This window comes from Ahaetulla prasina, chromosome 1 (assembly GCF_028640845.1).
Source record: "Ahaetulla prasina isolate Xishuangbanna chromosome 1, ASM2864084v1, whole genome shotgun sequence".
Classification (NCBI taxonomy): domain Eukaryota; kingdom Metazoa; phylum Chordata; class Lepidosauria; order Squamata; family Colubridae; genus Ahaetulla; species Ahaetulla prasina.
In genome coordinates, this window is record NC_080539.1 from 49,820,369 (window position 1) to 50,973,801 (window position 1,153,433).

General features: G+C 39.4%; 5 protein-coding genes and 1 long non-coding RNA gene across 11 annotated transcripts; 4 read left to right on the forward strand and 2 right to left on the reverse strand.

Annotated features, from left to right (window-relative positions):
• The first annotated feature begins 955 nt into the window (after nt 1–955).
• On the forward strand, nt 956–9,582 carry TMEM247 (transmembrane protein 247). Its single transcript, XM_058169361.1, has 4 exons — nt 956–1,051; nt 4,621–4,851; nt 7,503–7,838; nt 9,355–9,582. Exons 1-4 carry the CDS (start codon nt 956–958, stop codon nt 9,580–9,582), a joined length of 891 nt encoding a protein of 296 aa, XP_058025344.1.
• Nucleotides 9,583–12,735: 3,153 nt separating this feature from the next.
• LOC131189213 (uncharacterized) lies at nt 12,736–115,670 on the forward strand. The gene is made up of 3 exons (XR_009152947.1): nt 12,736–12,878; nt 72,474–72,566; nt 113,828–115,670. It is a non-coding gene; the product is annotated as an uncharacterized LOC131189213 (long non-coding RNA).
• Nucleotides 52,041–181,557, reverse strand: EPAS1 (endothelial PAS domain protein 1). Of its 5 annotated transcripts, none has more exons than XM_058165208.1 (17): nt 180,946–181,557; nt 124,599–124,664; nt 115,698–115,888; nt 86,370–86,521; nt 85,028–85,112; nt 82,740–82,858; nt 82,439–82,641; nt 71,154–71,260; nt 61,797–61,944; nt 61,048–61,256; nt 60,334–60,521; nt 59,480–59,590; nt 58,020–58,507; nt 55,904–56,027; nt 55,673–55,796; nt 54,011–54,193; nt 52,041–52,512 (listed from the first exon to the last, which is right to left on the reverse strand). In XM_058165208.1, exons 1-17 carry the CDS (start codon nt 180,969–180,971, stop codon nt 52,361–52,363), a joined length of 2,676 nt encoding a protein of 891 aa, XP_058021191.1. In that variant the 5' UTR covers nt 180,972–181,557; the 3' UTR covers nt 52,041–52,360. The 5 variants fall into 5 exon arrangements, with proteins under 5 accessions (XP_058021191.1, XP_058021190.1, XP_058021193.1 ...); XM_058165207.1 differs by lacking the exon at nt 180,946–181,557 and adding an exon at nt 152,479–152,669; XM_058165210.1 differs by lacking the exon at nt 124,599–124,664 and having other exon boundaries at nt 180,946–181,554.
• Nucleotides 181,558–271,198: 89,641 nt separating this feature from the next.
• PRKCE (protein kinase C epsilon) lies at nt 271,199–627,106 on the reverse strand. The gene is made up of 15 exons (XM_058165212.1): nt 625,840–627,106; nt 457,397–457,460; nt 373,422–373,581; nt 372,211–372,245; nt 367,285–367,370; nt 365,633–365,762; nt 361,180–361,322; nt 355,476–355,572; nt 349,138–349,349; nt 342,470–342,643; nt 307,811–307,965; nt 294,820–294,958; nt 293,386–293,574; nt 288,045–288,191; nt 271,199–273,519 (listed from the first exon to the last, which is right to left on the reverse strand). Exons 1-15 carry the CDS (start codon nt 626,185–626,187, stop codon nt 273,373–273,375), a joined length of 2,226 nt encoding a protein of 741 aa, XP_058021195.1. The 5' UTR covers nt 626,188–627,106; the 3' UTR covers nt 271,199–273,372.
• Nucleotides 627,107–642,111: 15,005 nt separating this feature from the next.
• SRBD1 (S1 RNA binding domain 1) lies at nt 642,112–830,485 on the forward strand. Of its 2 annotated transcripts, XM_058165213.1 has the most exons (21): nt 642,112–642,511; nt 644,874–644,953; nt 646,063–646,240; nt 647,594–647,914; nt 651,535–651,701; nt 652,874–652,991; nt 655,302–655,440; nt 657,931–658,027; nt 659,682–659,817; nt 667,732–667,835; nt 675,448–675,555; nt 677,085–677,242; nt 679,415–679,505; nt 680,358–680,465; nt 711,197–711,288; nt 748,247–748,329; nt 803,696–803,802; nt 805,994–806,170; nt 808,336–808,488; nt 824,976–825,160; nt 828,894–830,485. In XM_058165213.1, exons 2-21 carry the CDS (start codon nt 644,874–644,876, stop codon nt 829,181–829,183), a joined length of 2,892 nt encoding a protein of 963 aa, XP_058021196.1. In that variant the 5' UTR covers nt 642,112–642,511; the 3' UTR covers nt 829,184–830,485. The 2 variants fall into 2 exon arrangements, with proteins under 2 accessions (XP_058021196.1, XP_058021197.1); XM_058165214.1 differs by lacking the exons at nt 803,696–803,802; nt 805,994–806,170; nt 808,336–808,488; nt 824,976–825,160; nt 828,894–830,485 and adding an exon at nt 793,736–794,500.
• A 273,495-nt stretch (nt 830,486–1,103,980) lies between these two features.
• SIX2 (SIX homeobox 2) lies at nt 1,103,981–1,115,670 on the forward strand. The gene is made up of 3 exons (XM_058163797.1): nt 1,103,981–1,104,000; nt 1,104,118–1,104,681; nt 1,115,145–1,115,670. Exons 2-3 carry the CDS (start codon nt 1,104,122–1,104,124, stop codon nt 1,115,449–1,115,451), a joined length of 867 nt encoding a protein of 288 aa, XP_058019780.1. The 5' UTR covers nt 1,103,981–1,104,000; nt 1,104,118–1,104,121; the 3' UTR covers nt 1,115,452–1,115,670.
• Nucleotides 1,115,671–1,153,433: the final 37,763 nt, after the last annotated feature.

The following is a 1,153,433-nucleotide window of genomic DNA, read 5'->3' on the forward strand; positions in this document are numbered from 1 at the left end:
TACTCTTCCAGGACACTGTTCATCTTTATTTATTATTGAGCTCAAGAAAACAAAATTATCTACATTTTTACTTCTGTAGTAATCCATGCATTTGCATAAGGAAGTCTGAGCCTATTACTGAGCAAATTATAGCTGAGCACAAAGTGATGTCCTTTTTGAGTATTATTGCCACTCCATTTTCTTTATATATTATCATGACCTGAATGATATATTATGTAATTAAAATTCCACTCCAGCTAAGTTAAATCACCCCTAATTCATTCAATTTAATATGGTCCTTATGAAAATGTCAAATTCAACACGTTTGTATATTCCATGTTCCAATTCAACATGTCTTTGTATGACCAAAAAAAAAAAAAGTATTTTTTAAAAAAATACTGCCACCACAATGATAGGACTCCCTTGCAGTTTTGATCTGACCTTGTCATCACCTCCATATTCATTTATGAAAATTGGATATTCTTGTCCAGTAATTACAGGAGTACATTCTGACCTGGGAATCTGGCACTCAAAGTTGTCTAAATATTCCAACTATGTCCATACTGTTTTCTTGACAACAATGCAAAAGGAGCTTGCCATTGTCATCTTCCTACTTTGATTTTGGAGTTCCTTCTTTAGATCTGCAAAGTCCCACCTGCCCTCATTCCTATTATGGATTACCTTTAGCTTTAACCTTCCCTTTTGACCTTATAGTCAAAGGTGTCCATTACAGAAGATTATGTACCACTGGAATTAATCCCAGAATCACTGAGACATTTGTGCCCTCCCACCACATGAAGATGATAGTCCTCTGAGAGGCAGATAAAAAAAACTTAACTAAAAAAAAGATAAAAGAGAGCAAAGATTTACTATACTGCCCAAGAAGGCAGGACAAGATTCAATAGATTTAAATTGCAAGACAGGAGCTATGAGAGAATTTTAAAAATAGCCTATAGTCTATCAAACAGTTAAAGGAATGGAGGAAAAGGATACTGGAAGATTAATCTTTTGGTACAAGCTTTCTCGGGCAACATCCACTTTGCTTGAAACTGATGATGTGGAAACAGAGAAAGCAAGATCAAATAAAACATGAAATACCTAAACTTGGTTTTCAAAGGAACAGAAATAATAAAACCAGCCAGAATCTTTGTGGAATGTAAGGAAACTGTAATCCCTATTATATCCTCAATGAATCTCAGAGAAACTTTTGGGAAGCCCATCCCAGTTTATCTTCCAATCCATCATGCAAGACTCTTGTGAGGAGAAAGTGAGTGAATTGTGCCTTGAACATTTTTGGAGAGGGTTTAGATCTTACCATGGAGAACTTGGATACCAGAGTTAGAGATATAAGTAGCTCGATAACACTATATTTACAGATTAAATCTGTCCTTTTGCCTTCAGTCAGATCCCAACTGTCCTGGTTTCCAAAACCAGATTATTCAAATCTACATTCCAGGCTAACTGTCTTAATGATGTCACAAGTTCCAGACTTAGCTTCCTTCAGGCTCTCACAGCAGCGCTGGCAATTTACAGGAGCATAACTGTATCTATTAAGGGGAGGGAGAGTCTTTTAACAACAGACAGATGTTATTTGAAAATAAGCATGGTTGTAAGGAAAGTCAAATGTTTTTGAATTATAACCTTGCTTTTTGAAGAAAGGCAAAGGGAATCTGTGACTGAGTATATCCGGCTGATTAATTCCTGCTTGCCTTTATACAATTTGGAGAAAAAGAGAAACAAGAAGCTAGCACCAAGTATTCCTCTTTCAGTCTGGAACATGATGCCATGGCACAGCAGAAAAAGTAGTTTAGGAAGGCTCTGATCCAAGGGGTGATATTTGTTGATGCCACTCTCCAGAAAAAATGCAGCAGGCCTAATGTCAGATCTAGCTTTGGAAAACTGAAATGTGTACAAAATCATCGGTGTGCCCTTTCCCTGCTTCTGTAGTCTGACACCAGCAATAATAATAAAAAAAATGTCATTGATAGTTTTTAAGTCTCCTTCCTGCCTTTGTGATGTCCGTGGTTCAGGCACAGTAATGTGATTTCTCCAAGGCACTCTGTCTTTTAGGATGTGTGGTAATTTTTCTGGTAACAGCATACCTCATGTATCCTGCACATGGGGTGTTCCAAAAAAGTTTCAAAGTTAAAAAGTTTTTTCCCCCTTTACAACACTATACAAGCTATCACATAGACATTTGAAAGCAGGCACATAATTTGAGGTAGGGATGGGATCCTACCGGTTTAACAACTGGGTCACTAAGCAAGCACTTTGCGCACGCACTCTAGCTGCACTCACATGTGCGCCAGATACGCGCTGCGCATGTGTGCAGAGTTTGGAGAAAACTCACCTTCTGCATTGCTGCCGGCAAGGAAAACAGCTGAGGCATGGCAATCCACTCTGCCACGCCAATCAGCTGGGCTTCGGAAATGAAAATATAGGTGAGTATAATGCAGGGGCGGGCAGGTGGGCCCACTTCAAAATTGGAGCAAATGGGTTTGCTCACAGCTGATAGTCAGAGCTAACAGTTCGTTCGAACCGGTCCAAACCGGTAGAATCCCATCACTGATTTGAGGCAAATATAAGGGCAGAAGTAGCCAACAATAAAGGAGGTTGTTGTCGGTAGCTGGACATTGTTGGTGTTCATGTGCTGTATGGATTGGATATACTAAATCCATGTGCAGCTGGAGCAGGTCATTGCAGCTGAGGACCCAATGGGAGTATTCAAGATTATTTATTTAGTTGACTGCAAAGAAAATTGATTGATGGAACAATCGGAAAGGATAGTTCAGAAAAAAGCAAGGATAAGCTGGTCAGGAGTCCTGGGATTCCAAGCTCAGGAAAAAGTTATTTTTTATCTGTTTTTTTCCCCCCTCTGAGCTCACAAGGAAGCCCAAGAAATGAAAATACTGAAACTGTCTAAGAGACTGAAGATAAAAATCTGGCATAAGTATACTTGTGGGAAGAGGAAACAAGAGAGTTAAGGAACTATCCATAAAATCCTATATAGAAAAGCCTGCATGTAATGTTTCTATAGTTTGTTATGCCTAGGCCACTATTCAATATATCAGAAAAAAAGGACAGTGTTAATCTAAAAACTCTAAAACATCATCGTAATTTAGAGGACAGTATGTATATATCTGGAAAATTCCCTTTTCCTACACCTCAACTGGATTGTAGAAGAAAGTGTCTGACTAACATGTCAGTGAATTAAAATACAAAACTGACTGGGCCACATCACAGACTGCTCAGCATAATATAAAAAAACTATTTTGGTGAGATGCGAGCAGCTTGACTGGAATCCATACTTATTCCTTAGCAACACTTTATCTTAACTGTTATGGCAACCAGAAAATTCTGTCATCACAGTGTAGAACTTTTTTGACATCACTGCTATGGCAGTTTAGGAAGGAATCAGGGGCCTGAGTTTGAGTGTGTGTGTTCACTTGTGTGTATTAAAGTAGGGCAGCCGCTTTTAGGTCTTCTAGATGAGGCAAATAGGAGAATAGAGGCTGTTGCCTTAAAATCAGAGACCGACGTACATTTCTTGCTGGGAATACATCTACGATGGTAAGAAATTCTAATATATTACTGAGTTAAAGCCTGTGGAAAGGGAATACTTCAAATCATTAAACAAAACATAAGAAACACTGTATTATACAAACAATACCCATTTGCAAAATTGACATAAACTCAAGGGAGGCAGGGTTGAAAACTTGTATGCCCCATTCAGATTGGTGGGAAGATTAAACCAATAGCTTAGTGAAATCATGGGTCTACAATGTGAATTGGCTGCAAAGTTTTGATGTAGAGAATTCCATGTATCTAAGGGCCCTGCTAAAAACAGGCCAAAAGAAGGGATGCTTTTTCCTCTTAGAACTTCCTTTTTCTGTAGTTATAGGTGGGGAATGAGAAGAAGGTAAGGTAAAAGTAAAGGGGTCACTGCAGGTTTTACTCTGCTAGTCATTGCCGACTCTAGGGGACAGTGCTCATCTCCGTTTCAGGACCATTGAGACAGTGCTGTCCAAAGATGTTTCCGTGGTCATATGGCCATCATGACATTACAGGGCACTGCTACCTTCTCAATGAAGTGGTAGCTATTTATCTACTTGCATCTGTATGCTTTCGAACTGCTAGGATGGCAGGAGCTGTGGTGAAGATGGGTGCTCACCCCATCACATGGCACTCAGGTCTCGAACCTGGGCTGCTGGCTTTCCAGCCAACAAGCCTCCTTTTTAAAAAAAAAAATAGTCAAATCTTTTAAAACAGGAATTAAAGCAGCATTTCTAAATGCTCAATAGCTGTAACTGGAGAATAACTCCTGTTAAGAGTCTCTTGGCCATGCTTGTTGGCATCAAGTCTTATCATCAGGGCCTGGGGGACAAACAGTTGGGGAAAGTTTTCTTAATGACTTTTGTTGCACCCCCTTTGGCAATTACAACATATTCAGGGATAATCCCTATAAAAGAAGAGTACAGAATCTGTGGTTTTCCAGAATTCAGTCTCTCAGAAGCTTCAGCCAGCAGGACAATGAAGAAGTAGATAGGAATATCCCAAGTTTTCCATGCCTGGAGAAGATTTACATCTGGTATTTTATTAGTTATATACAAGTCCTCCCTCACCATATCTGATCTGTTTCAGGAAATAGCCAGAGAACGCCATTCATCTTCTGATTTCTCCAACTTTGAGACAGAGTCCGTGCACCACACAGACAAGGAGATTCAAGCAGATCTGGATCATACTAGCAATCTGGAAGGGTCTGAATATTTTTATCAAGGAGGCAATGTAGAATTCAAGGACATGCAGGCAGGAATTGAGTTTGCTGTGCAGATAACCCCAATTAAAGACCCCAAAAAGCATACAGAAAACATGGTAAGTGAGAAGGAATGTGGCAGGTGGATGAGGGAAGTCTTCATTTTGCCTTTTTTCTGCCCTACCATTAGGCAATGAGCCATCTCTTCTGGTAAAAACAATCCTAAAAGAGTAACACATTTGTAACAATGATCAGCTCCATGGATGATGGATGGCAGAGAGTTTCAGACTTTCTGTTCCTGAAATCCTTTTGGTCTTCATACCGTTCTATCTTCTCTTGAAGTAGTGGTTTGGTAGCTTTTGCTTCTACCAATTATCCTCCTAACCTGGCATCCATCTCCTAACTTTGGCACGAGAAAGAAAGGAAGGTCAAAATGCAAAAATGACAAGAAAGAAATCCTGAGCTACTCTTAGTTGGGCAACCTTTGCATGGATAATGAAATTCCAAAGATGAATTTAATTCAAACAAGTGCCAAACCAGAAATCAGCCAGGCCAGCTCAAGAATAGAGGCTGTTGTACAGAAGAGTAGACAGTGTACAAGTAATAGCTTTAAAGTAGTCTGGTCCCCCAAACATAGCAACAGGGGCTCTATTTTTCCTATTTTGGAAAAATATCAGATTCAGTTAATTAATTTTGAACAACATAAGAATTCCTAGATATATAACAAAAATAAAAAAGAGGCATGGTAGCCTGGAGGTAGAGCTCTCACCTCACAATCAGGAAGCTGTGAGTTTGATCCTAGGTAGCGGCAGATATTTCTTTCCTAGGTGCAAAGAAAAATATCTGCTGTGAACTCTGCATTAGGCATCAGGAGGGGCATCTGGCCAGTAAATGCTCAGCTCCATTCAGTTGCCCCGGCTCCACTCTGATGCAAGGGATTATAGGCTTGTTAAAAAGAAATAATATATAACAAAAATAAAAACATGAATAGTATAATCATGTGTAGACAATAATTAAATTCGAAACAATTAAACACAATTCCAGTTATTCCCTAAATGCTCTCTGGAAAGTCTGCTTCAAACAGTGTCTGAAATGCTAACAGGCTAGATAAGCAGCTCAAATTCCAGTAAGAGCATATTCAACAAAATGGCTGGAAACAGGGCTCCTGGGCACCATCTATCTTCACTTTAATCTAGTATGGATTCAGTAGCAGCTTCTCCTGGATGGAGCCTTTGGTCAAGGAGATGTAATTCCTATAGACTACAGCCTCACTGCCTTCCTACTCTCCAGCCTGACTTCTGCTTCACTGAGAGAAGTCAGCTGCCTTCTCCTTTCTCAGACAGGCCTCTGTAACCATTCGGTTACCTTTCATAATGAACCTACTGCCCCAGGTTAGCATTAAATTTACCCAAGAGAACAAAATAATGACATCTCTAAGGCTTCATTTAGGAAGTGCTTTAGGGACTTGGTCTGCTTTCCTTATACATCTTATATATACATAGGGACACGGTGGCTCAGTGGCTAAGATGCTGAGCTTATCAATCAAAAGGTCGGCAGTTCAGCAGTTCAAATCCCTAGTGCCACATAATGGAGTGAGTTCCCGTTACTTGTCCCAGCTTCTGCCACCTAGCAGTTTGAAAGCATGTAAAAAATGCAAGTAAAAAAATAGGGACCATCTTTGGTGGGAAGATAACAGCGTTCCGTGTGCCTTGGGCGTTTAATCATGCCGGCCACATGACCACAGAGATGTCTTCTGACAGCACTGCTGACTCTTCAGCTTTGAAATGGAGATGAGCACTGCCCCCTAGAGTTGGGAATGACTAGCACATATGTGCGAGGGGAACCTTTACCTTTACCTTTTTACCTTAGGGACTTGGTCTGCTTTCCTTATATATCTAGAGAGGGGAACAAGGCATATCTGCTGGCAGTTCTTCCCTTGCACTTTCCTATATTCTTTTTCCTACATTCTTCACTAGCTTACATTCAACACGTGTGAGATGGGTTCTTATGCTTCATGCTATTCCTTAACATAAAATAGGACTGGAAACAGCCAAGATGCTCCATACATATTTCTAAATAAGTATAATGTCAGGTCTACTGATGACAGGATGTAGGGTTAAGCTTTCTGGCCATGAAGTATGTACCTTCCTTTATAGAAGCCCTCACTGAACAGACTGAGTCATGCTACCAAACAAAGATGCATGATGGTGTTATAGATTGATAAAAATAATAAACATCCGCTAAAGAGATAAAGTATTACTATTTCCTATATTATTTTTCCATTTATGAAGGAATTCTTCTCAGATTCCAGGAGGTGGGATTTACTCCCACAGTAATTAATAATAGATGCATCTTTAAAAATAGATTAGGCAATGCATCAATTATTTCCTATTGATAGCTGGGTTTTTTTTTTTAAGACCAGTAAAAGACAGCAAAAAATCCTAATATTCATTCAATACAAGATGATCTCACCTGCTTCTCGCAGCAATGGAATAAAAAAGTATTTTGAAGTAAACTTCCTTTTTGCTTCCAGTTGCCTGAAAATGACTGACTGTTCCTGGAAAGCTACATTATCCCAGCCACTGGAAGTATCTGATCATGCCAATGAGCTCTGCTTGCACTTTTGACAGAGCCATTTGGTCAGCTTTTGAGAAAAAGAAAAGAGGGATGAAACTGACCTTAATGTAATTCTGCAGATCCTTTCTTTAGTTCTTGTGGATGAATGCTATGGGTAAAACATAAAGACTAAAGTCATACTTTTTAATTTCAGGATGCTGCAAGGGAGACTCCGGGTTCTTCCTACTTTCCTGATGATATGACAGAAATCTTAGACAACAAGAGTCAAGCAGAACAGATGGTAATCACCACACAAAGAGCGGGCAATGCTATGCCACCAGAAATATACCCCAGGATAGGTGAGGCCAACAGTTTGGAAAGAATGGGTCATCTGAACAGAAGGCAGATCACAACCACTGATCTTGACTTAGAGAAGATGAGGTTGGATGGTGCCATGATTAGGCTAAAATACAGGCATGAAGATAATGAAAAGCAACGTCTCCATGAAGAAAAAATGGAACAGCTACACCAAAAGGCTTCCTCTCAATCAGTAAGTAGGAAGGCATAGCAGGCAAATAAGAAACCTTTTAATAAAAACAAAAAGCAGATTGTGTACTGGCTCATCTAATAGACATTTAGCCATTGTTACGTTGCTGGTATTGAGCTATAAAAATCTTCAACAGCTTAGTTCCATACTAAAATCTATGTTTACAAATCTGTGTTGTCACTGTTTATTATTTTAATAATGATAGAGTTTTCTTTAATGCACCTACCTCTTTCAAAACTCTTTCAAAACCATCACCAGCTTGGGGAAAGCTGCAGTTAAGAGTTCTGCAATTTCTCAGGAAAAGGGATTAATAATCAAAGCAGTTCCAGTTCCTATGTTACAGGTAGCCTCAACAAATTTCCAGCACGAACTTTCAGAAGCCTTGAAAACCAAGAAAAGGGGAACTAGGCTGGTATTTCTGATTTTTGATGGGGTCCCATAGAGATATTTCTCTTTGGTAGATGCTGTCTTGCTATTGCTTTATCCCACTTTGGAAAGAACAGAAGAATTCTGCTGAAGAGGGCTGTCACTAATTCTTCTGTGCTTCCTCTTGGACATGACCTTGGACTGTTTGAACTGCAAAGACAATGTAAGGGGAAATGGCTGAGATGCCAAAATCCCAAGGCTAGCTAATACAATTTTTATGGTTATTAAAGTTACTGCTTGAAATTTGAGAAGGCAAACAGTGACAGATGTGCATCCTTCTAAAGGGCCAGGATTCAAAGACAGTTTTAAAAAGGAGGAAGTAAGTAAAGGAGCAAATATTGCAAATGAAAGTGAGGAAATAGTATTACAGTGTCTGATCGCATGAGATGCTGTTATGATGCAGTACATTCTTTTTACTTAGTTTAGTCAAAGTATTTCTATGTGGCTTCTTTCTGCAAAGCTTATAGGGGAAAACTTGAGAAGATTACCTTTGGGTCTATTATTTTGGCTTCTTTGAGATCTTAAATATTTCAGCCAGTGGAAGAGACAATTTGGAGAAAGAACCTAGCAGTGGCCAGACTAAACATGCTCATTTATACACATGGCAAGTATCAGGCATAGTTTAATCAGAGGTGGGTTTCAGCAGGTTCTGACCAGTTCTGGAGAACTGGCAGTGGAAATTTTGAGTATTTTGGAGAACCGGTAGTAAAAATTTTGGCTGCCCCCCACCCATCTATTCTGTGCCTCCCAAGTCCCAGCTGATCAGGAGGAAATGGGGATTTGCAGTAACCTTCCCCTGGATTGGGGTGGGAATGGAGATTTTACAGTATCCTTCCCCTGCCACGCCCACCAAGCCATGCTCACCAGGCCATGCCATGCCCACCAAGCCACACCCACAGAACCGGTAGTAAAATTTTTTAAAACCCACCACTGAGTTTAACCCCCATGACAGGTACAGTGTATTACATATTAGGGAAATATAAATATTTACAAATAGTGTTGCTCACTTTTTTGTATTTTGCTTCAAACGCATGGGCCTGTTAACAACTTCATCATGTTCCTTTGTTTCTTTGTTTGTTCCTTTCACTTACAGATTGGACAACAGCTCCATGAATTATTCCAGCCCCAGAACCAGTATGCACTGTTTTTTTTCTGCTTCATCTTTATCCATGTTATTTACACAGTAAGGGAGCTGATTTTCTATTTTATTACAAAACATCACATATTCTGCTATGCCATTTTGCTGTATCTTGGTTTCTTGAAGATTCTCATGGATTACAAACAGAGAAAAAAACAACCTTGGAACAGCAGCAGACTCTAAGCAACAGAAGCAAGAGGAATATGGCTCTCTGAAGTTTATGTATCTCATCTCTTTGCCCTTACTCTTTAAAGTTTCCCCGTGTGCACAATGAATGCAGGTTTTGGTTTTGCTGTTGAAGGATTTGATGGTATCCTCTTTCTTGAATGTTATATCCCGCTCCCCGCTCCCCACTTTTATGGCTTTTTAAGAGCTGCCCTCCATCTGAGCATTCAATCTTCAATATTAATAAATTGACCTGGAATTAAAAAAAAATGTGTATACACATTGATGCTTTGAGAAAGAAGTATTGGAAATAGAACTATTTTTAAAGTGGACCACTCAAGGTGATCTGATATTAAACATTACATTTCAAATGAAATTCAACCATACAAAATGCACTTGCATTAGTAGAATGGAATTGAAGAAAAATTAAATTAGAAAAGGCATCTAAAGTCCTCTAGATGTTTGGAATTCTGCTCCAACCAATCCAGAGCACTGTAGTCCAAAATATTTGAATGGAATCAAATGGGCTAGGGATGTACTCTTTAGTACCGTGTTTCCCCAAAAATAAGACCCTGTCTTATATTTTTTTGAACCCCAAAATAAGCGCTTGGCCTTATTTTCAGGGACGTTTTATTATTTTGGGGTGCACGAAGCAAGATGGGGCTCCTCTTGCTGTCTTACCTGATTTCCAGCTCTGCATTTAAATATTTTTCAGGAGGGCTTATTTTCAGGAGGGGAGCTTATTTTAGCATGCTCAAAAGCCCGATTGGGCTTATTATCAGAGGATGTCTTATTTTCGGGGAAACAGGGTATAAATATCCTAAAATATTTTGCTACCTGTTGCACCATAGCAATTGTTGCCCCTGCACCATACTACAGGTGCATAATACCCTAAGCCAATCAATAAAAATATAATTGTGACATGGTACCCAATAACTTGCAAGTGTATCGTGCTCCTCAAATTTGTGGCTGAGAGTTTCTTCTTCTTCTTTTGTCTAATAGAAAACGAAAACATTGAGCTGCTCTTCCTCCTTTCACCCTCATCTCAATTTTCCTCTTCACATATTAGCTTTCACGTTGCTTCTGACTCAGAACAAAACTCTGCCCTCTGGACAAGACTCAACATGTAAACACACCTGCACTTAATTGACTATGGAGGAATCTTGTGGGAGAGATGAGAGAGGTCAACCCTGAGCTCAACCCATCTTGTAGGGGGTTCAGAACTCCAAGGGAAAATACCACTTTTGTGTCAATGGAGGTCATATCATGAGGATAGATCCCCTACCAATAGTGAAGCATCTTCGTGTTTCACCCGAGAATATATCCTGATAGAGTACGGGTGTCAAACTCAAGGCATCACATTGTTGTCACATGATGTATCGCGATGTTTTTCCTCTTTGTGGAGCTGGGGTGGGCATGGCCGGTGTGTGATGCATCCAGCCCGTGGGCCGTCAGTTTAACACCCCTGTTACAGGCTTAAAGATGAGCCACAAATCCCCACCTCCTTTACCCACCTTAACAATCATTTTACCATCTTGCCTTTGTTTTCATGATATGCCCCTCTATGATTACGTTAAAAATTATTTTAATTCTTCCCATTTTTTTGCTTATATAGACCAGTGTTTCTCAAATTTGGCAACTTTAAGGTGGGCAGACCTAACCTTAACTCCTAGAATTCCCCAGCCAGCCATGCTAATATATGAATCTTAAAAATGCTTCTTGCACCAGGGACCACTTCCAGACCTCTTCCAGACCACCAATTGGTTTATGCAATGAAGCCAATTGTATGCATTCATACAACACACAAGATGCAAACTGCAAATGCCAAGAGTGCATAATACATGAGACTAAAATATGGTTAGCCAGATTCTCTTGATTGTGTTTTGCAAATTAGCAGAACTCTTGAAAGTCTTAAAAGTTGCATCAGGGGTGAAATGTAAAATTTGTTACTACGGGTTCTATGGGCGTAACTTGGGGGTGGGGTAATGTGACTAGGTGGGCGTGGCCAACTTTTTTTAAAATTTATTTTTAAAAGCATTTTTTCTACAACCTCTTTGGCCGAAGAGGCTGTAGAAAAAATGCTTTGAAAGGGTTTTGACGATCCCAGCTGAGCTGGGTGATCATCAGAGGCTTTTTAAAAAAATTTTAAAAGCATTTTTTTGGCCGAAGAAAAAATGCTTTTAAAAGTAAAAAAAAAAAGCCTCTGGTGATCATGCAGCTCAGCTGGGCATGGGTGGAGAGGGGGAGGGGTTGGGGGCAGCGATTTTTGCTACCGGTTCTCCGAACCACTTGGTGCATCGCCCCTGGGTTGCATGTATTTTTCACCCCTGGGTTGCATGTATTTTTCATAACTGCAGCTGATCTTTTAAAGATATTGTTCTAACGGGTATCTCATATTTAGATCTAATATATAACAGAAAATAACTTTGTATCTATGCAAAAGGTTTTCCAGACTTGGAATACTCATCACTCTTGCAAAAGGGATTTATAATACTGGAGCCTCCCCCACAAAAAACAACTGATGAAATACACATTAAAAAGGGAAAATGTTCTATAATCAGACTTGGGTATTGTAATGGCATTTTTCTTTTCCCATTAGGCTTCTATGGCCATGATAATCAACCTGGTTATTCTTCAATGTTTTCTTGGAAGATTGTTGTTTCTGACTTAGGCCGATGACAGTTCATTTTTCTCTAGAGAAAAATACTTTTGCAGGATCAAAAATAATAGGCACAAGGTGTTTGGATTATCAGTTCCTTTGGCAATTTAATCTAATTGTATAGAACAAACTTCAGCTGGTTTTGCTTAACATGCTAGACTAAAATGTAGTTTGTTCATTCGTGGCTCAGTGGATTGAGTGAAGCCAGCCTGTATGGTTGGGTGATACAGTGCATTACATCAACAAAGGCAATTGGAGTAATAAAGTAACAATAAATTTAGCCTCTTTGCAAATGTCTCACTGACCTTGATAACTTTGGTAAAACAAAATCAGGTATGCTTGTATACATAAATGTCTTCGAATATGCACATGCACGTACAGAAACAGATTTAAAGATGATCATCACAGGAAGTCTGCCTGCTGAAGTATCATTGGATAGAAGCTCCACATATTTTTAAAGGAACCCCACCCCTTTCAAGTCAAAGGCTGCAGAGCAGCAGCAAGTTGAAAGAATAAGAAGAGGAAAAAGAAAGGCTGTTTGCCTGAGTTGCATTGCTCAATGACATGAATAGAAGCTGTTATTCAAAGAAATAAAAGCTATTGCTGGAAGTTTATTGCAGCCTCCAGAGAGATCTTCAGGTTGAAAAATGCAAAGGTAAGAGGGAAAAACTTTTTTCTTGGAAAAACTACTTTGGTCATCCCTTTTTTAAAGATAGAATGAGGGCGGTGTCTTTGCTAAGAGATGAGTTGAATTCAAATCTTGCTTTTCTCATGAATTATTCAGCTGCCTTGGATGAGGCACTATTTTCTCAGCATAGCCACATGTAATATGGCACTTAAAGTGGCTTACCTTATAGGACAGTTGTGATTAGAAAAATTATAATAGTAAAGACAGCTGTAATAATTGTTCTAATAAATATAATGGTTATGATACATTAGATATGAAGCCACTTTGAAAGCGGTTGTTAAAGAAGTCTTTTTTCGTGAACTATTTTTTGTCACTATTATTACTAAGGAAATATAATCTGGATTTCTCTCTGTTATTTGATTAAGGGAAGCAGTGTTTCTCCTTGTTTTGTAGTCAGAACAATAGGCCATCATAACAGAACAGGAGACAAACTGTGAGCAAATGAAGGATTTTTCTTAAGAGGGAGGTAGAATAATAGGAAAACTTCACCTGTTGGTCTTCCATATAGTAAAAGTAGAGCAGGTTTGTCCTCAAAAATCTGGTTATTTGACACATAGTGCTTTTTGTTGCAGAATTGTCTTTGTGTGACCTCTTCTGGTACTGAGGGTTTATTACAATAGCAGTACGTAGACATCAAGGAAGTCTTTCAATGTGCAAATGAACATGTGAATAACGTGTAAAAAGCTGCTACAAGTGATGTTTGTTTGTCCTATACCTGTCTTCCATGCTTCCAAGGCAATATATATATGGACACTCCATTAGGCCTGAGGCAATTAGCTATGTCAGCCTCTCAAACTGTCATTGTTTGGGTGTGAAGAGATTGAACTTCTCACAATGCAGCCATATCAGCATGCTCGTTTTAATCCTAAAAATATCTGGAGGATACCAGTATTATTTCCATTTTGACATATATTGTAGACAGTGTGTTTAGATCAGGGCTGGGCAGTTGGCTCAGGAATTCTGGGAGTTGAAGTCCAGAGGTCGTAAAGGTGCCATAGTTGCCTACGGCCTGGTTTGGATTGTACCTTCAAAAACCCCATGAACAAATGACATAGTGTTGAGCCAGAAAAGTGTGAAAAGAGCTCATCTTTTTTGCCCCTTCCTTTAATAACTATCTGTGTTAGAAAATATTAGCCTCAGTTGTAGTAAATCATTTTTTTTAAAAAAAGGTGTTTGGCATTTAAATAGAAAAGAAAAAGTTGCCTTGATTATTTTTCTGGAAATTGGAATAATTGGAGGTACATAAGCACCTCCAATTGGATTGTACTTAAGTACAATAACACTTTGTTGTGATTGACTATTGTTGTTAGTTCAATTACTGAAAAACACATCTTGCTAACTGTATAATGATTTTACTTGGGTGGTTATATACTGCCAAGATTAGCTTTGAATCAAGCTTTGTTAACAAATGGCTAGTGTACTATTAATTAAGCCAATCAGGCAGTATTAGGGAGAGAGTAGCACTGGATACAATGGACAGTCTTGAGTGAATATGTGGCAATTGTACCATACTATTGTGTCTGTGGAGCTGCCGAAGGAGCCTTGAGCGTGCTCACGCAATGTGATCTGATTGGTTTATTTCTGCATCCCTTCAGGCTGGAAAATTAGAGCTTCGCTATTGGTTGTTGTTTTTGACAGCTCAGTATTTTAAGAGCTGTCAATTTTTTTCTAATGTTGATTCTGTTCTGGAGTTGCCGTGTTGTCAATAAATGGTTCAGGTTACAAACCGTCTCCTTATTCATGCCGACCCTCACTGAGATTGTAATACATACGTTTAAATAGCATGGAAATCTGAGCAGACTAAGAGGAACTACCTTGTTTCCCAAAAAATAAGACCCTGTCTTATATTTTTTTGAACCCTGAAATAAGCACTTAGCCTTATTACCATGTGCTCAAAAGCCCGACTGGGCTTATTATCAAGGGATATCTTATATGGGGGGAACAGAGTATCAGGAGCTACCTTACTCAGAATCAGAGCATTAATAAATTTACTTCAGAATTGTCAGCAGTCTTAGGATCAAAGTTCACCAGCTCTGCCTAGGGATCCAAGACTGAACTTGGGATCCTGAGCCCACAAACCATGTTCTTTATCACTGAGTATGACCATCCTTTCTTTTGGTAATGGTTCCCTACTCTCCTTAAACAAAATATTGGAAATGTAGTGCCCTTTAGGTATGTTAAATCTAAAAGTCCTTAAATTCCCAGTCAACATAGCCAACAACCATATGAAGTGGGGATTTTGGGAACTAAGGTTCCAGAAGACTGGAGTGCACCAGATTGATGGGTGCTGGGGGGGAGACTATGTATTTGAGGAAATGATAAGACAAGAGATCTGGCAATTGATTAGCTGATCAATTGATCAGTCAGTGACAGATCAGCTGTTTCAAGGTCTTATTGGATATTAGTGAAATATGTTAAATGAAATGCTGGATATATGTCAAGGGTACAATTTCATAGGCTCTCAAATAGTATCACTGCTTCAATTAATCATCTGAGTACATTGTCAATGAAACTTAATGATGAATGGAATTGCTCCTTTAATTTTTAAAAGTTTGATGGGAAGAAATTTATGAAAAATTTCAAGGTCAGAAACTACATATAATTAGTTACTAATTAATTGGTGTGGGTCATATTGTTATTAAAAGAATGCCAAAGTACATCCACAAATTTCAAGAGGGATCACCTGTACTTTGGCACTACAATTCATCCTGTTTAAGATTTAACATTCCTTATTTTCTCTACCACTTGTTTTTGGACTTATCTCTTAATGTCTAGCATTAAAAAAATATGCTTTAATAAGAACTTTCTCTGGGTATTCAGGAATTAAATCTTGGAAGAAAACTAAGAAATACTTAGATATTAATTTCTATTCTGATGTAAATTGACAAAATCAAATATTTCATGTTATGGATTTGAATCACATTAAATTGTTCTCAAAAACAGCTTTCTTTACTGTGTGTTAAATATATATATAAATAGGTTTGTTCACTGATATCTTGATTAGGGATGATGGAACCTGTAGTCTAAAACACCTGGAGAAGTTGAAGAGAGTTGCTATAATATTTGATCTATGAAAATAATTATATGGTTTGCATATAATTAAAAACGCACATTTTAAACATCGACAAGAAAGAATAAGCATCTTTCTATAAAGATATTTTTTCTTATGGAAGACAGAATCTTCACACGGGATCCAGAAGCCCCTTGCCTTTTCACACAAAGTAGTTTTGAGCAAATGCAGCATTTTACTTGGAAGTCATTTTGTTCTTTTCCATGTACCACCTTATTCCATTACTTCCAACTTTGTGTAAAAGGAACATGATGCAGTGACCAAATGCATATGTTTCCTACAATGTGACTGTGCTGCACAGTCATCCTTAATCAGGCAAGATGCTTCCATCCCAGTACCAATTATCCAAAGATAAATAAGAATTTAGTATCATTCCAGGATTCTTTACTGACATTTCTTATAATGTGAAAGCCAGCAGGAACTGTGTGTGATAACAGCTTTCAAAAAATGTTTTTTAGGGGTGGGTGAGAATACTTTTATGAAAAACCTGTTTTCCAAAATCAGCATTTTACCACCACTTCTTAGTTATCGAATAATTAATACAAAGAAAAAGAAGTTGATGAGCATGCTTCAATGAGCCTCCAAATCAAATCCAAGACTAACGGAACCACTACGCTTAGGGTCTGTCTAAGAGGTTGTCTTGCATGCAAGCAGTTAAGTGGCATGTGTCAACCAACCATCCAAAGAGACAGCTTCCAAACTAACTCTATATGGGACTTCTACTCAAGTAATGGAAATCAACAGTTTCCAATAAGCTTCTTCAGAATGCAGGACTGTTGAGGAAAACTAGTAAATAACCAGTTCACCACAAGGGGACGGTCTTTTCCACAAATCAAACACATTCACAATAGATTTAGTTGTAATAGCTTTCATTACTCTCACAGAAGGTTTCCCAATGCATGCTTGCTGATCCACAAAACATATATAGGAAGCACACATGCATCTGTTCCAATTAGTCCCTCTTATTCACATATACACACAATACACAGTATGTATTTTACAAGAAGGGTTCTCCACTTCTCTGAATACAACAAAATACCTTATGCACCAGACTTGAAATCCTGGGTTTAGAAAATTTAGAACTACGCTGTTTTCGATATGGCTTGAATTTAACTCATAGAATCATCTATTACAATGTCCTTCCTGTCAAAGACTACTTCAGATTCAATTGCAACAATACACGAGCACACAATAATAATAATAATAATAATAATAATAATAACAACAGAGTTGGAAGGGACCATGGAGGCCTTCTAGTCCAACTCCCTGCCCAGGCAGGAAACCCTACACCATCTCAGACAGATTGCTTCTTGCTCTACCCTCAGGTACTTTGGAGAACAGCCCGACTCCCTCTTCTCTGTGGCAACCCCTGAGATATTGGAACACTACTATCATGTCTCCCCTAGTCCTTCTTTTCATTAAACAAGGCATACCAAGTTCCTGCAACCGTTCTTCATATGTTTTAGCCTCCAGTCCCTTAATCATCTTTGTTGCTCTTCTCTGCACTCTTTCTAGAGTCTCAGCATCTTTTTTACATCGCGGCGACCAAAACTGAATGAAGTATTCCAAGTGTGGCCTTACAAGGTGGCACTAACACTTTTTTAAATTTATTTTTGTCATAACAGTGTATATAAGCATTAAGATGAAATAACTATATCATATATAAGCATATATATGAGCATAAGTATGTAATAACTGTATTAATTGGATATAATGAAGAGGAACAATAGGACAGGGAATGGTAGGCATGTTTGTGCTCTTATGCACACCCCTTATAGACCTCTTAAGAATGGGGTGAGGTCACTTTACGTGATCTTGGGTCTATCCCTCTGTTTATGCAGCCCAGAACTGTAAATACTTTATGTCATATGGTAATAGGGAGGACTGACCAAGTATCTTTAATTTAACTTATTGTTAGTGACATTTTTTGAGACAAGATGGGTGTAAATTCAATCTGACCATCCAGTTTAATCACTATAAAGAACTTGTTTAATGGTAAAACCGTAATTTGCAGGTAAGATCCTAGGTGCTGGTTACCACCTTTAAAGCGCTCCATGGCTTAGGACCGGGTTATTTACGGGACCGCCTTCTGCCACCGTTTGCCTCCCACCGACCCGTGCGCTCCCATAGAGAGGGCCTCCTCAGGGTGCCGTCAGCCAAACAATGTCTGCTGGTGATCCCCAGGGGGAGGGCCTTCTCTGTGGGGGCCCCTACCCTCTGGAACGAACTTCCCCCAGGACTTCATCAACTTCCTGATCTCTGGCCCTTCCGCCGTGAGCTGAAGATGTATTTATTATTCCGCGCAGGACTGGCATAGAATTAGTTTTAATATTTGTAATTTTAAATGGGTTTTATGGTTTATGTATTTTAATTCAGGGGCCAAATTTAATAAGTTTTTTAGTACTGTTTTTATTTATATTATCTATTGATTTTTGATTTTATCTGGCTGTGCACCGCCCTGAGTCCTTCGGGAGAAGAGCGGTATAAAAATTAAATAATAATAATAATAATAATAATAATAATAATAATAATAATAATAATAATAATAATAATAATAATAATAATAATAATAATATCCTCAGCATTGCCAGTGACCCCTGGGAAAGATTCTTATCTGAAACCCCTGAGACAGTGGTCGCTATGTGTATAATACTGAACTAGAATTTATTCGGGCATAAAAGAGCCAGAATGGCTAATCTGAAGTTTAATTTATTTGGCTACTGTTGTTGGCTATTCCTACCACAATGTCACATAGAAGAAGACAGATCATAAACATTAGTCTTCACTCAGGAAAAGACATAACTATTAAAATGAATTTAAAATAGACACACGCTTTGGTACGGCTGGAAACTACAGCTTAATATTTCTATTTTAATTATAACACTGAATATTCAAAATGTTTTGAAACATTTTACACTGGGCCAAAAAAAAAAAAAAAGAACATTTAACTAGCCCCTGAGGTATTCCAAAACCATTCTATCCCCAAGTTATATACTATATTTCAACGTTTAAATCAGTGCTTTTCAAACTTGGCAACATTAAGCTATGTGGACTTAACCTCCCAGAATTCCCCATCCAGCAATACTACAATTCTAGGACTTGTACACAATTTAAAATTGTGAAGTTTGAAAAACATTGATCTAGATCAAGAGGGAACCATGGCCCTTTTATGACTTCTGGACTTCAACTCCCAGAATTCCTGCTAGTTCAGGAATCCCTGCTGACTCAGGAATTCTGGGAGTTGAAATGTGCAAGTCATAAAAGGGCCATTGTTCCCCACCCCTGGTCTAGATAAATTAAATTTTGCATTAAGAATTTATCTTTTCACACCATGGGTAATATGAAATTTCACTTGCTGACAGAATGGCAACATACTTTAGGTCATACTTTCTCTGAGTTTGGATTCCAATGCTTAGATTCCCAATCAAAACCAAGGGCTGCCTAACACAATGTCAGACCAGGAATCTATTTGAAGATACTGACTTCCACCTGCTCCTTTTCAGTGTTAGAAAAAAAAAGTCTCCCTATTTTAGTTTTGGGAAGATCCTGCTGATGGGCTTCCAAAAGTCCTCTGGTTATTTGCTCTGACCTCCAGTTCGCCATTCATTCATTCATTCATTCATTCATTCATTCATTCATTCATTCATTCATTCATTCATTCTTTCATTCATTCATTTTGCTGCCTATCTTATGGTTCAGGGACTCTGGGTTCCCAATGCACATTTTAATAAAACTCCTCTGCCTTCAATTTTCCTAACAAATATACGCTCACTTGCAAATAAGATGGATGAAATACTCCTCTTAAACAAATACTATTCTGATTTTCGCAATTCAGCAGTCCTATGCTTCTCTGAAACCTGGTTAAATGAATCAATTGAAAATAGCAGCCTGAACATCCCAGGATTTCAAATTGAACGATCAGACAGGATTCCAGAAACATCTGGTAAAAAGAAAGGAGGAGGCTTATGCCTATATATTAATTCATCCTGGTGTCAAGATTTTAACATAATTTACAAATTCTGTGACAACAATTTAGAGACTCTAATTATCAACTGCAAACCTTACTATTCGCCTCGTGAATTTTCCTCATTTCTTCTAATTGCTGTTTATGTCCCACCACAAGCCTGTGTAAACGAGGCATTACGAACTCTAGCTGACCAAATCATGGAGGCTGAAGCCAAACACCCTGATTCACTGGCCATTGTTTTGGGAGATCTAAACAAGGCAAACTTAAGGAAAGAACTACCAAAATACTTTCAGCATGTCAATTGTCCCACCAGAGGCAAGAATACTCTAGACCACTGCTACACAACACTAAAAGATGCCTATCGGTCTTTACCACGTGCAGCTGTAGGACACTCTGATCATTGCATGATTCACCTTGTACCTGCTTACAGGCAAAGACTTAAAGCCATAAAACCAATAATTAAATCAGTGAAAACCTGGACGGAGGAATCAGAATTAAAGCTACAGGCATGTTTTGACTGCACTGATTGGAATATTTTTTTTTTTTATTCAAAAAGTTTTTATTAGTCAAAAAAAAGGTTTATACAAATACATATCAGGTATGGTAAATTTTCATTTTTCTTATCTAAAATAAGAATTTTACTCAAATTTTTTAACACATACAACAGCCATATGGCAAGCAGGTAACACGAAGTAGCTAAGTTTACAAATTTTAAATACGTAATAAAGAAGGGTCAAGAATAAACAGAATATCGTACTAAAGAGAATAAGGAAAACCAACACAATCCCAAATATCTTTATCACTTCCTAGTTTTGGATCTCAGAACTCTGGGTTCAGCCTGACCCAACTCCAGGGCCGCAACAGCGGCAGCCGCTCAGCCCCATGATCTATAACCTCCCTTCTTCAATTCCTGGGTCATCTGATTCCAGGAGGGCTTTGTGTTCCTCCACATAGGCCGTAGCCTCCGCAATTGTACTGATTTTTTCGTAATGCCCTCCCGGAAAATCATCAATCCTCTGGCATCAGCCATCTGAAGCCCACTCCTTCTGGTACAATTTGCTTGACAAAAATAATATTTCTTTCTTTTTCACGTACCTGTCTGGGAATCTGCCTCAGAATGGCTATCTCCTGCCCCTGTAAATCAGTGCCCCACTCCTATGTTTTCTAAGAATTTCATCTCGTCTCTCTTCTCACAAATTTGACATGAACCTCTCTGGGAACTGCATGCGTGCGTGCATATTGCGAATTAACTCTATAAACTCGATCCACATCCCAAGACAAATTCCTTGTGTGTCCAATCACACTTGGCCAATAAAATTCTATTCTATTCTATTCTATTCTAATAGCACATAGGAGACAGATTCTGAATCTGAACAGAAACAAGTTCAGAATAACAAATAAAAAAAAAGCTGGAAGGGACCTTGGAGATCTTCTAATATATCTCACTGTTCAGGCAGCAAATCCTATACCATTTCAGATAAATGGTTGCCCAATTTCTTCTTAAAAACCTCCAGAGTTGAAGCACCCACAATTTCCAGAGGAAAGTCTTTCCATTGATTAATTGTTTAACTGTCAGGAAATTTCTTCTTAGTTTCAGGTTGGATCTTTCCTTGATTAGTTTCCATTGACTGCTTCTTGTTGTGCTTTGGAGAATAGGTTGACCCCTCTTCTTTGTGGCAGCTTCTCAAATATTGAGGGCATTGTATTTTATTTTATTTATTTATTTATTTTATTTTTATACCGCCCTTCTCCCGAAGGACTCAGGGCGGTGTACAGGCAGAATAAAACAAGCAATACAAAATACAATTTAAATGCAATTTAAAAAACTTATTAAATTAGCCTGAGAATTAAAAAAATTACCTTACACTAAAAACCCCATTTAAAATTAATAAAAATTTACCATTTAAAATTCAATTCAAGCCAGCCCCGCGCGAATAAAAAGGTGTGTCTTCAGTTCAGGAAAGTCCGAAGGTCAGGTATTTGGCGTAAGCCTGGGGAAGCTTCGTTCCAGAGTGTGAGAGCCCCCACAGAGAAGGCCCTTCCCCTGGGGGCCGCCAGCCGACATTGTTTGGCGGACGGCACCCTGAGAAGTCCCTCTCTGTGAGGCGTATGGGTCGGTGGGAGGCATGTGGTAACAGCAGGCGGTCCCGTAAGTACCCGGCCCTAAGCCATGGAGCGCTTTAAAGATCGTAACCAACACCTTAAAGTGCACCGGAAGGCCACAGGTAGCCAGTGCAGTCTGCGCAGGAGCGGTTACATGGGAGCTACGCAGAGTTCCCTCTATCACCCGCAGCTGCATTCTGACTAACTGAAGCCTCGAGTGCACTTCAGGAGCCCCATGTAGAGAGCATTACAATAATCAGCGAGAGGTAACGAGCGCATGAGTGACTGTGCACAAGGCATCCCGATCAAGGAAGGCGCAACTGCCGAACCAGGCGAACCTGGTGGAAGGCCCTCCTGGAGACGGCCAAATGATCTTCAAACGACAGCCGATCATCCAGGAGGACACCCAAGTTGCGCACCCTGTCCTTTGGGGCCAATAACTCGCCTCAACAGTCAACTGCGGCTGCAGTTGACTGAATCGAGATGCCGGCATCCACAGCCACTCCGTCTTGGAGGATTAAGCTTGAGCCTGTTTCTCCCCATCCAGACCCGTCGGCTTCCAAACACCGGGACAGCACTTCAACAACTTCATTGGGGTGGCCGGGTGGAAAAGTACAGCTGGGTGTCATCAGCGTACTGTTGATATCTCACCCAAGCCACTGATGATCTCACCCAACTTTATGTAGATGTTGAACAGCAGGGGCGAGAGACCCCACAAGTGAGGCACCTCGCGGCCGACCTCTGCCCCCTGTCTAGTCTGGACGGTCGGAGATAGGAGGAGAACCACCGATACGGTGCCTCCCACTCCAACCGGCGCAGCAAGATACCATGGTCGATGGTATCAAAAGCCGCTGAGAGGTCTAATAGGACCAGGGCAGAGGAGTACCCCTGTCCCTGGCCTCCAGAGATCATCCACCAATGCTGACTCAGCTGTCTTGTTGTCCGGAAAGTGACTGAATGCCCAGATAAAAGCCATCCAGGTATTGCTACACTGCTACAATGTCCCCCCTTATTCCTCCTTTTCATTAAAGTAGAAATATCCAATTCCTGCAACCGTTCTTCATACATTTTGACTTCCAGTCCCCTAATCATCTTTGTTGCTCTTCTCTGCACTCTTTCAAGAGCAGCCTTCCCCAATCTTTCTAGCTTAGAGGCCTGGCCTGGGTGGGTGGGCATGTGAGTGGCACAGTGCACGTGTGGTGTGCACAGCTCCATTTTAGTGAGCAGCATGTGCACGTGCCCTCCGCTTCCATGAATGGAGCTTCATGTGTGAACAGAAGTTGCTTGCACTTGTATGCAAAGTTCCACTCGTGTAAGAAGAGTGTGCTCGCATGCAAAGCTCCATTTGCATGAATGGAGCTTTGTGCATGAGCACAACTGCTCTCCACTTGCATGAATGGAGCTCGCACACTTGCCCATTTCTCCCATGGTCTGGTTTCAAACAGACTATAGCTTGGGCCATGCCCCAGAGTTTGGGGACCTGTGTTCTAGAGATTCAATATCTTTTTTATATTGTGATGATCAAAATGATGCAGTATTCCAAGTGTGATCTTACCAAGGCATTACAGAGTAGTATTAACACTTCATGTGACCTTGGTTCTATCCTACTGTTAATGCAGCCAAGGACTGTATTGTCTTTTTTCGTAGCTGCAGCACACTGCTGGCTCATATTTAAGTGTTATTTAAGCTTTCATATTGGAGGTTTCTGTATATGTTATTGCTCTAATAAGTAGTGTCCCAATTCAATCCAAAGTAAATAGTTTGTTATGTGGAACATATACAATGTTAAATAAATATTCAGGGACAAACCAGGGAGATGGATCAATTGTGCTATAAAAGGGATGGAAGACTTTGCATGTATCATTTTGTATATCTAGATTCAAATTTCTGCAGTACTGCATTCTAACCACTGAGTCAACACAGTTCTTAGGCTAGTAAGGATAATTTAGGATAATAATTAATGGACACTTTTTAATGTGCACCTCAAAAGAGCTAGCCCATCCTTCCCCATTTGGGTTATCCTATTTTTTGGACTATAGTTCCTCCTATCCCCATTCACATTAGCTGGATATAATAGTGGAAAGTAGCCAAGGAAAGCCAAGCTAGACTAGCATATTTCTGATAAACATTTTTCCTTCCCCTCTTCTCTGGCTTTCACTGTTTGTTTTCTTCTGGCATTACACAGTAGAACATTTTCTTAGCATCATCAAAAATAAAAAGCAAAGGCATTGCTGATTTCTTTTTTCCCATGAGAACCTCTCACTTTGCGGTTGTTTGAGGAAGTTGACTAAATTAAGATGAAGTAGTGGTTTTTCTTTTTGGGGGGGAGATCTTAGAACATCTTGTGATGCCCAATGGGAAACCCTTGCAAACTATTTTATTCAGATTATAGATAGGTGATACAGACCTAAAGTATTTATTGTATTTTAGATATTTAATTACATCTTATAATCAAAAAGGTGGTGGAGGAGGGTTAGAAAAATCTTTGAACAGAACTCCTTCCACTTTCAGAGGCAAGCTTAATTATGTCAATATTGCTTTTTATTGGTTGCATTCACATGATAGCCATACTCTTGATTAATTGAACTATGGTTTTCTAACCCAATTTTTGGGATTCATATGACATAATGAACCATGAATCATACTGTTAAACTGTTCCAAAGTTTTCAAATAAGCACTCATATGCAAATTGAACTAAGTTCGTAACCTCCTAGTAAGAACTCACTTCTGTCTATTGTTTTTCTAAGTTTCTATCTATAGTGATCTATGAAGGGGATTTCACATGCAATCTTGTTAACTGATGTCTCAATCTGAGTTTGCCTTTTCCTTTCTGTCATTTTCTTTTCTTTTCTAACATTTCTTTCCAGCTATTAAATGCAAAAGCAGGGATCCTCTTACTACTCATAATGGAACATGTAATTTATATGTTGCCTTTCAAAGTTCCATTATATCTTTAATGCTTTTCAATATCTACATGAAGATACTGAGCAGACCGTTAATTTTGGAACTGTGTGCTCTCAGTATACCAGTGATGCCCAAATCTATATCTTGGCATCATTATCAAATAGTAATATGAGTCCTCTGAATGTAATTAGTTGGATGAACCCAATAAATATCAATAATCAGTGTGAGAAATCACCCATCCAGGGCGATGGTAGATGTATCTGTTTAAACAGAGTCATTGAATCAATATATACACAACCTGGAAAACAATGATCATCAAGTTTGACAAACATCAATGATTATTATTTGGGGTTAATATACCAGGTGTGTCTCTTGCTTAAGATCTCAGCGGCCAGGTTTAACTCTAGAAGAGTTGAAGAAGACCACAATATCCTTGTGCTAAAAGCATGGAAAGGCTGTCAGTTTACTTCTGACTGAAACACAACATGGAAGTGTTTATCTTTAAACTCCTGTGTGGGTCAAGCCCAAGTTATTTGAATGAATGATTTTTTCTGCAAGATTCCCCCACCAACCTCAGTAACACCATTCAAAAAGTTTCATTCACAATTCTGCTGCTGGTTTAGTTTGACTTGGGGGGAATTCCAGGTTGAGTGGTTTCTACAGTTGCCCCAAATTTTTAGAATGCTCTCCCCATAGAGACAGAAAAGTTCTAAAATAATTTTAAAACAGTGGAATAACTACTGATTGTAATTCTGATTTCATAATTTATTGTAAACTGCAGGCAATCTTGGTAGTCAGTGGTAGAATAAGCTAAATATTTTTTTTTAAAAAAAGAAAGAAAGTTATAGTTACAAGCCCTATAACGTGATATTTCCATCTACAGGGAAATTTTGATGAAGTCAAAATTTAAAGTTTAAATAAGCAATCTACACCTCTGCTTTGTGGGTTGAAAAAAAATTAGATTTATATTGATTTTTAGGATGTTCATGAGGTCTAATGGTATGACAGGTGATAATATTTTGTTCTTTAAATTTAAAGCATTAATTTTATTTGCCCTGTAGTAAGCATTTACTTATCATTAAGCAAAGAGAAGAAAGACAGATATAGATCTGAATAAAATCTATATTTGCCAATCTACCTGTATGTGTATAGATTTAAATTTAGAAATAATGTCTTTAAATTAAACACAAAGAATTATTCTAACCGAATGGAGGGAAACTCTCAACAAAAGACCTATGTATTTGTCACATTTGCTGTCTCAGATAATGCTTAGTAGCAAGTTGCTATTCATTGATTTTCTTCTTTTTCACTCTTGTCTTTAAGCCAGACATGGAACAGGCTTGAAACAGATGATTTTAAATAAAGAATGCTTTCCAGTAAAAAGGAAAATAGGGTAATCACTACTTCATACTTTTGCTCTAGATATAAAGGGCAAAGCTGCTTTACTAGTTATTATTATTTTCGTGTGTCTGGGGACAAAGTGGCAAAATTATCAAGAAGAAACAATTCATTTACAAGATTGTTGGTCCTTGAGAAAATGGAGGGGAATAATTTGAGCAAGAAGCTTCTCCTGAGCTTGAAGAGGGCGTCCTATTGTAAGAAAAGCTATTGAAACCAAAATAAACTCATTTAGGCTGGATGTTGTGGTCCACCAGCAGCCTGAGTCAGACAATGATGAGGCTGAGGAAGAACATGGGCCAGTCCTGGAGGCTGGGGAAGGCCAGATGAGGGCTCTGCGTCGGAGGCAGAGGTGGGGCCAGGGCCATCGGGGAGTGATGTGCGGACTCCAGAGCCTCCAGAGGCTGAGAGTAGTGAGGCAGAGGAACTGGAGGAGCCTGTTCCTAATGCATGCATGAGAAGAGCTGCCAGAAGTCAAGAGCTGCTAAAGCAAAGAGGACAAGTCGGGAGTAGGGCCAAGAGATGATTGGCCCCTCCCATAAGGCTTAAATAATCAGCAACGGCGTTTGGGCTCTTTGACAGAAAACAACATTGATAGTTTTGTCTTGTTGCATTTGTTTTGTATCGGTGTCCTCTGAACTTTTTCCAAGACAGGCCTTTGGCAGTTTGCCTAATTGGACCAAAGTTGGTGATAGGACTGGGGAATTGCGTTGGGAGGAATTTGCTTTAATTTAGTTGGACTAAGCTGAGAATGAGTTAATTCTCAGTTGTTATAATAAAGTTTGTTTGTTTTTACACTGACTGAATTTCCTACTACCTACTTGGGCCTGGGTCACAACCCTGAATATCTTTGTGTTACAAAGAACAGAAAATATAATTCATCTAAACACTAGTTGCAACTCAACCCATGGCCCAGTAAACAGCTTCAGTAACCCATCAATCCTGGACTTGGTTGTTGTAAGGAATTATCATGAAAGAACATCTATAGATTTTAGAAGCTGCAAAATAAGGTATCTTGCTTGTCAATGTAAGATGCCAAGGGGTGGTGAACAGAGGTGGTATTCAACAGGTTCTGACCAGTTCTGGAGAACTGGTAGCAGAAATTTTGAGTAGTTCAGAAAACTGGTAAATACCACCTCTGACTGGCCCGCCCCCATCTATTCTCTGCTTCCTGATTCCCAGCTGATCGGGAGGAAATGGGGATTTTGCAGTATCCTTCCCCTGGAATAGGGTGGGAATGGAGATTTTACAGTATCCTTCCCCTGCCACGCCCACCAAGCAACTAAGCCCACTAAGCCGTCATGTCCACCAAACCACGCCCACAGAACCGGTGGTAAAAAAATTTGAATCCCACCACTGGTGATGAAGATGTTTCAGATCAAGAGTTAGTCTTCATTCTGGTTCCATAGCAACCTAGGCAGATATGACCATGCAGTAGTGTCATTCCCTCTGGTTCATTGTTCAAGTCTGCCTTAAAACAGCCAGCTAATTAGTATCAAAAAAGAGGCTATCAAAGAAGAGCAAAAAAGGGATGAACTTTTATAAAATATGCAGGTATTCATTTGGGCAAAACTGAAAGTTATTACGGCTCTGTCAATTCAGAGGCAAGGAAATGCTTGCAAGCAAATGAGCGACAAAATCTGTTATAATTTTGATTGTTATGCATGATTTTTCACGGGCTGAGGTCTGCATGTGGTTTTTGAGTGGCAGTCCAAAGGTTGCACTTCAAAAACCAAACCAAACCAAACATATGCAATCCTAAATTATATGGAATGTAATTTAATACTTTAAATCAATTAAGTTAATATTCAATCATATATTTTAAAAACTTCCCCTTTCTGCTCTATTAAAACGGATGACTTGGTAGCAACTTTTGGATGCTATGTGTAACTTCAGATTGTGCATTTTTTCCCCCTCTTCTAAGAATGTGTTGGAGTGAAAAAGTGACCTGTATGTTTTCTTAGTCTAGGGAGAGATGCTAATTGTTGTCAGCTAACTTCATGGTACCCTGGAATTTTCTTGTTTAAGTGTCTTCGTTTTTAAACCAACTAGATCAGGGGTCTCCAACCTTGGCAACTTTAAGACTTGTGGACTTCAAAGCTGACTGAGCAACTCTGGGAGTTGAAGTTATTATTATTATTATTATTTATTTGATTTTTATACCGCCCTTCTCCCAAAGGACTCAGGGCGGTGTACAGGCAAGATAAAACATACAATGTACAAATTAAAATGCAATTTAAAAAACTTATTTTAAAATTAGCCTGAAAAAATTAAAATATACCAAAAACTAAAAACCCCATTTAAAATTAATCAAATTTACAAAATTTAAAATTAAAATTCAATTCAAGCTAGCCCCGCGCGAATAAAAAGGTGTGTCTTCAGTTCGCGACGGAATGTCCGAAGGTCAGGTATTTGGCGTAAGCTCGGGGGAAGCTCATTCCAGAGTGTGGGAGCCCCCACAGAGAAGGCCCTTCCCCTGGGGGCCGCCAGCCGACATTGTTTGGTGGACGGCACCCTGAGAAGTCCCTCTCTGTGAGAGCGTACGGGTCGGTGGGAGGCATGTGGTAACAGCAGGCGGTCCCGTAAGTACCCAGGCCCTAAGCCATGGAGCGCTTTAAAGGTCGTAACCAACACCTTAAAGTGCACTCGAAAGGCCACAGGCAGCCAGTGCAGTCTGCACAGGAGCGGTGTTACGTGGGAGCTACACGTAGCTCCCTCTATCACCCGCGCAGCTGCATTCTGGACTAACTGAAGCCTCCGAGTGCACTTCAAGGGGAGCCCCATGTAGAGAGCATTACAATAATCCAAGCGAGAGGTAACAAGCGCATGAGTGACCGTGCACAGGGCATCCCGATCAAGGAAGGGACGCAACTGCCGAACCAGGCAAACCTGGTGGAAGGCCCTCCTGGAGACGGCCGTCAAATGATCTTCAAGCGACAGCCGATCATCCAGGAGGACACCTAAGTTGTGCACCCTATCCTTTGGGGCCAGTAACTCGCCTCCAACAGTCAGCCGCGGCTGCAGCTGGCTGAATCAGGATGCCGGCATCCACAGCCACTCCGTCTTGGAGGGATTAAGTCCACAAGTCTTAAAGTTGCCAAGGTTGGAGACCCCTGGACTAGATCATCCCTTCAAATACAAGATGCCTTTCAACAGGCCTGCATACTTTAACATAGATTAATTCCAACCTGAACACAGTTGGAGAGCCTGAATGGTCAGATGGTCTGAAAGGCCAACAGAGATATAAAAAGTCCCTGTATCTAACTTAGGTCTTCATTTTTGCACAAACATTTAAATTTAGAAGAAGAAACAGGAAGCTGTGTGTGTGGGGGGTATGTGTGTGTGCATTCTTCCAGATCTTGGCAACTTGCTTTTGAATATTTTAGCTTTGAGTCATATTCTGCCCCTGACCTTTATGAACTTTCTACTTTGCTAAGTACATGCTAGGACCGATCTCAGAGTCTGGCTGATATCTGATCACAGATTAGTCCCTAAGATGAGTAATAGCAGAGAAACTTTGCTGAAAGGCAGCTTGTCCATTCTAGCTGATCTTCCCTGGCAGTGTGCAGATAAAGGATGCATTCTGTATTAGATGAAGGATGATCTCTCTTTTGGGCTTGAACCCCTTATATAGAGGGCAGAGGCAGAGGTGGGTTTCAGCAGGTTCTGATCAGTTCTGAAGAACTGGTAGTGGAAATTTTGAGTAGTTCCAAGAACCGGTAGTTAAAATTCTGACTGGCCCCACCCCCATCTATTCTCTGCCTCCCAAGTCCCAGCTGTTTGGGAGGAAATGGGGATTTTGCAGTAACCTTCCCCTGGAATGAGATGAGAATGGAGATTTAACAGTATCCTTCCCCTGCCACGCCCACCAAGCCATGCCCACCAAGCCATGCCATGCCACGCCCACCAAGCCACACCCACAGAACTGGTAGTAAAAAAGTTTGAAACCCACCACTGGGCAGAGGGAACACCCTTATTTATTTATTTATTTATTATTCATATTTATATACCGCCCTATCTCCCGAAGGACTCAGGGCGGTTCACAGGCACATAAAACATTTATATACAAAATTAAGATAATCATTAAAAAACTTATTCTAATGCCTAATTATTAAAAATATAAATATAAATATTAAAACCAATTTAAAACCCCTATAAATTTAAAATCTAAGCCAGTCCTGCACAGATGAATAAATGTGTCTTGAGCTCATGACGGAAGGTTGGAGGTCCGGAAGTTGACGGAGTCCTGGGGAGTTCGTTCCAGAGTGTGGGAGCCCCCACAGAGAAGGACCTTCCCCTGGGGGCCGCCAGCCGACACTGCCTAGCTGACGGCACCCTGAGGAGTCCCTCTCTGTGAGAGCGCACGGGTCGGTGGGAGGCATGTGGTAACAGCAGGCGGTCCCGTAAGTACCCAGGCCCTAAGCCATGGAGCGCTTTAAAGGTCGTAACCAAAACCTTAAAGTGCACTCGAAGGCCACAGGTAGCCAGTGCAGTCTGCAGGATTGGTGTCATCACGGGAGCCACGAGGGCTCCTCTATCACCAGCGCAGCTGCATTCTGGACTAACTGAAGCCTCGAGTGCACTTCAAGGGAGCCCCATGTAGAGAGCATTGCAGTAATCCAGGCGAGACGTCACGAGGGCATGAGTGACCGTGCACAGGGCATCCCGATCAAGGAAGGGGCGCAACTGCCGAACCAGGCAAACCTGGTGGAAGGCCCTCCTGGAGACGGCCGTCAAATGATCTTCAAGCGACAGCTGATCATCCAGGAGGACACCTAAGTTGTGCACCCTATCCTTTGGGGCCAGTAACTCGCCTCCAACAGTCAGCCGCGGCTGCAGCTGGCTGAATCGGGATGCCGGCATCCACAGCCACTCCGTCTTGGAGGGATTAAGTCCACAAGTCTTAAAGTTGCCAAGGTTGGAGACCCCTGGACTAGATCATCCCTTCAAATACAAGATGCCTTTCAACAGGCCTGCCTACTTTAACATAGATTAATTCCAACCTGAACACAGTTGGAGAGCCTGAATGGTCAGATGGTCTGAAAGGCCAACAGAGATATAAAAAGTCCCTGTATCTAACTTAGGTCTTCATTTTTGCACAAACATTTAAATTTAGAAGAAGAGAAGAAACAGGAAGCTGTGTGTGGGGGGGGGGTATGTGTGTGTGCATTCTTCCAGATCTTGGCAACTTGCTTTTTTGAATATTTTAGCTTTGGAGTCATATTCTGCCCCTGACCTTTATGAACTTTCTACTTTGCTAAGTACATGCTAGGACCGATCTCAGAGTCTGGCTGATATCTGATCACGAGATTAGTCCCTAAGATGAGTAATAGCAGAGAAACTTTGCTGAAAGGCAGCTTGTCCATTCTAGCTGATCTTCCCTGGCAGTGTGCAGATAAAGGATGCATTCTGTATTAGATGAAGGATGATCTCTCTTTTGGGCTTGAACCCTTTATATAGAGGGCAGAGGCAGAGGTGGGTTTCAGCAGGTTCTGATCAGTTCTGAAGAACTGGTAGTGGAAATTTTGAGTAGTTCCAAGAACCGGTAGTTAAAATTCTGACTGGCCCCACCCCCATCTATTCTCTGCCTCCCAAGTCCCAGCTGTTTGGGAGGAAATGGGGATTTTGCAGTAACCTTCCCCTGGAATGAGATGAGAATGGAGATTTAACAGTATCCTTCCCCTGCCACGCCCACCAAGCCACGCCCACCAAGCCATGCCATGCCACGCCCACCAAGCCACACCCACAGAACTGGTAGTAAAAAAGTTTGAAACCCACCACTGGGCAGAGGGAACACCCTTATTTATTTATTTATTTATTATTCATATTTATATATTGCCCTATCTCCCGAAGGACTCAGGGCGGTTCACAGGCACATAAAACATTTATATACAAAATTAAGATAATCATTAAAAAACTTATTCTAATGCCTAATTATTAAAAATATAAATATAAATATTAAAACCAATTTAAAACCCCTATAAATTTAAAATCTAAGCCAGTCCTGCACAGATGAATAAATGTGTCTTGAGCTCGCGACGGAAGGTTCGGAGGTCCGGAAGTTGACGGAGTCCTGGGGGGAGTTCGTTCCAGAGGGTGGGAGCCCCCACAGAGAAGGCCCTTCCCCGGGGCGTCGCCAGACGACACTGCCTAGCTGACGGCACCCTGAGGAGTCCCTCTCTGTGAGAGCGCACGGGTCGGTGAGAGGTATTCGGTAGCAGTAGGCGGTCCCGTAAATAACCCGGCCCTATGCCATGGAGCGCTTTGAAGGTGGTTACCAAAACCTTGAAGCGCACCCGGAAGGCCACAGGTAGCCAGTGCAGTCTGCGCAGGATTGGTGTCATACGGGAGCCACGAGGGGCTCCCTCTATAACCCGCGCAGCCGCATTCTGAACTAACTGCAGCCTCCGGATGCCCTTCAAGGGGAGCCCCATGTAGAGAGCATTGCAGTAATCCAGGCGAGACGTCACGAGGGCATGAGTGACCGTGCATAGGGCATCCCAGTCTAGAAAGGGGCGCAACTGGCGCACCAGGCGGACCTGATAAAAAGCTCTCCTGGAGGCGGGCGTCAAATGATCTTCAAGCGACAGCTGATCATCCAGGAGGACACCTAAGTTGTGCACCCTATCCTTTGGGGCCAGTAACTCGCCTCCAACAGTCAGCCGCGGCTGCAGCTGGCTGAATCGGGATGCCGGCATCCACAGCCACTCCGTCTTGGGGGGGTTAAGTCCACAAGTCTTAAAGTTGCCAAGGTTGGAGACCCCTGGACTAGATCATCCCTTCAAATACAAGATGCCTTTCAACAGGCCTGCCTACTTTAACATAGATTAATTCCAACCTGAACACAGTTGGAGAGCCTGAATGGTCAGATGGTCTGAAAGGCCAACAGAGATATAAAAAGTCCCTGTATCTAACTTAGGTCTTCATTTTTGCACAAACATTTAAATTTAGAAGAAGAGAAGAAACAGGAAGCTGTGTGTGTGGGGGGGTATGTGTGTGTGCATTCTTCCAGATCTTGGCAACTTGCTTTTTTGAATATTTTAGCTTTGGAGTCATATTCTGCCCCTGACCTTTATGAACTTTCTACTTTGCTAAGTACATGCTAGGACCGATCTCAGAGTCTGGCTGATATCTGATCACGAGATTAGTCCCTAAGATGAGTAATAGCAGAGAAACTTTGCTGAAAGGCAGCTTGTCCATTCTAGCTGATCTTCCCTGGCAGTGTGCAGATAAAGGATGCATTCTGTATTAGATGAAGGATGATCTCTCTTTTGGGCTTGAACCCTTTATATAGAGGGCAGAGGCAGAGGTGGGTTTCAGCAGGTTCTGATCAGTTCTGAAGAACTGGTAGTGGAAATTTTGAGTAGTTCCAAGAACCGGTAGTTAAAATTCTGACTGGCCCCACCCCCATCTATTCTCTGCCTCCCAAGTCCCAGCTGTTTGGGAGGAAATGGGGATTTTGCAGTAACCTTCCCCTGGAATGAGATGAGAATGGAGATTTAACAGTATCCTTCCCCTGCCACGCCCACCAAGCCACGCCCACCAAGCCATGCCATGCCACGCCCACCAAGCCACACCCACAGAACTGGTAGTAAAAAAGTTTGAAACCCACCACTGGGCAGAGGGAACACCCTTATTTATTTATTTATTTATTATTCATATTTATATACCGCCCTATCTCCCGAAGGACTCAGGGCGGTTCACAGGCACATAAAACATTTATATACAAAATTAAGATAATCATTAAAAAACTTATTCTAATGCCTAATTATTAAAAATATAAATATAAATATTAAAACCAATTTAAAACCCCTATAAATTTAAAATCTAAGCCAGTCCTGCACAGATGAATAAATGTGTCTTGAGCTCGCGACGGAAGGTTCGGAGGTCCGGAAGTTGACGGAGTCCTGGGGGGAGTTCGTTCCAGAGGGTGGGAGCCCCCACAGAGAAGGCCCTTCCCCTGGGCGCCGCCAGACGACACTGCCTAGCTGACGGCACCCTGAGGAGTCCCTCTCTGTGAGAGCGCACGGGTCGGTGAGAGGTATTCGGTAGCAGTAGGCGGTCCCGTAAATAACCCGGCCCTATGCCATGGAGCGCTTTGAAGGTGGTTACCAAAACCTTGAAGCGCACCCGGAAGGCCACAGGTAGCCAGTGCAGTCTGCGCAGGATTGGTGTCATACGGGAGCCACGAGGGGCTCCCTCTATAACCCGCGCAGCCGCATTCTGAACTAACTGCAGCCTCCGGATGCCCTTCAAGGGGAGCCCCATGTAGAGAGCATTGCAGTAATCCAGGCGAGACGTCACGAGGGCATGAGTGACCGTGCATAGGGCATCCCGGTCTAGAAAGGGGCGCAACTGGCGCACCAGGCGGACCTGGTAGAAAGCTCTCCTGGAGACGGCCGTCAAATGATCTTCAAAAGACAGCCGTTCATCCAGGAGGACGCCCAAGTTGCGCACCCCTTCCATCGGGGCCAATGACTCGCCCCCAACAGTCAGCCGAGGACTCAGCTGACTGTACCGGGATGCCGGCATCCACAGCCACTCTGTCTTGGAGGGATTGAGCTTGAGCCTGTTTCTCCCCATCCAGACCCGTACGGCCTCCAAGCACCGGGACAACACTTCGATAGCTTCGTTGGGGTGGCCCGGTGTGGAAAAGTACAGCTGGGTGTCATCAGCGTACAGCTGGTACCTCACACCGAAGCCACTGATGATCTCACCCAGCGGCTTCATATAGATGTTGAACAAAAGGGGCGAGAGGATCGACCCCTGCGGCACCCCACAAGTGAGGCACCTCGGAGCCGACCTCTGCCCCCCTGTCAACACCGTCTGCAACTGATCGGAGAGATAGGAGGAGAACCACCGATAAACGGTGCCTCCCACTCCCAATCCCCCCAACCGGTGCAGCAGGATACCATGGTCGATGGTATCGAAAGCCGCTGAGAGGTCTAATAGGACCAGGGCAGAGGAACATCCCCTATCCCTGGCCCTCCAGAGATCATCCACCAACGCGACCAAAGCCGTCTTAGTGCTGTAACCGGGCCGGAAGCCGGACTGGAACAGGTCTAGATAGACAGTTTCATCCAGGTGTAAGGGAAACTGATATGCCACCATATCCAAAGCGAAGGTTGGAGACCGGACGATAATTACCTAAAACAGCCAGGTCCAGGGAAGGCTTCTTGAGGAGGGGTCTCACCACCTTGAAGGACAGAAGGAAGAGCTGGTAACAGGGCAGTAGCCAGATAAAAGGGGCCTGGGCCAGCATGAGGAAAATAATTTGAGAAGATGTCTTGGGTAAGTGCCTCCCTAATTCACATGAAAATACAGGGAGTGAGGGACAAACACATTCAGACTTCAAAGATTGAGGCCAGCCTTACAAAGTAAACCAGAAAAGCAAATCATGTAGCTCAGTGCAGCTTTGATTGTAAGAGCGATAGTAACAGAATCTTGTAACTGAACTCGAAAACTTCCTGCTCATTGTCTATTGTCCTGCCCGTTATGAGGTGTATTAGGTGTTTTCCCTGCAGTCACTAGTTTGCAGTCAAACAGCTTGGCCAGATCAGCTGAAACTGACAGGTCTGGGAAGAAATGCAGTTTGAAGGGACTCTCTCATTACCCAGAACAAAACAACCTATAAAACAGAAAATTTGTAGCTCAGGGTTGAGCATGTTCCTCCCCATTTTCCCACCCTCTGGCCTCGCCTCCTCACCTCGTGTTCTCTGCATGGCAAGCAACCAGAGGAAATGGCAGGGACCAGCTGTGCATGCGTTCAAAAGCATGTTAGAGCTTAATTTTGGGAGAGGTCTTATTTTCAGGGAAACACAGTAGATGTTTCATTACCCTGTACTCTGATGATGTTACCTAGCTGAGTTATGAAAATGTCTGCAAGAAAAGGACCAGATTCAGAGAGCATCCAGGACAGCACAGAATAGACCTGGAGGAGACCTTTCAGGGAACATGCTGGAATGCCTACACCAGTCTTAACCATACATAAGAACCGGGCCAATCCCACTTGTAGAAGTAATGTGATATTGCCCCTGAAAAAGTAGATGGTAAAGCCAATCCTATTATACTCATGACAAACAATGTGTTGGGGTCATTCCATGTCAAGTGGTCTGATTTCAGGAAAGTGCCCAGGTTGACCATCACGGATTTTGATGAAATTTGGTGTGAACCTATATACATGTCCCAAATGAACATTAATAAAGTGCTATGTTTACCAATGTTCATTGGGGACGTGTGTGCATATTCACACCAAATTTCATCAAAATCCCTGATGGTCGACCTGGGGGCCCCAGGCCACTTGACATGGAATAACCCTTAGTTTAAAAAAGCACTACTTTAATACCAGGACTTGAAGATTATCAAGAATCAAGAATTAATACCAGAAATTGAAGATTATCTCAGGATGGGATAAGGATCAAAAAAAGGCAATGTTGTGTGAGGAAAAAGGGTCTGTCAGGGCATGTTTGTGTCATGGTGACATGTGCTCTTCTGTTATCAGCTGGTCAAAGCTGGTAAACATGGTTTGTGGAACAGAAGCAAGGAGGCACTTGAGACTTAGCCAGGAGATCATGTAAAGGAAACCTCTAGGGCTGGTAATAAAGGGGTGGGGCTTTGATTGCACAGTAGATTGCATGATTGTGGCTGCCATCTTGACTCTACCCCTTCATGTGGACTTGGGCAGGAAGAAAAAACTAGCTTGAAAATGAGATTGAAGTATTTGCCGAGTCCATTTGGTTCCCACACTTTGTGATACCATAATCCCCTAAAATAATAAATGAATTTGTATTCATTTATAACAATTGCATTCTCCCTATGAATAAAAGTAGCCATTTTTGTGTTGAGACTTGGCAAGAAATAAACATGCCACTTTGAATAGTTGAATTTGAAGTTACATACCAAAGAAGTTTTCCAACACTGTGGTAGAGCAATGGTGTGCTGGGGCTTCACCAAAGCAAAATGAGGAATAAAGCACAGGATGCCTCTATGGAGATTCATAGTCATCCAGGTCATGGTTGTCCCAAAGCATCTTTGGGAAAAGTCCAGGATGAATTTTGACTCCTGGATCCTATTTTGCCTGTGCAATTCTGAAAAATTTCTTTTTAAAAAAATATATAGCCCCCCTGCCCCTTCAAAACAAGTTGTTTGCAGCCATTTGGTAGATGTTCCCTTTCTGAATAATTGAAACTATAAAGCAAGCAATGCCTAGCAGTTTAAAGGGCTTTTCACAAAAGAAAAGCAAATACTCCAGGATTCAAATCAATGTGCTCTCTATATTCTCTCAGTTGGAAAAATCAGTAAGAGAATGTGTTGCAATTCAGAGTGTTAAGATTTATAGAAGAGAAAAGGAGCTAAAGGAGAAGAAGAGTTGCAGGCCTAGTGTTATCTTGTTAATAAAACAATTAGGTCTGAAAGATTCCCAAGAATGTTAGAATTACCTGAGTGTAAGAGCACTGATCTTTTCTTTACAAACAACTCAGAGAATGCTGGGGTGGTATAAGAAATGACTGATTAACAGAATTGTGCATGATAAGTATGGGGGAAAAATATTTGAGTCTCTTGATTTAAAGAAGATAAGTACAATTTAACCTGTCTCTGAGCAATAAGTCTGGTGCATTTTGCTTCATTAAGAAACTGTCAACAAAAGTTATCATATATCTAAGTATTTATTGTATAGCAAGATTCTTTAAGAACAGGCTCTGCAACCCTTTTGATCCTCTTCCAAGCTAGTTGCTCCAGAATTGTTCATGAACCATTCCTTTCCCTCATCTTGTGGTCTGCCATGTGTCAAAGCTTCTTGAAACAGAAATCTATCCAAGACTCTGGAAACCACCACAAACACCAATGGGGCTGTGTAAATAAATACCCTAGTTTTATCAGGCTTATGGATAGAATTCAAAGCTCTGGTTTTCTTAAACAAATTGACCATCCTCCTCCATATGGTGGAATTTTTTGAACACTGTCAGAATTTCTGTTGACGTGTATGTTTTAAATTGTACATTAACTATCATATTTAATATCCCACTGTAGTTCTTGAAAGCTTCTGGAATGAATCTTTAGAATAATGTTTTGGCGAAGACCAGCATTGGTGTTTTCTCAACATGGGTTCTGGATTATGCAGGCAGAGATGGTAGGATCTCCCAGATGTTTCAGTGGAGTTTAGGAGAAAGATTAAAATGACCTGCCAACACATATATTTTCAGTGAGGGTCTGTAGAGGTGTGCTCAAATATTTCTGAGAAATATCTCAGAATTATCTGGACCAAGATCAGGAGCAGCTTGCTTTGCTGGTTTTTGAGCAGAATATCTGGTGCATGGTGCTGGCTGAAACTAGAGATAGGCAAACATGAAGCAATATGACCCTCTTCCCATTTATGCCCAGAGAGAAGTGCCTGTTCACACAACCATTCTCCAGAGTATTTTTTTCCTACCTTCTGAAAATTAGAAATATACTGCATACAAATGTAAATCTAAATACATATATGCCTATACCAATTTATGTACATATGTGTGTGCATCTAGATCTAGATCGCACACTTATCTATACACACATGCAACCCACTTACAGATTCACTAAACAGGACTGATCAAAAATATATAAATAAATAAATAAATAAATAAATAAATAAATATTGCAATAAAACAAGAAAAGGAAATGTATACTGTATTTTTCAAGATCACAATCAGAAGCAAATATCCAATTTAATCAAAATTGCATACCTAGGACGATGTTTGCTAGAATCATCATAAAGATATGTAAAGAAAAAGAAAGTTAGCTTTTTTTAAAAAAATGGAGTGGAAACAATCAGTCTAACAATCTACCTGCCCATTTTTTTTTAAAAAAACAATTTTTTAAAGAAGATTTATGCCCCCTTTAGAAAGAAATGGCCATATAAGTTACTGGCAATGGAAAGGGACATATAGATGAAGAACATAGTTGAACAAAGGCAATAGATTGATAATTGGAAGTATATGGATTCATACATCTGGTAGTGATCTTATAATTCTCTACAGTAATCCTAATTGAGGGTATCACTCAGGGCAAACATTAAGCACTAGGACTAGCAGGGTAGAGCTTTCCAACTCACTCCCCCTCTCACACACGCTGGCTTTTACATGTAAGATGCATTTTACATGTAAGACATAAAATCTCACTTCTCACAGAACTGGGAGTTCTGTTTGTCCTTTCCACTTTTCAGGCACTTGGAAATCAGCCATGCTCTGCTTGATTGGGAGGTTGGGGAAGGAAGGGGCTTCCCACTCAGCTCAGAAGAGTCCATTCTCCAGGCAGGGACCAACCTTCTCAGGAGAAAAAAACAGGAGGCTACCCCTGTTCTGTATCAACCATTTTTTGCTTTATTTACTTGAAGCTTATCTCCATACATTTTATTGCTCTATCTGGGATTTGTCTTGGAAGAGAGATTGATTTTTGCAATTTGTAGAAGGTCCTTAATGCCTGTTGATTTTAATCTTTCCTTTTATTAATGTCCACCCCTTTACTGTATGTAAACTGGCCTGAGATAGTTTTCGCCTTAAAAGCAGGCAAAAAAGATGTAAAATTAACAATGAATGAAGAAGCAAAATAGGATTTCTGGCTTCTTTCAGAGTGTATATGTCAAGTTATCTCATGCAGTATAGAACTGAGATGGGCAAAATGTAGCTTTTCAGATATTACTGAACCAGGGGTGAAATCCAGCAGGTTCTGACAGGTTCTAAAGAACCAGTAGCAGAAATTTTGAGCAGTTCGGAGAACCGGTAATGGAAATTTTGAGTAGTTTGGAGAACCGGCAAATACCACCTCTGGCTGGCCCCAGAGTGAGATGGGAATGGAAATTTTGCAGTATCCTTCCACCAGGAGTGGGGAGGGAATGGGGATTTTGTAGTATCCTTCCCCTTGAGTGGGGTGGGAATGGAGATTTTACAGTATCCTTCCCCTGCCACGCCCATCAAGCCACACCCACAGAACCAGTAGTAAAAAAATTTGGATTTCACCACTGTACTGAACTCCAACTTTGTAGCCAGTGTTAAAAGATGATGGGAGGTGTAGTCCAGCAGCATCCACCTTCTGAAGGAATACTCTGGACTAGACTGGCAGAAAAAGAGAAGCAAAAGTGTAAATATCTACAGACTCTGACTATTAGTCCAGGTTTTTCCCCTTTGGTCCTTGTACTCAATTGGCTGGAAGTAAGGCTTGATGGGTAAGCCACAACTGACTGCTTTGAAACTGAGGCCAGCATTTTAAACCCCATTGGCAGTGAGCGCCTGAGGAAGAAGAGGGTCTGCCAATAAAAATTTAAATTTATTCTCCTCCGAATTTGTAACAAACACTAATTATTTAACCACTAAAACTCTGACCTATTGGGGAAAGCTGCAGTACATGCAAAAAGAGCTGGGTTTTTAAATAGCCACCACATCATTAGCAACTGTGAAAGAGACGCTCCCCACCATGTTAAAAAAAAATGCAACAAATCAAGATCTTTTAAATCCCCACTCAATTTTAGTTGATCTAACTTAAACTAGGCCAGAGCAATCTTTCAAATGTAATTCCTAGTTCTCGTATTATTCAACAGCACATGCTTGACGCTCTTCTATGGAAATTGGGGAAGGTTAGAAAGGCCGGCTGGCACATATCCAAATCTCATTTCATTGACTGGAAATCTCTTTGTTTAAAATAGGCTGCCTTATAATAATTCAGTTTACTTGTTTGCCTTTTTTCATTTGTGCTTGGTGCTTCCATTTGTTGTCAAATACTGCTTTTTGGAATGTTAATCACAACAATGGACTGTTGCGTCAACTTGTTGCTCTGGTACATACAGCTTATTTGCAAATGCACTCCAGTACAGAAAGAAAATATAGAACAGGGTGTTTTGTTTTTGTTTTTGGACATCTGTAATTCTCTAATGGCTTGAATGAATATGGTTAGAAATCAAGAATGTGGGACTATTTTATCAGAAAACAAAGGGATTGTTTCACTTCAGATCTCATTAGTCTAGGAAATTGTTAGTAAAGTGAAGCATGAAAGATGCAACATGACGTTGAAGTGGCTGAGCTATCACCTAACTCCAAACTTTCCTATCCAGTAACAGTGTTCTTATTAGTTCTCCAGGAATCAACTGCGAAGTATAATTTCTGCTACATTTTGCAAGCTGAAAATAGTCAAAGCAACATACTGAGGCCCTAATTTCTAGACAATTGAATGTATTAATAAGAGGTACAATTTACTATTGTTAGTTCACATACAGCAAATAGGCCAAAATTGTGGAAACCTTTTGGGAAAAATATATTTTCTAAAACTAGCTAATAGCTTCACTTTGTTGGGAGTAGTACCATAAAATTATGTATCAATGGAAATATAATTTAATGAAGAATGTAATGCAATAACTTTTGTGAAGGATTTGCTATTAGAATAGTAGTTATGGTATAAAGAAGAAAAGTGAAACGTAGAAAAAACAAGATATACAAAAATTATATCAGTTAATACTTGGTGGGTAATCTTTAGCATGAATTATGGCCTTACAACGGTTTCCCATGGAGTGAACAAGTCTTTTAGTTCTGCAGCTGTTATAATGTGAAACTAAGATTGAATTATTGCTTCTATTAATTGGGTTTTATTGCTGGGTCGCTTCTGACTAACAAGCTTCTTTAGCCGGCTCTATAGATTTTCAATTGGGTTAAAGTCTGGGCTATTCCCAGGCCATTCTAGCAGTGGAATATGATTATCTTGAAACTCAAAAAAAAAGTGTTATTAGCCATCAAACCTCAAAAATATACTTTTCCCAAAAAAATTCCGTAATTTTGGCCACTACTGTATGCCTAAACTGGTGCTCTCCTGTCTAGAAAATGGGTCTTCTAATGCAACACATCTGGGACATCAAACTGAGAGAAATCAGTTTTTTTTAAAATTTTGAATTTATATCCCGCCCTTCTCCGAAGACTCAGGGCGGCTTACACAGTGTTAAGCAATAGTCTTCATCCATTTGTATATTATATACAAAGTCAACTTATTGCCCCCAACACAATCTGGGTCCTCATTTTACCTACCTTATAAAGGATGGAAGGCTGAGTCAACCTTGGGCCTGGTGGGACTTGAACTTGCAGTAATTGCAAGCAGCTGTGTTAATAACAGACAGACTTAGTCTGCTGAGCCACCAGAGGCCTCCTAAGTCTAAGTTGCCCTTTCCTATTGCCCCACTATATGACTGATAAGGAATTTTATTTGGTTTGATGGATTGCCATACAATTCATCCCTGATATGATATGCAAACAATTTGATAGAATTCTATGTAAGTGGAAGGCTTCTGTTTGTTCATTTGAATGAGAAAAATCTTAATTTTTCTCAAAAAAGTTACTTGTAAAGACATTTCTATTGGTTCATAACCAGGCATCTGCCATTTGGAAAGATGTACCATTGTGTCTTACAGTGAAGTTTTTCAGGCAGTAAACCATAGAGATCAAGTCGAGAAAGAACAATGAGGGTTTAGGATTATGGTGAATAAAAAATTCCTCCTGGCAACAAATGATAGAACAACACTTGAATGCAAAAACAAAAGGAAGGCAGACGGCAGATGCTGGGAAGGGGTGGTGAGGGCAATGGATAGAAGAAAGAAGTGAGTACCATCGGTTTTATTTTTCTGTCAGAAAGGACAAAGATGGTTGTTTTCCTACTCTAGAGATAGTTTGTTTTTCTGTGGAAGGAGATTTATAATGCAACACATAGAAAAGGGAGCAGGTGTGCAGTTGAAAGAATAAAACGAATGACTTCAATCAACAAATAGAAAAACACAGAGTCAGTTGGGGAGGGGTGGATGGTCAGCTAGCTGGATCCTCTTTTAAGTTCTCAGGCCCAGAAATGTCTTCTTTTTTCTTCTTCAGCAGTCTTCTTTCCTGAAGAAATCAGCCAAGAAAATTCTGTGACTCCTATGATGCAGCCCTCTGGGACACATGGGATATGGGAGTGCAATCCTGCTCAGTGTTCAAAGTGATACTCTGCAGTTGCTTAACAATTTCATAAAATCCCAATAAAATAGCTTTTCCCAGCACAGTTATATTGCAGTGTAACTCTCAAAATTTCCAGTCAGAATGGTCCCTTGGGGAGTTGAACTAATTTAATGCAACCTCTTGGCCTTGCCGTAGAGAGATATGTGAGCAGAGGATTCATGCCCCAATATCATAAGAGAGACAACATGAAACTTTTTGTTTTAAAGATAAAGTGTAGAACTACTTTTATGAGTAATTGTAATGGTATGTGAGAATGACCTTGGGAGATAGGGGGAAGAGCCACAGCTAGGGAACAGTCAGATAAGAGGCAGCTTGGGCCAAGAAAGAAATATGGGCATGAGAAACATTTCGGAAGGGACCTTCCCTAATTTCTTTAGGGAAAGATTTACTTTTGGAATTGCAAGAGTCTGTTAATGTTGCCCTACAATGAAGTAATTAGTTCGTCTGGATGTGCGTCCTGCCTGGACTACCTTGCCAAGCTGACAGTAATTTTAAAGATGAAAATATAAATTTTCAGTGCTGTAGAAAAATATAGAGCTCTCCAGATCATTCTAAAAGAGTCCCCCCCACCTCAAATGAATTCCAAAAGATAATATAAAGCTATGGATTGACCAGAAGATGGTACTAGTCAGCCGCAAATGTTTTTTTTTAAAGAGATTGGAATAGAATTTATAAAGGATTTGGAATAGGATTCAACTTATACAAGAAAACTATAGGAGAATTGATACTGTTATGCTCAACCTGAAGAAAGGTAAGGGCTGAAATCATCCATAATTTACTTGCTGTACAAAGAAATAGAAATATGAGCCAATGAGAATTGACTTTGTACCATGCAGAAAACAAATTAAACCTAGCCCAGATTCCTAGCTAAACATTTTATCTATTTGGATTTATTTGCATGATATCTTGGGTGTAGTAAAGTAAAACAACAAGAATTAAACAACCTTCTGGTTTCCCACTGGAAAACCTGTCCCCCTCTTGCTTTTTGCTTCTAAAGATGCTCATAGGATAAAGCATAAGGTCCCAAGGTTTATAGCAGATAATCCTCCATTAAAAGACTTAGTGAGTCACAATCCTTTGTTTTAAGAGCCATCAGAAGATACTCCTCAGCTGAAGAGAAGCGTCAAGTTCAGTTTGGTGTAAAGACATGGGGTATAAAGATAACTCAGGCTTTATCACATGTTGCTGATGGGCACCTCTTAGACCACGAATGATCCAAAAGGTACCCATCAGCAGTATGTGATAAGGCCTGAGATAAAGCCTTCTGTGCTATGCTGAGATGTGCAGTAAATTTAATGATTAGTGGCTTGGCTAATTTTGGCTGTAGTGGACCCATGCTTTGCTTGGATTACCCTCCCATTTAATGGACTCCCATTTAATAGACTTAAATAGAGGTTTTACTGCAAATACTGCAAATAACACCAAAATCAAATATGTAATTATTCAAACTATGTAAAGTAAAGTAATCATGTAGATTTCTCCCAAGTGAACTATTGAGGTTTTCCTGTAATTTTTTAAAATTATAATCAATAGGCCCTAAATTATATCTAAATATAATAACCATTACATCTCCTTTTTCTTTTTTCTGTTTACAACCCGTAATCCCTTAATTCAAGGTAGAGTCAACTTAATGGAGTTGAATGTTTACTGGCCAGATGCCCATCCTGATGCCTGCATGGAGTTCACAGCAGAGCCTCTTTACCACAAGACCATCATGTGGCTCTGCATCTTTTTTTCCCCAATTATTGAAACTATTTAGCTTTTGAAGATGAAGATATCCAAGGGGCCACCATAGAAAATATACATAAGCTTTAGAGAAGCAGAACATTCTATTTATCATTTAAGAAATATTTTAATAGAATTCCATTCTTTACATTCATAGCTTTTATTCAGAAAAATGGAGACAGATTTATTGTTTATCTCTTTTGCCCTGTTACAGCCTCTTTAAAATCTATTCAATTTTGAGGAAACCTGCCTTTGTATCAGGAGGGAAGGTAACTTGGAGAAGAGTCAACAGAAATGAACAATCCCCCCCAATAAATTTTCTAGTTTATGTTTATAGAATCAAGAGTTAATATGTTCTTCAAAACCATGTGGTCCAGGAGCGTGTATCTGGACTGGAGAATGAGTGCCTCTTCCGACTCCCATTAGCATTCATGACTAGCCATGGTGGTTGATCTATGCTTTTATGAAGTACCTATTAGAAAAAAGTCAAACCCTCTCTTTCTATAATTAAAAACAAAAATGAAAAACAGTGGAAATGAAATATGATTCAGAACATCAGTAGCTGTCAAAGAAAGGTGCTAAATCTTCCATTATGATTGATGCTATACAAGTCCAAAGGTGAAATCAGGTAACTTACCTCAGTATTATGAAAAACTTCAGCCTTACAAAACACTTGTCTTTACATGCCTGTATATGCAGCACCTTGGGCTTTTTTGAGGAACAGCAGGATAGAAACATGGTAGAGAAATAACTAACTGCACTTAATGCTGGTACAAATGGCTGACCAGTTGAAAATATAATAAAAGTAGACAATATATGTGGTTGTTGGTGCCATAGCCAATTCTTAATAGTTTTAGAAAATATTAGAATGTCTCATTAAATAAAAAGAAAATTGAAATGGATTTGAGATTAAATTAATTTGTAATATTGTGAAATTTTAATAATTTCATACAGCTATCTGTAAAATATATACTTGAAAATGTGAATATTATACTACATTGATTAACAAATTATGGTCCTTATCAGTGAAGGGGGAGGGAGGAGGAAGAGATTAGGAGGAACAGCAGGAGGAATTTCCTGAGGAATATATTTTTAACTTGGAAGAGCAGATCAAGGAATGTAAACAGTTATATGTTGTTTGTATGGGTGTTGTTTAATGGAAAATTTCAAGCCACTTAAAAAAGCATAATTCTATCCTAACATAAAATTTATAAATTTTATAGAGAATAAATAAATATGACATGAAACAAGATTCATTTTAGACTTCTCTGAGTGTACTTTTTTGATTAGCTGTCAAAATGGCATTTTTTGGTCTATGTATTTAAAGATAATTGCAAACCTTAATTCTTATATACAATTTAATAAATACTTGCACTTCAAAAAGATACTTTCACTGATGTTTTGTTTTGCCAGAATCAAGAGTCGTAAAACATGGAAGAATCAGTAATCTTTAATAAAGTATCAGTGTCAAAATACATTTCTTTATTGAATTAAAAGTTGCCATACAGTGACAAGATTATCAGTAAGAATTTCAACAATAGAGAGAACATGAAATAATTATGACAATAGTTATGGTTAATATTATAAGCATGGTATCCCTCTCCCTCAGTGTATTTTTAGTAAAAGGTTAGGGTAAACACTTGAATGCTGAAACTACAAATAAAAATAAAATAGCAATATATGAGTGCCATTCAGGCACACAGCTTTTTATCACAAACAGATCTGTTTTGCTTCAACCACTTTAGCTCCATAGATGTCACTATAAATCAATGGATCATTTAAAGCGAACTATTTGAGATTAGCAGCTTAATGTGAATATTTTTAATGTTTCCTCCAAAATTAAAACTTTATTATGATAACTAAAAATCTGATCCAATCAAAACTCATATATGAGTCACATTAAGCAAATCAAATTTGCCGCTAAATATATTTTAGTTGAAGCTGCAATACAGTGCATTTCTTTGAACATACGCATTATGACAAACTATATATATATATAAACAATACTTTAATGCTTCATAAGTCCTAATTTTTAAATAAAATATTCTGATAAAACACTCTTCCTGCAGATCTGAACTTATGCCATATACTTAATCAGTTGTGAAAGTATTATCACAGTCTTCTTCCACATGATATCCTCCTGATATATATTGTGGGTTCTGTATTTTTTTAAAATTGCAATCAACATTGGAGAGCACCAAGTTGAAAAAGGGTATATTATGATGGCTACCCTTTGAGAAATTCTTCCTGAAATTTGCATGGCTTTAGGCAAACACTTGGAAATGCAAATTTATACATGTCTTCCCAAAATTGTGTCCTTTCTCTTTCAGCAGGACTTACTATTGTATAGGTATAGAATTATATTTGATGGCTGAGTGTGAACCTAGAATATGCATTTTTCAGAGGTATGGGCCACATTTTGTCTCTGGACTGCTTGCTTAATAATTTCTAATTTAGGCCACTGCTTTTAGATGAGACAGAGGAAATTCCTATAATCAATTCTGAAGAAGATTCAATTCTCAGTCTGAACAATTGCTGGAATTGTGGGAGTTCTATACCTCTTTATCTTTTGCTGTAAAGATTGCTTTGACTGGCCCCAATTTTCCCTCTGCCTTATATAATCCCACCTGTAGATGCTAATCATCAAGTGGCAGAATGTTAAGGCTAACATCTTGAGTGGAAGACATGCTCCAGACTTTTCTTTTGCAAGCGCTTGCCCTTGGTACAATGTAGTGAGCTGTTGAGAAATGACGACAATCCTAATTTGGGACCAGAATAACCTCCCGAGTATGAGTATTTCAACATGGAGAGATTATGTCCTGGAACAAAAAGAACCAGGGCATCTTTACAACATTTCTGAGTCTTTTTTTCCATTCATTATGGAATCAATAAACAAAAGTGTAATGGTGTTTTTTTTTTAAAAAAGATCCCTGAGCAGACCATATTCCTGAACACTTTTCACTTTAAAATCTTTCTGCAAAATTCTTTCAAGAGTTTACCTAGCTTGAAGAACTCTTTTCCAAAAATGCAAGCAAAATCTTATTTACATCACATTTAATCTGTTTTTCCCTTTTCTATTAACTTAGCTTTGGCTAGATGAAGCATTGATGCTTGTCAAAACTTCAATTTCTATGTAAGGCAGACAGGCAACTCCTTGGGGTTTACAAAGACTCCATTAATACCTTCAATGAAGAACATGCAAAGTTCTAGCAGAGTTTTATATTTCTCATGTAGAGACGAATGGGAGCCATATTTGTAGCAAATATGGACTAAGTGGTTTAAGGCACTTCAGCAGTAAACCACAAATAAATATAGGCCTGAAACTCTCCTTTCCCCCTTCAAAAGGTAGTAATGATAATCAAGATAATCAATAGGACTTTGAGGAAAACTTGGCTACATCTTGAACCCTACTATCAATGAGCTTAAATACTAACACATTTGTCTTTATGAGGGTAATGAGCACAAGGAGAAATATGGTAAATCTGTTTTAATTTCTAAGAGTGGAATTGAATGCCATGTTAGTACACTTCCACTTATACAACAGGACTTTCTCTGATTTTTCCCAGGGGCAAAGAGTCATCACTCTTTCCCAAAACCTGCTCTGGAGTGTTTTCCCATAACCCCATTCTCCAATGAAACCAGTTTTAAGAGAAGTCTCTGTTTTTTAAAATTTCAATTGGTGCTAATTTGCACCAGATAATCATCTAAGGAGGTGAGACTTCAGCATCAGGTAACAGTATCACATTTCCTGATTCCCTGAGTCTACCTTGGCCTTCTAAAGCTTGTTCTAAAATTCAAAGGGTATGCAATTGTTTCTGTGTCAAGCATCAACCTTGAATCTTGGCCAAGCTCTCCAACATTTATGTCTAAACTGAATTCAAATTAAAATAATAAACACAACTGGTCTCTACTTGCACATTTAAGAATGTTACTTTGTTTGTCTTATTACATATTGCTGTTTGGTAACAACTTTGGGAGGTCTCTAAGGATTGGGTCCAAAGCTTTTGGGGGCCAGATAAGACCTTAGGGCCTCAGGTTGTACACATCTGTTCTATGGTTTTCATAAATAAATTTAAATCTGCTAAGTTCCTGGAGCTTATATTATTACTGAATTGAATATACAGATGTTCCTGTTTACTCATTAAAGGCAAACAGGACTACATGGAATGAAACGGACTCCTTCTATTTAAATAAATTCCTGAGCACCAACATGTTTTCTTATAGTGTTTCTGAAAGTTCAGAATGGTCTTTTGAAAACCTACTAAAAGATGAATTGCATGAAAAAATTAGCAACATTAAGGTATACTAAAAAAAAGTGACAAAAATCTCAATTGCACCAGAGTTTAGAATACTTTCTATAGCATAGTAAGCAAACAAGCAAATGTATTTATTTCTGAACACAAATTGGTAGTGTGAAGGATGTGGCTGGCTAGCTGAGAGGAAAAAACAAAAGCCTAAACTACAATTAATAGTGTTCATGATAACCTTCAGACAATTCCTGTCATGGCAAAACAAAATGATGGAACTGGAGAAAAGAATCCCAAAGAAGCATTCCTAATTCAGCCTCTATCTTAAAAGATATTATAAAGTACCAGTATGTGATAAATATTTAACCCAGACAAAATTATCAAATCAGCATGGTGGTTGGGTCAAAACATTAGGGAGTTAAAATATATACAATAATACAGGTGATTAGTATTTTTTATGACTATGTCCAATTCTCTTTTAAATTCTTGACTTAATTAGACAGATTCCGCAGAATTCTGATCTAAATGAGTTCCATTGTTTTGGATTCTTTTCCAAAATACATGGTTAAAACCTAAAAAGTCAGCAACTTTCCCACCTATTTCAATTTAGGAAAACATTGAATTGTGGGAGTTCTCTTAAGATCAGGTGAGGAAGGCACTTTCATAGTGTTTAAATCCATGGCAGGGATTGGCCAGATAGCTTTGGCTCTTCAATACACAACAGCAAAAAGCATCCCTCTTTAAAGCTAAATCGGGATAAACTCTGAAGCAGAGTCTCTAGATTGTATGATCTGTGAGAGCACTTTAAGATAATTTGCAATGTTACAGAGGAAGCTGGAACTAAATGATCCATTCTCACATTTGCTTCATTTTCTGTTCTTGATATGCATAGCTTTTGAATACTATTGCACACCATTGTTTGCGTTACCAGAACATTCAGTTTTAAATGAGGACACTGACCGAAATGTTAAATTAGATTACAATTTGTTATTTTCACAGGGATTAGGCAACACAGCAGTTAACTCTTAGAATTAACACAGATTTTTTTCTTATTTTTGGATTCTTGAAAAGATTGAAGCTTGAATTCTTTTGCACACTAGAAAATTTAAGAAACAATTTGGGAATGGCCATATAGGTCCGCTGTTTGAATAAGGCAGTGCTGATTACCATCAGGGAAAAGATTTATTTCACTCAATCTTTGGCAAAAAAAATAAAATAAACAAAAATGACACAGTTACAATAAATTGGGCCAAAGTATTACATACAGGCATTAGCACACGCAAAGCCTTTTTTTTTAATTAGCATGAATATTGAGGAAATTTCAGAACATATAAATTACACACAGCAAAGGGGAATAATATAATATAAATTTTCTAAGGAACACTATTGGAATAAAAGGAAAAATACAGTAGATGCATACTTCTTTTAAAGCAAATAAGAAAGTGAGTTAACTTTTCAGAAAGGCCACTATTTGGTAAAGTGGACAAGTTCAACAAGTAAGTAAAATCTTGTAAAAATGTAAATTGGTATTAGAAATTGTCTACTTGCAAAAATATATTTTAAAACTGCAGCTGCTTGGAACAGTATCAGCCCCGGGGGGAGCACCCAGATTTGCTCAAGTGGCTTGGTCAAGAGCTTGAAGCAAGTCACCTCCCTGCAGAAGTGTCGAACTGCCCATCACCGGGATGTTAACCTCACAGTCATATCGGGTTAATTCTGGCAACAAATAAGGTTCAAAAGAAGGCCCGAGCAGACGACTTGCAACTCCTGAGGGGGGGAAAAAACAACAACAAAAATAATAATACAAAAGCTGAGCAATATATTTCATACCCAAGGGGACTTAGCAGTAGGATTGAACTTAAAAAAATGTCACATTAGTACAATAGAAGTAAAAAAAAAAGCTATCAAAACTATAAAAACAAAAAACAAAAACACATTTCTACTTCTAAATGTGAAGTTATATCCTTATAGTTAAATTAAATAGGGATTAAAGGACATAATAAATGAGCAAAAAAGTCAGAGGCACAAAGTTAAAACTATCGTAAAAGTTACAACTATTAAAGGTCTGGAAACTGTTTTTAGACTCAAACGCTAGGTGAATGGTTTACTACCTATTCTAACATTTCTCCAGTTAATATTAGGCTCACTGACTACAGAGATTCTCATTCATCCAGGTCATGTTTTCCCAAAATCGCTTTTTTCAAAAGGCAGCTGAACTTTTTTCCCCTTGAAGATGTTTCGCTTCTCATCCAAGAAGCTTCTTCAGTTCTGACTGAATGGTGGGAATGGAAGGATTTAACTGAATGGTGGGAATTCAGGTATATAAATGATCTATGCAAGGAATATAAATCCTTCCATTCCTCTCATTCAATCAGAACTGAACAAGTTTCTTGGATGAGAAGCAAAACATCTTCAAGGAAAAAAAAACCCAAAGTAAGTCCAATTGTTTTTTTTTAAAAAGCACCTTTGGGACATTAGGTCCACTGATCAGTAATTATCCCTGTTCCCATTTCTGAAATATTTCTTTATTCTTTAGTTTTCTAGCACCTCTAGTTATTTACAAAATAATGCTACTTTTGATTTATATCAACCATCATATAGATTTCTATAGCCAGTTTATTAACTAAGAGAGATTAATAAAATAAACAAAATGACACAGTTACAATAAATTGGGCCAAAGTATTACATACAGGCATTGAACTTAAAAGCCTTTTTTTTAATTAGCATGAATATTGAGGAAATTTCAGAACATATAAATTACACACAGCAAAGGGGAATAATATAATATAAATTTTCTAAGGAACACTATTGGAATAAAAGGAAAAATACAGTAGATGCATACTTCTTTTAAAGCAAATAAGAAAGTGAGTTAACTTTTCAGAAAGGCCACTATTTGGTAAAGTGGACAAGTTCAACAAGTAAGTAAAATCTTGTAAAAATGTAAATTGGTATTAGAAATTGTCTACTTGCAAAAATATATTTTAAAACTGCAGCTGCTTGGAACAGTATCAGCCCCGGGGGGGAGCACCCAGATTTGCTCAAGTGGCTTGGTCAAGAGCTTGAAGCAAGTCACCTCCCTGCAGAAGTGTCGAACTGCCCATCACCGGGATGTTAACCTCACAGTCATATCGGGTTAATTCTGGCAACAAATAAGGTTCAAAAGAAGGCCCGAGCAGACGACTTGCAACTCCTGAGGGGGGGAAAAAACAACAACAAAAATAATAATATAAAAGCTGAGCAATATATTTCATACCCAGGGGACTTAGCAGTAGGATTGAACTTAAAAAAATGTCACATTAGTACAATAGAAGTAAAAAAAAAAAGCTATCAAAACTATAAAAACAAAAAACAAAAACACATTTCTACTTCTAAATGTGAAGTTATATCCTTATAGTTAAATTAAATAGGGATTAAAGGACATAATAAATGAGCAAAAAAGTCAGAGGCACAAAGTTAAAACTATCGTAAAAGTTACAACTATTAAAGGTCTGGAAACTGTTTTTAGACTCAAACGCTAGGTGAATGGTTTACTACCTATTCTAACATTTCTCCAGTTAATATTAGGCTCACTGACTACAGAGATTCTCATTCATCCAGGTCATGTTTTCCCAAAATCGCTTTTTTCAAAAGGCAGCTGAACTTTTTTCCCCTTGAAGATGTTTCGCTTCTCATCCAAGAAGCTTCTTCAGTTCTGACTGAATGGTGGGAATGGAAGGATTTAACTGAATGGTGGGAATTCAGGTATATAAATGATCTATGCAAGGAATATAAATCCTTCCATTCCTCTCATTCAATCAGAACTGAACAAGTTTCTTGGATGAGAAGCAAAACATCTTCAAGGAAAAAAAAACCCAAAGTAAGTCCAATTGTTTTTTTTTAAAAAGCACCTTTGGGACATTAGGTCCACTGATCAGTAATTATCCCTGTTCCCATTTCTGAAATATTTCTTTATTCTTTAGTTTTCTAGCACCTCTAGTTATTTACAAAATAATGCTACTTTTGATTTATATCAACCATCATATAGATTTCTATAGCCAGTTTATTAACTAAGAGAGATTAATAAAATTAAAAGAGACAGTCTGGTCTAAGGCACCAGGCTAGAAAGCCAAAGGCTGTGAGCTCAAGTCTCACCTTAGCCTTGAAAGCCAGCTGGGTGATCTTGAGCCAATCATTCTCTCTCAGCTCAACTCACCTCACCTCACTGGATTGTTGTGAGGAATAATAGGAGGAGGGGGGAGAATTAGATGAGCTTGTCGTCTTAAGTTATTTGTAAAAATAATAAAGGTGGGATAGGAATAGGAATAGGAATAGGAAGAGAGGAGAGGAGAGGAGAGGAGAGAAGAGAAGAATAGTTATCTCAATTAATGGGAACTAGGAAGGAAAAAAAATATTCCAGAAGGTAGTAATGGAAAACCACTTCCATATTTCAGTCAAAAACTGTACAAAATCCAAGGGGACCCTAGCAACTGAGCCTTATTTATATGAGACTTTATGGAAAAAACTTCAATTTATTTGTTGAGCAGATTGACCATGGCACCTCCTCAGTTAGAGGTTAGATTACTTTCAACATCTCAGAGTAGGAGCCCACCCCACCTACTAAAGGAAATGATTTAAAGCAAGCGTATCTTTCTTAAAAGCGAAATTTTCATTACTGTATGTAATCTTTCTAAATTTGACATGACACTTACCTGACATCCTATGAGCTTGCGATACACTGAAGTCCTGATATGGGGTTTTGTAAAAAGGTGGCGAGTACACAGCTTTGGAATTATTTGCAGAGTTGCCAGAGGACAGGGGTAGATCTTGCTGTTGTTGCTGCATCACATGTGCTGGCTGGCCTGAGCCTCTTTGTAGGTTATAAAGAAATTTATCTACAATTGCAAAATTAAAAATTGGCTTTAAAAATACTATTAGAAACAGAATGCTAAATTTATATTTTGCCTGGGAAAGTATTTGTGTGTGGTGATGGTGGTAGGGCAGATAGAAGTCCCATGTTTTTCTAAAGCAATTTCAGGAATGATGAATTATTCTCTATGGATACTTTCCAGATTGCAAACATCTGCAGAAGGAAATTAAGCAGCCACTAGAGTCAATTTAATGGTGAGCATCAGTTCATAATATCTTAAATTTCAAAGATTTTTCAGGGTTAGAACTAGTTTATGCATACATATAATAGGTAGTAATGGAAGATGGAGCTATGTATAAGCATGAATATATTAGATATTAACAATGAATTCATGCACCTAGTTTTCATTCATATATAATAGAGAGATATTCTTACTCTTGCCAAAAGTCATTGAAAGATAGCTGAAAAACCTAAAGGTATTTTGACAGTTGGGTATTGACCTTGTGAATATATGATAATGAAAAGTAGGTAGGACAGTTTTGGATTATTGTTGTGGTTGATGTTGTTGTTATATACTTTTATTCATTAAACGTGAAACTCAGTCAATTGAACATTTAAAAATGTATCACAGATATTATTGACTGGCACTGATGGTTGATACGAGTTGCTGCCAGCATTTACGGGTTGCTGCCAGCAATTATTATTATTATTGTTATTATTATTATGTTGCTATTTATGATGACATATCTCTTCTAATCCTAGAGGAGGTACATAGCCAACATATGGCTAGTGGCCATTATGCATTTGTCTAAGCTTCTTTTTAAGACATTTAATTTATGAATCAACATTGTATCTCATGGTAGTTGACAATGCATTTTAGTCATGTGTTTTGTGAAAAATATTTTTCCCCCTATCCATTCAGAATTTCATGCCATTTAGATTTGCTGGATGACTCCTTGTTCTGAATTACAGAAACCACTGTCAGATATTATCATTTGACTGTAGAGTTCTCAGAAGTATCTGAATTTTCACTATGTGAAATAACACTAGATAAGATGGTCCACTGCTCTAATTCGGCAGAACTTTTACTTTTAAGAACGATGAAACAGAGAGTAGATAAGGTAGCATAGAATTTGGTAAATATGAAAGACAAAGCATGTACATACCTCTGTTACATAATTTTTGGTATTCTGCTCACAGCCACCAAACAGTGACCTATCCCACTATGTCTGTTTTCTTTTGGTCATATATGAACCCTGGTGGCCCAGTGGTTAGAATGCAGTATTTCAGGCTGACTCTGCATTCTACTGCCAGGAGTTCGATTCTGACCAGTCCACAGTTAACTCAGCTTCCATCTTTCTGAGATCAGTAAAATGAAGACCCAGATTGTTTACAGGCAATATGCTGACATTTGTAAACTGATCAGAGAGTGCTGTAAAGTACTGTGGGGCGGTATATACGTTTAAATGCTATTGCTATATTACCAATTTATAAAAATTCTTACCATTAAGGACACTTGTGCTGAGTGACTTCTTTTCTGAAAGCAATGCACAGTTTTCACTTCTGAGAATTTTCATTCTTTTCAACATTAAGTGGGTTGGATTAAGGCCGGATATGTCATCTTGTATCTATGGTAGGTAAGGTAAAACACGAAGACTCAAAGAATGAAACTTGTACAGCTTTATATTTAAAACCATGAAAGGCAAAATATAGTGATCAGTCATAATAAATTTACCCCATTCAGATGTTGAAACGTTTGGTCCTCATAATCTAACTGCCGCTTCAACTTCAGACTGTTGGCAAGAGCTATTCGGGCTGGATTTATATCTATGCCACGCTGCCCAAAACTTTCCAGTGATCTACCAAAACAAACCATTTTTTAAAATTAAATAGAAACAAGCTTTATTTTAATTTAGAGAAATGTGATGTGTTGGTCTGAGAAATCTTTTCTTTTTCTTGATATGTTCCTATATCAATGGTTGCAAAAATATTTTTACTAAGACAAAAGTGGCTAGTAGTTAAGAACAGTAATATGAGATTCATAATTGGCACAATGATAAACATTAACAAATGATAAACATTAATAAGGTGTGTCAATGTTAATAAAAATTGACACATTATTTCTGTAAAATGTCCTATCAGAAAGCTGAAATGGAAAGAACAGAGTGAGCTGTGCAAATTGATAATAGCATTTTATTTAACCATTGCTCAACAACTGTTTTCTGCAGTTAGTTTCTATTGCCTAAGTACTGTTGACTCTCTGGTGTGGGCAAATCACTAGCTTGCGCCACAGACATTCCCTCATTGATACCTGAAGTCAACATTAGCAGTTTGTTTATCTCTAAAGTTAATAAATTGTGCAAAGATAAATGGTGGTCTGGGAGTTGCTTGAAAACCCCCCCTCATGGATAAAGCCAATCATATGGATCCCTTCCCTATTGGCTATACCAACCATTTATTATTTTAATTATAATTTTATTTGTCAGATTTATATATTGTTCTTGGTCAGAAACTCAAGACAATATACATAAAATTTCTTTCCATTTTTTTTCTATAACAATATTGTGGAGGCTGGTTAAACTAAGAAAAAATGACCAGCCCAAAGTAACCCAGTACTATTGGTAATAAGTCTCCTCAGTCTTTCTCCAACTCCTTAACCACTATCGAGGATACTCAGTTTCCTTGTGTCTTGACTGCCTCATTCCAAAAGATGATAAGACACAGGTGGATTTGGAATTCTTGCCCTTTAATTTTCTCAGGTGCAACTGGAGCAGATTCCCGATACAGTTTATAGTCTGCAAGGTTCCTAGGAGGCACAGAGGGATGCTGGGAACAAGAATTACATTTTTTGTACTCCTCCCCTTCATTGTGGTATGCTGAGGGGAAAGGACTAAACATTTCAGATGGTTTGAAGATAGGAATGTATGCTAAGCTCCTCTCAACCCAAAAGAAGGCTTCAGATGGATGGGTGGATAAACACTTTGGGATAAAGCCTCATTTTCCCCCTCCCTACAATGACCTTGATACTCACACTAGATCAGGTGTCTCCAACCTTGGCAACTTTAAGCCTGGAGGACTTCAAAGCTGGCTGGGGAATTCTGGGAGTTGAAGTCCTCCAGGCTTAAAGTTGCCAAGGATGGAGATCCCTGCACTAGATTATCACCTAGCATAATTTCCAGGGAATGTACAGCCCTCATCCTTCTTTGAAAGTACGTGGGTTTGTTAAAAGATAGTTAAATGCTTGGTGCAGCTTGTGACTTTCAGGGAAATTTCAAAATAGAAATAAAATTGATTAAAAACTGTGGATCACTCAGATCTCCACCCAGAGAGTCAAACAAGTTTTTCCCTTTTCTATTTTGGATGAAAGGATGACTCTAATGAAAGAAGTGGAATCCTAGCTCAGCTGCAGTGATTAGAAAAAGAGTTGTACACATACACTGTGCAAAGACTCTCACAGTATGTGAGCATTTTTTTAAGGTGTTTTTTTTTAATGAAGAGATATGATTATGTGCCAGGAAGTCATTTCAACTCCTAGCACATATAATCTCTTTAATTGTAGCTCTGATAACTTCTTTAAAAATAGGCATACAAAACCTTTCTCTGACCCTTTGACAAATGGTTTTGCTGGGAACTTTCTATTTTTATATGATAACAAGCTTTGCTCTGATGTTTCTGTTTTATCGTTAACACATATTGTGTTTTTCATTTCTTCTTTTTGATTCAACCACTCGCCTCCACAAGCATGAATGCACAGTGTGTGGAAAATGAAAAATCTAGCTATCATTTTGTGTATTTAAAATTTATTATTATCTTATTTATTATCTTCAAAATCCTTTTCGGTGTTGAATTACCTTTTCCTATCTGTGCTTATGCTGGGCAAATGCAGTGATGGAGAGTCTGATGCAGAACTTGTTAGAGACTCATGGCTGATTCCTCTCCATTTTGTTGGCACATACTGTAATGGTGGGTCAGGTGGCCACTGTGTATTTGGTCTCCCACCCATTGAAGACAGTGGAGTGTTGGCCTGTGCATAGTAGGGCAGCAAGAATGAAGATGATTGACTCCCATGGTTGAAGAATGCCAGTGGCAGAGTCCCTTGGCCTGGTGGCATGCTTTTGTCAGATCCTGGCTGGCAATATTTCTCTGTCAGGAAGTCGCTTTGGGAAGAGGGAGCAAGTGGTTGGAAGAGACTGTTCATATTACTTAAGCTGTGCTGGGGAAGCTGGACACTTTCACACAGAGGACGCTCCTCTTGACAGATAGGGCTCAGCTGGAAATCTTCTCCATCCATGGGAATATAAGGAGCCAAAGTTTCAAGATCCAATTCATTGAAGTCACTCTGTCCAATGAAAATTAAAAGGGATGGGGTGGTAAAGAAAAACAAATTTACAATTTAAAAGTAGAAAACTAGAATCCCTCTCTTCTCTCATGTCCCAGAACAATGTCTAAGGCACAACATGCCTTACTACATATAGGATATGGCTTTGCAATTTCCTAATTTCCCAAATTTAAACCAAATTCTCCAGGCATCTAGATGTTTTAGACTACAATACAATGACCGAGTATGATGGATGTTGTGTATGTCGGATATGTTATATAAAGTTATATATGTTATATAAAGAGCCCTAGCCTCACATTGCCAGGTTGAAAAGCCCAGTCTAGGGAAATGGAGATTATTTTTCCATTATATCTCTCCCATTAATGCAGAACCCTGCACTATTTATTTATTTATTTATTTAATTTTGTCATAACAATATACACAAGCATCACACAAAAAGATTATATAATATATAAATGGGGAGAAACAAGGAAGTATATATATACAGGAAAAGAACAATAGGACAGGAACGGTAGGCACGTTTGTGCTCTTATGCACGCCCCTTAAAGTCCTCTTAGGAATGGGGTGAGGTCAACAGTGGATAGATTTTGGTTAAAGCTTTTGGGGTTATGAGAAGAGACCACAGAGTCAGGTAATGCATTCCAAGCACAGATAATTCTGTTACAGAAGTCATATTTTCGGCAATCCAAATTGGAGCGGTTGACATTAAGTTTAAATCTATTGGTAGCTCTTGTATTATTGCAGTTGAACCTGAAGTAGTCTTTAACAGGAAGGACATTACAATAGATGATTCTATGAGCTAAACCCAGGTCCTGTCGGAGGCGACGGAGTTCCAAGTTTTCACTATAACTGCTTCCCATTTTAATGAATAAGAGCAGTAGCCACTGACTCTTAACTCTGCATAGAAGGAACTGAAACAATATGCTCTTCTGAGTTTTGGTTTGATGCTAATTTAGTCATGGTTTCTCTTACCTGTGAGCTGCATTGATTCTTGGCATCTGTGTCCATGGCAAAAAGCTTCTCAATCATCTCTATCTTCAGGTCTTCATCTAAAGAAGTGTAATAATCTCCTGGGCTACTTGGCTGTAGGATGAAAGGAGAAAACAGACTATCAGCAAGTACACAAATGGCTGTAATGCAGTTAGCTGCATAGAACGAAACGTCAGAAAGAAAAGACGTGGCCAACTGTCCTGATATTCCCATTTTTTAGTGCTTGAGATGCAAAGCTGTGTCACATTCAAAATATGATGAAAAAATGATGATAGAAACAGAGAACACTGAATTGTGCTTCTTTTTCTCCTGCTGATTCAGGGATCAGGGCTGATTTAGCCAAAACTCCACTGAGTGAGAGAATTTTAAACTGGGTCCCACTGCTTTTTGGCCCTAAAGGTTGATATATAATCAGATGAGATAATAGGAAATTTGCATTTCTGTATGGGAGCACTTCTTTCCCGATCTTGCCTTTGCATTTACTGGTGACTTTCCATATTAACCTCTTAAGGTCTGGAAATGACTGCTCCCCTTCTAAGCTACCGGTGTGTGTGTGTGTGTGTGTGTGTGTGTGTTAGTTACTAATACATTCTCTGAAAATGTTATTTCTTTTCTCTGATTTTTATGTTCTGAATGAAGTAGGATTATACCAAACTAATCTCACCCACCATTAGCTTTTGATATTGGTTTTGGGTTCAGTGGATAAAGGCAACTGGAAGTAATTCCATTTTATAAAACTATTTCTACTATAATTCCAGTTAGTGCTGGTGAAAAAAAACACCCCACACTTCAAAGCTGGCAATGTTGCCAGATTTCAATGCAAAGTTCTTTCTTACGGTGGAACAGCTGCTGTTGCTGCTTGCACTGGGGGTACTGCTGCCAGGTGCCGCTTGAGGCAAGGTAAATGATGGCACGGTCAGCTTTTCACTCTGGGATGCCTGGTTCTTCCCTTCTGGAACCCACTGAGTGTTTGGAGTCATCACAGCTTTGTTGTAGATAGGAATTTCCTCAAACTTTTGCGTTCCTGAAATTGAGGCAAGCAAGGTCAGCTCATCCTTGGTACTAGCAATCCTGCTACTTTTTTAAGAAAAGGAAAACAAATTGGGAAATATATTCAGATGGGAAAGCTTACCTTATTCCCCAAATAGCGGATAGCTAAATTTTAATTTAGTGGAAGATATTACGCCTCATTCAATGGTCACTAATGCTTCTTTTATAAGTTTGAAGTCACTGATATGCCAATTAATGATTTTCTTTAATCAATCAATCAATTAATACCAGTCAGTCAATTAATCATACTTCCACTTTGCCACAATCGAAATAACTCTTGGCTGTTTGTACTCTAATCAAGAATTAAAATATCCACAGTTAGAGTAATAATCAGTATGAAACAACAATAATTATCCATCCATCCATCCATCCATCCATCCTCTATCATCTATCATTGTGTTTATCTGATACTTTGTACAATCTACTAGCTCTCTTGTGGTTAACTACTATACAAACATATGATGATTTTCACAACTTTTTCTTCCCAAAATATTACTAACCAAAGTCAAGAGAAATAATTGCATCGCCTGGTGTTGGTGCCAACTGAGCAAGTTCTTCTGGTTCTTCCTTCAGCTTGGTGAATAAGAAGTCACTCTTATCAGCCACTGGAATTCCATGGTCATATATAGAATTCATGGCCATCATATGAGGCTTAAAAAGTGATTCTGTCTGATCCATGGAAAATACAATGTCGTTGTTCTCTATTTCACTAACAAGATAAAGTGTTAGATATGTTGTATTATGGAAGACAGTATTCATGTAAATACAAAGGATAACAATAAGAGAGTTAACCAAAGAACTGTGGACAACTAGATATTGTTGACTTACAACTATCTCTGGTCCTGGGATTCTCCAACAGAATCTGCAGGGCCACAGTTTCCCCACTCCATACTTGCCCTGTTATTTGAGGGATTTGCATCTAGCTTCATAAAAAGTGTCTAGGGAGATTTCCAGTTGTCCAGGTAATGGCTATCTCTAATATGCTTTCTCAAAAGGCAACAGGGCTTTGTTGTTTTTTTTTCTTGAAGAAGACATTACACTTCTCATCCAAGAAACTTCTTTCAGGTCAGGTCAGTTCCCACCATTCAGTAAGAACTGAAGAAGCTTCTTGGATGAGAAGTGAAACATCTTCCTCAAGGAAAAAGCATCTTTGAGACCTCCTACAGAAACATGCAAAACTGCTCAGATTATATTACTTCTTCAACAGTTCTCATTTAGCTAGCATTCTTTGGGATTTTAGCTGCCTTACCTTAGAACATAGTTAACACAAATTATGCACTGAGGCTGCAAGTTCCGAGTATTGTAGATGACTGTTCCTTGGGTCTCAAGCCACACATAGCCACCATGCTTGGCAAGCATGCGATACTGTGCTGTAATCACTTGACCTTTTCCACATACTGGAGAAAGAGAAGAAAGGGAAACGTGTAAAGAAGAGAAATTGCATTTCAATATCATTTTCTAGAATTATGGCACCTTGCTAAAATCATCAGAAATTTGTGGCACCACAGATCTGTTAAAGTATTAATTCACTTGTAACAAAGTAAGGAGCAGCAAGACAGTGTAAGGCCCACTTCAGTTCTCAACTCTTGCAAGCTTCCAATTGATCTTCCTTTTTTAATGGTCCATCTTCTAAGAGAGGAGAAAACTCTGATGAGAGAAATCTGCCATCTCCATTATTCCCATTGGCATTTCTATTTCTATCTGGCAGAAGTCAAGTCTTTGATGGATTTTGGTACTTTAGTATGACCTCTGTGGCAGTTTCCCAGGGATCACAGATTTCATCTGATTCCCTCCTTGAGATTAGAGGCAGTTTCCAGCATTGGATTCCCTGGGTTGTCATTTTCCCCAGCTTTGAAGCTGGCTTAATTCTGATTTAGATGAGAATTTAGGCACTTATTGGACCAGTAGAAATATAATGTGTTTACCATAGTTACAACCAATGATAGGCTATGCAAACCTCAAAAGAACAACAACAAAGGCAAGAAGAACAATGATTATTGCTTGATGGGTTTGTAAATAATATTGATTTATTATTTTTATTATAATAAGCCACGGTGGCGCAATGGTTACAGTGCAGTACTGCAGGCTACTTCTGCTGATCCCCAGCTGTTAGCAGTTTGGCAGATCGAATCTCACCAGGCTCAAGGTTGACTCAGCCTTCCATCCTTCCGAGGCCAGATTGTTGGGAGCAATATGCTGACTCTGTAAACCGCTTAGAGAGGGCTGTAAAGCACTAAGAAGTGGTATATAAGTCTAAGTGCTATTGCTATTACTATTATGAATAGTTTTGTGTTCATTCTAAATCATATTGGGAACTATTATAACAAGCAAATCTTGTTGAAATCTGATATATAAAATAACCAAGCAAACAAATTTTGCTTCGAGGAAGGACAAAAGTCCTGCCCCACAGAAATACCTCCCTCCCATCTTGACATTATAAAGACTCCAAAATTCTTGCATGATTTAAATCCCAGCTTTCAAAATACTTCACACAATTTTGCAAATGGAAAGTCTGAGAGGCTCTAATTCTGGGACTTGCTTCTGAGTAGATATTCATCAAATTTTATTATTATAATTCATACCAATGTGGCGTTATGATGGAGATTCTAGGACTAGAACCAGCAAAACCCAGGTTCAGGTCTGCCCTTAGCTGGATATTTATGGGCCAATCTCTCAGCTCAGCCTACTTACAGTGTTTTTGTTGTGGTAAAAATGCAAGTATAGAGTAGTATGTAACCCATCTTTAACTCCCTTTTAGTGTAAATAGATGTTACTAGGGAACTGCTTAATAAACAGGACTATTATAGAAACAATAGCCTGGGACTTTTCTGAGATAGCTATAGAACCCTTTTAAGGTGAACAAATAGCCATGCTAAATCCTTTGTTTATGTATAATCTACAAAGTGCTCCTCTAATGTTTTTATTGCATCCTTTTATTGGTGAAGTTCTGCATTCAGAATTATCTTGCTCTTAAAGAGATTATATTTTGATTATTAGATTAGTGAGGTGCATAAACCAAAAAGAAATATCAAAGATTTTGTCTGAAAACCATTTAAGCAAATGGCTTCTGTATGTCTGTGAAACATTATTACATGGGATTCTTAATAGAGAACTCATTAAGGCATCATCAGGTGATGTGCCTGTTACATTACTCAGAGGAGTTTTAGTGCTTTCATCTTTAAAAGAAAACAAGTCACACCATGTTCTGATACAACAAGTTGCTGTTACAGATGTGTCAGTGGAGAATGATATCTAATGGTAGATAAATAATTCTTTCATTTTGGGCCAACTGAAGGATCATTGCTAGCTGATCACTATCAAAAAGGAAACAAATCACTGAACAGTTTTCTATACGATCTGCACATGCTACTAGCCACCTTTAATAAATTGGGTGTTAGCAACAAATTGGCCTTCCATTGCTCTCTTGCAATTTCTATAATCTATAAACAAGCTAAAAATATACTGCTACTGTGTTTTCCCGAAAATAAGACCCTGTCTTATATTTTTTTTCAGCCCTGAAATAAGCGCTTGGCCTTATTGCCATGCACTCAAAAGCCCGATTGGGCTTATTATCAGGGGATGTCTTATTTTGGAGAAAACAGGGTATTAATTTGCAGTTAGTAGTGATCTCTGAAATGGGGTGAGGAGACTCTTGTAAAACAGGACTGAGAACACCTTTAACTGATGTTAAAAAGGCTGAAAAGTTTGCAATTCTCTTCAATAATTCATTTTAGATTACAGTTAAATGCAGACTTCATGTTTTTAATACAAGCTCTTTCCCCCTCCCCTATGCCTTTTGATTAGTTTACAGTCTTGTTTGGAGTTTTGATAACTGGAAATCTTGCACATTGTGAGTTGGCTTATTAAAAATACTGCCCTAACATACTGAATTTAGAATGCTATTTCCCGCCCCTCCTCTGATTCAAGTTTTCACAATGAACTGTAGTCAAAAATAGACGAATTTCTGGAAGGAATCTAGTCTGTGATGCTATTGTTAAATTCAAAAGTGGTTACCATAAACCAGGAAGCAGGAACATGCATTAGATTAAACCGTATCCTAAATCAAGCTGATTGGAAAGATACAATGCTAAATCAAAGCTGGGTTCCTTCACAACAATTCAGAGCACACTGCATTATCACTTTGTCCTGTGTCTATGATTTGGACTATTTGCACGGCACACGATGTACTACCAAACCAATACTCCTGATGCTCTTTCTCTTTCAATATTCCAATTTTTCCAAGACTACTCTCATGATAGTTTTCTATTCTGTAACAATTGTTTTGGAACATCCCCCCCCTCACCTTCTTCTTTTTCAGATTAAGGAATGTAATTTTATAGTTTTTTAAAAAGCAGATATTTTTCATCTGCATAAATTTGAATGTTTACATTTTTATACAGCTATGCAGGTGAACATGCAGTTAAGGGACATTAAACTGCAAGTTCACGGCTCCAATTACAGCATGATCTCCTACTTCCTTACTCGCTAAACTATAGAGCAGTTTGTGGCTTACTTCCACCCAGATGTTATTTCTAGACCATATCCCTTCACAGTTGCACATTCATGCACACAGTAGTCCTCAACTTACAACTACAATTGGGATTGGAATTTTGATTGCTAAGAAATGTGCTAGTACAGGGGTCCCCAACCTTGGCAACTTTAAGACTTGTAGACTTCAGCTCCCAGAATTCCAGGAATTCTGGGAATTGAAGTCCACAAGTCTTAAAGTTGCTAAGGTTGGAGACCCCTGCACTAGTAAGCAAGTCATCACAAAAACCGATTTTGTGACCAATTTTATTGCAGTCATTAAGTGAATCATGTAACTGTTAAGTAAATCATGTGATCGTTAAACGACTCTTGGATTGCAGTGAATGTGATTGCAAAATGCTGCAACTGTCAAAAATGGGAGCCAGTTGCCAAGTGCCCAATTAAGATCACGTGATTGTAGGTGGTGGTGTGACAGACATAAATTTGAGGACAGATCATAAGTGACTTTTTCTCAGGCCATTGTAACCTTGTTAAATAAATAGTGAAGTGAAGGGCTGGCTGTACCTTATTGAATATAATTTCCTAACTTAAAAGACTACAGTTGTTTTAAATGGCAAAAATACATATAAGCCTAGATTTTTTTTAAAAAAACAAAAGGCTGGCAACCAAAATGAATCATAAAGTTCATTAGGAACAGGACAAACTGAAGATTGAAATTAAAATTAGTAATAATATTAATACCGTCTGGATGATTCTATAGCATACTATGAGTACATATAAGAGAAAAGATTGTCTCTCACATATCACATATTCAACAAAATGTAAATTTATTTATTATTAATTTATTTTCTCTCTGCCATGATTATGTTTATAAAGAACTCAAGGCGGCAAACACATATACCATTCCATCCTCCTCCTATTTTTCCCACAACAACACTCCTGTGAGGTGGGGCTGGACTGAGAGAAAGGGACTAGTCAAAGTTACATGCCTAAAGTGGGACTAGAACTCATTGTTTCCTAGTGTCTAGCCTGGTGCCAAATTAAATCAATTAATTAATTTTTATCCCATCTTTATTATTTTTATTAATAACTCCAGTGAACATATCCAATACTATCTTAGACTTGCATTTGATAACTCCAAATAAAATTTTGAAAGTTTGAAATGGGGTCTTGACTCACTTTTTTAAAATTATTATTCTTGGTCATTAAAAAAGTTGTATTTTTTTATATACAAAACAAACAAAATGTGTTGTATTCTCCAGTAAAAATAGCAATGCTAGGACATTGTACAAACACTTTTGAAACAAGAATTGGCACTTAATTGTTTATGCTTGCCTATAACAGGAGTTATATTTGAAATGTATGAAATATCATGGGCATTCCCCTAAAAAGGCTGCCATGAAGTTTATTTATTTATTTATTTATTTTATTAAATTTTTATACCGCCCTTCTCCCGAAGGACTCAGGGCGGTGTACAGCCAAAATAAAATACAGGATATATACAATTAAAAAGAATTTAAAATAAAACTATTACTAAACGGCTGATGATTAAAATAGATTTAAAAATTTAAAACATTAATAAAACCCCAATTTAAAATCAACTATTTATGCCAGTCCTGCTTGAATAAATAAATATGTTTTTAGCTCACGACGAAAGGTCCGAAGATCAGGCACTTGACGTAGGCCAGGGGGGAGTTCATTCCAGAGCGTCGATGCTCCCACAGAGAAGGCCCTACTCCTGGGGGCCGCCAGCCGACATTGTTTGGCGGACGGCACCTTGAGAAGGCCCTCTCTGTGAGAGCGTACGGGTCGGTGGGAGGCATATGGTAACAGCAGGCAGTCTCGTAAGTACCCGGGTCCTAAGCTATGGAGCGCTTTAAAGGTGGTAACCAAAATCTTGAAGCGCACCCGAAAGACTACAGGAAGCCAGTGCAGACTACGGAGCAGTGGTGTTACGTGGGAGCCACGAGCGGCTCCCATTACTACTCGCGCAGCTGCATTCTGGACTAACTGCAGCCTCCGGGTGCACCTCAAGGGCAGCCCCATGTAGAGAGCATTGCAATAATCCAGCCGAGACGTAACCAGAGCGTGAGTGACTGTGCATAAGGCATCCCGGTCAAGGAAGGGACGCAACTGGCGGACCAAGCGAACTTGGTAAAAGGCCCTCCTGGAGACGGCCGCCAGATGTTCATCAAAGGACAGCCGACCATCCATGCCCAAGTTGCGAACCACCTCCTTTGGGGCCACTAACTCGCCCCCAACAGTCAGCTGCAGATGCAGCTGACTGTACTGGGGTGCCGGCATCCACAGCCACTCCGTCTTGGAGGGATTGAGCTTGAGTCTGTTTCTCCCCATCCAGACCCGTACAGCCTCCAGGCACCGGGACAGCACTTCGACCGCTTCATTGGGGTGGTCCGGGGTGGAAAAGTACAGCTGAGTATCATCAGCGTACAGATGATAACTCACCCCGAAACCACTGATGACCTCACCCAGCGGCTTCATATAGATGTTGAACAGGGTAGGCGAGAGAATCGACCCCTGAGGTACTCCACAAGTGAGGCACCTCGAGGACGACCTCTGCCCCCCTGTCAACACGGTCTGTGACCGGTCGGAGAGATAGGAGGAGAACCACCGATAAACGGTGCCTCCCACTCCCAATCCCTCCAACCGGCGCAGCAGGATACCATGGTCGATGGTATCAAAAGCCGCTGAGAGATCTAATAGGACCAAGGCAGAGGAACAACCCCTGTCCCTGGCCCTCCAGAGGTCATCCACCAACGCGACCAAAGCCGTCTCCGTGCTGTAACCGGGTCGGAAGCCGGACTGGAACGGGTCTAGATAGACAGCTTCCTCCAGGTGCCGGGGAAGCTGCCATGCAACCACACTCTCTACAACCTTCGCTAAAAAGCGAAGGTTGGAGACTGGACGGTAGTTTCCCAAAATAGCTGGGTCCAGGGAAGTTTCTGACCAGTCACAAAGCACCCGATTTAAGCAAACCAGTAAGACCACAAAACCCCTTCCCCCATGAATGTATGTTAAAACCTAGTTTTCAGTACATAATCTTTTCCTCTACTTAATTTAATGCTTGTTCTTAGGGGGAAAAAGCCATTGGAAAATTGAGACACCATTCTGCAACGACAATGTATAGGCAACTACAATTAGCATCTATTTTTAGATATTATGTTACAAGCTACAGTAAGAAACAATATGAAAGGAACTAAGAGAGAAGACGACGGACAGAAATAAAAATAGAACAAACTGCAATCCTGCTTTCATTTATCTGTGGGTTAATAAATCTTGATGAGAATGACTTCTGAGTCATACTGACTTCTGAGACATACATAGGATTGTGCAGTTAATGTTTTGTTGTTCTAAATATACAAGCATTAAGAAAGGAAAGCTGTAAGAGTTTATACAGTGTGGCTGCATGAGTCACTACAGACTTCTAAAACATGGCCATCCATAGGTTGGCCTTCTGTGCCTTGTGCAGCTCTCTGAACCTTGGAAAATAGACATCTTTTAAAGGGTCTCTAATATTTCTGCATCAAAGCACTATTTTTATTAGTAGTAGTAGCATATGATGTTATTGCATTAGCCAGAAAACCACAATGCTATTACAAAGTAGTAGTTTGGTTGACCATTTACCAGCTCCATTGTAGGACATGCTCACGCGGTTCCCAAGGTGCGCCACAGGAGGGCAAGCTGGCTTTGCATCAGAGAGAAAGATGAGCAGCTCTCCTGCAGCATTATCGAAGGTCCCCTCCCTTCTCCAGGCCTGTCTTGCAAATGGGTGCTGCAAGCAGAAAGGTTCAGAGCCGGCAGAAATCTGCCTGCCTGCACAGAGCACCAACTCCTCTCCCCACTGAAGTGGTACCTATTTATCTACTTACACAGAACATAATTTCGAACTATTAGTTGGATAGAAGCTGAGGGGAGTGATGGGAGCTCACCCTGCCACACAGTGCTAAGACTCAAACCTCTGGAGCAGACACCATTTCTATTAAGCCACTGAGCCCCCTCTATCAAAACGCTGAGCAGGGGATTGGATTCAGTGACCTAAATAGCCCCTTTATTTCTTTTTCTGACAACTGTATTACTCAGAAGACTGGTACCCATATATGAATTTTTCAGGTTGCTTTTCCTGTAGCATGTTTCACACAGTTATTTGTTTATTTATAGTTTCATAAAACCTTCCACTTTTTCCTTTGCCCTTCATTATTAATTCTCCCCTCCCACCCCAACTCCCCAAACTGCCAAATCCCTAACATGGGTAAATCCTTTTATCCATTTCCTGTTAGTATTTATAACATTTATCAAATACCATTCTTATTTTAATGACATCAAGGTAGTTTTTTGTTTATTTATTTTCTGCTTGAGAAAAAGTGACTTTCCACTTTCCAACAATAACTTTTATGGTGCTTTAAACACTCACATATGTATTGCAATGTTAGCCTCAGTTAGCAAGAGTATTTATTTATCTATTTATTTATGAGATTTGGAGGAAACTTGAATAACCCTTAGGGGCTTAAAGGACAAAATCCTTTATATCAGAGCATATGCACCAAGACAAATTCCTTGTGTGTCCAATCACACTTGGCCACTAAAAATTCTATTCTATTCTATTCTATTCTATTCTATTCTATTCTATTCTATTCTATTCTATTCTATTCTATTCTATTCTATTCTATTCTATTCTGACAAACATATTCCCTGTAACTTAAAACATAACCAACAGGGTCTACACAAGCATCCTACCGGAGGGCCTGGAACAACAGTCAAACTTTTAAAGACTCCCTGAACAATATAGAGTGGTAGCCAATAGATGTCTGGGGATACAGTATCTCATTCCAAAGGGCAGCCCAATTACTGAGAAGGAATGTTTCTTGGCCCTGATAGATGATATTGTTTGAACCAGGAGACCTGAAATGCACCACTGCCCAATTTAATTGGCTGGACAGAAATAACCTGGCCCTGTGCCATGAATGGTGGCATATCTGCATATGTATAGGTAAGTCTGTCAGTGATGAATGATGAAACAGGATCCAGTCAGGGTCGGTCACCAGGACCAAAGATTTATTCTTCCAAGCTTTTAATTCATCATCAGGGAATGTCTTTCTTTCAGGAATATGTGCACTGGAGTGTTCTACATATTATATTTATATGGTTCCTGTTCTGTGCAGCTTTTAGTTAGAGTATTGATGGCTGGCTGTTAAGTCATTAATTGTTGCTGTCTTCTGCCACTGCATCCTCGACTCCCAAGTACTTGTTAGGCAGGAGGTAAGTCAGCACTCCTATTGACTGACAAGGGGCCTGTTTCCCAGGCTTCAATCATTTTTCTGACTGTTTTTGTCCCTGCTCAGCCAACAATCACAGCAGTTGCAAAATTGAATGCAATTGTGCACTGCAATGTGAGGCTATCACTGAGTTTGATTCATTGGTAAGAAAGTTTGGAAGACCGGAAGACCTGCTGACCGCTCAGACTAGATCTTGCAACATTATCCTGGGACACATGTATTCACCTTTATCCTCAATGAGGAAACAGTTGAATTCAGCAATGGATAATGTGGTCTCAGAGTCACATGAAACTCCCCTATCAATTTAAGCATATCCCACACCAGAGGTTCCTTCTGATTGCACTGCCAATTTTTGTTTATAGATATAGGTGTTTAACACCTAAAACTCCTCCCCCTCAAATAAGAAGGAAAGAGACATTTGTTTAATCCCGCCCATGTGCAGAAGTCTATCTGCATTCTCCCCTGATCATAGCGACAACAGTAATGCACAAGTTATTATAAAAAAAATTGGCCCTTCCAGCCCTTTGTTTTCTTAAATAATATGGTCATTTTTTGAAAGGATTGGTTCTCAACACTAATTATTTTCCAAATCACACTGTTTACAGGAAATTGGAGACATACATGTAGCCTTCTATACCACGGGTCTCCAACCTTGGCAACTTTAAGACTTGTGGACTTCAACTCCCAGATTACTGGGAGTTGAAGTACACAAGTCTTAAAGTTGTCAAGGTTGGAGACCCTTGGTATTATTATTATCCTGGATGACTAAAGTCATGTTCAACTCATGCTTCACCTAATAATTATAGTTTTTGAGTGTGACTTACAGTTCTGATGACTTTTGGTCATGCTCTCAGAATCCAGTGCATGATAGAATTCATACGCAGAACGGCCCAGCAGCTCATCAGGATGATATCCAACTAATTCCGTTATCCTTTACAAAATACACATATATTAATTACATACTGAATTTAAAGGAAAAACCCCACAAGAAGAAATGATTGAATACACTTATACCCGTAGTCTATTCTTGCCAAATCTACAGAAGTGGTAATCAAGTCCTGAATAATCCAGGTAACTGCATGTAATACACATTTCATTTAAAACAAGAGCTGTTTAATTACATGTCGGTCAGATCTGTAGTCTTAGCCTAGCATTAGTGAGCAGAATAATTCCTGTGACTGGGTTAGATAATGTTTTATAGATTTGTACTGCATCTCCTATCTTCTATTCTAAGGACTTCTAGGTGACAAAAGGTGTAAGTCTCCAGAGTATTTATGATTAGAAATTCAAATCCAGACTCCAAGCTATCATCAGACACATTGCTCATGACTTTTGGCCATGGTTATACTTCTCTTTCCCTCTCACATAGTATCATTTTTTACTTGGAACATGGTGCAAACATTGCATCTACATAACAGTTACCTATGTAAAACTGCAGAAAAAACAATTACTACCAACCTGCCTTCCATTGAGGACCTGTATACTGCATGAGTCAAGAAGAGGGCGGTGAAAATATTTACAGATCCCTCACATCCTGGACATAAACTGTTTCAACTCCTACCCTCAAAACGACAGTATAGAGCACTGCACACCAGAACAACTAGACACAAGAACAGTTTTTTCCCAAATGCCATCACTCTGCTAAACAAATAATTCCCTCAACACTGTCAAACTAGTTACTAAGTCTGCATTACTATTAATCCATCTCCTCCCACTTACGACTGTATGACTGTAACCTTGTTGCTGTTATCCTTAAGATTTATATTGACTGTTTCTCTATAACTATCATTAAGTGTTGTACCTTATCATTCTTGATGAATGTATCTTTTCTTTTATGTACACCGAGAGCGTATGCACATAAATTCCTTGTGTGTCCACTTGGCCAATAAAGAATTCTATTCTATTCTATTCTATTCTATTCTATTCTATTCTATTCTATTCTATTCTATTCTATTCTATTCTATTCTATTCTATTCTATTCTAAGCTTTAACCAAAGTTTCCAAACTACTGCAAGTCAATTATATTACATTATCAATAAAACCTACATAATGGGACTCTACGGAGAACTTCAAAAAAATATAGAATAAAGAAATTTGCAAACTAAGGAGGATCATATTTGATTCATATTTTGATTATCTCTTAGTCCTAGGTAAGAAATGAAGCAACATTCATGTCTCGGGATAATAACTACAGCTCTGATTACTCTTGAAACAACTGACTGGAAGAAACCCATCAGGTGAGGTGGAATTTAATAAAATACTGAATTAAAAATTGAACTTTTGACATTTGTTCCTCTTTGAGGTTCCATAATTTACACAGTGTTGACTTTTTCAGTTGGAATTTATAGCTAGGAATTAGCTCATTGTTTTTGGTATTTCCTTTACTAAATCAAAAATTAAACAAACAAATACTAGGCAAGCTACTAACACTGAGGTTGTCCCAGACCTCCATGAGAATCATCTGCTGTACTTTATGCAATAATGCTTCCTAACATAAATTCCACAAAGATTTTTCACACAGTGACTATGATCCTTGCATCATCCATGTAGAAATCAGTACTAGACTACAGATCAGTGGTGCTGTGAAGATTGGTTCAAAAATCACATACATAGAATTATCTTTTATTAAATATAACACATATCCTATATTAAAATAATTGCTGTCATTAAAAGCAAAGCCTTTTTTCCCTCCTCCTCAACATATCAGGATAACCTTGTTAACATTGTATATAGTTTTGATCATATCTAAGTCAGGCACATGAATCCTATTATCTGTATAATTGGATAAACTCTTTAAAAAACTGTGAAATGAAAAGACTACAATAAGGTTACTCCCTCCACTTTGAACTGCATCACTCCTAGTTGACGTTAAACTTACAAAGCCAGGAAATAAAACCTTAGAACAAATACGGTGTCTCCTCTGCCTGTAAGCACGTAGTTGCCATTATCCCTAATGACGGTAACACTGTCATTATTATCAAAAGGATTGTGATTTTTTTGCTGCCCTGAAGGAGTCTGGCTTTTCTTTTTCTTCCTCTTTTCATGCAATTAAAGGGCACTTTCATTCAGCCACTAGTTTTGCCCTCCTATTTGCCCACAGCAGTTTTCAACCTGTAGGAGTATTTTAGTGCTGATCTTGTGAATTGTGGTTGGTAACTGAAGAAGGAAGAAAATAGAAAGTCCACCCAGCTGACCCACCGAAGAGTCATCATATCGTCCAACTATTTGCTCACTACATTTGCTTTTTGGAACGAGAAAAATATGTCGGGGACTGTGCAAAGAAGACAACTGTCTTCCCTACTGTAATTAAAGCATGGGACATGGTGGTAGATGCTATAATGCTTGCTTCAGACAGAGAGCAGGGAAGATTCAGAGCTGGGGTTCAGAAGCCAGGAACCAATAGGCAACTATGAACCCTGCAACTCCACAGGAAACTGCAACGTCAGCATTAAGAAGTTACTATAAGCATATCATTTAGTTGTCTTGCTTCCTAAGGTATGGGTTGCTGGTTGCAATGCAATGCTCTCACGGCAATTATCTCCAACAAACAGTCAATGAAACAGAGATACTGGTTTTTGATCAATGACAAACACAAGATTGCAATAACATGTTAAAGAACAAAGATGGGTTACAATTTATTGTTATGTGTTCATTTGGTGGTTACAATAGAGTAGCCTGATTTTGCCGTGTAATAATGCATGCCATGGTATAATGTGTGAAATGACTTGAACTGCAATAATACTAATATATATATAATAAACAGTGGATGTGGCAATATCTGGAGACAGCAGAATAGAATAGAAAGAACTGGGAAAGTAACAAAATAAAAAGACCTGCAAATAGAAATAGAACAACTGTGGCAGAAGAAAGCAGAGGTAATACCAAGAGTAATAGGTGTCCTGTGTGCAATCCCAAAATAAATGGAGCTCCATTTGAACACCACTGGCCTTGGCAAAGTCACCATCAGGCAATTGCAAAAGACAGCTTTATTTGGAACAGCTTACACCCTGTGATGATACCTTTAATATCATCAAAGATCAACATCTCCCAATTTCAGGACCTCGGGAAGGACTTGATAGATAGTTAAAAATGCCAAATCCAGCCTGAACATCTTGATGACCAAGTAACAAATCATAATAATAATAAAATGGTTATGAAACATGTAAGTTTCTCATTTCAACTCAGTTAATGCAGGAGTAAGATCCAGTAATTAGAACTTCTAAGTAATATTGCTTAAGATTGCAGTTTTACTTCTATAAGCCAATTTCATTTTTATATGGTGCTGTTAGTATCTTTGCCCAACTCTGACATTGGTCATCCTAACTTCCTTTTTGGGAAATGCCAAGTCACATCAATGCAGAATTAAGGCAATTACTGATTTCCCAAATATGTGCACTTTTATAAGAGCAACTCTCAGGGCTATGACATACATTCAACAGGGTGTGTATTTTCCAAATCAGCTATTATGCTGGGATATTAGCATTTAATGTGACTGCCTTTTAAAATGTTAGCATAAGTACCATTCAGGAACATTTGAACTTTTCTCTAGTGCTGAAAGACAGCATTAAACGTTTTAGTCATTTCATATCCCATTTTATTTTAATCTTATTTTTTCAACCTGCATCAAACCTCCTTCACGTTGCATTAGCCTCTGAAATACATACACCTTTAAAGCACTTCTTATAGTACATATATCCTGTGGAAATGTCACGTCAATGGGATCATATGTATTATTGGATTAGAAGATCTTTTGGACAAAGGAGGTGTTATTTCATTGCCTTTTCACCCATTCTCACTAAGATCATGTCTGCAAGATGGCAAATAGCTGTTTAGATCCTAAATGTCAGAGGACAACGGGTATGTTCTCAAAGAACAGGCAAAGCAGAAAATAGAAAAATTCTACCCTGGCCTGACTTATATTATACTGAAATATTATCCAAGGATTATGACTTCTGATAATTGGATAAACTATCCATATGCTCTTGTTAATATTCAGCTCATCTTTAAGCAGCATTAACCTTGGGGCACTGCTCCTTTAATTACAAACCTGGCCTTGGCTAATTTTTAGAAGTAAATATTGTAATTGGTTAATTTTATTCTACTCCTCATAAAACATGTACTAAAAGTGTTTCTTCTTCAGCCCTTTGACCCACCCGGAACACTCTGCTGAAATAGCCTAACAAAGAGGTACTAGTAGAGCTTTGCCTATTTCTGAAACCTACGGAACATTCAGAATCAATGCTTTTTAAAGCCTTAATACATACAGACTGCAGGCATGGAAATCACATTAGCTTGGTCCATGTGGCACAAAGCACCAGATGTGATGATAAATGGCCTGTCAATCTCGTATCATTTACTTCATCCCTTTCAAGTGGCACATGGTTCATGAACAGATAAGAGAGGCAGCAACAGACCTGAAAGAAAGTATTCAGACTCCGATGCTACTGCGTGTGTGGCTCCAAGTCTAGGAGTCTATCTGTACTGCGCAAAATGACAGTTCTGCCCCAAATTTATCTCCTCTATCTCCAGAAGATGTAGTCAAATTGACACTGACCTCTCATCTACATTTTGTATATTTCTTAAACACCTCCCCTCCCCACACACAACATCATTCACTGCCATTAAGAGTTTGCAGTTGCAACAGTGTGATGTCAGTAGAAACAGAAAGGAAAATATTGCAAAAGAATTGTTGGTTTCTATGACAGGCCTGATTAATAAAAAGAAATGAAACCCCTACTTTTCTTTTATCCTGGCTTCGGTTTATGTGGAAGTCTTTATCTTTGCATTTTATGGTAATGGGTAAGAGGTTGTCTATACTGACTATACTGCTAGCAGAAACTATAAAAAATGGCAAGGTATTAGGTAGTCCTCAATTTACAACCATGTGTTCAATGACTGTTCAAAGTGATGATGTTGCTGAATGAAAAGATTTCAAAAACCATCCCCAAAATTAAAGTACAATTAGAATCAGTTTTTTTGCTTAAACTAATGGACAGACAACTAGGGAAAAAAAATCATGGAACTTTGTTTTTATACATGATAACTTCAGCCAGAATATTACACACTCAAAAATGGAAAGGCTACAATGGAGAAATGGCTGGTGAAGATGATGGAGCTTGCAGAGATAGCTAAACTAACTTTCTTGATTAGAGGAAAATCAGTATCTATATTCATGGTTGACTGGACTGTAAACTTTTGCATGAAACAGAAAAAAATGCACTCATGGTTTCTGTTTTAATGTCAAAAAGGAATTAAACCATTATTTATAGATAGTAATGTCAGATTTGAAAGGAAACCAGCACTTCTTTCAAAAACCAACAGATGATGATGATGATTTAATATAGCCATCTACTTTAGTGGACTCTGGGCGGCTTAGAAAATATAATACTAATTAAAACAATTAAAAAAACCCAAAATGAAACAATACAGCCTCGACTAAAACAACTACAGGCAGTCCTTAACTTACAATGGTAATTGAGCCCGGAATTGCGGTTGTAAGTCATGGAGGTCCTTAAACGGATCATCACATGACTGTATCCAATTTTACGAGCTTTTTTGTGACTGACATTAAGTGAATGTGCCAATCGTCAAGTAAACCCATTATACCCAATGGACATTTTTCTTCAGAAACTAGAAATAAATGCCAGTTTCCAGCAAAAAAATGCCAAAAATTGCACTCATATTGCTATGTGATTCTGCAAACAGCTGTAAATGCAGCCTGGTTGCCAAGCATCCAAAATGTGATCACTTGACTGTGGGAGGGTGGTGGCCAGTGGAACTTCTAAACCTGATTGTAAGTAGCTCTGGGTGGTCTGTCATACCTCAAACGGTCATTGAATGACTAGTCATAAGTCAAGGACTATCTCTATTAAAACCTAGCATGATGGTTGCAACTCTCCAATACATTAATCCCAGGCCTGGGACCAAAGAGAGGATGATGTCCTACCTCTGTAAGGGAAAACAAAATACAGATCAGTAGGATGGCATTTGACTTGCTCAGACTTTTTAAGATGTGTGGACTTCAACTCAGAATTTCCCAGTCAGCGTGAATATTACTGAGGTTGAGAAAGATTGTACTAGAAGGACTCCAGCCCATGTGTTGTTAAAGTCAGTAACTAAAAACCAAGGGTTCTGGTGAGATTACCTTCTTCTAAGACATTTTCCTTCCATTATGGCAAACAAGACCTGGGATTCTTAATAGGAGAGAACCAACAGGAAGAAGGAATGACAGCATGGAAGCAACCAGATATATTATTAAAAATCAACAGCTGCTTATTCTGGGTCCTTGGGAAAGATTCACTTAGTGGACAAAAATACCCAATCCAGTCTAAACATCTGGCTGACAAGGCAACCAACCAACCATAATAATAATAATAAATTTAAATTTATGTGCTGCCTGACCTCAAGTGATTGGGTGTAAAAAGCATTAGGACTGAAAATATCCTGTCTGAAGCCCTAGATTGACAAATCTTGTTGACACTGTATAGTAAAATATATTTTAGATCACTGCCTTCTTTTTTGTAGGTTTGCTGTTATTTAATATTTGCTAGTTGCTACCAATACAGATTTAGTAGAGCTGGCGGCAGAGTAAATGAGTTAGAGACGTGATGGCATGCAGTTACCCAATTTAGTTTCATGGATGAAAAAAACATTTTCTTAGCCATTACTAATCTTACCACGCTGACATGATATTCTTTCTCCATTTGGCTTTAATTACACAAAATGTACACATTTTATGAAAATATTTCCTGTCATATTGGAAGTTACAGTCTTGAGAGAAAGATCAACAACTAAGTAATCATGTTTATGTGAGATGCTTAATTGGGTCAAAGGAGAAGGAATTAATGTGTCATTCAAAACCTGTCATTGCTGTGGGGTTGTAGACAGTAGATATTTTAAGTAGAGTCTTAAAACTTTAACTTTAATCCCAAATAACCCCAAAACTGTTTCAGGCTAAATTAACTTCCCACCCATATATCTCAGTTAGCATGAAAAACAAGAAGGTGGAGGGAATTCTCCAATCCAGGTGCTGAAACAGTCCTTAGAAGAAGTGTGGAAAAATAGGATTCTCTAAATTATTATGTTAATTATTAAATGTATTTAATTAAAATTTAATTAAATTATTAAAAATAGGCTTCCTAAATTATTAGGAAGGCAGGTCTATGCTGGTTGACAGTCATACTGTACAGTCATGGGGGAAACTCCTCAGCATCTATCATCTGATTCTTTTAAAACCAAGGGCTGAATTTGGGACCTTCTTCAGGCAGAGCAGATGCTTTGGCACTGAGACGTGGATTCTCCTCTGTTTTATTTTGTTGGGGCATAAGCAATGTCAACTCAACCTAACTGCTTTTGTAAGCTAAATGTTTCCTTATTAAAAGATCTTCTAACATTGCTTATTTTTATGTTCTTGATTCAGACAGACTTCGGGTCTATCACGCTGACTGTAACATAATGGCTATGTAATCTGCAAGACCCAAACAGGATTATTGAAAATTGTGATATTGTGTTTCAAATCTTTTTTTCTATCATTGGGCCACAATTTTCATCACTTTACTTGAATTTCAGTATTATAATTCTCACATATCGTAAAATCTGGAAAAAGTCATATAATCTGCTTTTTCAAGTCCTATTTAGGCCACTCACCTATGAAGGAATTAATGGCCTATTCATTTCTCTCTCAGCCTATCTCCTCTCCAGGGTTGTTGTAGGGAAATAGGAGGAGGAAGGTGTATTGGATACATTCACTGCCTTATTTGTAAAAATAAGAAAGGTGCAAAATAAATGAATGAATATCAACCAACTTGAAATGTCCTAAAAAGTGATCTATGTAGAAAGACTGAAATCTCAAAGAGGGGATATGGTACCGTATTTGTGCTATAGAATCCATGGCTGGGAAAGTATGCCTAATTCCCAACAGCTAATTTACTATACTACAATTATCATAATTTTATACACAGGATATACTCGTGTTTCCCTGAAAATAAGACTTGGTCTTATTTTTTTTTTGAGCCCCAAAATAAGCACTAGGGCACTAGTGAAAATAAGCACTATTTTTGAGGAATGTCTTATTTTCCCCCCATATACTTTAAGAGTACATGGGAGGCTCACTTTTAACATAACATAACATAACATAACATAACATAACATAACATAACATAACATAACATAACATAACATAACATAACATAACATAACATAACATAACATAACATAACATAACATAACATAACATAACATAACATAACATAACATAACATAACATAACATAACATCAGAGTTGGAAGGGACCTTGGAGGCCTTCTAGTCCAACCCCCTGCCCAGGCAGGAAACCCTACACCATCTCAGTCAGATGGTTATCCAACATTTTCTTAAAAATTTCCAGTGTTGGAGCATTCACAACTTCTGAAGGCAAGTCGTTCCACTTATTAATTGTTCTAACTGTCAGGAAATTTCTCCTTAGTTCTAAGTTGCTTCTTTCTTTGATCAGTTTCCACCCATTGCTTCTTGTTCTACCCTCAGGTGCTTTGGAGAACAGCCCGACTCCCTCTTCTTTGTGGCAGCCCTCGAGGTAATGGAACACAGCTATCATGTCTCCCTAGTCCTTCTTTTGTTAAACTAGACATACCCAGTTCCTGCAACCGTTCTTCATATGTTTTATCCTCCAGTCCCCTAATCATCTTTGTTGCTCTTCTCTGCACTCTTTCTAGAGTCTCAACATCTTTTTTACATCGTGGCGACCAAAACTGGATGCAATATTCCAAGTGTGGCCTTACCAAGGCATTATAAAGTGGCACTAACACTTCACGTGATCTTGATTCTATCCCTCTGTTTATGCAGCCCAGAACTGTGTTGGCTTTTTTAACAGCTGCTGCACACTGCTGGCTCATATCTAAATGGTTATCCACTAGGACTCCAAGATCCCTCTCACAGGTACTACTATTGAGCAAGGTACCACATATACGGTACTGGTGCATTTTGTTTTTTTGGCCTAAATGTAGAACCTTACTTTTTTCACTGTTGAATTTTCTGCTTGCTTACAGCGGGGCAGGAGGCTGTGTGGTGCACCAGTGCCGCTGCTGTGAGGCAGGGGGGTGGAGTTGCACCACATGGCTCACACCAGCTTATCCTAGGACTCCCACAGCCAGGCCAATCATGCCCCAACATCAGCTTCGCCTTGCGGCTGCAGCACCAACACATTACTCGGCCTCCTCTTCCGTTGCGGCCATGAGCAAGGACAAGAAGTGAGTCAGTCCAGCAGCCATGTTGGTGCTGCCATCGTGAGGCAGGTGTTGGGTGGATGGTCTGGCTGCGGGGGTCCTGAGGTAAACCAGTGTGGGGTGCATGGGGCAGCTCCATCACCACCCCCCTCAGCTCGTGGCCACGGCACTGTGAGCAACCAGACGGAATGGGTAGCCAGCCAGCTGCGCAGGCTCTTAAGTAGAGCTTATTTTGGGTGTAGGGTTTATATTAGGCACACATGTACAAAACTAAGACTTATTTTCAGGATAGGTCTTATTTTCAGGGAAACAGGATATTTAACTTGTTATATATGAGCACCATTTTCTGAACAGCCTCAGTTGGTTCTTTATTTCCAGTTTTGGTGGTAAATGTTTTTCTTTTCTGAGCATTTTGTTCTCTTTGTCATGCCCTTCAATTTCTTATGTAGCCCACATGTGAGAATTGTCTGTGGGAACAGGGTGTTGATGGTATTAAAAAGAACAATATTTAATGTTTTGAAAACAGAAAATATATTTATTATCGTCAAATGCCCTCTAATACTAATGAAGCTGGGATATACAATGAATTCTCTTTCCTGAATGAGTAATATCCTGGTAGTTGTTTCCAAAGTACAATTTCTGTTCAATAGGAATATTAAAAAACCCCTATATAACACAAATGTACTAGATAACTAAAGGACATCAGGTTTAGGCAATTAATAATTGCCGCAGGCACAGAACCTACAGTTTTCCATTATATTTTGGATGCAGTGAGAGGTTAGTCCAGCTATCTGGCTTTCAATATGTATAAGATTGGTTCATCTTTTTGGTTTGTTTGTAACTTAGAATTTGATCAGAGGTAATCAATCCTTTCCTTTCAATCCCCTAGAGAAAGTGGACAAGTTTCCCCATCACCAATCTACTTTACAATGGATATTATAGGCAAGCAGGCAGTTTCAAGATGCCTATAAAACTGCCTGGCTTAATTTTACCTGCATGTATCAGTAGTATTTATATTCTCCAGAATGATTCACACACTGCAAAAGGAGACCCTGCAAAATTTTGTACTAAGGCTTTGTGACATTTGGCATTATAGCTATGTGGAAGCTATAATTACTTGCTCATAAAGCCATTGCTCAGATTTTTGACAAAAAGTACTGAGGATAGCCAGCCTGCCACTGATGTTCTGAGACAGTCAAAATACTGATGGGATACAACTCCTATATATCGTTGGATAACAGGTGGTCATGCAACGGGCAGCAAATAAATTTATAAATAAATAAAATGAATAAATAAAAAATCTATATGATCCTAATCTGAACATTAGGCCAAATGAGGTATAATAAAATGCAATTTTCTATTTATGATTCTATATGAGAAGATACTGTTGAGATCTTTCAATTAAAAAACCAATAATCTTTATTAGAGGACAACTTTTTGTTTTTGATTTTAGCATTCTAGATATTTAGTGAACAACATCCTTCTCTGTAAAATGAAGAGGTGTGATCCATTGCCCCTATATGAATAAACCAAACTTCAGGCCTTCAGAAATAGAATGAAAATATAGTTGGCTGTACCAGTTCAGATTACAGGAGAGAGATAACAATTTTGAATATTTTCCCTTTGAATATATTCAAAGTAAAAAAAAAAACATAACAAGAAGAAAAGTTTTAGTACAGATCAACCTCCACAGTACTATTTTCAATTTGCAAGAATATAATTCTCCCACCAAAAGGCTCTGGATGAGCTAGTATAATGTACTAGAACTCTGCCATGTTCTCTTTGTGCTGCGTCTATGCCTATTTTAAGAATTTTAACAATTCTACAGTCATATCAGAAATAGACTAGGCTGCTTATGTTTCCCAACAAAAAAGAGATTATCATTTTACCTGTCATCACAGTAAGTAAATTTCATGTCCATGCTATGACGGCTCAGGAAAGTCTTGCTGTCCAGTGGAATATCAGTATTGGAAGGATGCTGAATGGGCTCACACATCAGAACAAGGCAGGATAATAGCGGCTCTTTAAAACCACACAGAGCATGAGGAGGACACGTATTATAGACCTTAATTTGTCCTGTGCAGTGCAAAACCTGAAATGTAAAAGTTGTTTGTATAATTATATTACTATAATATAGAACAATGGGGAAAAAATTGGACTGAATTTCTCAACCATTGTCACTTAAGTTACCTTCCATGTGGCAGATTTGAGATTTACAGTTCTGCCCCTGTTGGTAACAGTGCATTTCATTCTCATGAAGAAGTCACGTTCCAGGGACATCTCTTTATTTTTTTTCCCACAACCTGGACCTAAGAAAAAGAAAAAAAAACTAATTATATTAGCTCTGGAAATATATATCAACTCACTTTCTGTCAGAATTTCCAAGTTTTAAATCTTTACTTTGGATGTCATCTTACAAGAGGATTGAAATGTTGCAAGGTAAGTCATTGCTTTACTAATAATCAGATTTTAATGAGCAAACAGCTCAGGTTTGAGGAAATGATCACTTTTGTTATATAAAAAAACGTTAGCTTCACTATTTTGTTACTGTAAACCTCAGTGGTGGGATTCAGCCAGTTCGCACCACTTTGGGAGAACCGGTTGTTAACTTTCTGAACAGTTTGGCAAACTGGTGGTTGGAAGAAATCATTATGGTAGAGAACTGGTTGTTAAATTATTTGAATCCCACCACTGGTAAACCTGCTACATTTCTGAGTGATTATTAACTAAATAAGGTTACCATTTTCTCAGAACAGTTTTCTGTTCTGTTATTTACATTCTAAAGCCTTTATTACTCACAAGGATCAATAGTTTCCTGACTCTCTAGATCAGTTTCTCAACCTGGATAACTTTAAGATTGTGAACATTGACTCCCAGAATTCCCCAACCACTATAGCTAGCTGGGGAATTCTAGTCTAGGTTGAGAAACACTGCTTTAGATTCCCTCTGGGTAGTGGATGTTATAATAAGGTCCCTTACCCAATACTATTTTCTGCAGAAGGAACTAACTACTTTAATCAGAAAAAAAACAAAAAACAGAAAAACCACGTGATGTCTTAAAAACTAACACATTTAATATTGTGTATAATTGTACATGCAATGTTTCAATAGATATGGTTAAAACAAATAAAAATAAATAATATTCCACAAATGTATTATTGCCTATAAACTATTTCAATTATTTAACTGGATGTCAGCTTTGCAAGCCTGTTTCTGGAACACTAACACTGGGTTTGTTCTGACAGATTTTAGCTCCCTTTCCATTCAATTTCCAATTTCCTAGTTTCCATAACATAGATGCTGCTACTGTCCTCATATGCTAAGGAGAAGTGGGGAATGAAAAGGTCAATCTAGCTTCCCCCCTCCCTCAATTTCTCCTAAAGATACAGTCAAGTAGCATTTGAATAGGCACTAGGTAACATACGGAGAAGTTTCCTTCAGATCAAGAGTATCAGTCCTTTCTGACCAATCTGTGTACAAACAGAATTAAAGAAAGGGATGGGTAGATTGCACTGACTTTGGCTCCCTACCCTTCCATTGAACATCACAACTGGCATGAAAACATCTTTCAGCTATTATCCTTAATATGGGATAAAAGATAAGTTTGATAGATGGCTAGTCTGGTGGGTTTAATCTAGCATGTCTATGAGTATGTCCATCAAGATATACTCAAGACTTTGCACACGTGTTTTCCATGGGTGAATCTAAAAGAAATGACTAACAGCTAAGGAGGTATGGGAATTAGGGAGGAAAGGAGTATTCTGATGGTGCTAAATCTATGTTTACTGGGAGCATGAATAACAGGTGATGGTTGGTAGCAATCAAAGTGAGCAGTGGTGGTGGGGAGGACTGCACAGACCTTCTCTACCACTGTCCATATATATTGGGTCTGAGCAACAATTGTTAGGAAGGGGCACTTGATAACCCATATCTCCTTTTCAGTATAGCTGTTACTGAATATCCTATTCATTTTCACTAGGAACATGGCTTTCAAAATGCTTTCAGAAGAATCCTGAATAACACCTGACTGGTAATGGGGTTGGTATACCATCATCAAGACATCTCTGTTGCTTCACAACACAGACAGACACACCTCTACACAATTTAGATGCTATAATTCAGGGTTCTTCTCAATACAGTCAGCTGCTATTTGAGTTGGTCCATCTTTCCAAGCCAGGTCCCCCAAGCCAGAGATCAGCCCAGAAACCTGATAGGTAAATGGGAGACATCCCAGTTTAAAAAGACTGGATTCTCCTGATACTCCTGTATCGACCTAGAGGAAAGAACTAGGGGGATACAAGGATGAGGATATGCCCAGACTAATACAAAGTAACAATTAGGAATCCCTGACTGAACCATCCATCAGGGATTTTTTGCCCATAAATAATATGTACATGTAATGCAACTTTGAAAACTCATTCTCAAGGTTATAATAAATCTTCCAGGGAATCAAGTACATTTTTTAAAAAAATATTTACCATTTTTCAAGCTTAGATTTTCCCGAATTTCTTCATGATCACATGGGTGAGTGAAATCAAAAATGCTGTGCCCAGTCAATTCCACCTAGAAAAATGGGGTGGGGGGTGGGGAGCAAACCAAGAATGGCATTTCTATCTTATTGGCAGAAAAGACACGATAAAATCAATTGAGAAAAAGTGAAGAAATAAAAAAATTACAAAATGAATTTACCTGTACAATGAGTGAAATAGACAGACAGACAGACAGATGGATGGATGAAAATTTCATCTATCCTCAAACACATAAAAACCACATGAGAGAATGTGATAAAAGCAACATGATAAAGATGGACAGCTCCATGTAGAACATATTGCAGTAATCCACATGTGCAATGATAAAAGTATAGATGACCAAGAGAAGGGATTCCTAGGATAGGAAACATTTACCACTGCCTCATATCATTTCTTGGCAGGCTAGGAGGGAAATGGTTCTAATAAGCAGGTAAACAGACTGACATTATGAGGATACTATCAATTTCCTTAGGAGTCACAGGATCAACAACTTTGCAGGCAATTGCTACTGTTTCATCTGACTTGGAGAAATCAGTGCTAAGAATTTCCCAGTTTGAGGATGCATTAGCCTGGCTTTTAATCTGTAGACCAGGGTTGATCATCCTGTGAACTGTGTTATATAGACTTGTCCTTATTAATAATATTTTTAAATTCATCCATATCTTTAGTTGAACCAGTGATGGGTTGCTACCAGTTCACCCCAGATTGGGCGAACCAGTAGTGGCAGCGGCAGGAGGCTCTGCCCAACCACCTGGACACTTCTGCGCAGGCACAGAAGCGTTGCACACGTGCAAAGGCACATCCACACCCACGAGCAAACCGGTAGCGACGGGTTTTGAAACCTGCCCCTGAACTGTACTCTAGACAATAAAAGAAATCAAAACAAACCTTCAATGTGAAATAAAAAAGATAGGAAGCCAGAAGGAGGGTGCATGGCTGAATCCTAACTGTACAAAATATCTCACATCCTCTGTCCAAACTGATGGTATGATTTATTGGGCAGATATATGCATATAAAACTCTATTTTTCTACACTACACAGCTATGTACATAGAAATGTTATGGCTTCAGAGCATCTTCTTGTGTCTCTAATCCTACATAAAGGCACTGGTCTCTTCATGGAACAAGGCTGCAGAGACAACAGAACAGGTATCTTTTGTCTCTCTGAGATATATAGAAAATATTTTGTTCAATCTTATTTTTTAAAAAATCCTTTACCAAGAGCAGAATGTGAGAAGGAGCAGAGAGTCATATCCAGCTTGTATGAGAAATGAATAGATAATACTCTTACCTGTGTCAACCCCATGTATTTGCTGATGTTTTCAGACAAAAAGATCATGTCTCCATCTTGTGTGATGACAGTGATAAAACCCTCTAAAGCTTTCAGGTACAAGTTATCCAGCTGTTGATCTGTCTCAATTTCTCTCTCATTGTGGGTGCAGACTGCAGGCATGGGTTGTGGGAAGCAGAGCCGAAAGGAAGTAAAACAGGAAAGATAGTAAGCAATTAACAACCAAATCCTACTGAAAATCCCTATATGTATATAGGAATTATAATTACAGTTATATATAATTTAACTAGAAAGTAATAATACAGTCATTTTAAAGTAATGGTAAATTAGACAGTGGGATGTTGGATCTTATGCCCAGTTAGCATTAAGTCCTACAGAGGACGGTGGAATGTAGTGTATATTTGATTAAATATACATATAAAATAGCACTAAAATAGGATATTGTCTACCTATTGCATAGGAAGGAACATCACCAAAATAGCATTCAAAGGTATTTCTATAGAAATTACATGTGATAATTAATATATTGTAGTAGGATATAAATTTGGAAGTAATTCCTATAAATTCATTGATAAACCTGAATATATTGTAAATCTCAGATTTTTAACAGATGGACTGTTAAGATGCTAACTGTTAATGTCAGGGAACAGTAACTCTGGGATAAATCTAGAGTTTCCCCATGTAATCCTCCCCAATTTTGTTGCGGTTACTTACTATTTTACCAGGACTAAATAGAATAGAATAGAATAGAATAGAATTTTATTGGCCAAGTGTGATTGGACACACAAGGAATTTGTCTTGGTGCATATGCTCTCAGTGTACATAAAAGAAAAGATACGTTCATCAAGGTACAACATTTACAACACAATTGATGATCAATATATCAATATAAATCATAAGGATTGCCAGCAACAAGTTATAGTCATACAGTCATAAGTGGAAGGAGATTGGTGATGGGAGCTATGAAACGATTAATAGTAGTGCAGATTCAGTAAATAGTCTGACAGTGTTGAGGGAATTATTTGTTTAGCAGAGTGATGGCCTTCGGGAAAAAACTGTTCTTGTGTCTAGTTGTTCTGGTGTGCAGTGCTCTATAGCTGCTTTGAGGGTAGGAGTTGAAACAGTTTATGTCCAGGATGCGAGGGATCTGCAAATATTTTCACGGCCCTCTTCTTGATTCGTGCAGTATACAGGTCCTCAATGGAAGGCAAGTTGGTAGCAATTATTTTTCCGCAGTTCTAATTATCCTCTGAAGTCTGTGTTTTTCTTGTTGGGTTGCAGAACCGAACCAGACAGTTATAGAGGTGCAAATGACAGACTCAATAATTCCTCTGTAGAATTGGATCAGCAGCTCCTTGGGCAGTTTGAGCTTACTGAGTTGGCGCAGAAAGAACATTCTTTGTTGTCCTTTTTTAATGATGTTTTTGATGTTAGCTGTCCATTTGAGATCTTGCGAAATGATAGAACCCAGAAATTTGAAGGTTTCTACTGTTGATACTGTGTTGTCAAGTATTGTGAGAGGTGGAAGTATGGAAGGGTTTTTCCTAAAGTCTACCACCATTTCTACGGTTTTGAGTGTGTTCAGTTCCAGATTGTTTTGGTTGCACCACAAGGCTAGTCGCTCGACCTCTCGCCTATATGCGGATTCGTCATTGTCTCGAATGAGACCAATCACTGTTGTGTCATCTGCGAACTTCAGTAGCTTAACAAATGGATCATTGGAGATGCAGTCATTGGTATACAGAGAGAAGAGAAGTGGGAGAGCACACAGCCTTGGGGCCCTGTGCTAATTGTACAGGTATTTGATGTGATCTTGCTTAGCTTCACCTGCTGCTTCCTGTTTGTTAGGAAGCTTGTGATCCACTTACAAGTCTGTTCCGTACCTGTAGCTGGTTTAGCTTAGTTAGAAGAATGTCTGGAATGATGGTATTGAATGCTGAACTAAAGTCTACAAAAGGACCCTTGCATAGGTCTTTGGAGACTCAAGATGTTGTAGGATGTAGTGCAGAGCCATATTAACAGCATCATCTGTTGATCTATTTGCTCGGTATGCAAATTGCAAGGGGTCTAAGAGCGGATTCGTGATGGTTTTCAGGTAGGAAAGCACTAGCCTTTCAAAGGTTTTCATGACTACAGATGTTAGAGCAACTGGTCTGTAGTCATTCAGTTCCTTGATGGTGGGCTTCTTCGGCACTGGGATGATGGTAGAGCGTTTGAAGCAAGAAGGAACATAGCACATCTCTAGTGATTTATTGAAAATATGGGTGAAGGTGGGGCCAATTGGTCAGCACAGACTTTTAAGCAAGAAGGAGTTATCTTGTCTGGGCCTGGAGCTTTTCCTGGCTTTTGTCTGTGAAATAGGTCCTGCACTTCCTTTTCTGTGATCACTAGGGGTTGTGAACCCAATGAAATGGGGTCAGTTGTAGGAGGCTTGGCTGTTGTTGGTGTGTCTGAGATGGGGGTTGTGGAGATAGGTGGCTGTAGTTTCCTTTCAAACCTGCAGTAAAACTCATTCAGGTCATCTGCCAGTTGTTGATTACCTTCAGCCTGGGAAGGAGGTTTGCCATAGCCGGTGATATTTTTAAGAGTTTTCCACATGTTTGCTGGTTCATTTGCTGAAAATTGATTCTTTAGCTTTTCAGAGTAGCCTCTTTTGCTGCTCTTATCTCCTTGTTAGTGCATTTCTGGCCTGATTGTACAGCATTTTATCACCTTTTCTGTAGGCTTCCTCTTTGGAATGTCGTAGCTGCTTAAGTTTAGGTGTAAACCAAGGTTTGTTATTACTGTGTATTCGCGAGTTCCTTGTAGGTACATATAGGTCTTCACAGAAGCTGACATATGATGTTACAGTATCTGTGAGTTCATCCAGGTCTGCAGAGGTATCTTTAAAAATATTCCAATCAGTGCAGTCAAAACATGCCTGTAGCTTTAATTCTGATTCCTCCGTCCAGGTTTTCACTGATTTAATTATTGGTTTTATGGCTTTAAGTCTTTGCCTGTAAGCAGGTACAAGGTGAATCATGCAATGATCAGAGTGTCCTACAGCTGCACGTGGTAAAGACCGATAGGCATCTTTTAGTGTTGTGTAGCAGTGGTCTAGAGTATTCTTGCCTCTGGTGGGACAATTGACATGCTGAAAGTATTTTGGTAGTTCTTTCCTTAAGTTTGCCTTGTTTAGATCTCCCAAAACAATGGCCAGTGAATCAGGGTGTTTGGCTTCAGCCTCCATGAATTGGTCAGCTAGAGTTCGTAATGCCCTGTTTACACAGGCTTGTGGTGGGACATAAACAGCAATTAGAAGAAATGAGGAAAATTCACGAGGCGAATAGTAAGGTTTGCAGTTGATAATTAGAGTCTCTAAATTGTTGTCACAGAATTTGTAAATTATGTTAAAATCTTGACACCAGGTTGAATTAATATATAGGCATAAGCCTCCTCCTTTCTTTTTACCAGATGTTTCTGGAATTCTGTCTGATCGTTCAATTTGAAATCCTGGAATGTTCAGGCTGCTATTTTCAATTGATTCATTTAACCAGGTTTCAGAGAAGCATAGGACTGCTGAATTGCGAAAATCAGAATAGTATTTGTTTAAGAGGAGTATTTCATCCATCTTATTTGCAAGTGAGCGTATATTTGTTAGGAAAATTGAAGGCAGAGGAGTTTTAGTGCGAGTTCTTAGCTTGATTAAAATAAACATAATTGTAGCATGTTTCAGTACTATATATGTAAACCAAATGTTAAGCCATAGTAATCCCAACACAGAATCATTACAGAAAAGAAAAATTGGAGGTTCTGGACCTAGCCCTCCATGACTTCCCATTTTTAGCTTGCCATCTTTACCTTTTTATTAGTTTATAATATAAAATACAAAAATACAAAAGCAAATAATAGGAAAAGTAGGGGAGGAAAATGGGAAGAGTAAAGTGTAGAGAAGAAGTGAAAAAGAAAGAAAAGACACTGACTTCTGACTCTCTTTGGTACAGTAGAATAAGAAATAACAATGAACATCATCTTTCTATTTTACATAATAGTATAAACTAGCCATTTCTGTAACAGCAAATCTATGTAATCAGTAAAACCCAAAATCAAAGTTTCATTTTTTTCTACCTCAGGCACAAAGTTCGGAAGCAGTTTCCAAGTAGAAACGAAAGTACTTGTGTTTTTTTCTTTTATCAAAGCAGTGAATTTAGCCTTCTCTGCTAACTCCATCAGCTTTTGCAACCATTCAACTACTGTAGGGATTAAAGTGTCCTTCCATTTTTGTGCATAAAGTAATCTTGCTGCCATCAACAAATATAACATCCATTTCCATTTCCCCCCAAATCTTTTTCCATTAAACCCAAGAGAAAAGTTTTAATTATTATTTTCATTCCTTTTTCATTTTGTCAGCTATTATTTCTTTCTTTTCTTTTATATTTGTCTTTTATTCTTCTTAACTTTGCCTTTTCTTGTTGACACAACCTACTAGCTATAGCAGCAATCAAATTGATTCTGTTTTAGTATTCTCTAGAAATGCAGAGGAACAAGTATTATGAGCTAGGAAGACTGTGTTACAAATAATCACTAGTGACAAATTTAATAGGGGGCTTAAAGGTCACCACTGCTTTTTGATCCTTAGCCCTACCCTCTTATTTTGCAACATGGAGATACCAACATGGGCATAACAGCAGGGTAGGTGTAAGAGTTATTGAGGATTGTATTTTCACACAATTACTAACTTATATCATGTTTTACAAACAAACATTTCCTACATTTTGGTAAAATCAGAAAAGCTTGCAAGCATCACTGGCCACAGAAAACTACTTTAATGGCTTCAAAATTAAGCAATCCAAGAATCATCATCTCCTCCTCCTCCTCTCCATCCCAAATCACATTTGAAACATAACTGAATTTTAGGATCAAACATGCATCATGTAGAGGGTCTATTCAGAGAAAGTAAAGCTAAAGTTTGTTGGATACCATCCCTCATCCTGGTTCCACCAAAGCCAATGTTCATGTTTGTTGGGGACGTTTGGGAAGGGTCAATCAAATTGGGAAAAAGTGCTAGACACTTATATAGGTTTATGTATTCTCTTGACTACAGTTTCGGTTCATTAATGACATTATCTAGTATAGGAAATAAATTTCCATCTATAGCAAATTACTTTCATTAGATGTTGGTGAAAGATAGATGAATATTTAACGGAAAGGACTGTTAACAGATATTGATATACATACTTTTTAAAAAAAATGCAGAGTTAAAAAACTATAAATTGTTAAGATTTCAGCAATTATCTCAGAATGGGCAGGAAATAGGGCTCAGTTTATGCATAATATATATTCTAACCGATTCATGACCTTTAAAATGCCCTTTATGGAAGCAACAGCTTTTGGTAGTACAGAAATATCACCCAACAAAACACTGGGATACATTTTTTCAATTTAGTTTAAAAATAACATGTGCAAATTTTCTCCTTTCAAAGGGATACAAAAAATATAAGAAAAATAAAATTTGAGATTTTTAAAAATAATATTGCAGATGAATTCAAATAGTCAAATATGTATCTTGGACTTTTAAAAAGATATTTTAATGCATGGAGGCAGTGGCTTATAAGATAATATGGCAAGAGACATTCATGGGAAAATTAGCTCATGGAAGGTGGGCTTACAGTAAAGCAATGCTAAAAGTGCAACTGCAAACAGTTTCAATGAGGAAAAAATGGAATACCATTTTTGTAATTCAGTGTGGTTATGCTAGTAAAAATCTGAAATCTGAAAACAAAATCTGAAAACAACAACAAAAAAATGAACATTTTTAGGAAATACAAACAAGGATAGGTCACCAATGAAGTTCTAAAGTATGGTTCTGAAGGTACCTTATAGTTGTAGTAATGGTGTCAAGAAAAAAAAAGCTCAAAATGGGCTGAAGTTAAGGAGGTAGGGTCTTCAAAACAGCAAATGCTTTGGTATTTTTAAAATAAAAGAAAAAGAAAAGAAACAATATACCAGTTGCTTAGTGAAGATGCCAAAATTCAACTAGTTAACAGAGAGTAAGATTCTTGCCTCTACAGTGGTTGGTCATCTTTTGCCATTTAATTCAAAAGGTTGCCACAAAGATAAAATCAAATAAAGTTGTTCTTTATATGTATTAGACCAGGGGTGTCAAACTCAAGGTCTGTGGGCTGAATCCGGCCCATGGGGTGCTTAAATCTGGCCTGTGGGGTCAGCCTGAAAATAGCAAAGGACTGGCCCACAGTGCCTCTGGCAGTCAAAATGGGGTGTGGGGGGGGCAGGTGCACCCCCAGCACCCTGGTTTCGGCCTGGGTGGCCTCCTGCAGTACTTTGCCAGCCAAAACTACAGGACTGTAGGAGACCAGCTAGTTTTGGCAGCCAAAACTGCAGTGCTGCAGGAGGCATCTATTTTATTTATTTATTTATTTATTTATTAATCACATTTATATACCGCCCTATCTCCCGAGGACTCAGGGCGGTTCACAGGCAAGTAAAAGCATATAAATGCAAATTAAAATAACAATTAAAAAACTTATTCTAAAAGGCCGAATTATTAAAAATCAGTATAAATAATAAAACCCATTAAAAACCAATATAAATTTAAAATCTAATCCAGTCCTGCGCGGATGAATAAATGTGTTTTAAGCTCGTGACGGAAGGTTCGGAGGTCCGGAAGTTGACGGAGTCCTGGGGGGAGTTCGTTCCAGAGGGTGGGAGCCCCCACAGAGAAGGCCCTTCCCCTGGGTGTCGCCAGACGACACTGCCTAGCTGACAGCACCCTGAGGAGTCCCTCTCTGTGAGAGCGCACGGGTCGGTGAGAGGTATTCGGTAGCAGTAGGCGGTCCCGTAAGTAACCCGGCCCTATGCCATGGAGCGCTTTAAAGGTGGTTACCAAAACCTTGAAGCGCACCCGGAAGGCCACAGGTAGCCAGTGCAGTCTGCGCAGGAAAGGTGTCACACGGGAGCCATTCTGGACTAACTGCAGCCTCCGGATGCCCTTCAAGGGGAGCCCCATGTAGAGAGCATTGCAGTAATCCAGACGAGACGTCACGAGGGCGTGAGTGACCGTGCATAGGGCATCCCGGTCTAGAAAGGGGCGCAACTGGCGCACCAGGCGAACCTGGTAGAAAGCTCTCCTGGAGACGGCCATCAAATGATCTTCAAAAGACAGCCGTTCATCCAGGAGGACGCCCAAGTTGCGCACCCTCTCCATCGGGGCCAATGACTCGCCCCCAACAGTCAGCCGTGGACTCAGCTGACTGTACCAGGATGCCGGCATCCACAGTCACTCAGTCTTGGAGGGATTGAGCTTGAGCCTGTTTCTCCCCATCCAGACCCGTACGGCTTCCAAACACCGGGACAGCACTTTGATAGCTTCGTTGGGGTGGCCCGGTGTGGAAAAGTACAGCTGGGTGTCATCCGCGTACAGCTGGTACCTCACACCGAAGCCATTGATGATCTCACCCAGCGGCTTCATATAGATGTTGAACAGAAGGGGCGAGAGAATCGACCCCTGCGGCACCCCACAAGTGAGGCGCCTCGGGGCCGACCTCTGCCCCCCTGTCAACACTGTCTGCGACCGATCGGAGAGATAGGAGGAGAACCACCGATAAACGGTGCCTCCCACTCCCAATCCCTCCAACCGGCGCAGCAGGATACCATGGTCGATGGTATCGAAAGCCGCTGAGAGGTCTAATAGGACCAGGGCAGAGGAACAATCCCTATCCCTGGCCCTCCAGAGATCATCCTGCTTGACCAAAGCCGTCTCAGTGCTGTAACCGGCCGAAACCGGACTGGAACGGGTCTAGATAGCCAGTTCCATCCAGGTGTCAGGGAAACTGATATCCCACCATACTCTCTCCACCCTTCGCCGCGAAGCGAAGGTTGGAGACCGGACGATAATTACCTAAAACAGCTGGGTCCAGGGAAGGCTTCTTGAGGAGGGGTCTCACCACCGCCTCTTTCAAGGCGGCCGGGAAGACTCCCTCCACCAAAGAAGCGCCAGAATTGCCTGGAGCCAGCCTCGTGTCACCTCCTGAGTGGCCAGCACCAACCAGGAGGGCACGGGTCCAGTAAACACGTGGTGGCATTCAACCTACCCAACAACCTGTCCATGTCCTCGGAGCCACAGGGTCAAACTCATCCCAAACAATGTCACCAAGACCACCTCAGACGTCTCACCTGAGTCACCGCAATTTTGGTCCAAACCGTCCCGCTGAACGATTTTATCGATAGATAACCGTTAAACTCCTCAGCACGCCCCTGTAACGGGTCATCCCGCCCCCTGGTGAAGGAGGGAACGAGTCACCCAAACAGGGCGGCTGGGCGGTTATCTGCCGACGCAATGAGGGAGGAGGCGAGCAACGCCTCGCTTCCTCAATGCCACTAGGTAAGTCCTATTATAGGACTTCACTAGTGTCCGATCAGCCTCTGAACGGCTAGACCTCCAGGAACTCTCTAGGCGTCTTCTCCGCGCTTCATCCCCTCAGCTCCTCGGAGAACCAAGGAGCCGGTTGGGACCCGCGCCGGGTCAGAGGCCGCAGGCACGACATGGTCTAAGGCCCCGGCTGCCCGTTCCCAGGCCGCAACAAGTTTCTCAGCCGTGCCGTGAGCCAGACCCTCAGGAAGTGGCCCAAGCTCCGTCCGAACCTCTCCGGGTCCATCAGGCGCCTGGGACGGAACCAACGATTGGCTCCGTCTCCCTGCGGTGTTGAATGGCGGTCAGAAAGTCCAGGCGAAGGAGAGAGTGATCTGACCATGACAAAGGTTCAATGACTATTTTTCAAGTCCAGATCTCTCAACCACTGACCAGAGATAAAAATCAAGTCCAGTGTGCCACCCCAGTGTGAGTAGGGCCATCAACTACTTGAGTCAGGTCCAAGGCCGTCATGGAAGCCGTGAACTCCCGAGCTGCTGTCGATGACGAGCCGGAAGATGGCAGTTAAAGTCCCCATGACTAAAAGTCTGGGGTCTCAACTGCCACCCCAGCAAGCACCTCCAGGAGCTCGGGCAGGGCAGCTGTCACGCAGCAAGGAGCCAGGTACGACCAGCAAGCCCATCTGACACCTATGACCCCATCTCACAAAGAGGGATTCACACCGCAATCTGAGGTACAGTGGTCTCCCTCGGCTCCAGGCTCTCTAATCACAACCGCCACCCCCACCCCTACCCTGAGCCCTCGGCTGATGGAATGCACGGAAACCCGGCGGGCACATTTCAACAAGGGGCACGCCCCCTTCAGTGCCCAACCAGGTTTCCGTAACGCCTATAAGATCCGCGGCCTCCCCCCTGAATAAGATCGTGTATTAGGGGGGCCTTATTGACCACGGACCGTGCGTTGCATAACATGAGCCGAAGGCCCAGGCTCTGAGGGTCTTGGCCATCCGGGGAACGGGACAAGTCAGAGGGATCGGGGTGCGCAGTCGCCTGTAAACATCAAGCACGCGCCCCTCTATCCTGTCTCTCTCCTCCCCCGGCCGGCCCATAGACAACTACAGTGCTGATCTGGCCCTCGAAGAAATCTAATTTGACACCCCTGTGTTAGACTGTCATGCAGGGAATGAAGGGAAGAGCAATTAATTTCCTCAGTGCAATCACACTGGTCACTGAACCAAAGACCAGGAAGTTAACTGGTTCACTGACATGGAATGGATGTTGCAGAGATTGGCTCAGCCAATCTCTTAGTACACATGTTGTACTCTGACAGTAAAGTTTTGAATTGAATTGAGTGTATGGGGCTTCTTTCCCATTTAGTTAGTTACTTAGTTCAGACTGAAACGCACAACATCCAATGTCCCAGATGGTTTAAAGAAGAATTTAATACCTAGAATTTATGGAGGAGGGAGCCATCAGTCCACGTTACCGCTAACATTGCTGTGCAAACTTCCATAGCAAAGCTTAATTATATGATATGGGGAACAAAGTATCACATGGCATGTGTGTATGTGAATGTAGAGAGGATTTGGATGTTGGAGGGCCAAAACCAGATATTATAGTCATTCATTGATCCATCCATCCTATTCGTAGATAAGTAAATGAAGAAATCTAGGGCCGTAATAGCTCAGGCTGTTAGAGCCTGTTATTAGAACACAGTAGCCTGCAATTACTGCAGGTTCAAGCCCGGCCCAAGGTTGACTCAGCCTTCCATCCTTTATAAGGTAGGTAAAATGAAGCCGTTGGGTGAGATCATCAGTGGCTTTGGGGTGAAGTACCATCAGTACGCTGATGACACTCAGCTGTACTTCTCCACCCCAGGTCACCCCAATGAAGTTGTCGAAGTGCTGTCCCGGTGCTTGGAAGCCGTACGGGTCTGGATGGGGAGAAACAGGCTCAAGCTCAATCCCACCAAGACGGAGTGGCTGTGGATGCCGGCATCTCGATTCAGTCAGCTGCAGCTGCAGCTGACTGTTGGAGGCGCAGTTATTGGCCCCAAAGGATAGGTGCACAACTTAGGTGTCCTCCTGGATGAGCGGCTGTCGTTTGAAGACCATTTGACGGCCGTCTCCAGGGGGGCCTTCCACCAGGTCCGCCTGGTTCGGCAGTTGCGCCCCTTCCTTGATCGGGATGCCTTGTGCACAGTCACTCATGCACTGCTACCTCTCGCTTGGATTATTGTAATGCTCTCTACATGGGGCTCCCCTTAGGGTGCACCCGAAGGCTTCAGCTAGTCCAGAATGCAGCTGCGTGGGTGATAGAGGGAGGATCTCGTACCTCCCACGTAACACCCCTCCTGCGCAGACTGCACTGGCTACCTGTCGCTGGGTGCACTTTAAGGTTTCGTTATGACCTTTAAAGCGCTCCATGGCTTAGGGCCTGGGTACTTACGGGACCGCCTACTGTTACCATATGCCTCCCACCGACCCGTGCGCTCTCACAGAGAGGACTTCTCAGGTGCCGTCTGCCAAGTAATGTCGGCTGGCGGCCCCTAGGAAGGTCCTTCTCTGTGGGGCTCACACTCTGGAACGAACTTCCCGGGTTTACGCCAAATACCTGACCTTGGACCTTTCGCGAACTGAAGACGATCTTTTTATTCGCTGGGCTGGCTTAAATTTTATGGATTGTATAGTTTTATTATTAATTTTAAACGGGTTTTAATTTCTATATATTTTAAAATTTTAGGCAAATTATAATAAGTTTTTAATTTTGCATTTTATAGATTATTGTCTTGTCTGTTTTATTTTTGCCTGTACACCGCCCTGAGTCCTTCGGGAGAAGGGCGGTATAGAAATCAAATAAATAAATAAATAAATAAATAAAATCTGCTATGAAAAGTGATATGGGTACAGAGTAAATGTCACCCCTATTCAGGGGTGGGTTCTACTTACCTTTACTACCGGTTTGCAAAGGGCAGTGGGCACTTTTGTGCATGCGCAGATCGTCATTTATGACATCTGGGCAGGTGGTTGGAGCCTCCTGATTTTACTACCGGTTCTATAGAACCGGACAGAACCAGAAGCAACCCACCACTGCCCCTATTCCATACATTATCCCTCAACCTCAGCTAGTTGCCATGTTCCTCTATTCTTTGTTCCATTTCTTACTTTTGTCTTACTTTTTCTTTTTCCTAAAAAAATTCTCTCACTGCATATGATCACCTCCAACTGTTTTAATTTCCAGTTACCTCATTCTGTTGCTAGTTATTTATTTATCAAATTTATATAACCACCCATGTCACAAAACTGACATAAATATGAAGTTATAGGGATGTGGAATTTGACTCTATAGTATTTTTTACCTTACTTATGTGGCAATACTGCCTTAGGGAAAGAGTTGTGGTACATGTCTATACCCTTCATACTCCTCACATGAGAATGTGAGATACATATTCAATCACAAACATACCAATATCAGCACTTTGGGTCCTGAAAATCATCGGGGCATTTTCTAGTTTTCTGCATGGACTGGCAAACTATCTGCATGTACATTGGTGGTGCCCTTTGTAAATAAGTGCAGATGCTCTCTGGAGGGTCACTGATAAAATAAATACATTATTTCAGAGATATTAAGGGCTGGCCCAGGTTTGTATGTTAATAGAGGCACATAGTGGTACTGTCACAAACACAGGATGATAATATTTTCTGAATTCAACACTAGTCCAGGGCAGCAAATTCAGCTAGGGTTAATGGCAGCAGTTTGCTGCCAGTCACACAGTGTGCCACTGGCTTGTTCTTACTTTCTGTTTCAATAAATGAAACCATAGATCAGGGGTCTCCAACCTTGGCAAGGCAACTTTAAGCCTGGCGGACTTCAACTCCCAGAAGTCCCCAGCCAGCAAAGCTGGAGTTAAAATCCGCCAGGCTTAAAGTTGCCAAGGTTGGAGACCACTGCCATAGATAATGGCTGCATGATCATGTCTCACATAAACACAAGTGCTTGTACAATGTTGGACAGCTGCCTTTCTCTCTTTTGTATGGCCTTCACTCTTTTCTTTTTGCAGAAAGACCTTTCCCAACAACACTAAATATGATGCATTGTAAAAAGGTAATTGGGGATGCAAAACAAGCTGCTCAAGGCTTGTCATTTGACTTCCAGAAAGCAGAAGTCAAAAACATGATTCTGAGTCTCCTCTGTACCTGCCATATGTGGCAGCTACTTCCCTCTGCCTACTATTACAGCCAGCCCTATGAGAACAAAAAGGAAAGAAATGTGAAGACTTTGGGAAGCAGGAAAAATGACGAAATAGACTGAGAATTTGAAGCAGCTACTGGAACTATTGTCTTGAACCTCAATACACTTGAGCAGAGAAGGAAACAGCTTAGCTCACCCACCCATCTTGCTTGGCTGTGGCTGTAAAATGAATATTGTCTTATGCTGTATTTAAATAATTTCCTAATGACATTTTGTAACAAGTGCCAAATATAGGCTCCTTTTCTGAGAAAGGTATTTTCTAAATTAAGGTTTTTTGTTTGCTGTTTGCAGTCAGGTATTAGAGATGTAAGGATATATATGTGTTCCAAACAATGGAAAATGGAAGTTGCAGGAAAACTCCAAGCTATGCATATAGAAGTTCTTATAAAACAGAGCTGTGAATGGGAACCAAAGGAATTTACTTTAAAGTAAGTGAGGCCATTGATTCAGGTAGATGTCCTTTTCAAAATTGCCAGTCAATCCACTTTTAAAACTTCCCATTCATTAGTGAAGGGATGAGGTGGCTGAGTGGCTAAGATGCTGAGTGCTGTGTAATGGGGTGAGCTCCCGTTACTTGTCTCAGCTTCTGCCAACTTAGCAGTTTGAAAGCACGTAAAAATGCATGTAGAAAAATAGGGACTGCCTTTGGTGGGAAGGTAACAGCGTACCTTTGGCATTTAGTCATGCCAGCCACATGACCACAGAGATGTCTTTGGATAGCACTGGCTCTTCAGCTTTGAAACAGAGATGAGCACCGCCCCCTAGAATCAGAAACAACTAGCACATACAGTATATGCGAGGGGAACCTTGATTCATTAGTGACTGAAACAATAAAAAGTAAAACAAACATGTTGGGAAGAACAAATCAGATTTTTTATAGCACACTTGTTACTCTGTGGGACCATTCAGAAAGCTAACTCAGAGTCTGCTAGAACAGCCTCATCTTAAACTCTTCCCTGAAGGACAATAGGTTCAGGCCATAAGAGTCTTTGTGGCGCTGTGTGTTGTCCATAGAGAGATCCAGTTTGGTGTAGTGATTAAGGCAGGGGTGTTAAACTTGATTTCTTCAAGGGCTGGATTGGCATTGTAGTTCTCCGTGGGCCAGCCCCAGGAGGGCAGCACCCTGCCAGCCAAAACGGGGTTTTTGGCCTGGATAGTCTCCTGCAGTATCCTGCCAGCCAAAACCTGGACTGAGTGACATTCATATTCCAAATTAAATATAATAAGCTTTTATTGCACTGTGTTAACTGTTCATTTTATTTTTTTACAGTACATTAAAGCATACAATAAAGTAGGAATAAATAAATCCATGGATCTATTGGAATGGACAGAATTTTTTATTTCCATCACACAGAGAACAAAAAATATGCAGTGTATGTCTGTGTGGCATAGCATTGCTACAGTGTTGAAGATAATATTTGGGTAGGAATACACTAATCACTTGAATGAATTAATACTGGAAGGCTGTACTGTATTTGAAAATGAAAGCCTTGTTGACAAGGAAAAATGTGTATTAGATCAAAGGTATTTCCACAAACGATTTTTGCATGGTGCCAAAAGTAGTTCCATTCCTATGGGCGGGATCCCATGTCTCAAGGAATTCTGGCTGGCAGGGTCAGGAGCAAAGCCTTTTCTTCCATGGCTCCTGCCTCTTGGAATGTCGTACCTTCTTCCCCCACTCCCGTGATTTCTGCTCCCACCCTTCTGATCTCCATAAGAACTTGAAGGCCTCACTTTGCCAGTTGGCTTGGAGCCCCAACAGGGAAATATCACACTGGAGGTGGTTGATGGATTAAGAATCAGAATCAGAATCAGAATCAGAATCAGAATCAGAATCAGAATCAGAATCAGAATCAGAATCAGAATCAGAATCAGAATCAGAATCAGAATCAGAATCAGAATCAGAATCAGAATCAGAATCAGAATCAGAATCAGAATCAGAATCAGAATCAGAATAGAGATGGAAGGAACCTTGAAGGTCTTCTAGTCCAGCCCTCTGCTCAAGCAGGAGATCCTATACCACTTCAGACAAGAGAAAAACACACCTCACCCTTGCGCATCCTGCTCCCTCCCCCCCATCTTTTAACTGTAATTTTACTTTTGATTGTAATTCTATTTTATTCCTTTACAAGTATTTACGTTTTACAGTTTTATAGCTTTTAATGGTGTAAACTGCCCCAGAGTTGCCTCGAGGCAAGATGGATGGCAAATAAATCTAATAAATAAATAAATAAATAAATAAATGAATTAATACTGGAAGGCTGTACTATATTTGAAAATGAAAGCCTTGTTGACAAGGAAAATTATCAGTTATCAGTAAAATGTTAATAATCAATATATAACAATGTCTTATCTTCTTAGTCTACTGTAATATTCAAAGAAGATATTCTTTCATGCTAAAAATAACCTTTGTAAACAAGTTTTGATTGATTCTTACTGTCAGGATGTACACGGTTCTAAAGGAGAAGAACACGTTTCCACAGATGCTTGTTCATTTCCTGTACTCCAACTTTTTAGAATGTACTAAGAGTTAATAATCAGATTCTCTGTCCAAAAGTAAATGATTCAAGTGAGATCCAAATCTGAAATTCAGATTTAAAAAAGTTGTCTACATTTATTTGTGCGCAATTTATTTTATTTAAATGGCACCATGCTAAATATAAAGCTGTATTATGGATGGTATCAATTTATCCTTCTTGACTGAAAAGTTCATAAAAATGCTGGAAATATGGGGAAGTAATGTAAAAATCAACAGAATGTTACAAGGAAAAATGTGTATTAGATCAAAGGTATTTCCACAAACGATTTTTGCATGGTGCCAAAAGTAGTTCCATTCCTATGGGCGGGATCCCATGTCTCAAGGAATTCTGGCTGGCAGGGTCAGGAGAAAAGCCTTTTCTTCCTGCCTCTTGGAATGTCGTACCTTCTTCCCCCACTCTGGTGATTTCCGCTCCCACCCTTCTGATCTCCATAAGAACTTGAAGGCCTCACTTTGCCAGTTGGCTTGGAGCCCCAACAGGGAAATATCACACTGGAGGTGGTTGATGGATTAAGAATCAGAATCAGAATAGAGATGGAAGGAACCTTGAAGGTCTTCTAGTCCAGCCCTCTGCTCAAGCAGGAGATCCTATACCACTTCAGACAAGAGAAAAACACACCTCACCCTTGCGCATCCTGCTCCCCCCCCATCTTTTAACTGTAACTTTACTTTTGATTGTAATTCTATTTTATTCCTTTACAAGTATTTACGTTTTACAGTTTTATAGCTTTTAATGGTGTAAACTGCCCCAGAGTTGCCTCAAGGCAAGATGGATGGCAAATAAATCTAATAAATAAATAAAAATAAAATCTGTATGATGAAAATGACAGATTTTCCAAGGAGTTTTTCCTTTTAATGATTTGCTGGGAAATTAGACAATATAGACTAGTACTTACCTTATACAGCATCTGATATTAAGTTTGCAAGTAATAGTTTGTGGAGTTTTTATAACCTGGTATTAGATGCATGAAATACTGAGAAGAAAAAGAATGAGAAAAGTGGAAAGAGGACAAGAGAATATACGAACCTAGCCTCTCATTCTTTTGATCCACATTCTCATTCATTGACATACAACCTCAATTGTCATATAACCTCAATTACATTTATTCAGAATTAACCTACGGTTCATTTGTGGATTTACTGCCAAATATGTGTTCTTGAGCTTGCAGTGGTCAAGTAAATTTGTTCATTTATATAATTTAGAATATCCTGTGCATTATCTTAGAAATATTGTACACCAGTTGATCCAATATCTGACAAGAATTTGTATTAATTATAAACAGGATCAGCTGTAGCCCATGCTAACTCTTTGGCTCTGCTAACTACAATTCAGACATCTTCCCTCCTAATTCGCTTTTCTGGAACGCCTGTCTATCTGTTTCCTATTCCCCCCATTACTTTTACCACAAATAGCCACAGGGCAGAGGGAGTTTCCTCCAGCTGCTGAGAGGGAGGGAGGGAGGGAGGGAGAGAGAGAGAGAGAGAGAGAGAGAGAGAGAGAGAGAGAGAGAGAGAGAGAGAGAGAGAACAAACCAAAAGAAATAAATTTGGCAAATAAAAAATGATCCTTCAGAAAAATGATCAATATAACCTTTGCTTACTTAGCCTAAACTGAAAAGAGAAACATTATTTGGGACTGTCTCTATTAGGAAGAGGCAATGTGGTGCCCACTGCCCCTAATGAGCCACTGCATACCTCTCTTGAGGCCTAGGAAGTTCCCCACGCAACATGACTTCACTTATTTCCTTTGATGCTTTTAAGTTAAAAATATAAAAGGAAGGAAATATGCTGCAAAACAAAATACCATATTTATTTAAGAATGTCTCAAAGCTTCACATGGGACAATATACATTCTTAGAAAATAAAAATGGGAGAGTCAGCCACAAGAGTTATGCACACCTGCCCAGAAAAAAATGTGGACATCATCCTGGGGAGTTACTATGGAATATAGCAGGCAGCAATCTCACTAGTTTGCTTTCTAATTAAAAGATGTTTCGTGACCCACCGGGGCAGCTGTTTTATCAGCAGCAAAGTTTCCTTGCTTTTATATAGTTGTTCTATAACATATTCTCAAAACTCTACTTAGTAACTAAAAAGACCATTTTCTTCAGTCCTAGATTATCTCAAGTTAATCATCTGGTTTATTTGGAGCAATCTAAAATGCAGAGTAGGGTTGATTATTTTTTTAAATAGAAGAACATTTCAGAAAATCCATGCTATAGTTTCAGATAGGCAAACTGGAAAATCATCCTGAAAGACAGCACTTGTAAACCACTTCTATATAATACCAATAAAGCTTCATGAATGTTTCCATCAAGTCAACAGGGATTCAGCTCAACTTGAAAAAAAGTCTCCATATGACTTTTCAGGTTTACTATTGTCTCTTACAGACCAGGGTTTGTAAACTCTAAACCATATGAACATGGGCCTTATCTATGTTGATATGTATTCTCCAAGGCTAAAATGGCAGAAGTCACTTGAATTTCATTTTGTCTTATATATTTGCTTGGTTGAACAAATTCTAGAAGTTTATCCCTTCATTAGATTTGCAGGGAAATTGGGTACTAAGGAGAAGGTCTTCAGGGACACATGCTACCTGCATTGGTTCATGTCCTTCACAAGTAAAGGTAAAAGTTCCCCACGCACATACATGCTAGTCGTTGCCGACTCTAGAGAGCGGTGCTCATCTCCGTTTCAAAGCCGAAGAGCCAGCGCTGTCCAAAGATGTCTCCATGGTCATGTGGCCGGCATGACTCAACGGCAAAGGCGCATGGAACGCTGTTACCTTCCCACCAAAGGTGGTCCCTATTTTTTCTACTTGCATTTTTACGTGCTTTCGAAACTGCTAGGTTGGCAGAAGCTGGGACAAGTAACGGGAGCTCACCCCGTTACACGGCAGCACTAGGGATTCGAACCGCTGAGCTGCTGACCTTTCGATCGACAAGCTCAACGTCCTAGCCCCTAAGCCACCGCGTCTTCCCTTCTTTTCTTTTCTTTTCTTTTTCTTTTCAAAAGAACATCTGAACAAAACTATTCAGATGTCAACACTTCAAAGTTGCTAATTAGTCTTTCTACAACTGGGATTTTCTGTCTTCATACATCAAAGAACAAACCCTTGCCCATAACTCCAGATGTTCATGCTACATTAAATGGCTACTAACCAACCATCCATAATAGAGAAAATTGATAACTAAAGCAACAGACTAAAAGGCATGGCTGTTTAAAAGAAGACATAAAAGAAGACAAAAAGAAGCTACTCTGAAAAGCTAAAGAATCAGTTTTCAGCAAATGAACCAGCAAACATGTGGAAAACTCTTAAAAATATCACCGGCTATGGCAAACCTCCTTCCCAGGCTGAAGGTAATCAACAACTGGCAGATGACCTGAATGAGTTTTACTGCAGGTTTGAAAGGAAACTACAGCCACCTATCTCCACAACCCCCATCTCAGACACACCAACAACAGCCAAGCCTCCTACAACTGACCCCATTTCATTGGGTTCACAACCCCTAGTGATCACAGAAAAGGAAGTGCAGGACCTATTTCACAGACAAAAGCCAGGAAAAGCTCCAGGCCCAGACAAGATAACTCCTTCTTGCTTAAAAGTCTGTGCTGACCAATTGGCCACCATCTTCACCCATATTTTCAATAAATCACTAGAGATGTGTTATGTTCCTTCTTGCTTCAAATGCTCTACCATCATCCCAGTGCCGAAGAAGCCCACCATCAAGGAACTGAATGACTACAGACCAGTTGCTTTAACATCTGTAGTCATGAAAACCTTTGAAAGGCTAGTGCTTTCCTACTTGAAAACCATCACGGATCTGCTGTTAGACCCCTTGCAATTTGCATACCGAGCAAATAGATCAACAGATGATGCTGTTAATATGGCTCTGCACTACATCCTACAACATCTTGAGTCTCCAAAGACCTATGCAAGGGTCCTTTTTGTAGACTTTAGTTCAGCATTCAATACCATCATTCCAGACATTCTTCTAACTAAGCTAAACCAGCTACAGGTACCGGAACAGACTTGTAAGTGGATCACAAGCTTCCTAACAAACAGGAAGCAGCAGGTGAAGCTAAGCAAGATCACATCAAATACCTGTACAATTAGCACAGGGGCCCCCCAAGGCTGTGTGCTCTCCCCACTTCTCTTCTCTCTGTATACCAATGACTGCATCTCCAATGATCCATCTGTTAAGCTACTGAAGTTCGCAGATGACACAACAGTGATTGGTCTCATTCGAGACAATGACAAATCCGCATATAGACGAGAGATCGAACGACTAGCCTTGTGGTGCAACCAAAACAATCTGGAACTGAACACACTCAAAACCGTAGAAATGGTGGTAGACTTTAGGAGAAACCCTTCCATACTTCCACCTCTCACAATACTTGACAACACAGTATCAACAGTAGAAACCTTCAAATTTCTAGGTTCTATCATATCGCAAGATCTAAAATGGACAGCTAACATCAAAAACATCATTAAAAAAGGACAACAAAGAATGTTCTTTCTGCGCCAACTCAGTAAGCTCAAACTGCCCAAGGAGCTGCTGATTCAGTTCTACAGAGGAATTATTGAGTCTGTCATTTGCACCTCTATAACTGTCTGGTTCGGTTCTGCAACCCAACAAGAAAAACACAGACTTCAGAGGATAATTAGAACTGCAGAAAAAATAATTGCTACCAACCTGCCTTCCATTGAGGACCTGTATACTGCACGAATCAAGAAGAGGGCCGTGAAAATATTTACAGACCCCTCGCATCCTGGACATAAACTGTTTCAACTCCTACCCTCAAAACGACGCTATAGAGCACTGCACACCAGAACAACTAGACACAAGAACAGTTTTTTCCCGAAGGCCATCACTCTGCTAAACAAATAATTCCATCAACACTGTCAAACTATTTACTGAATCTGCACTACTATTAATCTTCTCATAGTTCCCATCACCAATCTCTTTCCACTTATGACTGTATGACTATAACTTGTTGCTGGCAATCCTTATGATTTATATTGATATATTGACCATCAATTGTGTTGTAAATGTTGTACCTTGATGAACGTATCTTTTCTTTTATGTACACTGAGAGCATATGCACCAAGACAAATTCCTTGTGTGTCCAATCACACTTGGCCAATAAAAAAATTCTATTCTAATTACAATATAAACAAAAACATGGTACATCACACTATAATATTCCTTCTTTGCATAAGTTTCCCATTGAGATGCTAAGTGTTGATGGTGAAATTCAATTTCTTACAATTTCTTCATGCATGAATTACATTTGATTATTTATGTTTAAACTAGACTTAAATCGGGCAGCTGGATGAACAGAAGATACCTTCAAAAAAAGAGATATCTTATAAAGTAGATCATGTAGCCTAATTTAATGCCTTCATCTATTGGATTTCTGGCAGTTACTCCATTATTAAATGAACTATACCTCTGTAATATATTTCAGGGAGGAATGCCAGTCAAGCCAAGAACACCAAGAAGAAAATAGGAACAATATTCTACAGCTATTGTTCAGTTAGCTTCCTGCAATAGTAATCTCAGCTAGGGCACCAGACCCCCACGCTGAAGGTTTCCTTCCCAGCATTCTTGTTCAGCCGCCTACTGTGAAAAATCAAAGGGAAACGGGTTACTAAGTAAAGAAGGAACCAGAATAAAGCAAGGTTTGGTATACTGCACTCTTTTGAACTCCAAGACATGGGAATAACATTTCCTATTATGAAATGATATAAAAGATCATATCCAGACCTTTGGGTGGCTTTAGTGAAGCTTACATTTTAGTCTGTATAGTATTCTAAAAAACAGGAGGATTGGTGAATTGTAATTGTTATCATCATCATCATCATCATCATCAATATATATGAAATGACTTCCCGCTGTTCATTTTGATCAGATAAGAAGAAAACTGTCTTCTGTAATGTAATTTTTTTGTAAGAATTAATATCTGATAGAGCAAATTTTCTGAAATATTTTCTATAATCTTACATTTTTTCTTTTCCTGAAATAAAGTTCTATGTATAATATAGTTATACTTCTAAACCTACACATCTTTATTACCAGCTAAGGTTTAAGCTTGGAAACTTTCTTGTTTCAATAGAATAGAATAGAATAGAATAGAATAGAATAGAATAGAATAGAATAGAATAGAATAGAATTTTTTATTGGCCAAGTGTGATTGAACACACAAGGAATTTGTCTTGTCCATATGCTCTCAGTGTACATAAAAGAAAAGATAGTAAAAGATTTAACTTTTATAAGGAAATGCTACAAAAATGTGACAAAGCAGCAAAAAATCCATTATCAGCATAAAATATAGACCAAATACTGGAAATATTTTGATTATTTTATTTTGATAACTCCTATTATTCTCCAGGCAAGAGAATGAAGGCACCAGGTTAAGAAGCCTGACTTAATGTTTCCTCAATTGTTTTAAATTTCACCTAAGCAGATATTCCTGATTTTTAAAAACTTTTTATAGAGGATTGTATTTACAACAGATGCTTTGCTTTACTCCATTTGTTTTTTGTCTTCCTCCTCTCTCTTGTTTTGCATCTACCCATTAGCAGCTCAAAGTCTGTAGAGATTCTCAGTCATCCAGGTCCTGGTTGTCCCAAAGGTGCTTTTTCAGGAGGCAACTGGACTTTCTTGTTTTTCTTTTGAAGACGTTTCACTTCTCATCCAAGAAGCGTCTTCAGCTCTGACAGGACAGCGGGGAATGGAAGGATTTATATTCCTTGCAGACAGCTGGTAATCTGCATCTTTTTAGTGGGTCTACAGAAACTAGGAGCACTACTCAGGTGACCCTGAAGACACAGATAAACCTCCAAGTGCTTCAATGACCCTCTAAAAGGATGCAGATTACCAGCTGTCTGCAAGGAATATAAATCCTTCCACTCCTCGCTGTCCTGTCAGAGCCGAAGACGCTTCTTGGATGAGAAGTGAAATATCTTCAAAAGAAAGGGAAACAAAACAAAACAAGAAAGTTAGCTCATTTGAAAAAGAGGAACCTATTACAAAATGTCCCATTATGAAGGGACATTATGTCCCACATTCCAGTGAGCAAGTATCTTTTACAGGATGATGCATTTAATTTTCCTCTTCTCTCCTGTCTGCTACTGAACAGGGATTATGCCATTTTAATTACTTAGTAAATGAGGTTTTTTTTAATACTACCACTAGGATAAAGGCCTTTGTGCAAAAGGCCAATATGTATATGAATCACTGTTTCCATAATTTTGAAGGTTAGGATTTACAGCTTTGCAATCAGCCTCTTTTCAAAATTTGACATCCAAGTTTTTGTTACGTTTACCTCAGTGGTGAAATCCACATTTGTTTACTACAGGTTCTATGGGCGTGGCTTGGTGAGTGGGGCATGGCTTGGTGGGCATGGCAGGGGAAGGATTCTGCAAAACCTCCATTCCCTCCCCACTCCTGGGGGAAGGATAATATAAAATCTCCATTCTCACCCCACTCTGGGGCCAGCCAAAGGTGGCATTTGCTGATTCTCCAAACTACTCAAAATTTCCACTACTGATTCTCCGAACTACTCAAAATTTCCACTACCAGTTCTCCAGAACCTATCAGAACCTGTTGGATTTCACCCCTGGTTTACCCACAGTAAAGTGGAGTAAGAGATTGCTACCATCATATTCACATTTCACATGCTGGGATTCACATTCAAAAAGTGTGAGAAACAAATTTTCCTTGATTTGATCCATTATGGAAATGAATTTGATCTATTTCTAATTTTCTCCAATTTCTGCAAATTCTGTGGTTTTGTATTTTTTGTCTTGAGGGAGGGAGGGAGGAAAGAAAGGAAGGAAGGAAGGAAGGAAGGAAGGAAGGAAGGAAGGAAGGAAGGAAGGAAGGAAGGAAGGAAAGAAACCTTAACCATTCATTTTGGATTATACATGCTTCATATTCTTCAAATGACAAACTCATGGTGTTCATGGTGTTATTAAATAAATAGTGTTGAAAGTTATCAGAAGAAAAAAAATGAAGCAGAAAGAGCATTTCAACAGGAAATCAAAATCAACAAGATTTCTGGCATAAAAAATGCTAGATAATGGGATGAGCAGAATAATAGCAATCTCGCTCCATACCAACTACAACACCTCTGGATTTCACAGTATTTTTAATTATAATCTCAAAGAATCATCCTGATCAATTTAAGAGCATTTAGGAGGAGTAGAAGTATGCTATTGTATACTAATCTTGTTGAGGAGAAGGGAAACCAGAGTTTACAATTTTGCAATTCTTTCATTTCAATTCTTTCATTTTGAAAATAAGCATAATTTTTTAAAATTAATTTGTAGCAAATTGCTAGCATGCGGGCTCATAACTCCTTAAACAATTATAAATGCCAAATCACCTTCATTGCTCTATGTTGCTAACTCTACACTCATACCCAAACACAAATATTCTAACCATATCTTTGATAAACACTAAAAGAATGTCCTGGTATTATTCAATCATTTAAGATTAATTTATTCACTTCTTTAGCCCAAAGACCTTTTTTTTTAAAAAAAAAAAGTATATTTCTTAAAATTTGGGATTTTTTTAAAACGAAAGATTTACTTATTAATGAAAACAAATCTAAGACAAGACTGACACATCTCATTTATTTTAATAGGTTCAGTAAGTTTCAGTACCTTCAATTAACGTTTAACGATATTCTTTGACAATAGTATATAGGCAGCTGTTTTTCCCATTAACAGTTGATATTCTTCATTAGTTACCGAATACATCTTTATGTCCATAAAACATCACATCAAGTGATATGTGTTTAGGTCTATTTATTTCTTTGAATGTTAAGTATATAGAATAGAATAGATTTTTTTTTATTGGCCAAGTGTGATTGGACACACAAGGAATTTTTCTTGGTGCATAAGCTCTCTGCGTACATAAAAGAAAAGATACCTTCATCAAGGTACAACACTATAGAGGATCCTGTGTTACCAATCTCTGATTTAGATAAGTGGTCATAATATGTGACACTTAAGGAGAAATTATGTTCTAGACATAGTAATGGCCTTCACCTCTTTAATGAATAAAATATTATGTTCCACTGATAGGAACATTATGTTCGATTGATATCTATCTTTTGTACCTAATTTTTCTTAAAAATAAGATTACAAATTCTGGAATGATATTATCCAAGTTGTAAACCTAGTTTGTGCTAGAAAAAAATAACTGAGATACTTAACTGAGTATGAGCAAAGGATAAACTTTGAAAAAGAACATGCCCCAGAAGAAAAGGAAAGCATGCAGCACTCATTTTGTTACAGTTGTAATCCAAATTGTTTAACTCCTCCTCCCCACTTGATATATGAGAGCACTTAGCCTAAAGAATGATCAAATCCTTTGATTCAAAATGTTATCCCATTTAAATTCAAGGCAACGAACACTACTTCCGACAATTGGGAGTTTTCCGTTTAAGTACCTGGCATAATTGATTCTTTCAAGAAAGAAGGAAATGGAAAATATAGAATTCAACCATGTTTGCTATTTGCTGGCATTCAATAGAAATCACAGATTTCAACTCCAGATATACAACATAGGTATCTCTGCAGAGCACATCAGCAGCAAAGATGAATTCAAGAAGATTTAATTACGAGCCTATTTTTTGCTCTCTGTTCCACAGTGTCTTATGGATAATGGATAGCTCATGGATTTTGATTTTTGAATTATATCTGGGGCAACTCCAACATGGGGCAACTCCATGGTCTAAAGCTACATTCTCCAAGCCTTCAGCCCCTAGAATTCTCAGCCAATATGGGCAATAGCTAGGAATTTTGGGAGCTGAAACCCAACAGAGTTAGAGCGATCCAGGCTGAGGAAGAGTAGCCTAGTTCCAGTGTGCTTTCCTCCTCCGACCAGCATTATCAAAGCAACAGTTCAAAAACAAAATAATGATCCTGGGCTCTATTTCCTTCCTAGATAGCCAGAAGAAAAAGTAATTTGTTTTATATTAGCCCTTGGCTCATATAAGGTAAAGGTTCCCCTCGCACATATGTGCTAGTCTTTCCCAACTCTAGGGGGCGGTGCTCATTTCTGTTTCAAAGCCAAAGAGCCAGCACTGTCTGAAGACATCTCCGTGGTCATGGCCGGCATGACTAAATGCCAAAGGCACATAGAGCACTGTTACCTTATTTATTTATTTATTTATTTATTTATTTATTTATTTATTTATTTATTTATTTATTTATTAATCGTATTTGTATACCGCCCTATCTCCCGGAGGACTCAGGGCGGTTCACAGGCAAGTAAAAAACATATATGTACAAATTAAGATAACCATTAAAAAACTTATTCTAAAAGCCAAATTATTAAAAAATAGTATAAATATTAAAACCAATTAAAACCACTATAAATTTAAAATCTAGTCCAGTCCTGCGCAGATGAATAAATGTGTTTTAAGCTCACGACGGAAGGTTCGGAGGTCCGGAAGTTGATGGAGTCCTGGGGGGAGTTCGTTCCAGAGGGTGGGAGCCCCCACAGAGAAGGCCCTTCCCCTGGGCGTCGCCAGACGACACTGCCTAGCTGACGGCACCCTGAGGAGTCCCTCTCTGTGAGAGCGCACGGGTCAGTGAGAGGTATTCGGTAGCAGTAGGCGGTCCCGTAAGTAACCCGGCCCTATGCCATGGAGCGCTTTAAAGGTGGTTACCAAAACCTTGAAGCGCACCCGGAAGGCCACAGGTAGCCAGTGCAGTCTGCGCAGGATAGGTGTCATACGGGAGCCACGAGGGGCTCCCTCTATAACCCGCGCAGCCGCATTCTGAACTAACTGCAGTCTCCGGATGCCCTTCAAGGGGAGCCCCATGTAGAGAGCATTGCAGTAATCCAGGCGAGACGTCACGAGGGCGTGAGTGACCGTGCATAGGGCATCCCGGTCTAGAAAGGGGCGCAACTGGCGCACCAGGCGAACCTGGTAAAAAGCTCTCCTTTTTAAGTGGTCCTATTTTTCTACATACATTTTTACGTGCTTTCGAACTCTAGGTTTGGCAGAAGCTAGGGCAAGTAATGGGCACTCATTCCATTACGCGGCACTAGGGATTCAAACCACTGAACTGCCAACCTTTCAATCGACAAGCTCAGCATCTTAGCCACTGAGCCACCATGTCCCTTTGGCTCATATACTGTAGCTTAAAATGTTATCTTCACTAACTTGGAGTAGCTCACCAAGTCTTTGCTCACCAAGCCTTTTCCTATTAAAGATTTCAGTGCCTGATGAATTCCCTAGGATTGTCTACACAAAAGTAAGGACTCTTACCTTTAAGGAATGATTCCTGGGAAAAGTACACAAGCACACAACTAGATTTCTATTACACATGGATAGTTGTGAGATACAGAAAAATGCTACTTATAACAATATTGTTATTTACAAACAATCTGACTTATTAAATTCTACTTTGCTGTTTCAAGCATTTTCATATAATCATAGCATTGGGAGGAGTTATCCATATTGTCAAGTCCAATGTCTATTCAGAGCAAGAATTCAAATTAAATTATCCTGAACAGATTGCAACTAGCTTTGCTAAATATACCGTATATACTCGAGTATAAGCCGAGTTTTTCAGCACATTTTTTGTGCTGAAAAACGTCCCCTCGGCTTATACTCGGGTCTATACGGCTTATACTCGAGTTTTTTTTTTTTAAGCCCCTCGGCTTATACTCGGGTCTATCTGACTTATACTCGAGTTTTTTTTCTTTTTCACATTTTACGGACGGTGGGAAGCCCTGCCGGTGCAGTGAGCGGGCGGGGGCCGCCAGCCTTCTCAGCTGAGGGAGGGAGGGTTTCCCCAACCGGTAGGTGCCTCATTTCCCTCCCTCGGCTTATACTCGAGTCCCCAGTTTACCCCAGTTTTTGGGGTAAAATTGGGGACCTCGGCTTATACTCGGATCGGCTTATATTCAAGTATATACGGTATTAAGTGAATAGAAGCTACTATCTCTCCCTGTAACTGGTCTCCCTGTTTAATTATTTTTTCATCTTAAATCCTTTATATATAAGGCAGTTAGGCTAGATGTTATGGCACAGGGTACTGAGGCAATATTGAATGATATAGTTTGAGACAAGCAAATAAATAAATGATAAATATATAACTATGACAAACACACATAAAACCATCATTCAAACAGAATGTGGGCATTAAATTTCAAAACTCAATTGTTAATTGGCATATTACTGTACTCTTTCTATGAATATATATATATATTTCAGTTCACAGAACTTTGCTGAACTGAAAGCTGTTTCCCCCCCCTATTTTACATTCCAGATAGTGAAGAAGGGAAGGATGAAAAAACCTCTCACACAGGCAAGTCATAACTTTTGACCAGACCAGAGCTATAACGACCAATAGGTATTAAAATAGTGCATGACAGATAGAATGGCCATTGTTGTGCTATTGTATTGTTGCATAGTAATTTGAATTAATATAGCTGCTCATAAATATAATTATGCAGAATATTTCATCAAATTGAAGTATCCTTATTCCTCTACTGAACTATTGTGACATATAATCGCTAGTGTTTTAATTAGGATTAGAAATTCTGCAGGCTCAAAATCATTTTAATTCAAAATGTTCATGTTTAGTTTTACATATTTACTCCTTATCTGTGTGATAAAATCATGAATTTATTTTCTTACCCTACTTAGAATATATGCTTATTTTATTTAGCACATTTATGACCCTCCCTTTCCTCCAAAGAGTTTGGGACGATGTAGACAGCAATTCCCTTGTAGTAATTCAGTTTTACATTTCACAAGTTCCTCAGGGAAAGAAAAAGAGCTGTTGTTTTAAATAAATCTTAAACCCTAGTGTTAAGATTTCCCAATTTGAACATCAGAAAATAATGAAAGTATCAAATTAATCCTTTCCCTCTACTGTTTTCTGTTGACAAGCCATTCACATTATGGTGGATCCATAGCTATCCACACTATCCCCATCAGGTTTTGCTATAACTAGCATAGAGAAGATGGTGTTTCAACCAGAAAATATCAAGAAGCAAATTATTAGACACCTCCATTCTTAATTCCCAAGCTTGTTTGATGAAAGGAAGAAAAGTATGGATTCAAAGTTATACTTAAAATGAGATCTAAATTGATCTTCTAGGAATATTTGTCAAAATCTATCCAACCAAATTAATGACTAAATGAAGATTTGAATTCAAAGCAAAATTCACATGCTACATATACATCAAATTTATCTTATATCACTCCTGCTTGTCTTTTCTTTAAAGACATAAAATACTTGCACCCTCCTCAGGTGCTATTGAACATGTCCAACCAAGGGATGATGGGTGTTGCAACATAAAGCATGTCTCCACAATTTGTTGTATGAGCCCCATGAATCACCATAACATAAAGTTCTGAACTTGACTATAATTTGTATTTTTCCACAATATATGTCTTATTGTCTGGGGGGAAAACAGTATTTTTGAATACTGGTATTAATATACTCAGCAGCTGATTTGCAATAGGGGCAATTCCTATAAGCACTGGCACTAAATTGATGAGCAACTGGTTTTATTTATTTTACAGCTTAGTTGATTTTAGATGCATTGGGTTACAACACCCAAATTCCAAGCCAATGTGACTCAATGAAAATTTTTGTGTAAAACATCTGGAAAACTGGATCAAGGAAATCTAATTTCACTTGTGCATGACAAAATCAGCACCTTTTTAAACTATTTTTTTTATTAAGCCTTTTAATAAAATACATTAGTCTGAAAAGATGCCCTTATTTTTAGCTACTATAAACAAAAACATATTTCTTCCTACAATGTTCTACAAACTAGAGGCACAGACAAAGGGCTTTTAGGAGGAAAACTAGGTTGGGCAAAATGTTTCCACCACAAAATGTACCACAGCAATCATGTTATCGGACATCTCCTGTTATTCACAATAGAGGGAACATTTTATATTTCTTAGCAGACTAAAAAGTAAAACCACCTATCAGAAGCTTCTGTCAAAAGGATCACAGGTCTCTGATGACCTTCAACTCATGTAGAAGAAAATGAATTATGTTTAATAAATTGGAATTTCCTAGGATTAGGCTACCCTCTTTAAATGGGAAACAAGATGAGCTGCTGGGTCATCAGATAATACAATGGAATTGACCACGGTTGGAACATTTTTTTTCTTACCTGAAGACAACAGCTTGTGTGTCCGTAAGAAACTGATTGCAAGCCTCATAATAGATGCTTTGTCCAGATGTGAGCTAATGTTGTGAGGCAATGGTAGCTCATGGGCCAACTCATAGAATACTTCAGTTTCTTTGCTTCTTCTACATCTTGCTGCATCCCTTGATTTCTCTTTCCTTCTTTCAGAACTGCTCCTGTGACAATAAAGGAAAAAAGAAATTTCAACCCAAGAAGCACATTATATTCACATTTACATAGTAGTCCTTGAATTACAACCACAATCGAATCCAGAATTTTGGTCATTAAATCGTTGCAGTTGAAAGTCAAGTCAACCTGTGACTGGATTCAATTTTATACTCATTTTTACACGTTATTATGTAAATTATTAAGTGAGATACATGGTGATCCACATATGATGTGACAATAGCATAAGTCACTGTGAGAAGGGCCTTCCTTTCAAGGACTGGATGTAATTGGTGAATCTGTGGAAATGCCTTTCTCGTCACAGCTCCCACCCAATCTTGAAACACAGGTTGACAGTCCAGATCTTGTACACCAGTTCTAGCTGGGGAACTGCCATCCTGTGTAGAACTAGAAATGAACGTTCCTTAATTGGAAAAGTCCACGTACTCATAACCACTTGGTCTTGCTAGGGCTGAGCTTAAGTTTGTTCTTAACCATCTAAACCCAAATGGCTTCCAAGTGCAGGAACAAAATTTTAGCAGCATCAGTCAGTTGGATGTAGGCTGAAATAAACAACTGAATATCTATCCTTCAGAACTGATAAGACTGAGAACCTTATGGGGAGCCTTCTGAACAAAACATTCTATGTTCTAGGTCATTAAGTTATACAACTCTCAATGCAACCAAGTAAGTGAGGCATTGATACATTAACATTCTGTCTTTACTCACAAATTTTTTTTAAAAAAAATCTTCTTTTCAATGATTCAAAGAAGGCTTAAGCTATGAATGTGCACTTGAACTTATAAATGTGATAGATAACAACACAAAGAAAACATTGGCTGCTAAGGAGATAACTTAAGCAATAATGTTGTGCAATTAAACCAGTTCTTATCTCAACTTTTTTTTTTTTTGCTTAAATAGAAAGGTCACATATCATCACTGCAAATCACTCTATTATTATTATTATTATTAGTGTTTAAATCTTTCAGTAGACCACAAATCCAGGCCAGCTTACAGCAAAGTCATTCACATCTTTCTTTGCTCAAAAAGGACCTCATAACTATATTACAGTTAAGGTGCTTCTAGGGAATTAAAACTTTGCAAACAGTGAAAAGATTTAATTGGCCATAGGAACCAGAAATAGCAGTATTGTGCACTAGTATTCACAAATTTTGCTGCAATAATTACTGAACATTTGCCTGTAGTTCCACGCACTCCTGCAACAGAAATTGATAAGACCTCCAAAATATTTATCAAAAAACAGTTTTTTAAAAATTTCAAATAGCAATAGCTCTAGCAATAGCACTTAGACTTATATACTGCTTCACAGAGCATTACAGCCATTTCTAAGTGGCTTACAGAGTCAGCATATTGTCCCCAACACTCTGGGTTCTCATTTTATCACCTTGGAAGGATGGAAGGACTCAACCCTGAGTATTGAACTGCTGGCAGTCAGAAGAATTAGCCTGCAATACTGTATTCTAACCATTGTGCCACCATGGACATATGGCTAATGGTCCATGAGATGCACTCACCTCGTGAGTACAGCAGTAGTGGGTTCCACTTACCTTCACTACTGATTCAAAATTGGGAGCACTCACATGTGCATGCGCAACATGCTTCTACACATGCACAGAACCTTCTGCACATGGGCAGAACATACGTGATGTCGTCTGTGCAGGTGGGCAGAGCCCCCCGCCGCCGCTACTACAGGTTCACCCGAACTGGGGAGAACCGGTAGCAATCCATTACTGGAGTAGAGTAATAGGCTGGAACCTGCCATGCTGACCCAGGAAGGAAAGCATATGCCTCTGTGAAGACACACCTAAAACTGTCTTTAAATTTGAGCATTCCAAAAAAAGCTGAAGAACCAGAAATGCAACTTTCATCATCTCAGACAATACAAATGTTTCCCAGTGCAAAGGTATATTTTGAAAGCCCCAGTTTTCCAAGTTAAATTAGTTATGCTTGAGATGAATACAATTTTTATATATAAAACATACCCATACTGGTATATAATTGGTAGCCAGCAATTTTCTTGAGAATTTTAATTAAACAAACACACATAGCATATATATTTGCTTACAACTGCTAACTGACACAGAAGCTCAAATGTATTCTTATGTGTTGCATAAAGCACAGGAAATATAAGAAATTACTAGGATGGATAAACACTTTCTATATCTAAATAATAGAAATAATGACCTTCATATAAACTGATTGTATTTAAACTATTGTACCTTAGCTTCATATGAATAATCCATTTGCATAAAGTATTTTTCCTTCCTCTTTCAAGATGGAAAATTTTATTAAAAACCTTCTTAACTATAATTTGCCATTCAAATTACATTGTATAATCATGATTTGAAACTGTTTAATATTCTGTCTTATTGGAAACTTGTAAATAAAGCTTTCCCATTAGGATGAAATAGGAAAATATTTTCAACTTTATATTTACCTGATCCCTTCACAAAGGGAAAGTGATATGGCTCCTTGAACTGACAGAAGGCTCATTCATATTATAGCTTATGTTGGATAACACAAAAATCAGAGTACAGGTAGTCCTTTAGTTATGACCACAATTGAGCCCAAAATTTATATTACTAAGGGAAATATTTATTGAGTTTGCGTCATTTACAATTTTTCTTGCCACAGTTGTTAAGCAAATCATTGCATTTGTTAAGTTAGTAACACGGTTGTTAAGTGAATCTGGATTTCCCATTGATTTTGCTTGTTAGAAGGTAGCAAAAACTGATCACATGATCCTAGGGCATTGCAGCCATCATAATCATGAACCAGTTGCTAAGCATCTGAATTTTGATCATGTGACCATGGGGATGCTGCAATGGTCATAAGTGTGAAAAATGGTCATAAGTCACTTTTTTCAGGGCTGTTGTAACTTTGAACGGTCACTAAATGAACTGTTGTAAATTGAGGACTACCTGTATTCCTTACGTTTGATCTACTAATCCTTGTTGTGATACAGAAATCTCTAATGTACAAAAATGCATGATCTAAAATGGAGATGAGCAACCTTTGAAAATCTCCCAAAATTTTACGCAGATGTGGGGATTTTATTCCATGATATTTTGACATTGGCAGAAGGGACAGGGCCAACATTTGGACTTTTCCAGGTTTTTATAGATGGCAATCAAAAAACTATGAAAAATTGTATCACCACAATGTGAGCAGTTTGTCAATCAGTTTTAGTGCTACTTTTTGAGATGATGGAACTATAAATTGTGTACAGTAAAAGTTGGATGTAATTTGCGAGACCTAAGTTTTCCATTTCTACCTACATGCACCTTTCCTATGTATCAGTTTTTCAGTTATTTTAATCAAAGGAAGCATCTTCAATGGGGCAACAATAATCTGCTTTATTGATATTATAAGCTTGCAAAAAAATGCTATTAAAATCAATGAAAAACAATGGCTTATTTTTATTTAGTTCCAGAACCATGCACACCACAAAAGTTTAACCTTAATTCAGCCATACATCACATTTACAAGATGTGTAAACTCTAACTCTATGTAAAACACCTCAATTACTAAGTTATTTAATGAAATGGAATTGCTTGTTCAGAAACTTGTTCTGAAATCAGACAGATGCTGATGAAGATAAACACTATTTATAGGAACACCACTCTGATGACCATGAGGGAGGGGTCTGAATCATATAGCAAAAAGGGTTACTATAAAAGCAATTGTCTGGATGTTCAATATGTCTTAGCCATTTTGAAACAAGAATAAAAGCAAGAAAAGTATCTTGAACTAAGAAAATGAAATGTAAAGGACATGATTTATACTATCCTCTTAGTTTAGAACTTCCAAATATTTCTGGAATAATTAACTCTCAAAATCTGTGAGCACACATTGTGTTAACTATAAGTAAGGGGAATTTTAGGCACAGACATCTAGAAGCCTCAGGTTCTATAGTTTGGCTTTAGTTAGCTATTAATCAGTAAATAAATGAGATAGTGGGGAAGAATCTGCAGCCTTTGAGATATTGTTAAAGTACAATTTCCATCCTGTGGCATGAATATTGTAAACGTTGCAGCAGCAATCACCTTGGAGCCCTACAAGCAGATGATTGGTTGGGCCTTCAGAAACCAGGTTGTAATCTTCTGCAGGGCTGGCAAGTACCCACAAAAACTAGGCCTTTGTTTAGGGCAGCATGATGGATGGATATGGAGTGGCAATCGGATGTGACAAGCAGCCTCAATGTGTAGTAGCTTGGTTAATCATTACATAGTAGCAATGAGATTCACAAAATAATAATAATAATACAATAATAATAATAATGCTTTACTGTTATTTAGTGGTCATCTATATTTTTAAAGCCAATATTTGGTAGCTGTACTACTGATACAATGTGCTGGAACTACTTCAATCTCTGAGAAAGCACCTTTGATCATCATTGTTGCTGTTGCTCCCTGAGATTTTACTCCTGGGGGTTGTTTGTATATGCAAATCCCTGGTGAATAATGGTACATATTTAGCCTGGAGAAGAAAAGATTGAGCAGAGACATGAAAGCACTCCTCAAATACCTAAAGGGCCAGTTAAAAACCTCTTCCCTGGAGAGCAAGATTAGATCAGGTGGGTTAAAGTTACCTTCAGTGGAATATGGTAAACATGTGGATCTATTGAGCACCATTTTAAAGCGTAATGATGACCATTGCCATATTTTGTGGTATTTGATTACAGTACAGTATTTAACAGTGTTCTGCGAGAAGAAACATCCCTATACAGAGTCTTCCACCATTTAATGTAGAGACCCCTTTGTATTATTTCAAGGCAATGTTCCTCAGCTTTTATAGCTTCCTATATATTAATGTATATCTTCACCCTTTATGTATAAATTCACTATTGGATTCCCACATCTCAAAGGTCAAGAATCCACAGTTAATTAAGCTGTCAAAAATAAGTGCTGCTGTCAAAAGGCTTGCTGGTACAGCTTCAAATGTTAACTTGCAGAACAAGAATAGCATGTTTTAATGCTACCAAAAGATAAAGTAAGTATGTTTGGCTTTCTGTACACACGGAAACTGCTGACCGAACTGAGTGGACAAGTTGAGAAAGTGAACACTTAAATATATTTTCAACATTATGATGAAATCCTTTTTCTTTTGTCGATTGCAAAATTTACTCATATTTAAGAAAGCTAGAGAGAACTCTGAATTTCTGAAAACCTCTAATGACTCATCAATATTTAACACTGAGGTAGCACTTAAGTTATCTGGTCAAAATTTCATCTATTAAGGAAGAGTGTTGCTTATTTTTTAGTTTAAATGTAGTCAATATTGCTAAATGACAACCAACATTGTTACATTGACATATGCAAATTTTATGGAAACCAGACTCCAAATCTATTCTCTTCTTGTGTAACACATTTCTTCTTCTAGGATACCCTTCATTTTGTAATTAGTTTTTGTACCAGGCTATTTCAAAAATTTAACTCTGGTTATTTCAAATTTGACACCAAGTGCACATTCAAGAAAATATATGCTAATTTGTTCATCAGACAGGATATAGCTCAACAATAGATTGAATCTATAGCACATCTCCTGTGATTGCTATGAGTTGACACCAACTTGATGCCACGTAAACAATCAATCATGAGCGCACAGACACACGCACACAAGCTTAAAAGAAAAAGAAGATACTGAATGGCAATCTACAAATAAATAAACAAACATCATTTCTTTCTTATAACTATCTATTCTGAAGTAGGTTGTAATGTCTATTAATGACTTTTGTCATGTTACCCTTGAAGGAATGAATCCTTCCTCAGCCATAGTGTCAATTCAATTGTCAGAATGCACACTTGCACACTTCCTTCCATATAATGACTGTTTCCTTGCATTTTTTCTATATTAATGTATGTATAGAATTTGAGTCACAATGATGCCAGAGAAGTACAAATAATATGGTGTACAGAGGGTCTTTATCATTCATTTGTGAATGGAAAGCCTCAAGATTCTAATCTTAGACCAGTCTTTCACTGTATCCATCAGTCATTTATTTTTGACAGGTTATCTGCAGGTTTGCAAAAACATGATTACCCAGAAGCTAAACCTGCATTGCTAAGATCTGCCTGTAGATAGGTCAACTATTTACATAATCTAAAAACTGCATACCAAAAGCTAAGTTTTATCTTTTCTGCAAAAAATAATGTAATGGTAGCCAAAGTATAGTACAAAGGTCTCTCAGCTGAAGTTTTAATGTGCATCTCCCTAAATCACTATCAGAAGGTTATCAATATGAACCTCTGTACATTTACTCAAAAAAAAGTACTCCTTACTCACAGCTGGAGCTTTCCCATTTGTAACTGATTATGCTCTGAAATGAGAAAATATAAATATAGATCAGGCTCATTTTCCATTAATGTACCTCTTGAAAATGACCATTTTAATGAGCTCTTATGATTGCTGTACACATTCTGAATCAGGAATCTATTTATCATAAATTGGTATCATCTTAAACCAGTGGTCACCAACTGGTGGTCCGCAGACCACTGGTGGTCTGCCAGACAATTTTGGTGGTCTGTGGAGAAATCTTCATATTTTTGCTGGTGCACCCTGGTGGAGGAGCTACTCCAGGATGACCAATGGTCATCGAGGAACTCTCAAGCAGCGCTCACTGAAGCAGCATGGGAAACTTCGGCCAGGCTCCTCTAGAGATGGAGAGCTTGCAGGGGGCTGATCTGGCATCTGCAATGGAGAGCAAAATCTGGCTGCTCCCTGGACTAGTTGCCGTTACCACTCTGAGTGCAAAGCGGCAGGAGATGAGGGCTGCTTTGTGCCACCGGTTGGCGCAAATATACCAAGGTGGAATGCGGATGCCACGCAAGTTCAAGTAGTGCTTTGCTTCCACATTTCTTCCGGCCCTTGTCGGTGCTCCATGCACATCGGTCTCTCAGGGAGATGCTTGACTTCCGCTCAGCCCCAAGAGTGGCCCATAATATGAGAAAGAGAATGAGAGAGAATGAGAGAGAGAATGAAAGAGAGAGAATGAGAGAGAGAGAGAGAGAGAGAGAATGAGTGAGTGTGAGAGAGAGAGAGAGAGAGAGAGAATCAGAATGAGACACACAGAGAGAAAGAGACAGAGAATGAAAGAGAGAGAAAGAGTGAATGAAAGAGAGAGAATGAGAGAGAGACAGAGAGAAAGAGACAGAGAGAGAATAAAAATCAGAATGAGAGACAGAGAAAGAGAGAATGAAAGAAAATCAGAGAGAGAATGAGAGAGTGACAGAATGAAAGAGAGAATCAGAAAGAGAATCAGAGGGGGGGAGAGAGAAAGAGAGATATGAGAAAGAATGAGTGGGAGAGATAGAGAAAGAAAGAGGAGGAGAAAGAGAGAATGAGAGAGAAAGAGAGAGGGGACGAGAGAGAGAGAAAGAGAGAGGAGGGAGGGTGCCTGAAGGACCTCATCCCGTCACTGGGAGTCCAGGCTCTTCAGCAAGCAGCACGCTGGATTTCTATTAGTGGTCTGCAGGATTTAAAATTATGAACTTGGTGGACCCTGAGGTCCAAAAGGTTGGGGACCCCGTCTTAAACATCATTGCAAGAAATCTGATATGAAAAGAAACTTCACATGCTAAGAGTGAAAGACTCCCTATACAAGCTAGTCCTCACACAACTGAAATTAGAATTTTGTTAGTAAGTTAAGGTGGTGTTTAAGTGAGTTGCCACATGCCCAGACCTGATTTTATAACTATTTTTATAATGGTCACAAAGCAAGTCACTACAGCAAACCATTAAGCAAATCTAGCTTTCCGATGGGAAAACTAGCAAAAAATAAAATTGACTGCAAACTGGTCATAACTGTGAGCTTCTTGCCAAACACTTGAATTGCAATCACACGACCATGGGATTGTGCAATTTGCAACGGTCATAAATCAGTGGTGGGTTTTAATTTTTTTTATTACCGGTTCTGTGGGAGTGGCATGGCTTGGTAGGCATGGCTTGGTGGGCATGGTAGGGGGGAAGGATACTGTAAAATCTCCATTCCCATCCCACTCCAGGGGAAGGTTACTGCAAAAATCTCCATTTTTGGAATTGGGAGGCAGAGAATAGATGGGGGTGGAACCAGTCAGAATTTTTACTACCGGTTCTCTGAACTACTCAAAACTTCCGCTGCCGGTTCTCCAGAACTGGTCAGAACCTGCTGAAACCCAGCTCTGTCATAAGTGTAAACACAGGTTGTAATTAATTTTTTCTGAGGCTGAGTTAGGCTTAGAATGTTATTAGACTATAATATGCAAGTGTATGGTACAGATGGTTTCTAGAAACTAAAATAGCTGTTTGAGTATGAAGTACTTATAAGAAACAGGAAATATCAAATAGGTCATCTACTCTGGGACTCATAAAAAGATCAAAGTATTAAAGTCTTAATCAGAGCCTACTTCCCCAATGAACTTCCCCTTATTCTCATTGCTAGGTTTACCCTTCCTCTTATCACAACAACATTCTCCCCCCCCCATCTATTCCATCTAAGGTTATAAGACCCTCAGTAAAATGTCATCTTTTTTGTCCTCAACTCCTACTGCTGCCAGGCATAGCCTTAAAATTAAAATATTGTTGGCCTTGTTGAATGTCCCTTCCTGAACAGTTTTTCTGGGCAGTGTAGCACTTCCCTAGTAAGTTCTATTGACAAGTTAAAAGCTCAGGTCTGTGATCTCAATTTATTTATTTATAAAATGTATAGGCCACCTCTCTTACCTCAATGTAACTCTGGGGGCGGGCTTACAAGTACCCTCCCCCTCCCAGCAGGGTTTTTGCTGCTGCCTGAAATTGAAAAGACCGTAATCAGTTACGCACAAAAGGCTTTTGCCTCCTAACTCTATCGCATCCATTTGAAAAATCTAATTTCATATACATGTTTGCCTAAGCTATTTTTCACTTTTTCACTGCAATTTTTATTGTGGATAATAAGAAAGTTAAACAATATAGCCACCCCACCCCTAATTTATCCTTTCCCCCCCCAATTGTCTGTATCTTCCTTTGCCTATGCAGATAACCTTAACTGCACCCTATTATGGAATCTATTATAGCAGTGTCAGAGTTACTGAATCTTGCAATGTTGAGATAAATAAAATGGTGGAAGATATTTGTACAGGTATTATGAACCTAACAATGTCGGCCTTCAGGAAGCTAAGATTCCATTTAGGACCTGTTCACAATTTCATTCATTTTCTGGTAAATACCTTCAAAGACACTAAGACAACTTATTTTCTCATACATGCTTGACAAAATAAATAAATAAATTAGAATAAAATAAAATAAACATATTCCTTCTTAAGTTAGAATGGAATGGAATGGAATGGAATGGAATAGAATAGAATAGAATAGAATAGAATAGAATAGAATAGAATATTTTTTTGGCCAAGTGTGATTGGACACACAAGGAATTTGTCTTGGTGCATATGCTCTCAGTGTACATAAAAGAAAAGACACGTTCATCAAGAATCATAAGGTACAACACTTGATAAATTGTTGCAGATGAATCCCTTTACTTTCCAATTAAGTAATGCCAAGGAAAACTGTTCATTCATTTTCTGATAAATAATTTCAAAGTCTTTTCAAGATCTTCAAAATACTATCACATTTATTTTTTATAGTGCAACATTTTTCTTCACAAGTCTTTGGCAAATCTCTTTACTTTTCAAGCAGAAGTAGCTAGGTAATGTCCAAAATTGGCAAACTTTGGCTGGAATAATATACCTTATATCTCATCAGTGTAAATTAGCACACATACTATGACAGCCTTTCCCAAGCTAACAATCTCTCAGAATTCCCAGAAAGTGTGGTTGGGAAGATTGTACTATGGTTTCAACACAGCTGACTCAAAAATGAATGAAGGTTATCCTTTGTTTGGTTTTAATTTTTGGGAAGCTCAACTAAGGATGAGGAAACTCTAGTCTATGAACCAGATGACAGATGAGGATGTCCAGGGCCTATCAATCTAGAATTCTGAACTTTCTTAAGAATACGTCTTGTAAATCCAGCTCTGGTTTTTGCAGATCAATACATTAGCCCCTTCTTTTTTCACTCATACTTTCTTTTATGCCTTTGAGCCAATCTTTGCCATTGCCTTCTTTGCAAGGCTGAGAGACAGTACCTAGCCTAAAGTAACCCAGCTGGCTTTATGCCTAAAGCAAGACTAGAACTCATGGTGTCTTTTAGCCTGATGCTTTTCACTACTACACCTAACAGGCTGTCCAGACATGTCTATCTATGACCTCATTCACATTAAAATTAATTATTTTGTTAAGTCCTCACTTTCCAGAGTAAGCATTAAATATTCAGCAGGTCCAACGTGAACAAAAGTGTTCTAGTAATGTAAGAGTTCTATACTATATCCAAATCTGCTTCAATTTGCTACAAACAAGCAATTTATAGCAAAAGTAATGTATCTGTAGAATGTGAACAGATCCTGCAAAAATGCTTTTTTTTTACACAGTAGATGAAAAAACATCAGGATTGGTTCCAAAATGAAAATCAGCCATGAGATAATTAGCTGAACTGTATTGAGCTTTGAGCAGCAATCTGTTTAACCCTATTAGACCCTTGTTACAGAACTCATTTCAAATTAGCACAAACTGAAAACTTAATTTTGGCAGAATGGTCACAGTGGTAATAATTGATTAATTTCTCTGAGACACTCAGATATTTTACATTTGTTTCTAGACTGAAAGACAGAATATGAACATCTTGTTATATCATGGAAATTCTCACTCCTTTTTGTTCAATTCTATCAATCAAATAGCAGTTTTTCCTGGCTCTATAAGCTGTAATGTCAAAAGCTAGGATTATTAATATAGAAACTACAATTGTCTTCAGAACTATCCCGAGTTTTTGAAATATATTACCTTGAGTCAGTGGTGGGAGTCAAGTAATTTAACAACCGGTTCTCTGCCCTAATGATTTCTTCTAACAATCAGTTTGCAAAACTGCTCAGAAAGTTAACCACCGGTTCTCCCGAAGTGGTGCGAACTGGCTGAATCCCACCATTGCCTTGAGTTCAGGGGAGGCAGGGTGAACTGAAACATCTCCATGAAAGCAGAGCCAATGACAGTGGATAAGACCAAAGAACTAGTGAGCAGACCAGTTATTTGGAACTACTCCAGATAAGGACAGGATAGGAGATTGCCCACATGTGCTTTGGATAGCTATACCTCACAAAAAGGCTCCAGGATAGCAATCATCCATGGTTTTGAGCATCAGGAGACAAAGGAATTATCCATTTTCAGCTTGCAATCCCAGCTGAAATTTTTAAAGTACATTAAATTTATAAGACTCACTTTCTTACCACTTTTAGAAATTGCCTATAAATTGCCTATAAAAGAACAGCAGATTTGAAAACTCTGCGGTGAGTTTAGCTTCACACTGAACAAAATAAAAATTAATTTTTATTAATTAATAAAAATAAGTGCACCAGTGTGCCTACCATCCCTGTCCTACTGTTCCCATTTATATGTAATCATTCTACATGCTTATGGCTATGTTTTGCCTATTTACCGTATATACTCGAGTATAAGCCGAGTTTTTCAGCACGTTTTTTGTGCTGAAAAGCGCCCCCTCGGCTTATACTCGAGCCAAGCCGTTCAGCCCTTCCTCTTGCAGCGAGTCCTTTCTACCGCAGGCAGCTAGCTCTCGTTAGTGCGCGCGCATGCGTACTTATTCCTATGTGGACACACGCGCACACCCCCTCACGCACAATTACCCGCGCGTTAGTTATAATTGTTGACAGCGTTGACAGAGAGGGCACGAGGGAGAGGCGAGGCAAGGCAAGGGACCCCGACCGAAGAGTTATAATTGTTGACAAATACACACGCAGGGAGCGAAGAGTGAAAACCCTCCCGGGTTTCAAGCGAAGGAAGGAGGCGCCTGGCTACACACCCGCCCCTTCAAAGAAATAGCTGGCATTCCTCGCGGGGCGGACGGGCGCAGACACACACACACACACACACACACACACACACGCCGCCTCCTAAATTCATTTCCCCACCCCACCCCACCCCTTTTTCTTGGCTGCTTCTTCTTTTCTCCTCCCCGGCGCCGCAGGCCGCCTAGGGCTCTCCTTACCCAGCCCGTGCAAGTGCGGTCAGCTGCCAAATCGACGCTTCCTCTCCTCCCACTGAGGAGGTTTCAAGCTCTGGATTTAAATACAACCGAAAGGGGACGCTGGGGCTACAAACAAGACAGGGAGGGAGGGAGGGGAAGGGAAAGGACGGAGGGAGGAGGGAGGTCGAGGAAGCGCAAGAAACTTGTCAGGTAAAACTCAACAGGCAAGGCGGAAAAAACAGGGAACTGGGAAAACGCCCCCAACTAGGGAGAAAAGGGAAGGTGGTGTTTTTAAAAACAAAAGTCCCAAACCCAGCGACGGAACCTTTTTCAAAACCGGCTGCCGAGCCGAGAAGTGACGGACGGACGGACGGCCGACTCGCGAGGCCAGAAGGTAGCCCAGCCGCCTCGTCAGGCTTTTCTCAGTTACTGCGGCCCGCTCTCCCTCCCTTCCGTAGCGGTTTAGCAGGGCTGCTTTGGAAGAGCCTTAACGAGCCCGTCCTCAGCCACCCTCCCTTCCCTTCCTTGAGCCTCCAGCTCCAGCAGCAGTCTATCCCGGTGGACGACGCCTCCCGTTTTGCCTTCCTGGAGCCTAGCCGGCCCGCTCTCCCTCCCTCCGTGGCGGTTCAGCAGGGCTGCTTTGGAAGAGCCTTAACGAGCCCGTCCTCAGCCACCCTCCCTTCCCTTCCTTGAGCCTCCAGCTCCAGCAGCAGTCTATCCCGGTGGACGACGCCTCCCGTTTTGCCTTCCGGAGCCTAGCCGGCCCGCTCTCCCTCCCCTCCCTAGCGGCTCAGGGCTGCTTTGTAAGAGCCTTAAGCGAGCCCGTCCTCAGCCACCCTCCCTTCCCTTCCTTGAGCCTCCAGCTCCAGCAGCAGTCTATCCCGGTGGACGAACGCCTCCCGTTTTGCCTTCCTGGAGCCTAGCCGGCCCGCTCTCCCTCCCTCCGTGGCGGTTCAGCAGGGCTGCTTTGTAAGAGCCTTAAGCGAGCCCGTCCTCGGCCGCCCCTTCGCAGCGGCCCTTCCTTCGAGCCTCCAGCTCCAGCAGCAGTCTATCCCGGTGGACGAACGCCTCCCGTTTTGCTTTCCCGGAGCCTAGCCGGCCCGCTCTCCCTCCCCTCCCTAGCGGTTCAGCAGGGCTGCTTTGGAAGAGCCTTAAACGAGCCGTTCTCAGCCGCCTCCCTTCCCTTCCTTGAGCCTCCAGCTCCAGCAGCAGTCTATCCCGGTGACGACGCCTCCCGTTTTGCCTTCCTGGAGCCTAGCTGCCCCGCCTCCCTCCCTCCGTAGCGGTTCAGCAGGGCTGCTGGAAGAGCCTTAAACGAGCCCGCTCAGCCGCCTCCCTTCCCTTCCTTCGAGCCTCCAGCTGCAACAGCAGTCTATCCCGGTAAGAACGGCCCGTCTACCTTCCCGGAGACTGGCCGACCCGATCTCTCTCCCTTCTAGCGGGCAGGTGTCTAGGGCTAAAGAACCTTGAGCTCCACCACCCCTCTCCTTCCCTTCCTTCGAGCCTCCAGCTCGAACAGCAGTCTATCCCGTGGACGAACGCCTCCGCTTTGCCTTCCTGAGCCTAGCTGCCCCGCCTCCCTCCCTCCGTAGCGGTTCAGCAGGGCTGCTTTGGAAGAGCCTTAAACGAGCCCGCTCTCAGCCGCCCTCCCTTCCCTTCCTTCGAGCCTCCAGCTCCAGCAGCAGTCTATCCCGGTAAGAACTGCCCGCCTACCTTCCCGGAGACTGGCCGCCCGATCTCCTCCCTTCTCTAGCGGGCAGGTGTCTAGGGCTAAAGAACCTTGAGCTCCACCACCCCTCTCCTTCCCTTCCTTGAGCCTCCAGCTCCAGCAGCAGTCTATCCCGTGGATCCCAGCAGTCTATCCCGTGGACGAACGCCTGCTTTGCCTTCCCGAGCCTAGCCGGCCCCGCCTCCTCCCCTCCGTAGCGGCTCAGCTGGGCTGCGAGCCCGCCTCGGTCGCCTTCGCCTGCCCTTTGCTGGCCTCGCCTGGGCAGGGCTGGGCAGAGCCGTGACATCACCTCCACCGCCCACCCGTTGCCGTCCGCCGTCCGCCGCCGCCGCCGCCGCTGCTCGCCTCCCGTCCCTCCCTCCGCCCTCCTCCAGCAGCCAGCAGCGTGGCCGGGGCGCTCGGCGCGGCAGGGCCGGGCTGGCGACGGCCTCTCCTGGCGGCAGCAACGGCGGCGGCAGCAGCATCAACAGCACCAGCAGCACCCGCGGCTCCCCCCGCCGCCCCCCCCGCCCCCCCCCTCCCCCGGCGCCACCTGCATGAGCCACCGCAAAGGCGACAAGCCGCCCATCAGCATCCAGGAGCACATGGCCATCGACGTCTGCCCAGGTCCCATCCGCCCCATCAAGCAGATCTCCGACTACTTCCCGCGTTTCCCCCGCGGCCTCCCCGCCGCCGCTTTGCTCAGCCGGAGCCTCCCTCTCTCTCTCTCTCTCTCTCTCTCTCACACACACACACACACACAGAGAGACTTCTAAAGTGGGTTTAATGATATTAGAGACCCTTATTGCCCTGCCAAAAAAAAAAAAAAAGAGCCACCCCAACGTCTATGAAAATTAACCTTCTCTTCCAAGAGACACTGTGCAGGGTATTTTCACTGTTGGTGTGCATACAGGCTTAGATTTGTGCTGGGTTCTTAGTACTTAGAGCACTGACCTTCAGAGGCACCCTGGTCCCTTGGAAGCTAAAGGAGGACTCATTTTCATGCTTGCAGTGTTCAATTTGGGAAGGGCATCCAAAGAAGTGGTAGATCCTTGTGTGTCCAATCACACTTAGCCAATAAAAATTCTATTCTATTCTATTCTATTCTATTCTATTCTATTCTATTCTATTCTATTCTATTCATTTTATTTTGTCAAATACATATTAAATAATTATATAAATATAAGCATGAATTGAATACATAAAAGGAATACAACTAAAGGGAACATTAGGACAGGGACGGTAGGCACGCTGGTGCTCTTATGCACGCCTTACAGACCTCTTAGGAATGGGGTGAGGTCAATACTAGATAGTCTTTGGTTAAGGCTTTGGGGATTTTGGGAAGAGACCACAGAGTCAGGTAGCACATTCCAGGCATTAACAACTCTGTTACTGAAGTCACATTTTCTGCAATCTAGATTGGAGAGGTTCACTTTAAGTTTGAATCTATTGTGTTCTCGTATTGTTGTGGTTGAAGCTGAAGTAGTCATTGATAGGAAGTACATTGTAGCAGATAATTTTATGAGCTATGCTCAGGTCATACCAAAGGCGGCGTAGTTCTAAATTTTCTAAAGCTGGGAATCCTCCTTCCCCCTTTTGCACTTTTATTGTTTTTCGTTCAAATAAATATTCATGTTATTTTACTTGGCTCTATCTTTATTTTTTACATTGACCAGTAGCTGCCTCATTTCCCACCCTCGGCTTATACTCGAGTCAATAGTTTTTCCCAGTTTTTGTGGTAAAATTAGGTACCTCGGCTTATATTCGGGTCGGCTTATACTCGAGTATATACGGTATATCTTTTTGTGCCAATTTTTTCCATGTGTCCATGTCTATGTTTATACTGTTACTTGTTTCCTTATACTTGTTGACAAATAAATAAATAAATTATTAACAATTTGAAATAAACAGAAAAAAGCTAAACAAGGTTTGATCTAAGAAAGTTATAAATGGTTTACTGGTCAAATTTGGAATATTGGTTTTTACTCTAATAAAAAAAGGTAAAAAGATAAAGGAATTCCTGTGGATTTTACTCTGCTAGTCATTGTCGACTATAGGGACAGGTGCTCATCTCTATTTTAATGCCATTGAACCAGTACTGTCCAAAGACAAATCCATGATCATGTGGCCAGCATGATGTCACAGAGCACTGTTACCTTCCCATTGAAGTGGTACCTATCTATCTACTTGCATTTGTATGCTTTTGAACTGCTAAATTGGCAGGAGCTGGGACGAGGACAGGAGCTTACCCTGCTGCATGGAGCTTGGGTCTCAAACCTGGGCTGCTGGCTTTCTAGCCAACAAATCCAGTGTCTTAACTGCTGAGCCACTGCACCACCTTTTGCTGTAATATTTTGAAATTAACTATAAAAATAGCTCCTCTGGGAACTAGATTTATTTTAAGCTATCTTAATTTCATAAAAATAAGCGACTTCATGATTTTAGAAACTGGACCCATGAGGGGACTAAAGATTCTAAGCAGAAGGGAAAGAAAATGCCAGTGTGTTCTTGTTGTCAGTTAATACTGGGACACAAAATAACAAAACATCGTAACATTGCTCTATGAAGATTTTCAGCCATCCATGTCATGGTTATCCCAAAGGTGCTTTTTCAAGAGGCAACTGGACTTTCTGGTTTTTCTTTGAAGACATTTTGCTTCTTCAGCTCTGACTGGATGGTGGGGAATGGAAGGATTTATACTCCTTCCAGAAAGCTGGTCATCAGGGTCACCTAAGAGTTCAATTTTGAACAGCCCTCTCGCAAAAGAGGGGGAGGAGGAACATGACAGCATCTATCTCCAGTCTACAACACAGCATCTATCTCCAGTCTACAACACAGTCAACAATTCCAAAAAGGCTCCACACCCATTGCACCACTCAGGTGATCTTTCACACCTCCTGAAAGCATCTCATTCTCTCGTTTTTGGTTTTTTTAAAATCTTGCTTCATAACCTTACAGATATAGTAATTTTGAGTCTTATTTGAGTCTTATTTATTGAGTCAGTGCTGAGTCTTGGCTGTTTTTCTGCTTTAATAGAATTTTTTTATTGGCCAAGTGTGATTGGACACACAAGGAATTTGTCTTGGTGAATATGCTCTCAGTGTACATAAAAGAAAAGATACGTTCATCAAGGTACAACATTTACAACACAATTGATGATCAATATATCAATATAAATCATAAGGATTGCCAGCAACAAGTTATAGTCATACAGTCATAAGTGGAAAAAGATTGGTGATGGGAACTATGAAACGATTAATAGTAGTGCAGATTCAGTAAATAGTCTGACAGTGTTGAGGGAATTATTTGTTTAGCAGAGTGATGGCCTTCGGGAAAAAACTGTTCTTGTGTCTAGTTGTTCTGGTGTGCAGTGCTCTATAGCGTCGTTTTGAGGGTAGGAGTTGAAACAGTTTATGTCCAGGATGCGAGGGATCTGCAAATATTTATATGCAAATATCTATTCAGATTTTCTGTTTAATGTATTGCTCCCTATCCTATTCCAATATTTAAGACATATACAATATTTAGACATATAAATAGGTATGCATATTTTTTCATATTTTTAAAAGTTTACTGTTACAATTTCCCCTCCTCCTGACACACATTTTTTTTTACATTATGACAAAAAATTTAATTTAAAAAGAAAAGTCCTTAGCTCAGTTCTTCAAGTTGGGAACCAAAAGATTTGCTGTTGTGTTTAAGGGCAGGCTTGTATTTGTCCTTTAATAATCAGCTTACAAACAACTTCAGTCTGTTTATTATTAGAAGCTGGAGTACTGTATGTTGACAACTAGATTTCTCACACCCTCTTTGTAGGCTGTTTGACAGGCTTTCTTTATCTCTAGGGGTACAGTACATTGTGACAGCCTTCTCCACTTTGGTGTCCTCCAGCTATGCTGAACTTCAGATATTCAAAGATATGTGGGGAAAACTAGAGGACAATTGAATGGAGAACACTATAATAGAAGATTTTCCCCCCAAAAGCCAATTATAACTAATTACTGTTTTAACTTTAGTAGAGAAACTAGAGGTGGCAGGGACATATTGGGGGGGGGGGATAAAAACATATGTTACTTTCTAAACTTCCTAATAATTTATACCTCTATTATGACACAAGTTCCTAAATCAGTCCAGCTGAATAGATGGTTCAGGCTAGACTTGTATAACTTGTGTCTTCTTATGTCAAAAGATGCCACACAGATTTTTTTTATCTCTAATAAAAGATTTACAGATTTTTTTATTTTGGTTTGTCCACCTTTGGCTAGTTATCACACATTTACACTGGTAAAATTATTTATTATTTGTTGGATTTAAATCTTGCAGAATAAACTGCACCTCCTCCTTTCCATACTTTTTTTTTTATTTGCATTTATATCCCGCCCTTCTCCGAAGACTCAAGGCGGCTTACACTATGTTAGCAATAGTCTTCATTCTATTTGTATATTTATATACAAAGTCAACTTATTGCCCCCAACAATCTGGGTCCTCATAGAATAGAATAGAATAGAATAGAATAGAATTCTATTAGATAGAATAGAATAGAATAGAATAGAATAGAATAGAATAGAATAGAATAGAATAGAATAGAATAGAATAGAATTAGCAGTCTGAGCCACAGACAGTGATACTTTGGGGGATGTTGGGCTGAGATGTAGTTACTGCTTCAAGTCACCTGAGTTTTCATGGCTGAGATGGTGGTCCAGGTTTAAAACTTAATCTTATTGCACTCTAGTTATTTACTGGATTCATTCCCAGCCAGCACCTGAGAATACTTCCCTATTTTTTTTCTAGGAAAATAGTTAAACTTCCAGACAAAGCAGTGCAGAGATGTGATAAAATAAGTAGAAATATAGATTATTTCTACTACAGCATTTTATCTTCCAACATTTATTAAAGGGTCTTTTAAAAAAATTAATACATTCAGGCATCAGAGATAGAACTTTGTACCTCAATCCCCCAGGAAGGTAGTGTGATCTTTAAATGTTGGCAATTTGCAACAGAGTAGTGGTACCTTATCCATTCATGTTACCTGGCTGCCAAAGTGAATGGCAGCCATTTACTCCAATAAAAGAAAGTAACTGGATTTACCGAGGCACTACCAGGAAAGGTGCTAAGTATTAACACCATTAGTTTGGTCAGCAGTGGTTGTGATTGGATATCCTGATATCTGCATACAAGTATATTATGGAATTGTACTGGGGGTGGGGGAGGCAAACAGGAGCTGGGAAAGTAGCAAAGCACAATGATTCTTCCTCCGCAGACCTCAATAAAATGCAACACAAACTGCCCTTGACATTTGGAAACTGGCAAGCACAGGATGTTAGTTGGCAGGCTGTCCCAGCTCAAAGCAAACCAGAGAGTACAAAAGAAATCTTCATGCTTAACTTTTATAACTGCGAATTAAAATACACAATGTTTATATTTCAGCGAAGCTGTTAATTTTTTTAAACTTTTGTTAATGAAAGCATTATCTGTTACTAAAAATGAGAGAAGGCGCATCGAAACACTGGAAGAAATAAATAATTCTTTTACTCGTAAACCCTCCCCTCCCCAATAAGTAATATTTGCATCATTAATACATACATATTATGTATTAGGCATAATGATTAGTCTTAAGCCTAATTATGAACATATTTCATTACCTTAAATTGATCACACCGCTTGATAAGGCAAACTTAATACAAACTTATGGAAAAGATAAGATAACAAAAGGCTAAGAATAGACCAGAAACACAGGAAGTTTGTTCAGGGCTTAAAAAAAGAGAGAAGACAACAATGCTTTACTGCATCAAACTTGTGTTGGAAAAAAAGGTCTTGATAAAAAAAGAAAAAGCAAGACAAAGAAAAAAGAGGCCGTGGATAAGAGTTAACTACAGACACAGAAGGGATGATCAATTTTAGTTGCTAATGGTAGGCTCTGTTTGTATTTTACCATTGCTCATCTGCCAATTATATTTAATTGGAAATAATTTAGTTTTTTTATTTCATTATCTAGCACAGCAGACAAAAGGGACAACAAATTTGTTTTACATGGGCTCCAGCACTTGTGCTGTCCATTAACACAGACAAATCAAAGCCAATTAAAGCTTTTGTCACATTTTCAAAATGTATTGTTTCAAAGTGTTTTCTGAGCAGTACACAGTACGTTCAAAGTTGCTGGAGTAGTCTTGTGCATCTTCTCAAATTTGGGGAAGTTTATGTATTTTTGCAGCACTGCCCAGCTTGAGTGGGGAGTTTTCTTGTGGCTGTAGGTTTCTCTTTTTTACTATTTTGGAAGAGCTTAGTGACCGTAGTAGGAAGGTCACTAAGTAGGTGAGTTAAAGGGAGCTTTTTCCTTCTTCTGCTTGTTGGTTTTCAGAAGGCCTTTTTTTAAATTTTACATTATGTTAAGGTACCAGACAAATTATGGCTCTTATGTGTTTTTGCAATTTTTTAATTAATGCAATTATGTTTTATGTGCCTTTTATGTTCGTACTCTGAAAAATTGTACTATCAATTTTCAGAAGTGAGGAGGAGAATCTGCAGGCTGGCAGAACTTAAGTACCACACTTGTCCCCAGAGCAATAAGTTGCCCTTGTGTTTGCTCAGTCCGGTATGAACACGATGTTTAGGCAGTAACACTAAAATTACATAATTTTATATGTGGAAAATATTTAGATTGACTACATAAAGCATGTCACTTTAAAGTAACTGCAAGCATAAATAATCTTCTGGACAGAATGATGTTCGTTGTGAACCATACCCTGGAAGCTTTGAGGCCGATTATTATAACATAGATATATGGAAGAATGGCTTTGAAGACTTCTCAACAACACCATTGAGCCCTGAATGGTGCATTAAGGTTGCTATAAAAACTATAGCAACAAAATCTTAGCTTAGGTGTTAGAGATCCATTCTCTCTCTTTCCCCCCACCCCCGTGTGTGTGTGTGTGTGTGTATGTATGTATGTATGTGTGTGTGTTTGTGTGAGACAGAGAGGGAGAAGGAGAGAGTGTTTGAATTTTCCTGATTGATATTCTCCAGTTATATGTTCATCTTTCATAATGCTTATTAACTTTTTCTGTACAATAAACTGGCCACAAAAAAGGAAAAATGTAAGTATTCTAGAGAAACATTTTATTATAACTTTTAAAACACATTCATGTTTTTTCTAAATTCTTCCCCATTGTCTGTAATAGCTGTACTTATTTTTTATGGAGACAAATTAAGATTTGCTACCACTGCTTACAGGGCCCATGTCCTCTGTTTTCATCCAATATACCTTAAGCATGAATCATCACCTTAGGCAACGGAGTTTTAAGCCACACAACTGATTTATAAGAACTTCTTGTAGGCAGGCAAGGAGGTTGGGCTAGATACATCACAGCCTAACAAATTCTCTGGGAAAAGCCCTTGGAATGAATGTTATGCCATAGCTTTAAGAGCCCACTAGAAGACAAACCTTTTATGGCTACTCATAAGAAAGTGGAATTTATATATCTGCTGTGGTCCTGCAGATGCAAATTCAAAGGTATTTAGGTTTCCATGGAACTTATGAGAAAACAAAACTCTCTGTGAGATAGGCTTTATTTTTGATGAGTAATAAAATACAAACCCCATGATGTCAGTATCAAGACAACAAAAATTGCCTTTTCATTAGTGGCTAAAATAAATACTGGGAGTAATTCTGGATTGTAAATTATAGGTTCCAGTTAGAAGACTACAAATTCTAATCAATTTTGCTCAAGGGAAGATGGATAATTAGTTCATGAATTGATTTAATCTTGTATTTAAAAATGATTATTGAACAAAACAGAACTTGTTCGTACAAATAATGAATCCACAAATCATAAAATTTTGGAATGGCATATAAGAAGAAGCATGCAAAATGTCAGAGTTAATACACCCGAATTAAAAAATAGTCAATCAGCAGAACATAACTTCTCAGTTTATGAGAAGTTCACAACAGCTCTTTGTGGAAAATATTCTAAAGTCTAGATCTCTTCTCTGCAAAGGACCTCGAATGGAATTAGGATGCCTTGTTATACAAATGGGGAAGACTACCTTTGGATTTTTAATAATTTCCTCAACTTCATTGGAAATTGTCCAAGGCGAATAACTTAGATATAGCAACTTTGAAGAAGCTAACAAATTTAGTGGATTTATCCCAAACAACAAAGCACATTTAGATGAGATTCATCTTGCAGTGTTAAATGAACACAGCCAGTTTGTCATGCACACTATGGATTACGGTTGAGTTAGCTAATTCAACTGTTTGTCTAATTCAACAAACTATCATTAAAATTCTCATGTCTGACCAGAAATCTTTCAGTGGCTGAATAAAATATTATCTAACAACCCCATACATGCAACTTGCTGGTATCGAAAAAACCTAGAAGATACTGTAAATAACACCCCATCCCCTATGCACACAGACAGGTGTACCATTTGTTTTATTTGCAATTATGTTTAATATTTGTGGTATACTTCCAACTAAAATGTTTTGAGTAGTATCACCGGCTGTATTATATTGGTCCTAATTAAAACAGGTTTGAAAGCAGTGGGATTTAATGTATGAGATGTATGCATATTCCCATTTCTATATTATAAAAATGCATCTTAGTAAATATTCAAGTGTCATTCAAATCTAGGTAGTTTACTAGAACTTATTAGTATATTATCTATTATAAAGCATCTTACAATGCAAAGTTAAAGAAGAAAAAAAGGTGACTTTAATTCAGAATGCTGCATCTGTCTAAGATTTTCCTAGAAAAGTCACCATTTATTTATTTATTTATTTATTTATTTATTTATTTATTTATTTATTTATTTATTTATTTATTCATTCATTCATTCATTCATTCATTCATTCATTCTTACGATAAATATTCATCAATAAATGCTCCTTAAGAATGGATCTATAGATTTAGTTTTTAAAATCCAAACTTAAAGGAAATTGAGTTTTGCTTATAAGTTTCCCTGAGATATATATAACTGACTACTAGGTGAGTGGGGATGCTAGGCAGAATAAACTTTCTGTGGTTTTTCAAACCTGGCAGTACATAAAATCACAGAATAATTATATTACTGACTGCTGGTGTGCAAATGTATTGCCAAAACATCAACTCTGTACACCTACGCACAACTTGCCAACTAGGAAGAGCTTCACTCTATTTTTTTTACGAACTAAAATGCTTTTTCAACCTGTTGTAAAAAGTCCTTCAGCCTTAATGTTTTGCATAAACTATTATTATTATTATTATTATTATTATTATTATTATTATTATTATTATTATTATTATTATTATTATTATTATTATTATTATTAAATTTTTATACCGCCCTTCTCCCGAAGGACTCAGGGCGGTTTACAGCCATAATAAAAAACAACAGCAATATACACATAAAACCATAATTTAAAAAACTTATTATACAAATGGCCGAATTAAAACATTTAGAATAAAACCACAAATTTTAAAATGTTAAAACATTAAAACTAATTAAAATCCTATTAAAATCCTATGACAGTCCTGCGCGAACAAACAAATAGGTCTTCAGCTCTCGGCGGATAGGTGTATAGGTGTTGTGTCCCTAGGTTGTACAAAAAATTTGCAACTATAATACACCCCATACATTAAAGGAATAAGAAAGAGTTGCATATGAGAATGAAGGCAGAAAATCTGGCTCTTGAGCAGAAAGGTTACAATAAAGATAAAACCAGTGAGATATATGCAGTTGAAGTCTAATGCAGCAGTTATTTATTTCTCTTAGAAGAAGAAAATCTCAGAAATTATCTAGAAAAAGCTTTTACTTTAGAGCAGGGTTGTCAAACTCAAGGCCTGGGGGCCGAATCCGGCCCGTGGGTTGCTTAGATCTGGCCTGCCGGGCCACCCTGGAAACAGCAAAGGACTGGCCCATGGTGCCTCTGCCAGCAAAGATGGAGCTTGTGAGGGCTCCCTTATCACTGGCAGAAGGTTGTAGGAGGCCGTTGCAGCCGAAAGCGGAGCTCGGGAGCCAATTTTCCCTGGCAGAGAGCTCGCGCCCCCGACACAAATGATGTCATGCTGGCCACACCTATCCTGGCCCAGCCCCCCCCAGGTCAAACACAACCCTGACGCGGTCCTCAATGAAATCGAGTTTGACACCCCTGCTTTATGTTTTTTTGTTTTGTTTTGTTTACATTTATACCCCGCCCTTCTCCGAAGACTCAGGGCGGCTTACAATGTATAAGGCAATAGTCTCATTCTATTTGTATATTTTTTACAAAGTCAACTTATTGCCCCCCCAACAATCTGGGTCCTCATTTTACCTACTTTATGGTGGAAGTAGGGTGGAAGGCTGAGTCAACCTTGGACCGGGCTCGAACCTGCAGTAATTGCAGGCTCTGTGTTCTAATAACAGGCTTCTCTACTGCCTGAGCTATCCCGGCTTTAGAGTCTTAAAAAGGCCCTGATGAGGTCTGATGTTAGCAGGCTGCTTTGGGTTGAGATATATTGTAGTTATGACATGTATGCAATCACAGAGAACTTCCATCTGCTAGACTTCATAGCACGAAGCAGGCAATATGTGTAGGCTGATTGTGAAAGGAAAATGTGCAGAATCTGTCTTTGATACTGGTAGAAATAATAAGATGTGTCAAAAAACTTTGCCTACAGTCCTACATATCTTGATAGCATCAACATTTCTACTTCTACATTCCCTCAAAAGCAACCTGAAGATGATTCACAATCATCTCAACTTCTGCTGACATTACATTATCAGGAACAAGGAGCAAAGCATATCAGTTTAAAATTTCCTTGCCTCATTGTGCACAAAAGTTTTTACTTTAAAAAAAGTATGTACCTCTTAGTCTCTATTTTATGTTCAGTGAATCTGTTTAGATAAACAGCAACAACAATAATAACAAGCAACAAGCTGGAGTGAAACAAGTGTCCTCGAAAATGAGGAAATATCCCATTAATTTAATATGGCTAGCTTTACTATAGTTTCAAATGCACCAATGCTAAGACAGGAATCAATGCGCCCAGGTCTTGAACATGGTGATGTTATCGTGAACCTGAGGACTGTAGCTGCTTTAAAAATGGGCAGAAGCCTAATGTGGAAATGTTTTTAATAAATAGAAATTATATTGATTAATGTGGTTTTTACTTCTGAACACAAATAAGCATGCCATTATATTCTAAATAGATTTATTTTATAGTAGCCTAGGGTGATGCAAGATGCACATATTTTTAACAATATAGATTTCAAGGAGGCATGCAAACATGCTCTATGACAGGGGTCTCCAACCTTGGCAACTTTAAGACTTGTGGACTTCAACTCCCAGAGTTCCTCAGCCAGGAAAGCTGGCTGATGAACTCTGGGAGTTGAAGTCCATAAGTTTTAAAGTTGCCAAGGTTGGAAACCCCTGCTCTATGACATTGTGATGTAAACCCTACTTGTTACTGGTACATTCTTTCATGAGACATTGGGATGAAAACAAGTATAGACCTTACATTGTGACGCACATTGCACAACTTTCCTATCATTACATTTAATGATACAAATGACAATGTATATTACTCACTTCTGGGGAAAGGGACCTGAATTTCATACAGCCCTACTTTACTTTAACCCCATTCCTCAGTAACCCCTTTGCTCACTTCAATTCCAAACCAATTCTTTCAAAGAACCCATATCCAATATTAAGCAGTTTTAAAAGAGATATATTAATCCTCATTGTTAATCTAGTTCTATTCTGCTCCCAGTCTGATACATGAAGAGCTATTAAGATGAACACACACACATACACATACACACACACACACACACACAGAGTTGAAAGAGGACAGACAATTATATTGGTTTTTCCTTCCTTCCCCATTGTCAGTACAATATGAAGTCACTATAAGGTATTCCTGACCAGCATTCCATATGCATCCATACTCTCTGAATCATATTTTGCACTTTGTATCCAGACTTACTCCTTGTTCTTTTAAGAAAGCTAGTTTGGTCTAGTACTTAAGATTCCAGTCCAGAAAGCAAGAGACTGAGTTATAGTAGGCTAGGTGACCTTAGGCCAGTTGCTCTTCTCTCAGACCAATCCACTATATAGTGTTGTTGTTGTTGGGAAAAATAGGAGATGGAAGGAGTATTATGCATGTTTGTCACCTTGAATTATTTATAAACAATAATAAAGGTGGAAAATAAATAAAATATTAAAAAGCTCTGTTTAAGAAAGAGTAGTTTCAGTGGCTATCTCTCCATTTTACCAATGGGGTATGAATAGAATAGAATAGAATAGAATAGAATAGAATAGAATAGAATAGAATAGAATAGAATAGAATAGAATACTTTATTGGCCAAGTGTGATTGGACACACAAGGAATTTGTCTTGGTGCATATGCTCTCGGTGTACATAAAAGAAAAGATACATTCGTCAAGAATCATAAGGTACAACACTTAATGATAGTCATAGGGAACAAATAAGATGGTAGCTAAAATAAATAAATAAATTATAAACAATAAAAACCCAGCAAAAGTAACTAAAAATATGATTACTGCAACTCAAAAAGCTTGGCTGAAGAAGAAAGAGAAACTGCACTGCTTATAGCTGGCATTGCATGCTGTAGTTGGATCTAAATTAAGTTCCTCTCCTCCCCATCCTTTTCATTATCCATTGAGATCAAAAGTCAAAGCTTTCCCAAAGAGTCAGGATGCCTGGCGTACATGCTGTCCCTTCGGAGATCCCATCATGTAGCCGTATAGAACAGAACAAACTCTCTTCCTTTCTGACAATCCCATGAGATCGAGCCCTTGTGAGTTCACTGTCATTGTAGAGGGCCTAGAAAACCAATCTGTTATATGACCTCCACTATCACAAAAGTCTCACTGGTTTTAAAGAATGCAGAGTGTTCTTATTTCAGATTAACACACAATATAAGAACTGATGTAAAATCCAGAAAAGGGGAAAGACTGTTATGTTCTCCCATTACATCAAATAACACAACCTCACTGAAATAAAATAAATAAATAAAATAAATAAATAAATAAAAATATAAGAACTGATGTAAAATCCAGAAAAGGGGAAAGACTGTTATGTTCTCCCATTACATCAAATAACACAACCTCACTGAAAGCATTTTTTTCCAATTTTCCATTCTGCCAAGGAACGAAATACTACTTTGGTGATCATGAAAACAAGTGGGCCAACATGACACACATACCCCTGTGCATGTCACAATGTAAAGGGAAAGTAAACAGTAACTACTTAACATAGTACTATTAATTATAGTATTATAGTTATGAATCTATGAAGTTGTTCCCTAAATTTCCTACGATTAAACTGTGATTCAATACAAAACCACAAAAAGCCAATAAAACATTGAAATGTTGAAATATTTTGCCCTTGTGATTTAATTATTTTATACCCAAAGCTCCTATTTAAGGAATATATTTTTAAGATTTGTCCCACTTAAAAAAAATCATAGAATACCATATAAAGTTTCATGTTCTCAACACTTCATCAAGAAAGGAAGTAAATAAAGAAGAAATGGAGAAGAAAAACTGAAATAATGGGCTCTACTTCTAGTTGCAATCTGATGAAATGTGAAAGGAGACTATAGATTTTCAAAGGAGGCTATAGATTTTCAAACAAAGTCCTACACCATTTTATGATCTGCTTTCAGGTGACAGTTTCAGGGTAACAATTCAAGAATTGTTGGGATGAAACAAAGAATAGCTCATTCTTTGCATTTAAATGCATAAAATCTAGATCAGGGGTGTTAAACTCAAGGCCTACAGGGTGCTTAGATCTGGTCCAAAGGGCTGCCCTGGAAACAGCAAAGGACCTGCCCACAGTGCCTCTACCAGCAAAAATGGAGCTCGGTAGGGCCACACAGGACCTTCCCAAGCTCTGCTTTTGACTGTGATGGCCTCCTGCAACCCTCTGTCAGCAAAAACAGAGCTCAAGAGGGCCACACTCAGCCCTCCCCAACTCCGTTTTTGCTGGCAGGCACCCCCAACATGAGAGATGTCAAGCGGCTCTCCTGAGTTTTGTCAGATGGTTGCAGGAGGCCGTTGCAGACGAAAACGGAGCTCGGGAGCCCATTTTCTCTGGCAGAGAACTTGGGCCACCACAGACACCCCCCAATATGAGTGATGTCATGCTGGCCACACCCACCCTGGCCATGCCCACCAGGCCCCGAGGTCAAACAGAACCCTGATGCAGCACTCAATGAAATTGAGTTTGACACCCCTGATCTAGATGTTACTCAGAAGCTCCATCTTTAGGTAAGAGGCACAAGATTCTTGATAGAAATAGAGACAAATGGATCATTTTGTTAGATGCACAAATATATTTTTATAAATACGAGTCAAAACTGAGTTCGTCATAAAGTCTTTAGAAAGAATATTACAAATCTTAGCTATTAGGGGGAAAAAACCATTCAGAAAATTTAATCCCAACCATATTGGGATTTAGGTACATAAAATCATCTTCTAAATTCTCTCTTTTACCAGCTGTTTTTCTGTTCAACATTAATAAATGTTACATTCCTACAAGAATTGTAGGCATTGTCTCTGGGTATGGTAACAGCAGTCAGGATACGTATGCCTTTTATCGCAAATCACATAATTTCTTCTTTAAAAGAATAGCAAACTGAACAGTAGAAATATGCATCTATGTCACTAATTTCAATTGTATTTAAAAAGTACTGCAAGTCTGATACAGAATTCTATTTCAATTTGGAAGCCATCCATCAACTATACATATCAATTCAAACCACATTCAAAATTAGAATTTCTCTTAACAAAGACTTTAATATATTAATTTTTGCCTGGCTTGTTAAATAGAAATAAAACTTTTCAGAAAACAAGTTGTTTTCTACTGAACTAGTCATATTAGGCTAATTTAATAGTTGTAAAGCAACATATAAGCACTACGCTCTTCAGAATTCTTCAGATTAGATAATAAAGACAAAAAATTCCTGTTCAGATATGATGTTTTCATGATCTCTGGGGATTTCCCAAAGGGGAGATTTAAGCACAACTGTACTTGAAAAGTATTAGTGTATTATATACCAGAACAATGAATTTGGGAGTTTTCATCAAATTTCTCAGTGAAAGAAATTTTTTCAACAGTTTTTTTTGGTGTAGAAAATTGTCAGAATTGTCCAACTGTTTTAGGTTCATCATTCAAGTATGCCTCAGAATGGCAGTAACTCACTTTTCTTTATTAGATTGCTTGTCAACCCAGAACTATTTTTTAACAGAAGCAATATCTTAGTACTTTTGCATCCTCCACAGCAAAGTTTCTCAACCTTGGCAACTGAGGAATATTCTGGAAGTTGAAATCCCAGATATTAAAGTTGCCACAATAGAAACTTTGTTTTACAGCAGGATGTCAAACTCAATTTCATTGAGGACCGGATCAGCATTGTGATTGTCCTCCGGGGGGATGGGGGGGAGGAGGAGCGTGGCCAGAGTGGTTGTGGCTGACTGGGCTTGGCCCGGAGGCGTGGCCAGTTTTACATTGCTCCCATGGGTGGTGCCTGGGGGGACGGGGGCAGGGTTGGGGAGGGAATCCAAGGGTCTGTAATGGGTGGGGCGGTGGGCAGGAGGCTCATCCTACAGGATGGTGTGGGCCAGGTCGAAGCGATGCAGGCTGGCCCCTTACAGTTTCCAGGACAGCCACGCAGGCCGAATCTGACGATGGGCTGTGGCCCATAAGGCTTGAGTTTGACACCCGTGCTCTACAGTATCTTGGGAGGTGACATACATCTCCCACAAAAAATGGTAGATAATATTTTATAAAATTCAGCAATATGGTCCTCTTTTCCTGCTGTAGGATATGAGAACTAAACAAATCTCAAATCATCTAAAAAACATTACTTCAATTTAGCTGTGGATATGTACAGCATAATCCATCTGAAGCATTGGCATTACCAATGTCTGTAAGAGGAAGATAAGCACACAGTTCATACCAGATAGACATTCCAGGCAAGCCTGTTCTCGGCTTTTCCCCCATTTTGGTGCATGGAATTGTCAAATTAATAATCCATATACTGATGACTGTATGATGGGTAGAAAAATTAGTTAATCAGAGTTTCTTTAGCATTCAGTTGGTAGAAAACAAGATCCAATGGTGCTGTGTTATTAGCAGCATGAAAACCACTGCCTAGCCTATTTTCTGGTTTGTCAAGATACAATGCTAATAGTAGTGTCTATTGTCTAATAGAAATAGACAATTAAACCATGTCGACAGCTATAAAAATATGTAAGGCTCATAAATATAACTGGGGGAGAGAGTGAGGAAAATAAAACCTCTAGTTTTACTTTAATCCCCTAGTTCTAGGTCTTTGATTCTTAAAAGCGGGGGGGGGGGGATCAGCAAATTCTTTTCTAAAACTGGTTTTCTCAATTGCATAAGTTGTCAGGTTTTGAAAAAGTGATGATCAACTATGCAATTTCAAACAATGATATTATTATTTAAGCCATGAAAGGATCATTTAGACCCTCCAAAGTGTTGGGATTCTAACTATTAGTTTTCAGTGAGGAATAGGGATTATGGGAACTATAGTCACTGCACTGCCTAGGTAGTGTCAATCCAATTATTGAGAATAATAAAATTACAAATAAAATTACAAAAACTGAAAGTATTTTTCTGTAAACATATGGGGCTTTACTATTTTACTATTTTGGTGTCAATAGAAAAGCATATATGAGGAAGTTGTGCTATTGTGATAAAATACACAAGATAAAGTGTATAGGGTTTCCTGCCTGGGCAGGGGGTTGGACTAGAAGGCCTCCAAGGTCCCTTCCAACTCTGATGTTATGTTATGTTATGTTAAAGTCTAAGTGTGACATTCTACCAATAGAAGGTTCTACCAGGAAAAAAAATCTTCCATCCTTCTGCAACCTTCGGAGCACCCCACATAAATTGATCCAGAGAGGAGAGGCCCTGTAGAAGTCATTTTTAAACTAAAGGGACCAGTCTGAAATAATGTCATCACCCCAACAAAATAACCAACTCTATTGTTTTACACAAGCATCTAATAATAATAATAACAACAACAGAGTTGGAAGGGACCTTGGAGGCCTTCTAGTCCAACCCCCATGCCCAGGCAGGAAACCCTACACCATCTCAGACAGATGGTTATCCAACATTTTCTTAAAAATTTCCAGTGTTGGAGCATTCACAACTTCTGCAGGCAAGTTGTTCCACTTATTAATTGTTCTAACTGTCAGGAAATTTCTCCTTACTTCTAGGTTGCTTCTCTCCTTGATTAGTTTCCACCCATTGCTTCTTGTTCTACCCTCAGGTGCACTGGAGAATAGTTTGACTCCCTCTTCTTTGTGGCAACCTCTGAGATATTGGAATACTGCTATCATGTCTCCCCTAGTCCTTCTTTTCATTAAACTAGGCATACCGAGTTCCTGCAACCGTTCTTCATGTGTTTTAGCCTCCAGTCCCCTAATCATCTTTGTTGCTCTTCTCTGCACTCTTTCTAGAGTCTCAGCATCTTTTTTACATCGTGGCGACCAAAACTGAATGCAATATTCCAAGTGTGGCCTTACCAAAGCATTATAAAGTGGCACTAACACTTCACGTGATCTTGATTCTATCCCTCTGTTTATGCAGCCCAGAACTGTGTTGGCTTTTTTAGCAGCTGCTGCACACTGCTGGCTCATTTCAGCAACAACACTCCCAGACTTGATCCTTGACTCACAAACAAGCAATATTACAAATTGTTCCATTATACTCAGGCTACGCCCAAATTACTCCCGGTTTAAAGAACAAGTGCTGTAGAACAAATCTAGAGGAGAGACAAAAACTTCAAGAAAAAGAAGGGAAAAGTGGTAGACCAAAGCCCTCTTAATAAAATATTGGATGTAATCCATATGCAATAACTGAGACTCAAACTACTAGGCGGAAGTATTTCAATATTATCCTATGTATGACCCTAAATTGCACTATTGAATATCACGTGTATTATTCATTTAGCATTTAAACACATACTAGGTAAAACAGTGTTCTTTGAATCAGACAGAAGAACTTGGGTAAAGTGACTGCAACATTTGTCTTTAACATTTCTTTTTAATGAATCCTGTTGAACCCCAAGACCACTAAAAAGACCATAACTTTGGAAGACTTCTGCTTCTCCTTCCCTGTGCTATAAGGCAAAGGGAAATGTTACTGTTATGATCCATATACAGATTAGAAAAAGGAGTGGCAGGTAATAAAAAACTATAGTATAACAAAAAATAAAACACCAGAAAGAGAAGACAAGGACAGTTCTGTTAAAGGTGAGTTATATATGATGGGGAAAGTAATAATATTGAGAGTGGAAACTATATTATTGTTGGTAATTAAGGAAATAGAATTAACAAAATATGAAAAAGAATTGATTAGAATTATGATTATAATAGGTAGAATTATAATAGCTAGATATTGGAAATTAGATGTGATTTTTAGAATAGAAGAGTGGAATTCTGAAATGTGGAAATTAGCCATAAATGATAAAATGACATGTGATATTAAAATTAGAAGTGGTGTGTATAAAGAAGATATTTTCTGGAAGACTTGGAAACCATTCGTGGACTATGCGCTTGGAAAATTGGACGCTTCGGTACCTGTACCTCGAGAACGTGGATTTTGGCAATTATGAGGACATATCCGAAGACCCAAATCTTCCTTTTTTTTATGTATAGCACAAGGGTGTAATAATGTATTTTTTTTTTGTTGTTGGAAAAAAGTAATAAAAATAAAAAATAAAAAATAAAGGTGAGTTATATAATATATTTAGGGGGCATGGTGGCCTAGCAGTTAAGCTGGGCTTATCAACTGGAAGGTTGGCAATTTGAGATCCAAGCACCATGTGATGTAAGCTGTAAGAAAAAATAATATGGGTCCTTTTAAATAGAGACACAAAAACCATGCACAAGGGCTCCTGCCTAATACTGAGAAACAGAACTGGTATGAAACACTTTCGCAAACAGTTAAAATAAAAGGTATGTAACCAGTTGTAAATATTTTATTTTGTATTATAAATTAATGCTGATCTGCTAGTTTCAGGGGTGGGCTTCAAAAATTTTAGGAAGTGGTTCTCTGCCCGGTTGCTGGGTTGGCGTGGCTATGGCAGGCATGGCTTAGTCAGCCTCCTGCACCACAGTGTGTGGGGGTTGCCCTTTCCGGGCTCCGGAGGCTTTCCTTGAACCTCCAGGAGGGCAAAAACGGTCTCCTTGGGCTCTGGAGGCCCTCTGGAGGCCAGAACCGGGCCTACCGGAAGTTCCCAAACTTCCGGTAGGCCCGTTTTTCTCCCTCCCTGAGTCTCTGTGCGTGCCCTGCTCTTACCTGCATCCAAAATGGGCCACGTGGGGACTCCTGGGAGGGGTGGGCAGGCCAGCCAGGAGTGGGATTTGGGAGTTCTCTGAACTGCACAGAATCTTAGCTAGAGGTTCTCCCGAACCCCTGAGATCCCCCAGCAGCCCACCCCTAGCTAGTTTTTGTTATTTCTGATTCTGGATGTTGTTCTTTCCAGAACTGTTGCATTCTTTTCAGATATCTTCTTCGACTTGATTTGTAATAACAAATCATTATTCCTTTTGTTTTCAATCTTCGTACATTTGTGATGAGTAATTAACTTTTCTTCCAGTACTTTAATTCCAGAGCAATTGGCCCTGGCTGTTCAGCCAGAGTCTTGTAGCCCACTTGCCACTAGATATCCAAAAATTCCAACCTCTGATGCAGCCCTTTTAACCCAGGTGACAAGTGCTCTGGTATAGATTTCTGTAAGTTAAGTTTCACCATATTGTTTATGGGAGAGACACTCTGTCCGGTTCCTCTGATGGGACCTGTCCAGTTTTGTTGACTCTCTGGTATAACTCTCATCTTTGTCAGAGCGTGTGTCAGGGTTCCAAGTAACACGCCCAATGAAATCAAACTCTGAGGCTTGCAGTTCCCCAAAGCTAACTTTTATTGGAGATGTCATATTGGCACATCTGTGGAAAACCCGAACCTGAGATCTTCTGGGTTTTCCTCACCCAAAAGAAAGTTCAAGACCTTGTCCACTTCTCCCTCATGTCCACCACTGCTCCAATCAGTTCCTTCACGTATTTATGACAACCTCCACGTTCTTCTCTGCACAGCTGTCGGATACCATGGCCTTGAACTTCTCTGTGAAGTTTTGTTATGGCTAATTCTACTTCACTCATGCAATCCCCCCTCCCAACTTCCCACGGTAGGATTGTGGCAGGCCTGGATCCTGAAGGCACGAAGGTAATATGGCTTCCAGGCCTGACAGCTTGAATACCCCACAATCACATCAAGGTAGTGCTCCATTGGAAGGAAATTATTATTATTATGGTTGGCAGCATAGTCAGCCAGATGTTTAGTTTGAATTTGGCATTTTTATCTATTGAGTCCTCATTATTATTTTAAAAATACAGTACAAATGGTACTACTTAAGAGATCCTACTGAAAAAGAAAGTGACAAGACAACTAAAAGCTACTATGAAACCCAGATTTTTATCAAGAATCGAATAAATGCAGTGAAAACATCTGGCACATTTGTCTGATAGGAGTATTTCATAGAATAAGTGCCACTGCTAGAAGCTCTTTATGAAAACTCCTGATGTATTTTTAATCTCATGTCTTTAATTTATTTAATGACATGGCTTTCTTCAACAGAGAATAGCATGATGGGCTAAATGCCTGTATACGTGAAGCCCCATCCTTCAATCCATAAAGCATTCATTATTTATCATAGAGTGATCTTTTTTCTAAGTGATATCTTACCTCTCTAACCCTTTATATGAAAGAGAACTGCTATAAAAATTATGGTGGCAATTGTCTTACTGTAGTTGGAAAAATCTTTTAGCCTATCAACAGAAAACATGTTTACTTTTTCTTTTGCATTGTTTTGCATTGAACAATGCAAAAACAACTTCCCAACAAAAATAGCTTTGTGTACCATTGATAAAAGGAGCATCATATCTTAGTGACCCAAGCAACAACTCTTAAGAATTATATAGAAAGTAAAGACAATTCTAATAAATACATAAACTAAGACCTGTTCTGCCTGTCATACTATATCCTTTTGCCTGAAAACCCTTCTTGTGACCTTTATATGTAGTCAAAGTTAGCCAGCATTAATCTCAACTTCAGAAGTCTACTTGCCATTAATATAATGTCAGTTGTTCAATGCCTAGAATCCAAATAGAGGAGAATGTGGCTAAACCTCAGGTTGATTTCAATCAAAGTCAGGTCTGTTATACCAACAAGAACCTATTAATTGCTTTAAGCTTTGTTTCTGAAAGCCACACTGGAGATATAAAGAATTTAAACACTAAGAAGACAGCAGCCCACAAAGTAGAAAACATCCAGCATTTAGCAACCCAACCCCTTTTATCTTTAAGCTCAGACATGTTCTGACAGACTTATCTGCTACAGTCCGCCTTTGGTAGAAGGCAGTATCTTTGTGACCTGGCTGCAGCAAGAGGGATGGAGACATGAAGCTCCAATCAAGATATCCCTCCCAATGCCTCTTGCTTCTGAGACCTGACACTTGCACTAACTGGAACTGGCATAAAGTACAGTACTACTGTTACATAAGGAGAATAGGTGTTTCCCCGCCCCTGAGAGCTGATTACTTTGAATAGCTATGCAGATCGCATGTAACTATAGCTATTTATTTATTTATTTATTTATTTATTTATTCGTTCGTCGTAAAAAATATATACAAGTATAACATAGAGGATTATATAATATATAAACATATATATGAGGAGAAACAAGGTACTATAAACACACACATATATATAGGGGAAGAAACAATAGGACAGGAATGGAAGGCACATTTGTGCTCTTATGCACGCCCCTTAGAGTCCTCTTAGGAAACTGGTGAGGTCAACCGTGGATAGATTAGAGTAAAACTTTTGGGGTTATGAGAAGAAACCACAGAGTCAGGTAATGCATTCCAAGCATATATAATTCTGTTACAGAAATCGTGTTTTCTGCAAATATATATATAACTATATATAACTATAGCTATAAAAACAGATCGCATGTAATTATTAAAAAAAGACAGAAAAAAACCCCAGCCTTTCTCATAGTATAAATTTGAGTATTTTGTCAGAAGTTTAAAAATAGTCACCCGTTCTTCCTATTAAACAGTTAACCATTGGTTCAAATACAATACACAGTAATAATTGCATAGTATTTAAAATGCCTCCTGTATTCATGGCAGAATTCCTCCCCAAACGTTAAGGCAATATATTCAATTATCTATTTGATATATAATTGACTCAACTACTGCCTTAAAGCAATAGATTCAATTATGACTTTAGAATTTGGGGAAGTAAAGAAAAAAAGCTGAATTTGCCATCACATATACCTAACAGAATATAAAATTTCACATAAGCTTTAGAATGTTGCTTGACATTTAACTGACAGACATATAGATTGTGTAGTTTGCTTTTAACCATTCAGTGCTTTAAAGACAATATGTATCCCTGTGCACTTTAGTAAAAAAAACAAACCTAGATATATTTTATTGGGATTCCTGTTTTATACACCTGTCTTTTCTTAAAATTTGTCTCTCTTTTTTCTTTTCTTAAAAAAAGGACCACTATCACCACTATTAGTGTTTATTCAGCATTGTGAACTTTGCTACTTTGCAAACTGAGAACTGCAGTATGAATTTTTCAAGCGGGGAAAACCATGGTGTAAAGGGAGGAAGGGAGGAAACATGGGAAAAACATGCGTAACTCTAGCTATATAAACATTTACTTTACATGAGAATTACAAGGGGAGATTAAAGGCCTTGTGGAAGAGGTGGATTTTGAAAAGAATAGGCTTGAGGATCTCACCTGTGCCCCAGTCTTAATTGTTTTTCTTTCTTCTTCCTACGCAGTTGCTCAGCCATCTTCTCCCTCTGGCCAGACTTGATGAGGAAACTTCAACAACGTTAAGGAAGACTGGCAGAAGCCATGGCTGCTTGCTAACTCACTCCCCTCTCCTTCTTGACTTTATCTGGGATCAGACTAAAACTTGGCTCCAGTCCACAGGTACTCAGAGGGCGATATGGGCCAGCAGCAGCCTCTCATCTCTGCCGTTGGCTCCAAAAAGCAGCTGAGTGGCAAAAGTGATGAGAAGTAAAAGCAGCCCCAGCCCTCAACCTAAATAAATAGATGGATATAACCCCCCCACCCCTCCATGGCATGTTTAGACTATGTATCATCCACAGAAACATGAAACTAATTAAACACATGGAAACAACCCTAGTGATTTCTGTAATATCAATGTGACACCACCTTCTCTTCTACCTTGCCAGCACAATCCTGCAGAACAGCAGCTGCTCTTTTCAGAAGGCCGTTCAAGATCATGGAAGCTCTTAGTCTAGAAAAGCTGGCACCTCAAAGTTAGAATAGAATAGAATTTTTTATTGGCCAAGTGTGATTGGACACACAAGGAATTTGTCTTGGTGCATATGCTCTCAGTGTACATAAAAGAAAAGATACCTGCATCAAGAATTCTAAGGTACAACACTTAATGATAGTCATAGGTACAAATAAGCAATCAGGAAACAATATCAATATAAATCTTAAGGATACAAGCAACAAAGTTACAGTCATACAGTCATAAGTGGGAGGAGATGGGTGATGGGAACAATGAGAAGATAAATAATAGTGCAGATTTAGTAAATAGTTCGACAGCGTTGAGGGAATTATTTGTTTAGCAAAGTGATGGCATTTGGGAAGAAACTGTTCTTGTGTCTAGTTGTTCTGGTGCACAGTGCTCTATAGCGTCATTTTGAGGGTAGGAGTTGAAACAGTTTATGTCCAGGATGTGAGGGGTCTGTAAATATTTTCACAGTCCTCTTTTTGACTCATGCAATATACAGGTCCTCAATGGAAGGCAGGTTGGTAGCAACTGTTTTTTCTGCAGTTCTAATTATCCTCTGAAGTCTTTGTCTGTCTTGTTGGGTTGCAGAACCGAACCAGACAGTTATAGAGGTACAGATGACAGACTCAATAATTCCTCTGTAGAACTGTATCAACAGCATTACAAAGATATTGAAAATGAAATAGCATACCAAATTCTGGAACTGGGAACTGCCTGCCAATAACTGTTAAAATCTGGGGATGGGGTTTGGAGGTAGGGGGCTGTGAATATTGGAATCCCTGTTCAGAGTATTGCATGAATGTCAGTTCCTGGTCATCTATTAACGTTTGATTGAAATTTAACTGAATTGTTTTATCCTCTGCTTTGTACATCTCCTAAATCCTCTGCATTGTACATCTCCTAAAATCAATTTTTGAGTTGGGTGCCCATGCAAAAATATATAAATAAATAAATGCCACCAGAATTGAGATTTCAAAAATTCAGATGATAACTGGATGGCAACAAAGAAGGCATACTTGCTGCCATCCAGTGGTCATTTTGCCATGCAAATATGGTAGCTGTAGAAGTAACTATCCAAGAACACTCAATATATAAATATATAAAATATAACTGTTTGAGGGAGATGGGTGGTTCAAAAATGCAATGAAACAATCAATAAGAGAAGGACTTGATGGACAAGATGCTTCATGGAACCTTCAAAGGAATATAACTAACATATTATTGTAACATGTAGCAATTTCTAAAAGATGGGACTGCCTTCCTATCACCTAACAGAAAACCAAAGTTGCTTGGTATCTGTCATGGCCATACTGCTGAGCTCAACAGAATTTGTACATAGAATATATCTATTTTTTCCTGTTTCCTTTTTATTATGATAGTACAAATCTCTAAACATGTTTAGAGATTTGTACAAAATGTTATTTTGCTACCATGATATTTATATAACACACTTAATTCTTAATTTTCTGTGTATTGTTGCTTGGTATATTTTCCTCTGTGTGTTTGTGTGTAAATATACGTCTGTGTCTATGTGTATGTACATATTAGTAGAAGAAAATGTAAACGAACAAAACAAGGTCAACAAATTAAAACAATAAAAAAGCAAGGAATAAAAATAGCTTTTAAGAAAGCTATTAAGTTCCTGACTTCCCTTTTTTATACATCTGCTAATTTGCAATATTTATAAGCATTTAGGTCCCCTTAAAAATCAAACTGTATATGATTAAATTTACTAATCATATACTTTTTTTTAAAGGGGGCCTAAATGCTTTACTGAGTTGCATGATATATTGTATATATGGAAATCATTCTTGCTTAAAATTAGACTTCTAGTGTGTGCGTGTGTGTGTGTACACATGCACATGCGCAGACATACACACATACTGTTAGTTTTGCCATTGCTGCATGGTTTCCAAGTTTAAGTTCACAAATTATCATGTTATTTATCATGTTATTTCCCCTTCTCCTTATTATATTTATAATACTCTGCAATTGTCCCAGATTAGACTGAAATAGAAATAGTTCAAGAAGTGCCATAACTTTTGGCAAAGTCTTCTCTCCAGACTATATGTCATACAAAGGCAACTATTTGTCACCAAAAAAAAAAAAAAACATCCACCCCCATTAAAATAAAATGCATTGGGATTTTTTGGGGGTTTTTTTGGGGGTTTTTTTTTTGCATTTATATCCCGCCCTTCTCCGAAGACTCAGGGCGGCTTACACTGTGTTAAGCAATAGTCTTCATCCATTTGTATATTATATACAAAGTCAACTTTTTATTGCCCCCAACAATCTGGGTCCTCATTTTACCTACCTTATAAAGGATGGAAGGCTGAGTCAATCTTGGGCCTGGTGGGACTAGAACCTGCAGTAATTGCAAGCAGCTCTGTTAATAACAGACTGTCTTACCAGTCTGAGCCACAGCGGTTTGATTCATTCTGTATTTATTTTTCAACGGGACGTTTATTGATTCATTTTGGTAGACCATTTGTTATGTAGCTTTGGCTTCTTGTATTATGTGAGCTGAACCTTTAATATTTGTAAATCATGATTCTTTTCTTCTTCTTCTTTTTTGCTGTGAACCCAATTTCCTCTAGTTTATTTAATAAAAAATGATTCAATTAGCTATGAATCCCATCACAGTACCTACAGTTATGGTCCTTGATTTACAATTACAACAGCGTGTTTAACAATGGTTCAAAATTGCAACATCCTCAGACTTACAACCCGTCCTCAAGATTACCACCCCTGTAGTCACAGTATTGCAATTCAGACACAAGGTAACCGGCTGGTATTTATGATGGTTGCAGCATGTTGCAGTCACAGGATGTAATCTGTGACCTTCACAGCTGGCTTCGTTTAAGCTGGATTTGCTTAATGACCATAGGATTCATTTAACAACCATGCAACTTGAGTAATGACCACGGTGATCAATTTAATGACCACAGTAAAAATAGTCCTAAAATCGTGTCCAGTCACATGGTAATTTCACGTTATAGCCGTACAAAATTACGATGGAAATTCTGGTCCCAATTGTGGTTGTAAGTAGGGAACTACCTGTAGACCAGTGATTCTCAACCTTTTTTTGGCTAGCCCCACCTAAGCATCTCTAAAATCCTGATGCCCCCCCCTCCTGGTGACATATAATTCTTACTATTCAGAAAGTGAACTCCTACTCATGTGGAAGAAGCCTAAAAGGCCATTAACTTGATTTAAATAAGGTTCCAAATTGCCCCCATTAAAAATCAAATTGCCCCCCTGTGGAGCATAGGCCCCACAGTGGGAACCACTGACGTAGACTCTTTCATGCTTTGCAGGGCACGTTATGGCTATCCTCCCTAGTTGAACTCATTTTAAGGGATTGTCAGGAGCATTAAGTGGTAAAATCAGTGTTTTAAATATTTGCAACCCATTTGGAGTTCTTATGGCACCCATTTTGCTCCTTCAATCCATCCCACATATTCCCAATAGAAAAAAGCCAAAGCAATTGGCCCCATACTAAGAGATACAAAAAGGGTGATGGTATCTTCTCCAGACTCACTTTTTTTTTTTTACTACCCCAGCTGGTGTGATATGTGGATCGATTCTGGTTTGATAGTGCTGTAGTATTTCCTAGAAATAGCTGTCAGTATTTCATCTTAGATACTGAGAGTGACTACGTGAGAGGTTAGCTCTAGCATAGATTATGTACATCTGACATCTTTTCTGGTTGGCATCTTAAAGCTGATGAATTCAACTCTGCATGACAAGTGTTGTTCTACAGCTACCTCTATGACCCAGATCTACTTTCTTTAAACTGGTACCTTTAGGTTATGGTCTCCATCAGGGGTGAAATCTACTTACCTTCCCAACCGGTTCAGAAGTGCATGTGCCGCGCATCACATGTGCGCTTGGACCCTCTGCGCATGTGCAAACCCTTCTGCGCATGCACAGAGGGTAAAAAACAGATTTCTTCCTGGTTAAAACCAGGAAGTAATGACGACTGGGCAGGTGGGCAGAGCCTCGCACCGCCATCACTACTGGTTCCCTGAACCACTGGCCGCTATAGCTACTGGTTCTCTGAACCACTGGCCGCTATTGCTACCGGTTCGGCCGAACTGGGCCAAACCAGGAGCATTTCACCCCTGGTCTCCATCTAACAATTCAAAAGGTAACAGACTCACTGTTATTTATGGGACCAAAGTCAGATATATCAGAAGGGTACCAAGGTGGGGAAGACTTCATCATCATTGATTGGTTCCTGATTGCTTATTTGTACCCTATGTCTAGCATTAAGTCATGTACCTTAGAATTCTTGTTGAACATATCTTTTCTTTTATGTACACTGAGAGCATATGTACCAAGACAAATTCCTTGTGTGTCCAATCACACTTGGCCAATAAAAAATTCTATTCTATATAATTCAATTCAATTCAATTCAATTCAATTCTATTCTATTCTATTCTATTCTCAGAACTTCGAACAGCAGTCACCTATGTGAGCAGTGCAACTTAATTATGTCACCTGAAGTGACCCATGGCAGCTTCACAAGGGATCAGACCTTTTGGTTGAGCCTGAGCCTTTAATGTGCTCTGTTAGCATCACAGGCAGCTCCAGCAAATGCACAAAGTTATAACAAACAGCAAGGAAATATTATGCAAGACCACAGGAAGTCACAGGAGACAGTATTCTGGGCAGACCTGGCAAGACGTCTGTGTGAACTCCAGCTAACAACAGACTTCGATCATTGGCGCCAAACTGAGCAGAGAACATTTCTAATGCTGCTGTGGATAAAACACCACATGTTTTTGCCAGTGGGCTCTGCTCCAGAACGCTGTGTACCTGACAAAAATCAGATATGCTCAGGTCTCTCTTTTCAATCTCTCTCACTCCCAGCTGGGAAGAAAGGAGAGGAAGAAAGTGCAAGTAATTCATTTAGTTTTTGTAAGAATGGACAAATTCGTTTGTCATCCCACTAGGTAGCAGCACTTAGCTAGATTAGGTCAACCTCAACAAGTTAAGATTCATTAGGCCTCATTAGAGGTTGGATGGGAGACCAACAGGAAACCTCAGATATACAAGCTAGAAAAAGGAAATAGCAAAGCACTTCTTCCTGTTGCCAAAAACCCCCTGCAGGGATGTATCTATGCAGTTATGAGAAGTAAAGACTAGCCCATGGGTCTTTACAAATTCATTGCACTAATACTGTATTTGCTAATTAAGACTTCCCTCTTTAATGGTGGTTAATAATTTTACAAAACAGAAAATAAATAAGCCATTTTTGGCAGTTTATGCTTATCTTCAATGAACCTTTGTTCCACTGTTCTACCAAATTCTCTGCTAAAGCAAACCAACTCTATAAACATGTTGCTTTTTTAATTTCTTGGCAATTGCAGCAATATTTGGGATATTTCTAGACCAGGCTTGCTTGCACACATGTATTGTACTCTAGAGACCCACAAGTCAATACCTGGTTTCTTTAGAGAACCACACTGAGAAGTCTGCTGCCAAACCTAGTTGCACAGAGCCACATTCTCCTTTGTAGTAATTAGTTAGATTTACAGCATTGTGCTGTACCATCATTTATAATAACATGACTTGTTGAGTAAGTCACAGTTACAGCATTTATATACAACACTTTATTATCGATTAGTGTTTATAACCCACAATGGCTGATGTCAGCCATCAGGCTAAGCCAAAGCCAAACTAAACACATTTTTGGATTCTATAAATGAGGAGAACCAGCCTCTGAAATCAGCATTTGCTCTTCAAAGGAAACCTGAATTTGACCCAGCTGCTGCTCTTGATCATGTGAGCAAAATTCCTATATAACCTTACATTAAAAACATTTATGGAGTTCTATTGGTTCTACTTTATCTTTCATTGTTAGGGAAAGATACATAGGCTACATCAAATATACTTTAAGAGGAAAAAGAGAAAAAAACAATGTAATCTTGACACAGCAGCTTTGGTTCTGGATCCATGCAAAAGATAATACCGTGTTTTCCCAAAAATAAGACTGGGTCTTATATTAATTTTTGCTCCAAGAGATGCATTAGGGGTTATTTTATGGTAAGGTCTTATTTTTGAGGAAATACGGTACTAAATGCATCCATCTGGCTGACAATCTTAACTGGGGCTTATTTTGGAGGTAGGGCTTATATTATGAGCATCCTGAAAAATCATGCTAGGACTTATTTTCTGGTTGGGTCCTTTTTTGGGGGAAATAGGGTACTCTATATAATTTTTTGCCAGCTTAATAGGAGATTCATCACATATTGTTGCAGGCTTTGGTACCTGCAAGTTTCAAATGTCTGTATTTCTTAGCATCATTGCTTGTGGGGAAAAGAACCTATGATATTCATTTCTAGTGCATTTCCACCTATGCTTTCTAATGGTACCCCATCTTGTGGGGGGAAACAAGTAAAGCAGTAGATAAGAAGAACTATGATGATTGCAGAAAGTAGAGCAATGCCTCTGATGCCTGACAGTGAGAAGTTGCAGTGTGGACCTGAATCCTCCCTTCAGAATCAAGATTCCTCTAACTAAGAGTATGAATAAATTTGCTTTGATTTCGTTCTCACATCATTATTTGGATTTCATTATGGTTTATGCCTTTTCATGTGGATTGAACAGAGGTAGTTTTTCCTCCAGGATAGTGTATCCTAGTCCTTCAGGTCTTTTAACAGTAGGCATGTATAGAATTATGCATTGTTCTGTATTTATTGTGTTTAATATGGGTACAATTCTCATGTTACTGAGCAGAAGCATTGCTAATAGGTATTTATTAAACTAATGTAAACATTAGATATAGATTAAAATAAACTCTTAAGAATCATGAATCTGGAAAACAACTTGATTTACTAGATGTTGATTTATTACGTGTTTAAGCCCATATATCACACTTCAAAACTATGTAATGATCCAGGCTCCTGTAGCTTATTTAAACATGCACAGAAAAAAAAGATTCCCAGTTTGGCATTATGTGAGAACTGGATTATACTGTACATTGCATTGTAAGATGCATTGTAAGGGCTGCGTCTTTTTGGCATACAGTGTGAAGAATGAAGCAAGATAATAAAGTTTCTATTCTAAACAAACTACAGTTAAAACAAAATATGGCTTAACATGATATATATGTGAATGCAGCCTAAATCTTGGCCAAACATTTTTTATAGGATTCTAGTGAGAATAAAATGTTTGCTAGAGAGGAAAAATCTAGAAGAATTTGGCAGGTTGCACATAAACTATAAGCTGGCTTCCAGGTGCTGCTTATAAAAACAAGCATACTTCACAGAACATGTTATGTTTTACTTTAAGTTGAAGAAAGTATATAAATCAGTGGTGAAATCCTCTGCAGATTGCTACCAGTTCGCTGCCCACGCATGTGCAGTGTGTGCCAAACATATGCTCCGTGCACACATGCGCAGTGCATGCCAAACACGTGCTTCATGTGGAAAAAGGAGGCTTAACAAGGTAGTAGAACAGCGAGGGGGGGGAAACACCTGTGCCGCATGATTTAGATTCGCTAGAAAGCATGGATTCCTGTTTTCTAGCGAATATAACTCACGCGGCACAGCTGATCATCGGAAATACCGGTTTGGATGAACCTGTTGCTTTTTTAAACTACCGGTTCACCTGAAGCTGTAGCTTTTATCACTACTAGTTTGCCCGAACCGGTGCAAATTGGTAGCATTTCACCTCTAACATAAATTCATAAAAACATTTAACTTGTGACTGATTAAAGGAGACAATAATTTTTCCCCAATTTCCCCAATTTCCTAAAGACCTTTAAAGAACAGGATGTAGTACCTGAGGTTCAAACAACTGTTTGGATATTATTATGATACTGGCTTTCACTCGTTCCTTTTTCAAAACAAGAAATGGAATAAGTACTTTGTCATCTCTAAGATTCAACAAAATCTATCTAAACAACATTCGTTAATTGATTTCATCAACAGAAAGTAGGCAAATTGCACAAAAATAAAGATATACAATTCTGTAACACTGCTGCACTTAAGCAGGGTGTATCTCTGGGCATGGCTAGTCTAGTGAAGAGAAGGACCAGGGTAGACATGATAGCAGTATTCCAATATTTGAGGGCTGTCACAGAGAGGAGGAGGTCAAGCTATTTTACAAAGCCCTTGAAGGCCAGACAAGGAATAATGGGTGGAAACTGATCAAGGAGAAATTCAATCTGGAAATAAGGAGAATAGAAAAGGAAATAAAGAGACAGTGAGAGCAATCAGCCAATGGAACAGCTTGCCTTTATTAGTTGTGGGAGCTTCATCACTGGAAGCTTTCAAGAAGAGAGTGGGCTGCCATTTGTCAGAAATGGTGTAGGCAGGGTCTCCTGCTTGGGTGGGTGGGGGGTGGATTAGATGACCTACAAGGTCCCTTCCAACTCTATTAATCTGTTAAATCTTAGATTAATATATTTTTTAGAAAATTATGGAGCTTTATTTTTTGCACTATTTTCCTAGGTGACTTTCAAGAGTCCAATAGAAATAGAATAGAATAGAATTTTTATTGGCCAAGTGTGATTGGACACACAAGGAATTTGTCTTGGTGCATATGCTCTCAGTGTACATAAAAGAAAAGATACGTTCATCAAGGTACATTATTATATTATATTTATCTTTGAATGCACTGTACAAGTGCATTCAGTATCTGTTAAACCAAATCAGAAAAAATTTACTGTCCTGTAAGTGCAAAATGCTCTGGTGAAGTAAGATACAATATAATTTTATCTATTCTGTACATCATAATTGATAGATTTTATACATTCAACATGATATCAGTCTACAAATGTCTACAACTACTAAAATACATCTTTTCTGTCCAAGGTCATACTCATTATTTACCAAGCCAAATAGCAAAAGCAATAACACTTAGATTTATATGCCACTTCATAGTGCTTTACAGCCCTCTCTAAGCGGTTGAGAGAGTCAGTATATTGGCCCCAAAAATCTGGGTCCTCGTTTTACCACCTCAGAAGGTTGGAAGGCTTGAACCAAATCCTCCCAATGGCATTTAATCTACAAGGAGGTATTATGCAATTATAAAGGTCATATTGCAAGCAGACCTAAATGTGCCCAACACTCACCCCTGTATGCCTCTGGATTTCTCTATTATTGTACCATCCCCACATTTTTCTTTATGACTTCCCCAATCCTTCCAAAACAGCTTCCCTACTACTTTTATTTCTCTGCTTTTCTTACTCTGTCTGATCACTTCTTGGATCAACTAATAAAACTACAATAAATGAATTAGTACAGGTGGTCCTTGACTTATGACCATCTTATAACTATTTGAAGTCACAATGGTGCTGAAAAAAGTAACTTATGACCATGCCTTGAACTTATGATCATCCAAGGATCCAACTTTGGACACTTGGCAACTGATACGTATTTATGACAGTTGCAGCATTCTGGGGTAATGGGATAACCATTTATAAACTTCCCAGGGGGCTTCCTGGGAAAGCCAGGTTTGCATAAAATAAAATCATGACTCACTTAAAGTCTGTATTGCTTGGAGATGGAACTTCCAGTCCCAATTGTGGTCGTAAATTGAAGGCTACCTGTATATGAATATTGCAAAAAGGACCAAATCGTTTACACTTCTGGAATTTAGATCTTGGTTTTCTACTTAGGGGACAGGATCAACTTACAGCAGTGTACCAAGCTCAGTCTTTGACTCTTGATATCTAGGCACTTATACAGTATTGCTAATATTTAGATTTTATTTCCTAAACATCATGCTTTTAACTAGATACATTTGCGCATATCTTTAAACATGCATTTGCATTTAACTAATTAGTTACATGGATTTAATAGTTTTTTATTTGAGTTTTCTATTATTTTATCATTGATCAATCTGATGATACAAATAATAGTCTTAACTTTTATGGCATGGATTACTATTTCCATAATGTATTTCTTAGTTTTCCATTCCTCTTTGTGAGTATATACTATAACAGGAAAACTCCCTTCTTTTTTGTTCCCATTCAGGTCTTATGTACCATACCTATATTCTGGCATTTTTCATGGCAGCAAAGAGAAATATGGGATTTTTCTCACTAACAATAACAATAACAATAATAATAATAATAACAATAATAATAATAATAATAATAATAATAATAATAATATTATTATTATTATTATTATTGTGTGTGTGTGTGTGTGTGTGTGTTATTATTATTAATTATTATTATTATTATTTAATTTTTATACCACCCTTCTCCCGAAGGACTCAGGGTGGCTAACAGCCAGATAAAATACAATACAGTACAATACAATAAAACCCAATTAAAAAACTTATTCGATGTGGCTAATAATTTAAAATTATAAAATACATAGTATAAAACCCCATTTAAAATCCAATTTAAAACCCATTTTATGCCAGTCCTGCTCGAAAGAATAAATAGGTCTTCAGCTCACGGCGAAAGGTCCGGAGGTCAGGAAGTTGACGGAGTCCAGGGGGAAGCTCATTCCAGAGGGTAGGTGCCCCCACAGAGAAGACTCTCCCCCTGGGGGTCGCCAGCCGACATTGTTTGGCCGACAGCACCCTGAGGAGACCCTCTCTATGGGAGCGCACTGGTCGGTGGGAGGCATATGGTAACAGAAGGCGGTCCCGAAGATATCCGGGTCCTATGCCATGGAGCACTTTAAAGGTGATAACCAGCACCTTGAAGTGCACCCGGAAGACCACAGGCAGCCAGTGCAGCTTGCGCAGGAGAGGTGTTATATGAGAGCCATGAGTGGCTCCCTCTATCACCTGTGCAGCTGCATTCTGGACCAACTGGAGCCTCCGGGTGCTCCTTAAGGGAAGCCCCATGTAGAGAGCATTGCAGTAGTCCAGGCGAGAAGTGACGAGGGCATGAGTGACCGTGCATAGGGAATCCCGGTCTAGAAAGGGGCGCAACTGGCGAACTAGGCGTACCTGGTAAAAAGCTCTCCTGGAGATGGTTGCCAAATGATCTTCGAAAGACAACCGTCCATCCAGGAGAACACCTAGATTGCGCATCCTCTCCATTGGGGCCAATGATTCGCCCCCAACAGTCAGCAGCGGTTGCAGCTGACTGTACCGGGATGCCGGCATCCAGTCACTCAGTCTTGGAGGGGTTGAGCTTGAGCCTGTTTCTCCCCATCCAGACCCACACGGCCTCCAGACACCGAGACAACACTTCGACAGCTTCATTGGGGTGGTCAGGGGTGGAAATGTACAGCTAGGTGTCATCAGCGTACAGTTGATAACTCACCCCAAAACCACTGATGATCTCACCCAGCGGCTTCATATAGATGTTGAACAGGAGAGGCAACAGAACCGACCCCTGTGGCACCCCACACAGGAGGCGCCTTGCGGTCGATCTCTGCCCCCCCCTGCCAACACCGTCTGAGATCGGTTGGAGAGATAGGACGAGAACCACCGAAAAATGATGCCTCCCACTCCTAAACTCCCCAACCGTCGCAGCAGGATACCATGGTCGATGGTATCAAAAGCCGCTGAGAGATCTAGGAGGACCAGGGCAGAGGAATAACCCTTGTCCCGAGCCCTCCAGAGGTCATCCACCAACGCGACCAAAGCCATCTCCGTGCTGTACCCGGGTTGGAAACCGGACTGGAATGGGTCTAGATAGACAGATTCATCCAGGTACTGGGGTAACTGATGTGCCACCACACTCTCAACAACCTTCGCCACAAAGCGAAGGTTGGAGACTGGACGGTAATTTCCCAAAACAGCTGGGTCCAGGGAGGGCTTCTTGAGGAGGGGCCTCACCACCATCTCTTTCAAGGCGGTGGAAACAACACCCTCCCTCAAGGAAGCATTAACAATTCCCTGGAGCCAGCCTCGTGTAACCTCCTGAGTGGCCAGCACCAACCAGGAGGGACACGGGTCCAATAAACATGTGGTGGCATTCAGCCACCCCAGCAGCCTGTCCATGTCCTCAGAAGCCACAGGATCAAACTCCTCCCAGATGGTTTCAACAAGACTAGCCTCCGTCACCTCGCCTGAAACTACCCAATTTTGGTCCAAACCGTCCCGGAGCTGAGCGATTTTATCGTACAGATACTTACTAAAATCCTCAGCACAACCCTGTAAGGGATCATCGCACCCCTCCTGATGAAGGAGAGAGCGAGTCACCCTAAACAGGGAGGCCGGGCGGTTATTTGCCGACACAATGAGGGTAGAAACATAGGCCCGCTTGGCCTCTCTCAATGCCACTAGGTAGGCCTGAATATAAGACCTAACTAGTGTTCGGTCAGCTTCAGAACGGCTGGCCCTCCAAACACTCTCTAGGCGTCTTTTCTGTTGTTTCATCTCCCTCAGCTCCTCGGAAAACCAGGGAGCCGGTTGAGACCTATGCCGGGTCAGAGGCCGCAAAGGCACGACACGGTCCAAAGCACCCGCCGCAGCCCGTTCCCAGGTCGCGACAAGCTCCTCGGCCGAGCCGTGGGCCAGATCACCAGGGACCGGCCCAAGCGCCATCAGGAACCTCTCCGGGTCCATCAATCACCTGGGACGGAACCAACGCATTGGCCCCGTCTCCCTGTGGTGTTGAGTGGCGGTTCGAAAGTCCAGACGAAGGAGAGAATGATCTGACCATGACAAAGGTTTGATGACTAATTCTCCTACTTCCAGATCATTCAGCCACTGTCCAGAGACAAAAATCAGATCCAGTGTGCTTCCCCCAATGTGGGTGGGGCCGTCAACTAGTTGGGTCAGGTCCATGGCCGTCATGGAGGCCATGAACTCCCGGGCTGCCGTTGATGACACGCCGGCTGATGGTGTCGTGTCCCACTCCTCCGCTGACGGCCGGGTCAGGGAAATCCGAATCAGGCTTGCCTCTGCAGCTCTGCCCAAAGTCCTAGCAAAGTCCTCAGAGCAGGCAGGAGACCAGTAAGTGACTTCAGCAAGATAAGTTCGACTTTGCCTGACTCAGAGACTGCCAGAAAGCAGATCCTTTATATAGGCCATGGGGTGTGGCTCCATGACTCAGCACTCATTAAGGCCTGCCCCTCCCTTCCTTCTGTTGCCTCCGCCTATCCAATCTTCTGATGCGAGGGTCACTCCAATCAGCTGTTGGTAATAAACCCTCCTCAGGCTCACATGCTGTGGAGGAGGGGGAGGGGTCTAGCTGCTCCGTTTGCCTGGGCATGGAGTCAGGGCTGGGGCCGGGAGGTGCTCCTTCTTCTGCAGTTTGTCTGGGCATGGAGCCAGGACTGGGGCCGGGAGGCATACATTCCTCCGTGTTCGGGAGCAGATAAGAAGGCCCCGGCTGCTCTGAGGGCGGGCAAGACACAACAGATGGCAAGTTGAAATCCTATGACCATAAGCCTAGGGGTATCAACTGCCATCCCGGCTATCACCTCAAGCAGCTTGGGCAGGGCTGTTGTCACGCAGCAAGGAGCCAGGTACATGATCAACAAGCCCACCTTCATCCTACGCCCCCACTTCATGTAAAGGGATTCACAACTGGCTATCTGAGTTACAGTGGCCTCCCTTGGCTCTACTCTCCTTAATAACAACAGCCACCCCTCCACCCCTACCTTGGGCCCTCGGCTGATGAAATGCTCGGAAACCCGGTGGGCACATATCTAAAAGGGGAACCCCCCCTTCAGTGCCCAACCAAGTCTCCGAAATGCCCATAAGGTCCGCAGCCCCCCCTGTATAAGATCATAAATCAGGGAGGCTTTGTTCACTACGGACCTTGCATTGCATAACATCAGCCGAAGGTCCAAGCCCTGGGGATACGGGAACACAGGAAAAGTCTAAGGGGCTGGAGTGCGCAATCGCTCTTAAACAGCGAGTACACACCCCCTGAACATGATACGGCCCCCCGCTTCTGCCATATCTGCCCCTCCCACTTACTGTGCTGATGGAACAACCCTCTAGAATTGGAAAATGAGGCTCCCCCTTCACCTCCGAACCTAATAAAGTATCGCCGTGAGCGATCGCAAGGACTGGCTCCCTCCCCGACGGGTTTCCCCTCCCACCATCAACCCAAACCCGTCAGTTCCCACCCTCCCCTTAAAATTCCCCTTAAAACTCCCCTTAAAACTCCCCTTAAAAAATCGTTTAAAACAATTAATTAAAAATCCCCTAAGCCTCCTATTTTTGGCATGCCAAAGAGCTTTTTACCATTTTTAAAGAGAGTATAAACAAATAACAGTTTTTTAATGTATGCCCTATCCCCAATATCTTCAAAACACTGCAAAAACTAATTAGTGGCATCAGGTGTTTATTTATATGGAGGGTAATTTAATTGTGAATGTCTGGGATTTTTCAAGCATCAGGCTGTAACTTTCCATGAAAAGACCAAAATGAAAATAACCAGTTTGTTATTCTAAAATTAAAAGTATAGTGATTGCACACCACTTGTTGTTGTCATTATATATGGCTAACATAATCAGTAGCAAAATCAAATACAATCCATTTCTTGTTCAACTGGTCATAAAATTACACTTTTAGAAGCTGCTTCAAAATATAGCCTTCAGACTTCCTATTGACCCCAGTAACAAGTATTTGCTGAATCTTCCAAGTGCCCAAACTAAACATTCTGGAACATTTAAAATGGATGAAATGTTGTTAAATCTAAAAAAAATATTCAGCTGGCTGGTCTTTTATGTCTACATTCACAAAAAGTGATGAGAAGCTTGTGTATCAAAATTACACACAAACCATGATTTCTGTAGATCGGGGTTCACACTTCAGAGACTGAAACCATAGCTTTAAAGTTGGTTTTCAAGCAACAATCTTTATAACTGTAATTCGTCATCTGGTTTGGATCCAACTTCAGGTAGACCTTGATTTATAACCACAATTAAAATTTCTATTGCTAAGTGAATTTTGCCCTATTTACAACCTTGCTTGCCACAGTTGTTAAGTGATTCACTGCAGTTGTTAAGTTAGTATGGGGATACTGCAATGGTCATAAGTATAAAAAAATTGTTGTAAGTCACTTGTTTCAGTACCATTATAACTTTGAAGTCACTAACTGAACTGTTGAAAGCCGAGGACTATCTGAAGCTAAGGTCCTATCTGAGAAACTTTATACCTTATAGAGAAAAGAATGCACTAACAATGACAAGGAGAAGAAAAAAGAGAAAGTAACAGCAATGTGGGACTCACCCACTGTATCCTTGATTATTTAAGTAATCCACAATTTGACTGAGTTCACACAAACAATGTCAAGCTCTACTGTACAACACAATACACAAAGAGAATATATGGTTTAATATGATGTCTGAATAAGGTTTCATGTAGTTTCTTAAAATATAGTTTGGACAAAGTATAGTTTGTATGGTTTTGAATGACCATTACTTAATTTGTAACAAACTGCCTCCTTTTAATTATGCCTAAATAAAGCAGGGAAGTAATTGTCCGATTTGGACATTATGAAAATCAGCTACAAACAACTCAGAATTTTAAATCATGTTTTACAGATGAAGCCTGTATTCTTGCCTTGGATGTCTTACCTATGAAAGTTGTACTTTATTTTGTTTTGAAAAGTTAAAAGTCTAATAAAAATTATTTTTTAAAAAAGTTTCTAAGGCACTGTTTTAAGCCACTCCGTTTTAAGGCACTTGGTCTTGCCCTCCATTTGCCCAGTGGCCAGCAATAGCTATCTACGTTGCCTTGCAGGAAATCAGAAAATGGAACAGAGTAGCAATGAAAGACATTCAAACACGATCTAAGCCAAATGCTTTCCCCCCCAACCCTCAGCAAACTAAAATTGTGTCTCCTTTCCTTTCTATTTTAAAAATCTGTGTCCTTGCCAACCAACTCTGGCCATCATATTCAGAATTTTCTTTTTTTATCCACTCCAAAAATGCTGTGAATTAGGTCAAGCTAAGAGATGGAATGAGCAGAGCAAAGATCTTTTGAATTAATAGTGACCAAGTGGTTCAGTCAAGACAAACATTCTGTCCACTCCTATTACAGTCTTTTCCCACAAAGTGGCTGGGAATAGCTTTTAGCAACGTTTTGTACTTCACTGACTGCAGCTTTCAAAGCTATTAGCATCAGTTTTCTCCCCTTTACTAGTAAGTTATGGCCACCTTGAACATGGTTTCTTTCCCTATTTCTCTATTGTTATCCTATTGCACAATGTGGACGAAAACCATTGTGTTAAAATTTCAGGGTTACCTGTCCTGCAAATGGTTTTGGAGCAGACCATATCACATGGTTGTCCTTTTCTCAGCTTAGAAATAGCTTGTTAGGGTTATGCTGTGTTCCAGTTAATGCTCAGAGTTTACTGGCTACAGGAATTTCCAAAAGACTTTTGTTTAGCAGTATTACCACACATTTCAGCATGCCAGGTCTGGAATACCTTAAGCCACACCCAGGTGAGTCATGCACTGGCTAAGTTTCATGATACACAACAAATAAAAACCTTCTGGAATCCAAACTTCTTGTTCAAACAATACACATTAATTCCTTAAAATCCAAGAAGAGATTAGTAATATAAATCCAATTACTGTACAATGGAGAGCCATAGTAAATATTATAAGCAGGTAAAAAGAATCATTGTCTGACTTAATTAACTTAAAAGAATGCAGTTCATATGTCTGCATAATCTACTATGGCCCTCAGATAAACAATAACATGTTAAAACAATCCCAGTCAAAATAGGGAGAGCGAGAATATTGGCATAGCCCTGAGAATTTATTTGGCCTAAATCAGTGATGGCAAAACTTTTCGGAACCGAGTGCCAAAAAGGCCGAAAAGGCCACATGAGCACTCTTCAGGGCTGCACTCCAGAAAAGATGAACTTCCGGGTTCTAGCGCACATGCACGCCCGACGATCAGATGGCTGGCATGCATGTGCACACCAGTTTTCAGCACTACCGTGCATGCGAAGGACAACTGATCGTTGCACGCGCATGCGTGCCAGAAACCCAGAAGACAAACAGGCAAGGCCACGTGTGCCAGGCAACATGGCTTCACATGCCACTTTGGATACACATGCCATAGGTTTGCCATCACGGGCCTAAGTCATGGTTTGCTGAACAAGCCAAAAGTAACTGAGTTCACATAAATCACCAGGTTTAATTCAGAAAACTCATTAAACCAAGGGTTGTCAAATCATGAACATTGATCCCTCAAGGAATTGTGGGCAAGTTAGAAAATGTCAACTTAAAAAAAAAAGTCCATGCTTTGCAAGTGAGAAAACTCTTGGAACTTTGTTTCCCATTGTGCCTTTGCAAGACCACTATGACCACTTGTGGTACCAGTTTCAGGGCCTCTGTGATAAATACCGTATTTTTCAGAGTATAAAATGCACCTTTTTCCCACCTAAAAGGGGGTAAAAATTTAATCTAGCCATTCCCACCCACTGGCCCCCACCCTTTGGCCTCTGCCTCCCAGCAATTTACCTCCTTGCAGCAAGCAGCAAGAAGAAACAGCCCATTTCAGCTTCAGCACAGCCTAATTAGCACAAGTTAATTGTCCCCGACTCTCAGCTGTTTCAGGCTGCAGGGATTGCCATTGCCTATTGCTGCGAGGCCTCTGCTGCTTGCTACAAGGAGGTAAATTGCTGGGAGCAGATTTTTTTTTCTTGTGCTAATAAAGCTATGCTGAAAATGAAAATGAAAGTAAAGCAGGCTGTTTGCTGCAATGAGAAAAAATTGCTGGGAGAGGCAGATTTCTTTTTCTTGTTTTCTCACCAAAAAAGGTAGGTGCGTTTTATAGTCCGGTGCGTCTTATACTCCAAAAAATATGGTTGATTAAAATTCAACAGTTCAAAGTGGTTTATTGTTTTATTTGTTATGCTAAATGTAGTGGAGGGATTTCACACTAATTCATCTGTTTAGGGGGTTATAGTATTGCATATTTAAAAATTATGACATGCAACCAACCAAATGAACCATATTGCAGCTTATAGTGACATGAGAACACTTGTAAGTGATGCAGATGGATTAACATAAACATGTTTTGTGCTGTAGACTTCCCCAACGTAATGCCCTCTGGAGAAGTAAATAAGCCTTCCTTGGTTCCAAGTGACCTGGATCTTGGAGAAGGCTCACAGCAATGTCACAGAGTGAAACTCTGAAAGGTGTGGCTCAGGCTGTAAGATAGCCTGTTATTAAACACAGCTGCCTGCAATTACTGCAGGTTCTAGTCCCACCAGGCCCAAGGTTGACTCAGCCTTCCATCCTTTATAACAGGGGTGTCCAAACTTGGTCCCTTTAAGACTTTTGGACTTCAACTCCCAGAGTCCCTCAGCCAGCAAAGCTGGCTGAGGAACTCTGGGAGTTGAAGTCCAAAAGTCTTAAAGGGACCAAGTTTGGACACCCCTGCTTTATAAAGTAGGTAAAATGAGGACCCAGATTGTTGGGGGGGCAATAAGTTGACTTTGTATATAAATATACAAATAGAATGAGACTATTGCCTTACACAATGTAAGCCGCCCTGAGTCTTTGGAGAAGGACGGGATATAAATGTAAAAAAAAAAAAACCTGAAGTAAGGATAACCTCTAATGTAGGGGCCCCCAACCTTTTGGGCAGAGGTTTTTGGAGAGAGGTTTTTCCATGGACCAGAGAGGGGAGCGTGGTTTCACATGCTGCCTGCGTCCCGCAAATGGGGTCTTCACTTGTTTGCCTGGCCCAGTTTCAGGCATGCCACGGCCCAGTGCCAGGCCATGGACTGGGGATTGAGGACCCCTGCTCTAATGAAATCCTTTACCAGAAGGTTCTTAATATACTGTAGCCTCTAACAAGATATAGGAAGCTGATTTCACTAATGTAATCTGGTAATATAGGGTTACCCATTTGGTTGGTAACCATCAAGAAACAACAGTTGAGAAATATATTGATGTGTATGCAGCCATGTTGGGCCTACTCAGAAAAAGATATAACATGAGCTGACCCTAAACATTATTAGGTGCCAAATTATTAGATGTCAATCAAAGAAATGCATGGTCAGAAAAAGTAGTAAAATAATTAACATAATCTGTTCTCTTTAAGAAATATCCATTTAAAAAACCAGATTATTAAAACTGGAAGAATTTGAGAAAGTACATATACATATAGATGCCTACAATGTGCTACTTCTTCAGACCGTGCATTTCTTTGATTAGCATCTAATAATCTGGTACCTAATAATGTTTAGGGTCAGTTCACGTTTATATCTTTTTCTGAGTAAGCCCAGCATGGCTGCATACACATCAATTTATTTCTCAACGTGATTCTTGATGTCTAGCAACCAAGTAAGTAAACTAGCATATTTTCCTAGTCAAAGAAAGTGACCGGTTCCAATACATTCATGATCAGAGAAAGGAATAAAAGACTGGTCTTTCAGAAAACAGTGTTTGACACTTTGCTTTGTGTCAAAAAATATAAAAATCATGTCCTAAACGGAGTACAATAATGAATTTGTTGCTTCAGCGAAGGAAATGCAATAGAGAACAGAAACTATTTTTATACTACCCTAATTTCTGCAAACTTTAAACAAACTGAACTGCGTAGTGCAAGTATAATAATAAAGCTTTGGTAAACTGATTTGCCAAGGTATAAGGATTTATTTTCCTAGGATAATGATTTGCATACTTTTACTCTCATAAAACGATTATGTTACATTGATTTCCAAGTATATTGGGACTACAGTATAACTCCTGGAATCCCCATCCAGATCACATATTAGTTGGGGATTATGGGAATTAAGTTCAGCGGTTCAGTGTTAAAGAAGTTTATTTTATACCATTTCAGACTATTAATTGATCTAATCTAAAATGTCTACTCTACTAGTGATAATCGTTCAAGATCTTATGATGATGTTTTTCACACATTCTTCCAAATATCTTTTTGACTGGAAATATCAGCAACTAAATCCAGATCATCTACATGAAAAAGGTATGTTCTATCACCAAGGTATCTCATTTTCAAGCCTCCGGTCCACAGTAGTATCTTTGGAGTTGCATACACATAATTTTCTTCCCAAATTTTGGAAATGTGTCATAACTTCACCCTGATATTTCCCTTACTTTTCCAGTACTGAGACAACGTCTTGAGACAAAGATCCAAGGCTTTTATTGAAGTCATTCCACCAAATAGTAAATATTGTAGTGCTTGTATTCATCAGGTTATTTTGCAGTATTTGCTATTTATGGAAGTTGATTATTCTCTTTTGCTATTATAATAAAGAAATTGGAGGGAAGAGCAATGTATTTGATTAGTGATCTACAAATGTGGGTTGTTTTTAGTTTTTTCCCATTCCCATATCACTTACAAAAGTTCAAAACGTTCATCTAAACTCTTTTATCCAAACTGTATATAGTCAGGTTAATTCATAGTTCCTATTCAAATTATCTGATAGTGTTACAATTTTGTTTTTACATCTGAGTATTTATTGGATCTTACAGATAGATTTAGGATCTCGAAGGGAAGTAATATCGGTGTGACTTGGTGCTACAATTAGGCTCTGATATTTGTCTTTCTGATGAAGCATTGTCAACCTCCATGAATATAGGAAAAAAACCCAGCAAAATATAAAAATGAGTAGCAGTGATAACATGGAAGGTCACTGAACTTTTCACTCCAGCCACCATTTGCTACATTTTGCATTTGGTAATCCAAATTAACACTTGCTTCTTGTAGACAAAACAACGAGATCTACTTGGCCTTGTAAATGCTTTCGGCAACAGCAACAATAAATGTTTAATTACATTTTCAAGAGAATGCAGGAGCTCTGATTAAATGAAAAAACAACAACAACAACCACCACCACGACCTTTCAAGAATTCATCTTGAAATGTTCTCAGAACACTGGAACATTGCGTTTAAAAAAGAAAACAGGAAATCTACCCCAACAAGAAGTGGACATCTGGTCATTCTAATCTGAGGCACAGCAACAGAGACAGCACTAAATATTACAAATCTCATACGTAAGTGGAATTAACTCCCATTGTGCTGGATGGGACTTACTCCTGAGTAAGCCTGTCTACAGGGTTTGAAGCTTTAATGGTTTTAATTTGCTTTCCGTTTCTAGATGGTTGTAGAATAGCAAACTCTTTATTCTACCCTGATACAATTTAATCAGAAACAAAAGCCATTCTTTCCGAACCCCCTGAAGATTGCGAAGGAACAGTTTCCCCAGAGCGACACAACTACAACCCCTTCACTTTTTAATTTTTTTTAATCAGGCACCCCAACCTGCAAGAGACAAGGTTTCATATGTAGATTAAGGAGTGCAGCCACTGATGCTTATGTTTGATTTATCTTTTTAACTTATTCATATAAGTACCCTACCAATCATTAATTACTGTAACCCTAATGTAGATTTAGAAATCTGTTTGATACCTGATTAATATATGAGAAGTGCGTTTGTGTGTGTAACCCCCCTCTCATTCTCTACCTCTATATGTAAATATACCTTTTTATTTTATCATTCATATATATATATATATATATATATATATATATATATATATATATATATATATATATGATCCTATATACTTCATTAGACATATACTGATGTATAATATAGGAAGGAAGGAAGGAAGGAAGGAAGGAAGGAAGGAAGGAAGGAAGGAAGGAAGGAAGGAAGGAAGGTAGGTAGGTTTATATAATGAGGAATGTGATTTAGCTTTAGGTATATGACTACATAGAGAAGTTTTATGACAATTATAAGGATCTTTATAGTCTTTGTATTACAAATAACTGAAACTCAATGGAAGAAACCCTTGAGGTTTCTTGATTTTTTAAAAAGTAATACTACAAAATTAACAAATCCATATGTTTATTATTGTTAAACTAGTGAGGTTAAATAAGTTAAGGTGACATGATACCTATAGTGTTGGGCATTCAATTATTAATATTCCTACTGTTCCCTTTTTTCAATATGTATTAAATTATGTAATAAAGTAATGGGCCTCTTTCTATCTCACACACACAGTGGAGGACAGTAGTCCACCAGAAACAATCACTTTGATACATGGGATATATGTGGCATACACCATTTGAAGGCATTTTACATGTTTGTAATTTTTTAGTTATCATCACAAAGATATACAATTAACTGTTCAGTAACTGTTCAGAAGGAAAAATATCTCGAACTCAATCAAATACAGACATGCCCTATACAATGATCATTTTTATCCACTTGAGACAATCAGCTTTTTAAAAAAAGATAGTACTGCAGCAATAAATGTTAAAATCAGTCAGGCATGTGATTGTAAGAGGGCCTTGATTTCAGGTTTGCTGATTTCCTAGAAGTATCTCTGAAAATATCTGTATTTCTGGGCATGGAATTGGCTCTATCATTAGCCACTGCATTAGGTAACTGACTTTAGGTGTATGAAAGGGTAGGAAATGTTACTTCAATTAATTATAATTTATGATTTTTTTATGGACAGATAACAAAATAATAAGGCCATGTACATAATAACTGGGACATTTGTTGCTCCATATTAGCATAAAGTATTTTAGATTAGCAACGGTCCCTTTCTTCATTTTGCAAGTGTATCTCCATGAAACCTCACGTGTGATGCACCACCAAAATACTTTTTTCAAACTATATGTACGTAAAGAAATACATACTGCTCAATTATAATAGTCATATGGCAAGCAAATTTAATACTTCCTGTCTATACAAAACCCAAAAAGAAATATATTAATTTTTAAAAATAATATAAAATATAAAAAAATAATAGTTTAATAATAGCTAAAACTGTTATTATTACATAGTTATATTAATAGTTATAATTAGTTATAACTAAATATTACTTATAACAAACTATATAAAAAGACAAGAGATCATTTGCAATTTCAATTTTGCATATAATGTGATATTATTGTTAAAACAATTGTTCCTAGTCCAGCACAAGCACATCTATTTTAATTTCAAAAAGAAAGAATATGTATCCATTTTAAGCCTCTTTTTGGAGTTAGTGTAACTCAAAAGTGCTTTGTCTTGCCTTATCGTATCCATTAGCAATTATCTGGGGGAAATTTCCCTCTTCTCAAAAGTATTAATCATATATTTATTAGACAATGATGATATATTCATTTAGCTGACTTCCTTTCTAAAGAAAGAGCCACATGGTTTTTTTTACTTTATTTGATGTAAAGGGCTGATAAATACATTGAAGCTGGTTCATTCCATCCCCACCCACCCCACAAGATCTTGTAAGAATAACAATCAAAATGACTAGAATTTAATGTGAGCCAGAGAATCTCGGGGTCCATTCTCTCAGGATATCAACAATTACAGGCAAACGATTGACATAAATTAATTACAACACTTTTTACTTTATACATTGTATTGCTTTTACTTTCAATGTTTTCTTTTACATGTTATTGTCTTAAAATTGTTGCATTATAAGATACTTTGTTTCACAGGATATTTAAAATAAATAAGAGTTCTATTCAAAATAATATATTAAAATTAAGTAAATTTTGTTTCAGGGAAATGTTTAAAAATAAGCAAATAATGATGGAGTAGAGGCACACTGAAATATATGGCTACTTTCAATCAGTTTACATCAACTGTAATGTAATTCAAATCCAAGCCATATCAGCTGGGTGACCTTGGGCCAGTCATTTTCTCTCAGCCCTAGGTAGGAGGCAATGGCAAACCACTTCAAAAAAACCTTGCCAAGAAAACAGCAGGGACTAGTCCATGCAGTCTCTGAGAATTGGGACATGAATGAATGAAAAAATATATCTTGCTATATTTATGTAAGATAATAAAATAGCATCACACTGAGTAAAATTCAAAAAGAGCAAGCTTTTACTAAAGCTAAAGGGGCGGAAATCTGTTTTTCAGGACTCGGGAGATATTGTTATTACCCTCTTCACATTTAGATGGGAATAAGTACCACTAAAAGCAGCAATATTTATTTCCAGTTAAATGATAATTATGACTGCTCTGCACAAACTTAACTTTGCCATTAGAGTACAATCTGCCAGCAGATTTACAAAGTGCATATCTTTCAAGAGATCATACCCTGAAATAAAATGAAAAAAAATGAAAATACACTATGATAAAATAAAAATCCATGACACAGTGGTTGATGTAGAGTTAAGTATATATTCAGTTCAACTATATCAAATCCAGCTCCATTCAGTGTGGATGATCTAGGTTAAACAGTGAACCATGGCTCATATTTACCTCTGCCACTAATGTGTTCTCATCTGTAAAATCTGGACAACAATATCCCAAACAAGTCAGATGTATAGAAAGGGCCACCAAGAATAAATACCTGTATAAAAAACAAAAACCTGAAATCTGAAAATTTAATATAAAGATATCTCAATGCAGACTTTGGAAATGAAGTGGGAAGAAAAATATACTCCTCTTTAATTCAATATTTCAAAGTGGCAGAAAATAGAATATGTTTAAAAGAAACCAATACTCAGACTGTGTTTGGACAATTCACCCCCCATACATGGTACCTTACTATGCTCCAGGACTGGCTCTATTACACAGATGATTTACTGGTGTTTTTTTTATAGTTTTCAGCTTAGCTAACTTACTTCTAAATCAACTATAATTTCATACGAAACAAACTGAGTCCAGTTTTCCAGAAATACTGGAGTGAGTTAATTTTTCTAGCTGGTTAAGAATCACCTCTCAGGGCTCCCCTCCCTTATACCTTACCCAAGCAGGAAACTGCCAAACAACATCATTTGTTGTTGTTCTTCTGTAAGATTCTGTGCTAGTCCGTTCACCTCTTTCCCAGTTCACAAAATAGGCAGATTTAAATCTTACTTAGGTGAGCCAATGTTAAAACAGTGTTTTGCTTCATAAACCAGCAACATTCAGTCAACGCTCCAACGTGTGCAGAATCTGCTCCACTTCAACATCCCTTATGTCATACATGAAGTCACAGAGATCAGAAGGGCTGGCTGATACAGAAACATGCAGGCCAGCCCCTCACCTTTTGGTTCCTGATTAGGGTTATCTGTTGGACCTCTATTGCTCCATCTCTAAAAAGAGTCAGATATAGTGGCCATGAAGTATAAACAAAATACTTGTTGGGTTTTGAAACAGAGCAGCAGTGAAATATCAAAATGGTGTAACAGTGCACAGAAATAACATAACAGGCTAACACAGCATAACACTGAAATGATAGGATAGTCCTCCATTAGTTTTTGAGCAAAGCGTAAAAAAACCACAAAGATTTTACTTAAATCTTTATTCATCATACTGCTTGTAATTCAGTTCCTTTTCTAACTTCAATCAATTACACTTTATTCAGCTCAGACCCTGCCCGGTTTTTCCTGGAGTGACTTTTTCCCACCACCTAGGTTGTATGCAGAAGCCAATCCTATCTGCTGCATGCAAAAAATCAGGACAGCCTTATTCCATAGTTAGTCAGAACAGAGGCAGGATAAAGATCAGCAATGGGGTAGCAGATTTCACAGTGCCAGAACAGTCTGGTAACTGTCTGAGTTTTCAGCCAACTCAACAAGTATGGATGGCACAAAAGAGCTATGAGGAAAGGTCCTTACTCTGCCACCTGGTTCCTCAGCTATTCTTCCTCCTCACACAAATTAAGCCATGGTGGCTTTATGCTGTCATTTTTCTGCATTGCTACTAAAACAGTCAGAAGAATGGTCGCTTGTACCTTGGTGGTTTTACAGCTTCTGATTTTGAATGTTTACATGTTATGGCTGAAGGGTGATACTTCCTATTAATCAATTAATGGCTTACTTCATGCCTTCTCTGTGTTTTGAGATTAGCAAGGGAAAGGCAACTTTAAACCAACTCAAAACTGCTTTGGAGAGTTTGGAAATAAAATCCATGGTAGTGTGGAAGAGTATCTTCACCGACAATGCTCTTTAAAGAAGACAAGCTGTTGAAATCCCTCCTTTGCACAGTCAATATCTTGCAATGAAGATGGACATAAATGGAATCTGGGAGAGTGGGAGATAATCTGATGTACATGGACTTTGGGAAGGAGGAATGTTGCATAATCCTAATTGGAAACCCTTTAATTGTAACCCTTTCTGGAGGCTATGTGCCTTTACCCCAAATCCAAAATCCATCTGATTTTCAGAACTGGCTTAATTTGTTGCACCAAGAAACAAACTGTAGCATTTTGAGGCTGCCTTATGCAAGCCAGAACCTCTAGATTGTGTTGATCATACTAGCTCAGGGTTCTGAGAATTGTAGAGTGAAAGACACCAAGTTGGAGAAAGTTGCCTTCAATGTGGGCCGTCAGACTTGGATGGGCATGAAACATCCTGTTGCCTGCCATGCAGACCCTAAGTGGCTGTCAGCTGATCCAAACACCAATCCACATAAAACACAAAGCAAGGAGTGACAAGTTGGACCTTTACCCAACCCAACTTTCCTTGAACTCTCCTTGTCCTGCTGAACTATCTCAGTGCAATTTGGAGATACTAACAAAGATTTTTGCTCTGAGAAGTTTGAAAGCCCAATACTCTTCTTCTGAACCTAGTCCAGAAACCATTTTTGGCCAAGAAATCTATACAATATCAACCCTGAAAATTTTGAAACTACCTTTTTACTCTAGTCTAGGGTAAGTCATAACCATTGATGTCAGGCCACATATGGATGAATAGACAAGCAAGGAAATATAAAGACATCACGTTTTTTCTCCTGTCAGGTACTGTAGCACGAAACTAGGAAATTGGGGGTGATGCGCTGAGTAATGAATTTATGAAGGAATAGATCCTAACTTCAGTACCTTTTGATGTCTATCAGCTTCTCTCAGATTGATGACAATTTCTGGAGCAGCAATGGCTCCTTGTAAGGAGAATAAAATAATTTTGCATTCTCCTGCCATCACCAGGAATGAACCTTTCTTCCCCCAGCAGGAAAGAATACCATGAAATCATCTCTGCTTTTTCAAGCACTGAACGAATTAAATCACTCACGACTCAAGGGAAGGGGTGGACGAGATGGTCTTTTAGAAACCTCTCCTAGACCCTGAAAGACTAGAATTAACATCTCAGAATAAAGCACTGATTGAGAACACTGGGGGCTTGCTGTTCTCTCCCTCTCATCTCCGGAGGGACTGTTAGATAACCGGGGCTCTCTCCTTAAAAGCGGTTTTGTTTCCAAAGGCGCGCGTCCTGGCAATCTCCTTCCGCCCCGAAAATGCAAATACTCTCCGCGCGCGGGCCGCAACTGTGGTTCGGAGCCGTCCCTGAATTTTCGCGGCGGGCAGGCAAGGCTGGAAGCATCTTCTACGCCTCTGTCAATCTTAACTGGAGGACGGGATCCCGCACCTCGCAGGGGGCAAAACCCCTTCTTCCCCACTCCCTTCTCATTGTACATATGTTGTACACTGACAATAAAGATTTGAATTGAATTCGACGCCATGTATGCTTCGGACTCGGCGATGAAAAGAAATTTGAAGCGGCGTTCAGGCACAACCGGCGCGGAGCTCCTAGAAACCCCATCGAGCTCAATGGAAGACTGAACCAAGCAGGCCCCTCGCTTCCATTCTTTGACATCGATGGGATTTCCGAAGCCGCCCTCCCCCTAAATCAAACCACGAAGCGAGCATGTTAAGAACCAGCTTTCGGTCCGTTCAGTTCTGTACATTCAACAGCCGCTTAACCCTCCTCGCCTTCAAGAAAAACTTCCTAAAACTTCCGAAATTTCTCGACTTGCTTAGAGACCTACCGAAAGGTTTAAAAGTTAACTAGCGAAGTGCTTATCTTTCCAATCGGGATGGTATTTTCAATTTCGAAACCTCCGGCGCGCAAGGCAACTCCTAGTCAAAGGCATTTTAAAGGGGCCGCCTTCTCGAAGACAGATGCCCGTTACTGCGTTAAGGTGATCGGCCCTGGGACTTTCCCCTCCAACCGACTGCACTCCAGAGAGCGGCTTTATTATTATTGTTGTTGTTAGCTGCTGTTGTTACCGTGCTGTTGTTAATCTATTAGGGTACTTTACTGGGCGGGCGAGAGAAGCTACCCTTGTGTTCAGTTGTCCCGGCGCCTCCATCCTTGCCGTCCCCTCCTCTTACCTCTTTTTTTCCTTCTCAGCTGTCATTCTGGGCGTCTCTGCCGCTCCCTTCACTCTTTTCCCGGCTCGTTGCTTTAACCCAAACCGCCAGGAGACGAAGGCGACGAAGACTCCCTTGGGCGTCCGGCTGAGCTAAGGGCAGCCCGGGCTCACCGAGATCCAGGCGGCGGGGCGTGGTGGTGGTGGTGGTGGTGGGGGACAGGCTGGCTTCAGTGGGTGGGAAGGTCCCTGAAGGCCTTTGATAGGCGCTGGCCTTGGGGTGGCTTCGCTCGCCCTTTACGCCGCTTCTGCCTTCCCCGCGCTTAAGATTCCTCGCCGCCAAAGGGCCCCCGGGGCTAGGCGCTCTCTCGGCGCAATTCAGACGCGGAGCAGAAGGACCAAGATCGCCAAAGCAGGTTGCTCTCCGAACCGAGCCGTCCCTGAGCTGACCATACAGTCTCAGGACACTGCCGAGGATTGTACAGTCCGCTCAGGGAAGAAAAAAGGGGGCAGTGAGAGCCCGCCGCGACTCTTGGCCGCTTCTCCCTTTCTCGGACTCCGTAAATTCTGAGGAAGCAGCGACGCGCTCAGGGCTCCCTTTAAAACGTCAAGCCTTGGCTGGGTGCTCCGGGCGGAGGGTGGGGGGGAGAGGCCGTCTCAGACTCCTGAGCCCCGGACTCCGGCTCCAGCTGGAGCGGCCGATCTGAGTGTCCTCCAATGGGCAAGCGAGGCGCTCGGCTCTAGGCCCGCCTCCTTTCCCCTCCTCCCTTGCCTGTCCTGCAACTTTCCAGGACTTGTTGCGAGGAGGTCAACGGAGTGACTCTGAGGCGGTAGCGGCGGCGGCCCGCGCGAGCGGCCGCGGATAAGTGAATCCACGCTCGGGGATGAGACGAAAAGCCACAGGTGGCCCCGTTTATGAAAGCCCCCTAAGGCACCGATTGATTCTCATGTATTCCGGATACAAGAATTACTCTTCTTAACCCCTTTTCTCTGGAGGGGTTTTTGCTTTTGTGTGGCAATATCCGCCCCCCCCAACCCCAACCCCGACTTTTAACGCTGGAAGGATCTTTTCCCAGGGAAGGCGAATATACGTGTCCCAGGATAATGTTGCAAGATCCAATGTGGGTCGGTCACTGGGAGCAGAAATTTTGTCTCCCGAACTTTCGGGCTCATGCTGGAGCCCATCTTCTGAACGTGAAAGGGGCGTACATAAGTGCACCCGCGTGCCTACCGTCCCTATCCTAATATTCCTTTTTTACTTACTCTTTTCATGCATCCAAATTATGTTTATACTTTTACCTGCTATCTTATATATGATTGACAAGCAATAAATAAATAAATAAATAAACTTCTCTGAAGCCAGGCTAGCCAAAGAAGTTCCTTGAAGCTGGGATATTTTCCTTTGATTGTTACTCATTAATGTGTCTTCCTGAAAATCCAAAGCCATGGCGAGAGCTTGGCTAGAAAGAAGTTCCCTCAAGATGGGCATCAGCGGGAGTTCTAAAGGCTCGAATATTTCCGGTTGTTACACACTAATGCAGGGGTCCTCAAACGGCCAATTGACGGTTTGTTTGTTTGTTTGTTTGTTTATTTATTTATTTATTTTGTCACATAGTATATATAAGCATAAGCATGAAATAATTATACAATATATAAGCATATATATGACTGAGTATGTAATAACTATATTAATAACTATTATATATAATAATAAATATATATAATAAATAATAAATATATATATTATAATAACTATATTAACGGTCCCTCAGATTGTTGGGGGGGGCAGACTGGGTGGGCGGACATGGCTAGGTTATCATGTGACTGGGTAGGCTGGCCAATTTAGCAGTCCATTAAACAATACACACCAACCCCCTTTTCTATTCTTTTTAATACTGCATGAAGTTTTTGCTTTAGGTTTTTTGGGGTGGAGGTGGGGGGAGAGGTTGGCAATGCCTGGAGAAGGAAAGGCATGCTTTCCACAGGTCTCATGGCTATATTTAAAGGGCCAGCTAATGTTATTGGTGTTGGGCGATTCATTGGTGAGGTGATAGTGATTGGATATGCGACGTTCACTGGTGCAGTAACGAGTTGGTAAATTGACAGGTGTGGTGAGTGTTAACGGAGAACTCATTGGCCTGAAGAGGTTAACCGTGCTCAAAACATAGGCTGGGCTTCTCATATTCATTGCAGCAGCCAAAATGCGAGGAGCTGCTCCTTTGGTACTTGCCCCTTCACAGGTCCCCCCTTGTTCTGCCGTCCAGGCCGATGCCCCCTCCCCTGCCTCACTTGTTCCAGTGCTTGTGCCAGGGTGGCCAGGCCCATCATGCCAGTGGCGCCGAAGATGGTGATTTTCTTGCAGGCTGCGGCAGCCAGGCCTCCAGTCACACGGCTTCCCTTCCTGTAGTTGCCGTTACCTCTTTGTCGTTCCAGCCTAGGGCCAAAGCAAGCCCTTTCCGCCTGGATCTCTGCCTGGAGATGCCTTACTCCAATTGGTGTGGAGGGCTCAGTTACTGGCGAGAACAGCCACTGCCTCGCTCGTGCCTTCTCATTCAAGCTGATGGGTGTTGCTCTGGTTCTTTTCACCAAAGCCGCACATCCTTTTCTTCCAATTCTTGCTATGCCTTGGCACAGCCATGGGAGTCCATCACTGTGTTTCCCCTCGCTCCAATCAACAGCCTCTGGTTGCATCAAGAAGCCGGTGGCCAGACAGGAGGAGGCCAAGGAAGAGAAAAAGGTGACCTGCTGTTTTCACTCCAGTCTGGCCAGCAGGTGGGCGAGCAGGCAGCCCTTAGGGAACAGTACCACACTGGGCGATGCAACCCCCAGTTGCGGGCTGGATGCGGGACCTGAGGCAGAGGGGAAGGCAAGAGTGTGGCAGGCACCCGGAGGCCTCACAGAAGCTGAGAGGCAGGCCCGAAAGCAGGCCTGAGAGGCTTGCTGTCCACAACCCCCGCCCCAAGGTGGCCCTTCAATCCTAGTGCGGTGGGTCCTAGCATGGGGAGCTGATTTCCCTCCCCTGCTGCTGGCCTTACCTTCCAGTTCCAACCTGTGGGGCTCACCGCAACTGCCCATGAAAGTAAGGCCTGTGGTTGGCAATAAGAAATAATCTTCATAACTCTTCCAGAAAAACTGCATGGATGCAGCCACCTGGAGTCAAATTTGACTTGGAGGTGTCTTCTTGGGGAAAAAAATGACTGGTAGGTCTAGAACTTTCTGAGGACAGAGGTGTGGGGAGTAATGGTGAAATACTTCCTTACACTGGCTTTTCAGAAGGACTGTCCTCAGAGTATAAAAGGTAAGTAAGTGCCAACCGTGTTTATGGTCACCATATTTTCAGACTAACAAGAAAAAAGGAGAAATTGGAAATAAGTTCATAAGGATAAAAAATAGGCAATTGTTTATGTTTCTAACTTTGTTATGCAAAGGAAAATTCAAGAGCAAAACCAAGAAAAACTTAACAAAAATGCGCATTTGAATAAAAATATCTAAGTTCTGAAGTACATTCAATTTACTTTTTAAAAAGTCAATTTTTGTATTTTTTGTGTGAATGTAAAAGACTGTATTAAGTGATATCATCTGGGTGGTAAAAGTTAAATGACCAAAATAAAGGACAAAAGTTAGGTTTTGGAAAATAAATAAATTTAAAGGAGAGCTTTCTGAAATAACGGACTGTTGTTGTTTTTTAATAAAAAGTGTCTAGTCACCAAATAACTGTGCAACCTGTGCTACTTATAAGGGCCAAAGTATTGAATGGCACCTCAGCTAAACTCATCAGAGGCTCCTTTACAATTACACTATTAATAATATTCTCATAATAACATATATTATTTTTGTAGCATGTATTTTATGGTTTGGGTCATGGTTAACATGTTGGAACTGGAAACCCTTCTGGAGCTAATTGCATAACTTTCAGTTATTCTCTTTCAGCCCAACCTCTCACAAAGGGTTTTTGTTATGGAGAAACATGGAGAAGAAAGTACTGCATATGAAGACAGGATAAAAATCTGATAAATCAATAAATATAAGTAATAATACTATTTCTTACGTATTCCATCCAGTTGCTAAGAAAATAATGTTCAGAGGCAGCATGGCAGAACCCATTAAAAGCATCTGATTATGAATCACACATTATGATTCCCATGCATTTCAAATAATATTTTACCCAGGGGAAGATGGGCTTCTGATTGAGATAATGTAGGCAGATCAGAAGATTGTCAGATTATCCCTTAAAACAGCTATTACCGGGGTGGGCTTCAAATGTTTTAACAAGGGGTTCTCTGCCCAGTTGCTGGATGGGCATGGCCATGGTGGGTGTGGCCTAGTCGGCCTCCTGCACCATGTGGGGGGGGGGTTGCCCTCCCCAGGCTTCGGAGTCTTTTCTCGAGCCTCCAGGAGGGTGAAAAACGGCCTGCCCAGGCTACAGAGCAGAGGTAGGTTTCAGCAGGTTCTGACCAATTCTGCAGAACCGGTAGTGTAAATTTTGAGTAGTTCGGAGAACTGGTAGTAAAAATTCTGACTAGTTCCTCCCCCATCTATTCTCTGCCTCCCAAGTCCCAGCTGATTGGGAGGAAATGGGGATTTTGCAATAACCTTGCCCTGGATTGGAGTATCCTTCCCCTGCCACACCTACCAAGCCACACCCACCAAGCCACACCATGCCCACCAAGCCATGCCCACAGAACCGAACCGGTAGTATAAATTTTTGAAATCCACCACTGCTCCGGAGGCTCTTCCTGAATTCCGGTAGGCCCGTTTTTTGCCCTCCCCGAGCCTCTGTGCCTGCCCTGCACTTACCTGCATCCAAAACGGGCTGTGTGGGGACTCCGGGGAGGGCCAGAGTGGGGTGGGCAAGGCTAGTCAAGAGTGGGATCTCCGAACTGTGCAGAATCTTAGCTAGAAGTTCTCCTGAACCATTGCGAACCCCCAGCAGCCCACCCCTGGCTATTGCTCATTAAATTAAAGTTTACATTTTAGGATAGGTGAAGCTTAGAGGACATTTTAGATTGTTTGGATAGCAGGAAAGTTGCCCATCAATTATTATCAATAAACATAAATATTTTCACTTGCTAGAATGTTTTCTCAATATATTCAGGGAATGAAACTATTTCATCCATGCATCTATTGCTCTTTCCTTGTTTGTCCCTCTATTAACAGTTTACATATTCATAAAGAAATAGCTATTATGAATCATTAAGTCTTTCTTCAGATATAACTTGGTATGTAAATTGGTTTAGGTGTTGTTTTAACAATGTCTTTTTGAGTTTGTGTTTAGTTTTATTGTTAGTTGCTTTGGACACCAATCTTTTACAGAAAGGTAGGTACAGATTCAAGAATCAAATGCATCTCCCATGTATTTACTTAGCAATCTTGATTTTTATTTAAAATCTTGTCAACTCTTATTGTACGTAACTGCATATATTGGTTTTTGACCAATTTTCCTATGCCAATTTCATCCTTTGCATCCTCTTACATTTAGTCTGGGAACTTTCCCCTTGTCAGAATATACCAGCCCATAGGCAAGCCTGCATTAATACAGGAGACAGTGATTTATTGATGAGAGGGTGAGATGAGAGGGGAATTTCCCTCACTCAGCCACTAAATAATGGCTCCCTGTTCCCACTATCCTTTACTGACTTGACAGTTTCCTGGCTGGTTGAATTTATTAATCAGCCATGCTTTGCTAATGAGATTGTGTCTCCTTGTTTAATAATGTCTTCCCATTATTCTTCCATATCTTAGAATTTCCACATTTTAGCTAGAGCTCCAGCTATGTCAAGGCATTGCATCCCTTACAGTTGAAAGGGGCACCAAGCATCTGTTGATGCTGTTTGGTTGGAAATAAATAATATTACAGTTACCCTAAACATCGGCTTATATCTTCCTTTTCTATCAGTACTGTTTGTGTGCATAACTACTTCCCCTCTTCTCCCCCACTGGAACACTTGAGGTTTGTCCTGATTTATTTTCATGCAAAGCTGGCTCAATCCCTTCACCCCATTCCCATCTTCCTTCTGGTTAAGAGAATGTTTGATCCTAAATATGGGGATCCAGGACGCCTAAACATAACGTCCCTTTTTATAAACAATATTCCTCTTAGCAACATAACATCATTATGAGTTCAACTCATATGCTGAAATTTTTCTACCTTAAGGTAGTATTAAAAAAAACCCTAAAAACAACACTTAAAAATATACTTTAAATATCCAAAGGCCAAATACCACAGCTAAAGAACAGATATAATATTGTCAGTAAAACAAAATAACACTATTCAAAATAAACAGCTTTTCCAAAGTCCTAAAATAAAAAGGCCCCAATCATCTTCCCATCTAAGGAAAGCGGGCAGACTTGGTGAGGCCAAATCTCCAAATCTCCAAAAGACTGTCACAAAGAAGAAAGCATAGGCTTCCCCCACCCACACCCCTGTTCTTCTACAGCAGGGGTGTCCAAACTTGGTCCCTTTAAGACTTTTGGACTTCAACTCCCAGAGTCCCTCAGCCAGCAAAGCTGGCTGAGGAACTCTGGGAGTTGAAGTCCAAAAGTCTTAAAGGGACCAAGTTTGGACACCCCTGTTCTACAGCAATGTTTCATAAACATTTTCCTTTCGGGATCCTTCCCATCTTTAAAAATTATGGAGGACCCTGAAAGAGCTTTTGTTTGTTTGAATTACATTTATCAATATTTAGCATATTAAACATTAAAACTGATGCATTCACTGGCCTTCCAGTTCTCACAATTGTTTGATGAGATTTTAATGTTATATTTATTTATTTATTTATTTATTTCGATTTTTATACCGCCCTTCTCCCGGAGGACTCAGGGCGGTGTACAGCCAAGTAAAAATTCAATATATAAACATTAAAAGAAGTTAAAAAGAAATATTATAATGTGGCCGAAATTTTAAAACCATTTAAAATCTTAAAACATAAATACCCCAATAAAATTTCAATCCAGTCCCGCTTGAATAAATAGGTGCGTTTTCAGCTCACGCCAAAAGGTCCGAAGATCAGGCAATTGACGTAAACCGGGGGGAATTTCATTCCAGAGCGTAGGAGCTCCAACAGAGAAGGCCCTTCCCCTGGGGGCCACCAGCCGACATTGCTTGGCGGACGGCACCCTGAGAAGGCCCTCTCTGTGTGAGCGTATGGGTCGGTGGGAGGCACAAGGTAACAGCAGGCGGTCCCGTAAGTACCCGGGTCCTAAGCCATGGAGCGCTTTAAAGGTGGTAACCAAAATCTTGAAGCGCACCCGAAAGACCACAGGAAGCCAGTGCAAGCTGCGCAGGATTGGTGTTACATGGGAGCAACGAGTTGCCCCCACTATTACCCGCGCAGCTGCATTCTGGACTAGCTGCAGCCTCTGGGTGCACATATCATTTCCCCACATATGTTGACAAATAATTTTGATTTTTGGGAACACCAGAGACACTTTTTCTCAACCGTGACACTTTAAGATGTTTGGACTTCAACTCCCAGAATTTGCCAACTATCATGCTGAGGGCTGGTGGGAGGGGGAATCCTAGGATTTGAAGTTCATATATCACTGCTCAGATAGCAGAAAATGTAGAAAAATACCTGAAATACATTTAAAAGGATATTGGAAAAAGCTTCCTAATGGTAAAAGCTGCTTACCTCTGGACAGATGGAGGACTCCCTTCCACTGGAAATATTAAAACAGAAGCCAAGTGACCTTCTCTTGGGATATTTCTAACATCTTACTCCTAGCACTGCAGAACTTTTTTTTATTATTTTGTCACAACAGTATACACAAGCATTAACATAAATCAACAAAATATCATATAAGCATATATATGAGCAAAAGAATGTAATGATTGTATTAATTTGATATAATGAAAGGAAACATTAGAACAGGAACGATAGGCACTTTTGTGCTCTTATGCACGCCCCTTAAGAATGGGGTGAGGTCAATGGTAGACAGTTTTTGGTTAAAGCTTTTGGGAGTTTGAGAAGAGACCACAGAGTCAGGCAGTGTGTTCCAAGCGTTAACAACTCTGTTACAAAAATCATATTTTCTGCAATCAAGATTGAAGCGGTTAACATTAAGTTTGACTCTATTGTTTGCTCTTGTATTATTGCGATTGAAGCTGAAGTAATCTTTAACAGGAAGGACATTGCAATAGATGATTCTGTCTTGCAAGGAATTGGAGTAGATTGCCTCCAAAATATCTTATAACTCAGTGATTCTGTAGTAAAATTTCCTCTAAGTTGGTGCTGATCAAAAAAGCCCCTTTTTTCAATTACAAGACTTTAACTTAAGGCTAAAGTAACTGGATCTAGAATGTATATAATTATAGACACAATCATAATTTTAAACCCATCTTTGCTTCCATTGTTTGACCTTTTTCCCCTACTATTTTGTTGGAAAAAATAAATATGCTTTTAGAAATATTTTTTATTTATTTTATACTACTTTATAATGCCTTGATAAAACCACACTTGGAATATTGCATCCAATTTTGGTCGCCACGATATAAAAAATATGGGGAGACTCTGGAAAGAGTGCAGAGAAAAGCAACAAAGATGATTAGGGGACTGGAGGCTAAAACATATGAAGAATGGTTGCAGGAATTGGGTATGTCTAGATTAATGAAAAGAAGGACTATGGATGACGTGATAGTAGTGGTCCAATATTTCAGGGGTTGCTACAAAGAAGAGTGAGTCAAGGTATTCTCCAAAGCACCTGAAGGCAATGGATGGAAACTAATGAAGGAGAGAAGCAACTTAGAACTAAGGAGAAATTTCATCACAGTTAGAACAATTAATCAGTGGAACAACTTGCCTCCAGAAGCTGTAGATGCTTCAACACCGGAAGTTTTTAAGAAGAGATTGGACAACAATTTGTCTGAAATTCCCTGCTTGAGCCCAGGGTTGGACTAGAATATCCCAAGAGCCTTTCCAACTTTATTCTATTAGTTTATATTTTAGATTTTTCCCCACCTTTATTATTTTTATAAATAATTCAAGATGGTGAACAAACCTAATATGCCTTCCTCCTCCTATTTTCCCTATAAAATAACTCCTAGAAGTGAGTTAGGCTGAGGGAAAGTGAATGAAATCCTATCAAATTTATTTCTCCATAGTCCATAATGGTTTCTTGTTTTTGAAAGATGAATAACAATATAATACTGTGAATGTTTTCTTTTAATTCTTTTAATTCTTTTTGTTTTTAAAATCTGTATTCTGTCCTTCAAAACCAGATTTTCCCAGGTGTTGCTTCGTAAACTTATTAACTCATTTAAGCAAGGTGTTTTCAATATGATGCACTCAACATCTATTTGTGAACTAATCAATTTCAGCATTTGCATGATTCATACTTGCTATATCAAAAATAAGCAAGATAACAAAAATGCTATTAATTAATATACATGTATCACCTGCTAATCATATTTCTATGAGTTTATATGAATGAAAAAAATTCCAAACTAAACATATAAGCTGAAAGTTAAAATTGCTGCCACAATTCTAGTTCAATGCAGTAGCAAAATTTATAACAAAAAATCCGTTTCTGACCATTTAACATGGATGTTTTAACCACTAACAAAGATTAGCCTAAATTTTATGTGATGTGTGAGTTTCACAGCTGAACCTCCCATGTCAAAGAGCATCCAACATTTGCAAACATTTGCAACATTGCATTCTTCTTGAGAGTAAGATGGGTAGTATCTAAGTATGACAAATAAATTAAATAATTTATTATTTATAGTACATATCTGTTCCCCCTTCAAATCATTCTTACCTTGCACTTGGACTGATGTTGAAAGTGATGAGGAACCTATAATAAATTTAGCTGATATAAAGTTCCTTATCAAGAGCTGTGGTGGCACAGTGGTTAGATAACAGTATTGCAGGCTAATTCTGTTCACCGCCAGCAGTTCAATTCTCACTGGCTGAAGGTTGACTCAGCCTTCCATCCTTCTGAGGTCAGTAAAATGAGGAACCTGATTTTTGGGAGCAATATGCTGACTCTGTAAACCCCTTAGAGAAGGGCTGTTAAAGCACTGTGAAGCAATAAATAAGTCTAAGTGCTATTGCTATCATTGGTCCATCTAAATTCTCAGATTCCTCATATGGGTTTTGTTATAATCTGCAGAAAATCCAGATCAAAAGTGTATCTAATCCAGCCTTCTGCTTCCCATGTTGGCCAAACAAATGCATCTGGAAAGCCCACAAGGAGAGCAAGAAGGTAATGTCTCCTTTCTTTTCTGGATCAGCAGCTCCTAAAACTCAGAAGCATGTTGTGTCTGCACCAGAGTAGGCATATAGCCATCAAGGCTGGTACCCACTGACAGTCTTAGCCTATCTGTGATTAATGGTTGATGCATCTTGTTTTGAGCCACTCTTTAGAACAGAAATACAGATATTTTTAAGAAATGAAAAGGAGCTATTCTACATGAATAGGCAAATTTTAGGCTTTGATTTAAAACTGGCTTACAGTCCTGACTTGAATGCATGCAATAAACCATAATCCTGGCTTTAGATGTTATAGTAAGTTATCTCTGACTGGATTGTTTACCAATTTACAAAGCAGGAGCCAATGTTCTTCGCCAGCAGGAATTTGTGGCTTGATGCAGCCTGGATTCCTGTCTTTTTCTTATGTGCCAGTATGGCCATTGTCTTGTGGCATTTCTATTTAAATAATATAGCAGTAAATGTGTACTTTAAATAAAAGAATAAGTTATTTACTTTCCATTCTCAGAACCTAGTTTTTTACTAAAGGATGCAAATTATCTTCCTAATCTATATTCATTATTATTATTATCAATTTGGGTCTAGATTCCAGCAATTACGTACTCTTTAAAACATCCAGCAGAATATTGGTTCCACTAATCAATAGATGCTATAAATTCATATTTGCTTATAAAATTGCAAAAAGCCTCAAAAAAATGGCCAAGAGTGTATATGAAAAGAGCTGTTTCTATATATCTATATCTATATCTATCTTTATCTATCTCTATCTATCTATCTATCTATCTATCTATCTATCTATCTATCTATCTATCTATCTATCAAGAGGCAAGCAACCCTTCTGGAACACTTCTTAAAGATTTGGCTTTCAAGAACCTCAGAAGCATAATGGTGATGCAGTGGTAAGAATGGATGGGGGGGGGGACATTTTTATTATTTATTATTATTATTTAAATTTGTATACCTCCTCCCTTTTTGTTCGCCTCCTCCCTTTATCACTGTGTTTTGTATAATTTGGATACTGCCTTTCTATATAATACAAATATAGAGGTTTAAATGTCAATAATAAAACTTTGAATGGATGGAATCAGGGATGAAAATCAGCAGGTTCTGACAAGTTCTGGAGAAATAGTAGCGGAAATTTTGAGTGGTTCGGAGAACTGGCAAATACCACCTCTGGCTGGCCCCAGAGTGGGGTGGGAATGGAAATTTTGCAATATCCTTCCCCCAGGAGTGGGGAGGGAATGCGGATTTTGCAGTATCTTTCCACTGGAGTGGGATGGGAATGGAGATTTGGCAATATCCTTCCCTCAGGAGTGGGGAGGGAATGGGGATTTTGCAGTATCTTTCCCTTGGAGTGGGGTGGGAATGGAGATTTGCAATATCCTTCCCCTGCCACGCCCATCAAGCCATGCCCACCAAGCCACACCATACCTACCAAGCCACGCCCACAGAACCGGTAGTAATTTTTTTTAAAATTTCACCACTGAATGGAATGGAATCTTCTATAAATGTGAAAGCATAAATAGTACATGATCATATTAGCCAATAATTCCAATAAACTCTGTTTTGGACAAAAAAGAAAGAGTTAAAGATAATGGGGAAAAAAACTTTTCTGTCGAAGATTTATTGAAATCTGTTTGCAGTCAGCAGACAATGGTGCCCTATACTGAAAAACAATTTGATCTGAAAATAGATAGAATCTGTTCTGATCTGTGCAGGTGCTACATAATGTAAAAAATGGCATATACAAGTAGCATTAAACATTTTTCAACACTCCATAGTGTTCTACAGGTGGAAAGAGATACTATGCTTAAACACTCCTCTCCTCTCCCTGTGGATTAACCTATCCTTTACTTTTCCATATTGAGTGGAAACTCTTCACCTAACATGTTATCTTAATATTCTGAGGCACATCAGGCTGGCTACAGTTTTTTCAATCTTCCATTTCTAAACATCTTTCTTTTGTAGGATTTCCCACTCCAAATCCAATTTAAAGAAAAAAAAGGAGATAGTGGGAGGTTGACCTGTCTGTCAGGATTTAACAATCAAAGAACAGATTGAGCACACATATTTACCTGGTCCCAATCTTCTGTACTTTGAAAAGCTATACTGTGTTTCTATTTAAATATAAATAAGGATGAGCGTGTGTGTGAGAAATAAATTGTATTGTACATCTCCTGGAGTCATTGTGTGAGTTGGGTGACTGTATAAATTTATTTAACAAATATATACGGTAAATAAAAAGTTTATTTCTAATCTTCTAATGTTTCTAATGTTCATATGTTCTGCAAAATTCCCTTCTCCTGTCCATCATTTTAAAATAATATCTAAGCAGCTAAAATAATGGTTTAGCCTATGTATTAGGTAATCCTCTTTTCCCAAGATTTCACTTCTAAATATCTAACTAAATGAAGCAGTAATATGTAGTATGTACTCATAGCAGTTAATATTAACAATACTTTAAAAACAGAGATAGTAAAAAGCAGGACACTTCTTATAGCTCAAAACAGAGAATTTGATTATAGTTCCTCTTTTTACTGATCTGATTACAGTTAAATATGCTTCCTCTGCAACAATTTGGTTGTATGGTAATAGAATGGAAAGAAATGTCATCTGTGAATATTGGAATATTCAGGTAATCAAAATACATGTATGTGCCAGGATTCTAAATGTAGCTACCAGACGATAGAAGAACAGAACAAGATCAAAGAACCAGGTCATTTATTTCCTAGATTAGCTAACCTTTAGTTTTTCCACTGATCTGAGTTGGATTCAAAGCTTCTTTTCTAAAACAAACACTCAACTTCACAGTCAAGAGACAAGAAAAATATTTCAGCTGGTTGAATGGAAGATGTACATTCAGAATTCAGATTGGCCTGATATATCAGCCACTACTGAGCTCAAGAAGATAAACTTTTACAGAAATGAGAGTTCCTAGTCTCCTAACTCCTTTGGCCACACTTCAGAAGGAATAAAAATTGCTTGGTAAATTTGTAACTATTCCTAAGTACCTGCAACTGAATCTTTTCCTGTCAGCTGGTCTCTATTCTCTGATCATTTTTCCTTCCTTAGGATACACACAAGACCAAGATAAAGGCCTGGTCTCTTGAACTCTGCAAATTGTACGCATACTACTGAGAGCCATGCATATATGTAAATAAACAACACAGCAAAAGGGCCATGGTGGTAAATCCAATGATAGCGCACATGTTTTGCATGCAGAAGTTTCCTGGTTCAATACTTTGCTTTTTTAAATAGGTCTGAGAATAAAATCTATCTTCATACAGGCTCACTGGGTACAAGATTATCTATCTGTCCAGATATTTAATTTAAAAATGCCTATTCCAAAAACAACAAACAAATACCTTTCAAAAACTCATTCTATACTTTGATCAGAGAAACATTAACCACAAAATATTTGTTTTCTGATCATCTGAGGCTAGATTTGCCATGCAAATTATGTTACTGTGACACTGCATGAAAATTATTCAGAACATATAACAGGAAGAAGATGCAGCAGAGGCTTTTAAGTACTACTAATAGCTGAGGACAAATGATGTCACTGCTGACATTGGTCTTGGACGTTAAAGCTCTTGATGGCCTAGGTCAGGGGTCTGCAAACTTGGCTCTTTTCAGACTTGTGGACTTCAACTCCCAGAGTTCTCCTGGAGTTGAATTCCACAAGTCTTAAAAGAGCCAAGTTTGCAGAGCCATGGCCTAGGTCAAGGGTGTCAAACTTGTGTTGTCACGGCATCATCACATGACATATCACAACTTTTTCCCTGTTCGCTAAACTGGGCATGGATGTGGCCAGCGTGTGATGCATCCGGCCTGTGGGCTGGCAGTTTGACAGTCCTGGCCTAGGTTATAGGAAGGACTCCATTTCTGCTTCTGTTACACTTGCTGCTTTCTGTAATTACAGTTCCAAGAAACCTCTCTATAGTAGCATCTCCATTATGGAGCTTCTTCCCCAGATAGTTGTTGTGTCTCGTCCGATCTCACCACCACAGCCGGGGTCTGCTTATCTGCTTCTGAACGCTGAAGAATGTCCTAGCATGCCTCCTGGCCCCAGCCCTGGCTCCATGCCCAGACAGGCTGAGGAGGGGGCATCTCCCGGCCCCAGCCCTGGCTCCATGCCCAGACAGGCTGAAGAAGAGCAAGTATCTTCAGCCCCCAGCTCTGGCTCCATGCCCAGGCAAACGGAGCAACTAGACCCCTCCCCCTCCTCCACAGCATGTGAGCCTGAGGAAGGTCTATTACCAACAGCTGCCGATTGGAGTGACCCTCGCTTCAGAAGAATTGATAGGCGGCGGCGTCAGAAGGAAGGGAGGGGCAGGCCTGGATAAGTGCTGAGTCATGGAGCCACACCCCATGGCCTATATAAAGGATCTGCTTTCTGGCAGTCTCTGAGTCAGGCAAAGTCTAAACATATCTTGCTGAAGTCACTTTCTGGTCTCCTGCCTGCCCTGAGGACTTTGCTAGGACTTTGGCAGAGCAGCAGAGGCACACCTGATTCAGATTTCCCTGACCCGGCCGTCAGCGGAGGAGTGGGACACGACAATAGTGCTATTTATTTATTTACACGCTAACTTTTATATCCCTTCCAGCTCTAGGAATGAAGAGTGGCTAACATCCAAATGAAACATATAAAATAACAATAATCATCTTAACATAAACATAAGAGAAAAGAGCAGACACACATATGAAGATAAAAAATGTTTCTCAGCTCTCAATCTTTAAGTGTTTTTTTTATAAAGAGCCAAATCTTTGTTGCCCTGCGACTATGGAGTCACAGGGGACACTTTAATTTTAGGAGGTAGCATAATGTACCAGGAATGGTCAGCTAGTAAAAAAAAGTTTGCTTCCAGGTCCACTCATCCTGATCTGTGGAAGACAGGGAATCCAAGAGCATCCTCTCCTGGATTGGTTGAATGGGATAGCTAGAATCCCTCTGGAGAAGACAGTCCCAGAGGGACTTTGGTTCTAAGCCTTTTAGGCCATTTTATATTCATTATTATTTTTTAATTTGTTTTGTCAAGCATGTATTAGATAACACATATACGGTTATCCATAATTATTAATACATGAAATGGATATGAATAAATGGGGACAATAGGATAGGGATGGTAGGCACATTGGTGCACTTATGCACGCCCCTTAAAGACCTCTTAGGAATGGGGTGAGGTTAACAGTAGACAGTCTAAGGTTAAAGTTTTGGGGGTTTGGGGAAGAAACCACAGAGTCAGGTAGTGTATTCCAGACATTGACCACTCTGTTGCTGAAGTCGTATTTCCTGCAATTGAGTTTGGTGCAGTTTACCTTAAGTTTGTATCTATTGTGTGCTTGTGTATTGTTGTTGTTAAATATTCAGTAGGAGTGGGCATAGGTTACATTCAGGTTTGCCAAACTGGCAGGAAAATACTGAAACATCATCGGCCGAGCTGTCTGACAGCTCCCTATAAAAGGGCAAGCTATCAGACAAGCTGGCTGCTGGGTTTTCACTGTGTATGAATAAAGAGCTGTTGTTACTGAAGATTGTCCTGCCTCTTCCATCGACCTATCTAACAGTTGTGGTTGAAGCTGAAATTGTCATTGACAGGTAGGACATTGCAATAGATAATTTTATGTACTATGCTTAGGTCAGACCAAAGACCATGTCCGAATGCAGTGTGGGTTCTAGACACATGAGCTGTATTCGAGAATTGGTCTAGCAAATGTTTTGTATGCTCTAGTTAGTAGTACAATATTACTGGAGAAAAAAGTAGAGTACACATCTAACTTTTTTCTACCAGATACCTAAGCAGGTTTTTATATGCTGGTGAGTTTTGAATGAACATGATAACTTTTAATTACAAATACGTCCCCTCCCCATATATTTTTAATGGAATAACAGTGGAATATTTTTACATTGCTGACTCCTTAGTGCTCTTTAATTTGCAATAGTGACCATATTATCTTGCATTTTTGCTATTCAGTGTGTGTCTTGTTTTTTGTTTCCAGAAAAATGTATAAAAAGGACATGCATGCAATTCAGATTAAAAAAAGAAAAACAGAGGAAGATATAGCTCCCTAAAACAGCCTAATAAAAACTGAGCATGTTTACCACTCTGGGAATACTGTACTTACTGGTTACTGGTAGATATGAAAAAGTGAGAGGTGGGATGACATAAGGCCAGGAAAAGGAATAACTGAATTTGCAGTGCATTTTTGGTGCAAGTTTCAGTTCCAATCTATCAATTGCTGAATTTAACTTTTCCAATTTTGTGGATAATAACTTAAAAGACTAACCAAGAATAAGGCCATCCTAAACTCTTAGCACCACTAAAGTGAACAATAATCAAGGGCTGTCTTTTTTAAAAAAATATACATATAAAAGCTAATATGAATGGCAGTTGAATCTTTTCTTTAATGAAGGAATTTTGCATCATGGAACAGAATGTCAATTTTGTGGTACATTCATAGAGCATAATAAAGATTACACTTTTATACTATGGAATAAGACCAAGACCATCTGAACAGGCAGCCAGGCATTCTATCAATAGTTGGACACACTCATTAGACACACGCTGACACTTGCATCCTCTGTTTTTTTGCCCAACTCATATTTGAGCAACATAAGACATTTGAGAGTAGCTGCCATTTTAATTCCCACAATGCATCTGATGTAACGATACTATGAAGAATTTATTGTAAGGTAAAACGGAAGTCCAAAGCTTCTCATACTGTCATCCTGCTTGCTATTTTTGCTAGATGTTGATTCTGGACCTGGATAGCTCAGAGAAGGAGTCCCACAGAACATTGGGGCATTCTACAAACCAGGATTTGGCTCTGATAGTAACACTATAGATAGAGAGGAATACAGAGATTATATGGATTATTTCAACTATTGAGGCAAGCAATGTCCAAAGTAAGCTCTTTCTCAGTTGGTTCTGTTTGTTTTTGGCATCATGTTCCATCAGTGGGATAATCTTATTTTTCTACTGAATTGTTAGGTTATGAGTCACAGCTATACACTCACCTTTTTGTGTACTGTTGACAAACAAAACAAAGAGGCAAGGAGAACTGACCACACTTCAGGAATATTTACAGAGTTTCAACATGGATTCTATCAGTTTTGGTTGATTTACTAGTGAAAAATAAGCAAAAGTAGATAATTTCAAATGTCTTCCCTAACTCTAAAGAACTAATTATATAGAATACCATTTTTAAAGTGACCACAATTATTTAAAATTAAGTAATTCATAGCTTTTGAAATCTCATTTAAAGTTTTCCTCAAGCTGCCTGGTGGTTACTATGTCAGATTCTTACATAATCACATTACTGACATAACTCCAAATTTAACAACAAATATGAAAGGTCATGGAACTTACGACCTTGTGGTATAAGATAACAAGGTAAAGAAGAATGTGACTTTTAAGACATGCAGAATTTCTGAAGTGGTGGTTTAGTTGTAATTTTTCAAGAAAAATATTTTTAAAATTAGATGGTGCTACTGGTCACAGTGCAAAACAGTGATAGGGTCATATTTCCCAGAGAATGCTATTGCAACATTCAATTGAATTGATTTATCATTGAATTAAAATTTGGTGACATATTTGGTAACATAAAAACTGAAGTTGTCTAGAATATCTGAGGGTATTAGATTGGGGAAAGCTGATCTCAGGCTATCTTGGCCTAAAATCAGCAAAAAACATAATAAATCATAGTCAAGTGACTGCAGGATTCTGCAAACAGCTAAAAATGCAGCCCTTTTGCCAAGCAGCCAAAATGAGATCACATGACAGGGTGACAGTTGGATTTTGAATCCGGGTCATATGTAATAATAATAATAACAACAGAGTTGGAAGGGACCTTGGAGGCCTTCTAGTCCAACCCCCTGCTCAGGCAGGAAACCCTACACCATCTCAGACAGATGGTTATCCAACATTTTCTTAAAAATTTCCAGTGTTGGAGCATTCACAACTTCTGCAGGCAAGTCGTTCCACTTATTAATTGTTCTAACTGTCAGGAAATTTCTCCTTAGTTCTAAGTTGCATCTCTCCTTGATTAGTTTCCACCCATTGCTTCTTGTTCTACCCTCAGGTGCTTTGGAGAATAGTTTGACTCCCTCTTCTTTGTGGCAACCCCTGAGATACTGGAACACTGCTATCATGTCTTCCCTAGTCCTTCTTTTCATTAGATATACCCAGTTCCTGCAACCGTTCTTCATATGTTTTAGCCTCCAGTCCCCTAATCATCTTTGTTGCTCTTCTCTGCACTCTTTCTAGAGTCTCAGCATCTATTTTACATCGCGGCGACCAAAACTGAATGCAGTATTCCAAGTGTGGCCTTACCAAGGCATTATAAAGTGGCACTAACACTTCATGTGATCTTGATTCTATCCATCTGTTTATGCAGCCCAGAACTGTGTTGGCTTTTTTAGCAGCTGCTGCACACTGCTGGCTCATATCTAAATGGTTGTCCACTAGGACTCCAAGATCCCTCTCACAGGTACTACTATTGAGCAAGGTACCACATATACGGTACCTGTGCATTTTTTTTTTTGCCTAAATGTATTCCTGGGGAGGTCTGTCATAACTTAAAATGGTTGCTAAGTGATCAGTTGTAAGTCAAAGGCTACCTATATTATTCTAATATAATCCCAATACCAAATTCTAGTTAGCTGTCTAATGGTTTCATTCTGAATTCAGTGCATGTTTCACACTGTTTCTAGAAATTCACTTGCCTACAGAGCAAGGTGATGTCTGAAACCTCCATATCCAGAGACACTTGATCATTAAACAAAGCTAGTGAGACACTGCAACAGCAAAGGAAAGCAACATGCTGAAATTCAGAAGACTTGAATTTGAACCATTTTAGCAGATCTTCAGTTTGAACCATTTTGGCATTCACATGATCTTTATCTAAGAGGCAAATTTACCTTTTCAAGGTGGAGAAAGTCAACACATTACCTCAGAGTAACAAAGTAACATCTTTCACATAAGTAGATTGAGCCCATTCTGAAAAATCAAAGGTTTTATATAGTATATTTTACATACTCTGTATGCTATATTTTTGCTGCATTCTAAAGTTTTCTTTTCCCTGTTTCCTGTCTTAGTTCATGGTAAACAAGCCTCATCTTCCATCTTCCATCTCAGCTATTGGATAGATATTCAGTTTTTGGTGTTTGGCATGGTTCTAAACCAAGCAACTTAGTGATCATTCGAAGTTATAATGAACCACCCTGGTGCTACTTATCATCTGTATTTGAAATTTTGACAACCATCCTTCCCCCCATGGGCACATGATCACATTTTGGGCACTCAGCAACCAGCTTGTATTTACTGCTTTTTGTAGCATCCTTTGATCACATGATGGCAATTTATGATATTTTCTTTGCCATAAAACATTATTTACTTCCAGTTGCCAGCAAACATTGAAGACAATGAATTTGCTTAATGAACGCTATGTTCACTTAATGACTGACACAAAAGAGGTCATAAACTCAGGCATGGTCCCATGACATGCTTAATAACTGGTATGATTTATGATTGTAATTCCGGGCTCAATTGTGCTCATAAGTCAATTGAAATTATGAACCGCAACTGATCAGTAAAATGCTCTTATTAAAGATGAAGAAAATACCCAAAATTTTCTTGGCTTATTGTGCCTTATATTTTTACCTGGTTAAACTCAGGTTAACTATGTTCTCCTTAAGCAAAGAAATGGGATGGAGAGGGATAGTTTTCACCCAGTAAATGAGCATAAAATATGACCAAGTAATCTGTTTAAATAACTAAGTTTGTGCTAAACCCAGTTCTTAAACATACTGCAAAGTAATCACGGTATCCAGGGAATTCTGGACTTATAGTCCAATATACTTGGAGGCAGCAGTTTGAGGAAGTCTTCTGTATCTTAAATAAAATGTTTTTCCTGCCCAACACTAATCCTCTGAGTTTGGAAGACCTTTTATTTACCTTTATGGGAAGATAGAGTTTAATATAGCTGTTTGCATGTCTCACAGAGAGAAATGCTGGAAGCAACCTCACCTCTTATTTCAAGAAACAAGAATATGCATTTTAGCAATCCATTTGTTGATTCACTTCTGAGAGCAAAACATGTTGGGTTGGCCTTGGGCTATCCTTGTCAGGAGTAGCTGAGGAAGTATGAACAATGCTTTTTGTTAAGCTGAGTTATATTACTGAGAAGGCTTTATATGCTGAACTTCTCAGCAAGCAAGTTGGAACGGGAGCAAATATTATTTTTGAGTGATATGCTCAACAAAAACAATACAAATTAGATGTCACTAATTACAATGAGCATTTTTATCACATCAAGATGAAAAGTCACATGACGAAACAGGCCTAGGCTTCAGTTTGTTACTATTTTTCCAGAAAGTGAAAAATCCGCTCACTATTTTGTTTGCATTCATGCTGATCCATTAGATTCTTGGCTGCAAAACACTTTAATTAACATAAAGTAATCTTTAAAGCCTCTGGGTCTTGCAAGGACTTTACTAAAAATGATGAAATAAAACATGCTAGAACCTGCATTAAACTCCAAAACAATGTTAACTCATAAATGCCCCTCAAACAATGTCAACCTAGATAGAGTGTTACTGACTTTTATTGATGAACAGATTAGGCAACAGGACTAACTAGGGTAGAATTGTGTGTGTATGTGTTTGTTTGTCTGTCTGCATACATGCATGCACATGAATGTAAGGATTTAGGTTAGCATGGACACATTCATTTGGAATTCTGGCAGTTAAAATATCTAACATAACTAAATGCCCTTTGATAGGAGAAGACAAGTATAAAGGATCAAAATACGTTTGTTCTTTCTGTTCTTAAATCACTTGATATGAACAAGGACTATCATACTTAAAACTGGATAATAGTGACTAGTATATTAAAAAGGCTGGGGAGGCACAAAACTTCAGCACATTAAACTATCCCTAGCAATAGGCAGCTTCTGACATTTTCTTGAAACTCACCATGATGAAGACTTTATTAAAAATAATTTTTAGTCTTTAAAAGTCCAAAAGCTCATAGCCAGATGTCTATAATTCCGACTGAGCTTTAGGTCACCAAAATTAAACTCTTAGGCTCATTTTCCCAGAGCAAAATAAACATCCAGGCAGATCTTCATCCCAATTAGAACTTTCTGAAATTGATACTCCCTACAAATAGGAAGTTACTTCCTATCCATTCTTTTTCTGTTTGCCTAAAGAACCACAAAGTTTCTTTTCTGAAATAATATAACAATTTTGTGTAGTCTCAGCCAATGGGTATATTGAATGACAGAAGGTAAGGAAGAACTTCCAGACACCTTTCCAGTCAACATAGCTAGAGAAAATGGCACTGGGTGCCTTTTCATTCACTGCTGGCAGAACAATGAAACAATTGTGCAATTTGGATTACAGTCTAAAGCTTAGCACACCTATCTATTCAACTAAATACGGTTTTGTCATGAACTTCAGTAAGCAAATGGTAATGGTGGTACACTGGAAAATGTACTGTATTTTAGCCCACAAATTATGAGAAAAATAATTCTTACCATGTGTGATACAAAACATATTGTGAGAGAGAATGTCTATATGCTTTAAGCAAAGGGTTTTGCCTCATTTTGTAGCCCTGCAATAACTACGTTTTTGTGTAATTACAACTTACATATACTATATATTCCCCAATACTGGCCCTATCATATAGCCAGGTGTTTTAATGCATCACCACTAATGTTTTTGTATATGATACATGAACCAGACTTCCTCTGCTCACTCACATTGCTCTGCTCACCCACATCATATTGTATGTGAGTTGCCACATTACTATTTGTAGTTTAATAATTCATTGAGCCAGTGTATTATTAAGGTTTGAATAAGTTTTTACAGTGAGAAAATTGCAAAACACCTAGAAGATAACCACACCAATCAGTTTTACATTTGTGTATTGCATTGCATTATATTGCACTGCATTGCATTGCAGAGTTCCTTAACCTTTCCAGCTTTGTGGGCCAGTGGGGAGGGAGAGGGGATAGTTCCATGTGAGTGACAGGCAGGTTCACACACGCATGTGCAGCTCCCTTTGTGCAAGCAGTGGGCACACATACTGCCATTTGAGCAAATGCAGCCTGCATACACACTTTTGGCTGCTCTTCGCATTATTGGGGATGCACGTGTGTGCTGACCCGCCACGTGTGTGCTCATCCGCTGTTGAGAAACAACCAAACAGCCAGAAAAAGAACAGACCCATACCATCAAAACAGCTATCCCTCAAGGAGTTCACCAACCCTTAGAGCTCATGGCCCATAAAACTCATAGCAAGTTTTAAGGGCTGGTTTACATAGGGTCAAGGGGAGGCCAATATGAATCTTGGAGGGGGGATATTGTTCCAGGGGCAAGTGCTGCAATAGAAAAGCCTATACAACTCTGCCCATATGAATGGGAGCTGCAGAAGTAGGCAGTTCCTCAAGTAACCAGGCCCAACAATGCAGGTGGTTCTGAGTACTACCAGTTGAAAATCTGTCTTTCCCTTTGAATAGTTTTGTTTTTTTGTGTTGGAGAGAAAAGAGGCACAACTAGTCCTGGAGATTATAAATAGACGATAATGTTCAATCCCCATAACATTCTTTGACTAAGGCAAGGTAAAGGAATAATAGATAACTTATCTGAAAACACCTTAAGTCTGTTTATTTATTGGATTCATGCACCACTTTTTATTCAAATGCTCAAAGTAGGAGAAGCAGCACCTCCGTCTCCCATTTTTTTTCTACCTATGAGATTGCTTGAGTTGAAAGAAAATGACTGGCAGAAAATCCCAGACTGGCAGAAAACCAAGTGCTTACCTGAAAATCCAGGCCCAATACTTTTAATTGCTGTGCTATGCTTATTGATAGGGACATGGTGGCTCTGTGGCTAAGACGCTGATCTTGTCAATCGAAAGGTCGGCAGTTCAGCGGTTTGAATCCCAAGTGCTGTGTAACAGGTTAAGCTCCTGTTACTTGTCCCAGCTTCTGCCAACCTAGCAGTTCAAAAGCACGTAAAAATGCAAGTAGAAAAAATAGGGACCACCTTTGGTGGGAAGGTGACAGCGTTCCGTGTGCCTTTGGCATTTAGTCATGCCAGCCACATGACCACGGAGACGTCTTCGGACAGTGCTGGCTCTTCAGCTTTGAAACGGAGATGAGCACCGCCCCCTAGAGTCGGGAACAACTAGCACATATGTGTGAGGGGAACCTTTACCTTTTTATGCTTATTGATCTTTTTACAGATTTTATTTCTTCTTGCCCTAAGCTAACATCTAAAAATGTGGAACAAAAACATGGAACTGAAATTGTAATTCCTTTACTGACATAAATAGTAATATTTGGAATGGAATGCTTTAGGAAAGAGGATGACTTTTAACAGGTTCAAAGAATCAAGTTTAACTTACTTTGTATAAATGCCAGCAATTCCTCTTTTCCTCTATGTCTCTTACTTAAAGTGGGGGTGGGGAGACGACGACATGATTAACAATCACATATTTATCATTCTATAATTCCATTTTCCAATGTCGTGAAACCATCATGAGTTAGTGAATATAAAAATAACTTGCTTTCTGATGGAGGACACATACAGAAAGATTTGCATTTCTGGAAAACTAAAGAGTTTATTATGCCATATGATTTCTCAGATGACTCTATTGGAGTGTTTCTTAACCTTGGCCACTTTCAGCTATGTGAACTTCAACTTCCAAGCTGGCTAAGGCATTCTGAGGAATTCTGGGAATTGAAGTCCGCACATCTGAAAGTGGCCAAGGTTGAGATTTTAGTAGGTAGGACAGTAGCATGTCCCATAATGAGAACATTGCAGGTAGCAGGGGCAAATTTAAACATGTTTTCTCTTAGCTTTGTTTTTGATGTGTGTGTGTGTTTAAAATAGTTAATGGCATATTTATTTATTCTGAAATATTGTTAATGACATATTTATTTATTCTGAAATATTGTGCACCAGTTTTATTTCTAAATGAAATATAATAAGGTATTTCCCCATCTCTGTTTGGTGCTTTGCCATTGAATTTTGGTTGTAGAGATTTATTTAAATTTAGATTTCTAAGACCACCCAACTCAATCAACAGTGGCTTTCATCTAACCAAGATTCAAGGTACGTTACAGCAATTAGAAATGCAAATTACAATTTTAGAATTTAAGAATTTAAGAATCAGCACAATACAGTAAAAATCAAGACAAATTTAAAATCAGCGAAATCACAAAAATCAAAACTGAATTTGATTAACAATTAGAAGTTTGATGAAAAGTGGGATTTTCCCAGTTTCCTAACTATCTGGAAAATAGGGGCCGATGTGCCTCCTTGGGCCGTGCCTTTCGGTATAATGTTCCCCCTGTTGGTCCCGATCCTGTCTATCTTTAGAAAGGAATTAAAAATCAGTTTTTTTTCCTCAGGCTTTGGATCTGAGAGTGGTATGACTTGTTGGATGACTTTTTCCCCCCCAGCACTTATGTGTTTGCATGTTGTTCTGGATTATTGTTCTATTATGCAGTTTTTATTAGCTTGTAATTGTTATTGGTTATGTATGCCTCCCTGAGTCATGTCTTGATGAGGAGGCTAAATGAATAATAAACAAATAAATAAATTCCATAGTTTGAAGAAGTTCCTCCCCCATCTTCAAAGTAGATGAGCTTGATCTTGTGAAAGGAGGCTGGACTGTTAAAAGCAGATACAAAAATGGCTTATAGACACTGGTGGGATTCAAATTTTTTTAGTACCGGTTCTGTGGGCGTGGCTTGATGGGTATGCATGGCATGGTGGGCATAGCAGGGGAAGGATACTCTAAAATCTCCATTTCCACCCCATACCAGGGGAAGGATATGTAAAATCCCCATTTCCTGCTTATCAGCTGGGATTTGGGAGGCAGAGAATAGATGGGGGCAGGGCCAGTAAGAGGTGGTATTTACCGGTTCTCCGAACTTCTCAAAATTTCTGCTACCGGTTCTCCAGAACTGGTCAGAACCTGCTGAATACCACCTCTGTTTATAGGTCATAGATTATTCATGGTTGGTCTAATGGAGGAATAAGCTTTCTGCAACAACCTACAGTGTCTGAGTGGAAGAAGGATGGGAAAAATGGGTAATGGGAAAAATGGTTGCAGGACTCCATACACAGAGCAAGATGTATTGATCTAGCTATTTACTCTCCTCCTTTACCAGTAGGAATAAGAACATTATTTCATTCTCTGATTAATGACATGTACTCCTATTTTCCAAAGTAATTTTTAAATTTTTTATCATTCACATTTCATTTTGTCGTTCCTTTTGCATCCTTTCTTTAATTATTCTATTCCACTATTTCTTTGATATTAGTATAACTCTTATTTATTTATTTATTTATTTATTTATTTATTTATTTATTTATTTATTTATTTATTTATAGTTTTATACCGCCCTTCTCCGAAGACTCAGGGCGGTGTACAGCCAATAAAACAACAGAAATCCTAAACAAATTAAAATACTATAACAAGTTTAAAAATCTGATTCAATCACTGTATACTTAAAATATTAGCTAAAATTTTTCAGAAGCTAAAACCCTATTAAAAACCTGCTAAAAGCCCCCATATTAAAATCAATCAGGCCAGCCCCGCTTGGTGAAAAAAGAAAGTCTTGAGCTCGCGTTTAAAGGTCCGGAGATCAGGGAGGAGACGGAGTCCCACCGGCAGCTCATTCCATAGAGCTGGGGCCCCCACAGAGAACGCTTTTCCCCTGGGGGCCGCCAGCCGACATTGGCTAGCCAACGGCACTCTAAGAAGGCCCTCCCTGTGAGCACGCACTGGATGTACCGGACAATGGGAGATAACTGGCAGCAGCAGGCAATCCCGTAAATATCCTGGTCCAATGCCGTGGAGCGCTTTAAAGGTGATAAACAACACCTTGAAGCACACCCGGAAGACCACCAGCAACCAGTGCAGCCTGCGCAGGAGAGGTGTTACATAGGAACTACGAGGGGCTCCCTCAATCCCCCGCGCGGCCGCATTCTGTACCAGTTGGAGCCTCCGGGTGCTCCTCAAGGGGAGCCCCATGTAGAGAGCATTGCAGTAATCCAGACAGGAAGTGACGAGGGCATGAGTGACCGTGCATAACGAGTCCCGGTCCAGGAAAGGGTGCAATTGGCGAATCAGGCGGACCTGATAAAAAGCTCCCCTGGCGACGGCCGTCAAATGGTCTTCTAAAGACAGCCGTGCATCCAGGAGAACACCTAAATTGCGCACCGATTCCATGGGGGCTAACGATTCACCCCCCCACAGTCAGCAATGGGGTAAGCTGACTGTGCCGGGATGCCGGCATCCACAGCCACTCCGTCTTGGATCCAGACCCGAACGGCCTCAAGACACCGAGTCATCACATCGACGGCTTCGTTAGGGTGGTTCGGGGTGGAGATGTACAGTTATTCTGCAGCAAGTTGTCCCATGGCATGTTGGCCATGGCGAATGATGTCATTTACTTATGGAATGGCTGTGCAACTTCCTTAACATGTATGTGAAGATAATTGGAAAAATGTTGCTGCTATTACCCTACATAAAATTCTAGGTAACAGGAATGAGGCTAGGAGCTGTGGTGGTGCAGTGGTTAGAATGCAGTATTTCAGGCTATTTCTGCTGACTACCAGGAGTTCGATCCTGATCTGCTCAAGGTTTACTCAGCCTTCTATCCTTCTGAAATCGGTAAAATGAGGACCCAGATTGTTGGGACCAATATGCTGAAATTATAAACTGCTTAGAGGGGGCTGTAAAACACTGTGAAGCGGTATATATGTCTGCTATTTCTATGAACAAAAAGGGTGTATAGCAGAATTCTGATTCAAAGGGTATGAGAGAAGAAAATGAGCAAATTTCAGAACCATAGAATTACTTTATGCTGATTGGGAATAGGCAGAGATTTATGCTGCTCAGTAGGACACTGAAGAATATATGAATGTGAGAAATGAAAACTGTTACATATTTTTTCATTGTTCACACACTTTGTCTTTTTTGACTCTTATAATAAAGTCAATAGGTTTGAACTATGAAATGTTTTGTATAAATATAGAGTTGAAGCTTAGTTGCTGAATACAATAAGAACAGTATTTGATGAATTAAATCATGCATGCTAAGGGAATGGATCAGTACTGAGTTGGTAATTAACAAGAATGTGTAACGACCCCTTTATTGTTTAATGTAGTCACAGGCTGTTAGAAGCCTGTTATTAGAACACAGCAGCCTGCAATTACTGCAGGTTCAAGCCTGGCCCAAGGTTGACTCAGCCTTCCATCCTTTATAAGGTAGGTAAAATGAGGACCCAGATTGTTGGGGGGGCAATAAGTTGATTTTGTAAAAATATACAAATAGAATGAGACTATTGCCTTATACACTGTAAGCCGCCCTGAGTCTTTGGAGAAGGGTGGGATATAAATGTAAAAACAAACAAACAAACAAAAAAAACTATATAAGGAATGATTATGATGACACTCGAGATGTTATTCATAGGGAGGTGCTCTTGTATGCGGATAATGTTATAGGCTGGAAACAAAATAATTTGCAACAAAAGTTAGATAGATTAAATAATTCAAAAAGGCTTATGGATTTTAACATTAATGTATCAAAGGCTAAACTATGTTTAATTGGAGAAATAGTGTGAAGAATAGTAAAAATTATACAAATGGTAAAACATTAGAGCAAGTAGAGAAATTTGTATTATTTGATAAAATGTTTATGAAAGATCGGGAAGTCGATACAGAAAGTTTAAGATGTACAAGTGGCTGTGTATAAGAATGTACTCATTTTTAAATGGAAATGGCAGTTGGTTGTAACAGAAAGACATCAATTAAATTATGGGAATATTATGGGAGTATTTAAGAAGTGATCAAGAAAGAACTGGTATTGAATGAATGTGGATTGAAAACAAAAATGAGCAACCAAAGGAAAGGAGTGTATTGAAGTAATTTGGTCATGGAGGGTGGATGAATGAAGAATGAATTTCAGCACAAATATGTAAAGAAAGATCAAAAGGGTTAAAATGAAGGAGGAGACTGAGGAAGTTGTGGTGGGCAGAGTTGATGATATCTTCAAAAAGAGAACTATAAAATGATGCAGGAGCAAGCAGAAGAATGGAAAAATAAAAAACAACAACAAAGAGGACTCAAAATTGACAAATTCATGCATTATTTTTGCAAGATACATCTACTTTCAGAGGAAACTAACCTTTGTGTTATTGTGAGTAGTTTTGACTTCCCCCTCCCGCTGAAGGGATCTCTTTTGTGACCTTCATGGAAAATGCTGACCAAATGGCGCAAAGACCAAAGAGATATAGAATGATCAACTTATGTTACCAAACCAAGGAAAAGAGGTGTTAAAAATGGGTAAGGCTGAGAGTTTATCAACTGGCCACAAATAAATAGCTTTCAAGAGGTGTCCTATCAGCCAGCTATATCAGCAAACAATTACAGATAGTAAACATCTACATGAGTTGGCAGCAAACATTGCAAATATCTATTTTCTGATGTTAGGCTTATTACCTTTTGCTAAGTTGGCTTTTGTTGGTCTGCATAGTCATGTGCAGATCACACTTTAGGGTACTATGTGACATAAGATGATACAATGACTCTACTTAGGCCTATTAAGGAAATACCTAAAATGCAAACCTAATGGCCAAAGGAAATGTAATCTAAAGACACCAGGATTTGAACATGTGGCTATTGATGAAAAGATGTAGAATAGATAATATTGTGGATTTGGGATTTTTTCCCCCTCATGTTCAAAATATAAGTTCATAAAGCAAATATTAGAAAAATGGAAAAGTACGCATCAGATATATAGTACATCAAAAGCCTAGTGCAGTGATGACTAACCTTTTCCTGACCGAGTGCCCAAAGCATGCCTGAACCCCCAAAATGCAATGCGTGTGTGGCCCTTGTACATGTGCCCCTGCTCATGCATGCCCACCCCCCCCGTGCAAGTGCACATGCCCCCCGCAAGTGCCCTACCTGAATCCCTAAAATGCGATGCACACGAGGTCCCCACACATGTTCCCTGCCCTGTGCATGCACGCACCCCACACATGTACCCCACCCCCATGCATGCACTGCGGCTACCCCTGCACATGTATGGCAGAGACCCGAAGAGCAGCTGGCCGGTGGGAGACACGCATGCATGCGCAGCAGAGCTGAACTGGGGCGACAGCTCATGTGCCCACAGAGAGGGCGCTGCGGGCCATCTCTGGTATGTGTGCCATAGGTTCACCATCACGGGCTAGTGTATGTATTAATTATTACATTTAATACATTAAGGTAAAAGGTAAAGGTTCCCTTCGCACATACGTGCTAGTCGTTGCCGACTCTAGGGGGCGGTGCTCATCTCCGTTTCAAAGCCGAAGAGCCAGCGCTGTCCGAAGACGTCTCCGTGGTCATGTGGCCGGCATGACTCAACGCCAAAGGCACACGGAACGCTGTTACCTTCCCACCAAAGGTGGTCCCTATTTTTTCTACTGCATTTTTACATGCTTTCGAAACTGCTAGGTTGGCAGAAGCTGGGGCAAGTAACGGGAGCTCACCCCATTACACAGCAGCACTAGGGATTCGAACCACTGAGCTGCCGACCTTTCGATCAACAAACTCAACATCCTAGCCCCTGAGCCACCGTGTTGTATTAATTCTAATAATACAATGTATTAATTATTACATTTCTTCCTCCTTCTTTAGAATTTAAAGAATGCATACCTTTCTGTTTTGGGATGACCTCTTGACTCAGGAGAGGTACTGCCAATGGAAGAGGAGGGAAGGCCATTTTTGTTAATGTCAGCCTCACATGTAGTTTCCTAGAGTATAAAAATCTACTGCAAAGGATTGAATAGCACTCCAATAACTAAATAGAAGGGCTCCAAAGGGAAATGAGAATTACTTTTTCTGCTCTACTATTAAAATCTGTTCCACTATTAACATTACTTTTTTATTGACAGAAGATAAAATTCTAAATTCAACGTTTAATCGTCGTCATCTTCATCATTTTATGTTATATATTTAAGGCAGCAGAAAAATGATTTGACGGAACACAAGAATCACAAAGTTTCATGTAACTATAATTCGGAAAGAGCAGATGGAAAGGCCAGACAGGAGCAGTTTGCCAGGTAAGAAATGACAGTAGCTAGGGTTCCAATTTGGAATTAAGGATTCCAAATATCCGTATCTATATATTTGAATCTGTATCTTGATGTCCCATTCAACTTTGAAGCCTCTATATAGAGTTTGAGATTCAGAAACGTGTTTTACAAGGAAGTCAGCATGGCGTAATATTCCCTGTTTTTGCTTATTTGTTTGTTATATAGCTCCCAGATAATTTTTCAAGGACTTTGGCAATGGCCTAATTCTTTGCATTCACTGATGCATGAATTTAAAATATTTCAACTCTATTTATTTTTTCCTTGAATTGTGAATTTTGTTTCATATCATTGCTTATTGGTTCAGTTGCTGCTAACATGAAGATCAGAGCAAATATAATTATATAAATTTAATAGCTATTCAGATAATCCTTTTTAAGAATTGTTCCCTGAATTCATAGACAGTTTCTGTATCTTTACGAAATTTTTCTAACTATGTGAGTGCTGTGTTATGTAAAACAACCGAAATCTCCTTTAGCTAGTTTTCCAGGCCAAGGCCTTCAATTGATTTTCATTTATTTTGCTAAGCAAATATTTGTGACTGTGATTCATCAGGATACATTCATAAACTCCCAACTTGCTATCTAGAGGGACTAGCAATGATGAAAATTCCCATGTGGCTGATAGAGAAAAGCTTAGGATATCTGTTGCATTGTTCCCTTTCCGCTCCACCTGTGGGCAGGTTTTGATTGGCTAGCTCCTGATGGTAGCTATCATAAGGTTATAAAATAAGGGCAAAGGGAAAGAGTAGGACACATAGACATAACCACTGGTACTGCCCTTGTTTTGCAACAATTTTAGATGCATGAGGCCAGTGTTTCCACTGCTGAGTTCCCTCCAGGTATTATTGAGACAAAAACCCAGAAATGCAGAGTACTTCACCTTTGCTTTCATTCTTTCCTCAGAACACTTTTTTTTAATGGCAAGCTGGGGGGGGGAGACAAATCAGTTTCTGTTTATGTGTGCAGGGGGCTAGGTATACTGTAAACAGTAAAATCACTCCTGGTTGCAACTATGGAGGACAGAGAGGTGATGGTAAAGTCTTGATGCCAAGCGTGGTATAGGGGAACCCTTGAAGCTGGACCAAGGCTAGGAAATCTCCCAAACGGCAGATTCACAGGACACAGGACAGATCTTAACTTGAAGTTTCTTCTAAATAGAATCTGAATTGAATTTACAAGCTCAACAGAAGCCCCATGATAAGGGGAAAAGGGGTAACACTCAATGGTGGGTTTCAAAATTTTTTACTACCGGTTCTGTGGGTGTGGCTTGGTGGGTGTGGCATGGCTTGGTGGGTGTAGCAGGGGAAGGATACTGTAAAATCTCCATTCCCTCCCCACTCCAGGAGAAGGATACTGCAAAATCCCCATTTCCTCCCAATCAGCTGAGATTTGGGAGGCAGAGAATAGATGGGGGTAGAGCCAGCCAGAATTTTTACTACCGATTCTCTGAACTACTCAAAATTTCCACTACTGGTTCTCCAGAACTGGTCAGAACCTGCGGAAACCCACCTCTGGTAACACTGATCTTTCTAGTCACTGTCAGGGTTCCAAGTAACACCCCCAATGAAAGAAGATTCCGAGGCTAGAAGTTCCTCAAAGTTCCATTTTATTAGAGATGTCATATTGGCACATCTGGGAAAACTCGACTCTGAAAGCTTCCAGGTTTTTCCCACCCAAAGGAAAGTCCAAGTCCCTTTCCCCTGTACTCACAGATCCATCACATAGTCCAATCAATGCACCGTCCCAACTGGAGATGCTTCCCAGTCACACCATTTCAGGTGAAAAGAACGTTATTATGGCTAGATATCTCTACAACTCCATACAATCCGCCCTCCCTGTTTCCTACAGCACTAAGTGTGGCAGCCCTGAAGATCCAAAGAAAAAGATGGCCTCTATGGCTGGCAGTCATGTTCTATGTGAATGGCTTAATGAGACACAATCGCTTTTCTCAGTGCTTCAGCTCCATCCAACATCCATTCTGTCAACCAGTTATACATAAGACAATGTGGTGCTTCAAAGGAAAAAAAAAGTAGCCATTCCCACAAAATTGCACACTGAGTTCCATAGAATGTTAGAACAAGAGATCTGCAACAGGATAACAGTTATGCTTATGGAGCAAGTTCACTTAGAGCTCAGGGATCAATTTGGAGGATACCTTTCACTAATCTTATCCATAATGATAAGACAGTGCAATTGCCCTCTGCTCTGCATAAGTCAACATCTTGAATCTGGTGACTGCTTTAGATTTTAGTATTCAGTGCCATACACTAAATAAATTAAGTACATTTAGTATTCAGTTTTATTGAATGCTATGGAAGCTGCCGGACCTGCAGGTGAAAAAAACACTGTATAGATACCTGCTGGTTTGACGAGAAGTATTGACTAATCTTCCAGTGGTAGCGCCTGGTTGTGAAAGTTGGAGATCGAGAAAGTGCAAGAGAAAGAAGCTTGATGCCTTTGAATTACAGATCTGGAGACTGTTATTAAGAGTAAAATAGACTGCAAGAGGAACAAATCTATCAGTCTTGGAAGAAGTAAAGGCTGTCTTCCCTCTCGATCAGCAAGACGTAATTCTCATATTTTTTAGCCATATGTGTCGTGTCCCACTCCTCCGCTGACGGCCGGGTCAGGGAAATCCGAATCAGGCGTGCCTCTGCAGCTCTGCCAAAGTCCTAGCAAAGTCCTCAGGGCAGGCAGGAGATCAGAAAGTGACTTCAGCAAGATATGTTTAGACTTTGCCTGACTCAGAGAATGCCAGAAAGCAGATCCTTTATATAGGCCATGGGGTGTGGCTCCATGACTCAGCACTTATCCAGGCCTGCCCCTCCCTTCCTTCTGTTGCCTCCACCTATCAAGTTTTCTGACGCGAGGGTCACTCCAGTCGGCAGCTGTTGGTAATTGACCTCCCTCAGGCTCACATGCTGTGGAGGAGGGGGAGGGGTCTAGTTGCTCCGTTTGCCTGGGCATGGAGCCAGAGCTGGGGGCTGGAGGTATTTCTTCCTCTTCAGCCTGTCTGGGCATGGAGCCAGGGCTGGGGCCGGGAGGCATACTAGAACATTCCTCCATGTTTGGAAGCAGATAAGCAGGCCCCGGCTGTGGTGAGATTGGGCGAGACACAACACTATGATGCAAAAGGATGGTGCGCTGTTATAAGGAGAATGCAAGTAGTCTTCAACTTAGAACCATTCATTTAGCAATCGAAGTTACGGTGGTACTGAAAATAGTGACATATGACTGGTCCTTATACTTACAACCGTTGCAAACTCCTTGTGGTCATGTGATCAAAATTTGGGTGCTTGGCAACCAGCATGTATTTATGACAGTTGCAGCATCCCAGGATCATACAATAATCATTTGTGACCTTCCCAGCTGGCTTCTGACCAGAAAAGTCAATGGGGGAAATTGCTTAACCATCACGTGATACACTTAACCGTGGCACAAAACAAAGGGCACCATTTAACAATCACCTTAGAACTTCCAGTCTCACCTGTGGTCATCCGTTGAAGACTGCTTATACTTGACACGATTGAGGAAAGAAAAAGAGAAGAAAAATAGTGGGTAAGTTCAATGGATAGGATCAGGACATCACTGGAATGTCCGTTAAAAAAACCCCCACTGTCTCTAGGGATAGGTTGAAATGCCAGATGTTTGTCCATATAATTGCCAAAGGAAGGGCCTCACTCAATGGCACCTGAAATCTATATTATTAATCTAACCTATCTTTTAAGTCAGTGGTTTCCAACCTTGGCAACTTTAAGCCTGGAGGACTTCAACTCCCAGAATTGAAGTTGAAGTCTGCCAGGCTTAAAGTTGCCAAGGCTGAAGACCTCTGTTTTAAATGATGAAACCACATGCCAGAAAGCACCAAATGAAATAACAATATTAAATGTGCATTTCAGTTCTGAATTTCATTACTCAATAAGATTCTTCCTAAAATATGTAAGACATTTTACTGTATGTGAAGGATACCAGAACCAGAATAATCTGAAGGGCTTTTAAAACAAATCAAAGTCCCTTTCTTAGCACTCTTCAAGATGTCAGCTGAAAGACACTACCGTCTTGACCTGACTTGAAACAATCCAGACACCAAGATGCAGCACTGATTCATGATAGGTGTGACATATAAGAATGAGAAACACCAGGCATATCATAAGCTTATTCCCCTCACATGTGGAGTTTGTCTCTTATATTTGATGCACAATCTGGAAGTGCTTTAAACTCTGCTAAATCCAACTCATTTCAGTATGTGAATTAAGCACAAAGCTCACTATATGCCACCAGCAGAATTCAAAATAAGGAGTCTAATACTTAATTTTGTCATGATATCTGCATTGCAATTTCTGCAAACCTGTTTTTTTTTAATATCCTCCTGTTTCTGATTCATTTGAATTTTTTGATAAAGGTATTAGAAAGTGATACTGTTGGATTCACATAATAATCTTTGACTAGTGATGCTGTCCATGGAGGATTTGGGGAAATAAGTCCCCTTTGGCAGCAGGCTGATACATAAAGCAGTAAAGGAGTTAATGCACATTGTTATCTAACCATCATCTCCTATTCCAAAAAGTCCATTAGAAGTCATCTATTCCCAAATTGCCCACTATCTTTTAATAAAAGAAATAGGTTTAAAACAGGGGTGAAATCCAGCTGGTTCTGACAGGTTCTGGAGAATTGATAGTGGAAATTTTGAGCAGTTCGGAGAACTGGTAGAGGAAATTTTGAGTAGTTCGGAGAACTGGCAAACAGTGGTCCCAGAGTGGGATGGGAATGGAGATTTGCAATTTCCTTCCCCCAAGAGTGAGGAGGGAATGGCGATTTTGCAGTATGCTTCCCCTGCCACACCCACCAAGCCACACCACGCCCACCACTCCATACCCACAGAACTGGTAGTAAAAAAAATTGGATTTCACCACTGGTTTAAGACATGATTAACCAATCAGCCAGGGTTTTTTTGTGCATGGGCTCTATCTCAACTAGAAGTATTAATTGTGCAGATTTTATTTAGGAAAGCTTTATTCCTTGCTGATCCCAAGACTTAATTCTAGACATTTTACCTGTGCATATGTAAATATACATAGCTTCTTCAGGAGGAGCTATTTATTTGTATGGGATTTATTTGTTCCAACATCTCAGGGGTTGCCACAAAGAAGAGGGAGTCAAACTATTCTCCAAAGCACCTGAGGGTAGAACAAGAAGCAATGGATAGAAACTAATCAAGGAGAGATGCAACTTAGAACTAAGGAGAAATTTCCTGACAGTTAGAACAATTAATCAGTGGAACGACTTGCCTGCAGAAGTTGTAAATGCTCCAACACTGGAAATTTTTAAGAAAATGTTGGATAACCATTTGTCTGAAATGGTGTAGGGTTTCCTGCCTGGGCAGGGGGTTGGACTAGAAGACCTCCAAGGTCCCTTCCAACTCTGTTATTATTATTATTATTTTACTTATTTTTAATGTTATCTTATTTTTTCCTGTCTTTATTATTTTTACAAATAAATCAAGGCAGTGAATATACCTAATACTCCTTCCTTCTAATTTTGCCCATAACTCTTGTGAGGTGAATTAGGCTGAGAGAAAATGATTGGCTCAAATTTACCCAGCTGTCTTTCACGTCTAGTCTAAGACTAGAATTCAGTCTCCTGTTCCTACACTGGTGCCTTAACCACTAGTCCGAACTCTCAAAGTAAGGTACCTCACAGGTGAGCGGTTTGGTATTTCCAGTCTATAGCACTTATTAAAGCTGAGATTCACTTATCTCTTTGCAAATGTTGTCTGGATCTCCAACCTAAAATGGTATTCATGATTTTAAACTCCCCTGAACATCAAGGACTCCTAGATATTGCCTTGTTTTTGTCTTCATTCTTGCATTTTGCAAGTCCAAAGTTTAGGCTACTGATGTCACTCCTGGCAAATACAGCTTCAGAATGCACTAGCTGGTTTAAAGGGATTAGGAAAAAGACATTCAAAGTTAATGCATCCCTATCTTTGGTTGCATTCTTCCTAAGAGTAACACAAAGCCCTTGAGCAAAGTCCAGTATGCTGAAATGGTATATAAAACCTGGGATCTGCAGGAATTTGACTGATGCAGATTCCACTGAAGTTGTCTTTGAATCTATGATATTTCGTCTATAAAGGTAAACACTGATGGAGGAAGAAAATACATTAAATGTATTATCTTCAAGCAGCTACTTTGGACCACCACCTTGTAGGATAGAAGCTTCCTATATTCAAAGTCCCCCCCCCCAAGTAAGGGATAATTTACAGAAGATCCCACATATCATCTTTCCCCACACATACATCTGAAAATTACAGTAGTCTGAAATTTTATTCTGCAGCCTCAGGGATTCCGCCATTTCACTACAATCTCTTTATCCTACGTGTACAAACCCAGGCTTTAGAGATAAATATAATAGTTTAAGACTTCTGGAGACAGACTCTTAAGTGTCATTCTATCCAGTGTGTTTATTTAGCATGTTGTTAGTATATAAAAAAACACAATTAAAACTTCCCCTTAATTCCCCTCTAGGGAACTCATTCTGATTGCCATTCTCTTTCTCCAAGATGGAGTAATTCTTTTAAAAGGGTCATATTTCATAGGGCATAATCCAACATATTCTGCATGTGGACAAGATGTGAAGCATCTTTTCCTCACTTCCAGACCACCCTGTATCCTATAGTTGACAGTGAAATTTAGTAGGATTTAAAAAAGCACCAAGTTGTGGACAGTCAGTTGATGCACAATTTGGGTATGAAGCTTACAGAATTTCTGGAGCAGTGGTGGGTTGCTACTAATTCAGGAGAACCGGTAGCAGTGGTGGTGGGAAGCTCCGCCCACCCACCCGGATGTCATCAAATATGATCTACACATGCGCAGAAGCTTCCATGCATGTGCAGAAGTGGTGCGCAAGCAAGTGAACCGGTAGCAAGTGAAATCCAGTCCTGTTCTGGAGTATCATTGCAAATCTATTTTAAGCTATTTGGTGGGTAAATCTTTGCTTCTAATTCAAGACACATTAATAACAATGCCTCATTTCTGTTTTCATACCAAAGATTCACATCAATGTACTGTTTTTAGCCATACCATTCATATAAGTATTGGCCAATGTCAGACTGAAACTTTTCCCATAGTTCAAATTTCTCCAAGTGGGTACCTCCAGCTATGCTGGGACAACAACTTCCAGAACAGTAATGCTGGCTGAGAATTCTGGAAATTGACAACTTGTTAGGCCTCTTGTAAATTCCCCATATTTGGAGGCCACTATCTTGGAAAGATAATTCAATCTGCACTAAAGGGGAATGGTTGTTGGCCTTTTGGTGTAAAATTTGCACAAAGTACGAACGCTGTTAGGTTGGCCACAGGCTCATTGAAATAGTGAAGAAGAAAGCAGAGGATAGGAACCTGCTGATCCTGTCAAACTTGTCAATGTTGTTGTAGGATATACAGGTCGGACCACCTGACAAGCATTTGGAAAATGTAATTGAAGGCTTTGCTTAGATGCCTGAAGCCTGTCTTTCTTTCTTTCTTTCTTTCTTTCTTTCTTTCTTTCTTTCTTTCTTTCTTTCTTCCTTCCTTCCTTCCTTCCTTCCTTCCTCCCTCCCTCCCTCCCTCCCTCCCTTCCTCCCTCTTTCTTTTCTTTTCTTTTCTTTTCTTTCTTAACACACACACACACACACACACACACACACACACACACACACACACTCAAATGTGGTATGGTTAATGTGTATACAAAAATCTTCATGAAACTTCTACAAAATAAAAGAGGAAGAAGAGAAAGAGAAAGAGGAGAAAACAATCAGTCTGAATGCCTGATAAAAAGAAATACAGTTTCAAATAAAATTGGAAGATGCTAATTTAAATTCAGAAGTGCCCATTTGAAATAACTATACTTTAAACAAAACTGCCCATGACAAAATATTTATTGTGGCCTGAGAATTTCTGTCAGAATACTAAACATTGATGGAGAATTTCAGTGCACAGTTTGTACTCTCTTCTTGTTTTCTTAAAACCCAACTGGAGAATTCTTGGAAATAAGGTGCCTTAAAATAGAAAACTATATTTTGTAAAGTGAAATGGCCAAGCTGTGCTTGCATGTCATAGCCAATCACAAATTAGCTAACCGTATTTTAGTCTAGTATGTGGTTAATTTATATTTTGGAGTATCATGCAAACCCAGAAACTTGGGTGGAGCAGACCATTGTTTAGTTAATCATGGGCAAGCATGTCATGCAAATACAGCCACACTCACTTTCACACTGCTTGTGAGAAAGTTCTAAACCAGTATGTTCTCTGTTGCAGTATTTTTCTATTTGCAAGTAATTAAAAGGTGTATTGCTAAGGATTCAAAATGATAAAGTCTGCTTTTTCCTTCAGACGTCTATACCCTCACTTTTTATTTATTTTATTATTTATTTAGTTAGTTTGTCAAACAAATATGGGATAACAGGTATAAGAATAAGCATGAATATGAACACAGGAAGTAGGCACATTGGTGCGCTTTAGATAAACAAATCCTATTTTTCTGCATTAAGAAAAATACTGAAATGTAACCTTTCCCCTTTGCATGCAAATTGGCATGACTATGGTGCCTCTCTTCACAAGAACTTAAGAAAGAACTTAGGGCTTCTTTCTGTGGCTCAGGCACCCTGTCTCTAGAATAGGCAGGCAACCGTTTTTAGAAGGCAGATATGGATAGCATTGCCATTTATTATTTCCCGTGTCAGACTTCAGGATGTGATTTTTCGGTTCTGCTTCTGAAGTTCACTTCTCTGTGTCATGTCACCTCACAGACTCTTGTTTCTTTTGAATATTGTGCTTCTGTTTGTTTCAAGGTAATCACAAAGGTTCTTCGGCTCTTCAGAAGCACCCGTTGAACTGAGCTAAAACTTCCATCTTCTCTGTAGAAATGTACCATTTTACCAGCCACCTGAGACAGAAGGGGTTCATCTTTAGTTCTGGAATTCAGTAGTCATGGGAATTATATCAATATATTGATCTTGAAATTGCTAGATTGGTTGCCAACAGGCTTCTGGGTCAAATGCAAAGTATCAGCTATTAAAATCTTTTATAGGGCAAAACTCTGATATGTTAGCCTGATGTTTCTCGACCTTGGCAACTTTAAGAGGTATGGACTCTAATTCCCAGAATTTCCCAGCCAGCGTGCATTAGGGAATCCCTTGCCAGAATTTAATCAGTCTATCCAGTTCGGTCATCAAGAGGGGTCCTGTGCTGGGTTACCCCTAAGAGTTAGCAGGGACGTGAAGCAGGTGACAGTTTTTGGTGATATACGCCATTCTATGGCACATTCTTGCCATAGAAGTACAAACCACCTTTTGCTTATTAGCATTTTGTAAACTAGCCAATGTCATTTGGTTTTGGAAGAGTAGTTCAACTCTTAAGCTAATTAAGGTATCGAACACTATGAGATTTTTATAAACTTAGTAGGGTTTTTAATAGGAGAAATGATTTTGCTGTACTCTGACCCTGATCAACTGGGGTAAGCTATAGATATTACAAATAAATAAATGCACCCTTTTTCCAATTTGCAACCTTATTGCACTGTCCCTGTTCAGTTACCTGCTTCATTGTACCTAGCTTGCAGTAGAAGCTTTTTAAGATATCTGTTTGCTGCAGAGAGAGGAATGAAGAGGGCGAAAGAGGTAGTGGATAGAAGGCCTGCTGCCCTGTTGCAAGCAGTCTGGGGGCTGATAACTCCACACTCACAGATAAGTGTGTCTGAATCTTCAAGGTTTGTAGTATCTCGTTATGTACTGAGATAGCACATCACAACCAGAATCATTATTTCCAGGCATTCTCTGTTGTCCAGAGATTGAAGTCCACCCCTTGGGAAATTAATATTTATGTGGGATTAGGCAGATGTGAAGAACTATATTTGTGTTTCAGAATAACAGTGCCAATTACAGAATTTAAAAGACAACTCAAAAACTTAGGTAGAAGGAGCTAAACTTCTTCTTTTGATGGGTTACCAAAATAACCCCAGAAATGGTGTCATTATTTTATTGATCTGTGGCATGAAATTCTGTTTGAATTAGATATGTATAAAGAATTAGAAAATGGAAAGTGAATCACTGGACATTCAAAAAAGGTTAAGGAAGGACATTAGCTTTCATTTGTTGTACCACTCAGTGTAGTAGAGAGGACATACCAGAGGTGATATTCAGCAGGTTCTGACCAGTTTTGGAGAACTGGTAAAATAACACCTCTGACTGGCCCCGCCCCCAATCTATTTTCTGCCTCTCGAGTCCCAGCTGATTGGGAGGAAATGGGGATTTTGCAGTAACCTTCCCCTGGAGTGGGGAGGGAATGGAGATTTTACAGTATCCTTCCCCTGCCACCCCCCAAGCCAAGCCACGCCTGCCAAGCCACACCCACCAAGTCATGCCATGCCATGCCACGCCCACCAAACCATGCCCATGGTACCAGTAGTAAAAAAATTTGAATCCCACCACTGGACATTACCTTCTATAAGGTGGTTCAGAAATCAAATGCACAGATTGCATGAAGATGTCTTGCCTTCCTTCCTTCCCCCATACTTATTCCTGCTCCCACAAATTATTCAAGACTGCAAACAAACATCTTAAAAAGGCTGCTTCCTGGAACAGTGAGAAGAGGCTAGAAGTGGTTGTTGACTAGATGCACAAACAGTTTGGTTCTGTATGAAGCAGTCGGTTATATTGTACTGATCAAGTAATGAGGGGCATTTCCATATGAATATTATTTCTAGTCCCAAACCCTCCCCACCATTTTAGACCTATATGCAATTTTTTCTACATGACACATTTCAAAATGCAGAGGATTAGATGATCAGCCCATGAGCAGTTACCAAGGATGCAAAAATAGCTATTTTTTTAAAACAGTGCCCTGTTTCTTGCTGCTGCAGATTCTGCAGCAACAAAAACATCCCCTCATCCCACTAAATGTGGAAATAAATTATTAACCACCCCACTTCACATTTCCAAAACATACTGTGTGCATTGCGTTTGGCTGCTTGTAAAAACAAAACAGACTCTATCAAACTATGAAGACACCAAGTCACTATTTCTCCATTGCATTTGCAAGCCTATTGCTAGGCATGATGGTGAAAGAATAGCATGCAGGCAATTTTTGTAACTAAGTGCTTTTCCCAGCAGTTGTAACCATTGTTGGATGTTACTGCAATGTCTGGAATGAAAGATGGGGGAAGAACATATTAAATGGTGAAGATCCGTGGTTCTTATGATTGCAAAGGTGAAAGGTTACCTGTAGAAAGGGGAGGGGAAAAGTTAGGGAGAGGGAGAAACAACTGTCTTGAATAAAAAAAGGACCCTCATCCCCCACAACGCACAATAGGAAAAAACCCCCTCCATCTACAAGACAATTACTAAAATAAAAATCTGTAATATCTGTAATCTACAACCAGGAAAGGAGGAGAAGGCAGAAACAGAAAGCTTTTGCCAAACCAAATCTTCTAGTGAACATTAGAATGATTTGAATTGCAGCAGGTAACAGTATACAGCAGACTTTATCTTATAAGGGTTGGGTTTTGGTAGTCTTTGAATAGAAGACTGGTTACTGAATGGTAGGAAATACCAGGGCCAAAGGTTAGACTAGGAAGTCAAAAATACACCAGAAGAGGGTACAGGGACAAAGTACTTTGTATTATTGCCAGAAAAACTGTAGGATACATTCATGAATTCAATACAAATTAAATTTACTGAGGCTGTACTTTAGGCAAATAAAAAAGCAGTTGTTATGACCGGATGTCTATAAAGCCAACAAGCTATTTTGCCACTTAAAAACCTTGAATGGGATGTTGCTGTTTCAGTTGAAGCCCGGGAAATAGGAAGCAGAGTGAAACAGGGAAACAATGGGAAAATGGGCTTTGCAGAATGCCAATACTAAAGACTGAATATTTTCTTTCTTTCTCTTTTTGATATACTGCCGCTGAGCTAGAAATGAAGCAGCTCAGCTTCTGAACATAGATTGCAATGTGGGAGGCAGTGCAAAGATTTGTCACGTGTAAATTTCTAGAATTTTTTTTGTCAAGATTCAATCTATCATGAAGAAACAGTAACAGCTGCTGAAGGTTGTTCTCTTCTTGGAGGCGAACTGGGCAGAGGCTAGAAGTCATTGTTTTTCTATGGTGGTGGCGTTAATTCGGAGATCAGACTGGCCTGCTAATTTTCAAATTATTGAAAACGGAACTATTTTGGAGGCCATTCTCTTGTTTTGATGCATAGTGCCACTCATATTTTTATTTTACATTGTGTTTCTTGCTTTTGTTGGGGTTTCAGGAGTGTGCTTACTAAGGATGTTTTCACTGTTGTCACATTGTCTGCTTGCTTGATTGTGGTAGGCTACAAAGCAAATAATCATTGCGGTGGTGCAGTGGTTATAATGCAGTACTACAAGCTACTTCTGCTGACTGTTAGCTGCCTGCAGTTCAGCAGTTCCATTCTCACCGGTTGATTCAGCTTTCCATCCTTCCGAGGTGGGTAAAATGAGGACCCAGATTGTTGGAGGCAATATGCTGTAAAACCAATTAGAAAGGGCTGTAAAGCACTGTGAAGCGGCATATAAGTCTAAGTGCTATTGCTATTTTTATTTGCCACATCACTTGGCACCAGTTTTCACCAACATGAAAATGGAAGGATAAAGTGAAAAAGCAGCTAGAATCCTGACCATCCTTGTTAAGGGTAATCTGAGTTCACAACCAAGATTGTGGACAGTTGAGCAGAGTACCCTATGCATGAAAATGGCTGAGACTGGTTGTATACAATAACAGTCACTTGCAGACAAACTGGGGTTTGATATTCCTTTACTTTTAGGGAAAAGACAAAGTCATAGTCCAAAAACAATTCCAGGTCATACACATATAAAGTCAGTCAGTCAGTCTTCTTACCAATGTAGACTTGCAACAACAAACAAGGTCTTCTTCCAGTTCAGCAAAACACAGTTCAATTCACAATAGTCAGTATCTTGAGGAATCAGTAACTAGCCATGATCAAGCAACGATCATAAAGCTCAAATATACAGTTGCAGCATGTCATTAGGTTACAATGCTGGAGCATCCCTGTAGATTCCCCAACAAGCCATAATTTAATAGTCCTTTTATACATTGGCTACAGAGCTCAACCAATCAGGATGCTTGCAATGATGCAGCACAGCCTTAAAGCAATATCATGCTTTTCTATAAACATACATAGTTAGTTTATATATTGGCTGGCAAATAACAAATAACAAATAGTTAGGCAAATAACAATTTCCTGACAATCCTGATCATTTACCTTCATTAACCCCTAATCTCCTATCTCCTCTGGTGTGCTATGGATCATTTTGTAATATCTGGGGGGAGGGGGGGGGCTTCCTTTTCACACTGAATGGGAACTACGGCCAGATAAATGGATTGCAGCACAAATATGAACCATTTCATGAATGAGAATAAATAGCAAAAAGAGCCCTTACCAAGTATGAGAAAGTCAATTTGATCCAGGTTAGAGTCATGGTTGCTTCTGCTCTGCAGGTCTTGACAGACTGTTATCAGTGAAGAACATGCTATTACCCAAACATTATCAATTCCTTCATCTCAGGAGCTCATTTTGTGGAGACTGCAGAAGAGTCAGACAATTGCATAAACCACCCTAACTGTTAGGACCTATCAAGAGTTTAACTTAACCCAGCTGAAACATGGGGAGAGATTTCCAAGGCTGATTGACAGGGCAGAATGTTGCCCTTTATCAACAGGGCACACAAAGGCCTTTGGACCTCACCCCACCCAGAGTCTGGTTGGAAAAATCTGAAAAATTAAATAGAATCTATCCTCAGGGTGACAGGTGAGGAGTTCCAAAAACTGCCTGATAGTGAATGATTGGCCTAATTGTAATAGTACATCAGCAGTAGCAGACAAGACAGGATACAGATAGGTAGACACAGAATACAGGAGATCAGAAAATATGCATGTTTTCCAGTCCAAGTCTGACATTCAACATTAATAATGTTGTTTTCTTGTTTTCTTCATATGCTATTATGGGGAAAATCTTCCCAAGAAATATTTGTGGTAGCCAAAATCACAAGTCTAGATTCTTTGAGAATTAGAATACTTCCACTAGACCATTCTCTACAACTATAATTGCATATGCTTCATTGCCACATTTTAATGCTTCTTTCTTTGTCAGTCTCACAATATTTTATGTGTGTAAAAAGCATTAGGAAAACATTGAGCTATAGGCCCTATACCTCTATATGTATACTATGTGCCCCACTATTTCAGGATAATCTTGTGGAGAAGTTTAGAAGCTTTGACTGCCATCTTGCAAATACCTTTCTTCAGTGTACTGTTTGGCTTACAAATATACCTTTAAAAATAGATTGCTTTTCTTAATATGTTGTTTACATTGCTTACACAATTCTAATTAGAAATGACTGGGATTTCATTGCATGAAGCAGTCATATACTTGCTCAGTGGGACTTTAACAAGTTAGCCCATTTATGGTGTATTATGTCAACCTTACCAGGGCGACCAGACAGGAAAGAACAGCCAGATAAGCTAATTCTGCTTTATTGTAAAGCTGTATTAACAGAATCAAGTCTGAAAATATAATTTTGCCATGTCACCTTTACAGTCCCATAACTTAGGGAGGGGAAGGTCCCTCCCAACCCTCTTGGTATGCAGCTGTGGGCTATGTTTCCTCTTATCTGACCATTCCCTAGGCAGCAACTCTTCCCAGGTCTCCCAAGGTCATTCTCACACACCGTTACAGTTATAAGATCCAGTGACCTCAAGGCAATTAAAAGTGGCATAATTGATTTGTGAGATAGGAGATATGCAGTGGAAATATGCCAGATCAGCTGCATATTTCAAGTCCATACTAGATTAAATAAGGGCTATCTTTTCCATGCAGCCAAATCTTTTTGGCTTCTAGAACAAGTAAGATAATTTACTTGTGCATTTGAATGAGTTTTTAATTGGAATAATGTAGATCATTAAAAAAAACAAATGACTATAGCTCAGTGGAAGAATATATGTTTTTAGGCAGGAGTCCCAGTCTCGAACATCTCCTAAAATCCTGGACAGCTGCTGTCTCTTTGAATCTCCATGTTGTTGGTGTAAACTAGATCAATGTTTCCCAACTTGGACAGTTTTAAGATGTGTGGACTTCAACTTCCAGAATTCATAGCCATGGCCATGCTGGCTGGGGTATTTTGAGAATTAAAATCCATGCATCTTAAAGTTACCCAGATTGGGAAATCATGAGCTAGATGAATAAGTTATCTAAACATAAGGCAACTTCCTGCTTTCCTTAGTGTTGTGAATGAAACAGCTCCTCAAAATTCATAATTATTATTCCCTACAGATTTAAAGACATAGTGGAGAAGAAAGGAAAATAATAGGGCACTCTCTTTGTTAGAGCAAGGGATCAAAGCTTGGTGAGGGTGAACATGCTTTGCATGTTAAAAGAATGGGGTTCGGTCCTTGGCATGTTCAATGAAAAGGAAAAAGCCAGGAACAGAAGTAAATGGTGGAGAAGCAAGAATAGTATCGAGAACCTGGAGAATTGCAGCTAGGAAGAGTAACCTATTGAACTAAATAATCAGGTAATCTGATACAAGGGCATTTTCTTTGTTGATGCAAAGATTCTTTTTGTTGATATCTCTGTAGTTAGAATGGGAATGGGGAATTTTCGTAGCTCTGGAAAGAACCCGCCAGTGCTGGGAAACTGGTATCTTTCTGCATATTTCTGCATAAGAATAAAGACAAAAATGGGATAAAGGTTTGGCAGAAGAACTAGTTAATCCTGAAATAATGATATGTGGGAATATTCCTCCAGGGAAGCTAAGTTGCATCTGCAGAGATATACTCCAGAAGTTAGTAAAACTTGGACCATCCAAAGCTTCCCAGGAACATTTAGTACAAAGGACATTAGTGTCAAAGAGGGCAGCCAATATACAGCTTAGACCAACACATGGAAAATGAAGAAAGACTTTTAAAAGAGAGGAGGTAATAAAAGATTCTCTCCCCTGCCCCCAAATTAACTGAACCTAACTTAAAATGCCTTAACATTTTTTAAATAATATAAGTGAATGACTCAATAACTTAGGCATCAATTCCCTTTTCCTTTCATTTTAAGAACAACCTTCACTAAGCACAAACTAGTTGGAAGTCGTATCTCAAATTTTTCAAATTCTCCAGTGCATGATGGAAAATATGGTAGTGCAGTTTTGGTGCAGTTTGATTCAAGTGGTTCTATAGCCAACCACAGACAAAAGTCCAATTTAGGGCTAATATCATTCTCTTGGGCCAAGAGAGAATTCAGATCTTATCAATGCCTTGCAACATGAGTTTGCTGTCTGGAGAAGTGAGATTGTTATGCGATAAGCAGCAGCAATATGCCTTGAAGGATGGCTGCAGCTTTCTTCAAATAGGACTTGGCAAATTATTTTGGCCAATACTATGTGCAATTGCTTTATTCTAGACCTTCATGTTTATTTTGGAAAATCCTGAATCTGGAGGTTCATCATATGTTCCCCAAGATTATTGAACATCAACTTTGGTCATATTTCATTATCACGTAGAGCCACAGAACATCACTGAATGTATTTATGGAGCACTTTCAGGCTGTCAGGGGCAATGTTCAAATCCAGTTTTACATGTGAACGAAAATGGGCTATGCTAAAATATATCCCATATTTTCTTTTATGTAGAAACCCCACTGTATGGAAGAGATTCCTCGAATTTTTTAAAAATCACATCTCAAGGATAGTATACCTGGTTGGGAAATCAGCTGAGCAAAAATCTCCTTATTATTTGTTTAGCTAATACTGCACTGCATTTATCAGGTGTGATGCAAAATAGCAGGCTAATCCAGTTGAACAGGAAAAGCTCTAAATTGCATAATAGGATACCACAGCTGGTAGATACCAGCCATCTTTAGCTTTCCTAGAGATTTACTGCAGTCTCCTAATTTTACAGTTCTGCAAACAAGGTACAACAACAACAAAGATATTAAAGGAAACGAAGTAGGGAATACAGACTTATGCCCAGCATATAGACAGATGAAAGACAATCTGCATAGTGAAGTGAGCTATAGTGGAGTATTTCCTATATTACAGAGTCCTGAAAACTTGCCTATCCATAATACAGGAATAATGTTCCAGACACCAAAGACAGACAATTGCCATCTAAATTTCCATATGCATCGGAGGCATGATTAGAAATTATAGTGACAGCTTCAAGAACATGGAGATTCAGAGAGACATCAGCTGTCCAGGATTTTAAGATGTTAGAGATTGGACCTGGGACTGTCTGATGCTCATCAGAGATTTTTACAGGTCGAATAGTAGATGGCAGGCTTGTCAAAATGATATCTCAACATTTTGAATAGAACCAAGCAGGTATCAACGGTGGATTTGCAAAGATAAACCAGCTCTCCAAAAATTATAAGCTGATAGTTTTTTTAAAAAATCTTTCACAGCACAGTACAAGTAGTTATGGGATTGATTCTCTGGAACCATGTTCCGACTGAAAAGATGTACTTTTTATTATTTAGTTAAAATGCATGATATGTTTTTTGCAAATAAAATTGAGCTGATGTAATGATTTGACAAACTTTACATTGAATATTATTTCTATAATTATAATTCTTCGTATGTTCAGAAAAAGTTCTGTGCTAACCATTCCGAAGGATTACACAGCCAAATGATAGTTCTTGCAAAGTCTCTGCACTTCTCCTCTTTTTCTGATCTGAGCAAACGGATCATTGCTGTGAACTTATATTTAGATTTTCAAACCAAACAAGAGCTATTTAGGACACAAACTGATTTTCCTTCCTGATTAAACAAACATCTGCTGCTGGCCCCTGAAATTTACTATTCACAAATATTTGAACAAAACAGAACAGCCAACTGATGAGAGAAACAGAAACTGGTACGCAAATATTTTAGCATAACAAGCCCATGTTCCTGTGCTATTTTTTAAAAGAATCTCATAGTCAGACATGAGTTTTCCAGTTATACTGTGACAATATTCAAGAAAAAGGAGCCAAAAATCCTATCTTGTGGGTTCCTAATCTAGTTATGTTAACATTTTGTAGCATATAACTGATTACTACCACATATTTTTAATTTTTCAATTGTTGTAGCACAGGGCTGTCAAACTCCGGTGAATAGCGCAGGCTGGTAAAGCCTGTTATTAAGAACACAAAGCCTGCAATTACTGCAGGTTCAAGCCCGGCCCAAGGTTGACTCAGCCTTCCATCCTTTATAAGGTAGGTAAAATGAGGACCCAGATTGTTGGGGGGGCAATAAGTTGACTTTGTAAAAATATACAAATAGAATGAGACTATTGCCTTATACACTGTAAGCCGCCCTGAGTCTTCGGAGAAGGGCGGGGTATAAATGTAAACAAAAAAAAAACAAAAACTCAAGGCCCATGGGCCAGATGCGTCACTTGCTGGCCACGCGCACACCCAGTTTAGCAAAGGGGGAAAAATAATGTTACGTCACGTGATGCCACCATGACGACATGAGTTTGATACCCCTTTTGTAGCACATTATCTGGGTTCAGGATACCCCAGTGACTGTTTGGGAGCTGAAAACTTCTTCAGAGTACCTGCCTTCAGAGTTTAAGCAAGTGTGCTTTTCTGTATTAACTGTGGGAATACCCTTTCACCCAAAAGAAACATCATGTTCTTCTTCCTTTTGTGACTCAAGCAAAGGCTGATCTATTTCAATAGTCTTTTACTGTTTAATGTCTCCATGTATGTGTTTAATGGAATGACATATTTGCATAGATGAAAGTCTTTTTGGCTATCTTAATAAGGCTTGATGCAGCAAATCCAGGTTTAGAGATTCTGAAACAAATGGCTTTGCAAAAAAAACAACATTTTTTTTGTTGAATGTCCTCCAATGAAAATTGACCTCTAAATACTTTGTTTTACTACTAAACTGCTGCAACATCAAAAAAGATCTTCCACTAATGTTCAAAATCAATGTTCCTATAACAAATCTTAAACAAACCTTGAGCAAGGTTTTCTTCGTTCTTCTCTTGAATCCACCTCCTTTTTGACATTTCCATATTGTACATTTGTTTCCCTCCTTTTTCTTGGTCCAAGAACTCAGCTGAGAAGGGCAGTAAGAAAAAAACCCTATTATATCTTGCAGATGTATTCAACTAAATGAACTGTGCATGGAAATCCAAAAGGAAGTCCAGCAGAACTTTGGGTTTCCAAAGATAAATGGGACTTAGAAGGTGCCTAATGAAGCTTAACATTAACACACTTCTACCAGGGATTGTCATTAATCAAGATGACGGTATTTTACTCAGATTCTAGCTATATTTATCAAGTGCCATGTTGGTTGAAAGGTGGGATCCTTGAGGCTCACTGAGCTTGGTTATTGGTGCTCGCTGACCTCGGTTGTTTTCTTGCAGATGTTTTGTTACCCAACTAAGTAATATCATCAGTGCTTAGAAGGAAGTGGGGTTTGCTCTCTGTTTACATACAAAGGTTTGCCCTATCGGTGTGTGATAGCGTTCTTGGTGGGTCCTTGATTAGAAATATTGTTTATGTTAGAGAATTCCTGAAAGACTGGCGTTTAGACAAATCAACCATCAACAGACACATAGAGGTAAACATCTACCCATTATTCAAAAGAGCCAATAAAAAAGCTGCATCTCCCTGCCAGCAATCAACATCCAGATAAGCAAAGATTAAAACCAAGATTAATACTAGACCAACAGACAAACTGTAAATAATACCTCAGTCAAGGAACTACCAACTCAGACCAACAAGCTAACAGTAAATAACAGCCTAATCAACCATCAACTACCAACACTGGGTAAGCCAATTACCGTGTTTCCCCGAAAATAAGACCCTGTCTTATATTTTTTTTGAACCATGAAATAAGCGCTTGGCCTTATTGCCATGCGCTCAAAAGCCCGATTGGGCTTATTATTGGGGATGTCTTATTTTTGGGGAAACAAGGGTATATATAAATAGAGAGCAAACCCCACTACCTTCTAGCACTGATGATGTTATCTAGTTTGGTAATGCAGTGTTTGAAAGAAAAAAAACCAAGTTCAGTGAGCACCAAGAATCCTACAGAACATTAATAATTAGGCCACGACATCTTGAAACCAGCACTTTCTATTTGTTTGTTTATTTATTTAGTATTCCAATTTTATTATTATTACAAATAACTCAAGGTGGACAACATATCTCCATGGAGACATTTTGCTTTAGTTCTATCACAGAGAAAAATTGAAATGTTACAGATGAAAAACTACAATATCTGAGCTGAAACAATTGGTGACTACTAGATGGCAGCAAAATTTAGACTTTTTTCCTCTCTCTTTGCTACCATCTAGTGGACATCTGGAGTTTTGTACTTCAGATCTATAGTGCTATAAAGTGTAGTTTCTACACGCAGCATGAAAGGCTATGTTTGGTCTTGTTGCATCTAGAAGCCCAACTTGCCTTTTTAAGGCATCATTTATTTCAATTTATATAGCTGTTGTCTCATTAAAACAACTTTGTTAAAACACAGATACATAGCCTGTCTTTCGAAAAGTAGAAACAGAACCAGTTCCCTGCATCTAAAGCTAAACAAAGGGGTCTACAAAGGGGCCTTCTGTAGGCAAATTGTACTCGAAATTAAAGCTACCTCGTATTTTGGGCAGTGGGGGAAGGTTAACATGTTTGCTTCCAAGGAGGTGCTTCAATAGTTTCAAATCCTTTAGGGTTTCAAATCCTGGCACTACTGGTTCGCTATTGATAGTGCACGGGCGTGCACGCTTGCTTCACGAGTGTGCGGTGCTTCTGCGCATGCGCAAAGTGTTTTTGATGATATCTGGGTGAGTGGGCGGAGCCTCCTGCCACCACTGCTACCGGTTCGCCCGAACCAGGGCGAACCGGGAGCAACCCACCACTGATATGCTTGACTATGTGTGCACTCGCTTTGATTTGTGGGCACCAGCGGAGTAACTGGAGACGAGTCTTTGAAGCAATCATGCAAGGTCTGCAAAAGACATGGCTGCTTTAAAGCTTTCAGAAGAGGTTCTTTGCTCATGTTACACACTTCATGTCCTCTCCTTTTGAATGCTTCATGCTGCATAATGGCAAGTGCAGAAAACCAATCCAAACAAAGTAAGCCAGTGATCCATATCCCAAATAATCTGAAATGTACTTTAGGCCAGGGATGTCCAAACTTGGCAACTTTAAGACTTGTGGACTTCAGAATTCTGGGAGTTGAAGTCCACAAGTCTTAAAGTTGCCAAGTTTGGACACCCCTGCTTTAGGCTTATTTTGGCTTTCTATCATACACAGACACTCCTAGGATTTATCAACTTGGTTTGGTGTACTGATATCCAGGAAAAGTATCAGCAGAGCAAGTTATGAACTTAACTCAGTTAATCAAAACTACAGTATAGAGATCTTACTTTTCCCATTCTTTGTCTCAATTTAGGCTTGCAGGAGATAGATTTCCATCTTCATTGTAAGCTTTCCAGGTGATCCTTTTAGACCCCTTTAACCTTTCTATGTGTATTTTTTCCCCTCACGCCATTGGGATGTTGATGTCAAATAGAGCCACATTTTACAGTGAAGAATGGAATATTTTCATACCAATGAGGAACAAGCACAACGTAGCAACAAACACCTCTTTTGCCCTGGTTACTATCTCTTAAGCAATAGCATCAACCTTCCTGTCAAAGGATGCTAATCTTTTAAAATACTAACATTTTTTCCCTCCTGTCTTACTTCAAATGTGTCCTCTTCTTTAAAGAGTTCGTTATAGATAACTCTCACCCAATCACTGAATCTGTCTTTTTTTTTTTTCTTGAACAAACGGCAGATAGTCTCAGGAATGGAAAAAGAGAAGATATAGGCACTTTCTTTTTCTAGAGACACGCTCAGTTACTGATGTTGCATCTCCTAACCTATCTTCCTTTCAGGCCCATTTAGGCAGCCTCCGAGACGCCTTCTCCTCACAACATTCCAGCCTGCATTCCTTGGGGAACGAGGAAACGATCTCTGAGGTTCAAAAGCCTTGAGGGAAATGTCATGCAGGCTTGGGTTGGCTTTTTAGGCTGTTTTAACTAGGGATGTTTAGATTGGTCTAATGCCAATTTACATAAATGTCCCAGGTTTTAGATATTGTTCCTCTTGGTTGATAATTAGGATAACTTGTCTTTGTCCTCATATAAATTGTCGCTCTAAAATACAGAATTTTGCAACTTTCTCCCATATGCGCTTTAAAAACTCCACCTTTTTGTGAGGAATAATAATCAAATTTCGCTTCTGTTCAAGGAAATTAAGGAGCAAAAGGAATATATTACCATAGATGTGATCGTAGAAGTTTCCAAGAGCCATCCAGGTTACTTACACTGAAAGAAACTGGACTCAGATCTAAAACGGTCAGATTCCCTTGTTTCATGATTCTGAATTAGGTTCGTTTGCTGAGATTAAAGGTATTAGCAGCCTCTTTAAACAGACACTAACTGTGTAAGAAACTTAGCAGTTGTTAAGGCTAATGAAAACAGATGCTCTGAAGATGCACTGTATATTATTTTGTATCCAGAGGATTTTATTTTCTTTGAACATTACTACATAATCCATTAAAATTTTCAGTTGAGAGAAATAAAACAAATACCCTAAGTCAAGTCTCTGTCTTTTAGAAGTTAGTTTCTGGAAGGTGGAACACACAGGGAGTTGTTGTTTGAAGTTTTTTTTTAAAAAAGTAACACTTTTTATTTGATTATAGAATAACATACAAAGATAAAATACAAAAGTATGAACGCAAATAATAGGACACATTGGGGAGAAAAAGGGGGGGGGGAAGTGAGGGGGTAGGGAGATAAAAGAAAAGAAAAAAAAGAAAAAAAGAGAAAAAAAAGCATTGACTTCTGACTTTCTCTGTTGTAGTACAATAAAGCATCAGCATCGAACCTCAGCTTTTTACTTTTCCAAAACAATATAAACTAACCATTTCTATAACAACAAATCAATCTTTGTAGTTGTTTGAAGTTTTGAAGCTCTTGCTACTAAGTCAGTTTTAGATTAATTATTTATTTATTGGATTTCTTAGGGTTGCCCAATTCCCGGAAGATTTTGGGTTGCTTACAGTATGTCCAGGGATGCAGTGGCTCAGTGGCTAAGATACTGAGCTTATCGATCGAAAGGTCGGCAGTTCAGCAGTTTGAATCCCTAGTGCCGTGTAATGGGGTGAGCTCCCGTTACTTGTCCCAGCTTCTGCCAACCTAGCAGTTCGAAAGCACGTAAAAAATGCAAGTAGAAAAATAGGGACCACCTTTGGTGGGAAGGTAATGGTGTTCTGTGCGCCTTTGGCATTGAGTCATGCCGGCCACATGACCACAGAGACTTTGGACAGTGCTGGCTCTTCGGCTTTGAAACGGAGATGTGCACCGCCCCCTAGAGTCGGGAACGACTAACACATATGTGCAAGGGGAACCTTTACCTGTCGTGTCCCATTCCTCCGCTGACGGCTGGGTCCGGGAAATCCGAATCAGGCGTGCCTCTGCAGCTCTGCCCAAAGTCCTAGCAAAGTCCTCAGAGCAGGCAGGAGACCAGTAAGTGACTTCAGCAAGATAAGTTTGACTTTTGCCTGACTCAGAGACTGCCAGAAAGTAGATCCTTTATATAGGCCATGGGGTGTGGCTCCATGACTCAGCACTCATTAAGGCCTGCCCCTCCCTTCCCTCTGTAGCCTCCGCCTCTCCAATCTTCTGATGCGAGGGTCACACCAATCAGCTGTTGGTAATAAACCCTCCTCAGGCTCACCTGCTGTGGAGGAGGGGGAGGGGTCTAGCTGCTCCGTTTGCCTGGGCATGGAGTCAGGGCTGGGGCAGGGAGATTCTCCTTCTGCAGTTTGTGTGGGCATGGAGCCAGGACTGGGACCGGGAGGCATACATTCCTCAGTGTGCGGGAGCAGGTAAGAAGGCCCCGGCTGCTCTGAGGGCGGGCAAGACACAACACTATCCCTCACCGCAGGGCCCTTCCCCCGGGGCTGACGATCGGGATGCGGTCGGGCCGGGTTCTGCTCGTGGAAGGCCCGCACCAGGTCCGGGGCTTTGAAACATCGGACGTCGGAGGCATTGACCCAGGTGAACTCGGTCCCGTACCCTTGCCACGCCACCAGGTATTGGAAGCGCCCCTTCAGCCAGCGGGAGTCGCGTATGCTGTGCACCTCGTACTCCTCCGCCCCGTCCTCGTCGACAGCGACGGGTGGCGCCGGGCGCCGGAGGGGAGACGGCGGGGCCTCAGGGACCAGCAAGGACCGATGGAAGACGGGATGGATCCGCATGGAACGCGGCAGGGTCAATCGGTAGGCCACCGGATTGATGACCGCCTCGACGGGGAACGGACCGATGAACCGGTGGTCCAGTTTCTTCGCCGGCCGGTCGGACGGGAGATGCTTTGTGGAGAGCCACACGCGGTCTCCGACCACCAGCGGGGGTGTTGCCCGTCGGGAACGATCGGCGACCCGCTTGTAGTCCTCCTTCGCCCGATTCAGCTGCCGACGCACCATCTGCTGGACCGCGTGCAACTCGGAGAGAAAGGACTGTGTCTCGGGAACCGGGGAGTCCGGGGGCGCCAGAGGGAAGAGCCGCGGATGGTACCCCAAGTTGGCCAGGAACGGGGTGGTCTGGGTGGAGGTGTGTTGGGAGTTGTTGAATGCGAACTCCGCCAGGGACAGGTAATCGGCCCAGTTGTCCTGCTGTTGGTTCACGAAGCACCGGAGGTACTGCTCCAGGACGCCAATGATCTTCTCCGTCCGCCGTCGGTCTCCGGATGGTGCGCCGACGACAGGCACACCTGCACTTCCAATGCGGCCATCAGGCTCTTCCAAAAGCGGGCCGTGAACTGCACCCCACGGTCCGACACCACCCTGTCCGGCAGGCCGTGGAGGCGGAAGACGTGCTGCAAGAAGAGACGGGCCGTCTTGGTGGCGGTGGGCAGCCCGCGGCACGGGATGAAGTGTGCCATCTTGGTGAGCATGTCCACCACCACCAGCACCGTGGTGAACCCCGAGGACGGCGGCAGGTCCGTCAGGAAGTCCATGGAAATCGCCCCCCAGGGTCTGTCAGGAGTCGGCAAGGGCTGGAGGAGACCGGGAGGGGCCCCCGTGGCGGCCTTGGCTTGCCGGCACGGCACGCAGGACGTCACATAGGCATGGACATCATGCTGCACCCGGGGCCACCAGAAGGTCCGCGTTACCAGGTTGAGAGTCTTGAAAAACCCGAAATGGCCCGCGGCAGGGTTGTCGTGGCACTGGGTCAGGACGAGGGACCGGAGCGGCCCCGTGGGCACATACAACCGCCCCCGGAACTTGAGTACGTCGTCTTCCAATGTCCACGGAGACGTGGGGCCCGCCTCCGCTCGCCGCTGCTGAGACCAGGCGTCTTGGCGCTGCGCCTCTCCCACCCGGGCCCGTAAGTCCACCGGTTCCCGGGCGGCGGCCAAGGCTTCCGCCGGCAGTACAGTCCGTGGAGGAAGAGGGTCTTGGGCGCTCAGGTACTCCGGCTTACGGGACAGGGCGTCCGCCCTCCGGTTGTGGCCACTGGGGATATAGGTGACGCGGAAGTTGAACCGGGCAAAGAACAGCGACCACCGGATCTGCCGCTGGTTCAACTTCCGAGCCGTGGTGAGATGTTCGAGGTTCCGATGGTCCGTTCGGACCTCCACCTGATGCCGGGCCCCCTCCAGGTGGTGCCGCCACGCCTCGAACGCGGCCTTGATAGCCAGCAACTCCTTTTCCCAGATGGTATAGTTGCGCTCGGAAGGGTTGAGCTTCCGCGAGTAGTACGCGCAGGGAAAAAGAGTGCCGCCATCCGCCGGGGCCTGTAGCAGCACCGCTCCGAGGGCGACGTTGGAGGCGTCCGTCTCCACCACGAAAGGCCGGTGCGGGTCGGGATGTCGCAGGATGGGCTCCGTGACGAAAGCCTTCCTGAGAGCCGTGAAGGCTTCCTCCTGCGGGGGACCCCACCGGAACGGGACCTTCTTCTGAAGGAGCTGGGTGAGCGGAGCCGTCAGCGTGGCGAAGCCTGGGATGAAGGTCCGATAGTAATTGGCGAAGCCCAGCAGCCGCTGGACATCCTTCACCCGACGCGGGGCTTCCCAGCTGCTCAGGGCCTCCACCTTGCGCGGGTCCATGGCGATCCCCTCGGGTGAGAGGATGTGCCCGAGGAACTCAATGGACGACCGGAGGAAAAAACACTTCTCCAGCTTGGCGTAGAGCTGGTGCTCCCGCAGGCGCTGCAGGACCAGGCGGAGGTGCTGGAGGTGACTTTCCTGGACCGAGTAGACCAGGATGTCGTCAGGTAGATCACCACGAACCGATCCAACATGTCCCGGAACACATCGCTCATAAAATGTTGGAAGACGGCGGGGGCGTTGGTCAGCCCGAACGGCATGACCGTGTACTCGTAGTGTCCGTACCGGGTGCCGAACGCCGTCTTCCACTCGTCACGCATCCGCACCAGGTTGTAGGCCCCCCGGAGGTCGAGCTTGGTAAAGATGGAGGCCTCCCGCAGCCGGTCCATCAGCTCCGGGATGAGCGGCAGGGGGTAGCGATTCCGCACCGTGATGGCGTTCAGCCGGCGGTAGTCGCAACACAGGCGCAAATCCCCCGTCTTCTTTTTTACGAAGAGGACCGGGGCCGACAGAGGGGACTTGGAAGGCCGGATGAACCCTCGGGCCAGATTTTTGTCCAGAAAGTCCCTGAGGGCGGCCAACTCGGGCTCGGACATGGAATACAGGCGCCCCGTGGGCAGCGGGGCGCCGGGTTGCAGGTCCACGGGGCAGTCGTAGGGCCGGTGCGGGGGTAAGCGGTCCGCCTCCTTTTCGCTGAAGACGTCAGCGAAGTCCTGCAGCTCCGGGGGCACGGCGACGGCCGGGGTGAAGACGTCCTGGCCGGCGCAGGTGTGGCGGATGTGGTCGACACACTGCAGGCTGGGAAACGAGATGGCGTTCCGCGACCAGGCCACCTGAGGGTCGTGCGTCCGCAGCCAGGCCAGTCCGAGGATCACTGGGAAGTGGAGGTCCGCCGTCACGTAGAAGCGAATCGCCTCCTCGTGGTCCCCGATGGCGAGGCGCAAGGGCTGCGTGGCGAAGTTAATGGGTCCGGCCACCAGCTCCCTCCCGTCGATGGTCTCGACGCTCATCGGAGGTCTACGGAACCAAGGGGACACCAAAATGGTCCACGAAGGCCCGGTCCATAAAGTTCGTGGTGGCCCTGAATCCACCAGCGCGTGTGCCGGGATCCTTCCGCCGGTCACCCACCACACCGGGTGTCCAAAATCAGGTGCCGAGGGGCCCAGGGTCCACGTCGGCCATGTCTGGCGGGGCTTGGTCCGTGCCCGGCCTAGGGTTTCCCTGGGCGGGCCTGCCCATTCCGACTGGCCAGGCCGGGATTCGGGGACGGGCGTACGTGTTCCGCCGCGCTTCCTGGGGCATGCGGCGGCGAAATGGCCGGGCTCCCCACAGTACAAGCACAGCCCCCCTTGGCGCCTCCGGCTCCGCTCCTGGGCCGTCAGGCGAGGCCTGGCCGCTCCTAACTCCATGGGCTCCTCGGCGGCAGCCACGGAGCGCGGGGTGGCCCGGGGCGGGGGCGGCACGGGGCGGGGGAGGGGGGCGGGCTTTGACGGTTGCGGGCGGCGACAGGACGGGCGTTGCTGGAGACGGGTGTCGAGGCGCAGGCAGAGGGGCACCAGGTCAACGAGGGTCCGCGGCACCTCCACCCGAGCCAGCTCGTCCTGCAGCTCTTCCGAAAGGCCCCTCTTGAACGCGTCCGCTAGTGCCGTGTCGTTCCAGTCCGAATCATGGCACAGCAACCGGAATTCCGCGATGTACTCCCGGAGGGGGCGGGGCCCTTGTTGGATCTCTCCGAGGCGCCAGGCAGCCGTCTGGGCCCGCACAGGGTCTTCATACATCAGGCGTAGTTGCCCCCAGAACCCCTGGTAGTCCGCCAGCAAGGGGCTGTCCCTGAGCACCAAGGGCGTGGCCCACTGCGCAGCCTGGCCAGACAACAGGTTCATCACGAAGGCCACCCTGGCCCGGTCATCTGGAAAGTCCCCCGGCCGCATTGCCATGTAGGTCTGGCACTGGGCCATGAAGGCCGGGAACATCTCCATCCGTCCTGAGAACTTCTCCGGCACCGGTACCGGGCTGTGGCGCTGAGGAGGAGGAGGAGGAGGAGGTTGGACTGCTGGGGCATTCCCAGCAGCCAGTTGAGCAGTCAGCTGGGCGACTTGCTGTTGCAGTTGCTGGTTGTCTGTTTGTAGCTGCTGCACAATCAGCGCCAGCTGTTGCTGATCCATCTTGTAGATGTGTGAGGAGTCAGGCAAGATGTCGTGTCCCACTCCTCCGCTGACGGCTGGGTCCGGGAAATCCGAATCAGGCGTGCCTCTGCAGCTCTGCCCAAAGTCCTAGCAAAGTCCTCAGAGCAGGCAGGAGACCAGTAAGTGACTTCAGCAAGATAAGTTTGACTTTGCCTGACTCAGAGACTGCCAGAAAGTAGATCCTTTATATAGGCCATGGGGTGTGGCTCCATGACTCAGCACTCATTAAGGCCTGCCCCTCCCTTCCCTCTGTAGCCTCCGCCTCTCCAATCTTCTGATGCGAGGGTCACACCAATCAGCTGTTGGTAATAAACCCTCCTCAGGCTCACCTGCTGTGGAGGAGGGGGAGGGGTCTAGCTGCTCCGTTTGCCTGGGCATGGAGTCAGGGCTGGGGCAGGGAGATTCTCCTTCTGCAGTTTGTGTGGGCATGGAGCCAGGACTGGGACCGGGAGGCATACATTCCTCATTGTGCGGGAGCAGGTAAGAAGGCCCCGGCTGCTCTAAGGGCGGGCAAGACACAACATTACCTTTACAATATGTCCAATACATATATTAAAAACACAATTTAAAATGTATGTCTGCCTGAACTAAAACAGCATGCAAGAAAACCTCAGTATCCGATTTCTCCACATAGATTCTAACCCCATAACAAGAAGCCACATTTCTGCTCGTGTCATTGGAAGGAACCCATTTGACAACTGAAGCATCTGAGCTGGACTCTACAGTATAGCCATGGCAGGCACACAAGTCAGCCTATTACCTGCTTACGGCTGGGTAAGCAGACGGTGAAATTCCGGCGGCCATGTTTTTTTGGGCCTGGGAGTGGGGCAATGATTTGGCGTTTTTTCGGCCGTTTTTTTTGGCCGATTCTTCAGCCGGCCCTTGCAGTTGGCGTCGGGATTTGATATCTCCTGGCTGGTTTGCCTCCTGACTTTTACATCCTAGTGTCCTGGTTGTGCTGTGCCATTCGGGCCTGGGTTTTTTACCCTGACCTGGATGATAGCGACAGCGAAAGAGACGTTCCATCTGTCTCCTGTCAAGTCGCTTATGGCTTTTCCCTGCTGCCAGATCGTGATCATGGCGTCCTTCATATCCTCCAGCCTCTCAGAGAGGTTCAACCTGCTGGACAGGCTTGACCTCTCGGAAGGAGAGGTTTGGAAAGACCTGGCCTCCGAACTGGGTGAGGATGTACTAGGGGTGTTGGAGTTGAAGGGTCCCCTGGATTGTGCTTTCTGACTTGGTTTGGAGGTGGTGGTTGGAGGACAGCGGGAAGGCGATGGAGGTACTATGGATTCATCTGCTTTTAGTCCCCCTTTGACGGTTTAACATCAGCTATGCCTCTTCTGGCCTTTTTGGGATTCTTGGCCGTTGTTGGTCCTTTGGGCCTTTTGAAAGATGCAGTAGATTCGACGGGGGGACGGAGGCCGACATTGCTTATGACCGGAGCATCCCCCCCACTTCTTATTCCAGGATGCTTGTTTCAGATTTCCGACAGACTACCATCTGGACTGTTCTGTGTCTTCTACTCTTTGTCTGCCCTTATTTGGGATTACCAGCATTCTGGACTACTATCATGTGTCATCATTCTAGGCCTGCCCTTATTCAGGATTATCAGCATTTTGAACTATCATTAATTTTCATCATTCCTGCCACTCGGAGACGGACCCCCTTTTCGCCGATCTTATCTTCTACTGCTATGCGCTACTCCTCTTATGAACTCTTGCAACTGCGAGGTGCCCCCGCCTCACAGGAATGGCCCTCCACACTACCGAGGGCCGGCCTCTATGATGGGTTTTGGGACCCACAGAGGTGGCATGCGAAAAAAAAGAACCTGTGGGGTTTTTTAATTAGGGAATTTTTAAGGGGTGGGAGGGTAAGGTCGAGTAATAGGGGTAACCCATCAGGGGGGTTAAAAGGGGGGAGGGGATTGACGGGTAGGGGAGGAAGCCCGTCAGGGAAGGTATGTCCAGTCCCAGTGCATGCTCACGGCACGATTTCATCGGGTCCGAAGACAGGGGGGGAGGGGGATGTTCAGAGCGTAATGTGTTATTCCATCTGTACGGTAAGTGGGAGAGGCAGACATGGCGGAGGCAAGGGGTCGTATCGTTCTCTGGGATCACGTGCTCGATGTCTCAAAGCGATCACGTGCTCTGGCCCCTCAGTCCTTACTCGTTCCCCGGATGGTCAGGATCCTCAGAGCTTGGGTCTTTGGCTGATGCTGTGCAATGCCCATTCCATGGTTAATAAGGCTCCCTTGATTTGTGATCTTATCCAGAGGGAGTCCGCGGACTTTACGGGCATTACGGAGACCTAGTTGGGCACAGAGGGGGGTGTTCCCCTGGTTGAACTGTGCCCGCTGGGTTTCCGTGCATTTCATCAGCCGAGGGCGCAAGGTAGGGGTGGGGGGGGTGGCGGTTGTGATTAAAGAAAGCCTAGAGCCGAGGGAGTCCACTGTGCCTCAGATAGCTGGTTGTGAATCCCTCCTTGTGAAGTGGGGCCATAGGAATCAGATGGGTCTGTTGATCGTGTACCTGGCTCCTTGCTGCGTGACTACAGCCCGACCTGAGCTGCTAGAGGTGCTTGCCGGGGTGGCAGTTGAGATTCCCAGACTTTTGGTCATGGGGGATTTCAACTTGCCATCGGCCGGCTTGTCGTCAACGGTAGCTCAGGAGTTCCAGGCTTCCATGACAGCCATGGACCTGATTCAAGTAACTGATGGCCCTACACACACGGGGGGAGGCACACTAGATCTGATTTTTATCTCTGGACAGTGGATTAATGATCTGAAATTAGAAGATTTAGTGATAGAACCGGTGTCATGGTCAGATCATTTCCTCCTTCGCCTGGACTTTCGGACCGCCACTCACCACCGCAGGGAGACGGACTTTGGTTGGTTCTGTCCCAGGCGCCTGATGGACCCTGAGAGGTTCCGGACGGAGCTTGGGCCGTTCCCTGAGGATCTTGCCCATGGCACGACTGAAGAACTAGTTGCGGCCTGGGAACGCTGGGTGAGATCATCAGTGGTTTTGGGGTGAGATACCAGCTGTACGCTGATGACACTCAGCTGTACTTTTCCACCCCAGGCCACCCCAACGAAGCTATCGAAGTACTGTCCCGGTGTCTGGAAGCCATATGGGTCTGGATGGGGAGGAACAGGCTCAAGCTTAATCCCTCCAAGACGGAGTGGCTGTGGATGCCGGCACCCCAGTACAGTCAGCTGCAGTTGAGGCTGTCTGTGGGGGGTGAGTTATTGGCCCCAACGGAGAGGGTGCGCAACTTGGGTGTCCTCTTGGATGGGCAGCTGTCGTTTGACGATCATTTGGTGGCCGTCTCCAAGATGGCCTTCCACCAAGTACGCTTGGTGCGCCAGTTGTGCCCCTTCCTTGACCGGGATGTGTTCTGTTTCCCTTCCCCCAATACTCCCAGCAAAGAGTCCGTCAGAGGCCTTCCTTTTTTTTCCTTTTATTTACATAGATACATGTCCTGGCCACGTCTACCCACGGGCCTGCCAAGTTTCTGGAGATAACGAGGAAATTATAGATAAGGCCAGAATTACTCACGAATATATTCTTTCCTCCATTGAAATAGTTAGCTCGCGCCAATTCATTAGCTCGCGCCAACTCATTACTTTGTCCAAGACAAAAAACCAGGAAGTCCCGCCTCCTATTTATAGTCTCTGCAGATGTCACTGCATGACAATTATGACTTGGCTTTGTCCCAACTCTTCCGCTGCTGCGCACGGCGATTACGTCTACGTGACCTTGCATCGCTCCAAAACTGTTCTTGGGGCGTTGCCAAATCAGAAGGAGGCTCCATGGAATCAGGCTGTGCGGCCCTCCCCTCCCTTTGAGTGGGTGCCAGGAGGAAAGGGCTCAAGAGAAGCAGGGCTGGCCAGGTCTTCTCCTCACTTTCTGAATCATCCGAGTCCAGGAGTCCGGGTCCAGGAACCTGGGTCACAACACTATCCCTCACCGCAGGGCCCTTCCCCCGGGGCTGACGATCGGGATGCGGTCGAGCTGGGTTCTGCTCATGGAAGGCCTGCACCAGGTCAGGGGCATGAACGTCGGAGGCATCTACCCAGGAGAAATCAGTCCCGTATCCCTTCCACGCGATCAAATATTGGAAACGACCCTTCAGCCAGCGGGAGTCTCGTACGCTGTGGACTTCGTATTCCTCCGATCCGTCCTCGGCGACAGTGACGGGTGCTGTTGGGCACCGAAGGGGACTCGGTGTGGCCTCAGGAACCAGAAGGGACCGGTGAAAAACGGGGTGGATCCGCATGGATCGTGGCAGGGTCAGTCGGTAGGCTACCGGGTTGATGACTGCCTCGACAGGAACGGGCCGATGAATCGGTGGTCCAACTTCTTTACCGGGCGGTCGGACGGGAGGTGTTTGGTGAGAGCCACACCGGTCTCCAACTGCCAGCGGGGCGTTGCCCGTCGGGAGCGGTCGGCGGACCGTTTGTAATCCTCCTTTGCCCGATTCAGCTGCTGACGTACCAACTGTTGGACCGCATGCAATTCCGTCAGGAAGGTCTGCGTTTCGGGAACAGGAGAGTCCGGTGGTGCCAGAGGGAAGAGCCGCGGATGGTACCCCACATTGGCAAAGAACGGTGTGCTGAGAGTTGTTAAAAGCAAACTCCGCCAGGGACAGGTAGTCGGCCCAGTTGTCCTGTTGCTGGTTGATGAAGCAACGGAGATACTGTTCCAGTATACCGGTGACCTTCTCTGTACCCCCGTCGGTCTCCGGATGGTGCGATGACGACAGACACACCTGCACCTCCAACGCGGCCATCAGGCTCTTCCAGAAGCGGGCTGTGAACTGAACTCCGCGGTCTGAAACCACCCTGTCCGGTAGACCATGGAGGCGGAAGATGTGCTGCAGAAAGAGGCGGGCGTTTTGCGGCTGTGGGCAGTCCGCGGCATGGGATGAAGTGTGCCATCTTGGTGAGCATGTCCACCACCACCAGCACCGTGGTGAACCCAGAGGACGGCGGCAGGTCTGTCAGGAAGTCCATAGAGATCGTCCCCCAGGGTCTGTCGGGTGTCGGCAAGGGTTGGAGGAGCCAGGCGGGGCCCCGTGGCGGCCTTGGCTTGCCGGCACGGTACGCAGGATGTCACATAGGCATGTATATCATGCCGCACTCGGGGCCACCAAAAGGTCCGTGTCACCAGGTGGAGGGTCTTGAAGAACCCAAAATGTCCTGCTGCAGGGTTGTCGTGGCACTGGGTCATGATGAGGGCTCGGAGTGGTCCTGTGGGCACATATAATCGCCCTGAAACTTGAGTAAGTCCTCCTCCAAGGTCCAAGGAGACGCGGGGCCCACCTCCGCTCTCCTTTGCTGCGACCAGGCGTCCTGGCGCTGCACCTCTCGCACCTGGGCCCGCAAGTCCACTGGCTCCCGTGCTGCGGCCAAGGCTTCTGCCGGCAGCACTGTCCGTGGAGGAAGGGGGTCCTTGGCGCAGAGGTACTCTGGCTTGCGGGACAGGGCATCCGCCCTCCGGTTGTGACCGCTGGGAATGTACGTCACGCGGAAGTTGAACCGGGCAAAAAACAACGACCACCGGATCTGCCGCTGGTTCAACTTCCGAGCTGTGGTGAGGTGCTCGAGATTCCGATGGTCCGTTCGGACCTCCACCTGATGTCGGGCCCCCTCCAGATGATGTCGCCAAGCCTCGAATGCAGCCTTGATAGCCAGCAACTCTTTTTCCCAGATAGTGTAGTTGCGCTCGGAAGGATTGAGTTTCCGGGAGTAGTAAGCGCAGGGAAAAAGTGTGCCACCATTCGTCGGAGCCTGTAGCAGCACCGCTCCCAGAGCCACATTGGACGCGTCTGTTTCCACCACAAAAGGCCGGAGCGGGTCGGGATGCCTCAGGACGGGTTCTGTGACGAAGGCTTTCTTGAGGGCTGTGAATGCTTCTTGCTGCGGGGGACCCCACCGGAACGCAACCTTCTTCCTGAGGAGCTGGGTAAGTGGAGCCGTCAGTGTGGCAAAGCCCGGGATGAAGGTCCGGTAGTAGTTGGCGAAGCCCAGCAAGCGCTGAACATCCTTCACCCGACGAGGGGCTTCCCAGCTACACAAAGCTTCTACTTTACATGGGTCCATGGCTATGCCCTTGGGCGAGATGATATGCCCGAGGAATTCTATGGAAGTCCGGAAGAAGACACATTTCTCCAGCTTCGCATTGAGTTGTTGCTCCCGCAAGCATTGCAGAACCAGACCGACGTGTCGAAGGTGGCTTTCCCTGGACCGGGAGTAAATCAGGATGTCGTCGAGGTAGATAACCACGAACCGATCCAACATGTCTCGGAACACGTCGTTCATGAAGTGCTGGAAAACGGCGGGAGCGTTGGTCAACCCAAATGGCATGACAGTGTATTCGTAGTGTCCGTATCGGGTGCCGAATGCCGTCTTCCATTCGTCTCCTTCCCGCACCCGCACCAGGTTGTAGGCCCCCCGAAGATCAAGCTTGGTGAAGATCGTGGCCTCCCGCAACCTCTCCAGTAGCTCCGGGATGAGCGGCAGGGGGTAGCGATTCCGCACCGTAATGGCGTTTAGCCGGCGGTAATCGCAGCATAGGCGCAAGTCCCCTGTCTTCTTCTTCACGAAGAGGACCGGGGCCGAGAGAGGGGACTTTGAAGGCCGGATGAACCCTCGGGCCAGGTTTTTGTCCAGGAAGTCCCTGAGGGCGGCCAACTCGGGCTCCGACATGGAATACAGGCGTCCCACAGGCAGTGGTGCGTTGGGCAGAAGGTCCACGGGGCAATCGTAGGGCCGATGCGGGGGTAGTCGGTCCGCCTCCTTCTCGCTGAACACGTCGGCGAAGTCCGTCAGCTCAGGAGGCAAGGTGATGGCAGCGGTGGGGACGTTCTGGCCGGCACAGGTGTGGCGGATGTGATCGACGCACTGCAGACTCGGGAAAGAGATGGTGTTCGCGACCAGGCCACCTGAGGATCGTGGGTCCGAAGCCAGGCCATCCCAAGGACCAAGGAAAATGAAGGTCCGCCGTGACATAAAACTGGATCGCCTCCTCATGGTCCCCAATAGCCAGGCGCAAAGGCTGGGTGGCAAATTTAATGGGGCCGGACACCAGTTCTCGTCCATCAATTGTCTCTACCGCATCGGAGGGTCCACGGAACCACGGGACCGCAAACTGGGTCACAAAGGCCTGGTCCATAAAGTTTGTTGTGGCCCTGAGTCCACCAGCGCATGCGCCTGGAGCCCGTCCGACTGGTTCCCCAACCATATCCGTGTGTCCAGAATCAGATGCCGAGGGGCCCAGAGTCTACTTCCATAGCGTCAGTGGGGGCTTAGTACGTGCCCGACCTAGGGTTTCCCAGTCGGGCCTGCTCCGCTTCCGATTGGTCACGCTGTGATTCGGGGACCGGCGTCGTGCCCCACCGCTTTCTGGGGCAAGAAGCAGCGAAGTGGCGGGCTCCCCACAGTACAGGCACAATCCCCTTGGCGCCTCCGGTTCCGCTCCTGGGCTGTCAGGCGAGATCTGGCCGCTCCCAACTCCATGGGCTCTTCCGCAGCGGTTACAAAACGTGGGGCGACCCTGGGTGCTGGTGGTGCAGGAAGTGGGGGCACAGATGTCGACGGCGGGTCCCGGGGGGTGCGACGGGACGGTCGCCGTTGCAGACGGGCATCGAGGCGGAGACAAAGGGGCACCAAGTTGTCAAGGGTCCGTGGCGCCTCCACGCGGGCCAGCTCGTCTTGCAATTCCTCTGAGAGTCCCTCCTGGAACGCGTCCACCAGCGCTGCATCATTCCAGTCAGAGTCCTGGCACAAAAGACGAAATTCGGCGATGTACTCCTGCAGGGGGCGTTTCCCTTGACTGAGTTCCTTAAGGCGCCTGGTTGCCGTCAGCATTCGAACGGGGTCCTCATACATGGTGCGTAGGTGCTGCCAAAAACGCTGTTGGTCCGCCAGCAGGGGGCTGTCCTGGAGCAAGAGGGGCGTGGCCCATCGAGCAGCCGAGCCGGAAAGAAGGTTAATCACGAAGGCCACCTTAGCCCGGTCGTCTGGGAAATCCTCTGGCCTCATAGCCATGTAGAGCTGGCACTGTCCCAAGAAGGTCGGGAACATCTCAGGCTGCCCAGAAAACTTATCGGGTACGGTTATCGGGCACTTGCGGCGAGGAGGAGGAGGAGGATGGGGGGCTGCAGGCACATTCCTGGCAGCAAGTTGGCCTGCCAAGTGAGCCACTTGCTGCTGGAGCTGTTGATTAGCTGCTTGTAGCTGCTCTAACTGCTGCTGTACCTGCTGCTGATCCATCTTTGGTGGAAGATGTTTTAGTCAGGTCTTGGACAAAATGTTCTGTTTCCCTTCCCCCAATACTCCCAGCAAAGAGTCCGTCAGGGGCCTTCCTTTTTTCCTTTTATTTACATAGATACATGTCCTGGCCACGTCTACCCACGGGCCTGCCAAGTTTCTGGAGATAACGAGGAAATTATAGATAAGGCCAGAATTACTCACGAATATATTCTTTCCTCCATTGAAATAGTTAGCTCGCGCCAATTCATTAGCTCGCGCCAACTCATTACTTTGTCCAAGACAAAAAACCAGGAAGTCCCGCCTCCTATTTATAGTCTCTGCAGATGTCACTGCATGACAATTATGACTTGGCTTTGTCCCAACTCTTCCGCTGCTGCGCACGGCGATTACGTCTACGTGACCTTGCATCGCTCCAAAACTGTTCTTGGGGCGTTGCCAAATCAGAAGGAGGCTCCATGGAATCAGGCTGTGCCGGCCCCTCCCCCTCCCTTTGAGTGGCACCCAGGGAGGGTGCCAGGGAGGGAGGGTGCCAGGGAGGGAAAGGGCTCAAGAGAAGCAGGGCTGGCCAGGTCTTCTTCCTCACTTTCTGAATCATCCGAGTCCAGGAGTCCGGGTCCAGGAACCTGGGTCACAACAGGATGCCTTATGCATGGTCACTCATGCCCTTGTCACTTCCCGCTTGGATTATTACAATGCTCTCTACATGGGGCTGCCCTTGAAGTGCACCCGGAGGCTGCAGCTAGTCCAGAATGCAGCTGCGCGGGTAATAGTGGGAGCAACTCGTTGCTCCCATGTAACACCACTCCTGCGCAGTTTGCACTGGCTCCCTGTGGTCTTACGGGTGTGCTTTAAGATTTTGGTTACCACCTTTAAAGCGCTCCATGGCTTAGGACCCGGGTACTTACGGGACCGCCTGCTGTTACCTTTTGCCTCCCACCGACCCGTACGCTCACACAGGGAGGGCCTTCTCAGGGTGCCGTCCACCAAACAATGTCAGCTGGCGGCCCCCAGGGGCAGGGCCTTCTCTGTTGGGGCTCCTACGCTTTGGAACGAACTTCCCCCTGGTTTACGCCAAGTGTCTGATCTTCGGACTTTTCGCCATGAGCTGAAAACGCACCTATTTATTCAAGCGGGACTGGCTTAAAATTAAAATTTTTATTGGGGTTATTTATATTTTAAGGTTTTTAAATTGTTTCAATTTTCGGCCACCTTATAATATGTTTTGTTTTAATCTCTCTTAATGTGTATATAGTGAATTTTTACTTGGCTGTACATCACCCTGAGTCCTTTGGGAGAAGGGCGGTATAAAAATAGAATAAAATAAAATAAATAAAATAAAATAATTGTATGTAACCTACTGAAAGTTTCATGACAGGAACGTCAGAATTTATCTACTTCAGATGCAGTTGTAAGCAGCCTGTCTAGAGGTTGAAGCTGGGTTGAAGTAGGTTTCATTCTTTGCTTCTGCATTTGCAGCCTGATTCAAAGGAATTGCAAATTCAGAATGTAAATGTATATTTTTAGATTAGCAGTTAAAAGGGGTTTGCGTGAGAGAGTGTGTATGTGTGAGTTTCTTACTGGTCAGTGGTTGGTTTCAAATTTTTTTACTACCAGTTCTGTGGGTGTGGCTTGGTGGGCATGGCATGGCTTGGTGGGCGTGGCTTGATGGGTGTGGCAGGGGAAGGATACTGTAAAATCTCCATTCCCTCCCCACTCCAGGGGAAGGTTACTGCAAAATCCCCATTTCCTCCCGATCAGATGGGACTTGGAAGGCAGAGAATAGATGGGGGCTGGGCCAGTCAGAGGTGATATTTACCGGTTCTCCAAACTACTCAAAATTTCCATTACCGGTTCTCCAGAACTGGTCAAAACCTGCTGAAACCCATCTCTGCTACTGGTGCTGTTTCTCCACAAAAGACATCATCATCATCATCATCATCATCATCATCATCATCATCATCATCATCATCATATTTTAATTTATAGACCGCCCTTCTCCCAAAGGACTCAGGGCGGTGAACAGCCAGTTAAAATACAGAAAACAAACCCATACAATATTAAGAACTTCCCATAAAAAACTTATTCAATTGGCCAAGCTAAAATACAATTACACCCTATAAAATCACTAAAATTTAAAAACCCCAATAAATCAATTTAAAAGTTTAAAAAATCAAGCCAGTCCAGCAAGACGAAACAAATAGATTTTAAGTTCGCGGTGAAAGGTCCTAAGGTCGGGCAGTTGTCAGAGTCCAGGGGGAAGCTCATTCCACAGGGTAGGAGCCCCCACAGAGAAGGCCCTCTCCCTGGGGGGTGCCAGTCGACATTGTTTGGCTGACGGCACCCTAAGGGGTCCCTCTCTGTGAGAACGCACCGGTCGCTGGGAGATTGAAGCCGGCAGAAGACGGTCCCGTAAATATCCCGGTCCTAAGCCATGGAGCGCTTTAAAGGTCGTCACCAATACCTTGAAACGTACCCGGAAGACCACAGGTAGCCAGTGCAGTCTGCGCAGGATAGGTGTTACGTGGGAGCTCCGTGCTGCTCCCTCAATAACCTGCGCAGCCGCATTCTGGACTAACTGGAGTCTCTGAGTGCTCTTCAAGGGGAGCCCCATGTAGAGAGCATTGCAATAGTCCAGGCAAGAAGTAACGAGAACATGAGTGACCGTACATAGGGCATCCCGGTCCAGGAAGGGACGCAACTGGCGAATCAGGCGAACCTGATAAAAAGCTCTCCTGGAGATGGTTGTCAAATGATTTTCAAAAGACAACCGCCAATCCAGGAGCACGCCCAAGTTGCGCACCTTCTCCATCGGGGCCAATGACTCGCCCCCGACAGACAGCCTCAACTGCAGCTGACTGTACCGGGGTGCCGGCATCCACAGCCACTCCATCTTGGAGGGATTAAGCTTGAGCCTGTTCCTCCCCATCCAGACCCGTATGGCTTCCAGACACCGGGACAGTACTTTGATAGCTTCGTTGGGGTGGCCTGGGGTAGAAAAGTACAGCTGAGTGTCATCAGCGATTGAGATTCCCCGACTTCTGGTCATGGGAGACTTCAATCTGCCATCGGCCGGCTTGTCATCGATGGTGGTTCAGGAGTTCCAGGCTTCCATGACGGCCTTGGACCTGATCCAAGTAACTGATGGCCCTACACACACGGGGAAGGTCCACACTGGACTTGATTTATATCTCTGGACAGTGGTTTAATGATCTGGTATTAGGGGATTTAGTGACAACACCGGTGTCATGGACAGATCATTTTCTCCTCCGCCTAGACTTTCAGACCGCCACTCACCACCGCAGGGAGACGGAACCAATGCGTTGGTTCCGTCCCAGGCGCCTGATGGACCCCACGAGGTTCCTGACGGAGCTTGGGCCGTTTCCTGATGATCTTGCCCACGGCACGACTGAAGAACTAGTTGCGGCCTGGGAACAGGCCGCGGCTGGGGCTTTGGACCGTGTCGTGCCTTTGCGGCCTCTGACCCGGCGTAGATCTCAATTGGCTCCTTGGTTCTCTGAGGAGCTGAGAGAGATGAAACGCCGGAGAAGACGCCTAGAGAGTACCTGGAGGTCCAGCTGTTCCGAGGCTGATCGGACACTAGTTAGGTCTTTTTCAAAAGCCTACCTTGTGGCAATGAGGGTTGCGAAGTGTTCCTATGTTTCCACCCTCATTGCGTCGGCAGATAACCGCCCGGCTGTCCTGTTTCGGGTGACCCGTTCCCTTTTACATCAGGGGGGACGGGATGACCCCTTGCAGGGACGTGCTGAGGAGTTTAGTGGTTATCTATACGATAAAATCGTTCAGCTTCGGGACAGCTTAGACCAAGATTGTGATGATCCAGATGGGATGACTGAGACACGTCTTGTTGATGTTGTTTGGGATGGGTTTGATTCTGTGGCTCCCGAGGACGTGGACAGGATGCTGGGGAGGTTACATGCCACTACATGTTTACTGGACCCGTGTCCCTCCTGGCTGGTGCTGGCCACTCAGGAGGTGACACGAGGCTGGCTCCAGGGAATTATAAATGCTTCTTTGTTGGAAGGGGTTTTCCCCGCTGCCTTGAAAGAGGCGGTGGTGAGACCCCTCCTCAAGAAGCCTTCCCTGGACCCAGCTATTTTGGGTAATTACCGTCCAGTCTCCAACCTTCGCTTTGTGGCGAAGGTTGTAGAGAGTGTGGTGGCATGGCAGCTTCCCCAGTACCTGGATGAAGCCGTCTATCTAGACCGGTTCCAGTCCGGCTTTCGGTCCGGGTACAGCACGGAGACAGCTTTGGTCGCGTTGGTGGATGACCTCTGGAGGGCCAGGGATAGGGGTTGTTCCTCTGCCCTGGTCCTGTTGGATCTTTCATCGGCTTTTGATACCATCGACCATGGTATCCTGCTGCGCCGGTTGGAGGGGTTGGGAGTGGGAGGCACCATTTATCGGTGGTTCTCCTCCTATCTCTCTGACCGGTCGCAGACGGTGTTGACAGGGGGGCAGAGATCGACCGCGAGGCGCCTTACTTGTGGGGTGCCGCAGGGGTCGATTCTCTCGCCTCTCCTGTTCAACATCTACATGAAGCCGTTGTGCGAGGTCATCAGTGGCTTCGGGGTGAGTTATCAGCTGTACGCTGATGACACTCAGCTGTACTTTTCCACCCCGGGCCACCCCAATGAAGCTGTCGAACTGCTGTCTCGTTGCCTGGAGGCCGTACGGGTCTGGATGGGGAGAAACAGACTCAGACTCAATCCATCCAAGACGGAGTGGCTGTGGATGCCGGCACCCCGGTACAGTCAGCTGCAACCACGGCTGTCTGTTGGGGGCGAGTCACTGGCCCCAACAGAGAGGGTACGCAACTTGGGCATTCTCCTGGATGGACGGCTGTCGTTTACAGATCATTTGGCGGCCGTCTCCAGGAGAGCCTTTTACCAGGTTCGCCTGGTCCGTCAGTTGCGTCCCTTTCTGGACCGGGATGCCTTATGCACGGTCACTCATGCTCTCGTCACTTTCCGTCTGGATTATTGCAATGCTCTCTACATGGGGCTACCCCTGAAGTGCGCCCGGGAACTCCAGTTAGTCCAGAATGCAGCTGCGCGGGTGATTGAGGGAGCTCCTCGTTGCTCCCGGGTAACACCGCTCCTGCGCAGTCTGCACTGGCTACCTGTGGTCTTTCGGGTGCGCTTCAAGGTTTTGGTTACCACCTTTAAAGCGCTCCATGGCTTAGGGCCCGGGTACTTACGGGACCGCCTGCTGTTACCGTATGCCTCCCATCGACCCGTACGCTCTCACAGAGAGGGTCTCCTCAGGGTGCCGTCCGCCAAGCAATGCCGGCTGGCGGCCCCCCCGGTTTGCGTTTAATATCTGACCTTCGGACCTTCCGCCGGGAATTAAAAACTCATTTATTTGTTCAAGCGGGACTGGACTGATTTTTAAATTTTTAAATTTTAAATTTTAAATTTTTTAATCTTCTGTAATTTTATATGGGGTATTTTAAGTTGGTCAATCTGACGGTTTTAATTCGGCCACTATTGAATAGGTATTTTAAATTGATATTTTAACTTTGTATATTTATTGTTCTTATCTTGGCTGTACACCGCCCTGAGTCCTTCGGGAGAAGGGCGGTATAAAAATTTAAATAAATAAATAAAATAAATAAATAAATAAATAAAATCAGCGTACAGCTGGTATCTCACCCCAAAACCACTGATGATCTCACCCAGTGGCTTCATGTTGAACAGGAGGGGTGAGAGAATCGACCCCTGCGGCACCCCACACAGGAGGCACTTCGGAGTCAATCTCTGCCCCCCCCGTCAACACCGTCTGCGTCCGGTCAGAGAGGTAGGAGGAAAACCACCGATAAACGGTGCCTCCCACTCCCAACCCCTCTAACCGGCACAGCAGGATACCATGGTCGATGGTATCAAAAGCCGCTGAGAGGTCTAATAGGACCAGGGCAGATGAGTAACCCTTATCCCTGGCCCTCCAGAGATCATCCACCAAAGCGACCAAAGCCATCTCAGTACTGTATCCAGGTCGAAAGCCGGACTGGAACGGGTCTAGATAGACAGTTTCATCCAGGTACTGGGATAGCTGACATGCCACCGCACTCTCTACAACCTTCGCCCTAAAGCGAAGATTGGAGACTGGGCGGTAATTACCTAAAACAGCTGGGTCCAGGGAAGGCTTCTTGAGGAGAGGTCTCACCACCACCTCTTTTAAGGCAGCGGGAAAGACCCCCTCCCGCAAAGAAGCATTTGTAATCCCCTGGAGCCAGCCTCGTGTATAAATATCTGGTGAAATTGTCCTGTAAGTGTTTGTAGATTTAGGTATTTAATGTACTTGAAGTTATACTTTACTTTTGAGGGATGAATTCTGGCTTTATAATTTTTTATAAACTGCTATGGTGAATTTGATAGGTAGCATGTAAGATATAAAAAATAGGGAAAATAAGAACAATTTGATTGTTTCTTTTATGCAGGACTAAAACTCTATAATTTACCCTCATTTTTGTATGTTGTTTCTTGTTCTCTTAATAAGATCTGTGCATCTTGCCTTCTCATGAAAAATAAACTCAGTCTTCTTGGAAAATCATTTGCTTGCTTCTTGTATTTCCTTCCTTCCCTATGAAGTCTTAAGCTTGGCTTTACCTACTAGATGAGGAAGGCCTGGTCAAAGAACCATGGGATAATCTGTGACATATTGAGCAGTATTGGTTGGGACTCCAAATTCTGGTTTTATTGGGGGTTTACTGGTTTTTATTATTGTGAGCCACCCAGGGTGATAGTGCATGATATGAACAGAAATATAATTCAACAATTACATAAATCAAATTGCTTAGGAATAATAGAGTGCCTTTCAAGAGGCAGAGAGAGGTAGAAACTTACATTACCATAACATTTTAATTATTTTTAAGGCAAATAACCTGCCTGGTTATGTTGCAGAGACTTTAAAAAGACCAGAACTATTCCCAAAACTGAACACTTTAACAACAGAATAATCAGAGAAGCCATCGAGATAGAAAAACGCCCACACAGCATGAACAAACGAGATGATACCTCCCGCCTACCAGCCATTTGGAAACCCGCCCTTATTGACAAACGAGTCCTTAACACGAGGAATGACACCAGACCCACACTCACGAGGTCCACACAGGATGTCACCACCACACATCCACCCAGAAAGCAGACCCAAACCCACACTGATCAGGAAGCATGACCAAGGACCAGAAGCCAGACCGCAGCTGCAACATTAGCCATTTCAAACCCCTCCAATCCATACATGCAGCAAACTGACACCCACTACGAAGATGTAGCACGACCACGAACACGAAGCCAAACAGCAGCAATTCAGTTCACCAGCTCAAATCCCCCTGCAACTCAGACTAATCTGAGGACAACCAAGCCCCCACCCAAACAGGACACACACCCATCCAATCAGAGCACAAAAAAGCGCCCATCCAATCAGAGCACAGCCAAGCTCCCACCCAATCAGTTCAAACCCCCACTAGCAGTTAAAAAGGAAGAAACAGCTGCAATCACACATTGCTCCCAGAAGCACGAAGCTGAAGCCTGAAGATGACGAATGAGACTTCGTCGAAACGTCGCCAAGACACTTCCAATTTTACGCGGGAGAAAACCCGAATAACCAAAGACCTACATACAAATACCCGCGAAAACCTCAGAAAACATATACACACATCACACACACACACACACACACACACACATATAGGATTGTGTGTCTGTTAGTATGATCCATTGGGTTAGGGTTTTTTCTTCTTCTTTTAATGAGTCATTGAGATGTATTTTGTGTTGGGGGGGGGTAGGCTATACTAAGAGAGGCTTATCCAACGTCGTTGTACACAGGTTGTGCATTGACAATAAAGGTTTGAATTGAATTGAATTGCAGGATGATGGTCTGTCATGTAAACTCTGAAGGTATCTTCAGTGTAAACCTGGATTTTATTTATAGTGCTCTGGGATGCTCAGAGCGGGGTGTCATAATTAGTATACTGTAGCTTGTCATTTTTGTTAGCATGCCGGTTGTTGTTGCTGCTACTGCAAATTCTTCGAAGATTTCGCTTTAGAAACCATGATCTCAAGCAATTTGCAATCCTTTGGAGGGCAGGTGCATCTTTTCCAGCATCCACACATATACTCAAATGTAAAATATGGGCTTGGAGGATTTTTTTAATGCAGAATTTGATTTTCAATCTAGCTCCAAAGAGCGCTACTTTTATTCCAGCCAGGACAGCAGGATATTCAGCATCCTGGGAAGAAGACTGATCAGCAGTCACGGCAGCTACAGGCAGCTTCCCAACTATTTATATCAAGTCTCTCCCCCTCCTCCATAGAAAGATCTCTTTTGAAAGCAGTTCAAAGACTCATTTGGTGTTTCGTCACTGGGCATCTGTGACAGAACATGATGGCTGAATCAGGAGCTTGTTTCCAGGGTCTTCCAGAGCTGTGGCACAAAAGCCGATGGCTTCCTATATTGTGCTGGAAGCTGTCTTTCAAAGCCAAAGAAGAGGCATAGGATGGTCTTTAGTCTCTCAATCAATGACTCCCTTTTCAATATCCAACATGGTACATTCCAAAAAGGACAAACTATGTAATTGCTTGGATAGTCAGATGCTTTAGAAAATCTGCTTCCCTTAATTTCATCATTCCTTTTGCTATGTATGAAATAAATTATGAAAGAATGACAACTTTCTCTTGGGTTTTTTTTTTCTCTTCAGTGGGTCCTGCCACCTTTAAAAAAATAATAATAGTACAGGCAGTGTATAGTATGTATGCACAAATGCAAGAATGCAGGGTTTTTTGGTAGATAGATGATGATAGAGATAGATAGATAGATAGATAGATAGATAGATAGATAGATAGATAGATAGATAGATAGATAGACAGACAGACAGACAGACAGACAGACAGACAGACAGACAGACAGACAGACAGACAGATAGATAGATAGATGATAGAATAGATGATGGAGGGAGGGAGGGAGGGAAGGAGAGAATTTTGTTTGGATTTGGAAGCTGGGCATAATCAGGTCTGACCACGAATATCAGAGCAGCAGGCTAAATTAGGAGTTTGGAAAAAAAATCTCAGAAGGCAGCAATAGCAAACTAAATCTGCATTGCTGTGTCAATGATTTGAAGGAGACTTTACTTCCCTCAAAAAGCTTGAATCATGGATCTGTAGATGTTCCTTCTCAATAGCAGAAACTTGTACATCTTACATCTGGAATCTGCTTTGTGAGATGGTAATAAGCTTTCATCACCTCCCTCAATTTGGCACATTATCTGAGCATCAGCCTTCTTGCTTTTCCTTATTCGTTTACAATAGGGACTCTCTTTGGCTATGCTGAATTAACTGGAAAAAGTCAACTGTATGTATGTATGTATGTATGTATGTATGTATGTATGTATGTATGTATGTATACAAACATTGCAGATTAATTTTTCAACTGTAATTCCAGCTTTTAGGTTTGTTAATGGTTTATTGGACAGGAAGACCCAGAAAAACATGGTTTACATTTAAATGTATATATAGATTGCTTAAATAAACTTCACTAGGAATGGAGCCATGTTGTGCTCTGAAAAATGAAGAGGTTCCACCTTTTGAGATATGGACAGAACATAATCACACACTTTATGTACCTTGCTGGCTGGCAGTTAGAACATGCTTGTGTGGCAAAATGGAAGAAATATTTTGGTACTTTGACTTTAATAGTAAACAATCAACAATTTTGAATTTGTCTATCTACCTATCAGGAACCAGTGAATATTCACCGGAATGGGTGAATATTGTAGATAATACAAATTCTTACTTCTGGAAACTTACTTGCTGGTTTTTCTCCATTTATATGTATAACTTGCAGTCCTTCATTCAATTCATTCTTTCAAGCATACCTTATTTTTTGATACAATAATTTCAGAGCTACGCAGCTTAGCATATCATTCAGTCTATCTAATACTCATCGCTAAGAGTTTATATTGTCAGCCAACAAATCAGCTTTAAGTACATACGCATTCATATCCCTAACCAATACATTCTACCATTGTCATAAGTATTCTCTTATTATTTATCCATAAATAAATTTAATAGTGAGGGGGGACATCCTCTTCTCTTACTTCTTGTTCAGTGTTGAAATATTTATTAAATATTCCATTTACTCCAACGCATGCTTTATTTCCATCATACACTACTCACATTCAGTAACTTCAGTTCCACATTCAAGTGAAAAAGTCTGTAAATCAAGCTTGTTCATGTTTTCAAATGCTTTGTCTAAACAGACAAGTGTATAATACTCCTGCAGTCTTTAGTGACCAGCAGAAGAGCAACATTCTGTTTTGCACACCACCTGCCTGACATAAAGCTGTATTGCAACCCCCAAAGTTTGCTCTTTTATCTCTCTCGAAATGGAATTTTGCCAAACATCTTCCCAGGTGAATTTTACTAACTAGCCCCCCTGGAATTTTTAAATTCACTCTTGCTACTTTTCAGTTTGCATACAGAAACAATTTTAGCACTTTTCCAATGATCAGGCACAGCTGCAATCTTTACATTAAATAAATTGTACAGACGCTCCATAAATAAACTGCATTCATATTTAAATGTTTCTCCAGTTATGCCATCTGCATTTTCTGATAACAGCTCCATACATAAACACTGTTATTTATTGATTCCTTTCACACCATATTAAAGATAATAACCTGGTTTTTGTTATCTGTCTCCTTCACTTCGAGGTTCATCAGGCAGTTTCAGTTAGTCTGCCTTGTCTAATATCTACTTCAGCAGCATATGTGTAAGGATATCAAATTATTTGTCCCCTACAAAATGCACAAACCTCTATCACTACTGCTGAAGGCTAAAAATGAACAGTTCAAGTAAACATTACTTAAGATCAAAACTCAAGCTAGCACTATAACCCCTTCTGGTGTGTTCAGGAATTAGATTATTACAGGTAGTCCTTGATTTCTATTCTTTTATTGAGCGTTCAAGTTACAACAGCACTGAAAAAATGATTATGATTGTTCCTCCCACTTACGACCATTGCCACATTCCCATAGTAACATGATCAAAAGTTAGATGCTTGGCAACCAGCATGTAGTCACAACAGTTTCAACATTCCAGGGCTCATGAGACCATCATTTGTGACCTTCTCAACTGGCTTCTGACAAGCATAGTCAATGGGAAAGTTGGATTCCCCTAACAATGATGCAATTCGTTTAACAACCATGGCAAAAATTTTGTAAAATCGGGTGTGCCTCACTTAACAATTACCTTGTTTAGTAATGGAAATTCTGATCTCAGTTGTGACTGTAAGTCAAGGGCTACCTGAAAAAGTCCTGAAAGAAAAAGCTCAGGGAGTGTAGTAAGTGAAACACTCTGTATTTTGACCACACCAATGCCAGGCCTATGTGGATGGTTTTCATTTGGTTCACAAATCTCTCGAAGTCTCTAGATTGCCTCAGGCAATTTTAGTGTGTTTAAGTGGAAGCTAGATAGTTATCTATTTTAATAGCTATTTCTTCATTCAGCAGAATAGAATGGACTCAGTAGCCTAAATTTAATCCAATCCAATCCAGTCCAGTCCAGTCCAGTCCAATCCCAATCCCAATCCCAATCCCAATCCAATCCAATCCAATCCAATCCAATCCAATCCAATCCAATCCAATCCAATCCAATCCAATACAGTCCCACTCTGTGATTTCTCCAATTCATTTTCATCATTCTGTCCTTTTTAAAAGCTCTCATGACAGAAGGCTTTCCCAGATGTTGAGGACAAGAAGGTCAAACTTTGTGACACATCTCAAGGTCTCCCCATTCTTTTACTTCCAGCTTCTGATTATTTAAGGAGAGAATTTATGGCAAGGCTTAGTTTTTGCCTTGAAATGGTAGAGTTCTAAGGAAAATGCATGGAATCTTTTTTACAAGCAAGGATCAGGGAGTCAGGTAGGCACAAGAGGAATTATACTACTGTAATTGTTCTCTGTCTATTTTTGAATCACCATTTAGCTATAATCTCAACCGCTTTCAGGATCACTTTATTGGGTTGAGCACACAGTTAGAATAGGATAGAATAGAATAGAATAGAATAGAATAGAATAGAATAGAATAGAATAGAATAGAATAGAATAGAATTTTTATTGGCCAAGTGTGATTGGACACACAAGGAATTTGTCTTGGTGCATATGCTCTCAGTGTACATAAAAGAAAAGATACGTTCATCAAGGTACAACATTTACAACACAATTGATGGTCAGTATATCAATATAAATCATAAGGATTGCCAGCAACAACTTACAGTCATACAGTCATAAGTGGAAAGAGATTGGTGATGGGAACTATGAGAAGATTAATAGTAGTGCAGATTCAGTAAATAGTTTGACAGTGTTGATGGAATTATTTGTTTAGCAGAGTGATGGCTTTCAGGAAAAAACTGTTCTTGTGTCTAGTTGTTCTAGTGTGCAGTGCTCTATAGCGTCGTTTTGAGGGTAGGAGTTGAAACAGTTTATATCCAGGATGCGAGGGGTCTGTTAATATTTTCACGGCCCTCTTCTTGATTTGTGCAGTATACAGGTCCTCAATGGAAGGCAGGTTGGTAGCAATTATTTTTTCTGCAGTTCTAATTATCCTCTGAAGTCTGTGTTTTTCTTGTTGGGTTGCAGAACCGAACCAGACAGTTATAGAGGTGCAAATGACAGACTCAATAATTCCTCTGTAGAACTGAATCAGCAGCTCCTTGGGCAGTTTGAGCTTACTGAGTTGGCGCAGAAAGAACATTCTTTGTTGTCCTTTTTTAATGATGTTTTTGATGTTAGCTGTCCATTTTAGATCTTGCGATATGATAGAACCTAGAAATTTGAAGGTTTCTACTGTTGATACTGTGTTGTCAAGTATTGTGAGAGGTGGAAGTATGGAAGGGTTTCTCCTAAAGTCTACCACCATTTCTACGGTTTTGAGTGTGTTCAGTTCCAGATTGTTTTGGTTGCACCACAAGGCTAGTCATTCGACCTCTCGTCTATATGCGGATTCGTCATTGTCTCGAATGAGACCAATCACTGTTGTGTCATCTGCGAACTTCAGTAGCTTAACAGATGGATCGTTGGAGATACAGTCATTGGTATACAGAGAGAAGAGAAGTGGGGAGAGCACACAGCCTTGGGGGCCCCCTGTGCTAATTGTACAGGTATTTGATGTGATCTTGCTTAGCTTCACCTGCTGCTTCCTGTTTGTTAGGAAGCTTGTTATGTGTGTGAAATAAATTATCCCAGATATGGCTCAAATTTTACATAAAATAAATACAGCACAATTCCAGAATGTGACAAAATTCAAACCCTCTAAAAATATTAAGATTCTTTAATTATCAATTAAAAGCTGGTTGATGAGCATTAAGCTTCTGGAAAGTAGGGCTGAGAAGAGGCTGATGCTCACTTTCAATCAATGATGTCAGAATCTTTTCAGTACAGGTTCAGCTTCATTAGCACTTGAGTGTGACATCACCAGGGAATTCTAGGCTACAGTCTAGAATAGAATAGAATAGAATAGAATAGAATAGAATAGAATAGAATAGAATAGAATAGAATAGAATAGAATAGAATTCTTTATTGGCCACGTGTGATTGGACACACAAGGAATTTTTCTTGGTACATATGCTCTCAGTGTACATAAAATAAAAGATACATTCGTCAAGAATCATAAGGAACAACACTTAATGATAGTTACAGTCTATCATTCCAAATAATGGAAACTTGGAGGAAAAAAATCTGGAACAAATTCTATATAGCACTGTAGGTGCCCTTATAGAGACCAAGATTCAGGTTCATCTCAGAAGAAACTTTACCTTTAATGTCTGAATCAGTAACTTCCATTTTAATGGGTTATTTGTTTAGTGTATGGCATATCATGGACTTGCAATATATATTAACTTTTCATATAGATTAATAAAACACAATAAAATACAAATGTTAAAAAGATCTATATTCAAGTAGCAATGTCTAGGGCCTAGGCCATCTAACCATTAAAATGTAGCATTGTTTATATGAAAAAAAATCAGAAATGAAAAAAATCAGAAACTGGACTGGTATATACCTAAGCTTACAGCTGGTCACTATGTGAGCTTTAATGGGTATTGACTATGCACTTGAAAATATATTTTAAATACATGCAGATGAGATCTATACATTTCTAAACTGTGAATTAGCCAATTCAGAAATTTGCAGATTTATACCACACATGTTAAGGATGCTGGCAGCTACAAGATGATCCTCACATCCTCCATATTCATAAAACTCAACTTCATGTTTTGTTCAGCATTGTCACCATTTCCACAATGCAGCTGAAAGATACTCATGGCTCACATAAATACCAAGCAGAGCTTCAATTGCACCAGGGGTGGGCTGCAACCGGTTTAACAACCGGTTCTGTGAGCATGTGCTTGCGCTCAACATTCAAAATACAGTGATGTCGTGTCCCACTCCTCCGCTGACGGCCAGGTCGGGGAAGTCCGTATCAAACGTGCCCCTGCAGCTCTGCCAAAGTCCTATCAGAGTTCTCAAGGCAGGCAGGAGACCAGGAAGTGACTTCAGCAATCCAAGTTAGACTTTGCCTGACTCAGAGAATGCCAGAAAGCAGATCCTTTATATAGGCCATGGGGTGTGGCTCCATGACTCAGCACTTATCCAGGCCTGCCCCTCCCTTCCTTTTGCTGACGTCGCCTCTCAACTCTCCGGAAGCGAGGATCTCTCCAGCCTCCAGCTGTTGGCAATTCTAGCTCATGACTGGCCTCACATTCTTCAGGCTCACATGCTGTGGGGGAGGGGTTTAGTTGCTCCATTTGCCTGGGCATGGTACCAGGACTGGGGGCTGAAGGCACGTCAGGCCCTTCGTCTTGCTCAGCCTGTCCGGGCATGGTGCCAGGGCTGGGGCCTGGAGGCATGCCAGGACATTCTTCCGAACTATCAGTGTCCGGCAGGAGATAAGAGGGGCCCGGCTGCGGCAGGGGGAGCGGGCGAGACACAACAAGCAATTTGAAGCTCAGCTGCTTACCCTCTAAGGCAGTCCCATAAATAGAACAGCGGAAGCATGGAAATCAGCTGTGCTGTGCGAATCAGCTGTGCCAGAAAGAAGGAAATATAGGACAGGATAGGGCGGGGGTGGGTGGGCAGGGCCAGCTGATCATCGGAACTACCAGTTCATCCGAACCGGTCTGAACCAGCAGCAGCTCATCACTGAATTGCACTCTTGCAGCTACTGCCTTGATTTCTTTTTATCAAACCCTGCAAATGTTCCTGGCTCTCAGGGGTGTCACAGAAACCCTGAGAAATGAGTCCTGTTTCCTAATTTCTTTCATATATCCCTCAAGCAGTCACATCAGAATTCCATTTCTGCAATTGACATGGCAACTTCCTTTCCATCGTTAACCAATGTCTGTGGAAGAAAGCTAAAAGAACATTCTCCCTTCTCTCTATCTGCATAACACCCTGATCCACTTAGTCTCTCTCATCACTGTTCTTCCAAATATCTATAGCATCCATTGCTGCACAAGTTTAAAACCAAATGCTGTTTCTACTCAGCAACTCATGACTTAAAAGATAGGACTTGAAAGGCAAAAAGGGAGTCAAAGAGATCCTGCCCACAAAGCTAAGATAGCTCATTGCTCTTTGTAAAAACAGCAATATACTTCAAGGCTTTTAAAGAGGGCAATGGCTGGAATTAGGTAAGATTAAGATGCTGGCAGTCTCTCCAGTTTTAAAACAGATAAGCTGAGGAGTGAGTTGGCAGGATTTAATGTCAAATGATTGGTTGGCTTCTTGAAGTTAACTTCATTTCTGTAAGGAGAGTTAACAAGGCAGCCTTTACCCCACCCCAAATCCACTCCTGGAGAGCTTTATAGCTGAATGAGCTCACTTGCTTGACTTGCTTATAGTCTTGCTTTGTGAACATCCATATGTCAGAAAGAAATTTAGTAGACTTGGAAACTCTGGGTCTAGAAATCATGAGGACTTCTCACCAAATCTATATAAATATGCCAGTAAAGTTATTCCTCTTTTCCCACACTTTCTTCAATAATATGTTTTTCTTTATTTTATAAGGTACCAGTTGCCACCTTATTTAGGGATAAAAGTAACTGATCATTAAGGAGATTATGGCTGGAGGCAACATGCCGTAGAGAAATTTCTTAATTTTGGCATCTTTTAAGCTGTGTGGACTTCAATTCCAGAATTCTGCTATCCATACATTTTAAAGGTGCCAAGGTTTAGAAACATTGCCCTAGAGGCGTATTTCAGTTATTTTCTTACATATTAAATAAATGCATGAAGTTATCAGTACTTCCACTCTTGCGTCCTTACAAAAAAAATTAGCTATAGGGAAGCATTTTTTATCAAATGAAGCAGAATATACAGTAGATGTTCCAAGATAATGTTGCAGGATCCATTCTGGGTCGGTCCACCAGGACCAGAGGTTTTGTCTTCTGAGCTTTCAGACTCATGCTGGAGCCCATTCTAGAAGAGTGTGTGCTTGTTCTGTGTGTAGTATTTATGTGGTGCTCATTGTATGTGGCTTTTTAGATGGTGATTGGGGTATTGATGGCTGACTATTAAGTTGTTGGCTGTCCAACAATACAGTTACCCTGAGTTTAAACCAGGTTAGAAGGAAATAGTATTTGAATGGAACACAAATAAAACATTCCAGAGGCGGGTTTTTTCGGATCCAGAAGTTTAAAAATATGGAGGAAGAAGGCAATGACAAATCACTTTTCTCCGGTTGCCAAATCAATGGAATGGAGATCTGTCCATGTGATGACCAGGAGTTAAGCTTTAGTTGAAGTTCTTTTTACCTTTTAGAAGACTAGGATTTCTGTGTCATGGAGTTCTATGCGGGGCTCTTAAAGAGTTATGTTCTTCATGAATATTCCCTATTATATCATTTACTGCTTGAGAAAGTCTTCATTCTCAATTGAAACCACTTACGAAACTGCAAAACATTTTTAACATCATAGTATTTATTAGCTTCTGAAACAATACACATTCACATACTTGAGAATACAGTACATTTGGCACAGTAATAATGGCTACAGTGAAATAACCCTAATGAATGGCAAGAGATTTAAATTACAACTGTAGGAAAAAGTCTGTACAAAGAAAATCTCACAATTGAAGATAAAACAAAAACAAACCCAAAACAAAACAAAAATACTACCTGGTCCTGTAACACTCAATAAATTTCTTATTTTCCCCCAGAACTATTCTCCACAAAATTTCAGATAAGATTTTTTAAAAAAGCCTTTCTGGAGAGATAGCAATAGTTTTATTATAGAGGGAGAGGCAATATTAGCCCCATGGACAGTGACTTCAAAAAAAAAAAAAAAAACAAAGCAAGAAAAAGTGGTCTGTTGTGATTGCTTTCCATTTGGCATTTCTCACACTTTTTACGCATCCTTCAACTATCACTCCAGAAAGATAGGGGGAAAACTTTACAAAAGGAAAAAAAACTTTTAATTACCTGCTAATTTTTTGAAAGTTTGAGAAAAGTGAGGAAACTGCTAAATGGAATTGTTCAGGAACAGAATTCACCTATACGCTGATGGCAGCAAGTGGTTCTGCACACAACCCAACTGCTACCATTGGCTTTTAGTCCAGCTGGTGCCATGTATCCTCTTTGGTGGCCTTGCATGCTGATAGATTCACCCATTTCCATAAAAATAATTAATCTGGACATTAAACCAGACAATTCAATATACATTCAGGTTCAGGTATCATGATGCAGCCAGAGATATATCTGTTAGCCACATACCTTCCATGGGCAAAGGCTATCAAAATTTAATTGCATGGGTTTCTGTTGCAGGATCAAGATGGACTTCAGGATTACAGCTGAAATATCTTTGCATGCAAAAACATTAATTTTTTTCCTATTCGGCATCCTAAAGAAAGAAATACAGGAACTGCATAAATGTTTGTCAGAAATTGATCATGCCAGGAAAGGGAAGTCTTATACTCCACAATTTTGCTTACAGAAGCTTTGTGGAATGCACGTTTTATTCTCTTATAAAGAACCTAATCTCCATTTTGTATAAAGACCTTGCATGCCATGCAAACAAGACTGTGCTGGACAATCATTCTGCAGTTTAGCCAACATATAAACACTTTTGGGAGGCCTTTTGCAATTTCCAAAGTTTTCATTCACCTATGGAAAACACCGCTTGGCTTTGTTTATTCTTGCATTGGATGCTCAAAGTTAACTTCATAAGAAAAATATACAGAACAGGTATGAAACTCCAAAAACTAAAGGCCATTTTTATACTCTTTCCCTCTAAAATGAAAATACAATGAGATGATACATCCTTTTTGATATTTCTGTGCTTTCGCTCTAGAAGCCAGAGGGTGAGGAGATGGGATTTCTTCCCCCTGCCCCCAGCCCCTTAGTTTTTATTAAAAATAAAATAAATTATTTAACAATGTTTGATACTTTATTACTTTGGTAAGCCAGACAACACATGACTTGGTGTAGCATATTTAATATTCTGAAATCCTCATATGAATACATACATATATGTATATATATTTATATATAATAATAATAATTACACCTGAGTTTTAAAAAAACACAACATAAGGGAATTAAATGTCTTTTTGGTGACATATGAACAGCCATACATAAAACTGATGTAACCTGTCTCTTTAAAAAGATGACTTGCACCACCTTTTCAAGCTACTTTGAGGCCTGGAAATCACTCCATGTGGCTTCTTGCAACATTATGGAAAGTTACAGGCCACATGGGAGAAGCCCACGACAGGTGCCTTTTCTGGAAATCAGGGCATAGTGTCTATATGTTATGGATCGTATGCCTTGAGGCAATCCTGCTTTGGTTGGCGGGTTTCTTGGGACTCATCTGAAGGCACCAGTCTGCAACAATTTGAGCAATTTTATCCATGTACCAATTAGTTCAGTCTAGCTCTTTGTAATTTATCACATGACATTTTATATGACAGATTATCCTTGCTCAAATTGCTAACAAAGCATTTTTAAGAGGAACTCCAGAGCAGGCTCCTGTAGCTGTCCAGGCATACCCAAATGCTGTTTGCATCTACTAGTGTGGAAGGTCACTTTTGATAGCCAGGAGGTTCTACATTCTCTGACAAAGAAACCTTTCTGCAACCATTTTCTTCTCCTAGAGATCACATGAGATGGGGCATGTGTCTGAAAGATGTGCTTTGGTCAATAGTGATCCCTTCTTCCCCTCTCCCCGCTCTCTCTACCATTCTGTATACAGTTTAAGAGAACTATAAAGGAGAATCAGTACAGCTTAATATAGATTTACATCTGTCCTATAAGGAAAAAAAGAGAGGGAAATTCATCTGTGACAGTAACTTGAACCAATACACAAACAGAGTATTGCACATGGACATAATCATAATTATTCTTTCATAGGCTAATTTTAATAATATGCCTGAACATGCAACAGTTGATACCTCTATATTCATTGAGTCCCACAGGCCTTGCAATAAACATCTATATACAAATCTCACTTGGAGAAAGAGAGAGGGAGGGAAGGAGGGAGGGAGGGAGGGAGGGAGGGAGAGAAAAGAAGAAAGGAAAAGTTGGGAAAACGCTTTATGACTGCCACTCTGTCTCCCCATATCCAAAAGTCAGGCTCCATAGCCAATATACTTTATGCATAGACAATATGCTTTATTAATATTTTTTTCAGAGAAAAAGGTCATATACCATAATTAGGAATGGTCACATGACAAGTGTTAAATGACTAAGGAAGTGTTTAGAAAAAAATTACAACCAATTCAAACATTTTATGTAAATTTTATAATAAAGTGTCTATGGGGCTTCACTTTTGGTACACCTTGAATGTAAGTGTGCGTGTATGTTTGTGTGTGTGTGTATATGAAAAATCCAAGTGCAACAAATAAAAAGGATTCCCTTAACTGCTCATTCAGTCTATATATACATATATATATATAGACTAATCTATACACACACATACATGTATATATATGTATATATACATACATATATATATATATATATATATAAATGTGAATGATACATATACAAGCACGCATGTCCACGCTCACATATACAAAAATGCAGTATTCCCAGAAATATGAGTAAATAACACTATCAGCATATCTACAAGCGGTAACTTCACATTTCTTTCTTAATGTATTTTCCACATGAGTTACCAGTTTGTCATGATTACACAAGAAATCCATTTACAACCTTCAACAATGTCAGTTTTTGGATCGTGATCTTAGTCTTTCCCTCCTTTTTCATTTCATGAATGGCTTTGCTTTGCTTTGTGGTTTTCCTATTGACCACAGTTATCACATTAGTTCTTTCAAAGCTTTTCACAACCAAACAGTAGTACTACTGGGCTGACCCACAGTACAGTAGTATGGCATTCCAGGATTTCCATCTCCAGCCCTCTCCTGTTGGCCAGGGCCCTTTTACACAGGTCCCTGGAAGAGCACAGAGGTAACTGGAGGTGAGCATTCAGCAAAGAGAAAGGGAGGACAAAGGCTATGTACAATGAAGGATGGGTCATCCCATTTTTGTGGGTAAAAGCCTGCAAAAGTAACACACTGCTATTGAAATTAAAATTAAATAAGCAAAGCAGGTCATCATTCAGGTTCAATACATAAAAAAGAGGCTCCCCCCTCCCCCTTAAGTCCCCTTCACACCTGTCAATGCACCAATGACACAAACAATTTAGGCACATGTTTTTAAACAATTTTACTATGGAAGAATTATCATGAATATGGCAAAGCAGCTGTAAGAACTGTAGAAAACCTATGCTGCTTTATTAAAGCTAGTATAGGCTTTTGAGAATTTGTCCATTCTTAGCCCTTTAAACACCTGTCTTTGTAGCATTTGTGTTAGTGGTTTTTCTAAAAAAAAATTAGTTATAATTTCTAAATAAAAACTTTTAAAAAGTCATGTATTCTTTAAAAATATAGCTTTTTCCTGAAATGTTTTCCATAGCATTTATTATTTTAATAATACAATGCTTTCAGTCAGAGTATTTGCTTTTTCAAGACCCAGCCTTGCAACAAAATGCTCTTTAAAATATACATGTTGGAGGGGGGGAGTGGAAAATAATTTTGCTCCATTCACTGCTGTATCACAGCATGGCTTGTTAATGTTTTAGCAAGCTGCTCTACTATAGGAATGGGTGAGACCCATAGAAAAGAGAAGGGTAGGAGTCCTTCCTGTCAGTTACTTGCATTTCTAGAAAAAAAAAAGTTTCAAGAAACAGATTTTTAAGAAGAACATCATAGAGTTTCTAACAATGTTTTTGATGAGTGTTTGCTGAATAATAAGTTTCCATCGTGTATGAGGTTTAATTGTGGGTTAAAAGTGGCACAGTTTAGCCTCAGAATCATAATATGGAAGTCCTGCATAGCATACAATGGCTTTTTCATCCTGATGACATTCTCCTTCTAGGCTCCCATCAGAATTAAGAGGAAACGATCCCCAGCAATTGACTGTCTTATTCCTGGGCAGCCGTCAGCTCACAAGCTTAGAGCAGCCCTAAGCCCTGGTTCTGACTAGGACAGAGCAACACCAAGAAGCAGTTAGAGAAAGAGTTGGCATCGGTGTAGCTCTCACTAGCATTTACTCTGCAACTTTCCCATTTTCTCTGCGTCTGATGCATCTTTACTCTGAAAGAAGTCCGTATATCATGGCAACTTCTCATTGTATGTGTAAAGATGCCTTTTTCTTTGATCTGATTGTGAAACAGATTAGGGCAGATTATGTAGGTTTGTTCACATCTTTGAATTCTGAGAATTATCGACATGCTGCCTTCTGTCACTTCCAATCACAATGAGAGCAGGGGTTTTAACCAACCACGGCAGTGTATTTTTTTAAAAAAAAAATCTGAGTTCTGAAAAATTGTAGTGTATCAACAGATTTCAGTTACCTTTTCATTTAACCCTCTGAGGTTAAATGGATGAAAGCCAGTCTGAGTTCAACTGAGATCTCAGACCCATGATAAGCTGTTTTCAGCTGCTTTTGTGGATTTCAGCTTCTACACAGTTTACTAAACTACTTATTTGTACTAGAACTAAGTGGGTTTCTAGCATCTCTTTCCTCACCAGGTAAAGAGCATTGTGGCGACAATGCCTTGGGACAGCAATTAATGAAGGCATACATGGTATTATACCTGGAGCATCAATTAGTAGCTATATTGACCAAGACAGATCTCTCAGCTCTCATATATTTAAAATGCTTGCCTTTCAAAGGTAAATGCTTCATTCAGTTTATTTTGAATATTGGAAATCTGGCCTCTCCATTCTATGCACATGAATTGGAAATAAATGGTTACATTGGGTTCTATAAATTACGTGCATGATTAACCCAAAAGTGTAAAAACTTTTAACCTAGTGTTGGAGCCAGACATACTTAAAACAGGTCTAATAAAGGAACTGAATTTAAATTAGCTGAAGCAAGATGACATCTCAATTATTTCAGTGAATCTAAGGGGAAGAATATGGGGGCTTGTTCCCCGTTAGACTAAATACAGTTGCTTGCATCTACAGTAGAAACTACAATCCAAATTAGGATAGTAGCAGGAGACAAAAAGTTAAAGACCCCCAATCCCCAATCTATTTTGGTGTGTTTTTAAAGCAACTTTGAGGCTGAAATTTAAAATGTGTAGTCCTAAGAGTGGAGAGGTGCCTAACACTTACTCATAGCAGCGGCTTTTCCTTCTCCAAATGGTTCCCAAAGGTTTTGCCTCCCCAGATAAGATTTAAAATCAGTGTTTATCTTCTAAGACATAGTTTTTCAATTGCAGCAACATTAAGACATGTGGACTTCAACTTCCAGAATTCCAGCATGGGGAATTCTGGGAGTTGAAGTCCACACATTTTAAAGCCGCTGAGGTTGAAAAACACCATTCTAAGATACGTAACAGAACTTTGAGAAGATCAAATTTGACATATTAGGGCATATTTCGCTTGCCTGATACTAAATGCAAAACTTCAGTTTCCTAAGGTTGCATGCCATGCAAAAACCTGCCCATTGAGGAATTGAAGTTCAATCCAAACCTACCCATTTGGATGTTAAGGATGTAAGCTCAACTATTCCTGTTGACAATTTTATTGAAATCAATGGCAAAATTTAGGCTTATCTCTCATGCTTCATAAGACCCCTAGCAATCATCGCAGAATGCAATGAGCTGATTCCAAGCTCAGTAAATCTTATGGCTGATTTATAGATTCATGTCTGAGTTGAAAATAAGTCATAATGATTTATGACTTATCATATTTTCTCTGCGTCTGATGCATCTTTACTCTGAAAGAAGTCCGTATATCATGGCAACTTCTCATTGTATGTGTAAAGATGCCTTTTTCTTTGATCTGATTGTGAAACAGATTAGGGCAGATTATGTAGGTTTGTTCACATCTTTGAATTCTGAGAATTATCGACATGCTGCCTTCTGTCACTTCCAATCACAATGAGAGCAGGGATTTTAACCAACCACGGCAGTGTATTTTTTTTTAAAAAAAATCTGAGTTCTGAAAAATTGTAGTGTATCAACAGATTTCAGTTACCTTTTCATTTAACCCTCTGAGGTTAAATGGATGAAAGCCAGTCTGAGTTCAACTGAGATCTCAGACCCATGATAAGCTGTTTTCAGCTGCTTTTGTGGATTTCAGCTTCTACACAGTTTACTAAACTACTTATTTGTACTAGAACTAAGTGGGTTTCTAGCATCTCTTTCCTCACCAGGTAAAGAGCAAGCAGTGTGGCGACAATGCCTTGGGACAGCAATTAATGAAGGCATACATGGTATTATACCTGGAGCATCAATTAGTAGCTATATTGACCAAGACAGATCTCTCAGCTCTCATATATTTAAAATGCTTGCCTTTCAAAGGTAAATGCTTCATTCAGTTTATTTTGAATATTGGAAATCTGGCCTCTCCATTCTATGCACATGAATTGGAAATAAATGGTTACATTGGGTTCTATAAATTACGTGCATGATTAACCCAAAAGTGTAAAAACTTTTAACCTAGTGTTGGAGCCAGACATACTTAAAACAGGTCTAATAAAGGAACTGAATTTAAATTAGCTGAAGCAAGATGACATCTCAATTATTTCAGTGAATCTAAGGGGAAGAATATGGGGGCTTGTTCCCCGTTAGACTAAATACAGTTGCTTGCATCTACAGTAGAAACTACAATCCAAATTAGGATAGTAGCAGGAGACAAAAAGTTAAAGACCCCCAATCCCCAATCTATTTTGGTGTGTTTTTAAAGCAACTTTGAGGCTGAAATTTAAAATGTGTAGTCCTAAGAGTGGAGAGGTGCCTAACACTTACTCATAGCAGCGGCTTTTCCCTCTCCAAATGGTTCCCAAAGGTTTTGCCTCCCCAGATAAGATTTAAAATCAGTGTTTATCTTCTAAGACATAGTTTTTCAATTGCAGCAACATTAAGACATGTGGACTTCAACTGCCAGAATTCCAGCATGGGGAATTCTGGGAGTTGAAGTCCACACATTTTAAAGCCGCTGAGGTTGAAAAACACCATTCTAAGATACGTAACAGAACTTTGAGAAGATCAAATTTGACATATTAGGGCATATTTCGCTTGCCTGATACTAAATGCAAAACTTCAGTTTCCTAAGGTTGCATGCCATGCAAAAACCTGCCCATTGAGGAATTGAAATTCAATCCAAACCTACCCATTTGGATGTTAAGGATGTAAGCTCAACTATTCCTGTTGACAATTTTATTGAAATCAATGGCAAAATTTAGGCTTATCTCTCATGCTTCATAAGACCCCTAGCAATCATCGCAGAATGCAATGAGCTGATTCCAAGCTCAGTAAATCTTATGGCTGATTTATAGATTCATGTCTGAGTTGAAAATAAGTCATAATGATTTATGACTTATCATATTTTCTCTCTCTCCATAATCATATAACAAATATACTTATCCATCTAGCACAATGTGATGAGATACCTATTTATGGCATCTTTGAAAAAAAATTATCTAACCTTCGGTACATACTCTAGTCTAGACCATAATTTTAAGCATCAAAAGATGAAGCTAAAATTCCTAGTGATTTTTAAATATTAAAAATGGTTGAACAAATTATTTTTAACAGTGCTAGGTGATTTTAAAAAAGGCAAAGCCTTCCTGAAAATAAAAGAAAGTCTGAATAGAAAGAGAGAATGAGAGACACAGCAGCAAAAAACAACAGCAATGTGTTACCTTTACAATTTCTAATACAAAATATTTTGCATTGCTCTGTAAAACAGCTAATATGAGTGCCTCCAGATCAAAGAAATATAACAATAAATAGACAGTAGAAAGTAATGGGTTTAGGCTCATGATCAGAGAAGCAGTTCTTGATGGTGTAGCTGGAGGATTTTTCAGAACACAACTTTCAGCATCTGTGATCTGGCGGTTCCAATTTAGGGGTGGGGGAATATCTTATGGCAGCAGCTCTTCTCCAAAATATGAGAAGCCTTTAAATTCTTCTTGGTTGATTTGCTTTATAATTGTCTCATCCACTGGTGTTAATATTGGGTCTTCTCGTGTAAAGTCTTGATCAAAGTTATTTACATCCCTTTTGGTTTTCTGAGAAACAAAAGGAAAAAGATGAAAGAATGAGTGGCGTTCTTGCACCAACAACCAACTTTTTTTAAAACTGGGATTCTAAAACAGTGATAGTTTGGCTTCTAAAACAGGGGTTGGGAACCATGGCCCTTTTAGGACTTGTGAACTTCCAACTCCCAGAATTCCTGAGCCAGTCATGCAAGTCATAAAAGAGCCATGATTTCCCACCCCTGTTCTAAAGGAACGTGGTTCTTTTTTACAAGAGACACAAGTTTCTCTTTTTCTCTCTCTCACACACAAATAAACGCACACACACACACACACACACACACACACACACACACACACCCCATACAGGAGAAGATGAGAAAAGAAAGTGATCAAGTGAGGATGCAGAAGCAAAGAATGGTCCTGGATAATTAGCCATTAGTCTTTAATTGAGAAATTGGAAGCAAAATGATGGTATTTATAACTTAAATTATACCACACTGCAATAATTTGGATAAACAAATGATGAATTCAAACAGAATTTGTCTGGGAATGGCCTAATTGGTTGACAAGTATAGGAGTGAAGCATATGACATAAAGTAAGCAAAATCTCACAAATTCGCAGCTTTTGCATCTTTAGGATCTAGCAGTGATTGTTTTTCACAGACAGAACTTTTACAACTGAGCTGTGGAAGATCCACCACCTACAGTCCTGATATGCCTAGTGCCAATTCTGATCATGATGGCAGCTATTCTGAACGTATCAGTAAAATTGGCATACAATCAGAGATTGTATCTATTTAGTATGCTTACTACAATACAGTTTCTTTAAATTTTATGCTAATAAACAGACCATCAACGAAGTGCTTCCTGTTCCAGATTTGTATTTCCACGGGAGAAACTTACCTCTTGAAACATGTTTAGTTCAGTGGTTTCCAAAACATAAGTTTTCAGAGAATGACACAAGCTCCCAATGCACTCTTCACAATGTTTATCTTAACTTGGCAAAGACTCAAAATATCTACATACAAGAGCCATGATGGCTCAGTGGTTAAAATGCAGCATTGCAAGCTACAGCCAGGAGTTTGGGAGTTTGAATCTCGGCTCAAGGTTGACTCAGCCTTCCATCTTTCCGAGGTCAGTAAAATGAGGACCCAGATTGTAGGGGGCAATATGCCAACATTTGTAAACCACTTCGAGAGTGCCTTAAAGCATTATGAAGTGATATAGAAACATATGATTATGCTATTGCTATATCCCAGCCAACAGCAAAATCTTAATTGCAACATAAAAGGAAAAGAGATGGATATCCAGTTTTCCAAATATCCCCTTCTCATTAGTCCCTTTGCTATACCTTAAAAAGCTTATTATGAAACCATGTGTCAATCATTAATTTATTGAGTCTAGAAAATATGACAGCTAGCAGATAAATGTTTTACTCTGCTTTTACTCATATTCAGGCAAATGCACCTCCTTCTCTTTGCTTATGAAGGAAAGCTATGGATTGTTTTATGAAGTAGGCATGAGTTTTTGAAAGGACCTAAGAAGTTATGGCTGGATCATTACAGATGGTCCTTGACTTATGACCACAAACTGAGTCCAAAATCTCTGTGGCTATGCAAGACAGTTATTAAGTGAGTTTTGCCCCATTTTATGACCTTGCCACAGTTGACTTTGCTTGTCAGATGATCGCAAAAAGTGATAACATGACCCTGGGACATTGCAACATCATAAATACATGCAAATTGCCAAGTGTCCACATTTTGATCATGTGATCATGGGGATGCTGCAATGGTTGTAAATGCAACAACCAGTCGTAAGTCACTTTTTTCAGTGCCCTTATAATTTTGATTGGTTACTAAATGAATAGTTCTAAGTCAAGGACTACTTGTATATAATGTTCACCTTTTGTACACCACTAATCTCAAATGGATTTCTACAATTACTGAAATAAAAAAGACATCATTTGATTAAAGTCTCCCAAGCAAGAAGAAATCACAGAGTGTCTTCATTATAATTCAATAGAGAATTAAGCATAGAAATGTAATTACTAAAATTGGAGTGTGTGTAATGTTTCCAAGCAAATTCTTCCACAGAAATTTTCTTGCAACTATTAGCATTGTATATCCCACAATTTGTAGAGAAATGAATGAATCTGCATGGACTTTGGAAGCATGTACAAAACATGCATTGCCTCAGAGATCTTTATACAATCTTGATGATAGTCTTCTTCAAAATGATGCTTTCCAAATGTTTTAAAATACAATTTCTTCTCTAACAACTACCCTGTTTTCCACAAAATAAGATATCCCCTGATAATAAGCCCAATCGGGCTTTTGAGTGCATGGCAATGCGCTTGTTTCAGGGTTCAAAATATATAAGACAGGGTCTTATTTTCGGGGGGAAATAAGTTATGGGTAGGTGAAAAATAGGGATGGTACCATTACAGTATTTATGTATACAATGTCCCATATTTTTTTATTGTTGAAAACTATCACATGTTAAGAGACACTACTTTAGAACAATATATAAAGCAGACTGCCAGCTTTTTAACTGGTTTTCTGCAATTTTCAGCAGTTGATTGTCTTGCTGATATGATCATGCATCTTGGTTGGGTTGCTTTCTGTCAGCCAAACTACTATTAAAAAGCATCTGACCAAGTCAAGTCAATTGGCTGCTCTACTGCAAAGTCAGTGAGTCCTCAAATATAGACATATTCCCTTAGGTTAGCTACTTCCCATTGCTGTTGAAGGACCTGTCAAAGAAGGATTGTTGCCTCTTAGCATCTGAAAGCATGTTGATAAGGAAAGAAGTCTGGAAAAAAAATTCAGTGTTCTTCTGCTTTCGGCATGAATTAGATGATTTTATTACCCCACTGCAAATTTCCATTTTTTCCATATGTTCTTCCAGTCTTCTTAAAAACCAGATGAACGCACCATTTTCATAATTTTGAGGAAAACTGTAGTGTCAGAAGGTTAAATAAGATCGTGCTGTTCAAGTTCACAATTACAAGAGGAATTTGTGATGCATTCAGTGCAATCTTGCCTTTTCATATTCCTTGCCCTGTCCCATATTTGTAGTTAATTTTCCTTTGGAACAATCAATCAACTGCAGCAAAGTTCTTTTTCCTATCGTGTTTCAGATATTTTACATCTATTGTATTTTTTAAGAGCTATAGTGCAACTGCATAAACTAGAAAAAGAAAAATGCAATATAAAAAAGAGCTGTACAAATAACCAGCATGAAAATCTCACTTAATTGGATTTGGAATATTTCTAGTAAATAAAATCACATAAAGTAAAAAAAAAATCATTTTGCTGAAACTAACCCATTTATTCACTGCTCATAATGGTTATTTTAAAACATTCTCAGTGACATTATTCATAAAATTTTGCAAGATCAGACAAAATAGCACTATTCTGAACTACAAGGCTGAGATACATAATAATATACAAGCATTTACAGAATAGATTTTGTTCTTTCTTTGACAAAAGGATGGAAATAACTCAAAACACTATGAAGTGAGAAACTGAACATGGAGACAATGTGGAGTGGATAAATGGGAAAGGTTAAGTATTTCTGCTGAACTGGCATACACAACCATCCTTCATAAAGTGATGTTCTAAGGAAAGAAATTGGGACAGCCAAAAGCAAATGGGCTAACAATTCTTTCTCTGTATGAAATGTGCAAGAAATTAATTCTGGAGCTCACTTGCTTTCCTTGCCATTTATAATATTGTATTTTATAGAAGTATATTTAGTATAGCAATATCCAATTTTTTTCTCCAAGGGGTTCAACATAGGGAGTATAATAGCACTCATGCTTCTCAAGTTCTTTTGCTTGATTCAGGCAGAGAATTGCTCTGTTTTTCTTCTTTGAGTTGAACTTAACTCTTGGTAACTTCAGGGATGTATCCTTATAAGATTTCCCCGCAACAAAATTTAGATTATTGCTGTTCTTGGATAGCATGATTTTTTTTAAAAAAACAAACAAACTTCCCAGTCTAAATTACAGCCAAGGAATCTTCTAGTGGTCTTCCTGTGGGTACTAACCACATTGACCCTTCTTAATATTTCAATAATAGCCAAGATTGGCTAGATGCTGCCACCTACTTCGCCATGATTATTGTAAAATATGCGTAACCCAAATGTTACCCAAACCCATATCACTTTGAAGAAATTAGTTCTTCATATAAGCTGTTTTGAGGAAATGTATGATATATATATCTAACATATACATAAATACAGAGAGTGCGTCCGCCATTTGGGATTCGTTGTTGGTTTTCTTCTCCTTCAGGGAAAGCATAAGGCCTTCCAATACCCCTTCCCCTCAGTCTCTTATAAGCAGTGAGGAGACATCTATAGCAAGAAGAGTTGATAAGAAGAAGAGGTGATGGAAGCCAATCTCTCAAGCAGATCTCTGAAGAAGCAGAGGAAGGGATGGGTAATGCTCAATTTTGCTATATTAACCTGAATATCTCTTGCTGCCTCCCCCTTATGAGAATGTGAGTGTTTTATAGAAGGAGGAGAGAAGGAGAACAATTTTCTCTGAGATGAGGACAAAAATAAAACTGAATTGGTACCTAGAATATTTTGAGTCTGTAATTGATCAGCGTGCTGTGGTTTTCTCTTGGCAAAGAAGAATTTAAGCAGATAATACTCATCACCTTTCCATTCATAATATGTAAAAATGAGTGGAGGATACATTTCTTTATTCTCAGTTATTAATAATTAACTTCTCAGTTAGTAACAATTCCCCTCTGTTCTGCCATCCCTGCTGGACTCTATGAGGAAGAAGTGTCTGATTTGAGCTTATAGTACATGGACTAGGACAGTGATGGCAAACCTTTTCGGGACTGAGTGCCGGAAAAGGCATGCAGAAACATTGCGCGCAGACATGCATGTTCATCAGGGCCGCACTCTGGAAAAAGCTGAATTTCCGGGTTCTAGCGCGCATGAGCACCCAGCGATCAACTGGCTGGCATGTGTGTGCAGGCCAGTTTTTGCACTGCCGCGCACACAAAGGACAGCTGATCATCATGCATGCATGTGTGCCAGAAACCCGGAAGACAAATAGGCAAGGGCGAGCGTGCTGGGTGACATAGTTTCATGTACCACTTGGGCACGCGTGTCATAGGTTCGCCATCACGGGGCAGTTCCTGCCCATGAACAGCATCCTCTCTGAGAACTGGATGGCCCTGACTCTTTTGGCCTTCCTCAGGCATCTGGACCAGGAAATTAGATGAGCTCTGTATTGGATGGGGTTTTTTTTAATTGGGATGTCTGGTTTGTCTCTAGTGTCATGAGATGTTTGTAACTGTTAGTTTTATTCTTTGCACACTGCCCACTGGAGTGAGATAGGTTGTCATATATATTACATACATAGCCGAGGTGAGTTTCAGCAGGTTCTGACCAGTTCTGGAGAACCGGTAGTGGAAATTTTGAGTAGTTCAGAACCAATAGTAAAATTCTGACTGGCCCTGTCCCCATCTATTTTCTGCCTCTCAAGTCCCAGCTGATCGGGAGGAAATGGGGATTTTGCAGTAATCTTCCCCTGGTTTGGGGAGAGAATGGAGATTTTACAGAATCCTTCCCCTGGAGTGGGGTGGGAATGGAGATTTTACAGGATCCTTCCCCTGCCATGCTCACCAAGCCACACCCACCAAGCCATACCACACTCACCAAGCCACACCCACAGAACTGGTAGTAACAAAATTTGAAACCCACCACTGATACATACATACATACAATACATACATACATATTTAAAACACTTGCTTTGGATCTATATGATCAAAATTTTGATCTCACTATCACCAAAAACTTCTGATCAAAGGAGCAATAAAACCTAGTACTACAAGCAAGGCAACTAGAAGCTCTGGGTGGCTTCAGCCTGCACTTTTATAGAAGATATTAATGTACTTATGCTTCAGACATGAACAACATAACATTCTGAAAAGACCCTGCAACCCCCTGTATTAAATAACAATCACCACAAAGGCAGTTTTTTACGCTGCCCAAACCCCTTAGATTGTTTAATTTTCCAGTGCCTGAATTTGTGAAGTTTTGGAACAATGATAGCTGAGACCAGTAAAGGTTACTGACCCTTGTTGACGTGGAAATAACTACTCATGAAATCCAGTGGAAAAGCTTCTGAGAAAGTTCTTTAGGAGCAGGTTTCCTCTTCCATATTACTGATCCATCTGACCTATTTTCTTACATTTAATGTAATTGTTTTATCCTTATAACACAATTATTCAGTAAATGTATTTGAACATTTTTTTCCTCTTAGGGAATTGCTGATTTCCACAAAGTGATTTCTGGACAAATATTTGTAGTAAAAAAGAAATAAATAAAAAGTAGATACTGTAAATAAATACTACAGAAATAAAAACAAATGGCATGGCATCATGACAAAGAATAGAATGCTGGTTCCAGAATCTTTCCTAGCAAATATTGCTAGGCAGTTACGTAAATTTCTGGTAAAGACATAGGTTAAAATGGAAGAAACCTGTAGCCAGTATTCAACCTAGCCAGTTGAAGGATAGGTGTTGTTTTTTAAAAAAACTTTTAAGTATGTTTAAGTATGTTTCATTCTAACAGCTTCTAGTGATCCTCTCTCCTTGCCCTCATGAAACTAAAAAGAACAAGTATTATTCTGTTTCCCTCCTACCAATTATCTTTCAATCTGATGATAAAAATATGGTTTATAAATTCTTTTGAAGGACATATAAAACTCGTACGGGGAGAGGGCCATTCTGGATGTTCTGTCTTTCATGGGACAATAATTTATCTATAGCTATTTGGTTTCTTATGTTTTCTACACCTCAAACAAATGTTAGTGAAAGTATTATAAAGAAACACTTCCTCCTGGCTTTTTTCTGGAGGGATGTCACTATCATTGCTTAAGGAAGTATCTGGTCCTAATAAAAATCTGGAAATATTATCCACTGAATAACTATTCCAACAAACTTGGCAGATGGTTTGAAATGTCATTTGTAATTAAAGTTGCCTGGAAAGAGCTTATTGCTTTTTTGTCTTCTTCATTTGAGCAGCAACCTCCAGTGTGGAACACAAATTCATTCATATGGTCTCCTGGGGTGATTTAAATCAGGGGTCTCCAACCTTGGTCCCTTTAAGACTTGTGGACTTCAACTCCCAGAGTCCCAGAGAAAAGCTGGCTGAGGAACTCTGGGAGTTGAAGTCCACAAGTCTTAAAGAGACCGAGGTTGGAGACCCCTGATTTAAATCTCTGACAGATCAGGGGTTGCTAAGCACATAGGGAATGGAGAAGGCTTCTATTAGATATATTCTTGAGGCCAACATAGGACTCATGGTGGAGACAGAGGGAACAATGGGTTTATTCCTTCTTTTAGGCATCATATAATGACAATGAAAAGGAGTGAACAGAGCAATTATATTTATTCAAATGTAAGACAGGAGCTATTTATCCACATAAAGCATTTTTGTTCTATTTATGGATCATAAATTGGCAGGGAAATGAGATGGTTCTTCTTTTAGGGGTATGAGAGGTTACCGTGAGAAGTTTAGGGAAAGATCTGAAGTGCAAAGTACTACTGTATCACTATAATATAACTTAAGACATACTAAATGTATATCTAATGGAAATATTATTAAAGGTAGATACAGTGACTTATTCTGGATATTGATCATAATTTTGTTTCAAACATGTTCAACAAAAAATATTTTCAGAAGAGAATCAGTCTTCCTATAGTCTAGGTTTTGGCTTGAGTTTCTCATCTGGTCACACCAGCCATGCCCATCAATGACTTGTAAGAAACATGGAAGGAAGGCTTCTTCGTAGGATAAGCACATTTTGTGGCTTCTCTGTCTTGGATGGATTTAGCAAACTAATAGCAGTCAATGCAGCATAATTAACTGCAGAAGAACTTACATCTGTCTGTCTGTCTGTCTGTCTGTCTGTCTGTCTGTCTGTCTGTCTGTCTGTCTGTCTGTCTGTCTCTCTCTCTCTCTCTCTCTCTCTCTCTCTCATTTATTTTCCAGAATCTTGACCTGTCACAGAGTTTGAAATTTATTGTTTGTATTAGCTACTAAAACATTAAAAGTTACAAACTACATATTAAAAATTCCAGTACTTCTTTTAATACACTGGTTGAAATTTTTGGTCTAATCATGAGAAGAAATTTCAGTGCATAGAGAAAGGGAGGGAAGTGGGGAAATCAATGAAATAGTGTTTTACAATGAAACATGGATCAACTCTACCACCCCATCCCCAACTGATTAAGCAAACTACATTTCATGCAGATGCATGCAAGACAGCTCCCCACTTTGCATCTCCCTTCATCTAAATGCCAATTGCCATGCATCAGATGACTTAATGGAAATATATCATGAGACTGAAAGAACACCTTGGGTTTGTATATTAGGCCTAAAAAGAGACCTACCTGGATATTTTCCCCACACTGTAGGCCTTACCTTAAAGAGGGACATTCAGACTGAAGCAAACTTGAAAAGAGAGAATATTCATACAAAAATAAATTTATTTGGCCAGTAATTTTGGTGTTCCCATGACTATTGCTAATGTATTATTAAAAGTGACTGTCTTCAAGAAAGTATTTTTCTTGCTTCAAATAAATTAAAAAGTCATAATCTCATGCTTACAACAGGGACCAATAAGAAGCTGTATATACAATGTTATGACTTCAAAGTAACTGAACAGAAAAAACCCTCTATTTAAAATGCACACATATTTTGGCACAACAGTTATTAAAGCTCTAAAAAAATGAAAACAAATTCTTCAAATTTCCATAGGCACATTTAATTATAAAATGTTGCCCAGAAAGAAAGTCCCTCTTTAAGAATTCCAGCCACTGCCATCGTCAGTGTACAACTTGGCATTTGCCACAACATTGTGGGGAAAAAAACCCCACTGATATTTCTGCAACTGACATATCTCAAGCTAAAGCACTTCCAATTCCTGACACATCTTTCCAATTAGGTTGCAAAAGCAAAATGTTTCACTGTGGCAAACTCCCAATCTAGTTTCTGACCATCCATTTCCCTTCCATCCAGGGTTTCTAACCCTCAATGGTCAGCAAGCACTTTGTAGCCACTGAGCATGTTCACAATTATTTGGCCTGAGATTTTGCATATTTATAGACACAGGGTGGTTTATTTTCCTTCACCAGAAGAAAGTATTTGTTTGCAGGCTGACAGCACTTAGTGTGAACATGGGCTGGCTCTTCCATTTTTCTTTTAAAGGAATAAATGCATTTAAATAGCAATAGCACTTAGATTTATATACAGTGCTTTACAGTGCTCTCTAAACTGTTTACAGAGTCAGCCTATTGCCCCCAACAATCTGGGTCCACATTTTACCCACCTTGGAAGGATGGAAGGCTGAGTCAACCTTGAGCTTGGTGAGATTTGAACTGCCAAATTGCAGGTAGCCAGCAGTCAGCAGAAGAAGCCTGCAGTACTGCATTCTAACCACTGCGCCACCACAGTTTAATTTAAATAGAAATAAATGCTACAGGGAATATATATATATGCATAGATTTCAATTATTACAGGCTAGGTTTATGTAAATGCTTCAAAAGAGGAGCATTTTGGGACTGCATATGGCAAAGAACAACTTTTCCCATCTTTCAAGGATAAAAATAAAATATTTGAGAAGTACACTTAGTAACCCCCAAAGTATCAATAACTGATAGTAGTATTTATATTATCTTAGATATGATTTATTTTTTTAAAGTTGATAAACTGCTCCAATTGAAGCTGACTCTTGAATGTCTTGAATAGGCTGCATGACTCTCAAGAAGAAATTAAGCATTGGTTTACCAAGGAAATTAATATTCTTACAATTTATTGCCTCACTAGGACTGCAAAAATAGATTGCTGGAGGAAAAAGGCTGTCAAGCATTTAGCATAGCCTTTTTCCCCAGGTACTTCATGATCACAACCTTCAAGATTCTTATGAATCATGTAAAAATAATTGCATCAAGGCATAAATTAGTACAAATCCTGGGCTGGATTATTTATGATGAGGATTCAACCAGTAGACCACAAATAACATAACATAACATAACATAACATAACATAACATAACATAACATAACATAACATAACATAACATAACATAACATAACATAACATAACATAACATCAGAGTTGGAAGGGACCTTGGAGGCCTTCTAGTCCAATCCCCTGCCCAGGCAGGAAACCCTACACCATCTCAGTCAGATGGTTATCCAACATTTTCTTAAAAATTTCCAGTGTTGGAGCATTCACAACTTCTGAAGGCAAGTCGTTCTACTTATTAATTGTTCTGTCAGGAAATTTCTCCTTAGTTCTAAGTTGCTTCTTTCTTTGATCAGTTTCCACCCATTGCTTCTTGTTCTACCCTCAGGTGCTTTGGAGAAATGCTTGGTCAAACCAGGAAACCAAGTCAGTTGTTTACAGAAGCACATTAGGAACCCCTGAAATACAAAGTCTCCTACTTGGAAGGGGAAAAAATCCCTGACCACCTTTCCTCAATAATCTGAAAAAAGGGGAGAAATCTTAGAGAATACCATGAAAAAATGTCTCTAAAATATTTCTCTTTTGAAATAAGTAAGAAAAAAGATATTCTGATATAGCAAGAAGGAGGTATATTTTTATACAAGATCACTTGCAGAATGAGGAAATAATAATTCATACACACAATGCAGGTTAATCTCCCTGTCTGTAGTTTTCCTGATAAAATGGATTACCTGTCCACCATTTCAAGCCAGCATGAGGGAAGGGATGGCAATTGTAATGGAGTAGGGTGAAGAAGCAATTTAGGAAGGACTACTATAGACATATTCAGCACTTAAACCCTAAGAGGATTTCCCTACTGGGGGTTAGAGATGCTGGCTGGAAAATCTGAGAGTTGTAGTCTAAAACCAGTGGAAGGCTGCAAGTTGTGTTCTCTTCTGGCAGCAACTGAGGTAATTTGGGGAAGCTTTACATTGAACTTCTGCATCTCCAAAACTGAACGCGCCATCCCCTATAAACACTGCACTATGTTAGTCGGTCACAACATTTTGCTGAAAAAGGCTTCCTTCTGATCAGAAATTTATAGGATTGTGCTCAAATCAAGCCATGGTTTTGTTGGCAGCAAGTTTATGCAAGATTATTTGGAAGTAAATTCTAGTAAAACTTGCTTTTTCCTTTCAAACGGCAAAGATAGGATTGCTCTGAATATTCATTAGAGATATTCATTAAATATTCATTAAAGAAGTGTTCTCCTCAGGTCTTATTTCAAATTTCAAATGATCTGTATATCAAAGAGTTCAGTGGAATTCTCTCAGTTTCTGACTGAGTTTTCTCAGAAACTCAAATTCTCTGAGTTTTCTGACAAACTCAAACAGCCCTCTCGTGCATGTCTTGTCCTTCTTTCTTGCATTTAAGCAAACGATCTTAAGAGCTCTTCTCCCTGTTCCCTGAAGAGGTTGTTCCAGGATTGTAACTTCAGGGACCAGTTGTAGGTCCCTTCATTCAATGCTGCTGTAACTTCAAACTGTCACTGAATGAATATGAATGAATGAACACACACACATCTACAGGTAGTCCTTAACTTTTGACTATTCGTTTATTGAAAGTTATGATGACCTTGGAAAATGTGATTTACAACCTGTACTTGCACTTATGAGGTTGCAATGGCGACGAACACCCATTGGCAAAGCTGGATTTGTTTAATGGCCACGTGATTTGCTTAACACCTATGGTGATTTCCTTAATGACCTTCATAAAAATCATCCTAAATTTGTGTCTGATTTGATTTGCAATGACTTACGATGGAAATTCTGGTCTCAGTTGCAGTCATGAGTTGAGGACTCACCTGTATATTCTTCCTAGCATTTTCCCCACAATTGCAGGGGAATCAACCGAGTTATCCAAAAAGACACATAAAATTTTTGAGTTTGATGAGGTTTGATGAAAAAGCAGTAATGGAATGGGGATAGGAATAAACATACATACAACTAATGTACACAAAATTAAAGTGAATTGGCCATCTTTAATCAAATTGTGTAGAGTTGTCTCTATTTACAGTATAAAACATAATTTTCTGGCTATATTTCCAGGCAGGAGATTAATTTGGAATGTTGAATCTGGTAGTAGAAAGGAAAATTTCTTTGTGCACTGGGCAATATTTTGTGATTTTATACCATAACAAAGTGAACTTGATAATCTAACCTAACCCAATTAATACCTCATCTAATCTAGCAGTAGTGGATTAGAAGGCAGTAATTAGTGCAATAAACCTCCAAACAGCCTCTATGAATAAGTACTTTGATTTCATAAAAGCTGATCGGTATTTTTACAAGGAAATCTACTACAGGTTTTAAAAAATTCATTTTGCAGTCCAATATCCCAATAATGAATTCAGATTCATCTGTATTCACCCTCCTGTATTTCAGCTTTATCAATGAGTACATACATTGGCCTATGAATTACCTCCCTTCCCCTTCATTATTCTCCTTGACATCACAAATATCTAGATTTCAGCCTAGACAAGTATCTCTAAGTTATGGAGATGTTCAGTGGAAGTTCCAGCTAACTACACACTCCAGTATATGCTGAGATTAAAAACTTAATGGAAGCATTTATTGCCTACAAAAACATCTACACTTTATTTCAGCTATTAGCAGCTGGAGAAGTAACCAAAGTATAAACAGAAGCACAACACATATCTGTGTTTATCCACTTCTTCCCTCTTTTCTTGAAAATCTGAAATCAGTATTGTATTTGACTATTATTTATTTGGCTAAGAATGAGAAAATGTGAAGGAGAAATAATAAAATAATACACACATAAATGCCAGCAGGTAGTATATTTCATCCTCAGAGGAAAAGAGGGTAACAATACAAGGAAATGCAAGGTTTTTTTTTACTCTATGTTCAATTTTTGTCTGTATTTTAGACAACACTGGAGAAAAAAGAAAGCTTAAAAAACTCCCACATTTAAAAGGTATGAATAGATTGGCTTAAAATTAAATAGCCTTAATTTATTTATTTATTTATTAAGAAATTTTATATGACCACTCAGCTCATTCTTGGTGATTCTGAGTGGCTTCAATACAAAATCCAATAACTCGCTACCCCTATTCAATGTTCAAAACACATACAAATAACATACAATAGAGAGCTAGAACTGAGTGAGAATAATTTAAATTGTGACAAGGGAACAGAAATGAGGCCCCACTTGAATATGCACGTTCTAATCTCTCATCATTCAAGATTTCATGGCTGTTTATCTGTCTGTGAGAACTCTTTCAGATGTGCATAGATTGACTTTAAGTACTATGAAAAAGAGCTTTTTGTGAGAAATATTCTGAATGGTTCACTCAGCCATGAAAGTAACTTCTTATCTGATGATCTTACATACAGTATAAATGGGGATCTTTTTTAGGAAAATGATATTGGACATTTGTTGATGAACTTTATCACTGGAAAATATATTCTTTTGAATAAATAAAATACATTTTGTCAGTACTATATTTTAACAGTATTAGGAACTTGAATAAGAAAAGAGACCATAAACTGGATTTTATTACAGCACCTGCCAAGTTTCCAGTGAATCAGGTTTAAGGAAAAAACAGCAAGGGGATTTAAAAAAAATGAATCCACGTGTATTGCTTTATAAATAACTCAAGGTGTTGAACATACTAATACTTCCTCCACCTCCTGTTTTCTCCAAAACAACGAATTCTATGCAGTGAGTTGATGGAGAGAGAGTGACTGGCCTAAAGTCACCCAGTCTGCTTTCATGCCTAAAGTAGGATTGGAACTCACAGCCTCTAGGTTTCTAAGCCAGTGCCTTACACCGAAATGGATTTCTTTAGTTTCCACAGATTTAGAATTATTTACTTAGAAAATGTATATGTCTGCCTGCTCACTAACAGTGACTCTGGGTGGCTTACAAAAAATAAAAACCCAATATACAACAGTAAAAATAAACAACATACAACAATAAGAATTCAGAGTTACTAGCAATGTTACTTAACAGTCTCAGTCAATCTGAAACAAGAGTGTAGCATCTAGCATCTAAGCAAAACAATGCATGACAGTCATAAATATGATTCCCAATTGATGCAGGTATTGATATATTACATGAAAGAATACATATACAATATGAGTTTTGGATGCTGAGGGTACCTTCACATATTTAGATTAATATGTGAAGCATGATTATCTTAGCTGTGTTTTCAGTGACAATAAGTGGCAGCAAGAAAACATGGTAACTTATCATTCCATAACACAAAATTAATGGTTTTAGATATAAAGGTTATCACATGATAATGGCAATGTTTTCTGTGATTTATTTTCAAAAACAGGATAGCATAAGCTCTTGATCATTTTCACATTCAGTGTTTCATTAACAAGTATGACACATAGTTCTAAGGAAAACAATTAATTCACTTTCTTTGGTATGGCAAAAAATTGACCATGTTAATCAGTTCTATTGCACTTCTGCAACCTTACTATCGTAAAGGTAATCAACCGGTTTTTAGGTTATCCAAGTTCTCTTGCACAACTCCGATCAATACTTACAATCCGAGGTTTGAAGGGTGGCTTAATTTTCCTTTGTTCTAGAAGAACCCAGTCAATTTCTTTGAAGAATGGATGCTGTTTAATGGCATCTTCACCGTTTTGAGATGCCACACAGCCCAGACGTTTGTTTGGGTTTTTGGTCATGAACTGCATGGAAAACAAATAACCAACTTCAGTTACACAATGGAAAAATTGTATAAGGTGGCAAGATACAGCAAGACAAACTCTGGGAAAAGCAGAAACACCTTGCAAAATATTCTATTTGCATTAGTCTTTCTGATGCTTTTCCTAACTCAGTAGAGTTTTGAACTGCCTGTTATTATTCTATGGTAACTGCAGTAGTCTTTACTGATCTGAGGTAAGCCATTTCAAAACATTATATAGTAATAAACTACAGCAACTCTTAAATTGGATTAATATGCACTTAAATCAATGTTATGTTTCACTGTGCTTTTTATTGCAGTCATATTTACATACAAGGAGTAAAATTTTAATATACAAATGAGTCATAAAAAAGTGCACTTGGCTAATATAATAGTCTAGACTATGATCCAAATTCTGTACAAGTTTCAAAGACAAGAATTGGCAGATTCACTAAATATTTCAAAGCTGAATGTCACCATTTTATTACTCTTTATTTATGGCTATATAGAGAGTGTATTGTTTTATAACTGAGAATGCAAAAAATTGACAGATGTATAGCAAAGGAATAGACAAAGGTAGAACAGGACCATCCAAATAAAACAAGCAACCTCTTGTATTTTCTTTTAATTGAGATGGTGAAATCCAAGCTGAGCTACTCACAAAAGAGCATACTATGCCATCTAAAACTGAGGCAGAGATATAGTATATCTAGGTGTAACAAATGGTATAGATAAAATTGATGATTCAAGAAGAAGAGTATGAAGACTCAAAACTAGAAACCACAATAGAACCAAAAAACATTAACAGGTGTTGTAGAGGGAAAAAACCAGGCCATTTTTCAATTAACACAAATACATTTTAATTAGTACAAAATGTGCTTGACCTAAACAGAATTGAAATGAAAAAGCCGCATTAATAACATCAACAGAAGAGAAGCAGGACTGAAGAGCAGAATCCTTAGAGGAATGAACCCTAACTACAAGCTTGGTTAGCATTCATCATCCCCTTGAAATAAAGAAATAGAAAATCATGGAACAGCCAGGACACTGAAATGATTATTTTTTTAATGTGTGATACGGCTGACAGAACATACTATGCTTACATCTAGCACTTCTTATAGGGACAGAGATAAAGCAAAATTCACAAGTGACAGGGGAATATAAAGTGCTGGAGCAGGGAAGAAATACCTATTATGTCAAACTGATGGTCTGTGGGCCGGAGATGTCATGCACAGGCTATGCCCACCCCAACTCCGCAAAGGCAAAAAAGTCACGATACATCATGATCCACGATACATCCATGATCCAAATCAAGTTTGACACTCGTGATATAGAGCATATTGTTGAAGAATCTAGAACAGGATGCTTTAAAGAGTTTCATAAGGCTTAGGAAAAAGGGACGCGGTGGCTCAGGGGCTAGGACGTTGAGCATGTTGATCGAAAAGTCGGCAGCTCAGCAGTTGGAATCCCTAGTGCTGCTGTGTAACGGGGTGAGCTCCCGTTACTTGTCCCAGCTTCTGCCAACCTAGCAGTTTCGAAAGCACGTAAAAATGCAAGTAGAAAAAATAGGGACCACCTTTCATGGGACGGTAATAGCGTTCCATGAGCCTTTGGCATTGAGTCATGCTGGCCACATGGCCACAGAGATGTCTTCGGACAGCACTGGCTTTTCGGCTTTGAAACGGAGATGAACACCGCCCCCTAGAGCGGCAATGACTAGCACGTATGTGCGAGGGGAACCTTTACCTTTACGGCTTAGGAAGGTCAATTTCTTATTCTTATTCAGTGATAAGAGCAAAAATCTCAAAACATTTTTCATTATTACAATGATTACCAACTCATTATATACACCACAGGTATATGAACTGGTGTGGACACTTTTTGGGAGGAGAAGACTCAACTTTTTTTAAAAAAAAGATGAAAGGAGCTAAGATTATTGGTGCAATAACATTGCTGGATAAAAATCTGAGTCTTTCTTCTCACCTCTGAAAGGCATTTTGTTCCCCTCCTACTCTAGATAAATTAAACCAATCCAGGCTTTTATACTCTTAATTTTTTTTTAAAAAAAAACCTTCCTCCCAGTACTTGATGGGAAATTACACTAATGTTTGGTTGTTTGCCAGCAAATTTTAGCGGTACAATTTTAGTGGTCTCTGAATGCCACAAGAAAGGTGATAGGGCAGCTTATGCATCTCACTTGCCAAGACCTCTCATCAAACCTGTAATACAGATTTCCTTTAATCAGAAAAGAAGACAACTGAACCTACGTTTTTTGGAATGCAAAGTATATTTTCCACTGCCAAACTAAGGCTCCTTTATTTCTTGTTTTGTCTTATTTTCAGGAGAACTAATATTAAGCTTTAAAAAAGTAAAAGGGCTTTTGAATTCCACAAAGCCGTAAGATGTGTAAACATTCTAAAAATTCAAAGCGATGTCTTTCATAAAACCTCAGAAATTAATAGGATCTCCATTGTCCCATCACTGAAGATCAGTTCAGAGAAATTAAACCCCAGATTTCCCACTGTTGTTCCTGCCAACCTCCCCAAGTTTCAAAATATCTTCAGTTTTGGAGTCTGGATAGTTTTTGTTTGGAAGCTGTAAATAAACTGCATCATAATAGTGCAATAAAATAAATAAAATTGTGTAGAAACTGAAAATCATTCTGCCAAAGCTACTCAAAATACTTTTAAAAAATCTTAACAGGATTCCAATTTAAAGTGCCTGAAGAACAAAGCCCTCATCTAACAGTACAATGTAAGGAAACAAAGCGTTCCAAAGCTAATCCCTTGTTAATATTCGGCAGTCAAGTACATAGACGCCCCTCCATTTCCTCTGTTTTTCTTGCTCTTCGGTTAATTCATATTGCTAAAAGAACAAGAACAACCCAAACTTCAAATATTAATCTATGCCTAAAACTCACCCCAGAGAAGTTCTCTTTCTGTTGTTGTAAGATGCTGTTTGCATGGTGGGTGGGAAAAGCCCTCACATTATTTCTTTTCAGAGTAAGAAACCCAGTAACAATCTATATGTTTTAAAATAACTGTATGGATAAGCCTTCTTATCGCTTCCATAAATGTCCACAGAGGAGACCTTCCTCTATCAATAGATCTCTATGCCATTGAGGATCCCAATTCTCCAGAGTCTTCCCTCTTCCAGAAACCTTCTATAGCTAGCAGAGGGTTCAATCTTCTAGGATAGGGGTCTCCAACCTTGGCAACTTTAAGACTCGTGAACTTCAACTCCCAGAGTTCCTCAGCCAGCTTTGCTTTGCTGGCTGAGGAATTCTGGGAGTTGAAGTCCACAAGTCTTAAAGTTGCCAAGGTTGGAGACCTCTGTTCTAGGAATTCACTATCTGCATATGGAGGTGGTGAATGAGGATGGTGAAACAAGCTCATCCCTTACTCCTCGATGTGTCAGTGAAATCCACTGAGAAGGGCTCATTTTAAAATGTAAGCAACTATGAGGGCTAATCTTACCTATCATGCAATTAAGGAAACTAAAGCTATTTCAAATTCTACTCCACATATTCTTCACCTCTCAATAAATTTGTCCAAGATTGTCTAGACTGATTATATTCTATACCAGGGGTCTCCAACCTTGGTCCCTTTAAGACTTGTGGACTCTGGGAGTTGAAGTCCACAAGTCTTAAAGGGACCAAGGTTGGAGACCCTAGCTCTATACCATGGGCACAGTTTTACTAGAATTTACTAGGAAGACCAGCTAGCTTGCATGAAATATCTCTATGACATTGCTTGGATTGTCTGACTTTTGCTGGGTTCTAAATAGGGGACGCGGTGGCTCAGGGGCTAGGATGTTGAGCTTGTCGATCGAAAGGTTGGCAGCTCAGCGGTTCGAATCCCTAGTGCTGCCGTGTAACGGGGTGAGCTCCCGTTACTTGTCCCAGCTTCTGCCAACCTAGCAGTTTTGAAAGCACGTAAAAATGCAAGTAGAAAAAATAGGGACCACCTTTGGTGGGAAGGTAACAGCATTCCGTATGCCTTTGGCATTGAGTCATGCCGGCCACATGACCATGGAGATGTCTTCGGACAGTGCTGGCTCTTCGGCTTTGAAACGGAGATGAGCACCGCCCCCTAGAGTCGGCAATGACTAGCACGTATGTGCGAGGGGAACCTTTACCTTTACCTAAATAGGAACTTTCCTGGCTTTATGTTCAAGTAGAAACATCAGGTTTGCAGCAAGGTTTTAGATTTTTCAGACTACACTATTTAAAATTGGTTTTTATTATTTTTTATATACAGTATCAGGTATAAACATTCAAAGTCTAAACTCTCAGGAAACTGATATGATTACATTCCCATCCTCAATCTGAGTTCCCATTCCACATAAAGCATTTTTTAGCTGCTTTGGGGAGAATTGCCCCTAATAATTTATTTTTCCTAAACAGTTCTCACTAGCTTGCTAATCTTTCTTCCTTGTACACACCCAGAGTTGTTTTGGCAGTGTAAGGAGCAGCATGGGGACAGTTAAATGTGTATAGATGACTGTTACGATATTTTGTTTTGAGCAAAGTACAGTGTTACCCATTGCAGGGAATTAACTGGGAATTAGCTTTTGGTTAAGAACTAATCCACTGAACATAATTCCATTGTAGAACCGGCTCATCTTAAAATAAAGATAAGAAATGTATTGAAGCTAACTTCACCCTTATTTTGCCACCATTTTTAATTTTTCAAGATGAAGAATGGTCTTTGAATACTAACCAATAAATTCTAATTGACATTTGCCCAGAAGTTGTGGGGGTCAGAAATACAGGATCATCTCCCAGAGAAATCAGTTGACTTTTGAGTCAGCATGGTGATGGATCAGGATGTCATTTTGGTAAGTATCTTTTGGATTGAGGCCCATCTGTGTGGGACTTGCATCCTCAGTTGCATAATTCTGTCTTCATTTTAGCCAACTATACAATCTGAGTATTGACAATCAGCTTGACAAGGCACTTCAGTTTGCTTGTGTTTTTGGTTCTTCCTGAAACATGATTCTCAAGTGCAGGCATGTATACAGATATACAGATGCAAAGAACACAAACATTTTGTCTCTTTCCCACAAGAAGTTTAATTCATCCCAGACCTCTGTATACTGACAATGGCACTCTGAACTGAAGTTGAACTCCCAGTGGTGACTATTCCTCAAGTGTTCTAGGAAAGCTCAAATTTAAAAAGAAAAATAGATAATCTTACCGATTTCAAAATGCTGACAGCTTCTTTGCTAAGCCATACTGGATATAGCACATCATCATGTAGGATAGACTCAAAGAGGTCATCTTCATTGTCAGCTTCAAAGGGAGGTTGTCCAGCCATCATTTCATACATGAGAACCCCCAATGCCCACCAGTCTACAGAAGGACCATATTCTAATTCCTGGAGAATCTGTTAGGAGAAATCAAGAAAAAGAAAGAGAGAAATCAATGGATAAAAATGCATAATATGAACAATTTATACTGCCTGCTTTTGAAGAAGAAAGAATGCATAGAAGAGCAACAAAGATGATTAGGGGCCTGGAGGCTAAACTATATGAAGAATGGTTGTGGGAACTAGGTATGCCTAGTCTAGTAAAGAGAAGGATTGGGGGTGACATAATAGTAGTCTTCCAATACTAGAGACTACTACCATAGAGAAGAGTTAATTTATTCTCCAAAGCACCTGAGGGCAGGTTAAAAAGTAACAGGTGGAAGATATTAAAGGGAGATCTAACCTAGAATTAAGAAATTTCCTGACAATCAGAACAACTAATCAATTGAACGCTTGCTTCCAGAAGTTGTGAGTGTTCTATCACAGGAGGTTTTCAAGAAAAGATTGAACAACCATTTTCCTAGAATGGTATAGGGTCCTGCTCAACCAGGGGTTGGGCTAAAAGACCTCCAAGGTCCCTTCCAACTCTTGTTTTTCCATGCTTATATGAAATTATTTTTAAAAGCCAGTTTCAATGAAATACACTTGGACCTTAAATTAAAACCTATAAATTCTTTGAAAAAGTTTCAGTGTGACACCATTTCTGCCCATTATCAGTGAGAACACTATTCTACCCATCCAGTATATTCATAATACACTAAACTTAGTGTCTATCAATGAAGCTGAATGAAAGTAGACTTACACGAGAAAAGGCAGTTCTTCACTTAGGAAACTGTTAACTTACAGAAGTTCCTATCAGGTGATATGATTAAATCTGATGATGGACATCACTTAATTCTATTCCAAAGAAAGTTAGCAAATTCATGTGAAAAAAGGGTTGAAAAATCACTGATTCTTATGGGTTACTCCTGTCTTCAGAGGCAGCCGTCTGTTATTAAACGCCTATCACGGTTGTAAACTTTACTGTTGTTGGCTGTAATATGAAAAAAAATGCTAGAAGAGATAGACCTTCATTCTGCTCCAACAGTGTTTTTCCTGTGTTTTATGTGTTGTTTTCTGAATGGTACTGGAAAATTTGTATGGCAAGCACACATTAATCCTATTTTTTTACCAAGTTCCTATTGTGATGTACTACTGTCATCAGCATACTCAATCCTAAATAGGATTACATAGAAAGAATTTGGTTTCAGTTTTTCATCGAGGGATAAGTAAGCTAGCACCATAAAAATAGAGTTCTAGACACTTCAATGCATACTATTATACCTCTGGAGCTATGTAGTCTGGTGTTCCACAAAAGGTAGTAGTTGTTACTCCATTCAAGATTCCTTCCTTGCACATTCCAAAGTCAGCCAGTTTGCAATGACCTTCTGCATCCAAAAGAATATTGTCCAGTTTCAGATCCCTTGAATAAGAAACAATCAGGAAGTTCTTAGCAATAAATAAAGGGGATGGGGCGGAATGAATGTATTCACTGTGAAGAGAAACAGGTATCTGTTCCATATTCTAACAGAGAGAGACAAGTGTTAAATAGAGGATGTGGAATTCTCTCAAACTATATCCTACTTGATAATATTTTAAGATATCTTCCCAAGGAAAAGGTGAAAATTTTTCCACCTCTTCTACAAGCAAAGTATATTTATCACTAATGCAGAAGTCATATAAATTTTTGATATGTTCACCTATACCATGTCTATGGCTTTATGCAATGAGCAATTGCAGATCCTATAAAAGCAACTGCTAAGGGAAATATAGTTTCATTATTATTTAAAGCTTTTCTTCTTGGGTTAGAAAATCAACAGTTGATGTCCTGGGAAAGTTGGAATCAAATAACAGAACTGCCTATGGAAAAAAAGGAACCTACTTATTTATTTATTTATTTATTTAGATTTTTATACCGCCCTTCTCCCGAAGGACTCAGGGCGGTGTACAGCCAGATTATAAAACAATACAATATACAAATTAAAACAGAGACTTAAAATAACATATTCCATAAATGGCCGAAAATTTAAAACCATCAAATTTAAAACCCATAAAATTCATAAATAATACCCCAATTAAAATTATTTAGAATTTTAAAAAGTTTAAAAAATTTAGGCCAGTCCCGCTTGAATAAATAAATGTGTTTTCAATTCACGGCGAAAGGTCCAAAGGTCAGGTAATTGACGCAAAACAGGGGGAAGTTCGTTCCAGAGGGTAGATGCTCCAACAGAGAAGGCCCTTCCCCTGGGGGCCGCCAGCCGACATTGCTTGGCGGACGGCACCCTGAGAAGACCCTCTCTGTGTGAGCGTACGGGTCGGTGGGAGGCATAAGGTAACAGCAGGCAGTCCCGTAAGTACCCGGGCCCTAAGCCATGGAGCGCTTTAAAGGTGGTAACCAAAACCTTAAAGTGCACCCGAAAGACCACAGGTAGCCAGTGCAGACTGCGCAGGAGCGGTGTTACACGGGAGGAGCGTGTGGCTCCCTCGATCACCCGCGCAGCTGCATTCTGAACTAACTGAAGCCTCCGAGTGCACTTCAAGGGTAGCCCCATGTAGAGAGCATTGCAATAATCCAAACGAGAAGTGACAAGAGCAGGAGTGACCGTGCATAAGGCATCCCGGTCAAGGACCAAGCGCACCTGGTAAAAAGCTCTCCTGGAGACGGCCGCCAGATGATCTTCAAACGACAGCCGTCCATCCAGGAGAATGCCCAAGTTGTGCACCCTTTCCGTTGGAGCCAATGACTCGCCCCCAAAAGTCAGCTGCGGTTGCAGCTGACTGTACCGGGGTGCCGGCATCCACAGCCACTCCGTCTTGGAGGGATTGAGCTTGAGTCTGTTTCTCCCCATCCAGACCCGTACAGCTTCCAGGCACCGGGACAGTACTTCGACAGCTTCATTGGGGTGGCCCGGGGTGGAAAAGTACAGCTGTGTATCGTCAGCATACAGCTGGTAACTCACCCCAAAGCCACTGATGACCTTGCCCAACGGCTTCATATAGATGTTGAACAGGAGAGGCGAGAGGATCGACCCCTGAGGCACCCCACAAGTAAGGCACCTCGCGGTCGATCTCTGCCCTCCTGTCAACACTGTCTGCAACCGGTCAAAGAGATAGGAGGAGAACCACCAATAAACGGTGCCTCCCACTCCCAAGCTCTCCAACCGGTGCAGCAAGATACCATGGTCGATGGTATCAAAAGCCGCTGAGAGATCTAATAGGACCAGGGCAGAGGAACAACCCCTGGCCCTCCAGAGGTCATCCACCAACGCTGTCTCCGTACTATATCCGGATTGGAAGCCGGACTGGAACCGGTCTAGATAGACAGCTTCATCCAGGTACCGGAGAAGCTGCCATGCCACCACACTCTCTACAACCTTCACCACAAAGCGAAGGTTGGAGACTGGACGATAATTTCCCAAAATAGCTGGGTCCAGGGAAGGCTTACTTCTTAAGCTATCACTATATCACTTATCACTATTGTAATCCCATAATGTGCACACACAAACACATAACAGAGATGAATCAAACTAATTTCAGCAGAAAATTGAAGGTTTTTAAAACACTTTGGAGTCAGGGTTTTATGAGCTAAAAGCTTCATGAAATCTGCTCATAGGAACACCCATATATTCTGTTAACTATAAAAATACAGCACTTTTATCAAATTGTGTGTTTCAAGGAGACCCTAAGAAAACAGATGCTAACACAGTTGCTACATGGTATAAAGTTAAACAGATTTCTGTAAATTTCTATTTATGTACAGTTCTTTACATAATTTAAATAAAATAATGAATACGGCAAATACCAAATTATGAATGACCTTTCAGTACTTCGTAAAACCTCCAAGCATTTCCTGTAGCACAATAAGAATTTTTCTATTCTTGCTTATCATTGTTTCTCCCCCTTTTCCTTGAAAAATTCTTCCAGCTCAGAAATATTCTTAGGTGTCCTTGCATCCATTGCATATTTGAGGTCTTGGTGACATTGAAACTGGGGCTGTGAAGGCCATTCCAAAACATTTTTTTCTCTTTTCTGCAACTATTTTAAGGTTGAAATAGTTTTCAATTTAATTTCTTCACTGGATTAGGACATTAACTTTAAGGATAAACTGACATTCTTTCCTTTCCTTTCCCTCACACAATATTTTCTCTGCCACTGGCTGCCATGCAACCCCAAAATATAATAAAAGCATCTTCATGCTTAACAATTAGCAAGGTACTCTTTTTTAAAACTTCACCTTTTTTCCCTCTCAATGTATCTTGTGTAGTTGTGATCAAACAGTTCAAATTTTGTTTCACCTATCTGAAACACCTTGTCTAAAATGTTTCAATTTGATCAGTTTTCATTTGCATATCATTTCCCTTAATTTGGTTGCTGTATACCAGGGGTGTCACTTGATTTCATTGAGGGCCGCATCAGGGTTGTGTTTGACCTCAGGGGGCCGCAGTGGCCAGGATGGGTGGGCCAGCTCAACATCACTTGTGTCAGGGGCATCTGTAGTGGTCCAAGCACTTTCCCAGAGAAAACTGGCTCCCAAGCTCCGTTTTCGGCTGCAACAGCCTTCTGCAACCCGTGCCAGCAAAACCGGAGCTCGGGAAGGTCACCCGCAACCCTCCCGAACTCTATCTTCACTGGCAGAGGCACCATGGGCCAGTCCTTTACTGTTTCCAGGATGGCCCAGTGGACCAGATCTAAGCACTCTGCAGGCCGGATCTAGCCCCCAGGCCTTGAGTTTGACATACTTGATGTATACTGATGACAAATATTAGCCTTTAAATCTGTTAGAAATTATCCACAAAAGCGCATAATGCTGGTAGTTAAGAAGAGAGAAATGTTTTTTAAACATTTCTAACTTGGGAATCAAAAGAGACAGGCTTAAATAAGCAAAAGCAAATTCTGTTCAGTGAATAATTTCAAATGATAACAAGCAATAGTGAATATACCAAATATTTATCAATCGCTTGAAGTGGTTGAGGCAACTTCTATGTAGGTGCTACAATGTTTCTATTTTCCTTCTTTCTGTCTTTTATAGAATATATTCTCTAATATTTTTAGCAGTCTACTTCTCCTTTGAAACTTTACTGGGTTTAAATAAGGATAAGATGAATTTATCAAATGATAACTTTATCTTGGAAAGGCATCTTGCCATTTTATTAGTTAAAAAGGTATCTGACCATAAGCTGTCTTGCTGTAATTACAAAGCAAATAAAATAAAAGAAATGAATAGAGGCAGTGAGGTGTAAGTTAATTTACTGCTGTGCAAGAAAAACAAAAAAAACCTTAATCCTTTGCAGTAAAACAGCTTATTCTTTTATTTGAAAAATGGCACATGCTATGGAACAACGAGATAGAATGCTTAAAAAGTAAGATTAAACAGCCTTCAGAGACCATATTTATTTATAAACATTACTGCTGAGTTTACATTCAACCCAGGTGTAAAGTTTAATTAAACTTATCAGACATACCACTGCTGGTTCAGTGCTTATTCAGGTATTTTCAGATAAATGCCAATTGAATGTATCTTGTAAAAAAAAGACTAGTGTTGAAAAAGAACATACCTACTAATTGGGTTTCATGAGCAAGATTACCTCAGGTCACACTTTCTAGCTTGCCACTCTCTAGGAGGATATCAAAGGTCACTGTGGTTGGGGATGACAGGAATTGAAACCCAACACATGTCTAAAACATCAAGTAAGTGGAGGTGGCCTTACATAAACTAGAGTGTCAGGAATTTTGAACTAGGCTGATTTTACTCTAATTTTTAATGAAAAAATACTGAAAACAAATCATACAAACTTTCCCAAGTTTCATGCTGATATTCTGTTACATGGAAGCATACTAGCACTTTGTGGGGCACTATATAGTAGTGGTCAATGTGTCATATAGAATCTATTCAAACTGCCTTTGGGGAAATGCAGCAAAATTTTATTCAGTTTCTTTTCAGAAGGATGAACCAGTAGAATACTGATTAAGGACTAAGAAATCCAGCCAAACTTAACAGAATTACATTCTCCTTATCTAGTTCCCAGCACAGATCCATCAAGGTGACAAAAGCTGTCTCTTTCATAAAACTGGATGCAAACCACGACTAAAATGATAGGGGATTCATCTTGATTAATGATCAGTTATCAAGATAAACTCCTAAACTCTTAACAGGCTCCTTGATAAAGATCTCATCATGGTAAAGAAATTAGACAGAAATAGATAGATAATAGATAGATGATAGACAGACAAATAAATATATAACAAAGTGAATCACCTTGAAGTTAAGGGAGAACCTTGACTCATTACTAAAACACAAGCTGGATCTTGACTTTGAAAGTACTCTTTACTTCATATGGAGATGTGAAAGCTTTCCAGACCTCCTTTTGTCAAATGAATTTAACTGAGTTTGTATTGTAAAATTTTAAAACATTTCTAATAAAGAATTCTTAAATAAGATTACATATGGATGTCAATCTGAAAATTCATGAAAGAGAAGGTATTCAGGATATTTTTTTTAATGCAATAGATACTTTTTGCCCAAGTGCCCCATTCTCCTAAGAAAACTTAGTAAGAAACCAAAAATCTTGTTATAGTGATACAGGTAGTGTTTCATTTAGTGACCGTTCAAAGTTCATTTAGTTCATTTAGTGAACTAAGTGACTTTTAGTTCATTTAGTTCATTTAGTTCATTTAGTGACATTTAGATTTAGTAAACGGTTCATTTAGTGACCGTTCAAAGTTAGAAAAAAGTTTTTCACAGTTACAAACTTTGCAACATTCCATGATCATATGATCAAAATTCAGATGCTTGGCAAGTGGTTCATACATATGTTGCAGTGTTCCAGGGTCATGTGATCCACATTTTTACAACCTTCTGACAAACCAAGGCAACGGGGAAGCCAGATTCACTTAACTGGGTTACTAACTGATCAACTGCAGTGATTCACTTAACAACTGTCTCACCACGACAAATGTTGGACTCAGTTCTGGTCGTAAATCAAGGACTACCCTTGTTGTGTTATTATTCTTTTCTTTGCTTTGGTCCAGTTTGCATGTTGGTAAAAACCCAAACTCGCAAAGTAGTGATGGATTAAGTTACCAAAAGTATATTGTTCCCACCATACTATCCCAGGCTAAAAAAGGGAAAAATAATCTCTCAGCTGTGATCTCCAGTGTATCCTCTGAAGGAAGAAACAGTTAGTTCAATAGTATTTCCTCCCCCAACAAATTTCTGCTACTGAAGGAGGGATTTAAAGAGTTTTTTGAAATGAAAAGTCTTTCCATGGGTAAATAGAAGTGACCGTTATGTAAGAACTGTTATTTGTATTATTTATAGAACAACGTATCAAGTATGTTGTACCATAATGAACTGTTGATATAAGTACTACTGGGATGAAGCTTTTAATTTCCAGTAGTAAAGTTCAGGCTCCTTTGCTTTGTCTATGTCCATACTTTTGAAAAAATGAAATCTGTGTTTTCAGAGGCACGTTATACTATACGAGTTTTTAGCATTGTCAATAAAGCTGCTTGTTTTTCTATCTAATAGATCTCTACTTTATAAAAATGTTTTTCATACAGAAGTATCGGGGGGGAGGGGCAAATGATTGAATGAGTGTGTCACTCAGACCGAACTGCATCAATTCCTTCTGATAAATTCTTTGCTTGATTTTTACATGGGAAGGAAATGCTTGCTTTGGGTCTTTGAGAAATATTAGAATGTTTGGGTAATTTAATTTTGAGAGAAATTAAAGTTGCATCGCTTATGGAGCATCTAGAAAGATAATACTTTAGTGTTGAAAGATATTTAGAACTAATATAGTACTTAGAGCTAGTAGGGGACATCTACATCTAGTCCTCGACTTACAACAGTTCATTTAGTGACAGTTCAAAATTACAACAGCACTTTAAGCTAGAAGTCTTTCTGTTGGGAATTATTCCCGAGATATACACTAGAGATGTAAAATATTTGATTGTGAATATTATTACAGCAGCCAGGATTGTGTTTGCTAAAAATTGGAAAAATGAGAAATTACCTTTGCAAGACGAAATAATTAGGAAGGTGATGAAGATATGTTAGAAAAGATAATATAAGATATATGTATGAAAGAGATGTTTATTTTGAGATTGCACAAGAAGATATGTAAACATCCCTTCAGCACATTGTAATTGTTCAATGTGAATGTGGTTTTTTTTTTGTTGTGAAAAATAAAAACTTTTATAAAAAAAAAGTTACAACAGCACTGAAAAATGTGACTTATGACCTTTTTCAGTTATGACCTTTCAGCATCCCCATGATCATGTGATCAAAATTCAGATGCTTGGCAACTGGTTCATATTTATGACCTTTGCTATGTCCCAAGGTCATGTGATCTCCTTTAACGACCTTCGGACAAGCAAAGTCAATGGGGAAGCCAGATTCACTTAATTTACTAACTTATCACCTGTAGTGATTCACTTAACAATTGTGGCAAGAAAGGTCATAAAATAGCGCAAAACTCACTTAACAAATGTCTCACTTAACAACAGAAATGCTGGGCTCAGTGGTGGTCGTAAGTCAAGGACTACTTATATTGTCGAATTTCACAAAAATCTGACACAGAAAAATAAGATGTAAATAAGATAAAAAGTACTGCTTAAGCACTTAAAATAATTTGAATTATTGGCTTCTGAGCTTTGCACAATAAAACATCATACAATTTTAGTGAAGGTGATTATTATTCCCATGTGAAGAATGCTTAGAAAAATCCTAATGATGTGATCTGGAGAAAAGAAGAGATCTAAAAATGTTCATTGCTTCTCCGGTATCTTTGGGTGAAATAAGCATTCCTAACTGAAGGAAGGCCACTTCAGATATATCTCTAGCACCAGGAATAAAGAGTGGTTGTTGCAGGCACCAATTATAAACGATAGAAACAGATTTTCTGAGAATCCAAAACCTAAACCTAATTAGCTGGATTCAAAATTTGTGGCAATCTAAGGGTACTTCTCCTTAATACCATATATGATTCATGGGTTTGTGACTGAATGAAATCCCAAATTCTAGTCTTTATATAAAGCCAGTAAAGGCTTAAAACGTCCTTTGGTGACATCTTGGTCAGTCTGATGTGAAGATAAAATGAAAGACAATTTGTGCACTAATCCACAAGCATCCTAGCATTTAGGAGGGAAATTATATTATCTATTAATATACCTAACCCAGTGGAGGGTTGCTACCGGTTTGCGCCAGATCAGGTGAACCGGTAGCAGCAGCGGGAGGCTCCGCCCACCTACCTGGAGGTCTCTGCGCATGCGCAGGAGCGTCACGCATGCACACGCACAATCGTGCCCATGAGCAAACTGGTAGCGAACAAAATTGAAACCCACTACTGATCTAACCCACCTTGTAATGTTAACAGTATGGCTTATTCTAACAGAATAGTTCATTCTACAGTGAAATGGTTAACATTACATAGATGCTGCTCAGGGTGACTCAGTCTCCTAATGGTCAGGGACGGCCAGCAGGATCATCTATAATGCTACTATTCTGGCTTTCTGATAGATAAAGTTACTTAGATTAGCTCTGGCTTGGATTCTAACTGGGCAGTCCAGCTAAGGTGCTTAGGGCCTGGTCTTGTTATATGATCTAAGTTTGATCTGATGACTACTAATAAAATGGCCGAGATTCTCTGTGCTCTCAGTTTGGCCACCTGTTCATTGGACCTGGCCACCTCCTGATTACGAAAGCAGTTAGGGAGTTGCTATGGTTGGATCAATACTATGATGTTGCCTCTTTGAGAGACAGGATGGTACTTTCTCCCTTGAAGGAGACAGTATTGTAGTCTCTCTTGGACCCAACATTCTTAGTTAACTATAATCACCTCTCCAACCTTCCCATTTTAGGGAAGGTTCTCAAGCAGGCAGTCTATCTGTAGTTGGTGAGAATTCTGGAAGAAGTGGATTATATAGAGCTCTTAAGAATACTTAGGTTCTTAGGTTGCCTTCATTCTTGTCAGGAAAAGGCACTTCAAATTTTTCCAGAAAAAACCTAATCCCTATTATCATTTCTGTTGGGTCCTTGTGAGGAAAAAAAGAAGAGTTCTAGGTTGTTCTGACCTCATTTGTGCTGCTGCCTGAACTATTAGTGGAGTTTTGTTTTGGTTTCTTAAGAAAGAGAAAAAATTTAAAACCCTCTTTTCTATCACAGCGATGATGAGTATGTTTATTCCAAAGGGAAGAACTCACAACTAGTCCTCTATTCACCTAATCACTACTAGTGGGTTACCAATAATGTGTCTGGATTTCAAGCCACATAACTGTACAAGATTAAAATTGTTCCAAAGCATCTGGATGAAATGGGCATAGCAGAGTAAATATTTAAATTCCTGATGATAAACAATATCAGCACAGAAATACTACTTTAGTTCAAAATTTTAAAGGGCAACTATTAGGTATGGTGGAGAAATGCAAGTGCTTCTTCTGTTCTCTTGATACCAAACTACTCCACATGCTGTCTTCATTATTCTCCAGAGAAGCCTTAAAGGGAAGTTCTGTGTATATAGAAAAAAAATAAGACATATGTGCTTCTGTCCCTTTCTGTATATAAAAGCATATATTTTTGAGCTCAGCCAGGGAATACAGGCTCATTTTTAGTTTCTTGTTAAGTAAATATAAGAACCAAATAAACTAAAATAATTGACGTTTAAACAGAAGATAAATACTGCTTCCCAACTTCCTCTTTGTAGAATTAGTGTTATCAGGCAGAAAGCACTGGTCCCCTTCCTAGAAACTCTACAGGAAAAAGACTGCCCTCTCAGGAATGTAAACTTGGCATGCTTCTTGGTTGCCTTCTTTGGTTTCTCATTTTCCCTCTTAACAAAAGGCCCACCCTATTCTTCCCATGTTAATGTCCAGGCTCTGTTTACATGATGATCTGTTTACATGATGCAGATGAATATTAAGGAAGGGAGAGCTCTTGCAATGGTACAAATGCCATCTCCAGTAGCTTTTCCCGTTGGAGGTACAAGGGGAAGATAATTTGGAATGGGCCAAATTTTAGGAACTTAGAAGAATCTTCTTCAAATGTCACCCCAACCAAAAACTCACTGAGCTAATTCAGATGGAGTTGCATAGCCTTCTTTTGTTGACCCGGACCTCTAGGCATGTATGCTTCAATTTATTTTCTTTCTTCTGTTGAAGAAGTACAGTTGGCATCAATATATGACAGGCTCTACATTCCTGAAAAATCCTCAAGGTTTATGTTTTCTTGTTTACCTATCCTCAAGAACTGGGCTATGGTGACTGCAACTTGAAAAATAGTTGCCATTTGTATATCCTACAATATGCCAAGTGTCACTTCATCCACATTAAACATTTTTGTGTGTGTCAGCTATATTTCAGGGATAACAGTAACACAATTTTTTGGGGGGAGAAAGGGCCAGATTTGCTGTAGTTATGTTTTTTCAAAATAATAATAATATCTTCTAATGTGCTTGGAATTCAAGGAAATGAAAAAACGGCTTCCTTCTTTGCTATTTGTTATGGGCCCTTCTCACAGTCATCCACCTCCTGTTTGAACTATTGTAATGCATTCTACATTGGGCTGCCCTTGAAGAGTATCCGAAGGCTTCAGTTGGCTCAAAATGCACATGGTTTTGTGCAAGTCCAAAGAGAGTGTCATCTCTTTTGCAAGAGTTGCACTTGTTGCTGATTTGCTTCCAGATGTTGACTATCACCTTTAAAGTGCTACATGACTTGAGGGCAGGTTCTTTGACCGGCCATCTCTCCCCAATTATATCTACTGGTAAATCCTCACTTTAATGGACATCATTCAGCTTAAACATATATTCTTCCTTCTGTAAAATTCATTAAAATCAGAGGCTTACTTTATTGTTATAAAGGGTAATACAATACTGAAGTTCTCAACTAGTCTTTTTTTTTTTTTTTTGGCCAATCCCCTGGTTTTTCATCATATAAAAGAAAAGGCATGAAGACATAAACTGCTCTTGGTTTCTTTTCATTGGAGAAGAAAATGTTCATGGAAATTTCCATATTGCATGACACTGATTCTTTCTCTCAGCAGGAGAATGCAATCTTTGGCACTCCAGATGTCAATGAACTACAACTACTAGTAACAGTAGAGACCGGCAATCTCTGCATTTACACAGGCAATGCAGAGAAGAGGAACTTTTTTTGGCAGCTGTCTATCTGCTTCTTAAAATCACTTTTAATTATGGAGATGGGAATTTTGAAAAATAGCAGCAGATGCTATTTCGCAGCAACTTTGTTAAAAACAGCCATCTTCTTTCTGTACAATAGCACTTAAATCAAAAATAGGTCACCACATTGTGACACATTCAAGGCTATACGTTTTTTTAAAAAAAGATTTGTAATTTGTAAATAATTTATTTGTGTTGAGTACACAACACAAAAGATATAGGCAGTAGCAGCACTCCCACTTGCTCTTTATTGATTGGTTCCATGTCTCTGAGATTCCATGACTTCATCAAGGTTCTATTTATTTTCAGCTCAGTTATGTTGTATGTCACACTGCTAAGAAACTCATTTGCGCCTTGAAATACTGTGGTTCTGCAGGCATAGCAGTTGTTTCCATTTGAGGAAATCTTAGCTTTATATCACTTCCTAGTTCTTTGGCTACAACCATGGTAGCAAATCTTTCAAAGGGAATGGTGGTTTGGCAGCTTTTCAGCCCTGCCTCCTCATATGATCTATTGAGACTTTTTCTGAGGTCATAGATACGAACACACAAGAAGTGGATGTGTTTGTGCTTCGTGTGCAGGTAATTCATTGTAGTCCCATTTTATATGATGTGGAGTTAAGGGGGATTGTTGCTGTAAGATTTTTGGCAATTTGAGAGAAAGTATTTTTACTTTTTGTTCTCAGCATATCGGTGTATGTGGTGTAAACATAAATACATATTGTCTTCAAGTTGGTTCAGAGGGATTGGGAAATGGAAGGACCAACAGCATAGAAATCAAAATGTCCAAATTAAGTACAGAATCAGAACATTTCTAGAAATTTTCATGTACCAGGGTAAGATTTTTTCCCCCTGAAAAGAATGGAGGGATGAAGAGGGGGAATGAAATGCTGTTTTAACACCCTTATTAAAATCTCTCTCTTCCTATCATTCTGTTTCCCTGGAATATAGTGTGCATTATGTGTGACTTGTTTTGCTCTTAAAATATTGTAGTAAATTTTAAGTTGCTCATCTCTCTTTCAAAGGAATAAATGGACTGATATCTATGCCACTGAATTCCCAGTACACTGAGATTCAGACTGGCAAGACCTGGATAGGAAAAACAACCAATTCTTAATCCTCTCTCCTCTCCAATACATATTCCTATGTGCTTCCAAACATGTATTATTTTTCAGCTTCATTTTTACTGGTAGTTGGCAATGATATATCTGCAGCAACCTCCCTGTGAATAGTGCTTTGTGACTGCCCTCTTCAAGTGCTTCATGAAAGAGAAGTAATCCCACAGCCAACTTCCCTTACTGCAGTTTCTTCTGTATATGCCTGCCAAATTTTATCTGAAGTCGTGAAAAACTGCCAGTTTCTTTTCTTTGTTTTTGTTTTAAAGGGAAAAGAAGGAGAGGAAGAGTGAAACGACAAGATAAAGGCCTTAATAACATAGAGAGATAGTAGGTGAAAATGTATTAAGAAGTTCCTTGTTTCTAATAATAAATATTTATCTCTAAGTGTATTCTTCATGGCATAACGAAAAGTTAGCAATTCAGATTTTGTTATTGTTCAGCCAGATGCCAATCAGGGGCTGCAGGGAACAAATTCAAGTTGTCTCCAAAGAGGTTCTTCCTGTTAGCAGCTGAGCCTTCACCCTCACCATCAAGACTTCATGTACAAAGCCTCATCAAATGATTATCCCATCTCAGACTGGAGACAATTAAGACAAACAAACCCAGGAAGTGGCAGGGAGTTCCGAAATGAAAGGAAATCCATGGCAGAAGAAGAAAACTGAAGAGATCGCCCTGATCCGCAACCAAAGTCAACGGTGGGTCACAGCGTGCCAAGTTTTTAAAATAAGTGTTGCTTGTTTTATAATACAAAACTGGCACCCACAGCTGGCAAAGCCTGCAGAGACGATTCAAATGCTAACATTCAGAATGATAAACAGTCTTCTTCCCCACCTCAAAAAGAGTAAGAAAAAAAAACCTTCTGTGTTAGCAAGCAGAAACTAACAGCCAATGCGGTTGCTAAGAGACCTTGGACTTTAGCCAACACTAATGAAACGAACAGCTTTAATAATTCTTTTTTTCCCAACCTCTGAAAGAAAAGTACCTGTAGATGACGCCATGTTGATGTAGAAACATGAGTGCTGATGTGACTTCTGCTGCATAGAAGCGGGAGCGAGGCTCGTCAAATTTGCGTGAACGTTGAATCTGAAACATTAGGTCTCCTCCATTGACATATTCCATGACGAAAAATAGGCGGTCCTAAAATTCACAAAAAATAGAGCCATTTCAATGTTTTTTGCCCGGGTTTCACAAAGATGCTACTGTACATTCATGGCACATCAGGCAATTAGATCTCTATCCAAAAATGGAAGAAACAGCCAACTACAGCTATCTGAACAAGAGAATCAAAAATGCTTCCAAATTAAGCCATGGATGCTTCAGCTAATGCAGACTGGCTTTAAAAAATTATAGATTTGGTTTTCAAATAAAGACTTTTATTTTTATTTTTATTTTTTAAAGGAAAATATTGCATGAGATGCATGAGGATCTTTTGCTTGAGTGCAGCATTTCCTTCCATCACTACAAACCAATTTATGTGATATTCTACTTCACCTCATTTTATTTTATTTTATTTTTCTAGTTTTTACCATTATGGAATAACTCAAAGTCTCGTTTTGGCTGTGCCAATAAAATTTTGAGTAGGAAGAAAATACAAAAGAAAAGAAAAAGATTGCTCTTAGACAATTCTGGGTCAATGGATGGCACTGAATATTATAAAGTCACAGTCTCATTTGACAAAGATATTTCCTTGGTTCTCTAAAGCAGGGATGGGCAAGCGGTGACTTTTGTGGCTTGTGGACCACAAGTTATCAGCTTAAACTAGAACCGCCAAACTTAATTATGGTTGAGTTTGAGGTGTATATCCTGTGATAAATTAATCACTGCTAGTTTCGTATCATTCAGTAATTATTCGTATTATTATACACTGTAATTATTCGTATTATTATACACTGTAAGCCGCCCTGAGTTTTCGGAGAAGGGCGGGATATAAATGTAAATTAAAAAAAAAAATTAAAAAAAAAGAGGTCAATAGGAAATAATAGAAGAATTGGAAAAGGACAGAAAGTGAAAGCTGTTGACAAAAAGAATAAAGAAAGTTTAGGTCAAATTCCTATATTTTACAAAGACAAATGGGGTGTATTTGATTCAGAAAACTGTTTGAGACAATGCAGTCACACATTTACAATTTTATGTATATAAACACAACAAGAATTCTTTGGAATTGGGGGGTATAATAAATTTGAATAAGGTAAATCTTAGGAATGGGGAATTTGGGCCCCCACAGATGTTGCTAAATCACAGCTGCCAGCAACCCCAATCAAGCTGTCCAATGGCTAGAGATACTAGTTCAGAAACATCTAAAGGAGGGGTCTCCAACCTTGGCAACTTTAAGCCTGGTAGACTTCAACTCCCAAAAGTTGAACTCCGCCAGGCTTAAAGTTGCCAAAGTTGGAGACCCCTGATCTAAAGCAGGGGTCACCAACCTTTTGGACCTCAGGGACCACTAAATTCATAATTTTAAATCCCGTGGACCACTAATATGATCTAATTAATGACCAGCTGGGTGGGTGTGGCTAGGTAGTCATGTGACTGGGTGGGCATGACCAACTTGATGTCACTCACGTCGAGGGGTGACTCATGGGCTTCTACTCACCCCTCCACTCCTACCCATTCCTCACCTGTCCTCCTAGGCTCCTTAGGGCCCCAACAGGAAGCAGTTGTTGGAACTAAGCAGCCACCATGAGAAAGAGTTGGCAAAACAGCTGGCTCAGTTCAAATTGGATCTGACCGAGAAGGAGGCTCAGCAGAAGCACCTCACTGAGGACTAGGAGCATAGACTTTCTAAACAGAGGGAAGACCTGCAGGAGGGCAAGGCCAGGTACCGGCACCTGGAGGTTCAGTGGGCTGAGATGGTCAGCCAGTTCCAGGCCATGATGCAGTCCCACTGGAACAAGGCCCTCCGGCTCTTCACCACCAGTGGCACTTCCCTCCAGCCTTCGCCCAAAGCCCTGCACCAGGAGGCTGAAGCAGACCCTAACCCACACAAAAAGACCCTGAAGGGGGAGGCTCTCTCCAGCAACACAAGTGTTCATTGCTCGTATCCAGCCCAGGGGCCGTAGTTTGAGGACCCCTGATTTAGTGCAATATAAAAAATGCAAACAATTTTTCTGTGGACCACCAAAATTTTCTTACGGACCACCAGTGGTCCATGGACCACTGGTTGGTGACTGCTGATCTAAAGGACCTTGATTCCTTATTCTATATTAGATCTAATGCTTAAAAAACAGTTCTCTGCTATACTTCTGCTATGCAGAAATGTTCACCTACTGATATTTCTACAGCTACAGTTTTTCACTTGATTTTAGTTCAGTTAGCTAGTTTTCACAGACATTTTCAGTGCTTTTATTTTACTGAATAATAAGACTAGGATGTTCAAAGTATACAATTATTTTAAAAGCTTGTTTTGCTTTGATTTTTTTGTAGCACCTGTCAGAGTCCTATCAAGAAGCATTCAGTGTTCTCTATGATTTCTCTCTGGTTGGTGACACGCAAATTGCTTAATATGCCCTGTTTATGCAACACAATGATAACACAAGTCAGCACTGAGCTAAAACAGAACCAATAGAGACCGGATTGTGGTAAGGATAGTGAACTTTATGCTGGTCAACTCAAGACCAATAAATTTGGCAAGAGGAAAGGCCTAGCTTAGAGTCAGTTATGAAGGCGCTCAAGATCTCTTCAAAGTCAAAACACCGAAGAGCCAGAGGGATAATTCTATGAAGAAATAGCCTCAGGGTTTTAGAGTCTCAATCTTGCAGGGGTTTTTACTTCAGTATGTAAGACAGAATTGTTCTGTTTTTCACATGTCCCCCTCCCCCCAGTTTCTACTTTTTTTTTTTTAATTTACATTTATATCCCGCCCTTCTCCGAAGACTCAGGGCGGCTTACAGTGTATAAGGCAATAGTCTCATTCTATTTGTATATTTACAAAGTCAACTTATTGCCCTCCCAACAATCTGGGTCCTCATTTTACCTACCTTATAAAGGATGGAAGGCTGAGTCAACCTTGGGCCGGGCTTGAACCTGCAGTAATTGCAGGCTGCTGTGTTTTAATAACAGGCTCTTACAGCCTGAGCTACCACGGCCCACGGAAGATCAATGCTTCCAGATGATTGGCTAAAGTTTAAACAAATGAGCTGGATATCCTTTGAGAGTAAAATAATTCTTGATTGGGAATATATAAGGGCTTTTGCATCCACTGAATTGGATGTGTGGCAATATCAGGGGGGATTACTGAGAAGGGTGGATGGACTAGGGAAACAAAGAACTGTCTCTGTACAGTTCATTCTTAATCATCAAGCCATTTTTGTAATAAGATTTCTTCTGTAAAATTTGGCTGACTAAGCTCTTCCTCAGAACCCATACTTCTGCCCAATTTTAAATTTTTCTTCTCAAAGGGTCCCTCTCTTTTTGCCTGTTTTACTTTCTTGATGCCATATGCTACACATCACATTGAATAATTTATGACCCTCATGCTGAATGCAATCAACTTCACATTCAGTAAGATTTTGACAGCCTCAGGTAGGTTTTTCTAGCAATTTATGCATTTTTTTAATTGCAGTTTATATTCTACTTTACCATCCCTAAAGTTGATTTCTTATAAAAAGCTAAATCCTTTTCTTATTTATGTTTGGAGTAAAAATTAACTTTTGCAATTAAAAAAAGGAGAGATTTACGCCTTTAAAAACATTTTAGACACATTTGCTTTCTTTACATAGAACATATCCTCAAGAAACAAAAAAAAGTGTAAACTTCCCAGGACTGTTTTGGGTGTATGGTTCTGGGCAAAATATGCCATTTAGTACATATCTCATGAAGAGTTCATAAGGAAACACACACATCAATGTAAATAAGACGATAATATATAAATGACCGTGAAACAGACATTGTTAATTGTGCAAGCAAACAGGAACAGAAAGGACTGAATAGAAGAAGGAAATTTAATCACAACTATGTCAGCCTTCAACCAGCATGAAACAAGGTACTTGAAACACCACACTACTCCCTTCTCCCAATGCACAAGTCTGAACACAATCTTTTAGAACAGAACAGAATTTTTTATTGGCCAAGTGTGATTGGACAAGGAATTTGTCTTGGTGCATATGCTCTCGGTGTACATAAAATAAAAGATACATTTTTGGGGATTATAGTAAGCTATAATTTTTTAAATAAATGAATAAACATGGAACAAATAAGTTGACTTTGTAAAAATATACAAATAGAATGAGACTATTGCCTTATACACTGTAAGCGGCCCTGAGTCTTCGGAGAAGGGCGGGATATAAATGTAAACAAAAAACAAAACAAAACCTGACATTTCCTATTTTTGCAAGCCTGGACTTTTGGAGCTTACAGTTATTGGAATTTATGCACATGTATTTTAGTGTACAAACTCAAAATTGAAGAATGGTTGAAGTGGGTGCTTCCTCTCTCCTACCCCATTTCAAAAATTATTAATGTTGTACAATTATTGGCACATGGCTGCTGTAAAATCTGTTTGTGATCCTTGATTGTGCTTTGCCTTAAAAAGGATTTACTAACCTCTCAACTCATTATGTAGTCCATTACTTCTTAAGTGCACCAAACTGTCCAGTAGAAGAAAGAAATGATGGCTTTAGTGCTTAGCTCCACCCCTTTATCAGCCCTTTGACAGACTTAACCAAAGGGAGATTTGTGAGTATTCCTACTGTGAGATAAAACAAACCTATTTATGGCAGGATAAATCACTGTATGGATATCTTGGGGAGCAGCTGAGCTACTAAATCTTACCCTGGGAGAATTAACATTTCTCCCACTGTTTCTTTGAATTGTGCCAGAACTAAACATGCACCGCTCCAATGGTTATTGTGGTAGGGCATTCAAGTATTCTACGAAGAGTAGTTTTTATGAGTGCATTACCCTCCTCTGTACATCTCAATCATTGGATCTCCTTTGAACTCCAACTTCATCTTCACATCCACGAAAAAGTGTTGAGTACATTATCTTTGTTACCAGAACTACCCAAATGTAAACCATGAAGAACAAGTTTGGGAACTCCTCATGAGAACTTGTGAGTGATGACCACAGCTTCCTGTGAGGAGAAATAAATCCTCAAACCACTTGTTGTGTGTATCTAAAAATGACCACTGAGCATTTAATGTTTACATACAGAGATAGTACCAGTGGGGAAATGAAACTTCATGTAAATTCCAGACAAAAGGTAATGTCTTTGATGTATTGTGTTCGGCCTGAGAAAATCTGCATAAAGAACTTTCCCTCTCACTGGGTTCTAGCAGAAATCAATTCATCTTTTCTTCGGCTTGTTGTTTTTTCACTTTCAATGTAATGATTACAACTGGACAAAGATACTAAGTAGCAGGCCAAAACATGAATTGAGAAAAGTCAAGAGGGACAATCTTCCCTTGGTTTCAGTTCAACATTCAACTTTAGGCAGCCTGTCAGGTAGCCAAAGATAGCTTAATTGGCTGAAATATCACAAAGCAGAAACAAACCACGCAATGCTTTTTCCATTTTCAAATCTCAGACATGCATCCGTGCTATGTGTCAGGCAAGCAAGGGGTGTAAACGCAGGTCCCAAATTTTAGGAGCTACACTTGTGCACGATTCAAACACCCAAATCAGGAAAAGCTTCACATACACACCCCTCAATCACTAGAATCCACAACTGATAAGACTTATCAGTATTTTCCAAGTGGTATTTTTCTTTTTATATATTTCTCATATAAATGGGTGTGAAGATTTTTTCCCCTCCGATTCCAAGAAGTCTTTAACCTTGGGTTTGCTTTGTCAATAGATCCTTTTTTTCTTCCTTCTTGGAAACCTAATAAGTTATCTTTCTCTTCCAAATGCTAAAATTGTTCAAGAAATGTTCTAAATTGTTCATGAAATAGAAGTATGTCTCAAGTCTGAATAATGGGAGCTCCTGGCAAAGAGAGTCCACACACTGCCTATTTAACAGGAGTCCAAACTAAGGCTGTGCTGAATTATCAACCTTCTTTGTGGAAATGGAGAAAATATTCAGTGACTTTTAAGAGTGGATCAATTCTAAGAATTTCAGGTGTTACTTCATATGATTTGTTAAATACTGAGGCAAACCATCATTTCTTCAAAACATATCCTGGGAGCAATACTATTGTATAACCTACTCTATTGACCTGCTCTATCCTTGGAATGCTAGCAGGCTATCTTCAGGATAGCCAAACAGGAGAGGAGAGGAGAGGGGAGGGGAGGGGAGGAGAAAATCACAAGTCCTTAATATCCTTTGGAATTTGAAATTGCTTAGGTTGAGACAACAGGCATCTCTTAGAAGCTTTCCTGTACTGTTCTAGGTAAAATCCTATTGGTTCCTTGAATCACCTGATCCACAAGTAGATGATTGCAATACTGTCCTCTCACCAGTTGTGCTGAAATTGCTGCCATATAGCAGACGGCACCACAGATGCCCAATTCCTTCCTCTGGCATATGATGATTTGTCTTATAGGGCACAACCTAGACTCTTCTCTAACTGTAGAAAGTCCAGTTTGATCAAGGAATCCAAAAACCACAACTGAAATGGACCAAATTCCTGTGTACATGTTTGATTTTATAAGATAACTCAATTCAAAATTAGAAGGTTAAGGCATTCTTTATCAACTGACATAAAAATTATGTGTATGTAATTCCAATTTAAGTGAGAGGTCTAACAGCTCTAATGTTTAATGTTGTTGAAAATTATGGAAATTGTTTTGCAGTCTATTAATAAATCAACTGCTTATTTAGGCTCTGCATAGTTTCATGATAAAGCACAACTTTCTGAATAGTTAAAATGTTTGACAGGTACGGCTGTTCTGGAATGATTCACTTTTTCTTTGGCAACTGAATGCTTAAATGTATATATTTAATCCAGATTACTAGCATGCTGCTTGACTGATTTCTATATAATTCTGGAAGAACAAAATGAAGACAAATCACTGTAAATGACACCTGGAATCAATATGTGCAAGATGTACACTATGTTCACAGAGGAGGCAGCAACTCTGTATGTGCGTTTGATTCCTATGAAATCAGGTTTTGGTTGCCATTGAGTCTGACCCATTATATAACCTTGGCTTGGCATGGCAAGGATTTAGGGAAAGTGAAGCTTCTCCTCCCAAGTTGCTCTTATGTGACTAGTCCCATAGGTGTGCAAATTTGAAGGGAAAGGCTAAGGGTTTCTCTTGGCCTTCGGACAGTGTGTTGCACACCCAAAAAGAAGTAGGATTAGGAAAAACTGCCTGGCACCAAACTAACATTATGTTTTGATGTTATTTTAATTCAAGTTGAATTAAAATTGAAATGACGTTAAATTAAGTACAGTCAATATGATAATACCTATCTTCTGACACATCAATAATTGTAAATGATGGGCAAATTTTAGAGGTTCCCACCCAAGGCTGGGTGGGAACCTCTAAAGGATGGGTGGGGAGGAAAGCGATGGCAAATCTAGACAGCGTACTAAAAAGCAGAGACATCACCCTGCCAACAAAAGTGCATATAGTCAAGGCTACGGTTTTCCCAGTTGCAATGTATGGCTGTGAAGGCTGGACTATAAGAAAGGCTGAGCGCCAAAGAATCGAGGCCTTTGAACTCTGGTGCTGGAGACGACTCCTGCGAGTCCCTTGGACTGCAAGGCAAACAAACAAGTCAGTCCTAGAGGAGATCAACCCTGATTGCTCTTTAGAAGATCAGATCCTGAAGATGAAACTGAAATACTTTAGCCACCTAATGAGAAAGAAGGACTCACTGGAGAAGAGCCTAATGCTGGGAAAGATTGAGGGCAAAAGAAGAACGGGACGACAGAGAACGAGGTGGCTGGATGGAGTCACTGAAGCAGTAGGCATGAGATTAAATGGACTCCAGAGGATGGTAGAGGACAGGAAGGCCTGGAGGAACATTGTCCATGGGGTTGTGATGGGTCGGACATGACTTTGCAATTAACAAAAACAACCCAAGGCTTTAGGGGCCTGCAAGTAGGATTTCACCTTTTTGAACTATCCTGAAAACCCAGAGTTCTTAATAGCCTTTTCTGAGCCAGATGTTCATCTATTAAGATAATCTCTTGTTTTGCAAAACATATTGGCTCAAAAACCTATGCATAAGATACTGAATGCATGAGATCATATATTCCTAGTGGCTTCTGCCAAGTAGTTAGATAACATCAGCAAAGGTATTGCTAGGTTTATGACAGGTTAAATCCAGGATAATACCATCCTATGTTGCATTTGTTGTTTCTTTTATTTTTCACTAAACATAAAGATGGAAAGTGGCTCTCTTCAAATGTTTATTGCATGTGGTGGCCAAGCCCCAAAACTGGTAACTTCTACAGATGAAGCAAATCCTTATTCCCTTTTGGAGTTAGGCACAGCAATTTAAAGGAAAGAACTATTAATTACGTGGATTGAGTCAATATGTACAAACCACTGCTTTATTGCTGTATATTAGAATCTCAGTGTTATAATCTGACAAACACTGATATTTACTTCAGGTTAATATATCTCAAGCATACTATGGATCAGCATTATTTGAAATCCCAAGAAATTTTTTTTGCTATCTTGTGATAGTGCTTCTGTTGCCTTCGGATAAACTGTATAACAACACAAGGGCTTCAAGTATGCCTCTGATTTGAGAAATTCCTCTGGGATGTATACTTAGCATTTAAAAAGATCAACGGCTTAGTATGGTATTATATATCCTATCAACTGTCATTAATCTGAGCAAATTACACACAGCAATGGGAAAGTTGCTTCCTAAAGTTTCATCCACAACATTAGCATTGATCTTAACAGACTAACGTAGTTGGAAGGGACCTTGGAAGTCTTCTAGTCCAACCTCTGCTCAGGCAGAGGTCGTCCAACCTCTTCTTGAAAGCTTCCAGTGTTGGAACATCTACAACTTCTGGAGGCAAGTTGTTCTACTGATTAATTGTTCTAACTGTCAGGAAATTTTTCCTTAGTTCTAGGTTGATTCTCTCCTTTATTAGTTTCCATCCATTGCTTCTTATCCTCTTTTCAGGTGCTTTGGAGAATAGGTTCACCCACTCTTCTTTGTGGCAATCTCTGAGATATTAGAACATGGCTATCATGTCTCCCCTACTCCTTCTTTCCATTGAACTAGACACATCCAATTCCAGCATCCGTTCTTTATATCTTTTAGTCTTCAGTCCACTAATTATCTTCGTTGTTCTTCTCTGTACTGTTTCTAGAGTCTCAACATCTTTTTACATTGAGGTGACCAAAAGTGGAAGCAATATTCAAAATGTGGTCTTACCAAGGAATTATAGAGTGGTATGTCGATACTGATTATTAAGAATCCTGATTAACTGATTAACTGCTTTGCATGGAAATTCTTTATATTATGTTTGTTTACCTTAAGAAACTCAAATGCTTCACACTCAGAAGCAGGGGTGAAATTCAGCAGGTTCTGAAAGGTTTTGGAGAACCGGTAGCGGAAATTTTGAGTAGTTTGGAGAACTGGCAAATACCACCTCTGGCTGGCCCCAGAGTGGGATGGGAATGGAGATTTTGCAGTATCCTTGCCTGGAGTGTGGAGGGAATGGGGATTTTGCAGTATCCTTCCCCTGCCGCGCCCACCAAGCCACACCCACAGAACTGGTAGTATAAAAATTTGAATTCCACCACTGCTCAGCAAGCCCTCACAAGGGAGAGAACAGAATCTTACGTGTACATGCAAGTAACAGAACCTTAGCAGCTTATAAGGAGAAAAAAAAATAACTCTGGAAGGAAAAGACTGAATGAAGAGATTCTGGGTAGAGTGGTGGGTTATGCGACTCCTTCTCCTTATTGTTTCTCTAATCCAAATTTCCATTTAGTGCCTGTTTCTCGTTAGTGATATGGGAGGCCACCCCATTTCTATAACACACTTATGTAATATGTAGCTCAGCTTTGTAAACAAGCTTCCAGAGCATTGCTACTAAAAGCAGAACTCATCTCCATCCCCCTTCTATGACTAAGTGAAGTGGTTCAGCAGTTCCCATGTACTTATGTGCAAAGGTCAGCCAGTGACAACAGTAGGCTCCAGCTTCACAGCACAGCAAGAGACATCTAAAAGGACTGTGATCATCTTGAATGGAAAGTTTCAAAAAGAATCCTGCCGGGTTACAAACTTTGGCCTAACTCTAAACAGTGGATTATTTTCATGATTTATATGAACACTGTGTTCTGAGTAACTTAAAATTCATTAAATTTCCATAAAGGCAGATTTTTCTTAATGACCATATACATTCTGCTGGGACAAAAAGTTAGCCTAAAAGAAATGGCTGGAATGTACAAGGGCTGAAACCATGCATGATTTACTGCAGAATATTAATAGCATAATGGGCCTTGCTCAAGAGGTCTGCAGCCAAGATCGCATTGATTTCCTATTCACGAACTACAGAATAGTGTTAAGGCTTCAATATCACTATACTTCCATGCTGGATCTGTTGTATTTTTTAGACAGCTATTGGTTAGAGTTTCTTTTGGAAAAATAATAAAACTCCAAACTACAATTGAAACTTCATTGCGTTTTTCTTCCCCAGAGTTTTTATGGCTTTTGTTGTTTATGTTTATCTTTTAAAGCATTCGTTGTTTCAGTATGGATCTATCAGTTAGAATGCAAAGGTACACTTATCCAAGCTTTGTAAAATAAAACCATTTAGTAGATTTCAAGACAGAATCATTTACCAAGCGACCTGTAAGATGGAAGCAAGGAAAGATAGGAAAATACACCCTTCAAAATTCATGCTCTTCAGGATTTTAAGGTTGTTTGCAACTAAAATAATAATAATAATAATAATAATAATAATAATAATAATAATAATAATAATAATAATAATAATAATAATAATAATAATAATAATAATATTTTAATTTTTATACCGCCCTTCTCCCGAAGGACTCAGGGCGGTGAACAATAATGTGCCATTCAATAAAATATATATATATATAGTTCCCAGTGATATATTTTACAGGAAACTGCGCACAAAAGTAACTGTTGATGGAAAGAAAGCATACAAAATGTGTGACTTGATATACAAAATGCATATGTTAAGAACAATGTAAGAAATACAATTTTAATGCAAAGGTAAAAAAATTCAGACTGATGCAAACTGAGCCTAAATTCTAAATGTTGGTCATGTAAATGTTTAAAATTTTTATTTTGCATCATGCCATTCTGTGCTTGGAACTGAAAAACCTAAAACTGAAAAGTGAATTTACACTCTTAAGCAAGCAGCATAAGGGCAGCCAATAACAAAATATTGCTGTATAGAAAGTCTGCAGCCCATATAACATTTTCCATGATATTGCATTTAGTGCCATCTTTCCTTGTTCCATCTGTTCCATTCTCTTATCTAGATACATAGTGTAAGCCGCCCTGAGTCTTCGGAGAAGGGCGGGATATAAATGCAAAAAAAAAAAAAAAGATACTGAGCTGTCTATAACCAATTTAATATGCTCAATATACTAAGTGACTTTTGCAGGGAAAGATGATTCCAAAAGAGCATAGTTGTAATTTCTGAAGCTTGTTGAGGTTCCCGTCCTCTCTTGTTTGTGGATGGTGTGTTTCGGACTCCATAAAGGCTACCACTTGGAAAACTGAACTGCAATTCCTACACCTAACGAAAGACTACTTGCCAACTTTTGATTAAGAGACAAAATTAGATTCATGGGGAAAATAATCTTCTACCTTTCCCTACCCCCAACAACAGTGTGTGTGTGTGTGTGTGTTTTAAAACTTGGCTTTAGTATAACCTTCTGGACACAGAAGGAGCTAACTGCTTTCATTCCAAAAAGTTTATAAGTGCTGATTAGGATCAAATAATATAAAAACCATTATGCTTTAGTTCCCTAAATAACTGAAGTAAGAGGGCACTTTAAGATGGACTTAATAAAGCAAGATTTACAATCTACATAACTTCATAATACTCAGACTCATTCTCCAAACCGGAAGTCTACTTCAAGCTCAATATAGTTCATATTTTATGTCATGGAAGTTATTTTTTTCTCTTCATCGTCTACAGTAGATAGGAAAAAAATAAACTTGAAATCAATTCACACAACCTCAAATGCCTCTTAGACAACCAGTTCTGCTCTCTCATCAGGTAGGCTTTTAAAAAGTCTAGCCAAAGAAAACATGTCCCTATGTCTATGCTGAGCGAGAATAAAACAATAAAAAATTATTTCAGCTGTTGCAGCTCAGGAAGGAAAACAAAAACATTACACAGGAGCAAAAAGAAAAAAACATATTCCTGGCTTTCAGACTCCTTGTTTTCTTTTGTAAATGATTGTCCAGCTCTTAATATAGGAACCAGGCCAAAGTTAAAAGTATGTCTTTAGAAAGAACAAAACAAATAAAACCAACAAAATAAACAAAACAGACCAAGTTTGGTTTTGAATCTAAATCCAGTCTGCAATGCTCTGGATCTTTAGATCAGACAAATATGCTACATGTAGCATGCATTAATTGACAACTTTACCTTCAAAATGAAACTGCTCCTCTACAGGAGTCCAATGAGATATTCCTGCTTTCTTCCCATATATTTATTTCTCCCCTCCCCATTCCTAGTATTCATTTCTTTTCCAACTGATACACAATAAAAAAGAATGACACCTAAACTATCAGCTTTTGTATTTGCAAGAACATGTGCGAATCTGACTTCAGCTATAATTTTCCCCCCCAAAGAAATGTTGAAATGTTACTCAAACATGGATGGGTTTGACTGAATATTTATTTATTTTCAAGCAGAAAAATGTGCTTCTTCCAAATAGTTCATCCGCATAGACTAAAGATAGGATGATTCTAAGGAATAATTTTATCCCCAATGAAAAAAACAATTGAATGGCATCTTTTTAATTAAAACTCTAAAGTCTACCAGTCAACTGCAATGACTGCATACTGAAGTGAAAATCAACCCAAAGAACTTGCAAGCCAATCTCTCTGCAAAAGACACAAGGACCAGATTCCAGAAGGGAAAAGGGCATTGCCATTATAGTCTAACGCTGGCCATAGCACTTTAAAGTGATTCTGTATGCAAATTGCATGTTTCTAGTAGATTAGATTAACCATTGTGGAAAACAGAGTTTTACTCTCAGGATTCTTTCTAAATCAGCTGACTCTCTGGATTTATTCAGAAAAGAAACACAATTCCTGCTCCTCTTCTTTCAAATTAATGGATCACCATAAAACATTTAGAAAATCAGTTCGCATGAGTTTGAGAAGATGTATGAGATAAAACATTAGAGGTGTTACAAAAATGATGAATCATAATGCCTGGGATTTTGGGAGGTGGGAGGAGAAGAAGAGGAGGATGTAGCACTTCAATGTTAAAGAAAAAAAAAGAATGAAAGCCAATATGCAGGCACAATCTTCATTTTCAAGTTTAAAAGGCATTGCTGTAAATATCTAGGGAAACATTACAAAGGCGGCGCCAATGTAGGAAAGCACGGTTAACCTTGACCAGAAGGAAAGGGCGAATTTCAACAATAAGCATTTTCCTTTTTCTAAACAGCTGGTTTCTTGAACTTCACTTAAGCAGAGGAAATACTGTAAGGTTATAATATGCTGTTACAAAGACTTTTGTTAATTCCCCCTCCCCACTTTAAAATGTGGCTATAACAGAGGATGATGGTAAGAAGATGTATATATTCTCACAAAACATCTTTTGTAAATATGCATGCTTTATGAATTTTTAAAGACCGGTAAGGCAGTCTTTTTAAAAATCTGTACTGCAATGATCAGGGATTTTACCAATCTCCAAAACAAATACTTCAAAATACGCCATCCTCAGATTTTTCAGGAAGAGTTAGAAGTCACATGAACAAACATATGGTCCAAACTAAAGAAACGTGTGTGCATGTCCATGTATGTCTGTACTATTCTATTTTGCTTCATCAGTATGTTTCATCACACAATAATATCTTTCATTTTTTTAATATATATTTGCATTTATATCCCGCAATTCTCCGAAGACTCAGGGCGGCTTACACTATGTTAAGCAATAGTCTTCATCCATTTGTATATTATATATAAAGTCAACTTATTGCCCCCAACAATCTGGGTCCTCATTTTACCTACCTTATAAAGGATGGAAGGCTGAGTCAACCTTGGGCCTGGTGGGACCTGAACTTGCAGTAATTGCAAGCAGCTGTGTTAATAACAGACTGTCTTAGCAGTCTGAGCCATCAGAGGCCCTTATCTTCCTCAGTAAACTCTACTCAAGATGAGGGATGTCTTCAATGTCAAAAATATCACAATACCCTTAAAAACCAGACAGAGATTTGATTACACCGTCATGACTACCATCTTTAACCACCACACTGGTTCTCAACATAAATGAGAATCTACTGCATTTGGATGATTGGAAATTAGCAGCCACCATTGATATTCATATAAGGAAATAAGTGAGCTTTCTTGGAAAAAGTAGCAGAGAGTGAGAAAGTGCCACTCTTAACAAAAACAACAAAGCTACACATTTCTTGGGAGAAAAGGAGAACTTTGGCCAAATACTGTGATATTTACTTTGAATGACTGCCCACATGCCATTTGCTAAACAAGTGGCAAGGGAAAACAGGGTGTGTTGGATGGTTTCATACCAGTCACTATGCCTTTTGTTCAAAAGTGCAATCTGATGTGAGGCATTAAAAGGAATTTTTTAAAAAGACCACAAGAGTTTTTTGATAATGTAGATCCTGTAACTCTGCTGGCAACTAAATAGGACCTTAGTTCCCACACAGAAGCTTGTTGGTGAGGGAAATGTCTAAAGGACATCTAAGTGCAGTTCAAACATCCATACGTGACTGTGAATTATGTTGACTGACAGTTTCACGCGGCATAAGTGCAAACTTCAGATGTTTTAGAAAAAGCCAGCCTATTTACTCATCTACTGTAGACCTCCAGCAGATTGTCTGTCATAAACATGTGACACAAGCATGGCAGAATCCCTTCATAAGAACTCTACTCTCCCACCCCCTCTATTTCATTTCTTGTATATTTGGGTACTAATTGTCTCCCAGGTGAAAAAGAAGTTAAGCTGGCGCAGACTTCTGGAATCTGAACGGCCAGAACAGGAGAATTTCCCATTCTTCAGCAGGAACTCAACTTCGGGGGGAAAATAATAATGGGGAAAAAACACAACAGAGTAAGCACTTAGAAAATAAGATGAACAAGTTACAGGATTCTTAGATCTATGTGCCGAAACTAGTAACCACTCAGCAGTTAAAATACATGCACACACAAAACAATAGTAGTAGGAGAGAAAATGTAGGCAAAAGCTGAACTACACAACTGACTAAAGCAGCACTGAAAAGAGACAAAACATCCCTGCTGGTTCTGCCTTTCCCTTATCCCTGAAAATGTTACCACGCTGGCTTCAAGTTGTCTTAGAGTTTTTGGAGTTAGCACCTACATCACCAGACCCAACTGGAAATCTGTTTCTATGTGCCATTCTGAGGAGCTGCAGCCAAGAAGCATTAGAGAAAAAGGAAACTTCAAGTAGCCATTCTCAGTTTGAACCCCACCTCTCTCTCTCTCACTGAAAAAATGTCAATAATTTTATAGAGTAATACCCATCCTGAAGAGTTACTGATTGCAATTAAAAATATAGTGTTTAACAATAACCTTAAACTATTTAATAAATGTCAAATCCATCCTTTCTATGAAAGTAAATATAAATTTTAGGTTTAAAAATATGAGCCTGGTGAAATATACACTTCTAAGAATTCTGAACTATAGTTTACAAAAGTACAAATGAAATGTAGATATTGGGAGATATAAACATGAAAATACATGCACAAAAGTATATATATATATATATATATATGTATGTATGTATGTATGTATGTATGTATGTATGTATGTATGTATTGTATGCTCAGGTATGTGTAGGACCTATTTCTAAAAGAAATCCATCTAGTTCATTTATCCCATATAAGGATAATGAGAATAGCCCTTCTGAGATGGGACTAGACAAGATGCTTTGTGGGTATGCCCCGGGACTATGGAACAGTTTATTTTCAGATATTCATTTTTTTAAATTATTTTCTGATGGGCAGCTTATCTCTGGAAGGCAGCTTACTTCCAGAGATTTACCATATTTTTGAAAAGCAGTTAAGACAGCTTTTCACTGACCAAAAGCTTGGGACACTGCTTTCTGTATATTGATTGGGGAGATGAAAGTTTTGGAATTTTCAAGCACTTTTTTAGCTTTTTGTAAATCACTAAGAATTCTTCTGAGGTGAGCAGTATTACATTGGCATCCTTCAGTCTCAAAAGACTATGGTATCGTGGTCTGGAAAGAGGTCCTAAAACAGCATCTAGTGTGACTAAAAAGGCCAATTCAAGAGTTGCAATCCCTTCCACACATTGAGGGCACATACATTCTGTCCCCTGCCTAGACCCCAGATTTCGCTGGTTTCGGGACTGCCTCTTTGCCTCAGCCTGCCAAAATAGTGTCTTTTTGAATTAGAGAAGGCCATGCTGCGTCTTTAGACTCCAAGCTGAATGATCAGAGATCAAGGTTTCCCAGTTGTTAATGTCCATTCCCAAGCCCTTTAGATCCCTCTTGCAGATATCCTTATATCACAGCTGTGGTCTCCCTCTGAGGCGTTTTCCCTGCACTAATTCTCCATACAGGAGATCTTTCGGAATCTGACCATCAGCCATTCTCATGACATGACCAAGCCAGCGTAGATGTCACTGTTTCAATAGTGTATACTATTGTATTGTATATTGTATTGTATTGTAGTATATACCTCACCCCATTCCTAAGAGGACCATAAGGGGCGTGCATAAGAGCCCAAACGTGCCTACCATTCCTGTCCTATTGTATATATATAGGTCTTTGGTTGTTCGGGTTTTCTCCCGTGTAAAATTGGAAGTGTCTTGGCGACGTTTCGACGAAGTCTCATTCGTCATCTTCAGGCTTCAGCTTCGTGCTTCTGGGAGCAATGTGTGATCGCAGCTGTTTCTTCCTTTTAACTGCTAGTGGGGGTTTGAACTGATTGGCTGGGAGCTTGGTTGTGCTCTGATTGGATGGGGGTTTTTCTGTGCTCTGATTGGCTGGGGGTGTGTCCTGTGTTGGTGGGGGCTTGGTTGTGCTCAGTCTAGTCTGTGCTGCAGGGGGATTTGAGCTGGTGAGCTGCATAGCTGTTGTTTGGCTTTGTGGTCGTGCTACATCTTCATAGTGGGTGTCAGTCTGCTGCATGAATGGATTGGAGGGGTTTGAAATGGCTAATGTTGCAGCTGCGGTCTGGCTTCTGGTCCTTGGTCGTGCTTCATGATCAGTGTGGGTTTGGGTCTGCTTTCTGGGTGGATGTGCGGTGGTGACATCCTGTGTGGACCTTGTGAGTGTGGGTCTGGTGTCATTCCTCGTGTTAGGGACTCGTTTGTCAATAAGGGCGGGTTTCCAAATGGCTGGTAGGCGGGAGGTGTCATCTCGTTTGTTCATGCTGTGTGGGCGTTTTTCTATCTCAATGGCTTCTCTGATTATTCTGTTGTTAAAGTGTTCAGTTTTGGCGATAGTTCTGGTCTTTTTAAAGTCAATATCATGTCCTGTGACTTTAAAGTGTTGGACCTTCGTCGAAACGTCGCCAAGACACTTCCAATTTTACACGGGAGAAAACCCGAACAACCAAAGACCTATATACAAACACCCGTGAAAACCTCATAAAACATATATATATATATATATGCTTATACCTTCTTATATTTCCTCATATATATGTTTATATATTATATAATCTTTTGTGTGATGCTTATGTATATTGTTGTGACAAAATATATAAATAAATAAATAAAATAAATGGGCAGTATACAAATACCACAAATAAACAAACAAACAAATCTCCAAACTCTGGAAAGCAATACTTTTTAACAATAACATTCAGGGATTTCTGTTCATATTTAAAGAAAGAACCAAGTTAATTTCTACCTGCTGCCAAATTCTACCAAACAATTACACAAAGGTAAAAACAAACACTGGTTGTGCAAACTTATTCATCATGCTGTCTGACTCCAGGTCAATGGTGGAAATTTCTGTTTATTTTACTGAAGTATATTGACGTTTCTGGAAATGGGATATCTATGACTTCCCTCTGGACACATTATTATGTTACCAGTTTGAAGGTCATTGGTTTTCAGCACTTTTTATATAGACAAAAGAATCAAAATGGATAAAACATGGCCTCAAAGGAGTTATTTTGACTATCATTTAGAAAGGAAGCTTCAAAGAACTGATGTTAAACTTTCTGAAAACTATTGTCATCTTCATAATAATAGACAGTTCCTCATCTGCCATATGTAAGTAATACTGTACAATCTATTTCATATGGTTACTGGAATATTACATTTATAATGTATTTTGAATCAGGTATGGTTTTAACTGAAATGATCTTCCTTGTTAAAGAAAAAGGTCATATTTAGATAAATTTGGAGAAGACAGGAATATTAGTGGCTATCACTCTTATTAATCATACACCACTTTTTTTTTTTTGTTTACATTTATATCCCGCCCTTCTCCGAAGACTCAGGGCGGCTTACAGTGTGTAAGGCAATAGTCTCATTCTATTTGTATATTTACAAAGTCAACTTATTGCCCCCCCAACAATCTGGGTCCTCATTTTACCTACCTTATAAAGGATGGAAGGCTGAGTCAACCTTGGACCTGGTGGGGCTTGAACCTGCAGTAATTGCAGGCAGCTGGTTTTAATAACAGGCTTCTTATAGCCTTGAGCCACCACGGCTTGGAAGCAATTACTTGCCCTTATACGCTGCTTGTGAGTTTCCTAATTGTGTCAGTTTGACTATTGTGCAACATGGGGTGCTAGATTAGATGGATATTTGATCTGATCAACAGGGCCGTTTCTTACAGTCTTTATAAGGCACAAAGAATCCTACAAAAAAGGGGTTATTTCTTGCAGGGAACTCTCCTACCTACCTCTCTTTAAAATAAAAAGAAGACTGACACCTTTAAACAGTCGCACAACTTACTTGTATTAACATAGTTATAAAATTGCAGCTAACTTTGCCTGATAATTATTAAACGGTTGGAGGAAAAATGTTTCACAGAACTTGAAAAATGATTGACTAGAAAGAAAGCTGAATATTATGTAGATTGACAAGCACTAGGTATCTATTTTTTGTAAGGCCCTAAGAGGGAGTCATGATTATTTTGTCCATAGAAATTAAAGTCCTACTGTTATGTGAGACTTATAAAATTACTGAAATCAGTATATATTCTCTCCACAAGGAAAATATGTATAAAAAAATATGCCCATTCTGCTGCGAATGTAGGATTCCTCATCTTCTTAGAGTCCATTTATAGATTTCCGAAGCCTTGTCAGACATAAGCAACAAATGTAAAATTATTTATTTATTTTAAAAAAATTAAACCTGAACTGCACAATCCAAATTCTCCATTTACCTTGCTCAAGGGAAGAAGAAGAAAGCAGGAGTGAGACAGGCTATCCTTGCAAATGGTAGAATATGCATGCACAACATGGTAGATGTTGGTAGAACATTTTTTCATGGAAGAACATTGTGGCTGAGCATTTTACTAGATAAAAAGCATGGTTATAATTTTTTCCCTGTTGCTACCTGTTGCTCTAGGATATAGAGTAATCCATCAACATGAACAGGAATATCAGATGTAAAAATCTGTTCTTTATACTCTACCTTTAAAAAATTGCTATGAGTGCAGCTGGTTGCTTTCAATTTAAACTTTTTTTTGCTATTAGTCTCTTACACAAGTTCATCAAGTACTCAGAAGAAGATTTGAAAACCCCTATAACAGAGGACCAATCATATGAAAGGGATGCTGCCCTCAGATCTTTCCACCAGAATTTGGTTGGACTGTTTGGTTGGAATGTGGGATAAAACAGTACGGATGTGACACAATTTTGTTCATTTTGCAAACCAAATAATTTCCCCCTTCCTAGAGTGTGGTCAATTTCTGGAAGGCAAAAGTCTTGCATGTTGAGAGTTTCATGCTACTTCATTGCAAAGCAAGACTTGCTGGCCAATGAAAAGGAACATATAGTAATTTGGAGTTCCTTCTGAGTCTTTTTAAAATCTACATTGTCATTCTAAATAGAAGTTATGCAGGTAAGGGAAAACGAAGTATAGCTATTAGATAACACACATGGTTGAGTTCACAAATCGGTCTTAAGAATATATGAACTACACCATGTTTTCTATATATATCAATGCAGCTTTAATCTAAACTACAGGGATGGCAATTAATCTTGGGCACAATACCAAGAACAATTCTTTTTCAGTTTTTCTCGCAGATTGATTGTTTCAAATATTTATAAAAATTAGAAGTTTCACCTAATGAAAATTTTCCAAGGATTAGTTCCTCAACAAAAGCTCAAGAGCTATTGTCTAGTTTAGACATTTCATGCTAACATTAGTTGTCTATAATTTGCAAAATTTAGGGATGGGAACTGAGTACATATGACTAAAACTAAAAATTAATAGTGTTATTTATATTCCCATGTCTATTACAGGAATAGATTATCTGCCTACAACTACAAAATTAGCATTTACAATTAGATAACAAGACAGGGCTAATTATTTTGGCAGGAAGACCAATTTCAAGCCTACACTTTCCTCTTAAAGTTCATCCAGCCCATTCATGATTGGTGCCATATCTCCTTGAGGCTTCTTCATTGATGTAGCAGCTCTTTTTACATTCAATATTCTCTCCAAGTAATGTCTCAATAGACTGACAGTACATCTATAGAATCAGCTGTTGAATTGCTACAGAACAACATTTAGGTTTTTTATTCTTTGAACTGAAAGATATGAGCAAAGTACCAGTTCTATTACCTTCTCCCCTCAACACCAACTTCCCTGCAGATAACTGATACTTGCATTAAATGGAGAATCACAACTAGAGTATCAGCTGAGGCTGTGGATCACAATTAATCTTTATAATTAATATTAATATTAATTATAAAGATTAATTAATATTAACCATTAACCTTCCATATAACTCCTTTATTCTTTTTAAAATTAAATCCTATTAGCTCTTCAATGGTTGGTTAAAAAAATCTTATGAAATTAATTTTTAGATAGGAAAAAATGTGTTGTATTTGCTTTTGCCTTTTTAATCGGAGCTAATATTGTACATACAGTACATAATAATTTATGTTCTGTAATTTAAACTCTGGATTTTTTTCCCTGCATGTTCCTTCGGGAAAAGTAGTTTGAAAGACAGGATGGAAATGTCTCAGACATTTAGAAACATACAGACATGCATATCTCTTGACTATCAAAGGCAGAGGAGAATTTTTATAATAAAAATATTCTTGTAGTGTGAAACTATTAGTTTCTGTAGCTCACTTCTGCCTCCTTCTTGCAATGGCTCTCTTTTCCAGTCCCTACCAGCAGCTACCAGGGATAGGATTGAGACTATTTCCATACAAAACATGCAAGTAACTCATGTTCTACAGAGGTTCTGCTATCTCCATCTATGAAGGAGAAAGGTAGTCTCTAAATAGCAATAGCAATAACACTTATATACTGCTCCATAGTGCTTTACAGCACTCTTTGAGTGGTTCATAGTCATTTTACTGAACTTGGAAGGATGGAAGGCTGAGTCAACCTTTTTATTTATTTTATTTTATTTATTTTGTCAGGCATGTATTAGATAACAGATATAAGTATAAACATGATTATGAATACATGAAATGAATACGAATAAATGGGGACATTAGGACAGGGATGGTAGGCATGCTGGTGCACTTAGGAATGGGGTAAGGTCGATAGTAGACAGTCTCAGGTTAAAGTTTTGGAGATTTGGGGAAGAAACCACAGAGTCAGGTAGTGCATTCCAGGCATTGACCACTCTGTTACTGAAGTCATATTTTCTGCAATCGAGTTTGGAGCAGTTTACCTTAAGTTTATATCTATTGTTTGCTTGTGTATTATTGTGGTTGAAACTGAAGCAGTCATTAACAGGTACGACATTGTGGTAGATAATTTTATGTACTATGCTTAGGTCAGTTCGAAGGCGGCGTAGTTCTAAGTTGTCTAAGCCCAATATTTCAAGTCTGGTGGCATACGGTATTATATTGCGGGTAGAGGAATGGGAGGACTCGTCTTGTGAAATATCTCTGGACTCTCTTGATTGTATTAATGTCCTATATACAGTGTGGGTTCCAGGCAGATAAGCTGTATTCAAGAATTGGTCTAGCATATTTTAGATTATGTTTGTTAGTTACAATACCCTGTATTCTGTTCTGGGAAGTCTCGGGGGGGGGAATGAGGGGGGGAAGGGGAAGACTATAAATTGATTGGTTGCCATTGTACAGGAATAATGGTAGAATTAAACAAGTTGGAATGGTGTAATGTCGGGACTGCTCGGCAAACACTCCCGAAGGGAAAGGGTAAGGAAAGAGGAGTAAAGAAGGAAGAAAGTAGGTAGGCAGGTGGGTAGGGAGGAAAGAAGGGAGGGAGAAGAAAGGATAGGGGAGGAGAAGAAGGAGAAGATAGAGGGTTAGAAAGGATGGTAGTGAGAAGTGGGAAAGAGGAGGGGAAGTAGGAAAGCGAGGAGAAGGTGGTGGGGAAAGTTTAAGAAGGGTGAGAAGGGAAGAAAGGATTAAAGGGGGGAGTGGCAGTCGAGCAGCCCTGATTGAGTATAATTTGAGTATAGGACTGATCGTTGGATAAGTGATTGTATTGTACACTGGTCAAATTGTGGGAATTATTATGGAAAATAAAAAAATTTTACTCTAAAAAAAAAAAAGAATTGGTCTAGCAAAGGTTTTGTATGCCCTAGTACAATATTACTGAAGAAGAAGTTTCGGAAGATTAGGTTAACTCTTAATGCCTTTTTGGCAATGCTATTACAGTGGGCTCTGGCACTTAGATCGTTTGAGATGAGTACTCCAAGGTTCTTGATAGAGTGAGGGCTGCCCAGCTTGTATTTTGTGTTTTTTTTGCCAATGTGTAAGACAGACCATTTGTTGGTTGAGATTTGGAGTTGCCAATTGTTTGACCATTCTGACACCATTTGATCAACCTTGAGTTGATCAGGATTGAATTTCTGTCTATGGCAGAGTTAGCCTGTACTGCTACATTCTAACCACTGTGCTGCCATGGCTCTGTAAAATATAGATAGATAGATAGATAGATAGATAGATAGATAGATAGATAGATAGATAGATAGATAGATAGATAGATAGATAGAGTCAAAGCAGATGCAATCGCAATAGCTAACCACTCACACATGCATTGTAACTAAAAAAAAAACTTGAATTCCCAAGTTAACAAGATCAATCTCTCCGAGTTTTGAAAATACTTAATAGCTGAGGACTTAGAGCAGCCTTCTCCAACTTGTTTTAAGTCCTCAGCTATTGAGTATTTTCAATTAATAGACACACAGTCAATGAATGCACAGACAGAAGGCAAAGGGGAAGTAATTAACCTGAAACTTGGCAAAATGAAAATATTTGACAAACTGCCTAAAACTATACAATGCATTAATCTTAAATTCCATATTCAGAGGAAGAAGCTCCAGAGTTTAGCCATAACAAAAAATACAACATTTCTGAAAATTTTGAAACACTGGAAAAAAAGCTGTCTCCAGCAAACAGAAATTCATACATATACTCCTTTTTTTTAATGACCACTACAGATTTAAATACGATACATGAATGTGGTTGCCACTATCTTCTTTTTGCTTTAAAATCTGACGGAGAACTGATGTCCATATTAAAAGCTGACAAAAGAACACAAGTCCATGAATATTCAGTCCTCCCTTTAGAAAATATAAGTCGATGCTGCCTAGAGAAAGAAAGGGATTTTTCCTTGCATTTGACAATCACACTGTATTTCCCAATCCTTTTTGAAGAACAATTTTAATAAGCTGACACTCTAAATACAATATAATACAATACATAAAACCTATTACACTGTTTTTAGAACTCATTTAGGGAAGTAATAGTGGGTGGCAGTACTGTATATGGATCTTCTCAATATTCCTTTTTATGTAAAATTTTAAAATAAAATACTAGTATTTTCTAATTGTTTTAAATGCTTTTTAATGCAGCAACAACAGAAGAAGATCTCTCCTGTTTTCTATCTGTACTTTTGCTATCCTTGGTGAAATAAAATGTTCATCTGTAAAGATACTTTTGCATGGCTGTATGGTCCAAAGCCCCTAATATTTCCCATAACATGTTGGTATATAGTTGTCTAAACAGGGTATTCAAGCTGTATCCTTGAAGTGATTCTGTGTAAGCAATTAATATGAAATCATACAAAAATGCAAATGTACTTGCCAGTATTTGTAGCAGCAGTCAGAAAACTAACATTTCATATGCATACAGCTAAAGGAATCAAGATTTCTAGAATTATTAAAACAGAGATTTTTACACTAGACGCTCCATTTAAATCAGAACGAGATATTTACAGAAAACCATCCAGACTGATTTGTTATTAGGATTCATATATTAAAGTGTGACCAATCAACCACTGGTTAGTTATTTGGAATTTTCATTGTCCTCTAGGACTATTTAGAAAATATTTTCTAATTTTTGATTAGTTGACAAAGACTCAGGATTTTGCCACGCTCGGTCTCAGGGCCTCTGTACAAGCTGCATTACAGTGTTATTCTTACAAGTTCATTTTTAATATTTTTAACACCTAGACATGTGTTTCATTTGACTTTAAAATTAACTGATAGCTCTAATTTATCTACTAGGTCGGTACCGAATACATCTAACTGACAACTGAAATTCATGTAATTATTTACCCTCTTTGAGACTGGTATTAATCATACTAGATGTCAGGGGTATCCAGCCTTGGCAACTTTAAGACTTGCAGACTTCAACTCCCAAAATTCCCTATCCAGCTATGCTAGCTGGAGCATTCTGAGAATTGAAGTCTGCAAGTCTTAAATTTGCCAAGGTTGCACATCCTTGTACTAAGTCATGGGTGTCAAACTCGCTGTGTCACATTGCTGTCACGTGACTTTTGTGACATTTTTCCCATTCACGGAGCTGGGATGGGCATGGCCTGTGCATGATTCATCCGGCCCACAGGCCACCACTTTGACACCTCTGTGCTAGGTCATCATATTGCTTTGTTTGTTAAGAGGCATAATTGAAGTTCGGGAAATACATTTGGGTTTCTTAAATAGAGCTACATATTGTTAGCTATGAATAATCATGTGAATCGTACCAACAACTTCCTCAGAAAGCATTGAAGCCTATCTCACCAGTAGCATAGATGCCAGCACTATTATTTATGCCATGCATATTTGAGACATCCTTGAATGGACTTCACCTTACAAGAAAGAACACAAGCTGTATTTCATATTAACATTATAGAAACTCTGGTGGCAGTAGTATTCTATTATGAACACAATTAAAATTTCCCCAGCCTTCATTGTCATGCATCAGCCATTATTTAGTCACATCCTAAAATTATTTCCCTAAAACTTTTTAGGTATTTTCTTTAAAAAAAACCAAACAAACCAAGGGGTATTTGTGAGCTTAAATAGAAATATCCCAAAGAAATTCATTATACTATAGTGATATGGGGCAATCCTAAATGATCCTCACTGTGGTACAGAACATGAAATAGAGCCTTGACAAGGGTCTTACATGACGCATGGCAGGACTATCAGACAATGTAAATGCACTTTAAGTGGATTACATCCATATAACAAAATCTTCACAACAGGTTTAGCTGCCTAGCAACCTACACAATAGATGGTTGGATAAAACGGATTACAAGCCATTGATTAGCCCCAGACAAATATACGACCAGCTAGCCAGTCAAGTTAATTTTCACTCTAAATCACAAATGACACATCTTGGCCCTCTGGCCAATAATTACACGAGAAACTTAAACTGCTGTCTGTACAGATTGGTGACTGGAAAATTGTTATAGCATAGTTTGTCAATAGGGTCTAAATATAACTGCAACTCCAGAGAAGATTTTCTTAGGAGAAAATAATCCGTTTGGCATAATGAGATGAACACACTCATTTGAGATTAAAGTAATTTGTAGTGCTATAAGGTGTCTACATAGTATCCATTTTATCCTATATTTATTAACATTGTCACTTTTGAAAAACTATTTTGGCCCTACCATCCTGTCCATCTGTCTCTCTTCAACACCTATTTTTTTGTCAGAACTTTTTCTATGTACAGATTTTGTATATATTTTATATATTTATAAACTACCCAAGCTTCTCTTCTCAGCTTGGTTGTTTTTTTGCAGACATTTCATTATCCAATGCTGTTTATATACAAACAATAAAACAGTTAGCAACATTCTAATCAAGGAACCAGCGACAAGAAAACAGCACTCCCATCAACACTGACAAGGCAAGCCACTGAATATAAACAGTGAGAAAATTCCACTCCTTCTAGAACTAAAAATGTTACTTAGTTGGTTGGTTGTTGTTTTTTTAATTTATATCCCGTCCTTCTCCGAAGACTCAGGGCGGCTTACACTGTGTTAAGCAATAGTCTTCATCCATTTGTATATTATATACAAAGTCAACTTTATTGCCCCCAACAATCTGGGTCCTCATTTTACCTACCTTATAAAGCAAGGGTGTCCAAACTTGGTCCCTTTAAGACTTGTGGACTTCAACTCCCAGAGTCCCTCAGCCAGCAAAGCTGGCTGAGGAACTCTGGGAGTTGAAGTCCACAAGTCTTAAAGGGACCAGGTTTGGACACCCCTGTTATAAAGGATGGAAGGCTGAGTCGACCTTGGGCCTGGTGGGGCTTGAACCTGCAGTAATTGCAAGCAGCTGTGTTAATAATAACAGACAGACTTAGTCTGCTGAGCCACCAGAGTTCGGTAATGAAATGTCTGCAGGAAAACAAGCAATCTCAGAGAACATCAGAAACCCTACAGTTCACACCTGAACTACAAATATTCTCTTCTCTGAGAATAGAGAGAATGGATTTTGTGGCAGAATTCATTTCGGTGGATTTTTTACTTTCTTAGTTACAACCCATGATTTTAATTTTTTCCAAAATGCCCAATAAAATATTTATTTGAATGTTTCACAATTTTAGGAGAGAGACTAATCACTGCCTTCCACCAAGACATTGTTGTTAGAAAGTCTGTGATACTCACTGAACTTTATGGGGGAGGAGCTATTTTGAACAAAGTTCTCTAAATTTTCTATTTGAGGTCTTAGATCAGGGGTGTCCAAACTTGGTCCCTTTAAGACTTGTGGACTTCAATTCCCAGAGTTCCTCAGCCAGCTTTGCAAAGCTGGCTGAGAACTCTGGGAATTGAAGTCCACAAGTCTTAAAGGACCAAGTTTGACACCCTGTCTTAGATGATACTGAATTGGTTTATTTCCTTCTCTCCAAAATGCTCCAAGATGACCATATCTCTGCAGCATTCTAGAGCAGGGTCTCAACCTTGGTCCCTTTAAGACTTGTGGACTTCAACTCCCAGAGTCCCTCAGCCAGCAAAGCTGGCTGAGGAACTCTGGGAGTTGTAGTCCACAAGTCTTAAAGGGACCAGGTTTGGACACCCCTGTTATAAAGGATGGAAGGCTGAGTCGACCTTGGGCCTGGTGGGACTTGGACTTGCAGTAATTGCAAGCAGCTGTGTTAATAATAACAGACAGACTTAGTCTGCTGAGCCACCAGAGTTGGGTAATGAAATGTCTGCAAGAAAACAAGCAATCTCAGAGAACATCAGAAACCCTACAGTTCACACCTGAACTACAAATATTCTCTTCTCTGAGAATAGAGAGAATGGATTTTGTGGCAGAATTCATTTGGGTGGATTTTTTACTCTCTTAGTTACAACCCATGATTTTAATTTTTTCCAAAATGCCCAATAAAATATTTATTTGAATGTTTCACAATTTTAGGAGAGAGACTAATCACTGCCTTCCACCAAGACATTGTTGTTAGAAAGTCTGTGATACTCACTGAACTTTATGGGGGAGGAGCTATTTTGAACAAAGTTCTCTAAATTTTCTATTTGAGGTCTTAGATCAGGGTGTCAAACTTGGTCCCTTTAAGACTTGTGGACTTCAATTCCCAGAGTTCCTCAGCCAGCTTTGCTGGCTGAGGGACTCTGGGAGTTGAAGTCCACAAGTCTTAAAGGGACCAAGTTTGGACACCCCTGTCTTAGATGATACTGAATTGGTTTATTTCCCTTCTCTCCAAAATGCTCCAAGATGACCATATCTCTGCAGCATTCTAGAGCAGGGGTCTCCAACCTTGGTCCCTTTAAGACTTGGGGACTTCAACTCCCAGAATCCCTCAGTCAGCAAAGCAAAGCTGGCTGCGGAACTCTGGGAGTTGAAGTCCACAAGTCTTAAAGGGACCAAGGTTGGAGACCCCTGTTCTAGAGGTGGTGAAATGGTAGCCAAAGTTGACAAAAGTATATTTGCTGTTGATACCACTTACAATAAAAAATAAACCACAAAGACAAAATAAAATATACTTTTTGATACAATTGCTGTGGTGAACTCACTGTCCCTTCTTTCTGTTCCTCATGCGCAAGATCGAGAATTTTGAAAAGCTCTGGAAAACACATTGCCCTGACATAGAGAATTTTGACCTGACAAATTGGCTTGTTGGACTGAGAATGAGAGCTGTGCTCATTAAGAAATTATTTGTAAAATAAGCAAATGTTCACATTCCTGTTGAAAGATACAATAAATATTAGAGGTGGGGCAGTAATGGAGCTTGTCACTCTTCCAGAATGAATGCTGTAACTGAAGTGCTGATGGTCACACAGCCTTTTGGGAAGGAGAGAGAAATGCTAATGTAAATATGATATCCCTAATAGAGGTTCAAATGTGCTTATGAGTAGTTCCCTTGTCATTCACTAAACACCAGGCCTATTTCATTTTTTTTTCTTAGATTACTTTGACTTGAACCAAGTGTCATATGCTGGAACAATCTTTATCTTCAGGAATGTCTTCTCAGTTTAATATAGGCCTTATGAGGTGTCGTGGGTAGCAGAGTGAGATGTGAGGGCTGTGTGAATGCTGCGGCAGTTCCACCAACAGCATCCCCACAAACCCGGGGGAGGGGGGAATTCATGTCATAGTGCCATGTCCAACATATCTACTTAACATAACATAACATAACATGTCTAACATAGACAGATAACCTCTGTCTCCTGTCTCCAGGCGGACCCCTGGTAGGGGGAGCTGCCTATCGAGCCCCGACCCAGGGCTCGCCATACCTGGGAGAGGATGCAGTGGGAGAAACAGGAGCAACCAGCGAGGAGGAAGTGTGGTGGTGGCAGCGGCCCAACTTCCAGCAGCACCAAACAGCTGAGGTGTTCTCCGCTGGACCTGTGCCATCCATCTGATCGGTCCCAGCAGCCTTCCACAGCAGCTACGTGTCACGTGGCAGATCGTTCCAGGCAGTGAGGATGACTGTTGCAACTGGATGGGCCAGGCAGCTATCGTGATGGTCGAACAAGCACCAGCTGCCAGATGGTGGTTCCCGGTGGGTGTAGTCGGCTGGATGGTCAAGAGGTGGGGTCCAGGGACATTAAAGCGTGCTGGGAGGCAGATGCTCCCAGCACTGACTTTGCAAGGGACAGGCTCCGGCCTTTTTGTGGGGAATAAAGCTAAGTTTTGCCGTATTTTGCCGCGTATCTTGGCTCCCTTTTTTCCTAGCCAGGTTCGACCTAGATCTGCTAAGACTATTATTTTTGTTTGTTTGTTTTAAGGGGGATGGATCCTTGGTGCTCTCCGAGCTTGGTTGTTTTCTTGTAGACATTTCATTAACCAAACCAAGTAACATCATCAGTTTGTTTTAATGAAAGAGTGTTTAAAGCAAACTTCAGCACTAATCCTTGAAATTTCAGTCTATGGCTTTTGCCTAGAATGCCAGACACCAATGTTGGTATTGACCCCTATTTTTATTTTTTTAGGAGTTGGAAGGGATCTTGGAGGCCTTCTAGTCCAACCCCCTGCCCAGGCAGGAAACCCTACACCATCTCAGTCATTAATTATTAATTGTTTTAACTGTCAGGAAATTTCTCCTTAGTTCTAAGTTGCTTCTTTCTTTGATCAGTTTCCACCCATTGATTCTTGTTCTGCCCTCAGGTGCTTTGGAGAACAGCCCGACTCCCTCTTCTTTGTGGCAACCCCTGAGATATTGGAACACAGCTATCATGTCTCCCCTAGTCCTTCTTTTTATTAAACTAGACATACCCAGTTCCTGCAACCGTTCTTCATATGTTTTAGCCTCCAGTCCCCTAATCATCGTTGTTGCTCTTCTCTGCACTCTTTCTAGAGTCTCAACATCTTTTTTACATCGTGGCGACCAAAACTGGATGCAATATTCCAAGTGTGGCCTTACCAAGGCATTATAAAGTGGCACTAACACTTCACGTGATCTTGATTCTATCCCTCTGTTTATGCAGCCCAGAACTGTGTTGGCTTTTTTAGCAGCTGCTGCACACTACTGGCTCATATCTAAATGGTTATCCACTAGGACTCCAAGATCCCTCTCACAGGTACTACTTTTGAGCAAGGTGCCACATATACGGTACCGGTGCATTTTGGTTTTTTTGCCTAAATGTAGAACCTTACTTTTTTCACTGTTGAATTTCATTTTGTTAGATAGCGCCCAATGTTCAAGTCTGTCAAGATCTTTCTGTAACTTGAGCCTATCTTCTGGAGTGTTGGCTATTCCTGCTAGCTTGGTGTCATCTGCAAATTTGATGAGTTCCCCATCTATCCCCTCATCCAAGTAATTGATGAAGATGTTGAAGGGTACTGGGCCTAAAACATTGGGGTACCCCACTGCATATTTCCCTCCATGTGGATGTAGTTCCGTTGAGGACTACACGTTGAGTGCGGTTGGTCAGCCAGTTACGAATCCATCTGGTAGTGGTGCTGTCTAACCCACATTTTTCTACTTTATCTAGTAGTAGGTTATGGTCTACTTTATCAAATGCTTTACTTTTAGTAGTAGGTTATGGTCTACTTTATCAAATGCTTTACTTGGGGAAATGATTTTCCCCTTCATCACAACATATAAACAATTTTAGTAACATCTCTTAAAATACAGCGAATGATCTCTTTTTCCCATATCCCATCTCTTAATGTATAAACAAATCCTTAAAGCCTCGTCATTTCAGTCCCAGTGTCAGCAAAAGTCCTTTAAAGGTCACCAGAGATGACAACAGCTTTTCGTGGAGCTGTCTTCAACCTGCCATTTTTGCTCTGCAAGAGCAGTATTTTTATTAGCTACTGTTAGTGCATGGTGGGCATCTTAAGGCCCCTAATCCATCTCACACTTCTGGGACTTCCTAATCACATGGCTGAAATTAGCATCACTGTTGTCTATCATTTCGAAAAGAAAAAAGAACATCCTACAGTCTGGGACCTGCAGCTAGATTAATATTGTTAAAGCAAATGTACTGTGAACTGTTATTAAAAATATAAGGGAATAAAGACAATTCCACCCTTGAGAAAAAAAAAAGTGGCATGTCTCCACTTCCTTAGCATTATTTATTTATTTATTTATTTATTCGTATTTCTATACCGCCCTATCTCCCTAAGGACTCAGGGCGGTGTACAGCTATATAAAAACACACAAATGTACAGAATAAAAACATTCAACTAAAAAACTTATTATAAAGGCCAAATATTTAAAATAAGATATAAATAATAAAACCCAATTTAAAACCCAAGCTAAAATTTAATCATTTAAAAATTTAAAACCCTAGTCCAGTCCTGCGCAAATGAATAGATGTGTCATAAGCTCGCGGCGGAAGGTCCGAAGGTCAGGAAGTTGACGAAGTCCTGGGGGAAGATCGTTCCAGAGGTTAGCCTGAGACCTTCTAAGCCTACTCTACTCCTGGTTTTAATTGTGTACTATAATAGTTAGGACTGGGATTTGGAACGCTTCCAATTCAAACAGGACACCAATCATTCTTTCATTAGACCAGGGGTCTCCAAACTTGGCAGCTTTAAGACTTGTGGACTTCAACTTCCAGAATTCATCAGCCAGCTTTGCTGGCTGAGGGATTCTGGGAGTTGAAGTCCACAAGTCTTAAAGTTGCCAAGGTTGGAGACCCCTGCACTAGACAACCAAACCACAATATCCCAAAACTGTAGGTATTGCAGAATATTGATCTGTAGTTCACATATGTGAAACATCAGAAAGACTCATGCAGCTATATAAACTAATAAGTATTATGCTTTTCTGAGGAATATTATTGCATCTTCTACAAATGAGATATGTAGATTTCAAAATCTGAAAGGCAAATTTCAAACATTCTGATTAAGCAATTCTTTCCACAATAAGCTTAGTAATAGAAATTTCACTATGCTTGGCACAGCACTCAATTCCATACATGTTCCTGTGACATTATTTTGCCTGAAGTTAAAAATAAAGCATTTCACACCAAAAATTTAGAAGGGAATCTAAAATGAAAGACAACAGAAATCCAGAAATTGCAGCTATTCTCATTTTTCCAGGCGTTGAGACTTGACAATCAGGAAAAAAAAATCAATATAACTGTTTATATTACTAATATTATTTTAATCTGGAAGCTTTTAAAACCTATTCTAATGAATCTTTATAAAAATAAAATGTGTACGTTCACATTTTTATTCCCACATCCTCATCAAACCTCTTAGTATTCTTTCCCCAAATTTGCCCAGTCTTAAAATGATAGCAGGGAATTCATGGTCCCCCTCTAATCTGCTCAAGCATATCCAAAATATAGCAAAATGTTATGGCAACAAGTCTGATTTTTTTTAAAGCCATTTTCACCAAACACATATCCAGTCATAAAAACCTGAAACACATTATAAGACCAGGGGGGCGGAGAACTGAATAATTTAGATCCCACCCATTTGGTGGACACTAACCTATTGTGGATCTCTGTGACAATATATATATATATATATATTAAAAAAAAACATTACCCTAGCCAGGTTTAATTTTTTTTCAAATACAAGAGTTTTCAGATGTTTAATATTAGACCCATGTCACCTGAAATTTCCTAGAAGTAGAACACTCAAATTTACATCCAAGATAAAGCAGGTTGGAATGCTTGCTTGCACCAGGGCATTAAAGTAATATTTTGCCAGCCCATATCATAAAAATCACACATTTTGTTTATTCTGAAAGTTCAGAAGTTTAATTTGCTTAGAATGCCATACTTATCAATATTCCGATGAAGTTATATAACAAATTCAAAAAGAGAAACAATAGAACTGGCAAAGAATTCTCCTTTTTATATCTTTAGTGCCACCTTCTGGCATTTCAGGTGCAATACAACATATTTATTTTTATATTAAAATCTGTTTGAAGTAAATTCATTTTTAAAGGCATTTACAGTACAGAATTAGGTGGTAGATTGTGAAAAAACTGAAATAGTTTTATAAATATGGTTTAGAAAATGAGTTTTCAATATCTATGTGCAGGAAAACCCAACAAAGAAAGTTGTACTTAAAATTTCACAAAACAAAGCAACCTTCAGCAAAACACAACTTTGGGAGAACCTTAGGAATCAATCCCACTCTGCGAATGGATGAATTGGTCTTCCACCAATCCATATTGCCATCAAATGTGAGACAGACACTCAAGATTCAGGCAACATACACAAAACCTCTGGTGCCTCTGGTGGCTCAGACTGCTAAGACAGTCTGTTATTAACACAGCTGCTTGCAATTACTGCAGGTTAAAGTCCCACCAGGCCCAAGGTTGACTCAGCCTTCCATCCTTTATAAGGTAGGTAAAATGAGGACCCAGATTGTTGGGGGCAATAAGTTGACTTTGTATATAATATACAAATGGATGAAGACTATTGCTTAACATAGTGTAAGCCGCCCTGAGTCTTTGGAGAAGGGCGGGATATAAATGCAAATAATAATTTAAAAAAAACCTACCATTCCATTGAATACTGTATACTGCACGAGTCAAAAAGAGGGCTGTGAAAATATTTACAGACCCTCACATCCTGGACATAAACTGTTTCAACTCCTACCCTCAAAATGATGCTATAGAGCACTGCACATCAGAATAACTAGACACAAGAAAAGTTTCTTCCCAAACACCATCACTCTGCTAAACAAATAATTCCCTCAACACCATCAAACTAGTTACTAAGTCTGCACTACTATTAATCTTCTCATCATTCCATCACCCATCTCCTTCCACTTATGACTGTAACTTTGTTGCTTGTATCCTTATGATTTATATTGATATTGATTGTTTCCTGATTGCTTATTTGTACCCTATGACTATCATTAAGTGTTGTAAGTGTTGTACTTTGATGAAGGTATCTTTTCTTTTATGTACACTGAGAGCATATGCACCAAGACAAATTCCTTGTGTGTTCAATCACACTTGGCCAATAAAAAATTCTATTCTATTCTGTTCCATTGCATTTCTCTGCTTAAAATGAGAATGCAACTTTGCATTTAATTATATATTTCAAAGATATCATTTAAAATATTTTCATTTCAAATATTTTCACCTTTCCAGACATTTAACCCACCTCCTCCAAAATAATTTGAAAACTGCAAATGTTAAGGCATTATTAAATTATTAATTGTATGACCATCCAGGCGGTGAGTATCATCCAGCTCGCAGGAGACTTCAAATTCCTTTACCATAGTTAGGCACAGGATAGATCTAGATAGTTTACCTTGGTCTGGAAGCAGCAGTAGAGCTGTGTTAAATAAGGATGCTTTCGTGCTAATGCTAGAATCCGTTTTTCTGTCATTGTACAGTCCACATCATCATCTTGAAGAATGACATCTTTCTTTAAGACTTTCACAGCATATACTTCATCTTTACCTTTGAGTTCTGCCAGCATGACCTAGGATCAAGGACAACATCTCATTTATAAAATAAATTGCACACTTGTTACACTAATAACAACTGGGGGGAAATAAACCATCACAAGCACCTTGAAGCAAAATATTTTACAAAGGTCCTATCTTCAAAATCTGTCTGTCCAAGACAAATCTGTACATATCACTTAACAATTCAAGATATAGTTTGATTTAGATCCATGAACTCAGTATAAAAAGGTAAGCAATGTCATATCCAATTGAAAAATCAGCTTTTCATGAAAGATATAGAGCCAAATTCAGTACTTGTTGTGAAGTTTAGTATCTGTGTGAGCAAGTAAACCCATTTATTGTCAGGGTACTTTTATAACTGAAGATATGCAGAAATTCTTGTGTTTGATGAACCATGAATAAATTTTTCACATGTTTCCAACAACTTCTGGACAGCTGTTATCGATGAGAGTACATTTGTAATCAAGATCAATATGCCCTTTCACACACTCAGAGTAGAAAATTTCTATTGCTATTAATGCATTATTCTTAAATATAAATAGAGTACTCCAAAAGCCTAATTTTGAGCAACTGTAAGGGAAGGTGACACTCTCTATCTATCTACTGTGTTTCCCTGAAAATAAGATCCTGTCTTATATTTTTTTGAACCCTGAAATAAGCGCTTGGCCATGCGCTCAAAAGCCTGATTATTATCAGGGGATGTCTTATTTTGGGGAAATCTATCTATTTATCTATCTATCTATCTATCTATCTATCTATCTATCTATCTATCTATCTATCTATCTATCATCTATCTATCTCTTTAGTGGCTACTTCTTATAAGCCAGCAGGGAAAGGAGACAGGGGTACACATATAAATATTTGTTATTCAGGATCTCTGGCAAGGATAGACACAACAATACTACTTTGAACCTGACTAATAAATTTCTGGTTTCAGTTCCATTAGATGTACCTACCCAAGTAAATAAAGGCACATAATGCATGATCCTTATCCACTTGTTCATGAACTAACCCTAGAATGGATAGGGCGTGATGTGAATTTCCTCAGTAAGTTTCAGTCAAAGAGTTTGCATATTCCTTGCACCACAAAACTCAGTCTCTGAATGCAATTTTAACTGGAATAATCAAACTAGGTATTAGCTAGATAAACCGAATAGACCACTGTAGAGTTCTGCAAAGTCATTGTGTGATGACTTCACAGATAGTCTAGTAGTTGATCTAAATCCCACGGTCACATCAACACAAAGCAATTCCAAATAAATGTATTGGACATGCATAAATAATGTTCTTTAATTAATTATGTAGTTAAAATATATCAGTATTTAGTAACAAATGAGATCACTAAAGACATTGAAAGGCAGAACCAATCTACATTCAATATAGATTCAATATAGATAGGTATTGTACCTTAGATTCAATATAGATAGGTGTTATACCTTAGAATTCTTGATGAACACTGAATTCTTTTATGTACACTGAGAGCATATGCACCGAGATAAATTCCTTGTGTGTCCAAGCACACTTGGCCAATAAAAATTATATTCTATTCTTCTATTCTATAGACATAGTTTTTTGCTGCAGATGAGAGCCAGGTTCAAGATTTAGCAAAATTATACACCTAATAGTGGATTGGAGAAAGCTGCTTGTTCTAGTACTGCAATATGCTATATCCATGTTCTTACATATATACATTATATATACATCCATATATATTCTTACCCTAAAGAACATTGCAGTATTGTCCAGATACACCTATGGTTGCAATACAGTACTAGATCAGGAAGCAGCTTTCCCCAATCCACTGTTTTCTAGTTTGACTAGAAATACCATACTTCCTAACCAGCAGTTGCAGGGAAGCCTCCAAGCTGCAGATAGAAACATATAAAGGAAGTGAACCTGGGGAATGTTCAAAGAATGTACCCTCACACACGTGAGGGAATCATGGGAAAGTTGGATCTCTTTTTTTAATAACACAGGTCTTCTTTAGTGAATATATTGGCCCCAGTGAAGATGTTTAGCACATGTCCACGACCTTTAGAATTGTAGGTATCCCTGATTACCTTGCATAAAGCTGAAGAAACCAGCTCTACTTTCTATAATTATAGAAAGTGAGATTTGTCATTACTTTTGTCACTATTTTGTAACCCTTTTATAGGGTGTAGTGATTGGAGCCAGAATAAATACAGTCTAATATGTAAATGTCATGTTAAGTTCGCATAGCTGGCAAGCAGAAAAAATAAGCAAAAAATTTCCAGGATCAGAAAAAGCAAAACAGGAAACATCTACGCAGTGAAGAAATGACAATCACCTGACAGAACACTTTTTACAGTTAGGCTCCTTGACAAACATAATTGAGCACTTCAATAAGTAGATATGTATACAACTCACAATATAATACTGACATTTTTTTTTTTAAAAAAATCAGACTTTGAAATGACAAACATTTCTGCCACAGGACTTGTAAAAATTTACTGTTATCCATTCTTGCTATAGTTCTTTTCTGTACATAGATGGCAACATATTCTTTTATAAGAATAATAAAACAACAGATTGTCATGTGTACAAAGTCATGTGAACAGAACGTAGAGCTTGGTTTTCTGTAACTACATCTCCAACATCAACTTTTGTCAAATTACTCTCCTGAAGATATATTGGCTTATGGTTTTATGCAAGGTCAGAAATTCTGGAAGTTGCAAATCTTCATGCCTAGAAGGCATCAGTTGAGAAACAATTACCTACATTATCCATTGATTCAAACTAGTTCACAAGTCAGCATTATCTGCCTTGAAGGAAATGAAGGAGATGATTTGACAAGATCCATTGTACCTACCAGCTTAGATCTGACACTACTTAATGGGTCAGCAAGTTTAGGTGGGATGGGAAAATTTAACAAGCAGTGTCATAAGTGACTGGAGAAACCAAAGTCAAATTGCAATTTATTTGTAAGATTCATACAATGGCAGAGATAAGTCTCCTGGTGAGGACTTTGCAAATGACTCCTCAAGGTACCTCCAGATCCCAAAATCATGGAAACAAATACTATCAATGCAGGGTAAGATATAGAGTGCTATGAATTTTCTATAATCTTTCAGGCATGCATTTAGCCTTTCTTGTCATCCTATTGGAGTCTTCTTTCCAGTCATTTTTTCTTTTCTATTCTACGGTATTTTAAAAAGTATTTATATTTAAATCACTAGAGTTATGGGCAATATACTTTAAGAGCAAAAAGCAAAAGCAAACAAGGAAAAAATAATGTAGGAATAAAAACCAGAACATAAATTAAGGCCAATGACGTATAGCAATGAATGAGATTTATAGAATAAAATTGATTTAACTGATTGTAGAATATCAGCAAAGTTGAGGCCTCATCTACCTCTGGGAGGAGAAGGTTCTGAACGATGGGGGCCACCACAAAGTTTGTCTTATCCTCATTTAATGCAGAGTGTGGGGACTTTTAACAGCCTTTCTCTAAGTGAACAAATTGGACAAGCCAATTCAATAGTGATAACATGATCCATGATATATGTTTCTGCTGAGCTTTGAAGGAAATAAAAGCACTTTGAACTGGCCCCAGAAGTCTAATACCAACTAACACACTGATGTTAACATTATTCCACATAGAGAAGTATTAACTATTATACTATTTGTAGCTTCTGGATCATGTCCAACGATCATCCCAATAGAGTGCACTGTAGTAGACTAATCACATTGTGATCTGGACATGCATTATTAATGCCAGAGCATCCTGGCCCTTCTACTGGGAAAGTACAACACTGTCCAGAGTAACTAGCAGGACCACATTTATATTATGAAGTACCAGATATTTACTAGCAAGACCATCTTGGTAAGATTTAATCTGAATGTTGTTTCACCTCATCCACATCACTGTTTCAGATGCTTCCTCAAGACTTCCACATCAGCTGTTGCTCAGCCTGGGATGCCAGGATATTATTGAATCTAATTGGCCTATTGGTAGGATCTCATCCTGAACTTACAATTGACATCTCCCAGAGGTTTCATGTAGAAACTGAAGAATATAAAGGAGAGTTGAGCCCTATGTAACCTCACCCTGCTGCTCACATGAATTCAAGAGCTTCCCTATCTAGAACATAGACTAGAATCCCTCATTTATTCAGGCAGGGACTTAACTACTGTAAAATGAATTCTCTTACTTCCAACTATTTTTTTTGTAATCTATTGTATATTACTTAGACATCTAATAAATAATATCTAATTCTGGGAGAATCTGTGGGTTTTTACTCACATGGTAATTTTAAACCTGGAAATCAACTGGAATACAATGGGAAGGGATTGCTTGTGAATGTGAATGTATGTATTAAAGTACAATAATAAAATAACCAAACTAATTAAAATGAGTAATAATTTATATAATTTAGTTTGGTCTTCTGCTCACTGCTTTTTTATAAAACCTTTTTAAAGTGGCTCTTTCTTAATATACTATTCTAAGCAGTGGTGAAATTCAAATTCTTTTACTACCGGTTCTGTGGGCGTGGCTTGGTGGGCATTGCAGGGGAAGGATACTGCAAAATCTCCATTCCCACCTCACTCCAGGGGAAGGATACTGCAAAATCTCCATTTCCACCCCACTCCAGGGGGAAGGATATTGTAAAATTTCCATTTCCACCCCACTCTGGGGCCAGCCAGGGATATTTGCCAGTTCTCTGAACTACTCAAAATTTCCGCTACTGGTTCTCCAGAACCTGATGGATTTCACCCCTAATTCTAAGGCTGTTTTTGGCAGAATCGAAGTTGCACAGCTTGGCCATAATTTCATGTGACAAAGAATGTATTTCTATAGGCACCGTAATTGTAATGGTATATGAGAAAGACTTTAAGAGAGAGGATGAAGAGATGCTGCCTAAGAAACAGTCAGATAAGAGACTCCATAGCCTGCAGCAGCATAATAAGTGAAGAAAGAGGCTCAGAAGGGACCCTCCCAAACTTCTCAAGCTGTAAAGGAGATGGTAGGATATCTCTAGTTTCAGACTTGCAATGTTCTGTTAATGTATTCTTACAATAAAGTAACATTAGATCATCCGTTCATGTTTCCTACCTGAAAAGCTTGCAATATTTTCAGCTTAGGAATCATGATATTTATTTTTATTTATTTATTTTTCGTATTTTTATACCGCCCTATCTCCCTAGGGACTCAGGGCGGTTCACAGCCAGATAAAAATATACATATAAATACAAAATAAAACATCCATTAAAAAACTTATTACAGATGGCCGAATAATTAAAAATGACAATACAAATAATAAAATCCCCATTAAAACCAATTCGAATTTAAAATCTAGTCCAGTCCTGCGCAAATAAATAGATGTGTCTTAAGCTCGCGGCGAAAGGTTCGAAGGTCAGGAAGTTGGCGGAGTCCTGGGGGAAGTTCGTTCCAGAGGGTGGGGGCCCCCACAGAGAAGGCCCTTCCCCTGGGTGTCGCCAGCCGGCACTGCCTGGCCGACAGCACCCTGAGGAGTCCCTCTCTGTGAGAGCGCACGGGTCGGTGAGAGGTATTCGGTAGCAGCAGACGGTCCCGTAAGTAACCCGGCCCTATGCCATGGAGCGCTTTGAAGATAGTTACCAAAACCTTGAAGCGCACCCGGAAGGCCACAGGTAGCCAGTGCAGTCTGCGCAGGAGAGGTGTCACATGGGAGCCACGAGGGGCTCCCTCTATCACCCGCGCAGCCGCATTCTGAACTAACTGGAGCCTCCACGTGCTCCTCAAGGGGAGCCCCATGTAGAGAGCATTGCAGTAATCCAGACGAGACGTCACGAGAGCATGAGTGACCGTGCATAGGGCATCCCGGTCTAGAAAGGGGCGCAACTGGCGAACCAGGCGGACCTGGTAAAAAGCTCTCCTGGAGACGGCCGCCAAATGATCTTCAAAGGACAGCCGTTCATCCAGGAGGACGCCCAAGTTGCGCACCTTCTCCATGATAGAATCCTTTATGCCACCAGACTTGAAATTCTGGGCTTGGACAGTCTGGAACTGTGCCGGTGGTCTGATCTAAGCATAGTACACAAAATTGTCTGCTACAATGTCTTACTTGTCTTACCTATCAATGACTTCTTTAGCTTCAACCACAACAATACATGGGCAAAAAATCAATACAAACTCAAGATAAACTGCTCCAAATTCGACTGCAGAAAATATGACTTCAGCAACAGAGTGGTCAATGCCTGGAATGATCTACCCGACTCTGTTGTTACAGCCACAAACCTTCACAGCTTCAACCTCAAACTGTCTACTATGGACCTCACCCCATTCCTAAGAGGTCCGTAAAGGGGGCGTGCATAAGCGCACCAGCGCGCCTACCGTTCCTGTCTTACTGTCTCCATTTAGCTGTACTTACTTCCTTTGTTTATGTTTATGTTTATGTTTATACCTATACCTGCTTTCTTGTACACGTTTGACAAACAAAATAAATAAATAAATAAATGATAAGGCAAGTGACCAAAAAGAACCAAGTAGCATTTTTAGGCTGCTCACCTTTCCAAAGCTGCCTTTTCCTAATACTTTAATGAAGTTGAATTCCTCCAAGCCCATTCGCTTTGTCTGAGCTTTGACGTCACCATTTTCTCCATTCTCCCCGGGTGTGTTAAGTTGGCTATCGGTTGAGCTTGTTGCTGCTCCCCTATGTTCTTCTCCCCGATTGTCAAATGATAATGCTTTCCTGATGTTATTTTCAAGCTCTTTGATTTCTGTGTGAAGACAAAAAAAAAAATATGTACTGACCGGCAAGATATTTTAAAAAAAACCTCTGCAGGATTTTATATTAATTTTGGAGACAGATGAATTATTTCAGATGCTTTTTGAGTCACAAAGAATGAGAGGTTATGGCTTCCAATTTTACGCATACTTTCTCGACTGAATTTAAATTGGTCTGGGGGCAGAAAACAAAAGAATCTTGTGGAAAAATGTACGTCTCAAGCAGAGAACAGCGTATCAGATTTTGGCTCTGCTCCAGGATTCCTTTGAGAGGTTCAGAGCCCTTAAAGGTTCCCTGGCATTGCACACTGGAGACTTAACATGTGACATAGAATTGGATTGTTTTGCCAGTTTTTGTGATAAACTGAGGCTCCAGGGCTACCTGTACCTCTAAAACAGGGGTCTCCAACCTTGGCAACTTTAAGATTTAAGAATTCTGGGAGTTGAAGTCCACAAGTCTTAAAGTTAGCAAGGTTGGGGACCCCTGCTCTAAAATGTCTTCTGACTATTATTATTGACAACTGGTGGGGTAATTTTCTGCCATTTTGAAATTTAATTGCAAATAAACTCTAAACTCGTCATAAAAAAGAAGAAATAGTTGTGTGACAAATATTTGTCTCTTGACCCCATTCATTGTGGACACACAAAAGACACTGCCATACATTGATTTTTCTTGTTTGAGTTTATTAATTATTAGATCCCAATAATTGATGCTTTAATTATTGGGATGTTTTAAAAAACAGTTATAGCGTTGGATCCAGACAAGATTTTAAGACTTTTTGGAATCTCATCAGCATGGGAGCTATACAGTGCTTAAGGGGACATCATTCCAGGCACTGCTACAAAGAAGTATGCTTTCTGGATCCCCAAAAATGACACTGCTTAATTGAGAGGATCTGAAATATGCCTACTTTGCCAGATCATATTAGGCAGGCAGAAATCAGAAGACAGATAGTCCTGAAAATAGCTAGATGCTATGCAAGTGATAACTAGGACCTTGAATTACACCCAGCAGCACAATGGCAATCAGTATAGCTCAGTGGTGGTGAACCTTTTACTCACCGAGTGCTGAACAGATACGTGCTTCGCACACATGTGGGCTATCTGTGCTAACGTGTGGCTCCTTCCCCGTGCACTGCATGTGCAACTGTATCATCTGAGAATGCGCATGGCTTTTGCATGCACCCCTGTGCACTGCGCATGCAACCATACCATCTGCACGTGCATGCAGATTTTGTGGAGCTCCCCCTTTGCGCTGCACACACTATCAAACCATCTGCCCATGCGTGTGCTCTATGCAAATACTCTCACGTGCATGCACAAATGTGCCCACATGCACAGGAGAGCCCCGAAAACCAGTTGGGTCCCCTGAATTGTGCGCATGTGCACCGGAGGCCCAAACACCAGCTGGGGCGTGCCCTCATGTGCAGCTGCAGGTGAGTTCGACTAAAGCTCGCATGCCCGGAAAGATGGCTCTGCATGCCACCTCAGGCATGCGTGCCATAGGTTCACCATCACGGGTATAGCTCAAGAAGCAGAGATCAGTGTGCTGAGATAAGGCATAGTGGCTTGCACCACTACGTTCTGGACCATTGAAGCTTTCAGGGGAGGGTGGGGTCTTCAAGAACGCCCCATATAGTCTGCACCGCAACAGTCACACTGTGAAGTGACAAGGACATGAATGACTATCTGAAGTCTGACTGATTCAAATCATGATGCTGTTTAAAAGTTGAATGTTCTGTTAAATTAGAACTGGTGGAACTGCATTTTTAAATGACATAGGTTAGTCAAAATGTTAAGATAAATGCGGAGACGACTTCCGGTGTCCAGCGGCAACGGACGTCTGGAAGGCTTCTCCTGCCTCCAGCGCCCGAATCCGGCCGCCGCCGAGGCCCTCAGGGGCCAGGTGTTCCGAAAAGGACACCTGCCGCGCGGACGGCTCGCCAGGGGTCTCCCAGCCGACATACAGGACTGTGGGGACCGATGCTGGCGCGTCCTAGGCTTGGCGGGGTTTGGAGGCCACAGGCCGCGGCCATTATTTTGGTCGTCGCTTGCCGCTGTGCCCGTGACACCGGGCATTGGATTTATAACTGCAGCAGCCTGGTGGTGAACAGGAACGGAGAAGAATTGAGGAGGAGAAGGAAGGAATATCGGTAAACGTGAGTGGAGTGCCCGGAGTGCGGGGGTTTTCTCCCCTGCGGTTGGAAGGAGCACGAGTTATTCTGGAGAGAGGAGAACTTAAAATAAGAAGATTACCGGTTTTGTGGAGCTCTGGAGAGAAGAGGTGATGGAGAAATTTAGGAGGGAAGGTTTGAGGCCCCTCCTTCTGGGGAACAGTGGTGGCGCCCAGCTTCCGCCTTCACTATGAGAATTTTGATGACATCACTTCCCTTCGGCTTCCTGGTTGACTAACTGTACTCTGGACTCGTTGCTCCTGTGAGTGCCCCCTGGTGGATCCGGAGGAAATTACAAGGATAATGTGCCTGCCTGAGGATTTTGTATTTTTTTTTCCTTAATGGCAAAAGGTCAGAGACCAACTGCTGGAGAGATGGAGAGAATTTTGGAAAAGTTATCTAATATGGACAAGAAATTGATGAAATAAGAGCAGAAATTGTGACTATCCAAAAGGATTTAAAGGATACTCAACAAGTTTCAGCAGAAAACAAGCAGAAAGTGGAAGGTTTGAGGGTGAGATGCGGCAGTGCAGAAAAGAGAGGAGACGACAGGCAATGCTGTGCTTGACCACAGATGGATAAAATGTCTTATTTCCTTAGGTTTCAAAATTTGGAAGAAGTGGACCAAGAAGACTTGAGAGATGTTGTGACTAAATTGTTGGGAGAATTTCTTGGGAGAGGTGTTGATTTCATGAATTGGGATGTGGATCGAGTTTATAGAGTTAATTAATATGCACGCATGCAGTTCCCAGAGAGGTTCATGTCAAATTTGTGAGAAGAGAGACGAGAGATGAAATTTTAGAAAACATAGGAGTGGGGCACTGATTTACAGGGGCAGGGAGATAGCCATTCTGAGGCAGATTCCCAGACAGGTACGTGAAAAAAGAAAGAAATATTATTTTTTGTCAAGCAAATTGTACCAGAAGGGAGTGGGCTACAGATGGCTGATGCCAGAGGGATTGATGATTTTCCGGGAGGGCATTACGAAAAAAATCAGTACAATTATGGAGGCTACGGCCTATGTGGAGGAACACAAAGCCCTCCTGGAATCAGATGACCCAGGAATTGAAGAAGGGAGGTTATAGATCATGGGCGGAGCGGCTGCCGCTGTTGCGGCCCTGGAGTTGGGTCAGGCTGAACCCAGAGTTCTGAGATCCAAAACTAGGAAGTGATAAAGATATTTGGGATTGTGTTGGTTTTCCTTATTCTCTTTCGTACGATATTCTGTTTATTCTTGACTCTTCTTTATTACGTATTTAAAATTTGTAAACTTAGCTACTTCGTGTCACCTGCTTGCCATATGGCTGTTGTATGTGTTAAAAATTTGAGTAAAATTTTATTTTAGATAAGAAAATGAAAATTTACCATACCTGATATGTATTTGTATAAACCTTTTTGACTAATAAAACTTTTGAATAAAAAAAAAATGTTAAGATAAATGCAATTTATTTATTAGGAGAAAATATATGTTGATGAACCTTGATCACATGGGGAAGTTGGTGCTGACTTTGATCTGTCATCTTCTCCTGGTGAGGATCCAGGAACTGGCGGTTGAGATTCTGCACCGGGAACAAGCTAAGAATAATCCAACAAAAGAGATACTTAATCACAGTTATGTGCTCTTCTGACATGGCATTTAGGAGACACCAAAGATGTAACTTTACATAACAATGCTTTTCTGAAAAAGGGGAAAGGCAACTGAAAATACATTTTATCTTTAATCAAAGTTTAAATGTGGAGTTTCTTTAAAAGGTATTCAACCTTTAAACCCCTTTAAAAGTCTTTTTAAAATGCTCCAACACTGCAAATTTTTAAGAACAGACTGGATAACTATTTGTCTGAAATGGTATAGGCAACCTCTCTAAGCAGGGGGTTGGACTAGAAGACCTCCAAGGTCCCTTCCAACTCTGTTATTCTATTCTATTCTGTTCTGTTCTGTTCTGTTCTGTTCTGTTCTGTTCTGTTCTGTTCTATTCTATTCTATTCTATTCTATTCTTTATTTTTATTTTATTTTATTTATTTATTTTGTCACAACAATATATATAAGCATCACATAAAAAGATTATATAGTATATAGACATATATATGAGGTAATATAAGGAAGTATAAGCATATATATATAAGAAGAAAAAAAACCAAGCAAACAATAGGACAGGAACGGTAGGCACATTTGTGCTCTTATGCACGCCCCTCATAGTCCTCTTAGGAATGGGGTGAGGTTAATAGTAGAAAGTTTTTGGTTAAAGCTTTTGGGATTATGGGAAGAGACTACAGAGTCAGGTAATGTGTTCCAAGCACTGATAACTCTGTTACAGAAGTCATGTTTTCTGCAATCTAGATTAAAACGGTTAACATTAAGTTTGAATCTATTGGTTGCTCTTGTATTATTGCAATTGAAGCTGAAGTAGTCTTTAACAGGAAGGAATATCGGTAAACGTGAGTGGAGTGCCCGGAGTGCGGGGGTTTTCTCCCCTGCGGTTGGAAGGAGCACGAGTTATTCTGGAGAGAGGAGAACTTAAAATAAGAAGATTACCGGTTTTGTGGAGCTCTGGAGAGAAGAGGTGATGGAGAAATTTAGGAGGGAAGGTTTGAGGCCCCTCCTTCTGGGGAACAGTGGTGGCGCCCAGCTTCCGCCTTCACTATGAGAATTTTGATGACATCACTTCCCTTCGGCTTCCTGGTTGACTAACTGTACTCTGGACTCGTTGCTCCTGTGAGTGCCCCCTGGTGGATCCGGAGGAAATTACAAGGATACTGTGCCTGCCTGAGGATTTTGTATTTTTTTTTCCTTAATGGCAAAAGGTCAGAGACCAACTGCTGGAGAGATGGAGAGAATTTTGGAAAAGTTATCTAATATGGACAAGAAATTGATGAAATAAGAGCAGAAATTGTGACTATCCAAAAGGATTTAAAGGATACTCAACAAGTTTCAGCAGAAAACAAGCAGAAAGTGGAAGGTTTGAGGGTGAGATGCGGCAGTGCAGAAAAGAGAGGAGAGGACAGGCATTGCTGTGCTTGGACTACAGATGGATAAAATGTCTTATTTCCTTAGGTTTCAAAATTTGGAAGAAGTGGACCAAGAAGACTTGAGAGATGTTGTGACTAAATTGTTGGGAGAATTTCTTGGGAGAGGTGTTGATTTCATGAATTGGGATGTGGATCGAGTTTATAGAGTTAATTAGCAATATGCACGCACGCATGCAGTTCCCAGAGAGGTTCATGTCAAATTTGTGAGAAGAGAGACGAGAGATGAAATTTTAGAAAACATAGGAGTGGGGCACTGATTTACAGGGGCAGGGAGATAGCCATTCTGAGGCAGATTCCCAGACAGGTACGTGAAAAAGAAAGAAATATTATTTTTGTCAAGCAAATTGTACCAGAAGGAGTGGGCTTCAGATGGCTGATGCCAGAGGGATTGATGATTTTCCGGGAGGGCATTACGAAAAAATCAGTACAATTATGGAGGCTACGGCCTATGTGGAGGAACACAAAGCCCTCCTGGAATCAGATGACCCAGGAATTGAAGAAGGGGAGGTTATAGATCATGGGGCGGAAGCGGCTGCCGCTGTTGCGGCCCTGGAGTTGGGTCAGGCTGAACCCAGAGTTCTGAGATCCAAAACTAGGAAGTGATAAAGATATTTGGGATTGTGTTGGTTTTCCTTATTCTCTTTCGTACGATATTCTGTTTATTCTTGACTCTTCTTTATTACGTATTTAAAATTTGTAAACTTAGCTACTTCGTGTCACCTGCTTGCCATATGGCTGTTGTATGTGTTAAAAAATTTGAGTAAAATTCTTATTTTAGATAAGAAAAATGAAAATTTACCATACCTGATATGTATTTGTATAAACCTTTTTTTGACTAATAAAAACTTTTTGAATAAAAAAAAAAATGTTAAGATAAATGCAATTTATTTATTAGGAGAAAATATATGTTGATGAACCTTGATCACATGGGGAAGTTGGTGCTGACTTTGATCTGTCATCTTCTCCTGGTGAGGATCCAGGAACTGGCGGTTGAGATTCTGCACCGGGAACAAGCTAAGAATAATCCAACAAAAGAGATACTTAATCACAGTTATGTGCTCTTCTGACATGGCATTTAGGAGACACCAAAGATGTAACTTTACATAACAATGCTTTTCTGAAAAAGGGGAAAGGCAACTGAAAATACATTTTATCTTTAATCAAAGTTTAAATGTGGAGTTTCTTTAAAAGGTATTCAACCTTTAAACCCCTTTAAAAGTCTTTTTAAAATGCTCCAACACTGCAAATTTTTAAGAACAGACTGGATAACTATTTGTCTGAAATGGTATAGGCAACCTCTCTAAGCAGGGGGTTGGACTAGAAGACCTCCAAGGTCCCTTCCAACTCTGTTATTCTATTCTATTCTATTCTGTTCTGTTCTGTTCTGTTCTGTTCTGTTCTGTTCTGTTCTGTTCTATTCTATTCTATTCTTTATTTTTATTTTATTTTATTTATTTATTTTGTCACAACAATATATATAAGCATCACATAAAAAGATTATATAGTATATAGACATATATATGAGGTAATATAAGGAAGTATAAGCATATATATATAAGAAGAAAAAAAACCAAGCAAACAATAGGACAGGAACGGTAGGCACATTTGTGCTCTTATGCACGCCCCTCATAGTCCTCTTAGGAATGGGGTGAGGTCAATAGTAGAAAGTTTTTGGTTAAAGCTTTTGGGATTATGGGAAGAGACTACAGAGTCAGGTAATGTGTTCCAAGCACTGATAACTCTGTTACAGAAGTCATGTTTTCTGCAATCTAGATTAAAACGGTTAACATTAAGTTTGAATCTATTGGTTGCTCTTGTATTATTGCAATTGAAGCTGAAGTAGTCTTTAACAGGAAGGACATTACAATAGATGATTCTATGAGTTAAACTTAGGTCTTGTCGAAGGCGACGGAGTTCCAAGTTTTCTAAGCCTAGGATTCAAGTCTGGTGGGATAAGGTATTTTGTTGTTTTCAGAGGAGTGGAGAACTCTTCGTGTAAAATATTTCTGGACACATTCAATTGTACTGATGTCTGAAATGCGGTGTGGGTTCCAGACAGGCGAGCTATATTCAAGAATTGGCCTAGCAAATGTTTTATATGCTCTGGTTAGTAGTGTAGTGTTTTTGGAAAAGAAGCTACATAAGATTAGGTTTACAACTCCTAGAGCCTTTTTTGCTATGTAGTTGCAGTGGGCTTTGGCACTTAGGTCATTTGATATGAAAACTCCAAGGTCTTTGACAGGGTGGGGGTCATCTGTAAGGTAATGTCCATCAAGTATGTACTTAGTGTTTGGGTTCTTTTTTCCAATATGTAAAACTGAGCATTTGCTGGTTGAGATTTGGAGTTGCCAAGTTTTAGACCAAGCGGTTAGATGATCAAGGTCTTTTTGAATGGTAGATGTATTGTCGGTGATGTTAAATAGTTTGACATCATCAGCAAAGAGAACACAATTACTTGAGATATGGTCACAAAGATCATTTATGTATAGTATGAAGAGTGTTGGTCCAAGAACGCTATCTTGAGGAACGCCACTCTTGACAGGAACAGAATTTGATAGAGCATTGCCAATTTTAACCACTTGTTGTCTGTTAGACAGAAAAGCAGCTATCCAATTGTGAAGGGGTCCTGAAATGCCATAGGATTTTAGTTTTAGGAGAAGTTTATCATGTACTACTGAGTCAAAAGCTTTGCAGAAGTCTATGTAGATTGCATCTATTGTTTTGCCTTGATCAAGATTTGTAGTCCATATGTTTTTACAGTGGAGAAGTTGTAAGTTACATGATAACTTTTTTCTGAAACCAAATTGTTTATTAGAGAGTAGGTTGTTTATTTCTAAGTGGAAGGTAATTGATTGGTTGATGATTGATTCCATTACTTGGCACTATTTACGGTTATCATTTTCCTGTTTTTATTGTTCTATGCTGTTCTTTGATCCATCGTTTTATTTCTATAACTGTTTTCTTTTTGTTGGAAGCTACTGTGAGTTGCTCCATGCTTGCTAGCATTAAGTTCATTAAATAAAAGTACCTATAGGACAGTTCAACAATATTAAGTTAAAAAGCAGCACATGCTATTTCTACTTCACTATTAAAGTCAGTAAAGCAACTGCAGAAAGCAATGTTTAGACACTTAACTGGGAGAAAGCCATACTGTCCATAATAGGATTTACATATTGAATTGATCATGTATGTATCGCTGGGTATAACTATTGTATTCTCCATATCTACAGTATACTTTCTAACTGATGTGTGTTATTGTGGAAGGGTCAGTTTTGCAAATATCTGCTGAATTGTTTCAGAATAATGTTATTTCACTGTGTTTCCATTTGACATCATTGTAATAGCATAGAGGGTAGAGAGTTTTTCAACTAGATAAGAGTATTTACATTTAAGAGTATTTACATTCATGTGTGTTCCCAGAAAGGGACTTCAAAGCAGTGGCTGTGATGTTTATGTGGCTTCCTGACAAGAAATGTTCTTTCTAACAATTGAAAAAAGAATGCAACCATCTGTGACTTCACTGCTACTAAGGTCACATCAGTCTAAGGGACAAATAGCTAATAAATGTCCCTTAATATGTTTCATATGCATGATGCAGCTTCAGGTTTTGATTATAATTTAATTAATTACAGAAGGCAGGAGAAATTGGGAATTAGAACTGAAACTGGGACTGGAAATTTATCTCTTTTCTTCCAGAATGCAGAGCCCTTCTCACCCAAAAGTCAGATCCTTAATGATCTGATTTATGATAGCCATAATTTCATTTCTATTGGATTACTACTTTGTGGTCTGGAATCTTGTAAGGAAAATTGTTCTCAGCTAGAAAGAGAAGAGAACCATAACCTCCCATTCCCGTTATGCTGCAAACACCCACTGTTAATATTTTTCATCAGAAATAAAGGGCTTTTTGTATGATGTCACATATATTTTCAGTGTAGCATCTAATTTATCCTTTAGCCCCATTAGTCTTCAGTCTCATCAAAAGATAACAAAGAGTTAATCTGGTATTGTAATTCTAAAGCAGGGTATTTACCTGGGTCATGTAATTTAAGAGAAAGGAAAAATACATGTGTGGACAGTAATTCATCTTCTTGAATTAAAATAACTAAAAGTATTTGTTCTAATCTACAATATGCCATTCAAAGGGCTAAAGTGGCCCTCAGACTGAAACAAGTTATATATCCTGGTTGATGGTGTTTGAATGACTACAGACCAGTTGCTTTAACATCTGTAGTCATGAAAACCTTTGAAAGGCTAGTGCTTTCCTACCTGAAAACCATCACGGATCCACTGTTAGACCCCTTGCAATTTGCATACCGAGCAAATAGATCAACAGATGATGCTGTTAATATGGCTCTGCACTACATCCTACAACATCTTGAGTCTCCAAAGACCTATGCAAGGGTCCTTTTTGTAGACTTTAGTTCAGCATTCAATACCATCATTCCAGACATTCTTCTAACTAAGCTAAACCAGCTACAGGTACCGGAACAGACTTGTAAGTGGATCACAAGCTTCCTAACAAACAGGAAGCAGCAGGTGAAGCTAAGCAAGATCACATCAAATACCTGTACAATTAGCACAGGGGCCCCCCAAGGCTGTGTGCTCTCCCCACTTCTCTTCTCTCTGTATACCAATGACTGCATCTCCAATGATCCATCAGTTAAGCTACTGAAGTTCGCAGATGACACAACAGTGATTGGTCTCATTCGAGACAATGACGAATCCGATATAGACGAGAGGTCGAACAACTAGCCTTGTGGTGCAACCAAAACAATCTGGAACTGAACACACTCAAAACCGTAGAAATGGTGGTAGACTTTAGGAAAACCCTTCCATACTTCCACCTCTCACAATACTTGACAACACAGTATCAACAGTAGAAACCTTCAAATTTCTGGGTTCTATCATATCGCAAGATCTCAAATGGACAGCTAACATCAAAACATCATTAAAAAGGACAACAAAGAATGTTCTTTCTGCGCCAACTCAGTAAGCTCAAACTGCCCAAGGAGCTGCTGATCCAGTTCTACAGAGGAATTATTGAGTCTGTCATTTGCACCTCTATAACTGTCTGGTTCGGTTCTGCAACCCAACAAGAAAAACACAGACTTCAGAGGATAATTAGAACTGCAGAAAAAATAATTGCTACCAACTTGCCTTCCATTGAGGACCTGTATACTGCACGAATCAAGAAGAGGGCCGTGAAAATATTTGCAGATCCCTCGCATCCTGGACATAAACTGTTTCAACTCCTACCCTCAAAACGACGCTATAGAGCACTGCACACCAGAACAACTAGACACAAGAACAGTTTTTTCACAAGAACAAATAATTCCCTCAACACTGTCAGACTATTTACTGAATCTGCACTACTATTAATCGTTTCATAGTTCCCATCGCCAATCTCTTTCCACTTATGACTGTATGACTATAACTTGTTGCTGGCAATCCTTATGATTTATATTGATATATTGATCATCAATTGTGTTGTAAATGTTGTACCTTGATGAACGTATCTTTTCTTTTATGTACACTGAGAGCATATGCACCAAGACAAATTCCTTGTGTGTCCAATCTCACTTGGCCAATAAAAAATTCTATTCTATAAAAAAAAATTCTATTGTGTGAGGAAGCTGTAGGAGAAGTGCAAAATCATGGATTTCAAGCATAATGTCAAGCTTTCTTATTCATAGGTAACATGTTTTAGTTACTATGTCAAGAAAAAAGTTAGATTTCCCTCCCCAAAATGCAACCGTCTAAATCTAATTTCTTTCTGTCATAATTATTTAAAGCAAGAAAAATTTACAGTACATGTTATAAGTGATGCAGCAAAAGTCATCTGTAAATCAGGAACTCAGCAATGATTCAAAACACCGTTGTCCTAAATACATTATAGACAGATTATAGCCCTATAATTTAGATACCATCAAGTTAAGGAAGGTTATTTTAAATACTTATCTTGACTTATGACAACGTGATCTACCACTCCACATTACTGGCTGCTATTTTGTATAGGAAGGGAGTAGGCCAACATTTTCAGTGGCACCAGAAATAAATATTTGGGATGGGTGAAATATTTCCGGGTCATTGCTACATGTGCACGTTTTATCCAGACAATACAGAATCATTGTACTGTCATGCTTTTACATTAATTTGCAAATTCCTCTCCATAAATGTATTCCAAATGCATATTTTAATGTATTTAAATTGCTAAAGAGGGAATTTGGAAAGAGGAGGAAGTCTTTTCAGTAATTTGTTGTTGTGAAATCTGATAAATCAGGGGTCTCCAACCTTGGTCCCTTTAAGACCTGTGTACTTCAACTCACAGAGCAAAGCTGGTTTAGGAGCTCTGGGAGTTGAAGTCCACAAGTCTTAAAGGGACCAAGGTTGGAGACCCCTGTGATAGATAGCTGAAGTTCAATCTGCCCATTGGTTTGTGAGGGCAATCATCAGGTCGTCTGGTTTAGGAAGTGACAGATACATTCCTTGAGGATCCTTAAAGGAAACAGAACATATAGTTATGTTCTAAAATCTAAACTAAAAGTACACAAGATGTCTCCCATGCTTCACAGTGCAGAACCATTGTTAGTTCATATTTTAAATTGTTTCCTTGGTTACCTTCTTCCTCCTTTGTCCGCTATTAGTGATCTTATCTGGAGTAACGCCAAGATCCGCAAGTACTTTAGCGATCCCTCTAGCATCTACTCCACAGTTGGGTGCTACGTTTGTTTCACAGCGTCTATGTACATTCATCTTGCAAACTGTAATTTAAACCAAACAGAAGGGAGGGGGCAAGAAAGATCCGGGTTAAATGAGATTAAGATTAAGTAAAATATATTACTATCCATTATTTATCTGTATTATTCATAAAATGCCTATTACTGATAGTAAAAGGTCCTGGTCCAGGTAGTGAGAATCTGATTTAATAGACTAAACAGATTGTTGACAGTTCAGATAAGTTTTATTCTATAAAGAACTGGCTTGCAGGATCAAACTAAAGAGTAACTCAGGAATGAACAATACTCTCCTCCAGTAGTGGGTTTCAAATTCCGGCACTACCAGTTTGCTATCGGTAGCATGGAGTGTGCTCACTCGCATCATGAGCGTGTGGCACTTCTGCGCATGCACAGAGCTTTTTTTATGATGGCTGGGTGGAGCCTCCTGCTGCCACCACTACCAATTCACCCGAACCAGGGCGAACTGGGAGCAACCCACCTGAATTTGGGTGGGCCAGTCCAATTCATCAGTACAATTTTGGAGCCATTTGCAAACCCCCAAATAAAGAAAATAAGCTGAATAATTTACTTCCTTACAATAACTTTTCCCAACTTACCAAAAATGAGAAAGAAACTTGAGAAATTTTTGATCTTACATGACATTATGGTTGCTTAGAAAACCAGAAAATCGGGGTGGGGGTGGGGAGGAACAGAAATTAAGCATGGATGCTGATAAAAAATGTTTTTAATCTGCCCCTATTCTAACTGCAATCTTCTGTACAACAGCAATCAAATAAATACACTGTAGGGACTTGTTCCTGTCGCTCCTTCAAATGTTTGGCTACAAAGATTCAGTAGCAGTTTTTCTGGAAAATAAAATCAACACACCCATTGTGGTACAAAAATAAGAAAGACCATGAAGACCCAGGTCACACTGTCAGTCATGAAATTCATAAACAGACTCTGGACCGATCATTACTCTTCAGTACAATTTAGCCCATAGCACTTTAGGAGTGAAGTACTTGACCTGCTTGAGTTCCTGAAGGAAATGTGGGAGACAAAGGCAATGAACAAGGAAAAGAGGAAAGCAAAAACAAGCAAGCTTCCTTGTAAGATTTTAGAGTGAATTATATATAGCTAAAATCAATACGAGCACTTCGACATTTTGACAACTCAAAGAGCTCACAATGTTGTGTTAAACAGGAACAATATTTTTGTTGCCATTTTAGTTCAGGGTTTTTACTTTTTTAAAAAATCCAATTCTGATAACTTTGCATATTCATGATTCTTTACCTTCATTCTCAGAAGCCTTCACTTATCTATATATATATATCGTCATCCCTTTCTCTGGGCTTTCATTTTATCCTCTTTTGGGCACAGCATGTTTTCATTTAATGTTACCCACTTTGATCATCATATCTCAATCACACCTCCAAAATTCACTGAAGTCCCTTCTTTCAAGTTCTTCCTACTTTATTTTCCCTCCATCTCTATACCACAGGTACTTCTGAACCCTCATTTCCTGCTTCCCAGAGGTCTCCTTTTGTGCATCCCTTATTACCCTCTCACCCCCTAATCACTCCACAGTATTCTTTTTGTTATTGCTGCAGCACAACAGCTTTCTGAATCTATGTTTCTTCTTTCATTTCTTTATTTGCCTCAGTTTAATTTCCCTTACATCATCTCTGTGTTTCCTCTGTAGAGATTCACTTGTTCTCTATACCTGCTAACCACAAAGCTTTTATCCCTTAGTGGAATATAACTGACAGGTGGGCCGTGCATGTAACTAGCTTCAATAAATAGGGATAACTGGCAGCAATTTTTCCAGTTATAGCCAGTTATATCAGTTACCATGGTCATAGTAACACAAGAATTTCCGTCATCATCCTGCCTGTTTGCAGAAGAAACTGCAATCAGCCCTTGAGCCTTGTAAATGCAGACCACAAATTAAAACCAAAAAAAAAAAAGGAATAATATATATGCTTCACATAAATATATTGATTTCAAATGTACAAGTAGAAGCATCAAATAACTGGGAAGAGATTGTTTAATGGCCAACCTCTTTTTTGGGGGGGGGGTTTACTGTCATCATAGCAGTGCTGGATTACCCTTGTGCTTTTTTGTGGAGGAAATTAAAGTAACATGCAGATTTTGCAGAAATGAAACAAAAAGGTAAGGAAATTTGTGGGAGAAAATTCCTCTGTACCAAATTGATGCAGATTGCTAAAAATCTGGTGGAGAAAAAATAATTTGGGTCTATCTTTAGGTCCATTTTACAATCCTATCCTTTCCTGTTTTGTTGTCATTGTGTCTGGAGTGATGCCACACAATGAAAGAATATTTATTACAAAGCTGAGATTTCAATTTGCCCTTTTACCCAAAGAAAAAGATCACTGTGCTTTCAAAACAGCATCCTTCTAGAATGCTCCTCAAATTATTCAGAAATCAAAATCCTCACATGATTGATCTATGTTTTATCTGGGTCTTTACTGAGAAAAAGAGTCCAAATCTTATCCTGAATATGGCCCAATATTGCATTTTTTAAAACACGAAAGTTACTGAGGAAAAATAGAAATGTCTCCAACTCAGATTTGAAAAGGCCAGTATGAAAAATGACAGCAGTGGCTGGACATCCTTATTTCCCCTGGTCTTTCTTTTTGAAATATTTTAGATACTTTCTGTTCTGTTTGCAGTTAGAAATAAATAAGTAAAGGGATTATTTGAAGTACTAAGCTTTTTCCCTTATGTGTGCTATGGCAAAGTATAAACTGCAAGATATATAACACCCATTATGAATATGAGATGGCAAAATAGAGAATGCTGACCACTAAAATGTGATTTTACATTGGAAAGTTGAAGTTTACAGCATTTCTCTCTACTCTAGCATAAATCTAATGCTGGCAAAGATGTTGGGTACAGATTTTTAAAGGAAAGTTATTTGTTGCTTTCATTTTCTAATTTTCCAATGAAAACAAAAATCCTTACAAAAATGTGTATTTTAGAAGAATGCATATAATTCACATTTTCATGCCTGATTCTGTGGTGGAATGTATGCATACATACTAATGCCATAATAAAACAAAACAAGTTCATGAATCTATAGAAGTATTAAATTTGTGCAAAGGTCTGTGGTAAAACTCTGCTGTTGAATATCTTATGTTGGCTCTCTTGTCATCGCCCCCCAAGAAATCCCATTAATGTCAGCATTTAATAAGCAGAGATTTTTTTTAGCTTTGGAATATAACCTTTGGTGCTCTTACCTATGGATTTATATTCCAATGGAAAGACCCACAAATGAAAAGAAACAAATTTGGGATATTTAGGTTTAAGTTCTGTGTTTGTTATTCCTAATAAAATTTGAGATAGATCTTGAGGATAGAATGAGTTTATTTAGCAAGTGTGCTAGTTCACATCAGATGATCTCTCACCCCCAAAGTGAGAGTGGGAATTATGCTCATTTTACATCAGTTATAACTAGTGAAAAGAACAGACAGGAGAGTACTTAAATGTGCACAGAAAATAAATGGTTGTGTATTCAGACTCAAGAATTATGTTAGAGACTATAGTAAATTCTCAAATGTACCCTCTGCTTCACTATGTGATCCTAATTGTCCCACATTGCAATTTCCCCCCCATATTTATCACTATCAAATAATGCCATTAATTTAGGGAGTTTATATTTTTGCATGTCACTTTCTGAATCTGGCCAGATTGTCCACCACATGCTTGCAATTTATATTGCTCATACAGACAAAAATTCCCAATGAAAATGAAGTATTTTATTCTTGGTACTTAATCAACCACACAGACTGAGAGTTAAATCTGAAAAACATTTCAGTCTGGGCAAAACTTTCTCTGAACGCAAGGCCAGAACTATAGATCAAATTATTCCATTAACTGGGTATTATATAATTTTCTGAGAACCCTGTTTTAGCTGTCACATGCAAATTAGTGCATTACTGTGCAATTACACATGGAAACATAACTTATCTATTACAACTAGGTCTATAAGAGCTTGATCTTATATAAGATCTTATAAGAGCATGAAAACATGCTCAAGGCTACTGACTTGAGCAGTGCAAGGATATTTAACTCTTACTTTTTAGGTTGCAGTTTACATAATTTACTTGTAAGAGCTTTATTACTTTAATTATATAATAGTGTTGTACCAACCAAAGGGGAATTATCTAAGACCTATTTTGTTTCAGTTTAATGTCCCACAGGTGCTTTTTCAAAAGGCAACTAGACTTTCGGACAACCATGACTAGTTTAATGTACATCAAGATAGGCATGAATGGGATTAAGCTATAACATTAATAGCAAAATCCTGCCTTTAAAGAGAAAATATATCTTACCTTTGCATTGTAAACCTTGTCTCAGAAGACCCCAAAGTAATGAACCACAGTGGTCACAGAAGGTGGGCACTTTGTAATTGTGAATGCTAAACTTGTGAGGCATGTTGACACTGAAACGCTGAGAACCCACCTGGAAGATCAAAAGTGCAAAAGGACCAGTTAGCATGCTACTGTTTAATCCAGTGTGGCTGGTTGGTGAATTTTGGGAGATGAAGTCCACCCATCTTAGAGTTGCCAAAAATTAGAAAACATTGAATTAATCTCAACTACTTGAAAAATAAAGTTGCTACCCTCTTTTTAAGTTTCCTATTGCACTTAAAGATATACAGTATTACTGTATCAGTTCAGTAATTCCAGAAAACTGGAATCCAAGAATGAAATCAATACAGGAAATCACAAGATCCTGCTGGCATAATATGTAGCATTAGTTGCTACTGTAGGTCACTAACTGGCATAATATATCTCTTGTTGTCTTGCAAGGCAAGGGGGACATTGAAAATGAGGTAAGAACAATGCCCCTTGGAAAATGGAAATGCAATAGAAGAGGGATCTGAACAGGTGAACTTTTTAGCAAGAAGTCCATGAGTGCACAGTATCTTATTACTTATTACTTATTACTCTGAGAGTTGAAATTAGCCTTCTCCAAATTAGTTGCCCTCAAGAAATGCTGAACTAAAACTTACATTATAACTTTCCCAAAGCAAATGGCAGTCAGTCACCTTCATAGCCTGGGAGGATAGTTCAGAACCATCAATTTTTTGAAAAGCAATAATCACTGCTTCCACTGAAATGTTTCATTCTCCCCATGCAGATATAATTAGAATGATGCAAACAAATCAGAAACCAGACAAACCCCACCAATCCTGTAACACTTTATCTCTCTCTTTTTTTATATATATAAATGGGAGAGGTGGTAGCAATTTGAGGTTAAGAGGTTTTCCAAGTGAAAATGCAGTCCCTAGGGTGGGTAAGGCGAACTCCCATTGCTAATCACATTGATACAGAAGCTATTTTGATCTATCCCTGGGCAGATCAGGGATAGATCAAAATCAGATATTGTAGATATGGACAAGAAACCATTATGTTGAGGCAGTGGCTCAAGTATATGACTGCCCTGTGCTTAAAGGGATAGACTGTATGATCACTGGAGGAGTCATATGGCTCACCAAACCTACCATCATATGGGAACCTTTATAGCAGGATGCTGACATGATTATGAAATCCAGTAGGATGGCATGCAGCATTAGGAATTAGGAAAATACGGTGATGGACATTTGCCAGATGGGAAAGCACTGGTAATTTATTTTCTTTTATTTTCGTGAAGAGGGCAGAAGAAGTAGTGTTTAGACATGGACTTGAGGGACAAGGCCAGCAAGGCAACACTATTGACTAGCAATTCACTGTAGTCAGCCATTGGCCAGAAAAGGCCATAGCTAAGTAATTTTGGCTCTCTAAGAGCTCTAGACCCATCATGTTTGTGCTCACAGCGTCTTGATGTCTAGATCTGAAGACAGTCAAAACAACCTAGATCAGTTTTGTGTGTATTTTAAATCAAGAGATGGAAAGACTGGTTATTTGGAAGAACCTTGCCTTAAACACATTAACTCTGCACAGTTTCCTTTTATTTAGGCATTCCTTCTGTAAATATTTACCTCATCATGGGCTTCCTGCTTCTTCAAGCCAGCACACTTTGTTATTATAAGCTCATGGCATCGCTTGTGGACTACGCAAGTGCAAACTGTAAACAAGAGATTATTTTATCCATTATGAAAGAGTAAAATTAAATTAAATGAGAAATTCTGGGGGATTCATCCCTATCCTCATTCCTCACCAGGGGTCTTCTAAAAGGCCTAAATTAGATTCTGGTCTGTGTGAAAAAGGGAGGCGGGACAAAAGGATAGTCTAGGAATCCTATTGGAATTGAGGCTTCCAAGTGGGCAAGAAAACTCCAATTAATAAGAGTAAAGGTAGTTCATATTCTTATGACTCTATCACATTTTAAATAGTGTAAAAATATCTGTTTGCACTTTCACAGAAGGGCAATGAAGTTCTGAGGCTCCATAAACATTCTAAATCAATGAAATCATATTGAACAATCTGGAAAAGGCAACAGACTATTCCAAACTACCATATAAGGAAATATTTCTAGAACATAACTGCCTCTTGTTCAAAATGAGCTGTCACAGTGTTATTGTCAATTGGTTTTGAAAATATTTTATTGCTTTAGAATTGTAAGCTACTTGGAACAGACTGAGTAGATGGTATAAAAATAATGCAAAGAAGATATAAAATAAATTCATATTTATAAAAAAATTGAATTGTTTTGGACATGTTCAACCTTAATGCAGTGATACTTGGACTCACATCCTTCTATTTCACTGCCTCTCTTGGCAAGAGAACAAAACATCTGAAGTGTTTATTTCTGTTTAAGGTTACTCATAATTTGCTGTGTCATCCAAAGCCAAGCATATTGTAGTTAACCTTAATTACACCTATCTGAAACAAATCAACTTCTAATAATGGATTTTGACTAATCACAGTGATAATCAATCACTGAGGTGAAGCTAGGTAGCAGCCAAAATTTTAGTTAACCTGTTAATATAAAGACTGATCAGTTTATTTGAAGAAGAAAACTGGGTAAGTTATAGAAGCTTTTATATATAAATGACCTGATTTTACCACTTGTTTTGCAGCAGTTGTTAAATAAACATCACAGTTGTAAAGTGAACACAACGGCCGTTAAGAGAATCAATGAGGTCCCATGGGCAGTTTTTGCCAGAAAATAGTCCAAAGACCAGAAACTGACAAAATGCATTATAAATCATGGCAATATGACTGCAGAGTGCTGCAACCAGCTGTAAAAAAGAGCTGGTTGCCATGTGCCCCAAATATAGTCATATGACTGGGGTCTAAACTTCAGAATTGGGTCATAAGTATTGTTTGGGAAGATTGTCAGAATTTTGAATGGTCACTAACCAACCATTTGTTAAGCGAGGACTACTTTTATTTGCTGGCTGTCAAGCCATCATGGACCACCGTATCATAAGTATCATAAACTTATAATTACAACTATAGTTTGGAGCTTATTGTGGTTAGCTTCTGAGTCTTAATCATTTAAGATTTTTTGGATTCTAAACTATTTTCTGTATAATGTTTTTAGTATACCGTATCTTTCTTTCATTTTCTTTGAATTGGCTAGTACTTTGAATTGGCTAATACATTGTCATCCTTTAGCATACCAATTTGCAGTGGGAACCTTTTTCTGAATTTAAAGATCTTTTGGAACACTATCCTTATGTCTATTCCCATCTTCAATCCCATGTTGTTGTACTACTGCTTCTTTGTCTTTTCTAACGGCACTCTGAAACTTGTTAAATTCCTTCCTGAGATTTTTGTCTTTCTTGGCTTTGGTTTCTCTTGTCTTCTTGAGAATTTCCATGATTTGTGTTGATGTCTAGTTTTCTTCTGTTTGTTCATCTTATGCAGTCTCATTATCATATCATCCTTAATGATTTCTTTAAATTCATTCCAGAGTAACTCTGGTTCTCTATCAATAGGTACTTCAAAGTGATTCCCGATATTCTTCTTGAAAACGATATTTATATACTGAAGATCATATTGTGCAAACTAATTGCTTTTCTTCTTCTTCTTTAGCTTAATTTGAAGCTTGTTCCACAGTCAGCACCTAGTCATGTCCTTGATGCTATAACTGAATCATTGTTGACAATGATATAATCAATTTGATTTTTAGCTATCTGATGCTGTCCATCTAGAGGTATTGTTTCAGTTGTTTGATGGCTATGTTTGCTTTGAAGAAATCCTGCCAGTGACACTCTGTGAAAATGAAAGTTGGACTTTGAAGAAAATGAGCAGAAAAAAATACTGACAGTTTTGAAATCTGGTGTTGGAAAAGATATCTGAGAATATCATAGCCAACCATGAAGACAAAGAAATGGATTGTTGAACAAATTAAGCCAGGGCTCTCATCCAAGACACAAGTGACCAGGCTCAAATTATAGTATTTTAGAAATATTATGAATTAACAATCAATACTCATCATAAAAATCTGAGTCTTAGTGGAAACGAGCAAGCTTTTTGTCAAAGAGCCTATTCAAGGAAATATTTCAATATCTTAAAATCTAAAATAGATAACTAATCTTAATCCTAAAGGACATATTAATATCAAATAATGTGTCCAAGAGCAGCTAGCAGCTCTAGGTATGCACTGATGAAGTTACCTAGTTTGGGTAATTAAACGTCTATAAGAGAACAATCAAGCTCAGGAGCACCTCAGGCCTGGGTATCTTAATAACATAAGCGATACAACTAGAATTTTCCTATTGGTTTACTGATAACTTTTAAATTAAGAATGTTCAATGACAACTATTTTTATGTTATCCGTTTATCCTGTCTGTACTAACATCTTCTATGACTATCATCAAGTGCTGTACCTTATGATTCGTGATGAACATATCTTTTCTTTTATGTACACTGAGACCATATGCACCAAGACAAATTCCTTGTGTGTCCAATCACACTTGGCCAATAAAGAATTCTATTCTATTCTATTCTATTCTATTCTATTCTATTCTATTCTATTCTATTCTATTCTATTCTATTCTATTCTATTCTATTCTACACCTTCTATATGTTTTCTACTTGCATAGTAAATTGGGAATGGGTGGGGGAAATGTAATAGCAATGCCAGTTTTATTCAATTGCAGACTGTAAGCTTCTGAAAGGCATCCGATGAGCCATTGTGGGCAGCTGTTAAATCAACACTACTGCACCGTACCTTAACCAGGACTCAGTGTTTATGGGGGCCATCTGGGGATTTTTATTAATTGTATGTCTTTTTGTGTTTATTTTCTATTTTTATTCTGTAGTGTGCTGTCCAGATGAGGTCTGCATTACAAAAACCATGAAGGAAACAGACAAATAATCTTGCGGGATTAAGAGGAATGGATTCAACAAGGCTTATCTTCTATCCAAAGTCCATGGAGGCTCTCCCGGGGGAAACACCAGAATACCCTTCATTATTCTCTGTAGAGGGACATCTCAGGTGCTGCATATTCAGAACAACTCCCCCACCCGTTCCCAACTTACTATGCACTGAAAAGGACTGAAAAATCAAGTTGACTATATGTACATTTTTATTATTCATGTAGGGACTTCCAAAATTACTGGGAATTTATAAAAAACAGTAAGGAAGTCATTTCCTCTAAGCCTCTAATGTGATAGAATGTGGAACTGATCTTAACAGAATACAGAGTTGGAAGGGACCTTGGAGGTCTTCTAGTCCAACCCCCTGTACAAGCAGGAGACCCTATTCCAAGGGTGTCAAACTGGTGGCCCGTGGGCCAGATGTGTCACATGCAGGCTACACCCATCCCAGTTTCACAAAGGGAAAAAGCATTGCGATACATCACTTGATGGCAACGAGATGCTGTGAGTTTGACACCCGTCCCCTATACCATTCCAGAGAGTGGCTGTACCGTCTCTTTTTAAAAATTTCCAAAGATGGAGCATCCACAACTTCTGAAGGCAAGCTGTTCCATTGTTCTCATTGTTAGGAAACTTCTTTTTAGTTCTAGTTTGCTTCTCTCCTTGTTTAATTTCCATCTATTGTTTTTGCCATCTGGTGCTTTGGATAATAGGGTGACCGCCCCCTCTCTTCTTTGTGGCAGCCCCTCAAATATTGGAACACTGCTATCATGTCACCTCTAGTCCTTCTTTTCACTAGACGAGACAAACCCAATTCCTGCAACCATTCTTTATATATTTTAGCCTCCAACTCCCTAATTTTGGGAGACTGGGGGAAGAGATGCTGCCTAGGAAATGATCAGATAAGAGAGGGCATACACCCAGCTATTTAATGGGCATAGAAAGAAATTCAGAAAGGAACTTCCCTAACTTTTGGATGTAAAAGAGAGGGCAGGAGCTTTGTACTATCAGATTTTCTAGATTCTGTTAAGGTTGTTGTTGTTGTTGTTAGTTGCGAAGTCATGTCCGACCCATCATGACCCCATGGACAACGTTCCTCCAGGCCTTTCTATCCTCTACTATCCACTGGAGTCCATTTAAACTCATGCCAACTGCTCCATCCATCCAGTCATTCTCTGTCGTCCCCTTCTTCTTTTGCCCTCAATCTTTCCCAGCATTAGGCTCTTCTCCAGTGAGTCCTTCTTTCTCATTAGGTGGCCAAAGTATTTCAGTTTCATCTTCAGTATCTGGCCTTCTAAAGAGCAATCAGGGTTGATCTCCTCTAGGACTGACTTGTTTGTTTGCCTTGCAGTCCAAGGGACTCGCAGGAGTCTTCTCCAGCATCAGAGTTCAAAGGCCTCAATTCTTTGGCGCTTAACCTTCCTTATGGTCCAACCTTCACAGCCATACATTGCAACTGGGAAAACCATAGTTTTGACTATACGCACTTTTGTTGGCACTTCTGTTAAGGTAGCCTTACAATAAAGTAGAATTAGTTCATCTGGTCAGGATTCTGGTCAGAGAATCGTGACACCTAATAATCAGAGTTCCTTATACATTCCATACATATTCATAAAATGTACAATTTTTCTTACCTTGACATTGGTACCCTTGCTTTCCTATTACTCCCCTGTTGTTTTTAAAAAAAAGAATAGTAAAGAACATATTAGGAATAGACCAAAAATATAATTTCACATTGTCATTTATCATATAGCAAATGGCTAAAAATGACTATACAGTATGGAAGACCATGCTGGATACATTCCTATTTATGCACGAACATTCTCCTTAAAATTCCACAGATGCAAATAAATGAATGTATGTGATAAAACTCACTTTGCCTTCTTTCCATCTTACATTTTATGAAATACCACCAAGCTATTTTCTTTTCATTTTCTCTACTAATTCAATTTTTCCCCAGTTCCTTTGCCAATCTTATCCCTAACATCTTCATTAGCTGTGAAACTTCCAAACATTTGGCAAGGGCTACCTTCTTTGTTTCATCACTGCAGAAACCAGAAAAGCTATCGCTGCACTCTCTTCGCCACATACCTATTAGAAGTACAGATGTAACACAAAGAGGTCCTATAGTCCAAATTAATCTTACATTGATCTTAACATGACCTTCTGCTGTGCTTCAATTCCAGTTCTAACAACAAATTAGATCCCACTGATGTTCGCTTCTATGTAAAGATGTATGGATCAAGTTCAGACAAAGCATTTCTACCTTATACTGAGGGACAAGTTTCTTAGCAATAGAATCAGATGGGATGAGATAATCTGAAGGAGTTCAGTGAGCTATAGTTTGTGTAACCATGCCATAATAGTGGCTAGGAAGTTAACTGTGGCTGAATATTTTTGAGATATTCAATTCTTTTTCATTATTTGGAAATGAGAAAATCCAAATCAAGAAAAATCTATACTAATTGCCTTACAATGCAACCCTGTACATTTCTACTCGGAAGCAAATCCCACTTTATTCAGTGAATCTTATCCCAGTAATGTGTTCACCTGATTACAGTCTTAATCTTTTTTTTAACTACAGTACAAAGAATTTGATATCCACTATAGATGCTTGCATAATGAATAATTAGGTAAAAAGGTACATAACCACAAAGTTACAGAAAGCCTTTGCATTTCTCAATGTGTAAAATAATGACACCATTATTTCATTAATTATTATTTTCCTGAAAGGATTAATACGAAGGGTTTCCAATAGCCAAAACAACAATAGTAATCATGTTACCATGGGGAAAAAAAACTAAGCCAGATGAGATGAGAAAAGTCTCCATGTAATAAAATTTACCATATAAAGTCTCGGCAGTGTGAACAATAGGTTGGTTGTCTAAGATAGGTGGCCATAAACTTGTGCCCATTAACCTGATGGACCCTGCGTCGCACTGCCCCCTGGCGCTTCCTGGGGCGCATCCGTTCCCTAAATACTCTTTCTTCATTGTCTTTGGGTGCTGAAGGGAATAAAGAGAGAGAGAAAGAGAAAGAGAAAAATGGAAGAGATTAACAAATATTAATATTCCAGGCACAAAATTGAAGAACAGAAATAAAAAAGCACAACTTCAAATCAATTCTCATATATCCAAGTTTCTATATATGTTCCACCACATCACCATACTGTTTTCTGATATAAGTATTGTGAATCCCTTTGTTTTAAAGTAAATGTTTAATACTATGTATGATTGTATGAATCGGCTTAAATGTATGCAGAAACTTCATTAATCTAGTGCCTTTGAATGTGTTGGACTTCAACTCATTCCCAATGGGCATACTGATTGGAGATCAATGCATTCAGAGATCACCAGATTGGAAAAGATGTGTGAAATATTTGAAATCATAAAGGATTCAGCAATGGATATATAATTTTGAATTCTTAGGGGACTAATGAACTGATAGTTGGGAGGGAGAATGTCTGAGATATTAAATTAGATCTATTATATCCCACCTTTCCTCCTGGAGCTTAAGATGATTTACATAGAGGTCTTTTATCCTTACAATAATAACCCTTATGAGTATTTTGGGCTGAGGGAAAGAGAGAAACCCAAAGCCAGGAGGATGGATTTAATCCAGGGTGTCCCAATGTCCACTCACTGATTGCTACACAACAATAGCATATTTTCAAAAGCTTGGGGCTCAGTGAATTTCACCAAGACACCTCTCCACAATATCTTGGAGAGGTCTTGATAATAGGTCTTGCTGGAGTGAGCCCTTTGGAGGATACAGTGTGCTGATGAAAGCAGTCTGCAATTATGGAAGAGCTGAATCATAACACTGTCACCTACACCGATTTCTATGGTCCAGCACCCAATCCTTTCATGACCATTAATTCTCAGAAATCTATATATTGTTTGATTGTAACAAAATAAATCACATTATATCTCTTCCCTTAATGAAACTGCAGGATAATAACACAAATTAGAACAGCATGAATGGGAAGCATCAGCACTCTATCTGCATTAGGTATATTGAAAATTAATTATTGAGCTGAGGTAACAGCTAATTCTATCAACATACCTCCTTTCAAAACTATAATTATCAGCAGATTTTTCTACAGATGCTTTAGACAAATCGGATATAAGAGCCAACCAATTTTGTTGTTATTGTTGCTGTGAAATTCCCTTTTGTACATCAAAACACTGGGATTTCGTATTTTGCCTTTTTTATTTTTGTTTAATGGAAATGCAGCACTTTTTTCCCCTTACTTCAGCTATTGCATTAATCACAGTTGCTGCGGAAGCCATGATGTGCAAAGATATCTCTCTTATGCACATATGCACATTTTGGCTACCAGCTGTGTTTAAAGCTGTGTCAAAGCAAAGCCACACTGATGCTATGCTGCTGCTTCCCGCTGTGTTACATTTATCTGAATAAGCGTCTCACAGCAGCTCCAACCCCAGCTTTTGGGTTTACAAGGAGGGGGGAATCATAGGAAGGACCTGCATCATCCAGCCTAGTTGAAGAGAGACATCTTTGGAAATAAACCCAAAGGATTCAACCTGCAGGTAATGATCTCAGAGCTGCCTTGTGTCATAATGAAATATATAGGATGAAGAGGGATCAGGAAATATTTCCAGACTTGATGCTTTGGGTTTCAAAATGGCCAATATTCAGCTAATCCCGAGGTACTAATGTACTACAGAACCCTTGATGCTCTTAGGAAATTGTGAACTAGCACAATGTGAAGGGTAACACACCTAAAAGTTTTTCCCAGTTACTGAGATCTGCCTCTGGGATCCTGTTTTAGTCTAAATGTGTAGTGTGTAACATCCTTTGATCTCAATCTGTTTTTACTGAGGCAGCCCAAGTATCTCAGAGCACCATAGCAAGACTTCTGGTAAAAGAAATCCTCTAGAATTTCTATTATTTTTTTATATATTTTATATTTGCATTTATATCCCGCCCTTCTCCGAAGACTCAGGGCGGCTTACACTATGTCAAGCAATAGTCTTCATCCATTTGTATATTATATACAAAGTCAACTTATTGCCCCCAACAATATGGGTCCTCATTTTGTATTTTGTATTTGGATTAATTTTGTTCAGATACACAATGGTTGTAGATCAGAGATAAAATGCAATTTTGCATGAGTTTGATCCATGGACTTTCCAGACAAAAGAACTGGTAGCAGCTGACTTTCAGAAGCATATCTAGAATAAATTATGTGGATTATGGTGGCTTGCAATTTATAACCTAACAGATCTGGAAGTTACTTGGTAAATAATCTGATTCAGCTCAAAATTTGACTCAACTGAATAGTGAGATGTTAGAGGTAACAACTCACAGATGATTGAAGTTCCTCTTCTTTGAGTGGGACTCCAATGTACAGAATCTGATCTGCTATCTTCTGAAGTTCCTGCCCCTGATGTTGTAAGACAAGATAAGCAACAGTTCAATGTGCAAGACAGTTTGCAAAGAAAAAAAAAGGACAGTCTTTGTATTTATTTATTTTCCTGCTGTGTTTCTTTAAATTACTACTGAATATTACTACTGCTATTCCCTTCAAATTTAAGGTAGCCTTCTCCAATGGTTGAAATGTTAGTTTAATAACCCCCCTTTTTAGTAACTAGTTAAAAAGAGCCAGAGTCTCCCAAATTATTATCTAATGAGAAACAAATGAGTCCTTGTTCTCCTCTTACATACAGGAGGAGAAGATAATCAATCCAAAGATTCAGCAGTCCAACTATAATGTTCTAAATGAAGGTTCAAATGATTACTTGATCTACATTTAGAAGTGTATACAATACTCTTATAAAATTACCCTGTGCCTATTCAATTGGAATACAAGTGGCAGAAGGTTAGTAGGAAGAGCAACTAAATGAATTGTTAAGAACAACTCTTGTACTCTTCATCACCGACTAGAACAGGACTGCCAAACTCACGGCCCGTGGACTGGATGCATTACGTGCTGGCCACGCCCACGCCCAGTTTAGCAAAGGGGAAAGAACTCCCAATACATCACGTGATGCTGCCGTGATGATGCGAGTTTGACACCCCTGGACTAGAATATGTGCAATCTCATCCCACTATATCAAAGAGTTTTTCTAAATCTATCATGCCCCATGAGACTAGAAGTAGGCAACTTGGTACCCTCCACACATTTTGGACTTCAGCTTCCATTAGCTCTAGTCAGCATGGACAAATACAAGTACCACATAAGCTGTAGTTCAAAATATCAAGGTAAAAACCTAATCACATCCTTGTTTGTTTGTTTTTAAGTAAAAAACATTGATAAGCAGTGGACCGATTCTACTTTCAGCATATGAAAATGCTTTATTGCAGCCCATATTGGAGAATGGCATGGCTCATAGTGGATAGAGATTATAGAAATGCAGAAATGCAGGGAAGCTCGAACAGGATAGTCAATAATGGGATACAAATTAATGATCCAACTCAGCAGAAGAAAATTATAGTGCCCATATCTCCCTAAAATATATTCTCTCAAAATGTGGTAGGTTGCTGTATATAAGTGCCAGGTTTCGAATATGTATGCTTACACTTTACTTGAAACTGAAGAAAACTAAAACTAAAGAAATATATAGCACTGTATTTCCAACCTATTTTATGGGACTCTAAAATAGTCACTTGTACCATAGCAAAATCAATGATGTAATGAAAAATCATTACTTAATTTAATTTTTGGTACACATTCAATGGAATTTAGGAAGGAATTTAGTAGCAAGGTTTGATCCCGCTAAGGAGTGCCAAAATGCATTAGCTCAAATCCAGATAAAGCAGTTGAGCTGAAATGAAGTAATTTAGAATTAGAAGTCAATTATTCAATGGACAAAGGACTAAAAAAAGGAGTGTTGCTTGTACAATATAGACCAAACATGACTATAACTGATGCAAAGATGAGCTAGTCCATGTCTCATCTCATGTTAGAATGCAGCATAGCAGCAGGCCTTGTGATAGCATTATTTTAAGTTGCAAATCAGAAATAGGATTATTTTGGAAAAGTCATGCAAGTCATTCTGATCTTGAAAATACTGTAATTTCTAACTTTCTAGGCTTCATATAATCTCATTTTTAATTTATTTATTTTTTGTTACCAATTGACCGTGGGAAGAACTTAAAATATCTATACTATAACCCAGGGGTCTGCAAACTTGGCTCTTTTAAGACTTGTGGGCTTCAACTCTGGGAGTTGAAGACCACAAGTCTTAAAAGAGCCAAGTTTGCAGACCCCTGCTATACATTAAGAGATGTAATTTAAAAAATGTTTTAGTAATCAGAAAGATCCTACCCTTCTGTTGGCTGGTAAGTTTGAAGCTGTAATTCTATACATCTAAAAAGGCATGTCAAGGATGGCTGTTTATGTCACCTGACTTTGGAGATCCAGTGATTCTCCAAGGATACTTGCAAAAGGAAAAGTGATGCATTTCCTTTTACCTAATAAAATGCCTTCTGTTTGTTCTTGCTGCAACTATTGTTTTGTACATCTGAACTTTTTTTTTTAAACTTTCTCAAATATAACCATAAGACTAAAAATCTAGACAGAATTAATACCATTACTATGGTTGAAAAAAAAACATCTTTCGGAGTGAGATAAAAGAGGCCCATTTTACTGGAATTTAGGATTTAAAAAGTCAAGCTTCTCCATTTAAATAGAAACTAACTCTTATTGACCTATACTCTGTCTGGGTGTAGACAACCCAAGAGTTGAGGCACTATGCAATATTTAGAGCTCACAAAATGGCTGCCACTGTCAATATGTTAAGTCACAAAATGTCCATCTACTAGAGCAGGGGTCCCCAACCTTTTGGACCTCAAGGACCACTAAATTCATAATTTTAAATCCCATGGACCACTAATATGATCTGCCTAATGAATGGCTGGGTGGGCGTGGCTAGGTGGTCATGTGATTGGGTTGGCATGGCCAGCCACTCCTTGCCTCCCTGCCCAGGCTCCTTAGGCCCCCAACAGGAAGCAGTTGTTGGAGCTAAACAGCCACTATGAGAAAGAGTCGTCAAAACAGTTGGCTCAGTTCAAATTGGATCTGAATGAGGAGGCTCAGCAGAAGCATCTCACTCAGGACTACGAGCATAGGCTTTCCAAGCAGAGGGAAGACTTGCAGGAGTGCAAGTCCAGGTACCGCCATCTGGAGGTTCAGCGGGTTGAGATGGTCAGCCAGTTCTAGGCCATGATGCAGTCCCACTGAAACAAGACCCTCCGGCTCCTTGCCACCAGCGGCCCTTCCCTCCAGCCTTCATCCAAAGCCCTGCTCCAGGAGGCCGAACCAGACCCCAAGTCAGAATTTCTGCCCCCCCTCCAACCCGCACAAAAATGGGGAGACTCTCTGCAGCAACACAAATGTTCATTCCACATATCCGGCTCAGGGGGCATAGCTTGAGGACCCCTGATTTAGTGCAATATTTTAAAAATGCAAATAATTTTTCTGTGGACCACCAAAATTTTCTCACTGACCACCAGTGGTCCACGGACCACCAGTTGGTGACCGCTGTACTAGAGAGTGAGATACTCCCTCCACCGATGTTTTCTAAATTGCCTGGTCTGGTGGATTTTTTTTGTTGGGCTCAAACATATTCTTACACACAACTAAATATGATGCTAGAAACTAGTGCTCTGCTTTGCAGCATGGAAGTTTATTTAATTTGTTGTTTGTTATTACTATATCAGTAAAATCAGGTAGGATAGAAAGTCTGAGCTAGCTGGAGCACAACTGGGTGTCCATGGGTGCCATGTTGCTTATCCGTAGATTTACTGGGTTAGCATGATGTCCAAGCAAAGCCCACCCACCTGAGTAGTATTGTATATTATGTATATATATTCCCTTTGAAGATTCCAAACATATATGTTGATATCATATGGGCACAGAAAACTATTCATTCATTTTCATTTATTTCTCAAGATTTTTCTTCTGCCCAAATTATAAGACATGTGCCTGAAATAAATTCTGACCTTTCCCTTTTCTCAGCTGCTACAGAAGGGCTGAGAGAAAGGGAAAGGATGAAAAGCCATCTGGGCTACAGAAAGTTAGGCTACTGCTGCTGCTGCTGCTACTGACTTAAAATGTTGTGTGTGTGTGTTTTTTAAACCAGCTTGTTTATATAGCTTGTATACATAGCTTAATTAATTACTTCCTAATTTTATCAAGTCATAATTTGTCTACAAACTAGACTAGGATCATCCCTCTGCAGGCAAAGGACTAATTGATTAAACCAGACAGTAATTTATAGAGACTTGCATTCAAAGACAGGAAAGAAAAGTTGCAGAGAAAAAGAAAAGTATAAGAATAAGGCTCAAGCATTGCTTTGGAGATCTGTGTTAAAGCTGGGAACTAGACTCTCCCAAAACTATTGGGGCTCCCAAATCTGTTGGTCAATATAGCAAAAATCTGGAAGAACCAGAATCACTCACTCACACACACATACACATCTCATTGTACATGGAACAAGCATGCATGTAAATCAAGCATTCACAACTTTTTCTGGGTTGGCACGAAGTCTGTATTCTAAGCAAATCGATGGTACCAGGATAAAAGCAAAAATAGGTTTTAATTCATATTTAAATAAACTTGAACAAGTTAAACACCATCAATGCAACCATTTACAGTTAATAATTCTCCCTTCTATTACAATCTGACGGCAACTTTTGGAAAGGTCCTTAAAGCCGGTTTAGCTCTGCCTGGTAAGGCCTGTTATTAAGAACACAAAGCCTGCAATTACTGCAGGTTCGAGCCCGGCCCAAGGTTGACTCAGCCTTCCATCCTTTATAAGGTAGGTAAAATGAGGACCCAGATTGTTGGGGGGGCAATAAGTTGACTTTGTAAATATATACAAATAGAATGAGACTATTGCCCTATACATTGTAAGCCGCCCTGAGTCTTCGGAGAAGGGCGGGGTATAAATGTAAACAAAAAAAAAAAAACACACAAAAAAAAAAAGCAGCAGCAAAGCTTTTGAGGGCCATTGGCAGCCCAGGGCTTCCAGCTGGGGTTTTTTTCTTCCTCTTCCTCTTCTTCCTCGTCCTCCCCTTCCTCCCCTTCCTCCTCCTCCTCCTCCTCCTCCTCCTCCTCCTCCTCCTCCTCCTCCTCCTCCTCCTCCTCCTCCTCCTCCTCCTCCTCCTCCTCCTCCTTCTTCTTAAATATACACAAAGAACACTAATTGGCCACAGTTAAGCACTCTGAAGTTTCGTTTATTCCAGCAAAATCTGTCCTTTTCAAAGTAAGGTAGCTATTATGTTTTGCCCAGGTGTTTAACATTAGCTAGATTATGCCACAAATCACATTATTATATTGTTACTAATACCCCCCACCCCCCAAAAAAAGTTTGACAATTTGTGCATCAGTTTATGCTCCTGTGAATAAAGTGGCTGGATTTAAGGCACTTTTGTGTGATTGATGTTTCAAACAAAAGGGAATCCAATTTGAGAGACACAAGGCATTTAGTCTCTTTAATGTTTTTAACTATACTTCAACCCCCATAAAAGTTTGAAAAATACTTATAATAAAACTATAAATTCTATGGACAAATGCAGCTATTAACTGGAAGACAGCAAAGGTGTGTGTGTGTGTGTGTGTGTGTGTGTATTTGTACAGTATATATGTTTTAAAGTAAAGTAGGATTACCTGATGAATAATCATGGAAAAATGTAATTGAGATGGGAATAGCAGAAATCTCAGAAGGAACGGAAAATGGCATCATGTGCAGACTTGACTAAAGTATAATGAACATTATCCAGAAAATTGCCTTTTAATTTGGCTTTAAAATGCAAAGCCGAGAGTTGGAAGGTGTGACGGAGGCATAAAATGATGAAAACCAACAAAAGCCCAAACTCTCTACCTTATTCCTAACTCCATACCAGAAAAAATGTTGCTAAAAGGATGCTCCTTTTCTATAATTATACAACTATACAAACCCTACAGCTATATGATTATTTATAGCAAATATTCATGCTGGAGTGGGACTACACAATTGTTACTTCAAACCCACACAAGTGAATCATTTCTCTCCAGGCCAACAATTTAAATAATTCCTTCACACCACTGGGGGTCACTGTAGTCTGGAATTTAAAACAGTATCATGTGTTTTTCTTTTCCATTATTAGGTTTTGAAGCCTTAAAAGCCAATTTCCCAGTAGCATGCACTAAGAATGGACTTTCACACAGAATTTGTTAAAAAAAATCTGTGGAAGACTCAATCATGTATAGGAGAAAGTCTAATTCTACGATTTGGTCCAAAATATATATCTATTCTATTACACACCAACACACCCACATATCATGCATAGTTTTTACCCAAATAGGTAAACCAGCACACTCAGTCCTTGTTGTACTCTTCTCTTGGTTCCCTCTAATTAACTTCTTAGTGTTTTTGTTGTTTTGAAAACCTTAGTGCCTCTATGGTCAATATACCTTGGTGAAGCTACAGATATCCTCTGTGCACCAGTAGTGTAGTTTTGGCCACAAGTAGGAATGTTTGTAGCTTGAATTCTGGAAAGAGAGAACAACTCAACAATTACAGAACAGAACAATATAGAATTGGAAGGGACCTTGGAGGTCTTCTAGTCCAATCCCCTGCTCAAGCAGGAAATCCTATACCATTTCAGACAAATGGTTATCTAATCTCCTCTTAATAATTATCAGTGTTAGGGCACATACAAATTCTGGAGGCAAGTCACTGATTTAATTGTTCTAACTGCCAGGAAATTTCTTCTTAGTTCTAGGTTGCTTCTCTCCTTGACTAGTTTCCATGCATTGTTCCCACTGTGCTGTCCTTAAAAAATTGTTTAATTAGACAGATTTAAAACAAATCTAAAAATTAAAATATCTGCTGAAATAAACTACTGTGAGATTAAAAAAAATAATTGTACAATTAGATTTCTTTCCATCATGTCACTGACTACTCCAACTACTACATTGTAGAAAAAGAATTAAATGTCTTTACTTGTCAGCATGAGTGTCTATATGAGTGTAACTCTTACATTTCACAACTCCCACCTGAAAGCTTTAAAAATATTTCTTAAATCCTTTTATGGCATGTCAACTACCAATTCTGGTTTAGTTTGTACGTTGCTTGGCTCTCCAAAGTACTGCAGCTGTTACTGGGGGCGTCATAGCTGTCTCTGTTTGGTAACTGCATCATTGGCAGATTTCATTCAACTACCGTCATTCTTTCCCACGTATCCTGATGTCAGAATAGTATCTGCTGTGAGAAGGCAATCCCAGCCACAGAATTGGGGGGGGGGGTCTGGTCAGTTTGACCATAATCCCTCCATTTGTTCCAGAGCTATTAAACCAAACAGTTGCAGGTAAAATGGCTCAGGAATGATAAGATAGCAATTAGCCTCTCCCTTGAGTTTGCTCTTCTCCTTGCTCCTTGTTGGAAAAGCCCACTTGTAAGCATGTGCAACAACTGAAGCAGAAGGGTCACTTTGTAACTGAATAGTAACAGATACCAGCTGAAAGCAAACAAGGTAAAAAGCTGGCTGAGTTCTCTTGTAGTGTATGCTTCCTGAAAAGCTGCTAATATTGACTGGGCAGTAAAAATATTTATAAGACTTATATCTGACCTTGTTTTATATTTATATTTATTTATTTGTCACAACATCATACAAAAAGATTATATAGTATATACACATATAAACATATATAGGAAGAAGAAAAGAAAAACAATAGGACAGGAACGGTAGGCACGTTTGTGCGCTTATGCACGCCCCTTATGGTCCTCTTAGGAATGGGGTGAGGTCAATAGTAGAAAGTTTTTGGTTAAAGCTTTTAGGATTATGGGAAGAGACCACAGAGTCAGGTAAAGTATTCCAAGCACTGATGATTCTGTTGCAGAAGTCATATTTTCTGCAATCTAGATTAAAGCGGTTTACATTAAGTTTAAATCTATTGGTTGCCCTTGTATTATTGCAATTAAAGCTGAAGTAGTATTTGACAGGAAGGACATTACAATAGATGATTCTGTGAGTTAAACTTAGGTCTTGTCGAAGGCGACGGAGTTCCAAGTTTTCTAAGCCTAGGATTTCAAGTCTGGTGGGATAAGGTATTTTGTTGTTTTCAGAGGAATGGAGAACTCTTCTTGTAAAATATTTCTGGACACGTTCAATTGTATTGATGTCAGAGATGTGGTGAGGGTTCCAAACAGGTGAGCTGTATTCTAGAATTGGTCTAGCAAATGTTTTATATGCTCTGGTTAGTAGTGTGGTGTTTTTGGAAAAGAAGCTACGCAAAATTAGGTTTACAACTCTTAGAGCTTTTTTTGCTATGTAGTTGCAGTGGGCTTTGGCACTTAGATCATTTGACATGAAAACTCCAAGGTCTTTAACGGGATGGGGGTCGTCTGTAAGGTAATGTCCATCTAGTATGTACTTAGTTTTAGGGTTCTTTTTTCCTATATGTAAGACTGAGCATTTGCTGGTTGAAATTTGGAGCTGCCAATTTTTAGACCAAGCGGTTAGATGGTCAAGGTCGTTTTGAATGATAGAAGTGTTGTCTGTGGTGTTAAATAGTTTGACATCGTCAGCAAAGAGAAATTTTTTAATGTTTTTTTTTTTTTTATTTATTTTTTTTTTTATTTTTTTTTTATTTTTTAATTTTTTTATTATTATTTTTTTTGCAACAAACAAACAAAAAGAAAATACATTATTACACCCTTGTGCTATACATAAAAGGAAGATTTGGGTCTTCGGATATATCCTCATGATTGCCAAAATCCACGTTCTCGAGGTACAGGTACTGAAGCGTCCAATGTTCCAAGCGCAAAGTCCACAAATGGTTTCCAAGTCTTCCAGAAAATATCTTCTTTATACACACCACTTCTAATTTTAATATCACATGTCATTTTATCATTTAAAGCTAATTTCCACATTTCAGAATTCCACTCTTCTATTCTAAAAATCACATCTAGTTTCCAATATCTAGCTATTATAATTCTACCTATTATAATCATAATTCTAATCAATTCTTTTTCATATTTTGTTAATTCTATTTCCTTAATTACCAACAATAATATAGTTTCCACTCTCAATGTTATTACTTTCCCCATCAATTTAAATATCATTTTCTCAATTGTTGCCAAAACTTTTAACCTTATCACAATTATACCACATATGTTCATAAGTCCCCAATTCCATCTCACATCTCCAACATTTTTACTAGTTTTTTATCCATTTGTGACAATCTTACTGGAGTCAAATACCATTTCCAAACAACTTTATAATTGTGCTCTTTAATCCTTATAGATAAAGTTCTCATAATTCTACTCTTCCAATTCACATTCCAATCTGATTCTGGTATTTCAATATTAAGATCTTTTTCCCAATTTGTCCTCATCACTCTTTGTAATTTTTCATCAGAATTTATAATCTTATAAACCCTACTAACGAGTCCCTTCAGCCCAATTTCATCTTTCATAATCCGAGATACTAAATATTCAAATTCAGTTTCACATCTATTTATCGAATAATTTTCCTTTAGTTTTTTGTCCATTTTCTATCTGTATTTTTCAAACCAACTTAACCCTAATTTTTCAATAATTTCTTTATTCCTCCTTTCATTTCCATAACTTTTATCCAATCTCTAATAATTTCTATATTTTCCTCTTTAATCACTTCATTACGTTTTATATTATTTTTAATCGCCAAATTCCAGTTGTCTCCCCCAAAAAGATTATATCCGGAATTAAAATTTTAACAAATTTGTTCCACATTTTACTTAATCCCTTTAACCAATAACTTCTACTTACACATTTTAAATTTGCTTTATCTAAAAACCACCTTGATCCAAATTTCTCTATAACCCTTAACTCTAAATCTCTCCAATAATTATCTTCACCTTTAAGTATTTTTACCACTATCCGGATACCATACGCACAGTAATAATTAAATAATTTGGGGATTCCTAATCCGCCTTCCTTTTGATTTTGATACCACATTTTCTTCACTAATCTGGGTCTTTTGCTACCATTGCAAAATTTATCCAGTTTTTTCTGATATCCTTCAATATCTTTCTCTGTCAAATTTAGTGGTAGCATCTCGAATAAAAAGTTCATTTGACATGAAAACTCCAAGGTCTTTAACGGGATGGGGGTCGTCTGTAAGGTAATGTCCATCTAGTATGTACTTAGTTTTAGGGTTCTTTTTTCCTATATGTAAGACTGAGCATTTGCTGGTTGAAATTTGGAGCTGCCAATTTTTAGACCAAGCGGTTAGATGGTCAAGGTCGTTTTGAATGATAGAAGTGTTGTCTGTGGTGTTAAATAGTTTGACATCGTCAGCAAAGAGAAATTTTTTAATGTTTTAAGAAACAGATAGTACTGATTGTATTTTTGTTATGGCTTAGCCTCAGATGTGTAAGAGGAAAGCTTTACCATACCTGGATCAGACAGACAATAATAGTAATTTATTAAATTTATAAGTCACCCGACTCCCAGTAGCTCTCCTGGTACATATTTAATTCCCAAGTGACAAGGAAAAGATTAACCAACTCTTCTACTTTTCTTCCATTCATTGATCTACAAGTGGATGTTCACAGCTTTCCTTTGGATTCAGATCTAGATGATCGTAAGACATTAAGTTATATTGAACAATTTGAAGTTATAGAATAATCCTCTGCTTCAACATTTCCTCCTTTCAATTGTGTCTGGTTCTCAAAGGCTGCCTGGACAAGTAATTTTCTCTTTCAGAAGTGGTTGGCCATTCCTCTTTTCCAAAGCTGAGAGAAAATGGCCAGCACAAGCATACCAAGCTGGCTTTGTGCCCAAGGCAGAACTAGAAATCATGGTCTCCTGATTCTTCCAATATTTGAACCTATTCTTCAAAACATCTGAAGGCAGGGCAAGAAGTAAGGGAAGAATATTGAAAAAGAGATCCAACCTAGAATTAAGGAGAAGGTTTTTTTGACAGTGGAAGCAACTAATTATGGAATGGCTTGCCTCCAGAAGTTGTATGTGCTCCAACACTGTAGATGTTTAAAATGAGATTGGACAGCCATTTGCCAGAATCATACAGAATCTCCTGCTTGGACAGGGGTTGAACTAGAAGACCTCTAAGGTCCCTTCCACTACTTCTAGTAGTGGAAGTGATGCAAAAAGGGAAAATACCTGAGGCCTGGACAGAGGCCTATATCACTCTTATTCCTAAAGAAGACTCTGATCTTAAACAGATAAAAAACTATAGACCTATATACCTGTTAAACTCGGGTTATAAAATTTATACTTCAATAGTCACAGAATGTTTGAAATGATATTTGAATGGGTTTATACATTCCGATCAAAACAGATTTCTGCCTATAAGACATATTAGAAATAATATGAGAATAGTTTTGGACACTTTAGAATACTATGAGGCACATCCCGAAAAGCAGATGGCTCTAATTTTTTTGGACGCACAAAAAGCCTTTGATAATGTTAATTGGCGTTTTATCTCCCTTCAGTTGAAACAAATGGATTTTGGTGAGACGTTCATTAAAGCAATAGAAACTATATATAGTAAACAATCAGCTAAGATTATGATAAATGGTGAACTGACTGAAGCGTTTCAAATAGAAAAAGGTACAAGACAAGGTTGCACACTGTCACCGTTGCTGTTTGTGTTAACTTTAGAAGTATTAAATAGAAATATTAGAGAGGTTAGGGAGATAAAAGTTATGAGAAAGAGGGAAGAATATAAATGCCAAGCTTTTGCCAATGACCTGGTTTTTATTATAGAAGACCCATTAGAATCTATAAATTGCTTGATAGAAAGAATAAACAAATTTGGAAAAGTAGCAGGACTGAAAATTAACAAAGATAAAACAAATTTTTTAACTAAGAATATGCTAATGAAGCAAAAAATTGGGCTGGAAGAATATTCAAAGATGCAGGTTGTAAATAAAGTTAAATACCTGGGGATATATTTGACTGCAAGGTGTAGAACATTGAAAGAGAACTATTATGGTAAACTCAAACAGCAGATTGTGACAGATCTGGCTAAATGGGAACACTTACAATTGTCATTACTTGGAAGAATATCAACAATTAAGATGAACATATTACCTAGAATATTGTACCTTTTTCAAACTATTCCAATTAAATTGGATAGAGGATACTCCCTGGAACTGAATAAAATAATGTTGAAGTATATTTGGCAAGGGAGGAAAGCAAGGATAAAATTAAAATTATTACAAGATAAGAGAGTGAAAGATAGTTTCGGGCTACCTAATTGGGAATTGTATTATCAGGCAGCAAATCTGATGTGGATTAAGGAATGGATAACTTTGAGAAATAATAGAATATTGACTTTGGAAGGATACAATTTGTTGATGGGATGACATGCTTTCTTATGGTATAGACCAGCTAAAACACAGGGATATTTTAGAAGACATTTAATTAGACAAGCTTTGTTATCAAATTGGGAGAAGATAAAGAAAAAACATTTCTTGAAAATTCCAACTTGGGTATCATCTATTGAGGCATTCTCATATTCAATAACATTTAGAAAGGAACATATTGTTAGATATAATGAATTCTTAAATGGACAGGGTGAGTTAAAAGCTAGATCAGAATTAGAGGCAGAAGGTATAATAATGAATTGGTTTTCTTATTTGCAAATACAATCCAGATATGATAAAGATGTTAAAATAGAAGGCTTTTATAATAATATAACTACTTTTGATAAGTTTTTAACAGGTTCTGATGACAATCTGATTAAGAAACTGTATGGATATCTATTAGAAGAAAAAATGGAAGAAGAAAAAGTAAAAGAGACTATAATTGCTTGGGGGAAGAATATTGGTCATGGGACAGATTTAGATGCCTGACAAAAACTATGGATGTATAATTATAAAATGACAATGTCTACAGCATATAAAGAGAATTTGTATAAGATGTTTTACAGGTGGCATTTATCTCCGACAAGAATTGCAAGAATGTTTAAGGACAAATCTGAAAAATGTTGGTAGTGTTATCAGGCATATGGATCATACTACCATATGTGGTGGACATGCATTGAAGCGAAAAGATATTGGGCTAAGATACACACGTGGTTGGAGAAAATGATTAAAAAACACATAGACTTTAAGCCAGAAGAATTTCTGTTGGGAATTATTTCTGAGATATATACCAGAGATGTAAAATATTTGATTGTGAATATTATTACAGCAGCCAGGATTGTGTTTGCTAAAAATTGGAAATATGAGAAATTACCTTTGCAAGATGAAATAATTAGGAAGATGATGGAATGTGCAGAGATGAGTAAATTGATGTTTGAAATTAGAGATCAAGAAGATAAGCAATATTATAAAATATGGGATTTATTCTATAACTGGCTAGATGGGAAAATATGTTAGAAAAACAAAGATATATTTATGAAAGAGATGTTTATCTTGAGATTGCACAAGAAGATATGTAAACACCCCTTCAGCATATTAAAATTGTTTGATGTGAACGGGGTTTTTTTTGTTTTGTTTTTTCCTTTTTGTTGTGGAAAAATAAAATTTCTTTTTAAAAAGAAGACCTCTAAGGTCCCTTCCAATTCTGTTGTGTTTAAAGTATATGGATGGGCACCTCTCAACCCCCAGGGAAGACAAGAATGGAACACAGGTGCTTGCTGGCTTCTTCCTCCAAATCTTTCATCTTTGTGTTTTTATGGAGCCACCTTTCGTTGCATGTTTATTTTGTAAAAGAGAGAAAAAGAAAGAAAATTCCCTTTCAAACAAACATATGTGCCTCACAAAATACCACATTTCTCCTTACCAAGTCTCCTATGTAAAGTTATGGCAACAGAAATAACTGAAAGAAGGATAATGGAAAGTGGAATAATTTAAGATGTGATACTTACGTTCATATAGTTTATAACTTTCCCAGTAAACTCCCTGAAACATTAGGAAATGATGCAAACACACTCTGGGTCTAAGATTATATTTTCCCCTCCTTTTCTCGCTGAAACACACACATCGCACATGCATGCACAAACTTTGCATAATGGCTGCTATTCGTTTTGGAAACTGAATGATCAAAAATCCACTACAGGCAAGTTACCCCAGATATCCACATTCAAAGTGGCTTTTAAAATAATGCAATTTATTTACTTTATTGATTGGGTTTACACCCCATCCTTATCTAATCTTGGGAGAGAAGCAACTGCTCGCTATAAATCAACAACAGTGCCCTTCGGATCCATGTGATCAGAAACACACATAAGATACATTGTTAATAACTTCTGATTCTTACATTCAACACTGAGCTAGATTATGTTAGAATGTAAGAAGACTCCCAAAGCCTGTCTACCCCAACAAACAGATGATTCTGGGACGCCCACAGGCAAAACATAAAAGCAAATAAATTTTTCCATTATTGCATACTAATGTACGCTTGCTCTGATACTGAAGGTAAGATCTATCCCTAATGACTAATAGACTGCCTTGCCTGAATGTCCTTGAATTTAAAAAGGATTTTCCTGCTCTCTTATCTAAAAAGGGTACCAGTTACCACTTCACTGCTCTATTCCCAAAGATGTGGGAGCTGCAATGATCCATAAACATTAGCGTAGTCAATTGGAATATTTTCACTCCCTTTGCACCATCAAAGAGGATGAGATCAAAATCTAAAGAGCAGAATTCAGGAACCAGAAATCTTTGCAACAGGGCTTTGATTTAAATGCTTCTTGTGTGTAAATGAAAAAAACAACAACAACAACATAAACTTTTATTGAACTGCAAACATGTGCCATTCACCAGTGTTGGGTTTTTTTTTGTTTTTGCAGGGTTCGAACCCTGCAGAGAAAAAAAATGATAGAAATACATTTTCTGTCTTTTTAATGGATCATCTTTTACAGAAAACCTGAACCACATGAGAGAAACAAAGGCCAAATATTATTCTTTAATTCTAACCAGTAGTTTGAAGACATGGCAGAGCTTATTAAATATGGGCCTCTGGAGGCAAAAGAATGTTCTGTGGCTGACTTGGACTAGGACAGCACCACGGTTTATAACAAGACTGCATTTCTGATGTTTACATAGCCACTGAAACAAAAAAGCACCCCACAACTTGCAGACTTGCACAACTTGCAAACTTGCACAACCAACTCTGAACATACAATGGCCTCTAAAAAAACAGAAGTAAAACATACATGCACAGAGAGGACAGTCATGCATCTCAAAGCTTAATCACTCAGCTTCTAGCTAAGTTCATGACCTTGCAAACAAACAATCACCAATATTTGATTTTAAAAAAAATGTTTCTTGGCTTCAGAGCTAGTGTTATATCAAAACTAAGATTGACCATTTATATAAAGATATACAGTGAGTGAGTGGGCAAATATACAGTCTATCTTTTGGAGAAAAGTTATCTTCCTTAAATGCACCATCAATAAGAAAATATAATAGTTTTATCTTTCCAGAATCCATGTGAATTGGGTAAACTATGAAGTTAACATGAAATTCCTAGACTTATTTTTTTTTCCTCGCAGTGAACTGACAGTGGTAAAGAGCCACAAGTAAAGTTAGCAAATAACACAAAGGCTAACCCCAGTATGTGGTTTCAAATCATATGCTTTATGTTGAAATAGATTTACATCCTAGCTGAGGATTCTAGGAATTGCATTTTCAACGTATAAGGAAAGCACCAGATTAGGGAAGGTTGCTTTTAGCTTTTGCAAAAAACATCTTGCAGAGAAAAGATAGCGAAGACAGAGTGAACACGCATGGCCCCAGTGGACCAAATATAGTATCCATTATGGACACTAAAAAAACAGCAACTCTTGCAAGTGCAAATAACCCTTACTGCACTCAGGCAGGCTTACAAATACACTTTAAATGAAATCCAAATAATATTATTCATTAAAAAAAGATGTCTAGTAAACTAAAATGCTTTAAAATGGGAATTCGAAAGGAACAAGCGTTGGAACTATCTAAATCTAGAGGTAACTACTAAGTTATATAAGTTATAACTGTTACAAGTTATGTATAACACTTATTAGGCATTTGACAAAGAACAGTTTGTTTGTTTGTTTATTTATTTATTTATTTATTTGTCACAACAGTATATATAAGCATAAACATGAAAAACTTATATAAAGCATATATATAATCATAAGTATATAATAACTATATGAAATTGGATACAAGCAAAGGGAACATTAGGACAGGAACGGTAGGCACGTTGGTGTTCTTATGCACGCCCCTTACAGACCTCTTAGGAATGGGGTGAGGTCAATAGTAGATAGTTTTTGGTTAAAGCTTTGGGGATTTTGGGAAGAGACCACAGAGTCAGGTATCACTCTCCTATTTTGTTTTCCTACTTTGACTTACTTTGGGGCCTCTTTCATGTTATGGTTGCTTATTTTTCATTTGTAAACAATTGTTGAAATAAAACAATATATTACATACAGGCATTTAAATGTTTCTCCTTCAGATGCAATCATATCACCTTAAAAAAAGGAAAACAAAATCACCAATGCACATACATTCACTATATCCACAAAAATGCTGTAACTGCTACTGTTTTCTTAAAGAAATGCTCTACATGTTACTGGCACATGATGGCTTGTGTGGGCTAAATCTGGTTTCTGAGCATTTCCCATCTGGCCTAGGAATTTAGTAACCTTTGGTTGTTCCAAGCTCTCTCTTCTTCAAAACTAATTAGTAATAAAAGGTTACAGTTGAAAATAGTCTGAAAAATGAGAGAGGAAGCTACAAGCATGAGGTGCAAAATGTACAGCTCAGTAGCATCCCATTAGTCTGCAGTCTGAGCCTGAGTACTCACTGAACCAGTATCAAATTTTAGCCATCCACTTGTGGAGTTACTTGGAACCTGACATGTCCGCTTTGGGAATATGTTTCTTGACATGCTGTGTAAAGAATAGAACTAATACAAGTTTGGCACTCCTGTTATATGGCAAAGTGTGACCTATCCTACAAGGCTTTAGGGATCATCCAAAATAGGGGTGTCAAACTCACGGCGTCATGGCAGCGTCACATGATGTATCACGACTTTCCCCCCCTTTGCTAAACCAGGCATGGGCTTGGCCAGCGCGTGACGCATCTAGCCCGCACCCCACGAGTTTGACAGCCCTGATCCAGACTGATCTCCTGGATGTAAGAGCTGGGCATGTGTCAAAACCAAGAAACATCTTGGTTAAGTTTAGGTGATAAATCCTAAACTCAGGATAACAAAGCACAAATGCTATATTCATATATGCCCCTAAGAATAAACTATAATTGTAGTGTGAATGCTGCCTCACTTAACATAACAGGCTGAAATATAAACTTCCTAATCCCATTTCAATGGCTTCTAATATCTTACACAAACTCAACCATTACAAATCCACATTAGCCTGCACTCTATGCCAGCTGCCTCCAAGCTAGTATCCTCCAGATCAGGGGTGAAATCTACTTACCTTCCTTACTGGTCTAGAAGTGCATGTGCCATGTGGGTGAGTGCGCAGGCCTTCTGCGCATGCGCAAACCTTCTGTGCATGCACAGGTTAAAACCAGAAAGTAATGACACCCGGGTGGGTGGGCGGAGCTTTGCTCCACCATCGCTACCGGATCACCGAACTACCAGCCACAATCACTACTGTATCGCGCAATCCGGTCTGATCCGGGAACATTTCACTCCTGCTCCAGATGTTTTCAAACTATAATTTCCACCATCCACAGCTAGTTGAGCCATCGGGTCTTATATTTTACGATTAACTTTTACTTTTTTTAAAAAAAAGAATATTTTTTGTTATTTTTTTAAAAAATTAAATTTTTACATAAATTCTTATGTTATTTCCAATACAGAAAGACCTAATGGCTGATCTGGTTGGGGAAAGCCATCCTACACTTGAAAATAACTGTCTTCAGCACCAACAGATATTTGGCAGCATTTGAATGCTGGGAATGAGAAGCTACAGACTGTATGAAAACAAGATTATAAGCTATTTTGAGATTCTCATCATGTTCCAACTTTGGGATGGTGGGGAAGGGAACTTCTTATAGTGGTACTTCCTCCCGTCCCCTCAATAAAGCTCCTGGTGGTGCCATTAACTTGAACACTGCTGGTAGCTGGGAGTTCTACCAGGTCTTTTTGCAGCTTGAAGCAAATGACATTCCAGGTAGCAAAGTAATTGGACAGCAGCTAAAACTTACTTCAACACTGGTGATGGAACAGTGTCCTTCATAAAAGTCCAGGTAACAGTTTAGTTTGGGAAGCCAAGGACAAATCATGTAGTATACAAAGCTGGCCAAAGCTCTATAGCAGAGGTCTCCAATCTTGGTCCCTTTAAGACTTGTGGAGTTCAAATCCCAGAGTCCCTCAGCCAGCAAAGCTGGCTGAGGAACTCTGGGAGTTGAAGTCCACAAGTCTTAAAGGGACCAAGGTTGGAGACCTCTGCTCTATAGTATTGCCATATCTCAGGGTTGTCAAACTCACGGCCCATGGGGCGGATGTGTCACGTGATGGCCACACCCACGTCCGACTTGGTGAAAACGGGAAAAGTTCCGATACATTATGTGCTGCTTCCATGATGAGACGAGTTTGACATCCTTGCCATATCTCATACTTTATGTGAATTACGTTTGCTCTAGCTAAAAGTAGCTATAGGTCTTAGTCCTTTGACCTACATTAGCTACTTATGAGATATTAAGTATCCTATAATGATTCAGCCACTGGAACGCACTTCCGGAGCAGTAAGGAAGGTAAGTAGATTTCACCCCTGATCTGGAGGATACTAGATTGGAGGCAGCTGGCATAGAGTGAAGGCTAATATGGATTTGTAGTGGCTGAGTTTGTGTAAGATATTAGAAGCCAGGAAGTTCATATTTCAGCCTGTTATGTTAAGTGAGGCAGCATTCACAGTACATTATAGTTTGTTCTTTGGGGCACATATGAATATAGCATTTGTGCTTTGTTATCCTGAGTTTAGAATTTATCACCTAAGATAAATGCATGCATACAAATTGCATTCAGGTAGTCCTCGACTTATGACAACAACTGAGCCCAACATTTCTATTGCTAAGTGAGACCTTTGTTAAGTGAATTTGGCCCCCTTTCTTGCCACAATTGTTAAGTGAATAATTACAGTTGTTAAGTTAGTAAGACAATTGTTAAGTGAATCTGAGTTTCCCATTGACATTGCTTGTCAGAAGGTTACAAAAGGTGATCACATGATCCCAGGACAGCATTCAGTGCCGTTGTAACTCTGAATGGTCAGGAGGATCAAAACTGTTATGAACAGGGCAGGCTGCCAGAATCCTGCCATAGGATGGCAGTCCTGACACCAGAGAAAAAATAATTTAATACAACAATAAATTCATCACAAATGTACAATCGAAGAGTGTTTTTTCAGAGGTTAGGAGAGATGGAGTTTGTTTTTATATACCTATTATTCAGAACAGATGGAAGATGAGTCCACGACAGCCTCTAATTTCTAGCAAGAAAGACGGAGGCAAAGACATAATGCAACATATTTTTAAAAAATTGACAAAGGCCATGGGGAACTGGAATGAAAGTGTTCTCATACATCCCACTTTTCAATTAATTTTGGAAAAAATCCTAGATTAAAAAAAATACTACAAAATAATTCAGCCACGACATATGCTGCTAAGCAGCAAAAGTTCAAATAGTATAAAACTATTTCTGCTGGAAATTATGAAGAAAGAGAGCAATAATCATTTCCTTTCCTCTGTGCCACCCAGACAAAAGAAATCTACTGTCAAATATGTCCAATTCAGGAACAGCTGCTGTCTCAAAGCCGTACATAGCTTTATAAAACAGAACAAAGGAAAAGGAAATGATAGAATTATGATGTTTTAGACACTACAGCCATAGAACAATATCTTTATTAGTCATTAGGGATGTCCCTGACCAGGTTTACTTTTCCTTAAAACAAAACCCCCAAACAAAACAAACTGGTCAGGAACATCCCTCATGACTAATTTGGTTATTTCAGACTAAATTATTGCAAAATGATCAGGCATGAACTAATAAACATTCTTGGATGATTCCATTATTAACACAATGGCTCGGTCTAGATACAATTGTGAGTACAGCAGCAATGCAAAGGGCTGCTCAAAATGTCCTTGGAGAGCTATGCTTCCCAACCTGTATTGTAATGCACCCTTCTTCTTAAAGAGAGGTGGATGCTGTGCATATCAAGAAAGGCTGTAATGCAGCTGTGAATCCAAACACAAATCTCTCTCCTGCTAGTGCAGATGGTTTATGATTTACAGTGGAATGTTTTCTTGGATAGGGCAAGACTTCTAGGAACTGCCACAACTTCAGAATCCAGTCAGGACTTTAATTATATATATTTTAAAGTGGAATAGTCTTGACAGATTAAAAAGAAGTGTTTATGGAGATAAATTTTTTAATAAAGAACTCTTGGTGTGAAAAGTAGAATAACATAGATGGAACTGAATCCAAGTTTTCTTTTGTTCACTGTATAATTGAGCAGTAATTAATCTGACAGTCAAATTCAAGAGTAGATGAAGCAGTGCATGTACTCAAAGCTTATTCATAATGGCCATCTGAATGGATGAATGTGGACAATTGCATCTTGATGTGCATTTGTTTTGTGTCTCTCTTCAGTGAAGACTCATGCCAATCAAAGTATAGAATAAAAGGATTAGATATTAGACAGTAAAGGTTTTAATTTAAGTTCCAGCTTGTTGAGATCCTTCTACTTTAAATTACTCATGCCATTTATATTTGATTTACCTGCCAACAAGCATCTGTAGAAGTTCTAGAACTTCTTCATACATTCTGCAGCATTTAAGGCAAATTTTCTACTTCATGCACATATAGTTGAGAAAAATAACACCCACGTCTCCAAGGAATATAATTGTGTAACACATTCATTTTCCACTTCCATACAGTTATGTAAAAGATTTTAGATATTGTGATAAAAAATCACACACACAATGAAATGGATAGCAGCACCAATAAGAGACATCAGTCTTCCCAACTTTGCCATCTCCAGTTAGCATAGGCCATTCTGGGGTTTGTAATCCCAGCACAAAAAGGAGCACCAAATTGGGCAAGACTGTTGCATAGATAACACAACATTCATTCTCGTCCTCCCCCATAAGCACAGAAATCTGCCTGGAAGAGGCCATAAGTTTTGATCTACTGTATATAACTTGGCATGAGGTCCGCTAACCAGCAATGGTTCTCCAGGGATTCAGTGAGAAACAGAGCCCTCCTAGAACAGGGCTCTCCAACCTTGGCAACTTTAAGACTTGTGGACTTCAACTTTGTTGGCTGAGGACTTCTGGGAGTTTAAGTCCACAAGTCTTAAAGTTGCCAAGGTTGGAGACCCCTGTCCTAGACCTTTCTAGATATACTAAAAATTTATCCTTAGACATTTGGTATCATCCATCTGCTTTTTTCTTTTCATATAGTAAGTACTTTTTCTCCTTGATAGTCTTCCTCATTATGGTTAAACCAAAATTCTGCCCATGCAAATACTTGATTTTCTCCAGTGTTTTGATTACAATGCAGTCAACACTGCTCTTTCTGTTTAACACCCCCCAGCAGCACCTTCCATTTATATAACCCTTTATCATAGGAGAGCATCTCAGCTGTTGCACCAGCATCATGGTTAACGTCAACACAGTTCTCAGAATAGCATTTATTAGCTAAATGAATGCCAGAGGGCCAGCAATGGAAATGCACATTAATGTGTTGATATAATCCATACTAACAAAGTGACTATTGTTTCTGCTGGTGGCTGGCTAAGGAAGCTGGGATGCTCCAGGTAAACTCAGGACTTCTTTGCATAAAACCAAAGGGCTGGAAACCATTAACTGCAGGGTGAAGGCAAAAATCCCCCAAATAAACCACAAATCCTCCTAGAAAAGGACTAGGAACAAACCAGAAAAGCACTAAACGGGGTGATGTAAGATCATAATTAAGAAGGAGATATGAAAATAAATACAAATATTACAGATTCTGTGAGGATAGGGCTTTTAAACTAAAAGGCATATTTAAATGGGTATTTGCTCTCAAATATGTTATCTAAATGCATATTTCAATACATTTAAATTGCTAAGAATTGCATCTTAATGTGCTATTTCATGAATTCAGATCTACGCATGGGATGGCCCAAGAAGGCCAGCCTGAAGTGAGAAGAGCATCTATTGCTGCACTGGTGCTTCCACATTGCATTCTTTCTCCAATGGGAGCCGCACTATGTTGTGTCTGCGCCCCCCGAGTCGGGCCCCCTGCCAGAAAGTGACTCGGAAAGTGAGGGGGAAGGGCCATCAGGACTTCCCTCTGAAGCACTGGCTTCCCTGGCTCAGCTCCAGGAGCCAGAGGCAGGCCAGGTGGAGGAGATAATGAGGCCTCTGTCGCCTGACTTTCCCACCCAGGCCACGCCTCCAGACCCGGCTGATGGCAATCAGGCCTGGCTGGACCCTAGATTTCGTAGGCAGGAGAGGCGGGAACAACAGAAGCAGGGGTGGGGCAGACCTAGGAAGTGCTGTGTCATGGAGCCACACCCCACAGGATATAAAAGCAGCAAGGGCTGCTATACCACTTCGTGGTGAGCAAATCAACTGCTTAGAGGGAGAGAACTAGAGCTGAAGTCCTGTTTGTTCCTGGTTTCCTGGCTGACTCATTGGCATCAAGAGAGATAACAGACACACTTGGCATACGCTCGCTAGTTTGCTGCCAGAGCTGATAGTTGCCGGCTAATTAAGTCATCGCTCGTGTCTCCCGGACTGAGGCAAGGGGGACAGAACACACTACCACTCACCCTTTGGCTGCTGTTCCACAAATCTCACACTAATAGCCGATTATGGAACGCAGCATGCCTTAAGTGCAATGAAGCAGCTGTTCTAAGTAGTAATTGGGAACAGTTGTCTACAGTAATAGTAGTGGGGCTCTGCAGTCCTACAGATTCCCAAAAGTCTTGCTTGGGTAGAAAAAGTCAACTTAGTGCAGCAAATAGTTTACTGAGAGGTTTGCTGTCTTCAGTTCAGTAATTCACCAGATGAGACAACTGCTGTAAACCCTGCTCTGTGTTCTTTCAACTGCAAGAGAGATCAAATAAGGGAGTAGAATTCTAACTCTGTTTGTTGGGCAGCAGGAGATCTCTCCATCACTTGAGAATCAGAAATCTCTTGCAGATGACTGTGACATAGTTGTAGAACTCAAGAGATAGGACTATTGTACACAATAGGAAGCAAAAATGAAATAGGACATATGTGTCCTTGGTTTTATCCTTCACACATTCAGGATAATAAAATAACAAAGCTTTAAGTATTTACTGTCATTTGCCAAAAAATTCTGAGGGCCAAATGTGACATGACTTATTAAAGATGGTTGTACTGGAGCAACAGATTGGTTTAGGACTATGACATCAGGCAAGAGATTTAACATTTTATCTCAAGTAAAATCACATGCAAATCTCTCAAAGTATTGAAAGTAATTTTAATTAGGAAAACATGGAGCCAATATATACACCTTCCTATAATCTCTGCATTTTGCTGGCCTGAATTATATGATATATTAGTATCTCATCTATTTTCATTTATTCTATTTTGCAGGATAACTGTTTGGCCTACATGTGTGAACCCCTGAAAAGGATTATTTATTTTTATTTTATTTATTTATTTAGTCAAGCATATATAAGATTACAGATATAAGTATAAACATGATTATGAATACATGAAATGGATAAGAATAAATGGGGACATTAGGACAGGGATGGTAGGCATGTTGGTGAGCTTATGCATGCCCTTTACATGCATATGGGGTGAGGTCAACAGTAGACAGTTTAAGATTAAAGTTATGGGGGCTTGGGGAAGAAACTACAGAGTCAGGTAGTGCATTCCAGACATTGACCACTCTGTTGGTGAAGTCGTATATCCTGCAATCGAGTTTGGAGCAGTTTACTTTAAGTTTGTATCTATTGTGTGCTCATGTATTGTTGTGATTGAAGCTGAAGTATTCATTGACAGGTAGAAAGTTGTAGCAGATAATTTTATGTACTATGCTTAGGTTAGACCGAAGGCGGCGTAGTTCTAAATTGTCTAAGCCCAAAATTTCAGGCCTGGTGGCATAAGGTATTCTGTTGCGAGCAGAGGAATGGAGGACTTTTTTCATGAAATATCTCTGGACTCGCTCAATTGTATTAATTACTAGCAGAACAGAATATACTATTGAGTTCCAGGTGGTATAACAAGCAAGTAAGCACCAAAAGTTGGTGAAGAAGGCTCCTGAATATGTGTCTCTATTTGGTGGTGGAGTAACTGTTTCAGTTTGGGTAATGGTCTATGAACTAGGACAATTCTCCTTTAAGGTCCTTCCCCCTCAAAAGCCCATTTCCAAAGTGGGGATCAAGTCTCTGTCCAAAAAACGGGCTACTGAAATATATGACTGACATGTATTGTTTGTTATCTTCTCTCTGGATCTGCCCTAAGAAGCCAACTGATTCATTGTGCTTGATCAAGTCTACCATTTAAAGGTATGGTAATTCCCTTAAAAATCACCTATTATAATTATTGATTTTGCACAGCCTTTCCAAACAATGTGCTTTCCAAATGTATCAAATGTCAGTTTCTGCAATCCCCAACCACCATGGGGACTGAAGCCCAATGAATTCTAGAGACTAACTGGCTGGGAATGGCTGATCTTGCAAACCAGCACAATGAGAATGAAAGGCCTACATTAAAAAATAGACCATAGCAGATTTCTAATTTTATAGATTATGAATGGACAAAACTATGGCAAGCTTTTTGACATGTGCTACCACTGAAATGAAAGAGGCTGATATAAAACTGCCAGCCCTGCCTCTGCGGAGCTGAGTTTCATACTAACAGAGAGGGTTTGTTTTTCCCCTGTGCTAAAATACTTAAATAAATTTAAATTTAAAATACTTTTAAATACTTAAAAATACTTAAAAGGGATGTGGTAGTTCAGTGGCTAAGATCCTGAGCTTGTTGATCGAAATATCAGCAGTTCAGCAGTTTGAATCCCTAGTGCCGTATAACGCGGTGAGCTCCCATTACTTGTCCCAGTTTCTACCAACGTAGCAGTTTGAAAGCACATAAAAATGCAAGTAGAAAAATAGGGACCATTTTTGGTGGGAAGGTAACAGCGTTCTATGCGCCTTTGGCGTTTAGTCATGCCAGCCACATGACCACATAGACGTCTTCGGACAATGCTGGCTCTTCAGCTTTGAAATGGAGATGAGCACCGCCCCCTAGATTCGGGAATGACTAGCACATATGTGTAACGGGAACCTTTACCTTTACCTAAAATACTTAGCCAAGCGGTTGTGAAGAAATGATATAGTTCATTTGAGGTACAGGTTGTTCCATTTCCCATAATGTAGGCATTGAACCCATGTCTGCAATCCTCTTCTCACTAATGTAAAATGAACTTGCTTAATCTAAAAAAAGTACTGACTCTTTCATTTTTTAAACCTTTTTATACATTAATAATAAAGGGCTTTCAGTTCAGATGCAGGCAATTAAAAAAAAAGCTTGAGTTGATTTATAAAATACACCATAAATTTGCTTAAAGAATAATCCATTTTCTAGGAATACTGATGGATTTTTCCCTCTGTATTGATGAATGTCTAGTTGACCTAGACATGAATCTGAGAGAGTCAGCTGTAACAACTTTTGAAAAGTCAGTGCTTCATCAGAATGGATTCTATGCTTTGCTATTATTTCTGCAGCATCTGATATTTGAAATTGCCTATTTTAAGAATGTACAAAACATGCTTGCAAAACATGTAAGCATGAATGAAGATTTTAACAATTCAAAATGTGAATGCTACTTCCACAGCTGAATCAGTCTGTTTCTATCTCTGTGTACAAGCACAATCACTTCACTTTGCACGTAGTCTCACAGTGGCAACCAAGATTTTTTTAAAAATTTATATGAAGATATTTATGGATATCAGAAAGATATCAGAAAACTTTTAGTGGATATTTTTGAACAAAATTGTATAGAATTCTATAGTATTGTCTCCAGGAAGTGATACAGAGATAATTGGTTCTTGTCACCAATTATGCAGCTGTAATGCAGTTTTTAGTGCAGGTGCCTCAACAACAAAAATGCCTTCAAAAATGGACTCAATTGACAAATCTTGCAAGATGGAGTTTCTTCTTAAAATCTGGTTATATTTTAACATTCTTGCTAAAAATCTTGTAAGAATTTGTGTGGATAGCAATAGCACTTAGACTTATATACAGCTTTACCATGCTTTACAGCCCTCTCTAAGGAGTTTACAGAGTCAGCATATTGCCCCCAACAAACAACACTCTTCATACTATACATAAATGATTTCTGTGATCATATCTCAAGTTATTGTGTTCTCTTTGCTGATGATGTCAAACTATTTAACACCACCAACAATACAATTACCCTTCAAAAAGACCTTGATTTTGTATCCGAATGGTCTAAAACTTGGCAACTCCAAATCTCAACCAGCAAATGCTCAGTCTTACATATTGGAAAAAAGAACCCAAACACTAAGTACAAGCTTGATAGACATTACCTTACAGATGACCCCCATCCTGTGGGGTCTTTGGAGTTTTAATATCAAATATCAGACTTTGGAGTTTTAATATCAAATGATCTAAGTGCCAAAGCCCACTGCAACTACATAGCAAAAAAGGCTCTAAGAGTTGTAAACCTAATTTTGCATAGCTTCTTTTCCAAAAACTCTACACTACTAACCAGAGCATACAAAACATTTGCAAGACCCATTCTTGAATACAGCTCACCTGTCTAGAACCCATACCACATCTCTGACATTAATACAATTGAACTAGTCCAGAAATATTTTACAAGAAGAGTTCTCCGCTCCTCTGTTAGCAACAAAATACCTTATCCCACCAGACTTGAAATCCTGGGATTAGAAAACTTAGAACTCCGCCGACTCCGACATGACCTGTGTTTAACACACAGAATCATCTATTGCAATGTCCTTCCTGTTAAATACTACTTCAGCTTCAATCGCAATAATACAAGAGCAAGCAATAGATTCAAACTTAATGTTAACCACTTCAATCTTGATGGCAGAAAATATGACTTTTGTAACAGAGTTGTTAACGCTTGGAACACACTACCTGACTCTGTGGTCTCTTCTCAAACTCCCAAAAGCTTTAACCAAAAACTGTCTACCATTGACCTCACCCCATTCCTAAGAGGACTATAAGGGGCGTGCATAGGTGCACAAAAGTGCCTACTGTTCCTGTCCTATTGTTTTCTTTCATTATATGTGTTGGTATATAATGTTGTGACAAAAATAAATTTTTTAAAAAAACAATCTGGCTCCTCATTTTACCCACCTCATTTTACCCACAAGGATGGAAGGCTGAGTCAACCTTGAGCTTGAAGGGATTCGAACTGCCAAACTGCTGGCAGCCAGCAGTCAGCAGAAGTAGCCTGCAGTACTGCATTCTAACCACTGTGCCACCAGGATAATGTCAAAAGCCTTTGATGGCATTAATACCCAATCACTGCTTGAATATATTTATAAAATATAATGTTATCGCTGTATATATACTTTTTTCATGTAGTTGTTGGCTATAAATAACAAGAATATTAATAGAAAACAAATGGAAAAAGTAATAAAATATCAAGATTTGTAAAAGTTGAAAAAATTTGGATGAAAAAAGTCAGCTATAATACTAAGAGTAACTGCAGGCTTTGAAATGATACCAAAGTGTTATACCAAATATTGAAAGTGCATGGACTATAAATGGACTTGACTTTCTTATTGAAACTTCCTATATATATGCTATGGCAATATCTCCAGTTTAGAACATCAATAATTGGAAAATGCATATCTAAATATCACAATATTTGATGGATAAACAGGTAATAATAACAACAAATGACAAACTAATGATTTACATGAAGGAAACCTTTGGGAGTCACTGAGATCAATGAACATAAGTAAGTAGAGCAATATAAAACTCTATTATATTCTATAAATAGAATATAATAAAACAAGATATTATTGGAAGCCACTTCCGGCAATAACACTTCACTGCTTGTGACCTACCAAGTTTAATGTACCTTGCAAGCAATGTATCACACGACACTGTGGTTTTATTTCAAATAAGGTGAAAGTCAAGAGGTTTTCCAAGTTCCTGTTGGAGTGCCATGCTTGGATTGTAGGTGGCAAACTGTGAAAGCTACTTCCAGAAGTACTGTTAAATAAAATTCACAGATATATGTGAACTGTATGTAATAATAACTTCCATTATGTGGATGCTCATGGAAACTATTTTGAATATAGATGTACTTTGACATTATTTTGAATATTTAAAAATCAGAGGAGAAAACCCTTCACAACCCCAGCCTAATTCACTGTAGCTTTTTGAGAACAAGACCATCTACTCTTAAATACCATTAATTTAAAACAACAATACCAATGTGGAGGTGGGCCATTTTCCTAAGAACATTGCCTGTGTGTGATATTCCAACCATTGTGGATTAGCGTTTCCATGGCAACAGAAGCTGGATGAGAAATCAATTTTCAAAGCAATTCTTAAATAAAACAAGTTGCAAACTGCAGACTGTATGCCTACAAAGGGAAGAGAAATTAAACCTATGGCAATGAAGGGGAAACTGATAAAAGAGCATGTTTTTATATAGATTCAATGCAATGTCCTCTGAATGCACTGATTGTAATGCAGCTGGTCTTAGTCAGAAGTAAAGCTGGTGAAAGCCTTAGTAGGGAACATACCCCATTGAATTCAACAGGAACCACTTCTGTATAATATGCTTAGGAGTGTTCTTTAAGCCTCTGAAACCAACTGAATAAATTAGGGCGAAACTAGCATAGCAAATGGCTGACCCTGAGCTTGTCAATCAAAAGGTCAACAGTTCTGCAGTTTGAATCCCTAGTGCCACATAATATGTGAGCTCAGTGGTGAAACCTGAACCGGTTTACTACCAGTTCACTGGCTGAGCATGCATGCACAGTGCACAACAAAAGGAGGCACGGGGTAGGTAGAACAGTGCGGGGGCATGATCAGCTGTGGTGCACAATCTTTTTTTTTACTTTTAAAAGCATTTTATTTACAACCTCTTCGGCTGAAGAGATAATAAAAAATGCTTTTAAGAGTAAAAAAAAGGCTCTGGCGATCAGGCAGCTCAGCTGGGATCGTCAGAGCCTTTTTTTACCTTTTAAAAGCATTTTTACAACCTATTTGGCTGAAGAAGTTGTAAAAAATGCTTTTAAAAGTAAAAAAAAGGCTTTGGCGATTGCGTGGTTCAGCTGGGCATGGGCGGGGCGGGGGGAGGGATTTTTGCTACTGGTTCTCCAAATCATCCGCCACCATTGTTACCAGATCGGCTGATCCGGTCTGAACTGGGAACATTTCACCCCTGGGTGAGCTCCTGTTACTTGTCCTAGCTTCTGCCAACCTAGCAGTTCGAAAGCACATAAAAATGCAAGTAGAAAAATAGGTAATAGTGTTCCATGCGCCTTTGGCATTTAATAATGCTGGCCACATGACCATGGAGACGTCTTCGGATAGCGCTGGCTATTCAGCTTTGAAATGGAGATAAGCACTGCCCCCCAGAGTCGGGAACAACTAGCACATATGTGCGAGGGGAACCTTTACCTTTTCATGTAGCAATACTCCTTAGACATATATAACTGCCCCAAAATACTTTATAGCACTCTCTGGGCAATTTACAACATCCGCATATTTCCCCAATCTGTATCTTCATTTTACCAACCTTGGAAGGATGGAAGGCTGAGTCAACTTTGAGCTGGTTAGGATCGAACTCCTGGTAGTAGAATGCAGAGTCTGCCTGCAAGACTGGCATTCTAACCCACTGCACCATCACAGCTGAATGTATCCTCAGAAAAGATGATTAGCTTTCAATCTAATGTCAATCAGCACACATAATGGAAATAGGGATGGAATGTATGGAAGGGGATTCCTGAAGCTTGAAGACCATTGGTGCATATCTACAGTACCAGCAGAGTAACGCAAGCACATCGTGCTGACTTAAGTCTTCCTTGCTTTCTTTCTGAAGAAAGTCTGAAAGAACAAACTCTAGTAGGCATATTTCCACTGTTCTTCAAGCCACACATGAACAATACAAAATAAAACAATACTCCAGCTAAGTTAGGGGACATGATCAAAGCCTAGATGTGTAACATTAAGCCACTTACTGGTTTGCACTGCACTGCCCTCTCAACCATTCCCTTGTTGATACAAAGAACATGTCAAAATATAGCCTAATGCATTGCCCAGTAGTTGGGAAAAATACACAACTAAGGATTGGCTGACACAATAGAATAAACAGAAAGTGCTCACTATTTAAAGACTTCTTATCTAGTCTAATACAGATGCATTTCACAACATGCTAGAATAATTAGAAGGCATAAAATAACCAGACCAGTTGTTTCAATTCTCAGTAACATGAAGAAAACTTCCCACCAAATACACAAATATAGCAGGATAGAAAACACCTTTCTTGGTTAATATAATTAAGTTTAATATTTTTAAGTTTATTTCTCTGTGTATATATGTGTGTGTGTGTGAGTGTGTGTGTGTGTGTGTGTGTGTGTGTGTGTGTGTGTGTGTGTATATATATATATATAGGTCTTTGGTTGTTCGGGTTTTCTCCCGTGTAAAATTGGAAGTGTCTTGGCGACGTTTCGACGAAGTCTCATTTGTCATCTTCAGGCTTCAGCTTCGTGCTTCTGGGAGCAATGTGTGATCGCAGCTGTTTCTTCCTTTTAACTGCTAACCCCCACTAGCAGTTAAAAGGAAGAAACAGCTGCGATCACACATTGCTCCCAGAAGCACGAAGTTGAAGCCTGAAGATGACAAATGAGACTGTCGCCGCCAAGACACTTATTTTACACGGAGAAAACCCGAATAACCAAAGACCTACATACAAACACCCGCGAAAACCTCAGAAAACAAATATATATATATATATATATATATATATATGTATGTATGTAGGTCTTTGGTTATTCGGGTTTTCTCCCGCGTAAAATTGGAAGTGTCTTGGCGACGTTTTGACGAAGTCTCATTCGTCATCTTCAGGCTTCAGCTTCGTGCTTCTCCCAGAAGCATGAACGCGGGAGAAAACCCGAATAACCAAAGGCCTACATACAAACACCCGCAAAAACCTCAGAAAACAAATATATATATATATATATATATATATGCATACACATCAGGCAAATCAAACTATTCAGCAGGATTCAACAAATAGCAAGGATTTTCTTCCATTGGTAATCTATGCATGGGAAAAGAATTAATTGTGCTTCATATTCAATTGAACTTTCACAAAGATTTCTTACAGAATACAGAATAACAGAGTTGGAAGGGGCCTTGGAAATTTTCTAATCCAACCCTACACCATTTTGAACAAATGGCTGTCCAATGCCTTCTTAAAAATCTCCGGTATTGGAGCACCCATAACCTCTGAAGGCAAGCTGTTCCACTGATTGTTCTTACTGGCAGGAAATTTCTCCTTAGTTCTAGCTTGGATCTTTGTTTGATACATTTCCATCCTTTAGTTGCCTCAGTTGCTTTAGAGATAGCTTATCGCTCTTTTCTTCATGATAGCCTCTCAAATATCTAGATGCTACCATGCTATCATGTCATGCTATCATGTCACCCCAGTCCTTTTTTAGACTAGACCTATCCAATTCCTTTAACCATTCATCATACGTTTTAGTCTCTAGCTCTGTAATCATCTTTGTTGCTCTTGTCTGCACTCTTTCTAGATCTCAACATTTTTTTTTATTTGGATGCAGAATTCCAAGTGTGTAGTGTAGTATAAATATCTATATATTCAAGGCAATATATAGATCTTTATACTATTCCTTTGTTGATGCAGCCTAAGATTGCATTGACCTTTTTGACAGTTGAGGTGAACAAACCCTTGGTGGAGCAACGTGGAGTAATTTGGAAATAAGCTAAGTTAAAAACATCAGAACATGATTCATAAATGTAATACATTAGAGAGGGTCCAGAGATATTTTACTAGAAGAGTACTCAAATCCTCTGCTCGAAATAAAAATTCCCTATACCACCAGGCTTGAAATTTTAGGCCTTGATAGCCTTGAACTACACTGTCTACGTTCCGACCTAAGCTTACTTCATAAGATTATTTACCAAAATGTCCTACATCTAAATGAATACTTCAATTTCAACCGCAGTAACACAAGGGCTATCAATAGATTCAAACTCAATGTAATTTGCTCAAATCTTGATTGTAGGAAATATGACTTCTGTAATAGAGTAGTAAATGTCTGGAACAGTCTACCTGATCTTGTTGTTAGTCTCTCTAATCCCCATACCTTTTACCTTAAACTGTCTACCGTGGACCTTTCCTGTTTCTTAAGAGGTCCCTAAGGGGCGTGCATAAGCGCACCAGCGTGCCTACCATCCCTGTCCTACTGTTCCCATTTATATGTACTCATTTTATGTGCTTGTGGCTGTTTTGCTTATTTGTGCCAAATTTTTTTCATGTGTCCATGTCTATGTCTATACTGTTACTTGTTTCCTTGTATTTGTTGATAAATAAATAAATAAATAAATAAATAAATAAATAAATAAATAAATAAATAAATAAATATTTTTAAAAGAGCATTCCTCCTGACTGGGCTTCAGAATCTTCTTTGATCCTCAAGAGATGTTTCATATACTCAGATAAGAAAAGACAGAAGAAACACAGTGATTTTTTCCAGCTATAATGTTAACAATGACCATGTAACCAAGAATGGGTGGACAACTTTGAAACGCCAAACTGATCCAACAAATACATCAAACAACAAACAATAGGCCATAAAAAAGAGAAGCTACAGAAAATGTGATCAGTCCTATCAAAATCATTTAAAGAATTTTAAATCTCCCCCCACACACACACACAAACAGGAGCAATAAAGTAAACAGTACAAAAGCCAGAATGCTCTTTACCAGAAAGGAGGCATTACAACCTGATACAATCCTGTCTCTAGTACCAGTTCTTCCAATTTCAAATGCTTGGAGCAAACCCTTTTGGGAATGGAGAAGTATATACAGTAGATAGAAAGAAGCAATTTTTCACACTATTGCTGTATTTACCACTTAAATATAAAAGAAATTAATTTTTTGTCAAGTGTCAGTTAGTCATATACTTCTTTCTCACTTAATACTGCCTTTCAAAATCATTTGCTTAAAATTTTGATGTCTGATAATGTGCATCACGGGACAAAACCTTTTCAGTCAAGGTACCTCAAATGGGTTAACTTAAAGAATGCATCAAAAATCCATGATAAATAATTCCTGTGGGAATTGAAAATTGGCAATTTTATGACATTTTATCACAGAACAGTTCCTGATATTTGACTGTGGTGTACAGTTCAATATGGGTTACTTTCAAGTTAAATACATCGCCAAATATCTCCCTCAATTTTATGAACTCTTCAAGTACATTAGAAGCTCTTCCACTGTTGAAGGACTTGAGGAATCTGATAAAGAATATCTGCAGGTGAAGGAATGGCAGAGCAGGAAGGGGGAATCTGCCTAGAATCATTACATAGCCACAAGTGAACTAAGTCCAACCAGAGGTTGGTTTCAGCAGGTTCTGACCAGTTCTGGAGAACCGGTAGCAGAAATTTTGAATAGTTTGGAGAACCGGTAATAAAATTCTGACTGGCCCAGCCCCCATCTATTCTCTGCCTCCCAAGTCACAGCTGATCAGGAGGAAATGGGGATTTTACAGTATCCTTCCCCTGGAGTGGGGTGGGAATGGAAATTTTACAGTATCCTTCCCGTGCCACGCCCACCAAGCCACGCCCACCAAGCCACACCCACAGAACCAGTAGTAAAAAAATTTGAAACCCACCACTGAGTCCAACCCACTTTGAGTGCTACTGGCCCTTATCTAACTCTATGCAGGGGTCCACCTTTAGTTGAGAAGATTCTTGTGTATAGACTTTAATAATACTTCAGTTTTATTCCTTTGCATGTAGAGCTGGTCCTTTGCCACCTGACAAGATCCCTGACATGATGACCCAATGGGACATGGGTTGTCTAGTAGTTCCTGTATATAAAACCAATGCGTTTTGATAATTTTTATTTCCCCATTTCCATTAAAAACTCTTTTTGCCAATCCCACTGATTATTCATAGCATAGTAACAGTTCAACAAGGAGGTGGGGAGAAAGACATTGTCTTTGCCCTTGAAGCAGAGCAATTAACAAAAGTAGATTCCTGCTCAAATTTTATGCTATATTATTCCCCATCTTCCCCTCCCCACCCTTTAAGAATAAGCTTTTCAACAACAATCTCCTGTGTTGATCCTGAGGAAGAGACAAATACATTAATAGGAACTTCTTTCCAAGAGAGAAACAGAAATTAAGAGAGAGAGAAAGAGAAATTAAGAGAGAGAGAGAAGGCAGCAGCTAGCAGAGATTTCAAACGCTTGTGGGGGTTGGGGGTGGAGAGGCTGTCATGTGGCAGAGTGCAAAAGGAAGGAAGGAAGGCTGCTTGAAGAGAAACAGCTTTTTAATATTTTTTTGTGCTGAATTCATTAACAAAGGATATGCACACACACACACACACATACACCAGCAATGTTAATAACGTAGCTTCAAACACAGTAATACAATCAAAATTAAAAAAAGGAGTAAAAAAGGAAAAAGAATGCCAAATTATGTTGCAGCCAGAGAAACTCCTACAACTTTAAAAAGATTGCTTGAAAACTTCTCTGTCAGAAAAAAAATCTAATTCAAATATTGAGAAACAACGTGTTATCAATATTCAGCTGCTGAAAATTAGATGCAGATTTCTCCTTCCAGTGTTATATAATAATGATTTAAGACAGTATGTTTCAAATTTGACAATATTAAGCTGTGTCCCTTCAACTCCATGTATTACCCAGCCATGATGCTTTAAACCAAAACACATGCCTGAAAAAAACCCACAGTTCTTGATACGTTGAAAATACCAAGTAATGGGATATACGTATGAAGAACATTTTCATTTTTAATGCTCAGCAATTATTCATGTTCATTTTAATAGTTCTGTTGGCCTCAACTCTCACAACAATACGACAATACCACCATGCTTATGAATTATTGCTTTGAGCTACAGTATATCTCCAACAGATCATAACCAAAGTTTATTAAACATTCTTCATTTCCAATGGGTATAAAACAATTTTATGTTATTGTGTTACCTTTATTTTAAGTAATAGACATTAAATTTATGGTATTTAAACTAGCTTTTCATTGTAAAAGGGATGTCGTGGCTCAGTGGCTAAGATGCTGAGCTTGTCAATCGGAAGGTTGGCAGTTCAGTGGTTCAACTCCCTAGTGCTGTGTAACGGGGTGAGCTTCCATTACTTGTCCCAGCTTCTGCCAACCTAGCAGTTTGAAAGCACGTAAAAAATGCAAGTAAAAAAATAGGGACCACCTTTGGTGGGAAGGTAATAGTGTTCCGTGCCACATGACTACGGAGACATCTCAGACTTCGGCTTTGAAACGGAGATGAGCACCACCCCTTAGAGTTGGGAATGACTAGCACATATGTGAGAGGGGAATCTTTACCTTCACCTTCATTGTTTAAAATTAAAAAGATCTAAGTGCACCTAAATTCATTAACTTTTTATAGAAACAGTTGCTAGTTTAAGAGCCACAGTCAAATTCTCCAAAAGCTAAAAGCAATGTAGCATCTGGATGATATAAACCTATTAATAAACATTTAAGCTAATTTTACTTTCAAGAAGCAGTCCAATATAAACCAAGTTAAGTTTTTAAATTGTTGTAAATAATTTAAAATAGTTTGTCAAACTAAGCTGATCTGAAATAATGTCAAGAGAAGTTTACAAAAAAACAAACAGATCTAGATGCGATTTTTACACTACAGTGATACCATAACATAATTCTGAATAAATGATATTCAGACAGTGATAAGCCTGACATTTTTGGTAGTTAAACCCACCTATCTCAATTGGTATAATGAAAATAAATATATTTTTCAATTATGAAAAATAACTAAATGCCTTGGGAAGTAAGGAATCTCTCAAAAAAGCATGAATTTGCTTTAATGGAAAATGGCTTAATTTTCAGTAGCAGAAAATGCACTTAAAAGAATAAAGGATATTGAGAGCAACAATGGCTAGAGATGCAAGGACATAAGAAAATATTTTTGCCCCTTTCCCTTCTTCATTCAAGAGGTTGCATTTGATTGTGACCATTTACTTTTGTTTGTCTTCCAAAAATCAACGCAAAATCACATTATTTCTTATGCAAGAGTGGGCTGCCATATTTTCCTGAAAACTTTGGAAACTCAGGCAAGGCCTATGGAATGCTGGTTTAAACCAAGCGAAAGGCCAATTTTTCTTATCTTCTCCAGAAAACTCCTTTGTATTTTTTTTTCCTATTCACTGTTTACCTTTTTTCTAAATCTTTATGGGGATTGTAAACAATTTCTGCTACTTTGTGAATAGGGATAAGCAACAATTAAGTTGGAATTTAGAATTTTATGTCTAAGGTGGAATAGAAATTGGCCACTGGGGTATTAGTAACAGTCTTCAATATTCCTGGTCCTGGACCATAGCAGAAAGTTCCAACCAACCGGTATTTCAAAAAAGATGTTATTTGTATAGAAAAGATGCCACACCCACCTGACATTTTGAAAGAGCCTTAATAGCTGGCTCTGTCAGACAGCTTGGGGACTCAATGGGGGAACTTCATATTTGAGGTAATTAATTAAAGCCTAATCCCACCTCCCCACCCCTTGTGTCCAGCTCTCGCCTTTCCCATCTAGCTTTTAATCATCAGTTATTTTATCTGCTGTTTGTGATTTTAAAATCGTTTCCACTTTTAATTTTTTTATGCTGCAAGAGGCCCAGAGTCTTTGGATGCAAGATGAGCAGCAAATAAATTTTCCAAATAAATAAAAAATAAAATAAAAACATCTGCTTTTCTAGCTATCCTTATTATCATTATTATTGTGAGAGAGTATAATACCTCTTACTATTCTTTAAAATATAAAGATTAATAATTTATTACCTTCTATAGCTTGCCTATAGAAGTTGTGGGTGCTCCATCAATGGAGGTTTTTATGAAGAGATTGGACAACCATTTGTCTGAAATAGTACACCATCTCCTGCGTAAGCAAGGGGTTGGACTAGAAGACCTCCAAGATCCCTTCCAATTTTTATTCTGTTAAATATTCTTTCACACAGGATAGTCATAGCTACGAATAGATTATGCAAGTAGGATGAAATCAGATTACATTTCTGAGTATAAAGAATCAAGCAAACGAAGTTTCCATGCAATTCTGCAGATTAACAATACAATGAATTAAAAAGTCCTGACTCTTTTTTATTTATGATAGGCAGGAACATATAAACTAAATAAATCTAAAATTAAATCCATTGGTGATTTCCATAAAAGCAGATCTACAAGCCCTGTCCAAGTGGACTTTGCTATGGCACAAATGGCAATCCTGAATAAAGTTTCCTAGTATCTTTCTTTTTTTGCTTTTTGTGTAATTGCAACACACACACACCCTGTTTTTTCACACAGAGATGTCTGACAAAGGACATGCAATTATGAAGTGTAGGGCTTTTTTTAAAGCTTCCACTGGGGAAATTTAAATAACCAACATGATTATATATACTCCCCTTTTTTTTAAAAGTAAAGTTCTTTAAAGTTCTGAATCCGGCAAAAGAGGAATTGAAAAACTCAAAAACAGGTAAGGGATTAATTATATTTCTTTTTTAAAGAAACAATACTAACAAGGGCAATAAAAAACTAGATGTTTGCCAATCAGCTGTGATTTTAAATAAGTCTAAATCATTCAGGTTTATAAAGAAAGGGTAGTACTTGATATTTTCTAAGCAAATCTGAAGTACCCCACTACTTTCCCATTTTGTTACCAAGAGCCCCACCTCACAATCTGCCCCACTTGATTTATTCCTGGTTGCATTGAATATACATCTTTTCTGCTATTATATTTTTAGATTTCTCATTCAATACAACACTGTTGATTTCTATTGCTTGGGTTTCAATGTGAAGTTTCCCTCAGAATATGTGTATTTGCCCTTAAAGGGAAGAGTATGGTTGAATTTATTGGCACAGATGATTCCATGATGATATAATTTTGTGTTATTTCCCTTCTGTAGTAACTATTTAGTAGTTTATGAACTAGGTAGTCTAAATTTCCAAGGAAGTTCATTTAACTTTAATTTAACTGAATTGTACTATTAGATGCAGCACTTGGTTGCTGTTGGTTACACTTGGTTACAGTTCATGATGTATAAAACTTCAAAAGACAGAAAACTGTTCTTATATTTTGATGCAGCATTTCAAATATATTTATATCTCAAAAAAAAATCTGCTGTTAAATTTAGTTCATGCTGAGGCACTGATAGTCTGAGTACTTCCAAGGACTAGACCAAGTTATTTCTGATACGCCAATCAGAGTTTGGAGACATTTTATTTTCACATCTATCAAACACATTTTCCTTTTCTGGACTCAACCAATTCAAAGTTGCTTTAAGTCATTCTTCTTCCAAGTTTTTTTTTACCCTTTAACATAGTTGACAGAGATTTGGTTCAAAGTGGAGAAGGCTGTACAAGCTGTATCTATTCTGAAAATACACTCAAATCGTCTTGCAATGAAATAAATTTGAACTAAACACAAATCACAATTAAAAATTTAATTATGGGACTTTCTGTACTTTTATAAACAAGGAGCCATTACGGTTAGCATGTATCCTGAATTCAGGAAATTATTTCTTTCTGTTTTATCCTTAAAAAGTAGTGGGAAGATCTTCCCCAAGAGATCCCTAAACTATTACAGTTTTCACAAAAATAATAAAATAATAAATAATAAATTAAAAGCTCTAAGAAACAGTTAATTTATAATGGAGCTGCATTTTAGTCATTAGTAAGGATTGTGCATTTTGTGGTGTGGTTTTAATTGAAGATTTTTATGTGTGTGTGGTTCACTAGCTTTCTACTTGCAAGGACTAGACAATAAAGTAAGCATCCAGATGTCATGGTTTTACAGAGACATAGTCTCATGTAGTAGCATTCTTTCTGGCAGTTACCATTTGATCCCAGAATCACTTCTGTCTGGTTCAGTTCTGCAATCCAAGACGACAGACACAGACTTCAGAGGATAATTAGAACTGCAGAAAAAACAATTGCTACCAACCTGCCTTCCATTGAGGACCTGTATACTGCACAAATCAAAAAGAGGGCTGTGAAAATATTTACAGACCCCTCACATCTTGGACATAAACTGTTTCAACTCCTACCCTCAAAACGATGCTACAGAGCACTGCACACCAGAACAACTAGACACAAGAACAGTTTTTTCCCGAACGCCATCACACTACTAAACAAATAATTCCCTCAACACTGTCAAACTAGTTACTAAGTCTGCACTACTATTAATCTTCTCATCGTTCCTATCACCCATCTCCTCCCACTTATGACTGTATGACTGTAACCTTGTTACTGGTATCCTTAAGATTTATATTGACTGTTTCCCTATGACTATCATTAAGTGTTGTACCTTATGATTCTTGATGAATGTATCTTTTCTTTTATGTACTCCGAGAGCATATGCACCAAGACAAATTCCTTGTGTGTCCAATCACACTTGGCCAATAAAGAATTCTATTCTATTCTATTCTATTCTATTCTATTCTATTCTATTCTATTCTATTCTATTCTATTCTATTCTATTCTTCCTAAAATCATATAATGTTGTTTAATGGGGCTTCTGATCTTACCAGGAGATAACTATAAGGAAGAAAATTTGCTGCCAACCAAACTCCTTGCATTTTCTTCCACTAAACAGAAAATGAGAAATGTCTTCTCAGATTGAATAATGACTTCCCTTTCTTTACCGCTCACAATAGCAATAGCGCTTATATACCGCTTTACAGTGTTTTACAGTCCTCTCTAAGCGGTTTACAGAGTCAGCATAATGATGGCCCCAACAATTTGGGTCCTCATTTTACCGACCTCGGAAGGATGGAAGGATAAATCAACCTGGAGCCTGGTGAGATTTGAACTGCCAAATTGCAGGCAGCCAGCGGTCAGCAGAAGTAGCCGGCAGTACTGCGGGCCAGTGCGCCACCATGGCTCTCCTCACAAAGGAGAAATGCAGGGATATTTGGCCATATCCTCAATTAATTCATTTTCTAAAGGGAGGATCTTTCATGGACAAAGCAACTACATTTACAATAGTCTATTTGTATAATGGTTTTATTTGTGATTAGTGACTTATATCCATGGTGGGAAAAAGATTAATGTTATTTCATTGCATATCCTCTTTTTAGGAAATTGGGTAATCTAATTTCATCTGGGAATACACAGAAGCTGTAAATATATGAATCAATGTTCATTGAGATGACTTATTACTGAAAAATGGGGTGGGGAACCCTTGGGAACATAGTACAATTGAAGCTTCATTTATATCTTCTTTCTTAAAAGCTAATGGATGTTACTATCCAAAATGAATAATGAATAGCGGAACTGTTAAAAGAATCACATCAAAATATCACTACAAAAGAAAGGAGTTGGTCTGTAACAAAACTGTAAACCATTTGTCATTCCAAAGGATCTCCTGGAAAAAGCTGTTTCTGGAACTGAAATGTTGACACAATTCCTATGACGTTTTTCAAAAGAAAAAATGAATAGTGATAAGGCATAAAGGACGGCCTTTAATTTCCAGATTTACAATATATTTCATTTTTTTAAAAAAAATACTAATTTCAAAATATTAAGACTGGCTACAAGCGTATGGATCCTAGATGGGAAATACAGAAACTTTAGAATACTGGAGTCTTTTTTTTTCTGTCTCTGGAGAGGATAGTCTTGTGGTTTTTGTGGTTTTTTAAAAATCCTTTCAAAGAAGATATTTTTTGGAGAAATTCTCATGGCTGATATGTAGTCTTCTTACACTTAAGTAATGATGAGAGGACCAACATGTGCTGTGTGAATGATTGCCTTTTACTGGACAATCCTCTCTTCAGCAGCCTACAACCTGCCAGACTGCCAGGCTTTGCTTAAATCCCAAGAGAAACAACAAAGCAGAGCTCCTTAAACTGGTCTTTTTTCACTGGCGGTGCTATTGGCATTGCTAATGGACAATAATGCCTTTGGGAGATAGCGAGGAAAATTACTCCTTTTTCTGGAGAAACAAAAAATGTTCAATCAACTTCTCTGCCTAAAAATTAAGTGGAGGGTTTGAAGAATCTCTTGTCATTTTACACATTCTTTTTTTTTTCCAAGAGAATCTAATGAAGCTTATTTATTATTATTTTATTATTTAAATTTTTATACCGCCCTTCTCCCGAAGGACTCAGGGCGGTTCACAGCCAGATAAAAAATACACAATACACTATAAATACGATTAAAATACAATTAAAAACTTATTAAATTGGCTAAGATTAAAAATTTAGGATAAAAAACCCATTAAAAACCCATAGATTTAAAAACTAACCCAGTCCAGCGCAGATGAATAAGTGAGTTTTAAGCTCGCAGCGAAAGGTTCGGAGGTCCGGAAGTTGACGGAGTCCTGGGGGGAGTTCGTTCCAGAGGGCGGGAGCCCCCACAGAGAAGGCCCTTCCCCTGGGCGTCGCCAGACGACACTGTCGCGCCGACGGCACCCTGAGGAGTCCCTCTCTGTGAGAGCGCACGAGTCGGTGAGAGGTATTCGGTAGCAGCAGGCGGTCCCGTAAATAGCCCGGCCCTATGCCATGGAGCGCTTTGAAGACGTTCACCAACACCTTGAAGCGCACCCGGAAGGCCACAGGTAGCCAGTGCAGCCTGCGCAGGATAGGTGTCACTCGGGAGCCACGAGGGGCTCCCTCTATCACCCGCGCAGCTGCATTCTGGACTAACTGTAGCCTCCGGATGCCCCTCAAGGGGAGCCCCATGTAGAGAGCATTGCAGTAGTCCAGACGAGACGTCACAAGGGCGTGAGTGACTGTGCACAAGGCATCCCGGTCTAGAAAGGGGCGCAACTGGCGCACCAGGCGAACCTGGTGGAAAGCTCTCCTGGAGACGGCCGTCAGGTGGTCTTCAAAAGACAGCCGTTCATCCAGGAGAACGCCCAAGTTGCGCACCCTCTCCATTGGGGCCAATGACTCGCTCCCGACAGTCAGCCGTGGACTCAGCTGACTGTACCGGGATGCCGGCATCCACAGCCACTCCGTCTTGGGGGGGTTGGGCTTGGGCCTGTTTCTCCCCATCCAGACCCGGACGGCTTCCAAACACCCGGCCAGCACTTCGATAGCTTCATTGGGGTGGCCCGTGTGAAAAGTACAGCTGGGTGTCATCAGCGTACAGCTGGTACCTCACACGAAGCCACTGATGATCTCACCCAGCGGCTTCATATAGATGTTGAACAGAAGGCGAGAGAATCGACCCTGCAGCACCCCACAAGTGAGGCGCCGCGGGGTCGACCTCTGCCCCCCCGTCAACACCGTCTGCGACTGGTCGGAGAGATAGGAGGAGAACCACCGATAAACGGTGCCTCCCACTCCCAATCCCTCCAACCGGCGCAGCAGGATACCATGGTCGATGGTATCGAAAGCCGCTGAGAGGTCTAATAGGACCAGGGCAGAGGAACAACCCCTATCCCTGGCCCTCCAGAGATCATCCACCAACGCGACCAAAGCCGTCTCAGTGCTGTAACCGGGTCGGAAGCCGGACTGGAACGGGTCCAGATAGACAGTTTCCTCCAGGTGCAGGGGAAACTGATATGCCACCATACTCTCTACAACCTTCGCCGCGAAGCAAAGGTTGGAGACCGGACGATAATTACCTAAAACAGCCGGGTCCAGGGAAGGCTTCTTGAGGAGGGGCCTCACCACCGCCTCTTTCAAGGCGGCCGGAAAGACTCCCTCCAACAAGGAAGCGCTCGTAATCCCCTGGAGCCAGCCTCGTGTCACTTCCTGAGTGGCCAGCACCAGCCAGGAGGGGCACGGGTCCAGTAAACACGTGGTGGCATTCAATCTACCCAACAACCTGTCCATGTCCTCGGGAGTCACAGGGTCAAACTCATCCCAGACAATATCACCAAGACCGCCCTCAGATGCCCCGTCCGAATCGCCACAATTTTGGTCCAGACCGTCCCTAAGCTGAACGATTTTATCGTATAGATAACTGTTAAACTCCTCAGCACATCCCTGCAACGGGTCATCCCGCTCCCCCTGGTGAAGGAGGGAGCGGGTCACCCGAAACAGGGCAGCTGGGCGGTTATCTGCCGACGCAATGAGGGAGGAGGCGTAGCAACGCCTCGCTTCCCTCAGTGCCACTAGGTAGGTCCTAGTATAGGATCTAACTAGTGTCCGATCAGCCTCTGAACGGCTGGACCTCCAGGAACTCTCTAGGCGTCTTCTCCGGCATTTCATCCCCCTCAGCTCCTCGGAGAACCAAGGAGCCGGTTGGGATCTGCGCCGGGTCAGAGGCCGCAGAGGCACGACACGGTCTAAAGCCCCAGCCGCAGCCCGTTCCCAGGCTGCGGCTAGTTCCTCTGCCGTGCCGTGAGCCAGACCCTCAGGAAGTGGCCCAAGCTCCGTCCGGAACCTCTCTGGGTCCATCAGGCGCCTGGGGCGGTACCAACCGAATGGTTCCGTCTCCCTGCGGTGTTGGGTAGCGGTCAAAAAGTCCAGGCGAAGGAGAGTGATCTGACCATGACAAAGGTTCTGTGACTATATCTCTCAAGTCCAGATCCTTCAACCACTGACCAGAGATGAAAATCAGGTCCAGTGTGCCTCCCCCGATGTGAGTGGGGCCATCCACTACTTGAGTCAGGTCCAAGGCCGTCATGGAGGCCAGGAACTCCCGAGCTACTGTCGATGACGAGCCGGCAGATGGCAAGTTAAAGTCCCCCATGACTAAAAGTCTGGGGGTCTCCACTGCCACCCCGGCAAGCACCTCCAGGAGCTCGGGCAGGGCGGCTGTCACGCAGCAAGGAGCCAGGTACGCGACCAGCAAGCCCATCTGACATCTATGACCCCACCTCACAAAGAGGGATTCACACCCGGCAATCTGAGGTACAGTGGTCTCCCTCGGCTCTAGACTCTCTTTAATAACAACCGCCACCCCTCCACCCCTACCCTGGGCCCTCGGCTGATGGAATGCACGGAAACCCGGTGGGCACATCTCAACCAGGGGCACACCCCCTTCAGTGCCCAACCAGGTCTCCGTAACGCCTATAATATCCGCGGCACCCCCCTGAATCAGATCATATATTAGGGGGGCCTTATTGGCCATGGACCGTGCGTTGCATAACATCAGACGAAGGCCCAGGCTCTGAGGGTCTTGACCATCCGGGGAACGGGAAAAGTCAGGGGGATCGGGGCATGCGATCGCCTGCATACATCGAACGCGTGACCCCCTACATCGATACGATCCCCCCCTTCCGCCATATCTGCCCCTCCCACTTACCGTGCAGATGGACACCCTCACACAAAGGAACACACTCCCCCCCCATAACCTCCGAACCCATTTGATAGTCGCCACGAGCATGCGCTGGAACTGGTTTCCCTCCCGACGGGCTACCCCCATCACCCGCCCTAACCCTCCCACCCCTTAAAAATACCCTGTCTAAAAACCCCCAAAGGCTCTTTCTTCTCGCATGCCACCTCTGTGGGTCCCAAGACCCATCATTGAGGCCGGCCCTTGGTAGCGACGTGGGCCATTCCTGCGAGGCGGGGGCACCTCGCAGGCGCAAGAGTTCATGTACAGTGTAGCGCATAGAAAAGTGCGAATCGGCGAGGGATGCTAAGATGGTAAAATCCCAGAGTAATAAAAATGGTGAATCTTCCAGCGGATGTCCAGTAGGTAAGAGGACAGATGGAGCAGGAACCAGATAACGATGACAAAGCAGGAACAGACAGGCCGGCAGTCTCCATAGTGAGCCTATGGAAAACAGTTCTACAATAGCTCTTGATCAAGTAGAAATGGCTATCGGTCTGTCAAAGTCCATAGACCAGTCCAAACTAGTCCAATCCAGTCCAATCCAGTCCAAAACCCGTGGATGAACATGCATGACCACCCAGTTTAGGTGACCCAAAGTCCGGTATGGGGGGGAAGGTAGAAAATACGATGGAACAAGCCAGGCCACAAGGGGCCATTTGATGACACGCGATGTAAAATGCGATGTAACAGGCCAGAGGAGGGGACAAACCTCAGCCACGGCTCCGGCCTCCTCTCCCACCGAGGCCTCACCACGCCCATCACCGGTGGAGCTGCCAAATACAGGGCGCCGCTGGACAGGCGCCTCGCAGTCCACAAGCTTCACCATGACCTTGCCTCTTTTAATTTGGTAGAATAATTATGCTTGTTTATCTGGATTTCTTTCTCTCTTTTTTTCTATGTTGTTGCTAAGAATCAACACCAACCAGATGGCATATATTAAATCAATCAATCTGGACTAGGTAAATATCAGTTTTCAAATTTAAATCTGCACAGAGGTATCTAATGAAGTCATTACATGTCATATTATGGATACGGTTTGTCATCTTGTCCCAGGATTATAAAAGCATAATTCTTGGCAAATGTGTTTCTATTGAGACCATGGTGCTCATTTTTTACTGCAATCAGAGAGAGAGAGAGAAATTCTCATGCTGGTGTCAATGAAATACCTGTTACTGCCAATTGTAGCACAGAGGCAAATTCTGTGATCAAAGTCCTCTCGGTGTGCACTATAGTTCTGATAGAAGCTTTAGTACTTAAAACATGAAGGTTCATGTTCATATTGATAAAAATGACATGTCCTTGAAACTTAAAGACATTTACAGATTTTGTCCTTTTTTATGGTTCAAGCCACTGGCATTTTATTTGGCAGCTTAGACATGATTCAGTATTTGCTATGGCCATTACACCCGTACCTTGAGTATCATTTCTGCAAATGGTTCTGCTATGCTTACAAATGTGTCTCGCCACATCTCCTGATGCTCTAATTTGATTACAAGAGCTGCTTCCCAGCCATCTGACTATATCTAAATGAATCTCAAATTCCCTAAGGATTCCACAAGAGCTATTATATATAGAGAGAGAGTGAAAGTCCTCTATTGACTGCTGCTACTTTTAATGGATTCATTACATCAAATTCATTGTGACCTCCACAATTCTACTCTGAAGGTTAATCCTTCAATATGCAAATGCAACACTTGGGGCCCAACATGGCAAAAACAGAAGCATAGAAAGTTGCTTTATATGTGATCAGCGTATCAGTCCATGTAATCTGCTCTTATTTCCTCTGATTGGGTATGGGTATGAGGTTTTAATTTTACTTCTTTGGACTGGAGATGCCAAGGTTGAATCTGTGACCTTCTGCCCATAAAGTATGTACCCTGTCGAATGAAGGCGAATATACGTGTTCCAGGATAATTTTGAAGGATCCAATCTGGGTTGGTCACCGGGACCAGAGGTTTTGATTTCTGAGCTTTTGATCTCATGCTGGAGCCCATCTTCAGGGAACTTCTCTCTAGACATGTGCCCTGTCTCTATGAAAGAGTCCTTTTCACAAGCAAGAATATAAAAAGACTGCTCCTAGTCAAGAAAACAGGGAAGACCACTTTGGCCGTTCAGAAGATACTATTACTGCCATTCTACTTCTATAGTTTATCTTTCATACAACACGCTCAATTCAACATACATTTTAAATATCTTAAAAATGATCTTCAGATGGTAAGTCAAACTGAAACATTATTGAGTCTCCTTAGTATTCCAAGACCAGGACTAGAACATTGGCTTACACACTATGTTAAATTTTACTCTGCTCAGAAAATTCTTGTATTGATATAACATGCTCCCCCCAACCCCACAAATAGCAAACAAATTAATGAGAAGGCTCACTTCACACAGCATGCTAAGATAGTACCCTTACATTGTTAGATTGGGGCCGGTAAAGGGCCGGTTTAGCTCTGCCTGGTAAGGCCTGTTATTAAGAACACAAAGCCTGCAATTACTGCAGGTTCGAGCCCGGCCCAAGGTTGACTCAGCCTTCCATCCTTTATAAGGTAGGTAAAATGAGGACCCAGATTGTTGGGGGGGCAATAAGTTGACTTTGTAAATATATACAAATAGAATGAGACTATTGCCCTATACATTGTAAGCCGCCCTAGTCTTCGGAGAAGGGCGGGGTATAAATGTAAACAAAAAAACAAAAAAAAGATTGGGAATTAGTTCTCCATCATTGTTTGCATAAGAAGGGAAGGAACAAAGGTGTGTTCCAATACAAAATTTGTTCAATTTGTACTTACAGCATGATAGCACACCAAGTATTAAGAAGATATAGCTAACCTTATGACTTCGCAAACTGCATTTCTTCATTTTGATGAAAGGTCAGCTTGTTATAGCCTCTCTCCAATACTCTTTTTAAAGGCATAAATCTGAATATGCTCTATTATGGGATAACAGACTAAGAATGAGTGACATAAAGCCCTCTGGAGCTCACCATCTGTCTTACCTCAATCCAACCAAGAGAAAAAGGACTCAGAAAATGATAATTGTGTCCAAATTTGTAATCGCAAATATAGTGTTCTTTGACTTGTCATCTCATACTAGGCTTATCCAGCAACATTAAAGTAATAGAATAGAATAGAATAGAATTTTATTGGCCAAGTGTGATTGGACACACAAGGAATTTGTCTTGGTGCATATGCTCTCAGTGTACATAAAAGAAAAGATACATTCATCAAGGTACAACATTTACAACACAATTGATGGTCAAAATATCAATATAAATCATAAGGATTGCCAGCAACAAGTTATAGTCATACAGTCATAAGTGGAAAGAGATTGGTGATGGGAACTATAAGACGATTAATAGTAGTGCAGATTCAGTAAATAGTTTGACAGTGTTGATGGAATTATTTGTTTAGCAGAGTGATGGCCTTCGGGAAAAAACTGTTCTTGTGTCTAGTTGTTCTGGTGTGCAGTGCTCTATAGCGTCATTTTGAGGGTAGGAGTTGAAACAGTTTATGTCCAGAATGCAAGGGATCTGCTTATCATATGGCACTAAAACTAACAAGCACTGAAAATTGTCATAAAGCATCAGGCAAAGGAGTTAATATTAACTCATAATTATTAATGCTTATCTTTAAAAAGCAATTTCACTGCTGCTACAGTAGCATCAGCTGGTTTCACTGATTTCTTATGTAAGAAATGTAAATGTCATTGTGTTTGTACAAAAGTTAAAAACATATTCTCTTTGCAATGGAAATGCAATGGAACACACAGCATCAAACATTTGTCTCCCCCTCCATCTCCCCTTCTCAAACTAGTAATTGAAACATACTCCTGTTTCTACACCTGTTTTCAGTTCTTTAAAACAGAACGATGGGAAAAATGAGCCGATCTATCCTTTCTTTTACAGAAAACACGCAATAATTTAATACATAAAATAAAAAGAGGTATCATTCAAGCAAACATAATTAGCCTTCTGCTCTTCAGATAACATTGGCAGAAGGGAAGCATCCCCAAGGATAGCAACCCAAGTATTGGCATCACTTTGCAAAATAGCTTTTTTTTTTTTTTTTGCCAGAAAAAAAGCCCAATGCCTGTTTGTGGAATAGAGTTGTGTAAACCACTGCAATGGGAAAAGGCAGCATTGAAGTAGAAATATATACACTGGGCTGAGTTTCTTGAGTCATGACAGACAGCATCTGCTTTATTTTATAGCTTGACTCCAAATATGTAAGCAACTAGGTCCTATAACTATTTCTGTATATGATATACCAGATCATTTGTCTCCAGGGGCTTATAGAGCCTACTGAAGTCAAAATTTGAGACTGTCATCTCATGGAGGGCTCTATTCTATTCTGATTTAGTCGATACTTTTCAAATTTCATTCTTTCCAAATCCAATATGGGGGAATATATGAGTTGAATCCAATATATCTTGCATGCAAAACATGCAAAACATTAATATGCTCTATTAATAATCTCTCTCCAGATCTTTACCATTTTAACAGGACATGATTCTGTTGCATGTCCTGCATCAGTTACTTTACGTCTGCCCCTGCAATCTCTATATAGTCATGGGACAGCTGTCATTTGTGATTATATCCTAGTTTTCTGTATCATCCTTGCCAACTTTCAAATTAAAAGATTTGTGCAAATTAGGCCAAAGGGAATGTAGTTATGAATTACATTAGGATGAGCAAAACCTCAACATGCCAAGAGTGAAGTTTTTTTGCTGACTTGGAATCAGATTTTGTGTCTTATCTCTTGGACTGCAAGGAGATGAAATCAGTCATTCCTAAAGGAAATCAACCTTGACTCTTCTTTGGAAAGACAAATACTAAAGCTGAACTTAAATACTTTGGCCACGTAATGAGAAGAAAGGATTCATTGGAAAAGACCCAGATGATGGGAAAGATTGAAGGCAAAAGGAGAAGGAGACAGCAGAGGATGAGATAGTTAGATAGGGTTTTGACACAATGAACATGAATTTGGTCAAACTCTGGGAGACAGGAAGCCTGGTATGCTATGCTCCATGGAGTTGCAAAGAGTTGATTGCAGAAAATATGACTTCAGTAACAGAGTTGTTAATGCCTGGAATGCACTACCTGACTCTGTGGTCTCTTCCCAAAATCCCCAAAGCTTTAACCAAAGACTATCTACTATTGACCTCACCCCATTCCTAAAAAGTCTGTAAGGGGCATGCATAAGAGCACCAACGTGCCTACCATTCTTGTCCTAATGTTCCCTTTGATTGTACCCAATTCGTATAGTTATTTCATGCTTATGCTTATATATCATATAGTTATTTAATGCTTATGCTTTTATATACTGTTGTGACAAATAAATAAATAAATAAATAAATAAATAAATAAATAATAAACTTAGTGACTGAACAACAACAACAAGGGCACAATTCGCTTCTCTCTAATGCTCCAGCTGAATATGAAAACACCTGAAAGTCTTATCATTTTCTATAAACCAGACAAGATCCTGGTAAAAGATCCTGAACATAACCCCTTTTGGCTTGATTAAACATTTTTTCAGTATGCTACACATCAAGTATAAGAAATGACTGAATGTGCCATCATGTCAGCATTGACTCTTAGCAATCACAAAGATAGAGCTTCTCCACATGGTCTCTCTACCTCCACATGGTGCTTTAGGCCTTCCAAGACTGAGACCTCCACTGTAACTGAGTCCATCTGGTTGTCCTCTTCTCTTTTCTTCAATTGGGAAAAAATACGCTATTTCTTTAAAAATATAGTGGCCTAAAAAAACCTCATGAATTGACGGTCTGAGTGCATCAGACTCTAGCATCAGCTTCCAAAATGAATTTAGGGCATTAAAAAAAGTTTGAAATATCTGTCCTAAATACACCTCTTTTTGAATACAACACTAAAGTGCCCTCTGGATAGTTTGATTTTAAACAACACATTTGGAACCTGCTGAAAATGCCGATGTGAAAAAACTGTAAACCATATATCATCCTCTAAAATAAACTTCCCTGAGTGACCTGAAAACTTCTAGCTAATTGCCACAATCAGCAAGCAATTGTTTTAACAACCAGAAGGAATAAGCAGCTTTGCTTACCCAGAAACCTGGCTTAAAAGTGATTTCTTGGCCCTCTCTCCCTTCTTATGTCACGTGATATAAAACAAGGTACAAAATAAATACCATTTTAATGAAATCTGTACATTGTATCAAAATTACTTGCACAATGTCACACCTGCCAATATTTCAGAAACCTGGCTCTTTCCAAATGCTTTGCCTAGCACAGTATATTTTGTATTTATTTATTGCTTTACTCTTCCTGCTTTCCCCACCTGCATATAATTTGCTTCTCAGAACAATCACCCTATAGATCCAACAGTGCAAGATAAGATTAAATAATTTCTTTGTTTACATCGTTATGTTTACACTGACAATAGAGAAGTTTTTACAACCCACTTTTTGGGAAAGGCTTTAAAGGCCACATTCCAGTTTTGGTGGGACCATAGTTAAAGAAGAATCCAAAATAAACCAGGAGTTGCTTTCTCTGGCAAGCCTGCTTAGAAACAGAGAGGGTATCAGTAGAATAAGCCACTCCTCTGAATGATTATTCAGGAGTGAGAAATCATCCTGGGAAATGATTACTGAATCCCTTGAGATTCTTCTGTGGGATGATTAAATACTTTGGTTTATTCCTGTAATTATACTAGTACAATTGTGTACATAGCATGCCTATTCAGATATGGACCAACTAAGCTGAAGGTTGTGAAGGGCTGAAACTCTCTTCAACAGAAAGAAATATGGTAAGCTATTCAATAAAATAATACTGACTGCATTTGCAAATTTGGGGCAGCTTCTAAAAGCAAGATACATTTTACTTCCTTCCTTCTATAGTTATTTATAATATATAAAAGTCATAAAGAAAAATGCATTTATAATTTGCATCTGAAATTGCATATACCAGAACTTTATCAGGGATAGGTAGGTTGATCTACCAACCTCTTTGTCTAGTTTCTAACCATTGCTCAAACAAATAATAAATCTTGAGATTGTGGATGCAAATCCACAAAGCATGAATTTCTATTTTCTGAATCGCCCAGAGGGCATTCTCCACTACAGGGCAGCACCTCCTCCCAAAGCTAATAAATAGAATATAACTTTAATGAACTCTTCAGGGATGTGGTATCGTAATACCCTGGCTGAACTGGAAGAGTTCGGCCCCATTTAACTGAAAATAAATATTGAAAGAAAACCTTATAAAATAAATAATAAAATAAAGCTAGGCATTAGAACTCAGGAAACCACTCTAGGTGAAGATGAAAAAATAGAAGAAAATCTCAATAGTTCACCTCCCCAGACATGACATAACTAGGAGCCTGAAATACCAGAATATTCTCCACAGGAAGATTCTAGACTTTGAGACGTGTCAAAATAACATTACTAGTATTATTTTCTGGAAAATCTGCTGACCAAAAACTAAACTAACCTTCAGTATAAAGGAAAGGTTAAATCTAAATATCATCAAACCTTACAGAACATTCATAGTTTAGGGTGAAAAGAAGGTGTTTTGACAACTTCTTAACCAATCTTGTGGCCACCAAGGAACAGTCTTCACTACGAATAAACTCACCAACTCATTCAGAGGGGAAATCCCATTAGTGCTGTCAATACTGAAATTGGATTCTGGGAAGGGAACCTATGAATCACAAAAAGATAAGCAGGATACATTTTTCAAAAACCTACTGAAATGCGAGTGAGTAGAAAAAGCCTTTTTCCGCCTTGAGGGACAAAAAATTATTAAGACAGGTGGGCCAGATAGTGAAAATATTCAACCCACTAACCCCAAGGGATGCCAGAAAAGTATCTATGTTGAGAGAACCCATGAGATTCAGCCAGAAGAAAGCATTGTCTGCAGAAGTTCCCCTCCTGTGAAAAATGTTACCCCCAAAATAAAGACCTGTGTTAAGGCCTGATGTTTCCGATAAGCACTTGGAACCTGAGGAATGAGCGTTGGGTATTCCTAAAATGAATGCTAGAACTGAATATTATGACTGCTATGAGATTATTTTGACACTAGTGTGTACAAAAACAGTTTGCAGCTCAAACAGTTTATTGTACATTGTGGCTCAGTGGCAAAGATGCTGAGCTTGTCGATCGAAAGGTCGGCAGTTCAACGGTTCGAATCCCTAGTGTCGCATAATGGGGTGAGCTCCCGTTACTTGTCCCAGCTTCTGCCAACCTAGCAGTTCAAAAGCACATAAAAAAGGCAAGTAGAAAAAGTAGGGACTAGCTTTGGTGGGAAGGTAACAGAGTTCCGTGCGCCTTTGGCATTTAGTCATGCCGGCCACATGACCATGCTTTGGTCTTCGACTTGAAACTGAGATAAACAGTACCCAGTAGGGTCTGGAATGACTAGCACATATGTGCGAGGGGAACCTTTAACTTTATCATAATATAATTTCTGAAATTTGCTAAGTTTGATTTGAAAACCTTAAGATTCAATTGACTGAAGTGATATAAAAGCATATCATGAATTAACACTGACAACTAATGAGTTAAGATCTTAAAGAACTTTAAATGTGTTGTATATACTAGTTTTCAAGATGAGATTGATTCAGTAAATGATCTTTTTCTCCACGTTTATTGGACACTCAAGGGAATTTTACAAAAGGATTTATAAAAATTTATACAAAATTTATACAGAACTTAACTTTATATGATTTTGGAGAAAAAATATAGTTTTAAAGGTGTGAAAACAATTACGCATTTTGTACCACAAATTTGAAATCTATCAACGTATGAAGAATTATGGATCATAAGATGTGACCAAAATGATTCTATGATGATGGACAGACTTTGCCACCTAGGATGGATAGATCTCTAATTCAAACTAGCCATCTAAGTCTAAGTGCAATTGCTATTTTTCCTCTATTTTTCTAAAGGACGGGGGGTTCATTCTTTCTGTTTTGAAACAGTTGTTCTTTATAAAAAACTAAATGCAGTAACAGGGTTTCTTAGGAAGAATGTAGGGTTTTTGTGTTTGTTTTTCTCCTGGGATCCTTCCTTAGCATGGCTTTGTCAGTTTGACCAGATTGGGAAACCAGTTTTGATGAAGCCAACAGGATGCTATCACAATAACCTCTGCCTTTTTACTCCTGATCTTAGGAACAGGAAGATGTCCAGTGGTCACTGGATGATTAGAACATCCCTCTTGCTTGTTTCTGGATTCAGAAGTCTAGAGAAGTATTGAACTTGAGCACTGTCCTTGGTCATTAACAAATACTATGTGCCCTTATTTAATAACAAATCCCACTGAAGTCAATATGTTTATTTTTAATGAATATATATATATATATATATATATATATATCGGGTTTTCTCCGCGTAAAATTGGAAGTGTCTTGGCGGCGTTTGACGAAGTCTCATTCATCATCTTCAGGCTAGGTGTTTACAGCTTTGTGCTTCGAAGTGTTTACAGCTTCGAAGCACGAAGCTGTAAACACCTAGCCTGAAGATGACGAATGAGACTTCGTCGAAACATCGCCAAGACACTTCCAATTTTACGCGGGAGAAAACCCGAATAACCAAAGACCTACATATATATCTATATATCTATATATCTATATATCTATATATCTATATATAGATATATAGATATATAGATATATAGATATATAGATATATATTCACCAGCTATGGCAAACCTCCTTCCCAGGCTGAAGATAATCAACAACTGGCAGATGACCTGAATGAGTTTTACTGCAGGTTTGAAAGGAAACTACAGCCACCTATCTCCACAACCCCCATCTCAGACACACCATCAACAGCCAAGCCTCCTACAACTGACCCCATTTCATTGGGTTCACAACCCCTAGTGATCACAGAAAAGGAAGTGCAGAACCTATTTCACAGACAAAAGCCAGGAAAAGCTCCAGGCCCAGACAAGATAACTCCTTCTTGCTTAAAAGTCTGTGCTGACCAATTGGCCCCCATCTTCACCCATATTTTCAATAAATCACTAGAGGTGTGTTATGTTCCTTCTTGCTTCAAATGCTCTACCATCATCCCAATGCCGAAGAAGCCCACCATCAAGGAACTGAATGACTACAGACCAGTTGCTTTAACATCTGTAGTCATGAAAACCTTTGAAAGGCTAGTGCTTTCCTACTTGAAAACCATCACGGATCCGCTGTTAGACCCCTTGCAATGTTTTTTTTTTTTTGTTTACATTTATACCCCGCCCTTCTCCGAAGACTCAGGGCGGCTTACAATGTATAAGGCAATAGTCTCATTCTATTTGTATATTTTTTTTTACAAAGTCAACTTATTGCCCCCCCAACAATCTGGGTCCTCATTTTACCTACCTTATAAAGGGTGGAAGGCTGAGTCAACCTTGGGCCAGGCTCGAACCTGCAGTAATTGCAGGCTCTGTGTTTTTAATAACAGGCTTCTCTATTGCCTGAGCTATCCCGGCATACCGAGCAAATAGATCAACAGATGATGCTGTTAATATGGCTCTGCACTACATCCTACAACATCTTGAGTCTCCAAAGACCTATGCAAGGGTCCTTTTTGTAGACTTTAGTTCAGCATTCAATACCATCATTCCAGACATTCTTCTAACTAAGCTAAACCAGCTACAGGTACCGGAACAGACTTGTAAGTGGATCACAAGCTTCCTAACAAACAGGAAGCAGCAGGTGAAGCTAAGCAAGATCACACCAAATACCTGTACAATTAGTACAGGGGCCCCCCAAGGCTGTGTGCTCTCCCCACTTCTCTTTTCTTTGTATACCAATGACTGCATCTCCAATGATCCATCTGTTAAGCTACTGAAGTTCACAGATGACACAACAGTGATTGGTCTCATTCGAGACAATGACGAATCCGCATATAGACGAGAGGTCGAACGACTAGCCTTGTGGTGCAACCAAAACAATCTGGAACTGAACACACTCAAAACTGTAGAAATGGTGGTAGACTTTAGGAGAAACCCTTCCATACTTCCACCTCTCACAATACTAGACAACACAGTATCAACAGTAGAAACCTTCAAATTTCTAGGTTCTATCATATCGCAAGATCTAAAATGGACAGCTAACATCAAAAACATCATTAAAAAAGGACAACAAAGAATGTTCTTTCTGAACCAACTCAGTAAGCTCAAACTGCCCAAGGAGCTGCTGATTCAGTTCTACAGAGGAATTATTGAGTCTGTCATTTGCACCTCTATAACTGTCTGGTTCGGTTCTGCAACCCAACAAGAAAAACACAGACTTCAGAGGATAATTAGAACTGCAGAAAAAATAATTGCTACCAACCTGCCTTCCATTGAGGACCTGTATACTGCACGAATCAAGAAGAGGGCCATGAAAATATTTACAGACCCCTCACATCCTGGACATAAACTGTTTCAACTCCTACCCTCAAAACGACGCTATAGAGCACTGCACACCAGAACAACTAGACACAAGAACAGTTTTTTCCCGAAGGCCATCACTCTGCTAAACAAATAATTCCATCAACACTGTCAAACTATTTACTGAATCTGCACTACTATTAATCGTCTTATAGTTCCCATCACCAATCTCTTTCCACTTATGACTGTATGACTATAACTTGTTGCTGGCAATCCTTATGATTTATATTGATATATTGACCATCAATTGTGTTGTAAATGTTGTACCTTGATGAACGTATCTTTTCTTTTATGTACACTGAGAGCATACGCACCAAAACAAATTACTTGTGTATCCAATCACACTTGGCCAATAAAATTCTATTCTATTCTATTCTATTCTGTGCTCTAAAGCATATTTCAATGCAACATGCTATACAGCATTTACATAAAGTGATCTACTTCAACTGAATAGACTCAATTCAGTTTTTCTGAATATTCTTATAGTAAGACCAATTCTTCATAACTCCATTCAGAAGAGATTGCATGCAAAAAAATGAACTTTTTTCAGATTTTACCCCCAACCAATAGAGAAAAACCATTGTTTCCAAAGCAGTCCAGATAATGGAAATAACTTATTTTTGCAATTTTATATTATTTGTGTGATTATGTTTTGATATTTCCATCAACATATGTCAAGTGCATAATTACATAAATTGTAAAAAATTATACAAAAAAGTCATCTACTAAATCATTTGTATCAATTTTCATCAGTAATAGTCATTTACATCACTTGCGTAATTATGTAGAAATTACGTAAAAGTTAATTATGATATTATGCAAATGGTATAAATAGAAGCTATTGATGTAAATTGACACAAATGAAATAATTTCAGATTTAACTGGTATTTGTAGTTAAAAAAACTCCTCCTCTAAAGGCTCTGTTAAGGCTCTCTGTTAAAAGCACAAAACATAATGCAACATGTTGGATTACAAGTGTGGAGACCTATGTCCACAATCAACCATGGAAACATATTGGGGTTTTTTGGTCATCACTCCCTAGTCAATCTACTAGAAATAGTGCAGAGAAGAGCAACAAAGATGATTAGGGGACTCAAGAATAAAACATATAAATTACAGTTGCTAGAACAGGATATGTCTAGTCTTATGAAAAGAAGGACTAGAGGTGGCATGATATCAGAGTTCTAATATCACAGGGGTTGCAACAAAGAAGAGGGAGTCAAACTATTCTCCAAAGCACCTGAGGGTAGAACAAGAAGCAATGCGTGGAAACTAATCAAGGAGAGAAGCAACTTAGAATTAACGAGAAATTTCCTGACAAAATAATTAATCAGTGGAACAACTTGCCTCCAGAAGTTGTAAATGCTCCAACACTGGAAGTTTTTAAAAAGAGATTAAATAACCATTTGTCTGAAGTGGTGTAGGGTTTCCTGTCTAAGCAGGGGGTTGCACTAGAAGACCTCCAAGGTCTCTTCCAACTCTGTTATTCTATTCTGTTCTGTTCTGTTCTATTCTAGTCTAGTCTAGTGTACCCCATAGATAGGAGATAAATTCACTCTAGTCACCCTGAACTCTTGGAGAAAGGACAGGATATAACTCTAACAATTACATTCTGCCGTGTTATTTTCCAAAGGAACACAATGTATAACCTAAGAAATCATGTTTTCACTCATTTGATTTTTCTTATCTATATCATTTACAGTAGATGATTTACACATTGTGACTTTATTGTCCTGATAAAACCTAAAATACAAATCTACCACAGTTCTTATTATATTTCTTTTCAGCCCATTTTAATGGCTCAGATTTGAGACAAAACATCAGTTTGTAGTTTTCAAAAGAACTTAAAGGGAGCTGGGTTCTGAGAGAAATGGGAAAATCAAAAACCATTGAGGGTTTAACTCTGAAAATCTCAGCCATCAGATCCATGGGATTAACTGCTTAGTTTCCCTTGCCAGTCTCCATGCCATCAAGCCCTTGATATTTATGCTGGCATTAATAAGAAAGCAGCACTTTGTCTTTGTGAACAATCTCCATGGAGTCAAAATCATTCCACTGGCGTCTTTTTCAGATGTTATCCCAGTTATTGCAGTCACTCCCAACATTTTCAAATGCAAACTTTGGCTGTGGGCTTTTCTTTCATGTATTTTACTAAAAGGCAGAATTAGCTTGCTTCTCTGCTGTCAAGAAAAATTAGGGAAATATTCCAAATGGAATACTTTGCAATCCATAGAATAGGCTCTATTAATCTATGTTGAAACTCATGAAATACAAACCACACCGACATCACTGACAGCTAATATACAGAGCCAACTTTCCATGCCTGGGGCAAACACTCCACTGCCTATTGCCAGCTCTTTAAGATTCTGCCAGAACAGCAACAAAGGGTGAAAATCACACTCAACCCTACATTGTAAGCATGACTACCAAACCCTGTAGTGACAAAGGCCTGGAAAATTACTTGGAGCAATATTGTGCCTGGTTTTAGGATTGTTTTTAAAATGATGCAAACCCATTAAGACAGTTAATCAATCCCATAATAAAATACAACCACTCTACCCTTAATGAATTATTTGCAAAGTGGATAAGGGACAGTTGCTAAACTGTTTTACTTCTTTTAGATTTGCTTTTCTTCATTGGACGCAGCCAGAGTTTCCTTCAAACTTAAAAGTTGATCAGGTAACTCGGTAAAAGTGTTAACAATTATAAATATTCAGCACAAAGTCATAATTTTTGTATGTTTACTGAACTTACCTTGCTAACTCAGCAATCTTTCCAGCCATTCAAAGTTATCTCAAAAATACTATCTCACACTGCAGATGTCCATATAGTCAACATGACTATATGGACACCTGGCGAATTTATAGATGCTCTGCTTTGGATGCATGGCTTGATTATGTCCATGCTGACAACTGAAATCTCTGTTTTGCCATTCAGGCCTCTATCACACATGAGCATTTGAAGGTTTCAAGTTATCTATGTTCAATTGAAGGTTAAAGTTATCTATGTTCAAGTGCCTGGAGCTTGAGAAGAAGAAGCAAGAATATAAGGGCAAGGAATACAAGGCTATGATAGTGCATGGTGTTCTTATAAAATGTAAAATCCATGATACTCAGTCTCTGTAGACATGTGCATATTGCAGCCTTAAAAAATTACATATATTCATTTTTGTCTTATCTCCCTTTTTTATTACATGCCATTATTTTATATTATGAAGTCAGGCCTTGAGAAGACTGGCAATAAACTGCAAAATGCTGTTTCTACCCTATTCTTTCTAGAAGTCAATTCAGCTGACATCTACTAACACAATAATAAACAAAAGAGGTCAAAGTAAGACCAAGAGGAAGGGGACAGAATCCTCAGAGGAATTCTTTTAAGATTTGCAAAATTTAAAGGAGCCACATAAACTACCTAGACATATCGAACAGGAACTGAAGTTATGAATAAGGCCACAAAAGACTGGGTGTCTAATAAGAGGGGGGGAACAGGAAGGAGTTGGAAATGAACATCCTAGGATGGACATGGATTATGGAAACCCTGAAAAGAACACTCCAGACCAGGGGTCTCCAACTTTGAAAACTTTAAGCCTGGAGGACTTCAACAAGTTAGAACAATTAATCAGTGGAACAACTTGCCTGCAGAACTTGTAAATGCTCCAACACTGGAAATTTTTAAGAAAATGTTGGATAACCATTTGTCTGAAATGGTGTAGGATTTCCTGCCAGGGCAGGGGGTTGGACTAGAAGACCTCCAAGGTCCCTTCCAACTCTGTTATTATTATAACTCCCAGAATTCCCCAGCAAACAAAGAGTTGAAGAGTTCCAAGTTTAAAGTTGCCAAGATTGGAGACCCCTGCTCCAGACAATATTTCCTTGTCTGCGGAAGCTCCCTCTCTTGAATCCCATTCTTGGCCAGCTGTCCTTCCTGTGGAATGAATAACCTTTCCAACATACCCTATCATTCTACATTTAGGCAAAAAAAACAAAATGCACAGGTACCGTATATGTGGTACCTTGCTCAATAGTAGTATCTGTGAGAGGGATCTTGGAGTCCTAGTGGACAACCATTTAGATATGAGCCAGCAGTGTGCAGCAGCTGCTAAAAAAGCCAACACAGTTCTGGGCTGCATAAACAGAGGGATAGAATCAAGATCACGTGAAGTGTTAATACCACTTTATAATGCCTTGGTAAGGCCACACTTGGAATACTGCATTCAGTTTTGGTGGCCATGATGTAAAAAAGATGCTGAGACTCTATAAAGAGTGCAGAGAAGAGCAACAAAGATGATTAGGGGACTGGAGGCTAAAACATATGAAGAACAGTTGCAGGAACTGAGTATGTCTAGTTTAATAAAAAGAAGGACTAGGGGAGACATGATAGCAGTGTTCCAATATCTCAGGAGTTGCCACAAAGAAGAGGGAGTCGGGCTGTTCTCCAAAGCACCTGATGATAAGACAAGAAGCAATGGGTGGAAACTAATCAAGGAAAGAAGCAACTTAGAAGTAAGGAGAAATTTCCTGACAGTTAGAACAATTAATCAGTGGAACAACTTGCCTGCAGAAGTTGTAAATGCTCCAACACTGGAAATTTTAAAGAAAATGTTGGATAACCATCTGTCTGACATGGTATAGGGTTTCCTGCCTGGGCAGGGGGTTGGACTAGAAGGCCTCCAAGGTCCCTTCCAACTCTGTTGTTGTTGTTGTTGTTGTTGTTGTTGTTATATAAAAACAGAATGTATCAATTACCACTGCAAACAGAAGGAAGAGTTGTTACATATGAAATCCAATCGTGCCCTCTATAATTTCGTAAACGCCAAACTTAAAGACTCAAAAACCATTCCACCTCTAAAAGGGCCGAATGGTGAATGATGATGCTGTTAAACCTAATCTCTTCAACACTTTTTTCAGTTCAGTCTTTGTCTGAACTGGCATCTCCCCCACATTTCCTAGTCGTACCTCATCCAATTGCAATGATCTAATCCATATTGATTTTACTGAAGATACCGTCATAAGGCACTACACAAACTAAAGCCATCTCTATCTATTGGTCCTGATGGAATATGTGCCTTCTTTCTTAAAAAGCTTTCCTCCACTATAGCTAAACCTCTAAGCACCAACTATGAAGTATCTTTTAGAATGAGCTCCTTGCCTGACATATGGTCATTAGCAACAGTCATACCTATCTTTAAAAAAGGTAACCCTGGCCTTGTTGAGAATTATAGACCAATCTCTCTTTGTTGTGTCATGTGTAAAGTCAATGGAATCCATCATAAACCAATCCATCACCCTCCACTTAGCGACAAATAATCTACTCTCTGATAAACAATTTGGTTTCAGGAAAAATTTGTAATCTGCAATTTATACACTGCAAAAACATCTGGACCTCTCAACTCGACCAGGGCAAAGCAATAGACGCAATTTACATAGACTTCTGTAAAGCCTTTGATTCAGTAGTGCATGACTAACTACTTCTGAAACTAAAATCTTATGGCATTTCTTAACCCCTGCATAATTGGATAGCTGCAACAAGTGGTCAAAATAGGCAGCACCCTATCAAATTCTGCACCTGTTAACAGCGGTGTTCCCCAAGGCAGCGTTCTAGGTCCAACACTCTTTCTGCTTTATATCAACGACATTTGTGATCAAATTATAAGCAGCTGTATCCTCTTTGCTGATGTTATTAAACTATTCAACACCACAGACAACTCTGTTACCCTTCAAAATTACCTAAACTATGTATCTGTATGGTCAAACAATTGACAACTCCAAATCTCTGATAACATATCCTCAGTCCTGCACATTGGCAATAGAAATAAGAACATAAAATATTTGCTGGCTGGAAACGATTTAAAAGTTGACCTACACTCTGTCAAAGACCTAGGAGTATTCACTTCAAAAAATCTAAGTCCCAGAGCTCACTGTAACATCATTGCAAAAAAGGCATTAAGAATTGTCAATCTTATTTTATAAAGATTTCTCTCCGGTAACACTATACTCCAAATTAGGGCATATAAAACTTTTGCCAGACCTATACTTGAATACTGCTCACCTGCCTGGAACCCTCATTGTCTTTCAGACATCAATACCAGAGGTGGGTTTCAGCAGGTTCTGATCAGTTCTGGAGAACCGGTAGTGGAAATTTTGAGTAGTTTGGAGAACCGGTAGTAAAAATTATGACTGGCCCCACCCCCATCTATGCTCTGCCTCCCAAGTCCCAGCTGATCGGGAGGAATTGAGAATTTTGCAGTATCCTGCCCCCGGAGTGGGGTGGAAATGGAGATTTTACAATATCGTTCCCCTGCCATGCCCACCAAGCCATGCCATGCCAGCCCACCAAGCCATGCCCACTGAACAGGTAATAAAAATTTTTGAAAGCCACTGATCAATACATTAGAGAGGGTCCAGAGATATTTTTCTAGAAGAGTAAAAAATCTTCTGATTGAAATAAAATTCCCTATACCACCAGGCTTGAAATTTTAGGTCTGGATAGTCTCGAACTACTTGGTCTATATTCTGACCTATGCTTAGTTCATAAGATTATTTACCAAAACGTCCTACCTGTAAATGAGTAATTTAATTTCAACCGTAATAACACAAGGGCTATCAATAGATTCAAACTCAATGTAATTAGCTCTAATCTTGATTATAGGAAATATGACTTCTGCAATAGAGTAGTAAATGTCTGGAACAACCTGATCCTGTTGTTAGTCTCGCTAATCCCAATACCTTTTACTTTAAACGGTCTACCATGGACCTTTCACGTTATTTAAGAGGTCCCTAAGGGGGCATGCATAAGCGCACCAGCGTCCCTGTCCCCATTTATATGTGATCATTCTATGTGTTAATGGCTATGTTTTGCCTATTTATATCCTTTTATTTATGCCAATTTTTTTCATGTGTCCATGCCTATGTCTATACTGTTACTTGTTTCCTTGTTCTTGTTGACAAATAAATAAAGAAATAAATATCTTATTCTTGTTACCACTGAAATTCTCCTGTCATCCATCTCTACTCCTTTAGAATATGCAAGCAGAATTTACAAAGCTGCTACATTATATTACAGCATTCTCATTTTTTGATATATATTTTTTTGCCTTATCAGTTTCTGAAGTGGAATTACAGATTTTTAACAGCAACAACAACAAATCTGGTGTTCTAATGCAAAGCTGAGCTGGTCATTGTCAAAAACCATTTTAGGATAAAGATTACTTAGAAGAAATAATAGAATGCCAATATGACTTTGTCTTGGAGCTGGTATATCCAGCACCAATAAAAAGGAAAAAAAGTTATTTTTCAAAGCTACCGTTTTGTGCATTTGTATCTATAGGGTGTGAGAGGGGCAAGATGGCTCAGTAGTTAAAGATGCTTAGGTTGTCAGCTGGAAAGTTGACAGCCCAGGTTCGAAACCCGACTGCTGCATGACAGGGTGAGCTTCTGTTACTTGCCCCAGCTCCTGGCCACCTAGCAGTTCGGAAGCATGCAAATGTCAATAGATAAATAGGTGCCACTTTGGTTAGAAGGTAGCCACATTCCATGTGCCTCGGCATGTAGTCATGCTGGCCACATGACCACAGAAGTGTCTTCAGACAATGCTGGCTCCCTCAGCTAAGAAACGGAGATATGTACTATCCCCTAGAGCCAGACACAACTGGACAGGGAAAACCTATTTACCTATTGGTGCATATACATATAGATACACACGTATATTCATCTATTCTGATGATTACTAGAGGGTGTGGGTGAGGTTTTTTTTCCCCTGTTTCTTTCATGCAAACAGAGCAGATAAAAAGTTCTTCACCTAAAGCACATAAAATTTCACAGCACTAATTGCAGTGGGAAGGCAGCCATCAACTTTCTGCTGTGCATTAATTACACTGATCAGATGGATACTGGAAAAGGAGGTGCAGCTCAAAATAGACCGCAGGTTACCCATCCCTCTATCTTTTAAAAGCCATCTTTTAAGAGTCTAATTATAATGCAGGTAATCAATATTTTGAATTTGTGTGAACATTATGTTAATGTATACATAATTTAAAAGATTATTTGTTGCAGTGAAGCCAGTCCAAATTTATTTGCATTTACAACAGGAAAGTAAAACACATAATGAAACAATAAGGGTGAGGATTACCTTTAGAATTTAATGTTACCTTTTGCACAAAGGAGAGAAATAAATGAAGTAAAAGGTACATTAATTTGGAAGAATGACTGTATCCATAGGCCAAAGATTGCAGTAGATCTAATGACAAAGTAGCCACTGTCTTGTTTCAGGGCCTCTAAGTGGGAAAATAAAATTCAACTACTGAATGGTTTTAAGCAGGCAAATAAAATTAGCTTTGTTGAAAGAGGAGTACAGAATTGATCTATTATTATTTGGTCCTCTGGTATTTTATTAGATATTTGGGAAGATATCATCCCCATCCTCAACAATATACATTTTCAACATTTTGTGTGTTAGAAAAGAATGAATCATTGTGTAAAGGAGTCATGAGATGTTTTAGGGAAGGGAAGGATACCATATGTTGATGCACATAGATTTTGATGTAATGCTATAAAGCAGGGGTCTCCAACCTTAGTCCCTTTAAGACTTGTGGACTTCAACTCCCAGAGTCCCTCAGCTGGCTGAGGGACTCTGGGAGTTGAAGTTCACAAGTCTTAAAGGGACCAAGGTTGGAGACCCCTGCTATAAAGCTTAGAATAATTTGATCTGGTTCTCTGAGGAGCTGAGGGAGATAAAACGCCGGAGAAGATGCCTAGAGAGTACCTGGAGGTCTAGCCGTTCCGAGGCTGATCGGACACTAGTGAGTTCTTTTACTAAGACCTACCTAGTGGCAATGAGGGAGGCGAAACGTTCCTACATTTCCACCCTCATTGCATCGGCAGATAACCGCCCGGCCGCCCTGTTTCGGGTGACTCGCTCCCTCCTTCAACAGGGGGGGCGGGATGACCCCCTACAGGGACGTGCCGAGGAGTTTAACGGTTATCTATACGATAAAATCGTTCAGCTTCGGGATAGTTTAGACCAAAATTGCGATGATCCAAGTGGGATGGCAGAGGCACGTCCTGTTGAGGTTATTTGGGATGAGTTTGAGACTGTGGCTCCCGAGGACGTGGACAGGTTACTGGGGAGGCTACATGCGACCACATGTTTACTGGACCCGTGTCCTTCCTGGCTGGTGCTGGCTACTCAGGATGTGACACGAGGCTGGCTCCAGGGAATTATAAATGCTTCATTGTTGGAAGGGGTTTTCCCCGCTGCCTTGAAAGAGGCGGTGGTGAGACCCCTCCTCAAGAAGCCTTCCCTGGACCCAGCTCTTTTGGGTAATTATCGTCCAGTCTCCAACCTTCGCTTTGTGGCGAAGGTTGTAGAGAGTGTGGTTGCATGGCAGCTTCCCCGGTACCTGGATGAAGCTGTCTATCTAGACCCGTTCCAGTCCGGCTTCCGGACCGGTCACAGTACGGAGACAGCTTTGGTCGCGTTGGTGGATGACCTCTGGAGGACCAGGGATAGGGGTTGTTCCTCTGCCCTGGTCCTATTAGATCTCTCAGCGGCTTTTGATACCATCGACCATGGTATCTTGCTGCACCGGTTGGAGGGGTTGGGAGTGGGAGGCACCGTTTATCGGTGGTTCTCCTCCTATCTCTCCGACCGGTCGCAGACGGTGTTGACAGGGGGGCAGAGGTCGACCGCGAGGCACCTTACTTGTGGGGTGCCTCAGGGGTCGATTCTCTTGCCCCTCCTGTTCAACATCTACATGAAGCCGCTGGGTGAGGTCATCAGTGGTTTCGGGGTGAGTTATCATCTGTACGCTGATGATACTCAGCTGTACTTTTCCACCCCGGACCACCCCAATGAAGCTGTCGAAGTGCTGTCCCGGTGTCTGGAAGCCGTACGGGTCTGGATGGGGAGAACCAGACCCAAGCCCAATCCCTCCAAGACGGAGTGGCTGTGGATGCCGGCACCCCGGTACAGTCAGCTGCAGCCGCAGCTGGCTGTGGGGGGCGAGTTATTGGCCCCAATGGAGAGGGTGCGCAACTTGGGTGTCCTCTTGATGGGCGGCTGTCGCTTGACGATCATTTGGCGGCCGCCTCCAGGAGGGCCTTCCACTGGCACGCTTGGTGCGCCAGTTGCGCCTTTCTTGACCGGGATGCCTTATGCACGGTCACTCATGCCCTTGTCATTTCCCGCTTGGACTATTGCAATGCTCTCTACATGGGGCTGCCCTTGAAGTGCACCCGGAGGCTGCAGCTAGTTCAGAATGCAGCTGCGCAGGTAATAGTGGGAGCGACTCGTTGCTCCCATGTAACACCAATCCTCGCAGCTTGCACTGGCTTCCTGTGGTCTTTCGGTGCGCTTCAAGATTTTGGTTACCACCTTTAAAGCGCCCATGGCTTAGGACCCGGTACTTACGGGACCGCCTGCTGTTACCTTTTGCCTCCCACCGACCCGTACGCTCACACAGAGAGGGCCTTCTCAGGGTGCCGTCCACCAAGCAATGCCGGCTGGCGGCCCCCAGGGGAAGGGCCTTCTCTGTTGGAGCTCCTACGCTCTGGAATGAACTTCCCCCTGGTGTACGTCAAGTGCCTGATCTTCGGACCTTTCGCCGTGAGCTGAAAACGCACCTATTTATTCAAGTGGGACTGGATTGATATTTTATTGGGGTATTTATGTCTTATGATTTTAAATGGTTTTAAAAATTTTGGCCACGTTATAATATTTCTTTTTAATTTCTTTTTAATGTTTATACATTGTATTTTTACTAGGCTGTACACCGCCCTGAGTCCTTCGGGAGAAGGGCGGTATAAAAATTGAAATAAATAAATAAATAAATAAATAAATCTACTTTTTCAAAATTCCAGGAATTATCCAAACATTATTGAGGGCACTAGGATGGAGAAGGAGCAACTTGAGGGAATATAGTGTCAGAAACAGGCCTCGTTCACAGATGGATACAATCATAACTAATTTTAAACCCTTGAGATCAAGTCTGATTAATCACTGAAAATACTAAATGCCAATTGCAGGAAGGAGTGGTGCATATCCATAATGTCTTCTGTGCCCAAACATGGCGATGATTATACATAATTCATAGTAGGTTGTTAGACTAAGAAGAACATCCCATAAAAAGACATTGGCAAACAATTGAGAAGCTGCTGCCAAGAAAACTACACGATTGTGCCCATGCTATCACCAGAAGTTTAGCTCAATTCAAGGGCACTTTTTGTTTTCTTTGAGTCTCACCCCCTTGAAGTTGAACTTCAGACTACAAATGGCTAGTCAAATTGATGTCTGGTTCAGTATAAAGCAGCAACTTCTTAGGGCATCAAGCTCACACTGGCTGTCCTACTGCTCATTAAATGCATAACACTGCACTGCACTTAATAGTTCTCCATCCATAAAACAGAAAATGAAAGCCAACCTCAGCCCCCCCCTCCCCAAAAAAGGGTTCCTGCTGCAAAGAGATCTTAACCATTAAAAGGTAATTGTAGAAATCCAAAAAGAAGTAAATATTCATAATCCATTGGGTACACAAAAAAGGACTGATACATTCCTTAAGTTCTGGAAAGGGAGACAGGATTAAGAGTTTCAGACTGACTCCTCCCTAACTAAGGAGAAAAAGCACAACCAGGCTTGGAAGATGTTATTAATATAGCCTATCTCAATAGAGTTTTAGCCTTCCTGTAGAGTTGGTTTCCTATTCTAGGTCTGACAATCATAGAAGGAAACTGAAAGTCATTTTTATTTAGTTCCATGATAAAGGGCACAAGAAGAAAACACAAAATACAAACAGACTGTGATGTGCTGCAATATTGCTAAGGCATATTGCACAGAGCCTTGTTTTTCATTATTAAACTGAGGGCCTATATTTAAAGTTAGTTATGTTAAATTATAAAGTTATATAAGTGTATTTGAAACACAAACATGCTTACATAATGTTTGCATTGGATAATTACATACAGAATTGTAACTACTTACTGTCATAACAATGTATATTTCAACTTTTTTCCTTTTTACTTATTTTTAAATATTTGATATGTAATTTTAATAATATAAATATTTTTGTTGTTTCATCCATTTTATTTTTCCATTATTTTAAAAACAATTTTAAAAAACTGAAGGCCTGAACTGACTTTTTCTGAATTTTGCAATGACAGTTTCCTGCCAGACCATAATCTCTTTGAATCTTTTTGAAATTTACTCCATTTCTCAAGTAATAGAACAAACTAGGAAATATTTTGTTTCCAGTTGTTTTAACTCTCAGTAGCCAACAACAGTAAGTGTTACCCAAACACTTAGAGCAGGGGTCTCCAGCCTTAGTAACTTTAAGGCTTTTGGACTTCAACTCCCAGAGTTCCTTAGCCAGCTTTTCTGGCTGAGGAACTCTGGGAGTTGAAGTCCACAAACCTTAAAGTTACTAAGGTTGGAGACCCCTGACTTAGAGGACCTCAAGATTTACTCCTCCACTAGAGTTAGCAAAGAACACACACACAAAAAACCATGATAATACAATTGTCCAGAAAAACATGCAAAAAGTCCACCCATGGGTAAAAGAAGCCAAATTCAAGTATAGCTGCATTACAATAAGCAAATTATTGCTCCTAAATTATTCCAACTATTTCTGTTCAACATTTCAGTCTTGTTCCCTACTTATTATGCAACATTGCAAGACTTCAGTTCTGAGAAAAGTAGCAGCCAATGAAGTTTTATTATCAACAATTTATCCCAAAGGAACAAGAAAAGCTACACATGACAAAGCTTTTATCCATCTACATAAACCCTTAAAAAGTACAAGAGTGCTGTCTTTCTCTCCTATATGTTTATTTAGCAGATAAGTTTGTTTCAGAGCAATAGTGTTCCCATCCAAATATAGTTTAACAACTCTCTGAACTTACAAGTACTGTCACTGGATGACTTAGCTAGTCGGAAGTTGACTCCAGATTTCATTGATTTCATGATTTCACTTCATTTGAAGAGCCAGTGTTGGGTCTCTTATTTTTTGCTCTGCACTGATTTATTTGAACCAGAGAAAGCTGGCTATTTTCTGCATTACTTACAGCTGAACACAGCTTGTTGGCAGTTTGCATTCTCATTGGCAAGAACTCAGGCCTTTCCTTGACTCCAGCCCTTGAGCTGAAGTAAGCTTTAACTCTTTCCTCTCCATTCCCAGAAAGACTTAGCATCTCATCCATCATCCAGGAATTTGTGATTAATTAAGGTTACAATGGAAAAGGGAGAAAGAGGTACTGGCTAAATGACTATATGAATAAATACATGAAGGCAGAACAGATTCAGACTACTACATACATCATAGTCCTATGCTAGGGTCTTGTTCTGGTATAGATTCTTAAGAGATTATCACACACACACAAAAGAAGAAAATGCTGTATATAACTGCTGGCAATGCATAGTTAGAAAACCAATACTCTAAGCTCCAATACCAAAAAATCTCAGCTTCTAATCTACTACAGCATTTCTCAACTTTAAGATGTGTAAATTTTAACTTCCAGAATCCCAGATTGAGAAATGCTGGTCTAATGTATATAGCTTTCATTCCAGGGATTCTTGGTATTTTCTGAGCTTGGTTCTTTTCTTGCAGATGTTTCATTACCCAAACTACGTAGTGTCATCAGTGGTAACACTAGTGCAGGTCTGTCAAACTCCCGGCCCATGGGCCGGATGTTTGACACACTGGCCATGCCCATGCCCAGTTTAGCAAAGGGGGAAAAAGTCCCCAATATGTCATGTGATGCCGCTGTGATGACGTGAGTTTGTGTTGTGCCTCGTCCGCTTTCCCCGCAGCTGGGCCCATCTTATCTGCTTCCGAACGCTGAGGAATGTCCTAGCATGCCTCCTGGCCCCAGCCCTGGCTCCATGCCCAGACAGGCCAAGGAGGAAGAAGTGCCTCCAGCCCCCAGCTCTGGCTCCATGCCCAGGCAAACGGAGCAACTAGACCCCTCCCCCTCCTCCACAGCATGTGAGCCTGAGGGAGGTCTATTACCAACAGCTGCCGACTGGAGTGACCCTCGCGTCAGAAGACTTGATAGACGGAGGCAACAGAAGGAAGGGAGGGGCAGGCCTGGATAAGTGCTGAGTCATGGAGCCACACCCCATGGCCTATATAAAGGATCTGCTTTCTGGCATTCTCTGAGTCAGGCAAAGTCTACCTTATCTTGCTGAAGTCACTTTCTGGTCTCCTGCCTGCCTTGAGAACTTTGCTAGGACTTTGGCAGAGCTGCAGAGGCACGCCTGATTCGGATTTCCCTGACCCGGCTGTCAGCGGAGGAGTGGGACACGACAGTTTGACACCTCTGCTCTAGTCCTAACATCAGTGCTAGCAACCAAGCTCAGAGAACACCAAGGACTCCTCATTTCAATCCTGAGCTACAAATATTCTCCTTTATTGGTAGTTTTCATTTCAAATATGAGCAGCTTACCTAAACAACAGCTCTTGTTGTTATTATAAGGCAGTGACAGTTAACCTTTTCCGGACCGAGTGCCCAAAGCTTGCACACATGCGTGCGAATGTGCACACACACGCCTGAACCCCTAAAATGCAATGCACGTGTGGCCCGCATGCATGCCTCCCCGCATGTGCCCAGCCCCCTGCATGCACCCCGTGCACATGCGCACGCGGCCCCCCGACGGCAGAGACCCGACGACCAGCTGGCCATGCACACGTGCACAGTGGAGCTGAACTGGGGTGATGGTTCATGTGCCATCAGAGAGGGCACTGTGTGCCACCTCTGGCACACGTGCTATAGGTTCGCCATCACTGTTATAAGGCATTCCCAGTTTATGGCAATACATTGCAGGCACATTTTTGTCGTCAGGATACAGACAACAATATTTCAGCTTTCAAAGTATTTTTCAAACTAGAAGTACTACTTTGCATAGAACGGGTATAATTAGAGTAAAGCTGAGCTTTTGTTGCACTTCTAGTATACTGGCCCAAATGTGCCAAAACTCACTGACACTGTCCTTACATATAGCAGGGAATATTGCGTATGGCACAAGTGCAATCAAGGCTGGTAACCTGGCCTACACCTTCTCTGTTTCCTTAGAAAGCATTATTTTTCTAACATCAACTAATCCATGGGCTGTAGTAGCCCAAAGGATGGGCTACAACTTGAGTCACATTTTGTGAACTTTCCAACTATCCGTTTGAGGAAGAACTGACTAGTTAATAGTGGTCCCTATTTTCTCCTAGCATTTCAAAGGCAGCAGAATGGAAGACAACTGATCACCTTTAAACTGATTTTTAAGCGAATTGGGGTGAACACCGTGAAATCTATCTTGTGAAAGTGTCCATAATTTCTGTTAAAGTCAGGACTACCCCACGGAAGGAACATTTCAAAGTGTTCTTTTCTGAACAGCATACATTTCTTCTAGTATAAATAAAGTTTGGATGAGCTAACAGAAACAGTATTTATTTTTTAATTTAATGGTGAAATATCTGTGTGCATGCATGCACATGTGCAATCCCTAACAAAAAAGATAATGATTATACAGTGTAAAAAGAAAGATATATTCAAGTGATTAAAATAAAGTAAAAGTGACCAAAAAAAGGAAAATTAATAGAAAAAAAGAAAAAATCATTTCAATTCCTGTTTAAATTAAAGAATTACTGTTAATATCCTGTATTCTGTACAATATCAGCCAATCTCAACAGGCTTTGCAGGATGGATTTGGAAAAAAAAAACAATTAGCAGTGCCTTAATCTTAGAAATTGTAGGCAAGGGAAACAGATGGTTTCTCAGTTTGAAAGAGAAGGCACACAGGCTGTAGGTAACATTTACTGAAGCACTCTGAATCAGACAAAAGTAGATTTAGATTAGTTATTTATTATTCTACCCTTTAGTACCCATTTCCTTAAAAAGTCTCTTAGCAACTGCAGCAGCTAACACAGGTATCTAGAATTCAATTAGATAGTTTCCCATGGTCTATAATGATATTTTGCAATAAACTTTCTAGAACAATGTTTCTGAACCTTGATCTCTTTGGAGTTCTGGACTTCAACTGCCAGAATTTCCCATGATGGCCAAGGAATTCTGAGAGTTGAAGTCCACACATTTTACAGTGGCCAAGATTAAGAATCACTGCTCTAATCTAGATCGTTCCCATTATTCACTATCAGCAGTCAGAGTGTGGATAATCTTATTTATGGCCAGTAAATAGCACTGGCTTCTGATGACAATAATTGACAGCCTAATATGAAGCAAGAGATACTGTCAGTTTTATCCTGATATCCTGTTGTTAATCAGAGACCTGGAAAGGCCATATATCCTGAATAAAAGGTGTTTTTTTTAACATAACATAACATCAGAGTTGGAAGGGACCTTGGAGGCCTTCTAGTCCAACCCCCTGCCCAGGCAGGAAACCCTACACCTTTTAAATTTTTAAATGATCCTAGTGGTCAGTGGTATTCCTGCTTTTCATACCTAAGATCCCAAGTCCCAGTCTTAGTATTTTCACCTCTAGGAAACGATGAGCAGGAAATATTTTCCCCTGAGGTGCTGGGAAAATCAGTCAGTACTAGGATAACTTTTCTAACCTTTACCTTGAACAACTTCTCTTTTTCTAAATTCTGCAACACTTTATTTTTTGGGCATTCCATGACAGAAGAGTTTAAAATTTGCATTCTCATAGAAGTTTAGATTAGAGGCATAATAACAGAATATTTTTTTAAAGTTACAATAACTGAAACTACCCTCAACTGAAAGTCCCCAATATGGGAGGGAGCCTGAGGGTAAGCAGTATGCTCCCTCCCATATTGGGGTAGACCAAGTGCTTCGACAGAAAAACACTTTGTGTGTGTGTGTGTGTGTGTGTGTGTGTGTGTGTGTGTGTGTATGTATGTATGTATGTATGTATGTATGTATGTATGTATATATGTAAGGGAGCATTTTCCAGGAATCTAGACTTAGAGAAAATACAAGTTGCTAAACTAAATGAACAATAGCCATCTTGATGTGAACAGATATATGTGCATGATCTTGAGTGTTGGAGGCCATCCTGCTGAAATGTTGGAAATGTTTCAAAAAACTGGAATGCGTTCAAATCAGGGGTGAAATGCTACTGGTTTGGATTGGTTCAGCTGAACCGGTAGCGATGGCATCGGGTGGTTCGGAGAACCGGTAGCGACGGCAGTGCAAGGCTCCGCCACCCACCCGGTCGTTACTTCCTCGTTTTAACTTCCTGGAAGTAACCTGCTTTTTACCCTCTGTGCATGCACAGAAGGGTTTGAGCATGTGCAGAAGGTCTGCTTGCACACAGGCATGTGTGCACTTCCGAACTGGTAGGGAAGGTAAGTAGATTTCACCCCTGATTCAAACACATATACGTTGCAGAATATCACCCTAGCAATACTGGGCTTGATTACCCAAAAGCTTCCTTTCTCCATTTTAAACTTTGGATCCAAAACAAGGTCCATTTAATTTGCTCTACATACTAAAATTACAAAGTGCCTTTCACATTTGGTGTTTACTGTTTTCATTATGTACAAAAAGGAGCACTGCCTGAATTTTTAAGGCGTTGTTCAATACTTAGATGTAACCTGTGTGGTATCTGAAATGGGAAACCTTTTATTCATTTCATAGAATGTAATAATTATGCTAAATGCATGGTGGGGAAAAAAGTGTAGGCAGAAGGTTCTTTGGGTAAAGGAAACTCACCTTAGGAATGCACAATATTCATTTTAAATGACTTTCTATTAATACGAATTCTTAAGAGGGCCCTCCATAATAGTTAACATGACAAACCTCAATTGTTTTGATACTTTCTTTATAATGGTCTTCCTGTAGAGATGCTATGAATTGGTTCAGTGAGTGCTGGTTAAAATGAAACAGTTGTGCTAAAGCCGTGATTTGAAAGCAAGGAAACTATAAGATTTCAGTGTGTTGGTGACACATAACTATCCCACCTACATCTCTGAACTATGATATTTTATTGAAGACTAACCTTCCCACTTGTGTGCCGAAATCCAAACTGGTGCTTTCAATTAAGCACATGCAACAAGACAAATATAATCCATTGCCTTATCTCCCAGCATTTAATGAGAAAGTATCTGATTCTCAAAAACCTGGATACAGAGGAAGAAGAGGATGCAAGTTGAAAACTATTATCTAGTTTTTGAAGCAACTGTAAACAGGAAGAAAATGGTTGTGGTCTCTCAAACAAGAGGAACTGCTTGGCTATAGTCAAGAGCATTTTTCCAGAAATATATATATGAAAAGAACAATAGGACAGGAATGGTAGGCACGTTTGTGCTCTTATGCACGCCCCTTAAAGTCCTCTTAGGAATGGGGTGAGGTCAACAGTGGATAGATTTTGGTTAAAGCTTTTGGGGTTATGAGAAGAGACCACAGAGTCAGGTAATGCATTCCAAGCACAGATAATTCTGTTACAGAAGTCATATTTTCGGCAATCCAAATTGGAGTGGTTGACATTAAGTTTAAATCTATTGGTGGCTCTTGTATTATTGCAGTTGAAACTGAAGTAGTCTTTAACAGGAAGGACATTACAATAGATGATTCTATGAGCTAAACTCAGGTCCTGTCGAAGGCGATGGAGTTCCAAGTTTTCTAAATCCAGGATTTCAAGTCTGGTGGGATAAGGTATTTTGTTGGTTATGGAGGAGTGGAGAACTCTTCTCGTAAAATACCTCTGGACACATTCAACTGTATTGATGTCAGAAATGTGGTATGGGTTCCAGACAGGCGAGCTGTAATCAAGAATTGGCCTAGCAAAAGTTTTATATGCTCTGGTCAGTAGTGTGGTGTTTTTGGAAAAGAAGCTACGTAAGATTAGGTTAACAACTCTTAGAGCCTTTTTTGCTATGTAGTTGCAGTGGGCTTTATGAACAAAGTTCTTCACCAGATTTCCTAGTTATTCTAGCCAGGGGCACATATATCCCTAAAGAATTAAGGGAGACAAGACCTCATTTGCTTCCTGAAAGAAGTTTAGAAAGGAGATGACAAATTGATGACAAATACTGAATTTGAACCAGACCTTTCATTAGAACTGAGCCAAGAAATGCTTATTTTAATGATAGATGTTTTCAAGATCCATTATTGTCATGGGTAACTGTACATTAACATAACACTAAAGGGTTAAGAAAGGCTACAGAAGCAGTTAGCAATTGAACTTTGGTGGCTGTCCTGTTTTGTTAAATCAGATACTGGCAGAAAGCAAATTTATAATGTCTGCCAATCAAGGAGACAGATGTTCCTGGAATTTCTTTCAGTTCTTGAAGATGTTTTTGAGACACAAACACTATAATATCCCCAATGTATTCTACTGAATTTTTAAAGACCAGGTTGCCCTGGTCTTCAATCATTTATTTAATCAATCTCAGTGTTTACAAATATAAAACCTTCAACTTCTACAACTCTTTCACAAATTGCTGGCTCATTTCTGATCCCAATTCAAAATGCTGATTATCACTTTATGTGCATTCAGTGATTAAAACTCAGAGCACTCACCCCATCTATCCACTGTTAGAACAATCCTTCAAGAAATCTTACCACCAACTGAGCAGTATTTGTTAGGAACAATATGAACTCACCTTCCTGATGGCAGCAGGAAACCTGTAAACAGCCTGCTCTGAAAAACAGGCCTGTGACCTATCATGATTGGTTCTATTGTGAAATAAAGACTTGAAAAAAATTGTTTATCTTTGGCTTTATTTTACAAGCCTTCTTTATACTGTTCTGTTATTGTTTTGTTTTTCTGGGTCATTATGGGCAGCTCCATTGTGAGATTTAGAACCCATATTGTCAGGTCCAAACAACCTGATCCACATGTGAAGAATTCAATTAGCTGATTTATTGCATAACTTTATATATAGGAATCTTCTCAGACTAATGTTTTGCACCTGTGTGATATTAGATAAGGTTAAATGCTATTCAAGGGAGGGGGGGGTGTCAGACTGTGCCCTCTGGTACCCATGTAGGGATTCCAGACTAAGTCCACATTTGACTCCTTCCCCTGGCTTAGCCAGTTTCTTTCCCCTACATATATGAGAGCTACCGTAGTTGCCTGCTTAAATTGAAGAATTTCAGGAAATGGCTTTATGATAGAGGAGAGGGTAACAGAATAAATGTTACTTTATTTTAATTCAACTGGTCATAGAATGACAGATGTAGGTTACATATGAGAGCACAATGGGATTACAGTATATACACATGCAGAGAACAAAAAGTTCAGATTTAAGTTTCATACCAAAGCCACCCTATATTTAGGGTGGACATCCCAGTAAAGGTCTTCTGGGCTCTACAGTTGTCTTCTAGGGAAGAGCAGCATTCATAACATGATCTGCCCTGATCTGCAATCTCAAGATACCAAGATGCAAAAAGTGGCTTTAAAAGGCATTTTTAAAAAAAGTCTCTGGATACCTTTCATTTGAGAAATAATGCTTACTAAAGAGGAAAGTCAGCTTACTACAGAAAATCAATGTGTTCTTGGGACAATTGCCAACCCATTAAAAAGAGTGAGCTAAGGAAGAAGAAATAACAGTTAAAACTATTGTCTTTCCTCAGAAGAGAAGCAAATGGAGACGTACTTTCTTCTCCAAACTGCTGATTCAAAGATAATCAAAACTGATGATTATTAAGGTCACAAAGGCTCAAATCAATGTCCTCAGGAGGCACACAGATGGAGAAAAACACCTTCGACAATGAATCAAGAAGCTTACCCACAAAAACGTTCAAACCAAGACAGAATGACAACAGTGCTACTATGGATATGAATAAGTTGAAACTATTTCTGTGCTTCTTTTTCCCGTCTTAACAGAAGTACCATTGTAGAAAAATTGGATGGTTGGAACAAAGGATATACATCTGCGTGGAAGGTTAGAATTTCTTTTAGAGCTGCTATAACTATCACTTACAATCTTGTTCAATGGAGGACAAGGGTCAACAGAGGTCAACAAAAGACTTTATATGATGTTTCAAAAAGAAACTTACAATATTAATCATTCGTACGTATAACACTAAAGTCCTTTTTTTGTTCAGCTTGAAAACCAGACTCTTATAATTCTTTTTATTAATACAAATTAGAAACAGATGTTTACAGAGATTTTCCCAAGACCACTGAATTATATACTAGTTAAAATCTCTCTGAATCCATTCTGATCCACCCAGATACAACATTAGGTTTGTACTAAAAAATAATAAAGATGAGCAAATGTAATAAGGATGTCATTTAAAAAAGAATAGATTATGTTATTTAATTGCATTTGATTAAAATAATTCTATACTGTTCTTCATCCAACTGGATCTCATAGCAGATGTACAAGACATATAAAACTCTTCTTACTTCAAAGTATAAAAATAGTATATATACATTAAAAATGAAAAAGACCAAACTCATGTTTTACATGTAAGGCAGGTTAAATCATTATAAGAATAAAAATGATTGAGCAAAACTGATCCAAGAATATTATATTGTTAGTGCCAATTACAATTCAATTATTTAGAAATTCAATTATTTAGAAAATGTACATGACTCCTTATGGTGTACATGATAATTTCAAGTGCTTCACAGTAACAGTCCATAAAAAAATGAAATACAAAGCCACAATATGCAATACACCATTCTTCCCACCAAAGAACCACAACATCTCTTCAATTCTACATTTGCTGGGCTCACTTCCATCGTAGCCCAGCGCTTGCATGAACAGGCAGGTCTTCATGGCCTCAAGAAGGATAAGAAGATGGGGGCAGAACTCAATAAGCACCCAGGGTTTTTCTGTCTTCATGAAAAGTGAAAGCTGATGTGGTGACCAAGGATAAAAAAAAATGGTTGGTTGATAGATAACATTTTGTGTAGATCAGATCTAATGTCAGGTGCCACCTCTTCTCTTCTAGCATCCTTTATACCCCAAATGAAGGAAGGGGGATAATTTATCATTGTCTGTAATGCTTGTAGAGAACAAAAGGCCTTGAAGAATGCTGATTGCTCTTTTGATGCCACCAGAACAATCACTGTCAGTGAGGTAATTCTTGTTTGTTAATACATTAGAAACGTCACCATTGCAAATATGAGAAAGAAGCCCTCGAGTGACCAAAGAAAGGGTGGGACTGCAATACTGCTGTACTTAGTTTACTTAGTTGAAGTCTACCTGTTGTTGAAGCAACAGTGCTCCTATTGGACAGCTCCCTTCATGAATTTGAATAATCTGATCTTTGGCCTATGATGTTGATAAAAGCAGAGGCTAAACCTTTTGGCCAGTACAAGACATATGTACTGCATATTATTGCTCTTCTGTTTTGCAACATGTATATTTAACCTCCAGTATAAAAATTCAGAGATATCATAAGCAATCTGTCACTATGATTTCAAAAAAGCTACTTGTGAATTTAAAAATTAAATGCTGATTAGGCAAATTGGGAGGTTGGCTACTACTTCTAATCTATAAGACCTTGCTAAAATTCTGAAAATTGCAGCTTTCATTTGGAAAAAAGTTGAGCTCTTGTGAGTACTTGCTGTGCCTGTATCACTCATTACAAGCAAAAATAGAAAGGCATCAATTTGTTTCCAAATGCAAAACATGCTATTTTTAAATGTTCAGAATTGCAAAGAGGCTCTGCAGAAACCATGGATTTGCTGCTTGCATCAAAGTTAAATTTCCAGTTAAAAAATGAATAGAAATGTCTCCTACTGAACAACTAACAAAGTGTTAATAGTAAATAGCTAATAGTAAAGAAACAATATTCTGCTCATCTAGATATTTGTGATATTAAGGGGGTTAAAATGCTAAAATAACAACAACCAGATTAGTTAAATCAATTCTTCTTGATTCATTTGTTTTAAAAAAAAACTCCAGGTTCTGTTCAGAGTCTAACAGAGCCATGTTTTATTCCTCCTTTTTATGGGTGAGAGATACCTTTAAAATGTTTGTTTTAAAGTTATCTGACATTTAGAGATATGACTGGAAATCAAAAGAAGCCCCTTTTCTCTTTTTTAATTCCTAAATTTCACTGCTCTTCCACTGAGATTGAAGGTGGCTATATTTGCCCATTTTATTTGTCTTAATGATATTAGATTATGATGGAATATCATTCTAGAAGGGTTTTGGATATAGGTGCCATGAGCATAAAATCCTTCTCAGTCTGGCCACAATTGCACAGATCCTGGTTAATTTTCAGCATCCGTTAGATACATTACAGACTCCATGCTTATGTGTCTATTAATGTGTTCCATAATTCTGATTTCTGGCTTAACCTTTGCATTTTGGTACAAAGTTAATTTTTTTGAATTGAAGTGAGTGTTCTGGTTAAAATTATTTCATATTCTGCTTTAAGATTACTACTATATGATACTATATATTGCTTTGGAATTATGTTTGCGAAAATTTGACTATAAATATATGTGTGCATTTACACAGACAGAGGGACACACAAACACACAAAATAAACTGTAGGAAAGGAGAAGGGGAGATGAGAAAGCACTGTTCAAACAAGCATACTAGAATAATACTATATCCCTGGAGGCTGCTCAATGCAACTATAGAAACACTTACTGAGGAGGAACAATAGAACTTAAAAATAGAAGGAAAGGAGGAAAGGCAGTTACTCCTTGTCTCCTGGAAAATTCTATATCCCAGTTTTAAATCGTTCTTTCCCTCTCCTCTAAAATGGCTAGGGAAAGAGTTTGCATGAGTTGGGATAGGCTTCCTGTTTGGGTCTTCTCATTCTTCCTGTAAGGAAGAATGTAAGGCCAAAAGTCCACTTAATCCAGCACTTTGTTTCTCTCAGTGGATTGCCAAAAAGAAGGCTCTGGGAAGGCTCACAAGCAAGACAGGAATACAGGAGGTGTAAGAGTGTGTATGTTTACTCCAAGACATTTCAATGTTCGAAGCTAAGCCAAGGCACAAATGGTGCTTTCCACACTCTCAAGTGAAGTTAAGTCCGATGTGTTATTTTGGCAGGGGGCAGAAAATCCCACCAGTACCTTTTTTAATCTCTGGCAATAAGGATACAATAATAATTTAGTTTACAAATATATATATATATTTTGTTATCAATACTGGTTGCTTAAGGGTCTACTGTTTCATTTGCCTAATGACAGGATGGATCTGAGGATAGGCCAACAAGTCTACACACTGATTAATACTTGTGAGTAAAAGTTCCACCATAATCAAAACATTGTTGTTCCACTTTAAAAAGCCAAGAAAATATATCTTACTCTTTTTTCCCCCGGTGATGCCTATGTAATAATACATAATATATGTAAATAATACCCATCTAGAAAACAGCCTGTTTACAAAATACACAGGCATTTCTATTCAGTGACTGGGTAAAGGACCAAAAAAGAAGAAGAAAAAAAGCTTACATCAACATTTGAAATCAAAACACTCTTAGCTATTTAATAAATATATCCCAGCAGTTCAAAACTCTTCTGGAGATTATTAAGAAAGAATACAATCCAATGTATTTTTAAAATCTAAGCTGTTTTTGATTATGCAGAAGCCGCTTTAAAAAAAACAAGTTTGTTTGCAAGAAAGGGCAAATGAAGGAATACAAACTCCATTAGTCACTGACCATTAGCCAATACACACACACATATAATTAAATATATAGCATGGTGTTTTTGCCTTGGTTGATGGAGATTTGTTTTTACCCAGTGCACCTAACCCTATTATTTTTATATAAACATTATTGCTTTTATACTTGTTAGCTGCCCCAAATTATTTCATTAAAATGGGCAACTATATATATATATATTTGTATATTAATTTTAGACATTTTTTTCAAATCAATATGCTGGTTCTATTTTGCTTCTACTGGTCATAACAGTAAAGTACAAGTATCAAGTTCAATGGACAAATCACGTAAATATAGTTGAAACCAGATAATGCACCAAATGATGATCAATGAACCAATGCATTCAGTTTCTCTGAACAATCTTATAGACTGTTAATAGCATTCTACTACAAGGTTTGGGTAGGGGTGTGTGTTTTGTGTCTGTGTGTATATTCATGCAATTAGCTCTGAACTTTCTTTAAAAAAAGAGAATAAAATAATCTTCATGGGACATGGTACAAGTATTGCCTAACAATATTCTGTACACTCTATATTGTGATAAATATTGTCAGTCAAAACTTGTACCATGTCCCACAATAATTATTATTTTATTCTCCCCCCCCCCATTTTAGAAAGTTCAGAACTATTTGCATGAAACTTCCAAGGTTGTCCTTTAGGCATTGGTCAAGGCTATAATCTCCTGGCTGCAGAAAAACAGAGAAAGAAACACAGTATCAGATTTATTCCATCACTAGCTGAATATTTTTTTAAAAAAACCCTAACATGTGGCATGTTGCTACAGCAGAATCACAGAGAAGAAGAGACTCCAACTTCTTGTTCAATACAGGAATCCAAATTAAAGCATCCTTAACAATTGGCTGTTTAATTTCTGCTGGAATGCATCCAGTGGAAAAGCCTCCGCACTTCTCTAAGTAATAGGTTCAGTGGTGGGATTCTGCCAGTTCGCACCACTTCGGGAGAACCGGTTGTTAACTTTCTGAGCAGTTTCGCAAACCGGTTGTTGGGAAAAATTATCAGGGCAGAGAACCAGTTGTTAAATTATTTGAATCCCACCACTGAATAGGTTCCCTATCAAAATGCTCTTTCTGCTGGGAGCTGTTTTGTTTTTTTCCATCTGTCAATCTTCTGAGAATTTTGTCCCAAAGGTGCTTTCTTTCTAAAGGCAACTGGACTTTCTTGTTTTGCTTGAAGACATCTCGCTTCTCATCCAAGAAGCTTCTTCAGAAGTAGTCCAGTTGCCTTTTGAAAGAATGCATCTTTGGGACAGCCGTGACCTGGATGATTGAAAACCTCTATAAACATCTGGGAACTTTCTTCTTAGAATGTATGCATGCCCACATATGTAAGGGAGTCCTTGATTGGCTTGGCTTCCTGTGCCTGAGACACACAGAAATCTGTATGTTCAGATAAAGAGCTCTTGGGAATACAATAAAATCTAGCAATCTTACCTTCACCTGAAGAGCCTGAAAGATCTATGATGACGTACACTCTTCCTTCTGGCTCCAAATCAATCTGCAAGAGAAGGAAATAAATATTTATTATTAGAATTCCACTGTGTTCTTTTCATAGGGTGTGTTGTTTTCCTGAGAATTCTTACAGGATTTTTAATGCACTCTAAGCAGGCATTGGCTTAAAGGAAGAAAAAAAAAATAGATGCCATTGAAACATTATAAATCAACCTTAGATTAAGTAAAAAAAAAAGATTTACTGTAAATATTTAGCTATATTTCTGGATTTGGATTTCATAAGACCATTTACTTATTTAGAAAATAAGTAAGGATAATACTTCAATTAGTTCAGTGTATAGCTTTACCTGTTCCAGAACTTTAGAAGACACAATGCAAATTAAAAGCCAAATTTAAATAACATAGTCTATAATAAGTTAAAATAATGAAAACAATATCCTGCCAAAATCTTCATAACTTTGTCTGTTTGCCAAAATCTTCATAACTTTGTCTGTTTCAGAGTGGTTCTCAGAGATCTGCCCAAACTTTTTTTGATAAATGCAAAATAGGGCTAACTTTTTCTATTGGAACTGCTTAAAAAAGAGATTATAAGACTCATGGAGGCATTGTCACATTTCTACAAATAAGATATTTATGGAGCTCATCCCTGATGGACTATCAAATATCTGTTTGCTTCTAAAAGTGCTAAACCTTCTTAGGCTTAAGGACAGACAATTTCCACCAACTATTACACAAGAGGGGTAAAGATATGTAAATACACATTGCTTTACTGCTTTATACCTATATTTTATAGATGTTGGAATGAAAAAGGCATGCTGTAAAAGTATCTTGGAAACAATATAGACAAGGAGCAACTAAGGAAAACATATCTTTAAATGATCTTTAAATGCCTTGTGTTGGCACAGTCTTTTTTTTCACTGACCTTGGAGATTTTGAAGGGACATGAGAGACATTTGATTTCTTACATATGTTATGGTTATTTTTCAGGTGTTTAACTCAGGACGTGTGCTTATTTGCCATCAATATATGGTTCCTGCGAGGTATAGTCAATGTCTCAAATATATTTTTCTTACTATTATTGCTGCACTTTTATATCAAGAATAGACATTTTTAAAGCTAGTGTGATCTACTAACTCTAAGGTTCCCCAACCAGAACCAAATGGAAAACAAAGCCATGGAAGCTAAAATGAAGGAATGAATAGATTATCACATTCATAGATCAACGTAGGCACGTTCCAAATAGAAATAAAATACTCAAATGCAAACAAGTTTGAAAAATCAGTAAAAAATAGAAATACAGGTAGTCCTCGACTTACGACTACAATTTATGTTGCTAAATGAGAAATTTGTTAAGTGAGTTTTGCTCCATTTTAGACTTTTTTGCCATATTTGTTAAGTGAATCACTGCAATTGTTAAGTTTTATTTATTTATTTATTTATTTATTTAAATTTTTATACCGCCCTTCTCCCGAAGGACTCAGGGCGGTGTACAGCCAGGATAAAAAACAGTAAATATACAAAGTTAAAAATATCAATTTAAAATACCTATTCAATAGTGGCCGAATTAAAACCGTCAGATTGACCAACCTAAAATACCCCATATAAAATTACAAAAGATTAAAAAATTTAAAATTTAAAATTTAAAAATTTAAAAAATCAGTCCAGTCCCGCTTGAACAAATAAATGAGTTTTTAATTCCCGGCGGAAGGTCCGAAGGTCAGATATTAAACGCAAACCGGGGGGAAGGTCGTTCCAGAGAGTAGGTGCTCCAACAGAGAAGGCCCTACCCCTGGGGGCCGCCAGCCGGCATTGCTTGGCGGACGGCACCCTGAGGAGACCCTCTCTGTGAGAGCGTACGGGTCGATGGGAGGCATACGGTAACAGCAGGCGGTCCCGTAAGTACCCGGGCCCTAAGCCCTAAACCGTAGTAACATAGTTGTTAAGTGAATCTGGTTTCCCCATTGACTTTCCTTGTCAGAAGGTTGCAAAAGGGGATCACTTGACCCCAAGACTCTGCACCCATCATAAATATGCATGGATCCGAATGTAAATTACATGACCATCGGGATGCTGCAACGGTCATAAGTGTGAAAAATGGTCTTACATCATTTTTTTCAGTGCAGTTGTAACTTTGAATGTTCACTAAATGAATTGTTGTAAATTGAGGACTTAGTGTAGACATAACACATAAATAACAATCTTATGAACAGTTCTGTTTTCCTTTGCTTCCTGAGCAAAGTTCTTAGACAAAATTTAGCCATGAAATTGTTTAGCTTCTGTTTCCATCAGTTCTTTCTCAACTGCTACCGAACATTGGCTTTGCATAATCTTTCAGCCAGGAAAAAAAGGTGTTTTACCAGCTGCTGGCTGGCTACAAACTTTCGTCACTTCTGATGCAGGGGAGACACTGCTTCTCCTTTAGTTTTTAGAGTGCAATAAAGAAGAGAACAACCTTGTCTAAAACCTGCCTCACCTCCGTCAGAATGTTCTCACTTATAATCCAGTTCACATCCAAGTCCACCTGTGCATATAGCAACCTAAAATGGTGATGTAGAGAGCATAGAGAATGGCCTTGAAGGACAGTGGGAAGAACTGTAATCAAGGCAATGATCAGACAGTTGCAGCTTAAGTCCATGCCAAGAAAACTCATTAGACAAATCCTCCACTAATTCACAGGAAGATAAAGTGAAGGAGGAGGGAATTTAGAATTGCAAGATTCTGTCTCTAATCAAATTTATTTTTAGACTGATAAAGCATTGGTTTCTTAGTCTGATCCAACCTATGGGTTAATAAACGAAGAACAGAAGCAGAATTAGAAGCAGAGGGTGAAGGAACAGACTAAAGAGTTGTAAATTACCAGAATAGAAAATATATTGGATCAAGAGGTATATATCAATTAATTTCTTATCTCTCTCAGGGCCTGCCTTTTCTTAGTCTATTATAATTGTTTATATGTCTTTTAAGACAGCCCCTCCCTCTTCCCAACCTTTTGGGCACCAGAGACCATTTCTGTGGTGAGAGGTTTTTACGCGGACCGGAGGCAGAGTGGTTTCATGTGCTGCCTGCATCCTGTGGATGGGGCTTTATTTGTTTGCACGGACCAGTTTCTGACATGCCACGGACTGGTGTGGGTGGGTGGGGGTGTTGGGCAGTGGTGAAATCCAATTTTTTTACTACCAGTTCTGTGGGCGTGGCTTTGTGGGCGTGGTGTGGCTTGGTGGGCGTGGCAGAGGAAGGATACTGCAAAATCTCCATTCACACCCCACTCCAGGGGAAGGATACTGCAATATCCCCATTCCATCCCCATTTCCTCCCCACTCCTGGGGGGAGGATATTACAAAATCTCCATTCCCTCCCCACTCCAGGGGAAGGATACTGCAATATCTCCATTCCATCCCCATTTCCTCCCCACTCCTGGGGGGAGGATATTACAAAATCTCCATTCCCTCCCCACTCCAGGGGAAGGATACTGCAATATCCCCATTCCATCCCCATTTCCTCCCCACTCCTGGGGGGAGGATATTACAAAATCTCCATTCCCTCCCCACTCTGGGACCAGCCAGAGATGGTATTTGCTGGTTCTCCAAACTACTCAAAATTTCTGCTACCGGTTCTCCGAACTACTCAAAATTTGTGCTACTGGTTCTTCAGAATCTGTCAGAACCTGCTGGATTTCACCCCTGGTGTTGGGGAACTCTGTTTTAAGAGATAGCACATCTTGTACTGAATGAATAGGGGACTATTTTTACATTCTCTAAAGTGATATTTATTTGTTTCTTGAATACATGTCATTCATTGTTAAGTCATGGTTGGTCAAGGAAGAACCAATCATTAAGAGTTATATAAGCAGAGTAATAAAAACAGATAGAATTTGCCAAAGGAATTGTATCAGAATGAAAAGACTTAATAAATTTTCCTTCTAGAATATCTAAATGTAGTTGGAATGCAATATACACAGACCCCTAAAGTCTCCAACATTGCCTTTGGATTCCCCGATTCGTTCTACTTCTGTGATGGGTTGCAAATATTTTAATAGCATATTGTCATTCAAGTCTAAACTGGCAGTGAAATCCCTCACTTTGAGTGGATGGGAAGTGCAGCTGAACATTATTAAAGTAGATTTCTGCTTTTGACCAGATTTGTAGGATTCAAAGGTAAGGGTTGGTAAGCATAAATTCATAAATTCACAAAGAGCAAGTTCTCATGGGAGAAACTTTAGGATGATAAGTTATACAAAGGTGGCTCAGTGGCTAAGACACTGAGCTTGTCGATCAGAAAAGGTTGGCAGTTCAGTGGTTCGAATCCCTAGTACAGGTCTCATGCATGAACACGGGGTTGGATTATATGACCTCCAAGGTCCCTTCCAACTCTGTTACTGATCTACTGTAATGATTATGGTGTAGAGACTGAGATATGGAGAGCCAAGACAGCACGAATTCTCACTTTTTAGCAGCAACTATGAAAAGAGAAACCAGTAATTGCCAATGAAACAAAAGCAGCAAAATGTAATATAACTCCTAAAGACAAGGTGTCTTCTTCAGACCTTCCATCCAGTAGTATACCAGGAGAGCAGCCACAATGATTCAGGTAATCTTGCAAGTCAACTAAAATTCAAGGGTATAAAAAGGAAGGCCCTACATTTTATTTTATTTATTTATTTATTTGTCAGTCATATATAAGATAACAGGTAAAATTATAAACATAATTTGGATAGATGAAAAAGTAAGTAAAAAGGAATATTAGGACAGGGACGATAGGCACGCAGGTGTACTTATGGATGCCCCTTACAGACCTCTTAGGAATGGGGTGAGGTAGACAGTTTAAGTTTAAGTAGTTTGGTTAAGTAGTTTAAGTAGACAGCTTAAGCTTAAAGTGTTGGGGGTTTGGGGAAGAAACTACAGAGTCAGGTAGTTCATTCCAGGCATTGACCACTCTGTTACTGAAGTCTATTTTCTGCTATCGAGTTTGGAGCGGTTTACCTTGAGTTTATATCTATTATTTGCTCGTGTATTGTTGTGGTTGAAGCTGAAGTAGTTATTGACAGGTAGGACATTGTGGTAGATAATTTTATGTACTATGCTTAGATCAGACTGAAGTCGGCATAGTTCTAAGTTGTCTAAGCCCAAAATTTGGAGTCTGGTGGCATAAGGTATTTTATTGCAAGCAGAGTAGCGGACTCTTCTTGTGAAATATCTCTGGACTCTCTCGATTGCATTTATGTCCGATATGCATCTGAAATTATGCCATCCATAATAGCATCCAGCACTCTTAAAGAGCACTTAGATTCTTCTGGATCTTCAATCAGTAGCAATCAGTTCATATACTCACAGACACATAGCTCAGTATGGAAAAAAAAAAGTGCAGATAGAGAGTTTGATTCATCCCTGGGGCAGTAAAGGAAGAGCAAAGATGTATTTCCTGTTGAAGACCAAGGAATGCATGCTTTACATTATGAAGGTTGGCTGAATCATTATGTAAATGAGGTGACTGGATATAATTAGGCTGATGTCAAGTCAGGCTGCATTCAGCTGTATCTTCAGCATTTAAGCAGGGCACAATGCAGACAGGACTGGTTCTAGCAGAAAGAGCTCAGGAAGGCTTCAGTGGAGGGTTTGAGCACCATCACTTGCATACTAGGAATGAGGTAACTTGCAGCTTTTATACATTAGAACAGGGGTCTCCAACTTTGGTCCCTTTAAGACTTGTGGACTTCAACTCCCAGAGTTCCTCAGCCAGGAAGTCCACAAGTCTTAAAGGGACCAGTGTTGGAGACCCCTGCATTAGAAGAAAAAAATTCTGCCTGAAGCCAAATTTAATGCCTGATACATTCTTGAACCATATTCAGAAATGAGCTGCATAGACCAAGCTATCTATATCTAAGTTTCTTTGGATTTTACTATTGCCATTGTTACATAATCACAATCCCAAAATCTTTGGACAATCATTTGCAAATCATCCACTGAATTGACACCCAAGCATATCTGTCTCCCCTCCACCTCACTTTATGTCATAAATAAACGCTGTCAAAAATGTAAGACAGTCTTTTTTGCTTTCTGGTTTTTTTTTAACTCAAGTACTTTGAAGATCTGGAATCTAATTTTCCAGTTAAACTTTCTTCCATTTTTTGTTCATTCAGCAAACAACTTTGCCACCAAAGGCACTCTAGCAGAATTTGAAAAGCTTTTACAGTAGAGAAATATGTTTTAAGTGAAGCAAGTATTTAAAAGCATAATCTAAGAGAGAAAATAAATCATTCAAAGTATATCCACATATGCTTCCCTCATGCATGAGGAAGGTAAACTTTATAAGACATATTGATAAGTACAGAAGCAGATTTGCTAGGCCAGCATGAAACTCATAAACAAACAGAGTGATAGGTACCATTTATGTCAACATGTGTCAACACCCTTCATACTCACAAAAAATGTTCAGCAAAGATGGGGATGGGATGGGGATTTTCAAATGAAAAGATTGCTACAGCAGTTCACATGATGTGATCCATAGTGAACAATCGATTTTGACACTCAAGTCCCTTTAGTGGCTATGATTATTAGGTCTGTTCAAGCTCCTGAGGCATAATATAGTTTGGGGTTTGGCTTAATGTATTTTGTGAATCCAGCCACAGTTGTTTGAAAATCATTTTTATGATTCTATGTTGCCTGAACTCCAATTGTCGTTTATTCAGCAAAAGTTGTTAAACCAGTTATGATTATTCCATTGTGGGAAACCACCCACTGTATGTTTTTTCTCATCTGAAAGGAAGGGATATCTTTATTATTTGATTTGTGATGGGTAAACTCCCCTGAAGTTACCTGAGAAAAGGGATTAATTAATTTTAAGCTAATGAAGTTCAGAGCTAAATACAACGGAACTCAACAAAGTTATTTTCATGACTATTTTTCACAGTTATGACTTTTGAAGCATGCCCATGGTCATATGATCAAAATTCAGATGCTTGGCAATTGGTTCATATTTATGAAGGCTGCAGTGTCCCAATATCATGTTATCTCCTTTTGCAACTTTCTGACAAGCAGTTAATGGGAAAGATAGATTAACTTAAAAACCAGGTTACTAACTTATCAACTGCAGTGATTCAATTAACAAACGTGGCAAGGAAGGTTGTAAAATGGGACAAGACTCCCTTAACAAATGTCTCACTTAACAACAGAAAGTTTGGGCTCAATTAGTCCAATTAGTTGGGTAAATTGAGGACTACCTGTAGCACCCTGAGGTATTCCTCCAGCTGTCCTATTCTCTTCTTCCCAGAATGTGCACACCAGTGACAGCAAGAGTGATGCAGCTCTACTTTGGGCATTTGGTTTCTTAAGTCATTAAGGAATGTTCAGATTTTTATTGGTGCTGAGCAATTACAATTCCAGAGTTCCTGGCACAATCAGTGGTGGGATTCAAAATTTTTTACTACCGGTTCTGTGGGTGTGGCTTGATGGGCGTGGCATGTCTTGGTGGGTGTGGCATGTCTTGGTGGGTGTGGCTTGGTGGACATGGCTTGGTGGATGTAGCGTGGGAAAGATACTGTAAAATCTCCATTCCCACCCCACTCCAGGGGAAGGTTACTGCAAAATCCCCATCTCCTCCCGATCAGCTGGGACTCGGGAGGCAGAAAATAGTTGGGGGCAGGGCAAGTCAGAGGTGGTATTTACCGGTTCCCCGAACTACTCAAAATTTCCGCTACCGGTTCTTCAGAACTGGTCAGAACCTGCTGAATACCACCTGTGCTCTTAATGCCTTGTGAAACCCATGGCAACAATCTCTATCTCTTTTACTATACAGATCAATTCAACAGGCTGCATGATGGGTACAGCAGCAAACTCAAACCTTGCATACAATCTGTAATGTGCCACATAGTCCAAAATATTGTTATCCAAAATCAGACATTAAGAAAGTTGTCTAGTTACTATTCAAAATCATAAGGCGAACTTTTCCCAGGCAGGCATCCCACTTAAGCAGGTGAAGAAATGTTCTGCTTTGTATAAATGAATAGGAAAGAATCATAACCTCTTTGTAGAAAACAATGGTACAAGCGGCATTCAATAAAATATCAATATTTTAACAGGAAAATAGGCAGGCAGCGAGAAAGTTGAAGTGCTCACTTGTTCTCTTTTGCAAATGTTTTAAGTAAGTCTGTTAGAAGATCAGAAGAGCAGGGCACTAGGTAAATGTTTTGAAGTCACGTTGCCTTTGAACAGTATCAGTAGTATTATGCAGATAGCCTCTGGGAAAGGAGAAAAGGAGGCGGGGGAACTCTCTACTCATAGTTATCCAGTTAATGCCACACAGAGATATTTATAAACACAAAATGACTATGCTATGCTATATATGCACTTTCAAGGCAGAAGGCCGACCTGCACTTTAAATTACAAGCACATGAAACAAGCCCCATTTGCTTGGGGACAGTCAGTGGGTGGTTTCTAGCAGAGAAGATAGATGTTCCCTCCTATGGGCAGTCACAGTAAGATTTATCTGACAAATGGGTAAATCTGGAACATGGAACTCTCAGCCTGACTTCCACAGGGGTGCTTAAAAACTCTTATCTTTATATCTAGAGATATAAAGTGGGTCTATATCAGGGGTCTCAAACTCAATTTCATTGAGGGCCGCATCAGGGTTGTATTTGACTTTGGGGGACCTGGGTGTGTGTGGCCGGGGGCGGGGCATGGCCAGTGGGCATGGTGGGTAGGCATGGCCAGCTTTATGTCACTCATTGAGGCTCGGTTTTCGGCCATGAAGGCCTCCAGCAACCCTCTGCCAGAGAAAATGGAGGTCGCATGAGCTCCATTTTTACTGGCAGAGGCACTGCCGGCTGGTCCTTCGTTGTTTCCAGGGCAGCCCTACGGGCCAGATCTAAGCACTTCATGGGCCGAATTTGGCCTGCGGGCCTTGAGTTTGACACCCCTGGTCTTTATTATGCCTGTGCTTCATCTTAGAATAAAACCTGAAATTGCAGCAATTCAGATCAATTTAGAAGGTGTTTTTTTTTAAAAAAAATGTCCAAGGCAGAGTATCTAGTTTCAATTTACAGGTCCTAATCCAACATTCTTCATGAATCTTGTTCTAGCACTATGCTCCATTGAAAATAGCAATGTGCCACACAAAACTAACATTAAAATTATTTTGTTTATATAAATGAGAAGGTGGCTTGAGGTATAGAGTATATAAATTCATCTAATTTGGGAAAATATATCTATGGAAACTATGTGCTGGAGATAATCAGAAGAGTGAACAGCTGGTTTTATGTTTTGCTTCGAAGCTTCCCAGACCAGACTATCTTAAAAATGTGACTGCATTTCATGGCCTTCATACGGCCTTATTTAGAAGAGATTTCCCATGGGTTTTAACATTGGAGTGATGTTTAAAGCTCTGGTTATTACAGGGGCCTGGGATACTTATAGGGCCAACAAGGGGATAATGAAGAGGGCACCTCCATGCACACCTATGCCAATTGAGCCCATTGTAAAAAAACCATACACCTTTGTACTTCTCTTTACATTTCACTGAAAGAATTTATATCCTCAGACTTATTAAATATGTGGCTAAGATAAAATATCAAAACTGGGATCTTTCAAAAATTTTAAACGAGCTTTTTATTCTGAAAAGCCTGAGCTAAAAATAAATATTTGAGAAGAAAATTGAAATGACACAACAGCCACCTTAATTGTTTCCTCTTCTAGCTCTTCATAGAAGATGTCACTCATTGAATAAGGGGAGTGATAGCAATCTGCAATTAGTATTAATTTACAACACTAAAATAAAATTGACCTTGCTTGCTGTTGTTTTGGTTTTCCTCTGGCATTCATGATCTATGTGAAGCCATAAAATTAAATGGACCTGACCTCAACCATAGCAGCAAACACAACCTCTCACATGGATTATATGCTGCTTTTTATCCATAGTAGATTCTACTTGTGTGATATTAATGCATCATGCAAAGTAATGTCTAAAAATTCTGGAGCACTGCAGATGACTGCATTAGTAAAGCTGGACTGCAACCTCTCAGAACACTTCTGATTGGAAGCATGCAAAAAAGCAAGGTTTCTTTGTAGACTAAATAAATGGATTGCTATCAGTGGTGGAATTCAGCCAGTTTGGGCCAGTTCGGGCAAACTGGTAGTTAAATTGCTGGCTGGCCCCACCCTTCCCCTCCTCACCACCTCCAGGAATCCCCACGCACCCTATTTTGGCTCCCAGGTAAGTGCAGGAAGACCTAGGAGGCCCAAAATGGGGTGCAGGGGGCGGTGCAGTCCCCCCTTCCCTGTGGCCTGTTTTTGCTCCCAGGGAGGTGCAGGTGGCCAGTGCTGCTTCTCACACCCCCTGGCCATGCCCACCATGGCCACGCCCACCCAGCCAATCATTAGGACAGAGAACCAGTTGTTAAATTATTTGAATCCCACCACTGATTGCTACTATGTATGAAAATGCTTTTCCAGATTGAAATTAGAGTCTCTCTCTTTCCCCCCCGTCTCTCTCTCAGATTCAAGATGTCTATACAATATGAACCATTTTCATCACCTTGCTCTTTATTTGCCAATTCTCTTGTCAGTTTTTATTATTTTCTGTTTCACAACATACAACAAATACAATTTTATTAAACACACACACACACACACCAGAATACTCTTTTCGAAAATACTTCAGTTGAACATGTTTTGCCATATGTTGCATATGTTTTGCAACGTATCATGTTGTACCTTGATGAACGTGTCTTTTCTTTTATGTACACTGATAGGATATGCACCAAGACAAATTCCTTGTGTGTCCAATCACACTTGGCCAATAAAATTCTATTCTATTCTATTCTATAGTCTTCCATTCTAGAAAAGGAGCCATACAAGTGACTGATATAGACACTGCTAATGCTCTCATGACACTGTCAAGATTTATCTGATAGAATTCTCAAACCTTGGAAGCAAGGACTAGCATCCTAGATTTCATTACAGTTGCTACTTCACACTCTCAGAGACCTAAATGCTCTGATGCAATAGGTATTTCCATCACCTTGGCTCACCTGCCCGTAATGACTAGGACTCCAGGTGAAAAACACACATTTGGAAACAAAGATGCTACTATAGAAGGAGAAAATCAGTTAGGAATAGGCAGATCTTCAAGATGTAGCTGCATCATGTAGGGCATCATGTAAATAGAATCACTTCTAGATAAGTTCTCAGAGTTGAAATCTGATAGAACTAGCAGGGTTTTTTTTTAACTTAAAATCCTTCAGAGCAGTACTGTATAACTTGAGATATGTAAATAATACCTATTGCTTAGGAAGAAGATTCATAAACATGTGATTACATAATGTTCAGCTCCAGAACAGACAATCCAGTCTTGGTTGGTTGAGAAGAACATGACATATGCTTTAGCACCTGGCAACCTGAGCCTGAGAATCTCTGTTTTTCCCAGATTTAGGAGGTCCCACATTTATAACAGAATACAGAATGCATTCAGTTGCAAAAGTATGGCTACCTCTTAAGGTAGGCAGGATAATTTCACACAAATATTTATATGAGAAAGTTAACAAAATGTATTATGATATATGACAGTATTTATTACATCATGTTGTATTACTGGACCTAATGTTTTCTACAGATCTGGAAAGAACGTTCTGATTGAAATATATGATGAGAAATGATTATATATGATGAGAAATATATGATGAGAAATATAATGATTAAATGATTGAATAATTTATGTTTCCTACTTCTGTTAGATGAAGAGCTAGTTATATTAGTTTCACAAAGATCCATGCAACCTTTTATAATTATATCAACTTCCTGGAAAAACAGATAACTAAGAATGCTGGATAACAGTTAAAATACTGGCCCTGGTCTTCTAGTATTCAGAGAACACAGGACACTCCAAAGCCCTTAGAAACTTGACTGATCCAGTAGATAGGCTGGGAAGAAACATTATTGTAGCAGAAATACGTATATTTTGTATTATTATTCCTACTATTAATCATCATACTGATGTGAATGTTTCTGGTATGACATGCTCCAATGAAATAACATTTTGATAAACTAAACCCTTTTCCTTCTGCAGCTATGCAGCCTGCCACCAATTGCCAAACATTTTTCTTGAATTCTTCATCTTCAAAGTGTTTGCATGAATAATACAAAAGCCATTAATTGAATAAGAAGGCCGGGAATCAGAATACAGTAACAGCAATTATAATCAACTGAAATAACCTGCCTCCACCTGAGAAAGATGTTTTAAGGCATTTTCACTGAGGAAATATAAATCTTGCTTCAATTTACATTGCAATGCAGAGATTGCAAGTTCAGACTGGCCAGATTCTCTGTTTGTCCAATGTAAACAATAATTCAGAGATGAAACAAAATAGCATAGGATTGGGAGGAATTAAAAGAGGATTTTAGTTCCGTATAAGAGAACATGTTATAATTAATGATTCTCAGCAATCACATAGATAGGCCCTCTCAAGATAATTTGTCCCCAATCTGTTCCTTCAGGTCTTCCAGTGCTGCACCCAAGTTCTTCAACCTCACTGCTGGTCGTTCTGTTTTCTTCCACCTTTCCTAGCAGGAAAGTTCAATCTAACTTTCATGTGTCCCAAACATGACAAACTGAGCCTCAGATGGTAACTCTAGAGTGATTTGTTCTATGATTCATTTAATTCCTTTCTTGGATATTCATAATATTCTTAAGACTTTTGTCTCAAGGTTTAGGGCTAGATAAAGCTCTAAAATGAAGTGAGATTTCGGCAAGTGGTCTGATACCGTGTTTCTCCTAAAAGATGACCCACCTTGAAAAGAAGCCCTATCACATTTTTGAGCGCATGCAATCAAATTAAGCCCCACCCACAAAATTTGCCCTAATTAAGACCCCACTTACCCCAGGGTGCAGGGGGTAGGCCAAGGCACACAGATAAAAAAATAAACTAGAGTGGGAATGGGGGGGGGTAGAGCTACCCTACTTACCTCACACACCCTGACATCTCGCTTACCTTCTTCTGTGGCCACATCTTCTATGACCGCTTGTCACCACTCGCACATATCGCTCTGGCCTTCATTTCGCCTTCAGATGCCTGCCAGAAGGCATCTGAAGCCAATAACAGAGCTCCGAATCAAGTGCAAGTGGCAGCAAGTGGCCGCAGAAGAAGTGGGCCAGCAGCGGGCTCCTGCTGGGCAGTGTTGTCGATGCCACCTCACTGAGGTGAGTCAATAATTAGAACCGTCCAAAATGAAGGCCTACCTGTCTTTCCAGGAGTCAAAAGAAAATAAGACTCAGCCTTTTTTTTTTTTTGGAAAACACGATAGCATTTTCCTATACAGAATGCCTCACTCTCCCTGCATGAGGGACATTCAAAAACATTGGTCTAGGGCTTCATGTTTGCAGTTAAGTCGAAGGCTAAGCTCATGAACTAAATGAAGCCATATGTTTTTTTCACCACAGTTTTTGTCAACAGTATGAATGTTCATAGACTGGAATAGACATGGCAACTGGTCAGCCAATGAGGACTGTTTGGAAACGGAAACTTAGTATTTGTTTGTATGGGACCATAAGAGACAGTTTGGAGTCTGGGTGTGGCTTAGACTTGCTGAACTGTATATGAGTTGGTTTGGCCTCTGTAAATTTTGTCTCTGTACAATATATTAGCCTCTGTATCTTTCTACTCTGTAATGACTTGCTTCTATAAATATTGCTTCTGTGTTCCTGATATTGTATGCCGAATTCTGCTGTATGGTATTGTATATAAAGAAGTTTCTTATATAATTTGAATCCTGCTGAATTGTCTGACTGTATGTGCTGCAACAAACTCTGACAGTTTCACCATGGTTTATTGAACCACAAGTGCAGTTTGCTAGTTAGCCATAAATTATAATTTTCAAACTGTAACGGCTATAATCAAACAAACACTCGAGCTAAATCACATTTTATGATTTTGATGATTAGACAGGACAGATGTAGAAACAAGAGTCATGGTGTAGCTTTAAGGAGAGAAACTAAAACATAATTGTACTTAAAATTGCTGTGAAGATCAAAAGCCACTTCTTTATAGCTTTTTTTAATGTCTTTTTTTAATATATATATATATACTTTCTTTTTGGCTCTATTTTACTTTGTGCCACTCCTTACTATTTTTGTTAAAACCTCCCCCCTCTCTTTCTGTGTGTGTGCGCGTGTGTTTGGATGAACCAGGCTCCACCACTAGATGGGATGATAATCTCAAACTCTTGGTTTACTATTAGAAGTTCACAGAGAGTGAGTGAGCCATTCAAGTCCTTGGCAAAAGTAATCTGGCTTCCCCCGGCAACCAAATGGGCAGGCATGAAGAGAGAAATTCAATTCTGCAACATCCAAGCCCCCAGGAAAAAAAGGATCCTGAAGGTTTTTGAGTTCAATTTAATTTCAGTAACAGGCCTATATGAAATACTGCATACCTCTTCCAAAATGGACTCCTTCCACAACTGTCATTCACTGGCACATTTCTTAAATGTCCCAGCAGAGAGACTGCAAATGAGCTGGACAAGGAAGCAATTACTCAAAGAAAGGTGAAAAATTATAACCCCAACCATGTGCATCATTTCCTCTTGCTAAAAGATAACTGGAGCCTTCTTCAAGGGAATGGTATGACAATGACTTTTATCTATGCTGAATATAAATAACTTCAGAAAAAGATCTTAATTTTGTTAGGTGCCTATGCAACGGAAATGCAACATGTACAACATTTTGATCTAATCAGGTTTAAAAAAGCAACAATGAATGAATTATATGCCTCCCAAGTATTAAAATATCTTGAGAAAGAGAAAGCTTTCTTGTTAAAATGGATATTTCCATTATATTTGAGGGTAAAATAGCTCCTGGATAAAAACATAAGAAGAATCCAACTAGGACAAGATGGATAGTTAGTTTCACCCAGCAAAAGAGTACTGGGTGATATGAACTGTAGCAACACAGATTATTTAGTTGAAACTATATTAGACATTGCAACAAGTGTAGCAGATCCATGCTTTTTCTCCCAAATAACAGGTTCCTTGCTACATTTCCAGCAATGCAGTCTCCTCCTGCCCTTGAGACAAAAACAAGCTGTATAGCTGTCTCTACGGTGTTTCTCTTTGTTGCTTCCTTCATAAGAATATGTCCTCAACAAACATTAAACAGGCCATTTTGATGGGCTGGGACACGAAGAGTTATTAGATCAGGGCTGTCTAACTCCCGGCCCATGGGCCGGATGCGTCACGTACTAGCCACGCCCACGCCTTGTTTAGTGAGGGCGGGAGTCCCGGTATGTCATGTGACACAGCCGTGAGTTGGACACCTCTGTGTTAGATGAACCAAAGAACTAGTGTCAGAATGCCACAGCAGCAACTGATTGACCTTATTTATGTTAGGAAGGAAAGCAACCCTGACCTTCCAGTTAGAATCTGGAAAGGAGGACTAGACCAGGGGTCTCCAACCTTAGCAATTTTAAGACTTGTGGACTTCAACTCCCAGAATTCCTGGGAGTTGAAGTCCACAAGTCTTTAAGTTGCCAAGGTTGGAGACCTCTGGACTAGACTATATTGAAAGGTTGGGGGGTGGGGAATGGGAAGAAGAAGAAAACGGCAAACACATTTCACACTATTGCCAAGAGAAATACAGAGAAGTGCCCTTGAAACACCAAGTTGGAAGTCTTTATTTATTTTATACACAATGTATGCTGCACTACAAGGTGGCTTGGTGGCTAAGACGCTGAGCTTGTTGATCAAAAGGTCGGCAGTTTAGCAGTTCAAATCCCTAGTGCCGCATAATGGGGTGAGCTCCCATTATCTGTCCCAGCTTCTGCCAACCTAGCAGTTCGAAAGCACATAAAAAATGCAAGTAGAAAAATAGGGACCACCTTTGGTGGGAAGGTAACTGCTTTCTGTGCACCTTTGGCATTTAGTCATGCCAGCCACATGACCACAGAGACGTCTTCTGACAGCGCTGGCTCTTCAGCTTTGAAACGGAGATGACCTAGAGTTGGGAATGACTAGCACATATGTGCGAGGGGAACCTTTAGCTTTATGCTACACTACAATTACTGCATCTCTCAAGTAAATGCCAATGCAATAGTTATCATATCTATTGACTATAATATGGGTTGAATATTTCCATATTGCTAATCAGAAATGCGTTATATACAGATGGAGAATCATTTAAAGTAGTTATGGAACAAATGGAGAGAACCAGTCATCTTTGCCCATTTCACCAAAAACTTGCAGATTTGGTGTCAAAGTTCTCTGTCCCCTGTTCCTTCTTAAGACTGGCAATAGAAAAGCCAAAGCATTATCTTATCACGCAGCAATACATTATTATTATACATTATTATTTCAATTCAGTTGAGAATATGTTTCAAAGCTTGCTAGCAAAAAGGGGACAGAGAGAAACAGATGTAAGAAAAGCAGGATAATTTTCTATGTGGCACATTGTGTTTCATGGTCGCCAACATGTTCATCAGCAAGCTAGGTATATGAAAGGCTGCTAATTGTGTGCCTCACAAAATTCCAAATTCTGCCTTCCAACATTTTCCCTTTAGCTTTGTTAACATGAACAGAGGGGCCCAATCTCCTTCTTAGCCAGCATTTGATAGCCAGCCAAGGAAGTAAAGTAGACTGTGGTCAATCTTCTGTATGAATGCAAACATTTAGAAGCTTCTTCATAATGTGCTCCCTTCCATTTCCACCCATTACTGTAATGAGAAATGATTTGAATGTACTGAAATAGACTGTGAATTATTGATATTCAGAGCCACAGCCATCTTGCCTGCAGGATTTAACTGGTCTATTGGGTTAAAAACAAAACTTGGGAATTTATTGGGATGACAGAATTGGAGGGGAAAGCAGCTCCTCTATATGCACAATAAGAGCAAAAATTATGTAAAGTAAATGAAGCACTACTACTAAAACGCGTTTAACTACAAGCTTAAAGTACAAAACAGAAAAGCATATAGGCTTCCTAAGTACTTATATACAAAACTTCTCTTTGTGTTTATGGAGGCTGAAACCATACATTTACTCAACACAAACTGTCTCTCCGAGCTCTTCAATATGCAACAAGGGTTTAAAGAGAAAGACAAGCTTTTAAGCCTACACTAAAATAAATATTAATAGTTTTAAAATAAATACCTAATGATATACAATCAGAGCAGTGACCGAGCAGAACTTCCAAGGGACTGTTTAAGCAATGTACCCTTCTCTGCAAATATTTGGACTCTGGCAGCCTGCCCGTTTGCCAAGCATTTGACTGATTTACATGCTCTTAAAAACATCTGTAGCCAGCATTACTATCTATGTTTCTTATGGAAGGAAAAGGAAAGTGGAAAGCTAAATATATTTTGTAGGATGAATTCAGCTTTCTTTTCCTTTTTTCTTCATGTACCCCAAAGTGGCTCCTAATGAGTTCAGTCTTCCTGAACTCAGTCCCCTCCAGATGATTACGACTTCAACATAATGTGTTCTTCATACAAACATACATACTAATCACAGGAAAGGGATAAGAAATAATAAGCCAAAGGCATTAAAGGCATGGGATAGGAAAGAGAAAAGGAAAGAAAGCTGAAATTAATCTGCACTAACCCCATTCAAAATACCATGTCTTCCTAGCCTTACATACTTTCTTTGCATATAGTCTTTATACTTCTGGCTGCGTGTATCGTGTGTAAGACCACGGTCAAAACTTTAGTCTATGCCTTATCTTATTAAAAAGCATCATGTGATGTTTGCAGCAAAAATAATCTTTGTAATAGGCATTCACCTAGTCCGGTGTTTCTCAACTTTGGCAAATTTAAGATGTGTGAATTAAAGTTCACACATCTTAAATTTGCCAAAGTTGAGAAGTTTAACTTCCAGAATTCTCCAACCATATTTCCCAAAATGCTGGCTAGGGAATTATGGGAATTGAGGTCCACACCTCCTAAACTTGCCAAAGTTGAGAAACACTACCTAGTTAACTGTGTTGAGAACTGTTTCCAAGAGATAGGAATTTTAGAAACTTACTCTCAGGTAAAATATGAGCGCTTGAGTAATATTTAAGGACTCTTAGACTATTTGAGCAACAAGAATAACAAACTTGGTATGTCAGTAATTCAAAATATTAAATTTCCAAATTAAGTGAAATGTCTCCCAAGTCCTACTCACCAGCACATATTTTGGATCTCTGGAGTGGTTAGGTCTAAAAGTAAAGATATTATCACTTCTTGCAATAAGTGCATTTTTGAAGATATACACCATCTAGTATATCTTCCTCCCAATAACAACAAAAATTGTGAAAAAAAGCAAGGACTTGATAGCTGTTCTGAGATGTGTCTATGGATCTCTTCATTATCTTCTTTATTTACACGGCTTTTCTCTCAGTCTGAAGCTGGTGTGCTTTTGTTTACTTTAGAAGATTAGAAAAGAATTAATGAAGCCAATTCTCTTCACAAAATAGACCTATTTGCCACACATTGCAAATTGCTGATGATTCACTACTGCTTTTTCTCCAGTACCTCAGCCATAACAAAACCCAAGCAATCCCACTGTCAACCAACTGGGGCTAAACAAGAATTTGCTTCAACTCGTGTTTAAGGACAGGTTGGAACAGCTGTGCACTGTCAAACACCAGCTGCCCTAAAGCAGTGTAAGCAATTCAAGAACACATTGGCTATGAGGCAACATTATATTTCTTAACTCAGGCAGGGGAAAGCAGGTATCAAAACAGTGAAAAATGTGCAGCCTGGAGGTGTACTAATTTCAGAGAAAGGGAAAAAAATCAGTATAAGATTAAATAATTGTTAGAACATAGAATAGCAGAGTTTGAAAGGACATTACAGATCTTCTAGTCCAACTTCCTCTTGAGCACCATATCAGACAAGTGGTTGTCCAGTCTCTTCTCAAAAGCCTCCAGCAATGGACACCCACAAATTCTGAAGGCAAGAGATTCCACTGATTAGTTGTTCTCACTATTAGAACATTTCTCCTTAATTCCAGGTTGCTTCTCTCCTTGATTAGTTTCCATCCATTATTTCTTGTCTTGCCTTCTGGTACTTTGGAAAATAGCTTGACCTCCTATTCAATATTCTAGATTAAAACTTTTCAGTTGACATAGAATTCTTTTATGCTAACAAGCAAAAATAAAAGACTAAAAGACAACATTGTCAGACTCGGCATGTGTGTAGTTGAGCTACTTAGTTCGTAAAACAATCAAATGGAAAGCTGTATGGAAAGGATTGCCATAGTTGATATTTTGATGAAGCAACTGAGTTAGCTTAGCATCAAAGAGGACGAGGCAAATAGTTGGGAGACAAGCCTATCAGTGTTTTGTGACACCATCGAGATCTGAGTCAATATATACCCGCATACCTTAACAATGAGACTGCAGGTTTCCCTTGGCCATCATGAGAAGAAAATGCTGGTTAACACAACCTTTACTGCTATATGGAATTTTATGTTCTTAAGACTGGGACAAAAATGTAATTTGGAGGGATAGGGGTGTGGAGAGAATTCAGCCAGCAAATGTAAAGAAAGTTCACTGTAGGTCTAATTGGTTTTCTGAAATGGTTGGATTTGGAGGAGTTCTACAGTCATAAACCAAGGGCATCTGATACTTTATTAATTTCTTCCCAGTATAACACAGTTTACTCTGAGCTAGGGCTCTCATGTGAACTATTTTCAATACTAAGTCTCAGCCTCACACCTGTATCAATCCTTCTTTGAAAGAAACATTTTCAAGTCCCCACTAACACTTTACCAGACCCCACTAATTCCTATTCTACACAGAGAAATCTTTCATATACACCTGTGTGGACAAGTTCACCAAGGTAAAGATTGGGATGTGCCATATCAGACCACAAATCACATGCACCTCTGCATTTAAAAAAACCTCTCGATATACATATCAGAGATCAGAAAAAAGAGCTTAGTTTTCTCTTTGTTTTTTTTGTCTTTGTCAGAGTGTGTATATATGTATATATTTGTTAAAGGATCCTTCTCCCTGAAGTTGTGCAATTTGCAGCTGCTGTTGAAAGAACTGCAATAGCCATAGCACTTAGACTTATATACTGCTTCAGAGTGCTTTACCTCTCTAAACAATAAAACAGTAGTTTTATCTCACCTGGTTTGGCTAAATCATGCAACCAAACATATAAAGTACCATTTACTTTTCCAGTTATGTTAGTTTGTACAGCTGATCAGTCTTCCATAGCTACTGTCAGACCTGCCCCAATTTGATCCCCTAGGAAAGAAAGACCCTCAACTCCTCCCATGACCAGTCCATCTTCAGCCAATCGGAAGTTGCCAATGTGTTTTGCAAATGCTGAGATGTTTTGGAGTAATTCACATTCTTTCTCAGGGTGCCTGGCCTTGGATGCTGGTACAAACTGTTCTGAGCATCTCTAGTCTTTTTCACCAGTCATTCCCTGCTCCCTATTTCCTATTTTGTACACGAACAGCTTTATTGCCCCACTATCCTTCCCACCCCCTTCTAGGTCTTGGATGGCAGGGTGCCTATGAGGCCCCAAGCTGAGCCTGGCAGACCTGACAGATAAAAACTTTAAATAGATTTATAAATATGACCATTTAGTCATACATGTTATATTTAAATGATCTTCAGGGCAGTTTTTAAAAATCCTGAGAATCAAGCTGTTCAAAAATTGGATCTATGCATGGATCAAGCCAGTTGGTCCAGTGGCTAAGGCAGGAGACCTTGAATTCAAGTCTCACTTTAGCCATGAAAGCCAGCTGGGTTAGCTTAGGCCAATCACACTTTCTCAGCTCAGCCCACCTGACAGGGGTGTTGTTGTGGGGAAAATAGGAGGAGGCAGGAATATTAAATATGTTTGCTGCCTTGAATTATCTGTAAAAATAATAAACGTGGGATACAAAACAGACAAGCAATAGAAAACTCAAACACTTATACTGGAGTTTGTGGAGGAGGCAGTTCTTTTTCACATAAGGATGCCCAGTTAGTAGCTTTAGAGTTAGAAAGTAAAAGTAAAGCCTCCTTCAAGTTTTGTTCATGGAGTCTTTGTGGACACATTCATCAGGCAGTTTTCTTGACAACTAATAGAGGTGGATTGTCAGTGCTTTTTTAGAGGATTGTTTTTAAACTTCCCAAGCTAGCCTGGATATTCCCTAATACTGTAGTACCATCTGAACAGTAATAAAGTCTGCTTCTGTCGGACTGAGATGTTGTGGGGGGGGGCATGGGGGGGGAGAAGAGGGTGAGCACAGATAAGGTTGACTAGATATTGGAGCTTTGCTGGGAAGATTTGTAGATTATTTTCTTTACTAATTTTCACAAGATTTGTTCTAGATTTTTTGAACACACATTAATCTTTAATGCACACCATGGTCTCTCTCCAAATACTTTCCATCTTGGCTCCGTTCTCTAAAATTCTTACCAATTCTACATGGGGCGGGGAGGGAGCTTCAACTCTGTACATTCAACTGAATGAATATAGATATTTTTAATGCAGTCCAGAGTTCTAATAGCGCAATACTCCATGTGGAAGACAGGTTCAATCTTTCTGACTCTTCTAAAACTAAAGTAATCCTTTTCCAAGCATGATTCTATCAGACTCTCGTTAGCAAAAAAAGAATTGGTTTACAAAAACAATGGCAACTGAACTATTTCCTATGTAGAATTCCACACATCCAACTTCAATAAGGTGAAGATTTCTTTATCTTATCCTAACTGCCTAACTGCCTTGCTTTGAACTGGTGGTGGTTCTTTTTACCGCTAATGCAGAAGCTTGCAATTGGTTGTTTACAAACCACCTCCTAAATATTTATCAGCCTGAGAATAAGCCACTATATATATTGTGTTGTGTTCCATTGTGAATGCATAGGTTCCTTCTTCAGTTCTTAATTATTTAATATAGTTTTGTACCACTTCCTATTATTATAAATATCAAATTGGTTTCTGCCAAATGCTTGACGCTCTGGAGTCAATGGAAGCTTGCAGATAGAATATCCAATAAATCATTCACAAATGTCCCTAGAACTCCTGGAAGGTTAGGACTACTACCTAATTGTCTTCAGTACAAGGCTTTTCAGAACAATTTTTCCTGTTCAATCAATAAACAAACAAAATATATTATTAGCATTCCAGTTTTGAGCATGCCTCCCTCCCTCCCTCCTCCCTCCCCTCTCCCTTTCTTTCTTTCTTTCTTTCTTTCTTTCTTTCTTTCTTTCTTTATTTATTTATTTATTTATTTATTTATTTATTTATTTTCTCTCTCTCTCTCCTTTTCTTTTGTGTCCTCTCCACTGCCTGCTTCTGCTAGAATAATGGGATCCAAATAAAACTTTTGACAGAATCTAGACAGTGTTTTGGTTCAGTGAAACCTTGAGATTTTCATAGAATAAACTTTATCATTTTTTCCTGTAAGCTTTAATCTGAATCCAGCTGGCACTTTTCAACTGTACTTCTAACTGCATTGTGTACAAAGCACGCTTCCAAACTATCCAATGCAAAAGGCATTTCATAAAAAATAAAAAGGGGCTCCAGTTAACATTCACATTTCATTATATTTTCCCATATTCAGATTTTTATTTAATATTTGAATTCACTGAAAACTATAATACAATATCAGCCAGCTATATCATATATCTTATTTTAATTCAAGGGTATGAAGGACTCTGGCCATTTTTATATGGTTTCAAACAGAGAACTCAGGAATTGGAAAGGAAAGGAAAGCTAAAACCTCAGTAAAGTACTTTAGGCTGTTTTGAATTAACGATGGGGAACCGATGACATCTTTTCAGTTCTCTCAGTTACTTTCTACCTCCCACCATTATTAGCATCATTATGGAGCACTGGTGCCCAGAATGATCCAAAAAGTATCACCATAGGTAAACAAATACATAATAAATGAAATCTCAGGCAGTTATCACTGGAAGTTTCTGCCAGTGAACAGGCAGTTACTTTAAAATGTTTAATTTTGAGTTAGACAAAGATTTGGTTGCTTTTTATCAAGTAGCTAATGAGGGATTCTCTCCATGCAAGAACTTTTCTCTGCACCCCAATCCCTTTAAATCAAAAGTAACCTGATTTAATTTCCTCTTTCCAAAGAAAAAAGTACCTATCATAGATTTCTCGGAATTTTATACTCATTGATTTGCATTCACACAACATATGAAAACCTAAACTTGGGATAACATACTTCAGTTGCTTTGTTCACATAACTTGCTATGTCCAAATAGCTGAATCATATAATGCCTCAATGTAAAGGCCTTTTGTATATAGCATGGATGGATTTATGAAATATGCTCAAACATAGATTACCAATGCCATTGAAATACTGTAGCATAAATGGCCCACACTAGAATGGCATGACCCCAATCTTAATACATGAACCAAACTTTCTCAGCTTTTCCAAGTATATTAGCAATAGCAATAGCAGTTAGACTTATATACTGCTTCATAGTGCTTTTACAGCCCTCTCTAAGCAGTTTACAGCGTCAGCATATTGGCCCCAGCAATCTGGGTCCTCATTTTACCCATCTCGGAAGGATGGAAGGCTGAATCAACCTTTAGCCAGTGAGATTTGAACTGCTGAACTGCAGTTAGCAGTCAGCTGAATAGCCGCTCTAATAACTGCACCACCTCGGCTCTATTCTCTCTGATAGAATCTAACTCTGACACCTACAGTCCCAATTTATCTGTGCCAGTTAACAGTGCCAAGTTGAAGAACTTCATTCTAAACCAGAGGAATTTGATGAATAATAAAAATAGAAAACTTAGGCCCATGCATGGGCCTGCACATTGTCAGGGCAAACCTCTTTGAATAAAGTCCTCAGAGGAACCTTACAGAAGTCAATGACACATATTAATCATTTGAATGTAAGCTTTGGACCATGTAAGATAAATTGACCAGTGTGCTGCTTGTAGCCATATTCAATATACAGCATGCTAAATGTTTCCCATGAGCTTGTAACATTTACTCTTGGTTCTTGGTTCCTCTTGATCCTCAAAAATCTAGCTATTTCTAAATGCATTTAGTCCATTAGTTACATTATTTTCCTTGCTTCAGATTAGAAAGACTTTGTAACTCTCACCTCCATAAGCATCCCCTTTTAATTAAACTTATTTTTTAAATATTTTATTTTTAAATCACAGCAAGAAATTTAAGAAGACTTTTAAGATGTTTAGTTATCTACTTAAATTACCAACTGTCCTATAATAACATTTATTGAATTCCTCTTTGGTTTCTTCTGTTTGTTTAACAACTCTGTATATTCCTTCTTGAATAATCTTTGGAACAATTACTCTCTCGTGCCTCACTTCTGAGGCTGTTTTTTCCAACATTTATTCAAAAGAAAATCAGTCCACTTGCTTTGTATAAAGCCAAATCTGACTCTTAAATATGTAAAAAAAACCAAAACCCTGCCACACATTTCTACAAGAGTCCTGTAGGGATCTGTAAAATAGATTTCCCTGTAATAGGGACAGTATAATAATAGCATTGAATAAAGTCTGCTAGCACTCATCTTTCCCTGGTTAAAACTCCATAAACATAAAGTGTTTGTGATGTGTGGACTCTCCCTATTCTTTATTTCTAAAATGGAGTACAATGGGGTAGTTATGTTTGAAAGATTAGGCACAGTTGAAAGTCTGCCTCAGGAACATTTATGAAACCAGCCATGTTAGAGATAGTCACATTCTTGGAGAATTTACGCTGATAACAATATACATTAAAGGGAAGTTGTGCATTCTGTGAACAAAAAAAAAGTCTTTTTAAAAATTCTGTAAAATCCCTAATACACTAGAACAGGGGTCTGCAAACTTGGCTCTTTTAAGACTTGTGGACTTAAGTTTTGCTGGCTGAGGAACTCTGGGAGTTGAAGTCCACAAGTCTTAAAAGAGCCAAGTTTGAAGACCCCTGCACTAGAATACAATAAACAGAAAAATGTATTCCTAATTCAGACCTATTCCTAATTTCCCACGATTAGCAAATTTCAAAGTATAATCAATAGAAATGAAGGCGTGCCAACTTCTGTACATACCTAGGTTTCAATAATTTGATGTAAAAGATACAGTATTCTAATCCAAAATATACTTTATGTTTTATCTTCTCCCCACTCCCAGGATTCTTTATCTTCTTTATTTTGAGGCAAATATGTTGATATGTTGATTAGCACATCTCCCGTCTCCCAACACACAAATAATCTCATAAAACAAGAAGTAACTATTGTGCACTCTTTTTGTGAGAAAGCAACTGAGCTAGAACTTCCTTTCTAGCAGGAGCAAGTAGACAGTCACTTCATTATGGAAATAATTGTGATTTGGTTAAATAATTGCAGAATAAACTTTGTAAGAGGTGATCGTCCTTTGATCTTTTTCGAGCACAAAAGGGGAGCGGGGACCAACATTTTACTAAGTATATTAGATAGGAACACTACTCTATAAAGAGTTACTGTGCCATATATAGAAATTTAATTAAACCATTCAGGAGGCAAACAGAGGATGATTCATCCTATTTCGAATACAAATCTTAATGCAGCCATAATCTATCAAATTGCTGTTGTTCCTTATTGCCGCTGGTAAAAAGTTGAAGGATTCCCATTTAGACCCATTATATGCATTTTACATGCACTATAGTTTAACTCACTTGGTGTTATGACAACTACAGGAACTAGGGAGAAGATGTGTGTGGCTGCCAGTGGTGGAATGGTAGGTACATTTAGAAACCTGGTATAAATATTTTACCAATTCTCTATCACAATATAATATATTTCTTTGTTCTTTTTCATGTGGATTGGTAATAATATGAGAAGAAACTTACGAAAATGACAGTCCATCTACATCCACCCTTGTGAATATTTCCTCAGTTAAAAATGCAAGACCTCAGAGAAAAACAAAATATGTAAGACTCCAAAACTGTCCTCCTACAACAGGTAGATGAGGGGGGGGAAAGGACTTTTGAAAGTTTCCAGATGTGGAGCCACAGTCAGCAGCATGATATTTCCACTAATATAGCAGAACCCCTAAGTATAATCTTTGAAAAAGCTTTCACAACCAGTTCCCTTCCCAAACTTTGGTCACTAGCCACGGTCTTCAAAAAATATAGTTATTACATACTCATACATATATGCTTATATATTGTACAGTTATTTCATGCTTACGCTTATATATACTGTGTGACTAAATAAATAAATAAATAAAAATAAATGAGTGATGCTAGGAAGTGCAATTCAGCAAAATTCCTGCTATATTCAACTTGGCAGAGGCTCTGTTGGGCTGCAGACACAGCCTACTGCAAACCTGGATGGAGATGCCATTGAGATTGCTAATTGGATCCGAGCCATTGAATGTGTGTGTGTGTGTGTGTGTGTGTGTGTGTGTGTGTGTGTGTGTGTGTAAAGCCTTTGCTCTGCTGCAAAGCTGTAGCTCTCCTGGAACTTAGATATGTTTAAAATGCAAACAAGGATATCCAGTTGCCAGAAACAATATTTGAATTCCTAATTTGCCACAAGCAAAGGAGGTGGAGGGCAAGACATTATATTTACCAAATCTATCCAGTAAGACACAGCCAAACAGAGCAGGGCGCCCACATCCTGGATTAGTTACCATAAATAAGGCTCTGTCCCAACATATCTTTCAGAGGGTGAGAAGGTCCACTCTCTTCTGATCCAAAAGTAATCCTGACTGGAAATGCCTGAAAGAGGTTTTGGAGAAGGAAAGGTGACATTTTAGGGATTCTATTACAGGAGGAAAAACCTCAGTTAGAAGACCAGTCTGAAAAGGGAGCCATGCTCCTTAAAATGGGAGGTGAGCAGTTTCTGCTGGAGAAACAGTTAAAAGACTGAAGTAAGTAATTCAATATTCATTATACTAATAAAAACAATACCCTTCCTGGATGTCTGGAGAGTTGTGAATACCTGGTTCTTCAGAACATTTGGGGACACAAGGAATAGCCTATCTCCGTGATGGCGATCCTCTCTGTGGGCACGCGAGCCGTTGCCCCAGTTCAGCTCTGCCACGCATACACTCATGCCTCCTGCCAGCCAGCTGGTCTTTGGGTCTCTACCTCACATGTGGGGGGCAGGATGCGTGCAGGGGAGCCGCGCACACGTGTGGGGGCGGGTCACATGTCAGGGGCCCATGTGCACATGCATGGGGGCAGGGTGCATGTGCGGGAGGTGCGAGCACATTGCATTTTGGGGGTTCGCTTTGGGAACTCGATCTGGAAAAGATTAGACATCACTGGCCTATCTATTTGGCAGCAGATCAAAGGTGTTTCTCTGAGGAACGGTTCTGGTGGCTTTGATCTTTTTATATACTTATATACTGGTGGATGTGAGCTGCTCACACCTTTCAGGATATGAGTGGCCTAGAAGCTGCAGCAAATAAGTCTAGCAGATCCAACAGAGTGGGATTGCTTTGGATCCCATCTGTCAAACAGTGCTGTCTGAAGGTTCCTAGGAAATCTGTCTATCACAGTGCTTGTCTTCTAGAATAGCATCCCCAAAAGGATCAAATACTCTGCTGTCCTTGAAATACACTCTAAAGACCTAAATTCTTCTCTAAGCTTTGGAGATAGATCTGGCAGGGAAGGAATTGATTTAAATCAGAATTGGGAGTTGAAGTCCACAAGTCTTAAAGTTGCCAAGTTTGGAGACCCCCTGCTCTAAATGAAGTATGTCAAGTTTATTGTGTTTGCTCTGGGAAGTCGGGGGTGGGGGGTGGGGGGGGAAGAGGGTGGTTTTGGAGGGAGGGGGGAGGGGATGCAGTGGGGGTGATGGGGGGAAACAGGGGGGTGAAAATTTTTGTAAAAACTTTTTCAATTAAAAAAAAAAGTTGCCAAGTTTGGAGACCCCCTGCTCTAAATGAAGTATGTCAAGCTTACGCTCTATATCTATTCCCTTTGTTATTACAGATTTTTTTACTTGCCTGGCTTAATGTACTGTGCTTCTGATTTAATGTGTATGCTGCCTTGAGTCAGTGTGTCCTTAAAAAAATCTAAACAGTAAATAAAAATGGTAAATTAATTACAATGAATGCAATGCAAGTGAATGCAAATGCAAACATTTGATTAATTATTTAGCAGTTCATTGTCCACACACATGTACTTACAAAAACAAACCTTTATTCTTGCGTTTAAAATTAAGAAGTAGCAAGAAGCAATGTGGGGGGGAGTCTTTGCTGGCACAGAGGAGGAAAAAGGATTGCATTTGACACCTCTGAAAAAATTGCATGTGGCATCTAGGGTTGGTTTGCATAATCTACTAAACCACAGACAAACCACATTAGGGCTTGACATTATGGGGAAACTTGGCTTATGCTTCTGAATCTCTTATTCATATATCATGTGAATTACAATAATGTAGGGTCCTACTCTTTACAATTTAAAATACGAATGGGTGGTTCCATGTTGGCATGTGGAATTCTCCCATTTTGAATTCTGAAGACACTTCTGGAAGAAAAAAAAAAGTTGCATAAAGTGTAATGTTAATATTTACTTTACGCTGGCATAATTTATGGTTTTGCAGCAATGATGACACTAATAAACCACATTTTTAAGCGCATTCTATGAACCATAACGTGAGTTCCTTGTTTGAAGATTACCTAAGAAGATAACTGAAGATACCTCTTGTCATCTGTAAACCAGCCATCCATATTGCACAAACAACAGGTTCAAAGAAAGTCACCTCTGCAAAGGTTCCCATGGCTTTCATGAGTAGCTGAAAAATGTGGGTTAATACAGCTTGTGACTTGGGGAAAAGGTTGTGCCTACATAGACTTCCTTCTCTGCATTATGATCTCTGGAATCTGGCCATTCTGCTAATCTAGGATGGTATCCTGTATAACTTCACATTCTCTTAAATTCCTAGTACCATAAAACCTAGAGGAACTTAAGCTTCATAACCTCAGACTTCAATGGGATGTAAGTTCACATTCATGTATAGTCTAACTCGGAAAAAAGCCCCAAGTAAGTACAAGGAGATGTTCTTATCCATACAATTCAACAGAAGAATTATTGAGTCTGTCATCTGCACCTCTATAACTGTCTGGTTTGGTTCTGCAACCCAACAAGACAGACACAGACTTCAGAGGATAATTAGAATTGCAGAAAAAACAATTGCTACCAAACTGCCTTCCATTGAGGGCTTGTATGTTGCACGAATCAAAAAGAGGGCTACAAAAATATTTACAGACCCCTCACATGCTGGACATAAACTGTTTCAACTCCTACCCTCAAAACAACGTTATAGAGCACTGCACACCAGGACAACTAGACACAAGAACAGTTTCTTCCCGAACACCATCACTCTGCTAAACAAATAATTCCCACAACACTGTCAAACTATTACTATCTGCACTACTATTAATCTTCCCATCGTTTCCATCACCCATCTCATTCCACTTATGACTGTATGACTGTAATTTTGTTGCTTGTATCCTTATGTTTTATATTAATATTGATTGTTTCCTGATTGCTTATTTGTACCCTATGACTATCATTAAGTGTTGTACCTTAGAATTCTTAATGATCTTTTCTTTTATGTACACCGAGAGCATATGCACCAAGACAATTCCTGGTGTGTCCAATCACACTTGGCCAATAAAAAATTCTATTCTATTCTAAAATTCGAATAAATAAATAAATAATATTCTATCTGGCATAGTGCAGGTAGTTGTCAATTTACAGCAGTTCGTTTAGTGATTAGTCAAAGTTACAATGGCATTGAAAAAAGTGACTTATGATCATTTTTCACAGTTAGGACCTTTGCAGCCTCCATGGTCACGTGATCAAAATTCAGATGCTTGGCCGCTGGTTCACATTTATGACAGCTGCAGTGTCCCACGGTCATATGCAGCCTTCCATCCTTTATAAGGTAGGTAAAATGAGGACCCAGATTGTTGGGGGCAATAAGTTGACTTTGTAAAAATATACAAATAGAATGAGACTATTGCCTTATACACTGTAAGCCGCCCTGAGTCTTCGGAGAAGGGCGGGATATAAATGTAAACAAAAAAAAAACAAAAAAAAAGAATCAACCTAGAAGCGGATGAAACTCGAACTGCTGAACTGCTGGCAGCTAGTAGTCCACGGTACTGTGTTCTAACCACTGTGCCCCCGTGCAAAACTCACTTAACAAATATTTCACTTAACAACAGAAATTTTGGGCTCAGTCGTGGTCGTAAGTCAAGGACTGCCTGTATTGACTCCAAAAGGCAACAGGTCTCTTGAGGCAGGAGTTCACATTATTGGCCATCTAATTCTATTTTAAATGGAGATGTTAAGGACTGAACTTGTATTTAATACCATGAAGTCTCTCACAGATATATGGCCATCTACACCTTCATTTTCCATATTACAGACTTCCTCAACCTGGTGACAGAAATTGTAATCCAATACATCTGGAGCCCTCCTCCATGTGGATGAAGGGTAATCTAAGTAGGGCCGGGATACTTACGGGACCGCCTGCTGCTACCGGATACCTCTCACCGACCCGTGCGCTCTCACAGAGAGGGACTCCTCAGGGTGCCGTCGGCCAGACAGTGCCGGCTGGCGACACCCAGGGGAAGGGCCTTCTCTGTGGGGGCTCCCACCCTCTGGAACGAGCTTCCCCCAGGACTTGGCCAACTTCCTGACCTCCGAACCTTTCGCCGCGAGCTTAAGACACATCTATTTATTTGCGCAGGACTGGACTAGATTTTAAATTCGAATTGGTTTTAATGGGGATTTTATTATTTTTATTATCATCATTTTAATTATTCAGCCAATTATAATAAGTTTTTTAATGGATGTTTTTATTTGTATTTATATGTATATTTTTTTATCTGGTTTTTAACCGCCCTGAGTCCCTAGGAAGATAGGGCGGTATAAAAATATGAAAAATAAAAATAAATAAATAAATAAATAAGCAATAGAAAACATGATGGCAGATAACACACACTCAAGAGTTTTTTGATTCTGTGAGGATGGTGAATTTTTATCATGGAATACTCTTAGGTATATTATTCCCTCATGTATGATGCTGACATTCTTCAAAATCTCTTGTAGGCAGAGAGAGCAAGAAGTATTCCATAGGAGGTGGTGCCAAGAACCAAAGCTGGAATCTTCCAATATTAGCCAGGTGCTCTGCAGCTGAGCTTTCATCCTCCCTGGAAAATATTTCTCTGTACTTTTCTCCCTTGAGAAAGAATGTGTGTGTGTGTGTATGCAGGTGTGCAAAACTTAAAACAGCAAATCTCTGGGACTTTTTCTTTTACGTTTTTTTTTTCTCTGAGGGGATCCATACCTGGCAGTATATGCACTGTAGCAGTTCACACAGACAATTGCAACACAGGAAAATAAGTAGCTGTCTGAAGCACACAACAGTGTGTTCATAATACCCATCAATTAATATTAGAGGTGTGGAATTTTGAACTAACCTCTGTGGTGCTTTATAAAGAACCATACATGCTGCCTCCTACAGCATGCTATATATACTAGTTTAAATTCACCTTTGCAGTTATGCTTTTAATGGCCTGGTATGGTCCGTCCCCGTCCCCCCCGCTTTCTTTCAACTGTTTTCCTTTCTTTTACAGGCTACATGTTGCTACACTTGCCATGTAATATTCTATCTGGTAAGATCTTCTGCTCCCTGTTTACTGGTTTTGCTGATTTGCCCCAAGCACTGCTTGGAAACTAACCTGGAGATTTCTATTTACGATATTTGTCTGAGCCTGTCAGAAAGACACAGAGGTCAGGTTTAAGTCTCTGTCTCTCTGTCTCTGTTTGCTTTCTCTCTCTGTATAAAACCATCCGAGTCAGCAGATTCAAAGGTAGTGCTGTTCCCAGGACCCAAGGATTTGGCTTAGTTGATGCAGTCAAATAATCAAGCAGGTATACAGGATTCTCACTATATCAAGATGCAATTGCAAACTCAAATGAGTTAATTTAAAGAATATGTTCAAAATCTGGGACCCACGACATCTGTGGGATTGAAATTTGGACCAAAGTGTGGCCCCTTCAATGTGGCTGCGCGACCGCATACAAACCACAGTCAAATGATAATTATTTCTAACGCTCCCTAATACCTTCCTACAAGGAAAGTCAATGGGGAAGTCAGCAGGAAATTGGAAGTTGTTTCCAAACCCATTGCTTTTTTGCCTGCCTCTGGTTATTCTATTCTCTGTTTAGGTTAGAAATACCTCTGAAACAATGACCCAATAGGTCATGTGCTGTTCAGAAATCTGAACAAATAAAATAGCAAAGTCTATAAATCATTGTATGTCACCTATTTTTTTATTTTTGCTGCTCAACTGGAATCCTCAAAACATAAGGATCTCTTTTCTCTCTGGAATAATTTCTAAATTATTTAAGAATTACTAATTGTTATATTTTAACTATGTAAGAAATTATTTTTTCAAACTGAAACACAACTAGTAAGAAAAAAATACAGGGTTCTTGCAGAATTCAGCTTGATCTTTACAATCGCTGACTTTCCCTTCCTGGAAACTTTGAAAAGCCATCAAGTGGAGAACACCACACCAAGCTAGGTGAACAGAAGGCCTTCCTTTGTGGTAAGAAAGCCACAGATTTTCTTTACTCTAATACAGAGGTCTTCAAACTTGGCAGCTTTAAGACTTGTGGACTTCAATTCTGGGAGTTGAAATCCACAAGTCTTAAAGCTGCCAAGTTTGAAAACCTCTGCTCTAATAGAAGAGAAACTATGTAGCTCAAGACTGAACTGTGGAATCTTTCACACTGATAATGTTGCTTGGTTGGGTAAGGAAACATCTGCAAGCAAATAACCAAGCTTACAAAGCACCAAGGACTCCACATTTTCTTTTCTAGTGCAAGTTTTGGTTTTATGCCAGGACCATAGCATTCCAAAGGATGAGGGAGAGGTAATAACAAATCTTATTATATTAGTATGTGAAATCCTTTTCCCTTGTAGCTTTCCAGGTCTTGTTGGTTTGCTTTCTGGCTGCTTTGGCTACTCTAGTTCACTCTGCAGCACAATCAGTAACAATATTTTATTCCTCTCGCAAGTTCACAGACTGGCAGCTTTTATACTGTCTTAGTTTTGAACACAATGTGGTTAGTTGTAATAAGAGCATTTTGCAGTTCGTTTGTTTCACATTGCATTTCATGGGACTCTTCAGTAATCCGGTGGCCTATTTTTGGATTCTTCAGAAATCCCTGTTCTCATTTTAATCTTTTTTTTTTCTTGCCATGTTTTGTGCAATTCCATCCTTTTAATTTGTGGAATGTACCTTATTGGTACATTCAAAATCTTGGCTATTTTGCTCTGCTGCTCAATGAAATAATATATTTTAAGACTTTTTGTCTTCTCTCAGATTCAACAACTCAGCTTTGTGCTCTGATTTCAGGGACACTGGGTAAAGTCATAGTTTTTAATATTTTTTTTAATACTTTTAAAAAATGAACAGAAAATGGATTTTTAATCCATTATAGCTGCTTGGGAAGAACATGAACAGAGGTCAATGTATGAGTCTATATTCACTGAACGTTTTAGCTAAGTCCTTTATATAAAAAAGGAAAGTGTGTGATACTTGAATATTAAATAGCTTGATCAGAATTCTTGGGTGTAGTGAATTACAGCCCACTGTTATCAAATTTTAAGGCTTTTCTGCCACATGATGTGGGTGTCTACATGGAGTGGAACTCTAACACATACACAGAAAGAAAACACAAGAATCAAGCATATACTCCTAGCACATTTCACTGGCAGGTGTTAGCCACAAGTATTTCCAAAACTGTCTGTCCTTGTGTAGTTTCTGGAGTCCTACCACGGTAGTGGTTTTTGAACTGTTCTGCTTTGTCAGTCTTCAACACTGATGAGAAACATTTTAGGATTTTTAGAGAAAAACATATTTTTAATCAGAGACTGGTGATTACAATAAATGATTGATTATTAAGAATTAAAGATTGAAGTTTTGAAAAATAAGCCCCTTTTAGGGTACAGGTCATGCATTCAACCCTGGAGCAATTAAAGATTATGGAATATTATTTATGACCACATACATAATGAGGAACACTCCTGCATACAGGTACTTTTCAACATAGAGAAAACTCTATAAATGCAGTTACACAATGATCTGACCTTCTGATGCTCAGATGTTGGGAGGAAGCAGGCACCTTGCTCCATCACCACATTCAATTAATTTATGGGAGTGATGGTGGGGAGATATTGACAGCTGGAAGGGGCCTTGGAGGTTTTCTAGTCCAACCCCCTACTCAAGCAGGAAACCCTATACCATTTCAAATAGGTGGCTGTCCAGTCTCTTCTTAAAAACATCCAGTAATGAAGCACCTACAACTTCTGAAGGCAAGTTGTTCCACTGGTTAATTGTCCTCACTGTTAGGAAGTTTCTCCATAATTCCAGGTTGCTTCTCTCCTTGAGTAGTTTCCATCCCTTTATTTCTTATCATGCCTTCTCGTGTTTTGGAAAATAAATTGACTGCCTCTTCTTTGTGGCAGCCACTCAAATATTGGAATACTGCTATCACATCATGTGATTTTGATTCCTATGCCTCTGTTTATACAACCAAGGATTGTGTTAGCCTTTTTGGCTATACGGTAGGCAATCCATAGCAAATTGACTTTATACTTTGGCTAATTCACCTATATTTCAGTAAGCCAGAACGTGACTTGGTTATTTTTTAACCTCTAAGATGAACCCAGCTAATTATGATGTATTTAGCAAACCAGTATTGCACAAACATTTCAGGAGTCAGGACAATATTTATTAAATTACTGCTCAAGTTTCGACTAAGGTATGAGTCACTATGCAGTGCACACACACAAAAAAAAGTTATCCTATGAATCATTAATTCTTTTCCAGGTATATAAAATCTGACAATGTAATACATGAAATGAGTTCCAATAGAATGTAATTAATTCTACACAACTGCCACAGCCTGGATCTAATTTTCCTATTATAGTGGCCCAGGGCGTAACAATGGATTTTGCCTTCTAGGCAAAAATCTGCTTATGGTTTCACACCTCAACTGCTTGAGTCAGTGCTTTAGCTAAGCTCCAAATATAGTGCAAGTAAAGAAGGAGAAAGAGAATCAATAATAAATAAGGGTTCCTTAGAGGTCAAGCATGGAGCAACAACTGGCAATAGCTGGGTGGAGTGTTCTTATTAATAAAATAGTGGCATGCACAGAAGGCTAGGCACCAGTAGGAATAGAGGCTTTCAGTAACAAGATGTATCAAAATATGCAGCCAGCCCATCTTGTTTGATCTTTACAAATGTAAGCAGGGTCAGACAGCTTTAGTTATTTAGATGGGACATAATCAGGAAATCCCAGAACTGTAGGTAGGTCTGGAAAATAAAATCAGTGACAACATAGTGACTGAATTCACACATGTTAAACCAAAATGTGCTCTGGTCTGGTTTCTCACTTCCATCTCTCCAGATATGTTAAATTTCAGTTCCCACAATTCATACATGCAGAGCAAATGCTTAAGAATTTTGGGAAATAAAATAAAAATAAAATAAAAATTTGGTCCTATAAAGGGAACTTAGTACAATCTGCCATTTTCAAGAACAGTCCCATGTTATCCTAATATACAGCTTGGTCCTATAATCCATGGTTCCCAAATATTAAGTTGAAGGCAGGCAAAACAATCACAGGATAGGTAATATGGGAGATTGTTCACTGCATTTAATTCATGTATACTTATTTATCTGGGGCCAAATTTTAAGCTACCAGGCACATTTAGTGGGACGACTAATGGACAGCTATACTATAAACCTGCTGAATATGTAGCCATGGACAATTAGCAGTAGGTTGTACTATAGGCAAAATGCTATTGAGTAGAATATATCCAAAGTATATATAAATATTGTGCCTCGGCAAATATTGTTTCTAGTAAGTAACCAGATCTCTCATCAGAAACAATAAATGGAAGGGTATAGTTTGAGGCATAGTTACCTTAAATTTGTTTGGTACTTATCGTTTTACGTGTCAATTAACGATGAATACTAAGATACTACTGTAATAGAAAAAAATAGATACTCCCCTGCAATTTCTGTTATAATGCTAAGTGCCTTATATGAGGCAATCTATGTAGTATTGGAAGTCACTAGCAAAGCTTCCAGTTGCATAATAGTTCCTGAATTGCAAACTGGTTACTAAGTATTGTACAGAAAACCCAAATGGTACATAATCTGCATAAAAATCTTAAGTCTACTAGACTTCAAACAAAAGATCTTTAGAAAGGTGACTGAGGTATTACTCTGAAATTGGATTTGGCACTTCATCACCTGGTTCCAATGAAAACTGAGAGTACTTCAGCTGCTGAAACCATTACATCACCTTTAGTCTAGGCAGACAGAGCCCAATTCTGCAGGGGGGTTGATGGTTTGCATGTACAATATAGTCACTAGGACCTAAGAAACATCAAATCCATCCTCCCAAATACAACCCATCAACCATATAACATGGTATACAAATATTTTTTCACCTCACTATGTGTCTAGGTCTGTGAGAATAGAACAAAGCAGGCTATAAAACTTAGCTTTCTTTGGTTAATTGATCAAGCTTTGCTCAAATCATATTTACATCTCAAGACTTTGAAATATTTATTACAGTCAAACATCAATACAACACCTATGGACTTTGCTGATGATATCTGTCTGGGTTAAGTAGCTAAAGTTAAAAAGTGTAAATTTATTTTATTTGAATTTATTAGACATCCAACTCTATCATTATATAATAAATATTATATAATTGTTAATTATATTGTAAATATTTTAAGCAATTAATTCCAATCATAGCTGCAAACTAATAATGGTTTTGAATTACCACACAACAAAGGCCTAGGAAAAGAAATGTGTTTGGGTTTTTTTTTAACAGGTTCCTAAAAGAGATCACAACTGATAATTCTCAAAGGCCTATAGCAAAGAGTTTCCCCAAGCGTGAGAAGCACTACAGAGAAGTCCTGCTTTCCAATAACCATCAGATATCAGTACGAAGCTTGAAATGCAAAGTACAAGTCCTCCATTAATTGGGATATTTGCAAAGTTCTGTATTAGTTCTTTATCAACTAGTTTCTTCTTGTTCCAAAATACCAGGAGATAAATATCTGAATTTGACTTTCCTTTGTATTGGAAGGGAAGATGAGAGCAATTATTCATTTTTAACCATCACACACAGACCTGAAAAGTTAAAATTGTATTACTCTTAGCCATGCAAAAATTAATAGTGTGCACATGTACTAAAAAAAAACAAAAAACCAAGTTTTTTTAACAGGTTCCTAAAAGAGATCACAACTGATAATTCTCAAAGGCCTATAGCAAAGAGTTTCCCCAAGCTGGCATATAAATCTTTATATTAAATGAAAAATAAATTATTTGCAAAATAATAAATTCTAATATGACTATTTAGGATCAATAGAGTTGGTAGGATTTATTCAATGTATTTATATTATACATTTCCACTAATGTAAGATCAAGACTTATCCAAAATGCCTTTACTGTAGAGTCTTCCACTGATCGTAGCGGATGTTTAATAAAATTTAATAAACGAAATATATTTGGGTATGGGGGTAAGACATTGCTTATCAGGCTGAATGGTATAACTGAGGATTTGCTTCCTATAAAGAAAGTTTGTATTCTCTGTAATACAATAAATAATTAACATACAAGCACTGCAAAAAAACAAAGTTTGTGTTAATCATAATATATGAATTAACCGTAATACAATGCCAAATCTCTGTACTTGTGCAATCCCCAAATCTCAGAATAAATTGGAAGTTTTAATAAATCTCCAGAATGCTTAATCATGCTGGATACTAAATAAAGCTAAAGAGTTCAGAAAGGAAAAAAGCTTGCTGATATTGGCCATTTAATATACATTTTGTCACTGCCTTATGATGTAACAAAGGAGGAGATTTTATTTATTCAAATTAAACTGTCAGAATGCTCTGATTGTATCAAAACAAAGGATTATCTCTTGAGATGAAAAATAAACAATGACTACAGGTTTTTAAACTATAAAATCCAGATGTTATCTAAATCTCTCTCTATTTGAGCAAAACTCAGTTGGGGAACAGACAAATTTTATTTTTTTGAAAACAAAAGTTCAGCCATTGCTTATCTCAACATCTTTGGATAGCAAATTAGGTGCATTCCAGCAGCAAGAAAAAAAATCATTTAAGTGATTGAAAGATTCTCCCATAACTCATTATTACACAATGACAAATTAGAGCTCCTTGGCTTTAGCTTGGCCTGCTTCCTCTCCTGACCCCTAATCCTACTTTATTGATCATTTAGTGAAGTCCCAAATATGAAAACCTTTACAGTATTTTGAAATCTCCTGGGAGAGACTAGTAACACTATGACCCTTTTTATTAAATTTATTTTATGATGTCCCACTCAAAAATTAATAATAAAATATAGATGAAATGTAAGATTATGGTTAAAGCTAGAAAGATGTCTGGAAGCACTCAACGGATTACACATTCAAGGCACGTATGTTTGAAAACCAAATGTTGGCTTGAATATAAATCTCCTTGCATATCAGTGGAAAGACAACAAAAAACGTTTATTAGCCTTCCTTAGCAGGGAGCTTCAGAACCTGGGAACAATACTGGAAAATTCTCTACTAACTCCCACAAATACCTTTTCAATGATGAGGATAAGGGGGGAAAAGCCCTTTCCAAAAATAAAAAATCCACCTTTACATGATCTTCACTGAGTGATACAGTACAAGCTTTATGAGTTTCTAATATATGTAATTTAAAAAAAGAGAGAAAAGATAGTGATTGGAAATACCAAAGATCCTTGAGTATTTTAAAAATTAATCAGTGTTATCGAAAACAGTGAGTGAAATGCTACACTAATGGGGAGGAAGGCAACCTCTTCTGAAGCTACAATAATTCTTAGCTGGTTGAATATTCGGAAAACCAATCTTCTAAATAAGCGGGGTTTCAAGCAGCCGTCTGCCAGGAAAGCTTTAAGTTTAAACTGAACTCCAACACTGACAGGGCCTGGATTTTAATGCCCTAACTGGGCTATTGTAACTCTGTAATTCTTACAAATGAAGACAGTACTTAGACCTTCTTAATTAATGTAATGGTGATATGAGAACCTCTGGTGTTACTTCAGAATCCCTATAACAGTTGCCTATATGTCATTATCATATCTGCCCACCTCCTGTTTTTGCTCCTGAACAACAGTTGCCAGCAATTTCATGCTAGATTCGCCTCCCTGATTTAATCTTCTCCTCTTTAAACCAATTGCTTTTCCATATGGATGCAGCATAATTGCCATGAAACATGACTTTCCATTTTCTGGTCGGCTGAACAGTGTAGGCAGAATCTTTGTGTGGGAGACAAGAATTAAAAGAATACTAAGTCACTTGCTTGTTCAGAGAAAGTGGGGGGGGGAGGGGGAGAGAAGAATTTGGTTTAAGGAGAGAAAAGCAATGACATTGTAACGACATTTGCAACTGATAGCACACACCTCCTACATGCAACCTCATAAAACAGCCAGGACATGGAGAACCATACACTGAAATGAACGAGAATGCGGAGTAGGACAGAACCGATGGCATAAGAATTAGGAAATCAAAGAGGGGCATATCAAACATATATCATTTGCTATTCTATTCTCTACCTCAGGGGTGTCCAAACTTGGTCCCTTTAAGACTTTTGGACTTCAACTCCCAGAGTTCCTCAGCCAGCTTTGCTGGCTGAGGGACTCTGGGAGTTGAAGTCCAAAAGTCTTAAAGGGACCAAGTTTGGACACCCCTGCTCTACCTAGTCAGAGGAAGAAATAGAATTCATGAGCTGCCAGGTGGCAAACGCAAAGAATGAAATAAAGAAAACAATATCCTTCTGAGATTCAATTTTACTTCTATCACATTTTTAAAATATGCATGAAAACAAGCATAAGCACATACCAACCCAGAGCTACAATCATATTCTATATTTTTAAAAATAGAGGAAACTAAGATAAAATCCAGGCTTGAGCATATACACTTTGCAACTGCTATCACATTGTTAGTTTCAGCTCTTGTCATCAATATCTAGATTTTAAGCTTTTCAGAGACTTTTTTTTCATATACCATCTGAAATGCACTGGGTAGTTATTAGAGATAAGTATCTGTGACAGATTTCTTTCCCCAGGCTAAGTCATTTGATCTTGGGGTTTTTTCCCCCCAAAGTTCATGCAATTTAATATCAAGTGTTCTCTACACCTTTTTAAGCATTCAGAAGTTCTAAGAGCTGTAACTGTTGTAATTAGTATTTTGTTGTATCAGTTTTATCCTCTGCTATTGTATGGACTGTACATTTCATAGATCCTGCTTTTATTTTATAAACATTTAATGTACAGTACCCATTTTAACATGCCTATCGTTCCTGTCGTTGTATTTTTATTCTCTTATTCTTGTTCTCATTTTTGTTTGACAATTCCAATCAATCAATCAATCATTATGTGTTCAATGCACTTTGGTTACTGAGAAGCATTTAACCAAATGCAGAGAAGCATTTAACCAAAAGAAACGAAATAAATGCATACATGATTATAATAGGCAAATGTGGCTGTAATTCTACCTCACATCAGGACTACTGTTTTTTACTTACAGAGGAAAAATCCTTCCCTTTCTACCACTAAGATCAGATGGGAGAAAAATCAATGTATTGACATGACCTTTGCATAAGCTCAGCTTTCATCTGTTATTTAAACTAGCTCTGCACTTCTGATATAGCTTCTGTAGGTAATTAAATGATTCTCATATCATTATAAAACCCATTTTTAAACGAAAGGAGAGGAATGAAATAACTTCTGAAAAGCTGATTTCATATAAGATCAAACAGTGTTCAGCATTATGGAAGCTAAACCAGAAACAGCTGGAGTATGCAAAGCCAGACCTGTAGAACATAAGCAGGGATCTTACATAAAAATTTGAAAGAACAAAAAAAGGAAGAGAAAATTGAGGTAGACATACAAATGTTCAGTGAGTGTTCAAATCGTATCACACCTTTGTCAAAAAAAAAAAATCTACCTTCATTATTGAAATGTCAATATCCCGCCAGCTTTTGATTTTCTGGCTGCCTAAACAATGTGGGCATTTCCAGATAACAAGGCCAGATGTTTCATTGCAGGTATAACCAATGTACTGGTAATAAGAAAGGCTGTAGGTGTCCTATCATTTTAAAAGGAATAAAAGGGAACAATTACTTTGTTGTGCTATAAAATTATATAGTGTTAGCCTCTTCAGAAATGCACTTCGTTTACTAATCTGCAACAATCTGCATAGCATGCACTGTTTCTACTTGGTTTGTAGCCATTTGGCCACCAACTGCTTACCTTAGTGGGTAAAGAGTAAGTTAAGCATTCTTTGCATAATGTCCATGCAATATCACCCACCCAAGTTGAACACAAATTGCTTGTAATCAGATAGGGCAGGGGTGTCAAACTTGTGTCGTCACATTGTTGTCACGTGATGTATTGCAACTTTTTCCCCCTTTCGCTAAAAGGGGGTGGGCGTGGCCAGTGTGTGACGCATCCAACCCGCAGCCCACAAGTTTGACCCCCCCTGAGATAGGGATAGGGGGTAAAATGAAGCAAGCATCTCCAATAAAAAAGAAAAAGCAAGAGGATAGGAAACCTGCAGGTCCATGTCATAGTAATTAGCACCATCCCCTAAGCATTCATGTTTATTCTGTGGTCTCTAATTAACTGGAGCAATCAATCCAATGACCCCATTGGGGAATAAAAATGACAATGTAAAATGTTTTGCCCCAAGTCTCTAAGGAAGCCTTGCAAATACTAGCATATATCACAGGATATAGCTTCACTAGATGAAGTGATGTATGGCAGATATGAAACTGTATGGCTTTCACGTAACTCAAAATCTTGGAAAGGCTGCAGGACAGGCATATATATTGAGCAATATATTTCACATTTTTAGAGAACACTTATAAAACAGTATCCGTGGGATATTTGATGCTTCCCAAACTGTCCAGTCACAAAACATGTATTTTTCCAGTTAGGTTAAGTTGAGCAACCTTAACTGGTGAGTTTCCTCCTCACAATCTTCTGGTTTGCAGCATACTTATTTATTTGAGGCAGGATGACACATTTCCAAATAAAGCATTGGTGGTACATGTGTGTGTATGTATGTTAAAATCGGCAAGATGGCCCACAAAGGAACTCTTGCTTGGAGATTCCAATCCCAAGAATAGTCCTAGGAACACCTCTAAAAACAGACTTATGCTGAATTGTAATTTTGATTGGAATAGGATCGTAGAGAAAATATATTTCATAGTCTTATATTCCGGGGTGAAATTCAGCAGGTTCTGACAGGTTCTGGAGAACCAGTAGTGGAAATTTTGAGTAGTTCAGAGAACCGGCAAATACTACCTCTGGCTGGCCCTAGAGTGGGGTGGGAATGGAGATTTTGCAATATCCTTCCCCCAGGAGTGGGGAGGGAATGGGGATTTTGCAGTATCCTTCCCCTGGAGTGGGGTGGGAATGGGGATTTTGCACTATTCTTCCCCTGCCACACCCACTAAGCTACGCCCACAGAACCGGTAGGGAAATTTTTTGAATTTCACCCCGCTTATATTTCATTTTATTTAAATGTAGTTGAAACTATTATGCTGTCAGGGCATAGTATGCAGAATTAGGCTTCATCATGACTCCACATATAGCACACAATGCATTATTACATCGTCTCTAATGTTTTAACTATTTCATTTTGGGAAAAGGAACTTTACTAACAGTCCTTGAATAAGATGGACATTTTATCAAGTATATAATCAAAGTTGTAGTTGATCCATGTAAAGTATGAAGCAAAAATTCTGGATTTACTGTTCTGTCTATTGGTGGAACAGATATTGAAGCTTCCTGAGAGCATAAAATATCTCCCAATAATTCCTTTTATCATCCTGAATAAGAAAAGGATTTGCTGATACAAGGGGAGTGAGGAAGGCAGGGCAAAATCTCCTTTCCCACTAGATGGCAGTGTTGTTTTCTCAGAAAAAAAGAATATAAAATAAAAAATAAAACTTACTCATAATCAGTGAATGAAAGGAAAAAGAGGCTATTCTATGAAAGTGAAAACTGAAGATCTGGAGAGAAGGACAGAAGAGAATGAGTGCATTTTTCCAACACTAAGTTCTGCCAACTTAGTGTTAAGTTCTGCCAACTTATCAAGAGCAATAAATAATTAGCTCAAAAATATGCAAGATTTTGCAAATTGGAGAGTTTTAATTAGGGTTCTCTAGCCATGCAAACTGGTAATTCAAGTGATTGTAGTATCACTAAACCGCCAGTTCAGTGTCTCACATGACACGGCAATAGGTGCAAATAGCACTGTTGAATCTGCAGAATCAACTTCAGGAGAAAATTATCTTGATTCACATTCAACCATCTCGTCGTAATTTTTGGCAGCTGGCTGGAGCAGAATTTATAAAGTTTCACAGGATTTGACAGTGCTATCACATTTCATTTAGAGAGAAAAACTTCAAGAAAAGGAAACTTCAAGAAAGAAAAGGGGCCGGTTTAGCTCACGCTGGTAAAGCCTGTTATTAAGAACACAGTAGCCTGCAATTACTGCAGGTTCGAGCCGGCCCAAGGTTGACTCAGCCTTCCATCCTTTATAAGGTAGGTAAAATGAGGACCCAGATTGTTGGGGGGGCAATAAGTTGACTTTGTAAAAATATACAAATAGAATGAGACTATTGCCTTATACACTGTAAGCCGCCCTGAGTCTTCGGAGAAGGGCGGGATATAAATGTAAACAAAAAAAAAATAAAAAAAAATTGAGAGGAAGAAAAAGGAATGAGATTATCAGGTTTTAAAATATTCGGGCATTAATTGAAATTTTTTTTTATCCCTTTCTACTACTACTACCAATATCCAAAGCAATATCAACAATATAAAAGAGATGCTTGAACAGTACTGAGAGCCAGTTTGGGATAGTGGTTAAAGGCAGCAAGTTAGAAAGCAGGAAACGGTGAGTTCTAATCTTGCCTTAACCACAAAGCCAGCTGAGTGACCTTGGGCCACTTACACTCTCTCAGCCACAAGCCACTTTCAAAAATTATTCTGAAGAAATTGCAGGAATTTGTCCAAGCAGTCACCAGGAGTTAGCACTGATTCCAAGGTGTGCGAGTTCGCACATACAGAGCAGCAGCATTAAAAAAAAAAAAAACAGAACAGGGAATAAAAAGTGACAAGCTATTTAGAAAGGATTCGAGAAAACAAAATGCCCATGACATAAGATTTTCCTTTTCCGAATTACCACCTATTTTATTTGTGACGGAAGGGATATCTAAAGGAGTTAACCTCCTACAGCTTGATGATATGATATTAATTCAAGTGTGATCCAGCTATTCAAATCCCAAATTCAGAGTACATTTAAAGTCCTCTTTAGGATCCCACTTGGGAGTTGATTAGCATTTTTGGTTGCAGTTTCAGACGCCTGCTTCTTCACCTAGTCCCACTCTGTTGTTCTCAGGGCCAGCTGAGGATTTCTTCTTAATATTTGCTATTTTATCCAATCAACTAATAGATTTAAATGGTTTGAACTAGTTTGCTGGTAGATGTTGTTTTAGGTGGTTTCCAGTAAGTATGTAGCCAGAAGGCATCTTTTGTAATTGTAGCTTTCCTCCCCTTCTTTGTTCCTAGAATTCCCTAAATCCAACCAACATGCTCTCCAGACTTTTTTAAAAAAAATATGGAATACTATATTACAGGGGTAATGCAATTGCCCAAAATTGGAAGGAGGATTTTTATACTGATTTGGCCTAATATATCAAAGTATCTTTTCCAATTTCAGGGGAATTTGCCTGTACGAGATACAAGATCTCTTCTTGTTTTATTGTAAGTGTCTGCTGTCCCAACTTGGTCAGTTAGAAAGACTGTTGAATCCATTGTTAACAAAGATACGATTTACTAAAGCCAAGTGGTTACAATGTAGCAAAGCCGGATCTGAACTTTCGTGCCTGATTGGTCGACCAATCTGCAAACACCCACTCCACCTACCAATCAAGATGCAACCACACAGCTAACCAACCCGCTCACAGCAACACTCCTCACCTTCCCACCAGTATTTATAGAAAGACGGCAGCTCTGACCACTCTTTGCTCAAGAAGCACGAAGCCGAAGACACCAGCCTGAAGATGATGAGTGAGACCTTGTCGAAAGGTCGCCAAGATACTCTCAACCTTACATGGGCAAAGACCCGAAAATGCCAAGACCTACATACCTATACCCGTGAAAACCTACGAAAATGCATATCTATATATAATAGTATAAGTATATATTATACTATTATTATATTATATTATTATTATAATATTATAATAATATTATAAATATTATACTATTATACTATATTATACTATTATATTATACTATTATATCATATTAGTTGTAGGACCAACACTCTTCATATTATACATTAACGACCTCTGTGACCATATTATAAGAAATTGTGTTCTCTTTGCCGATGATGTTAAACTATTTAACACTACCAACAATGAGGCTACCCTTCAAAAAGACCTTGACTTTGTGTCAGAATGGTCAAAAATTTGGCAACTCCAAATCTCAACCAGCAAATGCTCTGTCTTACACACTGGAAAAAAGAATCAGAACACTAAATACAAGCTTGATGGACATTACTTTGTAGATGACCCTCACCCCATCAAAGACCTTGGAGTTTTCATATCAAACGATCTAAGTGCCAAAGCCCACTGCAACTACATCGCCAAAAAGGCTTTAAGAGTTGTAAACTTAATCTTGCGTAGCTTCTTCTCCAGAAAGATTACACTACTAACCAGAGCATACAAAACATTTGCTAGACCAATTCTAGAATACAGCTCACCTGTCTGGAACCCACACCTCATTTCGGACATTAATACAATTGAGCGTGTACAGAAATATTTTACATCGGAGTTCTCCACTCTGATCACAACAAAATACCTTATGCCACCAGACTTGAAATCCTGGGTTTAGAAAATTTAGAACTCCGCTGCCTTCGGCATGACCTAAGTATAACTCATAAAATCATCTGCTACAATATCCTTCCTGTCAAAGGCTACTTCAGCTTCAATCGCAACAATACACGAGCACACAATAGATTTAAACTTAATGTGAAGCGCTCCAATCTTGATTGTAGAAAATATGACTTCAGTAACAGAGTTGTTAATGCCTAGAATGCACTACCTGACTCTGTGGTCTCTTCCCAAAATCCCCAAAGCTTTAACCAATCTATCTACTATTGACCTCACCCCATTCCTAAGAGGTCTGTAAGGGGCATGCATAAGAGCACCAGCGTGCCTACCGTTCCTGTCCTAATGTTCCCTTTGACTGTATCCAGTTTGTATGGTTATTTCATGCTTATACTTATATATACTGTTGTGTTTGACAAATAAAATAAATAAATAAATAATTTAATAAAGATTTTTTTTTTTTTACATTTCTGCTCTATCTGTATATAGGATACTGTGATATCTAATTTTTCTTTTATACATGTTCTGGTTTGAAATATACATGGGAATATATATCTTTCTGGGTAGTCATACAGCTGAAAATATTTGGGAATATGGTAATGTAGGGGATGACCACATTAGCACATTTCTGGCTGAAAAAGAACACTGGAATTTTACAGCAACACGTAGCATGGGCACTGGATCTACATACTATCAAAATGACTCATGACCTTTAATTGGACAAAACACTGCATCATAGGCAGGGGTGAAATCCAACAGGTTCTGACAGGTTCTGGAGAACCAGTAGTGAAATTTTGAGACGTTCAGAGAACTGGTAAATACCACCTCTGGCTGGCCCCAGAGTGGGGTCGGAATGGAGATTTTGCAATATCCTTCCCCTGCCATGCCCACCAAGTCACGCCCACAGAACCGGTAGTAAAGAAATTTGGATTTCACCACTGACCACTTTTGGAAAACTGGCAGGGTGTTACCATAGGGCAACATTATTTGAACCAAGTATCTCAAATAGGCTAACTCATTGAAGGTGTCCAAAATCCAGGAGCCATGGTTCCCAAGTGAGTGAAATTTGGGGATGTTGTGCAGTAGTGGGTTTCAAATCCCGTCACTACCAGTTTGCTCGGGGCATGTGGGTGCTCACGTGTACACGCAATGCTTCTGCGCATGCGCAGAGATGTTTAGGTGGGTGGGCAGAGCCCCCTGCTGCCGCTACCAGTTTGCCTGAACCAGGGAGAACTGGTAGCAACCCACCACTGATGTTGTGGCTGCATCATTACTAGCTGCTGCTGCACAGCTGGGCAGCTGCTACAATCATGTGATCTTTATTTTCAATGTTCCATGACAATTTTCCAGAAAGGGAAAGAGGGAAAAAGGAAGGGAGGGAGGGAGGGAGGGAGGGAAGGAAGAAGGAAGGAAGGAAGGATTTCTGATGCCCCCTGCCAGTTTTCCAAAAATAAACTCAGTGGGGAAGCTGGCAGGAAGTCAAAAGTTGCTCCTACTCCTACTGCTTTTTTACCCACCCATGTAATTATGTTTTTCTGTTTAGATAAGGACATATCTCTGAAATGATTTTTTTTATTAAATCTGTGAAGAAGTTACAATATTCTGTAATTTTTGTTCTGCAGTGATTATTTCATTAGCATTTTTTAGAAGGTTGCTTAAAATAACAAAGATTTGCTATGAAAAAAAGATCGAAAACCCAATTCTGCCTTTTCTGAACTTGGAAAGTTACTTTCACACCTAACACAAAAATAATTTCTTCAAAACAGATTGAATAATAACACTCATTTTCTAACCTTTGCATAATGATAAGAAACATTGAGTTGATGAAAAACAAACATAAATGTAATCTGAATGGAAAGACAAACATTAAGTGCAAATACATATTCTGCTGTGGTTACTTGCTTTAATAGTCCTGCACTTTTTATTGTCATCTATTTGAACAGTTTCATAAACTTCTACCTCTTTATTAAAATCACAGGTAAAAATGCACTTCAGTGCTTATTCTTTACAGTTCAGCTTAGATGTCTATCAAACATAGAAACAAGTTGATGGTGACAATCACTTGTCTGTTTATATTTCTCAACTTCTTTTCTTCATTCTTTCATGTGTCATAGACATGGTTCCTTGGAAGCAGACAAGGTTGTACTATGGCTTGTCAATTCCAATAATGCAGCAATTCATAGCATGAAATACATAATATTTAAGGCTCAAACAGTTCATTTTTATACAGTTTAGCTGTCAAACTGTAAGTTACTATTTATAAACTTAAGATGTCACTCCAAATACTTGCTTAGCTCCCTTAACATGATTTTGGAGGATGACTGAATTGAACCTCCAATGCTCAACATTGTATTTCATTCAACTTGTACATTTCCACTCTGCTTGGTGACTTTGAGCTCATCCTGAGATGCCCTAATGAAGATATTGCTGTAATGGGTTTTTTAATTTTTTAAATTTTTTTGTCAATTTTTAACAGCTATGACGAATAGAAGATTGAAAAAGTTCTAAGTGAAACTTTTCATTCATCCATTCACAATGTTCTGTGATGCTGATTAAAGGGTAAGAACCTCTTCACACAATTGGATGAGCAGTGCAAGCATTATATAGTACTCAGATGGTCCTGTGAAAAAATGCCATTTGGTATATGCATGAATCCTAAGGGAAACAAACAAATTCACAAAAAGCGTTATGAAAAGATTAACAGCAGAGCACACTCCATTGGGTCAGCTGTAACTATCTGCCATGACTTCAGCTTCTATTCTCCATGGGATATTTGAGTCATCAGCTATTCCCATTCTGCCTTCACCAAGGAAAGAGGTCATATAGCAAAGGTGCGACAAATTGCTCCTTTAGCTTTTTCCTTTCCGGAAACATTTTCCTCAATCAGTCACTGTGAGACTGCATAAGTTTTTAAACTCATTTTAAAAGCAGCAGTTATGAAATCTGAACAGGTTTACTACCGGTTCGCTGGCTGCACATGTCCTGCACGCACATGCACGCACATGCACAGTGCGCACCACGCACCAAATGCGAGGTGCATAAGCGCACAGTGCACACCATAAGGAGGCATGGGGTAAGTAGAACAGCACGCAGGAGGGTGATTGGCCAAAGAGGTTGTAAAAAAATGCTTTTAAAAGGTTTTTAAAAAGGCTCTGATGATTGTGTGGCTCAGCTGTGATCGTCAGAGGCTTTTTTTACCTTTTAAAAGCATTTTTACAACCTATTCGGCATGGGAGGGGAGACAGGGATTTTTGCTACCAGTTCTCTGAACCACCCGCCGCCATCGCTATTGGATCAGCTGATCCGGTCCAAACCGGGAGCATTTCACCCCTGAAAAGCAGCCTCTGAGTTTCTTGGCCTTCTTTTCCCCTTATGTTTTTTGCATTTTGTATTATGCTGGTAGACAGAATAACTTGCCTGCAGAGTACTTAGAGGAAAAAAGATGGGACTTTAATATAGTACAACAAAACAGATAAAATAACTTGAAATCAGGAGATTGGTGGCACCTTTTCTGATTAGCACATTTTATTAAAAGCATAAGCTTTTGTGAGCTGCAGCTTATGCCTTTTAACAAAACTTGTTACTTGGAAGCTGTGCTACCAGACTCCTTTGATTCTGAGTACCATAGACTAAGATGATTTCCTTCCCACACTGTATAAAATGATTTGACAATTTATGATCGATATCTGAACTGGCTATATAACGATTATGGGAAAAATTAACTCACATGTTCCTTACATGACATGATATGTTACTTGGATGTATGCACTGATGATTACAGATCAGCTTTCACCAAATTTTCTTATCACTGAAATATAATATTCCTTGCCCAAAGCAACTGTGATTTCTTCAGTCTACTGTCTTCCGGCTACAGTTCAATTGAGACCTCCAATGTTCTCACCCATATTTCTAGTAACTGAAATCCATTATATTTGTAGATACCAGATTGGGGCATCTTGAACTATTTTATCATTTGACCTCCCAGATAAACATAAACATCTCCAACTGATCTACTAGCAATAGCTGTTTAAAGTGAACAAAATAGAATTCTTTATTGGCCAAGTGTGATTGGACACACAAGGAATTTGTCTTTGGTGTATATGCTCTCAGTGTACATAAGGAAAATATAAATACATTCATCAAGAATAAAAAGATACAACACTTAGTGATAGTCAAGGTTACTAATAAGCTATCAACTCATACTAGGAAACAAGTAAAAACAATATAAATTGAAAGATACAAGTGACATGGTTATAGTAATAAGTGGGAGAGATAGATACTAGTAAGAAAGAGAATAATAATAATAATAATACATTCTTAGTAAATTATTTGACAGTGTTGTGGGAATTGGCTGTTAAACAGAGTGATGGCATTTGGGGGAAAAACCTGTCCTTGTGTCTAGTTGTTCTGGTGTGCAGTGCCCTATAGTGTTGCTTTGAAGGTAGAAGTTGAAATAATTTATGATCAGGATGTCAGGGGTCCGTAGATATTTTCACAGCCCTAAAGTTGTACTTTCAGAAAAAAAGCATAATTTTTCCCTATCACAAGACCATACTTTCTGGACACTGACAATGTTCAGTACAACTCCCTTTAAGGGCATTTGGAGGAAGTAATAAAAGTGGCAAAGGATTATTGCAGATTTACACAATCAGAACACACACACACACACACACACACCATGGCTGGCTCAGGAATTCTGGGAGTTGAAGTCCACGGGTTATAAAGGGGCAATAATTCCCCACCCCTGACTTACTGCTTCAGAGGTGAAAGAGACTCTGAGTAGATGACTTATCTTCATATACTAAAGATGTCGAGCTGCAGCTGAAGGCCAGAGCTCCCATAAGTCAAATCTCTTTTTTCCAAATCCCTATTTGTGAGGATAGAGATGAGGTGGGGGCGGAAATACTTGCTTCCTCCACAGAGCTGAGACTGGCTGCCATGGAAATCCCTGCTCATCCAAATTCCCTCCTCACAATCACCCCTCTGCTTCAAACAGATGTCAGAGGCCACATTTAGATAAAGTCACGGCTGATTATAATTATTTTTTGTTGCATTCGTTTTTAGTGATATTTAAAAATCTTGTTCTCATCTGAGCTTCAGGAGATAGAAGGAAGAACTAATGATTGATACGCATGTGTTGATTATTTGCATTAGATCGGCAAGGTTTTTCCTTCAACCTTTTTTAAACAATAGCAATTAAATCTATCTACCATCTACCCCATCTAACCCACCTACCCAGCCCTCTCACTTCTAATAACACAGTGAAAACAGAAGAAAGGCTGGGATGAAACAAATATTTTTTTGTATCAGTTCTGCTGTGGGGGGGAGGTTTTTCATATGTCTTTGCCCAGAGAAATGATATATTCCTCAGATATAATTTGGTATAGTTAGTCCTCAACTTTCAGCAGTTCATTTGGTGACCATTCGAATTACAACATCACTGAAAAAAGTGACTTACGACTGTTTTTCACACTTACAACCATAACAGCATCCCCATGGACGTGCGATCAAAATTCAGATGCTTGGCAACTGACTCACATTTATGACGGTTGCCATGACCTGTTGTCACATAATCCCGTTCTGACAAGCAAAGTCAATGGGGAATCCAGATTCATTTAACAACAGTGTTACTAATTTAAAGGAGCGTAGTGATTCACTTAATAACTGTGGCAAGGAAGGTGGTAAAATGGGGGGGAAATTCACATAACAAAATGTCTCACTTAGCAACAGAAATTTTGGTCTCAACTGTGGCTGTAAATTGAGGACTATCTGCACTTGATTCTGTGGATAGACCTTGAGACCAATTTTTTCAGAGGCCATTCTGTTGAGGCTTTACAAAGGGCTGTCAATAAAGCTTAACTGAAATGAAGTCATGCTTCTGTATTTGTGTGTGATGATTTAAACCTCCCAATCTAATTTAATCTTTCTACTACTGATTATATGTCATCAACCTGGTGTCAGTTCTTAGCAACCACATAGATTTATTTTCTACTCTGTTCACAACAACCTCTTCACCACCTGATTCTTTAGATCTCCCAGCAGTGTATCCATCACTGCTATAATTGAGTCCATGCAGCTTGCTGCTGGTCATTTCCCCACAAATAATATTTGTGATACATTTTTAAATGTTCAGTTGACTGAGTTTCATGTTCAATGAATAAAGTTATTAACAACAACAACAACAACAATAATAATAATAATTCAAACATGACAATTTTTGAATTTGGTCATTTGTTCCATTTATGCCTTGAGTAAGACGTCTAGATTTGTTTGAAGATCCATTTGTATGTGCCTGGTATTATCAGAAGTCTTCTTTCGACTCTCTTTCTATCCTTGCTTTTTCAAAATCCAACTTTCACTTACAGTCTGTCACAAGGAAAACTATTGCCTGTACAATTCTGATCGTTTTAGAAATGAACACACTATGGCCTTTTTAAGACCTTCACTTCTACTCTTCAAGTGCTATCTGCAAAGTATTTTTGACTACTTGTTTTTTAATGTTGATAGCTGAACCTAAAAAGGATAAGCTTTTCATCACTTATATATCACTGTCATCAATACTAAAGTTGGTTGCTGTACTTCTTGTCATGAGATTGGTTTTCTTTATATTTAACCATAATCTTATTTTTTTCACCATTCTTGACTTTTCTTACATTTCTTACAAGCTTGCATTTGCTGCTATTAAAGTTGTGTCATCAGCATTGGGCATGTTATTTATGTTTCTTCTACTAGCTAAATTATAGTTTATAAGGACAGCAATTCAACTTAAAAAATATTTATTACACTATGGTACCGTTTAATTAATTTACAAATAAAAAGTGGTGATAATAATAACAAAACAGCAACCTATTAGCCAACTTGCCAATCACGTGAGTATTAGTCAGAGATGTGCTAGCATACCACTGTAGACTAAGGTGCTTTCCAAGTAATAATCTGGCAAGAACAGGAAAATTGTACTGTTTTTTTTTAAGAATGATATTCCTGGAAGTTAGTATTAGGAATATGCACACTTTAAAAATGATTTGGAAGAAGAATTATAAACCTCAAGAGAATGCAGGGTGCAGTACTGTACTGTTCTGTTATTCATTAAAGCCATCTGATGTTTTTTTCAGGATTTTGCATACGCCTGAAAAAAGAGAGGACATTATTTTAGGAATCCCATCAAAGACATGCTGCTTTAATGATTCCATTTAATAAAGCAATGGGATTTTTTTTCAGCAGATCCAGAACATTGAAAAAATATGTCTGTGCTTTAATGAATAGCAAAGAGGTACTTTGCACACATGAGCTCCAAAGCATTTCTTCCAAAGCAGGCTGAAGAGTGCATAACCCTTGATTAAAAATTGTTTTAGATGGCAAGCCAACCTCAGTTCACTGAAAGTAGAAAGAACAGAACCAAGGATCTGTACGATGCAATGAATAAATTGCCTTTAGAAGATTTTAAAATGAACTGTCATCTTGCTAATATGTTTTATTTCAAGCATTGAAATAAAAATCTACAATGTGTGTTAGGTGCAGTTCTTTATCGAAGTATGACAATACATCTACTTCCCTGGATGTTCCAGAAAGAAACTTTATAAACTTCTAAAGATAGTTAAGATTAAAGATTACATGTTGAAGTTTATTTGTTTATCAAAATAAAATTGCATCTCATCTCATAAGATGTGACTCTAGGTGGCATACAACAAATAAATAAAACAATATATAAAAGCATCATTTAATCATTATTAAAAAATCTAAAACAATAACTTTTTTTAAAAAAACCAAAGAGTAAATTAAACACAATGATGGAGCCATCATAAAATATCATCAGTCCATTGGGAAGACTTATGGAACATCAAGGAGAATGGATGGGAAGGAACGAAAATAGAATAGAATAGAATTTTATTGGCCAAGTGTGATTGGACACACAAGGAATTTGTCTTGGTGCATATGCTCTCAGTGTACATAAAAGAAAAGATACGTTCATTAAGGTACAACATTTACAACACAATTGATGATAATATATCAATATAAATCATAAGGATTGCCAGCAACAAGTTATAGTCATACAGTCATAAGTGGAAAGAGATTGGTGATGGGAACTATGAAACGATTAATTAAATTAATTAAATTAAATTAATTACTGCAGATTCAGTAAATAGTCTGACAGTGTTGAGGGAATTATTTGTTTAGCAGAGTGATGGCCTTCCACAAATGTTCCACTAAGCAGAAGCCATGGCAGAGAAAGTCCAAGCCATCTGAAATCCCTAACAGATGTGACCTGAAGTATGTCTTCTGGCATAGTCCTAGGAGCAGCAGGCCCCTAAACCCAAAGTCTTGCCAGGATTCAGCTGCAGTCTATTGTTCCCCATCAAGATCTTCACATTTTCCAAGTAATGGAACTATTTTCAGGACAAAATATTCACTTAATTTGTCAGGGGCAGATATATATAATTGGATATCATCAATGTACTGATAATATCATATCCCTTGGCGATGAATGATCTCACCCAATGACTTCATGTCAGTGGTGAAATTCAATTTTTTTTACTACCGGTTCTCTGGGCGGGGCTTGGTGGGTGTGATGTGGCTTGTGGGCATGGCTTGTGGGCATGGCAGGGAAAGGATACTGCAAAATCTCCATTCTCACCCTACTTCAGGGGAAGGATACTGCAAAATCTCCATTCCCACCCTACTTCAGGGGAAGGATACTGCAAAATCTCCATTCCCACCCTACATCAGGGGAAGGATACTGCAAAATCTCCATTCCCACCCCACTCTGGGGCCAGCCAGAGGTGGTATTTGCCAATTCTCCAAACTACTCAAAATTTCCACTACGGGTTCTCCAGAACCTGTCAGAACCTGCTGAATTTCACCCCTGCTTCATGTTGAAGAGGAAGGGAGGGGAGAAGAGAGGGCATTGAACCCTGTGTGGCATCTCAGATAGTAAGTGCCAAGGGTAGGACCTCTCCTCCCTAATCACCAATGATTGAAATTGATGAACCAGCACAACACTGTGTCTCCTAACCCCAAGCTGATCCAGAAGGATAGCATGGTTGATGGAATTGAAAATCTCAGAGAGGTCAAGTAGGGCAAGGACATTTTGCCTTAGTCACAGCTCATGAGAAAGTGCAACCAATTCCAGCCCAAGTGAAAGGAATCCAGATAATCCATTTTTCCAAGATCCTCTGAAGGCACCTTGTCAATCACCCTCCCCAATAAAGCGAGGTTACATATTGTATGAAAATTGTTCAGTATAGTAAGATACAGTGTTGGCTTTTTAAGAAACCAAAGCTACCCTAAGAGGTAAAAGAACAACTCCCCTCATTCAAAGAAGAATAAATCACTGCTAGAACCCACTCACACATTTACTTTTACTAAATGAGTATATGTAGGGTTATATGTAGGAGAAAAAAAAGCACATATATAATGATTATCAGAGAAAAAACTCTTGGAAGAAAATGGGTTATGGTAAAAAGCACCCACCCTTATTTGGCTAGATATGTATAAAGGAAAATAATAATAATAATAATAATAATAATAATAATAATAATAATAATAATAATAATAATAATAATAATAATAATAATTTAATTTGTATACCGCCCTTCTCCCGAAGGACTCAGGGCGGTGAACAAGCAGATAAAATATACATACACACAATAATTAAAAAACATCCCTTAAAAAACTAATTTAAATGCCCAAAATATTAAAAAACGTACTTCCCCGTAAAATCACAGAATGTTAAAAACCCATCCAATAAAAATAAGAATCAGGCTAGTCCAGCCATACGGAATAAATAAATACGGAATAAAAAGCTACAAAAAAACAAACAAACTAGGCAATACAGCTTCCAATGCTTCAATTAATATGTTACATCTCTCTTTCTCTCTCCTTAACAGATTTGCTGCAGAAAAAGATTAAAGAAATAGTAGAAAATCTACAGTAAATTACATCAGTTGTATTCTCCCAACAGAATAACTGCAAGAACAAAACAAAACAAAATACCCCTGTTTGGAAGCATGTCGTATGTATGTATAAATAACTGAAATACTGTGGATATATCCTCTGTTCAGGTGCAATCCTACACACACATCAGTATAAGAACAACCCACAATTTTAATAGGTTTTGAAAGCCAGATGAGCGACTTTGGGCCAGTCACTCTCTCTCTCTCAGCCCTAGCCACCTCCTAGGCTTGTTTTAGGGAAAATAGGAGCTGGAAGGTGTGTTGGGCATGTTTACTGCCTTATTTGTAAAAACAATAAAGGTGGGATATAAATAAATGGATTCACGGGTGAGTCCATATAATACTAAACTAATAATAATAACAACAATAACAGCAACAACTTTGGCTGAACTGGAAAACTTGGAATGGAAAACGCGCAAACTTTTGAATATGTACCACGCTTTACATCCACAAAGTGACATCGACAGGTTGTACATGCCAAGAAAAATAGGAGGCAGAGGACTATTGCAAATCCATCAAACTGTAGAAGAAGAAAAACGAAATTTGAATGATTATGTGAACCAAAGTACAGAAAAATTGCTGCAGGCTGTGAAAACGAAGAACATTATAAAAACAACAGAAACAAAGGCAGAATATAAGGAAAGACATCTGGGCGACAGATTAAATAGATGGAAAACCAAAGCTTTGCATGGACAGCACTTGAAAAACATTGATGGAAAATGCGATGACAATTTGACATGGGCATGGCTTAAGATGGGAACCATAAAGAAAGAAATGGAAGATTTAATACTCACTGCTCAAGAACAAGCACTACAAACTAATGCCATGAAAGCAAAGATCCAAAAATCCACCGACAATCCAAACTGCCGACTTTGCAACAACAATGCCGAAACTTTCACATTTAACATGTGAATGCAGCAAAATCACACAAACTGATTACAAAGCTAGACGTGACTGAGTTGCTAAATTAATCCACTAGTCATTATGTAAAAAATACAACTTACCTGTATCCAAAAAATCATGGGAACATAAAATGGAAAAAGTTATAGAAAATGAGAAGGTGAAGATCTTGTGGGACTTTCGAATACAGAGGGATCGTCACTTGGAACACAACACATCAGATATCACAGTTGTCGAAAACCGAAACATACAATTTATTGACATCGCGGTACCAGGAGATGCCAGAGTCGAAGAAAAAGAACTGGAAAAAATCATGAAATATCGCAATCTGGCCATTGAAACTACACGGCTATGGATGAAACATGTAACGGTGATACCCATTGTCATCGGAGCACTTGGTACCATGTCCAAGAATTTTATAAAATACATCAACAAATTGCAGCTTCCTGCAATAACAACAGTGGAACTGCAAAAAACTGTGCTACTTTGAATATCGTACATCTTAAGGTACTGGCAGCAACCCATATCAATATCAACCATTAGCACCAGTCAATGGTATTTGGGGTGCATTTTTTAATGTTCAGCTGACTGAGTTTCATGTTTAATGAATAAAGTAAATAACAACAACAACAACAACAACAGTGATACCCATTGTCATCAGGGCACTTAGTACCATGTCCAAGAATTTTATAAAATACATCAAGAAATTGCAGCTTCCTGCAATAACACCAGCGGAACTGCAAAAAACCCTGTGCTACTCGGAACATCGTACATCTTAAGAAGGTACTTGGTTGATACCTAGGATGCTGGCAGCAACCAGTATCAACCATTAGCACCAGTCTATGGTATTTGTGACACATTTTTGAATGTTCAGTTGGCTGAGTTTCATATTTAATGAATAAAGTATATACTAACAACAACAACAACAACAATCTGTCCCCATTACTGCTTAACGTTGTATTTGAACCACATACTTACAAGAAACCTACAAGTAAAACATGGTTGCAAGGATTATGATTCAGATTTCCAGTGGGGTTTAATTTTGAGTTACCGTATACAGAATTATACTATGCTTTTCAAAAATCATTCACAATATGATCATTATAGTCACAGCTAATCATAAACATACAATATCCTAAAGGTTGCTCCATTGAGTTCAGTAGGGTTTAGTTCTAGAAAGTGAGCATCAGATTGTAACCTTAAGCTAACAATTACCATTAAATGTCATAGCTGACTATAGATAATGTTAAATATTAATCTTTTACTTGCAAGTTTTCTTAGTAATTTAAAAACTCATAAGGAGTGTTTTGTCTAATCGATTCTAAGAAAAGAAAACTGATTCCACTTGCATCTGCAAAGGAAATATGTCTTACACTTGACTTAAATGTAGAGGTCAAACAAGTAGAAACATTTCAGCCAGTTTTTGCTTGATCTCCATCCACCTGAACTGACTGTGGAAACATACAGCTACTAAGAGACTTTGTCACTGACTTTTAAAGACACAACTTGAGACCCACATATTTAATTAACTACTGTTTATTTTCTTCTAAAATAGTCAGATCAAAATCAACTATTATTCAATTGGTAAGAGAATCTGAAGATTCTGCATTTAAGAAGACAATTCTTCTAGTTCTAAACTCTTTAACTCTTTATAAGAAAATAGATCTAGAATACTGAACTTTTATCTGCTATGTCTAATTAATAAAGCTGCAGGAAGGAAAATGGCATCAGCGCTGGCAACCTCCATGAAATGGTCTCTCGTAGTTTTGAAGTTTTGTATTATTATTTTTTTGAATGTATACAAATAAGAACATTGAATTCAATTGTGCTCATAAGGCAAATGATTTTTTAAAAATTATATCAACAAATGTATAGGATATAATATTTGTATCTTCTGTGCTTATGTCTTTGGTAAGTAGACCTTAGACTAACACTATTGCCTAATATGGATTTCTTTTACAAACAGAATAAGTCATGTCAGTGGCTGAGCATGCTCCATTTATATAGGCAGTTATAGTTTGAACAACAAACCATCTTTATGTATCTGTGAACCCAGTCTCAGGGTATTATTAGATGTTATTATTATACAGTATTATTAGGTATTATTAAAGAGGTATAATAAGGTATTATTATATAGTATCAACAGTAGAGTCATATCTCACAACCTAAAATGGACACCCAACATCAAAAACATAATCAAAAAAGCCCAACAAAAAATGTTCTTTCTGCGCCAACTCAGAAAGCTCAAACTGCCCAAGGAGCTGCTGATCCAGTTCTACAGAGGAATTACTGACTCTGTCAGCTGCACCTCTATAACTGTCTGGTTTGGTTCTGCAACTCAACAAGACAGACACAGACTTCAGAGGATAATTAGAACTGCCTAAAAAACAATTGCTACTAACCTGCCTTCCATTGAGGATCTGTATACTGCACGAGTCAAGAGGGCTGTGAAAATTGTTGAGTTGATCGAGTAAGGAGTTCGAGACCAGAGTCGTGACAACAGCTTTTTTTATTTAGAGTGAGACTTCAGCAAAAGGTGCAGGCAGGATGCTCTCCTTATATACACACCTGGATCAGTTGGCCACCAATAGAATTCAAATGTTTTCCCACTGGAATTTCCCGCTGGAATTTCCCACCAGTGGGATCATACACAACAAAAATATTTACAGATCCCTCACATCCTGGACATAAACTGTTTCAACTCCTACCCTCAAAACAATGCTATAGAGCACTGCACACCAAGACAATTAGACACAAGAACAGTTTTTTCCTTAATGCCATCACTCTGTTAAACAAATAATTCCCTCAATACTGTCAAACTATTACTAAATCTGCACTACTATTAATCTTCTCATTGTCCCTATTACCAATCTCCTCCCACTTATGACTGCATGAATGTAACTTTGTTGCTTGTATTCTTACGATTTATATTGATATTGATTGTTTCCTGATTGCTTATTTGTGCCTTATGACTATCATTAAGTAGTGTACCTTATGATTCTTGACGAATGTATCTTATCTTTTTATGTACACTGAGAGCGTATGCACCAAAGATGAATTCCTTGTGTGTCCAATCACACTTGGCCAATAAAGAATTCTATTATATTGACCCACAGAGCCAGAGAACCACTTTTTACCTTAGAGTTAAACTACTTTATCTACTTTGTACCTTGGACTGAAGACATGGCTCGCTTTGCTTGAAATGGAAATAGATCTGTTTTCTTCTCTCTTCCTTTGCACCTTTTCCTCTTATCTGCAGGAAAATATGGCATCTGTCCCAGTGCCTGCCCACACTATAAAGGCTGCTAACTCAGCAGGTGCTAAGTAATGTAGTATAAGATTCTCCATTTACGGATCCAGACATTGCTTTCTGACTCCTGCTCGTAGGTTTGATTGCTTGCATCTGCTTCCTATGCACTAAAATCAATTCCTTCCAAGCGCAATTTCCCTAAAAATGATGTATTTAAGTTTATCATCCCAAGTGGCACAAACTACAAAATTCCACAGACAATTTCAGTGGAGTAAAATCTCCCAACACTGCATAAAAGCTGAAAGTTGCACTAATAATTCTGACCGTATGCTTTTAAACTTCATTAATGCTTTCAAGCCAAATTGGAACACCTAATTCCTAACCACTTTTGGCTTTTACAAAGCCTCCATTAGCCAATATAATATTTTCAATTACAATTTTATTTTGGAAAGATTTTCATTTGTCATAAATAATCATGAGTGTAATTTTTTCAAGATTCAAGATATAGCAGCTTTAAAAATCTCAAAAATTCAGCCCTGGATGCTACCTGCACTTTATGCAGGAGTTGTAAATCCAAGAGGGTCCCCAAATTGCACACAAAGACCCTGAATCTTAGTAAGATCTCACCTGGAGTACTGCGTCCAGTTTTGGTCACCACATTACAAAAAAGACGTTGAGACTTTGGAAAAGGTACAAAAAAGAGCAACTAAGATGATTAAAGGCCTGATGACTAAACCATATGAAGTAAAGTTGCAGGATTTGGGTTTGCTACTCTGGAGAAAAGAAGGACTAGAGGGTACATGATAGCAACATTCCAGTATTTTGAGAGGCTGCCACAAAGAGGGGGAGGGGTCAATTTATTTTCCAAAACACCAGAGGGCAGGACAAGAAACAATGGATGGAAACTAATCAAGGAGTGAAGCAAGCTGGAATTAAGGAGAAACTTCCTGACAGAATAGAATAGAATAGAATAGAATAGAATAGAATAGAATAGAATAGAATAGAATAGAATAGAATAGAATAGAATAGAATTTATTTATTGGCCAAGTGTGATTGGACAAACAAGGAATTTGTCTTGGTGCATATGCTCTCAGTGTACATAAAAGAATAGATACCTTCATCGAGGTACAATTAACAACGACAATTAACAGCGATGACAATTAACCAGTGGAATAGCTTACCTTCAGACACTGTGGGTGCTTCATCACTGGAGGTTTTTAATAAGAGACTGGACAGCCACTTGTCTGAAATGATATAGGATATTCTGCTTGAGCAGGAGGCTGGACTAGAAGAACTCCAAGGTCCCTTCCAGCTCTATTCTGATTAAGGGAGAATGTAACTGTACCCAGAAAGAAGGAAATTCTCCAGTCTCGGGAAGAAAGCTTTTCTAAAATGATAAGTTACTGATAGGCAATATGAAAGCTTAGTCAACTAATAAAAAGCTTGCTTGCACAGTAAATTCAGATACCGAATTGAGAGAGATTAAACACATAGACATAGACGGAGGCATATGGCCATCCTTCTCCTTTGCAAACTCTGGTTTATTTAATTACTAGCCTGACCCAATTTCCTTTTTCCAAACAATTAGCTTCAAGTACTCCTTGCCCCTACTCCCGTGAGTCCTGACTCATGCAAGGATGAAGCTGACAGTAGATTGCCCTGCAGATGTTTGCTACAGTATCCGTCACTAGCTGAACTGAATTCCTCCTCATGCTTATAATTTGGTAAGGATTGACTGAAAATTATTCAGTGTAACAAGTAATAACTTCTCCTGTTGCTATTACTGGGTTATTATCACTTAAGGACAAAATAAGGAAAAACAAAAATAAAGCAAAATGCAGAAAAGAGGGAGGGAGGGTGGGAGGGAGGGAAGGAAGGAAGGAAGGAAGGAAGGAAGGAAGGAAGGAAGGAAGGAAGGAAGGAAGGAAGGAAGGAAGGAAGGAAGGGAAGGAAGGAAGGAAAGAAGGACCTATGCTGACATAAATTGATATAATAGATGTTCTAATAGCAATAGCACTTAGACTTACGTACTACTTCATAGTGCTTTACAGCCCTCCCTAAGCGGTTTACAGTTTCAGTATATTGCGCCCAACAATCTGGGTCCTCATTTTACTGATCTTGGAAGGATGGAAGCTGAATCAACCAGTGAGAATCGAACTGCTGGCAGTCAGCAGAATTAGCCTGCAATACTGCATACTAACCGCTGCGCCACCACAGCTCTTGTATTAAATCTAATATTAAACAATGAATTAAATATAGACTACATGTAATAATGTAATATTAGTAATAATGATTGATTTTTTTATCAGCACCAGTAAAAGGTACGCTCACATGTAGAAATGTTTTCACATCAGTTGTAATAAAGTTATTCTATAGTGGTAAAACAATCTTCTTAACTGCAGCTCCTGGATGATAACTCTAAAGTTCTTCATGCTTAAAACAATTTCCAAATTTTCAGGATCTAATTGAACATCCTGTTTGCATCTTAAACCTGTTTTTCTTTTCTTAACACTCTGTTAAAAGCCTTATGAATATTAGACCCCAAATGGTCTCAACACAGAACTCGTCCAAAACATATGACTCAGTGTCCCCTGTGAAATATTACCCTTCCAACTTAGAGTTTGAAGCCCGGCCCAGCCCAGCCTTTACTGGCCATTCTCTGGGGCTTTCATAGAAAAGAATATTTCATTGCGTTAATCAGTTCTTGAAAACACAGGATACTAATTCAACATACTTTCAAGCTCTAGCCCACTGGTTTGTTAAACTAGGATATTTCAACTGGCATTTTCAAGTTGCTTGCAGATACAGACAATTGCAGTATACACCCCTGCAGAGAAAAAAAGTGTTACACATGACTAAAAATCCTGAGTAAAAACATTTCTACATATTAGTTTTAGTTGTGGATACAAATTAACTGTAGTTTTTGGAACCTTCAAAACTTCCAATACTTTTAGTAGTTTAAGAATTTTAGTTCCTGTTAACTGATTAGAGAGCCAGATTGTAAAATCAAAAGACCAAACATATTGCCATTCAGTAATAATCCAAATTCTTTCTGCAAAACAGTGAATCTGAATAAGCTGATACAAAGTACTGATATCATTTTTTGTCCAGGAAGAAGTATTTGCTAGCAATTTTTCAGATTGTCTGAAATGTCTGATTCTTCTAAGAGTTAGGATCAAATTTTAGACTTCATCTCAAATCATCTATATATACCTTATGGTGTTTAATGCAAAAAAATACAAACAATTTATAATTAAACCAGGAAACAAGTCCCTGCCAAGTATTAATGGATGGAGATAATAATTAGTATCCATAAAAGCCATTTTGAGATTAAGAATACCATGAAGCAGTAGAAATCAAAATATGACCAAAGAGTATATAGTTGGAAACTAGTGAAGTTTAAATCCATTCCTTCATATGAAATTTGTAATTTAGATTAAGAAATTTAAGAAAACATAAAGGCTAAAACATATGAAGAACGGTTGCAAGAACTCAGTATGCCTAGTTTAATGAAAAGAAGGACTAGGGGAGACATGATAGCAATGTTCCAATATCTCAGGGGTTGCCACAAAGAAGGGGGAGTTGAGCTGTTCTCCAAAGCACCTGAGGGTAGAACAAGAAGCAATGGGTGGAAACTAATCAAGGAGAGAAGCAACTTAGAACTAAGGAGAAATTTCCTGACAGTTAGAACAATTAATCAGTGGAACAACTTGTCTGCAGAAGTTGTAAATGCTCCAACACTGGAAATTTTTAAGAAAATGTTGGATAACCATTTGTCTGAAATGCTGTAGGGTTTCCTGCCTGGGCAGGGGGTTGGTCTAGAAGACCTCCAACGTCCTTTCCAACTCTGTTATTATTATTATTATTATAATAGAAGCTTGACCATTTCATAAAGTGTTCTTGAAATCTTATCATGCTGTTTGGATTATTTAGCAAGTATTAAGGTAGGTAAATTCTTATTTATTTCTAAGAATATACCAGTCTTGAAATAACATTTAAAGGAGAATATTTGTAGCTCAGGGTTGAAATGAGGGGTCCTTGGTGCTCTCTGAGCTTGCTTGTTTTCTTACAGATATTGCAGCCTAGCACTGATGATGTTACCTAGAGCACCAAGGACCCAACGTTTATTCTTCCCACAGACTCATGGGGATTTTCTTAACCATCTATTTCTATAGTAGTAATCTGAGATAGAAAGATGAACCTTTATCTTCTCTTTTTGACAAACTCCTTGTTTTGCTCAGATTATTCAGATAATTGTGGTATATTGGAGATGACAATACATCTTTATGCACTTCTAATTTTTAATGGCAAGCAGAAATGCTCTTCTGGGCAGATTTAAATTAAATACCATCTTGCAAATCTTTACAACAGCTTCTTTATCAGAGTTTTAATCAAACATTAAGATATCAGATGTATGGAATGAAATTGGAAGGGCAGAACACAGTGTTTCGCAACCTTGAACAACTTTAAGATGTGAAATCCACACACTGCAAAATTGCCATGGTTGACAACAGTGGTATTACAGTATTCAAGCAAACCAAGCTAAGAAATCCATTTGTCAACATAGATCAAGTATCTTCAAAAGAATACCCAAGTATCGTGGGGGAAGAAGAATTTAAACACTAGGACACAAATCTACATGTATGTTTTAATGGCACTGGACAAATCAATGTGTATGATTTTTATATTTTTCTTGCTTGAAATAAATGTCAGATTCCATCAGAATCTTGTGCCAAAAAAGCAAAATGAGTAATAAAAAGTTAAGAATCTGGAAACCAATCGCTATCACTAGACCTGGCATGATGACCATCAGGTTGGGAAAAAATACCCTACACAAAAGATAAGTTTGAATGATTTGGTTTCTTTCTATAAAGATGTTCTGAACTGAAGAAGGTTCCTGGATGAGAAGCCAGATGTTTTCAAAGGAAAAAACCAAGAAAGTCCCGTTGTCTTTGGAAAAGCAACTTTGGAACAACCATGACCTGGATGATTGAGAATCTCCATAGACATTTGGCTAAGATCTTTATTCTCTTAAATACTGAATTTTGAAATGAAATTAAATAATATATTAAAATATATGGTTACGTTAACTGGATACCCAAAAACCTACAACCTTTCTCTCTCAATTCTCATCAAATTTAGCAATCTACTTGCCCTCTTCCCCTAACGATCAAAGCAATAGGATGTTTTCCAGTGACTCATCTTTGCATTTTTTGTATTCAAAAATTTAAGCTTTAACTTCTCATTTGTGCTTTCAGTGAGCAATCTGTAATGAAAAATATGTACTTCTTGCTGTCCAAGTTATTCTCAACTATTTTCTCCAATATAGTTCAAAAATCAATATTTTTTTTATTCAGATTACTTTCTGAGGATCAAACTTCCATAGCCATGCATTACAACTGAGGTGATCATCACAAAAAAAGCTTTTAATAATCCCACATATGAACTGATCATATCCAGTCCCTTGGTCACTGTTGTGTTTTTCATATCTGCTTACAAATCATAAATTGCCATTTCAGTGCATCATCTTGTATAATTTTAAATAGTTCTGTTCAGGGGTGAAATGTAAAATTTGTTACTACCAGTTCTGTGAGCGTGGCTTGGTGATGGGCGTAAAGTGACTGGGTGGGCGTGGCCAATTTTTTTTTTTCTACAAGCTCTTCAGCCGAAGAGGTTGTAAAAAAATGCTTTTAAAAGCCTGTGATGATCAGGCAACTCAGCTGGGATCGCCAGAGGTAAAAAGCTTTTAAAGGGTTCTGACGATCCCAGCTGAGTTGTCTGATTGCCAGAACCTTTTAAAAACATTTTTTCTACAATCTTTTCAGGCGAAGAGCTTGTAGAAAACATGCTTTTAAAGGGTTCTGACGATCCCAGCTGAGTTGTCTGATCGCCAGAACCTTTTTAAAGCATTTTTTAACTTCCTCTTTGGCTGAAGAGGTTGTAAAAAAATGCTTTTAAAAGGTTTTGGTGATCAGGCAACTCAGCTGGGATCGCCAGAGGAGCCTTTTAAAAACTTTTAAAGGGTTGACGATCCCAGCTGAGCCGCGCGATCACCAGAGGCTTTTTTTTAAACCTTTTAAAGCATTTTTTCGGCCAAAGAAAAAATGCTTTTAAAAGTTAAAAAAAAAAACCTCTGATGATCATGCAGCTCAGCTGGGTGGGTGGGTGGGGCAGGGATTTTTGCTATCGGTTCTCCGAACCACCCACCACCATTGCTACTGGATCGGGCAATCCAGTCCGAACAGGGAGCATTTCAGCCCTGGTGCTGTTGGTATTTTATCAACAACTGCAGCCATCTTGTTAGCAGTATTTTTGGAGCCAATTACACTTTTTAGAATGTCATGCAGCAAGTCTGTTTATTTATCTGCTGCCATGTATCCGGTGGTGATTTGGAGTTTTTCAACTCATATCTGGTTGCTAATTAAAAATTAAAGCTGTATTATTTTTAGATTTTTATTATTCATATTGCAAGCCATCATAGCATCCTACCTAACATGACATGTGATAACAAGCCTGTAACCACAAATACAAGACTAATCTATATGTAATTGGCTTCAACCTTTTGCTGCTGCTAGCTGAAGAATTTCATTTAAAAGCACTTCATTCAATGGACTACTGTGAGAATTCATTAACTTACTTTCCACTTTTCCAAATTCCTTCCTTTGTGTTTTATAATGAGCTATTGTCTTGTCTTGAGGGTATTCAGTTCGCTATCAATGTGTATATGGATATTCTTTTGTTGCTGTGGAATCACCAGAGCTGACTGAATATACAATGGTGGGGAGGAATTCCATGAATAAATCAGGCCTAAGAAACAATAAGATACAGATGGCTTTTTAGTTAGTTCTGCCAGGATGCTGTACAAGCCAATTTCATGGGACTCATTCACCCACAATAAGCAAATTGCCAGTAGCATCATCCCGCATGTATATCTTCAAATTACATTATATTTTAAATTAATGAATGTTAACAGTTAAACATTGTCTGGACCACCTACTAATCACTAAGATTTGCAAAGCTTTTCAGAAAGGAACACATATGAATCCACTCCTTAAAATGAATGCAACTGCATTGTTTGCAAGGCTATGTGAGCACATACACGAAGAGACCCAGCCAGGAGTAGATTTCGAAAGAGCTGAGCAAGCCCTTCAAATGTATGTTCTTATACTATATATATATTGTAATACTACTGTATCTTCAAACAATGTCTTCAAAAAGTACACATCCTTGCATGCTGTGGAGTAGTCTCCTGAATTCTTGACACAACCTTATTAATTATTCCATTGGACTGGAGAAAAGTAGAGCTAGTCTATTGTATTTTCTGAGAAATTAGCTGTCTCAGTTCTTCTCAGTTACAGCTGCTAATCTGGAAGTTATTTCACAAAAGTACCTGTATGATAGTAATTACCTTACTATCTTATTTACCTTACCTTACTTACTTACCTTCATCCCAGGTAATTACAAGAACTGTAATGTTAACAACTCATAAACTCATCCTTGGGTTTGTTGTTTTCCTCTCCTCATTTATTTTTCATTGTCTAACATGCTTTTAGAATGGAAGCAAACATTCTGAGTATCTGTTTTAGCTCACAAGTCAGGGCTGCGATGGCTCATGTGGTAAGATGCTGGGCCTGTGCACTGCTGAGATTGACAGCTCGGCAATTTGAGTCCCGTGAGCGACTAAACCGCAGAAGGGACAAAAAAGGAGCCTCCCCCGATTGCTTACTGGCATTCAGGCATCCCCCGAAAAAAATCCTTTCACAGAGGCAGCCAACCACCTCTCTGATCCCTGGCTAACACGTGCCATATGCTAAATAAATAAATCAAGCTCACGAGTAATATAAAATACATTATAGATACAAAATGATGTTTCCTTTTCTTGCCACCATTCACCAAATCCACCATATCTATTTAGCTTATAAGACAATGACCTTTTCATCTGATGTTTGGAAATATCCTTCTCATATAATGCTTCAAAACAGAATTCAGATCAAAGCTCTAGTTGCTTTTCCAAGTGGAGTGCATGAAGACGACAAGATCTGGGCTGCAAACTCCAGATGCCCCAGGCAGCAGCCAAGAGTTAGACTGAACCACAGATTGCCCGCTTGCTAACCCCATCCCACCCCCTCCAAGTTTAGTTTTCTGCATTTCTTTTCAACCTGAATTTTCTGGATTTTTGCAACTCATACCTGAGAGCTGTATACTACATGTTACTGCAGTTTTATCTGTCCAATTTAAAGGACAGTGCCCACATTATAGCAGCTATTCAGAGAGTTCAAAATCGATTTGACCAAAGTTATTGGTGTAAATCAGATTTGTGTTTCACGTGACTCAGATGGGAAAAAGGACATGGGGTGACATGGTAAGAACTGACAGATTCTTAAGAGCAGGCTGTCGTAATTAATAGATCATCGCGTGATCTCCCTAAGTATGATTTAGAATTACCTGTATGCAAAATGAACTTGGGAGGATTCTGGAACCAATCATTTTGAATTGCTCCGCTTCCCCAATCCAACATTCTCTTGGACGTGTTGGGTCTGCAACTTCCAGAGTTATTTGTCACCATATGTTACAATTAATGAGTTTTTAACTAAATATGCATAATATGGATAAAGAACATTAATGACTGTGACATATCAGAAATATTAAAGAAAAATAATATAGATCAGATTACTTTCCCCATAAGTGCCTATTAGTGCTGATGAAACTTTTTTAGATACAGATTTAGGTTCACACACCATGCTAAGCAGTGGATTGCTTAAGCATGGTTTATTGAATAAACAAGAGCTGACCACACTCCCACAATATGCCAAGTCTTGAGCCAGAGCTACAAACAATGGATGGGGTTGCACAACATGATAACCCAAATCTAAATAAACCTTAGCAACTTATCGCTAAACATGATAGGTAAAGAGATTCAGCAAAATATACTAGAAAGGATCACCAATTCTAATGTTACTGATTGCCAATAATAACCATAAATTAGTAAATATTGGATACTTAGAAACTGCCAGAGATAGCTACACATCTGAAGATCTTAAAAAGCAGCAAGGAGGAGACTGGCACCCACGAATTAAAGAGAGGGGAGAGGCCAAATTCAGGATGGTAGCTAAATCCCTGCCCATTATGCATCCCAGCTATCATCTTTTTAGGAGGGAAGGCAGGATTTATGAGTTATGATGCAAGACTAGTTCTATCTTCACTCACCTGGGCCAGATCAGATCATGCAAACTACAACCTGCATGCAATATAAAACAACCTGGTCTCCCAGTAGACAGACATATTTTACAACTATGTCCTCAGAGATATGAGAGTGACATGGAACACAATGTTGTATATTCTCAACACAATATGCTACTGAAATCAAGTGGCCACTGCAGCTGCTGATTACTTCCCTCAAAATGTACATTTAACATAAATTAATGTGAGTTAAAGGCTTCTTGTACTTTATAATCAGAGGAACCAGGAAAGTAGCTCCTCTTGTCATTCCAGAAAACACATAAGCTACATCCAATTGAACTGTATCATTTCAGACATAATTTGCAATTGAAGTCAACATAAAAGAAATAATGGACCCCTTTGTTTATATACAGTAATTTGGAACCTACAAGGATGGAAATGCAGTGCCTACCTGTAACTCTTTAAAACAACCACTTCCCCACTCTTTGCCACTAATCACACTCCAAGACACTTTTGGAAATCAGTCCCAAATGGCCCTACTATGTAATCAAATCATCCAAATTCTTTTTCAATACTGGTTCAAATACTCTTCATTCTAGTGGGATATTTCTTCAGGGTTATTTGGAAGAAGGAACTAGAGAGTAAAACTCAGATTTATCAGTTTTTCTGAGAGATTATGTTTAAATGTAAAGAGATTAGGTTTGTCTGTACAGTGATGGATGAACAGCTGCATCCAACAACTGAAAAATGGCATTGTTGTATCCCAAGACTAAGGGGAAGGGAATAAGATTGAAAAATTATAAGAGGACTGAGTTACTATATGTGTCTGTGTGTTTGGCAGAATATAATCAACTGGGTATGAGAAGTGACAAAAAGCAAAATTGAGGCACTGTTCTTAGCCTTCATGCTGGGTTGAGATACTGCTAACCTTATTTTTGCTCTTCTTCAAGTTATCAAGAAATATATGAATGTAAGAAGGAAAACTTATGATACATTTGTTGATTAGAGAATATGTATGATAAAGAATTCAGGGTTTAATTAGACCAATGTTTCTCAACCTTGGCAACTTCAAGATTTGGGAGTTCGTTCACATATCCTGAAGCTGCTGTGGTTGAGAAAGATTGAATTAGACAATGTCATGCAACAATATGAAGATTAGTTGCTGAATGGGATAAAGGCAGTATATGATAGAAGTAAAACTTGTGAAATTAAATACAGTGTTAGTGAATGATTCAATACTGAGCTGGGAGTAAAACATCTGAGATGTTCCTTGGAAATTTAAGATATTTATGGATAAATATGCAATAAATATGCAATAAATAAGCAAGGGATGTGGTGGCTCAGGGTCTAGGACGTTGAGCTTGTCGATCGAAAGGTCGGCAGCTCAGCGGTTCGAATCCCTAGTGCTACCGTGTAATGGGGTAAGCTCCCATTACTTGTCCCAGCTTCTGCCAACCTAGCAGTTTCGAAAGCACATAAAAATGCAAGTAGAAAAAATAGGAACCACCTTTGGTGGGAAGGTAACAGCGTTCCGTGCGCCTTTGGTATTGAGTCATGCCGGCCACATGACCACGGAGACATCTTCGGACAGCGTGGCTCTTTGGCTTTAAAACAGAGATGAGCACTGCCCCCTAGAGTCGGTAATGACTAGCACATATGTGCGAGGGAACCTTTACCTTTATGCAATGAAACCTCGTATATATTTCTTTTTCTCTTCTCTTATCCCATGCCTTTAATTTCTTTTGATTTCTATTTCTTATTCTATTTTTGCTATCTGCATAAGATTGCTTAGAATAGTCTCCATTAATTACAAAATGGAATAGTGCATGCTGCTATAATTTTATCCGTGACTTTAGATGTAAACCACCTTGAAAGGACTGTATAGTCCCCAAAAACATAATATAAATACTTCATTAAGTCTATTATATTTCTACAATCAAAAGCTCATTTCTGGCAAGGAAAATCTTGTAAATGTTAAACACATTTATTATTGTATAAAAGAGTTTGTTGCCATAACAACCATATTAGGTTCTTAAAGGGCCACAAGTCTATTCTATTTGCTACAAGTAATTCTGCCTCTAGAAAGGGTTTCAAAATGCCCTTTTTTCCTTTATCTGAGGGCGGATAGCAGGGGTATAGCCCTGGATCTGTTCTGAAGTTTCATCTATTGTGGAGGTGAAGAATTATATACAAAATATACATTTGCTTTTATAACCATCCTCTGAGTGGTTAATGATCTTGAAACATAGAACATCAGTAAACACTGGTGGTCAATTATTAAAGACTATTATAAATGGTAATTGTTGAAAGTAGAAAATGATTCAGGAGCCAGTCTCGTCTAGAGGTTAAGGTTAAGACTTCAGGCCAGAAAGCAGTAGATCCATCTTAACCGTGAAAGCTAGCTGGATGACCTTGACCAGGTCACTCTCTCTCAGCCCAACCCATCTCACAGGGCTGTTGTTGTTGTTGTGAAAATAGGAGGAAGGTGTCTTGGGTATCTTTGCCACCTTGAGTTGTAAAATAATAAAGATGGGATACAAATAAATATTTTTAATAACAGAAGCAATAAACTTCCCAAAACAAGTTGCAGGAAAGAGTGCTACTTCCTTATGCATCTTATTTAAGGGCTAAATGGACATTTGGTTTCACCCTATATAATATTCCTGTTTTTAATAGATTGCCACATTTAAATAGTATTTGATTTCCAAGTATACAGTAATGGGAAGCGTAGGAGAGCAGTTCCCTTTATTCTGCAACTCAGTTGTGTCTTCAAACTGTGAGCATTTACATTGTCTGGATGAAAAAGAATCAAGAGGTAAGGCCAAGGGAAAAAAAAACCATGGCATCTGAAATACTAATTAATCTATTGTGACATAAGCATTTAGAGGCTACAGTCAGTTGACAGGATAATAGCTGGCTGGTGTTTGTGTTTGTGTCTCACTGTGTATATACACATACAGGGAAGCATGGATAGAGAAGAGGAAATAATTGAGAGACCGGGAACTAAAGAACATAGAAAGTCAGAGGCAATATCTGACACATATCAACTTGAAGTAAGTTCAGTAGAAAAGAGATGTAGTTCAGTAGTAGATTATATTAATTTTGTCCAAATTTTCTAAGCAGTATTTTCCCTTTTCCCACTATTTTTACTCAGTTTGACACATATGATATCCTTGCCTTATTTAGTTACAAGTACTCCATGGGAGTTATAGTCAAGCCTATCTGGAAGGCAAAAAATTGTCAGTGTACAAAATCTATGGTGGACACTATAAGGCAGCTTCCTAAATTCTTATTCAGTTAGAGGGGTTACTACTTACTTATTGTACAATTATATCTGAAGACAGAAGTGTTGAACTCTCATCTCCTACTTTCTAGTCCAGTGCCTTAACCACTAGACCAAACTGGTTCTTTTGGTACCACTGTGGATAAGAATGAAACGGTTGAGACAATAGGCTAGCATAGTAATTTCTCTTGAATTGTTTTCGTGTTTTTTAATTGTTCTTTGTTTTTAAAAGTTAAAAACCTCTTTCAGTTTGCCTGAAAGAATATGCCCAAAATGGAGTTCTATGAAGCATAGTTTGTAACCTGGCTGTAGGTATGGAATATCAATATGCCAAAATACACCTTGACATATACTGGTAAAAAGACTGTGATAACAGGGGACTTATTAACTGTCTTAGTCAAAGAAAGATTACTGGCATAGCAGTTTGAACACCTTCTGTCGGCAATCCTGGAAGGCAAACACAACTGAATCCACAGAGTATTTATGACCGTCATCCTCATCAAGTGATCTAAATTAAGCTGTTTACTTTGTAGGCTAAATCAAATTGCACGCATTTTTATTTTTGTTTCTAAACAGTAATTGTAATAAAAACAAACTGAATGCAAATTTATATTTTTATTCCAATATATATTGATATTTTGTTTAGATAGTTAAGGCAGCATAGGTCTGATTACCAACAGTAATCCGTAAGTACTTCATTTTTCTGATGGTACTTTGCAGATTTTCTGCTTCCAATAGCAAGCAGATTAGCCACCACAGGAAGTAGCAGTTTTACTTAATATAGGTTGTTAATGTGATATATTTGGTTTTGTCTTAGCATGTTGTTTGAATCTGGCCATCATGATGAATGAACCATGGTTGATGGTTTATAGCAATTCATGAATTTATTCAACCGTAGTTTATACTATAATCCATGGTTCGACATGCTGTTAGAATGTCAAATGAGATGAGTTTACAATGACCCAACACAGGCAGTTCTTATGCTACCCATCAGGAACAGCTTGTTCAATTTGCATTCATAATTTGAAAACTTGACATTTTGCAGAACCTGCAGGCGTTGACAAGGAATATTTTAGTGGCTGAAAGAGAAACAGATAATTGAAATTTAGGTAGGATATGTATGTGTAGGATGTGCGATTTTGTGATAAATATTCAACACGGGTTCAAGTTTTGTTCCTGATTTTTTTTTCCTCTGCAGACCTATGCCCTATATAACTTTCCAATATTACAGGAACCAAGTATATGCAACTGTAGCATGGCTACAGCAAAGTGTGTGTTTAATTTTTAAAAATGTAGACTTCTCCAAAGACAGACATTAGAGCTGGTTTCTTCTAAATTTTTGTAGTACAAGGACAGCCATACCACAGGGAATTAAGGGAGCTCTAGAATATTGGTAAGCATAGATTGAGGAACATTGGCCAACAGCCAAACAGCTATGGTTTCTTGAACAGAAGCATTATGAATAGATGAAAGCCTTTTCTTTAGAAGCAATCTTTCTTCAAGACCTTTCTTTCTTTTTTTCCCTTTAATCTTCATTTCCTGTCATCTTGGATAATCAAGCTGTAATATAGTCATCAGCTTGGGCTGTTCTATCATCAGCCTGACATCCATTTGAACGATATTACACATCAGCCTAACAGGATGAACTAATCAGTTGCCATATCTGCCGCATGCATAAAATAGTGGGCTATGCCCTATTTTAATTTGCCCATTAATTTGCCTAAAACCAGAGGCATTTTAGGATGCAAAAAAATTCTTGGATTGTTCTGAAAATTCTGCTTAGAAATGTTGAAGGTAAGTTAATATGGCTCTGCTTCTTAGATAAATAATAAATGGTAAACACCAAGAATATTACTGCTGAATTATAAAGGTATTTTTCAGAGCTTTCCAATTTCCTGAACCAGTTCATCCAAGCTCATTGCTAACCATGTGCCTTTTGCTCCCTACACCAACATAGTCAGCTCCAATATATAAGATTTAAAGAATAGAAAATGAAGGCTCTAGGAACATATAAAGCTGTGTGTATTCCATTACTAGTAATGCTTATATCAACAGATGCTCAGATGGAAGGGAAAGTCACTTTTTAGATAGTGATTGTTGTAGTTCTAGCTCTTCTTCCTATTCCTCAACGTTATTCCTTCCTCCCATTAAAGAGTGTGAATTAAGAAGATGAAGAGGGGAATGTCTATGGAGATTCTCAACCATCCAGGTCTTGGTTGTCCCAAATGTGCTTTTCAAAAGGCAACTGGACTTTCTTGGGTTTTTTTGTTGAAAAAGGTTTGCTTTTCATCCAAGAAGCTTCTTCAGTTCTGAAAACTAAACTGAAGAAGGTTCTAGGATGAGAAGGGAAATGTTTTCAAGGAAAGTCCAGTTGCCTTTTGAAAAGCATCCTTGGGACAATGAAGAGGAGAAACAGAGCAAGTAAAAATTATGAATACTGAGCATGCAGAGAAGCTAGTTTATAAAACCCACAAACCACACCAGTCTGGCTGACAGGCAGAGGGCTGAACTGAAAAAAATCAAAAAGTTGATAGGACCACTATAATTCATAAAATTAAATTGACAAGGAGCAGTTACTAGAATAATAATAATAATACAGAGGGGAGGTTGAACAACTTAGCCTCGTGGTGTGACCAGAACAATCTGGAACTGAACATACTCAAAACTGTAGAAATAGTGGTAGACTTTAGGAGAAACCCTTCCATACTTCCACCTCTTACAATAATAGACAACATAGTATCAACAGTAGAAACCTTCAAATTTCTAGGTTCTACAATATTGCAAGATCTAAAATGGACAGCTAACATCAAAAATGTCATCAAAAAAGCACAATAAAAAATGTTCTTTCTGCGCCAACTCAGAAAGCTCAAACTGCCCAAGGAGCTGCTGATACAGTTCTACAGAGGAATTATTGAGTCTGTCATCTGCACCTCTATAACTGTCTAGTTTGGTTCTGCAACCCACCAAGACAGACACAGACTTCAGAGGATAATTAGAACTGCAGAAAAAACAATTTGCTACCAACCTGCCTTCCATGGAGAACCTATATACTGCAGGAGTCAAAAAGAGGGCTGTGAAAATATTTACAGACCCCTCGCATCCTGGACATAAACTGTTTCAACTCCTACCCTCAAAACGACACCACAGAACACTGCACACCAGAACAACTAGACCAGGGGTAGTCAACCTTTTTAAACCTACCGCCCACTTTTGTATCTCTGTTAGTAATAAAATTTTCTAACCGCCCACCAGTTCCACAGTAATGCGCTGTGTATCATTGTCTGCGCATGCCTCTCACGCATCGTGGATTGGGGTTGGGGGGGTTTGCCAGCTACCAGCTCTACTTGTCTGTTACAGCTGGGTGGTGTGGGGGGAGATGCGCAAGCTATTCTGGGACAAGGCTCTTTTGTTTGTGGTCACACTATAGCGCCATTTAGTTTCACTTACGTAACGTGAACTAAACTTATGCAAAGGCGATACAAATAGTATATTTTCAGAAATTTAAATTGTCACAGGGAATTTTAGAAAACCTAATGAAAATGTTTTTAAATAATGCTATGAATTTTTTTTTAAAAAGTCAATTAAATTTTAAAAAAAGGAAAGTGTTTCAGTATCGGACAAAACCCCTACGGCTCACCATGAAAGCTGGAATGCCCACTAGTGGGCGGTAGAGACCAGGTTGACTACCACTGAACTAGATACAAGAACAGTTTCTTCCCAAACGCCATCACTCTCCTAAACACATAATTCCCTCAACACTGTCAAACTATTACTAAATTATCAAATTGATTTTATGGGTTTTAAATTTTTTTTAAATTTTATAAGGAAATATTTTATCTAAAGTAGCCATATTGAATAGTTTTTTTAAGGGTTGTTTTTACCTTTGTATGTGGTTTTTTTTTCCCCTTGTATTTTATCCTGACTGTACACCGCCCTGAGTCCTTCGGGAGAAGGGCGGTCTATAAACTAAAATATTCTATTCTATTCTATTCTAAGACCTACAGTTGCTCCTAAGTCTTCCCTTTTCAGATTTCCAGGCTCATGAGCTAAACTTCTTCCTCTCCTCCAGCTTCTGTTCTAGAACATATACTTTAATTGCAATATGACCAAACACTGGTTAAATTGGGGTTGGGGGAGGGATATGTGTGTTTCACCGCATAGTCACTTATTTGCACCTAATAGCATGTTCTAAATTAGCCAGCAAGCAGCACTGCCTCATTCAATAATACCATATGGAATTAACATCTGATACTGCTTGCGCAAGATTCTCTTCTCATTGAAAACATGTCAAACATGCTGCAGATTACACTGTGGCATTTAAATAGTAATAATTTGGATGTGAAATCTAAATTAAAAATGTTTTGCACGTTAGAAGCATAAATTCCTCCAGTATGGATGGAAAAATAACTATTAGTCACTTTTACAGAAGCAGCCAAGGTACACAAATAAGATTCTCTGTGATCTATTATAAAAACCACTTATTTTTACCTGAAAAAATAATTAAATTTAGATTCTACTCCAGCACTTTATAAGTATGTTCCCGATCACATACACGCTGCAAAATAACATCAGCTTTATGATTGATTCAGTCTCTAATTCTCAATGATGGAGAATTTTATTTATTCATAACAATATGCTCTTATGCACGCCCTTTACAGACCTCTTAGGAATGGCTTGAGGTCAACATTAGACAATTTTAGGTTAAGATTTTGGGGGTTTGGGGAAGAAATCAAAGTCAGGTAGTGCATTCCAGGCATTGACACTCTGTTGCTGCAATCGAGTTTGGTGCGGTTTACCTTAAGTTTGTATCTATTGTGTATTCATGTATTGTTGTGGTTGAAGCTGAAGTAGTCATTGACAGATAGGAGATTGTAGCAGATGATTTTATGAGCTATGCTTCTTCAGCCATGCAACTGAAGAGTGAGGGAAGTTTTCATCCTTTACTTGCCATTCTGGATTCTTCACCCATATTTGCACATATATTTATGATGAGGAAAGCTTCTGGCAGAAGAACTTATAAATAAATGGGAAACCAATAAGTATAGCTTCCACATTACCATTTTGCCATTTTTATTATTTCCACTGGAAGAAATACTAAAGTTCAAAAAAACTTCAGCCTGAAGTTACAGGTGTATCAATAGAAGACATGACTTGGGTCTAAACATCCGAAGGTATCTTAATCTATTAGTCCAAGCACAGCTGGTAAGCAAGCTTTGTTTATATTTTTCACAAATAAGCAAGAATTCAAGTGCCATCAAAATGGATGCAGAATTTAATTCTTCATTACAGAAGCATTCCCCAGAATAATTTATGTGGGGCTATAAAATTTCCAAAGGTGATGTCCAATGTTTATTTTGATATTGACAATATGGCAGAAGTCTGGTTTTGAAGGTCCTTGGTATCATTTTAAACACAGTGATGAATGTTGACAATTACTTGTTAATGCAGCTACAAAGACAAAGCTTTTTTGGAACTTGTCAAAGTTTATTATGTAGTTAAAGGAGAGTTTTTTCAATTTTTATATCATTGGGTCTTTGGGACCCTGTCATTCATTCCGGGCCTATCTTACCTTTGTGAAAAACAACCATCATATTATAAACGAAATCACTATAATATTCTGAGCTAAGCGTTCCCAAATCTATAAGAAAGATTATATTTTCCTCTAAAAAAAAAGTCACAGCCCTAAGGAAAGTCTAAAACAGCAGGCAATTCTATTGACAAACTCTTCTGAACTCCATTAAAGAAAGACGAAATAATCTGCTTTATTGTTTTCTTCGTTCTCTCATTTCCTTCTCCATGCTGATTTGCCCCAAACAGCCATAAAACAAGAAAAGCTGTTTTCATATAATTCACTTGCCAAGCAGAGCATCAATTATACAAATCTTCCATTACTCTGGCACCATGGAAAATGACATCATCACCTTGAATCTGGAAGAAGTCCTGGAAGTGCCATTTGTTCATTATTCCCTAGTGTTACTGGTGACCTTGGCACTCTATTACAATTTTTAACCTATGTCAAAATCTTCTTCACAAGATTGATGTAAGACTAAAAGTCTCATACATGCAGCCTAATCCACCTGGGTAAAAGTAGAAATAACCATTAGAAACATTCACATACTGTATAGCCAGGGGCGAAATGTAAAATTTGTTACTACCGGTTCTGTGGGTGTGGCTTGGTGGGGGTGGTAATGTGACTGGGTGGGTGTGGCCAACTTTTTTTTTAACTTTTAAAAGCATTTTTTCTACAACCTCTTCAGCTATAGAGGTCGTAAAGAATGCTTTTAAAAGCTTCTGACAATCAGGCAACTCAGCTGGGATCCTCAGAGAAGCCTTTTAAAAGAATTTTTTCTACAACCTCTTTGGATGAAGAGTTTTTAAAAGCCTCTGATGATCCCAGCTGAGCCACGTGATCATCAGAGGCTTTTTTTTTACTTTTAAAAGCATTTTTTTGGCCAAAGAAAAAATGCTTTTAAAAGTTAAAAAAAAACCTCTGATGATCACATGGCTCAGCTAGGCATGGGGGGGGGGGCAGGGATTTTTGCTACTGGTTCTTTGAACCACCTGCCACCATCGCTACTGGATTGGGTGATCTAGTCTGAACGGGAGCATTTCATCCCTGATTATAGCCATATAGAGTCCATTATAGGTGGCAAACTTGATTTATAGACTTATGAGTCTTCAGCACCATCCTTTCTCCAGCCTATGCTGGCCAATGGTAAAAAATTAGTTCTAGTGGCAGGTTTACTCTGAAAACCTATTTTATAAATATCTTTCTGTGCCTGCTCCTGAAATCCTTCATCCAGAAATGCTAATACTGTATTTTCCCAAAAATAAGCCCTCCCCCGAAAATATTTAAATGCAAGCACAGCCCAGTCTGTTTAGGGTTAGGGAGACAGAGCTGGAAATCAGAGAATGAGGCAAGAGGAGCCCCGTCTTGCTCCATGTGCCCCAAAATAATAAGACCTCCCCAAAAATAAGGCCAAGCGCTTATTTCTGGGTTCAAAAAAATATAAGACAAGGTCTTATTTACAGGGAAATATAGTATCTACACTTGGGACTTTCTGCATCAACAATGGTCTCAGCCCAGGAATTATGTCTACAGCTTTAATACATTACCCCCTGTTTTGCATACAAGTGTTTGTAGCCACCATTACAGACATAAATAATTTAGGACAGGGGTCTTCAACCTTGGTCCCTTTAAGACTTGTGGACTTTAACTCCCAGAGTTCCTCAGCCAGCTTTGCTGGCTGAGGGACTCTGAGAGTTGAAGTCCACAAGTCTTAAAGGGACCAAGGTTGGAGACCCCTGATTTAGGATATGGCCTTGCTGGATCTTTTAAAAAGCTGTGTTATACAGTATCATGGCTTTATTTTTCTGTCTTGCCCAACTCACAAAAACTCTCCAGCTTTCCAGAACATGATGATGATGGGTTGTTTTTTTTTTTAAAGCAATACCATTATCAGAAGGGGGTTTGAAAAAAGTGTTTGAAAATTCACAATAATACAATGTTGTTGGTACAAATATGTGATGAAAGTGCAATTAGAATCCCATGAATAACTTGAACCACCAGTTCATGACATCTCAGAAGAGGAACTGTATGGCTGAGAGAGAAAAAACCAGGATGAGGTCTAAATGAACTCTTTAAGACCGCGGTGTGGCTCAGGCTGTAAGAAGCCTGTTATTAAACACAGCTGCCTACAATTACTGCAGGTTCTAGTCCCACCAGGCCCAAGGTTGACTCAGCCTTCCATCCTTTATAAAGTAGGTAAAATGAGGACCCAGATTATTAGGGGCAATAAGTTGATTTTGTATATAAATATACAAATAGAATGAGACTATTGCCTTATACAATGTAAGCCACCCTGAGTCTTCGGAGAAGGGCGGGAGATAAATGTAAACAACAACAACAACAAAAAACAAGACAGGGGTCTCCAACCTTGGAATTCAGGGAGTTAAAGTCCACAAGTCTTAAAGTTGCCAAGGTTGGAGACCCCTGCTTTAAGAGAAACTGTTATGGCATCAGAGGGAGTGGGGTTGCTCAGGAAAAAATCTACAACCCAGGAATATCCATTAGAGAAGATTCTGGATAAAAAAAGGAAGTTCTTCTTCAGAGGACACATAATTAATGCATGAAATTTACTATAAGAAGACAAAGCAATTTCAGCTTTGGAAGCCATATTAGGCCGGAAGCTTCCGTGCTGCCACTTTCTCATGTGTGGGGAAGTAGGAGGGGTGTTATGTATTAACAGTTGTGCCTTTAAATATTTGAGCGGGAAATCAGCACGTTGCTGATTGGACGAAGCCTCCAGCAGAACTGTATAAAAGGAGAGGTTTTTGCCCCAGCCTGTTGCTGGGTTCACCCTATATTAAAGAGCTGTTGTCACTACCCTGGTCTCCAGCCTCGTTACTTCCGAAACATAACATTGGCGACGAAGGTGGGATATCGAGGCTAAGGAGAACCAGAACCGAGCTGAAGCACGCTAGTCCCGAACCCAGCAAACTCAGGGCAGAAACGCGGAAATGGCAAACACGCCACCCGCACCGTACAACCCGGGCAAGGAGAAATGGGGAACATATATGACCCGTTTCGAAAGCTTTCTAGAAGCCAACGAACTACAGGGGATCCCTGATAACCGCAAAAGGGCTTACTTCCTAAGCCATTGCGGGCCGGAGGTAATCGAGATTGCGGAAGCCCTGGCAGAGCCAACGCCGATACAATCGGTATCGTGGCCGACTCTGCAGACTTTGCTGAAGAACCATTTCGCACCGACGCCGTCCAAATACGTGCAGCGGTTTGAATTGGAGAACGAGACAGATGGAGGGCGAGTCCATCGGTGACTACATGGCCGCTTTAAGAAGAGCGTCCAAGGACTGCGGATACCGAGACTTAGGCGAAGTGCTACTCGAGCAACTCATCCGAGGTCAAGGACATCCGCCACGGCGGCGACTGCTAGCCAGGAGCAACCTGACACTAGCCACCGCTCTGGACGAGGCCAGAGCACACGAAATGTCTACTAAAGCAGCAGAGACTCTGCAAAAGCCTCTTCAATCCAAGGCGGCGCCAAAGCCAACGCCAGTACACCAGGAGGAGATTCAGTCCGAATCCGAAGGTGAGGCGAGGATGAGGAAGGGTCTGCCGGACCGAGAAACGCGACACTGAGGACCGTGGCGAGTGCGGAAGCTGCGGAGGGCAGCATCAGCGCCAACGCTGCAGGTTTAAAGACGCAACATGCCGGCGGTGTGGGAAGAAAGGACACTTAGCTCAGGTTTGCAGAGCGGCCCAACCTTCCGCCGAAAATTCAAATCGGCCAATCAAAACGCGGAACCGGAAAGGCGGCCCGCGATTGGTTCAAACAAGAAAGGCGAAGTCTAACCAAGCGACTGTCATTATAGGCCGCCTCAACCAAAGTGGAAAGAAGATTTTCACAAAGCCCAAGATCGAGGGAGTACGGTGCAGGCTTGAAGTGGACACGGATCAGCGATCACCATCATGTCCTGGGACACCCTGGCGAAGTCGCTGCCGTCCGTCGCGGCGCCATCTGCAAGCACAGCGGCTACGAGTGCACGACTACCAGGGAATCGCATCCCTGTTCGAGGACCACCTCCGTCCGAGTCGAGCACGGCCCTCACAAAAGACCCTGCCCATCACGATCGTCGAAGGAACTCTGCCCAGTCTGTTGGGACTAGACTGGTTTCGTGCCCTGGGCATGGGAGTGACTGGCATCTACAGAAGTGACTGCAATTTGAAAGACATTCTCTTTAACGAGTTCAAGATGTCTTCAAGGACTGCCTGGGCAAGTACAAGGGACCCCTATTTCCTTCAACTTAGACCCCAGGTAGCCCCATTAGGCTTAAGGCGAGGAGAGTCCTTTGCCCTAAAACCAAAATTGATAAGGAGCTGGACAAGCTCATAAACCAGGGGATTTTGGTGCCAGTCGATCACGCAAAGTGGGAGACGCCAATCGTCACCCCCATCAAATCGGACGGGTCAATTAGAATTTGCGCTGTCTACACGGCGACGCTTAACAAAGCCTTACAGAAAAGCGCGTACCGGTTCCGTGGTGCAACATTTATTGCACTCCTTGGGGCAAGGGCAAGTCTTTGCAAAGTTAGACTTGGCCCAAGCCTACCAACAACTGCCAGTAGACGCCCGCACAGCCAAGCCCAAACGACAGACGCACAGGGGGGCATTCAAGTGCACCCGATTGCAATTTGGGGTTAGTGTGGCACCAGGGCTGTTCCAAAACCTGATGGAACGACTACTGCAAGGGCTCCCAGGGGTAGTTCCCTACTTCGATGATGTCCTAATTTCAGGGGAAAACATGGAGGAATTGGGGGAGCGGTTAAGAAAGGTCTTGAGCATTTTCCGGACAGCCGGATTAAAAGTCAAGACAAATAAATGTCAGATAGGGGTCGAATCGGTCGATTTCTTGGGCTACCGGATAGACAAGAAAGGAATTCACCCTACTGAGAGCAAGGTTAAGGCAATTAGGAAGGCTCCAGCGCCCAAAAACAAAGCAGAGCTGCAGGCATTCCTGGATTGGTTAATTTTACGCGGTCTTTTGAAGAACAAAGCAACTGCTATGGAACCGCTGCATAGGCTCTTAGGGAAAAATACTGTTTGGTCTTGGGGAAAGTCAGAAAATAGGGCTTTTGAAGCAGTAAAGAACCTGCTCTCAAGTGATAGCCTGCTCATCCAATATCACGACTCACTACCCCTAGTGCTGGTTTGCGATCGTCCCCTTATGGGGTGGGGCTGTACTCAGCCATAGACTTCAAACGGCACAGAAGCCCTATAGCGTTCTACTCTAGAACGATGTCCTCCCAGAGAGGAACTACAGCCAATTAGACAAAGAAGCATTAGCCATTGTATCAGGGGTCAAAAATTCCATGAGTATGTCTTTGGGCGGAATTTTGAAATCGTGACTGACCACAGACCGTTACTGGGATTACTGGCTGGCGACCGCCAACGCCTGTGGCACTTTCGCCACGCTTGACTCGATGGACTATATTTTAGCCGCTTACTCATACAAGCTGCAGCATCGACCGGGAAAGAAGTGGGGCATGCAGACGCTTGAGCCGATGCCCACTGCCAGGGCGATCAAGACCCCACTCCGGGACACCCATCCTCCTTATTGACTCGTTGGACTCTGGCCCAGTCACATCAAAGGAAGTGGCTCGGCATCATACCGGGACATTGTGTTAAGGACTGTACTCGGTTGGGTACAGAGAGGGTGGCCCGCTGCGCCGGGCGAACGGTTCAAAGAATTTGTTAAGAAACGTGATGAGCTCTCGGCTCAAGGGGGGTGCCTGTTATGGGGTGATCGTGTAATAATTCCTGTTAAGTTAAGGGGCAAGGTATTGGACCTCCTCCACGAGGGTCACCCAGGCATCGTAAGGATGAAGGGGTTAGCTAGAAGCTATGTATGGTGGCCACTCATGGACGCAGAGATTGCTGAGAGGGTAGGGAAATGCCAAGCTTGCCAAGAGTCCAGACCGCTACCCCCAACAGCCCCAGTCAGAGAATGGGAAAAGCCCCAAGGGCCTTGGTCAAGAATCCACATTGACTTTGCTGGCCCCTTTCACGGCCAAACGTTCCTAGTGGTGGTGGACGCATTTTCTAAATGGTTAGAGATCATACTTATGAAGTCCACCACAGCCGAAGCAGTAATCGCAACACTGCGCCACCTATTCGCAACTCACGGGTTGCCGGACACTCTGGTGTCCGACAATGGGCCCCAATTCACGGCAGCCCAGTTTGAAGAGTACCTGGCAGAGGAAGGCATCCGACATGCCCTCTCTGCACCTTTCCACCCTGCGTCGAATGGCCTTGCAGAGCGTTCCGTCCGGAGCGCTAAGGAGGCATTGTCCAGGCTCAAGCCAGGTGACTGGCAAACAAAAATAGACTTTTCCTGGCCGTCCAGCACAGAACCCCAAGCACAGCCACTGGAAAAGCCCAGCCGAATTGCTAATGGGACGAAACTCCGTGCCCACTTGACTGCTTGAACCCCATTACACACCGAGGGTTACAAGGGGAGCTAGAAAAACAAGGAAATGAGCATAGGCGACCGGGTGTGGGCCCGAAACTATGGGGACGGCCCGAATTGGGTCGGACAAGTAACAAAAGTAACAGGGCCAAAATCGACGTGGTAGAGCTACCAGACAACCGAATGTGGCGGCGCCACATAGATCAGTTAAGGAAACGAATAACTGGCCAAACCAAACCAACAGAGACAGGTAATGACCAATACCACTTTGAATCCACAGCCGACAATCACCCGGGGGAGGCGCAAGCCTTAGCTGTGGTCCCAGTGTTCCAGCCTCGCCATCAGGTCCCCGAGGAAGCAGCAAGGAAAATTCCAAAATTAATCCAAGGCCGGATGGCCAAGAAAAAGAGTCGGCCAATAATCCAGAGCCCGATGGCCTAGAGAAAGAGCTGGGAGGAGAAAACAGCCCCTCCGACCAGCTCAAAACACCACCCAGAACTGAACCGCGCAGGTCAGAAAGAACTAGGAGACGCCCAGGTTATTTGCGTGACTACGTCGAAAAATAACATGTGAATAAATATGTAAATAAGACCAAGTGTTTTCTGGGAGGGGAGGAGTGTTATGTATTAACAGTTGTGCCTTTAAATATTTGAGCGGGAAATCAGCACGTTGCTGATTGGACGAAGCCTCCAGCAGAACTGTATAAAAGGAGAGGTTTTTGCCCCAGCCTGTTGCTGGGTTCACCCTATATTAAAGAGCTGTTGTCACTACCCTGGTCTCCAGCCTCGTTACTTCCGAAACATAACAAGGGGGGATTTAGTAGAGGAGTTGCCATTAGACATAATAACATTCTTCCTGTCGGTCAAGGTCAGGCCAATCCTGCATCTGGAGAAGGAGTGGTCGGACTGCTGTCTTGAGATGGGACAGTTGACGATTGGAGCATGTGATCGACTGCGGAGTCAGGGGATGGTTTGGGGTTTTTTGATTTACTGAGGGAAAAACCGGATCTCTCAGATTCGGGTTTTCCCAGATGTGCCAGTTTACCTATCCTAGTAAATAGAACTTTGAAAGATGCTTGCTTTGGAGTTTTTACTGGGAGTTGGGGGGTTTTCTGGAACGCTGACAGCGATACTCACAAATTAGAGATGTTTAATAGTAAATAAGATAGTTCTCCAGAGTATAAGGTTATGAATGACTACTCCTTTTGGTGACTGTTTCTCATATTAGAGTCAAACCAATATAAATACAGATTAGAATTCATGGGAAATCTGTACAAGTATAGATGAAACCTGGCTCAAAAACAGTAACTGTGAGAGGTACCTTGGAGTCCTAGTGGACGATCATTTAAGCACGAGCCAGCAGTATGCAGTAGCAGCCCAAAAAGCTAATACAATCCTTGGTTGCATAAACAGAGACAAAGAATCAAAATCACATGATGTATTAGTAAGCCTTAGTAAGGCCACATCTGGAGTATTCTATCCGATTTTGGTCACCGCATTACAAAAAAGATCTTGCAACTTTGGAAAAGGTGCAAATAAGAGCAACTAAGATGATTAAAGGCCTGACAATTAAAACATATCAAGAACGGTTGCAGGATTTGGGTTTGGCCAGTCTAGAGAAAAGAAGGACTTGGGGGGTGGACATGATAGCAGTATTCCAGTATTTGAGAGGCTGCCACAAAAAGGAGGGGGTCAATTTATTTTCCAAAGCATCAGAGGGCAGGGAAAGAAACAATGGATGGAAACTATTCAAGGAGAGAAGCAATCTGGAATTAAGGAGAAACTTCCTGACTGTGAGGACAATTAACCAGTAGAATAGCTTGCCTTTAGAAGTTGTGGGTGCTTCATCAATGGAGGTTTTTAAGAAGAGACTGGACAGTCACTTGTCTGAAATGGTATAGGGTCTCCTGAGCAGACGGTTGGACTAGAAGACCTCCAAGGTCCCTTCCAGCTCTATTCTGATTCAATCTCTATGAGATGCTGGGAACATGAATGGAAAGGTACTATTGCTTGTGGACATCCCATAGGCATCTAGCAGACCAGCCTTCTACTCCAGATAAATGGACTATCTCTCAGAATTCTCAAAGAATGGGGAGATACTGAGAATTGTTGGAGGTGAAGTGCACATATCTGGAAGGCATTTATGTGGATCGGGGATATACCACGTATCTTCTCAGTTTAAACCTAACATGGCCATGGGGTGCCTTATATGGGGAAAAAAGTGGTACAAGTGACAGGTACAATTCCTTCCATTCCCCTGTTTTACCTTGTTCCATCCAGGTATTGTAAACAATGTTCTCTTTATGCAGCAGTTCTCATGCTGGAAGTCAGAGAAAAACACTGTTTAAAAGTCAATGGTGAATGGAGCAAGTAATAATGGGTGAAAGCTTTCCCTCTACCTCCCCTTTTCTGTGTAAAAAAAAAGATTGATTCCCTCTGTGGAAATAGGACAGGCAGGTGGATGAAAGACACAAAGCAGAGGCCCTCTCATCTCTCAATTGACACTAGCTTTCAAAAGACTTTTGTAGAAGCTCATAAAAACCTACAGCATGTAATGGACGGGGATAACAGCATGCAAAAGAAATTTCTCAAAAATGTTACTTAGTTTATAATATTACTTTAATCTGCTGCACTCAGCTACAGAGAGAGGGGGAGCGAGGGAGGGACAGGGAGGGAGGGAGGGAAAGAGAGGACATAAGGAAAAATTTCCTGCCAAGATTTGAATTTTTCTAATGAAATCCAGAACAAGTGGTCTCTAGGTCTCTTTCACTGTCTCATGCACAAAATACACAGAACAAGGCGGCAGTATCAAGATGCTGTCAAAACAAAACAGAAATTTCTCTCAGCTGCTATTCAGGATAGACCAGTCAGGGTTACTAGGTCTCCTGTCAACTCCAATTTAACCAGCCAAGGTTGTACTGGAGACTTCACATTCTGCACATTTGTACCTAAATGGAAAAGATTAACTCAGAAATTCCTAGTGACCAATATGCCAAAATGAATAAGCGTTCAAAGACCCAGCTTCTATTCTGCAGTCATTAAATTGTCTTTCCCTTATGCTGCTATGCTGCTTATTTTTCTAAAAGAAAACTTCCTCCGTTTCTTCTGAGGTCTTTGCTTGGGAGATGCTATAGCAGTCTTCCCATCATGACGTTTTCATACAGCAGAAATGTTAGTTTGCTTCTACAAGATTTATTAATAACATTTTCACCAACACCTGCAACAGACCACCTCCATGGTGAGAGACTCAACAGCTGTGGTACAAGTAGAAAAATCATAAGGAGCCAAGTCTGGAACTGAGCAGCTCAGCCTTCAGTGCCAGATTTCCAGTGCCACTGGAACTCCTAACAGGCTGCACACCATTAGGCAAAGCCATCCTGTAGAATGAAGCAGTGGCCTGAAGGCTGTCAGCTGGCTTTTCTGACCAACGTGAATACTGTAGGCTCATGATGTGAATCTATGGCACGTGTGCCACAGGTGGTACACAGAGCCCTGTCAGTGGGCACGCGAGTGTTGCCCTAGCTCAGCTCTAGTGCGCATGCGCATGCCGGCCAGCTTATTTTTGCGCCTTCCAGTCCCACCGGAAGTCAGGAAACGGGCCATTTCCAGCCTCTGGAGGGCCTCGGTGGGGTGGGAAAGGCCGTTTTCGTCCTCCCCAGGCTCCAAAGGCTTTCTAGGAGCCTGGGGAGGGCAAAAAAACGGGCCTACTGGGCCCAACGTGCCATCACAGCCAAAAGTGGGGGAGGAGCATGGGGGGGTCGCATGCTCATGCATCGGAGGGCAGGCCACATTGAATTACGGATGCGGGCATGTGCGCCGACGACCCCCCCATGCTTTGGCACGTGATGGCAAAAAGGTTAGCCATCACTGCTATAGGCCTTATCAAACCTTCTTTCCAGGCTAGTCCAAGAATCAGAGTATTTTAGGATGAGTAAAGCAGAATATGAGAATATCTCATATTCAAGTTGAACAGTAGTAACTTTGACTCCAAATCTTACCTCTGTCTTTGTGTGTCTAGCCAAAGTTCTTGGTAAGTAAGTTTTCAGCAGTTATAGGATAAGGTTCTTTCCCATCCAGTATATGCCATTGAGGAAGGGGAGAATTAGCATGAAAGATCTGTAGAAATGGTCTTGTTTTCCAACTTCAGAGTTTCACCCTAAGAAACAATGAGGCCATCTTGATGCTACAGATGTAGAGATATCAACTGCCCTCGGTGCCATTTGAGCTAGTGTGAGGTTGGGCTCTCAGGAACTTAAAGAGCCCAACTTCCTAGGCAGATTGTTGGAACAACATTCTCATCTGTATCCCAAAGGTGCTTTTTCCAAAAGGCAGTTGGTCTTTCTTGGTTTTTTTCCCTTTGAAAACATTTCACTTCGCATCCAAGAAGCTTCTTGAGAACTGAAGAAGCTTCTTGGATGAGAAGTGAAATGTTTGCAAAGGAAAAAAAATCCAAAGAACATTTGGGACAACTATGACCTAGATGATTGAGAATCTCCGCAGACATTCTGATGTGTACTTCAAACTTCAAACTTCAGATCCCTACTATTGCTGATCTCAAAAGTCTTGACTTTCAGATCGTAGCCTGGATATGTTGCTTACTAATGCCCATGTTCCTCTTATATACTTAGTAAATTTACAACTTCCTTAATCAGTCTTAGTTGTTTACAGCAAATACCATTAACGACAATGCTCACAATAAAATATAACTCATAAATTCACACATTCACAAATTCTTATTAACAATAAGAATGCTAATGACTAATCACACTGTCAAGGATGTCCTCTATAAATCCTCCAAACTCTATAATATTTTTTTCAGAAGGCCGATTTACAGAGGGGTATGTGTGTTCCATAATACAGGCAAAGACCCTGAAAAACAGCACTGTGGGATCAGCCTGCCACAATTCATGGAACTGGGAAGTGGGCCACAAAAGTTTCTCCTGGGGTACACAGGTTAGGTGAGTCAATAACAAAGAAGAACCCTGCAAGTAGTTTCGTGCTAAAATATATAGAGTTTTATACATAACTCTATACTCTAATTTGAACTCAGAAGACAACTGGAAGCTATTGAAGGACCCTAAGCATTAATCTAATGCCGAGATCTTCAAACTTGGCAGCTTTAAAACTTGTGGACTTCAATTCCCAGAACTCAGCCAGCTATGTATGCTGGCTGGAGAATTCAGGGAGTTGAAGTCCACAAGTCTTAAAGCTGCCAAGTTTGAAGACCTCTGATCTAATGTGTTCATGATGGTGAATGAAAACTAGGGGCAGAATCACTGCAATCTGAGCTATCTCTTCACTTCCTGATATGTATATAGACTCTATGTGGGTACAAAAAGGTCAAAATATACAATACAAAGCCAATTAATGAAATAAAAAGGCATATATAATGAATCTAAAAAAGTAAATTCAAACAGAATGATTTTCAGTGTTTGTGAGAAGCAAACAGGATTGAAGACATCTGCCCTGCTCGGGTGGGAGGGTATTTTAAAGAGAGCGGGCATCGTTGAGACCATCTGTTGCACACTGAAGTTACTCAACTGAGTAACGAAGAGTGCATGAGTCACTGTTGTGAGATTCTCCCAGTCAAGCTAAGATTACAAGAGATGTACCAGCATACGCCCCTGTGGCCACAAACATTTCCCTTCCATAAAACAGTAGCCATTACTCCAAGACGAACTTCAGATCACAAACCTGCTCTTTCCAGGACAGCTATTATCCAAACCAGAGATATTACAAGATCTGTTTAAGAACTGCCCAAGGAGCTGCTGATCCAGTTCTACAGAGGAACTATTGAGTCTGTCATCTGCACCTCTATAACTGTCTGGTTCGGTTCTGCAACCCACCAAGAAAGACACAGACTTCAGAGGCTAATTAGAACTGCAGAAAAAACAAATGCTACCAATCTGCCTTCCATTGAGGACCTGTATACTGCACGAATCAAAGAGGGCTGTGAAAATATTTACAGATCTCTCACATCCTGGATATAAACTGTTTCAACTCCTACTTTCAAAACAACGTTATAGAGCACTGCACACCAGAACAACTAGACACAAGAACAGTTTCTTCCCAAACGACATCACTCTGCTAAACAAATAATTTCCTCAACACTGTCAAACTAGTTACTAAGTCTGCACTACTATTAATCTTCTCATCATTCCCATCACCCATCTCCTTCCACTTATGACTGTATGACTGTAACTTTGTTGCTTGAATCCTTATGATTTATATTGATATTGATTGTTTCCTGATTGTTATTTGTACCCTATGACTATCATTAAGTGTTGTACCTTATGATTCTTGATGAAGGTACCTTTTCTTTTATGTACACTGAGAGCATTTGCACCAAGACAAATTCCTTGTGTGTCCAATCACACTTGGCCAATAAAAATTCTATTCTATTCTATTCTAACTTCAAGGTCTAAAGGTTTGGTCTTAGAAACTGAAATAGATTCATCTTCTTCTCTTGCATTATTCTCTTACTGGACTGATACTTGTGCTACGAAGCTAGAATATCATTTGTCAAGAGAATGATTCAGAAAAGAATGTTCCACTGGACCTAAAGGAGAAACTGGCTCATGCATTAAAATTTTCAAGACAAATACAGGTAGTCCTTGACTTACAACAGTTCATGGCTTAGGACCTGGGTACTTACGGGACCGCCTGCTGTTACCACACGCCTCCCACCGACCCGTACGCTCCCATAGAGAGGGACTTCTCAGGGTGCCGTCCGCCAAACAATGTCGGCTGGCGGCCCCCAGGGGAAGGGCCTTCTCTGTGGGGGCCCCCACACTCTGGAACGAGCTTCCCCCGGGCCTACGCCAAATACCTGACCTTCGGACATTTCGTCGCGAACTCAAGACTCATCTTTTTATTCGCGCGGGGCTGGCTTAAATTGGGTTTTTAAATGTTGAATTTATTAATTTTAAACGGGGTTTTTTAGTATGGTAAATTTTAATTGCTGGGCTAATTTAATAAGTTTTTTAAATCGTATTTTAAACCTGTATATTGTATTGTCGGTTTTTATTATGCCTGTACACCGCCCTGAGTCCTTCGGGAGAAGGGCGGTATAAAAATCAAATAAAATAAATAAATAAATAAATAAATTTAGGGATTGTTACAACAGCACTGAAAGAAGTGACTTATGAGCATTTTTCACACTTACAACCTTTGTGGTATCCCCATGATCATGTGATCAAAATTTAGATGCTTGGCAACTGGTTCATACTTATGACCGTTGCTGTGTCCCAAGGTTACATGATCCCCTTTTGCAATCTTTTGATAAGCAAAATCAATGGGAAAGCCAGATTCACTTAACAACCATCTTATTAACTTACCAACTGCTGAGATTCACTTAACAACTGTGGCAAGAAAGGTTTGTAAAATAGGGCAAAAATCACTTAACAAATGTCTCACTTAACAACAGAAATCTTGGGCTCACTTGTGGTGGTAAGTTGAGGACTTTCTGTACACATGACAAACTAAAAGAGTGACTTTGAAAAAAGTTTTATATTGACTTTATAAAAGAGACTTGTTGAAGCTTTAAAGAACTTTGTGTGATGGGACTAAGAGAAATCAAATCTTACGATTATATTTAAATGAACTAAATATTAATTAAATATTTAATAGCCCTAGTCACATAACATACTTAACCTGATTACTGAATTACCCAATTTTTGAGTTTACTTGATGGGAAGTAATCATAAAATAACCAAACAGGTTTGATTTATGCAACTGGATAAGCCATCAAAAACTCCTAATTAATCAAGAACTCAACATCTAGTACACACTATTGCGTTATCAAGCAACACTTGCCTTTAGGAAATCCTCACAATCTTCATTTCTACTTCCCTGCAATTTAAAGTTTTATGTTTCTAATCTTGCCCTATAAAACAAAGAAAAATTGTTCTGCTCTCTCTTTTCTGCATTGCAACATTTCAGATATTTGGAGAACAATCATAGCTCTCCTTAATAATTCCACCATTAGCATTAACAACATATCACAGTGTAACAAAAATTAAGAAGTGATAGCTGCACATTCTCACATTATTTCACATCAACTATTTGCTAAAATGCACAGACCAAAAGTTTAACACCCATCAATTTAGGGTTTAAACAAGGGTTTGAGTTTTCAGAAGAATTTTTTTCTCAAAAGCCTATATTTTGCCTATTTCGGGCCAAAATATCACATTTAAAAAAATACTTTATCTTTGTTAACCATATATATATATGTTTAATAAAGCTGTATTTACAAATAAATACATTGTGTAACTGTGATTTAATAAACAATTTTATCACCATATGGATTATACTTCTATGTTGGAAGCCCTGGCTGAAAAGCTAGAAATATTAATATTATTAAATATATTACTGAGTGGAATGAAAGCAAGTGAATTCTGACCATGTTGTTAAAATTTCCTCCATTAGCGGTTTTGCCGAAATAAGTTAGCTGTTGGGCCATGGGGTTTACAGAACTGTAAATAAAAACAGAAAACACTCTAAGTAATGTGCGATGAAGAGCACTGTTGTTATTGAGTGCTTACTGTGCTGTCAAAAATGGCCACCATTTTTTGTAAATAAGTGAGGGAAGGAGAAGGCTTCTTTGATAATCAAAAGGGAAGTGAATCCATTATGAAGACAACAGCCTTACAAGCAGGTAAAACCCAAATACCCAGAAATTGAAAGCCTATTTTTAGAAGACCCAACTTCCAAGTCAGTTTTGAGGGCATAGAAGCACTGGCATCCACAATCAGCTTTCAAAATTGCCCTTCCAATTATCTGGATCAAATTATTTGGCTATAGTGTAACTGGGCAATCTGGATTCAGAGAAAAACCAATTTCTCCAGGATTAGTCATAGAGAAATGTAACCATAGAAAACATTCCATCTGGTTTGCAAAACTTATAAAAACCAATGGGAAGGCAGGACAGGGAAATATGGTACAATTAAAATAATATGCCCTCAATAAAGAAATCTAAGGTACTCTGTACCAAGCAGTTTTAGAGTTTTGAACTCACTCTAAGGACAAATGTACAGACGAACGGTGCTGTCCAGTAGGTCCCATTGGCCAGAACAGTGGTGATACCTCAACAGCTGAAGCAGTTGTAATTAGAAATGGATTGTCTAAAAATATTGAAGGGTGGCGTTCAATGAGATAACAATAACCAAACAAAGGATTGGATTCTGACCAAATATAATGTTGGGAAATGCCCAGCAAAACAGGGAGGAGGATTCAAGCAGGGAATTATCCTTCAATCATTGCACAGTCACAGGAGGTCCAAGACTGACTCCTCCAACCCATCTTATCAGTCCGTTCCCAAGAGAAGGCAAGCAATTTGAGGAGATTCTGAGTAATAGGCAGAGTATAATAAAGTAGTTAGCTTGAACCCTACATGTGTGGGTCTTGTTACTTGTGCCTGATTTTTGATGGAAGGAATAAAGCATTACAAAGCACTAAAGTTATTCTTTATTGTTTTAAATAACACTGCCCGCCATGGGAAATATCTGAATAATTTGTCACTTGAAAAATTGCTTGATGCAATTTGGTTGCTCAGCCAGTTTAATTTTCTTTTCAATAAAATTCACATGCTTAAAAATCAAAGTGGCAAATCTAATTAATAAATAAAATCATTACCAGGATTGCATTTTATCTGTTTTAGAACTGATAATCTACTCATCATGGTATTTAAATGTCCAGTAGATCTCATTGGTGAAATAGTGACGATACCACAATAGATAACAGCACTGTTGTAACAACTGGTGGCAAGCTCAAATTAATCACCTGCTATTTTAAGGGTTTCATACTGCCCTGCATCACTCTGTAGCATTGCAGGAACATCAAAAAAGGGATATTCACCCAGTGGAAGGCCAAGATTGCAGAAATGCCAGGCTTAGCATTAAGCTCTTCATAGCTATGCCACTCATGCTGGGTGCAGCCATTGGCTCTGAAACTATAAGTCCTTACAGTCAATAATTGTCAGGCATTACTCTGTGGCTGAACATGAAAATCAGCTGCCTCAATCCATATTTCTATAAGGCTTTGCAGGGAACCAGAGAGATACTTTATTCTGAATCATTTCTTCCAAATGAAATAAATCACTCCTAAGCTTTCGCCTCTCTTTGTTATGATTTTAATTATTGATTTGCTAACATTTTTTTCCCTGTGGGAGGCTAAGATGCTCCACAAAGCACTCTCCCTTTATTTTATTTCCACAGCGTAACCCCATGAAGTAGGTTGGGCTAATAGAGTGAAACTGGCTCAAAGTCATCTAGTGGGCTTCTTTAACTGTGAATCTGAACCGCAGAGGGCCCGTACACCACCCTTAACCTCTCTGTGTCCTCAGTTCTAAGCTTTAATTATTAGGTGAATTCCAGTAACAATCCAGTGTACCTGCACATTCATTTGGAGATCACCTACAATACATCCAACCTACAATACATCCAACCCCAATTATAATCCAAACTTGATAGCAGAGCCACCCACAGCCCAGGGTCTACTGCACAGGAGAGAACCAGAAGTACCATATACACAGGCAGTAGCTGCATGGATCCTATTGTGCCATGGAATATTACCTTAGACACAATTCATTAATGGTGTAGTGGTAGTACTGAAAGATATGTTAAACATACAGAGGTAAGTGCAATGTTTATTTCCATGTACACGCTTTCTTTTATACAATTCCTTCAGCAACACTCCCCCTTCCTATCACCCATTTAATCTCGCCATTCTTGTCCCCTAAATTGACCATATAATTTTCCAATCAATATAACACTGAAAAAAACATTAATCATTGCTCTCTCATACTTGGTTTGTACTAAAGACATACAAATAGTATAACATATCAGAGCAGGGCAGAACAGAACTGAACAGAACAAAACAGAAGAGTTGGAGGGGACCTTGGAAGTCTTCTAGGCCAACCCCCTGCTCAGGAAGCAAACTGTATACCATTTCAGACAAATGGTTGTTCAATCTCTTCTTGAAAACTTCCAGTGTTGGAGCATCTACAACTTCTTGAGGCAAGTTGTTCTACTGATTAATTGTTCTGTCAGGAAATTTCTTCTTAGTTCTAGGTTGCTTCTTTCCATGATTAGTTTCCATCCATTGCTTCTTGACCTGCCCTCAGGTGCTTTGGATATATATCAATGCATAATTGTTTGGTCTCTGAAATCCTTTATGGCTATTTGCACTTATACTGCACTAATCTCATGGACTTCAATAGAAATTCCAGAAACTGAACGACAGAGTACCTAAAATTCCCACCATTTTAGATTATTTCTTGAATATGGTTTCACACCTCCATTTATGGAACATTAGCAACAGCTATTTCTAATGTTCAAACGTTAATCCCACACAGAGATGGATGAGCAGTAACACATCTTCCACCTTAGCTGTGGAGACTCATGCTCAGGACATTTTGAAAGTATTCTCATTTGGGAATTTTGCCCAAAGCATTAATAGTTGATGCTTACACGAATGCCCATCTGTTCATGGCTAAGTGCCCAGCCCAACCATAGATACAACGAATCACTATCGTTCCCTGCACCAACAAACATATCTTGGATTCAGAATCCAGTTATGTTTAATAAACAACAGTTCTTTGCTAGTATGCGGATGCAGAATGTTGCTGCTAGAAGATTGAAAAATTATGAACCCATGTAAGCAAATCTGTACAAACCTTCATACTTCCTTGAATGGTACAGAGGTAGAACGCAAGGATGTAAACTTTATATAAATCTGAGCTTTGAAGAGGACCTGCTGTTTTCCATTAAATCAGTGCCGATGAAACAATTATTTTGGAGAGCATTCATTGTTCAATTTCATTCAACAGATTGCCCTGTACAGCAGATGCTTCTCAGTGTGGATAGCAAATGTTCAAACAATAAGGAGACATAAAAATGTCAAAATAACAACAGAGCAACAGTAGGGCAAACAAGCCAGGTTAGGACAGGTTTTGGCAACCAACAACCATAGTAACAAGAACAAGTAAAATACAGTATGGGTCACCTGAAAGAACCCTTTAAAACAGACTGATATAGAAGGCCATGATTTTTTAAAGCAATCTACCCCAAAGGTATTTAGGGCTTAAAAAGTTAAACTGGGCTCAAAATGGAACAAGTAAATGTGTAATAAAAGCTACTGGGATTGTTGCATATCACAGCCAGAGCAGCAGACATGTTTAGTGGGTTTCTAGTTGGTGAGAGGGCAGATCAGCTTCCCAACTCACAGGCTGTGATTCCCTCCTGAAAATTACTTTGCTGTGCTTACAGAAATGAGAAAAGAAGACAAAAGCCAATGTGCTACTTTATTAAATATAAAATGTAGCTTTACCTTTCTTTTTAAAATGTCTGTTAATAACCATTTTTTTCTGTAAACCTTTAAATCCAAAGGTAATCTGAAAAACAGGTAGATCTTTGCAGTTTATACTGTCAGATGGACTCCTCAGAACTATTTGTTTTATCTATCATAACCATCATAATTATTATTTTCTTCCCTACTTTAAAAGACTAGAACCCAGTTTTATAATTACAATCTTACATACAGTACATGCTTTTACAGTCGTAGAAGTCTTTCAAAAATTAAAACTAACAAGTGGTAGTTAGCTTTTATTCTGAATTATAAAGAAAGTATAAAAGACATTATAGGACAGGGGTGTCAAACTTGCATCATCATGGCAATGTCACGTGATATATTGAGACTTTTTCCCCCCTTTGCTAAACTGGCCATGGGTGTGGCCAGTGCAAGACGCACCTGGCCCATGGGCCAGGAGTTCGATAGCCCTGTTACAAGAGATTAAAGGAGACAATTTAATGCTTACAACTTTTCCACCCGAAAAATGGTATCTTATTTTACTTTAATGAAATCATACTAAAAGGCTAAATTAGAAAGCAATAAGAGATTCAAATCCCAAATCATTGATGAGTTAGAAAAATTTAGGAAAGGAGTTCAGCATTCTCATTCCTTACCTGTAAAATGACTTAAGAACTTAACAATCATTAAAACCACCTGCAACAATGAGGTGGGTTAAGGAACTGTAACTCACAGGATATTTGCAAACGTTAATTTTCATGTGTCTAATCTTACGTGAGTAGGAGTTAAGGACAGCATTTGAAAGACTGCAATCTCCCAACATGTGTGTTGAATAATGACTAAAGTTTATAGTAACATAATAGTTCTAATGAATAATATTTTATAACTTTGCTTCCCATGGTTGGGAAATACTCCCGATTCTGAAGCTTACTATATAAACTTTGCAAGGGAATCTAGTATTCCTTTTATTTCAAAACTCCTCTTATATTAAAAAATGCAAAAAGGTGGTGGTTTTTTTATTGGCAGAATCCAATAAATCTGCAGGTGCAAGAAATCTTCTAGAAATTGCTTTTCCACCATCTCCTTTGAAAGCAGACAAATAGAGTCATGGTATATCCATGCTGACTCAAGCTGTTTTCTTAAGAATTGAAAAACAGAATTTATTTACTCACAGATCATATTAAAACACTTCTTTCCTACATTGAACTACATACTTTAAGAAAAATATTATAAACTCTTCTTTGCCAGTTAGTCCCAAGACTGTAGTCTAACTATCTGTAGAGCTTTAAGAAATGACAATCTCTGAAGATCTTTTATAAGGTTAGGTTAATATCTGTCTTAGAAAAAACATTTTCTTCTGACACATTGTTCAAACACCTTTTTCTTTCAAAGCAAACAAAAAAAGTTCAACTATTCTCAATAGTGAAGATTTAGTTGTGGATATGGACAGAGAAAGAATCACAGAATATTGTGAAAAAAATACTTTTTTATTTTATTTTAAGAGAACCTAAAGCTGGGTGTACTCAAATGTCTATCTTGGACTTCAAAAGAGCAAATTGTGATAAACTCAAAGCAATGATAAGTAGATTTACATGGCTGGAAACACTTACATGGAAAAGTCCTGATGTTAGGAGTTGCTAAAACTGGAGAACCAGAAATGGAATTAAAAACAAATTCATTAAGAAGAAAATGAAGATAACAGAAGAAAAAAAAACAGAACACGGCAAAAGACAAGTTAGCTGCACGAAACGCTTAGCGAAAATCTGAAAAAAGGGGACACATGTAGAAGACAGAAAGATAGTTGGGTCAATCTGAATAACCACATTCAGCTCATTGGCACTATGTAAAGGTGTCAGAGAACTAACTCGGGTTAGTGAAGGATGCTCAGGAAAAGAAAAAGGCGTTTTTCACTATAAAAAATGTGAAAAGTAGGAAAAAATCAGTACACCAGCTGCTTCATGAATATGGCAAAATGCTAACGATAATGAAGAAAAGTCAATGATTCAATGAAACAGAAAGTAAAACTCAACTCCTATTTCAGCTCAGTTTTATTCCAAAACGGGGACTATGGATTCCACCAAGCATTTATGAAGAGAAAGATAATGGCATAGGATGGAAAGACGATCAGGCAGTGCTCATTTTACCTGCAATTGTATACATATAGTTTGAATGAAATGTGGCCATATTCATAAGAATGGAATAAGATTTCCAATTCATGCTCAAGCATGAAAAGTTGGCACTTGCTGGTATGTGGACTTCTCACCACTCCAGATGTCCTTTCATGTGTTATCAAGCAGGATCCACTCTGTGAGTACACAGAATGCAAAAGTATAACTAGTATTATAAGGCCCATCTGATGTTGCTGGAGTGCAATTCCCATGATCCCTCAGCCCTAGCCATATGACATGATTAGTTGTGTGGACACTAGGACAAGCAGAGAGAGTCTGCTATGGATCTTGTCAGTCAAGATCTGACGGACAAGATGCATAGTATCTTGGGATCCAGAAGACTATCAGGATCCAGAAGAAGAGCCTTCTTTATCACAGCACCTGCCTTCCAGAACATCCTACCCTCTAAAAGTAAGATCTTCCCCCTTCCTCCTATCCTTCTGCAGGTATCTGAATCTGGTCCTCCTGTCTGGCCTGGAAACCAAATGGGCAAGTTCCATGCTGGAGGTGGCTGCTGTATTGATGGCAGATTTTACCTCTCCCACCTGGTTCTCTATTCTCCATTTTGTTATATTGATGTATTCTCATTCTTTTCTTTTTCATTGTTTTATTGTTTTACTTCTGTTTTGTTTATTATGTCTGTTTCTTCTCATTTCTTGCTTTTTATTGTTTAAGACCATCTAGAATAGTCCCTCGGCAAGGTAGGTGGCAAATCAATTTAACAATCAGTAAATAAAAGCATATGGAGAACTACACGTGCCCATTCTCAGTTTAGCATTGTGCATGAATGTAGTCAGTATTCACTTGCACCCATGGAAAGAAAGCACTGGGAGGAAGTCAAAATAATGAAAGGGAAAAAAGGGCCCATAGGAGATTGAAATAAAAACTCCAAGTTAGTTGCCAGATGTCTCTCAGTGCACATATAGTAAGAGAGAGCATGACCAGCCTGGTTGGCAAACCTCTAACTAAATTACTCTAGTTAAAGCTGGCTTAATGCTGGCATTAATTTGTACCCACTAACTCGTCCCTTGTCATGCATTACTGAAACCACATCTTAAGAATTACTTTTCGTCTGGGTTACAAATTGGTTCAGGGCTGCTGTCAAGTCGTCGGTTGCTTGTTGAAAGAATGTTTGCAACTGAGTGGTTTTTCACTTTAAAAACCAACAAAATGTAGAAGGCCATGTATGCTGCCAATAATTTCCATAACTGTTCTCTGTCTGATGGGCTTAAATAGCCACTAGGATGGATGAAATCCATCTGACGAAATGTGAGCTTGAAGTGCACAATGCAAAAGCGAAAACGGCACAAAAGGGCTAATTGCTTTCTTGACCATAGCAGATTTTCTTGCAGCGTCTTCCCATCCCAGTGTACTTTTCACTAAAAGAGATGCCAATAACAAAAGCGAGCATGAGGTATACTATATGTAGTGAAAACTCTATCCCTGCTTCTGAATCCCTCTGTTATTCTCATGCACTGCCTGCCATTCACTAGCAGTCTGTTGTAAGTATCTGGTTTCTCTAGAAGCTGCAGAGATGCGATTCTTTTTCTTTACACCTTCCTTTGAGTTGGAGGAAAGGAGACTCACCTGCACACACAGCCCCACGGATGAAGATTTGGTTCCTTGCAGTGCCCCCACTTCAGCTTGTAGTTTGCAAATTCTGATGGGAGACAGAACTGCATGTGCTTGCTATTAATTCAGCTGGCATTCTAAAGCTGTTGTAGTATAGTCAAGGGAAAAGAATGACTGTAGAAAAGAGAGTACAAGGAACTATGGTGTAAATTTGAGTGGGTGGAGGAAAAGTTTATTCCCCATCATTCGGGTCCTTTACTTATACAGTTTGTTTGTTTGTTTGTTTGTTTGTTTGTTTATTATTTGTTTATTATTTATTTATTTATTTATTATATTTTTATATCGCCCTTCTCCCGAAGGACTCAGGGTGGTTCAAAGCCAGAATAAAACAATAATTATGTACACAATAAAACAATAATTAAAAAACTTATTGAATATAAGGCCAAAATTAAAATCCATTTAAAACCATTAAAACCCCATAAAATTTACATCCAAGTATTAAAAACTATTAAAAATTTCTATGCCAGTCCTGCGCGAATAAATAGGTAAGTCTTCAACTCGCGGCGGAAGATCCGAAGATCAGGCAGTTGACGGAGTCCTGGGGGAAGCTCATTCCAGAGGGTGGGAACCCCCACACAGAAGGCCCTTCCCCTGGGGGCCGCCAGCCAACATTGCTTGGCGGACGGCACCCTGAGGAGCCCCTCTCTGTGAGAGCGCACGGGTCGGTGGGAGGCAACCGGTAGCAGTAGGCGGTCCCGTAAGTAACCCGGCCTTAAGCCATGGAGCGCTTTAAAGGTAGTAACCAACACCTTGAAGTGCACCCGAAAGACCACAGGTAGCCAGTGCAGCCTGCGCAGGAGTGGTGTTACATGGGAGCCATGAACGGCTCCCTCTATCACCCGTGCAGCTGCACTCTGAACCAACTGGAGCCTCCGGGTGCTCTTCAAGGGGAGCCCCATGTAGAGAGCATTGCAGTAATCCAAGCAAGAGGTAACAAGAGTATGAGTGACCGTGCATAGGTCATCCCGGTCAAGGAAGGAGCGCAACTGGCAAATCAGGTGGACCTGATAAAAAGCTCTCCTGGAGATGGTCGTCAAGTGATCTTCAAAAGACAACCGCCCATCCAGGAGAACGCCCAAGTTGCGCACCCTCTCCATCGGGGCCAATGACTTGCCCCCAACAGTCAGCCGCAGCTGCAGCTGACTGTACCGGGGTGCCGGCATCCACAGCCACTCCGTCTTGGAGGGATTGAGCTTGAGCCTGTTTCTCCCCATCCAGACCTGTATGGCTTCCAGACACCGGGACAGTACTTCGACAGCTTCGTTGGGGTGGCCTGGGGTGGAAAAGTACAGCTGCGTATCATCAGCATACAGTTGGTACCTCACCCCAAAACCACTGATGATCTCACCCAGCGGCTTCATATAGAAGTTGAACAGGAGAGGCGAGAGAATCGACCCCTGCAGCACCCCACACCCCAATCTCTGCCCCCCTGCCAACACCGTCTGTGACCAGTCAGAGAGATAGGAGGAGAACCACCAATAAACGGTGCCTCCCACTCCCAAACTCCCCAGCCAGTGCAGCAGGATACCATGGTATCCCCCTTCCCCCCGCCACAAACACACACAGCTTTCCTTTTCATGTGATTTCAAATGATAAAGCAGACACAAGAATCTAAAGATAAGTTTGCTGCCTTTGTATTTAATTTGTGCTCCACTCTCACAAAATATTGGCTATTGCCCAAAGGGCAGTACATCTTTATAGCTGAGGGAAAAATATATACTTACTTAAAGAGACATGTGTAATTGAAACTGAAGGGCTGTGTGTAGGAAGAGGCTTCAAACAATACAGTAGAGCCATGGAGTAACTCCTTGACAACCCAAGTAATGAAAAAGAGCTCTGCTTGACAGTCTGCTGAACCTGTCAGTCAGACAAGAAACCTAGGAAAAAAATAGCTTGGTACTTTATATAGCCTTTTTTCTAGCCCCATGTTGATAATGTGTTCTATAATGAATCACTAACATAAAAACTTCAAATACTTTGGCCACCTAATGAGAAGGAAGGACTCATTGGAGAAAGAGCCTAATGCTGGGAAAGATTGAGGGCAAAAGAAGAAGGGGACGACAGAGAATGAGGTGGCTGGATGGCATCACTGAAGCAGTAGGAGTGAGCTTAAATGGACTCCAGAGGATCGTAGAGGACAGGAAGGCCTGGAGGAACATTGTCCGTGGAGTTGCAATGGGTTGGACATGACTTCGCAACTAACCAAAAAAAAAAAAACCCAACAACATAAAAACTAGCCTTGATTCAAAAGGCTAGATATACTTCTCAGAGAAAATTGATTTACATCCTTCCTAAATTCTCCAGTTTTTCTAAGATTAAGCATCCAGGTATATAGACACAACAACTGATTGTCAGTTGTGAGAAAAATCAAACAACAACTAAGCATCAAAAGAATGCAATTTTCATTAGCCCTTCTATGTACCACTTTACTGTCTCCATGTTGTTCTTCTAGAGACAAACCACTGTACTATAACATTCAATCTCAGCCCCGTGACTTAATTTTGCAGCAGAATTCTGGCATGATGCACTAGTGAAATAATCTGGTCAATATTCCAATACTAAAAAAGCTTTCAAGGAATGGATGAGTGAGAACACAGGAATTAATGTCATTTCCATCTGTCAGTACATTCATGCTATTCTAGTTTCCAATTTTGCTGCCATTTCAACTTCAGAAAATGAAAGTAACTTTTTTTTTAGTTAGCAATGGTTGATAATTTGAGAAGAATTGTAGAGTCACAATGGAAATATAGGTAGTCATCAACTTATGATCACAATTGAGATCAGAATTTCTTTCATAAGTTATTGGGGTTGGAAATAAAAAGAAAAGGTCACACGTGGTCAGTAAGATGCTGGACTTGACAACTGGAAGGTTGGCAGTTCAAGGCCAAAGTACCATGTGACAGAGAGAGCTTCCATTACTTGCCCCAGCTCCTGCCAATCTAGCAGTTTGAAAGCATGCAAAAGTAAGTAGATAAATAGGTACCACTTTGGTGGGAGAGAAAGAGTGTCCATGTGCCTTGGCAAAGAGTGATGTCAGCCACATGATCATGGAAGCATATTCAGACATGCTTGGTTCCCTCAGTTAGGAAACAAAGATCAGCACCAGCCCTAGAGACAGGTATAACTGAACAGGGGAAGCTTTATCTTTATTTATTGTTTAACCACAGGATGCTGAAACCAATTGTAAATGCAAACCAATTGCCAGTGCCTAAATTGTGATCACATAACCACGGACTAGTATGATAGATCATAAGTGACTTTTTCCAAGACCATCAGAATTTTAAACCATTTTAAACCATCATTAAAACAGTTGTAAGTTGAGGTCTACCTATATAGGAATTCTGTTCTTGTTCAGTTTTTCCAACTATTACCATGGCATAGGACCGGGTTACTTACGGGACCGCCTACTGCCATCAATAACCTCCCATCGACCTGTGCGCTCCCATAGGGAGGGCCTCCTCAGGGTGCCGTCAGCCAAACAATGCCGACTGGCGGCCCCCAGGGGGAGGGCCTTCTCTGTGGGGGCTCCTGTCCTTTGGAATGAGCTGCCTCCGGGGTTGCGTCAACTCCCCAACCTCCGGACCCTCAAACGCGAGCTCAAGACCTTTTTATTCCACCGTGCGGGGCTGGCCTAACGAAATTTTAATGGGGTTTTTTTGCATTGGTTTACGATAGTTTTAACTTATTTGGCCAATTTTAGAATCAGTTTTTTAATATGTTTTTAATTTTTGTTTATGTCTATGTTGTTTTTATTCTGGCTGTTAACCGCCCTGAGTCCTTCGGGAGAAGGGCGGTATAGAAATCGAATAAATAAATAAATAAATCTTTCATCTGCTGTGAGGAAAGCTAGCTAGTTATATTAAAGAATTTTATATAGTATTTGATTTACCAAGATTTACCAAGATTTACCAAGATTTACCAAGATTTACCAAGACCCATGGTGGCGCAGTGGTTAGAATGGAGTACTGCAGGGCTAACTCACTGCTCACTCCAGGAGTTCGATCCTGACTGGCTCAAGGCTGACTCAGCCTTCCATCCTTCCAAGGTCAGTAAAATGAGGAACCAGATTGTTGGGGCCAATATGCTGACTCTGAACTGCTTAGAGAGAACTGTAAAAGCGCTGTGAAGCGGTATATAAAGTCTAAATGCTATTGCTATTGTATTTGAAACTTAAAATCTTACAAGGCTCATAACCTGGTTGTCAATGTGGTCACCTTCTCATAGTGGTTCTTTCTACCCTGTGTGATTGGGAACAGTACACTTTCTCCAGATTTGAGGAATTGTTATCTTCAGAGGCCAAAAAATCAAGTCTTCTCAACTGTATTCACCCTTCTTTGGAATAGTTTATCTTTGGGATCAAAGTAGTTCCTATTCTATTGAGCTTCTGGAAAGCTGTTTAAACTGGATTTTTAAAACAATTTTGGGATAGAAGAACCAAGATCCACTTTATGTTTTTTTTTAAATATGAGTGCTCCTCGGATTTAAATGAACTCATCCACTGTACATATATGTTGAAAAGAAATTTCAAGCTATGCAATAGTTAAAATTATGTGTAATCTCCACTAACTGAAAACATCTGGAAAATATTATAATATGAAAGTTTTTTTTATAAAAAGCTGGCATTCCAAAAGAGGAAGGCACTATGCCAAACTCTCTCAACCTGTACTGCAAGAACCAGAAATGGAAAAACGAGAACGCGGCCTGATATATTGCAATAATACCAATTGTGAAAATGGTTGCCAATTTAATTGACAGCTCTCTATTTATTGTATCAGCTAATCAATTTCCATCAGAATCAGAAGGAAGCCTGCAGACAAGTTGTGAGTTACAGATTTCCTCTTGCGTTCTTCTTAGCAATTAGTGATGGCATGACACCAAAATTCAGACTGAACTGGCTCAGAATGTGTATTTGTCCAGCTTGTAATGTGCAGAAGCACTGCAAACTAAGTGCCATTTCCTTGACAAGTTGTCTGGTTTAGATGGTAACTGGAGCATCTGTGCCCCAATTCCCAGTACTGTGAGTGCTGTGATGAAGAGGAGTATTTGTTTAGGATGCTTCATCCTAGAAGTTAAATGATCAATATATCATCCAGCAAGGAGGCAAAGCAACAGGATTTTTCAGAATGTCCTATAACCATAGTAAAAACTCAAAGGGCCTTTAAAAATTGCAGGCTCTCGCTACTCCAGATAACAAGGAGAAAAATTCTGCAAAGAGAAGTCTGCGGCTGCCAGAAATGTGGGAAGAGGTGAAATAGGAGGCCAAGCTTTGGGGAGAAATAGAGAAGCAAACAGGCTATCTTTCAGCTTATTATCCCAATGAGGTACAATCAGAAGCATTCTGGAATTTGAGTTCTGAACTAGGAGCAGGATCAAATTTAAATGCCTTTCTGAAATTAGTTGGATCTGCCAATTTCATTCAGAGCCAAGTCAAGAAAGGATCAAACATCCCTGATAAGACTTTTAAAAGAACTGTATTATTAGCTGCAGCTAGTATCCGTGTTAAAAGGTGGATGAACCATAGGCCATAATCTAGAAAAGAGAAAGATATAGATATAAAATGGTACATAAAATTATCTACCACAACGTCCTGCCTGTCAATGACTACTTCAGCTTCAACCACAATACATGAGCAAATAATAGATACAAACTCAAGGTAAACCTTGTTTGCAGAAAATATGACTTCAGCAACAGAGTGGTCAATGTCTGGAATGCACTACCTGACTCTGTAGTTTGTTCCCCAAACCCCCAAAACTTTAAGCTTAAAACTGTCTACTGATGACCTCACCCCATTCCTAAGAGGTCTATAAGGGGCATGCATAAGTGCACCTGCGTGTCTACCATCCCTGTCCTAATATTCCTTTTTTACTTACTCTTTTCATGTATCCAAATTATGTTTATACTTTTACCTGTTATATATGATTGACAAAATAAATAAATAAAATAAATAAGAGTTAACTGCCGCCTCTACAGCCCCTTCACGGTTTGGTCAACAAAAGACTGGCTGCAACTGCAGGGCTACAAGCCAGGTCTCTTCAATCAGGCTCCCCATTTTCCCACCCCTCAGCTAGAATAGAATAGAATAAACTAGAATAGAATTTTTATTGGCCAAGTGTGATTGGACACACAAGGAATATATCATCCAGCAAGGAGGCAAAGCAACAGGATACACAAAATACTGTCAGTGTACACAAAAGAAAAGATAACTTCATCAAGGTACAACATTTACAACACAAATGATGGTCATAGGATGACGCGAAGCTATGATAGCATGGAATTTGATGCAGCAAAATGATGGCTTTATGATCCACATCCTGGAGGAGATACTATACACTTGTCAAACCCTCCTTCGGAGGGAAAAAAATACAAATGCGGAGCAACTGGGCCAAGAAAGAAACTGAAACCAAATTCATCAAGTCAATTGTAGGGGATTGAAGGGAAGGTTAGCATATGCTGATGTTCATAAGAAAATGCAATCCTTGATTGCTTAACAGAATAGAAACAAGAAGGCCTGGAAGAAGAATCTAAATTTAGGACATTAAATCTCCATAAAGAAAGTGAACCAGGAAGCAAGACAGGTAGACCTGAAATTTATAGCACGTTTCAGAGATGCTAGTCATACAGCAGCATTATATCTTAAGGCAGTCAGGTTACCATTTGCTGCTGCTCCAACTGTGAATGGAAGAGAGACAAGATCTCCTCAACCAATCAGAAAGAACAATATATATAACCCACAGATTTTTTGCAATTTTTGTTAGTCTTCCAGTTTATTAAAAGTCTGTTGATTAGGCTATATGCTGTAATTGGATAAAAATATTGTCTTCTAATTGATTATTCCATGAGTTATCTTGAGAATTAAGAAAGAATGACAAGAATTATCTGCTTTTCACTACCACAGAAAGATTTTCACATACAAATGAAATATTATATACAAATCCCAATAATGAAATAGGAAGGAAGGAAGGAAGGAAGGAAGGAAGGAAGGAAGGAAGGAAGGAAGGAAGGAAGGAAGGAAGGAAGGAAGGAAGGAAGGAAACCCAAACTTTTCCCCATATCAGTTAACAGAAAAGTGAGTTGTCAGGAAATCCATGATAGAAAAGCTTTATTTGCAGCTTTACATAAGTACTGGATTCCCATATCATAATAAGCCATAGTACGGTCTGAGTTTAGCTTAGTGTATTGATTAAACAGTATATGCTATAGTGTATGAATTACCCCTATTGTCTTACTGCTGAGCTGAGAAACTTTAGTTTTTTATATAGAACTTCACATTTTGCAAGTCTGCTACATTAGACAATCACATATGACACAATCCAACAATCAATATGATTATATTCAAGTCAAGGGGCAGCTGAGAGGCCTTTGGTTCCCCTTTCTGGACCGGGATGCCCTATGCACGGTCACTCACGCACTCGTGACGTCTCGCCTGGATTACTGCAATGCTCTCTACATGGGGCTCCCCTTGAAGGGCATCCGGAGGCTGCAGTTAGTCCAGAATGCAGCTGCGCGGGTGATAGATGGAGCCCCTCGTGGCTCCCGTATAACACCCATCCTGCGCAGACTGCACTGGCTACCTGTGGCCTTCCGGGTGCGCTTCAAGGTTCTGGTGACCACCTTTAAAGCGCTCCATGGCATTGGGCCGGGTTATTTACGGGACCGCCTACTGCTACCGAATACCTCTCACCGACCCGTGCGCTCTCACAGAGAGGGTCTCCTCAGGGTGCCGTCAGCGAGGCAATGTTGTTTGGCGACGCCCAGGGGAAGGGCCTTCTCTGTGGGGGCTCCCACCCTTTGGAACGAACTACCCCCCGGACTCCGTCAGCTTCCGGACCTTCGGACCTTCCGCCGCGGGCTTAAAACATACTTATTTAATTGTGCAGGACTGAGCTAGATTTTAAATTTCTGGGTTTTAATTGGGTTTTATCTGTATATTTTAATTAACGGGCTTTAAAATAAGTTTTTTAATTGTTTTTATTCTGTATTTATATGTTTTTAAGCACCTGTGAACCGCCCTGAGTCCTTCGGGAGATAGGGCGGTATATAAATATGATTAAATAAATAAATAAATAAATAAAATATCTCCAGCCCCAATGAGAATAATAGAAAACCTGCGGATATTAACAGTTGGCAGCACTATCAGAGATTCTCTTGTCTACTTCTATTGCTGTTGCCCACTGCCAGTGTGGTTGATTGAGGAAGTATACCAGAAGGCACTTTTCAAGGTTTCTTCTCACAGACAATATTAGCCCCAGATCTATTTATATTCTCCTTTTTATTTACAAAGTACAGAGTACTTAACTTCTGATTATCTCCATGCAAGTACTAGCTCAGCTTCAATAGTAAAATTAATGGGCTCTCAGAAGATTTATGGCTGTTGAAACAGCATCCATATTCCACCTTTTCATTCTTGGCATCTTTTACCTTTATCATTTATTCAATTTATTCCAGTTTGCTTGTTCTGAGCCACTTAGAGTCATTGAGAGTTTAATAAATCATCATCATTATATTTATATGTAACAGATGAATGTCCTTAATAATATGAGAGTCCTTAACTAAGGCTGCTACATAGAAATGCCAGTTCTAAGTCGGTTGACAATCTAGCACTCATAAGAATCATAGCAAACAATCATTGCAACTTAAGCTGACCAACTGGAATAACTTTAGGCAGATGCATCGCACTGCACTTCATTCAAAAGTTGCACCACGGGGCAATGAACCACAAAGCAAGAATAAAGGAAAATGCTAATAATGCTGACGTTAATCATACATACCCAAATGAGTGCATACAACTGAATTAGATTAAAGGTTTTATTATATAGTTTATTGCACAGTCAGCCAGAAGTTCAAAGGATTTGGCATTTTTCTCTTCCTATTGAGTCCTTTCCAGTGGTAAAATATAAATATTTTTACTTCCAGTTCTGTGGGCGTGGCTTGGTGGGCGTGGCAGGGGAAGGATATTGCAAAATCCCCATTCCCTCCCCACTCCTGGGGGAAAGATATTGCAAAATCTACAATCCCTCCCCACTCTGGGACCAGCCATTAGTGGCATTTGCCAGTTCTCCGACCTACCCAAAATTTCCGGTTCTCCAGAACCTGTCAGAACCTGCTGGATTTCACCCGAGTCGTTCCCAAGAACCTGGGATACGCCATCATCTGTCTGTCTGTCTGTCTGTCTGTCTGTCTGTCTGTCTGTCTGTCTGTCTGTCTATCTATCTATCTATCTATCTATCTATCTATCTATCTATCTATCTATCTATCTATCTATCTATCATACTAAAAAGCAGAGACATCACCCTGACAACAAAAGTGTGTATAGATGAGGCTATGGTTTTCCCAGTTGTAATGTATGGCTGTGAAAGTGGGACCATAAAAAAGGCTGAGCACCAAAGAGTTGAGGCCTTTGAACTCTGGTGCTGGAGAAGACTCCTGTGAGTCCCTTGGATGCCAAGGCGATCAAACCAGTCAGTCCTAGAGGAGATCAACCCTGACTGCTCTTTAGAAGGCCAGATCCTGAAGATGAAACTCAAATAGTTTGGCCACCTAATGAGAAGGAAGGACTCACTGGAGAAAAGCCTAATGCTGGGAAAGATTGAGGGCAAAAGAAGAAAGGGACGACAGAGAATGAGGTGGCTGGATGGCATCACTGAAGCAGTCGGCGTGAGCTTAAATGGGCTCTGGGGGATGGTAGAGGACATGAAGGCCTAGAGGAACATTATCCATGGGGTCATGATGGGTAAGACATGACTTTGCAATTAACAACGATCTCTATCTATCTATCTATCTATCTATCTATCTATCTATCTATCTATCTATCTATCTATCCATCCATCCTTCCATCCATCCATCCATCCATCCATCCTCTGCCTTTATTGTTTTTTAAATACTCAAGGCAGTAAACATGGCTAATAATCCTTCACCTCCTATTTTTCCCATGACAACAAGCATGTGGGGTGGTGGGTGTTGAGCTGAGAAAGAGTAAGTGACCCTCAAAGTCACTCAGTCGACTTTCATTCCAAGGTGGGACTAGAACTCATGGTCTCCTGGTTTCTATCCTGGTGCCTTAACCACTGGACCAAACTAACATGGTTTTTAATTCATGAAGTTTTTAAAGCTTCATGAATTCAAGCAAGTAGGGGCTAAAAAGTATTTCTAGGAGAGTGGATTCCAGAGCATGAGAGCCAGGAAATAACACTGTTTCATTGCTATATATGCATATATCTTTTCCAATAGTAATATACACCTAATCTCCTTAATATTTTGGACCGATTCTCATCAGTCCCGGCCAGTGTGGCCCATAGCAAATGACAAGAGATTTTGTACATCGTGTGCTTTTTCATGGGTGTGTTTGCAGGTGTTTTCTTTAAGGTCATTCATGGTCATGTCTGGATCAGCATGATGTAAATCCATTTCACTGTTAGCTTCATAGCACAGATGTCCAGTCCAACCATTTTTCTCTCTGGGATTTTAATTAAAAAATCAAGACAAAGAAAAACAGCTGGTAGAGGGTTACTTTTAAACATGGTTGAACTGCTATGGCTCTTGTTTTTCTTTCTTTCTTTTAAAAACAATGTGCTAGGCAGCCATTGCAATGTGAGCTATATGCTCAAAGCTTCTTCCCCTTTGTAGTGCTTCCTCAAATGACCTGATCAAGGCCTTTTTCCTACTATGACATCTGTTGAAAAGCAGCTGATGCTGTTGAAATTAAGCTGTAAGTTTTGCTTTTACTGCTTACCACCGTCGTAAAAAACAGAACCAGGAAGGATGATTTGCCATGTGGCTGTCTAGAAAACAGCAATTATTTCCGAGATGACCAGTTTCTTGATTCTATGCCATAAACAGCTGAACCTCAAGGAAACTTAAGGTATTATTGTACCTTAAAACAGCAAGAAATTGCAATACAGACCATATTGTTTTGCATGGATTTGATGTCCTCTTCCTAATATTATTGCTTGTCATGTTTCTATAGAAACTTTAAGAAATAAATATACAAATCAGAAACCAAAGCAGGACAATACAACACCACAAATATGGAGCTAAAAGAAAAGTTCGTGAATTAGAGATATAACATGCAGACTTCCAAACTATGAAAACAAGTATAGTATTTTCTTTTTGGAAAAAGAAGGACAAATATTGCAAGATTCACATCCAAGTGCCTAATAAGAGCAAACTTCCAACCCAGCATCTTGATAAATTCAGGGGAAAGCCTCTGCTGTGTATCACAGCATAACTTCTGGAAGGATAGAATGGCTATGTGATTCATTCAAATGCTACATTCTTTGCCATCAGACACAATCTAGAAGGGACTGATTGACTGTGATCGGACACTTAATAAGAACAAACTACCCCAAGGTCCATGTGATCAGAAATCAGGCGCTTGGAAAGTGGTTCACACATTTACAATGCATGCCGTATCACTCAATCACATGATCACGATTTGCAACCTTCCCAGACAACTTCTGATGAGCAAAGTTCAGTGGGGGAAACTGAATGATGACATAGGTCACTTGATTCACTTAATGACCATGGTAAAAAATGTTGTAAAATCTGATCCAGTCTCATTATTACTCACTTAATGACTGCAGTGCTTAGTGACTGAAGTTCTCGTCCTAATTCTGGTTGTAGGTTGAGGCTACCTGTAATATTAAACCAGCAGCTTTCTAGGATTTCAGTTAAAAATGTTTGCGATCATCTGCAGTGATATTTTTCACTGAAGATATTTATTTATGGTATTGATGTACTATTGATTCCACAGGCTCCTGGTGGTTTATTTTATTTTTATTTATTTATTTTGTCACAACAATATATATAAGTATCATACAAAAAAGATTATATAGTATATAAATACATATATGAATAAATATAAGGAGGTATAAGCATATATGTATATAGGAAGAAGAAAAGAAAAACAATAGGACAGGAACGGTAGGCACATTTGTGCACTTATACACGCCCCTTATGGTCCTCTTAGGAATGGGGTGAGGTCAATAGTAGAGAGTTTTTGGTTAAAGCTTTTAGGATTATGAGAAGAGACCACAGAGTCAGGTAAAGTATTCCAAGCACTGATGATTCTGTTACAGAAGTCATATTTTCTGCAATCTAGATTAAAGCGGTTAACATTAAGTTTAAATCTATTGGTTGCTCTTGTATTATTGCAATTGAAGCTGAAGTAGTCTTTAACAGGAAGGACATTACAATAGATGATTCTATGAGTTAAGCTTAAGTCTTGTCGAAGGCGACGGAGTTCCAAGTTTTCTAAGCCTAGGATTTCAAGTCTGGTGGGATAAGGTATTTTGTTGTTTTCAGAGGAATGAAGAACTCTTCTTGTAAAATATTTCTGGACACGCTCAATTGTATTGATTTACAAAATTCTTAAAATCAATCTATCAGTCAGTCAAGGAAAAAGTTACATAAAAACATCAAATATATAGCAACAATCTCCCTCTGCACCCTAAATATCAAAACCTGCAGAAGAGCTCCATCTAAACTTCCCTCCTAAAGTTTACTCCTTTATTTGTTTATTTTATACTGCTTGACTCTAAGCGGCTCTAGGCGGTTCACAGATAAAAGTTCCCAGAACAATAAAATAATACAGTGATGAAGAAGAGAAGATGGCAGAAACTGAACAGTATCCAAAGGAAACCTGTATTACCCAAAAGGGGGTTCAATCACCCTCATGGCTCAGTAGCCAAGACACTGAGCTTTTTGATCAGAAATGTTGGCAGTTTGGCGGTTCGATCCCTAGTACAGGTCTCCTGCGTGAGCAGGGGGTTGGACTAGATGACCTCCCAACTCTGTTACAGTTAAGTTAAGTTAAGTCTGAGGTCTGAATGAACAGGGATCTCAAGGAGCAAACTATCTCAGAGGGCAAGTGCTATTGGAATAGCTAGGAGAGGCTATTCTGTAAAAATAGAGGGTAGACTGAAAAGCATTGTTTCTCTGCTTCCCTCTCTTCCCTTGCCCTGACTCCTAGTTCAGGAGGAAAAAACTGGGTAAGATAGTGGCACTTCAAGGAAGCCAACTGATCAACAAGCCATATCTGGCTTCTAGTTACTAAGTTGCTAACTAGTTACTAAGTCTGCACTACTATTAATCTTCTCATCGTTCCTATCACCCATTTCCTCCCACGTATAACTGTATGACTGTAACTTTGTTGTTTGCATCCTTACAATTTATATTGATATTGATTGGTTTCTGATTGCTTATTTGTACCCTATGACTATCATTAAGTGTTGTACCTTAGAATTTTTGATGAACATATCTTTTCTTTTATGTACACTGAGAGCATATGCACCAAGACTAATTCCTTGTGTTCCAATCACACTTGGCCAATAAAAAATTCTATTCTATTCTATTCTATTCTATTCTATTCTATTCTATTCTATTCTATTCTATTCTTCAGAGGGCTTTATAATATTTGGAATTAAATCTCAGATTAGATGAAGTTCTTGATTATGTCAAGTTCTTTTTCCAAGACACAAATCACACATTTTCTTCTTAGCAAGACTTACTGAAATGAAAGGGATACGGTTATAAACATTTCAGAAACAAATGATTTCCAACAAAAAGGTATTAAAATGGATTTCTTTTTTACATTTCTTTTGAATGGTTTTAGCATGAATCAATAAGGAAGCAGTTCTTTTTCCTGAAAATGACTGAATTTGAAGATGCCTATTTACAAAATCATCTCCTGAATCCTTATCAGCCTGAGAATCCACTCTCAGAGACTGTCTGCAGGGTTCAAAAGAATGGACAACCCCAGTATGGACAACCCCGATCAAATTTTTACATGTCAGTTGGTTCGATCCCCATATTTATTGTATAAACAGAAGGGTGAATCTTGCACCTTATGCAGTTCATACAGTGCTTCAGAAGTTACCTGCATGAATCAAAATTAAAGAAGACAGATATGGCATTGCTTATGGAATAAGTTACTACAGGCTCCACAGAGAGGGCAACCATTCTGTATTGCTAATAAATCCCAAGCCGTCTGGCGTTTATCCCAATTTTACAGGACTTCATGTACCAGGGCCAAGATGTCAATTACAAATAATAATAAAAAATTTATTAAGAGAACAAGATGAGTCACTTGCACAAGATTCTTGCTGATCTTGGCAACCGATCCTGCTGCTTCTATGTTTTTAGAAGGGCACATCAGCACTTTAAGATGTTCACAGGATAATTACTTTGCTTTAAGTGACTTGTGAATCTGAAACCGCCAGGAATGGTGGTTCCTATTAAAGCAAAGACCAATTTTCTTAGTGCTTGTTCACCCACAGCCTTGAGGATGGAAGGAAAAAGGATGGAAAGGCGCACGTTCTTCTTTCCTTCCTTCTTTTCCTCTCCCCCTACCGCATTTAATGAAACAAAACTTCTATTGCAATCTAGCCAGTACCCTGAATAAAATTGCTGCCTAGAGTCACATTGTTTGAGTTAGACAGCTTTCTAAATCTTAAAAGTACATAAATAAAATTTTTCATTTCAGTAATATAATGGCTAGATTTATATAACAAGTTAAGCCATAGGTCTGTTTTTGGTTTAATGTATTATGTGAATTTAGCCCTCATTTGTAAGCTACGGTTTATGGATTCAATATTAAGTCAATTGCGGGTTTTTTTTAAAGGAACTATGGTTCAACAAATATTTTGTTGTTGTTCAGTTGGTAAGTCGTGTCCGACTCTCCGCAATCCCATGGACCACAGCACTCCAGGCTCCCCTGTCCTCCACTGTCTCCCTGAGTCTGCTCAAACCCATCCCCACTGTATCAATGACACTATCTAACTATCTCATCTTCTGCCGTCCTCTCCTTTTGCCTTCAATCTTTCCCAACATCAGGGTCTTTTCCAATGAGTTAAAAAATATAGCTTCATCCAGACGGATTATATTTCAGGCAAGTGGACTTCCATCTCCCAGAATTCCAAGCAATAGCCATTTTGACTGGGTAATTCTGGAAAATGAAATCTACATGGTATAGAGGGATCTCCAGCTTGAGGAAGGCTGGTTCAACACTTTGTCTGAATCCAGTCATTCTTCTATAAATACTGTAAGCCCTCTGGGATTCACAGTATCATTTTTGTTTCTGTATGTACTCTAGATCAGGGGTGTAAAACTTGATTTCATTGAGAGTCACATCAGGGTTGTGTTTGACCTCAGTGGGGGCATGGCTGGATGGCCATGGCCATGGTGGGCATGGCCAACTGGATGTCACTTGTGTCAGGGGGACCTATGGTGCCCTGGGCGGGGCTGATACACTTTTGCTAGTAATTTGTTTTTCTAGCACTCTGCCAGGGAAAACAGAGCTTGTGGGGCCCTACATGCCCCCCCAGGCTCCATTTTTGGCTGTGATGGTCTCGTGTAGCCCTCTGCCAGTGAAAAGGGCCACCATAAGCTCCTTTTTCACTGGCAGAGGCACCACGGGCCAATCCTTTGCTATTTCCAGGGTGGCCCCATGGGCCAGATCTAAGCATCCCATGGGCCAGATCTGGCCCATGGGCCTTGAGTTTGATACCCCCGCTCTAGATCAAAGATTGGTCAGTACCCTTATTTGAAGTGTATGGGACAGTTTAATTTTGTGTTGTAAAATATTAAAATTATATGTTAAGTATTTCACACATGACAAATTACAAACTTCAAAGAACTATATATTTGACAAACAGGGAGGAAGACCTCACTTTTATATATCTTTCTCTGCCTCAACTGACCAAACCATTGAGGCCAACACTGTTTTGCTGAGCAGTGATGCATAATCAAGGTCTCTTTCTCTTATAGAAAATCTGGAATCTTTTTCTAATTTACAAAGATAGAATACTGAATCTATTTAATGTTCAAATGCAATTACTGCATAAACTTTAAGGGTGCAATTACTTTTAAGCGTATGTGAGCATGCCTTTATAAAAGAAGTAAAAATCACATTATTAAGATATATACATTCCTTAATTGGATCATCTTGGCAGGATGATATTAAAGCAACTATATCATTATTTACTTTACTACTGAAAACCAATCACTATAAAATTTTACATATGAAATATTAGGTATAAACCTTTAAAATGCAGAGGTGACAAACTGATCAGAGGTGTTTTTAAGAACTCAAGTTCTCGAATTCTCTCAAAAACTCTTGTAGCTTTGAAACCGGTAAAAATTATCACTGCACAGAGTTTCCAACTCCAATTTCTATTTTAAAGGGAAAAAATGAATTCATGCTTAGATTAAGGCACATATTCTGTCCCTTGCCATCATGATTGATTATTTTTTAAAGAAAAGTAAACAATTATCCCTCAGGTCTTAGTTTTATCACCCAGCATAAATATGATAACGTCTATGTATATCAGCAACAGTTTAAATCATTCATATTTAAATCATTCAAAAATCCTAACAATAACCACAGTTCAGATCTGGATCATCTGGTGCCTTAGGGCTGCAGGCATTTAAAAATCAGAAAATTCTGTAGAACTTAGAAGTCCAATGTTTTATTAATGCACTGCAATTTCAGTTTCAGTTAGCAGTCTATTGTAAAATTAATTAGAGATACTGTTCCTGCGCCTTTTCCTTCTATATCCCAGAATATAGCTTCCTCTTACCCTGAGTAATTTCCTAAAGACTGTTTCCACAACCTATTCTGTTCCAGGATCATTTTTTGTTGACACAAAAATCCCAATGAGGTCACTCAGGAATTCTCTTTAACAGAAGTCAATTCTACCCCTCATGCCATGGAGGTGCCAGGAGTGAAGGTTAATGGGTTTCTGACATTCTCAACAACTGGTCATTTAATAAACAGCTAGTATAATAATTGTTATACTGAACTGGTATTTGAGCACAAAGAATGAATATATTCTCCAGACCATTTATTCCCTACTGTTTTTTTGAATGGCAGTTAATTACTATTAGAGGGAAAGAAAGAAGGTGTGATTAGTGGTGGGAGCCATACTAGTTCTAAAGCTCCCAATACTTAAAATTAGCTTCTGAATAAGCTAAAAGTTTTCTCGATGTTCATAAATGTACAACTGACATCAAAGAACACTCTTAATTTATCCTTAAGCAAAGTAGATGCTAAAACTGTTCATGGACAAAACTTGCTCAACTGCAGTTGTGGATTGTGACTATGTATAATGCTTTTTTAAGAAATGTCAGCAATCTTGGGATTTCCCTATCAACAGAACAAAATGATACAATTCCATTTGAATTCTTATGGATGAAAAATACGTAAGTAATAACATCCACTACTTTATTCTCTGTTCCTCTCCAAATTTAGACCTCTGAATCATGAATTCTATTAACCCAGCAGGTTAATTATAAGCCTGTTGTTATAAATTCTGTTTGTTGCTCAAATCCCAGAGAACTCCAGAGTTAAATGACTAGAAGTAACCTAAGGCTCACTTATCAGATCACTGTTTCTCAACCTTGGCAGCTGGAAAAATGTGGACTTCAACTCCCAGAATGCCTTTGCCAGTATTCCAAGGTTGAGAAACACATTGTTAGATTGAAGGGCCATTCAAAAGCTTCAGCCACAAGATGAGAATGGCTCCTTGTAGCATCCTGTTCTCCAGCAAGGATTTTCCCCAAGAGTTTGCTTTCTATATATTATTAATGGCATAACTACAACTGGCTATGAAAGCTCACTGATTTGAAAATGTCAGGATAACGAACAAAATACTAATTGGAATATTAAATATTAACAGTTCCTGAAATCTTCCCTACTCTGCCTGAATATTTTTCTTGTTATTTCAGGCTGGCCTAATGCTGAACCTACGGTGTTCTCTTTGTGTTGGAACACAAATCCAACATCTTTTTGAAATTATTTTCACTGTTAACAGAGAGGCATAAAGGAATACTTTCTTTCCAAACGCTCCATTGGAAAGCAGCTTTCGGTCTGTTGATTTCCAGTTCTTTAATACGCCACACAGAAGTTGGGATTCCGTGAGAGCTACAGTTCAAATATGTTCTGGGAGCTGTCAATCAATTAGGTAGCCTTGGGGCCACATCCAATAACAATTTCTCCCACGTAGCCATGACCGTATGGTTCCTTTGGATACCTCCCCAAGGCAACTTTACAGAGCAGAATTACATTTTTTTTAAAGTAAAACGGTAAAAGATATGCATTTGGGACATTGTTTGTGTCTAAGACTACACTATTCACATAAAAAAAAATCCTGTGGTCACTGATGATGATGGTACTCCGCTTTCTCCAATTAAGCAAAGTTCAAACCTGTTGACTTTACCAATAGGATTTATAATATATATATATAAAACACATATAATATAATATAATTCATATAATATATATGAAACACATCTATACCATGCCAGCATTTGCATATCCCTAGACTGATAGTTCACAGGCAGGAAAAGAGCCTTTTGTGAATCCACAGTTTTGACTCTATGTTTCTAAAGAACTCTAGTGGTCCAAGGCTGCATATGGAACTGAGTTCCAATAGCTGTCTGTGTCTGCCTGTTAATATAAGCAGATATCAGAAGAGAGGGCTGCTGGTTAAACAAATGTCAAGGCAGAGCTGATGCTGAAGATCCTACTTCTTCACATGTGCAGCAGGGCTGCCTTAACACCTTTACTATAAAGCAGTGGTTCTCAACCTGTGGTTCACAGACCCCTGGGAGTCCGTGATCTTGTCACAGGAGGGTCTGTGATGGCTTGAAGAAATATTATGATTTAAATCTTGAGCCAAGTCTTGGGGTTCGTGGCCATGCTTGGTAGCCACAAAAGTTATTTCAAGGGTGAAGAAAAAAAACTGTGAATCACTTCTATAAAGTATTGTAATGAGCTTACTATATAGATAATTAATTTTTAGTCCTTCCACAGCAGCATTCCACAGAGATTTATTTTTCATCATTTCTGAAGCATAATCAAGCACAGGACATATGTCAATATTCCCAACTATATTCCCTGTTGCTACTAATACCCCCAGCAGGTCACTCAATCTAATACCAGGCTAGTACTACTTAACAGCACAGCTACCAGCCAATCGCTATTGTTATGAAAGATTCCGTGAATGCATCAATTAACTCTGCAGCTGAAGGGCGAATTCAAATGTTGATTTCAGCCTGAATCTTACACAGATTACACGAATATGATGTAAAAATTTCTACAGTACTTTGACTCAAAAGGTACAGTTTTCAAATGGACATTTTGGGGCAAAGCAATCTGCCCAAGCCATTACATAATATATCCTGACTAAAATCCATATTTGGCGATCCTGCATTTTGAAACGGATACACAGCCATGATGAACCTCATTCTGAAGAGTAAAGGAATTCCTGTTCCGTTAAGGTCATGCGTCAGAAATACCCTTTTCTGCACATCAGGCGTTTGAAAGGCAGCATCTCAGTTCCTGCCTTCATCGGCAGTCACAGTACTTTTTTTTTTTTCAAAATATAATCATGAGGATTTAGAATAACTTTTAATTTACTGCATAATATGTCCAAAATTATGAGGTTCTATAAAAATTTTATAATTTTCTTTATAACAACAAACTCAAAGGTAACTATTGTTTATAAATTTATCAATTTAATTGTAAAACTAAAAAAAGATTTAAAAAATCAAACTAGCTACTTATTACTCAGGCAAAAATATATCTGTGTGCTTTTCTCCTTTTTAAAAATCATTTTAAGGAAAAGCATTGGAGAAAGTACTGATTTCTGTACTTTGAACAGCATACAAGAAGAAGAGAGGATTAATAGTTTTATGTTTTTAAGTTCTTTAGTGAAACTGAAAAAATGAAAGACCACAATATTTCTTTTAAATGTATTTTGTTTCATTTTAATTCATGAATGTTATCTTGATTAATTTAAATCATGACTATAATATATTCTGAATCTTGCAATCTTAATTGCAATCTATAGAAAGCTGCTTTGTTTATCTACATTCATTTTTATTGCTTTGAGTACCAAATTAAAAAAAATACTACAGTGCAAATAAATGATTTTCCTCAAAGATTCCTGGGAATTGCAATTATGGAAATTATGGTCACAGTGCAAGTATTATCAGGTATCTCCAGCCTCTAACTCAAAGAATTACAGTTCTCAAGATTCTCTGAAAAGATGAATGACTTTAAAATGAGTATTTAACCCTTTATGTTTGCAGGTGCAAATGCAAATATATTCCGCCTAAAAATGATTAAGCATCCCTTAAGTGATTATGCTGAACATTGCTTCAAATGACACTCATCCAACATTCCTAGCATTTTATAAAATGAATCATTAATTCATACTGGTTACCTTCCATTTCATTTACGCTGAACATAATTGTTACATAGTAAGAATTATAACCAACATTGCAATACTGGGAGCAGGGGGTGACAACAAGCAGCTACTGGTAATGACAGCTTGTGACAAGCCAAGCATAATTACTCCAATTTTGATGGTATTCCATGCAACAGAGCAGCGAGGCTCTTATACAGTATTTCAAAAGCTGCAGGCTACATGTGCTCTGTTTATCGCTCACTTATCCTGAACTGCAGGGTTTTTCAACATGCAGATGATTTAGGAAACAGGGCTTTTATTTTGTTTTGTTTCCTTTCGTTTTCTTTGATGGCTTCAAAAGAAAAAAAAATCTCCCCTTCAAGAGAACTTAAGCCAAACAACTGAACCACAGAAAACTGCTGTTTATCTGTGATAATTGAAGCCCATTTAAGTCAGTTGACCTTTCTTGGCCTTAAAATAGCTTTTCCTTGTGAAAAAGTATACATGTAGTTTCGAGTTGATCTGGAAGCATAATTCTTTATGCAGAATTACCTTTCCAAGAACATCTTAAGTTTAAAAAAAAATGGGCTAACAGCAAGATTTAAAGAGCACTTATGCTAAAGTCAATGCTGAAGTGCAGCTGGTTGACCCTCAACTGTATTATGAGGCACTGAGATAATAACCCCCTTTGAGGTTAAGTGTCCCATCTCCCACAAATTATAATTAATCGATATATTTTAGACAAAATATAAGAGGCAAAAGCCCCATGGATAGACATAACAATTTTCTTTGAGGGAGCAAGAAGAAAAATATTTTCCCCACATCTGAAGCGGATGTGTGTTTATAGAGAAAGCAAAAAGATCATTGTTTCAAAGTAGCTTGTTTGGGATGCTGATTTGTTTCCAGACATAGGCTTCCAGGCTTTTAACGATGGTATAGAAAGGATGATCATTTCATTAGCATTCTCCAATTACCACAAACCATATTTCTTGAATCAGGCTCCAGAAATCCCTGCATTTCCTTTTGTAAGTCTGCTGAAGAAGAATATTCTCATTTCTATCCTGTCTGCCCTGGTACATTGCTTTTACATATCCAGTCAATTTTGTAAGCAGTTTGTAATACGGCATGTAGGTCAGATGTTCAGAGGGACAAATGTATCACAACATTCTACCAGACTACCAGATTAGCTGTTTGGATGAATAGAATAAGCTCCTTGGATTTTGGCCCACCTAATGAAATATAGAGTGTTTTCTTTAGAACTAGTACAGTAAGACAACATTCTTGGTTCTTTTAAATGGGGGAAAAACACCCGTGTGAAATTTAGGATTAAATTAACACAATATCTTGACACATTTTCATAGCAATGGGAAGAGGAAAGGAGATTTCTCCTAAACTACATGGTGGTTCTCTTCATCACAAAGCACAGAAGAAACACACACTGATGAACAGCTATAAATGCAAGTTTAGAAATAATGACTTTAAACAGAAAAATAATTTCTCACCCCATTGCAGGAATGAATGTTGAGCTATCAAATCCTTCCTTGCTAGGAACAATAAGAGTAGGTTAAAATAATGTACAAGTTACATAAAGTATTATTTGATTTAACAATAATTAGTGGAAAAAGCCACAATTGTTTAGGTTTGTACATCTTCTTAAGACTTAGTGGCTGGGTTTCCAAAATGCACTAAGTCAAAAAGCAAACAAACCACATTATGGCTCAACACAGCATTCATTTTGGGATCTTCTGTGGTCCTGGGGCAACCTAAGGAGGGGCTGCAACTTAAGTAGGCAAACCTTTAGGAATGGTGGGCATCTTTCGTGTTTTAAGGACAAATTTATTTATTAATAAAATTTATACAATATATCACCCATCTCCTTATCCAAAGCAACTCTGGGCTGGGATGTTCTCACAAAACATTTATCATGATGGCCAAGTCCAATCACTAAATACAGGTAGTCCTCAATTTATGACTATAATGGAGTCTACCCACATGGCCGACCTGAGTTTATGACCTTTTTATGCTGGTTGTTAAGTGAAACAATTGTTTGCTAAAACCAGAAATAAATTCCATTTTTGGCAAAAAGATTGTAAAAGGCCACAGGATGCTGCAAATAGCCATAAATGTGCTGAGCGCCCAAAATGTGGTCACATGATCATGGGGGGTGGGGCAGTTGTCAGAACTTGGAACAAGGTTATAAGTACCCCTGGCCTGGGAGCTCTGTATGTAACTTCAACTGGTGGCTAAGCAACCAATTGTAAATAGAGGACTACCTGATTCCATTTACAAGAGGTAAGCTGGTATAACTGTCTCTCTTCACCACATCCAGGCTGTTTTTGTCACCCATCTTACTTTTGTGTTTTCTCCAAACAAAGCACTGAGTTATAGCCACATCTATTTTAATTCCTACTGAGGGAATTTCTGAAAGCAAGGATGATACCTAAAACTGGCATGAGTTTTGGCCTTTTTTTTCTTTTTCCCCTAATTAAATAATTATCTTAAATCAGGATAAAAACAGGCAAAGCAGAAAGCCCTATAGAGATAAGAGAGGTGCCTGAGGCACAGTATTGGTATATGTATTTAATTACTTACGGATTTTATTGGAAAATCAGTCTTCTCTTTTTAAACTAACACATAAAATATATGCGTTTATCATAGTTAAGAACTACCCACCTCCCTCGTAGAGGGACTCTGGGCGATGTGCAATATAATATGAAAAGCATAAAAACAGTATTTAAAATTTAAAAGAAGCAGGGAATGTTTAAAAAATTATTAAAAAGCAGGGTTTTTAATAAGGCTTTCGGGGTGGCTAACCAGCCCCACAGCTGCATCCTCATCTGCAATTCCTAAGCAAGAGTGCAGAACTAGGTGTTTAAGCCTTTACAAAAGGCCAAGAGAGTGGCGGTCCACCTCAGCTCTAGGGGAAGAGCGTTCTGCAGGCCAAGGGGCCAAGGGTAGAGAAAGCTCTCTTTCAGCTGGAATTCTTTGGCTGCCAGGTCTCCAGTATACCTTCCCTGGCTAATCAGATGGATGGGATGATATAATATAATAAGCCTGACCTCAATACCGGGGAAGATTCTGTAAAAGATAATCAAGCAACGAATCACCGAACACCTAGAAGCAAACAAAGTAATAAACAAAAGCCAACATGGGTTTGTCAAAAACAGATCATGCCAGACTAATCTTATCGCATTCTTTGACAAAATGACAAAATTAGTAGACCAGAGGAATGCTGTCGATATAATTTACTTGGACTTCAGTAAAGCATTTGATAAAGTAGACCATAACCTACTACTAGATAAAGTAGAAAAATGTGGGTTAGACAGCACCACCACCAGATGGATTCGTAACTGGCTGACCAACCGCACTCAACGTGTAGTCCTCAACAGAACTACATCCACATGGAGGGAAGTATGCAGTGGAGTACCCCAAGACTCTGTTTTAGGCCCAGTACTCTTCAACAGCTTCATCAATGACTTGGACGAGAGGATAGATGGGGAACTCATCAAATTTGCAGATGACACCAAGCTGGCAGGAATAGCCAACACTCCAGAAGATAGGCTCAAGTTACAGAAAGATCTTGACAGACTTGAACATTGGGCGCTATCTAACAAAATGAAATTCAACAGTGAAAAAAGTAAGTTTCTACATTTAGGCAAAAAAAACCAAAATGCACAAGTACCGTATATGTGGTACCTTGCTCAACAGTAGTATCTGTAAGAGGGGTCTTGGAGTCCTAGTGGATAACCATTTAGATATGAGCCAGCAGTGTGCAGCAGCTGCTAAAAAAGCCAACACAGTTCTGGGCTGCATAAACAGAGGGATAGAATCAAGATCACGTGAAGTGTTAGTGCCACTTTATAATGCCTTGGTAAGGCCACACTTGGAATATTGCATCCAGTTTTGGTCGCCGCAATGTAAAAAAGATGCTGAGACTCTAGAAAGAGTGCAGAGAAGAGCAACAAAGATGATTAGGGGACTGGAGGCTAAAACATATAAAGAACGGTTGCAGGAACTCGGTATGTCTAGTTTAATAAAAAGAAGGACTAGGGGAGACATGATAGCAGTGTTCCAATATCTCAGGGGTTGCCACAAAGGAGAGGGAGTCAGGCTGTTCTCCAAAGCACCTGAGGGTAGAACAAGAAGCAATAGGTGGAAACTGATCAAGGAAAGAAGCAACTTAGAATTAAGGAGAAATTTCCTGACAGTTAGAACAATTAATAAGTGGAACGACTTGCCTGCAGAAGTTGTGAATGCTCCAACACTGGAAATTTTTAAGAAAATGTTGGATAACCATCTGACTGAGATGGTGTAGGGTTTCCTGACTGGGCAGGGGGTTGGACTAGAAGGCCTCCAAGGTCCCTTCCAACTCTGTTGTTATATTATATTAATATAAGATGATGAAGATGGTTCCATAGATAATTTGGCCCCCATGCCATGTAGAGATGTAAAGGTCATAACCAACACCTTGAACTGGGCCAGGAAGTAGACTAACACCCAATACAACTTTCACTGCATTGCCAACCATCCAGCAGTGAAATCCACTTACCTTCGCTACTGGTTCGGGAACAGGAGCACATGGGAGCGTGCGCACGCATAACAGCATGCGCGTCTTCTGCGCATGCGCAGAGGGTCAGAAATGGAACATAATGATGTCCCAGTGGGTGGATGGAGCCTCCCGCCACCAGTGCTACCAGTTCGTTCAAGTCGGATATATCCGGCTGGATTTCTAACCTGATGACTTCCTAAAGCATTTCTTCTACAGGTGTTGGTTGGACTATTACTCAGCCTATCTGAAGGAAAGACTGCTACACAAAATAGTATTTTAACCATAATTTATATTTTTTTATTATAAAAATACTGCATAATAAAAAATCTTTGATGATTTTATAGTCATACATATATCCATCTTTCTGCTTGCTTTTTTAAAAGCTTATTTTTCAAAAATAGATTGCGACTATATACATTTGAAAGGCCATTATTTAACATCTGGTCTGCATAATAAAACAATACTGTGGCAGGAAATCATTATACTGTTTGCTGGTCAAGATTGACAATCATTTAAATTTAATTTTGGGATATATTTGATAGCATTTCAGCAATTGCATTCCTTTTAAAAGAACAAATACTCTTAGCCAAATGCTGAACTTTTTTTCACGTTCTGCTTAAATACTGTATGAGTAACTTGTCGCAAAGAATCTTTGCAGCTTAGTCCAAGCTTTAGATCAGAAGCCAAGTTTTTTTCAAAGTAAAATTTGAAGTGTAAAAAGGTCATTTGGCAAAAAAACCTGCAATATGTGAAAAGCTGGGATGAAAATTGGCATGCGAATGAATCAGAAGGCTTAAGATGTGCAGACTCTTAAGGCAGGCATAACGCTTCATCATGGTATACAAACTGTTTTCAAATAATGGCTTTTAGATCATAGTTTGTGTGAGTATCAGATTATGATAAATGAGTCGCTACCTTGCATATCCTCTCCTCCCTACACAAATTTGATTTGAAAAAAAAAATATAGCTTGTTGCAGGTAGTCCTTGACTTACAACAGTTGATTTAGTGACTGTTCAAAGTTAAGAGAACTTTCAAAGTTAAGAACTTTTAACATTTGGATGCTTGACAACTGACTCATATTTATGACATATTTACGTCTCAGGGTCAGGTGATCCCCTTCTGCAACCTTCTGACAAGCAAAGTCAAAGAGGATTCACTTAACAACCATGTTACTAACTTAACAACTGTAGTGATTCACTTAACAAATGTGGCAAAAAAGTCATAAAGTGGGACAAAACTCACTTAACAAATTTCTCACTTAACAACATAAATTTTGGGATCAACTGTGGTCGTAAATTGAGGACTACCTGTATTCTATCTGATCTAATAAAATGTGACGCCTGAACAAACCAGGATTATTAACCAGCTCATACCAGTCAGGATTCAGCTATCTATTATAATTAATTCTCTCAAACTACCCTTTTTTTTTTTTATTTACGTTTATATCCCGCCCTTCTCCGAAGACTCAGGGCGGCTTACATTCTGTAAGGCAATAGTCTCATCCTATTTGTATATTTATATACAAAGTCAACTTATTGCCCCCCCAACAATCTGGGTCCTCATTTTACCTACCTTATAAAGGATGGAAGGCTGAGTCAACCTTGGGCCTGGTGGGACTCGAGCCTGCAGAAATTGCAGGCAGCTGTGTTTAATAACAGGCTATCTTACAGCCTGAGCTACACCACGGCTTAACATTAACTAAGGGCCGGTTTAGCTCACGCTGGTAAAGCCTGTTATTAAGAACACAGTAGCCTGCAATTACTGCAGGTTCGAGCCCGGCCCAAGGTTGACTCAGCCTTCCATCCTTTATAAGGTAGGTAAAATGAGGACCCAGATTGTTGGGGGGGCAATAAGTTGACTTTGTAAAAATATACAAATAGAATGAGACTATTGCCTTATACACTGTAAGCCGCCCTGAGTCTTCGGAGAAGGGCGGGGTATAAATGTAAACAAAAAAAAAAAACATGATCTCAGCACACCATTTTAAATATCTGGAGAGATTTGATGATCGATAATATTCACTGTTCTTACTAACAGGTTTGTTACATTTTGCTCTAAAATATTACACTAATTTGCAATTTTGGCTTATACAGAGGGAGCTTGTATGAAGGGAGCTTGTTTTGTTTTGTTTAACATCAAGGCTACTATACTTCTGTAGTAGTAATATCTCATTTTTTAAAAAATATTTCTGGGATAACTTTCTTTGAAGTATTCCATTTTTAAAAATATCTTTCAATTGAAATGTATTCTAGCTAGAACGGAAAAGCTACGGCAGCAGTCCTTAACTGAGAGCATGTAATCCTGCCTACATGGGAGCTGAATTTGCCAAGAATACACCGTATGTTGTTGGATGGTGAAATTTTCATATTTCTATTATAATAGGCATTCAGGGAGGGAAAAGATTCAAATTTTGCTCCTCAGATTAAGTAGGGGTTAAAGCAGGGTCAGGCAACTATGGTAACGTTAAGACCTGTAAACTTCAACTCCTAGAATTCCTGAGCCATTCCTGGTTGGGAAAACTGTGGATCAACTCTAATATACAGATAATTTCTGTACTGATTTAGCAGATGCCTGAACTTAAGCAGGTTCTTTATTATAAGCATAAACCATTGGAATCTTGTTCATGTAAGAATCACTTAAGGCAGGGGTCTCCAACCTTGACAACTTTAAGACTTGTGGACTTCAACTCCCAGAGCTCCTCACCCAGCTCTGGGAGTTGAAGTCCACAAGTCTTAAAGTTGCAAAGGTTGGAGACCCCTGACTTAAGGCATTATGGTATATGGATAACTTGAGTAGACTACTGTTTGCTGAGTTACAACTATAGAACTGTTTGAAAGTCATTCCATATAATTTCACCAACTCAGAAAAGTGGAACAGCTGAAAGTTTCTGACATTTCCTGCTTTGTAGCTTTCTCTTTTTCACATAAACCACAGGGCATTACAGGTAGTCCTTGACTTACCACAGTTTGTTTAGTGACCTTTCAAAGTTACAATGGCAGTGAAGAAAGTGATTTATGATATGGTGACCAGACGTCCCGCTTTTTAATAATTTGTCCCGCGTCCCACGGCATTTCAAAAAAGTCCCGATTTTTTTTTTCACTCCCATTCTGAAAATGGGAGGCAGCAACGCAAGAGGAGGAGGAGGAGGAGGAGAAGGGGAAGTGGAGGAGAAGGGGGCGCGAGATCGCCCGCTGCCTGGAAGAGCCGAGAGGAGAGCCGAGGAGAGCCGAGCCTGCCTGGAAGAGCCGAGAGGAGAGACGAGCCTGCCTGGAAGAGCCGAGAAGCAGCAGCCGCTCCTCCTCCTTCAGCCAGGTGGTGAGACTCAGCGCGCATGCACAGCCCCCCCCCGTCAATGGTGTCCCGCTTTGCCATCGCTGAAATCTTATGACCATTATAGCGTCACCCTGGTCACGTGATCAAAACTCAGATGCTTGGCAACTGACTCAGACTTACGATGGTTGCAGTGTCCCAGGGTCATGTAATCACCTTTTTTGACCTTCTGACAAGCAAAGTTAATGGGGAAAGCCAGATTCACTTAACAATTGTGTTATTACCATAACAACTGCAGTGATTCACTTAATAACTATGGCAAAGAAAATTGCAAAATGTAGCAAAATTTACTTAACAACTGTCTCACTTAGCAACAGAAATTTTGGGCTCAATTGTTGCCATAAGTTGAGGACTACCTATAAGAAATAAATGCTTCCCAGAATTACCCAAGTTGAACAGGACAGTTTCGTTCTGTCATTGTCCGGACTGCTTTACCAGTTCTTTCTTATCCCTTTCTCTGTTCTGATCCCTTTCCTAAAAGTCAAGCAACTAATAGTTTATTATCCCTACAACTCAACTGTTTTCTTTTCTGAAGCATATTGCTACCATGGCTCTAGCACAGTGGCCCCCAACCTTTTGGGCACCAGGGACCGGTTCCTTGGACAGAGGTTTTTCCGTGGACTGGAGGGGGCATGGTTTTGCATGCTGCCTGCACCTCGCAGACAGGGCTTCACTTGCTTGCGTGGCCCAATTGCTGGCATGCCCGGTGCTGGTCCACAGGCCAAGAGTTGGGGACTTCTGCTCTAGCAGATTACCTTTGCCCTCAATCCAGGGGTGAAATGCTCCCAGTTCGGACCGGATCAGCCGATCCGTTAGTGATGGCGGCGGGTGGTTCAGAGAACTGGTAGCAAAAATCCCTGGCCCTCCCCACCCATGCCCACCCAGTGCCCGGTTGCCCACTTCCCCGCTTCCCCGCTTGCCGCTTCTTTTAAAAAATGCTTTTAAAAGGTAAAAAAACCCACGCTTGACGATCACAGCTGAGCTGCGCGATCATCAGAACCTTTTTTTTACTTTTAAAAGCATTTTTTACAACCTATTTGGCTGAATAGGTTGTAAAAAATGCTTTTAAAGGGTAAAAAAAAGACTCTGACAATCACAGCTGAGCCACGTGGTCATCAGAGCCTTTTTTTTACTTTTAAAAGCATTTTAAAATGCTTTTAAAATGCATCGGCCGAATAGATTATTTAAAAAAATGCTTTTAAAAGTAAAAAAAAGATCGCGTGCCACAGCTGATCCCCCCCCCGCGTGCTCTGTTCTACTTACTCCATGTCTCCTTGTGGCGTGCACTGTGTGCGCACGCGCACTGTGCATGCACGCACACAGCATATGTGCGCAGCCAGGGAACCAGTAGTAAACCAGTTCAGATTTCACCACTGCCTCAATCAATGCATTTACTACCAGGTAGCAACTATTCTGTCACAGCAACATTGTACTGCCTTGCAGATATTGGTTACATTTGAAAATCTAAGCCTGAATCAGATATGTTTGATTCTTGAACTGGAGTTACAAGGAAGTCTCAAGAGATGTTGACTACAATGAGAAATCAAACATCTTAGAAGAATGCAATGGCAAAACACTTCCATATTGTTGCCAAGAAAGTCCACATCTACACAGTGAATAGAAATCAAGTTGAAATCAAGGATGACCTTTTTAGCAAGTTCTTAAATGTGGCTGCCTAAAGATACTGCACCAAAATAAAATGGCCACTGTTCTGGAAACAGAACACTGTTCTGGAAACAGGCCCACTGTTCTGGGCCTCTGTTCTGGGCCACTGTTCTGGGCCTCTGTGGCTCAGACTGGTAAGACAGTCTGTTATTAACAGCGGCTGCTTGCAATTACTGCAGGTTCAAGCCCCACCAGGTCCAAGGTTGACCTTATAAAGGTTCCATCCTTTATAAGGTAGGTAAAATGAGGACCCAGATTGTTGGGGGGCAATAAGTTGACTTTGTATATAATATACAAATGGATGAGGACTACTGCTTGACATAGTGTAAGCCGCCCTGAGTCTTCGGAGAAGGGCGGGATATAAATGCAAATTTTAAAAAAATGGTTGAATGTGTGTTAACGGCCTTTCTTTAGTAAAATTAGCTTGCCTCACATCAAAATGCAATGTGATCACACCTGAAAACTTGAATTCCTAAGACTAAAGACTTCTATCATATCGCAAGATCTCAAATGGACAGCTAACATCAAAAACATCATTAAAAAAGGACAACAAAGAATGTTCTTTCTGCGCCAACTCAGTAAGCTCAAACTGCCCAAGGAGCTGCTGATTCAGTTCTACAGAGGAATTATTGAGTCTGTCATTTGCACCTCTATAACTGTCTGGTTCGGTTCTGCAACCCAACAAGAAAAACACAGACTTCAGAGGATAATTAGAACTGCAGAAAAAATAATTGCTACCAACCTACCTTCCATTGAGGACCTGTATACTGCACGAATCAAGAAGAGGGCCATGAAAATATTTGCAGATCCCTCGCATCCTGGACATAAACTGTTTCAACTCCTACCCTCAAAACGATGCTATAGAGCACTGCAAACCAGAACAACTAGACACAAGAACAGTTTTTCCCGAAGGCCATCACTCTGCTAAACAAATAATTCCCTCAACACTGTCAGACTATTTACTGAATCTGCACTACTATTAATCGTTTCATAGTTCCCATCACCAATCTCTTTCCACTTATGACTGTATGATTATAACTTATTGCTGGCAATCCTTATGATTTATATTGATATATTGATCATCAATTGTGTTGTAAATGTTGTACCTTGATGAACGTATCTTTTCTTTTATGTACACTGAGAGCATATGCACCAAGACAAATTCCTTGTGTGTCCAATCACACTTGGCCAATAAAAAAAAAAAAAAGAAGACCCACATTTTGATTTGCAAGTCAGTCAACGTGTTTTCTGTTTTGCCTGGAATTGAAGACAAATTGCAGATATAAATACTTTCTTCCATCTAGGAGTGGCTGATCACAAGCTTACTTTGCAATGAAAGCAACACATACTTGTTCTAATTTCATGATATAACACTGCAGAATGACAATATATGCAGAGTAAAAATTTGAAATTGTAGGCTTAGAAGATAGGATCTAACATTATCTACAGTTGCTTTTAATTGTCCAAAGAACTAGGCATTAACAAGAAGGGCTCTTCAGGAACACTTCCCTTTGGACTGCTCCTTTCTTCAAATTACTTACTGATCCTTGTAATTCTTCAGGGTAGATATGCTAAATTATAATGAATTGCTGATCTTTACTTATTGTGTTTGTGAACTCAGATATTGTTTAAATCTAGAGACTTTAATTTGTTTAAAAAATCAAAAGTAAAACATGATGCGTAAATTGAGAAAACTTCAAGAAAAAGAATAGACAGATGAAAAAAAACAAAAAAGTAGAATTATAAAAAGAGAAGAATATGACAACAGAAAGTGGAAAAAAGAAAGCAGCTACAATTTGCATGGGGGATAAATCAGTGATAGGATTCAAAAATGTTTACTACTGGTTCTGTGGGCATGGCTTGCTGGGCCTGGCATGGCATGGCATGGCATAGCTTGGTGGGCGTGACAGGGGAAGGATACTGTAAAATCTCCATTCCCATCCCACTCCAGGGGAAGGTTACTGCAAAATCCCCATTTCCTCCCAATCAGCTGGGACTCGAGAGGCAGAGAACAGATCGGGGTGGGAACAGTCAGAGGTGGTATTTACCAGTTCTCTGAACTATTCAAAATTTCCGCTACCGGTTCTCCAGAACTGATCAGAACTTGCTGAATACCACCTCTGGGATAAATGTTCTGTTTCCTGCCCTTTTCTGAAACCCCACTGCCAACCATATGTTTCAGTATTTATGTTGCCAAGGACTGACTCTGGATTTCTGAACCTATTCTTTCCCAATTATTTAACCATATACATATGCAACAGCAAATATTCAAAACCACAAATAAATATGTTTACATAATATAGGAATAAATACCTTAAGTATTTTTAAGTTGTTTTAAAATAATCACTGGTTATCTAGATGCTGATAGTGTACCAACTGCTATTAGTGGTAGTGGTAGTAGTAATGATAATTGCTGTAAGGTGAACTCTATCCCTACTCTTCCTGTCAATCCAGAAAATGCAAAAGTGCCTTTCTAGTGCATCACAATTACTCTTCTTAGGGAAACCTTCACCATTTGTTTTACTTTTGGAGGCTGTCCTTAGACAAAACAGGAGATCATTCTATAATACTTATTTGAAGGACTTTGGCTATCAGGGAGAGCAGAATTTAAACTTCAGATGTTGGAAATAACTTATCCCCTTTCATAGAAACTACTGGATTATTTCACTCAAAATTAATATGAATCATTTTATCTTCCAGATCAGCATTTTTCAGCCTTAGCAACTTTAAGATATGTGGAGTTCAACTCACAGAATTCCAGCTGGCTGGGGAATGCTGAGAGTTGAAGTCCAATACTTATAAAGTGTCATAAGTAACACTTCTTCAAACCATCATAAACCGTACATCTTGCCAGGCCAAGGAGTAAGAGCCTCACCAGTCCTTTACTGGTTTGAACTTGTAAAATATTATTTAACTGCTTAAGATCTTCCTGTATGCTACACATGAACATTCAAATTTTCAAAAGGTACTGAACTTTCCTGATTTCCACCAAATCACTCACCTACCTGGACTCAGCAGAGGACTGAGAGATAGCAGCCCAAGAGAGATGGAACTGAACACCTGCATTGTGCTCCTTGAAGTGTTAAAACAAGGATGGCCTTGAGCCCATTAAAGCAGGCGTCTCCAACCTTGGCAACTTAAGATTGTGAACTTCAACTCCCAGTTGACAAAGTTGTTAAGGTTGGAGACCCCTGCATTAAAGGTTCTCCTTGCATGTAGTGAATATCTAGCAGAGTTAATATCCCTTCCAATAAATTAGTGCTTTGTGACTGAACAGGCCTATAGCTGGAGAATAGACCAACCTTTTGTGAGCATGCCATATGTGCCCCTTGCCAAAAAAAGGTATCCTAAAGTCAGCCCTTTGAGATAGGCCAGATTAGGAAACAGATCCACTACGATTAGGGAACTCTATTTCATTGATATATCTGTAAGCATACCGTCAGAGTCATTTTAAGTTTTTTTCTGGCCCTTTCTTCCCTTGCTGGACTCAATTCACATTTCACTAACTGCTATCTGTCTTCTCTAAGATCCAGGTAATATTTTTTGGTCCCAGCATTTTAGCTAAAGAACTTTCGCCCTCAGCAAAATATCTGATTATAGTCATGCTTTGAAGAAAATAACGGATGTTCAAAAAATGTTTATAGGGCGTAGTCCTCATAGATGAAATTGGGAGACAAAATGGTGATCAGCAGGATTTCAGAGACTGATTAAAATAGGCATTTAACACAGCTTTTTAAAACGCACACCTAAAAAGTAAATTACTCCTCTCCCAAAAAGGATCAAGATATCTCAGCGCCATATGCTCCAGGGCCATCCTATCATATAAAATATACCAGGTAAGGCTCTTAAGGAGGGGGAAAATGAGGGTGTTGAACCTGGGAGAAAAAAGTTGTCAATACTTATTTTAAGCTTCTGACTTTCCTCACTGCTTATGAAAATAATTATCTCTGAACAACTTGTTTAGAATATTTTAGTAATGTATCAGAGATGTGTGTTTCTTTTTCCAGAACTGGATGTGCCACAAATGACTAATATAATCACAACATTGGCATAGTTTTTAAAAAAATCTTATGGACTAGATACTTCTTTAAATTTATTGATAAGCCTAACATGTCTTTGTTCATGAGGAGCTGCATTGATACTTTTAACTTTTCAACTTCCATCTATAAACAACAGCATTTGGCTGATAAACTGTTTACTTGATAATTTGCAAATAAACTATATTTATAATTTTTAAAAAAATCTGTCAAAATTTGTCCCTTTACAACACGTTTCTTGTCAAAACAAATCATGTAAATCATAAAAAAACCCTGTGAGCTTTTTCTCCCCAAATTTTTATTCTTCCAATAAAAGCTTAGAACACTTTCCTAAGAAAGAATTTCTGGCGCCAACTTGCCACCAGAAGAGGTTGACTTGAGTCTGGGGTTTATCACAGCAGTAGTACAGCAGACATGACAGACTCATATTTCTGAGGGAGAAAGAGAGAAAAGAGAGTGAAAGAAAAGAGTGTGAAAGAGAAGTGTTTGCACACACAGAGCTTGTATATAGTATTAAAAGAAAGTGGTGTTAATGAGATTTTAAAAAAAACAGAGTTAAGGCATTGCTAACCTTGCTTCCAGAGTTCTAGGAACACCTGGCACTGATTTTAGGTAGTGAGGGTGTGTGTTGGTGTATGTGTGTATATATGAGTGTCTGAGCGTATGCAAGATTAATTCCATCACCTTTTTAAAAAAGTGATGATGTAATCTTTTGGAAGGCCAGAGTAACTGACAGATTGCCCTTGTTCTTACAAGTGAATGAAGAGATCAAAATGCTTTCCATTTTTTTATTTACATTCAAGTCAGAATAGCAGACAGAAAATCAGACCATCAGGAAAATGGCTGAGATGCTTTTTCCTTTTTCTCTGACAGGAAGAATTTGGAGTTGGTCATTTTAACAGTGACAGTTCTTTGTAAGATAATTTGGCAACTGCAGCTGAAACTAAAGCTTTTCACTTTAGCTGTTCAAAACTCTTTTCTTAAAGTTCAAAGAGTGTTAATAGCTGGAACTGACATAGCAAACTCAGCAATTGTGCTGAGTGTAATAAACTGATTATCATAGACCGGTTTTGGAGAGAGGATTAGATTGTAAATATACTGTCAGATGAGTAGCTCTACTTATCCAGAATTACTTCAGCGGCTGAAACAGCATACAAACTGGCAAAGAAAGAAACAAATAAATTACAACACTCACTGACTGTAGGAAATAAAATGCTGAATATAAATTTATCCTTGGCTCTGACATTGTATTAGTTTGCTTGCTTGCTTGCTTCTCACAATATAATTGTGAGAATTTAAAGTTAAATCTGTTTTGTAGCGTTATAAAACAAGATTAGGAGAACAATGAGAGTAAGACACTAAATATCACCAGACCACAAATTCAGTTAAAAGCCTGGCAAATCAGCCACATTCTTAATGTATCGCGAATGACATTCAGCATGAGCCATAAGTGAAAAAATTCCATAATCTGGGCATTCATATTTATCTGAAGATGTACTTACAGATATGAAATTATTTTGATTCCTCCCATAGTTACTTGGATGAAAGAGGAAGCAAAAAAATTTTTGCCATGTTATTTTTCCAGTCTAATCATTGATATTTTTTGACTTATTAAAAAAATGTAAGACAGTCTCCCCACCTTCCATGTTGGGCTCTTGAATTTGTCATTTAATTAAAATTTTAAAGGAAAGAGGTTGGACCAAATATTCCCTTTCAACTGGACATTACAAAGAAAGACTGTCGATTTTTCATCAGGGAAGGTGGGGTAAACTTAAAACTGTTGGTATCTTTGTCCTCATTTTCCCTATCCAGATCTTCCCATCTCTTGCCTTTCAATGATAAATGCAAAAAAAAAAAAAAGACAAACCAACCCATGGAAGACCAAATCAGAAGCAAATCAGCAAATGGAATTTGCAACCTGAAATAAATAATATTTTAGATAAGATTTTAGCAAGCTAGAGAAGTTTGCTTCTAAAGCCATCTCTTCCCCAGTTCTAAAACTTAACTCCACCCTTATTTTTTCTGTCATGAGTAAAAAGAAGGGAAAAAGAGAAACTGAAATTAAGAAATACAACTGAATTGGACCTAATCAGAAAAGAAAATAGCTGGTGTTAAGAGTTTCATTCTTACAAAATTGAAATCTTAATATAGTATCCATTTTAGGAATTTGATAGTATATTCCTAAGAACCACTAAGAACAGCAAAAAGACTTGATGGATCATAAAGAGGGTGATTCATATTCTCAGCATTGTATGCCTGTGCGACTTCTTTGCTTTGTGACCTGCACTAGTTGCCAATGTACTTGTAGGTGTGATTCAAGATGCTGGATATGACCTATAAAGGCTTACATGGCATAGGGCCTAATTACATGAGCCTCTCTCTCATGATATCTGCCTGACCAATTTGACCTGGCAAGTTTGACATGTTTTAGGTCCCTTCAATTAAACAATGTATCTATCCGGACTAGGAAGCACACTTTCTCTTTCAGGGCTCATCCTCTGGAATGAGGGTCCTTCGGAAATTCAGATGGCTTCCATCCTATTGACATTCCAAAGAACCATTAAGGACTGGGTATTCTGGTGCCCGTCATTGGATGCTAGCTGTTGGTACAGTGCTTTGGGATTTATACTGGGTGTGCCAGTTTTGCTCTTCCTTTTCTTGGGTGGCATCTAATAGAATGAATGAGTCAATAAATAAATTCCACTTTGGAAGATCAAAGCAATATATATTTGCTAGATTCTATAGTGATAGCAGTGATAATTTAAAAGGAATCTATCCCTTATCAAGTGCAAAGTTTACATTATTTTGGAAGTGCGAATAATAGTCTATAACTTCAATGTGAATATGTCCAGTGAAATAGATGATGTCCTTAGGGATACCATTTTGTACACCAAGAAATATATTTGTGCTACTAGAGGTCCTGCTTCCAAACCAGGAGTTTCTTAATCCTCCATTTCTTCCTACAATCTATATTCTATTTATCCCTTCTGAGGTTAAAAACTGAATAGAAGTAATATCTGCATAGACTGTTCTCCATAGATTAGTTCTGACCTAATCTATCAAAAAGGGTTGTCATTATGAGGAACAATTCTTATTCCTATCTCAGCTATGTGCATGCCAATTAAAAATACAAGTACTAATATTACTAATTTTTCAGTTGCCACTAATCTGATTTTTTGTATTTAATCCAGATTGCTAAAATGTTTCCATCTGAACCAGAAATTTGATTTAGGAAACTGTGTCAGTTCGATTCTGAATGCAATTTTTGAGCCAAGAACCATGCTACAAAAACTCAGAACAATGTACAACCCAAAGGATAATTGTGTTTTGATCCACGTATAAATCCAGGGATTGCAAATTCAGTCAATTTGCTTAAAATGTAGATCAAACAAAATTCTCTAGCCCAAAGGCCTTCCACAACTTGAAACCTGTAGTGCATTGGTGTTACATGAAAAGATTAGGATTCCAGATGAGGCAAATTTCAAACAGAAATCTGTAACTCATTCCAGCTCCAGTTGTTTCATTCAGTTTATGCTGCAACTGAGTACAGCTTGAGATATAAAATGTGTAGTTACTGATGACCTATATTAGCATAAGAACATATTCCATATTTATATCTGAACACTGCAAAATCTGCTGTTCTCTTTGGACTCAATAAAAAGGCACCTGCTTTATATACTAACTAGAGGTCTTAGGTTTGACCACCAGTATCTATAGTGAAAAGGATCATAATTAGCTGTGGGTATGAAAGATCTCTGCCTGAGAGTCTGGAGGAGCACCGCTTCGGACTAAAGTGGATTAGACGAACCAAGTAATCTGCCATAAACAAGTCCCTATCATCCTACATGAGGTTTGGTTATTTTTAAGCAGACACTTAATGCATATAGCACATGGATTCAGGCGGATGCCCAAAGCAACCTATTTCAATATGTGTTGAACTTCAAAACTCCTGATTCCCAGAGGGTATGGTCTTTGTTCATGCTAGCTGGGGATAATGGGAGATGAAGGGCATTTTCAGGGCTGAAGAAAGGAGAAGACTATCCTTAAGATATACTTAAGTATTGGTCAAGAGACTGGATTAGCTCATCACCTCTGCCCTAATTTTTTTTAATTTATCCAATTTATATGGCCATCTATTCCAACATGGGACACTGGGCAGAGAACAGAAATAATAACTAACTAATTAACAGCAAATATTATGAAGTTAAAATACAGGCAGCCAAGAAACAACCCAAATAATGAACACGACCAAGAAGTGGGTCTCTGCACATAATTAGGTTCCCCAGACTCGGGACCAGAACCAGGTCTTTAGGGCAGTTGGGAAGATCATCCTGATCTTCAAAGGGAGAATATTTCATAAGGTGGGCATGGCAGAAAAGGCACATCTTCTAAGCCCTACTAACCAGCATTCCTTGGCCAACAAGACCTGAAAATGTCTATCCAGCCTGCCTGACCATATCAGACATGAGAGTGATGGTCCCTCAAGTAACCCATGAAGGAGTTTAAAGTTGTAATGTGTAAAAAAAAAAAAAAAGCAAGCCAACTGGCTATCTAAGCTACAAATCATCTTACTGGATGTCTCTCACACCTAGAACTTATACAACCCATGGGTCTTCATTCTAAGTAGCAGATATTTAAAAGAAATTTAGTGTGGAAGTTCTGAAAATACCTCAGGATTATTTGGAAAGGGATTTAAAAGAAAAGTGTTTCTGGGTTCATACAATGTGCTTGAACCATAATATGGTTTGTTTATATCCTGAAACAATGTATGAAGACTTAGCCATTGCATTAATAATCATGGTTTATAGACTGTAGGATGTATAAATTCATCTTATTTGGATCAAAATGCCTTAATGCAGTTGTATAGTACAGTTGATAAAAGTATATTTCTTGCTTCACTGCCTCTAAATGAAATTGAGCTAGATATTGAGAGCTCTCCGTCTCCCTCTCCCTCCCTCTCTCTCCAGCGTGGTGGTTCAGCTGGCAAAATACTAATAAGATCTGAAAAAGTTTAGCCATCACTGAAGAAGTTTAAGTTTCTGGAAATTTGCAGGTTTTCAGTTTGGTCTAGTCTACAGTTCTAGAACTCAAGAACTTCAGCATTTGAAATAGCACAATTTAGTAGTGGAAATACAAAAGGCAATAGAAACCTCTTGCATTCAAAATAGCCTCCTGTAATATCTCCTCTGTTGCTTTTTTATTACTTTTGTTTTACCAACATCAGGTTGTGCCCTTTGCTGAACCAATGTTATTGACATTTTGGTACTGTGAAAAGAACTGTTTAATTGCCTGGACATTTCAGCATGTAATCTAAGTCAGCCTTTAGGGCAGTTTAGTTCATTTAGCTGAATTTTATGGATTTTTTTTAATTATTACTTTTCTTGTTTATTTGTGCAGAAGGTATTTCATTGGATAGCTGGCAAAGCAGCTCTCTGAGCAATTTCCAGAGATCTAATTTATGGTTAGGTGCACAGAAGGTACTTATTGGAGTAAGAAAGGAATATACGATTTCAAAGGAAGATCTATAACAGATGGTGGGATTGTCTCTCACAAAGATGGATATCTTACTTCCATAAGGGAATATGTGCAGAACCCATAGCCCATTATTAGACTTATGTACTTTTTTTATTTTGTACAACTCAAGACCATGTAATAGCAATAGCACTTAGACTTCTATACCATTTCATAGTGCTTTTACAGCCCTCTCTAAGCAGTTTACAGAGTCAGCATATTACCCCCAATAATCTGGGTCCTCATTTTACTCATCTGGGAAGGATGGAAGGCTGAGTCAACTTTGAACAGGCGATATTTGAACTGCTGAACTGCAGCTAGCAGTCAGCTGAAGTAGCCTGCAGGACTGCACTCTAACCACTGTGCCATCTTGGCTCTTTAGTAATAATGGTGTTCCCTTCTTCCTATTTTCCCCCACAATGACAACTTTGTAAGACTGGTTGGGCTGAGAGAGAAGGACTGGCCCAAAGTCACCGAGATGCCTTCCATGTTTTTAACTAATTGCTAGAATTTACAGTCTCCTGGTTTTTGTCCTGCACCACGCTGTCTCTCATTTTATCAAAACTACACAGAAAGTTTATTTATTTATTTATTTATTATTTATCTGCGCAGGACTGGATTAGATTTTAAATTTATACTGGTTTCAATGGGTTTTATTATTTATATTGCTTTTTTAATAATTCGGCCATGTAGAATAAGTTTTTTAACTGTTATTTTAGTTTGTATTTATATGTATTTTTTACTTGCCTGTGAACCGCCCTGGGTCCCTAGAGAGATAGGGCGGTATATAAATGTGATAAATAAATAAATAAATAAATAAATAAATAAATAAATAAATAAATAAATAAATAAATAAATAAATAACACTATGACATTATGGCAGTAAACCATCCAAAAGTGATGCTACAACCATTTTGAGCAAATAACCAAAACAGTGTATAAACCTTTATTTTTGACCTCTCCCCAAAACCTGAGGTGTCATCACTTCCATGCCTACGCTGCTGTTTTTGAATATCTGATTAAAGTGATGCTCACTTTGATCTACAGCTTACGAACATAAGCCTCATGTAGAAAAGAAAAGAAAAACACTGCTAAGGAGGTGTAGTCATTAGCAGGGAAGGGGCACTCTGCTTGGTGCCAGAAATGAACTACAAATGAAAATAGCTTCCTTTCAAAAATATATACTGCCATGATTGTTAAGATAAGTCACCCACAACTGTTGTGGAATCAGAGCAACAAGGGAAAAGAAAGGGATTCTGCCAAAGAGGCAAGCAGACATAACAGTAACACTTAAGATACAGAGAGAATTTACTGTGACACATCATGTACTTAACATATTTCAAAAGTAGATAAAGAGGAATTGCATGCATATAGACATAGAAAGAAAAAAGATATATTCGTGTTGTACTATATCAAGTTTTCCACAATGTAAAGTAATTTATAATGGTATGAATACTGGCCAAGAGCACTTTTTGATGGTACTGCATTTTACTTGTCATAATCCTGAAGCAAACTCATTCTGAAATGTATGGAGTGCAGTATGGGAAGCCTTCTTCACACGAACTTGCACAAATTCTTCTGGGTCCATTCCAATGCTTGAGATTAAGCAGGGAATAAGACTTGGAAAATAACTTATTTAGTCACTCTGCTTCACTTTTGAACCTCCATCCCAAAGAAATTTGCCAGGAACCCACCTTGCCTTTTTGGCAGCAAAGACCTGTTATTTGTCCAAAACTTAAAATGCTCTCCGTTTTAGAATTATTTTACAGCTCTGATCAATTTTTACTGTCTTCTGCTTTCCATCTTCATATGTATTTCGCAAAAAATACATGTTTTTTAGTTTAAACTGTACACTGTATGGGGCATTTTTCTACAGCACCAATTAAAAAATACAATCTGTACTTTTCTCATATAATCTGTACTTTTCTCATATAAATTAGAACTCAGAGATATAAATGTTGTGAATGATATCTTCTTTATTTATCATGGAAGCATTTATTAGGCTCCAGCTCACTTCCAGCTTGCCTCCCTATTGGCTTCTATTTCCTTTTAATAGTAATTTACTATTAAAGTTGCAGGACGCCATCGCAACTCACAGAATCATCTATTGTAATGTCCTTCCTGTCAAAGACTACTTCAGCTTTAATTGCAATAATACAAGGGCAACCAATAGATTTAAACTTAATGTTAACCGCTTTAATCTAGATTGCAGAAAATATGACTTCTGCAACAGAATCATCAGTGCTTGGAATACTTTACCTGACTCTGTGGTCTCTTCCCATAATCCTAAAAGCTTTAACCAAAAACTTTCTACTATTGACCTCACCCCATTCCTAAGAGGACCATAAGGGGCGTGCATAAGCGCACAAACGTGCCTACCGTTCCTGTCCTATTGTTTTTCTTTTCTTCTTCCTATATATGTTTATATGGTTATATACTATATAATCTTTTTGTATGATGTTGTGACAAAATAAATAAATAAAAATAAATAAATAAATAGTTCTATTTCATTAGTTTTTCTCAATTCAATTGTATGGAAATATGCAAAATGTTTTTAATGTAATCAATTTGATCTTATCGAAAGTATTCTTATGCTGTTTGTTTTGTTTTTTGCTCTGGGCACTTCTGAAATCACAAAATGCTGTAGGAGCATTTGCAGTAAGATCAGAACACCTATTTAAAACTCATTGTAGGTGTTTCAAACTTGTCACCTTTTAAGCACTACAAATAAAGAGTTTGTCAATAAGTCTTTGGAACCTATATTAATGTTCCTTCTGTAGCCATAAACTCTGACTTAGGTCATAAGACCAGAGCATGTTCTGAACCAGAGAAATGTTGTGGAAGTGGGGGCAAGGAATAATAAAGAAGTGTCTTAGATATCAGCAATACAGAATGTATCAAGTCCTAATAGGAAATAACAAGTCAAGTAGTCCCAATAAAAGTTCCAAGTCAGTTTGGCTCTAAATCATCTTAATGTTTTTATTTCTGCATCTTACTACAGAGGTGTCTTTATGTTTCCCTTATATGCCTACAAAGTCTCTGATGCATCTCCTATGTTCTCTATTTTAGCATTTTGCCCGATTCCTACATGGACTAGTTAGTTATAAACTGCCTTAATTCATAATAGTTGCCAGACCCAAGAACATGCTCTCCTAAACGTTAGCTTGTGGGCTATACTACACAACTAAATCTGGCTTGCAAAAATCCAGATTATCATTTGGAGGCAGCAAAGATAGAGAAAAATCTAATACTTAATTTTTTTCTAGCAGCTGTCCATACTTTTAGAGTCCAAATCTGGTAGCTTAACTCTTCAATTAAATTGCAACACTAACAGGTTGTGAAAGCCTTGCCATATATATATTAAACTAAATGCATTAAAAAAACAGAGTAATTGAAAAGGAAACACACTCCTAAATCTGTTACCAATAGATCATATTAAATATAAGAAGTTAATGTGTCAGTTGACCTGTGCTAAAAATGATGGCAATTTAATTCTGTGCCTTCTACTTAACAAGAACTCTTGGCTCTATAGTGAGTAATTCCTGAATTCGGGGAGATGTAATGCAGGCACTGAATTGACCTTTAAAGTTAAATTAGTCAACATAACAACTCTACTGGCTGCACTACATTCTTTGTGAGAGGTGTTGCTATATTCTCCAAATGAATGTACTTCATCTTACCTTTACCCCATTTTATTCAGTCTGTTGTACAGTGAGGGCCTATTATTCTCAGTGAAGAGTTTAATTTAGGCAATATAAAAAGACATTGGGTGATGCAATAAAAGTGCACTTAACAGCAGATTCTGCAAACCAGTATCAGAGCATGGCATTTTTAAATTCAAGTGGAGTAAACAATTACCCTTCAATCCTTTTTAAAGATATTCCATTCAATTCTCTTCCATCAATTCTGAAGCTACCAAATAAGATGACCACTACATAACAACGAAGAAATTTGGTTACATCTCTTTGTTGCTCCTTAGTTGTCCAGTTTTTTTTCAGCTCACATTCAACAACCCTAGCTGTACTTGTTATTGGGGTGGGGGGGATATACAGGTCAAATCTGAAAAATCCCAAATCTGTTTTAACTTATTCTGTACTATTTTATATGTTTCTTAAGAAGAAGGTAAGGCTATATATATAGAAAGAGGATCAAGGCCAGAGTGTCTTGTGTATATGATTTCAGCAATAATTCAAAATGTTGTATTTTTATTTATTAACAATATTGTATTTATATTCTCCAAGATGATTATAAAAATAAAACAAATAAATGGAAGTTACAAGGCACAAAAAGCACTACAGAAACAGGAAGATTAAAACTGAATCTATCAAACTCATTTTGTCTAAAATCGGAAGGAGAATCTAACGGGACAAATGAATCTCTTAGATTTTTCTCAATTTAGAAAACTTTCTGAAGATCTTACAAATAGTGACGGATATATAAAAAAATAGGCAAGTATTTCAATGCTATGCACCCCATTCAAGTAATTCCTTTGTCTATAACTTTAAAAACAGTTTCAATGGAGAGCACATAGGAGGAACTTAGCTCTGGGCTATGGTAGGAACATTTCATCTGCTGAATTTTGCCAATTCAACCCTCTTAAAGAGAAAGGGAGAAAATATGATATTTCATTTTCAAACCAGTGGGTTACTCTGTGCCAAATAACCTTTCCTTAATTTAATGAGAAGGGCTTGTTCCTAACTATGCTTACTTGGAAGGAAATGCTCCTTATTTTAATTGTAAAGGCAGCATCTTGACATACGGTTCAGAAGGTACACAGCTCAAAAAAGAAATGCAGAAAAATTCTAAAGGCTTAACAAAAGTAAATGTTTATAAGCCAGCAGGAAAACGTTTCTATGATATAGAATACATCATTAAAACCTTGTCTTTGTCCATTCTCATTTATCCCACACAAAAAAATGTGCAAAGGAAAAAATCGCCATAGCTGCTTAAGATTTAAACAATAAAAATAATTTCTCTAGGGGCTCCAAAAATCTCTGCAAGTGAAAATCCTGCAGGAAGACAGGAAAGTTTGGTGCAACATATGTAAAAAAAAAAAAAAAAGGACAGGACTTGACTGCAAAGTCATGGCTGCCATTTTGAGGTTTTTTTAAAACATCTTCCCTGATAGATGGAGTGAAGACCGCCTGAGTGAAAAAAAGACTGTGTGGGGCATCTTGTTTTACTGCTTCCTTGTTCTTTTGTTCTTTTTCCAAAGGAGAGAGAAGGAAAGGGAGAGAATGAGAGAGAGGAGAATTTCATAGATTATAAGAGGAAATCCTATTTTCAGTGCATGCAGATGCGGTCCATACTGTACAAAAGACCTCCAAATGATCTGCCAATTGTACATCTATAAATTATATTAGCCTCTACTCCTAAGTAGGATGAGTTATACTCTATACAGTTATATACTCTCAGAGTAGAATTTCATGGCGAAAGTCCAGGGATGGGCCAATTTTATGTCCTCCTCCATGTTATTTTTGCATGTTTTCTCCATAAATCCATTCTGTTCTAATCCCCATGTTAATCTGCATTTTAATACTCTCAAAACGTGTACTTAAAAATATTGTTCTCCCTCAGAATAGCTACCTCAATGTACAATTTGAGACCAGTGCTGAGAAGCATTGAGGTTTTACAGTCTGGAGAAGTGCAATTCCAATTGATTCGTGCAGAGAGAAATGAACAAGTGCACAAGCATCTCTCATTCAGAGTGATATTGTGATATGCTGGACCTTCAACTTCCCCTTTCAACACACAGAGAACTTATTTTGCTCTTCTCCAATTTGGTACTTTCTGGAGATTCTGGGGCTACAACTCAAGAAATCTCTAATTAAGGAGACGACTTCCGGTATCCAGCGGCAACGGACGTCTGGAAGGTTTCTCCTGCCTCCAGCGCCCGAATCCGGCCGCCGCCGAGGCCCTTAGGGGCCAGGTGTTCCGAAAAGGACACCTGCCGTACGGACGGCTCGCCAGGGGTCTCCCAGCCGACATACAGGACTGTGGGGACCGATGCTGGCGCGTCCTAGGCTTGGCGGGGTTCGGAGGCCACAGGCCGCGGCCATTATTTTGGTCGTCGCCTGGGCCGCTGTGCCCGGTGACACCGGGGCATTGGATTTATAACTGCAGCAGCCTGGTGGTGAACAGGGCACGGAGAAGAATTGAGGAGGAGAAGGGAAGGGAATATCGGTGGCGTGAGTGGAGTGCTCCGGAGTGCGGGGGTTTTCTCCCCTGCGGTTGGAAGGAGCACGAGTTATTCTGGAGAGAGGAGAACTTAAAATAAGAAGATTACGGTTTTGTGGAGCTCTGGAGAAGAGGTGATGGAGAAATTTAGGAGGGAAGGTTTGAGGCCCCTCCTTCTGGGGAACAGTGGTGGCGTCCAGCTTCCGCCTTCACTATGAGAATTTTGATGACATCACTTCCCTTGACTTCCTGGTTGACTAACTGTACTCTGGACTCGTTGCTCCTGTGAGTGCCCCTGGTGGATCCGGAGGAAATTACAAGGATACTGTGCTTGCCTGAGGATTTTGATTCTTTTTTCAAATGGCAAAAGGTCAGAGACCAACTGCTGGAGAGATGGAGAATTCTGGAAAAGTTATCCAATATGGACAAGAAATTGGATGATTTGCAAAGAGGCCAAACGGAAATAAGAGCAGAAATTGTGACTATCCAAAAGGATTTAAAGGATACTCAACAAGTCTCAGCAGAAAACAAGCAGAAAGTGGAAGGTCTGGAGGGAGAGATGCGGGCAGTGCAGAAAAGAGAGGAGACGACAGGCAATGCTGTGCTTGACCACAGATGGATAAAATGTCTTATTTCCTTAGGTTTCAAAATTTGGAAGAAGTGGACCAAGAAGACTTGAGAGATGTTGTGACTAAATTGTTGGGAGAATTTCTTGGGAGAGGTGTTGATTTCATGAATTGGGATGTGGATCGAGTTTATAGAGTTAATTCGCAATATGCACGCACGCATGCAGTTCCCAGAGAGGTTCATGTCAAATTTGTGAGAAGAGAGACGAGAGATGAAATTCTTAGAAAACATAGGAGTGGGGCACTGATTTACAGGGGCAGGGAGATAGCCATTCTGAGGCAGATTCCCAGACAGGTACGTGAAAAAAGAAAGAAATATTATTTTTTGTCAAGCAAATTGTACCAGAAGGAGTGGGCTTCAGATGGCTGATGCCAGAGGGATTGATGATTTTCCGGGAGGGCATTACGAAAAAATCAGTACAATGGAGGCTACGGCCTATGTGGAGGAACACAAAGCCTTCCAGGAATCAGATGACCCGGGAATTGAAGAAGGGAGGGTAATAGATCATGGGGCTGAAGCGGCTGCCGCTGTTGCGGCCCTGGAGTTGGGTCAGGCTGAACCCAGAGTTCTGAGATCCAAAACTAGGAAGTGATAAAGATATTTGGGATTGTGTTGGTTTTCCTTATTCTCTTTTGTATGATATTCTGTTTATTCTTGACTCTTCTTTATTACGTATTTAAAATTTGCAAACTTTGCTACTTCGTGTCACCTGCTTGCCTTATGGCTGTTGTATGTGTTAAAAAATTTGAGTAAAATTCTTATTTTAGATAAGAAAAATGAAAATTTACCATACCTGATATGTATTTGTATAAACCTTTTTTTGACTAATAAAAACTTTTTGAACAAAAAAAAAAAAGAAATCTCTAATTAAGAAGCAGGCTCAGATTACTAGGACTCATAATCTCTGAAGGATTGGGATAGAGAGAGTTTTTCTGCTGATCAGAGCAGTCATAAATAAAGTACATGATAGAGTTATCATGTTTCTGCTGCAAAAATCTGGATGACCATTAGATAGCATCAAAATATTAGTTGTGTTTCTCTTTGTTGCTAATAGTTATCCAGAGGTTTGTAGCCAGGATCTGACAGCCCTAAATTAAGGACATTAACCATTATTTGTTCATGCAGCATTATGATATAAGTTTTCAGTGCAAAGAAATGGGAGTTGAGCAATCCCCATCCTATCACTAAATAAACCAGACAGAAGAGAAAAACAGGCCACAGATTGAAGGATAGAGCATTGCTTTTTGTCTCTGGAGCCAGCAAGAATATGGCAAACAGCTACAAAAGCTGGAGGAGGTGTGTTTCACAGTTCTGAAACAAAATTTAACTAACAATTTTTCCTTCCTCCATCTCCTCTCCCAGATATTCCAAGTTGGAAAGCTCCTTCTTTTCGTAGAGTTTAAAATCAGGGCAGCATATAAAGCTTAAATTGAAGCTTTATTGCATTCTTACACAGAAACCAGAGGAATGTGCTATAAAAACCTGTGATAACTCACTTTAATTGGAACAAGCAAAGTGTTTGCATTGTAGAAGCTCCACCGTCAGAGGAGCTATACACACACACACAGAGTATACCCAAAGTCTACCTCCCCAGGCCCATTAAGATATGCTTTATTAATTAATTTTTCCAGAAAAAATAGTACTGTGCTTAGGAATGTTCAAAAACTATGCATCAAATAAGTAAGGAAGTATTTAGAAAAAAATGGCAACTTATTCAAACTTTTAAAGCAATTCAAGTAGCACATTGTCTATGGGACTGGACTTTTGGTCTCTCCCTCCCTCCCTCCCTCCCTCTCTCTCTCTCTCTGTCTTTCAGTTGATGGTGTTAAAAATTGGCCTTCGGCCTACTGAAGAAATCCACTGCCAAGCAGAACAGCCTACATCTCCCTCTATTCTCTCTTCCTGTTGCCTGTTGTTCAGATGCCCTCTCAAAGCTATTTAACAATCCAGCAGCAAGAAAATGCAGCAGCCTCTCTTGTGGGTAGTAGTGGCAGGTTGGATGTAAGGCCAATGAACAAGCAAACATGAGAGTGTCAAGATCCACTTGCTCTCCACAAAACAAACTCTCTCTCTTCGATAAAAGATTTTATCGAATATTGGATAGAAAAGATCCAATTAAGATTTCTTAAAGAGAAAGGATTGGATCAGGGACAGTATTCTAAAGAAAGCAGCCCTATAGTGGTCTCTATCAAAAGTCCCCTCCTGGAGTGCTGCATTATGGCTTTCCTGGCGCTCAGCACTTTTGCCTTTGAAGTTCCCTCCAACCATAAAAATAATTGTACTACAACTATTGTTCATTATGATTTTTCTATTCTATATATTTATTTATTTAGCCAATTTAGATGGCAGCCCATCTCAACAAGTGATTTTAGGCAATGAACAGAGTTAAAATGAAACAATTATAAACATTTCAAAATTTTAAAACACAACATCAACCCAGTTCAATAGAATTTAAGGAAACAGAAAGCAAAGGGACAGGAAATGATAGAGGTATTATTTTGTAATAATAATAATATAAGTAATAAGAGCTAGTATGGTCAAATGGTTAAGGCACCAAGCTAGAAACCAAGGGACTGCTCTAGTCCTGTTTAGGTATGAAAGCCAGATGGCTTTGGGGCAGTCAATCTTTTTCAGCCCATGATGTTAGACTTTGGAGACAAGCTGGTCGGTCAATTCCTGTCACAATGGATTAATACTTGGCTGATGGAAAAAAATGGACCCATAAGATGCTAGAAAGAAAACAAAAATTAATAATAACCGTCTGTTCCTAATTAATTATATCTGTTGCAGTTGAAATTGAAAATTGAATTGAAAATTCTACTCAATTCTACTAAATTTTAGTATTCATGCTATCTAGGTTACAAATAAGGTTATCAGTCTGATGATCAAGTTTCTTATCTATTTTTTTACTAAAAGGTACAAAAATAAATAATTATCAAAAGACACAGAAATAAACTCTACTTCATTTTTTATTCTTCCTGATTTTAGGCCTATTGCACCTAATGCATGCGTTGCTCTGCCCCTTCTAGTTGCAGCAATGAAATTTGGGGCTACAATTTGCCAATGGAATTTGGAGACAAATCACTGTTGTAGAACTTGCAACAACTGTGTGTATCTGGATTTGCTTTCTTGCAATACTTTGGGATTGATAGGATTTGGGGGAGGGAGGTGATTCATTTTTCCCACTGGCTCAATCCAATTCATCATCCTGGTTGTTGTGATTATGATGATATCTTGGTTCTCCAAAAATTACAATAAGTATAATAAAAAAGTGGCAACCATCCCTCTGGATAATGAATTAATCAGAATAGTAGGTAATTAGAAGACAATAGTTACCATTTGCAGAATTGGTAGATTTATTATTATTTTTTTGTTTGATTTATTTTTTGTATACTATTTATAAATATATAAGGATCAAAAGAGATCATATGAGATATATAATATTATACACAATCAGTTGCAGTAATTTCTAAACACATTTCATTATTACAAACCAGTTTAGCCTTCCCTAGTCTGATGCCTTCCCCATGTTTAAAATTCAGGGTCAACTTTCTTTAAAATATATTGCAAAGGTAATTTGCAGCTTTCATATATTAAATTGTATGTTCCCAAATGCTTTATCAGTACTATTAATAGTTCCTAATTAGGTAATACTTCCCAAATGGTTATACATTTTTTCTAATTAGTTATTTTTATTTGATTTTTCCCCCGAAAAGCGTGTTCCCAGTTTATAAAATTCTAGTTTTGGCCAGAAAATATAAAATGTGTTTTTCTCATTTTCTATTGGAAAACAATTAGAGATAACCACTGCATCTGACCAGTCCCTAAATCCTGGAACAAAATGGGAGAATCAGAACAGATTACCATTTCTTCAAGATAGAGCACCTGGATCTGTTCTGATCTAGTTCAGAACAGATCCATCGTGAGGCTTGAACCAATCTACATTAATAAAGGAAACAATACACTAGTTATGGGGATATTTATTATTTACTTTTACATAAAACATGGTAGAGGCAAAGAAAAAAAAAACATTCAATTTTCTAAATTATTTTAGACTCATTTATTTTACTCAGAACACCTGAAAATTAATCTTGTCATATTTCTGTCATAGGCCCAATCATTCAATTCTACTTCACTGAAAAAGGAGGAAAAAGAGAATTTATTTCACTGCTGTTCCCTTCGCTAAAAACTCCAACATCTCTCTGAAATTCAACACAAAGTTCTTTGACAGATATCTGTAATGTTTAATATCATATAAATAAGTATATGAAGCCCTGTAATTTCAAATAAAAAAATATACTATTCATATTTATCAACTTAGTCCAAAATCTTGATTTTTTCACACTTCTGTTACATGCTAAAGAATTGTCCCTTCACTGCCCAAATGTTTTTCCACTAATTTTACTATTTTCAGCCTAACTACTTAGTATCTTTTTTCTTCATATAACTTTGTCTCCAGCCCCTCCATTTTAATCACCCTCCTTTGAACATGTCAGACCATTATGATGACTAATCTTTTGAAGAGGTGCATCTCAAATCAACTGTAATTTGTAACTTTATTTTTATTTTATTTTATTTATTTTATTTTGTCACAACAATATATGTAGGAATCATACAAAAGATTATATAGTAAATAAACACATATATGAGTAAATATAAGGAGGTATAGGCATATATATAGGAAGAAGAAAAGAAAAACAATAGGACAGGAACGGTAGGCACGTTTGTGCGCTTATGCACGCCCCTTATGGTCCTCTTAGGAATGGGGTGAGGTCAATAGTAGAAAGTTTTTGGATAAAACTTTTAGGATTGTGGGAAGAGACAACAGAGTCAGGTAAAGTATTCCAAGCACTGATGATTCTTTTACAGAAGTCATATTTTCTGCAATCTAGATTAAAGCGGTTGACATTAAGTTTAAATCTATTAGTTGCTCTAGTATTATTGCAATTAAAGCTGAAGTAGTCTTTAACAGGAAGGACATTACAATAGATGATTCTGTGAGTTAAGCTTAGGTCTTGTCGAAGGCGACGGAGTTCCAAGTTTTCTAAGCCTAGGATTTCGAGTCTGGTGGGATAAGGTATTCTATTGTTTTCAGAGGAATGGAGAACTCTTCTTGTAAAATATTTCTGGACACGTTCAATTGTATTGATGTCAGAGATGTGGTGAGGGTTCCAAACAGGAACTAATAACTCAAATACCTCCTCATGAGAACCATTTTTTATTGTTGTTGTTGCTGCTGCTGTTTTATTGGCTGTCCCTTTTGCCTCAGGCTGCCCCCAACTCTAAGATGAAAAGGCAAGTCATGGTAATTTAACTGTGAATGTGAAATTCAGCATATATAAAAATATGCAATATTATTCCTGTTTTATTTAAATTTACTCCTTTGACAGAATATCTATGCCTGCCACAGCAGTGAAGCTAAGCAGATATCAGCCTGACTGTCCCCTGCTGGAAAATGATTGGAATACAGTACTCAGATATGACTAGGCTGGAGCCCCTAATATCTGTTTTAAAACTCAGGGGTGGGTTCTACTTACCTTTACTACTGGTTCTCAATGGGAGTGCGCGCTTGCTTCGCTCGTGCGCACATGTGTGCTTCTGCGCATGCGCAGATCACCAATGATGATGTCATGGCAAGTGGGTGGAGCCTCCCGCCAGTTTTACTAACAGTTCTATAGAACTGGACTGAACCGGGAGCAACCCACCACTGTTAAAACTGCTTCATGGTTATTGTAACAATCCTATTTATTCCTCTTTTTAAAAAGTATATCTATGCAGGAAAGATTACAGTTAGTAATAACTGCTGAAATTATTTTAGCATGACTGAAAATGACTCAGAAATATATATTTGGCCTCACGTGAGCAGAGCACCCCTCAGCTATTCATTAAAGTACCCAGTCTTTTTTTCAAGCTTCTGTACAAGACTAAAAGGAAATGAAGCTGCTTTAAGGAGATGAGTTCTTGGCACCAACTGCTATGAAAACCTAACAGCAAGGCTACTTTATTGAATAGCAGGAAGAAGCTGCACTCATGACAGGTCCAAAGCATGCCTTTCAAATCTTTTTCAATGCCCTGTTACTGATACGACTTAAGGTACTGCAAAAGATTACAAATGAAAAATATTATTAATAACTCCATTATATAGATAGAAAACATGTAACATGTCATTAATACATTCAGTGTGACTAAGATTATATATATTGTTTGCTCTAGAGATGAACAGCACTTCAAAATTAAAGAAAAATGGGTGTTTGGGAAGGGCATGGGTGTATATATTACTTTGTGAGCTGCACTGCTTGCCAGTTTGCTTCTGGGGTGATTTGGGATCCTACTTGTTATCTATAAAGCCCTTATAGATAGGGCCCACCTCCCACAGCATCTGGCCTGGCCAATTCAGTCTTGCAGGATTGGCATATTCTAGGTTGCTTGATTAAACAGTGTCATCTCTCAGGATTCCAGATGTACATTTTCTCTGTAGCAACACCTCTGGAATGACATTCCCCTCCAAATGTAGATGGTCCACACTTGGGTGTTGTTTAGAAGAGCCATGAAGGTTTTTGGCAATGGACAGTGAGATCCCTTGCTTCATTCCATCTCATTTGTCAGTCTTGCCATATTTTATCTTTGTTTTCCTTTTTGTTGGTTTTACTATAATTTCTTTTATACCTTATTTTGAGAGCAGGGAACACAATTTCATTATTAATGTGTGCCAGTGTGCTCACAATAAAAAAATGACAAAGTTTATCTTATTTTATCTATCTTATCTTTTCATTCTTTTGAGCTGCTCGGTGTCATTGGGAGTTAGATGGCATAAAAGTTTAAATAATAATAATAATGATAATAATGATGATAACAACAAAAACAACCTCCCAATGATATGGCTGTGGGGCTCACATGCTCTGAGGAGAATGACAGCTATATCAGAGAGACAACCATACTGCACGGATCTCATCAAAGGAGCCAGACAAAGACTATTTTTCCATAAACAATATAGTGAGATATAATTTATAGAACCCCATACCAGATTGGATGTTGCCAGGGTCAACAAGGAGTTGGAGTTCCTGAACATCTGGTGACATAGGATTCAGGACAGTTGACTGAGCAACCAGGGCCAGCAGCTGCAGGATTACTGGAAGAAAAGTTGTTTACCTATCACAATATACAAAGGTCAAAAACAAAGAAATAATGATCTGTTATTACAACTCAAGTCCAACGAGATGAGAATATTTGGAGGGGGGGAAAAAGCACCGTTCTGGAAAGAACAACATCCAGAATCAGATATAATATAACATAGGCTAGAAGATAAACATCAATTTCATAATACAAAATAAAATACTCACTGAAGCAGAATTGGAAGAACTGCAAAGGTCTACCCAGGGCAAAGAAATCAAAGTCTTGCCAGAAGTAACTCAGATTGTAGATGCAAACCAGAGAAAGTCAGCAATAGTGAAAGCTAGCATTGTTACTGAACTGTTTTCACTCCTAAACCAGGCATCCTTTCCACAAAATGAACAAAACCTTCTAAAGCAAAAGAGTGATTGAAAGAATAGAAAAACTGAGCATCTAGAACAGCCAAAAACAGAATAAGGTTGCCTGCACTGAAGCTTGTTCCAAACAACTAGCACAAATATTAGAAGGTGTCAATAGTAATATCAAATATAAGCATCAATTCACTGCAAGAAACCCACCAATTAATGTACAGCAGAGCTGCAGTTATAATTCAATACCTTGGATGTAAAATTGACAAACAAGAAAAGAAATGCAAAAACCAAGATGGAAGATCAGGTCAGAAAATAAGATCAGAAGCTGAAGAACAAAAAAAATAACTGATCATGGAGTCACCTAGAATAACAAGGAAAATGAAGGAAGTACTGGAAATAATAAGGCAGCAAATAACAACTATACCTAAGAAGATCAGCAGATAATGAAGATCAAGATGCACACTATAAACGGAGTCTCCAATATCAGTTGAATCAGAAATGTTTCTACCAATCCATCAATGGAGTTGGTTCATCTACAATGGACCACTTAACACCTGACAAAGAAGAAACAGTTCAGTTCTGGGCACTAAAGAAATACAGGTGGTCCTCAACTTACAACCATAATTGAGCCCAAAATTTACGTTAGGTGAGAAACTTTTTAACAGAATTTTGCCCCATTTTACAATTTTTCTTAACACATTTGTTAAGTGAATCAATGCAGTTGTTAAATTAGTAACATGGTTGTTAAGTGAATCTGGTTTCCCCATTGACTTTGCTGATCAGAAGGTCACAAAAGGTGATCACATGACCCTGGGACACAGCAACCATCATGAGTCAGTTGGCAAGCATCTGAATTTTATTCACATGACCATGAGGATGCTGCAATGGTCATAAGTATGAAAAAATGGTCATAAGTCACTTTTTTCAGTGCTGTTGTAACTTTGCCACTAAATGAACTGTTGTAACTTGAGGACTATCTGTATAACAAGAATGCAGCTGGAATGAAGGAAGACACTAAGAATAAAAAGAAGCTAAAATGACAGAACTAGTAATAACAGCAGAAATGGTGGAGGAAAAGGCAGACTAGATCAAGAATTGGTCAGCACTGGGTAAAGATGAACTGCATGGTTTTTGATTGAACCATCTGACTGGTCTGCACCCACTTATTGCCAAGCAGTTTAAAACTTATTGCAAGGAGGTATAATTGAAGATAGGATAACAACTGGCAAAACCTACCTGATAATGAAAGCTCCAACAAAAGGTGTTGTACTGGACAACTATAGACCAAATTACCTGCTTTTAAATTGTACTAACTAGTGTCCAACAGCATCTAATTGAAAATAAGTTATTTCCACCTGAGCAGAAAAGAAATTTCCCAAACTGCAGAGGAACAAAAGATCAGCTCCTAATTGACAATATTATTCCAGAAAAAATGCAAGAAAAGGAAGACCAACTTGAATGTAGCATGGATTGATTACAAGAAGGCATTTGACTCCTTGCCAGATAATTGGATAATCAAGTGCCTAGAAATAACAGGAGTCAGTAGAAATATCAGAAGCTTTGTGCAAAAATCAATGGCACAATGGAAAACACAGTTGCTGGACAATGGTTATAGACTGGGAGAGGTTAGAGAGGAATCTTTCAAGGAGACTCACTATTACCAATAGTGTTTGTCATTGCATTGATTCCTCTGTCAACCATACTGAACAAATCAGGCCATGGTTATCAAACATCTGCCAGGCTATCCTGAACCAGAATCACTGCTCAATGCTGTCTGTATATGTAGCCAAGATATTACAATGGAGTTTGGACTGTCCAAATATGCCACCCTTACCATCGACAGGGGGAAAATATTAAAAACTGAAGGAATCAAGACGCCCTATAGAAATAACACAAATAGTTTGGACAAAGAATATCACTACAGATACCTCATCATCTTTCGAACTGACAACATCAAACACACTGAAGTCAAGAAAAAAAATCTTAAAGTCCGAACTCAGTGGAGGAAGTATCATCAAGGCAATTAACATTGGAACAATTCCAGTGATTAGGTACATAGCTGGAATAATGAACTGGCAACTAGACTCAAGCAGAACTAAATGCCCTGGATAAGAAGACCTGAAAAGCAATGACAATGAACCATGCCCTTCATCCAGGCAGTGATGTCGACAAAAATAGGTGGATGTGGAATGTTTCAAACATACCAGACAGTTGAAGAAGAAGAAGAAAAGGGCATTGGAAGTATATTTGAAGGACAGTGAAGAGAATGCAATGAAACAAGTACACCATGAAGGGTCATTCAATTACCAGATCTAATTGGGCTACAAGAAAGACAAAATAAAGAAAGGAGACATGGCAAGGCAAAGTTTTACATGGTCAATACCAGTGGTGGGTTTCAAAAATGTTTACTTCCAGTTCTGTGGGTGTGGCTTGGTGGGCATGGCATGGTTTGGTGGGCGTGGCTTGGTGGACATGGCAGATGAAGGATACTGTAAAATCTTCATTCCCACCCCACTCCGGGGGAAGGATACTGCAAAATCTCCATTCCCTCCCCAATCCAGGGGAAGGTTATTACAAAATCTCCATTCCCTCCCCAATCCAGGGGAAGGTTATTACAAAATCCCCATTTCCTCCTGATCAGCTGGGACTTGGGAGGCAGAGAATAGATGGGGGTGGGGCCAGTCAGAATTTTAATTACTGGTTCTCTCAACTACTCAAAATTTCCGCTACTGGTTCTCCAGAACTGGTCAGAACCTGCTGAAACCCACCTCTGGTCAGTACATAAAAAAAAAAAACTAGGAGGCAATGCACATATAGTAAGTCCTGATAATAGTTAAAAACAGGGAGATAGAGGGTTAATTCTGGCTGCACAAGATCAAGTTTAAGAACAAATTCACACAAAGCCAGAATTAAGAAGACAACCACAGACAGCAAATGCTGTTTCTGCAAAGAAGCTGAAGAAACAGTGGTCCCACCTGGTTAGCTGCTGCAAGAATATCTTTTAGGCTGATTACAAACAGGAGCATGATAAAGTAGCAACACTGATGCCTTGGAATATCTGCAAGAAATACCGTTTGCCTGAAAGCAACAACTGGTGTGACATAGACAAAGTGGTAGAAAATGAGGAAGCTAAATTGCACTGGGACTTTAGAATTCAAACAGAAACCATATAACATCCCAGTCGATAAGAAAGACCAAAAAAAAAAAGTCTGGATAGAAGATGTAATAGTACCTGGAGAAAGAACTGGAGAAAAGGGAAGTAGAATGACTCTGGCAAAAGAAAGCAAAGATAGTACCAATAGTGATAGGCACCTTGTATGCAATCTCAAAACATCAAAACATCTAGAGCACCACTTGAAAGGGCCTCTGTGGCTCAGACTGGTAAGACAGTCTGTTATTAACAGCAGCTGCCTGCAATTACTGCAGGTTCAAGCCCCACCAGGCCCAAGGTTGACTCAGCCTTCCATCCTTTATGAGGACCCAGATTGTTGGGGGCAATAAGTTGACTTTGTATATAATATACAAATGGATGAAGGCTATTGCTTGACATAGTGTAAGCCGCCCTGAGTCTTCGGAGAAGGGCGGGATATAAATGCAAATAAATAAAATAAATAAATAAATTGAACATCACCAGCATTGACAAAATCATCATCAGCCAATGGCAAAAAGCAGCTTTACTTGGAACAGCTCACATTCTGTGACAATACCTTTAACACCTTCAAATCTGCCTGTCCCAGGTGCTTGTGAAGGACTTGATAGGTGAATAAAAATGCCAAATCTAGTCTAAATGTCTGATTCTATGATCAATCATCATCACCATAAGTACAGTAATAGTAGCCGTAATGGCAGTATTTAAGACTTTAAGGAGTCTGTGGCTCCTTAAAGCCACCCTGCCTTTTTCTGGATTCATGCAGTATCTCTAGAAAATATGTACAGTTAATCCTCAACTTACAACAGTTCATTTAGTGACCATTCGAAGTTACAAAATCACTGAAAAAAGTGACTTATGACTATGTCTATGGAGATTCTCAGTCATGGTTTATTTATTTATTTATTTATTTATTTATTTATTTATTTATTTATTTATTCATTCATTCATTCATTCATTCATTCATTCATTCATTCATTCATTCATTCATTCATTCATTCATTTATTTATTATTCTGATTTATATACCGCCCTTCTCCAGAAGGACTCAGGGTGGTTTACAGCCAAGTAAAAAACAAAAATACAAAAATTAAAACATTATTAAAAAACTGATTCAATTTGGCTAAAAATAATTAAAATGCTGATAAAACTCTAATAAAAGCCCCCATTAAAACTATTAGGCCAGCCCTGCGCAATGAAACAGAAATGTCTTGAGCTTGCGTCGAAAGGTCCGGAGGTCAGGGAGTCGACGTATCCCTGGAGGTAGCTCGTTCCAGAGGGCAGGAGCCCCCACAGAGAAGGCCCTCCCCCTGGCGGTCGCCAGTCGACATTGTCTGACCGACGGCACCCTGAGGAGACCACCCTATGGGAGCGCACTGGTCGATGGGAGGCAATCGGTGGCAGTAGATGGTCCCATAAATAACCCGGTCCTAAGCCATGGAGCGCTTTAAAGGTAGTAACCAGCACCTTGAATTGTACCCAGAAGACCACCGGCAACCAGTGCAGCTTGCGCAGGAGAGGTGTTACATGGGAGCCTCGAGTTGCTCCCTCTATTACCTGCGCAGCCGCATTCTGGACCAGTTGGAGCCTCCGGGTGCTCTTCAAGGGGAGCCCCATGTAGAGAGCACTGCAGTAGTCCAGGCAGGAAATGATGAGGGCATGAGTGACCGTGCATAAGGAATCCCGGTCTAGGAAAGGATGCAACTGGCGTATCAGGCGAACCTGATAAAAAGCTCCCCTGGCGACGGCCGTCATATGCTCTTCTAAAGACAGCCGTACATCCAGGAGGACGCCTAGATTGCGGACCCTTTCCATGGAGGCCAATGACTCGCCCCTACAGTCAGCGATGGAGTCAGCTGACTGTACCGGGAAGATTCTTGGTTGTCCCAAAGGTGCTTTTTCAAGAGGCAACTGGACTTTCTGGTTTTTCTTTGAAGACATTTCACTTCTCATCCAAGAAGCCTCTTCAGTGAAAGAGGGAGATGAGAGCTGAAGCAGCTTCTTGGATGAGAAGTGAAATGTCTTCAAAGAAAAACCAGAAAGTCCAGTTGCCTCTTGAAAAAGCACCTTTGGGATGACTTGTGACTATTTTTCACACTTATGACCATTGCAGCATCCCCATGGTCGCATGATCAAAATCCAAATGCTTGGTAACTGACTCATATTTATGACAGCTGCAGCGTCCCAGCGATTGTCTGACAAGCAAAGTTAATGGGGAAGCCAGATTCACTTAACAACTGTGTTAACACTGTGTTTGACAACTGCAGTGATTCACTTAACAACTGTGCCAAGAAAAGTTGTAAAATGGGGGCAAAATTCACTTAACAAATGTCTCATTTAGCAACAGAAATGTTGTGCTCAATTGTGGTCATAAGTTGAGGGCTACCAGTATTGGAAATAAAGACACACCAATAAAGTGACAAGCTGCTTTGGAATGGGTGTGGACATGCAGTTGTTGCCTCCTTACTTCAAAAGTATTTTTTCCTGGAATCACATTGCTACAATGAGAACCCAGCTAAAAGGAAATGTTTCTTTAAGATGATGTCAAGAAGTATAACCTATACCAGAGGTCTTCAAACTTGGCAGCTTTAAGACTTGTAGACTTCAACTCCCAGAATTCTCCAGCCAACATAGCATAGCTGGCTGGAGAATTCTGGGAGTTAAAGTCCACAAGTCTTAAAGCTGCCAAGTTTGAAGACCTCTGACCTATACACTCATACCCTCTCTGAAGCACCTTTGATTCCAAAGTGCTGCTCTTCCTACAAGTCAGCTGGCTTGCAGACTTGCTTTTTACTTTATGCTAGCTGTTTCCAAGGACAGCGTATTTCTTTTTGCATTAGAGCTCACTTTTAAATAAAAATGAACAAATCATCCACTGTATACTTCCATCATACTAGGTAAATATATCTAAAATGTTTTAAGTGCAGCACATCAGGCCTGCTGTTAATGCTTCAAGCACAAAGATAACATCACCAGCCTTGGAATTTTAATTTCTACAGTTATCACATGGCTACAAGGCATATTAGACAACGGCATCAGTAAAATAGAAGAGTATGACAATTATCCCTCCCCTATCCAGTGGATAGGAAAATAATGTGGGAAAGATAAAGGACACAGCATACGTGAATTTGGTAATATGCACTATTGTGTTGGAGGAAAACTAAAAATCTAAATTAAAAAATGTTAGGAGGCAACATCAAACAAAAATTCTAGTAATACATTGTAAGATAAATTATCCAGCATCTTTGTGTCATAATTAGAGTGAAATCATTATAAGAGATCCGTAATTCTCATCCATCCTCTATTATGGCCCTAAACCTTAACCACATTGCTCAATTGTTCATCATTATTGAAGTCACTGTCCAAGCAAAAAGTAACATTCAAGCTCTAAAAAATCAAATCCATTCCACCTTAATAGTGTAGTATATAAATTATTGTTTCAGCACTTGGTTCTCATCTAAGGGGCCTCTTAGATTGAATGGGAAACTCAGAAGTATGTGCAAGAAACAAGACTATAGAACTGCTTTTGGAGAAAGCTGGAAGTTGTAGATCCGGAACATCTGGAGGGCACCAGATTAGGGAAGCTGCCCTTAAACACTCTGGTGTCTCTTCCCACCATCAATCATCTGATTCACTGGAACAATTATATTACACAAAGACCCCTACTGATACTTTCGGAGATACAGATATTAAATAGCCAAGGTAATCAGTACAGGGGCTGCATTATTTGGCAGACTGCTACATATTCTGTAGCCCCTGCACTGCTTTCTAATAAATGTTCTTTCGGTGCTATTGTGATTCCTAGCTCCGTATTTGTGTATTGTTGCAAGCATTTGCTCTGTAACCATGGAATCAACCTACATCACAGTCCTAACTGAGAGGAAAATAGCTAACGTCTCCCTACAGGTGAAAAACAAACATGTTATGATCTTAAAAATCACTGGTCTTTAACGTGCAGGATGTGACCCCGTTTTAGAACATCCAGATGTAAAGTATCAGTAGTATCAGCTTCCTTTCTTTTTGTTATTTGTGGGAGGAGCATTGGGGAGGTGAGAAGAAATATTCAAATATTCAAATGTAAGAAGATCTAAGATGTTCCTTTTCTATCTATCTATCTATCTATCTATCTATCTATCTATCATCTAACTATCTATCTATCTATCATCTATCTATCATCTATCTATCTATCTTACAGATTACAGGAATAGAACTTAATATGAACATTGACTGAGATTTATAATACAGCTTGCAGTGAAAAATGTCTCTGACTCCAGAATTTGATTACTTATAATTTTTTTTACAAATAATTCAAGGTGGTGAACATATCCAAAACATGTTCCTCCTCCTATTTTCTTCACAACAACACTATTGTGAAGTGAGTTGGGCTGAGAAGAGAGTGGCTAGCCCAAGATCACCCAGCTTACGGCTAAAGCGATAGTTGAACTCAAGGTTTCTTGCTTTCTAGCTTGGTGCCTTAACAATTTAAAAACTGTCTCAGATCACTTGTTACAATAAGCTTAATAATTTTTGATAACCAAAGCAGGAGAAACAATTAACCAAGTAAGAGCTATGTTGTCACTATCAAACCAAACCATTCCAAAAGTAGAGAACACATATAGCTCAAGGTTCAACTGTTCAATTTTTTGTTATTAGTTCCCTGCAAACGTTTCATTCTCAAGTTAGCTCACATCATAACTGTTTGGAAGAGTGAACCTTGCTGATTGTTTTTATGTAAGAGCTTACCATGCCATTCTTGGTTGAGGTGCATTGATGCTGTTACCTAGGTTGGTATTGAAATGTCTATGAAATATGACTCAGAGAAAATGAAGGACCCAAACAATACTGCGTTACTTTTAGTATGGAGAATAGACTCTACATACAAGTTCTCCACAATTCTTCTATGATACAGAAAAAATAAACATTTGTGATTGGGAAAAATTTGATCATTTGGGAATGTTAGCCACCTTGAGTGCGTATGAGAAGAAAGGTAGAATATAAGCTGAAATGATACAAATAATAACAAGTGAATGACACCTCAGGTTTCCACACCCCACACACCCCATTGTTACAGAGCCAAGTCCCCCCATTCTTCCAGGCCTGCCTATTGTTTCAGAGTCTAACTGTGCTTTTAAAGAATATTTATTCTTTTTTGATTTATAAACACAATTGCTTTTAAGCAGTTTTGGGAATAATGTTACCCTAGAAAATGGGATAGAGATAATTACAATTAATAATTAATGTTTTAAATGATCCAATCACTACATTAATCAGTAAACTAAACAAGATAAATGGACTTCTCAAGGCATCTCAATAGTTCCCTTTTGAACTTCCCCCATGCCTTGCCACACTTATCAGGTTTCCCAGCACCTTATTAGTTCTGAAAGATAAAGAAATAAATATATTTAAAGGACAGCAGCTGTCCTGCCAGAGTTCAAGCAACAAAGAAAATAATTTAATCTAATACCTTCCATTCATAAAAAAAACCACTTAATCTCTCCCCTGGTGCAGCTGACAAAGCAAAGAGAAGCTGTGGCTTAGAGGTTAATACATCTGCCTAATATGCAAGCAAGCCCAGAATCCCAGAAAGGTATGGCTAGCTGATGAGAGCTAAATAGCTTGAAATAGATCTATACTAGTCTCCCTTTATTTCTTTGTCAGTAAATATAAATTTAACACAAAATAGTTTGTCATGAAAGCGACTGCCTGTGAGGGCTCCTGGATTGGGGCTGAAAGGCGAAAGGGAAGCAGTATGCTCCCTCCCATATTTGGGTAGACAGGTTGCTTCGATAGAAAAAAAACGAACTATATACATATACATATATATATGCATGTGCATACATACGCACACACCCACGTGCATGCGCACACGCACACACACACATATATATATACACATACATACATACATATGAAAAATAACCCTCTTCATAGTAAGAACAAAAGAATTAGCTGTATATTTCCATCGGTTTAACTAACTCAGCAATGTTTATATTCACTGGCAACAGCTTTCCAGAATAGGATAGACCAGCGTTTGGTCCAAGATCTCTCTGCATGCAGTAAAAGTACTGCTCAAATGAACCTCAGCTCTCTTCTATAAATCTTATTGCAATAACGTTGTCAAAGAAGTGGTTACAAAGTAATACACATTTTAAACAAACCCTATCATAAAAGAGGAATGAAACAGACCTTGGAAGCTTATTAAGTATGGATTTATTTTTAAAAAACCTATTTTTTGTTATTTGAAATTATTGTATGGAAAGTAAGATCCGTGTAATAATTCAAAGTATATACTGGTATCTACGTATTGACAAGTGTAACTGGATTCAAATCACGTCTATTTGGATTTTAACAATAAAACTGATTACAATGTAAATGCATGCTAATATGGGCCTAAGTATGTTTTATATATGGAATGTAGATGTCCAGCTTGTCTACTGGGCAGGATGGGGGTGAGGAAGACCTCTTTCATGGGCAGATGCAAGATATAATCACAGGCAGGATATGCAGTGTATCACTTTCAAAGGTTAAAAAGGAGTCATTATGGCCAACCAACATAATTATCTGCCAAGGAAGGCAGAATCAGAAATGGAATAAAATATCTTAAATGTCACTAGCTTCTTTAAAATGATTCACATTTATTGCATTTCAACATATGTTGACACCATTTATTTCTTCAACTGATTTTAACACATTGGTCTAGCGCTGAATACGCAGCTTAGAAATACCTGATTTATGGTTTGTTTGTTTCTTCTTTCAAGAAATCAGAAAGCTACTGTCAGGAAACCATCATTATAATTTATTTCAATTACAGACCTGAAAACACAGTCATTGTTTCTCTTTCAAGACCTGGAATTGGTAGCCGTGTTATGCATTTTAGTAAGACGATTATGGTAATATATGATGTGGAACCTTTCCTTTTGCTCCTTATTAACAACAATTTTAGCTATTCTCATGATTTCTTCAAAACCAGTTCATAATATTTGCTTTGCTCTCTGCTTCTTTATGCTAATGTTGGTGAGCATTTGCTAAAGATTAATTCATATATTATAGTTGTATATCTTTTTTTAAGCATACACCAACAAATATAACACATCAAAATATATAATCAGTTTTTACATCTCGGTGAGTTAGGATTCTTTGTAATTCCTTGCTGAATAGAGATCAGCCCCGGATTTCACTCTGCAGATCCTATAAAGCAGCTTTATTGCCTTATATCTATATTGTCATACATCACAGAACAATTAGGAAGCTGTAAACTGAATTGCCAGACTGTTTCCTATCCACTCCCTGGTCAGATTGACAGTTTTAGCAAGGTGGCTGCAGCATATGACTGCATGTGATGGTTAGAGACCTCTTAACAAAGCAATGTTTCCTTTGACTTCCGTGAAGTGCTTTCTTCATCATTATCTGTTCTGCAGTTGATTTCTAAAGACCGAGATATAAACTTAAACTGAAGCAGCAAATCATTTTGTAAAAAGCAAAACTCCTGAAAGGCTCAGCTACTTAATGCTTCATATGAAATGAGAACATGAGCTGATAAACCTAAGCAAATATATTTGTTTTTTCGCATACCTGCAAAAACAAACTGAAAGCATTTCTTTAAGTTTGTGGACTGTCACCTCCCCAAAATAGTGATTCTTTGCCATCTAGACACTTGAACTCTAGGAAGTATTATTGCATGGCTCATTTAAGAGGGGTTTTTTTTTTCCTTTGAGTCTTTGATATATATTTTTTCTTGTACCCAAAAAGAGATTTTGGTCCCAAGGAACAGAGAGTATAGACTTTATAATCAATCCATTTAAAAACAACAGTTACCTAGTTGTGTGATTGGGGAAAGCCTTTACTTCAGGCCTTGGCAAAGCCATTCTTGGTCTGCTAAGAGAACAAAATGACCCAAATTGATTTCACAAGTTTGAATTTTTAGTTGCAGCTTCCTGGGAATCTATATTAATGATCCCTGACCCAGAACCCATGTATGACCTCACCCAGCATCATCTGTTTTCTCGTAAATGCTCCTGAAACACTACATTTGAAGCTATAAATCAGTGCTTGGTAATATCATTTTCATTGGAACTTTATGCTATTGTAAAAATGCACTTCTTTGCAACTGGGCTTGGAAAGCTACTGTGGTGATGGAAGAAGAATAGATTAATGTTGAGCAGCCAAATTCAGTCTTTCTCTGCTCATATCATCATCAACTTCTTCCCAAGTCCTTGGGAAGCACTAAATAGGTGGATAAAAATGCCAAATCCTGTCTAAACATCTGGCTGACTGTGTGGGGAACAGGCATATTACAATAAATAATATGCTGTGTAATATTATGATGTTATAAAGTCGCTCGTGGGATGATTTCAAACAAAATATTACTAATGATACCAGTCAAAAGTTGTTATCCTGCCTGTCTATATTTTCCCTTTAGTGACTTTTTGTTTGTGGTAAGAACAAAAGATGGAAGAAGCACTAAAAAAAAAAAGGGCGGTTCTAGATAGAAGATATCACTGTCTGGAGCACACACCCAAGAGAAATAGGCAATGCGTGACAAAAAGCATCATATTTTATTAGTCTTGGCCACAGTTCCCCCATTTATTAAATAGGAATAGTGACGACCTGGCAAAGGATTCTTAAATATGATAAAATGTTTGTGCATCAGATGTGTCATACACATAATTAATCACACCAATAATGACTTCTAGAAGATTCTAACAAATATATATTAGTTCAGGAGTGTGCACATGCCCTGAAGAATGAGGTTTATTCTGTTACCTTATTAATATTCTGAAAGTTCAAGAAATCAGAATTTGTGCACTCATAACAGTTCAAATGTTTGCTGACTTTCATCTGAACCCAAAATACACTCTTCAAATATGAGTTCAATAAAATGCATCTACCCAAGTGCTGGAAATAGTCCCAAGAAAAATAGTTCTGAAATATTGGGACCAAAATAGCACTTACTCAATTCTTCTACCACTGAATTTATCTCTGGCCTTTAATACATTTTGAACAGATATACACATTTTATATAATACAAAGAATTACTTTAAGAAACAAACAGGAATTACATCCGAAGCTTATCTCATCTCCAATTCTTATAGCAGTCTTTAACAACTTTACTCTTTTTTTTACAGCCACTGTTAATTGTGTTATATTAAATATTATATTTTATTACATCCAATTTTATTTGTGGGGTTCTCTCCTTCCACACCACCCATTTGTCCTTCCCTATCCTTAACATTGTATATTGAATTTCATCATTTCTGCCAAATGCAAAACAAAAAACAAAAAACCACACCACACCATGATCTAATCTGTATTCAGCCTCTTTCCCCGTCTGATCAATAGAGTGCAAACGCCCTCCTACAATCAGTGTCTCTCACTCTGTATTAGCAGTTCTGATGGACAAAAGCCATTCCATCCCTGCTCTCAGAAAAATGGAACAAAATAACTGTTAACACCCCCTCATCTTATTTACATTTTTCAGTGAATTTACTTATAAGTATCTGTCCAGCTGTCTGCCAACAAAATAAAAATCTAACAGACTATTCGGACAGCTTGAAGGAAGATCAATTGTAAACAAATGTGAACAGAAGCATTAAAATATTTCAAAGGCTTCCCAATTACCCTGTCACCAATCCTCTATCATACCCAGCATCCCCATGAATTATGAAATGCAACCAGTCTTCCCACCCCCACCCCCCATAGTTGCATCTTTCTATGGTAGAGGAGATAAGTTTTAAACATTTTGTACAGGAAGAGAAGCTCTGGGAACTGGACGCTGGACCTCTCTATGTATAAATTTTCCCTTAAGATTGGCATTTCTAACAAATTGGAAACAATTATATGAAAACAGATAAAGAAATATTGTTGAGAATGTTGGATTTGAAAGGGATCCCAAGATGGTGCAAAGCAGTACTGTGGAACTGTCCATAGTTATGCTGTGTAATCCTTGCAAAAATCACCTAGAACACATTGTGCCTGCCTGTTGAAAATGTTACTTCGTCTCTATGAAATTCTAGCGCTTTCTCTATTCCACAGGTAGTAGAAATAGAAACAACTGAAGGATGTGAAGATCTATGCTGATCTCCCAGTTCAGTTGTTACTCTCTACCCAAAGCCAGGTTAATATACAAACGAGACAGACAAACTCAAGTCTTTTTAGTGAGATCACCCTATGTGGAATCTCTGGGTCAAATGGACCTGAAAGAAGCTCTACTCAAAGCTCTTGCTCAGCCTGAATCAAGATCATAATTGACTGACTCCTCTAGATTCATATCTAAAGCCAGTGTTCGTATTCTATCAGTCAGTCCCACCCTGCTATGTGGTGTTCGATAAAGTTTGTCACCCCAATCCTGTTGCATCATGACTTCCTGAAAAGCCAAATAAATGTGTTGCTTGAGCCTAAGTTACAGTACTTTCAAACAGTCAACCTGTCCATCCTGATGGCTGAAAATAAAGCAGATGAAGGATATCTCAGAATCAAAGAGTCATATCTAAGAATTCTGGGGTTCCTGTTTTTCTTTCCTGATTTAGGAACACACGCTGTGCACAAAGGGCACAAAACAGAAAGAACCTACAGAACCTGGATTTTACCATCAGCGCTTAAAAGAGCTGAGCTGGGCTGCAATAGCAAAAAAAAAACAAAAACATATCTTAGTTTTGAGAAGCAAAATGGGAAAATGTGTTGTGGAGACTCGCGTTATGAATATAAGTTTGTTAATTGCTGGGAGTCCTAGCAGATTACAGTGGTTAGAAGCTGAATGAATAGATGGTCAAGTAAACAAATGGCAACAAACCCTAACCATGCAGTAGAGAAATACAATATTTAGCTACATGTCTTTTGGGGCATTCAGTGGCAGAGCTGAGGTCCCTAAATCCTAAATCCTAGCTATCAAGATTCAGACTACATTGTCTTTTTCTTTAAAAAAAGAAAAAGAATAGACGCATCTTCCTTTTCACAAGGCAGATTTGAGACACCACATCTCCTATGTACTTGCAAGCATGTTTCAGCCACCTGCTTGAGCCCTCCGTCCAAGATAAGCCTGTGTGGCTGAGACGCATCTGTCAAACAAAGGGGGGTAACCTTCATCTAGCTCAAAGCCATAAAAACAAACCTGACCCTGAAATGCACGCACTCTGGAGCACTCACCCAGTCCTCGAAGTGCCGGCTCCCGTTCTGCAGCAAGTCCTCAAACTGGATAGTACAGTTAGCCACAAAATCGTCGTACCCGATGGGGGCATCGTGGAAAACGGCCATTTCAATCTTCCTGCCGTTGCTAACATCGGTAACAAATTCATCGTTCCAGGCAGGGCTGTTGGTTTTCTGCTTGGTGGAGGTCTGCCCGATCCTGAAATCGTCCACATTGAGGGCAATGTATGGGTCCAGTAAAAAGGTCTGTGGCCTGGGACCCACCGCATGCCTTAGCGACCAAGGGGTGGGTTTGAGATTCACCGCTTCGCAGATTTTAATCTTCAGCATGCCATTAAAAACCACCATGGTTAGATGGCTTCACTTTTCCTTGGGATTAAGCACGCTCCGGAGCCAGGGAGGTTTCTAGGAGATGTCTCAATAAATAAGAAGGCAGGTTTAAGTGATGTGGGGGGTGGGTGGGTGCAGGGGGCTCCTTTCGGTGGCTTTGGCTAGTTTTTCCTCTTGCGACACCCAGTGAATGCATTCAGGCATACATTCATGTATACACGCATGTGTGTATATATATACACATGCATACAAACACACACGCATATATTTAAGACAGATTGGCCTCTGTGTGCGTTTTTAACGGAAAAACAAAAGGCGGGGGTTGGGGGCGCGCAGAAGGGAAGGGGAGAGGGATCGCGTTCCCGCTTGCAGAAATCCGAAATGCGATCGCAGCACATTCAAAAGAATCCTCGGAGCTGGGGGATACAGGGACGTGTCGAGATCTATATATGTATATGCGTATATTATTTTTTCCCCTCTTAAAAGGAAGACTTCCCCCCCACACACACGCCGTCGTCTTTCTCTTGTTTAGAGCGTAATCCTTGAGCAGTCCTCCGCTGAAAGCAATCCGGCGCTCACGCTCTGCTGCTGACTTGCCTGTGCGGCGGCAGGAACAACAGAGGAGGGAAGGGAGGGGAGAGGAGGGGAGGGGGAAGGGGGTCGGAAAGAAAAGCAAACACCCAGGAACACCGAACCTAACGCGCAGCCCTGCCCACTTCGCAGCCTTCCGACTGAAGGGGAGAAGGGGTGGGGGGGGAAATCACACAGTCCGAGGAACCTTACATCCGCCTCGGCTGCTGCGGGAGCTTCCTCGCCTCCTCCGCCTCCTCCTCCTCCTCCTCCAAGGCCAAGGATCCAGGGGATCGAACCCAATGCATGAGGAGAAACTGCTCCCGATCGACCTGCTCGGGAAAGGGGGGCGGTTCTTTCGTTGTTCTTTTCAGAGGATCAATTTAGGGGGGGGGGGGAGAAAGGAAAGGAAAGGGGAAAAAAACAACCTCACGCCGGCAACACGAGGTTCCCGCCCTTCCCTCCCCACCCCAAGGCCGCTGGTCTGGCTTGTGCCGCGGGCTAGGCTTGCCTGATGCTGGGCGAGGAAGGCTCCCCCAGCTGGCCCTCTCGCTCGCTTGCTCGCTCGCTCGGTGTGTCTGTCTCCCCAATGCAGGAAATGCGCAAAAGACGTCAGTGTGTGGATCTGTGTGCGAATAGAAAGTTTTGCCTGTTGGGGGAGCAATACGCGGCAAGGGATCACCGGCGAGAACAACTACCAGCGACGCGGGAAGAGCCTTTTCCGACCGTCGCTCCTCGGGGTCGTGACTTTGGACAGATATGCTCCCCCCCCCGGCGACTCACGGTTGTCCCTTCCTCCCAGCGCCAGGACTCCCAACTGGAGCGCTTCCTCCGGCGCCTCCTTCCAGCGCGCCCAAAGCCCTTCGGGGGAAGAAGGGCTGGGCAGTTCGCGACATGACTGTCCCTCTTCCGCCCTCCTCCATTGCCGCCTCCCAAGCCGGCCCGGCCCGCGCGAGGAGGCAATTTTAAAAGCGAAGCCTGCCGCGCTGCTTATTTTTTTTGCTTCGTTTTGCCCCTCACCTTTCAGCCCGGAGCCGCGAGAGGCGGCTCGCCAGCGCTTCAGCGGGCTAAGGCCGCCTCCGTGACACTGCAGGTCCCGGAGCAACACACCACTCGGGACATCCGAAGTCTCCTTCCCGGCGTCAACGGAACCGTCTTCAAGCTGGCTCTCTCCGGATGAGTTGGCTTTCAACTCTCGGAGACTCTGCCGGCACATCTGGAGGCCACCAGGTTGGGGAAGGATGCGCTAAAGCCTCGAGGCCGTTCTTTGGTGGAACGGGGACGGCCCGGCACAGCAAATGCTTGATGAACTTGAGAACTACCTGTTGGCGAGGGCTCAGTCCGTTTGCACTGTTCCAAACAGTGGGGTACAAGTAGTCCTCGACTTACAACAGTTCGTTTATTGACGGTTCAAAGTCACTGAAAAAAGGGACTTTAAGACCCTTGCAGCATCCCCATGGTCACGTAATCAAAATGCAACCGCTTGGCCACTGGTTCATATTTATGACAGTGGTCATGTCCTGGGGTCATGTGATCAGCTTTTGCAAACTTCGGACAAGCAAAAGTCAAATGGGGAAGCCAGATTCACTTAACAGCCGTGTTGCCAACATAACAACTGCACTGATTCACTTAACAACTGTGGCAAGAAAGGTCGTAAAATAGGACAAAACTCACTTAACAATTGTCTCACTTAACAAGATAAATTTTGGGCTCACTTGTGGTCATAAGTCAAGGACTACCTACATATAGTTATTTTAGACTGGGCACTTAATGGTACCAGTGAAAAGTGAAAAGGTAGTCACTTTCTTGCTGGGAGATTCACCCAATGAGCCTGCGTATCCTTGGGCGATTTTCCAGCAGGTAGGGGGCAAGACTGACAGTAGCCTTAATAGTCTAAAACTGAACTGAATATCTAAATGATATTAGCAGTCTTTCCAAAGATGCACTTTCTTTTGCAGATATTTTTTTTTTGTTTTTGCATTTATATCCCGCCCTTCTCCGAAGACTCAGGGCGGCTTACATTGTGTTAAGCAATAGTCTTCATCCATTTGTATACTATATACAAAATCAACTTATTGCCCCCCAACAATCTGGGTCCTCAAGATATTGCTTGAGAATGAAATGTTTTTAAATATAAAAAATGTAAAACTATTAAAAATAATTTTAAAACATTAAACATTCTTTGCTTGACTGTGTTTTGTACAATATATATTTATATTTATAATAAGTAAGAATAATGGACCCTGCACTGTGAGTCTTGGGTCTGGCCTCAATGGGTAGCTTTCCCTGTGTTATATGGCCCAAGCTGCTTTGGGAGCCATGGTAAGATTTCTGGCCTTATATATGAATGTTCCTGATACAGTATATAAAAATACCCTGGAAAAAAGATCTTTATGCCAGCATTTTTCTTCACAAGTGCTTATTGTATATATTTTCTCCATATATGTATCCACACTGTCTCATTTCTCATGACTAGTGCAGTTTTCATAGCCCAAGTAAAACAATGGACATAAAAATGAGAATGTAAATGTATATGTACATTGTTAAAAACTGGTCTGCAGAATGCTAAAGAAAATAAAACAACGTGTTGGGATTTCGATGCTCCAGATGTGATTCCCAGCTACTTGATTATTAGAAGGGGCAGAGCTTTGGCTTGGCTATCACTGAAATAATTTCCTCAGCTCCCCCCCACACCTCAATGCTTGGGAAGCAGACAGGAAACCAAAGGAAAACTTAGCTCCTCGTCTGGATCCAAGACAAGGATTGTGAACCACTCTCTCCCAGGAGAGATGTTGAAGGGAGGAGAAGACAATGCTAGCCCACGAAACAATTCAACAGGATGACCTGGAGTTTCCATTATGTTTTTCCCTCTATGTTTAGCTATGACAGTGGCGAGGAAGCACTGTTCCAGTCAGAAGATACTTAGACGTTGTAATAAAATATTACTTTTGTGTCACATTATTTTAATTGATTGATCAGATAAATTCAGAGGTTTTAAACTTTTTCTTCCTTTCCTGTGGATGCTGGAAAACTGTTAGACATCACAGCAGATCGCATAACAAATTTTTAAAAAGCAAATCAAAAGCTTTTTATGTATTTCAGTACCATCAGTGGCAAAGTAATTGTTAAAAACAGCATCTTGTGTGGAAATGACTAATTCCAGCCAAGGCCGCTGGGAAGGGGCCATTTAACTGAGACATGTTCTGTCAAAATTCTGATGAATAGAAAACTTGCATTATGAGCTGATAGAGAAAATTGATTCCACATTGGGAAAAAGAGAGAGGGAGGGAGGGAGGGAGAGAGAGAGAGAGAGTTTAAAGATGAAAAAATGGTCCACTGAACTGGCCTCATTATGAAAATCAATCCTTTAGTCAGTGGTTTTGTTTGTCCTTTTGACATTCGAGCATCACATTATGAAAACTTGGCCTCCCCTCTGGATTATCCAGCTTCACTCAGTATCAGAAAAATAAAACAAGACCAAATAAAACATTCCCAATATTCCCAGCATTGTTTCTATGAATGTGAGAACCTTTGATTAAATTATTATTTTTTTAAATGTAATGATGTAATTTAAAAAAAAACATTTAATGCACACAGTGTGTATTAAAGAGACACTGAACAGTAAAAACCATCTTAGAAGTACAGTATCTTCATGCTGTTTTACAATGTGGGTTAGTACTTACTGTGTGATAGGTGTATTTACCAACCTACCCCAAAGTGGTATTTGCATGTATTAGACAGGACTTCAGAAAGTTCTGCCATTTCCAATTATCTCAGCCTCTGACTGATGGTTTCTATTTATGAGAACTGAAGGCCAATTCAAGTTGAAGTACTAGGCTGGGGAAATAATACTCCATTATTATTGGATTTTTTTGTGCCAATTTATGACAATTACTGTGTAACTAAAATGTAGCTGCTGAGAAAGAAACAGTATTGCCATGCACTGGAATACCCAAGGAAATAGAAACAAAATCTTTAGACTACGTGGGAGTAGCATCTACTACAATGTGTTTCCTTTTGGGGTGGAGAACAACAGGGGAGGGAATAATAATGTAAGGAATAATAGGCATTGTTGGCTTGAACATTAAAGCACCTAAACTGTAAGGTTTCATTGCAGGTCCCAATGGACTAAACAAAGAACTCTGTCTTGTTTGTAATTATTGTATTTACCCACAAGACATGCATATTTGATAAATGCATGTGAGTCACAGTTTAACATTTTCCTTTCTAGGACCAATTTTACATTTCTAATGGCATAATGTTTTCTGCTGCAAGTCATATTATTGAAACATGCCAATCAGCATTTTAGATACCAATCAATCTACACCAGGGATGTCAAACTGGCGGCCCACGGGTCCGGTACACCATTCACAGGCCATGCCTACCCCAGTTCCACGAGGGGAAAAACATTGTGATAAGTCACACAACAGCAATGTGATGCCCCGAGTTTGACACCCATGATCTACACTCATAATCTCTTAAATAAGCTACTGTTGGAAGAGAATATTTGCAGCTCAGTGTTGAATTGTGGGGTCCTTGGTACTCTCTAGGCTTAGTGGTTTTCTTGCAGACATTTCATTACCAAACTAGGTAACATCATCAGTGCTAGTACAGAATAGAGTTCACTCTCATTTTATATAGCAGTGGCTTACCCTGTTAGCAGTTGTCTGGTACTCACCTTTCACTGGTGTTCCCTTGGCTGTCTCAGGTGGTGCTAGTGCATCCCTCACTGCTTGGTTTGCTGCTCTGGACTTCTCAAGGGTCTTCAGAGGTGTCCTCCTCACTGTGCTCACCCTTGGGGACCCTGCCTTGGTCTGCCAATTGAGGGCTGGGCATTCGGCCACGCAATGACCTGGCTGGCCACATTGGAAACATTTCAATATTGGTTGGGCTGTCCCATCCCGTGGAACCCTGCAAGGACAGGGATTACCTGGCTGGTCATGAGTGGATGCTCCGTGGTCCTTCGTGATTGGCACCGAACTACCCCTTGGGGCAACACTCCTGTAGCTCTGCATCAAGCTTGATGGCTACTTGGTACAGGTGGCTAACCGGTGAGGGAGGCCCCAATAGGCATAGGCCTGATGTAGACCCCTGTCTAGGCCTGCCTTAAAATGATGGACCAGCAGGTGCTCAGGCCATTCCCTCACCTTACCAGCCCGTAGACCCTCTCTGGCTGTCCCCTCTGTTGTAGTACCAGTAGATCAGGTCTTCGAATTGGGCCCGTAGTGCCTCCAGGAAAAGGCCAATGTCCGCAAGCTCACCAGCATGCAGAGATGTCACCCACTCAACCACTTTCCCTCCAACACCACTGTCACAGCAACAACCATTGTCCACTGAGATGGGTACAGACAGCTGTAGCAATCCATGTGGCTGATCACCTGGCTTAAAGACAGAGCCAAACAGTCTGGGTCCCCATCAAAAGTAGCCTTCAAGTGAGGGGTTCCATGGGCATTGGGTAAGGCCAATTGGCTGTCGGCCATCCCAAACCCAGTGGACCCTGGTCAGTCTGCCATTGGGCTGGGACCCCAGGTGCTGTCAATGGGACCTGGTGACCATAGGGTGATCCTGCTTGACGTGGGGCCTAGAAAGATGGGGCCGTCCCCTCAGCCTGTCACTCCAGTCAACAACCCCTGCTGACCCCCCAAGATCCCCCATGGGGAACCCTTGTTGTTGAAGGCACCTGCGATCCACTTGGGATGGTATCCAGCTGTAGCTTCGGACTTACCAATCGAAAATGGGTAGATGGTACAGCATTGTGCTGGCCCATGAGGTTTCCTCTCTCCCCAGGTCCCATGATTGCATGGTAGGAGCATACTGGAAGCTGGCATCTGCAAATCACTCCCTCAGTATCTCCATTGTGTGGCTACTGGGGTGGTTGAGTAGCTGTACTCCCCCTCCCCATCACAGTCCATCAACCACCTTTAATGCCATACATTTGCCTGGACTCTGGAATAACTAAGGGTTGCTAGGGATCCTTACTCGTGGACACATCTGTGGCTGGCTGTCCCTGGATCATCAGCTGCACATTTCCTCACACTTCACGCTCCTTCAGACGCTGGTCTGGCACCCCAGGCTCTGCGCCTTGCTCTGGTATAATGATCAACTCTGCAACCTGTGACGCTGTCACCTCAGCTGTTGGACCCATCCTTTCAGCCATCTCCCCTTCCAGTTCTCCTACCTTCCAGCTGAAAGCAGCAGAAAATAAAATAAGAAAATTGGGGGAAAATGAGCACTGACTTCCACTCAAAAGATCCAAGCTCAGGACCTAATCCAGTAATAACAATCCCAGGCATGTGGGCGGGTGATAACTGAGTTTATTAAGCTGGACTCAGGCATACAAATGAGCTCCAAAAAGCACTGGTCACAAAACAGATGCAATCTGGAATTAAAGTTAGCGCTGGGAGCATTCGTCTCCCAGCACAGCTATATAGGCAAGCCATGCTCTCTGCCAGTGCAGGCCTTGCCCAGAAGTCGCTCACCCAATTCCGTGTGGCAAGATTCAACCAAGCCTGGCACATAGACAGCCTACAAGGTTAGCTCCCAGCGCTAACTTTAATTCCAGATTGCATCTGTTTTGTGACCAGTCCCTTGGGAGTCTGACAACCAATAGGATACATTTCTTGCAAGGCCTAAGAGAGGGTATAAATATATCTCACTCTCCACTCTATGTGGTCTTCTACTGAGAATCACACGTGCTTGGTGGCTCTGCTTCACCATTAACTATAAGGGGCATGCATAAGAGCACAAAAGTGCCTACCGTTCCTGTCCTATTGTTCCCTTCATCATATCAAATTGATATAGTTGAAGCATATTTTTTTACATATATGAATAGAATAGAATAGAATTTTTTATTGGCCAAGTGTGATTGGACACACAAGGAATTTGTCTTGGTGCATATGCTCTCAGTGTACATAAAAGAAAAGATACGTTCATCAAGGTACAACATTTACAACACAATTGATGATCAATATATCAATATAAATCATAAGGATTGCCAGCAACAAGTTATAGTCATACAGTCATAAGTGGAAAGAGATTGGCGATGGGAACCATGAAACGATTAATAGTAGTGCAGATTCAGTAAATAGTCTGACAGTGTTGATGGAATTATTTGTTTAGCAGAGTGATGGCCTTCGGGAAAAAACTGTTCTTGTGTCTAGTTGTTCTGGTGTGCAGTGCTCTATAGCGTCGTTTTGAGGGTAGGAGTTGAAACAGTTTATGTCCAGGATGCGAGGGATCTGCAAATATTTTCACGGCCCTCTTCTTGATTCGTGCAGTATACAGGTCCTCAATGGAAGGCAAGTTGGTAGCAATTATTTTTTCTGCAGTTCTAATTATCCTCTGAAGTCTGTGTTTTTCTTGTTGGGTTGCAGAACCGAACCAGACAGTTATAGAGGTGCAAATGACAGACTCAATAATTCCTCTGTAGAATTGGATCAGCAGCTCCTTGGGCAGTTTGAGCTTACTGAGTTGGCGCAGAAAGAACATTCTTTGTTGTCCTTTTTTAATGATGTTTTTGATGTTAGCTGTCCATTTGAGATCTTGCGATATGATAGAACCCAGAAATTTGAAGGTTTCTACTGTTGATACTGTGTTGTCAAGTATTGTGAGAGGTGGAAGTATGGAAGGGTTTTTCCTAAAGTCTACCACCATTTCTACGGTTTTGAGTGTGTTCAGTTCCAGATTGTTTTGGTTGCACCACAAGGCTAGTCGTTCGACCTCTCGTCTATATGCGGATTCGTCATTGTCTCGAATGAGACCAATCACTGTTGTGTCATCTGCGAACTTCAGTAGCTTAACAAATGGATCATTGGAGATGCAGTCATTGGTATACAGAGAGAAGAGAAGTGGGGAGAGCACACAGCCTTGGGGAGCCCCTGTGCTAATTGTACATGTATGTATATATTTTCTTCAAAATATGTTGTTTTATCTGTGACAATTGTTTGTATATACTATTGTGACAAAAAGAAATAAAAATAAATAAATAAATAAACCATCCTTCCAAGCAGCCTCCATGTTTCCAGTGTCTTTCTTCCCACTTGGAACTGAACCCAGATGGACATTTCTTCCAACACCTTTAATACAGAAATTTGCAAACTCAGTTAAATCATAACAGGTTTGCAACAATTCAAGTAGGAACAAGCAACTGTATTTAAACTGTATTTTAGAGAGATTGGCTTTTATTGCTTGTCTTTTCACATTTAATGCTTGGCTGGCAATTTTCTATTTCTTTTGTAAAGCCAAAACAGAGAGTTACAGCAGAGCTACCTGGTGCCAGCCCCTGACCTTGGCATGGCCTGAAAATACAAACCAGTTGTGTGTGGAGAAACAGCATCCCCTAGTGGAAGTAGTATGCAAATATCCAACCTCACTCCAGTGTTGTGGACATTTTCCTTATTCATTTCCTTATTTTCAAGGGAACACAAACTGGCAACTGAACTTTCTGCAAGCCTTTTCTGATGTCTTCACTGCGATTGGCAACATGATTAATAAATCGTTCTTTTAGGAAATGTCACTGCAAATAAGACTCAGTTCCTAAATATGAAAACCGACCAGAGGTGGTATTCAGCAGGTTCTGACCAGTTCTGGCCCCATCCCCATCTATTCTCTGCCTCTCGAGTCCCAGCTGATTGGGAGGAAATGGGGCTTTTACAATAACCTTCCCTGGAGTGGGGTGGGAATGGAGATTTTACAGTATTTTTATTATTATTATTTATTATTATTATTATTTATTAAATTTTTATACCGCACTTCTCCCGAAGGACTCAGGGCGGTTTATAGCCATAATAAAAAAGAACAGCAATATACACATAAAACCATAATTAAAAAACTTATTATACAAATGGCCGAATTAAAACATTTAAAATAAAACCCCGAATTTATAAAATGTTAAAACGTTAAAACTAATTAAGATCCTATTAAAATCCTATGCCAGTCCTGCGCGAACAAACAAATAGGTCTTCAGCTCTTGGCGGAAAGTCCGAAGGTCCTGCAATTGCCGAAGTCCAGGAGGAAGTTCGTTCCAAAGGGTGGGAGCCCCCACAGAGAAGGCCCTTCTTCTCTGTATCCTTCTCCTTCTCCTGCCACGTTCACCAAACCACGCCCACCAAGCCACACCCACAGAACCGGTAGTAAAAAAATTTGAAACCCACCACTGGAACCGACTCCCTATTTGCAGGTAGATTCTCAGCCTTTACTGAGCCTCTCCTTTGCAGAAAAGACACAGAATGTGCATGAACCATTTCATGACTAACATGGAAAGTTCACCCAGAAAATGTTGACAATCAGCTCAAAACAAATGAGATATAGGTGATGCTTAATATTACATAATGATTAGATATAATTGGCTAAACCCTTATTTACAGATTTCCAATTGCATTGTATCATCATTTTCTACTATAAAATTGCACAGTTACTTTCATAATACAGAGTTACTTTCACCATTCAACTGGTTCATTGTCCACTTTGCCACAACAGACACCCATCTCTGGAATGCTATCCTTCTTTACAGTCCTTTATTTAGTGGGTTGCAGGAGTCATGCAATGATAGTCAATCTATCCATCTTTTTCCTATCACCACATTCTGATATATATTTTTTTAGATAAAAGGAGCTAAAGGAATAGTAGACACAAAGCAAGTCCGTAGTATAAAAATACTTCTGGGTAGGGCTTTTCTTTTCTTTTTGTTCTTATAATCAATTTTACCACTGATAATAAGGTTACATGAAAATCCTGCCATATGTAGATTTTAATTCATAGGCAAACTGTATTTAAAGTCAATATTCCCAGTCTTAAATACTAAAAAAAGTATTCCCACTTTTGCTATGGAACACACCCTTTGCATGGACAAAAGGTGTAAAAATGATTATTTGCAATGCTTTCACAGCACTCAGTCCTTTGGTCATAATGTATTCTCTTCCTCTGCTCTCTCAGCCATTTCCAATTACTGATAAATGCTGGCTTAACTGATTTCATCAAGAGGAAAGATAGACTGATCAGATACACAATATCATTGACCATATAAGCTATGATAGTTAGAATGAAAATCAACTTCTATGATAACTGAGAATCTGATTCATTCATTCATATATATGTGTGTGTGTATGTACATGTATATATGTGTGTGTGTGTACATGTATGTGTGTGTATGTATATGTATATATTTGTTTTCTGAGGTTTTCGCGGGTGTTTGTATGTAGGTCTTTGGTTATTCGGGTTTTCTCCCGCGTAAAATTGGAAGTGTCTTGGCGACGTTTCGACGAAGTCTCATTCATCATCTTCAGGCTTCAGCTTCGTGCTTGCTCCCAGAAGCACGAAGCTGAAGCCTGAAGATGACGAATGAGACTTTGTCGAAACGTCGCCAAGACACTTCCAATTTTACGCGGGAGAAAACCCGAATAACCAAAGACCTATATGTATATATATATATACATACATACATACATATAGATATACATACATGTGTGTGTGTGTGTGTGTATGTGTATGTGTATGTATATCTATATGTATGCACACACACCACAACATTTAAACCCTATCCCTAACCTCTATAGATGCTTTGAAAAATTGCCCCTTCATTCAGCCATCCTCATTCTAAACCATTTATAGTCTTGAAAATAATCAACAGCTTTGAATTGCTCCTGGGAAGCAACTGAAAGGCTGAAAGCAACAGAGCAAGCAGCAGTTCTCTTCACAATTCTGCTATATTCTGGACATCTCAAAATCAATTGCATGCAGAATGAACTTCAAAAATCAAGATGATATAATCAACACCTATCACTTTAGTCAGAATTGCATTCACCCTGGTTAAATAAGGCCTTTGTTGCCATCTTGAGTGCAATACATTAATTCCAGTACAAGTGTTTATTGATTGGGCCCTCAGATATACATAACACTACTATATTCTACATTTAATAACTCACATAAACTTGCTGGCTCAGTCTCAATGCCAACAAGGAATTAAACTGGTTTTGCATAATATTAAAACAGATTTCTACTTCAAAGCACTGCCGGAAGTTGATGACGCACATAGCTATTTTGGAGGTGTACACAAGCCTTCCATAATACATTTTAACAAAATATAAAAATAGCTATACCATTTACATTTACAACTCAGGTTATTTATATCCATACCCTGTACTTGCATACTTACAGAAAGATCATGGATATATTTTTGTTCACAGATTATATTGAGATAATTTTACAGTTGCTTCTACAACTTTAGATTTTGCCTACTGCTAAAACTTTACAGCAGATGCTTGATTTTCATAAATCCATAGTTATGCATTGATGTTTGTTCACGGCAATGAACATATGAAAATATTTTTAGATTACTTATTAAGAACACAAGTAGAGAGTATAATAAAAAAAAAATCTTGGCAATCCTGTCAGTGGTCTCCATATGATCAATATTGAGATGATATACTATGTCAGCAGCCCCCGAACTTTGGGGCACTAGGGACCAGCTCCACAGAGAGAGGCTTTTCCATGGACCGGAGGGGACGTGGTTTCATGTGCTGCCTGCATCCTGCAAATGGGGCTTTGCTTGTTTGCGCAGCCCAGTTTTTGACATTCTGTTGCCCAGTGCCAGGCCACAGACCTGGGGTTGGGGACCCCTGTACTATGTCATTGCTTAATGACTAGGCTGTTGTTGGTTTTTATCATTGGCTTCTTGAACACACCAACAGACCTGAAAGTTATTTCTTAGGATCTTTCTCCAGTTCCAATAGCCATTATGCAAACTTGACTTAACAACATGAAGTCCATGGCCTTCTGCCATGGCCTTCTAGGGCTTCATCCAGGGGTGAAATCCAGCAGGTTCTGACAGGTTCTGGAGAACCGGCAGTGGAAATTCTGAGCAGTTCAGAAAACCAGCAAATACCACCTCCGGCTGGCCCCAGAGTAGGGTGGGAATGGAGATTTTGCAATATCCTTCCCCTGGAGTGGGATAGGAATGGAAATTTTACAATATCCTTCCCCTGGAGTGGGGTGGGAATGGAGATTTTGCAGTATCCTTCCCCTGCCATGCCCACCAAGCCACACCACGCCCACCAAGCAATGGCCACAGGAGTAAAAAAAATGGATTTCACCACTGGCTTCATCTTATATTCAACCCTTGAATAAGATAGCCAAGTTATTCAAAGCTGAACTGGTGATTAAAAAAAGGGTTTTTTCCCCACTACTTTTCCCCCTGCTTTACTGTTTCATTGTGTTGGCAGGGGGGTGGGGGATGTTCCTGGGAGCAATGAAAAAGAACGCTCGGGATACACACCAAGAATATAATGTATATTCCTAACAGGTTGCTCAAAGTTATGAAGGTCATTCCAGCTCCTCAGCAAAGGTAAGAGGCATCTAGTTTGGATAGCAATCATATAAGAATATATCAGAAGCAAATGATTACTTCTGTAACAATGGCAAAGGCATCAATTTATACTATGCAGCAAGTAATGGTAAACCACTCCTGTACTTTTACCATGAAAATCACATGGGTAGAAATTATATGATTAATGCAGTGTTAGATGATAGATCCCTGAGGTCTGATAGCACTCAGTGTAGATACACAAGTGTCTTATCCACTCTGGTGAGATGGACAGATGTTTTCAGGGAGAGGCTTAACAAAAGACTTAACATAATGTGCAAACTATCAGATACCTGTACAATTAGCACAGGGACCCCCCAGGCTGTGTGCTCTCTCCACTTCTCTTTTCTCTCTATACTAATGACTGCATCTCAAACAATCCATCTATTAAACTACTGAAGTTTGCAGATTATACGACAATGATTGGTCTATTTGAGACAACGATGAATCAGCATACAGATGGGAGGTTGAACAACTAGCCTCGTGGTGCGACCGGAACAATCTGGAACTGAACACACTCAAAACTGTAGAAATGGTGGTAGACTTTAGGAGAAATTCTCCCATATTACCACCTCTTACAATACTAGACAACACAGTATCAACAGTAGAGACCTTTAAATTTCTAGGTTCTATCATATCTCAAGACCTAAAATGCACACCTAACATCAAAAACATCATCAAAAAAGCACAGCAAAGAATGTTCTTTCTGCACCAACTCAGGAAGCTCAAATTGTCCAAGGATACATTCAACAGAGGAATTACTGAGCCTGTCATCTGTACCTCTATAGCTGTCTGGTTTGGTTCTGCATCCCAAGATGACAGACACAGACTTCAGAGGATAATTAGAACTGCAGAAAAAACAATTACTACTGTTGGAAGAAATATCCATCTGGGTTCAGTTCCAAGTGGGGACAAAGACACTGGAAACATGGAGGCTGCTTGGAAAGATGGTTTAATGGTGGTCAGGATCACATGGCTTGAGTTCCTGAACAGAAAAGGGATGAGATCCTGTGCGCTCCCTGGCTTTATGTTTTTTCCGAGCTTTGAACTTTCTGGGGCACAGGAAGAGTATCCTGATTGGTTGTCAAACTCCCAGGTGGTCTAGGGGTCTTAGCTAACGTTGTAGGTTGTCTCTCAAGCTTGCTTGAGCCTTGCCATGTGGTGAGTTTCTGTTGCTAGATGAGTCCTATTGTGTTGCAAATGATGCTCCATTGACAAAGGTGGGGGGATTGAGTGAGCTTGGCTGAAGCCTTAATTGCCCATTGACAAAGGTGGGGAGAATGAATTTCTACCTTTGACCCATTGACAAAGATGGGGGAGTCAGGAAGCTGCTTCGTCTTTAAAACATGTTTCTCCATTTCTCATCCAGGGAAATATATTCTGCCTTTTTAAATATTTTCTAAAATATTTCATTCTTCTAGGAGGGGGGTGGGTGCTAAATTCCTACACTACCAACCTGCTTTCCATTGAGGATCTGTATACTGCAGGAGTCAAAAAGAGGGCTGTGAAAATATTCACAGACCCCTCGCTTCCTGGACATAAACTGTTTTAACTCCTACCCTCAAAATGACGCTATAGAGCACTGCACACCAGAACAACTAGACACAAGAACATTTTTCCCTGAACACCATCACTCTGCTAAACAAATAATTCCCTCAACACTGTCAAACTAGTTACTAAGTCTGCATTACTAGTACTATTAGTCTTCTCATTGTTGCTATCACTCATCTCCTCCCACTTATGACTGCATGACTGTACTTTATTGCTTGTATCATTAGAATTTATAGATATTGTTTCCTGATTGCTTATTTGTATCCTATGACTATCATTAAGTGCTGTACCTTATGATCCTTGATGAATGTATCTTGCCTTTTTATGTACATTGAGAACATATGCACCAAAGACAAATTCCTTGTGCGTCCAATCACACTTGGCCAATAAAGAATTCTATTCTATTCTATTCTATTCTATTCTATTCTATTCTATTCTATTCTATTCTATTCTATTCTATTCTATTCCACAATATCCTCAATTTCACATGCTAGCAAAATAACACTTAGGATTGTTTAAGGCAATTAGAGCCAGCCCTATATGGAAAAGGAGAAGGGTTCAAGCTGGCTTTTGAAAAGGCCAAGGAAGACATTATTGTTCACACACACCAGATAATTGAGAAAGCCAAAAGAATACTAAAAGAATACTAAAAAGAGTTCTGTGCTTTATTGATGATAGAAAAGCCTTGTGAGTCATGTCAAACTGTGGAACATGCTTAAAAAATTGCGCAATTCCAAAACGTCTCATCGGCCTCCTATTACTTAGGAATAATTAAGTAATAATTAAATAATTTATTTATTTAATTAATTAAATTAATAATTAAATAATAATAATCTAATAACAATTAGAAATAATTATTAAATAAATAATTTAAGGGGCGTGCATAAGAGCACAAAAGTGCCTACCATTCCTGTCCTATTGTTCTCTTCAGTATATCAAATTAATATAGTTGATGCATATTTTTTTACTTATATATATATATATATATATATATATATTCTTCAAGATATGTTGTTTTATCTATGACAATTGTTTATGTATACTGTTGTGACAAAAAGAAATAAAAAAAAATAACATGGACACAAAGAATGTAGAACGCTTGGAAGAACAGGCGAGATTGACACCTATTTAATACAGGAGTCTCCAACCTTGGCAACTTTACGACTTGTGGACTTCAATTCCCAGAATTCCTCAGCCAGCGCATGCGCATGCGCTGGCTGAGGAATTCTGGGAGTTGAAGTCCACAAGTCGTAAAGTTGCCAAGGTTGGAGACTCCTGTATCAAATAAACAAGGAACGGATGGTCCAGACTGGAATGCCTGATAAACAGGAGCACCTAGTGGCCAAACTGAAAAACAGCAGAAATACTTTCTGTTGGAAGTTATCTTTTCTCGCGAGTCTTCCAAGACACGCTTATTAGCTTAGTAAACCAGACCCAAGGAGCACAGAGGAAGATTCTTCCCATCAGCATCGGGATTAGAGTCCCCTTCGCTGGAGCGTCTGCGGAAAGTGCGGGCGCGCCGCTCCCGCCGCCTTCATTGTCACACACTGGTTGGGGAATTCTGGGACTTGAAGTCCACACAGTTTAAAGTTGCCAAAAAAAAAAAAAGCCAAACACTCGGGCTAATCCGAAGAGGAAGCGACTCCCCGGGACTTCATTGTCACCGAGGGCTGCCGGAGCTGCTTCGATGCGTATTTCCTGCTCCTCCCCTCGGTTCAGGTCGCTGCTTCCTCCGCTTGGAAAGCCAGGGTTTTGTTACAGTCGCTGCTGGCGCCGGTTTTAAATCTGAACGCGGGCTTATAAGAGGGAAGGCGAAACAAGCGGCGACATTTCGTCTCCTCCAGTAGCCAAAGCTGGAAAAAGGTGAATTGGGGTAGAGGTTGCGGCGTTCAGGGAGGTGCCGAACGTGGAAACCTCTAGGGCTGCTAGGTTCGTGAGAGTTGCTATCCATGTTTCGATTAAAAAAAGAAAAAACAGGTTTATTTTCGTTAATCCTTTGCAGTGCGGGGTTGCAGGATTTTTGCTGGTTTATGAAATAATCGAGTATGAGGAGGAATTGGTCTCTCAGAGCAACCATGCAACTAGTTCATGGTTCCGTTGCTTTAGAATTTTCCCCCCAAATATTCTGGACCAGGCATACTAATAAGAGAGGCATAGCAATAAGATATGCATAGTAAGAAGGCACAACATATTACTACAACATAGGTCTCCTGTGTGAGCAGTGAGTTGGACTAGATGACCTCCAACATCCTTTCCAACACTGTTACTGTTACCTGATAAAAACTGTGTAAGGTCTATTCCATAGGCTGTTTTTCCCTACATACGCAAAAACAAAGTTCCTGTCTAGATCATGATAAAAGCCCACCTGGTTAGTGTTTTATGTAGTCCAAGGACCAGTTGCAATGTATCTGTACAGAGCCCAAATCATTTATTTACACACACACACACACACACACACACACACACACACACACACACACCTTTCCATGCTTGTGAGCCTTTCTAAAAGGACTAAAGTTCTCTGGGCTTCCCTTGGGCTCTCTCTCTACTCTGTAAGGTAAGGATACTTGCATCTTTTGTTATCTGCCCTTCTCTTAGGCTTAAGTGAATTCTCCATATATCTAGATTAAGTCAAAAATATCCACCTTGTGTTGTGTTGCCGAATGTGTGGACAGATTAGGTTAGAGTTTAAGTCAAACTCCTGGCCCGTGGTCTGGATGCGTTACGTGTTGGCCATACCCATGCCCGGTTTAGCAAAGGGAAAAAAGTCCTGATACGTCACATGATGCCACCATGAAGACATGAGTTTGACACCCCAGGGTTAGAGCAATAGTTCTCAAAGTGTGGTTTGGAGATCCCTGGGGTTTCCAAGACCCTTTCAGTGGATCTGTGAAGTCAAATATTTTTAAATTTGGTTTTAATTTATAATAGAGTAAATATTTATATTTAAAGCTCACATAAACCAAAACTTTTTGGGATCCTCTGTCATTTTTAAGAATGTAAGAGTCCCGAAACCAAAATGTTTGACAACTGCTTTGTAGTAATGCAAACCTTGTTTTCTCACACCTTATTCATTAAATACTTTCCTACAATGAAATTCAGGCAGTCCTCGAGTTATAACCGCAATTGAGCCCAACCTATATGTTGCTAAGTGAAACATTTGTTAAGTGAGTTTGCCCCATTTTACGACTTTTCTTGCCCGAGTTGTTAAGTGAATCATTGCATTTGTTAAATTAGTAACATGGTTGTTAAGTGAATCTGGATTCCCCACTGACTTTGCTAATCAGAAGGTCACAAAAGCTGATTACATGACCCCAGGACACTGCAACCATCATAAATATGAACCACTAGCCAAGCATCTGAATGTTGATCATGTGACCATGGGAATGCGGTAAAGATTGTAAGTGTGAAAAATGGTCATAAGTCACTTTTTGCAGTGCTGTTGTAACTTTGAACAGTCACTAAATGAACTGTTATAAGTGAAGGAGTACCTGTAATGGACATTTCCATCTTGGTGTCTTAAACTTTCAGGGGCTGGAAACTTCTTCCTGAAAAACAATCTGAATTTGACAATTAATATATTCATGGATATAACTATATAATAGTCTATGTGTGTGACCAATAAAAAAATAAAAATGCATCTTCAGTCCCCTTCTGGGTCTTTTCCTTCATGATCTGCATTTTATGACCACTTGTCATTTCCCATCTTTATTAGGTTGTTTTGTTTTCTGTCCCTTTACACACACACATACTTCAAACTTTGCCATTTCTGAATTTATTTATTTCATTTAAGAAATAAGATATTTCATGTTACCTTCCGCAAAATCTAATGGTATCTGTTAGGCTGACTTGATGAGTGGATATTTAAATTTATCACGTTCTCCATCTAAGACTTTAGACATGGCCTCAGAGTGATTTTTCCTAGCTTACAGCTACTTCTTTCTTGTACATTGATGGTACTAGTGATTATTTAAAGATCCATACACAGACAACATAAAAGATAATGAAAGGTAAGGGGACATTGTTCCCACGTATATTGCTTTCAGATGTACATAAAATTAGAGCAGATTTTTCAGTTCCATATGTTGAACCTGTTGTTGATACAGATATTCAAGGATGCCTGTTCAAAAATATCAGATTTGCAATTGGCAACATCCGTCTGTATTTTTGTAGTCTCTTAGGAGTGGGGAAAAACTCACAGATAAAACTATTTTTCTTTTCTCAGATGTCAGCATTGTCTAAACGGAAAAGAACTGCAAGGACACTAGACATTTCAAAAGATGAACTATCTTCCTTCTTTAAATCGTGAGTTAAAATTTATGATCAGTGTGTTCTAATTTTTATTCAATCTTTGTACCTAGATTTGGTACTAGGACAACATCTAGTGATATTTGTAGCATTTTGGGATTGGCTGAAGTTTACAGACATAAGTGTATACATATACTGGTAATACCTATTTACCTGGCTTGTTTGATTTGATCATAAAGCCTAACAAAACTAATAAGTTTGAAAGAAGAGTGAGAGTATCAGATAAATCAACAGGATATTGTGTATACTGCTTAACTATGTTTACTTTTTCTGGGTTTGGCTTCTCCTCTCCTATGAGCTCATGATGTGAAAACAAGAAAGGAAAAAAATGGATGAACACAAATATGAAATTTATCCATGCAAATTAAAATGTCTGCTGTATCCTAGATATGGAATTTAGGGATGGAATTACAAGAATTGTCCTTTTTGTGTACTTTATTTTTGTCCAGCCATATTAAATGCTGTTGCTGGTTTTGTTATGTTTTTTATTCTTTTAGTTTGTGAAATCTGTGCAGAGAAAGTTTGCTATGGGTTGACTGCAAAAATGTTTGAATCAATGTTTTGTATTTTGAGCTTGATTGCAAGCTCAAAATAGAAAACCAGGCTATTAGTAACTGCTTAAAATTGTATAACTTTGTGTAACACTGGAGTGCTTCTCCAGCAAAATTGCTAGTGGAACTATTCATTGCTAGTGAATAGTAGTGCTAATTGCCTACTATTGTATCCACAATGCATTGTGGCAATTTCCTTCTAGAACATTATGGGAACTTTGAAAATACAGGTGCTTCAGATGTTGTGAAAGTCTGTTCTAGAGCTAAGCAATAAAGTCACAGATTAAGCCTGATTGACATTCTGTCACTTGTTATAAATAAAAGATAAGTTTTCTTTCACTATGAATGTTGATATTTTTGTGTCATAAATTCATTTACTGATTGTGAATTGGACTACATAATTGTGAGCTATGCAACTCTTTTGTCTAGGACAGCATATACATTTTACGGTCTAAATGCATGCAACTCTTTTGTTTAAATATTGAGGCCTGCATATTTTAAGGACAATGCTCTGTATAATTCCATCTGTTACAAACTTTCCCATATCTTGTGCAGATCTTCAGAATCAGAAGATGAACAGTATGAAGAGGAATGGGAGCCCAAAAAGAAAGTCTCACGTAAGGCCAAAGTGCCAAAACCCAAAGTGCCAAGAGTTGAAAAAAATTCATTGACCAAGAAGAAAGCCACTGTAGCTAAGAAAGGTACTAAGAAGCAAGTGATAAAAGAGGAGCCGGTAAGTAATTGAAGCTAGGAAGCCATTTAGTTTTCAAAACATTTGAGAGAGAATAAGAGAAAGCAAAGATTATATTGTAGAGATTTATCTGTGTTTATCACTATTCCAAATTCCCCCGATTTGGTTCAGTTCTTTTGCATAGATCCAACAACCTGACTTTCCTACTGAAACTTTCTACTGATTTATTGGAATAGAAAAATGGGACCTCCAGATGCATGTACACTGGGCTACATGCAAGAAAGATCTGCTCTGTGTTTTTTCCTGAGTCACTTTAACCTCTGTAATTTATCCTGTGTAATTGATGTGAAGTTCCTTGAAACATGCATTTATATTTGCAGTTGAAGCTTTGGGATGTATGTTGGAGTTTCTTATCATAAAGCAAATAGAAACAATAATTTGCTCTCATCATACTGTCATACTGTATCAAGAAACAGCAACCAAAATTCAAGTCTTGCTGGAAGGAATTCAAATAGTCCTTGGCTTACAACAGCAGTTGGGGCCAGAATTGCCATTACTAAGCTAAAGGTGAATGTCACTTGACCACTCTGCTTATCAATGACTATTCCAGCAGTCCTATTTGCCATGGTTAAGCAAGGGCCAGCTTCCTGTAGGCTTTCCTGTTGACTTTACTTGTGGGAAATCAGTAGGGAATGTCAAAAACACAATAACATGACCATGGGGGTTCTGTGATGGCCAGAACTCCAATGACCCATCATGTCCCCTTTGTTCATGATCACAACTTTGCACTGTCGTTGAACAAATGGTCACAAGTGAAGAAGGGTGTGTGTGTATGCAGCAACAAGAGACATGGACCACCATTGTCTTCCCTTCTTTCTGAGTAAGGACCCAAAAGGAGCCTTCCCTTCCAGATCTTACTGGATAGGGAAAAACTGCTGGGAAGAGGTATTCCCAAATAATGTTGCTGGAGTTACACATGTGGTGCCTAACATTCTTAATTGCAATCTGTTATCATGGAAAGCAAATTTTATTAGGGCTAATCATTTTTTTTCTAACTTTGTGACCGAAAACTGATTCACATTTGATCTTGAATCTTGGATTAAAGGAGAAAATAGGTTGGCTTTAAGAGCAATTATCTTCAGGTGCTTCTGATTTTTGACCTGTAGGCAGTGACAGTAACAATGGACTTTCCATGAGGCACTCGTGTTTTCTGCACTTACATTTTACTAAGCAGAACACTGATATCTGTAGTAGCTTTTCCCCTACTCAATGACATTAGTTCCATTCCTCCATCATCCTAAAGGATATGGTGATAGGTAGTAAGTCATTGATGCTGTTTATGTTCAGACTAGCTGTGGTCAATACTAATCTTAATGTGTTTGGTGGTTTGAGTAGGACTTATCTTTGCCTATTGCCATACCTGGAGTAACAGAAAAAATAGCAGAGGAAGATGTCAATGTGAGATGTTCAACCAAAAAACCCCCAGGGAAGAAAGTTGGCAGCATTAAAGGTGAACCTGGCTTGGTAAATGCAGATAAACCATCCACAAGTGCTACAGTGTCTAAAAAAATACTTAAGGTGGAAGAGTCTGAAGAAGATTTTACATTTGATGAACCTCCCGTAAAAAAAATTAAAACAGGATGTCCTCAAGAGAAACGTGTAAAATATGGTGACAAACTGAATGGGGACCATAAAATGAACTGGGACATTGTAGAGGTATGTAATGCTTTGCTTTTTACAACAAAACTAACATATGTCTAAACTGCAGGAGGAAACTCTCTAGAATGAAGTTGTACATCTATTTTATTTCTGAGGTATATAATACCTCACCTGGATGTATTCCAAAAAGTATTCGGTCCGCCTTTATTTTTATAAAACAAAGCACATTGTTTTCTCTCTTTATAATGAGAATTTATCCTGAACGTTAGTTATGAAACAGGAAGGTTAGTTAGTATTACATTTCACAAGAAAATATAAAAAATGTTATTTTGTTATTTGTAAGTAAAAGAAAAATTATGAAAGACTTTTTTTTGGGGGGGGGGCATTGACTTCAACTTTTGCTGGTCAAAGATTAGAAAATATTCCAGGATTTAAAAAGTAATAAAAGAAAACATGTCAGGTCAATCTTAGTTTGATATATGCTGTACTAAAATATATTCCAGCTCCAAGGAAATATTTTTATCGCACTGAAACGAGAGGCATGTTTCAGTTTGCTGAGTGTTTTGAGGAACATATACAGTGTCTTTTAACATTGGGGAAGGAAAGGTTTATCATTGTTTTATCAGATGAATGAAGGTTCCTTCTTTCTTTTTTGTCTTGCAATTTAAAAGAAAAAAAGTACTAATCGTTGTAGTGGGTGGTGCTCTTTGTTCAGCATTTAGAACAGAAAGAATAGAATAGAATAGAATAGAACAGAACAGATTTTTTTATTGTCGAAGTGTGATTGGACACACAAGGAATTTCTCTTGGTGTATATGCTCTCAGTGTACATAAAAGAAAAGATACGTTCATCAAGAATCATAAGGTACAACACTTAATGATAGTCCTAGGATACATATAAGCAATCAGGAAATCAATATAAATCATAAGGATACAAGCAACAAAGTTACAGTCATACATTTCATACCTTTCAAAGAGCATGGTAGGCATCTTGATGCTATGGGCCCCCATTATATAATAAACATTTTTTCTCAGTTGCTGAAACACTTTATTGTTTAATGTAATTTTAAAACGAAGATGCCATTCTAATAAACATCCTCATCAATGATTTATTTATTTCTATGAGGCTTAAATTCATCTCCCCCCTTCCCCCCCCCATTTTAGCAAACATCTGTTTCAATTATTTTATTTATTTATTTATTTATTTATTTTTATTTGCATTTATATCCCGACCTTCTCCGAAGACTCAGGGCGGCTTACACTATGTTAGCAATAGTCTTCATCCTATTTGTATATTTATATACAAAGTCAACTTATTGCCCCCCCCCAACAATCTGGGTCCTCATTTTACCTACCTTTATAAAGGATGGAAGGCTGAGTCAACCTTGGGCCTGGTGGGACAAGAACCTGCAGTAACTGCAGGCAGCTGTGTTAATAACAGACTGTCTTAGCAGTCTGAGCCACAGAGGCCCTGTTTTCTAAGAAGCTTCTAATCGTCCTCTCTCCCTCCCAACATTGATTAGTTACAGTAGGCCAAAGTGCTGGGAAAAGAGAAAAGTAAGTGGAAGCTGAAATGTAGAAAGGGTATAGAACTGCTCCTCTAGTAAATAGATGGATGTTTGTCCCTGATCACCCGAACTACTGTATAACAGACATTTTGTGGGCATGTTAGGAATTTTTCAACATTTGGAAGGTGACTCTCAGTTCAAAAGTCTTACTTTTGAAACTGAATTGACAATATCTGTGAACATTTTTTCTATTAGAACCCCCGGAAATGCAGTTAAGATACTATGTTAAGCCTTCGCTCAATGTTGGAAACAGCCATATATACCCACAGAGAAACTTGTTATACAAAAGGTCATGAATTGCGCAGAAATGGACAAACTAACGCTGAGTTTAAAAGATAAAGAGACATCGGTATTTATTAATATATGGGAACAGTGGTATAAATGGATAGAAAGGAGATAGACAAGGATATTTAGTTACTAAGTGTAAACAATAGATTTATTTATTTTATTTATTTTATTTGCATTTATATCCCGCCCTTCTCCAAAGACTCAGGGCGGCTTACACTATGTTAGCAATAGTCTTCATCCTACTTGTATATTTATATACAAAGTCAACTTATTGCCCCCAACAATCTGGGTCCTCATTTTACCTACCTTTATAAAGGATGGAAGGCTGAGTCAACCTTGGGCCTGGTGGGACTAGAACCTGCAGTAACTGCAGGCAGCTGTGTTAATAACAGACTGTCTTAGCAGTCTGAGCCACAGAGGCCCTGTTTTCTAAGAAGCTTCTAATCGTCCTCTCTCCCTCCCAACATTGATTAGTTACAGTAGGCCAAAGTGCTGGGAAAAGAGAAAAGTAAGTGGAAGCTGAAATGTAGAAAGGGTATAGAACTGCTCCTCTAGTAAATAGATGGATGTTTTTCCCTGATCACCCGAACTACTGTATAACAGACATTTTGTGGGCATGTTAGGAATTTTTCAACATTTGGAAGGTGACTCTCAGTTCAAAAGTCTTACTTTTGAAACTGAATTGACAATATCTGTGAACATTTTTTCTATTAGAACCCCCGGAAATGCAGTTAAGATACTATGTTAAGCCTTCGCTCAATGTTGGAAACAGCCATATATACCCACAGAGAAACTTGTTATACAAAAGGTCATGAATTGCGCAGAAATGGACAAACTAACGCTGAGTTTAAAAGATAAAGAGACATCGGTATTTATTAATATATGGGAACAGTGGTATAAATGGATAGAAAGGAGATAGACAAGGATATTTAGTTACTAAGTGTAAACAATAGATTTATTTATTTTTATTTATTTTATTTGCATTTATATCCCGCCCTTCTCCAAAAACTCAGGGCGGCTTACACTATGTCAGGCAATAGTCTTCATCCATTTTGTATACTATATAAAATATACTATATATACTATATATATATAGTATAATATACTATATTATATTATATATATATTATTATTATATATATATATATATTATATATATTATTATTATATATTATTATTAATATAATAATAATAATAATATATATTATTATATATTATATATATATTATTATATATTATATATTATATATATTATTATATATATATATTATATTATATATATTATATATAATAAATATATTTATATATATATATATATATATTATATAGTATATAGTATAATATACTATACTATATACTAGATAAAACAAGAACACAAATATATACAATTTAATGTTTGTAATCTTTGCACGGATTATTGTTATAAGAAAAACACCACAAATAGCTGTTGTATATCCTTTTCTTTTTCCTTTTTTTGTCTATGTTTTTAATGTAAAAAAAGTTTAATGAAGTATATTAAAAAAAGATACTATATTAAAAGAGTCACATCTCAGATGAGTAGTACCCATTAGGGGTTTTTTTTCATTCTCTTTTTAGGAAGTAACTAATGATTCAGACCTAGTTTTCATTTGAATCATTTTGGGGATAAGAATGAAAAATGAATAAACTTTGTAAATAAATAGAGATAGATATTCTTGTATGTTCGCCTTATTAAGTAGATTGCTGTAAGATGATAGCCACAATCATTTCTTCTTCAGGTTTAACATTTTCAGAATCTTTTCTGAGAAAGTCATACTTGGGCCTTTTTACTGTGGGTTGCAGGTTTTGTCGCAAAGGACTGATATTGAAGCATGGGTGTGTGCCAATATAATCAAGCTTTTCAATGATGACAATACAATCCCTTTTATTGTTCGGTATCGGAAGGAACTTATTAATAATCTGGAAGCTGATGTGCTGCGTGAGGTGCAACAAATAATGGAAGAACTACAGTATGTATTAAAAGCATTGGGATGGAGATAGAAAGGAAGAGTAAGCAGTACCTTAAGCAATTACTGCAGTCTTGCAAATGTTAACAGAGGATTTCATGGAGGAATGCTTACAGATCTCATAACTTGTCTGAATTCCAATCATGGGGAGCCTTCTTTTTAAAATTCCTAGATTGATATAAGAGATTATGATATATAAGCAGCCAGCTGCAAACTTTGCAGTTATCAGTAAAAATATCGCCTCTCTATATCAGAGAAGACAATTGGGGAAAAAAAGTTTTGAAAGTCTCTGCTGATTCTAAGTAGAAAATTGTTCTTTTGCTGGAGATTTTGTAACCACATTATCTCAATAAATCTTGTCAAAGAGGTTCCATGAGAAACTTGGTTGGAAAGAATCACTTTCTTGTTAGGCAGTTGCTAGAGAACTTGACAACCCCTATACCTATACTGTTGGCAACTAGAATGGAGCTCTGCCTTTAACAAAAAGTTTGGAAGCTTCCTAGCAATTCCACAATTCTTGGGACAGAGGTGTCACCCAATAGTATCTCTCAGCAATCCCATCTCTACCTTCAGTCACTTGCATGGCCAGTATTATCATGAGGGGGGTAAATGCAACAGAGAAAGTAAAACTGGCTTTGATTTTAGTTTCCTTTAAAAGTCAAGAAAACTAAAATAAATTTATTTAAAATTTGATCATATAAATGATCAAAGATTTGGGCATAACATGAAACTGAGTAATCATCAGAATCCAAATCTTCCATTTTCTTCTTTGTGACTACACTCGAGAAATGTATGTGAGTCTATGGCCCGTCTAATCTTCCCATTGTGACTTTTAATCGCTCTTCATTGTATCTCTTAAGTAAATTTAAATAAAAGAGTACATTATCATTTAAGCGATTGACTTGAAAACTCTTTCTCACTGAAAACTGATTACCTTAACTGTGTTTCTACAAAAAGAAACTACTCATCCATTGGTTATGATTTTGACTTGAGAAAGTATCTTTTCTATTGAGCCAATAGAACCGTTCAGTCTGAGAGTCCCATGAACAATATATATGGAAGGTTTCACAGTGAGGTCATACTGGCTTAGGGATGCACCGAAGTTAGGAATAGTATTGATATAAATGTTTTATTAAATAATTTTTTTTAATTCTACTATCTATGCTTGGTTTTAGGACTTTAGCAAAAAAGGTTCATGTCTCAATACAAAAGCTTGAAAAAGAAGGAAAGCTGTCAGAAAGCGTTTTAACTACATTATTAAACTGTAAAACTTTGGAGGAGCTGGATCACGTGGTTAGTATAATCATGCAAATTTTCATATACCTTATTATGCGTTGGATTTTTTTCCAAACATTGCTAAACCCTTTTATGGAAATTATGGCCATAACTTCTTAGAAGCCATTTTATACTAGGTTAGATCATTACTATATTATCTAATAACAGTTCTACACAATTTAAGGTTTTAATTTTCCAGTCTTGTTTGGAAGTGCAAACAACCGGAATCTCTTAATGCAGCACATGTACTGAGCCACTGAAATATGGCTCGATCCTGGTTCATATATGATACACGCTATTTTCTCAAGACAAGAGAGAGTTATAAAAGCAGATTACCAAAAGCATAAAAAGGAAGGAAGAGGCAAGACTAATGGTGGTTACTGGAAGTGCTTTTAATGGACTAATTGTGGAAAGGAAGACTCTGCTATTCAGCAATGTCCATTGAATTGGAGCACAGGGCTTTTAGTATTAATGCCATGTACATTATTTTTACATTATTTGCATCATTATAGCATTATACTAGTGATGAAAAGCACAGTCAAAGTTTGATCTGTTGCATGCAAAGTCTGTCTCAAGCTTTGGTAAATATGGGTTTCATTGTAATTATTATTAGTAGTAGTAAAGATGGCTCTTTGAATTTCACTAAGGCATTTTTTAAAATCCAAAATCTATTATACCAATTGGAACTAAAATAGATCTGAAATGGAAAAGAAGTAAGGCAATTAAAAGTGTTCCATTTCTTTGCTGTTCCACATAGTGAAAATCAAGTTAAGACTGCTTCAGTCTTAGCTGAAATATTTCTCTCCTTTCAATCAGTATAGTATGTACAGAAACATGAAAATTCTTTGCCTTTGAAGAAAGCATTTGCTTAAAACATTCTCATTGCATAATTGCTTTTAGCTAACAGTTTGAAGCTGGCTTTTATAAGTCATTAGATTTGAGATCCACATTTTTATTCCCTATGAACTAAGACTGTTATCCTATTCCCTTTCCCCCAATGTGGAGAAATCTCATAAAACTCAGTGTCATATTTTCAAAAGTATATAGAATTATGTTATAAACATGTACTCTAAAAATTAGACTTGAAATGTCTAATTTTGGAGTTATGAATCATAGGAGAAGTTCAAGGAATATGAATGAATTCCTACCCAGGAAATATTGTTAGCAGTTATTGACCTTTTTATTAATAAAGACTTCCTAAAGGAAACCTGGCTTTCATTTTCAGGATACATTCTTTCTCTACCTTATTATATAATCCCAACATTAGAAATAACATTTAGTGGGTTTCAGTAGGACTTCAGTAGCATTTGTGTCTAGCATTGGAGTCGCACACACACAGTAGTCAATGTTTATTGAATAAGTGACACATGGATTCTCACTTTATGCAAAATATAAATCATGGGTTAAATATTAGGGTTGGCTGGTTTCATACAGCACGCTGAACTAAGCTAAGTTAGGCTAAAACCAGCTATGTCACAATTTACCATGTGTGAACTAAGTTGAGTTAAAAGAAGAATGATGACTATAACTATATTTTTAAATAAAGCAGTTTAAGGATAAGTTGCAGGTATACTGTATATGGCAGGCTTGCTCACTGTGTAGGTCAGGAGGGCTTTGGCTATTTTCAATTAAGAAGCAAAACTGTAATTATAGATTTAAGTTAAACAAGGTAGGTTCCGATTGAATGTTAGAAAAAAATCTTGAAATGCTATACAGCAGTCCTCAACTTACAACCACAACTGAGCCCAAAATTTTTATTGTTAAGTGAAAAATTTGTTAAGTGAATTTGTCCCATTTTACAACTTTGCTTGCCACATTTGTTAAGTGTATCACTGCCGTTGTTAAATTAGTAACATGATTGTAAAGTGAATCTGGATTCTTCGTCGACTTTGCTTGTCGCAAAATGACTCATGAACTCTGCAACCGTCATAAATATGAGTCAGTTGTCAAGCATTTGAATGTAAATCACGTGGCCATTGGGATGCTGCAATGGTTGTAAGTGTGAAAAATGGTCATAAGTCACTATTTTCAGTGCCATTGTAACTTGGAACAGTCACTAAATGAACTGTTGTAAGTTGAGGACTACCTGTCTAGGGAATCAATTACCTAGGAGGCCATTAGACCAGTTAATTGATCTCTGATAATTCTGTGATTCTATATACTAGATATCATCGCCTTGTTTTCATCCTGTAGACAGATAAAGCATAAAAATTTGAAAATTTGTGACAACAAAATTACATACATACACATGCACGAACGCACATGCGCGCACACACACATGCATGCATATATATAATGCTTAGATTTATATAATATTATCTATTACAGTATGCACCCTATAAAACTGGAAGCAAAGGAACTAAAGCACAAAGAGCTAAACAGTTGGGCTTGGAACAAGCAGCCAACTTGCTCATTGAGAATCCGAAGGAACTCAACTTACTCTTTTATGTCAAGTCCAATGTCGAAGGTAAACATGTATCTTTTAGAAGCTATTAAGGATATATAAACAGGAATACTTTACTAAGTAAGAGTGGCTTTATGAGTATGGTTCTGAAGTTTGGTGGAAACTTGTAATCGGTGAACATTGTCTGAAGTGCTGTAGGTTTCCTTCCTAAGCAAGGGGTTGGACTAGAAGATCTCCAAGGTCCCTTCCAACTGTTCCTGTTCTGTATTCTGTTCTATGCTATGCTATGCTATGCTATGCTATGCTATGCTATTCCACTAGCCTTTTGAGAACAGCAAAGATCCCACCTTTTTCTGAATTATATATTGTCCTGGTTAGAAATTCTGGAGGCCTGGAGATAATCAATAGAGACAGAACTGGGTAGATTAACTTGGCTTGAGATAATATTCTCTCCATGTCTTTTCTTCAGATGCTTCTTGAATATGAATACAAACTAATTAGGTGGATGAGACAACTCTTCCCCCCCCCCATCCAAATTCAGTGAGGTTCCCTTTGTCATTTTAAAATACTGTATACTGTTGGCTCTACAGTATGAAAGCGACTTGTTCATGTATAACATTTCCATTCCTCACCAATAATCCTCAGGCTTATTCATGCATACAAAATTTTTTAAATATGCTTAACAGTCTTGAATAAAATGACTGAGATTTACTTTGACAAAGAAGTTAGTTCCAATAAAGCAACATGTTTTCTAGCAGGCTGTAAAAAAATTGTGTGCTGTTTTCTACCATCCCTAGAGAGCTCTAGGGTGGAAAGGCTGAGGTAAATCAAGAATGCATAAATGTCTTTGATCCCAAATGAGCCTCAACAACATCAGTTTCCTCCTGATTAGTGAAAATATTTAGAAGATAATGAAGCTTGCATCCCTGTTTTAGTAAGCTGCCATACGTAGATTAAAACTACAGGAGTTTCAACACACTATAATATAGGATATAAAAAGATTAGCAACTGTGCTTCAAAAAGATAAAAAGAGGCAAATCTGCACTTAATCAGGAGATGACTGAAGGAGATAGATGTCAGCTCTTTGAGAAAGATCAGGTTAGGCAATAGGCAATGTAAAGATTGCTGGAAACTCTAGCCTATTGTAGGTCCGAAAACAGAATCTTGAAAGCTTGACAGTTTCCCTCTGCCCTGTCTTCTACCATATAAAATCAAAGTGGTTTTTAAAATCTCATTTTCATACTCGTTTATTGTGTCTTTTTTTTCTGCTAATGATGCTTGGATAACTTTGCTTTATCTCTGTTTTATTCTATAGTAGGACAGGATGGTTTTGGAAGGAGTTAAGGAAAGTGTTTGGGTCTGTAATACATTCCATAACACCATTCCAAGATTTTCTTTGTATGCAGGAAGGAAAATTGAGTCTAACAGAGCACAGATATGACCTTGGGTTAAAGTATGCAGTGACTACTAGTAAAACATTACTTTAGAGAAACAATATTGGGAAACAACAATGCTTTGTGGTAAAGTGAGAAGAAGAATGTTATCATAGACAAGACAATCTCTACATCTGCTCTCTCTTAAGCCAGATTGTCCAAGCCTGGGGCCCTGAAGGAGTCATGGACTGTAATAATCATATTATTTATTACTTTCCCCACAGAACAGTTAGCTTGTTAATCATTTGCCGTTAAGATTTTTGTTAATTTATATACTAAGATAATAAAGCTGATGGGCAAGTGTTGTAATTCGCTGCTTCTGTCCTCTGAGATAAAGAAAATTAATTTTGAAAGATATGATTTTTTTTTTGCTAGAGTATAATGTTTACACAGTACAATGTAATTATAGATAAATCTGTAGGGGGCAATCTTAGATAGCAAAATGCACTGATTTTTTTTTTAAAAAATATGGTTCTTATAGAGAATGACATAAACAGTGTTTCCAGTTCATCTTTAACAAATTTTTTCATTTTGGGGGAAAAATGCTAATATTTACTAACATTTTGTTTAAATGAATTCTATAGCTGGGAGGTATTGTTAACTGAACTTTAGGATAGTTTCCACAAGACTTCCTTGTTGATTTTAGCAACAGGAACATCATTGCTTCACACTTTTTGTATAACTCTCTCAATGCCTTGTCATGAGGCTAGGTCTGGCACTCATCAAAAAGACAACTAGAGGTGTCTATTCTGAATGTATTTTAATGGGTAGGAAGTAGGTTTGAAGCCATCACTTCTTGTTACACATAGGCTGACTGTGAAAGGGGAATTATATGGTTGAGTTGGCTGTGAAATGTTTCAGTTCAGGTGCAGCATAGAAGACAAATGTGCAACATTGTTTTTTGTGGCTGGGAAAAGGATGTGAAGTGCCTGGAACATTTAGGCCTGGTGTAAGTGGAAGTGTGACCTTCTCTTGCTTGACATCAGAACAATTCTTGCTGCATGTGTTGTATAACTTTCATCTTCAGTTGATTTTTGGATTTTGTAAGCTCCCTTTAAAGCTTATTGCCATGTTTGCAGGGTATTCTATTTGGTACTTAAAACCAAATATTTTCCTTTAGGACTTTCCACCATTGAGGAAGTAAAATCTGGAGTGCAGCATATCCTGGCTGACATGTTTGCTAAAGATAAAGAAACACTGGATTTTATCAGAAATTTGTAAGTAATTTTGTCATAGACATATCCTTTTGTTAGAGATTGGTAACATTGCATTTTGCCAGTCCTGTAGATTTGCTAAAGTCTTTGGTTTCTGGGTTGAATATGTTTTTCCATATGATCAGACAAAATTTTATGAGGAAGGAAGGAAGACTTCTGATATTTATTGTCAGCTTCCCACAAGGAAATTCAATAGGGAAGCCGACAGGAAGTTGGAAGTTGTTCTCATTCCCACTAATTTTTTGCATGCCTGTGGTCATTCTGTTTCTCTACTTAGGAAAGGAAGGAAAAAACAGGAAGAAAGTGATGGAAGAAGTGGATGGGAGTGAGCAAGGAAGGGACAGGGAGGGAGGGAGGAAGGGAGGAAGGAAGAAAGAAAGGTTGGGTTCCAATCTCCCTGGCAGATTCCCACAAGGAAATGCAATGGAAAAGCTGGTAGGTAGTCAGAAGTTGCTCCTGATACCACTGCTTTTTTTCCTGCCTGTGGATATTCTTTTTCCCTATTTAGGTAAAAAAATATTACTGAAATGATGACCCAATGAGGCACGAGGACCCAGATTTTTTATTTTTTATTTTTTTTATTTGCATTTATATCCCGCCCTTCTCTGAAGACTCAGGGCGGCTTACACTATGTTAAGCAATATTGTTGGAGGCAATATACTGACTCAGTAAAATGGAGCTATTCATCCCTCCAATGCCAAATATGAAACCTAAGTAGGCCGCTTTCCTAGATTGGAACTCTTTCCTCCTCCACCACCCAGTTTTCAGTAATATAAGACAGTCTTGCTCTTCAATCTATAATTAAATTGTGGCTGTCTCAAAATCAGGAGACTTGAAGGCCTGGGATTAGTCCAAACTCCCCACAGGATCCAAGTCAGATGAGATCTCCAAATGCTTTTGCAGGAAGCCATGATATATATAGTTTGACTTTGGCTTACTATACTATTAAAAACTATTTTGTTTGATTTGTAATTTTTTTTTTCTTGGAGAGAGTTTAAGCTAAGACAAAAGCAACAATCCACAAGATCACTTCCCACAGGGGAATTTTTCTGGAATGAAGACAGGTCCTTTAATTATAAGGGCCATGTCAAAAGGGTCTATCCCAAAGACTAATATGTAGGATCAGGATGAAAAAAATTTAAAATCAATTTCATTCATTTATATCTAATTAAAGTTAAATGTAATAGGCATTAAATAAAGGAATGCATTTAATAATTTATCCTGTTATGACATTAAAATTTCTATTTTGATATCAAATGTTTATAGAGATTCTCAATCATCCAGGTCATGGTTGTTCCAAAGGTGCTTTTCAAAAGCCAACTGGCTTTCTTGTTTTTTTCTTTGAAAATGTTTTGCTGCTCATCCAGGAAGCTGCTTCAGTTCTGACTGAATGATGGGGAATGGAAAGATATATATTCTTCAGCAGTCATCTGGCCGTTAAAATTGTTTTTTAGGGTTATCAATTTTTGGAAAGGACGTATCGCATTTCTAACTTGGCATTACGAGTGAAATATATCAAATTAATTTTTTGTAAAATAAGTTTGTTTTAATATACTATGAAATTTAGAATATAATGAAGTCATTTTTATTAATGTTGCTATCATTCAGACGAGATTCTCTTGACTAAAGGATTTTTTTGTTTGTTTTAAAAATACAGATGTCAAAGAAGATACGTTTGTATTCAGTCATCTCTAGCAAAAGTGACTTCTAAGAGCGTCAATGAAAAAAACGTGAACAAATTTCATTTGTATCAAAATTTTTCTTGCAACATAAAAAGCATTCAACATCACCAGGTACGTTTGCAAATTGTCTAAAGAGGTATTTCTTAAATAAGTAAATAAAAAGATATGTTTCTTGTAAGAAATTTGGTATGTGCTATAGTAATTCAAGTGTTATCTACTAGTGGGGAAACCTGGGATATAGTCCATTCTCAGCCATGGAAACGTAGTGAGTCACTTTGAGCTAGTCACTCTCTGGCAGCCCAGCCTGCTTCAAAGAGTTGGTGTCTTATGGAGAAAAGGAGCAGGGAAGTACTGCACCTGGAAACTTGTGGTCCTGAATGAAAGGGCAGATATAAATACAGTAGATAAAATAAACAATATAGTTCTTGAACTATTTTCTTGTTGCCTAGGCAATATTGTGCATGGAAAGGAAAACATGTTTTGCTGCAAACCTAAAGCAAGCAAATTGTGGCTTAGAAGTTTCCCTGTATTCTTCTGGATCAATCCCAGCTGACCAAACCAATATTTGACACATTTGGATTCTTCCAGATTTTAACTGTAACAAACTGTGGATAGGTCTGAAGGAGTGAGTAGAGATGAGTTGGTGTGCCTTGCCCCTCTCTCCTTCTTGCCAACCTGCTCTTTGTTCCTGCTAATGCCCTCCTTTCCTGCTTCCTCAGCCTCCATGCATCATTTTTGAAGTCAAGCCTGGTATGTTCATGGAGAAGACTGATTGGATGTACAGTACCTTGTTTGGGGTGGGGGTGGGGGTAAGCCACTGGCTATGTCCTGTAGGTTTCAGGTTATGGTAATATAAACCCTGATTTGTTTTTACTGTATTTTATAGAATAAGCCATAGAGCAGTGATGACTAACCTTTTTGCCATCGTGTGCCAAAAGCAGGGGAAGCAGGGGAGGTCGTGCGCGCATGTGCCCACACCCATAATTCAATGCCCCCCCCTGCATGTGCACGCAACCCCCTGCGCTCCCGCTTTTGGCACATAATGGCACAGTGGGCACAGTAGGCCCAGTTTTCCCCCTCCCCAGCCCCCAGAGGCTTTCTTGGAGCTTGGGGAGGGCAAAAACGGCATCCCTCTGGAGGCCGGAAATGGCCCATTTCCTGACTTCCAGTGGGACCGGAAGGCCTGAAAATCAGCTGGCCAGTGCGCATGTGCCCACACCCATAATTCAATGCCCCCTGCATGTGCACGCAACCCCCTGCGCTCCCGCTTTTGGCACATAATGGCACAGTGGGCACAGTAGGCTCAGTTTTCCCCCTCCCCAGCCCCCAGAGGCTTTCTTGGAGCTTGGGGAGGGCAAAAACGGCATCCCTCTGGAGGCCGGAAATGGCCCATTTCCTGACTTCCAGTGGGACCGGAAGGCCTGAAAATCAGCTGGCCAGTGCGCACATGTGCAGTGCAGCTGATCTAGGGTGATGGCATGCGTGCCGACAGATATGGCTCCATGTGCCACCTGTGCCACATCATGGCCGTAGAGGCTCAGTAAGCTATACAAACCACAGTGACTGGGTTATCATATGATAGTAATGTAAAGATGAATGGAGGGAAAATCTTTGGGAGTACTTTATTGTGCTCTCCTCATACTGGCCATGTTCCTGTTGTTTTAGGTAGAGAGCAATTCCCCCTTTTTTTTTTTTTTTTTTCTCCGGAGACTCAGGGCGGCTTACAATGTATAAGGCAATAGTCTCATTCTATTTGTATTTAGTGATTTACTGCCTTTTTTCTCTTACACTGCAATGCAGCCCAGCCATAGGTGCCGGAGATATAGCTCTTTAATAGGAATCAGAAGTAAATGACAAAAAGTAGAAGTAAAGTTCTACTTAGGCCCAGCAATCAGGGTCTGGAACAGTCAATGCCAACCAAGAGGCTCTTGTGGCTTCACGATGAATGGATAAATTGAATCTGTCATTCAAAGAATTTCCAAACACATTATCTCTTTTCATCTGAGTTCCTGAATGAAGGATGTAAATGGAGGGGCCTGACTTTAAAGACTTTCTGTGGAAGAGAATTGGGGTTTGGATAGGAGGATAGAAGCAACCCTCTCCACAAGAAGTGAACCATTACTCTTATCTTCACAGATAGACAAAAGGCTCCATTCTCTAATCACCAGTCCTCGTTGTAGCTATTGTAAATAAGCTCCTTACAAAAATACTGCCTTGCTATTCTTATAGCACCATGGTAGAGATTTTTTTAAAAATAGAAGTAGGTTATCGTCAAAATGCTTTCAAAAAAGTATGGTGACTTTGCTGTTGAATTTTAGTTTGAACTCCTATTGTACATATATGTATGACAATGTAGTGCGCATACCTTGTATCCTATTGAGAAGATGTAGGATCAGTGATATAGTAATCATACCTCCATTTTCCACCTCTAAAATGATCATATATACCAGTTTCTTTGTTGAGATTTGTGACTGAAGGAATATAGGTTCTCCAAGCCCAAATTGTAAACCTCATTGGATGTTTCAAATCTGCTGTCTGATCTTTCTCAGCCCCTACATGAGTTGTTCCTAAGATCAACTTGTGCTGTCTAAGGATTTTGGAAATTGACTTACTTTTTAGTGTGTCACTTGACCATTTTGAAACATATCTAGCCTATGGACATCAAACAACGAAGGAGAAAATGCAGCTGTGGTCTAAAAGGGGTAGATTTTCCTGTCAAGAGTTGTGGACATTAGCCAAGTGAAAAGAGTTGCATTAGGCCTTTTCAAAAAGGAAAATTGTTTTCTCCAGAGGTAAAAGTGAGCTTGTACCTTTTATTCTAGAATAATTGCTGTGGAAGATGGAAACATTGTAGATTTCCCCTTGGGACTGACAAGAGTTCAGAATGTTTTCTTTGCTCTTTCTGCTCATGTTTTGAATTATGCCATGAATCCCATACAAAGTTCACAATTATTTCACTCTTTTCTACATGTGACCATATGGAATCATATTATTTGGTCTTGCCTCCCTTCAAGGTTTTATGGAACACTAATAGGGAGGGGGCTACATGGATTTTAGAGGGGACGTCATTCCAAAGTAAGGTACCATAACAAGGAAGGTATGCTTCCTGGGTCTTGGTAAATAACACCGTTTAATGAAAGAAACCTGGAAGATATCAACTCTGCCAACATTTCCTGGCTGGGCAAAGGCCATAGAAGATAGACAGTCTTTCAAATAACTTGCTTTTATGCCACATAGGGCTCTCATAGGAATATAAGAGGCAGCAGTAATCAGTATGTTCACTGCCTTGAGTTCACCAAATATATTTTTTAAAAGGTTAATAGTAACAACAACAAAAAAAAACCCCACTTTGAATCACACCTGGAAGCAACCACTGCAACTCATAGAGCAGAAGTGTCTTGCATATTGAGGCATGCCCATCACTGTCCATGTACTGCGTTCTGGACAGGTCGAAGCTTTCTGAGAGATTTTCCAGGGCAGTCCCATGTAGAACAAATTGCTGAGCCTTGAGCTGACTGATTAAAGAACCTCCCAATCCAGGAAGAGGTGCAACTGGTACACCTGATGGAACTGTGCAAAAACCTTTTTGTCCTTAGTGCTATCAGCTCATCAAGACAGAACATCAAAAGCCTCAGTTAACCAACCTGAAATTGAAAGGTATAATTGGTATCATCAGCATGTGGATAATACCAAATCCCAGATGGGCAGATGACCTCACCTAGCAGCTTATTGTAGATGTTAAATATGAGAGAAGACAGCATTGAACCTTGCAGCATCTCATATAAGGGTTTGGTGCACATCTGTCCCTTCACACCTGCCAATGCCAAATGGTACCAGCCATATAAGAAGGATTGGAGCCACATAATTATCCCCCACATTTCCTGCTCCTGGGAGATCATCAACAAGTGCAACCAAAGCTATCTCAGTATCGAAATCCATATGAATTGGGTCTAGTAAACTACTCCAAGATTCCTTGAAACCACAGACTGTCTTCTTAACAACATTCTCCCAAAACGGAAGGTTAGAGATAAGACAGTAGTTGTCTAACATAGTTGTCTAAAATCTAAAACAGGAGAGGGTGCACTTCTGCCTTCTTCAAGACCGACCCACCAACCATGCCACACCCACCAAGCCATGCCCACAGAACCGGTAGTAAAAAAATTTGAATCCCACCACTGCACCACCCCTTTTCTCAGTGAAGCCGACGCTATAGTCACCAACGTCTTTAACCTCAACTGCCTTAAAAAACCAGTTCACTAAGTAATAATATCTAACCAATAATGAATTACAGATAGACAGCATCTGTCACACATGTATCAAGGATCTTTCAAATTTATTGTAGCTCCAGTATATAAATGATGAGAGTGAACCTTTTATAAATATTCTCTGAGGGATTCAAAATACTACAAAATGTTTTTCTTGCTGAACTAGTTGGTTTTAAGTCATACAAAAGAGATATATTATTCTTTAAAACTGAAACCAAGGTAATAGAAGATACTCCAAATCTGTATTTCAAATGTTATTGTTGCATGTTGTTCATATTTATTTTTGATGGGTTTTTTAAAAAAACAAATTCTAATAAAACATTGCTAATGTTATTTCAGTACAGGCTTTCTCCAGCAGTCTTAATGTTTTTGAGATTTCAGAGGCTGATGATGCCCATGAATTGTGTCTGATGATCTCTTTTGTCTTAAAATGTTACTTTGATGTCACTTGAGGGAGGTATTTTAGTTTTCATCCCGCTTGTCACAATGGAATAAACCTGGCAGCTCTTTGCTTGTGAACGTGCCTCTTCTTCCTCATACTTGCCCTTTGTTTTGGCAGTCTGGGTACCTGATGTTAAAATATTTCACATGCAATTTTTATTGTTTGCTGTACTGTTCAGTGATATGTCAAGCCTGGTATGTCAACAAGCACCAGAAAAGCTGAAGAATATAAATTGGTGTGATGTCTTCAGGTCACTTTTAGACCATTGTGTTTAACATATGTGACATGTCTGAGTTAGCTAGTGATTGAATTAATGTTCATGATGGACAGGGAATGCTTGCTGGTGACAGGCAGAGGCCTATAGCATCCATCAATGTGTGCAATGACATGGGTATGTCAACTTTTAACAGCTTTTTAATGGTTTTTGCAAGTCTAATGTATTAAAAATGCATGGTTTTGTTAACATTTAGGCGCACATGGACAGCAAGTGTACACAGCAATCATCTGCTTTCTCTCTCATGGCAGTTTAAATGCATGTTTGTTTTATTTAATGGAAATCTTCCATCAAGTGAATCAGAAAGTGAACATAGAGAGCAACCTTATACAATTTTACACATTCTAAATGTTTTGGACAGCAGTTCTCATTATCACCAGTCAGTGTGGCCATTGGGATGATGTTAGCTGTAGTCTGACATATCTGGAGGATACTGGTTAGGGAATACATGTGAAATAGTGGTTAGCTTGCTTGAACAAGGTCTAGACAGGCTTTTTCTCAGAGTAACCAGTCAGAGGTTTACTTTGTGACAGTCACATTATCTCAGCTGGAACCAACAATTTATTATTGTTCTGAGGGAAAATGGGAAAAAAAATCTTGACAGAATTAGTAAAAATAACTACTACATTTTAGTCTATTGAGATTCTCTATCAAATTACATTTTAGCAATTTTTTTGAACATGCAATATTGTAGAGGATATCACGTGCAAAATTTAAGAAGAAAATTAATGATAAATTCTTTATCAGCTAAATATCTGGATAAGAACCAAAATATGTTTAAAGAAACACTGTACAGCTTGTGGGAATATGATTGATCTTGCTTGCTCAAGTATCTGCCAAACATGAGATATGAATATTTGAATATTAAGACTAGAAAACTATAAAAGGAAAATTCATATTGAAGTCAATGAATGTACAACTTAGATGTTTCTTCTTTTTTTAATTGTGTGATTGAGAACACAATTAAAAGATCTGCTGAGCAATAATATTGCAATGTTATAGAAATAAATTAATTATTTGAATATTATAGAATTATTCTATGCTGAACTAAGTTTGGAATCCTTTGATACAATTTTTGCCTTTGTAACATGAAATAGAATTTTGCTATTCTACTACCGTATATACTCGAATATAAGCCGATCCGAGTATAAGCCGAGGTCCCCAATTTTACCCCAAAAACTGGGGTAAACTGGGGACTCGAGTATAAGCCGAGGGTGGGAAATGAGGCACCTACCGGTTGGGGAAAGCCTCCCTCCCTCAGCTGAGAAGGCTGGCGGCTCCCCCGCCCCGCCCTCTCACTGCACCGGCAGGGCTTCCGTCCGGTAAAATGTGGAAAAAAAGAAAAAAAAAAACTCGAGTATAAGAATAGAATAGAATAGAATAGAATAGAATATTATAGAATTATTCTATGCTGAACTAAGTTTGGAATCCTTTGATACAATTTTTGCCTTTGTAACATGAAATAGAATTTTGCTATTCTACTATTTAATTATTTAAATAGTAGAATAGCAAAATTACTCTATTCTTATAGAATAGAATAGAATAGAATAGAATAGAATAGAATAGAATAGAATAGAATTATTATTCTATTCTACTGTATTCTATTTTCTATTCTTTAAAGATAGTTCTTTATCTTTTATATTCTATATTATTTATAATCCCAAATTGACATATGTCCCCAGAATTTAGCAGTCTCCTTAGCTGCTTAATTACATCTGATTATTCAGTACCTCAGTTAAAGTAGATACATACAACATTCTATAGCATTGCAATATTATTTCAATCTGAGATAGATAAATCACATTTTAAAAAATTAAGTATCAGGCTGATTGTATGCAGAATATTAGCATTTAACTCAGTATTTGAGAAAGATATAGATTAGTAATTAATCAGTACATTGAAAAGATTCCAGTTTAGAGATAATAAGTTTAATAAAACATTAATAAATATTATTAAATTACAATTATAAGTCTGTTTGAATCTGTTTTGGCCCATTCAGATTCTGACAATCTTCAGACACTGAATGAGGACCTCTCATTAGGTTTAGGGTGAAGTTAAACAGCATCTTGACACTTCAACCCAAACCAACAAATGACTTCTTCCAACAGCCTCTTCATGTTAACCGATAGAAGAAAGGTTCAAGCCCTGAGTCACCCCATAATAGAATGCTTGTTGGCATATTCTCTTATCCTCTGAAAAATTGTAACTGGACTTGCCACTCAAAATGGTATCTCTAATCCCTAATCTTCACAAGGAGTCCAGAACAATACCATGGTTGATAGTATCAAAGGTTGCTTAGAGTTTTAGGAGAAAATGTTCCTTCTTTCCCTCCAAGTTCCATTATAGGTCATCCATGAGAGTGACCAATACAGTTTCCATGCTAAGCCCAAACTCAGACTGCCTCAGGTACAAATGTTCCATATTTTTCAGAGGTGTAATTTCTACCTCTTCCATAGTTACAATCCCCTAAATGGAGAGGTTGGAGATTGAAGGATAATTGTCTAGTTCACTCTAATTATCCATTGAAGGATAATTGTCTAGTTCATGGTATCAAACTCACTGTGTCACATTGCCGTCATGTGACATTTCGTGACATTTTTCCCATTGGCGGAGCTGGAGTGGACATGCCCTGCATGTGACACATCTGGCCCATGGGCCGCCAGTTTAACACCCCATGTCTAGTTAATCCCTAGGATTAACAGCTGCAATTATGCCATGGATCAATCTAAATATCACAGACTTTATTCCAGGAAAAGCTGGTTTCTGCCATTTATACATACTATACAAATGCAGCTGTATAGTTTATCTTTATTTGTCAAAGTTTTATTTTACAATTTTGTTGTGGGAGAAACGATAACTGAGCATATCATCTCTCAGTCCAAATGAATATTTTTCTTTAGTTTATCTCGTAATACAGATTTATAGGATTTGGAATTCAGAAATATTGATTGGCTGATATTTTTAATATTTTGGCTATCAATCTATCACTATATTTCTCTATCTCTATTTGTCATAAATTCTCATTGTTCATATTTGGAATTTAGATTCTGGCTATTAACCGAGGAGAGAATCTGAAAATCCTGAAAGTGAAGGTCAACGTTCCTGATGGTGTGAAGAATGAATTTTCTAGGTGGTGTGTAAATGAAAGGTTTGTATAGGGATGTAAGTCCCTGTCCATGTCAATGTTCTGTTGTTGTTCTCATTAATGAAGCATACTGAATGCATGATTTTTTTAAAATTTCATCTGAATTTGAGTTTTTCAAAATGAAGATAGGCAATTGTATTTTGGCTATCTGCATGGTAGGGGTTCTGGCTTCCCACACGGAATAAGGAGTTATCCATCATTAATACTATCCTGTGTACACATAGTCCTCAACGCACGTGTGTAATTGAGGCTAAAATTACAGTTGCAACTTCTTGTGGTTGTAAATCAAGGCATCATGTGATCAGACCTGATTTTTGGGGGGGACATTTGGGGGCAGTCATTAAGCAAATGCTGCAGTCATTAAGTTAACATAGTAATTGTTAAGCAAATACATCAGTTATCCAATTTCTCCCAATGGCCATTTTTTTTTGCCAGAAGCCAAAAGTAAACACCAGAAATTGGCAAAAAGCATCACAAATTTCAATCATGTGACTGTGGGATACTGCAAAGGGTTGTAAAAGTGACTTGATTGCCAAGCACCCAAGATATGATCATGTGACTATGGGGGAAAGATACACATTTTCTGTATAAGATTTCCTATCTACTTGATTCTAGTATCAAATATTAAAGTGGTAAGAATTAGATACTTTTTTGATGTCACATGGATATTCTGAAGACATTATTTCAGAATTTCAAATTATAAGGTTTAATTTTGTAAATGCTGGGGTGTACAGTTTAGGCTGTAAACTCACAGATTTGTCTTTTTTTAGGGGAAGAAGTTCCACTAATTACATAGGGGTTTTGAGTTATATGTTGCTTAGTCTTTAATTGTTTATTAGGTCTTCTGTGAATATTCACATGTCTTAGTTCTTGAATCATTGACATTTGTATGTGATATATCATTAACAGACAAATTATTTCCCCCACTCCCAGTTTATTATTTATGTATATTTTTTGTTCTTTAAGGTTGACTTAACAGTTAAAAAAAGAATGAAAGAGAATGAATATTTATAAAAATGGAGAAATTAGAACTTGAGGGCGGAAGAAGATGTGACTTAGGGAAATGAGCAAGAAAATATTAGGATATGAATAAAAATTATGAAAAAAGAATATTCTGGCAAAAATTGTAACTAAGTAAAATATATTTGAATATATTGAATTGTATAAGATATGATATGGCCAGTACTCTGTTCACAAACCATGTATGTGTGTGTGTGTGTGTGGGGCATTAAAAAATCAATAACAACTTGTTTAAAAAGGTTGACTTTTGGGCCAGTGAGAAATAAGTGTAAAAAAATTATTTTTCAAATGTAGTAAAACAATTTCTAATGAATGCTTGAATTAGCAGAAATTAGAACTAGAACTCATGGCCACATTCATGTTTAATACTAAAAGTGTGCTATCTCAATATCAGATAAGGAAGAAGAGTAGTATTAGGGCTGATAATGGAATGGGATAGGGAGAGGGATAACTATAGGGATAGAAGAGACCCTCAATTATACCCATAGAGAGGATGGTTGGAGATTTGAAGAGGCAACTGCTAGTTCACAAACACTACCCATACTGCTCTTGTATTATATCAGCAGGAGTTACCTGGATTGATATTGAATTTGCAATCCAAGAAAAGACTTGGCAGCTTTATAGGAATTCATGATTGACAGTTTATTTTATTTATTTATTTATTTATTTATTATTTACATTTGTATACCGCCCTTCTCCCGAAGGACTCAGGGCGGTTCACAGCCAAATAAAAATACAATACTATAAATACAGATTAAAAAATACAATTAAAAAACTTATTAAAATTGGCCAGAATTAAAATTTGGAACTAAAAACCCATTAAAACCCATTAAAACACATTAAAACACTACCCCAGTCCAGCGCAGATGAATAAATAGGTTTTAAGCTCATGCGAAAGGTTCGGAGGTCCGGAAGTTGACGAAGTCCTGGGGAGTTCGTTCCAGAGGGCGGAGCCCCACAGAGAAGGCCCTTCCTGGGTGTCGCCAGCCGACACTGCCGCGCCGATGGCCCCCTGAGGAGCCCCCCTCTGTGAGAGCGCACGGGTCGGTGAGAGGTATTCGGTAGCAGCAGGCGGTCCCGTAAGTATCCCGGCCCTATGCCATGGAGCGCTTTAAAGACATTCACCAACACCTTGAAGCGCACCGGAAGGCCACAGGTAGCCAGTGCAGCCGGCGCAGGATAGGTGTCACTCGGGAGCCACGAGGGCTCCTCAATCACCCGCCGCTGCATTCTGGACTAACTGTAGCCTCCGGATGCCCCTCAAGGGAGCCCCATGTAGAGAGCATTGCAGTAGTCAGGCGAGGCGTCACAAGGGCGTGAGTGACTGTGCACAAGGCATCCCGGTCTAGAAAGGGGCGCAATTGGCGCACCAGGCGAACCTGGTGGAAAGCTCTCCTGGAGGCGGCCGGCAAGGGGGCTTCAAAAGACAGCCGGTCATCCCGGAGGACGCCCAAAATGCGCACCCCCTCCCTCGGGGCCAAGGGCTCGCTCCCGACAGTCAGCCGCGGACTCAGCTGGCTGTACCGGGATGCCGGCATCCACAGCCCCTCCGTCTTGGAGGGATTGAGCTTGAGCCTGTTCCTCCCCATCCAGACCCGTACGGCCTCCAGACACCGGGACAGCACTTCGACGGCTTCATTGGGGTGGCCCGGTGTGGAAAAGTACAGCTGGGTGTCATCAGCGACAGCTGGTACCTCACACGAAGCCACTGATGATCTCACCCAGCGGCTTCATATAGATGTTGAACAGAAGGCGAGAGAATCGGCCCTGCGGCACCCACAAGTGAGGCGCGCGGGTGACCTCTGCCCCGTCAACACCGTCTGCGACGGTCGGAGAGATAGGAGGAGAACCACCGATAAACGGTGCCTCCCACTCCCAATCCCCCAACCGCGCAGCAGGATACCATGGTCGATGGTATCAAAAGCCGCTGAGAGGTCTAATAGGACCAGGGCAGAGGAGTAACCCCTATCCCTGGCCCTCCAGAGATCATCCACCAACGCGACCAAAGCCGTCTCAGTGCTGTAACCGGGCGGAAGCCGGACTGGAGCAGGTCCAGATAGACAGTTTCCTCCAGGTGAAGGGGAACTGATATGCCACCATACTCTCTACAACCTTCGCCGCGGGTTGGAGACTGGACGATAATTACCTAAAACAGCCGGGTCCAGGAAGGCTTCTTGAGGAGGGCCTCACCACCGCCTCTTTCAAGGCGGCCGGAAAGACTCCTCCAACAAGGAAGCACTCGTAATCCCTGGAGCCAGCCTCGTGTCACCTCCTGAGTGGCCAGCACCAGCCAGGAGGGCACGGGTCCAGTAAACATGTGGTGGCATTCAATCTACCCAGCAACCTGTCCATGTCCTCGGAGTCACAGGGTCAAACTCATCCCATACAACATCACCAAGACCGCCTCAGGCGTCTCGTCCGAATCGCTGCAATCTCGGTCCAGACCGTCCTTCAGCTGAACGATTTTATCGATAGATAACCGTTAAACTCCTCAGCACGCCCCTGTAACGGGTCATCCCGCTCCCCTGGTGAAGGAGGGAGCGGGTCACCGAACAGGGCAGCTGGGCGGTTATCTGCCGACGCAATGAGGGAGGAGGCGTAGCAACGCCTCGCATCCCTCAGTGCCACTAGGTAGGTCCTAGTATAGGATCTAACTAGTGTCCGATCAGCCTCTGAACGGCTGGACCTCCAGGAACTCTCTAGGCGTCTTCTCCGGCGTTTCATCCCCCTCCGCTCCTCGGAGGACCAAGGAGCCGGTTGGGGCCTACGCCGGGTCAGAGGCCGCAAAGGCACGACACGGTCTAAAGCCCCGGCCGCAGCCCGTTCCCAGGCTGCAGCCAGTTCCTCTGCCGTGCCGTGAGCCAGATCCTCAGGAAGTGGCCCAAGCTCCGTCCGGAACCTCTCTGGGTCCATCAGGCGCCTGGGACGGTACCAACGTAATGGTTCCGTCTCCCTGCGGTGTTGGGTAGCGGTCAGAAAGTCCAGGCGAAGGAGAGAGTGATCTGACCATGACAAAGGTTCAATGACTATTTCCTTTAAGTCCAGATCTCTCGACCACTGACCAGAGACAAAAATCAGGTCCAGTGTGCCACCCCCGATGTGAGTGGGGCCATCCACTACTTGAGTCAGGTCCAAGGCCGTCATGGAGGCCAAGAACTCCCGAGCTACCGTCGATGACGAGCCGGCAGATGGCAGGTTAAAGTCCCCCATGACTAAAAGTCTGGGGGTCTCCACCGCCACCCCGGCAAGCACCTCTAGGAGCTCGGGCAGGGCCGCTGTCACGCAGCAAGGAGCCAGGTACGCGACCAGCAAGCCCATCTGACATCTATGACCCCACCTCACAAAGAGGGATTCACACCCGGATATCTGAGGTACAGTGGTCTCCTCGGCTCTAAACTCTCTTTAATCACAACCGCCACCCTCCACCCCTACCCTGGGCCTCGGCTGATGGAATGCACGGAAACCCGTGGGCACATCTCAACCAGGGTACACCCCTTCATTGCCCAACCAGGTCTCCGTAACGCCTATAATATCCGGCACCCCTGAATTAGATCATGTATTAGGGGCCTTATTGGCCACGGACCGTGCGTTGCATAACATCAGACGGAGGCCCAGGTCCTGAGGGTCCTGACCATCCGGGAACGGGTAAAGTTAGATCGGGCACGCGATCGCCTGCATACATCGAACGCGTGACCCCTATATCGATACGATCCCCTTCCGCCATATCTGCCCCTCCCACTTACCGTGCCAATAGACTCACCTCACACAAAGGAACACCTCCCCCATAACCTCCGAACCCATTTGATAATCGCCACGAGCATGCGCTGGAACTGGTTTCCCTCGACGGGCTACCCCATCACCCGCCCTACCCTCCACCCCTTAAAATGCCCGGTCTAAAGCCCGGCCGCAGCCCGTTCCCAGGCTGCAGCCAGTTCCTCTGCCGTGCCGTGAGCCAGATCCTCAGGAAGTGGCCCAAGCTCCGTCCGGAACCTCTCTGGGTCCATCAGGCGCCTGGGACGGTACCAACGTAATGGTTCCGTCTCCCTGCGGTGTTGGGTAGCGGTCAGAAAGTCCAGGCGAAGGAGAGAGTGATCTGACCATGACAAAGGTTCAATGACTATTTCCTTTAAGTCCAGATCTCTCGACCACTGACCAGAGACAAAAATCAGGTCCAGTGTGCCACCCCCGATGTGAGTGGGGCCATCCACTACTTGAGTCAGGTCCAAGGCCGTCATGGAGGCCAAGAACTCCCGAGCTACCGTCGATGGCGAGCGGCAGATGGCAGGTTAAAGTCCCCATGACTAAAAGTCTGGGGTCTCCACCGCCACCCGGCAAGCACCTCTAGGAGCTCGGGCAGGGCCGCTGTCACGCAGCAAGGAGCCAGGTACGCCACCAGCAAGCCCATCTGACATCTATGACCCCACCTCACAAGAGGATTCACACCGGATATCTGAGGTACAGTGGTCTCCCTCGGCTCTAAACTCTCTTTAATCACAACCGCCACCCTCCACCCCTACCCTGGGCCTCGGCTGATGGAATGCACGGAAACCCGGTGGGCACATCTCAACCAGGGTACACCCCTTCATTGCCCAACCAGGTCTCCGTGCGCCTATAATATCCGCGGCACCCCTGAATTAGATCATGTATTAGGGGCCTTATTGGCCACGGACCGTCGTTGCATAACATCAGACGGAGGCCCAGGTCCTGAGGGTCCTGACCATCCGGGAACGGGTAAAGTTAGGGGATCGGGCACGCGATCGCCTGCATACATCGAACGCGTGACCCCTATATCGATCGATCCCCTTCCGCCATATCTGCCCCTCCCACTTACCGTGCCAATAGACTCACCCTCACACAAAGGAACACCTCCCCCATAACCTCCGAACCCATTTGATAATCGCCACGAGCATGCGCTGGAACTGGTTTCCCTCGACGGGCTACCCCATCACCCGCCCTACCCTCCACCCCTTAAAATGCCCTGTCTAAAACCCCAAAGGCTCTTTCTTCTCGCATGCCACCTCTGTGGGTCCCAAGACCCGTCATTGAGGCCGGCCCTTGGTAGCGATACGGGCCATTCCTGCGAGGCGGGGGCACTGCAGGCGCAAGAGTTCACGTGCAGTGTAGCGCATAGGAAAGTGCGAATCGGCGAGGGATGCTAAGGTGGTAAAATCCCAAAGTAATAGAAATGGTGAGTCTTCTAGCGGAGTCCAGTTGGTCAAAGGACAGATGGAGCAGGAACCGGATAGCGATAACAGAACAGGAACAGACAGGCCGACAGTCTCCATAGCATGCCTATGGGAAGCAGTTCTACAGATCTTAATCAGGTAGACGTGGCTAGCGGTCAGCCCAAGTCCCGAGACCAGTCCAAGCTAGTCCAATCCAGTCCAATCCACTCCATCCCGCTGATGGAAATGCATGACTGTCCAGTTTAGATGACCCATGGTCCGGGATAGGGATAGAGGGGAGCGGAAAAAAATGGAGCAAGCCAGGCCATAAGGCCACAAAGGAAAATACGATGGAACAAGCAGGCCACCAAGGGCCATTCGATGACACATGATGGAAAGCTGCGACCAAACAGGCCACAAGAGGGGACAAACCTCAGCCATGGTTCCGGCCTCCTCTCCCACCGAGGCATTACCACACCCATCCTCGGTGGGGCTGCCTAATACAGGGCGCCGTTGGACAGGCACCCGCGGTCCACACAGCCCGCGGGCCCAACCAGCACCGATGGAACTGGCGCCGATGGAACTGGCGCCAAGGAGCCGGCAAGTCCACCGACAGGCAAAAGCGGGCGGGATTCGCGCCAGCGAAACCAGGCGAATCCACCCGAAGCCGTCGGAGCCAGGCGGAATCACCGGCGATCTCACGCCGCTGAAATTGGCCAAGATCGCCGGGTCGCCGCTGGAAAGGGCTCCGCTAGGCCGGGCTCGCCGCTGGACCGCTGGACGCTGGGCAGGGCTCCGCTGGGCAGGCCTCGCCGCTGGGCCGCTGGACAGGGCTCCGCTGAGCAGGGCTCGCCACTGGGCCGCTGGGCAGATCTCCGCTAAGCAGGGCTCGCCGCTGGGCAGGGCTCCGCTCCGCTGGGCAGGGCTCCGTAAAGCGAGGCAGGGCCGCTCCGCTGGGCAAGGCAGGGCCAGAACCGAGGCCGAGGCCGGAGCCTGCAACAAACAGCAGGCCTCCCTCGCCTCCCTCGCATCTCCGCTTCCTCCAAAATGGCCGCCCCCTTCCGGACCGCCACTCCGTCCCTCGGCCCGTTCTCGGCTGTCGCATGACCGAGAGGCCACAAACCTCTCCAGCGGCAGCCAGACCGATCGAACCACACGCCGAGGGACCGGAGCAGCCTGGTAAGTCAGCCCAAAGCCTCCATTTCAAGGAAAAGCCGCCATCGCCGATTCGGGCTCCTCTAGGTCGCTACCATTCTCGCGCATGCGCATGCGCAGAGCCTACCCCTATGTCATGGGCATTATGACGAAAAGCAATTCTTGAGTTTACTTAGTGGGTTTACCTATTTACCTATTGTTATTGCTGTTTTTGACATGGTTTGATTTAAAAGATTGCCAGAGTGACTACAGTTTTAAAAAAATCTGATTTACAGATGGAGACCAAAGGCCTTTGCCAGCCCTGAATTAATGGAACTACTGCGCTATTCAGTAGAAGATTCATATAAACGTCTTATTTATCCCCTGCTCTGCAGAGAATTCAGGTAAAGCAATATATCTTCATTATTAAAAGGATAAGTAAAGACTTCGTAGTCCTTAATAGTCAGACCTAGCAAATCTAGCATCCTGTTTTTTGCAGGGGCTAAACCAAATACTTATGAAATACTCACAAGCAGTAAATAATATATAGGAGCCCACTCTTGTCTTCCAAAAATGATGTTCAGGGACATACTTCCTCTTGACATGGGAATTTCTAGATGGCCATCTTGGCTATGAGCTTTGGATAACCGTACACATATGAATTTCTCTAATTTTAAAATAATTGAAACTGGATAGTTTTGACTGAAATGCGTATGCATTCTCACTGAAAGTGACAACCCCATGTGGTCCATGCAACCATGCAAAGGTATTTTGTCTGTTTGATTTTAACTTAGGAGACCTTGAAATAGATGCTGAGAGATACCATACCAAAGTTCCATATGTCTGTTGATCAGCCATTTAATCCAAATTTTGCTATAATACTGTATTCTCACCAATAGTAAATTGATATATGTTGTACTTTCCCCAAGTTTATCCAGGCACTCAAAGTTACATGCTAATGTTCACTAACACCCATAGGATTTATTTCCAAGGAGCTTTATCTGGGACTGAGATAGCAGAAGGGTTTTTGACACATGTTTTTTTTCCAGAATCAGCTTCATACCTTGACCTTCAGATACTAAGAATCTCAAGCTTTGGCAAGCTGAAGACATTTTTTTCTTGGTAGTGAGAAGTGGGGTAAAGAGGAAAGTGAAAATGAAAAATGCATTTTAAATTTGAGGAAAGTTGACAGTTTGCATATCCAAGCTGCAATTTGCTTATATTTTTAATGATCATGCCATACTGTGTATTTTTTTCTCCTCTGCTGTCATTGAGTAAGATTGTTCTAATGGTCTTGATGCAGACTGCTGAGCTGCTAAAATTGTTTTCATTATATCCATTTCACAATTGCTGTTTCAGTAGTGCTCTCCATCATGTCGATCTAATCCCATTTGTCATACTTCTTTTAAGAGAAGAGGGGAGACTAATTGCTCTTGCTATAAATATCTTTGTGTCTGTCATTTTTCATTCTTAGATTAACAATCTAATTGGCATAATATTGGGCTCAACTTTGCTATGTAATGACTACAGAGTGGGAAACCATTCTGTTTTATCAGTGACAATATAATGGTTTCCTTTACTAGCTTAAATTGCATTTTTTGATATTATAGGACTAAATTGTGATTTCAGGTTCAAACATGTAAATTCAAAATACATTTATGGGCACAGGTATTTTTGTGAATCCTTCTCCCAAATAGGTGGGAATTAAAATAAAGCTTCATTTGAGTCAAGTTCAAGAATCAAATGTCTCTCATATGAATATGTGTATTCAGGTGTATTTGTTTATGAAATAAACTAAGAGAAGAAATCAGAGAAAATGGCAAAGGAATTTTTCAGTGAAAAATTTTCAGTGAAAATTTTATTTTCAGTGAAAATAAAAAAAATACAATTTTGCATATTTATGAAAAACTGGACTTTTTTGCTCCCTTATCAGGTCAAAACTAACTTCAGATGCTGAAAAGGAATCAGTAATGATGTTTGGAAGGAATCTTCGTCAGTTGCTTCTAACAAGCCCTGTGAGAGGGAGAACATTGATGGGAGTTGATCCTGGGTATAAACATGGCTGCAAACTAGCAATTATTTCACCAACTAGTAAGTCTTCTGTGCCATCTGAGAGAGGTGCTACTTTTTATATAGGATATAAAACATCTTTCTTCAACTGATGTTCTCCAGATTATTTGAACCTGGCATCTTCCATTCACACATAGAAACATATCTTTGATATTTATTTATTTATTTATTTATTTAGTCACACAGTATATATAAGCATAAGCATGAAATAATAAACTAAATATAATAGGAAACTAAATATAATACACTAAGTCTATCCATATTAAAACTGACAATTTTTAGACCTGCACCGCATGTTAAAGAGATGTATTGAATGATACTCAGTAAATGTGGCTACTGTGAACTTCTTGAGATAAAAAGAGTTTGATAACAAATGAAGACTTATCTCCCCCCCCCTTTTTTTTTTTTGATAAGGAAATTGCCAATATAAAAACTTTGCTCATGAGTCTACCAGCAAATGGCAGCTCGAATCAGACTCTCATTGTTACTGGGAGAAAGGTCTGTGCCCTTCTTAATTCATTCTGTAGCAGAAACCAATGAATAATCATAATTACTACTTGCTCCCAGCATTTTTACCAGCTGGGCTGCCTTCCTGGAACAGAATGAAAGCACATGCAATATAGTTGAAAAATGCATATGCATGTGATTTAGACAACAACTGGTTCCAATGGTATTTCTTCATATTTGCTTTCCCAAATGAGAAATATCAAAGTTGTTAAGCATATTAACAACAATTTGTGGTATTTGATAGGAGTTTTGACCCTGCTAGCCTTTAGGAAGGCATTAGAAGCCTGGATATTAGCTCTGCCCATCTTGAGAGATAGTATGATGTGTTTGATAGTCAGAATACATATTTGTTTTTATTTCTATTGTTAACATTTCATGTTAGCTGCCTAGAATTGCTTTAGTGAATTAGGCAGCCATATAAACTAAATAAAAGAACAATTAATATTTTTTAAAACTTGAATAATTTCAACAAAAAATGTGATTCAGAACAGTATTAGTAGCAGGGATTCTTAAAACTTGTAGTGTCACAAACAGAAAAAATCAAATAAGTTTAACCTTTCTTATCACTTCAATATCGCAAATTCAGGACTCATCTCTAAATAACAACATTTAAGTAAATTGAAACTCCTGAGAAATGGCATGATTTTCAAATGAAAGACTGATAGACAACATCTTGCACATAAAGTTGGATAGCATTTCTTGCAAGTAAGAGGTTAGAAAAATGTTCCCATTGTTTTTCGCAGAAAACTGAAGACACACGGACAAAAAAATAGTTTGATATCCAATGGATGTAGATGGTAAAGCATGAGAAGAACGTCTTTCTTATTAAACTCCTCCCTTTTCTAATATCTCTGGCCTTGTAAGCAATCAAATAATTTAAAAAATTTAAAAGATTTTATTAGTTGAAGAGGCATCTGCTGCAGTCCTAAAACTAAGTGGCCACACTTCTGTTGAGAATGCCACCCTATTGATGCCACTCAGTCCTTTTCCTCAGCTTCTACTGAGCTAAATAGGTATATGTATCCATAAAATATTGGGAGAAATTTTCATGCACAATCCACAGTCATTGCACATTACTTTCTACTACAAAGGAATGAGTACATGTTAAATGTTTCAGTCATATTTATGTATTTTCAATACAATTGTTGCTAAACTCACATGTTTCAACTCTGGTTATCAGGAAAGCCAGATGTGTGATTTTGGAACAGTCTCTCTTTCTCTTTCACTCTTTCTCTCTCTCTGCCTTATTCACCTTACAGGGCTGTTATTGAGGGGAAAATAAGAGACGAAAATCCCTTATTATGTATATCGCATTTAATTGTACTTGGTAAAAAAAGGATATAAATCTAATATAATATAAATGAATACATACAACTGGATGAGTTGGCTAAATAACACCCTTGGTAACACCTGGATAAAAATATTGAACATAACAACACTTGAACAAAAACTTGGTACCTTGATGATAAAATGCCAACTCCCATTAAATTCATCTGTATGGCTTTGGTTGAGGAAGGTGATATAAATTCTTTGATTGCTTTTGATTGATTGTATAATAAAGTGGGAGGTGGGAACTGGGGAACATAGATGCCCAAGGCTTCTTGAGGTTTGCTCCCACCATGTTCAACCATAGTTGTTATTTGATCCTAAGAAAATAAATGTACATGTCTTTTATTCTCACCTTAGGTCAGATACTCCATACAGATATTGTCTATTTGCATTCTGGCAAAGGAATCTATGAAGCTGAGAAGATCCGGAGACTTCTGTTAGATCACAAGTATGTTCTTCTTAATGTTGCTTTTCCCTATATAGTACGTTTTACTGCTAATCATCAGCATAGAAGACAAATTAGGTTGCTCTCGATATTTTAGAATTTTTTAGAGGAATATTTGGAAGAATATAAACGTGTTAATGAGGGCTACTGTTCCATGTCAGGATCTGCTAATTTCCCAGAGGGAACAAAATGGTAAAAGTTGAGTTAGAGCCTTCTGTATATAGTTCAGGAATGCCACAAGTGAAAGAGAGACAGGATTATAGCTGAAGGCAAAAGGCCTGTTTATATTTCATTTGAACCAGAATAGTGAGTTTGGTCCTTTGTAAAAGAGGTACTACATTTCCTCCCTACTTCAAAGCAGAAAAGTTTGCAAATTGCTCCATTAATTTGGGGCCTAGCCAGGTAGAACACATTTGGTACATCTGTGGTTAAGAAAGTAGCAGGTCTCATATTCCACTTTCCTACTCTATAATGTAAATTCCCCATCCCTTCCGATATTAACAAAGCAGCTTCCAGTTGCAGGAGTTCACCTGCAAAATATATTAGGTCTATGGTCAGCTACCAGCTACTTTATGTTTAATGTAAACTGTCAAGAATATATATAAGTGCATTTGGATTTCATTCCCATTATCAGTACTTCGATGAGAAAAGGAAAAAGTACATAAAACTCTTTTTGGAAGAATTCAGTGTCTCCATATTTTTTAAGGCAAGCAGATTTCCTTTTCCATATTAGATTGGAAGAGGTTCTGTGGGAAGGGAAACAAACATGGAAGATGGAGCGTTGTGATGGCCTTAGACGACCTTAATTTTAAATGCTATTTCTTTCTCTCCCTCCCTCCCTCTCTCTCCTAAAAGCTGTGTCACTATTGTGATTGGCAATGGAACAGCTTGTAGGGAAACTGAAGCTTACTTTGCTGACTTAATTATGAAGAAATATTTTGCACCTTTGGATGTCACTTATTGGTAAGAAAATATATAAAATAGTATTTCATTATTTTCATTGGAGTCCACTAGAATTTGTTTTTATAGAAATGTTTTAGGATGATAAATAATATCATATCACCATCTGCTCCACTGGAACATTTTCAGATATAATCCTTAATCTCAGGTAAATAAAATAGCATTCTTATGCTCATATAACATGTGGTAATTTGACAATTACACCAAAATAAGGCAACCCCTAATAGCTTGATTCACATAACAGTGGTTCGGTTCCTATAACATACTGAACACAAACAATTCTGGGAAATGTATGGACACAGTCTTTATGTTTAAAGATAAATGTATGTCTAAATAATACCAAATCAGGCTGTTTTTTTTCTTTCTTGTGCTTTTTGAAATATTCTTTTTATTAAAAGACTTTGAAAAAAATGTACATTTCTTGTGACTTTTGAAATGGCCAAATAAAGAGGTTGTTCATACAAAATTCATATTAAGATAAAGTTAAATATAAAGTCTATGTTTGTCTGTTTTTAGGGTGTACTGTATTACAAACAGTGTAGGATAGCACAAAAGCTATATTTGGTGATGCTATTTGGCGGATCTCCTTAGATTTTGGGAGAGATTTACACTGGGCCGCGGTGTGGCTCAGGCTGAAAGAAGCCTGTTATTAAAACACAGCTGCCTGCAATTACTGCAGGTTCTAGTCCCACCAGGTCCAAGGTTGACTCAGCCTTCCATCCTTTATAAGGTAGGTAAAATGAGGACCCAGATTGTTGGGGGGGGCAATAAGTTGACTTTGTAAATATACAAATAGAATGAGACTATTGCCTTACACACTGTAAGCCGCCCTGAGTCTTCGGAGAAGGGCGGGATATAAATGTAAATAAAAAATAATAATTTTTTTTTATTAAAGTAGCCCTATCAACTATTGTCAGCATTTCTCCCTTATTCCAGAGTAAGACATGGCAGAATTTATTTTCTCTTCCAAGAAGAATCAGAGGGGGGGAAAAGCAGCTATTGCAGGCATTGATGGTGATTATTGTGTTTTTTACAGAGTGTCTAGTGTTGGTGATAGACCTACTAGAATGTTTGCTCCCCACCCCCAAGAACTTCCTTATGTTATCATCACCTTGTATTGGACCTAGTGCTGGAATCCAAAAAGGAGGAAGACTTTCACACTGGATATTTGGCATGTAAAGGATGTCTCAGCCCATAGAGAGAAAGGGAGTATAGGAAGCATTTCAGAAGGCTCCCTCCCTTAATTTTCCAGAGAGTAAAAGAAGAGGAGGGAGAGATAGTTTGGTGTAAAGGTTAAGGCATCAGGGTAGAAATTGGGAGACTCTGAGTTGTGGTCCTGTCTTAGGCATGAAATCAGCTGAGTGACTTTGGACCAGTCATTCTGTCTCAGTCCTAGGAAAAAAGCAATGGCGCAAATCACTTCTGAAAAACATTTCCAACAAAACTGCAGGGAATCCAGGCAGTTGTCAGGAGTCAGAGTTGACTTGAAGACTCGCACAAAAGGAAAGGAGAAGAGAAATATTTTCAGTCTTGCAAGATTCTGTTAATGTAAGCTTATAATAAAGATAAAGAGTTAGTATTCACTCTTGTGCTTCTTGCCAGTACTCTCTTGAAGATCAAGAGATAACACCAATGCTAGCAGAGAAAAAGCGACGTACAAACTTTCTTGCTTTCATTTCTTTTGTTTGTTTGATATAAGCTAAATTCTTAGTTTGTAAATCTGGTTTTCATAATTGTTAATAGTTTTAAGGTTCTGAGCATAACAATAAAGTATGTGTCACTAAAAAATAGATGTAAAGCTTTTGACACTGTGGTTAAGAAAAAGACTAGGGGGAAGTAGGCAAGGTTACTGTGAAGATCAAATGCAACTTTTAAAAAAATAAAAAGTTGAATGTTTATGATGGCAGTCTGTGCTTTCAAGATATCTTGAATTATTAATCCCATAATCCTTGTTGTGTATACTGAAATTTGTGGTGGCATTAGTCACAAACATCCGCCTCCCCTTCTGCATATATGTTCTGAATTAGCTTCCATTGATCTCAGTGGACATTCTTAGATAGATGAGTCTTGATTTACAGTCTAAAATAAATAATTCTGTATAAATATTTATTTTAAATAACAATGAATCATATGTACCATGATTTTTAAATCCCTTAGAAGATATTAAGCTTCTTCCTACATACACTCAATGGTTTCTTCTTTTTTTTTAGTATTTTATTTATACATTTTTCTTGTAACATATACTGTATGAGTGCTTAATAAGCGGTGTGGTTTCTATGGTGTATTTTTAAAGTATTTTTCTTGGCTCGTAATTGATCAAAACAATGTTGAAGTGTATTTATTTACTTTATTTATTCAATTTGTATGTTCTATGATTCTGGATAGCTTTCAACAACAAATAACATAAAAACAGCAGAGTACAAAAAATAATTCAAGTACAAAAATAACTACAAAAAATTCACAAAGAAAGTATACAAAAATTATTAAACGGGGGAGTCCCTTCTCTGTTTGCCTATAGGCTTATATATAAGTCACTTTGAGTGACTTATATATCCTATTTACACATTTAACTATTAAATTATGTAAGGTTAAAAATTGCAGAACTTAAAATACAATATTTATATATTTATTTAGAAAATGACCTTTTCTACTCTGGACACCATACAAAATTAAATATTAAAACAAGAAATAGTATACAATCAGATGAACAGTCTAGCTAGCTGTTAAATCCTATGGGAGCATGGTGCCCATCAAAGCCTAAGGCCTAGGGAAAGACTTTGTAGCTGGTTTTCCTGTCACCTTTTCTAATTTGAGATTATTTTTGTTGTGCTATTAATTTTAAATTTTGATCAGACCTCCTTTTCCTCACAATCCCCTACTTCTCTAGAAATGGACAGCTATTGATCATCTTTTATGTTGCCAAAATTAAGCAAACTGCACCTGAGTTCTAATTTCCAATAAACTGTATTCAATTGCTGAAGCAACTAGAATATCAATAATAAATGCTTTGGGCTTTCTTAATGGGGTTGTTTCTTGGCATTCATGCATGGCTTTTCATTTGAGAACATTTTGGTTTAATATTCTAATTCTCTGACATTTCATAGTTTCCTGTGTAAACCTTTATGCACCCATTTTGACTCTAATGCGTGCTATATTGCTGAAGATCTGCCTTATTCTCTCTGGATTTTTTAAGAAATGCCACTTTTGAGTCCTCTTGCTTCCTCTATAATATATCTAGTATTTCACCTCGCCTAATTACCTTTACTTTTCTGCTTCACAGCACTCTCTCCGTTTGAAGGGCAACTTAACATTTAGGTTCACATTATGATAATTATATTTCAAGACCATGGTGGGAGGGATTAAGAGGTCTTTGCTCTGGTTGCAGATAAAAAGGGTTCAGATCCACTTGTAAAACTAGATTGGTTAACAGCCCATAGTTTTCATTATGTTTGCTACTCATGCGGCATTAATTCTTAATTCATCAGGTACCCAGGGTGCTGTAACTCTAGAGGTGACCTTGGGACTTGATTTACCTCCGCTCAGTTTTCTTTGTTAATGTACCATGAAAGAAATACATGAAAGATAGCCAACTTCAAAGCTTCTTTTAAAGTAAAATGGCTGATACAAATCCCCTGGCGTTTAATGATGTCTGTCAAATATTTCAGCTGTCTTATATTCTTTTACAAGCTTTTGCTTGCTACAACTAAATCAGTTTGTTTCATGTGTGGTTGGAAGAATAAAAGGATTGAAGGATGGAGGGTTTTTTTTGACATTTTCAAAATTATGGTGAAAATTTATTAAGAGTACAGTCTCTTTATCATCGCCTAGAAATGAACTCCACTGAATTTAATGGGGCTTACTTGCAAGTAAGTGTGTATGAGATTGCAGCCTAAGATTTACTTCACTGTAAATATCCGGTAGGTGTTGCAGTCAACATTATTTGTCCTTTTGCAGGAAGCCATGTTAAAATTAGATGTTCAAAAATGGGCAATTAAATAAACGTATTAGTAAGATTTTTTACACTGGAAATAGATTATTATAAATCAGTGGTCCCCAAGGACCACTGGCACCAGGGTCCGGTTTCATGTCGGACAATTTTTCCACAGATCAGGAGAAATGGTTTTGGTTTCGCTTGCTAACCTGACGCTCAATTCCAGCTGTGCACCCACTTCCTGGTACCTGTCTGTGGCCTAGGGGTGGAAGCCCCCTGTTACAAATGTCAGCATATCTTAAATACAGATTTTGCTTACCAGTATTTAGGACATTTTGGAATATTTTTCAACCTTGCATGATAAGGTGCATCCCCCAAATTCTCTGTTCAGAGTTAGAGTTATTAAAAAGAACATTCACCATTCTTTTCCTTTCAGTCTAGTTATTTAAAAGTATATATGAGGAAAGCATCCGCAACAAAACCTTTGCATATATAGAAATAAAATCAAATTAAAACTGGCACAAGGTTAAAAAACAACGCTGGACTTCAGCCCTGCTAACAGCTGTATGTTTTGAGCTCCTTGGGTCCCAGAACTGTTTCACAACTACTTGGTATTCAGGTGGTAGCTTTGGCCAAGGGGTCCTTTGTACAATTTAGTATGCTAGTTTGCCCATTTCATTGTGCAGGGATTTTTTTTAAATTTGCATTTATATCCCGCCCTTCTCCGAAGACTCAGGGCGGCTTACACTATGTCAAGCAATAGTCTTCATCCATTTGTATATTATATACAAAGTCAACTTATCCCCAACAATCTGGGTCCTCATTTTACCTACCTTATAAAGGATGGAAGGCTGAGTCAACCTTGGGCCTGGTGGGGCTTGAACCTGCAGTAATTGCAAGCAGCTGCTTTTAATAACAGACTGTCTTACCAGTCTGAGCCACAGAGGCATTTGTATGCCTGCTCATAGTCATTCCCACTTTAGTCACCTCCCAATTAGATTACTGTAGTATCTCTATTTGGCAGCTGCCCTTAAAGACTATCCGGAAGCTACAATTATTCCAGAATGCAGCAGTACTCATTGCTATGGCCACTTATTGCAATGTCTATGTGACACCACCATTCTGCAAGCTGCACTAGATCCTAATTGGCTTCTGGATAGGTACAGGTCACCTCCTTTAAAACCCTATATACAATCAGTTACTTGAAGATCACCTCTTCAGAGGACCTATACACTGTGATAAGGAAGGCAACTTCCATTATTGAAACAATGCGCTCTTGTAACCAGGAGGGACAGACCCTAATTTATGGAATTACCTTCCTCCTGATATATGTGGGCCTCATTTTCTTTTTAGAAAGGCTATTGATAACCTTGCTGTCTTGGGGTCAGTGTGGTGAGCCATGGAGGTGATCTTAGTAGACCAGAAAGTTGTTAGCTTAGCAACAGATATTGAAATAGGCTTTAAGATGAGGAATGTATAAGAAGCTCAAGATTGATGCCTCCCTGACTAGTGGGGGGTATAAGTGGGAGAAAAGAAAAACACAGATTTTCAAGATTCTGTCACTATAACCTGTCTCAAGACAGCAGCATTGTGCAGCTTGCAGAATGCTGGTGTCATATAGACATAGCAAGAAGTGCCCATAGGAACCTGTATGGCTGCATTCTGGAACAACTGTAACTAGTCTTCAGGTGAAGCCAGTTTCCTGAGTAGGTCTATGTTGTAGGGCTGACTGTGATGTGTTGGAGCCCTGATTGGATGATGATGTTATTTATGTTTGAATTGCCAGTGTATTGTTTTATTGTTTAACTATTTTTATAAGTTCATATACTATGGTTTTGTGTTTTTTATTAGGGTTGTGGGTTTTTTTGGTAAACTGCTTGAAGTCACTTTGGTGGAGTTGGGCAATTAAAAATGTTTTAAATAGTTGACCTATTACAAAGAACTTTCTATAAAATGGGTACCATCTGTGAAAAGTCACTGTTATATACCTTCATTTTTCTAAATGCCTTACATTACTAAGATAAAAAATAGATGAGGAAGGACCTGGCCTGCGTCAAGTGCCTGATCTTCGGACCTTCCGTCGTGAGCTCAAAACATATCTATTCATTAAAGCGGGACTGGCATAATTAGTGATGAATTTTAATTGGGTATTCTTAATATTTTTAAATTTTTAAATCTAAATTTTAATAATCAGCCTTTAAAATTTGCTCTTTTTAAATGTTGTTTTAAATTGTATATATTTTGTTTTTATTTTGGCTGTACACCGCCCTGAGTCCTTCGGGAGAAGGGCGGTATAAAAATTTAATAAATAAATAAATAAATAAATAAATAAGGGGACTGTATTTTACTTGACTGTCAAATTTGAGACTAAGGGTCCAAGTCTCTATGATAATGATAGCAATATCAATATCATAAGAGCCACAGTAGCGCAGTAGTTAGAATGCAGTACTGCAGGCTACTTCTGCTGACTGCTGGCTGACTACAAATTGACAGTCCGAATCTCACCTGCCTCAAGGTTGACTCAGCCTTCCATCCTTTTGAGGTTGGTAAAATAAGATGGTAATGGTAGATTGTTGAGCCCGGTCAGAATTGAACTCCTGGCAGTGAGCAGTGACTTAGCCTGCAATACTGCATTCTAACTAATCTGCCACCAACACACTGATGCTGATTGACTGTGGCTATATTATACAATTGGCAAGACTAGGATTTTCTGTTCTATCATGTTTCTTGGGATGGAGGGGGGATGATGAAATGGTAAAATGCATTAATACCATGTACCTGGACCATCATTGATTTCTACATATGGTTGAAGTTCTTTGGGCATGCGTTGAGCTACTTGATTAATATCAAATTTATTTTGGCTGACATCAGAAGCAATCGGAGCTTTGCAAATTGAGTCTTTTATTTTCACTTGTTAAATGTACAAATAAACATTTTATGTGTGATCCAGATTTTCAAAAAGCATTGTCTTAAAATGTATACTATAGAAGTAGAAATTCTGTGTGTGACATGATGCAGAGAACTTAATGTGCTATTCTTAAAAGATTTAACATACCAGGCTATTTGAAAATCTATGGAGATTCTCCGTCATCCAGGTCATGGTTGTCTCAAAGGTGCTTTTTCAAGAGGCTCTCCCACCATCCAGTCAGAGCTGAAGAAGCTTCTTGGATGAGAAGCAAAATGTCTTCAAAAAACCCCCAGAAAGTCCAGTTGCCTCTTGAAAAAAGCACCTTTAGGCTATTTGAAATTGTGTCTGCTTATGTGCTATAAGAAAGATAGAGGCATTTTACTTATTTCACAATATAGTTGAGTAGTTCATATATAGAAAGTGAGTTTTGCCCTTTAGCAGTTGCTTTTTGGCTGGTAGCTGCTTCACTGCAAGATTTATTATTTTTTTAAAAATACTGCTATACCGTGGAACAACTATCAAAATTATTTTTGTAATGTGTATATCAAATATGAGGTCAACTTCCCACAACCTGGCACCCTCCACTTACATTTCTATAACAAATTTCCCAGAATTAGATATGCTGGTTAAGTATCTGAAAACCCTTGGTAAATATCAGGTTGATAGAAGGTTGCAAACAGCTATAGGCATAATAGATATTGCTTTGGAATAAGGGTGGGGATAAAATCTAAATCAAAGTGTCTTTGGCTCTTCTTCCAGGTCATGATAGAGTTGGATAGTCTTATAAATTTATTAAATAATACTTTGGTTTGCATCAGTCTGTGCCTTATATTTCAACCTGATTTTGGAATGTTCTCTTTTTGGATCAAAAAGGACATATATGTTTTAAGTAAATACGATGTGGGAATTTTTAAAATTACTATTTCCATGTAGTTGTTTTAAAAATCTGAAGAAATAACTAATTACAGATTGCCTCAGGTTTAAAAGATTCTCAGAAGTGATCCTCCATGATGCCTGATCACAATTATAAATTTCTTATCGTTCTCCAAGTAATGCCATGATGTAGGGAAATTTTTAAATGGTGGGTGGATAAGTATCACTCTCAGTAATGCGTCTGTCTGGAGTTCATGGTCCCTGGCTGATGTTGGCTTATGTTGTGTTGTGTTGTGATGTGATGTGATGTGATGTTGGACTATCTTGGGTGTTAATATTTTTCTTCCAGTCCAGTTCTCTAGTCTAAATCTCTTGTAGTGTTGTTGTTTTCTGTAAGTGAAGCAATAGGGAAAAGATACTTAAGTTTGAGAGGGCATAGGGAGAAATAATCAAATGACCTACCTAGAATCAATTCTGTTTGACTGCAAGACAGTAAATAAAAAAATAAAATAAAATAAAACAGAAATGTGGGGATCTTAATTATGAATTTCACATGTCATGTTTTGGTGGGGGTGGAGTGGCTGATCTAGCTCAATATGCCGTTGTTCTGTTCCCAGGCATATCTGCTTATGCCTCATGTATGTCATTTCCTAAGCTGCCTTAAAAGAATGTCTGAAGATCTACCCGATTACAGTGAATGTATGATGTCATTGAAACACCCTGGGCTAATTTAACATTGCTTTAATATGAATATCCCAAAGCAAGGTTATATCTCTGCTGTTGTGTCTTGGAAATCAGGGCAGTAAGAATTCTCAGATTACCTGATATTTGGGGCCAGTTTGGATTCAAATCTGGATCTATTATGACAGATGCTGAGCATATGTAACTGGGAAAAATATTTGGTATTGTGACAATTATACAACAATGAGGAATAGCAGAGAAGACAAGGAAAGATGCTGCATATTTTCAGAGCTTTTCATAAGATCCATGTATCTAAAATTAGGGTGATGGGGAGGTGGTGACAATAGGTTGTCTATCAGATTGATGAGAAATGCTTCAAGTTCTGCTTTAAGCAAGTGTTTTATAAATAAGTGCTTAGAAGTTTGCTTTCCATCAGTTAGCTGTCTATTGATGTAAGCTTCAATGTTATTTTCTTTTTCTTCAGCTTTACAGTGATATATTCTAGCTGAAGATGCAATTTGAATTTTGAGCCTGGTATTCAATTGCTGTTCTGCTGACTGTTAAATATATTGACTGGATATGCTCAGCCCTGTTACTGCCTACAACTAAACAGCAATATTTTTATGAGACAGAGTTTTTTTAAAAAGAAAATCAGTGGTATACACATGCTGTAAGCAATAAAAGAGCTATTATATTATCTTTCTAGCATTCAGTAAGAAAAAGAATGTAAAGAATGCAAAATGTGAAATGCATACTGCATATCTCAGAAAAATTTAAGCACTACAATTTAAAAATTAATGAAGCATACAAGAATTACTATAAATATATCTATATAAACACACAGACACATAGACACAGACAGACACACACACACACATATATGTTTTCGTAGGTTTTCATGGGTATAAGTATGTAGGTCTTGGCATATTCGGGTCTTTTCCCATGTAAGGTTGAGAGTATCTTGGCGACGTTTCAAATTTTGCTGATTTTATCTGTGGTGTCTTTAATGTACGGGAGGAGGGCAATGCCGTTGTCTTGTTCTGTGTCTTGGTTCTTGGGCGGTGTCCAAAGAAACACAATTACCAACCTAATCCAAAGGGAGACACCGCCCAAGAACCAAGACATAGAACAAGACAATGGCATCGCCCTCCTCCTGTACATCAAAGCACCACAGGTAAAGTCAGCAAAATTCTCCACAAACACAACATCAAGACAGCCTTCTGCACAGACCAAAAAATAGCCAACATCTTAAGAAACCCCAAAGACAAGATTCATCTAGAAAACCAAGGAGTCTATGAAATACCATGCAAAATCTGCCCAGCCACATATATTGGACAAACTAATAGGAGAAGAAATGCACGCATCGCAGAACACAAGAACGCAGTCAGAAAAGAAGGAAAAAACCACCTCCCTTTTCCAGCACCTTAAAACCACAGGACATGAAATTGATTTTGAAGGAACCAAATTAAACTCCGAAACTGAACACTATAACAAGACAATAATTATGGAAGCCATCGAAATAGAGAAATACCCCCACAACATGAACAAACGGGGCTACAACTCCCGCATACCAGACATCTGGAAACTAGCCTTAGTCAACAAACGAGTCCCAGCCACGAAAATTGACATCAGACCCAGGATAACACACAATGCCACCACCAATCATCCTCACCAGATTCAAACCCAAACCCATCCCACAGACGAAACACAACCACCATCCAGAGGCCACACCATGCTGACACCACTGGCTGCTGTTCCCCCCTCCGATCCCCACACAAAGCAAGCTGACACACACCAGGAACACATGACAAGACCTCAGATTCGGAGCCAAACCAAAACCCGGGATGCTGCATCACAGCAATCTGCTCACATCACAGAACTCCAGAGGCCACAACACCAAATCTCAGGAACAAAAGACTAGGACCACACCCACACAGGATGCTATCAAACAGCGACCAATCTGCAAACACCCACTCCATCTACCAATCAAGATGCAACCATACAGCCAACCAACCCGCTCACAGCAACACTCCCCACCTCCCCACCAGTATTTATAGAGAGACAGCAGCTCTGACCACGCTTTGCTCGCACAAGCACGAAGCCAAAACCACCAGCCTGAAGATGATGAGTGAGACCTCGTCGAAACGTTGCCAAGATACTCTCAACCTTACACGGGAAAAGACCCGAAAATGCCAAGACCTACATATACACACACCCACACAGGATGCTATCAAACAGCGACCAATCTGCAAACACCCACTCCATCTACCAATCAAGTTATTAAGTTAATAACCAACTTCCCTTCCTGGATGTCTTAGTCTACAGAAAACCCAATGGCTCCCTAGGACACACCATCTACCAGAAGAAAACACACACAAACCGCTATCTGCACGCACTCTCACACCACCACCCAGCACAGATCAACTCCGTAGCCAAGACACTCATCTCCAGAACAAAATGCTTAGCTGATGAACAACACCTAAAACCCGAACTAGACACTCTCACTAACGTACTAACATCCAATGGATTCCAAACAAATAAGATTACCAAGCTAATCCAAAAAGAACCCCCCACTAAAATCCAAGACAGAGAACAAGAAAACGGCACAGCCCTCCTCCCATATATAAAAGGCACCACAGACAGAATCAGCAAGATCCTCCACAAACACAACATCAAGACAGCATTCTGCACAAACAGAAAAATATCCACCATCCTAAGAAACCCCAAAGACAAAATTGAGTTAGAAAATCAAGGAGTATATGAAATCCCATGCACCGCCTGCCCCACCACATACATTGGACAAACCAACAGAAGAATAAGTGCACGCATTGAAGAACACAAGAACTCATTCAAAAAAGAGGAACCAACTTCTTCCCTGGTCCAACACTTTAAAGTCACAGGACATGATATTGACTTTAAAAAGACCAGAACTATCGCCAAAACTGAACACTTTAACAACAGAATAATCAGAGAAGCCATTGAGATAGAAAAACGCCCACACAGCATGAACAAACGAGATGACACCTCCCGCCTACCAGCCATTTGGAAACCCGCCCTTATTGACAAACGAGTCCCTAACACGAGGAATGACACCAGACCCACACTCACAAGGTCCACACAGGATGTCACCACCGCACATCCACCCAGAAAGCAGACCCAAACCCACACTGATCATGAAGCACGACCAAGGACCAGAAGCCAGACCGCAGCTGCAACATTAGCCATTTCAAACCCCTCCAATCCATTCATGCAGCAGACTGACACCCACTATGAAGATGTAGCACGACCACAAAGCCAAACAACAGCTATGCAGCTCACCAGCTCAAATCCCCCTGCAGCACAGACTAGACTGAGCACAACCAAGCCCCCACCAACACAGGACACACCCCCAGCCAATCAGAGCACAGAAAACCCCATCCAATCAGAGCACAGCCAAGCTCCCACCCAATCAGTTCAAACCCCACTAGCAGTTAAAAGGAAGAAACAGCTGCGATCACACATTGCTCCCAGAAGCACGAAGCTGAAGCCTGAAGATGATGAGTGAGACCTCGTCAAACGTTGCCAAGATACTCTCAACCTTACACGGGAGAAAACCCGAACAACCAAAGACCTACATATACACACACACACACAGGATGCTATCAAACAGCGACCAATCTGCAAACACCCACTCCATCTACCAATCAAGATGCAACCAACTTCCTTCCTGGATGTCTTAGTCTACAGAAAACCCAATGGCTCCCTAGGACACACCATCTACCAGAAGAAAACACACACAAACCGCTATCTGCACGCACTCTCACACCACCACCCAGCACAGATCAACTCCGTAGCCAAGACACTCATCTCCAGAACAAAATGCTTAGCTGATGAACAACACCTAAAACCCGAACTAGACACTCTCACTAACGTACTAACATCCAATGGATTCCAAACAAATAAGATTACCAAGCTAATCCAAAAGAACCCCCCACTAAAATCCAAGACAGAGAACAAGAAAACGGCACAGCCCTCCTCCCATATATAAAAGGCACCACAGACAGAATCAGCAAGATCCTCCACAAACACAACATCAAGACAGCATTCTGCACAAACAGAAAAATATCCACCATCCTAAGAAACCCCAAAGACAAAATTGAGTTAGAAAATCAAGGAGTATATGAAATCCCATGCACCGCCTGCCCCACCACATACATTGGACAAACCAACAGAAGAATAAGTGCACGCATTGAAGAACACAAGAACTCATTCAAAAAAGAGGAACCAACTTCTTCCCTGGTCCAACACTTTAAAGTCACAGGACATGATATTGACTTTTAAAAGACCAGAACTATCGCCAAAACTGAACACTTTAACAACAGAATAATCAGAGAAGCCATTGAGATAGAAAAACGCCCACACAGCATGAACAAACGAGATGACACCTCCCGCCTACCAGCCATTTGGAAACCCGCCCTTATTGACAAACGAGTCCCTAACACGAGGAATGACACCAGACCCACACTCACAAGGTCCACACAGGATGTCACCACCGCACATCCACCCAGAAAGCAGACCCAAACCCACACTGATCATGAAGCACGACCAAGGACCAGAAGCCAGACCGCAGCTGCAACATTAGCCATTTCAAACCCCTCCAATCCATTCATGCAGCAGACTGACACCCACTATGAAGATGTAGCACGACCACAAAGCCAAACAACAGCTATGCAGCTCACCAGCTCAAATCCCCCTGCAGCACAGACTAGACTGAGCACAACCAAGCCCCCACCAACACAGGACACACCCCCAGCCAATCAGAGCACAGAAAACCCCATCCAATCAGAGCACAGCCAAGCTCCCACCCAATCAGTTCAAACCCCACTAGCAGTTAAAAGGAAGAAACAGCTGCGATCACACATTGCTCCCAGAAGCACGAAGCTGAAGCCTGAAGATGATGAATGAGACCTCGTCGAAACGTCGCCAAGACACTTCCAATCTTACACGGGAGAAAACCCGAACAACCAAAGACCTATATACAAACACCCGTGAAAACCTCAGAAAACAAATATATATATATATATATATATATATATATATATATATATATATATATATATATATATATATATATATATAATTTTTATTTTATTTTATTAAATTTCTATACCGCCCTTCTCCCGAAGGACTCAGGGCGGTGTACAGCCAAAATAAAACACAGAATATATACAATTAAAAGAATTTAAAAAGAACTATTACTGTGCGGCCGATTATTAAAACATTTAAAAATTTAAAATATTATTAAAACCCCAATTTAAAAACAACTATTTATGCCAGTCCTGCTTGAATGAATAAATGTGTTTTAAGCTCACGACGAAAGGTCCGAAGATCAGGCACTTGATGTAAGCCATATATATAGAAACGCATGGGAGCACCTATGCAGCACCTAAACAATGGTGCTTTTTCCTGGCTGGTATGGTTCCTTAGGAAATTGTCCCTATGTGTATAGGCAGAGCCACTTAGTTTTGCTGATAAAAATGTGCAAGTGGAGACAGCCAGGAGCAACATTCAAACCAGCCTGAAAAAAAGACACTTCTTCACATTACAGATTTCCTCTTTCAAAGGATTCACATAGCCCTACTAAATATCACATTTTAAAGTTATAACACCAAAACTTTATTTCACAGATTCTTTTGGAAGAAGCATTGCCAGAACCAGCTTTGTTATGATAACAGCGTCTGGCCCCAACTGATTTAACAGGTTCTGAGATTTGCTCTTTTCAGATATGTATTTGTACAGCAACCAGTGTGCCATTCTGACACGGCCACATACTGCTGGTGGTTTTTCTGCCTCTGAGCACCACATGTGAAGCTAATGCTCTGTGACACCTGCCATTTGCACCCCTTTCTTACAAGATGAAGACAGATATCTGACCGTTCTTCTCTTTACAAATACATGCTGAGGGCATGGTTCATAGATGAATGGATAAAGGATTCCAGTGTCACAGTTACACAGTTTGTTTTTATGTGGTAGAGCTGAAGAACTTATGGGAGAGGTTCAGTTTGATAGTAGTACTAAAATTGTTCTGCTGTTTCCACTTATTTGTCTGAGAATAAATAATTAACAGTGTGAAAACTGTTGCTTTATTACACTGTTTCTTAAAAGAAGAATGGAGTCAATGAAATCCTGTAATGTTTTTGTAATACTCATGTTACAACTTAATAAGCTGAATATTATGAATGAGCTTTTTATTAGACCTTGCAGTTCCTTTCCTCTTTTCTTCAAAGAGAGGTCAAAAATAAAATCGAATAGCTTCTGTCGTGTCTTGAAATTAAAATATTGTGGCTGACCTATTTTTGAGGAAGAGAAAAATTATGGTTAACTAAAAGCTTCAATTTCATTTTTAATAATGACCCATATGAAAAGAATAGCAATGAATTTGGAGACTTGAAGAAATGAATTCATATCTCAGTTTGTTAAGGCAAAATATTATTTTTTGAGCTGAAAATTATCTCTGTAGTATAAAGTGCCCATTGTGCTTTCTCTCACGCCTGGAAGAGAGGAAAAACTGATTTCACTCTGGCTGCAGTCTCGCATGAATGTTACTGGTTAACAATCAGTGAACTATTAAAACAAAAACATACAATGTCAGCATCACTCATTCTGTAAATTTATGCTTTGTACATAACAAGAATTTGAAAACTGCTTGACAGTTGCTATGGCTTCTTTAACACTTAAAAGCAACAGATCAATTATGCAGGGCATATTTTAGACCTGCAGAGCAAGCTTGCTATTCCTCTTGGTGCAATGAAGAGAGATAATGCAAATCCTTGTGAAGGACTGCAGCTTGTTTATTGTTTCTTTAAGCCAATGATGGTTCAAATATTTAAATTTTGTTTTTGTTGTTGTTATTTGTCTTGGGGTTTTTTTATATTGTTAATTGCTTTTCTTTCTGTTTCTTTTCAGAAAGCCTGTTGTATCTGAATATACTATTTTATTTGTTTAATGTTATATTGGAAGATGGTTTGCTTATTATACATTATAGAATCATTGAATCATAAAGTATAGAACAGGGGTCTGCAACCTTGTCAACTTTAAGACTTGTGGATTTCAACTCCCAGAATCCCTCAGCCAGCAAAGCAAAGCTGGCTGAGGAATTCTAGGAGTTGAAGTCCACAAGTCTTAAAGTTGACGAGGTTGGAGACCCCTGGTATAGAAGGTACCTTGGAGGTTTTCTAGCCCTGCCCTGAGCAGGAATTAGACCATCCTAGACAAATGTCTATAAAACCTTTCTTTGAAAACTTGGGTGATTAAGCATCCACTATTCCAGGAGGCAAGTATTTTGCTGCTAAACAGTTTATTTTGATCAATTATTACTTAGTTTAAATTAACTACTTATTTAATGCTCAGATCTTTCTTTGAAAAGCTTCCAGACTTGCCCTAGTTGTCCAGGCCTTGTCCAGTTCTTTTTTTTTTTTTAATTTGAATTTATATCCCGCCCTTCTCCGAAGACTCAGGACGGCTTACATTGTGTTAAGCAATAGTCTTCATCCATTTGTATATTATATACAAAGTCAACTTTTATTGCCCCCAACAATCTGGGTCCTCATTTTACCTACCTTATAAAGGATGGAAGGCTGAGTCAACCTTGGGCCTGGTGGGACTTGAACTTGCAATAATTGCAAGCAGCTGTGTTAATAACAGACTGCTTAGTCTGTTGAGCCACCAGAGGCCCTTAGGCTGAGGCTTTACAGAGAATGAATCCATATCTTCTCTGTGAGAAGCACTAGAAGATTGTGATCATATCTGTCCTTAGACTTCTCTTTTTTTAGGCTAAACATATCCAGTTTCTTTAATTATTTTTCATAAGATTTTACCTCCAAGCTGTTTACCATCTCTTTGCTCTTCTTTTTCCTGTTCCTTGGCATTTTTCGTATGTTGTGGCAACCAAAACTACACACAGTATTCCGGGTATAATCTGACCAATGCAGTATAGAGCAGAACTGTCATTTCCTACGATCTGAACCTTATACTTCTATTGATTTAGCTCAAATTGCATTTTGTTCTGTTGGCAGCTGTAGTGTACTGCTGGCTCATGTTTAATACTATGTAGTCTACAAGGATACTAGATCCTTCTCACAAATCCAACTAAACCAGCTGCTTATTTTATACATGTACAACTGATTTTCCCTACCTAGGTGCAGAAATCTACATTACTTGTTACTAAACTGCATTTTCTTGGATAAAGTCCATTGTACAAGCCTATCAAGAGCACTTGCAACCCAGATCCTATCTTTGGAGGTTTTAACAATCACCACACACACCCAACTTACTTTCATCTGCAAATTTATTGAGCATCTTTTCTATCCTCTCATACAAGTCATGTTTAAACATGTTGAAAGTTCTGGACAGAATTTTCAGGTACCCCACTTCATATCTCTGTGTAGACATCCATTAAGTCCCATGCACTATTGATGGATTTTTTTGATAAGAACTTGAATATTTTCTTGCCTAAACTGAACACTGTCTAATATAGGAGTCTCCAACCTTGGTCCCTTTAAGACTTGTGGACTTCAACTCCCAAAGTTCTGGGAGTTGAAGTTCACAAGTCTTAAAGGGACCAAGGTTGGAGACCCCTGGTCTAATACATTATTATTCCTTGTAGGACCAGAAATAATAAGTAAGGGTATTAGAAAAAAAATCATTCTGTAGTTTCTGAGCTACAGCCTAACCAGCATGGTTGGAAAGTCAATTTGCCTGGTTCTCTTTTGGTAATACGATGCTTTTTTATCCCCACTCTGACCATTTAGTGGGATTTGGAAGTTGGATTGTAGTTAGCAAACTTAGTGTTTAATAATGCGGGGTGCTTGCTTTGGCAGCACATATACCAATAATGTGGGGAGCAGTATATTCTCATAACTAAGCAGGACCAAGACAAAGAAGAGTTTAAAAAATATTTTCATGTTGGTTTAATTAAATTTTAAACAATGAAAATAGATATGTTATGTATACAGTTTAAGTCAGTAAAATATTTTGACATTTTGTGACCTTAATTATTATTTTTGCAAAGACTTTTGCTTGTTTTTAAACTAGCCTTCTATAGAAAGGTGAAAATTCATTTTGGAACCTACTACCACATGGGTGGTGGTGTGCTTTGTTTCTGTATATGGCATATATATATCTATTATATCATGACCCACCATTACATTAATCTAGCCATTGTTCAAATGTTAAAATCAAATAGTGATAACAGTATTGATATAAATTCATGACATAACAGTTTTCAACTTTTGATTTAAAATATAATCGAAGAACTACTATAGATTGGCCATCACCCCATCTTTCTATTATTTGATAAAGGCTAAGATATACCTAGTTGGATTTTTCTCCATCACCTCCTCTGAAGCAGTTAATTTTTCGGTGGAAATAAAAAGGAATCAAATGTTATTTGTGATTCTTAGATATAGCAAAGACGTAAGAGATTTGTTTCCATCAGTGAGTACAAATGTTGTTGATACATTATGTGCATGTTATTATTTACAGTAAATATGCAAGCTGAATTTGAGCTACATATATCATTACTTATAGAATTTTTCATTTTTTTTCCAATTGATAAATTTATTGCTTTAAGTGGCTTACTTGGACTGAGAATCCAGATGTTGACTGCAATTTAGATCAACCTCAATCATCATGACCAATGAGCAGAGATAATAAGAATTATAGAGTCAAACTTTTGGCAGGCTAAATGTGGTAAAGCTTGCTATGGAGATTCGTTGCTGCATTGTTTCTATGATGTATTGCCTTAAATCTTTTGTTCCTCCATAGTAAGCTGATCCCTATGTCAACTTTGAACATTTATCCTTCCTTGATCTCCTCAAAGTAGAACAAGTTTATTTCAAAGTTAGTGTCAAGCAGGGGTGAAATGCTACCTGTTCGGACCGGTTCAGTAGGAATCACTGGCTGGCCACGCCCCTAAACCAGTCTGTGGACCGCAGTCCTGCCATGCTTCCCTGCCTTCCACATGGCCTTCCCTGTGTCCCGGTGGCCAGTTTGCAAAGGCAGGCAAGTGAAAGGCCCTGTGGAAGGCAGGCAAGCATGGCAGGGCTGCGGAGAAGGGAGCCAGCAGCCTATTCCCTTCCTCCAGCCCTGCCATGCTTGCCTGCCTTCCGCGCTGCCTTCCTGGCATCCCGGTGGCCAGCTTGTGAAAGCAAGCAAGCAGAAAGCCACGTGGATGGCAGGCAAGCATGGCAGGGCTGTGGGAAAGGGAGCTAGCAGCCTACTCCCTTCCCCGCAGCCCTTCCATGCTTGCTTTCCTTCCGCGCTGCCTTTCTGGCGGCCTCCCACACCTGCTTGCCTTCTGAGGTCGGCATCCAGCCCGGCACAGCCAGTGGGTGGGTGGGTGGCCCTTGTTGGAGATGCCACCGCTGTGCTACCCCGGGACATGTGCAGCAGCCCCTCCACCACGATGCTGCCGCCCCTCTCAGCCCTGGAGCAGCAGCTGCATCTCCACCAAGGGCTGCCTGCCGTCAGCCTTACAAATGTGCTGGCCCCTTTGGGCATGCTGAATATGCTGGTGGAGGATCTAGTAGGTAAAGCCGACGCTGGCGGTGGGGTGTGGGGAGAGAGATCCACTGTGCTCAGCTACTTGGAACATGGTGAGGCTGCTCGCCTTTTGGGCCTGGCGCACTTTTGGGCCTGGTGCACTTGGCTTCCACAGGGCCTTTGGCCACCTGCCGCCTGCTTGCCTTCCCCTCTGCCTTGGGTCCTGCCTGCCCTACTGAAGCACCACTGCACTGCCACCATTTGCTTACTTCCTTCTCCCTCCGCAAAATGAAAGTGAACGGTGGTGGGGTTCCTTCAGGAGATTGCTTCGGGAAGGCGGATGTCTGCAGCCAGGATGGGAGGGAGGTTGGCGAGAACAGTGGTGGCACCACCACTGTTCTTGCCAACCTCCCTCCCATCCTGGCAACAATTTTTAGATTTTACCACTGGTGTCAAGAATTGATGTTTTTCTCCCATGATGAAAATAAATGCATGTTTTTATGTTGTTGGCCTTCTTTCAAGGAATGAAATGAGGCTGTTATCATTGTGGATAGAAAGGTTCAGGAAAAGCAGGAAAGTTTACCAAAGATTTTGACAGCTGGGTGGAAAGCGGGGAAGAGAAGGAGTTGGAAGATTGGATTGCCAGTAGGGTGTGTCACATAGAAGCATTTGACAATGGCTGAGGAAGAACACAGGGGGAACCTGGTAGGCCAGGTGAATGCAGGGAGTGACTGAGAGAGAAGATGACGTTTATTTATTTATTTATTTATTTATTTATTTATTTTGTCACAACAGTATATATAAGCATAAGCATGAAAATAACTATATAATATATAAGCATATATATAAGCATAAGTATGTAATAACTATATTAATTGGATATAATGAAAGGGAACAATAGGACAGGAATGGTAGGCACATTTGTGCTCTTATGCACGCCCCTTACAGTCCTCTTAGGAATGGGTTGAGGTCAATAGTAGACAGTTTTTGGTTAAAGCTTTGTGGATTTTGAGAAGAGACCACAGAGTCAGGTAGTGTGTTCTAAGCATTAATAACTCTGTTACAGAAGTCATATTTTCTGCAATCAAGATTGAAGCGGTTAATATTAAGTTTAAATTTATTGTTTGCTCTTGTATTGTTGTGATTGAAGGTGAAGTAGTCTTCAACAGGAAGGACATTGCAATAGATGATTCTATGAGTTAAACACAGGTCCTGTCGAAGGCGGCGGAGTTCTAAGTTTTCTAAACCCAAGATTTCAAGTCTGGTGGCATAAGGTATTTGGTTGTATTCAGAGGAATTGAGAACTCTTCTTGTAAAATATTTCTGGGCACGTTCAATTGTATTGATGTCTGAAATGTGGTATGGGTTCCAGACAGGCGAGCTGTCTGCTTAACCTTGCTTTACTCATTTTAACCAAATTCTGGTCTTTCTGAAACCTGGAACAACCAAAGCATTGGTCTCAGGAAACGGCTTCATAAAAATGTACAATTCACTTCTAACCTAAGCAATTCAGAGTTTCAATTCAGTTACAACATTTACAACAACATTTACAAAAACAAAAGCTGTTGCATTATATAAAGGTTGCCACCATTGTGAGTACTAGCATTGTGAAGTTTAAATAAATGGTTATTTTCTTTTCAATCATCTTGCAGAATCCTCGTTGAGAAAGACGGTACTAGAAAATCTGGGTTCTGGAGAAAGAAAAGATGTCCCAGGCATTCAGGGGTCAGTCATTCCCTACTCCCTGTGTCTAGTTCTATAGGTACAATGGCTTTCCGAGTCACTTTGGCTCAGCCTCCTTACAAGAATAAGCCATCTGAAAGGACCATGACATTAATAGGTCAGCTTGTTGAAATTGACATTTGTCATGATGTTCAGATGTGTGTTGGGCTGCTATTTTTTTAATCCAGTGCATTCTGAATTCTGATTGCATCTGATGGATTTTACCATACACACACTATGTTTTAATTTATGGTGAAAGCTTTATCATCTTCTATGCTTTGTGAGAATTGCTCACAATGTCAAGCAGCAGCATTAGAAATAAGCTCTGCGTTATTGCAGTTTTCATGTTGCTTTTGACGGAGGGTAATACTGAATATCTGTCCTCCTTTTGTGTATGCATGGCGATACACAGTTGCAAATGTGTGTTCTTTTCACTCACCTGCACAACATTTACAGGGCATAATCCTGGAAACATGTTTTTGCAAAGCGTTTGGATTGCTTTATGGGAAGAATAATGAAAAGTGATGAGTGAGCTCAAGTAGGGATTTAAATCCAGTTGAGCACTATACTGGGAGTACATTTGTTTCATAAGAGGGATTTTCTTTTTTTAATTTAAAGCTTTGAGAATCCACTCAGAGAAAAAAGATGAATGAGATGCAGTGATAGTTTGGCATATATGCACGGAGGATGGTTCTAAAATGGAGGCTGATTTTTGGCCAAGCAAATGTGCTTATTGGGGTAGCTGAAATAGATTGAAATGAGAAGTTCTATAGCAAAACACAGTAAAAGAGTAAGATGTTGGGGCACTAAAGGGATATCAAAATTCAGTATATGTGGTGTTTAATTTACCTTGTATATAAAAAGGATGTTGTTTCCACAATGATGACAATAAATGGAACTGAGTGCCTCTATTAGGACTGCTGTTGAAAACCACCTGGAAACTAAATCGATGCAGAATGCTGTAACCTGCTTGCTAGCAACCAGCATTCTGCAGGACAGTATATATACTGCAGGGTCTGACTGTAGTGTCAATTGGGAGGGGGGGTGAGTTTATTGGCTTTGTCTTAATTCCTGGCAATTGCCTGGACAAATCTCTGCATTTTTCTTGACAAAGTTTTTGGAAATTGCCATTGACTTTTTCCTAGGGTTGAGAGAGAGCAACTGGCCTAAAGTCTTTCAGCTGGCTTTGTGCCTAAGGAGGGACTAGAACTCACAATCTTCTGATTTCTGTCCAGTGCCTTAAACCAGAATTCCCCAATCATTCCAGCTTTATGAACTGGCGGGAGTGGGGAAAGAGGGGATGGTTTTGTGTAAGTGGCCAGCAAGCGTGTGCAGGCACAGCTCCATTTGCATGAGCAGCGGGCATGCGCATCTGCTGCTTGTGCAAATGAGGATGGGTGAGTGCATGAACGCACTCACTTGCTGCTTCTGCACCTGGTCTGAAGAGCTCCTGGCCCAATAATGGGCTGTGGCTTGGTAGTTGGGGACCCCTGCCTTAAAGCATAATGCTGTCTCTCTGTTTACTGAGTATAATTATATTATTGGCATTAACTTTTGTAATTCTTTAGGAACCAGTTCCTTGTTATCTGAATGGTTCTCTTCTCCAATTCTTCTCCAAATGCAGAGCTTGCTTATGCTCTGCATTTATCCCATGAAAGATACTTCAGATTTAATCTCCATGGGATGGCAGAAGAGTGGGACCCTCATAGTGCTTTCTTGGTAGCAGCAATTTTGGAGAATGGCTTGCTTCTTGGGGTGCTGATGAGATATTGCATTCAGTTTTGGTCGCCACGATGTAAAAAAGATGTTGAGACTCTAGAAAGAGTGCAGAGAAGAGCAACAAAGAAGATAAGGGGACTGGAGGCTAAAACATATGAAGAACAGTTGCAGGAACTCGGTATGTCTAGTTTAATGAAAAGAAAGACTGGGGAGACATGATAGCAGTGTTCCAATATCTCAAGAGTTGCCACAAAGAAGGAGGAGTCAAACTATTCTCCAAAGCACCTGAGGGTAGAACAAGAAGCAATGGGTGGAAACTAATCAAGGAGAAATGTAACTTAGACCTAAGGAGAAATTTCCTGACAGTAACAACAATTAATCAGTGGAACAACTTGCCTGCAGAAGTTGTGAATGCTCCAACACTGGAAATTTTTAAGAAAATGTTGGAGAACCATTTGTCTGAAATGGTGTAGAGTTTCCTGCCTGGGCAGGGGGTTGGACTAGAAGACCTCCAAAGTCCCTTCCAACTCTGTTGTTATTATTATATAAAATCCATTGCTGACTTTTAGGAAGATTATGAAGATGGTGCTTCTTTGCTGAGCATTTAGAACTTTCTTAACTGATTATGGGTTTGCTTGTTTCATGAGGTTGTTATTTTGGTCCATTGCACTGTGAGCCAGATGTGTAGACTGGCTTTGGCATCCATCAGTTGAGTCCTTTACAAGGATCTGGGATAGGCAGATGTTGTTTGGTGTAAAGTTCCCTTTTGCAATTTGATTGATGGTGATATTGTCAATGCTATTGATGTTTGAGTGATGCTCCAGATATCTGGGGATTGCAAGGCATCTATCACTATTGGTACTATATATTTTTTCTTTTGCCACAGTCCAATTCTATTTGGAAGTTTTCATATTTTGTGTTTCAGTTCTTTCTCTTCTCTTCTTTTTTATTTTTCTTCTCAACAATTACATCTGAGATGTTATGTGGCAGGTTTTTTATCTGTTTGAATCCTAAAATCCTTTAGTTTAAATTTAAACCAGCTTAAATTTAGTATCTTTATTTGCTATTACATTGTCTATTTTGTGGTCCCACCAGCTCTTGTTTGCAGGCAAATGGTATTTCTTGCAAATATTCCAATCTCCTTTGTTGCTACTTTGTCATGCTGTTGTGTGTAGTAGTCTGTGTAATCTTCTTGCAGCAGCTTACCAGGTGGTCCACTGTTTCTTCAGCTTCTTTGCAGAGGTGGCATTTGCTGTTTGCTGCTGCCTTCTCAATTCTGGCTTTGTTCTTAAAGCTTGTTCTTGTGCAGCCAAAATTAGCTCCTCTGTCTTTTTCTTCAAATTTCAGCCTTTACCTTTTAGCCTTTACCAGATCTTCTTGTTATCTGCTTGCCTATTTTTTATGTATTTTTATATATTGGCATGCAATAATAATACTTTGCCTTGCTATGTCTCTGTTCTATTCTTCATTTGATCTTTCTTGTACACTAGTTTGGTTTCTCCATTATTCAGTAATCCTTCATGGTATGCTAGCTGCAGTGCATCTTTTTCATCATCCTTCATATATTCTTCCAATGCCCTTCTTTCTTCTTCAGCTATCTGGTTCATCTGCAAAATACCAACCTATTTTCTCCACTGAGTTTAGACTTTAAGATTTTCTTCACTCTCATGATATATTTACTTCTAACCTTCTTGGTGCAGTGGTTATAATGCAGCATTGCAGGCTAACTCTGCCACAGCCAGGAGTTCAATCCTGACCAGCTCAAGATTGACTTAGCCTTCCATCTCTCTGCGGTCGGTAAAATGAAGATTCAGATTGTTGGGGGCAACGTGCTGATTCTTTAAAAACGTTTAGAGAAAGCGCTAAAGCACTATGAAGTAGTAAATGAGTCTAACTTATATACCTATAAGCTATTGCTATTACTATTCTTCTTGAATTCAGTGTTTTTGATGGTGTCTTCCCGATTATTGCTGATATTTCCAAAGGATATCTTGGTTCCGTTCAGTTTTCACTGTTTTTCCTTGGTTGATTATAAGGATAGCCCGTTTTTTTTCAGTCCAAACTCCTTTGAATATTTTGTCTGTATGTCCAGTTTTGAACAGCAACTCCCTTTTGGATGGTATTTTCCCATAAAGCTCTTCCATGTAAAGGATGTGAGATAGGCTGAGATAGTTTTTGATGTTTAATAGCTGACCTTTCAGCATTGTTGATAGAGGAATCAGTGCAATGTCAACTAGTAATGGTGAGAGTGAGTCTGAAAAGTTTATGTACATTAATTAATTAAATTATGGTTTCATTAAAAAGTATTCAGCATTTGAATGGGTGCAAATTAGAACCAAAAATTACAGACAAAAATGTAGATGGGGGTACAAGTTAATCTAAAATAGGATGTCCACTTTTAGCAAAGCATACTTTAAAATTACATCGGTAGCTAGAAATAAGATTTATACAAATGATGATAAAACATAGTATTTTGCTGCAACATACAAATATGGACATTGAGCTGCATTCTTTATGGAATATAAAATTGTATTTATAAAATAAAAGGTTGTTTTGATACCATTCCTGTATATGGAAAATATTTTTAAAGCAATGAAAGTGATATTAATGATTTTGAGTAATAAATTTAGCTTAAAAGCAGTTTGATGGAGAGTAAACTGCATTAGTTTGATAGTTCATGTATTTATAAGCCAATTTGTCCAATGTCCAAATACTGAAGCACTCGTATTTTTGCAGTATTGTAGATAGTCACCAGATGGTGCCAAAACAACACTTTTAGACATCTAAGCTTTGACATAACCATTTATTTTTCTTTAGTTTATACCAGTGTTCTTTGATTTAGCTTCTTTATGCTTTATTCAAAAGGAAATTCTGTGTCGGTATTTGAATGAAATTTGGTACAACGTGAAAATACAATTTTGAACTCTTGTGTAGGTAACAAGTCAACTGATGCAGATGACACCATATATAAAGTATTTCAAGTAAAGTTATCTTACACTGAATAGCCTTAATTGAATTGTATTTGGGATTGCATCCATATTATCAGAAAATTATTTAGGATGGAAAGACTGTTTATCCTTTTCACTGCTTCAGTTATACTTCTCAAAGGCACCTGTATTTGTGGGTAACAAACTAAATGTTTATTCTTTAAAGAAAAATACAAAGGCTCCAATATTGTTGTATGGGTGTAATAATTTTGTATGTTTGGAATATATTTTAAGAAGAAAGCAGGAAGAACAAATTGCCTTAATACACACTGAATGAAATCCAATATCACATTAGAGTTCTGGACATGATTTTTTCTTCTCCCAGTTTTCCTTAAATCCTGGTCCTTTGCTCTGAAGGATTCATAGAGAAAGTAGACAGTACAGTTACAATAATGTGTAATAACTTTTTATTTTGCGTTTATGTAGTCCAGTTACTATGTCACCCAGATGTGTGATGATCTTTATAGAGAACATATTGATTACATTTTTCTCACTACTGTTACAAAATATATCTCACACAGGAAAGTTACAGCTAACAAATAGCTTTTTATTTTCTTTTTCCCCTTTCTTTAAGCAAACATAGCTTTGATTTCCATACAAATGAATTTCTAGATCAGTAGGAAACTTTTTTTGTAAAATGTTTTTTCAAAGCTATTTTAATTCCTTAGATCAATTTTTAACGCCACATATTTTGTCATTTGAGGTCATGTCTGAGAGAGCAAACCCAGCAAATATATGCATTAGTTGTTATCCAAACTTTTCAATGGGACACTAGCTTTAGATTTTGTTTACAAAATTCTCAACTAGCATGGCCTTTGAATAATAATTTTGAATAACTTTTATGTAATACAGAACTTATTTATTCCATACAGTGGAACTGGTTCCAATAAATATTTTCTACTTCACCTGTTTTATATATTTTCACTTTGTTTAACTATGAGTAAGATATACAAAGAATGTCAAATTCATCCTCAATTCTTTGCCATTTTTAAACAGATTAAAATCTAGATAATACACACTTTTTTCTTGTATTATTCCTAAAAATTTATTTAAAATCATTGTCTTTCACTTATTGAACTTTAAAGTTAAAATATATGGATTGCATAAATTCTAGAAACCTGAATTTGTTTTTCAAAATTCTCTTAAAAGTCTAAGCTGTTTATTATTGTTTGTTTATCACTTGCATTGATCTGTTAATATGTGAAATGCTTTACTTTTATCTCATTCCAATGATCTGCAGTATCATCTTTATTGGTATCTCTCTGCTGGTGGGGGGTGGGGGGCGGAGCGGGGCAAGCCATATTCCAAATATAAGATTCTGTACTTGAATTTCTCAGACCAGATATATCGATAGCTCAATACAGAAAATCATCCTTTGCTTCCAGCAGTTTAATGCCTTGAACACAAAATCAATATTGCCTGATCATCTCTTCCCGCTGGAGAAGGAGAGCTTTCCACAGTGATTATAATAATTTAGTACAGATTCATCCTGCTCTTCCTCCAAACAGCTCTGATTATAAATCTGAGTTCTCCATGCCCTGCTTCCAATTAATCCCACTATCAAGTAGAACTGGATCAGGATGACCTAAAAGATGAGGATACATATGGATGGGGATTTGAACTAGGACTTGTGGTCCTAATTCAAAACTATTCAGTATCATGATTCCCCAGCTGGTTGTTCTCCAGATGTTAGAACCACAATTCTCAAAATTCCCAGCCTAGTTAGCCAATGGTATGTTTATTAAGAATTGGAAGAGTGATAATCCCAATAAACATGAAGGGATACAAGCTGAAGGAGAGTGCTCCGGAGACTGTCCCAAAGGTGCTTTGTCCAAAACGCAAGTGGACTTCCTTGGGTTTTTTCTCTGAAAACATTTCACTTATCATCCAAGAAGGTTCTTCAGTGTAGTTCAGAACTGAAGAAGCTTCTTGGATGATAAGTGAAATGTTTTCAAAGAAATACAAACAAATAAGAAAGTCCAGTTGCTTTTTGGAAAAAAGCACCTTTGGGATAACCAAGACCTGAATGATTGAGAATCTCCATAGACATTTTGCTCTGGAGATTGCTGCTTACTACTAATAATTTTTATTTTAATGTTCTGCAAAGTTTGTCATTTCATGATAAGGAATCAAAAATATGTACACCCTTTTAAATTCAGCAGCAAAGTATTCTTGTAATTTATCATAAGACTATATCTGCTCTTTGATACAGTCAGTTTTCCTGATCCTTTTCTTGATTCAAGTCAGTTCTTAATGTTTCTAATAACTTAGAGCCACAAGACATTTTTTTAGAAGAGATGGTATAATTTCCAGTTAGATTTAGTTGTATCCATTGAAAAAAAAATATCAAAATGTCTTAAGTCCCAAGTTTCATCCTTTCCATGTTTTATTCCACTTTAAGCATTACCCAGGATCAAAAGATTGCCATCTGTGACTGCTGGTATGTTGCTGGAAACATGTGTAATTGATAACTGTAATCAAGAATAGTTAGACCCTCCTTCTTTCTCCCACACCCATCCCTGCCTCAGTTCACATGGGCAGGGTTGCCTACGCGGCTTGGAAATAAATGGTGGTAAGCCAGTAAAATCTTGGCTAAGAGGGGATGAAATTAATACATTTATTTTTATAAACATGCCTGTTCACAGTATCATCCAGCTTCACAGGAGAGTTTTCAAATTTGTGCAGTAATAAATGTAATTATTTTGGGGCAGGGCATAATTTTCATCAACAATTATGAAAGTTCCTGCTCAGTATTATATTTATTTTTCCTGCTAGTCATTGGGTGAAATAATTAACATTTCAAGATTGTATTTGCTACCGTGTATTTTGATATACCAGTTGCATGTTGTGGATGTTTTGCAGAATACAATAACAATTGCATTTCTAGATTAGAGTATTTGAAAATAATTTACATTCTTTGCTTGAAAGTATGTTCCATTTGCATCTTGGACTGTTCTAATGTTTCACATTTTAAAAATTGGAAGATTCAATATGATGCAATTAGGAAACTTAACCTAAGTTTTATATAGATATATAATGGAAATATAAACAATGTGTATTTCCGTTTAAACAGTCCCCTGTTTTTCTATTTTCTAATTCTATTAATGTTTATCATGAAATTTAATTAATTTTCCATAAATAATAAAATAACATCCTTAGATTGAATAACTTAATTATGTAGATTTAGAATAACATGTCATCTTTATAAGTAAAGTGGCCTGGGCTTTTGTTTACTGGTTTTGTTTTGAATGTAAAGCATTCAGAACTAAGCACATCTGTGGAATAGTGACTTGAAGATAAAAGGACCTTCTGATTGTGAGGAATAGTGATTTGATTATTATTATTTTTTTGCTATTATGACAGAAAATGAATTAATCTGTGGATGCTCTTTTTATATGCTTTATTTAAAAGAAAGAATGCACTTTTGAAAGCATTATCAGTTGTTCAGAAATAATTGACAATACGCTGGGAGAAATTACTCGAAAGGTAATTCCTTTTAGACTTCCTAAAGAAAATATTAGGACAAATTTTCTGTGCAATGGTTTTAATAATGTCGTGTGGGCTCAATTAAAGTCCTTTTTATTCATCACAATTCAGCAAAACTAATCTGGGGTTTTAGCAGTCTAGAGTAATTTTAAATGTGATACTAGAAACTGCTTTTTGTAAATCATAGCACAGGATAGCTTGTAGAAAAAGGATTTTCTGAAACATAGTAAATGCTTTCATCAATGCTGATTTCATATTTTAATTAGCAACTTGGAAAGGCAAAAGCAAAACAGGCAATGTAAATTAATTAAATTAATGACAAATGGCTAATTATTTCAGTTACTTGTAAAAGGTAATTTTTCATGACATTTTTTTTACAAGAATAAAATGTAAGGTATAGCTGGGTTATATTTCTTGAGTATCTTCTTAAACAATCTTTGCTATTCAGAAGAGTTTCATACACACACAAAAACATACAAATTCTTTTTAAAAAAAAAACAATATTTCAGGTTTTTTTCATGCCTTACCTCTGTGATTTTTATATGACCCATGCATTTGTTTGGAGGCAGGATAAGCTTTTAATATTTATCCCTAAAATACTTCCAAATAAATGCTTCTTTATTAATAGAAGTAATTGTATGCAGGTTGCATTTTCAGTAAATGGATAAAATTGAATCCAATTGCCTCTGACCCATAGATCTTGAAGGGGCTGGTTCTTTTCTATGAACAGAAATGCCATTGTTTTCTTTCCCATGCATTCAGCCTGAAAGTTTGCACTAGTAGGTGAAAAGGAATTCATTTTCTCTGAGCCAATCCCCTCTTCTGAACTTCTGTTTCTTTTAAAGTAAGATTCAGTTCTGATCCTTATTTCAGTTCCCCTTTGCATCTGCCTCTGTCTAAAGCTTTAGAGGCATTTGAAAGCATCTCAGCAGCGGATAATTGATACTCCTGCCATGTAAGTTTTCATTTTGTGTTTGTAACTTCAGCTATTAAGGCTGGCCTTCAGTGATGCTGTGATTCGGATAGCTTTCAGAGGAGATTTGGTTAGCTTTTGAAGGAGATAGCGGTGGGGATTATTGCAGAGACCACGAAGAGGTAGTTGGTTTTATCCTAATTTAGGAAAGTCATGTTTAATTTTATATTGGGGAATGTTGTAACATAAATATAAGATACATTTGTATAACCTTGTTATGTGGATGCATACCGCCTGAGTGACAGGCGTGTTATTGCTGCAGATGAATAGCTGCTGTTAACACTAGAGTTACCTACAATTTCAAAACCATAGTTCAAAATTCTAAATGTATCAAATGGGAAACGCACTCATTAAATGTTCTGATGAAAAGGGACAATCACAGTCATGTCACAATCATGTCATATTGGCTTTTATACAATGGCCTAAATCAATAAAATAATACAATTTGAATTTTGTTAATGATTGCCTGCTGCTGTTTTGTTTTTTTATCTAAATATCTATATTTCTTTGATCTCTTTTACTTCAACTACAACAACATAGTTGATGTGTTCCAAATAAAATGTTCACTTACAAATAGTATAAGAGTTATGTAGCCCAAGATATTCCAAAACAGGATGTAGTGTTGTCAGGTTTATTCACAAATCTTACTGAAATACGATTATCTACACAAATGAAAGTATTCTAAACAGGTGGCATTCACATGAGTTTAGTGTTTGATATTCAGATTGTAAAGAATGGAAATATACCACATACATTTAAATTTAAGAATACACAGACAAACACACAAACTTGCCAAGTTTCTCTTTTAGATAATGGTTGATGCATTTTTGTCTCTACGAGCCCTCTGTTTTTATCAACCTTTGGTTTTTGTTGGTCATTTTTTTCATCATTTTTATTAAAATATAAGACATGCATATGCTTTTTATTTTACAGCATTACCAATGAAGCAGGAGCCTCCATATACAGTGTTAGTCCAGAAGCTTGTAAAGAGATGCCTGATTTAGATCCTAACCTACGAAGTGCAGGTAACTATTGCTTATATTCTTACTCCTTTCAGAAATAGAATATATGTGTGTTATAACCATTAAAAGTGTGACTTGAGCTTTAGACAGAGAGATGTTCTTCTTTTGTGAGTTTTTACTGAATATGAAATTCTGAACAGTTTTTATAAAGCCATACAAACAAATTATATATAATTTCTTTTGTTTACAGGTCTTGAGTACATTTTTTGGCTAATCCAACACATGCTTGAGAGAAAAATCTGCTCATTATTTACATGCTGTTACATGCCATTTATAAATAGAAAAATGTATCTAATCCTATTATACATAGCATAGCAAACCTTCTGTCTGCCATTGTATATAGGACTTAAGTATACAATATTTTTATCTTTATTTTATTATACCTGTTTCTTAAATTAGAATAACTAGAATAGGGAAATTAATAGAGGAAGGATGAATGATGAGATATACACTCTTCTTTCTGTTTTAATAAAGACACTTGAGACCCACGTACTTTTATAATAATAGAAATTTTCAGTCTTCCATTCTTTTTTTAAAAATCTGCTTCCCTTGAAATTTCGGCAGATTTACATCATAATAAATGGACAGTATAGAATGAGTTGAGGCATAAACGAGGTGTAGGTTTTGTAAATCAATTTCAGCTTGAGTAAATTTCGTAGGATTCTTTCCTTTACAAAAGTGCTGTCATCCATTCTTAGTATTTCCATTGGCAGTCAGAAACATACGTGAGCTTACATAATGTTATTGAACATGTGGTTGCAACTCTATATCGTTGAAGTTTTGCAATTTGTTTCTACATTTTTCATGATCTGTCTCTAGACTTATTGCTTTCAGCAATTTTCTAAACTGGAAATTTATATATAAATAAAATATCATTTTAAGCCATATTTTTCTTTCCCAAATTGACTGAAAATTCCCATGCCAATCAATCTAAAGAGGATCAAGTTGGAGAAAACTACTTATCCTCTTCTTGTCAGTTACTCTGTTACTCTTAAACTACATGTTAACTGTGTGTATTCCTTTTTTTTTTCTTATTTTATATCTATAAAATATTTTCATGCAGTATGTAGTCTTTTTAGGAAGTTATTTAATTCCCTTCTAAATCAAGGTTCTATCAACCTTTTGGTTTTAGTTCAAGTAACTTCTCTTCTGGCCAACTATATTACTTTTCTTTGATACATGCATTTTTTAATGTTTTAATTTTAAACAACCGAGTGTTGGCCAGCCTTGATTGATTGATTCTTTGATTCATTGAATGAACGAGCAAATGAATGACTGAATGAAGCATTACTTCATAACAGAGACCAAAAAATGGAACATACCTGCTATGACTTCTGTTGTCAAAGAGATTAGAAAGAAATCCAGAAATTATGTTTAGCATGCTTTTCCTACCTTATGTATTGAGCTGCAATGAACATGCATGCCTGGCTTGAATTGGCTTGCGGACAAGTGAATAATGTAATCACAAATATAGTCTTTACCATGTTTTTAATTAAAACTGAATGAATATAGAATATATGAGTTGTTTAGTTCTATTAATTTATCTCTCTTCAGGAAGATTTAATAAATGGAGCTTGGGAGGTTTGAGGTCAAAATACCAGTTTATTTCTCCTGCCAGATAATCTGATGCACAGCTATTCAATTGCTTTGTATTATTAGTGATCCAGAAGGTCCTGTTTCGGTCCCCATTTCTTCTGTTTCAGTAGCTCAAACCTGATAGCTGGCTAGGAATCCAGATAACAGGTGTAATGTGCTGTTCCTCTATACCATGAATATTAGAGTCTGAATGCTTCTTGTAACAATTAGGGATATGCAAGTATGGTGGAAGAATGCTCCTTTACAAGGAAATAACACATGCCTTATTAAGGCAGAGCTGAATTCTAATCAAAGATAAACAGACAAATTCTATGACCTAAACAGCCTGGAGACACTATTTTAATGATGGTAGACTTATGAAAAGAGATGAAAAAAGAGAAGATGAATAATTAATAGTTGTAGAAAACTGACTTGAAAATTATTATTTTAGTAAAGTGTACAGTACATCCCAAATGTACTGTACACAGTACATCCCAAATATTTTTGTTCACAGATTTGTAAATTTCCGAAAGGGAATGAAATGTGCACTAATTTGCAACTGTATAGATGACTGTGCTATAATACCAAACAGCTGTTATTTGAGAGTAGCAAATATGGGAATTTCTTCCTATATCATTTCTGAAATCTTAATCACCATCTTTCTTCCAGATGCTGGTGACTGCTCTTACCTGAAAATAAAATAACCATTTTTTATCTGGAAGTAGTTAATAAGTAGGTATGAACAAAGGCATTAATGGAACTAATGGGCTGTTTTAATTTAGTCGGATTAATTACCCTGAAACTCCTTCTTTCCTTCCTTCCTTCCTTCCTTCCTTCCTTCCTTCCTTCCTTCCTTCCTTCCTTCCTTCTTTTTCTTTTTCTCTTCCTTCCTTCCTTCCTTCCTTCCTTCCTTCCTTCCTTCCTTCCTTCCTTCCTTTCTTTTTTTCTTTTTCAGAACCATGGAAAGAATAGATGTAAACCACATTCTTAAAATCACAGCATAATTCAGAGAGGGGAACAGTACTCAGAAAACTCATAGTCTTGGCCATTCTTTGTCCAGTCTCCTGCATTCCCCAAATTTTTCTTTAAAGATAAGGAGAAGTTCACTTTCTTGATAGGAACTTGGGTCTCTTTTCAAATTTCTGTTACAAAGATCCTAACATTTCAACCAAGATCTTTCCTCTTTTGATTAATATAATTAGTTGTAGTTATGCTTTTTAAAAAATGAGATATATCTACTCAGATACTGGAGGTGAAGATAAAAATAATGGGTAACTCTTCAGCTATTTGATGAATGCTGTTGTGTCTGTCTTCAGAGTTCCTCTTTTCATGAAAAACATAGTTGATGCCTTCAGCCTGTCCTACAGGATTTGTTTTCCATACCCCAGACAATATTAAATTCTATCTACTGCCTATATTCTATGCCACAGTTTTCAGCATAAGAAAATGAAAACATTTCCATTGTTTAAAATGTTCATGTTTTCATTTAAGACTGTCTAAAATTACATTTGGGACACAGTGGCTAAGTGGCTAAGACGTTGAGCTTGTCGATCGAAAGGTCGGCTGTTCAGTGGTTCAAATCCCTAGTGCCGCGTAACAGGGTGAGCTCTCGTTACTTGTCCCAGCTTCTGCCAACCTAGCAGTTCAAAAGCACATAAAAAATGCAAGTAGAAAAATAGAGATCACCTTTGGTGGGAAGGTAACAGCATTCCTTTGGTGTTTAGTCATGATGGCCACATGACCATGGAGACGTCTTCCAACAGTGCTGACTCTTCGGCTTCGAAACGGAGATGAGCACCGCCCCCTAGAATCAGGAACGGCTAGCACGTATATGCGAGGGGAACCTTTACCTTTACCTTAATATTACCTTTTTTTCTAGCCATATGCACTGGTTCATATATAGTTTATGATTAGTTGTAATATCACAGTAATAAGGCAGGATCATACATGCATGCACACTACCATCATCCTCTGCAATCAATTCTCCATACTTAGAGGACAAATTGAGAAAACTAATGGCAAAAAGTTAAGCTGGTGCACTGCAAAATAATAATTTGGGGTCAACTTTTGTCCTGATCTACATGTGTGCTAGTATAACATACAACTTCTTTAAAATACTTTGCAATATTAGTACATTTATATGAATGTGTTTGAAAAATTGGAATGGCTCCCAAGTTTTATTTTAAAATTTCCATGGTTGCTTTTCTTGAGAAAAATCTAATATATTTGCAAGCACTGCATAGTATGTGTTTGGTTCAATAGGATATGGAACAGAAATGTAGTGAAGTGACTTCTCTGCTTGCATAATTTCAGCAGCAACTTATTAAGTGGTACATTTGTTTTAGCTACTGAATAGAGGAGAGAACTTTTTAAAAAATTATTCTTTTATTTTTCCACCATAATAACCTGAAGCAGTTGTACTGCTGCCAAATCATGGAGATGAGCTGCCTTAAAACTGAATGTGGTAATGGCTGTTATGAATTAGTAAAATTATTGAAAAATTGCCCTGTGTGTTTTGATTGGCAGTTTCTGCATTGGTTTAAGAATTCTTGCTATTTGAAGAGTATTTCAGCACAGTTTTCAATTTTATATCACAGGATAACAAATGCCTCCCTTTCCACAAATTTATGTGTGTGCTTCTTTTAATATAAAAAACCCCAAGCTAGCAACTCTGTGCTTCATTGCACTAAATCAGCGAAAATAATATGGACAAGCCACAGTACAAAATTTTCTTTAGACTTGGATAGGAAAGGACATTTCCTCTTAGTGACAGTGACATTTATGCTAGCCTATCTCAAAAATAACTCCTTAGTAAAGCTTGTCTATGTAACTTGTATAAGTCAGTGCAATGAAGCACAGGGGAATACTTTCATTTTAATTTCCATTTCACTAGTTACATCAGAGATTGTACTGTACACTTTTTTCCCTTTGTTTCCCAATGGTGATGCCTGCAAGATGAACTATTTTTAAAAGCTAATAATGAACTGAGATGTTTAGGTCAGGTATTAAAACAGTGTATGTCTTGCCATGTCTTTGTGATATACCTTCTTTTCTGATAGGTAATACTCTTCCAGTTGTCTTGGAACCAGGGGTGGGTTCTACTTACTTTTACTACCGGTTTGCAACGGGACCGCGCGTGCATGCTAGCTCCACTCGCACGCATTTCTACGCATGCGCAGAAGCTTCCTGATGATGTTGGGGTTGGTGGGCGGAGCCTCCCACTGGTTTTACTACCGGTTCTTGAGAACCAGTCCGAACCTGAGGCAACCCACCACTGCTTGGAACTGTGTCCAAAATTTACCCAGTTGCTTTTTATTAAGAAAATACATTTTGTTTAAAAGAATTATGCATGGATGCAGTATGCAATATCTGAGATGTGGTAATTATAACAATAACAATGTATTACTACTAAATGCAAATTTGAAACCTGTTCTCCCTGATCCTTGTTTTATATGTTTTTAACTGTTTTGCATCTGCATTTGGAAGCAACATGTGAACATATGACAAGCAGTTTGATAGAAACATGGGTCATCGTCTAGTCAAGCTTCTTGCTCAGTTTTGCGATGCAATTTGTTTTGTCCAGGGCACTTTCAGATATGTGGGCTGCCAGAATTTCCCATCCTAGATTTTGGGTAGATAAAGACTACCCAGATGGAGGGCACTCTTGGTGGAAAAGGGTGATCCTCTTCTTTCTGATGTTGCACCTTCAGCGTCCCCTTGTAAATAACCCAGTAAAGAGGAGTTCTCTGCCTCCTGTGTTAATCTGTGTTGCATACTGGTAGGGAGTGACTCATAAAGATTCTGCAAAATCTTTTTTTTTTCCAATTTTTTATTAGTCCTATGAATTATCACAGAACAAAACTGCTCATCTTCTTCATACTAACCCTCAGATATATGACAGTGTTTGTCTTGTCCCTCCTTAATCTTTCCTTGCTTATGCCCAAAGTCAGTGTAGGTAGCAGTATCCAAAAGCATCATTTTCAGATGATGAGAGCCAGTTTTGGTCTAGTGGCTAAGAGACCAGGCTAGAAAGTAGGAAAATGTGAGTTCAAGTCCTGCCTTAGGCATGAAAGCCAGCTGGGTGACTTTGGGCCAGCCATTCTCTCTAAGCCCAATCCACCTCATAGGGTTGTTGTGGGAAAAATAGGAGTAGGAAGGTGTATTGGACAAGTTTGCCACTTTGAGTTACTTATAAAAATAATATAAATGGGATATAAACAAACAAACAAATACATACATAGCAGTTTGGCCAATAATTGCTTCATGAATATACTCCACACATAGAATTACATAATGTTAGCTGGAGACAATTTTACTAATCTGCCCTTTCCTGCACGTTAGGCAAATGTTTCTTAGCAAGTTTCCTTAAAAAAACAATCTTTTCGACAATTTAGCAATTCTGATTAAGAGACAATTTATTTTAGTTCTTCTGGTAGGGTGTGTTCATTTCATTCTAACCATATAGAGTTGCAATTATCAGGAATCTTAAAGTTTTCATTCATGTAAGATTTTGTTTTTGTTTTGCTCTGCCACCTTAAATGATAGGATGCAACATTTCTTTCTCCCTTTCTCTTTCTGCACTTGTTCTCTTTCTGCACTTTCTGCACAATGCTACTGTATAAGGATTGATTGCATATTCAGTTGCAATGTTTTAAAACTAGAGAGCAATGTGTGTCAAAAAGAAGTCAAAAATACCACAAGAATTTATGAATTAGAAACATTTGAAAAGTGAGAGAAGTAAAAATGAGGAAGAGTGAAAAGTATAATGCACATAATCTGTAGAATTCTTTACCATGAGACATAGTGATGGCCACTAACATCAATAGTTTTAAGAGGAGATTGGGTAAATGTTATTGAGGCCATGTTTATCTGGGACTATTAGTCTTGAAAACTCAGTACAACATTTGAGATTGAGGACATTTTGCCTCCAAATTTCATTTTCAAGGGAACTATGGTACATCTCCATATTTTGCTTTTGAGCAACCCAGAGGCATCTAGTTAACCATTATGAGGTGGAAAAATATTGGACTCAGGTGACCTTTGGCCTTATGTGACTAATTAAGGCTATGCATGTAGTCTTATATAAAACTTGGCATAGTATGAGTAGTCAAATGGTAGGGTAGACCTATCTGAAATTTAACTGAAATTAGAAATGTTAATATATATATATTTTTTGAGTACAACAGAGGTGAGAGTATTTCATTTCTCGTTGTTTTGATGCTGTCCTTCTGCATCAACAGAAGGATATTGTCAAGACAATAAGAAGTGATTGTACTGCTTTACATCACACTGTTGAGACCACACTTGGAATACTGTGTCAGGTTCTGGTGACTATGATACACAAATAATGTTGAGACCCTGGAACAGATATCTTCAAACTTGGCAGCTTTAAGACTTGTGGACTTCAACTCCCAGAATTCTCCAGCCAGCTATGCTATGGCTGGGTCATATGGGTCCTTGAGTGGCTCAGACTGCTAAGACAGTCTGTTATTAACAGCAGCTGCTTGCAATTACTGCAGGTTCAAGCCCCACCAGGCCCAAGGTTGACTCAGCCTTCCATCCTTTATAAGGTAGGTAAAATGAGGACCCAGATTGTTGGGGGCAATAAGTTGACTTTGTATATAATATACAAATGGATGAAGACTATTGCTTGACATAGTGTAAGCCGCCCTGAGTCTTTGGAGAAGGGCGGGATATAAATGCAAATTAAAAAAAAAAGTCCACAAGTCTTAAAGCTGTCAAGTTTGAAGATCTCTGCCCTGGAATCTATACAGAGAAGAGCAACAAAGATCATAAAGAGGCTAAATCATACAATGAATAGTTGAGGGAGCTAGTGTAGCCAATTGAAGGGGATGATTAAGGAGGATATGATAACTTTCTTCCAGTACTTGAGGGGCTGTTACAAAAAAGAGGAAATTATACTTATTCTCTAAAGAACTAGAAGGCAAGGAAAAAAGTAATGGGTGGAAGCTTGTTAAAGAGAAATCCAGTCTAGGAATAAGGAGAAATTTTCAGATGAGAACAATTAATCAATGGAATAGGTTTCCTCCTGAGGTTGTGGGTGCTCCATCACTGGAGGTTTTCAAAAATAGACTGAAGAACCATTTGACTGGGATGGTGTAAGGCTCCTTCTCTGAGCAGGGGATTGGACTAGAAGTCCTCCAAGTTCCCTTTTAGTCCTAAGATTCTATGGTAACATCATATAGCTGGAGATTTGGGTGAGAGTTGCTGCAGTTTAAAAAGCAGCTTTTGAGTGAAAGTGGGGGGGGGGGAGGAGAGAAAAAGGTCACACAAGACAGCTTTGCTTAGGATTGTCAAGTCCCATCTGTTTGTCTTCTCTCCACAGGGCAGAATTCATTGGATTATTGTACACTAAAAAGTTCAGCAAACCACTTGTACTTTTCATTGCAAGAAAATGCCTTTTAGGTATTTGGGGCTTGTTGGGACTTTGAGACTGTCATGCTACAGGGGCTTATATCCTTGGGTGCTTCTGCGGATAGAGACATACTGTTCAGAGCTGTCACAATGCCCCCAAAATGGAAGGAAAAGATTGGAGACAATATAATTTCTTCTGACTATCTCAGATAAAGTAAAATTGTTTGATGATTAGATGTGTGGAACATAGTGCCTTTATGTCTACTTGAGCTAATTTCTTTAGCTTCTTTCAAAGATCATTGCTCCCCTTTGGCTGCTCCAAAGCAAAGGTCACTTTTAGAAACTTTATCACTGAAAAAGCCAGAGACTTAACATCAAACTGGAGAGGGGTTGTTATAAGTGGATAAAACTTGTAGGTAACCATAGAGCGCCAGTGTGAATTAATGCAGGATTAGAAATACATTACCAGGATTTAAAAATATTATTAGACAGAAAACTGAATAGCTTGCTGTCATGTGCTGTCAGGCATTTTCAGCAGAAGTGCAAAGCTAGTAGTTTCTTTGAAGACAACAAGAGTAGATGTAGCCATTTTAATACAGAAACAGAAAAACCAAACTGCTGGCACAAATGAATATTCACATCATATTTTGATGGAAATGGTTCCTTAGCTTAAAATATCATTTATTCATCATTACCTTTGAGAATCTATTTATTTACTGATTGGGTTTATATGTTCATTCATGACTGGGCATCTAACAATATTAAAAAGAATAAAACCATAACAATATGCAAAAGCACATAGCAGCCAAAGATGAAAAAAAATTAGAAATTACACATTTCAGCACAACTAAGAAACAAGCTCCATTACAAACACTGGGGTTGTGGGCTTGAGCACAGAGCCAAGTTTTCAAAGCCTTGCAGAAAGCCAGCAGACTCAGGCCCAATCAGATTGCCTCCAAACAAATGATATTCCAAGGGAGGATGGCAAAACAGAAAAGGCTCATTTGTTGGAGAGAGGATAGGGTTGGTAGAGACGACCAGTCCTGTAAATAATTCAGCCCAAGACACAAAGGGCTTTAAAGGTAAATACCAACACTTTGAATTGTACCCAGAATCATACTGGTAGCCAACACAACTTATAGAGAAGTGTGCCACATAAGCCAAATGACAGGCGCCCCAACTGCCTGCGAAGTGGCATTCTGCACTGGGTGAAACTTCTAGATGCCCTTTAAGAATAGCCCCATATTCAGTGCATTGCAGTATTCCTATTGGGAGATCACTAGAGCATGAATGACTATTGCAGAGCCTCCCCATCCAGGAACAGGCACAATTGATGCACAGCCCATAACTGTGCAAGGGCTCTCCTAGCCAAGGCTGCTCCTTGAGCATGAGCACAAGACCCGGAAAACCTCCAGATTGTGTACCAGTTCTGTCTGAGGCAATGCAACCCCATTCAGAACCAAAGATGGAAGGTCCTGTCAGCTTTTGCAGGTAGAGCAGACAGGAAACAGATCAGATGAGCTAATTCTCATCTACATTAGCAATCTTGAAAGTCTGAAAATACAAACAAAGGCATTTTACAGCCTGCTAGGTTAGGGAGGATCCTTTCTGAATTTCTTTCTCTGCCCATTATGCAGCTGTGAATTCCACCCTGCTTCCATCTGATTGTTCCCTAGGCAGCATCTCTTCCCCAAATCTCCCAAGGTCATTCTTACATACCATTACAGGTTCCCAGAATTGTGCAAAACCTAGAGCTATTCGGTTTCCGAAGGTTGCAGGGTTAGACTACAGCCAGTTGTGCCTCAGCCAGTCTCCCACAGCTTCCAGGCACAGAGACAGCATCACTCAGATGACTTGAGGCAGAGATAGAAAGCTTTGGTTAGAAACCCAAAGGAGAAGGTTCCACCTTTTTGAAATGTTGGCTCCGATAGGCTTTACAGGAAAAATCTTTACAAGCTTAAAATATACAAGTAGTCCTCAACTTACGACCACAATTGAGCCCAAAATTTAGGTTGCTAAGTGAGAAATTGGTTTTGTGAGTTTTGCCTCATTTTACGATTTTTCTTGCCACATTTGTTAAGTGAATCACTGCAGTTGTTAACTTTCTGAGCAGTTTGGCAAACTGGTTGTTGGAAGAAATCATTGGGACAGAGAACCAGTTGTTAAATTACTTGAATCCAACCACTGTGAAAGGGTCATAAGTGTGAAAAATGATCAGAAGTCACTTTTTTTTAATTGAAAAAGTTTTTAAAAAAACAAAAACATTTTCTCCCCCTTTTTCCCCCCTCCCAGAAAACCCCTTCCCCTCCTCCCCCGGCTTCCCGGTCAATCACAAGGTATTGTTATACATAAACCAAACATAGAATAATCCAATCCAATTAACCTCATCCAAAGCTTTTCATCTCCCAACCCCCTCCCCATTACATAAAATAACTTCCTAATTATTCAAAGGCAATCTGATATTTCTTAATCTGATATCTGTTTTGTAGATAATCAATCCATTTTTTCCATTCAATTACATATCTTTCCTGCGTATTGTCTTTTAAAAAAGCTGAGATTTTAGCCATCTCAGCCAAATTAATGACTTTCAGTATCCATTCTTCTATTGTAGGTACCTCTTCTTTCTTCCAGTATTGTCCAATCAACAGTCTTGCTGCTGTTATTAAATTCAGAATCAGTTTAGTCTCAATCCCTGTACAATCCGTTATAATTCCCAAAAGGAAAAATTGTGGCAGGAACTTTATCTTCTTCTTCAGTACATTTTGAATAATCCACCAAATTCTTATCCAAAAGGCCTTTATTTTCTTGCACTTTTTCAGTGCCATTGTAACTTTAAATGGTCACTAGGTGAACTGTTGTAAGTTGAAGACTACCTGTATTGTGAAGCTTAGACTAATAATAATGTCTGTATCCCTTAAAGTACACTACTTTTTTGAAGATTTGGATAATTAGCCCATTGTTGCTGGACTATACAGAGACTACAGTACATTTACTCCAGCCCGGCATCCCTCAGCAATGCTAGAATTATGATTCCCAGAATTCTCACCCTGCTTACTCAGAACTCTGTGGGCTGACTCTAATAGGAATTGCAATCCCAGGTTGGAGAAAGAGTAAGTATTCTGAAATCTTATCACACATTAACTATTTAGAATCCTTGAGATTGTGGTGGTAGATAAATTGCATAAATCAAGATAGCCAGTTCAGCTTGAGTCCAAAGAACAATGAGCAAATTCTGCTAGCATAATACAGCTTCTTTGTTACTCTTGCAGCCCTAAAATTCTGCTTTTAGGATAGCTTGTGGTGCAGTGCCTTTAATTAAACCTTGGCAGCAACTGTTGGAATTCTGTTGCTCCGTCCATTGCACAAACAAGAATGTATCCTGCTTTTTTAAGGAACTTTCTGGATCCAAGCCATTGTATATATTCAATAAGCTGCAGTGTAAAGACATTCTTACTTGAGTGAGACTAGTATCATTCAAATAAGCATCTGGTTTCTGCCATGCTGTATCTAAGTTCCTTGGACTCAAAAGCAGAGGTTTATACCCTTCAGCCAGCACTGGAGGTTATCAAGACTAATTGGAATATTGCAGTGTATTAACATTAGTTGTGGTACATTTGTATATAACTAAGCGAATGAGGTTGATTTTAAACTGAATGCTCCCTTTAGACGAATTAAATGGGAATTGGTTGTGTGTCCTGAAGCAAAAGCTTAATCCAAATCATATGAGGCAGCTCTCATTCTGAAAATAGAGTTTTGAATCAAAGTCTGTTGTGATTAAATTTTCTTGGAATTCATGAGAGTTTTTCCTATGGTTCCGTTGAGTCGAGTCTGTTCTGCATAATTATTAGAAAACCTCAGAGGGTGTCAAAATATTGGGTCTAATTTATAGTTATGGTGGGGAGAAATAAGGCAAGAATCTCTGACAAAATAAAATTAAATGATCCGTCCTGGTAAGAGGATAAGTAATTTGCATATGCTACTATTCCCAGTATTGCAGTCTGCCACAAACACTGTAAACTTTGTAAAAGGGTGTTCCGTTTTCAGATTAATTTTACTGGTAATTTTGTCCTGAGTTAGCAAAACTTACCTAAATTGAAATTAACTTTGGATATATTTCATGTTTGTGATATTTAGATGGTTACCAAGATCAAGAAATATCACCAGTATGCTGCAAAGTGTTTAAGACTTGGCTCTGTCAGCTCTATTGCTGCTAACTGCAGAACAGCTGATTGGTACACTAGGGTTTCAAGGCTGAACATTAGCCTCAATCAGCTCACAAAATTCCAGAAAAAGTAACAATTGACTCTTGCAAGCTGGTGAAAGCTGGCTCCAGCACACTACTGACCAATATTGTATCCATATATTGTTCTAATTCCATTTTATTGTGGCAAAATATCATGCTAGAAAATTAGAATGATCTCCATTTAATTGGGGTGAGAAATATGCAATCTTTCAAATGTTGAACTTCAGTTCATGTCAGCATGTGCCAATGTGTCCATTGGTGAAAGATAACGGCAGCTGCAATCCCTACCAGAGAATATTCATAATAATTTTGAGTCAGTATGGAGCATATATATGTCCAGATGTCATTGATTTATAACTACAGCATTCTTCAATACCATTAATATGGCTGGGATTGCCATTTAACAATGTTTGAAGGACCACAGTTCTCCATTCTTGCATTAAGTTTACAGACTCTTGGATACTGACAGGAAAAATGACTCCTAAGCATAATAATTAATTAATTATAAACCAAGTATAAAAACTACTTTGGAATCAAAATGAAAATGATATATTAGCAATGTGCTAAAAGTTAATTAAGATGATCAGTATTATCTATGAAAGACTCTGCTGAAAAAACTATTACCAAACTATGTACATATTTACTTGATAATCCAATGTTTCCAGTAGGAGTTATTCACCATTATTTCCTGAAATTAAACAATAAGAAGAAATAATATTTTAGTTGGCACAAGTCAGAGGTGTTACTAAATTTAAATTTTCCACATTATAATTCATTTTAAAAAAGCTATTGTGACCACACTGTTAAGAATGCTTAAATGTCAATGTTTCATTTTAAGATTAAAAATACACATTTTAGAGAGTTTTGCTTTAAAACATATGGTTTGCATTTGTACAAAATAGTTTCAAAGTTTACATAATAGTTTTGTGTATTCTATTTTTATTTGTGGCTGCTTGTATTTTATTAATTCAGTTATTTTTTCTCTAGTCCATATCAAGAAAAGACTATTTACTTAAACCATAGTCATATTATACGTTATCGATTTTATCATGTCAGAGATCATCCAAATGTTTAATTTTTTCACAACAGAAACTTAACAATTACTGTAAAATTTTGGACACGCTATAGCTGTTGGGCAGCTACTTAAATTAAGTCTATTTGAATTCAGATTTGTTTCTATAATCCTATCATACAGAGAAAAAAGTTCTTAAGATGAAAATTAGTATACTCTACTACAGTATATAATAGTATACAACAGACTCTGGTGGCTCAGACTGCTAAGACAGTCTGTTATTAACACAGCTGCTTGCAATTACTGCAGGTTCAAGTCCCACCAGGCCCAAGGTTGACTCAGCCTTCCATCCTTTATAAGGTAGGTAAAATGAGGACCCAGATTGTTGGGGCAATAAGTTGACTTTGTATATAATATACAAATGGATGAAGACTATTGCTTAACATAGTGTAAGCCGCCCTGAGTCTTCGGAGAAGGGCGGGATATAAATGCAAATTAAAAAAAATTGAAATTGAGGTCTACAGGAATTGAGCATACAAGACGTTTGAACAATAAATAGCAAGTACATATCATTGTGCGCTAGCAAAAATCTCCCTAAAAATTGACAAATGAGAGGAGAAGCTGTAATGTGATGTATGCCACATATTCTGGTCAATATCATGTCAACTCTCAGATCCCATTTGGAAAGCTATATATTTGTTGTTTTTCTTTTCACAGAATTCCCCCAGCCTTGCCTATTTTTTCTCTCTCAAACATATGTTTATTTTATCTATAGGAATGAATGGCAGCTATTCATTTATGTAAAAAAAAAGAGATAAAATCTAACTGCCGGGCACTCTAGCATTGTATCCAGTTTGGGGTGTTGTCCTTTAAGATGGCTATAAATGCATTAGAACGTTTCCATCATATAAGCACAAGTTTAAGGAATTACATGGAAGAGAGCTTTACCCAGGAGGACTGGGGAGAGTCTAAAAAGATAGGGGCATATTTTACATGGAAGAGGGCAAGCACCTGTTTTGTCTTGCTATAAATAGCAAAATTAAATCTCCCCTTTAAGAACACATGTGACATAAACATTAAAAGAAATTATCAATGAGAACCCGTCTTATTTTGATACCAATAACCAAAAGGATGTGAATCCATTGTTTGTCATTGCTTCTAATGCGCCTGAAACCTTTAGCTTGCCAATTTATTTATATAATCAGTCAGAAGTCACTTTCCTTCATAACATAACAAATCTAATCAGTAATTGAAATGAAATAACATCAACTATGTCAAGGATGGATTTGAGATGAATTTTTGATTTAAGGTACTGTGGTATCAGGGTCAGACTGAAGAGCCCCCCCTCCCCCCCCCAAAATTACAGCCTTTTAGGTGACAAATTCATTATGGATAAGTGCAGGGTTACATTGGTAGGGAATTTCTGTTAAAGTTCAGGAAAATGAAAAGAATTGTCCTAGCTGTTGAGAACCATTTGGAATAGAATCTGCTCTATCATGCTGGAATAAAGAGATGAAATAATGAGAAAATGGGATGGAATGCTGGGTTCATATCTCTCATCTCAGTCTCAAGTAGTACTATCTAAAATTAAAATATATTCTGCAAAATTGATTTACTTCTTTTAAAATTTTCTTGATGTGCCCAGCTCTGAAGCTGTTGGGCAGCTTATATGATGTAGATAACTGTTCTTTTTTCTATCCGTTCTTTGTATATATGGAGTTATTTGAAAATTCTTTTAATGGCACCTTTTTAAAATATCAAGCTAGATTTTTAAAATCAAGGAAATACAATCTACAGGCAGTGAACATATATTCTGTACTGGAACACTTCAGCATAAAAAAATCAAGACTTAAAAAAATACAGAATATTCTTCTTTAGGGGAAGATTGAAGTTGAACTAATAGCTTCATAGCCTCATAGCTTGTGGTTGACATATATTTATTTATATGTTCATTTGTAAAATTATACCCATTCTGCTAGCATCTGAAAAGCTCATAATATTTAAAATACATAGTTCTTGTTGGGTTCCTGTTGAAGCCATTTTGATGTTGCTTGGAAAATAGAGTAATTATGTTTAGAGCATTTGGTTTATGAAAAAACACAAATCAGGAAGATACCTGATTGCAAACATTTTATATGTCCTGAAGGATTAATAGAGGGGAGAAAAATAATAAACTGACACTGTTTTTCCCTACGGAAACTCCTGGCTGTGGTTGTCTTAATTACCCCAAGAATTTAAAAGGGAATCTTATTCTTTGTTTGTTTGTTTGAATTTACTAGTGCCTCAACTTCCTGAATTCTGAGCAGCATACAATATTAGAAAAAAAAACATTAAAAATGGTTAAAACGTAAAATGACACAGTAAGCACAGACTAAAATGATCTAAGAAAATGTTTTTTAAAAGGGATAATTATATTCCTTATAATGCTGTACCTATTATAAAATATAATAGGGTTATTTTTCCTGTTTCTCCTGCCAGTTAGAATCATTTGTGAGTAATCTATTCTAATTTTTTTTATTAAGCTCTCATTAATATGATTGAAAATACCTTTTAATATTTATTTATGTGTTTAATTTCTTAGCATGCTATTATCTATCCTATTATAGTAAAAATGTTCTTCATTCTTCCCCCACCTAGATATTTGCAGTTACTCTTTAAGTTACGTCAGTATTACATACATTGTTGGGGGGAGGTTGTTTATCCCTTTTCTGCCTCTTAAAATGACACTATATTTAATTTTTTTTATGTATCACGCACGGGAGACTCAGTTTTGTTCCCTTTTGTTTTTGTTTTTGTTTGTGTGCTATTTGGTATCACTTGGCTAGATTTTCTGCCGGCCCTGAGCATTTTAATGAAATAACAGCTTTGCTGTTGACATATATCTGGTTACACTAGAGGAAAAAACCACAGCAATTTGCAGGAACCCTTCCTTTTTGTAGCACCAATAGTTGGGAATTTATTCCTCCTTGAAATAAATGAGGGACCTACAATTGCCTCTTTCAGTCATCTGTTAACTATTGGATGAATAGTTTAGTCTTTGTCTCTGCCAACATTTTTAACGAACATTGTTTTACATTGTTTTGATTTTTGATTTTGATTTTTATAAAATATTAATAAATATTATATTTATTGAAAACTCTTTTGAATGGAAACGTGTATAGATGGCCAAATAAATGGGTAACTTTAAGCCAGCACTCCCCCTCCCTCAGTTCCCCAGTGCCCTCCAGATGTGCAGGGTTTCAATTCCCAGAATTCTAGTCCACGACAACTGAAAGAATCTTAACAAGCCGTCATCTCCAATTTAAATCTCCAGCACCTACATTGATGTAATTAAAATTCTTCCTGGACAAAATACACTGGATGTACTGTACCTGTTGCCTAATTTTCCTAATTACTAGAAAATTCTTGAAATAGAAAATAAAATTGGTATGACTTCCTCTCCTCACCCTAAAAATGTCAGAAATGCAGTCCATTTTAAAATAATGTATAGCACAAATGAATAATGAAAGTTTCTGCTTTGGGCACTTCAATATGTCTCAAATGGTAGGCTAGAGCAGGGGTCTCCAACCTTGGTCCCTTTAAGACTTGTGGACTTCAACTCCCAGAGTCCCTCAGCCAGCAGGCTGAGGGACTCTGGGAGTTGAAGTCCACAAGTCTTAAAGGGACCAAGGTTGGAGACCCCTGGGCTAGAGCAAAGGTCTTCAAACTTGGCAGCTTTAAGACTTGTGGACTTCAACTCCCAGAATTCTCCAGCCAGTATAGCAAGAGATCAATGCAAACAGCTGCACTGAACAGCTCAAGTAAATGACTTTGTCTCACAACAGGATGCCAGGAAGTGCTGAAGATGCCGAAGTCTAAAAATGCACTGAGAAATCATGTATATACCACATGCACATTGGATATGCAATATTGGTGATATTTATTTATTTTTTCTCTTTACCATCAGCAGCATCATAAATGTCTGAAAACAGACACACTGCAACTAGGTAATGAGATTCACAGTGACAAAGCCTTGCCTGCAGCTAAACCATCTGATCAAATGTATAATGGAAAGGAAGGAAGGGGGGATGCTGACAAAGCAAGGTGGTGAGAGCAATTCCTCCATTAATAATTAAAAGCTGGCAGTCAGAAATTTAAGAGTTTTTAATTAATGTCACGTAAGCTATGGGAACATTTGCGTTTGTGGTGATGGTTTTCGTATTCTTGATTGTAAGGCGTTTTGTAGGATCCGTTACTGTTATCGTTAAAAAAAAGGTTAAAATGTTAATCTATATTGTTCTGGTTAAGTAGCACTTTGGGAAAGAAGAACCTAAGTTAATTTGGTAGCAGTCATAATAGACATAAACAGCCAATACTGTTTGGCTTGGTTTAGTTTAGGGTTTTTTTTCTTTTTTTCTTTCTTTTACAAAAAGAGCTTCTGCCCCTGCCCACCCCTTCCTATTTCCTACAGCAGTGTCATTGCACTTTACTGTTTATTGGCAGAAGCATTATGCTAGATAGTGGCTTTGTCATATCAGATTTGCAGCAGGAAGTGGGCTGAGACCACCATGCTGATATTGAATTGCTTATTTGAAAGGTGCCCCAAGCATACCAGGTGATAAGAGAGGAGCCTTGCTGAAAATCTGCATCATATGCCAGAGATGCCAAGGTGAAAAGTATGTGCATGAAATTAGCTTTGCCACTTGATTCCTCTACTTTCTTCCAGCTAAGAAGATGTAGACAGACTTCCTGCCTGACAGGGCAATATGTTGTTGTCATACCAGTTGTGCCCTATTCCTAACTGATGACCTAAAAGATTTTGTCTCAATTTGATAGGAAAGGTCTTCGAGTAATGTTTCCTAAATAAACTGAATTAACCTTACATAAAAGTCAAGGAACTGCATCAGTCTTGGTTTGTGTTTTTTAAAAATAGTGGGTAAAATCTTCTTTGAGCTCTCATTATTGTTTTTATCCCATTAATCTAAAACATCTTATTTGAACAATAGTATTTTTTTTAAAAAAAAATGAATAATCCTAAATGTTTGACCTGGCTTAAATAAAATAAAAGAACATCAGAAATCCTGATACATACATACTTAATTCTTATTTGTATCCTGTAGCAAGAAAAATAAAGTATTTGAAAATATATTCCAGAGTATTATAAAAAAATGAAAAGTATGTGTGTGTGACTATCATGAAGTTATTGTAGAGTGCCTTTCATTTCATACCATTTTATTTATTTATTTATTTTTTATTTGCATTCATATCCCGCCCTTCTCCGAAGACTCAGGGTGGCTTACACTATGTTAGCAATAGTCTTCATCCTATTTGTATATTTATATACAAAGTCAACTTATTGCCCCCAACAATCTGGGTCCTCATTTTACCTACCTTATAAAGGATGGAAGGCTGAGTCAACCTTGGACCTGGTGGGACTAGAACCTGCAGTAATTGCAGGCAGCTGTGTTAATAACAGACTGTCTTACCAGTCTGAGCCACAGAGGCCACACATATGTACTTATGTATTTTAAAACTTTTAATATTTATTGTACATTTTATTAATTTATTTGTATGTTTACAGTAACAAATAATGTTATGTTCTCCAAAAGGAAGGATCTCTGTTGTTAATTCCAGAAGCATAAGGATCTTATTCCTTAAGAAATAGTAATGAGCAATTATATGTCACCTAGTATGATATGATATTAATGATATTAGTTGTTAAAATATTGTTCCCAACTCTTAGCAACCACACTAAATATATACATATATATGTAAGGTATACATGATACGTTATCCAGGTACTCCCACTAAATCATGATTTAGTCTTTATTTTTTTCATCATCCACTTTCATCAGCTTAGCGCTTGACTGGTAAACAATACAGTAGTCCTCAACTGACAACCACAATTAGGAATGAAAAATTTGTTGTTAAGCAGTGCGATAGTCAAGTGAGGCCTATTTAACTTATATGCAGAGCACATCATGAGAAAGGCAGGGCTAGATGAATCAAAAGTTGAAATTAAGATTGCTGGGAGAAATATCAACAACCTCAGATATGCAGATGATACCACTCTAATGGCAGAAAATAAAGAAGAACTAAAGAGCCTCTTGATGCGGGTGAAAAAGGAGAGTGCAAAAGTTGAAACTTGAAACTCAACATTAAGAAAACTAAAATCATGGCATTCAACCCTCTCAATTCCTGGCAAATAGATGGGGAAGAAATGGAGGTAGTGACAGATTTTATTTTCCTGGGCTCCAAGATCACCGCAGATGGGAACTGCAGACAAGAAATTACAGGACGCTTGCTTCTGGGGAGGAAAGCTATGGCAAATCTAGACAGCATACTAAAAAGCAGAGACATCACCCTCCCAACAAAAGTGTGTATAGACAAGGCTATGGTTTTCCCAGTTGTAATGTATGGCTGTGAAAGTGGGACCATAAAAAAGGCTGAGCGCCAAAGAATTGAGGCCTTTGAACTCTCGTGCTGGAGAAGACTCCTGCGAGTCCCTTGGACGCCAAGGTGATCAAAATGGTCAGTCCTAGAGGAGATCAACCCTGACTGCTCTTTAGAAGGCCAGATCCTGAAGATGAAACTCAAATACTTTGGTCACCTAATGAGAAGGAAAGACTCACTGGAGAAGATCCTAATGCTGGGAACGACTGAGGGCAAAAGAAGAATGGGATGACAGAGAACTAGGTGGCTGGATGGAGTCACTGAAGTAATAGATGTGAGCTTAAATGGACTCCAGAGGATGTAGGTAGAGGACAGGAAGGTCTGGAGGAATGTTGTCCATAGGGTGGCAATGGGTCGGACACGACTTCGCAACTAACAACAACAAATAGTTCGGTTTGTCTTGTTTGAGGGCTTCCTTATGTTGTTTGAGCTTGCATGTGCATGTGCTCATAAGATCAGCAAAGGATTTTAAGTTGTACCTTTGAGAACCATGGCTAATTGAGCACTGTGAAGATTAAGAGTTATGGTTTGCACAGCCCTACTTGATATAGAATTCCAACTTTGTATATATATCTTTCCTATTAAAATTATGCTTTGTGTTCTGATTCTTTGTGCTATTTTATTCCTTTTTGGTTTCTTTCTGCATATTCTTCTGAGCATAGTCATGGAATATGGCACTACTATTTAGATCACTCCTCCCAACCTGGTGTTTTCCAGATACAATTTATATCTAGATTTATCATGGGATTTAAAATCTAATCTACCTTAGGGATGCTACACTGAAGAAAATTGCTTTAGATAGTAAATATTTCATTTTGTATGCTCAAGTAAATTCATTTTGCAATTCTGCTTCTTCTTCTATTGTACATGTTATTCATCTCTTCATCTTATTGTTAAGTTCACCCATCATTCTTTTCCTCTCGTTTTTCCTTAATAAAACAATACTATCTTTTAAAAGTTGTCCTTGATCCATACCATCAGAGTTCCAATTGGGAATTATAAGAGAGTTTATTATAGGAAAGCATTTCTTTTGTAGGCAATAGTACTTGCACAGATTAAGCTTTTGTGATTTTGACAAGAAATGCATATGTGAAGTCTGAATTCACAAGTTCTCTGTTATAGAAGCCGACAGATCAGATGTCACTAGCATAGTTGTCTCTAAGTCAGGCTGGAAGCTGCCATTGTTCATGTATGTTAAAACTTGTATTAAAGGATGTGAAACCTTGTGTGTGACCGAGCCATGAACTTTAAATTTTAGTATATAACTTTTTCTTTTACAAAGGAAGAATATACAGACCTTTGGAATAAGAGATAGGTCATGGCATGTATTAGTTGTATCTGAATGTGCGGCTTATGTTCTGGCATTTGAAATATTTCAGATAAACAACTGAGTATTATGTCCTATATTGTATCTGATAAAGCACCTATGAACCACTCTAAGAAATAAATCACTAATAGTAGGTATTCTTCAGATGCTGTAAATTTATGTTATCAACATAATAGAATGACAGCATGTAACTTTTCCCTGGTTCTTTATTTTCCATCACCATCTCTCCCATCACCCCATTTCTGAGATTTCTGAGGTATAGAATGAGGATATTTGTGGAGGTGGATGTCATATTTATTTATCAAACTTTTAAAACCACCCATTTCCCTCACAAAGTGCAACATATATTAGTCCCATAGCTGGATGATGAGAACAGAAATGTGAGACAACTAGCATACTCATTTTCTTTCTTTCTTCTTTCTTCTTTCCTCCTTCACACATCATTTGTGTGGTTTTGGTAGTTAGGTTTGAATGATGGGCAACCAAATGTAAACAAACTGACTCTTAGTGTGCCAGTCTTGTCATTTTTTAAAACTGTTTTATAGTTTATAATTATAATTATATAATTATAATTGGAAGCTGACATTATTGGAATATTTTTTTCTTCTTTCCTGCTTCTTTCTTTTGGTTGCTGAGAATTGTTAACACTGAACTAGAAACCTTTGGTTATGGTTATAGATTGTAAGGGGTGATACTGGGCAGGAATGTGTGATTCTCACACCATAGAAAACTATTTTGTAAACAAAGCGATGAATAGCACAAATCTTCAAGGCCAGGAAACAAGTAGATGTAAACAAGTAAAATCAAAAAGGGAGAAGAAAATTCAAGCTTTGATACCAACGTATGCATATATGCCAAAATTTCTTGGTGTTGTTAAATAGAGAGTATCTTATAAGTACAACCTGATAATTTTTTTTACAATCTACTCATTCTGAGTCTCTTCGGAATTGTGGAATCTAATTGCTCTATCTGGAATGAAACCTCGATATAGATGCTCCATACTATGAGTGTAGAACATGATTTTGGTTGTATAGTATTCAGACTCTTGGCTGGCCCTAGTAATTCAAGCCAGCCGCTGAATTTTCTTTGTCAGAAAGTACAATTCAAGGGTTCCTATTTGGTCCTGGAGTAACTGTGATATGCTATATTCTTTCTTAGACTCTGTAAGTTAAAATGATTTCCAAATGACCTCTCCAAACATTGTTTTGATAATCTTATCAAGATGCATCCAAGTACAGCCCAGATCAAAGTGAATGTGACAGATTTTATCAATAGGATACTTAGCGGACATCTCTCATTGGCCTGTTGCCAGATCCTACCTGCCCCTCCCCAACAACAAACAGGCTACCCTAATTACTGATGCCAGACAGTGTGTGGAAAATTACAAACTTTTGCTGTTCTTATTGCTCATGGTGCAGGCCTGAACATGAGTGCTTACCAGTATTTGTTCACATTCATTCCTTGTCTTTCTCCTAAGTAGCCCTAAGTATCAGTTCCATTTCATCATCTGTTGCAGTCCTTTAGTAAAACAAGCAACTTCTTGCGATAGGCACACAAAGAGAAATTTGGAAATTATTACCAAGTATGTGGTGGAATAGTCACAATCCCGAAACACCACTATCCCTCCAACACAAGTTATAACAATAGGCATCTAAGGCCGTGTCTACCAGGCCACTTAGTTTCCAAACAAACTCTTCCCCTTCCCCAGTTGCAATTACAGAAAAGGAGACTTGCAAGATGGATGTCAGACCAGGCAGAAAACATGACCAGATGAACTAATTCTACCTTATTCTAAGGCTACATTTGTCTACGCAATTATTTATTTATTAGATTTTCCTCCACCTTTAGTACTTTATAAGTAACTCAAGACAGTGAGCATACATATATTCTTTCCTTTTCCTATTTTCTCCACAAGAACCCTGGGAGGTGGATTGGACTGAGAATAACTGGCTCCCTCTTTGCCCCTTCTTGCAAGGTCTTTACATGTATCATTGTGTTCTTCACAAATTTCTACACCTCTTGTCTCTACCCTATTATATCTTTTTTATTTATGTGTTGGTTTTTTGGGAAAAAGTTTATTTTTTCATAAACATACCTTAAATGTAAAGTTTCTTATCTAACATACATATTTTCTTTTAACTTTCACTAATATAATCTTCATCCTAAACAATTTAAGTATACTCGGGGTTGCTCTTCTACCATTTCATCTCCCTTGCTTTACAACAATCCTTCTTCTCCCTCTCCTCTCTTTTCTTTACCTATCTTCTTCCATCTACTCTTCTACTTTCTTCTTTCCTCATCTCCTTCCTTCTCTATTTCCTCTTCCTTTCCCCCACACCTCCCTTCTTCCTCCCTTCTAACCTTCTCTTCTACTCTTATTTCCCCTCTCTTTCTTCCTCTTCTTTTCCCTTTCTTCTTTCCCTCTCTCTCCTTCCTCTCTCCTCTCCTCTATCCCTTTCCATTCTTTCTCTGTTGTTGTATTCATTTTCAATTTAGTATGTTCCAAAATGGTATTCGAGCAATCCCGGTTTTTTACTTTTTTTAAATTACTTTTTCATTTTACTAAATTCACACATATCATCATAAATGTACATTTATATAATAACATTTTCTTTCTCTCCCCCCCCTTTCCCCTTTTCCATTTACACAGGTATCTTCTGGGTTTCTATTTCTTTTTTGTCTTCTCTCTCATTTATTCATACCTTATCTAATTTATTTCTCTATAATCTTTTATTCATATTTCTTTTCTAACCATACATAAAATCGTCCCCATGTTTTGAAATACGCCGATTCCTCTTTATCTTTTATTCTCAATGTTAACCTATTCATTTCTGCAGATTCTAAAATCTTTATTACCTTTCCTTCTGATGGAATTTTTTCTGTCTTCCACTTTTGTGCAAATACGATTCTCGCCACTGTTATTATATGAATAATCAAATATGTATCTTCTTTGCTATATTTCTCCGGTAATATACCTAATAAAAATGCCTCTGGTTTTAACTCTATACCTTGGTGCAAGATTTCCTCTAACCATACCTGTATTCTAACCCAATAATTTTTTGCTTCCGTATATGTTCACCACATATGATAATATGATCCGGCAATTGAAAACATTTCCAGAATTTAGCTGATTTATAATTCCTTTCCCATACTTGTTGCCATCTCTCTACTTCTATCGTATAACCAAAGTTTTTTGCCCATGCTAACATTGTCTCTTTTACTTTTTCCTCTTCTAATCTGATTTGCAATAAGTAATTATACAATTTCTTAATCATCTGTCCCAGTCAATATCTCGTCCAATTCTGATTTTTTCAAATTAAAACCATACTGTTTCAAATCTTTATCATATCTTGATTGTATTTGCAGTTGTGCATAACAATCTGTCTGAATCCCTTGTTTTTCTAGTTCTTGTTTCTGTTTTAGTTCTCCCTTCTTGGTTAAAATATTTTTCATGTTAATCATATTTGGATGTGTCAAAGATTCTATTGTTGAAAGCAACATTGGTATCTTCATACAATGTCTTTCTTTCACTCTTTCCCATGTTGTTAGCAAACCATTCCCTATGTAATGTCTCTGAAAATACCCATGTATCCTATTTTTTCCATACCAAAGAAAAGCGTGCCATCCTAGTTGCAAAACATGTCCTTCCAGAGTCAATATTCTTGTATTTCTCAATAAAATCCATTCTTTAACCCAGGTTAACATCGCCATTTGATAGTATAGTTCCCAATTTGGTACTCCAAACTCGCCTCTAGTTCTAGAATCTTGAAGCAGTTTAGTTTAATTCTTGCTTTTTTCCCTTGCCATACCTAGTTCCACATTATTTTGTTCAAATTCTCAAAATATTTTTTCTCCAACTTTATCAGTATTGTTTGAAAAAAACACCAAGATTCTTGGTAGTATATTTGTTTTAATTAGCGCTATTCTTCCCATTAGTGATAATTGCAGATTTTCCCATTTATCCAAGTCTATTTCAATTTGATTTCTCAGTTTGTAATAATTATCTTCCTTTACCATTATACACCTTGAAGTTAATTGAATACCAAATATTTCACTTTCTTCACTATTTGAACATCTAGCTTCTCCATTAGTTGCTCTTTTTTTTCTCTCTCATATTTTTCTCTCTCTCATAAACTATGATTTTTGTCTTATCTTTATTAATTTTCAATCCCGCTACTTCTCCATATCCCCCTATTTGCTCAATTAACTTTGGATCTGTTTCTGTTGGTTCTTCCATGATAAAGACTAAATCATCCGCAAAGGCTTGTAGTTTGTATTCTTTTTTTAAAAATTTTCATTCCTTTTATTTCTTTATCTTGTCTTATCTTTGTTTAAAATTTCTAATGTCAATATGAATAGCAATGGAGATAATGGACATCCTTGTCTAGTTCCTTTTCTGATATCTACTTTTTGTGTCATTTCACCATTCACAATCACCTTTGCTGATTGGCCTTTATATATAGTTTTTACCATATTTATAAACCTATCCCTCAAGTCAATCATTTGCAATTGTGTAGTCATAAATTGACAGTTCATATTATCAGACGTTTTCTGTGCATCCAAAAATAACAATGCCATTTGCTTTTCTGGATGTGCTTCATAGTATTCCAATGTGTCCAATATAATTCGCATATTATCCTAATCTGTCTTTTAGGGAGAAAACCATTCTGATCTGGATGTATAAATTCATTTAATAGTCTCTTCAATCATTCAGCCATAATTGATGCAAAAATTTTGTAATCCGCATTTAATAATGAGATTCTTTATTTGTTGTAAATCCGATTCTTCTTTTGGTATAAGAGTTATATATGCTTCCATCCACGAATTCAGAATTTTGGCATTTAATAAAATCATTAAATACTTGTAACGTTACATCGCTTAATACGTCTTGCAACATTTTGTATAGTTCTGCTGACAATCCATCTGGTCCTAGTGTTTTACCATTCTTTTGTTTCTTAATACCCTCCATCATTCCATCATTGATATTCTTTCTTCTAACAACTTTTTGAATTCTTCTGGAATTGTAGGTATTTTAGCTTTTTCTAAGTATTATTCTATCTTTCCTTCTGCCACCATCTCTTGCTGGTATAAACTTTTTACAATATTTCTCAATTTTTTTTCTTTTCCTCATTTTGATAGCATATCCTTCCATCTTGATCTAATAATTGATTTATCACTTTTTTTTCTTTGTCCTTTTTCATTTTATATGCCAACCATCCTCCTGGCTTGTTCACATTTGCTTTGTTAATTTTATTTTATTCGTCAATTTTTCAATTTCCATTAAATTTAATTTGTTTTTGCAAATCCACCCACTTTTTATTTATTTTTATTCTGTGGCTGCTTATGTAGTTCTTCCTCTAGACTTTATATTCCTTTTCCAACTTTTTTTGTTTTTGTCTGGTCTGTTTATTCAGTTTATTAAGAATTAATAATATCTAATTTATTATTAATTCTCTAATATATACCTTACTAGTATCCCATACATTTTGCAGTGATGTATCCTCTTTCCTATTTTCTTTAAAGAAGAAAGTCAATTCTTTTTCTATATATTGTAGAAAGTCCTTTTCATTTAGTAAGTTTTGGTTTAATGTCTATCTCATTCTTTTTCTCTTCCCCTTCCATATCATTGTTACTGGATTGTGGTCTGCCCATGTACTTGCCTCTATTTCAATCTTAAATATCTTAGAAATTAATTCAGTTGACATCCATATCATATCAATTCTAGACCATGCCATGTGCCTATTTGAGTAGAATGTATACTGCCTTTCTTTCAGATTTCTTTTTGTCCATGCATCTTGCAAGCTTAATTCATCTGCCATTGTTTAAAATGCTCTAAGTAAAGTCTTTCTTAATTTTTTATTTGCTTTTGTAGATTTGTAGTCTAACTCATTATTATCAATCGCATTGAAGTCTCCTGTTATGCATATATATTCATATTCATATTCTAATATTTTCCTGTGTAATTTCGCATAAAATTCTTGATTTTCATTTGGAGCGTATATCCCCACTAAAAATATTTTTTTATAGTTCATTACTATTTCTACCATTAATACTCTTCTTTCCTCGTCCTCAAATATTAGTTTAGATTGAACTGTCTTTTTAATATAAAGTGCTACTCCTCTTTACTTTTCCTCTTCTAATCTGATTTGCAATAAGTAATTATACAATTTCTTAATCATTTTTCATCTGTCCCAGTCAATATCTCGTCCAATTCTGATTTTTTCAAATTAAAACCATACTGTTTCAAATCTTTATCATATCTTGATTGTATTTGCAGTTGTGCATAACAATCTGTCTGAATCCCTTGTTTTTCTAGTTCTTGTTTCTGTTTTAGTTCTCCCTTCTTGGTTAAAATATTTTTCGTGTTAATCATATTTGGATGTGTCAAAGCTTCTATTGTTGAAAGCAACATTGGTATCTTCATACAATGTCTTTCTTTCACTCTTTCCCATGTTGTTAGCAAACCATTCCCTATGTAATGTCTCTGAAAATACCCATGTATCCTATTTTTTCCATACCAAAGAAAAGCGTGCCATCCTAGTTGCAAAACATGTCCTTCCAGAGTCAATATTCTTGTATTTCTCAATAAAATCCATTCTTTAACCCAGGTTAACATCGCCATTTGATAGTATAGTTCCCAATTTGGTACTCCAAACTCGCCTCTAGTTCTAGAATCTTGAAGCAGTTTAGTTTAATTCTTGCTTTTTTCCCTTGCCATACCTAGTTCCACATTATTTTGTTCAAATTCTCAAAATATTTTTTCTCCAACTTTATCAGTATTGTTTGAAAAAAACACCAAGATTCTTGGTAGTATATTCGTTTTAATTAGCGCTATTCTTCCCATTAGTGATAATTGCAGATTTTCCCATTTATCCAAGTCTATTTCAATTTGATTTCTCAGTTTGTAATAATTATCTTCCTTTACCATTATACACCTTGAAGTTAATTGAATACCAAATATTTCACTTTCTTCACTATTTGAACATCTAGCTTCTCCATTAGTTGCTCTTTTTTCTCTCTCTCATATTTTTTTCTCTCTCATAAACTATGATTTTTGTCTTATCTTTATTAATTTTCAATCCCGCTACTTCTCCATATCCCCCTATTTGCTCAATTAACTTTGGATCTGTTTCTGTTGGTTCTTCCATGATAAAGACTAAATCATCCGCAAAGGCTTGTAGTTTGTATTCTTTTTTAAAAAAATTTCATTCCTTTTATTTTTTTATCTTGTCTTATCTTTGTTTAAAATTTCTAATGTCAATATGAATAGCAATGGAGATAATGGACATCCTTGTTTAGTTCCTTTTCTGATATCTACTTTTTGTGTCATTTCACCATTCACAATCACCTTTGCTGATTGGCCTTTATATATAGTTTTTACCATATTTATAAACCTATCCCTCAAGTCAATCATTTGCAATTGTGTAGTCATAAATTGACAGTTCATATTATCAGACGTTTTCTGTGCATCCAAAAATAACAATGCCATTTGCTTTTCTGGATGTGCTTCATAGTATTCCAATGTGTCCAATATAATTCGCATATTATCCTAATCTGTCTTTTAGGGAGAAAACCATTCTGATCTGGATGTATAAATTCATTTAATAGTCTCTTCAATCATTCAGCCATAATTGATGCAAAAATTTTGTAATCCGCATTTAATAATGAGATTCTTTATTTGTTGTAAATCCAATTCTTCTTTTGGTATAAGAGTTATATATGCTTCCATCCACGAATTCAGAATTTTGGCTTTTAATAAAATCATTAAATACTTGTAACGTTACATCGCTTAATACGTCTTGCAACATTTTGTATAGTACTGCTGACAATCCATCTGGTCCTAGTGTTTTACCATTCTTTTGTTTCTTAATACCCTCCATCAATTCCATCATTGATATTCTTTCTTCTAACAACTTTTTGAATTCTTCTGGAATTGTAGGTATTTTAGCTTTTTCTAAGTATTATTCTATCTTTCCTTCTGCCACCATCTCTTGCTGGTATAAACTTTTTACAATATTTCTCAATTTTTTTTTCTTTTCCTCATTTTGATAGCATATCCTTCCATCTTGATCTAATAATTGATTTATCACTTTTTTTTCTTTGTCCTTTTTCATTTTATATGCCAACCATCCTCCTGGCTTGTTCACATTTGCTTTGTTAATTTTATTTTATTCGTCAAATTTTCAATTTCCATTAAATTTAATTTGTTTTTGCAAATCCACCCACTTTTTATTTATTTTTATTCTGTGGCTGCTTATGTAGTTCTTCCTCTAGACTTTATATTCCTTTTCCAACTTTTTTTGTTTTTGTCTGGTCTGTTTATTCAGTTTATTAAGAATTAATAATATCTAATTTATTATTAATTCTCTAATATATGCCTTACTAGTATCCCATACATTTTGCAGTGATGTATCCTCTTTCCTATTTTCTTTAAAGAAGAAAGTCAATTCTTTTTCTATATATTGTAGAAAGTCCTTTTCATTTAGTAAGTTTTGGTTTAATGTCTATCTCATTCTTTTTCTCTTCCCCTTCCATATCATTGTTACTGGATTGTGGTCTGCCCATGTACTTGCCTCTATTTCAATCTTAAATATCTTAGAAATTAATTCAGTTGACATCCATATCATATCAATTCTAGACCATGCCATGTGCCTATTTGAGTAGAATGTATACTGCTTTTCTTTCAGATTTCTTTTTGTCCATACATCTTGCAAGCTTAATTCATCTGCCGTTGTTTAAAATGCTCTAAGTAAAGTCTTTCTTAATTTTTTATTCGCTTTTGTAGATTTGTAGTCTAACTCATTATTATCAATCGCATTGAAGTCTTCTGTTATGCATATATATATTCATATTCTAATATTTTCCTGTGTAATTTCGCATAAAATTCTTGATTTTCATTTGGAGCGTATATCCCCACTAAAAATATTTTTTTATAGTTCATTACTATTTCTACCATTAATACTCTTCTTTCCTCGTCCTCAAATATTTGTTTAGATTGAACTGTCTTTTTAATATAAAGTGCTACTCCTCTTTTACTTTGGCAAGCAGGTGTTGTATATAATGTCCCCAATTTTACTTGCTCCAAAAGTTTTTTGTGTTGTTTTCTAATGTGGACTTCTTGCAAACATATAATCTCTAATTTTAGCTTCTCTGATTTATTAAATATTCTTTTTATCACCAAATTTAATCCATTTATATTCATTGATATCATTTTAATTTCTTCCATTTCTTACTTATTTACTTGTTTTGTAGATCTAGTCACTCTTATCTCTTTTTGGTCTTTAACTTCTTTCGCTCTTGCTCATTCTCTTATTGCTCTTTCTTCCTGTTCTTTAGTTGTCTCTTTTAATTGTTCCTTTTTTTCTTCCTGTTGCCCAACCCCTCTTTCTTTACTCAATATTCCTTCCTCTTGGAATCATAGAATGTTTCTGCTTTCTCTATTGTATCTAATTTGTGTTTTGTTCCTGCCAGTTCATCAAGATTCCTTCTGGCACCAACCATCTGAAATTCACTCCTCTTTTAATCAGAATTTCATAAGAAATTGATATTCTTTTCTTAAGTCTCTAACTCTTTTTGGAATTTGTTTCAGTGCCATTATATCTCTACCTTTGTACTTTATTGTCACATTTCTAATTGTAGTATCTCTGCTCTCAATGTTTTCTTGGTAAATCTGACATGTATTTCTCTTGGTAAGTTATTTCTCATTGCATATCTTGTATGCATATCTCATGAATCCCGCTTGGTATCTTTTCTTTGTCCTCTTCCATTGCCTCTGCTACTATTTCTGTGATTTTTTTTCCTGCTAGCTCTCCTTTTTCTTCTTCAATATTTTGAAATCTTAGATAAAAATCAGCTTTATCCATTTTGAGAGTTATAATTGTCCTTTCCTGATTCTTATCAGTGGTTGCAAATCTATAATCCATCTCCTCCACATTTTTTCTGTTGCTTCTGCTTTTTCTTCCACTATCTTCAGTTGTTGTTCATTTTCCCTATCATCTCTTTAACTTCCTTCAACTTTCCATTCATTTTTTCAATTTTCTCATCTACTTTATTTATTCTTTCCTTGAGGTCTTCATATATGGCCTGTAGCATATTTTTAAATTCAGTATTGGCTTTCTCTTGCTATGTTATAGTTTCAGCTGTTTTTTTTTTTTGTCCCGTGGAGCTGGCTGCTGTTGATATTGATGGTGAAGATAGATGTTGTGTTGCTTTCTTCATTTTGTTCTTTAAATTCAAACCATCTAATTTGTAATCCAAATGATTCGACTTTAAAATTCAAATTTGCCTCTTAATTACTTCCAGGTTTAAAATCAAAGTCCAATTCACAATCAAAATGTTCAGGTTCTTGTTACCCTAATCCACAAAGCGGAGAAAAAAGGGATATAACAAAAAGTTCAAAGTACAGATTTGAAAATCAAAAAGAGCCAGGAAAGTCAAAAATATAAAAATGTAAAAAAAAAATCTATCACCAAAAAAGAGTGTTAAAAATAAAAAAGAAGAGGAAAGGAAAAAAGAAAAATGAGGGAAAAAAAGAGATATATAAAATTTTCAAGGAGAGAGGAAAAAAAGAAGCTAATCTCCAAAAATTTAATTCCAAAAAGAAGTGGGGGGGGGGGGAATCCAATTTTTAAAAAAGGACCAAATACAAAAATCCACCATTCCACATATAAATCTGCAAAACAATGGACAGGCAGTTCAGTTTTTAGCTGTATATTTCTTTTCCTTTTTTTCTTCTCTGCTACAAAATCATCAGACCATTTCTTATCAGAGGTCTCAAAACATTGTTCAAGGTCATTCAATTCTTGTCGTCTTCTTTGTTCAATTTAATTGTTGAAATTTCTCTAGCCACCACTACAATTTACTCCCAATTATCTTAAATTATATTCAGTCCAATTTTTTAGTTTTTCAGATACAAATCTCAGGATTTCAAAGTTCCGTCATACATCAAACTTGGCACAAAAAAGCCACTCTGCCCAATCTGCTTTCTATTCACTAAAAATCAATTTTCAAACTTTGTCAATTATCTTCATTAATGGCTTCTGCTTTTTTGCCAGTATTGCCAGAAGAGGGGAGATAGCCTTGTATCTGCTCCCTCCCCTCTCCTCTTTTGCTGTTCTCTCTCAAGTAATGTTTTTGTTGTGTCTTCGGCTCCCGAGCCTGGCCTCTTGGCAGAGAGTGACTCAAAGAGTGAGGGGGAAGAGCTGACAGGGCTTCCCTCTGCAGGACCTTCCTCTCTGGCTCCGCTTCAGGTTCCAGAGGCAGGCCAGGTGGAGGAGATGACAAGGCCTCTTTCTCCTGCACCTTCCCCCTCCCAGGCAACACCTCAAGACCCAGCTGCTGACAATCAGTCCTGGTTAAATCCCAGGCATCGCAGAAAGGAGAGGCAGGAACAACAAAAGAAGAGGTGGGGCAGGCCTAGAGAGTGCTGAGTCATGGAGCCACACTCTACAGGGTATAAAAGAAGGAGGAACTGCTCTGTAGCTTCTTGTGATGGACAAAAACTGACTCTTGGAAACTTTGGTTGCAATATTTCGAGACTAAGAATTTGGCTTCTGGATTTCTGTTTATTTCTGAATTCTTGGTTGCTCCAGCAACGAACTGCAGTTACGCTGGCTTCTGAGAGATAAGAGAACTTGGCAGGCAATCGCCGGTTCGTTGCCAGAACTGATATCTGTTATAGGAATAAATTGCTGGCAGATATAGTCAGCTCGCATGTCTTCTTGGTTGTGGTTGGAGGGGTGGGACAGAACAGTTTTTTAAAGTCAGGGAGTAAATTTTTTACAAAAGGAATCTTATTTCTAAGACAGCAATTTGTTCTCACCCAGATGTTTCACCTTGCTTTCTTCTTTTCTCATTTTCTGTGGCCGTCCCAGCTTATGACAGCTCCCTGGCTATCTTCCCAGTTGCTGAGTCAGAGGTTATTTGCCAGTACTTCAGGGAATTTGCGATTTCCCTGTTTGTACCAGCCTGTGCCTCCATTCTTCACCGTCCCTACGAGACAGCTATGACCCCGAAGGACCCCCAAGCAGCTATGATATCAGCGCTATCTTCGGATCCCCAAAGTTTCATGCTGTGTCACTGCGATGCTGGCCATGCTGTGTCACTGCGATGCTGGCCCCTCTACCCTACTATATCTTAATGTCACCTTGCTCTCCTCTCCCCTCTCTATTTGTTTCCAGTCTCTTGTCACTATGTTTCTGTTCTTTCCCTTCCTTGTCATTTTATTACTCTGATCAGCAGTCTTAAGTTTTCCACCCTGTTCCTCTTCTACATTCTGCACGCTCTGAGAACGAGAGTGACTGCAAAATGTAACCTCTAGCCTAACTAATAGAATAGAATAGAATAGAATTCTTTATTGGCCAACTGTGATTGGACACACAAGGAATTTGTCTTGGTGCATACGCTCTCCATGTAAATAAAAGAAAAAATACATTCGTCAAGAATCATAGTCATAGGGAAACAGTCAATATAACTTAAGGATACCAGCAACGAGGTTACAGTCATACAGTCATATGTGGGAGGAGATGGGTGATAGGAATGATGAGAAGATTAATAGTAATGTAGACTTAGTAATTAGTTTGACAGTGTTGAGGGAATTATGTGTTTAGCAAAGTGATGGCCTTCAGGAAAAAACTATTCTTCTGTTTGTTGTTCTGGTGTGCAGTCCTCTATAGCATCATTTTGAGGGTAGGAGTTGAAACAGTTTAAGTCCAGGATGTGAGGGATCTGTAAATATTTTCACAACCCTCTTTTTGAATCGTGCAGTGTACAGGTCCTCAACGGAAGGCAGGTTGGTAGTAATTGTTTTTTCTGCAGTTCTAATTATCCTCTGAAGTCTGTGTCTGTCTTGTTGGGTTGCAGAACCAAACCCGTTATAGAGGTGCAGATGACAGACTCAATAATTCCTCTGTAGAACTGGGTCAGTAGCTCCTTGGGCAGTTTGAGCTTTCTGAGTTGGCGTAGAAAGAACATTCTTTGTTGTGCTTTTTTGATGATGTTTATGATGTTGGGTGTCCATTTTAGGTCGTGACATATGGTAGAACCTAGAAATTTGAAGGTCTCTATTGTTGATACTGTGTTGTCTAGTATTGTAGAAGGTGGTAGTATGGGAGGGTTTCTCCTAAAGTCCACCACCATTTCTACGGTTTTGAGTGTGTTCAGTTCCAAATTGTTACAGTCACACCACAAGGCTAGTCGTTCGACCTATTTGCTTTGATGTCATATCCCTCTTCACCCAAGTGCCAATCAAAGAAGCCTTGACAGCTATCCAAAACAAATATAACCCCCCCAAGCACATCCTAGATCTGACCAACCACTGCCTATCCAACACATACTTCATCTATAATGGACAAAAATACAAACAAGTAGAAGGAGCACCCATGGGATCACCCCTCTCACCTGTCATTGCCAATCTCTACATGGAACACTTTGAAACCCAAGCTCTAGAAAAATCTGATCACAAACCCAAACTCTGGCTCAGATATGTAGACGACACCTTCATAATCTGGCCACACGGGAAAGAAAAACTTGACAACTTCCTCACACACCTCAATAGCCTACACCCCAAAATACAGTTCACCATGGAAACAGAAGTTAATAACCAACTTCCTTCCTGGATGTCTTAGTCTACAGAAACCCAATGGCTCCCTAGGACACACCATCTACCAGAAGAAAACACACACAAACCGCTATCTGCACGCACTCTCACACCACCACCCAGCACAGATCAACTCCGTAGCCAAGACACTCATCTCCAGAACAAAATGCTTAGCTGATGAACAACACCTAAAACCCGAACTAGACACTCTCACTAACGTACTAACATCCAATGGATTCCAAACAAATAAGATTACCAAACTAATCCAAAAAGAACCCCCCACTAAAATCCAAGACAGAGAACAAGAAAACGGCACAGCCCTCCTCCCATATATAAAAGGCACCACAGACAGAATCAGCAAGATCCTCCACAAACACAACATCAAGACAGCATTCTGCACAAACAGAAAATATCCACCATCCTAAGAAACCCCAAAGACAAAATTGAGTTAGAAAATCAAGGAGTATATGAAATCCCATGCACCGCCTGCCCCACCACATACATTGGACAAACCAACAGAAGAATAAGTGCACGCATTGAAGAACACAAGAACTCATTCAAAAAAGAGGAACTAACTTCTTCCCTGGTCCAACACTTTAAAGTCACAGGACATGATATTGACTTTAAAAAGACCAGAACTATCGCCAAAACTGAACACTTTAACAACAGAATAATCAGAGAAGCCATTGAGATAGAAAAACGCCCACACAGCATAAACAAACGAGATGACACCTCCCGCCTACCAGCCATTTGGAAACCCGCCTTATTGACAAACGAGTCCCTAACACGAGGAATGACACCAGACCCACACTCACGAGGTCCACACAGGATGTCACCACCGCACATCCACCCAGAAAGCAGACCCAAACCCACACTGATCATGAAGCACGACCAAGGACCAGAAGCCAGACCGCAGCTGCAACATTAGCCATTTCAAACCCTCCAATCCATACATGCAGCAGACTGACACCCACTATGAAGATGTAGCACAACCACAAAGCCAAACAACAGCTATGCAGCTCACCAGCTCAAATCCCCTGCAACACAGATTAAATTGAGCACAACCAAGCCCCCACCAACACAGGACACCCCCAGCCAATCAGAGCACAAACCCCCATCCAATCAGAGCACAGCCAAGCTCCCACCCAATCAGTTCAAACCCCACTAGCAGTTAAAAGGAAGAAACAGCTGCGATCACACATTGCTCCCAGAAGCACGGTTGAAGCCTGAAGATGACGAATGAGACTGTCAAACGTCGCCAAGACACTTCCAATCTTACACGGGAGAAAACCCGAACAACCAAAGACCTATATACAAACACCCGTGAAAACCTCAGAAAACATATATATATAGGGTTTTCTCCCGTGTAAAATTGGAAGTGTCTTGGCGACGTTTCGACGAAATCCCATTCGTCATCATCAGGCTAGGTGCTTACAGCTTCCTATTTGTAGGAGAAATGTATGATCGCTGCTGTTTCTTCCTTTTAACTGCTAGTGGGGGTTTGAACTGATTGGTTGGGAGCTTGGCTGTATTCTAATTGGGTGGAGGTGTGTTCTGATTGGTTGGGAGTTTGGCTGTGCTCTAATTGGATGGTGGGATTGGCTGTGCTCTGATTGGCTGGGGGTGTGTTCTGTTGGGGGGGGGGCTTAGTTGTGCTAGGTTGGTTTGAGATGCAGGGGGATTTAAATTGGTGAGTTGCATTGCTGTTGTTTGGCTTCGCGTTTGTGGTCGTGCTTCATCTTCATGGTGGGTGTCAGTCTGCTGCATGTATGGATTGGAGGGGTTTGAAATGGCTAATGATGCAGCCATATATATATAATATAATATATATATATTTGAATTTCTAATGATCTACTGTTATGTTATGTGGCCATATAACACAGATTTTTCAGCGCTGTTTTTATGTAAAGTTTACTTTACATAAAATCTGGCCTCTGCCTTTGTGGCATTTATGTTGGTATTTTGTAAGCTGTTTTGAATTGAGGAAACAGGGAGTGAGAGAAAATATATGGAAATAGAGGCAATGAGAAAACATAAAAATTCCAACTGTTTATATAATTTGTCTAAACTAATTTATGTTAATACTTGATTACTGTGGCATGTGCTCCTCTTAATGTATTGTTTGCATTCTTACAGTACAATCACTCTATTTTTCACTGTACATGCCTGGCAAGATTTTTTTCAAGTTAAATTAATGAAAACATGCTGCTCGTGTTCACTACAATATGTATTTTCTCATTTGAGACTTAATTTTAACTTACACTACAGCTTTATTTTCTTTGCAGTTAAAAAACAGAATAAAAATTCATTCCACTAAGTAAGCCTAATGAAAAGTACAGTCATTTTATTTGTCTTGCATTCCACATAATACCATTTCTTGTTCTGTTCCCCCACCTCCAGTTTCCATTGCAAGACGTGTACAAGATCCCTTAGCTGAGCTAGTGAAAATTGAGCCGAAACATATTGGAATTGGAATGTACCAGGTAAGGCAATATAGAGTATTTTAGTCTAAAGACTGTTGGACTAGTCTTTAGTCCAATATGATATGAAACATTGCTTGGTCATTGTCAGCTAATTATATGTCCGTTTTAAAAGTTTCATGGAATAGTAATATATATTTTTTCTAGGATTAAATATGAAGGTTTAGGATTGCAGCCAGATTTATTGCCTATTAAAAACATCAAATCAGGCTTTTAACTTGATCTGCAAATCTTCCTCTCATTTAAATGGGTACAATGGTCAGTTTGAATTTTTGGAAATTCAGACAATTGGCCTCTTCCCTTTTTTACAGGTTTTTTTTCATCTACTATTTGTAGAAGCACTTACTATATGTTATTTTCATTAATTAAATGGCAAATTAATTCATTAATTAAATGGAAAGTTTTTAGATTTTATATCTAAAAGATATAGATGTCTATAGATATCTGACTGACTGCATGACTGATCTCTGTGTATACACACACACACACACACACAGAGAGAGAGAGAGAGAGAGAGAGAGAGAGAGAGAGAGAGATTAGATAGATGATAGATGGATGAATATAGAGATGGAGGGAGGGAGGGAGGAAGAGAGAGATCCAGTGATTTTTGGAATTGAATGTTGAAAATTATATGGACTATAGGTATATATGATATAAAGCCACTGAGAATTGGTTATAAGATGGATGGCTATGTAAATGTTTTAAGTAAATAAATTCATAAATAAAAATATGTGAAAATACAAGGTAGTTGATAGAATATTGAACTGAAAACTGTTTCCCAAAAAGTAAAATTGCACATTTTTTTCTGAAGAATCCATGAATCTTTAAACATTGAATAGGATAAGGAATAAAGGAAGGTGAGAGGCAAAGAGGCAGACTGATTTTAGAAGGCTGCCTACCTCTGTGCAGCACACATTAAGAGATAATAAAAAAAAAAAAAACTAGAAAGATGAGTTTTTGAAACATGAAATCTGATAAGGGGCTCAATGTCCACCCTAACCCTGGGTGTCTGGGAATGGAGATTTATTGGACATTATTAAGATGGAAGTCATATAATCTATTGCTATGCCTTACCAAGCATATCAGTACCAATTGCCATATTTTAAGGCAATTTTATGTTATTTATTGCTGCACACACCCTTAGAATTTACTGCAAATAGGCATGCAAATACACATATCTGTATATTAATACACACCATATGATATAAGCAAATATTTGATGAGAAATAGTTTAAATTAATTAACTTATAAACTTTAAAGTATCCATCTTTTAATTTAATGATTAATATTAGTTAAAAACCTCAGATATGCAGATGATACCACTCTAATGGCAGAAAGTGAAGAGGAACTAAAGAGCCTCGTGATGCGGGTGAAGGAGAGGGCAAAAGTTGGCTTGAAACGCAACATTAAGAAAACTAAAATCATGGCATCCGACCCTCTCAATTCCTGGCAGATAGATGGGAAAGAAATGGAAGTAGTGACAGATTTTATTTTCCTGGGCTCAAAGATCACCACAGATGGGGACTGCAGCCAAGAAATTACAAGACGCTTGCTCCTGGGGAGGAAAGCTATGGCAAATCTAGACAGCATACTAAAAAGCAGAGACATTACCCTGCCAACAAAAGTGTGTATAGACAATGCTATGGTTTTCCCAGTTGTAATGTATGGCTGTGAAAGTGGGACAATAAAAAAGGCTGAGCGCCAAAGAATCGAGGCCTTTGAACTCTGGTGCTGGAGAAGACTCCTGTGAGTCCCTTGGACGCCAAGACGATCAAACCGGTCAGTGCTAGAGAAGATCAACCCTGACTGCTCTCTAGGAGGCTAGATCCTGAAGATGAAACTCAAATAGTTTGGCCACCTAATGAGAAGGAAGGACTCACTGGAAAAGAGCCTAATGCTGGGAAAGATTGACGGAAAAAGAAGAATGGGACGACAGAGAATGACTGGATGGATGGAGTTACTGAAGCAGTCAGTGTGAGCTTAAATGGACTCCAGAGGATGGTAGAGGACAGGAAGGCCTGGAGGAACGTTGTCCATGGGGTTGTGATTGGTCGGACATGACTTCACGACTAACAACAAAAACAAATTAGTTAAAAATGGAAAAGTAATCATTTTGAAAAACACATTGAAGAGCTCCACCACCAAATGGACAGGGTGCTACTCTAGCCCCCTCATACTGTATATTGGCTCCTGTTTGCCCACTTGCTGTTTTCTAAACAAACAGAATACCAGGTTGCCTGTGAATTTTTCAGCATTATATTAAGTTTACTTGTGAGGCTGAGAGAACACAGCTTGCATCAATATGCTCTTGAATATGACATTGCATGTGTTATTCAGAAATGACAAAAAACGTGGTAATCCTTCAGAGGAAGGGAGTTACTACAGTCAGTTATTACAGTCACTGACCAGAATTGCAAACAAAAACACATTAAAAATAAAATAAAAGCCAGATAAAATATTACAATTAGCAGTGGGTTTATCAGTAGATAATAAAAGTCTGCCTAGTTGTGCTTGAGCCTTAACTGAGTATAATTTTAGTGCTGGTGGGATATGATCTGTTATTCTAGTAAAATGCAAAGATTGAATTGCAGCTGCTGTTTTTGAGCAATTTGTATAACAATAATTTTGGTGTATACTCTGTTTGGTTTAGCTATGGAAGCCCATACCCAAATATTTAAAAGATTTCACTTTGGCCATTTATTCTTCAGGCGTGCAATTTATGTTTCTTTACAAAGATCGGGATCTTAGTTTTACTGCAATTTGCTCTGTTCCAAAACTGGAGTAGATTCTGTTTCCATAAAGCCATAGTTAAATGCTTTTATAACTAATACAGGGAAGATGGTCAGTTTCAAGTTGATTGTCTAGATGAAATTTCTATACAAGAGTAATTAAATTCCATTGAAATTAAAGTGTAATCAATTGAACCTTGAGCCAACCCAGTGGAAGAATTCATCATGCAAATCACTATTGATAGATCCATTCAACAGATATAAAGTTTTGTGATGAACAGTGCCCTTTCTAATCCCCTTTTGAATTTTTAGATTGCTGGCTTTGTAGGGGGGGAATGCAACTATTTTTGAAGTATTGATGGGATTGAGTAAAAAGCACCTTATCGTTTGCCCTGCCTTTGCATTTAGATCACCAGAAACTATTACATATTGTAAGTAGAGGAGTTATTAATCATAAGGATACTAATGTATGCTTCAAATTTAGTCCACTTAATTTTTATTAAATTTTAGCAGCACAGACATTGCAAAGCACTCCCATTGGGTTTAATCGTAGTTTACTTGCAATTTGTATATTTAAGACACCATCCAAGAGCAGCTAAAAGTGAGAATGACTTCCCTCCCTGCTTGTAAATCAGCTGTTTTCTAGCCAGGTAAATTCAGCAACATAATTCATGAAAAGCACAGTTTTTGGATTTAGCGTTCCAGCCCGCAGTATTCTATGAAATAATTGTTAGGGTTTTAGAACTTGGATGAAAGTCTGAGTTCCCAGTAGTGGCCATTGTAAGAAGCAGATCATCAAGAGCAATAGGAATATAAGTTGATTCATACTGCTTAGTGTTAAGATCAGCTGCCAAAAAAATGACATTTTGGGTGTCAGAGAAAATAATATCAATATCAGAAGAATCTATTCCAGGGATAGCATGAGGCCCAAAGCCAGACTTCTCTCTGTAAGTAGTTGCTAATTGCTGGGATAAGAGTTCTTCTTTGTCAGTTTGATCTTCAGCATATCCATCTAGTGTCCTTAGTAATTTAAAGTGTCCTTAGTAATTTAAAAGTAGTTTCAGTGGAATACAATTGGGGAGCTACACTATAGGAGGTATTGGTGTTAAAAAGCATGTCTGGATCCAATGAAGGCAAGAAATTAGCTTTTTTTTTTCAGGGTCTGTGTAGATTCTGTCATTGATATAGCACTTTGTCAAACTGCAGATTGTCAGGATTAGACATTAAAAGTTCTCCATTGGTGGTCAGTGTACCTAGGCTTTTTGTGGTTGTGGCAGCAGTAGCAATTTGTTGATTGACAGTCCTGAATACATGATAGAATAAAATTAATTAATGGTTTTGCTATAGAGACTGTTGTCACCAATGTTTCTGTTAATTTATCCACTCTCTGTATGATGTCTGCTTGCTCTGAATGTGGCAGTGTACCAAATGAATCAATCAACTTTTCTTCCAGTGAGTCCTCGGCAGACTCTCTAGCTGTAGATAATGCAGTCTGTTGATTAGAGCTCTTCTTTATTAAGGTCACTGCTAGTGAAAGATCCCTGAAATTATATGGATTCAAATTGTTAGATTTAAAGTGGTAATATCCTTTTGGGAAAACTGATCCAAAAGTGGGCTAGCTTTCTCTGAACAGAAAACATGTACTGGGAATATTGAGAAGGTGCTCAAGAAGGGCTTTATGTTACAAATCATGTTGTGGATTTTAAATTCCTTAAATGTGAGCAGAATTCTCATGCAGTCTCTTTTATATGGCAGCCATTGGCATGTAGTAGATCTATCAAAGAGCAGCATCTATCGAAGGTCAGTCAAGGCTAGAATAACTTACCTTTTTGAAGTCCTTATCACCTTCTATTCACTGCATTATTGGAAATCTGCAGAGAGATCGGATTGGTCTATAAGTGATAATTGCACTTATTTCATCTCTGCCTTTTTTTTTTTTTTTTGACTTGAGATTTAAGCCCTTCCCAGGTATTTCTTTCTCTCCTAGTAGATTCAGGAGTGGGGTTAGCTCTAAATTCCCATTAGCTGTTTGTTGCCATGAGTAGCAGTTGTCTTTACAGCTTCTGCTGTTTTTTTGGGGTGACTATGGGTATACTTTATAAAGGAGTCTTCTAGTAGTCTAATTTTTGACTGAAGTCAAAGGTTCAAAGATCATGATGACGGTTTATGTTCTGATCAGGCATTGCCATCCACAGTTATGAACTGTTACATTTCCCCTTTTTAAGTTCATATCATCCCCATAAGCAATGCAGCTGCTGAACAAACAGCAGCAATCTGGGGAGGGGAGAGTATTCCCCACCAGGGAAGAAGAAAGTTCTGTAAGCTGTTACCTTTCAATTTCTATCTATAAATCCCATTCTGAAGTGTTATAAGCAGCGGTGAAATGCTCCTGGTTCTGACCGGATCTCGCGATCTGGTAGTGATCATGGCTGATGGTTCGGCGATCCGGTAGCAATGGCAGAGCAAAGCTCTGCCCAGCCACCCAGGTGTCATTTCTTCCTGGTTTTAACCAGGAAGTAATGTGTTTTTTACCTTCTGTGCATGCGCAGGAAGTTTTGCAAAGCAAGCGTGCGTGCGGCGTGTGCACTTCCAAACTGGTAAGGAAGATAAGTAGATTTCACCACTGGTTATAAGAGTTATATGGATTATGTCTGTTTGGAGAGTATGTAGAGTCATTATACAGAAATTATCTGTTTATCACATATTCATCCATTTTCTGCTTTAAAGGCTTTGGTGGAAATTTTGTGGTGGAGTCTCTTCTTCCTTTTTCCCATTCTTGAGTTCTGCTTTATATTTTATGGAGTTGTATCTAGAACAGATAGATGACCTTCCAGGTATTACTATTTATAAAAAAGTAAATTAAAAGAATACAAATTAGAATAGCAAGTTCAAAGATGAAGTAAAATAAAACAGACATTGATTTAAAGCTGCTCACTCATCACCATCTTTAGACCACTCCCATCAAAGTTTGTCACCAAATGACTATGTTTAACAAGAAGTCTTAATATGTTCTCAAATAAATTGTTTGAGAATTTTACACATTTTTTGACATATTTACTAGTTTCAAGCTTAAAGAATTGACTGACCTTTCTAATAGCCATGGGAGGAGAATGTATCACTCCCCAGATATTATTGAACTATAACCTGACTTTTGGACCATGGTGCTGAATTGCTGTAAGGTATAGATCTTTACCCCAGCAAGTGTCGTTGCTGCTGGCCGAGATACCTAGAAAAGTTATTCTTACTAAAAAAGGCACCTCAAATTTATTTAATCAGGAAAAAAAAGCAGTTCTAGAAGAAGTTATTTTATTGATAAAGGAGAATTGGGGTTGAAATGAGGTGTCCTTGGTGCTCTCTGAGCTTGGCTGTTTTCTAGCAGACATTTCATTACCCGTACTAGGTAACATCATCAGTGCTGGGTAGGAGAGGGATTTACTCTCAATTTATATCCTAGTGGATACTTCAATACTATGAAGTTCTATATGGCCAAACATCGACTGTAAATTAATAAAGAATTTAATGTAGGAACTGAGCATTTGATGGATCAGAAAGATGAATATTTGGTCTCTGTTCAACATCAGCATCTACCACCCATGTTAGTTAGTAGATATTGATTTTTTGTTAGGAGATTCAAAATCTTACAGGAATAGATGCACCAAAAATGATAGGAAGAATCTTTCTACTCCTGATGGTTGCTCTAATGTTGATGAGAAACTTGTCAGAGCATTTTCCTTTGTTATAAAGGTTATATAAGGTCTTTTTGAGAGGATAATGTGTTGAAATGAAATAAATTTTCTGATGTAGGCATGATGACAAGTGTGCCTTGTGGTTTATCTTTAATCCTCCAGTGACAAAACGAAATAAATAATAGCTTTAGGTAACCCAAATTGCTTGCTTGTCAGAAGTTTTTAAACAAAGCATCACCCTAGAAGATATGTAAGATGCATGTTCAGTGATGTAAAGGAATTGTGAACCAGCAGAGCATTCAGCACAATGACACTTTCAGAGACAAATTGTTGAACTTGTGTGTCAAAGGAGTTGATTATCCTTGGGCACAGAACAAATTTAAAAAGAAAAAGGATTAAGTGATTGTGACCTTTCTTCCTTTAAATATAGTTAGAGATTTGTTTTCAACAGAAAAGTTTAAGGGCAAGTAAAGAAGGAAGACTTGTATAAATCTGGGATAGAAGCAAAAATTCTCTGTTTGATAGTTCCTTTTTCTTTCCAATTTTGATGAGAATTATAGAAATTTCACTTGATCCAACATAGGAGACTCGTGGAGTAGGAAGCTGGGTATTCTGCCATTCATGGTGATCTAAAAAAAGGCCAGGGATGTATGTGGCACAGAGTTTAATTATTACAATAATAATTGTAATAATTAAACTCTGTGCCACATACATCACTGGCCTTAATTGAAATGGAAAGGAGAAGCATTATGGTGCTTTGTATACTATCTATGTAACATGAGTAAGAATATTCACTATTTTGGATTTTATTGTCAGGCCATGTATAAACAAAATATACATTCTTTTAGTAATACATTCCTTCATGTTCTGTATACTGATTTTTTTTTCTCCTTGGCACATTTGGGAAACTGGCATCTTTTAAATGTATGAGAGATAAAATTCATAGTTTTTTTGAACACTAGAAGGGAAACATAGTTCATTCCAGATGTAACTACAGCATTTTGTGTCAAATAAAATCTGTGAATAATGCTTCAAAACATAGGCTTCTTAAAAGGAAACAGTTAAGCACACACATACCTTCCTGGTTCCATGTATTGCTTCAAGATCCTGATCAAATAAGAATTTTATGGTGTATAATAGGAATGCTTAACACAAATACAAGGTTCATAGGAGGTTCTGCTATACTTTCTCCTCTTGATTTTTCTTTTGCCTGCTTGTCTTCTCTTGGTGGTTTAATGTGTATGATATATTTACCCTTACTTCTTTCACTCTTTAATTTTAGACATTTTGTTCTGCAACAATAACTATTGTAAAATAAAACTGTATATTATACAGAAATGCTTTTGAAATGTTTGGATGGATCAATCAAACGATGGATTGATGAGTGGGTAGGTAGGTAGGTAGGAAGGTAGGTCAATCAATTGATAGATAGATAGATAGATAGATAGATAGATAGATAGATAGATAGATAGATAGATAGATAGATAGAGCCAAGAACATAAGGACAGCCAAAAATACAAATGAATCATTGAATGAATGAACCAAGCATTCTCACTCAAGGCACAAATGACCAGGCTCAAATTATCCTACTTTGGGCATATTACGTGAAGACCTAGCCCTCTGGATAAAGATTTAATGTTGGCAAAAGTAAGAGGAAAGAGAATCTGTCTATGTGGTCACTAAGAGTTGACACTTTCTTGATGGCACATAATGGATCAATCAAAGAGAACAAATATGAAGGGGTCAGAAAGCTATTAAAATTTAAAGACATACAATTTTTCCTTTAACTGACTTTTGGGAGATTTAATTGTCTCTAATTCTTTACATATTTCATGACCATAAATGGGGTGATTAAAGTGACAGGAGATCACACTGAGAAGTCTTGAATTTTTCACTCCTGAGAAACAGAAGTTTACTAACTCTCAATATAAAATGAAGCGCTAGTGCCAAGCCAGGGATAGGCAGTTAAGATTTGCATGACATTCCTCTCATGTATCAACATTTTTCTTTATTTTATACATTTCTTTCTTTTATTAAACATTCTCAGTATAAATTATAAAAAACAAATTGCTGTATTCCTCCTTTCTTAATTATTAGCTGTCACATCCAACTCTTTACAGACTTGATAAGCATTCTTTCATAACCTTCATTTAAGTCAATGACACAGAAGCTGAAGAGCTGAGGACCCAGGAGTTATCCTTGTGACACTCCACTCCATCTCTTCTAAATTTGATAAGGAATATTCTTGGAATACGATTTTTTGGTTAAGTATTATCCCCCTCTACACTTATCTGAATTGCTAAAAGTAAAAACAAAAATATAATTATACATAAATAAATTCAGCCTGAAAGAGCCTTGGTTGTTTTAAGATTCATAGTAATTTTAATAGATGGATTGATAGAGTTGTGGTAGTGCAGTGGTTAGAATGCAGTATTGCAGAGCTAACTTACTACTCACTCCAGGAGTTCGATTCTGAATGGCTCAAGGTAGACTTGGCCTTCCATCCTTCCAAAGTTGGTAAAATGAGGACCCAGATTGTTAGGGACAGTATGCTGACTCTGTAAATAGCTTAGAGAAGGCTGAAAACACTGTGAAGCAGTATGTACCCTGTTTCCCCCAAAATAAGACATTCCCTGCTAATAAGCCCAATCGGGCTTTTGAGCACATGGCAATAAGGCCAAGCGCTTATTTCAGGGTTTAAAAAAAATATAAGATAGGGTCTTATTTTCGGGAAAACACAGTAAGTCTAAGTGCTATTGCTATTTCTTAAAGGGCCATCTTTGTTTTTCCAGTTAATGCAGAAACAAGAAAAAAACATTAGTTTTTTTCAGTAAATATCAGAGAGATTCTGTGCTTATTCAAGGTCAAAAACATTTTCAGAATCATTATCAATATTTTCACAGCCATGTTTTACCATCCCCGTTTGTGTTAAATGTCACTTGTCTTATAGTACCCAATAGAATACATCTACCAAGTGTTTTTATAAAGCATACATTTTCTTTTTCTTTTGGTTATGCATTAAGATATCTTTATTTCATGATTTTATAGTCAAATATAAGCTCTACAACTAGATTTCCCTCTCCTCAGTACTCTTGATCTAGAAACATTTTTTTATTATACAGTGATTATCATTGTTGATTTTTACAGTAACAAAAATAGGCATTTTTTAATCAGTCAATCTCTAAAAGTTTTTTTATTCTGTTTTTCATTACATACCATGAATTATATTAAATTAAATTAATGTCTATTTTAAACAAAAATTAAATATGCCCTAATGCAGAATTGCGTTGTTTGCTTTTACAACTGTAAGTCATAAGCAATTAATTCTCCTTGGAATTAACTTACCATTCCCAGTAGCATCATATGTTGATACAGGGTTAAAGATAGTTTAGTGTTTTTCTTCAGTAAGTTGGGCTCAACTTTGGAAGATTTCAAGTTAAAGGAAATTTTGAATATTCTTAACAGCCTACATAGAAGATTATTTAAGATGAATGCTGTCATTCTAAATAAATGAATCTGAATAAGCAGAACAATATTCAATAATAGATATGCTTTAACAAAAGCATTTTTGTTGGTTAGCAGCAACCATGCTTTCATCAATTCTCCCACTTTCTGCTCTAGTCTAGATGCATCACAATGTTTACTTAAGGCCAAAGTTCACAAAAGTAGAGTTGTGGAAGTGATATAAAGCTTAAGTGGTAATAGCAAATATTTGATGGTCCAACTTTCTGTTAAGATAAAATCACTTTTTTCAACAATTTCTCCATTAGATATTAATGGATGATAACTTGGATATCACAAAACAACTTATTTTGCTAGATCCATTTAAAAGCATGTTAAAAATGCTGATTATATAGTTTCATTTAAGTTTAACTTGGACTGGATATTAGAAAAAGTCTTGGTTGTTTATTTCAATTTATTATTCATATTTCATAGTTATGATGTACATTTTAAGAAAAAATGATATGTATTACAAGAATAACAACAGGAATGGAATAATGTGCCATATTATTTGTGTCATACTAATTTTTTATAACAACATACAAGTCTTAGAATACCACTTAACAAGACACAGGTGAAGTACTAGATTTGGGGGATTTGATGTGGCAGTCATGTTTCTTTAATTGTGCATTTTAAATGTTGTAAGCTGCCCAGAATCTTTTTGGAGTTGGATGGCTTCAAAAATTCAACAAATTAAATTAAACTAATTATAGCTTAAGGCTTGTGTTAGATATCATGTGTGATAAATTTCCTCACTGATAAGACTTTTTAGAGGCCATTTAAAACTTTTTAGAAATGAGACTACCTCCCAGACTGAATCTTTGAGAAAACTATTCATATATAAGGACTTTTTTTTTCTTTACCCACTGCCCAGCTTTCTAAATTTTTTTCATTTATTTTAGGAAAGTCTTCATTATTAAACATCTGTCTCTTATATTCCTTTACTCCATCTGAATCAGTCTCCAGCATAATTTATATTGCGTTCTCTGCAATTTGGTCTCACCAGCTGTTCTTAATGTTCTGCCATGGTGTTATCTCCATAATATAGTAATTATTTTTAGATGATGTAATTCTGGCAACAGGCTTTCTCTCTATGCATAATATTGCATACAATCATAGATAATGTGGGCAGCACTTTTCCTACAGACACTTCCTTCGGTGCCTACCAGTCTCTGTATCTCATCTAACTTTAATTTGTTTTTAAATTCTTCTAATTATTTTTTTAAATTACAAACTAATAAAAAGTTGTTATGCTAGAAAATGAAATGCCAGCCAAAGTAATAACCAAATACTTAAGGAACTCACAGCTGATGGTGAAGAAATGATGGTGCTAGTTTATTTTTTTAGATTCAAGAAAAAAGATGATAATGTGCTGGAAAAGTAAAGAAAATATTAATAGAGAGGAAGGCAATGACAGAATTATGCAGCACCATGAAGGATAAAAATAATTTTATAACAACAAACCAGAACAAAAAAAAATGTTTTTGCAATAGAAATGTACAGCTGTACCAGCTAAACACCCAAAAACAGCAAGATAAAAAAATAGATTTCTTCGGGTTACAGATCTGAAGACCCTTATAAAAGTATCAGGAACTGCATGAAGAATTATTCAGTGAATCCTGGCTAAAATAAAGACTGACTGTTCCCTTTAAGGCAAGGATATGCAAGCAGATCTATCTATCATTTGGCCATGTGGTATAAGCAGATGATAGCCTTAAAAAGGATGCCATCCCTGGCAAGAGTAAGTAAAGTAGAATACAGTAGAGAGACACTATTGGTCATGCCTGATGAGGACATATTTCAAAGCTGGGATGAGGACGGTGCATTCATCTTGATACTCCTTGATCTCTCAGTGGCTTTCAAGGCCATTTATCATGGTATCCTGTTGGATCAGCTTTGGGGATTAGAATGGAAGCATTGATTTGCTGTGGCTTTCCTCCTTTCTACAGTGGCTGAATTCAGCCGGTGTTGGCATTGTAGGAAATTGCATCCATGGCTCCACACTTGTGGAATGCCACTGAGATCAACTCTTTCTGCCTTGTTATTTAACATCTACATGAAACCACTGGTGAGGTCATTTGTCAGTCTGTAATCAGGTATCATCAATACCTGATGACAAAATTAGTAGACCAGAGGAATGCTGTCGATATAATTTACTTGGACTTCAGTAAAGCATTTGATAAAGTAGACCATAACCTACTACTAGATAAAGTAGAAAAATGTGGGTTAGACAGCACCACCACCAGATGGATTCGTAATTGGCTGACCAACCGCACTCAACGTGTAGTCCTCAACGGAACTATATCCACATGGAGGGAAGTATGCAGTGGAGTACCCCAAGGCTCTGTTTTAGCCCAGTACTCTTCAACATCTTCATCAATGACTTGGATGAGGGGATAGATGGGGAACTCATCAAATTTGCAGATGACACCAAGCTGGCAGGAATAGCCAACACTCCAGAAGATAGGCTCAAGTTACAGAAAGATCTTGACAGACTGAACATTGGGCGCTATCTAACAAAATGAAATTCAACCGTGAAAAAAGTAAGGTTCTACATTTAGGCCAAAAAAACAAAATGCACCAGTACCGTATATGTGGTACCTTGCTCAATAGTAGTACCTGTGAGAGGGATCTTGGAGTCCTAGTGGATAACTATTTAGATATGAGCCAGCAGTGGGCAGCAGCTCTTAAAAAAGCCAACACAGTTCTGGGCTGCATAAACAGAGGGATAGAATCAAGATCACGTGAAGTGTTAGTACCACTTTATAATGCCTTGGTAAGGCCACACTTGGAATATTGCATCCAGTTTTGGTCGCCAAGATGTAAAAAAGATGTTGAGACTCTAGAAAGAGTGCAGAGAAGAGCAACAAAGATGATTAGGGGACTGGAGGATAAAACATATGAAGAACGGTTGCAGGAACTGGGTATGTCTAGTTTAACAAAAAGAAGGACTAGGGGAGACATGATAGCTGTGTTCCAATATCTTAGGGGCTGCCACAAAGAAGAGGGAGTCAGGCTGTTCACCAAAGCACCTGAGGGTAGAACAAGAAGCAATGGGTGGAAACTGGTCAAAGAAAGAAGCAACTTAGAACTAAGGAGAAATTTCCTGACAGTTAGAACAATTAATAAGTGGAACGACTTGCCTTCAGAAGTTGTGAATGCTCCAACACTGGAAATTTTTAAGAAAATGTTGGATAACCATCTGACTGAGATGGTATAGGGTTTCCTGCCTGGGCAGGGGGTTGGACTAGAAGGCCTCCAAGGTCCCTTCCAACTCTGATGTTATGTTATGTTATGTTAATATACTTACGATACCCGTATATATAGTATATCTTGACCCCAGGCTGATGAAATCCTGGCCCAGTGCTTGGAGGTTGTGCAGGTCTGAATGGAAAGAAACAGAGCTGCTTCCAAAAATAGTTTGCTTTCTAGGACTTATCAAATGTTTCAGCCTTCTTTGGCTAAAGCAGGGCTGTCAAAGTTGTGGCTCAAGTTACAGAAAGATCTTGACAGACTTGAACATTGGGCGCTATCTAACAAAATGAAATTCAACAGTGAAAAAGTAAGGTTCTACATTTAGGCCAAAACAAAATGCACCAGTACCGTATATGTGGTACCTTGCTCAATAGTAGTACCTGTGAGAGGGATCTTGGAGTCCTAGTGGATAACCATTTAGATATGAGCCAGCAGTGTGCAGCAGCTGTTAAAAAGCCAACACAGTTCTGGGCTGCATAAACAGAGGATAGAATCAAGATCACGTGAAGTGTTAGTGCCACTTTATAATGCCTTGGTAAGGCCACACTTGGAATATTGCATCCAGTTTTGGTCGCCACGATGTAAAAGATGTTGAGACTCTAGAAAGAGTGCAGAGAAGAGCAACAAAGATGATTAGGGGACTGGAGGATAAAACATATGAAGAACGGTTGCAGGAACTGGGTATGTCTAGTTTAACAAAAAGAAGGACTAGGGGAGACATGATAGCTGTGTTCCAATATCTTAGGGGCTGCCACAAAGAAGAGGCTGTTCACCAAAGCACCTGAGGGTAGAACAAGAAGCAATGGGTGGAAACTGGTCAAAGAAAGAAGCAACTTAGAACTAAGGAGAAATTTCCTGACAGTTAGAACAATTAATAAGTGGAACGACTTGCCTTCAGAAGTTGTGAATGCTCCAACACTGGAAATTTTTAAGAAAATGTTGGATAACCATCTGACTGAGATGGTATAGGGTTTCCTGCCTGGGCAGGGGGTTGGACTAGAAGGCCTCCAAGGTCCCTTCCAACTCTGATGTTATGTTATGTTATGTTAATATACTTACGATACCCGTATATATAGTATATCTTGACCCCAGGCTGATGAAATCCTGGCCCAGTGCTTGGAGGTTGTGCAGGTCTGAATGGAAAGAAACAGAGCTGCTTCCAAAAATAGTTTGCTTTCTAGGACTTATCAAATGTTTCAGCCTTCTTTGGCTAAAGCAGGGCTGTCAAAGTTGTGGCCCATGGGCCGGATCCATTATGTGCCTGCCATGCCCATGCCCGGTTTAGCGAAGGGGGGGAAAGTCACGAAACATCATGTGACAATACTGTGATGACCAGAGTTTGACACCCTTACCTAGAGGATAAAGGTAAAGGTTTCCCTCGCACATATGTGCTAGTCGTTGCCGACTCTACTGCTCATCTCCGTTTCAAAGCCGAAGAGCCAGCGAAGACGTCTCCTTGGTCATGTGGCCGGCATGACTCAATGCCAAAGGCGCACGGAACGCTGTTACCTTCCCACCAAAGGTGGTCCCTATTTTTTCTACTTGCATTTTTTACGTGCTTTCGAAACTGCTAGGTTGGCAGAAACTGGGACAAGTAACAGGAGCTCACCCCGTTACATGGCAGCACTAGGGATTCGAACCGCTGAGCTGCCGACCTTTCGATCGACAAGCTCAACGTCCTAGCCCCTGAGCCACCGTGTCCCAACCTAGAGGATAGTTCTTAGATATTTTTGTCAAGGTTATCTCTCATACTGTCTATACCTTCAGACAGCCACTTATGCCTTGGTCACCTCACCATTGGATTAATACAATGCTCCATCCATGGTATTGCCAATAAAGATTACCTGGAAGCTACAGCTGGTCCAGAATGGTAGTGAAATGGGCTGTCATGGGTGTGCTATAGTATGCAACTGTGTCCTCACTATTTTATGAGATGCACTAGTTACCAGTTGGCCTCCAGATGTAATTTAAAGAGTTGCCTCACCTGTAAATTCACTAAAATAAATAAATAAATACAAACCTGGGTTAAAACCAAAAAGCCAGGATTATTTATTTAAATCATAATCACAAAAAGCTGTCCTCAACTGTCCCCTTAAACATGTGCTCTGGAATTGTCATGTTGGAGGAGGGGGGCAATGACTCAATTCTACATTTAAGCACCATCCCTGGAAACACTTATTTTAGCTTAGCTTGCTTTAAAAAAAAAAAGCAAAGCAAGACAAATAGTCTTAAAATATTATATCTGCCATTTGAAAATACTACTTTATTTTATTAATGTATTATTGAATAAGTAGCATATTGAATTCTTAATGATTTTTAAAAGAAAACTGCAATGATATTGAATGCAGTGGATTTTATTACTTAGTGAGCAAACGTGGCATTGTCCTGCATATTTCTTAACCCATAAAAAGGAATCAAACAACATGGATTTTAAAGGGAATCATAAAAAAGCCAAGCTTAATAAAATCATAACTTAAATTCCTTTATGGTTTTAAAACACTTAAATGGCCTTTTTAAATATATTGTAGAATCATAGTCTACTGAAACAATAAGGTATCAAATCTCTGTTTAAAACAAAAATACAAGCTACTGCTGTTTACATCTGCATTGACAAATAGTTTTGATTTTGTATGTACTGTATATGCAGGTAGTCCTCAACTTATGACTACAGTGGAGCCCCAAATTTATGTTGTTAAATAAGATATTTTTTAAGTGAGTTTTGCCCCATTTTACAATCTTTCTTGCCACAGTTGTAAAGTGAATCACTGCAGTTGATAAGTTAGTAACCCTGTTGTTAAGTGAATCAGAAGGTCATCAAAGTGATCACATGACCTTGGGATGCCGCAGTGGTCATAAATATGAACCAGTTGCCAACCGCCTGAATTTTGATCACATGAGCATGGGGATGTTATAAAGGTTGTAACTGAAAAACAGTCATAAGTCACATTTTTCAGTGCTGCTGTAACTTTGAACAGTTACTAATGAACTGTTGTAAGTCAAGAACTACCTGTACTTGAAATAGGACTACATCATGAGCAAAGCAGTCCTGTGAATTTTTAAGAATTACAAATTGTGACAGAGGAGCAGCCATACTCAATATCCTACTGAGAAAGGATGGAGGAACATTTTCCTTTGTTTTTTCTTCTTATTTATTAATTTATTTATTAATTAGATTTCTAGACTTTTTTCTTAACTTTTTTCTTTTCCAAATGTTCTTTGTAAATTGTTGGTCCTAAGACAGTATGTATGTATATATCTGTAGCCTTTTTCTTTCCATAACAACTGATACACAATGCCAAAATTATAAAACAGTTTCAAATTGTGTGTAAAACAGCCATGAACAGTACAAGAAGATAGGAAGGTGGAATGAATTTCCTCAAAAGATAATAAAATCGCTATAAAGCTACTACTAAGGAAACATACTTGAGATACCCCTACAGAAAACCCTCTTTCCTAGCAATCACTCACCCAACCTCTGAAGATGAAGATACTTGAAATCCTTGTATATCTGCTTAATATGCCTTTATCTGTATTTTTCAATGCAAAACTTTCTTCATTATTGTGCATGATACCAGGCTCAAGTAAATTGCCTCTTCTAGATGAGGTTGTATTCCTTCTCCAAAACAGGTGTGCAGTCTATAGGTGCTTACAAATTTGTATGTGCTACTAGTAGCACAGCTGCAGATAACACAGCAAGTGTTACCTTGTTGTGCTGTGGTAGTGCAGTAATTAGAATCCAGTATTGCAAGCTAACTCACTGCTCACCATCAAGAGTTCAATTCTGACTGGTTCAAGGTTGACTCAGACTTCTATCCTTCCAAGTAAAATGGTAAAATGAGGAGCCAGATTGTTGGGGGGAAATATGCTGACTATGTAAACTGCTTAGAAAGGGCTGTAAAGCACTGTGAACAGGTATATAATTCTAAGTGCTATTGCTATTCTGAACCACTCTTCTGAACAAGTATGGCTGTATGTATTGGTATCTTCAAGTTCAAACTGCAGTAATAAATTTTATATAGGGCAGCCCTTGAGAATTCTTTCCAAGCTCTAAGTAGTGCAGAATGTAATACTTAGGCTGAGTAAGATCTCTTTACCACACATTAGAATGTCTACTCCAAAATACCAGCAGTGCCTGCCAAAAAGTGTCATTTTGGTTTATAAGGTTATAAATGACTCAGAATTAGATTATTGAAGAACTGACTTTTTCCATATGGCCTTGCCTAGTCTTTATAGACTACAGAATATGTCATGCTGATTGGACACAGTCTGTTCTGACTGTAATTGATGCACCCATTATGTAAAATTGTCTCTATAGTGATATTATAAAGGTCCCCAATGTGAGGTGCTTCCTCTAGCAATGTTTGGGTGTTTCCCTGAAATCTCACTGCAATAATCCATAGTATTTAATTTTTATACTTTATTTTGCTACAAGATATTATGTATTTGCTGAGTTAATTGCAAATCTTTGTAAAATAGTAATTTTATTAAAGATTACAATTTCAAACAATAAAAAATGAATATAAAATAAGAAAAAAGAATTAAAAAATAGTACAGAAATGAAAAAAAACAGAAAAAGGAAAAATTAGTATAGCATAGTAAAGAAAAAGAAATACATAAAGATTCATGTTGTAAATCTTATTGATCCAAAAGTTCCTGTTAGCCGAGAAGTTGTTAAACAATTTTCAAAAGTGCTAAGAAAAGGAAGCATATGGCACTGAGGCACTGAGTGTGACAAGAGTGCAGTTTCAGCAACACAGGTATTCCCTTGTCTCCCAGAGCATTAAACTGCCAGAGATCACTGTCTTGCAGTCTCTTTGCAGGAAGCAACTGTGTAGAGCACTTGTGGGCAATCTCAAGTTCTCCTCTTGTCCAGAAGTGAATTATTTAGAGTTGGTTTACTCACCAGTTCTTTATTCCACTGTGGACAGGTTTGCTTTTCATAGAACTGTTCAGTTCAGCATTTTACAAGTCTCATTTAATTGTAACTCTGACACAACAATATGAACAGTAGTTCATGTATACATTGGTAAATCACAATCAGCAAGTCACCAAAATATAAACTCTCATAGGCTTTTTAACCTTCAGCTTTAAATAAAAAATATCTGTATTAAGAACACAGCATAGTTAATAAAGATATTGAGGGTCCCAAATGCATTTCTAAAAGCTTCATACACACAGAAGTTTTATGATGCTTTTGTTCTGTTGCATCTGACAAAGTAATATGTACTAATGTAATAATTATGTGCTTTTTTTAAAAAAATAAAAAATTGTAATATTACAATGGCGTTTTTTATATCTCCCACTGAATAAAAGACATGACTATGATTACTAATTTTTTCATTCATGCAAATACAACACTATTTCTCAAAGGCACATTTATAAAATAAGCAGTGGCTTGTTTGAATTGTAACATTACTACCACTGCAGTTTTGCTTTAGACACTTAAATATAAATAAAGTAATAAGGGTGATATGTTTTATGGAGCTGTATGAACCTGAAAAATTTCTCTTCCAGGCTAATTACATTTTGGCAAGTGAAAGGAAGAAGAAAATAATAATTTTTAGTTCCGTAACAGCCAGACAGAGGCAAAAGGCAAAACTGAATTCCTTGCATTTGTAATATATTATGTCAATTAACCATGCTATTATATGAGAATAAGGGGTGTTTATGTTGAAGACACATGTAGACTAGACTGAGCAGTATGAAAAGAAATGAGGTTAGCAGATTAACCACCATAGAGAGTTTAGAGATCGATCTTCCTTCCTTCCTTCCTTCCTTCCTTCCTTCCTTCCTTCCTTCCTTCCTTCCTTCCTTCCTTCCTTCCTTCCTTCCTTCCTTCCTTCCTTCTGTTCAGAGGAGAGAAAATCATATCTGGGAGATGGTTTTTAGAATACCTGTTCCAAACAATGGAATAATTTTAGCGAGCACAATTCATTAAAACGTGGTGTACTCTATATTAATAATATGTGTATTAAATGCTTTCCTCTGAACCATCAGACCTTCACATGTTGCGTAGGAATTCTGAGAATTATGGTCACAACACATTTGGAAGGAATCAAGTTGGAGGAAGCCAGCATGGCCTTGACTTTAAATGCCAAAATCAAATTATTTCCAAGCAAATTTATACATTTTAAGAATCTGTCTTATGATACACTACTGTTAGTGCAAAATATTAGCTAGATATTGACTGGAATTTTTAAAACAACCTTTAAAAATGGAGGTTATGAATTCCCTGATCTGAAGAAACGGCTTTTTACTTCTGTGCTACATCAGTTCTCACTTTTTATGCAGCTTCATTTTTGCATCTTTTAAAAAATGCATTAAAGATTGCATTTAGGAATGAAATTGAACTCATGCATGATTCATCCATGGATTTAAATGCTTTAGGGTTGTTTACTTATTTTTGTTACTTGAATCATGCAAAGAAAAAAGAAAAGCTATTACACTAGATAAAATCAGGGTTGGGGGTTAACGGTGGCTTGCGTTTGCAAATCAGAATGCTGTTTGAGATGGCATGACTGAATTGGTGATCACTTTTGAAATAAACATGGGAGATGTAAACTCTAAGGAAAACATAGAGGAAAAATGAACAAATAACATACAGTGTCTCTTGAATGTAAACGACTGCCTCTGCGCAGGCCACCAAGAAGCCTGAAGTGATTGACAGCCATCCTGGTTGAGTATTTTTTTTTTCCTGCGGCAGCACTGAAGTCAGTTAAAGTCTATAGACAAAGCGAAGTGAACACCAGTTTCCCCAGTACAGGGGCTATTTTTTTAAAAAAAGAAGTCTAACTGAAACCAGATGTTTTGCCTAGACTTAGAGGTTGTTTCTGCCAAGCTTCTCATCAGAGGTCAGAGTTCTGGACTCAGGGCTCTGCTAGAATTCTTTCACAAATTGCTATTCAGTGAGGTTTTAATCCTAATGGAAGGAATAATGCGCTTGTAAAATACGCAGTTATTACAAACACAATATACATATTGTGGACTTCAAATGACTACATATTTTATTCCCATAAACATGGAATGCAGATGATTGCTAAATATAACAATTTTGGAGGTTCAAACCGAAACCAAATTTATACCACTCTTATCCATTTACTCTTAACACTCAAACAGTTTGGTAAAAACACGTTCTGTGTTCAATCTTGTGTGAAATATTTTGAAGTATATATTGTTTAACTTTTTTAAAATTGGAAATTTGCTATTAGGTTGACAAGTATTCTTAAAGTATGTCAGCTGAGTACTTTGTTACATCATGTTTGTTCTGTTCTGCTAGAATTTATTTTTATAATACATGCTTGAAACACACAGCAGTTGGGGATATATCAGAAACAGCTGATAGCACCCATATTTTCAATAAATCACTAGAGATGTGCTATGTTCCTTCTTGCTTCAAACGCTCTACCATCATCCCAGTGCCGAAGAAGCCCACCATCAAGGAAGTGAATCACTGCAGTTTCTAAATTAGTAACATGGTTGTTAAGTGAATCACTGCAGTTTCTAAATTAGTAACATGGTTGTTAAGTGAGTTTTGCCCCATTTTACAGCTCTTCTTGTCACATTTGTTAAGTGCATCACTGCAGTTTCTAAATTAGTAACATGGTTGTTAAGTGAGTTTTGCCCCATTTTACAGCTTTTCTTGTCACATTTGTTAAGTGAATCACTGCAGTTTCTAAATTAGTAACATGGTTGTTAAGTGAATCACTGCAGTTTCTAAATTAGTAACATGGTTGTTAAGTGAATCACTGCAGTTTCTAAATTAGTAACATGGTTGTTAAGTGAGTTTTGCCCCATTTTACAGCTTTTCTTGTCACATTTGTTAAGTGAATCACTGCAGTTTCTAAATTAGTAACATGGTTGTTAAGTGAGTTTTGCCCCATTTTACAGCTTTTCTTATCACATTTGTTAAGTGAATCACTGCAGTTTCTAAATTAGTAACATCGTTATTAAGTGAATCACTGCAGTTTCTAAATTAGTAACATGGTTGTTAAGTGAATCACTGCAGTTTCTAAATTAGTAACATGGTTGTTAAGTGAATCACTGCAGTTTCTAAATTAGTAACATGGTTGTTAAGTGAATCACTGCAGTTTCTAAATTAGTAACATGGTTGTTAAGTGAATCACTGCAGTTTCTAAATTAGTAACATGGTTGTTAAGTGAGTTTTGCCCCATTTTACAGCTTTTCTTGTCACATTTGTTAAGTGAATCACTGCAGTTTCTAAATTAGTAACATGGTTGTTAAGTGAATCACTGCAGTTTCTAAATTAGTAACATGGTTGTTAAGTGAATCACTGCAGTTTCTAAATTAGTAACATGGTTGTTAAGTGAATCACTGCAGTTTCTAAATTAGTAACATGGTTGTTAAGTGAGTTTTGCCCCATTTTACAGCTTTTCTTGTCACATTTGTTAAGTGAGTTTTGCCCCATTTTACAGCTTTTCTTGTCACATTTGTTAAGCTACTGAAGTTCGCAGATGACACAACAGTGATTGGTCTCATTCGAGACAATGACGAATCCGCATATAGTCGAGAGGTCGAACGACTAGCCTTGTGGTGCAACCAAAACAATCTGGAACTGAACACACTCAAAACCGTAGAAATGGTGGTAGACTTTAGGAAAAACCTTCCATACTTCCACCTCTCACAATACTTGACAACACAGTATCAACAGTAGAAACCTTCAAATTTCTGGGTTCTATCATATCGCAAGATCTCAAATGGACAGCTAACATCAAAAACATCATTAAAAAAGGACAACAAAGAATGTTCTTTCTGCGCCAACTCAGTAAGCTCAAACTGCCCAAGGAGCTGCTGATCCAATTCTACAGAGGAATTATTGAGTCTGTCATTTGCACCTCTATAACTGTCTGGTTCGGTTCTGCAACCCAACAAGAAAAACACAGACTTCAGAGGATAATTAGAACTGCAGAAAAAATAATTGCTACCAACTTACCTTCCATTGAGGACCTGTATACTGCACAAATCAAGAAGAGGGCCGTGAAAATATTTGCAGATCCCTCGCATCCTGGACATAAACTGTTTCAACTCCTACCTCAAAACGACGCTATAGAGCACTGCACACCAGAACAACTAGACACAAGAACAGTTTTTTCCCGAAGGCCATCACTCTGCTAAACAAATAATTCCCTCAACACTGTCAGACTATTTACTGAATCTGCACTACTATTAATCGTTTCATAGTTCCCATCACCAATCTCTTTCCACTTATGACTGTATGACTATAACTTGTTGCTGGCAATCCTTATGATTTATATTGATATATTGATCATCAATTGTGTTGTAAATGTTGTACCTTGATGAACGTATCTTTTCTTTTATGTACACTGAGAGCATATGCACCAAGACAAATTCCTTGTGTGTCCAATCACACTTGGCCAATAAAATTCTATTCTATTCTATTCTATTCTATTCAACCTACCTCAGTGGGAAGTGAGGGCTACATTTAATTTTTTTAAAAGCAGCTGAAGGCAGCAATGCGTTGGCCAGTGGTTGGTAAAACTGAGATTTGTAGGAGAAAGTGTGAGAGAAAGTGGCTGTTCTTTATTCTGTAAACTATATTCTGACTATTTTAGTTTCCCTGCACAAAATGGTGGGAATATCCATTGCCAATTTTCATCTGCAAAAATGGCTTTAGGACTGTAACTTATTCACCCCCTACTGTAATGCCTCATCCTGGGAACAAAGATGGTCTTTCTTTGTAGTTCTCTAAACTATACCAAGAGTTTATGAAATTAAAAATAAAGTTTAATATATTGTATTTTAAATAAAAAATAAATCTGCCTCCTGCTTTTATATAGCAAAACTGTTCAGCATGGATTATGGCGGGACTGAATCCAGCCTTTCGGTGAAATGAGTTCCATCATAGCTGTCCAATTTTTCACAACTGGTATCATGTTGTGCTAAGGACTTTCACAATTGTTTTTTCAAGGATTCCAGTGGCATTTGGAGAGAGTGGCATCAGTTGCCTAGAAAATTAGCAGCACTGTAGCTAAATACCATATATGGCCATGTTGTGGGTTTTTTAAAAAAATCCCTATATTTTGCATAATACTGAGGTTCAGTCAAATTTATTGATCTCTGATTTTGACAGAAGTGTCCTTAGAAATGCCGCAATGAGATGTAACTCCCTTATCTTAACAAAGCCATCACAATCAGATTCAATTCTTATCAGTATTTTAATTATCTGCAGCAGCATCACTGCTAGTTTTCTCTTTCACTAAATGTTTATCTTATGACTATAAGAAACAGCTTCTGCTGCCATATTGCTTGTGGTCCTACCAATCCTATCCCGTTTTGTAGCAGTGTGCTGCTTTTTTCTGTTCATCATCATAATCTTCCTACTTTCACATGAAAGAAAAATAAACTTGGAGTGGTATTTTATTATGTCTTAGATTACAAGGAGCTGATATTTAATGTATACGTATTTGTTTGTTTGTTTATTTTAGATTTTTAAATCCCACCTTTATTACTTTTATACATAATTCAAGGTGGTAAACATGCCTATTACTTCTTCCCCCTCCTATCTTCCCTACTACAACAAGCCTGTGAGGTAAAGATGGGCTGGGGGAGAGTGATTGGCCTAGAGCCGCCCTCTCATACCGAGGCAGGACTAGAACTCACAGTCTCCTGGTTTCTAGCTGATGCCTTAATTGTTAGACCAAATTGCCTCTACATCCACTAAAACTAGCCTAGAAGCAAAAGTGAAGTATCAGGGCTTTTTAATGAAAAATAATGATTTATATTTAAGGAACAATTTATATATTCATTTTCTCATCTTCAATATGAAATTGTATTTTATTGAATTTATTAGATTTGTTATGGTCACACATTGGCAGCTTACCAATCTGCCCACAAACCCAGTAAAAACAATTAACAAAGTTAAAAGCCACATAAACTGACAGCCCTGACTAAAAACAGTACAAAAATACAAGAACCCTGCCACTTCATAACCACAATTAACCCCAGGCCTAGAAACAGAATCAAAGCTTAAGGGCTTTCTGGAACCTTAAGACAGTGGGCACCATTTGTATCTATGGGAGGTGTGTGTGTGTCACAAAAAAAGCTGAAATATGCAGAAATACATAAACATTAAAGAATTAGAAACTAATCAGAGTCAAAACTTTTCCACTTGCCTGTTCAATATTGGTAATTCTTTGAGGACTTTTTTAAAAAAATTGAAATTATTTAGTTTTTAGTTTTAGTTTTTGTTGACATTTAAACCATTCTGAGGTATAATACTTTTTTTTTTGCCTCCAGTAACCATTTTATAAAAATATGTTTGTTGTTTTTGTTCATATTATTGAATTTCCATTTGCTTGGCAACTAGAATTCGCCACTTCTCAAACAGTACAAGGCATGACTAACTTTGTTTTGTGCTTTTGCTCTTGGTGTTGCTGTTGATCTTGTTCTACAGTTACAGGACCAAAAAGAGATCCCATTCAGATATCTTTTATTTTTTTTCCACTTTCAACAAAGAAGATGAAAAAATGTTTTTCAAACCTGCAGCTAGTTATTTCTGCAGGAGTTCCCACTTATATTCCATCTTGATTGACATTTTGAAATGGCAGCTTTTCACAAAAAGCTGTTAACTTGTAGAATTTGGTTATGGTACTAAGACAGACTGACTTTGTTCTACTGTTGGGGCTTGTCCAATCTAAACAGAATATGCATTTGAATTTAATAGTGCTGCTCAGTTTAGACTGAGTGCCTAACACTGGTCTTTCTGATTCATTCTTATACATGACCCACTGGATATTCTTTTGGAAAATCTTTAGCTTTATAATTACTATAATTTGATTTTCTTCTTTCTTTGCCTTTCATTGAGTAGATAATTCTTCCAAAGTTTTCCTAAATAATAGAAGATACATAATATATCTTGGGGAATAATGTCTTCAAACTTTTTAAATGTACTGTTTTTATACATCACTGTTAAAACACAAATTCTGGTAGCTTCCCCCCCGCCCCCCGCCAATATATTTCAGAGATGCTAAACAAAACAAAAAAGTTTATACTCTTAACCGATCATTGTAACTTGATTACATTTTAATTTACAGTTGAAAACTGGAGAGCTAGTGAGCCACTATATCATAATTTTCTCTTAATCGTTGCCAATCATTTCTTTACTGACTTGCCAGCTGTTTGAACGTCAAGTATATAAAGAAGGGGTTTGATCTAAATTCTCAGTTTTCATTTTACATCTTTTCGTGTTCAAAATACAGTATGCATGGAAGTATATTTTGAACATCAATTTACTTGATATATGGCAATGTCTAACCTGCAATTTAAGGCAAATGTCTACAATACTAGCTATATTACTATGCCATATGCAGTTACCTTTCATTGAATTTTTCTTATATGTTAATATCATATAATAATGGTTAAGCTTTTAGATTTATAATTGATGAAAAAAATGGGGAATACCATGGTTTGAGAGGGTTTTCTTTTTCTTAAATTTTTATTGCTGTTGTTTTAATTGATATTACTTTATGATGGACAAAAGCTAGATATCTAGGAATTTTCAAAGTTTGCTTTGTATAGTCCATGTGCAGCTCAGTCTGCAGCTATGGATATTTCTAATTTTGTACATTTTATTTCTTGTTGTTGCTCTCAAAAGCAGTGATATTATTTTTGAAAGTCCTTCCAGTTCTTATGAGCATCTATCATATCATGAAATCCTTATTTTCCTCTATGTTATGCTGGTGTGATGACACCACATTTCCAGAAGAATACCCTGTTTTCCCCAAAATAGGACATCCCCTGATAATAAGCCCAATTGGGATTTTGATAAGTGCATGGCAATAAGGCCAAGCGCTTATTTCAGGGTTCAAAAAAATATAAGACAGGGTCTTATTTTTGGGGAAACATGGTAGTTAGATTAGAAAACATTCAGAGGAGGGTGACAAAGATGACACAGAGTCTTCAGGACATGGCTCATAAAGACAAGCAGGGGGAATTTAATTTCTATATTCTGAAAAAAAGAAAACTCTGAAAAACACATTATGTAGTCAGGGACTACTTTTGTTTGCTATAGAAATTACACCAAAATAATGACTATAAGTTGCAAAGATCTAGATTTTGTTTAAATATAAAGGATAATTGGTAAGATGGAGAGATAGTGTGATCTGTCAAACAGAGGACCAGTATGGAGTGTGTAGGTTCTTCATCTCTTGATGAATTTTGTGGTATCTTCCATCTCCACAGTTCTGTGATTTTATGGATACAGAAAGTTATGCTTAGAACCACTACAGTCAAGTACACAAGAATTCCCATTCAGATCTTTTCATCCACATAGGCAAAATTCATCTAATTGGAGAAAACATCAATATGCACAGGTCCTTTTATGTGCATTTAATCCTTAACCAGAGTTACTGGTCATGCTTACTGTGAGCAAGAATTCCAAGTGCTCGTGTCTCTTACAATCTTTTTGCAATCGCCTTCACTGTAATATAAATGCCAATTTTTGTATTACCATTGAAAAGAATCAAATTCACCTTTTTAAAATACTTCTACATTGCCTAACGATGTGCAAAATACTATAACCTATCACTAACTGAGACCAAGAAATATATTACTGGTATTTTTCAAAGAGCATCCACTGCAGGGCATTGCATTCCACATACAGGATTGAAGAACAACACAGTTCAGCTTGAAAATTAGAAAAATGCTGGGTAAGCTCCAGACGTCCCCTCATATATCCCCTCACCAGCTGGGAAAACAAAATATACAGGGTCCCCTGCTAACAGATGGGGCTATTGTCTTCAAAAGTACATTAAGTTGACTTTGTATATAAATATACAAATAGGATGAAGACTGTTGCTAACATAGTGTAAGCTGCCCTGAGTCTTCGGAGAAGGGCGGGATATAAATGCAAATAATAAAAAAAAAACTTCGATGTAATTGTTGGTTTTCTAGTTTAGACATATTTTGATATATATCAGAGAACCTTGCAGCTATTCACCATATTTTCCCTTCCTATTAAAATGGCAAAATTATGTACTGATACAAATATTTCTAACAAAAACAATGTATTTCATTATTTCTAAAAATTGTAACAGAAGAGACGGGTAAAGTGAGAAAAGAAAAATAGCTCTGTAGTTTAGAGCAATTCTTATAATATTCATCTATTGTAAAGTAATTTGCTTCTTTCTAAGTATATATGGGTTTACAATCTTAATACTTATTGATTTTTTTTTGAAAACGTACAATTTGGTTGAGGACACATTATTCCAATGACTTAAATTGTTTTCATGATCATTTCATAATATTCAGGTTATGTGTGCTTCTAAACCTGCACATGTTACAGCTCTGCTCCGTGAGCTGCACTAATTGCCAGTTAACTTCTTCAGTTAAAAGTGCTGGTTGTGATTTTTAAAGCCCTGTATGGCATGGTGCCAGGTTATCTGAGAGGCTATCCTTCCTCAGATATATCTCCCTCCCATCAGATTTGAGAAAAGGGGTATGATGTATGTCCCATTGACCAAGAAGCTTCATTTGGTGGGATTCAGGAAGAGAGCCTTTTCTACTGAGGTACCTGCCCTCTGGAACATCAATCCCCCTGAGGGAAGATTAGTCTCCAGTATATTGGCCTTAGAGAAAGCTCTTAAAAAACTGGTTCTGCCATTGTAATGCTGTCTACATGGGGCTCCCCTTGAGGTGCACTCGGAGGCTTCAGTTAGTCCAGAATGCGGCTGCACGGGTGATAGAGGGAGCTTCGCGTAGCTCCCGCGTAACACCGCTCCTGCGCAGGCTGCACTGGCTACCTGTGGCCTTTCAGGTGCACTTTAAGGTTTTGGTCACTACCTTTAAAGCGCTCCATGGCTTAGGGCCTGGGTACTTACGGGACCGCCTGCTGTTACCGCATGCCTCCCACCGACCCGTACGCTCTCACAGAGAGGGACTTCTCAGGGTGCCGTCCGCCAAGCAATGTCGGCTGGCAGCCCCCAGGGGAAGGTCCTTCTCTGTGGGGGCTCCCACACTCTGGAACGAGCTTCCCCCGGGTTTACGCCAAATATCTGACCTTCGGACCTTCCGCCGCGAACTGAAGACACATCTTTTCATTCGCGCGGGGCTGGCTTAAATTTTATTGATTTTAAATTTTAAATTTTATTGATTTTAAATTTTCTATTATTAATTTTAAGGGGTTTTAGTTTTATATATTTTAAAGTTTTTTAGGCCAATTATAAAATAAGTTTTTTAATTTGTATTTTAATTGTATATTGTATTGCCTGTTTTTACTTTTGGCTGTACACCGCCCTGAGTCCTTCGGGAGAAGGCCGGTATAAAAATCGAATAAATAAATAAATAAAATAAATAAATAAAATCAGGCCTAGTGATTCCATAGAAGTATGAGGCCTGTTAAATGGCTGTATTGAATGTACATTTAGAGTGCATGCACCTCTGTCTTTTTTGTTATTATAGCGTTGAACCATTTTAACTATATTTTAATGTTATATTTTAATAATGGCTTTATATTCTAATTTGTATGTGTTGCATGAGATGGGCAGCTACATATATTAAAGAAGCAAACAAACAAACCTCAGCATGAAAAGAGAGAAAACTAAAAAGACTATGCAGAAACATCCTATCATTGTAGGAAGAGCCCTCTTTTAACCATATAGAATTTTCATACATTTTAGCTTGCTGGAAAATCAGGATTCTGAATGATGCAAAAAATTTTATTAAAAAAAGAATGGATGGAAGCCTATGAAGATGACTGGACAATGGACAGCACATGCTTTTCTCCATTTGTTTGTGCAGACACTTAAAAAAAAGGTCATTGTCTTTCCTCATGAACTTAACCATGGCAGCTTCTACTATTTTGCTAAGGCACCATTAATAAAGATTTCTTTCTTGGCATATATAAACATTTAAAGTTTTTCTGGACCGGTCTGTTAGGTTTCTTTCAGAGTGGATGGATAATGAGTCAAACCCTCTGCCAGTGCTTTTGAGTATTTTGTGATTTCTATTGCTGAGTGGAAAATTTTTATTTCCAAAATAGGCAGTTATCAAACGAGGAAGAAAGGGGACAAAGGTAAATAAGCACTTTACTGTTTGTTTCCATAGAATTTAAGCCAGTTCTATTTTCTATTAAAGAAGGTTGGAGAACAAGCTGCTGCTATAGGTAGGCATGATTACAGGAATATATAAAAGTGACTTTGGATCCACTTTAATGGTGAAACATCATGACAGACATTTTACATATTCTTTTAACAGGCTTTAGCTACAGGCTTACGGTGCCAAGAATTGTTGAAATAGACATATTAGTAATTATGTTAGTGTTATTTAGTTCCAGGACACTTGCTAAGCCAAACAGACATTGTTGCATTAGATTTTGCCTTTTAGCAGTGTGGTAGAGTTCAAATTTTGGCAGGAAAAATGTTTTGGAATCATTTTTATGAGGAAAGACGATATGAAACTTAAGAAATAAAATAGCCAATATTTTTATGCATTTGTGGGCATGGCTGTTATAATGAAGTTTCACAATTTTTCCTAGATTAGAAAATATTATTTAGGGTTAATTCTGTAAAATGCTTAGTCCCAAAAGATAGATTAGAACAGGGGTCTCCAACCTTGGCAACTTTAAGACTTGTGAACTTCAACTCCCAGAATTCCTCAGCCAGCAAAGCTGGGAGTTGAAGTCCACAAGTCTTAAAGTTGCCAAGGTTGGGGACCCCTGGATTAGAATGGGTTATTAATTACATCAATAGCTATCTTTCATAATGGCTGCAGGATTACTAGGTACCCTGGTATACCCTTACCAATCCGTCCGTTCTCCGCCCCCATGGAGAATTGGGTATAAGAGCCATAGATGACAATAAGGTATTTTGGAAGATCCAATCCAAAATATCTGAACTGCAATAGGTTGCCACTCATACTTTATATAATCCCCTGGTTTACCGAAGGTGTGCCATTGAGTATTGATTGATGGGGACCAACATCAGAACAGAATGTTTTCTTTCATTAGTTGGGCTACTAGTGGCATGTTATTAATTAAGATGGGGAAGCAGGATGCCAGATCAGATGAACTTTTGTTTTAAGTTTCATACTGAATACTATGCCAGGATAAATAATGACCTTCTCATTCTCATGCCTAGAGTATTTCACTATTCACTATGTAATTATTTAGAAAAAAACCACTATATGATAAGCATTTCCACTCTATAATAATTAGCAAGTTAACAACAATAAATCTAAAATATTACAATCAATGAAATAAAAATATATATTATCTAAAATAAAATAACTAATGCATAATAAACCTGAACTGATGAATAAAATAGAAATGGTTATTCCTATGTCCAATGCCTTATTTTCATTGTGGCAACACAGAATTTGGCTGCTGCTTAAGTGATAAAGGATTTCAAATCTTCTAGAAGATGATTCACATACTGTCTGGAAAAACCAGACAGTTTTCCCATGAATTTACATATTAGAGGAAAAATATAAGCAGACTTAACATCCCTGTAGAATTTACAGTGCAATAATGTGTGAGAAATAAATTAAATCTCATGGCCAGGTACTCTTGGTTAACGGAGTTTTAGAGTATGTGCCTTGCAGAAAATGCAGTTATTAAGATATTATGCCTGGTTTCGAAGAATGCTAACCTCAACTTGGAGAACGTTAGATTTTGTTTAAGTATTTTACTGGTTCCCCAGTGCTACATTTATTCTGCCACATTGGCATGACTAGTTTTTAAGTTTTTCAGCCTTAATAATAGGCTTAAAAGGGATATATTTTCAACAATGAGCAGTTGCTTAACTTGGTCTTACCCTAAATAAATTAGGAATGCATGGGAAACCTGTATAATACCAACTTCTGCTCCATGGTCTGTTTCCAGGGGAAAGGAAAATTGAACATTAGAGATGTCAGGCCAACTGGAATTAGTTGGATTTTCAACCAATAATTTATCACTTCCTCCAGGCCCTTACCAGGAGTATGGGTATTTCTGTCTCAAGCCTTACGATGTGTTTGTTATTGCATTGGATGCAGTGAGAATCAATCTCAAGAATTTTGTTTGTCCTGATTCCAATGCATTCCACATAGGTTCCCATTTGTGCTTTATAATGGATTGGATCAATGATTTGGCCTCAAAAAGTTTAAATGCTGCATGGATTAATTTTTCTCTGCTTATATAGAAGAAGTGCTTTAATACTGTAATAGAACTTGTTGCCATTGCTCTTTGCAGCCCTACTATAGTGGTATAATAAATAATGGTTGCAGCAGCAGCCTAGGAATATAAAGATTTTGCATCCTGCTAGTTTAGGAGTGTGGAAGTCTAGGTTGTAAAGAAGGTCCATCATTGAATTTATTGTAATTGAGAGAAACCCTTGAAGATTGTACCTCATGCTTATGGTGGTGTTGGAATATAATTTCTGTATCAGAAAAAAGAATGAAGTTCCTATCAAGAGTTGTTTTTTAATTGTTCACATTTCTGGAAACTGAATTGAGGGTATATTAAAAATTTAGAAAAGTCACAAAGTGGGAAGAATATTTTTTATGGATGATTTTTGTGTGTGAAAGACATGGTAGAGCACCAATATATGGTCTATTGTTGACCTTCCTTCTCTTAATCCTGCCTACTTATCTTGAATTATCCCCTCTGCCTTTATCCAGTTTTGCAGCTTATGATTTAAATGTTTAGCATGTAATTTGCTAATGACACTCAAAACTCTAGGTATTATAACTATTGCATAAGGAAGCTCTTGAACAAAGACTTAGAGGGATTAATTTCTCTACTGTTACTAGAGTTTAGTAGATTTGATTTTGGAAGCAGCTGTAAGAAGATATTTATTTTCTACAGCTGCCAGGTCTTTAAACTTCTGGAATACTATTTAATATTCTTCCCTTCCAGAACATTGCATTCAGAAGCCTGAGGAGGATAGCACAGTTATGACTTAATTGAACTTGCCTGAAAGAAAAAAAAAGTAAATCTTAAAAGTAGAAAATAAATTTTATCATTGAAATGTATATTTAGGCAAAATTGGAAGAAGATGAGAGGGGTATAACTAACCTATTTTATCATGTGCTTCTAGGTAAGCTAATGGTTTATGAAAAGGCTTCCTTCCTTTCCCGTTCGTTGTTCAAAACAGTTTGATCCAAATTGGGGGGGGGGGTGCGCGCACACACACATTGCAAGCCAATCAGCAATGAATCTATTTCTATTGTATCTTAAGATGATGCTGGGTATTTTAAGCTCCTCAGAAATGCAAGGCCATGACCTCCAATTGGGGTGGCATGCGTTCCTCTTGGAGGGGAAAATTAAGACGCATACATACTTCCAGAGACATCTAGTGCGAAATGCTTTGATCAATAGGTTATAAAGAAGAATCACTATATGAACGTTCCAGTTTGGATATCAACGATGGAGGCCATAATCTATCCCAATGTATTGGACTTAAATAAAATAGTAAGATACTCGGATCTATTAGAAGAAAGTGGAAATTTAAAGTCAGAACAGGATTTAAGAAAACAAGGAATAAAAATAGATTGGTGGCCATACCTACAGATCAGAACAAAATACAAAAAAGATAAGGAACAATTTGGCATATACAGAGAACAATTGGAACTTGATAAGATATTACTGGGATCTGGGGAAAAATGATTACCAAAATGTATATTTTTTTGTTAAAATTCAAAATGGAAGAAGAAACCGTTAAAGAAACAATGATCAGTTGGGCAAAACATTTTGGATATAATATTTATCGGGATCAATGGGATAGATTGTGGGAGAGAAACTACAAGTTAACGATGTCAGCTGCTTATAAAGAAAATTTGTACAAAATGTTTTATAGATGGCATTTGCCACCTGCGAGATTGGCTAGGATGTTTCCAAATAGGCCCCCGAACTGTTGGAGATGTGGTCACAAACAAGGGACGTACTATCACATGTGGTGGACCTGCCCTAAGATTAAGAAATTTTGGGGGAAGATAAAAAACTGGCTGGATGAAATAACAGGGAGAAAATAGGAAAAAAAACTGGAACTATTCCTATTGGGCATTCTGGAAGGGAAAATGGAAAAAAATATACACTATTTCATATTACACATATTGACGGCATGTAGAATTGTGATAGCACAGAACTGGAAACATTTGGATATCCCACCAGATCAAATTATAATAAAAAAATATGAATGTGCAGAAATGGATAGATTATCGAGTACTATTGAATATGGAATAAATGGTATTCCTGGCTGGAGAGTAAGCATAAAACTTAAGGGAGATTTTTGTCATGAGACTGAATTCTGAATAGAGGTTAAGATAATGTAAATAAGAATGTTGGTTTATAGAGATACTTAGAAGTAGAGTCTGTATATAGAGGTTAAATAGGATAAGAGATACCGATGTAGGAAAAACTGTTATGAGTAATGTAATTTTGATGCATTTGTCTTTGTATGTTTTATATTGTATTGTGTTTTTGTGTGTTGTGGGTTTTTTTTGTATTGTGTATTTTAACTTTTGGAAATTTAATAAATATTATTAAAAAGAAAAAAAGAAAAGCAATGCTCACACAAGACTCCAGTTGGATGCAACTTATTAATTATATCACAGATGGTATTTCAAGTACGTGTTTGTTAATATTTCATTTATTTTTCCTTTTTCCTTTAAATGTGGAAGTATGAATTAAAATTAAAACTACAATCCTGTAGAGATTGTATAAAATTCCATCAATAAAAACATGCAGGTATTTTTATTAGTGGAAAATATACATTATTTTTATGTCTGCTGTTAATTAGAAATACTATTTTATTTCACAATATTATTTTTAGATTGTTTAAACAAATCAAAGCAAGCAAACAATAAAAACTAAGATATAATGGAGCAGAAGAGGAAAGTTTTTTAAATGAATATATGCTGCTATTAAAACATGCTTTATGTGATTTTTTTCAGTTCCCATTTCAGTTAAATCTATTAAGGTTCTTACACTGAGTCTCATCACTAATCTTTCTTTAGTTTGCTATTCTCCTTCATGAATCTAAATGGTTCCCCCACCCCCAAACTCTTTGTTTTTAGATGTAACCAACCTGAATCTGCATCTTCATATAAAGTCTTTGCCCTACCACTAAACAATTTTCTGTTCTCAAAATACAAAAGCCTGTAGTCATTGCAATTAGATTTAGATTCAAAACTAATTTATTTCAAATCCTTAGCACTTATCACAGTTTCTTCTGTGGTAGAAAACATCGTTCTCCAGAATCAGGGATGTCAAACTGGCGGCCCATGGGCTAGATGCATCGTGTGCAAACCAGGCACAACTCAGCTACACAAAGGGAAAAACGTCACAATACGTCACATGACATGCCAAGTTTGACACCCGTGCTCTAGATACTATTGGATAGTTACTTGTATCTTCTGTTCTCATTTATTACACACACATACACCTAAATAAATAATAAGAACAACTTAAATAGGAACAGAGCAAAGAAATCCTGATGTCACCTTTGATGATTTACAAATATTACTAAACATGCAGGAATCCTTTCCTTCCCTTCATATAACACATGAGGCTTAGAACCAGCAACTCTGTCATTAGGTAATTGATAAAGCTGCCCACCAGTTTTAAGGTGCTGAAATCTCAATCACTTGATTGTGTGGATGCTGTGATGGTTCTAAATGCAAGGACCAATCATAAGGTTACTTTTCCAGCATCATAGCATCTTTGAATGTTAGCTAAACAATTGTTAAGGCAACTGAATGTTTGCGTGGATCACTATTTGATCTTTTAAAAATACTTCTGAAGAAAACTAAACTTGCATTATATGTGTAGGTTTCTCTGGATCCTAGCCATCACAATTTTTTAAAAATTAGTGAGCTATATATTTGAACTCTACATTCCTTTCATGTAGAAAACTTCAGAACTCCAGGCAGTATCATATATGGTGGTTCTTGATACTGTCTTTGAAAGAGGCAAGCTGTGACTTGATCACAAACTTCAGATATATTATTTGAACTCAGATCTTTTTCTGAACTGTTACGACATGATGCTGCTAAATACAATAGACAAATAAGGAAGGACTAATCTCTAGCTCCAAAAGACCATGTGGGACTGTTAATCTAATCTACTGAAACTAAAGTACTCACAACTGAATAGTCAACTTAATCAGCATTTTATCTTCCCTTAAGTTTACCCGAGAAAGATGCTTGCATTCCAGTTGCAGTTGAAGCATACTGTTGTTAATTAAACATTATGAGTTGAATACTTTTGATCAAACTGTATGTTCTCCTCAGAGAAACTTCAAGTTTCTTTGTCCTACTTTTACCCCTCAGTTCACACTGTTCTTCTTGAGATATACTGTAATTCAAGCCAGGGAGACAGAGAAATATTTATTTAGAAATTAAGGGTCAGATATAGTTTGATGTTCTCTTGAAAGTTTTGTGTAGAGGAAATAGGAGGTGGAAACATTATGTATACCATCTGGAATTGTACAAAAATAAAGATGGGATGTAAATAAAATAAATAAACAACATCCATTTTCATTTTTTTAGTGTTAACAGTTTACAGTATATGCATATTATATAACAATTACAGATGATCAATAAAATCTGAGTTCATTACAAATCCCATTATCCCTAAACATTGGCCATTCTGGCTGGGGCCAATGGTATCTGCATTCTCATAATTACCAACCCTTGGCTAGGATCTGAAATCTGCAATTGTAGGGTTAAATGTCTTTCAGAAGTTCATGAAAGATTACTAGGCTACTTAGCAAGCATTAGTTCTTCTCCATCCTTAATAAGATAGGCTACCTATGTGAGTTAAATGCACCTTATATGTTCAGTAACAGTATGCCTTTGGGCACCTGACTTTAACGTCAAACAACAGACATGGAAGTTTCTATATGCAAATAGAAACTAAGAGCAGACTAAATAAATTCCGTGTCTAGGAAAAATAGGTTCTATTTAGAAATCCACTGTGTATTTCTGCAGGATAAAATTGAGGCAGTTAATAAAAAATACTATGACAAAAGTGGCAACAGTGAATGGGGTCTGAGGCTGCTTCTTATTTGCCGATCGAGAATCTGCACCCAATGTCTATGGAAGATGCATCTGGAAAGGGAATAGATGTTGAACAGTTAGCATTTGTTTAAAAACATATATGTATACAATACATATGCACAGTATAGGAAATTATGTTAAAACTTTGCATTACATACAGAAATTCCTTCTTTCAAGAAAAGGTATGAATAACGAATAAAGATTTTTGTTAGGGGTTGCTTCTTAAATTCACTCAGTTTATGTCCCTTTTTAAAAAATGTAAACAATGCTATAATATATATTATACCATAGTAGCACTAGCACTAGTACCTAGACTTACATACCACTTCATAGTGCTTGTACAGCCCTCTCAAAGCGATTTACAGAGTCAACATACTGCCCTCAACAATCTGTGTCCTCATTTTACCCACCTGAGAAGGATGGAAGGCTGAGTCAACTTTGAATCAACCAAGATAACTACCTTCCACAAAAAGTATGTGAAATACTTAAGGTTACTAAATATTATTGGAGCAAAACAATGTTAAAGCCCTTAAAAATCAATAGATTAGAAATAACTTTCTAAGAAGAGTTCTAGAGTGGGGGGGCTAGCATTCAAAAGGCTCAATCCCTCTTACTTACCAGCATAATTCAGATTGCTGACACACTAGATACGACTAAAGGCATTATATGCCTTCCCAATCTACTCTTATTTTATTTTTAAATTAATCCCATAAAGTCTAATAACCTAAATGGCAACATTTAACACAAAGTTTTTAGATGAATTTCATGGCTGCCCTGAAAATCAAATTTGGCTTTCCCAGGTAACTCATCATTCCAACTACTTTGCTATACTAGGTTTTATGTATGTGTGTCCGTGGGGGGGGGGAGGGGGAGAGGGGAGAAAAGTGGAACAAAAAAAACCATGCTGCTTTGTAGGTAATATAGTTGAAACTTTGTCAGCCAGTCTAGAGAACTCCTTGCTTGGAGGCTCCCAGACTGGATATTGATTCAGGCTCAATCCATACAATATGAACTAGCTGATTCCAGGACAATTCCAGTATTGACTATAGATAAGGTTGTGCTGTCCCTGAAAGAGCAGACTTGCAATCTCGGGATATTTCTGAACTCATAGCTATAACTAAAAAAATAGGGGACAGACATTTCACCTGCTTTAGCTGTGGACTCATGCCCAAGTTATCGCTCAACATGACTACTACAATTCATTCTAAGTGTTTGTACCTTTATGAAGGTATCTTTTCTTTTATGTACACTGAGAGCATATACACCAAGACAAATTCCTTATGTGTCCAATCACACTTGGCCAATAAAAATTCTATTCTATTCTATTCTTCTACATGGGGCTATTCTTAAATACCTAGAAATTTCTAACTGGTGCAGAATATGGTTGTTGGCTTTTTAAGGGGACAAACTCATTACATGTATATAACAGAAGTCTCACTGGTTGCTAGCTTGTTTCCAGGTGCAAATGTTGCTTGGTACATTATAAAGCCACTTTGGGATCTGATGACTGCTTATTCCACATGGAATCTGTAGGTCTTGTAAGAAGATGAAAGAGACTGCTCATATGTTAGAAAATCCAAGAACAGGTTTTAAAATAAGTATATTCTGCAGGTTCCCATTCTATTGAATAATTTGCCCCCAGAGATAAGATTACCCCAATATCTAATGGTATTTAGGAAACAGGTGAACTTCAGAAACTTCATGACCTTGGAATCTTTGTCTTGAACATAAATAATTATGTGGTTTGATGAGATTGTAATTATTGTGATTTTTCTCCCTTATTACATTGATTTTGTTGGTTGTACTTTTTAACCACTATTTTGACTTTAGGCTGCTCATCATTGGTCAAATTGAAGCAACATGAAAATCATAGAAATAAATAAATTCAAATTATATGAGTGCTGTATTGTTTTATATTGCCTACTTTGACAGGCAACAGCTCTCTGGTATCACCATCCTCCTTGGAGTATCTAGAAATGGCTAGCATTGTCAAAAGGTAACTGACTATGCTAAGGACCACACCTGGAGGTTGATATTGAATTGGCAAAGAAGATATCAAAGTGATGGATAGCTTCTACTTTTTAGGATTAACCATTAAAAGTAAAGAAATAACAGTCAAGAAATATACCAGACTACAAATTGGTACTGCAGATATAAAGGTCTTGGGAAAAGTACTCAGATGCTGCCTCTAAACCTGAAATACAGGATTGAGAATAGATTCTCATAGTTGACAACAACTTGATGGCACAAAATCAGTATTTGGAGATAAGAGTTCTGGATCTGGAACAAAATGCTTTCCAACTTGGCAGTCAGTTGGGGAACCAATTGAATGTTAGGAACTCAAGAAATGGCTGAATGCAATATCATTGTCATCAGAATGCTTGTCCATTTTGCTTAAAGTCAGAGCTGTTAGAATATCTTTCCTATCGCATTTATTCTTTGTTTACCTAGAAATACCAAGGACTAAATCTGGCGTTTGTAAATCAAATCTTCTACAGTTGACTTTAGATTAACTCTGTGTATACTTTTGTTGTTGTTTAAATTATCCGTACTGGTAAGATCATCAGTCTCAATTTTACAATGCCAACAAATTTACAATGAATAACAAGTAGGAATTAAAAATATTTAACAAAGACGATGAGACTGTTTGAATAGTCTCTCTCCCTCTTAGAACCATATATCAAATATACATTTATATAGTAGTATAGTATTTGAATTTGAATTCAGGTCCACTGCTTATTTTGTAAGCAGTAAATGTAGTTATACTCATGACATATGGATTGATAGTGTTTCATTTTGTTTCAAATAAATGGTTAAGGTAAATTCAACAGAGATTAATAATTAAGAACACAATTTAAAATGTAATAATATTTTCAGGTTTGTCAAAAGTTTTGATTGATTGAAATAAAAATTGATTTTTTATTTTGGCCTCTGGGGATATTTTCTGGTGTCAACACTGGAAGCACTGCTACAAGAAACAAACAGAAATTTACTTTGAAAAGCCAGCAAATGAAGCAATAAAAGTACAAACTAGGGGGGAAATCCCTAATTTGCCCCTTCTGTTTTTTAAAAAAAATCTTCAAAAGGGAATGTAAAACTCTTTTATCAAAGATCAGAGGACTGTATATTGAAGAAGTTTTCCCAAGAAAAACCAAATTTTCCCATTAATTAAAATTTATAGTCTGAACTTTCAGTAATGTATTCTTTAAAATGTAGAGTACTCCCCCCCCCTTGATTAATTCCACATGAAAGTGTGGAAAAAGTTTGCTGTCCACCAATCAGTCCACCCATATGCAAAATTTCATGTATTGACTGTAAACTTCAAGCATCACTAGTCATTATGTCCTTCACCTGGTGAATAATCTTGTATTTCTATTTAAATTCTAATCTTCCTGTGTATCCGTAAAGTTATTCCAAATATATATTCCTTTATCATACAAGCATGAGAGAAAAAGATGATATTTCTTCACTCTCTGAAAGTCAACACTCTCTGACTCTGTCTGGAAGATGGCTATTATAACAATATTTCATTCACTACTTTTAAGTGTAAGTTATCATTTGTAAAAAGCATGGTTGTTTACCTTGTGGTTTGTGAACACAGATTCATCATCCCCATTTTGCATGTTAAGATGGTAGATTTGTCATGGAAATAATGTAAAGCAGTATCCATGCAACCCAAAAGTTCTTATAGTATTTCTTCAGACTTTAGTGAATAACTTCAAAGAGAAACAAGATAAAATCAGGTTTACAAGCTGCTAGTTATATAGCTTAAGGGTTAAAGTGTAATTTTAAAATCTGGTCTCTTTGATGATTAATTACAGTATATAACACTGTTATTTTTATTGCTGCAATTGTAAGCAGACATTTCAATGATCTCTCCTTCAAGATTCCCTGTTTTGCTTATGATAGCTTTAAAATATATGAAAGCCCAAATCTTATGTGAAACCAAACTTAGAAAGTGTGTTTAAGCAAAACAATATATTCTGGATATTGCCTTTTTTTAAAAAAATCATTTTCAAAAAAAAGTATATAATTCCCCTGTCAGAAAGTCAACATTTAACATTTTGGAAATGGAAGATCATCCCCAAGATTGTGATCATTGTTCTTTTGTTCTGCTGTTTAGTATAGGCTTCCTAACCTTAAATTTCTCATTTAAGATAATGGATAACAATCTAGAAGGTGGCTAAAGTTCCACTGTTCGTACTCCAAGAATAAGGTGTTACGTTTTTTAAACTTTTACAACTACTAAATTATGTTCAGAGAGAATGAATGCATTTGGATGGATAAGAATGAATAACTAATGCACCAGATAAATTGAAGTCTTTGTGCTGTTGGTGTTATCATAGTTGAACTCTAGCATAAGAATGCTAAAATATTTTACTGTTCTTTTCCATTGTGAATATTTTGCAAAATATTAGCAAATTTGAAAACTGTTAGACAGTATTACCGGTATGATTAAATATATTATTGCAGAAATTGGAGTTTGGGCTCTTTTCAGATGGGGTTGAAAGAAGAATCCCATTGTTTGGTGAAGTTTTCTCTCCTGGCACAACACTCCATCATGCATAGATAGACAGCAGATGCCTGTTGCATCTGGTACAGCTGTTATCTGTTCACTGTTAGGAACTTGTGGTTACTTCTTTCTTAATGGAAGTGTGAGGGCTTTATAGCAGGTATTAAGCTGCATGCATTTGTTAATCAAACTTGCAGCATACTGGCAATAACGCTTTTTTGAAGAGCAAAATACATAAATAGCTGTGCCTTTCAAAGAATTCCTTGCTCTTTCTCTGTGTGAATCTCTTTTGTGCTTTGTTAACCAAATTATTTGCCCAGACAATCAAGTCACTCCTCAGAATTACATAACAAAATAAACAATTGGGTGAATGGGCAGTGTGATAGAAGTAGCAGTGAGTACATGGTGAAAGCATATAATGAAATTTCAAGAATTATAAAAGATGGTAGAGAAATATTGCATGAATATATTTTAGGATTTCAGAATGCATCATGTTAAGAAAACTGCAGTTGTTTTTTGTCATTCAGCAACTGAACTATGTGCAATTGCACAGATTATCCTCATTTCAATCATTTATATGTCCTGGTGGGAATTAACATGAATGAAAATATGTGACCTATTGGAAAACAGAAATGTTTAAAATGGCATAATTGATCCTCAATGTGAGAAAAATCAAAGGCCAAAATAAAAAGTGTATTTTTAAAAATCATGGCTAAATGAATCATTGTATTAACATGATCCTGCCCATTCTCCCTTATGGTGGAGACAGCAGTCAGAGTGGGTGGAACTCCTCTGTTCAGATTGGACACTGAGTCTGTTGAAGCTGTAAAGTCCCGCCCCTTGCTGCTGGGAAGCACAGATTTTGACTCAGTTGTTCAGCCTGGACGGTTGCGTTGTGGATTTCTCCCTGCCTGACTTGCAGGCGATTATAGTTGTGAGTAATATTTTTCTTCCTTTTTTTCTGGTTTTAGAGCCCCTTTTATTAGTTTTGTTGAACTAAGGTTTTTATTGGGGGGCTTCTCAGCTGGCTGCAGAAGTTTTTATTTAATTCTGTTTCAATCCTGTTGAGCTGCAGGCGTTCCAGGATATTTTTGGTGGGGTTTTATAGTGCCCCCGAAGCCAGCGGGGATTGGATGAGTGGAGTTATTCGCTCCCGGTATTGTTGCTGCAGCTTCTAGCGCTGCTGAGGGCTTGCTGGGCGGTGTAGGAATTGTTTGGCTTAGTTTGCCGCCCGGCTTTAAATTTGATCACTGTGGAGTTGTTTACGCTCCCACACGGGTAGCCTGCATTTACCCAGCCCTCTGTCTCCTATTTCGCGCGATCCGAAGTTTGCCGCCAAAAAGATTTTCAAACGGCTGGTTATTAGCAGCAGCGGAAGGAGACGCTCAGAGCCTGGTGCTCGCTCCACCCCTCCCCTATCCACATGCTGGCGGCCATTTTGAGCCCATTTGGCGTGAGTCTTCAGAAGAGTTAGTCCTGAAGCTTTCTATTCAGCAGATTTAAGGGCGAATTTGGGCATGGAGCCTTGTGCTCTTATCATTGCAGCTGCAGTTCTCCTCTAGCACGGATGTGTGACAATTTTGGGGCTTAATTAGCCGGTTTCTCCCTCTCTCTATTGGCGGCCGCCATTTTGAATATTTAAAAAAAATTAAATAAAATAAAAAGAGGAGGAGTGATCCGTTGGCCTTATTGAGGTCTGGAAACTTAATCAAAAATTTTCATCATGCCTAAGGCCTTGGCTAAAACTAACAAACGACAGGGGTCTCCACTGCCGGAGGAGCAGGGCCCATCGGGAGGTGTCTCTTCCAGGGATCCTATTGCAAAGAGCAGCCGTGTTTCCAAGCAGAAGACCAAGGCCCAATCTACTTCAGGCCGCAGTAAGTCGTCTAAAGCATCTCTGAGGGATGAGCAGAGGAGAGATGAAGCTATACAAAGAATCTGTAGTAGGGCAGTCTCTAATTTACCCTCTTCTGCAATGGCCAATCCAGAGCCCAGTACTTCCGCTGGGCCTCTTCTTCGAGAGGGTATTATTTCTACCTCTCCTGGTCAATCTTCTTTACAATGCTGTCCAGTTGATATCCCTACAGAGGCATTATGGGGTGGATCCATCCCTCCAGTTTCTCATACAGGAGATGCGCCAGTTATTGAGACCCCTGAGGAGTATTCTCAGGCAGTTCCTTCTACTGCAACCCACGTTGTTGGTCAGGGGGCAGAGCCTCTTTTGCCTGTTTCGCCACATATTCAGGCCATCATCGAACAGACGATTCAAAGGACCCTTTTATCGGGCATGCAGATATCTGAGAGGGCTTCCTTGTCCCATTTGATGCTCTCAGTGAGGGAAGAGGATCCTGAAGAGGAAGAAATGCAGTCACAGCTGGGTACAGTTTTGCCTACCCACTCAGTAACCAGCCATCCCTCTCTTCTGGAGGAATTGGAAAGAGGAGATCCTGACCTGTCTGAGGATGAAGGGTTATTACCTGACCAGCTGGCATTTACTGGTCTCTTTCCTCCTAATCTTTTTAAGTCCTTGCTTTTCAAGGCAAAGAATGTGGCTCAATTGAGTTCTTCTGATCAACCAGTGGCATCATCTTCCAAGGGCACATCTGACATTCTTTTTTCTGAACCTGATCGAGTTCCTGATTCTATTCCAGCACCTCCACTTTTCATGGACGTTATCAAACGCCAGTGGACAGCCCCTGGTTCTTCTACGGTTCTGTCCTCAGCAGACAAGCGTTTCTTCAATGTGGACCCCAAATTATCTTCAGTTCTACAGACTCCCACTGTAGACGGTCCAGTTGCAGCTCTGGCATCTTCCTCATCCATTCCAGGCCAGCCTGAAGAGAACCTCCGCCCGGAGGATAGACGGGCAGAGCAAGTCCTGCAGAGAGCACATCTAGGTGCAGCTTGGGCGATCCGGTCGGCTTCTTCAGCATCTTTCTTTAATAGGTCCACCTTGTTGTGGCTGAGACAGTTACAGGATAAACTTCCAGCAGAGGATACTCGTATCCATCAGGACCTGAATAAGATAATTGCAGCTGTTCAATTTTCGGCGGATGCCACTTTACATGCCTTACGTTTTGTTTCCAAATCGATGGCTTCAGCTTTGACGGCTCGACGCTTACTCTGGCTTAGGCATTGGCAGGCGGATGCCCGCCACAAATGGAGGCTGGCGTCGGCTCCCTTCTCGGGGGAGCTACTTTTTGGTGCTGCATTGGACCCCCTATTGGTCGAGACTAAAGACAAAAGAAAGTTATTACCGTCAGTTCATCGCAGAGGGGAAGCCAGATTCAATCCTTTCTCCCATCCATCTTCCTTTCGAGGTTCTGAATGGGGGGTTGGTTCTTTCAAGTTCCAGGGGTCCTGGCACCCTAGACAAAGGGGAGGTCATGATAGAGTTTCACGGGGTAGGCCCTTTTCTTCCAAGCGGCCCTTTCGTGAAGGAGGAAGTCGTCCATTCCGGCGTCATTGATAAGTGCATTGCTAGTCCTCCCATTGGGGGCAGATTAGCCTATTTTGCAGATCAATGGGAGTTTACTACTTCTGATAATTGGGTTAAGAATTCGATTCGATACGGTTTGTCTCTGGAATTTGTGTCCTTTCCAAAAGATTTTTTCATTCGCTGTCCGGTATCTAGGGACAGGGATAAACAGGCCCACATGGTGGCAGCAGTTAAGCATTTATTGGATATTAGGGCAATTCAACCTGTTCCCGTGAGGCAACGGGGACATGGGTTTTATTCTCTTTTGTTTCTAGTTCCCAAATCTTCGGGGGGTTGGAGGCCCATTTTGGACCTTAAGAGACTAAATCGTTTCATTGTTTATCATAACTTTAAGATGCACTCTCTTCGTTCGATTTTAGATGGCGTTCGGAAGGGCGACTTCCTCACTTCTATTGACCTCACTGAAGCTTATCTTCATATCCCTATTCTCCCAGTTCATAGGAAGTTCCTCCGGTTTTGTTATAAGGGGGTTCACTATCAATATAGGGCCCTGCCCTTTGGGTTGTCTTCTGCCCCGAGGGTTTTCACCAAAATTTTGGCTGCTTTGGCAGCTCATCTTAGGGCCATCCCTATTCGACTCTATTGTTATTTGGATGATATTTTAATTTTATCATCTTCAGAGTCGATGGCCAGAAGGGACCTACAGATTGTAGTTCAGACTCTTTCATTACATGGTTTCTCTATTAACATAGAGAAGAGTCATTTGTCCCCTTCAACCTGTTTACTCCACTTAGGAGCTAATATTGATTCAGTATCAGGCAGAGTCTCTTTATCACAGGAGAGACAGGATAGTCTCAAATCTTTAGCTGGTTCCTTACTGAAGGAAAGTAAAGTTTCCTTGCTGTCATTATCCCAACTCCTGGGAAAAATGATATCGACCATTTCCATCATTCCATGGGCGAGATTTCATTCTAGAGACCTCCAATGGTTCCTGTTGCCATTCCAAAGAGCGGGCACAGGCAATTCCACTTACAAAGTTCTGCTGCCCAAGGAGGTTTGCAGGTCCTTCTTCTGGTGGTTGTCATCGGGGATTTCCAAGGGATCTCTTTTGCACGAGCCTCATTGTTTGGTGGTGACTACAGATGCCAGTCTTCTCGGTTGGGGAGCACACTTCCAATCGCTGGTGGCTCAAGGGAGCTGGTCCATCAATGAACGACGTTTTCCTATCAACCGGCTAGAATTATGAGCTATTTATCTAGCTCTTTGTTTTTTCCAGAACCACCTATCAGACAAGCATGTACTAGTGCTCACGGACAATATCACAGCCAAGGCACATGTCAATCGACAAGGGGGCACCAGGTCCAAGTCATTGATGAAGGAAGCAAGGATCCTATTCTTGTGGGTAGAACGGAACCTTCTGTCCTTAACTGCAGAACACATCTCCGGGGTGTCCAATGTTCAGGCAGACTGGCTCAGTCGTCAAGTCATCGACCAGGCGGAGTGGCGTCTGCATCCAGATCTGTTCAACGACCTCTCACGTCGATTTGGCACTCCATTGGTGGACATGTTCGCAACTCGGCAGAACACGCAGCTTCCTCGCTTCTTTTCCAGGTTTCCAGATCCCCTAGCAGAGGGAGTCGATGCTCTTCGCAGTCCATGGCCAGAGGGGTTACTCTATGCGTTTCCCCCTCTCTCAATCATCCCGAGAGTGGTGCGTTGGATTCTGGAGGAACAGGCGGAGGTCATCTTAATTGCCCCACACTGGCCTCGGAGGTCTTGGTTCGCAGACCTAAAGTCGCTGTCAGTGGCCCCCCTTTGGAGGATTCCTCCCAGCAGAGTGTCACTCTCTCAAGGGGCTCTGGTTCATCCAGACCCACTATGGCTCCAGTTGACCGCCTGGCGCTTGAGCGGAGTGCCATGAGAAGAGACAATATGTCTGCCAGGCTTATCCGGACGATGTTAGCGTCACGGAGACCTTCCACTGAACGCATTTACTTAGCCTCCTGGCGGGCTTTTTGCTCCTGGTGTCAGCGGGTGGGGGTTTCTCCACTCCGGATCTCTATTTTGCAGATTTTGGAATTTTTGCAGGAGGGGTTAGACAAGGGGTTAGCTCCCAACACCCTTCGTAGGCAGGTAGCAGCTATCTCCACTGTTTTATCCTGTGAGCCACTGACTTCCTTGTCTCAGCATCCTTCCATCAGGAGGTTTTTCAAAGGGGCCAAAAATTTATGTCCTCCCGTGGTCCATAGATATCCCACTTGGGATCTTTCACTGGTCCTAAATTCCCTCACAGGGCCTCCTTATGAGCCATTGAGGTCAACCACTCTGAGGCTATTAACTTGTAAAGTTGCCTTTTTGGTAGCTATCACCTCTGCCAGAAGGATTTCAGAATTAGCTGCCCTCTCTGTACGCAGTGATCTTTGTGTTTTCCATCCGGACCGAGTGGTGCTCCGTTTGGACCCTTCATTCATTCCTAAAGTAAATTCAGTTTTCCATCGCATGCAGGAACTTAATTTGCCTAATTTTTGTCCTCACCCAGTTCACGGGTTGGAACACCGTTGGCATACCTTAGATGTTAGGAGAGCTTTGAGGATATACATTAAGAGAACGGCAGAGTTAAGGAGGACAGAGTCCTTGTTTGTGTCTTTCCTTCCTGTTTTCTTAGGGCGCAAGGTGACTTAGTCTACCATCGGCAGATGGATTAGGCATACGATAGCTAAAGCCTACGAGATGAGATCCCTGCCTAGGCCTGCGCGTTTGACAGCGCATTCCACTCACAGTGCAGCTACGTCAGCGGCTTGGTCCACTCAGGCTTCCTTGCCAGAGATATGCAGGGCAGCCACCTGGACGTCACCCTCTCCATTTATTAGACACTACAGAGTAGACAAGTATGTTTCGGCTGAAGCTGCCTTTGGACGTAGGGTGCTGCAGCAGGTGCTTGTATCTGAGGTTGAATCAGTCCAGACCGATCCCTCCCGTAGTTAGGGACACTAGGCTTTGGTATGTCCCACTCTGACTGCTGTCTCCACCATAACGGAGAAGGGGCGTTGGTACTTACCTGAGACACACCTTCTAGTTCAGTGGAGACAGCAGTCAGCCCCTCCCTATTTTCGGTCTAGATCTTTTTTTGTTGGTTTTCATAATAAAATTTGTTTTCTCTCCTTTCCACGACGCATTGAGTTTTTTCTCGCCTTCATCAAAATCTGGGCTTCCCAGCAGCAAGGGGCGGGACTTTCAGCTTCAACAGACTCAGTTGTCCAATCTGAACAGAGGAGTTCCACCCACTCTGACTGCTGTCTCCACTGAACTAGAAGGTCTCAGGTAAGTACCAAAACCCCTTCTTTTGGAAATGCAGTTCTTGCTGGAAGAATATAGTCTTCCAATGCTGTAAGATACACCTTACAGAAGAAAATTGGAATTATAGTTTAGATTGCTTAGAATATAATTCATTCTTATCTAACTTGACTATGAAACTACAAATTATAATTATTCACATGTATACCCAACTGCATAACAACTATAAGCAGTTTAAAACACTAAAAAGAAAAAGAAAATATAATAAAGAAAGATCAATGATGTTTGGACATAGCAATGAAACATACATATGTCTATAACCACCTACCCACCCTAGCCCAAAGCCTGAGGGGAAAGCCACATTTTAAGCAACCATTTCAACAAAGGTGGAAAAGAGGCTGTACACTTTCATAGAGCAAGTGCTGCGGTAGAGAAGGCCTGTTTCTTGAGTCCCATTCAGATGACACCATTTGAGTCAGAGGACCCTGGAGCAAGCTGACAATCATGACCAGGACAGGACACAGGAGATAGGTGGTCCCTCAGATAGCCAGGGCCTATGTTCTGAAGGGCTTTAAACAGAGGTGGTATTCAGCAGTTCTGGAGAACCGGTAGTGGAAATTATGAGTAGTTTGGAGAATTGGTAAATACCACCTCTGACTGACCCCGCCTCCATCTATTCTCTGCTTCCCGAGTCCCAGCTGATCAGGAGGAAATGGGGATTTTGCAGTAACTTTCCCATGGGGTGGGAATAGAGATTTTATAGTATCCTTCCCCTGCTACGCCCACCAAGCCATGTCACCCCCACCAAGACATGCCCACAAAACCGGTAGTAAAATTTTTGAATCCCACCACTGGCTTTAAAGGTGCCCTTCCAGATGGTTAGCATCTGGAATTGCACCCAGAAGCAGATGGGCAACCAAGGCAACCAATGAAGCAGAAACATGGGCATTCTGTAGTATACTCATTATTACCCATGCTGCTCCATTTTAGATTAGCTGAAGTTTGAGTGATCTTTAAGGGCAGCCCCACGTAGTTACATTGCAGTAAAATACAGATGCCTCTAGCTTCCATCTAATGAACTGCTGTTCAGTGTTCTTTCAGAATTTTGGATCACATGTTTTAAATGTGTTTCCTCTGGAAATGCTAGTGTAGAATTTGGCAATTATAGTTACAACAGACATAGGAAAAAAAATTAAATCTCAAAAGGTTTGAAAGGACATCATTCGGTGAGGATTAGCCTTCATTGTATGGGCATATAAAAGAAAACATTTATGTTTTGTGGAGAATAGGCCCCTATCTCACTGAGGTATTAGAGGTTTGTGTGTTTAAGAAACTGCAACTGATTTATAACAATTTTATTTTGTGGGAGGTAGTCAGTTTTGCCCTTCCAAACTAATTTCATATTCTTTGAGTATATTCAGCTTTCAGTTCCTTTTTATGTCACAGTAATACATGCTTTCTCTCTTAAGATGTACAGAAAAATTTCAGCTATCAAACCAGGTACCAGCTGTGCTGTATAAACTCAGGGCCATTGATTGTCAAAATACCTTCATTTCTTTCCCAGAAGGTAAATAGAAAGTTGATTCAAGATATGTTGATAGGCACATTTGCTAGGCGAAGGTAGTCTGTGCAGAGCTCCCTTCCTTTGCTGCCTGCCAGATGAGAGGGGTAGAAATAGCTTTAACGTTTTTATTTATTCTTTTATTGTTTTTAAAATCATGATGAAAACAAAAAACAAACTAGAACAAAATGCATTTATAACTACAAAGATTATCAAAGAAAAAACCCATTAAAAAGTCCATTCAAATATTGTACATTTTTTAAAAAGTGAAGTACAAGAATTGCATGACAGTGAGATGGGTGGCATATAAATGTAATAAATAAATAAAACAAAAAGTACAATGTACCATAACAGTTAATAGTTACAATTAAATATACTCATCTAAAGTCATTATTATTCAAATATATGTATATTTCTCATAGATTTATATAACTATCATTTTTAAACCTAACGTGTTTTGTATGAATGCACCCAATATTTCATTATATTTGCCCAGGCAAAGTCTATTCCTAAGGGCACTCCACTCATAGGTGGCAAGTGCAGTCAGGCTTCATTAAGTAAAAGGAGCCATATGTTTATCTTTCCAATGCTGCAGTATCAGTCTTTTAGCCATAGTGAGGGCATGGAGAATCCATTTACATTGTCTGGTTGTCAGACTCAAAGTACTAGGTATATAATACAAATGATATCATCTGAAAAGTTTAGCTTTTGTTGCACAGTCATATTTATATAGCCCACTATTTCCTCCCGAAACAATTATCTATTTTTTTAGCTTTAAATGATTTAAAAAGTTGTCATCTCAGATATCTCGGAAGCTTAAAATGTTGCTGTTTCAAACAATGTTGTTAGCAAATGTAATTGTAATGCCATTGTGTTATATGTGGTACATAATAATGGCCTCTTAACACAAAATATGATAAAAATTTGTCATCATGACCTATCAGTTGACCTGAGGTCAATATCCTAAATAGCTCTAACTTCTTACTAGCTCCAGAAGTTATCAGAATTTGAATATTCTCACACTATTATTATATTTGTTGTATTTTAGATTTGGAAACTGTAATATGCAGGGTTTTACTGTACATTTCAAGATAAATTTACACAAAGTGGCCTCAGAGTTAAATAATATATATTAGATCCAATTAAAATGGTGAGTCAAATGATGTAAAGGAGCTATGCATAACTCACAGAGAATAGGATATCCTAAAAATGCCTTTTTTGTGTGTGAGCTCTGCTAAACTCTTCAAGATTATGCACATGTCTTCAGTGCTCGGTGAATGGATTTCCTATGAGTCTCTGATAAGAAGTTAGATGCACCGTCATGTAGTTGTAGCATTCCTAGAATAGAAAGACAAAAGAGACTTCCCCCAATTGGCTATGCCCACTTGTGTGATTTTTCAAAAAGCATGAAGTCATAGTGATGGGAAATTTTAATTACACTAACATCTGTTGCAAAAGAAACTTTGCCAAGCATGAAACTTCCAGGAAATTCCTATGTTATCTTGCTGATTACTCTTGCCTTTAGAAAATGGAGTATGACATAAGAGAATCTGAGTTAACACTAACCAACAGGGAAGAGGCGGTTGAGGAAAAGTGGATAAGGGGAAAAGATGGCTGTTGAGTTTTTGATATGAAGAGCAAAAGCTAAATATGGTCAAAGGCATACTTTGGACTTCAAAAAAGCAGATTTTAATAAAATCAAACCAATATTAAATACAATTCAATGGCAGGAGAAACTAATTGGAAAAAGATTGGTGGGAGTTACTAAAGAAGAAAATATGAAAAACATAATTACAAACATAATCAGAGCTGAAGTAGCTTCTTGGATGAGAAGCGAAACGTCTTCAAAGAAAACCAGAAAGTCCAGTTGCCTCTTGAAAAAGCACCTTTGGGACATAATTAGAAACAGTTCCAATGAGGGAAAAATGGAGGACAGCTAAATAAACAAATCTGGGTATATAAAAGCATAGAAAGAATCTGAAAACAACTAATATAGAAAAGGGAATGAAGGTAAAGTTATCAAGGACATGCCTAGAACAGATGTCATGGAATTGTCAAGTGTATCTTAGCTAGGTTCATAATGAGCAGAGATTATCAAACAAGCAAAAATGATTTCTTTAGATATATTTATAATCAAATGAATAAACATTACAAGATGCTAATAAAGAGAATCTGTACTGCTCCCACTTCAGTGATTTTCTGAAAACTATTTAAAACCAGGCCTTAGAACAGGATGGTTGTTGTAGCCTCTATAGTTTCTGACCTAGAAATCAAAGAAATATTTTATTTTATTTAAAATCCACAGCTACTCAACTGTATTCTCAGTTCTATACTTAACAGCTGTTGAGAAATCTCATAGCTATAGATTAAAAAAGTAAGTTAGAAACACATTCTGGAGAAAAGCAATATTAAATAAAGTAACATTTACAGACACAAATAAAAAGACATATCTATGAACCATTGGGATTCAACCTCATTCAAGATTTATTTTCCCTACAAGAGAGCATGTGTTTTATTAGTCAATTGTAAAGCGCAAGATGAAAGGGCAAAGTTGAAGTTTTGAAGTAATACAAATATGGTCAGGGAATGCCTTATTATTCTGAATAAGTTTAAATTTACAGGGCCAGCTGAATTGCTTTCTAGGATACTGAAGTGACTTGGTGGTTTCGATGAACTTATCTTTGAAAAATTCTGAACTTCTGATAAAGTGACAGAGGACTAGAAATGTTATCACCAAAAAGGGGGAATCAAGGGGAATAGAGACTAAGAAATCTAGATTAATTTAGGGAGACATATAAGCACCTTAAAAGAAGTACAGCAAGTATCAGAATGGATTTATTGAGGATTAAGTCTTGCACACTAGCCTAAAGTCATTTTTTATTTGGCTAGGGAATTATCTGGATAACATGTCTATTAGATAGTAGATACCTGGCTCAAAAATCATACTAAAAATGTTAATGAAATATCAGATGGGATGCCACAAGATTCCTATACTCTTCAATATTTTTATAATTGATTTAAATGAAGACGTGGACAGAATACTTATCAAATTAGCTAATGATGTTAAAGCAAGTACAATAACTAATGCCTTAAAAGTACAGTTGATGTGTTGGACTATAAATAATAGTTGATAATTTAACGAAGTCTGATGCATAGCTTTTTGTATGATAATGTTTTTTCTTCCATTCAGTCATGTTCGATTTTCAGAGACTGTCTGAACAAGTCCCTTCAGTTTTCATGGCAAGGTTTTTTTGAAGTGATTTGCCATTTTCTCCTTCTTAGGGCTAAGAAAAAGTTACTAGCTCAAGGTTACTAGCTTTGTGCCTAAGGCTGGACTAGACATATGATCTCCCAGTTTCTAGGCTGATACCTTAACCATCATACCAAACTGGCTCTCTACGTAGTACTTGTGAAAAATATTCTGGAATATTGATGTGATTGATTGCAGAATGAATATTGAATCAACAACATGATGTGTATGCAAACAACAGTAGACCAGCTGATGCTACACATATGGCTTTTGTTTCTCTGGAGCAGGCAAGAATGAACATTTGCTGTTTTGCTGTAGTCTGCTCCCATCTAGTCTGGATGCTAAATAGCAAAGTGATATAATCTTCCTCAACCTGATGTTCTCTATATTTGTTAGATCTACAGCCCCAATAACCAAACTAAGAAAAATGTGGAGGACACTGCATTGGGAAGGGTATATAGAGTTAACAAAATTAACTTCCAGAGTTTCTTTAGATATTTTTAAATTTTCAGGTAAAAACTTTTTTGTATTTTCAGTCAGGGGGATCTAATCGAAAGCACATATAAGCTAGGTTTCTACATGATCTTTTAGAATATCCATGAAATTTGGCATCGTTGTGAGCACTGAAAGTTTTTCTTTCTTATCAAGTATTTTGGGATTCTGGTGTTTGTCCTTGGATTTCTTCTCGCAAAAGTTTCATTATTAAACTAGGTAACATAATTGTTTCACTGATTAGGTTAATCTGGTTTTGTAATTAAAAATTACAAGAAAGAAACAGAGCTAGTAAAAACCAAAATCCCACATTTCAATCCTGAGAAACATACATTTTTCACAATTGCTTATCACATTCAGTATATGATGTATATCTCAGTATTTTTGCTGTACAAAAATTTCAATGTTAGCATACTTAGATCTGATGAAATATGATAAAGGAATGGGAGATTATTGGAAGTTGATTAAAGATCAATCCACTATTAATCACACTTTGATTAAGTGGAAATATGATTCTGTGCAATCTGATGCGGTAGCATATCTTATATTTTAAAATAATATTAAAAGAGCTTATTGATTTAGAAGATAACTCTTGGGTGAAAAAAACTGAGATCCTAGGTAGAAGCCAACATAATGTGCCCAAAAACTGAATCACAAAACCACTACAGATCAAATGAGTTTTCTATGAGTGACTTGTAAAAGCAACATAGTAATTGTATTAAGTCCTCAATTTACAAAGATTTCAAGTACCTTGGCTCTGGAAGGCTTGTGCGGCAGTGTTCACATTTATTGCTATACTAAATGTGTGTATCACATAGATTTGATAATAGAAAAAATAGAATTCAAGCAGTGAATGTGGAGAAGAATGTGGAAGGTTTTGGAAAAGCATGGTTAAAAATATGAATATTTTTAATTATTCCAATTACTGGCATTGGAAAGTTTGATAAGATAGGTTTCTAAGCTGAATGTTCTTTTTTAATTATATATGTCTCATTCAACTTGGAAACCTATCTTGTCAATCTTTCCGATGGCAGTAATTATTTTCATAGTATTGAAACATATCCTGTATGTTTTCATTTTCTTTTTTCCCTTTTTCCCCCTTTTCATTTCTCATTTTCATCCCTAAGCACAATCATGTTGCTTACAATGCAGGGCAATACATTTCCATTCAAAGTTCCATTGAGGTTAATCGGGGTTAATTTCAGTTATTAGACTGAAATTTGTATTATTTGACTTCATCCTTAACACAGTAAAACTGGGGGCAGGGGAGCTAGCTGATTAATTTATTCCAAGTATTGAAATTCTGGCTGATTTGAAAGGCAGATAGATTGATTAATATATTAAAACTCCATAAGACAAACTTGATGCTTGGTGACAAGGTAGCCACCTCCATCTTGCTTAACGATGGTACTTGGGACCAGAATTTCTGTCACTAAGGAAAGAATTACTAGAGGAGAACTTTTTGCTAAGGTTTACTGACAACTTTGGTGCACTAAATTCTAAATTCTTCTTTTACGCTTTTAACAACATTTCAAAAAAGAACTTAAATAATATTAATTCAAAATTAATAATTTTGACATGTTGGAATTGCACCAATCAATTGCTAAGCATCCAATTTCAGTTAGATTTGATTCAGATTACTCTTTTAAAGCTTTTAAAATAAATTAATAGGCACAGGCTAATATAAATAATAGGCAATCAAACTGGTCTGACTACTGCTTAGCAGGCCAGATCCTTTGGCCACCTAATGAGAAGGAAGGACTCACTGGAGAAGAGCCTAATGCTGGGAACGATTGAGGGCAAAAGAAGAAGGGGATGGCAAAGGATGAGATGGCTGGATGGAGTCACTGAAGCAGTTAGCGTGAGCTTAAATGGGCTCCAGGGGATTGTAGAGGACAGGAAGGCCTGGAGGAACGTTGTCCATGGGGTCATGATGGGTCTGACACGACTTCGCGACTAACAACAACAACATTAATAATATATTGTGCAGAAGTGGGAAACAGATTAAGTGCGGAAATGATTTTGGTGATCTACGCATTATTTTTAAACCCCAATCCGTTACCTTTTCTTTTTAATGTTTTTATAACAAATCTATCAAGCTATTAGGTATTCTTACCATAAAGCTTTAATATAAATCTATTTACTATCATCAACAGAATTTAAAACTTTGCAATATGAATAATCTCTTAAATACTTTGCTGCAAATTGATGTCATAATATGGATATTAGAGGAAACTGGCATGTGCAAAACCAACACACTTCATTTCCTCTTTTTAATTCTTAGAGAAATAGGCATGTGTCTGGCCATGTTATGAGTGTCTGTTTCTAATGGAAACATGATAGGCTGTCTGTCACATATATGGTGCCTATCTGAAGTTCTTGCTAACTGGTTAGAGGGGGAATATGCAATTTAAAAATAAATTCAAATGAATTCAACCTGTTCCACAATACAAACAGTGGCAGTATATCAGATGTTCATCTCTTGGGTTCTTTTATGTGTCAATATTCTACCCACAAATGTTTTATTAATACTGCCATTCTCTGGAATTCTCATTTGTGAATAGTTTCCATCATACTGTAATCAAATACTACTCAAGTGTTATTGGATTTCTCTTTCCTTCCCCCCTCCCAATTTACAGCATGATGTATCTCAAACACTACTCAAAGCAACCCTGGACAGTGTGGTGGAGGAATGTGTCAGCTTCGTAGGAGTCGATATTAACATCTGCTCAGAAACTTTATTAAGGTAAGCTTGAAGATAGTTTCAAAACTCAAAGAATTCATACAGTGGTTCTATATCTTTGGACTAGTGCCTTGGACCTTACTTTTATTTTTATTCCTATGACTGCAACATTTGATCTGTAAATAGAATCACCTTCCATGAGAGAGCTAAAGTTAAGTCTGTATCCACAGATAACGTCAAACCTTTCTTTATTACTTAGCAGTGAATGTGCACATCTGAATGTTCTCCCACTCCCTTTCACCAATAGCACAGGCAAAACAAATAGCCATCTGCGGCTTGTCTATGGCCTAGCAGTTTACAAAATGCATTTCTTTGTTCCAGGGTTTATTATCCTCTTTTATCTTTTATCTTTGGGAGTAGGAAAAAGTTATCACATTACAAAATATCTCTTCTACATACCAATCTGACTCTCTAACCATTTGCAGCTCAACCACCTTGGTTTCAAGGGAACTGACTTGTTTCCTGAGATCCAGGGCTTAGTGCAGCAGGCACAAGCCTGTGATCTTGGCCCAGAAGGTAGATAATCCTGGGCTTAATACTATGCATTAATTGGGAAACTCTGTTTTCGATTCCCCTACTGGCTGCTATCTCTCAAGTATTTTTCCTCCTTCTCCATTGTGTTTTTCTTAAACATAAGTATGGTAAAGTTTCATAAGTCTGAAACTTTGTAAGGAAACCAACCAACATTTACCCTTTTAGTATTAGTAAAACTGCACCATTCTGTATTATTAACTGAAGAAGCCATCGCTTGAGTAGAGATTTCTGGATTTATCACTTCTATAGTAGAGCAACTTCAATGAAGTTTTTTCCAATCCTCCTAGAGCAGGGGGTGTCAAACCTATGGCCCTGATATATCACCTGACAACAATGGGATGATGCAAGTTTGACATAGCCCTGTCCTAGAGCAAGCAATATCTGTATCAGTGGTGGGCTGCTCCCAGTTCGCTCTGGTTCTGGAGAGCTGGTAGTAAAAATCTGCTGGCTTTCGGAGAACCGGTAGTAATGGCTGGCTGGCCACACCCCTGAACCGGTTCCCCGATCATCAGAGGTTTTTTGGTTTTTTTTACTTTTAAAAGCATCTTTTCTTCAGCCAAAAAGGCTTTTAAAAGTAAAAAAAAAAACTCTGATGATCACGCGGCTCAGCAGGGATCATCAGAACCCTTTAAAAGTTTTTTTAAAAAACAGCCTCTTCGGCCGAAGAGGTTGTTAAAACAAAAGGTTTTAAAAGGCTCCTCTGGCAATCCCAGCTGAGTTAAGGGGTTCTGGGCTGCTATTAGGCAACTTCAGCTGGGATCGTCAGAGGAGCCTTTTTAAAAAAAAAATTCCTCTGGCCCACCCAATTCCCCCCTCCTCACTTACATAATTACTGCTCCTTTTGGGCTCGCTTTCCTTCGGCTTCTGCAATCAATTGCATCAGCTAGCTACTGAATCTGCCTGCCTGCAATCCATCTCCTCAGTGCCTTTGCTGGCTGAGGAACTCTGGAAGTTGAAGTCCACAAACCTTAAGTTACTGAGGTTGGAGACCCCTGATGTTAAAAATATAAATAAAATAAAATAATAAAATATTTGTGCAGCTTTCTGAGATTTGGTGTGTTTCTGTAGTGTTTCACTCTAACTACACAAACACACAGAATCTCACAAAACTGTATGTGGCATTTTGTGTGTGTGTGTGAGTCAGTTGTGTTGTGCTGTGTGTGTGTAAAGTGTGAAAGTTGGTTTTTAAGCTTTTTGTGGCTGTGTGAGGTTTCTGCTTGTTGCAGGGGCCATTTTGGGTGAAGTGCAGCTGCTTTTACATTGTGTGTGAGTCTGTTGTGTTGTGCTGTGTGTGTGTGTCCCTTTGCAAGGACTTGGATGCAGCTTCTCTGAGGAAAAGAGGAGGTGGCGAAGGTCTGGCTGTCCCCCGGGAGAAATCGCCCTGTCTCTGCAGCATTGGTCATGTGACTGAGTGGGTATGGCCAACTTGATGTCACTCACGGCAAGGTGCCGCCTCACCTTGCCCTGAGTGACTTCAAGTTGGCCATGCCCACTCAGTCACATGACCACCAAGCCACACCCACCAAATAAGCCACACCCACAGAACCAGTAGTAAAAAAAATTGGAACACACCCCTGATCTGTATTATGTTGCTTTGATAGTACTTATTGCTTCCTTTTATGAAATGTGATTCCAAATCTCCTTTTATTATGCTTGTTAGACATATTGCAGGACTGAATGCCAATAGGGCTAAAAATATCATTGAATGGCGACAGAAAAATGGACCATTTATCAGTCGGGAACAGCTTAAAGATGTCAAAGGATTGGGGCCAAAATCCTTTCAACAATGTGCTGGCTTTATCAGGATCAATCAGGAATACATCAGATCATTCTGCAGGTAATATAAAAAGGGTGTGAGGTTGATTACTTATTTGCCACACGTAAGTAGAGATTTAATAAAAGAAAAACCCCAGTAGGTAATAGGTTAGAATCCTTGACTTGAGAGTCCGCATTAAGGATGAAGAATAATTTGTAGTCTGCTGATTAGTCAGTTATACCATAAAAGGGGTCATAGAAGGGCAATGTGATTTAGGAAGTAGAGTCATAGATTCACAGCTCAGATCAGCTATGAGGTTCATAACTCAGCTTTTAGATGTTAATTACCATCTCTTAACATAATGAAATAAACATTCAGCTGGAGACACTAATCCCACTAATCTTCCAGTACTCTAACCTCCTATCCATCCTCATCAACTGCCATACAGGAAGACTTGCTAAATTGTTTATATGTTGATACCATTTGTTTTGGATTTATAAAATAGTAAATGTTGCTTATGAATCACCTTGGAAGGATTTGTGTCATACAAGTTAAGATATTTAACAGTTTAACAGTAACAGAGTTGGAAGGGACCTTGGAGGTCATCTAATCCAACCCCTGCTCATGCAGGACACCTATACTAGGGATTCAAACTGCTGAACTGCCGACCTTTCTGATTGACGAGCTCAGTATTTTAGCCACTGAGCCACCTAGCCAGGATTTGATATTGATCCATCTAACTTTAATAAATATTGTTTCCTCTGACAAAGAGACTATCAAATGTAATAAATCAAATTAAATTTGAGATGGTGGTCGAACATAATAGAAATTTTATTGGGAGTATAGAGGGAGAATAAGCAGAGTTTCTTCTTTCCTCTCTTCCTTTTCCACATTATCCCACCCACATGTTGCAACCCTCAATATTAACTACCCTAGACATATTTGCATTATATTATGTCTTACAATGCCAATTTGATTTTGGCCCAGTGATGAATATTCTCTGACAAGTAAAGACTGTATGTCATAATAAAGTTTCTCATAGAATTTTTTTTTATTGGCCAAGTGTGATTGGACACACAAGGAATTTGTCTTGGTGCATATGCTCTCAGTGTTTCATCATTTCCAAGGAAAGAAACTCCAAATGACAGTTCAATTAAATTTTAAGCAGAAAAGAAATATATTAGCAATTTGATTGAACATTGTGGAACTAAGCACAAAGACTCATTTCAGAAGCCGAAGGTTGACTCAACTTTGGATATAGAGATATCTTAAATACTCCCCGTCCCTCCAGTATTAATAACTTTGAACTTGCTGCACCAGCCAACCTTAAGATATCTTAGGAATTGTAGCTACATTTGAGGCTCAGTCTACACAAAAGAGAAAAAAAACACATTGTAAGATAGTGCAAGGAATTCTGGCTCCCATATTGATACACATGTTTTCAATATATGGAATAATATCTTCCGATCTAAGATTGGTCTTGGAATTCAATGAAAACCCATAAAAATTAAATAAAAATATAAGTTGATAATAGTTCTATGCATGGACCACTGTGTAATAGCACGTTTATGAGTGAGGTTTTCTTTGGCATATAGGGTGAGATATAAGATACAATGACTATGCACAATAAAAAAAAAACCACTGATTCAACATATTAAGGTTTTAAGCCAACAAACTCACCCACACAAAAGCAGGAATAAAGAGAAGAGATCTCAGTTATCAAGAAAAAAACAAAGGGATTCCCAGTTTGATGTCTGAACTCTTTATAGGAAGCATATGAATCAATCTTAAAACAGTTCTAACCATAGCCTTTTAATTTAGCATTAGCTATACAGACCACCAATGTCATTTCAAGATTTTTCTCAGAAATTTGTCAGAAATTGAATCTGGTGCCCTCAAACTACAAGCCGTGTGTTCTACAATTGCATTGTGCTTCATGAATGAAGCTGTTCGCACTATTCTCTGTGATTGAAATATTGAATCTGTGTTCTTTTTGATTGCTCAATTTCAATGGAGGTTGACAGAAATACAGATAAATTAAATTAGAGCACTTCAGGTCCACTATATGCAGAATTTTTTAGGATTTGATAATTATAATGCTCATTTGTTAGCAATGTTTGCAGAATCGGTATATAGAATTTGAGGTTTTGTAGCTTTGCCCATTGGGCAGAAACAGAAATAATATATATGATGTTAACTGGTTTAATGATAACTTCATCCTTTTCTCTTATGATTTTGGATCTCAGTCAACAAAGTGAACTTGCAGCTGGGAGTCATAAAGCAGTCACAAATGAGAAACGGTGTAAAAAGAAAACCAAAGCTGCAGCAAATGTCATTCAGCAGCCAAATCCTTTGGATCAAACATGTATCCACCCTGAATCATATAATATTGCAATGAGGTAAGCAGTGAAAAAATGAATATGCAGTTAGCTCTTTTCGTTTTTAGTCTGGGAAGTAATATTTCTTCCAGATTACAAAAAATTCTTGGAAGCAGGGCTCTGAGTGTACTAATGCTGATCTTATAACAATGGTTAAATGAGTTCTAGATACCGCAGGCTTGTTCTCAAACCTTTGTGAGACGTGTGTGTAGATATGTGTAATTATACTTGTACTTATAATTTTATATGTAGGCTGCATATCCTACAGCCTAACCCATGGCCAGATGTGATCTTTGGCCCACAGGTTAGACATGCCTGATCGAAATGGAAGAGAAGGAAATTTAATTCAGAATTGTTACTAGCATTTGTTTAAAAATGACCTGTGCCTGTGTTAGGAATATACGGTGTATAAGTGAAGCTCGTTTTACAATTGACTGATGGTGATTTTGTCAATGGTGTTCAAGTGATGTTCCAGTTGTTTTAGGATTGCACCCAAGTTCCTATTGCTAGTGGTATTACCTTTGCTCTCTTTAGCCATAATCATTCTATTTCTGTTTGCAGGTCTTTGTATTTTGTTATCTTCTCCAGTTCTTTCTCTTCTATGCTGCTGTCTCTAGGTACTGCCATGCACAGTACCTAGACACACTTCTTTGTCTTTCTTATCAATATTTGTTAAGCCTGTGGTGTAATGCGGCAGGTGCCTGTCTGTTTGAACCCTAAAGTTCCAGAGCACTTTAGCGTCTTCATTTTTTATTATTTTCTTCATTTGTTTTTTTCTTGTAGCCAGTTTGGTCTCTCCAGTACTCAGTAAGTCTTCCTGATATATGGTACTTGCTGATGTGATTATTATTTGCATCTACTTAGCAAACTTTTTTTGTCTTCTGATAGCTGAATCGCTGTCAGTTTGGAAGCAAAATGGATTTTTCCAAAATTAAGATGATCAAATCAATTGAAATATAAATATCTGTGAATAAAATATTTACTTAAACATCAAAAAAAATGCTTGATAAGAATAAGTGACTTTATACCTTATGCTGATTGCAGCTGAGTCTACAGAGAGAAAGGGTAAAAGTGGAAGAATTGGCTTTTATGGATTAATCCCTTGTGCAGGAATATAATCCTTAGCATGTTTACACAGAAGTAATGTGAGTGAAGTGGGAATTTTAGACTGATATCAATTTCCTCTTAATGATTTTAGAAATAGAAGCAGAAATATTTTCATCAGGATCACAGCAGGGAATTTAGGGTTAAATTCCCTTTCCTATACTTATTCTGATCCTATTCATTATCAATTAATATTAGATGCAAATATTCACTTAATGGCAGATGTCATCTTGCCTTCTAAGCATGCATGTTTAGAATTACATAACATGTGTCCTTCAGGGATCAGTGGTTGCAACTTTTTCCATACACACTGTCATAGATATGTCATTTTAACTCTGCCAGAAAGAATGGGAGGGGAGACTTTTAACAGTTTTTTGTATGCAGCATAATCCTCAAAGCATCTCCTTGTCAGCACCCACTATGTTTCTGACATGCCTCAAGTAAGTAGGAGCCAGAGAAATAACCAACTAGAACTTATGGCATCTGGCAAACAACATGTGCTTAGTTCCTAGATTGCGCCCCCCCCCTCAAATTCTAGTTAATTTCGGTTTATAATGATTCAATCTAACATAATAATGGATGTAACAATTAATTATCCTTAACTGAGTACTGTAGATGTACTTTGTATAGTACTTTGTACTTTGACTTCAGTGCAAATGTAATACAATTTTGAGTTAAACTGAAATCTTGTGGAATGAATAGTATTTTAAATTTTGTTTAATTTTTTTAAAAAAACTCCACAAACTCTTTCAAGACAGTGGCTTAAATCAGAGTAAGTTTAATGCTCATTAAGACAAGCTGATAAGTAAATCGTAATATTATGAAGCCAGATTGCAACATTTGGTTTATCAGTTTTATTTCCTGAGGACTTAAGAGTATTTACATTTTAAGAGCTGTATGCATGATATACATGTAAGTATTCTTGAATATTACTTGGCTTTAAAGACCATTAATACCATTTCTTTCTTTCCTCTCTCAACCTTTTCCCATGTCTGCGTGGAGAGCATCAGATTGTAAAAAGCTATCCTAAAGAGTAGTGCCAAAGCCATATTCTCTATTTCATATTCTAGAATAGTCTGCATAGCTCTGGATCCTACTGTGAATATTCTAGGATCAATGTGATAATGTATGTTCTTTGCTTGCTTATCTCTATTTCCTTACTTTTATTCTGCAGCCCTTCGTTTCTTGAATCATAAACTGTAAACTTCTTGGGATACAGCCTATCTTACTTTATCTCTTAAGGATAAAGCAGTATGCATATTAACTGTCTAATAAAAATATAGTAATAGCAACGAAATTATGCTTATTACAAGGCTTACGAAGGGACACGGTGGCTCAGGGGCTAGGACGTTGAGCTTGTCAATCGAAAAGGTCAGCAGCTCAGCGGTTCGAATCCCTAGTGCTGCCGTGTAACGGGGTGAGCTCCTGTTACTTGTCCCAGCTTCTGCCAACCTAGCAGTTTCAAAAGCACATAAAAATGCAAGTAGAAAAAATAGGGACCACCTTTGGTGGGAAGGTAACAGCGTTCCGTGTGCCTTTGGCGTTGAGTCATGCCAGCCACATGACCACAGAGACGTCTTCGGACAGCGCTGGCTCTTCGGCTTTGAAACGGAGATGAGCACCGCCCCCTAGAGTCGGCAACGACTAGCACATATGTGCGAGGGGAACCTTTACCTTTACCTTTACAAGGCTTACATTTTTAAAAAAATCCTTGCAGGAAGCAAGGTATAGGTTGGCATTGGCTTTCTGGAGTTTCAGCAATCAGCAGTAGATACATTTTTTCCACTTAAAATAATATTGTTAAAATAAGGGAATCCTTCTCTAGTTCATGACTAACTAGTGATGGTAACATTTATTTGTTATCAGTACATTTAAATAAGATGTAACCTATTTTAGCACCTTTTATTATGGTAATAGGCAGCATTCAGTCGATTGTGAAAGCAAGCCTTCCTATTTCCATCTGTTTACTTTTCCTCCTATAAGAGCTAAAAGGCTAGGTACAATTAGAGGTGGATATAGCTCATCCTTGGACAGAAAAGCCCTTTTACCTATATCAGATTTGCTCTTCTTTCACTGTAATCCAAAAATTAGATCCCAAGCCTCCTACAGAGACACTCTAGCACTTAAGAACCTCAAGGCACTCATGTACCTCAGCCTTTCTGAGAGGCTGAGGTACATGAAAGAGGAAAAGTAGGAAGGCTTGCACTCTATATCTTATCCACAGAGCAAACAGAAATGCACTCATATAGTAAGGGATATAAGTGAAGAAATTTACATTTTTGTTATTTTAATTGTCGCTAGTAAGTTATTCTTTGGAATAGATTGTTTGTACTTTTTGCATAATTTTAGACATAGGTGTTTAAACCAAGGAAATTTCAAAAGTATGAAATTTCAAAAGTATCTTAGCAGTCAGTATTTATCTAGATATTTGGAGCTCTAATAGTAGCTGCATTCAGATGCCTAGTCTACAAGAACAATTAGCCTATTTGCTGTATCAAACATGGTTATTTGTTGGCAGATCTATTTGTCTATTTGTTGAATAGACCTATACAATTCAAACTTCCAGAAATAGCAATTTTTAATAATCCCAATTGATGTTCAAGCCTATTCATGATCTTTAAAAATTGTAACTTGAACAGGCATTTCCTTTTGTTATTGAAGCTGCAGCAAATTCATTTAGAATGAGGGTAACATCATGAATTATGAAAATGAATACTAACATACAGATTACAATGACAATTACAATTATGATGAATGCTGACATTTGTATGAGAATATTGACACTCTCAAGTAAAGTTTTCAAAGTTGGAGTCCTTTAATAACTTACTTAAAATAAACACTAGCAGTGTTCTGTGTCTAGTGTTACATTCCTAAGAATTAACTTCTGTATCTACCTATTGAAAAGTTAGCTCTGTTTGATTCAGTAGGGCTTATGTCTTACATAATAGCAAGTAGAATTGTAGCCTAAGTATCTAAAAGTTCCAAAATACATCAGTGAATTTTTCAATGTACTTAATTATGAATGTCAGCCAAAATGGGAAGGTGAGAGAGAATACCACGTATTTTCTCCATTTTTGCAATTTCATCTGTATTAATAAAATTAAAATATATCTTGAGTGTTCGATAAAAAGATTTCACTATTTAATTTCTAACACTTATCTTTTAATTTGTATTTTGGCATTTAACATATGCTTTCATAAACTTTAAATATTTATTTGCATAGTATGTCTTAATTTTGTACATGTGTGCATTTTTATCAAATAGTTTGAAAATAAATTATTAAATGTAATTTATTATTAGCAATCACCTACAAGACATAAAAATGTCTTATAAAAAAAGGGATAGTTATTTATTATCATTCCTATCATTTGCTTTTAAAATACTGCAAGCTGGAAGCTCTCCATTAGTGTTCTTTTGTCGGCTCCAGTATACCAGTTGTTCCACCCAACAAAAAATAAATGAAGACAGAGAAATAGTTGCTTATAGCATTGTTCTTCCTTCCACATTAGCATGGCATGGCATGGCATGGCATAGCATAGCATAGCATAATGACACTATGCTGTTATTCCAATTCATGAAATCAACACCTCTCCCAAGAAATTCTCCCAACAATTTAGTCACAACATCTCTCAAGTCTTCTTGGTCCACTTCTTCCAAATTTTGTAACCTAAGGAAATAAGACATTTTATCCATCTGTAGTCCAAGCACAGCATTGCCTGTCGTCTCCTCTCTTTTCTGCACTGCCGCATCTCACCCTCCAAACCTTCCACTTTCTGCTTGTTTTCTGCTGAAACTTGTTGAGTATCCTTTAAATCCTTTTGGATAGTCACAATTTCTGCTCTTATTTCATCCAATTTCTTGTCCATATTAGATAACTTTTCCAAAATTCTCTCCATCTCTCCAGCAGTTGGTCTCTGACCTTTTGCCATTAAGGAAAAAAAATACAAAATCCTCAGGCAGGCACGGTATCCTTGTAATTTCCTCCGGATCCACCAGGGGGCACTCACAGGAGCAACGAGTCCAGAGTACAGTTAGTCAACCAGGAAGCGAAGAGTGATGTCATCAAAATTCTCATAGTGAAGGCGGAAGCTGGACGCCACCACTGTTCCCCAGAAGGAGGGGCCTCAAACCTTCCTCCTAAATTTCTCCATCACCTCTTTCAAGACAGTGGCTTAAATCAGAGTAAGTTTAATGCTCATTAAGACAAGCTGATAAGTAAATCGTAATATTATGAAGCCAGATTGCAACATTTGGTTTATCAGTTTTATTTCCTGAGGACTTAAGAGTATTTACATTTTGTTATTTTAATTGTCGCTAGTAAGTTATTCTTTGGAATAGATTGTTTGTACTTTGACTTCAGTGCAAATGTAATACAATTTTGAGTTAAACTGAAATCTTGTGGAATGAATAGTATTTTAAATTTTGTTTAATTTTTTTAAAAACTCCACAAACTCTTTCAAGACAGTGGCTTAAATCAGAGTAAGTTTAATGCTCATTAAGACAAGCTGATAAGTAAATCGTAATATTATGAAGCCAGATTGCAACATTTGGTTTATCAGTTTTATTTCCTGAGGACTTAAGAGTATTTACATTTTGTTATTTTAATTGTCGCTAGTAAGTTATTCTTTGGAATAGATTGTTTGTACTTTTTGCATAATTTTAGACATAGGTGTTTAAACCAAGGAAATTTCAAAAGTATGAAATTTCAAAAGTATCTTAGCAGTCAGTATTTATCTAGATATTTGGAGCTCTAATAGTAGCTGCATTCAGATGCCTAGTCTACAAGAACAATTAGCCTATTTGCTGTATCAAACATGGTTATTTGTTGGCAGATCTATTTGTCTATTTGTTGAATAGACCTATACAATTCAAACTTCCAGAAATAGCAATTTTAATAATCCCAATTGATGTTCAAGCCTATTGTGGGTTTTATTTTCATATTTTTAATTTAGGCTTTTAGAATAAGTTTTTTAACTGTTTTTAGATTGTATTTACCTGTTTTTTAAATGCCTGTAAACCGCCCTGAGTCCTTTGGGAGATAGGGCGGTATATAAATTTAAACAATAAATAAATAAAATAAATACACAGAAGTAATGTGAGTGAAGTGGGAATTTTAGACTGATATCAATTTCCTCTTAATGATTTTAGAAATAGAAGCAGAAATATTTTCATCAGGATCACAGCAGGGAATTTAGGGTTAAATTCCCTTTCCTATACTTATTCTGATCCTATTCATTATCAATTAATATTAGATGCAAATATTCACTTAATGGCAGATGTCATCTTGCCTTCTAAGCATGCATGTTTAGAATTACATAACATGTGTCCTTCAGGGATCAGTGGTTGCAACTTTTTCCATACACACTGTCATAGATATGTCATTTTAACTCTGCCAGAAAGAATGGGAGGGGAGACTTTTAACAGTTTTTTGTATGCAGCATAATCCTCAAAGCATCTCCTTGTCAGCACCCACTATGTTTCTGACATGCCTCAAGTAAGTAGGAGCCAGAGAAATAACCAACTAGAACTTATGGCATCTGGCAAACAACATGTGCTTAGTTCCTAGATTGCGGGGCCCCCCCTCAAATTCTAGTTAATTTCGGTTTATAATGATTCAATCTAACATAATAATGGATGTAACAATTAATTATCCTTAACTGAGTACTGTAGATGTACTTTGTATAGTACTTTGTACTTTGACTTCAGTGCAAATGTAATACAATTTTGAGTTAAACTGAAATCTTGTGGAATGAATAGTATTTTAAATTTTGTTTAATTTTTTTAAAAAAACTCCACAAACTCTTTCAAGACAGTGGCTTAAATCAGAGTAAGTTTAATGCTCATTAAGACAAGCTGATAAGTAAATCGTAATATTATGAAGCCAGATTGCAACATTTGGTTTATCAGTTTTATTTCCTGAGGACTTAAGAGTATTTACATTTTTGTTATTTTAATTGTCGCTAGTAAGTTATTCTTTGGAATAGATTGTTTGTACCTTTTGCATAATTTTAGACATAGGTGTTTAAACCAAGGAAATTTCAAAAGTATGAAATTTCAAAAGTATCTTAGCAGTCAGTATTTATCTAGATATTTGGAGCTCTAATAGTAGCTGCATTCAGATGCCTAGTCTACAAGAACAATTAGCCTATTTGCTGTATCAAACATGGTTATTTGTTGGCAGATCTATTTGTCTATTTGTTAAATAGACCTATACAATTCAAACTTCCAGAAATAGTAATTTTTAATAATCCCAATTGATGTTCAAGCCTATTCATGATCTTTAAAAATTGTAACTTGAACAGGCATTTCCTTTTGTTATTGAAGCTTCAGCAAATTCATTTAGAATGAGGGTAACATCATGAATTATGAAAATGAATACTAACATACAGATTACAATGACAATTACAATTATGATGAATGCTGACATTTGTATGAGAATATTGACACTCTCAAGTAAAGTTTTCAAAGTTGGAGTCCTTTAATAACTTATTTAAAATAAACACTAGCAGTGTTCTGTGTCTAGTGTTACATTCCTAAGAATTAACTTCTGTATCTACCTATTGAAAAGTTAGCTCTGTTTGATTCAGTAGAACTTATGTCTTACATAATAGCAAGTAGAATTGTAGCCTAAGTATCTAAAAGTTCCAAAATACATCAGTGAATTTTTCAATGTACTTAATTATGAATGTCAGCCAAAATGGGAAGGTGAGAGAGAATACCACGTATTTTCTCCATTTTTGCAATTTCATCTGTATTAATAAAATTAAAATATATCTTGAGTGTTCGATAAAAAGATTTCACTATTTAATTTCTAACACTTATCTTTTAATTTGTATTTTGGCATTTAACATATGCTTTCATAAACTTTAAATATTTATTTGCATAGTATGTCTTAATTTTGTACATGTGTGCATTTTTATCAAATAGTTTGAAAATAAATTATTAAATGTAATTTATTATTAGCAATCACCTACAAGACATAAAAATGTCTTATAAAAAAAGGGATAGTTATTTATTATCATTCCTATCATTTGCTTTTAAAATACTGCAAGCTGGAAGCTCTCCATTAGTGTTCTTTTGTCGGCTCCAGTATACCAGTTGTTCCACCCAACAAAAAATAAATGAAGACAGAGAAATAGTTGCTTATAGCATTGTTCTTCCTTCCACATAGCATGGCATGGCATGGCATGGCATAGCATAGCATAGCATAATGACACTATGCTGTTATTCCATTTTCTGTGACCTTGATATAACTGTGGATGTTTTTCTATACCCAAAAGGATTTGCTTTGTTCTTAGCAATGACATTTAAAAATAGAGGAGGTCAATATGCATTACCGCTGAGATGGAGTTTTGTCTTTAATATTGATTTCTCTTCCAAGTGCCCTCCAAGGCTGTTTATTTGGATGAAAATGAGCCATGAAAAGGAAGGAAGGAAGGAAGGGAGGAAGGGAGGAAGGAAGGGAGAGTTTTCACTAAAAACACAGTTGATATGGTAATGACTATATCATATCCTATATCTCTAAATTAGATGTAGCTCTAAAAGTGTACAACAAAGTAAAATTGTTTCTTTGAGTATAAATTTATAAAATTGAATATAAATTAACTGAGCTTTGCTGTTGGATTTTTCCACAGAATTTCATTCTCCTTCATAGACGGGCAAAATGGTTAGAAACAACCAGGGCATTTTTCGCCAACATTTTTATTTTACTGCAATAAATTTATTTATTTATTTATAATTTTGCCATGAAATTTATCAACACATAACAAGGAAAGAGCTCTTAAATCAAATATAATTTGCCATTAACTTAATAAAGGTAAAGTGTTCCCCTGTTTCGTGTCCGACTCTAGGGGGCAGTACTCATCTACATTTTTAGCATTGTCCAAACACATTTCTATGGTCATGTGGCCAGCATGACTATACACCAAGGCACACGGAATGCTGTTATCTTCCCACTGAAGTGGTACCTATTTATCTGCTTGCATTTGCATGCCTTCGAACTGCTCAGTGGGCAAGAGCTGGGACAAATAACACAAATTCACCCCGTCCTGCAGTGTTTAAGTCTTGAACCTGAGCTGTTAACTTTCCAGCTGACAAGCTCAGCTTCTTTTACCACTGAACCACCAAACTAACCAAATCAAAGTAGATATTGTTAGCTAAGGAAAGACTTAGGTTCTCCAAAACTGAGTTCCTTAAAGAAATACTAACAGTAAACTCAGTTAACATAAATTATAGCTGTAAGTATTCTTACAGTTCTCTGGTTCAATGCTTATAGTGTATGAATACAGTATTTGAAGGTCCATTTGCAGCTATAAGAATTTATGTCCCTGCCAATAAGTTCTGTCTTGTTACAAAGCAAAAAAAGGGCTTTTCCATAATAGTCTGACCTTATGGAATATTGCTCCATCTTAGGTATACCTGTTTCACCTGTTATTTTAAAATTGGTCTAAGATCTAAACATTGCAATCCATGGCTGTTGGTTTATATTGTATTAAATTTATGTTTGTAACTATTTTTGAGATACTTTACCTTTTTATTTATATTGGAATTAGATTTAAATTATTTAGTTTTAATTAAGTAGAAATATATGTCCATCAACAGATTTTTGTGCTGGTAAGATGTTTGACTAAGATCTAAGAAATCTAGGTACATATCTATTAACATTAATGGAAATTCACTGGGTGACCTTGGCAAAGTCATTATCTCTCAGCCCAACCTCATAAGGTTTGACTCATAAATCTAGAAAGGGTCATATAGATCATATCATCCATTCCCTCAGATGGTGAGACAAACAAGCAAGACTATAAATTGATCTCATTGCCTTGCACCAATTAGCCTAGGCACCATGTTTTACACCAGAGTCAATCTGATATGCCCAACTAGAAATGACAGACCTGGCAACTATAGGTTGGAAAGCTCTCCTTGTTGCTACCTGCAAATCCAATGACCACTGACACTCATGGAGCACCTCTGGCCTACAATATACAATAACTTTATAGAATGTAACTTCGTGTCCAAAATTCCTACATTCTGTTATTATCCATCAAAATGATCAAAGCAAACTATTTATTGGCTGAAAGCCTGAATTGTAACAATATTTGGGAAAAATGATTAAAGTTGACAATGAAATGTTTTAAATAATAGTTATTTAAATAATGATGGGACGCGGTGGCTCAGGGGCTAGGAAGTTGAGCTTGTCAATCGAAAGGTTGGCAGCTCAGCGGTTCAAATCCCTAGTGCTGCCGTGTAACGGGGTGAGCTCCCGTTACTTGTCCCACTTGTACTTAGCTTCTGCCAACCTAGCAGTTTCGAAAGCACATAAAAATGCAAGTAGAAAAAATAGGCACCACCTTTGGTGGGAAGGTAACAGTGTTCCATGCGCCTTTGGTGTTGAGTCATGCCGGCCACATGACTACGGAGACGTCTTCGGACAGCGCTGGCTCTTCGGCTTTGAAACGGAGATGAGCACTGCCCCCTAGAGAGGGCAATGACTAGCACGTATGTGCAAGTGGAACCTTTACCTTTACCTTTTTTTATTTAAATAATAGCGTTATAACTATTTTAAAAAGTCTGTCTGAAGTTCTGTCAAAGTTTCTAACAGAAGTTTTTTTTTTTTTTTTTTATTGAAAGAGTTTTAAAAAAACAAAAACATTTTTCCCCCTTTTTTCCCCCTCCCTCCCAAAAAAAAAAAAAAACACCCCCCTCCCTCCCCCACCCCCCGGCTTCCCGGGTCAATCACAAGGTAAAGTTATACATAAACCAAACATAGAATAAAATTTTCCCTTCCAATCCAAATAACCACATCCAAAGCTTTTCATCTCCCAACCCCCTCCCCATTACATAAAATAACTTTCTAATTATTCAAAGGCAATCTGATATTTCTTAATCTGATATCTGTTTTGTAGATAATCAATCCATTTTTTCCATTCAATTAAATATCTTTCCTGTATTGTCTTTTAAAACGCTGAGATTTTAGCCATCTCAGCCAAATTAATAACTTTCAATATCCATTCTTCTATTGTAGGTATCTCTTCTTCTTCCAGTATTGTCCAATCAACAGTCTTGCTGCTGTTATTAAGTTCAAAATCAATTTAGTCTCAATCCCTGTACAATCCGTTATAATTCCCAAAAGGAAAAATTGTGGCAGGAACTTTATCTTCTTCTTCAGTACATTTTGAATAATCCACCAAATTCTTATCCAAAAGACCTTAATTTTCTTGCAAGTCCACCAAATATGAAAATATGTAGCATCATCACAATCACACCTCCAACATTTCGCTTGGATATTAGGATACATACATGATAATTTTTTGGGATCTAAGTGCCATCTATAAAACATCTTATAAAAATTTTCCCTTAAATTCTGTGCTTGTGTAAACTTAACATTTCTAACCCAAATTTTCTCCCATGTTTCCAACATTATTGGTTCCTGAATATTCTGTGCCCATTTTATCATACAATCCTTTACCAAATCCTTTTCCGAATCTATTTCAAGCAACACATTATACAATCTCTTTATATGCTCCTGGGTCTGATTTCTAATTTGCTTTATTAAATTTTCCTCCTTTGCATTATACCAATTTTTGATCTTCTTTCCATCTAGCACTTATTTGCCCATATTGAAACCAAGTATAATTCCTCCCTTCTTCATTTAATACCTGTAATGATTTTAATTGCAATCTACCTCCTTCAGCATACAAAAGTTCTTTATATGTAATCATTTCCTGTTTCTGTTCTATATTTATATTCTCTATTGCATGTCTAGGGCTCGCCCATATAGGAATCTTGTAATCTAATTTATAGGAATATTTTTTCCAGACCCCCAAAAGAGCACTTCTCAAAACATGATTCTTAAAAGCCCTATCCACTTTTTTCCATAAAATAAGTACGCATGCCATCCATATAACAAGTCATAACCTTCTATATTCAAAATTCTTTCCTCTGTTAAGTTAAACCAGTCACTTATTACTGAAAGGGTTACTGCTTCATAATATAGTTTAAAGTTAGGCATTCTTAAACCACCTCTTTCCCGTGAGTCCTGTATTATTTTCATTTTAACCTCGCCTTTTTACCCTGCCATATAAATTTATTAATCCCAATCTGCCAATCTTCCAAATTTTTATCCTTTTTAATTATAGGTATCATCTGGAACAGAAACAAAATCTAGGTAACACATTCATTTTAATAGCCGCAATCCTTCCCAATAGGGATAACTGCAATTTCTTCCAGCCACTCATATCATTCTGAACTTTTTGCCATAGCAAGTCATAATTATTCTTATAAAGTTTCTTGTTCGATGAGCTAATATAGACCCCTAAATATTTAACCTTTTTTACTACCTCAAATCCTGTCATTTCCTCTAGTTTTTGTTTCTGTTGTATAGACATATTTTTAATTATCACTTTTGTTTTATTCTGATTTATTTTAAATCCTGATACCTTTCCATATTTATCAATTACTTCCAACAAAATCTACTTGAATTTATAGGATTCGTTAACGTAACCACTACATCATCTGCAAAAGCTCTAACTTTGTACTCATATTGTCTAATCTTAATTCCTCTATTTTCATTAATTCTCGTATTTTATCTAATAATGGTTCCAGAGTCAAAACAAACAATAATGGTGATAAGGGACATCCCTGTCTTGTTCCTTTCGCAATCTTAATAACTTCTGTCAAACTACCATTTACTATAATCTGTGCTGTTTGCTCTCCATAAATCGCTTTAATTATTCTAATAAAACAGTCTCCAAATTGCATTTTCTCTATTAATTTAAATAAAAAATCCCAATGCAATCGATCAAAGGCTTTCTCTGCATCCAAAAAAATAAGTGCCGCTGAAGTATTCTTCTTTTCCAAATATTCCAATATATTAATAATCTGTCTAACATTATTCCTCATCTGCCTCCCTTTTATAAAACCAGATTGATCAGTATGAATTCTTTGTTGTAAAACTAACATTAATCTATTTGCTATTATTTTTACAAAAATCTTATAATCATTATTTAAAAGTGAAATCGGCCTGTAGTTACCAGGTTTAGAGCAGTCTTGCTCCTCTTTCGGTATTAGTGAAATAAAAGATGTTTTCCATGACGGGGGTATTCCCACTCCTAATTGTATCTGATTAAATAATTCTTTAAGTGGGCCTAATATTTCATCGTTTCTAACAGAAGTTTGAACTTCAGTGTTGTTTTTTACATTTTACTCTTCAAATGTATTTTTCCAGGGAGTTTTGAGTAAAATATAGAACTACATCAATAAAATAGCAGTCATGACCACACGGATTTGAAAGGAAAAACCAAAAATACTTTATGATTATGGTTTTTATAATTTATTTTTGCTTTCTCTTTAGTAGAAGAGCATTGTTCATTTTTAAATTATTTTCTTACATTTTTACATCAAAATAGAAATAGCCTCATATTTTCAATATACATTGACTTAGTTCTTAAAAAAACTTATTAAAATATGTCACTCAGCAAGATATTTATACCCTTCATATCAATTAATATTTTAATGTTTTAGTTGATTAGTCTAGCTGTTAAACAGATTAAATTTAACTCTAATCCATATAGTTCTGAGGCTCAGAGTACAGGTAGTCCTTGATAGTAACTACTATTGGGAGTGCCAACTTTGTCATTAAGTGTAATGGTCAGTAAGTGAAACTGGGAATATACTTACAATATTTCAGCTTTCCTTTGCTTTACAAACCTGCAAATGTCATAAATGCAGGCTATTTGATTTTTTTGTTTTTAAGGCGACCTACAATTTACCTCAGCTAAAAGCTTATTCATTTTGGAACTGCGGGTTCATTTTGGCGCGGGTGATCGAGGGAGCTCCTCGTTGCTCCCGGGTAACACCGCTCCTGCGCAGTTTGCACTGGCTACCTGTGGTCTTTCGGGTGCGCTTCAAGGTTTTGGTTACCACTTTTAAAGCGCTCCATGGCTTAGGGCCCGGGTACTTACGGGACCGCCTGCTGTTACCTTATGCCTCCCATCGACCCGTACGCTCTCACAGAGAGGGTCTCCTCAGGGTGCCGTCCGCCAAGCAATGCCGGCTGGCGGCCCCCAGGGGGAGGGCCTTCTCTGTTGGAGCACCTACGCTCTGGAACGACCTTCCCCCCAGTTTGCGCCAAATATCTGACCTTCGGGCCTTTCGCCGGGAATTAAAAACTCATTTATTTATTCAAGCGGGATTGGACTGATTTTTTAAATTCTAAATTTTAAAGTTTTAATTCTTTGTAATTTTATATGGGGTATTTTAGGTTAGGTCAATTTGACGGTTTTAATTCGGCCATTATGGAATAGGTATTTTAAATTGATATTTTAACTTTGTATACTTGCTGTTTTTATCTTTGGCTGTACACCGCCCTGAGTCCTTCGGGAGAAGGGCGGTATAAAAATTTAAATAAAATAAAATAAAATAAATAAATAAAACTTACCATATTTTTCGGAGTATAAGACACTCAGGAGTATAAGACGCACCCAAATTTTCAGCCTCTTTTAGGGGGCAAAACTTATACTCTGACAAATATGGTATATGAACAAAAGCATATATTAAACTTTGGATATTGTAATGCAGAGAAATTGTTTACTGAGCTTTCCTTCAAAGTCAGTGACAATTCATCTGGCTAATTCTTGTTGCTTTGTAAATGACCTAGGTAATATTCAGAAGGACAGAAATAAATTTCAAAGTGATTTTGATAGGTTAGAGATACGGCCTGAAAATAGAAAAAAGTAGTGGATGAATGTGTTTTTCATTTTGAAAAAAGAAATCAAATGCCTTGAAAAATGATAACTGGAAGAGATAACAGCAGTCTTCAAATAACTGAAGAGGTGTCATGTTGTGTACAATGTGTACCAGGCTTTTTTTGTTCTTATTGTTGCTATTCCTGCTGCTGTCCCAAAGTACAGGACACAGATTAATGGATTTCAATTAAAAGAAGGCAGATCTGAATCAATTTTAGATCAGCTTCCAATAGTAACAGTCTTTCAGCAATGGAATCACCTACCCATAGAGGTGATGTTGAACTCCTTTCACTGGGAGTATAAGACTGGGTGTGTTCAGGCTGAAGTAGAAAAACCATCTTGCAGGATAGTACAGTTTCAACTCAAATGCAAACAGCCGCTGCAGGCATTTGTTCCTGGTGCCAAATAATTATTCACGGGGTCACAATGTGATTTTGAAAGGGGAGTAGTTGCTTGTCATTCTTTGCATGCTGAAATCCACGCACAAAGGTGTCCCCTAAACTTTTCTCAAATAATTCATTTTGCATTGGGAAGGTTGCTTAACATTTGCCAGAGACAAATGCTAGGGAATACACCAGAGTTGGAGCCATAAAAGTAAAAATATAAGGGTAGTATGTAACAATGAGATGGGCAGCATAGAAATGTAATAATAAAAAATAAGAGCAGGAGGAGCCACCTGTTGTTCCTTCTTCCTCACTGAGAGAGAAACCCTTAGAAATATGTGGAGTGGAATCAGTGATGGGATTCAGCCAGTTCGTACCACTTCGGGAGAACCGGTTGTTAACTTTCTGAGCAGTTTGGCAAACTGGTTGTTGGAAGAAATCATTAGGGCAGAGAACCGGTTGTTAAATCACTTGAAATCCACCACTGAGTGGAATCCTTGGATTCAGAGCCACATGGACTCTTAACATCCCCCTCAGCAAGGCAGAAGCAACACAGTAGTAGAGCTTTAGCCCTTTTCTGCTTCCATTGCACTTGTAGGGTGCAATGTAGGGCAGTGGCAGAGGGTAAGTTAGCGTGGTCTTATTAATGGAGAATATTGCCTAATTTTACAACTGAGGAGGACTAAAGATTCTGTGCATGCCTTGGAATTGAATCTATAGGATTTATTGGCCCATCCCACCCATGCTGGCAAAGGAGGCATGCTATGGGCCCTGTCGGCCAGAATATTCCAGCTGAGGGGGGCAGTCCAGGAAAAGAGCCTTCTCTGCCATTGTGAGAGCCTTCTAGAACATCTTACACCCCTCCCCCCCAGGTGAGTTCCTGACCTTCTGTAAGAGCTTAAAGACATGGCTCTGCCATTTGTCTTGGGACACCAACGGAAGGGCTTCATATTGGGGGGGGGTTGCTTGATCAGCAACAGATTCCACCCTGCTCCCCTCTTATCATATTCCCTCTCCCTTTTTAGGTAGGTTGATTTTAGGTAGGTTGATTTTATAGTATTTATAGTTTTGTGTGCGTGTGTATGCATCAAAAGTTATTCCAGCTAAAACCTCTTATTATCTAAAGGATGAGATGCAGATGGAGAGATAGAGAAAAAAAATATTTGTGCTGTCTATTTGTGCTGCCTATTTAAGCTTTTCTTCCATGTACTGTGGTCTAATAATTCAAAATTAATAATATTTTCTACTCTCATCCTGCTTCTATTTTATACATAAGGTTTTTAACACTTGTTGGAGAAAGTCACTGCAATATAGGAAAGTCAATAATGCAGCAGAAAGTGAATTCAATAATTGAAAGAGAAGGGATGGATGGAATTACAAAAAAAGTGAATACAACAGAACAAACACTGCAAATAATAATTGATGGATTGACTCAGCCAGAAGGTTTTGACATTCGGAAAGGTAAGAGGTTTGAAGATATTGTTCTTTTGCCTTTGATATTTCAGTTTTTGTTTATCATTTTAATGACATTTTAGTTAGACAGTTATGTACATTCTCTCTAAGCTCTCTGGGAGCAGTAAATTATTGGACTGCTTTGTGAGGTAGGTAATAAAAATTAATTTCATTTTTAAGAAATTTTTTCCCTATTCTAAATTATGATACTTCAAAACCGTAGACGTATGGTCCTGGTTAAGTTAGTGGTCCCTGGCTATCTGTGTTTGCTCTACTGTTTCACCTAACTTTGGAAATGAATTGTAAATCTTTTCCATTATTCCTGCTTAAATAGTGTGGAAAAAATAAATCTAGCATTGTGTTTTGTGGGAATCCTGAAGCATAGATGAACCAGAGAACATATTTTAGGCTTAGATGTTTGTTACAAACCATGTTTATTTGTTTAAACGGGCATTATACTAAATTTTTCTAAAGTCAAAGAGACTTTTATAATGGTAAATCAGTAAAAAGAATGGTGAAATGTATTTCAGAAAATGCAGTGAAGCTGGTCAGAAGTGATTTATATGGCTTTTACCAGCAGGTTGCTAGGATATACAGTATTTATTTATTGGAATCCTATAGCTTTCCTCTCCAACATTCAGTTGATACAGCATACATTATTGATTTTTTTAAATATTTATATTATTTTTTAAAGTATATTCGATGGCTAAAGTTCTCTGGAAAGTTTACAATAAGACACACTAAAAATATGCTCTGAGTAAAAACATGTTTGATACAATCAACTAAAAATACAAAATACAAATGCCATTCAAAGTAGACAGCAGCACACTAATCATTTAGAAACTAAAACAATATGAAGTAAAAGGCATTTTAGAAGCTTGGGGAAATAGGAAATGTCTTCATACGTCATCGAAATGATCCTCATGCCCATGCCAGTTGGGCTTCTCTAGGGAAATATATTTAATATAGTATAAGTTAGGCACAGAAAAAGTTATCCTCCTTGTAAAGAGTCACTTACTTACTTTAGTCACTCACTTACTTTAGTTCTTCACTTTTAGTGAAGAACATCATTAGATAAACTTAAAACCCCAGTGGCTACATATGGAAAAGATATTACTTCAGTTAACCTGGTCCTAAACTGTAAGGCTTTAAAAGTCAAAGCCAAAACTTTAGCAATAGCACTTAGATATTTATACCAGTCCATAGTGGTTTGCAGCACTCTCTGAGCGATTTACAAATGTCAGCATATTTAACCTTCTGGGTTTACTGACTTTGGAAGGATGGAAGACTGAGTCAACCTTGAGCTGGTCAGGAGTGAACTCCTGTCTGCGGGCAGATTTAGCCTGCAATACTGCATTCTAGCCACTGTGCCACTATAGCTCCTTTGAATTGCATCTGGAGACAGACTGGCAGCCAACATAGATGGGGAAAAACTGATATAATCTGTTCAATCACCCAATCCCAGAGAGAAATCTTGATGCGCTACTTTGAATTCATTGAAGTTTCCATACTGTTTTCAAAGGCAACCTCCTGTACTATTCATTGCAATTATCCAACTGATAATAGTTAAATCCATTCATTTGCAGCTCATATTACAACTTATTACCCATAAATTTATTTTCTTCTTTTTCTGCAATAATTGGGGACTTACGGTATTTTTTAAACAATTTTCCATTTCAAGAAATGACATTTAAATATATATTTCTAAAATACCTCATCTAAAACATGAACTCATCATATATTAAATATATTTTATTTCCAAATATGGATCTTAAAACATGTTTTGGTACACTATCATTTAACTACTGAAATGTTTAGTAAGTGTAGAAGCCGTTGGTTCTCAGACATTCTTTCAGATCAGTTCATATCCAAATTCCTCAAACAACCCTAGTGAAGTGTTGACTGCTTTCAATGGACTCAAAGAGTTTTCAGGATCAGATTAACATTGACAATAGGATGCAGTGAACTGGACCATATCTTTTATTAAATTGCACTGAAATTAGGAGCAGCTGTATTCTCAGAACAGGTTTTTGCAGTATTGCACTCAACTGCAACATAGATTATGGCAGTAACAGTTGCCATAGGAAGTCATGCAAATAGATTGCATCAGACCGGAGCTTCATAGGAACTCAACAATTAAAATGAAAACAATTTTGGGATTGAATAGGCGCTGGCTAACGAAATGTATTTTTTAAAAACAGTGGTAGAATGGGGGAGGTCACAAGAGGAGTAAAGCTCATATTTCAATGCCCTGTTTTTCTAGCACAACATCAAGGAGTATGGAAGTTTTTCTTTCATTTTTTAGAACCCGTTGCTGTACCATTCAGCTATTGTTTGAAACCAGTGAACATCAATCTGTAGGTTATAAAACTGACTTGTTTAAACAATCTATATTTCATATTAACTGTAGTTCAAATGACATTGTTAATGAATCGTGGAAGCAAAAGTTTTTGAACTCACAGCAGAGAAGCCAGAGGATATATATCTTAGTTTCACTCTAGTTTGTATTTGTCATGCTAATTTATGAGCCAGTCCACCAACCCTGGTGACTTCTAGATGTATCACATTACAACATACACACACACACACACCGTATTTCACCAGCCTAATGTAACAATTGACGGTGTTGGTTTGGAGATGGTGAGAATTATAGTCTAATATATCTGGATGATGCAGGATAGGGAATTAGTCTAATTGTGCAATTATAACTGTATTTCATCTCTTCCCACAACCATAAATGAACACAAAAACACCTCGGAGAAATCTGTAAAAGCCCTTGGCTACTTGTTAGAATTTATGGATCTTATTCCTATCACTCTCAGACCCAGCGCCTGAGGGGAAAAACAAGTCTTTAATGCCTTCCAAAAAAGGCTGGGATTAAATTACTCTGGGAGTGGGAAAGTGTTATGTCAAGCCTATTGTGGGTTTTATTTATTAAATTTTTATGCCTCCCGTCCCCTTTATAAATTTATAAATTTAATTATAAATTTGGGTAAAATTAATCCCAATAAATTTCAGATTGTTACTTACAGATATTATGGTTCAATTGACCATGACTAACAACTCTTTCAGAACCACCCATAAACTGTGATTTGTGATGCAAATAAAAAACACACCAGTTTATATTTGAAAAGATGGTTAGATGACATTATTTTTGAGCTGCCAGCACCAGTGAAAAGAAATAATAGATGGTAGCAATATATGGTTATACAGCAGAATTTTTAATTATGCAGTGGATTGCTCCCCAGCCTGGAGGCCCCCTGTACTTTGTTTAACAACCCTCAGGTTCATTTAATGGCTGCACCAAGGAAAGCAGGAAGCGGGGTCACCAAGCAAGGCTTTTTTAGCTGTTGTAACTTGTGATCATAGTAGGCAGACTCGTACTTCTCATAAAAATACACTTGGTCACTATGTTGACACAATGCCGATCTGATGTACCACTTATATTCTAATAGTCTTAGTACCAACTATCATGAAATAAAATTATCCCTCAGAATCTTCCCAGCTACCGTACATTAGAAACAAATTGTTATGTTTCATCGAACAAAGGATTTTAACCATCAGTTCAGGGTGCTTTTCGTTTGTGGGAATCCAAACAAATCTATAACGGAAAGTGTGGGTCTGAAAAATAAAACTGAGGTCATCTGTAGATTGCCTAAACTAGAACTTAGAAAGTTCTCTTTCCAAAGTTTTATTTTTAAAACATCTTTGTGTTTTTATTTTGGCTTTTCCTTTCATACAGATTTTGATCAACCTGATTTCAAAAAAAGCATTGTTTGTCCTGAAGATTTAAGAGTTGGAACTATTCTCACAGGAAGAGTTGAAAATGCTACTCTCTTTGGAGTTTTTGTTGACATTGGAGTTGGTAAAGCAGGATTAATTCCAATTCGTAGCATTACAGAAGACAAACTTTCAAAAGCAAAGAAAAGAAGAAGTCTCGGTCTTGGTCCAGGAGAAAAAGTTGAAGTGAGAGTGCGTGAAATTGATCTTCCACGGTCCAGAATAAGTTTAGAGTTGATTCGTGTATTGTGAGCAATTTGTAGACATTTTTCATAGTAAGGGCTACAATCTCCACATTAATGAGAATATAGTATAAAAAGGAGGAGCAAGTTAGTATCTTCATTCAAACTACAGCTAAAAGGGCATATTGGCTATTGACAAAAAAAGCAAAAAAATAATCTAGTTGTATGAATGACTATAATCATCTAAGGTGCACAGGCTATCAACTTAGCTATAGCTGTTTGTAGTGGTTTTTTACAACGGTTGTGAAAGTCATTTATTTCTTAACATCCAGCCTTTGGCTTCCATGAAACTTACTAAAATACTTTCATAGGCATTTGGGAAACATGTATGGTTTAATAAGTGCCTGAAACAAACTATCATTCCTCAAGCAAATGAAATGATTAAATCCCAATAATCAAAATGATCCAGTGAAGCTTTAACCTACAACATTTGATCAAGAGTGTACTTGATTTCTAGGATTTTTTAAAACTCCTATTTCCATAGTTGTATATTTCAAATTTAACTTTAAAAAGTAACAAAAATGTATTTGGATGTTTAAGTGAGTATTATGGAACTTTGTATCTCCAAGTGTAGTTGACAATTTGATTATGATAGCTCTAACCATTTTCCCTTTCCACAATCTCTCATTCTTATTAATGTAAAAAGTCATATTAGAAAAAATCTTTGATCTGAAATTCTCTATGGTAAACTTGTATAAAATTTCTCTGCATATAAGAATGTCAGAAAAAAATAATTCCTTGCTCTTTACATAGTGGCTTTAATTTTCTATGAGGAAAGATTTTGTCTTCATGAAGGAATATCCAGTCACCTTATTCCATTACCATAATGTGAAATAATGCAGGCCTGACCCAGTTTTTTAATAAAATTGTTTAAATTTCAAGGGTAACTTGAGCAATTAACTCCAACTCTTACTTTATGTGTAAAATTTTATTAGCTTCCATGTAACTATTGTCGTTTTTATTATAGAGTGAATCTGTCCTTTCCTTTGCAGTCTCACCTCAGTACTGATTTTACGGATCCGTTCCTAAAAATGTTTCTTTAAAAAGTTTTAATTTATGCTTATTTTACATTTTGCTAGCTTCTCTTTTTAAAAGAGAATCGTAATAATGGAAAGCAAGTTTGTTTAGATCCGAAATTACAGGGAGTGTTATATTATCTCAACCTGGAAAAAAATGTTAACAGCAGGTACAGATTTTTTTTATATATGTATTGAGTTACACAATACATTGTAATTTTGATAAAAAGCATTTTCATTAAGAAAAAAACTGACCAATGTTTCCTTGAAAAACATGTCTATTAAAAAATACATATGCCTGAAAGATCTTTTTGTCTTAATTATTATTGGAAATCAGCACATAAATATTTTTGTACAAACATTTTTAGAACTAGTTTTGTTAGATAACAACTTTGTGAACTCTGCTGTGGGAACAGTTTTGCTAACTGTGATTGTTTTTATTATTTATGCTGCTTTCACATTCCTCATTTATGATTAGTATCAGGGAGACTAAATACCATAGACATGCACAAGGGGCAGATGATGATGATGATGATAATGATGTTCAATATATGATTACTGCAATGAGATTACTTATGCCAACAGATGGAAAGATTTGAGAATACCCCCTATGGAGGAATGGTGGTAAAGTTGACAAATGTTATTGAAACAGATAAATTGGCTTCTTTGATTAGAGAAAAAACATTTACATTTATTGATGACTGAAAGGCTCTTATGGACTTTGTGGGTAAAAATGAAAAAAAATGTGATTTATGGTTTTGATGATTAGATGGGATAGATTATAGAAAGAAGAGTAGTACAATGTAACCTTAAAGAGAGATAAAAATATATTTGTAGTTTATAACTGCTGTGAAGAATAGCCACCCAGAATTGCTGTATCAATGAGATAGACAGCGTAAACATTTAGTAAATAAAATAAATATCAGAAGGAACTACTTCTTACCTTTTTTCTTTCCTTTCTATTTTACTTCATTTTTTTTTCTTTTCTTGCACTTTTTGCTTTTTTAATTTATTTTTTTCTTCCTTCCTTTTTATTAGTTTTAGTTTCTATCTTCTGTGTCTGTTTAAAATTTGTAGTAAAAGTTATAAACAAGAATATGATTGATTGATTAATTCTGGGCAGCTTACAAATTATTATATATATTTGAAACATACTGGCATCAAATATCATGAACAAATACCTAAGGACAGAATTTGTGTTGTTACCATATGCCATTTTTCCAATATTATGGCTAACTGCAGATACTTATACTAGATTTTATATATTAAGTCTCCAGAGGTAAATATTTCACATACCTTTCTGTTTCCTGAGTGGTGCTTGTGTGGAAGGGAGTTTATTCAACAGTAAAGGCAGTTATTTTTTTCCCAATTTCCTAGTTCTTTTTGTGTCCTTTGGTAAGGAGAGGCTGTGGAAATATATGTAGGGCCTCTATGGGGACCATTCTGTGGTCATCTGTTGGGGAAACTAACTCAGATTCGTTTTGGAGTTAGAATCAGCTGTACAGTTGAAGTTTTAAGTTGCATGAAGCTTATGTGACCCAGTTGACTGGGAATAACTCAAACCTGTCAGCCATGGAGAAATGAATAGAATAGAATGGAATAGAATAGAATAGAATAGAATAGAATAGAATAGAATAGAATAGAATAGAATAGAATAGAATAGAATAGAATAGAATTTTTATTGGCCAAGTGTGATTGGACATACAAGGAATTTGTCTTGGTGCATATGCTCTCAGTGTACATAAAAGAAATGGACAGGATCCTGGGTGCTATGAATTCAATTCTCCTTTGTAGTAGATCCCTGTCCCTTCTGACTGATCAAATTCCCCCAGGAGTTACTAATAGATGGGTCCAGATGGTGGTGAATGTTTCAGTGTGAGAGAGGATGTAGTTGTCACTCCTCCTTAAGAGACCATGATTGGACCCTCTCCAGTGGAGCCCCTTGTGGGCTCTATGATCTCCTATTGGTGATTGGAATTTTTGACATTATGTGTTTTCTTTGTTTTTATTATATAATTTTTGTTTTGTTTTATGCTGTTAGCTATCCAGAGTTGATATGGAATCAGGTAGCATAAACAATTTCATTGTCAGTTCTGAGTCTGGTTGTTGTACCTGTTATCATTAATTTAGTCATCTTAATATTTAGTCCCATTTTCTCCTTGTGTTTCTTGGCTTTAATTGCATTTGCAGAATGATTGATGTTTCTTTCTCGTTTTAAAACCACACTCCTCTTCTTCCAATCCAGCTTCCCTCAATATATATTCATTACTTGACTGCAAACCATTTTGTGAGGCATAATTTTATGTGAGCTTACAAAGTATGGTAAATTGTGGGTCAGTGTTATTCAGGGGCCAGGCCTAATTATACTTGAGAATACCTTCCACTCAACCATAGTGATTGATTTGTTTTTGGCTCTACCTTAACATAGAAACCCATCTACTTACCCGTTATACTATATCTATATTTTAGATCTTGCTAACCAAGACTAATTTCTTCCATCTGCAACCAGATATCCTACCTTATCACATGAGATAGCAAAGTTATAAATCAACCATTCATTGTTAGAAACTCATTAAATCCTTTCGCACATAGCATATGCACCTATCTATGACAAAAGTAATGTGGAATAAATTGAATTTCAATAATACACAGCTGATTTTAAAAAACTTTTATCTCAAAGAAGTGAACTTTTAAATGAACTGAGATGGCTGCCAAAACTATCTGGTCCAAAGGAAAAGGGTCACAATTTTTTTTCATACCATCTACATATATATTTAGGGATCAGCCATATAGATTAAGTTTGAGGTCAGGATAGTAAAAATTGCATGAAAAATTTACTGACAGCATTTAAGATTAATAAAATAATTAAATAATAAAAATAAATTAATAAAAATAATAATAAAAATAATAAAAATTATTAATAAAAATTATTTAATTAATAAAAATAATTTTGCTAGTCCTTCACCTTCCCAGCTCATGAAAAGCTGCAACTGAGAATATGATTTACTTTAAAAAAAAGTTACCCAAACTCTTCGTAATTCGAAAGATTTGCATAAAACATGACAAAAATGTATTGGAGGCTTTACTTAGATGTTTATCTTAAGATATGTTTTTTTTCAATGTATGCATTCAGTCTGATATCTAAGCTTAACTTTTTCCATTGTACATGATACAAAAGGTTGCCTAATGAAAAGTTCTGATATGATTTGCGAACCTAGGCTACTATGAAAAATAACCAAAGACAACTAGGACTCTTGACGTGTAAAATAACTTACACATAAAAGGTTCAGCTTACCTAAGAAAATACCATCTATTGAAAAGATTCACCTCTAAAACGGTCCAGCCCTTTCAGTAGCTATCATAGTTCTCTAGAAGGCCCTTATTGCACAGGTGAAGGGAACAATCTTTGAGATTGCTTTTGGGCAAGTTTTTCATTGTTGATCTTCTAAATTCATGTTTAATGTTTATTTTATTTATTTATTTATTTAATCATATTTTTATACCGCCCTATCTCCCGAGGGACTCAGGGCGGTTTACAGCCTAATAAAAACATACATATAAATACAAAATAAAACACCAATTTAAAAAACTTATTAAATAAGGCCGAATATTAAAAATTGCAATAAAAAATAATAAAACCCCGTTAAACCAAAGTTAAAATTTAAAAATTCTAGTCCATATTCTTGGTTTTGACTTTTTTTAGTTTTTGTAAGTGGTGAGATCACAATATTTGAATTGGCAATATTTGAAATCATTCAATCAATAACATTTAAAAAACAATGCTTGGCCAGTTGTTAACCAATCTGATGTGCAGCCTATCAAATGTGCTGGACTAGGATTTTTATCATTCATGGATGGATGGATGGATGTGTAGGTAGGTAGGTAAGTAGGTAGATGATAGGTAGGCAGGCAGGCAGGCAGATGTACATAGGCAGACAGGCTGACCTAGGCATAGAGATAGACAGGAAGATAACTGTTGGTACTGAGAGATTTAAGATAGTTACCAGTTGAATGGAATGGAGTGGAGTAAGAGTAGAGTAGAGTAGAATGGAATGGAATGGAATGGAACGGAATAGAATAGAATAGCTTTATTGTCATTTTGAATGTACACTAATCTGCATACCTTAAAATGAATTTTTTTGCATACAGGTCTCAAAGGGTCACCATCTCCAATATACACTTCATAAACATGACTAAATAAATAAATGAATACAAAATTATGCATGTTTCTCTGTATTATATGGCACAGAGAAACAACACAGTCTAGTTCGGATGTATATATCTGAACTACATGGCGCAAAAAACAAATCTTGCAAGTTTACCAAACAGATGGCATCGGGAACAAAGCTGTTACAGAATCTGGTAGTCCTGCTAGAAATACTTAATAGCCTTAATAACCTTAATAACTACTATAAACAGCTCTACAGGAAGCTACTTCCAAAACTGAAAGCAGTATAGTTGAGTGAGTTTACTCCTGTGTATAGACCTTGCTTGCAGGCCTCCTGTGGATAGCAAGAATATATTTTATAGGCATAAGTTACCTAGCCCAGCAGGAAGGAAGTGTTCTCTGTGGCAGCATACTTTCTTTGGAATAATCTCTTCCTCACAGATGTAATACTATGCCTTCTTCAAGTCAGCAGAAAACTAATATAAATTGTACTCCCCTAATGGCTGAATCCTACTCTGCCTTAGTGATGTTGTTCTTACATTTTTGATGTGGGATACCGTAGTATCAGTAATTGATAGATTTCCCCTGTTGCATCCCTCCCAACAACATCATTTTCCAGGGTGAAAAACAAGAGCCAAATGCTGTCTTTCACAGGGCAGGCTTGGCTGACTGTGGACAAATTCTCGGGCAAAGGTTCCAGCTACTTTTAAATTGCCTGAAAGACACATCATTGGTATGCTAGCCCGTTAAGCTATTTGCTAGCCCGTTAAGCTATTTCTGACCACAGCTTTAACACTCTTCTGAAAGTATTGGGCTATTTATTCAAACTCTTGGCCAATCCTCTTCTGGAAAACCGCTGAAGACATATATAAAAGAACCTATGCAATGCCTAAGCTCTTTCTGAACTGCCAGTCAGCCATTACACCAGCAGACAAAATGCCTATTAAAGGTAGTATCCAGTGATTGAGGGTTGGAGGAGGTATGTCCACATCACCCTAAAGGAACTGGTAGGAACTAGATAGATTCCAGTCTCTCTCACATCATCAAAGAGGCATGACAGATCATTTGTAGCAGGGGTGTCCAAATTCAAGGGTGCTTAGATCTGGCCTGCGGGGCTGCCCTGTAAACAGTGAAGGCCCGCAATGCCTCTGCCAGCGAAAATGGAGCTCAGGCCGGCCTGAGTTCTGTTTTTGCTGCAGTGAGTTGCAGGAGGCTGGCCCAGGCGAAAATTGAGCTTGCGAGGGCTGTGTGCGGCCTCCCGAGGCTCCATTTTCACTGGCAGAGGCTTGCAGGAGGCCGTTGCAGCCAAAAACAGCTTGGGAGCCTGTTTCTGAGGACAGAGCGCTCAGGCCACTATAGGCACCCCCTGCCATGAGTGATGTCAAGTTGGCCATGCCCACCCTGGGTCCCCGAACACAACCGTGATGCGGCCCTCAATGAATTCGAGTTTGACACCCCTGATTTGTAGGGGGGGAAACTTGTATCGGGAAGAGAGGGAAAACAATATTTGGAACAATAATTGGAACAGCTAAATAAGATTTTAAGCTGCCACCACAGAGACATGAGGAGATGCTGAAGGTAACAATTATTTTCCTTATCGCTTCCCTCCAGCTTTTAAATGTTTTTATACACTTTTAATTAATGTAACAATAAATGCTTTGTATTTTTTTATATTATTTATTTCATTCAGGATGAATAGAGTTTTGGGGATGGAAGACCTCATTCAAAGTTTCTTGAAGCAGTAAGGGCCAGATTAGACAGTAGGATGATGACAAAATATGTTGACAAAATATGTCAACTATGTCCAAATATATGAGTCAGTTTGGAATTATCTATTTTTTCCTGAGTTTTTGGTAGAATCTGTGGGGAATTTCTTTCTTTCTTAGAACATTAGGTCAGCTTAAACTTAAAAATAGTGGGAAATGGTCAATTTCTCACCAACAAGGATAAGAAATAAGTCTCTACAGCACTTCAGATCTGAAGACAAAAGGTGTTTTGGGAGTGTTCACATGGAACCTGTCCTTTATGCATCCTTTCCTGGTATGTCACAGCTGCCCTCCTTAGCTGTGGTTTTTCTTTAAGGAAAAATGTAGTTGGCTCAAGGAACTGCAAACAAATGCTTTATGTGCTCTGAAACAGCTTTTTTTTTCCTTTCGGTCCAGAATGTTGCTGCACATCCCTAGTAAGGAGAAAAGGGGCTTGGTGTTATGGAAATAGTTCCGAGAAGCACTGCACTTCTCCAAACCTGAAGGCATAGTTGGTCTCAGGTTTTCAATAGGTTTCCCCCATTACCTGCACATTCATGTGTCTGCATAGAAAACACATCCATTGAGCTATCCACACAGGCAATGGCAAAACTGCAGAATTAGAAACAGAAGATGAAAACAAGTCCTTAATGAGAAACAAGCTCTGTATGCCAAAAGAGAGGCATCAGGGTATGTGAAATCTTTAGTCCTCCCCAATACTGTCTGGTAAAGGAAGTGCATTTCCCTGCTCCCTCCTCAGTTTGGATGCCTATGGTTTGTTGAGATGAGACAACTGAGATGTGAGGACATCCAAAGATAAGCGTGGAAGAAGACTCCTGCTTTGGATAGTTGCCACACAGCTTCTATCATGTCTAAGTCCTGGGTCAAAGGGTCTTTTATTGGAACATGATTTTACCCAGCCTGTCTAGGACACATGTTGTGACTATGTGGGACAATACATTTAACGCTGTTGGTATTACTGTGCTTATTTCATTGCTTGAATGAGATCATCAGCTGGATGAAGACAAGCTGGCTGGAGCTAAACTCAGACAATGGGGTTGGGAGGAAAGGTGGGAGAGGAGAGGAGAGGGAGAATAATGACTATTTTTATGGCCAGTATCATTTTCACTAGACAGCCTCTATCCACTACTCAGCTCCAGCGATTCTACATTCTCAAGATCCTTCTGGATTTGTCTTTGATTCTGCTACCTAATCAGCAACAGCTGCTAAAAGCATTTTCTGATTTTTGTGGCCAAACTGCAGCCTATCCTGGCAAGATGCAAAAGTAGTCACACTGAGGTCTGTCTTTATGATTTCCAGGACTGTTTAGCAGAAATGTGCCTTCCCATTGAAAGTGAAGAAGCATCACTTTGGCTGCAGCTAATTAGTCCTCTTCTTCACAAGCTTTGATTGGAACTGGCTATGTGGTACTATTCTATAGGATAACAATTAGAAAATGAATATGTGGAGCTGAGCACCCTTCAGTTCTCTGGGGGGAAAAAAGTAAGAGACTTGCTCGATCAAACCAAAAAGCTTCCTACTTCTGTATCATGTTTTCAACAATACCAGTCAATTCCTTTTAGGAAGCTCAAAGTCAGGATGCAAACCAGTAGTGGGTTCCTCTTATCTTCGCTACTGGTTCAAAACTGGGAGCTCGTGTGTGGTGCTTCTGTGCATGCACAGAGTGTCTGTGATGATGTCTGGGCGGGTGGGCGGAGCTTCCCGCCACCTCCACTACTAGTTCGCGTGAACTGATAGAAACCCACCACTGATGCAAACACATTACCTTTTCCTAGCATATACAGTAGGATTTAGACATATGCTGTTGAACAAAAAAATCCAGTCGGAATACTATTTCACATTCACTCTTTGAACAAAGCAACACTCACAAGAGAATGATCTCAACTGGTTTGGGGAAACTCTTTAAGTTAGTCACCTTCAATGGAGGGTCAAGAATGAATAAGCACTGAATGAATAGGATGGAAATCTGTCAGGTCCAGACCAAGAACAACGTAGAACAATCCAGCAAATTTCAGTTCTTTATTTGCTCACACCATATAGACAGAATTGTGTCAGAGAAAACTTAACTACTCTCATTGTAATGGATACATCCTGGGAAATTCTAGGGGCGCTCTTAAATCTCTTCCCCTGCCTCCTATCCAGCTCCAGATTGTGCTGCCTCTTGTCTCACCTTTCTCCTTGGAATGTCCTCCCTTCTTTCAGCTTCCCTATAGACCTGTGATGGCGAACCTATGGCATGTGTGCCAGAGGTGGCATGCAGAGCCCTCTCTGATGGCATGCAAACCATCGCCCCAGTTCAGGTCTGCTGCACATGTCCGTGCTTCTCCCGCCAGCCAGCTGGTCTTTGGGTCTCTCCTGCGCAGGCATGGGGGGGGCTGCATGTGGAGCCCACGCACACATGCATGAGGGCAGGATGTGTGCAGGGAGGCCATGCACAATGCACAGGGGGCAGGGCGCATGCAGGGGGCTGCACCTGCATTGCATTTTGGGGGTTTGGCCATGCGCGCTTTGGGCACTCGGTCCAGAAAAGGGTAGCCATCACTGCTATAGACCATCACACCTCTCCCCTCATTGACACCATCCATCACATATGCAAAAGTAAGTGACCAGTTGGAGAGAGGACCACTGAGGTGATTTGGTCAGTGAAGAGAGGATGAATAAAATCAGTATATAAAGACTGATTCTGTGAAAACTAAGAAAGCTTTCATTAGATGGAGTTGACAAAATTTTCAGCAGGGGTATTTGCAGGCGTAATAACATGTAAGAATGACCTTGGGATACGGGGGAAAGCCATATCCAGGGGAACAGTTAAACAAGAGGCAGTTTAGGCTACAAAAGGATTGTAGGTGTGGCAAATATTTTTAGTTTCTTGGGTTGTAAAGATGAAAACTTGGCAAACTTACAAGATTAATGTCAGCATAGTGAGATAGTCCAGGTAGGAAGCACTAATTCTACTTTATAGTAAAATTACATTAATTGAAAGTACATTTACTGTATCTCCCTTTGCATTTACTGCTAAAGAAATTAGAGAGGATCCTTCTGTTTGCCATACTCACATTCCTTTTGTGAGCTTAGCTGGCTGTTATGTTTTCCCTGTCTCCCAAGGTCATTCCTATATACCATTTTAGCAGAGGAATTTTAAAAGTCAGGATAGCAGCTATAAATGTGATGGAATTCCTAGGAGGAAGGGAGTGCATTCCAGAGGAGCAAAGGGCAACTCAGTTTAGATTGTGTGAGAGAAGGAGGGTGAAGATAGCTCCTCCTTAATAGGTCCCAGTTTGTATACTTTATATGGCTGGTAGTGTGCTTTAGTCTGATAGGATTCTGTCTTTAGGTGAAAAACAATAAAGGCAACTACTCAGAAATAACTCCATGTCTTGTTCTTGGTTCTTGGGGCCTGACAATGGATAAGGAACAATAAGGAAATCAGCTGGGAAGAATCATAACATGCCTGATGGTGCAGTGTAAACTGCAGTATTGTAGGCAAACTTTGCCCACAGTTTGGAATTCGATCCTGAAAGGGCTTAAGGTTGACTCAGCCTTCCATCCTTCTTAGGTTGGTAAAATGAGGACCCAGATTGTTAGGGGAAACACGCAAATAATATTTGCTTTGCAAATCGCCCACAGAGTACTGTAAAACACTATGGAGCAGTATATATGTCTAAACGCTACTTTTATTGCTATTCTTGGTTTTTGGAGCTTGAGAATAGAATAGAATAGAATAGAATAGAATAGAATAGAATAGAATAGAATAGAATAGAATAGAATAGAATAGAATAGAATTTTTTATTGACCAAGTGTGATTGGACACATAAGGAATTTGTCTTGGTGCATATGCTCTCAGTGTACATAAAAGAAAAGATACCTTCATTAAGAATTCTAAGGTAAAACACTTAATGATAGTCATAGGGTACAAATAAGCAACAGGAAACAATCAATATCAATATAAATCGTAAGGATACAAGCAACAAAGTTACAGTCATAAATGGAAGGAGATGGGTGATAGATTCTGAAGAAGGGTGAGATGGGAAGTTTGAAGAATAAAAGAATGTATGAAGTGATGTGTGCACGTGGTCAAAATAAGTCTTATACTAAATACTTTGCATGGCTCCACTAACCATCAAGGATATGGCATAATTAGTATATGACATATGTGCAGTGAAGAGAGAGAAAAAAAATAGTTCAGTCCAAGCGAGAGAAGGATGTGGAGACCAAAAAGGTCCTTCCTTTGAAAGACACTAGAAGACCAATTTGTACAAAGACCCCAATCCCAAACTTTGTCAGCTCTCACAGCTCATCTATATCTGCATTTCATCTTCCCTTTGTCAAAAGGTCAAGAGCAATGTGCCAATCAAAGAACAGATCTCACACTTTCAGAAAATCATTTTGATTTCTTTGACCTGTTACCCATCCCATAGCAAGCACCTTGTTTTCTTGCTGCCTAAAGGTTTGGAATCAGACTTTCTATTATCCTCAAAGTCAATTTTCCTTTTAGATACTGTAGTTTTCAGGTCCCTGTCATCACAGCCTAATTATTACTGCATTTACCATGTTTTTCTCAAGTTCTGAGAATTCAAGGACAATTGTGCTAGCAGTTTTTTTTTCCAGTAAAACATGCCCTTGGGAAATGCAAGCTTGGCTCCTATTGTTTTGTTCCAATTGAGACAAAGGCAAGGGCACATTCTCAATTCCATACCGTATAAACAAGACTGAAGTGGTGTCCTTCTTCATGGCTAGCAATGACACACTATTGCACCTGAACCCAACAGGCTAGCTGTGACACACACTTGATATTTCTGACTACATCTCTCTGCTGCTCCTTGCCAACTAGCATTTGCCAAATGATGTGAAGACCTTACACTCTGTGTAGGGGAAGAGCCAGTGCACAAGCAGAACCTGAATCACCCTTGCTCCCCAGAATTTGCCAGTCAAAGATTTGAAACCTCTGAATCTAAATTTAACATAGAGCCATCATAGTTATTAGTCACTGAGTCATCTTCACCTTTATATGTCTTCTAATCATCTTGTTGCCTAAGGGATTTTCCCACATATGTGTGTGCTAGTATGAAACCATCTCCAGATGTCTGTGGTCCAAAGATGTTGGCTTGGTTTAAAGTGAGGTGTGGTTTATTCAAAATGCAGTGGAGCATATGGGGCTGTCTATTTTCTGATTTTCATGAGCTCCTGCTTCATCCCAACTCCAATTTCCCAGGCTTCAATCCTCCTATTAAGTCTTTCAAAGATAAGGGTAGCTTGATAGCTATGTAATCTTCCTTATAGGCAACGCTCAGATTTTTTTACCCTTGAACCAGAAAAAATGTACTACAGTATTCAATGTATTACAGAGGGGGATGGAGGTGTGCATCATTGTAATTGTACATTCCTTCTATGTACAATTGAGGTAAAGTGATTTTGTCACTTCAGGACTTGCAGCAATTTGAGATGGCACACCCATTAAACAAAGTGTTTTGCTAATTTTCTATGTGTTTTGATGCCAGCCGAAGTCAAGTGATAATAGATTTTTCAGAGATTGTAAACTAAAAGCAACAGTGGAATGGAATGACCCAATGTAGAGACAGCATTTTAGGAAAAATAAAGGTTCTTAAGAATCAATGAAAAATGAAAAATCGAGGAAAGCATCTCACTCTACAGGCCTTCCTATATACATGTAGTCCTCGACCGATGACCAGAATTGAGTCCAAAATTTCTGTTGTTAAGTGAGACATTTGTTAAGTGAATTTTGCCCCATTGTATGAACTTTCTTGCCACAGTTGTTATGTAAATCACTGCAGTTGATAAGTTAGTAACCCAGTTGTTAAGTGAATCTGGCTTCCCCAATGACTTTGCGTGTCAGAAAGTCACAAAAGGCGATCACATGACCTTGGGACACAGCAACAGTCATAAATATAAACTAGTTGCCAAGCATCTGAATTTTGATCACATGATCAAAGCTGGAAGCTGGAAAGATTGTAACTATGAAAAATGGACATAGGTCACTTTTTTCACTGTTGTAACTTTGGTCACTTAATGAACTAAATGTTGCAAGTCGAGGACTATCTGTATCTAGCTCTGGTGTCTGAGAGCTGTCTGCTCTCACTTTCTTTGTCTAAAAAGACAAGTCTTAATTCCTTCAGGAGAAAAGAAGAACCTTCAAGATTTATTTTTAACTTGGACCTGCGGAAGACCCACACACAGTTTGACCAAAAAAAATGGTACCATAAGTTTTAAAGTAGCTATTTGATTTGGTTTTATCCTTATCTATAGGCAGTTTTAGCCAGCTTCTATTAGTTTACCTACTATTTCCATTTTAGGAAGGATTTAATTTGAGAGTAAGATAACAAAACTAGCAGCAGTAAAACAGGTTACATTTAAATCAGAGATAGAGTGGCTGGAGTAGGAATTGTAGTGGAGTTGCTGGGGAGATTGCAGTGGGGAAGATGAAGATTAATGTGTGGGAAGTGGACCACAGGTGCCCCACCAACCTCTCTCTAGGATTAAGGGTTACATTAAATAGAGTTTGGTACCTTGCATTAGATTTAAATCAGTGGTGAAATCCAAAATTTTTTACTACTGGTTCTGTGGGTGTGGCTTGGTGGGCATGGTATGGCTTGGTGGGTGTGGCTTGGTGGGAATGACAGGGGAAGAATACTGCAAAATCCCCATTCCCACCCCACTCTGGGACCAGCCAGAGGTGATATTTGCCAGTTCTCCAAATTACTTAAAATTTCCACTACTGGTTCTCCGAACTGCTCAAAAATTCCGCTACCGGTTCTCCAGAACCTTTCACTCCTGGTTTAAAACTAAGATGAAGTACCTGTACAAATCCTAATCTGAAAATAGTAGTGTAAGAAAATGTTACAAGTCATATACTCAGAGCTTTGTTTTGACTTTTCCAGTCACAGCATCCTAAATCTGAAGTTCTTTGAGTTTTCTAGTACATCCACTAGCTAGGGCAATAATAGTTATTTACATATTAGAACTCTATGTATGCAAATCAGTTTTGTTTTCCTTTTCCCTCCTCTTCTCCTTTTCATTTTGTGTGATGCCTTTTTAAAAAAATAAGATACAATTACTTTTTGTAATTTGTAAAAAAAAAAATACAAATGTTTTAAGCAAATGAAGAAGCAAGGCAAACAAAGAAGCAAGTTAACAGATGGAGGAGCCATTTTTTTTAATGTCATGCTTATAAGGTTTCATCCTGGTGGCATCTGGTTATGGTTAACAAATACATGAACTAGCTGAAGGTCTAGATGGATGCTTTGATCCAGCAGCACTCCTTATCTTCTCAGTTCTGATCAGATCTCCAAATTTAGAATAGAATAGAATAGAATTTTTATTGGCCAAGTGTGATTGAACACACAAGGAATTTGTCTTGGTGCATATGCTCTCAGTGTACATAAAAGAAAAGATACCTTCATCAAGGTACAACACTTAATGATAGTCATAGGCTATAAATAAGCAATCAGGAAACAATATCAGTATAAATTGTAAGGATACAAGCAACAACGTTACAGTCAAAAGAACCGAATGAAACCCAGGGAATTCCAATACAAATTAAAATAGTTTATGTTAGAGAAAAGGAATCTGGTCTATTCCCATACTATATTCCGTATATCTTTGTTTCATTACAGAGCAATTCAAATGAAGGAATAATGTGGCAAAAATTATGAAACCATTTCCTTCAACTGGAGATGGCACTTGGGTTCCTATTAGCAGTGAAAGGAGAATCTATTCAAATTAAGCTCAGCATCATGGATACTTCCATATTGTTTTCCTTACAACAGTGTGGAAGAGATTTGCCTCCCCTCTGACTTCCCACCGTAACCTGGAACCAGAGGTGGGTTTCAGCAGGTTCTGACCAGTTCTGGAGAACCAGTAGCGGAAGTTTTGAGTAGTTCAGAGAACTGGTAAATACCACCTCTGACTGGCCCCGCCCCCATCTATTCTCTGCCTCCTGAGTCCCAGCAGATTGGTAGGAAATGGGGATTTTGCAGTAACCTTCCCCTGGAGTGGGGAGGGAATGGAGATTTTACAGTATCCTCTCCCTGCCACACCCACCAAGCCATGCCCACAGAACTGGTAGTAAAAATTTTTGAAACCCATCACTGCCTGGCACCCTGGAATTTCCTAGTTGTCTCCCATCCAAACCTGTTTTATATCAGTCAGGTTAATTAGGAACTCTCTAGAACTGCCCACAAGGGCAATTCTACCTCATCTAGTACAGCCCAGCTCCAGCCTGTTTGCATGTAGCTCACCATTCTCTGTTGCAGTAGAACTATGGGGAGACTTTGTTTACTTGAGTCAGAAGTAGAAATACTATTTTAGACAATGTGGTTGAGACTGAACGCCAGCTTCTGAAGCTCTGGATGAGATGGATTCTTTTCAGTTGAGTTCAAATTCACATTAAATGAAATTTAATGTGGAGAAAAGCACACTTAGGCCTGGAAAACCAAAGGTACAGATACAGATTAGGCAAAACATGGCTCAAAAACAGTAACTGTGAGAGAGACCTTGGAGTCCTAGTGGATGATCACTTAAATATGAGCCAGAAGTGTGCAGCAGCAGCTAAAAAAGCTTAGAAGGCATAGAATCAAAATTACGTGAAGTATTAGTACCAGTTTATAAAGCCTTAGTAAGGCCACACCTGGAATACTGCATCCAGTTTTGGTCACCACATTACAAAAAAAGATATTGAGTCTTTGGAAAAAGTGTAAAGAAGAGCAACTAAGATGCTTAAGGGCCTGGAGACTAAAACATGAAGAACGGTTGCAGGAATTGGGTATGGCTATTCTAGAGACAAGGGACGCGGTGGCTCAGGGGCTAGGACGTTGAGCTTGCCAATCGAAAGGTTGGCAGCTCGGCGGTTCGAATCCCTAGTGCTGCCGTGTAACGGGGTGAGCTCCTGTTATTTGTCCCAGCTTCTGCCAACCAAGCAGTTTCGAAAGCACGTAAAAATGCAAGTAGAAAAAATAGGGACCACCTTTGATGGGAAGGTAACAGCGTTCCGTGTGCCTTTGGCATTGAGTCATGCCAGCCACATGACCACGGAGACGTCTTTGGATAGCGCTGGCTCTTTGGCTTTGAAACGGAGATGAGCACCGCCCCCTAGAGTCGGCAACGACTAGCACGTATGTGTGAGGGGAACCTTTACCTTTACCTTAGTCTAGAGAAAAGAAGACTAGGGTGGACATGATAGCAGTATTCCAGTATTTGAGTGGTTGCCAAAAAGAGGAGGGGGTCAACTTATTTTCCAGAGCACCAGAGGGGAGAACAAGAAACAATGGATGGAAACTAATCAAGGAGAGAAACAACCTAGAATTAAGGGAAAATGTCCTGTGAAGACAATTAACCAGAGGAACAGCTTACTTTCAGAAGTTGTAGATGTTTCATCACTGGAGGTTTTTAAGGAGAGACTGGATAGCCACTTGTCTGACATGGTATAAGATCTTCTGCTTGAGCAGGGGGTTGGATAGACCCCCTAAGTTGCTTCCAGCTCTATTCTGGAAATTTGATTCAAGCCTGGTTTCTTGGTTGAAGCCATGTTGCCTGCTCTTGTGGATAACGTGCAACAAGAAATGAGGGAAATGGTGCAGCCAATCCTCTTGTTAGATCTGTCAGCAGATCAGATATCATCAATCAGATCTAACAGGATAGGAGACTGAACTTACATCATCTCTACCTGCCTGGTTCTAACAAATTCGGTTGAATATCATCTGTTTTGTAGGCCGACCAGTTCAAAGTACTATAAAGCCTTTTACAGCTTGCTTGCCTTGTCTCCAGGCAGGAATTTCCTTGTGTCTGAACTGTCCACAATAGAGAGGATGCAGAGGAAATAAAGCTGAATGGTTTGCCTTGTCTTAAGCATAGCATTCTTATCCTTATCACTTTGAAAAACAGAATTTCTATTAAAAAGCACACAGTTGCTGCCAATTTAATTTCCCAGACAGTTAATAGGCTTCCACTGGAGAAAATTCGCCTCTGAAATCACTTCCAATACCTCTATTTGGAAAAGAGACTATACACTGGTCCTGTTTTTAAAGCTATTTAGTGTCCTACTCTCACCCTTCCTCTGCCTCAAATAAAATTGGGTGGATGCTCTTCCAGACTGCCCTGGGTGAGGGTAACATGGCTCAGGACCCATTCAAACTCTGCTGCTCCTCTTGTCTTCCAGGCATGGTGATTAAAAGGACTTCTCAGCCATTGTAGGAGAGGACTTCAAGTTGACAAAGAACACAGCACCCTAGCTTTGAAGAGAGTAAACCAACATCCATAGCATTATAGACATAAATATTAATCAATGAACATAGAATTTCATTAGCTGTTAAGAAATAGTGCCTGGCGTTTATCTGTAATCCCATCATTCCTTAGATAAAATCTGGAAAGTGGAACATGTGAATGGCTTAGCAAGAGCTGAAAGGAAAATCAATCCAAGCTGCCCGAAAGAGTTCAGTGGATTTTTTTTTCAGGTGAGGCAGGAAGGCAGTGAATTGGGGCCTAAATCTCGTATCTGGCCAGAAAGCCTTAAAAAAGAATTTGTCAACTCCATGGAATAGAATAGAATAGAATAGAATAGAATAGAATAGAATAGAATATTTTATTGGCCAAGTGTGATTGGACACACGAGGAATTTGTCTTGGTGCATATGCTCTCAGTGTACATAAAAGAAAAGATACGTTCATCAAGAATCATAAGGTACAACATTTAATGATAGTCTTAGAGTACAAATAAGCAATCAGGAAACAATCAATATCAACATAAATCATAAGGATACAGGCAACAAAGTTAACAGTCATACAGTCCTAAGTGGAAGGAGGTTTTCCAAGGTTCCAGTTATTGCTTAAGCAAAGATGTTCAATGATTCATCATTGATTATTCTGCTTGCTGTTTCATTTTTCTTTTATACTCTAATTTGTTTTATGGCTATCTGTTTATCTATTGCATGCTTTAAATGTTTTTTCACCATGGGAATAAAGTTTCTTCCTATGGGAGGAGCAAAATGCCCAGAATTCTGTATAAGGCCCTGGTGCAATTTAACCAGATGCCCTTAAATCATTTTTCTGACGTCAATTTGTTCAAGGAAAAATAGTTGCAAAGTCTTCATTGTGAAAGTCAGGATTTCACTAACAGCTTCCATGCAGAGCACTGCTCAGGGAGCAATGGAAATGCCGTCAATGGATTGTTCCAGTTTATATGCCTGACTCTATATTGCTTTGTGTAAATATTTGCCCCCATGAGCTTCACAACTGTGACTTTCCCAAAGATCCTCCCTGCAAGGGACTGATTGAGACTCTGTAGGCAGATGCTCTTGCCAGATTCCAATAAAGATGGCACCATGGGGAAAACCTAAGTCAATTATTGATGGGCAGCAATCCATTAATCAGACAATCTCAAAATTAATCCCATATTCCCTCACTGTATTAGCTTGCCTTCATCCTTAGGTGTTACTGAGGAAATTCACAATTTGAGAAGAAATTCCCTCTGGCCTAATTATGTCCTTTTGAGGATATTACATTAAGAAGAGGAGATGTATTGAAGGTGCCTTGCCATTAGTTTCTGCAGAGGCAGGACAGTCGACTCTTAACACTTTGATGTCAAAGTATGATTCACAATTATAAAACTCAGTGCCATTTCTATTAGTCTTAGATGAATAAGGCAGGGTAAACTTTAGACCAGGGGTGGCATTCACTTACCTTTGCTACCGGTTCACAAATGGGAGTGCATGTGCCATCTCTGTGCATATGCAGGACTTTCTCCGTGTGGGCAGAAAATCAGAAACAGGATGTGATGATGTCTGGGTGGTTGGGCAGAGCCTCCCAGAGCCACCGCTACTGATTTGCCTGAATCGGATAGACCCAGCTGAATAGCACCACTGCTTTAGACCCTTAAAAGCATGTAATACGTTGGAGAAAGATGTCTAATTTTGGAGATTTTATCAGTGCTTTTCTTCTTTTTCTTCTTTTCTTCGAGGCCTCTTAGAAGCCTGGGAGTAAGAACTTAGAAAAAGTATGTGAGCTCTATGTTAGGAAACTAATTCAAGAGTCTTAATGATGTGTTTGCCTCTAATGGATCCGATTCTGGTACCAGTACATAAGACTACTACTTTTAAGTCCTATGAGGGCCTTTGTCAAGCATGTCCTCTGTAGGGGGACATGCTTGACAAAGCATGTCCCCCTCTGTCCTCTACAAATAGCATAGCTACAGAACTGCACACGTCGGGTATTTATGATAATTGAACTGCTGTTTGGAGGGAGAAAAAAATGTTAGGCAAAAAGCAAAGCAATAAATGGGTTGACATGGCATGCTAATCATTCCAGCTAGTTAACATGAATATATGGGCATCCTTCAGATACGTTGGAACTATAGTTCCTATGATTAATAACCATGCTATTTGGGGAGCATGGAATTTTTATTTTTTTATTTTTTTTTAATTTACATTTATATCCCGCCCTTCTCCGAAGATTCAGGGCGGCTTACAGTGTATAAGGCAATAGTCTCATTCTATTTGTATATTTACAAAGTCAACTTTATTTATTTATTTTATTTATTTATTTGATTGTTATACCGCCCTTTTCCTGAAGGACTCAGGGCGGTTTACAGCCAACATAAAACAATTTTATAAATAGAATTTAAAAATCTTAAAAATCTTATTCAGTTTGGCCAACCCCATTTAAAACTATAATAAGAAATGATAAAAACCCAATTAAAAATCGTAGTGTATTAGGCCATCCCTGCGCGGTGAAACAAAAAAGTCTTGAGTTCACGGCGAAAGGTCCGGAGGTCGGGGAGTAATCGTAACCCCAGAGGAAGCTCATTCCAGAGGGTAGGTGCTCCCACAGAGAAGGCTCTCCCCCTGGGGGTCGCCATCCGACATTGTTTGGCTGATGGCACCCTGAGGAGACCCTCCCTGTGTGAGCGCACCGGTCGGTGGGAGGCTATCGGTGGCAGCAGGCGGTCCTGTAAATAACCCGGTCCTATGCCATGGAGTGCTTTAAAGGTGGTAACCAACACCTTGAATTGCACCCGGAAGGCCACCAGCAACCAGTGCAGCTTGCACAGGAGAGATGTTATATGGGAGCCACGAGTAGCTCCCTCTATCACCCGCGCAGCCGCATTCTGGACCAGTTGGAGCCTCCGGGTGCTCTTCAAGAGGAGCCCCATGTAGACAGCATTACAGTAGTCCAAGCGGGAAGTGATGAGGGCATGAGTGACTGCATAGGGAATATGAAGGGGCGCAACTGGCGTATCAGGCGCACCTGATAAAAAGCTCCTCTGGCGACGGCCATCATATGTTCTTCTAATGACAGCCGAGCATCCAGGAGAACGCCCAAGTTGCGAACCCTCTCCATGGCGGCCATAGCTGCTCCAACAGTCAGCGATGGAACTAGCTGGCTGTACCGGGATGCCGGCATCCACAGCCACTCAGTCTTGGAGGGATTGAGTTGAAGCCTGTTCCTCCCCATCCAGACCTGCACGGCCTCCAGACACAGGGACATCACTTCAACGGCCTCGTTGGGGTGGTCAGGGGTGGAAATGTACAGCTGAGTGTCATCAGCGTACTGATGATACTGCACCCCAAAACCACGGATGATCTCACCCAGCAGCTTCATATAGATGTTGAACAGGAGAGGCGAGAGAACCGACCCCTGCAGCACCCCACACATGAGGCACCTCGCGGCCGATCTCTGCCCCCTGCCACCATCTGCATCTGGTCAGAGAGTTAGGAGGAGAACCACCGAAAAACGGTGCCCCCCACTCCCAATCCCTCCAGCCGTCACAACAGGATACCATGGTCGATGGTATCAAAAGCCGCTGAAAGATCTAATAGGACAAGGACAGAGGAACAACTCCTATCCTGAGCCCTCCAGAGATCATCCACCAACGCGACCAAGGCCGTCTCCGTGCTGTACCCAGGTCAGAAACCGGACTGGAATGGGTCTAGATAGACAGATTCATCCAGGTACCGGGGAAGCTGTCGTGCCACCACACTCTCAACAACCTTCGCCACAAAACGAAGGTTGGAGACAGGATGATAGTTCGATAAAATAGCTGGATCCAGGGAAGGCTTCTTGAGAAGGGGCCTCACCACCGCCTCTTTCAAGGCAGATGGGAAGACACCCTCCATCAAAGAAGCATTAACAATTCCCTGTAGCCAGCCTCGTATAACCTCCTGTGTGGCCAGTACCAACCAGGAGGGACACGGGTCCAACAAACATGTGGTCGCATTCAGTCTCCCCAGTATCCTGTCCATGTCCTCGGGAGCCACAGAATCAAACTCATCCCAGACAACCTCACCAAAACCAGCCTCCGTCATCCCACCTGAATCTAACCAATCGGAGTCCAGCCCATCCCGAATCTGAGCGATTTTATCGTGCAGATATTGTCCAAAATCCTCAGCACGACCCTGCAGGGGGTCATCCCAAGCTCCCTGATGAAGTATTTATTTATTTATTTATTTATTTATCGTATTTATATACCGCCCTATCTCCCTAGGGACTCAGGGCGGTTCACAGGCAGATAAAAAAGTACAAATAAATACAGAATAAAATAACAATTAAAAAACTTATTCTACACAGCCAAATAATTAAAAAAGCAATATAAATAATAAAACCCATTAAAACCAATATAAATTTAAAATCTAGTCCAGTCCTGCGCAGATGAATAAATATGTTTTAAGCTCGCGGCGGAAGGTTCGGAGATCCGGAAGTTGGCGAAGTCCTGGGGGGAGTTCGTTCCAGAGGGTGGGAGCCCCCACAGAGAAGGCCCTTCCCCTGGGTGTCGCCAAACGACACTGTCTAGCAGACGGCACCCTGAGGAGTCCCTCTCTGTGAGAGCGCACGGGTTGGTGAGAGGTATTCGGTAGCAGCAGGCGGTCCCGTAAATAACCCGGCCCTATGCCATGGAGCGCTTTAAAGATAGTTACCAAAACCTTGAAGCACACCCGGAAGGCCACAGATAGCCAGTGCAGTCTGCGCAGGAGAGGTGTCACATGGGAGCCATGAGGGGCTCCCCCTATCACCCGCGCAGCCGCATTCTGAACTTACTGAAGCCTCCGGATGCCCTTCAAGGGGAGCCCCATGTAGAGAGCATTGCAGTAATCCAGACGAGAATTCATGAGGGCGTGAGTGACCGTGCACAGGGCATCCCGGTCTAGAAAGGGGTGCAACTTGCGGACCAGGCGAACCTGGTAAAAAGCTCTCCTGGAGACGGCCGTCAAATGATCTTCAAAAGACAGCCGTTCATCCAGGAGGATGCCCAAGTTGCGCACCCTCTCCATCGGGGCCAATGACTCGCCCCCAACAGTCAGCCACGGACTCAGCTGACTGTACCGGGATGCCGGCATCCACAGCCACTCTGTCTTGGAGGGATTGAGCTTGAGCCTGTTACTCCCCATCCAGACCCGTACGGCTTCCAGACACCGGGACAGCACTTCGATAGCTTCGTTGGGGTGGTCAGGGGTGAAAAGTACAGCTGAGTGTCACCAGCGTACAGCTGGTACCTCACACCGAAGCCACTGATGATCTCACCCAACGGCTTCATATAGATGTTGAACAGAAGGGGCGACAGAATCGACCCCTGCGGCACCCCACAAGTGAGGCACCTCGGGGTCGACCTCTGCCCCCCTGTCAACACCGTCTGCGACAGATCGGAGAGATAGGAGGAGAACCACCGATAAACGGTGCCTCCCACTCCCAATCCCTCCAACCGGCGCAGCAGGATACCATGGTCGATGGTATCAAAAGCCGCTGAGAGGTCTAATAGGACCAGGGCAGAGGAGCAACCCCTATCCCTGGCCCTCCAGAGATCATCCACCAATGCGACCAAAGCCGTCTCCGTGCTGTATCCAGGCCGGAAACCGGACTGGAACGGGTCTAGATAGACAGTTTCCTCCAGGTGCTGGGGAAACTGACATGCCACCATATTCTCTACAACCTTCACCGCGAAGCAAAGGTTGGAGACTGGACGATAATTACCTAAAACAGCTGGGTCCAGGGAAGGCTTCTTGAGGAGGGGCCTCACCACCGCCTCTTTCAAGGCGGTCGGAAAGACTCCCTCCAGCAAAGAAGCATTCGTAATCACCTGGAGCCAGCCTCGTGTCACCTCCTGAGTGGCCAGTACCAACCAGGAGGGGCACGGGTCCAGTAAACACGTGGTGGCATTCAACCTACCCAGCAACCTGTCCATGTCCTCGGGAGCCACAGGGTCAAACTCATCCCAAACAATGTCAACAAGACCGCCCTCAGATGCCCCATCCGGATCTCCGCAATTTTGGTCCAGACCGTCCCGAAGCTGAACGATTTTATCGTATAGATAACCGTTAAACTCCTCAGCACGTCCCTGCAATGGGTCATCCCGTTCTCCCTGGTGAAGGAGGGAATGAGTCACCCGAAACAGAGCGGCTGGGCGGTTATCTGCCGACGCAATGAGGGACGAGACGTAGCAACGTCTCGCTTCCCTCAGTGCCACAAGGTAGGTCCTATTATAGGACCTAACTTGTGTCCGATCAGCCTCCGAACGTAGGGAGCGGGTCACCCTAAACAGGGCGGCTGGGCGATTATCTGCCGATGCAATAAGGGTGGAAAAATAATGCATGTAGATCAAAGAAGTTACATTCACAAGAGGAGAATGGAGGATAACCACATAATTATAACACTGGGATATATTAATAAGGAAAAAAGCAATGCTAATCTTGTTAAATGTGATTGCTTTTGACAACATGGTGTGGCCATTTTTATTAGCAATATGAAATAAAATGAATCCTGGAGGTTAATATAAAACCCGGGTAGAAAAACATGCATCACCAGCAAACGTCACAGCTAACTGCAAACTTTTCTGTAAACAAAATACTGGACAAGGAAGTCCAATCTCTTTTTTACTATTTATGATTGCTTTAGAAATATTAGCAGGCAAGATTAGAAAGGGCAAACAAATATCAGGTATTAAAATTCAAGGTGAGGAATGTAAATAGAAATATGCAGATGATGTAACACCAAGTATTATGCAACTACAAACCACAACAAGACAGATGATTAAAAACAATAAACATTTTCTGGAAACAAAAATTAACATAAAAAACCAAACGTACAGAAAAGTTTGCTAGCCAAATTAGAAAAGATTCTATAAAGAATACAAAGAACAGCAACTAAGATGATTAGGGGACTGGAGGCTAAAATGTATAAAGAACGGTTGATGGAATTGGGTATGCCTAGTTTAATGAAAAAAAGGACTACGGGTGACATGATAACAGTGTTTTAATATCTATAGAGTTGCCACAAAGAAGAGTTTGTTTGTTTGTTTATCAACAAGAACAAGGAAACAAGTAACAGTATAGACATAGACATGGACACATGAAAAAAATTGTTACAAAAAAAGGATATAAACAGGCAAAACATAGCCATAAACACATAGAATGATTACATATAATTGGGAACAGTAGGACAGGGACGGTAGGCACGTTGGTGTGCTTATGCATGCCCCCTTAGGGACCTCTTAAGAAACATGAAAGGTCCATTGAAGACAGTTTAAGGTAAAAAGTATGGGGATTAGAGAGACTAACAACAGGATCAGGTAGAGTGTTCCAGACATTTACTACTCTATTGCTGAAATCATATTTCCTACAATTAAGCTTATCCTATTCTCCAAAGCACCTGAAGGCAGGACAAGAAGCAATGGATGACAACTAATCAAGGAGAGAAGCAACCTAGAAGAAGAAACCTAGGATAAATTTCCCGACAGTTAGAACAATTAATCAGTGGAACAACTTGCCTACAGGCATTGTGGGTGTTCCAACACTGGAAGTTTTTAAAAAGATATTGGGCAATCATTTGTCTGAAAAATTGTAAGGTTTCCTGCCTGAGCAGGAGGTTGGATTAGAAGACCTCCAAAGTCCTTTCCAACCCTATTATTCTGCTACACAGTAGAAAAAAACCAAATGTTTGTTGGAAAAGAAAATACTTGATGACCTCACTGCTCACATTGAGAAGTCTTTTACTGCAACTTTTTCTCAAGGACACCCTGGAGTAGGCTTAGCCCCAAAGACAACTACAGGAAGGTTTTTCCTTGATAAATATAGCACCAATCTAAATTTTTGACTTTTCCCCAAGCATTTCAGGGCAAATAACTGCATACTTGTCAAACTTAGAAACGTCTCTTATGCATCAATGGAAGACCATATTACATCAGGAGGAGGATGGAAAAAACCAGAATATATGGCCTTTTTTTCTTCAGAATAAGGGCGCAGAACCAAAATGTTTCCAATGTGTACTTGCTTTGCTTCCCACAGTTTTTCATTTGTGTTTTTCTATTGTGCTTCCTAAAGAGCAACAGTTGTTTGCTCTTTAGTAAATACTGTATTATCTGTATTACTTAAGAAAAACACTCACGTTACAGACCAACATTAATGAAGTCCCTGAGCAGTCAGCAGAGTAGCCCAGCTATGATTGAAATGCAAAACCCAGCCTTGTTATTTTTATGAAACTGAGAATAATATAAGTATCCAATTGATAAAATGTTATTAAAGCTGACAGCCCTTAAGTGATCTAAGTGGTAAATATTGAAATTAAGTTTCTGCAGTGCAGCACTAGGCAAGAGAAGCCTACGGCAGTAATAAGGATTAAACAATGATTTAATGTTGTTCTACGAGGGGTAAAGATTGTGATTTCGATGGAGAGCAAAAGCTCACTCTGTTTAAATAATTAAACTGTGATTTAAGAAATTGATTGGAGAGAGTTGTAGTGGTTTTGTTAAAAGTCCGAATGAGTGAAATGAAAGAAATCTATGCTAGGGCAGCTGAAAGCCAAGGGAAGAGACGATTGGAGCCTCCTGATATAATGCTAGCTGCAACAAGCATATTTTATCATCTCTTTTCTAATGTAAACAGACTTTTGTCGCCAGAGGGTGGATCATAGCTAATGAGCAGAGGGGATTCCACAGGGTGCAGATTTTATTAACAGAGTTTATAAGAAACGGAGAGAAATTAAAAATGCAACATCTTTGAGATAATGTGATAATCAGGGTCCCAAAGCGGAAGAGATTTACCTATGCACAGCAGAGGGTTGCAGAACTTAACCACATGTGAGCATAGAAATCTGCAAATTATTTCCTTAGCTACATTTGACAATTATACAGATGGGATGGGTGGAAAAAGGGGAAAAGGTTGAAAGCTAAATTAGGGATATTATTTTTCTAGAAGAATGCTCACACCTCTTAATGATTTTTGCACCTTTTAAAAAAATTAATGGATAGATTCCACTATGTTTTCTTAGACTTAGAACAGATTTGCTGGAATGGAAGATTGAATAATTTCTGATCCAGAATATAGGTTTACACTTACTTTGATACAGAAATAAGTGTCATATCCAAACGGAAAAGCTTTATTATTTTTTTTTGCTGCAAGGACAAGGAGGTGGGCAAAATGCCTTTAAAACTAAAAAATTCTTTGTTGCATAAATTTTCATCTATTTCATTAAAGGAAAAATCAGTGGCTTCTAGACATTGAATAGAATAGAATAGAATAGAATAGAATAGAATAGAATAGAATAGAATAGAATAGAATAGAATAGAATAGAATAGAATTTTTTATTGGCCAAGTGTGATTGGACACACAAGGAATTTGTCTTGGTGCATATGCTCTCAGTGTACATAAAAGAAAAGATACGTTCATCAAGGTACAACATTTACAACACAATTGATGGTCAATATATCAATATAAATCATAAGGATTGCCAGCAACAAGTTACAGTCATACAGTCATAAGTGGAAAGAGATTGGTGATGGGAACTATGAGAAGATTAATAGTAGTGCAGATTTAGTAAATAGTTTGACAGTGTTGAGGGAATTATTTGTTTAGCAGAGTGATGGCCTTCGGGGAAAAAACTGTTCTTGTGTCTAGTTGTTCTGGTGTGCAGTGCTCTATAGCGTCGTTTTGAGGGTAGGAGTTGAAACAGTTTATGTCCTGGATGTGAGGGATCTGTAAATATTTTCACGGCCCTCTTCTTGATTCGTGCAGTATACAGGTCCTCAATGGAAGGCAGGTTGGTAGCAATTATTTTTTCTGCAGTTCTAATTATCCTCTGAAGTCTGTGTCTTTCTTGTTGGGTTGCAGAACCGAACCAGACAGTTATAGAGGTGCAAATGACAGACTCAATAATTCCTCTGTAGAACTGAATCAGCAGCTCCTTGGGCAGTTTGAGCTTACTGAGTTGGCGCAGAAAGAACATTCTTTGTTGTCCTTTTTTGATGATGTTTTTGATGTTAGCTGTCCATTTTAGATCTTGCGATATGATAGAACCTAGAAATTTAAAGGTTTCTACTGTTGATACTGTGTTTTCTAGTATTGTGAGAGGTGGAAGTATGGAAGGGTTTCTCCTAAAGTCTACCATCATATCTACGGTTTTAAGTGTGTTCAGTTCCAGATTGTTTTGGTTGCACCACAAGGCTAGTCGTTCGACCTCTCGTCTATATGCGGATTCGTCATTGTCTCATTGAATCTAAGCACTATATAAACACTTGCTTCACAAAGACTATTTAAACAGCCTGCAAAGGGCAAAAGTAGTGCATCCATCCACAAGGTCTTTTAAAGGACTCATGGTGATGGTTCTGATTGTACAACCAAAGCCCAACTCCATTTAAATATGCTAGCTGGTCATACATGGTGTATGTGAAAGAGATGTGTGGCTTTGGTGCAGAGTCACGGCTCTATTTTTTGACACAATCCTTGTGGATGACCTATCTCCAGATTTGCCATTTTGACAGCTATCTCTACTATAGGAGAATTGGAATCTATTCTTGTTTAATCATAACATGCAGCTTATATTCTATAATAAACAAATAAATCCAGCTATTGATTACATGCAACTGTTCAGTCAAGTGGATTTTATCAATCAGTTAAAAAACAGTAATTAAAAGAAAATGAGAAAAAAAATTAAATGTTTTTTTGGGGTATATATTTTTGTCTTCTAAAACCTGAACAGGTACAGGCACAAAAGTATGAAAATGTTACAGGAACAATTCTTCACTGTACCAATATACATATAATTTATTTGCCACCCATCTCGTAACAAAATGACTCTGGGTGCTTTCCAGCACTGAAACATACATACAAGTTAACACACACGCGCACACACACACACACGACTGGTGGTTTCCGTCATTGAAACATACATGTATGTATGTATGTAAGGTCTGTAAGTGGCGTGCATAAGAGCACAAGCATGCCTACCGCTTCTGTCCTATTGTTTCCTTTCATTATATCCAATTAATATAGTTATTACATACTTATGCTTATATATAAAAATAATAATTGCTACCAACCTGCCTTCCATTGAGGACCTGTATACTGCACAAATCAAGAAGAGGGCCGTGAAAATATTTGCAGATCCCTCGCATCCTGGACATAAACTGTTTCAACTCCTACCCTCAAAACGACGCTATAGAGCACTGCACACCAGAACAACTAGACACAAGAACAGTTTTTTCCCGAAGGCCATCACTCTGCTAAACAAATAATTCCATTAACCCACTGTCAGAATATTTACTGAATCTGCACTACTATTAATCGTCTCATAGTTCCTGTTAAGTTCGGGCAATGAAGAGACAGGAGATGATACAAGTGACAACAGCTCTTTGGTGTAATGTATTTGAACTTTAGGAGGGAAATTTGGGCGGGAACATGCACGTTGCTGATTGGCTGATGCCTCAGCCAAAATACTATTTAAAGAGGGTTTTTTGCCTGTTGGTTTTTGCTGGGATCACAATAAACCAAAGAGCTGTTGTCACTTGTATCGTCTCCTGCCTCTTCATTGCCCGAACTTAACATTGGCGACGAAGGTGGGATGTTGAGGCGGCGAGACTAGGAAAAGAGCTGAAGGAGTAACGAACCTTAAAACCCAGCCAGTATTAGGGCGGACGCATAGCGATGTCAAGCTATACATCGCCAGCGCCATTTGACCCAGCCAAGGAGAAATGGGGGTCGTACATGACTCGTTTCGAGTGTTTTCTCGAAGCGAATGAACTGCAAGGAGTCTCGGATAATCGGAAACGCGCTTACTTCCTGAGCCATTGCGGACCAGAAGTTTTCGATACCGCCAAATCGCTGTCGGAACCAACGCTGGTACAGTCGGTGCCATGGCAAATGTTATAGACGACACTACGAGCACACTACGCGCCAGTGCCATCAAAGTTTGTACAACGGTTCGAGTTGAGGCAAAGGGTTCAGCGAGAGGGCGAATCGATAAGCGTGTACATGGCTGCGCTAAGGAAAGCCGCAAACCACTGTGAGTACAGAGATTTGGAGGACTCTTTGTTAGAACAACTCATTTGTGGGGTCAGGGACATCCGACTACAGAGGCGGTTGCTGTCGAAAAGCAACCTAACCCTGACGATAGCCCTGGATGAGGCCAGGGCACACGAGATGTCCACCAAAGCGACGGAAACCTTGCAAAAGCCGAACACACCAATTGTCGCGGCGAAAACAACGCCAGTCCACAGCGAGGAAATCCGGGCCGAATCGGAGGGTGAAGAAGAGGAAGAGGTTTTCCACACCGGGAGGCTGGAGAGAAGCGACCGGGACGAATGCGTGAGCTGCGGAGGCCAACACCAACGACAAAATTGCAGGTTCAAAGACGCAATTTGTCGGCGGTGTGAAAAGAAAGGACACATAGCTCAGGCCTGCCGAGCCCCTCAAACTTCCCGCCAAAAATTCAAACCGGCCAATCAGCAGGGCGCCGGAGCAGCGAGATGGCCAGGGATTGGTCCGTCCAAAAAAGGCGCGAAATTGAACCAGACCACTGTACGAGTGGGCCACGCATCGACACGGCTGGAAAAGAAGATATTCACCAAGACTTACATCGAAGGGGTGCCATGTAAGATGGAGGTGGATACCGGCTCATCAATTACGATTATGTCTTGGGACACCATCGCGAGGGACCTGCCCAACGTCGCGAAATGCCAGCTGCAAACCCAAAAGCTGAGAGTGCAAGACTACCAGGGAAACCGAATCCCTGTCCGAGGAGTCACGTCTGTCAGAGTGAAATATGGACATTTCAAGAAAACCCTGCCGATCACCATCGTAGATGGAAGCCTACCCAGTTTGCTAAGTCTGGACTGGTTCAGAGCCTTGGGCATGGAAGAAAACAGTGTCAACCTGAAGGACAAATTGCTGAACGAATTCGAGGATGTCTTCCAAGACTGCCTGAGCAAGTATGTGGGGACCCCCATCTCTTTCAGTTTGGACCCCCAGGTGGCCCCTATTAGGTTAAAAGCTAGGAGGGTCCCATTTGCCCTAAAGCCAAAGATTGACAGGGAACTAGACAAACTAGTAAGCCAGGGAATACTAGTCTCCGTCGACCATGCAAAATGGGAGACACCAATAGTGACCCCAGTCAAGCCGGACGGATCAGTCCGGATTTGCGATGACTATAAGGCAACGCTTAACAAAGCCTTGCAAAAGAGTGCATACCCCGTTCCAGTAGTGCAACATTTATTGCACTCGTTAGGCCAGGACAGGTTTTCGCCAAACTCAATCTGGCTCAAGTCTACCAACAATTACCATTAGACAACGACACTGCTGAAGCGCAGACGATTGTCACACATCGTGGCGCTTTTAAATGCACTCGACTTCAGTTCGGAGTTAGCGTAGCCCCTGGGTTATTTCAAAACCTGATGGAACGACTCCTACAGGGTCTACCGGGGGGAGTCCCATATTTCGACGATGTACTGGTGTCAGCCGAAACCTTAGAAGAGTTAGGGGTCAAACTACGGAAAGTCTTGAGCATTTTCAGGTCTGCGGGACTTAGGGTTAAACTCAACAAATGCCAGATAGGAGTTGAATCTGTAGAATTCCTGGGATACCGGATAGACAGAGAAGGCATCCACCCAACTGAGAGCAAAGTGCGAGCCATTAGAAAGGCTCTGGCTCCAAAAAACAAGACAGAATTACAAGCATTTTTAGGGCTGGTAAACTTCTATGCGGTATTTTTAAAAAATAAGGCAATAGTAGCCGAACCGCTACATAAACTGCTAGCGAAAAAAACTGTCTGGACTTGGGGCAGGGTTGAGGCTAGAGCATTTGAGAGCGTTAAGAATCTCTTGTCCAGCGATAGCCTCCTAATCCAGTACAATGGGATGCTGCCACTAGTGCTAGTCTGTGATGCATCGCCCTACAGGGTAGGGGCTGTTCTCAGCCATAGGTTACTGAACGGTTCAGAAGCCCCCATAGCATATTTTTCCTGCACAATGTCCGCAGCAGAAAGGAACTACAGCCAACTAGACAGGGAGGCCCTGGCCATAGTTTCTGGGGTTAAAAAAATTCCACGAGTATCTTTTTGGGCGACAATTCGAAATAGTCACAGACCACAGGCCATTGTTGGGACTCTTGGCGGGAGACAGTCCGACACCGGTTGCACTATCACCCAGGCTGACCCGTTGGACTATTTTCCTGGCAGCATACTCGTACAAACTGTTCCACCGCCCAGGAAAGGAGTTGGGGCATGCGGACGCTCTAAGTAGATGCCCCTTACAAGAGACTGTAGAAGACCCGACTCCAGGGACGCCCGTCTTACTAATTGACTCTTTGGACTCTGGCCCAGTCACATCTAAGGAAGTGACCAGGGCATCTTACAAAGACGTTATCATAAGAACTGTGATTGGTTGGGTGCAGCGGGGATGGCCCACTGCACCGGGGGATTGGTTCAAAGACTTTGCAAAAAAAAGTTCGGAACTGTCGGTACAAGGGGGTTGTCTGTTATGGGGAGATAGAGTGGTTATTCCGGAGAAATTACGTGGGCATGTGTTGGAATTGTTGCATGTGGGCCACCCGGGAATTATAAGAATGAAAAGCCTAGCGAGAAGTTACGTGTGGTGGCCACTAATGGATAAAGACATTAGCGACTGGGTGGGGAAATGCCAAGCATGCCAGGAGTCAAGGCCACTACCCCCAACAGCTCCCATAAGAGATTGGGAAAAACCCCTCTTTAAATAGTATTTTGGCTGAGGCATCAGCCAATCAGCAATGTGCATGTTCCCGCTCAAATTTCCCTCCTAAAGTTCAAATACATTACAGTTCCCATTACCAATCTCTTTCCACTTAAGACTGTATGACTATAACTGTTGCTGGCAATCCTTATGATTTATATTGATATATTGACCATCAAAAAAAAAATTGTGTTGTAAATGTTGTACCTTGATGAACGTATCTTTTCTTTTATGTACACTGAGAGCATATGCACCAAGACAAATTCCTTGTGTGTCCAATCACACTTGGCCAATAAAATTCTATTCTATTCTATTCTATTCTATTCTATTCTATTCTATTCTATTCTATTCTATTCTATTCTATTCTATTCTATATATATGCTTATATATTGTATAGTTATTTCATGCTTATGCTTATATATACTGTTGTGACAAAATAAATAAATAAATAAATAAATAAATAAATAAATAAATAAATAAATAAATAAATAAATAAAATGCATGTATGTTTCAATGCTGGAAACTACCCAGAGTCATTGTGTGTGCGTGTGTGTGTGTATGTATATGTATATGGGCGTGTCAATATGTGTGTGTGTAACATAATAGCCAACACCTTAACAAATAGGCTCAAGATTCAAAAGGATCTTGAGAGACTTGAACATTGGGCCCTATCCAGGGGTGAAATGCTCCCGGTTTGCACCGGCTCCCCTGATTAGGTAGCGATGGCAGCTGCTGGTTCGGAGGACCCGTAGCAAAAATCCCTGGCCCTGCTCCCCTGCCCCTGCTGAGCCACACCATCAGCAGAGGTTTTTTTAAAAAAACTTTTAAAAGTTTTTCTTCAGCCAAAAACATGCCTTTAAAAGTTAAAAAAAAAACCCCTCTGATGATCGTGGGGCTGAGCAGGGATCATCAGAACACTTTAAAAATTTTTTTTAAAAAAACCTCTTCAGCTGAAGGGGGAAAAAAGAAAAAAAAGGGGGGGGCTTTAAAAGGCTCCTCTGGCCATCCCAGCTGAGTTCCTCATCACCAGAACTTTAAAAAACATGTTTTCTACATGTTAAAACAATTATTTTAAGAGGTTCTGGGCTGCTATGAGGGAACTTCAACTGAGATCGTCAGTTGAGGAGGAGCTGACTTTAAAACTTTTTCCCTCTGGCGATCCCAGAGAAGTTTCCTGATCCTAGCAGGCTTTTAAAATCACTTTTTAACAGCCCCCACTTACAAGAGCCCCCACCCATGCCCACCCAATGCCCCCTCCTCACTTACCTATAATTAATGCTCCTTTCGGGCTGGCAACGCCATGCTTACTTCAGCTACTGATTACAGCCTGCTTTGACTTCCAGCTTTGCTTAATGAAGAACTCTGGGAGTTGAAGTCTACAAACCTAAAGCTACTAAAGTTGGAGACCCCCTGATCTAAAAAAATAAATAAAAATAATAAAATAAAATATTTGTGCAGCTTTCTGAGATTTGGTGTGTTTCTGTAGTGTTTCACTCTAACTACACAAACACACAAAATCTCACAAAGCTGTATGTGGCATTTTGTGTGTGTGTGAGTCAGTTGTGTTGTGTGTGTGTAAAGTGTGAAAGTGTGAAGTTCCTGTTTGTTGCAAGGACCATTTTGGATGAAGTGCAGCTGTTTTTACATTGTGTGTGAGTCAGTTGTGTTGTGTTGTGTTGTGTGTGTGTAAAGTGTGAAAGTTGGTTTTTGGTACCTCTTATTGTTTTGTATACTTTGTTAATTATTTTTATTATTTATTGTTATTGACCATGCCCACCCAGTCATCTTACCACCAAGCCACGCCCACCAATTAAGCCACGCCCACAGAACCGGTAGGGAAAATTTTTAGATTTCATCCCTAGCCCTATCCAACAAAAGGCAATTCAGTGGTGAGAAAAGTAAGATTTTACATGTAGGCAAGAAAATAAAATAAACAGGTACAGGGTGATCTGTGACACAACAGTGAGTGTGAGAGGGATCTTGGAGTTCTAGTGGGCAATCACTTAAACATGAACCAGCAGTGTGCCAATTTCAAAAAAGCCAATGCAGTCCTAGGCCGCATCAACAGAGAGATAATATCAAAAATATTTATTTATTTATTTATTTATTTATTTATTTATTTATTTATTTATTTATTCACATTTTTATACCGCCCTCCTCCGAAGACTCAGGGTGGTGTACAGCAAGTAAAAACGACAATAATACAAAAACCATTTAAAATACCATAACAAAATTAAAAATCTAATTAAACTGCTGTATATTTGTGTGTGTGTAAAGTGTGAAAGTGTGAAAGTGTGAAGTTCCTGTTTGTTGCAAGGACCATTTTGGGTGAAGTGCAGCTGCTTTTACATTGTGTGAGTCAGTTGTGTTGTGTGTGTGTAAAGTGTGAAAGTTGCTTTTTGGTACCTCTTATTGTTTTTTATACTTTGTTAATTATTTTTATTATTTATTGTTATTGACCACGCCCACCCAGATATCTGACCACCAAGCCATGCCCACCCATTAAGCCACGCCCACCAATTAAGCCACGCCCACCAATTAAGCCACGCCCACCAATTAAGCCACGCCCACCAATTAAGCCACGCCCACCAATTAAGCCACGCCCACCAATTAAGCCACGCCCACCAATTAAGCCACGCCCACCAATTAAGCCACGCCCACCAATTAAGCCACGCCCACAGAACCGGTAGGGAAAATTTTAGATTTCATCCCTAGCCCTATCCAACAAAAGGCAATTCAGTGGTGAGAAAAGTAAGATTTTACATGTAGGCAAGAAAATAAAATAAACAGGTACAGGGTGATCTGTGACACAACAGTGAGTGTGAGAGGGATCTTGGAGTTCTAGTGGGCAATCACTTAAACATGAACCAGCAGTGTGCCAATTTCAAAAAGCCAATGCAGTCCTAGGCCGCATTCTGTACCAGTTGGAGCCTCCGGATGCTCTTCAAGGGGAGCCCCATGTAGAGAGCATTGCAGTAATCCAGGCGGGAAGTGATATGTGAAACGTTAGTACTGATTTATAATTCACTGGTAAAATCACACTTGAAATACTGTAATTAGTTTTGTTCACTGTGATACAAAGATGCTGAGACTCTAGAAAGAGTGTAAAGAAGAGCAACAAAGATGATAAGTGGACTGAAGTCTAAACTGTATGATGAACAGTTGTGAAAACTGAGTATATCTAGCCTCACCCACACCCCTAGACTATGGGTGATATGATATCAGTTTTCCAAAATCTAAGGGGCAACCACAAAGAAGAAGGGGTCAATCTTCCTGACCTTCGAACCTTCTGCCACGAGCTTAAAACACATCTATTTATTTGTGCAGGACTGGACTAGAATTTTAATTTTAAATTTAATTTTAATGGGGTTTTATCATTTTAATTGTAATTTTAAATTTTGGCCTATTTAAATAAGTTTTTTAATTAGTGTTTTATCTTGTATTATATTTGTATTTTTATCGGGCTGTAAACCGCCCTGAGTCCTTCGGGAGATAGGGCGGTATAAAAATTTGATTAAATAAAATAAATAAATAAATAAATCTATTTTCCAAAGCACCTGAAAGTAGGATGGTAACATTTGGAATAGAATGGAATGGAATAGAATTTTATTGGCCAAGTGTGATTGGACACACAAGGAATTTGTCTTGGTGCATATGCTCTCAGTGTACATAAAAGAAAAGATACGTTCATCAAGGTACAACATTTACAACACAATTGATGATCAATATATCAATATAAATCATAAGGATTGCCAGCAACAAGTTATAGTCATACAGTCATAAGTGGAAAGAGATTGGTGATGGGAACTATGAAACGATTAATAGTAGTGCAGATTCAGTAAATAGTCTGACAGTGTTGATGGAATTATTTGTTTAGCAGAGTGATGGCCTTCGGGAAAAAACTGTTCTTGTGTCTAGTTGTTCTGGTGTGCAGTGCTCTATAGCGTCGTTTTGAGGGTAGGAGTTGAAACAGTTTATGTCCAGGATGCGAGGGATCTGCAAATATTTTCACGGCCTCTTCTTGATTCGTGCAGTATACAGGTCCTCAATGGAAGGCAAGTTGGTAGCAATTATTTTTCTGCAGTTCTAATTATCCTCTGAAGTCTGTGTTTTTCTTGTTGGGTTGCAGAACCGAACCAGACAGTTATAGAGGTGCAAATGACAGACTCAATAATTCCTCTGTAGAACTGGATCAGCAGCTCCTTGGGCAGTTTGAGCTTACTGAGTTGGCGCAGAAAGAACATTCTTTGTTGTCCTTTTTTAATGATGTTTTTGATGTTAGCTGTCCATTTGAGATCTTGTGATATGATAGAACCCAGAAATTTGAAGGTTTCTACTGTTGATACTGTGTTGTCAAGTATTGTGAGAGGTGGAAGTATGGAAGGGTTTTTCCTAAAGTCTACCACCATTTCTACGGTTTTGAGTGTGTTCAGTTCCAGATTGTTTTGGTTGCACCACAAGGCTAGTCGTTCGACCTCTCGTCTATATGCGGATTCGTCATTGTCTCGAATGAGACCAATCACTGTTGTGTCATCTGCGAACTTCAGTAGCTTAACAAATGGATCATTGGAGATGCAGTCATTGGTATACAGAGAGAAGAGAAGTGGGGAGAGCACACAGCCTTGGGGGGCCCCTGTGCTAATTGTACAGGTATTTGATGTGATCTTGCTTAGCTTCACCTGCTGCTTCCTGTTTGTTAGGAAGGTTGTGATCCACTTACAAGTCTGTTCCGGTACCTGTAGCTGGTTTAGCTTAGTTAGAAGAATGTCTGGAATGATGGTATTGAATGCTGAACTAAAGTCTACAAAAAGGACCCTTGCATAGGTCTTTGGAGACTCAAGATGTTGTAGGATGTAGTGCAGAGCCATATTAACAGCATCATCTGTTGATCTATTTGCTCGGTATGCAAATTGCAAGGGGTCTAAAAGCGGATTCGTGATGGTTTTCACGAATTCATTTGTTGGGAAGCCTGATGGGAAAAGATAGGCCAATAAATTATTAGACTCTGAATTGGAGGAGATTGTGCAAAGATATGGGATTTACGAGCTCTTGGTCTATCCAGAAATAAGTTTCTTTCCATGAATGACTGGTTTATGAGAAAGAGAAGTTACATTGTCAGGTAGCACAAAATGCTTGTAATGGAGAACTATTGTTTCTTATATTTGCTGTACTAACCCCACTTCCTCCCAAAGTCTGAGCTCTTCATCTGTTTATTATTGTAATGAAGCATTTCAGGTACGTCTAAATGCACCATCTTTCAAATTAACTCTGATAGCAGCTTTCAAGCTGCCTTTTATCTCTTGCTGCATCAGTTTGAACACACTTATTGCATTTTCAGAATTTATGTGCTTTATAAAGCAAACAGAATGCCTCATATAGTGATTGATGGAAAATCAGTTGCTCAGTTGCCAGAAAATGATTGATTTTCCAACACAGCTGCTCCAGCTGTGCTACAGATGCACTTTTCTACAAATATTACAGAGTTGGTATGGCAAACCATTTGATTCAGCCCTTTAATTCTAATGGTCTCTAGGGAGCTGGTTGTTTAACAGATAATTTGGATAAATGGCCCATATGGAACAAGTCCACTATTTTGTTATATTGAATAGGTATGACAATTTCTTTTATAAAACCAACCTTTGCAGTACAATAATTAATTATTTCAAAGTTCAGAGATGAGAACTGTGCCATTCCTTCCATCCACCAGAATTACCTCTGGATTTTTCCTTAGAAAGTAAGTAAATAGAAGTTAAAGAAAGTTACATAGATATGATCCCTCCCCACTTTTAGTAACTGAATATACTATGCAGTGGTGGCTTTGCTACCAGTTTGCCCCGGGTTGGGCGAACCGGTAACAGCAGCGGTGGGATGCTCCACCCACCTACTCGGACGTCTCTGCGCATGCGCAGAAGTGTCGCAAGTGCCCATACGTCCATGAGCGAACCGGTAGTGATGGGATTTGAATCCCAGTACTGATATTATGTTATATTAGGCTAGAGAAATAGGATGAATGAAAAAATATTTTGCTTTGTATCTCTTCCAAGCCTCTACCTGAACGTTATTCACCCACATTAGATTAATGTGCTTACAGTATTCCATATTGAATAGATAATACCTAACTGAATATTATTTTAATACATGACAGGCAGTAGCCCTTATGATTTGTGATGCCAAATTTACAGGCTTGACCTAGCTAAGATCATCTGTCAGTCCTCTATAGTTTTGTGATCAAACATTTGCACATAACAAAGGAGAGCAATATTGATATAGCAGAAGAGGCTAGCTCCATGATGCTGATTCATACCTGATATATGATGGCTGGCCATTTTATACTTCCAAAGCAGCTGTGAAAGAAAGTCAGTTTATGCTCTAGATTTTGAGGAAAGGGAACAATTAAAAGATAAGTAGATGGTGGAACTGCATTCCCAAAAGGACAATAAACACAACCTCCAAGTTGGGATTTAAAAAAAGCCTTCTAGAACTTTAATATGAGAGTGCATGTGGCATCTCCCTTAATCAGCTTTTTTGATGCCTTTGGCTCCCTTGTACCAAACCTGCAGCTGAACTGGGGAGTTACCAGATGCACCAGGTGATCACATTGTCTTTCCCTTATTGTCTCAGGATAGAAAATCAGTCTTTGGTGTCTGACATCAGGGCTCTTTAGGAGATCCACAAACAAGTACTTTGGGGTGCATAGCATCTCTTAAGATGCAACATTTCTAGGAATTTTAAGGATGATACAAATGATTTCTTTCTCCCAAATGGAATGGTAATTTGGGTGAAATTTAAATGAATGCAATAAAATATGTAAATCACTTTATGCATTTATTAATTTGGTTTTGCTTATATTGATAATTGGTATTTTAATTTTAATAGTTGATATTTTACAAATATATAAATATGCATATATTAGACTCTATTTACTGGAAAGCTGAAGAAGCATCTTAAAGAGATTTATGTGGTCAAGGAAAGTATGTCTACATGTATCTGCACTTTTATTTTTATTTATATCTTGGACCCTTTATGCACGGCAAATGAACACTTTTCATATGCGCTGTCTCTGACGTATTTTTGGCATCACTTGGCAAGACAAAGTTCCAAATAGTGCAGTCTTGGAACGTGCTGGAATTTCTAGCATGTATACACTACTGAAACAGCGATGTCTATGCTGGCTTGGACATATCATGAGAATGGCTGATGGTCGGATTCCGAAAGATCTCTTGTGTGGAGAATTAATGCAGGGAAAGCGCCTCAGTGGGAGACCACAGCTGCGATATAAGGATATCTGCAAGAGGGACCTAAAGGCCCTGGGAATGGACATTAATAACTGGGAAACCTTGATCTCCGATCATTGAGCTTGGAGGCTAAAGATGCAGCATTGCCTTCTCAATTCGAAGAGATGTTTGTTCAGCAGGCTGAGGCAAAGATGCAGTCCCAGAACCAGTGAAATCTGGGGGCTGGGCAGGGGACAGAATATATCTGCCCTCAGTGTGGAAGGGATTGCAACTCTAGAATTGGCCTTTTTAGCCACACTAGATGCTGTTCCCAGAGCACGATACCATAGTCTTTTGAGACTGAAGGATGCCGGGCCCAGAAGGGGGCGTGCCCCTTGTTCAGATGTGCCCACCGGGTTTCCGAGCATTTCATCAGCCGAGGGGCCAGGGTAGGGGTGGTGGGGTGGCGGTTGTGATTAGAGAGAGTCTAGAGCCGAGGGAGACCACTGTACCTCAGATTGCCGGGTGCGAATCCCTCTTTGTGAGATGGGGTCATAGATGTCAGATGGGCTTGCTGGTCGCGTACCTGGCTCCTTGCTACGTGACAGCTGCCCTGCCCGAGCTCCTGGAGGTGCTTGCTGGGGTGGCAGTTGAGACCCCCAGACTTTTAGTCATGGGGATTTTAACTTGCCATCTTCCGCTCGCCATCGACAGTTGCTCGGGAGTTCATGGCTTCCATGACGGCCTTGGACCTGACTCAAGTAGTTGATGGCCCTACTCACATTGGGGTGGCACTCTGGATCTGATTTTTATCTCTGGTCAGTGGTTGAGAGATCTGGATTTGAAGGAATTAGCTATTGAACCTTTGTCATGGTCAGATCACTCTTCTTCGCCTGGACTTTCTGACCGCCATTCAACACCGCAGGGAGACGGAGCCATTACGTTGGTTCCGTCCCAGGCGCCTGATGGACCCGGAGAGGTTCCGGACGGAGCTTGGGCCACTTCCTGAAGGTCTGGCCCACGACACGGCTGAGGAACTGGTTGCGCCTGGGAACGGCCGCGCGGGGCCTTAGATCGTGTCGTGCCTTTGCGGCCTCTGACCCGCGAGGTCCCAAACGGCTCCTTGGTTCTCCGAGGAGCTGAGGGGATGAAGCGCCAGAGAAGACGCCTGGAGAGTTCTTGGAGGTCTAGCTGCCCGAGGCTGATCGGACACTAGTGAAGTCCTATACTAGGACTTACCTAGTGGCATTGAGGGATGCGAGGCGCTACGCCTCCTCCCTCATTGCGCCGGCAGATAACCGCCCAGCCGCCCTGTTTCGGTGACTCCCTCCTTCACCAGGGGAGCGGGATGACCCGTTGCAGGGACGTGCTGAGGAGTTTAACGGTTATCTATACGATAAAATCGTTCCGCTTCGGGACGGTCTGGACCAAAATTGCAGTGACTCAGGGGAGGCGTCCGAGGGTGGTCTTGGTGATATTTTATGGGATGAGTTTGACCCTGTGGCTCCCCAGGACATGGACAGGTTGGTGGGTTGGTTGAATGCCACCACATGTTTACTGGACCCGTGCCCTCCTGGTTGGTGCTGGCCACCCAGGAGGTGACACGAGGCTGGCTCCAGGCAATTACGAGTGCTTCCTTGGTGGAGGGAGTCTTCCGGCCGCCTTGAAAGAGGCGGTGGTGAGACCCTCCTCAAGAAGCCTGCCTTGACCCGCTGTTTTAAGTAACTATCGTCCGGTCTCCAACCTTCGCTTTACGGCGAAGGTTGTAGAGAGTATGGTGGCATATCAGTTTCCCTTGCACCTGGATGAAACTGTCTATCTAGACCCGTTCCAGTCCGGTTTCCGGCCCGGTTACAGCACTGAGACGGCTTTGGTCGCGTTGGTGGATGATCTCTGGAGGGCCAGGGATAGGGGTTGTTCCTCTGCCCTGGTCCTATTAGACCTCTCAGCGGCTTTTGATACCATCGACCATGGTATCCTGCTGCGCCGGTTGGAGGGATTGGGAGTGGGAGGCACCGTTTATCGGTGGTTCTCCTCCTATCTCTCCGATCGGCCGCAGACGGTGTTGACGGGGGGGCAGAGGTCGGCTCCGAGGCACCTCACTTGTGGGGTGCCGCAGGGGTCGATTCTCTCACCCCTCTTGTTCAACATCTATATGAAGCCGCTGGGTGAGATCATCAGTGGCTTCGGTGTGAGGTACCAGCTGTACGCTGATGACACCCAGCTGTACTTCTCCACCCCGGACCACCCCAACGAAGCGGTCGAAGTGCTGTCCCGGTGTCTGGAAGCCGTACGGGTCTGGATGGGGAGAAACAGGCTCAGGCTCAATCCCTTCAAGACAGAGTGGCTGTGGATGCCGGCATCCCGGTACAGTCAGCTGCAGCCGCGGCTGACTGTTGGGGGCGAGTCATTGGCCCCAATGGAGAGGGTGCGCAACTTGGGCGTCCTCCTGGATGAACGGCTGTCCTTTGAAGATCATTTGGCGGCCGTCTCCAGGAGAGCTTTTTACCAGGTTCGCCTGGTGCGCCAGTTGCGCCCCTTTCTAGACCGGGATGCCCTATGCACGGTCACCACGCCTCGTGACATCCCGCCTAGATTACTGCAATGCTCTCTACATGGGGCTCCCCTTGAAGGGCATCCGGAGACTGCAGTTAGTCCAGAATGCGGCTGCGCGGGTGATAGAAGGAGCCCCTCGTGGCTCCCGGGTGACACCTATCCTGCGCAGACTGCACTGGCTACCTGTGGCCTTCCGGGTGCGCTTCAAGGTGTTGGTGATCACCTTTAAAGCGCTCCATGGCATAGGGCCGGGCTATTTACGGGACCGCCTTCTGCTACCGAATACCTCTCACCGACCCGTGCGCTCTCACAGAGAGGGACTCCTCAGGGTGCCGTCAGCTAGGCAGTGTCGTCTGGCGACACCCAGGGGAAGGGCCTTCTCTGTGGGGGCTCCCGCCCTCTGGAACGAGCTCCCCCCAGGACTTCGCCAACTCTCGGACCTTAGAACCTTCCGTCGTGAACTTAAAACACACTTATTCAGGTGCGCAGGACTGGATTAGATTTTTAGCTTTTAAATTTTAAATTTTAAATTTTATACTGATTTTAATTGGTTTTATTATTTTTAGTTCAATTGGCCGGCTAAATATTTCATTTTAAAATTATTTTAAATTCATTGTCTATCTATGTATTTTAATATGGCTGTACACCGCCCTGAGTCCTTCGGGAGAAGGGCGGTCTAGAAATTTGATTAATAAATAAATAAAACACACACACACACACACAAGACTTTGTGCTGAAATCCAGATGGTTCCCACCACCTCTTATGGATAGTAGCATAGCAAAGTATGTACACCATTGGTACTATTCTCATAAATTGTACAGAAAAACACATCCAAAATACATATGGTAAATTTACTATAAGTTTGCTGATAGAATTTACTTTAATTATTTAGTTGTTATAAAATGCAGTAAAATCTGCTGAACTCTGAGGAATGTGGAATCTCTATATTTCTATCTGTTTGGGAGAAATAGGTAGGCAAAATATTAACATTAAAAAGAGAAGAAACATTGTAATGAAACTGTGAAAGTAAAATAATAATAATATAATACAATACAATACAATACAATACAATACAATACAATACAATACAATACAATACAATACAATACAATACAATACAATACAATACAATACAATACAATACAATACAATACAATACAATACAATACAATACAATACAATACAATACAATACAATACAATACAATACAATACAATACAATACAATACAATACAATACAATACAATACAATACAATACAATACAATACAATATAATACAATAAAAACTATTTAAAAACTTATTCAATGTGGCCTAAATTTAAATATAAAATACATAATATAAAATAACCCCATTTAAAAACGAATTAAAAACCCCTATCCAGCCAGTCCTGCTCGGAAGAATAGGTACGTCTTCAGCTCGCGGCGAAAAGTCCGGATGTCAGGAAGTTGTCGAAGTCCTGGGGGAAGCTCGTTCCAGAGGGTAGGTGCCCCCACAGAGAAGGCTCTCCCCCTGGGGGTCGCCAGCCGACACTGTTTGGCTGACGGCACCCTGAGGAGACCCTCTCTATGGGAGCGTACCGGTCAGTGGGAGGCATGTGGTAGCAGAAGGCGGTCCCGAAGATATCCCGGTCTTGATTCTTAATTCTTGATTTTTTTCTTCTATGATATCAAATAGATAAAGAAACTTTAATTTTCCGTTTTGAAAAGAAGGCAAGGATAAAAAAGGCAATAATCAAGATTCATTTCTGAATCCAATAAACTACCAATATCAGCATGGTCTATATCTGAACCTTTATTTTTATTGTTTTTGTGTCCTTTTGGAAACGGGTGCATTTGGAATGTATCTCCATTGTGAAATGCTTCCCTACTTTCTTTACATGTTTGTACATTTCTTGATTTAGTGCATCAAACAAAAAGTTTAGGAAATCTTTCTCGGTCCTTTTTTTTACTTTTCCAACCACCTCCATTTTAAGAAAGAAAAATTCTTGGGTAGAAAAATGGAGGGAAACAAAGAGTTTTCCCCTCCTGGGCTTTCACATTTCTGAGCCTTTCTTTCCCTGGTTATCGCTAAAATGGATCTAGCCAAATGCTTGCCACATTAATCATATTGTAACAAAAACATTACTTTAACCTCATGCTGTGAGTCTCTTTATATTACGTTGCCATGAGGAAAGCAGAACAAGCAAAACAAAACACAGCAGTAGCTCGTGAATAAAAATGTCTCCTCAGTCCTGTTGACCAAAGTCCATCCAGATCTATGGAATGAAACCCAGAAGGATGGAGTATGGGAATCATGTAGCTGGGACATGCCAAGGACCTATATATATAGCCCTCGCTTAACGACCCCAGTTGGACCGGTGACTCTGTCACTAAGCGATGCAGTCATTAAACAAGACATTTCATCTCAAATATGTTAAGGAAAAGAGACAGAAGAAGTCAATTGTGATTTGTTTCCTACTGTTACGTAGTATGAAAGAATAAGTTGAGCTCCAGTATTTGTATATTTTAACATTTAATTTTTAAAGGCAACTAAGAAGGGAAAAGGTACCATTTTGCAAGTTTTAGGGGAGGATAATCACTTTAAGCTATTAATAAATCTGATATTACTAGCTTAAACTGACTTGTAGCACAATGCATATTTCTGGTAAGTTTTTCCGGTGTTTTGTAAATTGGGGAAACAGTTTTGGTAAATTGTTTTGACTATATGGATAGAAATTTCACCTAGGTTCATGTACATTTCTTTTTATTTTATTTTTTTAAAGACTATTTTAACCTAGTATTCTGGAACTACAGGTACAAATTCCCTCCATTTTTCATCCATAAGATCAAAATCCTATGTCACATTTCACAAAAATGGAATTAGATTAGAAAAAGGTAACCAATGCTATTTATAGTTTTAAAACCTTTCTGAATTAGTAAAGTATTTAAGCTGTAGGAATAGTTACATATGGGTTTTCTTTAAATACAGGACAGACCAGCCACAGTGATATAATCACAGCTTGGCAGCATTCTGCTTCCATTTTAAAATTTAAGTTATTTTTTTATACTTTTATTGAAATGCAGTAGCAAATGAAGAAATTAGTGATATTGGAGAAACTTTTCTACATTCTGGGGAAAAAAGTGACAAATAGAAATCTAGTATTTCTATCTGTACTGAAGAAACTACTGTGATTTATCCTTTTAAATCAAAAAATAATTTGACACATTTATTGGTTAAAACGGGAAGTATTCTGTTAGATCTGTGGGCATCCCTGAAATTTTAAACTTGAATAGATTAAAGTAAAAAGAAAGGCAGACATTTTTATTCTCCCAAACTGCATCTATAAACAGGCATAATTCTTTACAAACGGTTTCTTTTACATGAGGACTTAAGAGATATTGTATTAGTAAATACTGCATTAGATGATGCTGTTGAACTGAGTTCGATATGAAACTGACACAACCCATTATTACATTACATTATTACATTTAACAACATTATTTGTTAAAACATTTTCATAATGATATAGAAGATATCCAGAGTATATATTATTGCAAGTTGATGGGATATGTTGGATTGCAAGGTAGTCTCTAAATTAACAATCCTAGTTTGCACAGAATAGTGTAGGCACAAACGGGATAGAATGAGGTTTTGGTTTCACTTATAGTATAATGGCTAAAATGTCCAGAACTGACTCTCACATGCCAGAGGATGTTGCATGTGGCAGGGTATAACTAAACTTATTGCTTCTTCAGTATATTAAAAAGTAGAGCATAACGTTAAAACCTCAATTGGCCAAAGCAATGGTGGACATATATGGTCCCTTCTGATGATGTTCATGGTGTGTAGAAAATTGTGACTTGCAAGGTAAGGGGATAAAGTGTTAAATAACATAAGTAAATAAAAGAAAACATTTACTGCATGTGTTTATGCATCTAAGAAAAAGAAGAAGGATGAAATAAATCTGAATGAAGATAATCTGATGTTATGGAATCAAATGGATAAATACATGCAGAAAACTGAAGATGTGATTATGTATGGAGAGGGCAAAAAAGTATGATGGAAAGAATGAACTAATTGCTGTGGGAAAATATAAATCTATAGGCTGGTGATAACTACTTTTTATGCCCTAGTAAATACTGTTAATGGAAGAACCAAAGGCAAGCTTTGAGAAAAAATGTAAAACTGTCTGAATGAATGTAATCCAGAGGAAACATAGTTTCCTAGATGACATGAAAGGATAGGTGAGTATGAGATGAAATAGACAGTCCTAGATTTATGAACACAATTGAGCCCAAAATTTCTGTTGTTAAGTGAGACATTGGTTAAGTGATTTTTGTCCAAGATTACAATTTTTCTTGCCACCACTGTTAAGTAAATCACTTCAGTTGTTATGTTAGTAACCCAGTTGTTAAGTGAGACATTGGTTAAGATTACAATTTTTCTTGCCACCACTGTTAAGTAAATCACTTCAGTTGTTATGTTAGTAACCCAGTTGTTAAGTGAACCTAGCTTCCCCTTGATTTTGCTTATCAAAAAGTTTCAAAATGTGATCTCATGCCCTTGGGGCACAGCACAGTAATGGTCAGAGGTATGAACCAGTTGCCAAGCAATTTTGATCACATGATCATGGGGGTCGTAGGTGTGAAAGGTAAAAAGTGTGAAAAACGTCATAAGTCACTTTTTTCAGTGCTGTTGTAACTTTGAATGGTCACTAAATGAACTGTTGTCAGTTGAGGATTACCTAAATGTAGACAAAGAGATTGGCTGGAGATTTAAGAATAAAGAAGAATGGTGATTATGAGTATCTGCTTAGAAAAAAGTTCTGCTTGTTTTAGATATCTCTTTTATTTATTTATTTATTTATTTATTTCGATTTTTATACCGCCCTTCTCCCGGAGGACTCAGGGCAGTGTACAGCCAAGTAAAAATTCAATATATAAACATTAAAAAGAGGTTAAAAAGAAATATTATAATTTGGCCGAAATTTTAAAACCATTTAAAATCTTAAAACATAAATACCCCAATAAAATTTCAATCCAGTCCCACTTGAATAAATAGGTGCGTGCCACTGAAGGTCCCAAGATCAGGCAATTGACGTAAACCGGGGAAGTTCATTCCAGAGCAGTCAACAGAGAAGGCCCTTCCCCTGGGGGCCGCCAGCCGACATTGCTTGGTGGACGGCACCCTGAGAAGGCCCTCTCTGTGTGAGCGTACGGGTCGGTGGGAGGCACAAGGTAACAGCAGGCGGTCCCGTAAGTTTTAAGCATGGCTCTATCCATAGGTACACATGACAAATACATATGTATAAATCTAAAACCATTGTAAGTTTGATTGTTTATGATGAAGGATTTAGTGAAGGATACAAGGATGATGAGAGGTTCTGTGCTGTGGTATGAAGATTATGTCATGTTGTTGGCTGAGGATCCTCATGAATTGAAGCGAATGTTAGTAGACTGCCTAATGGAAACAAGGAGGAAAGACTGAATCTGGTCTTTGATAATGTGATAATGTATCAAAGACTGGGGGTACTTTGTATTTGACAGGGAAAATAAAATGAATGACTACAGATTATATGTAAGTGGCAGTAAGCTCAAACATGTAGATGCATGTGTGTATCTTAATAGGACGTTTACTATTAATGGAAAATGGATGTAAAAACATGTGAATACTGATAAAAGGGTAGTGGATAATAAGTGGTCGATTGTGAGGCATAATTACAGCATTTTTTTCTCCCTCTAGTTCCTAAACCAACCTTCCTTAGTTGTTCAGAAAGTGGTCTTATCTGGGAAATATTACTCCACTTTTTCCTACCTGGGTCTCTGATTAATGTGGTGTTCTGACCTAGGCTTCCTTAGAAAGTATACAGCACAATCTTAGTCCCAGCAAATTTCTTTAATTCATACGGCTGTGAATTATTGTCATTCCCAGTCCTTCTCAAACAGTCTTTCAGGGGAATGCTTACAAATACCCACCTTATCTCCCTTGAAATACTGCCAAAGAACTAATTGCCACATGCAGGACAAGGCCAAACTTAGCACAGAGACAAACAGAACTTTTCTAAAGCTTTTACTGGCCAGATAATTGCTTCCTGCAAAAGCTCATGTCCCATTCACTTCTCTTATGTTTTATGGGAGGGGCCAATCAACTTCAAGGCTTACTCCCAAGTCAACCCTGTTGTTGTTTTTTGTTGTTTGTTTGTTTTATTTTTGTCACAACAGTATACACAAACATCGTCATAAATAAAAACAAGATATCATGAAAGAAATATATGTATATATAAGTAAAAACATGCAACCACTATGTTAATTTGATATAATGAAGGGAACAATAGGACAGGAACGGTAGGCACTTTGTGCTCTTATGCACGCCCCTTATAGTCCTCTTAGGAATGGGGTGAGGTCAATAGTAGACAGTTTTTGGTTGAAGATTTTGGGATTTTGAATAGAAACTATGGAGTCAGGTAATGAGTTCCAAGCTTTAACAACTCTGTTACAGAAGTCATATTTTCTGCAATCAAGTTTGAAGCGGTTGACATTAAGTTTAAATCTATTGTTTGCTCTTGTATTATTGCGATTGAAGCTGAAGTAGTCTTTAACAGGAAGGATATTGTAGTAGATGATTTTGTGTGTTAAACACAGGTCATGTCGAAGTCGGCGGAGTTCTAAGTTTTCTAATCCCAGGATTTCTAGCCTGTTGGAATAAGGTATTTTGTTGTTTTCTTAATTGTTCCTGTCTTCTGGCAGCTCTATGCATGTGTGCACTGGGAAAGGCTCCTGCTGTTCTTCTGCCTCACTGATGTCAGACTCCGGAGGCTCTGGAGACAGCAAAGAACTACCAGATGGCCTTGGCCCCCTCTCTACCTCTGACTCAGAGCCCTCGTCTGAACCTTCCCCAGACTCCAGGACTGGCCCATATTTCTCCCCAACCTCTTCACTGTCCGAATCTGCTGCCAGCTCTGCTGGCTGCTGGTGACTGTGGTTACCACCACTTGGCACAAGAGATTGAGGTTGGGAGAGCCTCACCATGAGGAGAAAAGAAATCAAAGCTATTGCAGATCATTATTTTAAACAGTTTTGAATCGCTTTAATAACTCAGGTGCAATTATCCCCCCTCAGATCACCTGATCCCAGTGGTGGGTTTCAAAATTTTTTATTACCGGTTCTGTGGGTATGGCTTGGTGGACATGGCATGGCTTGGTGGGTATGGCAGGGAAAGGATACTGTAAAATCTCCATTCCAACCCCACTCCAGGGGAAGGTTACTGAAAAATCCCCATTTCCTCCCGATCAGCTGGGACTCAGGAGGCAAAGAATAGATGGGGGCAGAGCCAGTCAAAGGTGGTATTTACCAGTTCTCTGAACTACTCAAAATTTCCGCTACCTGTTCTCTAGAACTGGTCAGAACCTGCTGAAACCCACCTCTGCCCGATCCCCATATTAATATCACTCCCTCATCTAACATGTCTCCTTGGTCTCAGGTATCTGGAGCAGTCCATTCTTCAGCTTCTTTTTTTAGGAGTTTTGCTTTTGTTTTGCTATCCTTTCCCAAAAAACTTATGTTTCCTGCTTAGGGAAAAGTATATTTTAATAGCCTTATCCTTCTAGTCCTCCTCAGAGAACTCTCTGTCCCCTGTAAATGCTTCTTTTTTTTTCTAATCTCATGCCTTTAATGTTTATTACTTCTATCTTCTTTTTTCCTGCTTTGCATGTTGTTTAGCCCCAAAAAGGAATAGGGTGTTGACTATGTAAGTATGAATAAAGAAGATGAAGAAGGAAATGTTTATTTTAATTTATTTTCATCAAGTAATCTGAAGTAGACTCTAAAAGCTGACAGAAATAATAAGTGATAAATAGCTAACTTGAGAGAAGGAATAGTATTTGGCATACACATCTCATACAAATAATAAATTAAACTATAAAGAAATGTTGAACTTTTAATAAATATAGGCCCTGTATTTTATTCCTTTACAGGGGCTGGGTTACTTTATTGACTGCATGAAAAAAGGTAAAGCAAAATAAAGTGTAGGATGTACAAATTCATGATGTTTTGCTTAAATCTCAAAAATATAAAAACAACAGTAGAGATGTTGGAGTTTGGAGAACCAGCTGCATTTTTATTGGTGGTCTATAACTTCAAAGATTTTTTTTTTCTTCAGAAGCTCAGCCAGGTACCTAGCTACCCCATCATCTTCTCTTGCTGACTTACTGTTTCTCAGTGTGTTTTTCTTTCTTTTTTCACAAGCTATGGCTTTCAGTCTGAATTTAAGCAGCATTTTAAGAGCTATTTTCTTTCTACTCATTTGTCTTTTAAAGTTTTAAGTTGTGGTCTCCTCAGTGCTCTCTGAGCTTGGTTTGCTTGTGGATATTTCATTACCAAACTAGGTAAGCAACATTAATAATGCTGGCAGGTTTAAATTGTTGGATGGGTTGGAAATTTTTTTTAGAAGAATCCTGACCACTCACCAGTGGTGGGTTTCAAATTTTTTTACTACCAGTTCTGTGGCTGTGCCGTGGCATGGCTTAGTGGGCATGGCATGGCTTGGTGGGCGTGGCTTGGTGGGCATGGCAGGGGAAGGATACTGTAAAATCTCCATTCCCACCCCACTCCAGGGGAAGGTTACTGTAAAATCCCCATTTCTTCCCGATCAGCTGGGACTTGGGAGGCAGAGAATAGATGGGGGCAGGGCCAGTCAGAATTTTTACTACCGGTTCTCCAAACTACTCAAAATTTCCGCTACCGGTTCTCCAGAACTGGTCAGAACCTGCTGAAACCCACCTTTGCCACTCACCCCTAAAGGTCCAGTTTTCAAGATCCAATCTGACCTAACTATAAAGAAGTCATATCCATCCTAGACATTCATCAGATAACCATTTCTGAAAATTCTGGGGACTGATCCATGAAGTTTAATGATGCTCAAGTCCAGGGATACTGTGGTTAGGAAAAACTGTTCAATATATTTTATTTGCTGTATTTCAGAGTATAAGACACACCTTTTTCCCCTGTTCAAAGGGGTGAAAATCTGGGTGCGTCTTATACTCCGAATGTAGCCCCGCCCAGCTTCTCAAATAGAAGTATCAGAGGCTGAAAAAGGCTGGAGACCAGGGTAGTGACAACAGCTCTTTAATATATGGTGAACCCAGCAACCAGGCTGGGGAAAACCTCTCCTTATATACAGTTCAACCGCGGCTTTAACCAATCAGCAACGTGCTTGTTTCCCGCCAAGACCATTTAAAGATACATTACACTCCTTCCCTCCCAGAAAACACTTTACCCATATTTACATGATATTTACATATTATTTTTCAACGTAATCACGCAAATAGACTGGGCGCCTCCTGACTCTTTCGGACCTGCGCAGTACATTCCTGGGAGTGGGTCGAGCTGACCGAGGGGCTGTTTGCTCCTCTCAGCTCCTTCTCTAGGCCATCCGCCCTGGATTATTAGCAGAGTCGCCCTGCTGTTTTCTACTGGAACCTGTTGCTAAAATTCACCTCTGGGAACAGCTGATTGGGGGTATTCCGGAGGCCAATCCACCTGCCAATCGGTTTTTTCTTATTTTCCTCCCAAAACTAAGGTGCGTCTTATACTCCGAATGTAGCCCCGCCCAGCTTCTCAAATAGAAGTATCAGAGGCTGAAAAAGGCATCAGAAACGAAGCTTCAGAAAGGAAGCATCCAAGCAGAGCTTCAGAAAAAAGCCTCCAAACAGAGCTTCAGAAAAGAAGCTCCCTGTTAAGTTCGGGAAGTAACGAGGCTGGAGACCAGGGTAGTGACAACAGCTCTTTAATATATGGTGAACCCAGCAACCAGGCTGGGGAAAAACCTCTCCTTATATACAGTTCAACCGGCGGCTTTAACCAATCAGCAACGTGCTTGTTTCCCGCCAAGACCATTTAAAGATACATTACACTCCTTCCCTCCCAGAAAACACTTTACCCATATTTACATGATATTTACATATTATTTTTCAACGTAATCACGCAAATAGACTGGGCGTCTCCTGACTCTTTCGGACCTGCGCAGTACATTCCCTGGGAGTGGGTCGAGCTGACCGGAGGGGCTGTTTGCTCCTCTCAGCTCCTTTTCTAGGCCATCCGGCCCTGGATTATTAGCAGAGTCGTCCCTGCTGTTTTCTACTGGAACCTGTGGGCGTCGCTGGACCTCCGGAATTTCAGATAAGTCCTGCGTTTTTTCCGGGTTTGAGTCAGCTGTGGAATCAAACATTGTATAGTCAGGGCCCGTTTCGATTAGTTCAGGTTGTTCGGCTATGCGTTTTCGTATTTGGTCTATGTGGCGCCCATACCGGCCGCCCTTTAACTCTACCAAGTATGATTTTGGACCTGTTCTGTTTAGGATTTGTCCTGCTATCCATGTTGGGCCTTCACCATAGTTGTGTGCCCACACTCGGTCGCCTATGTCCATTTCTCTTGTTTTTCCTATTTCCCCCTTGTAACCCTCCGCGATAGTTTGGATTTAGACGGTCTAGGGGCACCTGAGCCGCCCATTAATAATTCGCTGGGCTTCTGCCGGTTGTGACACAGGGGTTCTGTGTTGGACGCCAGGAAAACATCGATTTTTGTTTGCCAGTCGCCTGGCTTAAGTCTGGACAATGCCCCTTTTCCCCTCCGGAGGGAACGCTCTGCAAGGCCATTCGTCGCAGGGTGGAAAGGCGCCGAGAGGGCATGTCGGATGCCCTCCTCTGCCAAGTACTCCTCAAATTGGGTTGCCATGAATTGCGGGCCGTTATCGGAAACTAGCGTGTCGGGCAACCCATGGGTTACAAATAGGTGCCGGAGGACTGAGATCACGGCCTCGGCTGTCATGGATCTCATGAGAATGATTTCCAGCCATTTGGAGTAGGCATCTACTACTACCAGGAAGGTTTGGCCGTGGAAGGGGCCGGCAAAATCAATGTGTATTCTAGACCAGGGGCCCTGGGGTTTCTCCCATTCCCGAACCGGGGCCGATGGGGTAGCGGTCTGGACTCCTGGCAGGCCTGGCATTTCCTACCCTTTCAGCAATTTCTGAGTCCATTAAGGGCCACCACACATAGCTTCTCGCTAGACCCTTCATCCTACGATCCCTGGGTGACCTCGTGGAGGAGGTCCAACACCCTTTTCCTCAATTTTTCTGGGATCACCACTCTATCCCCCATAGCAGGCACCCCTTGAGCCGAAAGTTCCCACGCTTTTTACAAATTCTTTAAAACGCCGCCCGCGCAGCGGGCCACCCTCTTGTACCCAACCAGTACAGTTCTCAAAGTAATGTCCCGGTATGACGCCCGAGCCACCTCCTTAGATGTGACTGGGCCAGAGTCCAGAGAGTCAATTAACAGTATGGGCGTCCCGGAGTGGGGTCTCGATCGCCCTGGTAGTGGGCATCTGCTTAATGCGTCCGCATGCCCCAACTCTTTTCCCGGCCGATGCTGCAGTTTGTAGGAATAGGCGGCTAAGAAGATAGTCCATCGGGTCAATCGTGGCGAAAGTGCCACAGGCGTTGGGCGGTCGCCAGCCAGTATCCCTAACAGTGGTCTATGGTCTGTCACAATTTCAAAGTCTCTACCAAAAACCTATTCGTGAAACTTTTTACCCTGACACAATAGCTAGCGCTTCCTTATCCAACTGGCTATAGTTCCTCTCTGTCGAGGACATCGTTCTGGAGTAGAAGGCTATTGGGGCTTCTGTGCCATTTGGAAGCCTGTGGCTGAGCACAGCCCCCACCCCGTAAGGGGAAGCATCGCAGACTAATACCAATGGCAATGAGCTATGATACTGAATCAGTAAGCTATCGCTCGAGAGTAGGTTTTTTACTGCTTCGAAAGCCCTAGCTTCCGACTTTCCCCAAGACCAAGCAGTATTCTTTCCCAGTAACTTATGTAGCGGCTCGGCAACGGTTGCCTTATTTTTTAAAAAGACCGCGTAAAAATTCACTAGACCCAGGAATGCCTGTAGCTCTGTTTTGTTTTTGGGCGCTGGAGCCTTTCATATTGCCTTGACCTTGCTTTCAGTGGGTGAATTCTCCTTGTCTATTCTGTAGCCCAAGAACTCTACGGATTCTACCCCTATCTGGCATTTGTTCACTTTAACCTTTAGACCGCTGACCGGAAAATGCCCAGAACTTTTCTCAAACGCTCCCCAATTCTTCTAAATTTTCGCTGATATCAATACATCATCGAAATAGGGACTACCCCGGGAGCCCTTGCAGAAGTCGCCCATTAAATTTTGAATAGACCAGGTGCCACACTCACCCCAAACTGTAACCGGGTACACTTGAAAGCACCTCTGTGAGTCACAATCGTCTGGGCTTCGCTGTGTTGGCGCTCACGGGCAGTTGTTGATAGGCTTGAGCCAAATCTAACTTGGCAAAACGTGCCCTTGCCCCAGCGAGTGCAGCAAGTGTTGCACCACGGGACCGGTAAGCGCTTTTCTGCAAGGCTTTGTTTAACGCCGCCTTGTAGTCAGCGCAGATTCTAACTGACCCATCTGGTTTCACTGGGTGACGATTGGCGCCTCCCACTTTGCGTGATCGACTGGCACCAGAATCCCTGACTGATGAGCTTGTCTATCTCCTTGTCAATCTTAGGTTTAAGGGCAAAGGGACTCTCCTTGCCTTTAACCTAATGGGGCTACCTGGGGTCTAAATTGAAGGAAATAGGGGTCCCTTGTACTTGCCCAGGCAGTCCTTGAAGACATCTTCGAACTCGTTCATGAGTGTGTCTTTAGGTTAAAGTCACTTCTGTAGATGCCAGTCACTCCCATGCCCAATGCACGGAACCAGTCTAGTCCCAACAGACTTGGCAGGGTCCCTTCGACTATCGTGATGGGCAGGGTCTTCTTGTGTGGTCCGTACTCGACGCGGACGGAGGTGGTCCTCGAACAGGGATGCGATTCCCTTGGTAGTCGTGGCACTCGTAGCCGCTGTGTTTGCAGTTTGCGTTTGGCGATTCTCGGCAAAGCTGCAAAAGTGTCCCAGGACATGATTGTGATCGCTGACCCTGTGTCCACTTCTAGTCGGCACGGCACTCCTTCAATTTTCGGTTTTGTGAAGATTTTCTTCTCGACGCGGGTTGCTGCACGGCCTACTATCACGGTCGTTCGATTTGAATTCGCGCCCTTTTGTTTTGACCAATCGCGGTCGCCTTGCCGATCCTGCGCCTGATTGGTTGGTTTGAATTTTCGGCGGGAAGGTTGGGGTGCTCTACAGACTTGAGCCAGGTGCCCTTCTTCTCGCACCGCCGACATGTAGCGTCCTTGAACTTGCATCGTTGACGCTGGTGTTGCCCTCCGCAACTTCCGCATTCATCCCGGTCTTCTTTGCCCCTTCTCTCGGTGAGGCAAACTCCTTCCTCATCCTCGCCGTCTGATTCGGTCTGGATTTCTTCATTGTGGACCGGGGTTGATTTCGCGCTCGCCGTTGGCGTGAGTGGCTTTTGTAGGGTTTCCGCCGCTTGGGTGGACATCTCATGAGCTCTGGCTTCGTCCAGAGCGTTTGCCAGCGTTAGATTGCTTTTTGATAGCAGCCGCCTCCGCAAACGAATGTCTCTGACCCCACGGATGAGTTGCTCTAACAGCTCCTCATCCAAGTCTCGGTACCCACAGTCCTTGGAGGCTTTTCGCAGGGCGGCCATGTAATCGCTGATGGATTCGCCCTCTTGCTGTCTGCGCTCTCCAAATTCAAAACGCCGTACGTATTTGGACGGTGTTGGCGCGAAATGGTTCTTCAATAGATTTTGCAGAGTTTGCCACGATACCGATTGTACCGGCGTTGGCTCTGCCAGGGCTTCCGCGATGTCGATGACCTCGGGACCGCAGTGGCTCAGGAAATATGCCCTTTTGCGGTTGTCTGGAACTCCTTGCAGTTCGTTTGCCTCTAGGAAGCTTTCGAAACGGGTCATGTACGTTCCCCATTTCTCCCTGGCTGGGTCAAACGGCGCGGGCGGAGTGTAGCTGGCCATCTCCGCGTTTCTGCCCTGAGTTTGCTGGGTTCGGTTCCTCCGTGCTTCAGCTCGTTCCTGGTGCTCTTTAGCCTCGAGATCCCACCTTCGTCGCCAGTGTTAAGTTCGGGAAGTAACGAGGCTGGAGACCAGGGTAGTGACAACAGCTCTTTAATATATGGTGAACCCAGCAACCAGGCTGGGGAAAAACCTCTCCTTATATACAGTTCAACCGGCGGCTTTAACCAATCAGCAACGTGCTTGTTTCCCGCCAAAACCATTTAAAGATACATTACACTCCCAAACAGAGTTTCAGAGGCTTTTTTTCTGAAACTCTGTTTTGGAGGGCGTGGCATGGCTTGGTGGGCGTGGCTTGGTGGCAGAAAAAGTTTTCTGAAACAGAGAAAAAGAGTTTCAGAGGCAGAAAAAAAGAACAAAAAAAAAAGCAAAGCACAGAGCTTTGACTAAAATTTGACTAAAACCTGTTGCTAAAATTCACTTCTGGGAACAGCTGATTGGGGGTATTCCGGGAGGCCAATCCACCTGCCAATCGGTTTTTTTCTTATTTTCCTCCCCAAAAACTAAGGTGTGTCTTATACTCCGGTGCATCTTATACTCTGAAAAATACGATATTTATTAAATTTATTGGCCACCCATTTTATCACAAAGCAATTCTACAGAGTGCCTTTTAAAAGATGAAGGGAATGAGGCACTTTGTTCTGGACCTCCTTCTCCTAGATAGGGCCTATTCTAAGATAATTTATCTATCTTCATGAGCCCTTTCAAATTCAGTCCAGTCACCCCTGAGCTTTCATTTCTCCTGCTTCGTTATGTTGCTCTTCAAAGGTTCAACTTAGGTTAGCTCAGTAGGAATTTCAGTAGGGAAAGTGAAAAAGTGAACGTTAAGATTCAAATAGTAAACGTGATGAACAGCTAGTGCATCCTTCAACATAGTATCTAACCCTAAAGCCAGTGGTGGGATTCAAATAATTTAACAACCGGTTCTCTGCCCTAATGACTAGCTGGGTGGGCGTGGCCATGGTGGGCATGGCCAGGGATCTGACAGGCAGCAGCCTATGTGTTAATTTGCTTTATTGATTACCTATATATCTTACTATGCAGCATTACCTCTTCCAATTTTCCCAGAGGAAGATTGGCCTAAGAGAAACTTACAAAGTGAGTTTCCATAGCTGAAGGTGGACCTGATCATGAGTCTTCTTGGTCCAAATCCAACATTTTAACTATCCCTCCCTACTAGATAAGTTAAAGGTAAAGGTTCCCTCGCACATATGTGCTAGTCGTTGCTGACTCTAGGGGGCGGTGCTCATCTCCATTTCAAAGCCGAAGAGGCAGCGCTGTCCAAAGACGTCTCCGTGGTCATGTGGCCGGCATGACTCAACACCAAAGGCGCACGGAACGCTATTACCTTCCCACCAAAGGTGGTCCCTATTTTTTCTACTTGCATTTCTACTTGCTTTTGAAACTGCTAGGTTGGCAGAAGATGGGACTCACCCCGTTACACGGCAGCACTAGGGATTCGAACCGCTGAGCTGCCGACCTTCCGATCAACAAGCTCAACATCCTACTAGATAGTCAGCTGTATTTCAGTTGGCATTAAACAGTAAGTAAACATCTGCCTAGTATCAGATTATCAGATATTTATTTTTATGATTTGGCAAGAGGTTTCATAATAAATCTAGTGAATGTTTTTATTATATGTATTTTAGGAATACATTTTAAAAATCCGAAATAAATACCACAACTGGAAAAACTGTATCATTTTTAATTCTCTGTTGTTGTTGCTGGGTTTTTTTTCTTAAAAAATAGCAACAGCCAAAATCTTTGCTTTAAATTGTGTAGGGAAATGGCAAACCCAGGTGATAAGATCTGTTAAAAACAAAAACCCAAAGATTGCAAATTTGTACAGTAATAATAGACTAGCTTGCTTGTTTAGGCAGACAGGCATTGGGGAGGTAGACACTTTGAAGTTGCAGACTGCCGATAAAAATGCAGATGGCATTCAGAAGTTTAACATATCTAGCATTAAACTTTTCCACATCTGTTCTCCAATCGTAGAACATATTCCCCCCCCCCAAATCAGGTTCTACAAAAAAGATATTTCTTACACTTGGCAAATTTAGATTAGACATACATTGCTGAATAGAATAGAATAGAATAGAATAGAATAGAATAGAATAGAATAGAATAGAATAGAATAGAATAGAATAGAATAGAATAGAATTTTTTATTGGCCAAGTGTGATTGGCCACACAAGGAACTTGTCTTGGTGCATATGCTCTCAGTGTACATAAAAGAAAAGATACATTCATCAAGAATCATAAGGTACAATCCTTAATGATAGTCATAGGGTACAAGTAAGCAACCAGGAAACAATCAATATCAATATAAATCGTAAGGATACAAGCAACAAAGTTACAGTCATAAGTGGAAGGAGATGGGTAATGGGAATGATGAGAAGATTAATAGTAGTGCAGATTTAGTAAATAGTTTGACAGTGTTGAGGGAATTATTTGTTTAGCAGAGTGATGGCATTCCAGAAGAAACTGTCCTTGTGTCTAGTTGTTCTGGTGTGCAGGGCACTGCAGTATACATTGCTGCATCTTTGAGGATCCTGAGACACTTTTAACCTGAGGAAACTATCTTTTATCAGAGAAGTCAGTTGGCCATCTGACCCAATAATACACCCCAACCCAACCCTGCCTAGAGGTTTTCAATTATACTACATGCAGTCCTAGCAGCTGCAGCTGTCGGGAAACTGCCATTTTGCCACAAGCTATAGAGTAGAGCAGGATATGTGCAACATGGAATAAAGTGACAAACAAGGAAAGTAATACAATGAAGTCAAAATAGCATATTTGTACCATAGCATTTCTCATGTTCATTGCAGTTGTCAAGTATCCCTAAAAAAAGAAAGATGATGATGATCTCCAAAGAGAGCACTGAAGCAGTGAAGGCAAAAATAAAGCTTGTTTCAGAAGGAAGAGTTTAGATGCCCCCTAAAACCTAGAGATAATGGTGAGGATGTTGGTGGCAGTGGTGATTCTTGAATTTTATACCATGCAGTGATTGTAAGGTAGGCCAGGTCAGGAAACAGGCTCCATAAGTCTGGTTATAACTGTACTTTATTGATATAGATTAATGGAACCTTAAAAGCCTGAGTTTTCCTCTTCCTCAAGTGAATTAAGAGGGGCAGTCAGTCTTGGCTTCTTTCTCAAGGCTTTTTCCTCTTTCCCAGGTTTAATGCCTCATTTGTTCAAGGTAGTCATCTTGGCTCCCTACGATAATGAAAGTTATCTGAAAAATGTTAACATAACATAACAACAGAGTTGGAAGGGACCTTGGAGGCCTTCTAGTCCAACCCCCTGCCCAGGCAGGAAACCCTACACCATCTCAGTCAGATGGTTATCCAACCTTTTATTAAAAATTTCCAGTGTTGGAGCATTCACAACTTCTGCAGGCAAGTCGTTCCACTTTTTAATTGTTCTAACTGTCAGGAAATTTCTCCTTAGTTCTAAATTGCTTCTCTCCTTGATTAGTTTCCACCCATTGCTTCTTGTTCTACCCTCAAGTGCTTTGGAGAATAGTTTGACTCCCTCTTCTTTGTGGCAACCCCTGAGATATTGGAACACTGCTATCATGTCTTCCCTAGTCCTTCTTTTCATTAAACTAGACATACTGAGTTCCTGCAACCGTTCTTCATATGTTTTAGTTTCCAGTCCCCTAACCATCTTTGTTGCTTTCGCACTTTTAACACTTAACAATTACAATCACTGTTTGGAAGTACTGTGCACTGTGGTTATCAACTGAAAACTTTGGAAAAGTGTAACCCTATTCCAGAACTGGTCAGAACCTGCTGAAACCCACCTCTGCCTCATGCATCTTTGCCACAGAGACATTTTGAGTCCTTGTTTACACAACCACCTCCTTTACTATTCAAAGAATCGTCAGAGAGAGTGTAAAATGCACTCAGATTGTGGCCAGGACTAATAATAGGGTTACACTTTTCCAAAGTTTTCAGTTGATAACCACAGTGCACAGTACTTCCAAACAGTGATTGTTAATATTGTTAAAATTGTTAATAAGAGTGCAGAGAAGAGCAACAAAGATGGTTAGGGGACTGGAAACTAAAACATATGAAGAACGGTTGCAGGAACTCAGTATGTCTAGTTTAATGAAAAGAAGGACTAGGGAAGACATGATAGCAGTGTTCCAATATCTCAGGGGTTGCCACAAAGAAGAGGGAGTCAAACTATTCTCCAAAGCACCTGAGGGTAGAACAAGAAGCAATGGGTGGAAACTAATCAAGGAGAGAAGCAACTTAGAACTAAGGAGAAATTTCCTGACAGTTAGAACAATTAATCAGTGGAACGACTTGCCTGCAGAAGTTGTGAATGCTCCAACACTGGAAATTTTTAAGAAAATGTTGGATAGCCATTTGTCTGAAATGGTGTAGGAGTAGAAGACCTCCAAGGTCCCTTCCAACTCTGTTATTATGTTAATACAAAATACCATGTTGTAATAAAAGGCTATACTATACATCAGGTGCTTTGGAGAACAGCCTGACTCCCTCTTCTTTGTGGCAACCCCTGAGATATTGGAACACAGCTATCATGTCTCCCCTAGTCCTTCTTTTTATTAAACTAGACATACCCAGTTCCTGCAACCATTCTTCATATGTTTTAGCCTCCAGTCCCCTAATCATCTTTGTTGATGATTTTTTCCATTCATGTTCTTTGTTCCATTCATGTTCTGAATGGAAAGATCCAATGAGACAGATAAAATAAAGAAATGCAATCTGGTCCCGTTACGACCATCTCATCATCTCATCTCCTTCTATGTCATCTCGTCTTCCTTTTTTTAGGGAGGTGGTTGTGGTGATAGAGATGATGAAGGAAATAATCTCTCATACTGAGCTCACATCCAGCTACTGGCCTGCTAACCCCAGCGAACTAGGGTTACTTCAGTTCCACAAAAAACTGCCTCAGGTCCACTTGGACAACATCCTGTACTGGTACTGTTATTTTTGCATGTTTTGGGTTGTTTCTTTTCTAAAACTAATCTTTGAATAAATATCCTCAAAAACCATTCTGAATCAATCCAAATTATAGTGATCAGAATGAATGCATAAATCATTCATTGGATTAAGAGCACAGAAAAACTGATAAGGTCAGATTCTAAGCTCATCATAATTTTATACACCTCAAAGTGTTTAAAATTTGTTACTAGGAATGAGCACATACATCCATTTGCTAGTTAAACAACCTAACCTGTTTCATTTTTTATGCATGTGGGCAGGGGAAGAGAGCACATTAAAAATGTTAAACACACTGACATGTTTACAATGTGTTGCAAGAAAGTGTTTAACTTCTTGTGCTCCAAAACTAAACACTTTTGAATTAGAGGGTTTGCTACCCCTCTATTTATTCAGTACAGCTATCACTTACTTATGCTTATTGGTTTAACTTTAAATTGATTTGGAGCAGGCAGTAAGTCATACAAACAAGGAGATAATTTTGATTTCAGAACCATATGGGCAAAATTGCATTCACAGCTTCCAGTGAAATACATCTCGCCAAATGCATTTCATAAAGAAGCTGGTCATATTTATGCCTGTGCTTATTCTTACTCATGTTATGGCTGAGGATTTTATTGCAGATCAAATTCTAATTCATATTCATTTTAAGGGCTGATTAAGAGCACATAAAACAATTATCTATATTCTTTTTACGCCACTTATAACCAATAGCTCAATCCTATAGATTGAATTAGGACTCATGTTTGGAGAATATCCAGAAAGCTCAGAAAAAGGATAGTCCAGAAAAGAAACACATACGAATGGATCAATGAAACCCATGATCAGGTGGTAGGTAGCACCTAGCCAACTTTAGCTGATCTTAAAAGACAGGACAGACCTAACACCACTGCAGATTAGTCTGGGAAATTGGAAAAAAAAACATGGAAGAAGAAAGCAGTAGAAAACCATAACTGTACAGAGTTGTTGCCAAGAAAATTGCATAAACAGGGTGATATGGTGTCAAGTTGGGCTTAAAGAATCTTTACTTTTATTCTGTGCAAAATGACTTTGCTTGTGTGGGTTGAGAATTGATTGTGGGTGTAATGAGAGATGGAGAAAGTTACATTGTTCTCCAAATATGCTTAATTCACTTCTGGGGAATGAAACAAAGCAGCCTGGCTCTAACCAAAGGACAATTCCTTTTTCCTGGTATGAGCAAATTGAATGTCTGTTACAAATGGCTAGAAAGTAGGGAAATTTATTTCTCTTCCTTCCCTCAATTCCATGGCTGAAAGGCAAGGAAGCATCATTTTGACTACTTTCATTCATACCACTATGAAGATTGTAGTCCATCAGAACTTTACATGTGCACCACTCCTTTGAAGCCACTTTTAAGAGACAGCAGATGCCTCTAGGATTCTCCCCTTCGCTTGGCTAGTAGAAACAACATCTAGGATGTTGTTTCATTGACCTGGAGCCTCATAGATTATCTTTGTAAATTAGCTTCACTACCTAAAGTGTATATAATAGCATTGGTGTGAATTTAATTAATGCACACCTTTGCCCTGTCAAAATAAATTATATACATATTTGGCTTACACTTCATTTCTAATGCTCAAATTATGTATATTATCTTCTTCCATATTTCTGTCGAGTAAGGCCACATTTTAGTAATTATTTCTTCATAGAGTATTTCTCAGTTTCAGTTTTTGTATGAATTATGCTAGTCCTTATACAGTAATTTATTCACTTGTGCACAAAAATCACACTCTATTAAATATTGGAAGACTTTAATTTGGTTTAGTGATTTATTGATGCCTGTCTAAAGTTCTTTCCCAGTAGAGTTCAGCATAAGTAAAATCAGAATATTTGTATATGTGTGCCTGTGTACAATGTGCATGTATATGGTCCTGGTGGATTATTGCCTTCAAATATTGGATGGGTTCCAAATTAGAGCCATGATCATGTTACAATATGGATTGCCCAAAGCACTTCCATTCCTAATTATGCCTATAAAACCCCAGAAAGTATATTACCTGCGACATTTTCCAAGCATACACATTATCTTAGATCTAGTGTAGTATTTTAAAATGGAGGGAGTCTAGATCAGACTGGGAGTTGAAGTCTACAAGTTTTAAAGGGACCAAGGTTGGATGGTTTAGATCAGGGATGTCCAAACTTGGCCCCTTGAAGAGTGGTGAACTTCAACTCCCAGAATTCCCCAGCTGGCAACTTGCTCATATTTATAACTCATGCTGGCTGGGGAATTCTGGGAGTTGAAGTCCACCTCTCTTCAAGGGGCCAAGTTTGGACACCCCTGGTTTAGATGGTTGCAGTAACAAGTCTCTGGGTTGTTGTTTTTTTTTAAAAAATAAGGCAAGCATTTAATCTCCCAATTTGGGACAATAGGAATCTCCCTTCGTTTTCCTTGGCCAGTAGAATTTTTCTTTTTTTCCCCCCTTTGCCCAAGTGGTATTTCCACACCCAAGTTTAATTTGCTATTAAAAGATGGCTCAGGAAGAGACTGAGCAGAAACATTGTATGTTCTGCTTGATTTTCAAACTTGGCGCTTCCAGAGAATTGTTGGCAGGTTGCCTGTATAAAAAGAAGAATATGGGTCAGTGTTCATGCTGTGTTCAGATTGGAAAGATAGACTCTGTAAGAGGAAACCATGCCTGTGAAGGGTTTTCAATTGCTGCAAAGCAAAGTCATTCCCTCTGCAAGTCTGCAAATCCAGCCATTGGAGGCAACATGAAACCAGAGTCATGCAAAAAAAAAAAGACTTCTCACAGGTTTCTGTGTTACAGGTTTGTATTATTATTCGTACTTTCCATAGAGCCACTTGAAATGGCCCAGTAGAGAAACGTCAGTCATCAATAAATAACATTCCTGTCGATTATATAACTTTGGAACCAATATTTCTGAAGTGGTTACATTTAGATTTCTTGAACCATCAAAATGTAACTGTCAGTTCCATGCCTATTTCATTCTTCATCTCTGTAACACTATTTCAATCCTCTCAGATGGATTATTGAGAACGGACAGAAAACTACAGCCTGGAATCAGTTTTAATAAAGAACTGGGAAATGTCAATATGTTTGTGTTCTTTTAATAACCCACTAATGACAAAATGATCATGTTTATATACAATAAAGAATATTCGTAGTTTGGGTTGTAGATTTTGGCAGTGGTTTGTTCTCTGAGCTTTTTGTTTACATTAGAAGTAGTTGCCAGGCTACTGCAACCCCTAGGAATAATAATAGCTCACAGCCCCATAGTTACACTCAGACAAGAACGAACAAGGATCAAAGACAGACCATGGAAGGAAGACAGCACCAATGTAATATACAAAATCAATTACAACAATTGCAACCAGTTCTATGTTGGACAAACAGGATGACAATTAAAAAACAGAATTCACAAATACCAGCTGGCAGTTAAGCGTCATGACCAGAAGCCCCTAATCTCCAACCACGTTGACAATGAACAACACCAGTTCAACTGGGACAAAGCCAAAGTCATCAGCTATGCCAAAATCTGTCATGCACACAAATTCTTAGAACCCTGGCAATCCACTAACTGGATCCACTAACAATAGAATAGAATAGAATAGAATAGAATAGAATAGAATAGAATAGAATAGAATAGAATAGAATAGAATAGAATAGAATAGAATAGAATAGAATTTTTTTATTGGCCAAGTGTGATTGGACACACAAGGAATTTGTCTTGGTGCATATGCTATCAGTGTACATAAAAGAAAAGATAAGTTCATCAAAAATCATAAGGTACAATACTTAATGATAGTCATAGGGTACAAGTAAGCAACCAGGAAACAATCAATATCAATATAAATCGTAAGGATACAAACAACAAAGTTAGTCATACAGTCATAAGTAAAAGGAGATGGGTGGTGGGAACGATGAGAAGATTAATAGTAGTGCAGACTTAGTAAATAGTTTGATATTTGATAGTGTTGAGGAAATTATTTGTTTAGCAGAGTGATGGCATTCGGGGAAAAAATGTTCTTGTGTCTAGTTGTTCTGGTGTGCAGTGCTCTATAGTGTCATTTTGAGGATAGGAGTTGAAACAGTTTATGTCCAGGATGTGAGGGGTCTGTAAATATTTTCACAGTCCCCTTTTGGACTCATGCAGTATACAGGTCCTCAATGGAAGGCAGATTGGTAGCAAATGTTTTTTCTGCAGTTCTAATTATCCTCTGAAGTCTGTGTCTGTCATTTTGGGTGGCAGAACCAAACCAGACAGTTATAGAGGTGCAGATGACAGACTCAATAATTCCTCTGTAGAACTGGATCAGCAGCTCCTTGGGCAGTTTGAGCTTTCTGAGTTGGCGCAGGAAGAACATTCTTTGTTGTGCTTTTTTGATGACGTTTTTGATGTTAACTGTCCATTTTAAATCTTGCAATATGGTAGAACCTAGAAATTTGAAGGTCTCTACTGTTGATACTGTGTTGTCTAATATTGCGAGAGATGGAAGTATGGAATGTCAATCCACATTGACTTAGAGCCAGCATATGAACCTATAAGAAAATGGACTATCCGAATGACCAATCAGCATTGGAACCAACCACCCCCTCACCAGCTGAATTTCACACCTCACAAACAACCAGTCACATGACCAACTGATCATAAGACCATGCAGGACCTATGTAGACAGAGAAGAAACCAAACAAGACACTTCACCCAAAACCCAGCTGAAAATGTTCAGTTACCTAGCTAGGTAATGAAACATCTAGGAGCTAAACAGCAAGCTCTGATAACAAACCATTGCCAAAATATTTATATACAGTGTTTGGACAACTTAAGTACTAATATGTCCAATATTCTTGGAAAATATCAACACATATATAGGGATACAAACATATTTCAGTACTTAGAAGACATTATGGTTTCTAGAAGTTTTAGAGACAAGATGCTTAATAAAATCAGCAGCGGCTGCAACATTTATTGGGCCAACCAGTTCAGTGTAGTGAAAGGTGGGGAGAGGTGGGGAGAGATTCTGTGTGTATAGATGAAATATGGTTATGTGGAGCTTCAAAGGGATGGCTTGATTCAAAGGAGATTTTACCCCCAGGTGACTGCTGCATTAATTAATTTCTGAAGAAAAAGGTTTTTGGAATCAATTGAGAACCTGAACATTTTGTGAAGTTCATCAGACTATAAGGATAATGAATTTCAGTATGCCTACCACCATTGGAAAAATATACTCATTTTGTTTAGGATTTTATTTTATAATTTTAGACCCTCCTTCATTGTAAGATGCCACTGAATTAATACTATTTCTAATACATAGCTTACATCTCCTTTACAATTTAATATAATATATGATTATTTGGATGTTCTTTTTGTTTATAGTGAATAAATGTATGAAGGAATACTTGTAAAATTGCCCTGGCCTAAGAAACAACAAAGGATATATTATATTCATTTGACATTTGCAGTAGATTTAGAATTGCTATTATTTTTCTGTTGAAGAAAAGAAGAAGAATGAAAATCATCTCTAAATAACCATTTTTCCATTCTGGAAAATTTGCTGGTGTCTTAACCACTACACTAAACTGATTTTTGTGTGGGGTATATGTGCCTTTAAGTCAGTGTTGAATCCAGGGGTGAAATCTATTTACCTTCCTTACCGGTTCGGAAGTGCACGCACAAAACCTTTCTCCGCATGCGCAGAGGGTACAAAACACATTACTTCCTGGTTAAAACCAGGAAGTAACAACAGCCAGGCGGGTGGGCAGAGCCTCGCACCGCGATTGCTACCAGTTCTCTGAACTACCAGCCAAAATCGCTACCGGATCGCGCAATCTGGTCCAAACCGGGAGCATTTCACCCCCGGTTGAATCTGAGAACTCTCTGGACAAATCCTTGAAGTTTTTTGGAAGTGATTTGCCATTGACTCTTTCCAAGGGCTGAAAAAGAATGCCTGGCCCAAGGACACTGGATCTAAAGCAAGACAAAAGAAGATAGGACAAGAAACAATGAATTCTAATTACAAAGATGTAAATTTTAGTTGGTCATCAAGAAAAATCCCCAAGAATAAAACCTCTTCAACAATTGAACAGACTGCATTGGGAAATTGTGACGTCTCCTTCCTTGTTTAAACAGAAATTTGATTACCATATATGAAAGATGCTGCAGTTGTATCATGCACTGGTCAAGAGATTGAAATATATGCTCATATGATATATGATGAATATATAGGATCCAAAGTCCTTTTCAACTTTTAAAGTGCACGATTCTGTGAATGAATGATTAGTTGTTTAACATAACATATAATCTATAAATTTAATTTCTCTTAAGACTTTTGTTCATATATATAGAAATGAAACAAGTGAAATGTATTCAGAATCTGAAGCACAAAACAGAAGCATTGGAAATTAGGAGCATCTTTACCCCTTAGTAGCCAGAAGCACATAAATCAGTAGCTCAACTCATTTCATTCAAAGCAATTTCAAGACTTTAGACAACTATATTGCATATCAGCACAGTTGGCTGCAAATCACATTTTCTTCCATATTTTATACCTGCAGGTCCCTCATTGCTACGTATGTTTCCTGGTTTGTAGAAACTGCTCAGGTGTAGTATGCCCTTGACTAGAAAGCCATGGGAAACACCTGCTTTCTCAGCCTTGCCAGATTTTTCATGTACTATTCATTGCTTTGTGCTTATGTCATTTGTAATTATATAAGAAGATTTTTGGCAGCTTTCATCAAACAATAATAGAACTCCAGCTAATACTTCATGTGTTCAAGCCCACATTCTTGGTATGTCAGTGGTTCATAACGTGTGTATTCTATAATGTTGCTTTTGATTTTTTTTAAAAAAAAACTTAATTGGATGAAAAAAACAAACCTAAACTATATTAAATCATTGTCTTTGTAGTCTTTGGATTTGTGCCCGTTACTACTTCTTTAGCTGCACTGGTTCCCTATAGACTTCCAGGTGCAATTCAAAATGCTGGTTATCACTTACAAAGTCTTACATGGCACATGAGTTGGTTATTTGTAGGACCACTTCTCCCCAGTGGTATCTGCCTGTCTACCTGCTTCCTGGGGGAGGGGAGTGGGGGAGAGAGCAATTGACCTAAGGCCACCTAGCTGGCTTTGTATTGAAATAGGCACTAGAACTCGTGGTCGTGTGGTTTCTAGCCTGGTGCCTTAACCAATACACCAAATTTGCTTTCTGCTGTTGATACATGATCAGCTGAAATCCAGATCCAGAAACCCTGTCCAGGTAGAGGGCAAGAGAAGCAATGCCTTTTGGTACTAGAAAAATGTATTTCCTCAAGTATATTTTTGATGGAACTAATTCATCACAGGTATAGAGTCACACAGATAAAAACATGATATCCTGTCCAAACAGAAGCATCACACCCTTAAGAACCAAATTCCAGGTTTTCAACAAAGCTACTTTAATTTGTAAGAAAATATCTACTAATGGTTACGGTGAAAAGAATATTGTTCATTCTCCTGAAGGTAAAAACTGGACAATCAATTAGAATTGTTAGCGGCAAACATTAATATGGAGAATCTATCCAACAACTCCTTCAACAAGATGGGTGCCAAAATCCCCCCATTAATTCCCTCTAATAACTAGGAAAGCCACAATATTATTATTAAAAAAACTGCCCTCCATAAAATTATGTAAGGGTAACTCTGTAACCTGACCTTATCCAGTAACTAAAACTAGCCTGTGGAGGCAATACAATTTATGTGGCTTCGTCTTTTTGCTGGCTCTAAAATGGGAGGAATTGTGGGACTTCATAACTTGTAATGCTTGTTGAGGTTCTTTTTTTCTGTTTCTGGCTAAACTCTGGTGTCTTATCCAAATAAAAGCTCTACTATTTCCAGATTTGAGAAGGCATAACTGTGTCATCTCTTTCAACATTCAAAAATAGCTGACAGTTTCAAGACTAACCCTTACCTTTAAGATTTAGAAACAAAACTGCTGTTGTTCTGCCTTAGCAGAGTGAGAAAATAATTATTTGCAAAAAAAATTTGCAAAAAAAGGCAATACCTCCTGTGGAAATTTTATTGAATATTTTAGTCAAAACATTTCTTTGAAGAAATGTTTCATGTATGGATTGATGGCCAGACGAGCTAGAGCAGGGGGAGATGTGAAACAATGAACGAGGGAGAGATCTCAAGTATAAAAGCACCTCTTTCTGGAGTAAGCCCCTTTCCATTTTGATTAATTGCTTAGCACCAGAAGTTGGGACGAAGTCCATTGCGGAAATGAACTCACTGGGAATCTCAAAGGCAAAGCAAAAAAAGATTTAAAATTGAGGCAAAGGAGACAGCCTTGCCTTGGTATTTGTAGGGTGGGGAAGAAGGGACACACCATAACGTGAGCCACAGAATGGACTCTTCAGTAATATAGAACATTCTGGTTTATCTCTGCCACCTTCGGCATGACCTGAGTATAACTCATAAAATCATCTGCTACAATGTCCTTCCTGTCGAAGACTACTTCAGCTTCAATTGCAACAATACACGAGCACACAATAGATTTAAACTTAATGTGAACCGCTCCAATCTTGATTGTAGAAAATATGACTTCAGTAATAGAGTTGTTAATGCCTGGAATGCACTACCTGACTCTGTGGTCTCCTCCCAAAATCCCCAAAGCTTTAACCAAAGACTATCTACTATTGACCTCACCCCATTCCTGAGAAGTCTGTAAGGGGCGTGCATAAGAGCACCAGCGTGCCTACCGTTCCTGTCCTAATGTTCCCTTTGATTGTATCCAATTTGTATGGTTATTTCATGCTTATATATATTGTTGTGTTTGACAAACAAACAAATAAATAAATAAAACTTAAATCAAAGCTGTTCTTTCAAATTACTTCCCAATAGAAGACAAAGCCAGGCATAATGATGAATGCAAAACATTTCTGACCATGGATCAAGTTCCCTTTCCTTGTTATTGCTTAGGCAAGGGATAATGAGACAGGGTGGAAAAAGTGGAGACATCAACTCATATATTTTCATAGCAACAGATCACAGACAGAGGAGAAGGAGCTCAAGGTGGAGTCACCATTTTTATAGCAATCTTATTTTTGACAACACATCAAGTTCCATCCAGAGAGCAGGCCTAGACATTTCCTTTACTATAACAAGAGCTTGGCATTATGAAGTAGGTTGAGCTAGCAGAAGGAAATTCCACAGCTTTGCCCTTCCTAAAATTGTTTGTCAGGGAGAACTCTCTGAGAAATGATGTTAATGTTTGGGATATTTATGAAGAGTTTATGGTATATAATAAGAGTCATTTTTCTGTGCTGTGTTTTTTATCTGCATAGGGAATAGAATGCTATTAAAAATCGATGGAATGCTATGTTTCTGCTATGACTTTATATATTTCCAGGCATTTAGCATTATGAATTCATATATATATTAAAAACACTTAATTGAATAGATCAGAGAGATAACCTGCATTGAAAAATGCTCTTCACCAATGTTGAAAAAAATCACTGTTTTCAACATTTTTTCAATGTTGAAAAAATTGAGCTTTTGAGCAAGTCCTACTGATGTCACAAGAACTATTTTCAAATAATAGAACTGTGGCCTGTAAAAATATAGTTGTGTTACTTAATTTTTTTTTATTTTTAGGAATATGACGTGTTATTTTTTTATTGGTGCACAATCACCAGAAAGAGTAGTACTGATTAAAATAAGGAAGTTAATTGGCCATGTATTTCATTCCACTCTTATTAAGTGTTAATACTTAGTTTGAAAAAGGCTATTTAAAATGTTTATAAAATCAATGGTAATTAAGATCCTATATGACAAATGCCTCCATCAGTTTGACAGATATTGTGACCTGAGCATTTAGGGTTTGGATACCTGGAAGGTGTTATTTATCTAACCGTATCCAGAATGTTCATATTTAGAGCAAATTCATTGAAATCAATGTGATTTAAATTAGATAAGACATTAAGTTAATTCATATGGATTTCAGTTGATTTGTTCTAAATATTTCCAGTGAAAAATTAATTCATTTTATTGAGTCTGCTTTAAGAATAATTAAATCTAGACACCTAGCAAACATTTTTCGTTCAAAGAAAAATAGGACAAAGAGGGGGTGAAGATATGTGGATAATGCTATTCTTCTGGATCAGAATTTTAATCCTTTTGTTTTATTTTAGGGATAAAATAAACTCACTTCTAGTTGAGCACATTTTAAAAATGAAAATGAAATCGATACTTCAAGTTTATCCAAGACATCATTATTTCATCATCAGTGAGATGATGCTACCTAGTTGGATAATGAGACATCTGCAAGCAGGCCACTAAGCTCAGAGAGCACAAAAGACTCTACAGTTCAACCCTGAGCTACAGATACTCTCTTCTACTGAAACTTCATTTTTCTTAGGCAGAAAATTACATCTCAATAATCTGGTGGTTTGCTGTTGAATACCAGAAGTACAGTATAATATACCAGAAGACCTCCTACATCCTGTCAAATGTAATTACCCAGCACATAGGACATATAGGATGCTTTCTCTATCAGACTTGATGGGACGGGCAGGAAGAACTATTCCTAAATGGCTTTAAAGCCATTGAATTGAACTTGGAAGCAAACTGGCAACTGATGCAGTTCACGGAGCAGTGGTGTAACATGTACCACTCTAGGGGCACACAGAACTGCCCATGCTGCTGCATTTTGTACCAGCTAAAGCTTCCAGACATTCTTCAAGGGCAATCCCATGTAGAATGTATTAAAGAAAACCAAACGGGAGAATAGGGCATGAGCAGGGGTGAAATCTACTTACCTCCAGTGGTGGGATTCAGCCAGTTCGCACCACTTCGGGAGAACCGGTTGTTAACTTTCTGAGCAGTTTGGTGAACTGGTTGTGGGAAGAAATCATTAGGGCAGAGAACCGGTTGTTAAATTATTTGAATCTCACCACTGCTTACCTCCTCTACCGGAAGCGTGCGTGCGTGTGCAATTTTGGATCCTCTGTGCACGCGCAAAGCCTTTTGCACGTACACAGAGGGTCAAAAACAGGTTACTTACTGGTTAAAACCAGGAAGTAATGATGTCCGGGCAGGTGGGCGGAGCCTCGTGCTGCTGCCATTACCAGCTCGCTGAACCACCTGCCCCCACCGCTACCGATTTGCCCAAATGGTGCGAACCAGTACCATTTCACCCCTGGGCACGAGTGAAAGTAAGCTGAGCTCCTCGATCTAGGAATGGGGATAACTGGAACACAACACGAAGCTGTGCAAAAGCCCTCATGGCCATGACTGCAATCTGCTCTTTAAGCAGGAGTTGTAAATCCATGAGGATCTCCAGATTGCACTGTCTAGGGCAGTGTTATCCCATCTAGCATCAAAGGTGGAATAGATCTAGAACTGCAGAGAGACCAAAAAGGGCAAGGATAGATGCACAACCCACATCCTGCTCTTACCAAAACCCCAACCAATGCTATTTCTGTTCCATATTCAGATTGAATCCTGACTGAAAGGAATCCAGGTAATCTCTGAAGCCATTGCACAACCATTTTCTCAATCAGAGGAGATTAGATACTGGATGGAAATTATCCAGTATAGTGGGGTCCAGCGATGGCTTCTTGAGAAGGGGGCAAACCAACGCCTCCTTCATTTAATCAAGTATTAACCATTGCAAAAGCATTCAGGCTACACACCCTGGGCTGTTTTAACCAGCCAGGATTGCATGCCTCTGAAGAGCAGATGGCTGAGCTCACGGCTCTAAGATCCCTGTTCATTTACTTGGATACCTGGAGTGTTATACTGAGCAAGGCATATTTCACACAAATCTAAAGAATGTTTTTCTGCTGTGCAATACAAAGGCTTCATTGATACAACTTGCTTGATTAAAAGCTATAATAACCTATTCTTTCCTACTCTGATTCTGTCTTCTTTTTCAGTCTTATTTCTTATTAAATCAATCAACAAAATGATGTACTTTTGCTTAAATCACTTATCAACACTTTCAGAGAGAGGTTTTTCTGTGAGTTAGAGGGGGCATGGTTTCGCTTGCTGCAGAATCCCCTGGATGGGGCTTCGCTTGTTTGCACAACCTGGTTTCTGGCATGCTGTGGCCCAGTGCCGATGCACGGACTGTGGGTTGGGGACCCCTGGACTCAAAGAATTTCAAGGTCCCTTCCAGCCCTATGATTCTATGAACTTAAATTGAATAGATAGGAGCTACTTAGTTTGTTGGGGTGCTGGAATCCGACCTCCCAGTTTGTTATATTCTATAGTTTCCAACTTTAAAAGGATAAATAAGATACAGTTTGGTGAATTTAAGTTTTTTTGTGTCTGAAAAAAAATGCACAATTAATATATTCATCTTTAAAGGGTCAGAAGATTCTGTTACTTTGGATACTAATGCTAACCACAAAATGCTGTAAGGGAGGTTTTTAAAAATCAGTGTTAGCAGGTCATCTTTTTAGGCATCTTCAAAGAGTGAAACAAATTCATAAATGGAAGAAAATTGTATGCCAGATGATTCACACGGACAGCTTCAGTCAAGCAGAGCGTATGTCTATCGAAAGGAACAAAAGCACCTGGCAGGTTATTGTAAAAGGGCTTTAGAAACACAAGAAAGGAAAGTCCCCAAAGATAGTGATTACAGTTGTGAATGGCTTTGAACAAAATAAATAAAATGACCATGGTCTGAAAGACCAGCTATTATATCCCTCCTTCCTTTCCAGGGAGACACCTGTATGTGTGCTTTTGTTGAGGGTTGTCTGGTATGAGGCTAAGCCACTCACATCAAAGCCACTTAAGCAGTGAAACGAGGGAGGTGAGCTGATGAGCCCAGATGACATAAGTCATCTGATATCCTGGGGAGGATTGTAGAGTGGGGAGTGGGCTGATTCACAGCACCCTGAAGGGTCAAGGTGAAAGTGACAGAATATAATGAGTCCAGATGATAGATTTGCTCCAGCAATTTGCATTCCACAAACAGGGAAGTCTTTTAATTCCTGTGAAAGAAAAGAGAAGCTCATTTGAAGTGGGAACGTTCAAAAATCAATGGGGATACACGTCAGGCTTTGGTGGCAAACTACTTTAATCCACTTTGATGGTTGCCAAGAAGCGGAAGTCTGAGCAATTGGGCTCCTGTTCCATGCTCTTCCTGGTTTGTTTGATGATGGAAAGTGCATCTCTTGCTTTGAAAGAACGTGTTTTCTCTGCGACTTGGGGGAGGGGTTTGGCAGAGCGTCTCCTAGATTAATCTTGCTTCCTCCTTGCTATTGCCATTCAATTGCTTTCTGTCCATAATCCCACCCAATTACCTAGCAGGAGACTGCAAGGTAATTAGAGAGTGCTCCTCCAACACCTAAGTCCTTGCTGTGGGCAGGAGAAAAGATATTGACAGTAAGGCAGAAGAGCCAGGAGATTAATTTAGGCTTTAGCAGATGCTTGCTGGTATACTTCCCTGATGCTCCTCTTACATTTTTTTTATGAAAAATATCTTGTTTATTTAAGATCTGGAAGCATGGAAAGTAGTGTAGGAAAGCAGGAAAGAGAACAGCATCAGAATAACTGATGTAAATAATTTACAGTACATGGATTACAAGACTACGTCATAATGGGAATGACACCTTTTATTCTGATCTTTAAAATAAATATTTGGACCAGCATTGCTGACAATAGTAAATGCAGCAATGTTTTGGAGGGAGCAGTCAGGGAACAGATCTCCAGCACAACATAGAAAATAAAACAAAGTGCATACATTCAACTTTATTTCTTTTAGAGGCATGGAAAGCTACTGGCCCCTGTAAACTTTTTGAGCAGCTCTGCATAAAGGCTGCTTTGGCATACTAAGAATGCAAATGCTATTCTTTAGGCATGAGTGCATATGCATCCAGATTTGCACAGAGCTATTTCTTCACTGGAGCCAATGATGAAGATCTATGGCACAGAGCCAGAACCATAAGGCTGCATAGATTATTTTATAGATTCTGTCTGCCCAATCCAGGAACAAAATGCCTGGAGAAGACGCCTAGAGAGTTCCTGGAGGTCCAGCCGCTCAGAAGCTGATCGGACACTAGTGAAGTCCTATACTAGGGCTTACCTAGTGGCATTGAGGGAAGCGAGGCGAGCTACGCCTCCTCATTGCATCGGCAGATAACCGCCCAGCCGCCCTGTTTGGGTGACCCGCCTCCTACACCAGGGGAGCGGATGACCCGCTGCAGGGACGTGCTGAGGAGTTTAACGGTTATCTATACGATAAAATCGCTCAGCTTCGGGATGGTTTGGACCAAGATTGCGTGATACGGGTGAGACGGCTGAGGGTGGTCTTGGTGACATTTTATGGGATGAGTTTGACCCTGTCGCCCCGAGGACATGGACAGGTTGTTGGGGAGGCTGAATGCCACCACATGTTTATTGGACCCGTGCCCTCCTGGTTGGTGCTGGCCACGCAGGAGGTGACACGAGGCTGGCTCCAGGCGATTACGAGCGCTTCCTTGGTGGAGGGTGTCTTCCGCCGCCTTGAAAGAGGCGGTGGTGAGGCCCTCCTCAAGAAGCCTTCCTGACCCGCTGTTTTAGGTAATTATCGTCCGGTCTCCAACCCGCTCACGGCGAAGGTTGTAGAGAGTATGGTGGCATATCAGTTTCTTGCACCTGGATGAAACTGTCTATCTAGACCTGCTCCAGTCCGGTTTCCGCCCGGTTACAGCACGGAGACGGCTTTGGTCGCTGGTGGATGATCTCTGAGGGCCAGGGATAGGGGTTGTTCCTCTGCCCTGGTCCTATTAGACCTCTCAGCGGCTTTCGATACCATCGACCATGGTATCCTGCTGCGCCGGTTGGAGGATTGGGAGTGGAGGCACCGCTTATCGGTGGTTCTCCTCCTATCTCTCCGACCGGTCGCAGTCGGTGTTGACAGGGGGCAGAGGTCGGCCCCGAGGCGCCTCACTTGTGGGGTGCCGCAGGGATCGATCCTCTCGCCTTCTGTTCAACATCTACATGAAGCCGCTGGGTGAGATCATCAGTGGGTTCGTGTGAGGTACCAGCTGTACGCGGATGACACCCAGCTGTACTTTTCCACACCGACCACCCCAACGGTTATCAAGTGCTGTCCCGTGTCTGGAGGCCGACGGGTCTGGATGGGGAGAAACAGGCTCAAGCTCAATCCTCCAAGACAGAGTGGCTGTGGATGCCGCATCCCGGTACAGTCAGCTAAATCGCGGCTGACCATCGGTGGCGAGTCATTGGCCCCGATGGAGAGGGTGCGCAACTTAGCGCCTCCTGGATGAACGGCTGTCTCTAGAAGATCATTTGACGGCCGCCTCCAGGAGAGCGTTCTACCAGGTTCGCCTGGTGCGCCAGTTGCGCCTTTCTGGACCGGGAGGCCCTATGCACGGTCACCACGCCTCGTGACGCCTCGCCTGGATTACTGCAACGCCTCTACATGGGGCTTCCTTGAAGGGCATCCGGAGGCTACAGTTAGTCCAGAATGCGGCTGCGCTGGTGATAGATGGAGCCCTCGTGGCTCCCGCATAACACCCATCCTGCGAGGCTGCACTGGCTACCTGTGGTTTTCCGGTGCGCTCAAGGTTTTGGTGACCACCTTTAAAGCGCCCATGGCATAGGGCCGGGTTATCTACGGGACCGCCTACTGCGACCAGATACCTCTCACCGACCCGCGCGCCTCACAGAGAGGGACCTCAGGGTGCCGTCAGCTAGGCAGTGTCGCCTGGCGACGCCCAGGGAAGGGCCTTCTGTGGGGCTCCGCCCTCTGGAACGAACTCCCCAGGACTCCGTCAACTTCCGGATCTTGAACCTTCCGTCATGAGCTCAAGACACATTTATTCATCTGTGCAGGACTGGCTTAGATTTTAAATTTAGAGGGTTTTAAATTGATTTTAATATTTATATTCTATTTTTAATAATTGGGCATTATAATAAGTTTTTTAATGATTATTTTAATTTGTATATTGATGTTTTTATATGCCTGTAAACCGCCCTGAGTCCTTTGGGAGATAGGGCGGTATATAAGTTTGAATAATAAATAAATAAAAATAAAATAAAATATTAAATCAATCAACAAAATGATGTGCTTTTGCTTAAATCACTTATCAACACTTTCAGAGAGAGGTTTTTCTGTGAGTTAGAGGGGGCATTGTTTCGCTTGCTGCCAGAATCCCCTGGATGGGGCTTCGCTTGTTTGCACAACCTGGTTTCTGGCATGCTGTGGCCCAGTGCCGATGCACGGACTGTGGGTTGGGGACCCCTGGACTCAAAGAATTTCAAGGTCCCTTCCAGCCCTATGATTCTATGAACTTAAATTGAATAGATAGGAGCTACTTAGTTTGTTGGGGTGCTGGAATCCGACCTCCCAGTTTGTTATATTCTATAGTTTCCAACTTTAAAAGGATAAATAAGATACAGTTTGGTGAATTTAAGTTTTTTTGTGTCTGAAAAAAAATGCACAATTAATATATTCATCTTTAAAGGGTCAGAAGATTCTGTTACTTTGGATACTAATGCTAACCACAAAATGCTGTAAGGGAGGTTTTTAAAAATCAGTGTTAGCAGGTCATCTTTTTAGGCATCTTCAAAGAGTGAAACAAATTCATAAATGGAAGAAAATTGTATGCCAGATGATTCACACGGACAGCTTCAGTCAAGCAGAGCGTATGTCTATCGAAAGGAACAAAAGCACCTGGCAGGTTATTGTAAAAGGGCTTTAGAAACACAAGAAAGGAAAGTCCCCAAAGATAGTGATTACAGTTGTGAATGGCTTTGAACAAAATAAATAAAATGACCATGGTCTGAAAGACCAGCTATTATATCCCTCCTTCCTTTCCAGGGAGACACCTGTATGTGTGCTTTTGTTGAGGGTTGTCTGGTATGAGGCTAAGCCACTCACATCAAAGCCACCTAAGCAGTGAAACGAGGGAGGTGAGCTGATGAGCCCAGATGACATAAGTCATCTGATATCCTGGGGAGGATCGTAGAGTGGGGAGTGGGCTGATTCACAGCACCCTGAAGGGTCAAGGTGAAAGTGACAGAATATAATGAGTCCAGATGATAGATTTGCTCCAGCAATTTGCATTCCACAAACAGGGAAGTCTTTTAATTCCTGTGTAAGAAAAGAGAAGCTCATTTGAAGTGAGAACGTTCAAAAATCAATGGGGATACACGTCAGGCTTTGGTGGCAAACTACTTTAATCCACTTTGATGGTTGCCAAGAAGCGGAAGTCTGAGCAATTGGGCTCCTGTTCCATGCTCTGCCTGGTTTGTTTGATGATGGAAAGTGCATCTCTTGCTTTGAAAGAACGTGTTTTCTCTGATGCCAGCTGCGACTTGGGGGAGGGGTTTGGCAGAGCGTCTCCTAGATTAATCTTGCTTCCTCCTTGCTATTGCCATTCAATTGCTTTCTGTCCATAATCCCACCCAATTACCTAGCAGGAGACTGCAAGGTAATTAGAGAGTGCTCCTCCAACACCTAAGTCCTTGCTGTGGGCAGGAGAAAAGATATTGACAGTAAGGCAGAAGAGCCAGGAGATTAATTTAGGCTTCAGTAGATGCTTGCTGGTATACTTCCCTGATGCTCCTCTTACATTTTTTTATGAAAAATATCTCGTTTATTTAAGATCTGGAAGCATGGAAAGTAGTGTAGGAAAGCAGGAAAGAGAACAGCATCAGAATAACTGATGTAAATAATTTACAGTACATGGATTACAAGACTACATCATAATGGGAATGACACCTTTTATTCTGATCTTTAAAATAAATATTTGGACCAGCATTGCTGACAATAGTAAATGCAGCAATGTTTTGGAGGGAGCAGTCAGGGAACAGATCTCCAGCACAACATAGAAAATAAAACAAAGTGCATACATTCAACTTTATTTCTTTTAGAGGCATGGAAAGCTACTGGCCCCTGTAAACTTTTTGAGCAGCTCTGCATAAAGGCTGCTTTGGCATACTAAGAATGCAAATGCTATTCTTTAGGCATGAGTGCATATGCATCCAGATTTGCACAGAGCTATTTCTTCACTGGAGCCAATGATGAAGATCTATGGCACAGAGCCAGAACCATAAGGCTGCATAGATTATTTTATAGATTCTGTCTGCCCAATCCAGGAACAAAAATGCCTGGAGAAATTCTTTCTCTGTTGAGAGGAAGAGGAAGAGAGCATTTTGTGTGGGGACTTCCTTCTCTGGAACAACTTCTCTCTTCTCCTCCCCTGACAAGTATGGTTCTCACCATTACAGTCTTCCAGCGGGTTTAAAAAGAACCAGAGTGTTGTAGAAGCAAAAATGTAATTGATATAATATTAGAGGTTTGTGTTGATTGTATTATATTTATTGTTCTGCATTGACTTGTGTTGCTGTTGCTCTTGTACATTGCTTCAAGTCTTAACAACAACAACAACATAACAACAACAGAGTTGGAAGGGACCTTGGAGGCCTTCTAGTCCAACCCCCTGCCCAGGCAGGAAACCCTACACCATCTCAGTCAGATGGTTATCCAACATTTTCTTAAAAATTTCCAGTGTTGGAGCATTCACAACTTCTGCAGGCAAGTCGTTCCACTTATTAATTGTTCTAACTGTCAGGAAATTTCTCCTTAGTTCTAAGTTGCTTCTTTCTTTGATCAGTTTCCACCCATTGCTTCTTGTTCTACCCTCAGGTGCTTTGGAGAACAGCCTGACTCCCTCTTCTTTGTGGCAACCCCTGAGATATTGGAACACAGCTATCATGTCTCCCCTAGTCCTTCTTTTTATTAAACTAGACATACCCAGTTCCTGCAACCGTTCTTCATATGTTTTAGTCTCCAGTCCCCTAATCATCTTTGTTGCTCTTCTCTGCACTCTTTATAGAGTCTCAACATCTTTTTTACATCATGGCGACCAAAACTGGATATCTTTTGAGATAGGAACTACTTATAAATTATATTAAACAAAGAAACAAATAGTTTTAAGTTCACATTATCCATCCATGGTGGTTAGCATTCAAAGCTAGTTTTATTTGCCCCCGCGAACATGTGCAGTGCTAGTTGTCTCGATTGATTCCCTGTTTGTATGGCTAGTAAAATCTAAGCCAATGGTCTACATCTTTTATTTGATGGTGTGAGTGTTCCTTTCTATGGCTTTCACAGCTAAGTCTGTAATAGTTTTACAGATAATAATGAATTTAAAAAGTAACAAAAGTGACTAGGTATATCACCTATACTAAACATTTTGAGAGAATGGCAATACAGAATACATCCTCTTTAAAGAATTATATTTTTTCCCTTGCCTAAAATCCCAAAGCAAACCATATATTAGGACTATAAAATTCAGTATATAAAAGAATTGAATTGACTTCAGGATGTCATTTATGCCATTTTATAGGCATTTGTATCCTGCAGATTAAAACAGAAATGTGAGAGAACCTTATACCAGTTGAAATCAATGGTCCACCAAGCTTCAGCTTTCAGAGCTGCCCAAGATGCCAAAGACTGCATTCAAGATCTTTCTCATTGAATTATATCCTTTCTCACGAAGGGAATAATAAAGTAGCACAAAATCATGGCAAGCAGCGGGATATGATCTAAAAGCACCACTAACTAGAACAGAAATTATTTCTGCCCAAATTGACATCATAGGATTGTCTTCTCCAAAGGAAGGAAAGATAAACTGATCTGTAAGATAAAATAGATTCAAGAACACCCAAGGATTGAAGTGGTTCTGCATAACTTTTGGCAAAAGTCAACTCACCTGGAGCCTGAAGCCCATTCTCTGGCTATTAAGTCAGTAACATTTCGCCTTGACCTTTCAGGTAAAAGTTGAGTTGGGGAGCATCCTGTAGCTGACTGAAATCCAATACTTCCTTCCTGGCAGGATTAGAGTCATATTGTCAATATCATGTCAATGTGAAATGGAAACAGCAATGTTTACAAAATTAACAAATGGACTTCAAGTTAAACACTGAGCAATTTGTGAGACGGTGTTGACCAGTCTCAAGGGATTGTTTGCAGGTGAACATGCTGTTTTTCTTTCTAGATTGACTTACATTAACATCATGTCATTTTAAATTGCTTTTCTTGAGAAAATAGGCTGGCGGCATCATTTCATTACCCTGAGTGCTCTTAAGTTGGGTGCCCCCCCCCATTTCTGCTCTGATTTTACAATAAAGTGGAGTGGTGGAATCACAATGATAGATTTTATGTAGTCAGTTAACAAAAGAAGAATGTGGTTCTATTGCAGACTGTATTACACTATAGATTTTAAAAATATTTCTAAATATGTATGGATTTATTTTAGTTGGAAGAAAAAAAATCAATAGCCAGGTTTGTTGTTAGGCTGCTTTGGGAAAAGTGGGCCAGGACTTAAATTCAGATGGAGTGGGCCAGGACTCCATCTGAATTTAAAATGGGTAGAGAATGTTTGCAGTTCAAATTCCATAGACCTCAGTCAGCAAAGACAATGGCAGGGGACTATAGGAGAACCAGGTTAAGCACTCTAGAACAGTAGTCTCCAACCTTGGCAACTTTAAGCCTGGTGGACTTCAACTCCCAGAATTCCCCAGCCAGGGGAATTCTGGGAGTTGAAGTCCTCCAGACTTAAAGTTGCCAAGATTGGAGACCCCTGCTCTAGAACATATCAAGTTGACCACCACTGAAGGGTACTTCAGAAACTACTTGGCAAGGATGAGTCTTTTATTTCCTGCTTTAATAGAGGATTGCAGAATGCAATTTATTGAAAAGCAAAATAGTTTCTATCCATGTTGCTCCAGGAGAATAAATTATTAGTGTTACCAACAAGTGATAATACCAGCTATTGTTTCTTGAGTAGCAAGCTGACCTCTAGATATTAGCTTCAGGCTATGAAGAGGTCATCTGGGTGCATGGGGATTATCAAAAGAAAATCTTCTCAATCCGTTCTTTCTCCTAGCCAACTGACAAGCCTACCTTTTACTTGTTTCAACATGTGGCAATTTAAAAAAAAATAAAACTCAATGCAGGAGTTGACCAGGCTCCTGCACATTATCTCAAAATTATGCTTTGGGGATTAATGTGACATCCTGAAGCTGTATTAAAAGATCCGTGCCTTGTTTGTTTACTTTCACATTTTCCTATGATCTTAGTTGCTTGAATTTAATCAAGTGATTTTCTAGCTTTTGTCACTCAATTTCCACTCTTTTATCTCTGTGTCATAAGTTTTCAAAAAATCCAATCCATCAGCAACTGGAGAGTTTCTACAAGAGATCATGTAGTGTCTAGAAAACTAATCTCTCAGACAGACTTGTTGTGTGCACATATTTTGTTAATAAATATGTTCAGGCATGAATTTTGGCAGGGTTTCTTCGAATCTTTCTTGAACTTTACTTGACACATCTAATAGCATGTAATATATCTGAGAAACAATATTTGGGAAGACTTTAATTTTTTATTATTATTACAAATCCAAGAATTTTTTCTGTAAATATTGTTGGAGGACACCACACCGAAAGCACAGATATAAACTGCAGGAATTCTGGACTATATTGACTTCTTTTGTGGCTTTGGTCAATGCATAGTGTTGGAAAGTCTGGAAAGTTTGGAACATCACAAAACAATGAGGAAAAAGTCATATTTCTGAAAGAACCAGAACCTTGCACACAATTAACAGAAAGGTCAGTGACCAGAAAAGCAAGAGATGTTATTATTCCTAATTAAATGTGAATCCTGCACATTTAAAGGAATATATTAGTCAAGTTCAGCAATCATAGTTACAGTTACAATTAAGAAATCAAAGGTAAATGAGGTCTGACCTTGTTCTGTCTCTTCATTGGATAAAGTTCATAACATTCCAGCAGTGGTATATAATCACCCAGGTTTGACATTTATGTTAGGAACTCCCACTATAAATTAAAGGATGAGATCTATATCTCAGATGGATAAACTTAATGCCACAGTGCACAACACAAAGGCTCGTGATAGCAGCCAATATATTAGCACTCAGCAAGCTAAGTTGCACACAAGTTGGGAATATACTTGGTGGACATTTTGAATTGACCCCAGATGTAAGAAGATTTAAGAGAGAATTTACAGGAATTATAGGATAACTTAAACCAAAACTCAGAGTTAGATCACTGAGTTACTTGTTGAGTTGTAGTTACAGTTTGAGCAAGTCACAGACTTACACCTAGTGTTTCTCTTTTTGTACATAGCTTCCATTTCCTATTCTTTCTTCATGACAACTATTTTTCTGGGATTCTTGGTTTGAATTAATACTTGACCTCTAATCTAAAATCAGAAACATACTTGTTTTGTCTAAAAACAGGAAAACGGAAGACTTTGGGATTTCATAATATTTCAAACAATCCACAGGGGGAAGGGAGGGACTTCTGTGGATAACCAGAATTGCACTTATATTTTCAGATGGCAGGCTGGAAATATAAGAACCTTACATAACAAAGAATCAATATTTGATTCCCTCTCCCTTTCCCCCCATCTCTCTCTCTATATATATGAATGTATAGTTAGGCTAACTCTGTTCAGTGCAGCTGAAAGTCTCTTAATGTAAGGGTTTCAGTCAGGCCTGAAAATATCAGCCTAACATTGCTGTTATCCAGGACTGATCTGCTGTATGATTAGATAGTGAGATGGTGGTTTTCTGTGGGATCAGGTCCTGAGAATTGGGGTAAGGGGTAAAGGTGAAATTTATTCATTTACATAACTATCCATCTCAACTATGTAACGAACTCTAGGAAGATCACAACACAAAAAGCATAAAACACAATCATTATAAAACAACATTACAATATAACCAAGACCCCTAAAAACAGTCTTATTTATGTTTACTTGCATTTTGTACTTGTTATATTTATAATTCATGGTGCATTTTAAAGATTTAAAGTTTCAGCAACTTGTGATTCACTTAGGCTTCCGGATTCATCTAGTTTTTGTATGACTAGTTGAGAACTATTGGTTTTGAGGACTAAGCTATTTTAGGTTGCTGTCCTTCAGTGTAAAAAACAATATTAAGTAGAAATAAGACTGAACTATCACTCTAGCCATCTTCCAAAAAACAGCATGCTTCTACCAACTAATGTAACCCTGTCTTTTACTTTTAGCCTGAATGGCAACTATTGCCTAGTTATTTTATATGTTATTGCATCTATTAGTAGCAATTCCTCAAAGTTAATTCTAGATTATTTACTCTTTATCATACACAGGCACTGTGACCTAATGACACAATGAGTTTTGGAAAGGAAATGGGTAATAGCAGAGATCTTCTTTTCTTTTCCTACTACAGTTCTGTGTTTATATTTGTTTGTTTGTTCTGGGCCTTGAATCTGGTTTGGTCAGATACAAAAGCAAGAAGACTAAGCTCATACAATTATGGATATAGTGTAAGTGAATAGAATAGAATAGAATAGAATAGAATAGAATAGAATAGAATAGAATAGAATAGAATAGAATTGAATTTTTTATTGGCTATGTATGATTGGACACACAAGGAATTTGTCTTGGTGCATATGCTCTCAGTGTACATAAAAGAAAAGATACGTTCATCAAGAATCATAAGGTACAACACTTAATGATAGTCATAGGGTACAAATAAGCAATCAGGAAATCAATATCAATATAAATCGTAAGGATACAAGCAACAAAGTTACAGTCATAAATGGAAGGAGATGGGTGATGGAAACGATGAGAAGATAATAGTAGTGCAGACTTAGTAAATAGTTTGACAGTGTTGAGGGAATTATTTGTTTAGCAGAGTGATGGTGTTCGGGGAGAAAACTGTTCTTGTGTCTAGTTGTTCTGGTGTGCAGAGCTCTATAGTGTCATTTTGAGGGTAACAGTTTATGTCCAGGATGTGAGGGGTCACAGCCTTCTTTTTGACTCGTGCAGTATACAGGTCCTCAATGGAAGGCAGGTTGGTAGGTTACTATTTCTTATTGTATGAACATGTTCTGTTATAATTTTTATATTTATGATAGACTATTGAAACAATAAAGCATGGCCTTTTCTACAAACAGATGATGATAGATAGACATAGACAGAAAAACAGACAACAACATGACAACAAAAATGTACTCTCATTAATATAAATACGCACAGTTTATGGCATGGCTCTGTTAGATACAAATGCAAAGTGTGAGTTAAGAAAAGTATATTTGAAGAGACAGTTGAACAAAGATTTATCAGGAATGGTACTGTTGCCCCCTTAAATGCCTTAGTTACAATCATCAACATTACATTGTGCAAAATCCACAAAAGTGCTACTGTTTATGGTGCTCAACACATCTCTTGAAGAAAAAATTCCCCCTTCTCTCTAGTTTTCCTTTCATCCTTGGCCTGAGAATACCAGCCTCCCTTAGCTTTTGTTGCCCCGTTTTTTCAGGGCACAGATGATGAAGAGGGGATAAGAGGAACCATTCACTTTCAGGATCTGAAACGGAGAAGCTTCTTGATAGATTTATTGTAAAGTGCTTTGTGCACTTTCAAAACTACATATAAATGATATCCTACCTTTCTTTTTGAAACTGAAACAGAAAGGTCAGAGATTAATGAGAGATTCACCATGGCCATGACAAACAGTGAGGTTTAACATTTCCTATAAAAAACTAGGAGAAGAGATTGTATATTTATTGGTGTTCTATAAAGTGTTAGTTTCTGCTCATGTAAAACAAGCAATACCCTTTATTTGTATTGGGAAAGGAACGGAAGATGTAGAAACAAGGAAAATATAATAAATACATAGTAGATTTTCTGCATTTGTGGGGTTATTGAACCCAGGCTAGTTAGCAATCATTCAACATGATCTATAAGAACAGTTTGTGGGTAAGTGATTGCAAAGGATAATAAGTCTGCTGCATTCACTTTCACGTTCCCAGAACAGATCGGTATTATATAGCTATGGCTGGCATCCTCTGGATCTGTAGGTTTCAGTCAACTGTTTCCCCCCCATGCTTGGATCCTGTAGACATACCATCCTGTTCACTGTAAAAGGGAAGGAATAAACAAACGTAATAAATCTCCACCCTCTACCCCCAGAGCCTTTTCTTCTACACCATCTGTAATATAAGCAATAATAACACTGGCTTGCTGTAAAGATAACTCAATAATGCTCCTGAGCAGTATCGTCTATCAATAATTTTGTTTCCCTTTTTAAAATATTGTAGAAAAGGCTACGCTTAATAAAATAAAATATAAATCAAATGCATGTTGAAAAACACAGCTGGCAGTTGTCCTAGGTAGTCCACAGCTAAAACATGGTTATGCAATTAACACTCCTGTTTATCTAAACATCTGATTATCCAGATGTTTTGTAGGCCACACAGGCTGTACAAGTTACTTAGAAATTATTCAGGCTGGAAAGTACTTATATCAACTGCAGCAAAGAAGGTGGGAGCCTTTGCTGTGTTATCCTGTAAAGCCTATGTCCATTCAACATAAACAAAGGCAATGCAGTCCTTTAGACATTATACTGTATACACATTAGTCAACTTCTAGACATACTAACCTAATAGGCTACTTATAATATACAAACAATATAGCAATCAAGAAATTTTGTGCCAAAAGGAAGGAAAGCTCAAATTCTTTCCTCTTATTTTGTCTATTTATAAAATGTCACTGACTTAATGAAGTTGCATTTATCACCACAATTGTTAAGACCATTGTCCAATCTTATATCCAGAACTGAAGACATCCAATGTGGGTTTGGGTGGTGGGGGGCAGATGCTTGTGATGTTCTGATGAGGTTGAAAGCTATGCTGATGGTAGTATATTTTACCAGAAAGGTCACCCATGCCAGACAGGTCTTAGCAGAAGGACCAGACTAAGTGTATCCATCCACCCATTTAATATGGTGAGAAAACAGAAAAAGAATCCTTATACTGAATCGGTCATTGTCCAGATCAATGACAACTGTTAGAGTTCAAATGTTAAGTGTTCCAGGGCACCTATCAACAAGTGGGCAGTGGGATTCAGGAACTATCACTGGGCAACCAGGGATAGCCTGTAGGATTACTAGAAGAAGAACAACAAGAGAACAACAAGAGACAAGGCAAAAATATACAGGATTGAAAATCTCACCATTATGGTCTATTAAACTGGAACCAACAAAGTGGGGCTATTTAAAGCAAATGTCTGAACGGTGGAAAATAATTTATCCAGACTCAAATATCTCTGAACAAGAATTAGCAGATCAAAGGAGATTCATTACCAGAAATAAAATATTGAGGGATGAAGAACTGGAAAAGATGCAGAAAAATTGTGAAAACAGAAGATCCCAAAACAATAGTAGAATATTAAAATGAACTCAGATAAAAAAACAATTAAAAATTTAAAGAAAACAGTTGATATGAAATAGAGAAATGATAACTTAGAAGTAATAACATAAGAACTAGTATAGGCCAGCACTGAATCAACTTATAAATATGACCCCCACTCCAACAACAACAAGAAAAATTTAAAGAGAAAATTATGGCATACACAAAATTACCAGTAGAAAGACAAAAACTGCCAGCATTGAAAGTAGTGCCTAAGAAAGACCTGGCATCTGTCAAGAAGGATATGAATAAGACACTTGCAGTGACTAAAATAATGTCTACAACCCAATCAATTGTATAACAGTTGTAGCGACAGAAGAACTGATTATCTGTACTTGATCCTGGTTCTTCAAGCAACCAGCCCTTATGCCATAGAGGGTTTTATAAGTGCCTTGAATCTATCAGGAAGCAAATTGGCAACCAGTGCAGCTTGGAAAGTAAAGATGTTATATGTGGGCATACCATGGAATGACCATCATCGCTCAAACTGCAGCTGTCAGGTTCTGGAATGGCGCTTTGAAATAAGACTCCAGACAACCAGGTTCCTAGGTGTAGAGATCTTTATCAGGCCCTCTGGTATGTTCCAACAATCACCAACTTTCAAAGTGAGATATTGTCAGCGCTTTTGCGCAGTGCTCCCCACCACTGTTTTAAAGGCTTCCGCGCGCCACCCATGACTCCACCCCTTGGGTCCACCTCCATCTTGCATTTCTTTTACCACATCCAGCCAAGCAAGCCAACTTACGCCAAACCTAGCATACTTTAACTCTGCCTGCCCACTCAGCTCATCAGACCAGCCGAGGCTTGGCTTGGCTCTGTGCAGGCAAGCGAGGCTGTGAATGCCAGCTGGTTCCCATCTCTCAGCTGGTCCCACCTCTCAGCTGTGCAGTGGTGGCACAGGCTTTGGCGGTGATCACAGCGTCGTCAGGCTCCTGACGTCTAGGCTGGGTGACTGGACATACTTCTGAGCATCGCCAGGTCAGCTCCCTGGTCCTGCCTGAATGACAGCTCTGAGCTGTGAGGTGTGGCACAGTGGGGCTGACAGCAGCATTCTGGACCAGCTGAAGGTTCTAGGTGGTCTTCAATGGTAGCCCCATGTAGAATACATTGCTGAATGAGCAGCTATCATTTAAAAGTATTTATACAGAGCAACTTTCCCCAGTCTGATAGTGCCTCCAGATAATATTTTTATTATACATAGGCAGTATCCATGATACAAATACTTCTTGAATTTTGGTCCCAAACATGTATGATTTCAGAACAATTATCAGTTTCACTTGCATATGGATGAACCTTAAAAAGAAATTATTTTTAAAATAAACTAGAATACTGATAGATGCATTCTAAAATATAGAAAGATATAGCTGACTCAGGGATGAAATGCTCCCGGTTCGGACCGGCTCCCCCGATCCAGTAGCGATGGCAGCTGCTGGTTTGGAGGACCGGTAGCAAAAATCCCTGGCCCCGCCCCCTGCTTCTGCTGAGCCGCACCATCAGCAGAGGTTTTTTTTTTTTACAGTTTTTCTTCAGCAGCAAACATGCCTTTAAAAGTAAAAAAAAACTCCTCTGATGATCGCGGGGCTGAGCAGAGATCATCAGAACCCTTTAAAAGTTTTTTATTAAAAAAAAACTCTTCAGCCGAAGGGAAAAAAAGGAAAAAAAGTGAGGGGGCTTTAAAAAGCTCCTCTGGCCATCCCAGATGAGTTCCTCATCAACATAACCTTTAAAAACATGTTTTCTACATGTTAAAACAATTATTTTAAGAGGTTCTGGGCTGTTATGAGGGAACTTCAGCTGAGATCATCAGAGAAGCTTTTAAAAACTTTTTTTCCTCTGGCGATCCCAGAGAAGTTTCCTGATCCTCACAGGCTTTTAAAATCACTTTTTAACAGCCCCCACTTACAAGAGCCCCCACCCATGCCCACTCAATTCCCCCTCCTCACTTACCTATAATTACTGCTCCTTTCGGGCTGGCAACGCCATGCTGATTACAGCCTGCTTTGACTGCCTGCTTTGCTGAATGAGGAACTCTAGGAGTTGAAGTCCACAAACCTTAAAGTTACTAAGGTTGGAGACCCCTGATCTAAAAAAATAATAAAAAATAATAAAGTATTTGTGCAGCTTTGTGAGATTTGGTGTGTTTCTATAGTGTTTCACTCTACACAAACACACAAAATCTCACAAAGCTGTATGTGGCATTTTTTGTGTGTGTATGTGTGTGAGTCAGTTGTGGTGTGTGTGTGTAAAGTGTGAAAGTGTGAGGTTTCTGCTTCTTGCAGGGGCCATTTTGGGCGAAGTGCACTGCTTTTACATTGTGTGTGAGTCAGTTGTGTTGTGTTGTGTGTGTGTAAAGTGTGAAAGTTGGGTCTTGGTACCTCTTATTGTTTTGTATACTTTGTTAATTATTTTTATTATTTATTGTTATTGGCCACGCCCACCCAGTCATCTGACCATCAAGCCACACCCACCAATTAAGCCACGCCCACAGAACCGGTAGGGAAAAATTTTAGATTTCACCCCTGAGCTGACTGCTCTGCCTCTGTAGTTCTACAAGGTTTTCTCATTTCCACCCTGATTCTAAATGCTCAGGTGTAATATAAAAATCCTAAGATTGAGTTAATTCTAGCCAAAGATGCTATGATGTCATGAAAATTTAATTATTAGATTCACTGTGATTTTTACAGAACATGTGATGCAGAATCCACTGCTTTTACTTCAGCTTATTGAAACGAGACCACCTACAACCTATCACCTATTGCTCTAATAGCCTGACATTGTTCAAATAATCCCATTGTTCATAGAAAACCTGTCAGCAGAAATAAACATACAGGCGGACAGAAGGAAGAGTTTTGAAATGAAAAGGTATGGATATATTGCACAAGTCTAATACAGAACAAATCATTTGGAGCAAATTCATGCTTTTTTGCCATCCCACTTTTGGAAAAATGCGTAAATCATTCATCTGAAATGCATTTAAAGCATACACAAAATCATTGGACATCCAATTAGGTCTCTAAATTGTGCGGAAACTCTTGCACTAACTAATTTAAAAGATTTAATAAGTGGAAGTATCCTAGCAATGAGTAGTGGAAATTTTTTTAAAGTATTTTTTTTAATTCTTTGAAATTGCAGTTCCTACAATTGAAGATTAAAATATATGCATCCTTTAAAATACAATTTAAAATCATAAAAGCATACTTTTATCAATGGAACTTTCACTTTCACATTTTTTTTGAAAAAAAACCTATTTCTGACATAAGCCACAGAAAAGGTAGCCTTTTCTATTTATGTAAGCACAAAGAGTACAATGAATTACTTTTTGAAATACTTTCAAATGAGTAACGATCTACTAGCCTTTTAGGATGTAATTTAAAAATCATTTGTCTTGTGTGAATAATTAGAACTCTACTTCCTCTTCAGGTAAAGTATAGTCTTCAAAAAAAGAAAGCTGCTAACCATAGTTGTGTTATACTATTTAATTGAGACTGAGAAGAATGTAATCTAACACCTCCTATTTGGCAAATTCATAGTTCAGGTTAAACAAGTGTTGGAATTTTACAGATGTTGGATCATTTAAATGGTATACTGTTGCTACAAATACAGCCCATTGGGGTGGTTCTATGCAAAAGTCCTTGCTTATTTCTCCCCAAGTTCTATGAAAGACACAGACCATGATTTATTAGTTTTGTTTTATTTTTAGGCCACCTTTCTCTCAAGCCCCTGAGTGATGTTCCCGGAATTTTAACACTAGTGTTTCAAAATGGAATACAAGGACAAAGAACCCCATTCTAGTCAGCAAAAGGAGGCCTCTCTTCTGAAATCTCATATCTCATATCTCTTAAATATCCTTCATTCCGCTATTCTTAGACTTCTCCATGACTTCTTCTATAGTTACAATTCATTCCTCTTCTCCAAGTGTATAAACATCTAGGACTGGATTGTTTTTTGGAAATTTCTGCTTGGAGAAAAAAAGTGCAATTAATAGCAAGAGGGACAGGTATGTACCTGCTCCTCCTTTACATTTTTATCATAAAAGGGGAAAGCTAGGTGCTTGTACTACTATCTTATCCTGCTCCCTCCCATATTAATTTCTAAATAAATGAGAGAGCAACTGAAAGTCTGAATGGCTCTTCTGTGCAAGTTTTGGTATAAGATTTGAAGCTGAATATAGATCTTGGCCTATTTCTCAATTAAGAATGTTCTCTCCCAAGACGGCAAATTGTTAGTCCTACTATCTCTGGATTTTGCTTTTTTTTCAGTCTGAAGTCATGAGTTATCAGGATTCATCCTGCTATATTCTGTGGGTAAGTGGACCCATTAACTAGTAAAAAGGTCATATCCCATGTGCAGCCATGGACATGTCCTCATTGTGATTGTTAGTCAGAACATGATCGTGTTTGAGTTCTTCAGGGCAAAAGGAAGAAAAAGATTTAATTGTTTTTATGGTTTTGATGTTCAAACATCCAACATGTGGAATGAATTGGTTATAGCAGGGGTCAGCAACCTGCAGCTCTGGAGCCACATGTGGCTCTTTCATCCCTTTCCTGAGGCTCCCTGTTACTGATCGGCTCCACAATTGATAGGTGTTGTGGCTCCCGCCCCTGAATCTTGCCCCATGCCCAAAAGTGCCTTGGAGCCGGGCCTGCTGCCAGAAAATGACTTGGAGCCGGGACTGCTGCCAGAAAGTGACTTGGACAGTGAGGGGGAAGGGCCATCAGGAAGCACCAGCCTCCCTGGCTCAGCTCCAGGAGCCAGAAGCAAGCCAAGTGAAAGAGATAACGAGGCCTCCTTCCCCTGACTCTTTCCCCGACCAGGCCACGCCTGCAGACCCAGCTGACAGCAATCAAGCTTGGCTGAATCCTAGGTTCCGTAGGCAGGAGAGGCGGGAACAACAGAAGCAGGGGTGGGGCAGGCCTAGGAAGTGCTGAGTCATGGAGCCACACCCCACAGGATATAAAAGGCAGCAAGAGCTGGTATGTCTCTTTGTATCAGGCAAATTCATGGATTGACTAGAGCTGAAGGTTGTGACTCACCAGCATCTTGGCAGCTAACGAGGGCTCTTGGCAAACACTGGCTCTTTTGCTGCCAGAGCTGATAAGAGCCAGCTAATTAAGCCATCATTCGGACGGAGGCGAGGAGGACATAACAGATAGGGCTTTCAGTTAGGACAGGTAGAGGAAAAAGGACACTGTGCTAGGAGGAGACTCTATGGTGGGGGAACCAGATTTCCGGTTAGCAGAGGAAAGAGGATGCTGCGTTAGGAGGAAACTATGATGGGGGAACTGGATTTCCGGTCAGCTCCAGAATTGAACGGGGGCTTCCAGTTAGGACATTTGTGGCTCTTTGAGTATTTAAGGTTGCCAACCTGTGGATTATAGTGATATGAATGGTGCTATTCCCTGCCTTGTCTTAAGCTTACTCTTTACAAAAAAAGAAGATAAAAAGACATCTGAATTGCCAGATAAGAGATTTCAAGTTCATGGCTACAGAAATCCTTTGGTGTAGTTCTCTAATGCTGGAGAGTCCTTTGCTCTCTTTCTCTAATTAGCTTTTTCTCCAGCATGCTGGATGTACATTATATCTGCTCTTTGGATACTGTGACATGATCCTAATTTTCTTTGTACACACTGGTGGTTTCATTGCAAGGGTATTCTGGAGGCATCTCTGGCGAAATCCAACACTTTTCTATTTTACAGCTTTGGCAATGGTTACTAGTGTAATAGCTTAAAAATATTGCAGAGTGGTAAGTCCCTCTTGTAAATGATCCACTCTCTTTATTTTGAAGAGTTAGTGTTTTAAAAAAAACACATTAAGAATGAATTGATTTTAAATAGACTTTATATTTATGCACACAGAAAGTTAGCTTGCCAACCGTGGGTGAGTACTGTAATGGAGATATAATTGCGATAAGCGGTAAGGCTGAGACTTAAAAGAGTGGAGTCCTGCCAAAACCAAATTGTCATGCATCTGGGAGATAGATAATATCAACCTGAGGCTTGGGACTTTTTGGAACCTGTGGCTACATAGTTTGTTTCTTCAAGAATGCTCATGTTTTGAAAAGGAAAAGAGAGCGAGACAGAGAGATTTCGAAAAGAATAGAGGACCATTTCCTCCTGAGTTTCTTTTGGAACCTCTGCAAATGACTCTTCATAAGGGTGGTGCCGTGACAATATAATTAAGGAATAAGACATGACAGCCAGCGATTTCTGGATTATTGCTGCATGCCTAAAGTGGCATTATAGGCACAAAGCAGAGGCAGAGTGGCTTTAATCACACAGTAAGTGCAATGATAATCCCTTTGAAATGGGCTGTCTGAAGTGCCTTGTTGAAATGGAATTCAGAAACAATATTAAGGAAAACAGACAGACTGGTAAATTTACTGTGCATTAATGCTGACAAAGCCTGAGCGTCAGCGTCAGCCATTGCAAATGCTCCATTTGGGTCAGGTTTCCATAATTAAAATGCCTCCATAGGCCGATATGTGTGTTTTCTTTAAGGGGAACAAAATTCCCTTCCACAGCTTTTGATAATTTTAAAACTAATTTTATAGTTTTTAAACCCTTTAATTGAATTTCTTTTAACACTTATTTGCTTCTTTGACACCTTATCTACTCTTGATGTGTGAAAAGATTAAAATAAGCCTGTGTGGTATACATGGTAGTAAAAAGGGAGTAAATTATATCAGTAGGGAACTCTGACCTGAGGTTTATAACCTTCAGAATGTAAGACTAAATCTTCTACTACTCCCAACCCAAATAGCTTTACGGAGTGGAAATCCAATTTATTCTCCGGGAGCATAAAATATAATTGACCCTTAAGATAGTTTAATTTTTTAAAATTTTTATTTGTTTGTTACTGCCAAGGGCCCTCCTCTGGAAATTTCGAGTATTTTTTCTTCTTCTCAGGGCAAGAATTGTGATCCTTTTGGATACCAGTAAATCTGTCACTGTTTGGCAACGGTTTTCTATTTTTGGAAAGTTTATGTGCCTCGGTTTCAGTGAGCCCATTGTCGATGAAGATGTTTGCTAACTGATGCCATTGTGGTCTTTGTTTCCTTCTTAACCACCAGAACTGGGAATTCAGGAATTATCTTCAGGATCAAGAAAACTTAAGATACCACCAGAATGCTGAACCACTTCAGTAAAATATTTGGTAACTGTTACTAAAATATTTTCCTTGGTATTGAGAAAGGGGCATAAAATGAAGTTGTTTTCTTATGAGAATGGCTTATGAAAAGGAATAACTCTAAAAACAATGATTCTTTGTGTTTTCTTTTACTGTTTTGTACTAAATACTGTATTGCCAGAATATATTTCTGCAAAATGTTTCCATGTGCTAAAAATAATCCTTCACTGCCTTTCTTTCTTTGGAGGGCTTTATTTTACTTAACATTAAAGCAAATCTGTTATGCTGTTAAATTTGACCTGCTAGATATTTTTTTTCTGTTCATGGAAAAAAACAAAACCTCTTCTTGTATGCATTTTAAAAATGTTTTGGAATTTCTTGCATTTTATTTTAGTATATATTATTTTAAATTTATTTTACCTGTTGCAAAATGACTGCTTGCTCCCTTCCCCCACTTTGTTTTATGATATGGGTAATCCTTGATTTACAACCACAATTGAGCCCAGAATTTATATTACTAAGTGAGAAATTTGTTAAGTGAGTTTTGCCCCATTTCACAACTTTTCTTAGCCCATGTGCTAAGTGAATCATTGCAGTTGTTAAAATTAGTAACACGGTTGTTAAATCAATCTGGCTTTCCCGTTGACTATGCTTGTCAGAAGGTTGCAAAAGATGATTAACTGACCCTGGGATACTGCGACCGTCATAAGTATGAACCAGTTGTCAAGCTTCCGAATGTAAATCACATGAGCATGGGGGTGCCGCAATGGTTCTGTGTGAAAAATGGTCATAAGTCACTTTTTTCAATGCCGTTATAACTTCAGAACGGTCAGCTGTATATTGCAGGACAGATAATTATACAAAGAAAGAGAAGCCACATATATGTTGACATAGGACTATCAGACAACAACCCACAAATTATTCATAATAAGTTATCTAAGATTTTCTACACCTTCCTTCTTTCCAATTGAATGAGATCAGCCCCTCTCCAAAGTGTACTAATTTTTGTCTCCGAACCATAACGTTACTTTTTCTGTAGCAGTAGTACTCTAGGAGGTATCTTTGGGGTAATTCATTGTCTTTAGCTCACATTGTCTTTAGTTCACATTGTCTTTAGTTCACATTGTCTTTAGTTCACATTGAAACATCATCGTTCCTTCTACCCTTAAAGGTGTCTCTTTAATACACTCTTTAAAGCCTTTAAAGGACTGAATTTTAATATGTTTTCCACTTAATTACAGTATTTAGGCCCCTACCAGAGGACTGTATTTATTACAGCATATACACTTGTTTGCTAATCCAGCTGAATCCTTTCAGAGATTGATTGGAAAACCCAGGAATGGATCTTTTTAAACATCCTCCCCCCCAAAAAAACCTGAGCTGACACTGAAAAGTAATATTTGCAAATGCTTACCTCTGGGTTGGATCCACTTGCTTCTTGCTGATATTTTCACCCCTAGTTCTAGGGAAATAATAATAATAATAATTATTATTATTAATAATAATAATAATATAGATACAAAAATACAAAAATCCACCAACAATCCAAACTGCCAACTTTGCAACAACAAGTTTTTCAACTTTGTTTCACATTTAATACGTGAATGCAGCAAAAACGCACAAACTGTTTACAAAGCTAGACACGACTGAGTTGCTAAATTAATCCACTGGTCATTATGTAAAAAATACGACTTGCCTGTATCCAAAAAGTCATGGGAACATAAAGTGGAAAAAGTTACAGAAAATGAGAAGGTGAAGATTTGTGGGACTTTTGAATACAGACGGATCGTCACTTGGAACACAACACGCCAAATATCACAGTTGTGGAAAACCGAAACGTACAATTTATTAACATCGCGGTACCAGGAATGCCAGAATTGAAGAAAAAGAACTGGAAAAAATCATGAAATATCGCAACCTGACCATTGAAACTACACAGCTATGGATGAAACTTGTAACTATGATACCCATTGTCATCGGGGCACTTGGTACCATGTCCAAGAATTTTATAAGATACATCAACAAATTGCAGCTTCCTGCAATAACACCAGCAGAACTGCAAAAAAACTGCTCTACTTGGAGCATCGTACATCTTAAGACGGTACTTGGTTGATACCTAGGACGCTTGAAGCAACCCGTATCAACCATTAGCACCAGTCAATGCTATTTGTGATGTATTTTTGAATGTTCAGTTGACTGAGTTTCATTTTTAATGAATAAAGTAAGTAGTAGTAGTAATAGTAGTAGTAGTAATAGGAACTAGTCCCTGTCCTAATATTACTTTTTACTTACTCTTTTCATGTATCCAAATTATGTTTATACTTTTACCTGTTATCATATATATGATTGACAAAATAAATAAATAAATAAATAAAATAGAATTGACCAGGAAAAACAAAACATTGTTCCAGACAATCCAGTGCAATATAGTATTGTAGTTCAGAGAAGAAAGCAAATGTTTCCCTTGGGGTTTGGGGTTTGTTTTTTGGGGGTTTTTTGCATGTGCTTTATGGAAATGTAGATGTTTAATTTTCTATCTCTTCACCTATATAAGAATCAAGCTGGATCAGAGTAGCCATAGGGGACATTTAAATGCCTTGACTTGAGAAGTCAAAAGCAGTTTATGTGTGCAAGAGGACTTTTCTGCTTGTTTTCTGTAAGAGCTAAAAATATTCAAATATTTCTCAGTTTGTGTTTCAATACAAACACATCTAATTTTGCATTTTTAAACAATATGTTAACTGAACCACAGTTCTCCTTTAAAAATGCAAAAATATGATAAGAGTTCTCAATTGTATTTATAAAATGCAAATAGGCTAAAACATGCAAAAAAAGGCTTTAAACTGGACAAATAGTATACCAAACTGTTTTAATAAGAAAAGCAAATAGACAAAGTCTCAAACACGACAAAAACGGGATTCAATGAATTCTTATAGTTAATGCTTCCTTTTATTTTGAACCTTGATGTATAAATGTTATGTCTTACATTTTGTACTTTTAATGAGATAAAATGTTTTAAATATAATTTCTTAAATATTTTTAAAAAGAAGGTAATAACTAATAGAAACTAATGTAAAGTGAAAAAAGTAAAAGAGAGAATTAAAAAAGAGAGCTAAAGTAAACTAAAGAAGAAACAGTAAAACAGAAATGAAAGAAAAAAGATACCAAAAATAGTTTCTGATTTTCTTTATACCAGTTATAAGTACAATTATAAATTTAGCTCTTGCTGTACGGTTGCAACATAACTCCTCTTTTTCTATAGTCTAATCATCAAAAACATAAATGATAAGTTCTTTTTTTTCTGTTTCACAGAAAAAGTTCTTCCAGTCCACAATAAATGTAGAATGTGGAATTGGACCATGACAGACTATTGCACTATCGTCTTTTCTCTGATCAAACAAGTCAATCTAACAATCTCGTCAAGTGCCTGCATCTTCACCAGCCATTCTACCCACTACACAAAATGGGTAGTACCAACTTTGTGTGCAAGGATTAAATTTATTTTCAGTTGGCAAAATGATAAGCAACTGGGAAAAACTAAAGTTATCCATCTTTGCTGAGAGGTCAAATGCCTTTGATATTAAGATGTAATATATTGTAAATATGCAGGTAGTTTCTTTTATTATTATCATCGTGGCCTTACTGTAGTGGTGGGGTCTTTCACCGTTAAGCTATGGTACCAAGGTGGTTTAGACTCACACTCAAAAGGATTCATCTTCCCTTATTTGTCTAAGCTATCCAAATATTGCTAAACTGCCAAAGAATTGTAGAGAGTTAAACAACCACCAAATGTATTTGGTAAGAAGGGGAAGTTATGAAGGAATAAATGCTGCACTCATCAGACTTGCTTTTGGTGAGATGAGCACATGTATAGATTTGATTACTAATTAAATCAAATATTGGTTTGAAGAGAGAACCATGGATGTTCCCTACAAATTTGAAAGGGAAAACATCCTTCCTTATAAGGAGAATGATGCCCAGAGCATTTAGTAGGCCCAGAATGCTCCAAGAAAGGGGCTGAACAAAGCCTTCTCCCTGATTGTTGATAGGAAATAATCAATAATCCTTCCAATTATTAACTGAAGGTCACCTATGAAGTAGATACTATTTCACATTGTGCATACATAAATTGATGGGAGAAATCAACATAGGTAGCGTGTAAATTAAAAACAATAGGGACGTGGTGGCTCAGTGGCTAAGACACTGAGCTTATCGATCGAAAGGTTGGCAGTTCGGCAGTTCAGCAGTTCGAATCCCTAGTGCCGCGTAATGGGGTGAGAGCTCCTGTTACTTGTCCCAGCTTCTGCCAACCTAGCAGTTCGAAAGCAGATAAAAAAATGCAAATAGAAAAGTAGGGACCACCTTTGGTGGGAAGGTAACAGCGTTCCGTGCGCCTTTGGCGTTTAGTCATGCCAGCCACGTGACCACAGAAACGTCTTCAGACAGCACTGGCTCTTCGGCTTGGAGACAGAAATGAGCCCCACTCCCTAGAATCGGGAATGACAAGCACATATGTGCGAGGGGAACTTTTACCTTTTTAAATTAAAAACAAGACATTGTTCAATAAAATCTTCTCAAAACATTTCAACTTTTTCAACTTATTTGTTCTTCATAACTGAGCTATCCTGTCCTTGAATCCTATTTTTATTTTTCATGCAGTAGTGGGTGAGCAACTGAAAAGGGCTTTTGTAAAAACAAAGGTCTAACCAATAGCTGGCCGAGCAGAAACTTGCGTGAACGTTGTGGAAACTGTGAACAACAGTGGGTGGATCTATTTTCAAGCAATACTCCTTTCGTGTGCTTCTTTCTAAAATCCCTTTCCATTCAGCTTCTGCATTGATCTGCATGTTGTAACCAATGATTCTTCCATGAATCCCTATTTAAATGCTTCAAAACACACACTTAGGTGCAGTGTTTTGCTATTTTGCAAAGAACTGCTCACAGTGTTGAACCTGATGACTGGACAAGCTTTATCACCTGCACTAGGCTGTGGTTATCAGATCTTTTGTTTTTCTTTTTTTTGAATCACAAAAACTGACCTTTTTTTTTTAAACGGCTAAAGTGTTCCATGCAGGAACTATAACTTGCCCTCTGCTGATGAACAATATTTCGTTTATGAAATAAGTTCCATGCGTGAAAAAGGGATTGAAAGGACCATTCCAGGGTGGTCAGTGTTCCATTAATGATGTGTGGGGGGGGGGGGGAAGTTCCTGGAAGAATTTTCATAGGGCCATCTTTATAAAAATTCATGCTTATGAAAATTCCACTGCTTGGAGATTAAAAGGCTTTATGGGGAAATAATGCTTTTCTTGTCACTGTTCTTCAGTGGCAGAATGAGCGCAACAGCTGGAAGGCATATGCACAGTGTTTACTGGAGCGATTCTTACACTATCAGACAGAAGGAAATCCTGTGCGGGATTGGAAAGTGCAGAGAACTGTCACCAGGGAATAGGCTGCCTGTGTATCTCTGTGAAATGGATGCTGAGCGGACTAAAGACTCTGCAGTAAGCACTTCCTGCCTGCTTTCCATAGCAAATCAAGATCCTTTCTCCTTTCTTTCTCTCTCTCTCTCTCTTTCTCTCTCTCTCTCCTTTAAAAATTAAAAAAAAAAGTTTGGGAGGGCTTATATTTCAAATTCAGTGATAGTATCGCTAAACTGTCTAGAAGAGCCAGGATTTACTTTGCATCAGACTTCAAAATACTTCCCCCCACCCTCCCACCCCACTCTGGAAGAAGACAGATCAGGAACATTTGCCACCTCCTGGGTTGTACAGGTTGAGCTTTCCAAACTAAGAAAGCATTTGATATGCTCAAGGCTTTCAAACAGGAAAAAATCAGGGCTGATTTTGTACTTTGATGAGGAACATATCCAGCAAAAGCACTACTTTGCATTCTTGTTGATACTTTACCTCTTCGCCGCAATGCTTGGCATTGATATTTAATCACTAACAAAGAGCATGTTCATTATCCAAATCGTGTTAAATCAAACCAAGCATACTTGAGACAGGTTTCAAAACTAATTACTGTCAATTTGGCTTTTGCCAAAAGTATGGAACAGACAGAGCAGTCTTTAGAGGGGTCTTGAAATAATCTCTGCCCTTTTATTTTGCTGTGTATTGTCTTTCTGTTCTAGAATAATTAAAACTTCAAAAGTAGCTATGGATACTGAAATGGATCAGGATGAACATGAATGACAGCCAAAGCAAGATGAAAGTACAGAAGAAGGAGGGTTAAATAAACTATTAGTTTTTTAATTTAAAGTAAATAATTATGTTCCTGAGTGCATTGATCATTCCTGGCAGCTGTAAATATTTTGCATTGATCTGAGCTGTCCTGGTCTCAAAACATTGACTTTTTAAGTGGCAGAAAATAAACTTATTATTTCTCTAGCAGAAATGAATAACAGGGAAATCCTGTCCTTGGTTTTCCTTGGAACTGGATCAGTATTAAATATTATCTCTGCAATCATTTCAAAATTGTTGATTTATCACATCATCCATCCGTGACTGGGGCAATAAAAAAGGCATCTTTATTAACAATATACCCACACATTAATGTTTAAATAACAACACAGGATGCCATAAATTCTTAATACAGAAATGATCTGGGCATATTCAGAAATAGCTTCTGAAATTCCAAGATTTGCTAACCCAACGTAATCAGAGGATGAGTTTGGGGGAAACTGCACTAGTAACTTTCTGCCAATGGAAGATGATTTTCTAACAGAAAGGATTTTCCTTCCCATAAGGGATCAAGGATCTCCCATATTTGTAGACATGTATGGGTAGTTATGGAGGGAAGGAAGAGGAGAATGGGATGGAAAGGAAAACATCCCTTTCCATAAGTAGCAATAGCACTTAGACTTATATACTGCTTCACAGTGCTTTTACAGCCTTCTTTAAGCAGTTTACAGAGTTAGCATATTGCCACCAACAATCTGAGTCCTAGGTGTCTATCCAAAGTAGGTGTCTATCCAAAAACAAGTAGTATAATTAGGGAACAACAACTGAACAAACAGATGGATGAAGTAGTTGGACTTATTTCTATACTGAAACAAAGGAATAGGGGACACATGGAATAGTGCTTATTTATAAATACTAATTTACAACAGGCAGGAAATGAATGAATGCCATTTGATTGCTATTTGACATGGATTTCACTATCAACATTCATGCTACATAATACACTTGTTAAGTAGGAAATGATGACATTGCCAATCTCCTGATATTTTTGTCATGAGTCATAATACATAGGACACTTAGACCTGTGCTTCTCAGCCTTGCCAACTTGAAATGTGAACTTCAACCAGGGGTGAAATGCAGGGCTGGGGAATTCTAAGACTTAGAGTCCACACACATCTTAAAGTTTTCAAGGTTGAGAAACACTGACATAGGCATACCTCTGCCATATGCAGCAGTAATTTCTGAGACATTTGGCTGGTACAGTATAAGTACATTCTATTCTACAACTACCTTGGAAACTGATATCCTGTAGCCCATATACTGCTAAATAGAATGAGCTGATGAACTGATATTTTGAGTACAGATATAGCCTGAAGTAGAGATCAGAACTTAAAGTCTTTGACAAAATACCTTCCTTTTTAGGTATTCACTTGCTGATTTGGATAATGCATATAGGACCACAGCCATAGCTAGTGATAGATCCTAGTTTACCTAGGTTGATCTCCAAACAACTAAGTAATATATGAATGGTCTTTGATAGAAGAACCATGGATAGAGACTAAATTGGAAACAATTCTAGAAAAAGGCTGAGGCAAAGTTCTATAATGTTATCAAGAAAATGCCACACCTATATTCATGTGGTCCACCTAAAGTCAAGCTCAATTTATGATTGTCAATTTATGACATACTGTATTCCTTTGGACAGTGTTATGTGAGATTTCCATGGACAAATAAGTGGTAGGCTTGATGTCACTGCAATTTAAATATCTGATGAAATATTTTTAGATTGCTGTCAGCTGTTCATTTATATGACTGTGCTTTTTCCATAGCTTGACTATTATAGTTTGTGTATTGTGCCTATTATTCAAAACAATGAAAAGGCTCTAGGGTGAAAATCAACCCTACCTGAGTTTTTACAACTTCCTTCAATAAGACATGCCTATTCTAAATATTTCATGGCTCCGTAATCAGATAAGGCCCATTTTCTGTTAGGCTTTAAAGTCTCCCACCCAACAAAAACATAATCCAAGCTATGGATTGCCAAGTATCCAAGGTTTTAAAACATATTAACGTGACATAGTGATATTAATATGGATGTAGGTATCTAGTTTCAAGCTACAAAGCAAATCATGAAGCAGAAGAACAGAAGTGCTAACCTCTGAATAATTGTAAGACAAGCAGCACTTGTTTATACAAGTAAGTTAAATACTACCTGGATTAATGCAGTGCGCTTTGAGCAAAGCACTTTAGTCTCTACCTGGAGTTTCTAACTACTAAACAATGCTCCTGTATTAGTCCAACTGTAATCACTGAAAAATTGAAAACATACCTACTGATTGTCAGCACTCTTGTTTTTCTTTACAAGATGTTATACAACTACAACCAATTATGGTACTATTCCAATAAGTTCATTCCACTTCCTTAATTCTTTCCCAGTTCCATTCTTTGGCATTGGTCAGTCAGTAGGCAATAGCTACGAGTGTTCTCAGCCTCAACTCAAATGCTTTTGAAGCCTCTGCCTTCCTTATATTTCTACAAATTTTAGAATTCCTCCAAATGATCTACTATTACTGTTTAATATTGCTGTTTATTTTGTCTCCATAAATAGTGCTGTTCTTTGCTTGAATCAGAACCAAAGTCTGCATTCTAGAATAAGAAGGTGAAACAACATCTGCACTACATTGCAATCATGATGGTAGAGAGTATGGAGGGGCAATTGTAGACACTATTAGCTTGATGAAAAAGATGCCAGCTTCTCAGCACTGATTTCAATTGACAAGATGAGATTGGTAGATGAGAGAGAGAGAGAGAAAGAAAGAGAGGGAGGGAGGGAAGGGGAGAGAGAGAGAGACTATATCATGTTGCTGCTGTCTAATCACAGCCTGGATTTTTTGCATTTCAGATGTAGGATTTTCAATTGATTATCTGTCATTTTCATCCAATAATTCTTGCTTATATATATGCTGTTAGATAGGTGATGGCAGACTGCCTAATTTAAGTCTTGGCTTATTTCTGTATTGTTTGTTTGTTTATTTATTTGCTTATTGCCAAGCAAGCCAAACAAAAAGTCCATACAATTAAAAATCCAACTCAATAAAATTAGCTTAGAATTAAATAAATCAATATTACCATTAATATAACACAGCAATACATTTAACACAATAGCCTGATATAATAAAGTCCATGTTAATCCATAATAATTAAAAAAATATTATCCTATAATCTTTAGCTAAATAAAGGTAACTTCTAGATTCTAAATTATCTTTTATTAATCTAGTAAGAATCTTTGAACCCCTTTTAAAGACCATCAAACATTCACAGAGACAAACAAAGGAAGGGAGCTGATTCCAAAGTTGTGGAACAAGAGTTGTGGAACAAAAAAAACCCTTTAACACATTCTTTGGCTCAGTCTTTGTTAACAGTAATGGCTCATACCCAACATTCCCCAATCGTACCAACAATGAGTACAATGACCTAACACATATAGACTTCACAGAAGATAATGTTGAAAAAGCTCTTCACAAACTGAAACCATCCCTATCTATTGGACCTGATGGACTATGTGCATACTTCTTAAAAAAACTTTCCACTAATATAGCAGAACCCCTAAGCATAATCTTTGATAAAGCTTTCACAACCAATTCCCTTCCCAAACTATGATCATAGCCACGGTCATCCCTCTCTTCAAAAAAGGAGACCCCAGCTTAGTTGAAAATTACAGACCAATCTCTCTATGCTGTGTCACCTGCAAAGTAATGGAATCTATCATCAACCAATCCATTACCCTCCATCTAGAAACAAACAACCTACTCTCTAATAAACAATTTGGTTTCAGAAAAAAATTATCATGTAACTTACAACTTCTTCACTGCAAAAACATATGGACTACAAATCTTGATCAGGGCAAAGCAATAGATGCAATCTACATAGACTTCTGCAAAGCTTTTGACTCAGTAGTACATGATAAATTTCTCCTAAAACTAAAATCCTACGGCATTTCAGGACCCCTCCACAATTGGATAACAGCTTTCCTGTCAAACAGACAACAAGTGGTCAGAATTGGCAATGCTCTATCAAATCCTGTTCCTGTCAAAAGTGGTGTTCCCCAAGGCAGCATTCTTGGACCAACACTCTTCATATTATACATTAATGATCTCTGTGACAATATTACAAGTAATTGTGTTCTCTTTGCTGATGATGTCAAACTATTTAACACCACCAACAATACAACTACCCTTCAAAAAGACCTTGACTTTGTATCTGAATAGTCTAAAACTTGGCAACTCCAAATCTCAACCAGCAAATGCTCAGTCTTATATATTGGAAAAAAGAACCTAAACACTAAGTACAAGCTTGATGGACATTACCTTACAGATGACCCCCACCCTGTTAAAGACCTTGGAGTTTTCATATCAAATGATCTAAGTGCCAAAGCCCATTGTAACTACATCGCAAAAAAGGCCTAAAGAGTTGTAAACCTAATCTTGCGTAGCTTCTTCTTCAAAAACACTACACTACTAACCAGAGCATATAAAACATTTGCTAGACCAGTTCTTGAATACAGCTCGACTGTCTGGAACCCATACCACATTTCTGACATCAATACAATTGAACGTGTCCAGAAATATTTTACAAGAAGAGTTCTCCACTCCTCTGAATACAACAAAATACCTTATGCTACCAGACTTGAAATCCTGGGTTTAGAAATTTAGAACTATGCCGCCTTCAACATGACCTGAGTTTAACTCATAGAATCATCTATTACAATGTCCTTCCTGTTGAAGACTACTTCAGCTTCAATTGCAACAATACACAAGCACACAATAGATTTAAGCTTAATGTTAACCGTTTCAATCTTGATTGCAGAAAATATGACTTCAGTAACAGAGTTGTTAATGCTTGGAATAAACTACCTGACTCTGTAGTCTCTTCCCAAAATCCCCAAAGCTTCAACCAAAAACTGTCTACTATTGACCTCACCCCATTTCTAAGGTCTGTAAGGGGCATCATAAGAGCACAAATGTGCCTACCGTTCCTGTCCTATTGTTTCCTTTCATTATATCCAATTAATATAGTTATTACATGCTCATACTTATATATATGCTTATATATTGTATAATTATTTCATGCTTATGCTTATATATACGGTGTGACAAAATAAATAAAAAAAATAAAAAAATAAAAATAAGAGCCCTAATTATCCAGAAGCTGAAGATCTTGTTGGGGCTGGACACTGGGCAGCTACTTGTTTGAAATGGTAGAGGGTCTCCTGCTTGAGCAAGGGGTTGGACAGAAGACCTACAAGATCTCCTCCAGCTTTATTCTGATTGATAAATTGATCTTGATTTTGGAGTGATGAGTTGTTCAGAGCAATGTAAGGAATGAACAGGTTTATACAGAGAGAGATAAGGCCTGACAGACACTGCAGAGTTTGTAACTGTAGGCCTTTAAACACAAGCACTAATAATTTAAACTGGGTTTGGCTCAAATAGAGAGCTGATGAAGAGGTTTGTGTGCACTGGGAAGGAGAGATCCAAAACCATCTGAAGGTCACTGTTCTGAACTAAGTTGGAGAGAGAAACATAGTTAGGGGACTATTGAAGTAATCTAGACACAAGAAATCAAAATAATTCTGTAATCTCCTCTACCAGAAACCTTGGATCCTAGATATATTAATCAAATGAAAATTAGCAATCCTATCTGTAGAATCAATGCATCTGTACAGCTAATCATCAGTCAAGAGGCCAAAGCTGTGGGTAGAGGAAACTGCAGCAATCTGGGAACCCTAAAAGTATGGGAATAACTCAGAGAGTAAGAAGGAAAATCAGGCCAAATTTGTCTTAAGGAGGTGGGAAGATGTTCAAGAGGAAATTTTAGTTAGATGTTCGATCAACTGACCAGGCCTTGTTCCTCAAGGACCAGAAAAAAATTGATAGACTTGACAATCATCAGTGCATCAATTTCATTGGAAGCTCTCATCATGAACCAAGATACCAAAGGGAACGTATAAAAGAGTAAACACAATAGGAACACAGCATCTAAAATAATACTTCTTACACATTTCAATCTAAGTCTTTTTCTGTTTGTCACTGAGTACTTGCATTTGGCTAGATCAGTGTTTCTCAACCTCAGCAATTTTTTCTCTCTTGATACCTGGGAAATTCTGGGAATTAATGTCCACATATCTTAAAATTTCTGGGATTGGTTTCAATATATTAAGTCCTAAGTGATTCAAGATTAGATCTTATTAGGAAGAAGCACCTCCAGCTGTTCTTCTATGCCCTGGACAACTTCCACCGAGAGCCTTGAAATTGTTTCAAGATTTCCTCATATGGAGCTGAGAAATTATAAAATACTAAATGTATAAAGAGTAATCAGAGGAGATGTGACAGCAGTTGTCCAATACTTGAAGGGCTGCCACAAGGAAGAAGATGTGAATTTATTCCCCATATCACCTGAAGGTAAGACAAGAACCCATGGGTGGAAATTTTGCGGTGAGAGATCCAAATTTGATATAAGGAAGAATTTCCAGATTTTGAGAACTATTAAGCAATGGAACAGTCTGCCTCCTCTGAAGTCATGGGTTTCCATTACCGGACATTTTTTAAAAAGACGTGACAGCCATTTGTCTGCTGTGATTTGAAGATTCCTGCACTAGGCAGGGGATTGGACTAGAAGACTTCCAACCTTATGGCTTTTTGATTCCATGTACTAAATGAAATGATGCTGTTAATTCAATCTCCTTTTGCCTGGTTCTATGCATGTCTTAATTTCTGACCATTACTTCTTGATGGAGTGTGGCCTTTCAGAAAATCAGCTCTTCTCAGTATAAAAAGTTGGGCACCCCTGAATTAACCAATGAATTAATCTATTTGATTAATAGGTGCTAATCTCTCCATAGACATACTTTAATCTTCCTTCATAACATTGGGCATTTACCATGAACGAGGCAGAGTTGAACTCCGTAACCAAGAAAAGAAAGGCTTGTTTTATATTGACATTCCATCATGATTCCTTTTCCATTAAATTGCCGGGCCTTGTGCCTGGGAAAAGAATGAAATTTGGCCAGCCCATTCATCTTCCTTTAGTTTTAGTTACCTTTGGACAGTTTCCAATTTTTTTTTTCTTGGCTTGAATGTCTGGATTATGTTCCAAGCCTTGCAAAACCTCTTTCTTAACCACTATCACCATTCTGCCATCTTGATATTTACTTGTGTGGTGGCAATGTGCCATTTCAACACACTTCTACTTGAAGTACACATTTCTGAAAGCTAGTTTCCTTTATGCTCTGAGTATTCGTTCATGATCTTCAATAATATGCACAGTTTTGTGGGCATTGTTTTCATAATATAATGTTTTCTATAGATTTTTAAAAACTAGAAAACTGCCTTGCAGTGTGCATGTAAAAACTGTGTTTCAAGTCTTCATTCAAGAAATGTGGTTGAAACAGTCTTCAATTAAAACATAAAGAATTTTATTTCCAGCTCTGTTGTTCAGAACACTGAGCAAACATTAATAATTTGTGTACCACAAATTGATGCAAATCTCCATGGACTTTCCATGGTGTGGTTAGGCATATATGAAAGACATATGCCTTAACAGTTTTAATAATATTATAGTAAATAGTGAATCGAATGGTTTTTGGGTAATGTGCAACTGTAATAACAAATGACCAATGGTGGAGAGAAGCAGTCAAATCCAGAAGTTTTCACTAAATGGAATTCAGCAGTGTCCTAATATTTTTAAATAAAAGAACATGTCTTTTTTAATAGCTGCAGAACATAAAGATAACATACAGTGGAACCAAATGCTGTAGAAAAAAAGAAACACTTAGCAATGGTTATGTTTCATACAAGTATGTCAAAATAAATTAAAATAACTGTTCAGGATAGGAACTTTCTTTAGACATTCAAAATATATTTGAAAGTTCTAGTCTGAAATATGTCAAAACGTTGCTCCAGAGAGTCTTTAGGGATGCTCATAAAATAAAGCAATGCAATCATTGCCACTGTCATTTTACATTAATCAATTAAAACATTTAAATTTGAAATCCAAGAGCAGGGTTTTTTTTGTAAAATTATTTTAAATGCAATATTTGTAAATACTTGTAGTGTCAAGAGCCATGTTAGAAATCAAAGGAAATATTTCTTCCTTTAGTGGTATTTTGATTACAGGTTTTAAGTAAATAACCATGTGATTATTCAATAAAGTACATACTTCAACTCAAAAGCCTAGAATTGGATAACAATCATGAATTTAATCTTTATTTTAAATAAGTGAAAGCATTTTTCTGATATTGAATTTCTTTTTCTGCTTTTTCTCTTTAATTTAAGACAGTACAATTACTCTCAACTCATAAAATGTTCTTATTGCAGACTGATTTTTTAAAACAATTTTAAAAAATTAAAACATGCCACACATACAGGGGTTTTAGAAAATGTATTTATTGCTGCAACTAGTTAGCCTCCAGAAATCATGGTAAACTAAAGAGGACATTTATTATATTTTACAGAACTGATTGGGGTTATGAATACTAATGTTTGGAGTTGTTTTGTTTTTTTAAAAGAAATTTTGACTGGGAGGAACTTTTTTTAAGTGTGCTAATTAAATCTCAACATATTTTGCCTAAATTGATTAAGTGCAGAATTTCTTCTTAATACTAGAGTTCCTTTTTGTAAGAAAATGTTTTATTGTGTGTGAATAATTTCACATTCCAGTATACTGGCATGTAACTTACAACACTGTAAGATAAAAATATAACTACCAGTAAAACTATATTAGACATAGGTGTTACTTATTTTTAGTTTCTACAAATACTGTTGTAAGAAAATAGACCTTCAAGTCAAACAAAATCCAATAGTCTTGTAATAAAATATTTAAATATCCTGGGAAAATAGCCTTTCCTACCAAATCAGTGAGGACTCAAAAATCTTGAGCAGGAAAAAAAGAAAGATTCTATAAATTGAGCAATAAATTGTAAACATATTCTACACCACGTTATGCAATCTTTAATTAATTCTGTTTCAGAATTCCAGCCTGCTGATCCAAAGTTTTAAAAGCGGAGAACTGGTTTGAAAATCAAATTATAAGGTTAAAATGTACCTAAAGTTCTTGACAGTTGTAGAAATAACTGTCGATTCCTATGTGCGATTGGTATTCTTAAGCTTTGTATTTTCTCATTAATGCTGAAAATGTAAAAATGCTAAATATGTTAGATAATAAAATAATTCCAGATTTATGCTTGCTTTTTACCCTATCGACTTCTCATGGTCACACTAACATTCTTTTTAATCGTGTGTATGCTTATAGATTTACTTTGAACCTGGCAGAATTTTTGATATATAGCTCCAGAAGTCAGTGTTTTTTTTTTAAAAAAAAAGGTATGTTGTGAGGTTTCCCTGTAGAAAATTTGTTAAGCCTCAGAGAGGAACAGCTAGTAACTCTAAAAGGCCTCATATCGGGTACAGGAGAAATGCTTTCGACACAATAGAATCAAAAAAGTTAAAGACATCTGTGATGGCTATTTTGGCTGAAATGCTAAAACACATTGCAAGAATTTCAACTTTATGACATTCAAGAAAAATGGGAAAATGTTGCTTTGGTGAAATTATGACCTGTTGTCAGGTATATGAGTTAGTAGCTTTCACATTCAGGTAATCAATCTCGACATTTCCTTGAAATTTGAAAGAAGTTTTCATACTGAAACAGTAACTGAACTTTAACTGTAGTATAATTTCCTTTTTAAAGAAACCATAAGTGTTTTAAAAATAAAGAGTTGAATTTCCCAATGGAGCAAATAACCTTTTTGCTATATCAATTATTCTTCGCAATATTTTTGTACCAATTATGCTGCTATATATATAAAATGGAGTATACAAAGTTTTGAGTCTTGAAAGCACCATATTTTTAGTTTTAAGTTTTCTTTTTGCAGAGATGATGGTTGCAGAGGCAGAAAACGATGAAAAATGGACATATGTGGGCAGGCTTTAATTTTTTTGTTTGCTTTTTTCCTGACTTTTTAAAATAGTGGGTTGACATTCTTTTATATTATAAATCATGTTAAATTTATTTTAAGAAGAACGTTGAAATAAATTAGATATTCCCCCTAAATTACACATAGGAAACTTTTGGTTGACTGTTAGGGAAAAAAATCTAATAGTAATATCTACTAGATAATGGAACCTACTGCTCAGAAATGTTGTAACATGCTTTCTTCACTGGTTGTGTTAAAGCAAAAAATGGACACTAATCTATTACCATGTTTCCCTAAAAATAAGACCCTGTCTTATATTTTTTTGAACCCAGAAATATGCGCTTGGCCTTATTTTCAGGGAGGTCTTATTATTTTGGGGCACGTGGAGCAAGACTTGCCATGTTACCTGATTTCTAGCTATGTCTCCCTAACCCTAACCAGAGAAAATGGCGGGGACTGGCTGCGCATGCAGTTAAATATTTTTGGAGAGGGCTTATTTTGGGGGAGGGCTTATTTTAGCGTATGCACTCAAAAACCCGATTGCACTTATTATCAGGGGATGTCTTATTTTAGAGGAAACAGGATAGGTATGCCTTAACTGGAGACACTGTATGGAGAAAGGCACTGAATCACCTTTATGGTTTTATGATTCTGTGATTCTTTGTTTGTTGTGTGAAATCACATAAGATTAATACATATAAGAGAATAACATAACAGTTAATGCAACTGGTAATACGAGCAAGTAAAAAAATAATCATTTTAAAAGTAAAAAAGAAGCAGCTTTTTGATTTAAATTAAGGCTTACATCTATTTGCAGCAAGTCGGGTTAGAAAATACATTCCCTAAATATGAATAATAGGAAATCTGACCACTGATTTCACACAGCAGGTACAGTTTGGTTGTAAGATTTTAAATATCACCCATATTTTTTGCTTTTACTGAATTTACTTATTAGTGGACTACTTTTTATTTTTTTAAAAATGAATGGATTGACTAAATGTTGCAACCCTAAAATTTATATAAGGAATTTTTAAGAGCTTTAGGAGTCCGCAATGTGTGGGGCATGGCCCACTAGTGGGCTGTGAGGGGATTGCAACTGGGCCGTGAAAACAGCTGGCAAACGTGTGCAGGCACACACACATCTCACTCGCGCAAGCAGCTGGAATTGTCCATGCGCCCGCGCATGCTTACCAGCTGTTCATGCAGAACCATCCCCCTTCTCCCCCCTGCCAATCTGCAAAGCCAAAAACGTTGGGGAACTTTGCTTTAGAATAGTGAAAGCAGCTTTCCCTGAGCAGACTTTTAAATGGGTTAGACTAGCAGTTTTATCATCTTGTCCCATGCTGACATTAATTATTGGCTAGAGAGATATGGGCACTGTCATTTGACCTGAATGATGGGTGTTTGCTTTGGGAATTTAATTTAGAATAAGGATGAGGAATCTTCTTCAGAAGTTGCTGCATCGTAACTCCAAGCATTCAGAGCTGAAGAAGCTTCTTGGATGAGAAATGAAACATCTCTGAAGAAAAACCAGAAAGTCCACTTGCCTGTTGAAAAAGCACTTTTGGGACAACCATGACCTGGATGACTGAGAATCTCCATAGACATTTAACTCAAAGCATTTCTCCCCATATAGTCAAGAATTGTTAGGAACTGTATTTGGTGGGCCACAGATTTTTTATGTTTTTTTCTAGAAGATGGTACTGGGATAGTTCTTTAAGACTTCTTAGCTGAGAAGGGGATGATTGACTCCAGAAAATAACTAAGGAATATTTTGAAGCAGGTTTTCAGTATTCAGGGTCAAGGGAAAAAGATAACTAACAATTCACATTTTTCACATAGTATTTGAGTGACTATATTTCCAAGGACTCTAAATAGTTTACTGGAAAATACAAAGCTTTAGTCTTTGATATCATATTAGATAAACAAAGCATGATGAGACATAAATGACAAGTGCCGAGAGCCATGACCAAGAATTAACAGGTCTCCAGTTAGCAGAGAGTGAAGCAAATGTGATCTTCAGGATAATTTAAGCAAAAGGAATTAGTGTCTATTCTTTCCATGTGAAATAATTGCTTATGTAATGCTTCTTTCCTGCAGGGATGTCACCCTCTTGTCCTAAGCAAGGTGCCATCATGTGAGTAGCAGTTCTTATAACAATAGGAGTCATGCCCTTACTAGCATTCTGGCATGGCACTCCAGAAGAATCAAGCTGTTTTTGAGACGAGTCTTAGAAATAGTTTGTGCTATATCAGAACATTTAGATGGCAGCAGGCCATCCTTATGTGCAACTCATGAAGTATGAATATTAATTGTCTTCCATCACCTTTTAAAAATTTTAAGCAGGTAGAAGAAAGGAGTGTTATCAAGTGCTTGACATTTGACCCATTTGATAACCTTCAAATTGTAGAGATTAACTGTGTGGATAGTGTTGCATTGTTTGGTGTCATGGTTAAGGCATCAGGCTAAAAACTCTGAGACCATGAATACTTAGGAATGAAGCCACTTGGATGACCTTAGGCCAGTCACTCTCTCTCTCAATCCTAGGAAGCAGGCAAGGGTAAATCACGTCCCCAAAACCTTGCCATCAAAACTGCAGGGACTAGATTAGGAAGCTGCCAAGAGTAAACAAGGCATGGGGGGAGGGGGTGTCAAAAAACCCAAAGGTAATAAAACTGCTTTGACTGTAGCAAATAATTCTGATTATATTTATGACAAATTACGTCTCACTCCCACTGGTGCTGTCATTTGGAGCTGTCTAGTCATGTTTTATTTTCACCTATCTTTGAAAGAGGGACACTTGTTATTATGCCTACAGTAGTGAGCTAGTTTGCCAGCCTTCACTCATTTGTCTGTTGAGAAGAAATGAAGAAGAACTAGTTGCATAATCAGAGAGCAAATCCCATGGTAGGGGTAATTGTTCTGACCTAGACTTCCTGATATAGTAAAAAGCACACAATTAGTCCCAAAAACCCTGTTTTTATTATTTTAATGGCTGTGAATTCCTTTTGTTCACAGCACATGCTAAATCACCAAGAGTTTATTTATTTTTTATTTATTTTATTTTGTCACAACATCATATAAAAAGGATTATATAGTATATAAGCATATATATGAGTAAATACTAGGAGGTATAAGCATCAATATATATATAGGAAGAAGAAAAGAAAAGAAAGAAAAAAAGAAAAAAAAAGAAAGAAACAATAGGACAGGAACGGTAGGCACGTTTGTGTGCTTATACACACCCCTTATGGTCCTCTTAGGAATGGGGTGAGGTCAATAGTAGAAAGTTTTTGGTTGAAGCTTTTAGGATTGTGGGAAGAGACCACAGAGTCAGGTAAAGTATTCCAAGCACTGATGATTCTGTTACAGAAGTCATATTTTCTGCAATCTAGATTAAAGCGGTTAACATTAAGTTTAAATCTGTTGGTTGCTCTTGTATTGTTGCAATTATAGCTGAAGTAGTCTTTAACAGGAAGGACATTACAATAGATGATTCTATGAGTTAAACTTAGGTCTTGTCGAAGGCGACGGAGTTCCAAGTTTTCTAGGCCTAGGATTTCAAGTCTGGTGGGATAAGGTATTTTGTTGCTTTCAGAGGAATGGAGAACTTTTCTTGTAAAATATTTCTGGACTCGTATTGATGTCAAAGATGTGGTGAGGGTTCCAAACAGGCGAGCTATATTCTAGAATTGGTCTAGCAAATGTTTTATATGCTCTGGTTAGTAGTGTAGTGTTTTTGGAAAAGAAGCTACGCAGGATTAGGTTTACAACTCTTAGGGCCTTTTTTGCTATGTAGTTACAGTGGGCTTTGACACTTAGATCATTTGACATGAAAACTCCAAGGTCTTTAACGGGGTGGGGGTCATCTGTAAGGTAATGTCCATCAAGTATGTACTTAGTGTTTGGGTTCTTTTTTCCAATATGTAAGACTGAGCATTTGCTGGTTGAGATCTGGAGTTGCCAAGTTTTAGACCAAGTGGTTAGATGATCAAGGTCTTTTTGGATGAAAGATGCATTGTCTGTGGTGTTAAATAGTTTGACATCATCAGCAAAGAGAACACAATTACTTGCGATATGGTCACAAAGATCATTAATGTATAATATGAAGAGTGTTGGTCCAAGGACGCTGCCTTGAGGAACGCCACTCTTGACAGGAACAGGATTTGAAAGTTATAAATAGTTCAATAGAAGTCTGCCACAGTCCTTTGGATAAGGCTGGTAAACACTCACCTTTATCTTCTTTGACACATTGCCAAAGAACTAATTGGCAATTATCCTGGCAAGGCCACATGAAAACGCAGTGGAGGTTCAAAGTACAAACCGATACCATCTACAACAATTCTTCCTGCAAAGACTCATGTGCCTTTGCTCTTCCTTTATGTCTTATGGGAGGGGCCAATCATCTCCAAGCCTTACTCCCAAGTCGTCCCTTTTGTTTTAACTGTTTTTGCCTTCTGGCAACTCTGCACATGCGTGCACTAGGAACAGGCTCCCCCTGTTCCTCTGCCTCTCTGATGTCCGACTCTGGAGGCTCTGGAGTCTGCATATAACTCCCAGATGGCCCTGGCCCCATCTCTGCCTCTGATGCAGAGCCCTTGTCTGAGCCTTCCCCAGACTCCAGGACTGGCCCATGTTCATCCCCAGCCTCCACACTGTCCAACTCTGCTGCCAGCTCTGCAGGCTGCTGGTGGACCACAACAATAATGACAGATTACGTTGCTGGTGACTGTTTTCATTTCAGGTTACCAAACTAAGTTTTCTTTTAACTTAACTCAGCCTTTCTCAATGGCAAATTTTGTTGAAAAAAGTACCATACTTTTCAGAGTATAAAACGCACTTGACACCCCCTAAAAGTGGGTGAAAATTGAGGTGCATCTTATACACCAAATGTTGCCGAAGACCTGCCCACCTGCTGGCCCCCACCCTTCGGCCCTTTTCGGCCTCAATGCGTTGCATTTTCCGCCTCTGCATGCTCCATTTTAGACCCATTCCAGGCTTCATGGATCGCCACAGCATGTTACCGCTAATCATTGCCTCTGCGTGTCACGTTTTCAGCCACTGCATGCCTCGTTTTAGACCTGTTCCAGGCTGTGGGGATCACCACAGCACACTGCTGCCTCCATGCGTCACATTTTCCGCCTTAACACATCCTGTTTTTGGTCTTCACATGTCGCATTTACGGCCAGTTCCAGGCAGCGATTGACAGTGGCAGCGGTGTAATCTCCAAAACCTAGAACTGGCTGAAAATGACACGCAGAGGCCAAAAATGGAGCATGCAGAGGCTGAAAACGCAATGCGCGGAGGCTGAAAATGCGACTCGCAATGGTGGCGGTGACCTGTGGCAATCCCCGCAGCCGATTGGTGGTATTCCAGGAGCCCAATCCAACTGCCAATCAGCTGCTCATGCTGAATCAGGCTGCAATTATGTGCTGAAGCTGACCAGGCTGTTTTCTGTTTGCTTCAAGGACGGTAGACAGATGAATACCGATGGATGCTGGTAGGCAGAGGCAGAATTTTTTTCTTATTTTCCTCCCCAAAAACGAATGTGCATCTTATTCTCCAGAGCATTTTATACTCCGAAAAATATGGTATTTCTAAAGATTGCAATGGATAAGAATGCAGAGATTTGGAAAAGAAGACCAGAGGCAAAGAAAACCAAAAACCTGTTTCTGGAAAATGACTACCTCTAAAATCGCTAAAAGGATTAGAATCTTTAACTAGGATTATTGTGTGTGATTAATTTTTATTTTATATTGCATATGATTAATGTTTTATTTTGTCACTCTGTGTTGAAACTCAATATGTTTTTGCTGTATTTTGGTTCCTTTACACATTCATTAAGTGAGTCTTTCCCTAGAAAATGGGTGGTAGCAACAAAAACTACCAAGACAAGGTATCAGGCAAGTATAAACCTAAGGGAACTCTGGGATACAAAGGCTGGAGGTAATATGGACAACTACTCATTATTCAAGACCATGGTTAAGTCATGGCTACTACTTAAACAAGGAAGACATATCTTTACATGGGTGGTGTGTCATTTTTATCCCAACCTTTATCCATAAAATGAAAATACTATTTGCAAATTGTGTGTTAGCCAAAACAACTGAGAAAATCAGATAGCTGGTATGACTTGAATACTCCATGACCCAATTATCAGACCAACGTTCAAGTCTATCTAATGGGCTCTGAGACAATAGAGGCAGTGAAAGAAACAATATAGTTATTGGCATATTCCAGATCTCCTAATCACCACAAGCAAGAAGCAAGGAAAAATGCAACCGATCAGGTTCATCCCAGGTGCCCAATTGCATCATTTCACACATCAGCTAAATCATGTAAAGCCGGATCCACCCCACAAGGACAAGCTTATGAACGGACAAGCCTCCATATTTCCAGTGTGGTGAAGCAGGACATCTCAAGAGGAACTTGTTCAAAATGAAAGCCAGGGTGAGTCTATAAGCATGAATCAGAGATAACTTGATTAGAAAAGTCTTGGAATGTGCAGAAATGGATAAATTTACAAAGGAGATACAAGAAAAAAAGGAAACAGAGTATTATATAGTGTGGGAGAAATGGTACGAATAGCTAGAGGAGAGAGATAAAAGGCAAGGAAAGATCAATTAAGGAAGATATAGGAGTAGAAATGTAACAATAAATAATTGGAAGCAGAAAAAATGTAGTTTGTAGAAATGAAATTGTGTTCACTGCTATTTATATGTATATATGTAAATAAATTAGTATTAGGCTTGTATGTATAAAGGATACATTGAAATAAGGGAGAAAAAATGGACAAGTAAGAAATCTTTAACTGTTGTGAAATTGTTGGAAAGAAACTATTGTTTAAAGATTCTTTTTTGTTTTTGGAAAAATGTTTAATAAAAATAATTTGGGGAAAAAAAAAAGCACGAATCAGAGAAACCTTCCAGTAAAGGCTTTTCTAAATTCAGCATAGAAGCTACTTCATGAAACAAGTGAATATGATAGTGGATGAACTGAATGGATACTGGAACTATGATCTCCACAGCGCATATCTCACTTGTAAAGGATCAAAGCTTGCCTTTTACAAGCATTCTAATCAGAGGTGGGTTTCAGCAGGTTCTTACCAGTTCTGGAGAACCAGTAGTGGAAATTTTGAGTAGTTCGGAGAACCGGTAGTAAAAATTCTGACTGGCACCCACCCTCATCTATTCTTTGCCTCCCAAGTCCCAGCTGATCGGGAGGAAATGGGGATTTTGCAGTAACCTTCCCCTGGAATGGGGTGGGAATAGAGATTTTACAGTATCCTTCCCCTGCCACTCCCACCAAGCCACGCCTACCAAGCCATTCCACACCCACCAAGCCACACCCACAGAACCGGTAGTAAAAAAATTTGAAGCCCACCACTGATCCTGATGTACGATGCAGGGACGATGCAGAAAGAGGTTTGATGATTTATGTCAGCTGTCTATCCTACTTTTAGATGTTCTAACAAATACTAAAAAAAAGGGAAGTATGAAAAGATGTGTTTGACTTTATTAGATACGCATGCGCAAGAATGGCGGCTTACTGAGCGCTCTGATCGGCGGTTGGCAAGATCCCTGGCTGATGGCGATGTCCTGCTGCCTCCTCTGCCGCTTGCTTCCCCCGGCCCGATGAACTTTACATCCCGGGTGGGGTCCTAGGACCTTTTGAACCCGCGGTCGCTGTGTTGGAGGTCGGAGAAGCCGGAGACGGGGTGGGCGAAGATGGCGGCCTCGTGGAGGTGCGGGGGCGGGTGGCCGGTCCTCAGCTGTTTCTCAGCTGTTTGGCGGTTAGCGGCGTTTGTTTCTAGCGCCGCTAACTGCTTCCATCAGACGATACCCCTCGGATTGAGCCTCATGGTCCCGGGTCCCCCGCTCTTGTTATCATCTCCCTGTTAAATGCAGGGTGAGCGGTGGGAGACGAACGGCCATGTGGAGGTGTGGGGGGGGCGGCGTGTGCCAACTATGCCGCGACGCCCGGACTGCGTGGCTTGGCACTTTGGCCCTCGCTTCGCCACAACATCTTCCCCATCGGTGGTTGAGGCTCGGCGGAGAGGTGGAGGCGGCCTTGTGGAGATGAGGGGAGGGGACTGCATGCTTTCAGCTGAGACGGCGCTCATTCAGCCGCACCCTGGTTACACCCCTGGTTGCACCCCTGGACTACGCCTCCTGGTCTTCTGGTTCCCAGCTCGTTGGACCATCTCCCCCACTGAGGGTGGGGGCGAGTGGTGGACTTGACGACCATGCCGAGGCGTGGGACAGGACGGTGTATCCTCCAGCTGACATTGTGGCTACCCTTTTACCCCCACCCTCGGTCCTCCTCCCTGGACTGCTGGAACATCTCTCCCGCAGACGGTACTCTCTGGCCCAGCGGAACATCTATCTGGTGGCCGTTGGACAAGGTTAGGCCTTTTGATAACCACGGCTGCCATGCACGGTGCTGGAGGAGGGGTGAGCGACGTGAAGGAGGCGACGGTAGCACCATCTACTTCCCTGAGGGGATTCGGACTATGGAACAGAGCAGTCATGCTTTGGTCCGGGTTGGGTTAAGACGGTTTACGATCTTTTGTCTGTTAATCCACCAGGATAGCAATGGATTTTACATCTATCTAATGGATTTTACATCTATCCAGGACAGACTGCCTGTTTTCTTTTTCCATCTGATACTGGACCCCGGAAAAACATCTCAGTATAACATCTCAGCTGCTAAAGGGGACATAGTCAGCTGTCGACTGATTCCATGCGTTATTTGCCACATGAACTCTTGCGCCTGCGAGGTGCCCCCGCCTCGCAGGAATGGCCTGCCACACTACCTAGGGCCGGCCTCAATGACGGGTCTTGGGACCCACAGAGGTGGCATGCGTCAAGGAAGAGTCTTTGGGGATTTTTAAATAGGGAATTTTTAAAGGGGGGGAGGGTAAGGTCGGGTGTTGGGGGAAACCCGTCGGGGAGGGTATGTCCAGTCCCAGTGCACGCTCACGACATTATTACAGCCGGTCCGAAGACAGGGGGGAGGGGTATGTGCAGAGCAGAGAGTATTATTCCATCTGTACGGTAAGTGGGAGAGGCAGATATGGCGGAGGCGGGGGGTCGTATCGTTCTTCGGGAGCACGTGTTCGATGTTTAAAAGCGATCACGTGCTCCGGCCCCTCAGTCCTCACTCGTTCCCCGGAAGGTCAAGACCCTCAGAGCTTGGGTCTTCGGCTGATGCTTTGCAATGCCCGGTCCGTGGTCAATAAGGCTCCCCTGATTTGTGATCTGATTCAGAGGGAGTCCGCGGACTTCATGGGCATTACGGAGACCTGGTTGGGGAGAAACAGACTCAAGCTCAATCCCTCCAAGACGGAGTGGCTGTGGATGCCGGCACCCCGGTACAGTCAGATGCACCCGCAGCTGACTGTTGAAGCAGTTAGTGGCCCCAAAGGAGGTGGTTCGCAACTTGGGCATCCTCCTGGATGGACGGCTGTCTTTGATGAACACCTGGCTGCCGCCGCCAGGAGGGCCTTTACCAAGTTTGCTTGGTCCGCCAGTTGCGTCCCTTCCTTGACCGGGATGCCTTATGCACGGTCACTCACGCTCTGGTTACGTCTAGGCTGGATTATTGCAATGCTCTCTACATGGGGCTGCCCTTGAGGTGCACCCGGAGGCTGCAGTTAGTCCAGAATGCGGCTGCGCGAGTAGTAACGGGAGCCGCTCGTGGCTCCCACGTGACATCGCTGCTCCGTAGCTTGCACTGGCTTCCTGTGGTCTTTCGGGTGCGCTTCAAGATTTTGGTAACTATCTTTAAAGCGCTCCATGGCTTAGGACCCGGGTACTTACGAGACCGCCTGCTGTTACCCTTTGCCTCCCACCGACCCGTACGCTCTCACAGAGAGGGTCTTCTCAGGGTGCCGTCCGCCAAACAGTGTCGGCTGGCGGCCCCCAGGAGTAGGGCCTTCTCTGTGGGGGCAGTGACGCTCTGGAACGAACTTCCCCCTGGCCTGCGTCAAGTGCCTGATCTTCGGACCTTCCGTCGTGAGCTCAAAACATATCTATTTATTAAAGCGGGACTGGCATAATTTGTGTTGAATTTTAAATTGGGTATTCTTAATATTTTTAAATTTTTAAATCTAAATTTTAATAATCAGCCTTTAAAATTTGCTCTTTTTAAATGTTGTTTTAAATTGTATATATTTTGTTTTTATTCTGGCTGTACACCGCCCTGAGTCCTTCGGGAGAAGGGCGGTATAAAAATTTAATAAAATAAATAAATAAAAAAAATAGATAATGGATGTGAAATTCAATTCTTTATCTTGGAATCTTCCTGAGAATCTAGTGGTGATATGTAGTACAGATTAAATACTATGGCACTACCAAGATATGCCTAAAGTTCTAATCACTAGCAAGGTATATGCCTGAAGTTCTAATCATTCAGCAGATGTGGGCTGCTGAAAACTAGAATGCCACCAGGGATAGACCACAGGGTCACCAGCCTGCTCTTAAAATAACAACAGCAAGAGCTACAGCAGACTAAGAGCATAGGAAGGCAGGCCAGAAAAAGTTTAAGGCAGAGAATAGGAAACAGTAAAAAATAAAAAAGGAAACAGTAGGAAACTCAGTACCTCAATTCAAACCAGATGAAATTATTATGGCCAGTTAGGAATGTCAGGAAGGTATTGGTATTGGTGACGTATGTCCAATATCTTATAGCTTTCTCTAGGGTGAAAGTTTCACAAGGACTATTTCAAGCAGGGCTATTATTCAGGGAAGCAGAACAAGAAATGTTCTTTAAAAAAGGTTTCCCGTTACCACAGACTTTCTCACTAGGTTAAGGTGCTTATGTGGAAGTAGTAATAGGGTTCAGTTCTGAGTGTTTTGGTATATTCCAGAATGGAAAAGCTTGTTGTGACCCGGACCCAAGTAGGTAGGAATAAACTTAGTCTGTGGAAAAACAAACTTTATTCAAACAGTTCTGAGAGCAGCCACAGTTCAGGGAATTTGATTCCAAAGAGTCCTTGTCACAGGAAGAGTTCACTGGGACTGCAGCACAATCTGGAGCAGAACTGTGTCACCGCAAATGTGCACATATCCAGGCCAAGCAAGCAGGGAAAGGCAAGCAAGGCAAGGCAAAAAGACAATGCTTGTTCCCAACAAGTCCCCCCCCCCTGCATAGTGTTTCTTTAAATCTCATTCCCCAGGTGAGCCTTGTGAAGAGGGGCGAAGCACCCACCTCCCAAATTGTCAGGTCACCCTGCACTGATCCCGCTTCCTCTCCTTTCTCCATGCTCGAGGATGAGGGGGGGGTTAACTGCTTGTCACTGGAGCTCTGTTGCTCCTCTGCTCCGCTGCCTGCCCATTCCTCCCCTCTTGCTTGGTCATCTGCACCCTCTCTCCACTGGCGACCCTTCCCAAGCCTGAGGGACCTGGGACCTCTTCTTCCTGCTCAGTGGGTATGGCTTGGTGGGTGTGGCTTGGTGGGCGTGGCTGGGGAAGGATATTGTAAAATCTCCATCCCCACCCCACTCCAAGGGAAGGATACCGTATACTGTAAAATTTGTATTTCAGCTAGGACTCGGGAGAATAGATGGGGGCAGGGCCAGTCAGAATTTTTATTACCAGTTCTCTGAACTACTCTAAATTTCTGCTACCGGTTCTCCAGAACTGGTCAGAACCTGCTGAAACCCACCTCTGGTCCTGCTCCTCCAGTCGTTTCTCCATTGGCCCTAGCTCCATCTCATCTTCCTTCTCGGACCCAGGCTCCGACAGGGCCACAACAAATCTTTTTTCTGGAATAAGAAGAGAAATTTCAAAACCTGAGTAGTAAAAATCCCTTTTCAGAAATTTTGACAGTTCTAATTTGAGGGCCAGGATTGAATCAGAAACTAGAAAATGTAGTATATTTGTTTTAATTTATTTTTGGCTTTTGTTTTTCTCTTCATTGCTGATTTTATTGATTTATTTGATCTGATCTGATTTAACTTGATTTCTATAGCTGCCCAGCTCAGCAAACGATTATGGGCAGGTCCTAATTTTGTTAGCTGCCTTGTCTAGTCTTTTGACTAGAAAGGAAATAAAATCTAACAAAGACTGTTCATGAGTTATGTTCTAGCTCCAGTTCTGTTCACCTGTGAAGTGACATGAATGTAACATTATGGGCTAAAAACAATAAGGCAGTTGGTATGATATGGGAAGGGAGAAGGAAAATGAGATAGAACTACCATTTATTTTAGAAGCCCTGTGTAACGATTTTCCATGACAGTCTGATATAATTTGATGCTACAGTTAATTATCTTTGGATTTCAAGCTGGTATTGAAAGTACAAAGTGACATTTCTCATCAGTAGAGGCCATATCCAGGAAATGATCTGGTACAGTTTAGTTTATTGTAATAAATTAAACTTAGTTTAGTGACCAAATTGTATTATAGGCTGGGAAATTCAGGTTTGAATTCTCTTTAGCCCTGAAGCTTATCAGATAATCTTGAGTCAAGCACTAATAATTTTTGCATAAATTCAAAACATGAACTTTTATCTGGCTTGGTTTTTCATATAAAGCTAGAAATGTTATAATGTTGTGGTTACTGTAGATGCAGAATTGGTTACCAGGGTTACTTCTTGATTAGATATACCTTTTCATATAATTGAAAGCTTAGGAAATGGTTAGCTTATGGCTAAACAACTACTAATCTTCCTCCAAACAACATGGGTTGCTAGAGTATCTCTAAAGCAAAGCTATAGTATAGTTCATTTTTATACCATATTCTATCATCTTCACTTACAGTAACTGCAGCCAATAATAGTTTCCTGTGTTATCAGATGCATTGTCTAGGTGACTCCCACACCCTCATTAAGCCACCCTTAATGTTATGTAACCACAACCATTATCTAAGTATTTCACAGCATTGTTGTAAAAATCAGAACCACATATAACACCCAGAGAGAAAAATCAATAGAGAAGAGAACAAGCGGAAGATTAACTTAAAGCAAGCTAGCTTGAGGACATCTCTTGCTCATAGAACCACTGACTTGATGGAGGCCATAATTCAAGATATTGCATCTTTTTTTTTTAGACAGCACTGAGAGCAAACTGGTGATTCTAGGAAAAATGAGAAGAAACCTGCAAGACTTTCAAAGAAGACCTTGTAGAAAGTGTATATGGTTTGGGCAGTTTATTCTTGGGCTATTTGTTTTTCTTGCTGCCTCTAAGCTTACATGAATCATTGTAATGAGTAGTGACATACCATACTTTTATTTTCAGCCGCACTTTATATGTTGCTGAAACAGTTCTACATAAGAAAAGCCTAGTCAGAAATTTCTGCTTGAGTTCTCGTAATTTACTAGAGTAAACAAACTATCTAAAACCACAAAAAGCCTACCCCTCAGACAGAGTAATTTTGGAACAGCTAAATATCAGGGCACATCTTAGCCAAGCGGCTGGTTGGTGACTCAGAGCACAAAGGGAGTTTTTCAGCAAGCCACCAGACAGGACTATTATGCAAGGAAACCCAAAGTTTCTGACATTGTTACAGATGGCTTCTGTTATTATTCCCGATCTACAAATCTGAGGAACGATATGTTATTTTTGACATTTAATTATCAGTTTGGGACTCCCATTTAGAATCAGATTGCTAACTGTTTTCAGATCAAAGCATTTATTTATTTATTTATTTATTTATTTATTTATTTATTTATTTATTTATTTATTTATTTATCTATCATCTTGTGCTTCTGCATGCCTCAGAATAATGAGTCAAGGCACTTTGATTTCTTTGAAAATGAGATTAGTTGATTTGGTCAGTCAATGGGTGTCACCGACTGCCATCATTACTCAGGTCCAAACGTATTCAGGATGTTGCTGCTTCATTGGCTTCTTGCTTAGGATTTCGAACTCTTGTGCTGCTTATGCAAATCACTTCCCCTCTGTCTCACTTCAATTTCCCTCGTGCCAGTGGTGGGTTTCAAAAAATTTTACTACCAGTTTTGTGGGTGTGGCTTTGTGGTATGGCATGGCTTCATGGGCGTGGCTTCGTGGGTGAGGCAGGGGAAGGATACTGTAAAATCTCCATTCCCACCCCACTCCAAGGGAAGGTTACTGCAAAATCCCCATTTCCTCCTGATCAGCTGGGAATTGGGAAGCAGAGAATAGATGGGGACGGGGCCAGTCAGAATTTTTACTAATGGATCTCCGAACTACTCAAACTTTCTGCTACCGATTTTCCAGAATTGGTCAGAACCTGCTGAAACCCACCTCTGCCTCATGCATCTTTGTCACAGAGACATTTTGAGTGCTTGTTTACACAACCACCTCCTTTACTATTCAAAGAATCATCAGAGAGAGTGTAAAATGCACTCAGATTGTGGCCAGGACTAATAATAGGGTTACACTTTTCCAAAGTTTTCAGTTGATAACCACAGTGCACAGTACTTCCAAACAGTGATTGTTAATATTGTTAAAATTGTTAATAAGAGTGCAGAGAAGAGCAACAAAGATGATTAGGGGACTGGAAACTAAAACATATGAAGAACGGTTGCAGGAACTCAGTATGTCTAGTTTAATGAAAAGAAGGACTAGGGAAGACATGATAGCAGTGTTCCAATATCTCAGGGGTTGCCACAAAGAAGAAGGCGTCAAACTATTCTCCAAAGCACCTGAGGGTAGAACAAGAAGCAATGGTGGAAACTAATCAAGGAGAGAAGCAACTTAGAACTAAGGAGAAATTTCCTGACAGTTAGAACAATCAATAAGTGGAACAACTTGCCTGCAGAAGTTGTGAATGCTCCAATACTGGAAATTTTTAAGAAAATGTTGGATAGCCATTTGTCTGAAATGGTGTAGGGTTTCCTGCCTGGGCAGGGGGTTGGAGTAGAAGACCTCCAAGGTCCCTTCCAACTCTTGTTATTATGTTATGTTAATACAAAATACCATGTTGTAATAAAAGGCTATACTATACATCACAAATGCATCTAGTGTTGAAGCTGGCAAGGAAACATTATGGAAGTCAACATTTTCTTTTATTTCAATGGTTAATTTAATCAAAATCTTAACCAAAATTAAACATTTCTCAAAGTCCCAGTTTTTCAGTGGCAGGTAGGAGACTGTGTATTTAATGATTCCATTCATATAAATGGAATTTAAAAGTGTTGAACTTTGGCCATATTATGCCACTTTGTTCTATGAATCCTTGTAGAGCCCTTAAGGCAATAGGAGCTGTACATCAATGGTGTAGAGTAGTAGTGTCCAACCTTGCAACTTTTAAGGCCTGTGGACTTCAACTCCATGCTGGCCAAGGTTGGACAGCCATGGTGTAGGGACTGAAAGCTTGCCATGAGGCAGGAAACTGGCATCTACCTTCACATTTACTACATAGCTGTAGTAAAAATTTGAAAGTTGAAAATTTGGTGCCAATTCCAGGTAAAAAGGTGATTCACTTTCCCCCCACTTAAAGTCTCACTTTCAGTGAAGCAGAGACTCCTTCCTTTCAACAGCCTCCTCTGCCTTTAAAAAAAACTAATTGTCTTTGCACCCATAAAACAAAGGTAATTCTTTTGGAGATCAACTGTCATTTTTCTGCCCTGGGCCCCCAACATCTAGAATGCTTTCCAACAAGGCATTGTGGGAATGGGAGAGACAGACGATTTCCTCCAATCTTGTGGAGACCATCTATCTCATCATTGGCCACATTGGCTGGAGCTTTCGAGAGGTCTGACTCACCTGAGCAACATTTGATGCCCGCACGCCACCTCGAGTCAAGCTGATTGTGTGGTATATAAACTGTTGTAATAAACAAATATTTGGAAGAGTGCAGGTTTCTTATCTCTGCTTCATAAAATAGTATGAAAAGAAGGAATCAGGACAATGTTCTCCATTAGTAACTCTTCTTTCCAGGGTAGGACTCAGGGGCTGTATTAAAGTAATATTTCATCCAAACTAATACTAAGACTGGGGTCAACAATTTTATTTCACTTGTCTACACTTAAGTCTGAAAGGAAATGGTGCCCTACCCCAAGAAAAGACCACCACTTTATTTAGTAAGCCTTGTAATCCTCTAGTGTAACATGAGTAATAATATCACATTACATACACTGTAACTAGCAAATTACCAAGACTGATCGGGGAAATCCTTGGAGAGAATAACAATTTACTACCCAGTTTAGAACATTTGTCTTATCCAAGGTGCATATTCTAGGAAAGAAGTAGAAAAAGGATTCATTTGTCAATTATATTGTGAATACCTCTATTCATTACTGCAAAAAGTTGTCTTTTATCAACACAGTTATTTGATATCATAGCAATTTAACAGAGGGGACTAACATATATAGACAGCTATACAGAGAAAAAAGAAGCAGTGTCAGTTTTCTAGACAGCTGTTCAGGAGAAATAAACAGTTTTTTCCAATACAGAGAACAATCACTTCTCATTTTAACTTCAGCATATTTTACAATTTGATAACAATGTCTTCCTGGCAAAAAGGAAAGTTCTTACACAAGCTGATTTTATTCAGCTTATGCAAGGCAGGATTTATATTTGGTGGTGAGAAAATGATAGAGTGGTTTCTATGTTTCCTTTTTTCTCAAATGGACTTCAATATAACTTCAGCTCTCATTGATGTGTGTGTTTGTGTGTGTTTGTGTGTGTGTGTACCAAGTTGATTCCACAAATGAAAATGAAAGAAAAATGGGATCACATTGGATACATTTTACTCCTCTATCGCCACATGGAACTGTTTGTATCTGATAAAAAGGACTTTAATCCACAAATTTTATATCAGTCTTCATTAAGCTGGTGCCCTCAATATGATTTGGAATAATAGCTCTCAAAGTTTACTACCAAACTACCTCTTTAAAAGTTAGATATGATACTCTATAGTTTGCTTCAACTCTGAGGCGATGTCCAAATCCATATATGGGTGTCTTTCATACACAGACACACCTCTGTTTCACACAGCTCTTGAGCAGGAATTCAGTTCAGTTTTAATTTTATTATGGCATTTAGACAACAGAGATAAAACAGAGAAGGGAGGGGAATCCAAATAAACGCCCTAACACATTGCACCAGACACTATATTGTGTCTGAGGGACGTGCAAAAATGTTCCCAAATCAAAACATTTTGATCTTGAAACAATTTTCATAAGCTAGAGCTTAGGAAACTTAGAGCATTTCAGGTATGGTTAGAACAGTATGGGAACCATTTCTGATAGTTGGAATTACACGTTTGGAGTTCAAAATTGTTAGAATTTAAAGCATTTTGCATACCTTGTGTGTGTGCATATGTGTGTATTTGCAATCAATGCAATGGAAGCCTAAAAATAAGAATGATAATCATAAATGCTATGACAAAATTCAATAAAAATGTAAAATAACATCAAATCCAGATATATCCTTAAGTTTGACAAAGACTGCTCCTCCCATTGCCAGCATTGGGCAGGACATTGGGCAGGACAGGCAAATGCATTATGGAAGGTTGGGAGTTAAGATCTATTGAAACCTTCTGGTTTCCCTACATGCATCTTTCTGGCATTTTCCAATTTTCCCATCTTTAGAAAGAGCCTGATAAACCTACCTGAAAAGGCTGGATGGGAATATGAGCTAGATTGCCCCATTTCCCTACACCCACCCTCAGGTTGGAATGAGACAACTCACCACAGCAGGCTCACTGCAGCCAGTTCACCCTATTATAAACGGAACTAAATTGAGAAACGTAAGAGTTACACTAGTATCAAAGAAATGGTAGAATAGAATCATTAAAGAAAGGATGCTGAAGGAGGGACAAACTGAATTATGCATGGCAAAAATTGAAATATTGTTGAAGAAACAGTGACGGACAACAATACAGTTATCCTGCATTGAATTGTCCTGTGTCAAGTTAGCCAAGGCAAGTCACTGGGACAAGTCGGCCATGACAACTTATCCTCAACTTCCCTCCCCACCCCAAGTAATTGTCCTGTTGGACTAGGACTATTATAGGCCTCAAGGATGTTGTCTTTGGCCCCACAGGATTGCTCCCTAAACCATTATTCTTATTAATTTTCTCATTAAATATATTGTTAAATATATTATTTAATATAATATATTTAATAATATAATGTATTATTCAGATACAGTGGCACCTTGGTACTCATTGTTAATTGGTTCCAGAAGGTGCGATGAGTACCAAAAAAAAAAAAGAATACCAAACAATTTCTCCCATAAGGAATAATGTAGTGAGTTACAAGTCAACCAACACTGACAAGTTCTAGTTTGTACCAAACATATATATATATGTATATGTATGTTTTCGTAGATTTTCACGGGTATAGGTATGCAAGTCTTGGCGTATTCGGGTCTTTTCCCATGTAAAGTTGAGAGTATCTTGGCGACGTTTCGACGAGGTCCCACTCGTCATTTTCAGGCTCGTGCTTACGGCTTTGTGCTTGTGTGAGCAAAGCATGGTCGGAGCTGCCGTCTCTCTAAATACTGGTGGGGAGAAGTGGAGTGCTGGCTTTGCTGCTGTAAGCAGGTTGGTTGGCTGTGTTGTTACATCTTGATTGGTTCATGGAGTTGATGTTTGCAGATTAGTCGGCTGTTTCATAGCATCCTGTGTGGGTGTGGTCCTAGTTGTGTGCCCATTAGTCTTCTATGTTGTAATGACCTGTGTAATGGGCTGTGTGGTAACATCCTGAGCTCTAGTATTGTGACATCTTGAGTCCTGTGCTGCAACATCCTGGGTGGTTGGTTGTGTTGTAACATCCTGAGCTTTAGTGTTGTGACCTATTGAGTTCTGTGATGTAATGTCCTGAGCAGATGGCTGTGATGCAGCATCCCGAGTTTTGGTTTGGCTCCGAGTTTGAGGTCTTGTCATGTGTCAGTTTGCTTTGTGTGGGGATCGCAGGGGGGTGCAGCAGCTGGTAGTCTGGGTTCTGGATGGTGGTTGTATTTCGTCTATGGGAAGACACCCCCCAAGAACTGAGACACAGAACAAGACAATGGCATCGCCCTCCTCCTGTACATCAAAGGCACCACAGATAAAATCAGCAAGAGTTTTGATGCATTGTTTCCAGTAGTCTGAACAGAAAACATTTTTGTATTTTATAATTGCTTATACTCATAAAATATTTAATTTTCTGGATAATAATACAGAGGATGGAGGTATTAGAAAACTGTACGAAACATTGAAGTTTAAATATGCTAAAAAAATAGAGAAGAAAATAAGGTAGGAGTTTGAAAAAGCCTAGTATGGACTAAGCACAATCAATAAAATGTGCTTTTCAGTGCTGGTGGCAAATGTCCCTTTGGAAATTTTGTATTATACACTTTGGTATCATCTTGGGTTCTGAGTATAGGCTGTACTATCCCAGAAGTCTCTGGGATTCTGTAGCAGATGATCAGAGATTCTTTGCTTGCCAAGCAGTCATGCAAGTGTTTACTGAAGATCAAAATTTTGAAAACCACTAATGTTCAAACAGATTTCAAAAGCATGCTTTTTGAAGACAGACTTGGAATGAAATTGTTGTCTTACATTGCCCTGAAGCACTCTTGCTTGATAATATATAAATATAAGAATCCAAACTATGTACTGGGTTGTAAAGGTCTGCTTAAAAGTCAGCGACTACACGACTACACATACTTTTAAATGCAGAATACAGTGGCTTTTACAACCCACCAAGAAATGTATTATGGAATAATACAGAGCTATGAAACTAGTGTAGACCAATCTTTTATTTGCTTTTCACAAGTTCGTGCATTATGAAAATATTTTGGCTTATTCTGTCACATTATAATCTCTTCTTTTTCTTTTTCTTTTTTGTTTACAGTATCCTACTGAAGTATTTTCTAAATACAGTGCATTCATGCTGCAATATATATCGATTTTTTTAAGCTGTAGTTGAAATTGTCATGCCATAGTGGTCAAAGGAATGTAAATTTAACAGAACTTGCTGAGTCCAGCCAAGGATTTTAAAAACAGTCTTGAAGCTATAAATTGGAATACATTATTTATTAATTCTTTCAAAAGGAATTAAGGAGGATACTTAGCAGGATTTAGCATAGCTTTTTAGATGGAACCTGGCTGTATGTAGCTACATTGTTCATGAAGATGTGTCAGCTATTTCAAATTCATAGAGGCTATGATTACTTACTATGATTTGATTAAAATAATTAATTTTTTCTAGATGTTGATTTTTAGAGGATGATGAAGGATGAATATTCCCTTTCTGCAGTGCTCTTAATTATAAACATTGACTTTAACTGTCATTATGTTATAGACTGGTTGTTATGGTCAATTAGCTGGAGAAGCAGCAAGAATGAAAGTGGATAGTAAGGTTGTACTACAAAATCATACTAATTACCTAATCATTATCTAGTTTGTAATGTAATAAAACATCTACAAGAAAACAATCAAGCTCAAAAACCACCAAGGACCATTAATTTTAACCCTGAGCTCCTTTATGAAAATCATACTATTGTACCTTATGATTCTTGATGAACGTATCTTTTCTTTTATGTACACTGAGTGCATATGCACCAAAACAAATTCTTTGCATGTCCAATCACACTTGGCCAATAAATAATTCTATTCTATTCTATTCTAAGCCATGGAGAATATGGCAAGATCAGAGGGTGGTGGACAAGAAAGACAGAGAAGCATGAACATTAGGAAGAGAGAGAAAAGAGGAGGATATTGCAGAAGAGTAACTGGAGAAGCAGGAAGGTGACTGAAAGCAGTTTTAAAAGCTGTAAATGGGATATGAAGGGCAAAGAGCTCTGATGGCTCCCAGTGCTGTGAGAAAGTTTGACAAGCCTCAAAAATCTTGGACCTGGGAAGGAACAAAAGTTAATACACCACCCACTTTCTTCTTCTTCTTCTTCTTCTTCTTCTTCTTCTTCTTCTTCTTCTTCTTCTTCTTCTTCTTCTTCTTCTTCTTCTTCTTCTTCTTCATCATCATCATCATTATTATTATTATTTGCAGTAAGATGTCCTACCAAAGACTTTGCTGAAAGTTGAAAAAAGATCCTGCATATTTTTAATTGAAGAATACAGTTCTTTAATAATAATATTTGCACAAATAGCTAAGCTCTTTAGCTACAATGGCATCCCAGGTAAGAAGACACAGTTGTGCAAAAATTGCACAGATCTATGTTTAAATAGTCTCTCTCTCTACCCCCCTCCACCTACTTTTAGTATTTCGGCCATAAATTATATAAATTTTATATTGTTTTTAAACTGTATTATATTGTGCTTTTAAATCGGCTGTGAACCGCCCTAAATCCTTCGGGAGAAGGGCGGTATACAAATTCGATTAATAAAATAAATAAATACTTCTCCAAAATAATTCATTGCAACCCACCCACCCACCCGCCGTTTTTAGCACTGCCTAAGTTGGGTCTTGCAGGGTCAATAGCTTTCATTTAATTTATGAAATTCAAAATTCTTTGACTTTGCTGTTTTGCACTCCAGGAGTTGAACACATGCTGCTACTATTTATTCACTACAGGTATCAGTTCAAGAATTTTCTGGGCCTCCTGCTTCAAACTCTGATAGCTACCGCAAAGACCTTTCCAAGTGTGGAGTGACAGCTGTCGGACTGCAATGCCTTGTCAGCTAACAGTGTACCTAAGTTCACTCAGTTATGTGAGGAAACCCATAGCAGCGTTCATGAAACTGACAGTTGCCAGATTGCAGTGGCCCTATTAGCGCTCTGCTTGAAAAAAGCAAAAGATGATGGACAGCTGTCATACTCTAGTATTTTCTAAGCATAGTACTGAATTCAAATCAATTGGCGTTTTGGCTAAGAAAACTAGAGAAAGGCATATTTACTCTGAACCATTAAGGTAATATCAGCACTGTAAATATCTTCAATATAATAAAAAGACGTTTCTTTCAAATGTTTTTATTTTTTGTCAAATGGCAAGAAGGGAGCATCACTTCTGTCCCTAATTCTTCAAGATTTGAAAAACCCTGACGACATTTTCATGAATCTTTTGCACCCAATTTGTGGCCTGGTGTCTTGCTCCTTCCATTGATCTCCTGGAGGAAGCCTGGGCCCAGTACATATCAGGAGCTTAACTGAAAAGCCAAGATGGTTTTCCTCTTATATGGTTTCTAACAAGTGGTGGGTTGCCCCCAGTTCGGACCGGTTCTTGTGAACCGATAGTAAAACTGGGGGGGAGACTCCGCCAGCAACCTCGATGTCATCAGGAAGCTTCTGTGCATATGCAGAAGCAAGCACATGTGTGCAAGCAAAGCGATTGCAAGTGCGCGATCCCACTGCGAACCAATAGTAAAGGTAAGTAGAAACCACCCCTCCCCCTGTTTTTAACCCAGATGTTGCCAGATTATGGAAAAGCTATACATGGCTTGATTTAACCCATCTGTTCTGTCCCCCCACCTCAGTCCGGGAGACATGTGAACTGACTCAATTAGCCAGCAATTTAGTCCACGGCAGCTATCAGCTCTGGCAGCAAACCAGCGATCGTCTGCCAAGGCTTTCTTTATCTTCCCTGATGCCGGCGTCACAGAAGCTCATTACTGGAACAACCAGGAACTCAGGAACAAACAGCAATCCAGGCCAAATGCTCAGTCAAATAGTTCAGCTCAAGTTTTCTCCAGTCAGTTTGTTTTGTCTGTCACGAAGTAGTAGAGCAGCCCCTCCTGCTTTTATACCCTGTGGGATGTGGCTCCGTGACTCAGAACTCTCTAGGCCTGCCCCACCCCTTCTTTTGTTGTTCCCGCTTCTCTTGTCTACGAAACCTGGGATCTAACCAGGACTGATTGTCCACAGCTGGGTCTGGAAGCGTTGCCTGGGCAGGGGGAGATACAGGAGACAGAGACCTCATCACCTCCTCCACCTGGCCTGCCTCTGGCTCCTGGAGCTGAGCCAGAGAGGCCGGCCCTGCAGAGGGGAGCCCTAATGGCCCTTCCCCCTCACTCTCTGAGTCACTTTCTGACAGGAGGCCAGGCCCGGGGGGGGGGGGCTGGAGTCACAACACCATCAGACATTTTAAATAATATTTCAGTTTTATTTATTTATTTATTTATTTTTATTTTTCACATTTTTATACCGCCCTTCTCCGAGGACTCAGGGAGGTGTACAGCATAAATAAAACGTAACTACGAAAAAATTTAAAATACAGTATTAATTAAAAATCTAATTCAATAAGCTGAGTAATTAAAATGAGTATATAAAATTCTAAAAATGAATTAAACCCCTTAAAAACCCCACTAAAAAACCCTCAATTAAAATCGTTAGGCCAGCCCTGCTTGGTGAAAGAAGAAAGTTTTGAGCTCTCACTTAAAGGTCCGAAGATTATTTTTATACATTTTATACATATTATACATTTTCAGATTATTTAAACACACCATCATTAATTGACAAATAGAGTGTGTCTATCACAATATTAAGTACTTTGCATTGTTTATAATCCTAGCAGATTAGTTTGGCATTCTCCTAACATTTTTATTATTCAGATTTTTATATCCTGTTTATTGGTGAATAGAAATGATATGCAGAAGGAAATGTACTTCTGTAAATTTAAATAAATATTATAATTATATATCTCTATGCGAATGTGTAAGTCCCTTGGACTGCAAGGCTATCAAACCGGTCAGTCCTAGAAAATATCAACCCTGACTGCTCTTTAGAAGACCAGATCCTGAAGATGAAACTCAAATACTTTGGCCACCAGATGAGAAGGAAGGACTCACTGGAGAAGAGCCTAACGCTGGGAACGATTGAGGGCAAAAGAAAAAAGGGATGACAGAGAATGAGGTGGCTGGATGGAATCACTGAAGCTTAAATGCAGCCTGGGGGATGGTAAATGGACAGGAAGGCTTGGAGGAACATTGTTTATGGGGCTGTGATGGGTCGGACACAATTTCACGACTAACAGCAACAACAACAAATGTGAATGTGTATTATACTATGGTGTATACAACTGTATGTGTGGTATGAACAATAAATCAATATATTGTAAAAGTAGGCAAATCTTACTGCTCTTCAGTTACCAGCTGCAGTGCAGTGTTTGATACCAGTTCAGGGTTGAAAATATCCAGAGAAGTCTGCATCTCCTTTCTGATGTTTTTGTCCAGAATTTTACACCCCTTTTTTTTTTAATTTGAATTTATTTCCCGCCCTTCTCCGAAGACTCAGGGCGGCTTACACTGTGTTAAGCAATAGTCTTCATCCATTTGTATATTATATACAAAGTCAACTTTTATTGTCCCCCAACAATCTGGGTCCTCATTTTACCTACCTTATAAAGGATGGAAGGCTGAGTCAACCTTGGGCCTGGTGGGACTAGAACCTGCAGTAATTGCAAGCAGCTGCTGTTAATAACAGGCTGCATTAGTCTGTTGAGCCACTAGAGGCCCTTGATCTTATAGCCCAAATTTAAATGCCACTTAACACATCTCCAAGGAAAGTCCAACATTAAAAAAAATATTATTACAGATATTTTTATTCTAAAAGAAAACAAGAAATCAAATCTTCTTCTTGTCTATATGCAATTTTCATATTTATTTATTTATTTATTTATTTTATTAAATTTTTATACCGCCCTTCTCCCGAAGAACTCAGGGCGGTGTACAGCCAAGATAAAACACAGGAATATATACAAATTAAAACATTTAAAACCTAGCAAATTACAAAAAGGCTGATTATTAAAATTTAGTTTTAAAATTTTAGAAATATTAATAAAACCATGAATTAAAATTTAACACTATTATGCCAGTCCCGCTTGAATAAATAGGTGTGTTTTTAGCTCCATTCTTTTTCATCATTCTTGTGTTTACAGTAGACAATTATATGCGTAAGTCTATCCATATATATTTAGACATTTATTTTTTAAAAAAAATATACATTTATAAATATATTTATCCTAAAATATGAATTATGTATTATGGCATATGTAATATGTCAGACTAAAAAAATGCAGCAGAAGATTTAGACAAGCAAAATCCAAACTTTAATTATCTTTCAACCTGCAAATAAATTTAGATGGGAGACAATGGAATTTGTAAAGATAGGATCATTTAAGCCTGCTTGATATGGGGGTAGCAATGCATACCTCTTTTGATGAAGTTATATGCCTGTAAAAATACTTAACTTTTACTGGAAGAATCTATTTCATCGTAATTGGTAAATGCATTGAAAAGCCCTGAAATTAGACAGTTGAAACTGCCAGTGTAGAGTCTGGATACAAGGAAAAGAGTCTATGCTGCCATGCCGTTTTATTAAGTGAGATGTGATGTTCTCCCAACCAGCGGTGTATTGCTCTCACAGAAATCTCTTTTGATCAACAATGCATTAGCTCGCCTTCGCTCTGATCCTCCATATGCATTTTTACAAGCTTTAGCCCCATTTCCCCATTTCCTTTTTTGGTTCCACTAGATTTTGATTTCATTTCTTGCCTGAAATGAAGAAAAATCATGATATGCCATCAGTGATATGCCCTTGAGTATATCTATATCTATGTCTATGTCTATATCGAGAGAGAGAGAGAGAAAGAGAGAGAGAGAGAGAGAGAGAGAGAGAGAGAGATACAGCTATAACAATAGCTATATATCTATCTATATCTATATCATTTTGTCCAGAATATATATATTTTAGGACTGAGTCCTAAAAGTTCCAGCAATGCCGAGTTGCCTTTCAGCACTGCCAAGGTAAGTTTGTTGATCCAGCTCCAGACATCAGAACATGGCATTGGCATAATTAAGAGGAGGGCATTGGTAATGTCAGGTCTGTTTGGCAAAGCAAATTGGCAGTCTACAGTATAGATAGACAGGCAGTCTACTCATCTGCAATATAATACAACAGGAGCTGGAGGTAGGGATAAAGGATACACCAAGCATTCATTGGCAAAAATATTTGCATAAATAAAAAATATTAATATTTTTGTTTTACCTTCTGATTTAGTTGAACAATATTATAAACTGGCTTTTATTCTTCTATGGCTTCTAAATAATTTCTAAAAATGCATAAGCACAATGATTGGTGTTCTGCCTGAATTTGATTGGAGTTGCTCTTACTACATAAACCTAATGGTGTCTTCCGTATGTCAAAACACACCCGGAAGGCTCACAAAGTTTCTTCATAGAACAGCTTTCCATGTCAACAGTCCTTCTTGGACTGCCCATGTCATCAGACAATACGGGGGTGGTATTCACTTACCTTCACTACCGGTTCACAATGTGAGCGCAAATGTGAGCATGCGCACAGCATCAAAAACAGGATGTGTTAACGTCCAGGTGAGTGGGCAGAGCTTCCCGCAGCTGCCGCTACGAGTTTGCCCGAACCTGATAGAACTGGCTGAATACCACCCCTGAAATAATACCATCTGATCACATGAATCAGTCTTCAAAGAGAAGAAAGCATTATGGAAGAACAAGCTTTTCTGCCACACCGTACACTTATTGAAAATAAAAGAAAGTCTGAATACCATGACAATAAAGAGTGTGTGTTGAGGAGAATATAGTTTCTTGCCTATTGTGGAATCTAAATCGAATGAGAGTAAGAGATCCCAATATGTTCCCACTGGGATCTGCGTTGGAATCTCTACTTACTAAGGATCATCACAGATGGTTTGCTTGGTTCTCCCATTAAGTGAGGTGTGTGTGTCAGGTTACCAACAATATTTGGCGTGGAAGCTTAGGTCACAGCTGAAGTAATAGAGACATGAATTGCCCAAATGTACTGGAAAAAAAGCACAAAGGCTGTCTAAATCTTTTCAATGTTTATTTTAAGTCACAGAGATTGATACATTGGTGGATGGTAGGAAGGGACTGGAATTTTTTTTTAAAAAATCTTTGAAGTTCAAGAAAAAAACTGGGGATTACATATCTTTCAGAGCAGTGTTTCTTAATCTTGGGAACATTAAGTTGTGTGGACTTCAACTCCCAGAATTCCATAAAGCTAGCATTTTATGGATGCTGGCTGTTATGGATGCTGCATGCTGGCTGAGGAAATCTGGGAGTTGAAGTCAACACATCTTAAAATTGCTAAAGTTGGGAAACACTGTTCCAGAGAATGGGTAAGAGAATTTTAAATAAGCATATAAATCAGGACAAACTCTGATGCTAAAGCATGGACTGAATCTCAACCCTTTCATGACATTACCTTTTTAACAGTATCAAAAGGGCAAAATTGACCCCAAAGTCATAATATACAATTTTAGCAATGTTCTGCTTAAAGTCAGTTGACAATGGGCTGCTGAGTCAGATAGTGTAACTAAATTAAAAAGAAAAAAGAATTGTGTGGTGCTCTAAAAAAAGTATCTTGTAAATAAAGAGAATGAGGATGAGAACAACCTTCCAGCTGGTTAATACTTGAATTATCTATGGGCGATCTCTTCAAGACTCCCCTGGATTGGTATAGAATATTTATTAGTTATCTAGGGAAACACTTAGATAGTTTGTGGAAAAAGCTCCAAAGTCAGTCCACGGGCTAAGAGGCATGGCACTTTCCTTCATTATTCCAAATAGTATTTTCTTGCCTTCACTTCCCATAAGTCAGTAAGAGTAGAGACAATAGAGAAGTAGAGATGTGAGATGGATAACTCTTATCCCTGTTTTGTCTGTTTGCTGCAAACAGACCACAAGGTTCTCTTTTTTTTTTTACTTTTACTTTTGGCCATATGAACAGTATGTTTAGCTGGCTGGCAGATAGAAAGCTGCTTTTCCACTACTAATAGCAGTGGCAACTCACAGTGTTGATCCTTTCCACACTAGCAATTTATAGCATCTAGAACGGTGCTTCTCAAACCTTGCCAGGTTTAACTTCAACTCTCAGAATTCCCCAGCCAGCATGTCCTCCAAACATTGTTGTGCCAAAATAAAAGTAATGAGCACAGACTTTCTATCACTCCAGGGATAGCCAAGAAATGCTGTGAAGGTACTTTAAGTGATGGAAACATGGCCAAAGGCAGTAACCCTCACCACAAAGGAAAATACTCCATCTCCAAGCAAGGTTGCTGTTCAGTCAATTATTTTTGTACATTCTCTTCCCAGGAATTCGCTGTTTAGTAGAAGTGGGAAAAAGAAAAGAGGGAAGTATAATATTTCAATAGATATGTGAAATGTGACAATGAAGTGTTTGTACAAACATTTGAACAGAGGCCCAAGCATGAAGGAATGTAGCCACCAACCTCTGACAATTGACAATTTGGACAAAAAAAGGCTGTAAAAAAATAAGTGAGATTTCTTGTAGGCTTCTTGACCCAGCCCAGATTTCCAGCATCCAAGCCTCCATCTGAAATGCCTATCTCAGAATCAAACTTTTCAGTGCAGTCACTCATTTAATAATAATAATAATAATAACAACAGAGTTGGAAGGAACCTTGGAGGCCTTCTAGTCCAACCCTCTGCCCAGGAAGGAAACCCTACACCATCTCAGACAGATGGTTATCCAACATTTTCTTAAAAATTTCTAGTATTGGAGAATTCACAACTTCTGCAGGCAAGTCGTTCCACTTATTAATTGTTCTAACTGACAGGAAATTTCTCCTTAGTTCTAAGTTGCTTCTTTCCTTGATCAGTTTTCACCCATTGCTTCTTGTCCTGCCTTCAGGTGCTTTGGAGAATAGTTTGACTCCCTCTTCTTTGTGGCAACCCCTGAGATATTGGAACACTGCTATCATGTCTCCCCTAGTCCTTCTTTTCATTAAACTAGACATACCCAGTTCCTGCAACCGTTCTTTAGCCTCCAGTCCCCTAATCATCTTTGTTGCTCTTCTCTGCACTCTTTCTAGAGTCTCAGCATCTTTTTTACATCACAGCGACCAAAACTGAATGCAGTATTCCAAGTGTGGTCTTACCAAGGCATTATAAAGTGGCACTAACACTTCACGTGATCTTGATTCTATCCGTCTGTTTATGCAGCCCAGAACTGTGTTGGCTTTTTTAGCAGCTGCTGCACACTGCTGGCTCATATCTAAATGGTTGTCCACTAGGACTCCAAGATCCCTCTCACAGGTACTACTATTGAGCAAGGTACCACATATACGGTACCTGTGCATTTTGTTTTTTGTTTTTTTGCCTAAATGTAGAACCTTACTTTTTTCACTGTTGAATTTCATTTTGTTAGATAGTGCCCAATGTTCAAGTCTGTCAAGATCTTTCTGTAACTTGAGCCTATCTTCTGGAGTGTTGGCTATTCCTGCCAGCTTGGTGTCATCTGCAAATTTGATGAGTTCCCCATCTATCCCCTGGTCCAAGTCATTGATGAAGATGTTGAAGAGTATTGGGCCTAAAACAGAGCCTTTCATATGCCCTTGACTGATTCTTACCCATCACCTTGTACAACTTTAAATGAGATTAGGAGAACTATAAAAAAAGAATCAACCAGACACCTCTATTACTTCCAAAATCTACATACTACACCATTTCTTTTTCAGAGATGAGAAAATATGGGTGGCTCAGACGTGTCTGTGTCTGATAGTGGTGTGAGTACTGTATTCTAAGCCGGTGGTCACCAACTGGTGGTCCATGGACCATGGTGGTCCACGAGAAAATTTTGGTGGTCCACAGAAAAATTATTTGCATTTTTTATATTGTACTAAATGAGGGGTCTTCAAACTACGGCCCCTGGGCCGGATATGTGCCATGACCCCTTCAGGGTCTTTTGTATGGGTCGAAGGGGGCAGAAATTCCAATTTGGGGTCTGCTTCAGCCTCCTGGTGCGGGGCTTTGGGTGAAGGCTGGAGGGAAGTGCCTCTGGTGGTGAAGAGCCAAAGCGCCTTGCTCCAGTGGGGCTGCATCATGGCCTGGAACTGGCTGGCCATCTCAGCCTGCTGAGCCTCCAGGCGCTAGTACCTGGCCTTGCACTCCCGCAGGTCTTCCCTCTGCTTGGAAAGCCTATGCTCCTAGTCCTTGGTGCTTCTGCTGAGCCTCCTTCTCAGCCAGATCCAATTTCAACTGAGCCAGCTGTTTTGCCAACTCTTTCTCTGGTGGCTGCTTAAGCTCCAACAACTGCTTCCTGTTGGGGCCCTAAGGAGCCCGGGCAGGCAGGCAAGGAGTGGCTGAGAGAGGAGGGGTGAGTAGTGGCCAGCGAGGTGCCCCTCGTCGTGAGTGACATCAAGTTGGCCATGCCCATCCAGTCGATTATTAGGCAGATCATATTAGTGGTCCACAGGATTTAAAATTATGAATTTAGTGGTCCTTAAGGTACAAAAGGTTGGTGACCCCTGTTCTAAGCCAGCCATCCATCCATCCATCCATCCATCCATCTATCCATCCATTCATCCAAGCTACCTTACTTCAACCTCTTCTCCCTTAAGCAGAGCAACCCAATGGATCCATTATTGGTAGTTCATCAATACTGAGGCAGTTTGGCAGATAATATCAGAATATTCTACAACTGAAATTGTCAATGTTTGTTCACTGTTGCCTATCGACTATAAGGCCTTTTGTAATATCTTAGAGACCCACATCTGAGACATTTTTCTTGCGCATTGACCAGCACATTTTTGTGACTCCTTTTTACACCACCAACTGATCTCATATTCTTCAAACAAAAGCTAAGCATGAGCTAAAAGTAGCCAGGATGATTGGATAACTCTATTTGTTTTCTTTACATTTAAAATCTAAACTCATTTTGTTTAATCCCAAATAAAAACACACATGTATACACAATGATAGTATGAATGCTGCAGCTGTATCTCTAACTGCGGGTCCACAAAGTTTAGTTATTAAGTTGGTTGATCTTAAATTCATAATAGAACTTAAATAAAGAGTGACTTACAGGCAGCTGTTTCTAATATTGAGTCCCTACCACACATGAAAGGCACATTATTTCTGCTGCAGCCTCTCTACCCTTGGGTGTTATCAGCTGAACAAGTTTTGAACCCACCTAATGCATTTTGAGGTAGCTTAAGTTTATTTTTCTTTCAATAAAATAAATGGTTTTGTAATTAAATTTCTGCACTGACTGTGCTTAATGGCCACATTGACAAGTGCTAATGTATGGGAAGAGAATGACTTTGAAATGAAACATGCTGTTTTCCAATCTGCAAGCAATTTTGCACTGAGGCCATCTAAAAAATCTTGTGCCAGTGAAACATTTTCATTAATCTGCTAGCTTAATGCATGCTGCCCACTCAGCAGTGGAAGGACCGCTAAAAAAATGAGGGGAGGGGGAAGAGAAAGAGGGAGAGAGAGAGAGAGAGAGAGGGAGGGAGAGGGAGGAAGGGAGGGAGGGAGACAGCATGCACAAAAATATCATGAAGCGAGCCGTTGTTTGAAACCATTTTGTGGTCCCTGGCAGCAAAGACTGTGGAAATTTGCTGACTTTACACCCTGAAATGTTGCAGCTGTCTCTATGGAAGCTGGTAGCTTCAACTCTTGGCACTCATTCAGCTTCCAAATGCCCTTTCTGCTTCTCTCTTCCCCATCCACCCTTACTTAAATTTATTTCTGAATAAATCTTCTCGTCGAAAACTGAGAAGAGCTATTACATATGTGGACTTCATTTCCAAAACCATTTCAAGTCGTCAAGATGCACGTCAGACCAGTTCTTCTGTTTATGCTGCATTCGAGGCTAAAGGGCTCAACAGCACAATATTCTGGCAACCTCATTTTCTGCGTGCACATACACACCCACTGCCTCACACAATTACCTTAATCTGAGCAGCAGCAAATTTCAACTCATGGGTGATTTTTTAAAAATTCTAGACAAATAAACAGGCACAAGGATCTGTTGGCATTCACCAAATTCTGTAAGCTTTGCTTAATTCTCTGGCCACTAGAGGGTTGGCTTCAGCAACATTAATAGCAGAGTCTTGTATTCTACTGCTAAACACCTTGGTTTCTGAAAGAAAACTAATGTTCTAGCTGAGAGATTTGTTTTGTCTGACTTTTGCCTCTGTCACCATCGGTATCAAGTGACAAACTGGAAAGCTAGACAATTATTGCCCCATCTTCGACAAAAATTTGCTTTTGTCTAGGATCTGACATCTAGAATAGGCTACATGTGGCCTTCCAATCAGCCCTATTAACAAGGGCAAATAATCAGGGTTGATGGAAATTGCAATCTAATTATGTTTGGAGGGACATGATTGGAGAGGGAGGATTTGATTTGGAATGGAGCATTGAGAGTGGGGTGTTTGTAACCTTTCCCCTGTGTGCCATTTTCCTGTGATAAATAATAGTCTTCCATTCATAAATGTTTACTTACTGTTTCCCCTGTGGGCAAAATGCACAGTTACTGTTCAGAGTTCTGTACTTCTTCCCACAAGCTAAGCCATAAAAGAGTGGTTTTAAACTCATAACTTCATAGTGTGTGTTCCCTTCCCTCCTGACATCTATCGATTGTCAGGTTATTTTTATAGAAAAGCTAAAGTTTGGGGAATGTACGGTAGAAGCATTTGCCCTTGTTCTGTATCCCTGGTGTAGCTATTAGAAGTGCCAAGAAATCATCCAATCCAATTCTACTGCTAACTCCAGAGCTCTGGAAATAACCTGGGTTGCTCTGAAGCAGCCTAATCACATTCATACCCTGGATACTATCAGAAAAAAATGTGCCAATCTTAAGCTAGATAGGGATATAAACATGTCAATGGTTGTCTTTTTTTTTATTGTTTGTCTATTTTGTTCTTTCTTCTAAAATAGAACAGAACAGAACAGAATAGAATTCCTTATTGGCCAAATGTGTGGGCACACAAGGAATTTGTCTTGGTGCATATGCTCTCAGTGTACATAAAAGAAAAGATACATTCGTCAAGAATCATAAGGTACAACACTTAATGATAGTCATAGGGAACAAATAAGCAATCAATCATATTAGGAAACTGTCAATATAAATCGTAAGGATACTAGCAACAAGGTTACAGTCATACAGTCATAAGTGGGAGGAGATGGGTGATAGGAACAATGAGAAGATTAATAGTAATGCAGACTTAATAACTAGTTTGCCAGTGTTGAAGGAATTATTTGTTTATTATTATTGTTATTCTAGGACAAAGAAATCCTAAAAAATAATAGACCATTTTGAGAGGAAGAAGAGTTCCAAATTTCATAGAAGCTGATGCACAGATTTTCAAGTTATTCTCCTGTAAAATAGTTTTTTTTATATATTTCATCAGAAAATATATTTAGAGGAAAACTAAATGCTGCCAAACTTGACAGAAATCTATGATCACAGGGAATGAAAGGAGAATATTTATTTTATTTATTTATTAATCAAACTTTTATACCGCACCATCTCCCGCAGGACTCAGGGCGGTTCACAGGCATATTAAAATAAAACAATATAATAAATAACAATATAAAAACCCAATTAAAACTAAATATTATAATAGCCAGATCACTAAAACGGTAAAGACCGGTTAAAAACCCATTTAAAATTTAACTAAAATATTTTATTCTCAGGCTAGTCCAGCTCGTTGAAATAATAACGTCTTCAGTTATTATGTCTGCCCCTCTTTTTAACACACATAGCTTTTTTGTTTTGAGACAGGGGAAATGGTTCCTATCATGAGCAATATCCTCGGAATATTTCAGACAGATTGGATGAAAGGTTTTTATTTTTTTTAATGGAATGAGAAAATTCCCCTTCCTGGATGTGATAGAGTGGGCTGCAAGGAAGGAAGTGCAAGAGAGTACCTCACTGGTCATTTCCACAAAATGAAACAGTTGGTGTATCTATCAGGTAATTAAGGCAGCAACATCTACCTGTTCAAGAATAAAAGCTAAGGTAAAAAAAGTCAGGGTGAACAATAAATCAGTCTCTCTTCTAGGTCTCTCCATTCATCAAGAATGATGCTATGATTGGCTGAGCGGGACTGCAATATCCCTCAGATTTGAAAGCAAAATTGTCCTCAATTAATACTTTCTTCCCCACCAAACCCACCAAACTCAATGAAAGCATATTTTCTTTATAATGTTGCATTGCAGCACCAATATTTGTTACATGCTGTGGCTTCCAAGCTTTGAGTAAGGCCAACATTTGGATTTATAACTAATAAATAACAAATGATTTCAAAGTATTCCAGTCCATGTTAGAAATGGACTTTGAATCTGTAGTCACTATTCCCATACACTGATATTAAATTTTGATTTATTATTCTACGCCTTTTTGGTGGGGTGACTGGCAAAGTTGAAAACAGAAACCTCTGAAGAGTAGTCTCGACCTGGCTAAACAATATTAACAAAGATGCAACAAAGAGGAAAATTTGGGTGTACACATAAAGCATGTAAACTCAAGTTCTTGCTTTCCCATGGAGATTGATAAAGTATAAATATGTAACATCTACCAACACAGAAAACATAATGCTGTGTTAGAGATGCACCTGTGAGGATATGTGGCTCTGCAAAGTATTTCAGCTGGATTCACACCCTCTGCAATCTGAAATCTCTGGGCTTTTGCAGACAGTATAGCCTTTGTGTTCACCAGAAGTAGCCTGTTGGATTATTTAATTACAAACAGCCATAAACTGCAAAGGCTGCCTTTTAATCTCAGGAAATTAGAAGAGACATGAAAAAAGGCAAAGCAAAGAAGAGAGATTTGTAAGCAAAATGTGAAATTTTGACTAATCATAAATAATAACACATATGGTCAGTTTCAAATGACATACTTAATCTACTCATCCATGTTGGGGCACTTTCCTGTAATTGTAGAAGCCCATAGATTTTGCCTCAGAGTCACAAAATCAAACCAAGATTCTGAATTTTCTTGTACTGTGTCTATTTTCTCTCTCTCCTACAATCCATTTTATTCTGTACATGCGGATCAGTGATGGAGAGGTGGTTCAAAAATAAAGCATGGGACCATCAACAAATCAAAATGTTATAGCCTTATTTTATTTGTTTTTTTAATCAATTTAATCAGATGAATTATACACTGTACATTCATTCAATAATATATGACCAGATGGTTTTGAAGCTATAAATGATTGTGCACAGTGACCCAAACTGGGGGTGTGGTGTAGTGGTCACCTCATTCAAAGGAGGGTTAAACCTATTTCAGTTTTACTCTTCAGTTTTCATATGTTTCATATATCAAGAGAACAGAAAACTGGCATTTGGCTGTGTGGTCTGAGGCAGCTCTGGTGGGTCGTGCATGCACACAAAAGAAATTCTGGGGCAGCCTTAACATGTCCAACCTTTCCCAAAGTATTGAAAATAACTTACCACTGATTGATTGACTATTGACATTGCCACTGTAAATGGAACGATTTCTGGAGGCAAGCTGTTCCACTGGTTAATTGTCCTCATTGTTAGGAAGTTTCTCCTTAATTGAGGGATTCCTACAAAGAGGAGGGGGTCAAACTATTTTCCAAAGCACCAAAAGACAAAACAAGAAACAATGGATGGAGACTAACCAAGGCAAGAAGCAACTTAGAACTAAGGAGAAAATTCCTAATGCTGAGAGCAATCAGCCAATGGAACAACTTGCTTTTAGAAGTTGTGGGTGCTCCATCACTGAAGGCTTTCAAAAAGAGACTGGGCAATCATTTATCTGAAATGGTATAGGGTCTCCTGCTTGAGCAGGGGTTTGGACTGGAAGACCTCAAAGGTCCTTTCCAACTCTAATATTCTATGTTCTATGAATAGAGGACTTTACTTTTAGCTTATTCATACATCGCTTTGAAGACATCATCTTTGAAAAGTGTCTTGGTGCTCTTAACATTAATTTGACAGAAGTTGCGATTTCTGAATTGCATTGCCATTTGATCTAATTATTTATTATTGTATATTATGGAACTCTGTGCTTATATTCTCCCATAGCAGCACCATAAAAACCCATATCATAATAAAACTGTTCATTGTCAGGATGCTGTTCATCATCTTAGAAGAGAGGTCTCATTTTCTATGTTACCAATTGCCATCTAGTTATTTCACTCAATGAAAAAGAAAATATATTAGCCCAAACAATTTATTAACTGAACATGATAGTGCTAATTTTCATGTTCCTTAAATTGAACATTAGGAACAATTGTCTCTAACAGGACTGGCCTTGCCATTGGCAGAATTGCCTTATAGTAGGCAGGTCAAATTCCTTGATAATTGGTCCCCTATGTATTACAGATCCTGAGCACTGAAAAATGTTTATTTCATTTATTATTCCTGTGTTTTCATTGCCTCAGCTGGGGAGAAATGAATTATTTCTGGCTTGGGTATCAAAATAACCTATTTGGGCATGGCTACAATGCACTTTGACTTTTGGGAAGGCACCCCATTGCTACTCTAACCCAAACAACCCAACGTCTTGGCCTGGCACCTAATAAGCAGCATGTGGAATGTGGAGAGACTGAAGAATTCCTCTACCTGGTAACCATAAAACTTGAGCATTAAGTTCAGTTACAGAAGGCTTTAAAGATGAAAACCCAGTCTGAGTGTAAAACAGTAACGTATTATTACCATTTTATTTGATTAATGTCTTTTTACTTTGGATGTTTTATCACAGTCTCCATAACCTTTCAGTCCCTCAGGCAGTCTTTTAATGTCGCTGCTTTCAAAACCAGTCACTATGTATAATATGCATACAGTAAATTACCGTCATTAATTTTTTCTCCAATGTTTTATGAGGTGTGTTTATTAAATGAAATGGTGTGTCTGGCACTGGAAAATCTCCTGTGCATTTTTTTTCATGTTTCCTTTCTTTTGGCAAGTCCAGGCAGAAGAAGTAATTTTCTATCGGCCAGGCATACTTTTCCATGCTTTGGAAGGGATTTGTCACATCTTCTGGAAGGCCTTACGACTTACAAGTACAGATTTATGTTTCAGCTCTTTGTGCCAAGTATTGTCAAATCCTAACATTTTTGTTGGCAGCTTTTGTATCTCTCAGCTGAAAAAGGAGTTAAGTTAGATCATTTTTGTCATCGGGCTGTCCTTTAGAGCTCTCTGAATAGCTGGAGTGTCTGTTTTGGCACACCCTATTTAGGCTCTATTTCCAGGGCTATCTGCCATGCCTCACATCCTTGACCACCAAAAATTTGTATAAAAATATGCATTCATCCAGATCAACTAATGTTTATGTTTCTGCATTTTGTGGCTTTCAAGCCCCCTGTAGCCTATCCTGCATTGCAGAAGCACAGATGAAATCATTCTTGGAGCTTCTACCTCCAAAATCCAAGGTTGCTGTTAAGTTAAATTTTAACAGAAACTCAATCTCTCTCTCTCTCTCTTCCTCTCATTCTCTCTCTCCCTTTCTCGCCTTTGTCCAGCTAGATGGCAGCATATAGCTAACCTTGGCTGATCTTAAAAAACTAAGCAGGTTTAGATCTGCTTAGTATGGGACGAGAGACCACCAAGACCCAAAAGGTGAGAGTGCGGGGGGGGGGAGGACATTCAGACAAGAAGCAATGACAAACCAGCTGTGTAAGAGAATGTGTAGGAGAAAATATATTCAAGAAGACTTTAACTTTATCTTTCCTTTTGGGGGGGCAATAAGCAAGTTCTACCATCCTTTGTGGGAAGGACATGTACTTTCAGCTTGCTAGCTTCTTCCCAGAAATCTGTATCTGCTCCCCACACAATAAACCAACCCGTAGGAGAAGGAAGTAAAAACATAATGTGTTATTATCCCTGTGGATCAGGTGGGTAGAGATCTTTCTTGACATATTCTTCTTCTCTGACGTTTTGCCTTTCTACTTCTCTGTATCTGTAATGAGTTGTCCCTCCAAATCTATTCAATGATTACTAAAGCAGTATCAAAACAATATCCCCAAATACTTGAAAACAAATGGGTAAGCTTGGAAAATTTCTACTCTAATGAAGTCCACCTCCTTGCCACTGCTTTTCCTGCCCAATCCCTTCCCATGGCTAAAATTTTCTGCATGTGTGATAGTCCAAATAATGCAAATTTTGTTTCAGAATAAAAAAAAGGAGAGAGTAATTTGTGCAAACAGCCTATCATGCATCCAGCCCTCTGCTGGCCCTGCTCATTTTCATTGGCAATAGTCATTCTTTTTGATGGTGTAAGGGGGCTAGTGCCGCCAAAACGTAACCTACCTGTGAAGAATAAGAGCCATATTGAAAGAACAGCTAATGGAGTACCAGCATCACACATTCACCAGAGATATAACATAACATAACATAACATCAGAGTTGGAAGGGACCTTGGAGGCCTTCTAGTCCAACCCCCTGCCCAGGCAGGAAACCCTATACCATCTCAGTCAGATGGTTATCCAACATTTTCTTAAAAATTTCCAGTGTTGGAGCATTCACAACTTCTGAAGGCAAGTCGTTCCACTTATTAATTGTTCTAACTGTCAGGAAATTTCTCCTTAGTTCTAAGTTGCTTCTTTCTTTGATCAGTTTCCACCCATTGCTTCTTGTTCTACCCTCAGGTGCTTTGGTGAACAGCCTGACTCCCTCTTCTTTGTGGCAGCCCCTAAGATATTGGAACACAGCTATCATGTCTCCCCTAGTCCTTCTTTTTGTTAAACTAGACATACCCAGTTCCTGCAACCGTTCTTCATATGTTTTATCCTCCAGTCCCCTAATCATCTTTGTTGCTCTTCTCTGCACTCTTTCTAGAGTCTCAACATCTTTTTTACATCGTGGCGACCAAAACTGGATGCAATATTCCAAGTGTGGCCTTACCAAGGCATTATAAAGTGGCACTAACACTTCACGTGATCTTGATTCTATCCCTCTGTTTATGCAGCCCAGAACTGTGTTGGCTTTTTTAACAGCTGCTGCACACTGCTGGCTCATATCTAAATGGTTATCCACTAGGACTCCAAGATCCCTCTCACAGGTACTACTATTGAGAAAGGTACCACATATACGGTACTGGTGCATATGATGGAAGAGGAAGGCAGGCTGGCAGACCTGCAGCTGCATTTATCTGATTTATATGTTTAGCAATAAATCCGTTCCATCTTATGTGAGAGCATTCAATGTGTTGATCTCATCACTGGTACACGCCATATAATTTTAATTCACAGGTAGACAAAAATGCTTACGAAGCCATCATAAGGTTGGCTTCACTTTTATTTGTTCGTTGTTTGTTGAAATGTAGATGAGTCACTTGGAGAATGCCCGATGTGAGGCACTGGAAGCAGGGTGGTAAATGCTGATGGTTAGTGATCATGGGTACAGTAGCACGAGGCCACTGGGAGAGAGGGGGTACTCATTTTCATTGGCAATAGTCATTCTTTTTGATGGTGTAAGGGGGCTGGTGCCGCCAAAACGTAACCTACCTGTGAAAAATAAGAGCCATATTGAAAGACCGGCTAATCTCAGCTGCCCTGAATTATGCGAAACATGGCTCCTAAAAGTGACTTCAGCAGAGTTTGTGACAGCACTCTTTGCCCAAGGTTCAGTCAGCCAAAGCCCTGACATTCAAGGGCGTAAAAACAGCAAACTGTTCTTTTGTCTGAGCAGAGGAAGCTATTTATTCAGGCCATGGCTATCCTGAAATGAAAGTCCTTAACAAATTGATTTATATTTTATGCAGAATAAGAATGTGGTTTCTTACACTGCCTTCTCTTCTGGGCTCTGTAAGCTCCAGGTCTGAATCTGAATTCAGATTCAAGGTACCAGATAATAGGGCTAATCAATATTTCCTGACCAAGGTCAATGTTTAGCTTCTGGATGATCCATGGGCAAGGAATTGGACAAACTCAGAAAATCTTTTATCATTATTAAAGAGGCTGGAGCCTCAGCTTGATTCTCCCCCCCCCCTCCACTTTCTTCTTACCTTATCCATATTTTTTTCCTCTCATTCTTCCCTGGATAATTTGGAACCTGTAACTCTGTCAGCCCAATTTATTCCTCAGAGTTGTTTGAGGGATACAATAAGAAGGGACACACAGTCCTCTTCCCATTAAGCTATCTAGAGAGCTCTGATTAAAGTCAGGATGTGTCTTTCTTTCGTAATTTTCAAAGACAGTCTTCTTAACAAGAACTCTGCAGAATCACAGAATCATCCAGAAGCTAAAAATCAACAGATGGAGGCCTGCTTCCACATATCTGCAAATGCACATGCATTTTTGTATTTTGTATCTTCTGTATTGATTATTTTAAAAAACAGTAATAATGTATGGAAAAAATACCTACAAAAGCCCATCTTTGAGACCTCCATTCTCTATGCATAATCACATGGAGTTGTGACTATCCTTGTAGATCTTCCACGTGCCTGTTTCCATATGGAGAATGTTTCTGAAAAGAGATTAGCCTATTATGCTTTCAGCACCGGCTGGATGGGAATTATGTTGACCTCTTACAAGGAGCCTTTTCACAGTTTGCTTTCTACTACAGAGGGAGCAAAGTTGCAGCCATTTTATGATCTTATCCCATAACTGCTGCAGACATCTCAACAGATGTAATTGAATGCAGACATTGCTGTCTGAAACCCCCGAGAACTGCTTGCCAATCAGAGTAAACAATGCAGCTAGATGGACCAATAAACTGACTCGGTATAAGGGAACTTCTTACCTTCCTCCCTTCAAAAAATACTTTCTCTCTCCTTGTTAATGACACTAGCACAATACTGAATCATATGCTGTACTGTTATCTGAAGATATTGATTGCTGCCCCGTAACAGACAGGCATGTGAGAAAATGAGAAAAAGGGACTAACTTATTTGACCCTTTGGCCACTGCCAGCACAGAAAGGCCTGATTTTTTTAGAGAACCATGTGGCTCCAGTTGTTTTCTGCATTCTCAAAATTCTGACATTCTTGGTAATGAAAGAAGGAAACTCTTGTGTGGTGAGAGAGGAAATGGGAAGTGATTCACTTAAAAAGATTTCATGCTTGACTCTAAGAAAATGGCCCAAATACTGACCTGTTATGGAGCACAAATCCCAAGAGGAGCAGAAGTGATATTTTAATGGTGTTAACTGTCTTTCTATAAACTCTCAGGCTTTAGTAGAAATTGGCAATGTCAGATATTTTGCTATGGCAAAACTAAATGTCATCATTGTTTATTTTTCCATGTCAGGCTCAGCTTTTGCAAGAAGGACTTGATTTTTGCAGGACAGATGCAAAAATAATTTCTGCCAGGGCTTTTATTTTAAGTGAATCATGGAGGACATCCAACTTGCCCAGCCCAAATTCCAGTTTCACTTCCTGAGTATATTTTCTGATTATATCTTGTGTCTGCTTCTTGTACTTAGGTCAGTGTCATTCTCACAGTTCAGTCTAAATCAGTAGCTATCTACTATTTAGACAGATGTTCCTTAGGGAAGAGAGTTGGTATGTATGGCTAAGTGATGACAAGGATGTAAGAATATATGAAGAATTCAGCCAGATCAGAACAATTGCCCAGCCTTCTATACTTTTAGATGTTGACTCACAAAATGTATCTGCTGCAGCTTTTGCCGGTATGGCTTATGATAATAGAAAAATGAAGCTGTAAACCAGTAATATCCGAACAGTACCTTTCTAGGCATGGCTGAATTCTTTTTTCCACAGGAGCCAATGGGATGTCTTCAAGAATTCACAAGATGTGAAAACATCTAGGGTTGGCCTGCCTATTTCAATTGACACTGATTTTCCAAGACATCCTTCTTTCCTATTTATCACTGAGACAAAAGCTACCTCTAGTCTTTAGTTCTACCCAACCAATCTGTGTAGATGGATATAATTTAAGTGCTATTATAAATTATGTTATTGTTGCTAATACAAGCCAAAGCAAAGCATGGCCAGATTTATTTCCTTTCTCCCTCTTCTAGCTCACCTTACTTTTGATATAATAGAAGCAGAAGTGTACCATCATTTTTAGATAATAGTGAGTTTTTTTTATTCTTTTATTCTGAGATATAAATCTCAACAAGCTCTGGTAGTATATGCACACAGCTACAAGAATGCACATAGTCACCAGAGTTATTGGAAGTCAGGCAATAAACATATGGCTGACTTGTCCCAAAAGTGCTTTTTCAAGAAGCAACTGACTTTCTGGTTTTTCTTTGAAGACGTTTTGCTTCTCATCCAAGAAGCATCTTCAGCTTCTTGGATGAGAAGTGAAACATCTTCAGATAAAAAACAAACAAACCAGAAAGTCCAGTTGCCTCTCAAAAAAGCATCTTTGGGACAACCATGACCTGAATGACTGAGAACCTCCATAAACACATGGCTGACATGTTCATCAACCATAAAAGCCACCACAATTTTGATACAGTGATAAACAAACATCACATTTATAAAACCCACTTTAGCAAATAAATCATTTAAAAGTCAAATGTCTGCCTTCCTGAGAATATACTTGCAAACAGAAAGAAAACTCACGGAGCTACTCTTGGAGAACGCAAAGCTTTTCCTGGCAGCAAAATCCACATAGGGTTAAAGCTCAGGTCTTGGAAGTGATAACAGCATGGAATCACTGATGCCATGGAATCATTGCCAGGTTCTGAAGGGGCTTGGGGCAGATCCATTGTTTCATATGAGTACATTTGTATAGAATAGAATAGAATAGAATAGAATAGAATAGAATAGAATAGAATAGAATAGAATAGAATAGAATAGAATAGAATAGAATTTTTTATTGGCCAAGTGTGATTGGACACACAAGGAATTTGTCTTGGTGCATATGCTCTCAGTGTACATAAAAGAAAAGATACGTTCATCAAGAATCATAAGGTACAACACTTAATGATAGTCATAGGGAAACAGTCAATATAAATCTTAAGGATACCAGCAACAAGGTTACAGTCATACAGTCATAAGTAGGAGGAGATGGGTGATAGGAATGATGAGAATATTAATAGTAATGCAGACTTAGTAACTAGTTTGACAGTGTTGAGGGAATTATTTGTTTAGCATTCGGGGGAAAACTGTTCTTGTGTCTAGTTGTTCTGAAAGTATAAAACAACTGCAGTGGGAAATGGAAGAACCAGCAAATGTGCTTTCTTACTAATGAAGGTGTGTGAAGAAGTATTTCGACTTCAAGTTCTCATTTGACCCAGGAACTGAAAAGCTAACAGTATCCATATGTTGCAAAATGAGATTATTCTAAAAGATTGCATATTTTGAAGGGAAGGCATTTTCTCTAGGTTACCTTATTTTGCTGATAAATTCAATCAGTAATTCTTTATGCCACACATATCTTGATTGTGACCAAAACAACATTTGTTAATTAGCAGGCAGATTTGTTCCACGGAGAAACTGGTCTGAAAGGGGTCACTTTCTCTCCCCCCCCCTCCTCTCTCTCTCTCTCTCTCTCTCTCTCTCTCTCTCTCTCTCTCGGTGGGGGGAGGGAGCAAAGTATGTACTTTTCAGCAAACTTTGTATTTTCTCCTCTTCCTATTTGAAAGTATAGAGCATGTTCCTTAGCTTTCCATTTATTTATATTCTCCTTTTCAGATTAAAATACAAATCTCTCCATTTTAGAAAAACAACAGCGCCCCCGAAATAGCTGGAAAAAAAACCAGAAAAAAGATAGGTCCAATGAAAAAGTATCCACAAGAAGCAGAAGGGAGTTTATGCAGGTTATCGAAATAGCTGACATCTCTCTTGGGCACCACAGAATATAACAGAACTTTTGTGAGACTTTGACAAGAATTTTTATTTTTTTACCCAATATTTACCATCAAAAAAAAAAAAAAGGTTTGGGTACAAAGTTGCTTTTCTTACATTCAGTATTTGTTATCTTTTGAAACCATACCTGCTGCTAACAAGTCTTCTAAGAATAGCTGATTTGTTTATTTTGTGCATTCCAGTCTTTAACAAGAACTTTTTTTTGCATGCTAGTTTTTTCCAGTTTAAATATGACTTTCATAAAAATTATTTGCGGATTTCATTAACCTGAAGCCCTATCCTCAAAAAGAGCCTCAGTTGTTGCTCTAAAGTTATATGAAACCATATATTGCTATTCTCTACAAAGGGGATGGGATAGGATTCTCTCCTTCTGGAGAAGGCTAAGCTTAAAAACTTAGCTACAATAAAACGGTTTTTCTCTGATTTTCTACATGATGAGGAATGCCACATTACAGCATACCAGGATCAGAATCCATCCACAAAGACTATGAATTTGGCTCACAAATCACACACAGTATGGCTTAATTCCCTATGGCAGGATATAGGCCTTAGGCCGATTATCAGCAGACATAGTGAGGAATCAGCCTTCCTAATTAAAAAAAAGAAACTGCAATAAGCAGAAGAAAGGAAGGAAGGAAGGAAGGAAGGAAGGAAGGAAGGAAGGAAGGAAGGAAGGAAGGAAGGAAGGAAGGGGTTTCCTGCCCAGAAGTTTCAAAAGTTCTCAAAAATAGAATATGGAACAACTTATCCTCAGTGGTGCATATTCTTCTCTTACTTCACTGGGTTTTATTCTTATTTCTATACAGGTTATCCATTTTCAATGACTACAACTGGGACTGTGTTGGGAAATTGCCAACACAGCTAGGCTGATAGGAGGAGTCAAGTGAGGACCTTGTACAGCCACAAGTGACATAAGTTTGAACTCTCCCAAGATCCATGAAGCCTGATCTGGTCATTCCCAGTGGAAGGCAATCATTCTAGTGAGATACTTATAACATAGGTGGTAGACAATAAAGTAACTGACTTTTATTATCCATCAGTAATCTGTTTGCTTACTTCTGACAGACTGGCACACAACCATAACTGGGACAGTCATCTTGGCTGTTGAGCTAAGTGGTTGCTAAGTGACTATTAACTATGAATCAATCAGAATAGAGCTCCAAGGGACCTTAGAGGTCTTCTAGTCCAGATCCCTGCTCAAGCAGGACACCCTACACCATTTCAGACAAGTGAATGTCCAGTCTTTTTTTAAAAACCTCCAATGATGAAGCACCTACAACTTCTGAAGGCAAGCTGCTCCACTGATAAATTGTTCTTACTGTTAGGAAGTTTCTCCTTACTTCCAGGTTGCTTCTCTCCTTGATTAGTCTCCATTCATTGTTTCTTATCTTGCCTTCTGGTGCTTTGGAAAATAAATTTGTCCCCTCTTCTTTGTGGCAGCCCTTCAAATTCTGGAATACTATCATGTCATCCCTAGTCCTCCTTTTCTCTAGACTAGCCATACCCAATTCCTGCAACTGTTCTTCACATGTCTTTGTCTCCAGGCCTTTAATCATCTTAGTTGTTCTTCTTTGCACTTTTTCCAAAGACTCAACACCTTTTTTGTAATGTGGTGACCATATGCTTATCTTCCTATTTCAACTTTCCTTTTCTTTGCAGACTTGTGGAGATTGCAAATATGAGGATTGGTCACTAAGTTAATTTTTTCATCAATTACAATTCTAAGTTATAGTTGTGAATGGTCGCTAAACAAGGTAGTCATTAAAGGAGGACCATCTAAATTTATTACATTTATATGCTGTCCAGCTCCTGACAACTTAATAATAATAATAATAATAATAATAATAATAATAATAATAATAACAACAACAACAACAACAACAACAACAACAACAACAACAACAACAACAGAGTTGGAAGGGACCTTGGAGGTCTTCTAGTCCAACCCCCTGCCCAGGCAGGAAACCCTACACCACTTCAGACAAATGGTTATCCAACATCTTTTTAAAAATTTCCAGTGTTGGAACATTCACAACTTCTGCAGGCAAGTTGTTCCACTGATTAATTGTTCTAACTGTCAGGAAATTTCTCCTTAGTTCTAAGTTGCTTCTCTCCTTGATCAGTTTCCACCCATTGCTTCTTGTTCTATCCTCAGGTTCTTTGGAGAATAGTTTAACTCCCTCTTCTTTGTGGCAACCCCTGAGATATTGGAGCACAGCTATCAAAATCTCCCCTAGTCCTTCTTTTCATTAAACCAGATTAAACTCTGGTGGTTTACAAGAAAAAACAGCTTTAAAAAATGCAAAAACAAAAACAAAAAATAAATAAAAGATGGCAAAGATGACAAGAATTGACAGGAACAAAAAAAAAAAAAGAAGGAAATAAACCCGCACAATTCAAGGGGGCTTCATTCACCCTTGCCAATCGTCTGGGATAAGAGGCAGGTCTTCATGACCTTTTGAAACATCAGCAGGGTGGGGGACATCTGGATCTCAAGTGGGGTACATTTGGATTTCAGGGGAAATCTCATTCCAGAGGAGAAGCCCTGCTCCAGAGGTAGTGTGATTCCAAGGTCCTGATCAATGATATTGTTAACTGAAGGGAACTCAATGTGCCAAGTCTGCTGAATCAAATCATCCAAACAGATTCTATAGGAGATGAATGGTACCTCAAGCAATCAGGCTGCATTGCTTGAAGGACTTTATAGGTAACAACCATTATTCTGAATGGCTACCATTAGAGCTTTTTATGTTCTGAAAAGCCTATGCAAATAATTTGGTTCATCAAGCATTAGATTACCTTTATGATGAATTACATTATCCAATTCATTGATAAATAATCCAAAATTGTTAAAGAAAGCAGTATATGTTTTTCATCTCCTATTAAAGCATGGATCAGGAATCCATTGTCTTCTATTTTGTTAAGCTACAATACATTATGTTTCATCACTCATATAGTGACTTTAATAAAAATTTGATTTAATAATAATAATAATAATAATAATAATAATAATAATAATAATAATAATAATAATAATAATAATAATAATAATAATAATATTTTAATTTGCATACCGCCCTTCTCCCGAAGGACTCAGGGCGGTTTACAGCCAAAATAAAATACAGCAACACATACAATACTAAAAACAGACATTAAAAAACTTATTAAATTTGGCCCAATTTTAAAATACAAGTAAACCCTAAAAATTAATAAAAAATTAAAACCCATAAAATCAGCTAAGAAATTAAAATTCAAGCCAGTCCAGCAAGATGGAATAGATAAGTCTTAAGTTCGCGGTGAAAGGTCCGAAGGTCAGGTATTTGTCGAAGTCCAGGGGGAAGCTCGTTCCACAGGGTGGGAGCCCCCACAGAGAAGGCCCTTCCCCTGGGGGCCGCCAGTTGACATTGCTTGGCTGACGGCACCCTAAGGAGTCCCTCTCTGTGAGAACGCACAGGTCGCTGGGAGATACAAGATGGCAGTAGGCGGTCCCGTAAGTATCCCGGTCCTAAGCCATGGAGCGCTTTAAAGGTGGTAACCAATACCTTGAAGCGCACCCGGAAAACAACAGGCAGCCAGTGCAGTCTGCGCAGGATGGGTGTTACATGGGAGCTCCGAACCACTCCCTCTATCACCCACGCAGCTTCATTCTGGACTAACTGGAGCCTCCGGGTGCTCTTCAAGGGGAGCCCCATGTAGAGAGCATTGCAGTAATCCAAGCGAGAGGTAACAAGAGCATGAGTGACCGTGCATAGGGCATCCCGGTCCAGGAAGGGGCGCAACTGGCGAATCAGGCGAACCTGATAAAAAGCTCTCCTGGAGACGGTCGTCAAGTGATCTTCAAACGACAACCGCCCATCCAGGAGAACGCCCAAGTTGCGCACCCTTTCCATCGGGGCCAATGACTCGCCCCCAATAGTCAGCCGCAGCTGCAGCTGACTGTACCGGGGTGCCAGCATCCACAGCCACTCCGTCTTGGAGGGATTAAGCTCGAGCCTGTTCCTCCCCATCCAGATCCGTACAGCTTCCAGACACCGGGACAGCACTTCGACAGCTTCATTGGGGTGGCCTGGGGTGGAAAAATACAGCTGCGTATCATCAGCATACAGTTGGTACCTCACCCCAAAACCACTGATGATCTCACCCAGCGGCTTCATATAGATGTTGAACAGGAGAGGCGAGAGAATCAACCCCTGCGGCACCCCACACATGAGGCGTCTCGGGGTCGATCTCTGCCCCCCTGCCAACACCGTCTGCGACCGGTCAGAGAGATAGGAGGAGAACCACCGATAAACGGTGCCTCCCACTCCCAAACTCCCCAGCCGGTGCAGCAAGATACCATGGTTGATGGTATCGAAAGCCGCTGAGAGGTCTAATAGGACCAGGGCAGAGGAGTAGCCCTTGTCCCTGGCCCTCCAGAGATCATCAACCAACACGACCAAAGCCGTCTCCGTACTGTATCCGGGTCGGAAGCCGGATTGGAACGGGTCTAAATAGACAGCTTCATCCAGGTACTGGGGTAATTGACATGCCACCGCACTCTCTACAACCTTCGCCACAAAGCGAAGGTTGGAAACTGGACGATAATTTCCTAACACAGCTGGGTCCAGGGAAGGCTTCTTGAGGAGGGGTCTCACCACTGCCTCTTTCAAGGCAGTAGGAAAAGCCCCCTCCAACAAAGAAGCATTTGTAATCCCCTGGAGCCAGCCTCGTGTCACCTCCTGCGTGGCCAGCACCAACCAGGAGGGGCAAGGGGCCAGTAAACATGTGGTGGCATTCAACCTCCCCAGCGGTCCATGTCCTCAGGAGTCACAGGGTCAAAACTATCCCAAACAGTCTCAACAAGACGACTCTCGAACCTCTCACCTGGATCTACCCAATTTTGATCCAATCCATCCCGAAGTTGAACGATTTTATCATATAGATAACCGTTAAACTCCTTGGCACGCCCTTGTAATGGGTCCTCCCGCACCTCCTGTTGAAGGAGAGAGCGGGTCACCCGAAACAGGGTGACATATTGAATCATTAGTTCAGTAACTTGAAAAGTGGAATAACATCTTAACTCTTACGTTACGTGATCTAGGAAGTTCCAGCTAAAAAGAAATATTGGTAGAATCGGAATACCTTCAAAACATTATAAAATATTATATACTGAATTGCATATACTGATATATCCATCCTGATAAAAACAATACAGTTCTCATGTCCTGGTAAGTGACATGTTGAATCAATTTCTGGCAAATAGAAGAATCTGATTCTGGAATTTCATTCCTTCCTTCAACATTATTTCTAGCAGTGGTGGGTTTCAAAAATTTTTACTACCGGTTCTGTGGCTTGGTGGGTGTGGCATGGCTTGGTGCGTGTGGCTTCATGGGCGTGCCAGGGGAAGGATACTGTAAAATCTCCATTCCCACTCCACTCCAGGGAAAGGTTACTGCAGAATCCCCATTTCCTCCCGATCAGCTGGGACTCGGGAGGCAGAGAATAGATGGGGGCGGGGCCAGTCAGAATTTTTACTACCAGTTCTACAAACTATTCAAAATCCCCCCTACCGGTTCTCCAGAACTGGTCAGAACCTGCTGAAACCCACCTCTGATTTATAGCCTATTTTCCAGTATTAACCATGTCATTTTCAGTCCTCATACCAATTCAGCACAAATTCTTGTTCCTGAATTATGACAGCAAAGTCCCACTGCAACTAAGGAATCCCTATTTCACCAGATAAAGATCATGGATTTTCAAGGGGCTTTTTCCAGCTTCTAATGTTAAAAAAAACTGGTAAGAGGTCATTAAAAAGTTTTATTAAATGTGTGGAATAAAATTGAATGGGGAAAGGAAATAAAGTTTCATATTTCACAGATTGAATTCAGGTTGTCCCTTGAATGCATATCTTTCCTCAGAAAAGGAAAGTCGATCATTCTTAGGGAAGCAGGTTTCCATATAAGACTGGCTTTCTTGAATGTTGTCTTTGATATCCCAAAACATGCTTTTGTCTCTGCATTATGCCAATCATTTGTTTTTAACCTCTCCTTCCAATCCATAGTGTTTTTGCTTATACTTTCCTCATTTCAATCCTACAGGAGAGGGATCTTTCAACTGGTAGGCAATGCATTTCTACCACCTAAACAGAGACTTCTGATTGATGAAATATCCACTGGGAGTGGCGGTAAAGCAGAAGAATGCAGCTTGTTGCAAACTCATTCGCATATAGACTGAGCATACAATAACTACTTGATACAAACAGAAGTTCTGTTCTTGAAATCTCTTGGAGTTGAATGATTCATATTTGGTAGGCTTAAATTTTTATGCAAAAGAAGGTTAAGAGAACTACGTCATGATTCAACCTATCAATATTTGTCAAAATCAGTATTAAAGTAAAACAGTAACACCAGAATAAAGAAACAGAAATAACAATAAAGAAACCATCTGTGTAGTTTCTAGAATAATGTATTTGAGCTATTTCTTACCTTTATTGCTGTGTGGCTACTTAAAAATGTGAAGATAGCAATGACTAATCTTCATCATGATAACAGTGTGAAGCGGGAGAACAGTGGTTGATATTTCCTATTGGGAAAAGAAAGTGAGATGAGTGATTTTGGAAGGAGCCATTTAACTATTAAAGATTTAGATAAATATTCCTTTTCTTCTGTCACCCCCTTTAATGATTTGCCAATGCTGCCTTTTCTGTCATCTTCATGTTATCCAAATTTTAGTTTTCCCAAAAAAAAAGTTTTCCAACTATTCTTGTTGCCCATATACTGCATATGCTAGAGTACCCTTTTGGGTAGTGGCCTAAAAATACCAATACCATTTCTAAACTTTAGCCATAATTGTATTTGTGCTTCTGAGCATTTTCTTCTGGCTCTGATCTTCTAAAAATCCACCTTCTCAGCATTCAGGTAACATGTCCTGTATGGGACCTTATGCAAAATTGCTGCTTTACTTTTTGCACTTTCATTTACAGCTTCCTCATTTTTCTCAATGGTGCAAGTCATAGATTAGTTTACCACAAGCAAAAACAAAAAAACAAAACAGCAGTATTGTTTGATCCTTCTGAAAATTTATTTAGCACTTTAATTTTTCCCCAAGGTCAACATGGACTTAGAATGCTTAGTATTTTACTTCTCAATATTCCAAGCATACACTTGGGCAACATTTTAATTCCAATAAGATCAGACATTGTGGTTGCTTTCCTGCAATGCTTTTAAGAACCATCTATTAGCACTAAACCTCACAGATACTGTACTCAAATTTTGCAGATTGTGGAAGAGAAATTCATAGACAAGATACGTCCTGCAGATATTAACTTTCATTTCATTTGTCTTCCTCACTGCAAATGCTTTCTGGTTTGATTCTGACACCTCTGTCTTGTCCACTTATATGGGATAAGCCCACTAGGGTTCAACGTGATAGAAACAATTCACATTGCCAGCCTCCTTAATGATGACAGTGGAAAAATGTGTCCTGTTGCTATCCCTAAATTTTCCTAAGTAGGCTTTCCTTGTGCCTGATTTAATTAACCTTCACATTTGTCCAGAGGGCAGTGTAATTTAAAGGCAACTGGTACAGCCATATGGCTGAAGTAAAGCAGGTTTGGATGACTTTACAGCTTGGATGGGAGACTGCAGGAACAGTCCATGAATGAATACTGTAATGCTGGGAGAAAGTGGGAAGAAACAGTGGGAGAGTTGGAGATGAGGCCTTTGAAAATTTACCTCAAAAATGGCAACTCAGCACAGCTGGGAGGGTTCTGTTGAAAAGTGCCTTAAATTCACTGTATCTGAGGTTTGGACATTCCTATTAAACATAGTTTCCAAGATTTTGTGTTTACCTCAGACTAGCATAAGAGACATTAGTGAAATCTGCATCACTTTTGCTAGTTACTTAATAGACAAGACTTCATAGGACCACTTAAAACAAGCATATATGCCAGGCTTAGTTTGTTCTACTAATTTGACCTGCTGTTCTCATGCTGTCTCCAAAACCATAAACAACAAATGTATTCATTTTTTTAAAAAAAGATTTTTAAAATATTTTACTTTTCTGCAAGCTGCCAGAACAATTCTTTGAATGTTAGTGTGGGTTCACTTAAAATAAATACATGTTTTAAATAAACAATCATGCACACTGGGTGCAATACAAGGCACAAATCTTTGCAGAGCAAAGCTTTTCTCTGCCAATGTGACAATTAAAGCCCAGACACGTTATTCAACCTAACACAATTTTCTGTAGCAGTCTTTCCTAAAGTAGTGTTTTGTGGCTGCCTGCAGATTTCAGCTCCCCAAATGAAATTATTAAGTATCATGAAAAGAACTAATGATGAAATATAATAATCAATACTAGGCACCTTATTAATGGCCATAACGAATTCAAACACATCCATTAACTCACAGAACATATTGCTTCCATTATTATTTATGCTTCGTGGTCCATATTTTCTTGTCATCATCATCATCCCGAGGGTTCCATCCTTTGAAATTCAAATATTTTCTTAAGGCAAATTTTGGGTTTTGCTGCAAAGTCAAGCTGTCCTGTTCTTTTCTAATGAGCTACTTGTGCGTTGGTGTCCCCAATCAGTGTAAATATTGTTTAAGATGAACATAGCGGTTGGCATACCATAGAGGGGAGACCACCAGCAGAGCATTAAACAAGTACAGATGTGATCGTCAAGCTGAAAATGAAGACATTCCTGAAATATAAGCGTGCAATTGCAAAGGTATCTGAGGCTCAAAAGTTGTCATGTGAGGGAGGGGCGGGGCGGCGGAAGAGCCTCTGACAAATGGCAATCCTAAATAAATAAGTTACATTGAGAAAATGCAGAAACTCACTCACTAAATTACCGACATTCACTGTTGTGAATTGCAAAGAATGACATTATTTTTATTTTCATTAAAGTTTAACTGACGTGCATTTGCAGCCTTAAATGCAGTAAGGCCAAGCATTTCATGGTGTTCATGAAAACTAAAGCCCAGCAATTTTAAAAAAAATAGTACAATAGATAATGTGATTTAAAAAAAGAAAAGGGGGAAAAAGGCATTTTTGCCACGAGCAAAGAAAATCAATTTCTATACTAAAATGACTTTCCCCCAAAAATGGTGCTCTCTATGGGCTCTACAGTACAATTCATGGAAGCTCCCAGTTTGTGAAAGCTACTCATGATATGACAGGAATATTCTTTTAGCACTATCTGAACTTATGACACTGCATTTGGAGCATACACCCTCAGCTTAGATTTCAGCCATAAATAATTAATGTTCACCTGTGAAGAAACTCTTCAATGTTATTCTTTCACATATCTCCACTTTGTTGCAAATGTGGGTATCTGAATGACCACCTAGTCAAGTGTAGAACTGGCCTGGTATGTTCAGAGAGTAGGGCTCTGATGAATCTAGTCTCAAATGACATTAAAGGAAGAGGAGCAAGTATACACTGTCTGTCTTCTGGGGCATCCTCCATCCTGAGATTTGAAAGGATTTCTCCTTGATAGTTTTTTAGAGCAGTGTTTTTCAACCTTGAAGGTAGGTAGACTTCAAATCCCAGAATTCCCTAGCCAGCTTTGAGAATTCTAGAAGTTGAAGTCCATACATCTTCAAGCGAAAAACACTGTTCTAGAGAATCCTAAAGATGGAATTCCAGTGATTACTGGTATAAAATGCTGGGCTTTAGTGGAATGCTTATTCATTACATTGGATTTACACTGGATTTAATATAATTTAATCAGATTTATTGAATTTAAGGATCTAAAACAACAATAGTGAAATGAACACTATTTTGAGCCTATCTTGTGCATTCAACAAAGTTTGGATAATCAAAATAAGTTTGGATAATCAAAATAATTTTTAATTTCAAAATTTAATAAGAAGTTGCAATATTATTTTTACGGTATAATGCTTTCTCTGTTCTTATTTTTAAATTGCAAGTCATTTTTTCCATTTCCAAATTAAACTCTTTTTGAAAATTTTTGTTGTATATTTCATACTGAATCAGTTCCGCATAACATTTGAAACCAACTTCAATAAAAACCATTAAATAAACAACCAACAATAAAACATATTTCTAAAATAAGAGTGTAAATAAATAAAGTTCATTTTAAAAGGCCGTTATTCATCAAATTCCTAGGTGTGACTTTTCCACATAAAGTAATATGTTTTTTAATTTCTAGGGGATTTCTTGAGAACATGAAAAAATATATTTTGTCTACAACCCATTCAGGTGCCAAACACTTAAAGGGCATCGTCAAAAGATGTAAGCCAGTCCCAGGCATTTGCAACCAGCTGAGCATCTGAGTGTTAATGAGATCATCTTCATATGTATATGACATCCTAAGTGAGGAGCCCATTTTAGAAATAGAATAGACCCATCACTAATGCCCCCTCATGAAGAACAGGTAGAAGAAATGGCCAGTATACATCCCAACTTATCAGTAATAAGATTAGTTGTGACATATTTTTTTCTACTTATATCATTCCTCCATTCATGATTAGAGAAGTCCTGAACAGAGCTGATAAGTCACACAGTTTTGCCTCTTCAGCAAAAGACTGCCAAAGAGCCAATATTATTAAGCAAATGTTCATAAAATGTCATTCTTATATGTAATATACCGTTCAAAGAGTATGATCTGAGACCTAAGAAAAAATATGTTTATGTTATTGGTAAAGAAAAAGTGTCTCATATTTTGTTGTTAAATGTTGTTTAAGGTGGATAAGCTCTGAGTTTAAAAAACTTAGGGTTTTTTTCCCTTCTGTACTCAGGTAGCTGCTGTACCTTCTATTTTTAAGCTTTTGCTGATGGTAAGGAGAAGAAATAATAAGGAAGAGTGTGAGAGAAAAATGGTTCTGATTCTGCCAGCTTTTTTTTTGCTGTGATTCTGCCAACAAGCAATATGCAGGCCCCTGCATGAATAGATGCACTGAATGTGGTATCTTGAAGTTAATGAACTACATCTTCCAATAACCCTCTCCATTAGCCGTGATGAGTGAAGCAGCAGGGAATTGTAGTTCAGCAAATCTCTGGAAGGCCACACATTGTGTACTCGTGTTCCACAGATGATGTTTATAGAAATTTTTTCTTGATGGGATTTCTTTCCACTCTTGCATACAAAAGACTGATTTTCATATACATGGAAAAGTAAGGAGAGAAATCCCTACCCAGTTCTTTCTTACAAACACACACACACACACACACACACACACACACACTATGTCCAGCAGAAACCAGAACATAAGTCTTGACATTTTTGCTACAGTTTGTGCTACAGTGAAGAGATAAAAAAAATTTGAACTTAGAAAGAGCTCTAAATCAGGATTGTAAAGTATTCAGTGTGATTCTGTGTGGTCAACATTTAATTTGTTTAAGACATTTCATATAGATTTATCGCAAACCTGTATCATTCTTTTTCCCGTTTTTTATATTAGTTGTTTCTGCTTTTTACTGTTTCTGATTATATTCCATTTTGGATTTTGTTTTTGCTTCTCTTTTTTCTGTTATTAATTAAAACAAAGAAAATGGATTTGAATCATGGCTGTTGTGAGACAACATAAAAGATCAGACTCATGAAAGTAACAGGCAGATTTGCCAACAAGCTTTTCTTGGTTCTGTTTTTTTTTAAATATATACTTATCCGTAGATGCACGTACACGGTAAACCTAATTTTTTAATATATATTTTAAGCACTTAGAAAGGAGGACCAAGAGTGAATTGCAACTCAGACACATGGACTGGTCCAGGCATATTAATTGGAGATTCAAAGCTATCCAGCCTTTCTACTCATCTGAAATTAATAAAACACATACAATTACATGATGGTACAGCTCAGACAGCAGCCCAGGGCTCAAGTTAATCAAAAGAGCACATGTTGAATGCACACAAGTTAGTTAGGGTTAATCCACTGAAGATGATCTCCCCCTGGTTCCAATTAATGCAGGTGATAGATTGCAGAAGGAGAAAATAGGAAGGAAGGATAATGCTGTCCTGATGGAGAGTTATACATTTAATTGAATTTGCTAGACTATTCTTGGGGGCAAATTTCCCATTTAAAACTGAGACTGCAGTCTTAGGGTGTTTAATCCAGGAAACCTGAAACCCAAAATGTTCAAGAAAGATAGAAATAAAATTAGTCGGTTCCATTATACATGTAAACAAAGGATGGAAATTAATAAATGGTGCCGTTCTCTTGGCATAAACCTGTTGTGCCACTCCATAGAAAACTGTCCCTGAATTCTAATGCCACAATTTGGAATTTTAACATATAAAATGTCAATGGTATCATTTTCTCATCTCCTGCTTAAGATTTCAACAGAATGTATTAAAGCCAATCCAACTGATTTGGTGGGGTCCACAATTTTAATCTCATATCCTCAATCCCAAAATTAATTCTAATTGGTGGAAATGAGAGGGATGTGAGTGCAAGACATCTAGATCAAAGTTTCTCATCCCAGCAACTTTAAGATGAACAGACTTTAATTCCCAGAATCCTCCAGGTAGCATGGAAGTTGAAATCTGGGAACTGAAGTCTGCGCAGCCTTTAAAGTGTTGAGGTCAAGAAACACTGATCTAGAGGATTTCAGATGTGGAGAAAACTGATGTTGGTCTGGATTTGTCCCCCCTCAGTGTTCAGAAATTTTGAAGAGCCCCAGCTCTCTTTCTGAAGTGCAACAACATTTTGGTTCTAAATTGTCAGCATTACCCACAGCGAAAAATTTTGGGATCAACCATCACATTTCTGGATTTCTTGGATGAAAAACAGAATTTAGATATATCATACTGTACAGGTAGTCCTTGACTTATGATCACAATTGAGCCCAGAATTTATGTTGCTGAGTGAGAAATTTGTCAAGTGTGTTTTGCCTCATTCTGAGATTTTTCTTGGCACATTTGTTAAGTGAATCACTGCAGTTGTTAAATTAGTAACACGGTTGTTAAGTGAATCTGGTTTGCCCCTTGACTTTGCTTGTCAGAAGTTCATAAAAGAGGATCCCGGACATTGCAACTGTCATAAATATGAATCAGTTGTCAAGCAACTGAATGTAAATTATGGGACCATGGAGATGCTGCAATGGTCATAAGTGTGAAAAAATGGTCGTTGTAATTTCAAACAGTCACTAAATGAACTGTTGTAAGTCGAGGACTACCTGTACATAAATAGCATCTTTCTATAGTAAAGTAAAAAAAAAATGACTTTCATCCAATTAAATACAAAAACTGCTTCTAAAAGTGCCAGTCAGGTTCTTTCACTTCCCCATGCAATCCCAGAAGTGTTCAGGACTATGACTGATTCTATGGGAAGAACAATCTGATTGCATAACTATCCCTCCTTTGTGTCCAAGATAATTGAATGCTTGGAGCAGAACCCAGATAGATCTCTTTTTGCTAAAGTTGGCAATTTGGAAACACTGGCTGCGCTCTTCAGTCACCATTTCCTTTGAGTCTTTCCTACAGCAAGAAGCTTCAGAATCAGTTCTGTTAGTACTGAAGAGCATCGACTGTTCCTTGCTCAGTAAATTTATAGCACACAGAAGCCCTCTGCTCCATGTATATGTACATCCAAGATGAATAAGATGGCTTGTGCTTAACTAGTAACATGATGGGATATTTAAAAATGTCATCCTACCACTGCTCAGATAAAAATCCCTGGAATCAAGCCTACTTAATTTTCAGCTAAATTGGGCACCTTCTATTCTATTGCCGAAAGCTTTTCTCATTCCTTTGTATATAAAGTTCTTTTGTTGCTGAACTTGCAACTTTTTGGCTGATAACCACCATACACACACACACACACACACACACTTTTTCATGTTCTTTTCTTCGGGTCCTTTGTTTCAACTTTCAGAGTGTCTTATGAAAAGCTTTCAGTTTTCTCATGCATATACGTATAGAAAGAGAAGCTGTTGAATAATTTGCCCTGTTTTTCAAGTTAGTGATATCTCCTTGCTCAAGTGGAGGTATCTGTTTCTGATTTATTAACATTTGATCCTCTGGTTTCCTGCCATTGATCAAGCCAAATACTCAGCTCAACTGATGAGTTTTATATGAAATCGGATATTCCAGGAAGAGAGAAAAGTGAGTCCCATTTTAATATTTTTCAATGCCCCCAATCCATGGCACACATAAAAAGCCAAAAATAATGGTTAAACCGTTTGAAAAAGGTGACAGAGAAAAAACACATTGATCCATAAAATAGTTGGGCACTTGAGTCCCGTATATTGCGTATATGCATTTACACCCTCGCACCAAAACATGGTCTTACTCTTCCACTGAGTGACTGTCTGCCATTCAATCCTGAGTTAAGTTGCGGTCAAGAAGGTCACCTCTTTGGCAACATCTGCATTTGATCAGTTCACACAAAACAGAGAACCTTCCTTGTCTTCCCTACCCTGAAGTACTTTAAGAGGCCTTCCATTACAATTCTTGATTCACTGCAATTGCTCTCTCCGCCTCTGGAAGATTTCCCACCAGCCTCCCACCCCACTCTGCCTCTGTCTGTCCGGAATGGCTGAGATGAAAATCCTCTCTAAAAAAATAAAACATTGGTCAGGAGAAAGCTGCCTTACTTTGTAGTTGCATTCCACTTCCCTGTTCCAAAAGCTTTAAAAAACCCCACAACTTGATTAAAACACACCGTTAATTTTCTTGCAAAGGCAACAGCTTTGTTTACTTCTACAACTTTCTGAGGTAAATTCAATTGAGAGTGTGTCCCAAGTTCAGACCCCCAGCACCTCTAGCCAGCTGTCAGGCTTGGGGCTTTGCTGAATCAATATGTAATTATTGTTCTTGGCTGCCTTTCCTTTCCTAAATGCCTTTTAGAATTACAATGACCTGCTTTAGACAGTTGTGAGAAACAAATTCTATCGACGTTATCGATAAAAAATCTATTTATCATATTATGTTACATTATATTATGTATTGTTTTGTATTGTATTATCAGTAGTATTATATATTATTGAAATTAATAATAAAAATGCTATTGATGTTATAGTCCACCAGAACCTATATCAATGAAAGCAGATTAGTTGATGGATACACTGAGCTCAGATGTCTTTCAAACATGGAAACCAGTTACTGCTTAAACATGAAACATGCAGATATCATTTTAATATAATTCTAAACATTAATGTACAGAGCCAGCTTGATAGAGTGGTTAAGGCAAGCGGCTAAAAGCTAGAAGATTATGAATTCTAGTCCCACTTTCAGCACAAAGCCAGTTGGGTGATCTTGGACTGGTCAAGCTACGAAGCAGGCAATGACAAACCGTTTTTCAAAAATCTTGACAAGAAGACTGCAGGGACTAGTCTAGGCAGTCGCCAGAAGTCAACACTGGCTTGAAGGTGCTCTCTCTCTCCCTCTCTCTCTTTTTCCCTCCCTCCTCCCCTCTTTCTCCAGCTCAAGGTTGACTCAGCCTTCCATCCTTCCGAGGCTGGTAAAATGAAGAAAAGATTTTTGGGGGCAATATATTGACTCTGTAAAAACTGCTTAGAGAGGCCTGTAAAGCACTGTGAAGTGTTATATAAATCTAAATGCTATTGCTATTACCCTACTTCTATTATTGTTGTCTACTAAGGGGCAAGCTAATCTGTTGGTTTGGATTTTGTTCAACTCAGCTCTTCAATGTAAGAACAATAGATGACAATTTCAGACGCAGAGGCATCTGCAGGGAAGCTCAAAAACACCAAGATGGCCTCCTCACTCAGATGAACAAACTTCTGGCCATATACAATATATGCACAACATATGCAAACAAAGGGACAGGATTTGATCACACAGGTACGGGGGCCATCTTGACATTTTTGACACATACTACTTGTAGGGACCTCCATTAGAAACAAAAGGCTGAGGCCATAGTGCCTATCACACCAACAACAACACTTTTCTCATTGAAATATGAATATCTGTCATGCCATTACAAGACAAGAAGGAAGAAAGACATAGGGATTACAATATATGCAGCTTAAGTCCTAAACTTTTCAGCATGCAGGACTTTATCTCTTAATGAAAGCTTTTCTATAAACTGCAGAAAAATCTCTTTATCAGATCTGCAACCCTGAACCTTTGGCAGCAGTCCGTCTACCCATGTATTAATCATGACATTCAGTTATCCACTTTTTCCTTTTTCTACAACCATTTACAAAACTGCCTGTAAAGAATTCACCTAAATCTGCATGCATTTTATGCATATTTGTTTCAATATGCAAATTTTTGTATACACATTCCTGGGGGAGGATTTTATTCTTTCCGCTGCACACTTTAATGGGAACTGAGTGTAACAATTTTCCGGAAAAGGGATCTGGGAATCATGGTGAACAGTTTGATCAAAATGTCATGCCAGATGCTATAAAAAGGCAAAATCCATACTTGGGGTTTTTAGGAAGAAGATAGAATAACAGAGTTGGAAGGGATCTTGTAGGTCATCTAGTCCAACCCCCTGCTCAAGCAGGAGACCCTATACCAGAAGGCAAGCTGTTCCATTGGTTACTGTATTTTTCGGAATATAAGATGCTCTGGACTATAAGACGCACCTACCTTTTTTGGTGAGGAAAACAAGAAAAAGAAATCTGCCTCTGTCTCCCAGCAATTTTGTCTTGTTGCAGCAAACAGCAAACAACCTGCTTTACTTTCATTTTCATTTTCAGCATAGCTTGATTAGCATAAGAAAAAAATATCTGCTCCCAGCAATTTACTTCCTTGCAGCAAGCAGCAGAGGCCTTTGCAGCAATAGGCAATGTCAATCCCTGCAACCTGAAATAGCTGAGAGTCGGGAGGCCGATCCAAGGGACAATCAACTTGTGGTAATTAGGCTGTGCTGAAGCTGAAATGGGCTGTTTCTTCTTGCTGCTTTCTGCTAGGAGGTAAATTACTGGGAGGCAGAGGCCAAAGAGTGGGGGCCAGTGCGTGGGCGGGGCTACATTCAATGTATAAGATGCATCTAAATTTTCACCCCCTTTTTTAGGGGGGGAAGGTCTGAAAAATACAATAATTGTTCTCACTGTCAAAAAAAATCTTCTTATTTCTAGGTTGAATCTCTCCTTGATCAGTTTCCATTCCATTATTCCTTGTCTGGCCCTTAGGTGCTTTGGAAAATAGGTTGACTCCCTCCTCTCTGTGACAGCTCCTCAAATATTGGAATACTGCTATCAGGTCCCCCTTGGTCCTTCTCTTCACTAGACTAACCTGTTATGGCCCACCGGCAGCCAGCAGAGCTGGCAGCAGATTCGGACAGTGAGGAGGTTGGAGAGGAATGTGGGCTGGTCCTGGAGTCTGGGGAAGACTCAGGCGATGGCTCTGAGTCGGAGGCAGAAAAGAGGCCAAGGCCATCTGGTAGTTTTTTGCTCCCTCTGGAGTCTCTGGAGTCTGACATCAGCGAGGCAGAAGAACAGCATGAGCCTGTTCTCAGTGTGTGCATGCGCAGAGCTGCCAGGAGACAGGAATAATTAAGAAAACAGGGTCAACTTGGGAGTAAGGCTTGGAGATGATTGGCTCCTCCCATAAGACATAAAAGAGAAGCGAACAGGACATGAGCTTTTGCAGGAAGCAATTTTGCAGGGGCCTATGGTGGCTCAGACTGCTAAGACAGTCTATTATTAACACAGCTGCTTGCAATTACTGCAGGTTCTAGTCCCACCAGGCCCAAGGTTGACTCAGCCTTCCATCCTTTATAAGGTAGATAAAATGAGGACCCAGATTGTTGGGGGCAATAAGTTGACTTTGTATATAAATATACAAATAGGATGAAGACTATTGCTAACATCGCCCTGAGTCTTCGGAGAAGAGCGGGATAAAAATGCAAATAAAATAAAAAAATTAAATTAAATTAAAAAATTAGTTCATCTGGTCGGTAAAAGCTGTAGAAAAGTTCCATTTGACTCTGACCTAAGTTTGGCCTTGCCCTGCATGTGTCAATTAGTTCGCTGGCAGCATTCCTAGGGAGATAAGGTGAGTGTTTGTAAACACTCCCCTGCAAAACAGTTTGATAAGCCTTTCGACTGGGAATGACAATAATTCACAGTCATCTGAAGAGGTTTGCCGGGACTAAGTTTGTGCTGTATACTGTATAAGGAAGCCTAGGCCATGCCCAGTTCCTGTAACCATTCTTCATGTTTTAGCTTCCAGTCCTATAATCATATTTGTTGCTCTTCCCTGTACTCTTTTCTAGAGTCTCAACATCTTTTCTGTAGTACGGTACCAAACTGGATGCAATATTCTAGGTGTAGTCTTACTAAGGCTTTATGGAGCGGTATTAATACATTCAATAATGTGATCTTGATTGAATCCCTCTGTTAATGCAATTTAGGATTGCATTGGCTTTTTTGGCGGCTGCCCCACACTGTTGGCTCATATTTAATTGATTGTCCACTAAGACTCCAAGGTGCCTCTCACAGTTACTGCTTTTAAGCCAGATATCACCCAATCTATATGCGTGCTTTTATGTGTACAACAATAAAAATAATATCTTTATCTTTCTATAAATCTTTGGTGAGACTACTGTTATGTATCTTTAAATATTTTGGCGGGAAACAAGCACGTTGCTGATTGGTTGAAGCCGCCGGTTAAACAGTATATAAAGGGTTGTTTTTCCCCAGCTTGGTTGCTGGGTTCACCCTATATTAAAGAGCTGTTGTCACTACCCTGGTCTCCAGCCTCGTTACTTCCCGAACATAACACTGGCGACGAGGATGGGATCTTGAGGCTAAGGAGCACCAGAACCGAGCTGAAGCACGGAAGAACCGAACCCAGCAAACACAGGGCAGAAAAGCAGAGATGGCCAGTTACACTCCGCCCGCACCGTTTGACCCAGCTAGAGAGAAATGGGGAACGTACATGACCCGTTTCGAAAGCTTCCTAGAAGCCAACGAACTGCAAGGAGTTCCAGACAACCGCAAAAGGGCATATTTCTTGAGCCACTGCGGTCCCGAGGTCATCGACATCGCGGAAGCCCTGGCAGAGCCAACGCCGGTACAATCGGTATCGTGGCAAACTCTGCAAACCCTGCTAAAAAACCATTTCGCGCCAACGCCGTCCAAATACGTGCGGCGTTTTGAATTTGGAGAGCGCCGACAGCTAGAAGGCGAATCCATCGGCGACTACATGGCCGCCCTGCGGAAAGCCTCCAAAGACTGTGGGTACCGAGACCTGGACGAGGTGCTGCTGGAGCAACTCATCAGGGGGGTCAGAGACATGCGTTTGCGGAGGCGGCTGCTTTCGAAAAGCAATCTGACGCTGGCGAACGCCCTGGACGAAGCCCGAGCGCATGAAATGTCCACCCAAGCGGCGGAGACACTGCAAAAGCCTCTCACACCAAAGGCGAGCACAAAGTCAACCCCGGTGCACCAGGAAGAGATCCAGACCGAATCCGACGGTGAGGATGAGGAAGGGGTCTGCCGAACCGAGAAACACGGCAAAGAGGACCGGGACGAATGCGGAAGTTGCGGAGGTCAACACCAGCGCCAACGCTGCAAGTTTAAGGACGCAACATGTCGGCGGTGTGAGAAGAAAGGGCACCTAGCTCAAGTCTGTCGAGCTCCCCAACCTTCCCGCCGAAAATTCAAATCGGCCAATCAGAGCGAGGGATCGGCAAGGCGACCCGCGATTGGCTCAAACAAAAAAGGCGCGGATTCGAACCAAACGACTGTGGTCATAGGCCGCTCCTCAACCCGAGTGGAGAAGAAGATCTTCACCAAACCCAAAATAGAAGGAGTACGGTGCCGACTCGAAGTGGACACCGGGTCAGCGATCACCATCATGTCCTGGGACACTTTGGCGAAGTCACTGCCATCTGTCGCGAAGCGCCACCTGCAAACACAACGGCTACGAGTCCACGACTACCAAGGGAATCGAATCCCTGTTCGAGGGACCACCTCTGTCCGAGTCGAGTACGGACCACACAAGAAGACCCTGCCCATCACGATCATCGAAGGGACCCTGCCTAGTTTGTTGGGACTAGACTGGTTTCGTGCACTGGGCATGGGAGTGACTGGTATCTACAGAAGTGACTGTAACCTGAAAGACATACTCATGAACGAGTTCGAAGATGTCTTCAAGGACTGCCTGGGCAAGTACAAGGGGACCCCTATTTCCTTCAACTTAGACCCCCAGGTAGCTCCCATTAGGTTAAAGGCAAGGAGAGTCCCTTTTGCCCTTAAACCTAAAATTGACAAGGAGCTAGATAAGCTCATAAATCAGGGGATTTTGGTGCCAGTCGATCACGCAAAGTGGGAGACGCCAATCGTCACCCCAGTAAAACCAGATGGGTCAATTAGAATCTGCGCTGACTACAAGGCGACGCTAAACAAAGCCTTACAGAAAAGCGCTTACCGGTTCCGTGGTGCAACACTTGCTGCACTCTTTGGGGCAAGGGCAAGTCTTTGCAAAGTTAGACTTGGCACAAGCCTACCAACAACTGCCCGTAGACGCCAACACAGCCGAAGCCCAAACGATTGTAACTCACAGGGGTGCATTCAAGTGTACCCGATTACAATTTGGGGTGAGTGTGGCACCGGGGCTGTTCCAAAACTTAATGGAACGACTTCTGCAAGGGCTCCCAGGGGTAGTTCCCTACTTCGATGATGTATTGATATCAGCGAAAACGAGAGGAATTGGGGAGCGTCTGAGAAAGGTTCTGGGCATTTTCCGGTCAGCGGACTAAAGGTTAAAGTGAACAAATGCCAGATAGGGGTAGAATCCGTCAATTCTTGGGCTACCGAATAGACAAGAAAGGAATTCACCCCACTGAGAGCAAGGTCAAGGCAATCAGAAAGGCTCCAGCGCCCAAAAACAAAACAGAGCTACAGGCATTCCTGGGCTAGTGAATTTTACGCGGTTTTTTTAAAAAACAAAGCGACCGTTGCTGAACCGCTGCATAAGCTTCTAGGAAAAATACTGTTTGGTCTTGGGGAAAGTCGGAAAGTAGGGCTTTCGAAGCAGTAAAAAACCTGCTCTCGAGCGATAGCCTGCTCATCCAATATCATAGCTCATTGCCCTAGTGCTGGTTTGCGATGCCTCCTTACGGGTGGGGCTGTGCTCAGCCACAGACTTCCAAACGGCACAGAAGCCCCTATAGCCTTCTACTCCAGAACGATGTCCTCCCAGAGAGGAACTATAGCCAGTTAGATAAGGAAGCGCTAGCAATTGTGTCAGGGTAAAAAATTTCACGAATATGTTTTGGGCGAGACTTTGAAATTGTGACTGACCACAGACCGCTGTTAGAATACTGGCTGGCGACCGCAACGCCTGTGGCACTTTCGCCACGATTGACTCGATGGACTATTTTCTTAGCCGCTTATTCTTACAAGCTGCAGCATCGACCAGGAAAAGAAGTGGGGCATGCGGACGCGTTAAGCAGATGCCCACTACCAGGGGCGATCGAAGACCCCACTCCGGGGACGCCCATCCTGCTTATTGACTCTTTGGACTCTGGCCCAGTCACATCTAAGGAAGTGGCTCGGGCATCATACCGGGACATTATGTTAAGGACTGTACTCGGTTGGGTACAAAGAGGGTGGCCAGCTGCGCCGGCACGTTTAAGGAATTTGTAAAAAAACGTGAGGAGCTCTCGGCTCAAGGGGGGTGCCTGCTATGGGGTGATCGAGTGGTAATCCCGGAGAAATTGAGGGGAAGGGTATTGGACCTCCTCCACGAGGGTCACCCAGGGATCGTAAGGATGAAGGGGCTAGCAAGAAGCTATGTGTGGTGGCCACTCATGGACTCAGAGATTGCTGAGAGGGTAGGAAAATGCCAGGCTTGCCAAGAGTCCAGACCTCTACCCCCAACGGCCCCAGTCAGGGAATGGGAAAAACCCCAAGGGCCCTGGTCAAGAATCCACATTGATTTTGCTGGCCCTTTCCACGGCCAAACCTTACTAGTGGTTGTCGACGCGTTCTCTAAATGGTTGGAGATCATCCTCATGAAATCCACGACAGCCGAGGCAGTAATCGCAGCCCTGCGCCACCTATTCGCAACCCACGGGTTGCCTGACACGCTGGTATCCGACAACGGCCCGCAATTCACGGCAGCCCAGTTTGAGGAATACTTGGCAGATGAGGGCATCCGACATGCCCTCTCTGCGCCTTTCCACCCTGCGTCGAATGGCCTTGCAGAGCGTTCCGTCCGGAGCGCTAAGGAGGCATTGTCCAGGCTCAAGCCAGGTGACTGGCAAACAAAGATAGATTTCTTTCTGGCCGTTCAGCATAGGACCCCAAGCACGGCTACAGGCAGAAGCCCAGCCGAATTATTGATGGGACGGAAGCTCCGGTGCCCACTTGACCGTTTGAATCCCCATTACACACCAGAGGGTTACAAAGGGGAACTAGAAAAAACGAGAGAATTGGGCATAGGCGACAGAGTGTGGGCCCGCAACTATGGGGACGGCCCAAGTTGGCTAGCAGGGCAAATCATAAAAGCAACCGGTCCAAAATCATACTTGGTTGAGTTAAAAGACAACCGAGTATGGAGGCGCCACATAGATCAGATAAGGAAACGAATAGCTGAACAACCCGAGCTAAATGAGACAGATCATGACCACTCCTTATTTGAACCCACAGCTGACCATAACCCGGGGGAGGCGCAAGACTTAGCTGAGGTCCCGGAGGTCCAGCGACGCCATCAGGTTCCCGATGGAAACAGCAGGGAAAATTCAAAACGTAATCCAGGGCCGGATGGCCAAGAAAAAGAGTCTGCAAGTAATCCAGAGCCCGATGGCCTAGAGAAAGAGCTGGGAGGAGAAAACAGCCCCTCCGACCAGCTCAAAACACCACCCAGGACTGAACCGCGCAGGTCCGAAAGAATTAGGAGACGCCCAGGTTATTTGCGTGACTACGTCGAAAAATAACATGTTAATAATATGTAAATAGTGGTAAAGTGTTTTCTGGGAGGGGAGGAGTGTTATGTATCTTTAAATATTTTGGCGGGAAACAAGCACTTTGCTGATTGGTTGAAGCCGCCGGTTAAACAGTATATAAAGGGTTGTTTTTCCCCAGCTTGGTTGCTGGGTTCACCCTATATTAAAGAGCTGTTGTCACTACCCTGGTCTCCAGCCTCGTTACTTCCCGAACATAACAACTACATTTGGAATATTTTGTACAATTGTGGTCACTGCATCTTGAAAGCACATTAAAATATCAGAAAAGGTGCAAAAAAAAGGCAAACAAAGTGGTATTTCTGATAACTGATTACCATCTCCAGAATAAGCAGTATGCCTTAAATACCAGTTGCTGGGAAGAGACAATGGGAAGAAGCTATCATGGTCCAGTTCAGATTTGTGAACTTCTCAAGTGCATTTAGTTAATCAAATTTTGATAAAGAATACTGGGCTGAATGGTCCTAGAGCCTGATCCACTAGCATTTTCCTTGCATTCACTTTTTCCCTTAAAATAAGCATTTTGTGCAAAATATTTTTTTTTATTGCAAACTACACCACAAAATATTGAAAGTAAAGAGTGCAGCAGGTAAGCACAATCCAGCATAAGTTCAGGTTTAGGAAATAGGATAACTCCTCTAACCATCAGGAGCAGCAGCTATTAGTCTACCGTAATGTCAATCAGGACATTTATGAGATGAATACAGAAATTGGAACATGCATAATTTTGGTTTTGTACATCACTCATTCATATGACTCAATCTTTCCCCTTCCCTCCCCAAGCCATCTTGTGCACATTAACGAAACACTTCCTCCAAAAATCAACCTCTTGTTCTTGTAGGTATGATTGCATTAAGATTCTTTGGAAACAATGTTCTTCCACTGCAGATAGGCATTTTTATACCTGATTAAATCACCCAGTAAATAATATTTGTTGACTATTGACTGAAGATATGAAACCTAAAGTAATTATATCAAGTGGAATAAAATATGATCGTCAGCAAGGCTGATAAAACAAGGAAAATAAATAATAAATGTTTTTTTTTAAAAAAGCATCAAGAATAGGGTTTAAGTAATATAAAAATTATTCTTGATATATTTCTACATTTTTCAATTGCACAGCAATAAAAGCTATTTGAATTTTATGCAATTAAATTGAGAACAGGTAACATAATGTAACAAACAATGATCTTCGTTTAGATTAAAAAAGCAAGCTAAAGCCCCCAATATGGGATAAAAATGATAGAACTATATTAAACCAAAATAAAATAGGCAGCAGATTAAAAATCTGAAAACTCCTAAGCACTTACAATTCTGTAGAAGCATTGTAAAACAAAACCATCCGGCATTGAGAAAATGACAATGTAACTACCAAGAGAGTTTTTCTTACAGAGGACATTGTGCAAAGGAAGTGCCATGCTCAAGATCTGCCAGTCAACTCCTTACATTATTTAGATAAATGTATATGGGGGAGACCTCAAATAATCATCTCTGGCAGTGGTGAAATCCAAATTTTTTTACTACCGGTTCTGTGGGCGTGGCTTGGTGGAGGTGGTGTGGCTTGGTGGGCGTGGCAGGGAAAGGATACTGCAAAATCTCCATTCCCACCCCACTCCAGGGGAAGGATACTGTAAAATCCCCATTCCATCCCCACTCCTGGGGGAAGGATATTGCAAAATCTCCATTCCCACTCTACTCTGGGGCCAGCCAGAGGTGGTATTTGCTGGTTCTCCGAACTGCTCAAAATTTCCGCTACCGGTTCTCCAGAACCTGTCAGAATCTGCTGGATTTTACACCTGATTTCTGGGTCTGAGCAGATAGTATGGAAGAAGTTCTCTTACAAAGAACTTCAAAATAAAAATTTTAAAACAAGCCTTTTCAATCAGATCTAGAGGCAGGGCGATAACCAGAGCCAGTGCAAAGCATGGTATGATTCTGCTCTCCCATTTAACAGTCTAGTTGCCCTACAGTATTTCAGATTGATTACAGTTTCCAGAATGTTTTCAGAATTGTCTGGGTTGGAGGCATGGATCCAATGTCATTAACGTTTCAGCATTCCATGGCCAAGTCACCAGCAGTAGGGTATAGGTAAAAGATTTAACAATTTACTCTGCCCTTATTGCTCAGCCTGCTCATTGCCTATCAAATTGCTAATCTGAGATCACTTCCTTCTGCTTTTTTTTCTCAGGCACATGTTCTGTTTATCTCTGCACCTGGTAAGATGTTGCTAACTAGGTGCTAGACTTTACATATCCCTGTAATGTATTTCCTGTAAATAGATCTCCTTTCTGTTACCATTATGAGGTCTGCTTCATTGATCGATCCTCGTATTAAGTTTTCTCAGGAAAGTTCACAAGCACACACAGAATGCTTCAACCTCCAACAGTCTTCATATGCATCATAAAGCAATAATTTCAAATGAGTTGTTGCCAGAGCCATTTCAAGGCTATTTATGGCCTGATTGGGGCATAATGAATAAATAGCTGGAAATGATATTTAAAAAAAAAAAAGTCGATGGATTCCTTACTAGCCTGCAAATGAACCTTGTGAATTAGATCCCAGCACTAAAAAGACCCCTTCTTGCTCTTTTGCCAATTCTCTATTTCAGGATTAACCCGTTTAAAAGTCAGATTAACATCTGTGTGTTTTTTTTCTTTAATCTTTGTAGACCTGCAACAATGTTTCTGATGTAGCTAAAATATCACTTTTCTAATTAGACAAGGGGAGTTTTGAATGTATCATAATGGTATTAATATTTTATATTAATAGTCACTCAGTATGTGAACAATGATTTCCAGAAACATAGGTTCTGGTTAATAACAATAGATTTGCATTATAATATAACACTTCTTAAACATCTGTTGGAAGAAATATCCATCTGGGTTCAGTTCCAAGTGGAGACAAAGACACTGGAAACATGGAGGCTGCTTGGAAAGATGGTTTAATGGTGGTCAGGATCACATGGCTTGAGTTCCTGAACAGAAAAGGGCTGAGATCCTGTGTGCTCCCTGGCTTTATGCTTTTTCTGAGCTTTGAACTTTCTGGGGCACAGGAAGAGTATCCTGATTGGTTGTCAAACTCCCAGGTGGTCTAGGGGTCTTAGTTAACATTGTAGGTTGTCCCTCAAGCTTGCCTGAGCCTTGCCATGTGGTGAGTTTCTGTTCTATTGTGTTGCAAATGATGGGGGGATTGAGTGAGCTTGGTTGAGGCTTTAATGGCCCATTGACAAAGGTGGGGGGGAGTCAGGAAGCTGCTTTGTCTTTAAAACATGTTTCTCCATTTCTCATCCAGGGAAATATATTCTGCCTTTTAAGTATTTTCTAAAATATTTCATTCTTCTAGGAAGGGGGTGGGTGCTAAATTCCTACACATCAAACACTCAGGTGCTCTGAATGTGTAACATTGGATAAAATGTCCTATAATACCCAATACTGGGAACATACGCTATATTTTATCATTAATTCAATGGTGCTCCCTCTCCCAAATTTTAAGTAGTCTTAGAGAAACCAGGTAAAGCTTTCAGCTGTTGAGGAAGTATCCGCACTAAACCTTTAGACTAAATAATAGTGATTCAGAATAGCAGATAAAATAATAAAATTAGTTCCAACTATTTCTGGCTACTTCATCATCACAATTATATCTTGACCAGCCATGTCTAGTTATGATTTTCTTGTCTGACCAAGACTGGATTTTGATGCCAAAGGAGGTTTTCTTCAGGGACAACATCTCAATTCTGAAACTGTCTTCAAAGCAAAATTTGACTGGTCACATCTGTGATGGTTTTAAGCAGGCAGCCAAGGCATTTTAAGCTTGCCAATTTTTAATGGTTTGTTAATGGTTTGTTAATCCTTATTTTCCTGTTTTAAACAGATTCTTAAAGTAATTTTTAAAGTTTTGTTAATTTATATAATCTTTATGGTATTGTGATATATATTTATGGTTGTAAATTACCACAAGGACCTTCTTAGGGCTGAAATAATTTGTAAATATAGTGGTGATAGTGTTTAAGGTGCTGGGCTAGAAACCAGGAGACGGTGAGTTCTAGTCCCACTTTAGGCATGAAAAATCGCTAGATAACTCTGCCAGTTTTTCTCTCTTTCTCCCTCAGTCCAACCTACTACACAGATTTCTTGTTGTGGGGAAAATAGGAAATAGGAAAATAGGAAAATAGGAGGAGGAAGAAGTATCAGATATGTTTTCCATCTTGAGTTATTTATAAAATAATAAAGGTGGGATATAAATAAATATCACATAAAGACATACTTGGAATGGGTAATATTTATTTGTTTATTTATTTGTACCCACTTTAATTATTTTTGCCAATGAGGTGGAGAACATATCCAACACTCCGGTCTCATCCTGTTTTCCACAACAACAATTCTGTGAGAGGAATTGGACTGAGAAAGAGTGATTGGCCCAAGGTCACTCAGCTGTCTTCAAGGCTTAAGGTAGGACTTGAACTCACAATCTCCTGCTTTTTAGCCTGGTGCCTTAACCACTAGACCATAACATGTCTTGGCTATCTGTCTAAAACCATCACTGTTGTGACTAATCAAGTTTTGCTTTTAAAATAGTTCCAGAACTGAACTATACTGCCACTGAAAACACACTTTCTTGATTATCACAGTGTTGATGTTTATGAGATGATGCAGGTTCATTCTCCTTAGAGAACTAGTGACAATGAACCTGGCACCTGTCTAAATACATGCAAGGAATCTGTTTATTTATTTCACTAGCATGATTTCTATCTTATCTATCTTCTATGGGATCATGGAAACACTCCTTCACCCATGTTTCCACAAAATAATGACTGTCCCCAACTTATACAGTGAGCTGCCATGACTAGGGAAAATGGAAGGTCCTTGTTGTGGTCCGCCAGAGCTGGCAGCAGGGTTGGACAGTGAGGAGGTTGGGGAGGAACATTGCCAGTCCAATAGTCTGGGGAAGGCTCGGACGAGGGCTCTGCATCGGAAGCAGAGAAAGGACCATCTGGGAGGTACGTCCTGCCTTCAGAGCCTCCAGAGTCAGACTTCAGCAAGGTGGAGGAACAGGGGGAGCCTGTTCCCAGTACGTGCATGCGCAGAGCAGCCAGAAGGCAAGAACAGTTAAAACAAAAGGGATGACTCGCAAGTAGGGCTTGGAGATGATTGGCCCCTCCCATAAGACTTAAAGGAGGAGCAAAGGCACATAGGTCTTTGCAGGAAGCAACGTTGTTAATTCTGTTCAGTTTAAAGTCTGAAGCTGTGTGGCTGAGATGGCTAAAATCTCAGCCTTTTTGAAAGACACTACACAAGAAAAATATCTAACTGAATGGAAAAAATGGGTTGAATATACGCAAAATAGATATCAGATTAAAATATATCAGAATGCTTTTGAATGATTAGAATGTATTTCTCTTTGATTTGTATGGGGGAAGTTAGGATTTGAGAAGAAGGGGAGGATTATAATTTGTGTTAGGGAAAATTTAGCAAATGATTGTTTTTTCTTTTGAATTATACCTTGTGTTTGTTCTGGGAAGTCGTGGGGGGGAGAGAGGAGGGTGGTTTCGGGGGGGAGGGGATGGAGGGGGGAGTCTGAAGCTGTGTTTGATTCTGGACTCTGGCCAATTAGGTCTTTGGCAGCGTGTCAAGATGGGCGATTATCAGCCTTATCCCGAAGGACTCTTTACAACTCTTTATTTATTTATTTATTTATTTATTTATTTATTTATTTATTTATTTATTTGATTAAACTTTTATACCGCCCTTCTCCCGAAGGACTCAGGGCGGTGTACAGCCTTCATATAAAACAATTAATATACACACTAAAATAACAATTAAAAAACTTATTCAATAAAAGGCCGAAATTAAAACCGTCCAATTGACCATATAAAATACCCAATAAAATTACAATTGAAAAATTTAAAATTTAAAATGTAGAGTTTAAAAATCAGGCCAGTCCCGATTGGATAAATAAATAAGTTTTCAGTTCCCGGCGAAAGGTCTGAAGGTCAGGCAATTGGCATAAACCGGGGGGAAGTTCGTTCCAGAGAGTAGGTGCTCCCACAGAGAAGGACCTTCCCCTGGGGGCCGCCAGCCGACACTGCTTGGCGGACGGCACCCTGAGAAGACCCTCTCTGTGAGAGCGCACGGGTCGGTGGGAGGCATGTGGAAACAGCAGGCGGTCCCGTAAGTACCCGGGCCCTAAGCCATGGAGCGCTTTGAAGATGGTAACCAAAACCTTGAAGCGCACCCGGAAGACCACAGGTAGCCAGTGCAGACTGCGCAGGAGTGGTGTTACCCGGGAGCAACGTGGTGCTCCCTCAATCACCCGCGCAGCTGCATTCTGGACTAACTGAAGTCTCCGAGTGCACTTCAGGGGTAGCTCCATGTAGAGAGCATTGCAATAATCCAGACGAGAAGTGATGAGAGCATGAGTGACTGTGCATAAGGTATCCCGGTCAAGAAAGGGGCGCAACTGGCAGACCAGGCGAACCTGGTAAAAAGCTCTCCTGGAGACGGCCGTCAAGTGATCTTCAAACGACAGCCGTCCATCCAGGAGAACGCCCAAGTTGTGCACCCTTTCCGTTGGGGCCAGTGACTCGCCCCCAACAGTCAGCCGCGGTTGCAGCTGACTGTACCGGGATGCCGGCATCCACAGCCACTCCGTCTTGGATGGATTGAGTCTGAGTCTGTTTCTCCCCATCCAGACCCGTACGGCCTCCAAACAACGGGACAGCACTTCGACAGCTTCGTTTGGGTGGCCTGGGGTGGAGAAGTACAGCTGGGTATCATCAGCGTACAGATGATAACTCACCCCAAAGCCACTGATGACCTCACCCAGCGGCTTCATGTAGATGTTGAACAGGAGAGGCGAGAGAATCGACCCCTGAGGCACCCCACAAGTGAGGCGCCTCGTGGCCGATCTCTGCCCCCCTGCCAACACCGTCTGCGACCGGTCGGAGAGGTAGGAGGAGAACCACCGATAAACGGTGCCTCCCACTCCCAACCCCTCCAACCCGCGCAGCAGGATACCATGGTCGATGGTATCAAAAGCCGATGAGAGATCTAACAGGACCAGGGCAGAGGAGCAACCCCTATCCCTGGCCCTCCAAGGTCATCCACCAACGCAACCAAAGCTGTCTCCGTGCTATACCCGGGACGGAAGCCGGACTGGAACGGGTCTAGATAGACAGTTTCCTCCAGGTACTGAGGGAACTGCCACGCCACCACACTCTCTACAACCTTCGCCACAAAGTGAAGGTTGGAGACTGGATGATAGTTACCCAAAATAGCTGGGTCCAGGGAAGGCTTCTTGAGGAGGGGTCTCACCACCGCCTCTTTCAAGGCGGCAGGAAAGATCCCCTCCATCAAAGAAGCATTTATAATACCCCGGAGCCAGCCTCGGGTCACCTCCTGAGTGGACAGCACCAGCAGGAGGAGGGGCACGGGTCCAGTAAACATGTAGTGGCATGCAGCCTCCCCAACTATTTGGACTCATCTGTGAATGTACAGAATTTACAGCTGTTGCAAATAAAGAGGGCTTTGGGACTACTCGTGTGTTTTACTGACTCAGGAAGCCTAGGTCAGAACAGTCCTATCCTGGTCCAGTCCCAAATGGACTGGCTCCAAGTGGGAGCAAAGGTGTCTCAACCTTATTTGTTCATGGTAGCCCTTATACAGAAAAGTCTTTATATATGTTGCTCCCTCCTTCTGAATAATGGGAAATGTTTTGTGGCTAGCTGGGCAATTTGCCAGAAGACCTAAAATTTCTGTCTGGGCTATTGTTTCCGTTCTTCCCTGGGATTTAAAGCCTCAGAAAGCAATGTAATGTAATACATTCTGGTGCTGAATGTAGCTTCTGAAGGCTCTTCAGAAAGTTCTGCAGGCATCTCCCTACAGACTTTCTGGAATGGCGTCAGTCTTTTGATCTGGTTCAAGCCGCATCTTGCTTTTAGCCACATCTAATTTGTAGTGTACTCCTGCCATGCCACTCAATGGAAAAAACGAGGTCTCTAGACCAGTGTTTCTCAAACTTGGCGGAATTCAATGTGTGGAATTCAACTCCCAGAATTCCCCAGCCAGCCATTTGGAGTCGTCACATCGTAAAATTGCCAGAATTGAAAAACACTGCTCTAGACCAAGGAAAGGTCACTTGTAGTTGCATTCAAACATATATTAATCTCTACTCTTGTCAGAGTGCAGTGCAGCCCTTGTCCTAGCCCAGAAAAAAGTTGGTAGGGTACAAACCTGATGTAGGTGATGGGTGGCACTGTGGGGAGATCTGCACCACCTACTTCTCTTCTAATTCAAGGTCAGACAGAGGTAAATGCCCTTTCACAGCTAAGTGGTGGGGACTGTTCTAAGGAAGGCCTTCATGGGAAGAAATTGCACATTAAAAGAGGGAGTGTAAATGGAAGTCCCTGGGAGCTAAAGATTTGTTTCATGCTCTGAGTGCTAATACTACTTGTATCTTCAAAAATGTCAAAAAATCTCTAGTGAACTCTAGTGAGCTTTCTTCCAAAAGGAAGGGGAAACCAGGAATTCTGCACAGATTATGCTTCATTCTCTCACAACTCAGAGTGGCCTCTGTGAAGTCATTTACATTCCTCCCCATTTGTGGGAGGAAGTAGAAGTTACCAGGGATCTAAGATTAATAGCAACCGCTAAAATCCTGTATTCTCTATCTTTTGTAGCATTTGTTAGATGAAACTGTCAGTATGCTACCAAAAAGATGCACTGTGAACAAAAAAATTGCACACATCATGATAGCCCCACATTATACTCCTCCTCCTCACCCTCCCCTTATCCATCCCCTGTTCCCCTGTCCCTCATCAAAAATTTCCAGCTGTTCTATTTTTCTTTTTTATTATATTGTTGTACATTTTGATGCACTACACTTCTTTGATTAAAGGTGAGCATAAAATTACCGGTAGATAAAACAAATTGCTGCCAATTACATCAAAGTATTCGCTAGACTTTACATTCTGAATAACAGGTTAACTGACTTTCATGCGCTGAAAGCCGGTACTATATTCATGTTTGCATTAAAATAATTTTAATTATTATTGAGTGCTCTTTTTATTAAAAGGCTTGGAAGATCATAATGTGTTTTGGTAGAGCTCTGTCTCTCTCTCTCTCTGTAAGACAAAGTGAAATAACAAATTAGGGATATGCTGTGATTGAGCAAAACTTTGGAGGGGTTCATCTATATAGCTTGGCTGCTGCTGCAGAAAATTACCTAATTAACTATTAGCTGGGGATACAGTATGTCCTCACAACAAACTTCCATCTGGATGCCAGCCTGTCCTGAACTGTGGTGAAGGCAGCTTAAAGATAGACTGGTTTGAAAGTACTGTTTTCCTTGCTACTTCAGTCTTAGATCTTCCACACTAACATGCTAGTGCACATGGAGGAGAAGCCCTTGCAGGCTGGCAATATGCTGGGCTTTAGTCAGGCTGCTACAGAATTGCCACTTCCTGTATGGCTGGAGGTTTCTGCACTTTCAGAGTCATTCTTGCTGTGACTGCAAGACAAATCGATCAATCCATTTGGTGCACTCTGTTTCCTTGTATATTTCTGGGGTTCCAAAGTGAGAATATTGACTTCATGTGAAATAAACCATCGAGTTTTTTCATCAACATGGAGGTAATGCAAATCTGAGCAGATTTACTTAGAAGTAACCCAATATATTCAATAGTCATTTCATAAGGCACACACTTTATAAAAGTAAAAGTGACAAAAATGACCAGGGGGTTAGAGTGAAATCAAGCAAAGTTCAGATTTCTAAACAGATTTGACATCAACATGGAAGTAGTGCAAATCCGGGCATAATTACAGTAGTTAAACTGATATATTAGTCCTCTCATAATACACATACTGTACCAAATGTACTTTTCAAAAGTTTGAAAAGTACTTTTCAAACATTTCTCTTCTCATCCAGTTTCTTCAGTTCCTCAATTCAGAACTGAAGAAGCTTCTTGGGTGAGAAGTGAAATATTTTCAAGGAAAAAAGAAGCCCAAGGAAGTCCAGTTGCCTTTTGAAAAGCACCTTTGGGACAACCATGACCTGGATGATTGAGAATCTCCATAGACAATGCATATACTGTATATGCATGAAGGGTAGCAACAATGACAGAGAAGAAACTCGATAATGTTCAGGCCAATCAAATATGCCTATATAAAAAGATAAGTAACTCAGGAACTACTGCTGTAGTTAATTAATTACTGTTAGCCTGCAAAACAGCTCTGTTTAAGCCATATATATATATATACAGCAGATGTATAAAGAATGTTAATGGTGTTTATTAACCAACCAATAACCACCCCTTTTGTTGGTTATTGTTAGATTCGGGCAATAACGAGGCAGGAGACCAGGATAGTGACAACAGCTCTTTACTATATGGTGAACCCAGCAACCTGGGCTGGGAAAAACCTCTCCTTAAATACAGTCTAGCCGGAGGCTTCAACCAATCAGCAACGTGCTTTTTTCCCGCCAAAACATTTAAAGATACATTACACTCCTTCCCTCCCAGAAAACACTTTACCATTATTTACATGAGATTTACATATTATTTTTCAACGTAATCACGCAAGTAGACTGGGCGTCTCCTGACTCTTTCAGACCTGCGCAATTCATTCTCTGGGAGTGAGTCGAGCTGACCGGAGGGACTGTTTGTTCCTCTCAGCTCCTCCTCTAGGCCATCCGGCCCTGGATTATTTGCAGAGTCGTCCCTGCTGTTTTCTGATGGAACCTGTTGGCGTCGCTGGACCTCCTGGAAGTCAGATAAGTCCCGCGTTTGCCCCGGGTTTGAGTCAGCTGTGGATTCAAACATTGTATAGTCAGGGCCTGTTTCGTCTAATTCGGATTGTTCGGTTATGCGTTTTCTTATTTGGTCTATGTGGCGCTTCCATACCCGGCCATCCTTTATCTCCACTAAATATGATTTGGGACCTGTTATGTCTAGGATTTTTCCTGCTAACCAAACCGGGCCTTCGCCGTAGTTGTGTGCCCACACTCGGTCGCCTATTTCCATCCCTCTTGTCTTATCGAGTGCCTCCTTGTAACCGTCTGGTGTGTAGTTCGGATTTAAACGGTCTAGTGGGCACCTGAGCTTCCGACCCATTAATAATTCTGCTGGGCTTCTGCCAGTTGTGACACAGGGGGTTCTGTGTTGGACGGCCAGGAAGGTATCGATTTTGTTTGCCAGTCGCCTGGCTTGATTCTGACAATGCCTCTTTTGCGCTCGGACGAACGTTCTGCAAGGCCATTCGTCGCAGGGTGGAAAGGCGCCGAGAGGACATGCGGATGCCCTCTTCTGCCAAGTACCCTCAAACTGGGTTGCCGTGAATTGCGGGCCGTTATCGGATACTATCGTGTCGGGCAACCCATGGGTTACAAATAGGTGCCGAGGACTGAAATCACGGCCTCGGCTGTCATGGATCTCATGAGAATGATTTCCAGCCATTTGGAGTAGGCATCGACTACTACCAGAAAGGTTTGGCCGTGAAAGGGCCGGCAAAATCGATATGGATCCTAGACCAGGGCCCTGGGGTTTCTCCCATTCCCGAATCGGGGCCGTTGGGGTAGCGGTCTGACTCCTGGCAGGCCTGGCATTTCCTACCCTCTCAGCAATTTCCGAGTCCATTAAGGGCCACCACACATAGCTTCTCGCTAGACCCTTCATCCTCACGATCCCTGGGTGATCTTCGTGAAGGAGATCCAACACCTTTTCCTCAATCTCTGGGATCACCACTCGATCCCCCATAGCAGGCACCCCTTGAGCCGAAAGTTCCCCGTTTTTACAAACTCTTTAAAGCGCTCGCCCGGTAGCGGCCACCTCTTGTACCCAACCAAGTACAGTTCGTATTGTAATGTCCTTATACGAAGCCCGAGCCACCTCTTTGGATGTGACTGGGCCAGAGTCCAAAGAGTCAATTAGTAGAACTGGTATTCCTGGAGTGGGGTCTTCAATAGTCTCTGGTAACGGGCATCTGCTCAGTGCGTCTGCGTGCCCTAAATCCTTTCCTGGCCGGTGTAGCAATTTGTAAGAATACGCTGCCAGGAAGATAGTCCATCGGGTCAGCCTTGGCGAAAGTGCCACGGGCGTTGGGCGGTCGCCTGCCAGCAGACCTAGCAACGGTCTATGGTCCGTGATGATTTCAAAATCACGACCAAATACATACTCGTGGAATTTCTTTACCCCTGCGACTATAGCCAAGGCTTCCTTATCAAGCTGGCTATAATTCCTTTCAGTTGATGACATGGTTCGGGAGTAGTATGCAATGGGGGCTTCTGTGCCATTAGGTAACCTGTGGCTGAGCACAGCCCCCACCCCATAGGGAGATGCATCGCAGCTTAACACTAGAGGTAGTGTGCCATTGTACTGGATAAGGAGGCTATCACTCGTTAGGAGATTTTTTACCCCTTCAAATGCCCTAGCTTCCGCCTTTCCCCAAGACCATGCAGCCGTCTTAGCTAATAATTTATGTAGCGGCTCTGCTACTGTTGCCTTATTCCTTAAGAATACTGCGTAGAAGTTGACCAGACCTAAGAATGCCTGTAACTCTGTTTTGGTTTTTGGAACTGGGGCCTTCCTGATGGCCTGTACCTTGCTCTCAGTGGGGTGAATCCTTCCTGTCTATCCGTAGCCCAGGAATTCCACAGACTCAACCCCGATCTGGCATTTGTTCAGTTTAACCGTGAGACCGCAGACCGGAAAATGCCCAAAACTTTTCGCAGCCTTACCCCTAATTCCTCTAGGTTTTCAGCGGATACCAGTACATCGTCAAAGTATGGTACCACCCTGGTAGTCCCTGCAATAGCCGCTCCATCAGGTTCTGAATAACCCTGGAGCCACACTAACCCCAAACTGTAACCGGGTACACTTAAAAGCCCCTCTGTGAGTCACAATTGTCTGCGCTCGGCTGTGCTGCTGTCTACGGGCAGCTGTTGATAGGCTTGGGCCAGGTCTAGCTTGGCAAAACTTGCCCTTGCCCCATTGAGTGCAGTAAGTGCTGTACCACGGGCAGGGTAAGCACTCTTTGCAACGCTTTGTTGCGTTGCCTTGTAGTCAGACAAATTGGACCGATCCGTCCGGTTTGACTGGGTGACTATAGGGTCTCCCACTTAGCATGGTCAACTGGCACTAGAATTCCCTGGTTTACTAGTTTGTCCAGTTCCCGGTCAATCCTGGGCTTTAAGGGCGACGGGACCCTCCTAGCCTTTAGGCGGATAGGGCAACTTGGGGATCTAAGTTAAAGGATATAGGGGTCCCCTTGTACTTGCCCAGGCAGTCTTTGAAAACGTCCCCACACTCCTTCGTGAGTGCGTCTTTGAGGTCGACTTCGTTTCTGAAGATTCCGGTTACTCCCATGCCCAACGCTCGGAACCAGTCCAGTCCCAACAAGCTTGGCAGGGTCCCATCGATGATGGTGATGGGCAGAGTTTTCTTGTAGTGTCCATATTCGACGTGGACGGACGTTACCCCTCGAACAGGGATGCGATTCCCCTGGTAGTCCTGTACTTTTAGTCTTTGTGGTTGCAGCTTGCGCTTTGCGATGGTGGGTAAGGCTCTCACGAGGTTGTCCCAGGACATGATCGTGATCGATGAGCCGGTGTCCACCTCCAGTCGGCACGGCACCCCCTCAATCTTTGCTTTCGTGAAGATTTTCTTTTCTAGGCGAGTTGATGCGTGACCCACTCACGACAGTTTGGTTTAATTTGCGCCTTTTTAAACTGACCACTCGCGGGCGCCGTGTTCCAGCGCTCTGATTGGCTGGTTTGAATTTTTGGCGGAAGGTTGGGGAGCTCGACAGACCTGTGCTAGGTGCCCTTCCTTTCGCATCGCCGATGTTGCATCTTTAAATCTGCATTGTTGTCGTTGGTGTTGCCCTCCGCCTTTCGCGCAGTCGCCCGATCGTCTTTCTCCGGCCTCCCGTGTGGAAGACTCCTTCCTCGTCCTCCCCTCCGATTCGGCCTGGACCTCTTCATTGTGGACCGGGGTTGATTTCGCACCAGCCGTTGGTGTGACCTGCTTTTGTAAGGTCTCTGCCGCTTGGGTGACATCTCGTGAGCCCTGGCTTCGTCCAGGCGTTTGCCAGCGTTAGGTTGCTTTTAGACAGCAGCCGCCTCGCAAACGGATGTCCCTGACCCCGGATGAGTTGCTCCAGCAATGCCTCGTCAAGTCTCGATACTCGCAATGTTTTGAGGCTTTTCTTAGGGCGGCCATGTATGCACTAATGGACTCGCCTTCTTGCTGTCTCGCTCCCGAATTCAAACCGTTGCACATACTTGGATGGCATCGGTGCAAAATGGGCTTTCAGCAGAGTCTGCAGAGTTTGCCACGGTACCGACTGTGCGGCGTTGGCTCAGCCAGGGATTCTGCGGTGTCGAAACTTCTGGACCGCAGTGGCTTAGAAAATAGGCTCGTTTCCTGTTGTCTGAAACTCCTTGAAGTTCGTTTGCTTGAGGAAACACTGCGAGCCATGTATGACCCCCATTTCTCCTTGGCTGGGTCGAATGGCGCTGGCGGTGTGTAGCCGGACATCGCTGCTTTCCGCCCTTGTTTTGCTGGATTCGCGTCTTCCTGGTGAGTTCAGCTCTTTTCCTGGCGCTCTTAGCCTCGAGATCCCACCTTCGTCGCCAGTGTTAGATTCGGGCAATAATGAGGCAGGAGACCAGGATAGTGACAACAGCTCTTTACTATATGGTGAACCCAGCAACCCGGGCTGGGAAAAATCTGTCCTTAAATACAGTCTAGCCGGAGGCTTCAACCAATCAGCAACGTGCTTTTTTCCCGCCAAAACATTTAAAGATACATTACAGTTATGTTCCATTATTTGAGCTTGTAGTTCACTGGAAGAACAAGTTTTTGGTGCTAGAACAGGTCTGTTGTCTTTTCCTGTTAAAAATGAACAAGTGGCTGAAGATATGACAAGCTCTGTCTATCATTTTGGGAAGTGGTGATTCTATCAAAACCGACTTTGGCTCTGCATGTGTGGTAAACGTGACACACTAAACTACCATTTCTCACATTTCTCCTTCCCAAAATGGGGGAAAAAAGTCATCAATCATTAGAGAATGTACCCTCCAAATCACTTCGTGGTTTTATGGCTAATTTGGAAGGAAAATTAAAAGGCAGAAATTATTTAAAATGATTTAAAACAATTTAAAATTAAATTGACAGAAATTGAATTTTCAGAGAAGCCTTGTTTTTGTGGAACCCACCTAAGTCATCATTTCTGTCTTGAAAGAGAGAAGGGGCAATAAAAGTCTTGGTCAGCTGTTCAGATGAAACAGCTGACCAGGGGGAAAGAGTTGCTTTAATCCCAAACAATCCCAGGGATTTCATGGGTTAAAATGTAGACATTTGCAATAGGTGAGGACAATGGGAGAAATGAGTAAACATACATCATGTTGCAAATTCCATCACTTCTGTAGTCGTGGGAAACACTGGGATGCAAATTTTAGCATGTGTGGCGCTTGCTCCTTGACTTCACAACAATACAGTATTTCATAAATCTGGAATTATTGTGGTTAGGAAAGGGACAACTTTTCATTATTGTCTTACAGCAGGGGTAGTCAACCTTTTTATACCTACCACCCACTTTTGCATCTCTGTTAGTAGTAAAATTTTCTAACTGCCCACCGGTTCCACAGTAATGAGCCATGTATCGTCGTCTGTGCATGCCTCTCGCAGATCTCGTGGATGCCTCTCGCGGATCTCGTGGATTGGGTCAGGGGGACACCACCTACCAGCTCTGCTTGTCTGTGGTGTGGGGGGAGATGCAAGAGCTATTCTGGGACGAGGCTCTTTTGTTTGCGGTCGCACTATAGCACCATTTAGTTTCACTTACGTAACGTGAATCAAACTTATGCGTGGGCGATACAAATAATATATTTTCAGAAATTTAAATTGTCACAGGGAATTTTATAAAAACCTAATGAAAATGTTTTTAAATAATGCTATGAAATTTTTTTAAAAAGTCAAATTAAAAAAAAGGAAAGTGCTTCAGTATCAGACAAAACCCCTACCGCCCACCATGAAAGCTGGAATGCCCACTAGTGGGTGGTAGGGACCAGGTTGACTACCACTGTCTTACAGATTCCTCATGACTATACTAGGGAGAAAATTATACAGTTTTCAATATTAGGCTAAATATTTTGATTCTAAATACAGTAAACCAATTAAGCAGACAGTGACCCAAAACAAGGATTCCTAAAGAATTCCTCCTCTTTCTCATACCATGGTCCAAATTTAAGAATCCCTTGGGTTGTAAGAAATGACCTTTATAATAACTCTAAAAAAAATTCTTGTCCGACTGACATTCAGTACTTGAGATGATCCTATAAGGTGGTTCTGCCCTTTACAAGTCAGCTTGTGTGTACATCACTAGGACATATATGAAATACACAGTTTCTTCTGCTAATTTATTTTGGTTTTCTCTTCCCCTTCTCAAGAATTCCACTTCAGCTTCCAAGTCTCTTGCTGAAAGCTCTCTTCAGCTGTTTTCTGAAATATCTAACACCTGGCAGTATTTGAATGATCAGTTTGCAAATGCAGCAAATGAGCAGAGCTAAAGTTTCTCTAAGTGTGGCTGTGATGGAATAGGATTTCATTTCATTATATTACATGCAATCTTTCACATCCCTAAATGTAATCATTTGTGAGAGATTGACACTTCCAGTTTGCTTATTCCATTTGGGAAGGCTGGGAATACCCAGCCAACAAGAGATATAATCAGTGGAATCTCTCACTTGTTGGAATATCGAAAATCAGACACTGCCATCTTTTCAGAAAGCCACCAGAACTGAACTATTCCGCAGGCTTTTGAACATTTGTGTATATATTATCCATTCTTGAAGGTTCTGAGTAAGTGTAAATCATGAGTATCATAAAAATTCTTCTCAAAATCATTAATAAACCCAGCCCCAAAATTTCAAAAAATCCCAACGATATCACAGTCACATAAAAATAAAAGAAACATACAAAAACATGTGTTTGCCAGTTAATATATTTTCCTTTTGGAACCTGATGTAATATTTCTTTGACTTTGGGGAACCCAAGAAAGAAAAGTAGATTGGACCTCTATCATAGAGAGGCAGGTCTGAAGCAAGGGGACCCTTTTGATTTTGGCCAGCGCAGGATTGGTGCTGTTGGTGTGCATTGTGATTACAGTTGATACTTTTACTTCTCTTCTGCTAAAATTGTACTGATTGTTTTAATTGTTTTTGCTTTAAAGTCTTCATTGCATACAGTCATTCTTTGGTTAAGACTATTGGTTATAGCCAATAAAGATATCTCTTCCCAATCTAAGGTTGATCTGGATCCAGAAACATCCCTAATTTCTCCCTTCTATTCAATTAAAAATTACAACTTGGTGACCAAGGCTTTCAAAGATTGCTCGGAACCCCAGGATCCCAAATAGTACCTCTGATTTAAATTACAGTGATAATTTTTATGTAATAATTCACCTATCCATATATCTCATTTTATGCAAATCTGTTTATTTCTTGGGTGGTGAATTGCTCCCCTATCCCCACTTTCTGGCAAGTGTCTAGTAGTCCCTTTATTTAGCTGCCATTTCATTCTGGCTCTTTAAATCAAAATCAAAAAATAGTGCTGGACAATTTTAAACGCATTAAAACCAGAGACATCAAAGACTGCATTATATTTGTTTAGTGGATTCAGGTCTGTTTTAGCTTATTAACCAATTAATGCATTACCTAATTTAGCATGCTATTAGTGTGCTTTCAATGAGATTACTATTTGCAGATAAAACAAAGATTCTAATGGGTCAGGAAATTTCTTTGTCTGATCTTCATAATGAAAAACATGCTTCCACATAATTCTCTGTAAAGTGAGTTATCTCAACAACTTCATTCAGAGGCTCGAGGCTTATGTTATAAAACTTCAGAAGACAATGGAAGAAGCACGTTGATTGTTGTTGATATTCCAGCCACATGGAAAAGGAACAAATAAAACATGGAACGGGACACGTTGTAGAACAAAGCAGGTATATATTACAGAAAGACCATGAAGAGGACCTATCTAGGCCACCATGCAATGTCTCCTAGAGGCAACCAGGAAGTTTGCAGAGTGCAAATGTGTATCACTTCTTCAAGAATTACTCCCCAGCAGCTGGTATTTCAACTCTGCTACCTGTGATTTGAGAGATAGAAACTAATACAAAATACAATACAATACAATATAATACAATACAAATACAAATACAAATACAAATACAAATACAAATACAAATACAATACAATACAAAGCAATGCAATGCAATGCAATGCAATGCAATGCAATGCAATGCAATGCAATGCAATGCAATGCAATGCAATGCAATGCAATGCAAAAAATACCCAAATCCTTCATGAATTTGTCTATATCCCATATTAAAACTAGAATTGAAGTGGGGCTTCACAGAGATCTCCAACCTTCCTCTCTCCTGATTGTCTCGAGACAAGTAACTCATGAACTAATCTCTGAAAATGTGTCCTAGACTTCTGTACCAAATAATTGCCACTTTATTCCCATGCACACCTTTGCATATGACTACCCAACTATAAATATTTATAGGCTAGCCGGACTATAATTAATGAAAATAAAGAAGTAGAATGGGGTGGAGTGGAGCTGGGTGGAATAGCTTGCAAACCTACAGCCATCTCTGACATTTATTTTTTGAAATTTCCCCAGATCCTTTAAAACAGAACATTTAAAATTGTTTCTAAAAATTTGATTTTCTTTTTTTCTGCAAGCATGCAACATGTAAGCAGGATGTGGTTAAAGGGAGTTCACCCTTTTCTCATTTTCTGTTTGGAGATCTGGTCTAATGTGTCGTCCCAGTCCATTCTATGTAATCTCTTCCAGCCCTCTTTGTTCAACTCTCAAGTGCAAAAGACAACAAGAATATTGGCCTCAACCCAAACAGTGCTTGATTAATCACACAACCTCTTGGCTCAGTGATTGATGTCTATGTTAAAAAGTGTCCCTGTTATCTAAATTGAGGCCTTGAAATGCCCAGAGGTTTCTAAGCCAATCACCCACCTCATATTTATAAACAACACTGGAGGATGAATTCCATGGTTTATAGCGAAAAGGGTCATCACTCATTTTTATCCCTCAGACTTGCTTTTAGTGACGCTATCCACAGATGAACATTTTAGGAAAGTTTAACAATTCAAGAGCTTTTAAGACTTATTCTAAGGTACACATTTACAACACTGTATTGACACTCTATCTGCTGAAAATGCGTGTTCTAAATTCCATTGTAAAGCTTCATGGTGGATAAGTGAAGGGGAAAAAAACCCAAGAGCCTTCCACCTATTTAACAACTGGAGGCTGAAACGGTAGTTTCAGGATCATCTTGCATTCTGTAAGAAGCTGGCTTGTCCTTTATTGCTCCCTACCCTCCTACCGAGGGGGGAAATGGAGGAAAATCAACTGTGCTGGCTTCAGGCTGATATAGAGAGCCAGAATGAATCTATGGATACAGTCTGCTGTCTTATCCTTGCCGATCTTTGAAATGCCTGTTTCCAGAGAGCATTTCTTGACTGTCCTAACAGAGTTAGGTTTGCAGAATTTCTGTCAGCAAAAATGGAAGCCATAGAATACATAACTCCCTTGTCAGTGTCGCTATTCTACACAATGACAGCTTGGTTCTCTTTCAACTGCTGTTGAATGTCTCATAATTATAATGCTTTGCCTATTTATTTATTTACTTAATTTACCACAATCTTCATCATTTTATAAGAGAAGAAACTCCTGCTTTGAGAGATCTACACTTAAAAAAAAGATATAAAGAAGCAACTGAGAAGTGGCAACTTCTGTGTGGCATTTTGTATCATAACTATAGAAGTCCTTGTGCATACAGGTTTGGCTGATACCATGTTTGCAACTTGATCATTCACTTCAGAGTATCTCTTCTCCTAACTCTGCATCACAGGAGAGGAGATACAATGGGAAAATGGAAGACAGGGTTGCTTTAACTACTGAAGCACAGTTGTGAAACCAGGTTACAAGATTGCAAAAACAGATTGCTCCCCTAAATCTAGTCAGCTGCTTAGTTGATTGGTACTTGACAATGCTTATATAGTTTGGATCCATTTTATTAAGATTTGCTAATCCTCTTCCTAAAGATATAACAATACTCCTGCACATTAAAAGGGTAAGATTAAAAGCTTCGTCATATGTTCTTTATCGCTTTTTCCCTAGGACAAAATAAAATGCTTTCCTCATTGTTTTGAAATATCTGGCTTCATTGCTGTCTGCAATCTTGAACAGATTATTCCAATAGAAACCCTGGTTATACAATTGCTACATTATTCATGTCTGTGCTGTTTAAATGTATGTATTTGTTGACAAAATGCTATGAATTTCTTACATGTATCTAAAAAGATTTTCTACAAAGCATCTAAATAACTTGTACATGTTGCAAAAAGAAAGCTAGCAGAAGTGAAGCAGTGTGGTTTAATGGGGGAAAGGCATTGTTAATAGGTTTATCCTTAAGAACGTTTTCCCAAACTCACTTTGAATAACCACTGGCCCCATAGGATACTTCTTGTTGTGCCTGTAAAACAAGGCCAGCAAAACTATACATGAAATTAGGCTGCTATGGATCACCGTAGTGATGTGGCTTAAAAGGAGAGAAAGGACCTTCCCTACAGGCTTCCCTCATGCTTCCTGCCCACTGAAAAGAGGAAAACCTCCCCTTTTTTTCCACCTCTCTAGGAAACCTCTTGATCTTCTGGAACAGATTATTGAACAAAATGAGGTGCCTTCCAAAAGACCCAAATGGTGCTCAGAAGCCAAGGTCAAAGCAGTGAGTGCAGGCAGTTAGGAAGACCATAGGACCATAAGATAAGACAAACTGATAAGACAAGACAAACCTAGACCTGCTTGCTGGGATCCAGGACCAGAGCCATTTAGGACATAGCCAGCACTTTGAAGAGGGCCTGGAAACACATTGGTAGCCACTGAAGCAACTGGAACTTTGATATTACACTGCTAAAATTGCTATTTCCAGTTAGTGGATAGGCAACTGCATTTTGGAGCATCTTCCAAGGCAATCCAATGTAGAACACATTGCAAGAATGCAGATATGGGATAGTTCATATGAGATCAAGTCACAATTGATAGTAGGCAATAACTCGACATTTGGCAAGTATTTAAATAGAGCAGGACAATTTAATTATATGTATAGGAGTGAAATCAACATCTCAGATAAATAAAAACATCCTTTAGACACCAATTATTCCTTTTCCTAATCAGTGCATAGTTATAGTATCTGTAATGAAGTCCAAGGAGCCGCAATGCTGTGATTCAAATACAGTAAAGTGGTTCATGTTACTTTACACTAGATACTATCTAAGTGATAACCATGATATCGTCTCTTCACAAAAGGGGAGATATAAAACACTGATGCTGCTTTTCCACACAAGAGCCCTCCCTTCAAAATTCAAGTCAAAACAAATGATATTTTTAAAAGTTTGTTGATGTTCTTGTTTAGCCTTAGTTCACCACTCATTAACTGTGGACTACTTGAGTTTATTGAAAGACAAAATGATACACTACATCATATTCTTCAAGGATCTGGTTTTCATTTTTATACAACTACTTCCGGAGAATCTGAAATCCTCAGAAGAACTTTGTAAGATAGACGCTAAAATGCCCTCTTTAGAAAATATTCACATTTCAAGCACCCTGTTTCCCCAAAAATAAGACATCCCCTGATAATAAGCCCAATCAGGCTTTTGAACGCATGTGCGAAAATACCCTCTCCCCCGAAAATAAGCCCTCCCCAAAAATATTTAACCGCATGCGCAGCCGGTCGCCACCATTTCCTCTGATTAGGGTTTAGGGAGACAGAGCTGGAAATCAGGTAAGATGGCAAGAAGAGCCCCATCTTGCTCCATACACCCCAAAATAATAAGACCTCCCCAAAAATAAGGCCAAGCACTTATTTCAGGGTTCAAAAAAATATAAGATAGGTTCTTATTTTCAGGGAAACACAGTAATATTCTTTATGTAACTTAAATTTTACCATCAGCATAGAAAAGAGGAATAACGTAGTTATTAATTTTAATTGGCCCCCATCTTCACCCATATTTTCAATAAATCACTAGAGATGTGCTATGTTCCTTCTTGCTTCAAACGCTCTACCATCATCCCAGTGCCGAAGAAGCCCACCATCAAGGAACTGAATGACTACAGACCAGTTGCTCTAACATCTGTAGTCATGAAAACCTTTGAAAGGCTAGTGCTTTCCTACCTGAAATCCATCACGGATCCGCTGTTAGACCCCTTGCAATTTGCATACCGAGCAAATAGATCAACAGATGATGCTGTTAATATGGCTCTGCACTACATCCTACAACATCTTGAGTCTCCAAAGACCTATGCAAGGGTCCTTTTTGTAGACTTTAGTTCAGCATTCAATACCATCATTCCAGACATTCTTCTAACTAAGCTAAACCAGCTACAGGTACCGGAACAGACTTGTAAGTGGATCACAAGCTTCCTAACAAACAGGAAGCAGCAGGTGAAGCTAAGCAAGATCACATCAAATACCTGTACAATTAGCAATAGGCCCCCAAGGCTGTGTGCTCTCCCCACTTCTCTTCTCTCTGTATACCAATGACTGCATCTCCAACGATCCATCTGTTAAGCTACTGAAGTTCGCAGATGAGACAACAGTGATTGGTCTCATTCGAGACAATGACGAATCCGCATATAGACAAGAGGTCGAACGACTAGCCTTGTGGTGCAACCAAAACAATCTGGAACTGAACACACACAAAACCATAGAAATGGTGGTAGACTTTAGGAAGACCCTTCCATACCTCCACCTCTCACAATACTAGACAACACAGTATCAACAGTAGAAACCTTTAAATTTCTAGGTTCTATCATATCGCAAGATCTAAAATGGACAGCTAACATCAAAAACATCATTAAAAAAGGACAACAAAGAATGTTCTTTCTGCACCAACTCACTAAGCTCAAACTGCTCAAGGAGCTGCTGATTCAGTTCTACAGAGGAATTATTGAGTCTGTCATTTGCACCTCTATAACTGTCTGGTTCAGTTCTGCAACCCACCAAGAAAAACACAGACTTCAGAGGATAATTAGAACTGCAGAAAAAATAATTGCTACCAACTTGCCTTCCATTGAGGACCTGTATACTGCACGAATCAAGAAGAGGGCCGTGAAAATATTTGCAGATCCTCGCATCCTGGACATAAACTGTTTCAACTCCTACCTCAAACGACGCTATAGAGCACTGCACACCAGAACAACTAGACACAAGAACAGTTTTTCCAAGGCCATCACTCTGCTAAACAAATAATTCCCTCAACACTGTCAGACTATTTACTGAATCTGCACTACTATTAATCGTTTCATAGTTCCCATCACCAATCTCTTTCCACTTATGACTGTATGACTATAACTTGTTGCTGGCAATCCTTATGATTTATATTGCTATATTGATCATCAATTGTGTTGTAAATGTTGTACCTTGATGAACGTATCTTTTCTTTTATGTACACTGAGAGCATATGCACCAAGACAAATTCCTTGTGTGTCCAATCACACTTGGCCAATAAAAATTCTATTCTATTCTATTCTATTCTAATTTTACGTAGCTTCTTTTCAAAAAACACCACGCTACTGACCAGAGCATATAAAACATTTGTTAGGCCAATTCTTGATTACTGCTCTCCTGTCTGGAACCCATACCATATATCTGACATCAACACAGTTGAGCGTGTCCAAAGGTATTTTACGAGAAGAATTCTCCACTCCTCCGAAACTAATAAAATACCTTATTCCACCAGACTTGATATCTTGAGTCTAGAAAACTTGAAACTTCGTCGCCTTCGTCAAGATCATCCATTGTAATGTCCTTCCTGTCAATGACTTTTTTAGTTTCAATAACAATATCACAAGAACTACCAACAGATTTAAACTCAATGTCAACCACTCCAGTTTAGATTGCAGAAAACACGATTTCTGTAACAGAATTGTATATGCTTGGAATGCATTACCTGACTCTGTGGTTTCTTCTCATAACCCCAAAGGCTTTACTCAAAAACTGTCCACGGTTGACCTCACCATTTTCCTAAGAGGACTCTAAGGGGCGTGCATAAGAGCACAAACGTGCCTACCGTTCCTGTCCTACTGTTTCTTCCCCTATGTATATATATGTTTTTAGTACCTCGTTTCTCCTCTTATATACGTTCATATATTATATAACCCTTTATGCAACGCTTGTATATATATATTGTTATATTGTTATGACAAATAAAATAAATAAATAAATAAATAAAATAAATAACAAGATCTGAAGGGAGAATTCAAATATCTGAAAAATTCAAAACATACACTTAACTTGTATAATTGGGTTGGAATGCTAGTGTATTTAACTGGACTTCCCCAACTGGAGCACCATTCAAATGTGTGGGTTTCAAATCCCTGACCTCCATCCTGGTTGGAAAATATTAATGTTCATATAGAGGGTCCTTAAACTATGCAACATTTATCTAAACAGAATCCTTTGATATTTAATCCTGATTAAGATCTTTATCAGTTATCTTTAGGTGTCTGTTGCTTTCAGCAGATAAATTTTAATTAGGAGTAAGATTTTATCTTCCTACTTTTAGTTCCAACCAATGTACAATACATCTGATTACTCTACTATTATTACTATAAATGCATCAAGTGAAAGCCACTTTAAAAATACTTCAATATTTACTTTGTTTAAAGACAGAATAGCATCCTAATGAGCATAATTTATTTTTTTTCAGTTGACAACAAAGTTGTTTTAAATTACTATTTGATCTGTCCTCTTTCCAATTATGAAAAAGCAGGATTACCAAAATAACATTATTTATTTAAGATTATTATTATTAAATGAAGTCTTTAGAATTTGCAACATGGGGCCAAGCAGATAAAAAGAAGCTCCAAAGGTAAGGGACAGTCTGGCAGTCTGTATAACAGAGAAAAGATGACCACTACGTACAGGATAGGGTGGTTTTATCTTATTTAATGTTATTTAGGCTACAACTCAAAATTTAGTCCCACCAAGCTTTATCCTGTAAGCATTTGTGTTCTACATGTCAGAGAATTTTCAAGGTGGCTTATTAAGCAAAATATAGTATATTTTATAGTGTAATGAGAATAAATACAGAAACTGCACTGACTCTCTAACAGAGACTGTTCAGTTCAGACCACTTCAATCATGTTGTTATTGTTATTATTATTATTTACACAAAATGACAGTATACACAGCAAACGAGATAACTATGCTGGATTTTGTATCACAGATCACTAGTTGAACACTTCCCAAGCGTTTAGGACTGTGTGATGTATCGGCGAATTATGCAAGCAGATCCCAGTAAGGTGGCCTTCTGCAGCTGACCAATGGTGATCTTGTCAGCGCCAATTGCTTTTAAGTGCTTGCCTAGGTCTTTAGGCACAGCTCCCAGTGATTAAATTATTATTATTATTATTATTATTAGTAGTAGTAGTAGTAGTAGTAGTAGTAGTAGTAGTAGCAGCAGCAGCAGCAGCAGCAGTAGTAGCAGCAGCAGCAGCACTACAAATTAATTATTATATCTGGCTGTTTATGAAGTCTTCAACCTGTTCTGAATATTAAGATAGATGCTATAAGAACATTTTGGAGATAATATTCCACTATCAATGCTAATAGTTATATTAATGTGCACATACAATGACTGTCTTTCTATGCAGTTTCCCAACCATGAAAGGATGAAAAAATTTGAAGGAGGAATCTTGATTAAAGCTTGGAAATGAACCAAAGGAACATATAGTTGATGCAGAATTTCATCATCATTCTCTATCTCAGTTATAAAAAAAACTTTCATTTATATCGTAAACAAATGGTAGTTTCTAAACCATCTGTGACTTCCAAGGCAATCCCATCCCATTATAACCATTAATTTTGAGATTCATAGAATAGAAATGGTAACTGTGTTCCAGTAGGATCCTTGCTAGTTTCAAAACTAGTTGACCCAGAGGTTATGTGTGCCTGTAGTGACAAACACAGATCAAAAGAAAGATAGCATTTTGGCCCTTATGGGGCAGGTATGTCCCATATTGCACAATCTTAACAACATGAACATCACTTGTAATACCTTTTTGTCTTGTCTGGATTAATGTCAGTTGATGGGCTTCGTACAATGCCTTGTTGTACCCAACCACCGTCTTAGAATACTGCTAGTCTCACCTGAAGTGGTGGGGAGCAACAGAAAAGTAATTGAACTATTTACTATACCTTTATATCCTTGCAGGGTCTTTTTATATTCTGAGAGGGCATTTTTTTCAGAGAACTGATTGCCCTTTCTTAGGAGGCTTAGCTGCCTACTTGAAGACCTTCTCTTCTTAGCGTGGAATGTGTATAAGGGGCAAATACAATGCTGTGACTCATACTGCATTGACTTGAACTTTTCAGAGTTTGCAAGTAAAATTGTACATGCTTGTAGCAGCTTCTGGAACCTATTATCTGGTTTGTTAGCTTCAGATGGCTTTCCGATAATAGTAATCCAATTAGACATTGGTAATTATAAATGGGTACCTTGCATGCCTCAGTAGGGGGTCACGTCTACAAGCTAAAAATCCTACACATTTGTATAAGCCAGTGTTGTCCTGAAAAGAATCTGCACTTGGTGGGTGTGTTAACATCCTTTTCAAGTTTTCACGTACTTGAGAGATACACATGTTCATATTTGCTCTCTTGTGCTTACAATGGCAAACAGACTGTCTTTAAAACGCATTTGATTTTGAAAAAACAACACAAAAGCTATTTTCATGAATTAAAAAATATAGTAAACTCGCATGAAATTCTTGCTATGAATGAGTTGTTATGGACATCTTGCAATGAATTCTCTTAAGACAATGAGTATATTAAGTTCTCAACCTAATGTAAATCTGAACACATCCATGACTTCACTGTCACGTTAAACAAACTTTATAGACGAATGAAGACAAATATATGTGGATAATGTTGCAGGATCCTAATGGGTTGGTCACTGGGACCAGAGGTTTAGTCTTCCAAGCTGACACACACAACCAGGTATCATATAAATGCCACACACAGAATAGCCCAAAGCACACACTCTGCTAGAGAGTAGTTCCCTAAAAATGGGCTCCAGCATGAGTCCAAAAACTCAGAAGACTAAACCTCTGGTCCCAGTGATTCACCCAGATTGGATCATGCAAGCTTTGTAGAATCTTTAGAAGAGACTAAGAGTCCTTAGAAGAGGATGAAGGCCACAGAGAAAACAGCTGGGGATGAGATTGTATGGCTTCACCTTCACATCTTGGAATGCTCTGACCTGGAAACATGACCAAGATTTTCTGCACTAACTTAAGAGGGAGTTTCTGAACTATGCCCCTGCAGTAAGACTGGCAGGGATTTTCTTTAGTAAATCTTCTCTGGCAGAATGTAAACAAACTCCATTAACCTGTGCTTATATTTTCTCAGACATAATGGAGGGCTTCATTCTGATCTAGCAGCATCATGTGAATGTTCTTTATAGCAGGGGTCTCCAACCCTGGTCCCTTTAAGACTTAAGGCTTTGCTGGCTGAGAGACTCTGGGAGTTGAAGTCCACAAGCTGAAATCCGCGAGGCTTAAAGTTGCCAAGCTTGGAGACTCCTGCTTTATAGCGTGAGGGATATTTTTATCCAGCATGCTTTAATACAATTGGCCACAACTTGCATGCATGTGTGTGAAGGAGTAGATCTTTGACTGTGTTACCATGACTCCTATCTTGACTCTTTCATCCTGCCCCTGGATGCCACTAGAACAGAGAACACACTTACCAATAAATAATATTGTAATCATTCTGCTTTAAGCCCTGAAAAGTGTTTTGATTCTGATAGCATAAAGCATACAGAGAATCCAGAGCTGGGCCCTACTTATTTTATTTTATTTTTTAATTTTATTTCATTTGAGAGATCAGTTTCTGATATTGGTAAATTTGCACATATGGAAGAAAAATGGTATGACATTGTCAGTCAGCAAGAAACCTGAGGGGAGGGGGAGAGGTATTCAGATTCAGCTGTGAGAAGTGACAATAGCAGAGCAGTATTTCTTTCTTTCTTTTTTAACGTGATACATGGAGATGTAGGGAGCAAATCATTCTGGCTCTTAAGGAGCAATCTTTGTGTTACTGATATTCCCACAGCTACAACTCCAAAGGGCCTGGCTTTGAAAATTGACAGGCAATTTGCTAAGGGGACTTTTTCACATCAGACATAGCATTTTGGGATCATGATTTAATGTGCATTCATCTTCATAAAATTACAGTATGGCTGTGCCAGAGTGTCTCCATGCTTAAGCCATAGTTCACGGAACAGCCACTGAAGTCAATTATACTTACATAGGTCACAAATGTTTAAAGTCCATTGGTTTTAATTGGTCTATTCACAGAGTATTATATTTTACAAATACCATTGCAATTGTATAGACCCTTACATGCCATTAGTAGACATGATTGATTAAGCTTGGTGTGTGTGTTAACATCCTTTTCAACATTTGTGCAATAGCTGCAGGATATAATATTGATGCAAGGCATTGTCTGAATTACTGTATGGCAGTGTTCCTCAATATTATCAAGTGTAGGAGATAACCAGGCTGAGTCCGAGGGAGGGGTCAAACTCGTCATCAGTTTCAAATCCCTTCACTGCCACAAGAAATTTAAGTGCAGCCTCCCCGTGAATTCCACTGACTCTACCACCAATTTGTTTTGACCGTTAGTAGTTCAGATTCTTGTAAGCATAAGCTTACAATAAACCTATATATTTATTTGAACTATCCAAATTCCTGATTTCCTGCACTTGACATTAAGTTTAAGATGTACGAACTTCTTCTGCTTCTACATTTTGGGTCTAATAGCATCAATTAGCAAAAAAAAGGAAGTGAGCCTCAAATTTAGCCACTTGCTATTTTCTCTTTACCTAAAATTAAATATTTACATTCGCCCTTCATTTCTTTCTCAGTATTTTATGATTAGGAGGATCAGAAACCAGAAGCCTAAGATTCTCTGGATTGCTGAGAGTAAATCCTAAACTTGTCTTCCTGAACATCTTAGAACAATATTGTAACCGATGTTGTCAGAACCAACAAAGGATATGAACTGAGTTCACCAGTGAGCTCAGAATGAAACTTTTGAAAGAGGAAATACCTTTTCAGTTACTACATTAAATTGGGAGGTGAGGCTCATGTATTCTATTGCTCATTCCAGGATAGATTTCTAGTAGCAACCTAAGGGTTGTTCGAAACATGCAGCATTATAGGGGTTGTTGGTTTTTTGGTTTTTTTAAATTACCATTGGTTAATCTGGAACACTTTTTGGTTAAAAAATAACTTCAGACTAAATCAATTAATCTAATTTATTAAGCAACTCAGCATTTTAAACCCTAAGTTTATTCATCTCTACTTTGCTGTTGTGATTCTATTAATTGAATATGAATGTATTTATCTAATTAAATATATTAATCCATTCCATTTCAAAGTGTAAGTGTAAATAAGGAGGGATTTTAAATTTGCTGAAAATATTTTTTAAAAAGTGGTTAAAGAAAATAAAAGAATTCTTCCTTCAATGCTGGTCTCAAAAGTGTACTCTAATTGAATTTATTTTATCATATTTATACGGCTGTCCATATATGACTCTGAATGGTGTACAATAAAATCAAGAATTAAAACATTTTGCAAGCCAGTTAAAACAATAAACATAGATAAAACAAGATCATGAGAGAGAAGATGTTTATATACAGCATAATATCATGCTTCCCCGAAAATAAGACCCTGTCTTATATTTTTTGAACCCTGAAATAAACTCTTGGCCTTATTTTTTAGGAGGTCTTATTATTTTGGAGCGTGTAGATCAAGATGGGGCTCCTCTTGCCGTCTTACCTGATTTCCAGCTCTGTCTCCCTAACCCTAACCATGTTTAAATATTTTAGGGGAGGGGGTTATTTCAGTGCATGCACTCAAAAGCCCAGTTGGGCTTATTATCAGGGGATGTCTTATTTTAGGGGAAACAGGGTATCTATGCAGGCTCTCTATTACCAGAGAATCTTTATGCTTGTTGGAAACATGTCCCCACCGGAAATCAACACCCAGATGAGCATAGATTATCTCCAAGAAGAAGTAAACAATACCCCAATCAAGGAACTGCCAAACAAGCTAACAGTAAACAGTCCAACCAAAGAACCTCCCATCAACTCGTCAGGGCAAGCCACTAGAATATAAACTGAGAGCAAACCCCACTCCTTACCACCATTGATGATGTTACCTAGTTAGGGTAATGAAATGTTTTCAAGAAAGCAACCAAGCTCAGAGAGCACCAAGGACCCTTCATTTCAACCGTGAGCTACAAGGGCTTTAAGAGGAATGAATATTTGTATTCTTGTGTGATAACATTGCCCTATTTCAAAATTCTATGCTTTCGTCAGTAAACTCCAGGTTATCTTTATTATTCATTCATTAAATTCACATTTTTGTTATCCGTATTCATATTTTAATATCACATTGAGGTATGGTATTAAAAAAATCAAGATGGCAGTCACGACCACATGATCAGAGTCCCGCCCTCTGCTTATGATCATTCTTGTGTATGTGTGCATCTGCTTGTACAGGCACATACAAGAAATTTCTATGCCATTATTCTGTTATTGTTGCCTGCAGTAGAGGAAGAGGTGTTCTGTAACCCCTGAGCTCTTGACTCATCTATTGATCTGTCATAATCCCAGTTTAAAATGATATTCCTCTGCCATTCCCAGTCATAACTTTTAGGATGAAGAGGTTTTCTGGCAATGAAGAAACCATTTGAAAATGTTCTAAGTCAAGCAACCTCTTCTTTTCTTTTTTTTTAACGTCCCCAGCTACCTCTTTCTCAATTCATTCAGTGTGAATGGCAGATTCCTTCAGCGAGTCGAGTTTCACATCACCATAGAAACAAACGAAGAGGCAGTTTCATTAATCATTTAAAGCACAAGAAGTCTAGGTCAGTCTGATTGCTGCATATAGAGTATCATCCTAGCGCCACATGGGACTCAGTTGATTTGAATTAAAAAAGATTAAGCTGCCCCTGTGACGCCCAGCCCCATCAGTTTAAGTTCTCATGTAACAGTGGTCTCTGGAGCCACATGGATTAGGAGACTGGAGTTATGCACTTATTTTTCAGGACTCAGTGAAACATTAGAAGGGTGCAGGTGTCTGTGGGGGTGGGGTGGGAGGAAAAAGATCACATCTAGTTTTTTAGATTTGTTGCTGGCTCTTTTGAAACTGGAAACAATAAGTCAATTTTATTTCACCATTGACAGTTACCACTCTTTCTGGTCATGAAATGGAACATTAGTTAGCCAAGGCTTACAACTTGGCGTGATTTCTTTGCAGTAAATTGACAGGAAGGCAACCAGCATGTTGCAGGTTTAGGTGGATGCTGACAATTTATGTGAGGTTGTGTGTGGCGTTTCTGCTTTAGGAGAAGGTAAAGCATACATCACATCAGTACTGACGGTGCTTGAATTTTAGTTGAAGGAAGATTTATGAACCCCAGGAAACTGACTTACAGGTAGAAACAATAAACTATAATTTGTTGCATATGTACACCTCCAAATGAACATCCCCATCCTCAAGCTGCTCACCTTATTTATTGGTCGCTCCAGTGCTTCAAAGAGCTTCAGTACCTTATCCAGACTGCTTGATTGCCTCATTGAAATAAAATGTCTCAAGGGGAAAGCTGCAGGTACAAAATATATTCAGAATTTTGCTCCTGCAGGGTTTATGGATCTGAAGTTTCTGAACCTCTACATCTGTATTTGCAAAATTGCTATATAACATTAAAAAAATATCACAGTTATAGAAATCTATTATCAACCAATTTGACCTACCACCTATCTACTAGCAAAAAGTCAATAGACATTCCCAACCATGAAAGCTAAATTTCAAAGCTGTCTATTAACAATCTATTGTTGTATTTAACTCACAGAAAGTCGACAATTTATTCTCTCAGAAACCCACTACAACCATTGTCTCTGATCCATCCGGGATCAAATACCATTAGTTGATTGATTGGTTTTATTAGTTTGTCAAACATGTACAAGATAGCAGGTATGAATAAGAACATGGACATGAACAAAGGAAATGAATACAAATAAATGGGGACAGTAGGACAGGGATGGTAGGCACACTGGTGTGCTTATGCACGCCCCCTTTACAGACCTCTTAGCAATGGGGTGAGGTCCATGGTAGACAGTTTAAGGTTGAAGTTGTGAGGGTCTGAGGATGTAACAATGGAATCAGGTAGAGTATTCCAGGTATTAACCACTCTGTTGCTGAAGTTGTATTTTCTGCAATCGAGTTTGGAGCGGTTTACCTTAAATTTGTATCGATTGTTTGCCCGTGTATTATTGAGGTTGAAATTCTTGATAAGTTTATCATCTTTGTTTTTCTTCAAGATTATGAATGGAATCTTTCCAAACAACTGCTTCTCAGTCTCCAAAAAAGAAGGTCTCCATTGAGAATAACTCCATAATACTTGTTTTTTAAAAAAAATAATTTTGATTAAACAGTTTGTCTTTAAAAACAACACAAAAAGCAATCACCCACATATATATAAAACATGTCAAAACATAACATATTGAACATTACATACCGACAATGGTAATTTTATAGCATTCCTTATCAACATATGTATTTTGCTTTTGTAGTTATTCGGGTTTTCTCCCGCGTAAAATTGGAAGTGTCTTGGCGACGTTTCGATGAAGTCTCATTCGTCATCTTCAGGCTTCAGCTTCGTGCTTCTGGGAGCAATATGTGATTGCAGCTGTTTCTTCCTTTTTAACTGCTAGTGGGGGTTTGAACTGATTGGGTGGGAGCTTGGCTGTGCTCTGATTGGATGGGATTTTTTTGTGCTCTGATTGGCTGGGGGTGTGTCCTGTTTGGGTGGGGGCTTGGTTGTGCTCAGATTAGTCTGACTTGCAGGGGGATTTGAGCTGGTGAGCTGCATTGCTGTTGTTTGGCTTCGTGTTTATGGTCGTGCTACATCTTCATAGTGGGTGTCAGTCTGCTGCATGTATGGATTGGAGGGGTTTGAAATGCTAATGTTGCAGCTGCGGTCTGGCTTCTGGTTCTTGGTCATGCTTCATGATCAGTGTGGGTTTGGGTCTGCTTTCTGGGTGGATGTGTGATGGTGACATCCTGTGTGGACCTTGTGAATGTGGGTCTGGTGTCATTCCTCATGTTAGGGACTCGTTTGTCAATAAGGGCGGGTTTCCAAATGGCTGGTAGGCGGGAGGTATCATCTCGTTTGTTCATGCTGTGTGGGCGTTTCTGCTTTAGGAGAAGGTAAAGCATACAGAGAATCCAGAGCTGGGCCCTACTTATTTTATTTTATTTTATTTTATTTTATTTTATTTTATTTTATTTTTAATTTTATTTCACCATTGACAGTTACCACTCTTTCTGGTCATGAAATGGAACATTAGTTAGCCAAGGCTTACAACTTGGCGTGATTTCTTTGCAGTAAATTGACAGGAAGGCAACCAGCATGTTGCAGGTTTAGGTGGATGCTGACAATTTATTCTCTCAGAAACCCACTACAACCATTGTCTCTGATCCATCCGGGATCAAATACCATTAGTTGATTGATTGGTTTTATTAGTTTGTCAAACATGTACAAGATAGCAGGTATGAATAAGAACATGGACATGAACGAAGGAAATGAATACAAATAAATGGGGACAGTAGGACAGGGATGGTAGGCACACTGGTGTGCTTATGCACGCCCCCTTTACAGACCTCTTAGCAATGGGGTGAGGTCCATGGTAGACAGTTTAAGGTTGAAGTTGTGAGGGTCTGAGGATGTAACAATGGAATCAGGTAGAGTATTCCAGGTATTAACCACTCTGTTGCTGAAGTTGTATTTTCTGCAATCGAGTTTGGAGCGGTTTACCTTAAATTTGTATCGATTGTTTGCCCGTGTATTATTGAGGTTGAAATTCTTGATAAGTTTATCATCTTTGTTTTTCTTCAAGATTATGAATGGAATCTTTCCAAACAACTGCTTCTCAGTCTCCAAAAAAGAAGGTCTCCATTGAGAATAACTCCATAATACTTGTTTTTTAAAAAAAATAATTTTGATTAAACAGTTTGTCTTTAAAAACAACACAAAAAGCAATCACCCACATATATATAAAACATGTCAAAACATAACATATTGAACATTACATACCGTCAATGGTAATTTTATAGCATTCCTTATCAACATATGTATTTTGCTTTTGTAGTTATTCGGGTTTTCTCCCGCGTAAAATTGGAAGTGTCTTGGCGACGTTTCGATGAAGTCTCATTCGTCATCTTCAGGCTTCAGCTTCGTGCTCTGATTGTATGGGGTTTTTTTTGTGCTCTGATTGGCTGGGGGTGTGTCCTGTTTGGGTGGGGGCTTGGTTGTGCTCAGATTAGTCTGAGTTGCAGGGGGATTTGAGCTGGTGAGCTGCATTGCTGTTGTTTGGCTTCGTGGTCGTGGTCGTGCTACATCTTCATAGTGGGTGTCAGTCTGCTGCATGTATGGATTGGAGGGGTTTGAAATGGCTAATGTTGCAGCTGCGGTCTGGCTTCTGGTCCTTGGTCGTGCTTCATGATCAGTGTGGGTTTGGGTCTGCTTTCTGGGTGGATGTGTGGTGGTGACATCCTGTGTGGACCTCGTGAGTGTGGGTCTGGTGTCATTCCTCGTGTTAGGGACTCGTTTGTCAATAAGGGCGGTTTCCAAATGGCTGGTAGGCGGGAGGTATCATCTCGTTTGTTCATGCTGTGTGGGCGTTTTTCTATCTGGATGGCTTCTCTGATTATTCTGTTGTTAAAGTGTTCAGTTTTGGCCATAGTTCTGGTCTTTTTAAAGTCACTATCGTGTCCTCTGGCTTTAACGTCTTGGACCAGGAAGAAGTTGGTTCCTCTTTTTTGACTGAGTTCTTGTGTTCTTCAATGCGTGCACTTATTCTTCTGTTGGTTTGTCCAATGTATGTGGTGGGGCAGGCGGTGCATGGGATTTCATATACTCCTTGATTTTCTAACTCAATTTTGTCTTTGGGGTTTCTTAGGATGGTGGATATTTTTCTGTTTGTGCAGAATGCTGTCTTGATGTTGTGTTTGTGGAGGATCTTGCTGATTCTGTCTGTGGTGCCTTTTATATATGGGAGGAGGGCTGTGCCGCTTTCTTGTTCTCTGTCTTGGATTTTAGTGGGGGGTTCTTTTTGGATTCGTTGGGTAATCTTATTTCTCTGGAATCCATTGGATGTTAGTACGTTAGTGAGAATGTGTAATTCGGTTTTTAGGTGTTGTTTGTCAGCTAAGCGTTTTGTTCTGGAGATGAGTGTCTTGGCTACGGAATTGATCTGTGCTGGGTGGTGGTGTGAGAGTGCGTGCAGATAGTGGTTTGTGTATGTTTTCTTCTGGTAGATGGTGTGTCCTAGGGAGCCATTGGGTTTCCTGTAGACTAAGACATCTAGGAAGGGAAGTTGGTTGTTAACTTCTGTTTCCATGGTAAACTGTATTTTGGGGTGTAGGCTATTGAGGTGTGTGAGGAAGTTGTCAAGTTTTTCTTTCCCGTGTGGTCAGATTATGAAGGTGTCGTCTACATATCTGAGCCAGAGTTTGGGTTTGTGATCAGAGTTTTCTAGAGCTTGGGTTTCAAAGTGTTCCATGTAGAGGTTGGCAATGACAGGTGAGAGGGGTGATCCCAAGGGTGCTCCTTCTATTTGTTTGTATTTTTGTCCGTTATAGATGAAGTATGTGTTGGATAGGCAGTGGTTGGTCAGATCTAGGATGTGCTTGGGGGGATTATATTTGTTTTGGATAGCTGTCAAGGCTTCTTTGATTGGCACTTGGGTGAAGAAGGATATGACATCAAATATATATATATATATATTCTGAGGTTTTCGCGGGTGTTTGTATGTAGGTCTTTGGTTATTCAGGTTTTCTCCCACGTAAAATTGGAAGTGTCTTGGCGACGTTTCGACGAAGTTTCATTCGTCATCTTCAGGCTTCAGCTTCGTGCTTCTGGGAGCAATATGTGATTGCAGCTGTTTCTTCCTTTTTAACTGCTAGTGGGGGTTTGAACTGATTGGGTGGGAGCTTGGCTGTGCTCTGATTGGATGGGGGTTTTTTGTGTTCTGATTGGCTGAGGGTGTGTCCTGTTTGGGTGGGGGCTTGGTTGTGCTCAGATTAGTCTGAGTTGCAGGGGGATTTGAGCTGGTGAGCTGCATTGCTGTTGTTTGGCTTCGTGGTCGTGGTCGTGCTACATCTTCATAGTGAGTGTCAGTCTGCTGCATGTATGGATTGGAGGGGTTTGAAATGGCTAATGCTGCAGCTGCGGTCTGGCTTCTGGTCCTTGGTCGTGCTTCATGATCAGTATGAGTTTGGGTCTGCTTTCTGGGTGGATGTGTGATGGTGACATCCTGTGTGGACCTCGTGAGTGTGGGTCTGGTGTCATTCCTCATGTTAGCGACTCGTTTGTCAATAAGGGCGGGTTTCCAAATGGCTGGTAGGCGGGAGGTATCATCTCGTTTGTTCATGCTGTGTGGGCGTTTTTCTATCTCGATGGCTTCTCTGATTATTCTGTTGTTAAAGTGTTCAGTTTTGGCAATAGTTCTGGTCTTTTTAACCAAAGATAACCAAAGACCTACATATATATATGTAGATCACACATTGCTCCCAGAAGCACGAAGCTGAAGCCTGAAGATGACGAATGAGACTTCGTCGAAACGTTGCCAAGACATTTCCAATTTTACACGGGAGAAAACCCGAACAACCAAAGACCTACATACAAACACCCGTGAAAACCTCAGAAAACATATATATATATATATATGTAGGTCTTTAGTTATTTGGGTTTTCTCCCGCGTAAAATTGGAAGTGTCTTGGAAGCACGAAGCTGAAGCCTGAAGATGACGAATGAGACTTCGTCGAAACGTCGCCAAGACACTTCCAATTTTACACGGGATAAAACCCAACAACCAAAGACCTATATACAAACACCGTGAAAACCTCAGAAAACATATATATATATATATATATATATATATATATATATATATATATATATATAGGTCTTTGGTTGTTCGGGTTTTCTCCCGTGTAGAATTGGAAGTGTCTTGAAGTGTCTGGAAGCACGAAGCTGAAGCCTGAAGATGACGAATGAGACTTCGTCGAAACGTCGCCAAGACACTTCCAATTCTACACGGGAGAAAACCCGAACAACCAAAGACATATATATATATATATAAATATATATATATATATATATATATATATATATATATATATATATATATATATATATATATATATATATACATACATACATACATACATACACACACATATACATATACATACATACATACATACACACATTATAATATTCATTGTTCTCATCTACACATTTATATGTAATATATTTATACAATATATAATATACAATATTGTTTCATCAGTATTATGTTAAACATTTCCTGTTCTGGATTCTATTTTTGAGCCAACTGTACATTTTATTCCATGTTTCATAATAGTCTGAATCCTCCCTCTCTTTCAACTCCATAGTCATTTTATCCATCTCTGCGCATTCTAGAATTTTCCTAATTATTGAGAGTACATTTTTTTGTTTCCAATTTTACACGGATAAAACCCGAACAACCAAAAACCTACATACAAACACCCGCGAAAACCTCAGAAAACATATATATATATATATATGTTTCTATATATATATATATATATTTGTTTTCTGAGGTTTTCACGGGTGTTTGTATATAGGTCTTTGGTTGTTCGGGTTTTCTCCCGTGTAAAATTGGAAGTGTCTTGGCGACGTTTCGACGAAGTCTCATTCGTCATCTTCAGGCTTCAGCTTCGTGCTTCTGGGAGCAATGTGTGATCGCAGCTGTTTCTTCCTTTTAACTGCTAGTGGGGGTTTGAACTGATTGGGTGGGAGCTTGGCTGTGCTCTGATTGGATGGGGATTTTTCTGTGCTCTGATTGGCTGGGGGTGTGTCCTGTGTTGGTGGGGGCTTGGTTGTGCTCAGTCTAGTCTGTGCTGCAGGGGGATTTGAGCTGGTGAGCTGCATTGCTGTTGTTTGGCTTCGTGGTCGTGGTCGTGCTACATCTTCATAGTGGGTGTCAGTCTGCTGCATGTATGGATTGGAGGGGTTTGAAATGGCTAATGTTGCAGCTGCGGTCTGGCTTCTGGTCCTTGGTCGTGCTTCCTGATCAGTGTGGGTTTGGGTGTGCTTTCTGGGTGGATGTGTGGTGGTGACATCCTGTGTGGACCTCGTGAGTGTGGGTCTGGTGTCATTCCTCGTGTTAGGGACACGTTTGTCAATAAGGGCAGGTTTCCAAATTGCTGGTAGGCGGGAGGTATCATCTCGTTTGTTCATGCTGTGTGGGCGTATTTCTATCTCGATGGCTTCTCTGATTATTCTGTTGTTAAAGTGTTCAGTTTTGGGGATAGTTCTGGTCTTTTTAAAGTCAATATCGTGTCCTGTGACTTTAAAGTGTTGGACCAGGGAAGAAGTTGGTTCCTCTTTTTTGAATGAGTTCTTGTGTTCTTCAATGCGTGCACTTATTCTTCTGTTGGACCAAGCCCCCACCAACACAGGACACACCCCCAGCCAATCAGAGCACAGAAAAACCCCCATCCAATCAGAGCACAGCCAAGCTCCCACCCAATCAGTTCAAACCCCCACTAGCAGTTAAAAGGAAGAAACAGCTGCGATCACACATTGCTCCCAGAAGCACGAAGCTGAAGCCTGAAGATGACGAATGAGACTTCGTCGAAACGTTGCCAAGACATTTCCAATTTTACACGGGAGAAAACCCGAACAACCAAAGACCTACATACAAACACCCGTGAAAACCTCAGAAAACAAATATATATATATATATACATACATATACATACACACACATATACATACATACATACATACATACATACACACATTATAATATTCATTGTTCTCATCTACACATTTATATATAATATATTTATACAATATACAATATACAATATTGTTTCATCAGTATTAAGTTAAACATTTCCTGTTCTGGATTCTATTTTCGAGCCAACTGTACATTTTATTCCATGTTTCATAATAGTCCGAATCCTCCCTCTCTTTCAACTCCATAGTCATTTTATCCATCTCTGCGCATTCTAGAATTTTCCTAATTATTGAGAGTACATTTTTTTGTTTCCAATTTTTTGTGAATGTGATTCTTGCTGCAGTAAGTATGTGCAGTATAATGTATTGAAGGTTTTTGTTCATTTTCAGGTCCAGTATTCCTAATAAAAACAATTCAGGTTTCAAATCTATTTTTTGCTTGTAATTTCTTCCAGCCATTTTTGAACTTTACACCAATACTTCCTTGTGATGAGGCATGTCCACCACATGTGGTAGAATGTTTGGATTTATGGTTGCATCTCCAACAATTAGGTGATAAATTTGAATATATCTTGGCCAATCTCGCTGGTGGCAAATGCTATATATAAAACATTTTACAGAGGTTTTCTTTGTAGGCAACTGCTGTTGTGAGTTTGTAGTTCCTTTCCCATAGTTTGTTCTAATTCTATGCTGTGGCCAAAATTCCTTGCCCAACTAACCATCATTTCTTTTACAACCTCCTCCGTTTTATTTCTTAGTAAAAAATTATATAATTTTGTAATCATTTTTCCTCTGTTCCTAGTAAAATTTTATCCAACTCCAATTGGATAAACTCCAACTTGCTCTAGTACTTTGTTATATGTTTGTAATATTAAATTCTCCTATGGCTTTTGTAATTCTTTGTAAAATTTTGCTGAGATTCCATCTGGACCCAGTGTTTTATTACTTTTTTGTTTTTGGATTGCCCTTTTTAATTCTAACTTCGTTATTGTTCTGTCTAATATTTCTGTTACATTTTCCGGTAAGGTTGGGAGGTTTCTCTGCTGTAAATATCTTTTAATGTCATCCTCCTCTATGTTCTCCTGACTATATAAGTTTTGATAATATCTTACTGTTATATTTTCTTTTTCTTCCTTCTGATGGTGTGCTATCCCTTTTTCATCTTCTAGGTGTTGTATTAATTTCTTTTCTTTTTCTTTTTTTAATTTGTAAGCCAGCCATCTCCTTGGTTTATTAGCATTTTCAAAGTAGTTTTGTTTGGTTGCTCTTATTTTTTGCGTTATTTCTACTTGTGTAATTAGGTTAAGTCTATGTTTAGTTATCTCTTTTTCATCTCTAATTTCCTGGTTGTGGGGTTCTTTCTGCATTTTATCTTCTAATTTTTCCAATTTCTCTTGCAATTCTGTCTATTGTTTTCTTTTATTTTTATTTCTTCATATAGTATATCCCATTGTAAGTCCCCAGATGTAAGCTTTAGTTGTGTCCCACAGGTTTTGAATAGTTGTTTGTTCATTCCAATTTTCTTGTAGAAAAAATCCTAATTCTTTTTCTACTGTTGGATGTAATTTTTTTCTTTCCTTATCCTTTATTTTTATTTATTTATTTTATTTATTTTGTCACAACAATATATATAAGCATCACACAAAAAGATGATATAGTATATAAACATATATATGAGGAAATATTAGGAGGTATAAGCATATGTATATATAAGAAGAAGAAGAAGAAAAGAAAAACAATAGGACAGGAACGGTAGGCACATTTGTGCTCTTATGCACACCCCTTATGGTCCTCTTTGATTTGATTCATGGTCCATCTCTTTTTCCTTTTTTCCTCCCCTTTCCATTTGGCTGTTAACGGGTTATGATCTGCCCAGGTATTTGGTTTTATTTCTATTTCCTCTACGTATTTTCCTGTTTCTGAATCCATCCAGAGTCAGACCATGTCTATCTGGGACCATGATTTTCCAATCCATTATGTGGATTGGAAAAATATGTATATTTTATGTTTTTTTGTGGGTTAATTTCTCTCCAAATATCTTTCAAATTTAACTCTTGGGTCATTTCAAAGAACATCGTTGGTAATGTTCTCCTTTCATAATTTTTTTTACTTCCTGATTTATAGTCTTTTTTTTGGATCAACCACCATGTTGAAATCTCCTAATAAACATACATTATCTATTTCCAATTTTACAATTTGTTTATGTAATTTACTGTAATATTCTTTCTGTTGTGTGCTTCGTGCATATACGATTTCAATTAATGTTCCTTTTTGTTTTATAAATACCTCAATCAATAACGTTCTTCCCTCTTTGTCCTCATATATTGGGTTTTAACCAATCTTTTACTGCGATTCCTCTTTTTCTTACTTCAGTTAGGGCCAAAAATATTTTACCTAATTTAGGGGCTTCCAAAAGATTACCTTCTCCTTTTTTCATATGGACCTCCTGTAAACATATAATGTCTGTGTTTTGTTTTTGGAGTTTAGCAATTACTTGTCTTCTCTTTATTGGTGAATTTAATCCATTTATGCTGACCGAAAGTAATGTCACTTCTTCCTCCATTCCACTACTTATTTGTCACCTTCCTTCCCTCCTTTTTCTCATTTCCCTTTGCTTTCTTGTTCCTTCTCTTTCCTGGGTCTCAGTATTACTTCTCTCTCTTGTATCTTATTCCAATCCCTTTTCCTCTACCTGTTGTTCTTCTTGACTTTGGGTTTCCAGTTCTCCATAATACTTGTTGTTCAACAAATCTTCCCACAAATTGGACCCAATGTATCTTGATAGTGGTCCTCTAACTGCACATGATGTCCCCATTCTGCAAACCCCATCAGTTTTTCTGAAGAACTCAAGTTCGTTGAGCCTCCAATGTTTGTATTTTTGTGATTGAAATCCATGTCAAGAGATGCCAACATAAATATGCTAAAGGAATTCCGTTCAAAAATTGAAAAAAGTTTTTTTTTCCCTCAGTGCAAGCACTAGCAGAATAGGAACATTCAGTTTTTGTGGATTCTCTTGCTGTTGTAGGAGAAATAGATGGCAATGAGTTATGCTACTGAAAAAGTATGAATGTTGTTATTAAAACTTTAAAAATATTTATATTTAAAGTACATTGTTTTCACTTGGCTTATACTCTAGAACTGCTATTTCCCAAAACAACATGGAATATGAGGTTGGAAATTGTATACATAAGTTATAAAATTAAAAGGAACAAAGCTGTTCCATGCATTTCTGCTGTTGAACTATCTGAGGGAATGGGTACCTATCAAATCAGTGAAATTCCTGAATAGTAGTATACAAACATTTTGAGGCCAAAAATATGTTAAATAATGTTGTGGTGAATAAGGAGTTGGACTGCAACAGGAGAGGATTGTACATGCCAAGAGCCATGCTCCAAAAGGTGGCTGGAACCAGAGCTAACATTTAAGAAATATTAATATGATTTCTCTTGTATTTAGTTATTAATTTCTTCTATCTCATTAAAAACACTGAGAAGCACTTGCAAAGGGTTAATGGGTCAGCTGTGGCCTAGGGGCCCTTGGTCCCTTCATACCATATTGGTCATTGAGGAGGCCACACACACACACACAAAAAAAAACTAGCCTGCCCAATAAAGTCTTCCACTTGTCTGACGTGATCAGAAAAAGAGGTGTTGATATATTGTCCCATAGCTTTCATCTCTGCCTTTATTACTAGATGATGATTGTGGCAATGAAAGTAAAATGGTTCCTGAGAAAAAGGGATTGCAATACTCCTTTTGCAAGGATGTCTGCTGGGGAATAAAAAAAAGTCCAGATGGCTACCATTAACCATGTAATCAAAGCTCCACTCCTTTTTGTCATGCAGTGTAGCAGGGGTTTTGATCACATGGTTGTGATTCCTGTCTTTATTCTTTTTTTAACCTCACCCATGTGGACATCTTTGCCCTTATAACTGGTTTCTTGCTATTGGGTAAGTGGATGGGCACAGCCCCAATGTTAATGGGTCTTCAGGCCTTACTTCACTCCACTCCACTCCATCCCTCTTAAAAAACTGAAGATGTTAGCAAAGTTTATATGGCTCTGGTTAGAAATGAATTTGGGGGGACTTATATTATTTGCTTCAAAAATAGGTTTCTACTCTGATTCCCTTGGATTCTCCTCTGGTCTCTCAGACCAGGTGATTCTCCAACTGCAATAATATCTGGCACTATCCAACAATGCATGCACCAAGGGACAACTAAACCATACCCCACCAACACTGGTAGGGCGAGGTACTATATAAACCCCACATTCACTAGCACTGATAATGTCAGATAATGAACTGCCCACAAACAATCAACCTTAGAGAATACCAAAGACTCCATAAATCCTTTCTGTTTTGCTTTGATTATTATAGCATCAGATCTATAATGATACCGAGAGGAGAGGGGAGGGGGTCTGTGTTAATGTCCAAGGAGCTAATTTGGAAAGAGAGTTGAAGTCATAGGAAAGTCTGAGGAACTAGTGAGGAGGGACCAATCCCTAAAAGAAAAAGGCAGGCACTGGTAAACTGGTCCATGCAGGAGCCAACCAGTGAGGCTTGTTTTCCAGCATGGATAGGAAGAACAAGAAGCAGGGAAATGAGCAATGGGTTGGCTATAATTCGAACTGAGCACCATCCCAGTCCCATTAACCCCACCCCAAAGAATGAACTGGAATTTCTGATGTTATTTTGTTCCTGTTTTGCAGGAAATGTATTAAGATTACATCTTCATTCATTCTGGAATTGGAAAAGACCAACAGGGTCTTTTAAAGAAAACTTTGTAGATTGAACTGTACCACTGAGTCCATAGGGGAATCTATTAGTCTTGGTAACTGTTGAATAAGAAACAAAATATGATATCAAAGGCACTGTTGGATCATTCAGACCGAGATGAAATCCCTCCTGTTTGACTTAGGCCTCTGTTAAGTTCTTGCTAATGTGTCCTTGTACGTTTTGATTTCATTGATGAGAATCCTTTAGGCAACTGTCAGAAAATATCCTGAATGAGATGAAAATGAAAGGTTCTGACTATGTTCTTACTGCTAATAAACCACCAAGAGACTTCCCCTAGAAGGGGTAGGGGTGCATTTGTGGAGATTTAACCTGAGAGCCTAATACTGCAACCGTCAAATTCTTTATGGCCCTACTTTGCTGTTATTATCATGAAAACACAATTTGAAACGAAATGCCCCTTACCCTGGCCCAAAAGCTGAGAAGGTTATTTTTCCATAACAAATGTGTTAACTGTTTCTGTACAATGACTGACTATTATTTGAAAAGGAGAGTAATAGCTGATCAGGGCAACAGCCCATCTTGCTTCAGTCTAGTTTGTTTTGATTGAAAGTTGCATGAGGGTTGGATAAACTCAAGAGGACTGTAGTTTGCTCAGACAACTTGTGATAATAAATCAATTCAAGATGTTCAGGATGTTATTCCATGTTCCCTAAATATGTATGCGCTGGAAGACAGGCACTTTCATTTGTTTCCTCATATTTTTCTCCTACACAATCTGCCTTTCAACTTGAAAGACAGCCCTCAGAGGAAGGTCTCTGGGGCATGGACGTTTAGTACCAAGGGATCTATTGTCCCTGTCATCATGTACTCTGTCATCATGTGGACACCTATTCTCCATTATCCAGTCGTCAACCTTCTCTTTATGCCATTGCTGGAGTCAGTAGCATTACATTTATCACAACTTTTGAAAGCTAGCAATTCACAGGAACATTGCTTTGAGGAAGAGAAAGCCATACTATTTTTTCCCTGCCTCCAACATGATTGCTGCTTTGCACTGAGAGTTCCTTATTTCAGCTATATGTTATGCTTCTTGTGGGTTCTCAGAAATTTGATCTTAGACATAGCACATCCTGGTTGTTGTTGTTTTTCTCTTTATTCAGCAAAACAATGCTGAATCATCAAGCTGAATCAATAATCATGCTGAATCAACACAAGTTGATTCCAGGCAGCACTCTTTTCTCCTATTCTAGTGCCTTCTTTACTGTTAGTAGTTACAATATACAGGTAGTCCTCAACTGATGACCATAATGAAGCCCAGATGTTAAGTCATGATGGTCATAAGTCAAGGTATCCACCAGTGGTGAAATGCTCCTGGTTCAGACCGGATTGGCCGATTTGGTAGCGATGGCGGTGGGTGGCTTGGAGAACCGGTAGCAAAAATCCCTTCCCCCCCCCATGTCCACCCAATGCCCAGTCGCCCACTTTCCCCCTTGTCACTTCTTTTAAAAAATGCTTTTAAAAGATTAAAAAAAGAGGCTCTGACAATCACAGCTGAGCCACGCGATCGTCAGAGCCTTTTTTCTACTTTTAAAAGCATTTTACAACCTATTCAGCCAAATAGGTTGTAAAAAAATGCTTTTAAAAGTAAAAAAAAGATCGCGCGCCACAGCTGATTACCCTCCCCCCACACTGTTCTACTTACCCCATGCTTCCTTTTGCTGTGCACATGTGCGCACAGTTGATTCCAGGCAGCACTTACATTTGGTGCATGGTGTGCACTGCGTACGCCAGCGAACCGGTAGTAAACTAGTTCAGATTTCACCACTGGTAGCCACTTGATCAGACCCAATTTTATGACTGTTTTTGTATTGGCCATTAAGGAAACACCATGGTTGTCAAGTAAATGTCATGGTCATTAAGCAAACCCATGCATTTCTATGGGCTTTTTGTTTTATGTTTCCATCCAGTTCTTTCCCTCTTTTCTTATTGAAAAACACTACCTAAAAGAAAGTTATGTGCTCCTATTCTATCTTTCCAAGAATTAGCTTCTACTTTTCAATCACAGACCAGTCTTCTGAGTACCATCTATCAAACAATGTCATCTTGTGAGATGCAGGAATGATGATCTTTTGGTTGTGGTACCTATCCTCTGCAATGATATCCCCTCCAGAATTCTGTATGGTTTCCACCTTAAAGCACTCTGTAAATTATTCAAAACTTGCTTTTCCTTCCAAGCTTTGCAGTAAGGTGTAGCTCCTTCTAGACAGTTTATTTAAGATTGGGTAGTTGTTCTGATTCCCTGTGTTCTTATTCATAAAGTTATTTCTTTTTACTATTTCAGTTTGTAAGCCACTCAGGTCAGGAAGTCAAGCAGCCTCAAAATTTTAATTTAATAAATAAATAAATAAATAAATAAAATGCTGGTTGGGTACATTCATGACAGGATGCTAGATAGTCATGGGCTAAGAGGACTGTGGGTCCTCTTAAATGTTGAAAATTTCAAGTATATGGATTCTGAAATACCTTTGCCAGGAAAATATCAATCTTTTATATCTTCCAAGATATATTTTCCATATCTTCTATATTCTTTCACTTGTACCATCAGCTATGAAGCTATTTTAGAGAGTCCCAGAATATGTGGCTTTTCCCAGAGTTGAAGAGACATTCGGCTCTTCCAGTCCAACCCTATATCATTTCAGACAAATTGTTGTCCAAATCTCTTTGCACCCACAATTTCTGGGAGCAAGTTGTTCCACTGATTAATTGTTCTGTCAGGATTTTTTTTTCTTAACTCTAGGTTAGTTCTTTCCTCGATTAGTTTTCATCCATTACTTCTTGTCCTGTTGTTCAGGTGCTTTCAAGAATTAGTTGAAACCCCCTCTTCTCTTCTTTGTAGCAGCCCCATAGATATTGGAACACTGCTATCATGTTGCTCCTAGTCCTTTTTTTTTTTTTACTAAACTAGACATAACCCAATTCCTGCAATTGTTCTTCATATGTTTTAACCTTCAGTCCCCTAGTCATCTTTGTTGCTCTTCTCTGCACACTTTCTAGTGCATGGAAAAGGGCTTTGCACGTTGCCTGTCTTGGAAGGAGGCAACTTTGGAAGATGTTTTAAAACTAGTTGTGAGAGCTCCGTAATATATTCTAGGGTGCTTGGTTCTTTGAGGAGACAGAAATAGATGTTAGCTCTTATCTTCCAAGATATATTTTCCATATCTTCTATATTCTTTCACTTGTAGTCACTCATGCAGATTGGACTATTGCACTCTACCTGGGGCTGCCCTTGAAGAAACCTGGAATGTAGCAGCACAATTATGTGCACTCCTAGAAAAGTGCATTTTATACCCCTGTTCCACAAACTGCACTAATTTCCAATTTGCTTCCAGGTCCAATTCAAGGTGTTTGTTTTAACATTTAAAAGCCTTCATGGCATGGGACCAGACTACTTCAGCAACCGCCTGTCCACGGTAACATTAGCCCATCCCATTAGATCTGGCAGAGAAGGCATGCTGCGGGTACCATCAGCTATGAAGCTATTTTTAGAGAGTCCCAGAATATGTGGCTTTTCCCAGAGTTGAAGTGGGTGGCTGTATCCACCCACTTCATATTACTTCATATTTAAGTAATAAATATTCTCATGACTTGAACTTAGTTGGGCTAAAAGGCAATTTTAAAAAATTATTCTACGCAGAAAAGCCTATTTTGTAGCAAATGGCAGAATAACAGAGTTGGAAGAGACATTCGGGGTCTTCTAGTCCAACCCTATATCATTTCAGACAAATTGTTGTCCAAATCTCTTTGCACCCACAATTTCTGGGAGCAAGTTGTTCCACTGATTAATTGTTCTGTCAGGATTTTTTTTTTCTTAACTCTAGGTTAGTTCTTTCCTCGATTAGTTTTCATCCATTACTTCTTGTCCTGTTGTTCAGGTGCTTTCAAGAATTAGTTGAAACCCCCTCTTCTCTTCTTTGTAGCAGCCCCATAGATATTGGAACACTGCTATCATGTTGCTCCTAGTCCTTTTTTTTTTTTTACTAAACTAGACATAACCCAATTCCTGCAATTGTTCTTCATATGTTTTAACCTTCAGTCCCCTAGTCATCTTTGTTGCTCTTCTCTGCACACTTTCTAGTGCATGGAAAAGGGCTTTGCACGTTGCCTGTCTTGGAAGGAGGCAACTTTGGAAGATGTTTTAAAACTAGTTGTGAGAGCTCCGTAATATATTCTAGGGTGCTTGGTTCTTTGAGGAGACAGAAATAGATGTTAGCTCTTATCTTTCCAAGATTTCACAGATTGCTGTTTTGTGGTACAAGTGAGAGTTTGGAAAGAAGTTTTCACAGGGAAATGGCTGCTTTTCTTCAATTTAGAAGTAGGTAAGCATGCTAAGAACATGCTATAACTGTTCTGTTATATTGCAATGAACTATAAAACTCAAAGGATGGGAGAAGAAAAGAGAAAACTGGCCAAATTATGTTCTTTTCTCAATTGTTTATCTTCTTTCCCCAAAAAGGTCCAGCCCACAAAACAAGTTGCAGGAGTCGGAAGCCCAAAGAGGAAGAAGATGGCTGCCAAAACAAGTTGAGTTTTAGGTGAAGAAACGCCAGTTTCAGAGTGGACCAAAACCATTGAAGATCTGCATGATCTTCAGGAAGATCACTGAAGATGGAGAAGAATCAGTCTTTGAGGAATCAGTTTTCTTCTACATAGAATCCTCTAGGGAAAAAGGATCTGAAGATCCATGCTCTACTAGCCGTAAGTGGTGGCCAGCTATGTTTATCAGAAGCACTTGATTAACTCTAAGAGAAATTTAGTAATAGCTATATACAGTAGAACCTCTGGTCACGACCATAATTCATTCCATAGCTTTTGGAATTTTTCAGAACTGATTTGGTTGTGACCAGTGGTGAAATCTGAACAGGTTTACTACCAGTTTGCGCAGTGCAGCGTGCATGCGCAATGCACACCACACCCCAAATTCAAGGTGCATGCATGAAGTGCACACCAAAAGGAGGCATGGGGTAAGTAGAACAGTGCGCTGGAGGGGAGTGATCAGCTGTGGCATGATCTTTTTTTTACTTTTAAAAGCATTTTTTTACAACATATTCGGCCGAATAGGTTGTAAATGCTTTTTTATAAAATGCTTTTAAAAGTAAAAAAAAAAAAAAGGCTCTGACGATCAGGCAGCTCAGCTGGGATCATTAGAGCCTTTTTTTAACCTTTTCAAAGCATTTTTTAAAAGAAGCGGCAAGCAGGGAAGCAGGCAACCGAGCATTGGGTGGGCATTGGCAGGGATTTTTGCTACCGGTTCTCCGAACCACCTGCCACCATCGCTACCGGATCAGCTCTTGTACTTTATAAATCATGGTTGCAGCTTTACCAATTCAATAATGAAAATGTGGAAGGGAGCTGGATTAAGGAAGATGTGGCTGCTGAAATTCTATAGTCAAGAGAAACCAGAAGGTTGGTTGAGTCAGGTTTTCCAGCCAAGAAGAAAACAGACCTCATATAAACTCTGCAGATATGCTGCATTCCATATGAAAAAGAAACAATTGGGTTGCAATTCAAATACACTAAAGTTGAACCTGAAATAAATTGACTCAGCTTCCCATGCAGATTTTGCTACGAGGTTAGAAATTGACAGAACCAATCTGAAAGCAATATTAAGTGGGAATGCTTGAATTTAAATTTTAAATCACAATTTAAATTTTCTACAATGCCCAAAACAGAATGTATCATGGACATCATGGCAAAATTCATTTGGCAGTTAAATGCCAAATGCCAAGCACTGTTCCAAACCTCCTGTATAAATGAGCAGGAGACTTACCAGAATTCAAAAGTATTCTAGCAATTTCCATTTTCTGTGGAGTGGTTATTATAAAACCACATGTAGCTCTTCAGCTCTACTGCTTAAATGCTGCTCTTGCTCTTTTATCAGTCAGATGAAAAGAGGAAGACCAGTCAGACTAATTTTATTTCATTTAGGGTGACTTTTTTAACCTTGTAGACACAATATATCCAAACATCAGCACAGCATTTGATTTAATAGTTTGTGATTTTTCAGATTAGCAGGCTAATTACAGTGTGTATGGAGATGATACACAGCTGGCTTGAAAATCATGCTCAAAGACAGCTCATCCATAGTGCCTCATCAAACACAAATGTTTGTACTACAGAATTTGCTGCTGAATCTAATACTCATCAGTGTTTTTGTTAATTACTTAGATAAAGAAGTGGAAGGAATGCTTACTGTGACACAAAGTTGAATGGAATAGTTAAACATCCAAAACAGAAGTAGGCAAAATGTGAAAGCTTGGGAGCTCAGCTTCAATAAAGGTTACAGAAAGCTAGTTGCTAATACTATGATGTTATTATACAGCATAACAATTTTGAAGGAGTTAGGGTGGGAATGAGACTGAAAGAATTTATTTGCTGATAAAATTTGGTGGCTTAATCTGTGGGTGCTATAGTGCCACATGTAGCTTGTGGATTGATCACCCTTGTTCTAAAACACTACAACATTTGAAAACTTGATAGACTATGGAAAAGGGATGAAAATTTAACAGAGGCAAATACAAAATACTTTATTTAGAAAAAACAAACTCAAAAAATGGGCGATATGGGAGATATAGGATTAGGGGTGCTAACAGTATGCATAAAAAGGACCATTGCATTTTATTGTCACATCTGGAGTCGTATGTCAAGTTCTGGATACCACATTTTAAAATACAGAAACAGCAGCAGATTTTTAAAAAAGGATGGTGGGACTCAGAATTATGTCTCATGTGAAAGATTGAGGGACCTGAGTATGTCTACCCTTAAGATAATTCAGAGGGCCCTTTCCAGCTTCTTACTTCATACACAACTCCTCAAAGGACATAACTGGTAAGACCTGTTTAGAAAAAGGATTTTTAAGATATGACAGTAAAGATATGTACGTGATGCATAGCTACATTGTGATTTTTCAAGGCCTTAATTCAAATAATAAAAATATTCTATATAGTAACCTAAAGGAAATACTTAATTGAGGAAGTGGGAGTAATAGCAACATTGCAGAAAGATTACCGTGCATTGCTGGAATTCTTAGTTTGAAAGGAAAATAAAATTGAATATACTCAAATATATATTGTGGACTTTAAAATAGTAGATTTTAAGCAGAACAAAGGTAAGGAATAATTGATGGGAAAAGGGGCACAAAATGGGTCACAGTTCCTGCAGAAGGAACTATTAAAGGGAAAATTCTAAACAATTCCATTGAGCCAAAATGGGGGATAAAAAAAGGAAGTCAGTATAGTTACATTAAAGTCCAGCAATGAACTGAAAATGAGAAAAGACGAATATATTAAAAAAAAAATAGAAATGGAGCCGCAATGAAGAATACACAAAGAAAACTGTAGAGCTTATTCAGGAAAGTGAAAGTTCAGTATCTACTGAAGTTAATAAAGGTACTAAGAACTAAGAAAGTACTAAGAACCAAATAACTTTTTTAGATGTGTTAAAAATACAAGGAAAAGAATCTATATAGGTAGTCCTCGACTTAACAATAGTTCATTTAATGACCATTTGAAATTACAATGGAACTGAAAAAAATGACTTATGTCTGTTTTCCACTTTTACAACCATTGCAGCATCCCCATGATCACATGACCATAATTCAGATATTTGGCAACTGACTCATATTTATGACAGCTGCAATGTCCCGGGTCATGTGATCACCTTTTGCAAACTTCTGACAAGAAAAGTTAATGGGGAAGCCAGATTCACTTAACAGCCATCTTAATAACTTAATAACTGCAATGATTCACTTAACAACTATGGCAAGAAAGTTATAAAATGAGGCAAAATTCATTTAACAACTGTCTCACTTAGCAACATAAATCTTGGCCTCAGTTGTGGTTGTAAGTCAAGGACTACCTGTATTTCAGCTGCACTGTATAGATGGCAAAATGCTTATAGGTAACAAAAAAATTATAGTTACTTCGGCTCAGTCTTCTCTAATAAAAATGTATGTGCTCCTGGGTCTTCTACTCTTCAATGTTTTCATTTATAATTTGGATGAAGAAATGGAAAGAATACAAATCTGTAAATGATGAAAAATTGGGTATGATAGCTAAGAGAGGGAGTCAGTTTGGGGCAGTGATTAAAGGCACTAAATTAGAAACCAGGAAAGTATGTGTCATTATTCTAGTCTTGCCTTGGGCACAAAGCCAACTGGATGGCCCTGTGCCTGTCACTTCTTTTCAGCCCTAGGGGGAAAGCAATGGTAGAAAGACTGCAGAGAAAACTTCATGAACTTGTCCACGTTGACACCAGGAGTCAAGACTGATTTGAACACAAAGAGAAAAAAGGTAATACCTTTGAAAACATTTAAAGCATAAAATTCAAATAGATTAAACTGATTGGATGAAACTATACTAAGTACAAAGTTCTTAAGAAACTAAAATCAAATACACAGCCATAAGAAAAGAGATAGGACTAACCTTGTTTAATACTCTCACTTGTAAAAAAGATGTTTTAACTGTAATCTGAATACAACCTAACAATGTAATATGGCCGCAAAGGGCTGCAACAACAGAAGTAACAATTCTTTATTCTGCTTTGTACTGCCGGTATTCCTGGGCAGTATACTTAACAGAGAAAATATGAGAAATTCATAGAGTTTCAGAAAAGGACAATCAAGATGATTAGAGAACTAGAAACTGTGAAGAGAAATTGAAAGAATTGGTTATCTTTATCCTTTAGAAAAGGCACCAAAGAGGAGATATAATAGCTCTCTTAAAATACCTGAAAGAGAGTTACACAAAAGGTTAAGAACCATTCTATTTTGTTTCAGGGGGCAGGGCATACAATAATGGATTTAAACCTAAGAGGACAGGTTATGTAAGTGAATGTGAGACAGAGAAAACCTTCATAAGAGTAAAAAGCAGTCTGACAGAAAATCAGAGACACTGAGTTCCTTTCAGTGGATGCGTTTAAGGAGATACGTAATAGTAATCTGTCATGGGTGATTTATTTGGAACATTGCACTGGTCTAATTCTAAATCAATAATTCTAAGTTGGGAAAAACAGATATTTCTGAGGGAAGTCAGATGGTTTCAAAATGATAGGGCAGGAGAGAAAGTGGGATGATTAGTTTGGACAGAGTTTCTCAGGGAAAAGGAGAGAAACTGGATGCATTAGTTATAGATTTACCTTAAAACTATTCCAACTTAACTCTAAGCTGTTCTCCATTCCTCACTAATTCCTCTTCTGGAGCCATCATAAAATTGTTCTTGCTCTCATGAGTCTTGCTCTCATGAATTCAGATGAGGAAGATTTTTTGCAGTAAATTCTGTTATTTCCAATGGAGTCAAGCACCATCTGGATTTACAGTTTTAACTATTTACAGTTATTTTTGCATTACTACTGGCTAGATTTGAAGGAACAATTTGTAATAGCTTTGTTTTATCTATAATGCTTTGATCTCTCAGTCCAAGAGTAGTTTTAAACAAAGCCAGATTTTTTTACAACAAAAAAAATAATAGTAAAGATGAACTAGCATGTGGTTTTAATAGTACTTTCCTCTTGGTGTCATAACTTAAATCAACAAGATGTGAACAGCAATTCTGTTATCACATTTCATTGGTTATAACAGTTATTAATTTTTCCTAATGAAATATCAGCAATTTATATATAATATCTCGCATTACGTATGACTTGATTCTGCTATAACCAGAAAGGTTCTCTGAAGCCAGAAGGCATAAGCAATAATTTATGTCTGTCTTAAAGCAACCCTAAAATGTATATGTTTATCATTAAAAATAAATCTGAGCAGATTGCTTAATCAACAGAAATCTTTGCTTCATATGATTCACTTTATCTCCTCCATGAAGTCATAACATTATGACTTTCAATAGATCAACACAACCTGTGATGGACTATCAGTCATATTTTGTCTGCAATCTAATGCTTCACAACCTCCCTGATTCTAGCAATATCAGCTGTTCAGTAAATTCAGATTATTAAAGCAAAAAGGCTAGCCACTTGTGCAACACCCCCCACCCTACCCCGCAAAAGGAGACAAAAGAATAAAAGAGAAGTTTACTATCCCAATTTATATGGAAAAGTAGAAATTTATAAATAACAACTATGACTAGAAATACAGTATACTTTGTGATTGGATAATTGTATACTTTTGTCAATTGTCCTGCTAAAACTATAGAACTTTTTTTTCAATCTTTAGATTGGAGGATCTTTTATATTGGGGCACTGTCATCTTCTGTTGAAGATCTATTTTCAAGCTATTTTCATCTTCAAACAAGAACTTCCTTAATAATTCCTTAATAATTCCTTACAGAGGAATTATTGAGTCTGTTATTTGCACCTCTATAACTGTCTGGTTCGGTTCTGCAACCCAACAAGAAAAACATAGACTTCAGAGGATAATTAGAACTGCAGAAAAAATAATTGCTACCAACCTGCCTTCCATTGAGGACCTGTATACTGCACGAATCAAGAAGAGGGCCGTGAAAATATTTACAGATCCCCCGCATCCTGGACATAAACTGTTTCAACTCCTACCCTCAAAACGACGCTATAGAGCACTGCACACCAGAACAACTAGACACAAGAACAGTTTTTTCCCGAAGGCCATCACTCTGCTAAACAAATAATTCCATCAACACTGTCAAACTATTTACTGAATCTGCACTACTATTAATCTTCTCATAGTTCCCATCACCAATCTCTTTCCATTTATGACTGTATGACTATAACTTGTTGCTGGCAATCCTTATGATTTATATTGATATATTGACCATCAATTGTGTTGTAAATGTTGTACCTTGATGAACGTATCTTTTCTTTTATGTATACTGAGAGCATATGCACCAAGACAAATTCCTTGTGTGTCCAATCACACTTGGCCAATAAAAATTCTATTCTATTCTATTCTATTAACAAAGTAAGACAACTATTTTAATTAAATGCAAAATGTTTTGAGGCTACTGTACATGTTTGCAGGACTTTTTGCTTTGAAAATCAGAAAGTGTATGGTACTGGTTTAAAAAGTGATACATTTAGATTTCATTATAGCCTTATATTTTCTGTGGGGTTTTTGTGTAACCAGCTGAGAATTTTACAACTGAGAGTCAACAAGCATTGGGTATTTTTCACATTTTTATGACTCTTAACAGTCTATAAATCCCAATTAATGTATGGTTGAGACCCGTCAATAGTAGACAGAAGGTATTGTGCCCATTATTTTCATTCTTCCCAAGTACACCTTGAGTCCTGGTGAAGTGTCCTTGTATAGACAGATTTAGACCTCAGAAGAGACCTAAAACAAGATGAAGCAATAAGTATTGCAGGCTCAATTAGCAAAAGAAAGCCAAAGACTGTATTGGCTGGAAACATGTGGAAGAGCCTTCATCCTGCAGTGGATAGACAATAGCTAAAATGAGGAGGAGGAGGGGTGGGAGGAGGAAGAGCAAATTATCAACAAAATAATAGGAAGGGAAGCAAGGGAATGGGAGATGCTTATTATGCTTATCTAAATTATAGCATAAGATACACTCACATGCACATACATATGGCATAATTAGTGTTGAATTTTAATTGGGTATTCTTAATTATTTAAAATTTTTAAATCTAAATTTTAATAATCAGCCTTTAAAATTTGCTCTTTTTAAATGTTGTTTTAAATTGTATATATTTTGTTTTTATTCTGGCTGTACACCGCCCTGAGTCCTTCAGGAGAAGGGCGGTATAAAAATTTAATAAATAAATAAACAAATATAATGCGTTTGCAACTTTGAAGGGCAAGTAATATGGAAAGTCTTCTTAAATCCTCACAGTTATTTCCTTCAAAGCATCTTGGAGGGCCACCTTATTCTGTAGGAACAGAATACCCAGAATAAGAATATTCTTGTAAATCAACATTCTGCATCTTGAGAAGCTTTGCCTTCCTTTTAAATTTTTTCTAATAGTTGTCTCTTGACATTTTTCAAGCTGAAGAAGAAGCTTAACAGGTTATCCAATTATCCAGGGTCAAAAAATATGGCTGCAGAACTTCCCTGTGAATGGGAAAAAAACAAATAAGCAGAATAAGCCCATCTATATCACGGTAAATCTCTATGAACCTATTTTATACTTATTTTACCTATCCAGTGTCTGTAATTTGAAAGTTCTGTCATAAATAAAGCCGATCAATTTCAAACAGCATTTGTTGCAGAATTGGGGGTGAGGAAGAACTCAATAAAGAGAAAAAATAATTAATACATGGACAAGAACCAATGGATGGAAACTAATCATGGAGAGAAGCAACCTAGAACTAAGAAGAAATTTCCTGACAGAACAATTAATCAGTGGAACATCTTGCCTCTAGAAGTTGTGAATACTCCAACACTGGAAGTTTTTAAGAAGAGATTGGACAAAGAGATTGTCTGAAATGGTGTAGGGTTTCCTGCCTGAGCAGGGGGTTGACTAGAAGACATTCAAGGTCCCTTCCAGCTCTGCTATTCTATTCTATTCTATTCTATTCTATTCTATTCTATTCTATTCTATTCTATTCTATTCTATTCTATTCTAACTCAACTCAACTCCAACTCAACCCATCCAAGACTGAGTGGCTGTGGATGCCGGTGTCCCGGTACAATCAGTTGATTCCATCACTGACTGTGGGGGGCGAGTTGTTGGCCCCCACAGGGAAGGTCCGCAATCTTGGCATCCTCCTGGATGCACGGCTGTCGTTAGAAGACCATATGACGGCCGTCGCCAAAGGGGCTTTTTATCAGGTTCGCCTGATACGCCAGTTGCGTCCCTTCTTGGACCGGGATGCCCTGTGCACTCATGCCCTCGTCACTTCCCGTCTAGACTACTGCAACGCTCTCTACATGGGGCTCCCCTTGAAGGGTACCCGGAGGCTTCAACTGGTCCAGAATGCGGCTGCGCGGGTGATAGTGGGAGCGGCTCGAGGCTCCCACATAACCCTATCCTGCGTGGGCTGCAATGGCTTCTGGTTGCCTTCCGGGTGCAATTCAAGGTGTTAGTGACCATTTTTAAAGCGCTCCATGGCTTAGGACCGGGCTACTTACGGGACCGCCTGCTGCCATCGGTGGCCTCCCATCGACCAGTGTGCTCCCATAAAGAGGGTCTCCTCGGGGTGCCGTCAGCCAGACGATGTTGGCTGGCGACCCCCAGGGGGAGGGCCTTCTCTGTGGGGGCCCCAGCCTTCTGAAACGAACTACCTCCAACGTTGCACCAACTCCCTGACCTCCGAGCCTTCTTGCGTGAACTGAAGACTCTTTTATTTCACCAGGCAGGACTGGCCTAATAGTTTTTTAACAGTTTTAATTAGTTTTTAATAGGGTTTTAGTAGATTTTTAGCATTTCGGCCAATTTAAATTAGCTTCTTAAAATTGTTCTTAATTTTTGTATTACTTTTTACTTGGCTGTAAACCGCCCTGAGTCCTTCGGGAGAAGGGCGGTATAAAAATTGAAATAATAAATAAATAAATAATAAATAAATAAACAGTGTGTCGTTCAGGTACAGATATCTTTGTAAAATAATAATCAAAATTTACAACAATATTCATTACATTAACATTAATTCTATAATATTAAAATAATAATATTAAACATAATAATCATAATATTTGCTTCTCTCTCTTAACATATCTTCTTTATATCACTAATCTTTTTCTTTTGTTTCCCTGTTTCTAACTACCATCTTTTATTATTATTATTATTATTTATTTAAATTTTTATACCCCCCTTCTCCCGAAGGACTCAGGACGGTGTACAGCCAAAGTTAAAACAGTTAAATATGCAAAATTAAAACATCAAATTAAAATACATATTCAATAATGGCCAAATTAAAACCGTCAAATTGACCCAGCCTAAAATACCCCATATAAAATTACTCAAAATTAAAAATTTGAAAAATTTAAAAAATCTAAAAAATCAGGCCAGTCCCGCTTGGATAAATAAATAAGTTATCTAACCATTATTATTTTGTTATCTAACCATTGATACAATAAGTCTCATGTCATATAATATTCAGTTTGTTCTTTTTCCTTAATTGCTAGTATTAGTCTATTCATTTCTGCACATTCTAATATTTTCCTGATCACATTTCATCTGTGGGGATCTCTTCACTTTTCCAATTTTTTGCAAATACGATTCTAGCTGCAGTTAGTATATGGATCATATGCAGCTTTCTATAGTTATGAATACACGTACACATGCATTCTGCTCATGCACTTCAAATGAACATTCTTCAAGTGTCCATTTGTGACAGAATCACTATGATAGATAGACATACATCAGGCCTCCTCAGGCGATAATGTGGCTTTGTTCAATCTGGCTGCTGGGAGGTTATCCTTAGGAATAGAATTTGGGAGGACAAGAAGCTTTAACATAAAAGCTTTGTGGATTGTTTTGACTGCTAAACTAGTCCAAAAGCAAAACTCACTTTTCAATAAATGTGTTGAAAGAGGAATATATTTCAGTGAGGCTTCCCCCCCACCCCCTTTGGGCGAAATGTAATGCAGAAGGTTTCAGTCAGCAAAGCTTTTTTCTGCCATCCAAACCCTGAATCCACAGAAAAGCTGCAAAGAATAAGGCCAGAACTTCTTCTCAGCTTTCTGTTGCCCCTTAAGGTCAAACAGATGCCTCAGTGGAACCCCCGAGTAATAGAAAATATTCTTACATTTATATTTATCATTTGTGGTGGGGGAAGGGGAAAGTACAATTTGCAAATTCTAAAAATAATCCCATTATTCCAAAGACATCAGAGACAAAACTGGTACACTAAACAGAAGAGCAAAGCAGGGAGCAATTACGTATATTTCATGTGTGTGGAAACTACAAACTACAGCAGCTTCATATTTATAAAAGTATACCTAGAAGAGTCATAGTCAAATAGGTAAACTAAAAGGAGAATGAGCCCTTTGGCGCATGAGGGGATTTTACACTTCAGAATGACATATCATAATGATCTTTAATGTCACTGTCTATTTACACATCTGTTTAACATTTGCCTACAATTACTTAGGGTTGTGTTATTGTTATTACTGTGCTTGTCATCATATTAATACAGCCGTACATTTAAATTGATTGTAATTGCCAAATTTCCTGAAAAAGCTTGGTTTTGTGCAAGTATTTAATTAAACCATTGCCCTGAATTAAAAATAATTATGTAACTATACTGCAGTATAATAATACACTTCTCTGTCCTTTTTCCCCTCCTCCCTTCATCCTTTTTCTTCGTCTCCCTGTGTAGGAAATAGGATTGGTTTAAAAAATCATATGTAGATTAAAGGTCAACTGCTACATAATCAACCTGAGCTATGAATTTAAATTAACATTGCATCTGAAACAGTCCTTCCTTCTGTGTTAAGCTACTTCTGTTGCCTCAGTTAGGGCTCTCCTCTAAATTCTGCTTTAAAATAAAATAGGGATACCGTATTCAATTTAGGGGGAGAGGCTGGGAACCAGATATGAACACTGAGTTGTGTGCTACAGGATGTACTCCTCAAGATAGGGAAAATTTTCATTGGATTTAGCTTGATTTTAATTAAAATTAACAAATTAAATTAAGTCCTAGAGGAGATCAACCCTGACTGCTCTTTAGAAGGCCAGATCCTGTAGATAAAACTGAAATACTTTGGCCACCTAATGAGAAGGAAAGACTCACTGGAGAAGAGCCTAATGCTGGGAAAGATTGAGGGCAAAAGAAGAAGGGGACGACAGAGAACGAGGTGGCTGGATGGAGTCACTGAAGCAGTAGGCATGAGCTCAAATGGACTCCAGAGAATGGAAGAGGATAGGATGTTGTCCATGGAGTCACGATGGGTCGGACATAACTTCGCAACTAACAACAACAGTAAACAAATTAAAAGTAAAAAAATGGAATCTAGTTAGTATCATTTACATAGAGATTCAGGTAATCCTCAACTTATAACTGTTCATATAACAATAGTTCAAAGTTACAATGGCCTTGGAAAAGCTGATTTGTATTCGCATTTCTAATTGTCGCATCAGCCCCAAATTACAAGATCACAAACTGGGTGCTTGGCAACTGGCTTACATTTATAAATGGTAGCGACATCCCACAGTCACATGATCACATTAAGGCACCTTCCATCAAGCAATGTCAATTGGGGAAGCTGGATTTATTTAATGACAACATGATTGGCTTAAAAACCATGTAATTTGCTTAATGGCCACAGTCATTCACTTAATGACAACAGTAAAAATGGTTATGGAATCACATCTGGTCACATCTCACTTTACAACCATACCAACTTATAACAGAAATTCAAATCTCAACTTTGGTTGTAAATTGAGGACTACCTGTAGAGATACTTTTGAATCACGCAAAAATAAAATTTGGCAAAAGTTTTGTAAGGAAGTCTGAAGATCACATCCAAGCTTCTAAGTATGGAAATGTGGCCTTCTATAGGTTCTGAAAGTGGATTCCATTCGTCTTTGCTTGAGAATAAGCATTCTGTGCATATTTCATCATAGCAAAGGTAAAATGAGGAGCAAATACATGGCACCATATTCCTGTCAGGCACAACAAATCAGGAACCAAGACTGTTTGAATGAGAACAATGGAATTCAAGGAGGACTGGAGTTAGATCTCTTGTGGATGCAAAGGGACTCCAAACTGATAACAGTCTTTACCCCTCCCTCAGTCTCAACCTGCTCATCTCCAACAAATCCTTATTTGAGTTTATATCAACTGTTTAGTCTAATAGCCAAACTTATCATCAAAAATTGCTGTGAAAAGACTATTTCTTTTGATGACCTTGAAGCAAAAGAGCTTAAAATGGAAAAAATAAATGTGAAGTGGGATGTCGCTAATATTTTTAAAGTCATCTCCCTAAAGCATATAAATGGTAGGGTTTTTTGTATGTTTGTTTTCCTTAAAATAAATCTATAGTGCAAAATCTCCTCAAAACCTTGTTCATGTTTTCTGAAATAATTTATATGAAAGACTTGATATGCCTTGATTTTAAAATAACACTGAATTTTCCAAACAGTTCCACCATAAACTTTTTCCATGTTTCAGAAAAACACCCTGTTAAAGGCAAAGACATCACATTGCCCATCATAAATAATTCCTCACATTGCCCATTCGCCATTCGCCATTTCTTCCACTCCTTTCCCAAAATGATGGAAATATACTTAATTTGCAAAAAATAGTAGAACATCTTTTTTTTCCCTCGTAAAATAGCTTACAATATATCCAAGAACTAAAACTACTTTTTCTCAGTTGCAAAAAGCATAACAAATGCTGGATTTAAATATTGAAATGACTCAAAGTAGACATTCCCTTTCTTCTAGATATAAAATCTAAATAGGAGTTCTGTATCACTTACTGCCTGCAAATGGGGAAATGTCTGCCAAATGAATGGTTTACATTGGAATCATACTTTATTTATATATTACATCGTGATATGAACCTTTCATTGCGCTCTCATTCCAAGCCACAGCAAGACATTTTGACACCTTTTAGAAATTTTTCACATATGGCACGTTGCAGCAATTCAAGCTATTAAGAGGCAAGAAATATAGATTAAACATGAGATTTTTAAACAATCAAAGGAAATACTTTGAAACTTGAGATAATATATCTTGCCTACTTAAGGATATATCCACACTAGTAGAATGTCATATTTAATTTGATTTTTTTAATCATTTTTGTTCCATAGGCTGGATGATATTTATTTATTTATTTATTTATTTGATTTTTATACCGCCCTTCTCCCGAAGGACTCAGGGCGGTGTACAGGCAAGATAAAACAATACAATATACAGATTAAAATACCATTTAAAAAACTTATTTAAATTAGCCTAACATTAAAAAATTTCCATACTAAAAACCCCGTTTAAAAATTGATAAAAGATAAAATTCAAGACAGCCCCGCGCAAATAAAAAGATCGCGACGGAATGTCCGAAGGTCAGGTATTTGGCGTAAACCCGGGGGAAGTTCGTTCCAGAGTGTGGGAGCCCCCACAGATAGAAGCGCCACTGAAAAAAGCAGTTACACATTACACTGGGTTTTTTGACATCACTAAGGTCTGGCTGTATAAAAAATATCAAGAAGCTCCAAGTTTACTATTGCCACAAATATTACTTTTTTATGCTTGGTTATTCAGGGGTCTTTTGCTCTTCTGGGTTTTTAAACTAATTGTGTTTATTTTAGAGCTTATACTCCAGTTTTTGCATATTTCCCTTTTCCAATCATTGAATAATTAATGATGTAAATTTGTAGCAATCAAGGTCCAGGGGCTGCAAAAGGGATGATTATTTGGATGTGAAAGATTTTTAAAAGTCAGATATGTAAGCTGTGGGCCTGCACCCTGGAGACGCAGCTGACCATGCAAAGTGGTGTTCAATGATCCAAAAAGTGGACCCTGCACTTATGGGAATATGCTAGGAAGAAGAAGAAAGATTTTTAAAAGTCCCATAACTAGAGAGTCAAGAAATGTAGCGGACACTAAATAGAAATGGCTGAGGAAAGATTGGTGTCTTCATGAATACAAACCAGGAGTGAAATCCAGCAGGTTCTGACAGGTTCTGGAGAACTGGTTGAGGAAATTTTGAGCAGTTTGTAGAACCAGTAATGGAAATTTTAAGTAGTTCGGAGAACCGGCAAATACCACCTCTGGCTGGCCCCAGAATAGGTTGGGAATGGAGATTTTGCAATATCCTTCCCCCAGGAGTGGGGAGGGAATGAGGATTTTGCAGTACCCTTCCCCTGCCACACCCAACAAGCCATGCCCACCAAGCCACACCACACCCACCAAGCCACGCCCATAGAACCGATAGTAAAAAAAAAAATGGATTTCACCACTGATACAAACTCTAAGATATAGGGAAAAAACTTTTTGTCTTTATTTAATGTGGTTTAATACTCTGGAAAAACAGAAACATAAAATGAAAGATAAAGTTCACTGAATGAAGTGCAAAATGCACATCTCCTATGTGTTAGATTTTGTTTAATTTTGCAGTTTGTCTAACCCTTGAAGGCAAGGAAGGAATGTCATTTCTCATTTATACCATAATTCCATTATGTGCTTTGCTAATATCCTGTTTTAAAGCTGAAGATACGTGGATGAGACATATAATAATAATAATAATTTAATTTTTATACCGCCCTTCTCCCGAAGGACTCAGGGCGGTGAACAGGCAGATAAAATGATACAATACATTTCAATAAAAACACTATTTAAAAAACTTATTCTAAAAGCCTAAATTTAAAATACAATACAAAATATAAAATAAACCCCAATAAAAACCATGTTTAAAAACCCTATTAAGCCAGTCCTGCTCGGAAGAATAGATATGTTTTAAGCTCATGAAAGGTCCGGAGGTCAGGAAGTTGTCAAGTCCTGGGGAAGCTCATTCCAGAGGTAGGTGCCCCACAGAGAAGGCTCTCCCCTGGGGTCGCCAGCCTACACTGTTTGGCTGACGGCACCCTGAGGAGGCCCTCTCTATGGGAGCGTACCGGCCGGTGGGAGGCATGTGGTAACAGAAGGCGGTCCCGAAGATATCCCGGTCCTATGCCATGGAGCGCTTTAAAGATGGTAACCAACACCTTGAAGTGCACTCGGAAAACCACAGGTAGCCAGTGCAGCCTGCGCAGGATCGGTGTTATATGGGAGCCACGAGTGGCTCCCTCTATCACCAGCGCGGCTGCATTCTGAACTAACTGAAGTCTCCGGGTGCACCTCAAGGGGAGCCCCATGTAGAGAGCATTACAGTAGTCCAGGCGAGAAGTGACGAGGGCGTGAGTGACTGTGCATAAGGCATCCCGGTCTAGAAAGGGGCGCAGCTGGCGGACCAGGCGGACCTGGTAAAAAGCTCTCCTGGAGACGGTCGCCAAATGATCTTCAAAAGACAACCGTCCATCCAGGAGAACCCCCAGATTGTGCACCCTCTCCATTGGGGCCAATGATTCGCCTCCAACAGTCAGCTGCGGTTGCAGCTGACTGTACCGGGATGCCGGCATCCACAGCCACTCAGTCTTGGAGGGGTTGAGCTTGAGCCTGTTTCTCCCCATCCAGACCCGTACGGCTTCCACACATCGAGACAACACTTCAACAGCTACATTGGGGTGGTCAGGGGTGGAAATGTACAGCTGGGTGTCATCCGCGTACAGTTGATAACTCACCCCAAAACCACTGATGACCTCACCCAGCAGCTTCATGTAGATGTTGAACAGGAGAGGCGAGAGAACTGACCCCTGTGGTACCTCACAAAGGAGGCGCCTCGAGGTCGACCTCTGCCCCCCTGCCAACACCATCTGCGATCGGTCGGAGAGATAGGATGAGAACCACCGAAACACGGTGCCTCCCATACCCAATCCCCCCAATCGCCGCAGCAGGATACCATGGTCGATGGTATTGAAAGCCGCTGAGAGATCAAAGAGAACCAGGGCAGAGGAATAACCCCTATCCCGGGTCCTCCAGAGGTCATCCACCAATGCGACCAAAGCTGTCTCCGTGCTGTACCCGGGTCGGAAACCGGACTGGAACGGGTCTAGATAGACATATTCATCCAGGTACTGGGGTAACTGGTGTGCCACCACACTCTCAACAACCTTCGCCACAAAGCGAAGGTTGGAGACTGGACGATAGTTACTCAAAACAGCTGGGTCCAGGGAAGGCTTCTTGAGGAGGGGTCTCACCACCGCCTCTTTCAAGGCTAAGGCCACCTAGTGGATCATGAATATGGAAGGGATGAATGTTTTGAATGAATGGGAGAATAGGAAGAGCACATTCAATTAGAGCCAGTGAAATTCAAATTTAGTTAATTAGAAAATTGATTTCCTAATTAGGAAAAAATACTGGAATCAGACTCTGCATTGCTTAGCTTAAACCCACTGAGGTAAATAAATGTGACTTAACTGTTTGCATGCATTAATTTCAGTAAGTCTACATTAATCACTCATTGAGTGGATCCCACTCACTGAGTGAAAATGCCCACATAATTTTTGATATCTGCGATATCAGATGTGTGAAACCTGTCCATTTTAGGAGGCAAAAAGTCCCATCTCATTGTTCTCTCATGGCGACTTTTGAACGCTGGATCTGACCCAGCTAAGGATAGGCATTGCAAATTATGGCACTAATTTTTGTCATAGCCTACCTTTTTCCACTTGATTAAGGCTAATGTTGGCTGAATTGGGATATCTGAAACGGAGAATTCCTGGGTGCAATCCAGAAACACATAAATCAGCGGAAATGCATCTAGTGACATTTACAGGGCACATATTCCAACTCCATATTCTTCATTTCATAATGCAATTCCAGCAGTGCATTTTTCCAGACCTCAATATTGCAGTTATCCTATTCAAAAAAACAATCAAGCCATCAACCAGTGTAATAGTGTTATTGTTACATTGCTAGGCCCAATTAATGTGCAGCCAAACAAGAAAATGAAATGAGATTGCCAAATATTTAATGAAACAAAAGAGAAGTGATGATTCTTTCAGAGTATCGTTTATCTCTCATAATAGGCTCTTCTTTCCCTGTTAATTTGACATCTTGTTATTTTTCAAAAGCAGCTCCCCACCAATCAACATCCCCATGTAAGCCTGTTTCACTGATGAAATGGAACAGCCCTATCTAACAGTGACATCTGGCACATGTACAAATGAAATCAGCTCGCCTCATTCATCCGACGGCTGCTTGCCAAGCACTCTGCAATGAAAGCATGCTAAATCTACTCTCTATTTCGATGGTGAAAGATTAAGAGAGCATAATCCACTTGGAGTTTAAGATTTCATGCTCTGCTTCTAAACAATACATTTGTGTTTAGAGAGAGAGATTCACTCATTTTTTAAAAAAAAAAATCGGTCTGTTGCTGGAGTGTGAGTGGGGAGACTGAAAACCAACTTCATTCTCTGTTTAATCAAAGACATTTTAATCCAAGAATGCCTCTGGAGTGGACAAATGTCCTATAGGCAAGGGTGGGATGCTGGGGGTTCGCAGGGGTTCAGGAGAACCTCTAGCTAAGATTCTGTGCAGTTTGGAGAACCCCCAAATCCCTGGCTGGCCCTGCCCTGCTCACCATGATCAACCCCCCCCCTCCGGAGTCTCTCCACACAGCACGTTTTGGATGCAGGTAAGTGCAGGCCATGCACGGAGGCTCAGGGAGGGTGAAAAACGGGCCTACTGGAAGTTCGGAAAAGCCAGAAACAGACTCGTTTCCAGTCTCCAGAGGGCCTCCAGAGCAAGGGTGAAATGTAAAATTTGTTGCTACCAGTTCTGTGGGCGTGGGTTGGGGGTTAATGTGACTGGGTGGGTGTGGCCAACTTTTTTTTTACTTTTAAAAGCATTTTTTCTACAACCTCTTCAGCCGATGAGCTTGTAGAAAAAATACTTTGAAAAGGTTCTGATGATCCCAGCTGAGTTGCCTGATCGCCAGAACCCTTTAAAAGCTTTTTTTTATAGCCTCTTCTGCCGAAGACCTTGTAGAAAAAATGCTTTGAAAGGGTTCTGACGATCCCAGCTAAGCCATACAATCATCAGAGGCTTTTTTTTTTACTTTTAAAAGCATTTCTTTGGGTGAAGAAAAAATTCTTTTAAAAGTAAAAAATACCTCTGATGATCGTGCTGCTCAGCTGGGCATGTGGAGGGATTTTTGCTACCAGTTCTCTGAACCACCCACCGCTATCGCTACCGGATCAGGTGATCCAGTCCAAACCAGGAGCATTTCACTCCTGCTCCGGAGCCTGGGGAGGCCATTTTTGCCCTCCGGGAGGCTCGACAAAAACATCCATGGTGCAGAAGGCCGACTAGGCCATGCCCACTATGGCCACACCCATCCAGCAACCACAAGAGAACCTAAAAATTTTGAAGCCCACCCCTGCCTATAAATCCATTTGATCCTGTAGCTGACCCCATGGCAGACTTTCTTGTTTTCCCAGAATCTTCTTCTCTAAAAGTTTGGAAAGAACTGCTCTATATTCATGGCTTTGGAGACTACAAAGTTATATTTCATGTTTAAAACTTAAAACTTGATGTGTTTTTTACCCTAATTAAAAAAAAAGTATAGTGCTGCCAATGGCTGGGTTTGTCACTGTATTAAATCATCCAGAGATTTGTGCTAATGGGTTGTTCACTTTTTACTTCCCCTGCCCCCCGCCCCCCCCAAAAAAAGATTCATTTGGAAGTGTTGAGACATTTCTATTGACTAATATACTGAAATATTTGTACTCCAACTTACAGGGCTGCTGGTTTTTATCAACACACTATTCCAAATAAAACGAGGTTGGGCTAATGGGAATGTTGTTTCCAGAAAGGAATGGCTGGAGGACTCAAATGAAAAGAGTTGAAATCAGTGTTTCTCACCCTTGGCATCTTTAAGCCATGTGGACTTCAACTCCCAGAATTCCTCAGTCAGAAATTCTGGGAATTGAAGTCCACAGAGCTTTCAGTTGCCAAGGTTGAGAAACGCAGGTATAATAGTTCTTTAAAAAAAAAAAAAAACAAATCAACTGAAAAACAACTTAATTTTTCTCTTAATACTCATGCCCAGAACAGTAAATTTAAAAAAAACAAACAGACCTGAATGAAAAGAATGCATATGATAGTCCTGATGTAGACAGTGCAATCATATGCTTAAAATTAAATATACAGTATGACAAGATATGGACTGAACAAAAGGCAATTTGCACGTAAATGTGAAGCAATGAAAACAATGATGTGCAGGGGAATGCCATTCTGCTCTTAATTGATGGGACAAATTATATCTAGCACAAAAAAAGTATTGGTGGAGGTAGAGGAATATTATTAATAAATCTCCCTTCTGTCTTACTTCACCACAATCTTTTACTACTTCTGTGACTGCACCTTGCAGGTAAAGTACCCTAAAACTGAGTATTGTAGGTGGTCTGTAAATGTTATGAACTGTGCTTTATTAATATATGATAACACAATAATTCCAAAAATGATCAGCTGCTTCTGGATGAATTCTCTTGTTGCAATTTCTTCTTTTCTCAGGAATGCCTTTTGATACTTAATATGATCATTTACCTCTTTTTTAAAAACTGCAGCTACAGTGATTTAACAACACTTTTCAGAAGAACAAGCCACAAAATCTGCTACGTTGTTTGCTTGCTTTTCAGTATCCTTTAAAACACCAAATGTGTTTTTAGGAATGAGAGCTCCTATACATGAGACTCACATGGAACATTAATCCTATTTCTTTGCAGATCAGTTCCAGGGGATGATCTCCGAAAACTAAGCAGCATTGAACTTCATTAATATTTTAATGGAAGGCTGCCAGCATTGCAGGGTAGACTCTTAAAGTTAAAAAAAAACTTCAAAAGAAAGTAATGACAAACCAGTTCCGTACTATTGCTAAGAAAACTACTGGCCATGTCCACCAATTCATCATTGAGCTTAACTCACAAGAGATTTTATATATTTTTATATCAGCTGTCAAGTATACTTCCTGCATAATATTCAAAATAGTTGAAACAATTCAAATGAATTTGTTTTAACAAGTCAAAAGTCATCATATTATAAAAACAATATGAAATAGCTAAAGTGGGGAAATGAAAAGTGCTCAAGGAAAACATTCTTCGACAGTGAAAATATCATCACTTAAACCAAACCTTTTGGAGGAGAAGTTTCAAAATAAAAGTATCCCCGCCGAAGGTGTATTCTCTCTCATGAGCACTGCTCTCACCTTTCAAGGCAGAATCAATTTGCCGCAGCAGGATTTTTGCTACCTCATCTTCATCTTCAGTTAGGAAGGGATAGAGGCTTTTCAAGGGCCCAAGAATTGAATGGCCAAAACCAGCACTTAAATCACAGTGAACTTTGCAGAATTGTAATATGAACCTAACGCCTGGTCCAGCATATGAATCTGTTTGCCAGAAGCAGGGAGATTCCTGAATTAGATCTGTATGTGACAGGCCAACATTCCAACATATGATTAAAAGCAGGGTGGAAAGTGAGGTGGCAGGAAATTAAGCATAACCCTTGACACATCCCCTCTCATACTTTACACACAGCTAATGCTGTTCCTCCTCCTCCTTCTTCTTGCCAAAATGTATCTCCTCCTCATTCCAAAGTCATTTTTGCCCCGAAAAGAAGTTGCAATATGAACCTAAAGAGTTTGGCAAGTGGAGGATTAAAACAGATGCCCTGGAAAAAGGCTTCCTCAATTGGTCATGCAGAATGTTTCTGATTATTCCTATACAAAAAAGTTGTGATTCCTAACACTTTTCTGCTGGGTTTAAATGGAATTCACATAGGACAGAAGCCTGAACAACATGGTGATGAGCAACAATGTTGCTCTATTCAACAAAGTTTAAGCAACAATCAAAGTATTTTTTATTCAAAAAGAGGATACCAATTAAAAAATACCAAAACCAAAACAGACTGTTAACTCTCCTGACACCTTTAACACCTGGTTTACAAAGTTTAACATTACAGAAAGAAAAATCCCATTTGGAGGGGATTGATTGATATTATTTTATTTATTTATTTATTTATTTTTTATTTTATTTATTTATTTTATTTGATTTTTATACCGCCCTTCTCCCGAAGGACTCAGGGCGGTGTACAGGCATAATAAAACCAACAATACAATATACAAATTTAAAATACGATTTAAAAAACTTATTTTAAATTAGCCCAATGATTAAAATTTACCATACTAAAAAACCCCGTTTAAAATTAATAAATTTAAACAATAAAATCCCATTTTAAGCCAGCCCCGCGCGGATAAAAAGATGAGTCTTGAGTTCGCGACGAAATGTCCGAAGGTCGGGTATTTGGCGTAAACCCGGGGGAAGCTCGTTCCAGAGTGTGGGAGCCCCCACAGAGAAGGCCCTTCCCCTGGGGGCCGCCAGCCGACATTGTTTGGCGGACGGCACCCTGAGAAGTCCCTCTCTATGGGAGCGTACAGGTCGGTGGGAGGCATGTGGTAACAGCAGGCGGTCCCGTAAGTACCCAGGTCCTAAGCCATGGAGCGATTTAAAGGTCATAACCAACACCTTAAAGTGCACCCGGAAGGCCACAGGCAGCCAGTGCAGTCTGCGCAGGACCGGTGTTACATGGGCGCTACGCGCTGCTCCCTCTATAACCCGCGCAGCTGCATTCTGGACTAACTGAAGCCTCCGAGCGCACTTCAAGGGGAGCCCCATGTAGAGAGCATTACAGTAATCCAAGCGAGAGGTAACGAGCGCATGAGTGACTGTGCATAAGGCATCCCGATCAAGGAAGGGGCGCAACTGCCGAACCAGGCGAACCTGGTGGAAGGCCCTCCTGGAGACGGCCGTCAAATGGTCTTCAAACGACAGCCGATCATCCAGGAGGACCCCCAAGTTGCGCACCCCATCCTTTGGGGCCAGTAACTCGCCTCCAACAGCCAGCCGCGGCTGCAGCTGACTGAATCGGGGTGCCGGCATCCACAGCCACTCCGTCTTGGAGGGATTAAGCTTGAGCCTGTTTCTCCCCATCCAGACCCGTACAGCTTTTCAGTGAAGAATTATCATCTAATGACTATGTTCATATAAATATGTGTTAAATTAAAAACTAAAAACAGCAAAATGTTTTTAGGCAAGAAGTGATATCTTACAAGCCAATTATATTAATTTAAAATAATGTGTTTTCTACTCAAACTTCCATTCATCAGAGACAAGAGAAAATTGCTGCAAGGTTGATAGTAGAGTTAATTATCTCTTGCATGTATTTTACACTGAGGAGAGAATTATAGAGGTTTCCATCTAGCCACTCTGCCACAAAGCCCAGATCGGTAGAGGGCTACAGTAATGGTTATCCTTCTGGAACTCTGTCCCATTTCCATACAGGATCTCTGGAGGTCAGTCAGAGAGACTATCGGGTTCTTGGTAACTTCTTTTACTAAGGTCCTTCTCCCCTGATTGCTCAGTTTGACCGGGCGACCAGCTCTTGGAAGAGTCCTGGTTGCGCCAAACTTTTTCCATTTGAGAATTATGGAGGCCATGGTGCTTTTAGGAACCTTCAGTGCAGCAGAAATTTTATTGTAGCCTTTCCCTTGCAATAATCCTGTCACTGAGCTCTGCAGGCAGTTTTTTTGAACTCACGGCTTTCATTCTGCTTCAGTATGCATTGTCAGCTGTGATGCCTTCTATAAAGAGGTATGTGCCTTTTCAAGTCTTGTCCAATCAATTTAGTTCACCACAAGTCGACTCCATTCAAGGTGTAGAAACATGTCAACAATGATCAAGAGAAATGGGAGGAACTAGAGCTAAATTTCACATGTTGTTGCAAAGGGTCTAAATACTTATGCCAATGTAATATTTCGGGGTTTTTTTTCTTTTTAACAAATTTAAAGATATTTCTAAAATTCTGATTTCACTCTGTCATTATGGAGTACTGAATGTAGATTAATGAGGGGGGAAATGAATTTCAACAACTGTAGAAGCTGCAGCACAACAAAATTGACAAAAGTGAAGGTGCCTGAATACTTTCTGAATGCATTGTAAACAGAGGTGGTATTCAGCCGGTTCCGACCGGTTCTCCCAAACCGGTAGCAGAAATCATGGGGAGGGGGTGTTACCCACCCCAGCTGTAAATCCAATTCTGTGATTCTTGTCATTCCCTGCCTTCTCTGGCCTCCAAATTGGAAGGAACACTCCTTACTCTGAAAAGATTTACCTACCCTTGAAATAATGGAAATCAGAACGTCTTAACAACTTTCTGCAAATCAACTAAATATATATTTACTAGCTGAACTAAATCTCTCTTCTGGTTATATATGCACCTTAGTTAAACAGACCAAGTTCTCCACATCTCCATGGACATCTCCCTGAACTGCACTTCAAAATAGTGATTTGAGGAGATATACATATACATATACATACATACATACATACATACATACATACATACATATATATATATACATATATACATACATACATATATATATATATATATATATATATATATATATATATACACATACCAAAGACCTAAATACATACACACACACACACACACACACACACACACATATACATATATATGGGTCTTGGCATATTCAAGTCTTTTCCCGTGTAAGGTTGAGAGTATCTTGGCGACGTTTCGACAAGGTTGCACTCATCATCTTCAGGCGGGTGCTTTCGGCTTTGTGCTTGTGTGAGCAAAGCATAGCTGAAGCTGCCGTCTCTCTATAAATACTGGTGGGGAGGTGGGGAGTGTTGCTGTGAGTGGGTTGGTTGGCTCTGTGATTGCATCCTGACTGGTAGATGGAGTGGGTGTTTGCAGATTGGTTGGCTGTTTCATAGCATCCTGTATGGGTGTGGTCCTAGTCTTTTGTTCCTGAGCTTTGGTGTTGTGGCCTCTAGAGTTCTCTGATGTGATGTCTTGAGCAGATGGCTGTGATGCAGCATCCTGGATTTTGGTTTGGCTTTGAGTCCGAGATCTTGTCATGTGTTCCTGGCGAGTGTCAGCTTGCTTTGTGTGGGGATCAGAGGGGGGCGCAGCAGCCAGTGGTGCCAGCATGGTCTGACTTCTGGATGGTGGTTGTGTTTCATCTGTGGGATGGGTTTGGGTTTGAATCTGGTGAGGATGATTGGTGGTGGTGTTGTGTGTTATCCTGGGTCCGGTGTCAATTTTCGTGGCTGGGACAAAGGTCAGGAACAAAAGACTAGGACCACACCCACACAGGATGCTACGAAACAGCCAACCAATCTGCAAACACCCACTCCATCTACCAATCAAGATGCAACCACACAGCCAACCAACCCGCTCATAGCAACACTCCCCACCTCCCCACCAGTATTTATAGAGAGACGGCAACTCCAACCATGCTTTGTTCACACAAGCACGAAGCCAAAAGCATCAACCTGAAGTTGATGAGTGAGACTTCATCGAAACGTTGCCAAGATACCCTCAACCTTACATGGGAAAAGACCCGAATATTATACATGCATACATACATACATACATACATACATACATACATACATACATACATATATATAATTTTCAAGGCTTAATGTATCTGTTTTACTATTTTCTATATAACTTCCCCAAAACACAAAGTAAATATAACTGGTCCAAAACATTTAAATCTGCAGGAATGGCAGTAGATTGCCATCCACATTTTTGGATGGTAAACCACTCCAAACTCGATTGCAGAAAATATGACTTCAGCAACAGGGCTCAGGTGTGGCTCAGGCTGTAAGAGGCCTGTTATTAAAACACAGCTGCCTGCAATTACTGCAGGTTCTAGTCCCACCAGGTCCAAGGTTGACTCAGCCTTCCATCCTTTATAAGGTAGGTAAAATGAGGACCCAGATTGTTGGGGGGGCAATAAGTTGACTTTGTAAATATACAAATAGAATGAGACTATTGCCTTACACACTGTAAGCGCCCTGAGTCTTCGGAGAAGGGCGGGATATAAATGTAAACAAAAAAACAAAACAAAAAACAGAGTGATCAACACCTGGAATGCGCTACCTGACTCCGTTATTACATCTTCTAACCCCCACAACTTCAACCTTAAATTGTCTACCGTGGACCTTACCCCATTCCTAAGAGGTCCGTAAAGGGGGCGTGCATAAGTGCACCATTGTGCCTACCGTCCCTGTCCTACTGTCCCCATTTATTTGTACTCATTCCTTCTTCATGTCCATGTTTATACTTATACCTGTTTTCTAGTACATGTTCAACAAATTAATTAATTAATTAATTAAACTAACAAACAAACAAACATCTCCTGACACCCTTGGAAGCAATGAAAAAGTAAAAAATTCCCCTGATGGAAAACTGTTGCCTGTCCTGGTTGGAGGACTTAATTTTAAGGAGAGAGGTGCTGTATTGCATTGTTAGTTGGTCAAAGGGCATTTTCAATGAGAAAGGCAGAGTGTAAACCTCAGCGGTTTAACTAAAGTGGCAAAGTGCCTGATCCAATACTTTTTGCCTGGATAGCACTTAGCCGTAATGCACAAGTTAGCTTCCTGATGCTCTGTCAGCTACGGCTCTTCAATTCAGGAGGCTTCCCCTCCCAGCAGCTTCACACCCTTCACAGGAACCATCTATTTATACAACCTTGGCAGGGAAATGCCTGTCTCAGCATACTTGACCCAAATTGATCATTCTGTTATTGACACTGCTCTGGCACTTCCTCTATGCCTGGGCGAAGGAGAGTCTTAATCTCCATATGTCAAAATATAAAATCGGCACAAACAAAGAGAGTGACTGTATGTCCATTTTATTTTCTCCTTTTTTGCCTGAGTTGTCTCATTTTTTTCCCCATGTTTGTGTGAGAGAGATATCAAACGTATATTCTTTGAATTATCACTTTTATTTATCTGCTTATTTATTTGCTTATTAAATTTGTGTGATGCTGAGTCATTCCAGCTCTCAACAGGTTACAAGCAGGAGTGAAATCCAGCTGGTCCTGACAGGTTCTGGAGAACCGGTAGCGGAAATTTTGAGTAGTTCGAAGAACCAGCAAATACCATCTCTGGCTGGCCCCAAAGTGGGATGGGAATGGAGATTTTGCAAAATCCTTCCCCCAGGAATGGGGAGGAATGGGGATTTTGCAGTATCCTTTTCCTGCCATGCCCACCAAGCCACATCACGCCCACCAAGCCACGCCCAGAGAACCTGTAGTAAAAAAAAATTGGATTTTACCCCTGGTTACAAGATAAAATGTAATATAAACCTCCACTGAAAGACAATTCAAAGCAAAAGCAAATACAACAAAGCCCTCACAATGAAATCAAAATAATAAAAAGTGCAATTGTTCTCTACGATCTCCATAACAACAAAACTGAGGACCACTCAGGAAGTTAAAACTATAAGTAATGGTAACAATGAGAAAAGAAAAAAATAAAGATGACAAAGGATCACATCCCAAACAACCTCCAGAAGAGTTCAGCATTTGTTCACTTCTAAGATCATCACCAAAAGAGGCCAGTGGCACCTAAAATAGGAAGTAGTTCCCAAGGATAGCTGCCCCCCCCCCGAAAATAATTCTTCCTAGCCTCAGAGTCATTCATTTAACAAAGATGGTTTTCTATCTTATGCATTTTTTTCTTCAAACCTATACAGAAAGTCTTGCTACAAACATCTCTCTTAAGATAATCTATCTAGAAGGACCAAGAAAAAGGGCCTTATTGTGACGGCTACCATCCTGTAGAACATCATACCCACAGGGATAATATTTTCCCCCAGCTCACCTTCGAAAGGTCCTGAAAACATAGTTCTGCTAGTGAGCCTGGGGACCCCTTGGTAGTACAAAGCCCATCAAGTGTTTTGTTTGATCGTTGTTGTCGGGGGGGGGGGCTGGGTATAGAAGTTTATTTTGTCTTGTATTTGAGGTTTCACTTCTGTAAGCCATCCACAGTCACCATGAATGAGTCAGGTGGCCATATGAATTTTCTTAATAAAGAAAGAATAAATCTTCTTTAAGTATTCTACGTAAAAAATATGGTGTAAAGTTGTGGTGCAATCAAGGAATGGAAATGGACTGAAGCTATGCAGGTGAAGAGACTGAACTATGCAGACCAGATCAGAATTGATTTGCAGAGAGAATGACTTAATTTCAATGCACAACATGCACCCATAAGAAAAAGTCAGAGCCTTGATTGCACCATTGCAGCTGCCATTTTCATTTTTTTTAATCCTAAAAAACCGCTGTCTTGTTCCCATATTAGTTAGCAATGATCATTTTCAATTCACACATGGCTTCGGTTTGTTCCATCCGGGAGAAGTTTGGGTAGAGGTTTGGCATTGTACTACATTCATGTTAACGTACAAGCCCAGCTTCAGGAGAAAAAAACGAACAGACCAAATCTACTACGTCTTATCTTCCATATGCTAGAATAATGGCACACTGCATTTCAGGAGATGGTTATTAGTTGTGAAGTGAGATTTATGATTTTGCTGTCCCTGAGGACAGCTAGAAACCATCACAATTAAAATGTAAACTAGCCTGCTGAGAATGCCCTGGCTGGAGCTGTGGGCAAGATCGTTTGTGACACTGGTCAGGAACAATTCATCTGTGTGAAAATATTAGTCCTGCACTTCTACCAAGATGGGGGTGGGGGGGCTGTGTGAGGATTGTATGCCATGTCTTCTGCAAACTGCTGAGAGGAAAGATGCCTTAAGGGAAGTTTTGACTCAAGTACTATCCCCAAAGATTTAAATCTTATTTATACAGGCATAAGTTCATTCCGCCACCCATGTGGCTTTATGCCAAACCTCTCATGGCAGTTTTCTTCCCCTGCTTCTTTCTATATCTGTTCTCTTAGATTTGGCATCTGCAGCCAATTCCAGCTGCCCTGGGGGTCCGATTCAACTTCATTAGAGCCATTGGTCTTCCTAGGCTTCGTCCATAATACACTTAATTTAATTACTTGATTAACCAATTTTCTGGTTTTGCACTGAATAGTGAACCATAAACTAATCAGGCTGGGTTGGTACAGCACCCTATTGTCCCCCCTCCACCACTAAAATCCCTAATCAAGCTTAGCATCTTGTGAAAATGTAGCCTCTAGATCTTTAATGGAGCTAGTATTTTGTGGAACAGCATATAAATTTCATTACTGGAGGAAAGGACATTAAGAATCTGCTTTACCTAGCAATAAAAAGAAATTGTCACACATAATTCTGTCACTGGTTCAAAAAGATTTAACAGCTATTTCTCTGTCTTCAGAATAGCGTTAACTGTCACAGTCATGAGTTTGTGGAAGGATATAAATACAGTCAGTTAATCAATTGGTTTTTTTGTTGTTGTCCAGGTAAGCCATTGTGGACTCCTGGCAATTGCCTGGACTAGTCCCTGCAGTTTTCTTGACAGAATTTCAGAAGTGGTTTGCCATTGCTTCCTTCTTAGTTCTGAGAGAGAGAGTGGGGCTGGCCCACGGTCACCCAGCTGGCCTCATGAATTTGTGATCTCTAGCCTGGTACTTTAACCACTACACCAAACTGGTCTCTAATAGTTACCCATGCTCTAATTAAGTTAGTTCGAATTTCTTAGCCTGTATTTATACTGTATAGTATGGGATGGTTTAAGGCTAAGTTGGCTGCAAGAAAGGTTAGGTGTTGGCTTGCCTGCCTGCTTGTATTTTAGTCCCTTCTTCTGTTCTCTAGGGACTGTCATTATTTGCAGCCAAGCCATGGGGCATGGTTGTTCAGGTGACTTAAATATTCTTTGGTTAGCAAGACTACAGGCATATCATAAGGTCATTTTAAAAGGTGGGGAATTATACAGTTGATATTTGGGGCTAACAATTAACAGTAACAGAGTTGGAAGGGACCTTAAAGGTCATCTCGTCCAATCCCCTGCTCATGCAGGAGACCTGTACTAGGGATTTGAAATGCCGACCTTTCTGATCGACAAGCTCAGTGTCTTAACCACTGAGCCACCTAGTCAGGAAGAACTTGGGGTAGCTTGGCCTAGTGATGAACCTTTTGAGATCTCAGAGCTATGTATAGCTCCCTCTGATTACAATTATTGAAAATACTGAGGGGGAGAAAGAAAGAAAGAAAGAAAGAAAGAAAGAAAGAAAGAAAGAAAGAAAGAAAGAAAGAAAGAAAGAAAGAAAGAAAGAAAGAGGGAGGAAGGGGACCCCAAAGTGCTTTCCTCAATACAGGGGTGGGCTGGGATTGTCAAACAGAAATTCCTAATTCTATCCACTTTGTATCTTTGTTTCACCCAAGGTAGCCTTCCCCTCAATAAACAAGCAAGCAAGCAAACTCCCTCCAACCTGCAAAGTTGGAGACAAAGCCCTTTGCTGAGAAACTGGCAAGAAAGAAAGGCTTGTAGGTAAGGAACTATCCCGTACAAGCTTCATAAGGGATCTCTTGCACTCTCATTTAAAGGCTGTTCTCTGATGAGGATGAATAAAATAGCCACTAAAATCATTCCAATGCTGTGTGTGGAGATACAGAGAATTTTCAATATAATCTCAATATGATTTATAAGATTAGATAAATAAGAGGTAGTAAAGAATCAATGATGCCAAGTTAACATAAACAGATCATGTTTGTATTTATTTTTTTTTCATTTATCAAAGAACTATCTAAGAGAAATAATAATCTACAAGTAATGCATCCTAGAAAAATAATAACTCATGCTATCATAGTTACATTCTACTAAATGGAGTCTTTGGTGCACTCTGAGCTTTGTTGTTTGCTTGCAGATAATTTATTACCCAACTAGTTAACATCATCCTCTCCAACAACCAACACCCAGGTAAGTAGGAATAAACATCAGAAATACAAATAGAAGCGTATATATGTAGATCAATCCTTGGTGTGCTCTGATTGTTTGCAGACAGATAACATATGCAGGGCTAGTGAGTGCTGAGTTTATTCCCTGTTTATATACAGTTGCTTGGCCTACCAATGTTAGTGGAGGTGTGGTTTTTCTTTTGATTATTTTCTGCTTGTTTGTTTGCCTGGTGTTAATCCTTGCTTATCTGGGTGTTGGCTGCTGGAGAAGACGTGTTCTTTCCCCCCCCCACCCCCATCAACCTTTTGTTGTTGTTGTTGTTTTGAATGGTGTGTAAATGTGCGTTATCTCTCTATATATGTGTGTCTAACCCCTCAGACTAATAATGTTTACCTAGTTGGATAATAAATACCTGCAAGCAAACAAGAAAGCTCATAGAGCACCAAGGACTCCACAGTTCAACCCTGGGCTATATACATATATACTTTTCTTTTGGCTTCTACAAAGTGCTGAATAATATCAGTTGCATATTTCAGAATGAGGTTCGCAGAAGGCCAAAGTAATTAACTTTATTGATGTTGCAAATCTGTCTGTCTGTCTGTCTGTCTGTCTGTCTGTCTATCATCTATGGCTTACAGAATACAAGTAGTCCTCAACTTACAACCGCAAAATATCCATTGCTAAGCATGACAATTGTTTTGCCCCGTGTTATGACCTTTCTTGCCACAGTTGTTAAGTGAATTACTGAAGTTGTTAAATTAATAACACGGTAGTTAAATGAATCTGGCTTTCCCATTGACTTGGTTTGTCCGAAGGTCGCAAAAGGTGATCATATGACCTCAGCTCAGCCAGCAATCATCATAAATACATGCCAGTTGCCAAACATCCAACTTTTGACCATGTGAAGACTTATAACCATTGTAGCAAGTTTAATGCTACAATGGTTATAAGTGTTAAAAACAGTCATAAGTCATGTTTTCAATGCTGTTGTAACGTCAAACAGTTACTAAATAAATGGTTGCAAGTCAAAGACTACCTACATTTACAATCTGATCACTGTTAAAATGTGATACCATTTCTAGAAATTACTCCTGCATTTGAATTATTGTGTTAGAATCCTAGACTATAGCTAAAATTTGATTCTTGCCTAGTTATTGCCTGTGTCCTGATATTTATGAACTCTCACCTCTTTTGTTGTCTAAACTGATGCCATTATGGGAATATTCATATGTATTTCAATTTGCCATAATAGCACAGAACCAGTAAACTGGGCAATAACTATTAAAAAAAAGTGGGAAGGCCACATGGACTAAATCCAGTGGTGGGATTCAGCTAGTTTGCACCCCTTCGGGAGAATCGGTTGTTAACTTTCTGAGCCGTTTGGTGAACTTGTTGTTGGAACAAATCATTAGGGCAGAGAACCGGTTGTTAAATTATTTGAATCCCAACACTGACTAAATCTGAAGGAAATTGTTATTTGTCAGATGGGTTGAAACCTGGAAGACTTAGGAAGCAGTATATTCAGTAGCAATGGGGATGGAGAAATAAGAACATTGCAAGGCAGGCACTCTGATATTATCTATGTGGATTGTATATTTTTACTGGAACTTCAAATTTGGAAAGAAAATTGCTATTTTTATTTGAATCATTCAAAACATTCATTAGAAGTGGTCTTTCTTTCTACATCCTGTTTTCTTCCAAGCTTATAATACCTGGTTAAATAGTCTTCAAGATTCTGGAACTCATCTCAAGAGATGACACCAGAACGGGGAACACCATTATCACACAGTTTCCCACCATGGTTTGTGATTGTCATCATTGGAAGGTGTCTTCAGGATTCTTTACCTTGATATTATAATATTCTGGGCTGTTTCTGGCATCATGAAGAAGTAAAACTAAAAATAAAATGAAAACAAAACCAAAGGTGGTCAGTGACACAACTGAGGAATACTAAACTTTATTTGTGAAGATTTCATCTGTGTTCAGTTTAGTACTTTTTTCACCATTGCAATTCATAAACAGAAGATGACCTGGATGTTTTTAACATCTAAACACACTCTGGACTAAATGGAATGAGTGTGACATAAATACCCTATTTATAGGGAATACCAAGTACGTCCTCTTTTATTTCAGCTCCACTTCAAAAGTGACCTGAAATGAATGAAATATTCTCTATGTACCTTTTGCATTTTTCCAGCTGTCAGTAACATAGATAGAGGACAGAGATTAACAGGGAGTAAAGAAGCATGAAACAAAGGTTTGACTGTAAAATAAAATGAAATGAAACTTGTCTATTCACTAAGGAAAAATGTATATCATTCAGCAGGTCAAACATCAGGGCAGTTATACTTGGTTTTTATTCTTTTATTTAACATTCTTAACACATACAATTAATAGAACAATATTTAAAGTTAAGGAAAAATTAAAATGTTGAAAAAGAGTGTATTTTCCAGAGAGATCAGTCCATCCAGGGCAACCTGGTCTACCCAATTATGGGATGGAGCATATTGCTTCCGCTTTCACCTTTCAGCCCCAATCCAGGAGCCTCTGCAGGCAGTCACTTTCATGACAAACTATTTTAACCTGGGTTCGAATCCCAGAAGAGTATGGGTAGCTGATGAGAGCTAAATAGCTTGAAATAGATCTATACTAGTCTCCCTTTATTTCTTTGTCAGTAAAATATAAATTCAACATATTGAAAAAGAGGCAACCCATTTTAGAATGGTGGGGAGGGAGAAAGGAGGAGAGAGTAGGAGGTAGGAAAGAGGAGAAGAGGGGTAGAAGAGGGAGAAGAGGAAGGAAGAAGGGTAGAAGAGGGAGAAGAGGAAGGAAGAAGGGTAGAAGAGGGAGAAGGAAGGTGGAGGGTGGAGGGAGGAGAGGATGTAGATAAGAGAAGGGGAGGAAGCTCTGGAAAGTAGAAGAAGGTAGAAGAAAGTTAAAAGGAGGGGGTGGTGACTGAGCAAGCCCGACTAATTGTATATGACTGTACATTGGATGAGTTGTTGGATATGAATGTAAAAATAAAACTTTTTTATAAAAAAAAGAAAGAAAAAGAAAAAGAGGCAACCCTAGAAAAACTAAAAATACAAACGATGAAAGAAAAGAAAAAGAGGAAAAAATTCTATCTTACACTGATCAATAGTCACTGATTTACTAATACAGTAGATAAACTAGCATAATATAATATAATCAGTATATTATCACCAAATCCATTGTACCACAAGGGTTTATTGCTGCACCCTTTGATTAGAAGAAAATATTGTCTTTTCCAAAACACATTTCCTACAACCATTCCTTGACAGCTGGAATAATATTGCATTTTAAATTTCTCAATAAATTTCTCAATAGGCCATCCCCTATGCTTGATACAACCATAATTCCTGATAAATAGGACCAAAGTTTGGTGTATACATTGCATTTTAACACTGACAGATTTTTCCATAAGTCTGCATAAATACATTAATATACTAATGTGGCAGTCATAGTAGAAAAATATTGTTTATTAACAATAACAGTGTTATAAACTTTTAAAGCCCAACTAAAATTAAACATAATATCAGTTCCTTCTTACTAAAATTGACCACTTAAAATGGGCAGATTTGCAGAACTGGATTTAATATTTCTATTTAAACTTCATATTCAAACCCCAGCAAGAGACACGCAGCTAGAAATTCTGCATAGTCTTGGCAGATCTGGAGTGCATCAAATTGATAAAGGCAACAACAGAATAAATTGAGCATATATATATGTGTATAAACAAGTTTATTTTTATATACAGCAGTATTTATATTTTGCAATTTTACCAATAGTCCATTATTAATTAGCAAGTTGATGATTTTGTCTGTATATGCTTATGTATGTATAAAATTTTAATTCATTGTTAAATTATAATTCTATTAAAATTTGGACATTATAAACCATACACCCATTAATTTCAGATACCAGACTTTTGATTTATTTTATTGCTTGGGCCAAAAAAAAAGCAAGAAAACCCCTCTTTTTACCCTAAAAACAGTAATATTTTCTAAATAATAATAATATTCATATGGATTCATAGTTATTGCGAGAGAGTTAAATGATTAGTATTCATCCTGATGTTGCAATGCATACCACATGACTTGTGTGCTAGTTATCAAATGCAAAAGAGCATTGTATTTGTGATATTGTGACATGCATTTCATCAGTTCTTTGCCACCAAACTGGACATTTAAGTATAAATTGTCTTTGAAAGAACCTAGAGAATGAATGACTCAAATTGCTGAAGGAGATGCTAGCGCTGCCTTCCAAGGAAAAAAAAGTTGGATTTAGGAAACTAACACTAGTCAGACTAACATCAATACCTGGAAAGATTTTAATAGATCCATTTGATAGATTTTGAAGACAAAACATAGATCACCATATATCTGGATCTAATCCAGATTAGAAGGTTGATAATGTGGGGTGGATGGAATATTTGTTCCCAGCTAGCTTGGTAAAATAGTACTCATCAACATTTTCTCTTTAAAGTGGAGTGGAACTGATCCCAGTCAAAACTCCAACTGATACTAAACTAAATGGGATAGTTAATCCCTTAGAAAACTGAAGCAAAATTAAAGCTTATGCAAAGAGGTTGAAAAACCAGCCTGAAAATTACAAAATAAAATGTCATCTATAAAGAAAATGCAAAAGTCAAATACAGAGATACAGGATGGGTGGACTACCTTATTTGTTATAACTAAAAAGAATCTCGGAACTATCTGATAAAAAGTCAAGTGCAGTTTTAGGATGTATCAACAGAGGCATAATTCCAAATTCTGGGGAATAATATTTCATCCTATTCTATTTTGGTCAGATTGATTTGGACTTCAGTGTCCAGTTGTGGGCACTACATTTTAAGATTGATTCAAAACAACTGAAATAGGTTCACTATGTCTCAAGGATGACCACGGGGATGTAATGTTATTAAAGAAAATGGGCATATCAATCTTAGCCAAAGATAACTATGTGGAGATATGATATATGAATGCAATACAATGTAATATTAATCATGCTGGATCAGGTCAAACTCGCTTGGGTTCAGCATTTTGTTTCTCAAAGCAGCCAACCAGATACAAGCAGGAGGTGGAGACATACTTCTCCCTATATTGTTTCCCTCCAGCTGCAATTTGGAAGTAAAATTGTATCTTCAGAACTAAAACCATGCATTAATAAATGGGTCCCCCATGTATTTATCTAATGCCCTGTTAAAGCCATTGAAGTTGATGGCCCTCACCATGTTTGTGACAATGAATTCCATAGGTTAATTGCACACAATCCAGAGAAGTACTTTCTCTGGTCTGCTCTAAATTTCCCTGATCCTAGAGTTTTGAAAAAGGGAGGAAAGGTTATCCTTGCATCTTCATACTATGCTTTATTTCATGCACTTCAACCATGTCCACCTTGATGTTTTTTTTTTCCCCTCCAAGCGAATGAATCCCAAATTATGTAGCTTTTTCTCATGTGGAAGATTTGAGCATCCTAATCGTTCCGTTGTTCTCGTCTGCTCTTTTTCACCAGTCTAATCCACGGCTTTTTCCAACGCGGCAACTAGAACCGCACACAGGATTCTCAGATTTGGAAGTACCGTAGGTTTGTTTAAAGGCGTTACGATCTTGTCGATTTTATTTCTAAGGATGGTGGGCTCTCCTTTAGTGGAAAAGATGAACAGCCGTCAATCAAGGATCTTTACACGGAATTCTTGTCCTGAGCAGGAGTTCAGCCAGGGAATTCCACCCACCACCACCACCACCATCCCTCCCCAACCACCCAACCATCCAAATGACCCTGGAAGTTGTCCGGGTTTCCCATCTGAGTATTTCTTCCCCCACCCCCAAAAAGACAGCTTTGCTCTCCCGGGCAGGGACTGGATCGCGCCCAGGTGAGGCCTGGAAAAGAGGGACAGGCGCGAGCGCCGGGGAGCTGCCGCTCGACGCTCGCCTCTCCTCGTGTAAACCGATCCCTCCTCTGGCCGCCTGAGCCCGGGAGGACGTCGCTGGTAATAAGGCAACTGCTCTGAATCAGCAGCGGGTCCGGCCGCCGTCCCCCACCCCGCCTCCCGCTCCACCACCACTACCGCTACCCTCCCTGCTCCCCTCGTCATCTTGCAATCATCAGCGGCATTAACCCGGGTCGGGGAAACAGGCTCTCGGGTTAGTGGTGGGAGGCTGTGAAAACAGGGGGGCGGCCAGTCGAGGAAACCCGATCGCTATTCATCAAGCTCGGGAGGCGACCAGGGAGAGGAGGAGGAGGAGGCGGCAGAGGGAAAGGGAAAAGGCCCTCCTGAGCCGCTGGCTCCCGGCGACCCGGGCCGAGGCAGTTCAAGCAGGCTGCCTGGCTCAGCGACCGCGGCGGAGTTATCTGGCGGGCGGAGGAGACACAAGCACCCCCCCCCCATCAAGGGTCTGGCCCGCACACGGGACCCTCTCTCTCTCTCTTTCCCCTCCACCCGTTCGGGCTTTCTAGCCCCGCCTGAGCTCTGGTCCGCTCTGCCAATCCCCCGAGGCAAAGCGCTCTCGCGTCTTAGTCCAACCATCTGTTTCTCTTTAGCCTTGTTGTTGTTTGTTCTTGTTGTCTTGTCTGAAGCTTGGAGTTTGCAGGGGCTCGGATGGGCGTAGGGGAGAGCGGGCACTCTCTTGGTCAAGGGCGTAGGGGGGCGAACGGCTTTCTTAACGGCGCAATCTTGCGCCAAGCCGCTCAGAAATAAAAGTTGCGGAGAAACGTATTAAGCGGTTGAGATGTGTGGGGGGAGAGGTGGGCTGATTGGTTTTTTTAACATTTGTTTGTTTATTGGTGTAATTTAAGACACTGTTAAACCGAGATTTACAAACAACGCAGTTTATTTGCTTAACCGCTCAAAGACAAGAAAGGCATGCAGTCCTGGCTGTAAAATTCCTGCCCAAATTTTAAAAAATAAAAAGCAAACCTAGCGGCCGCCAGTATTTTTGCATCTCTACTTCAGGGACAGACCGGCTGACTCTTTACTCACAAAACAAATTTTGGGCGTTTCCATGAGGTTTACGTTCAAGTAAACCTGTACAATGCTGGACTGTATATTTTGCGCTTGGCAGGAGCTCTTATTTTCAAACAGGAGAGACTGTAGGTGCGCACCCCTGCGTGAGCGTCCTACCTGACAGATGGATTTAGTTACTTACCATATCTATTTACATTTATAGCTGCTTCTCTGTTAAAATGTTCTGAAACGACTGATTAAGATGCAGCTCTTTTGGTTTCGGAGAAATGTATTAGGCTAGGAACCAAAAACTGTTTATTAGGCAAAGGAACTTACTCAGAGGGATCAATGCCGAAACTTTAGCCAGACTTACTTCTAGATAAGTGACAGAAGTAATATTCCATTGTAAACTGTACATTTCCCTCCTTCATTTCTTTCAAAGAAAAAAAAAGTTTGGAAGCAATTGTACACAAAGAGGGAGAGAAGGAGGGGAGGAAACGTGAGGAAAAGATGGATATACGTTATAGCTAGAGTTTGATTTAGCATATTTAGAATTCAATTATTCACATGATTAAAGAAACCGTAGTTTAACACGTGCTGTGAAATCATCCATTGCTTTTAACAAGAACGTCACTGGAATATTTTTCCCCCAAAGTTGAGATGATCCAGCAGTAACTTTCATCTCTTTGAATACGGCAAAAAATCGCAGGCAAAAGTAAATTCAGACTCTCATCGTAAAGTTTAATGAAACAACAAATAGGCTGCCAGGGCTGTGATCCGAAACACGTTTCTGTGTGGTGAGACTCCCCCCTTAAAGCCTCTAATGGGAAGATAGATGAGGGGGATAGGCTTCACTTTTCCGGGGTGTGAACCGGCCTGGCTGTGCCGGTTCCGCTTCTCAGAGGAAAAGGAGAGCTGGGGCAGTGGGGAAAAGGGGGAACGGAGAACCGAGAGGCCAGAGTTCAAGTCCATCCTGACTGTATGACCTTAGGCAACCAGTCTCTCTCAAACCAGCTCTACTTCAGGGACAGACCGGCTATCTGATCAGCTTCTTGGCGGGGGGGGGGGTTGGGTTGGGTTGGGTTAAATGAAGAGAGATTCCTCCTGAGGGAAAAGCCATATATGAATTTTTAAAAAAAACTAATTTATGTAACTCTTACCTACTTCTTACCTGTACCCAAATGAACCCTGCGCTAAAAAAAAGGAAAAAAAGCGGTCCTGTCAAAAAAACAAAACCCAGAAGTCTACCTCTTGTCGTTTAACCAGGAAGGCCAGCAATCCAGGAATCTGCAGCGGGAGAGTTCATGGCAGCAACTTTCTCCCTGCACTTTCCCTCTTTCTCGGGTACTGTTCCTTCCCGCTAACCGCCTCCTGTCCTGCGCCGACCGCTTTCATTGGGGTTTCTCAAGGGCGAGTGCAAAGCAATAGTCCCCGTTATACGCAACTGGAGTGCCTGCGGTATATGGCAAAAAAGTCAAGATGGGCATCATGATCAACACATCACGAATGATCAACACAACTTCCGGTCGCATTTTGGGAAAGTCCAACCATACGGTGGTTGGCCTCCATCCTGACTCTTTTGACACACGCATCCTTGCTTAGCTCCCGCGTTCAACCTCTTGCCCTAGAAGATGAAGTGGAAGGCCAGCGGTGGCGCTTACTCAGGCTCCTTTTATTGTTATACAATATAAGAGATCAATGGATCTCTATATTTCATGAATTAAGTGTCAGGAATAGAATTCCTTCCGGGGGGGGGAGAGGGAATCAGTGTCCGCCTTCCCGATCAAATGATATCCCGATGTCTGCTATTTCCATCGTCTGATAGGAAATGGGAGATGTAGTCCGATCAGCCATATAGCACTGGGAAGGGAAACCCAACCCAGTTTACAGGATAAAGTGGGTTCAGCTGATCTCTGTTTACTCGGGGGGGGGGTAAACCCGAGTGGCTAATGGTCACTTAGGGCTTGGTCCGAAATGAGTGGAGCTCTGGTTGGCCAGAAACATCTGGATCGGAAGAGAGCGGAATTGGTGGCCGAAGGCGAAGTCTGGAGTTCCTCCCAGCAGCATGGGCATGATTGGCACCAGAGGCAGCGATTCGGCTTCTTGCCCCTAGCTCTTCATAATTCCAGTCCCCCTGATTTCAAAAGTCCCATCTGGGTCCATCTAAAGAGGGAACCCAGGAGACCCGGGCCAAAACTGATCTAATTGCATATTGGATTTCTTGTGAGCTAGTTAATGTCTAGGAATATCAACCGTTGCCTCCAGGAATGTAACAGATACTAGCAGCGAATCCGCATCTGCTGTTTTTGATAGCCGCAAACAAGCTATCCATCCATCACTCCCGGGGAAACTGGGCGAGCACGTGCCTACTGTACGCTTTAAGTTCCTTTTGAAGCGCTGCTGCCCTGCCCGCTTTAGGTTTAGGCGTAGATGCTGGATAAACGAAAGGTTCCTGCGCCCTGTTCTCTCGGTAGTTGTGCCATTCATTCGTTCTCAGTAAGAGAGGCTGCGCTGGGCTTTAATCAATGAGACGCCTCTGTCTGGCCCTCGTTTTTCTCTTCCTAGGCCTCGACTCGGCTTTTCTTTCCATTTGCTTGTTCTCCTGGAAGAGAAGGCAACCGAGATCAGCAGGACCCGCCGATCGCCCCTTGCTCTGTTCCCAGCTAGGTTTTCAGGGGAGACACTCCAAGGACAAAGCAATCAAGAGCGCCCCAGTAAACTGGAGACTACCGGGTTGTTGGGAGGCTACGAGCCCAGACGAGGACAGGAATTTACCTGTGCCTCCTCTGGAAAGGAGGAAGGGCACTTTCTGATCGCTGGCTGGGCCAGCGATTTCCTTTGGCTGCTTTTCTCACCCTACCTTCCACCCCGGCACCCACTTCTCCGGAGTAAGTCCCGGGCAGCGCTTGCACCTCCCGCGACCAAATTCTTTAGAGGCTGAATTAGAACTTGGTCTCTGGAGTTCCGCTTCAGAGTTCCATCCCGGAAAAACATCTGGTGCGCTGAAGTTTTCTTGCTGATTCAATATACTGTACTGTCAAGGGACGTACTATGAGCGGAGGGTGCAGCCTTAGAAGGGATCCTAAGGAGACTCTCAATTCACCTCTGATGCTTGTTCAGAAGCAAACTCCTGAGCTTACTCCGAGACAAGTGCTCGTTTCATTACAGAATGAATGTACCAGGGGAACTCAACTCCTTATGAGAAACACAGGGCTGAGATTCTAGTCCACGTAAATTTAGTGGGGAAAGGGTAACAAGCCAAGGGCACTTCCAGCGATTCTCCAGAGTCCAGACGAATGGACAGATGCAGGTGTCCCATTGATTTTTACTGGGGGAATGAGACTTGGACTTCAATGGACTTGGAAGTCAGGCCCACTGCCCTGATACGCTCCCAGACAAAACCAATGAAATATTGCAGGGGTGGGGGAGGGTGGCCCCTTCATGACTTGTGGACTTCAACACTCCCAGCATTCCTGGACCAACTATGTTGAAGTCCACAAGTCATGAAGGGGCCACCCTCCCCCACCTCTGAATTATCGGATCATTAAAACTCAAGGAAGTTTGAGAGCCGGAAACCATAGTCAGTTGCCCATAAAAAGATTGATAAACAAAGGTCACTAAAGCAAACAGCGGCATTCTCAGGAATCACTAACATATTCATCCCTGATGCGGCCCGCGAAGGCCAGCATAAAATGCACTGTTCCCTTTGCCACAATCCCTGTCCAGCCTTTATCTGTCTCACAGCCAGGGACCCCTTAAATTGTGAGGTGAATTGAACTTATTACGAGCAAACCGACTAAGTATTTTCTCTGGACTTTTCTACAAAATGTCCCAAGCCGGGGCGGAGGCGGGGTGGTGGTGGTAATTTATCAATAGGGAAGATCTGGTTGACACAAGATTTCCTTGGGACTTCTTTGAGCTGAGTTGTCTGCTGCTTCTTCTCTGGTGAGCATCCCCAGATTTTGAAGGGGGTAGACAAAGCAACATACAAGGCGGAAAGAGCGGCAGAAAGGAGAAAGGGACAAATTTTCTTCAGTCGAATGAAATAACCCAGCTTTGAGGAGGTAGGTGCAGTCCCTTCCTATAGAGTGGGGAGAACTGGTTGAATGGGTAATCTTCGAGGCTTGCTTTCCTTGCCAGGCAAACAAGCAACCCAAAGCTTCAGTACCTCTCTCTTCTTCTTCTTCTCCTTCTCCTTCTCCTTCTCCTTCTCCTTCTCCTTCTCCTTCTCCTTCTGTTAGATACAGCTACGAGGAAAAGCGTTAATTTTCTAAATTAAGCTTAGAATTCTATTAAAGGGGAGTAGTGCGGGATCGATCCCGTCCCCCCCCCCCGAAAATACAATTGTGGCTCTCTGCTCTTTCCCCCTTTATCCTGATGACATCATAGAGAGAAAGGTGTCAAAAATGGAATGGCAATGGCAATGGCAAAAAACTTAAGAAGGCAGAAGGCCAGAGTCGGGCTGATGAGCAAGAGAGAAAGGTGAGCCCGCGTTTCTCAACATGCCCGAAACACTCCTCCGATCACACCACAAGTCACCTGATTTCACCGTCAAGGGAATGCGTGGTAAGCACGACAGACTTGAATCATTTTCAAGCTGTGGCATGAAGGGAAAGGCTGCTCTGAACCCAATACTTTCTCGACGATCGGAGCCTGCAGTTGAGATGAGGACACCATTGTGTGATCAAGGCCGCGCAGCAAGACTGCAGAAAGGCAGATAAACCTCCTTGCGTGCATGTCCATAACTCTCCCTTGAAATCAATGGGGGATCAATTTGTGTGTGCGTGTGTGTGTCACTTTTCTGCCGGATCTGGCTCCAGTTCGAACACCACACCGCAGTTTTTTCCTCTCATGCGACTTGTGGTCAAGCTAAATCGATTGTATAGGATCGCAACCTCAAAGCTAACTCACCACATCTCTTCCTCCTCCTATGACTAAAGATAGAAGACTTGGTTCCCTGAGGATTACTGAAAGGTGGGGAAACCCTTCCAGAGGTGCAAAACTGAGTAGCACTACTCCCAGGTAAGGCTACTTAATATTGCAATCTATCTATGCAAGTTGACCGAGTTCTAACGTGGTCAGCCGCACCCTGGCAGTTAACAGCACCTAAGAGGAACGGAGGTCCAGGTACTCAGTCTACCCATTAAAGAGCCATACAGAAAAGTCTGCACAAACACAGTGAAGGCAGAGGAGGGGGAGGGAAAGCCAACTTCTCCTGCTGCAACCCTCCCTGCCTCTGGGGCCCGCCCGACCCCGTTTCAAATCACCCGCCCCATCGTAATGATACCTAGCACACTGTTTCTTTCTTTCAGGCCGCGTTTTTTAGCATAATTGAGTAAGTCACAACATTATCTGAAAATCTCATCCCGCAGCTCTCGGGTTCTCTTTAAAAGAGTTCCCCAACCCAGACACGTAAAACTGGGTAGGATTTTTCCCGGACAACCCACTCCTCCCCCTGTCCCAGCTCCCTCGAGGTCTCACCGAAGTTGGCACTGGGTATTTAGCCGCCAAGGGAACTGTCTCCGAGCTGGAACTCAAGAAGATCGAGTCAGGTCGAGGCGTTTCGTGAACAGCATATCATCCGGAAAGCGTTCTCCTCACTATCACCACTGAATTTGAATGCTGCTTAAAAATAAAAAAAAATAAATTGTTTTGAAACTGCTCCCCTTCTTTATTTGAAAAGGGGTAGGGGCTGTCTGGCCTGGATTCCTTCCCTTTATTATTTTTCTTATACTTAAAAAATGGTGTTGATGGTGATGGTTTGGCTTTGTTGAGGATTTGCAATCCTTGAAAATCCCTTGGAATTCCAGGGATTTTGTGCCAATATTATTGATCTATAAGAGACATGGCACTGGAATTACAGCTCAACTGGTCATATTCGCTATTGAAAAATAGCTGTTCAATTTCGACAACAAAAATCGCTCCTCCACGCCTAGAAAAAGGATCTGTGTGGTCCTAAAAGAAGTTAACATTATTGTCAGCCCTGCTAATAAGCTTCACTGCCAACATCTTTAGTACATTAATTTAACCGTTGCTATAAAAATTGTTTTAACTGTTGAAATTTAGCAGGATCCAGAACAAAAGGTGCTTTTATTTCCTAGAGGTTCAATACACAAAGCAAGAGCCCCAAGGATTCTGTTAGACCAGAGGTCAGCAACTTGTGGCTCTGAAGCTGCATGTGGCTCTTTCACCCCTCTGCTGTGGCTCCCTGTCATTCAAAATATGCATCACAACCACCAATGTGCGACACCCACTGGCACTCGATTTATTGAGCTTTTCCACCCCCAGTAAGCCAACCATAGATAAATCCAAGAAAAGAAAAGTTTCAGAAGAAAAGTTTAATTCAACTACATATGCTAGTTTTGTGGCAGCTCAGGAAATAGAATAGAATTTTATTGGCCAAGTGTGATTGGACACACAAGGAATTTGTCTTGGTGCATATGCTCTCAGTGTACATAAAAGAAAAGATATGTTCATCAAGGTACAACATTTACAACACAATTGATGGTCAATGTATCAATATAAATCATAAGGATTGCCAGCAACAAGTTATAGTCATACAGTTGTAAGTGGAAAGAGATTGGTGATGGGAACTATGAAAACGATTAATAGTAGTGCAGATTCAGTAAATAGTCTGACAGTGTTGAGGGAATTATTTGTTTAGCAGAGTGATGGCCTTCGGGGAAAAAACTGTTCTTGTGTCTAGTTGTTCTGGTGTGCAGTGCTCTATAGCGTCGTTTAGTCAGGCACAGGAAGGGTTTTGTGGCTCCCGGTATTTTCTTTTCTGTGGGAAAAAGGTCCAAATTGCTCTTTGAGTGTTTAAGGTTGCAGACCCCTGTGCTAGACTAATTTTTGAAAATTCTTCCCTAACCAGCTTAAACATTTTGCTGGGTAATTCTCCCTCTCCCTCCCCCCCTTCAGTGCAAGATTTTCAGAAGAGTACACATGCACATTCTTCTTCGTTTTATCTGCTCAGCCACCCTATGGGGTAGGTTGTGCTCAAGAACACTAAAGGTCTCAAGATACTCCATTGAAACTACATGACTGAGCAAGCATTCTGCCCTTTCCTCCAGAGGCTCTTCTAGCGTTGCTAATAAGACTAGGTCTACAGCATGGGAACTTCATCACACATCTAAGACTTGTAACTATTAGCCATACGGATTGGAAAAAGAAGCTACCAATATAAGTGGTTTAAAGGATAACGTGGAATTACTGTTCTCAAAAGAAGAGTTTTGATGATTAGAGGTTATCCTGATGCTCTTTCATTTGAGAGACAAAAATATCCGTTTTATTCTTCCAAAAGCAAATCAGCACAAGATCAAGAACAAAAACAATGTAGAGATGTTTTGGTTACTTCCCGCCTGGAATCCTGTTAGTAATTTACAATCCCCAAACTGCTGGCAGGGATATGGGTAGACCCAATCCAGTGCACAGCCCCGGTTTAGCAGAGACCACTCTGAACTTTAAATGAAAATAACATAAAAATCTGCTAGGAGCTAAGCGCTTTCTCTGGTAGGGAACTCAGCTTGCAAGTTTATCCAATACTGCCTTGATTTCCCTAAAGGAAAAGTGGAATAAAAGCAAGCACATTCTTTGAGGCAAATATAGAAATCGGATGATTTACTGCTCGTTGCATTTATTAAAAAGTTTACTGATTTTTATTGTGTAGGTTAAAGCCCAGAGATTCAAATGCCAATTTTTAGGATTTCGTTCATGGCTGCAATTCATCAAATACCGAACATTTCCTATGACGCACCTGCTCAATATACAGGACAGTGGTAAAATCCAATTTTTTTTACTATCAGTGCTGTGGGCGTGGCTTGGTGGGCGTGGTGTGGCTTGGTGGGCGTGGCTTGATAGGCAGGGCAGGGGAAAGATACTGCAAAATCTCCATTCCCACCCCACTCCAGGGGAAGGATACTGCAAAATCTCTCCCCACACTGGGGCCAACCAGAGGTGGTATTTGCCAGTTCTCAAAATTTTCGCTACCGGTTCTCCGAACTGCTCAAAATTTCTGCTACCGGTACTCCAGAGCCTATCAGAACCTGCTGGATTTCACCCCTGATGAAACAGGATGTAGCTGCTGATACAGGAGTAGCTAGAATAAACTAAGTCGGTTGAATAAACTTTATTTTCCCCCACCCCTCTTTTTTGGTTTACTTCTTATAGAAATAAGTCCAAATGCAAAGAAGGTGGAGTATTGGTGCTGCAAAGCTCCAGGCGACCACAAGGTGGAAGCAAAGAGTAATCTTTGCCACTAGTGGTGTCCCGAAATTTGACAGTTCAGATGAGGTAGACCTTAGTGCAGACTTGCTACCTGGGGATGCCTGTATTTGAGCTTGTCTGTGTTTTCTCCTGAAATGGCTATTTTTAATCCGGACTAATGGAAAGGAGACCCAAAAGCCTCAGACTTTGAAAGATCCCCCTTCTGCGGATCGCCATTTGGCCTGAGACGCCTCTCATTTCCCCCATTTCCCCCCGCCCACTTCAGATGAAAATTCATTCCCCGGAATGCTAGAGAGAGCAAGCTTGTCGGAAAGGTCCTAATCGGGAGAGGGGCCGGGACTGGATTGACTGGTGACCATAATTGGATTTCTGCCTCGAGTGTAGCCGAACAGAATTGAAAAACGTGAAGGTGAAAAACATTAATAAACTTTACTCTGTCAACACCACCCTCTGACCGAGCCCAGTCCAGCTGAGTCCCGTCTTGCTTTGCTTCTTCGGAAGGCGAAGTAGGAACGCCGGCTCCATCTGTACATTCCAAAGAAATGGGTCGGTCCCAGGGATTTCGGACCTACGCTCTTTTCCCGAACCTTCTGACTTTTTCCAAGCTCTTTTTCCCGAAATGTTCTGCCTTTCACAAAAGACCGGGTGTGGTTGAGTGGGGTCGGGTCGGGTCCGCTTTGCGCGATCAACGAGGTCGGTAATCCGCTTCTGCTCGAGTCAATGTACAGGATTTGATGAGACGTTTTTCCCCCGAGTTAAAAAGCGGCGAATAAATCTCTGCCGCTGGGCTCGAGAGGATCAAAGAGTCCGCGCCGTTTTTCCCATAGCACTGGGGGGCGGGGGGCGGGGAAGGAGGGCTTTTCCCATGGTGATGCAGAAGCAGGAGGGTATCTTCAATCAACCCCCAAGAGAGAGGCTGACGTCCCTTCCGGCTAAGGAGAACAGCTGCTGATCTCTTATCGCCCCCGCCCCTTCCCAATTCCGACACCACCACCACCCCACTCTTCTCAGCTGCCCTGGTTTTCGGATTGGAGCGAGTGACCTCTAGTTGCGTCCAAGAAACCTTTAAGAGCAGAAAGGGTGGGGGAAGACTGCTCCTTTCCAGTTTAGAAAAGACCTGCGGTGCGTTCCGGGGACACTCTGGAGTCTGTCTCCGGATCTGTGACGCTTCAATCTAAGGGGAATGAAGATGGATATTATGCTTCCAGGTGTTGGAGGGCTTCTTCTATACATTCACTTTACAGTTCTTGCAAACCCGTAGAGGATACCAGTTGCTGTTGTTTTTAACCACTGGTGGAAAATGGAGTTGGGAGTTTAGGTGGCCACCTAAAATATTCATTTCAAGGGTGACTTTGGAACGTAGAGCTCCTAGAGTGACATTGATGTCTAAGGCAATCAAATGGCAACTCGCTGTCCCATCAAAATTCAGCCTAAGTGTTTGTAGTGCCGTTACTGCTAGCTAACATAACACCTTTAGCACCCGTTATATTTTTGTTCTCTTAAGGTTTGGAGTCTTAAAACTGAAGAGCTTCCCGTTTGTTCGGGTCTCCTTGCTCTGCCTTTTATTTGTTCCTGGACAAGCAACATACTGATTTTGGATTAATCGGACTCCACACCTTAATTAATTTCAGCGACTCGGTCTTGTACGGCAGCTCTTCTCGGGGAGCAAGCTCAGCTGATTTCAATGGCAAGAGCTGTTTCCTTATCTTCTATCTCCTTGTTGGGATTTAGTTACTGCAGGCAACAGTTAAGATCGTTCCCTAAATTGGAATATATATAAGCATTTCCTAGGACAGAGAGACTCTCTTTCTTTCTCTCTACCCTGCCCCAAAACGGTCCTCACATAATGGGGGATAAATCTTACTGATTTCCATCTTCTACTATGCGGTGCACTCTGGAGGTGCAGCCGAGATGAAGTCGGCGGGATAAAGCTTCGTCTGGATAAGGCTCCTAGTTTCTTCGCGCCTGTTTGCTGCGCTTCCTCTCCGATTTGGAAAGCAGTTAATTAGAGATGTAAGCCCTTGGGATCGATAGCCCCTTTCCTGATAAAACGACTAGACCGTCGGGCTCCCAAAGCCAAGTTACGGCAAGGAAAGCGGAGGCAACAGCTCCATTAAAAACCACCTCCAGAAGCCCGAGAAATAAACGCGGATGATACAGCGCATCAAACAGCGAAGTTCTTAGAACAACCCAAAGGCTCCCGGGGTGGAGGACAAAAGTATTTCCAACAAGATCTAAACTTTTTTTAAGCAAAAAAAGAGAAAAGTTTGTACCGAATCTCGACTTTGGGGCGAGAAGGTCGTTCTTGATAGGAATGGAGGTGTCACCGAAGCCTTTTGCTCTTCAAATCAAAGTTCCTTTCAGTTATCACACAAACCCCGGAGCGGCTTTTGGATCCCGCGTCCTGGGCTGTTTTCCCGGTTCCATCAGGGTCTCTAGGCAATTACCACGGGGACATAACTGAGCTTGCTAGTCTCTCCACCCCCTCCCACTTCTCCGAGTTCTAGAGGTTTCGGTGCGCCTTCGGGCTCCCGCCTGGCTATCCCCAGAGATCCATGAAAGCAGCTGCGGCACCATCTTCCTTCCATGCCGTCGCTCAGGCGGCGGGGGCTTCTTCTCGGTTTTCTTCCTTGCCTCTCCGTCAATGGGCTGGGAAAGGCAATAGACTAACGAGTTGTCCTAAGATTCGGTTTCCCCGGGAATTAATGCTCGGGGCTTAGCGTGAGTTCCTCGCCTGTTATCTTGCGCGAGCCAATTCCAGAATTTGTGGCTTAGTTTTTAACGAAAGTTCCGCTGAGTATAGACGGAATGCTTTTTTCCCATTCCATTTATTACGACCAGCTATGCGCGGTAGGATCAGGGACTAAGATTTGGGAGACCAATCCGTTGGTCAGCTTGGAGTCCGGGAACATTTTGGGCAACTAAACTCTAGTCTAGATCAACCGCCGCCAGCTGTCAATGAAGCTAGTAAGCGCTACCAGAAAGAAAAGGTCGATCCCAGTGATCAACTGTGGACTTTGTAATTTTTCAGGATATAAGGCTGAAGTAACCAATGGACGAGAAGCGACCAAAGGAAAAGCTTTGGGGGGTAGCAACGTTTAGCGAGACTGAGAACACCGGCAGCTTGCGATCCCCAATTATCCTGCCAGAATTGAATTCACCCACTTGTTCCTCCAAATTGCCTTTGACACTCATTTGCAGATGTCTGTCGGCTTCTTTTCTTTTGATTTCCTTCTATCACTTTTACACCACTTTCTATTTGGAAGGAAGAGGTGAAATTAAAAGAGGTGGAAAAATAAAATTAGGAAGAGGAAAAGTGCACCGGTTATCTTTTGTTTCTATCGCAATGAAACGATCCCTCGATTATAAGCGGGTTAGTGGATGGATAGTGGGGCATTCTGTGTTGAATGTGTGTTGAATGGGTGGACTGTGCTTCGGGCTTTCTGGCTTGCAACTCAGGTGTGTGGTTTTTAAACAACGAGAGAAAGAGTGAGGGGGAGGGAGAGAGAGAGAGAGAGAGATATGAAAAAAGTGTTCTTTATCAAGAAAAGCCGAGATAAGTTTCTAACGAAGCAATAACGAGCCACCTATTCTCTATTTGTCTTTCAAAAGTCGTTTTCCCACTCTCCTAGGCCCACAAGTAAATGTTTAACACTGGTGCCTATGTTTTTAATGTTTGGCTTGATTTTCTGCGTGCTTACTTAAAAGAAAGCACCACTGAATTCAGTGGATTTACTTCTGGACAGTTGTGTCTAAGGGTTACTTAAGCTGCAATCCTAACCTTATCTTTTTGGAAACATTGTTTGTACCACTTATCTTTGGATACCTACACTATACATTGAAATAAATGAAATACACATTTGGCACAAAGCCCACTTTGTTTTTACAGACCCACCACGCTGCAGTTTTCAAGGAATGGGGGGGGGGCGGCAAGAGTTTATCTGCAAACAATGCTTTAATATCTCTGTTCCTTTTCATTTCTGGGCTGCAGCTGAGTTTGAAAGCAGAATAATTTTAGAAAGCTGGGGCTGGCAAGCGGAAAGGTTACAGCTTGAAATGATAAGATTCAACTTAGTGACTCTCCAAATTGTCTCGAAATAGGCAGCCTAAACTGTAAACAAAGGGAAAGTACATTGTTTGAAAAATACTGCGGTTTCAATTTTTTTAAAAAAATATGTAAATATATTTTATGTATATATGTAAATAAAGATTCATTTTATAAGTTAATGGGCAGTAAGAAATTCTTCAGTTTCCACCGGAGCTTCCACCAAAATCTTCAGCAATTCTGAGTTGCTCCCAGACTTTCTTCAATTCCCCCACCCCAACCCAAGTTGGGAGTTCTGAAATCGTGAAAAGCCCTCAAATTAGGGGGCTCTAGTCGGCTGGCGAAGGGGGGGTTACTGCCGTTGTTCTAGCGCCCCCGCTGTCAGTCTGCAACCAGCCCAGGGTGGATCTCGAGGAACCATTTCCCCCTTCCCGTGTTTTGCAGTGTCAATCACAGCGTATATTGCTTTCCCCTCCCCCACCCCCTTCGTTCCCCCCACTCCCCAACTACCATTTAGTAACATCCCAGCTCTGAGAGTCCGCCTCTGAGTGGCTCGCAGCAATCTGTCAACTGAGCCGGGGAGCCACCTCACAACAGATCCGGTTACTTTTGATTGACAGCGTCACCATGGCAAATAATTTGATTAAAACTATTGTCTTCTCCTTGGCAGTCCTCGAGTCAGATAACTGGACCAATCACTGCGCGGCTAATCACTTTTTCATGCCAGTTTAGAACAACATTTGGAAAGAGAGAGGCAAGGAAGAGCAAAAAGAAAGGGGGGGAGGACGGGGGTGGAAAGAAGAGAAGAATCGGCCACGAAAAGAAAAGAGAAAGGGAAAAGAGGAGAGAAGGAGGAGGAGAAAAAGAAGGAAAGGGGAAGCGGGGATTTAAAGGACTTGATTCCATGTAAGCGATCCTATGGCAGAAAGGGGGGGAAGAGAGAGAGGGAGCGAGGAGCGCGCGAGCGAAAGAGGAACTCGCGAGCCCGGCCAGGGGGTGGGGAGAGTGAAAGTTCCACTCTTGCAAGTGCCGCGTCTCTCACACAATAGAGGCGCAAAGTTTGACGGTCGGAACTCGGGGACTTGCAAACAAACCCAGAGCCCCGAGGTCGGGCGTCTGGCACAGGCGCTGCGTGGGAGCCTCCCTCGCGCGCGAAGCTTCTCCGGCTCCATGGACGCCCCGGCCGGGACAGGGGCAGCCCCGCTGACTTAGCCTCGGAGCTCTCGTTCGGAACTCGGCCGTTCGGGCGGGCTGTGGTTGGCTGCTCCCTCGCGGAGCCCTTTCCTCATTGGCGCCGAGCGTCGCTGGCTCGCGCGCGCCCCCCGACCGCCTCCCCACCCCCACTCGGCGTTCCCCCCCCCACCCGGCGGTGCCTGCGGGGCGCTGGGTCCGGACGGGTGCCCCCTTTCGGCCAGGGTAGATGCGATAAGAGGGCCTTCCCGGGCGCGCCACCATGTCCATGCTGCCCACTTTTGGCTTCACCCAGGAGCAAGTGGCTTGCGTGTGTGAGGTGCTCCAGCAAGGGGGTAACATCGAGAGGCTGGGCCGCTTCCTCTGGTCTCTGCCGGCTTGCGAGCACCTTCACAAGAACGAGAGCGTCCTGAAGGCCAAGGCCGTAGTGGCTTTCCACCGAGGCAACTTCCGCGAGCTCTACAAGATCCTGGAGAGCCACCAGTTCTCGGCGCACAACCACCCCAAGCTGCAGCAGCTGTGGCTCAAGGCGCATTACATCGAGGCCGAGAAGCTGCGGGGGCGACCCCTAGGGGCAGTCGGCAAGTACCGGGTCCGCCGCAAGTTCCCCTTGCCCCGCTCGATCTGGGATGGCGAGGAGACCAGCTACTGCTTCAAGGAGAAGAGCCGGAGCGTCCTGCGGGAATGGTACGCCCATAACCCTTATCCGTCCCCCAGGGAGAAGCGGGAACTTGCCGAGGCCACCGGGCTCACCACCACCCAAGTCAGCAACTGGTTCAAAAACCGGAGGCAGCGGGATCGGGCGGCGGAGGCCAAAGAAAGGTACGAGTAAGTAGAAGCAGTCCTCCCTTCCGCTTCTCTGCAAGAAAAAGCTCCGCTTCGGGGACAGTCGGGAAGGCTTAGCTCAGTCCTGCCCAAAGTGCGCTGCACTGGCCGGGGTGGGGGGGTGGGGCGGGTTTAAAGCTCTCTTCCCTTCCGAGCTAACCCTCGGAGTCTTGGGGCTGCGATTTAGAAAGGCACCCGCAGCCTGGGAACGGTACAAAGGAAGAGAAACGCAGGGCTTCTATGTCTGCACGGAAACTTTTTTTCCTTTCTTTTCTTTTCCTTTCTTTTTTTTTAAGTTTTGGAAAAGTTAGTCTAGGGAGAGGATGCCTAGGGGATTCGGTTACCACAGGGACCGATTTTGTTTTATTCGAGAGCAAAATCGGGCCGTGGCCAAGATAAATATCTCTGATTCGCCTTGGATTTCAAGCCACGTCTTCGGAAAACTAGTCTAGTAGATATAGAAGTTAAGTTTTCAACGAACAGGAGTGGAGTATTAGAAAGAACTTCCTTGAAGGGACGCCAACTGGCATTGTTCCTTTTATCTGAGTCTCTAATTCCCTAGTCTAACATCACAAAAGACAAGAACGGTCTAATTTGCCAGTTAAAGCTGTCTTTGCCAGCTCAGAAGTAAAACCCACACAGATCAATGGACCTGCCCTGCACTAAAGAATGTAGCCTTTCAAATTTCACTTTAATTGTAACAGCGGGTTTAGTAAGAGGGAAAGTAAGGCCCCGAAATCTATAACTGAGAAACAAATGGATCACCATCAACCAAGATGTCACAAGCGCTGATTTGTATGAAAAAACCCTTATTTAGCCAATTGTCAATACAATAAGCAAAAAAAATGTGTTTTTAATATCGTTGTATCTATATCTAAATAGCACTGTATGTCACTTCGCTGTCGGTGTATGCATGCTGCTTTTAAAATGAGGCAAAGGGACCTCCAGCTCTGGATGGAACACTGTATTCTACACAGGAGGTGTTTGTGAGTGGGGGGAGTGCCCTCCCCTCATTGCTTATATATTTTAATCCAGAGTGATGATCACAATTGTATAGTGTCTAGGGTTTACTCCTAAATCCCCAACTGGCTTTTTTCAGCTGCAAACTGCCTTGAGTTTTTCTTAGACGTCAGTTTAGTGGGCAGCGAGGTGTATATTTGAATAAGTGATCTCTGGACTTCGTTTTTATCAAACTCCATTCTTTAAAAACACACCTGCTTGACACATTTTCTTGAAAATAAATCCCAGGAGTTTCAGTACCGTTTTAAGTTTGTCCTTATAGCTGCTTATCTATCAGGATGCAATTTCCTTTCATTTCATTAAGGCTTGCTCTGTGTCAATAGGAAGTTTCTAGACATTAGATCAAGTGATAATGGATCAAGAGCCCCTAAATTTCCATACAATCAACAAAAAAAGTTCTATTCATTTCTAAGAAATAGAAGTATTCAGGCTCTATAGGAAAACTATGTATTTCTTCCCGCTTCCCGCGTGCTTTACTTTCTATTTCTTTTCCTTTTCGCTGAACTTGTCCTTCTAATGTCTGGGATCTTCCCACTGACAGGAACCCTGCTTGGGCTAATTGAGTTTAAGATTTTAAGACTGCAACCAGAATCACTGGTGGCTAGAGTCTAGACCTTGGGCCTTCTTTCGGAGTCCTTTGGTTTAAATTCAGTGTGCACCTAGATGGTCCCAAATCTAAATTATCTTCTGGGAGATGATTTTGTCCAAAATCGTCCCTCGACTCTTGGTTTGCTAGATTTGTTTTCTTCCAAGATCTAATGTCTGGGATTCTGAGATTCTGCCAGAAAGAGGGAAAGACCCAGGGCCCCCAGGACGTCATAAGGTGCCACGTCTCCTGAAGGCAGTAAGAAGAACCCGTCTCCATAAATATTTCAGAACGAGGAGAGTTTTATACCGAAAAAAATTGGAGGGGAAAAAAAGTCACTTAGCAGCACAACTGGATTAAGGAAACTGTTGTATTAAGGAAGTCTGAATTATTCCAAACATCCAAAGGGTCAAACAGAAGACTTCCAGACAAGGTGGCTTGCTATTCTGCAGGTTTCCAAGACTCTCCCATGTGTATCCACTCATGCCCTGGATGCCCTTATTGGAAAGTGCGGCCTGATGAGAAGGATTTCACTGAAGTTCATTTCAGCCTATGTTTCAGAAATAGCTTATTTCATCTTGGTTAGACTTCTAAAGTAACAGCTGTACCAAAAAAAGCCTGGTATGGAAAGTTTCCAGAGTTGTGCAAGCTCATTTTGGGGGAGCAGCCTCTACTTCTTTGAATTTTGTAGTTCTTGCAGTTGTTTTCCAGGGGTTGCCTTGAGGACTACTGTTTTGGTAAAGTCTGAATCTCTCTCTCTCTCCCTCTCCTCTCCCCATTCTCTCTCCTCTCTTTGTAGCTGAAATTGATACGGATATGAAAAACTTTTTAAACCTGATTTAGCAAGCCAGGTGCAGACAGGAAGAGAAAACTTTGCACAGTACCATCAGATTACATTAACTGCTCTGCAGGCAAAAATGTGCTTTACGCATGTAAATAAAAGGAGTTTGGAGGGTTGCCCTTTGTTTTCCGGGGGGCCCAGTTCAATTAAGAAAGCCCTTCACACATTCAGAGAGGGCAAATGTACAATAACCTACCTGAAAAGAGATGAATTTGACACAAAGGTATCCAGGTCCCGGGCGACTTTCATTGTTGGCACCCTCCTATCTAGTAACTAAAGGCAAAGATACTTTTCTATTGAGAATAGAATAGAATAGAATAGAATAGAATAGAATAGAATAGAATAGAATAGAATAGAATAGAATAGAATAGAATTTTTTATTGGCCAAGTGTGATTGGACACACAAGGAATTTGTCTTGGTGCAGTGCAGTGTACAAAAAAGAAAAGATACGTTCATCAAGAATCATAAGGTACAACACTTAATAATAGTCATAGGGTACAAATGAGCCAAATATTGGTCGAAAATCAAAAGCACAGTACCAGCTCCCACAAGCACCTGGGGGCTAATAAAAATATATATTATATGCTTGATTGGATCTAGTCTCTGTACAACTGGTCCCCAGTTGCTTAGCAAAAATATAGATAGAGGTTTCTCTCGAGAAAGTGGACTGTGCAATACTGTGCTGGACACTTGGACAAGTATGCAAAAGTAGATTACAGGAGGGGGGCAACCATTCATCTAAATAAATAGCCCCACATTCCCAGAAAAGAGGCACGATTTTGGAAAGTGAATAGGGTCCTAAGTACCGTAGAGACCACCATTTAACACCTGTCGATCCTGCACATTTTAGAAAAGAGGATTGTAAAACTTTAGATGGCAGTTGCTGAAACACACCAGTAAACTACCCAAGGTCGCCTTTCCCTACCGCTGATGGGCTTTGCATCCAAATGGGTTAGAATGGCAAAGCTTTTGTGGGCCTTTGCATGCTTCTTGGGGAGGACTTTACCCTTGGAAGAAAAACGCACAAGAATGCAGACCAAGTCCTTCACTCAGTGGCCAAATGTGGAACGCCGTAGCGATGGGAGAAGGAATCGCAGGTGGCTATCGAGCTTCAGACAGGAAAGGTTTCTGTTTACAAGCTGCGAGGCTGATTCACCACCAACCTCTGCAGATTTCAACCCAATATCTCTTCCTGCACGTATCCAGGCAGGGCGCCTTCTCAGCCGATAAATAACTTGACTCGAACTTTCAGACCGGGATTTCTATCCCCTGCGACCCAGGAGAGCAGAATCTTCTTCAGGGCAAACATTTCCTAGCCACCTTGGTTACGTGTGTGCAGCCTTCCTTTGGGAAGGTTACGGAAAGCGACGGCTATTAAACGTCACGTATTTCTCCCGGATTGTTAATAAAATGACGGAGTTAGAGGTCTCGAAAACTGGAAATACGGGGAGTAGAATAGGGTGGGGTGGGGAGAAATGGCATTGCTTTTACTTCATGGCTCTGGCAATCGATCCAGGGGATCCCGAGGTGTGTGCCATTGGGTCCTTATCCCAAATCTGAAGCTTTGAAAGGAGATCGAGCCGAGTAGCGTTGGCGCGAGCACAAAGAGCCCCTTGATCCGAAAGTCAATTTTAAAGCACGAAGTTAGACTGGATTGGATTCACGTCAAGCATTTCCCTAGATGGACTTGAGCTGCTTATTTTTGGGAGGAGGAAGAGGAGGAGGGCTGCCCGGGCTGACTTGGTCTTGATGAGACATCATCTTTAACTCCTACAAGCACCAACCGGAAGGCGGTTGTGGGGCCGCACAGGTTGGCTACCGAAAAAGTAGAGCCAAAGGGCTTTTTCCCCCCAGTAGGAGTCAACTCATTGTTGAATCCTCAAAGTAGGGTGGTTCTTATCAAAGTGATTCTGTTTTTGAGACGGACGCAAGTATCGACCCAAAGCCCAGCTGCCTTCCCTTGACCAGAGATTCCTTTCATTTGGAAGGTAGAGAAGCGTCCTTACTCAGAACTTACTTGCAGGGTAGTTCATAAGAGTTTTAGCCAATAGCTAAGATTACATTAATTAAATGTAATTACCTTACCTTGATGAACGTATCTTTTCTTTTATGTACCCTGAGAGCATATGCACCAAGACAAATTCCTTGTGTGTCCAATCACACTTGGCCAATAAAAATTCTATTCTAAATGTAAATAAATTTTCATCCTGGTTTATGCCCTAGTTCTTTTTTTTAAAAAAAAAATTGGGATTGCAGCTTCAGTGCCACTTTTTGTGGTATCCTGACAGAACTAGTTAGACTCTAGTCATGTCAGGAGACCACAAAAAGTGGCACTGAGGCCGCAATCCCAATTTTAAAAAAGAACTAGTGCATAAACCAGGATGCAAATGTATTTACATTTAATTAAAAAAAGTTGGTATGCTTCCTCTCTGGTCATGTGAGTAATTTTCCGTACGATCTACAAGCCCCCACCTCCCCACCCCGGTTTCTGTTACATAAGTATTAACTTTGGTAACACAATCTTTGGAGGTGAGGAGTGGGGAGGAAGATATGCACCCGAGGCTTCCTGGGGTCTTGGACAGAAGATAGGGGTATATTAGAAGGCGCATTTAATGGGAATTCCTCCTCTGTTTAATCGAAGAATTTGACTTTTCGACCCTATTTGAAACCCTGCTTAAAACTCCAATGAATTGTACCTGGCCTTTCTGAGCTCATCAGAATGTTCTCTCAGGTGCATATGATTAACAAGAAAGTCTTTGGGGACAGTCTTATAATAAATACAGAACATAATTATTATTTCTGTGTCGCCAGACATTCCGTTACTATTCTGTTACTATTATCCGTCCTGAAAGTATTGGCATTTACTTTTGAGTAAAGATACCACAAGATCCGCACCAAATGGTACATCACAGCTTTTTCTTCTTGATGTAAGTGCAGTCAAATTTCTTTTTGCTGATGCGCTGTCGCACATGCTCAATACTGATGTCTGGCTGACCTAAACTGCGCGTCAAACTGGATCGCGCTCCCTTTCTTAGCCACCTTATAGTGTAAGCGATTTGGATTTGAATCCAATTAATTTGGTTAATATCAATGTCCCGTTCTTTTTTCTTTTTTAAAAAAAATGGAATACTTTGTGTTTAAAGAGAAGTATAAAGCCTTAGGCTCAAATAAACATAATCTCGGTATTCCATATGTCTTTAAAGAGAGATGCAGTGGAATACCTTCGAGCTCAAGAACGTTCCTTTGTGTCTACGGCAGGGTCTTCATAGGTTGGGAAAAACTTTGTACATAGACGGGCCGGTCTGCCTACCCAGGAACCGCCGTCAGCCGCCTTTGAGATCAACCGCTATACAAATGACCTCCAAGGGACTGAATTTTGCCATCTCCTTTTTTGTTGTTCAAAATCAGCCTCAGTCAGCTCAACTAAAGACATTGCCTTCAAAATCTGAAGTACTTTTTCTTTTTTTTTAAAGAAAGAAGTCTCTTCTAAAGGGAGCATCTCATGAACTGGAGCGAGAAGGCTATTCTGAAAAAGGTGTTTTCTGTGGTCTTTTCTACCGGATTTTAAGTTTGGGCCGGTAGGCTTTCTAGGGAGCTGCCCGTTATTGGCTGGAACTAATGATTTCCAGCTGAACCGAAAAGTTTCAGTAGCTGTGTGTTTATCCCTTCTTTCCTCCCACTTTGTTTTGATTTTTTCCCCCCTCCGGTTCTAAAGACATCCTGCTCTGCTTTTTTCCAGAAGTTCGTGCCACCTGAAATATTAAGTATTTTTATGGTGGTGGAAGCTTTAAGTCGTGAGGATTTGCTTGATCGGAGGTGTAGCAGACGTAGCCAAGCGAATATTTCGTGCATTTCACGAAACAAGTTTCTCGCCTATCTAAAACTCGAGTCCTACAAAACGGGTCACAATACAAACCTTCTGGACTAGACCAAATTCAGACAAGGCTCTGAGCCCCCAATCCAGCGAATCCCACTTTAGCCGCCTAGCGTGTTTTGGGACCCAGATGATCTGATGAGTTTTTGATTTAATGTATGGGATGAACCCAGAGAATAGATTTGATTCAGTAAACCGTGACTAACTTACAAGGGAGCGACATGGACAGACACAAGTCTAGCTGCAGTCCGCTTACACCCGCGTTAAAGGGCGCTATTCGGTGAGGGTCCTTTGAGCAAAGCGACCTAAAACTGGATTGTTTCTCTACAAGATACTTTTTTTGACATAACAAGCTGATGTTCAGATACAAAAACTGGATCTCGCCGGCTCCTTTTAAGAATTGCGGAGCTAAATCGGAAAAAAAATATTTTAAAAATCCCCTGGTGGCTTTATCTGGCGCGCCTCTCTGCAAACTTGGAGCCCTCCGGAGCAATTGCCAAAGAGGTGGCGACTTCCCCCCAGGGGTGAATCAGGGCTAATTCACCTACCAACCGCCCTCCGTCCGGCTTTCCCGCCCTCATTTCCTCCTCGCTTTGATTTTGCCCGCCTTGGTAAAGAAAGAAGTTGTTTTATTTTGCCGCACGTTCTCTCCTAGGTCAGCCGCAAAATGTCTACAAGACCTATGGCGTCCCCAAAGAGGGCCCGAAGAGCTGCAGGCGCAAGTTGTGTAAACCAGGGGTCTCCCACCTTGGCAACTGTAAGACTTGTGGACTTCAACTCCAGCAAAGCTGGCTGAGGAATTCTGGGAGTTGAAGTCCACAAGGCTTAAAAGTTGCCAAAGTTGGAGATCCCTGATGTAAACCCGATTTTGATTCTGTCCCTCCGACAATTTTGCCCCATATTCTTCCGCATTTTTCTTTCAAGCTAACAGCTAGATCGCAGCAAATCACGTTCCTCACATTGCCATCCTCCGCTAGCAATTTAAAGAAGGCTGTCGGCGTTTTGGGATTGCAGTTGCATGCCTCCAATAAAACATATCCAGGAAAAGCAAGCTGGGGATTTATTTGCACTTCAGGCTTTTCCTAAGCGCGTGAAAAAGCCACTCCTTCAGACTCCGTCCGTATCGAAAATCGGCATGTCTCTCCCACCCACCCCCCGCTCCGCTTTTCAGAGGCCGCCACAAACTTTGGAAGAACTCAAAACGACCAAAGGGACGGATTACGGAAGTCGGCGGGAGTCCGTTTCCAGCACGGCTTCAGGACCGGGCATTCATTCTTGGAAATGAGCATGCGCAAAGGATGCTATGCCGGAAATCAGCCTGGAAACTCGATTTAAGTGGCGTTAGGGAGTGGTGCAGATCTTAGATAACTGCGCAAGCTGGTGACGATCAATGTGGGTCTGCAGGAGAAGTGAGCCTTTGGGGGGGGCGCTAATACAAAGCGTTATAATTTTTCCCTGCAATGGCCTACTCCATATATATATCCCCCTACACGTAAGGGGCCGTGCATAAGCGCACCAGCGTGCTTACCATCCCTGTCCGACTGTCCCCATTTTATGTGTTTATGGCTATGCTTTGCTTATTTATATCCATTTATTTGTGCCAATTTGGTGTCCGTGTCTGTGTATTCTATACTTCTATACTTGTTCCCTGTACTTGTTGACAAATAATTAAATAATTACCTAATGTTCTCCCGCAGCGTTAGAGTCTTGCTCTTAGAATTTAGGCTCTGGGAGAGATTAATGTCTTATATAAATGCCCCTGGGTCTGGGAGTGACTGCCAACCTAATGAAATCTTAAGCATTCTGTTCTAAGTTGGGTGTGAATCGCTTGGTGATTATCATTATTATTATTATTATTTTGCATTCTCAATCCCTTTGGTGGAGTTGGGAATATGATTTACAACTCCCAGAGTAAATCTTCTCAGTGGTGCAGGTAAGCCTCGACTTACAGCCAAAGCTGAGCCCAAAATTTCTCTTGCTAAGTGAGACATTTGTAAAGTGAGTTTTGCCCCATTTTATGACCTTCCTTGCCACAGTTGTTAAGTGAATCACTGAAGTTAAGCTAATAACATGGTTGGCAGGTAAATCAGATTTTCCCATTGACTTTGCTTGTCAGAAGGTTATAGAAGGTGATCACATGACCTCAGACAACCCTCATAAAAATGAATGAGTTGCCAAATACCTGAGTTTTGATCATGTGACCATGGGGATGCTGCAATGGTTGTAAGTAAAAAGGTCAAAGTAACTTTTTTCAGTGCTGTTGTATCTTTGAATGGTCACTAAATGAACTGTTGTAAGTTGAGGACTACCTGTACTTATTTTCAGATAGCTGTCCAAAAGATCCCAGGCCCATCTTGGCTTAGTTCTGTGTCTTCACTTTTATTGGGGGACATTATTGAGAATTAGGACGCATGAGCTTGTTTGTGGTCAGCCCATATGAAGACAATCTTCCATCTCAAAAGGCCCTTTTGCTGGGCCAAGCCATGCTTACATATCACCCTGCTGCATTTAATTTCCTGTTTACATCCTGTGGTGGGGATGTCCCTTCCTCTCCAATGATTGGTGATGGCCCACCACAGCCATTTTGTTGTGGGCCACTGGACTGCCTGCCCACTTCTGAATGAACTTCTCCACACGAATCAGTGAAAAACAATAGCTTTATTAATAAACGTGCTGGTAGATTGGTGAAAGAATGGCCTTTTCTCTTTTTGTCAGGTTCACTGATGGCAAGGCTTTTTTTTAAAAAAAAAACTTGGGTAAATGGATAGCGGTTCTGCCAGTTTTCCCTTGTAGCCTAAGTAATAGGGAGTGTTTTATTTCCCTTCTCACCCTTGGGTACACATGCTGGATTGAGTGTGAGGGGCTCAAAGTCTATGGGTGGAAGCTGTATGTCCTCAGAGACACTTGCTTGGCAGAGGAGCAGGAGGATTCACAAACATGGTACTCCATGGTAGTCATCATCCAGATAAAGCACTTGGCTGGCATGGCCACCAAAGCTGAAGAACAAGATTTAAATCTAGACAGCAATATCTAAAGCTACCTTAATTTCCCAAGAGTTTCATCATGAGAGGCAAGCAGCTTATGGGTGCCATGCCAAACAGACCTTAAGCTCAAGGAAATGCAGAGCCTTGGCTGCTACCTAGACATATGTCTATTAAAATAAAAATGTTATTAATCTTTTTAGGAGATTGTTTATTATTTAGGTTTGGTAGGCTAGTTTCATCATTCTTTATAAACAGTGACACTAATAAGACATACTGAGGTTTATTTGATTTTGGCTTAGTATGTTGAGTGAAGTGAACCATGTTCTGTGGGTTAGAATTAAAGGGAACAATTAAAGGGAACATTAGGACAGGGACAGTAGGCACGCTGGTGCTCCTATGCATGCCCCTTACAGACCTTATGAGAATTGTATGTGAACTTATCTATGGCATGTTCTATGAAGAAAAATTAAAATGGTGATCGTATAAAGTGAAATATAATTCCGCCGCCAGCCTAGTTTACACCTAGCACCAATAAATAATGTAATTTGTTCTGGCTGTGTGAATCTAACATTTGTGATCTTAAAGTGTAGTTTATATGGTTTAGTTATTGTGTGAACTCAGCAAATGTACTTTATTCAATAAATTATGGTTAATAAAAACAATGGCTTGGCACAGCATATAAACCTAGCTATGACATAGTTTAGCTCCTCCAGCCCTTTACTATAGTTCCCATCATTCACAGCTGATGCAGATTCTACAATTTCCATCATGCTGCTGTTTCTGCTTAGGTCAAATCTCAAAGTTGTTTATGGGAAATGTAACCTGCATCCTCTCCTATTTATCCTACATCCTATACTGTTTCCTATTGACTTTTGTTGTTGTTAGTTGCGAAGTCGTGTCCGACCCTTCGCGACCCCATGGACAACATTCCTCCAGGCCTTCCTGTCCTCTACCATCTTAATTTGGGATAAAGTTTTTAAAGATATATGCCCCCACAAAAAAAAGGTGTCAGTGATTTGTCCCTGAAACATTATATTCTCCATGGCTATTGCAAGAGACAGCCATGGCAAGGGAGGGGTGTGGTGTTGTTTCCTTTTGCAATCTAATGTTTTCTCTCTCCCTTGTTCTTTCTCCCATTCCCCCCCTCCTTTTAGGGAAAACAATGAAAATTCCAGTTCCAATGGCCACAATCCGCTTTCCTCCTCTCTCAATGGCAATAAGACAGTTTTGGGCAGTTCCGAAGATGAGAAAACACCTTCCGGCACCCCAGACCACCATTCCTCTTCCAGCCCTGCCTTACTTCTCAATTCAAACCCAGGCTTACAGCCTCTCCACAGCTTGGGCCATCCTCAGGGTCCTAGTGCCATTCCAGTTCCCAGCGCGGACCCTCTGCACCATCACAGTTTGCAAGACTCCATCCTCAACTCCATGTCTTCAAATCTGGTGGATCTCGGCTCTTAAAAATATTCGCTGAACCTACCATGCTCCCTGAACCCAGGCTCTCTCCATCTGGGTTGTCCTCTTCTTTCTCCCCCCCCCCTTAATTCCTCTGCTCCACAAGCCAAGGATCTGAAACCTTGGAAAGATCTATAAAATGGATCCGTTGTTTCACTTTGGATCAATTGCCGAGCAGCTGACTGACTGGAGCATACTGTAAATTCAGAAACATTGTAAGCTGCCCAATGACTTAAATCCTAAGAGGATGTGGATACAGTGAAACTCACTGCAGAAAAGTGGAGGACAAACATTACTGTAGGATGGAGGAAGCGAAGGAGGGATGGGGTGGTGGTTGGTGCAAAAGCTGTTCCTTTGACAGAATGAAGGCCGGGAGTCTCAGCCCACACAACCTCTTGTACGGGAGATCCGGAGATCCGACCCAAAGTTGGATTTCAACTTCTTAACATGCCTCTGTAAATGTGCCTCAACCTGATCTGCAGGGATCAGTTCACGAAGCTGTTGAGAACTGAAGAGCTGAAGCCAAAGCTCCATCAATTTCAGCAGGATATTGGGAAGCAAAACTTCTTCCCTATGGTTGCTCCCACCACCAACTGGCATCCCATGGTATACTGCTTCTAGATCTGGAGGCTTTAGTAACTGGACAACACTGGTAGTTTTATCTGCCTTGAATTTGCCAGACCTTAAATCCCTTTTTATTTTTTCTTGCTTTTGGCAGCAATCACTTGCCTATGTAATCGCAGAAATGTTAATGAAAGACTCTTGTCTAAGGCAGACGCTTCTTCCCAGCCAGTTTGAATGCAGGCTGCTGGGATTTCTAACTCAGTGACATCTGGAGGGAGGCCATGGAGAGGCCGTGCTACTTTCATCAGATGCAGAGGCTGCTTGACAAGTTGATGGTTCCATTAGGCTTACAGTGTACTGCAGTTGGAAGTAAGGAAGCCATTGGGAGTCTTTTGCAAAGAATGGAATTATTTGCTTATTTCCGGGATCAGAGTGATAGGGGCAACATTTTGTTTTCCTCCCAGAGCCGATCTGTCTCCTTTTTGGAGAATTCATCTAGCTTGTGCACAGCAGTCTATGTAGGGCAGAATCAAAGGGCCTGAGAGAAAAGCAAGAGTATAACATGGTGCAGTGGTTAGAGTAGAGGACTAGGACAGGGTGAGTCAGGTTCAGATCCTCACTCAGGCATGAAGCGCACTGGATAACTTTGGGGCAGTCACACTCTCTTAGCTAGCCTACCTCACCAGGTTGTTGTGAGGATAACATTGGAGGGGGAGTGTCCTGTATGCTCCTTTTGAGTGTTTCAGACACAAATGAGATATAAATGGTATGGAGAAGCCGCACCTGTTAACTTATTTGAAGAGAAAAAACATTTGTGATCATTGTACTATATGCCAATGCTAGCTATTCAAAAGCTGTAATAGCCACCAGTTTGTAAAAAGCTCCTGGCTTCTAAGCATGACCTCCTCCAGATAATACTACCCTCCCTTGTAAGCTGATGCTATGCAAAGCACATGAACCCTGATTGAAGGGAAGAGGAAAATGGGCTTCTTTTGCCTTGTATATTTCCCTACTGTCACTCACCCACACAAACATTTAGGTGGGGAGGACAAAGCAACATCTACAAATCACTCAAGCCAGATATCTTGCCTCCACCTGATCCAGTAGCTACGAAGGTGAACCTGGGTGAGCTGCTTAACACTACAAACATCTTCCGCCTCAGTTCTTTCATCTGCAAAATGGGAACAAGGGCGAGTTTCCCCAGAAGGTTCCTGGTGAGGCACTGGACAGCATTTTGCACATTTAACTTTGAGAGAGCCTCTATCACTCGTTATTATTTTTAATGCTCACTATTAATAGTGTTTCCCCTTGAAGCCTGTGGGGCCCAACCTACGTTAAGGTGCTTTATTATCCAGTCTTAGGCAAACCCTGGATTTCCTCCTGGGTCAAACCCACGCAGTCCCCAGGACATCCTTCAAACCAAGCAAGGGGAACAGCGAGCCTGATGGCAGCCGTCTCTCTCCGGGGCTCTAGAAGCCGCCGCCGCCGCCGCCGCCCTCAACCACCAAATGCAAGGACGGTTCCTTAGCCAGCCAGGCTCCCTATCCTGTGAAAACCGCCTTTGGAAATATATTTCTGCTTCTATTTTATAATAAAAGCGAGACCTCCCGCACAGTGACGCGAGAAGTGGGGAAGGGCTTTCGTCGGCGCTCTGGGTTCAGATTTTCTCGGTGTTTTTAAAACAAGTCAATAACCGAGAGCCAATCGCGTCGGGCAGCAGAGCCGGGCAGGGCTCTGGGAACAGGTGATCGCAAGAAGTGGCGAAACACAACAGCCAGAGCTGTGCGCGGGGTGTGGCAAAATGGCCGACGTTTCCGCACCTCGAAAATAAAACACAATCCAATTTCGATCAGGCTGCTGCCATCCGACTTTTTTGACCATCCCCTGCCCGCTTCCCTGACAGCAGCAGCAACCTTCAGTAGCAGGACCATCTTTCCCAGAATTTTTCAAGGAAAATGAAAGTTTCCCAAGGAAACGGACCCGCATCGTTTAGGAAACGGAAGTTTCCCCAAATGGGGCGGGAAAAGGGCTTGGCTCTTTTTCCTGGGTTACCTCAGGTCGCTGCATAGCCATTTTGTTCTAGGCGGTTCACAAATTGAAACTCTCCACAACCCACTGGTCACCAGATCTGCTTCCTTCCAAATTGCAAAGCAAAGGCTTCTGTGCTTTTTTTTTTTTTTTTGCTGCAAATCCCAGTTTTAATGCTTAGGGTCCTAGTCCTCTTTGAGCAGGAGGGGAGGGGAACTTTCTCTCCTCCCTCCCCCAAAAAACCCCCTCTTTTCTAACATTTCTCTTAAAATTCCTGAAAAGACAGAAAAAATGATGGTGAGAGGGTTGCACCAGGGGTGAAATCCAGCAGATTTTGACAGGTTCTGAAGAACTGGTAGTGGAAATTTTGAGCAGTTCAGAGAACCAGCAAATACCACCTCTCACTGGCCCCAGGAGTGGGGTGGGAATGTAGATTTTGCAATATCCTTCCCCTGTCACACCCACCAAATCACACCACGCCCACCAAACCATACCAGGCCCACTAAGCCACACCCACAGAAATGGTAGTAAAAAAATTTGGATTTCACCATTGGGTTGCATCTAGAGAGAGAACATGGGACTGAAGGTGTAAATTCCAATGTTGGGGAGTGAGGGGGAATCAGTGAGAAATATTTGAAGGAAAAAGTGGTCCAGGACAGAAAGGAGGAGGGGAGAAAAGAAAAGAGAAGGGTATCAGGATCCAGAGAACTGGCCAATTTAGGTAGTGAAAAGTTCCAGTGGCTGCTCCTGCTAAGTTGGATACTGGAATCCAGAGACCAGCTCAACCAAATGAGAGTTAAATGAATAGTAGCTTCTTCAAGATCCAGTGATTTCATGGAACCATCTATAATGTTTTCTTGACAATACAGAAGTAATTCATAGCTTCTTCCAGGACATTTTCTCCATTTTAGTGCCCCCCTGCCCCCCCCTCCCAGATTACAGCCCCAAGATTTCCTGGTGATTTCTCTCCAAGTAGCAAGCCAGTTTGGTGTAGTAGTTAAGGTGCTGGCCTAAAAAACAGGAGGTTGTGGGTTCTGTTCCCACCTTAGGCATGAAAAACCAGCTGGGTGACTTTAGTCCAGTCACTGTCTCTTAGCTCAATTCATCTCACAGGATTGTTGTTGTGGGGAAAACAGGAGAGAAAGGAGTATTATGTATGTTTGCTGCCTTGAGTTACTTTTAAAGTAATAAAGGCAGGATAAAAATCTAATAAATAATAAATAAATACCGTACTAATCAAATGTGACCTTACTCAGCTTTTCCAAACCAGCAAAAATATGCCAAAATTATTAGTGCAAGCGATATTGCAATCCTGGAGAGGTTTACATAGATTCCATTAAGTTCAGTAGGTTGATCTCCACCGGGATGCACGGATGAAATTTCCATTTGATCAGTTGCCCATTTATTGAGCAAAATAAATGGTGCTTTTGTCATACCTAGGACATAGAGACCTGATCTCTATCTGCTATCAGCCAAAATTTTTTCAATCATGAATGAAATTTTCCCATGGATTACACATGAACCTTTGAGTTGCCAAAGAAACTGGAGGACTCAGCCATTGGTGATCATGATGGTAAGATTGAAGGTCAGTTTTTAATTTTTGACTATGGTTTTGCTTTAGCGCAATTCCACAACCATTCCCTGAACTAGGATTGGTCCTGATCTTGCAAAAACAAGCTGGGCCTGTTCTGAAAAATAGTGTGGAATGAAGCCAAATATAATTTCCTTCCATTTCCCATTATATTTAATTGAAAGTAAATGTGGTCTCCAGTCAGGGATTTTATTGTTTCCTCCTTTCTCAAACAAAACATTACAATTTGATAATGATTTCTAGAGATGTGGTGCAGGCTGGCTCAATTGTTCAGACTGCATGCTGGAGCATCACCTGCTATGCTGCAAATAACTTGCTTGTTTGTGAATCACTGTGGTTTATTCAACAAATGTTGATTAAGCAAACCATTAAACACCATGGCCAATGAATCTGATCAAGAATTGGTTGGAAGGTTGATCCAAACATCCTCCAAGTCTCAAAATGGGTATTTATACTGAGAGGCAGTTCACCACCATCATCCTCGCCCTTCCTGGATTAATGATTTCTTCTTTTCCTTTCCTGGAGCTTGGAAAATATAAATGTTTTAAATGCGGAAGTGATAGATAAGGATGCTTTTAAGGTTTTCATGTTGCTTTTGGTGGAACAAGCCATAAGTCAAATCTGATGTCAAGTTCTTCTTTTCTGGATTAAAGTTTGACTTCAAAAGAAACAAAATCATCATTAGAAAAAGAATGCAGCCTAAACGTGTGTGTATGTGTGTGTGTGTGTGTGTGTGTGTGTGTGTGTGTGTGTGTGTGTGTGTATAAGTCAAATATATCTCTTGGCTCCCAAGTACGATCATCTCTATGGAGGGTGGGCAGTATATTTCAGGTTTATGGATATTACCTCTGTTTTTGAGTAGAACTAAAGATCCATTGGCTGGAGTCTGTTCAAAAGTTGTAGAGATTCTGAACCAAGGGCTGTGTTTTGAGAAACTGAGCAGATTTCATACTTTTATCATGCAAAGATCCACTTCTAGCTTCTTATCCTTAAAAGCTCTTGCAGTTCCAGTTGCCTGCTACTCTTACACAGTTGTGGGTAGGAAACCTAACTGATAGTACACAATTACATCAAAGTCTACTGTACTAATAGATGCAAAACTACCTATTGTCCATCTGCTCCAAATTAGATTATGCATATTTTGCTTGGGTTAGCCAATTTTGAATAAGTATTCTCTCCCCATTTTTTTTTACATTAGCACTTTTTAATGCCACCTTCAGCCAATTGGTAAACCTTAGATTAATTTAAACAATGATCATGGGTTGCAATTGGTGAACCAAGAAAATGTTATGATGGTCTTTCCCAACCAGATGACTTTTACATTGTGTCAAAATACAACTCTACTGTTCCCAGCCAATGCCATGCCATCTTAGGATGATGAGATATGATGTCTACCCAGTCAGCAAAGACAAAGAAAAATCCTGCAAATCTTCAGCTTCTTAATGCATCATCTCTCCCAACTAAGAACTCACCAACCCAGGATAAATTTTAGAAGTACCCAAGATCTGGCTTCAAAACCACGTACAAAGAGGATGTGAAAGCAAGTTTCTGTTCACAAAGATGGTCCAAGATAGAAGGGGATAGGGCTTCTACAGATTAAACAGCTGCAGAGAAGAGGGTTTTCAGGCAGATGTAGCTTGCCTCAATGATGTTGAGAACTCAACTGTTAGTTTTGCAGAGTTTGTATTCTCCAGTAGGTTACTTTCATTGCAAAGTGATTTGAATACCACTGAAAGGGAAGGAGATGAAGTTAGACTTTGCAGCGACCTCATAAAGGGCCACTGAATTCAATAAGTCTCTGTCCTAAGTCTGCAAAAACATGTAGATTTACTTCAAAGTAGATCTCTTTGAGGACACACTGAGCATCTGGAATCTTCTGCAATGTCATTCATGACCAACCTATATTTAGGTGAACTCTTTTAAAGGTCTCTCTCTTCTTAGCTCCATAATGCTCTTCCTTAGGCATTGAGAACCTTCATTAGTGGCTATGCAGCCTGGAGTACTGAGGGTTATTGTTCAGAAAACTCTAGAGGATCAAGATTCCTCCCCACCCCATATGTTGGCAATTTCATCTCTAGTTCCTCTGCCTCTTCAAAATCCTGCCTGCACTTCTGTTAGTTCTCAGTCCACATACTGCTGGAACCTAGCTTGTAGGATTTTGAGCATAACTTTGCTAGTATGTGAAATGAGTTCAGTGGTGCGATAGTTTGAGCATTCTTTGGCATTGTTCTTCTTTGGAATTGGAATATAAACTGACCTTTTCCAATCCTGCGGCCACTGCTGAGTTTTCCAAATTTGCTGGCATATTGAGTATAGCACTTTTACTGCATTGTCTTTTAAGATTTTGAATAGCTCAGCTGGAATACTGTCACCTCCACTAGCTTTGTTGTTGCCTAGACTTCCTAAGGCCCATTTGACTTTGCATTCCAGGATGTCTGACTCGAGGTCAGTGGCTACCCTATTGTGGTTATCATGTACATTAAGATCCTTCTTGTATAGTTCTTCTGTATAATTTTGCCACCTCTTCTTAATCTCTTCTGCCTCTGTTAGTCCCTGCCATTTTGTTCCTTTATGATGCCCACCTTTGCAACCCATCTTTGCCATGAAAACCCCATGGACAGTACCAAAAGGCAAAAAAGATATAACACTGGAAGATGAGCCCCTCAGGTTGGAAGGTGTCCAATATGCTACTGAAGAAGAGCAGAGGACTAGTACTAGTAGCGCCAGTGGATCACGTTTTGTCAGAGCTCTCTACTATGACCTGTCCATCTTGGGTGGCCCTGCATGGCATAGCTCATAGCTTCATTGCGCTGCACGAGCCCCTTCGCCACGACAGGGCAGTGATCCATGAAAGGGCATATTTTTATAAGTTTTTTTAAATATAGTAAAAATATACTAAACAAGAGCAAAGATAGAAAATAAGTAACAAAGACGATAAATTTAAAAAAAGGAAAAACATAGTTATGCCTTCTGCCCTTCTTTCTGTTGAGTGGTTACCATCTTAAACTTTTCTCCAATCTCTTTATCCCCTTTTAATCTCAATGTCATCAATACATATTTTTCCTTCTTTCAACTGAAAGTTCATGTAAGGTTTCCAGTCTTCCAAAATGGTATCCTTTTTCAGTAACCGAAGGTTTCTTGAGGTGAAATTGATTATCTGGATTCTTTCAGTTCAAGGATGCATTTAGGTCATAAAACACTTGGCTATCTTAGTGGATGACCTTGGAAAATAGAAAACAAAGTTATCCCAGGTGGTTCTGCTCATATTTACATCAACACGTGATATCACAATGTTTCCTTCTGGGATGTTTGGCCAGTAGAGAATCTGAAGGTTCTTTTTGCAATAGTTTTGTTCTTAATATCAATTTAAGTTGGGTCTAGTGGTTAAGGCACCAGGCTAGAAAGTAGGAGACCATGAGTTCAAGTCCCACCTTAGTCATGAAAGGCCGGCTGGGTGAATTTAGACCAGTCTCTTTCTTTCTCTCTTAGCTCAACCCAACTCACAGGGTTGTTGTTGTGGAGAAAATAGAAGGCTTTTTATAGAGAAAGCAGATCAGTACAAATTGTCCCTGTTTTAATTACTTCTCATTGAGCTTTGGGCCATTTGCTTCTCCTGGTCCTTCCCTTAAAGAATTCCAGCAGCAACTGCAAAATGGGGCATCTAGAAAATGTGGTCTATGAAGGGGAACAAGAATGGGCTTAAATCCACCAGAGATCTATTGAAGCCCCTTTGCTCCAACAACCCATCCAATGCATACTTACTCAGAAATAAGATGCATGGAGAGACTTAATCCCAAGAATGTGGGGAAACCTGCAGCTTTCATTATGCAAAGCTTCAATTCTCTTTCCCTGTCAGATTGGTTTTGCAAATTCAGAATAATCCTTGCATGTTAGGGCGACTGGCTTTGAGTAGCCTGGCACTTGTCTTTTGCAAGAATGTTTTTGACATCTACTCCCCCCCACCCGCATGTTTTCTAGAAGATCTTCCAGAAACACCCTTGCATTTTGTAGGGCAGAGGTGCAAAGTGTTCCAATTAATCTGGGCTTTTCAGAGGATTAAGATCTGATTCACCAGCAGTGATTTTTTTTTAGAGAAATGCTTATCTTGGGCATATTTGCCCTTAGGATTCCTGCTTAGTTATAAAATAAGCAATTATTTTAATCTCCCTCCAAATGAATGACACCCCCTCATCCCAAATCTTCCAAAAGATCCTTAAAAACAAATCCTGTTAGTTCCCCTCAGTTTTGTAAAGAGGAATCTGTTGCACCCATTTTCTGTTCTCTGCTAATCACGATTGAAGCACATTTGCTTCTTTCATAGGTGTGATTTTCATTTAAGTTTTCTATCCTTGATACCTATCAACCAAACATATGGAATTAATTCAGTTCAAAGTTACTGATACATTCAGTTTGAATGCTAGTTTAGGTTTAAAACTCATCAAAGTCCCTTGGAGAAGTTTGTGTTCTCTCTCCCTTTTTCATTTTCTCAGATTAATCTGTTTCAGAAGTTAATTGTTATTTGAAGGCAACAAAAAGGATCATCAGCAACAACTCTTGTGTTCTATGAAATAACAGCAGAATTTCTTAAATTTTAATGAAAAAACACAAATGTGTTTATTAAAGGAGTCAAATACTGTGTGCGGAATTTGACTCCTGAGTCCTTGACAGCTGAATTAATGGATTGTATGCAGGAGCTCTTTTGTGTACCTTCCCAACTGAACTGACCTCATCTGCAAATCTGCAGCCAGAAGGATCCCATCTCCCTGGGAAATTCTTGCCTGTCACTAAATTGGCTCCAGTTTCTAAACTTTCTCAAGCCAATTAGAAAGACACCAATTGCAATCATCCTAAATCATCAATGGATGACACTGCACCATGTAGCTACCAGGAGTTGTAGTCGTAGTTACTTTACCTTTTAGTACATATGGATGAAAATAACCTGTGAGTACACAATACAATAAAACTGATCTAATCAATATGCCTTTCCCATCTCTAGTGGGAACAATAAAGATTGCCCCTCTTCTGTGATGCCCGACATATAGTACATTCATAGTTGTGAGGTAGGAAGACTGTGTCCATCAATCACTGGAAGAACTTAGACTTAAAGAATATTTTTTGTTATCTATGGAGATTCTCAATTAAACAATCATTTTTGTTGTTTCTCTGGAACCTGATGCTACCCAAAACCCAAACAAACCCACCTTACAGAAAGACTACAAGCCCAGGAAAGTGCTATAAGTACTCAGATTTGTTATTTGGCTAGACTGTTAATCAAAATATTTTGTAGAATCACCCTATGCTGCTTGTTTCTGGTAATATTCATGCTTATTTTCATTAAATCAAAATCAATCTTGTAATAAATCTTGGTTCTTCTTTCTGATAATTTCCATAAATTGCATACATATCAGGAACTACTTTTGGTTTTTTTTAATTGATGCCACCTAGAAACATCATATGAGATCAGAGGCCATATAAGTCCTATAAATAAATGAAAAAATAGAAGGTCTGAACAGAGTCACAGTCTTTTCATACCCCAAAGGTGTTTTTTCAAGAGGCAACTGGACTTTCTAGTTTTTCTTTGAGGACTTTGAAGACTCATTTCTTTTCTTCTTCAGCTCTGAAGAAGCTTCTTGGATGAGAAGCGAAACGTCTTCAAAGAAAAACCAGAAAGTCCAGTTGCCTCTTGAAATAGCACCTTTGGGACAACCATGACCTGGATGACGGAGAATCTCCATAGACAGTCTTTTCACACAAAAATCTACTTCCGGAGAGCTCAAGGGAAAGAACAGCTTTCTTCTGTTGGGCAGGATGAAATGGATAAATTATTTATATCTCCAATAGTTAAAATGATTGGAAGCCAATCTAGCTTCTCTACCTACCTTTTCTGTATCATTTGAGCCATATATTTTTTTTCTGGCAATTTCTTCTAGCTCTAGGATTCCCTGGTTGAGATGGGCAACAATGTGAATATTTTAAACAATTTTAAATATGGGGATTTTCATAGCCCTGAATCTTAACAAAAGAAAGAGAAACTATCTCATTGCTAACCAGTCTTAATTAATGGGTAATTTCCCCAAGAAAGTGTTTTACTTCAGTAAGAACTAAAGGTAAATGCAGGCATTATGGCCTGGACCAGTCTTCCCTACTCAGTCTGTGTGTAGTTCCTACTGTTACCAGCTACCATGAAAAGCGCTCAGGCTGAATAAGCATAATGCGAATTGCAGTTCAAAACTCCTGCAGGCCTCTATTCCTGTAGAGGAAAATAGAGATCAACTTGCTTGGGTTAGAATTCAGTCCTTTATCTTCAATAAACAATAACTTGAAGTACAGGAACAGGAGTAACACGGGAGAAAGATTTATTTCACTGTAAGTGAAAAGGTAAGAAGACAATGAAAGGAGGAAAATACAGAAGGTGAGAATTTGTCATTTTTATTGCCATTGCCACAATTTCCCCTCTCCTCCTTCTCAATACTTCACTTTTTCTTTCTTAGAGAGTCACCACCATTTCAGATCTGAACAGAAAATATACAGTGTCCAACAGATTGGAAGAGGTTAATCTACGGACCGGTGCAAAAATAAAACATTTAACAGTGTGTACAAACTCAGTATGCTTAATTTCACATGATAGCAGAATAATATTTGGGATCATCCAGCACAGATTTAGAGCACTAGATAGAAAGAGAGATGCCAGATGTTCAACTGGCTTCAGGGAACATGAGACATTTTTGCTGATGCATGTTGGATTATTAAGAAAGCCCAAGAATACAAAAAAGGAAGTCAGCATATCCTTCTTTGATAATAGAAAAGCTTTTGATTCCATGAATCAGGTCATGCTTTGGAACGTGTGCAGAAATATTGGAATCCCAGTAAATCACATTACCATACAAAACCTATATACAGGTCAGAAAGCCACAGTATGGACAGAACATGACAAGGCAGCTGGATCAAGTTTTGAGAAAGAATTTAGACAAAGTGGCACATTCTCCTTTTATTTATTCAAATCTATATGCAGAAATACATTTTGGGGGAAAGATGGATTGGTAAAAGTTAAGCATGGTTTTAATACTGGTAGAATAAACATCAATAACTCGCATTATGCTGATGACACTATTCTGATAACTGAAAACAATCTGCAAGCTCCAGTAATAATAGCCAAGAACATAATGAAAAATAGGACTTTGTATTTAACATAAATATAAAGAAAACCAAACTAATGACTAATACAACAATCAACAATGAAGATATTGAACTGGTGGATAGTTTCTGCATTTTAGGATTAAATTACAGGAACCAGCAGCCAAGAAATAATGTTGCAGACTAGCATTTGGTAGACTATCCATGAAAGCTTTTGGAAAAATTTTTTTAGATGTCTAAGTATGTTTTTATCTATAAATAACCATGAAACCAATGTTTTCCCCGGTGATGCTCAAAGAAAACACAAGTTGTACTCTGAAGGAGGAAAGAAAGAATATTGATACTTTTGAACTTTGACATTAGACTCCTGAAAATACCATGGATAACCAAGAAAACAAAGAAATTGATATTGAATAAATTCAAAATTTCTCACTTGAGACAACAATGATCAGGCTCAAATTATCTTACTTTGGATTCAATATGCAAAGACTTAGCTCCCTGGGGTCTAGTGGTTTTTGTAGTAGTTTTGTTCTTCATGTTAATTTAAGTTTGGTCAAGTACCAGACTAGAAACCAGGAGATGAGAGTTCTAGTCCTGCCTTAGGCATGGAAGCCAGCTGGGTGACTTTGAGCCAATCACTCTCATTCAGCCCAACCCACCCCACAGAGTTGTTGTTGTGGGGCAAATAGGAGAAAAAAGGAATATTCCCTATATTTTCCACCTTGAGTTGCTTATAAAAAAATAGAAGCAGGATATAAACAAACAATGCTGGGAAAGTTCAGAGGAAAAAGAATAAGAATACTGTACAACAGAGGTCCTCAGCTCCTGGGCCATGGCCCATTACCAGGCCAGTGACCATTTGGAACTGGTCCACGGAAGCAGTGGGTGAGCATGCATGTGCACGCAGCTTCACACAAGAGTGGTGTGTGAGCACATGCGCACAGCTCCACTTCCAAGAGCAGTGGGCGAACGCACACATGGAGATCCATTTCTGCAAGTGGTGGTTGCATGTCCCACCACTTGCCCGAATTGAGTTGTGCTTATGCTTGCCCGCTGCTCATACAGAACCATCTCTTCCCCACCCACCCACCCCCACTGGTCCGCAAAACTGGAAAGGTTGTACAACCAACAGCAAAGTGGATGAACTCCATCAGAGTGGAAATGGGTGCACCATTGGAAAACCTGAAGGGCAGGTGGGGATACATCTTCCTACAGAATGTATTCTTTAACATGAACTCTGACTTTATGTAACATAATCAAAGCTCCTATTTCTGTCAGCAGTGTCATCAATGTTACCTAACCATTTGGACTTCTATTGCCTTGTTTATTTCATTGCCTTTGATTTTTTTCATACATGAAGAGGTTTTCCAATTATTTATGTTTTCACATGATATGTCCCCAATGTTCAAACTTTAGTTTCATTATTAGAACTTCAGTTACTACAATATGTCCTGCAATTTGTCTGATTTTATTTCACCTAGTATTTAATTTTTGTTTTTGATATCTAAGGCATTCTGACCAAATTTTGTGTCCACCACAACTCAAAGTTATTCATCTATTTTTGATCAGTCACTGTGATATAAGAGTGTCATATGTCACAATTGAGAAAACCAATCCTGAAGATACCTATAGAGCACTAACATTTTGCACATTTTGGAAGCCCAGATTCATTCCAAATAACTTTTTCTCAGCCTAAGTATGCCTTCATCAAGAGTAAAGAGTTTCCATTAGTTACCCTGAAAATCCCAATACTTCCTTAAATTTAACTCACCTTTTCTGCTACAACACAGTGACACACCCAACCTCCTAGAAGAAAAGGGAAGATTTGCAAAGATTATAAAAGGCTTGTCTTGAGTTCCCATTTTTTTCCTGTGGCAGAAAGTTCAAAACAACAGGAAATGACCTGCCTTTTTTGACTTAAGTTGCAAACTCCAAAACATAGGCCATTTCATTATTAACATCATGTAGTGATTCCTATAATCCCCTGTCATGTTCAGAAGGCTTCTGTGAGAATGTGCGTCAGATCTGTGAAAAGTACAGTATTAACTAAAGACTGAAGAGTCAGGAAAAAGGCTGTAAGAAAGAGAAGAAGGGGTGCAAAGATGGACGCAACGTATCAAGATGGTGGTCTTGATTGCATGATTGAAACCTTGTACTTTTTTTAAACATGGGGGGAGGGGGTGATGGCTCAGGATTAAAGATACTGAGTTTGTCAACTGGAAAGCTGACAATCTGGTTTCAAAACCCAAGTGCTGCATGACGGGGTGAACTCATGACGAGGTGAACTTGCCCAACTTCTGTCCACCTAGCAGTTTGAAAGTATGCAAATGTGAGTAGATAAATAGGTACCACTTCGGTGGGAAAGTAACAGCATCCCATGTACCTCAGTATAGTGATGTTGGCCACATGACCATGGAAAGGGTCTTCGGACAATGTTGGTTCCCTTGGCTAAGAAACAGAGATGCATTGGATATGATTGGACAGGGGAAACCTTTACATTTACCTTTACCTTACTTGTTAAAATGTCTGTTGGTGATGCATGTAAAAAGGGGCTTGGCTTCTGTGCCACTGGCATGGGGCCATCTTGACTTCTTTAACCTTTCATTGCAGACACTCCACAAAGGCTATGTCAGAGAAAACTGGTATATTGTTCACTTTGGCCTTAGTTCCTACCCTACTCCCACATATATACACACAACTGCAGTCTCAGCAATTACTTTTACAGTAAAATTCTTGCCAGAAAACTATTCTAGCCTTGGCATACATTGATTGGAAGTGACCAGTTGGGGTTTTAGTCAATGTTTCTTTCTTGGTTCTACTAGGAGATACTGAGCTTGGACTTGTGATCATGTGCATGAACTCCAGGATTAAGTTTTCCATTTTTAAAAAGCAGATTTTTGGCAGCATGAAGGATTCTTATCAGTATCTGCTAGAAATACTTCTTAAACTTTCACATTGATGCTAAGGCTTCAGGTAGAATCTCACATATCTTTTAAATATTCAGTAGCTGCTGGTGAGGCTGTAGGTTGAAGGGAACATTTCTTCATGTCTGGTAGGAGTATGATGAAGTTTTAGAAACGTTTAGCTTCTGAAAGATATTTAATCAAATGTCATATACTATAAAACTAAGCAGAATGCTAAATTCTCCCCAAAGTTAGAGCTGCTACATATATTTGTCAGAACAAAAAATGCAGTGTTAAAATACTTATTACATTTCTACTTCTACCAGCCAATTTCTTTTAAGGCTAAATAATGGACATATCTATATAATCATTCAGTTAATAGATGGCACTATAAATTCTGGTCTTTAGTTTTGCTTGACTAAGTTGTTGATAAAATCCATTGCATTGTATGACAAGGAAAGCTAGTGAACAATTGTTTTATAAGCAATGGTAAGACTTCACTGTTTATATGATAGAGAAAGATCCTGGCAACAGTTGTATCAAAAATTATGGCAGGTTAAAATGTACCAGCATTCTATATTCCTTTTTTATTTATCTCGTTATCTCTATATCAGAGGGCTAGTCTGCTCTAGTGATAAAGGCACTAGAAACCGGGAAACCATGAGCCAGTCCCTCTTTAGCCATGAAAGCCAGCTGGGTGACTTTGGGCCAGTCATTCACTCACAGTCCAATTCACCTCACAGGGTTGTTGTTGTTGTAGGAGAACATAGGAGGAGGAAAGTGTGTTGAATATGTTCACTTCATTGAGTTTTTTGTAAAAAATAATAAAGGCAGGATACAAATAAATAAAAATATCCAGTTAGGTTCTCATAATAGTTTTAAAATAACAAGTTTCTGAATATGTTCTTTTATTATGTTTTGCACATAGAAATATGGTAGTTCCAAGATTCTTATCAAAAGGGTTAGACTCTATGAATGTCATCTTCTTGGAACTTGCAATTGCTTCTGGCCATGACCCAGAAAGATGCCTCAAATGACTTGTTCTAAGAAAGCTTCCCAATATTTTTCTACATGTTCTCACTGGAGTTCAGGCTAGCATTCATGATTTTTTTTTTATTTCATTTTGTCACAACAGTATATACAATCATCAACATAAACAATAACCCATCATGAGAGAGAAAAAGTATATATAAGTAAAAGTATGCAACAACTATGTTAATTTGATATAATGAAGGGAACAATAGGACAGGAACGGTAGGCACTTTTGTGCTCTTATGCACGCCCCTTATAGTCCTCTTAGGAATGGGGTGAGGTCAATAGTAGACAGTTTTTGGTTGAAGATTTTGGGGTTTTAAGTAGAGACTATAGAGTCAGGTAGTGAGTTCCAAGCGTTAACAACTCTGTTACAAAAGTCATATTTTCTGCAATCAAGTTTGAAGCGGTTGACATTAAGTTTGAATCTATCGTTTGCTCTTGTATTGTTGCGATTGAAGCTGAAGTAGACTTTTACAGGAAGGATATTACAATAGATGATTCTCTGTGTTAAGCACAGATCATGTTGGAGTCGGCGGAGTTCTGTTTTCTAACCCCAGGATTTCAAGCCTGGTGGCATAAGGTATTTTATTGTTTTCGGAGGAGTGAAGAACTCTTCTAGTAAAATATTTCTGGACGCGTTCGATAATATTAATGTCAGAGATGTGGTATGGGTTCCAGATGGATGAGCTGTATTCAAGAATACAGCTTTTTATAATCAGCCTTTTATAATCACGCTAATGCTGTGAACTAAGTAAGAATAGAAGTATGTCACTGACGATGGGCAACAGGCAAATGTTGTGGCAAAGTGGTTTTGAATCCATATTTCCTGAGTCTAAATTTGATCTATGATCCACCACATCTCACTGAATTGCCTGAGCACATTGTTCTCTCATTACTTTCTGATAAAAAAAAGAAGAAACGGAAGGTGGGGGTGGAATAAACCCCTCACCACCATTTCTAAATGTCTCTGTTCATATCCTCATATTTCTAACTTGTCACAGGTGGATAAGAAGGAAGAAGCTCAGTGTCCAAGGAGACACAAGATGCACCATCTTTGAATGGAAGGTCTCCGTTATCATACCCCATAACATTGTTCTCCTCTATTTCTTTTGCCTCCACAAACATCTCCCCCTTCCTCTCTTTTGGCTGCCTGTCTCGGCTCCAACATTGGCTTTTGCAGCTGTTTGCCATAGATTTGCTGCCGGGAGGGGGCTGGATAGTGAGGCCCTACTTTCCCAGAAAGATCAGGTCACTGTTGAGTCATGCTTGAGCAAAATAGCAACCCTTCTGCTGTAATGGAGACTAAGGAAGAACAAAGGAGCTTGGTTCTGCACTTAACAAAAACAGGAGGAGCTATGGGATTTTTTTTTTAAAAAAATCATTGGTTTCTATTCAAAGGAAAACAGATATGACCAGGTATGGTGGGGGAAATCTTCACTGCTGCAAGTAGGTTGTACCCAGTATTTGCACAGAGCCTGGCATAATTCAATCTCGAAGCACAGAGGGGGCTGTCAGAAATAAGACCCGCAGATGGAACATCCTAAAAACATCTCCAATTTGTATCGATAGATGTTATAAATCTTTCACATCTTCTCTAGGGCTCCCGGATGCCAATGTAAAATACGACCCTTAGCATTGTTGACCTGTGTGTAAATGGTCTCTTATTATTTTCAACTTTATATGTTAGGATGAAGGTTCTTCATTTTTTTTTTTAGAGGAAGAAGACATTCTCCAGCTTATGGGAGTTATTTGAGTGGGGGTCAAGTCTTTATTTTCTGAGTGAAACCACAACAGAATGTTCTCCAAAATATGCCTTTTTAGAAAATTTTGCACAATACCAGATTAGACTATATAGCTAAGATACGTGGGGTGATAATTATGATTTGAAGCCAGAAATTAACTCAATGTAAAGTCACATTGCTACAAGAACACTTTGCTCCCATGTTCAGTTTTTAACTTCTTCAGGTAAAAACAGCAGGAAGCAGAAGACTCTGAAGTAATAGCTAGTAGTAAGCAAGAGTGAGCAGGCTCAATTCCTCATTCCAACCTCCCATATGCTCCCAAGAATCTTTGTAAAGTTGATCAACACTGACACTCATTGGCTCAGCTGGGGTTTGTGCTAGCAAAAGAGAGTGAACAAATCTGTATATAGATAAAAGCAGAAAAAATGGTAATTGTAACTGATCTTTTATTTCCTGAGTCATAGATTAGAACCAAAGAGAGTGGGAAAATGCAGTTGAAGCTTAAAGATGATGGAAAGAGTGAGGTAGGAGGAAATGATCACGTTGTGAATTTCATGTTCCTCTCTTACACTTTTCTCCTTCCTTTTGTCCTACTTTGTTGCAGTCCTCCAGCAAGTCACCCACCTCGCTTTCCAGAAATTCAGTAACCAACCCTATTTTCCTTCCCTAGTGATAAATCAGATCCTTGTAACATTTCCACAGTGAGCCATTATGGCAGGAAAATTACCTTATTATTTGTCAACATTTTGAAAATAAAACTAAAGCATTCTGATGTGCAAGAGTCATATGGTCTCTAAACTGGAAGTTTCATTGAGACAATACTAGCTATGTGCATACTTGTTAAAAACGCTTTCCACTGCTATAACAGAACCCCTAAGCATAATCTTTGAAAAATCTTTTAGGACCAGCTCCCTACCCAACCTATGATCACTAGCCACGGTCATCCCTATCTTCAAAAAAGGAGACCCCAGCCTGGTTGAAAATTACAGACCAAGCTCTTTATGCAGCGTCACATGCAAAGTCATGGAATCAATCATTAACCATTCCATTATCCTCCACCTAGAAACAAACAACCTACTTTCTAATAAACAATTTGGTTTCAGAAAAAAATTATCCTGTAATCTACAACTTCTACACTGCAAAAACATATGGACTACAAATCTCGATCAGGGCAAAGCAATAGATGCAATTTACGTAGACTTCTGTAAAGCCTTTGAGTCAGTGGTACATGACAAACTACTTCTAAAACTAAAATCCTATGGCATCTCCAGACCCCTACATAATTGGATAGCTGCGTTCCTTCAAACAGGCAACAAGTGGTCAAAATAGGGAGTGCCCTATCAAATCCTGCATCTGTTAATAGTGGTGTCCCAAGTATAATTCCTCCCTTCTTCATTTAATACCTGTAATGATTTTAATTGCAATCTACCTCCTTCAGCATACAAAAGTTCTTTATATGTAATCATTTCCTGTTTCTGTTCTATATTTATATTCTCTATTGCATGTCTAGGGCTCGCCCATATAGGAATTATACTTGGTTTCAATATGGGCAAATAAATGCTAGATGGAAAGAAGATCAAAAAATTGGTATAATGCAAAGGGAGGAAAATTTAATAAAGCAAATTAGAAATCAGACCCACGAGCATATAAAGAGATTGTATAATGTGTTGCTTGAAATAGATTCGGAAAAGGATTTGGTAAAGGATTGTATGATAAAATGGGCACAGAATATTCAGGAACCAATAATGTTGGAAACATGGGAGAAAATTTGGGTTAGAAATGTTAAGTTTACACAAGCACAGAATTTAAGGGAAAATTTTTATAAGATGTTTTATAGATGGCATTTAGATCCCAAAAAATTATCATGTATGTATCCTAATATCCAAGCGAAATGTTGGAGGTGTGATTGTGATGATGCTACATATTTTCATATTTGGTGGACTTGCAAGAAAATTAAGGTCTTTTGGATAAGAATTTGGTGGATTATTCAAAATGTACTGAAGAAGAAGATAAAGTTCCTGCCACAATTTTTCCTTTTGGGAATTATAATGGATTGTACAGGGATTGAGACTAAACTGATTTTGAACTTAATAACAGCAGCAAGACTGTTGATTGGACAATACTGGAAGAAAGAAGAGATACCTACAATAGAAGAATGGATATTGAAAGTTATTAACTTGGCTGAGATGGCTAAAATCTCAGCTTTTAAAAGACAATACGCAGGAAAGATATTTAATTGAATGGAAAAATGGATTGATTATCTACAAAACAGATATCAGATTAAGAAATATCAGATTGCCTTTGAATAATTAGAAAGTTATTTTATGTAATGGGAGGGGTTGGGAGACGAAAAGCTTTGGATGTGGTTATTTGGATTGGACTTTACCTTGTGATTGACCCGGAAGCCGGGGTGGGGAGGGAGGGGATGTTTTGTTTTTTTTTTTTTTTGGGAGGGAGGGGGAAAAAAGGGGGAAAATGTTTTTGTTTTTTTTAAAACTCTTTCAATAAAAAATAGTGGTGTCCCCCATGGCAGCATTCAAGGACTAATACTCTTCATACAAAATATAAATGACCTTTGCGATCATATTCTACAGAGGAATTATTGAGTCTGTCATTTGCACCTCTATAACTGTCTGGTTCGGTTCTGCAACCCAACAAGAAAAACACAGACTTCAGAGGATAATTAGAACTGCAGAAAAAATAATTGCTACCAACCTGCCTTCCATTGAGGACCTGTATACTGCACGAATCAAGAAGAGGGCCGTGAAAATATTTGCAGATCACTCCCATCCTCGACATAAACTGTTTCAACTCCTACCCTCAAAACGACGCTATAGAGCACTGCACACCAGAACAACTAGACACAAGAACAGTTTTTTCCCGAAGGCCATCACTCTGCTAAACAAATAATTCCCTCAACACTGTCAGACTATTTACTGAATCTGCACTACTATTAATCGTTTCATAGTTCCCATCACCAATCTCTTTCCACTTATGACTGTATGACTATAACTTGTTGCTGGCAATCCTTATGATTTATATTGATATATTGATCATCAATTGTGTTGTAAATGTTGTACCTTGATGAACGTATCTTTTCTTTTATGTACACTGAGAGCATATGCACCAAGACAAATTCCTTGTGTGTCCAATCACACTTGGCCAATAAAAAAAAATTCTAATTCTAATTCTAATTCTAATTATAAGCAACAGTGTTCTCTTCACCAATGATATAAAAATATTTAATACCACCAACCATGCTGCTACCCTTCAAAAAGACCTTGATTTTGTGTCAGAATGGTCAAACAATTGGCAACTCCAAATCTCAACCAACAAATGCTTTGTCTTACACACTGGCAAAAAGAACCAGAACACAAAATACAGGCTGAATGGACACATTGTAGATGATCCTCATTCTGTCAAGGACCTTGGAGCATTCATATCTAATGATCTAAGTGCCAAAGCCCACTGTAACAACATCGCCAAAAAGGCATTAAGAGTTGTAAACCTAATCTTGCATAGCTTCTTGTCTGGTAATATCACACTACTAGCCAAAGCATACAAAACATTTGCTAGACCAATTCTTGGATACAGCTCATCTGTCCGGAACCCGCATTACATATCGGACATTAATATAATTGAACGTGTCCAGAAATATTTCACAAGAGGAGTCCTTCACTCCTCTGCTTGCAACAAAATACCTTATGCTTAAGGACTTGAAATTCTAGGCTTAGAAAACTTACAACTATGCCACCTTCCATATGACCTAAGCATAGCTCATAAAATTATCTGCTACAATGTCCTACCTTTCAATGACTACTTCAGCTTCAACCACAACAATACACGTGCACACAATGATACAAACTTAAAGTGAACTGCTCCAAACTCGATTGCAGAAAATATGACTTCAGCAACAGAGTGGTCAATTTTTTTATTTGCATTTATATCTCCGAAGACTCAGGGTGGCTTACACTATGTTAGCAATAGTCTTCATCCATTTGTATATTTATATACAAAGTCAACTTATTGCTCCCAACAATCTGGGTCCTCATTTTACCTACCTTATAAAGGATGGAAGGCTGAGTCAACCTTGGGCCTGGTGGGACTTGAACCTGCAGTAATTGCAAGCAGCTGTGTTAATAACAGACTGTCTTAGCAGTCTGAGCCACCAGCCTGGAATGCGCTACCTGACTCTGTGGTTTCATCCCCAAACCCTCAAAATTTTAACCTAAGACTGTCTACTGTTGACTTCACCCCATTCCTAAGAGGTGTGTAAGGGGCGTGCATAAGAGTACCAGCGTGCCTACCGTCTATTGTCCCTGTCCTAATGTTTCTTCTGTTCGTATCTATTTTATCTATTCAATTCATTCTTATACGTATATACATTACCTAATACATTCTTGACAAATAAAATAAAAAAATAAATAAAAATAAAATAGCTGGTCAAAGTTGCTATCACCTCATCTTGTGATCATCTTGTGATATTTACACATGGTCTAAAAATGCATCACCAGATGACAAGGGAATCGGTGAAAGTAGGAAGCAGGATAAGGAAACTGTAAAGAAACCATATGATTTGTCTAGGGAATGAGACTGTTTTCACTGCTGTACCGTAGAATAGGCCAGGGGTCTCCAACCGTGGCAACTTTAAGCCTGACTTTGCTGGCTGGGGGATTCTGGTAGTGTCGTGTCCCACTCCTCCGCTGACGGCCGGGTCAGGCAAATCCGAATCAGGCGTGCCTCTGCAGCGCTGCCAAAGTCCTAGCAAAGTCCTCAGGGCAGGCAGGAGACCAGAAAGTGACTTCAGCAAGATATGTTTAGACTTTGCCTGACTCAGAGAATGCCAGAAAGCAGATCCTTTATATAGGCCATGGGGTGTGGCTCCATGACTCAGCACTTATCCAGGCCTGCCCCTCCCTTCCTTCTGATGCCACCGCCTATCAATTCTTCTGAAGCGAGGATCACTCCAGTCGGCAGCTGTTGGTAATTGACCTCCCTCAGGCTCACATGCTGTGGGGGAGGGGGAGGGGTCTAGTTGCTCCATTTGCCTGGGCATGGAGCCAGGGCTGGGGCCGGGAGGTGCTTCCTCCTGTCTGGGCATGGAGCCAGGGCTGGGGCTGGGAGGTGCTTCCTCCTGTCTGGGCATGGAGCCAGGGCTGGGGCCGGGAGGCATACTAGGAAATTCCTCAGTGTTCAGAAGCAGATAAGAAGGCCCCGGCTGCGGGTGAGAGCGGGCAAGACACAACACGTAGTTGAAGTCCGCCAGGCTTAAAGTTGCCAAGGTTGGAGACCCCTGCAATAGGCAACATGGTTTCTCTACTATAATGTTTTGTCACTATTTCCCTTGTTGTCCACTAAGCTCCAGGTCATACCCAATTTTAATCATTATATTAAATAGGAGGGTCAGAAGAGTGCTAGTAGGCACAATCTTTTTTCTCTACAGTGCTTCTGCATCCACATGGTCATCCTTAGAAAAATAATGGTCCACTGTTGCCCATTGTTTTGCCTGGAAATGACCCCCCAATACAAAAAGAAAGACAATGGTTTGCAAGAATGGATGGATCCTATGATTAAGGTTATGGTAAAAAATATACTTCTGGTAAATAGGTCTCATTCGAGTGGCACAGTCACTATGGCAGCCATATGGTGAGACTACTCACTGCATGCTGTCCACATTCCAAACTCAGGAAAAAAATCCTGTTCTTAAACTGGTGTTTCTCCACCTTGGCAATTTTAAGATGTCTGGACCTCAACCCCCAGAATTCCTGACAACTGTCATTATTACTTAGTCATTAATCCATCTTTTCTCTCAGTTTCACCCTGTTCCCATCTCCTAATGCAATGGTGGTCAATGTTGGTCCCATGCCACTCTCAAACCCTATTGTGCACCCCACAAAGCACTAAATTCAGTGACTTTTAGCAGTGGGTTTTTGTTTTGTTTTGTTTTGTTGCTTTTTCTAGCCTCTCTCCTCACATTCAAGTGGATGGCCATTTAGCCAGAAATCAAAGAGATGCTAATCAGCCATTTTACTCACAACATTTAGTGATATGATTTGAGGGATATTCACAGCAAAAATAATAGGAATGAATGTCTTAAGTCTTGAAGAAGCCAAACATATCCACATCCAGCTGCAAAACATTCCCGGAAGAGCTCCCAGCATAGGCCCAAACTGTTCTATCATCAGGTGATGTCACCTCATCCTTGTACACTCTCCTGCAGACTAAGTATGGTAGGCACATCTGGCTACCCTGCTTAACAGATATAACAAATGTATCTATAAAAACTATTTTCTGAAGTTGTTCAATATCTTCATGGGATTTGGAAATTCTCTTTGATACTACAGTAGGAGTCTATGCTCCCCCTTCTCCCTCCCTTATCTCTCCTAACCGTTCTTCTGAACAAATTCACTGTTAATGAGTCTGTGAACCAGTATTGCTTTGTACTTGCCTCAACTCCACAATTTAAGAATACTACAAATTATCTCTTTTGGCATAGTTCTATGCTTTGCTTTTACCGCCTGCTGTTGTGTCCCCATTCAGATTAGATATGTAGATGATCTACTTATAAACACTTATTCTCTCTCGTTCTATTAATTTTATACATTTGTACATTAAGGATGTGCAGGAGTCTAAATTAAGGAGTCTAATTTATTTTGCAGATCAGACAAACACAGCCATACTGGATGTGTCTAGCAGATCAGAGGATAGCTGCCTATTCTGGATTCCTCCAGAACAATCTGTTCCCAGACTTGTAGGGTTCACATAAGCGTAAGTGCAACATATAGCTACCCCAATTCCAAAGGTGATAAAGATATACATGAGATACTACTTTTACCCATTAATTGGTTTCAATTGGCCTTGGAATCCATTTATTTACAGGCAAATAAAAGTTTCTTTCAAAATACAGTCATAACACTGTGATCATAAAATTTAGCAAAGGTGGGGGGGGTGAAATCTTGCAATGTTTTGAAAGTCTGGGGTATATTATTAATGATCTAGAAATGGGGGGGAAACGGGCTCTGAACTGAAGATGGGAAACTCTTTTAACAGGTACTTGCATTTGTTTGAGAGTGAGAGCAGGGAGGTGAAAAGTGAGAGGATTTTTATTATGGCAAGAAGTGTGGCATCTTGAGCCAAGCCCTGAGGTTTGTTCCTCATTCAGTGTCAACATGGGTAAGGAGGATTGTTGGTCGATCGGTGGCAAACTGCCCTTAGAAATCTTGTTTGGCATTTGAGATATGATCCTATAATTGGAAAAGGGGAATTCTATATGCAAACCATTTGAGCCACTGAACTATGACTCAAACATTTCATTGTTCCATATGCTTTTTATTTAGTATGGACTGAACATCCTAAAAAAAAAAAGGATCTGTTCTGCTTGTGTTTGTGTTTGTGGCCTGAAACTTCAGGACAGGATATTATTATTATGGTTGGGTGCACAGTCAGCCAGATGTTTACACTGGATTTGGCACTTTTGTCCACCTATTAAGTCCTTCCCAAATCACATCTGCCAGTCCTTTAGCTAGTGTTGGCCTTCATATCCATTGAATTCTTCCCAAGAATCTACAATGTTGTAATGTCTCCGTGTAATATATGAGCAGATCCAAACAGTACAGCCTTTTGTAATTAACAGGCGGAATTTTTGTCAATATGCAGAGTTTCTAAGTGCTATCCAATATTGTTTTGGTATGATGCCCTGTGTATCGATAACCACCAGAACCATGATGGCCAGTTTCTGCCATAATGTTTCAATTTTGATTTTCAGATATTGATATTTTGTGATCTTGTCCAGTTCTTAGTCTTCGTTACTACTATCTCCTGGTATTGCCACCTCAATTATCCACACTATTCTTTTCAACCAAGTTAAATAGAATTCTATTAGAATTCTCCACTTCTCCGAAACCAATAAAATACCTTATTCCACCAGACTTGATATCCTGGGTCTAGAAAACTTGGAACTTCGACGCCTTCGACAGGATCTGGGTTTAGCATATAAAATCATCTGTTGTAATGTCCTTCCTGTCAATGACTTTTTTAGTTTCAATAACAATATCACAAGAGCTACCAACAGATTTAAACTCAATGTCAACCGCTCCAGTTTAGATTGCAGAAAACACGATTTCTGTAACAGAATTGTATATGCTTGGAATGCATTACCTGACTCTGTGGTTTCTTCTCATAACCCCAAAGGCTTTACTCAAAAACTGTCCACGGTTGACCTCACCACTTTCCTAAGAGGAAAGTGCCTACCGTTCCTGCCCTATTGTTTCTTCCCCTATGTATATATATGTTTATAGTACCTCATTTCTCCTCATATATATGTTCATATATTATATAACCCTTTATGCAATGCTTGTATGTATTGTTACGACAAATAAATAAATAAAATAAATAAAATATGGTGCATTATAAGCCAAGATTTTATCAGAAGCACCAACACTGGAGGTTTTTAAGAAGACATTGAGCAGCCATTGTCTGAAATGTATAGGGTTTCCTGCTTGAGGAAAGGATAGAATTAAAAGACCTCCAAGGTTCCTTTCCAACTCTGTTATTCTGTTAGTTTGGATCACTTTTGATTACTTTTTCAACTCTATATTCCCACCAATTTTTCATTAATGGCCATGATGATTCTTACAGATGTTCCAATGAATCATAACTGTATTATGTTGTTATTTATAATCAGTTTGTACAATCTTCATAGTATATGATCTATTTTTTCTTTGCACAATCTGCACTTTTAATTATTTGATTTTTTTTTAAATTTTGGTCTTGACTTCATTAGTTGACTGAATAGCTTGTGCTTGAGCAGCCAAAATCAAGTCTTCAGTTTCTTTTTTTAATCTTCCAGTTGTAAGCCACTGCCAAGTTTTATCTTTACCCACTTTCTCCTCAATATTTCGTAGAAATTGACCATATAATGCTTTTCCTTGCTAGCATTCTGTTTATATTTTTATTACATTATTTTGATATCCATGTTTTGTTTCCTGTCCACTAAATTCCAATTTTTAACTTGCACTAAATTCCAATTTTTAACTTGCACATTTTTTAGATGTATTTTACAACCACAGCCAATGTTTACTTTTCTTCTTTGACCATTTGTTTGAAGTAAACCTCTGCTTTCATTTCTGTGGGGCAGGTATAATCTATCAATATCACAATGGGGATGTAATGCCCAGTGAACAGTCATTAGCTTTCTTGTTGTTCAGTTCAAATTCTCTAGTTCAACTGGTGTTCAGTTAATAATTCCAGCAGGGTATCATATGATAAGTATAGCCAAGGTAACAGTAACAGAGTTTGAAGGGACCTTGGAGGTCATCTAGTCCAACCCCCTACTCACACAGGAGACCTGTACTAGGAATTTGAACCGCCGAACTGCCAACCTTTCTGATCGACAAGCTAAGTGTCTTAGAAGGTATTGATGGGTTTGTGTCAGACCTGGAAACCATATTAGACTTTAGGGTTCCAGACGCTGCCACATTTTTCCCCTGAGGGGAGGAGGGGGGTTGAGGGATTTGTTTTCACCATTCAGTTTTGTCTTTAGCATTTTTCTTACTTTTGGGATGTATTATTTACTAATTACGTTAATCACTAATCACGTTCGTTCTTGATGCTATCCAATTGTAAAATGCTCAGATACTTGTGAGCTTCATCCTGATGGTTACAGGTATATGTAAATAATCTGCAATTGGTCTCTTCCAGAGGTGGATTTTAGCAGGTTCTGACCAGTTCTGGAGAACCAGTAGCAGAAATTTTGAGTAGTTCAGAGAACCAGTAGTAAAAAATTCTGACTGGCCCTGCCCCCATCTATTCTCTGCCTCCCAAGTCCCAGCTGATCGGGAAGAAATGGGGATTTTGCAGTAACCTTCCCCTGGAGTGGGATGGGAATGGAGATTTTACAGTATCCTTCCCCTGGAGTCGGGTGGGAATGGTGATTTTACAGTATCCTTCCCCTGCCACGCCCACCAAGCCATGCCCACCAAGCCATGCCACGCCTACCAAGCCACACCCACGGAACCGGTAGTAAAAAAAATTGAAACCACCACTGGTCTCTTCCTCTTTACAGTGTGTATATTGGTGAATGTTCAGTGATGCAGGACACCTCCAATGGTTGGAGGTTAGGTACTTCAACTGCAAAAAGTGAGAAAGTGTTTGTTCTAGTACAGGGGTCTCCCAGAGGACCTCTGGGAGTTGAAGTCCACAAGTCTTCAAGTTGTCAAGGTTGGAGACCCCTGTTCTAGTATGCACATAGTTGTATTAGATAGACTTAGTTATTTTCTGAAATTACTATAGCAATTGAACCTTGGAAGACGTTTATATGGAAATGGATTTCTCCACAGATACACAGCAGGTGGGGGGGGGGAACCTCTGTGTACACTGCATGTTTTCCACTTCACTAATGTCTCTCTAAACTAATTTATTTACTGGTATAATCTGTCCAAGAAAACCGTGATTCAGGCCACCACCTTCTTTAATGTCTGCATAGTATTCCTGAATAAGCCAAGAGTATTACACTGTTTGCCATGCAGTGCATTAACTGTATCAGGTGACAGAAGTGATGCTATGTAATGTTCTGTAAGAGGAGATGCTTACAAGCACCACATTTAAAGGCCTCTCCTTGTGACCTTCCAGCAGATGGAGGCAATATTAATTAATTAATTGTTTGGCAATGTGCCCTTTTTAAGCAAATACTGATTGAGAAGGACAAGGGGGAAAGAAATTGCCCCCACATTTCAATTGGCCGAGGATGTGGTGATTCAGATCTTTTAAAGATGGGGATCTAAGTTTAAAACTCATATTGAAACCTTGTAAGAATAATTACCAAGCACATACTTTTAAAGTATTCTCTTTCCTAAAGACTCGCACTGAGTTTCAACCCAATTTTGAGTATTACCAGAGATTAAGAATCTAGAGGTCATCAACTGAAAGGCTGGGGGAGTTTCCTAGATTGCTAATCCCTTAAAAAGCAGTGGTGGGATTCAAGACATTTAACAACCGATTCTCTGCCCTAATCATTTCTTCCAACAACCAGTTTGCCAAACTGCTCAGAAAGTTAACAACCGGTTCTCCCGAAGTGCTGTGAACTGGCTGAATCCCACCACTGCTTATAAGGGTTTTCTTTGCGCTGTGCTATGAGCTGGTGAGGAAGTTTCTATTCTTTGGTTTAGAAGGGATTGGGGAGGCTTGTCTGTGGTGGGGGGTGAGTTTAGGTGTGACAGAATTAGGCAAAGAGAGGAACTGGGTTTGATCCTAATCATAAACCCCAGGTTTACGCCAAATACCTGACCTTCGGACTTTCCGCCGCGAACTGAAGACACACCTTTTTATCCGCGTGGGGCTGGCTTAAATTGAATTTTAAATGTTAAATTTTATTAATTTTAAATGGGGTTTTTTAGTGTATGGTAAATTTTAAAATTTTCAGGCTAATTTAAATAAGTTTTTTAAATTTCGTTTTAATTGTATTTTGTATTGTTCGTTTTATTTTGCCTGTACACCGCCCTGAGTCCTTCGGGAGAAGGGCGATATAAAAATCAAATAAATAAATAAATAAATAAATATGTCTAAAGGACAGGCAGAAAAAAGTTGCAACCTCCATTTTGTTTGCTAGGTTTATTTCCTCAGCTTCATTATTTGCTTGAGCAAATTTCCCTTTTTTTACCCATGTCACTATTTCAACTTGACCTTTTACATTCATAATAACATTCAATTTTGAGTGTTACCAGAGATTAAGAGCCAATAATTCACAAATTAAACTTGGTAGCCACACTAGCTTTTTAAGTATTATTTTCTGTCACACTTACTGGCTTTAAGTATTATTTTCTGTCACACTTCTGGTCACACAGAAACCTTTCAACCTCAGAACAGTATTATAAGATACAGTGATAGGGGAAAAAATGGCAAGGAATCGAAATTAAGAATGGCTACATTTTAAAAGCAGTACCTTGACAACTTTAAGACTTGCGGACTTCAATTCCCAGAATTCCTCAGCCAGCAAAACTGGCTGAGGAATTCTGGGAGTTGAAGTCGGTAAGTCTTAAAGTTGTCAAGGTTGGAGACCCTTGTTATAGATGATAAATAACACATTTGATTGATATCAAGGCTCTTTATTTGCTTTAGTCTCAAGTTGCAATGAAAGGTCTGTTTTTAATTTATGAAAATGCACATTGTTAAAGGGGATCACAAGGGCAAAAATCAGTTTTTATATAGGGGCTTGTTTGTGTTGCCACTGAGGCTTTTTTTTTTTTAATGCCCTTCCCGATGGAAATGTGTAATTGTGTTACTTTTTCTCAGTGTTTTAGAGTGCTTCTATACCTCCTTTCAGATTTGGTCCAACCTTTGAGCTGAAAAGGCATCTCTTTGGTAAACAATGAACGGTTTGAGGGTGTACTGTTCATGACCAAAATGTCTGTTCTACATGACCTGTCTCAGCTCTGCTTGCTGTACAAACTGGAGTAGATCCTCTCCAATATCGCTGTTAAAGTAAGATTCAGCAGAGAGTCTGACTGTATTATTTGGATACAAGAAAACTAATCTTGTTCAGTTTCTTTAAAATATGCTGTTTTCCTCAGTGAAGTTATGTCGAGAAAAATTGTTTGTTTTTACTTTGTCAGGCACTGCACGATCGTATATACTGTGCCACTTCCACGCTTCCTGAGAATATCTGATTAATACACTCATGTTTGCAGCATCAATTAAATGGAGTTTGTGCTGAAAAGTTCTTGCAATATTATCAGAAGAAATTGTGTCTTGTAAAATCTGCTGAAGGTAAAGCCTCACCGCCATCTGCTGGCAAAACTGAGAAGTTATTCCTCAAACACAGATCAGTGAAATCAATTGTTATAAAAGCAAATATTGTTTGCAGTTCATATCTAGGACTAGGTGCTATCAGCTCTCAAAATCCAGGGAGAAGACCAGCAGCAATCTGGTCTTCTGCAGCTCTTTGATAACACCTAGTGGTTGTCTGGATTTTTGCAGTCCAACTCCAACAGTGCTAATTTAATTATCATCAGTTGCTTTGGTCTCTATAGTGGCTGCATTCAACAAAGCATAAAGAAGCATATGTTTATTTAGCACTTTGCATAATGACATGTGTTACTGTATGTTGATGGCTGCTTACCTCAGTGGTTGATTCTTACCTGACTTAAATACACATTTATTAGGTCTGTGCCCTGCTGGGATGGCTTTTTGTATAACATAGCTGTGATAAATACACAGCATTGGCACCTTCATTGCTAACCCTTTCTTGCAAATTATTTTTTCCAAAAGCACTTGTTACCACCTTTTAGAATTGTATGCAGCTATTTAGCAATGTAATAAACTCTATCTTAGGCGTTCCTCCCATTTCCTCCCTGTGATAGAATTCACGTAAAAATGAGATTTTACTTGCTCTGAAAAAGACTTTCTGAGAATTTAACATGCATACTTAAACTGCAGAACTTCAGATAATATTTTTAATGGGGTAACAGCCATAGATTTTCCACCAAGAACTGTTTTTGTACATCTCACATTTTTCTATAAGAGTTAGTGGCTAAGACATTTAGTACTTGGCAGAAATGCCATAATTCAAATTTAGATGACCTTGTGGAAACTGCAATAGCCCAAAATATATACAGAGGATAATTCTGTCCTATCTTCAAATATTGTCATAAGGATTATAGTGAGGAAATATGTGTGAAGCATTTAAAAAGCTGAAATCACATATGGATAATCTTCATATCACCTTTATTTTGCAAGCCAACAGCAAAATTATTCTCCAAAATACTCTACCATGGTGCTGAGAAAATTAATGGGTCTGCATGCTAGAAGAGCATCCAAAGGAGATTAAAACAGACTCTCATGTAAGCTTATTCCAGTATTCCTCAGAAGCAGAACACTATATTCTTAGAATGATAAAGTATATAAACACAGTAGCCATCAGTCAGTACTAGCCTTCATCAACTTGATGTCCTGCAGGTAAATTAAACTACAATCATAATTTTTATCCAGATATATATTAAGTGGGAATTGTGACCAGTTCAGCGTCATGCACTGGAAAAGGCTGATTTTAGTACAAGAGCCATTGTTTTTACTTAAAGTACAGTATTTCATTCTTCTCTTTGCATGTTTTATATAGCTTTGCCAAATTTATGTAGACATATTTTTGCAAGCACATTCTCTCCAATTGATGGGTGGCACAGCTGAAAACAGGTTGTACCTGATAGCATTTAGAATAGAATAACAGAGTTTCAAGGGACCTTGGAGGTCTTCTAGCCCAACCCCCTGCTCAAGCAGGAAACCCTATACCATTTCAGACAAATGGTTGTCCAATGTCTTCTTAAAAACTTCTCCAGTGTTGGAGAATTCACAACTTCTGGAGGCAAGTTGTTCCATTGGTTAATTGTTCTGTCATTTCTCCAGATGGATGACTTATAAAAATCAGAGCATGATTCTAGCACTTGGTCACAGAAGTTCTTCAAATTTCTCATTCCAAAGACAATACTTCTGGAAGGGAATAATATTGAAGTGGAAGCAAAAAATAAACAAGAAGTAGTCTATATGATCTTGAATTCCTGAGCTAAAAAAAATCACCAAATAGAAAGGTATTAGTCTTCCTGAACATAATGCTCTCCAGATATGATGGAGATTCTAAGACCTAGAATTCACAGCAAGCTTGGCCAAATATTGCACTAGCTAAGGCTTCTGGGAGTTGCAGTCCTAACAGATCCCTAACAGGATAAAAATGCTGGTAGTCTATATCCTAAAGCACTAGTTTTATACTATTTTAACTAACATGAATCTAGAATTTGGGGAAACCTAGTCTGGCAAGTCTGTTAGAGATTTTTATCTCATTATTTATCTTGTATTTTGAAGGGAATGGGAACAATAAATGCAAAATAGCTGTCTTTAATGACATTTGTATTATAAATTTCCTCACTTCAGCTTGAGCACTGAGGTTTTTCTTCCCACTGTCATCCCTCCTCCAATTCCATGAGGTTGATGAAGCTGAAAGATCACTCACTGAACTTTATTTAGGAATTTGGTAAATATCTGTTTTTCATCCCAAAACAAAGATCCCTGGAATGCCTGCAATCAATATATATAAAAGCAAGTTAGATACATAATGGAACATTTTTAAACCCCTATGAGCAAAAGTAACCCTAAGAAGGAACAACTTGTACTGGAGCTCCAAAATTAAAGGTTCAGATCTTAAGACTATTTCAATGGCTTGGATCCTCATGCTGATGAAAGTAGTAGCATACTTTATTTATTGTGCACATCTTCTGCTTTTCTCCTAGACAGGGCTGTCAAACTGCCAGCCCACCGGCCGGATGCATCACACGCTGGCCATGCCCAAGCCCAGTTTAGCAAAGGGGGGGGGGGAATTCTGATATGTCATGTGACGCCGCAGTGACAATGTGATTTTGACACCCCTGTCCTAAGAGGTCAAGGTGGCAATTAGTGCAGTTTTTGCCAACAACTACATGAAGTGGTGGCAGGGCTAAGAGGGAGCAGTTGCCCAAGTCACCCAGTAACCTTCTATGCTTTGAACTCAGTTTCCCTCATCTAGACCAGCATCTCTGGTACAGATGCGACTACTTGCTGTGACATCTTTTAAGTAGCATGGTCCCAACCATTGCAGCTAAGCCTCAGCACTTCAAATCTGACCTGGAAATGGATTTAAAAGTCAGTGCAGCTTAAAGGGCAGTCTGGTTAAACTATTTACTCCCAGTGGGAAATCAAGGGGCACTACTTTGAACCCACTGCCGTTTCCAAGCTTTTTCTAAAGGCACATTGATAAAATAATGCATTGCAGTTGTCTAAAAGGGAGACTACAACAGCATGGGTAATTGTGATCCAGCTATTTCCAATCAGGCAAGGTTGATGCTGGTATTTTAGCTGCTTCTGATTAAAAAGATCTTTGGCCTACAAAGCCTGCTTAAGCCTCCAATATAATGCTGGTTTGAACCCATGCCCTTATGCATATTAAAGTAGCATAACTCCTATGCTGGCTGCTTTTCTGTAAAGATGACTGGTTTTGTCTCTTTCATTCATAGCCAAAGAGAACAGTTGAACTGATAGAGAAAAGAATTCTCATGATCTGTCACTTTGGCTGGAGCACAAGGAAAAAAATATGAATAACTTGAAATCAAACAAAGATGCTAATAAAACAGACAAAATATCTGGGCTTTAATTATTGGAAATTCATCCAAGATGGAGGTGAAAATTAATCAGCTGGGGGAAAAAATAGAGAACTGTAAGGACAACTTGCCCAAGTCACCCAGTTGGCTTTATGCCTAAATTAGGACTAAAACTCAGTGTCTCCTGATTTCTAGCCTGATTCCTTAACCACTACATCAGACTGATTCTGACTGTCAGAATCTCCAAACCCCTAATTCACTTATGTACCATTTGCTCCACTTGTGAGGAGCACCTTTTAGATCTGATTTAGTCCAGGGTGACCGTAGAATTTGAAACATGACTCTAGCAGAATTCTTCAGTCCAGCTAATAATTCCAGGAGTTTGAATCAGGGGTGAAATCCAGCAGGTTCTAACAGGTTCTGGAGAACCAGTAGCAGAAATTTTGAGCAGTTCAGAGAACCAGCAAATACCACCTCTGGCTGGCCCCAGAGTGGGTTGGGAATGGAGATTTGGCAATATTCTTCCCCCAGGAGTGGGGAGGAAATGGGGATTTTGCAGTATCCTTCCCTTGGAGTGGGGTGGGAATGGAGATTTTGCACTATCCCTCCCCTGCCATGCCCAGCAAGCCACACCATGCCCACCAAGCCACACCCACAGAACCGGTAGTTAAAAAAATTGGATTTCACCACTGGTTTGAACCGTGCTAAAAATAAAAAAAACCAGCAGAAACAAATGATCATTTAAAAACAATGCAGCCACTGTCTACTGTAATGTATCTTTAAATATTTTGGCGGGAAACAAGCACGTTGCTGATTGGTTGAAGCCGCCGGTTAGACTGTATATAAGGAGAGGTTTTTCCCCAGCCTGGTCGCTGGGTTCACCATATATTAAAGAGCTGTTGTCACTACCCTGGTCTCCAGCCTCGTTACTTCCCGAACTTAACACTGGCGACGAAGGTGGGATCTCGAGGCTAAAGAGCACCAGGAACGGGCTGAACGCACGGAAGAACCGAACCCAGCAAACGCAGGGCAGAAACGCGGAGATGGCCAGCTACACTCCGCCCGCGCCGTTTGACCCAGCCAGGGAGAAATGGGGAACGTACATGACCCGTTTCGAAAGCTTCCTAGAGGCAAACGAACTGCAAGGAGTTCCAGACAACCGCAAAAGGGCATATTTCCTGAGCCACTGCTGTCCCGAGGTCATCGACATAGCGGAAGCCCTGGCAGAGCCAACGCCGGTACAATCGGTATCGTGGCAAACTCTGCAAAATCTATTGAAGAACCATTTCGCGCCAACACCGTCCAAATACGTACGGCGTTTTGAATTTGGAGAGCGCAGACAGCAAGAGGGCGAGTCCATCAGCGATTACATGGCCGCCCTGCGAAAAGCCTCCAAGGACTGTGGGTACCGAGACTTGGATGAGGAGCTGTTAGAGCAACTCATCCGTGGGGTCAGAGACATTCGTTTGCGGAGGCGGCTGCTATCAAAAAGCAATCTAACGCTGGCAAACGCTCTGGACGAAGCCAGAGCTCATGAGATGTCCACCCAAATGGTGGAAACCCTACAAAAGCCACTCACGCCAACGGCAAGCACGAAATCAACCCCGATCCACAATGAAGAAATCCAGACCGAATCAGACGGCGAGGATGAGGAAGGAGTTTGCCTCACCGAGAGAAGGGGCAAAGAAGACCGGGATGAATGCGGAAGTTGCGGAGGGCAACACCAGCGTCAACGATGCAAGTTCAAGGACGCTACATGTCGGCGGTGCGAGAAGAAGGGGCACCTGGCTCAAGTCTGTCGAGCACCCCAACCTTCCCGCCGAAAATTCAAACCAACCAATCAGAGCGCAGGATCGGCAAGGCGACCCGCGATTGGTCAAAACAAAAAGGGCGCGAATTCAAATCGAACGACCGTGATAATAGGCCGTGCAGCAACCCGCGTCGAGAAGAAAATCTTCACTAAACCGAAAATCGAAGGAGTGCCGTGCCGACTAGAAGTGGACACCGGGTCAGCGATCACAATCATGTCCTGGGACACTTTTGCGAAAGCTTTGCCGAGAATCGCCAAACGCAAACTGCAAACACAGCGGCTACGAGTTCACGACTACCAAGGGAATCGCATCCCTGTTCGAGGGACCACCTCCGTCTGCGTCGAGTACGGACCACACAAGAAGACCCTGCCCATCACGATAGTCGAGGGGACCCTGCCAAGTTTGTTGGGACTAGACTGGTTCCGGGCATTGGGCATGGGAGTGACTGGCATCTACAGAAGTGACTTTAACCTAAAAGACACACTCATGGACGAATTCGAAGATGTGTTCAAGGACTGCCTGGGCAAGTACAAGGGGACCCCTATTTCCTTTAATTTAGACCCCCAGGTAGCCCCCATACGGTTAAAAGCAAGGAGGGTCCCTTTTGCCCTTAAACCCAAGATCGACAGGGAGATAGACAAGCTCATCAGTCAGGGGATACTGGTGCCAGTCGATCATGCAAAGTGGGAGACGCCAATCGTCACCCCAGTGAAACCAGATGGGTCAATTAGAATATGCGCTGATTACAAGGCAACGTTAAACAAAGCCTTGCAAAAAAGCGCCTACCCGGTCCCCGTGGTGCAACACTTGCTGCACTCGCTAGGGCAAGGGCACGTTTTTGCCAAATTAGATTTGGCCCAAGCCTATCAACAACTGCCCGTAGACGCCAACACAGCCGAAGCCCAGACAATTGTGACTCACAGAGGTGCTTTCAAGTGTACCCGGTTACAGTTTGGGGTGAGTGTGGCACCTGGTCTATTTCAAAATTTAATGGAGCGACTTCTGCAAGGGCTCCGGGTAGTCCCTATTTCGATGATGTATTGGTATCAGCGAAAATTTAGAAGAATTGGGGAGCGTTGAGAAAAGTTCTGGGCATTTTCCGTCAGCCGGTCTAAAGGTTAAAGTAAACAAATGCCAAATAGGGGTAGAATCCGTAGAGTTCTTGGGTTACAGAATAGACAAGGAAGGAATCCACCCCACTGAGAGCAAGGTCAAGGCAATAAGAAAGGCTCCAGCGCCCCAAAACAAAACAGAGCTACAGGCATTCCTGGGTCTAGTGAACTTTTACGCGGTCTTTTTGAAAAATAAGGCAACCGTCGCCGAGCCGCTACATAAGTTACTGGGAAAGAATACTGCTTGGTCTTGGGGAAAGACGGAAGCTAGGGCTTTCGAAGCAGTAAAAAACCTACTCGAGCGATAGCTTACTAATTCAGTATCATAGCACAATGCCATTGGTATTAGTTTGCGATGCTTCCCCTTATGGAGTGGGGGCTGTGCTCAGCCACAGGCTTCCAAATGGCACAGAAGCCCCAATAGCCTTCTACTCCAGAACGATGTCCTCGACAGAGAGGAACTATAGTCAGTTAGTTAAGGAAGCTCTAGCTATAGTGTCAGGGGTAAAAAAGTTTCACGAATATGTTTTGGTAGAGACTTTGAAATTGTTACAGACCATAGACCACTGTTAGGGTTACTGGCTGGTGACCCCCCAACGCCTGTGGCACTTTCGCCCCGATTGACCCGATGGACTATCTTTTTGGCCGCCTACTCCTACAACCTGCGGCATCGCCCAGGAAAAGAATTGGGACATGCGGACGCATTAAGCAGATGCCCACTACCAGGGGCGATCGAGGACCCCACTCCGGGGACGCCCGTACTGTTAATAGACTCCTGGACTCTGGCCCAGTCACGCCTAAGGAGGTGGCTAGGGCGACATACCGGGACATTATTTTGAGAACTGTACTTGGTTGGGTACAAAGAGGGTGGCCCGCTGCGCCGGGCGAGCGTTTTAAAGAGTTTGTAAAGAAACGTGGGGAACTTTCGGCTCAAGGGGGGTGCCTGCTATGGGGGGATCGAGTGGTGATCCCAGAGAAATTGAGGAAAAGGGTGTTGGATCTCTCCACGAGGTCACCCAGGGATCGTAAGGATGAAGGGTCTAGCGAGAAGCTATGTGTGGTGGCCCTTAATGGACTCGAAATTGCTGAAAGGGTAGGGAAATGCCAGGCCTGCCAGAGTCCAGACCGCTACCCCAACGGCCCCGGTTCGAATGGGAGAGACCCCAAGGGCCCTGGTCGAGAATCCACATTGATTTTGCCGGCCCCTTCCACGGCCAAACCTTCCTGGTAGTAGTCGATGCCTACTCCAAATGGCTGGAAATCATTCTCATGAGATCCATGACAGCCGAGGCCGTGATCTCAGTTCTCAGGCACCTATTTGTAACCCATGGGTTGCCCGACACACTAGTTTCCGATAATGGCCCGCAATTCACGGCAACCCAATTTGAGGAATACTTGGCAGAAGAGGGCATCCGACATGCCCTCTCGGCGCCTTTCCACCCTGCGACGAATGGCCTTGCAGAGCGTTTCGTCCGGAGCGCAAAAGAGGCATTATCCAGAATCAAGCCAGGCGACATGTTTTCCTGGCCGTCCAACACAGAACCCCCTGTGTCACAACCGGCAGAAGCCCAGCAGAATTATTAATGGGCCGAAAACTCAGGTGCCCACTAGACCGGTTAAATCCAAACTATACACCGGAGGAGTACAAGGGGGGACTTGAAAAAACTAGAGGGATGGAAATAGGCGACCAAGTGTGGGCACACAACTATGGTGAAGGCCCAATCTGGGTAGCAGGACAAATCTTAAACATAACAGGTCCAAAATCATACTTGGTGGAGTTAAGGGACGGCCGAGTATGGAGGCGCCACATAGACCAAATACGAAAACGCATAGCCGAACAATCCGATCCAGACGAAACAGGCCCTGACTATACAATGTTTGAATCCACAGCTGACTCAAACCCGGGAAAGTCGCAGGACTTATCTGAGTTCCGGGAGGTCCAGCGACGCCAAC

Coding starts and splice junctions, on each gene's coding strand:
- TMEM247 (XM_058169361.1), top strand. CDS start 956: ATGGAGGAAAAGGATACTGGAAGATTAATCTTTTGGTACAAGCTTTCT. Junction 1,052..4,620: donor ATGATGTGGAAACAGAGAAA/GCAAGATCAAAT, acceptor GATCTGTTTCAG/GAAATAGCCAGAGAACGCCA. Junction 7,839..9,354: donor AAAAGGCTTCCTCTCAATCA/GTAAGTAGGAAG, acceptor TTTCACTTACAG/ATTGGACAACAGCTCCATGA.
- EPAS1 (XM_058165207.1), bottom strand. CDS start 152,534: ATGGCTGAGCAACTGCGTAGGAAGAAGAAAGAAAAACAATTAAGACTG. Junction 56,028..58,019: donor ATAAGCACAGATAGGAAAAG/GTAATTCAACAC, acceptor TTGTTTTGGTAG/ATCACTGGAAAGTTTTGGGC. Junction 52,513..54,010: donor GCAAGCTCATAGGATGTCAG/GTAAGTGTCATG, acceptor TCCCCCCCTCAG/GAGTTGCAAGTCGTCTGCTC.
- PRKCE (XM_058165212.1), bottom strand. CDS start 626,187: ATGGTGGTTTTTAATGGCATGCTGAAGATTAAAATCTGCGAAGCGGTG. Junction 372,246..373,421: donor CACTGCCGAGACTTTATATG/GTAAATTTTATT, acceptor TAAAAACAACAG/GGGAGTAATAGGAAAGCAAG. Junction 349,350..355,475: donor AACTTCCCCATGTGATCAAG/GTTCATCAACAT, acceptor GTCTTCACACAG/AAATCAAAGAGCTTGAAAAT.
- SRBD1 (XM_058165213.1), top strand. CDS start 644,874: ATGTCAGCATTGTCTAAACGGAAAAGAACTGCAAGGACACTAGACATT. Junction 652,992..655,301: donor TGGAGGAGCTGGATCACGTG/GTTAGTATAATC, acceptor TATCTATTACAG/TATGCACCCTATAAAACTGG. Junction 680,466..711,196: donor CCTTTGGATGTCACTTATTG/GTAAGAAAATAT, acceptor TTTATTTTACAG/CATTACCAATGAAGCAGGAG.
- SIX2 (XM_058163797.1), top strand. CDS start 1,104,122: ATGTCCATGCTGCCCACTTTTGGCTTCACCCAGGAGCAAGTGGCTTGC. Junction 1,104,682..1,115,144: donor GCGGCGGAGGCCAAAGAAAG/GTACGAGTAAGT, acceptor CCCTCCTTTTAG/GGAAAACAATGAAAATTCCA.